Source organism: Chlamydotis macqueenii, chromosome 1 (assembly GCF_036417535.1).
Source record: "Chlamydotis macqueenii isolate bChlMac1 chromosome 1, bChlMac1.mat, whole genome shotgun sequence".
NCBI lineage: Eukaryota > Metazoa > Chordata > Aves > Otidiformes > Otididae > Chlamydotis > Chlamydotis macqueenii.
In genome coordinates, this window is record NC_141556.1 from 201,670,524 (window position 1) to 202,823,956 (window position 1,153,433).

At 37.8% G+C, this 1,153,433-nt stretch overlaps 1 protein-coding gene across 3 annotated transcripts; it reads right to left on the bottom strand.

Moving 5' to 3' along the window:
- Positions 1 to 104,905: 104,905 nt before the first annotated feature.
- On the bottom strand, positions 104,906 to 779,860 carry CNTN5 (contactin 5). 3 transcript variants are annotated; one of them, XM_086739601.1, is made up of 25 exons: positions 779,741 to 779,860; positions 584,226 to 584,366; positions 480,629 to 480,758; positions 370,250 to 370,468; positions 357,741 to 357,864; positions 351,794 to 351,969; positions 310,765 to 310,860; positions 284,747 to 284,950; positions 268,383 to 268,485; positions 255,500 to 255,681; positions 246,118 to 246,254; positions 244,031 to 244,160; positions 241,644 to 241,794; positions 180,515 to 180,642; positions 179,413 to 179,588; positions 164,009 to 164,129; positions 150,396 to 150,554; positions 149,825 to 149,974; positions 138,936 to 139,006; positions 135,777 to 136,011; positions 122,939 to 123,048; positions 114,826 to 115,012; positions 114,248 to 114,360; positions 109,530 to 109,698; positions 104,906 to 107,868 (listed from the first exon to the last, which is right to left on the bottom strand). In XM_086739601.1, the coding sequence occupies exons 3-25, from the start codon at positions 480,684 to 480,686 to the stop codon at positions 107,765 to 107,767; spliced, it is 3,303 nt and encodes a 1,100-aa protein (XP_086595727.1). In that variant the 5' UTR covers positions 480,687 to 480,758; positions 584,226 to 584,366; positions 779,741 to 779,860; the 3' UTR covers positions 104,906 to 107,764. The 3 variants fall into 3 exon arrangements, with proteins under 3 accessions (XP_086595727.1, XP_086595728.1, XP_086595729.1); XM_086739602.1 differs by having other exon boundaries at positions 584,223 to 584,366; XM_086739603.1 differs by lacking the exons at positions 584,226 to 584,366; positions 779,741 to 779,860 and adding an exon at positions 572,720 to 572,817.
- Positions 779,861 to 1,153,433: the final 373,573 nt, after the last annotated feature.

A 1,153,433-nucleotide genomic window follows, 5' to 3' on the forward strand; every position in this document is an offset into this window, starting at 1 on the left:
CTAGGCCCGGCTCGGGGTACAGGCGGAGGAGTCCTATGTGGGTAGGGGCTGGCCTCCTCCTTCATCTGGAGCTTTGGGAGGCCCAGAGGAAGGCAGGGAAGAAGAATACAGCTCAGGGTTGTTGGAAACTGCGCTTGGAGGGGGCTGGTTTGTGTCAGAGGCTGATGTGGAGGAGGGCAGCCGGCCTTTGCCAGGGGAAGACAGCTGCCGGCCAGACTTGTCCGGCTACAGCTGGCGGAGCAGCGGGTGCTTGGCCCCGAGGCAGCCAGCCCGAGCGTGCCTGCCCTGCCAGGGGATCCTCCGCGACACCCAGCACGGCCCCGGTCGCGGGTGTGCCGGCCTGTGGCAGGGCAGAGCTCCAAGGGAGCTGGGTAGGGAGAGGAAAGAGCAGGGAAGCAGGGAGGAAGAGGAGAGAGGGAGGCGGAGACCAAGGAAATAGAAAAGTTGGGAACGTCCATGTTCTGCCGTGGCACTTGGTGGCTGTGAGGTGATGCAGCTGAGCCAAATCCATCCTAACCAGGAGCATCAGGGAGCTACAAGCTCGGTTACTACAGCAAAGTTGTATTTTTCCAGTTTTATGAGTGGGCTTATCTCAGTAAGCAGGAGCACTTTGGATTATTTTTGTATGTTTATCTGGAGTGTTTTTTTCCAGACATACCCTGTCAGTATGCAAGTATGTATACAAATGTACGTACTGGCTTTGAGGAGAGTTGTCTCTAAACACACCTTCAAGTCAGCAATAACTCCATTGGAAACACCCTTCAAGACTGGCCACAAAAATAACTGTACTTCACGACAGCCCACCGCTTGCCAAAAATAGCTTTCAAGGAGATGATGAAGATTCTCTGTTAGCCATGCACATGTTCCTACCAAATCTTTCACAGTCTCCATATTTACACAGTTTAATGTGAAAGTGGGGGAAGGCTGAAAGCTGCTGCGTGTTGTAGTTCCTTGATGCAGGTTGTGCTCTTCACACTTCTTAACCATTCATCAAAAAATTTGCTGTGAATACGAAGAAGCGAGTTGTGAGTGTCAGAATTGCAGAAAAGAGGATGCAATTTCTAACCATACAGCCTGCAGAATTTGTTGAAGTGAAAAAAAAATAATAATTCTGTTTTTACAAGGCTGAGATTTCCTGCCCACAGGATAATCTCTGAGCTTGCTGTTAATGTTGATACTAACAGGCCCCTTGAAGACTTTTAATACACAGTGATCACAAAACTTTGCTCATCAACATGTTGCCTGAGACAAATTATTTTCTGATAATAGGAAGAATACCACTGGAAAGGACTGTTACATTAACAATTTCATTTCCTTGCTTTTTCAGGCAGTAGCATGTAATCTCACTTGTAAATTAATAAATCTAATTTAAAATCCAGTTGAACTACTGGAAGGATATTCCAAGTTGAATTTTTCTGATTATTAAAAACATAATTTTCAACCTCCATGTATTCACAGAGTCATTTTAGGCACACTTGTTCTTCCTTCAGTGTCACCTATAGCTGAAAAGATTATTTGTCTTCTACCATGTTTATTCTTTGGTGTAGTTCTAGAGTGCTTAGTCTCTAAGCCTTCCACATGACAGCTAAGTAAACCAAAGCTTTCTGTCGTAAAATAAATATTAATTTCCTTCCTCATTCTCATAGTTCTTGTCTAGGTCTCTTTAAGTTTGATTTCATCTTACTTGATCATGGTTTACTGAAATTATATGCATAACCTTGTAATGGCTATGCTACTACACTAAACACCTTTGATGAGGATTGTATTTGTCTATTTTGTGGTGAAAATATTTCTGTGGCTTCACTAAGTCACTTAGATCTTTCTTCTCCTCTGTTTTCAGCCAGCAGATTCCAAAGTTAGAGCAGAAGTATTCATTGGTCCTAAAACCATGTACTTAGCATTTTAGTTCAGAGCAATTATTCTGGTAACCAAGATGACTCATTCTTACTCTATAATAGTCTCATCTTCAGAAATTCCATAACCACATTGCTGCTTTTGGTATCAGGATCAAGAATGGAAATATTAATGAAACCAATACTAATAGCATACTCAGCAACATTTACTAAGAACTTGCCTCCAGCTTGACATACTCCTTCCAAGTAACTTTACCATTACCCGTTTAACTGGTTCTGTATGTTTCTCAGAACCATCTGTATCTTTCTTAGCTGAACTGAGAATTTCCCAGCATGCAGTGTATCAAATACCATGTGAAAATCCTGCTAGTTTACATGTACTGCCATTCCCTTTCTTCAGAAAAAAAAAAAAAAAAAAAAAAAAAACAAAAAAAACCCTTTTATTTTTAAGGAAATAGATTTTTAAAGAATTATTTGTGTTTCATAAAGCAATATGTAATTGGATGTGCAACCAACCCTACATTATCTTCCACTGGCAGAGAAAATGTTTATAGTTAACTTGCGAGCTTAATGAGCATTTATGGCTGCATCTGGAGGAGCAGCTGGCAAATGAGTGATTTGGCACACCTGCAAAAAGGTTAACTAACAAAAAAATCTTGATGGAAAGATAAGTCTTAGTATCTGTTTTGTGTTGGAGTTAGATGATACCCTGTAATTTGTTGCTTTCTAAAGAAAACAAGGAATTTTAAGATACATTTGGAAAGTGTAAAAGTCCAAGCTTTAGAGTGAGTAGAAAATAAACGTAGTTGTCTTTTTCCTTTCCCTGAGAAGATTCTAGTACAAGGCCCTAGAAGAAACACTAGATTTCAGGACTTCAAAAGATGTGAGAAAATGGAGAGCCGCCTAGACATACCAAAAAAATGTCTTTCTTGAAGATTAACAGTATGCTAGAAGAGGGTGAACTACACTAAATGACAACTCATTTAGACACCTAAGTGCGTAGGAGCACCAGCACCTTAAGTAGAAGGCTCTAGTAAATGAGTTAGCGTGATGTTATCACTGGCTGTGAAGAGATGAATGAAAAGTGAGATGCTTGTTTTTTTCTGAACCTTGGGGAGCTTTGTCCTGTTTCATCCACTTCTATGTTTGTTATTCTAAGCTTATCCTAAAATCTTACATGTTAATGAGGTCAGATCAATTATTGTAGTTTCTCCTTCATCTTAAATGTAAACACTGAACTATAATTTCTCATGAATGTCCCTACTCTGACTCCAGAGAATGCCTGGGGCATATTCTTGTCGTGGTCCTATTAGCTAGGTTGCCTGGGAAGAAGAAAGATGAGGTGTGTATTGGTGCTGCGTACTGCAGCGTATGGCCATTACTCATACAGCAAGGAAGTGACTACACGTGCAGTCCTCAACATTATGGCTCTACCTAGCTCCGTTAGATGCTGTTAATTTAGCCATTAATGAAGAAAAGGACCATGAGTATCTCTTATCTAGAGGGGAATATTTTAGCACAGAGACTCTGGCAACTTCCTTGTTACTTCTTCTGTCTCAATGTACACAATTATGGGAAAATTACTTATAGAGCTGTGTGGCATTGCTCTGTCCTCTGAAAACTGCCCTTTCCCTTAAGACAGTGTGGGATTATAGGCAAAAGAATGCAAGGACACTGATGCTTGGAAGTCCGCTTGAACTGATCAAGGGTACAAGGTACTCTGTGCCTATATAGCACAGAAAATATTAATAGCATAGAAAACCCCACTCACACAAATACTTACAGAGAATTTCAACTCATTTTAGCTTCTCTAAAGATCTTGTTTTACATAAGTTTCCCATTGGTTTCTTCGTGGGAATTGTCAGGATTCCCAGTAACTTGCTAGGATAAATACTATTAAAAGTTTTCAGTTTCTCCTTATTAAATTAAGATTCTAGATGCTAGGTTTATATTGGCTAGCAGTATTAAATTAAAAAAGAAAAGAAAATAAAAAAAAAACAACTGGGGAAGTAAGTCTAAGTTTCATAATTCCGTGTATGTATAAACTGAAAGTGACACTACTCTCTCTGTCTGGAATACAATCTCCGTGTTGTTAACTGATTGTTAAATGATATAGCTGCCAATGGATTCTGTTTGGTTGGTTGGTTTGGGTTTTTTTACTGCAAGTTAACATTGTTGGAGGAGGAGAGCAGCTAGCCAAAATCGTAGTTTAGAAACCAAACCATGCAATTTAGTATGTATAGATCATGTTATTCTGAGATATTGTTCTCTGTACACAAAGGTCTACTCACATGTGCATTCCTGTCAGTGTTTCAGATTGTCGTCAATAATTACAGATCAATAATATTTCTTGAAAAAACTGTAGTCTTTTTAATACATGAGCTAGCTCCTAGCAATTTGGAGAAGCTTCAAACAGCAAAGTTCAAAGCTGAAATAAAAAATCATATTTAGTAACTCTTACACTGTGTTTGCCTAAGCCTCCTGGGTACTTCTCTGTTGAATCTGAATATTCCCTGACTAGCTGTGGTTCTGCCTTCTGGTATGCTCAAAATAGCATTTGCCTGAAAAAGTAGGTGCCTAAAACCATGCAAGACAAACAGCTCCCAGGTCCCAGGTGCGGTTGATACAGTACAAGTGACTAAGCAGATGAAGGCTACTGCGCGTTCTACGTGATGCAGTGGATTTGGCAGCTTGAAGTATCACAACAAGGTAATGAGGATTGCCAGTTTCATTTGTATATCTTAGTAGCAAAAGCATTTGCCTACGAAGTGGGACAGCTAGATGTTAGGTACCTGCAGTCTTGATTTACAGTGTCCATCTCTAGCAGGATGAAACTTCAGATAACACCTTGTCTCACATTTCTTCCTGACAGCTTTAGGGAGCTCCACTCAGCATGAAAAGTCTTTGGATCACTCTCCATGTCTGAATACTATAGAAAAGTACCTCCATTCTTTAGTTTTCACTCTGAAGAAAAGCATCTGAGAGGTAGTAGATGTAACATCTTAACTGAAATTTGATTCATGTATTCTTTGCTGGGATTCTGTTATAGCCTCTAGTCTGTATTATCCTGTAAGTACCTTAGCTACTTTATTTACTATAGTTTATTGGATGTAAGTAAGTAAACAATGGGACTCTAAAAATCATCATCAAGGTGAAACACGAGAACAGTGCTAACATTGGTATCAAAAATTATTCTTTCACACCCATAATCTGGTTCCATAAGTTGATGCCATCCTTACTAGCCTTGGCGCTTGTATCAGTTTGAACATGAAAGAAGAAACAGGCTATTGGCAGATGTAAGCAAATTTTGGTCCTGTTCTTGGTCAGCTGGCTGCAGGTTTGCACCAGGTAAGAACTGGGTGATTATGTGGTGCTAGATGAGCTAAAAGGTGGGGTATATTCAGTTCAGCCATGTGCTTATAACACCTTTACACAATATTTGGGTCAAAGTGTATTTCTCTGGTTACTGCTGACGGTATAGACATTGAGAGATGGGAGTAACAGAAGATTCCTGAAGGAAGCTCAGTTGCTTTGGATGATCATAGTAGAAGGGATAACACAGAGAGCTTAACAACAGAGGGAAAGTGGACAGACATCTCTGCTGTCTTCTTTATCTTACGACCCTCCACCTTATGGAAATGAGATAGATGGCAGTTGCAGCCAAACTGTGTAGTGGTAACAGACATCAGCAGATGGGAACTGGTAGAGGATCACACACAAAATCTTTGCTATGCGTCTTGGTTTTCCGGAGTAGAACCAGATTTGCAAATACAGGGCAGTGAGGTGGCATAATTTTCTCCAGCTAGTAATTTCATAGTATGATTTGCAGGTACGTAAGATCTTTAAAGGAAATCTGACTAATCTTCATACCTCGCTATTTGTAAATTTAAATTAGTAATTGTAACCTGCAACATGTTTAGCTCAGTGGAAAAAGAGACTAGTTTATCCTTGCTACGTCTGTCAGTAAGATACGACACAAAAGTTAGTAGAGCCAAGAGCTCCCTGATGTATGGCATTAGTTGCCATTCACTGGAAGATTTAAGTCCTCAGTGTTCTGTATGCTCTAGCACATGATTTGCATTTAGATTGGCTCAGCAGATAACTGTGAAGAAAAGATCAGGAAATCTTTTCACGAGACCATGTCATCTAGTTTTTTTTTCTGGAAATGTTGAGATCTGCCGAGTCTGCCCTAGCAAAGCAAGCGCGAGAAACAATCTGGCTCGGGTGAGAACTCTTGATGGTGGGCACAGGTAACAAGCAGGACAGGCCTGTTGCTAATGCTTCCCTGTGCGGACAGAACTGTGTGAACACAGCTGAAATGCCCATACAAAGGGCGAGTCTTACAAGTCTCTTGGCAGTCATAAAGCAGTGAAAGCATTTTGCCAAGTAAAAGGCTGGATTCAGTTCAAAAAGATAAATCTGGACTTTGCCAAGTCAAACACTGTGATAAAGGTACTGGATGACACAGGAACTACCGGTTTACCAAAAATGATCTCTCCCCGAAAACTAACTTTAATTACAGAAAACTTTACTTAGAAAGTACTGTGATTCAAGACTGAGAAAATACTTAACAAATGCCTTTTTGAAGTAAATCTTTAAGTATTTTTTTCATTGACCTAAGTATGTGTTTGTGGAGGTAGATAGAAGCTAAATCGATAATTTGTTTATCTGAATGCCTTTCTAACTCTCTGTGTTACCCAAAGCTCTGCTTTTGCGCATGTGCGGAAGTGCTTAGGTCTTGATAGGGCTAAGGAGTTTTGAGTTTATGAGTTCTGCTTGAATTCAGGAGAAAGGCATTCTTTGTGGCACATAAGGGCAAAATAATTTCATGCCTAGTGATTTAAGCCTACAAGGATGTGTTCTAGTCCCATTCTTCTCAAAAAACTAGTCAAGCAATTTATGTGAAAGCCATTGAGTAGCAGCCCTAGGGTGAAAGACACAGGCAATGACTCTGGGTGTCTAGAGTTAGGTTCAGAACAAAATATATGCTGTGAAATATATTTTTCTTATTACAGGTAGGGAAACTGAGACAGATTAATGGGCCAGAAGCAAGTTACTTCCGTAAACTTGTCTACACTTGGAAGTTTACTAAAATATCTATTGTAGAATAGCAGTGTCCCCTTGAGGATTTACAGCAAAGTGATGATGCTAGAATAAATTAGGAATAGCTATTTCAGTAAATATCAAAATGCATAAAAGATATATAATGCAACATTAAACTCCTCAAGAATATTTTAGCTAAACATATTCTTATCCATCCTTTATTTGGGAGCTCTGTTTTTAGCATTTTTTTCCGTCCACTGTATAATTGATTATTGTTATGACATGGGTTTTTCCTTTGTTTTTCTGAAATATGTAAGTTACATTATAATTTCCAAGATATTGAAGTGTTTACTGCCAATAAGTAGGAAAGTGCTTCTTGTTTTAGTATAAAACCAAATCAAATAGTAAGTGAAGTCTGTTTTTCATGGCTCCATCTACGAATGTGTAATAGATCTTCATGCGAACAAGGGAAATATGCACTTTCTTTGAACTCTGTCCTCTTATCAGTGTTTCATTTTTTGTTTAATTCATCATGTTTTCATTATATTAAGGGAACAACAGGGTAGCCCTCCTGTAGACAGTGGAATAGCTATGTTTCCTTGCACTGTAACGAGTAACTTGTTTTGTTTGAGTTCAAGTCCTGTTGGTTTTTAACTTCTTTTTAAAAAACTACATATTTTTGTTGTAACTGCTTTTTCTTAGTAGCAGTTTCATAAGGTGTGTAACCAGAAAAGTATTAATAGTCATCAAATATATTACAAGCATATGTAAAAATAAACAAGTCATACATCTAAAAAATAATTAAGTTAGGCTATTATAGCTAACCTGGGTAATTCTTCATGTAGCCGATAAAGACTTAGTGTGGAAGCATTGAAATTAAGTTTGCTGTCATGTAAAACAATCCAGATTTCATTTTTCGTATCAGTATCATAAAGTGGAGCATTACTCAGTGGTAAACCCATGTTTGGGAGAAGAGGGAGAGCAGATACCTCGTTAAATTTGTCTTCAACCTATGGTACACATGGTCCACAAAACTATCTGATGTTGCTCAGAGCCATGGGAAATTAAGTTGTGGTTGAAGTTGCTGCCAGTCTGTTTTGCTATTCAGTGTAGAGTCACTTGCATATGGTCCTTGTCTAGCATCATAATTATGCAAATGATACTGGCTGAAGACAGCTACCTTAGGCAGCAGATGCTCCTAATCTGAAATTCTAAAATTCAATTAGACATTGATAAAGATTATGTGTTTTGTTGCTCTCTCCTCCTAGTACTAGAAAAGGAATATTGTGTAACTCGTCTGTTGTAATGACTCTACCTTCCTCCACTTCTCCACGTTTTTAATACAGTATATTTCCCATAAAATATAGACATTTAAGGCTAGATAGGGTCAAAGGGAACATGCAGTATGAATTTCCTCTCTAAGGCTCAGTGAAGTGTACCTAAACCATTCTTGAGAAATAACTCAACTGCCTATTAATGTTCTCAATAAGGATATTTTCTTAGTTTCTTCAGGTAGTATCTTCTAGTATCATCCTGCTAAAAAGCTTCTCCAATCTTTTTCTTCTCCCTTGCATGTGAAGAACAATTGATTATAGTCCTTTTTCTGACTTTTTTTACCATGTCTTCTCTATCTTCCTTTCTACAGCAAGCAAACACATTGCCTTTTGTTCTTTTTTTTTCAAAAACTCTTCCTCTTTTTAAAAACTCTTCCTCTTTTTTTTTTTGTTTTTTTTAGTTTTAAAATCACAATTCTCTTTATTTTCTTGCTGGACATGTGATTCCTAAACCGGACACAGAATTTCTCGTGAGGACTCACCAAAGCTGGATTTGTAGGATTAGTTATAATTCCCATTATTGCATCCTAGAAGGAGATGGCTCTTTGGAAGGACATCCCTATATAAACCATTGTAATGCTGGCCTATTTCTGTCCCTACCATCTAGCTAAATGTTTCTCATTCTGTTTTCTGTATCCTGTATTTTATTTTCTCACAGTTGCACATTATTTTATTCTTCTGTTTGGTCCAAACTTAGTAGATGTAGCTAATTATCTTACCGATTTGTCAAAAAAACGTTAAATTCTGATCCTTTCACCAACAGTATTTTCTATTTCATCATGATTGTTTTCAGTAAATGAAAACTGGAATCTGGAAAGATCTCTCTGGGAGTTGTGCAATGTTCTGCCAGCATGACAGGGAGCTACTGAAAACTACTTGTTTGAAAGTGAGTTTTTCCAACTGGTTGTATGCCCTTCTGATGCTAAGATTGATCAGCCTTGTGCTTTAAGATGCCAGTGTAGGCCAACATTTTAAAATTATGCTAATGTCAAAGTTTATTGTGCCTTGTTATTTCCTAGGCCATTTGTTCTCTCGAAAGAGGAAACTAAACAGGCTGACTAGCTTCTGTGCTTGACAAATCCATGCTGGTTGTTTAGCGTTCCATCTTCTAGGTATTTTCACTTTCTTAGCATCTTTTGTTTCTCAATAATATCCTCACTATTCCCTTTCTCTTCCTGTTACTTCTTACTTCTAAAACTTTTTCATGTAACCTTTTATGCCACATTACATCCCCTCACATTTTACCTTTATCGATATGTCCTTGGTCTCTTATGTTCATCCTGGCTTTCAATTTTCGTATGATTCATTTTTCACTGTTTCAAGTTATTGAAGAGCTCTCAATGCAGCCATAATGGTCTCTGCTACTCCTACTATCTATCTTTTGCTGTGGAGAGGTTTAATTTACAAAATAATCTTTCAGTAATCCTACTTGTACTCCTTCTTAAAATTATTTCAGAAAGTGAATTTACTTACCATCTCCCTGCTTGCTGAAATCTGCTTTTTTGAAGACTCTCGCCCTATTCAACTACTTTTGCAGTCTTTGTTTCATTAGAATAATAACATTTGTCCTTTAATGATCATCCCCCTAAAGATGATTCTTTCTTAGTAGTCAGAACCAGATCTAAGAGAAATACTGCTATGAAGAGACTACTCTGTAAAATAAAATTTGTCCTTGATATTCAAAGGACTTAACAGATTTATCATCCAGTTTACAAAAAAAAAAAAAACAAACAACTTTTTTAGTTTCCTTTTAAGCAAAAAAAATATTTCTGTTATATTTGCACATGATACTAAGGTGCAAGGTTCTGCAAGTGTATTGAGAAGTGATCTGTAGTTCCAATGAGAAAGTGGCCTGGGAAAAAAGAGGCCTGGAAAAAGTTATTTATTCAATAAATGTAAGTGCAGTATTTTGCATACAAGTACAGGATAAGGAGCAACTGTAAATATAAGTTTTGCATAAATCTTGAGGTTATAGCAGATTCACAAGCTGAACTTGAATTAAAAATGTTCAATCTTCAGGACATGGTTTAGTACGCATGGTGGTGTTAGGTTGACGGTTGGACTTGATGATCTTAGAGGTCTCTTCCAGCCTTCAGATTCTATGATTCTTTGAAAAGGCACATTTTGTAACAGCTCCATGGTAACAGTAAGCTCTGCACAGGACTACTTTGTGATCTTCTCATGTGTGGTGTTTCAAGAGGGATGTGGACTATGTGGAGAAGGATAATCAAGGAGTAGCAATAATGATCAGAGATCTAGGAAATGAGGAAACGTTGAAAGGAGGTAGTGTTTGTTGTATACAGAGAGAATACTGAGGAGTGATACAAGACTGCCTGAAAGAGGAGGGAGGTATCTGTTTTACATGTCCAGTTTAGCTAGACAAAATGTAATTGGTTTAAATTACAGCATGAGAGATTCAGATTAGACTAGAAAAAATGGCTAGTGATAGGGCTACTTAAGTGTTGGAACAGTCTCATTTATTCTTAAGAGCTATAAATAATAGGGCACTTATATTTTTTAATAGAAAATTGTCTAGTCCATCCTTGTCCCTGAGTAACATCAATTGTGTGTAAAGTAGAACATCTGTCAAGGTTCTGCCTAGGTCCTCTTTAATTGTCCCATTTTCTGTCCTACTGATAGCTCCTAGCCATGAGGAATTGATCAGCTTCACTAAGAACTGAAAACATAATAAAAATTCTAATATTTGTGTTACAAGGCTATGAGTTCTTGGCCATCTTTTCAAAGGTTAAGCTTAAATTGGCCTAATTGAAAGCCTATTGAAATCAAGGGAAGCTCTGACTGTTTTCAGTGGGCTTTGAATCTAATTGGTTTGGCTTTGTTAAACATCTGTTACTTTAGTCTTGTCTTCTAACCCCAAATACCCATTGAGTAACCTGTCTTTGTCCAAAGATGACTTAGGTTGGCATTTTGAGCTGAAGTCACTGGATTACTGGAATAAAAAGCATCTTTTCCCCACATACTAAGATTTTTTTCCGATGTTTCTATCATTTCAGTTTCTGCTGAGAAAATACCTCAGACTCTTTTTAATGATGATATCCTCCTTAAGTTGCTGCAGATGAAGAATTTTCTGTAGCTTGAAACTCTGAAAGGGCGGTTGGTTGCTGTGGCAGAGAGAGGTTTTCACTGATTTCTCAAAGTGAACGTTTAACCTTATGGATCTAGAACTAACAAGTATGTTTCCTCTTCCTACATCCTTGCCACTTCAAAGAGCGGTCTCATTCGGTGCACTTGAAGAGAAATGCTGTTCAGTTTTTATCACTCAGTTTCTGCATCTCAATCTGATGCAAAGGAGTGGGAACCCTGATTTGGAAGAAATCCTGCTGAGCTTTGAGTTGTGTTCATGGGTCATGAGAAGAGTGGTAGGATTTCATGCAGCCAGCGAGTTTCACAATAGCGAATTATGTCTGTCTTTTCAATAAAACATTTTGAAGTGTTACCATTATGTATGTATTTAAGAGACTGGGAAATTATAAAGCTGCAATCACATATATAACTGAACTCTTCCCTATTATGTCTGTATCTAGCAGTAAAATTTCTAATAGTCTTAATAATTTAATTTTTTGTTCTGTACAGTCGTGAGCTTGTAGTGTAATTACCAGTGTGCCTTTGATTCATGCAACACAAATATTTTTAATGGCTCTTTTATCCTAGGCTCGTGTCTGGAAATCTTTTAGAAGCTGCTGTGTAAGAAGTTCAAGTGTCTTTTATGAGGACTGTATAGCTTGAGAGGCTCTATTTTGAAAGCCGCACTGCTGTGCTTTGATAGTATCTGTCACGCAGGATATTAGGAAAAAGCAGAGTGACTGTAGTAGGTAGTCACCCTACATGGACACAGCTTTGCCTTATCAATGCTGTGAGAAAGTAAGGTACCATTCTGAAAGAGAGCTGAGGCAAGTGACTTAAATGACTTGTTCGAGGTCTTACTGGAAGCCTGCAGCAGAGAATGGAGCTAACTCACATCTTTTGAGTTCAGACTTAGAGCTACAGCTTCTCGATCCTGATTTTCTCTTGTTCTGATGGGCTGTTCAGTAAAGTTAGTGATTGTGTGAACATGATTGTGTGTTAAGAGATTAGTATTAGGGATAATTGTACAATTCTCACTCATCTGCTCAAATAAACGGATGTAATTCCCTTTTAATGGAGAATGGGTTCTATTTCATGAAAAGCATGATTGCATAAAGCAAATAAAAAGAACCATAATCATACTGTATTGTGATAACAGAAACGTGGAAAACCAGTTTGAGGTCTGAGCGAAACAGTAATGCCCATGATGAAACAACATCCTGCAGGCAGTAGCAGAGTCTTCCAACCACATAATTTAGGTCTTCTCAAAAGAGAGGGTAGCCTCATGGCTTCAGATTGCTGAGGCAGAGAGACGGAACAGAGTCCAGACAGAACCAGAGATGGACATATGCCAAATAAACAGTATTTCTCATCCAAAAATCGAGAGGAAATGTGCCGATCTGCAGTGCTTCTGCCAAAAGGCTGTTTTACTTGCTTAGTCCAAAGAGAAAGCCTGTCTGTGGGTTCTAACAGTAAGGAAATGCCCTGGACTTGGTCTCTCATGCTATGTGATGTGGAACAGAAAATGTTGATTGAGAACTCTGTAGGCAGAAGTAGGTCACCTCATCTACCTATTTAACAGGAAGGTCATTAAAAGTAAGTTGGATATTTTTCCTCCCCTGCCACAAACAGCTGGTCTCGTTATACTTAAACATCTTTGCCTGAGGTGTGATCTTTATCGTGTCATAGGTTTTGTTAGGATACACTCTGGATTGGAGGCCTTAAATGTGGGGGAGCACAATACTGAGTCAGCAGTATCTTCACACACCTGCACATCTCTTGCTTTCTAGCTATTGCCTTTCTCATTTTAGCCCACTTTGTGTTTCGCTGCTCCCTCTACTATTAATTTCATTTCACAACTGGATCTTTAGCTTTGGTGGATATTTTTTTCCATGTGGATTTATGCCTTAACAGTGGTTTAATTCACATCTAAAATATTTGGAATGATGATATCCTCTTTTACTTCTGAGCAGAACTTCAGCTCTCATTAGGCAAACTCAACAACCTAGGCTTCTGTTTCCATATGTTTATGTCACTTGCCTCTAATCTCTTTATTCTCACGTCTCCAATTTAACATTAGCTATAAACGGTTTCAGTCAAGGATTGTCTCCTTGTTGTGAATGTGCGTGGGATGCTTGTTACAAGAGATCGGTTGTGAGTGCTGCAACAATACAAGCAAACGGCAACTGTGGATCTAACTCATCTGCTTTATCGTGTCTTTACAAAACAACTCATTCTTCTGGAATTGGTTTGATCGTGCTAGTGTTCAGCCCATGAAGGATAAATTTTATGCTGATTCAAACTGCAACTAGCATTTAAAATTCAAAAATGCCTACTTGTGTTCCAGTTAGCATTTTCTATAAAAATTCTGAAGAGTAAATGGTCACAGATGTCCCTATACCACTTTTCTAAAGCTTTCATACTGAAGAAAAAACCTCAGGCTTTCCTGGGGTAAAGTGAGCAACCAAGAGATTGAAGTATTCATCCTATATGAAGTTTACAGGCTGCTTTTCAGGATGCTTCATGCATCACATGTTAAATACAATAAAAAAAAAAATGCTGCAGTGACCCTGAAAGCAGTGAACAGAACATGATGGAGCACAGGTCAGAATCAAATCCCCTTGAGCAGGATGTCTGGAGCTGTGTGTGTGCACTGTGGGGTTGTCACACAGCTTCAGGAAGATGGGAGAGTTCTGTTAGAGGGAGAGGGAGTTAAAGGTTTAAAGCTGTTTTCAATTGAGAAGGACTCAGAAGTCTGGATACACATTTCAGAGACTACTCAGTCAGTTTGAACTGACATTGCTTAAGAAATGAAAAAAAAAATTAGTAATTTCTGATTTTCTCTCATGGAAGGACTAGTTTTACTGTGTTGGGTCAGCACTTGATTTGGTCGGTGTCTGTTACTGTTGTGGTTTAGCCCCGGTCACCACACAGCTTCTCGCTCACCCTCCTCCTACCCAGCGGGATGGGGGAGAGAACGGGGAAGAAAGGGAGACTCGTGGGTTGAGATGAAGACAGCTTACTAGAATAGCAAAAGAAAATTACAATAATAACAGAATATAAGGATACTAAAATATACAAAATGAACAATGCATGATTTCTTACTGCCCAATGTCCCAATGATGGATACAGCCCATCCCGAGCAGTGATCAGGGAAAAAAAACTGAGCAGCAAGCAAAGGAGTGAGAGGGAGAGAGCGACCCTTGCCCCCCGGCCCCGGCCAGCCCCCACGTATATACTGAGCATGACATTTATGGCATGGAATACTCTCTTTGGCCAGTTTGGGTCAATTATTCTGGCTGTATCCCTCCCAGCTTCCTGCACCTGCACATTAGTGAAACCTGGGAAGCCGGACAGTGTCCTTGGTCTCATTAACAACTCATAACATCAGTGTGTTTATGAACATTCTTCACATATTAAATCCAAAACACACCGGCTACTGAGAGGAAAATCAGCTCCATCCCTGCCAAAACCAGGACAATTAGGCAAGCTGACAGTGCACTACATGACTGTAGTTAATGTGGCACCTAAGCTGAACTGCAGGTAGCTCCACAGAAAGTGGCAGTTCAGTGCTCTTCCCTGCCTATGGCTGCATGATTCTGCCCTTTCCTTCGCCCTCACCTTTGTCTGACCCCAGAGGATCAGGGAAGACAGATTAGCACAGAAGTGACCCTACATAAATGTTACCAGTGCCAGGAGATGGTGGGCAATGAAATTCAGTCGGCTTACTCTAATGTGTTAACATAGCTGAAGCATCACTCTGGTGTTAAAAAACACATGACTGGCTATTTCCATAAGGGTTAGCACGGAAGCAACTCTAGGCTTTCTTTGCCACGCCAGTTAATAGTCTGGATACGTGCAGAAACCAAACCAGAGCGCCGCGGAAAATTTTGCTGAAAGAAACTTAAGCACTAATTTAGGCAGGAGTTTTGAAGACTGCATTGTAGGACTTGTACATTGAAATACTGTGTTGGACATCATCTAGTTTAGGACTACAGGGAACTTCACTGGTAAAATGTAGGTGCTTCCTGCATTAAGGATCATCTAAACTTTTAGATTAGGTTTCCTAAAATGACATATATAGGTATCTCTATTTTTATCCTGCTACTTGCAGTTTCTGGAAATTAAGCTAGAGTAGTGAGTTCCCTTTTTATTGTATTCACAACACACACGGTCGTTTGCTCTATTTTTTTCAGGAGATTTTAAAAATGCTTACTTAAAATGTCTTCATGGTTTTAATGTTTGTAATTCATTTAATGTATCCTAAACCCCTGTGATTTAGGTCAGATACTGTATTGCTTTTTGTTATTTAAAAAAAAAAACATGGAAAAGATTACAAATATATAGTATATTGAAAAAAGGATAGATTACATGGAAAAGTAAAGTCAAGCTGGTTTTGGCTTCTGTTATGCAAGAAATAATACTTCAGTAAGAACTGTAGGCTGCTCTTGAAGAATCATGTGATTTTTATAACTCTGGGGAGTTTGTTTCTTCTTTTGCCATAACAATCAGGCATAACTGTAAAGAATTGCTGTGCCTGCAACTAGTTTTAGTGCCATTGCTATTTTGACAGTTATCTATGAAATTCAGGGGGCAAAACCAATTCTGTTAAATTAGATTCAGTGTTTCAGGTAATCCCTTTCTTACAGTTGTTGGCATTTTCTCACTTCCGTAAATTAAATGAGAGAGACAGTTCTGAAAGTGCATCAGCCTAGCCAGCATGTATCAAACCAGTGATCATCAGTAGAAAAATGTAGCAGGCGAATACAGACAACGGTTCACACTAATTGGAAAGAAAATCATTATTTTTTTGAGTCAAGGAAGTGTAAAAGATGACCCTTGGGCAAGATAAGCTAGGAACATGACTGCTTCTACTGCTGTGTTAAGGAGCCTTGTTTGTTTGAGCCTTACATATCAGCTGCAAGGATATGTTATTTCTTTTGATATGAATGCAAACCCATAACATCTGAAGCTGCTTAGCTATAACTAAATTCAGGTTTGTTTTTTGTTTTTCTGGGTTTTTTTTGTTTTTTTTTTTAATATTTCAGGCTGCAATCTCAAATTTCTGTTTGATTTGTTTTTAATTTTATATTAAAAACCCTGCAATTTTGTGTTTTTTAATTTGAACATATGTTCTCTGGCTTATTCAGAGAAAGTTTATGAACAAGTAGTAGGTTACATTGAGGAGAAAATTTTCTCTCTCTGCTGGTAAGCATTCTCTGGTCTTTATAACAAGAAATTACAGTATTTATAGGGTTTTTATGGGCACTTGTACATGTTTTTGTACTATTACCTACAACAAGAGCTACATCAATATAGTGAATGTCACACCCTCTTGGGATGTTAACAATGTGATTTTTCCATGGACGTGTATCCCACCTCCCAGAAAAATATTTCGATTTCCTGAAGAATACCAGATGATTAGGAAAAAAAGGGGCCACCAAAACAAGGAAAGAGGTTTTCTTAGTGTGATCTTTACAATGGAAAACCCCAAAATTAGAAGCATAAACTTACAGCATACCATAAAACAAAGCACGTCTTTCAGATATCTTCACTAACAGATTTTTGTAGCTCTAGAAAATAAGCAATGCAGGATAGAAATAAGCTTTACACAGATTTACATTTCATGGATTTCCATTCTGAAAGCTTTGCTGATTCAGCTACCAAACCTGTAATATACTGCAGTAATTGTATATAAAATTGCTGCTGTGCTGGTGTGATTTTGCTGCTTTTGGTTTACATGCTTAACATTTTCTGTTTTCTTTGGTATCCCAATGCTATGTTGAATACAAAGAAGTATTCCTACACACAGAGCAGCAGAGTCCAACTGGAGTTCCATTTATTTGTTCAGAGCTGAAGTGCCACTGGTGACACTCTCAAGTCCTTGAACCCCTGTGTGCTCAGTGTCTGGGTGGGTTATTTGCCTTATATCTTCGTTAGGTTGAGACTGGCTGCTTTTGACTGTCCTTTGCTGCCACCTTATGTGGCATGCATTTTATATCTTTAATCATCACTTACACAGTCTTATCTGCTTGCTATCTTATGAGATAAACAGTCTTGGGCCTCACCACTTACATGGGAGGCTGCCAAGAAGTCTGACTCATTTAAGAAATGCAAGACTTCTTAGCTTGTTTTTTATGGCCTTGATTACTGTAATATCATCAGACTTTCCAGTTTTTATTTCCAGTTTGTGTATTTCCCCACAACAAGCAGTGGAGATGCCTCATTTGCTTTGTTCCTCTGCCTCCTTGGCATGGTAGAGGGAAATGCTGGTGGATCAAAATAAGATGGTTTGAATTTCCTCTTTAAGTAGATGGTGACTGCATTCTCTGCTGAAAGTGTTAGAAGTATGAGCCTCATGGTAAGAAACCTTTACTATTCGTTCTTAAGAAACAGGATCCCACTGATTCGTCTGAATGCACCCTATTACGGGATACAACCTTTACACAGAGTTGTTTGGCATCTTGGGTGATTTCAAGTTTTCCCTTTGTATTGTGTTTTGTTTTATTAGATGTATTTTACCTCAAAATTGAGTTATCTTCTGCATTCCAGCTCCCAAAGGATTTGGGTGCACACCTGTACAAAAGTGCCCTGACAGCTCTCCAAGGTCATCCCACATCTCCCAGCACTTCCTGCAGAGTTGGACAGCCATGTGCCTTGCTGAATCTAAGACCTCCAGCTCTAATTATTCTGACATATGTCTCTAGAGGCTGCTTCCCCTCCTCCTTACATATAGTCAAAGCAAGAGCCTGGTGTCCACCTTCCTTACATCCCCTGACCTTTGAGCTGCTGGGAAGACTTACCTCTCCTCTCACACCAAAGCACTCTGAAGGCTGCTATGAAGCTCAAGTCCTCCAATAGTCTGTAATTACAAAGCCAGGAAGGGTGACTCTGACTGCCAAGAGGCTCACAGAGAGCGGTAGGTAGTCTGTGAAGGAAGCTGGCGTGTTTTTAGAGGAGTGATCATTTGGAACAAATTGGAGACATTTGGAACAAAATGTGATCTAAATGGGAGTAGTGTGATCTTTTCTATCCAGATATAGGTGAAGGAAGTGGTATCATCCAGATGAAGACTGTGCTGGATTTTTAGCAGGAAGTGATGGTCTGATTTCCCTGAGGACATGCTTTGTGGGTAGATACCTGTCCTGTCCCTGCATTCCTGTACACCCAAATTTTGATAAAATCTCTGTCCAGGACTAGGTACTTGTGAGGACTGAAATTGCCAAGAAAGGGAGATGCCCGCTGGCAGAACTGGTACATCCTGGTATTAAGGCATGTACATTGACAATATCAACAACTCAGTTGCCTCCTGAGATGCATCAGGTGATTTGGCAGGACTCGGTGACCTCAGCATCTCTCTAGCCCCACAGATTGAAAAAAGAATTGCGGCCCTGGTGATGCCCATGTGGTGGTTGAAGACTCAGGACCTGGATGGGTGCCAGTCTCCAGCAGGGACACAAAGCGCCTGCTGGCTTTATTCTCAAGCCTCAGTCTTTCTCCCTCTCTGTGGTAAGGTGCTGGAGGAAAAGCAATGAGAAGATGGATCTTTGGTCAAATTCTTAACATACATCCCTGGTTTAGTCATGCTATATTCAGCATACTGATTGCTGTGAATGCCTTTGGAAAAACTATACATAATCCTATTCATGGAGTGAATTAGACATCCAACCTAGAACAATTGCTGCCATTTCAAGAGCAAAGTCCCTTGAAGCTGAAGTTCTGTTCATGAACTTCATCCTTTTTCATCCCTCTGGATATTGATTCATTTTTTTTTCTTGGAGATTCATAGTTCCTAGACTCCTTCTTGAAGTTGTTTAACTGAAAATTAAGAACCAGCAAAATGCTATGTAAGCCCATTAGCTTGCCTATGAATTTCCAAATTGCTCTCTTCTTCTGCCTTCTACCTATCTTTCTCTAAATTTTTATTTGTATCCAAAAATCTTAACTGTTTACAGTCACCTCTTATTTGTTCCTTTCTCAGATTAGAACTTCCCCTCCCCTCAGCACAGACACAGACACAGACATGCACATTCCCAGAAGAGCTTTATTTCATGAAATCCTCTGCCCATATGGGTTTGAACTCCTGCCTTTATGGCAGTTACTCAGGTCCTTTCAAGCAGTCTCACATTCTTCAGGTTTAACACAGCAAGCGTCTATTGTTCTTTTACCAGCCGTGGGGTAAAGAACAGCTGTAAACACCTCATCATGTTTTCCAGCCACTGACGTGAGACACTAATGCACAAATCCAGTTGGCAAGATCTGCCAGCAGATAAGAGGACATAAACCAGTGCTTATTGCCAGTATTTCCTTAATGTATCGTTGCCTAAAACCTGAGTGGGAAGGAGTCAGGGTATCAATATTAGCTGCTGTTTTCAGCTGTAGGAGGGTAGGATAAACTCATCAATTTAGTAATGTAAGTGATAATTTATAGACCAGAAGTGCATTTGGTGCATGATCTGAAGAGTCTAGAGCCAAGTGACCTATCATTATAGTTGCAAGTGTTCCTGGTGACGGTGCAGCCTTTTTTTTAGTATTGTGTTTTTCCATGATACGAATGTCAGCTCCTTGAGAGAACGAATATGCTTTAACTGCCGTGAACAGCTTCATGCGGGGGCCTTCACAGTTGCTGCCCATTGGTGTAGGAGCTTCTCTTAAGCTCACGCTTGGGCAGCCAGCTCCTGTCTGAGTCAAGTTTTAGGTTGTAGCCTCATCTCATGGATGAATTCAGACCTATGTTGTATGTTGATTGTCTCCAGTGCTGTCTTCTGGATGGACTTCAGCTCTACCTTTCAGTTTTGTCTCCACTCTGGTTCTGTCTCCTCTGTGTCTGACTGGGGTGTCTGGATGGACCATACTGTGTCTGGGACTGGTCTACAGGTTCAGCAGGACTGTGCCCTGGTTGGTAAGGACACTGTCTGGACTGTGGTCACCCTTGGCTCCTGCTTCTCCTCCCCCTGTTCCTGCTGCTCCCTGCCAGTGAGGAGTGGCTGCAGCTCACCCTCTGGCATCGTGGTCACCAGAGCAGATGTGAAGGAAGCACAGCCAGTGTGTGTGGGCAGGACAGGGGGACAGACGCTGGCAGACAGGAGGTATGCTGCATTGGATGTGGAGTGACCTTATACCTCAGAACTTTCTCCAGCACAATCACTTTTCTAGGTTTTAGCTTCAGAAAACCAGTATTTCATCCAGTGCTTTGAACTTCATCGTCTCTTGTCACTTGAAGTGACTGAAAATCCATCTTGAGTTTCTTGTGCTGGTGATTTAAAGGCACCGTGTAGGCATAGCTTTGAAAATGTTGGCAAATGTTTAGGTGGAGTTTGCAGGTTCCTCATTTAGTCAGGGCACTCTGGGAGAAAAGCCTGATTGATTTTTTTTTGTGTGTGTGTGCTTTTTTCCCCTCTCTTTTCACCTCTCCCCCAAAGTCAGACACCTATACCTTTGAGTAGCCTTTTGACATTTTTTTCTGGTGGTTTTTTTTTTTTTTTTTCTCTGTCATTATTGTAGTTTTCTTTTCATTAGATCAGTATCACCCTGCTCATTTGACTGGGAATTTCCCTCAGGAGTGTGCCTTGCCAAAAGTACTGTTATTTCATGACTGATTTACATGTGAGAACAGGTTTTTCTGGTTCTTGGTGGTAAACTGTATGGAAACATGTAGATTGGAAAACTACACTTTTCTGTAGAAAACTCAGCAAAGTCACAAACTTTTATTTTTTTATATAGTTCCTCTCACCTCACCAAATAATTGCCAGACAGCAGTGCAAGGAAGGACAGTGGCCAGCATAGAGTCATTATGGTCCCAGAGCCTTTTATCTCCCTGGAGGAGTGCTGCACATCCGATATTAAATGGTTGTTTAAATTACTAGTATGATGCAAACTTGGAATATTTTGTTATTTCTCTTCCAAAAAGTAGATGGGTAGTGGTGGAGGAGGTGGGGGGCAGGGACCTCAACAGTTTTATTGAAGTTAGGCAGGTTTGCATCTTGAATTCTGTTCTTCCCCAAAATAATACTCTGCACCTGGGAATTGGTGTTTAGTACTGTGCTTAAACTGTGAATGATCCTGAATATGTGCTTCTGGCAGGGTGGCTTGTCAAACAGGGGAAGATGGCAGCCACAGAGAAGAAGGTTGTATTACAAGTTGTACATCTCAGATGGCTAAAGAAGAGATAAGATGAATATCTTCTTCCGTGGCTAAACCTTCTCGCAGGGCCTAGTAGACAACATCCTTGTACATCGAGAGCACGTGTATCACTCCGCTAGTGAAGTCTCTCCTCTGTCCTCAGTCTGAGCTTGTGGAAACTGCAGTGGAAGCTCTGTCATCCGCCCTTACAAACTAATGCTCTGTGACCTGAGGACGCAGTTAATTAGGGCACAGTTGTGGCTGAATCTGCAGCTTGAAACTCCAAACAAAATGCATAAAGTTGCACAAGCACCCTTAGTAGAACTATAAGCTGAAATCAAGGCATGTAACTGAATATCCAGGTTTGAAAAGCTCAGTTAGTGTAATTAAGCATGTAGTTAGGCAAACAAATTCGGGTGTACACCTTTTAAAACCATCCAGTCAGGTGGCACTTTCAGCACTTGTTCCCATTTGTGCTAACATGTAGGAACCGGGGAGTTAAACATTATCATATTTATTCAGTTCAGATTTTCAGATTATCTTGAAGAACCACATCTGAAACTCACAAGGTTTTACTAAAGAACTGTATCATTTAAGAAAATATAAGCTTATGATGTGATTTTAATCAGCCAATATGGAAAACCAGTTTTAAACTGATTATTTATATAAATAATCTCACTGTTTAAGTAAAGAACATGCAATTAAATGGTTAATATTGCTGAAATAAGCATTTTGTGTGCTAAAATGAAATCTTTCAGCCATTGACTTCTGTGCAGCTTTCCCCCTGCTTTGTAAGTGTATTCTATATGAAGTTTTAATGTGCCTATGCATTTAACTGTCTAAACATCATTCTTTACATTTGTTTAGTGTATGCACAATAAACAAGTACAAGTTTGAAAACATAGCCCTTAATAAAATAAATGTCACATTTTACTTAAATACTATGAATCTGATGTTTATGTTAAAAACACTGCTATTTGTACTCAAATATTTATTGAGCTTCTCAAACATATGCTGGTCCGGTGTGCGTGAACTATTTGGGAAAGCAATGCTGGTTTTGTCTTTCGGCATTTACATAACTCGGTCCTAAAATGCCCTCTACTGGTCACAGGCAGCCAGCCAAGCAAAAGTAAGGCTGAGAAAACTGCTGGGATAACGTGGGAGTTACATCCTCCAGCACAGTTTCTGGATTTTGAAGGAATTCCTTACTAAAGTTATTTAAAGTTTATGACTGTGTAATGTAGAACAATTTAAAAAGGAAAAAAATTAACTAGTGCTAGTTAGATTTAAAGGTATTTCTAAAGAAAAAATTATTTTCTTGTGCTGGAATTTTAACACTTTTGGTTGACATCGTCTCTTTTTTCGCCCACTCCAGGACACAAACAACATCATGTTACTGGAGCTAATAGGTGTGCTGGGAAGAAAATGGCAAGTTGTGACGTAGTGATAGTCTAAAACTGTGGAGCAAGGAGAAGCCAAATATGTAACATAGTATTGTAGCTTGGGGAGAGTGAAGAGTTTCATCACTGGTCACTGATCTATCAGAGCTGCCTTCCCTTTCCCAATCTGATTTTAATGCATAAGTAGAAGGGGGAGATCTAAATTGCTCTGTGTGGTATTGATGGAGTAACGGCCCAGACAGTAAAAGATGTTAATGGGATCAGGTCACTGTATGATAGACAGTTAAGTGTTGTTCCGGAGTACACGCATAGTGATGGTATGCTGCTTAGTAGTGTGAAAAGACATCACCAGTAAAATATTTCCAAACTTTTTAGGGTCTTAAATATGGAAAATTATTTACATATTTGAAGGGTAAAACATTACAACATTTATTTTCTCGAAGCCCTTTTGTTTAAAATATATGAACACATATATATACATGAATCTTTTTCTTTATAGTCTTATAGATAGTCAGAACAAGTTTATAACTTTCCTTGTTAATGGCTAAAGATACTTTGGTATTTCTTACTGTTAGAATAAGATCCTGCTTCTTTTAAGACAAGACCAAATTATTAAAAAGTTAAAGAGATGAACAGCATATTTGGAAATTTCCCGTTTCTGTAGTTCGTACCAGCAACCACAGCTCTGGGAAAGCATAGACACTGTTTAGCCGTACTACAACCTGACAAACTTGTAATATCATCAGATTTTTAAAATATTGCCTTCAGATACATTTCTGATTCATAGAACTGTGTTTGTGTGATGACTTCATATGACTTTTTAATATGTCAGTTTTGTAAGTCTCACTGATGTCTGTAGACCTCCTGTAAGTGGTCTTTGAACTGCAATGTAGCACCAAAATAGCCGCAACTTCTGACTGTTGCAGTGTCAAGTATGTCTCAGTGTTTTGTTCTGGGTTTTTTTTTGGCACAATGGTACTCATCTTTGAGGAGGGTGACACAGTGGTTGTGATGACAGTACCTGCATCTTTAGGCCCCTTAATAACGTGGTGAAAATTATAGATCAAAAAGAACTAATAGATAGCCATATCAGGTAGTATTCCATTCTCACATGAAGTTGCCCACCAGTTAAGTCTCATTTCCAGCATACCAATTCTCGTGATTTATTGCTGTTTTATGCCCTCCATTGTATGCTACTGATACGGTTATAGGCATTTTTTGAGGGATAAATTCTGCCATTTAAATTATCAACATCTATAAATACTGGATTATGGAGACTTAAGGTATAGTTCCATCACTGTGGACGACTAATAGCACAGATTTCTCTATGCAAGTTTAAACACCGGCTTTGAATCTCCAGAGCTTTCAGGATCCAGAACTATTGATTGGCTACCGCACTCTGTATTTTCTTGAAAGAATATGTACTTCTCTAATGGTTCAATTTGAAGGAAATCAATAGGGCTAGAACTTCAGGAGTGCTGAAATACTCTTTTCTGAAGTTGAGAAGAGAGGAATACTAATATGGCATTTTCAGAGAGGTGAAAAAATGGCTGGGGGGAGGCACATTTTACTAAAGAAAGTACTATGTATTGTCAGACATATATGGCAGCAATGGTGATTAGTTACTGTATATAGAGAGGGAGAAAATGAGATGAGAAAAACAGAGGGGACAAGTGAAAATACCAGTATTCTAGATCTTTTCAGTCAGTCAAAGTATTTATTTTAAATATGGAACTCCATCCTCACGTAGCTTGCATGGACACAGAGAGAAAACTATGGGGGATGCTGTTTCCAGCAATGTTCTTACTGCTGTATCCTATTTTACTCTCATTGACTCCCATCTAAGACAGAGATTTCAAGACAGTTTTTTAAACTTTCACAAGAGATCCTTCCAAAATTCTAAAGTGCAGGCATTTTAATTATTAATTTTATCTGTCTTGGCATAGATCTGAATATGTGGATGATTTATGATTAAAAGATACTTTAATTATCTGTGAGATAATACTGTTACATTATCTCCAAGACCATATTACCCTTTAGGTTGATTTTAGAACTCTGTGTGAGTAAAATGAAAGCAGGTAGAAATTTAATCTTGCATGATGAGTGCCAGGCTTAAATTTTTGGTTGTCTATATTTCTTAAACCTTGTGAATAGATGCTGAATATAGTTGAGACTTCTTTTGTAAGTTATTAATGGATAAAAATTAATTTACTATCCACAAGATGCCATTATTGTTCCAGAAAAAGAGGATTGTCAGTATATTTTATACGACAGTGCTAGTAAGAAATTGCTTAACATAATCTAGACACTTTAGATGCATGGTTTTGTGTTATATGATTATAATAACTTATGATGTTATATGATTATTAATAACACACATATAATATTATAAATATTATATATTATATAATATGATTAATATTTTAACATCTCACTTGCAAGTTATCTTTCTTCTCCCATACAGATAATCAAAGGAAGGCTCCTTACCAAACCTCCCAAAATCTGAAAAGAAGCACAAGGAGAAATAAAATCCAACTCCAGCTGAAGGAATAGTGCATCTTCTTAGCCAAGGCCATCAACTGAATATTGCTTTGCAACATTTTTCAATTTATGGACCATAAAAATCTTCCTTCTCAGAGGGAAACTTGAGCAATGATGGAAACAGTGGTCTGGAGAGCAAATAGAGAACCATCTTGGGTGAATTTACAGTGGGTTAACCACAAGAACCACACCATTCAGTGACATAAAATCTAAAATTTATTTAAGCAGTTGGTATAACAAGTCCTTGCCCCTGTGTTCCAGCTGTGACTGGCGCCATGGACTTGGGGGAACAAGACGCTCCCTCCAACCCATCAGTGTGCCCAAGTGCTGACTAGTAGCCTGTCACCTACATGTAGCTGTTCCAGCTTTTTGTACAGTCCTGGATATCTTTGGATGCAGCTAACTAGGACTGTGGTTTTCACTGTTTTTTGCTCTTGAACTTAGACAGTCCCCAGAAGCCATCAATAGCTCTTGTGCTACATAGTCCCGGGAAAATCTCTTTGACTGTCCCCGTATCTAAAGCTGATTAGTAGTCTATTTGGGTCCTTGTCACCTTCTGGCATCCCACTTCAGGTGTGTTACAGAGCTTTAAATTTTTTTTTTTTGTCAGCAATTAGTTCACTCTGTGAGAAGGCAACATAAATAAAAATTGTATGTGTCATGATGCTTCAGCTGTAGGCTTCTGATGTAGAGTTAGAGGAAACCATTGCTATCTCCTTGCTTGCCCCTGTCTGGGTCTATCACTGGCTGTAAGTGCATTGATAAACAGCAAGCAGTTCTAGAAATGTATAAATTAGCAGGGCTATTTTTACAAGATAACAAATGCAGTTCTCTAGTCAGATGTTCTAATCTTTAGGCACATGTTCTATCCCTTTCCAGATATCTCACGATTACGTATGCATCATTTGCATCACAGACCTTATTAAGATTCTTCCTTTAATATTTTATTATTGTTGACACAATTAAAATTTATTTCCATAACAAATAAGGGCTAGAGTTTTTAAGAGCATAGCATGCTGCTCTATTTGAATATCCTACTTTATAATGTACTTAAAGACTGTTTGTATTACTCTGTTGTTCCTTAGGCCAATAGTAGTTGTACTGCTTTTGTATTTGTCGGCACCAGACACTGCGATTTTTTCCAGTCATCATCAAAATCTTGGCCTGGTACAGATCAGAAAGAATTCAGACTTACAGAAGCGAGTATATTAGCAGTTATCCTTCTTGGGGTTTATCTTTGAGTAGATGGCTGTAAAAAGATTTTCATTGATTCTAAGTCCTTATGATGTGATTGAACTGGTAGTCTAATACTGTCAGCTTGTCACTGATCACATTTTGTGATAACATTGTCCAGTGCTGTCAGTATTGGACACAAGCCTCCACATGTTACTGCTTTATATTTCCTCAATGTATCAATCAAAATTGGAACTTTTGGGTATATCTGTGTAAGTTGGTGTGTGAGTTGCTTAACAACATTCTACACAAAATATTGGTATTTGTACTGTCATCCTTTAAGATCGAGTAACTTATCTCAAATCTCTTCAGATACAAGTCCTGGACTACTGTATATTTACTTGGAACCCATTTTTTTTCTCTTTCTGGAGTCTAAATACAGAATTTTCTCATGGAGGAAAAAGGCAACCATGACTTTGACATTTGGGTACATGAAAATAAACAATCTATGTTTTGGAGCTATTTATTCTTCATTATTAATAGGAAAGATGCTAGAAATTATGTATGTGTTACATGCATCTTTTCTCTGTTCATGCATGCAGTAACAGAACCTACTCTTTGAATTTTGACTCCTAGCTTCTGACCCTATTAGGTCAGAAACTTCTTTGTCCAGATGAACACTGAATAGTAGTAAAGGAATTTTAACTAAACTGAGTTAAAGTTTATTTTAGTGAATTATTACACTTTGTTAGTATAACTTCAGTTATGCAATATATCTTGATCCTGCCATCTAAAAATTTCAAGCTATTTCACATAAAATTAATCACAATAAGGGGCTGGAGCTTAATTGAAAAATAAGAACACAGTTAAGCAAAGAGTACAGTCTAGGTTATAAGCAGGCCAGACCCACTGATGTGCTAGGTCTTTTGTGGAACTAGCAGAGCTTTCCTGTCCAAAGTACTGGCCTTTTCCTAAGTTTTGAAATCTGTGTTACAAAATATGGTTGCCTAATCCACCATGCTGCACAATAGCATTTGATATCTTGTTTGCTACAATATGCTACTTCATGTTAGAACAATAAAAGAAAAATCATCATTTTTATAAAGCAAGCAAGGAGAGAAGTGAAATCTCTCTCAACAGCTAAATGATGGTGAGACTCAAAGTTCCTTAAATTGGTGCCTGTATCTTTCAGCTTCTTCTGATTCCTTCTTGGTATTGTACAAGGAAAACCGTTGAGTCACCTCCTCTTCTGCTAAAATCTGCCCCAAATACCACTGTGACTCAACTTACCCATTTATAAAGAATTCTGCCTCAGTAAGCCATGCTTTGAAGATATATTTTCATTGTCTATTCCACCATTCTGTCCCTTTATAAATGTCAAGAGACTGCTTGAATGCTGCCAAGGAAGTGGTCTTTCTACTCCTGCAGAGCAAATACTCACACTCTGTTATATTATTTTCTAAATCTTCACAAGTTTTCAGACAGCATAACTCCACTTCTTAACACCTTGCCCAACTCCATTATGTTCCCGGGTCTCATGTCACACCTCCATTACTCTATTTACTAATGTGCAATATCAAGGGTTTATTCATTTTGGAATGCTTCCTTGTTTGCACTGTCAGCTGCCTTAGTTCTCCTCAGTGTATTGCCCTAGCTCTTCTCAATGTATTTGTCTCTAAAAGAATTTGCAGATAAAATCTTCTAGTGCATTTTCTTGCTCTTATGGTCCCGAGTTGAATTAGTTCTGCTTTAATTAGGTCATAGACTCATATCTTTATTTTAGGAAAAAAAATAAGTTAAGCTATAATAATTACATATTACAAAGGCAATAGTGTCTCTATTAATTCAGGGAAGCTGTTGTAGAGCATTGAGATTTCACAAAATATGTGATTACCACGTTGTAAACCATACGTGCTAGGCAGTACATGGTTCTTACTCGATATGTGTAGTAAGAACAGTGAGGCGTCTATATTTCCCTTTTTAGTCTAACAGAGTTTAAAATTTTTCATTTTGCCTCTGGTCAGCAGGATTATCTTATCTGATGATGTAGCTGCTGAGAGTAGCCTGCTTTTGGTCTCCTCAATGTTTGAACAGTTGGCAGTCCTCATTTTTTGACAAGCATTGGAAAATAGTGAGCTAAACAACATGTCCAGTCCTTTCCTCAGTGGAAGTTGTCTGTATATGTTGCTGAATGGCCTATCATACCATCATAACAATGGGAATTTTGCTATTCAAGGGAGCAAATATCCTCAAGGTTGAACTTTACATCTGGATTACAAAACCTTAATGGTTAAATCTTTGTGTTTCAAAAGTTATTGCAAGAATTTTTCCTCACATCCTGTCTCTGTGTCAATGTCCTCTTTCGCTCCACCCTATTATGCTATTCCCTACATTCCCTTGTCTCCCTAAATGTCCTTCCTGCACATAATATTTTCCTCATGCTGCTAGTGTTCCTGATCTTCCTGGTTTATCAAAATGAGGAGAAAAAAAAGAAGAATAAGGAACTTACCTGTACCCTCTGTACAGAGTGAGTGGCATTTCATTCTGTAAAGTGGTCTCTTCTGTTATTGACTGGTACCATCAGCTATCCATGTTATATAGGGCAGTGGCCTGCTTGAGAGATTAAGGCAACAAAGATGTTCCTGTCTTTGGTTCCTCTTTCTGTTGCCATCGGTGCCTGAAGTGTAGAGTGGTATTTTGTGGCTCGAAACAGAACAACCTGCAGGGAAGAAAGATGCAAAGATACATGTCAAATTTTTATAGCAGGAACAATTTCTAAATGCTTAATTTTTTTTTTGTCTCCTTTTAGAATTTTTATACAAGCCCGTTAGTCTACCATACACCTCAAAAAGACTGTATTTTTCTTCTGATAAGAAAATAAGAACTGGCAAACTTCTACTAAGATGGGGTTTTGACAGGAAGATAGTTAATTCAGTTCTCTTCTAAGTAATGATTTAAAAAAACCCCTCTTTAGCCATTCTGAATAAATAATGTAGTTTTCATCTTGATGTCTGAGATTTAGGAAACATCTAATATTGTTATAATTGCAGTAAAATCACAGTGGCTGCCAGGAGATCTTTTGTTCATCTTTGAAATGTCCGAAGAGAAATGCAAACCTTTTGCTTTGTGGCTTATGCCTGCTTTAGTCACCAGATCTAATATAATCTTGCTGATTAGGTAAAAGACTAGGAAATTTTAGACCCTGTGTGCTGAGTTGATCTTGGTTGGCTGCCAGGCACCCACCAAGCTGCACTATCACTCCCCTTCCTCAACAGGACAGAGGGAGAATAAGAGACAGAAAAGCTCATGATAAGGATGATCAGGATAAAGACAGGCAGATCGCTCACCAGTTATAATCACAGGCAAAACAGACTCAACTTGGGGAAAATTAAATTAATTTATTGCCAATTAAAAATAAAGCAGGATAGTGAGAAACAGAGACAAAGCTAAAACCACCTTCCCCTCACCGTTCCCTTGTTCCTAGCTTCGACTTTACTCCACTTCCAATTCTTTCACTTCCTCCCCCATGAATGGTACAAGGGGATGGGGAATGGGGGTTGTGGTCAGTCCATAACAGTTCATCTCTGCCACTCCTTCCTCCTCACAGTCTTCCTCTGCTCCAATGTGGGGTCCGTTCCATAGGATATAGTCCTTCATGAACTTCTCCCACATGAATCCTTTGCATGGGCTGAAGTTCTTCAAGAACTACTTCACCATAGGTCCTTTCTATGTGGTGCGGCCCTTCAGGAGGACTCTAGTGTGGGTCCCCCATTGGCCAGGAGCCTGCTCTGGTGTAGGCTGTCCATGGGCTGCAGCTTCCTTCAGGGCATCTCCACCTGCTTCATTGTGGGGTCCTCCATGGGCTGCAGGTGGACCTTTGCTCCACTGTGGATCTCCATGGGCTGCAGGGGGACAACCTGCATCACTGTGGTCTCCACAGACTTGCAGGGGAATCTGCTGTACTGCCTGGAGCACCTCCTTCTTCACTGACCTTGGTGACTGCAAGGCTGTTTCTCTCACATCTTCTCTCAGAGCTGCTGCACAGTGTTTTATTTTACCCTTTCTTAAATATGGTTTAGAATCATAGAATCATAGAATGGTTAGGGTTGGAAGGGACCTTCAAAGGTCATCTAGTCCAACCCCCCTGCAAGGAGCAGGGACATCCCCGACTAGATCAGGTTGCTCAGAGCCTCATCCAGCCTGGCCTTGAACGTTTCCAGGGATGGGGCCGCCACCACCTTTCTGGGCAACCTGTTCCAGTGTTCTATAACTCGCATCGTAAAAAATTTTTTCCTAATTTCTAATCTAAATCTACCCCCCACTATTTTAAAACCATTACTCCTTGTCTTATTGCAACAGGCCCTACTAAACAGCCTTTCCCCATCTTTCTTGTAGGCCCCCTTGAGGTACTGGAAGACCGCTATCAGGTCTCCCCGGAGCCTCCTCTTCTGCAGGCTGAACAGCCCCAACTCTCTCAGCCTGTCCTCATAAGAGAGGTGCTCCAGCCCTTTTATCATCTTCGTGGCCCTCCTCTGGACCTTCTCCAACTGGTCCATGTCCTTCTTGTGTTGGGGGCTCCAGAACTGGACACAGTACTCCAGGTGGGGTGTCACCAGGGCAGAGTAGAGGGGGAGAATCACCTCCCTCGACCTGCTGGCCACGCTTCTCTTGATGCAGCCCAGGATGCGGCTGGCCTTCTGGGCCGCAAGGGCGCATTGCCTGCTCATGTTAAGCTTCTCATCCACCAGCACTCCCAAGTCCTTCTCCTCAGGGCTGCTCTCAATCCATTCTCTGCCCAGCCTGTATTTGTGCCTGGAATTGCCATGACCCAGGTGCAGGACCTTGCACTTGGCCTGGTTGAACTTCATGAGGTTGGCACGGGCCCACCTCCCCAGCCTGTCAAGGTCCCTCTGGATGGCATCCCTCCCTTCCAGCGTGTCGACGGCACCACACAACTTGGTGTCGTCGGCGAACTTGCTGAGGGTGCACTCTATCCCACTGTCCATGTCGCCGACAAAGATGTTGAACAGGGCCGGGCCCAGCACGGACCCCTGAGGGACGCCACTCGTGACCGGTCTCCACATGGACATTGAGCCGTTGACCACCACTCTCTGAGTGCGGCCATCCAGCCAACTCCTTATCCACCGAGTGGTCTGTCCATCAAACCCATGTCTCTCTAGTTTAGAGAGAAGGATGTCATGCGGGACAGTGTCAAAAGCTTTGCACAAGTCCAGGTAGATGATGTCAGTTGCTCGTCCCTTGTCCACCGATGCCGACACCCCATCATAGTTTTCACAGAGGTGCCACCAGCATTGCTGATAGACTCAGCTTTGGCTAGCAGTGGGTCTGTCTTGGAGCCACTGGAACTGGCTCTGTCAGATATGGAGGCAGCTCCTGGTATCGCCTCACAGAGGCCACACCTGCAGCCCCCCTCCTTCCAAAACCTTGCCATAAAACCAGTACATTTTTCATCTTAAAAGGAAGTGGGATACTGAAATTCCTTCTGAATGTTTATAAAGAACCGTATAATCCTTCTTCTTTAATGTCTGTTGTTTTAAGAATGTGCAACTATTTTGTCCAAAATACTATTCCTAATGACGATAATATTTCCTGGTTTCACTGACAGAAGTATATGCATCGCATAAATAATTATACGACTGAGAACGATTTTTTTTTTTCTAGCTGAAAAGAATTGATCTTACCGCTTTGTCTCCTACATTAATGGTGGTAAAATTACTTTTTTTCATATCTCTTCTCACATATATATGTTTTTTTCCAAGTTGAGTTAAATTCCTATTTTCACTAGAAACGGTGACTATTTTGCACCTTCTTCAACTAGGACTCCAGAAGTCTCTGGTATAGGGATCAATGCTGTATCTGAGTTTTTTATTAATATTTTTTTCTTTATTTCTCTCTTCTAAGAATACTTGTTTTGCCATTTAGGCAGAAGCTGTTTAGGAGCCATAAATCATGAAATATAAAGTCTTTCTGCTGTTACTAAATTTCCTATTTTAATGTACAAAAAATGACTGATACGTTAATAATATTTTGGAAATTTTCCTAGTTTCTGCATAGCTGTAAGTCAGCAATACATGTGGAAATATGCAAAACTAGGAAAATGTACAGCAGATGATGTATGCTGATCTTCTTTCTATGAAATATTTCCTCCAATTTATTCACTTCAATGTCTGCAAAATAAGAAAATACTCAATGTAGCATGGCATCACTTCTGTTATGGAAGGATATTTTACAACGGTGATTCCAATAATGAACCTGATGGAAACTTGTCCTGTATGTTACATACCACTATTCTTTTGTTTCCAACTTGCTAATGCTTTATTGAGATAGATTAAGCTGAAATTTGTGCTGTCATTATTATACAGTTTATTTAATAGCACAAATAGCTTCTTTGCTTCTGTCACAAGGCAAAAAGCAAAGAAACTCATTTCCACCACTTGTGACATTTTAAAATTAATAAGGACTGTCCTTTGTGAAAACAAGTCTGACATGACTATGCCTTTATCATAGCACCACATAATCACAGACTGTCGTAGAACACTACTGGGAACAGTGTGGATCTGTCTTTTCTGCTCTCCCCCAATCGGATATTTATACACATCGATAAGATTCCCTCGAGCCTTCCCTTCTCCAGGCTGAACGGTCCCAGCCCTCTCCGCCTCTCCTCGTATGACAGGTGCTCCAAGCCCCTAATCACCTTTGTGACCCTTCACTATACTCTCTCCAGTATGCCCATGTCCCTCTTGTACGGGGGAGCACAGAACTGGACACAGCACTCCAGATGTGTCACACCAGTACTGAGCAGTGGGTAAGGATCCCCTCCCTCAACCTGCTGCAATGCTCTTTGTAATGCAGCCCAGGATGCTGTTGGTGTCTTTGCCATGAGGGCACATTGCTGGCTCATGGTCAGCTTGGCATCCACAGGACCCCCAGGTCTTTTTCTTCCAAGCTGCTTTCCAACTGTTCAGCCCTGGTGCCTGGGGTTATTCCTTCCAGGGGGAAGTCTCGGCATTTCCCTGTGTTGAGCTTTAATGAGGTTCCTTTCAGCACATTTCTCCAGCTTTTTGCTGTCCCTCTGCATGTCAGCACATCCATCTGGTCTGTCAATCACTTTTCCCAATTTTGTATCATATGCGATGTGCTGAGGCTGTATTCTATCTCAGCATCCAAGTCACTAATGAAGATGTTAGACAGTACTGGCCCCATTATTGAGCCCTGGCCCACACCACCAGTAATTGACCTCCAGCTGGACTTCATCCTGCTGATCACAACCCTATGAGCCCAGCACTTCAGCCATTTTTCTGTCCACCTCACTGTCCACTTATGTGGTCTGCTTCATCAGTTTGCCACTTTATCTCTAGTCTCAGATAATGCCAGATGTGGAACAACAACCTCTAGGAAGCTGTGTTACTTCTATAGTGTGATTTCTAAGTTTTCTCAATGATACTGTCATTGGCTGGAGACTCATTCTTATTCCTAAAATAAAAGCAGAGGAATCTCATACTACTTTCTTCTTTTTTTTTTGTATTTATTCAAGACTGTTCACATCTCCAGTTCATCAAATAAATTCTACTTTTGGTAACCTGCATTTTAATGAAGGTGAATAATGAGCCCATTCTATAAAACTGGTGTCCTGCAGGAGCAGATTTGCTGTGGGGAGTACAGGGAGATTCTCCTGTCATCCTCATTGCCACAACTTGCTGTAACATGACCAATTCCAGGTAAACCGACACAGGAAATACCCTGTGCTTGTACATGCTTTCCCCCTATTTAGATGACTTTGGGACCTCTTCTGTATTTCAATAACAGAGTTTGCTAAAATACTGCCCTGTTGATATGTCGTCAGGAGATATTTTACTGTGGAAACATGCCTTACTCTGACACATAAAATCTCTGTGATGGCTACGGCCTCTTGCGCAGTACTGTGACAGTTCCAGCCCATAGCTGTTTTCCTTTTTGGCTCTCTTTATATGGGTTGTCTTTAAGTGAGAGCTTTCATATTTTCATCTGCCACTTGTGGGCTTGTTTTGCAAATTCCTGTCCTTTTTTTTATAGATTTATTAATATTTTCAACACCTTTCTTTGAGTATTTGAACTTTAAAACTCAAGGACTTTAAGTTAGGAAATTCTCCTTATTATTTCAGAAGTAGTGTTTGTCTCAGGGAAGGCAAACCCACTTTTTTTCCTTGAATGTATTTCATCTATTACTGGCAGCTGAGTTCTTTTTTGAATGGTCTTGCTTTTTTTTTTTTTTAATATAATCTATATACCTTTGCTTTATACGTTGGAATCCTGCCTCATCCTTCAGTGGCACACTTAATAAAAAGTTTGTGGTAGTGTTTTCTTTTTTTTCATCAGAATTAATTCTGTTCCCTTGGATATGCGTTCTCCAGTGGAGATCTAAATGCAATAGATAGTTCTTCCATTCTATCTGTCTGTTGCAAGTTTGGAGATCTAGACATCTAATTTTCAACTTGATTTATAGGCTGTGCAGCTGGTAGTGAATTTATGGACATTGCTTCTTTTAGACAATGTATTCTTTGACTCATCTTGCAAAGTTTTCATTTTCAGAAATAGTGGTTTTTTTTCAAGTTGCAAAGAAAATTAACACTTTCCTCCCAAAGCAAGATGTTTAAGGAGAAATTAATCCAGCCCTTTCAGTGAAAGTACAAGTGATCAATACTTTAATATGTTGTTTTTCTTTTTGTTTATTTGTTTTGCACTCTTCCTTTCAGTTCTTATGCTTGAGGAAAGATCTTACCTTTGAAAGTTCTCTGACTTTTTTTTGAGGTCTACTACCAGTATTGAGTTTGTCTTCTTTAAAATTCTTTTTTTTTGTGTGTGTGATTATGTCAAGATTTTGTTTGTTTTCTTCATTTATGACATAATTTTTACCTACCAACTTGCTAAGAAAAGGCTGGGCTTAATGCTGGCCTGAAATTATCTCTAATTATCCCACAGTGTCTGGGGAGACCAGTGTTGATATTTTCCTCTCTTTGATGCTGTAATATGTACTGTAAATCTGTTGGTAGATTAGTATTCCCCTGTCAGTTAGAGATGAGTATATATGTATTTTTTTTTCCAGATACAGCAAGTTATTGCTTCCAAAAACTACAGAAGATAAAATAAATCAGTAACACAACATTTTTTTTTTCAAAATAAAAAGTTCATATGAATTACAGCAGAACTGGAGGAAATGAAGAAATGAAAGGATTAACTATTAGGGATTAGCTATTTAGAATCATGGAATAGAATCACAGAATAGTTAGGGTTGGAAGGGACCTTCAAAGGTCATCTAGTCCAACCCCCCTGGAAGAGACAGATACATCCTCAACCAGGTCAGGTTGCTCAGAGCCCCATCCAACCTGGCCTTGAATGTTTCCAGGGATGGGGCATCCACCACCTCTCTGGGCAACCTGTTCCAGTGTTCCACCACCCTAACTGTAATTTTTTTTTTCCTTATATAAAGTCTGAATCTGCCTTCTTCTATTTTAAAATCATTACCCCTCGTCCTATCACAACAGGCCCTGCTGAAGAGTTTCTCCCTGTCTTTCCTGTAAGCCCCCTATAGGTACTGGAAGACCACTATAAGGTCTCCCCAAAGCCTACTCTTCTCCAGGCTGAACAGCCCCAACTCTCTCAGCCTGTCCTCATAGGAGAGATACTCCAGTCCTCTGATCACCTTTGTGGCCCTTCTCTGGACTCTCTCCAACAGGTCCATGTCCTTCTTATGCTGGGGGCTCCAGAAGTGGACACAGTACTCCAGGTGGGGTCTCACCAGGGCAGAGTAGAGGGGGAGAATCACCACCCTCGACCTGCTGGCCACACTTCTCTTGATGCAGCCCAGGATGCGGTTGGCTTTCTGGGCTGCAAGCGCACATTGCCGGCTCATGTTGAGCTTCTCATCCAGCAGCACTCCCAAGTCCTTCTCCTCAGGGATATTCTGGATCCATTACCTGCATATCCTGTATTTATGCTTGGGACTGCCAATATTTGTTAATTAGCTGTTAACAAGTGATACATTTTCTTTGCCAGAATATATATAGTCTTCTTTGATAGTTTAGGGGGCACAATGGAACAAGCTGTTCAACCTGAATGATGTCATTGTTGAATAGTAATTGTATTGCAGCTGAACTAGTTGAAGATTTTCAAGTCTGATTTTTTTTTTCTTTTAACAATGTGCCTGGGTCTTACAAACATTAAAATTTTCAGTCAGAAGTGAAAATTTTGAAATATTTTGTAGGAAAAAAAAAGGAGAGATATCCAGTAAAAACCTTAAGGCACAAGAATGCTTTGGTTTTCCATTGGAAATTACTGTATGTTGTAGTTCAGCCCCGATCGGGACCAGACTACGCAGTCTCTCTCTCGCTCCCCCCACCCTCTGAGAGAATAGGAGGAGATGATATAAGAAAAACGGCTCAAGGTTTGAGATAAGAATGGGGAGAAATCCTTAAAGTTACTGTCATGGGCAAAACAGACTCGACTTGGGGAAAAACACTCATTTATTTCTAAAACTAGCAGGAGAATGAGACAGGGAACAAGATAACCTCCCCCCACCCCTCCCTCTTCCCAGGCTTAACATTATCTCTACTACTTCCCCTCCCGAGTGGCACGGTGGGGGGAAAAAAGGGAATGGGGGTCGCGGTCAGTTCATCACGTGTTGTTTTACGCTGCTGTATCATGGTCGAGGGAAGAACTCCTCACATTCCTCCTCTGCTCCAGCGTGGGGTCCCTCCCACTGGCCACAGTCCTCCGTGAAACTGCTCCGGCGTGGGTCATCTCTTCCACGGGGTGCAGTCCCTCCAGAACAGCTGTCCCAGCGGGCCCTCCACGGGCCACAGCCTCCTTCAGGCCTCCACCTGCTCCGGTGTGGGGTCCTCCATGGGCTGCAGGTGGATCTCTGCCCCTCCGTGGACCTCCATGGGCTGCAGGGGGACAACCCGCTCCACCATGGTCTTCACCACGAGTTGCAGAGGAATCTTGGCCAGGAGCCGCGTTACTCCTCCCCCTCCTTCTGAACTGACCTTGGCGTCTGCAGCCGTTCCTCACAACAGGCTGGCAGACGCCTCTTAGGATACTTTTTACATCACATCTTATTCACTTCAACTTCTCATCTCTCCACTTCTTGCAGCCAGGCCGGGCCGAGTTGGGCCCAGTTGGCTGCCCGGCGGGAGGCCAGAGGGTGAGGCCTGCAAGGCCCATGAGGCTCGCGCCTCCCCCTCTCTGCCCCCGCTCAGCTGCTTCACATCTTCTCTTTTTTTTTCTGTTTTCCCCTTCTTAAATATGTTATCACAGAGGCGTTATCACGGGACATTCAGCTACCAATTGGCTCGGCCTTGGCCAGCAGCAGGTCCGCCCTAGGCCCGGCTGAGTCCACTGAACAAAGGGGAGCGACTTCTAGCAGTTTCCTACAGAAGCCACCACCTTAGGCCCCCCCTGACTAACAAAACCAGAACACTGTATTTTTTGAATTACATATACAAAGTAGCAATTAAGAAAATGTTTTTATTTTCCTGCTTAAAAAAAAAAAAAAATTGACCAAACTAAAGTCAAGGTTTTTTTTTTTTTTATGGAGAACTGGAATTGCAATAATTTTTTTTCTTCCTTCTTATCATTGAAATATACCTGTTGCATAACATGCTATATTGATGATCTCCGCATCTCAGTCTGGAATAATTAAGAATTTATCAGGTGTCTCTCCTACATAACTGAAAGAACTGATAGGAAAATTGCTATTATAATGATTAAGAATTATGGAAATACATACCAAGGACAAGCTTGCTTCTTGATGTAAAATCAAATATGTGCATTTCAAACAGATTTGGGAGCATTTTCAATATACTGAGAATAGAACAGCTTATGCAAAGAATGGATTACCCTCTGGGGGATCTAGCTGTTAATCAGTTCTCAGTATTAAGGGAGGGAATGGATAGAAAAGGAAGTTGATTGCTTACTCAAACAAAGTTCCTCTGGTGGTAACATAGAGGGCAAATTATCTTTTAAAAGAAGTAAAATAAAAACTATGGTTTGCTTTTAGCTGCCTCCTCTTAGTATGCAGAATTAATAATTTCAAATAGTTTTTCAAAGTTCAAATGCTAAGTGTGGTAGGAATTGTCAATACAGTACACTACTATAGCACTTGCAGAAGAACTTGAATGAAACTAAGTACTAAAGTCTTTTTTTTTTTTTAATTTTGGACAAATTCAGGGAGAAATGTAAGAACACATAGAAACTTAAGTCCTGGTTGACCTGCCCTTCTTCCATCTCCAGTTCTTCCTGTACATGAGGGAAGCAAGGAAGGAAATTTCACTCTCGAACTCTATGTATACCATGGGCATGGTGATCAATGCAGCTAATAATCAGATACCCAATAAACCTAGTTTATCACTACTGACACTAATTTCCTAGACCAAAGTTCACATTTTTCCCTTCTCATATGAGTTTTGGCAGAATTTTTTCCATCTAACAGCATATAAGTTTATAAATTGAAAATTCCTCAGTCCTAGCCTGCTGTTTTGCTCTGAGCAACAGGGCAGTCAAATAAGCAGGCAAAGCCCTGTAAAACTGACAGACACAAGATTCATAAGGGCGAGTTTAAGTGCTCCTCTAAAACTAGTTTGAAAGCATCATTAATCATGCTGGGCACTGAGCCAGTATAAGCAACTAGTTACAAATGTATTCCTCATTTTAATAGAAAATATGGACTTTTCTCTGGTTTCCTCTATATGATTCTTTGCACTGGAAGTCCACCCAGCCCCAGCTAGAAGTCTTCCTTAGCAGATTAGAAAAGGGAGACAGCAGGAGGTTTTAAAATGATAAAATGAACATATTTCAGTTGTTCCACCCTCCCCTTTGTAACCTTTGGATTACCATTGTATTCTTTCCTTAGAAACATAACCCTTACTTTGATTGTAAAACTAATGGAAAATCTTTATTCTGTTAAGGGATACTCTACACACTATGCAAACAAGCGAAAGAAAACCAAAGTAGATCTCCAGATTATCCATTCGTCTACAGCAGGTTACTAAAAGGACACACTCCCTCTATCAAAACTAAATTCAGAAGCATTCCTGTGCACAACTTGCACTGTCTCTTAATGTTAGTTTACCAATGCCTCAAAGATCTCACCAATCAAAATTACACTGAACACTTTCAATATAAAATTGCCAGTAGAAACTTTATGTGTGGTCTTATGTTCTTCCCTTGTTCACTTTAAAACTGGGGAGCAATAGTTTTCTTTCCACTATAATTTACTGCAGTGATCTGGGGACTAATTTATGCTAATCAAGTCCTTTGAAGATGAAAAAAAGCACTTCTTCAATTTTATGGATGTAGATTTCAACATCATGGATGTAGATTTAGAGGCCTTCACTTCTCAAGGACTTGTACATCACAAAATTCAGGAAGGGTATACTTTACCCTTTTCCTAAAAACTTGTTTTATGCTATTTTCATTCAAAGTAAAGATTAATTTTGAATATTTGTATTTCAGTGCTTAAATGTAAATACATTGGGGATTAAATCTGGGATTCTAGGAGGACCATGTATGTCATCTTCATTTCTAAGAGTTCTGTGTCTTCTTTATTTAGTTCTTCAAGTACAGACAAAAATGTGTTCAATTTTGGTCTTGAAATAAATACCAATCTCCTCAATTTAATGCCATTTTCATTTAGTTCAAGTTGAAATTTCACAATGGACATTTAATTAGATAATGAGGCATCTATGCTAATTTTTAACCTTTGCATCAGCAAAATGTGTTTCATGGAAATGAGGAAGTATATCTTCAAGTCAAGATAAATGACAGAAAATGCCTTGTTTTGTACCTCGAAGTGCTTACTCCTCCGTTATGATCCCAGTGAGAAAGACACTCAGACTCTAAAAGGTATAATTTAAAAAGTTGTTTATTAGAGCTCGCACTACAAGAAGAGAATAATACAGGTAATCTTATGTTCTTTTAGATGCTTGAAACTCCAACTGGTGTAGAATCGAATGGGCCTCCAGCCCCCATGCAGCACACCATGCAGACCTCATCCAGAGAAGAGATTCTCCCCTTTTGGTCCTTTGAGCTATTGCTTGTTTTCATACAAAGAAACAACTCTATTCATCATTTCTACTGTCAGACGGGAGGGATGTTCGCATGAGAACTTGTTACTGCACTGTTAGATAAAAGCAAGGCCAGGCAGGTGGTGTAATTGCCGGTACCAAGTGGGAGCTGGCTGCAGGCTACTCTGTTAAAATCAACCGGCTGCGTTTGTCCTGCAGCCAAAGTTTGTGCAGCACAACACAAGCCTGAGGGCTGGGCTAGTCGTGCACGTACATGGTCACACCACATACAATGGCTGAGCAGTCAGGACCACTACACCACTCCATAAGGATATTTTAGTAAGTAAGTTATATTTTAAAAATTACTAAGATTGTGTTAATATTTCTGAACCTTAACTTCAAGAGACTTTTTTATTTTTCTCCATTTCAGGGGTAATAGGATAAATCAAGTTTCAAATGGTAAACTCCAGGGAAGCTGCTTGAATTTCTTGTTAAGTCTACAAGCAATTTGTTAGGTAAATAAAATGTAAGTGTTCTTAAATCATTGATTCAAATTCAAGGTGATTTGTAAAGGTAAGGACTGCTAATGAATTGGTATCACAGAGCTGGTAAGACACATAATGTATGACCAACTTTGGTATAACTCCCGTGACATGAATGCAATTACTTTATTTTTCATTTAAAAAGCAAAAGAGAAAGAACTAGGCAAAGAAAGTGACTAAAATGGACTGAATGAAATATAGTTAGAGCTGATTATTGCATTTTCATTTTTTCCTGGCTTTTAAATTTGCAATAATGGGGCACTCCTCTGTTGCCCTCCAATAACAAAATATTGGAAGTAAAATTATAGTAAATCATTAAAATCAGTGGGTATGAACATATAATGAAGAGTTAATGGAATATTTAGGAAATAAGCAGTAGAATGCAAAAGTAGTAGTGCAACGAACACTTCCCTTTTCAGAAAAAATGTGGGTTGAACACTGTGAAGATGCACTTTAATTATGCACTGTATATTTCATTAGTTGTCTCTTCTCTAATAAAAACACATACCAATGTGTATATCTATCTATCTAAAATCAGAGTTTATCTTAGAGATCCTCTCACCAGGCCTTCTAGTACTGTGAGGTTCTTTCTTAATTCTTTACTGTGAACTTTCATCTAAAATTTGTTGTATGCACAAGAAGTTGTTCTTTATTGCATAGAAATAATTCTTATCATGTTCTCTCTCTCCATCATTTCACTCATGCAGAAGCAAGAGGTGTGTGGGGGGCATTAATGCATTGTTGTTTTCCTCACTACTCACTGCAAGTAAATTACATTCACTTGTTTTGTATTCTGCATAGAGTTCTATATTGTGCTCCATAAAACCAATGATAAGAACAAGACGACCAGTAGTAACTAGTCCAAACACTTCTCTATATATTTGACCTGGCCATAGTGAACATTTCTTTCTTTTCTCTTCCTTTTATTCTGTACATAACAAGTAAGCAAATAATTGTTTTTCCTTTTAATTTCTGTAATGCTTTTAATAAAAAAAAATAAGCACTGATCAATAAAAATAATATTTCTAAAAGCTCTATATACTGAAAATAGAACTGGATAGTTTTTCATTTTCTTCCCATAGCAAATTGCTAAACTATATTGTAATGAGGCTACACTACAGTATGAGAATAAACACCAAAATGAAGCTGTACATGCCTTATAGAGCTTCTTCCTAGGTAGAAGACAGGAATAATAAACCTTTCATAACTGATACTAGTGATTTTGCTGAATACTTTCTAGCACACATGAGGCTAAAATGTGGATGAAAATGGGCTAAAGACCTACTAAGAACAGATTAGAATACAAGTCTTCTATGCTCAAACTTGGCTTTATGGGAAAAAGGATCAATAACATGTTCAAGGTCAAATATGAAATAAAGGAATGAAACAAGTGTATGCTGACAATATATTTAGACTTTAAATATGTACAATCTGAAGTATTGTTTTTCTCTTTACTTACATTTAGAAAAAAAAATTGCTCATCTTCAGTTGGACTTGATCTGTATTTCTGTATTTGTTTTGAGAGACAGTATCAAACCCCCATTAATCTGTCCAGTTCTAATCATAATATTTAGAAGGCTTCAGTACTAGCAGTATAGAGATTCACCTCATCCAGCTTGTTATTCTAGCTGCCTTTGCATTCAGTGAAAACTAATAGGTGTCTCCAGAGAACATCTCATCTGGTCTATTGTATCTTAGTTGTGAATCACCCTCTGGAAGTGCCTGTTTCTTTCTGTGGCCTTCAGAAGGAATCTGCAGGGATTAGCAGAGATTTAAACCTCCAAATTAGAGTGAATGGATCTCTTTCTACGTTACCTATCACTGCAGAAGTATGATATTGAAGCTTTCTCTGGAGTTCACAGGCTATTTAGAAATCAAAGAGACATAATGATAGAGCTTGAGTTTTTAGAGATATAGAAGGGAAAGAAGATAAACAGGGCCTTCTGTTTTCTGTATCCACTCTTCCTTCTTGGTTATACAGGTCTGGAGTGTATTAGTCGTAGAGATTCCCTCCTGAACAAATTATCACCCTTATTTCAGTGGCCAAGGAGGAGATAAATGGGGAAACTTTGCTCTTCTATAACCTGTAAGCAGCTTGCAGCCTCAGAAGACAATCTTTGTCTTCAACATGATATTTTGTAAAGTTTGATATGGGTACTACATACTGCCTACAATATGAACCAATGAGAATTTTTTATCTATATGTAATATAGATACATATATTGCAGTAAAAACCTATTTTAAACTTTAATATTAACATCTTAGTATCTGGAATTTTAAATCCTTTTATGCAGAAAAATTAAATGTTATCTTTCTGTCATAAGTATCACAAACAAGACTGAATGTGTGAGAAATTTCATGAGGAAAATCTCCAAATATAGTTTTGCTTGGCTATTTTTGTATTTTGGAATTGTTTGTTAGGTTATATAAATACTGTGGCCAGGATAGTTTCATAGAATCATAGAATCATAGAATGGTTAGGGTTGGAAGGGACCTTCAAAGGCCATCTAGTCCAACCCCCCTGCAAGGAGCAGGGACATCCCCGACTGGATCAGGTTGCTCAGAGCCTCATCCAGCCTGGCCTTGAAGGATGTTTCAGATGTGTATGTAGGAAAGAATAATTTAACATTTCTGACCTTGTTTCCTATTTGTGTGATAAAAACTAGAAGTAGAAATAGTAGTTACTTGATGGCATTTCCAAAGGTAAAATGCTTTGGAGTATATTCTGTGTTTAAGATTCTATTATATAAATAGCATATAAAAGACTGATAGATAAATAATGATTGTTTTAATTTATGGTAGTATGATGTTGGTGAGGCCATCCATTTAATAGTTGCCTTTAAACCTCCAAATACCAGTGTCATATCTGTCCATAAAATTGTATTGTTCATTAGTAACTCTTTTGGACTATTTTTAAATGCAGCTGTATGTACAGCCTCCCTGTTAACAGTGGAATGCCAATGTAACAAACTCATGCTAACTAATAAATACAATTCTGGATTAACAATGCTGACAATGTTCAGGTAATGGTGAACTTAATGAACTGCAAAGAGAAAAATCTGTGTATTCCATTAACCACTTTCAGAACAACATACAAACAGTTCTTCCCAGAACACCAGAAGTAGCCTGGGCATAAGGAAAGATTTAATGTCCATGAATGACCTTTGTGGTTATTTGTGCTGTTAAAGTCACTCTGCCTGAAATTTCCAGCACTTCAATATTATCCAGCACCTGTCGCAGAAGGTGATTCAGCTTTACCTGCTGCAACCTTCTCATGTTTCTGTCTCCTTTGAATTTTAGAAGGAGGTGGAGATGTCTGGGAAAATTCTGTGTTTGTTAGATTTATATCTACCAATTTTCTTAGATATTTTTGTTCAGACATTAGTCTGTTCTTCTGGAAGATTGTCAGCTTTGAAATCTATATGCTAAGAGCAAAAATAAAATTTTAATTAAAGACATGAAATTTGGCCTTTAAGTTGAAGACTTTTAAAAGCAAAACTGTTATTAACTATTAAGATTCCATCTTGCAGATTTAATATAATTTCCTTGCTGATGTCCCCACACGCTTGCATGTTACAGACAAAATAGGTAAATTAACTTAATTCTTGTGTTCCTTGTCTTCTAAGGTTATGTTGAGTTTTGATTTGAAGAAGTCCTCATTAGACTTTTATGTTTTAATTTTGGTTCGGGATGGTCTACTATTTTTGTTCCTTGCTTGCATGTTGGTTAAGCTGTTACTTCCAAGAGCTATTTTATTAGACATATTTACATCTTGTGTGCTCCTCCTGCGAAGCAACATAAGCTAGTGTTTTGTCTAAGTGAGATTTTTCTTAAAATTAAGGGAGTGGCAATGTCAAGCAGGAAAGATATGTTCTTTACACCACTTGACGTTATATTGAACCATTTGCTTAAGCCTGGGCTTTGTCTGAGTGTACAATCTTAACTGGGTGCAAGATCTAAAGTCTTAATGGTATTAATTATTTATTAGCACATTATTATATTTGCCTGTGTTGTGCAATGAATTACAATGAGTGCAATGGAATGCATTTTCAAAATCTACTATGTTTATGGTAAGAGCTTTTTGCTATTTCCTTAACTCCTTGGTAATTGTGCTTAGGATTGATATCTGGTAAGTGTATGGACTTCTGGGTAGGAATACTGCCTGCTACTTCAGCTTCCATAGCTTCAAGCTGACCTTTTTTTTTTATTTTGATAAGATAAAATGTCAGCACACTTCATCAGTCAAACTCATTGTTGATATTTATTAGGTTATCACTGCTCGGTTTGTTTTTAATTATTTTTTTTAATTAAATGGTATGTTATTCATTACTGAGTCAAACTTTCTTCCTTCATAATTTATTGAAAACCATGGTTTTTTTAGAGGCGTTTTGTCATACTTACATATACACAGTGATTGTGTTTTCATCTGCAAATATCCTTTGTGTTAGGTTTCCAACTATGCTGTTACTTTGTTTGTATTATGCTGGGTATTCTAGTATCATGTTTGTGCAATTCATTTATGATTTTCAGCTTTTCTTGTGACTGTTGTCCTTCCAAAACTTGCTAAGAGTTCTTCAGTTGCTACTCTCTTTATTCTTTTTTTTTTTTCTATCTGAGTTGAAGAAAGCTTTTTAAGGTTTTGGTGAAAGGAGTTTTTGAGCTGTGAGTTGAACTTATTTATTGATAAATCCTTATACCACACTGGTTTTATAGCTTTTTCATTTCTCTATTATTTCTCAAAATTAAGTTATAAAGAAAAAAACCTAGATGCTTGACAAGATTTTGTCTTTTTTATTTATGCAAGTTTTAGATCTTCTTGTTGGGAACACTATTACAATCATTGTAATCTATGATAATGTCATGCGGAAAATACTCCATATCAGGTTAATTATGATTTATTTGAATCTAAATGCTGTAGCTCTCTGAATTATGCTTTAGCTTCTTTGAAAATTGCTTTTGCTTTATATCAGCTTTCTATTAGAGTGGAAAATTTGTTTTTCCTGATTTTGATTTTTAATCATATTTCACATAAATTAACATCACCTCCAGATGTTCTGAGGGGCAGATTTAAGTTTCCTTTGAGTGTCTAGAGCGTTATCACTTTTCTTGAGACTCCTGATTATTTTGGGGTGAATGTGTGGGAAAAATGCTCTTCCAACTGTAAGCCTTTTGCTAGCCACATTTTCATTAATGCTCTGCTATTTTGTTTCTGAAAATGCATGTCCATTTTTCCTTCTCTTTATATTTATCTGTCTTGACAGAAGTCCCTCATTGCTGGCTTTAATGTTCTTGGGAATACTGTCAGTCCAAGGTGTAGGCAATTGTAGAATTAACCTTTGATCTCAACTTTGTGTCATCTCTTACCATATAACATTGTATAATTACTGTTTTCATGTAGTATGTTTAAAACCTGGCTCAGAGCAATTGCTGTTAATTGACGTTTGTTCTATCAGCAAATTTTTCTGCTTAGAAGTCATAATTAATGCTACTTGCTTTGAGTGCTAATCCTTTGGCCTTCCTGAATATTTTATGACTCTGTTTTTAGTCTTAAAGTGCTTTTTGCCTTCTCCTGGCCATTGACATTTGCTTATTACGGTGATTTAGAATTACATTCATCCAGTTCTTTTAAAATTAGCATTGTATTGTTGCAGTTACGGTTGCTGTTCCAGAAATTTACTTTCACAGTTTGTTACACCTTAATAAAGAGCTTTTTGGAGCCCTGGCATTCCAATCAGCAATGCCTGCCAAGAAGAACAGGTTGCTTGGTATGCATTATTTTTAAGGGCTGCCTTGTTATATTTCTGTAACTTCTTTTTTTTTTTTTTTTTTTTTACATATGGTCTGCAGTACAACTCCAATTTGGATGGCTAATGCATTATTTTTAACTTTACCTTGAGACCTCTTCAGCCCTATCAGGAAATAGAACTCCTGTAGGCAAAACTTAAAGTGTCATTAGGATTCCCATCAGAATATGTCCAGAGAAGAAAAGCACTACTATATTTTGAATTATTTTTGAAAGATCATGACGATTTTTTCTTTTCTTATTTTTCTACTCTTTACTGTCTTGTAATTTTAATTATGTTTTACATCTTAAACTCTTCAAAATCAGTGCCCAGTGCGGGTGCTCTGCCTTTTCAGCTCCCCAGCCCTGCTGCCAGCCAGGTATCTGTTTGTTACCTAGCTCAATTGCTCTAACATTCATGCTGTTTTCTGCTGACTGGTAGGGTCACGACTTGTCCCATACATTGTCAGCATTCTTTATTGCTGGAATTCCTCGTACACTGAGAAAAAAAAAATTGCAAAAATAAGTAATGATTCTGGTTTTTAACTGTATTACAAAGCAACCGAAGGGATGGAATGCCAGTCTGTATCTGATAGCCCTCATATATGACTAGTTAAATGACGAGTATTACAAGTCAATTATTTTTTGTAACATGGTGAAGAAGTATGGCTGATTGTCGTCTCTGAATCAGCCGAGCCAACACACAGACTTAAGCATTTCTCTTACCAGTGTCATCTCAGGTGATTATCTCATTTAACAGGAAAAGGCTGTAAAGGCAGGAATTGATAAAATACTGAAGACTATATAACTAAGTATATATAACTAAGTACTTTAAATGACAGATAGGTTGAATTTTCTGGTTCTGGAAGAATTAAATTATTGTGTTAGCTAGTAGTTTGTTTATAGTGAATGTTTTAAAGTTACCTACTATTCCGTACTAAATTTCATACTGGAGGCCTGGAAAACTGTTAAACAAGTTCTTCCCAAACTGTGCTGCAGAGAGGGTCTATCTTCTAACACAGTTTTATAATAAAGTGGATGTTAATAATTATACAATGCTTTTTCACTGTTAACTAAATGGATTATTTGGATACTCTTTCTAATTTAAGAAGGGTTACAAGAACAAATAACATTGTCAAATACAATGAGTTATAAAGACTTTAACTTCCATTCTGACACAGGTTGTACCTCTTCTAGTCCCTAATGATGTCATATTTATGCATTTCTTGAAAAACTCTGTGAGAAAAAAAAAAAGATGAATATGTTTAAACGAAATGCAGATGAAATAAGATCCACAGAAAGGTTCTAAGTAATCAAAATGAAAGAAAATATATAACATTTTGTCCTTTTAATACAAAGCCAAGAGAATATAAACAATGTAATTTTTCTTTTTGTTGCTTATTTTTCAAAGGAGAATGATGGAGAGATGTTCTCCCACTTTAATGTGCCATTTTACCTGCTGGATCTGTATGCTGAGCACAGTAACCTGGGATGGGCCTCTATTTAACATATTAGTTATACAAATTTATATAATGAGATGCACATGCCTGCAAGTTCATGTATCTACCATCTGGTCTAGCACAGAGTTAACTATCTTTCCCTTAACAGTCCTCTAATTCCACACATTGCATTGGGAACCTCAGACAGGTCCTGGATTGAGCTACAAGAGAAAACGTCTGTGTTGGTTTTGTTTAGTGAGGAGGGGAACTATGGTGGCAGCTTCTGCAAGAAGCTGCTAGAAGTTGATACCCTTTGTCCGGTGGACTTGGATGGGCCTAGGGTGGACCCGCTGCTGGCCAGGGCTGAGCCAATTGGTGACAAAATGTTCCCTGATAAAGCCTCTGCAATAACGTATTTAAGAAGCGGGAGGGGGGGAGGGGGACGGGAAGAAGATGTGAAGAAGCTGAAGCAGGGAGCAGAGAGGGGGAGGCGCGAGCCTTGTGGGCCTTGCAGGCCTCACCCTCTGGCCTCCCGCCGGGCGACTGTCGGGGCCTGACTCAGCCTGGCCCGGCAGCAAGAAGTGGAGAGAGGAGATGAGATGTGAAGAGAACCTGAGAGGCGTCTGCCTGAGCTGATTGTGAAGAATTTCTTGTGAGAGGAACGGCTGTGAATGCCAAGGTCAGTGAAGAAGGAGGGGGAGCAGTAATGCTGCTCCTGGCAGAGATTCCCCTGGCACCTTGTGGTGATGACCATGGTGGAGCAGGCTGTGCCCCTGCAGCCCATTGAGGCCCACGGAGGTGCAGAGATCCACCTGCAGCCCATGGAGAACCCCACGCTGGGGCAGGCGGATGCCTGAAGGAGGCTGTAGCCTGTGGAGGGCCCGATGGGGCAGCCATTCCAGACGAACTGCACCCCATGCAAAAATGACCCGCATTGAAGCAGTTCATGAAGGACTGTAGCCTGTGGGAGGGACCCCACACTGGCGCAGGGGAGAAATGTGAGGAGGTCTTCCCCCAAGGAGGGAGGAGCAGCAGAAACAACTTGTGATGAACTGACTACAACCTCCATTCCCTATTCCTCCCTGTGCCGCTCAGGGGGCGGGGCAGGGGGAAGTAGGTAGAAATAATTGAAATTAAGTTAATCCTGGAAAAGGGAGGGGTGGGGGGAGTGAGTGGGAGAGTACATAGCTTCGTCCTGAGCGGGGCTAAACTATGACAAGGGTCTAAAATGGAAGTGTACATCTTAAATTTATTAATTTGAATAGATTTACCACTTTTTAAAGTTTGAGCAAAGTCATACCTTGACAGCTTGAAAATAATGTACAATAGGAGTTCAATAAAGGCTTTTTCCTCTTGGCCACCAGCCTTTATAGAAATTCTGTTTCTCAAGGATTTTCCATTTTGCTTGTTCATGTCTCAGATTAGACAATCTAAATGGTGAAACAGAAATAAAAATGTCAACATTTTAAAAGCTTGAGTCCTTATGAGATACATAGGTTTATATTTTGTGGTGCTAAAATGTTCAGACTGGCCAGGTAGTTTTATTGCTCTCTTCTGGGGGACAAATAAATCAATAAAGAGAGCCCTTATAAAAGCATAAAAAGATGGATAGCTAGTTTTAGCATTTATTTATTTTGCGATAAACTTTTAATGGTTTCTGTTGGTTTAAGTTATTCTGAAAAATACCCGTTTCAATTATTTCGTTGTTTGTTATTTCAGTTTAGTGACATGATCGTATGAAGAATGGATATAAGAAGTACTGATTTAACAATTTTTAACCAGAAATATGACTCAAAAAGACTAAGCATGTAGAATTTGCATGTGCACGCAAACAAAAATAAATAAAAGAAGTGAACCTTGTGAGGAAGAGAGCCCTCCATGTATTTTATAATAAATGATATCTCTCCTGAAAAACTTTGCAATCTGCAGCAATTAGATGGGTTAATCACTTCTGATCTAGGGGCATCTAGTGACATGATTAATTTGACTGTGTATTAGGAGTGCTAGAAAATGCACCATGAATAAAGTACATACATTCTGAGTGGTGTTGACTTAGGCTGTTTACCTTTTTAATCCATTAGTAGTCGATTTTCCTAATTATCTTGTGGATAATATTAAATACTCTAATTACTTCCTGAAATAGCTAGCTGAACATTACTTCATAAAATGTAACATATGCAGCATCTAATCTGTGTAACTGTCGTGGTTTTGTTAGTGAGGGGGGGCCTAAGGTGGTAGCTTCTGTAGGAAACTGCTAGAAGTCGCTCCCCTTTGTTCAGTGGACTCGGCCGGGCCTATGGCGGACCTGCTGCTGGCCAAGGCCGAGCCGATTGGTAGCAGAATGTTCCGTGATAACGCCTCTGCGATAATGTATTTAAGAAGGGGAAAACAGGAAAAAAAAAGGAGAGAAGATGTGAAGAAGCTGAGCGGGGGCAGAGGCACAGAGGGGGAGGCGCAGGCCTCATGGGCCTTGCAGGCCTCACCCTCTGGCCTCTCGCCAGGCGGCCGACTGGGCCCAACTCGGTCCAGCCCGGCTGCAAGAAGTGGAGGGGAGATCAGAAGTGAATAAGATGGATGTAAAAAAGATCCTGAGAGACATCTACCAGCCTGTTGTGAGGAACGGCTGCAGACGCCAAGGTCAGTGAAGAAGGAGGGGGAGGAGTAATGCGGCTCCTGGCCAAGATTCCCCTGCAGCCTGTGGTGACGACCATGGTGGAGCGGGTTGTCCCCCTGCAGCCCATGGAGGTCCACGGAGGAGCAGAGATCCACTTGGAGCCCGTGAAGGACCCCACACCGGGGGAGGTGGATGCCTGAAGGCAGCTGTGGCCCGTGGAGGGCCCGCTGGGACAGCTGTTCTAGAGGGACTGCACCCCGTGGAAGAGATGACCCACGCCGGAGCAGTTCCACAAAGGACTGTGGCCTGTGGGAGGGACCCCATGCTGGAGCAGGGGAGGACTGTGAGGAGTTCTTCCCCCGACCATGAAGCAGTGGCATGAAACAACGTATGATGAACTGACTGCAACCCCCATTCCCTCTTCCCCCCTGTGCCGCTCGGGGGAGGAAGGTGGTAGAGATAATGTTAAGCTTGGGAAGAGGGAGGGGTGGGGGGGAGGTTATCTTGTTCTCTGTCTCATTATCCTGCTATTTGTAGTAATAAATGAATAGTTTTCCCCAAGTTGAGTTTGTTTTGCCCGTGACGGTAACTTTAAGGATTTCTCCCTGTCCTTATCTCAAACCTCGAGCCGTTTTTCCTTATATTTTCTCTCCCTGTTCTCTCGGAAGGTGGGGGGAGTGAGAGAGAGACTGCGTAGTCTGGTCCTGATCGGGGTTGAACTACGACAGTAACTATCTTGAAGACTTAATTGTATATATCTAGGGAAGTAGAAGTGGATATAGTATTTAAATATGGGAAGAGTAATAATAATCTGTGTGTGTTCCAAACAAATGTTCTTGTTTATGAAAAGATAGGACAGTTGTGATTTGAGGAGCCATAACTTGATATGTTGCAAACCTGCTTCTTCTAGGTAGGCTCCTCAAATCTACCTATGTGGTAAGAGTTTTGAAAAGATTCTCTGTGCTCTGTCTTGTCTTATTTTTTTTCATCAGGAAGACAAGTCTGATGTTGCAGTAGAAGTCTTCGTGACAAGGCAAATTATAAAGACAGCTCTCATCAGAGATTCTTGTTGAGACCCAAGATCCTCATCAGTTTACAGGTTTTGAACGGTTTGTTCAAGTAGTGACTGACCTGAATCCTTTTCTCTGTTCAGCAGACTCTGATACCCTCAAAGAAACAAATTTTAACAACTAAATTGTCAAGACATAGGACAGTAGTCTCTAACAGTCACATTTCTTGCACAGTATTCCAATTGGTATCAACAAAAATATAGATTCAGTTTGCATAACTATTTTTAAAAAACTAATAGAAGTTATTCATTGCAGGAAATGGGAATAGGTCATATAAAAGACCACAATTAACTAGTAGTTGTAATTAAAGAACTTTAATATTCACTGCCAACAACTGCACAACAAACATGTTTGATGTGCAGAACATAGGCCTTCAAAAGCCTTTCAAAAATCTATATTCTTTCTCAAAGGCAAATAAGCTTCAAGATATCTGTGAGCATAGCCTATAAATAGAATCAGTTGCTAAAATTTGGCTTGCTGTGAACTTACTGCTTGCTGTATAGTTGATGAAACAGATATAGATTTCATTTAGCAATACAATATTCGAAGATGAGACTGAGGACCATCAAGGTTCACTAAGGACTAATTTGGTCCTGATTAGTGTAAATATCCTGAGATGGAATAAATCAGTAAATTCATTGAAATCACTGTTTATGATCTGATCTTCCTAATTTTAGCTTTGACATTACTCTGTGATCTAATTATTTTGTTGTTTGTGTCCTAGTGGATGGGATGGCTTCATAGTCCCTTGCTTGGACATAATGTTATTCATACAGAAGTCCAGAGTCCTCCTAGTTATTTTGATTAAGTTAGCCAAAACTGTATAAAGCAAATAATTATTCTCAATCTGCCTCATGTTCCATTAAAGGTTAAGGGAATCAGAACTCATGGAATGATTACTACCAAGATATTTACTTTCACAATGAAAATACCTGCAGAACATAAAGCCACAACAAACCAGAAGTAAAAGTAACCTTTTTATTAGTGTTGCCACGAGTAAGGTTTCAAAACACTCATAGAAGGAACCTAATAATGCATACTGCATTATTGGGGAATTCAAATATTATGGCCCAACTCCCTACAACATGAAGATGGTCTTTATGGAATGAATCAGTTTTCTGCTTCTTTTTAAAAAACTCTCTCTCTCCTTTTATCTAGCAGCCTGCCAAGTTATGAACACTAGAAATTAGTGTATATTTTGCTGAAAATGTTTTCCCTGCCTTTCCAATACTAATCAGAATGGTTTACCCTAAGTTAGACTTGGTTATCCTTATTTTGCTATATTTAATTATATAACCAGTATTACAGCCTTCAAATCTGCTTTAAACTGTGGTTTAGAAATTCTTTCAAGATAAGTTCTGATGGCATAAAAATCAAATTGTCCAACTATCTTTGCTATGTACTTTAGGTTTGCGTGTCCCAAGAAGAGTGCCAATGTGTGCCGGAGGTGTTTGTCAGTATGTGTTGTTGTGTATTTGCAGTAAACATGTTTTTTTTGATGGGCTTATAAACAGCTATTTTTAAAAATATGAATATACTCACTGAATATACTCTTTTGAACCTCTTTCCTCCATTAAAAAAAGCAAATATGAGTAGTTAAGGAAAGAAGGTACAGGCAATGGTCTGAGAAATGTTGCAAACTGTTCGCACCTGCTTTATCTCTCTCCTGCTTTTTTAGACTGAATTGAGTGGGATCAGAGCTGGTATTTTTTAGAATACAGTTGTGATCAGGGATTTGATTAGGAAAAGAGTTGTGTTTCTGAGGGGCCTTTGCATTATACATAGACCTTTACTGGAGAACAAATGTGGGCCTAGAGGGGTAAACCAGAAAAAAAAAGGTAGACATGAACAGCTGCCTCAATATCATGCCTGTGTTGCCTATAGAGGTGCAAGCCAGCTCTTCTGTCCCTAAATCTGGTCTTCCCAGTTTAGGAAGCCTGTTGCCAATCTGAGATGGAACGGAATTTATACTACAGATAAATGGCACTGGTGAGATCTCTTTGGGCCGGAGAACTGAGATCCCTTCTGAGTAGTAATCAACTGTACATAGAAATGTGAGTGCATGGCCTCATAATTATAATTCCAGTGATCTTTGTGTTTCCTAGTTATGTAATTGGGAGTGATTTATTTCAAAATAATTGCTGAAAATGTCGTATAGAATGTGGAAAACCAAAATCCATCTTGTACTCTACCACAAAATTCTCCATTGCCTTTTCAATTTAGCATTTAGCTCCTTCTGAATGGCGTCCCTTCCCTCAAATGTATGAACTGCATCACTCAGCTTGGTGTCATCTGTACACTTAGTGAGAGTTCACTCAAAGGTAATAATGGATATATTCTCTAATTAGAATTTCTCATTACCAATAAACTTAAAAAATCTTTCTTTTACCTTAAACTCTACTTCAGAGTCCTTTTTTCATATATTATTTTGGTGCAATTAATGTTTTCATAATTGGGCAGACTTTGTGAAGCATCTGCATGGACGCCCCATCCTTGGAACTGTTCAAGGCCAGACTGGATGGGGCTTTGAGCAACCTGGTCTAGTGGAAAATGTCCCTGTCCTTGGCATGTGGGGTTGGAGCTAGGTGATCTATAAGGTCTCTTCCAAACCAAATCATTCTGTGATTCTGTGATCTTCAGAAAAACAATAGTTGTCCGAATATTTTTCTCAAAGCATAACGGACTGTTAGTTTAAATCTGTTCAGTGAATGTTTTAACTTACGGAGCTTAATTAATTTGTCAAGCATATTACAATGACCAATGTTCTTTCCTTATCAGATATTTTGCACATCAAGTCCAAAGTATAAAATTAAAGTTGCACAAAACCTTGATTGTATTTCCTGTCAATCACTCAAGCTGATTGCAGATTCATTATTATATAAGACTAGTAATTTTCTGGTCTAGAGTAAAAATGTTAATTTTGTGTATGCAAATTCAAGTGTGAATTAATGGCATTCTTCATCAGAAATTCAGTACAGATGAAGTGTAAACCTTCATTAACTGTTTTGATTTTACATTGAAAACATGCCACCTCCTTTTCCCCCTTAAGGCTGAGTAATTTGTGCCAGCATTGTGTGATGGTGTTATTCAGCAGTGCAAATTTAACACCAAATTGTTAATGAAATACAAAAATCCTTAAAATGTAACAATAAAATGGTATGTTTTATCTTGGCTTGGCTTGACTTTTGCCTTATCCAAGTGATTTTATTTTACTTTATAATGAGCTTTAATCTCATCTGATATTTCAAATAAATAGTAGAGTAGCATAAAGTAGCTGTTACCAGGATAGAAATGCAAACTTGAGAGTGTGCTAAGAAATGTATTGTAATTGTTATATTACAGTAACACAAGACTGGATTTTAAGATTCATAATTTTTTTAGGTTATTTCTTAGGTGATACTCAGATTTAACATTGAGTTCTAGTGAAATAGCTCAATTGATTTAATGAATATGAAGTAAGGCCTATACCAAGTTGGCATCTTTTATACTTAGCTGACATTTTGTGTTTAGAGAATAAAAGAAAGAACTTTTAAAAATCTCCACAGATAAACGGCAGAGAAAGAGAACGAGAATCTAATAATTTCTTTGCTTCACTCAGTCTGACAGCTAACACGACCTGGCAGCTTCCTCAAGGATGCACTTGAAGCAAGAAAAGTTTGCATTGTATCAGGTGCTGCGCATATAAAAAAAAAGTTGACCAAATTCATTTTAGCTTTATAGCTACACTTTTTTTTTTCTTGTAAAGAAAACAAATCAATTTTGTGTGCATTAGCACATCTCTATTCTTCCCATATTTTATACTCCCAATGGATTTTAATATATATCACTTCATTAAAAGGTTGAAATTGTTGCTTAAAATAGAAAGATAACTTCAATGGTTGATTCAGGCATCCAGTGCTGAACAGGCTTCCACTAGATGCAGATTTTACAGTGTTTGCTTAAATCCATCTGTGGTAGCTGAGACAGAGTCAACAGTCAACATTGCCTAGCCTTTACCCATTCAGAAGAGAATTGAGATATATTCCTCAGTGTTCTTGACATCTTTCTTTTCCTTGGTGTCGTAGTTCAGCCCTGATCAGGACCAGACTACGCAGTCTGTCTCTCGCTCCCCCCACCCTCCGAGAGAATAGGAGAAGATGATATAAGAAAAAACAGCTCAAGGTTTGAGATAAGGACGGGGAGAAATCCTTAAAGTTACCGTCACGGGCAAAACAGACTCGACTTGGGGAAAACTATTCATTTATTTCTAAAATTAGCAGGAGAATGAGACAGGGAACAAGATAACCTCCCCCCACCCCTCCCTCTTCCCAAGCTTAACATTATCTCTACTACCTTCCCCTCCCGAGCGGCACGGGGGGGGGAAAGGGAATGGGGGTCGCGGTCAGTTCATCACGCGTTGTTTTACGCCGCTGTATCATCGTCAGGGGAAGAACTCCTCGCATTCCTCCTCTGCTCCAGCGTGGGGTCCCTCCCACTGGCCACAGTCCTTCGTGAAACTGCTCCGGCGTGGGTCATCTCTTCCACGGGGTGCAGTCCCTCTAGAACAGCTGTCCCAGCGGGCCCTCCACGGGCCACAGCCTCCTTCAGGCCTCCACCTGCTCTGGCGTGGGGTTCTCCACGGGCTGCAGGTGGATCTCTGCCCCTCCGTGGACCTCCATGGGCTGCAGGGGGACAACCCGCTCCACCATGGTCTTCACCACGAGTTGCAGAGGAATCTTGGCCAGGAGCCATATTACTCCTCCCCCTCCTTCTTCACTGACCTTGGCGTCTGCAGCCGTTCCTCACAACAGGCTGGCAGACGCCTCTCAGGATCCTTTTTACATCTTATTCACTTCTCATCTCCTCTCCACTTCTTGCAGCCGGGCCGGGCCGAGTTGGGCCCAGTCGGCTGCCCGGCGGGAGGCCAGAGGGTGAGGCCTGCAAGGCCCATGAGGCTTGCGCCTCCCCCTCTCTGCCCCCCGCTCAGCTGCTTCACATCTTCTCCTCTCTCTTTTTCCTGTTTTCCCCTACTTAAATACGTTATCGCAGAGGCGTTATCACGGGACATTCTGCTACCAATTGGCTCGGCCTTGGCCAGCAGCGGGTCCGCCCTAGGCCCGGCCGAGTCCACTGAACAAAGGGGAGCGACTTCTAGCAGTTTCCTACAGAAGCTACCACCTTAGGCCCCCCCTCACTAACAAAACCAGAACACTTGGGCATCAGTTGCAGCAGGAATTTGCGATGGAAACCCTTTGGAAGGAATGAGATTGCATTTTTTTTTAATTGCAAAGTGAGGATACAGTGGGGACGTACTGTATTTCTTCAGAGATACTGACTGGTCTTTGGGAGAGGCCTTGGATCTATGCTGTACGAAACCCTGTGTTCTGCACAGACCTTAGGCCTGTGGCACAAGTCTGCAGCCTTATTTGTTACATGGACCTTGGACAAATGTCATAGCATTGTCTCTAGGTCTTTCTCTGGTCCAGTTTGCTGCTTTTACTGACTGGACTTTCCAGATAAATCCTGAACTACATTTAGTGCTTGACCTGACGTGCACTGCGTTGATGAAGAAATTTATTAGAATCATTTAGGTTGGAAAAGACCTTTAAGATCATGGAGTCCAACCATCCTGTTCCAATGCTTGACAACACTTTCAATGAAGAAATTTTTCCTAATATCCAATCTAAACCTCCCCTGGTGAAACTTGAGGCCATTTCCTCTTGTCCTATTGCTTGTTTCTTGAGAGAAAAGACCAACACCCATGTCGCTACAGCCTCCTTTCAGGTAGCTGTAGAGAGCAATGAGGTCTCCCCTCAGCCTCCTTTTCTCCAGGCTAAACAACCCCAGTTTCCTCAGCTGCTCCTTGTAAGACTTGTGCTCTAGATCCTTCACCAGCTTTGTTGCCTTTCTTTGGAGACAAACCTCAATGTCTTTCTTGTAGTGAGGGCCCCAAAATTGAACACAGTATTTGAAGTGTGGCCTCACCAGTGCTGAGTACAGTGAGATGATCACTTCCCTACTCCTGCTGGCCACACTATTCCTGATACAAGCCAGGATGCTGTTGGCCTTCTTGGCCACCTGGGCACACTGCTGGCTCATATTCAGCCGGCTGCCGACCAGCACACCCAAGTCCTTTTCCACAGGAAAAGGCCAAGAGTAGCAAGTTTCCAGCCACTCTTCCCCAGGCCTGTAGCACTGTATGGAGTTGTTGTGACTCAAGTGCAGGACCTGGCACTTAGTCTTGTTGAACCTCGTACAATTGGTCTCAGCCTGTCAATCCAGCCTGTCCAGATCTCTCTGTAGAGCCTTCTTACCCTCAAGCAGATCAACACTCCCACCCAACTTGATCTTGTCTGCAAACTTCCTGAGGGTGCGCTCGATGCCCTTGTCTAAATCATTCATAAAGATATTAAACAGAACTGACCCCAATACTCAACCCTGGGGAACACCGCTTGTGACCGGCTGCCAGCTGGATTTGACTCCATTCACCATAACTCTTTGGGCTTGGCCATCCAGGCAGTTTTTAACACAGTGAAGAGTATAGCTGTCCAAGCCACGAGCAGCCAGTTTCTCCAGGAGAATGCTGTGGGAAACAGTGTCAAAGACTTTACTAAAGTCTAGGTAAGTAATGTCCACAGCCTCTCCCTCATCCACTAAGTGGGCCACCTGGTCATAGAAGGAGATCAGATTGGTCAAGCAGGACTTGTCTTTCATAAATCCATGCTGACTGAGCCTGATCAGCTGGTTGTCCTGTATGTGCCGCATGGTGGCACTCAGGATGATCTGCTCCATAACCTTCCTCAGCACTTAGGTAAGGCTGAGAGGCCTGTAGTTCCCTGGATCCTCCTTCCAGCCCTTCTTGTTGATGAGCATCATATTTGCAAACCTCCAGTTAACTGGGTCCTCCCTGATTAGCCAGGATTGCTGGTAAATAATGGAAAGTGGCTTGGAGAGAACTTCCATCAGCTCCCTCAGTACTCTTAGGTGGATGCCATCCAGCCCCATAGATTTCTGTGTGTCTAAGTGCTGTAGAAGTTCGCTAACCATTTGCCCTTGGATTACAAGGACTTAATTCTGCTCCTTGTCCCTATCTTCCAGTTCATGGGGCTGGGTACCCGAAGAACAACTGATTTTACTGTTAAAGACTGAGGTAAAGAAGGCGTTAAGTACCTTACCCTTTTCCTTGTCCTTTGTCACTGTGTTTCCCCATGCATCCAATAAAGGATGAAGATTCTCCTTAGCTCTCCTTTTGTTGTTAATGTATTTATAGAAATATTTTTTATTGTCTTTTATGGCAGTAGCCAGATTAAGGGCTTTGATCATTCTAATTTTCTCCTTGCATAACCTCACAACAGCATTGTAGTCCCCCTGGGCTGCCTGCCCCTTCTTCCAAAGGTCATAACTCCTCCTTTTTCTTCTGAGTTCCAGCCAAAGCTCTCTATTCAGCTGGGCCAGTCATCTTCTCCACCAGCTTGTCTTTTGGCACATGGGGATGGCCTGCTCCTGCATCTTTAAGATTTCCTTCTTGAAGAATATCCAGCCTTCCTGGACTCCTTTGCCCTTCAGGACTGCCTCCTAAGGGACTCTGTCAGCCAGGCTCCTAAAAAGGCCAAAGTCTGCCCTTTGGAGTCTAAGTTAGCAGTTCTGCTGACTCCCCTCCTTATTTCTCCAAGAATCAAAAGCTCTATCATTTCATGATTGTTGTGCCCAAGATGGCCTACAACTATCACAAGTCCTTCTCTGTTCACAAACAACAGGTCCAGTGGGGCAGTGGGGTGCTTTCCCTAGTTGTCTCCCTCACCAACTGAGTCAGGAAGTTATCTTCCACACAGTCCAGAAAGCTCCTAGACTGCTTCCTGTCTGCTGTATTGTATTTCCAGAAGATATCTGGTAAGTTGAAGTCCCCCATGGGGACAAGGGCTAGCAATTGTGAGACTTCTAGCTGCTTGCAGAATATTTTGTCTCCCTCTTCATCCTGGTTGGGTGTTCTCTAACAGATTCCCACCATGATATCTGCGTATTATCACCATGCAGCCCTGCATAAGTCTTGTGGGACTATATCCTGGTTAGTGAGAGCATAGCTCTAACTGTCAGCTCCTGGGCTGCTCTCCTTCAGGGAGGAGTCCCACTCCTGCTTCCCTTTCCCACCACCATCCACCAAATCTGTATGTGGGAACAGAATCTGACACCATGGCTAGCACTTAAACAATATAAAGTACTTTTAACAGAGAGTTCTGCTGGTCTACAGCGTTAGTATGTAGAGCAACATAAGATATGACAAGAAAGTGGGTATTCCATGGAAAAATAATGTCCTTCATAGTTGAGATTCAAAACTGAAAAGAAATTGGATCAATATCTTTGGTATTTATTGATATATTTTATTTCTACAGTTTGGTGTGGTTGTCCATGCTAGTGTGTTGACTGATAGCAGTTCTGTTCTCTCTCCCCAGACAAAATAAACCCACTGAAGAGAGCTACATGTTGGTGTAATTATAATTATTTTCTTATTGCTAGCTCAGGAGTGGTGTCTGGAGTCCCTCGCTGGGACCACAAACATGAAGTTCTGGGCACAGACACAGAAATGCTCCATATATCAAAGAGTTTATTATAGAGAAGGTACAGAAGTGTCCAGTGTGTAAAGAATGAAAGCTGCTTCCTCAAGGTCACCTCAGCTTAATGTCAGATGAAGAGACTGCAGAGTTCTTTAAAGATGGGCTGTATCCAGTGGGCCACTTCCCTTGGAAATACATTGAATGTATAGTGCAACAACAATGTGGGAAACAAGAAAATGAAGTTATTCAGCTCGTGGATAGTTTAAAAGCATTTGGAATACATTAGTGACAGAATTGGATTTAAAAGCATCAGTTTCTGTTTTACCTACAGCATTAGCACAATCAGTGATTGTCTGCCTGGATAATTGAAGAAGTGTTAATGGTACCAATTAAGAAGTGAGAATGTGATTTATTGCTCTTTGTTACTTTCCAGGTCAGAGGAGATGCAATAGGAAAATACATATTCAGCAATCTAAAGACAGTTTAAACAGAAACAGTTCTTTGCAATTTAGGCATTTAATTAAAAGCTTTAAAGTTTAATTAAAAAGTTAAATCATTTGTCTATTTCTGAAAAAAAAAACAAAAAAAACAAAAAAAACACCCAGTGCTTTTGTATTTGGATCAATTATATAACATAAAGCACAGAGAGATAAGTATACTATTTTCTGGTCTGAAGTTACAGCATTTTTCATGCATAACAGCACAACACATAAAAATGTATTCAGGGTACTAGGAGTAAATAGATATACTGTTCTATTAAGCATAGTGTAAGAGTAAGTTTTAATCTGAAAGGATATTTTTTCTTTATTTTTTGGGATAGTACAAAGACAAAAAGCCTTTTTTAACATAGTGAAAATAATGAAGAGGAAAACCTAAGTATTTTCTATTATATTTTAAACTTTAAAAATAAGAATTTATGTAGTGGTAATAAACATCAGAGAAGTATACTAAAGGATGAGACATCAGTGGGAACTCTCTAATTAGCAGTGTTTCTGAGGTCATATTTTAAGCCATACTAAGTAGTAGGATTTAAAATTCAGAAATATGTGTTTTCATCTCACAGCTTACACCTAGCTTTTCAAAATGGCTGGCAAATAGAGTAACAGACTTCTGAATGTCTCAGAAAATGAAAAACGCAGTTGGGAGTACAAGTAAATAAACTGTGACTAGAAGTAAATAAATACCTACTGAACAGTCTCCTTTGAAAATAAGAGCTGCTACATATTATTAAAAATAATTCTGTTCTTTAAGCATATAAATAAGAATGAAGTTCTTATAAACTTTTTTCCCTGTGTCAGTGAGCAGCTGTTCATTTTGATTAATACCCTCACTGATGCCACCTCGTCATGGACATTGCACTCTTAACCTGAGTAGTGCAGATAAAATGTCTGATAGAGTCCATAGTCATTGAAATTCTGTGTGCTAGAGACCACTCCTGGTAGGCAGCATGGACATGACTGATCCAGATTTAATTTCTTCTACTCCATATAATCCGCCAGTACTATTCCATCAGACTACATGCTCCTAGAATGTCTTGCTGCCTTGTGCCGTAGTCCATTGTAATCTGTGCATAGCCTCACTTTCATCTTAGAGAAAAATTAATTTGATCAGTTGTCACACAACCTTCACATAATTTCAGACACTTTGAATTGACACCGTCCCACCCAGACCCCAACAATAAAAATCATGGCTTCTGGTCACAGGGACTCCACAAGGGGTTCAGAGGGGAGCTAGGGTCAAATGTGATGTATCGGGGCTGTGCCACCGGCAGGGTAAGTGATCAGTCCCTGACCCTCTTTTGTTTATGAGGATGCACATCACCACGAGTAAGATTCTGGAATGCTGTCCTAAAGATTTAGATCTGATTCCTGCTATTTCCAGAATCTTTTCTACCTGGTATTAGAAGTTACTTCATCCAGTTCTTTCTCTACTTGCATTCTTTATTTTCTGACTGCCCAGCTACAGTACCTTAGGACTATTTGAAAAAAAAAAAAAAACAACCACCAAACAAACAAACAAAAAAAACCAAACCACCTGTCATACCTGAAAATAGAAAGCTGTTCCTTGAGCATCTTAAACTCAGTTTAATGTATTTTTTTGCTAATAGATGAGGCATGTGATAAAGTTCCCAAAGTAAGGCCTTCTTCATTTTTCTGTAGGGCCTTCTTCGTTTGTCTGTGCCCAATTTCTCCATTTATAAAATAGGATAATTCTCTTTTACTCTCTTCAAATGACATTATGAAAATGTAGTTTTATTAATAAAGAATTCCATTCATTAAGAACTGTGGAAGGATTTGACAATAAATACTTACTTTTTCAGAGCAAGGCTTGAATAATCTACAGTAATATGGCAAGGCAGTATAGGTACACAAATTATTCAAGAATGGTTCATTAAGTAATCACTGATGAAAGTTGGGAGGAAAAGAAGCACTGCGTGGAATTCTGTGCCAAAATAATGCATGTAGAGAAATAACCATTCTAACATTTACAAAAGTAGTTTTAAGAACATAAAAAATATGTCCCTCCTAATTTTGTTGGAGAGTAGCACAGATAATTTTTTCCATGGTCTTTCTAATTTTTGTAATGCTCAGGCTCATTATGGAAGAAACGTGATATAAATTGCATTGAGTGTGCATACCTTAATTTGTTGAATATAGTTATTAGGCTGTACTTCAAAAGAATGATATACCTACACTAGTGGAAATAAAGGGTAATCAATGTCAATGATGACTTTTATATGCAAAAGAATAGGTTCTACTCAGATATTGTTGACTATGAAATGCCACAAATAGGCTGTGAAATGTGTATCGTAAGTCCTGTGACAATAGTTCTCCATCTGAAGGCAATTGCAAAATTCTGAAACAAATCTTACTATGTGTAAGCTATAAGAATGAGATTGGATTTATATAGCAGTTCAAGAGTGTGTACATTTTATAGATGTTGTAACAGAAACATGTATGAGGTAAAAATGAATCACCTGCTTAGTTTTATCTATTATCAGCATCAAGATTAAAGTGTTCTTTAAAAATATTAATCTTACTTGTAAAATTTTTGACTAAGTGACTGGAGTTATGTTTTATATATGCCTAATCCTAATTTCTTGGCCTTTTCCAAACAGGCTAATTATATTCATGGACCTTTGTCACATTATTCACTTGGAAGGCCTTGATTATGCATTGCATATCAGCATTTTGTAACTCAACATCCAAGATAAGCACTGTACTCAAATGTGAGATGACATTATTAAGCTCTAAAAATATATGTGAATCATAATATGAGGGTTTTCTTAGTTAGAAATAACTTATCCAGCATTGAGGTAGACTTTGATTGTGCTCAACTACATAGTTCAAAAATTGTTTTGCATAAAGTTTGCGCATGGCAGAGCTGACAATGAAAGCAATGCTGGGGATATCAATATACAGATGATTTTCCTAGGAGTTAAATTTAAGAGAACCTTCCTCAGTTTATCAGCTAACAATAACACAAGCTAATCGTGCTTGGGCACAGTCATGCAGAGCATTCTGTAGGTTAAACAATTTCTTTGCATGGCATTCCATAGACTTTTATATACACAAATTTAGTCCAAGTAAGTTGAGAGGTAGTTGCGGAAACTCAAAAAAATTAAATTAGATGAGGTGATAAACTCAAACTAGATTTATTTGTAATGAATTGATAATAAATCCAAACTTAATTCTACTTTAACTGAAATTGCTTTAAGACTCCCGTATCATTAACAATCCACAGGTTCAAAATGTTACTCAGGAATTAATACTGCGCTCAGGAATTCTGATGATCCAAAACGTGCAATCACTCACCTAACAAAGGGAGGGCTCTCAAAGTCGAGGAGTTCCCTTAGGTGGTGCTCCAGCCTAAGAGGAGAGTCCCCAGCTACAGACCTGCTGCTCTGAGGAGGAGCGGCTTAAGCTCTCCCTCTGGCGAGGATTCCATTTATACCCTAGTAGAATCTGAGCTGTGGTCATGTAAGGTCACGTCAGTTCTCATTGGCTGAAGACTGTGGTTTAGAACAGTCACATGGCTCTTGAAGCTTCCAATTTCTCCTCTAAAAAGCGGAAGCCTTGAAATCTGCTGCTACGCTGAAAGAAGTCAGAAATGTGTTGGTATTGGCACTTTAACCTATTTATTCTAGGGTTGGCCCTGGAATAGTTTACCTACTATTCAATATTATATGATTACTCCAAAGTTAAAATGTGCTCATTTAATCTAACCATGGAATTTGAGATTAGCTTTGTAATGGATGTCACTTTATTGGATGTAAATGGCAAGTAATTAATGTAAGACTTGTACTAGTGCTGCCATATTGTGGAGCTGCCTGCTTAGTAGCCCAGACTAAAACACTCCAAATCCAAGACATATCTAATTTATCAGTTTAGCATTTTTCTCTTGGTAATTATCATCTGTCTCATCTTTATCGCTTGTTTTTAAGGGCTGATTGCTTTACCCATATGCTAAGTACCTTCAAATTACAGCATTACTTGTATTTTCAATTAATGTTATACCTTCTGATGAACCTCTAAGTGGATGTTTCCATGTCTGCAATGCTACAGATGTCTTGTATAGAGCTTCATTAGTCCTTTGCTGGCAAAAGAAGTCCCGCTCAGTGGCCTGTTGTTAATCTGCTGATCAGTTACTCAGGTACACAGCTGTTTCCACTGCATAGTCGCAATAGCTAGGCTGGTTTTCTAGCAGGCGCGCTACTGCCGTTGTCTGCAACTGGTGCTCAGACTTTTCACTGATGAAAGCAGTGGATGTTGAACTTGGTCTAGAAGCAGATGCCAAATGGAGAGAAACACCTAAGTCGGGCAGACTGGATTACTTCCTGCTGGTTTTCAGAAAAATTTTTAGATTCTATGCATTATCATGGAAGCTATTTTCGGTAGACTCCGTTGCCTCACTGGGGCAAAGCTATTAAAATTTTCATTTTAAAAAGTACCTAAGTTAGAATGAAAGCCATAGAAATGCTCCTTTTCTAACCAAATCCAATATATAAAATCATTATTAGCGTATAGTAAAGTAGCATATCTTCCTATTAAAACAGAAATAAGAAATAACTTCCTTTTGGAAAGATAAGCTGCAGGGTTTACATGTATCTTGTGAATTGCTTTTTGGTGGTGGTGATATTTGCTTTTTTCTGTGTTGTGACTCACAGAATAAATATACGTTTTGCATGCTGTGTTCTTGATTGTGCACTCAGCTTCCTAATAATAGACGATATACCAGGATAATAATGGTAATGTACCAACACTCTAACACATTCTGTGTAGGTGCAATTAACCATCTATGCAGATGGGCTATCAAACTGCTGTTCTGCATGATTGTTGTATATTCAGATATCTTCTAGGCTAACATGGGCTTAGCTCAGGTTAACAGTGACAAAGCAATCTTCTTAACCATTTGGTCTCATAAAAATGTTTTGGCATGTGGAGCAAACAGTAAAATGGGTTGTGCTATTAAGGGCTGGAACAGTACGAAAGGACAGTGGCTTTCAGGGAATGGTAGGACAAATTATGAGAAGTTCTTTTGTGCATCCAACACTTAAGATGCCTCCAGGAGGTGACAAGATAGACAAAGGATGGTAGGATGGGTAAGAGCAGGGAAAAGAAACATGCCTTTGTCCTTGCTGATATTAGTGTTCCCAGTAACTGACCTTATTCTTTTATATTTCATAGGATGGAATAGATTATTAAATTGTATGAAATTTCTCCTATCTTGGTTCAAACAGGCACTTAGATAGATAAATTCTGTCATTTATATATAGTTCTTGCCTTTATGTTGTTGGTTGGTTGGTTGTGCAAGTTTCTTTGCTGTATTTTTGATGGGCATTTTTGAAAGTTGGTGCATGTAGTTATGATCAGTCTATTAAACTGTATTTTGAAATAAATAGAAAGAATTACAAAACGAGGTGGTAGATGCCCCATCCCCGGAAACATTCAAGGCCAGGTTGGACGGGGCTCTGAGCAACCTGATCTGGTTGGAGATGTCCCTGCTCCTTGCAGGGGGGTTGGACTAGATGACCTTTAAAGGTCCCTTCCAACCCAAACTATTCTATGATTCTGTATGTCACTCTTCAGTATTATTTCTGTGTTTTCTGTAAGACCAGAAAAAGATTAACAGCAGCCTTTGTTAGACATGAGAGAATAGGAATGCAGTATTGTATCCTGACCCCAAAATAGACCTTAATATTGCTTTAATATTAATGAAGGCAAATAGAATTTAAATACCTTTGCTTAGGAATTCCTGGAAAACACCCATAAGTCTTGATGTGATTTAACCCTGGTAGGCTGCTAATCCCCACACAGCCACTTGCACACATTCCTGCAGTGGGATAGGGGAGAGAATCGGGAGAGCAAAAGTGACAAGCTTTTGGGATGAGATAAAGACAATGCAATAGGTAAAGAAAAAGCTGTGCACATAAGCAAAGCAAAATAAGGAATTCATTCACTACTTGCCATTGGCAGGCAGGTGTTCAGCCCAGGAAAGCAGGGCTCCATCATGCATAACAGTTACTTGGGAAGACAGATGCCTTTGCTCCAAATGTCCCCTGCTTCCTCCTTCTTCCCTCAGCTTTTATTGTTGAGCATGATGCTATACGGTATGGGACATCCATTCGGTCAGTTGGGTCAGCTGTACCCAGCTGTGTCCCCTCCCAGCTCCTTGTTCACCCCCAGGACACTCGCTGGTGGGGTGGTGTGAGAAGCAGAAAAGGCCTTGGCTCTGTGTCAAGGCCTTGACTGCTCAGCAATAGCTAAAACATTCCTGTGTTATTAATTAACATCACAAATCCAAAATATAGCCCCATATGATTTGCTATGAAGTAAATAAATCCATCCCAGCCAAAACCACTACGACGCTGTATATGAAAAATAGCAAAATAACCTTTTCCACATCTCAGGCCACAGCTTGCTGTCTTTCTTTCCTGATGCAATTCTTTGTAGCATACGGATGAAGGATACCTTCTACTGTAACGCTGCTAGAAATTCAGGTGGTGCCTCATGGCCTCCTTGAGGGGCCTTGTCAGTCAGAAGTTGATAGTCTTTTTTAGATGTAGATAAAATGTTAAGCCAGTAGTATATACTGTGCTTTGTACTTTTAAAGTTCTTCTGGAGAGGAAGCTCTCTTCACCTGGAGTGTATGTACAGGTTTCAGAATAAGCAGCCATATTACTGTTTAGATTTCTTAACTATGGTGTAGGTTGTAATAATGCCATATAAATTAGTATCAAAACTTTTGCTCTTCCTGAAAAAACACATTTTCTGCCCCCTGTTCTGGAATAACTTCTTCTTCCTCCTTCCTAATTTCCCTTAAAGTATTAAGGATTCCCTTTCAAATTACCTGGAGGGAAAAAAAAAAGAAATAATTGTCAATTACAACAGTTAACAATTGAGTTCCCAGGGAAACCTATGATTGTGTGTCTGACAGGTGCTGAGTTTCTCTTTCCATGTTTATAATGCAATGATTGGTGTGGAAAATTGTGGGCATAATGGTTGATTCACTGTTTAGATTTCTTTTACAGTATTCAACAGTCATTCTAGGAAAGCATCGTTGTTAAAGAAAGTGTTTCAACACCTGTTTAACATTAAATTATACCTTTGCCTCTTTAAGTTGTTGAAGGAAAAGTTAAAATGTGTCTTGATAGCCTATAAATAAATATGTGGGGAAAAAAAAGATTTCTGTCGGTGGTAGTCTCTTTAATCTGTAAACTAGAAGTGTAACAAAATCCCACAGCTGGAAGCTAGGTACAGACAAATCCTGACTTGAAATGAGTAAGGATGATTAATCATTGAAAGACCTAGCTATGAGGGAGTGCTCTGTCACTTCTAATCTTCAATATCGAATAGCTTTCTAAAAAAAAAAGCTTCAGTTTAGCTGAACTTAATGTAAAAAACCTGGTAATGGTCAGGCTGTTTTGTGTTTTCCTTTTTTTTGTTTTTCCCTTAATTTTGTGAATTTGAAGGGTGTAATCAAAGGTAAATGGGTGTTTAAGTATCTTTTTTTTGGGGAGGATACAGAAGGAGTCAAGCATAAATATTGGAGTAGCTCTTCTGAATAAAGTCTCATTCTTCTGGTATGGACCAGTAATTGTCTTTGTGCTGTTGTACAACTGTCAAGATAACCTTTTGAGTCATATATAGATGCTGACACTACTGTCACCAGTACTCTACTGAATTTTCCTTTTGACTTTATTAACTGTGCTGTTTTGCTTCTCAGACACAGGGATTGTACTGTAGCTAGTTTTATTACAAAAGAATGAAGCTCAGATGTGATTTCAGTGAAACTTAGCAGCATAGTCTTTCCACCTTTTATTAAGTTGTTTACTCCTTTCAATATTTTATCATTTGTTTTTAAATTGTGTGTTGAACACAATTTATAAATATCCATCAGACAGCTAGAAACTCATACTGGCTACTTCCCATTATTTTTTTTATTTCTCAGTACTCCGCACCTTTGATTTGCGTCAGAGCAACTGTTTCGGTTTTTTCCTCCTTTCAAGACAGGATTTCTCCGTGGATAGCACAATGTAATGTGCCCATGTTGGAATTCTCTGATATTCTTTGCAAGCTGTTAATAGGATCTGCAAAGTTTGGTTGCTCTTATCTTTTGTACCAGTGATGCTCATTTCAAAGTCAGTAATATTTGCTCTTTGTTTATTACAAGCACTGATTTTTTTTTTTTTTATAAGCCAGGTTTGGAAGGGGAGAATATAGCTACACTGCAGTAGTCTTATGATCAAATTGAATGGTGGGGGAAGAAAGAAGTAACTGAAGTTACTAAGAAGTAGTCATAGGAAAGAGAGAGACAGGAATCTGGGATAAAAAAGGAAAATAAATGAGATACTGAGAGCAAAATTGGATAGTAAACGAGACACCTGGAAATGGAAAAGACCTATCAATACCATATCATTTCATTCCTCTGCTTGTAATGTGATATCTTTCTGAATATATAACCTAATATCCTGTCCAATATAATTTTAAACATAGAATTATATTTCCATCTTTTACTGAAAATATTTGTACATTATGCCCTAAACAGATGAGTAATTTTTGCTGTTTAATGATCTGCATGATGTTTATAAACCATTTCATAACAGCATTCATAGCAGGAGTGTTTCTCGCTTGCAGTCATCCTGTAGTAATTCTTCTCACAGCATCTCCATCTTGATGTCAGCATGAAGCCAAAAGCAAAACACAAAGATATCTGTAAAAGCTACTCTGAAGTATGTATGGTCCAGTATGTTACATGTTTTGAATTCAGCTCCACTTTTGTATATAGCTGCCTGTTCCTCATCTGTAAAATAAGGTATCAGGATTGTCCAAGCTCAGAAAGTGAACATTGATGGAAGTACTAAGTTTGGTGTGTCCAAGAAATGCAACTTTCAGCTGCATTACAGGAAAGATCTAAAAATTAATCTTAATAGATGATAATATTGTTTGATAGTGTTTTGTAACCAAAGAAAATGATGAATATTCTTCATTTTTTTTTGCTATGCTACTAAATTAGTTTTGTGCTATTTTGGGTTAAATAGCATTTCCTTACCTAAATATTATTCTAGCTCTTAGTTACACTTTTGCTAATTTTTCTAAGTAATGAGAATCAGGAGCTTAGGAGGGAGGAGTACAAAAATGTATAAACATTATTTTTAAGAATAAACAGAAAGAAGAGCACATAGTATCTCAGCGGACAGGTTACTAAGCCAGGGAAATTGAATTAACTATTAGCTGAACACATCTATATAGATTCAGGATTTTAAGCTGAGGCACAGGAAATGTTGGCTTACACTCTTCAACTAAGATGTTTATTTTAGAAAGGGCAAAACACTGCATGATGGTATGAGGGATGTGAAAAAATGAGAAACATCCATGCAGACACTAGGGTCAGTGAAGGAGGGGAGGAGGTGCTCCAGGTGCCGGAGCAGAGATTCCCCATTGTAGAGATTCCCCATGGTGAACCAGGTGACCATAGTGACACAGGTTAGCAGTGTAGAGGGGGGTTGAGGAGTCAGGAGTGAAGTTGAGCCTGGGAATAAGGTTTGGGAGAAGGTGTTGTTTTAATTTTGTCTTTGTTTCTCACTATCCAAATCTATTTTAATTGGCAATAAATTACATTAATTTTCCCCAAGTTGAGTCTGTGTTTCTCATGTTGATAACTCTTTATCTTGACCCCTGAGCTTTTTTATCCCATTTTGTTCCCCTGTCCTTTGAGGAGGGGGAGTGAGTGAGCAGCTGGGTGGGCATTTGGCTCCTAGCCAAGCTTAACCCACCACAGAGAAGATATGACTATCTCTTTAAATACCATATGACAATTAAACGGGAGATTTTTTGTGGATAAGCCAAAGGAAGAAAACTGTTTGATGCAAGGCAGCATTAACGTTCATATATTCTGGGTGTCAGAGACACAGCACCTGTGTTAAGGTTTGAGTGTGTTCAGAATTCTGCAAGAGGAAAGAACAATATTGATTGTGACAAAACAGAAGATTACTTCTATTGTTGTGTCAGAGGATGCAATACTGGATAGAAAGATGTTGCTAACAAAAAAGGAAGAAAAGATACAAGCATGAAAAATCCAAAGTATAAAGTTGCAGTTAATTTAACAGAAAAGAACAGACTATGATGAGAATAATGTCATGCTGTAAATGAGATTGTTTGCATAAACCAGTTGAAACAACTTATTTGTATCACAGGATTTGTTGAGCATGAGCTGCAGTTCTGACCAGCCCTGGTGTCCTCTAAACTATTGATACTACCTTATTTTTTTTCAGTCTGTCACAGAAGGTTCATTTCAAATTGTTTCCCAATCCTTCACAGCGTCTTTTTCCTCCATTGATTTCAGATCAATTTGGCACCTGGTCTGCTAATTCCGACAAGGCCAAATCTATGGCAAAACCCACTTTAATTATCTCTTTCTAATCAGTGAACTGGCAGGAGGTTGTTCAACTTGTCTTCTCATTTCTGTTAGTCATCCATCTTTACTTTTCAAAGGACTAGTCTAAGTCTCTTGAGACACCTAGTCTCAAATCAGTCAATATGCTGCATCGTTGCTTTCTTAAATCTGCCATACACTCTGTACCTTTCAACAAGATTGATTGGGCATGGGCATAGTAGCTTTGGACTTCGTCTGTTCTTGAGAGCTATAAATAAAGGAAACAAGCTGTTATGCTCACCTCTTCTGTGTGTAAATACAAAGAAACAGAAAAAGACAAGTGTCTACAATGCAAATGCATACGTATATATTGGTATGTGTGGGTGGAAAGCTGACTATGCAATGACTTCATTTGTGAGATCTAGATATTTACCCTGTGAGCTGCAGCAGACTAGATTGTCTTATAGTTAAAGATCAGCACTTAAAAACATGAGTTTACTCTTTGCCCTACTGTGAAGCTTCTAGGTGACCTTAGTTAAGTCACTTTTGGTCCAAATTCTTGGTTGTAGGTAGCTACTGAAAAGGCTGACTCTGAGACGTGTTTGTTGCACTCAAATTCAGCTACTTAAATGATGCCTAAATACGCACATCTCTGTGCTGCACTTTTGTTAGCTGAAAAATGACATCATAATAATAATACTTAGAACACAAAATAATAATTAAGTTTGTTTTCAGTAATTCCAAATGACTTGAAGTCATGTAGAACAAACACGTGAAAATAGGTAAACAGTAAAAGCCATAATAAACAGGGAACCATATCCTACAAATTGTACTGATCCCTGCCTTGGTACTGGTTAGCTGCCCTGATCCTGGTCCCACTGGCCTGGTCCTGGTTACCTCACCTACTTAGTCATGGTTACCTTTTCTAGAACAAGCTGTTGAGCAAAATAGTGGAGTAGCACTGGAATAGGCCTGAGCAACTTTACTGCTCTGAAACATAGTGACTATCATGCTAAGAGCAATTTAGAATTTTGTAATTTTTGGATGTTAATCAGTTTACCTCCATTAAAACTCATAAGAGGACTGTGAACAATGAAATTACCTGAAGTGGGTAATATATCCAAGGTAAATCTGATAATGTATAGAACTGTTCCAGTCACTTAAGTGGAATTGCAATGTGCATCCACGTGACCTTCTGATGAAAAGCGTATTTTAAGTTTTTATTCAAGTAAAATCTCTGCTGCATTTCTTCAGGCCAAATGACATTATTATTTTAGTAAGCTACTATCTGGTAACTGACCTTGTTGACTTAAAAGACAGTTCACAGCCTCATCACCACTTGGTTCTTCGCGACATTCTTACTCTGCTTTCTTATACATAGCTGATTTCCCAGGAACAATAAGTAATTTTATCTCTACTCTCTACTATCCCTTCGGTGCTGTGGTATTAGACAACAGGCTTCGTCTTTCTCCTCAGTGTATGGATTTGTATGTCACTTATTATGCGGTTCAACAAGTAAGGAACTATGGATAGATTTGACTGTGGAAGTACGATCCAGCATCTCTCATTAAGATCATCAAAGTTTCAGACTCAGCTTTACAGCTCACAGTGTTTCCATATGTTTCCATATGCCCATTGAACTATGGCAACTCAAGTGCTCCTACTCAAATACTCTTTAAAGTACCCTCTGATCTTTGCCTCCTTGCTCAACAATATCTCTTCTCAGCTTTGCAGCCTGTTTTGTAGGTCTCTTATCCAGTAGGAATTGTCCATCAGAGTTTCCTTCAGATCTGCTACTTCATTGCAAGTCAGAGCTTGTTTAGCCTTCCACAGCAGGCTGAGTAAGAGGTCGGGGAGTCCTGCTCAGAGGTCCAAAGATGTGTTGTTTCTAATCCTTTCACACCTACCCATGCCATCCTCTGTTCTCAGGAGGAAAGGAGGTCTGCCAAAAAGTTTGCAATTCCCAAACTAAGCAGTTGGTTTTGATTACTGTGAAATACCTGTATAAAAACCAGTAATTTCTTAAACATCTAATGGATACAAAAACAGAGCTATGGAAGAACGAGCTGCTGCCTCAATGCAAAAATGGAATAATTTATTAAGACATATTCTTAATTCTCTGTAAACTCACAGATCTCGCTTGTATGAATGTTGTGACAACTGTCTCAGCAACATTTTTCAAGACAGTAATGTGATCTCTGATAATTGATCTTCAACAGATAGAGGTGAGGGGATTTAAGATGTTGTCACTACAGTTGTCCAGCTTGCTTTTCTGACAGAGGAGACTGTCTACACAGCAGGGCAGCAAACTAGATGGATTCAGCTTTTCCAGTTCATGATCTTAGTATCTGAACACCAACCAGCTTCACCTGCTGAAGGCTGCTAGAGCTTGCCAGTCAGAGCATGAGATTCTTGCCTTAAATGCTGTGAGAAAAAAATCACATCAGTTTGGCTTTGTGGAAGTGTAAAAGTGACATGATCTGTGACCATGAACCATTAAGGCCTAATTTATCTGTGAAGCAGTCCTGTAGGATTCCTGGCAGGAAGCCATCTTGTGCACTGACTTCAGTGGAGATGTAGCAGGCATGAATTTGGTACTCCAGGAGCACTTTTGTGTTTGGGATGCTAAAATATTAATGTTTCTAGTATAAGCGCTTAAGGTCTACTAAGTATTGTAATTGAACCACCCTAGTTTGGCAATTAGGCTCACAATAAAGCAATTATTTACAGATAGTGAAAAAAACCCAAATGATGTCTTTTATTTCATGCACTAATATAGCTACACTTACAATGAGCTTTAAAAACATTGCAAATAGTGAGCAACCCTAATTTCTGGGCAATGAAACAAAGATAAATGCCTTAATTTTCTTTTACCAGTGTCTCCAAAATCAAACATAGACAAATTATCCTTAAATCTCTCACCAAGTACATTCTGGATACTCTATTTTTTTTACAGTATGATTGATCCATAACTTTCAAACAATCAAATATAAAATGAACTGACTCTCTGAAACGGTTGCCTGACAGGCCAAACTGCAGCAGATTATGAGCTGGTAGATGTGGGCTCACAAGCAGGTCTGCATCAAACAGCTATAATATGCTTGCTTTTGTTGTCCTCGTTTGAAGATAGATTTACAGAGAGACAACTGGTGTCATTCCTAATTAATCAGGCTGATTTACTTAGAACAAGGAGATCATTCAGAAAGATGACTAACCACATTGACAGGATTAGTACAAGAAGCCCTCCTGCTATATAGAGAAATCTCTCTGACCTATCATAATGTGTGGCCAAATTGTGAAGTTTGCTTTTTTTGGTGGTACAGCAGATGTTTGCATGACCTGTAGATTGATGTACTTTACTGATTCTCTCTCATAAATCGCAAAAATCTGTGAAAGTCTGCACTGACCTATAGGCTATGTCATAGCATCAAACTTGTTAAGTGGGCCTTGGTTCCTTCAACAAGGCTCTGGATTGGGAAAATAAACTGTTGAAAACACAAAGTTAACTTCAAAAACATGGTTAAGAAACAGATTTGAGAAGCTGCTGATATACTTAAGCATGCCATATATGTGGTACACTGTGGTAGACATGATGTAATCCTGCTGCCTGAAAGCTATATGTTTTTCATATCTTTTTCACAACATAATTTCTCTCATCCTGCCATCATTTTTTAATGTAAAGGAAGGGTTATCACGTATTTCACATGTACAGCCTGCAAGTTAACAGGACAAAGACTCGTCATTCAGCAGCAACGTGAGTCTCTGATGCCAAGACATTGTAAGGCAAATTTAATTATGGGGTCCCCTTGTCCACAGTCTCCATGCTTGTGATTTTTCAGGTCTCTAATTCTCGTTTGCTGTGTTTAACTATCAATTAAGAATTAAGAAGTCTTAATTTTTGGTATATTTGTGCACAAAACTTTTTGATTGAATCTGTTTTATTTTTGATTAATAAGAAATGAAGCCTAGAATGAGTCTCTGTTTAAGTAAGTGGCTATAACTTGATAATCTCAAATTGTGTTTCTTAATTATTGTTACTTTGGAGTCATTTGTAGTAAAAAATTCAGGAATAGCAAGTCCTATGTCTCATTCTTGCATTTACCTAACTTAATCTTTCTTTTTAACTCTAGCAGGCAAAGAGAAAGTAAAAAAAAAAATATTTTACCATTCGTTTTTTATAGGTCTGAAGTTTAAAAACTTCAATTTTTTTTTTTTAGTGGAAGAGTATTTGTTGATATTGTTGGATTTTTCAGGTTTAAGGTCTGTGATTACTTTTCCGATGGAAGTTGGAAGTATAGATTATATTCCAGGGCATGCAATAGTATACATTAATTTAAGTTTATATTCAATATGTGTTTAAGCTTTCATTCAATATCATAGAATCATAGAATGGTTAGGTTTGGAAGGGACCTTCAAAGGTCATCTAGTCCAACCCCCCTGCAAGGAGCAGGGACATCTTCAACTAGATCAGGTTGCTCAGACCCTGGCCTTGAACGTTTCCAGGGATGGGGCTTCCACCACGTCTCTGGGCAACCTGTTCCAGTGTTCTACAACTCTCATTGTAAAAAGTAAAAATGTAAAAAAATATGTATTAAAGCTTTGGCTTCTCTACTATTGAAAGTCACAATTTTAGCTTAAAATCCAATTATTACTAAGGAATTTCTTCCTTAAGTAACAAGTTTTAATTGCAGTAAATCTATGCTGTGATATTTCTATTTCAATAGGAAGTTATTTTGGAAAATACCTCATTAATACAGTTTTCCTATTCTGAGATGCTTTCTGTTATGTGTCAGATGACTCAGTGCAGTTTGTGGAGTCTTACAAGGTATACCCAAATACTTAGACTTCCCCGGAATGCAGTGAACTGACCTAGTAGTAACTGGAACCTTAGTAAACCCAGCTTGTTTGCAAATCTTAAACTAATGTGAGCCCTGACCTCATTTTCATATTACGCGCTTTCATTTCATCTGGAAAAGCCTGTGAGTGACGTGTTCAGCCTAAAGATTGTTCTCTGGTATACAAAGATTTTATCATGGTCAAGAAGAGAAAATATTACTTTCTCACTTTTAATTCCACCAGCAAGAGAATTTTGTACAAGAAATATCGTGTGCGTAGCTGCAAGGCATACTTCATTATTCCTTCTATACTCACATTTCTCCCTGTACTCCAATAAAAAATGCAGGGCCTGCCAGTGTGCACATCCCTTTGTGAGCAGCTGTGCCTTTCACAGCATTACAGGGAAGACTCCATGCTCCCTAGAACTTAGCAGAAAACAACTAGTGCTCTGCACAAAACAACCATCTTGCCGTATCATTTCATTATATCCTGATGCAACAGAAAAAAAAAAAAAAAGAAATTTTCCTCTTGAGTTTTGACTTTTGCAAAAGTAGGTGTTGGGTAATACCCACACAGATGGTGATATTTCTTTGCAATGTGCAGTCTGCATATCTGTGAGGATGCCAGAGTTATGAGAACTGAGTATTGCATTTTATTTGAAAATCTGTGGGCTGATTCTCCCTATGTTTGTCTCTGTGGCTTTTGGAAAATAGCTACTTCTGGAAGATGGTGCTCTTCTGGCAGTGATTTTTCTTCTGCAAAAGTTGTTTTGCACTTAATGCAAATATATATCTGTGTCTATCACTGAGACTGAGGAGCCTGCCTGGATATATATCTGGACGTGGCACACGAACGGTTTTATTTGTACTTGCATATTTTTGTGAAGTGGAGAATATGGATGGAAGTCTCACAGAAAAACCTGTTACAGTCTTTGCACTCTGTTCATTGGGGTGGAGAGGCTGTTCATTCTATGTGTCAGGAGGCGGAGGATCTTGGAGGCAGCAGTGCCTGTGGAGAATACCAGAGATCACTTTTTCCTCTTTTGCAAATAAGTTTGAAGAAAAAGCATGCTTCCCTGAAATGTAAGCTCTTCCAGCCCCTGAGGCAATAGAGGTTTGCTGGAACTTCATATGGGTTGCTGTCTAAAAACTATGGTGTTATTTTAAAAGTGAAAAGCTGATTTTGTTTCTTTAGTTTTCAAAACACTGAAACAAATTCACCTTAGTGTTAACAGATTAAAGTAGGCAGAGCTCCAGGCATTTTCATCAAGGCTGAATTGTGGGAAATTCTGAAAATAAGTTCAGAGGAACATAGAGGGTGTGAAGTCCTTCTCTCTCACTGGCTTTCCCTGGTTTTACCCAGAGAGTCTTCTTTCTTGTCTGAAAGTAGCCCTGAGAAATCTTCATACAGTGTGAGTGCGATATTCTGTGAAGGTGGTATATGTCTTTCTGTTTTCTAAATGGCCATCAGCTGTTTTGGACCATAAAGTGTGACTCTTGTTGGAACTACTTTAAATGAATGGCAATTATATTTCATCAAACACATAAGAAATACTAAGACATATATACAAGCATGGGGGTAAAGAAAGAGGAAAGGTTGATTAGTGGAGTGTTCCAAGTTGACCAGACATGAGCAGGACCTCACAAATGGAAGCAGGTGAGTATTAGCAAAGCTACAATGAGTGGTTGGAATTAGGGCATCAGTCTCACTGACAGCTTCCCTGGATTTACATTTCAAAGGACTTAAGCTTTTCTGTTCCCCAGTCAGAGCTATGTAACTATCAGCAGACAGCACTTATTTATAGTGTGTAAATGGGGTTTCTACAGGAAATAGGAAAAATGAGGTTTAAAGCCAGATACAGAAGATATTAAGGGAACCACTCTAAGTCAGTGTAATAGGTGGGATGGAGCCTAATCTAACCAAAATTGATTAAAAGAAAGTGAGGGCAAAGGTAGGACAACTCCTTCCCTATTCTAGTTTTAAGCACCTCCTGCGGCACTGTCATCAGTCACTCCCATCTACTGTGCAAGTCAGTGCTCAGTGGCTATTGCAGTCACTCACAACATTGTGAAACTGTGGTTCCAGTGCTTTCCTTTCAGAAGCAACCAGTTAGGCTCTTATTAGCCACGATGCTAATAGGCTTTGGGGGAAATTGATGAAAATTCTGATCTTCATCAGTGAATTTGCTGTACTTAATGGAAAAAAAAAATCATCCTCTCTGCCTCCCTGGCAATATGCTGGTCCTGAAACTGCAAAACTCCGCTCCCCAGTCAGTTCTGCCTAGGGAAGCAAAGTCTTTGAGTCTTTGCCTGTTCTGCAGAGCTGAATCACTCCAGTAACACAGATGGATTCACAGTGTCTACTTTATGTGGTTAGCCCTGTATATTTAACTTTGGAACATAAGCATTCTATACAGACTTCTCTAGAGATTGTTCAGAATAGAGACAATCCTCCACAAACTTCTCCAAGGGGAGTCCTTCCCACGGGCTGCAGTTCTTCATGAGCTGCTCTAGTGCAGGTCCCTTCCACAGGGTCACAAGTCCTGCCAAGAAACCTGCTCCAGCATGAGCTTCCCACAGGGCCACAACCTCCTTCGGACATTCGCCTGCCCCAGCGTGGCGTCCTCCATGGGCTGCAGGTGGATCTCTGCTTCACTGTGGATCTCCATGGACTGCAGGGGGACATCATGGTCTTCTTTACAGACTTGCAGGGAAATCTCTGCTCTACTGCCTGGAGCACCTTCTCCTTCTCCTTCTTCACTGACCTTGGTGTCTCGGGGCTGTTCCTCTCATGTGTTCTTGCTCTTCTCTCCCAGCTGATGCACAGTGGTTTTTACCCTTTCTTAAATATGTTATCACAGAAGTGCCACCAGCATCGCTGATGGGCTCAGCTTTGGGCAGTGGCAGATTCGTCTTGTATTTGGCTGGAACTGGCTTTGTTTGACTTGTGGGCGACCCCTGGTGTCTTCTCACAGAGGCCACCCCTGCAGCCCCCCTCCTACCAAAACCTTACCACATAAACCAAATACACGACACTTACTGGCATATAGTTTCATCAAGTGAGCAACTAAGATACAGAAGATGAGAATCAAGTAATAAATATTTTTATGATAAAGCTCCCAATTTTTAACCTCCATTAAACCCTTGACATTATATTTTGTGAAATTGTTTTATGATTGCTAATGTCTTTACTGGCTATTTGCCATTTTGCTGGAGTCTGACTTCTCAAAATTTATTTCTCTGTCCATAACTTTAACTGCCTGTTACTTAGTGCAAACGCTATGAAACATAGAAGGTGATTTTATAGATCCACTGTTCAGTTTGTGAAAGTGATTGGCCTGGTTACGAGTGAGAAGTAGAAAATTGCTCTCTTGGTGTAAAGTGTTATCGAATGTCCATTTACAAGTTGTGGGAATGTACATTTTTATTTAATTTTATAATTATAATAATGAATAATCATAGGAAACCTTGATTCATTTCACAAGTGCACAAATGTTACATGGGGGAGAAGTATTTAGAAAATGCATTTAGGGGACATATATACATTATAAACAAAAGTATTATGGTTTTATCGGGGTGATATCATCACTATATTTGTTACTGGGCTTTACTTAGTGTTTTATTTCTCAAATATTGTGATGCCATATGGTTATGCATGGGGACAAACAGGGAGAGATGAGGTACTCAGGTGAATGAATTAGAGTTATTGTATTCATCTTCACTGGTGATTCAAATCAATCTGGGAATGCCTATTTAAGATAATGCTCATGTCACATTGCTGTGGGCTTTCTAACCTGCCAGATATGTGCATCTGTTCTGGCACTAAAAATTAAATATTAAAATAGCCTGCAACCTCCAAAATTCTGGCTGCAGAAGCAAGCTGCTGTAAGATAAGCTATTGAGTAGATACTGTTAGATATTGACTGCTATTGTGCATGGTTTTATCTTGTAGCACTGGATGACCCATAGTAATGTAAGTCCCTTTTATTTATGCACAAGCTGTCTGGCGGTTAACATTAGGCAAATAGAGCTCATGCGAGTAATTCTCACTCAGTGGCTAATGTCCTCTAGGCTTCCACCTCAGCTGATGTCATGGTAATGACATACAACTGCAGTAACCAAATCAATATTTCTTGTCTAGTCTCCTATAGCTTCAGTTACCTTTTCCCCCTCTTCACAGTGACATTGTCTCCTCCACATATGTTTTCCATTTATGTCTCATGGCTACCTATGTACATGCCCCTCTTTCTCTCTCTTTCAAAAAAAAAATAATTCATTGTTACATCGTTAATTGTGTCTGATAATAGTTAATATTGTTCTAGGATGTTGAGCATACAACGCTTTCCGGGAAAGAACACAGAGCAATATGGTAAGAAACTCAAATCTAAAAGAAATAGGAAAAGAGTTAATCTTAAATAACTGTTTTGGGGTTATTCTCCTGTGAACTCCACCATGTCTGTTACCCTCACCCAGGATGTGGTATCCACTCATTAGAGAATCTGTCACTCTGAGTCCTCATTAAAACAATTTTTTACAATAATTTTCTCTGGAAGTGTTGCTGAGTATCTGACTTTCAGTGTAGTGTTATGATTGCTGCCTTTAGGCTTGCCCTGATAATATGACCAAAAATCAGGCCTCTATCTGATAGTCAAAGTAAACAAGAAGTTGCGCTTTTTTGATCCAAATAACGTGAGAGAAATGGGAAGGATAAATCCCTGCTAGACTTCTCTGACAACTTGAGTGTCTAGGGCAGACAGCACATGCTGGGATTACCTTTAGCAGATGAAGCCAAACCCAGACTGATGAATTTGTTCATCTTTTCTAGGTGTTTGAAAAAATAATAAAAAAAAAATAGTGTGTGATCATCATCTCTGCTGCAGTTGCTAAAGGCTTTCTGAGCAAGAACAGACTGGAGTTGTATACTTGCACAACATGGGGAGTTGGGCATAAATGTGATGGGTCTAAAGTTCCTGTGTGTTAAATCTTTCTGTTTCCAGACTCCAGCAAGAGCTGACAATACGCTACAATTATACATGGAATCACAAGTGTAAAATCATTTTATCTCTGCTCAAGTCTGTATTTTGCCCTTACCAGAGATAAAGACAGATAGGAGTTCATGTACTTACAATTCTGTGCAGTGCAATATGCCATATAAAACAGTGTATTTCTTAAATCGTTCTTCATATTTGCCTGTTCTGAGCCTGAGATTTAAATGCAGTTTTGGGTACAGTGTGGTTGACTGGTAATCCTTGATTTTTACTTTAAGCATAATTACATTGAGTACTCTGTGTAACAGAGACATTTTTTCCAATTTCCACCTCCTCTCCTATCCATGCTTTTTTCTTTTTCTTTTTCTTTTTCTTTTTCTTTTTCTTTTTCTTTTTCTTTTTCTTTTTCTTTTTCTTTTTCTTTTTCTTTTTCTTTTTCTTTTTCTTTTTTTCTTTTCTTCTTCCTCTTCCTTTTCCTCTTCCTTCTCCTTCTCCTTCTCCTTCTCCTTCTCCTTCTCCTTTTTCTTTTTCCATTTTTTTTTACCATGTGTGTGGTCGTGTGTGTTGCTAAATGAGTAATGATGTGTAAATGCTGTGTTAGAAAATCATATTAAAAAAACATTGCTGCATATAACAGCCTTTGACATCTGAAAAACAACTATGTGACATAAAACTAAGGTTAAAGATTCAATTATTTTCCCCATGAATAGCTGAAGCATTCATGTGGTAGTTATTAACTAGAACTGAACCTAGACCTTCAGTTCAAAATGACAGGTTTAAATATTAGGATAAAAAAAAGCCAACTTGTCTGTAAGATGGTGGTAAGCCATAAGGACAACAGTCTCAAAGGACACACATCAGGACTTCACAAATATCAATGTATCATAAAGACATCTTGGCTTTAAATATGAAACACTATAGCTTTTTTTTTCTCTTTAGTGTGTGTGTGTTTATAAGAGTCTCTTTTCAATGTCACATATTTATCTTTGGCTGATCCATTTCAATTCTTTGGTGTTTCAGCCATTTAAGGATCTACCCTGTATGCATGTCTAGATGGCAGATGCTTTTTTTGATACTTTCTTCCAGAGCCTGCTAAGTCCATGTCTTTCATTTCACGCTGCTGTGTGCTAGCTAGTCACCCTGGATGCTGCTGCCTGCCCTTTTGACTTTATTTTAAAACTTACTGTTTCTGCTCTTGTTTCATCTCTTTCCGCTCCCCAGAGAGGCTTGGTTTCTTTTCTCTTTCTTAGTATCTTTGTACTAATCAGCTCTAGTCCCTGTGGCATTCACTACATCTGATAAGGCATTATTTCCATGGAGCTATTATATGGAATGTGGAAATATGTCACCACAAAGCACAATACTGAAGCTGAATGCTTAATACTTTTTACACTGATAGCAGCTGGCTTCATGTTGTTCTCTACAAAATTAAAGAACAAAATATTAACATAGAAAATAGGAAAATACAGCAGAGGATTATCAGAGTAACACAGAACCAGCTGAATTTTAGATCTGTATTCCTGGTGTCGGAAAGATTAATGGAAAGGTGATTATAGGTAACGTATATGTTGTTCATATGTGTGGGAATTAGATCTTCTGTCTTTAATTATGAGTATAGTAACAGCTTAGTGACATAACTGTTTGCCCTGTTTTCCCTTACATATCCACTTAAAGACCTCTTTGAAACAGCAGCTAGTACTTCTGTAACATGGACCAACCATTGCCACCACAGCTGTGCAAACAAAACACGCTCCATCTATTCATATTTCTGTATTGACTGTTTTCCAGGCCTTTTTGCTGTGGACCAACATCTTAATCCTTCATCTTAAATTGTGAGAACAATCTTACAGTCTACCTGAATCCCATAAAAACCTGAAAAGTTGTCAGACTGTAGTTGAAAATGATACCAAGAGACACTGAGAATGCTTTCTTGGAAAAGGGAGAAAAAGAAGGGCTTGGGTTCATCCTGAGTAGAAACTATATACTATATACTATATACAGGTTAGTGGAGGGAGCAATATTTGGGTCAGTCCAGGAGTGTAAAGTCTGATTTAGTCACATCTGAAGGGAGCTGAATTTGTGAGCTTTGAGACTGCTCCAGGGTGAGAACTGAAGAGCACTGAATTAGCGTCATCAGGAGATTCACTTCAGACGTGCACTCCCAATCCAGATTGAATGCTGATGTAGATAGACTCTTAGCCTCCTAAATAAGGTGGTCTGGGTTGTCGTGCTGGTGGCTAATTTCCATGGGCTGTAGTGCACATATTATGCATGAGATATAGGTGGTCTGGATCTGAAGATATGCCTTTATCTATGCACTATGAAACAGAATAAGACTCTAATCCTAAAGCAATCCTCAGAGCAAATGAAATGTCAATTTTGAATAATAATAGTACAAAGATTTTGATAGGAATTATTTAGATTACAGTGTTGTAAATAGAATCCAGAGTGTGAAAAATAGAACTGTAATTTGGTCTAGCCAAGCAGACATCAAGATCTGATGCTTATTCATCTGCCTGGGGAAGTGGAATTGGTGTTTTCAGTCTTTCCAACAGTGGACAAAGATCCATCTCTCAAAGAACATCAGTACAATGGAGCAAGACTGCAGTCACGTCAGAGAGCTTTACACAGAAGTTAATTTGAATAGTAAGGAATCCTCTACTTTCTACTTTAGCTCTGGAAATGGTACAAAACTGTAATTTTAATTCTATTTTAGTGGCACTTATTTGCTCAGTTCATTATTTTTAAGTAGCAGAGAATTAACTTTATGATTTATTTTTTTTTATTTGCCATTTTTTTTTTATTTGTACAGATGGAAAGAGGAATCTTGGGAACCCATATATAACTGTGAGAGTGGCTCACAACAGCTTTTCTGTGTTGCAAATTGTTGTAATTCATATTTTCATATTTTCAAAATATTTAACATTTTTAAACAGTTCTGTCCTGAAAGCTCTGGATTAAGGAAAGTTATATTAATTTGAGAAATTTAAATGTAATTAGAAGACCAGTGGATTAAATTATAGAGTACAAATGTTTATACAAACATACAACATAGCATGTGAATGCTACTAACTTGTCTTTTTACAGCAGTACTGTCCAGCAACTGCATCTCATTGACATCAGAAACATCAGTACTGCAAAATGCAAGTGCAATATGCATTTTTATGACCATATTTACTTAGTTCTGGCTTCTTTGAGAAATTGTTAGTCTACATTTCTAACTATTTTTGGTTTTTTTTTTTCTTCCTAATTTATTCATTCTTTATTACTACAGGGGACATATTTGTCTTGTATGGATGATTGAAGATGATTGTCTGCTTGGACAGTAGACCTAATTAATTTCTGACACGAAGGCCATTTACAGTGTATAGAAAAACTTGAACACAAATAGACCACAGGTTATTGTTGAGGACAAGAACAATATATTTCCCGAGTCAGGGCTTCATGCTGTGAAACAGTTATAGTACATTGGCATTTTGCAATTCTTCCCTTGAATTTTTATTCTGTAGACTCAACTTTCTTTGCTGAACTGTCTACAGGAAGCCACAGCTGGGATGTCCATTGAGCAAAACATAAGATTTCAGACTTTTTAGTCTGAGTTGAGTAATAGCACTGGACTGTAGTTTAGACAGGAATGATAATGTGATGTAAAACTGGAGTCAGATATAGCAATGGAAAACTCTCAGTGATACAATTCCTACAGAATTTTAGTTGGTACATGATGGGTGACAGGCAGCTATTTTATTATAGCTAGCCACAGATAAGGAAACATTAACTAAAGTGATACCTCACGATTATTTAAATATATATTACTATCTTCCAGATGGCATCTCCTTAATTTAACTTTATATACATTTTAAATTAGTTTTCTAGGACAGAGACGACTTGGTCAATAATTGCTTGGTGACCTTTCTAACCTTAACTCTAGGGACTGTTTTGTTGCTATCATTTTGCAAGGAAACAGATTTTCTACGGTGAAGGATGGAAATGCATAAATTCAAATACATAGGTAAATTTGGTCTCTAATCCTTCTTGAGTAAACCCTGCTAGAATTTTTCACATCTAAAGATAGGTGAAATAATGCCTCTGAAATAGAGGCATTTCAATGGTTGTTTAAAATTATTAAATATTTAACATTTAAAGTTATCAATAATTGAACATTTAATACCACTTTATTATTATTTATTGTCTATAATATATCATATTTTCAAATTATTATTTATATATGTCTACACTCTGTGTGTAGAAGCAATATGTTTAATCTCTTATCCTCTGTAAGGAGACTACCCTAAAAGAAGTATTGCATTTTTATAGGTACAAATACAAGAAATTATGTCAACAGGTGGCAGTTTAGAGTATGCAGTGTCACTAACAGAGTTCATAGGATTCATTAAAAATGTTATGCCTTGAAAGTGGCTCCTGGTATGTGATTTTAACTCCACTAAAATTAAAGCCTCTGGCATGATATTCTGCAACTATTTAAGAATATTCAGTAAGGCTATAAAAGTTTAAGATTGAAAAGAAAAGAGGATGTTATGTCAATAACAGATTTTTGTATTTTTTATCTGAATAAAAAAATTCTTTGGGGCCTATGTAGAATTCATTTTTATCTCCCTTTATGAAATGAGAGATTGAAGTGTTTTGTTGATGAAAAAGAATTCCATTTAATCTTTCCCCAACTCCATAAATATTAATTTAAAAAGTGAGTTTCAAACTTTAGTAATTAAAAAAAATGAATAATTGTATTTAAGAATAAAATCAAATGTCTTCATTCTTTGTTGTATATGTCTCTTTTGCTGAATCTGTGAATTTTTTAGGTATGTGATTTAACCCTGGTAGACAGCTCAGCCCCACCCAGTCACTCACTCACTGTCTGCTGGTGGAATGGGGAGAGAATTGGAAGGGCAAAAGTCAGAAACTTGTGGAATAAAATAAAGACAGTTTAATTGATAAAGAAAAGCCTGTGCATGCAAGCAAAGCAAAACAAGGAATTCTCTCACTACTTCCCATTGGCAGGCAGGTATTCAACCATCTCCAGGAAAGCAGGGCTCCCTCCCGCCTAGCAGTGACTTGGGAAGACAAACACCATCACTCTGAACTTCCCCTCTACCTTCTTCTTCCCCCAGCTCTATATGCATGACGTCATGTGGTATGGGACATCCCTTTTGTCAATTGGGATCAGCTGTCCCAACTGTGTCCCCTCCCCACTCCTGCACCCCAAGCACATTCGCTGGTGGAGTGATGTGAGAAGCAGAAAAGACTTTGGGTCTGTGTAAGCACTGCTCAGGAATAACTAAAACATCCCTCTGTACATCACAAATCCAAACCATAGCCCCATATGAATTGCTATGAAGAAATATAACTCTATTCCAACCCAAACCAGTACAGTAGGCACAACAGGCATTTCCACTATACTCAAGACTTTGTGACTGTCCTCAATGTTTGTGCCTTTCTCCCATCCCCATCTTGTGCAGAGTTCTCAAAGCACGTAAAAGCAGTTTGTTTCATTGGATCTATGTCCTGTCACTTTGTTCCTAGAAGCTTCAGCAGTAGAAGCGATTAATAGAACAGAACAGAAAGCAGTTCTTTTCCAGTCTTGCACACGAGGGTGGTTGTTGGTTAGGAGGCCATGGGCTGGACAGCCTTAAACACAATGTGTGTGGTGCAGTGGGACAGGTATCTGCTGGACAACCTTTCCCATTTTTCTTGATGGTATAGTTCAAGTGTGTAGCATCTTCTGTGTCTGTAACACTTCAGAATTTATCTAGCAATCTGTGTGCTATCATGTTCCTTGTCAGTGATAATAAAACCTGTCTTGCCTATTGAGGATTTCCTAATGAAGCATGGAAAGCAAGACAAGAAAAGCCTCTTTGCATTGGTGATCATTCAATACATCACAATCACAAAAGGTGAGGCGGTAGCTCAATTTAAACATAGAGAATTCAATACTTTTATTCTGCTGTCACTGATGCAGTAATTCCATGAGTATGCAAACTTCCCATGGTGCTTCAAGTTGTTAATTTAATGCTACTATTTAATGAATAATTTAAGAGTATTGTACAAAACAGTGTGAACTGCCACAATGTCAGCCAAAGTACTCCAGGCTGATCTAGTTTACACATGCTAGACTTTATGAAATTCTTTTTTCTCCCCATTTTCAAACTTGATATATTTAAGCTTACATAGATTATTCCCCATATTGTGGTTTTTGTGATATTTTAGTGAAGTTTTTTTTTGCATTGTTTCCCTTACTCCCACCTACTTGATAGAAATATCTCAAAACAGACTGTAACTAGGAAGTTACCTGCATAATGCTCCTCCTGATGTCTTGTGCATGAAAGTAGAGGTCTTAAAATTCCTGGCAGTATTTATAAAACTTAAGCAAACCCATTTACAGTACATCAGCTGAGGACTAGCTATGGCATTCCTCTCTTTCAGTGGAATTTAAAGTACTTTCCAAAGTCTGATGGAATATTCTGCACAGTGCCAGCAAAGCACAGTGTAGGGGTGCTACAGGCAGTAATTTTCTCTTCTGTCAGTCCATAGAAGTCTGCTCTGGCATATGTGCAGGCTTTTATTTCTCTAGACTTTTGTGCTCATTAAAAGCGAAAGGGTAGGATTACTAATTGCGCTGAAATATGATGAAAAGACTCCAAGAACAGGAACTTCATTTTGTTTTTGCAAGAAAAATAAATGGAAGTCCTAAATGAGTAGAACAAGACCGACCCTGACAGGAGGTTGTTCCTGGAGGGTACTTCTTAAGAGTGCATTTTGGATCCTGAAACTTCCATTCTTATGTTTTTCCAGAAAGGCAACTAATAATGGAGGATTGTTGTGTATGCTGTATATTTTCCATCGTTACACAAACTCCTGTCCCTGGAAACCTGCTTAGAACTCTGACATATTTTTAGCAGAAATGGAGAACCTGCACGAGGTGACTGAAGATCTCAGGATTTGGCCCATGGTCTGAAAGAAACCTTGCAGCTTTGTGTACTTTAGCTGAACGAAATCTTTCTAATAAGAATGCAGCTTAGCTTTGGGTATATTGACACCATTTAGCAGGTAGGTTGTCTTGGGCCCACTGCAAATTTGCTCTTTGTAGAGCTTAGGAAAGGATGGAAGGTTTCAGGGAGTGAATGGGTAATACAGGCTGCTTTGTGTTGGCTTCAGGGCGTTTTTCTATGCTGTACACTGCAGGAGAAGAGCGGTGGATATCATCTTTGCATGTGACAACTCTTTCCTGAAGTAAAATAGCTAGAAGACACCAGCACACTGTGGAATAGCATAGTCCTAACACTCACCTTGTTGGGTTTAGTTTATCCACATGGTTTGTCTGGATTCTTGTTCTCCCTGGCAGATGCAGGCGGCCACATTTTCAGGAGGTAAATTCTCCTCTGCAGTGATTTCTGTGAGCCGTTAGAAGCCATGCTTTTACCTAGTTTCCATATCAGAACCAGTGTTTACAGGAGCCACTTCAAGAGGTAATCCTCGCTGCCCGCTGGGATGCCAGGGAAAAGATGTAAAGGATCCAGATAAGAGATTTACAAGTCTTCTAATTTACTTCAAGACTTCCAGCCTGCTAGGAGCAGGAAAAAAAGGACATTGTCTGAACATTCTTTAAAATGTGTTTTCTGACTGGAGGCATAACTTTTCTGCTTAACAGCAGTGGGAGATGTAGGAAGTTTGACTCTCTTTCCCACTGATGCAAGCTCATCCTTCAAAAGCTTAGCTTTTGTGTTAGCCTGGGCTGCCTTTTGAATGTGTGCCACATCATGATCACCTGCTGATTTGCAAAACTTGGTTAGTTGAAATGCTGTCTTTAATGAAAAGGAACCTGTATTCCCTAGCAATAGGCTAACATGTAACTGTTTGCAGTTGATGATATTTATAGAAAAGGTTGAGAACTCTTTGAGAATATTCTCATACAATTTCTGTAAGAGAAGGATGAGAAAATTTGTTAGTTAAACAAAACTCAAGCCGTTTAAAATTGTTTGAGCTAATGCCACCTACCCTTCACCTCTGAGCTTGTGTGTGCTCACAGACATATGTATTTTGCTCATTTATTTAGATCTAAAGTTACTTTTTTTTTGCAGACTTGTAGAGCAGTATGCTAGTTCTGATAACACTTGCAATAAATGAAGGCTGTTCCCTTAGCAACTGGCAGCTGAATAACCTTAAAATGCAATGGGAATAAATAGAGTAACTAATATTTGTTGAGCATCTGGGGTTTGTGAATTATTCCTTTTCATAAATCTAGTAAATGGGCTTCTGCTGAATAAAGGGTAGGTTTTAAAATTATATGTTATTATTTTGATGTGCAGTGTAATTTGTTTACTTGGATTGGGATGTCCTGCCACTTACAGCTGAGTATACTGAGAAAAAATTTGAAAGCCAATTTAATTTTTCCCCCCATTTATTTGTGATTTATGCTTGTTTTTTAACAGCTTCTTAAACTTGAAGCCATTCACTTTAGAAGTAACTGCTTATACGCTAGCTTAATTCTCTTTCCTCACTTTGTATTAGTTTACATTAAAATATTATTCACATTACTTGAAGGCCAGATACAAAAGAAAATACCTCCGCCTTTTGAAACATGGTAATTGGGACTGAACTCTTGTCTGCTTTCCAAACTCTTTGGACATGAAGTGACTCTTACTCTATTGTTTACACAAAGGCCTTGTAAAATGAAACCTTGGTTTTGGTTGTTCTTTGACAATTGCATAACAAAAATAAAGAACTATTCAGTTTAGGGGAGAGACTTCCTCTGACTCAGAGGCTGCTGGTCAGCTGGATGTTGCTTGGCTTTCTGCCACCTGGAAGGGCAATGCAATATCTTTCTGTGACTGTGTTCTAGCTAAATGTGGCCAAGGCAATGATTGGCGTGTTTATTCCTCTGTCACAAAATCCTGGTAAATTCTGACTGGAGGGAAAAAAATGATCAAAACATCACGATGCAATGCAATGACTGCCACTAATTAATTTTCAGTGTTAAACATTTTTTACAAAATGTAAGCTGAAAAATGCTTGAAAAATCATACAGATGGAATTTCTTACGGAATCTTTATTTTATAGATGAAAGACCGCTGAAAAGACAACAGCAATAATTTTGTGCTATAAAACTAATGCTAGTACTTATTATACATCAGTATGTTACTTTCCCAGACAATAGAATAAGAGGAAAAAATATGGTATGCTGATACTATAGAATGATAAAAGCTGGTATATAGCAAGCTACTCTGAGTTTCTTCTAGTGAAAACAGGTAAGAAATGTGCAATTAGAACAGAGATGATGAGTTTACCTGTGCTCTAGTTCTTGTTCATTTCAATCCCTGTCAGAAAATTCTCAGAGGATGTCTGTTATGAGCAATGAGTTCTACTTTTATGGTAGAAAGGTTTTTAGGGTTGGCTTTTTTTTTTTTTTTCTCCTGAGAAATACAGCTGTTCAGTACCATTTTTCCTCAGAAGTGTTGGATGACTTTTTAAATATAAATATATACATGCACACAGTGGACCCAGATGATCAATAATCTTGAAAATAAAGACCAAAAGCATTGAAGTGAAACTGAGATTCTGGGGAAATCTAGTATAGATGTACAAGAACAGTTCAGATGTGTTCTCCAAAGGGCTGAGGGTTTCATGCCTATGTATACTGCTTTATTGCAGCCTAGGTGGAATATTACAAAGCTGGGACTAGGATGAGACAGACGCTCCCAGTCAGCTTAGAATTGAAATTACTTTGTGAGAGGCTATCACCTGGCAAAGAAAGCAAATACTCTGATGGGTCCAGATTTCCTTAAGTGATGTTAAATTGGGAGTTTCATAACAATAAGTACTGGCATTATGTTGCTGGTGGGTCCGAGTTGCACGACATGAATGTAAGCAAAAGCTGTTTTATGGAAACAGACATAAGACAGTTAATTTATTATACTCCGAAAAAGCTTTATCTTAATTAGCCTGCAAAATTCACTTCCAGTTAGAATAATTTTCAGTTATTAAATGAAAAAGCAGAAAACATTCACCTATTTAAATGATAAAATTTAAAAGCAGAGAAATACTCTTTAGTAAAGTGTTGCTGCTGAATACCAACAACTGTACTGACTGTGTCCCTAACAATCATCTGCACTACTGATCATTAACTTCACAATGAGTAACAGTCCTGATTTATTTAATGAACCTGCAGGTAATTGTTGTTTCCTTTACTAATTACATCAGGGAAATGAGACCTGTTAGCACTTATGGCTTGAAATGCTTAAGCAAACCTTTCTGAAGGGTAAAATGCCTGGCTATTTTTCTCATACTTTCTGCTCTGAGATAAGTTTTTTGTTGTGTTCCTGCTGTTCTAATTAGTGAGAAACCTCTTCTTCATCCCTTAAATAGTGAACTTTGGACATATCATATGCTTTAATATTCTGGGAAATTCCCTCCCATTATTGGAACATGCTGCTTATAAAAACTAGAACCCTTCTACTGTGTTTACAAGGTAAAATTGTGTAGGAAAACATTTAAAGTCAGTCTTAAATGCTGAAATTTTTGAAGCAGTATTTTCAAAAGCTCAGCCTTGTGCAGTGCAGCTCTGCTGTCTCTGCGGGTGAGGCAGGTCTACAGTGAGACCTACTGAGCTTCTCTTTCACCTCAGAGCTCTGCACGTGGAAATAGGGCTCTTGCCATTTTTCTTGGATTAAACAGATTACAGATTGCCATAATAGAGGAGAATACCCTATCCACTTAATCTTAACTTTCTGAGAAAACAGGTCATAATATTTGATCCAGAAGTTCCTACGTAGAAACCTTAACTTCTGGCTGTACCTGAGTACTTACTTATACGTGTGGCCAGCTGGAGTAGGGAAGTGATTGTGCCCCTGTACTCAGCACTGGTGAGACCGCACCTTGAATATTGTGTGCAGTTTTGGGCCTCTCAGTACAAGAAGGACTTTGAGGTGCTGGAGTGCATCTGGAGAAGGGCAACGAAGCTGGTGAGGGGTCTGAAGAACAAGTCTTATAAGGACCAGCTGAGGGAACTGCGATTGTTTAGTCTGGAGAAGAGGAGGCTGAGGGGAGAGCTCATTGCTCTCTACAGCTACCTGAAAGGAGGTTGTAGGGAGGCAGGTGTTGGTCTCTTCTCCCAAGTAACTAGTGATAGGATGAGAGGAAATGGCCTCAAGTTGTGCCAGGGGAGGCTTAGGCTGGATATTGGGAAACACTTCTTTACTGAAAGAGTGGTCAGGCACTGGAACAGGCTGCCCAAGGAAGTGGTCGAGTCACCATCCCTGGAGATCTTCAAAGAATGTGTAGATGTGGCACTTCAGGACATGGTATAGTAGACATGGTGGTGTTAGGTTGACAGTTGGACTTGATGATCTTGGAGGTCTTTTCCAACCTTAATGATTCTATGATTCTAGGCAACTTCTCTTAACTTCTCTCGTAGAGAGTCCGTGAGACAGCAACTGCACTGTCTTGCTCTTAAAAATGTGTATCTTGCTTATAATATGATTTTGTTTAACTTCAGCTTCTGACAGGCTTCTGCCTGTTTTATCTAACATCACAAATTGCATTTCCTCTCAAATCCCCTTGTACTTACCCTACTGAAGTGTCACTGAGGATACAACCAATTTTAACCTTGTCTTTGTTCAGGCATAAGTTGCTATGAGGATAGGCTCTTCTGTTATAGTGGCTATACCAAAAATTTGTTAGATCAAGGAGAGGTGGCCTAATTATCAGGGAGCAGGAATGACTGTGAGTTGAAATGCTTAGATTATCTAGGTTATTGGTTTCAGTTCTTACCATCGCAAATAATAAGTAGTTACTATCACAAATAGCGAGTCCAGAGGAGGGTCACGAAGATGATCAGAGGGGTGGAGCGCCTCTCCTATGAGGACAGGCTGAGACAGTTGGGGCTGTTCAGCCTGGAGAAGAGAAGGGTCCTGGGAGACCTCACAGCAGCCTTCCAGTACCTGAAAGAAGGAAAGACAGGGAAAAACTCTTCAGTAGGGCCTATTGTGACAGGATTAAGGGTAATGGTTTCAAAAAAGAGGGATGTAGATTTAGATTAGATATTAGGAATTTTTTTTTACAATGAGGGTAGTAGAAACACTGGAAAGGGTTGCCCAGAGAGGTGGTAGATGCCCCATCCCCGGAAACATTCAAGGCCAGGTTGGATGGGGCTCTGAGCAACCTGATCTAGTTGAAGATGTCCCTGCTCCTTGCAGTGGGGTTGGACTAGATGACCTTTAAAGGTGCCTTCCAACCCAAACTATTCTGTGATTCTATGAAATACTTGATTTAGTTGATTGTTGATTATTGGCAGGGCCTAACATCAGGATTTAATTCTTCCTATCTGAGCTATTAACATTGAGAGTCATGCGACTATAGCTTAATTCCATTGTAAAAATGTGTCATGGATCATACACGTTACGCAGAGGGGCTTTTTCAGCAAATGCTATCTTGTCCTGCCTAGATAATTATAAGGGAAAAAAGTCCTTGCAAAATTAGATCTCGTGATTTTAATTTGTTAGGTTCCCAAATATGAGGAAGTTCACAAGCAGAGGGTGGAAACACAAGTATCAGAATGTGTGTTTGAGGGGAGGGAAAATCAGTAGAATAAATATCCAGAAAGTCTCTACATTTAGTTACCATCCATATCAGGGCAAATAGCAGGATCCTACTTTCTGAGGAAGCATCTCATGATAAAGTCTACATTTGCTGATATCATTGTGCCATAGCTCCAAAGCCAAACCACAAAAAAAAATGTTCAAGAACTTATTTTACAACTGTGAAATACCTTATAGTAGAGAGGAGAGTAGAAATAATCTTCCCAAGGCAGAGTTTAATTATGCAGGAAGCTATTCTACCACATAATGAGGGCCCCCTCTTGGAAAAAGAGCACTGACCACAAAGATCTTAGCAACCTCCTGGTGGTATTATAATTGAAACAGAGCAAGCTTCTTTTCCACATCAGTGATAACTTTGATGTGAAAGAACAGAATGATCTTAATGTTCTCTTGCAATTTATAAAGATTTTAAGTTGAATGACCAGGTCATCTGTTAGTAATTTCATTTGTCAGTGTTGTCTTTTCATGCTCTGAAGAAAAAAAAAAATTAATTGAGTTGCTTGCTCTCACAGCTCCTCTGCTCACTCAGTCACTCACTACTCTCACCTTGTCTTGGTCTAAAACTGCTAGATCTTGCCAATGATTTTCTTAAGGACTATAATACATCTTTCCATTTCATTATATCAGGTGTCTGGAATGCAATTTAACTCTAAAATAGGATCATTATTTAATCTAGTTTACATTGAGTTGTGAATTGATTTAACTGTAAGTTTTAAAGAGTTATGTTGTCGAAAAAACTTGTCTTTGTACTAAATTGAACTAAAATGTTTTTAACTTGAAAAGTAATTGCAGTAGAAATTAAATAACAGATTTGAATAAGCATAAAGCTATGGAATTAAAAAATTGAAAAAATGTCTGCACATCTAAATTAAACAGCATGAGACTGGCATGACTCATTTCAAGGCATCTAAGATCTAATGAGCATCAAGGTCTGAGATGAATATTAACAGCTCAGCAATACTTGTGGGAATGAGTAAATGTACATTATACTTTTAGTCTAAAACTCTCAAATTGCATTACAAATAAGTACTTCCTCTTTTGCAAAAGTGATACACAGAAAAACTATGTATATTTTTAAGTAGACCATTATTTAACCAGTCAATAGTTTCTCTGGAATTCCTAAGAATAGATTGTGACCCTGATATCTTAGAGTCTTACAAGGTAAAATACCTGTCTTTTACAAAGACTATGCTGTAATCGCATTTGGCTAGTTCCCAGATAAGATGCTGGTTTTATCCACCATTTTCATGATAGAATTGTGGAGGAGTGGTTTTACATTCTGCTGTGTCTACCTGGAAAGAATTTCTTCCCCCATCCTCTGCCCTTGTTTGTGTTTTTGCAGGGAATATTACCCTAACAGTTCCATCTTATACGGAAACAGCTAAAGGTAAGCTTATCTGACTCTCTCTCAACACTGAGACATTCACTTAACTCAAGGGGAAGAAATAAGTTCTTCCTGAGATACTCATTTAGAAACAGAGAGCTATACCAACTAAGGACATCCCAACATGAATTTCTTTTATAATCTTTCATAAATTTACAATCTCATGTGCTTTATACAGTAAATATAATTTCTAATTCCATACCTTCACCAGAATTTAACTTTATAGAAAGCTACATGTTCAAAGGAGAAGTGGAAAGGTACAAAAGATCAGGCAAAAAATCCCCATGCATTGAATTTCCAGGCTTCTACGTGAAGCAAAATAATTTTTTTTCCTATCATCACAGGTAACTCCTTTCCCTTTGTTAAACCTCCCAGCATTAAAACTAAGTAGTAGAGCTTGAATAATTAGGAAAGAAGAGGAATTATTGTATTTTTAAATGGAAATGAACTTTACCCTAGTACATAAAACCAGAAAATTTCATCTTGAACTGATTTTATATTCTAGAAACCTGTTTGCTGTTACCTGTGCATCAAAAGTCTTTGTGCCCAATTATTGGATATATACTTAGGATCTTCTCAAGGTCAGTGTGAAAGACTCTAAGTATAAGACAGATAATTTAAAATTTTCTTCTGTGTGAAAAATCATCTCTACCTAAACTGGATTCATTGTTATTTAGAATTGGGCATTAATTGAAAACTTTACAGAGCTCACTGACATTTCCTTTGAAGTAGAACTATGTTTCAAGTTAATAACATCACGCAGTGATACACAAATCACAGTTTATTTTATGCATCTTTTTGAATATTTCACTTTTCCAGTAGAATTGTCTCTCTATACCTGGAGTGCACTTGTAATAGATATTCTTATAAATGATGCTGAGTATATTGCCTTATAAACTTTGTCACGTTCAGCAAAATCGTTAATATTTTACAAGGATTATATCATTAAAAATATACTTTTATAGAATGAAAAGGTTATGAAAAAGAAATGCCACACTCTATGATTTTACCTTAAAGATCTCAGTCATTTACACAGCACTCTAGAATGCTAGTATAAAAGAGAACAGTCTTTCTTTTTTAAAAGTTTCATTCAGGAGCTAAAGTTTCACATTTCACGCAGCATGTTATGTATGGAAATCACTTGGAAAAGGTCACCATCTATCCTAGTCTCTTCGTGCTTAATTAGGCACTGTAATATCATGCACTAAGCAATGCTGTTTTAAAAGAATTCAAGGAGAGATAAGAAACCCTAATGACAAATGTCAACTGCTATTTATTTAGGCACATCCGAGACATGCACACACCTGCATGTGTGGTTGACAATGAATGCAAATTGCGTGTATAGCCACTGCATCACAGAAAAAAAAAGAAGTTTTAAACTGCTACTTTGTTGTTGCTGTAACCTATGGGAGAATCCTTTAATTGAAATACAGATACTACAAAACTGAATGGAAAACTCCTCTTAGCTAGAATATGTCCAGATCTTAACTCAAAAGTATAATGGCAAATATGCCCAATTGGAACTTGAGTACCAGAGAGGAGCATCAGTCTAAAGGTGTGAGACATGTCGACCTTATTACTGAGTACTGGAGTAAAGAAATTATTTCAGCTTAATGTTCCAGTTGATGAGTGCTATAAAAGCTACAGCTTCATGCGAGCTAAGGACAAAAAAGGCCACAAGTATTTTAGACTCTATTCTGTAACTTCAGTTTGGAAAATCTGTTTGACTTGAAACATGCCAAATTATCCAGAAAACTGAGTAGAATATTTTTGGAAAACTTGAAGAGAAGTGGTCTTCATTTTCGCAGTGGAAAATTAGATTTCTTTGAACTTTGGACATTAAGGATTTTTATTCTTTGCTTTGCTTTTATTCTCTTTTCAGTCCGTTGGATTTTATACGTATCTGTATGGGCATCAGACTGTCAGCTTTATGTGATGTTGCAATACAGTTTATTTATTTTTTAATATAATTTCAAATGTTTACTGGTATGAGAAGGCCACTTTGGAAGACCGTTTTATGACTAACTGGTTTAATTGTCAGAAGGAATGTTCTGGTATGTAGCCTTTTTCATGGCTTTATCTTTGGTGTACTGACTTTTCCTTTTAAGGTAACTATCTCACTGGTGGATTCTTCCACTCTCCAGATATAATTAACTCTTTTCCATCTCTGCTTCTGCTGAGTTCCTTACAAGTGTTCAAGTCAAAAAGCGCCATTTAGGTGAAAGAATAAAATCTTAGAATCAGTTTTAAACTTAAACATGACCTATTTTTTTTTTCTAATTTCAGTTCTTTAAAATATACTAACATTTCAAGTGTAATAATAGTCATAGAATGGTTTGGGTTGGAATGGGCCTTAAAAATTATTTCCTTGCAACCTCCCTGCCATGGGCAGAAACATCTTCCACTAGATGAGGTTGCTCAAAGCCTCATCCAAGGTGACCTTGAACACTTCCAGGGAGGGAACATCCACAACTTTTCAGGACAACCTGTTCCAGTGTCTCACCACCCTCACAGTAAAGAATTTCTTCCTAATATCTAATCTAAATCTACTCAATATTCAGTTTAAAACCATTACACATCATCCTGTCACTACACTCCCTGATAAAGAGACCCTCCCCATTCTTCCTCTAGGCCCCTTTTAAATATTGAAATGCTGCTGTAAGATCTGCCCACAGCCTTGCCTTCTCAGGAGAGCCGGCAGTCAGGATCTTGTAAGAATCCTGTGTGTCTTCCTTTTATATTTAATAATGGAAGAATGGCCAGGAAACATTTCAAATTCAACAGGCAGGAAATTTAAGTTAATTCCTTCTTTGCTGCAACTTTTTTTTTTTTTTCAGGTGGTATTATGTAGTTTCTGAGATTTATAATTATGTGCTTTCCAAGAGTGAGGTTTTAAAAGTTTATTTGAAAAAAATTATTTTATTATACTTTCCTGCATTCATTTTTTACTCTTGTTTCCACTATATTTGTGATCAATGAGATCCCAGTTTTCCTATCTGGGTGCTGCTGTGGAGATAGCCCAGCTTTTGAAAACACTGAATGCAGTATTTTTATTGATATAGGATGCTTCCCAGAAATGATTACTCAGTGCCTGTCCTTAGGAGCTCAGAGTACAGTTCAAGCACTATTTTTTTTAGTCCTTCTCCATCTATGCTAGCTTGAGAAGTTATTTCCCTCCCTCATGATTTTCACTCTGCCTCTCTGGAAGATGTACCTCCCTTGAATTTATAGGCTAAGTTGAATATATGAGTTACCTGTTCTTCCTAATAAGTTAATTCAAGATTTTCCTATTAACTTGCAGAATTTAAATAGAATTTCTTTGCAACTCAACTTTTTTGGGGGCTAAAGTGAACACATAAGGATCTAAGATGGAAAAAATATTTGATGCAGCCCTGTTGACCCAATCTGAGGTCGTGACCGAAGATCCTGCAGTCCAGGAGAAGCTTTGCCCACAGTTCGGTCAATTCAGGGAAAGGCAGGACAGCCCCTGGGCAAAGCCTCCCAGATTTATTTTGTATCTGACAGGGATTTTGCTTAATATCAAAGCTAATATGTTAAAAGCTTAACGTATCAAGCTAATATGTTAAAAACATGGACAAATATACTAAAGCACCGTCCTAATTGAAACTGAACTTAAGCAACTAAAAGGAAGAGTTGAATTGCCCATTTTGCAAATGTAGACATTCTGTGCTCTGTTAGTAGCGTTTAAAATTACCTCAAGTGTATTCAAAATATCATCCATTTTTTAAATCCAGGGGATCATCTGATATCTTCAATTTCTCAGTGTCTCTACAGCCTGGTTAGTTGAAGCATGCAATGGCTCTAAAAATTTCCGGAGTAGAGCACACAGCCTCCAGAGTTACTAGGCTGCTTAACTGTGAGTCAGCAACAGCTTTACTGAGGCTACTGTAATGCTTGAAGCATCTGGAACCACAAAAAAAAAAAAGTTGGTTTTTTTTTTTTCAATTGAATGAGCCAAACATACATTTTATATGAAAATAGCCGCAACAGTTTGAGAAATATGATTCATTTTCTTGTAAACAGAAATGTAAAAGTTTAAAATGAAAATGTCAGTCATCAGCTCTAGAAAGATGTCTTCCTATTTAAATAAGCTGCAAGTCTAATGCAAAGCACACCAAGACTTGTATCAATCCTTAAAAAGCTGTAGTGAGAGCTGAATGCCAAATAGCTTCCCAGGAGCCACCTTATGCTAATCACTATGGCAATCAGTTATTTATCATTCTTGCAGACACGTATTTTCCATTTACGCTAGCAGTGTGGTTGATTGGATTTTGTTCATTAAATGGGCAGAGTCAAAACTGGTCTTATAAACTGCTGTTCAAGTTAATTAGTGAGTATGTGTGTACTCAGAAGCAGAAAACTAAGTTTTAAAATTATAACCTACATCAATCAGGCATCTTTTCTACATTATAACCAAATCATTCCATTTAGTTTATTCAGCATAAAAGAGAAAGTAAAAATGCTGCATTTTCTTTTCGCCTGTTCTCTGGTGATCTGGCAGTACATGTGATGTTGTTACTTATGAAAGAATAAGAACAGATACTTGCTTTTGCTCTGCGTTCTTACCTAAAGCTCTCCTAGGCCCTATGTCTAGCTTCAGAAATGGTGCAAAGCTAGGAATATCCTTAGTAGAGTTGTGTGTTCAATCTTTTACAGTCTTTAGTTTGATTCGTTATTAGCAAGTAACAAAGACGGCCTGCAAGCACTGCCATATGATTACTACCTAAACAGTAATCATTAGAACAACAGCAATAAGGATTTAAAGGCAATCAGTAGTGGAAGTGCTGGACTTGGATTCTGGAGATCCAGTTTCAGCTCCTACATTTTATGTCCATGTGGGAGGGATAGCTTCATTATCCTGGGTACATTCACAAGTTTCCCATGAATGTTTGTGTTTCTCACTTTTTAAAATAGAGTCAGATGTGTTTTTTTCCCCCTCCTATTTACTGCAAATGATTTAAAGATTCACCTGAAGATTTTGCAGATCTCAAATACCTTTTCTTTCTGACTTGTATCATGTCTGGGAGTAGGTTTGGTTGCTATGGGCCTGGGAATAGAGGGTATTCTGAAGTAACATCTTTTCAATATTGGAGCTTTCTGTGTGACTAGTTCAATATTCATTGGACAGATGAAGTAAGATCTTTAACTTTGAATTTAAAGCACTGGAGTTTCACAGTTTCCAAAAAGGAAGAAGAGGGAGTTTGGGAGTCAGTCTTTCACAGATCTTTGGAGTGCTTTGTCCATTGCACATGAGAGAACAATGGAAAAGAAAGTTGGGATGTGGTATTGCCCACTTATCTCCAAACTGAGTATCTCTAGTCCTTTTAGCCTCTCCCCAGGAGGCGAATGTTCTAGATGATACCCTTGATCATTTTAGTTGTATTTCTCTTCACTAGCTCTATTATGTCCTTTTTAGCTGTGGAGACCTGAGGTGTACACAGTACCAGTACTGTGATAAACCCAAAGTTTTTTTCTTGTAGAAAAATGTTGTTTCATCTTGCTCTCAATAACCTTCCTGATGATACTCAACTTTTACTGCATCCTAGAAGCTGCTATGTAGTGGCCCATAAGTTTCTGAATCCCTTTGAGATAAATGCAAGTTCCCTTTCCTGAGTTGCACCTCTCAGTTCCAGCTCAGCATGAAGTAAGCACAGATTAGATTTTTTTCACCTCACATTTATTGGATTGAAACATACTTACTGCCTCTTTTCTCCCTCACTCAGTTTTATGTAGTCCTTCTGGAGTGTTTCAACATTATATGCCATTTAATTACCTGAAAGCACTTAGTGTCATCATAATTTTGAGAGTTAGGAGTTGTAAGGTGGCCAGACGTCTCTCACCTTATCTCTGTGCTCTGTAAAACTGGCAGCATCAACCACAAAACAGACAGAAAGCTTGTTCCCTTGTCCTGCATTGGCTGGCAGCATCTAGCCAAAAGCCCTGTGAAAAGTTTCTATGGCACTACAAATTCTACGCTATTGAAATTCAACAAATAAAGGTGGGGGTGAAGGGGGACAGACCTCCCACCCCCTCATATCGTCTGAATGCAGAGGGTTATGCAAGTCATATATTTTCATTTTTGGTTTGGCTTGTTTGCTGATCTATACAAGAAGAGCTATTGGCTTTTGGAGCTTTTTTTTATCCCATATTTTTCTCAACTGTTTTTAGATGTTTATGGTATCTTAACAGCTGTACTCTTTGACTAGAAGTAAGAAAGTGTTCAGCATTTAAGAACACCTCACTGTAGTTCATGAAAATAAGTATTTTCTTGGTGGAGGAAAGAATTGTGGGAGTAGCTATGCCTTGAGCAGAGTATGTTTGCCAATGTGCTGTCACACCAAGGTTTAAGGTGCTGCAGATCTCTCGTGCTGAAGGACTTTCAGTGTCATAGCTCCTAGTAAGTCAGAAACTGTCAAAGAATTGTTTGATCTAATAAAAAATGATCCAAAAGGAAGACTCTGCCATTCTGCGAAGCAAACTTGCAGAGATCCAGCAATATTCAAGCCATTTATGAACTTAAAATCTGGTGAAATTTTTGCTACTGCAAGCCTGTTTCTGATGCTGCAATAATATGTTCAGTCAGCAACCTGCTAGCTTTATCTCCTGCATTTAATGGCCAAAGCTTTTATGAAAAGCTATAAAGACTGATATTTTTCTCTTGTGAGTACTCTGGGTACCTAAATGCTTTTCTAATGAGAAATTTGCAGTGATGAAGTTCCTTTCACTTCCCATTCAAAAGCTGCGGCATTAGATACCGTGTTGACAGAAAAGTGTTGGCAGAGAGCAACCCAACATGGTTGAAACCTGGCTTAGTTTTTTGTGTAATCTAGTGCAGTCATTCTCAGATGGGGAAAAATGCTTCCTCTTCTCTATATTTGGAGGGGAAGAGGCTTAGCCCTTCAGATGGCTCGTTGGAAGGCAAACACTGCTAGGTCAAGATGTTGGGTGAACTCCAGGCCACTCTTGTGGAGAACTGTGCCCATGGATTTCCTCCTCCTTTTGTCTCCCCTCCCCACCCCACCCCATACACACATGTGCTGTTTTGTCTCAGGCCAGGACAGGGGGAGGAAGAAGGGGCTGCCCAGGGACTTGCAGGGCAGAGTGAAGTGCTGCTTTTTCATCTCTGTAACTGGGGAGGAGATACACTCAGTGTACTTCCTTTTTTTTTTTTTTTCTAATAGAACTTAATATAAATGTAGTATAAGCAGAAAACAGCAACAATTGGTTTCTGAGTCTTCTTAAAATTAGAAAAGGCATTACTTGTACTGATCATCTGGCTGCTCATGCATTATAATCTAGTGGTCACAACAGAGTGAGCATTCATTTTTTTTCGACAAAAGCACACATGAAAATTCTTAATTTGAACAAACATACATATAAAATGTTGCCATCATCTAGAATAACTCTCTCCAAAATCATGATAGATTTGGGTGTATTTATTACTCAAAAATAAGGGATTGAGTTATACAAAACTAAGCAATTGAATTGAGGCTTCTTTTCCAAGTCAGTCACTCCACATGATGAAGTTTTAAAGGAATATCAGAAGGACTACTCTGTTTTACCATCCTGTCTTAAAAAGTCCCTTTTCTAGAAGAGAAGAGATGGTGTCATTATGAAATGGAAATGCTTGCTCAGCCAGACATCAGAGCAATGCAGCTTAGAGTAAAATTGTACTTGCTAAAGCTTTGACCCAGATATGCTTCAGATACTTTCAGTATATTTTTTATATTTTTATTCATTTTCTGTTACTGAAAGGAAATTGTTGCATTTTCCCATCTTATTTTCTGTATGAAAATCAAAATATGCCGAAAACCTTTGTTTGTGATTAACACATATAGTGCCTGCCTTTGCTATTCATCTTGATAACTGTATCTTTCAGGAAGGCTCTCATGTTTTTATTCTATATTTTTTTTTTTAGAATTGATGAGCTTGAGCTTAAAAGTTAAAAAACAAACACAACCCATATCAAACAGGAGGGTGCTTTTCTCTAGCCAGACATATCTATTTCATCATAGTAAAAGATGAACCAAGAGGCACAGATTTCTTTCACAGTCTCTTCTGAAGACCAGGTAGGTTTCCTGTACAAGCTGGGGTGCCTAGTTAGTAGTCTGACAGCAGAAAAGGAGTACAGAAGGAAGAATAGCTGTGCCTTTAAACACCTGTGCCAGTTTGCTTAAGCAACTGACCCCTCTAATAAGTAATGTGAACATTGAAATTGTTAGTGTACAATTTTCCATAGATTTTTCTTCTAGGCTTGTGAGTCTTTAATGTATATACACTATCATTATCTTGTTTAAAGTATTAAAAAGATGAACCATAATAAAAGCAAAGTGAGTGCTCAGGTCTATTTTTACCAGAATTAAGAGAAAAGTCTTAGAGTAAACTCAGGGACTGTATTTTTGGAAGCAGTCTGTGAGTTGGCATGCTTTGGGAGGCTGTTTATAATAGCCTGAAACCAACTAATCTATTGTAATAAAATGCTGTTCATTTTCTCTTATCCTTGACATTATTTTGCTCAAAAGCACAGGAAGTAATTAAGAAGGAAAATGTCTTTCATCTGCAGAGGAATTGATGGCCATAAAAGGGCAAGAGTGGGTTGCAGTTTGGTAGAAGTTCTGATAGGATATGGATTTTCAATATGCACAGTTCTCCATGTCAGCAAAACCAGGTCATTACAGTTTTCTGTGACATTCATAACTAATTTAATGGAAGTCCTGATATAATATGCTATTTAAGCCATACCCGTTTTGTAATTGAAGTCTCAGTTCAAATAGTGACTGTGGCAATCTATTTTTCCTTCCAAAATGGGCTTTTTGACTTCGTACTGTGATGCAAAGTCATTTACCCCTGTAAATATGCATTTCATAAAGAAATGATTGAGGATTATTAAAAACTTAAATAAAACTATGAAAAAAGAAAAATATTTGCTGTAATTGGGTCATCCATTATTACATTTTTCCCTCCAAAAAGTTATGTATGTTTTTGAAAGCTTTTTTGTTGTGATTTATCACACAAAGTATTTCAAGTATAATGCAAAGCAACGAAACTATTTGGTTGAATATGAAATAGCCATACTGTGATTTTGTGCCTCCATGACCATGGGGTATCGGTGACACCTGAAAGAATAGTATACATGCCAGAGAGGTCCCAGAAACTATATAATACTTCAGTATATAGAGGATTGCTCTTGATGGCTTCCTTATAAAGCACTTCTTTTCATGATTCTTTTTTTTTTTTTTTTTAATGTAGAAAGCTTGTATATCTGAAGCTAATTTGCAGACTTATTTTGCAATTTTTGCTAGGTTTTTTGTTAGGTTTTGCAATTTTTTGTATAGTTTCATGTAGAGAGTTCCAGCCTTCTTGCACCTTTCAGTTATTTAATTTTAAAAGTAATACCTACCCAGGGGAACCAACATGTATGTGAAATTAGAAAGATGCTAAAAAATGATTTTATTTTAGTTGCTGCATTGTCCACATTCATTACTGCAGATTCATTATTTTGTTCTTGAAAGTCATGTAATTAAAAGGTTGTTGCTGTTGGAATCCCAGACATTTGTGTCGCTCTGTCCTCTATGCATACAATTCATAAGCTGACAGGAGATAGGATAAAAGTCAATAAAAAGAGAATTATTTATTAAAAAGATCTAATGTTACAAGAACAGTACACAGGAACTATTATATTACTGTGTCTTCCACATTTTATATACCGTTATATATAGCATATATACAGATTGTATACAGTATATCTAACATTTTGATATGGGCCATGACAGTATCGGTATTTTGGTCTGCAAACCAAAGTTTCTTTCTAATTATTTTTTTCCAAACAGATCTTGTGGCATTATACAAAAATACAGTCTCCTCAGTGACGCTAGACTGCACTAGTACAATCTTTTACATGAAAAAGAAAAGAGCTCTCCATTTCAGCCAAAAAATAATATGTCATGATAAGGAAACATCTTCTACAAAGTAACAAATAGGTAATACATAGATACTTAAACATTTAAAACATGTTTATTAATATATTTAAGATGCAAAATACATATTCTGTTCATGTTGAATATAAAACATACCGCTTTCTGTCTCTGCAATACAACTACATTACCTGATGGTATGTTCAGTTCTATCTCTATCTTGACCCTAGAGATGGAGCTATAACTAGATGCAGCCCTATCTCCTTATCAGAGTTTCATTCTTCTTACAAAGCATAGCCATTTATTGTATTCAGAGAGTTGTTTGACCAATATGCCACCAGCAGTGACTGTAGCCTTTTGGAATACTCTGAAATAAACTGAATTGACAAGCAACTGTATAAAAAATAGAGGAAGTTATGCTTAACTAATTTATAAAATATCCATTTTGCTTTTTGGTTCACCACTTTATTCGTGTTTATGGTCACCTTTTGAAAAACAATGGTTTGCTACTGCAAGTTCTCTGCATAGTAGCACAGCTGCTGTTTTACAAACCACAGCAAGTAGTTATTTTCTATTAATTTACTCTACCAGCAAAGTACATTCCATCTTCCTTTCTTTGATCTCAAAGGCTTTTCCAGAAGCAGAGATACAGAAGGGCTCCTCTCCTATTGTTGTGTTGTCTATATCTACACAACAGCCTATGCTCAGCTAGTTATCCAGCCTTTGTTATCCTAGCAACATGGTGACTAAGTAAATTTAAAACCTATTTTTTAGAAAATTATTTAAAATATTAGTGAGTAATAAAGATCTGAGTAGAACCATCTCTGAAAAATTTTACTGATAAAATATCCAAAAGAAAAAAAAGTTAACATCAGTGAGTTTTTTACCTACCAAGCACTTGGTTTGTGTTGTGCTTTCTTGGCTACTATTTTAAAGCTACTAAGAAAGGGCATAGTCAGTGTGTACTAGCTAAATGCCAAGTATTATTTTGCTAATGAGCTGGCAAAATAATAGCATTTCAGACCCAGAACCCATCAACCAAAATAGATTTGCATCAAAATTTCTAGAGGGATGGACAGCTCAAAGAACTATGCTATTAGGAGTTGCCTGTTAAACTTTCTTGACTTCATTTTTTTTCTAGGCAAGGGAATGTTCTCCTAGGTGTAATCCCTAGACACATGGTAGCAAAGTACCCTCCCTCATAACACTATACACGCCCCAATTGTAAAAACAGGCACATCGTATACCCTGGAGATCACTTTGATTCAGGTGCCAATAAGCGGAAAGACCTTCCAATGTAGAAAAAATGTCCAAATTTTCTATCAAGTGAAAAATCATTTGGTATAGCAAAAAAGTGGGGATTAAAACTGATAGCACACAGTCCCTACAAGAATAATCTCTAGTGAGCTATAGAAACAGAGCCAATTAGCTAAATAACTGGAATGATGCTCAGTAGTACTTCTCCAATTATTGATTTTCAGACACAACATTCTCCAAAACATATCCTACTGCAGTCTGTACATATATGAATGATTACATTCCAAAAAATGTTAATATTGTCACCATAATATGCTTTCATATATACTTCAACTTGATTACCAAATATATAAAGCACAGAATGTTACTAAAAAATGGACCCAGAGAAAAAAAAAGTTACAGCTGAGAAGTGGTTGGAAAAAGTAGGTTTATCTTGCGTTGCTTTACTTGTCCACTTAGCAGCCTAATGTATGTCACGTTTAAATAGTCAGTGGAGTTTTCATTGTCATATGCAATAGAAATTTATTTTTAATTAGATATTGAAATAAATATTTTATTAATTGGACATTAAACCATGTGGTATTTTATGAAAACCAAACTTGTTTCCTTTTAAGTTTGTATTTAATAATATTCCAGTTATCTTGCAATAAAATAAATGGCTTCTTTTCTGCTCGTTTTTGCCACTTTCTAAGTGTGCTGTCTAGTACTGTATTGAGAATTCTTTTTGCTAATTAAATACATATTCAAACATTTTCAGAACAAATTCTCTGTACTTTTGCGGTGGGCTGTGTTTCTAAACCATACTTTTCTCTCTTGTCAGTTGAAACAGCCAGCCATAGGGGATGTAAGAAAAGTATTTGACAAATTTATCAAACTTTTTTCTGTATTTCAAAAAGGATTTTTTTTTTCCCAAACTAAACAGATGTACTGTACTAGACACCACTGTTTAAACACCTGATGATACATGACTGGGCTCGCCAAAATCAAACATAATAAAAAAGAAAAGTACGTTTGACAGAAATTACATTTGCTTTTCAAAAGTTTATTACATACAATCTGCATATTTTTGGGCCAAGAATTGTCCCCTCCCCAGAGGACTTTTACAAAAACTGAAGAGAAAAAAACCTGATGAATTACTGATCGTGTCTCCAACAGTCCTCTAAGTGCACCACAGGCATTTCTATGGGTCTTTAAGCATTAGCTTGGTTTTCCAGTTTCTCCAGAGACATAAAACTCCATCCCTTGGTGTCATCAAGCTAAAGCAAACAAACAACAACAACAAAGTCTGCAGTCTTCACCATGAGGTGGAAGGAACCATCAGTGCCAAAAGCAATGTAACAGAGGACGAGGAAGTGGACAACATATGTAAAGTGGACTGAGCACTTGTTACTTTCCCTCCTGGAATGAAAAGCAAAGTAATTAAGGAAAAAACAATGCAAACAGTTCTCAGTTCATTTAGGTACTAGATTTTGCCAAAAACTTGTATTCTCTTGCACTCAACAAAAATCTAACCTTTAGGCAATGTATTACTTTGCGAAAACTACAATTGCAAAATAGACTTGGGGATTTTATGATGATATCTACAGAAACTCACACGTTGAATCCTCATATTCAGTCTGCAAATGAATAGGAAATTCCAAAGGGTATGTGGTTTTATGCCTTAATCCTCCAAAAGAATTAGGCTACAGGACATGCCCTGAGTCATGGTCACAAATATTCCTCCTGAAACAAGGACTGAAAGCTTGCCCTTTATTACGATGGTTGTCCAGAGGAAAAAGTGATCTTTTGCCCTGTAGCCCAGTGATGTTTTTAGATCACAGCAGTCCCTTAAAAAGCCTTGCTCAGTGGAAATTTACTATGAGCTGGCAGTGGCAACAGATCACAGGCCGGGAAGGAAAACAGACTGGGTTTCTTTGGACCACAGTTGTTATAAGTGGAAGCCATCTGTTGTGTGTAGTCTAATCAAAAATATCAAGTTAGAGGGAATGAAAGATTTTGTGGCCTAGAGTTATGGCTCAAAGGACACATGAAGCAAATATTCCACGGAGTAGGGGTTGATGTCTTCTGCATTCTGATGATAGCACTATAGTTTGTGACTAGATTGGAGCTGAAATTTTAGGTCTATATTGAAGTTTCAGGCTCATAGCTTTTGGGTAATACTTCTTAAGGACTAAAAAACAATGTTTAGTAGAATTTTAAAGTGTTATCAGAAAGTTAGAATTAAGATGCCTCGTTGTGTTTAGGCAAAAGACAATGTTATTTTCTGGTTGTTTTTGCCACTAATCCCTCCATCTCTTTCTCACCTTTGTAATATTGATAGTTCAAATTCTTTCAACATATTATGGTAACAGGAAAGAAAAGCTAGACATCATAGTTTACTTAATGATAATACATTAATACTGTAATATATTAATAATTTAATAAAGTAGTATCTACTCAAGAGAGTAAATGGAACATACAGAGAAGTTTGACTTATTCTAAAGCAGGCACATGCACAAGGTTTAACTACCTAAATGCATGTGATTTTAGCTGTGTTAGTACACCTCTGGCTGGTGGTGCAGAATGATGTGTGTATCCTCTAAGTCCTGCATCCTATCTGCTAGCTCTGTGCAAGTGTGTGGGATACCTTAGGACATCTCAGATGTCCTTATGTGCCTATTCCTGAAAATTTAAATTCAGAAGATCAGATGAATTACTGTCTAGGCTCCACTGTTGGTCTGCATGGATTACATCTCAGCTGACTATAATGCTATTTGAGACACCTAGTGCACAGGTAGACATCTACAGATTAATTAGGTTTCCAGATGTTATCCTAGAAATGGAGAATTTTCCTGTAAAGCCTGTTTTGTTCATCATCCCCAAATGGATGCCTTAGATGCTCTTGAGCATCTAAAATGGCACTAGATACCTTTATTTCAGCATAGAACTGAAGACTCTGATTAATAATTTTATCTCATAGCTACAGAATTGTGAGAATTTTTTTTTTTTTTGAGGTAGAGGATAATAGAGTTAATGAGCACTGCTATCTATAGTCACCACTCTTCCAGGTGTAATCTTACCTGAAAAAGATGGAACTCTGATCTGGGGACTTGCAGTCCCATCCCCTCCTTCACTGACTGCACAGACCTCAATGATGTAGACACCAACATCAGGAAGAAGTACCACTGCAGAAGTTTTCTGTGTTTCTATAACTTGACTGTTGCTCTGGCCCTCTTGCCTAAATAACACCTATGGTCAATGAAATAGATAATGGTCACAGTGGTCATTCAAGTTATATACCAGACATTTTGTGTAGATAATGCAGTCACTGAAATGTTAGCTCTTTCATGCTTTCATTAAGGATTTCTTGACATTACATTTGAACAGTCATCGGCTTTTACTCTCCCTTCCCTGCAATGGCTTCAAAATATTAATAACCAAGTATATTAACAATTAATGAATGTGAAAGGACAGTGATCTAGATGCAAAATCTATATCTAGATGATCTAGAACAAAGACAGAGCATTTGCCAACTCCAGTATTAGTTGTTACACAATTTTTTCTCCAAGCTTTTTTTCTAAATGCATTTTGGTTTCCATTTGTTTCAAATTCTTATCCCCAAATTAATGTAGATATTCTCATTTTTGTCTCAAGAACCCAACTTCGAATGTAAAGAAAATGCCCTAAATAATGTCCTTAGTGTGTTTACCTTAGCTGGCTAAGTCAACTGAAAATAGAATCATAGAATCATAGAATCATAGAATGGTTAGAGTTGGAAGGGACCTTCAAAGGTCATCTAGTCCAACCCCCCTGCAAGGAGCAGGGACACCCCTGACTAGGTCAGGTTGCTCAGAGCCTCATCCAGCCTGGCCTTGAACGTTTCCAGAGATGGGGCCTCCACCACCTTTCTGGGCAACCTGTTCCACTGTTCTATAACTCGCATCGTAAAAAATTTTTTCCTAATTTCCAATCTAAATCTACCCCCCTCTATTTTAAAACCATTACCTCTCGTCCTATCGCAACAGGCCCTACTGAACAGCCTTTCCCCATCTTTCTTGTAGGCCCCCTTGAGGTACTGGAAGACCGCTATCAGGTCTCCCCGGAGCCTCCTCTTCTGCAGGCTGAACAGCCCCAACTCTCTCAGCCTGTCCTCATAAGAGAGGTGCTTCAGCCCTCTTATCATCTTCGTGGCCCTCCTCTGGACGTTCTCCAACTGGTCCATGTCCTTCTTGTGTTGGGGGCTCCAGAACTGGACACAGTACTCCAGGTGGGGTGTCACCAGGGCAGAGTGGAGGGGGAGAATCACCTCCCTCGACCTGCTGGCCACGCTTCTCTTGTTGCAGCCCAGGATGCGGTTGGCCTTCTGGGCCGCCAGGGCGCATTGCCTGCTCATGTTAAGCTTCTCATCCACCAGCACTCCCAAGTCCTTCTCCTCAGGGCCGCTCTCAATCCATTCTCCGCCCAGCCTGTATTTGTGCCTGGGATTGCCACAACGCATGTGCAGGACCTTGCACTTGGCCTGGTTGAACTTCATGAGGTTGGCACGGGCCCACCTCTCCAGCCTGTCCAGGTCCCTCTGGATGGCATCCCTCCCTTCCAGCGTGTCGACGGCACCACACAACTTGGTGTCGTCGGCGAACTTGCTGAGGGTGCACTCTATCCCACTGTCCATGTCGCCGACAAAGATGTTGAACAGGGCCGGGCCCAACACGGACCCCTGAGGGACGCCACTCATGACCGGTCTCCACATGGACATTGAGCCGTTGACCACCACTCTCTGAGTGCAGCCATCCAGCCAACTCCTTATCCACCGAGTGGCCTGTCCATCAAACCCATGTCTCTCTAGTTTAGAGAGAAGGATGTCGTGCGGACAGTGTCAAAAGCTTTGCACAAGTCCAGGTAGATGATGTCAGTTGCTCGTCCCTTGTCCACCGATGCCATCACCCCGTCATAGAAGGCCACCAAATTGGTCAGGCACGATCTGCCCTTGGTGAAGCCATGTTGGCTGTCACCAACCACCTCCTTGCTCTCCATGTGCCTTAGCATGGTTTCCAGGAGAATCTGCTCCATGACCTTGCCAGGCACAGAGGTGAGGCTGACCGGCCTGTAGTTACCTGGGTCTTCCTTATTCACCTTTTTAAAAATTGGGGTTATGTTCCCCCTCTTCCAGTCATCAGGGACCTCACCAGACCGCCACGACTTCTCAAATACGATAGCCAGTGGCTTGGCAACTTCATCCGCCAGTTCCCTCAGGACCCACGGATGGATCTCATCAGGACCCATGGACTTGTGCACCTTCAGGTTCCTCAGATAATCCCGAACCTGCTCTTCGAGTACAATGGGCAGTTCTTCATTCTCGCAGTCCCTGCTTGCACCTTCTACAGCTTGGGTGGTGGGACAGGAACTCTTGTCAGTGAAGACTGAGGCAAAAAAGTCATTGAGAACCTCAGCCTTCTCCATGTCCTGGGTAACCAGGACACCAGTTCCCTTCTGGAGGGGGCCTACATTTACCCTGAACTTCCTTTTGTCCCTTACGTACCTATAAAAGCTCTTCCTGTTACATTTTATATCCCTGGCCAGATTCAGTTCTGCCAGGGCTTTGGCCTTCCTTACCTTATCCCTGGCCACTCGCGCAGCATCTTTGTAGTCCTCCCAGGCTACCTGTCCCCACTTCCACCCTCTATAGGCTTCCTTTTTCACTTTCAGTTGGTCCAGGAGCTCCTTGCTCATCCACGCCGGCCTCCTGGTCTTTTTGCCTGACTTGTCTTTCATCGGGATGCACCTCTGCTGAGCTTGGAGGAGGTGCTCCTTGAATATGGACCAACTTTCCTGGGCCCCTCTTCCCTCCAGGGCCACCTCCCATGGCACTTGGCCCATCAGGTCCCTGAAGAGGCTGAAGTCCGCCTTCCTGAAGTCTAGCGCAGAGAGCTTGCCGTGTATTTTCCTTGCTGCCCCGTGGATCTTGAACTCCACCATGTCATGGTCGCTGCAGCCAAGGCTGTCCTTTAGTTTCACATCCCCCACCAGCCCCTCCCTGTTGGTGAGCACAAGGTCGAGCATGGCACCCCTCCTTGTCGGCTCCTCTATCGCCTGCAGGAGGAAGTTGTCATCCACGCATTCCAGGAACCTCCTGGACTGCCTGTGCCCTGCCGTGTTGTCTCTCCAACAGATGTCAGGGTGGTTGAAGTCCCCCATGAGGACCAGGGCCTGTGACCGTGAGGTGCCTATAGAGCACTTCGTCTGCTCTGTCCTCCTGGCCAGGCGGCCTGTAACAGACCCCTACCGTAACATCCCCTGTCCGTCCCCATCCTCTAATCTTGACCCATAAGCTCTCTGTCAGCTCCTCCTCCATCCCCAGGCGGAGCTCCACACACTCCAGCCGGTTGCTGATGTAGAGAGCGACATCCCCTCCTCGTCTCCCCTTCCTGTCTTTTCTAAAAAGCCTATACCCCTCCATGTTGACGCTCCAGTCGTATGTGTCATCCCACCACGTCTCCGTGATGCCAATGAGGTCGTAGCCCTGCTTGTGTGCAAGCATCTCCAGCTCTTCCTGTTTATTCCCCATGCTGCGTGCATTGGTATAGAGACACTTCAGCTGGGCCCCCGACAAAGCTGACTTCCTGGCTGGAGCTACAGGGGTGCTATTGCACCGCAGTTTAGGTTTATTTGCACTTATCTGTGATCCCTCCTCAGCTTCTGGACCCTCGGTGCTGGCACTGGTGCCATGCTGACCGCAGTGGGCTGAACTGTGCTCCCCCTCCCCCAGCAACACTAGTTTAAAGCCCTCCGGACGAGCCTGGCAAGTCTTTGTCCAAGCACACTCTTCCCCCTCTTGGTTAGGTGCACACCATCCGCCCCTAGCAGCCCGGGCTCAGATCTGTCCCTGCATCTCCTGTGAAACTCAGTATCAGCTTATGGAGCGTGGGAGGAAAGCAAGTGAGTACATAGCTTTTTGGTACTTCTGTGTAAGTTTCTGTTCCCAGACAAAATTGAAAAGGTCAGAGAGGTGTAAAAAAACCAAAGTAGTCAACTGAACTTTTTCAGAATCTCAGCTATTCTGATAAAGCTTAGAGCAGTTTCTATTTTATCTGAAACATTTTACACTTTCTTGGAGATATTTCCTGATGTTTCAGAGGGAATATCGGATTGTAGTCTATAGAAATGATCGTACATATGCTTCAAAAAAAACCCCAACTACAATTCTGTAATAAACATTGAAATAATTCTGTTTTGATTTTAAAAGTTGTAGGGAATTCCACTGCTTCCTATGACTTGTTATTTAGGAGTTAATCTGTATTTTAGTCTTCAAAACTTCAAAACTTTAAATGCAAGATGTTATCATCACTGATTGTTGAATATCACCACCATGATCACAAACCAAACCGAAGTATTTGTGTTTCTGCTCCATAAAAATATTAATTTTAATGTCATTTTAAGATGACTCATTCTTCTGCATTTTTCTAAATCCTACTGCAAACACAGTTAAATTGAAGTGTTAGTAGAAATTTCATTGCAGGCTGGTCTTATTAATAGCCACTTCTGAGTCAGATATGATGGACTGATCCTCTCAGTTAGAGATTACTCAGTTTATAATCAGTAGTTTAAAATCACAATTTAGAAAGTATTGGGATATTTTGCTCTTCAATTTTGTTTATTGCTTTTCATAGTGAAAACTGATTGCAGACAGTCTGTATAGCATACTTTACTTACACAGAAAAAACAAGGTAAAAAAGCCAGCAGGGAAGAGGAGTAGTCATTTGAAAGAGAGAAAGGTAGGCAAGGAAGGGGAAGCGCTGACCTTGTATCCCATTACATCAGATTCATTAGCTAGAGGTCTGACTGGCTCCCACCCAAGAGACACATGAGAGCCATCCTGTATCCACATAATATTGCTTGGTGCTTGGCTGGGAGCTGAAAAGAAAAAAAATAACAACGTGTACATAAATACAGTTTATAGGTAGTTTCTTCAAAATGGAAATAAAAGTATTTCAATCATTTATTACATTTACAACTGACTGTATTACCAGGCTCCTAAATCTACTTGGCATTTTAAAAGACACTTGTTTTTTGCATCAGAATTGTCATTTAATAGATTGTGGTGAATATATACTCAGCCCACCCCATAAAAACCACAGAGATTATGAACTTCAATTCTTTTCTGTCCCTTCTTTGTAAAAAACGCTTTGTTTTCTGGGATGATAACCTTTGTTATGAATGCAAAGTCATATGAATTCACATCTAAATATCAAAGCAAAGCCATGAATCAAAACTATACATGTTCCCTGATTATTATACACTCTTATTAAAGGAAAACCCAAGAGGGTAGAGGTTGCTCCCTGACTTCTCTCTTTGAGCAAAGATACTCAGATCACTTACGAGACTTCTTGGTTGCTGCACGCACCACAGTGCTAGGTGGTCCATACCCTGCAGCGTTGTATGCCCTCACTGTTAGGTGATATACTGTGTTTCCTTCTAATCCCGTCAGGAGGATGGATGACTCATTTCCCTCAGTTTTGACCTTTTCTGCTGCTTCTTCCTGCTCCATGTCCTTCCAGTAACCAACCTGCCAACAAGCAACCAAATGAAGGATTAATATAAGCATCTGGGAAGATCATACTTCCAGGTGCTCATACTTGTTATACTGTGGAGGATCTTTTTGCCATTTCTGCTTTGTGTCTGATCATCAAGCTCCTTTAAACACGTGAGATTTTCAGCCTAACCTCAGAGCCAAGCAATGCTCACTTCTCCAAAATAGCGAGACTGAGAATATTACCTGAAGCATGTTGAATTGCTGTGTGCTGGCACAAGAAGATGTAACTACAAGATAGAAAATCAGAGGATGAACATTGGCAGGAAGTCAAAATTATTTCAAAGAATTCAAGGAGAGCTCATCCTGTGTTAGGTCACCAGAATATTTACCTTCACCCAGGAAAGCTCTAACCACATCACTTAACAAGTGCTGTGAACAATATTCCCTTCCTGGCCCTGTGGAACTCAGAGCCACGAGATTTCTTATCAGTGCCATGGGTAGGAAGTGACAGAACACCAAAGGAAATCTTTCATTCATCTGAAAAATCTTATCTGAAGAAAAAGAAGGAAGTGAATTCAGTTTTAATTCTTGGATATAAACAGGTTTCTGGTAAATGCAATTTTGATAGTATGTTTATGCCCTTTTTTTCAGGCATAAGAAGTCTAAATGATCTTTGTTGTTCTTAGTCCCTATTTCCGGTATCTGCACTGAGTTCATCACAATCTCAAAGAGGTTACAGAGCTGAGCTAGGACCAAGTATTTGCAGGATATAACTGGAAAAAGGCAGTACCGTCTCATTTTAATGTATCTAGGTGACCTACACAAGTAAAGTAATTCTCATGGGGTCCTATTTTCCTAACAGGAGATGTCACTAATGTGCCATTCAAAGACCTATATTCAGCTTAATGTTATTCATGCTGAGACCTACTTGCATTTATGCCACATTTTGACCTTTTCTGTGAGGTTGGTTATTTCATAGTAAGTTATTCATATTATATCTGGATAACTTTTCCTCTGACAAAAAGGTCATGGACAATACAGCACTCTTGTGCATGTATCCCAGAAGATGGTGAACCGAAAAACCAAGGGGTTCATAGGAAAATAAGACCAATAAGTACAATGCTGACCTTTTGTAATTGCACTAGGACTGCCATTTCAAAAATAAAAAGAATCTAGAAAGACCTGGCTGTGAAAAGATACATTTGAGGTCATAGCTTCATTTGAGTAAAGTGGCTCTGTTAACTTTGATCGAGGGTATATCGATTTGTGCCAACTTGAAGTCTACTATTTCAGTTGTGAAATTCATGTAAATCTTTTTCTATGTGCCTGAATTATCTTATGTTTGTCCACTGCCCCAGTGGAGGAGGCTGGGGGTGCACAAGAAGTTGGGATGGGACAGCTGGGACAACTGACCCCAACTGGCCATGGAATATTCCATACCATATGACATCATGCTCAGTATATAAACTAGGGGGAAACCTCACCCAGGGAGCTGCTGCTCGGGGACAGACTGGGCATTGGTCAGCAAGTGGTGAGCAATTGCATTGTGCATCACTTGTTTTGTATATTTAACAACAACAACAACAACATCATCATTTTTTCCTTTATTTTCTGTTCTATTAAATTGTCTTTATCTCAATCCATGAGTCTTATATTTTTTTTTCTTTCAATACTCTCCCTCGTCCCACACAGGAAGGAGTGAGTGAATGGCTATGTGGTATTTAGCTGCCTACTGGGTTAAACCACAACAATGTTAAAATGCTGTTGCTTTAATGCCTACCTTAATTACAGCTCAGATAACAAACCTAGCTGCAGTCACCACTTGTTGAAATAAACATGACTCACTGAGGTATATTGCAAGCTGAACGCTTGACCAACCCTATTGGTATCTGAAGTAACACCTAGTCACATCTTTCTTGGAAAGAAAAAAGAATCAACAACCATTTATTCACACACTATGACTGAATTTCCAATACTTATTATCTCTTGGGCAGTCAGATTCCTTTCATTGTACTTGCAATGCATCTTTACAAACTTGACACCACAGTGATGAGAGCGACATAGTATTAAGCAGCGTATGAACAGGTAGTGAGAGGCAGCACATGTCCTGGAGAGCCTATCACCCGGTTAGCAAAGTCTGATGAGGATCTGACAGGGAAATGGTTGGAAAAGAAAAGTGACTTGCCCAAGTGACTTGTCCACAGGTGGACAGTAGCAGGGGTGGAAACGCACCTGAAGTAGTGAAATCCTGGTTCTAGAAAGCCAGGAGCAAAATTATAAGTAGCTCAATAGATCTCATTGTGACAGTTTATTTACAGGGCACAACAGGTCTTGAGTGAATGTAATGTACAAGATGGTAGAGAGCCCCCAGCTTTTGCATTGAAGCTTTTTTTTTTTTGTATAAAGAAGTTGTGAGAACCTGATTTTCCATATATTGGTGTTAGGACTGCACAGATATTAAACCCTTATGAGTGTGGAAGAAAGCTAGGAGCATAACTCAGCCCTTTTGATATTTTTCATGTGTTTGGAAGTTCTGTCCACCACTGTTTATATGGCATTATCAGTTTGGATACTAATTGTATTTTGCATGTATTAAGTCTGCAAAAATAACTATGGCATGTTCCCTACCAGTTCTGCTGCACCACATGAAAAAGATGTTCTCCCTTGGCAAAGGGGTATACTTGCAGGAATTAATATACTATTTTAAGCAAAAGCATGAAATGCAATTTGGCAGTGCTTCTATTTCAGTTTCTCCTGTATTTCAAAGCCCTTAAGTGTTTGGTCCCTGCTTTTAAAATTCCCCTTACATTTTTGCCAGGTGAGTTTGGACTTTGATCTCAAAACACGCTTTTCTCTTTCTTTCTTAATGCATACATCCATTTGTTGATGGCCAAATGAACTAAAGAAAAAGTGGTTATAAAAAAATCCAACCCTGATGACTGCTGACTGAGGTCAATGGTGGGTGAACTTGTGTCAATTTGAACCAAAATGAAGACACTGCTGATATTTAAAAGTGCTGGACGTATTTCTTAAAACAGAGAGTTTGTTTATGTACACTATGTTTGCTTTTTTAAAAAAAATATTGCTATTTTCTGTAACCTTAATTTATACTGCTCAGAAGGGATTTACCTCACTTAGAGTAGGTTTTCATTAATGATAACTTTGAATATTGATATAGCATGAAGCATAAATCACAAAAGAGTAGTCTATATTTTAAAAATGAAAAAGGACGGGGAAAAGCATTTGGTCTGTTTAATGTGTTATTGTTTGTGAGGTTTTAAATTTTTGCTGAGCTTTCTGTGGTTTTTCAACTGATTTCCAGAAACCTGTTTCTTTGAGCTGGAGAGAAAGCAATAATGGTATTTAAAAAACTGAATAGAGGAGGAACATACAAGCTGCTTTGTCCTGATCATGGGTTAAGCAATTGTTAAAAGTAAACCATCACATTAAAAATATGATTCCATCTATATTTTTTTCTCTTTCTCTAATACTTACAGACTACTTCCTTGAAGTTTTATGATAAAAGATATCTTAAATAATACTTATCTTTTTCCCAAATTGGTTTCTAGGGTATGTATAATAGCACTTTGGTATAAATTAATGTGATCTAGTTGCAGTCCTTCTTCTCTAAGTTCAGTAGGGTCAGAGCTGTTTTCTGGGTACTCCTTCTATTGACCACAGACAGGTAAAGCTACAAATTAGGCATTTCAAGTAAGAGTCTAAATTAGGTAGGATGAATCAAAGTGGACAAATGCACAAACTTGCCTGTGCTCTCTGATTAAGTCTTTACCAACATCAACAGTACTGACATCACTGAAAATGAACTTGAAGAGATATCAGAGTATAGGAAATGCCAGGGGAGAAAGAGCAGTGAGCTGAAACAGTTGCTGCTAGCCATTAAAAAAAGATTCATATTTCATAAAAACTGTTTTCATTATCATTATCAGAAAGCCTATCAGCTCCTTGAACTGACACACTGCAGTCATGCAAATATTAGCGCTGGCACAACTGCAATGGTAGAACAAGCACTTAGGACAGGAGAAGGGGTGCTTTTTGTATCATCTGCTGCTGATTTTTATATCATCTGAAGACATTGGTGTGACTGTCCTTCAGAACAAGATGAGAGGTTCCTTCAAAGGATCAATCAACCTCAGTTCCTTCCCTCTCACCAAAAGCATTGTTGACTGAAAAGAAGAAAGAAAACACTGTTCAGTACTCCTAAATTCTAGGGTCTTTTCTAGAGTAGCTTACATCCTCCTCTTTTCTCAGGTACTCTCTTCTCTCCTGCATGCACATGGGAAGAAGACTGGTATTGTACCTCAACTTTGAGGACTATTATCAAATATCTAGTCATATTTCTTATGAAAAAACAATAATTATCTAGGTTTCTTATTTTAGGTAATAGAAAGCTAGTAGTCTTGTAATAAAATACTCATGATACAGACATTGCAAAGGGTTTGGCTTTCTTGAGGCCCTCATGAGCAATCTAGAGTACAATCCATACTGTAAGGACTTGAAAAGCAAGTTCTGTAAAATCCTGCTTATAGTCTTCGAGATTTCAGAGGGGTTTGACTTAGCATATGAGTAACTTTGTAGGCAAAATTGACTCATAAAACAATCCAATTGCTGGTTTTGTGTTTGGGAAAATTCATTCATTCCAAAAGTGAAGTCTGGTAAATATTCAGGCTGATGAAACATAAATTCCTCTTTTTTTTTTTTTCTGTTTTGCTTAACCAGCCTCTGGTAGAACCATCCATATATTCTTTCTAAATTACTTCAAGGTATACTTCACTAAACTAAAAAAAAAATCACATTCCAGTACATTGTAGACGTAATTTTAACTGTAAAACCAGATAAAGTACATCTAAGAAACAGCAAAAACTCTTGAATATTTCTCTTTGAAAAGACAAAATATGACATAAACAAGTTATTATGTCAGGTAATCCTCTCTGAAAATGGCATTGAAGATTTTCTATTTTTTATACTTTTTTTTTTTAGTTGCAAGTTGATCTTTTGATTAGGTTAGTCAAGCTCCTATCCCTTAGTGGAATTCCAATGAAAAAGACATGAGCTTTGTGATCTATACTTAAATATTACCCTTGTTTTCTGGAAAAGAAAAAAAAAAAAATCTTCCAGCCATTAATTCTTTCCTTTCCCTACTAGTAGAAAGTGACAAAGAAAATACTGCCTAGGGCTAAAATAGATTTTATAACCTTCAAGTTATAGATTCTAAACAATAAGTATGAACCAGACCCTGTATTTTTCTACTATTCTGACAAATTTTTCAAGTTACTTCTACTTTATCAGAATGTAGCTGACATATATTTAGTAAGGTCGGGCGGACAGCTGACAAATCTGTACTGAAGTCAGGAATAATATGTGCTTTGGAAAATGCAAATGAGTACAGCAAACCTTGCATAAAACTCATGTGACATAACAGTTAACACTGCCTTTCAGTGACGGCAATGTGAAATTGGACAAGTTACTTTGCCTTTCATTACTCCTTAGTACAAAGTGCAAACAAGGCTGGAGTGAAAGTGGGTCACTGCAAACTTGTCCATATGTAGTAAATATTCTGTCACTTTTGTTGATTACAGCCCAAACATTAAAAAATAGCCCCTTCATTTATAATGCTGTTGCTAAAAGGCCAGGAAATGTGAAGACCATGTAGGTGGTTGACATTGCTGCAGTGACCACAGGCAGAATACAAATTGAGACATGGAAACAGAGTGACTAGTCAGATTATTTTGCATTCAATTTGAATTGGAGGCAACATTTTACCTGTTGCCACAATAATACCTCATCAGGATTTTTTTTTTTAATATAAATAATTACTTTTTTTTTTTTATTTCTGTACATTATCTATTTGCTATTTGTGGATTAAAAGAGTACTACAGGCTATGTTCTGAACTGTACTACATACAATAAAACTTTCAAAATCAGTTTTCAAATTGTAAGAATGTTCATAGAAGCTGAAGAAAGTGAATCATATGGAAAGCTGCTCCAAACTTTTTGGTTTTTTTGGGGAGGCGTTTAACCACAGTGTCTTGCTATACAGGGTCCTTCCTTTTTGCACTGAGGGGATGCTTTAAAGAGAAACTGTCAGTGTCTAAACACTTTCCAGGACAGAAAGACCACCTCTGATATGAAGAGGGCCTGTTGTCCCATCTATAAAAGCCACCTATTGCTGGGACACATCTGTAGAGCTAAGGGAAGTGTTGTCTGAGAAGCAGGTAAATGTAAAATACATTCAAGTTATGAAAGAATAAATTTCTAAAGAAATAACTTTCACTTTTAGAAAGAAAATCTATTTTATATTTTAAAAACATGTAAAACAAGTTAATAGAACATTTTAAGAATCAATGTGATTGATGGCATGAGGGTAAAAGTAAAAATAGTATACGTCATTTAAAAGACATCAAGATATCTGGAAGGATGTAACAAAACAGCCACCTTTCTGAGAGAAAAAAACAGGGTGCAGTGAGCAAGTTATCTCAGAGAATAAAAGACTGGCCTGGAAATTGAAGAGAAAGGTTAGTAGCAAGTGGAACACTTGAATGTGGAGAGGGATCGCATTTGCAAGGTGAATATCATCTCTGTCAGATGCAGTTCTGTTATCTTTATATATAGCAGTTCTAAAGCCAAAATTGTTACATATCACTTTTGCTGCATGAAGCAAGCGATGTGCAAAGAGGTAAAAACATGTTTAACGTTAAGGAAGAAGTAGGGATAAAGTGCAAGAGAGTTTGCAGAGTTCAGCATGGAGACACATATGGAGAAAAGACCTGGACAAATGAGAGACCTGAGGGAACACATCATGGTCACAGCCTGCTTGGACTGCACTGGGGAGCAACATGGGAGTATCTAAGTATCAAGAAGCTACAGCAAATCAGGTAAAAAAAATACTAACTTATTGTGTTTAAGTTGTGGGGTAAATATGCTGTCCTGGTCAAGGCTAGCCAGCCTGAGGCTATGCTGGAGAGTGTTGTGGCTCTGGTTTTGCCTGAACACTTACATTTCCTTCCTAAAGCCATCAGCGATGGTCATGAGCCCCCAGGTCTTTTCTGGACACGCTGCCAGGGAGATACTGTACTTGTAGGTCACAAGATGTCATTAGACATCCGTATCATTGGTATCTGCCTCAGATCTACATGTTTACTCTTTTTATTGTTACTGTAGAGAATCAGGAAAGAGTCAGGACTGTCCAAAGGGCTAAAGCAGGTCAAATAACTTGCATCTCCAGATCAGTAAATTGAGCCTAGCAGAGCTATTTCACGAGGAGTGTCATAGCCTGAACCACAGCATCAGGATGGGTTGTGGTGGCCCCAAAAGATGGGTTTAGTCCTAGATGTGAGCTGTTCCTGGAGTTTTGGATTGTAAACCAGATCTGAAGCTACAACTGGATCGAAAAGTGTGAGAGGGTCCATTGCCAGGGCCGGTTCTCTTCCTCAAGTCTGGAAAGACTCTCTCTAAGTAGAGATTTATTTGTTGAAGGTGCAGCTGCTTCTTCCCCTCCTGACACCTGGCCTTTTGCTGTGTGCCCGGCAGATGTCTGCTGGCCATTGCGTGAGGAGAGTCTGGGGGTGGTAGAGGCTCTTCCCCTGCTCTGTGTTGATTGCTCTCAGTAAATAACAAGTTTGAACTGGTCACTTAGAGCTGGAAACTGTCAATACCTAATCTCCCCCAGCCTGTAAAAGAGGCATGCTAGGTCACTTGCAGTTCTTTCAGCTATTTTTGAAGTGCCAAAGACATGTTATAAGAACCAGTGTTGAACGGTTTTCAAGCACAAATAAATAAAAGATGTGCCGGTGCTACAGCTGTGACCGTTGTTCTACAGCTAGTCATATGTATGCTAAAATGAGCATAATTTCTATTGAAGCTTCACCACCGCACATGTTAACAGAATGCAACGCTAGCAAAAGCAACAAGACTTCTCATTATGATATTCTGTGTTCATACCTCAAATCCCTGTGGTCTTCCTAGACTTTCTTTAATATGTTTCCATGCAACAAGAATCTCTGATACAGACAAACTCGTAGCTTTGACATCGATGGGAGCAGCGGTGGGTTCTGTATTAAGAAAAATTGAAACAATAAACTTCCACTGTAACAACCTGTATTTATCAAAAACACTCCATCTGAAACTGTCATTTAGTTCCTTTATTCTGCCTTAATACTCACAAGAAGGTATGACATTACGGGGAACATGAAAAACTGAACAAGATTAAGAGATTTTTATTGTTGCATTTCTTTATTTGTGTCATGCTACATCAATATCTCATCACTGATGATGGGCGCAGCAAACTGTGACAGAATCTCGTCTATGATTTAAAAAAAATTCTCTAATATTTGTAAATGTCCCCTCCTCCCTTTCATACACCTTGATCAGCCCGATTTCAGCAGCAAATGGAGCATTCATTCTCTTCCTGGCGTTTTAGTGCTATTCTGTCAGCTCAGGATGAGTGATACCTTGCTAGGGTGCTCAGTCAGTCCTGCTTGGGGGCTATACTGAATAGCAAGTGATACCGGAGCTGTAGTGAAATGCTACATAAAATACATTTTTAGGACTATATTATTATGTCCTTGAAGTCACAAACACCAGTGTTTGGGCCATGCCATCTTCTCTCTGCTGTGAAGCATTTACTGTTTTAGGCCTGGGATGCACGCTTTCCTAAAGAAGGCATTAAGAGAAAGGATTTGTCCCTCTGATTGTGTTGCTACCATTGGCCCAATGTCTGTGTTTCTGTTTCCATGCTATTCATAGGACGTTCTGCAGTCCTGACCTCCTGATCATCTGAAGCAGAGGACCATCTCTGCCCTCCAACCAGGGCAGGTGTCCTTCAGTGCTGCTGGGGTATGGCCAGGGTGCACACTGGAGGCTTAGCACTGCAGGACGCTTTACATATCATACCTGCCCCAATAGTTTTGCCACAGGCATGTTTTACTTTGAACTTTCAGGCCATTGAACACTTTACAGAGTTCCAGCTTCTTTCAGTGGTTGGGAATCAGGTAAATGTACATAGAGATCTGCCATGAAAGGCCATGAGCATACCACCAATTTGTATCACAACTTAGTGCATTGGGAGTAAAGAGTGTCCAGAAATTGTCACATATCAAACTGAGACATTTTGCTTTATTACCTAAATATTACTGAGAATTTGCTTAAGACAAGCTATGGAGACAAGGCTTGAACTCAGACAGCGAAGCACACAGTAGCAGCTTTTCTCCACCATTCTGGTGTAGTTCACTTGCTCAGCAAAGAGGTGAATTCACATTCCTCCAGAGTCGCAGAGCCTGTGATTGCTTCCTTGGCCTAATGCTCCTCGTTACATTTCTTATGTGTTGATCTGCTCTTGAAGGGCAGGCAGAAGTCTTGGCTTTTATGTTATAGGGAGATACATCAAATTGCTCTCTAAAAAATGTTTTTTGGGGGGCTCATTTCACAGAGTTACAGAAAAGGAGTTTCTTATGGAACAGCCTGAGTTAAAAATGATACATTTTTCTCAGTGATCAAACTGCCTTAGTAAGATGCCTAATATCAGTCTTCACTCATTAGCTGCTCTTCTTTCTCTGATCACATTGCAGGCATTGTTCTGGCACTGCTGCCTTACAGTTTTTCTCTGACATGGCTTGTACAAATTTTGCATCCTTTTTGATGTTATATTTTTAATGTTTGCAGCTCTTTTTGATCTTCTTTTTTATTTACTTCTAAAGAAAAGAAGCATTTCTGATGTGATGCAAAATGGTGTTCACCAACAATGAGTATTGCTAATAAGTATAAAATATATGTGGAACTGTTCAGGTAACAAAGAATAAAAAAAAATATCTCCAGGAATAAGTGAAATGATCTTCAGAATTCAATACTGAAAGAATTGTGCTATAAAGAAATACATTCCTCTTAATGTGATTTTCTGTTCAATAGTTACACCCTACTTTCAGTTTTATGTACCACTAAGATTTGTGTGACAGAACTATTTTCTAGTTTTTGTATTATTGAAGCAATTACCTTGTTGTCAGAAAAGATTGCTGTGGGATAAATAATTTGAGATGTACACAAAATGCTGTTTGGCAGCCTTTACACTTTCTATAAAAGTAGAAATCATTTCCTCCTCATAGCATTCATTAGGGGTGGTTTATGTATTACTCAGAATAGAAACATAGAATATCTTCTGGTATTTTTAAAAAATTGTTTTCAACAAATGGAGTAGAAATAGTTTGCATTTTTTTTTATGTGAAGAAAATGCATTTCTTATATATCCAGAAATTATTCACTGCGGTTTCACTGATACTAGACATTGAGAATGTAAGTGTTCAGCAAAAGAACAGAAATTATATATTTAGGAATAAGGTATAGCATGACTGGCTGAAAGTTTATGGAGACTAAATAACATTTTTTATTGATTCAGATAAGATGAGGACCATATAATTTTTGGTGATATAATACAGTCTGTGGTTCACTCCAATGTCATGCTTTATTCTGTGTGTCTAAAACTAGTAATAAGTTTGACAGGTTCATTAGGTTTTTCTATAATGGTCACTGATGTTATAATAATATTATTTTCTTAATAGCAATATGCTAAACCTTTGTCTGCCTGAGGTCATACTGACTGAAAAAAAAAATCAATGTCTTTAATGGTCCCTTTAATATTCCCTGATTGAATTAAAGATGCAGCACAACAAGTTCTCAAAAAGCTATGTGCAATGTTGATGAAACATTGTCTTTCCATATGCTGCAAGCACACTTTAAGCAAACATGTTCAATCGTAGGTCTTTGAGGTGGCTATAATAAAGCAGGACAAGGAATTATACTATTTGCTTTGATATAATGTTCAATCATCAGATTGAATTCTAAATTTTTATACTGGCAAGTAAGAGATAGAAGAGCTAGTTACTAACTCTCATTGTATTCTTCCTATTTATAACTGTAAACTGATTTGTTTACCTGAAATATGAATCCTTAAAGATTTCCACAACTTAAAAAACAAGCCCAAGGACCTATTTATGTTTAAGTTGTTTTAACTCTCCCTAAGAACAGAGCCTCAGTCGGGACTCTTCGTTCAATTACGTAATAGAGTCAAAGAATCATTGAATAGTTAGGGTTGGAAGGGACCTTTAAAGGTGCTCTAGTCCAACCACCCTGCAAGAAGCAAGGACATCTCCAGCTAGATCAGGTTGCTCAGAGCCCCGTCTAACCTGGCCTTGAATATTTCCAGGGATGGGACATCTACCACCTCTCTGGGAAACCTGTGCAGAGTTTCACTACCTTCACTGTAAAATTTTTTTTTCTTTTTATGTAGTTGGAATCTACCTCCCTCTATTTTGAAACCATTACCCCTTGTCCTATATCAACAGGGCCTACCGAAAAGTCTCTCCCTGTCTTTCCTGTAGGCTCCCTTGAGGTACTGGAAGACCACTATAAGGTCTCCCCGGAGCCTCCTCTTCTCCAGGCTGAACAGCCCCAACTCTCTCAGCCTGTCCTCATAGGAGAGGTGCTCCAGCCCTCTTATCATCTTTGTGGCCCTCCCCTGGACCCTCTCGAACAGGTCTATGTCATTCTTATGTTGGGGGCTCCAGAACTGGACACAGTACTCCAGGTGGGGTCTCACCAGGGCAGAGTAGAGGGGGAGAATCACCTCCCTTGACCTGCTGGCCACGCTTCTCTTGATGCAGCCCAGGATGCGATTGGCCTTCTGGGCCACAAGGGCACATTGCCTGCTCATGTTAAGCTTCTCATCCACCAGCACTCCCAAGTCCTTCTCCTCAGGGCTGCTCTCAATCCATTCTCTGCCCAGCCTGTATTTGTGCCTGGATTGCCACAACGCATGTGCAGGACCTTACACTTGGCCTGGTTGAACTTCATGAGGTTTGCACAGGCCCACCTCTCCAGCCTGCCAAGGTCCCTCTAGATGGCATCCCTTCCCTCCAGTGTGTGACTGCACCACACAGCTTGGTGTCATCAGCTAACTTGCTGAGAGCGCACACTACCCCACTGTCCATGTCGTTGACAAAGATATTAAATAATATCCATTCATTTCTCATTTTGACTCCAGAAAGGATTTTTACACACTCTAATTCAAAATCTGAGCTCTCATTTGAAGCTAAGAACCTCAGCCGGGGTAATTGCATTATGACTCCAATGAGTTCCACATAGTTGAGGTCTTGGGATTTCAACAAGGACCCATGACTGCATAATTCCTTTAAATGAAAAAAATCCACAAAAGAGATCTATCAGGAGGAAAATCACAAGGAGTTGTCCCTCTTGTGTCAACCTGTAGGCAAAGAAAGTGGTAGCATTTGCAAATCATTCTATGATTCAATGATTCTATGAAATAGCTGGAGACAGTATCTTCCAAATCAAGGGACCTCTGGTAAATTGTTACCATTCCTGAGAAAACCAAGAGACATTATGCTTAGCTTCACCTCTCAACGTGTTTGATGTGTGTCACTGGTTTGGGGACTCTCCAGATCTGTGGTGGTACGACTGCTTGTAGGATAAGACTTTATAATTTTGTTCTAGAAAGGGAACAGATATCTGATTTCCAAAATGCCAAAAATGAGATGACTAGTTGTTTCCTGGACAGGCTCTCGAACTTCTCATTTTTCCTCAAGTCCTTTCTATTTTCACCTTCTCTCTGAGCAGTGTCTTTGTAGAAGACTTTAAAACAGAGAAAAACTAGAAGGGTGAAGAGATGAGCTAGCAGGAAAGCAGTACTGACCTCTGCCCTGAACGTCTCTTATTTAGTGGTGAAATACCCTTACTTGTATGGTAGAGCTTCTGAAGCCTATTCCCATAATGCTGCTCTCCTTCACACTTTCTCACAGCATACGTCCTCCTGTGGCTCTCCATCCTCCATGGAATAACATGGATTTATTACACAGTGGAATGTTACGTGGGAATAAGGAGCTGCCTTATTCCATGAAGGCTTTACCAGTATGTTACCTACAAAAGGCTCTCTCGCTTTGGCATGCGAGTAGAATTTGGACGAGCATACTGATAAAATTCATGCTTTGTTAGACTAAAAGTTCAGAGGAGCATTGCCATCTTCATGAATATAAATGGTTCATTTCTATCAAGTGATGTGGCAGCCAGATTTATCCTCAGCACATGAGGAGGGAATGTGCCTATTATATTGATTGCACATCTGACTTCCCATGGGGGCTAGAGGCATTCATCAAAGGAATGAACTCTTGCATGTCAGGATTGTGATTTCGTTCTTTAAAAAATTAGTGGAGATAACTCTAGCTGAACTTTTACAGGATCTAATCCAGATGGATCAGCTGGCAGAAACAGGAAATAATACACTGTAGTTTACAGCTAATATGCCGATTTATTAATTTTCAGGTTCACCTAAACCCCAAGTAGTTCAGCTTTAGCTATGAAATGAACTACAGAACTTCGCTTCATGAATGTAAGATTTTAATTAAAGACATGGAAGCTGTATTTAAAAGTGTGTAATTGCATATTCCTTCCTCTAAATGAAAAGGAAAGGGTAATTTATTTGTTTGTTTAAATAAGGGCTCAGGGTGAAAAGCAAGGAGAGATGGGCCTAACCAGAACAATCCTTCACTCTGCAACGTTTTGTTTAATGTCACATCATCCACTAGCTGGTGTGATGCAAAACTTCTTAAAGTTATAAAGGAACAAAATTGCAAAGGCTGTTAGACGGCCCTTTGCCTTTCAGATACAGGAGACCTTTAGTTCTCCATTGGCTCAATGAATTAGTAGAGAACCATTCAAAGCAAGAACAAAAGGTCTGCACAGTATCATTACATCTTGTATGTATTATGGAAGTGCATCTGGGGTCCCTCAGGAGGTTTTAAATAGCAAGACTGAGAGTCTTCAGGATTTACCTTGTACTGCTCAGGGTTCTCTTTTTCATATCTAGAAGTCTGTAGTAGTATTCACTACACTGTTTATCAAAATTATAGAACTTTCAATTTTTGTGAAGATAATTTCATCAGGTGCCTGGAGAAGACAGATACTGAAACTAACAGAACTAATTCTGTACCTCCCAACTTTATAAAAGATCTAACTCATCTTGAAACCAACTGGGTTCCCTCTTTCTCCCAGAAGCTTATGTCTATTTCCTTTTGTTTTCTTACCCATTACATGTATTCTAATTTGTATTTCTTGTTGTGCTCATAGGCTGTATCTTGTGAACTAAATAGGAACAGGGAGACAAGGCACCAGCTTGAGCATGGACATACAGCTGTTCACAGCATGAAATAGTTAGTGTGATCCATGGTGAAGTATTGACGAGCATGGACATACAGCTGTTCACAGCATGAAATAGTTAGTGTGATCCATGGTGAAGTATTGACTCTGGCCAATCAGTGCTGCTCTAAAATATACCCAGGAATATGTCGGTGCTTGGCCAGGGATGGTTCCCAGGAGGTGTATGGATGCAGCCACAGTCTGGAGAGTAACAGTGTTAAAGTGTGTAGATGTGAACTCTTTTGTCTAGTTGGCTTCAAGGATAAAGAATGACTGGTTTGTTTTATTTGCAAAAAAAAATTAGCATCATTTCCCTTTATCTTTAAAAGTTCTTCACCATCCCTAAGAATTTCCCTGCTTTGCAGACAGCATCTTATCCAAACTCAGTCTTTTTTCACTAGGATAGAAGAAACGAGCTTTTCTAGTTTCTACTCATTTCCTGGTGATCCTGTTAGTCCTTTGAACCTGTATCATCTTGAGTTCTTTGTTGAGCATAACCTTAATGGTAGATAAGATTTTAGCAAAGCTTTGTGATAGTTTCATCAGAATGATGTCCTGATTAAAACAAATTAAAACATTTGAGTCTTTCTTGCTTTCTTGTGTGTAGGTTCTAGCTGTTAGGTTCCCATTTTGTAATGGACTGGCTTGTTACTACTGCTTGTATACTTGACATAGCACTTGTATGTTATTCATGTTCCTTTTCCTCTAGTCCTCTAATTCACATTTTTTCTGTGTATTGCTCAGATCCTTCCCCATATTGACAGGGCATCCTGAAGTTATAATAATAGCAATATCACAACCAGTTCTTCTATTAGCATTATGACTGTTAAATATATATGATCTAAGACTGATCCTTAAGAAATTCTGCCAGTAGCCTTCCAAGCCTTTGCAAGTCTCGTGGTAAAGGTATTTTTTTTTTCTGCACTTACATAGAAATATTTTTATTTTTTTTTCTTGATAGATTAACTAAAATTTATTTTTTGGCAACGGTTACTCATTTTCATTTTTTTTTGGGGATGGAAAAGACCATGCTCCAGGTCCTTGAGCATATAAAGGAGATTAGCTCTCTCTAACCATGGCAGTCAGGAACAGAAAAACAGATTAAATCTCATTTATGGTACATTTGAACAGCAAATTCTGTGTTGCTTAAATTGGAGAGGGTTGAATTTCTGAGCACTTGACAATACCAGAAATTTTCACTACAGATGTAAAAATTTTCAGACTTTCACATTGTTATTAGCTATCCTGTCTATATCATCTTATTTATTAAAAATAAATGATAAAGTATTTCATTATTGTTTGTCCATTCCTTAATTATCTTTAATATCAATACCTTATTTACGTCACATTTTTTTCCTGCTTTATATACTTTCCTAACTTAAAAAAAAATCACCTTAATTTTTGGCAATATTTGTGTTATTCTTATCTTTTTCATTATTTAGATTTTATTATGATGCTTTTTACCTATTCTGAAGATCTTTTAGTGAGTACATCTCTAGATCCTCAGATGTAATGTATTGTTTTAGAAATGTACCATTTATTGCAGTAAAAACTTCAGGTAGATTTTACACTTTTGGCTCAGAGACATTCCAAAACACTAATGTCTACTTTCAACTGTTAACTTCAACTTATTAAATAATCTCCTGCTATTTAATCATAGAATCATAGAATAGTTAGAGTTGGAAGGGACCTTCAATGGTCATCTAGTCCAACCCCCCTGCAAGAAGCAGGGACATCCCTGACTAGATCAGGTTGCTCAGAGCCTCATCCAGCCTGGCCTTGAACGATTCCAGGGATGGGGCATCCACCACCTCTCCGGGCAACCTGTTCCAGTGCTCTACAACTCTCATTGTAAAAAATTTTTTTCTCATATCTAATCTAAACCTACCTCCTTCTAATTTAAACCCATTACCCCTTGTTCTATCACAACAGGCCCTACTGAACAGCTTCTCCCCATCTTTCCTGTAGGCCCCCTTGAGGTATTGGAAGACCGCTATCAGGTCTCCCCGGAGCCTCCTCTTCTGCAGGCTGAACAGCCCCAACTCTCTCAGCCTGTCCTCATAGGAGAGGTGCTCCAGCCCTCTTATCATCTTTGTGGCCCTCCTCTGGACCCTTTCCAACTGGTCCATGTCTTTCTTGTGTTGGGGACTCCAGAACTGGACGCAGTACTCCAGGTGGGGTCTCACCAGGGCAGAGTGGAGGGGCAGAATCACCTCCCTCGACCTGCTGGCTACACTCCTCTTGATGCAGCCCAGGATGCGGTTGTTATGATCAGCTTTTCTATAGTGTCTTAATTATTAATCAAAACAAGACTCTACTACCATTATTTCTTCTCAGTTAGTCAGTACTGGATAAAGAATCTGCTAATTATCACAGCCGGAACACAAGGTCATTAGTTGTATTTACTATAGAAACTACTCTGAGCAGCTACATTCTCTCATAAATAACAGTGTCCTGTATATTTATCTAAAATTAGAAAACTCTTTTTCAGCATCCAAATTTATCAGGCCGCCAGCAACTGACTTCTAGTTTGACTCCCAGTTTCCTTAATTGCCCTTTTCCAAAATGACATGGAATCCAAGGATATCCTGTTTTATCCACACTGATTTTGTATTTCCTGTTATGCTCTTACATCATCAGTAAGCAGCCAACCGTTTGTACTCTTATTTTGTTTGTCCTCTGTAGCTCATATTTTTTCTAGTCACGCTTGATGAAGCAAGCCTACCTGGCCATGACTCTTATCAGTACAGACTTTTCCATCTTCTTGCAATCATACATTTATACTCTCATATTTCCTTCTCTGTTGCCATATTCCTGATGTTCAGAGTTTTCATCTTCCAGTGAATTAAAACCACATGTAGCTATTGCATATGATTTGCCTGATATTGAAAGTTTGTATTAGTAGTCTTGGTATTCTTAGTCCTTTGGTATTTAAGTAGAAGGTAGTCATAAAGAAAAATCTCAAATAATATATAAATGTTAAAACAAACAGTGCTTAACACTGCTTTAGTTTCATTTTTTTCATTGTTTTATTTTCAATATCTTGTGTCTTCACAATGTTTATTCTCTATGGATCAAAATAATCTGTGCCTGCAGTGAGGTTCAGTGCTTTGTTTCAGTATGTTCTGGCTGAATCTGATACCATTATTTTCCTGGGAGAAAGTACAGTCAGAAGATTTCTCCCTGCTCTCTTCATGCTCCTTTTAAACCTCAGGCACATTGCATCTTTTCTTCCGGCAGGCAGCCTAACTTGCTGTGCTCTGTATGTGATCTGGTGTCTCCTTCTCTTATTAAAGGGTTCCTTTATGAAAGGTTCAGACTTGTCTTTCCCTGGTGCTGGAACATGTCTGTTGTGCCCTTCTGTTCTGCCTTCTTATTGAAGGTAATTGTGCACCTTTTTTTCTATCCTGCATCTTCAGTATATCGTCCTCATTCATTCTTCAGAACTGGTCCTGCCTCTCGTCGTCTCTTTTATTTCACTAAAACATCTGACCTCTCTTTTTCTTCTCGATTGTTTGCTTTCTTCCTTTCCTAATGTCTCCAGAAAAGACTCCCCCTTCAAACTTTTCTACTGCATTAAGCCATCTTTTCCAAAGGGTCATATTTGCTTTTTTCCTTCCTGGGTTATCCAGCTAGTTTGCTACAACATTTTTATCTGCTTCTCCATTCTATTCTCTATTCCTCCACTACATCCATCTGCATCTTTAGCTCCTGGGCAGTCTCTCCCATAAGCTGTACCCTGGTGATGTGTCCTATGAAGTTAAAAGGCCAATGAAGGAGAGGAAGTGTTTTAAAACATCTATAACCAGTCAGGTGTTTTCACCCCTTCAACTTTGGGTTATCATTATCATTGATCCCTTAGTAACCATTGGTATCATATTATCTTCTAAATATCTGACTTAGAGATAGAGATAAAAGGATTAGCTCCTCCAGGTACTTATGAAAAACCTTGTGTTTACTGAGATTCTTTACTCACTGGAAGGTCATTTTTCAAGGCTTTTGCCTCAGTCAGAGAGACTTTATGTAACCATAGGTCAGTCACTTTTGTTCACGGAGGGGAACACCTTACTCAGTACCACCTGCAAAGCTGCTTGCCTGGGCACAACTCACAAATGGGGTTTCAGTGCAGATCAGAAAGCATGTAATATGCACAGTCATCCAGAAAAGAGATGCATCAGTTCTTAATAAATGAGAATTTTTTTCTTTGTCCAGAATCTGTCCTATACCAGCTCTTGGGTTTTTTGTCTTGCGTGCTTAGCAGAAGTACCAGGATTTAGACTTCCTTAGACAAACTTGTTATACCAGTATACAATTGTAGATCCATCTGCAAATGTAGGAGACCTTTTAATATGTAATATAAAGTTTCTTTAACTTTTAATAATTTTATCCCAGGCCTTTATTCTAGATGTTTTCAGAGCAGTTAATTGACTGTGTGATGAAAGTCAAGTAAGTTAAGGGTTTGCTGGATCAGCCCTAGGACCATAATATATTGTACTTTATGTGCCAATCTTTATTTAGTATCTCCTCTTCTGTTGAAATCCTTGAGAAAATATGCCTTCAGTAGCTTAGCTCCTGAAGTGTGAAAGTCCATACCTCTTTCAAAACCAGTTCCTCCATTTTTCATAGCAAGCTGAAATATCTATTGTCCTCAATCTCCTCCTTGCCCAGAACTTAACTGTAATAAACTGTTTAATTGTTCCTTTAAATTTTCAGTATATCACGTAGGGTTATTCTGGAGTAAAAAACCTTTTTATAAATTAATTTTGCACTGTATTGTCACAGCATCCTATTTTTTTTTCCTCAAATATAAGTCTTATAAAGTATTTAGCCCCATAGAATTCCTCTTACCAAAGGAAAGTCTAAGGTATAGACACATACAGAGACTGAATTAGCAAAGTTATGATGGATAGGTACTTTCAAGTAACTGAATTCTAACCAGAAATGTTGGTTTCTAGAGATAGTGCCTGGGAGCATAGAGAGAAAGTTAATTTTAATAATTTTATTAAGATCATTTGTAGAGCTCTTATTTTAAAAGAAATGTGAGATTTATATATGACTGGTTATTCCATTTCCAGTCTCCAAATAACAAATAAAGAACTACTTATTACAGATCAGCATTCAGCCTTTGTTAAAATGACTTTTGCTATTTAAAAGAAAATCCATTAAGATTTTGCCTCCCTTCCCTTGCAAAACTCTATTTTTAGAGTTTAGAACTTTCTGATTAGAGTATGAAATTATTAAATAATAAAAGTATTGGTCTCACAGAATCATTTTATATTGAGGAACAGGGAAGTCAACTGTAAAATTTCCAAGTTGTACTGGGCAATTTTTACATTTTAAAATGTAATTCTTTTTATAATAATATGAATACTTGGTAATGCTGATCCAAACGGTGGAACACAAATTAGTGGAACTGCTTTTAGCAAAACCAGCATTTCCAACCTCTATAATTACTGTGTGAGAACAATAGTAGATAATCTCTGCTACATCACAGCTCCAAAATTACACGTTTATTGTGGACATTTCCAACCTTTATAATTACTGTGTGAGAACAGTAGTAGATAATCTCTGCTACATCATGGCTCCAAAATTACACATTTATTGTGGGCTAATATGGAATAACATTTAATGTTTTCCAGCTTCATATGAAATATCATTAGCTTCACACTACATTTTTGTAGAGATAGTACGAAATTCCTCCCATGTGTACTAGGGCTGTACTTATTTTATTCTCTTAACAGGAGACAGCAAGATAACTCAAAGATAGTATAGTAAAGAAGAACTGAAGTATATGACTTCCAGTAGTGGAGCTGCTCAAAATATGCCTGTTGGTAACATTTATTTACATTTTGTACGTATGGAAATTTTCATATACTGGCTCCTGTCAATACAGAACAACTTCTTTCACTAGTACAAATTGGTCTTTACTTTTTTTCCCTCACAAAATACTGTTAAGAGTTATATCAAGTTGAATAGAAATTTTCAATAAATATTTTTCATTTGTTCTTCTGAACTATTTCTATAATTCACATTGAGTATTTGGACATTGACATAAATTCAGAACTTTTATACTAATGAACTGAAAAAAAAGAGAAAATAATAGAAAAAATAATGAAAATAAGAACAAAACTGCATTCTGTGCACTTCTAATATCCATTAACCAGGAAATATAAATTCATAAGTGAATTTATTTAGCCTTTAAACTGTTGTCTGATTAACCCATCAAAAATACTATAACGAACTTCAGAACATTAGAAAATATGAGCCTTTCTTTGTTCTTTGTTAGAGGATTCCAACTTAAAGTTAAGAACACAGATTTCACATCAGGCATGAACCATGACTTTTTTTTTTTGGTTAGGACTGATGGGGCTTGAAGTCTATTCCTAAACTTTGTCACTTGCTTTCTGGGTAACCTTGGCAAGTTAGTTAACCTCCTTCTCTGTAAAACATGTTTAAGATTACTTAGCACTTGTACAAAGAATTTTTGAATTCAATATTGAAAAGCATGCTATAATAGGACACATTATATAAAAATCTCTTTATATAGTTCATAACATACAAGTTAACTTCATGCTGAACTGACCTCCTTCAGCTGAGCAGATGACCACAATAGGGCTGAAGGGACCATCTCCTTTGTTGTTGTAAACACCAACTTTCACCTCAAAAGGAGTTAGAGGTGGCACACTTTCATCTCTGTAGATGAACTTTGAGGCATCTGAAGATGTCACCATTTTTTCCTTCCAGCCACGTGTTCCATTGGGTCTGAAGGCTACAATATATCCAAATCCTTCTCCATTCTGAAACTCTTCTGACACTGGCTAAAAGATGAAGTTCAGGTAATGGTCAGATGTAGTTTTATTAATTTAGAAAGCAGTCACTGAGTGGCTGACCATAATCTGGCTGCTTGTGTGGGGGTCATCCCTTACAGTTGCATTATAGGATTTTTCTCATCATTCCTGGGAAAACATAGTGACAATTGCTTCTGAAGAGGAAACTTGTAAGAGTTTCTTCACCTAATCACCATAGCTTGGTCCCTGTTCTAGGACTGAATAAACTCTTGAGCTCAGAAAAAAAAAATTTCTTCTTTATTTTCCACTTTGCAGGTAGTGCTTTAACCACCAGTTTATCACTGGAATAGCCCCTTCTGGCGACCCTGTTAAAATTATAGAGCAACATATTGTTAAGGGCTCCTAAAATATGATGTGAGTGACACTTACTACAGTGGCACTCTCCTGGGTTTTAGATGTCAGTCTGTCTAATTTCTGTATCCAAAGGAGATGTCAAGTCTTAGGGATTTAAGTCTAGGGTTCAGTTTGAGACTTAGAATATAATGTAATAAATCTCGTTATCCTAACTCTCAAACTGAGTCTTGGTGAAAACAACAACAAAAAATCTCACTTGTTTTTCTCTTCTCAGAGGATCTATGAAATCAGCCACTTATATTGGGAGACATCTGCCATAAGCAGGCAGTCAGCAAAGGGATTTATCTGTTCAGAGGCTGAGCACTGCAAAAGCTAAATCTTACAGGTCCAGCTTAAGAAATGGAATTTTTCATGCTAATTTACAGCCTACATTTCTTATAAAGTCAAAGGACTAGCTTAGGAATTGGCTTATATTTAACAGCTGTTGGCATGTTAGGCCTATGGGAAATGCTGAAAAAAAGGATGTCTAAACTCCCTCTCTTGAAGTGCCCATCTTAGATCTGCAGCTAATGAACATATGAATCAGAGCAAGGGCACAGGGGGCACCCAGTCCTCTCCCTTCCACATTGCAAGTGAATGGTTCATCACCAGGCATGTCACTTGCAGACACTATTTTCTACCCATCCTTCTGAAGCTGTACACTAAGTATCCAAGGAAAAAAATAAACCATGACTGCAAAGGTAGAGGATGCAACACCAAGACAAACTTTGTAATCTAGTGATTTGAATTGCAAAGGAAGAGCCTTGCATCTCTTTGCAATACTTATGGATTGGCAGTAGACAGTCACTATAAAAAAAAGCCAGAAACAAGAGAAGTAGCAGATCCCTTGGATTTCACGGCAAATGCTAACTACACAGTCTGTGAACTAAAGTTGTGTGAATAAAATTTTTTTTGAACCTGGTGAGTATAATTCAGGACTCTACGTAGGTTAGTCTTTTCCTGAATTCCCAGAGATCCATATACCATCTCAGTACGTCTTCACACTTCAAAGTAGTTTGTTGAATTTCTGTTGCCTGTGTAAGTCCAATAAGACTTTTTTGAATCCTGCAAAAGCACAGATTGACTGTGCTGGAGCTATGCTACCTTACACTGTGGTCGTGCCTTATGGAAATTCAATGGCTAAACCAGACAGCACAGTAGTCTGCAGTGAGCTGCTGGAGTGTCATTCAATGCACTAGGATTAGTTCTTCAGCAGAAATTTCAACACTTACTTTTAATTGCACGGTTTTGCGTGTTATGCTTTAGTTATTTATTGTAATTGATGGAAATATTTTAGTTATTAATGGAAAATGAGTTAATCAGAAACTGCCTTAATGGCAGTTTGCACTCCTTGGCTATAAGTGAAGAAGCATCAGCTGGCTTTTGTGGAAAAAAAAAGTCAATTTATAGTGAAAGTTATGTTATGGCAATTGCTAATTCTTAACTGTCTGTTGTATCTGTACTGCAGGATGGGACGCTCATGGGTTTCTTTTGGAAGAAGGGTTCCACCCTTGACAGAGAGTGAGATACAACATGCTCCAGTAGTCCTCTACTCCCATCACCTGGGGAACACTATAAACACAATTAATATGAATATTACATACTAGCATATCAGATTAGGGACTGGAATTAGGCCAGTTTACATCAGGTACAGTTCTAGCCACCTGAAGTTTTTGTCTGGGATTCAGAAAATTCTCTCCCAATAGGAGAGATGCTGCTGTTTATAGTTTGACAGCCATAAGCAAACAGAAATCAGCTGTCTCAAGTGTCTCAGATAGCTGATGTTGAGGAAGACAGACATGCTTCAGATGTCCTAAAATTTGCCATTTTAAGCAGTAAACCAGAATTCTGTGTGTCTCTTACTGTCTGAATCTCTCTTCAAGTTCGATAGGCTAAAACTTTTAAAATTAAAAGTCCATGTCTTCATTTGATTAATTTTTTCTTGTGTTTTATATGTATGTATATTTTATGAATCTGAAACTCTTTATTATGAATCTAGAAGTTTTGGAAACTCCACAAGAAAAATCTCTGTTCTACTGTGTTATTTATCATTAGCAGAGCAAGCAACTCCCAGTCCTCCCATTGCCCAATGACACAGTCATACATCTCTGTTGCATCTTGCATTACAATTTTCTTCTCAAAATAAGGTCTATTTCAGGTCTTTAGTTTTATATTTTTATGAAATACTTAAAAAATAATTCTTTCTTAATTTAAGTTTATAAAGTTACATGGCTTTCCTTCTCTTCCCTTAGCTATTATTTCATCTGGTGTAGCATTTTACATAAGATCCAGAAAAGTCAAATCAGTCTAAGCAGTAGATCAGGAAGAAGAGACTGATGAATTAGCACAACATTGGGGCTGCTACTAGGTGGATTAGATTCACCATAATGCCCTCTACTCAAACCACATGAAAATACTTTGAAACTTTAGAACATATTTAAAGAATAGTATTTTGTGTTCATGTCTTGCCAAGATTTGCTGTAAGGAAACCCCAGTACAGTACTCTTTGCCCTCAAAGAAGTAAACATGAAACAAAACCTTTAATCAGAAAAATCCCTTACCTCCCATGCTATTACTAATTCATGTCGCCTTCCACTTCTACCACTTACATTAGCTGGAGGTGTCTTTGGAACTGTGAGCAGAAAAAAAAAAAAACAAACCACAACAGAATGTCCAAGTTATTGAAGTTTTCCCCATAGTAATAAGTTGCTGCAGAAGACATGAGGCTGTTAAATCAGAACAGAAATAACAAACATAGCACTCTGTGGCAAAGAAAATTTGTTCAAGTTTCATTTCAGAGAATTCCACAGTCAACCTGGTAAGCTCAAACAAAGCATAATCTGAGAATAAAAATAATATTGGAATAAAAAGCTGCTTAACCATTATATCTTCTGCAGATTAGTCAAAATTTCCATGTACAGATCATCTAAGAGATAAAACAGAAATTATCTTGTTAACATTTGTATTTTTCGAATAGACAATTCAAAATAAAATGCCAGGGAATCTGACATATTTCAGACTTCAGGTAAAACCATAGAACATAAATGTCTCTATTATTTTCCAGGTCATTAGTGATTTGGAATGTTTCAGCTCCTGTAAATCCATTCTTGTATGCTTTGCCAGGGGGCCAATTTTCAGAAATTTTAAAGTAACCAGACTAGATGATCTTTAAAGGTCCTTTCTAACCCAAACTATTCTATGATTCTATGATCATCCTTAAACACTCCTTATCATTTCTTGGAAAATGCCAGAAGTAGTACTAACCCCAGTTCTTTAAAAATTGAGATCACCATTATGGTTTTAAAAGCATGCATAAGCAGCTGATGAAATTCTTTAAAATAAATTATAATTGTTGTCATCAGTGTGAACTGGGTTGTCATATTTTGTAAAACTTCTGAAATCTTAACTATTCCATTGGAAATGTATAATTTCTTTTAACTTGGTGCCTCTATATACGCTCCTAAAATGACTAATGTCTCGAGTTTATTTACTGTGAACAGGTAACACCTGCATTCTTTATTTGATTAAATATGTCCTAAGATATAAACTTTCTCTTTTCTTCCTTACAGCAGTACAGAGGTCATTGGTAGAAACGTACTGTGAGGCATTAACTGTTAAGGCATTATTGCACGCTGTTTGACTTATTTATTAAGTAGCGCTGTGCCTTTGAACTATACAAAGAAAAATACATTTAAATAAATGTACACAGTCCTTTCTGTTTCCCATGTTGATCATTAACAGCTTAAGTTCAATGAAAGTGCAGTTTTTACTAGATCCTGGAAGTTCACATAAAATTTCAGAATTCTTATGTGTAATGTCTTTTCAAACTCTGAACTCCCCTTTAAAGAACATAAGCCCAATTCTGTTTTTTTTTTTCTCATAAATGATGCAAACTCACAAAGTTTATGAATTGCTTCTTATTTACACCATTGCGAATGAGGTAAGAGCCTTTTATCTGTTGTTCTAACCAGAATGATAGGGGAAATTTCTAATGTGTGAAAAATCTTGCTTCAATAAATCTGGGTTAATCTTGCAAACATGGTGCCTTTGACTTTTTCCTTCCTTCCGTCCTTCTTTCCTTCCTTCCTTCTTTCCCTCCTTCCCTGCCCCTACACACATGCTAAATTATATCTTTCATAGCTCAGCTCTCTGCTGAAAGCTCTTGACTGCTGTATAATCAGGTGATCAAATTGCTTTGCAGTTCAACTTTAGTTAGTAGGAAACCAGATATCCAGGTTGAGCTTGTAGTTCAAGCACCTTCTCTAGTGAATGCAGAACTTCGGGGTGGTTCACCCCATTCAAAGATAAGTGTCTAAACAATGGGGAGGATTGTTTAGACTCTACTGACTGGAGACATGAACTAGTTTAAACTAAGACCTAACCTTTACCTGGCAAAAACTTAATACATTTTTCCCTTCAGAAACAGAATTGTCCTCTGGATTAGAAAAAAAAAAAAAAGAAAAGAATAAAAACAATCACTGTGCAACAATGGGATGAATGTTCTACAGTGAAAAGATACAGATGGAGAATAATCTCTCAATTAATTAACATGCAAAAATTATGATGCCATCTCTAACGGAGTTTATTTAAACCTTGTTTAGCACTCATTTTTCTCTTGCCTTTCTGAGATAGTTTTTGGTTAAGTTATAAAGATAAATGAAGTTTTTATGTAGGTGCCACATTACTGATGAGAAAGTATACTGTACTCTTTTGAAGCATCCAGTGTGATGGACTTATTTAACCTGCAGTGTCTTCTTCCTACAGTTTTCTTGTTCACAGCTTTGCAGACTGAAGTCCTATTTAAATGAATAAACCTTAAAAGAATAAAACTGTCAAAACGATTAATTTCTTTTGCACCAAACTAAAATGTACATTCACACAGTGAAACTCTTTCAAATGAATAACCATTAAAAGAATAAATGTGTCAAAGGAATAAATTTCCTCTGCACTGCACCCAAGCAGAGTACATACAGTTAGAGGGGGACATTTTGAAATGAGTAACTGTTAAGTGAAGAAAATTATTAAAAGAAAACATTTTTGGCTGAGCATCAAGGTTATATATTAGCAACCCTTTCAGCAGCATCACCTTTATATCAGTGTTAGATCTGAAATTACTCACTCATAGCCTAAGTTTATTGCCATGCAATTAGTGACTTCCCAATCTTTAAGCTATTAATTCTCGGCAGTGACACTCCTGAAGATGCACTTGCATCAAATACGCAAGTAGGATGACTAAACTTGGCTCCTGAACACAGGATCCATGTGCCTGGGGGACAAGGATATTAGGAACTCTTTTTTTTTTTAGTTTTTATCAAAGCTGAAAAATTCTGTATTGTTTCTTCTGAGTAAATATGCTCCAACTAGCAGCAAAGAACTCTTTACTATGTTGATGTGTCATTTAACAAGAAGATGAGAGAATGTCACCTGCTTGAAAATGAAACACTCCTTGGCTTAAAACTGGTCCTTGGGATCATAAAATGTGACTACTCTTAACTTAGTAATTCTGATGAAAGCCTTCTTATTAGCACCTTTGCCAGCTACCTAGTCCAAATTGTCTCCTGGTTTATACTTAGACTATGAGCTCTTTGGGATGAGTTCAATTCTTTTGTTTTGTTACTTCAGCCACTGGAATGGTTGGAAGTTAAATCCCAGGTCTTTTCACCATTCTGGTAATGCAAACAACAAATAGCACTAAAAAATGTGTTCTGAAAGACATAGTGACTGTGGGTCACAATAAATAATGGGTTTATGCTGGTACACATTGGTGTTGAAACCTCCACTTAAGGCAAACAAACAAATATTGAAATGACTTCACCAGGAATTTGATTTGAACAGAAACAGCAAGATTTGTTGCTTATTGTTTTTTATTTTCATGGAAGTGCTGTGAAATGAAAGTGAAATTAAACACTATTAAAACTTGTCTCCCTTAAACCAAACAAAAAAAACCTTTAATTTTTTCTCTGCGAGAGAGAAGAATGAAGCCTTCAGCAGCCCTATACATCATTTGATAACTTGCTTAAAATACAAATGAAGAAAAGGTGATATGGAAAGGTAAAGCTTATATATGAAACTATGACCAATTGTTTAATACTTAGTATGTATCTTATTACAAGCTAAATATGCATGAAAAGCAGTGGCTTTCATTTAGGAAAAATACATGCACAGAACTGACGTTGCTGAGGGCTTTGTGTATGGGAGCACGGGTTATAAAGTGCTGACAAGTGCCGACAATGTCACCTATATATTTTAAATCTATATCTCAATGCAAAGTTTGGGGAAGCTTTTGGACATGGTAAGTAATAATATAGCTACAAAACTATGAACATTTTGGGTAGATGGTAGCTTTCCTTCCAGAGTTCCACTGTGTCCAGTGTTTTGAAAACTACTCTGTGCTTAAACCCCCTTAAACCCCCCTTAAACCCCCTTAAATTAGGGTTTTGGTTCGGAGTTTGTCTGTTTGTTTGTTTGGTTGGTTGGTTGCTTGGTTGCTTGGTTGTTTTTTTTAATGAAAACTATGGATTCTGGGAGATTGTAAAGATGAGCCCATTCAGAGAATTTGGATACTCAGTTTTGGGTAAAATATTGAAAATGATTACACATTTCATTTTGACATTATAACAATAAATATAGCCATTTGTGTTTTAAAAAGAGGCATAATTCTAATTTGACTTGATTTTATTTAAAAGCAGAAAAATTAAAACTGGAAAGACAAATGAGAGTATTTTGATTTGAGTTGACAAAGACTTTTAATTTTTATCCAAAATTATTATTTTACTTTCAATTTGCCAAAGAAAATAAAGAAAATGTACACTTTGTTTAAAATCAGTTTTCTTTTCCCTGTTTTTACTTCAGTGAGTGAACTGAAAAAATCTTTTAAACTGTTCTAGCTGTACATTCCTTTCCTTATAGAAATGAAAATAAAATGTCACACTGAACCTGGAAAAAAAATGAAAGTACTTGAAAAACAGTTCATCCTCTTTTTAACATTCCAATCTTGTAAAGAAATTTTTTAAAATGCTATTGAGTGAATAATTAATCATTTTTAAATGTTTCTATTTTGCTTTTTTCCCCAAGGAAATGTCAAGTGGCTTTTTTTTTTCCAATTATATGTGTTGTGTTTATTGTGAAGAGAAATGACAGATTATTTTGTAGAGTGTCTTAATTCTTGTACAGAACAAAAGTATTTAGCAGCTAAAATTATGATGATTGTAGTATTGCTGTAGAAACATGTAGCTAGCTTTAGTCCCTGTCCTTCAATTTTGCAATCTGAATAGGTGAGATAGAGAGAAGACAAAGAGAAGTAAAAGCCTTGCTGATCTTCTGATTTTAGAGTAAGAAATGCTAATGTGAGTTGCCCAAATTTACAGAGTCTTCTGATAAGCAATTGAGTCCAGATTTTCCAAATCCCAATTCTATATTTAATCACAAGGTTTTTCTTACTGTGCTTGAATCCTGTATTCATTAAGATATTTTCCATATGGATTTTTTTTTTATAAATTCTGAAACATGTTGTTAAATAAAGCAAAATGAAACAAAATGTTGATATTTCTGCACTTTTTGGGGAGATGAATTACTAAACTTGGCTTTAGTCCTTAAGAAAATGTTTACTCAAGGTACAGTTGGAGTTATTTATTTCTTTTATATTTCTTTTAGAGCTTTTTATATCTTTTAAGATACAGATGTAGTTTGAAAACCATCTCTGCTTAAATGTGAAAAAAGTTTGGGTGGAGGGAAAAGGATTTGTCTCCAGTGAGACAGAACTTTCTCATATGAGGACCAAAGCAACAACACATTCAGCAGTTTTTTTTCTTCTCAGTTGTTTTCTTTTATATAGATATATCTCTACTTCCTGCGGTACACATCTGGGAAACAGAGAGATGTTAAATGAAAACCCTTTCACCATGTTAAAGGCCAGCCCTCAAGTTCTCACCCTCCCAGGAAAACATTTCACTTCTCATCTGTTCAGAAATGAAATGCAAAATTGTGCCAGCATCTCAGAAGCAGATGATAGAGTGTATTCAACTATTGGAAAACAAGGATGTCCCACTGGTCTCAGGATCTGCATTTCTGTTCTCATTTCCTCTGTATTTTTAATGTTTGTAATTTAGTAGGAAACAGAATTCAGTTCTATTCAGTGATAATAGTGTCATGCATGGCTGTGGGACGCAGTCTAAATAGTACCCAAATCACCACATGTAGGACTGAAATCTCAACTGCGGTGGCAAATATACCAAAGAAACAATTCCTTAGCTTTTCTGTTATGTCTTTTAGTAGTACACACACATTTAGATTCTCTGTCAATCTACACTGCATATTAGCTTGAGACTGCATATTAGCTTGAGCCTGCAATATTATATGTTAGTAGCCTATTGGTTCTAAATATACCCATGTGGGCAATGATTACCATCTACTTTCTCTTCTCTTTTTGTTTTTCCCTATGGAAAAGCACATTTTGTAGAAACACTTTAGTACCCCAAATAACCATCTCCAAATGTCACAGATACAGGAGGTTATTCTTTTTTTTTTTTTTTCTAGAGTAAAATTAGTTATGACAATGGGAAAAGCTGAAACTTCTTTTACGCAGGTCACAAACACATAAAACATCACGACCAAGAACAAAAAAAAAAAAAACCCACCCCAAAAAGCCAGTCTAAAACAGGTAACATGTTCCCTGGGACAGAGGCATTTCTTGTTATGCTATGAATAAATTCTAGCTAAGAATAAGGGCGACTTAATGGAAAATAAGGACTTATTAAAAACAAAGCCTATGTACAATCTGCTACTAATAGAGTGCATTACATTGTTACCTCATAAAATCAAGTTTGCATGCATGATTAGCAGGTTAAACTTTGATTCTACTCAATTTCTCTCTCCCCATGTTTCCCCATGAATAGATAATGTAATTGATGCTTTGCCCCCAGGCTTCAAATGCCCGACTGCCTTAGTGGAATGCCAGACATGTTTAAATTCATGTTATTGGCTCTTTTCACCTTGTGGACCTGTAAAATATGTATCAAGGCTAGAACTGACAGAAGTGCAGCAGCTGGGTATAAGTTAGATGTGCCAGAAAATTGCGGTATTATCCATTCCAATGAAAGTAGCTATGAAAAGCAATCATGTTAACTAAATATGAGCTAAATAACAAGATTAGGGTTTAATTAGAAAATTAAAGCAAGTGGAAACCTGTTTATTATTCTGTTGATTTCCTTACACCATCCCAAATATTACTTCCATGGATATTTTTAGATAATGGACCAATATAAATGTTGTTACTATCTTGGGGAAGAAGTGATAAAATAAGTGAGGTGTGGGGAGACAAAAAGACTTTAGTCTCCCGTCAAATTAGCTTGTGCCATTACATTACAGATGCCTATTTCCATTTAAGTATAAAACAATGGAAGCAGAATCACACATTTGCTGCCTCTGTGGGTTGTCTACATAGCTATCGTTCAACCTTGTGGATCTCAGCTCTTATCTGAGCATGAGCCACAGTTACTTTCTCTGCTGGGAGACCGATATTTCCAGAGATTCACCCAGTGCAGGGGCAGCCTGCCTCTTTTCACTGGTGGGACACATCTATCGTCACGGGAAAGAGCCAGATTACTCTGCCTGGGTCATGAGTAGAGAGGTTGATGTCATGTTCTTTCTGAAATATAATATCCTTTCACATACAATCCTTTTAAGAATTGAGATCTATTATATTAAAATTGGAGCTCACATTGTATAGAGATTTTCCCTTGAAGCTTTCAGATGAAAAATTAGTAATAGATTCTGAAAAGCAATGGATGATTTGGTACACTAAGATAATAGATATTAATGTGCTAATTTGGAAAAACATATATGAAACCAAATGAAAACAATTACTAGCTTACTTATCTTTTTTAATTTAGCACCTGAAAGCTATACCAAGGATTATAATTCACACAGTCACTGAAAGCTGTTTCAGAGAATAAAGCTAAATAAGATCTGGACTCCAGGAATATCTGGAGATCAGGAAAAAGTGGCTGCCTGAATGAAGCAGATCATGAAGCCTCTGCCACTTCAAGAGTACCATAAAAATTATAAGTAGTATGCTATTTTGCAAAAAATTAGATGTGTAACCAGTTTTTTTTTTGTTTGTTTGTTTGATTGGTTCTTTGTTCAAAGGAGAGTCCATTGTGTTATTGTTCCAACTTTACAACTCTTTGCAGGTTCTAAAAAATTGCAAAGTTATATCTCACTGTAACTCCTGTCTTATCACTCTCTCTCCAGAATAAAGAAATGAGACTGCATCTATCTTTTTTATTAAAAAAAAACCTACAAAACCCAAGCCCATTCACAACTGAAACAGAAACCAAACTTCTTCTGAAAGAAAGGTCTTTTGAAATTGAGGCGATGACAACAGACTTATGTTGCCATACTATGCTAAGCAGGCACACCAAATGAATTCAGCTTCCATTTCTCTGAAGGCTGTAAAGTTGTTCTACTGGCACCTGTCTGGATTTCAATGTCATGCTACAAAACACTCCCTTCTAACATGACATTTGTGCAGATGTAACTCTGGTAGCAAAAAGGTTTTCCTAGCTGGGAAGTTGAAAATGCAAGAAAACATCTAGTGTGGCCTTTTTCCCATTTGAACTAATATATTACTAATTTATTACTCAAGAAGACCTGCATTATTATCAGCCATAGTGCTGTTTTTCAGGAGGAGCCCTGGGTACTGGAGACAGAGGGTACTTGCTACTTGAGTTAAAGACTCTCGTCCTTCTGATGGCAGCAGCAGAGGACTATTAATCAGAAATGTATACCAGTCACCAGGTGAAAATACACTGAACACTGCATGCTTTGTCTATCTCTTTTTTTTGTTTTGTTTTTACGGATAATTATTATGATTTCTCAAATAATTTTTACAGATGTAAACTTGCAATGATTGTCAAAAGGAATATTGAAAATGAATGTGCATGAAAACAACTTTATTCCTAGAGTTTTAGGAATATGTTTTAGTAAATACAGCCTTTGTTTGGCAAACACTGGGAAAGAAGAAGAAGGAATCTAAAATAAACCATGACAACTAGATTAAATGTAACATTTTAAAGCTTGAGATTGTGAAAAAACAGTCCCTCGGAGCTTGAATACATCTAATCAATTAAAATCCTGAACTATTGTTTCAAAAACAAGGAACATATTCATAAATCTGAAAGAACATAATCCCAGGTGTGAAATCTATTACAGGATAAACTTGTTCCAGAATGTTTGTGTCCTCTCTGATATGTAGCACCTGAATAAATAGAGAAGTGATTCAGACATTTGAGTCCAACAGAATTTTCAGTACCAAGGAAATGTGGTACAAAATCAAGGAAAGAATAATGGTGATGAAATAATTATTAAAAAAAAAATCATTTGAGATGAAAGTAGCTCATGTTTTTTACTTCATTTTCCTTTCCTCCTTTTCTCAATGGAACAATGCATCTGAAGGTTCTGCATCTGAATGTTTCTGTCGTAAAGTTATCAAATTTCACACTGTGGGGAGCTTGCAGAAGATGAGGGAGAGTTGGAAAGGAAGCATCTTTCCACATGCATGAATGGGAATCAAATCACTTCAGTGCAGTTGTGTGATTGCACGGCAAAATTTAATATCAGCTAGCAACTACACAGTTATTTAAAGCAAAAAAAAAAAAGTCCTATTACAACTGAAGATAGGTTTGTTCGACTTCATCTGAAATAGTGCATCCAATTTTGGGTGCCACAATGAGAAAGATTTTGATCAACTAGCGCAAGTTCAGGAGATGCCACAGGGATGGTGGGTCTGGAGCACTTGCCCTGTGAGGCGAGGCTGGGGGAGCTGGGCTTGTTAATCCTGGAGGAGAGATGGCTTTGGGGGACCTAATAGCATCCCTCAGTGCCTATAGGAAGGTCACTGAGGAGACAGAGGTGGGCTTTACATAGTGGTGCAAGGTGAGAAGGCAAGAGACAGTGGTCATGAGCTCAAGCAGGGAGAGTTCTGGCTGGAAATATCAAAAGACAAAAATCACAATGAGATTAGTTAACTACTGGCACAGGTTGCCCAGACAGTATGTGCAATCTTCCTCCTTGGAGGTTTTAAAGACTCAACTGGACAAAGCCCTGAGCAGCCTGCTCTGAAGCCAGTTTATCCAGCTTTAAGATAGAGGCTCAATCAGAGAATTCCTAGGATCCCCTCCAGTCCCAGTTATTCAGTTGATTCTGTGGTTCTGTCTAAGAAAATCAGCCTGAACATTTTACTCTAAATGTTTGTGGGTGACATGTACACAGATCGGTGAACTATGGAGCTGAAGCACAAGATTAACATATCTTAAAAAATAAGAATTTTATTTCAGAATAAGAGAGGTGAACACATGTTGGCATTGCCACTTGTAATTATTATAATCTCACTTAACGAGAAGACAGAGTGCAACACAACTGCTGTATTCATCCAGGATATTTACAACTACAAAATCAGTTATACTTCCAAATTCAAGTGGAATCTTTGAATTTGGCACTGTTCTATTCTGTATGATTAATAAACTACTTACAAATTATTCAGCTGAAGAAACATCAAAACAAAATCAAAACTCTCTAGGCCTCCTAAATAACAAAGAAGAATGAAGAATAATCTTAAATTGCTCTGAGATGCAGTTCTCTTCTGAGGCCTTGTTCAACCTCTATCTCTATCACTTTCTGCCTCTTCTAAAGTGTCTCTCTAGCTGCCCAGGGATTTTTAGAATCATAGAATCATAGAATGGTTAGGGTTGGAAGGGACCTTCAAAGGTCATCTAGTCCAACCCCCCTGCAAGGAGCAGGGACATCCCTGACTAGATCAGATTCCCAGTCCTTCTTTATGTCCCTTCATTCTGCCAAAGTTACTGTCAACAATTCCAAACTTTGTGACACCACTACAAATTTCAAGAGACCCAAATAGGATATACAATGTTTTTTCCCGGGCTCTCACAATACCTTCCTAGTCAGAAATATAATGAAATTTCTTTAAATGCACTAACAGTTCATGATAGAGTGTGTATGATGAAGAAACACAGCACAAGGTATTTAAAATTAAGTAGCTTCTCATGGCTCCCCTATTTAGGTGAAAAAAATTCTGTGCACCCTTATGAAGAATAAGGGGGGGAGAGGCTGCTTGGGGGCAGTTGTGTGAAGAGATTGAGAAGCAGCCTACAACCAAAGAGCAGTGGAAGCCTGCCAGAGGTAGGCATCAATAGTTTAAATGTAAGATGTAGAGTAAGGCACCCTGGATGGAATAAGGCAGCAGTGAATGGGTTTATTTGACATTTCTGTAAATTAAGTTATCTTCCTGTAGTTAAAAAAACTGGCTCTCCATTACAAAGAAAATCACCCTGGAACAGTGATGACTGAATACAAAAATGTGTACTAGGGAGAAAATAATAGTTCTATTATTATATTTCCATATTATATATGGAAAATTTTATTCTCTTCTTACCTGCTTCATTGGTTCTGATGACTCGTGATGGTGTACTTGGGTCTCCGGTCCCAATTTTGTTGGTTGCTACAACTCTGAACTCATACTCCACCCAAGGGTTCAGTTCAACAGCCATAGCAGACTCCATGTCACCACTTATTAATTCTGGAACTGCAGACAATAAAGAAATTTATAGGTCACTCAGAAATCTGAAACTCACATGCAGTGTCTCAACGGGAAGTGGACTTTGTGATACAATACAACCATTAGAAACAATAGACATCAAGGATCTGTCAGAAATCACAGCTAGGTTTTTGGCACTGTGGTACTCCTGAAAAGACACAGATTGAAGGATATAGGGGAGAACTTTCTGCTTATTCACAGATGCATCATGGCAGATGTCTTTGTGTTGTCCTTTCAGAGCTGTTGCTAAGTAACGTGAAAGGAATGAAAAAAAAAGAAAAAAAAATCAGTGCCTTCAATTTATCATTGTTCTTTTAAGAGTATCTGTTCCTGCGGTTGCCGGTGGTTATTATTGTGATGAGTACGATTTTTGAACAGTCTACTTGTGCTGTTTGAAAGTTTTTCTCACCTGTTTTTACGGTCTGCCAGCCAAGAGAAAATGGACTGCGTGCTTGCAGGTTGTAGAGGGAGATAGGGCTGTGATTGTCTGCCCCAGGACTCCAGGAGAGTGTTGCTGTGGTGTCTGTAATTTCCTCCACTATTACAACCCCTGGGGGACCAGGAGGACCTAGAAATAAAGTGGAATAATCAAACAGACCACACCATCATGGCAGATGAGCAGCAATAATACAGGAGACGAATTCTGTAGGGACCCAGTGCAGTTCAACATCCATGAAATGCAAGCGTTAAAATGCACACGACTACATCACAGAGATACTTCATCTCCATTATTTCTGCTGGTAAAATGTGTTTGTTTCTGCTCTTTAAATGCTGGGTGGGTGGATATCAATTAACTTGTCAGAGTGACAGCAGACGAACTAGAAATAGAAACAGATTTAAAAAAAAATTCCTTTGTTATAATTGTTCTGAACCTAAAATTAAAGGAAAAAAAAGAGCAACTTTAACAAGCGTCCAGGCTAGACTGAAAACCGCAATCGCGTCTTCTCTTTATGTGAGGCTTGTCAGTAGGAAAGATGAATAGTGATCAAAATGAAGCACAGGTGGATGTGCTTCTTGAAGAAAAATAATATTACTAATAACTGAATCAAGAATATAGCATTCATCCTTTTTCTCAGATTCACTCATTCAGGCAAACCGCCTGGATTACTGTCCTGCTGGAAGTCCATTAACTGTTTGATTGAAACCTATTGAAAACAAAACCAAACCCAAACTCAAATATTTTGAAGGCTCATAATTACTATGGTTCCATTAAAAACAAGCCAAAAAACCACAACAGCTTCTCACTTGAGAAATGAAAGGATTATTTATTCCACTTAGCTGCACCAGATGAGAATATGCTAATCACCATTTGTATAGGCCATGTGGCTGATCCAATAAGTGAGGTCCTGGCAGCAAACATGACTTTGTGAAGAAAAATGTGGCTATAATGTCCTGCTCCCGATTTTCTTCTTTAATTATTCCTGATACTGGTATTACTGATATTTGAAAACATTGACCACTTGCACGTGCTAAACTAAATTGGAGGCAAGGTTCTACTGCTGCAGGATTCTCTTTCACAGCTGTAACCAGATGTTTAGGATACTTCTGTAAAATATGAATATTATTAATATCTAGAATCATTTACGACAAATATGGATTTTCTTGGTATCCAAGACCCTTCTGATTCTTTTCCATCTTCCTGTTGTTGAAGGCTGAAGTTTTGCTTCTGCTCCTACACAGATGGAGGACTGTGAAATCAGAAATACGCTACTGGACACTTTCTCCCAAATGAAACTGCAGGAAGGGTGACGATGGAAACAACTTTATTAGTAAAAAGCAATTGCTACTATCCTTTTGCGGGAGCCCAATGCTGTTTGCATGTGTCATGAGCTGTAGTGGAGCCAGTCCTTTGGATACCTCTGTTCCCAGGAGCTGTGGTGAGTGGTGCAGTCCCACTTGCTGAACTGTCAGAGCTCAGCATCTGCAGATCAGGGTGGTAAGCACGCAGGTCTGGCGCTTCCATTTGAAGTGGTGATTGTAGCCAAGATTTCTCCATTACTGAGCTCAGCATTATTTTATTTTAGGGTGATTTCATGCAACCAAATCCTTAGTACCCGAGTAGAAACAAATTTATCTGAATAACAAAGGGTAAAAATCCCATTAACTGAAATATTTTTAGCTGCTGGGATATTTTGCCATTTGCAGCTGCAAATAGCTTTATATTTCCTCTGACATGCTTTCAACAAAAGCATGTTTACATGAACTATGACAACAGTATGATCAGAGTTCCATAAAACTTCATCTCCACAGTGTCAGAGTGAAAGAGACATTGAATCCTTTAAATGAGAAAACAATTTACATTATTCACTTGCCTCTGTTTGCTTGGCAATGATCTACAAGCAACTAATTTACATTAAAATGTTGGAAATATATGGCATTTAGAAATAATAGCAACAAAAAAAGTTTAGTATTATGGATGTATGATGGAAGAAAATTGTCTGCAGGACACACTGCAGTCCTCTTCACAAGAGCCCCAGGTACAGCTCTAGGCTACAGGAAGAACAATGTTCTCCAGTTCCACGGGTGGTGAGCAGCTTCAGTGCTGGGAGTCTCTCCTCTTCCCTTGCTCTGCCTGCTCAGCAGGCTGCTGCCAGTGCCTTCCACTGAGTCACAAACAGTGCTGGGATAAGATGGTGCCCTCTCTTGGACATCTTGTGACTCTTGGCCTTCCGGAGTCTCATCTTCATTTGCAGTTGAAAGGTCTTTTTTTTCCCTCCTGGAAGAAAATATGGCAGAAATATGTATCCTCTGCACTTCTGCCTTCGTGCCAAGTGTTTGCGGTTCTCTCATGGGAAGCACCAGGTCAGGTCTTCATCTCAGAATAGCAAATCCTGGGGCCAATTTAATAATCGGGTGATCTTCAATCTCCATCATTTATTGTTTCAGGCTATCTGTTGATGTAGGAAAATACTAGTGAAATTTTTATTTGTAGCCATGAGGGAAAGTTTAAAGGAAAGCTGGGATCTTGATACAATCATATGCTTTTACTGGGTTGGAGCCCTAGGCCCAGAATTATATCATGGTCCCAAGCACAAACAAAATTATAGGCAAATATTTTAGTACTTTTCCTCTAAGACAATATTTCTCCCATGCACACTGAATGCTATTAAAGAGTTTATAGCCACTGTATTATAGGCAAAAGAACAAGCATCTTGCTTATATTAAAGGATGTAAAATATATTTATGCAGATGTCTCCTGCTAAATTCTCAATATATTTTGTTGTCAGAGTTCTCTCATGTTTTTTAAACCTATTAAATGCATTCCTAGGCATGACAATGTGTCATTATGCTTTCTGAGATGTGTGCTCTTACACAGTCTGCAGGATGACTGCTAAAAAGCATTTCCATTTCCAACAGCAGGCATTCTTGAAAGCAGATTAATAAGGGACAAAAGCCTCAGTGATGACAAATGTGTGACAGTCAGCCAGGACCTGAGTGAGATGCAGATGTCACTCATTTTTGTAGAAATCTCATTAAATTTTATGCTTGGATGTAATCACTCATGGTGTCAGCCGGGTGGCTAATGCAGAGAGGCTTTTCTCCCAAGGGCTGTGTTATTGTTCAGGATCTCTAAAACAATTTTTTAGTTGAGAATAGCCAATTGAGGAAAAAATGCACAGTCTGCTCAAATGCTTCTCTGGAAACTACACAGAAAATGGCTGGTCATAAACGCACTACAGTGCAGTCGACCTTCATAGAGAAGACATTTGGGGCTGCAAAAGGCTTTTGTGCAGCTCTAGGAGCACTGGAAACTCAGCGTCAAGGATATTAGTCAGTTATCTTATTTCAGAGCAATTCCATAGATTGATACTCCATTTCAGGACATGCATGACTGCATTTTGGCAAACTTGTTTTATGTATCTTTTTATTGTTGAAATGATCGTCCTGAGAGGTCCTTTAGATTACTTGCCATGGTACAAAGTTAATGTGAGAGTTCTTGAAAGACTATTACCAATAATAGCTGTAGTCATTCAGTGAGGCAGTGCCCTTTCCTGTGAATCCCAGAATGTGCGCTGATTTACCTGCTGCCTCACCAGGATAATTCTTACTTTTACCAAACATCTAAGAAGCTTGATATGTCGTGGTTCAAAAAGACAGATTTCTTGACCTGAAGATTTTGCTTTTTGAATGACAAGATGTACTGGTTTGTCATCAAGAAGATGAGAGGTCAAGAAAAAGGGGAAAAGAAAGAGGCAGTAACTGCAGAATAATGGAAAAGGTGCTTGACAAAACAGGAGCTTGACTGTTGTAGCAAAAATCCCTTTTGCTGTGCGCACCTATAGCAGATGTTGTGTTTGCACATGGTGGGGAACAAGCGGATGGAGAGAAAGTTCAATGTATAGTAAATGCAATAGGCACTATGACTTTAGTGGATACATCCATATCCCCAGACCCTCCACAGGTGGTGTACTCGAGAGGTTTCTGTAAGGTAGCTACACAAGGGCCCTGAGCAGATGGAGAAGTTATACACCAACCAGTGGCAGGATAAACAGGGAGGTTAGACTCAAGGGTGGAAAGTAAGAAAAAGAAGACATCGATGTTCCAGCCTGAATAGTCTTGACTCGTGCCAGGGGTGAGGGTCAGGAGAAATCCATGCTGTCCTGCCTGAGAAGGCCTCTGGTGGTATGTATGTTGCGCTCATTTGCCCTGATGAGTTCTCTGCCTTGTACAAACCCGAAAATAGGGGATTTGGGCAAGGCAACCTTGAGAGCTGCTGAGTTTTGTGAGCTCAGATGTCAGACTGCAGTCCAGAAGCTCTGAGCTGGATCTTTGTGTAGTGGGACTTGTGACTTGACACTAAATGTATGGACAGTGCAGGGAACATGAATTCAAATTTCACCTTAGGAGGAAAAGCACCAGTAGCCAATGAATTGCATTGTGAATGATATAACGAGCAGGTCTCAAATAGAGAGAAAGCCTGAGTTTTAGGCGTGCATTTTTCATTGGCATGTCCCGCTGACTACCTTTAGCACTGTAGGGCATCACTTGCCAGCTGTCCCAGTTCTGGGGCAGCACTCCCAGAACTCCATGGGTCTCTTTCAGGCACTGAGTTTATTAATATCATCATCATATCTGATTTGTATTTTTGTACTTGTTTCTATGCAATTTTTTAACTGAAGTTATAGATATGAGTTAAGTTGATGTTTGTAAAAAAGTTTCTTAGAATGAAGGATCTTTTTTAAATTCCCCCCCCCCCAAACTTTTAAAAGATATGAATCTCTTTCCCTTTCACACCATCAAAGATATTATAACAAAGATCTTGTTACAAGATCAGATTGCTGGAAATGTTTTGATCTGGAGTCTGTGTGTTAAAGGGCTGATGCTCCATCTCCAGTAACACACTATTGTACAATATTGTAAATGTTTCAGCTACGTTAATACACTGAAAAAGGCCAAAGCACGGATCTGAACTCTAGCACTGATCCTATGCGCTATTATGTTGTCAGCTAGTCCCTATCATAATTTCAACTCTGTGCAATTATGACTTTCCCAGTCAATGCCTTGGCACAATCTTCTTCACGGGCTGGGGCAGATCCCAACAGGCAGTTTGTCGTGCCCATCCTATTTTGAGAGAGGAGGGGGATTGCAAATGTGGCTGTGTGGATGGGAACTCTGCTGTACCTGCTGGCCTCAGGGAGCAGTTTACTATTATGGACATATTCTGTGAGTCCAATTAATGGGGTCTGTGCTTAGGGCATCTTCCTGGCCTTTGCTACAGCTCAAACGTAATTTCAAGGACCACGAAGAATCTGCTGACCTTGTTTACGTTCCATTTAATAATGTTGTGTTTGATGGCCTTTAAACCCAAGTGCTTGTCTTCAAGTTTTATTGGCAATATCACAACTGAAAGGAGCAGTGTGGTCAGCCTAACCGGCTCTTCCTGCGTTATATTTGCTCCAGGTCAGTGGAGTTCAGAGGAAACATTACTTCTCTAAAAATATATCATGAGAGTGGATTTCTTGCTTAGATTGGTAGTTTTGCCAGTCTACAAGATGAATAGCTTTAACCTCTTTTTTATTTTTAGACCACAAAATGTGTACTCTTAAACCACAGTTTATAGCCACAAAGGCTTTCATCCCTTCACACCACAGGATTGCTCTCTGCTCCATTTCAAGATCTTACAGCTTACAGGTAGCCATTTGATCTTAAAGTTCATTTTACTTACAGTAGGCATGCACGGTGTAGTTCGTTACCTTTCAGTGCACAGTCTTACAATACATGTTATACATTGTAGAAGAAAGCTAATTTTCATCTTATTTTTAAGGAGCGTTCCTACCATGAGTATTTTAATAGTATTTGTATAGTTAAAAGGATTTTAATTAGTTTTGTATATGCTAATAGTTTTCCAATGGTGTACAGCATTGATGCAAGGAATTAAGAAGACTGGACATTATTTTCTTCTTCCTCTAGAAAAGCACAATGTCTATTGATTTCCATAACAACAGAAAACACATTTTGAGCAGGAAAAGTGAAAAGGATAATAAAAGCAAACAACAGTGAACAAACTATTACTAAAATACCCAAATACCCAGAAAATATCTGGCATCTAAATCTACTAAAATCCTTAAGTATAGACAAATGAGATACTGGAAACCAAGTTGACAGTATTAATGCTTAGAGAGCATAGGTGTATTTGTAACAGAGCTGAGACCAATAAATTATTTATTGTTGAGTTTTCCCTAAAACATATTTCATAATATATATAATACATAAAATATGTTTGTATAAATATATAAATATTAAAATTACTAGATGTGCTGAAACAATCTTTTACATGATCATTGATAAATGCAAGGAAACATGCAGAAATAATTTATCTGCATTTTCTTTATTTGACCTCTTTTTGTTACAGAAGATGACACTTTTTGTTAGCACCTCAAATTAAAAATTTGAGCAAACTTATTTGGCTGCTGTGTTGCTGTAGCTCCCTTGCAAAGAGTAAATGGTCTTTTTCTTTGCTATGCTCTCCCAGACTTGATTACCTTGTGGTGTCAAATTTGCTACAGGCTTCAGTTTTTATGCTGTTTACATTGCAGAAAGTCAAACACTGAATAAGTCATTTTGGGATTAGTACCCTTTGCTCCTTTGCAAAACCAGAGATCAGTCTGCACTGTATCTAGAACAAGTAAGTGGAGCAATCTGAAAGAAAGTTTGGAAATTTGGACTTGAGCTGGCTGCTCCGTCGCCTGTTGTAAGGCAGTGTGTAATGCAGCATCCAGCATCTGTCTAAGTAGTTTGCAATCAATGCTACTTACTCTCTTGGGTATAACGTATTGTAAACCAGCTTTGCAAGAATAATTTACAAATAGGATTTAAATGATGGAATTTATTTGACAACTTAAAGTTACTGAACCCAGTAATTTATTATGACAAAAAGCTTTCATTTATTAAATAAATATTTAAATACTGGAGAGTTGCTACTGTTGAGTAGGCACTGAAGCTCTCATAAATGTAAAAAAATCCTTTTACTTCACAACCTTATGTTCCTAACTCAGTCATGATGATCCTAAAAAGTAAAGTGATGTAAGAAAGGGATAACTGAAAAATAATCTACATTGATTATTATGGTGTCACTGTCGTTGCTAACAATATAGAGGTTTATATAGGAAAAATCACTCAGTTCTAAATGTTTGAAGCACTGTCCAATCCACATGAGATAACAGTATCATGGTAAGCTTTGCAGTGATCCTCTAATCTCCAAGAAACTCCCTGGTGTTCTCAGAAACTGCTGCTGAACCAGAGGCACCACCCAGAGCAGGTGAAACAGATCTCTACTCTTAATAAGCTATAGGGACCCCCATGCTGATCTTTGTGAAAGCATGTTTAACTCCTATGTGATGTCCCAAACTCACTATTTTTCTTTGCTGAACTGTACAGGCACTTTTCTAAGCCAACCCTCCAAACTTGCAGAAGAAAGAGCAAGGAATATATAATAAGTAGGACAGTCTTTACTCAAGCTTTTTCTTATTGAAGCCTATGGCAAAACAACACTTCAAATGAGTCTGTTAGAAACTGTGTGTTTCAACAGCAAAGGTATACTTTTTGCCAAAAGTGAATGTAAGAAGTAGGCTTCTGCTCCTAGATATGAGTTCTGCTGGTGTTCTTCAAAACCTCCCTGTCTATGAGTAACTGATTTTGTACTGATAAATTAAATAAACACAAAGTGTTTAAAAAGTAGTTGATTGGACCAATGTAAGGTAATAAAGGTTAGCCCCTTCACACTGTCAACACTTTTTATGACAGAAGTATTCAGTGATTTAAATCTCTCAACATTGAAAAATGCTTGAAGCACAGAATCATGAAGATATCCCTTGTCATTAAAATATAAATGCACAGATTGCTTCAAACTTCTACAGAATAATAGGGAAATAAGAGCATAATAAGACATTTTTGGAAGACAGGCTTTAAAAACAAAATTAACTTACCAAGTAGGCACTGTCTTGAGGAAACTTGACACATTGCTGGCTACAAGATCACCTGAGACATCTGTGAGATGCAAGCCTCCTGGCTGGTACCTGGGTGTTTGGTAGCCACGTTTGTCACTGTATCATCAGTGTCAGAACACAACATGCATATTTACTCTGTATTAGAGCCATCTTCTTTGGTAATATCTTCTTTGTGAAAAATCATTATAGAGACAGCTCAACTACCAGTGTGCCAATGATATATGGAAAACCAGGTAAGCTGAAACATTCTGCTATTGTGCTACTTAATGTTCACTGAAATTTGAAGATCTGGGTGGATAAATAAAGGCTGGTAGCCAGACAAAGCACGTCACATGGGAAAACTATTTTTGGACTGATGTCAAGAATGACATTAACATTCATAAAAATAATGGATCACTTTTGCTTTGTAAATGGCTGATGACTTCATGTGCTGGTGCAAACATTTGCTGACTGTGTAGCAAATATCTATATTCTCCTGTAAACATGCTTGTTTGCATGGCAAACAGCTATTCTGCACATATTTCCCTTGGGTGAGCAAACAACACAAGGCATAAATGAAGTGAAATCCGGCAATGACTTGGGTGTCAAGAATGTAAGTCTATAGCTATGATTTTTGTTGTATTCATTCACTCCAGTAAAACTATTTCTTTGACCATCAGATATACATAATTCTTCTTGCGGGATTTCTCTGAAGCAGCACATTTGTGCGGGCCTGGTGCCAGTATAGTTACCACACTACATGAAAAGCTGTTTCCTCTTCTGGATGCGCTTGAGCTGTATCAGCCTGTCCTGTATGTCTTCTGCTGCTGCTACGGGCACTGATGACTGTCTTCCAGAAAATCTTGCAGTGTTATTTAAGGCTTTACCACTATCTGCCTCATTGCCCTGCTGGAGGGCAAATTCGGTGCAGAGGACACATGTCTGTTATTTAGCTTTCCCCCTTCACACTTCAGTGTATCTGTGTAAGCTGCTGACTGTGGTTCCCCTGAGGACTATGTTCATTTTTTGAGCAGTAGACAACTCAAGAAAAGAAGTAAATATTTGAGTCCTGGATGCACCCTAAATTGTGCCCTACACAGTCAGACTCTCATTTGTTTTGTCTCCTCACTTCTGTGCTCTTGGCTACTCTGTCTTGAAAAGGGAGTTGAACGCACCCTGATCCCACCTAATCTACTGCCTGCAGCTATGGTATGCTCTTGAGGAGAGACAAGTGTGATTCTGACACTGGGTCCGAGACAGCTGAAAAGAGATATCCTACCTCATATGTGAGCATTGCAGTTACTGAACTGAGCTGTAAGCGTTTTGCGTTGCCTCTTCCGCTTTAAATCAATTCTGGCCTTTGAGGTGAATCCTCTCTCTCACCCTCCCCATACTCGGAGAGTAAAGGACCTCTCCAAGGACTTCCACAGAGTCAAGATGTGTATCTGGAGGGGATGGTGGATCTCAGATGGATGAATAAAAGATCATAACTTATTTTTTCAGGTACTTAATAATAAGAACAATGTGTGATGATGAATTACATAGAGTTTTGTAGAACCGTATTTTAGAGAGGAAATACTTTTGCAAGTCAGGTAGCAGCCTACCTGAATATAAACAGGTGATGTCAGGCACATCAGGACAGAAGTCCTCTGAAGGTCACTGTTGACTATCATGAGCCTACTGAAATACTTCTCATTCATAGCCCATGCCAGGATTAAAATACAAGACACCTAAGCTGGAAAGATAATGTACTGCCTGACAGGTCCAGCTGCCAGCAGAACATCTCTTCCTAATGAGATTCACACTGTTGGTAACATTAGAAAAATGAAACAGAAAGGGGAAAATAAATAACTTGTTCTGGAAAAACATCATTTTGGGAGCAGAGAAATTACTAGGGACCACTAAAAAGTTGTTTCTCACTTTAACATACATAATTTAATCACATTTCCAAAGCACTTAGAAAAGTATTTAGGTTTTGTTTTGAGTACTAGGGCTGATGGGACTTGAATCTTGGTTTTGACCAAACATTGTCTAGAGTATCTTTTCATATATAGTTTTGAAGGGTTCCTGAAAGAGATTCACCAGATATAAATCATTATGTAAATAACATTAAACATGTATTCCATTGCAACTTACCTAAAATCAAGAACTGCGAAGGAATTTGAAAATGGTTTGAAAAAATATATAAACCTTTTATAGAAAGTTGCAGAATACAAACTTGCTGCTGTCTTAATTTCCTTTCTTATTCACACACACACATATATGTACACGTTGTAAATTCAGAAATCTTCTTGTAACGTTAATTACCTCCTTAAAAGTAATTAGATTCAAAATAATTGAGATTCACTTGGCACTATTCTTTCTCTGTTCTTCAGATTTTCTTTAGCTGGTGACATTCTTGGAATTTAACTTCTACTGTAAAATGCAGGGCAAAGAAGAACAAGGGCAAAAATAATGACACAATTAATTCCCTGGGCTATATTCCAACAGAGCAGCTAGCAAGTATGATTTCAAAAAAGAGAAATATGTTTTAAGGATAGTCCATGCATTCTCCACAATAAACAATACTGAGATATCGCAATTGCCTGAAAACACAGAGGCGAATGTCTGCCTGTTGAAGATCCGTGTGTTAGTTATGAGCAATAGAAGTTTGCAAAGAGTTTGTTTCTCTTTCCTCCATCTGAAGAGGCTGCAGCAAGGTAGAGCTGTCTTCCAAATCCTTTGTAATAAAGTTCAAGAAAATTATCCTTTGACTTAAAAACAATGCAGCAATTGAACACATAAATCAGCATAAGTTTAGGCAGTTTGCTAATATCAATAATTCTGATATTCATGAATATCTAAAGAAAAGAAAATTAGATTATTTTAATTTAATTAATTTGCTATGTCCAATTTATTTCCTGTAGAAATGGTGTAAGCAGAGTGATTTTTTTAAAATAAAAATTGCAATGATATATTAAAAATACCAGATGAGCCTTATAATATAACTAATTATTGAAATGCTGTTTTATGCTGGTATGATATTATCACTGTTCAAGACTGGCATTTTCTGCAGAGACGAAAGGAGAGAGATTAAGGTCAGTAAAAGGATGTGCTGGAACTTCGCTCATGTCAGTAGTTCTAAGAGTTCATAACAAAGCTTCTGCTATCTCAGCTTGACCATGGGCTGTAACATTTAAAACACAAAGATGTTTTGTACTATGAATAAAATGATGTTATTTTACCTAAAATCTATACTGGAAATAAAGAATAATACAGCTTTGGATTTCAGAATTTAGTGCAGAGTGACAATGAGTTTTCTTCATAGATGACAGCTTCCTCTGTCAGGTGGAATTCTTCAGAGTTTACTGGAATATTAATTGAAATATCTGTTGCTGTTGGTCTCTTCTCCTTAGCGATGTCCTGTTTCTCCAAAAGCTAAACCTAAAGAAGCTCGAATAGTGCTGCAATTTGGGATCATCAGATGGTGTCAAATTGCAGACCACTGAGTGCACTCTATAAACTGAGATAGGTGGAGAAAAAAGAATTAGAGATACTGAAATGAAAATGAAATGCCTGTAATAGTATAAGGAGAGAGAGATTAGGTTCTCCTAAATATTTTTGAGTTCTGAAATGCTGAAGTCTATAAAGAGCAATCATTAGCAACTTTGCACTGAATGTACTTTAAACATTTTCTGCCATACAAAACAAAACCATTCTACATTTTTTGGTGAAAGCAATACTGACACTGTAGGATCTTATTACCCTCATTTGCATAAGTTTTAAAGATATCTTAAGGAAATTAACTACTTCAGCAAACCAACCATATCTTATAATTTAATGAAAACTGAATTTTACATCAGGACAAAAGCAGCCATACAATATAAAAAGTATTTTGTTAAAGCGATGCAAACATTTCTTACGGTGTCCTATAATTATCCAATCATAGAAACAAGAAAAGGAGAACATTTTAAGCAAAGTATATTTGAATTTAAATTCCATTATTAAGCAGTCATAGTTTTCATTTCATCAGCAAGGTGGCATGGTAATGAGACACCCACATTCATACATTCTGATACTGCTTGCAATGGCCTTTTTTTTTTTCATCTCAAATCTCTTCCTCAGAGAAGCACTTATTTTCTACATCAAATTCAATACTCATTTACATAACTGATATTCTTAAAAAAATAATTCTGTAGCCAGTCTGCAGTGTCCTAGGCAGTAGTAAGTGAAGATATTTTTGTCACTTAAGAAGTTCAATGGCATTAAATTTGAGACTGCCTTGCCTATGCATAGTGCCTCCAGCTCCTGTCTGAAAGAGGTAAAGGTAATACATGAGGTCTTGTGTAACCCACAAAGATGACTCAGATTTTATGAGGCAGCTAAAATGGCATTATGTGTCTATGTTGAGGCAACTGAATACCACCATCCTAATAGCGCCATAGCTCATGGAAATGTGATGGTCCTCAAAGTGACTTTATGGAAATATTTAGTAGCTACTTTCATCAAAATGTGAAGAGCCCTGCAGACAGCCAGAAACATTCTTTAACATTTAAAGCATATATTTGTCTTAAAAGTGATGGATATGAATATATAAAATCTAAAGAAGTGGTGGAATATAGTAGAGTAAATATTTTTTAAAGATTGTAATCTCTGCATAGCTTTGATTTTTTTTTTAATCTGGGGTTTTTAAAATACTAATAAAATTTCTATCTTGATTTATTATTTTAAAAATTGTATAATCCACAGTGAGGTTACCCCGCTGTGCTATCTAGCAGAGATCCATCTATTTTGACATAGCAGCACCCACTAGTTGTAATGCTGGTAAGTGGACTGTAACTCCTCAGCTCCCATCAAGCACTGAACACACGTGTGTGCACACAGACAGAAGTGCAGAATGCAGAAATACTCTGCTTAAGGGAATGCATTTATGGTGCTTAAGGGAATGCACTTACGGTAAGCTAACTGGTGTCCTAGACAGGATGTCAGATCCTGCAGGACAACAACTTTGTGTTCCTGTGCATAATCAGGAACGTTGAACAGCAGGTAAAGCAACTCAACAGATTACAGGACTGGGCCTAAAGATGCAGTAAAAATATGGTGGTCACTATTCCATGTGAGAAAAACAAATTCCTGCCATATTAGGGCGTTTTTTTGGTTTATTGTTCATATCTATCATTTTCCAAAACGCTGCATAGTCCCTCCTCATAGGAAAGGAATGAATATTCCTAAACCATTACACCTGAGAGAATGGCTTGGCCATAAGTTAAAATGTAAAGCATCACATAAAAAAGCACAAAACCCATCATACTTACCTTACATAGGCCTATGAATGATAATTGCCTACATTTTAACTAATCTGGAATACTCTTTGGGCTATTACCTCTCTTAAGACTGTATGTCTATTAACCAACTGTCTTCATTGACATGTCAGCAGATCCATTTATGGTGAAACCGCTTTCAAAGACAAGTAGGTTAATCACAAATGCTTTCAACAAAGTGTAAAACCCAAAGAATAATGCACAGAATGGATGTCCCTGAGGCGCACATATTTAAATTCCCCAGGACAATAGTTTCTGGTGATTGTGTTTTCAGGTGACACCGCGAGCGTACTCACCTCGAACAAGCAGTTCCGTCTCGTCTGACACTGTGTCCGCTGCGGTCTGAACCCTGCAGCCGTATCTCCCAGCATGGATCAGGAGGATGTTCCTGATCATTAAATCCGCAGAGGATGCTTGCTGAAACAAGGATGAAGTGCCAGTTTAAAATTCAGTCAATCTGTGTTGAAGGTAGTTCATGAGAATGTTTTGGACCATGTGAGAAACTAATGATTGCAGCTTTCATTGTACAACATTTATGTGCCCTAATACCCTCTTTTGAAGATTACCAGAACACTGCATTTCTACAATTATTAATAGGGATTAAAGAAGAGGATTTCAGGTTTTTAATAACTTTGACTTTGCTTAAAGCACACTGTGCATATTTGCATGGTCAAAGAAAATGATTCCAAACTAGCACAAGGAAATTCATTAAGAAGATGAACAGAAATATTTTGGATGCAATCCTTTGTATTTAAAAAGTCTTAGAAATGCAGAGCTCTTTTTTCCTCTTTCTCTTCTGTACAATGCAGTGACATTTGGAGTATGTACCTCTAATCTAATGAAATTAAGATAACTTAAAAGATAATGTTGAATGATTTTTATTAACATAGGGGAAGTTAATACTAAATACGATTGAGGAAATATGAACAGATTTTTGTTTTCCCTGTTGAAATTTCTATATATTTAAATCTGAGACATGCAGTCCCTGGATGGCTGTGGACAGAGAATCAGTTCACATTTTTGTTTTTTAGTATTCTAGCCAACGGTAATTACAATGTCCTGAAATTATGAGCAGAAAAGATAAAATCAGAAAGGAGAACAGCCTTTTGGAGGATAAATCACTTTTGTGAAGAATCTCTGTATTATATCATAAATTCAAGTGATAATATTAAATTTTGCATGTGCGAAATCATTGTTATATCCAAAATTACTGGGGTCAATAAATGTTGTTCCATCAGATTTAGTGAGCCCCCATATCTGTAGATATTGTTGATTTAATATTGTTACTACTCAGGGAAAAAATATGTAAGCGTGAGCAAAAGCCACCCTGACCACATGGTGTAGCAATTGCTGTTTACTTTCTCAGTTCTGCGCTCTAAAAATGCTTGCAACTTTTTGATTTAATGCAAGAATCAACAATTTTAGCAAATTACCATAAGTATTTTTGTTCCTTTTAAAGCACTTTTTTTCCTCTTAGTACTCAAATGGAAATAATTTAAACATATTAACCCAGAATAGATAAATGTCCTGCAAATACATCTACATTTCCTTATCATTGCTCCTTTGTACAATATGTGAACCTAACATGTTGAGTTTTTTCAGCATTAATGCTGAGTTTGCATAACATTATATTATCAGTCACATATAACTAATATTTTGGATATAATTATGTAATATATAATATATATTAAACAATATATAACACATAATTTTAATAATTATGCAGGCAATAATATATAATTTATAATGTGTAATGATAAAAAATATTGCTTTATTACATAAATCATTATTATATTATTCTATTATTCACCATTATATTATATACAGTTTATATAATACTATAGATATATGAAATATATTATATCATAGAATTATAGAATCCTATCCTGGGCTGCATCAAAAGAAGCACTACCAGCAGGTCGACGGGGTGCACTCCAATCTCAATGACTTGCAAGCTATGAGCTCCCACTTATAACTAGTCATCCATATGTGCATGACTTTGTGCTTTGAAGTATTACATTTCTTGTCTGTTATTTTAATCAGCTGCAATATTGGTAATATGTTCAATTTTGTACTATATAATTGGCATATGCATATTTTTATCTCTTATGTCAAGGTCATTAGAGACAAAATCAAATAGGAATGGTTCCAAGATGCAATCTTCTATGATTCAGTTTCTTCTTTTTAGGCAGAAGAGTTCCTTTTCTGCACATCTTGGCACACTTTCTTAGCCAATCTTCCCTTCATTTGCATTTTTGGAACTGAACTTATTGTAATAATCCATATACACCAAGGCAAAATCTTTACCAAAGCATATTCACATGCAAGGAAGGGAAAGAGGGATGGGACATCAAGGCTGCCACTAGACCAAAGTGAATGTGGGCATGATCTATAGCTTAATAACCTTGTAGTTCTAGGAGTGTGAATACAATGATAGTGTTTTGCCTTCTGAAGCGGCCTCATTAATGATGTTGCTAGAGGGAAGATACTCAGACTAGTCAGGCCATAATGCAATTCCTATATTTTCACTCTGGCATATCAGAAACCATAGCAATGCAAAAGAATATCTGAGTACTCTGTAGCTCTAAATGCAAAAGAAGAGCACATGTTTCTGTTTCTACCAGGAGTCAACTTCAGGATACAAATTTTTTTAAGTTGTCTATCACAGCAGCATTTACTAGCCATTGAAACACGGGTTGCTCAAGGTGATTAGTGATTGTGGTATAAAGCCTTAGTTATTAGAAGGATAAGACCAGAATCAGTCCACATTTGTAATCTCTTGAGGGTAATTTACATTTAACGTGTGTTTTGTTGTTAAGTGGGAGGAAAAGAATAACGGATAGCAACTGTCTGGTTTCATTGCTCAGGAGCTGTTAAAAATCTTGGCTGTCACTCTAACTTCCAGAGGGTTCATGACTGTGTGAATCCTAATATTCTTATCAGGAAAAATAGATGTATTTCATCTACACATCTATGTAACTGGGCAAACAAGCAGCAATTGAAAGAATCATTGTTCTAAGTGGAGAGCAGTGCAGTACACTAGATCCCCATGAAACACTAACATTTATTACAGCGTAACAGGATATGCAGCCAATATTGCTCAGGATGTGTGAGTGGAAATAAATTAAACTCACCATGTTTAATACAGATGGATATATGCTCAGACATTAGCTTCTCGATCATGAGAAATTATCAGACATTTTAACTTCCATTTAGGTAAGTAGGAGCTATGTTTGACCAGGACCTCTAAAAAATACTGTATTATTTGCTATTCAGTGGTATTTGTAAAGTGATTTTTATGAATTTTATGGACTGTACTGTTCTATGCAATATAGAAATTTTAGAAAAAAAATGTTTGACAATGCTTAACATATTATCGGGGGTAAATGCTGCATAATTGTAAGTATTCTTCTAGATTTTATCCTGGTTTTATACAAAGGTTTTTCAACATGTGGGAACAGTATGTGAGGCAAATGCTGCTGCTGTTGTCATTCTCAGCCACTGCAATGTGAAGATTATTTCATTTTGCTCCTAAAGCTGCCCTCGTAATTTGGAATGAAAGGAATTCTTTAAGTAGGAAAGGCGTTAAAAATAGGAGTAATGGGCCATAATAGCAGCTTCATTATATACCTTGTAGTGGTCAGTATAGAGAGTCCCTTACACTTGAATGAGTTTTTTAATTACTGTCAATACAGAAATGTCTAAATAGTCACCATTTTATCTATACTGAAAATCAGCTTTGTCCTTAAAGCCCCCTGAACCTGGAGCAAAGCTGAAGAAGAAGGTGAGGCTAAACACCGGACATATGTGACAGTGGATCAGAGTTTTTGAATGGATTAAAAACATTGAGAAGTTGAAACTAAAGATGCTACAATATCAGTGGTTCAAGATCTTTTTTTTACCTTCTTTTTTTTTTTTTTTGTTCTTGTCTTTGCTTTTTATTAGTGTAAGTCTTGGAAGATAGATTATTTAGTTGATTGGTTTATCCTGTAATGAGGTTCAAGACCATAACAAGGCTTAGGGATCAAACTGAAGCGTTGGTCTTCCAAATCTTAAGAAAATCACACCATGTCATTGCAGCTGCTGTTTAAATTTGAGCAATTAAAATCCAGTTTAAAAAAACCTGCTAAGTAGGAATGCAGCAGAGACTCCATTAAGAACAGCATCTAAGGTCAGAAACCTTGTCTTCTGCTTTTAGTTTTCTCTCAGTGGAAAAAGACATAATCCTTCAGGCGAAGCAGACATATCCTCCCCTTTGGGGAAGACAAAAACCAAGTGATGCAGCTGCAAACAGCATAGAAAGATCTCTCATCTGCACTAACATGAGTTAGAACAGCATATCAGCTGACTGATCTATGACAATGTAGTCCCTATATTATTCGAAACTGAAATTAGGGATGTTTAAATTTATTTGTCTACATCTAAATTTCCACTTTATTATGCGGACATTTTTGAAAGCTGCTTTTCTGTGACAGAGCAAATTTTGCAATAAGTGAGCTATTTCAAACAACCATTTTATTAGAAACATCTACATTTCTTGGTGTTCTGAATATCATATATTATCCATTTTGCCAAGTATCAAGTAATTCTATTTGTTCAGTGTAAGCTTCTACTGTATGGAATATATCTTGTACTTTACTGAAGTCAAGGCTTAAAAAGAAACACAAACAAACAAAAAATCTAGATATATTTAACAGCCAACTTCTAATAATTTTAAGAAAAGCTACATGTAACCTTCAAGGCTAATGTCAGCTATGGACCTACTGTAACACTGAACTGACTCCCAGTCTTCACTAAGCAGCAAACAAATACTAATAATGCAAATATTAATGTTGTCTGTCATGATCAACAGTTCTTTCTAGGACAGCAAATTATTGTATAATTTATACTAAGCTCCAGAGTATCCCATTCATCAAGTTCTGGGGGGCTCCAGTGCTGAGTGTTTTGTCAATCTATTGTACTGTCTCCTCCAGTGTGGCAAGTTATCTGAGGTCATAGTTGTATGTACGTATGTGCAATGTATCTAATCAGCTTTACCTGTAAGGTATTGCTTGAAGTTGTTTTTCACAAGAATCAGTACCACCTATATGTAACATTTGCTTGTGATGCAGAGGTACTTCCTCAAATTCAAAAAGGCTCCCAGCAGCATGTGATATGGATTCTTTACTCAATGAGAATCACCTTGTTGGATTTGTCTTTTTCACCCATTGTCCTGGAGATTTGCAGGGAGGAGGAAAAAAGCCAACTTGCAGAGTACTTCCTGTTGGTGAATTGTGAATTAGTACTTCTCCAGCTATCCCGCATCCTACGGAAAGGAAGATGTATGTGGATTTTTTTCCTTTCCATTTCATAAATCCTAAGAGGTTGTGAGTTGCTCTGCAGCAAAATAACTTTTACATATGGTTCCTTAAGTGAAGAGTATTACACTTATTCTTCCTGTGAGACCAAGTTCACTATCCTGAGCTGGTTGCTAGGAAACCTGCCTGTTAATCTGTCCATTCATTTGCTGAGTTTTTATCTCTAAGCCAAGGTGGTTTATTTGGTATCCTGCCTTTTCTTTTGAAGGCTTTGCAGAAGAACAATCTGCCTGCATTTGAAATGGAGCTCACAGTTACATCGTAGAGCGCTTTTAAAACAGAATCATAGAATCATAGAATGGTTAGAGTAAGAAGGGACCTTCAAAGGTCATGTAGTCCAACCGCCCTACAAGAAGCAGGTACATCCCCAACTAGATCAGGTTGCTCAGAGTCTCATCCAGCCTGGCCTTGAACGTTTCCAGGGATGGGGCTTCCACCACCTCTCTGGGCAACCTGTTCCAGTGTTCTACAACCCTCATTGTAAAAATTTTTTTTCCTAATATCTAATCTAAATCTACCTCCCTCTATTTTGAAACCATTACCCCTCATCCTATCACAACAGGCCCTACTGAACAGTCTCTCCCCATCTTTTCTGTAGGCCCCCTTGAGGTACTAGAAGACCGCTATAAGGTCTCCCTGGAGCCTCCTCTTCTCCAGGCTGAACAGCCCCAACTCTCTCAGCCTGTCCTCATAGGAAAGGTGCTCCAGCCCTCTGATCATCTTCCTGGCCCTCCTCTGGACCTTCTCCAACTGGTTCATGTCCTTCTTATGTTGGGGGCATCTAGCAAGTCTCTTGTTTACTTCCCCCTACCTCTTCCATGGAAGAATTAAGTGTTGATTTCATTATTACACAGTTTATCACATATGTTCAAACTACAGAATCATATGTGGAAAATACATATGAAAGTTAAGAACCTTAAAGTATTATCTTGTCATTATATCAATCCTAGCTTTCATTTAATCTGTTTTTAATGCTGCTCATTTACCACATTAATTGCAATATTTCCCTTCCACACTCCAACTGTGCTTCTGTGAACATAGCTCTGGTTTATCTTGGAAAGAGAGACAAAAAGGCAAGGAAGTTCAAAGTACTGGGTAGTCAATAGAGATGATGTGGAGACTCGCAGCTCTCAACTGCTGAACTGTAAAGGCCTGGGGTCTAGAAAGGCTGCCTGTTATTGTACCGAGGATCCAGATTAGGAACTTAGTCTGGACAACATGCAGTGAAAATTGTCTCTCTGCTTGGGAAGAATATGACTAAAAAGGGCAGTGAGACTATTATAAATGACCGTGATTCAACAAAAGCTTAAATCAACTGGAAAAAAGAGTGGGCAAACACTGACTGCCATTGCAGGAAAACATTTATGATGAAAGTCTATGGGGTGTTTGAGTCCTTTCTTTGCTATGACTACACGGGTTTACAGAGGCTTGCTGGCTGCCATCTAAATCTCTTAACAATAAGAGGTGAAGATGCTTTCCTACAAAGTGGTTTCTACACAGAAGAGAATGGTTGGGAGGTACAAAAAGCCTGTAAAGTATCTAAACATTTTGTAAGGTCATATCTGTATAAACTGAGAACAGTAGAACAATGGTCTATAATTAAATGGGACTAAGATTTGATCCTAAACAAGAATGACCTGAGTTGTTAATGCTATCTTATTCAGCTTAAATGATTATTTAAAATATATGGGTGTTTTTACAGATAACACATAAGTTACATGAATTCCTGACTCACATATTTGATTTAGCAAAATTGCCTTTATTAATGAAATACAGTCAGATTAAATTGAAAAATGATTTCACAGAAGAATCTTGATTGTTTGACATATTTGATTAGTAACAGAGTTTATTTCTGGTGAATTTATCTAAAGCAAACTAATGATCTTACAGAATAACCTCATGGCAATGTTAGCTTTGTACCATCAACAGAAAGTGAAAAACAGAAATACAATAAAGTTCTTTTAAATTAAGCTGACAATTTATATGTGCATTATGATGGATTGTTGGCTTCAAGCCAGCTTCTGTTCATAATACATTTAGGGCAATTTAAGTGCCATTTCATGCAAATTCTCAGGTTTGAATATATCAACCACTTGCCTGTTTACTGCTTATGATGTTTACAAATTTCACATATTTAATCTGTTAAAAAGCAGCAAATTTCTCTGTTCATATAGTGATAATGGAAAATTCTGAGTTGTGTCTTTTAATCATATAAGGACGTTTAGAATAAAGAAGATTAAATTATTGTTATTGGTTTTGTTGTGATTAATGGCATGTGGTAGTATAATAATTGTAGTATAGTAGCATCCAGGTTGATGTAGGTTGACTGAGGGATACCTGGCAATACATGCGGCATTTTCCCCATCTATAAGTAAAAAAGATAGTTTCCAAGGTTTTCAGGCTTGTAGATCCATAAGAATTATCCATAGGAGGCGTGGACCCTTCCAATGGCAGTATTTTTGAGCAGTTTGCATAAAGAAAGCAAGAACAATGAAAACAGTTGTTTTGGGTGAGCACTGGTGGTTGGGAGAGGATGCCAGAGAGCATTAGGGTTTTGGGAGTTAGTAGGGAGGACATTAAAGTGCTGCTTGAATTGCTGCAAATGAATTTGATTCATTTTATTGAGAGAAGGCAGAGGAAGAGATGAAGTTAAATGAGTATCAGATGTCAGGTATTATGAAATGTACTGGGGTAGTTTTGTGAAATCTAGGGATTAAAGAAAACATAGAAAAAGTATTGAAAATAGGAAGGAATGAGGAAAAAAAGAGAGGATATGAAATGGCAAAATTCAAGACAGAGAGGTCCACTACACTCATGTTGCAAAATTCATGTTCTGTATCTGAGTTGTTATTACCAGGAGAAAAAAGATCAAATCCTACAGGGTACCTCCGCTCCTGTTTGAAGAAGCAGAAAGACAGAAAAAGAGATCACAGAGCTACACATATGACTTCAGTGGGAGGGTGGTGATAGTGATGGATGAAGATGACAGAAACTAAAGCAAAACCTATCTTGGACAGCTGTGCCATTTTGAGAAGACATCAAAATAGGAAGCATGAAAAGCAGACATGTGAATGGGATTTCATCTGTGTGCTGCACGAAGAATGTTGTGACAGTCTTAGATGAACAGAGATTTATTAGCAGGGTCCGTAGATGATGGCACACATCAGCTCTATCAAAGAAAGGTGCCTGAGTGAGAATTGAAAAAGGCAATGGAGAGAGAGAGAAAAAAAGAAAATGGAAATATCTTCCTGGCAGCTGTTCTCCTCTTGACACTCTCTTCAGTGCAGTAGGTGATGATGAGGAAGATGACGACAAGGATTACTTTTGGCCTTTTTTCCCCTCAGTTTTGTAACCTTTTCTTTAGGACCTATTCAAACTTCCTATATGTTAAAGTTGATTAGAATATATTAATCAAGAGCATTTGTTGCACAGTGATTGATTATTAAGCTTCTGAGTATGTATATTGTTGGAAAATATTTATTAAGTATTTACATGACCATTATCTACTTAACTGCACCCTGTGGCTTGGTTTACAAAACAAGAGCCAAAGAAAGAAGGCAGGAAGAAGGGGCGAATTTCAGGCTGGTGGGAGCTTCTTCTCATGAGATCCCACCATAACAACAGGAATGGGGTTTGCAGGTGCAAGGCCAGGAGAACAAAACCAGGAGATCAGCAGTGTAAGAACTGAAGAGAGAAACACTGCCAGGAAGGCTCTGGAAAACACTGCCACAACAGCTCAGGAAAGACTGCAGAGATGCAAGAGAAAAATAGACAGTAGAGCTGCAAAGAGAAGGCCTTAGCATTAGAAAGTCTGATGTTGATCAGGTGTTCAAACCATCAGCTGTGCTTTTATAACCCAGGTTAACATTATGACAAGAAATTAAATGATACATCAGCTGCAAGTAAACAGGGGAAGGAATGGACTGTCTTGAAATATCTTTTATTTACACCAAGACTTTTCTCTTTAGAATGTTTCTTGACTATATTTCATGACTTTTTTTTTTATTACAATCATTTTTTAATAGTAATTGGTATTCAGGAATGTTAAGAGACTCACATTTTCCAAAATGCTCAGTTATCTTCTTTCTCCAAAGTAAAATTCAATAGGGGAGATGTTGCTTACAATCTCTGTCCCTTGCTCTCTATTCGTAGCCGAAGCCACAAGCAGCACGTGGGTGCACCAGTTTACATGCTTGTTTGCTTCTAGGAAAAGTTCAGAGCATCCTGTTCTAACACACCATGCAGGTATGTCTATAAATTCAATCAGTTCACTGGGACTGTTTATATCCTGGAGGCAACATGTGGCAAGGTGCAGTATTAGACCACGGTCTTCATTGTGTTCAGATTTTGGTCATAAAACATGCATTTCAAAAGCTTTTGACCAGAAATCCTTATTCCGTTTTGCACCTTTAATAGTTTACAAGAAACGTATGTTACCAAAAGACAAGATAAATTTTTAATTTTGAAACTGCTTCTGATCACTCAAGTATTTAACTGCTGTAGTGTGACAAATGGGCAAAACCTGGTAATGACCATAGGGCTGGAATATCTGGAGATTTGAGCTGACAGTAATGGCTGTGTTCAGCCTCTTTCATCAGCAGGAAAGTATTGTGACAAACAGTGAAACAAATTGATAGCAATGAGGTTGATACAGCAGCATTACCCTGAATAGAAATTCTCTGTGCATAGAGCACATATCACCTACAAGTCTTTTGACAACTATTGCTGTTTTCATCAGTGTGAGGAGGAGGGAGGGTGTTAAATAAAACCCTTATTTAATTAGCCTTATTTGATTTTATGTCCAATAAAGAGGAAAGACATTATTATTAACAGCCTGCTGTTTTAATTGACTCCATGTAGTGTAGAACTTAGTGCTGCCTATTTAGAAAATGCCTAGGAAATTTTAATCTTAACTTCTAAAATATTATCAAAGTACTGTAACAAACTAAGGAAAGACCTGAAAATGCAAGAAAAGGTGCAAAGTTTTCTCTCTTACAGATTCTAGGTTATCAGATTGAAGTCTCCAGTGCTAGACAATAGTTAATGTACTGTCCAGCCTTTTCTAAGTGAAACAGTAGATTTCAATTCACTTCCATGTGAACAAATGACCACTGTAAAATATAACATGACAAGTTGTGCTTATTGCTTCCCAATGTGGCAGGTTCAGTTAAGATCAAAGACCAAGAAGATATTGAGACTAAATCACTTTCCTGAGTCTGAAAGGTACTCATGCAGGTCAAGGTGAGGAACACTAAGAGCAATGCTGCTGCTTACCAGTCTGTGGATAACCACAATGAATCATTTTGCTTGGCTGCAATAAAAACAGTATCAGCTTTCAAACACAGAGTTGGAATGACGATAGCTGGATGAAAATCTGCTTGCAAAATCAGATGTCTTTAGCTAGAAAAGAGATACCTGCAGGTCAAAATTAAGGTCAGTGGAGATCTTAGAAATGAAAATTCTGAATAGAATTTTGAACAGGACTTCTGGATTTGACACAAAGGACAGAAAATCAAAGTTACTCTAAGAAAAGCAAGTAGGTCTATATTTTCTGTGCTCTAATACTCACAGGAGTTGCTAGAAGGAAATCTTGGCAATTCAGACTTCCATGTGAAATTGTTTCTATTGACTACACAGACTGTCACTCACAGACCCTGAAATGTTATTGAGACTTTTGGTAGACAAAGTAAGACTTTTCTAAAGCCAAAGGATTCTGGATATATGTAACTCTTTGCATTATTGTTCTGCTACCAAATGTACTGTGAAGTTATGCATACGCAACATTTGGAATGTTTTCCTTTCCTAGAGTGCAGTCTGCAGCTGTCACTCCGGTGGAGTTCGGTCTCCTTTCCTTAATATTCCCTTCATGCATAGCTTTGTTCAACTTAACATCCTTACCACACCTATACTCTTACCAGGCAAGTCCCTAAGGAACATAAATTGCTGTAGGTACTAAATCCTTGATAGCTTAGTAAATAACAGCAAAACCATCTTCAATTTGTATAAAAATTCGTTCTCAGTATGAAAAACGGTAACACTTTTTTTTTTTTTGGTGCAAAAGGTACAGATATAATTTAAAACCAAGCAAAGCGATATGTATTATTAAGAGAAGCTTTTCCTTTTCCCTTTAATTGTAATAACTAGGAAGCATAAAATTTTACCAAGTGGAAATTTATCTACAGCCCAAATAAACGTTACTTTGGTGACAGCTTTTATAATACTGCATTAAGCATCAGAATATTTATCATACTTAACACCTGGATTTGCCACAGTGAAAGTATGAGCAATGTAACCAGTGGTGAGAGGTTGACAACGGTTTTGTTATTAACAAAACCCATTCAAATAATGTTCAATTTGTCAGGCTTTCAAACAAATAAACAAAACCCAAATAAATTTGAACATTTTTTTTTTTATCTGATGAAGTATCAGTGTGTGCAGAATAAAATGGATGTATAATTCTATAACTTCGGGCACACAAAGGGTATTTTTCTAAAATGTACTACACTAAAAAGAATTTTGTTCGGGGTCAACTCATGCAATTTAAAAAAAAATCATTCAGAAATGCAAAGTAAGGAATATAGATGGGATTCTACTAGATTTCAAGTTCTCAAGTTCTTTTTTCTCTGCATTCTTAAATCTGTGTCTTTATCACATTGTGTATCACTCCTTTGAAACCGGATAGGCTAAAGGAGATTACATGACAGGAAAAAACAGAAGAGTTTTATTTCACCTTATTTTCCCTTAGTACTTGGTCATGCTTTAGGTTTTAGTGAAGTAAAGAAATACATTTTCACCCTTGTGATTAATTTCACATACTTATGTGGTTAACAGAAATGATAGCGAGATACAATTGACATCATTTGACAAATGAGTAGTTATGGGAATTAAAGATTTTGTGTCAAAACACAAAAATATTACTGTATTACCACAATCACTATCTTCAAGTTTGGCTTCTCCCAACTGATTCATCTTCATTTCAGGACAATGTAAAAATCAAGACATGACTTTTGGTGAATGGAGATCTAGGTGTATTTTAACTACTACTTTCAAAGAGGGAGAAGGATGTGTCATATTATATTTCCTACAGTAGTCAAAACATTTCAGTGAGGATTGTCCTAACAGGATCATGTTTTGGTATCTCTGTTCTGAAAAGGAGTGTTCCCCAACCTACCCTGCCTGTAACATGTTAACAGGTATTTTCAACGCTCTTTCAGTTGACCCAGGACTACTCTTCCACTCTCTCTTTAGAGTGAAAACCAGTTTGGTGGGTTAACCCTGGCTAGAGGCCAGGTGCTCACCAAAACCACTCTGTTGCTCCCCTCCTCAGCTGGACAGGGGAGGGAAAATATAACGAAAGGCTCCTGGGTCGAGATAAGGACAGGGAGATCACTCAGCAATTACCGTCACGGGCAAAACAGACTTGACTTGGGGAAATTAATTTAATTTATTACCAATCAAATCAGAGTAGGATAATGGGAAATAAACCCAAATCTTAAAACACCTTGTCCCTACCCCTCCCTGTCTGGGCTCAACTTCACTCCAAATTTTCTCTACCTCCTCCTGCCATGTGGCAGAGGGGGACAGGGAATGGGGGTTGTGGTCAGTTCATGACACATTGTTTTTGCCATTTCTTCCTCCTCACTCTCTTCCCTTCCCCAGCATGGGGAGTTCTCCACAAACTGCTTCAGTGTGGGTCCCTTCCACAGGGTGCAGTCCCTTAGGAACAGACTGCTTCAGTGTGGGTCCCCTGTGGGGTCACAATCCCTGCCAGCAAACCTGCTCCAGCTTGGGCTCCTCTCTCCACAGAGCCACAGGTACTGCCTGGAGACTGCCCCAGCGTGGGCCCTCCATGGGCTACAGCCTCCTTAGGCATCCACCTGCCCTGGCGTGGGGTCCTCCATGGGCTGCAGGTGGATCTCTGCTCCCCTGTGGGCCTCCATGGGGCTGCAGGGGCACAGCCTGCTCCACCATGGGCTGCACCACGGGCTACAGGGGAATCTCTGTTCCAGCTCCTGGAGCACCTCCTCCTCCTCCTTCTTCACTGACCTTGGTGTCTGCAGGGCTGTTCCTCTCACATATTCTTACTCCTTTCTCTGGCTGCAATTGCTGCTGCATAGTAACTTTTTCCCCTTCTTAACTACGTTATCCCAGAGGTGCTACCACTATCGCTGATGGGCTCAGTCTTGGCCAGCGGCGGGTCCATCTTGGAGCCAACTGGCATTGGCTCAATTGGACATGGGGGAAGCTTCTTGAAGCTTCTCACAGAAGCCACCCCTATAGCCCCCCTGCTACCCAAACCTTGCCACACAAACCCAATACAACCAGAAAATAAATACCTTGAAATTTAAATGAGTTAGGAATGCAAGGAAATGAAGCATGGCCTGACCATCTCTTGTGTGAGCAATTTTGTAAAGGCAAATGAAGTTAGTCCAGTCTAAAAGTAGTTTGATGCTTTCTTTCGGTATTTCTTTAGAGTTGCATAGTATTTCACTATTTCAATACTGGTTTAACAGTGACAAAGTAGGATCTAAGTTTGTCATTTTTTTGCAAAATATGCAACGCCTTCTTTTCAGCCTGATTTTATTTTCTGATCAGCTGAAGTTTACTGTTTGTAAAAAAGTATGTTTTAGGGAAAAAAAAAAGGAAGATGCTAGATTTTTACTTAATAAACAACTTTAAAAAAATCCTTTAGACATTGAGCATTGACTCCATCATGAATGATTAATACTACTTTCACTTAGTAAAGTAGCAACAACTCTTTAGCAACACAGTGAGAAGGAACTCATAAACTCATACTAAAATAGCTAGTTAAATCTACTAGATCTTGGCAAAATTTTAGCCATATCAGGACACTAAAAGGAATGAGTAATTTCAGTGAGTATTGTATTAATATTTGCCTGAAAATAGTCTCAGTATGTCATCTACCAGGTTCTCACTTTGAATGAGCCTTACTTCTATCAACTTGAGGACCTTCTCTGGTAGAAATGAAATTGATGAAGAATTCTTGTTGAAAAATCTACAAAATCCTATTTTCATAAAACAAATGGAATTATATTAAATTATCTTCACTTTGATAGGAGGAATTAATTTGGAAATTTCCTAGCCTGACGATTTTTCTCAATGATTAAAATTTCCCTTCAGCACGGTAGACGCTGAAATGCACTGAAGGAATCATGTAATACATTTTAGATTTCAAATTTTTGCAAACGACTTGATGTTAAATTGTAATCACAGGACACTTACTTGAATTAAAGAGTTTTACCCTTGAAGTTAACAAAACAGAATAATCATTTTCCTTCCTATATATTTAGTGCTGGATTTTGAGTATTGGACTTCCTTATATGAAGATAAATATGCTAGGAACTTTCACACTAAGATATACCTTATTAATGTTTTTCAGTTAAAAAATTTATTGAAGTAAAATAAAATTTTACAAGAAACCCCACACCACAAAGTGAATATAGTGTGACTTCCTAAAGGCAAGCAGAAGAATAAATTGATTGCAGCTGACAAGATTTTTAATGCAAAGTTAACTTTGCTAAGTTATGCTCAAATTAGATATATTAACTTTTAAAATGTCCTGACCTTTGTGAGCTTCATTTTTCTCTGTTAACATAGCATGGATATTTGATTTACATTTCATTAGTGTAAGATTGATTTAAATGACTGTAAATTCTATTTCCAAACTCGTTCATGTTAAGAAATTGCTTTCTACTAGGAAAAGTTCAACCCATTTTACATGGGACGGGTTTGAATTACTTTATCATACTGTTTGATCATAATAATTTTTTTTTAATTAAAGGGTAATATTTGAAATTGATATGCCTATTTTTTTCCATATGGTTCTCATTGACTTAAATAACTGTTGCACAGCTAGTACCTACCTCATGCAGGGGAGCTGGAAAATCAAGTATACTCTTAGCTATTCAGATATTAAAATATATGCTAGGCAAGTAAAAAGCACTGGGAGGTGAGTGCATTCTCACAGCAATGTTATCTATGAGAAAGACATCAATGCATATAGCAGCATCCTTTCTATATTAAAATCAGCAGAAGAATGTAAGTAGAATTTGATCCAAACTATTTTGTTTACCCTCACAAAGATCATCAGATGCCTCACTAATAATAAGATGTATAAGTTTACATTTAATATCTTCTTGATATTTTCTACTTGAAGTAATTCTAGTGACCTGCAGTTTGCACCTAGTCTAGCTAACATTTCTTTCCAACATTAGTGAAACAAGTTATCTCTCAATTTGGTCAGAATTTGGTAAATGGGAGACATGTAAAAGCATGCAAATTTCTATCAGATTTCCACAGATGACAAACGCATGGTCACTTACTGCCTTGATGCTTTCAAAGTGTCCACCTTCTTTTTCAAAATCTATTGGCTGACCATTGAGTGTCCAATAGAAAGTGACATCTAGTGTGCTGTCATGAAGGGCTTTGCAACTGAGGACAATGCTTTCTCCAACCGTTAACTCTATCTTCTTGGGAGTCAGCTCTATTCTTGTAGGTTCTTGAAACATAGAAAGATTAGGAAGATTTAGATGGAAGTTTAGTTATAGTGCAAGGCCAAAATAATATGATTGAGTTCTGCTTAATCGACTCAGAGTTTATATTTACTGTTTGTTTCAAATACATATTGTCAGCTACTGAAATATATTCACAATGCACATTAAGAGATGACAGTGGTGAACAGAAGATACAGCCAGTTTCATGGAAGCATTGAGGCAGGTTCGTAAACAACAATCTATAGGACTTTTGAGATGGATTAATTAATTTATTTTATTAGTCCCAGAAAAAGCTATTAATTTTTTTTTTAAGGTTGCAGCACCTGGAGTCTTGTGATTGCATGAAAATCTCAGTTTTGTCACTTAAAATAAAAAAGAATGTTTCCAGTCATACTAGATACAGTAAGAAGCTTAAAAAATGAAGTCTTGAACACCTACGCTTGAACACCTAAAACCAAAACCTATGATGATATAAGAATTCAGCTGAAAAGTGACAAAATTTGATTTAGAAATTAATTGCAACTGAGTGATTAGATTACTATTAATGTTCTAAGGAACTATCTTTCCTTAGATTTTATATTGATGCAATTATTACTTTAATACTAAGCTTTGTTCCCTGGAGAAAGAGGTAGGGGTAAGAGTTCCCACAGCTGAAATATGTTAAAAGGGATATTGACTCTTTTACTTACAGAATTATTTATAATCTGAGAGATTTAATATATATACTAATTCTTCTGATATACATCTACGATATAACAGCTGCAGTATGCAATTGATGCAGGAATACGATGTTTGACCAGATGGAGGTTAGCCCTCCTAGCTTGTTGGAAATTCTTGTACAATGCTGTTTTATGGTTGGCTGGGGCTTCTAAGCAATAATGAAATATTAGTAAAGAGAAATCATCATGATCATCAAAGTATTTTTTCATACCTTTAACAGATACTGATGCAATGATTTCTGCAGAACCAAATACATTTACACCTTGGCATAAGTACCGTCCTTCATCAGACTTCGAAGCATTCAGGATTCGCAGGCTCCCATGTGGAAGAATAGTTATCCTGAAAAGGATTAATACATAAATATATAAATATATCTCCCATCCTAGCAGCTAAACTCTGTGATGGTATCTTTTAGAGCTAATAAATAGGATTAAGGACTGCTGCCTCTGTAGCCAAGCATGATGAAGATGATAATTGAATTCTCTTTTGTTTCAAAAGGGTTGTAATAAACCCATTTTACTCCTTCTCCTTCCTTAATTCAAAAAGTTTCAGGGAGGCATCAATGGATTAGTATCCTTTGACACTTATCAGTGGTGAATTTTAATGAACCTTTTGTAAGAAAGGTGATTCTTCATAATTTGTCTTTAAAGTTTCACGGCTATATTATTGTCAAATCACATTTTAATACCAAGCACAGGCTATTCCATTTAGAAAAAAAAAATTACCTTTAAAATAAAATCTGAGAAGAATGGGAAGTAAAATATAAAAGAGGACTAGGAAAAAAATAAAATTAATTGTATCTGGTCAAAATATGATTTATGGCATCACTACACAGCATAGCATAGGGACTTAAATAATCTCTGCTTTTTTGTAGCTCAGCTTTATTTTTTTCCCTGTCTTGTATGATTGCAGCTCCACTACTTCAGTAAGTAACCCCACTGAAGCATGCTCAGAGAAATGTTGTTCAATATACACTCAGAAGTTTCAAATTTTGGCTTTGCTTACACAGTATTAATCATGAAGTCCATGAAGCTAGATAGAGGTGAAAATAAACACAATTTTACCATTCTAAAATAACAAAGCCCCTGAATTTATTACCTGTTAAAGCTGCAGCCCTGGAAGAGCAGTAACGAATCATTGCTCCTTTCCTGACAGAGAAGAACACAGCAACTCTTAGGTAGCATTTAAGCTAAGCCCTGCTTGGAGATGTTGTATATCCTTTCCCAGGTTGGGTAGTGGTTATGGTTCTCTCAAATGACATGGGAGATGTAGGTTGGAAGACCTCTGGCAGGCATGGACACTGAAAGAGGATCATTCTCAGCAAGTGCTTTTAGGTGTCACACAGAAGTGGAGGAGGATATGAAGGACTGCTTCCTTCTCTTGTATCTTGAAAGCAAGGCAAGATCTCTCTCTGTGTTAGAGAGAGTCTAAGTAAGTAGGTGGGTGGATTTTCCTCAGCGATGGTTGGAGTTTTAGATATATCTCTCCAGAGAGGGCTTTCTATCTGTCAATATAGTGACTAGCACTCCTTCTGCTGGAAGTCCCTTGAGAAGTATTTAACCAGGAGTAAAGCGCTTTGATCATCCTGATTAACAGGTCTAGGTTCAGATCTTCAGCAGCCAAAAAAGGGAAGAAATTCCCTTTCTAGGGTAGACGTGTTAAATTGCAAAGCTGAGTTACCCTTGATTTAAAGTAGAAGTGATTTACCAAAGGCTTAAATTCAATAATGTGCTCAAACTAAATCAGTAATATGGACTGTTTATATATATTTTTTTTTTTTTTTTGTGGAAAAAGAATAATACTTCCTATTCTCTGACTTCATTTATGAAAAATGATGTTTTATTATCTGAAGTTTATAAACACTGCAGTGGAGAAAACAGAATTTCATTCCAATGAAAAATGTACTTCTGTTCACTTCAGATGTGAAACCACTCACTGCTCTCAGCAGAGACAGAAGAAAATAATAGCTTCAGAAGTGAACGGGGCAGAGGAAGGACATGTCAACTCTCAAATTCCCTAGTGCAATCTGATGATGCATCTCCCACCTTGCTCTAAACAAACATGTATCTGTATATAAGTCACTTTTTTTTTTGTCTAAGGATAATTTCATGGAAAACATAATTATACTAAGCAATGCTTCTCTATCAGAGTTTTGTGATTTTGTTTTTTTTTTTTTTTCCAACAAAAAAGAAGGCCTGAATTTTTTTTTTATGTCACATCTTTGAAGAAACAATCTGCTTTAGGAACTGACAGGGATGTAAGCTTCTTTTCTTTCCTTTTGGTGTAAGTTTTGTTTTCCTATCAAGATGCTCTGTGATCAATGCTCAGAGGACATCCTATTATTAGTATGACAATAGCCGTTGCACAACAGTAATAGTTTTCATCAATATACTGTCAGCACCAGACAAATGAAAGGACACTCCTACAGTGTTCACAAATTATAAAAGCTTACACACAGCATAAGTCCTGATATAAGACTGTTTTTCATTCTCAGCTCAAAAGAAAAGGAAGTTAGATGCATATGGAAGATTATCTAATGAATCTTACACACATTATCAGCTACATTTCTATTTAGCTAAAAGCTCTTACTATCTATGAGGAATAGAGTAATAGCTCAATCAAAGGAATTGAAAACACATTTGCTGCTGAATTATTTGGCTCAGAGATTAATACGTTCCTTTAAATGCCTAGCATTCATCTGTTCTCCTTTTTTTTTTTGTATTTGGGAAAAAAGCCAGAGGCTGGTTATGATGGAAACTGAAATGCTTTATTTATTCACATAACACTTGCTGCACACAGCATGAACATAGACTTCTCCTTCTTCTCTGCCAATATCTCTCAGTCATGGAGAGACCACCTGCATAGTATGTCTACATATTTTAATAAGAAAATACGACAGTAAAAGGTTTTTTAGCTTCATAAATAAAAGGGAAGCAAAGACAGAAGAAATGGCGGTGTGATAGAGTTAAGGATAATTCAGGAAAAAAAAACCCCTAAACTATTAATTTATTAGAAACTGAGGGAAAGATGATGATAGATGAACAGATAGAGAAAGGATGGATGAGAAATCAAGGTGATAGTTTGGAAATTATTGTCTTTAAGCTTAAGAAAACTCATTGTAATCACATAAAGAAGATAGATGTTTTCCATCCAAATACTCTGAAAAAAACTGGCACATGGTCTTAATGTCTCTGTAGAAAACAATTTTCCCTTGTCTAGTAACATAGAGAAACAGAGATGAGCATTAATATCTTGGAGTCAATAAGCATGGTGGCTTAGGATCAATAGCAACAAAGATTTTATCAGGAATTATCAGGAAAGAAAAATGAAAATACAGCAGCAAATGGACATGAGATAAAATTCAACATGTTTTAGCTAAAGTACAGTGAATGAGACTAAATTGTTACAATAGTTAGTAAGAAGACACATCTTCTAGAGAAAATGAATGCAGGTTTGATCTTCCATGGATTTCATGCATGATTTTCATTCTGAAATTCACAGGACTGGTTAAACAGGTTTAATACAGAAATTTACGGTGGTTAAGAAACTGGTTGAACAGAAGAAATTTTTTTTTTTTTAAAGAGAAATGATTATTTGTTCTATTAGCTTATTTTTCCTAATGACCAGAATACAAAAAGAAGGATGCTAGGAATTTAATGAAATAAATAGTTCATTGACAGAGTAAGATCAGCACATCAAACAGGAGGGCTTTGATGACTGAGCACCAGGCTCATAAAAAAGTAGTGACTGTGGCTCTGCACTAACCATACCATGCAGTAAAGGCGAGTGCAACTCTAGAACATGTCAGATACCAACCTGCAGCTTGTTATGGAAGTATTAATACATAAGGTGCTGAGGAAACATAATATGAAATATAGGACAATTTTGATCATCAATATTCAGAAAGATTAATTCTAATCAAACTGGCACTCATGAGAATCATCAGGATGACCAGGGAGGAAAGAAAACCTTTTGTTTTAGAGGCTGTTCTTAGAATGAAAGCTAAGGTGTCTACACGTGAGGTGAGTTTCTATTTTACATGTTAATTCATGGATATTGTCAATCGTCAGTGGAACTTCTATTAACAGTAAAAAAGTTTAGATGTCTAATTCACATTATAGATATCTATAATAAGATATCTCAACCTGGAACTGATTTTCACCCTCGAATCTTTATTTAGTTCCCCAGACGTAAGTGCCTGTTATGACCTGACATAATCTGAGGGACAAAATCCCAGCAGCTGTACATGTCAAGACCATAACTTGGAAATTAATGTCCCATTGTCCCCACTTGCTGTGTCATTGGTTTGTAAAATGAAGCAGTCTAAGCATATGAACTTCAGCTGATGCTAAACTAGGAGAGATGCTTGAGGAGTGCATTGCTTTTCAGCTACAAATACGTATCCAGTCTGTGGAATTGGACTAGAACTATTCCAAAGAGAAACTCAGAATTAGGCAGTGTGGACAGTGTCAACTTTTTACTGCTCCTATTCATCCATACATATCTACTCATATAGAAATAGCCGTAAGGTATCCACAACACCTGCACAGAGCTGACAAATGTGACACAAGACCTATGAGAGGACTTAACTGCTTACAGCACAGACATGGAGGTTTACAGCAGGTCTAAGTGTGTCTTTTTGAAGTCTAGACGTGAGCCAGGATGGCACTGTAGGACTCTTACAGGGCAGCAGGAATTTGGGGGTAGGTGACTCAAGCCCATAGTGTAATGTTAGACACGGTCTAAAGAATTAAGGGACATAAAGTCTGCTAATGATGGTGGTGAGCTCCAAGTGTGATGCTGGTCTTTGAACTTAAACACCTGCTCTTTCAGAAATCAATTAACCACAAGCTTCACTGCAGGCTCTATGCCCATGAAGCTAAAAAACCCCAACAAACTAATAATGAAAACAGCTAAATTGAAATGGAATGTGAATTTAAAAGTGTATCTGATATCTGTGTGTACTATATTTTTCCACTATGACTTTATATGAAATAGTGCAGCTGTTGGATGCCCAGCTTGCAATGCCTGTGGTCTTCTTGACTAGAATATCAGCAAGTTTGGAATACATATTAGTAGCATTTCTATAAAGTCAGTTTTGCAAATGATAGCACAACCAGTAAACTAGGCTGAGAATTGTTACAAAGCCATAAAAGCATGAATGAGAGTGTAAATTTTCTTCTTTGAGGCTTCAGGATTTGACTTAGATTGACATTGGAAGGCTGCAAAACAGTTATATATATAAAATATTATATATATTATATATAAAAATATAAATGTATTTTCAGACAATATTTCCAAGTTATTATTATCATTGTAATGCTATTGTTCAGCAGTAACACTTAAGATTGGAAACATTCTTAGTACATTTGTTTGAACAAAAATACATTACCTCACACAGACCAATAATTTTGTTCTTCATTTACCAATAAAGAATGTACCAGGGAGAGTAAGATCGCTGATAAAGAATCTGCTGGTTTTTTTTTCTGGAAGGACGAACATACTATTTGCATATGGGATGTTGACATGAACAGAAAAGTGTTCTCTGAGACCAAGTGTCTGCTGAGAAGCTAATGGATGGAAATTAGGCTCATAGGAAATGCTGCATCCTTGCTTACAGATGGTGCTTGGCAGCCCTTTATTTGGCAGTCAGAAATGCCTTTTCTTAATCAATGTTGACTGACAGAGAGGTGAGGAAAAGTTCTGACGGAGATGAACAGAGTGGAAGCTCCCCACAAATGTGAATGACAACATTCCGATTCCTTTAGACTTCATGTGAATTAGAGGAGAGGACTGAGTAGAATACGATATTTAAAAGTTGCTCATAGGGGGAGTTTGGCAGGATTTTAAAGAGATATCCTTTATTTTACAGTATTTTGATTAAAAAGTAGCAAGCTTTTTTCCTTTCTGTTGTTTCATGCACAGAAAAGTTGTGAAAGTGACTGTAATCTGTGGCCTTATTTTGAGGGGAAGAATAAAGAAGTAGGAAATACAATCATTGTTTTGGTATAAGAAAGTGAAGTCTGTTCTGCCGTATTGTTATGATTATTTTCCCTTTGATTAATTCTTAAGGATAAATGAAACATATTAGTAGTCTGGATGCTTATACTGCTCCACTGACTTACAGACAAAATGTCAATTCATCAATATCTGGTACTACCCACCATGGAAGTTCTCCGATGTTATTCACAGCGAGTAGAGGACATACTGGTTTAGATGGTGGAAATTCACAGCTGTGTTTATCACCAGGGACAGTTTTACCTTGACCCACCAGGGCCAGGATGTGCATTTGTTCTTCCTATCACATATAAAATCAGTGAGCAGAGACTTCCATCAAGATTAAGATAATGAGAAGGGGAAACTAATTTTCATTCTGCTGTATCATTCATAGTGGATTCTCACAAACAGATGTCTTGATGCTGTGGCTAGAAATTGTTTAAAAATTCTGCAATGGACTGTGGAGTCTGGATGCTGAAGGAGCTGAGCAGTCGAGGCAGCAAAAGTTAAAACTGCAACACAACCTTCAGGATTTTACCGAGGACTTGTAGCAGGAACAGTGACACAGTGTCTGGATCTTAACAGAAATGAATGCCAGATAGATTACACTTGGACCTTTATATTCTTTCAATAAAAACTACAGAGCAAGAAAAAAATTGAATTAAGTTGTGTGGCTATTTTTGGTGAGGAGGAAGAATTAGCAATGAGTAGTTTCATTAGACTTATGAACACTTTTACCTCTCTCGGTGTACATTTTTTTTTTTTATATTGTATTTTGACTTTATCTTTTAAAGTCAAAAGAATATTTTATATGACTTCAGTAAAATAGTCACTCCAATCAGGAAAGCACTACAGTTAGTTAAAAGCTTTGCAGATGTTAACACCTAGTAACTGGGTAAAAGAAAAGTGGAGGTTATTGAAGTGGTTAGAAATTTTCCCCCTGCATTTCTCATTGGGGTCTAAAACCAGGAGTATGAAATTGGTTTGTCTGCATGTTGGAAGTAAGAACTTTAAAGATGCAAATGGAGAGAAGCTGCACTGACTTATTTAGCCTGTGGCCCCTCACAGTGTTCTGATCTGAGCAATCTGTCATTTCACATTAGCTTGGGTATGGGATCTGTCAGTATCCTTTAATGTAGATTACAAAGAATTGGGACAAGTATTTGTAAATAGTTGAAACCTTTATTTCTCCTTGAACAGCTGTGGGCTCTTTCATTTCCCCTTGCTTTCTCTTGCTCCTTCATAATAGATGTACAAGCCTCTGACTCACAGAAAATGGATATGAGTTATTGCTATAGTAAAACCACTTAAGTAAGCAGAATGCCATCTACTTTATACACATTTTTAATATTATCATCCTAGATACAGTCTTTTTCTTTAAATATTGTTGACCTAATTAGAAACAAGACTATATTTGGCCCAGTCCCTTGGCAAAACACAAAATTATTTGTATTTTCTTCACCTCAGATTTTCAAACATTTGTAACGGTGCAACTCCTGTGTGTGATATCTTAGGTCACTGGAATATGCTAAGAGTTATCATTAATGTACTGCAAACTACTTCCAGCTCTATTTAAGCTAATCTACGCAAACTATCTAGGGCATTTTTTTTTTGCAAAGGAGCCGCAAGCAGATCTCTCATTTTGTCCTTGCTGTTTGCTGCACGGGAACATTTGTGCATGAATATACACAGCTCTCACCCGTGCAAATGGTGTCCACATACGTAAATACTGTTTCAAGTGGCTGATACTAAAAGACAGCTTTTGCTAACAAATGCAGCTTCTGCTCTAAGCATAGGGAATAAGTATGATTTCTACAGCGCTGCTGAGCAGTAAACGCTGGAAACGACAGATGTGTCAGAATTAACATGATCTCTTGAAGTGCTTTTTTCTTTGTACGAGTAGTCTGGTCATTACTGGGTTTAATGGTGCTTCATATTAATGACTTTATTCAGACTAGTACTTAAGCACATAGTTTGCTTTAAAGACTGTTAATAACATTAATGTCAATTATTATTTAAAGGTCCTAAAATTTAAGCATCTGCTAATGTATTAAACTAGATCAGAGCCTAACTGTAAATGGAACAGATGTTCAAATCAGTAATCAATTATCTACAAAACTTAGACAAACAAGAAGGCTTTTAAATTATTCTGTGTTTTCACTAGTATGGTTAAATAAGAGAGATCAGTTGGTACATTTTGAAAATTCAGCATTGCTTTGCTAATTGCCACTTTGCCATTTTGCTGAAATATTTTGCCCCAAAATGTGTTTGGTCTTCAGTAAAGAAGAAAAATGGGAGGAATTCCTCAGAAGATATCTCAAGGTAGGTGTCCCAGAGGGTAGGAAAGGCAATTTAAGGTATTTTCTGCTGTGCATTGTAGTCCTAAAGTCCTTTTAAAAGCTTTTATAAAATATGTTTGGTTTAGGACAATACATGGTTTAGGACAATACATGGTTTAGGACAATACAATATGCTGAAATTACTCTATAGTGATGAAAATATTCTTTTATATTTTTACAATCCGTATTGTGCTCTGGAGCCATTTAAAATTAAAATATATTTTAATATTTTAAATAATTAAATTTATTTCCTCTTTTTTACACACTACTTCAATGTCAGAAATATTCTGCTACTTAGAAAATGTTCCTGCTTTTCAAGGAAAAGACTTTTATCACAATAATTTTTTCAATGTTCCTAAGTGACTGCAATGAATTATTAACTTATTCTATTTTCCTCAGAAGCTTTAGAAATAATAAAGTGCTTGTAGGACTTCATAATTCCCTCAGGAAAGGAAAAATACAGGCGAAAACTTTAGTTACTTTAAGATATTTCCATGTTTCACTTGTTAGCTAGAAAAGTAACTTTAGTACTCAAAAGCAGACTTGGTATGCAAGAGGTGAAATTCAAACAGACGAGGTGTTCAAGGGAGCAGACCTTTAGCCAGTGTAAAATGACATAATTTCGTTCAACTACGTGGATGTATTTTGATTTATACTAGATGAAGACACAGCTCGAAACAGCTGAACTATGCTATGCTTGAAGTGATAAGATTAACTTCAGCAATATGATACGAGCAGCAGAAACTTTAATTCCATTGAAATGAGATTCTTGTAAATTTAAGACTGTTAATTAGATGTTTACATGGGAAATTTTCATACACTTAGGGCAGAAGTCATCTAGCTAAAGTATTATTATTGTAAGCTCTGTTAATAACGTCCAGTCAGATGGAACCTACTTTCCAACATTGATTCATGTTGTATGGCAACACCACTAGAATATTAATTGCAAGTGGTATTTCCATGTAAGACAGCAATGAAATGTAATCTTTCCCACCTCCCTGAAAAATTATTTTCTTAGAGACACTATTACTGCTTTCATGTGAATGGAAGATTTGGGTAGATGAGAGCAATTGACCTCTTTTGCATTAAAACACTGCTCTTAGGAAAAAAAAAAAGAGAATAAACCAATGTAGCTTGTAATAAACTAATATGCATTGTTTAAGACCACTGTGATGGAGCTGTTTTCTACTTTTTAGTGATCTCTTCCTTGCCTACATAAACAGTCAGTTATTTAAGTGTCACTGGGAGCTGAACGCCATAATCCCAAGCAAGATGGCAAGGTACCAGTGGCCAAACTGGCTCCTGACTGCTTGCAAGGGAGGCTCACAGCTGAGAAACAAATCAACAAGAGGGCTATGAATCCATCCAAATTAGCCAGCATGGAGGTCTGAAAAGGATTAGGACTTAAATACATACTTTCTATGTCCCATTGATATAATGCATCAAAAAAAAAAAATCCCAAATAAGCATCTTCTTGTCTGGCATTTCTAGAAATAGACACTAGAATGAGATGAATCTGCTCACAGTACATGAGGGCTGAGATAACTGTAATGATCTACTAATACATGCTCTTAATATATCATTCTGTTAATTTCTAACAATGTCTTTGAATTTGAGTGCATTTTGCAAAATTGTGATTTCAACCATCTGATGTGTAATCTCTGTGTAATTCAAAGACAAGACAGATGGAGAGGGTAGCGGCTGCCACAACTTCAGATCAGAGAAGGAAGAGTGTGCAAAGCCGGCTCTTAGTGTATGTTTGCCCAGGTAGAAACTTTTTGGGGCGAGACTCTGTTAGCATGATGATCATTTGCTTGGATCAATAGCTACAAGTTCTTCACTCACTGTTTAGAAATTTCTTTGTAAGATGCAATGCTATGCAGAATTGCTGGCTTTCTAACCATTTCTGTTGTGAAACAGCACCTATTTTCTCCCCTTCTAATAACTATAAGGTCTCAGATGGAGTACAGCCTAGTTTGCACACTGTTTTCATGAAAGATACAGAGCTTCTCGAGCTTGTCTAGATCCCTCTGGGTGGCATCCCGTCCCTCAGACATGTCAATTGCACCTCTCAGCTTGGTGTCGTAAAATACTTCTAGACTGTAGCAATTGTAAATAAGATTTTGACCATAACAGACTAGGATCTTATTAACATCAGTTTTCAGACTGGTTGAGTTCATTTTGCATTCTGGAAGATAATCTGCTACTATGTTTAAAAATCTAGGTAAAACAAGAACTATTTTTTGTAGTGTCACAAGATGAAATACAATCTTTTAACTGGGAAAAGGCAGTTAAAAAGACGTAGATGTTCCCTTCAGAGAACTGTATTGCCACTACTACTAAGGGTGAAAAGGGTACAAAGTTCTTACTGACAAACAATCTATTGATTAGGGTTGTTTGAACTTTAAAATCTTTAGTTTACTTTGGAATACCTTGAACTTCAGTCATGACTCAAAAGATTTTAATTATAAGCTGTAATAAGAGTTCGGTAGGAGGTGTTTCTCTCTAAAACTGACATATCTATCGGCAGTTCTATCACTGCATGAGAGAGAACAGATGGAATTTCCTAGGTGACATAAGTTATGTGCAACAGAGCATAAGAGACAATATAATATCACATCATTACATCCCACTGGTGAGACCACATACTCCCAGATGATACCGATGATCAGTTCTGGATTGCTAATTTCAAGATACAAGCCATCATGGTTGTGGCGCCAGACCACCAATTGACATCAGGCATTGAAGAGGATCCCATATTGCTCTAGAGGCAGCAGTGAATTGTTGTGTGGTTTCAGCTGTGTAACACCTACAGATTGGTTGCAGAGCAGCTGTGCAACCATTCTACGGTCTCTCCTCCTGCAATTGTAATGGAAAACTCCAATGCCAAAAACTGACTCTTGTTTTCTATTTGAGAGAGTCAAAGCAGCATTGGGCCATTTATGCGACACACAACTCCAAGACTTCCTGGATCACTTCATACGAACAGATTCAATAAGTACACATCTTCTCTCAGCAGCACTGAAACAAGAACATCATACTTCTTCAGTGATATAATCTTCCCTGTTTTCCTAAATTCTATTTACTTTCTTCAACATTTTTTTTTGTTCTCAATCTTTCTTCCCTAAATCTATTTTCTTGTACAAAACAGCATGCTATGGCTGCTGTTTGCTCCACCTCTCTTCTTCCCCTAACCTTACCTACAAACTGCATTATCAATGACATTGGCATGGAGGAAGGAGCACAGCGCACAGAAAATAGAATGAAAAAGTTACTATGTCACTGAGGATAACCCACTGCCAGACATGCAGTTCTGTCATATAATTATACAGATAGACTAATCAGAAAAACCCATTGTGATGGTTTAGCCCGAATCACCACACAGTTTTTCGCTCACCCTCCCCCTCCCCAGGGGATGGGGGAGAGAATTGGGAAGGAAGGAGAACTCGTGGGTTGAGATGAAGACAATTTACTAAAATAAAAAGGGAAAACTACAATAATAACAGAATATAAGGATATTAAAAATATACAAAGTGAACAATATGTGTTTTCTCACCACCCGATGTCCCAATGACCAATACAGCCCATCCCGAGCAGCGATCATGGAAACAAAACCGAGCAGCAAGCAAAGGAGCAAAAGGGAGCCAGCAAGGTAGGGGGAACGATGCCAGCAAAATAAGCAGGAAAGATGGATGCCAGGAAGGCAGATACCCACCCTCGCCTGCCCCTACTTATATACTGAGCATGACGTTTATGGCATGGAATACTCTCTTTGGCCAGTTTGGATCAATTATGCTGTCTGTCTTTCTCCCAGCTTCCTGCATCTGCAAATTAGCGAGACTTGGAAAGCAGGACGGTGTCCTTGGTCTCATTCAGAACAACTGGTATCATCAGGGTGTTTATCAACATTCCTCACACACGAAATCCAAAACATACCAGCTACTGAGAGGAAAAAACTAACTCCATCCCTGCCAAAACCAGGACACCCATTTTATAAGTTTAGATAATTGGAACAAGTTCCCTTCTAGGGATAGCTGAGAGGAGTACTGAATCAACAGAGACCTCTCTGCTCACTATATAACCACATCTCACTCATGCATACAGAATTATTTTCTATATCCATCCAAAAGTACGTTGATGTCTTTTTAATGACTTTAATTGTATGCTCTGAATCTATTAGACCAGATAACTACATCCCAGGAACCTCGTAAGGCTAAGATACATATCTAAAGCCAGTAGTGTGAATGTGTCCTTAAAGCAGATAGTGACAGATGGCATCAGTTTTGCCTGTCATTTTGTAGTTCACTATGTCGGTATGTCTCTTTCCATCTTTTCTGAGGTCTGGGAACAGATGCAGTCAGGGATCAGAGGTGATGAAAAGAAAGATATTTTTCCTAGGGATACAGAGAGGACTACATACAGAGTTTCTTGAAACTTGATGAAAGATTGCTGAACTAAGGGCAAACCTGAAGGGAAGGATAAGCCTTCCAAGGACACAGTGGATGGGGTTGATCTGTTTATAGCTTTACTTTTCTGTTGCCAAGTTTGCTTCATTTAAAAAATATTCCTTGATTATATTTAACTTCTAAGAACTCATAACTCCTGTGGTTTAAAGATTTTTGGTGCTTTAGGAGTGCTCACTTTGATTAAAAGTTGCAGACAAGTTCTCAAAACTCTGGTTGATTCAGGCTCCTGTCAAACTTAGGTGCATTCCCACTGAACTGAGATTACAGTTGTAACTTCATCCATCATTATTTCCCTAATTTTATAAGTGTTCAAACTTTGCAGTTCTTTTCACACTGTTGCTGGGGATATGATTATAGCATTATTTGTGAACTGCACAAAAGTAGAAGAACTTAGTAGTAGAAGAACTTCTACTTTACTAGTAGAAGTAAAGAGTAAGTGACCTTTCTTTTAATTCAAGATTTCATAGCTTCTTCCAGGGACAATCAGCAAAAATAAAGACTGTTTTTATAAGGTGATTTTGTTTACTGCTTTTATGGAAAGTGCAAACCTAAGCTGTCATTTAGCAGCAGGGCTATGGAAGGGAACATAGTAAGATGGAGTCTTTGCCATAGGGACCAGGTAAAAACACCCCTTTGAGAATGGGATGTGGCTTAGAACCTAACATAAGGCATTGGGCTTGATAAGGCTTAACAGGTCATACCCAGAAATATCTGTATATTCAAGATGCAGCTTGACAGGTTCCAAGATCACATATGGACTTTTCTTTATGGACATTTATGAAGTACTCTAACCTCTGGGCTTATCTTTACTGTGGAGGTATTTTGATTTATAACTTCAAATATTGAATCTAATGAGATTCCTACTCAAATACAAACTGTTAGTATGAGTTGGGAGATATTTGAGCTAACATGGATTAGCTCAATTCAGCATCTTGAGATTGAGAGCAGCCCTGAGGAGAAGGACTTGGGAGTGCTGGTGGATGAGAAGCTTAACATGAGCAGGCAATGCGCCCTTGCGGCCCAGAAGGCCAACCGCATCCTGGGCTGCATCAAGAGGAGCGTGGCCAGCAGGTCGAGGGAAGTGATTCTCCCCCTCTACTCTGCCCTGGTGAGACCCCACCTGGAGTACTGTGTCCAGTTCTGGAGCCCCCAACACAAGAAGGACATGGACCAGTTGGAGAAGGTCCAGAGGAGGGCCACGAAGATGATAAAAGGGCTGGAGCACCTCTCTTATGAGGACAGGCTGAGAGAGTTGGGGCTGTTCAACCTGCAGAAGAGGAGGCTCCGGGGAGACCTGATAGCGGTCTTCCAGTACCTCAAGGGGGCCTACAAGAAAGATGGGGAAAGGCTGTTTAGTAGGGCCTGTTGCGATAGGACGAGAGGTAATGGTTTTAAAATAGAGGGGGGTAGACTTAGACTAGAAATTAGGAAAAAATTTTTTACGATGCGAGTTATAGAACACTGGAACAGGTTGCCCAGAAAGGTGGTGGAGGCCCCATCCCTGGAAACGTTCAAGGCCAGGCTGGATGAGGCTCTGAGCAACCTGATCTAGTTGGGGATGTCCCTGGTCCTTGCAGGGGGGTTGGACTAGATGACCTTTGAAGGTCCCTTCCAATGCTAACCATTCTATGATTCTATGATCTTTTTATAATTCAGTAACATCACCTTTCTGAGTCCTCTACTAATCTTCCAGAGCTATCCCTCATACTCAGAAAAGCGGGCTTTCAATACTTAATGGGGGCTTATAAGAAAAATGGGGACAAACTTCTTAATAGAGCTTGTAGTGCTAGGACAAGGGGGAACAATTTTAAACTAAAAGATGGTAGATTTAGACTAGACATAAGGAAGAAATTTTTTTACAATGAGGGTGATGGCACACTGGAACAGGTTACCCCAAGCGATGGTGGATGCCCCATCTCCGGAAACATTCAAGGTCAGGTCCGATGAGACTCTGAGCAACCTGATCTTGTTGAAGATATAATCATAGAATCATGAACCCTTGAGTCCAACTGTAAACAATGGTGGGCAATGTCCTGGCTCATTGCAGGAGGGTTGGACTAGATGACCTTTAAAGGTCCCTTCCAACCCAAAGCATTCTACAATTCTATAATTCTATGAAAACAGGAGCAGTTAGTGGAAAAGAAGAAAACAGACTTAATTTAATGACAATGTAAAGAGTCATGGGTTTTGCCTCACACAAAAGGAGATGCAGTGAATGCAGAATCAATCCTCAGCAATTTGAGTGTAGCTACTCTGGTAATCCAAGCAAGGAAGACACATTCTATGCCTGTAGTCTGTAGCAGAACAAATAGACAGTCTGCCTCTTCAGTTGTACCGCAGTGACACAAGCAGTAGATAAATCAGTTTGTTAATCAGTTGATCCTACTACCCAAAATGAAATAAGTATGGATTTACAGTAATTATCCTTGAAAAGGGGACGTTAGTTATCACTATACCTGTGTCAAGAGTTTGGGACCTCTGAGTCATTTATGAACCATGGTCCATTGACTACTTTTTCACAGACTACCATTTCTACCTAATTAGAATTTGCATCTAAAAGCTTTTCTTGGTCAGGCCGGAATTAGCTGTATTTCTAATTTGTCTATCCAAATTTGGTACTTATTTAATCAGCAAAGTAATGATTGTCTGAATTACTAAGCACGTCTTACCTCAAGGCTTGATGACTGTTAAACAAAGAAATTCATTAAGAGGGAGATTATTGTTATCCTTGCAAAGATATGCAAATAATAGGGAAGGTACAAGAAAACTTTCTTATTACTTTCTAAGCAGATTCTTCCACGACTAGACATTTTCATGAGTTTTGCACAGGGAGGACAGCAGATATTAGAAAAGAGTGGGGAAGGACAAATTGGGATGGAGAAGGTGACAGAGGTTCTTTCGCAGCCTGTGCTTCCTCAGGAGGAATTCCAGCTATTTTCTGACCTACTCTAAAATTTGGGCACTGTGATTCAAAAGTAACAATCAGGTTGTAAACTAAGAAGAGTATCAATGGCTAAACAGTGTTCAAATTATCAAAGAATAAAGTACTACACACTGGAGCCCTTAGGCAATGCTATCATAAAAAAAATAAAAAACAAAGGGTAAGATGAAAGATTCATGTTCACTTTGACTATAAAGTAACCTTGTAGCTGCAAGCTAATATCACAATCTACAATTACTTTCATCAAAAAATGAGAGTGTTTATGTTGTCGATATTATACATCATTATAAACTCAAAAGCCAAATTTCACCAGAAAGCGAGGGGTTTTGAATCAAGACATAGGTTTAATCTCATAAGACATTTTTCTGATCTGGTTTCACATCTAGCAGTTTGAAGATGCAGTGTTTGAGATCTTGGTCAGGCTCAGCTATGCTTAAATTCTTTCAGTTGTGTGATCACTCAAGTTAATTTCAAGTATTAGCAAATTTTTATTTTCTTTACATTTTTAGATTGGCTTTAATCCAATCTTTTTTTTTTTTCCTTTAAAAACAAAATAATCTAACTCTAAGAATACTTACAGAAGTCTAATCTTTCCCAGAACACACATTAATGACAAAATCTTTGCTTCTGCTTTGCTTCTGCTTTGACTATAGAAATCTAACCAGGCTGTAGGCAGCACAGAAGCCTCACAGACCACTCTAGACATTCATTTCCGTGTTCACCTTTAGGGGTAGGTACATCATGAAGGAAATACATGGCTGATGCTGTGCCTGAATGTCAAACTCAATCAGAATTCAATAGACCAGTATTACTTGTTCACTATCACAAGAAAAATGTAGACCAACAAGAAATTTTTGGATGCAACACTGGCCTTGCACGATATTCTTAGTTGTGATGGTACAAAAGTGTGTTTAAAATTCAAATTATATTGGTTTCCTTTCCATGTATGTGACAATGTGCATGACAGAAAAAAAATACAATATTCTAGGATAATATTCTAGTCTTAGATAAAGAAGCTTTAGATTATATTCAAGTTTTCTAGAGATAACATTCTGGTGGCTAACTCCATTGAGTTAGCTGTGGTTGTAGCAGTTTCAAATTTGCTACAGGATGTTATTTCTTTTTCTCTAGATTTCCAGAATTCCATGGGTTTTGAAAAAAAAATATCAGCACATTTTGAACAGAATGTGTCCAAAAAATTGGTTTTCTGCATCACTACACACATAAAAAAAAATGTAAAAGATCTCTATTATGGAACACTCTAAGACCTAAAGAACAGTTTGGGCATTCAGACTACTCACTACGAGAATGACATGAATGGAATACAATAAAGTTTATGATCAAATGCAGAGACTTCAAAAATTAGTCTGATACGCTTTATCTGACCAAGCTTTATAGCAAGTCAAAAAATTGACATCCAAATAAATAATGCCAAGCCTTACCTCCCCCCCTTTATAAGTTATTTCACAGATTGATATTCTTATGTACGGAAATTTGTTGAAATAATTCATAGCTTCTGGAATACAAATACTGAAGTGCTATTTCAGTATTATTTTCATGTGCAAAAGATTTACTGTTGGGCAAAAATTACTGTCTTCATCAGAAGGTATTAAACATTAGAAATTTTAAAGGATTCATAGAATCACAGAATCATAGAATAGTTTGGTTTGGAAGGGACCTTTAAGGGTCATCTAGTCCAACCCCCCTGCAAGGAGCAGCGACATCTTTGACTAGATCAGGATCAGAGCCCTGTCCAACCAAGCCTTGAATGTTTCCAGGGATGGGGCATCTACCACCCCTCTGGGCAGCCTCTGCCAGTCTTCCGTCACCCTCAGTGTAAAAAAAAAATTCCTAATATCTAATCTGAATCTGCCTCCCTCTATTTTAAAACCATTACCCCTCATCCTACACAACGAAGCTAAAGAGTTTTTCCCCATCCTTCTTATAAGCCCCCTTTAGGTACTGAAATACTGCTATAAGGTCTCCCTGGAGCCTTCTCTTCTCCAGGCTGAATAGTCCCAACTCTCTCAGCCTGTCCTCGTATGAGAGGGGCTCCAGCCCTCTGATCATCTTTGTGGCCCTCCTCCGGACCGTCTCAAACAGGTCCGCATCCTTCTTATGTTGGTGGCTCCAGAACCGGACACAGTACTCCAGATGGGGTCTCACGAGAGCAGAGCAGAGGGGAAGAATCACCTCCCTCGACCTGATTAAGCCTGTGTTCATCAAGATTTACAGATTGAGTCTTGTTTCATTCAAGGCAATATGCCTCTTCCTAATTACTTTATCATAGAATTACCATTTTCATCTTTGTAAATGCCATATGAATTAATCACCATGTCTAAACAATGAATATCTTGGTAATTAAATAATGACTTACATTTCACTGTATGTTATTACACTAGTTCTTGGTCTTCATGATAGGACATTAGCCATAAGATTTAATTTAATTTCATTTAATTAACAGGAATCTGTTAAAATGAAATTCACAAATGCAGAAATTCAATTTAAAGGTTCATACCTCTGATCAAAGACAGACAAAACATAGATAATTGCATTTGAAAACAGATCTGCTTAAAATGGAAACAGGGTGAGTTGCTAAAAATATCTCACAAAGCAGGAGTATATTTCATCCAAATTTACTATTTTCAACTCTGGAACCTATGGAGGAATTGTGGTTTTTTTCTTTTTTTTTTTAAAAAAAAAACAGATGAAACAACTGTTTCTAATTCCTAGAGTCACTGGATCTTACTCTGTCATTCCACAATCGCTCTGGATCTTTTTCCACCATAAATTAGAGCCCGATGAAGAATGGACATCTCCATGCAATCAGCCAAACTCAATACTAAGAGTTTATGATAACCTTATGTTTTTATTGGCCTTCCAATGGTGTGGGAGGACAAACTACTTAATTCACACAAAGTTTACTGATACTTCAATTGTTTTTTTCTAAACAATTCTGAATCAGCAGACTGCTGGCTTCAGTGTTTTCTGACATAGCTTCAGCATGTTTGGTTTCAGAACAAGCAATCTACAAGTGGATTTACTTTCTTGTGAGTCAGTTAGGAGCTTCTGCAAAGCCACAAAATTTTACCAGTGCAGGACACAGTGCTTCCACAGAGTAGGCTTTATCACTTTCTTGTGCATTTGACAAACCTTCTAGTCTTAGGTTTGAACTCAGTGCATGTAGGTAGTGAAATTACTCATTTATCACAGCATATGAAATTGGATGTATACATGTATTATTTAAAATCAATATATTACACAAAATACAAATTATTTAATTTTAACATACTAATAGACTTTTCCCCTAATGCATGCTTTTCAGACTTGATGTAAGATTAAGAGGGAAGTCTTCTCAGTAATAGCTGAAATACCTTAATTAATGAATGTAATAACTACTTCCAATTTTTCTTTTATCTACCTGTCTTTGACATAGACACTTCCTCAGTTTCAAGCTGGTAAACCACTGGCAATTAAACCACTGGCATAACATCACTTTTTCATCATTACAACAACAAATTCAGTATTATAGTTATTTTATTAAAGAGCTTGATATGCAAAACATCTGCAATACGAACAATGAAGATGCTTCAGAATGAAGCACAGCGGGTCCCACAGTGGTAACGCATTTACCTGAGTGCTATAGACCAAATAAAGAATCCTGTAAATGTAGTTCAAATATTTTTTTTGCAATCCATCATGTGCTAACTATGGCAGCACCTGGTTCTATTTAATCATGCTTCTTGTAATGACTATTAATCTGAAATTATTCAACAGCTGATCAGTGTGAAGAAGCCCATGAATTTGGAAGACAAAAAAAAAAAACTCTTGCAGTAGTTGTCTGTATATTTAGAACATCTGAATAACATAATCTCAAAACTTTATTTGTTTTTGAATTGTATTCTTTGGCTAACAAAAGATAGCCCTTTTCTTTTCCCTAGACTTATTTCTGTCCTTAGGCTTTCATTGTGCAGCAACCCTGGATTAAGAATTCAGTCATGCAATAATTATGAATGTCCCACAATACTTTCATAAATATTGTTAAAATATATTGTTTTTCCTCAGATTTATTTTATTTAATGTATTATAGGTAATATAGAAAGCCACCCATTTTCTCATTTAAATAAACAAAAACTTATGTACTTTATTATAAAAAAAGAGAAGGAAGATAGAGATGGGGTTTACTGACATTCCTAGTTATAAATATTTGTAATTAATACAGATATATTTTGTGTGATCTTATAAATAGAAATACATTTCTAAATATATTAAACATCTATTTTATCTCTACAAAGCACTGAAGAATTTTGATTCCCAAGAGGCTGTTTAATTCAAGCTCAAAATAAGTGGAAAAGAAAAAGTGTTCTCCAGAATTCCAGTCTTCAGTGCACAGATTAATAAGAAGAGCTGTGCTATTGTATAAGAAATTAAAAAAAAAAAAGTGACTGTAAGAAACTGATGAAGTATATGCTCAAACATGAAAATAGAAGTGTCATCTTCATTTATTATTTTGAATAAAAAAAGAAGTAATATTCAAAGACTCAGCAACTTAATTCAAATTTCTAACAGTGATGTACAGATGATTTTGCCAGATCCAGCTGAGTAAACTGAATAAATAATTTCTGTAAAGTTAACTCAGTAACAGAAAAATCTGTGGGTACAGAACAGTGTTTTTGTAACTGCACAGATAATGGTGACAAATAAGTCACACACTGAAATCAAATAAATCACAAGCGGTAATGAACAAAGAACCAAATCTCATAGCACTTTAAGGAATATATCCAACAATGTGGACGAGTGTGTCATTATCTTAGACATTATTGAACTAAACCCAAACAAATGACCATGAACGCAAAAAGGTCGTAGCTAATAACAATGTGCTGTGGGAAAAGGTGCAGAAACATCAAGAAAAGGTACCTATCACTTTTAGATTGTGTCTCTACAAAATGTTAATTAGCAAATGTGAATTGTTCTCTTTCTCTTCCTCGCTTTCTGTAATTTCTATATCTAGATATGTATTAAGTATCACAGAGCTCTTAAAAAACATAATATAGCTGAAAATCTGACAATTAATGAATATTATATTACTATTAATTATCAATGACCAAAACTTAAAGCTGGGTATACGATTATTTATTTATGTCTAAAAAAATACACAAGATCACCTATATTATAGTTTGTTCTGAAGTCTCAGAAATTAGAACATGTGTGTTGAAATTTCATGTAGTAACTTAAATTTCTCCCGATACACAAAGTTAAATCCCACCCTGCTGGAGTTGGTTGGATTTTAACACCCCTTCCTCCCAGAAAAACCTGAATAATCCATACAATTTGGTACTATCAGTAGTAACAATGGGAGTATGGTACCCTTAGTACTCATGTACCTCTCAGTTCAATAAAAAAAATTACTTTTCTTCTAACATATCTAAATACTTGATGAACAACAGATATTATCACAAGAAGTTCAGTGCTCTTCGACTGCAAAGAGTTGTTATTCCATTCAGAAAGGCTGAAGGAGAGGGATATGGCACATAAAGGACAATGCTGCTGACTCCATTGCTTTAAGAAGATAGAAACTGGTAGATGAGACCACAGGCCTGTCTGGAGCAATAGTTCATCTGTAATGGTAATGTTTGATAAATGCTTTAGAAGAAAAGGAAAGAAACCTATTGCAGTCTATTTATAACATCCACATTAGAGATTAAGCCCCAAAGCTCTTTTAAAAGTTAGTAAATATAGTTGTTCTTAGAATTCAGATATTATTGTTAAATTAAATGTCTAATTCTTCACTGAATCTTGCTAAAACCTTAGTTTCTGTGATAATCTATTGTGATAAACTCTACAATAAGAATAGCTGGAATGGAACTACCATAATTTATCAGAGATGACAATGGGCATGGTTATGAACTTCTTTTTCACCACGAAAGATAACTATACCAGATTACATCCTGAACACAGCTGAACAGCTTGGACCAGAATATTTTGACTCCACTTTCGTACATACAACCAGAACTAGAAGAAGAATATTTACTTGCTAGGAATCTCAAAAATTACATTGCCAGTAAATTAATTTATATCTGTTTATCTAGATATATTTGTGTCTGTAAGTATAATTTTTATAAAACTACCTCTTGAAGAAAAGAGAAATCAAATCATTCAGTGTTTCTGATAACAAATCAAAGACAAGAACATTAGCCAGGTGGTCATGTTTATAGTTCCCTTAATCCTTTATTGAATGGAAGTTTAGTGCACATTCATTCTTGCCAAGACATTTCATGCAGAGAAAATCTACATCCATCAATAGTCAGCTAACTGGACATTTAAAATGAAAAATGATACACGTTGAGCTAAATGTTTAATGACTTCATGAGTACCTACTTATTTAATTCAGTCAAGTAATCTCTGCCCACCATCTTTTAAGCCAAAGCCATTGCAGAAGTCTACCTGTGGTTTTAAATTTGCTACAAGGTAGTACTGTCCACATGAGGAAAGTGAGTAGATCATGGAGGGTTTTAAAGAAGAAAGGTGAGAGCTAAAGTGTCTAAAGAAATGTCTCCAATTTAGACGCTGCAAATATATGCCCAATTTCAGTCCTGACTTTTTGAGATTACAGAGTTAGACAGCTAGGCTTCCAATACTACCATGCCAACAATTTTTTAGCCAATATTTTATGTCAATCCATTAAGAACCCAATAATATCTCACTTCATATCATTATGGGTAGGAGAGGGAAAAAAAACCTCACCAAACCCAAACCTCTTTGCCCTAATCTCTCAGATTGTTATTTTGGCTTACACAGTAAGAAATCCTACCCCCTCAAATCAATGGAGACAATTTTGGTCGGCAATTGAAAGAGCCTACAAATTCAGTGAGTCACAGATAGGCAATTAAAAATATTAGACAGGGAATTTTATTAGAAAGTTGTCCGAGTCTTGGCCCTTAACTCAGGTCTATGTTATTACTTTTCATATTCAGCAACATGCTAGAACTTCTACATTCATATGAAAATTCAACAGCGAAAGTATTAGGAACCTTTTTTCTTTGAGGTTAGGCACAAAATTGTAAGGTGCCTTTTTAACAATCTGGTTCACAAACTCATCCAAAAAGCAAAGTTTTTCATTCGAATCCTGCTTGACCCTAATGATACTCATATTTCTGACATCTCTATAGCCATGAGACTCTAGGGGAAAAAAAAAAAAAAGATTTGGTCAGCTCTGCAGTCTTCTCTGGGAGTCAAGGGATGGAATAAATAATAGATATTAACACTGGAGTTTCAATTCTGGCATTCTTAGCTGGTGCAATTCTGTTCCACATTCTGTGCAAAACAGTTGTCCGGGACTGCTGAATCAATATGACAACAATTGATGTGCTTTATGTCAGATTCAGCATTGTGTTAAGTGTGTGAAGAGGACCTCACAGCTTCTCTGTAGGTTCCAGGGCCTCTACTTCATGCTGAAGTTTGATTTCTAGATCTTCAGTGCGGGGCAGTTCAGAAACGATATCTCCAAGTAAATTCTGCCCACGCTCAGAGGGACCTAATGAGATTTCTCTAGCTTAAACCGTCTGGGCTTTTGAGATTTTTCCCTTGGGCTTGGTTGCTTACATTTTTAAAGTTACTTATATTGATACCAGTGAGGCACAAAACCTGTATTGCCAGTATGAGCTTCAGGGCTATGGTAACTCAGCTCCATAGTTTTTGAAAGGTCTAGACCACAGGCAGAACACAGCTTCATCTGTGTATTATATAGATGAACTCTTGCTTTTTTTTTTCTTTGTTTGGCTCTGTTAAACACAGGACATGAGTGTTTCAGGTCTTCTGAATCTCTCAGTCTGGGTGTTCTGGCTAGCATCTGCTTTTCGGTTCCACACAAACCTTGTTTTGAGACCTTTCTACCAAGCTTGGTTCCTTTATGACTGGTTTTTTTTTCCTTTATCACCAATAATTTATTCTGAGATCATTTTTTATTTGCTAATCTAATTTCTTTCCTCATTTCATTTAACTGTGATTATGACTTAGGCTTTCAAATACAACATAATGGATTCTATGAAATAAAACAAAATTTTTTATCATGCATTGTTCATTTAGACTCCACTGTCTGCAGTACACTGGTTCGTTTTTTAATCTCTAAGATTCACATTCCTGTTAAGTGATGTAGCAAAAATCAGTGAAGAATATAGTAATTATCTTCATTTGAATTCGTACATTAATGACTGACAAGTTATTCTCATTCAGTAGTAGCAAATTAGTATAGGTGACATTAAAACACTGCATTATTGCATTAAATCTGTGATTTTTCACAGAAACTCATTATATTCCTGTGTATTCCACCTAGAAGGTTTAGATTTATTATGTATGAATTTGATTCCTCCTTCAACATAAAATATTAAGAGTAGTTCTATAAGCCACTGAGGGAAAGAATTCATTTTCATCCAAGATGTATACAATAGTAAAAAAAAAAAAAAAAAGAAAAGTAAAATAAAACAGTGCCAAAATCTACTTTTTGCTTTGAGGGCTGCAACATTCCTTATTTCTCAGCAAGAACTTTCAAAAGAAACATATTTAGTTAGTTGTTTCTAGCCAATAAATTATTAAATTGCTAAAACAGACTGACAGCCAAAAGCAGCATTTTTCAAGGTTTCTCTATTTTCCCACTTCCGTTATCAAGGTCATGGAGCAGATTTTACTGCTCTTTGTTATGCTTCAGAAACACAGCAATTGTCTGATGAATGAAATCAGAAAAATGGCAGGTGCATGGAGTTGGGCTTTGGAAAGGTGTATGTACTTCATTTAGGAAGGATATCAGCTACTGCAATGGAATTCGTCTTTGATCCAAAGTAAAGAACTGAGGGGACTTAAAAGCAGCATGCTTCAGTGCTGGCTTGCTGTCTGAAACTGCCACTCAACCCCAGCTCTTCTGCACTCACACAAAGACAGTGTAACATGTGACTAGCGTCTCCCAGTCTACAAAGAAGAGAATTGATCAACATTTTCAGTTAAATATCTCCTGGTAAAAAGTAAGGTGTATTATGTGAAAAGAAGCTCTGAATCCTTTATAGTCCCTGCTACGTGCCTAGTGGCTCCATTTCTGCTTTATCAAAATTAATTCATCTGCTTACAGAGGTACAAAGGGGCAAATCTTATAAAAAGGCTAACATAATCATATTCAAATGAAACCCAATTATAGACTTTGGCATTTACAACCTAGTGAGTTCAAGAACAAAAATGAACAGTTAAGACTGGAGCACTAGGTAGTGTCTTCCATTTCTGCCAGTGTTGGTGCGCTTTAGCCTCACTTGGCTGCCTCAGCTTAACAGGTAGTGAAGAACCAGTGAATGCTCTGAACCTCCAGTTATTTATTCGATTAATTCTTTAACTAGGCTCAGTGCCAACCTGATGCCCATTGTGCCCTTGCAGGCAGCCTGAGCTCAGACTGCCCCTGTGACACCAAGCTGTTGGACTACACAACAAAATCAGTGTCACAAGCTGTCGCGCACTAGGTTTTGCACCCAGTTCTGAAAATAAACACCACTACTGCACATGCAAACACTTTTGAAAGTAATTGTACATCTTCAGCTTTGCATGGAAGGGCTCAAAGTAGAAGAACCTTAGGAGGCTCTGCCTGATCTTTCTTTCTTTTTCACTTGCCGACAGTTCTGCAGATTCATAGGGTGCCACACCAACATCTCCTTATCTGCACTGTGTCAGAGGACTATCAATCTAAACAGCATCAACTGTGTCAAAAGTAATTAAGCACTTATGTAATTATGCAAGGAGAGATGCAAGAGAAGAGTTGCAACTAGAAATACGCCTATAATAATCTCAGTATCTGTTATTATAACAGATTTATTTGTACATATTGCTATTATTAGTATACATTTTGCCATACAATACTGCAGATTAACCCTCTGTAGTCACAAAAATCAGTGGCTTAATTACCCTTAGTATACTTAAGGCCAGGATTTCCATTTTCATAACACATTTGACTGCTTGTTGCCTAAAACTTCCTTTCAGGAACATATAAAGGGTTTATAGGACTATATTTTTATGACTATAAACTATAGTCATAAAATACTGAGACAAGATGGGTCTGAGAGAATATCTAATGTCAAAATCTGTGATGAACTATCTTCAGAAGAATAAATTAATAAGAATTTTTGTATCACCTTTCATAAAGCATTTCAAAAGACAGAAACAAACTAGTCTATCTAGAGCTCCTTAACTGCCATCAGGTAATTTTGAAAGTGATAAAATATGACATTAATATGATTAATGCATGCATTTTGTAAACAAAACAATTAAAAATAAAGCTGAGTATTAGTTAAAATTCATGGTAATTGCAAATCTTCATTAACACTGCACAGCTGAGGACATTAGATAAAAGTCTTAAGAACTGCTTGCTTTTCAATCAAGCCCCTGCTATTGAATGTTTTGTAAATACTAATTTATTATCAACTTGCAGGATAGTTCCTAATGTCCTTAAATCATTTAAAATTTTAATCTAGGCTGTTTTCCTTACTTTGTTTTTCTGTTACACGTGAGAACAGCAGAGGTGCTGGCTGTTGAGGAGTGCTGTATTTCAACAGCGAAAGAGAAATCAGAAATGGTTATTATTCCTAAGAAAACTGATAACATCAAAACAAAAGCAATCTTGTTGCCACACTACTTTAGCATAATGAAAACTGGCAGAGCAGCAGCTGTTACATTTTAGAGCCTGAGTGGAAAGATTTCCCTGCTACAGCTGATTAATACTGGAGATCCATCACTCAGTACAGAGGCTGAGCATGGCTAATGTATTTTATTGGTATCTTATTCCATCCTTATTTGACAAGGGGTAAGACAAACACAGTGACATGAACATGGTACAAAACTTGAAAGTATGCTCTGTTGTTTTTAGGAGTTTGTGTTCATTCGCCTGTCTAGGTTTTTTTTCCCCTTCTAAGAGGGGAATCATTAAATATTTTTGAATAGACAGTTTAGCCCTGATCTGTAAATATCACTCATAAGTGTATTGTGCTCTCTCCAACATCACTCGATAAGGTATGGCTTTGCATGTTCTTCCATTCTCGTTTGGACACCATGTGGCACTGTGTTACAACCCCTAAAGAGTTGCTAGGCTTTGGTAGAGAAATTGGAAGCGCAAGCATCTCCCAGTCTTGAATAAAAAAAAAAAGTCTGAATTTGGATAGCACTGCTGCTGCAGAATGCAGACCTCCTCCAAATGACGGTGAATACTTCATTATTTCTGAATTTCACTAATTCTTTTTGAACTCACAGGATATTTAGGTAGAGAAAGAAGAGAGTGATGATTTTACTTTGACAGGTCATACTTACGAGAGTGTCATTAGAGTACTGCATAAATTTTATGTTTCTACATTATATTGTAAAAAGACAAGTAATTTTTGGAAAGAATTCAGAAAAAAAAATTCAAGTGAATCAAGACCTAGGGGAAGCATTATGTATTAAAATACTTAGAGTTCCATCTGCTTGGTTATTTTAAAAGACTTATTTCATATATCTGTTTGGAGCAGGTGAATGCTAGGTCCCCAAGGGCTTCATAACCTAGAAGGGAAAGGGGTTAAAAGTGCAAATAGCAGGAAGCTATAGAAAAAAGAATTAAAATTAGAAGAATATATTTCAAACTGTGTGAGAGATTAGTTGCTGTAAGAAAAATCCCAAAAACTACCAAGGGAAGAGCCAGTTACCAATGTTTTTATATATTTGTATTAAACTATACTCCTTTCTAAAAGAAGACACGCTATAGTCAAACATGCTATTTGGCAAGGAATTAGGAGAATCCGAAGCGTAATGCAATTCAGACCAGATTATCTAGCTGCCCATTACAGTTCTAACCTCTATAAAACTACTAAATGTTCAGTTATTGTGTTCTTTTTGGCTCTTCTCACTAGCATTGACAAAGGAGCATATGCTTGGCTGCTGATAGGTGTTACACTGCATCCAGCAGCACACTTCATGACAAAAGAAATTTAAGACCATTTACTGTTAAGGGGACACCATTTCAACTAAGCGGCTTCTTGTTTGAAATGGGTCATCTTCTGGAAGTGATGTGAAGTATGTGAAAAGACAAGTTGCTTCTTTCACATTTTCATGAATGGGGAAGATCCCTCTTGTCTGTCTATTGCCAGATTTGGATTTACAAAACAGAACATATCAAGCTGCCGTAGTTCAGCCCCGATCGGGACCAGACTACGCAGTCTCTCTCTCGCTCCCCCCACCCTCCGAGAGAATAGGAGGACATGATATAGGAAAAATGGCTCAAGGTTTGAGATAAGGACGGGGAGAAATCCTTAAAGTTACCGTTATGGGCAAAACAGACTCGACTTGGGGAAAAACACTCATTTATTTCTAAAATTAGCAGGAGAATGAGACAGGGAACAAGACAACCTCCCCCCACCCCTCCCTCTTCCCAGGCTTAACATTATCTATACTACCTCCCCTCCTGAGCGGCACGGGGGGGGGGGAAGGGAATGGGGGTCGCGGTCAGTTCATCACACGTTGTTTTACGCCACTGTATCATCGTCAGGGGAAGAACTCCTCGCATTCCTCCTCTGCTCCAGTGTGGGGTCCCTCCCACGGGCCACAGTCCTTCGTAAAACTGGTCCAGTGTGGGTGCAGTCCCTCTAGAACAGCTGTCCCAGCAGGCCCTCCACAGGCCACAGCCTCCTTCAGGCATCCACCTGCCCCAGCGTGGGGTCCTCCACAGGCTGCAGGTGGATCTCTGCCCCTCCGTGGACCTCCATGGGCTGCAGGGGTACAACTTGCTCCACCATGGGCTGCACCACGAGTTGCAGAGGAATCTTGGCCAGGAGCCGCGTTACTCCTCCCCCTCCTTCTTCACTGACCTTGGCATCTGCAGCCGTTCCTCACAACAGGCTGGCAGACACCTCTCAGGATACTTTTTACATCTTGTTCACTTCAACTTCTCATCTCCTCTCTACTTCTTGCAGCCAGGCTGGGCCGAGTCAGGCCAGAGGGTGAGGCCTGCAAGACCCCTGCGCATCCCCCACTCAGCTGTTTCACATCTTCTCCTCTCTTTCCCTGTTTTCCCCTGCTTAAATACGTTATCGCAGAGGCGTTATCATGGGACATTCTGCTACCAATCGGCTCGGCCTTGGCCAGCAGCAGGCCCGCCCTAGACCCGGCTGAGTCCACTGAACAAAGGGGAGCGAGTTCTAGCAGTTTCCTACAGAAGCTACCACCTTAGGCCCCCCTTACTAACAAAGCCAGAACACAAGCTACTGTAGAACCTGTCCTGAGGTAGCAGAAATTATAATTCCTTGGATCAGACAGTTGCTATCTACCTGTATAGTAAATAGCTCCTTTGATATATTACAAAGTAGAGCACAGCAAGATTTGTTCAATGATTTCAGTTACCAGAGAAGCAGATCTGGACTGAGCTGATAAAAGCTCTTTATTCTATTTCTCTTTCCAGTAAATTACAATACAATAGTCAACACAGTAATATATGTGTTTTACCATATAGCATGTTTTACCTTCTTTCATAAATGTATAATATGCTAAAATTTATTGAGTGAGCTAATTTGGTCTATCAAATATTTGTTTTTATAGAAAAAAAACAACAAATACATCTAAAAATACAAAAATAAAATAATATTTGATAACTAGCACAGCCATTTCACTAAAACAACAACAACACCAACAACAAATCAGAAGGCTAAATTCAGCCTTACCCTAGTTTGGAGTGAAGTCACTGAAGACATTGGAGCTGTATTTATACCAGGCCTAGACACGGACATTAATATCTGATACTACATGATAAAGCATTTGCAGGTTTTCTGACTGACAGAAGGATAATACAGTTGAGCCTATTCCTGTTTCTTAGGGACATTGTGCAAGTTTCTTGTGATTAGGTAGTGAGAACATACACAACATTTAAAGGAAAAGCAAGATACACTCAGGTATTCATGGAACATATTTCATTCTCATTTCAGTGGAATCAACTGTTATCTTCTGAAACCAGAATGTGTACAGGCAGAAGATGTAGTACTAGAAAGCTATTTAACTGAATATGGCCTTGTTACATATGTTTTCTTTGTCTTTCACAGGGACTTTAACAGCTCATGAGTAAAATGGATAAAAAGAAAAGTCTCTAACCTTGTTGACAATCCACACCAACAATAAGTTAATATATGGTATTGCAAGTTACTGTCTTTTTAAAAAAAAAAAAAAAACATCTTTCAAAAGTAGTATATTTACTTGGCAAGGAGAATTCTATTGATAAAAAAAACCCAGTTGACAGCATTTCTATTTTGTTCAACAGCTGTTGAGAAATTGATACTTTTCAGGATATACATGTCCTCTTTTCCAGTTATCTCTATTTATTATATGTAGTTTGATCACATCTGTTGTCTGGTAGTATCCATCATGTGCCATATATACCTTTTCTAAGAGTATATATCACTGCTATCTTGGGTACAAATCATCCCTGATACAAGAGGAAAAGCAGAAAGTAAAAGGCAGGAAGGGAGAGCTACAGCTTATAGTATACACTGTGTTCTCAGTTGTTGACTGGAAATAAATTTAGAAGACAAGGAAGATACTAACAACACTAAGACAGAGAAGACACTACCAATTTCTATTCTTTTGAGGTAAAAATCTTATAATCAAAGTGAGGCCTCATTTGTATGCAGAACTTTAGATAAACTGATTTCTGAAGTAAAGCAAAATTAACCTAAGTATTAAAATACTGTTTTAATTTAATTGTAGGCAACAGGCAGATAGGACAAAGTTAGTAGATCACTGTGGTATTATGTCTTTTGAGGAATGACTTCTATTGGCAATAGCAGTATGACTCATACTGGTATAATATAATGTGTTGGTTTTTTTTTTTCAAAAAGACATAGAAACCATGGAAGTTTCCCATATTTATGGTACAGTTTCCATTTAGCATGACGTTTATCAGAACATCAGTTTGCATTATATTTTATCTATAACTGTAGTTAGATTTTTTTTTGCTGATGATACCAAACTGAATGGGGAAGTAGTTATTTCAGAAGGGAGAGCCATCTTGCAGGAAGACCTAGATAGGCTGGAAAAGTGGGCTAACAAGAAACTTATGAAGTTCAACAAGGACAAGTGTAAGCTCTTGCACCTGGGAAAACATAATCCAGGACTGCAGCACAGACTGGGGAGCAGCTCTGTGGAAATGGACCTGAGGGTCCTGGTGGACAAGCTCACTATGAGTGAACAGTGTGCTGTTGCAACGAAAGAAACCCAACAGGATGCTGGGTTGCATCAACAAGGGCATCACCAGCAGAGATAAAGAAGTCATTATCCCACTCAGCGCTCATCAGGCTACACCTGGAATACTGTGTTCAGTTTTGGTCCCCACTGTACAAAAATTATGTGGAGAAGGGCCACAAAGATAATCAAAGGACTTGGAAACCTGCCATATGAGGAAAGGCTGAGAGAATAGGATTTGCTCAGCCTTGAGAAAAGAAGGCTTAGAGGAGACTTTATCACCATGTTCCAGTATTTAAGGAGTGGCTGTAAAGAATATGGAGACTCCCTTTTTACACGGAGTCACATGGAAAAGATGAGAGGTAATGGGTACAAGTTATTCCTGGGGACATTCTTGTTGGACACAAACAGAAAATTTTTCACAATGAGAACAATTAACCATTGAATAATCTCTCCAGGGAAGTGGTGGATTCCTCAATACTGGACACTTTTAAGATTCGACTGGACAGTGTGCTGGGCCACCTTGTCTAGACCGTGCTTTTGGCATGAAAGGTTGGACCCAATGATCCTTGAGGTCCCTTCCAACCTGTTATTCTATGATTCTATGATATATTTCATTTTAAAGTTAATTGGGATTAGTGCCCCTTTAAAGCAGTTGGTGCATACTGTCTCTTCTTTGCAAGCACCAAGAGTCTTGTAAGAGTCTATTGCCGAGCACTCCATCTCCTCTGGCACAGAACTGTGCCATTCAGGAGCACAGTATTTTTCTTGACACTTGAAAGCATTTTTTTTTCAGAGATTATAAAGATGTCTGTACACTGCAAGAAAGGAAGAGGCAAGGTTCACAGACATATTTGGCTTCTCTCAGTATAAGCTGAAGTGCAGCATCAAATGCATTTAAGATTAGTGCAATTCTCCATGTTTGTAAGAGTAAGAACTGCCTACAGGCTAACCACACATGGGAAATCCCCTGTCAATCAAAGGCACCAGGGGAGATAATGAACCACGAAAAAACCATCCGGACAAAACTTAAGACTTAACTTGCTCACTTGCTCTGAGAAATGTCCTGAAGGGGCACAAGTGCACCGCTCTGGTACATGCTGTGCAGTGGCCTTTTACAAGCGGGTCAGAGAACAAACAAGAATTTTGGTCATGTTATTTCCAGGACAGGAAATACAGGAAAAGATAATCAGGGAAAAAAAAAAAAAAAAGCATCAACTTGTAACAATTTGTAACAGTAACAAAATTGCCAGTGCTTTGCCAACAATATGAAAAACAGGAAATATAAGGATTATCGCCTCAAGAATGCTGCTACTTAAAATACTCAATTTTGTTTTCTAATAAAAAAAAAAAGAAAAAAAAGAAACTTGGTGTTCTGAGGGGGGGATGGGGTCCACTTGACAAAGAAGAGGAAGAGTGTTTTCAGCCATAGGATTGCCAGGCTGATGAAGAGGGCTTTAAACTAATATTGCCAGGGGAGGGGAACCTCAGTCCGTCCCACTCCTACCAGTTTCATGCCAGTGCCAGCAACAGGTGTCCAGAACCTGGGGAAGGATCACAGATCAGCAGGAGAGCACCTGAAGAGCAGCACAAAGGAATTACAGCCACTCCAGTCAGCAAGTCGACTTCATCAGGACCCAACTTAAATGCCTCTATGCAAACACACGTAGCATGGAGAATAAATAACAGGAGTTAGAGACATGCATGTGCCTGCAGGGCTATGGCCTTATTGGCCTCACAGAGGTGTGGTGGGATGGCTCCTATGACTGGAGCGTTGGAATGGAAGGATACAGGCTTTTTAGAAAGGACAGGCAGGGGAGACAAGGAGTGGGTATCACCCTCTATGTCAATGACCAACTGGAGTGCATGGAGCTCTGCCCAAGGATGGATGAGGAGCTGACTGAGAGCTTATGGGTCAGGATTAAAGGGATTAAAAAAATTATTAGAAACATACTTATCTTACAGTTTAGGAAAAATATTAATTTTCTGGCAGATACCCTGGTATAAGTTTACACTAGAAACACTTGAATCTCTTGAAAATAAATGCTTTTAAGGTGAAAATAAATACTTTTAAAACATTATTTAAATTAATGAAAAATATAAAGTTTCAGTAGGGTTTATCTGGCTCAAAATACCATAATGCCATAGGCTTTTTCATCATATTTTGTCCAATACAAAATAATACTAATCTATCCTGTGCTAGTTAGCTGTAACTTTTTGTTTTCACTATATGTGGGGACATTAGCTAAACTCTGAAAATATGATCTCGACTAATATTTATGTTGATGATAGTCTCTCCTAAACTCAGTTTATTCCACTGTGGCAATGTGAAGCCATACTTTTTTCCCCAAATATTTTTTATTTAATTTATTATTTATTGAAAGGCAATTTTCAAAAGTACATCAAAGTATTATGACAATCTAGTCTGATTCAGTGTTTACTCTGCTTTGATCAGGAGTGACCAAAACTAGTGACCTGACCTTCCAGGGTCCCTTCCAACCTGAATGGTGCTCTGATTCTATGAGTGATTAATCCTGAAAAACTCTGCAAACTAAATTAGAAACTTTATTCCCATTCCACTAGTCAAGATGAGGAATCCAAAGAGTTAAGTCACTTAGAGTAATAGCAGTCTTTGTCAAAGTCAGGTGTTAGTCCCCAAAGGTCCTCTCTGTTAATTCAGAGATACAACAACAGACATTGACACTTTAAGAATGTTTTATGTAAAACTTGAAGAAATTAAGACTGTTTCAGATGATTACCCAGAAGTTTTCATCTCTACTGAACTGAGACTTTGGAATATTATATGTATTGCACAAGAAGCAATGATAAAAGACTCTTGCAAGGTCATGATTAAAAAAAAAAAGTGAAAATATTCAGAGAGACATGGAAATGCAGTGAGTTGACATCTTTCCTTTGCTGGAGTTCTGTCCCCAAATTTGGGCTGACTTTCTGTTGCAGAATCCCTAAAAGTAGTAGAAAGGTACATACCTCCTCCCCTCCCTTATGAGAGTATCAAACAATCTCAGTGATTCTTGCAACATGAAAATGCTTTCTGACTGGCACAGGGCATTTCAGCAATACCTAATGTAGTGTATACCTGTTTTATTAACTTTTCTTGTTTCAGTTTACGAGCTGTTCTCTATGATCAGTATAAAATAAACCATGAAGACAAGTAAAGGAGCATGAGATTGCTTGAAATATTTAGATACTTATTCTGCATCTGCTGTGTATTGCTCACTCAACTACACACACACACACACAAAAACTTAATGGTATTTACCAAAAATAGTACATGCATCTCTTCTATTATAGCAGCAAAAAATAAAAGTCCATGATTAGAGGCAAATTAGAACTTATTTACATATAAAAATAAAATATGTATAAATTAATATGTACATTTATTATTCATAGTTATTATAGAAATATATTATAGTTTATAAATATATACAGTATAGTGTATATATAGTACATATATAAATAGTATGTACCCCATAATAAATAGCACAATATTTGCCCTAGAGTATACAGAAAACATTCTTTGTGATTAACATATGTATATTGCAGTTATTTCACGTTGTAATACATGTGGATGAGGATTTCTTATCTCTTAAACTTTTTAATGTAAATTACTGTTTAGCTTCCTGTATTCCTGTATATACTATGTAAGAGGAGATTCTCTGCAGTTTAAGGGTTAAGCTCCTTAGAAGACAATTTCATGGCACTTCTAATCAGTTCTATATTTTTTTGGTCGTTCTCCTTGATGTGGTTCATAGAGGTACCAGATAATTTCTACTACGTGCTTTTTTAGAAATTGTTGAAGTCAGTGATCTTATAGAGACCTTATCCTCATTACTCCAAATGGGGGTCACATTACTGTTTTACTACACTGAAGATCAGTTCTGTATAGTTCAACATCTTGAAAATATTTCTGTCCTATTCTAATTAGATAATTGAAGAAATTAAGCATACGGAACCTGAATCTGGTTACATAGGAGGAAACTTGAAGATAATTGGAAGGAGGTAGCAGCAGTGCCACCAAAATATTCCATTTTAATAAATGCCAATTAAAATCAAAGAAATTATAAGCTGAAAGATATTTTTTTCTTTAAAGTCTAACAGCCTATGATTCTTTGTTGATGAACTCAGCTCAGTACCTAGAAGAAAAACCATATTAAAATAAAAGTATTCAGAACCCTTAATAAACATATTTACAGTCTGTTTCAGTCTATAGATATTCAACCCCCACTTAATTAAGATAATGGCTATGTAAATTTTTAGCACAATTTTATCCTGCAGTTATATGCAATTCTTAGCATTAACAGACGGAAGGGAATATAAACAAAAAGAAGCTAAAACAACAACAAAAAAATCCATTAATTCCATAGTAAGGCATGTCTCCATGTCCAACGGAGAATTTGAATATGATTGAAAGCAGTGTAATAGCTGGATTGGAGTCACAAAATTTATATCAGTGCCAAATCAATTACAGGTTGCAGGTGTCCAGAATTAATTAAAATAAATTGCTATAAATGAGACATTAGCTATCTGCCATGAGTGGAGAAAAGCAGAAAAGAAAGTAAAAATTAAAAAGGATTCTGTTTCTAGTGAAATGTTGAAAAATATCAGAAAATAAATATCAGAAATAAATTTGTATATTGTTTGGAAGAATTTTAATTCTAAAATCTAAAATCTGTTTGAAGGTCTTTTCTAAAACTACATTAAAGTGTGCTTCATTTTTAGAAAAGGATTTATACCAAATGAGTTTGTTGTAGCTGGTATTTATACTTTCTCTGTTTAAGATTAGAGATAATACAGATAACAGACATTAAAATAACCTGAATTCTGTATTACACAAACAGAAGCTTCAGTGCAGGTAAATAAATATTGATTTATACTTGCAAGCGCATAGAAAAAAAATATGAACAAATATTGAAGTATCCTAAATGTTAGAAACTGTATATATAAAAATGATACTATGTAAATATGTATGAACATTTTTCAATATTATTCTTTGCCATTAAAAATTTTTAATTTGTGAAAGCATATCAAACAGACACTTTAAAGGTCAGAAAAATTGCTGTGCTATGAAAATCCCTACAAAACCATGGAACTCTAGTAACAAAAATAATGTGTTGTGTTTTCCTAACTCTTAGAAGTATTGGATAAAGTCAACTTCTACATCCACAGAGTTCCCAGGACAGTGAAGTTGCAATGCACATGACACAAGTCACAGCAATGTTTTCACTGTAATGGGAGACTATCCAAACTAAAAATGTTGGTGAAATAGATCAGCTTCCAGTGGTTCAAAGATCTGACTGAATATCCACTACATCAGAGCCTTGCTTCTTCCTTTCTCTGAAGCTAAATTAAAACTTAAACTGTAACTAAAAAAAAAGATAAAAGAAGAGTAGCTAAAATTCCAGGAAGACGGAAGAGAGAGGGGAAAAACAAAGCTCCAGAAAAGTGCACACACTCTGTTATAAATACAGTGGGATGAAGAACATAGCCTTAGGGAGTGAATAAATCCCATTGTGTACGCTTGCAGCCATGAAAATGAAGGTCCGTTTGAGTAATTCGGGCACAAAAGTAACTGCAATTTGGAATGCTCTTCCAATACAAAGATATTAGGTCTTTGCTCACAGAAAATCGCACTTGGTGGTGAGGTCTTGAAGATGGAATTTGTCTTATCTCAGCTACTTAAGAGTGTTGGGTCTTGTCTAAACTGTGTATAAGGCTCTCTCTTCCTATAGGGAGCAGACAGAAACAAGCACATCAGGGAACAATTCCCGTCACTAGTCTTGGATGGGCACTCTGGGCGGAGTGCAGCACTCTGACCAGCTCTTACTTTGCTGCTTACCAAAAGACCAGAAAACTGGCTTAGACAAAGAACCCATCTTCTGGATTGCTAAAGCCTGGTGTGACTCAAACCCTCAGTTTCTGCTGAAAAAAAGAAAGTAAAACCTGTTTTGCCTGAACTGAATTGTGAGGCAATGCAATAGTCAGAGACATGGCAGTTCCTGTGCAGACAAAGTCACACCTGCAGGAGTTGTGGTGACCATTAAGCTCACAAGATTCCTGCTCAATATGGGCATGCCTTCATGGACATTTGCTTGCAGTCTGGGCAGAGACTGAGTGGGATGCAATCAAGAAGCTGCTGCTGCTGAATACTTGCATAAAACACATGAAGACAATCAAACCTTTATGATAGGGCCATATAGCATCTGAATGAAAACCTGGGCTGACAGTGGAGATCAAAATTAATCCAGTGCACTTCCTGATTTTCATGGACATTTGGTTCTCATCCTTACTAATATTTAAATCAGGAAACGGGAAAAAGTGCGTGTATAAATATTTATACACACACATATTTTTATATATATCAGACCTTTTGGTTCTGATTCTTACCAGTATTTAAACCAGGAAATGGAAAAAAGTATATATATAAAAGCATGTAATATGTGTTTATATATCTGTATAAGTTATGCTTAGCATTTTTGATTAAATAGTTGTTGCGCTGTATGTTAGTCTTGATTGTACATTACTCAGATGAGTATTCTATCAGTAAAAACTATTGTTTTTTTTTTACTTCCTGTGGTATTTGGTGAAATTAGTTTTTTTTTTAATGGATAGTGTTTGTGAGTGCAAAAGGGACACCTAGAGAAGGCATTTAGTCCAAGATAACTGAAAAGGAGAAAAACAACAAAAGAACTTGATGGAGAGGAGAGGAGGCAAATTCATGTTGTGCACAGGAGCAGAGGTGAAAGAAAGACACTAAAGTAAAGGAAAATGAGATGTCACCAGTCATAACACGCCCAATGCTCACAAAAGCATCTCAAAACACAGTGTGGAAACTAAATGTGTCTCTGAACTGCATGCAGGCATGGTACAGGCCTGTAAACGCCCTCTTTTTTTTTTCCCTGTGCCATACGTTACACATGCAGTGCCTTCTGTCTGACAGAAGTGCCCATAAATTTAGTTACCTATGTTATCTTGAAGAGGAGGAGTGAGAGGAAAACACTCCAAAAAGAGAGCTACTGAAAGCAGTAAGTCTAGTCATTAAGCTATTAGCAATGAACTCCTTTCGTTACCTATGCTACAAATCAAGGGTCCAGCTTTTGAACTGGCTTTTCAAGCAACTGAAGTAAAAACACTTGTAAAACAAGGGATGACAGTTGAGAATGTGAGAAATCTGTAAAAGAGATGAGGAAGGGAAGACTAACAACTGAACATTATAAATGCCAGGTAGTAGACAGTCTCACTGAATCAGTTTAGTGGAGACTAAAAATACTGGAAACCTTGTTATTGGGGAGATGACTCTGGCCAATTTGGGGGTTTGTGTACTGTAAGGCATCTAAGAGTTTCATTTGCTTCTAGGTTTCTGGTTTGAAAGAGGAAATGTTATATGACTGAATTCTGGGTATCACACCGTCTGAGTTACAGCCTCATTTTTCTGCTAGCTTGTTTCACACAGCTCCAGTTCACACACTCCCCCATTCTCAGGGCATAATTTGGCCTCAGATCTTGTCCACCAAATCAAAGCTTCTTATTGTTTTTTAGAGGCAACACACACAGAGGCAGACAGATAATAAACCCGTATCGTAGTTACAACCTGAGCCTGAAGATTTTTAATAAAATGTTGCAGACCAAAATGACTGTTCTCATACATCACCATTAATGTGGTAAATGGCTCCCGTGACCCTTTGCCTGTCTATAAATCACAAACTATGAAGATATACCAGGGCGATCAGATCAGTCAGTGGACATTTAATTAAGTGCAGTTTTTCAAGCTGTTCTTTATAAACAAGAAGAAGTAATTTTTCTCCTGCAGTAGAAAATTAGAGTCTAGATGAACATTTACAAATTAGAGTAAGATATATTTTTTCAGAATTATACATTCAACCAAGATATGTACTTACATTATCTCACCGAAAAAGTGCATATCAAATCCTACACTTTTTTATAGACAGTGTTTAGCATTTAAAGAAGATCCGATTAAAGCTTCAGCATGTGTAAAAGAAAACAGTTCTGTTGTTTTCATGTGTCATATTGAGTATCAGTCTCACTAATACCACTAATAATGCTTCAAAGTCTTTTATTATGCTGTGTTTGTGTCTCATGAGAAACAGTTTGTCCTGGGACAAACTGTCAGTGCCAGCTTTTCTACATGGAAAACATAAGCTTTTCATCTTGAGTTCTGGAATTTAAATCATGAATTGCATTTCTTCCACAAAGAATAAAACCTGCTTACATAAACATCATTTGTTGTACCAATTTGCATCTTCATTTGAGAACTGCATGTGCTTGAGCAGCACAGTTAATGAACGCTGGGCGGGGAATGGATTGAGAGCAGCCCTGAGGAGAAGGACTTGGGAGTGCTGGTGGATGAGAAGCTTAACATGAGCAGGCAATGCGCCCTTGCGGCCCAGAAGGCCAACCGCATCCTGGGCTGCATCAAGAGAAGCATGGCCAGCAGGTCGAGGGAGGTGATTTTCCCCCTCTACTCTGCCCTGGTGAGACCCCACCTGGAGTACTGCGTCCAGTTATGGAGCCCCCAGCATAAGAAGGACATGGACCAGTTGGAGAAGGTCCAGAGGAGGGCTACGAAGATGATAAAAGGGCTGGAGCACCTCTCTTATGAGGACAGGCTGAGAGAGTTGGGGCTGTTCAGCCTGCAGAAGAGGAGGCTCCGGGGAGACCTGATAGCGGTCTTCCAGTACCTCAAGGGGGCCTACAAGAAAGATGGGGATAGGCTGTTTAGTAGGGCCTGTTGCGATAGGACGAGAGGTAATGGTTTTAAAATAGAGGGGGGTAGATTTAGATTAGAAATTAGGAAAAAATTTTTTACGATGCGGGTTATAGAACACTGGAACAGGTTGCCCAGAAAGGTGGTGGAGGCCCCATCTCTGGAAGCGTTCAAGGCCAGGCTGGATGAGGCTCTGAGCAACCTGACCTAGTCAGGGATGTCCCTGCTCCCTGCAGGGGGGTTGGACTAGATGACCTTTGAAGGTCCCTTCCAACCCTAACCATTCTATGATTCTATGATTAAGACAAAATTCATATCAAGTGTGTTATTTGTGCATTTTTGGTAGCTGAAGTGTTACAAGAAAAAATGTTTTTTGGGAAAGAACAAATGCCTTCTTTATTTGTTCTTTTCCTTTCCATTCAATTTTCTGCCTTTGTTTGGATTATGAAATAGCCTTTTATGAGATTGCTGATCTCAATTCAGATGTTAGTAGACATCTGAAGTTATAAGGACTATATATAGATCAGTGAGGTTATGTTCCAATACCTTTTGGCTAAATAGTAATGAACCCATGAAGTGACAAGCAAGGTGGCTGGTCAGCATTTGTGATTGTCTGATTTTACTTGAATTCAATTTTTCACCTTTTGTAATCTTTCTCTCATGACTTTGAATAATTTGCATTCATTGAAATATAACATTTTTTTCTCTCTATAGACCTGAGATAGGAATCCCCTGGGATAGTTTTAAATGCTAAAAATAATCAGCTTGGATAATATTCAGTCAGACATTTCAGTTCCTTCATCATGTTTTGTACTCAGTCCATGACTCTTTCAATGGGAAACTTATATTTCCTACAAAATGAAAAAGGTGCCAGTTTGCAGTGCGTTAGCTATTTCTCGTTTGGCTTTCTCTGATGGCACTTCTTTGCTCACAGTCAGTTTACTGCTAAGAATGTGCCAAGAGCAGCAGCTTGTAATTTGTCAAGACTCCTTGAGACTTCTTTTAGTTGCTTCAGTAAGTTTAATGTCTGTCCACAGAGTCCCATGTGTAGAATCCTTCCTATTGATCAAAATCCTCCAGTTGCTAAGTGCAAAATCCAGCTTAACAGTACATGGATAATAATGCTGCAGAGCAATCTACCACAGAGCTCTACAGAATGCTGTTAAAAAGCTGGGGCATAGATACTCATTTTTTCAGTCACCCTGGTATGAGAAAAATAGCAAGTGCAGAGAAGTTTCTAAGTTTCTAGAATGTGCATTAAAAGCATGGCAGGTGTTTCTTTTTTTTCCTAGCAAGGTTTCAACATTGTACTGAAAAACATCAAGCTACAATCCAGAATAAGAAGTTCCTGTCCTCAGTGTTTAAGGAGAAAGAAAACTGCTTCTGAAGCCCAGCATCAAGAGCTTTAAGACAGTACATTTTCCTGCACTTTGTGTTCACTGAAGAGCCACTTCTTTTGTTAGATGAGCTATTCTTGATCCATCTCAACATTCTTTCACATTTTCCTCCATTTTTTACTTGAGATATATATTTTGAAAATATGAGTGCAAACTTTGCCATTTGCAATATTACCAGTGAAATGCTTCAGTTTCTTCTGTAACTAAACTGTTAATTTTGTACTAGAGTGAAGGCTCAGCTAGTTCAATAGATTATAGCTATTTTGTCATCAAATATTTCCTTTTTCAGGCAAAATCTGCCTGATTTTCTTTTGGCTTCCATATAAAACTTAAACAGAATTTTAACATAATTATAGAATCATAGAATCATAGAATGGTTAGAGTTGGAAGGGACCTTCAAAGGTCATCTAGTCCACCCCCCTGCAAGGAGCAGGGACATCTCCAGCTAGATCAGGTTGCTCAGAGCCTCATCCAGCCTGGCCTTGAACATTTCCAGGGATGGGGCATCCACCACCTCTCTGGGAAACCTGTTCCAGTGGTCTACAACCCTCATTGTAAAAAATATTTTCCTAATATCCAATCTGAATCTATCTCCCTGTATCTTAAAACCATTACCCTTTGTCCTGTCACAACAGACCCTACTGAAGAGCCTCTCCCCATCTTTCTTGTAGGGCCCCTTGAGGTATTGGAAGACCGCTATCAGGTCTCCCCGGAGCCTCCTCTTCTCCAGGCTGAACAGCCCCAACTCTCTCAGCCTGTCCTCATAAGAGAGGTGCTCCAGCCCTTTTATCATCTTCGTGGCCCTCCTCTGGACCTTCTCCAACTAATCCATGTCCTTCTTATGTTGGGGGCTCCAGAACTGGACACTGTGGGATATTCTGTGTCCAGAGTATCCTTCCCTTCAAATTGTTCTCCACTATACCCTCCAGCCATTCTCTTACCCAAGTACTTCCCAGATGGGGTTGATGGGGCAGTCTGTTTGTCTGCAGCCTCCCTGCTGTACCAAGGTCTGACCCTTCATTACTGTGTTCACAACATAGTGAAGACTGGTACTTTAATCCCCAAACAGAGAGAAATTTAATTGTCAATGTTACATTCTGATAATGCGTAAGTACTGAAAATATTAGATGTGATATTTTAAAATAATAAACTTCTCAGAGCTAATTTCTTTCATTTTGATCAATTAAGGAAGTCTGTTAGTCCGAAACAGTTGCAGGAAGAATCAGATTTGGTTTTCGGCAGGTATCTTCAAAATATTAGCAAACTAACAAATGCTACTGAAAATAATATTACAGTTGGAAACTATAGTGTGGACTGAATAACAAATACTAAGCATGGTTAATGTAGTTATTCCTGAATATGATAGACAACTGTTTTTTTCACTGGTTTTTTTTCAGTGAAAACAACATTTTCAACATTTTTTTTTACTGTTTCAATCATTTTGGATATAGGACCTGTGAGTAAAGGCAGAAGCTCAGTGACTTGATTACAGATGAAATCTTCGGAAGCAACTCATTGCAAAAAGGACCTGAATAGATAGAAAATTGATTTTTATTAAGTCAAAGGTGCAAAAATTGTAAGGAATTTGCATCTCAAGCAAAGGGAAAAACTTCCTTGTGGGAAAGGGCTCCAGAGCAAAACTGGATAAATAAACAGTTTGAAAATTATCACAGAAATAGGAAAAGAGGCTATGATGGAGCAGAAAGGGAATATACAGAAAGGTAAACTACATTTTGCCAAACACTGAACACCAAACGATATATTGCATAGGGAATTAAAGCAGAGAGAAAGACCAGCTGCGTAATTTGAAAGGAAGACAAAATTAAGTCTCTAAACTACAGTATTTTCTCACTTAATGTCCTTAAATTCATGTCGAATATAGTGAATCAAAGTATAAAAATTAGTGTTATTCTGCATAAAAGAGCCCTCTAGAAGAGCCCTCAGTCTAGGAGATAATACCCAAAGTCATCCTTTGGCTTTTCTCAGCTGACTGCATATCACTGAGACGTTAACCATGTGTACTGCTAAGGAACACGCCTGGCTCTGAAGAGAAATGTATTGGTCCTGGAAAGAAAAGCAACTGAAGACTGGCCCTCTGAAAATGAAATCAGATGATACATTGAGGTAAATAGAAACATCTTTCTGTGTATTTTCAAAACTGATGAGCTGAAAAGGCGAATAGGACTTCCTCTCTCCAGTAACCTGGAGAAGAGCTACCAGCAAGGTAGAGCTGCCTTTTGCTAGGCCCTTTGTGCAATCAAGCATTTTGAGATGAAATAGATGACAGAGTGAGAATACGGTGCCATAAGTTCAAGATTTTTTAACATAGGCAATATGCTTTTTATGTGTTCACAAAGGTATGTGAATGGTAGTACAGTGAATCCCACACAACTGTCATAAAAAAAAGGGCCACAATAATTCCCATGTGTGAGTTTAATTCCAATAATTTACTAGAAGTTGGGTTTTTTTTTTAATTTTATGTCTTATTTCCTAAAATGATACTCCATTACTGAAAGCAAATTACCTACATCAAAAAAACCACACAAAAATCAACACACACTCACAAGCAAAAAGTAACAGAAAGATAGGAGTTAAGTTAAAAAGTCCTAGCAACAGAATTAAAGGTTAAATAATTGAGAATATGATCTGCAAATTAACAGTGTTCCCAGTTCTATTATCTGACGAATGTAGTCAGTTTTATTACCCAGTTCTCTACACTCTAGGATCCTGTTGGAAGTGTTTGAATTATTTTGTTTCAATATTATGTTTATGCAGGAACATTTTTTCATTAATATAATAGGGCAAATTACGTTCAACAGGACAGGAAACCCCTTGCTAAGGAATAAATGAATTTTAATAAATAAAGACTCATTTACTGCTGTAGTTGCAAGTATTTCGTTTTATAGGAGTTTGTATTAGACACAAGGGATTCTCTTCAATACAAAATCTGGATTATACTTTCTGGTATATGCTTTTATCTCAGTGACACATGAAAGTGCAGTTGAGCCATACTGAAGAAGTCAAACATCAAGCAAGATTCATGTCTTAAAAGGAAAAGCACATATGCTCAAATTAATCAGTTTGAATCACATGAGTTTTTTAAGCTGACATTAGAGTTTAGAAACCACTGTGTGTTAATGGAATATCAAAGAGGATGTATGCTATCCCTGAGTGGGTATTCAGTGGACAACAAAGAGCTATTGTATCAGCCTTGATCCTGAAAAGGTGCACAGAATGAAAACCTCAAACAAAACACAACAACACAACTACAATAACACTCCGTGCCATGCACATGAAAGTGAGGAAGTGTTGAAAAACTAGTTCAAGACGAAATGAATCAACACTAAGGGGAATATGACGATTAAAACTTCAGCTGATACACCTTTCTGATGCTGCACTTATCTCTTGAAGTACTAGGAATTTTAAGTCTCCACAAATACTACTTTTCATCTGAAGGGTATTTAGTATAAAGTATATTGTGCCATGAATGGCTAATTGCTATTAAAACCAAAATTTACAGTGAAAACCAGCATCTCTCTTGTCATATAACTCAGGCAATGTAAACACAGAGAGTTTTTTACTTCCCTTGTTTTTACTTAGAAAATAATGTAATAAGTATTATAATTCCCTTTACAAGGTTGTCAGAGCAAAATTAGTGCATGGTGTGCTCCAAGACATGGATTGTTCCGAGCTTACTGGTGCATGAAATCAGGATGAGGAGGAATACTAGAATGATGAGATAGGCTGACAAAGATTTGTCTGCAGCTGCAGAGATGTCAGTCATGAAGACTGAACTGTTTAGCATAATTTCTCCTGGATCCAATTAAGGTCTAAGGTAAATTAAACATACATTGATGTTAATTATTTGTTTAGCTTTGTTTACTGGAAAGGTTGCTTACCATATAAGTGATTTCAGTTTCTGAGTTCTAAAAGGTTCTGTATATGTGTGTGTTGAATAGCTTCCTATTTTCAACTTTCAGTACGCTTATAAACACATGGCTTTCGCACATTTTTAACTTTTTTTTAATGGAAATTGAGGGTGCCTTTCTTTTGTATAAGAAAATGGGAGTTATTGATTACAGGTTCTAAAAGAAGATTTTTAACTTCTAAATTATGTTTATTATTTAGATTTTTAAAACAACAACAGTAATGTTTGTGCTGTAGGCAAAAATAAAGAATCCTTCAAAGAAATGCCCTGTTTTCTTCAATTCAATGCCTTTAAAATCCAGAAATGCTGGAATGAATTGGTTGCACTGTCTGTTCAAAAACTTTATGCAAAAAGGAAAATTTTTGGATGGAGAAGAACAACTGGACCCACACCTCAATCACAAGTGAGTCACTGATTATTAAACCATATACGAAAACACAAATCCAGGGTGATGAAGGACACTGTTGTTGCAGTGCGGGGTTTTGAGTCTTCATGTCCTACAGTCTTGTCTGACTCTTCCAGAACCCTGTGGCAGAGCAGCCACTACTCTGCACGAAACTCAGTCCAAGTCCATACACTGTCTGATACAGAATCAAGGTTCAGGTCAAACATTTACCAAAGGTGGTAAACCCTCTCCAGCACTGAGCTATTGCTCGCTTCACAGAAATGGAATTTCTTTCCTCTCTTCCCTGATGAAAGAATTGCAAGGTTTTAGTTTAGCTTGGATTTATAACACAGGGTAATTAAAAAAAGATGATTCTGATTTTTTAAACTTTTCTTTAGAAATAGGAGATAAACATGAAAGGAATTGATCAGGAAAGTATTGAGAAAAAAAACCAGAGTATGTTCCCATCCCAGATGAAAAAAATACAGATGGACAACTGAAAAATCAGCTGTAGATCAAACACAGCTCCCAAAGCACAACAAGTGGGAACTAGCTGTTCTTGCTACAGTTTCTGTCTTCTTTTGAAAGCTCTTTGTGGCATCTTCTGGTGTCTTGCCATTGCTGGTGATGGTTGTCTTCTGGAGACTTTTGTTTCTATCAGCTACCAGGAGTCTTCTGTTGGCTCTTTTCTGGCTTGGGGCAGTGTGCCTTTCTGTCTGCTGTCAAGAAGAGAGCCAAGCACCTCTTCAGCTTGTGCTTGAGGGGCAGTCGTGTAACAGTCAGGCTGGAGTGCCACTAAGAGAGATGCGTCAGTTGTTAGTGCAGCAGTGCATGTAGACTGTGAGACATCAGGGAGGGCAGACAGCAGATTGATAGAGTCTTCTCAGAGACCCGGAAGAGACAAAAGCCCAGGCTATGTGAAACAAGCTAGATATGTGCTTCGGCTAGATATTACACTCAAAGGAACAGTAGATGGAAACTCTCAGGATGGAGGAGACTGGAAAAGCATGACTTCAGAGAACAGCAGTTTTCCTAGATCTTGACCTGTAGACCATTTACACTTGTAGATCTGCAGCTTCAGGATAGGCACAATGCCCTGGGAACAGCCAAGGAGAAGGAAGACTCATCAGAGAAGACATCAAAACCAGTTGACCTGGGACTAAGTATTTGTGTAAAGAGGAAAAGGTAGGTGATAATTATTAGGGTCTTCTTTGTGTGTTGGGGGGGGAATGAATTGGTCGCACTGTCTGTTCAAAAGTCTGTAATCAGTGATATAAAGTTCAGCTAGTGGCTGGCTACTAGTTGGCATCCCTGATGGACTCACAGAGGGGCCACAGCTCTTTGCCCATCTTACAAGTGGCCTGTACAATGGCAAGAAGTGTATTCAGCAGGTTCACAGATGATACAAAATTGAGAGGGTGATAGAAACGCTGCGGAGCAGGGCTGTTATTCAGATGGATCTCAACAGGTCGAGAAATGGGCTGAGACAGACCTCAGGATATTTAGTAAATTTCTAGATCTGTAAAGAACAGCTCTATGAACAAATACGGACTCAGCATGACTAGATAAAAGCAGGTCTGCAAAGAAGGATCTGGGGTCCTGGTTGACACCAAACTGAATATGAGTCAGCAATGTGTCCTTGCAGTAAAGAAGGTCAACAACTTTCTGTGCTGTATTAGTAAAAAACCTACAGCTGGCAGGTTGAGAGAAGCAATTCTTCCCCTCTATTTGGCATTTTTTCTTTTGGGGTTGTATCAGAGGCACTGAAGACAAGAAGGACATTGACATACTGGAGTGAGTCCAGAAGAGAGCCACAGAGATGGTCACGATGTGGAAGCACATGACTTATGAGTAGAGGCTGAGAAACGCTTTTTGTTTCAGCCTGGAGAAAAGAAGGCTAAGAGTAGATCTTTTTTTTTTTTTTTCTGTCTATACCCACCGACTGGAGAGTGTTGGGGAAACAGAGCTGGACTTGAAGAAGCACAGAATAAGAGATACCACACACTAATTAAAATATCTGACTAAATATAAGGAAAAAATAGGTGATGAAATACTGCAACAAGTTGGCCAGAGGGGTTGTAAAATCTCCATCCACAGAGATATTCAAGACTGGACTGGACAAAGTCCTGAGAAACCTGATACAGTTAGTCCTGTTTTCAACGGAGTGTTGTAGTAGATGGTTTCTACCCAATTCCAGTTATTCTATAACAGTCATGCTTTCCAGGAGCACTGCAATGTTACAGAAGAGTACAAAACAGAAGAAAGAAAAGGAAAACAAACAAACAAAAATCTATTAAAAAAAGGATATTTTGTTTATAATAAGTCTTTACTAAGTAGGATACTAAGTATCCTCATGGATACACATTTTTCTTTGAACAGATGACTGTAAGATACTTGAATTTGGCATTGTTAGTAAAGAATATAAGGATCCATTCACAGCAAAGAGGTACTAGTGATGCAGAAAGGAAACTTTAAAAAATTACCAATAAAAAAGATTAGAAAAGTAAAGGTGTTTCAAAGTTGTGTGTTACTATATCAGGAAAAATAGAAGTTGTGTATCAGTGAAAGAAATCGGTAGAGGTTCATTTCTGTAGACAGACAGACAAGGAGTAATCAAGATAGATCGTGATTATTTGTAGACTTGTTTGGACCTTTTCTAGTCTGGAACCTGGTTTTGCATTTTTGGTGGGAGGCACAGCTGTCTTTTGATTTTTACTAGACACGAATATTTGAGGAAAGACTCCATTTTTTGATTATGACAACTTCCCAGCCAAGCTACAGAAAACCTTTGCAGTGCTAAACTCAAAACCATGAAGAGTTAATGTTCCATGGGTGAAAGGGTTTCTTTAAAAAAAACAAACCTATATTGTCACTAAGTATATGTCACTTGGCCTGATAGTGACAAATGAACTACAGCAGAGGATGTTCTTGGGGTTATGTAGGCGCTGTACACACTGAACAGTAAAGACAATTTTAAAGAAGAAAGGGAAGATTACATGAAATTACAAAAATACAATGATAAAAAGATTAATAAACAGCCACTAAACACTCAAAAGATTAAAAGAGATTCCTTTGAACGGTGGTAGTTTTACTTGCCAAAGAATCAGTAATGCATAGATCCAAGAATGTTGAGAGAGGTCATTCCTACAAAAACAACAAAAAGGGGAAGTGAAAGTGCTTTCTGCTCTATGGTTTGAAAACTTTGTAAAACTGAAAGGCTTATGGAAGCTACATCAAACACTTAGCAGCTTCAGAAGGTGTATTTTCTTATTTGTACATAATCATACTTCTATCATACCATATCATCTTATTATATTGATACAACACCACATCATCACTTTCCAAAAATACTATGAGGGGATTTTATGAATTGTGACCTTAAGTCACACATATGAAAAGGACACACTTTTTTTTGTCATAGGTCTTCCCAAGTTATTAACTAGAAACTGTAATTTTTTAATCCTTTAAGGATGTTTCAATGGCTTTAGCACAGTTAATTTAATGACACTGTGGTAAAATTTAAATTATACATTTCCTAGCTGTAGACTGATTATATCTGCTGTGAACGCAGGCAAAGAGATAATAGCCAATGAGTATCATACAAAAAGCATATCAGTGACTGTGTGCAGAGACGACAGGCTATGGCAGCAGGGGAAGAAAAAAAAGAATAGCTTTATATTATGTCCAGTGAAGTGCTACAGATATTAGTATTGGTGCTAGTTTTACTAAATATTTTTCAATAATCTGATAAAAATTGCATATTCATTAACTTGCAAGCTATTACTTGTTAAAGTTTAAAAACAGAAACTACAGGATTTTTTAAAAAGGATTTAGCAAAAGAAAAGTGGAAGGGAAGGGTAAGGTTGAGGAATGCTTGTCAAAAGTATTCACAAATACCAAATGCTTCAATTGTATGCTCTTACTAGAATGTTTTACCTTTTTTTCAAGGATAGTCTACTAAACAGAAGTCTCAGTACATTTTTAACCTTCCTGTGTGCATTACACTTATGATTCTTTTCCCTCTGACTTTCTTTTCATTTATTTGCTGTAGGGACAGTAGCTGTATACAGCCACTGAAAAGAACATGAGAAATACAGGAATCTCAGATATGCACGTAAAAAATCTACTGCCATGCAAGTCGCTAACATCAGAGTAATCTGACTTTCACTGAAGCTAGTAATTTGCAATGACAAAATTGGTGTTATACACAACTAAATCATATTAAAAATAATTTATTTCACAGTGGTAAGCAGTGATGGATCACTCATGTTGGTGTTTTCATAAATATTTGAAATTCTTGCCTCCTCTCTATCATTTATTAATGAGAAAGATTTAATGTAAAGTTCTTTTAAATCAACCACTTGCCCAAAGGAGAACGTGAGACTGATAGCGTTAAAGGCAAGAAACATAACTTGTAATCAGTAACACTGTGATCACTGGTTTGTGATGCTATTTACCATATTACTTAAATAAAGGAATACCTTGGCCTTCCTTACTCATAAACTGGTATAAAATTTTCATGAGGAAATATGATGTCTATTTTTTTTCACAGTGAAGCAAATCTGAATCTTGAAAATTTCAAAGGCTGATGTTCTACAGTACTTGAAAATATGCAAAAGCGCAAAGATGTCAAAACATCCCTTGTTCTGAACTACAGTGTCTTTTGCTGGATAAGATGTAGTTTCATTGCCATATATTGTTAGAATTATGCCGTTGAGATTGCTAATTGGATAGCAAGTTTATGGTCATTTATATATTGAAATCTGTTAATAGATTTAGATTTAGACAAAGGCCTGAAAATCATTGATCTTGAGAGAGTAATTATTTTTTAATCATTACTGTGTGGATTAATTGTATTATGTTGTTTTCTAGACTAAAGTAATTCTTTTTTGTTACTAATCCTCTTAGAAAGCTAGTTTCCACCATACTTTTTTCCTAGATATCAAATCACTTGTTTAGGTTTTAGTATACAAGAAGTTAATTTTCTGCAAAGCATATCTAACTTTTTAAAAATATGCATAGAGGTATTCTTGTTGTCTGGGAGCAATAAACAAATAAATACTGGCAGTCCATGTATTTTCAAGACTGACAGACTTGAGAATGTCAGAATATGATGTGAGAGAAGGTGCCAAATGCATCACAAATTTATTTTAAATTTTGAAATGTAATAATAAATTTCATTAAATAGCTAGAAAGATTACTAAATCTTGATACAATAGGTGTTAATCTGTTAAAAAGCCATGCTAACTGATTTAGATTTATGACAGATAAGGAAGAATATTCCCTGGGAAGGTGGCTTTCTAGTGCAAAATGAATTTTAGCTGCCCATGTGTAGAAGATCTTTGTAGTTTCTACACAGATCATCAGTGGTGACTAGTAGATCTAACAAAATATTAAACTTCACTTAAAATGGAGTTTAGCCCTTTACGGTGCTATAAATTAAAAGACACACTGGAAGCATATGCTCATATTTTGAAGCCTGACAAGATTTCTCAATCCAAACAATTTGGGCTCATTTAACAAATTGCCCACAATGCCTTGAGAATTTCTTCTTTAATATTCTGTATCTTCCTAATTTAAAAAATAGACCTGGTGCCTACAGACTTTAAACATTTTATTGCAATTGGCAATATATCACTGAGTGACAGTAATTATTATCAGTCTTGTTACTCTTTCAGTGTGACTAATTCAGTGACCATGCCCAAAGATTCTGGCTGAGGTGGGACTCTGATGTCCTGTACAACTTAAATAGTGATTATTTCTCTACCAGGAAAATAAATAGGCATACTCCTTCCATATATCGAAGCCAACTCTCACAGAACTGTTTCCATCATATTAAATGCTGTTAGCCTTTAAACCATGGTGGCAGCATGGGGACAGCCTAGCAGGAATGGGTTTTGGCCTACACAAACTTTTAAGATGCCTAAGGACTATTTAGGGTCAGTTACATGTGCAGGCTAAAATCTAGCCAGGGTCTGACTGCTTAATAGCACAGCTGATTGCATCCCACTGCAATCCCAAGCAACATGTCGTAGTTCAGCCCCGATCGGACCAGACTACGCAGTCTCTCTCTCACTCCCCCCACACTCCGAGAGAATAGGGAGAGAAAATATAAGGAAAAACGGCTCAAGGTTTGAGATAAGGACAGGGAGAAATCCTTAAAGTTACCGTCACGGGCAAAACAGACTCAACTTGGGGAAAACTATTCATTTATTACTACAAACAGCAGGATAATGAGACAGAGAACAAGATAACCTCCATCCACCCCTCCCTCTTCCCGAGCTTAACATTATCTCTACTACCTTCCCCCTCCTGAGCGGCACAGGGGGGAAGAGGGAATGGGGGTTGCAGTCAGTTCATCATATGTCGTTCTACGCCGCTGCTTCATGGTCGGGGGAAGAACTCCTCACATTCCTCCCCTGCTCCGTTGTGGGGTCCCTCCCACGGGCCACAGTCCTTCGTGGAACTGCTCCGGCGCGGGTCATCTCTTCCACGGGTGCAGTCTCTCCAGAACAGCTGTCCCAGCAGGCCCTCCACAGGCCACAGCTGCCTTCAGGCATCCACCTCCCCCGGTACGGGGTCCTTCACGGGCTCCAAGTGGATCTCTGCTCCTCCGTGGACCTCCATGGGCTGCAGGGGGACAACCTGCTCCACCATGGTCGTCACCACAGGCTGCAGGGGAATCTTGGCCAGGAGACGCATTACTCCTCCCCCTCCTTCTGAACTGACCTTGGCGTCTGCAGCCGTTCCTCACAACAGGCTGGTAGATGTCTCTCAGGATCTCTTTTTTACATCTTATTCACTTCTCATCTCCTTTCCACTTCTTGCAGCTGGGCCGGACCGAGTTGGGCCCAATCGGCTGCCTGGCGAGAGGCCAGAGGGTGAGGCCTGCAAGGCCCATGAGGCCTGTGCCTCCCCCTCTGCGCCTCTGCCCCCGCTCAGCTTCTTCACATCTTCTCTTCTCTCTTTTTTTCCTGTTTTCCCATTCTTAAATACGTTATCGCAGAGGCGTTATCACGAGACATTCTGCTACCAATCGGCTCGGCCTTGGCCAGCAGCGGGTCCACCCTAGGCCTGGCCAAGTCCCCTGAACAAAGGGGAGCGACTTCTAGCAGTTTCCTACAGAAGCTACCACCTTAGGCCCCCCCTCACTAAACAAAACCACGACACAACATTACAAGGCAGCTTTTAATTTACTAGTTAGGTAAATCATCTACTCTTACTGGTGTACAGCATATATAGGCAGGAAAATGTAAGACTTGCTTTGTGTGCTGTCCTGGACACTCCTCTGTGATGACCACCTGTCTTGGTCCATGGTCATTGACTCCAGTCCTTCCTGTGTTGCTCTGGCACATGCTCATCTGCATCCATGCAACCAGCTGACAACGGAAATGATCTAGAAAAAAAATAGCCCAGGTGCAATAAAGGGGCTATTTTCCCCCTGAATCATATCCTTAAATTTATCCATTCTAAAGCAATAAACCTGAGATGAGGGAAGGGAATTTCAGCAATTTAACTTCCTCACTGAAACTAGACCTGACTGCACCCATTGGTACAGAAAAGCAAATCTCTTGCCTAAGGTCCACAAGGCAGAAAACATTTCAGGCATGATGGGTACTGGACTATTTCTGTAATCACGGTCTCCATAAGAGAATGTGAGTAAAGTGTAAGAGTTGTTTAGGAGTGTGGCCAAAATCATTGTATTGTAAAAACTGATGTGCAATACGATCAATTAGTAAAACAGTGCTGCTTTTGAACAAAGATCCTTTTTTTTTTTTTGTGAAGGGATGATCTTGCTATTTGTTTTTACTGTTTAGTCAAGGTTATAATTATTTCCCTTTTCCACTTTATAACTAGATCTCTAATTCCCATTATGAGCCTGCCACAGCTAAATTAGACCATGATTTATGCAAAGATTGAAAAGAAGTGACTTGTGGAACTCTCTCAGGAAGATAAGAGTTTCTGTCATGAAGTTTCTCTTTCTTAATGTCCTTAGCATTTTCTCTCTTCACTACTTTTTGATCATTAAAGTGCCACTTGGGAATCTGGGGATCAGCTGGTGGCATGAAGTTGAGCATTTAAATTCCCAAGAATTTTAGATGAAGCTTCTACTAAGGACAAATTATGCTCAAAGTCATAGTCTGAAGAGCCTTAAGCAAAGAAAAACCTTTAAGCGACTGATGACTTGTCATATTCTGTCTGAGTGGTACACAAACAGGCAGCTGTTTATAACAGCAGCAATCGTAGTTAGAATGCATGAACATTTTGCTCAACTGCTAATTAGTTGAGTTGTGTAAGTAGATATTCAAGGCAAACAGCAGATCAGATATGTTGTGGTTTTTAGCAACTTTAAAAGGTTGAGCTTTTCAGCTTTTTCTTGTAGGGCTATGGGTTATATCTATTTACAGTTCAGTAAGAAAAAAATCAAGAAAAGCAATTGTATTAAAATATCAAAAAGCAAGGTCATAGAGGGTAGGACTCAGCTCCCTAAGTATTTGTGTATAGTCTGTAGGTGCCTGAAGAGGCCCCAAACATTCAGATGTCCTTGATGGATACTACAGAGTAATTGTGTGAGACTTGCACTCAGCTGACAAAGCAGCTGGAGGCCACACAGGACATTGTAGAGAACTGTGTGCCTGTTTTTACACAATTAAATCCTATTTGAATTGAAAATTGGTAAGATATGGTGGAATACTTCTCCAAACATCAATCCAACTAGTGAAGAACGGAATGTTTTTCAAAAACAATATATACTTGAATGCACTGTTACCTAAACATACACTTTTGTGTTAAAATCAAGCATTATTTCCCTAAAAAGAGTCAACAAGTATCTAAATAGCAGTATAGTAGTATATTAAGTACTGTATTAAGGAGAAATAATAGAAATTATTATCCTGAATACCATTCCTGGGAAGAAAGACTGGGATGCTTCAGTTCACAGAAGTAATTTAGGATCTTGCAGATAACAGTTTCCTTGAACATAACTACATAATCCATTTGGTAGCCTTTGGGAAATGCTGTATGTTAAACTGATTGAAACTCATGAATGGCCATTTTCTTTGGACATTTAACTGAGGACATAAAGTAAAATCTTCAAACTGCTTAATAATCTGCTCCTATAGTTGGATTAATTCTGAAGATTCTGAAGATTCTGAAGATCTTTCTTTTTTTACCAGGAAAAAAAGTGTTGTGGTGTTTTCACCAATAAGTGGAAGGGTAGTAGGCTGAGCTACTGTGCTCTTTGTGTGGCCGATCACACAGATGCAGAAAAGCTTGTGCCAGATATAAGCTGAGCCTGATGCAACTTAGGGATCAACAGACAAACTGAAAAAAAAAAAGCAGTTCAGAGTAATTTTCCACCTATTTTACATATATAGTTTCTTTTACCTTGACAGTGCACAGTTTGCAGTTTAAACAAGTGTTACATATGACAGTTAGATGGAACTGAAAGTCATTTGGAAAGCTACCACCATGATTATGAAGAAAGCATATAATATATACTTCTGTTACTTGCAAATACATGTTCACATTTAAAGATATAACACAACATGTACTAACCAAAGCACTTTATAAAATTGAATGCAAATTTCACCTGCAGTCTCAAATAATCTTTCTTTTTGTTTCTGCTGTGAAGCACCCTTATTTTTCTTTTCTCCTTTGATTTTTTTTCCTTAGCAATTGAGCTATAAAGCCATTAAAATTGCAACTTACAATAGAAACTCTGACAGATCCTTAAATATAGTGGAGTGAAAAGTAAAACTGTAATAAGAACCTGTCAAAACTGAAAATGAAAGCATCTGAGCACCAGAAGAATATAAAACCATGTCCATTTCTAAATTTTTGAATGATGATATTTTTAGATTTAAGTGCTCTATGTGTTTCTGCTAATTGCATAGCGAAGTGTGACAGATGAAACATCTAGGCATACAGGACAACTACTTCTGAGGTTCAAAGATTTCAGTATTAACTTGAAGGTAGGTAAAAGGCAATAATTTCAGGCTTCCCTGTGTCTCTGCCTAGCAACACTGTAGGAATCTTACATGAGTGTTTGGAATTTAATGTTCCTATATGAGATCACTTTCTTATCTTTATTTTCTCTGAATTCTTTCACAGCTGCTGCATGTTAAAGAAACATAACTGAAAGAACACAAAGTGATGCAAACTTAGGCAGAGGCAAAATTTCAGCAGCCTCAATTCACTCCCTTGTATATTATGTTATACACAACTTCAACACTTTGTCCCTTCCAGTGGTTTTATTCTTCATTTAATACCTATAGATGATGATTCTCACTTAATGGGTACTGCTTAGTGTTTTCCTATTATTCATATCTCAATCTGTGACTTGAAATTTTATATTCACATGACTATGTGAATTTCTTCATTAATATTTCTCCATGTTTTTAATGTCTGATAGCTTCACAAATATTCATGTCTCTCTATTTTCACTATTCAGTAATCTTACTTGTGATATTTAAAAACTGACTGTCAGAGTACTTGCTATTAATATCCAGTACTTAGTTGTTCAATGTACAGCTTCTACAGGCTTCTTTCTCAATGGATGCCAACCAGTCTCAACGACCTCAGGTGAGGCACACAGTAAGTGAAGAACATGTCAAGCAGACAATAACTTTGCTACATGGCAATACACAGTAGATAGGTTTTTTTATGAGTAAGTGACATCTCCATTTTACGAATTTTGGTGACCAGGCAGGTTTGGGGCAGATCTGAATGGAGAATATCAGGTATCATGGAAGAAGCATTGATATTAATTCAGTATATGGCCATATTTATTATAGATCAGAGCCTCCCAGCTGATTGACACACTGATCAACTGATACACACACTGATAGGAGGAAGTAAGCAGACAGAGCCAGACTCTTCTCAGTGGTGCCCAGGGACAGGACATGAGGCAATGGGCACAAACTGAAATACAGGCAATTCCATTTAAATATCAGTTTTATTTAAACAAAAAGATACCTCTTTTTTTACTGCTGATTTACTACTGGTGATTAGCTGGAGTAGGAACAAGCTTCTCAGATAGGCTGTGGTGTCTCCATCCTGGGAGACACTCAAAACCTTGACATGACCTTGAGCAACCTGTTCTAGCTGACCCTGCTCTGATAAGGAGTTTTGAACTAAGTGATATCCAGAGGTGCCTGCCCCTCTCGGCTGTTCTGTGCTTCCTTGATATCATTCCGAGAAAATGGAATTAAAAGTTTGTACCCACTTGCAATCAACAAAAAACCTGCTATGATGTCTGCTGCGGGAATAAATACGCTGAAGTTTGTGTCCCGGCCAAACCCAGGCCAAGCTATTGCATTCAAACTATCTAAAATTACCTCTGCTGCTTAACCTGCCAAAAGTTTTCTTCACCTTATCTACAGACCTTCTTCAAAAGAAGTGGAATTCAGGAAACTAATTGCTCCATAGGAAAAAGTGGCTGAATTGAAGTAGCAAATTGAGTATTGTTACCATTTATTTTCCACACAGAATGTGCTTAATGTATTTAGTTCTTGAGGCAAAGTTAACCTTGGACCTAAGTGGATGAATATGAGCAATTATACAAAGGCCACAGAGAGACTGGCACTGTTACTCTGCTCATGGTGATCTATTGTGAATCTGACCTTCAGAGACTGTTCATGTTTTTCTGCAGAGCTTATTCTGTCATGTGAAGGAGAAAGCTTAGGCTGTGCCATATGGAAAAGGAGAGATCAATAAACACAGAACTATATTATCAATGCATACATACCTGTTTAGACACCACTGTATTTAGAAGTTTTTAGGTTCAATATTAATCTGCACACGAATTGAGATATTAAAGAAACATTGATAAAATAAACATTATAATTTGAGCAGATTCAAAAGGAAAAGGAACTAAAGCAAAATAGAGCAGTGCAAAATTTGCACTACAAAAATCCTTCTTCCTCAGTTACCCATTTGTTGGTTAAATTGTGCTAGGTTTTTTTTTTATTTCTTGGTGCTTAGAATGGAGAATTAAAAATAGGGACTGTGTAGAACTCTTCACACTGCTAGAGTGCTTTTGAATGATTTTATTTTAACTATAATTAATGAATACGTAATGGCAATAATGATCTAGAGTGAAAATTCAATATAAGTTTAATGAGAACAATATTTTAGATGTAGGAGAAAGAGTAAAACCAGATGAGCAAAGACTTAAAATGCTTTTTAATACCTATGACTCTTAAAAAAAGAAAAACAGAAAAATACCTGTAATTTACAGAAGCCTGAACACAGGAACTGAAAGTATTTATAAAAATATTTGTCCAGAATTTAATAATTGACTTTATTAGCATTACTCATGATTTATATTGATGTAACTGACAGCAGATTCCTGTCTATTCTACTGTGTATTATAAAGTTTACTATCTACATAAAATAATGTTATTAAATATCACTTTTGTTGCCCCCTTTTAGCTTGATACATAAGTTTAAAAAAAAAAAGTTTAACTAGAAACAGACTCCTGACTGGCTTTCTAATCTGAATAGTCTGAGTCTGACTGCTCAGAATAATGATTGCTCACCAAGGAGAGCAAACCTAGCTGCTGTATTTTAACTCCACTTGGGTCCAAGCTATACAGTCTCTCACTCACTCCCCCCACCCTCCGAGGGAATAGGGGAAAGATAATATAACAAAAAAGGCTTGAGGTTTGAGATAAAGACAGGGAGAGATCCTTAAAGTTACCCTTACAGGCAAAACAGACTCGACTTGGGGAAAACTATTTATTTATTGTTATTAATATAAAAACAAAGGATAACGAGGAAGAGAACAAAACCAACTTCCCCCCACTCCTCTCTCTTCCCGGGCTTAATTTCATTTAAATTATCTCTACCTTCTTCTCCTCCCAAGCAGCACAGGAGGGGAAGAGGGAATGGGGGTTATGATCACTTCATCGCATGTTGCTTTACACCTTCCTCCTCAGGGGAAGAACTCCTCACATTCCTCCCCTGCTCCAGTGTGGAGTCCCTCCCACGAGCCACAGTCCTTCATTAACTGCTCTGGCATGGGTCGTTTTTCCACAGGGTACAGTCCCTCTGGAACAGCTGCCCCAGCACGGGCCCTCCATGGGCCACAGCCTCCTTCAGGCACCCGCCTGCCCCAGTGTGGGGTCCTCCACGGGCTGCAGGTGGATCTCTGCCCCTCCGTGGGCCTCCATGGGCTGCAGGGGGACAACCTGCTCCACCATGGGCTGCACCACGGGCTTCAGGGGAATCTCAGCCAGGAGCAACGTTGCTCCTTCCCTCCTTCTTCACTGACCTTGGCGTCTGCAGCCATTCCTCTCACAAGAAATTCTTCACAATTGGCTCAGACAGACGCCTCTCAGGGTCTCTTCACATCTCATCTCCTCTCCACTTCTTGCAGCTGGGCCGGGCCGAGTCGAGCTCAGTCGGCCGCTTAAAGGGAGGACATAGGGTGAGGGCCACAAGGCCCACAAGGCTCGTGCCTCCCCCGCTCTGCTCCTGCTCAGCTTTTTCACTCCTTTTTTTTTTTTCTTTTCTTTTCTTTTTCCCCTTGTTAAATATGTTTTCATAGAGACATTATCACTGAACATTCCATCACTAATTGGCTTGGCCCTGGCCAGCGGCACGTCCACCCTAGACATGGTCGAGTCCATGGGACAAAGGGGAAACTTCTAGCAGCTTCTTGCAGACGTTGCCACCATAGCCCTCTAGTAATCAAAATCAACAGAGTAGCATAAATAGTCTGTGAATATGAAGACCTCAAGTTGGATAATTTTTTCAAAGGTAAAAAAAGACCAAGAGATGGAGCTTATGAAAACTCTTTCCACAGTTATGTTGCCAAGTGACTGACTGTAGCTTTTTGAATAAATCTGAAACATTTGAGGCTTTCAGATTGCATCAAATTCCAGGAGCTAGAGTCAGGGTCTAACTACAGTGAGAACTGTACTCAGCCGTGAGTCTCACAGGAACAAACTCAGCCTTCTGCTTAGTTGTGAAGGCAAATGTCACTTGAAGTATTTCTGTCAACCACCTTTTTTTGTATGATGGAACACCTAAGGAAGCTTGGAAGAGGTGGACTAGAAGATAGCAGACCCACTAGTCAAGTGGAATTTCTTCTCTGTAGAGGGGAAGGTCTCTTTTGTATTGAGAATTTTCTAACAGATGTGGCTAAATGGAGCAAATTCCTTTTCTGTGCTGGCAGACTTGGCAAAAATCAAACACAACATGCACTTGGTACAAGCACTCTAGAATAGGAATAAGCTGTGGCAGAAGAGAAAAGTATATATTCTATTGCTCTATCCTTGCCCTTTCTTATTAGTTAATCAGAATGCTTTTTTTAAAAAAATCTTTTATGATTTAACATTATACGCAAACTCATCATGTGATAGTTCCCAATTGTGTTTTGCTGTGATTTTTATCAGCAGTCTATGAAGAAAGTAATTTTAAAAGTATACAGATGTGCTCATCATGTCAGATTATTCCTTTTTAAAAATGTTTTACGCAGTTCCTTTCCAATAGTTCCATCTCAGACACAATATACTCCCTGAACAGCTGACTAAAAATTAAGTTAAACACAACCCAAGTCTTTCAAAGATTTGAAATAATTCAACCAGCTTTGTATCTTCCATGTTTCATAATTTCCCGTTGCAGCCTCTGTCAAAATAAGCAAATATCAAAAGCTGCAAATACCGAAAATATAGCTCCAGATCTTATTTTAACGAGATTTTAACTTCAGAATTAGGCTATGTTTGGATAGACATCAAGTAATTAACAAAATGCTTTACTGGTCTTGGATTAAAATGTGGTTTACATGTGGTGATCAGAGAAACCATAGTGAGTTTTGTGGATATGAGAGGAAAAGGTCATGTATCTACAGCACAGAGGCATCAGTTTCAGAATATTTGATACTATCAGCATCTTTGTAATATCATTCTGTCATGTCTTGTCAATATGTACTATAAAACTCATCCCTATTAGTAAAATGATGTATATCATGCTGTTTTTGCTCCCACAAAGAGCCAGTATGGCATGAAAAGTTACCCATTTTTCCTCCTCAGAACAAAACAAATGGCATGAGATGAAAATAAAACTCACCTGAATGAAATTACTTTTGCAGCTAATGAGGACAGATGTGCTCTGCTGCTTTCATCAGTATTCCACAAATGAACAAAAAGGCCTTGCTTTTATCTTTTTGACTAATGCCATACAAGTCAGTTTAAGCGGTTAATTCACATACATTACCAGAAAGAAGACGAGATTGCTCTCTGTACTTAAAGACCATGTACAGAGTGACAAAACTATTCTAGTGTGCAGACATGCAATCTTCTAAAGTGCAATTACAGTTGGCATTTAACCTGCAGTGCTTAAATTACATTTAATGTACAGAGCTGGACAGAACTTATTTAATCAAACATATTCTGTTAAACAGATGTGCTGCTGAGTACAGAAATTACTTGTATAATTAAATCCTATAATGGAATAATATTTTTCTTCTCTGAATCATTTTAAAGCTATTCTTAGACAGACTTCCATTGTGATTAAGCTGCAAATCTGCTTTACAAAAATTATTTCAAATGAATAAGCAAATTTTATATTTTATGTGGTCCTGACTACTTCAGCCTGTATGCTTTTAATACCCTCATAGACTAAATTTGTAGTATCTCTACAGTATAATTGAAGCATTTTTGAAATAAGTAAATGAAAATAGAGAAAAAAAACAATAATAACTTCTTTTCATCTATTTGCCTCTCAAAACAATTTCAAGATTTTTAATCACAATTTCAAACAATAAAGTCACTATTTGTCAGATGAACCAGCTTAGCAAGATAATTATGCTGTACCCATGCTAACATGTGAGTGTTCTTGTCACTTGCTGTATTTTCATATCATATAACAGAATCAAACATGCAAACACAATATTTAGTTTACTGAACAGGCTTCTAACCTCTTACTCTCCCTTAATGCTTTGTCTCCTTTCTTCCAAGTGATAGTTGGCTTTGGAGAGGCTTGTGGCTTGCACTCAATGACAACTTCTTGGCCCTTGGTAATAATTATTGTTTTCCTCATTTGACTTAGTGGAAAAGTGGGAGCTGAAGCTGTTAAAAAGAAGTACGTTTACTCCACAACATCATAGAACAATCATAGCTTCCTGTTTCATTACATTCTAACAGAAGAAAATAATAATATATTTGGTTTGGGGGATAGAATTTCCATATTTGGCTTGGAAATTTTTACACTGCAGATTAAATGGAATTTTACAAAATATTTGAAATCAGCAGCCAAGACTAGATGTCAGGTCTGTAACTTAATGTAGCTATGAATTAGTGAGATATCCTTCACATCAGCATACTAAAGTAAGATTGCTTGTGAAATCCAACAGATTTAGAAATTAAATACTACAGTTGATTTAGCTACACCTTTTCAAAAATGTTTTGATTTTATATATAACTTATATGTTATATATGAACCTATGTTATATGTTTACTTTATATAGTTCAAAATGAAAAGTAGTTCAAATTCCACAATTATCCAAAATGCACTCTCTAGAGTTAATTCTTACAAAAAAGTGTTACTGTTGGAGAAATGTTATTGCTTTCTTTTTTTTATATTTGTCTGAATACTGGGAATTGAAATGGGATACCTTCTTAAAAGAAGATATTTAATCATGTCTTACTCTTAGTATTTCACTTTTCAAGAAGTCCTATTGATCACAATACATAAGCTAAGGTAATAAGTGTATCACAAAATGAAACTAATTACTGTCATTTCACACCAAGAAAAGTCAGTTGTTCTCAAGTAATCTCATTTGTTTGTGTTTTTCTTAAACTAGTTTTGAAAAACCAAAGCCCCCTCTGCAAATATCTCAGCTTCACATATAGAAACATATTACACTCCATTGCCTCAAGTATGTAAGAATTTCCTACCATTATTTGGGGTAATTTTCATACCAGACCTATTTATATGGACAATTTATTCTGTTCTTTTCCCTTTAATAATCCAGAAAATTAAATACAACTGCTTCTTTAATGTGACATTATGGTTAAAATTTAACAGGGGTACAATTTCACAAGTGACAAAATGAAAGGCTGATTTTATTGCAGCAACATATAATGGCCATTTCTGATATCAGAGAACATCAAAGGAAGTGTACAACTACCTGATATAATAGGTACATCTATTTTATAATAGATATAAAAAACAGAGCAAGAGAACATTGTAACCAACAGGGATCCCTTTGCTGACTGAATCACAAATGACAAAGTAAAGTGATGGAAAGAGAGCAACCACTGACTGTGGGTTTTAATTCATGTCTGGACAGAAATATTTTGAAGAGTTATCAGTGAAATTCTAATGTTCGTCAGGTAGGAAATAGTGGAAATGTACTAGATAGATTATTCTTCAGAAGAACCAAGTATCAGCTCAAGTGTAGTATATTATTTCAGTAACTTCAGCTTCATTATTCATCTGACTGAGAGTTTCCAAGAATGATTCCCAGGTGCAGGTTTTGAAATTTGCAAGGTTTGAGCAGTACAGAGACCTCTAATCTCTGGTATAGACATTGAATTACATTGACAGTCACCTGTCTTCCAGCTATACCATACTCTAATAAAGATCATCAGACTCTTAGAGGTCTGCCTCACTTAACTGCATGGAAGTTCTCTTATCATGTTTGTTCCATTGTGTGTTACCATAGTTTGCTTTAAGGAAAACTAGAGTGTTGGAAAGACATGCTTCAAGTTTTTCTTCATTAATTCCCCACTTTGATTTTTGAATAATGAAATTTTTCTTATATTTCTGGGTAACACTATGTAGCAAATTTGCTTTACTATGGGTTTATATTAGCTCAAGTATGTAATTTCCAGTATTCAATCAGTTCTGGTGACTTCATAGGAAATTTTTACACCTCTAAATCTAAGATCAAGCTTAGTTATCATTGAATAATGGTCTTAGTAGAAATAATAATTTAATTTTAGCACAGACTAAAATATATTTACTTTCTCTAAGTTTCTTGTCCTGCACTTAGTTTTAAAGAAGAAAAAAATATTTTTCCATGTATTTAAACTGAAATAGTCTTATATGAGGAATAGTCACAAAATGTAACTCAGTCAGTAATTTATGAAAGAAAATTTTCAGTTAACAGAAGGACCTGTGCTCTCTTGAGCAACAAAGGACCCACTCCCACACAAATAACAAGAAGAAAAAGGAACCCACTTCTATCTGCTGTGCTAAATTTGGACTGGCAGAAGCTATTCCTTATCATAACAGACCAAGAACAAATGTAATTATCAAAGGGAAAACTGGAACAGTCTGTTGTTTTTTGATAAAACTCACCTAAAATCTTCAGCTCGGCACTGGCATAAATGGTGCCATACTTATTTTCTGCTAAGCACTGATACATTCCAGCATCTGAGACATTCACACTGTGGATCATCAGAACACCATTAACCATCTCAATCCTGCTCTGTAATGGAATAATAAGAAAAAAATTCTATAAAAGCAAACAGGCAATGGAAATTTGCTGTGTTATTATCTTAAGGGAAAGGGACAAAAAGAAAAGATTAAGCTAAAATAAAACCAAGCAATTAATTTCCTTGGGCTTACTTTTTTTTTTTTTATTGTATAAAGAATGAAAAGAATAAAGCATGCGGGAGGGAGCAGCAGAAAAAGCTCCAAAAATATTGAAAGGTAAATATTTTTCAGTGTAAGTTCACTATCTCCAAGGCTTGTTTTTTTTTTTTTTCTGTATGCTTGTTTGCCTGCTATTGCCCTTACATTACTTTTAAAAGCAGTTCATCCGGGGAACTTTAATGAGGCAAGAAGTCAGTTGTGGGTGTAACATATCTGATGATCTTCATATCCCTAGTAAATGTTTAGTTTCAGTCATGGTCTTATTTTCATAAAAGTAGATACTAAAGATTGCTTGCATGAGTAAAGGTAAAAGGATCTAATTGCCTTCACCATTAGTGCAAATTTCTTATTTGAGAGGTTCACTAGTAGAAAATAATTACCACATCTGGAACACAAGGAGCATTAATAGCTGTTTATGGAAACGTGTACTTTTATGGAGCTGTATAAAGAATAATTTGAACTGCTATAAACATCTCTAAGTTTCATAATTACAGTTGTTGATTTAATTGATAAAGAACAGTGTTCAGAAATGCAGATGAAACTGCAAAAAAAAAGTTATCTCTGTTATAAGCCCCCAGTTTAAACTGAAATTCAATTTGAAATTTCAGAGCCTAGTGCAACTAATGGTTTGGAAAATCAGAAAACAAAAAAAGTACAGATATTTAAATTGCTTCAATTTCAGGACTAACAGCTCTATCTAAAAAGGCAGAAATGGATAAAGTAAAGGCATATAACCTTATTTCCAATGCCTCACAGCTTCAAAAGTAAACTGTGTTTATGTTTCCTTTCTCATTGCATAATTGAATGATGTTCACAGATAGAAGCAACATTCACTGGAAAGAAAGACATTACATCTTTTATATTCATAAATCCATTCTGTGAAATCATTTACAAATGGGGACATTTTATCCCAGAATTGAACAGCTTTATTTTAATCTGGAAAAATGCATGCAATAAATTTACAAAACTTCTCTTTACTCTAAATAATTTGAGACTATAAAAATGGAATGGTGCTAGGCAAAACCCATATGGTGTGGGCTGACATGTTGATGGTTCAGTGGAGAAACAGAACAAAGTGAAATAAAAGGCAAGCCATGCCATGAGTGGTCTTTTATAAGGAAGAGAATTTTATCTAGATCTAATTCTAAAATATATCAGGTGACTGTAGTTAAGCACTTTACATTCTACGAGTCTTACACGAAGCATTTTAATGGTCTTGATGATGAGTTCTGTTACTTGAAGAGACTTAATGGAGTTGAAAACTGATGAAAATGTAAGTCATTGTGCCTCTTACATTAGCCTGCTAGTGTTTTGAAGAGTATGATTATATACGAAGAAAATGTGGTAAAGAGCATAACACTGGGGGAAAAATGAAGGAATCTGATTCAGCAAATACAGTACTTCTCTGAGTTATTAGTATTTTTTATGTAGAGAAAAAAAATAGATACAAATAGCATAATACCACTATCTAAAAGAAAAAAAAAAAACATACTAGAGATTGCTTAGATGTACATTATAGTACAATGACAGATGTTGTTGCAGACATGGCTCAGAAGGTCCTGTCTCTCAGATATTTCTAAACTATGGAGAATTACTGATGAATGCAATCTTACATTGCTTGCAATGGTTCAGAGGTGACATGCTTAGAAAACCTATCTCTGTACTAACACTTCAGAAACTAACACAGAAAACAGTAATTTTTGAAGTACTTTTCAGTACTTTCCTTAACTAACTTCATCTGAATAAAAGGAGGAATATACAACATACTGGTTACTCCTCGTCTAATGTACCTGTGGCCAGAGAGGAACTCCATTTTTCAGCCAACGATATGTGGGCCTTGGCTTTCCAGTGGCTTTACATTCCCATCGGAGCTGATCTCCACTGTCTAATTGAGTATCATTAAGCTTCTCCACCCAATGTGGGTAGGCTGCAAGAAAAAAATACCATGCTATATACAAAGTGTATAAACTGGCAAGTCTAGCTGATATGCAAAGATCTAATCAATTAAAGATCTTAAATTATGGCTTTTACAAGGCTTATCTTACTCTTGGAAAGAAGCACATTTAACCAAACAATCAAAACAAAAAAAAAAGAAAGTAATAAAATGTACAAAACTGCATAGCTTCAAAGGAAATGCTGTAATGGCACCAGGTAGTGAGCAATTCATGACCAGGAATAGAAACCTGCCTAATTTAATAAAGTCCAATAGATTAAATTACAGTACTATATATTAATGTATTCATTATTACTGAGTTTAAGAGCATTTGTTTGGCAGTCACAATAGAATATTTAGTAACTTTTCAAGACATAAGCTATTTAAATTTTGATAAGGAGGTTACTCATCATAGACTTCATGTCATTTTCTCAGTTTACCAGGAAATCATGATTTTTTCAGCCAGGAATGACTGGGCATTTGGTAAGGTATTTTCACATATTGTTGTTAAAGTGTCTTAGATTTAATTCATATTTAAAGGGAGAAAATGCTTTTAACGTTTTTAAGCACAGAACCCATGAGATTTCCAGCATTCATCAGGAACATAAATTATACAGTAAGTCAATGTTAAAAGAGTCTTTTTTTAAAGGTAAGCAGTTGTTTGGTGTATATGTGATCATTAGTACCTAAATTTCATGTAATTATCTTTTAAAAAGCAGGGAATATTTTTTTGCAGAGAAGGAGATCTTTAATGCAGCAGTCGACCAGATAGCTATACGTAGAATCTTATAATTTGGAAAACTTTGTATTGCTCAGTGAGGAACTGAGCATTCATGTGCAGAAATAAAAATGCATGTTTAAAAGACAACTTTTGGCTTTTCATAAAGTAGCCATATTAATTTGTATAGCAAAGAGAATGATAGATTAAATTAGTTAATGATATTAAATGTTGGTTAGGGTTTTTTTTTTTCAGATAGTAGAGAATAAGTAGCTAAAAGGCCTTCATTGCTAAAAGGATGTAAAATTCTGCTGCTTGGTATGAATAGAAGTCCAGATCTGTCACAACAACGTCTCTGCTTCAAACATTGGATAATTGATAACGTACTTAAACATGGAGAAAACAGTTTAAAAATAAACCTTTAAATCTAGCTGGCGTTTGACAGGTCACTAATCAAAGACATGAGAAGATATGAAAAGGCATGACAGGTGACTGTGACTAACTGCTTCTAGCTTACATCTCGTACATGGATGATAAAGAAAGTGAATGAGGTGTCTATCATTCCTAAGCAGAGCATAGTCTGCTTCCGAGTCCCTGACCAGACAGTTGTCAGAAGCTGAAAACATATCAGAAAAAGAATCACTCATTTCCCTTCTAGTAGAGAAAAACAGACATAAGATTGACTCAGCCTCAGTCCCAAATCCAAAAACATCCGGTCCTTTATTCTTCTTACAGTCAAGGCAATGCATGACATGCTCCATACATGCTCCATTACACTGAATCACTTGATTCTTACATTATATCAAAGGGTCCCATTGAATCCTCAGAAGTAGTTTGTGGGGTTCCCTGCTCCCTTGTTGTGTACTAATAGTCCTAAAAATATAATTTGATTGCATTGTATAGTTGATGATGTTTTCTTTTTGAGTATTTTGGCATGCACAAAGGAAGCACGCTGAGAAGCAATTGTTTCCTTTGAAAATGAGTATGGTAATATGATTTTGGAAGATGTGACAGTTAAATGTGTAACTAAAAAATTCATTAAAAGTAGCCAGTAGTGTCATAAAAATCATGCTGTTTCAAAGAGGTGCTAAAATTTTCCTATTTATATTTCATTCTTTTTATTATTTTGCTTTTCTGAAAATTCTACTATATGAACCAAAGTATATCTATTTTCATTTTTCTTTGTTGAGTTTGATCTCATAATGAGCCAGAGCATTCAGAATTAGAGTGTGCACCTGTTTACACTAAAATAAAACTGTATTCCCAAGCCTGGCTGCAGAGGTGTTCTCAGTATCCAGCTGCCATTCCATACCCTCGGTCTGTGGCTGTCTTGATAACAGTCATGGCACGGGTTTTCCTCTGTAACCACAAACTTCCAAATCACAGTTACGCTATTTCTACCCTAAATTTTCTCCTCATAGCCTAAATGGCCTTTGGATTCGTAATTTTCAAGCTGTTGAACTTGCTAACGACTCAAATTCCCACTCCTTTGAGAACAAGGTAGCAAAGCAATAGGTAGATGTAACAGGAATACAGTTAAATGTATGACTGAGAGAAATATTTAAATCGCCTTTTGGCTTTCTTTCCTTTCTCTATGTACTCCTTACTTTGCCACAGAGAGTTCCCTCTCTGCTCATTAGCAAGGATCACTCTCCGTGATATCGCAACACTTGTTCTTAAATTATGTCAATAATTTAAAAAGTGAAATGTTTAACTGGATGTACAACCTCTCACTCAATGTATTTTTCTTTTTTTTTTTTTAATAAAAATGTGTTAACATCATCCTGATATATATATGGGCAAAGAAAACTTCATTCCATAATTGCATTTACTTTTAATGAGAAAACAGAAATTCTAAGAAGCATTTAAAGAGATTTCAAAAGTAACAGGTTCTTTCCTCTTTATAAATGCAACATTCATCTTGGGAAAAAACAGGCATTTGCATGTTTTTTATCTGACCAGTGAAGAACTTTGTGTGAACGTAAGAATAGAAGGATGTGTTTTATTATTCCGTAGTATTTATGGATACTGTACCATAGCTTTATACAGTGCTCCTGAGATTTTAAAATTACCATCCAGTCCCTGATTTATTTTGTGCTGCAATTCTGCACCTGTTTATTCAAGGATGTCAAAATTTTTTACAAACACAAACTGACAATAAATCTGCAAGCTTACAGGCCAGTTTTTATATCCTCTCTGCAGAATGAAATTCAGATGCAAAAAAAATTCAGCCTACTTTCTCAAATTATTAAGCAATGTTTTGACTGAAAGAAAATTAAGGACAAAATTGTGCATAGACAAATGACTTTGGATAGTGTCCTAAAATGTGAATGACTACAGAGTTTGGGATGAAAAAAAGTTTCATTTTCTGGACACAAGACCAATTGTGAAGTATACAGTAGGAAAAGAATACGTAGTTATCACAGTGAGGAAGATAAGATAGCAAATTTAAACTGAAGATGCAGTTCTGACCACAAAAATCTCTTCCTCTCTGGCCAGTTTTACTACATGTATCTGGGGAAAACCTGTAGTGGCACCAGTGGATTTTCTTCTCTACAGTTTCTGTAAAGAGGTTCTTAAAATATTTTTAAAATCAGGATGGCCTGTTATTCTGCATTACAGAATATTCCTGCTTTCAGCTGCATTATTATGGCAAACCTCTCCTCCTGCTGTGGTAGAGGTGCTGCTCATGGGGCACTGTTGTGAGCAGGATTAGGGAACTGATCCAAACAAAAGAAAAATGGCAAAAAAAATTATTTTTGTGGTCTGGTTCACATCAAGACCCTCTGCTGAACTGGCACTAGTGAGTAGGTAACACCGAAACCCAGGAGGTTCAGAGTGAGAGAGGAGCAGGAATTGCATAAGCCAATCCTTGCCATTGGGAAAATGCTGCTAGTCAAGAATTGTGGAGGAACTGTAAAAGGTTAATGCCCAATTTCTCCATTTCTCCACCCAAATTTTAATTTTTATGCTTTCATGGAAACTATAAGATAAGCAGATCACTTGGGGAAAAATCACACCTCTCAAAATAGACTGCAGTGTGTATGAGGATGTGTTGCGCTATTAAAACTATGTTTTTAATGCCTTTGTCACTTCTATAGCTGAATTTCCACTAAGTGTGGAAATTACAACAGTCTGAAATTGTCAGCATCTGAAATACAATTTTCTGAACAACATTCAAAGTGTCAACTTTATCAGGCAGTCATGGTATATCTGGATTGCAGCATCAGGTAAGAAATGAAAAATCACTAGTTTGTGATTAAATGTGACCAGGCAGGCAGACTGGATGTCCTGGGCTTTCTCTGAAATACTCTGTGGTGACCTCGATCAGATGCAACTGACAAAATGAAGAAGATTCAAACAGACAGCAAGTGAGTTCCTACAGAGATATGCAAATTGTGAGACAACAGTATGACACAACTGGTACTACAGCCTGCTCTGAAATTTTACAAGAAACCCTTGGTAAGGAATTATGGCCTACATGTGAATTTCTGAGCCAAAATAATTGCTGCCTCCTGGAGGAATAAGTTGTCAGTAAAAAGGCAATAAGCTTAAAGGTAAATAATTCATGTTGACTGTTGTTATGAATAAGAGGTACAGCAGGAAATGCTGTTTCAAGAAATGCCCCCAAATCCTGCCATATCAGCTGTCAATGAAGGAAGCTGAGAACTTTGTAAACTAACATTTGGGTAATTTTTGCACCACTAAAAACCTTCTTGCCAAAACTCTCTGGAAAGGGTTGGCAAGGTTTGTAGGCCAACGAAACACTAATGCTGACTTCAGGAGAACTGCAGGCTGCGAGATGCTCGCTCGGGGAGTATTTAATCTCAAGGTCAGGAGAAGACACTTGTAGAGGCTATTAACAGTTTGTGCTTCTTGTTCTCTGCTATACTGGAGGCCGCTGCCAATCTCCTCCATCTGGAAGCCCTCTGTTACCTGCTGGGACCTCACTGCCTGCTAATGCAGACAGGTGAAACTCTGACTCAGATTTGGTTTTGAATTAGCTGTGAGATAGTCTAAAATACAATAATAGATTTAGCAGAAATTTAATAATATACTAGTCTCACAGAGCTGTTAATCAGAAGAATTAGAAAATCTGGAGTGGGTGCCCTTTCTATCATGTTAAAGTAGTGATTCTAATACTATTGCAAAAAATGCTGATTAGCACAAAATGTGCTGTCCATAAAGTACTGTAAAAGTACTGACAATCATACAGTTGTGGTGAACTAAAAATTCTTATTTCTGTCTGGATAAAGTAGAACAAAACTGACATAGAATATGTTTTCTATGGACTCCTAGATTTGAGTACTATCCTTTTTTCTGCACAAAACAAAAATGTGTCCTGGCTAATACGAGAGGCAGAATTGTGTAGAACACTACATCGTGTTTGCTGTGATTTGAGTTCTGTTTATCACTCTGCCACAGGCTTGCAGGGTATTCTTGAGGAAATAATTCAATTTTCCAGCATCTTAGTTTGTCTCTTGAAGAGTACCTTTTAAATTCCTCGAATTTTGAAAGAGAGAGGTAGAGATAATTGAAACGAATTTATAAGATGCTTTGGCATCTAGTAGTTTCACAGCCTAGAAAACAGCCAGTAAGTGTATGAGCTGGGGTACACCTTATAACTCTTTTTTTTGTTGGTTTTTTTTTTTATTTCAGGTATTTAAGAAATGTTCTTGAAAAATACCAAGCATGCTGCCAAATGTCCCTGGCCCCCAGATCCCTGGCAGGAGCTTTTGTGGAAGCAATTGACAGTAAGAACTTTTAATACTGGAGAAATATGTCTGGGGTATTGGCATAGTAGGAGGCATAAGGTAGTTCCTGGGCTTTGACTGCTGTTTTCAGTAAAAATCTTATAAAACACTTGCTGCAAGTGCAGTATGGGTGACATGTCTGAAATGAAAGGTGCAGACTACCACCTTTTCCATATATTTTTCCAGCATATACCAAAAAAAAATTGAAGATAAAAACCTGCTCTTGGCTCTAGGTGGATCTGGATGAAAAGCAAGGAGAGAAGCATGATCCAGTGATATGCTGATACTCACTAAAAACAAGGGAGCTAAGACAAAGACATTGGAAAGCTAGAGGAGACAAGAAAACTGATTAAGGACCTGGAAATATTGACTTATGTGGAAAATAAACTGAATATATGATGCCAGTCTACAGTTACTTGATGAAAATGTGTAACAAAGACAAAGAACTGTGTATTTTTACCAATGGAGAGAAAGTACTATGCTGAAATCAAGAAAAGAAAAGTGAAATTGATTAACGGAAAAGACTCCTTAAAGGTATCTTTTAACCTGAGGACCTGTCTAAACAGTGGAATTCCACTGACTGCAACATTTGAAGATAGGAAAAAAAATAAAATTCTGAAAGAATCACTGCATGATGTCCTGCAATAGATCTTTCCTGCTAAGTATTTAAGATGTAGGATTCATGGAATGAGAGCAGTGATGTGACTGTAGTTGATAAGAAGCAAGTGAGACTCAAGCATACATTCAACATAAGGAAAACTTTGATGTGTAAATATTCAGAGCATATCTTACATAGACTTTCATAGAATCATAGAATCTTTTAAGTTGGAGAAGACCTTTAAGATCATCAAATCCAACCATTACCCTAGCACTCTCCGGTCCAATACTATAAACCATTATGCTAAGCACCACATCTATATGACTTTAAATACTTCCTGGGATGATGACTCCACCACCTTCGTAGGCAGTCTGTGGCAATGCCTGACAACCCTTTAGTTGAAGAAATTTTCCCTAATACTCAATCTAAACCTCCCCTGGTGCAACTCAAGGCTATTTCCTCTCATCCTATCACTTGTTACTTGGGAGAAGAGGCCAACACTCATCTTGAATCATAAAATCATAGAATAGTTCAGGTTGGAAGGGACCTTTAAAGGTCATCTAGTCCAATGCCTTTGCAAGAAGCAGGGACATCTTCAACCAGATCAGGTTGCTCAGAGCCCCGTCCAACCTGACCTTGAATGTTTCCAGGGATGGGGCACCCACCACTTCTCTGAGCAACCTGTTCCACTGTTTCACCATCCTTATTGTGAAAAATGTCTTCTTTATAGGAAGCAGGGTATAGGAGGTAGTCTAAATCTAACTCCTTCTATTTCAAAACCACTACTCCTTGTCCTATATCAACAGGCCCTGCTACAGAGTTTCTGCCCATCTTTCTTATAAGCTCCCTTTAAGTATTGAAAGCCTGCAATAAGGTCTCCCTGGAGCCTCCTCTTCTCCAGGCTGAACAGCCTCAACTCTCTCAGCCTGTCTTCATAGGAGAGGTGCTCCAGCCCCCTGATCATTCTTGTGGCTCTCCTCTGGACTCTCTCTAACAGGTCTATGTCCTTCTTATGCTGGGGGCTCCAGATCTGGATGCAGTACTCCAGATGGGATCTCATGAGGGTGGAGTGGAGGGGCAGAATCACCTCCGTTGACCTGCTGGTCACACTTCTTTTGGTGCAGCCCAGGATGAGGTTGGCTTTCTGGGCTGCAAGTATACATTGCTGGCTCAGGCTGAGCTTCTCATTCACCAGTACCCCCAAGTCCTTCTCCTCAGTGCTGCTTTTAATCCATTGTCTGCCCCGCCTGTACTTGTACCTGGGATTGCCACGACCCATGTGCAGGACCTTGCACTTGGCCTTGTTGAACTTCATGAGGTTTGCACGGCCCCACCTCTCCAGCCTGTCAAGGTCTCTCTGAATGGCATCCCTTCCCTCCAGCATGTTGATGGCACCACACAGCTTGGTGTCATTGACAAACTTGCTAAGGGTGCACTCAGTCCCACTGTCCATGTCACCATCAAAGATGCTGGAGTCCTCTGTTTGTAAACAACAGGTCCAGTGGGGCACCTTCCTTAATTGCCTCACTTACTCAGGAAGTCTTCTTCCACACAGTTCAGGAACCCCCTAGACTGTTTCCTCTCGGCTCTATTGTAGCAGACATCTGGTAAGTTGAAGTTCCCTACAAGAACAAGGGCTAGTGATATTGAGACTTCTCTCAGCTGCTTATTCAATATTTTATCTGCCTCTTCATCCTCATTGGGTGGTCTCTAAGAGACTCCTACCGTAATATCTTCCTTATTGGCCTTCTGCCTAATTCTCATGCATAAACACTCAATCCTATTATCACTATCATTAAGCTCTAGACAATCAAAACACTCCCTAACATACAGGGCTACTCTATCTCTTCTCCTTCCTTGCCTAGCCCTTCTGAGGAGTTTATAGCCATCCATTGCAGCACTCAAGTTGTTTGAGTCATCCCACTATGTGTCCACGATGGCAACTGTATCATAGTTTTCCTGCTGCACAATGGTTTCCAGCTCCTCCTCTTTGTTGCCCATGCTGCGTGCATTGGTGTAGATGTACTTCAGCTGGGCTATTGATCCCACCACCTTTCTAGGGGGAGAAGCCCTAATTCCTACGTGACCACTCTCAGGCGCTTCCGTGGTTTCTTAAGACATCAATAAACCTTGCATCTTTGCTGCCGCATGGCTCTCCATCCCCTACCTCCACTCAGATGGCAGACTGAATGACCTCGCTAGCACACCGCCCCTCAAATATTGGCGTGCCACCTCCAGGCTTATCTCTAGCAAGTCTGGTTTTATCCCTTTCCTTCTTCAATTCTAGTTTAAAGCTCTTTCAATGGGCTCTGCTAACTCCTCTGCAAAGATCCTTTTCTCCCTGTGAGACAGGTGCACCCCTTCTGTCTCCAGCAGGCCTGGAGTTGTGTGGACTGACTCACGATCAAAAAACTCAAAATTCTGCTGGTGACAAGAGACTCGGAGTCAAGTATAGACCTGTTGGTTCTTCCTGTTTCTAGCCTCTAGCATCCAGCAACAATATTATATAAAATTCTTGATTTTTACTAAATATTTTTAATTTCAAGCTGTGATTTTTCTTTTCAATATGATGCATAATTACATTTTTTTAATGCTTACTCAAAAAACTTTTAGAAAGACTGATCTTATACAGAAAATGTTCTGCACTTTCTGAAAATCAGAATGTTCAGAAATTGTGCATGTCTAGATTGAGATTTTTTTACAATCAGGAGCACTTCTCCAGCTCTGACTCCTGTACAATGAATTTGACAAAACTCAGCACCCAGGCATGGCATAGGTGAAATATTAATAAAACAGTGATAAAAATGCTAAAATATTTTTAATATTATTTTCTGACAGATACATCATTCTTAGAGTGCATGTCACTGTTATATATTATATCAGGAGGAAAAAAATAAACTTAAAATTATAGTGATACTTTAAAAAAAAAATTCTAAAAGCCCATAACATCAAACATGAAATTGTATTTAAGCCAGTTCTTTGAGGGAATCAACTTTATTTATATTTCAGACTTTAATGAATTACTAAGGAATAAAAATACGTAGCTTAATTCTATACGTTTCAGAAGAAAAATATTTAATTTCTATTGTACCTTAGCATTCTTCATATGTAGTTAAAGCCTTAAGTGTGGACAAACCATTGCTGAATAATACTGTGTGCAGTTACTTACTGTACACTTGCAGTTGTCCTCTGAAGACATTTCTTCCACGAGAGTTTTCAGCCTTACATTCGTACATCCCTGCATCCTCTAGCTGCACATTAGGTATTTCCAGCACAGCTTGGGATTTTCTCAGGCGGGCTTTACTTGGATTATGACCATTAACTTTTCTCCAAGAGATTGTTGGAACAGGGCTGAAATATTTAGTAAAATTACTGTTAGCACTCTTCCACTATTGAGAATATAGATTCTGTTATCTGGTAGTTTAAACACTTAATAATCTAAGTAGCAATAAAATATAACCACAATTAAAGTTCACATAATGCCTGATATACCTCACTTTCTGTAGGGAATCCTTAATAAATGGTTTGTTACATAGAATGTGTCCGTTATCCACAAGGGAGGCCAAGTTTTTATAGAGATCAAGTAAAACACTTGAAATGCTCTCTCTAGAGGTTCTTTGGCACTCTATGCTTTACTCCTGAACACTTCCACTCGATAGGCAAAAAGAAATAATAACTTCAAAACCTGAAGGAACTCAGCAAATTCCAACACTTCCCAACATTCCTACAATGAAACTGCAGTTCAGGATATCAGTAAGTGATAATATAGGTGAGGGAACTCAGTACCACTGTATCTTAGATAAATTAAGGTGACCAAACTTTTGGAGACCTTTTCTGTTGTGATATTCTTTAGGTTACAAAACTCGTTGTGTAAGAAGTATGTGTTAATGGCACTACTGCTTCTGACTCACAGCATTACGCTTCTGCTCATGGGAGTGGAATGGCTTTTCAATGTAGCTTGGTGTTCCACACAGGTCATGTGGAAACTGTGTCATTTCCACTCATACTGAGGGAAGAAATGGATTAGATAGTGTTTGCACTCATTCAATTTTCTTTTTAGCCCAAACACTCATCAGTTGTTGTGCACCCACTGGACTTTTTGGTACAGCCATATATTTGTCTAAATATGGCAGTGGATACTTAAGGCGGAAGAAAAGAAAAAAGAACAAAAAAGAACCATAGTTACAAAATGTTTGATTATGAGCTGAAAACTAGACTCCCTCAGATATTCCAAAAGAAGCTTGGAGGATATAATGAAAGAAAATGTAACTGTTACATGCTGATACTTTTTTTTTTTTTAAATTGTATTTATTTTAATTGCTTTCAAGTCAAAGCTTAGATAGAAACACAGTTGGATCTTGTGGCAGTTTAGATGGTGAAAAGTACTTCATAGTATATGTTCAAATTCAAAGCTATTAATTTCTGTGATAATTTGCTAACTTCCACTTGCTATAACTGTATTAAGTTACATTAAAAAAACACCTTTCCCTGAGTATTTCAGGGTGTCCAATTTGAGACATAACAAATACAGACATGGCAAGCACCCGTGGGTGAAGCTCTAGCTATTCTTCAACCAGTTAAAATCAGTCTGTGAGTTACTGCAGTTGTATTCAAACTTCCAGATGAGATGCTCCAAATTCTAGTACTTTATAGGGATTCAGAAGATTAACGGACTTGGAGTTGCAGGTCAGAAGTTTTCTCTAATCTTATCACCTGAATGTCACAAAACAGTGAATTTCATTGTGCCTATTAACATAATTACCTTCACAAAGTTTGTTTCTTGGCCATCATATAATCTCAAATGGAACGGTATACACTATAATTTGAATATATCAAAATGAGACAATCATTGTTTCTCTTGTCAGTTTGCAGCACTGATTACTTAACCTGACAAAAGATACTTTGAGCATGTGTGGATTCACCTCTGAAGCATAGTTCCTACAATACCTTTCTAATCTTGCAGAATGGTCCTTTATCACCATCCCCCATGGAAGAAATACATGTATGAAAATCATATAATCTTTTTTTCTTCCTTAGTAAAAAAAACCAGACTGATCTCTTTATCTTCAGCACTCCAATCAAGTATATATTTTTCTTTCTCTAGATGACTAGGGATCATATGATGCGTGTGGATCATATGAGCTGTTTTTCTTCCCCTTATTATATCACCATAGAAGCTTGATGCCTTGCTCATTATTAATCTTAAATTACTTTCTTGCTGATTGATTTCAAATTTTGGTATCCTGTAGGTTTGGTTTGAGGACTTTTCTATGCAGCTTGTATGAGTCTAATTTATGAAGTTTGCTTCCTATTAGAATTTTTTTCCCTACTTTTCAATTAGAAGATTAAAAGAACTTCCTATTCTTATCTGACACAAGTACTTCAAACTGTTAAATTATAAATATTAAAAATAATTAGGATATTCCTGACTTTGATGCACTGTCATAGTTTAGCCCCATTTGGGACTAAGCCCTATGCAGTCACTCACTCACCCTCTTCACCCTCTGAGGGAATAGGGGAGAGATAACATAACAAAAGACTCGAGGTTCAAGGTAAGGACAGGGAGAGATCATTCAAGGTACTGTTACAAGCAAAACAGACTTGGCTTGGGGAAACTAATTACATTTATTATCAATAAGATCGAAGTAAGATAATGACAGAGAAAAAAAACCCCAGATTTAAGAAGAACTTTCCCCTACCCCTCCAACAAGGCCCACACTTCCCTCCCTCTGCCCATGCTTCTGTTTTATTTCCCCATTCTTAAATATCTTATCAGAGAAGAGTTATCACTGTTGCCAGTGGTCTCAGCCCCAGCCAGCAGCGGGTCCGCCCTGGAGCTAGCCAGTGCCACCAGACTAAGGGGAAATGTCTAGCAGCTTCTTGTAGAAGCTGCTGCTGTATTTCCTTTCACTACACAAACCCAACACATACATTAATAAAACTTTCTGTCTTTAGCCCTACCACTTATGATATACCTTTCACATCCTTAGCTACATATTTTGATTTGCTATACTTTGATAGCCATTTGTATATATTAGAGGTAGTATAAATAACAATATCAGTTTATTTTTTCCCATTTATTAGCTCTCATATTGTATTTCTAATAGCACACTTTGATATTCAAATTTATACTCTTTCTTGATTGACTTTCCAGATATTTTGTAACTTTCTTATTGTTTTGCGTTCAGTTTTAAGTGTAAATTCCTAATATGCTTGTCCTCTTTCCATATGGAATATAATTATGTCATGATTAGTGGCTGCAAAACAGGCACTATGGTCAGGCAAGTGTTTAATTAATCATTGCTGATCACAACACAGGTCTACAGTAGGAATATTTTATGTTGGTACAATGCAATACTACTCAGCAACTGCTGTTTTATGAATGAGGTAAGTGTGCAAGTACGCTTTATTTAGCACCATAAGGGTGCCATGCTTGTTGCCCATTATTGCTTATTTGCCCTTCAGCCCTACTTCCAGAAAAATCAGTGACAAAAATGCTTTAGCTCTGTTGTCATGGAAGAAAATTGGTTCTGCTGAATAGAGGAATTTTTTTCATAGTGTATATTTCTGAGAAACAATGAAGACATTATAAACCCTGAAAGTTGTCTCATCTAACTGCTATGAGATCATTCTGAAATTCACATATTCAGAAAATTTCCTTTAAATTGGATTTAACTAAGTCTTTTGAAATTTGCTTTCCTCTATGATGCAGAAAGTAAATGTATGTAGCATGGCAAATACAGAGGAAATTTGTTGTTCTCTAGGTCATTAGGAAACATATTTTTTTTTAAATGCCCTTTTTTCCTCATCAGTATGAGGTGATAAGTGGAGTTTTTCAAGAAGATAAAATTACTTTAGCTGTGTAGATTTAATTATTTCAAAGAAAAGTACTCCCAAACTGCAGATCACTGTTTGCATACAACTTGTAGCTCTCTTTAATGAAGCTTCCTATTTTCCTTGCATAACTTACAAGTGAGGTATGAATTTTACACCTGAAATAAAAATATATCTATACCTGTTTCTCCTCTGTGAGTTGTGTGATAATGAAATGAAAGAATGAAATACATCTGCATGAGGATGTGAAAGAATAAAATTGTGTGACTTGTAGAAAACTCATAAAATCCACCATAAAAGCTATCTAACATATGCACATATTGTTCATCTTTTCAAATGATCCACGGCTTTTTAAAAAATAGAGCAACAGCAGAAGTATGTCTAACATTAATATGAGTTTAATGTAATATGCAATTGTTAAATCTTTTAATCATTATAATCCATTTTTATTCTGGTCTCAGCAGACAATTTCTGTTCACGTTCAACTCCTATGAGTAACTTTATTCAAGTTTCTATTGAGTTCAAAGACAAGATTTCACTTTTGGAGATAATCTGTTGAAGACTACTGGTAAATCTTCACATTACCAAGAAAAAAAAAATTTCATTATTTCAGAAATACCATCATCAAACTTCTCATTCATCTGATCTGAAATAAAAGAGGTAACTGGTGACTGTGAGAAACATTCCTGTGGGTTTGTTCAATTTGAATTTGAAGAAAATATGAGTTATAGTTTTACAGTTACATCTAGAAGAGATTATAAGGTTCAGCTTTCAGAACTATATTATTTGGGACAAGGACTATTGCATTTATTGGGAATTCTTCACAAGTTTCACTGGAAAAAAAAAATGTTTTGAAAAAACCTACTGGAAGCAGTTTTATACTTTTTCTCCTTCTTTTTACAATTTCATCTGAAAAAGCATTTAATTAGATCTATAAAGCATAAATTTATTTCAGGAAAGGGATGAGGTGGAAATGAGAGTAATGTCTGAGTTTTAAAATATTTTTTTCCATGGATCTGAGCTCCTTCGTTTTTCAGCAATATCTTAAATAAGAATGCATCATAATATATTTGGAAAACCTCTGCATCCATGTGCATTTGAGACTAGAAAAAAAACCTTTCTCCTTACGCCCTCCTGTCTTGCAACTGTGTTAAATATCTTCTAGTTATTACAGGATAATTATGTAGGATTAAAATGTCGAGAAGTATCATGAAATTCTCTCCACCAGATACTTTCCAGAAACACCCATCAACCATTCACATGATTCTACCTTTAGAACATCCCACATAAATCTGTTCTGGTCAGATACAGAGATTTAGGAGACAAGATAATAATTTTTCCTTTCATTTGGTTTAAAAAAGATAGATAGTACTTATGAAATATAGCATCTATGAGTACTTGTGATTTAAGAATAGAAATAGAATAGAAGATTCAATAGACTTGAAGCCTGTGTACAGGAACAAGACTAGGTCTGCAAGTCACATCAACACACATCAATGACGGTACTAAAAAGGTCTGACGCATGTATCAGTGTCATATAATAACATGGATATGGGAAATTCTCAAGAGAAATACAACGGTGGTAATTCTGGAGACCTACTAGTGACAATCGCCAGAATGCTTTTCCTTCTGATACCCTCAGTCTCTGATACAAAGACAAAGCCTGCATATGTGCTTCTGGAAGGTAAGTTTGGAATGCAAAAAAAGTGCTCCTCTGTCTTTAAACCTAAAGCAAACGTATGTAAATTACTAAACAAGGTTTTTAGTAACATTTACAAGTTTTCTTCAATGGTTGTGAGAGAGAAAAGGAAGGGAGGGACTGGTAATGTTGCTTCTTCAAGAATGATGTTCTACTGATGGGGACTTGCAGTTTGGTGGGGTTTTTTTTTCCCACTTTCCCTAAGCAAGATGGCAAAAGCAATTGACTCTAAATTTTTAGATTAAAGTATGAAGCATTTATTCAGAGTGAGGCAAAATGAGGCCTGGGAGTGCTACTTGAGATTCACCAAAGAATATTTGTTATATTACTATGAATGATCACAACATTTGTAACAGTATTATGAAGTCTATGCAAGAACAAGTCCACTTAAAGGAAGGAAGAAATCAATCCAGCCTGAAAAACGGGGACAAAATTCAATCCTGATCTAGCACCTTATGACATAAATTCTTATTCAGTATGAGCTAAAAATGAACTTTAGATTGATGAAAGTCTTAGAAAGATTTATTTGACATAAACAATATGTGCTATCAAAGGAAAAAAAAAATCGGCGTCTATTCCTATCTTATATAAAGAATCTCAGCTGGCAGATGCCATGTTCACATTTAAAAAGGTTCCTTCTTCTCATTACAAGTTTATCTCCAGAGGAACAGGTATCCCTACTTATAACACTGACAAATGCTCCTATACTGAGAGTATTCCTTTCTCTCTTGGAATTGTTTTGTTACTAGCAAACTTTAAGACTAGCTTTCACACCTTCCAGGTTTGGCATCTTATGGAATTAACAAAATCTTTTTCCTAAAGTGAGAAGTGGTGTGAAGAGGCATGGAGGAACATGATTTTTTGTCCTTTGGGACTTAGAAACATATATTTCTGTACTAGTTCTTGTCTCTATCTTGCAGTTTGATTTTGGACAAATCATTCTATCTTAATACCCCATGCCACGGTTTTCCTGTTTTAAAAAGAGAAAATACCCATTTTATGTCTCTGTGACCTGTAGATGAAAAATAGAACATCACGATAAGAATTATTTTCAAAGGTGAAGGCAAATTGCTACCTGTGGACTCCTAAACTGTGAATTTGCTTAATACCAGACAATGGTAAGATGCTAGCACTCCTTGCTCCCCTAGTAATTCTCCTATAAGTAGCAAAATCGCTGAATATTTGAATCCCTAGTTCCAACAAGGAATTGGATGTATAGCATCTAGAATTATTTGCTCTGTTTAATGCAAACCAGAGATTTTGTCATGTCGTGTAATTGTGAGTACCATAATACATTTAAAAGACAAGTCAAAATTCACTTTCTCTTTGTCTGCAAATTGCATATTAAATCTGGTTAGAATTCCTCAGCCCTCCAACTTTCATTTATAAATGCAGTGATTAAAGTACTTTCATACTTTGTTTTGACCAGCAGTTCCCGTGTAGGGGATGGCAACATACACCCTACTATCACAGAATTTAGTTGAAATGAGAGCTGTTAATGTGCTCTGAATGTCCCTAGCTTAGAATCAGGTTATCTATAAAAGCAAAGGTGTTTCTGGAAGCCACCATTATTGTGGGAAGAGTCAATAAATGTTTTATATTCATGGAAAAGTACAAGGAGACTTAATCATTTCCAAAAGGCAATACCTAGAAAGGAGCAGCTGTTCCACTTCAGACAATATTTCTGAGCTATGTCTCTTGGCTGCCACCACGCTGTAAAGTTCTGCCGACATATCCCAAAGAAATGGCCAACAAAACTGCCATATTTGGTCCTAAAAATAGTGAAGCTTGGTTTATATCACAGATATTAGTATCATTTTATACTCATGTTATATTCCCATGTTTATATCCAATAATATGCAGCTGCTGCTTGCCAATGCCCCTGGGGTGCAGCGTAGCACAGTTAACAGAGGTTAACTGTAAGTTTGTTTTAAACTGTGATCAGTGCATTAGGTCTGCTACTCTTTAGAATAATACCAAGGCTGGAGTGAGAGGTGGATAAATGGATTTATATTAAGGAAATTTATTTCAGGAAATAATTTGATCGCAGAATATAAATCCTCATGAGAACTTTTGTGATACTGGATTAGTGGGAAGGAGTCAGGTCAAGGGAAGGTCTTGTCTGCTTCTCTGGATAATTTATAGCAGTAGATGCCTCCTGTCAGGTTTCAAGCCAAGAAGAATCTTGCTGTCAACAGATCACACATGAATACTTGTTCTGAATCATTCTGGATGTGTATAAATAAGGTAATACTGGATTTGTCAAGATCAGCCAACAAAAGATAAAAAGGTAGGGAGAGAGATATGGAAGACTTGGGGCATAGTTTTAAATGGTGGACTGAAAGGAAAAGCCAGGTTTTACAAATGTGAAGAGCAGAGAGGGTTAAGCGTTGTCCTTTGCAGTTAAGAAACAACATGATGCAATACTGGAAACTTCTATTCACCTGTGTTGTAGGACCAGATGGATAACTGCATATGTTAGTCAGAGAAGTGTGCAAGCTGTAACTCATTATAGGATTATTTGGAAGTTTTGTGGTCTTGGCAAAAATTGCATATAGCTAAAGTTCAGAGAAAGAAAAGAAAGACAAGCATTATAAAAACTTTGACCAAAGATGCACCTCTTGATTGCCTTTATCCTTCCTTCTTTTCTGAAATTACTCTCATTCTCACTACATTGTTTGCCAAACACTGACCAGACTTCACAGAAACATCCTTTTAACATGTGGATTTGCAAATTCTATTACACCTGCAAAAAGATTTGCAGTATCTGGAAGCCTTTTTTTTACAGCCAATACCCTATGTCATTGTCTTAATGAGCAGCACCAGAAAAATAACTTCTTCAGATGCCTCACACAATTCCCCACAGTTACTGTCAAACACCGTTCACCAGATCATAAAGATTTTTTACATTTCCACTCTGATCTTTGCTTAGATATCATTCACAAATTGAAACATTTTTTTGCTTTTATTTCTGCATATTGAAAAATCTTCAGTAAGGCCTTTCTACATATACCTAGATTGTAAAGAAAATATTGATAGTAACATAAAATAAATAATAAAGTTTTTAATAAAAGCTTGAAGAACAATTAGAAAAATCAGATAAAATAAAATCAGGTCAAGGAGGTAAAACAAAATCCTATATTCTATGAATTTAATGTTTGAGATATTATTAATCAGAATTGATTCAGAGTTCATTGTTTTAAGAGAACATTTTCAAAGACTTCCTAGATTACAATTTCACCTTATTTTTATTTGATTTCATTTAGAAAGGAAGATTTTAAAATGGACTATCAGCTGAGTTCCTGCAAGCCATATTACAGATGGGACAAATTTATATGACTGAGCTATAAATCTCTTCAAAACAAAGTTTCCAATAAAATTATTAAAGCAACTTTAACTGTAACAGCATGAACAATGCTTCTATCATAACAGCCTCATCATAATTCAGTAATAAAAAGAAGTCAATATCTCAACATTATTCTTATATTTAACTAAGAATATTTCACAATAAAAACTTAGTCTTGACATTACTAAAGTGGACTAAGCTTGCAGTTTGAAAGAATATTGATACACTGTGTAGATGTTACTGTCATACATAAATAGCACAAGCATAAAACAGTCTCACAAAAATCCAGGAAAAAAAGCATATGGATTGTAAGAAAAAATGTCTGTCAGTGCTGTTCTCTATTGATTCTTTTGTTTAAAACCTCTATGTGTTCATCTATGCGGTTAAAAAATAACCACAGTGAAAAAAGGATGCATAAAACTCAATCTTTTAGAAAAACAATCCTTTTGGCAGTCTAAATGGCTCAAGGATCCTATTTTAAAAGCAAAGATTGAAAACTTTGGTAACCTACAAGTACAGCAATAGCCTACATCATCTAATTTGTTCTAATGAGAAATAAAATATGATTACTCACTCAAAATTGGATGTTGGCACTGTCATAATAAAAACTACTTTTTTTTTTTTTTTTTTTTTCTGTTTGGACCCAGAAAACCAAAGAAGTATGAGGTTTAAATGGATGATAAAGTAGAAGCTGCTGTATGGTGTGAAGCATTACCAAAAATGCAATGAGGAAAAGCCTGAAGTGTGAGGATCAGGTAGGGTGAGTGAATTATACACAATTTGACATCAAAAAATCTGTGTGAAAGAGAGGGTGTAGAAGAATTATTTGAGAGGGACAAAAGAAGTCAACTTAGAGTTATATGCCAGGGGGAAAAAAAAAAAAAAGAGAAAAAAGAAAAAGAAGAGGAAAAAAGAGTAATAAGTTTCTTACACTTCATTTTTCTTGCTTTTCTCTAAGGGCAAGGGTCTGTGCTCACTGCAGAGGATTGTAACTTACAGCTTTTCATGTGAGCTTGGACAAACTAGTCCTATATCATTGCTTGCACTATGAAAACTTTTTCACTTTGAGGCTTTAAAAAACCACATATATTTCCAGCTATGCCTACTTTTAAGTCTCATGTTAATAAAATAGTATTAAAATAACTTATGAAATAACTATATTCCAAAGTCAGGAAATGTTAAAGAATGCTCAGGTGGTCGTCACTGTAAGTGCTTCATTAATGAATATGTCACATGGTGGGGACTGAACTTAAAGTCCTTTTACTCATCAGCACCATTACTTTCATATCTTTTTAATGGGGAGCAAAATGAAGACATCAGAATTCTTCCTTTTAAAAAAGTACATGAAAAAAGAAATGAAAGAATTAACCAGTTGCCTTCAGATGTTCTTGGAAGCAAAGTCAGTAATATTTTAGAGAAAACGAAAATGGCAACTTGCTGTTGCCAGAAGGCAGTGCCCAAGAAATTGCATTTCTGGAGCAGGAAAAGCCACGAATACTGTGATCTGTGCAACAATGTCAGCTTGGAAAACTAAGTTCATCAGAACTTAACCGAAGAACAAGGTCACGATCTATCTTCCTGACGTACATAATAAAGTTAAGTTCTGACATTGGAGTGATAGACTTTTTAGAAAACTAGGATTATCTGCACTACAAACAACCACCGCATTACCAATGAACTCATTTATTTGTTTTATAAAAAAAAAAAATAGGTTGTCTTTTTAAATAACAGAAGATACAAGCAGTTAAAATTGTGCTACTCAAAAGCAAATATTAGCATACAGTTGGTTAGATTTGGTTTTTTTTAATGTAGATGTTTCAAATTCTTCCATTCAGTAAGGTTTTTGAAGTTTTTCTTTTTTAAAAAAATATGATCCTCTGTCTTCTTAGGAAACAAACAAAAATTCAAATGTTCCTAATTAAAAGGACATAATTAAATGGGTGGCAGAAAACATATCTGTATGTTACATAGATATATATGAAACATAGATGTAATCAAAACACGTTGTGCAGATGTGATGGTTAATATAGCTATAAAAACAACTTTTCAATGAAAGTGAGCCAGCATAAATGTCCAGCACAAATCACAATACATCACTAATTGCAAAATGCACACTCTGACATACAATACAGCAAATTTTATTTGACTTCTCTGTCTGTCATGTCTTCCGTTACATCTCAGCAGTAAATCATGGATATATACAGTGATTTCTTAGCCAATGACTGATGCTTATTATAAGCAGCATATCTAATACAAAGAACTTCATTTGTAGGTATTTCAGTCTTATATTACTTTAAATTCTTTAGCAACAACAAAATCTATTTATAACTGGCATCAGTAACATAATATTTTCACTTGTAACTGGACCAGCTACATATTGCTTTGGTCAGAATAAAATCCTTTTCAGAGAATTTCTGTCTAGCAATTAAGACATTTGATTTTAGTTTGGAGACAAAAGCTACACAGCTCAAATTTATTTAATTCCTACAGCCATAGTGACTGACAGTTCTAAATAAACACTATTAATAAATCATTAATCTGTAACTAAAGACCAGGGTCTTTCTGGAATATTTGCCAAATGCATCCTTCAGGAAATCTCACTGGAATGTCTGTCATTCTCACAATTACAGCAGAGAGAGAAAAGTGAGCATTTCAGACAGCTAAATTAAGGCATGAGCAAAACAGCAGAACCTTGGTTTTGAAACTATAATAACGTCGGTGTTATTTACAATAAGAATTCAAAACACCAACTCTCAAAATGCTAAATAAAGAAGGAACAAATTAGTTGCTGATTCAGTTTGATAATGAAGACAGACTCATGGCAGTGTAACAGGAAAAGGTCCTTACAAGCTATCAGGAATAAGAAATGGGGACAAAAAATGAAAACGATGAAAATGAATAGGAAATCTGATGCATTTCTACCTCCCACCTCAGCCTCCAGTTTCAAATGAGGCCTGAAATGTCATTCATGTAATTATTACCATATCAGGTTGAAAGCAATTTCAACTCAGCTGATTTGATTGTGCATTAATGGCTGCAAAAAGAAGATAAGGAATGTGCATGGTAAAAATAGCTGCCCATTACAATAGCAGCAAATGGGGTCAACTTATTAGATAACCTTAAATTCCTTGATCGTTCAGGTGGTTTTATTTTTTTTGTTTGTTAAAGGTTAACACCAAATATGAATGTGGAAATAAGCTAATTGAGGCCTTTCCTGTCAACCTTCCCCTTCCTTGTGTGACTGTTTGAATAGTGACTGACTCTTTTGAGAGAGTTTACTAAATCTCAGGGTGCTGATGATGGAAGGTATCAGTAGCTGCCTTTCTTGCCTGTCAGTGATGGTTGCAAAAGACAACATGTGGCACACCTCCTTGTCACTGGGAAGTGACAGTTGACTTGTAACCTGTCAGCAGCTGCAATTTAATTCCAGCAAAATGAGGAAAATGGAAACTGACATGTCAGTTATTGCTTTAGCCATAGCCAAGAGTCTAAAAAGGCCTCATTGACAACTACTGACCTAGCAGAAAATTGGTTAGCATTGCTGACAGAAGAGACCCTGGAGCCACCAGCCCCTTTCCTCATGTATTTCAGCATTTTGTAGAATCTCTCCATATATAGCTTTTCTGTCCTCTCCCATGTACCTCTTTTTTTTTTTTTAAATCTTTACTATATAAAACATAAGATTTGTGTTTTACCCTACGGAAGTTCTCCTCTCATATTTACCTTCTAAACTACTGCTAACATTTAAGTGGGCAATGAATGCAAAAAGCTTCATATATAAAGTATGCATTTTTTTGGAAAAAAAAAAGCTACTAATCTTGTTTATTCTCAAACTACGTTATTTTGGCAGAATAAAATCTAATTTACTGATTTATAGTATCACAGTGAATAAACGCATGAGTCTGGTAAAATTTTCAATAGAAAACTTTTCTCTTTCTGTTCACAAGAATGTTACTTTTCATTTTGACAAAGTCTTTTAACTTGAATGAATTGCTGTCCACAGAAATGGCTGCGCAGGAAATTAATAATTGTCTACTTAGTCAATTGGTTATTTTGGGTGTGCAGTAAGGACTGTCTGTGAAAATGAAATCCAGAAAAATAATGAAACAACAAATTAGGCATGTCACATCTTAATAAACAATGATGTCTAATTATGAAAGAATCTGTACTTACTTGCCAAGTGCAAAACACTCCATTTTAACAGTAGTTCCCCTTGCAGCTGTAACTGTGTAAGGAAAATGGACTTCAATTTTTGGTTCATATTCCCCCATCACACCTGAAAAATAAGGAATGTTTAAAATATGAAATATCATCAGTTTTCCATTTGTCAAGATTATAATAGAAAAACCCTGCAGCTTCCTTTTTGAACCTGCCAAGCAGTAAAGCCAGTAATTGATGGAGATAGCCTCATTTGATCTGATGTGCTCTGCTCAGGTCCAGTATATATTCTAAAATGGTCTTCAGGGTTATCAGCAACAAAACAGTGAGCTTAAGAAAAAAGGATTTATTTTCTCAAATACAAGTTAATATTTAAATTTTGAAAGATTAAAGCAGACAGTCAATTTTACAGAGTGAGAATTTCAGAGACCAAGGCTTTGTTTACCACTGCAGTGGCAATTATGACAAATAAATCAACATATGCTACATTCGACTGAGGATCTAAGCTCAGCAAGAAAAACTCAAATGATGTAAGAGCATTTGTGTACGCAGATACAAACACAGATATGCAGATACATACAAAGTTCAGAAATTTCATTTTCAGTGACTCTTAATTTGAGATAGGATTAATTGTATCGAGACAACCTGCTTAGTCCTGTAAGATACAACTAGAAAAACAGTCAAGAATGTGAAAAATATAGACATTTAAATCAATACAGTTATCTAGAATTTGCTGTGGAATGACTGACAGCTTTTTGTCAGTGACTGACAGATTGGAGAACCACAAGATTTTAGGAAATGAGAATTGAGCAGGAAAAGGAGACAGAAGACGAGATGAGAGGTTTGTGTTTGATGCGACTTAGAGGAAATGTCATGATCAGCATGACAGGAGAAGAATGTGACTAACAGCTGTGTTAGGTTAGATAGAAGATGGGCTACAGGGTAAGTGATACTCAGGAACTAAAAGCTATATTAAACAAAGGAAGAATTGTTCAGGTTTTTAGATCAGGAAAACTGAACAAAATCTGATTTGTGGGTGTCCACAAGTAGCAACAAGGCATCTAGCCTAAATCCATAAAAATCAGTCAAGTGTCTCCAAAGAACTCTGGAGCAAACAAATAGGAACAAGAGAGGAAAAGAAATGAGATAAAAGAGATATCTTATGCAAGAAAGAGAAAAGAAATGAGCATAAAGAGGAAAATGGAAGCAGGGCAATATGAGATTTACAGCTGAAAGAAGACCAGCTGGCAGACATAGACAGAAAAAAAACCCACAACCTATTAAAGCAGATAATAATATATAAGAGTGAAATGGCAAAACATATACTTCTTGCTCTTCAAATGTTCCTCATGGGACTCAGGAGTTCCCAGTGGGGCTGTGCTCTCTTACTCCTGTTGTCCCACAGGCTCCTGCAGCTTGGTTCTGGGAAGACATCTAAACATATATGAATTTAAACATGTCTTTGGAGGCCTAAGTTTAGTTATAAAATCTAAATGTGTCTGATATGTGAATCAAATAACAGAAGTAGAAAGCATAAAATGCTTTTAATGCAAACAATGTAATTCCATAAACAATGTGGCAGTAGGTTTCTTTTTAAAAAACATAATCATGCAAGTATCACAAGTACTAGCAATAGTGACCAATTTTTCCTCAAAAACATAACTACATCAATGTTTTGATATTTGTTCTGGTTTTGTTTAGTGAAGGGGGGCTGTGGTGGTAGCTTCTGTAGGAAACTGCTAGAAGTTGCTCCCCTTTGTTCAGTGGACTCGGCCGGGCCTAGGGTGGACCCACTGCTGGCCAAGGCTGAGCCAATTGGTAGCAGAATGTCCCATGATAACGCCTCTGCGATAACGCATTTAAGAAGGGGAAAACAGAAAAAAAAAAAAAGAGAGAAGATGTGAAGACGCTGAGCGGGGGCAGAGAGGGGGAGACGCAAGCCTTGTGGGCCTTGCAGGCCTCACCCTCTGGCCTCCCACTGGGCGGCTGACTGGGCCCAACTCAGGCCAGTAGGGCTGTAAGAATTGGAGAGGAGATGAGATGTGAACGAGATGTGAAGAGATCCTAAGAGGCATCTGCCAGCCTGTTTTTCTTGTGAGAGGAACGGCTGCAGACATCAAGGTCATTGAAGAAGGAGGAGGAAGAGTAATGCGGCTCCTGGCCAGAATTCCCCTGCAGCCTGTGGTGATGTGATTTTTTGTGATTTTGAATACCAGTTTCTGATTCATTTCAGTTGAGTTATTCATGATTTTGTAAGATATCTGTCATATCCCCTTTTAGCTGTGTCTTTTACAGACTGAAAAATCACAGACTATTAATTCCTCCTTACAGCGAATCTTTAATAAACTTGTGATCATTCCTAGTGCCCATGTTGCACCATTTCAAATTTCATTCTATCATTTTGAGATGGGAAGATGAGAACTGCACAGCAATATTGAAACTGTAGGTCTTTATATCACAGGGGTTTTTGCTTGTATTTTTTTTTGGTTTGTTTGTTCGTTATTGCTTTCCTCATGATTCAGTTCTATTTGTCTTTTTTGCACTTGAGCTGATGTTCATCCACAATGGCATCTTAATAACTCTATTGATGATATCTAATAAAGGTATTATAATTTTAGGTTTAGGTATTATATAAATTTGTACTGGATGATGTTATTTATCACCTATCCACTCTGTTATCCTTATATCCTTTCGCAGCTCTTTACTGTTAGTTTTAACTGTCCTTAATAATTTTAAACCAACAAGCTTTCCTATCTCCGTGTTAATTTCCTTTCCACATCGTTTATGTTTTTAATGGTGAAGTCCCAGAAAAGTGTTCTGTGGCTTCACTGACAACCTCCTAGTTCTCCAAACCGATCAGATACTCCTACAACAGTGGAATTTTTAACGGTTGTTAATTCAAAACAAGGCTGTCCTTCAAGCCCTCTGAGACTTTCATTTCTTTGACAGCCTTTGATGAGTGACCCTGTCAAGAGCTATGTGAAATGAAAGTAGACAGTGTTACCTTGACCATTCCTATTCATATTCACTCAGACTCTTCAGGAAACCTGTATACAGACTGAATAATGACTTCACTCTTTAAAAGCTGTGTTCATGGTATATGACTGTATGGTAAGATTACTGTATGGTAATGACAAAGACAATCCTACTAATTGTACTTTTAAATGTATTTTCTATTGAAACACTTGACACAGAAGTCAGACTTACTGGTCTGTAGCTCCTCAGATGTTCTTAGGGGTGCCTTTTTTGAAAAAAAAAAAAAAAATATTTTCTACCTATACTCCTTCTAGGCCTGAGGAAGGAAAATAGTACATCCTGCATCCTTTAGGACTACCATATGAGTTTGGCCTTGGGTATTTGTTAGTATTTGCCATGCCAATATTTCTTCTAAAGTTTCTTCTATTGAAACTTCAATTATGAGAACTTCAATTGTGACAGGGGAACCTCCCTAAGTTCCCTTGTAGTGAACACTAGTGAAAATAGTTCTCTTAGGTTTTGTGATGCAGCCTTATACTCCTGAGGTGTTCCGTTTAAATTTGTGGCATCTCTTGAGTACGCATACTCACTGACACGTTTTGTGTTTCAATGAATTTTAAAAAAGGAGATTTCTTGCTTCTATGTAAGATTTTGTTTGGGAAGATCTTTGTGTTTAATTGTCATATACTGTTAAACATTTGCCTTTTTTAGCCCTGAAAAAATGCAACTTAGAATCACAGAATCACAGCATAGTTTGGGTTGGGAGGGACCTGTAAAGATCATCTAAACCAACTCCCCTGCAAGGAGCAGGGACATCTCCAACTAGATCAGGTTGCTCAGAGCCCTGTCCAACCTGGTCTTGAACGTTTGCAGGGATGGGGCATGTACCACCTCTCTGGGCAACCTGTGCCAGTGTTCCACCACCCTCATTGTGAAAAATGTCTTCCTTATACCTGATCTAAATGTACCTCCTTCTGTTTCAAAACCCTTACTCCTTGTCCTGTCACAACAGATCTTGCTGAAGACTTTTTCCCTGTCTTTCTTATAAGCTTCCTTTAAATATTCAAAGGCTGCAATAAGGTCTCCCTAGAACCTTCTCTTCTCCTTACTGAACAACTGCAACTCTCTTAGCCTATCTTTCTAGGAAAGGTGCTCCAGCCCTCTTATCGTCTTCATGGCCCTCCTCTGGACCGTCTCCAACTGATCCATGTCCTTCTTATTTTGGGGGCTCCAGAGCTGGACGCAGTACTGCACGTGGGGTCTCACCAGAGCAGAGTAGAGGGGGAGAATCACCTCCCTCAACCTGCTGGCCACATTCCTTTTGATGCAGCCCAGGATGTGGTTGGTTTTCTGGGATGCAAGCATACATTGTCGGGTCATGTTGAGCTTCTCATTCACCAGCACTCCCAAGTTCTTCTCCTCAGGGCTGGTCTCGATCCATTCTCTGCCCAGCCTATATTTATACTTGGGATTGCACCGACCGACGTGCAGGACCTTGCACTTGGCCTTGTTGAACTTCATGACGTTGCACAGGCTCACCTCTCCAGCCTGTCAAGGTCCCTTTAGATGGCATCCCTCCCCTCCAACATGTTGACGGCACCACACAGCTTGGTGTCATCAGCAAACTTGCTGGAAGTCCACTCAATTCCACTGTCCATATTGCTGATAAACATGTTAAACAGCACTGGTACCAATACCGATCCCGGAGGAACACCACAAATCACCAGTCTCCCCTTGGACATCAAGCCAAGGATGTTGTGTGGGACAGTGTCAAATGCTTTGCACAAGTCCAGGTAGTTGATGTCATTTGTTTATCCCTTGTCCACCAATGCTGTAATGCCATCATAAAAGGCTGCCAAATTTGCCAGGCATGATTTGCACTTAGTGAAGCCATGTTGGCTCTCACCAATAACCTCCTTATTTTCCATGTCACTTAGCATGGTTTCCAGGAGAATCTGTTCCATGACTTTGCCAGGTGTAGAGGTGAGGCTGACTGGCCTGTAGCTCCCTGGGTCTTCCTTGTTTCTCTTTTTAAAAATGGGGTTATGTTATCCGTTTTCCATTCAACGAGAACCTCACTGAACTGCCATGCCTTCTCAAATATGATGGATAGTGGCTTGGTAACTTCATCCACCTGTTCTTAAAAGTCTTAAATAATCTTTAAAAGTTCTTAAATAATCTTAAAATAAGATTAAATTATTCTTGGTTTTAAAATGATATGGTAGTTATGAACACAGCTGAGGGACAACATTAGCTTTCGGATGTTAGTTTTTTAATTTGCATTAACTCCCTTTAGGAGGTGCAATCTCTATAAGTATTGAATACTCTTTGCAAATCAAGCCATCATTTCATATTCCTGATGAAACGCTGCTCTACTAATGCTTTGTACCATCCTATTCTTCCCGGTTATTGTTACACTAGCATGTGACATGCCTGCAGCAACTGGCCGGAAAATGTAGAAAAATTACTGAGCAATTGCTTGATATCCCGATGAAAATTAGGAAACAAAAGCCTATTATTGCAAAGCGGTATTTTTCATCACTGTTATTTATGATCTTTAAGACCAAAGAGGCCATTATAGTTGCACAAATATCAAGCGAATTATCAAGGCCTTACCTTTCCACGTTACACTATAATTGCTTTGCTATGGCTGTTGTACTTCCAGGCTCTTTATCTTTCCTAGTTTCTGTTTTAGTTGCTGTCAGTCACTAATGGCAAAATGCCACCATCTGCATTTTCATCAAAATATTTGTTCATTTGTATTAGATGCTAAAATGAACCTGAACTTTTAAGAAATATCAAGACCTTGAGTTACGTGCATTAGAATCAATCTCTCTCAGACTTATATACATTACTCTCTTTCAGAGGTTTGGTTAAGGCCATAAAAAATTCTCTTAGCCATTTTTTATTTCCAGTTATCAAACATGAAATATAATAATAAATAAAATTGATCAGCACAGAATAAAAACATAATATACGATTTTCAAGTGGCTCACAAATCACAGAGCTCATGTGGTCTAAGCACTACAGAGAATCAGGGAGCCATTCTGAGAGCTCCCATGCTCTGCTTTCCCATGAAATTACCTTCTTTTGGACAAGAATTTACCTTCCCACAGATGACCCCCATGATTCAGTCTTCCTCGAGCTAATTGGTTAGTTTACTACACACCCTACTTTACAAGCTGCGCCTTTCAGCGGAGTTCAGGTCTGGGTAAGTGCTGAATTTGTGATTAGTATGAAACACACTGCTTCAAAATAAATCTAACTTCCCTGATCTTGAAATTTTTTCAGTGATTAAAAAAGGGTTTAAAAGCCAAACTTTCTTCTTTGTTTAAGTAAGTAAGTCTTACGCCTGGGCTTTATTTTGAAACAAGTCATCCCACTTTACACTTCCCAGTCTCTGTGTTTCTGCGCTTTCATTGTGTAGGAGGAGAACTCACCACATTTCTGTCTAGTCAGGGTCTTCCCTGGCCTGATGAACTGAGCTGAGATGAAATACTGATAACTCTTCTGTTATATCTCTGATTACTCAAAGAGGCACTGATTCAAATGACTGAACATATTCCAGGACTAAGCACAGCTTGATCTTTTTAGAATTGATGGCTTAGTCACTTGCAGAAACAGAGCTCAATATTTATAGAAGAGATAATTTCCCTATTCCCTTCTTCAGATATTCTTTTACAACAATGCAATTATCACAGAACAATTATTACACATTCTCTAATTCAGGTAAGGAATAATCTTCCTAAAATCAGGTTTAATTTTAGTAAGAGGTTTCATTTAGCTAGTTGTTCCTCTGACTTGGTTGCAAATCTGCGATGAGTTAAAATCTCTGCTACCCGAAGTGTCCTATGAAACCTTGACTACATAGTTGTCTGCATTTTAACTTTCTATGAAAAAAAAAAAAAAAGATATTACACCATTGACTAAATTGCAGTAAAGTAATAAACACTTATGGTGAGGTGTTCACATACCACAGGAATAGAATGAATAGAGTTTGAAACATTTACAGATATTACTACAGCTAAAACTGTTCACATCATCCCCTGTGAGCCATTTAATGGAGATGGAGAAAGGCATAAAGTAGCAAGATACTTTTCTAATTTTCAGTCCTTTCAGCTAGGTACAACTGAAAAAACTAAAGACAGGACATAGTCAACTGCCCACTTTAGCAGAAGAGCAGGTTCAGGAACATCTAAGCATTGACACGCTGGAGGGGAGGGATGCCATCTAAAGGGACCTTGACAGGCTGGAGAGGTGGGCCTGTGCAAACCTCATGAAGTTCAACAAGGCCAAGTGCAAGGTCCTGCACATGGGTTGGGGCAATCTCAAGCACAAATATAGGCGGGGCAGTGAATAGATCAAGACCAGCCCTGAGAAGAAGGACTTGGGAGTGCTAGTGGATGAGAAGCTCAACATGAGCTGGCAATGTATGCTTGCATCCCAGGAGGCCAACCACATCCTGGGCTGCATCAAGAGGAGCGTGGCCAACAGGTTGAGGGAGGTGATTCTCCCCCTCTACTCTGCCCTGGTGAGACCCCACGTGCAGTACTGTGTCCAGCTCTGGAGCCCCCAACACAAGAAGGACATGGACCAGTTGGAGACGGTCCAGAGGAGGGCCATGAAGATGATAAGAGGGCTGAAGCACCTTTCCTATGAGGACAGTCTGAGAGAGTTGGGGCTGTTCACTGTGGAGAAGAGGAGGCTCCAGGGAGACCTTATAGCGGTCTTCCAATACCTAAAGGGGGCCTACAAGAAAGACAGGGAAAAACTCTTCAGTAGGGCCTGTTGCAATAGGATGAGGGATAATGGTTTCAAAATAGAGGGAGGTAGATTTAGATTAGATACTAAGAAGAATTTTTTTATAATGAGGGTGGTAGAACACTGGCACAGATTGCCGAGAGAGGTGGTGGATGCCCCACCCCGTAAACATTCAAGGCCAGGTTGGATGAGGGTCTGAGCAACCTGGTCTAGCTGGAGATGTCCCTGCTCCTTCCAGGGAGGTTGGACTAGATTACCTTTAAAGGAAACATGATAACATAAACATTTTCACTAACTATATATGTTGATAATTTTTCTAAGCAAGTATACATGACAAGAAAAATCAGGACCTCGCTACATTAGACAACATGCTGTCTTGCTAGATAGGCTTAAGAATATGAACCAAAAAAAGTCAAAAGAACTACCATTGCCTTTTTTGTTCCATTTTGTTTTTACAGAGGAGGAGCTTGTGCTGAACTTGGCACAAGTAATCTGTGGTAGATTTTGCCGGCCAATGCTTATTGTTCCTCCTTTCCAATTGCCAACTGTTCATCCAGGTCAGGCTCACAAAACATATTCAGAAACCTGGAAAATATTCTTTAATCTAAATGATTAGAAGGAGAATCTAATTTTCAAAGGATTTCTAATTGTCTTTCTGATGGCATGTTAACAGTTCTTGAAGAGCCTTATTTCTCCTGTAGTAAATGACATAATTGTTTATACATCCAAAATGATCTTAAGCTCCATTTTTCTTGCAACCTGCACTGTTCTTTTACAGGACGAGAAAAAAAAAAAGTCCCCTTTCCAGTTAGGTGCCAAAAGTGTCAAAATCATTGCAGTATCCAGAGAGGAATTTTTCACTTGATTCTGATCAATTAGGATACAAAGTACTGTTACTTTAATATTCATTGCTATGTAATTAACTGGAAAGAGCTTCCTAAATGGGAAAAGTTTTTTAACTGAGAGTTCTCATATAAGCATTCAAATACAAGTATCTATTATTTCCTCCATAAGAAAGATCAAACTAACACTAACATTTCTCCTCCATTAGCAACAGCTATTGAATACCCATTGTTTTAGATCCAATAGCAACAAATCACCCTTGTTATAAACTTACTGCAGTCCTAACCTCAAGCAAAATTCCTGCTGTTCACAATAAAATTATTTCACTGTGTTGACAAGAACATCAAACTGTCACCTTATTCTTATTTGAATGTTATGCCATACCCCACGATGCCAAGCAAGCGGTCATTTGTGAATTTGTATCTAAGATCCTGAGACAGTAAAGATATATAACATTAGGTATGACTGTTCTTAATAATCTGAAACCATTTCCAACTATAAAGGTTATTTTCATTATTAATTTACACAAATTTTATTTTTTTTCACCATTAATTAAAATATTACCTACACACTTCTGCATGAAATATTAATAGCTACAGTTTGATGCAACATCATTCCTAATCCTGAGTTGAATTTGGAGGAACATTTTTTCTCCAGTTCATTTATTTTATGCTTTGTATACTCTGTATGTGGATCACTTAACTCTTTCCTTTGTGTAATAGTTTCATAAATCATCAGGAGGAGAAGCAAAATAAGAAAACATGAGTGCAGAAGATGCGCAAGATGATACATGTCTAGAATCTTAAATTACTTTAGCTAATTAAAAAAGCAACAACTTCATTTCCAGCAGATAGCATTTCTATAAACTAGTGAGAAAACTTAGCAATTAAGACTCCTTGAATAACATTATCTTAACAGAGCTCAGAACACACTAAAGTCAAAGCAAACTGTTTCACAGTGTAAGAGTTCCTGTTCTACATTGAACTCTAGAACATAATCCTTTCCAAATCTTTCACAACTTTCCTCTTGAAATACTCCCCTGGGTTCAGCCCTTTTGTATTGTCAAAAGACCATCCCAGGATTTTTTATCAATATATTTTTAGGCTAAATTTCTTACAAATAGTGTCTTTGAACTTTTGTGTCCTGTTTGATAATGCACTTATATCAGTCATGTATCAACCCCTATAAAACATTCTGTAAAGGGTTATTGCATAGGAACCCTCCATAAATTTTCCTATCTATAGATTTTCACTGAGAATTTTAGGTAGGAGGACCACTAGTGCTTACTGTAACAGATTTTTTAAATGGAAAGAAACATTACCGTTTTTTTTTTTTTTTAAAAAAAAAAAGGCAAAACCAACAAACCCCCTCTGTCCTATAACATCAGAATCATAGAATAGTTTGAGTTGGAAGCAACTTTTAAAGGTCATCTAACCCAACCGCCCCCTGCAAGGGTCAACTAGACGTTTCCTGGGCTGAGGCATCTACCACCTCTCTGGGCAACCTATTCCAGTGTTTCATCACTCTTACTGTAAAAAGTCTTCCTTATATCTAGTCTAAATCTACCCTCTTTTAATTTAAAACCATTATCCCTTGTCCTTTTGCAATAGGTCCTTGTTTCTTTCTGAATTAAAACAAGATTATACTGGGGTTTTTTAATCCTGACTTTCATCCTATTATTTTTGACAACTTCACAGTGGGATCTAGGCACAAGAGACAGAATGACATAGACAAAAAGCGTTTCTTCAAAATACCTGTAACCCATGAAGGATGTATTTTTATTAGAGAAAAGCAGAGACTGTGGGAAGTCTTTTATTTTCAGTTTCATAATGATCCATCATTGAAATATGCCACTACAGTTTTAGGGGAGAAACAACAGGTTTTCTACAGATGTAACAGCAGTCCAGGGACACTGCCATTTTATCAGACTTTCCCTGAAGCAGAGCTTGCATACTTTCATGTATCTGTTAGTGAAATCAATCTTTGTATACTGCTAGAGGTCAAACTTGATTTTGCCTAGAGAGTTTGGCTCTGCTTGAAAAAATAAAACTAGGGTTATTTCAGATTTTATTTCTGTCCTGGCGCACTGGGAGGAGTTTCCACAGTTTTCAGACAGTCTTGCATAGTTTTTATGGACTTGCACAATTCAAATACGAGATGTGACTGGACACTTAAAAATGTAAGTTATTTATCTTGCAATATAACCCACATGAAAGAGGCAGCCTACAAGGTTGGAAACTCCAGAAAACATGGCAGGATTCAGTCACAGCTGGTTAAGTATTTTCAACTCCCATTACAATCCAGGTATGCTTTACCACTTCTAAAATTAATCTCCGTATGAATAAATATACTAGAACACAAAACTAGTAAAAAGTAGAAAAAAAAAATCTGTGCATTTCTGGAAGGGGAAATCTAACAGATCTTAAACTTTAGGGCTAATCTTTAAGCAAATCTTTTCAATGTTAATTAACAATTATCAGCATTCTTCAGGGATGGAAATAATCCATGTCTGTAAAACTGTTGATTTTGCTTTATCTTTATTTTTATGCATTATTTATTACCTTACTATGCCATATTAGCCCTTTTTATTGCCTAATTTCCACCGTTGGGGAAATTACTATGAATTCTTACAAACTTTTCTTAATATTGCAAAAGAGATCTTCAGATAACCCAGCGATGTTCTAACAACTTATCCCAGAGTTCAATCTGAATAAGCAGATACAGAACACATTCCATCATGGAAAAGTAGAAATGAATATCCTTAATACCTTGATAACTGTATATTCTATTATTATGTGAGACTATTAATCACATAGAATTGATCAAGAGAATTAGGACAGACAAGATTCAGTTCACAGAACTATGATGACATGGAAAAATGTTTGAAGGTCAAGGTCTGCATTCAGTTACACGAGAATATGTGTGGTCAGATACACTGACCTCTGTTGAGGTATAAACTAATTTGTTCTAATGTCCTCTAATGTCTGAAATAGTATGAGTTCTCTTTTTCTGAAAATTTCACCATAGCAAAGGCATTAGGCAGTATCAACACAGAGATAAAATGAAGAATTACTTAATTCTCTCCTGTGCAGTAATAATGTTAAAGTTAACATCTTTTCAAGAGAAATAAAAAGATTAAAAAAAAGAAAGAAAAACTGGAATGAAAATGTGTGAACTTGAAACAACTGCATTATTCTGTCAAGCATCAGATGTTTTATACTCCCTAGGTTTCTATTTCCTAAATTTGAAGAGGCTTTCTGTTGTTTTTATTAGTCAAGATAATTTACTGCTCCCAATCAGCATCCAAGCCTGTAAAGACTCATTTTAACAACCATGTTTATTATTTGTAAACAGTTATTAAATAATTCTTCAAAGTTTCTAATGCATTATGAAGGCAGTTAATAAAATTATGCATATTTTTTTTCCTGCTAAAACATTTTATCTCTTCAGATAGAATTTTAGAGTGTTTTTATAACCCAGCTTGAAGTGAAATTGAATTGTATGAAATGACTGATTGCCAAGGACATCTGAACAAATGAGGTATTCATTTTATTCAGAATCCATTGAAGGATTTCTTGATGTTTTTATTTAATTTGCTTCATATCAAGGAGCTAAGTTTCCCTTTGAGACACATCACTAAAGAAATAAAAGATTAATAAAAGCCCAGGAAGCTCCTACATTCATGCAGAGTTGAACAGAAAGCATTAATGTTATTCCATTTCTTCCTCAGATAAATAGAGACCAACGTTGTCACAGAAGAGTTTTTTGTCAGAAGCTGTCCAGTCCCCTGGGTACAGGTACTGTCTATACATCCAAATCCAATGATAAATATATGAAGCAGAATATTTTTGAGTTAATGATACATATGTCCACAGAATACAGGCTGCATATATTCTTTTTTATACATAGTGTGATTTGTAAAAGCTGTTTAAAACCACAGGCTCTTCCTGTGGTTTCTGAAAAATGTACTGACTGAGTAGGAAAACGTCGGCTGTGATGCCAACCATTAGAACTCTGAAAGCTGTATGATTTTTAAACTTAAGTGAATACTTGAAAAGTTGAAAGTCATTCAATGAATTTTATAATAAAAAAGCTTCAAAAGGCATATTCAAAGTCATGTAGCATAACTCAGCAACATAGTGTCAATTAAATTTTCAGGTACTTGGATGTTTGTTTTAATGCTATTCTTAGTTTCTCACTTTCTTATTAGAGTTCATTCTCAGCTGTTTCTTTCTCCACAAATTACTCTAATCTTGTTTAACTCTAATAAGCACCTCTTTTCAGCAGCTATATTATCCTATATTTTGGAGTATTATCTATATGTATTTTTAAAATTCTGTCTTCACCATTTAATATTTGTCAATGGACAAGGCAATATAACCTAAAACAGTTTCTATAAAGAAGTACAGTACCATTAATGGAATATTTTAATTGTGATTCCAGGTTGTTTTCAAAAGGCCCATATTCATTGCATTCTGTGGAGTAGGCAGAACAAGGCAGGTGTCTTAAATAATAAATATAATTTAGCAACCAGAATTTTCCCGAATGTTTTTTTCAAGGTAGATTTATTGAGAGTGTGAGGTTAGGCAGAAAGTTTGTGTCTCTTCACTGAGAAACTTGCTCAGTCATACAGGAAAACAAGTAATTTACTAAGAAATACTAAAGAAGTCCATTACAGTAAAGGGGCTCTTCAGAAATCCCAACGGATAAAAATTAAGAAATGGAAGCCTAGTAGAAATTCATGCATGTGAAAAAAAAAATTAGGAAATTGCTGAGGAGCAGTTCATCTACGGGCAAATACCTCCCCAGTACTCCAGCACAGTTCAGAAGGTTGGATTATCTCAGTTGTATGACAGCCAGCTGTGAAACACACATTTGCTTGAGGCTGGTATATACTACGTACTTGACATTTAAGAAAATCTGTGCAGTTTTGCTTCACGGATTTTGTTTCTTAGCTCAGTGATGTAGACTGCTGCCTTAGTTCTTATTTACTCTCTCCATTTCTTACACTATTGTGGGTCTACATACATACGTGCTGTTAGTACGATATGGATAATTAATTTGTTAAATTTCCACACAAAACTGGAACCCAATAAAAGCATGAAGAAGTGTCATAAAGAAAGAATAGAGTAACATATGAATAACAAGTATGACGATAAAATTCTATCTTTTTTGTCAAACAAAAATACAGTCAATGTTTGGGTTTTTTAATTTTTAAAGTTTGATATTGAAAAGATCATGTCTGCTATGGTGAATTCAGTAAAACTAAACAGGTGAAAGTATAATCAGCACAGGTACTAAACCAGCAAAAGAAAACAGCAAATGATACAGTAAAATGTGCAGCTTTGGCTGCAGAGGTTGCATGCTGTGCAGACTGAAATTTCAACTTGTTACAATGAATAAACATTAACTTAATTTCATTTTAACCTGTGAACACATTTTTTGCTTACTCTGTTAATCTAAGTCATCTGTGTTTAAGTCTAGCTTTTGTAAGGCTTCTACAGCACAGCACTAGTCTTAGTTCTAGAAAAAGCTATAAGCAAGACAAAAGCCTCAGAGTCTCTTTCTCAATCTCTCTTTCTCTGATTTATCTAAGTATGGATTCATATATGCTGAATTACTGAAATGTATTTCTGAAGAACTAGAAAGCATCACTAAATGCGGAACATTTTGGAAAAAAGGACAACACAGGCACTTAAGGAATCATTAAATATTATTATAAAAAATAACATTATTTTGACAGAAAACAAACCCAGAAAGAAATTATAATGTAATTGCTCTTCGTTTGTGTAGCAAGAGGAGAGTTACAGTGGCAGCTTCTGTGAGAAGTTGCCAAAAGTTTCCCCTTTGTCCAGTGGACTCCAGGGCACAGGGGCAGTGCAGGGCACCACTGGCCAGGCTGAGCCAGCTGGCGACAGTGATAACAGCTCTTCGATGACATATTTAAGAAGGGAAAAATAAAATAGAAGGGCTGGCAGAGAGGGAGAGGTGTGACCCTCATGGGCCTTGTGGCCCTCACCCTCTGGCCACCTGCCAGGAGACCATCTGGGCCCAACTCAGCCCAACTCAGGTGAGAGAAAAGAGGAGAAGAGATTAGATGTGAAGAGAACCTGAGAGGCGTCTGTCTGAGCCAATTGTGAAGAATTTCTTGTGAGAGGAACAGCTGCAGACACCAAGATCAGTGAAGCAGGTCGGGCAGGAGTAATGCTGTTCCTGCCCAGGATTCCCCTGCAGCCCGTGGTGAGGCAGGCTGTCCCCTTGCAGCCCATGGAGGCCCACGGAGGAGCAGAGATCCACCTGCAGCCCATGGAGGACCCCACGCTGGGGCAGGTGGATTCCTGAAGGAGGCTGTGGCCTGTGGAGGGCCTGCTGGGGCAGCCATTTCCTGAGGGACTGCACCCCGTGGAAAGGGACCCCATGTTGAAGCAGCTCATGAAGGACTGTAGCCTCTGGGAGGAACCCCACACTGGAACAGAGGAGGAATGTGAGGACTTCTTCGCCTGAGGAGGAAGGAGCGGTGGAAAAAACGTGTGATGGACTGACCGCAACCTCCATTCACTATTCCCCTTCTGTGCTGCTCAGGGGAAGGAGGTGAAGATAGTCTGGAATGACACTAAGCCCAGGAAGAGAGGAGGGATGGAAGGAAGGTGTTCATAACATCTGGGTTTTTTTTTCTCTCTCATTATCCTGCTTTGGTTTTATTGTAAATAAATTGAATTTGGTTTCCCTGAGTCAATTTTCTTTTGCCCATAACGGTAACTTGAATGATCTCTCCCTGTCCCTATCTCAAACCTCGAGCCTTTTGCCATATTAACTCTCCTCTATTCCTTTAGAGAGTGGGGAGGGTGAGTGAGCAACTGCACAGGGCTTAGTCCCGAGTGGGAGATAAACTACAACAGTAATAAATATGAATCTTTTCGCTGCAAAAGAGCAAATAACACAGTTGCCTCTATAGGCAGATATTCCAACAGAATCAGAGTTACATATAATTTATATTGAAATGTCATACTGCTCCACAAGAAGTGTTATTGGAAAATATTTTTTTTTATTTTTGGGGAAAAGAAATCCTATGCCTTTTTTTTTATAATAAGTTTTAAGTACTTATTTACAGAGAAAAATACTGCAGTTATATGCCTTGATAAAATTCAAACTACCTGGGTAACTAACTATCATTGTAATCAATGCTATTGTAGTGTTCTTAGTGGTACTTAATTAGTGCATTGAATTGGAGTTTGGAAGTGTAACAGGTCTTTAGTACTGCAACAGGTAAAGTTTCAAGTAGTACGACCTGGTTGTCTGGTTGTCTAACCATGTGTGCCTTGTTTCATCTAAGATGTATGAATATGTATCTCCTGGCATACTGCTGCTGGTCTACATCCCCTATGTGATATTTTCAGTCCCGCATGGATATCTCAGATGCCTGAGGGTATCTCAGTGTGGCAATAGCCATTTGGGTTGAGGCAACTGAGCTGACCCCTCAAGAAATAGATATTACTGAGAAAGGAGATTTGCTTCTCTGTCAGTAGCAGAACACCAGGATAGCAAGGAGTAACTGTTCTAAACAAAATGTATCAGGAAATGTCAGATTGCACCTCAGCCTTCAGAGGTCTAAATATTCTCACAACTGTTAGATGTTTTGAATGAAATTGTCTCCTTCAATACCTTTCCTTTGCTGATTCCTATCCTAAATGCATGCAAATATTGAAAAACAATTAAAAAATGGTTCTTAAATTATCTACAGTATTTTTGGCTTAGTATTTTTGCTTCCATGCGGTACCTAGAAAAAATGTTTTTCTTACCGTCATTTCTCAGTGTCAGAGGTGTAGGAGGACTCAAAACTCTGGCATTTGTCACTGTGTTTTTTACCAGGCATATATAGCTGCCAACATCAGATGTTTGCACCTTGGAGATGTACAGATTGCCTGTCTCCTGAGAGATGAAGCGTCTGCTATCTTCTGCCACAAAAGATGGGAATTCATTAAATACCCAGCTATAGATGATCTCTAAAGGAAAAGAGAAAAAATAAGAAAAAGCAATTATGGAAAAAATATTGTGGAATGTTAATGGTTACACTCAGTAAATGTTCATTACCTTTATTTCAAAAACCTGGAAAAAAACAAATGCTAAAAGTGTTTTAACCTTTCTGTTTCTTTGTTTGTTTTGTTCATTTTTTTTTACAAGAGAAGAATTTTTTTTTCTCTTTTTGGAATTCTGGAAACAACATAAGCATTAAGTCCACAGGACAGATTTAGCTAAAAAAAAAATAATTACATTATTCAAAAGACTCAGAAATCACCCAGAAAATATTAGGTAATTCCCCTTTCTAATATTCCAGATCAAGTCAGAAATAATATATAATGTCAGGCAAAAAGGCCAGGAGGCCTGCGTGGATGAACAAGGAGCTCCTGGATCAACTGAAAGTGAAGAAGAAAGCCTACAGAGGGTGGAAACGGAGACAGGTAGCCTGGGAGGACTACGAAGAGGCTGTGCGAGTGGCCAGAGATTGGGTGAGGAAGGCTAAAGCCCTGACGTATATAAAAAGCAACAAGAAAAGCTTCTATAGGTATGTAGGGGACAAAAGAAAGTCCAAGGAGAATGTAGGCCCCCTCCAGAAGGAAACCAGTGTTCTGGTTACCCAGGACATGGAGAAGGCTGAGGTACTCAATGACTTTTTTGCCTCAGTCTTCACCGATAAGGGCTCTTGTCTCACCACCCAAGCTGTGGAAGGCACAAGCAGGGACTGCAAGGATGAAGAGCTGCCCATTGTACTCAAAGAGCAGGTTCAGGAACATCTGAGGAACTTGAAGGTGCACAAGTCCATGGGACCTGATGAGATCCATCCGCGGGTCCTGAGGGAACTGGCGGATGAAGTTGCCAAGCCACTGGCCATTGTATTTGAGAAGTCGTGGCGGTCTGGTGAGGTCCCCGATGACTGGAAGAGAGGGAGCATAACCCCAATTTTTAAAAAGGGAAACAAGGAGGACCCGGGCAACTAAGGCCGGTCAGCCTCGCCTCTGTGCCTGGCAAGGTCATGGAGCAGATTCTCCTGGAAACCATGCTAAGGCACATGGAGAGCAAGGAGGTGGTTGGTGACAGCCAACATGGCTTCACCAAGGGCAGATCGTGCCTGACCAATTTGGTGGCCTTTTGTGACAGGGTGACAGCACCGGTGGACAAGGGACAAGCAACGGATATCATGTACATGGACTTGGGCAAAGCTTTTGACACGCACGACATCCTTCTCTCTAGAGAGGCATGGGTTTGATGGATGGACCACTCGGTGGATAAGGAGTTGGCTGGATGGCCGCACTCAGAGAGTGGTGGTCAACGGCTCAATGTCCATGTGGAGACGAGTCACGACTGGCATCCCTCAGGGGTCCATGTTGGGCCCAGCCCTGTTCAACATCGTTGTCGGCGACATAGACAGTGGGATAGAGTGCACCCTCAGCAAGTTCATTGATGACACCAAGCTGTGTGGTGCCATCGACATGCTGGAAGGGAGGGATGCCATCCAGAGGGACCTTTGTAGGCTGGAGGTGGGCCCGTGCCAACCTCATGAAGTTCAACCAGGCCAAGTGCAAGGTCCTGCACCTGGGTCATGGCAATCCCAGGCACAAATACAGGCTGGGCGGAGAATGGATCAAGAGCAGTCCTGAGGAGAAAGACTTGGGAGTGCTGCTGGATGAGAAGCTCAACATGAGCCAGCAACGCGCCCTTGCAGCCCAGAAAGCCAACCGCATCCTGGGTTGCATCAAGAGGAGTGTGGCCTCCCCCTCTACTCTGCCCTGGTGAGACCCCACCTGGAGTACTGTCTGATCTGGCACTTCCTGGAGTACTGTGTCCAGTTCTGGAGCTCCCAACATAAGAAGGACATGGACCAGTTGGAGAAGGTCCAGAGGAGGGCCACAAAGATGATCAGGGGGCTGGAGCACCTCTCTTATGAGGACAGGCTGAGAAAGTTGGGGCTGTTCAGCCTGGAGAAGAGGAGGCTTCAGGGAGACCTGATAGTGGTCTTCCAGTACCTCAAGGGGGCCTACAAGAAAGATGGGGAGAGGACAGTAGGGGCCTGTTGTGGTAGGATGAGGGGTAATGGTTTTAAAATAGAGAGAGGTAGATTTAGATTGGATATTAGGAAAATTTCTTACAATGCGAGTTGTAGACCACTGGAACAGGTTGCCCAGAGAGGTGGTGGAAGCCCCATCCCTGGAAATGTTCAAGGCCAGGCTGGATGAGGCTCTGAGCAACCTGATCTAGTCGGGGATGTCCCTGGTCCTTGCAGGGGGGTTGGACTAGATGACCTTTGAAGGTCCCTTCCAACCCAAGCCATTTTATGATTCTATAATTCTATGCCCTGGTTTCAGCAGGGAGTTAATTTTCCTTTCAAGTAGCCGGTGCGTTTTGGATTTCGTGTGTGAAGAATGTTGATAAAACACCCTGATGATACCAGTTGTTGTTAATGACACCAAGAACACTGTCCTCTTTCCAGGTCTCACTGATGTGCAGATGCAGGAAGCTGGGAGAAAGACAGCCAGAATAATTGACCCAAACTGGCCAAAGAGAGTATCCCATGCCATAAACGTCATGCTCAGTATATAAGTGGGCCTTGGCCATGGGAGGAGGCATCCTATGCATCCATTTTCCTCTTCCACCTTTCTCTCGCTTGTTGGCATCATTCCCTCTACCTTGCTGGCTCACTTTTGCTCCTTTGCTTGCCGCTTGGTTTTGTTTCAGTGATCGCTGCTTGGGACGGGCTGTGTTGGTCTTTGAGACATCGGGTGGTGAGAAACCGTACATTGTTCATTTTGTCTATTTTAATATCCTTATATTCTATTATAATTGTAGTTTTCCTTTGCTATTTTAGGAAACTGTTTTAATTTCAACCCATGAGTTTTCCTTTCTTCCCAATTCTCTCCCCCATCCTGCTGGGGAGGGGGAGGGTGAGTGAGAAACTGTGTGGTAACTTGGGCTAAACCATCACATATAAACATTATTTTCTCTACTTGTTCAAAATTTCAGTGAACTATAGCAAGATGCGTCCTACAGAGCAAGGGATGAATTTTTCATATGTGTGTATGAACAGTTTTTAATTCTGAACATCTGTTTCTAAAATCAGCAGATTCTAGTAACACTACATTTCTATCTCCTTCTAGATTTGCTTCACTGAAGAATCTCAGAACTCTTCCTATATGCATCTTAAATCCCTACAATCTTAAATCAAAGCTACCAACTGCTTTACTTCATAATCTGATGGATCAAAGACTAATCAAACTGATTTCATAAAAAGGTAATTAAAGCCAGTGCCTTGGTTCTCATTTTTATCTCACAAATCATTCTGTTCACCTGAAAACATATACTTTTCCCTTTATACTCACAATAACTGGTTGAGAAAAAAAGATTATTTCTTATTAGTCTCTATGAGACTAAAAAAACTTAGATACACTAATGTCTTTGCATTAGAAGTATCAATAAAGCTAATGAGATTCTGATTTAGCAGGGAATTTCTTCCAGGGAGTTATTCATGTGGAGTTCCACCAATTCAGACTTAAAAGCTTTAACCTTATGTATACTTTTTTACATGTTGTTCTCCTTTCAATCTTAACTTCCACTCTTCCATTTTGTCTTCACTCTTTAAAAAAATATTCTTTACTATTTAAACTGACACATTATCTATAAGGCAATTTCTTCTGTAATCTCCCCCCTGTGATAGTCTTTAAAGAAATGACAACAAAATCAGAAAAGACAAAGCTAGTTCATGTATATAAAGTCACTACTACTGCTACAAGATGCAAACTGCTCCATTAGTATACCAAGTTCCAAGTTTTTATACTCAGATTTCTTATGTGACTACTCTCAGCTTCAGTAGCGAAATAAAGACAGTAATTGCGTATATGTCAGTCTGGTTCTCTCATACTTTTATTCCTGCTACAGTCCAAATGTTTTATTGATAAAAAGTTAGTTGGAAAAGGAAAGAGTCAAAGAGGTGAGAGGAAACGCCTCAAGATTCAAATTTTTCTGTGTGCTTTTCTTCTAATGATAGAAGAGGAACTGGTAGAGCTGTACAAGAAGTGTGAAACACATTAACATCCTAGCTAAACATCTGCCATAGCCAGGTGTGAAGTTTAACAGTATGGAAAGCATTAGAAATTCCAACTGATCTGTCCTTTCTATCCCTGTGTCGTACCATTCCCTGATATGGTGGTCAGGAAGGAATGGAAAATCACAACAATTAGTTTTTTAACCAATCTAAGCCAACACTGCAAGCATTGATGCAGAGATGCAAGATGTTCTGGATTAATTTTGAAGAAGTTCAGTCTTGAAGTTAGATGAAAACTTTCTTATGGAAAATGGATGGTATTAGCACAAAAATGCTACGTTAAAGGACTAAACATGTTTACCTGACAGTAGGGAAAGACTTCTCCAAAACACAGAATTAAGCTGCATACATTGACTTTTTGCTTAAAACCTTTCTAAGATCTAATTGTAATTCTGAGTGGTTACACAGGACCCTGAGCTCACAAAGAGCTCTTTGAGTGTTCAAAATTTCCTTCCTCTTCTATTATGTTTCAGGCAAAATACTAATTAGTCCAAAATATTTCTCCCTGAAAATTTCATTGCCACATTTTGCTATGATGTCTTATCTGGCAAAAATGTTTCATAGCAGCAAAAAATCTACAAAGTGATGATGAAGATACAAGTTCAAGGAAAATGCATAGGCTTTAATTGAAGACACCTGTTACCAGTTCAAATGGAAAGCAATCAGTCTCACTAATTGCTGTGGCTTAAAAGTAGTTCAAACCAAATGTAAAATTGTCATCATTGCATGTTCATTGTTAGTTCACGTAGAATATAATTTTTTCCATTTGTACCCTAAATACACACACAGAGGTAATTATTCATTGATTACTTAGAACTACTCCTAAGGAACAGATTTCAGGCAATAAATTTTTGTGCCTTTAAGGAAATAGAATACTTAGTCTTTGCCAGTGCTGAATCTGGGGGGGGGGGGATACTGTCATTTTGTCACCTTCTAAATTATTTTTGCTGTAAAAACGGAGTGATGGATGAATGTGTGTCAGGAAAGGGTACTGAGAAAAACAGTAACAGAACTTCTGACAAATAATTTATGCTATTTAGTTACAGTTAATGCTTTTATTTGTGCATATCTACAGCATCTGTATTCCAGACAGGAGCCCAAACTCCAAAGCACAGGCAAAAGTGCTAACAGTTTACTTCTTGATCATTGTCAACCCATTGCCATTGAAGGAATTACTCCTATTTTTCATTTCTAAGAAGCAAAACATTGGGAAAACACTTTCAGATACCTGAAGACTTTGCATCTGAATGTTCAGATTTGACATTGGTCTGGAATTCTGAACCTTGCAGGAGAAAAGCCCCTTACGCACTTTATTAACTTTCTCTCCTATTAGACCTAGTTAATGAGTTCAACATATATTTAAGTATAATTTTGAGGGTTACGTCCCATAAAGTATGCATAGCCTTCAGTGGAAATATCTCAGGGAAACTCTGCAATTTCCAATGTATGCTATGCAGAACAATCAGAAATAACCACAGCTGGCTTGGGATTTGGGGACCCAAGTTTTTAGCTGACAGAAATAGATGGATGATCTTGCAGAAGTGATTTTACAAAAGGGTGTTAAGGGAATGACTGCAATTATGGAATAATGGGTGTACCTTGACATTGATCCATTGTACAAATGTCTCTCACTTCTAAATTTTCAGCCATGGTAGAGGATGAAACATGCATTGGTGTTCATATTATGGGACTCTGAATGTTCCTAGTTTGTATGCCAGCAAAATTAAAATTTACAATCACAGAATTGCTAATGAAGGCTGTGCAAGTACAAAACCTGAGGTTTTGTTCTGTTTTGGTTTGTTTTGTTTGTTCCCCCCCCCGCCCCTGGCAGTATCATGCATAAGAGAATACCCAAATGATTGCAGTGACATGTAAAAATAACTAATAAAGAGAGAATGATGGAGAATCAACATTTATAATATTGCTGTCTATATATAGACAAGTCTGTCATTTATAGTACATGCACAGTAAAATATTCTAAAGCAACAATGAATATAGTTGTGAATATAGAAAAGAACTATATGAATATAGAAAATATAATATAGTTGTGAATATAGAAAACAACAGTGAATATAATTACAAGCCACAAGTCCCACAGCAGTTCAGCACAGGAGCACATGAAAAACTACCAGAAAAGAGACTTGTATTTAAATATGATCTGAATTCCCACTCTTAGAAAACGGTAAACTGCTGCGTGAACTTTCTGAATTTTGGAAGATGAAACCTAAGACCGAGCAGTTGACACTGGTCCTTTTTCTACACAGCTCACTGCAGTTCTTAGCGAACTACAAGTCTATATTTTCCTATAATGGTTTACGTTAAAAGATTTTAGAACCAGTGTCATTTGGCTAAGTACAAAGCACAACTGTCATTGTACTAACATTTTAATAGGATACTAAGCCTCAGAGATGCATCTCAAGTCTGACAGGTAAATAATGATGAGCTTCAAGGGATTTTGAAGCTAAAAGTCAGTGCTACCAAAATCTAAATAAATCAAGGTACAGCTGTAAAATCAGGAAATAATTACTCTAGATATGAACATTCTGAAGTAATCTCCTTTTGAGAAAAGACTGAGTAAATGGTTTCTCCATGCTGTACTCATTTTGCTTTCAATAGGGGAAAAAAAATTAAGTGAAAGTAGGAAACTGTGAATACTGCAGTATATAGAAGTTCAGAGTATTTTTACAGAATATATGCGAACTTATTTTTATGCCCATCTATTTTATTTTTAATGTGACACCTATGCTGAAACCACAGAGATGATGCAGAGCCCTTCCTGGAAATTACAGTTGACTACCAACACAGAAAAAAATCTTCACAGATACTATTCATCAACAAAAACAGAAACAGAGTGTAAAAAGACAGAGAAATTATCAATTATAGAGCCAGTTGTAAACTGACTTTCTCCTGCGGCCTGGGCTGGAGGACTCTTCTGCTCGTAAGTTCTGTTATATGCAAAGTCTTGGTGTGAAAATTATTTAACTAATTTTGGTAATTGCAAAACTGGTATTTCCTTTTATGAATGACCAGCCTTGTTTACCAAAAAATTGTCTCCGAGGGGTTTTGTATCTGTTTTCTGAAGGTCATCTGGAAAGCCTTCCAAATGTTCAATCTGTTTCTGTGTTTTATTAAGTACATTTTAGTGGGCTATGTAGGTGAAAATCTGTGTCACTTGATGATAAAGTAGTGAGAAGACAGCATTCATTTTCTGACAAAAGGAATTTATGGTGTGAAATTTTATTTACTATAATTTCTTAAATGATTTTTCTATATCTATATTTCTCCATTTCACTACACTAATTCCTGAACTGTCACAACGTGACGTACTTCCCATAATGGATGAAGCTGAAATACCGATATATCAGCATTTTTATTAGTGCTATATTATGCTTTTGGAGATATCTTTCTGATGCAGAAAATGTCAGTACCTTGGTAATGCAAAAGTTTTTCTGTCATTGTGGGTCAGTAAAAAATAACCTCAAGTATTATAATGAGAGCTGTGCTGGAGGCATTCAGATAGCACCACATATTCAGTCCTGTGTTTGTTAGCGCCTGAATGTTTCCCAGATTTGCTTCAAGGCTTTTCTCCAGAGAAATTGCTTGTTTTGTCCTTTTAACATGCAGTTTCCGGACAGCCTTTTCATCAGTCCTGTCAGCTAAGAAGATGTCCCTGCTTATTGCATGGAGGTCGGACTAGATGACCTTTAAAGGTCCCTTCCATCCCAAATTATTAGATTTTTTAAATTCTAAGTGGTATTTTAGGTGGTAAGTGAAGATGTAACAAGAAAGCTGCCATAAAAACTCATTGAAGACCACCTAAAACCTAAATGTAGAGTCCATACAATGGTTAAATATTGCATCTTCAAGTGCAAAGCATGAAAACATATACCCCATAATTGAACTTTTGTGGAGTTATGCTGTTCGTACAAGAAATAAGTCTGCTTTGTGTCTTCCTTCTGTGATGCAGAGAAGATATAGTACTCCATCTCCTTCAGTATCCTACTGGGAAAAATATGTTTCTCATCCGCTGTTTAGGATTTCCTCTGATTACTCCAATTCCACAAGATGGCAGTACTTGATGAATAAACGGTACTCATGCCTGATGACAGCCAAAATCTGAGGTAATCTGGCAAATTTAGTAACTCTAAAGAAGTTGTTTCTTCTCTTTTTTTTTTTTTTGATTGATTAAAAAAGCAGTAAAAAGTGCACTGAAGATTACAGGCCGAAGTTACATTATGTAGTCATAAACAATGGAATTTGCATGATGTCTTCGCTTAACCATTCAGAAATATTCTATTTAACAAAATAAAGTATCAGGGAAAAATATATGCCTAAATCACCACTGCTGAAAATATGAAACCTTTTTTTTTATCTCAAGCCCAGTTTCAACCTTTATCATCACACTGTCTATTTGGATATTCTGCATACCAAGCACAGAATAAGGGTGCTATATGCAGCACCTCCTAATGATGGAGAACACTTCACATTCAGAAGGGGGAAGCCTTCTTTTTAGCTAAGATGAATGATAACAATGAGTTGTTCCTCCAGCCTCCCACCACAACCAGATAAACAATTTTGGCGCAGTTCTTTGTGCTGCTGTGGCAGCTTATCAGTGCTCATTAATCCTCAAAAAAAATATTTAATGAAGGTAATTTATTTGTAGCATTGTAATGCACCCACATAGAGCAAACAGATATTGTCAATTTATCAGCTAGCAATGAAATTGCTTCTTTTCTGCTCTGGGGGCTCTGTATCTACTGCTCACTTACCTGAAACAAAATTCTACCAATCACATATTTGTCTTTGTTCAGATTTAATTACAGCGATAAATTTTCAAATATTTTCTTTATTGTAACTATTCACACAGACAATAACTAAAATATGGTAGAAAAGGTAAGTGTACTGTCAGGACAGATTTTGTATTGAAGGATACAAATATTACATTGTCATTACCAGTGTGTATAGCCAATATAGTCACATTTGACATATATGAAATGTAATCAGTCACTGAAATGTGTGAAGACCAACGAAATATCTTTCTCATATATATGCTCTTTAAAGAGACTGCATAGAATACAACAAAAATATGGCTTCTGAGAAAGGATGCTAGATTATTGTGTATATTTGATTACCACTGGCATGATTTTCATATAAAAAAAAAAAAAATCTGTTCCAGAAAGAACAAAAACAATGTGATCAAAAGGAACTCAAGAACACATGTCCTTAAAGGTCTTCTTTTGCCCCCAGAGAAGGCCAGATATTATTAGCTTGTCTTTAAAAATGTTCAGTGGGCTTAATTTCTAAATTCAGGTCTTCAGAATAACCTATTTCATTACTCAGTTAATAACGGCCCTTGCAGCCCAGAAAGCCAACTGCATCCTGGGCTGCATCAAAAGAAGCGTGGCCAGCAGGTCAAGGGAGGTGATTCTGTCCCTCTACTCTGCTCTGGTGAGACCCCACCTGGAGTACTGCTTCCAACTTTGGAGCCCCCAACATCAGGATGTGGACCTGTTGGAGATGGTCCAGAGGAGGGCCACGAAAATGATAAGAGGGCTGAAGCACCTCTCCCATGAGGACAACCTGAGAGAGTTGAGGCTGTTCAGCCTGGAGAAGAGGAGGCTCTGAGGAGACCTTACAGTGGTCTTCCAATACCTAAGGGCCTACAGGAAAAACGGAGAGAGACTCTTCAGTAGGGCCTGTTGTGACAGGACAAGGGGTAATGGTTTTAAATAGAGGGAGGCAGATTCAGACTTGATATAAGGAAAAATAATTTTACACTGAGGGTGGTGGAACACTGGAACAGGTTGCCCAGAGAGGTGGTGGATGCCCCATCCATGGAAATGTTCAGGGCCTGGTTGGATGGGGCTCTGAGGAACCTGATCTGGTTGGAGATGTCCCTGCTCCTTGCAGGGGGGTTGGACTAGATGACCTTTGAAGGTTACTTCCAACCCTAACCATTCTATGTTTCTATGATTCTATAAGACCACTTTCCTTAATATTTTTGTATATTTCCCCAATACAGTTTATTAGTTATTCAATTTACCATATGTAAAGTATTGAAAACACTTTATTGATGACCTATTTTACAATTACGATGGAAGACCAACATTCTCATCTGTATCAGGCTTCTGTTCTTGAGGCTAGATCAACCAAATCTCTTCAACTTTTCCTTAAAAGTCATGGTTTTGAATCCTATATACAGATTTATTGTTGTCATCTGTACATCTTGTAATATAGGACCCAAAGGTGACATGGTATTCTATCTATCTGAGATGTTAACACTACTGATAATTGGAGTAATAGTTTCACATACTCTACAGATAGCAGTTGTCTTAGTTTGCCCCAGAACTGAAGTATGGAAATTTCCATTCTAGTAAGCATTACATTTTCTCTAATAGCAGTATTTTTCTAAGGAGGAATGCTGTTTATCACTTATTTTCCTTTATTCTATCTGTAAATAGGATGTTTTGACAAGTACAGTAGTCTGCAATTTGCTGAATTTTGTGTTAGTCATTGGAAGCCTTTTCTCCATTGTCCTTTCGGGTTCTTCTTCTGTGCTCTGTACTGACTGTAATCTCTTGCAGTTAGGTGTCATTCACAAATGCTAAATCATAGAATCATAGAATGGTTAGAGTTGGAAGGGACCTTCAAAGGTCATCTAGTTCAACGCCCCTGCAAGGACCAGGGACATCCCCGACTAGACCAGGTTGCTCAGAGCCTCATCCAGCCTGGCCTTGAACATTTCCAGGGATGGGGCCTCCACCACCTCTCTGGGCAACCTGTTCCACTGTTCTACAACTCGCATTGTAAAAAATTTCTTCCTAATATCCAATCTAAATCTACCCCCCTCTATTTTAAAACCATTACCCCTCGTCCTATCACAACAGGCCCGACTGAACAGCCTCTCCCCATCTTTCTTGTAGGCCTCCTTGAGGTACTGGAAGACAGCTATCAGGTCTCCCTGGAGCCTCCTCTTCTCCAGGCTGAACAGCCCCAACTCTCTCAGCCTGTCCTCATAGGAGAGGTGCTTCAGCCCTTTTATCATCTTCGTAGCCCTCCTCTGGACCTTCTCCAACTGGTCCATGTCCTTCTTATGTTGGGGGCTCCAGAACTAGACGCAGTACTGCAGGTGGGGTCTCACCAGGGCAGAATAGAGGGGGAGAATCACTTCCCTCAACCTGCTGGCCATGCTCCTCTTGATGCAGCCCAGGATGCGGTTAGCCTTCTGGGCCGCAAGAGCACATTGCCGGCTCATGTCAAGCTTCTCGTCCACCAGCACTCCCAAGTCCTTCTCCTCAGGGCTGCTCTCAATCCATTCCCCGCCCAGCCTGTATTTGTGCCTGGGATTGCCATGACCCAGGTGCAGGACCTTGCCCTTGGCCTGATTGAACTTCATGAGGTTGGCACGGGCCCACTTCCAGCCTACAAAGGTCCCTCTGGATGGCATCCCTCCCTTCCAGTGTGTCAACGGCATCACACAGCTTGGTGTCATCAGTGAACTTGCTGAGGGTGCACTCTATCCCACTGTCCATGTCGCCGACAAAGGTATTGAACAAGGCTTGGCCCAACACGGACCCCTGAGGGACACCACTCGTGACTGGTCTCCACTTGGACATTGAGCCGTTAATCACCACTCTCTGAGTGCGGCCATCCAGCCAACTCCTTATCCACCGAGTGGTCCATCCATCAAACCCATGCCGTGGGGGGATGGACGTGCGGGACAGTGTCAAAAACTTTGCACAAGTCCAGGTAGATGATATCCGTTGCTCGAAAAATATGGAACGCTTCACAAATTTGCATCTCATCCTTTCTTCATACCTTTCTTTTCACTAGACCACTCACACTTTCAAAGAAAAAAAAAATTGACATGATTTGTTCTTGACAAATCCATATTGACTGTTTTTTAACACCTCATTATGGTCTTATTGCCTACAAATTCAATGTTTAATATTACATCACAGTACCTTTGCCAAACTCAGCCTGACTATGAGTTCTCCTTTATTAAAAAAAAAAACAACCAAACAATAGACTGTGAATGACAGCTCTTCTATTGACACTCGTCTATTATTAGGTAGGAATGGAAATCAATACTTATGTAGAAAAATCTGGAATGCTCCATATAAATTTATGTTCTATGCTTTATAACATATAACACAAAATTGTCACTGTACAATGCTATTTTCTATGAAAAGCAGAAAAAAAAGTGGAAGGTAAAAAGCAATAAATTTAAACAGTCTAAATAAGTATTACCAGAGAACTTAGTTCAGAATTTAAGCATTAGCATTGCAGCTATTTTAATCAATACTACTGACTTTATAGAATGATTGAAACATGTATAGCCAGCTGGACTAGGGAAGTGATAGTCTCCCTGTAATCAGCACTGGTGAGGCCACACTCACCAGTTTTGAGCTCCTCATTACAAGAAAGCGATATGGGTGTCAGTCTCCTCTCCCAAGTAACAGGATGAGACACAACAGTTACAAGTTGCACCAGAGAAGGTTTAGTTTGGGTATTAGGAAAAGAGTCTTCCCTGAAAGGGTTGTCAAGCGTTGAAACAGGCTGCACAGGGAAGCAGTTGAGTCACCATCCCTGGAGATATTTAAAAGACTTGCAGATGTGGCACTTAGGGGTACGGTTTAGTGGTGGACTTGGCAGTGCTGGGTTAATGGTTGGACTCAATGGTCTTAAGGATCTTTTCCAAGCTAAATGATTCTATGATTCTATGATTAGTAATTTCCAAAGACAAGGATTAGAGATAATTTTGTTACAGCATTAGAAAGGGTAATCAGGAAGACCCACATAATTACAAGTTCATCAGCTTCAAACTTAGATGAAATAATTCAATGGCTGATATGAGACTTGATTCATATCCAATTTTAAAAGTGAGATATAATTAACAATAATTAACGTATAATGTGATGAAGTTAACAATATTTGAAGAAAATATATCTAGTCAAACTAACTTGGTAGATTTTTATTGTTCATTTTACAGATAAAGACAACAAAGTTTCTGTAATGTACCTAGAATTCATGTTTTACAAAAGCACACACTAGTTAAAAAGAATTGGAATAATCTCAAAATTAACTTTTTGTGCATTGAAAGGACTAAAAACTGGCTGCAGAGAATGATCAAAAGGATCAGTTCTGGAATTCTTCATCCTCCACTGCTGAATATTTTACCAGTCAAAAAAAAATCTATGCAGTTGTGATCAGTGATCTACAGGCAATATACAATGTTACAGTGACAGATATTTAGGCCAAGTCACAGGTAAACTGTGATTTGGACAGCTTATTATTATGAAAAATTTTTTTTTATGCTGGAAATATATTTAATGTACAGTAACAGAAGTTGATTTTTTCTTAATAATCGGAAGAAGAATTCTGTAGTAATGACTAACTAATGTACTCATCAAAAGTATGGTGTTGGAAAATAATGTTTAATGCTCAGGAAAACACAACATTGTATATAATATTTATATATTAAAATTATTTTATCTGTCAAAATATTCAACAGACTTAAAAGTTTGGGTTTTTTTTCTCCTTTTTTTTCTCTTTCAAACTTTATATCTCTCTTGTTCTCTAATCATGTTAGGATGCTTGAGCTTATCTATATTTTCATGGTACTGGTGTGACAGTTACTCCAGCACAGTCTACTTCTTACCTAAGTCACTGCAGGGGTAAGCACAATAAAAAGTCATACTCTGGAACAGTGTTACCTGCAGTGAACTCCAGAATCATGCACCCAAGTGGGCTGATGCATTGTATGGAGATTTCATTTTATGACTACTGCAACAATAACCAATAGATTAATGCATTTTGAAGGCATAAATAGGACATCCATCAAAACAAACAAAAAGAAATAATGATAGGATGATGATCATCCAAATTTGTGGAATATGGCTCTGTCAAGTGTTAAGAGTGACATTATCTTTTTTTTCATCTGAGCAATGCTAAATCTCCGCGTCCTTAGTTTTTCCTCACCAGTTAGCAACAGAGACCTTGTTAAGCAAATTCTGTAATTTGGCTGAAAATGCTCACTAGTACTCCAGTTATTAGCAGTTATTAGCATATCAGTTTCTCAAGGGGTTTATATGTATGTTTCAGCTCGACTTTTTGTACTTCCAAGAAAGAAAGCAACTTAAATTTGTCACTTTATCCCTCATTCACCTTGATTCCTAACGGCAAGAAGGATTACTAGTAGCAGAAAGATTTATTTAACAAGATTTAATTTCAGGCTCCTGGGTGTAGAAATGAAAATAAAAGGCTACTGTAGTCCTAGTTTATACTTCAAAACACAATCTTTTCTAACAGCCTTCACCATCCTTTACATGCCATTGTTGTCACAGGAATTGTAGTGGCAAAACCTGAGAAATTAGAGTCCACAGAGTTGCCTTTGTATGGCTGCATGTATTGAACTTAAGATACATCGCACTGCCTCTCTGCTTTATATTCTTTTGGTGCTAGGTACCTTAATATAGTTTTAAAGGCTTTTACTGGGTCTACCTAAGTTTGGTAAATTCCATCATGGCTATGGCACAATATGACTGATGGATCTTCCTTGGGCCTGCTCCTTTGCTCCTACGGCATTTATTACCCTAAGGTCTCAAGTCAAAGGCAGTACTGTTCTCATCAGCTTTATATGGCAAAACTGAAGAAGTTGGAAGGAAGTGACTTCCCAGCAGTCATGAATTAGGCCATAGTCAAAATGAAATCTCCAGTAATATATAATTGTTTTAATTTTTAATATTCTTTCTTTTTATATTCTTTCTTCTCCCCACCAGCTCTTTCTATATATAGTCAATTAATCCTTAGGAGCTGTGTGGATGGACATTGGAGATGGGTAGCTACTCCCTCATCCTCCCTTTAAATTTTGATGTTAAAAAAAAAGACCAGCAGTATAAATCACATAATCCCTCAGATACTCAAGGTCTGGTTCTCAACTCCTTCTTGGTATGTTTTCTAGGCTTAAATGTACCAAGGAATGGATCATTCATTACATCTTTTTGAACACAATGAAACATGTGAACATATGTTTTAGGGAATAACATGAAACCAAATTTATAGTCCTCAAAAAACAATTTTTAAGTATTAAGAATGACAGTGACAGATTTTTTTTTTCACCTTAATTAAAAAATAACTCAAAGTGCAGATAAAGAGCATGATACATGTCACATTAGCAAACTGCCCCAGAATGCTGGTAATGCTGTTCAAACTTGTTGTACAAATAAATCACCACAAATAACGTCAGCAACAATCAATCACTTAAAATTTAACAGTTTAGAGACCGTAACTCTTACCTGTTTCTACATACAGAAAATACACTGTTGAATCCCCATGCACATTGTTCTGCACTACTGGATACCCAGTGAACTGTTTCCATCCATCTTCTACTTGTCACATAATTGTTATTTAGAGATAATACACAGCCTTCTGTTGTCTTACTTTCAGCCTAGCGGTGTCTCATGATTATAATCTCTCCTCTTCAGCCCCTTAGCAATAGCAGTCAAATTGACACCTGATGTGTCACATTATAGATACAAATCACATGGAAAAAGAAGATATTTATTCAACTGTCCCTGATTCTTTTTCCTAAAAGAAATACAATTATTAAAATGATGCAAACAACAGGCAATTTTGCTCCCCCCTGTGCTGAGTACGTGCATAGTTTTCAGAAGGCTAATTATTTTTTTTCAAAGTCCTTTTCCTTTTAGGTATGAAACATGATGTTAAAAGTCACAAGACCTTGACTGTTAATTAGCGCAATTTTAGTCTTTTCTTGAAATTTTCTTTGTAGATCATCCTCTGTAAAATAGGTACTGCTTCTTCCTTCTATCTTGCATTTGACAGAGCTGAAACTACAGGATTGACACCACGTGGTAGTTTGCTAAACTCCAAATGGACCTCGTGATTCTGCAGGAAAACCCAAACTGAGGCAAACCCTTAATCAGAATTATCTATATCCCTCTTTCCAGTCTCCCTTCTTCTTCCTGAATTTTTATCCCTACCATCTCCATGGAAGATTTTCTTAATTATTGAAAGAGGAAAATACCATGAAAATTAACGCTTCAATAAACAAACAGATGAAGTTAAATTTTCCAGTTACAGATTCTCCACTCTAGGGTAATAGCATCAACACAACAGGAATCGTATTAGCTGGCTAATTAAGTCATCAGCAATTATTTTAACAATATTGGAACATAGCATGAGAACATAGAAGAGAGAAGTGGTCAATCAAATTATCAGAATTAAGTGTGATATTAATTATTACATTGTTAAAAAGATGGCATTGTGATCAAAATGAAGTAACTTTTCCACTGTTATCGCTCTGGATAACATCTTTAGTTGCCAAAAGATAAAGGATGCACATGTGCTGCTGCACAGGCACTTGTGTTCGGCTGTAATAATTCAGAATTTTGTCTGAACTTTATGATATTATGCTTATATCTATTCAGTCATTTTCTCCTTGAAAAAGCCAAGCAATTGCCTTTAAGATATCTACTGTTAAGTTCATGCCAGTTACAATTGTACTGGCTAGGAAAAAAATAACATAAATACACACAGATATATATTTCTAAACAATTTCTAGTTTCCTCTTTGAAAAAGAAAGCTAGATATCCCAACCTGAATTGTTTTCATACTGCTTCATTTATTTGGAACAATCTTCCTGAACTGATTAAATAAGGCTATATAAAATATCTATGTCTCATTAAGCATTGTATCACCTCAAATGTTTTAAGCTCACATTCGTATCATACTTACAAAATCAGGAATAACTTTATTTAATACAGAAACTTGTTAATGGCATCTTATAGAACTTAGACCAGTTAGGTTCAAAGCTTTCTCCTTCTGAATCAAGACTGACCTCCTAACATTTTCAGTAGTCATCTCTGCTAGAATCACAGTTGAATTCAGTTAATCATGGCTCGTCTGGGAAGAGTTGCATTTTCTGAAAACTCCACTGCTTTCATCTTTTTTTTTAATCCTTTAAGATTTCCCCACAATGGTAACTGAGAGAAAAAAAAAAACTAGACTCCAGATCCTTAGAAATGAATCGTTTCTCATCTCTTTCTCCTTCTTATGTTTCCTCTTGTTTCAGCTGTCGGATCAGCATTGTATTTCTGGCTTCTTCTCCTTAGTTACATTGCTTAACATGTGCACTCTCACTCTATTCTTTTCCACGGTATAAAGCAGAGAGGTAATTGGGATTAATGAGAAATTTTCTATCTTAAACAAAATGGGCTTTCTGACATTTAACTAACTGACATATTTGTAAAACTGTATTGTTCCAGCCACCAGCTTAGTAAAACATCAGAACTAAATAGCAAATGGGTTCTAATAGGAAGGTTATTCTAAGAGGGTCAATTTTGTGAGAGCCCTGTGCCACTGTGACTGTACCTGCTGAATGTTTCTCCTATCTTAAATCTATTAATGTTGATCTTCCACTATTTTAGCATCTATATAGCCTGTGCCACAGGAAGTTTTTGCCACACCATCTCCTAATTTAATTGGTACATTTACAATACTAGTTGCAGAAATATGGTTGTGATACCATGAACATACATTTCTATTAAACCTGGCAGGACAGTGCTGTTTTGGTTAATCACTAGACTGAGGAGTTCTTTATAGTTACGTCTAATTTGTTGTGACATCTGAGTAACAGGCTAGTAACTTGTCTCTAGGGAAGAGGAGCTTGCTCACTACAGAAACTTTTAATCATTAGTGTCCCATTTGTCAAGCTGTAGACAAATAGTCACATATAGCTGATGCCTGAAAGGCAATAGAGCATGAGCTTGAAGGCCAGCATACTCAATGCATTTTTAAAATTAATTAATCTCCTGTGCTTCCTTCCTTTTCTCTTGGTATCTCCTTTCACTTTGATTCTCCTGAACAGGCAGCCGGGGTAATATTTGTTGACAATAGTGTGGCTGTGGAACTCAAACACACATCCCTTAAGCAGAGCACTGTCAGGGCTGCCCCTTCATCCAACATTGTGTACTGGCTTAATTGGCCAAGGTCAACCAGCTTTCTCTCACTACATTTTCATAGCCCTTGAGGGGAGGAACAGCTCCAGTGAGTGATCCAGTGGGTCTAGTAACATTAAACTTTCAATTTCTAGTGTACCTCAGCAGATTGTTCGAAAGCATTATTAATGTTTTTAGGAGGTGGGGATGATTTATCAATAGTGATAACATTTGGATTTTTTTTTAAATACCAAATTAAAATTTCTTTGGAAGATTTTACTTCTGTTGGACCAGTAATGCATATCTATTAATTTATTGATACTTATTATATGATGTCCCTCCTCCTTGCAGAGGGTTTGGACTAGATAACCTTTAAAGGTAAATTATTCTATGGTTCTATGATTCTAATACTTTTCAAATTATTTAAATTAAAAAAATATAATATCTAGACTTCTATGTCAAGAAAATTTAAATAGATAACAATTATTTTTCTATATGCTTAATATACAGACATTGCCTAGAATTTGGAGCACATGCAGATCATTAAAATGTAATACATTTTACATACAGTATAAAACACATTGCCAACAGACTGGGAGTAACTCCTCCTTGGCAAATATAGCTTATTACAGTGTTACCCTACAGAAAGTTCTATAATTCCCAGATTCTTAAGTTTCATATCGTCAGATGTATGCCTTCAACAAGATTGAGGAAGGAAACCCTATAAAGTGCTCCAGGGAAGTCAGCAGCAAAATTACTGTTCATGTATTGAGTAATGAAAAGACCATAGAAGAAAAAAAAAAAGAAGTTAATTGTGTTTGTTCATTCCATAATGAAAACTACAGGCATAGTCATCAATCAATTGCACAGATAAAGAATACAGATTCCTACACTGAGCCATGTCAGGGGCCATGGACATTCACTGTAATGATAACACATGTGGGAATTAGCATTTCTAGACAACAAAGTTTCAAAAGCAGTATAGTAAAAGTGATAAAACCAGGGATGCAAGAGGAAAATATCTTTATGATTCTTCTAGGGAAAAAAAATGTGAGTGAAGACATGAGATGACCCTATGGAATTAGCCCAGAATTAGGACAGGAATATTGAGATTAAAGGATTGTGTATCTATCTTCCAAATTTCGTTTTCTCCCATTATCAAAATCAAAGTTCAAGCTTCTTTAGCGTTCAGTTAAAGTCAAATGAACACAAAAATATAGTAAAACCTAAGAGTGAAGTGCAGGAACCCTTTAATTCATGGTAACTAACTCATTCAGTTGATACACGTGGCTCTCAAAACAGTGTTTTAAAAACAGTTTATATGTGCTTTATGATCAGTTATGTGTTATGGGCATGCAAAGAAGTGATAAAGAAGTTGTGCCATCTTGTCTTCTATGTGTGACATACTAAGTTTTGTTACATAAACTTTTCTGTCTTATACGGGTTAGCAATAATTTTCTAATACTGTTACTTAAGTAATCTGTTTCTGTTACTTAGCATAACGCTCCCACAATTAATTAAAATTGGTGAAGAAGCACAAACTATGACATGCAATTATGAGAGAAACAAAACAGAGTTAAGATGGGAGTCCTATATGTCTTCATATAGATCCCCTTAGCATAGACCAACTGTTTGTTAAGTCTAGACATAGATTTGCCTTAATTTTAACATTTTAACAACTTCCTCTAAGTCTCATTTTTGCTAGTAGAAAGAGAAGTATCAGGGCATTGGACAGTTCTAATTTCCCAGCAAACTTAGCAGTTTGGACGAGATGATAGTTATATTCAGTGAACATGAAATGTTCTATTTGCCATCACCAATTTTGTACATATGAAGCTCTACAAACTACTAGTAGAAGTTACTGAGCGATGAGTAAGTTCTACTCAGCTTAAGGGAGAGTCACGGTTGGGGACATGACCTGTCTGTTCTTTTGGGAATACTGTGAGTGACCAGTGCTTTGACAGGAATGAGCAAAACAGTCCTTCTTGTTCTCAAGGGAGAGAAGAAATTTAACTATTTCACCTACACACTGGTATCTCTGGGAAGAAAATTATGCAGTTTTCTCTAAGATATAGATATCAGGAATACAGATGGAAAAATAGATATCAGATACCAGAAAGTCAGATTTGAAAAAATGTATCATAGAACATGGATGTTACTTTACTGTATAATACATACAGAACTACGCTGATATCACAAGTCATGGTCAGGAAGAAACCTCACCTATAGTGACGGGTTAATATGATGAAGTAGCACCCAGTCATGTCTAGAGAGAGACAGAGATTCAGAGATCTAAGTACCTGCAGGCTTCTTATGAAGAAACTGGGAACGGCTAGATCCACACGAAAACTGATGTTCTCTAATGCTATGCACTGAAATGCATAGCATTGTGGTGCCTGGATCCTAGAACTGAATCTACATCCTTAAGGTAACCTTATGGCCTCGATATAAATAGTTTTGTAAAGTTAGATATCTGTGAATTGCATTCACAAAAGCCAACCTAGTAAATAGAGAGGCAGAGAGCGTATGGATGCCTTCACAACTGAATTTGCTGAGTCCTGCATGCAGATGCCAGAGACAATTGCCTGCAGACAAGCTAATGAGCATAAAGAGCGCAGTTCAGCCCAAATATAACAATCTTGTTATCATAACTAATTTGCCTCGAGAAGTCTACTCCTAACAATTCTGTACCTGAATGAGGTCATTTAAATCCTGCCTCATCTCTATGTATAATTTATGCAGTATGGACTTAACCAGAGGAGTTCTGACTAGAGAGCTACTGTACTTCAGCTGGACTTGGTTTTCTACCTGTAGCATAGCTGAATTCCACAGGTGCACTTCTAACACAAACCCTGAGCAGTGAGAAGTGATTGGTTCATGTTTACTTACAAAGTAATTTTCTGTGTATGTCCAAACTACACACAAACAGGAGCTCAGAACAACGTAAAAAGGCATTATTTGATGCGACTTTCTCCAATTAAGATAAGGACTAGGACAGCTGTGTAGGAAAAAGAACAGGACAAAACCACCCAGACCTTGGTAGAAAGAGTTCTATTTCAGCAGCTTGCCAGTTTAGCAACACACTATGCAGACATCCAGAAGATGCATGGGAAGGGCTGTGATCCCCACAGCACTGGCATTAATAATCTTCAGTGAAGCATTTCTCATGAAAACTACAGTTTTATAACACTAAAGGAGAGGCATAAAAGATGAAGCCTGTAATGCAGTTTCCAAAACGCGGAAGATCAGCTTTGTCCTTTAGAAAGAGATTTTTAAAAGTTTTAGTTTAACATCCGTACAGATGTTACATGCTGTGGAAAGATTATGTAGTAGTGCTCCCTCCAGACGGCAATGTCCCTTTGAGGCGGGAGGGAGCACACATCTGCCTTCCCTTGTGCACATCAGCTCTGTTCTCATTTTAACAATGGGAGTCATCATTCTCTATTAAGCTCATACTGAAAGCTTTGAATAAAAGCCTTAAAAAGCTCAGCTGAAAGTATTAATTCTGAGGGAAACATGTATGAAATCTTCCATTCATTTTTAATCTTGCTATGGTAAATCTTGTAATTAAGATGATTAAATGACTAAATAAAACCGTATATTACATCCTTTAGAATATCACAATGAAAAGCCATAATCCTGTTTATGGAAAAAAAAAAGCAGTAGAGGCCTTTTAAAATACAGACATCAAACAAAGCTGGTTATTTAAGCGGCTGGTAATTAATTAACAAGGGTATCTAAGAGTTAACTGTTTAGGAAACTCATCTTGGAGGAAAAGCTATGGGGAGTGAGGAAGAATCAAATGTTATGTTTATGGAAAAAAAAAAGATAAAATGTTATGTTTATGTAAGATCAAGTTATCTACCATTAATTTATTTCACAAGGGACAACTTAAGGCTTTTGAACCAAAAAAAGTATTAGTGGAAAAGAAAAGCTTCTAGAGTAGACATGTTAAAATGATACAGGACTCACAATGATGTCAGAGGCAGCATTTATTTTTATTGAGTGATGGTCCAGGGAAAGTAGGAGGTGAGAATCTGCTGGTGGCTGTTTATCATAAAGAGTTTGCACAAAATAATTTTTGTTGAACGTATTTTCCTTCACTGTTCTGAAAGAGGGAATAGTGTCTCTCCCCAAAATCTCCCTCATTTTCCTGCTCAGCTGTTTCTCAGCAAAGATGACAGTAACTTAACAAACTCATTTATTAAAACCAAGAAATTATTATCTCATATGACTCTATACTGCAAATATTCTGAATATATCTCAGGTGTGCTTTTTTTATTTTTAATTTCCTCTGTAAATATTTGGACAACAATCTAATGGAAACCTACATGAATAATCTATATATATCACAAGTTTGCATTTGCTCTTGATAATATATCACAGCATTAATAAACAGAAATCAAGTCTGTATACATATGAAACTTGTTTTCTGATTAAATTCTTATAAAAATAAATTGATGCAGTATTTTTTCAGTCAGCGGTGCTTTGTAAAGACTTTCCGATTTTTCTAAATTTGTGTTCTGTAAGAATGAAATCTAGGTATTATTCAATTAAAAGCATTTACTTTATCTTCTATTTGAAAACATGCTAATAAACCTATTTCTCTTTTAATATAGTATTATTTTACTAAGTTATCTTTCTTTTCATACAATGATATTATCATTCTCTAAAAGGCCTCAATCCTGAAATTCTTTGGTAAATTTGTAAGTTGTTATTGACTTTAGAGGTTGAGGAATGGGATTCTGTTGAAGGACAAATTGAGGTTGTGGAGAATGATTAGGTTTGATATTGTATCATGGATTTATCTCCTGGGATAAGTAAGCGAAAATTATTTCTAAAGGTACTGATCAATGTGGATAAATCAAAATAGCAGAACTCGTGGTGTTCATCCACAAAAAAATTCTCTGTCATCAAAAAAACTTCCATAACTCATGGCCTTGTTAATGTTAGATGTTCATACATTTCAAAGATGCTTTACATAGTCTTTAGCTTAGAAATATCCACTACACTAACTTAATATTCACTTGAAAGTCTCCCAGGTGATTTTAAGGGTCAACATTTCTTAGGACTATTTAGAAGACAACACCATCTTTGCAAATCAGATACAGAAACTAAAATGGAACATCCAGAAACTGAATGCTTAAAAAAAAAAAAAAAAAAAAGGCATTTTAGATGTTCCTGCACACAAATCCTTGCAGGTCCTCTGCTCTGCAAAAGAGTTTTGTATCTGGAAGAGAAGTTTCATATTTGCTGCTTAATTTCAGAACTGAATTCACACACTTCCTCCTTAAAGTTCTGTTTTATTCCAAAATTATTTTTCACAGACTGACTCTGATCTGGCAGTCATCTTTTGTAATGTCTTGTACCTTATTGCCAGAGCTTCGGGGAATGATTTATTGTTGAAACATCACCAGGTGTGGATTTTTTCAGAAGGCCCATGGAGGTAGCTCTCTCCCTTCCCAGGAGACTCCAGCCACTGTACTAATACCATCTGAAGTTCCATTGAGGTACCACAAGGACTTACAGCCCCTCAGTATTTTGCAAGTATGGAGCTGGAGGGAAATAGCATGTGATTCTGCATTACATGGCAAACAAAAGAAAGGGAGGCAAAGTGCCCTTCTCATTCACATGGGGTTATGTTTATATCTGCATATCAATGCAATTTTTCAGCTGCTGATGATTACTCCTCTACACTACAGAACCTTTCTTGGCATAGCTATGGTGATAAAATTAGCCAAGAGAGGCTCAAAATATTTTTCTAGAAGTAATTTTCCTGCTGGCATAGCATATCAGTGCTCAAACAATATAAACTGAACCAACTAAATGCTGTCTGTGAGCACAGTAGTTTCCACAGCAGGGGTTTTGCCAGCCCATTGATTAAAATTAAAGATACCGCTTTTTCTCCAACAAAGGCAGTGTGTGTATTACAGTAGAATGTTGCACTGGAATCTGTCTAAGCATAAGTTTAAGCGCACAATTTTAGGGAAAAATTTATAAACATCTTGATGACATATATGGTGAATTTTGTGGAATGACAGCTGTTACAAGGCCTATGACTACTTCACTATTGATGCCCATCTATAGAATCACAGAATCATAGAATGGTTAGGGTTGGAAGGGACCTTCAAAGGTCATCTAGTCCAACCCCCCTGCAAGGACCAGGGACATCCCCAACTAGATCAGGTTGCTCAGAGCCTCATCCAGCCTGGCCTTGAACGTTTCCAGAGATGGGGCCTCCACCACCTTTCTGGGCAACCTGTTCCAGTGTTCTATAACTCGCATCGTAAATTTTTTTTTCCTAATTTCTAATCTAAATCTACCCCCCTCTATTTTAAAACCATTAGCCCTCGTCCTATCACAACAGGCCCTACTAAACAGCCTTTCCCCATCTTTCTATCCCTACACTCTCAGTTTGTTTGGGGAAATAAAATTCAGCTGTGGTGTTGAAACCATCTCTTGCCTTTTCTGCCCTACACCTTTTCCCTCTCAGATTATTTATCATGATCAGGCCTTAACATTATGCACTCAATGTCATAGAATCACAGAATCATTGAATCATTAGGGTTGGAAGGGACCTTCAAAGGTCATCTAGTCCAACCCCCCTGCAAGGAGCAGGGACATCCCCAACTAGATCAGGTTGCTCAGAGCCTCATTCAACCTGGCCTTGAACATTTCCAGGGATGGCGAATCCACCACCTCTCTGGGCAACCTGTGCCAGTGTTCTACCACTCTCATTGTAAAAAAAATTTTCCTAATATCCAATCTAAATCTATCTCCCTCTGTTTTGAAAGTCACATCGAGACTGTAGTGTCAACCTCAGAAATTGATTATAAAGGCAACCATAACAAGAGAATGTACTCATAAGAGAGAAAAGCATAGAGATGGCCAGAAGATAACAAGCATTAACTACATTGATAATTATGATACAGTAATAGAAATCATTCCAGAATAAATAGAAACCGAACATGTTTTTCTAACAGAAAATCAGAAGATATTTTCTTTTCTGCATCTCCTTCCTCTGCAATGTGACTTTTTCCAGGGCTCAGATTTGGATTAAGAACAAGTCCCCTCAGTACAGATCTTGTTTCCTGAGCAAAAGGATACGCTATACTGTATCTATGGAAAAACAAGATGCTCTGTCTGGCACCATATCTCCAGTATGCAAATATAAATATGCACTTAGCTATCTGCAGACATTGCTGGAGTGCCAATTTGCAAAGCAAAAATGTAACCTCTCTAGAATACCTACACCTTCATTTGGGAATCCACAGGCATTTCATGGGACTTATGATATTTCTGACTTCTTGCAATGACGCAGTTGTATTGGAGACTGAGCTATACAGCAAGAGGAACCAACGAAAATCATGGCTGTACTACTGAAAACAAAAGACAATTTGTATTCAAAAACTATATCTTGACACTGACATTTGAAACAATTTCTGAAGGCTTCTAAACTTTAAAAGAAATTTTCTGTGACCTTAAGGCAGCATATTCACCACTGGTGGCACGGAGATTATCGATGTTACACACAAGTTTTATACCGGGAATAAGACAATCCTGTAACAGAATTTCTGCTCCTATTCAGTGGCATTTGCACAAGCTTTAGTTATTTCTTTGGTATTCCAAAACCTGTCAGCAGAATGGTAGATATTTCCTTTTTGAAGTTTTGCAATCAAATACACGTATCTAGAATACTGAGCACTCAATAATGAGCATACTGTAAAGGACTGGTGTGCAAATAAGCTGCAGCCTACCATACCTGGTGAATGAAGTGGAGGGGAGCACATCAGAACAACTCCTTGACCTTCACGTACAGAGACAGCACTTCTTGTCCGACCACTAAAATTCCCCAGATCTATAAAGAGAATAGAGTATTTTAGTTATACGCAAAAGATTTAAAATTTTGTGGCTACTTGTGACTTACATTTTATTTCCTCTTGTAAAGCTGATAGTTCATTTTTTCATATCTTAATCTATAATAGGGAGGGCCTTTAAAAATAAATCTATTTCCATTACAAAAAAATCCATGTTGCATGAGCACTTTATTCATCCCGTTAGTGCGCTTGGATGTGGCATCAGAGGCAAATCAGCAGACAATACATTTACCATTTACAAAAAACTTTTAATAGTATTTTATTTCTTTTTATGATATCCTATTTGGTTTTTTTTTCATCTATAGAAGTAAAAAGAAATAAGTAAAAAAAAAAAAAAAAAAAGTAAATGTCTTGACTAACATCCAGACTGATGACATGGCTAAAAAATCATCCGGACAGTGCATGGCACACTGTGATATGAAGATGGGAAAATCAGCTGCATTGGTTCTAAAATCAAACCTGGTCTATAGCACATTTACTCTTTTAAAATACTTTCATTCTGATTTCTCCAGTGTTACAAACATAAGCCAGTTGTGTGTAAATATATTTTCCTTCCAAAAGTTTCCCTCCAGCAGGTGAATAAGGAACATCTTACTTTTTGTACAAAAACTTTTGAATGAGGCCATAGGGCGCTGCTATGAACAGTTCATAGTGTTTATTTATAGTCTCTCAAACAGAAGATCCGATTACTCCATTTACCACAGGGAACACTGGATGTGGATTCACATTTGAGGTGGATAGCTATGCTCTAGCATGCGTATCTGCAGCAGAACAGATGTGACAGCTCAGTTCTGACATCAGACTGGTGCCTTCATCCGTTTGTCAGTGCCAGCAATGCCGTCTAAAGCCTCTATTCATTCAGGGCTTTTCTAGAGACATCTCTCTGATGTGGATCATGGGGAAGAGAGCTGAAACAAGGGTACTCAAAGATATCTTTGAAAAGGACACTGAAGCTGGGCACTAAATGAGGATCCAAAATAGGAATAGATGGGGCCAGTGGGAATATCTCTCATTGACATTCAATGACCTATAGCTGTACCTGTTCGTTTCTGCCTGCAGACCAAGGTGCTGGTATGAGCCAGACAACACCGAACTGTTTGAGTAGGTTAAGCAGAATTATTACTTCCTTAACTGCACTCAGCTGACAGTTCTCTGTCAGATGCTGAAGCTCCATATCTTGCTCCATGCCTAGCAGTGCATAAAACTGAAGTTCAATGATTTTCAAAAGTAATATAAGTTCATCTTTGATGGATTTCATAATGGGTTTAGGTGCACTTTTTTAAGTAGAAGGAGACTTTAAATCTTTCCAGATGCTTTTTCATATTTCTAAAAGATGTCCTGGGCATAAGCAGAAGCCTAAAATTTAAACGTATCTAAAGTTGCACTACCTTTAGCCAAAATAAATCAGTGTTCTCATTTCAACAATACATAACGTTTGAATAGAGAACAGGTAGATGGGCTTCAGTAGAATTTTAACAAATAACAGGTCAATATTCTCAAATTACACAAAATTTTGCTAGGCAATAGTTAATGAAATATTATTCATAAATCCACCATGCATTACAATACAATCTGGTGTAAATTAACTTAAAAGTATCATCTAACGCATGTTACCTGATAGTATATTCCGCAGTAATGTAATTATTACTATTTTAGGTCTAGAAAGTAGTGGGCTGGTATATCCCTGCATAATCAGTTGTTTTGGATGGGAGAACAGCTTGCAATTAAATCTTTTCTTAGTTAAGAATGTCTAGATTTCACTTGCATGAGACTTTGGGTCTACAACTTTATGTATGTTTCTGTTAAAAGTCCTGTGTTTTTCTAAAAGAAAGCTGATACATCAAACCAATATTGTTTGCAGTCTATTAAGAAACCAATGCTTAGCTTTCATTTTAATGCACAATTTAGGAATGCAATCATCTTTTTTTAGTGCATCATTACTGAGTTTTTGTAAAAACTTTCCTCAGACTGCAGGAAATGCCTGGACCTTTCTCCTGGGGCAGGGACAGGCAGTAGAACGTGTGCCCAGGTGGAGGAGGTCCTGCAGCAGGTGGCTGAGCTGCAGGAGGTGGTGAGAAGGCTGCATAGCATCAGGGAGGCTGAGAAGGATTTGGATACTTGGTTCCAAGTGCAGTCTGCACCAGAACCACAGCCCCTGGCCTAACAGCCAAAAATTACCCCACCAACACATGCAGAAGGGAAGCAGGCCAATGATGCTGAGGAATGGAAGCTTGCAAAGGTAAGGGCCAGCAGGAGGATAAGACTTTCCCAAAACCTGATGTGCCCTTGCAGAACCACTTTGCTACTCTGCAGGCCAAAGAAGTAAGACCCAGCACACAACAGGAGACATGCTGGAGTTGAACAAGGCAGCCCGACTGCTCGTATAATGACCAGTGCAACTAAGAAAAGGGGACAGGCGATACTAGAGGGTGACTCTTCTGAGAGGTATGGAGGTACCCATTTGCTGATCCGACACGCTCTCTAGAAAGGTGTGCTGCTTACTGGGGGCTCGTATCAAGGATGTTACCCAGAGACTGCCAAACCTCATAGAGCTCATAGACTATTATTCACTGCTGCTGCTTCATGTGGGCACCAGTGATACAGCCAGGAGCAGTGTGAGGAGTATCAAGAAGGATTACAAAGCCCTCAGAACAATGGTTAAGGACTCTGGGGTGCATCCATCCTCCCAGTCAAAGAGAAGGGACCTGAAAGAGCCAGTCAAATCTGGCAAATCAACAAATGTCTGCAGGACTGGTGCCACTGCCAGGGGTTTGGCTACTTAGACCATGGGACTCACTTTGAGAAGCCTGGTCTACTGAGTGCTGATGGGGTCCACTTGACAGAGAGAGGGAAGAGCACCTTCGGCCAAAGGCTTGCCAATCTGGTAAAGAGGGCTTTAAACTAACACAGTTAGGGGAGGGGAAACACAATCCATCCCACCACTGTCAGTATGGCACCAGTGCCAGAAACAGATGCGCAGAACCTGGGATTGCAGTAAGTATGAGAGCACCTGAAGTGGAACTCAAGGGAATTCCAGCTGCTCCAGCCAGCAAGTCAGCTTCATCGCTGTCCTGGCTTAAGTGCCTCTATGCTAATGCACATAGCATGGGGAGCAGACAGGAAGAGTTAGAGATGTGTGCATGCCTGCAGAGCTGCAACCTTGCTGGCATCACGGAGATGTAGTGGCATGGCTCCTAGGTCTGGAGTGTTGGAATGGAGGGATACAGGCTTTTTAGGAAGGACAGGCAGGGGAGATGAGGAGGGGAATGTCACCCTCTCTGTCAATGACCAGCTGGAGTGCATGGAGCTACATCTCGGGATAGATCAGGCACTGACTGAGAGCTTATGGGTCAGGATTAAAGGGAGGGCAGGGACAGGTGACATTACAGTGGGGATTTGCTACAGGCTTCCTGACTAGGAGGACCGAGTGGGCAAAGCCCTTTATAGACAGGTAGGAGCAGCCTCATAGTGACGAGCCCTGGTCCTCATGGGGGACTTCAGCCATCCCGATAGTTTATAGGAAAGATGGGAGGAAACTCTTTAGCAGGGCCTGTTGTGATAGGATAAAGGATAATGGTTTTAAAATAGAGGGAGGCAGATTCAGACTTGATATAAGGAAAAATATTTTTACGATGAGGGTGGTGGAACACCGGAACAGGTTGCCCAGAGAGGTGGTGGAGGCCCCATCCCTGGAAACATTCAAGGCCAGGTTGGATGGGGCTCTGAGGAACCTGATCTGGTTGGAGATGTCCCTGCTCCTTGCAGGGGGGTTGGGCTAGATGACCTTTAAATGTCCCTTCCAACCCTAACTATTCTATGTTTCTGTGATTATGACTAGCAACAAAACAAACAGCTAAATAAAGGGGGAAATATTCTGCCATTGACAGAAGGACTTGTATAAAAGTTGGAGAAGTTTTTAGGACTCAACAGCCTTCCTATTAGCCTTCACTGTACTTTGCCTTTTAGGCATGTGTAAGAGCGATAATTCATTCTGTAAGTTCATGAGTTGGCTGCAGTTGATGGGGGTAACTGTGAAGGGGCAGGTTTTTGTGACCCACACATCGGTCCACTGATGATTGCCATGAAATTAGGATCAAATTAAAAATTAAAAACAGATCTTGTATTAATTTCAGCAATTACTGCTTGATAACATAGCATGGAAGCTGTGGAAGGCTCTGTAGTTCATTATCAGTGATTTAAACCAGTCAATTCACTTTTAAAGTAGAAATTAGACTGCTCCAGAGAAACATCATCTGCCAGCCTCATTCTTTGAGTTTAAACTATTTTATGTGCAAATTTATTGCAGAATTTAAAATAGGCATCCTATGATATGTATTAAAATGTTTAAAGACATATGCTGAAGATTTCTAAAGTATAAAGCAGGCAATATTCTTTCTAATAAGATAAAAATAGCTCTACACAATGTAAAATTCTTCTATCAGGCCAAGGACAAACTTATTCATTGCATTGTCACTACAGAGAGGGTAGCCTTCCTCTCTTTGTGTTTGAAAGACAGGAGTAAGACCTTGAGCTGTAATTGTAGCTCTTTAAAAATGTAAGATTTACAGAGAAAATAATTCCATTCAAAATATGTTTTTAAAAATTCTATTATAACTTAAAAACATGGTTTGGCTGTACGCTTTAAACAATGGGAAATATAAATATTGTTTTTAATAGCCCATAAACACAGGCTATAGAAAAATGAGAGGTAGGTATTGAAAAGAAATAACATGTATGAATGTATATGGAACTTTTAAATTGGATCAATGAAATAAAATACGCACAGAATATCATGATGTCCAAAGAAATTAATAGATCATTTTGTATCAACATACACCTATTTTCTATGAATATCAGATTGAATAGGTGGAGTCATATTACTAGAGTCACTCACTGGACCCAAGAGTAACTTCTAATGCTGAAGAGGTTCACTAGAAAAGGTGTGAAAGGAAGCTCAGATGAAAATATTTCTGCCATGACAGAAACATCATCTCGCCATGGTTAACGGGAAAAGCATACATCTTGAACTTTTAAAAATCCCATTACCATATGACTTTTAGTTGACAAAATAAGGGAAAGATTCAAGTACTTTAGAATGTAACGTGCTTATTATCATTGCCGCTGTTATTATTTATTACCACAAAGCTTTTGAATCCTTCCTGGATCATCAGTCTGACACAACCTGAAAAAGGCCATTTTTCTTTTTTTCTCAGAGAAGTTACTATGCAAGTATTTAATGAGAAACAACAGAAAGAGAGAGAGTACAGAGAAGCAATGATATGTTTTAAGCCGGTATGCCAGTCACCCTGTGTCTTTATACATCTGCAGACCCACTAAAAACTTTTAAGGAAAGGGGGTGTTTATACAGGTATGTTCAGGGAATGCCAACAAAAAAGTGACGAGGAGCACAGGAGAAAGCTTAAAGACTCCTGTCTGAAAATGTAAAAGACGAAGAAAAGAAGACACAAGATACTGTATTTTCTTATATAGAGATCAATATCTTCCAAAATTTTTGTCAGATACTACAATGCATTTTTGTCTCAGAAAAAAAAAAAAAAGATGTCATTAAGGAATCTTTGAACAATGGTGGACCTTGAGTGTGTTCTTGCAAAAACAAAATAATTTTCTTTCTAACACACTGTCAGCAAGAACTCTAGTGTATGCATTTTTGGTTCATTAGCCCCGATCTAAATTTTTACCAGGTAATGCAGAGGAGTAGTTAACTAAAGGAATATCATTTTCTTCTATCCTTAATTACATATTTTTGCGTATATCATTTTTGTATAGTATAACTATTCAAAAATACCTGGTCCACTGTAGTCAGTAGTATTATTCTGTTTATTTTCTATCTTCATCTAGCTATCTGTGCCTAGCTGTTTTATCTTGTAAGTAGGGAACATATTTTTGTACTTTCTACATACCCTATCACAGAGAAGTCATGAAGCCATAAATGTGGCTAATACATGCTACCATAATACAATCCATTATAGTAATAATTAACTATTCTGGTGAAGGTAAGAAATATATAGAACTATTTCCTAAAATGACTTATTGATTCTTGTATAAGATATAGTAGAATATTTTTTCTTTTTAATTTACTTCACAAATTAGATTATTATTTATAATTAAGCAATCAATTATTCATTAGAAAATTTGAACTTTTTATAAAAGGGAAAAAATATAGCTTGCCTCTCTTTACTATGCCCTACTTGTTAAAAGGGAACACTACTTTTCAATTTTCACTGCCTGTGATCCTACAGAGTTTTTATATAAAATATAAATTTATATCCTTCTTCCACAGTTTTCTCTAGATCAACTACTAATTTTTTTTTTTTTGTATAATCTAACTGTTTATGGACGGGTACCTCAAGAGACTTATGAAGTTTGGGAGCTTTGAAGAATTATTCATTTTGTTATACCTGGTTTCAAGAGCAGCATCAGTATCATCAATAAAGCTTAATTCTTCCCAGAGTCTTGAAGAAGAAAGAGAATTTGTAGATACTGAAAAGTCCCTGAAGTTCAATAGGATTTCTGCACTCATAAATCCTGAAGTACTGATTCAAAGTGAATTAGAAGGAGAAATATTTACATGCAGAATAAAATAACAAGATTATGCCGAAAATCATAGAACTGCTACATGATTCAACTTGCCATGTTAATTGCACAATATCTGGAATGTTCACGATTACAGTTGTTGATGGTTATGATTAATTAACTACAATCATTCTATGTCAATTAGGTTTCATCTATTCTCACAAGAATTATTTCAGTCTGCTTCTCAGCTGTCTTTCATAGCAAGTCAAAATACAGAACCAAGTGGAAATACTATAGTTAAAACCTCATCATCCTTTCATTCCATCCATTATCTGTCATTTAGGAGTGACAGCTAAAACCAAACAAAGAAACAACAAACCTTAAGTTACAAATCAAAGATTTTCCAATACAGCTGCCAATATTTAATCACCAAAATAAAGTGAGTCAATCAATGGTACTATTTCCAGAGATTCTGAGCAAATAGTTTTTCACTTGAGTAATCTATGTAATGTATTTTTTTTTGCAAACACATTGTTTCACATGTTTTCTGTGTCTTGAAAAACACACATTTAGATTTGCATTCTTTTTAATACAGCTTCCTGGCACTGAGTGGTATACTAACCCATATAAATTCTGTATACACGATATGGATAACTCTGTTTTCTTTTTTTTTTTCCTTTGTACTTCTGAATGTTTCTTCTCTTTTCCTTGTTTGCTCTTTTAGTCGCTTTTTCCAGTTAAATTAATTACAAACATTCAAAGATATGTTGCAAAAACCACTCTGTTTGTTGTAATTTTCTTCAACTAGATGTGACTTTTCTTTCCTTTAATTAGTGACTGAAGATAGCAATGTCAGTTAGGATTTCACATGATTAAACATGGAATGACTAGCACAGTACAGTTTCTTATCATATGATGTCATATAGAATTGACATCATATAGAATCTCTTTTTTTTCTGACTAAATTATATTTTGCGTAAGTGGAGGTTTTGTTTCAGAGTTGCAAGTTATATGTGTGTGAACTAGGACAAATATAATATCTGAGAACTGCTGTTCAGATCTAAGGCTTGGAGAATGGCTTGACTCTCCAAATTCCAGTAACAGCTGGAGGCTTGGAAACACCATTTCCGTGAGGTATGACATATCCAATTCTGACTCCACTCTAGAGAAGTCATTTCACAGTGCTGACTTTTCACTAGACTAATGTGTATAAATGCCTCCATACTTCACTTCTGGTCTGTCATAAAGAAAAGAAGACGGTCATAATCTCCCAGAAATTATTTATTTGCTCTTCTCTAAGCGTTATGGTGCCCAATATGACCTACAAGTAAATTACGACAAGATAACTAAGTGCTTGGACACATCTAAGGAGTAAATCTGGAACACCTTGGTCTTAGCTGAATAGCTCAACTGGAAATGAAGGCTTTACAAAACCAGAGTGTTTCCTAGGTAGCAGCTGGTTGTTACATATGATGCCTGGTAATGATTTAATAAGGCAGTTTGTATTGCAGCATGTTATTCTGCTTAATATCAAGGTGATACGAGTCACTGCAAATCACAGTTTAGAATATGAGCATGTAATTGAACAAATAAGAGTCATCAAAGATAAATAAACTGTCACCAGTCAGCTTAGCTGCTTTAAATTCCTGTCTATGTACTTTAACCTTTTCAATCTGCAAACTAGAACACATCAGCTAAAAGCCCTGTGGAGGTGGTTTGACCATTCATTTTACAATCTAATGTGTGGCCAATGAATGGCACACTATTTATTTATTTGTCATATAAGTAAAGTTAAGTCTTCATAGAAGATTTCACAATTTCATGAGATCTGGGTAAAGCTGTTTCATAGGCTCTTCTAAAGGACATTTAGTTCTCTCATCTCTCTCTTTGTATTCTAATGTTACTTTTCTATGCCACGTATTTTCTAATTCTGCCACACACTAGTGTCAGAGACTTTGTTTAGCATGCAGTATCTCCTCTCCTCTCCTCTTTTTTTTCTCAAGACTGTTATGCTTCTTATCAAAATTATATCCTACCTGAGATATCTATATAAGAAACTGAATTAAGACACAGATACATCAGTAGTACTATGCAGGCTGCCAAGTAGTGACAAGGTTGCACAAAGAAGTAATCAGTCTTTGTTTTAGGAATGTATATCAGGCAGCAATCCCTCAGTAGTTCATCTGATCATTGAAACTCCTTTATCATTTGTCACAATTACATATTATTGCTCGTTGATCAATAGAAATAAAAGGAAAATATCTTTCCTGAACTAAGTTAGTTAGATGCTCCGCAACATGGATTGATTTCTTCAAGCAATCTATTAATTGCTTCTCTTTTTGACTGACCCTCCTAGGGTAAAGCAAATTACCACCAAGTATGTCCCCACTGCAACCGTGGCACAGACTTCGACACTGAAACAAAGCAGAATCAAAGCTGTGAAAGCTGTTGATTTGGAAGTTATGGGTAATTGGATAGTATTACTAACGCAGCAGGGAAGAATAGCAGGACAGCTTCTCTTCTCATATGGACTGCTGACCATAAAACTTATACGAGAGAATCAAATGATAGCCCGTGCTATCTAAGCCTGCAGCCATACCTAACCATAGTAGAACGCAACCCTTAAAGAAAAAAAAAATCCTGAAAGGCAGATATTTCCATTTAAGTCAACTGAACTTACTCACAGGACAGGTCTGAGCGTCCTATCAAAGAACCATACTTCCTCCTACACTACTACTAATGAGTTACACAGTACTCGTAAGCCTTAAAGCCATGATTGACCATAATCACAGCCCTGTATTTAGGCAATGCTTTGCCACAAGAAAACTCTGGACTCTGTGATACTGGTATTGAGTAGTGTGGGTAAAATTGATCACTGCAATGTTAAAAAAAAAAAAAAAGATATCAGGCTGGAGAAGTTTTGATCCCTGAATACATGAATTCTTAATGTAATAGGAAAACTTCTGTTAGAGGAATTACACCTGTTAGGGACCAGTCTTGTAGGAAGGTACCACGAAGAAGTTGCAACAGTTATTCATAGACAGTCAGATATAGAAGAGGACATGGGGGAAAAATATCAAAAAGAAGTTCAGCCATTTCAAACATATGATGTGGATTTGGTAAAGCAGACTAAATACATAGTAAGTTTTTACCAGCAAGCAGAGAAACCAAGATTCTGTAGTGAATATGCTGTACGAAAGAACTGAAAATTCACTCCAGAAAAACAAAAGTGGCAGTGTGTTGAAAACAATGTCTGGATTTTATACTGAAGTGGGCCAAATAATTAGAGACTGAAATGAAGAGTATGAAGGTGGCTGGTCAGGTTTTAATATTATGAGATGATTTAAAGAATTATTTGAATATTCATGAACATCAAAGGGAAAGTCAGAAAAAAATAATCCACAGATTAAGTACCTACAGAACAACAGCTTCTGCAGCAATATTGCCACATGATCACTGAATGGCCTAGAACAAACAGATCGGTAACCTCAAAAGTGCTGAAAGGATTGTTCCTGAATACAAAGTATTAACGTTCCAAGGACCCAATACAGCCAAAGAACCTTACTAACCAGAAATAATGGGTGAAATTCTGCATATATGACTCTGCAATATTTCAGGAGGAATATCTTATTCACATCTGTCGGGTTCCAGATTACTACCATTATATATCATAAAAGTAGTTTGTTTTCCCCCACTCCACAGAGACTCGTAGTTTTTTTTTACCGAAAAGGGCTGAGGTTTTGCTATCCGAGTATCAGGTCCTTTGAAAATGTCTCTGTCACATAAGTATGATATGTTGTTCTGATGCCATACTTGTAAAAAGAGGTTCACAAATCCTAAAACCTTTAGAGAAAAGTTAGGAGATTAATTCGCATCACAGAATACATCTTACAGTGATAAATGTCTAAGCCTAAGAAAAAATATTCTGATTAAGTAAAAGATGAGAAAATGAAAAATACTCTTCCATCCTTTAATTTTCTTAAAAGAAAATCAATCTAGTGAGTTTAGCTGAGCCTACAAATAAATATTATGTGTTTAAACTCATTCCTAGAAATGGTCTTCTTGAACTCAGTGAGTATTCTCAACTGATTTAAATATGTCTATAAACATTTTATACATTGGAATATGATTTTAACATAGATTTCATTAATAAATTGTTTGCACAAAAATAGTAATAAATCAAGAGGTACTCTTAGAAAAGACAAAGAAGAAAAAATAGTGAATCTTTTTCAGTGACATGTGGGAAAGAGTAGGAAAACGTTACAAGATTACTGCAGTGTTATCACTTTAATAATGACTGAAGAAATGAAAGACTGACATTTAAGAAGATTGTACCTAAACACCTGAGGAGAATTGCATCCACGCTATCAATGTAATTTAATAGAAACTATTTTTTTAAAAAATTCATTGTAACCCATTTTGAATGTTTACACTCCAAGGAGATGAAATGGGATGTTTATCAGCATAATTGCAAATTATTGACAAGAACAACTACAATGGTAGCATACATTAATTTTATCCAAGTCACTTACTACTAAATATTACACATTTCCAGTTAACAATGCAAGCATGGATTGTAGGTGAAAACTAACTGTGATTGAGCTCATTCCAAGTAAAAACTGATTCAGAAAAAGTCATATCATAAATGTCTATAGCCTACCAAATATGACTCAAATATAGGCCAACCTAAAATGAAAAGTAGTGTGACTAAGTAATGGTGAATAGTCATTGAGGAGAGTCGTGTGATTATACTTTAAGGTAACAGTATAATGTTAACGATTAGAAAACTTTTTACTAAAAATGATTTTGAATGCAATAAAACATTTTAGATTGTTATCCCTATTATTTGGGAATATTTTTTTTGCTTGGAACATAGGAGAGTTCTTTCCTTCTAAAAAGTCACCACAAACGCAGTATTTGTGTGTGCTAAATTTTATTCTCAGTGTGTGTGGTTCAGCTGCCTGATGCCACATCTGAGCCAGTCACCCTAATCTTCATTTAAAGAGAATGCAAAGAAATAGACACTTCAAAAGCCTGATTCATTTGACCTATTTTAGATGTCAACTTGACATGAATTAATTGCATTTTAGTAGTGCAATTGATTAAGTAGGGAATTGAAACAACTAGATCAGGTGCAAGTGCCTATAGTGTAGATATCTGGCATTAAAGGAGAATGCTATAGTGTATGTAGAGGCATTTTATGATTTCCTGGATCTTCAGATTGTTTTCTCAATACCATTATTTTTCCTACATGCCCTGATAAAACTGAGCAGAAGATGGCAAAGGATTTCTCTCGTGCATGTAAGAAAAGTAATAAAAGGCAAGTATAAAATCCCTTAACTGTGTTGTCCCTTTGTTGGTAGAAGGTGAAGCAACAGGTTTACTAGTTTACCTATCAGTAAACTAACTAATTTTTTACAAAGTACATAGGAGATTAGGATGCGATTGTAGTACTTTTCCAAACATTTTCCAAATAAAGGCAAATTCCACCTTTAACCTCATAGACTTTCTTATTGTGACACTAATTTTATTGTAAGATACTGTTCCTGAAGGACAAAGATGATAGATTTAGATTTAAAACAACTGGGATATACATATTTAATTTTGCACCTGATGTGTTATGTATTATTCTGCAGTATAAAAAAAAAATCTAAAAGTTACATGTATTTAAGGATTTTAGGATGATTTTTAAAAGAACTTTACAATGTGGTGAACTCTATCTTTTGCCTACCTGTTTGGTGATTAATGTACACATGCAGGCAAACCTCCAGCTCAGTCTGCTGAGCCTGAGTGATACTTAGACAATCTAATCTTCTGCACCTTGAGAAGACACTTACTGGAGAAAAGAGGGTAGAAGAAGTGTCACCACCGTAATACTGGACTAAATGCCTTTAGCATTTCTGCAGCTTCAGATGACTCGCAGACTGAATCCAGCACACATAAAATCAGCTACCATTTCGTATTTACTGCTTCAGTGGAAGCAAAAGGCTTTCAAAATAACAAGGAAGAAATGGAAGTGCCTTTGTTATGCATCTACTTTACTGTATTGACTTTATAAAGTGTGTAAGAAACTATTTCCCTCTCCAGAAACACCTGTAATGTCAGAGAAGCAATGTAGATATCGATTTTAAGCAGACAAGACAAAAGATGATTGCTATCACGTAAACCTGCTCCTTAGCCTCACAAATGTAGCTTGAGTATTTCTGTCTGTTAAATCCTTCCTTTTAAATGTCACCATTATTTGAAGATTTCCAAGTTATTTGAGTGCCCCTGATCGAGGCTAAACTAGGACACTGCAGTATTGTTCCCAGTGTGTCGTCAGCCAGTATTAAATCTCTACTCGTTTGAACACACTGGTTTTTGCTGGTTTGTTACAAAGAAATCAGTTTGCTCCCCTATCTTCACTTATCCTCCTTTAAAATAATAGGTGAATGGAACTATGATAAAAAAGATCTGAACAGTTGAACAAATACACATTTGGCAAGTAAAGCAGTAAGACAGTGTTTTCTGACCAACAATCCCAGAATCCTCAGTGGGTCATAAAGAAGTGTTAAAGAAACATAGAGCCGGTCAACAGAAGCCTATTGCTTTTACAAGGATTTGAATTAAACACTTGAGGCTGAAGATGCAAGGTGTTCTATAGGAACCTCTGAGACATGGCAGAGCATTAATGCTCTGAAGTCTGGAAATAACTATTATAGAAAAATAGCACACACCTGTAATTGTAGATTCAAGAGGCCAAAGGCCGAGGAAGTTGATACAATGTAAAATAACGTGATAAGGGAAAATAACGTAATAGAGTGACCTTTCATCAGAGAACAGAAATAAATTGTTTCAAAAAATATAGTTGGAAAATTTTTAATCTTATTACAACATAAATAAGGTTAAGTTCATGAGCACAGCAAATAGAAAACATTCATTCATGTTTGAAAGCAAAACTATGCTTATTTATGGAAAAAAAAATTTTTTTTCACTAGTTTGACATTACTTTTGTTTATGCCAGCCTTGATTTAGGTCCATTGTTTTATAGTTAACAGTTATGTTATTGATCATTGGGATCACTAGGAAAACAAATGAAACTCCAGATTTATTTTCTCTACAGTTTTTTTTTAAAGTGTCATTTTGTCTTCTTGTATTACCTCAGTGAAATTCTCCAGAAGACTTGTGAGCCTTTCCTGAAGCATTTTCTAGACAAAAAGACAGTGACTGGTCAGTTTTGTTAGATCTTATAAACACTGTCTTTCAGTAGAGTTGGGATAGATGCTTACGGCACAGTGTCTGTAGGCAAGGCATATCCAACACATCAGCTATGAAAGGGATGCATTCTGTTTGCCTGCAGCAGACTACTCAATAGCTGCTTGGTTAAATAGCTGTTGTTCCACCTTTTTCTTATATAATATGAAATGTAATCTCCAGAATCACTAACTTTATGTAATCTTTGAGGAAAAAGAAAAAAATAAAAAAGAATTGTTTAAATGTTTAAACAGATTTTGGCAGATTAAAGGCAAATCTATACTCAGCTAGCCTCATCCTAAGCATTCACCTTAATGAAGCTCAGGTATGAAATGTCTCAGTGAAGGTTCACAGATCTTACTGTGTCCTTACTTTTTACCTTCATGTGTAAATAAGAAAAAGCAAAAAAAGTAATGTGTTTAAGGATATACATATGTAATTGAGAATGTATTCCAAGTTTTTTTTGCACTGAGAGTCTACACTAGTCAATTATATCAACGATGACTCTGGTACACTTGCAGTACAGAAGTGGTCCGCACATATCTTTAGTATGGAATGATGGCTTGCCATTCAGAAAGCACAGAGCCAAACAACCTTTCAGGAGTTATTCAGAACAATTCTGAAACAGGGTTCTTTATCATTTGTTTATGCAATATGAATGTTTTCATGTGACAACTGATTCCAGAAAGCTTTCATAAGAGTCTTAAAAATGCAAGTTTTTTACATATGAATTCCAGTCCATATATGGCCTCAAATTGCTTGGCTAGATATGGAAGATGAAGCTTAGTATGTCTTCAGAACAGAGAGAAAAATTTCAAGTATAACTCACAGCAGTAAAACCTGGCAGAACAATCTAGGACATTTCTCTCCAGAAGGAAAAGCAGGACATCCCCTCTACGTGCAACTCACAACCTTGTGGTTAGCATAGAAATGCAAGTTTGAAATGCAGCTTAACTACTGTGGCCTAAAATAATTTCCATTTTTACATACTATACCTTGCAATAAGGAAATTTGCCCCTACTTTCTGTATAATGGATGATTTTTCTGCAAGATAGGCCTATTATTAATATTGAATCACAGAAACTGTATCTATAGGATGACATTTTCAATTCCTTTGCAATACTTAAAATAAGCAACTTCTGAAAGAACAAATGCAATAGACAAATACTATTTATTATGTTCCCCTGTACATTCTCCTGTCTCTAAAACTTTGTATCTGTTTTTTTTCATAAACGAAGGATAGCATGTGCAGGACGAAATAGACCTGTGTCTTATCATCTGCATGGTATGTGGCAACAATGACCAGGTGCTAAGCAGAGGAGAACATGCTCTCCCTAGATGACAGATATCAAGGTTTAGAAAGTGAAGATTAGGAGAAGTTTGGCTGCTTTTAATTTCTGCCTGGGTGTCCTTCAGTATCTCTACTAGTAAGCAGAGCATTTGTACCAGATCCACGGATGGAGTGGCGAAGTTGCTTTTGTATTTCGTCCTCCTACAAGGAATTCTGACTGATGAAGCCAGAACTTTCATTGCTATTTGACCTTCAGATGCCACAGTTCCACACAACCAGATGACACAAGTCCCAGTTTGTAGCTGTTTCTTTCCTCTCGCATCATATAAGCTTATAAATCTGTCTTTAGTTTTTTCGGGGCACATGTAAAATCACTATCTTAAAACTAAAGCTGATATTTCTTGAGGATACTTTATGTTTTCTGCCTGTTAACTGTACATTCATCCAAATTCTGTGAACCTGAAGAGACAGCTTGTCATTTAGATACTCTGTCATATCAACAAGCTCACAGTACTAGGGCAAAAATCCCTTACTGTTCTCATGCTTTATTCAGACTTTTTTTTTCCTCTAAATAACTATCATTTGTTGAAATCACTAAAGTAACAGTAAAATCCTCTCAGTAATAAGTTCAGAAATCTAAAGCTATATGTTTAATGTTCTATTTTATTTTCTTCCTACAGTAAAGGACTCAAGTAATCCTTAAATTAATTTTCTGTATTTAAATCAATACAAAGAGGTTTTTTTTTTTTTCTCTTCCAATTTCCCTATGTAATGCAAATCGGTGTCAAAGGGCTTTCTGTCAGTCCTGTTTCTCAGAACATGGAAATACATGTCTGTGATTGTCTTCTGAATAAACTGAAAATACTGCACTTCACAGCCTTACCCTGCAGTAAATTCCACTTGAGTGTAACAACATAGACACATGGTGTTTACTGTACATGAAAGTCAAAGTTATTTAACAGATGGAGGGACATATAGAAGGATCATAGGATCAGAGGATAATTCAGTGTGGAGGGGACCTCAGGAAGTTGCTGGTCCAGTCTCCTGTTTAAGCAAGGTCATCCACAGGGTCAGACCAGGTTGACTGGAGCTTCATCCCATTGAGCCTTGAAAAGCTCCAAGGATGGACGCTGCACAGCCTCTCTGGCGAACCTGTGCTACTGCCTATCTGTAATCACAGGAAAAAGTTTCTCCTTATAACTCTCACTGCAGCCCCTACCTCCTTGGGGGATCCCCCCTGAACTCCCTCTAGTTTAACAATGTTTTTTCTCTACTGGATACAATATCAATTTGCCGTCTCATGGAATAAACAGATGTCATCAGTAGTGATCGTTTTCTGCTAAGTGTCAGAGTCCTTAATTTTAATCTCTTAAACTTTACCCTATTACTGCAGTAATTGCTTAAAGAATCTTTAAAATAATTTTGAAATTATTATTAAAATGATTGCAATAGAAGTACTTCCTTGCCTCAATATTTATAAATAGGATGCAATTTAGGTACTGTGACAGATCCAGTCAGAATCTCTTACTGCTAAAATTGTGAACCTCTACAACTTGAGTAAACGGGCAGCTTTTAATGTTGACAAATATAAGGAACTCAGGGGATAGCTGTGACATTCAATGCACTCTGACAACAAGCTTCGTTTTTATCAGACAAATGATCTGATATAGTCACTGTGTGGTCCTTGTTAGAGGCAGAGAGACACTGTTTATCTTTGTAAGGTTACATTTTTCTCTCATTTACATCACTGAGGATTTTATCAATATTATCTCTGCAGAAATCACGCTTTAAGTAGTCTATTTATGTTTTTGTTATGTTTTTGTCTAAATACTTTCTGGTCATTCGACTCTTTCTACTGAATTAATACATAGAAATTAAAAACCTCAGGTAGAGTAACAGCATAAAGACATAGACCTTCCACATGGACTGTCTTTCTAAAAGGGTTCTGGCAGTTCAACAGGTAATTACATTAAGTCCTTTATGTGCCAGGTCTCTATGAGCTGATTCTCTCGTATACTCTGTGTCACTGAAATAAATGGAGTTATGCAAATATAACTCCACATGCAGATCAGTTTCCTTGTCCCTTTGTTATCTAAATAAGCAAAGCCCAGAGGCACAGAAGGTCAACGTGGGACATAATATCTTCCAACAGCTTAATGCTGTGTAAAGCACAGTGTACAAGACAGACAAAAATACATTTAATGAAAAGTGTGAGTGATAAAGAAAATAAAATACAATTATTAATCTGTTGAAACTGTAGATAAAAGAGGTCAAATTAATCTCTTATATTATTCCATTGACCTCACAGAGTATCACAAAGGGTAAATTTAACAATTGTATATTCAGGCAAGAACTGAATATCTAATTAATTACTTTCTGACTTTACTTTTGTGTCAGAATCAGTATTACTGAAGAGCAGTAAGAGCTTATAAGGGGAGAAATATTTTCAGAGAATAATAATTCACAAAAAAAATACCTTCTGGGTTTCAGATGCAAGTGCCAACCAGACAAGTTATTGTGAAGGTACTTAAAATCATAGAATCATTTGGGTTGGAAGGGACCTTTAAAGGTCATCTAGTCCAACCTCCCTGCAAGAAGCAGGGACATTTCCAACCAGATCAGGTTGCTCAGAGCCCCATCCAACCTGGCCTTGATCCACAGATCCATGCATTCCAGGAATCTGCTTAGCTGATCACCAGTACATGAAGTTTGTCCAGAGTCAGCTACTGTTCTTAAACACACATAAAGCCAACCTTACTTTTTACAGCATGCAATCTACAGGAACAAGTAGGCCTACAGCACACACAGGTTTTGTTCAGGGAGCTTGAAAGTTTTTCTATGGTCATCCTTGCTGGAGAGCAGTTCTGCATTTTTCTTTGGGTAGAAGTATACTGACATGAAGATCATAAGTAATTTTGTGAAATAATACTCTTCCACCAAAACTGGTGTTTAAAATATGTAGGTATGTAAAGGTATGCAATCAGCCTTAGCACTACAGAGGAAAAAACTCCTGCTCTGTGCCATATGTACCTATGAGAAACAGCAGCTCCAGGTTTTGACCCGCCTCTGAAGCTGGACATGCAGAAGAACTTTACTTTGTACAGAGGCATGGCTCCAGCTCCTCTGCACATGGCAGCACCTTCCATATCTGCATACACTACTTGCAGAAATAATATATCACCAACCAGTATCTTCCATCTACCTCAGAAAGAGGAATTATACACACACTTTTCCTTGGCTTTGACCACTGTATGTGTGTACAGTTATCAGAGAGAGCTCCGGCCATTTCCATCTTTTTCCATACTTTTATTTTTTTCATCCTCATAGAAGAGAAAAGTGACAGCTTATGCTGCAACTAGATCTTTTGCATTGTTTTTCTATTTGGAGTACAGTAAGTGTGAATGGCCAAATTTGAGTCACGGGTACCCAGCCTACTATTCATAGCAAATTATTTTGAATTCAGACTGTTGGAACTGAATTCTGACTTCGGGCAAGAAACTTTTCCTTTCTCCTTCATAAAACTGTCATAGAATAATTTAGGCTAGAACGTACCTCTGGAGATTATTACAACTCTCTGCTAAAGGCAGGATCAGGCTGTCCTATCTGAACAAGTTTTGAATCTCTCCAAGGAAGGTCTCTGCCAGAAGAGCAGAGTTAGCAAGCTACCTCTTGGGGCCAGGCAGTTTAGGACTAAAATATAGGGAAAATAAAAATATATTACTAATAATTTGGGTTACATTAATGGCCACTTATTTCATGTCTAAATGTCTGAATTTGTTTCATATGGTTAGACATGGCAAGATTGGTACAATGATTGTCACAGACAATAAATCAGGTATCTCATATGTAGTTGACTGGAGAAGAGAAAATGTGGGAAAGTAAATTTCAGAGATCCCGTGAGTAAAAAAATGGTATGTCAAAGTCAAGCAGCTAATCAGACTACATACCCTAAGGTACACCAATAAATCAAGTTGTCATGAGTGCTCCTAATGAAGGACCATTTGTGAAAGTTTTACCTTTACTGTCTTCAGCTAGTGTTCAGCAAAAGAATAACTGCCATGGTCCTCCCAAAAGAAAATGCAAGAGAGTCAAAAATATAGAATGCATTTTTTAAACATCTCTAGGTACATTAAGAAGTGATAAATACAGAAATGACCACTGAAATAATCTACTGTAACTCCTGTGTAACATGAACTACAGAATTTCTCTAAATTAACTGCTGTTTAAAATAGACATCTCTACCAGGGGAAAAAAAAACCCCAACAGATAGATTTGCACTGCGTTCCTAGCCAAGTTCTTCCAGTGGTTATTTTTCTCCTGTGAAGTTGCAGCTTATTCCCAATTAAAAAAAAAAAAAAAAAAAAGCTTTAAGTTTCAAATGCTGAGTTTTGTTACTGCTTCACCTACTAGATTGCAGAGGCCACTGTGATTGTATTTTTATTGTCTATGTATCAGTGCACCAGTAGCCTTCCTTTGACGAGTTAAACAAAATTAATTCCATTATTTTAGAACAAATTCTTGTTTTCTATTCAATCCTAAAAATGCTCTCCCATTCATCAACATTCTTTTTAACTTGCAGGCTGCAGAAGGCAGAGTAAAAAAATAGGGTAGGCCCCAAAAGTGACAGGGTGAAGAAGAAAATCTTCATACTGTCAGTATGGGAAGAATAACCTTGATTTTTTATTAAGAGCACCAATAAAATGGAAGCCAGAATAAGTCAAAATAGTAATTTTCTTAGATGAGAAGTGCCATGGCCAAGGAGAGACAGACTGTCACCAGAGACTGATCCATATGTTAATGTGATCCACGAAGGAGCAACAAAGAACATCACCCTGTGTCACCCCGTGAAACCTTCCACCATATCCTAAAGCTAATGAGTGCCAATACTGGAAGATCTCTTTCATAGTATTAGACAAAGGAGCTCAAATATCGTAACACTGCTAAGTCTCAGATAGGAAATCCTTTAGCTAGACAGAGAAAGAAAATAATCTGCTACTACTGAAAACTGACAATCAAATTTTTCTTGTAAACATATATTTTTTTTTAAATCCAAAGGAGTGAAAAATTGAACTCCATGGGAAGATCTGTGTTCTGGTCACAGGATACCTGTTGACTTCATGCAAGGCAGCAGAAGTTATGTGTCAGTCTAGTTCATTGGTAATTTCTGTAGTTTTCTAGCAGGCTTAAGAAAAGCAGTTGTGATGACAGGCACAGAGTAAGCAGATTGCTGCATAGCAGGAACAGATGGATTTTTCTTGATATTGCTCTCACGGGAATAGAAAGAAGATCTTGCATCCACTAAACACTGTGACATTTTTAACACCTTTCTCATTAATATTTTCATAATAATTCCAGCTTTTTAACTCATCCAGCTGAACCTGGCAGGAGACAGACTACTAAATTCAACATTTTATATCTATTCTTAAGTCCAATTTCTAAAAGAGTTGAGGATTTATTTTCTGACAGTAAAGAAATTTGTGGTCAAACTTGTGTAAAAGGTACCAATCTCTTGGAAGTTCAGACTGACTTCAAGATATGATCAGGAACAATTTCTTATGAGTTTCACTTGTGAATTTCTTGAGGAGGACATATCACTTAAGATTTCAGTTCACAAAAACAAATTTGGAGGCTAACAGTAGGCAATGACTGTCACAAGACTTTGCACATTCTGTGGTTCAAATCTCCCTCAGATAATATGTCCTTCTACCAAAATATCTTAATGCGCTTCTCATGCTTGGAATCTGCTCCTATTACCTCACTCAGCTGCTGTTTTGTAAAACCTTGGGCAAACATGGTCCAATGGACACAGCAGAAACAGTCAATAGCATAAACAGATGGCAAATAAATGAGTTCTATGTAGAGAGACATTAAGTAGAAAAGTCTGGGAATAATGATTGACTCAGAATTTTAAGATCTATACATATATGTAGTTGTGTATATATATATATAATCATAAAAGAAAATAATTGAATCATTTAGGTTGGAAAATACCTTTAAGATCATCAAGTCCAACCATTACGCTAGCACTACCAAGTCCACCACTAAATCATGTCCCTAAGCACCACATCTACAAGTCTTTTACAGACCTCCAAGGATGGTTACTCAATCACTTCCCTGGGTAGCCTGTTTCAATGCTTGACAACCCTTTTGGTGAAGAAATTTTGACTAATATCCAATCTAAACCTCCCTTGACGCAACTTGAGGCCATGTCCTCTCATCCTATCGCTCGTTACTTGTGAGAAGAGACCAACACTCACCTCACTACAACCTCTTTTCAGATAGTTGTAGAGAGTGATAAGGTCTTAGCCTTAGCCTCCTCTTCTCTAGACTAAACAATCCCAGTTCCCTCACCTGCTCCTCATAAGACTTCTTGTTCTCCGGATTCTTCACCACCTTCCCTGCCCTTCCTTGGACACCCTCCAGCACCTCAACGTCTTTCTCGTAGTGAGGGGCCCAAAACTGAACACTGTCTTCAAGATGCAGCCTCACTAGTGCTGAGTACAGGGGGACAATCACTTTCCCACCCCTGCTGGCCACAGTATTTCTGTTACAAGCCAGGATGCTACTGGCCTTCTTGGCCTCCTGGGCACACTGCTCGCACATATTCAGCCAGCTGTCAACCAACACCTCTCCAGGTGCTTTTCCACCCAGCAACCTTCCAGTCATTCTTCCCCAAGCCTGTAGCACTGCATGGGGTTGTTGTGACCCAACAGCAGGGCCTAGCACTTAGCCTTGTTGAACCTCACACATTGTGTAGGTGTATGTGTATCTATACACATTCATATTTGTCAGCTAGATAAGTGTAAAGCATATGATTTTATTTTAAATACACATGTATGTATATATATGGCTTTTGTGACACCTAATTAGTTGATTAGCAACAATTTCAACAGGGAAGCTCTTCACACTTTGAGATCCAGACCTATGCGCATACAATATGATGCAGAAAAGAAAGGCAGTAAACTTCCAATTTTAGGTTATCTAATAAATTATACTAGAGCTGAAAAAATGGTGTTACACCATTGCACACATATCTGTTACTGGTAGGCTGAAAAATCTGAGTTCAGACACTGAGGAGCTGCAGGGAAGAGAATAAAATGATACGTGTGCTATGTTTACTACAGAGAAGTGAATTAATCAGCTGTTTGCATTCTTTTAGGGAAGAATGTGTGAAATACGGAACTCAAGATCGGTGAAAAAGATCCACCGGTGTAAACACAGGAAACATTAAGTTGTGCAAATTCATGCAAATGGAATGAAGGTTCTCACTTCTTATGAATAGCAGAGCTTTCTTTCTCATGGTGGTTATGACAACAACGCATAGCAGTTCAAGATGAAAGGAAAATTATTGCAAAATATATTAAGAGACTGCCTAGCGCTACTTTAATGCTCCCAATACTGCTATATTTATTTAATACTCAGGGAAAAGTGCAGTATGAACTGACACCGCTTGAAAGAATGAACAGCTGAAAAGTATATAAGAATAGTGCTTTTGTTGTTGATTAGAGGTACTAGAAACATTTTTACCTCAAGCTTCCTTTAATATTTCCTGGTGCTTCGGAATATGAATGGAAAGAGTGATAGAAGCCATGGGAAAGAATCCTAATATGAATAAATAATGCAAGTTTTTCTCTCTAGTCATATTTGTAGGGGTATGGGGAAGGAGAATGTCTGCTCCTTTAAGGGTATCTAGTCAAGGACATTCTTCTATGCAGAAAGGTATAATATGAGAAGGAGTAAGCCTGTGACAACTGGTGCCAGCTACTCCAGCCAGCTGGGTTTTAACCTCCAGTCACTGGGGTGGTAACGTTGTGTGTTCCCAAAAAAACCAGCCACTGGGAGTCTGGGGTGAGCGAGGTGGCTGAGGGCTCTGCGCCAGTGGCTGGAGTGGGACTGCGGCTCAGAGCTTGTGTCCCTGGTGCTGGCTGCTGAGGGGTGTCTGTATCTTCCTCAAATCCGGTGTATGTGGGGTGTGCATGTGTATCCACCATCAAAAGTCAAACTTTATAGAACAAACTAGACTATTTCAGTTGGAAGGGACCTACAATGATCATCTAGTTCAACTGCCTAACTGCTTCGGGGCTGACTAAATTAAAACATGTTCTTGAGAGCATTGTCCAAATGCCTCTTAAACACTGATGCTTCTTAAACAACCTAACACTGGATACCAGGGAGAAGAAATCAGCACCTCCCTCTCCACTTCCCCTCCTTAGGAAGCTGTAGAGAGAAACTAAGTTGCCCCTCAGCCTCCTTTTCTCCAAACTAGACAAGCCCAAAGTCCTTCATCGTTCCTCATAGGACATGCTTTACAGCCCTTTCACCAGCTTTGTTGTCCTCCTCTGGATGCATTCAAGGATCCTCACATCCTCCTTAAATTGTGGGGCCCAAAACTGCACACAGTAGTCAAGGTCAGGCTGCACCAATGCTGAATACATCAGGATAATCACCTGTTTTCACCGGCTGGTTACGCTGTGTCTGATGCACCCCAGGTTGTGGCTTCCCTTTATCCCCAAATCTAGAACATGTTAGAATTTTACTCAAATTTCTTGTGGGTGACAATCATTGGAAACCTAGATGAAAGCTAAGAAGCTGTCCTATGTAGTACTTCAGCATTATTTTGTTTAATAATCACCTAGCAAGAAGTTTTGTGTGAATCATAGAATCACAGAGTGGTTAGAGTTGGAAGGGACCTTCAAAGGTCATCTAGTCCAACCCCCCTGCAAGGAGCAGGGACATCCCCAACCAGATGAGGTTGCTCAGAGCCTCATCCAGCCTGGCCTTGAACGTTTACAGGGATGGGGCTTCCACCACCTCTCTGGGCAACCTGTTCCAGTGTTCTACAACCCTCGTGGTATTTTTTTTCCTAATATCTAATCTAAATCTACCTCCCTCTATTTTAAAAACCATTACCCCTCATCCTATCACAACAGGCCCTACCTTGAGGTACTGGAAGACCGCTATCAGGTCTCCCTGGAGCGTCCTCTTCTCCAGGCTGAACAGCCCCAACTCTCTCAGCCTGTCCTCATAGGAAAGGTGCTCCAGCCCTTTTATCATCTTCGTGGCCCTCCTCTGGACCTTCTCCAGCTGGTCCATGTCCTTCTTATGTTGGGGGCTCCAGAACTGGACACAGTACTCCAGGAAGTGCCAGATCAGACCAAACACACTGTTTCAAAGAGGAATTGTTTTGGATTTTTTTTGCCAATCTGACATTCCTCCAGGCAACTCTAGCTTCTGCACTTCATTGTAAAATTTTTCTGCTATTTTTCTTTAAATAAAATACTGATTGAATCTGAGAACACCACAGTCCTTTCATACCTTCAGTCTCTTTTTGTCTTAATGTACCTTCTTGAAATGAGAATGATGAGGTAGCATCCACAAGAGTTTCCATGAAAAAGGAAAAGAAATATGTATTTATGCGAACTAAAAGTGTTCTACTCTTACCACGTAAGCTATGTAAAGAACCTGCATAAAAGTAAACAGCAGTTTTAGAAGTCAAAACTTAAGTGCCTAAATGAATTTCAAACAGTAATTTAAAGAGTTGAAGCAGAAACATCATCTTAGCAGCTATTACAATTCAAACACTGAAACTTGTAAACCTTCTATAATAGCTCTTTTTCACAATGTCTGTGCTTAATGTAGGAAAGATATTTCTCTTCTGATAATTTGTCCTATCAGAGAGGTACAAACAGTGAATGTAATGTTACCCCCTGTAGGTACTTCACTTGAGGCCACACCTATAAAACATTAAAAAAAATACAATTTTTATAATTACTTCAAACTTAATTTCAGGTTTGATATCACATAAATCTTTCCTAGCCTGAGTGTTTATTCACAAACTGATGTGTGCCTCAGATAACTGATATGAAGTCAGCGAATGAGACCCTTCTAACGGCAAAACAACCCATGGATGCAAATTCCTGCATGTCCCGTAATTGCGATAATGCATATCGCACTGAGATGTGAGATGCTCACTAATGACTTAGTTTGGGAAACAAGTCTTTAGTTATTTTTTTAACTAAAACTGGGAGTAATTGAAACAAGGTCTTCTAATGGAAAGTGCTAGCCATCTTAATCACAATAGTTGCTACCTGTTGTGCTTATAATAATGGATGGACTTCTTGACAGCACAAATATCCATTCACAGAATAGATTTTTTTATCCAGATTTTTTATCAGGCACCCAGATTGCCTGACTGTTGGCTTCCATCCTCAAAATTAATGTCACTGGTTTCAACACTCTCCGTTCCATCGCATAGGGACAATAATTATTATCTCTGAAGAGAATGAAATATCTTTAATATACAATTACCTGTGTTTAAATCTCTGCCTATTTATTTATTTTTACTGGAGTATTCCCAGAAATTTGTGTCAGCAAATGTCTTAAATGAAAAAAAAAAAAAAAAAGGAAATTAAGAGAATATGGTACAGGCAGCCATAGTGAGTAGATATTTGGAAAAGTTTGGTTTTTTTTTTAAAAAAAAGCAAAGTTACTGATGGAAAACAATTTCTGTTATATCTATTTTCCCCTTCTTGACTTGTACAACAGTTTTTTTCTCAGTTTAAGATCAAAGTCCAATATTACTCTTTTACGCTCATTGATTTATGAGAATGTGCTTTCTAGCTATGGTGTGACATTGTTACAATATGGGTCCATATGTGTTAATACTGTGGTACTCACAATGAGCAGTATATCAAAACCTCACATGAGTTTACAGCTCACAAACTGTTAATTTCCCACAAGATGACCCAATCTGTCAAACAAAATGACTGCCTGATTGAACTAACTAACTCCTATAAATATTTAATCTCAGTAGTAAGGTAGATTTGAACGAAAACAAAGCAGAATCCTCTGGAATCTAAAATATTTACAAAATGAAGACTTATCTTGCAGCATATTGCAGCACTGACCTAGTTTGCATGCATTTTCATAGCAACAACAGACATTTCATTAGTCCTTGCTTAAAAGATATCAATCATAATTACAATCTGGAAACAATATCTGCTAAAGTGGATGAAAGCATTTTAAGACAATTAATAGTAAAAGCATGGAGCTATATGACAGACATAATTTACAGATTTTTCAGCTGTTAAATCACAAACAGTATTTCTTGCTTTTGGAAAGCATTTGATTTGCTTTTTTTTTTACATCAGTGACTGATTCACTTGCTTTGATTGGTTTTTCATTAACAGAGATAAGAAGAAACAAGAACACTTATGCAGTGTACTAGAAAACCTGTCATATTTCAGGACACTCAGTAACATTAAAATAATTTTTAAAAAGGAATAAAACTTGGCAGCCCTGACTAACTGAAGCAGACTGCTGAACATTGCCTTCATTACAATGCACTGTCACAGAGTGCTGGGCTTTAAATTAATAAAGTCTGAAGACAAGAATTCTTTGTAATTGATCTAGAAAGCTTGAGTATTTAAAAATAGAAACCATTATGTATTTTACTGATCTCCAAACATTTTTGTAGGAAGCAGAAGAACTGCAAAGCAAGATTATTAGATAGGGTTGCAAACAATTTATTGGCTGTACAAAACAACTGATGTGAGGATTTTTTATTGTTTCTAAATACGTCTCCTAAAAGGATGAGATGAGCATCTTTAGGCACTGGCATGTGTCTGAAAGTATTAACATAAAAAAAACATAAGTATTGTTCAAAAAGCAGTCTGTCTGATAGGGGTCTCTCCATCTTTCTCTGTAAACCATGTAATTTCTTTACACGCTCCATGTTACTTTAGAAGATAATATATGACTGCTTTGAAAATGAATGACAGGGAGTCTACAGGAAAGATGAGAAGGGATCCTTTATCAGGGATTGTAGTGATAGAGCAACGGGTAATGATTTTAAACTGAAATAGACTATATTTAGATTAGATATTAGGAAGAAATTCTATACTATGAGGACGGTGAGACACTGAAATAGGTTGCCCAGAGAAGTTATGGATGTCAGGAGTGGAAATGTTCAAGGCCAGGTTGCATGGGGCTTTGAGTGACCTGGTCTAGTGGAAGGTGTCCCTCCTGGTTTTAAGAGTTAATTAAAAATTAAAAGAGGTGCCACTTCCCAATATCACCATAGTACACATTAACAGACCTTATATAGCCAGCAGTGAAACAAACAAGAGAAATATATATATATATAAAGATACATAGAGTTTTTCTGAAAAAAAAATCTATTCTGTGAATGAATATTTGTACTGTCAAGAAATCCATCCATTATTATAAGCACAACAGGTAGCAACTATGGTGAATAAGATGGCTAACACTTTCCATTAGAAGATCTTGTTTCAGTTACTTCCAGTTTTAGTTAAAAAAAAAACCTAAATATTTATTTACTCTCTTAAGGATCCAGAAGGTTATGGATGGAAAAAAACCATGCTATAGGAAGTATTGAGTAAGGACAGGGAAGGAAACTGAGCTTAGGAGCATGGAAGTGTGAAATGCAAGATAGAGGAACTGCAGGTGATGAAACAAAATGAGCATACGGAGACTGAAAGAGAGCTAGAAAGATGTTACTTTCCTTTTTACTCAAACAGATGCCTTCAGTAAGTAAGGAAACCACAAATGGGATCAGAGGTCTAATCAATAGTAGGAGAGAGATAAGAAACGAGACACAGGATTGAGATACGATTGATACAAAGGCTGAGAAAAAAGATTTTTCAGAGTGATGAAGTGATCACTTCTGGCTCTGCTAAGCACTGGGGAAAAGCAGCTCCTCATGAGTGCACATGCAGCTCCCCAAATTACTGGATATTTTACATTAATCTCTTATGTCTTAGTTTTCCCTTTATACAAAGGAGACAGTAATAACTACTCACTTCACAGGGACATTGTAAAAATAAATGTATTAATGTTCTTGAAGCACTTGGATGCTGTAATGATGAGCACCATAAAAAGCTTCTGAGGAAATTAATTTTGTTTTCAGAGTAGATTTTGAATAGTCTGAATTAATGAAGGTGAGGGGCTGTGCATTGAACAATAGAAAATAGAACACTGTTCAGTAAGTGCGCAGTAATTTTTCTGTGACCTGAAAGAGTCTAGGGGTTATAGTGTAAAAGAAAAAAGTGACTGTGTGACAAATCTATATTGTACTACTCTTACATACAAGACGAAATTCAGACTGCATAGACAATGACAAATCCCCTGTCTCATAGCTTAGATGTTTGACCTTGCAACTCTAATAAAATTCAGTGTAACATTTAATATGTGGTTAGACACATAGTATATAAGTTTCCGACTTAATGCATTGTCTTTTAATTAGTGTGGTGTATGGAGTGTGTAGGTGTGTGGGCTTAGGATTTACATATTTATAGAATCCTGAGGGCATTTTTACATATTTCCATGCTTAATAAGATACAGGCTTGAAACCTAATTAAAGGGTTTGGTTTGGATTTTTTATTGTTTAGCTATGTATGTGTTTGTATATGGAGACAGGTTACAATATGTTTCACAGAGAGGATTTGCTCCTTTTTATATATGTAACAAGTTCTACGAAACCAGCTTCTGATATCTAACTTTTAAAACCAGTACAAAAGAAAATATGAACTTCTGGGTCCTGATGTGCCAATGTAATGCATCTACCCAGACTCACTGAATTTAAGAGTATCATGTTTGGGGACTTGGCTATTATCATCACATGGTGGTCTTGATGCTACTTAACATTATCATCACATGGTGGTCATCAGAGTTTGCTTCTGATAGTATCATTGTCACTAGTGAGAAACTAGTCTTGGAGCTGGTTTTGATTCTATCCTCATAATAATTACAAGAAATGCTATGCAAAATGGCAGCAATATCACCATGTTAATGACTTTGAGTGCAAAACATTACAAATGAAATGTATAATTATTACAGTTGAGAATACAGCTTCTATATTGATAGCACTTCCCATCCTTGTAGCATTAGATAATGTAATTGGTTTTATCATTGTGCTCTGAACACCAGTGAAAATATCAGGAAGAACAAAGGTCAAATGGGTCCTGGAACTCCACACCGTTGTGAAGTTCTATCACTGAAGTACTAAACTTTATAAATAAAACTCACGGATGATGTAGGAGCCTCAACTTTTATCAACTAGTATGTTTTAACTATGGATCTACTTATATCGTCCTTGTCTTCTCCCACTCCCAAAATGAATGCATATCTTTCTGTTTCTGGTATCTCATGCTTCATATGGAATCAGCTGTATAAGCTATTGTGTCCTTATGGAAGAACAAAGATAGGTAGCTATTGAAGTTGGGGTCGTGTGGAGATTAACTTTAATTATATTCCATCATACATCAATGGGACGGACAGGGGACATTACAGGGGGGTCTGTTACAGGCCGCCTGGCCAGGAGGACAGAGCAGACGAGGCACTCTATAGCCAGATAGGAGCAGCCTCATGGTCACAAGCCCTGATCCTCATGGGGGACTTCAACCACCCTGACATCTGTCGGAGAGACAACACGGCAGGGCACAGGCAGTCCAGGAGGTTCCTGGAATGCGTGGACGATAACTTCCTCCTGCAGGCGATAGAGGAGCTGACAAGGAGGGTGCCATGCTCGACCTTGTGCTCACCAACAGGGAGGGGCTGGTGGGGGATGTGAAACTAAAGGACAGCCTTGGCTGCAGCGACCACGACATGGTGGAGTTCAAGATCCACGGGGCAGCGAGGAAACTACATGGCAAGCTCTCTGCCCTAGACTTCAGGAAGGCGGACTTCGGCCTCTTCAGGGACCTGATGGGCCAAGTGCCATGGGAGGCGGCCCTAGAGGGAAGAGGGGCCCAGGAAAGTTGGTCCACATTCAAGGAGCATCTCCTCCAAGCTCAGCAGAGGTGCATCCCGATGAAGAACAAGGCAGGCAAAAAGGCCAGGAGGCCTGCGTAGATGAACAAGGAGCTCCTGGATCAACTGAAAGTGAAGAAGAAAGCCTATAGAGGGTGGAAACGGAGACAGGTAGCCTGGGAGGTCTACGAAGAGGCTGTGCAAGTGGCCAGGGATCCGGTGAGGAAGGCTAAAACCCTGACAGAATTGAATCTGGGCAGGGATATAAAAAGCAACAAGAAGAGCTTCTACAGGTATGTAGGGGACAAAAGAAAGTCCAAGGAGAATGTAGGGCCACTGCGGAAGGAAACCGGTGTCCTGGTTACCCGGGACATAGAGAAGGCTGAGGTACTCAATGACTTTTTTTGTCTCAGTCTTCACCAATAAGGGCTCTTGTCTCACCACCCAAGCTGTGGAAGGCACAAGCAGGGACTGCAAGGATGAAGAACCACCCATTGTACTCAAAGAGCAGGTTCAGGAACATCTGAGGAACCTGAAGGTGCACAAGTCCATGGGACCTGATGAGATCCATCCGTGGGTCCTGAGGGAACTAGCGGATGAAGTTGCCAAGCCACTGGCCATCATATTTGAGAAATCATGGGAGTCTGGTGAGGTCCCCGATGACTGGAAGAGAGGGAACATAACCCCAATTTTTAAAAAGGGGAACAAGGAGGACCCGGGCAACTATAGGCCGGTCAGCCTCACCTCTGTGCCTGGCAAGGTCATGGAGCAGATTCTCCTGGAAACCATGCTAAGGCACATGGAGAGCAAGGAGGTGGTTGGTGACAGCCAACATGGCTTCACCAAGGGCAGATCGTGCCTGACCAATTTGGTGGCCTTTTGTGACAGGGTGACAGCATTGGTGGACAAGGGACGAGCAATAGATATCATCTACCTGGACTTGTGCAAAGCTTTTGACACTGTCCCGCATGACATCCTTCTCTCTAAACTAGAGAGGCATGGGTTTGATGGATGGACCACTCAGTGGATAAAGAGTTGGCTGGATGGCCTCACTCAGAGAGCAGTGGTCAACGGCTCAATGTCCAAGTGGAGACCGGTCACGACTGGTGTCCCTCAGGGGTCCGTGTTGGGCCCGGCCTTGTTCAACATCTTTGTCGGCGACATGGACAGTGGGATAGAGTGCACCCTCAGCAAGTTCACTGATGACACCAAGCTGTGTGGTGCCGTCGACATGCTGGAAGGGAGGGATGCCATCCAGAGGGCCCTTGACAGGCTGGAGAGGTGGGCCCGTGCCAACCTCATGAAGTTCAACCAGGCCAAGTGCAAGGTCCTGCATACGGGTCGTGGCAATCCCAGGCATAAATACAGGCTGGGGAGAGAATGGATCGAGACCAGCCCTGAGGAGAAAGGCTTGGGAGTGCTGGTGGACGAGAAGCTCAACATGAGCAGGCAATGCGCCCTTGCGGCCCAGAAGGCCAACCGCATCCTGGGCTGCATCAAGAGGAACGTGGCCAGCAGGTCGAGGGAAGTGATTCTCCCCCTCTACTCTACCCTGGTGAAACCCCACCTGGCATACTGCGTCTAGTTCTGGAGCCCCCAACATAAGAAGGACATGGACCAGTTGGAGAAGGTCCAGAGGAGGGTCACGAAGACGATAAGAGGGCTGGAGCAGCTCTCCTATGAGGACAGGCTGAGAGAGTTGGGGCTGTTCAGCCTGGAGAAGAGGAGGCTCTGGGGAGACCTGATAGTGGTCTTCCAGTACCTCAAGGGGGCCTACAAGAAAGATGGGGAGAGGCTGTTCAGTAGGGCCTGTTGTGATAGGATGAGGGGTAATGGTTTTAAAATAGAGGGAGATAGATTTAGATTGGATATTAGGAAAAAAATTTTTCACAATGCGAGTTGTAGACCACTGGAACAGAGAGGTGGTGGCGGCCCCATCCCTGGAATCGTTCAAAGCCAGGCTGGATGAGGCTCTGAGCAACCTGATCTAGTCAGGGGTGTCCCTCTCCTTGCAGGGGGGCTGGACTAGATGACCTTTGAAGGTCCCTTCCAACTCTAACCATTCTATGATTCTATGATTCTATGATTCTTTTCTTATTATTTTTTACTAAGCTAGCTAAAAAGCTTATCTGTATTTTGTTAAATTTCCTTTGTCAATCTAACTCAGCTTGACTTCTAGTAATTCTCACTTTATCCATATGTTTAACAACCTTCCAGATGTTGTTTTCTTTGATGATCAATCTCCTTCATTCATTGTAGGCTTTTCTTAAACTTAATACCTCTTCTGCAGTGTTACTGACTCAGCTACAACCCAACTCTTTCCGAGAAATTTTCCCCTCTGAGTTCCAAATGTATTATAAAATATTACTCCACTGCTTTTATGCTGTATATGTTCCGGAGCTTAAATGCCCTGTTCACTTATCTCTTCTTCCCTCCCAGCTTTGTGCTGCTCTCTCCCTTGTGCTGTCACAACTACATGTGCACTTGCATTTATGAATGGAAGAATAGCCTATTAGACAAGCTTATTTCTAAACCCGATCGGGAACCTGATCTGCTTCTCAGGAAAGCCACAATAGGGCTGTGTCAGGATAACAGAGGGAGCATAGTGAGGGCAGGAATGCCGTAGTAGCTCTACAAATACCGTGCAAGAATTTTCAAGTCAAACTACACTACACCTTTAATCTCAAAGAAAGCACAGTGCTGCTTACCACAATCTGCAATGCCTGGAAGGCTGTAAGTAGAGAGACAATGTGATAATTGCCAAAAGTCAATCTGAGTTAGAACTTGCAAGGAAATTTAGAAAGTGTTGTCTGGTCTTGGCACAGAATTCTCCTTTAGCCTTTCATAATTTCTCCTATTTAGTAATGCTGCTCTTAATTATTGCCATCTATATTTAAATGCCAGGACTAATGGTTCATTAGCATGATAGATTAGATTGTGAAAGATAGGTAAGCAGGTTACAGGCAGGTTAAACGCCAGCCTTCCAGTCCTGCAGAGAAATGCACAATGCTAAAATGAGAAGACAGTAGACATACTATGCATCTTTAAATGATTGCTGTAATTACCTTTCAAACTGTGTCTCCCTACATGACTGATTTCTATTAACGCTTTCACAGAACACAAACTACAAAATGTATTGTTTAAAGTACATTTTCAGAGTCAAAGAATGAGCAGAACTTAAACTCCAGAATACTTCTTTTGGCATCAAAACTTACGTAGCAATAAATGAACTTGACAAGATTAATAAATCTCATTTCCATTTGAATACTTTAAAATAAGCCTAACTTTTTTGGTGTTTGATGGATACGAGGATCAATGAGGTTGAAGTTATGCCTATGTGCAATTCAAATGGAATGAGATAATAAATGTTGCTCAATGGAGTACATCCAGAATTGATACCCTTTTCTGAAGCTAGTAACTTGCTATAATGAGAATCAAATTTGCACTGTATTAATTTATAATCCCTTATTATGGATCTCACCTCAACTTTTCAAGCTGCTTTCATTCTAATACCACCATACAAAAGAATAAATGCTTCGGGGTGCTGCTTTGGAGCTTCCTGAGGTTTGGCTTTCTGCTTTGTCAAAATGTCTCTCTCAGGCTAAGGTAATGTGTGATTTCACCACAGAAAGGTCAAATGGGTGGAGTGAAGGAATGAGTTAATTGTTTCTAAGGACATATGTGGAGTAAGCAGCTTCTTTCGGGAAAGAAGGAAAGTCTAACACTTTTGCCTTACAGAATATCTCTGGAACACAGTGCTGGTTAGTATGGTCTTCATATGGCTCCTCAGTGCCACCCTAGAGAAAGACTTCATCTGTAGCTGGGATTCTTCAGACTAAGATGTCTGTCCCAAGTATTTTATAACCGAGACGTCAAGATGCAGACTGAGAATTAAGGAAGGATGGACACAGACTAGACTATATACAGTTGAGCTCACATAAGTTTTACTGTCTGGCACTACTCACAAATGGTCTATTGGGAAATCTGAACAATGGATACATATTAATTAATTTTGCCATTCTTGTCAGTAAAAGTGGATTTTGTCTTCACAGTTTTAGGTGATCTCTCAAATGCTGATTTTATTTATTTCTCCAGACTTGCATGAAAGATTCACCTATGTAAAGCAAGGTCAAAGGAAGATTTTCATCAAAGATTCACCATAGCCACAATGATGAACCCAGATCTCTCTTTTCCAACAGGAAAGCTTCTTTGAGAACTGCTGGATAAAAGGGGTTGTAATCAGTTCTGCTATATTTAAGGGTTGAAGTTTATTATTCTAAGCTATTTATTCACTTTAAGAAAGAAAAGATCAAGAAATGAATGGAAGAAGGCTTAATTAAACCTATTATATGTCTGTCATGGTAACACTATGGTAACAAATCCATAAAGACTGTTTCAGTTTTTGCTTTAGAAATTCTCATGTTTAACAACAACAAAGAGTTTAAGCCTGTGCTTACTTTTAAGCACATATATGATCCCATCAACTTCAAGGAAATTAAACTAATATTTTAAAATTAAATACATTTTTAGACTATGCCAAAGTTCTTAGCATCTTGCACCACTGAACTTAGTTGTATAAGCTGAATGTTTCCATGAACAACAAAACAAGTATCACCACAAAATTCAAATAATCTAATTTTCCAAAGTTGAAATTAAGCAATAGGTTCTAATTTAACTCAAAGCTTACTTTTTTTTCACCATTTTTATATTAAAAAATACATATTTTTCAGTTTAAAATTCTTTCTGATTCTCTTAACAACAACAAAAAAAAAAGGGGGTAGATTTGCAGAATTGTAAAGTAGATAAGTGCAAGTGCTTTAAATATTCATGTGGGAAACTGTGGCCTGTGGGAAACTTAGGCCTGTGGCCTAAGACTTGATCCAAGTCTTAGGGTCACTGAAGATCTTAGCCTTGAAATTTCATTTTCTAAGAATGATCTCACAATCTTTCCTTGTTAAATTGTCCCACCTTGCACTCATAATGGAAGAGACAGGAAATAGAGTCTCCACATCTGAACTGGAAGCCAGATCTCTTTCTTCAGTAACATAACACAATTTTCTCAGCCTTAATTTACCTGACACTACTTGTGCAGTGTGACACAAATTCATATTCATCATAGGTTCACTGAAATATATTCTCCAATTAATAAACTATTTATGAATAAAATGCAACTAATTCTACATACAATTAACTTTTTCTGTCATGTACACGTGGTTTGCAGGTCTATTTTAAGCATGTATTTCCTAAAAACAGCAACGTGAAATTACGGAAAAATAATCCAGAAGTTTTATAGTACAAATCGCTGTTGTTGCTGTAGCTATTCTTGACAGATGTAGTAATGTCTGTGATGGTTTCAGAGCAAAGCAATACCCAACTTAGGCTGTATTACAGGATAATCAGGGACATTTAAAAAAAAAATGAAAGTACGAGTACTTGCATTCTGATTTACTGTCCCACTTCAGCTTGTTCTCATCTTTCTTTTATAGTATTTAATACTGTTCAACCTTGGATGGTTTAGAAGAAAATGTTATTTTAATGTGATCAAACACTTTGTTACATTGCATATTCTGGAATTAAGATGAGAAATCAAGTTTTTTTTTCTTTTCTCATGTCTAGAGGGTTGTAATTAAATCAACTATTTACAAATTAATGTTAGGAAATGACAAAGTAAACCCAATGAGATGTCCAGAAAGCATGACGGCAAGAAAGAAAACATGGATCATTAAGTTAATTTCTTAGGAGGTGAACTTGCTAACAGGCTGTCAGGAGTGTACTGTGATGGAATGGGCAGTGCACAGACTGTCTCCCCAGAAAACTATTGATTTATATGTCTGCATCATGGCTGACTTCTTATTCTGTACATCACTGGACAGTCATGGTAGCTCATAAATTGGAAAATGACATTTAAATTGTATCTAACAAATACCCTTCTCTGTAGATTAAATGAGAAAACAGATTTAATTAAAAAAAAAAAAAGGAAAATGATACAAAGAAGCCACTGACAATCAGATTAATAAAATTGCAGTGAGGAGTTCCATGACAGATGAGAAGTTATTTCCCCCTACCACTTCTCGATCTTTTTTAGCCCAGGCTGTAAATATCACAGAGATGGTTGGCTTGTGAACAGTTGAATAATTCACAGATAGAGAAAAGCAATTTTTTTTGGTGACCTAATGGAATACAGCGATTGTACATGTGGCAAAGGTAAGCAGAAAACACATCCGCTGCTGTAGTCAAAGTTGTAGCACACTGTTCCAAAGAGAGGCTGCGGAACCCAGGACAAAAATATGCAGCTTTTATGCAGTAAAGCAAGTAGGTTTAGTCAGTTTGAGGTGTCTGTATTTTCTTCTATTTCCCATCATGTTTGAGTCAATTATTCTTTTTTTAGCTTTTGTACAGATGCTGAAAGTATCAAGCACTGAGAAATTAGTATTGAAGTTTAATTTTTAAACCCTCCCTTTAGGTTACACAACTTTCTAACAACAGAAATGAGAGGAGATAAGAGTTCAAACTAAAACCATCTAACAATGTATGTGTGCTTAGCGTGTAAGTAACTTCATAAAACTTTTACACTTTGTTATTAAGTTTCGTATCCTCAGAACACTTTTGATGCCATGCACTTCTTTAAAATTACTGAGTGTTCAACAAAGTTTCTTTTCTGCTTGCAGCAACTATAAGTTTGCTATGGTTGCTTTATTTGGCTGATGCTCTTGCCTTCAAATATATATATATATTTTTCTTATTGCATTAAAAACTGAAGCCAGAATAGCTATCTTTCCCTTTTCTATTTCCATTGATGGTTGAATCTTTGAAGATGTGTTTGGCATTTGAATAACTCTTCCATGCAACTAGCCACACCCAGAACTACAAAATTAATTAATGTTAAGATGGGCTAAAAATATTCAGTAATTATTCCTCTAATGCCCCTACATTTTAAGGAGCTAATTAGAATCTTGTTAAGAAAACAATATACTTTGTATATGAACTATTCCTTGTGATTGTGAAGTATAAGTGACATCTGAAGCTGCAGCAAACTGATAACTTTTTATCTTTTTAATGACATCCTATGAGCAAACTTCTGAAATGTGACTTCATGATCTTTGTGATCAAGAATTCTGATTTGCTTGGCATTTTGTCAGTGTTATCTTTTGCTTTTTTTTCCCCCAATTTTTCTGCATATAATTCTATTGAAGATAAAAGAAATTCCTGGCATATATTTACTTTTATTGAAAAATATATTTCTCCTTAGTTTCTGTTAGAGCATGGCATTTTTTGTCGAGTTTTTTTTTTTTTTTTACTTTCTTAAAATAGCATAAAACAGTATAACTTTGGGCATGAGTGATCATAGGAAATACAAAGAAGAGGAAAAAAGATAATTTTTATTGCTTTTAAATCTTCATAGATATTTGCTATGATAGTTCAAAAATTGCAGCAGTCCTTTAACTGCACATAACTGGTCTTCCCACTTTACTCCATGTATCACCTCCTGGTGATACAGGACACTATTTCAAATGTTATATCTCTAAACATAAATAAAATAATGTTCATTTTATATTTCTTTCTCTTTCAAATCCAAAGACATCGTATTTCAAAGTCCTATTTTAATTATGTACACTTATGCAAATGATAGAGTACATAAACATTTATATTTGTAATGCACCACCAATGCTGAACGACATGATAATAACCATAGCAACTGGGCTTTTGGCCATACAGTTGTGAAAAATCAAGAGCCAATGCAATAAACATGCTCTCCTTTTTCAAGTTTCATGATATTCTGCATAGGCACATTACAACACAAGCGTTTTCCTGTAAGACAGTGTCAAAGGCCTTGTTTAATGGTCTCTGTTGTTTCTTTCTGAGCTCTATGCCTTTTCTCTCTTTAATTAGAAGACCAGCACTTCAAGCTGCAAAGACGTAACTGTTTTCCACAGCAGTATAAGCCATGCATTCAAGCAAGTCCATTACCTTAATTTTTAAAATTTTTCTGTAAAAATGGTAAGTGTCTAAGCTTCTGAAACCCATGGCTTTCAGTAAAAAAAAGGGAAACTGAATGCCATTATGTGTAGCTCTGTATATCATAATCAGAAATGCCTTGGTTTGTTCCTGGGATTATAAATTACTCTTCAAGCTGTTAGAGCCCCGTAATATTGCAGGCCACCAATTACTTTAATTACTTTAAGGTTAGGACCTTTCCTTTCAAAAATCTTTTTCAATGCTTTACGTTTTGTCTTACTGAATATAACTGCAGACATGCAAGGCTGCTGTTAACAAGCAATACTACAAAATTTCCTATTTCAACTATACTGAAATTTTGTTTTACAGTATTTAATCACAAGTATGACTTTTTTTAAAATTCTCATGTTTATTTCAGGGTAATGTAAGCTAGTCTTCATCTAGTCTATATCTATATGATGATTTAGAATTCAATGCTAATTGTAGAATGAACATGGTTTAATCTAAAGATCTTAATTTTATACTATCTTACCCAAGGTTATTTTTTGTTATTTAACAAATTTAAATGCCAGAAAAAGAGTTATTAATAAATGAGATGTTGCATATTTCTTGGTTAAAATATCTTAATTTCTTGGTTAAAATATCTCAATTTTCCTAATTTATTTCAGAAAGATTGTGATTACAGTACAGAATTTTTTCTACATATGAAGTAAGGAGTCTCAAAAATATTATGTTTTAAATCACATAAACATCCTTCATGCTGTGAAGTAAAGATCTTCCCTTTAAGCAGTTGAAAAGTACATTTCAGTTTCCAAAAGGAAATAAAGAGTATTAGCACTTTGGGCATCAGTGTAAACTTTTTATCACCCAAGATATCAGGATGAAAGTTTTCCATTCTTTGCTTCAAGAAAATTTATCTGAACTTTCTAGTCAAATTCAAGACAGCATCTTAGATATCTTAAAGCTGAAATCACAGTGAAATTCTTTATTTTAAATTTACTTTGCACCTGATTTACTAAAACTTTTCTGTGATATAAGCTTCTGATAGGTTGCTGTGAGTTCACACTATGGTAACACCAAGTTATACTGTGAGTGGCTGCATGATGCAAATACTGTTTCAGTATTTACAACCATTTAAGATCAGGGATTTGAAGAAGCATTAAATCAAGAGTGGAAGAGAGTGCCATGCTTCAAAGAAGTTAACTACAAATACACATTGAATTTGAAATTACTCTTGTGAAGGGCTTGCTCACGAAATTCTAAAAGAACTCCAACCAGTTATGACTACCCTTTTTAAAAGATTTCTATGTGTTTATAACAGTATCTTCTCTCTCTCAAGTTCTGCAACAGTTTGCTACACTTCAGCTCTTCCAGCTAGCATTCCTCCATTCACCTTGCTGAGAAAATCTAATTATAATTCCCAAGTAAATACTTTAGTGAACAGAAATCACATTCAAGCCATTGTAGTGTAACATCTTTGATACCTCCAAAAGCAGATACGCAAGCTAATAATAATTTTAAAATCTGATAAAAATAAACCCATCAAACTCAATCTCTTCTTTCTTATTCTTTTTTTTTTTAACAACGTTATCTAAATTTGTTTTATTGAAGGAGATAACATTGTAACTAGAAGTACATGGGGTCCTGAATGAACTATGGATGTAGCTACTGAAATTCATAGGTCTTTAGTCGTTTGAGCTCCAGCTCTTACTTTCTCTGTATTTCTTTTCAGCTGCAGGTCAAATGGCCACCTGTTAGCCATGCTTCTGCAGTGGGAACAGAACTGAGGTTCAGAGCTCTGCAACTATCTATATTTACCAATTGTCAGGTTCTCTAATCAAGTGATTAATTTTATTATAATTGTCTTGTCTAAGAGATAAAATAAAAGCAGAATTTTCTCAGAGCTATGTTTAAGACTGAGGTTCAATAATGTGATAAGACCACTGTTCTGATGTTTAGAGTTTTAAACATATTACTCTGGGATTAGGAGACTTTGACAATTCTCAGTATTTCTCCCAGCTCAGAAGTAGGTGGATAATGCCATGATCTTGCTGACAAATACCTAGATAGGATCTGGAGCAGATAAGACTAAAGCTATAGATTTGAGAGGTTTGACTTTACCGGGGAGGGTTGGAATAAGGGAGAATCTCAGACCTCACACTATCTCTGCTTCATTCTCCACATCACCATAGGTGTTAGTGGACATGCAAGTGGGCAACTTGTTCTTAACCCCACTGTTTTCCAGTTGCGGCTATATGAAGATCTGCCTTCTGTTTCATGGTAATGTCCTGTTTTCAGCTGGATCTGAGAAATTAGTATGGCGTTCTTTTTGCATGTGTGCCTCTTAAAACTTCCCCATCATGGGCTTTACCTAGATAAAGCACTAAAAAGTTGTTGGTTGCCTTCCTGTAAAGTGCTGAAGGGAAGTCAAGGTTGGAGAATATCTTAAATTCTGGGCCTGTTTTTACTGACACTATGTTTGAAAAAGAGCATATCATAGATAGATCATAGCATTTAGTCAGGATCATGAATTGTTGATAGCTTCTGGAACATATATTGTAGTGAATGATTTCAAAAGCTATGACATTTTCAGTTTCCATTAACTACAAACATCTCTTCAGTCTCATAATGTATGAATGTATGCACAACATGTATGCATGAACATGAAAATATGTATTTTTATATACATGTATATGTACAAAGCTATGCTTACACACAGATAGTTATAGGTGCAGGCTATCCTACAGATATATGGGCAGTTTATGCCACTTTGTTCCTATGTTTACAGTTCTTTCTCTCCTGCTCAGATAGTATGGCAAAATGATACATGTTTCAGGAAACTAGCAATGAGTGAAATACATCATTGAGGAGTATTCAAGTACATCATTAAAGGACAGCATTTTGGGATCATGTGTTAGAGTTATTTTCCCTATTAATTGGTTCTATTCTTAAAGTAAAAAGTCCACAGAAAACCACTTTTTCCCCCTAAGCATTTTACTTCTAATTTTGAGATCCCAGCCACACAAAGTCATTGGACAGTGTAACTTGTACAGTGTATTCAAATTACAATTAGAGCCATATCAGGCAATGTAAAGATCTGATTTATCCACGTTAATAAATTTTTTACTTACATGCAAACTGAAGAATAGCCTCTCTGCTTAAAATACTGCCAAACATGTTGGTAGTTAAACACTGATACTGTCCAGAATCCTTCATTTCACTGGGATTGTTGATGATCAAACTTCCTTCTATTAAACTGAAGCGATAATCACTTTCAATGTTGATTTCAGTTCCATTTCGAAGCCATCTTAGGAAAAAAGAAAGAAACGCCTTGAGCATTTTATGGCCAAAGGAAGGCATTAAGCTTAGTATACAGAACCTGACAGCCTCAGTTGCTGTAGGGATGACAGCTACTCAAAGATAGCCTGTGCTGTAACCCATTTCTTTGGGAAAGCTTTGAATGGAGACATTCCACAACATGTGCCTTACATAAGCTAAGTTCTTCTGAAAAAACACAAATAAAAACAGATTGTCAGCCTCTGAAAAGAAAGTATATTCCTTGTTTTGTCTATGCTGAATCAAATTATTAACCTCTTTTTATTTTCCCCACAAAAACTGTCATCCACTGTCCTGGTTTCGGTAGGGATGGAGTTAATTTTCCTCTCAGTAGCCGGTGTGTTTTGAATTTTGGATGTGAAGAATGTTGACAAACACACTGATGTTATGAGTTGTTGCTAAAGAGACCAAGGACACTGTCCGTCTTTCCAGGTCTCGCTAATATGCAGGTGCAGGAAGCTGGGACAGATACAGCCAGAATAATTGACCCAAACTGGCCAAGGAGATTATCCCTTGCCATAAATGTAATGCTCAGTATATAGGTGGGGGTTGCCTGGGGTGGGCAGGGCATCTCACTGTCTCTCTCTCTCCGTCTCGCTCATTTGCTTGCTGCTCAGTTTCATTTCCATGGTCACTGCTTGGGATGGGCTGTATCAGTCACCGGCACATCAGGTGGTGAGAAATTGTGCATTGTTCACATTGTATATTTTAGTATCCTTATATTTTGTTATTATTGTCATTTTCCTTTGCTATTTTTGTAAACTGTCTTCATCTCAACCCATGAGTTTTCCTTTCTTCCCAATTGTCTCCCCCATCCCACTGGGGAGAGGGAGAGTGAGTGAGAAACTGTGTGGTGACTCAGGCTAAACAACACATCCACAAAGGCTTCAGACTTGAAACCTGTATAGTAGATGCATCCCTCATGTTAAAACTAGGACCTTTACTGTGTTTATGATAACCAAAGTTTCAATCTGTGTTCTAACATTAAAGCCTGAGGCACAGATGAGCTTAGAGTTAGCAGAGCTGAGTCTGCACTGCATGAGAGCAAGGAACTTTTCCATTCTTTCAGCATTTGATCTTCTGGGCTGAAGAAATTGAGAAACCTGATTTAAATACAGAAAGCAGAAGAGCAAGACCTGTGAAGAGCAGGGAGGTAGATTGGTGTACGTAGGCTGTTATGAAATAAAGGACATTGGCAATGCACAGAGGCAAAATAACATCAGCTGGGCCAGGATATCCGGTAAATGGAAGCTCAGATCAAATGAGGAACTGGCAGAGGGAATGCTAAGTTTGGGCAGAGTTTGGGAGTGAAATGAGTAGCCCGAACAGTAAAGTCAGGGATGGGAGTGAAGATAAGGTGGAAAAAGCCAGGCTGCAGGAAACGTACTAGAAAGAATTACACCTGAGCCAAAGCATTGAATAATTCCCGAAGGAACACTTATTCTTCCAAGATTTCAGAAGTAACCGAAGAGTCTCATAATTTTCCTGCTGTGTGAATGGGTTTTGGTGTGCTTTTTTTCTCCCCTGAATAGCCTCTGCCAAAAAGCCTCATGCCTCTCATTCATCTCAAAGACTGAAACAACAAACTTTACAATAGTCCACTGGCTGCAAGAGAAAAGATTTTGTATTGGAGATTAGTAGACCCTAGCACTTGTAATAACTTTTGGGAGGGGTGCAATATCTCAATTAAAAAATAATAATCCACATAAGAAGACTTTTTAGATTTGCTTTTGTGTCGAACTCTATAGAACACAAAATTGTTAAAAGAATGGAAAGAAGAGATAAGCAGTGTAAACAGCTATGGTACAGCTATTGTGATGCACAGATATTGCCTTCATTACTAGTTTGCAGTCATTCTGCAATTTCAAAGTTGCCTAAGGAAACTGCCAGGCACTTCCAAGCTTTGCCAGATTTCAGCAAAGACTGGAAGAACTTGGCAACATGTAGACTCCAGAGGCAAACTTAATGAAGCAAAATAATAATCAGTTCACCTTGTTAACATTCATGGTGAATGAGGTACAGACAGCAGAATTCGGCTCAAGTAGCTCTGAATTTTTCTTCATCCAAGGTCAGAATTGCTAGAATTAAGATGAACTGTGAAACGTTTATTTGCCCCTTTCTTTTATGATTGGATTTTTAATTGCAGCGGACCTCTGCTTCGTTTAATGTAAGAAACGAAACACTGTTGACAATGTCTTTATATTACAAAGGATATTAAGGAAATGTCTGCAGGATTCACTACATTTTTAAAGAGATTCATACATAGCAGAGCTAAAAAGAAGAGGAACTTTTCCTCTTGAACAATTTATTAATGATTTAAGATTTTGAATGAAATCACAGTGAAAGCTAACTTTTACATATACATATGAAATAAAAATGCAAAATTAATTGATCCAGAAATGATGGGAGATTCAGATAAGGAAAAAGTCAAAATTATCTGTTTCAGCATTTCCAAATGGAAACTTACACAATATTCATTTTGCTTTAATTAGCTTTCTTCACTTAGTTTCATTTTCAGTTAAATTCAGTGCAAAAATACGTTTTTGTAATGCTACCCTAAAATTTTATCTTGATGACTGCCTGCCTGTGTATCTTGGGGTCCATCCCGAATTATTGGATTCCCTCATATAATTGAAGCACATTAGAGGAAAAGCAATACTGAATTATATGATGTTTTCTTCTAGGTACCCTGACTGATCTGGGAGGACAGAAACTCAAATATAACACTTAAAAGGTAATTAACAGATAGGGAAAAACTGTTACAATTTTTCTTGAAGACAAATGACAGATAATATTTTGAAATATTCTAATTTGGCTTACGCAGGCAGAAAGTAATTTTTAAAATTTTTTTTTCAACTGTCTTTTCTATTAGGAAATGATACTGATAAAACATTTCTAACCAGCTAATATGTGTCCTAAGTAAAGTAGGAAATGCAGTGTTTCACAAGCAGTGAAAGCAGTGTAGTGAAACGGCATCTCAGGGAATTCTGCACCTGCCTTTAACTGTGAGATACCACAGGAAGCTTGTGAATGTCTATATTCCTCATTGAAGGTGTCTCAGTTATGTTCTTCATTATATGGGATCTTACTTGTGATACTAAAGAATGATTTGTAGAAATGCTGAGCAAATGGAATCAGTTTATTTCAGGGAGTTATTTCCTAAATCACTGCATCTAGATATCTTAAAATGAAAGAAAAAAATAAATTAAAAATTTTTATTTCAGAGTAGAGCTTGAATAAGTGGAAGGAAGCAAGGAAGAACGAAGTAAGGAAGAAAAGAATTTGAAATGATGTGAGCATTCTCCTTTTTGTTAAAATAACATCATATCCTAGCAAAAAAAAAAAAAAATTTGTAAGTAGGTTATGAACACTGTGTTGTAAGTTACATAGACTAAGGAAATTAATTAAACTTGTAGACACCACTTAATTTTTGAATTTTCCAGTGTTTTTAATATTCTTTTAATGTAGCTTTTTTTAAAGAATACATATTCTGCTTTGGTTTTCACTGAAAATAATTCTTACCAGCATGGGCCTCATAGCCCATGTAAATAAAGATCTCTGTTGTCCAGTGCTTGTAGATAATAGGACAGGATCTTTGGTGATATGGAAATATCTCTTTTCTTCATTATGTCATATGCCAAAGGCTGGGCAGTGACATACAACAAACCTTTGCCTATCTATAGCCTTTTTTTTGTTACTAAATTCACTCTGCATCTGCCCTGGAGAACAATATATTCCTCACAAAGTAACGTGTATCTCTTTTCCCCTCCCCTGAATGGTAGCGTGTATTGCATATGCTGTACAGACAAGTGGAAGCAACAGAAGAAGTTAAACTGTGCTGTTAGAATTAGATCTTTTGGGTCAAAGCTTTCCTTGCATGAACAGCAGTCAGGAAAGTTTATTTATGAGGCTGCTGACACCAATTCATCTCTGGAGAACTGAAGAAATGGATGTCACAAAGTTTTAAAACAGCTCAGGTTGGCGGGAATCTTGTGGTCCAAACTTTCATGGGAAAGGCAGCCTAGATGAGATTATCTGTCACCTTATTCAATTGCATCTTGAAAACCTCCAGTAATGGAGACACTACCATGTCCCTGAGGAGGTTGTTCCAGTGAATGGTTGTTCTCAGAGTTAAAAAAAAAAAATTCTTATATTGAGATTAAACCTCTATTGTACGAAACTTCTCTTGTATCTGTTGCCCCTTGCCTTCTCCATGTGCATCCTTGTGAAGAAAGAGCCCCTGTCCTCTTTGTAGCCACCATATAAGATATGCTGGAAGTCTATATTTGTTGATTGCATTCCACTGGGAAAATGCAGAAAACAATTGAACCAAGAAAGAAAATAAATGACACAGGTTCTCCAAAGATAAAATCTCCACAAAAATAATGAGGTTTTCTGGGAGGATTGAACATAGAGTTCCCCTCTTTTGGTGGGAATTTGTGCCTTTTCCCCATGGTCATATGCTGTGTTTAATGGATTTATATAATTTTAACAGTACGTGAAACTAATATACCATTTTCAATCAACAAAACAAGAAATAGTTATTAGAAATTACACAAGGAATGTCAATAAGGAAGAATGTAACATAGCTTTCATCCCACACGGTGAGGAGTTCATGCAAATCCAGTCTGAACAATTTCTGGCCACTCATTCCTAATCCCATGTTATATGTCTTAGTCATGTCTGTGCTGTTTGGGGAGGTTATGCCATGCATCATATCTATTTAATAACTCACATTTGTTGCAAACAGGCAGATTCAGTGCTGTTGTGATGGGGATATGTAAAGACTATACTGCCTCTGAATTTGTCCTCATCTTAGAAATGGAAATTTTGTGATTCAAATAAGTCTAAGGAGAATTCATTCAGGATGCTAAAGAATCCACAAGTTAAATAAGTGTAATAGGTAAAAAAATAAAGCCCAGAATTGATGACTGTCACCTATGACAAAACACAATTATTTTGCCTTTGTAAGTGAAGAATGACTCTATGAGAAAAGATGAAGGATTAAAGGATGTACGGAAAAAAAAATAATCAACCATATGTTCCCCCAGTCCTCCTACATCACTTGTGATTTGCATAAAATAAGAGCAGAGTCAGATATAGGAAATGGATAAGGTGATTGCAACATACTGTTCCCAACTCTAAGTGGGAACCATTAATAAAATGAACTCTCAGACTCACAGATGTGTCATAATAGGTCTGTATAGTAGATAACTGTGGCATAATAGTCTATATGGGAAAACAGGCAACAGACAATGATTGTAAGGAAAAACACATCAGACTTGTGAGTGACAAGACACCAGATTTGTCTCAGTCATGTTATCCTGTATTGCATAGTCCTGTCATTTAATATACATGTTCTTTACTCCTTTGTCTATAAGATCGGATAGTATTTCCTAGTTTTATAGATATTTTGGACAAAAATTAATTACAGATTTTGATCTTGTCAGCAGTTACAGACACAAGTAAAAAAAAAACCTGGGCAAAAGTAGTCCCTCCACATGGATAGATACAATGCACAGAGAACATAATTTGAAACTTCACATATTGCTCTGCCTTTATTCACCACCACTTACTCTTGCTTATTCTCAATCAGAAGAAAAAAACCACTCAATTAGCAAAGTTGTTTGTGCTACAGAGCTGTTTCTGTTATGTTGTTCACCAAAGCACACTGACTCTGAGAGTGGGATTGCAGTGGCTAATATTCTGAAAATTTAAAAAAAAAGAATCTGAAACAAGTACCTGTATGTGGGAGTAGGATTTCCACGAGCTTGACAATTCAGAGATACTTTCCTCTCCTCAGAATCAGCTGGAAAGATCACATCATCTGGCTCTTGTACAAACACTGGCCCATAATCAACACTTTCTGTGGAAATAGAAGTGCTATAGTGTAAGAAGTCTGAATAAACGTGTATGTATTATAGTTTTTATAAAGTGAGATTTAAGTATACAAAATTATGTTTGTTTTACAGAGCTTCATATCACATTACTTCAGATGTTATATTAAAAAGCAATAGTCAAAAGAAAAAAAAGATAAGGAAATATTACTAAGTTAACAATAAAACACTTAGTATGATGTAAATGTTCATCATGCCTTAAAATGGCTTTATCATCAGACATATTTTGGCCTGCAGTCTAATGAGCAACTCAAGAGAATTAAGCCAACAAGAGGAGTAAACTCTGTTTATAGAGAGCAAGGTAACAAAAATTCTCCTGCTGCCTGCAGCAGCTTATCTCACAAAGAACTAAGACACACTTTTCCCCCCTATGTCAAGGAGCTACTAAAAAAAACAACTTGTAAAATTAATGGCAGCAATTGATGGCTACTATTAAATAATATATAGCAAAATCTGACATCTCATTTTCCTCTACTGTCTTCTCTAATTTTTGGTATTGTCGTAGTTCAGCCCCGATCAGGACCAGACTACGCAGTCTCTCTCTCGCTCCCCCCACCCTCCGAGAGAATAGTGGGAGATGATATAAGAAAAACGGCTCAAGGTTTGAGATAAGGACGGGGAGAAATCCTTAAAGTTACCGTCACGGGCAAAACAGACTTGACTTGGGGAAAACTATTCATTTATTTCTAAAATTAGCAGGAGAATGAGACAGGGAACAAGATAATCTCCCCCCCACCCCTCCCTCTTCCCGGGCTTAACATTATCTCTACTACCTTCCCCTCCCGAGTGGCACGGGGCGGGGAAAAGGGAATGGGGGTCGCGGTCAGTTCATCACGCATTGTTTTACGCTGCTGTATCATTGTCAGGGGAAGAACTCCTCGCATTCCTCCTCTGCTCCAGCGTGGGGTCCCTCCCACGTCCACAGTCCTCCGTGAAACTGCTCCGGCGTGGGTCATCTCTTCCACGGGGTGCAGTCCCTCTAGAACAGCTGTCCCAGCGGGCCCTCCACGGGCCACAGCCTCCTTCAGGCCTCCACCTGCTCTGGCGTGGGGTCCTCCACGGGCTGCAGGTGGATCTCTGCCCCTCCGTGGACCTCCATGGGCTGCAGGGGGACAACCCGCTCCACCATGGTCTTCACCACGAGTTGCAGAGGAATCTTGGCCAGGAGCCATATTACTCCTCCCCCTCCTTCTTCACTGACCTTGGCGTCTGCAGCCGTTCCTCACAACAGGCTGGCAGACGTCTCTCAGGATCCTTTTTACGTCTTATTCACTTCTCATCTCCTCTCCACTTATTGCAGCCAGGCCGGGCCGAGTTGGGCCCAGTCGGCTGCCCGGCGGGAGGCCAGAGGGTGAGGCCTGCAAGGCCCATGAGGCTCGCGCCTCCCCCTCTCTGCCCCCCGCTCAGCTGCTTCACATCTTCTCCTCCTCTTTTTCCTGTTTTCCCCTACTTAAATACGTTATCGCAGAGGCGTTATCACGGGACATTCTGCTACCAATTGGCTCGGCCTTGGCCAGCAGCAGGTCTGCCCTAGGCCCGGCCGAGTCCACTGAACAAAGGGGAGCGACTTCTAGCAGTTTCCTACAGAAGCTACCACCTTAGGCCCCCCCTCACTAACAAAACCAGAACAGGTATGTATCTATATCTTCATATGAATTTACATTTCTGAACAAGAAAAGCTGGATAGACCCATAGAATACATCTGTGAAACCAATTAATTCATATTGTGAAGAGGGAAGTGTTACCTTCAAAAAATATAAGGTTGCACGTATAGCATTCCTGATCATGTAAGTCTGAATAACTAAAATACTCACAATGCACTAGAAGACTGTGGAATTTTAATTAACTTAGACTTGCTCCAAACTCTTGAATCATTTAGTCCCATAATGCTCTTCAAATTTAGAGCACTAGCCTAATGATTTGGATGAAGGGAGATAATTACATTGTACTGCTACTTCCAATAAAACATATAGGAGCAGGATTTTCTATGTCAGTTTTATGGTTTCGTATGTTCACATCACAACAGTCCTCCAACTGGTACTGAGCAAAGTATGACATCCTAAGCAGTTTATAACCTCTTGATACATTTGTCCTACCAATACCAGCTTGAAGTAAGAAAGGTGCACCTGAAGACTTTGGGGTTTGGTTGGTGACTGGGTTGGGTTTATCTAGTGGTGGGGGCTATAGTGGCAGCTTCTGCAAGAAGCTGCTAGAAGTTTCCCCTTTGTCTGGTGGACCTGGCTGGCTCCAGGGCAGACTCTCTGCTAGCAAGGGTGAGCAAATTGGTGATGGTGATAACACCTCTGTGATAATGTATTTAAGAAGGGGAAAATAAAATGGAAGTGCAGGCAGAGAGAGGGAGCTGTGACCCTTGTGGGCCTTACCCTCTGGCCTCCCACCAGGTAGCTGTCTGGGCCTGGCCCACCCTGGCCCAGCTGGCTGAGAGAAGAGAGAAGAGTGGACATATGAAAGAACACGAGAGGGATCTGCCCGAGTCTGATTGTGAAGAATTTCTTGTGAGAGGAATGGCTGCGGATACCAAGGTCAGTGAAGAAGGAGGAGGAGGAATAAAGTTGCTCCTGGCAGAGATTCCCCTACAGCTTGTGGTGCAGCCCATGGTGAAGCAGGTTGTCCCCCTGCAGCCCATGGAGGTCCATGGAGAAGCAGGGATCCACCTGCAGCCCATGGAGGACCCCAAGTTGGGGTGTGCAGATGCCCGAAGGAGGCTGTGGCCCATGGAGGGCCTGTGCTGGGGTAGCCTGTTCCTGAGGGGCTGCACCCCGGGGAAAAAAAATGACCCCATGCTGGAGCAGTTCATGGAGGACTGTCTCCTGAGGGAGGGACCCCACGCCGGAGCAGGAGAAGAGTGTGAGGAGTTCTCTTGAGGAGAATGGAGCAGTGGAAACAAGGTGTGATGAACTGACCATAACCCACATTGAATGAAGTTAAGGTTAAGCCTGGGAAGAGAGGAGAAGTGGGGGGAAAGTATTCTTAACATCTGTGTTTTTTTCTCTCTCATTCTTCTACTTTGGTTTTCTTGTTAATAAATTTAATTAGTTTTCACCAAGACGATTCTGTTTTGCCTGTAATGGTAACTTGAATGATCTCTCCCTGTCCTTATCTTGAACCTTGAGCCTTTTGCTATATCATCTCTCTCCCATTCCCTCCGAGGGTGGGGAAGGTGAGTGAGCAACTGCATAGAGCTTAGTCTCGAGTGGGGCTAAACTAAGATACTTATAATAATTGTTTACTGCATTGCTCTTCTGAGTCCACACAACTTCAACAACATCTTATGGGTTTACAGTTTTGGGAACTGTGATATTTTTTGTACTGCTAATAGCTTCAGAGCATTTGGGTGGACAGGAAAAGGTGTATGGGACGTGATATGCAAGAAAACATAACAGATCACCTAATGTGGATGTACAGGAGGTCTCTGAAGTGGCCTCTTGCGGTCAGGCCAGACACCACAGGGTGCCTGAAGTGCCTTGGAGATCCAACTTCAATCACGTGAATTAATCTGTATGGGGTGTTCAGTTTCTAATGGATAAACACCCAGTGCCATTTGGGAGATCTCCACAGCGCCCAAGACCCCCAGGCAGACCAGACTAGCCCAGTGCCATGTTCACACCAGCCCTGCCCTGCCCTGTTCTGGTGTAGCAGCTACAGGCCAGGTGAGGCTCCTCGCAGCACTTGAAGTGACCCTGCAGAGCCTGTTTCCAGACACCTGAACCCTGCTCTGGGCAGCCAGGTGTGAGCTAATTAACATACATGGAGAAAGTAGACTTCTAGGCATTAAAATTTGGATTAAAATAAACATTTAGTGCAATGTGAGATACCCTCGTGTATCCCTCCTGCCTGAGGGAGATGTCTCCAGAGAGACACGCATTTTTCCCAGGTCCTGTGTCCTGTCTACCAATTACATGTACATCCATAGGATATTAGGCTGTAAGACAGCCCAAGTGGCACTAGGTCAGGGTGTTAAACACCTGAATTGCTTCCTGGTAATTAGACATCACATTTATTTGTCTGCACCCTCATGCTGAGCTCCATCTCGCTCTGCCCCAGCCCTGACAGCCAGGAGGAGGTGGGTGGGACAGGACAGTGAGGGGCCATGAGGTGACTGCAGCCCTGAGTCAAGATAGCAAAAGGGGCAATGGTTTTAAGATAAAGGCAGGTAGATTCAGACTGGACATAAGGAAGACATCTTTTACAACGGGGATGGTGGAATACTGGAGCAGGTTTCCCAGAGAGGTGGTAGATGCCCCATCCCTGGAAACATTCAAGGCCAGGTTGGATGGGGCTCTAAGCAACCTGATCTAGTTGAAGATGTCCCTGCTCCTTACAGGTGTGTTGGACTAGATGACCTTTAAAGGTCCCTTCCCACCCAAACTATTCTATGATTCTATGATTCTATGTCCCTGCTGAGTGGGGGAAGTTTAACTAGATGCCTTTAAATGTCCCTTCCAATCCTAACTATTCCATGATTTTATGATTCTAAGATGCTGCCCCATACAGACAGGGGTGACAGCGAGTACTCCATGTTGGCTGTTTTCCCCACGAGCCTGAGTTATGTAGTTTGTCCATCCCACTGCATCTGAAAAAGGGTGAAGAGAGATGGTTCTTTTTCCTCAGGCAGTTGAGGGCGGGGCCTTCCATCAGTTCTGGAACCCCTGTGGCCATGTCACAGGGGGTTGGTGACACAACCTTTCCGGACCGATACAGAAAGGGCTGCACGGTGAGCTGGCCCAGACTGGAGGAGAGCAGGCAGGTGAGCAAGGGCTGAGGTGAGAGGGCAGGGATGAGGGCAGGGTTGCGGGGCCTGGGCAGGGGGGAAGGGATTGCCCATGGCATGACAGATGGTGGCTCATCCTCCTCTGTTTTCCAGAGCTGGAGGCTCACACAAGGACAGGACCAGACCATGGTGCACTCCTGTCCTTGGCCACACAGCCAGAGAGATTCGCTGCCTACTACAAGGACGCTGACACTGAGTTAAGGCATCAAGACTCTGGCAGAGCCCCGGGCAGGGGTTGCCCATGGTGAGCCAGGCTGGCTGCTCCCTTTGTTTATTATCCTGCCTTTTGCAGCAGCAGGCCTGGACAGGGACAGGACCGGACCATGGTGCACTCCAGTCCTCAGCCACAGAGCCAGAGATTTGCTGCCTTCCTCAAGGACACCGACACAAAGTTAAGGAATTAGAAATGACACCTGCTCTTGGCACCAACATAGTGAGGCAGTGGCACTGTCAGAGTGAGCGGTTGGCTGGTGGTAGCCCATGCCATGGGATGCGTCTCTCCTGGCTGCCAGGGAGATGTAGGACTGATAGCCTTGGGCTGAGACTGGGAGAGCCCTGGGCAGGGATTGCCCATGGTCAAGAAGAGTGGCTGCTCCCTTTGTTGATATTTTCCTGCCATTTTCAGTTACAGACCCAGACAGGGACAGGAGCAAACTATAGCACAATCTGGTCCTCAGACACACAGCCAGAATTTTGCGACCTTCTACAAGGATGCTGGCATTGAGTTAAGGCACCAAGAGCCTGACAGAGCCCTGGGCAGGGGTTGCCTTGGTGAGCCAGGGTGGCTGCTCCCTTTGTTTGTTATCCTGCCTTTTGCAGCCACAGGCCCAGACGGGGGCAGGACAAGACCATGGTGCACTCCTGTCCTTGGCCACACAGACAGAGAGATGTGCTGCCTTCTACAAGGTCACTGACACAAAGTTAAGGAATCAAGAGTCTGGCAGAACCCTGGGCAGGGGTTGCCCACGGTGAGTGAGCATGGCTGCTCCTTTGTTATCTTGCCTTTTGCAGCTGCAGACCCAGACAGGGACAGGCACAGAATATGGCGTCCTCCCAGCCTCAGCCACACAGCCAGAGAGATTCGCTGCCTTCTACAAGGACGCTGGCACTGAGTTAAGGCATCAAGACTCTGGCAGAGCTATGGGCATGGGTTGCCCACGGTGAGCCAGGCTGGCTGCTCCCTTTGTTTGTTATCCTGCCTTTTGCAGCAGCAGGCCCAGACCAGGACAGGACCAGACCATGGCGCGCTGCCTTCCTCTCCCTCCGCAGCCACTCAGCCACAGATTTCTGCAGCTTTCAATGAAGCTCTTGACATAAGGACAAGGAAGCACACACAGCCCCACTCCACACCATGCCATGGTCCCACAGGCAGCTGGAGACTCCCCACAGCCATGGACAAGGTGAGCTCAGTGCCACCCACGCTCTCTGTCTGAAACTGACCTTGAAATAAAATTTTCTGATTTATCAGCCATTGGATAGTTCTTCTGGTTTGTGTGGTCTTTTGGGGGAAACCTCCTGCGCCTTTTCCTTGTTGTTCTTATTTCCTTATTATATATAGTTTTGTATCTTTGTATGTGTGCATGTATATGCTATATATATACACACACATTTTTATACACATGTATGTTTTCTGATCCCTTTGGGGGATCAATTTATGTCCAAAAGTATCAGGTTTGCTTGCACCCATTTTTAATGAACAGTGACCCATAATCTTAAACAGTACATTCCTGTGTGAGTTTTTTTCTTTCTAACTTAAGCAAGAGTATAAAAAGAGAAGAATACTCAACATACATATTAAGCATGTGCATATTTCAATTTACTGTTCTCTCAAGGGAAATATTTATGTTCCTCACACAGGCTTCTATTAAAACAACCAGTTTTCTGTACCTGATATAAGTGCTATGAGACTGTCGATTTATTATAGAGAGGCACATATGTCTTGGGATTACAGGTATGCATTGTAATCAAGCAATGTAACAGCTACTTTGCGGTCCCTTTACAAATTCTAAGTTGCCATTTACAATCTAGGCAATTAAATGCACAAAGCACTCTCATTAGGATTTACTATTTAAATTGGTATTGCCCAGAAAGACAAGGATATGAAAAACATTCCAAATATTAATAAAATCCCCGTGTTTAATTTCTTGAGTATTCTTGAGAGCAGTACCTGAGTATTCTTTGAATTCCAAAGATCTCCTTGCAGCACATTTATACTTAAAAAATACAGCAGTATATGACTTCTTAGTAACAAGTATTTAAATCCTCACAGGAATGAAAACTGAAATCTGTGTATCTTGCATGTCAAACAGTAGCAAAAATGTGGTTTGTTTCTCTTACATACAGAAACAATTTCATTCTCTCCCTTAATTATTGATGAAAAAAAAAAAATCAGATGTTCTTTAGTTCTTGCCGAGTAATGCAAATACCACGAGAACAAGCTGCAGATGAGAATAAAGTTTCCTGTACTTTAATTTCTGTAGTGGCTGAAATAGTGTCATTCCTCAACACTCAACTTTTTTTGCTGCCATCCTTGACGTAATTCCAGGTCAATAAGTACTCAGTGAAAAAGAATTAATTCGTGAAACTGTGGGAACACAGTGGGTCAGGAAGGAAATATGATCGTGTTCAAAGACCTTCATTGAAGCTGCATCGTTAATATTATAACATCTCATAATTCTGTGTGCTGTACTTTTAAAGAATAAAATAATGTTCTTTTAAACATTTTAATAAATAATATTTTAAAATAGAATTGTCTGCAGAAGGAGAAGGTGTAGCAAATTCTGCACTGCACTGGTCCCTTGCATCAAATATTAGTCTAATTTGACCTTTGACCACTGTCTGCAATGTTACAGTACCATTCAAGTTTTATGACTGACATAAATAATCTTCTTGGTACCATCTTCTCAGTCTGAGGTATTGGTGGGAGGAAACACAGCTCTTTTTGCTCCGGTATTTTTCACCCAACACACCAGGTATCCAAGGGGCAAGATACCTCAGGCAGCAAGTGAATATGTGGGAAAAAGGTATTCCTTCAGGTCTCCATCTCTCCTGCTCATGTCCCTCTAGGAGTACTTTCTTACTGCAGATGATACTGGTTTTTACAGGACCAGGAAAACAATGTTTCCTTATCTCTGTAGTCTTTTTTTTTTTTTTCCCATTTATCAAAGGCACGTGGAGATGGAAGAATTTCCTAAAGAAAAGCTACAAGATACTTTAAAATGATATAACTTCTAAAGCAGTCTAAAAGGAGGAGTCACTAACAGATCTTCTAAATGCTAAAATACACATTGGACTCTGCATACAGACCCCTTTGACATACCATGGACCAAACCATACATTCAGGATACATTGAGAAAGTTGCAGTAGTTGTTGATGAGGTTATATGTGTTTCTGAAATGTGCATATCATCAGACTTTATTAAAATAAACCAAAGATGTTTCATTTCAAATTGGTCCTACAAAGTGAAAGACACTTTTTTTGTAAAGGTGGATCAAGTTTCAGTGCTCCTCATTATGACACTCGCTTTTGAATTTCTTTCTTTCCTGGCTTGTTTTCAGTTTGTTGTATGCACTTGAGGTGATGATTTTAAAGGATCTTCTGATTAACCTTTGTTACTATGGAAACAAACAGTTGAACCTGTTCAGTATATTCAGAAAATATTTTAGATAGAAACTAGAAACTCTCTTCTTTTCAGCTTAAACACTGAAAATATGTATTCACTTCAGTACTAATACTGATATTACAATATTCTACAATATAACCTTTCATAAAACATCTAAGAAATAAAGCATGACTTTAACATCCCTATAATCTGTCAAAATATAAATTTTCCTTTAATATAAAGAAAAAGGAAAAGGCTACTAATTTTTCACAGCAAGATGTGTTCCGATTATTAAATCTGTGTGTAAAAGATTTTAACATTATTAACAAATGTAGCTGCAATTTACTATAATTATTTTGCATATATAGAAGCAGACACATATATATATATCTGTGTGTGTATTTATACGCACATGCATTTATAAAATACATTTAATCTTAAAACTATGCTTGAGTTAACTTAAAAGTCAAGAGACTTTGAGAAGGCTTTCCTTTTGACAGGTAAGTTCAGGCAGACACACATGCCCTGAGGTATGTACATTGATTCTAGTGTGCTGCATGCTGGAACAGTGTACAGTACATGCATGACTGTCCTTACATTGCAAAGGAGATAAAAATATTTTCAGATTTATCTTTTCTGAAGCAGATACATTTATTTGTTTATTAGGCAAGACTGGAGAACTTTTTCCTGTTCCTGGAGGACGCTTCCTCTGTCTGTGACCTGAAACAAACATATCTGTTCTAAACTTTACACTGTCCAGACTACACGCCATGTTAATCAATATTGTCCAATATTTCTTAGCAATGAAAAAAATGTAGCAGTTTGTGTCTTCAATCCAGACTGGTAAACGCTGAATCTAGCAGATGGTGTGGAATCAGAAATTCTCATTCAACAAAAATAGATTTGGATCTTGCACAACTTGAGGTTCATTTATTCAAACACTTTCAGATGTGAAGTGGACCCTGCTCTTTATTTTCTTCTAAAATATATCAAACCCAACATGGAAGGATAAAAAGAGTCTTTTTTCAAGGTTAAGTTCAATTATCTCTACTGCAGCATTTCCAAAAGTTTTTGGAACAGTAAGAAAGTATAATAGTTCGCAGTTTTATGATGCTTCAAGAGTATTTCATGAATATTTCACACTTTCCATGCACATTTTTTAGTCGTGACTTTACACAATGATATGTAGCTTGAAGAGGACTGTATTGCCTTAACTGCATGTTTATGCTAAGTAATTCAACATAGTTTAAATTCAGCAGTGAGCTACAGCATCGTTCTTTTAATTTGAGATATCAGGAAATACATGTGGAATTGAGAATGCAAATTAAATGGCATAAAGTCAGTATGAAAGGACGTTTATTAGAAGCCATGTCAGGCATCTGAGCATATCTACTGGGAAATCAACTGAGAAGTCTCTTGAGTACCTGTACACTTAGGCAGCTAATAAAAGTATTTTGTTTTTTTTTTTTCTGATGGCAAACCTGACTCCTGAGTGTATGCCATGTATTAGCTGTTTTAATTACACAAGTTCTCAGTTGTAGTAGCATAAAATATGTTTCCCCTTCTCTTATAAATGTCGCCTCACTTGTAGCAGTGGTCACTCGTGACTACACACGAGCACAGGGTGCTGTAGCATTTCCTCATTTAGGAGGTCCTGACTAATAAGCACAATCATTTATCTCTATCACTTATCATATACCAGCTGTAGGAAGATAACTAAAATATCTTTCCTTCAAGAGCTCTAAAAACTGAAAAAATAAACTTTGAGAGCAAATCAAAACCAAGACATTTACTGATTTAAGTAAGTGGAATGCCAGGTGATTGAGATAGTGAATTTATTTCTGTTTTCTAAATATCAAAAATATTATCTCAAACATAAAATTATTAATAGAACTGAGAGAAGTTTAGAAAATAGGTTGGATTCAGGTACCATAGCAGATGTGTTCTTGCCTTCTTGGATGATGCAGAATATCCTACTCGTCTCCTGACACAGAGTCCTCAATCCTGCCATGCCAGAAGTATATTGGTCCTTTGTAAGTCCTGTTTCATACCTGTGCTTGTGTCATGCAGGTTCTTCAGATAATCAAAGGATTTAAAAATATTACTCAGGTGCCTCAGATTTACCTGTTTGTGCAACTGTCTACATAGCTGGATGTACAAAGACCTATAACTGGTGGAGTAACTCTCCTACTTTAGAAGAAAGAGTTGAAGTTCCTCTCTTTTAAGTCAAGTACTCTGTTCATTGGGGCTTTTGAGTTATGGCTCCGTTTAGATTTTGTCTCCAGTCAGTAGTTCTTCACTACCTGCTGCAAAATAGAAGAAACTCAACTGTAGAGTTGGAAAGTAGCCCCTATGTTTCGAGAAGACTCATGATTGCTGACCTATATAAGGTATGATTTCACCATACTTCCTGGAAATGCCAAGTATTTATGTGGTGGAATGCTTACCCTGAGAATCCCCTTCCCAGACTTCATTTTCTTAGAATGAAATGGGCATAAAATTTTCTCAGCCCTCTCAAAGTAGGAATTTAAGCATAACTCAAACTTCATATCAAAGTTAAACACAGTAAGCTGCCTTTTTGCCATCTGTTTTTTTTTTTTTTTTTTTTTCTCTCCCAAAAAAAGCACAATGGAAAAATCAGGGTCAATTAGGGAGAAGATGCTTTATAGTTCCAGCTTGTACTATATTATTCATAAATTCTGTATTCTTCTGCCTTGCAGCTACCAATTTATTCTCCTTCAGTCTCTAGACATTCATGCTGTCGAAGACCAGGATAAAACACTCTGGTTCTAGTCTTGAACTTTGATTTTCACCTGCACATGTCAGGTTACCTGGGAGGAGTTATCAGTGTTTGGTGCACAGGCAACAACTGAGTTTAGTGTAGTCATCGCTTACAAAGAATACTGCAGAGGAAGGACAAATGTAGAAATCTACCCCAGTTCCAGAGATGCTATCAAATAAAATTTATCTACTTGTATAACACAAATTGTTTGTGTTCTAAATCAACCTTAATTCAGGGAATATATTTATGCTTCCATATAAGCCATTTCTGTTCACAAACACATATATACACCACTAGCTTTCAATACATGTAAGGTACTTTACAGGAGAAAAAAAATTACTTTACTGAGAGAGGCAGTAATCCTGTAATCACAGTCATTATACTGCATGAATGTTGTTGAACTGTGAGGTATTAACCATAACTCTTTCCTCTATTATTTCCTTAGACTATTATGTTTAAATATCCTCTAACCTCTTCCTCCCTCCCTCTCCTTCCTTCTTTCTTTTCTTTGTTTCTGTTTTTCTTTCTATCTTTCTTTGAAGGTAATTCATATAAATATTTTCACTAAAGAAGTAGTATCAGAAATGTGGCTTCTTTAAATGTAACAAAACATGAGAAAATACATATTGTTACTATGAATTATTGCATTTAAAGGTAAATAACACTATATCAGACTGGTATGTCTATCCATGCATGCATGTGTACATGGGTGACAGAGTTGACTACACAGAGCAGGTAATTTAGAGAAAAAGTAGTTTTATAAGATTTACTACTTATGTTTAATTTACACTACTATAATTCATGATCAAATTATGAAAAAAATCAAAGTGGAAAAAACATATATAAGAGGCACTGACATTTCACTACTTTACTTTTCAAATATACAAACATTACTTGAGTAGATGACATTGTGCTGTAATGGAATTTCATACCACTACTTTGCTATTTTCTTGTAGCAAAAACTGTATGAAACTATTCTGCATAGGAATCTTTAAGAAAGAATGTTTTAACTGGTGACTTTAAGGCTAATCTGAAGAACTAAAGGGAAAGAGGCCTGTTTCTACTTTACGATGTTTAATAAAATTCAAAATTATGTCTGAGAAATACTGAAGTAAGCTGATAAAAATATGATGCTTTTGAAAAACTTTTCAAAGATTCAGAGAAGGAAACTAGACTTACCATCATGTTTGAAGGCCTCTGAAAAGTGGTAGACATTTGTTGGGGAGTGATAGTGTTGTGCAGTTCCTCTCCAGCCTGGTGAAGATACACTTCCTAATGAAGGACTGCTTAATCGTGGTCTGTTCTTGGAATTAAATGAGGCTAAGGATGAACTACCAGATTTGATTCTTAAGATAGCAGCATATGAAGTGGGGAGACCAGGAACAGCTTCTGAATATTCTGAAAAAAACCCAAGAAGTGAACACTGAATAAAGAAAAATCTATCACTTTTCAAAAGAATATTTAGTTAGTCAGTAGAGAAGTAGAAAATTTTTATCTGTGAAGGGAGTGACAGAGATATACTGGAGTCTGCAAGGGACTCAGCTTCTAGACAGAATTGGGTAGCAGCATAGAGCTCTACGACAGAAAATTCTCCTGCAGTTTCAACACAATATAAAAATCAGGTGGTTCTTAAATTTCTTACTTTTGGTAATATGAGTTTTCAATATTTTAAATTCTATTTCTATGACCCTAAGTCACAGCAGAAAAGTGTCTGCCAAGTGTCCTGGCATCCATCTGGGGTGCCAGAAGGAGCTGTGCTTCAGTACCAGTCACTTCTGAAGCAGCTCGAATTCCTTCATATGCTGCCAGTATTTCTTTTTCAGTTGGAGTATAGTGGGCCTCAGAACCTCTATATCCCTGGCTCCAAAAGCCTAGGGGTTGACCTCGAGTCTCTCCTGACATTCTCTGCCAAAGACTCCAGGTAGGGCCATTCTCCCTGGCTGCAGTGTAGAGGATGTTTTTCACATCTTGTCCTGTCCGGACTGGCCCAAGGGCTGCTGCATGAACAATCTCCTGTTTAATTTGTTCAAAGGCTTGTCAAACTTACTTCAGCCTCCAGTACAGTCAGCTCTTGGGATCCTTCTGTCACTCCAGAAATACAAATGGGTTCTGCTCCCTTATAGCTTGATGGTATTAGGGTACACTGTGCACCAGTGTCGACTACAGCTTTATACTTTCGTGGGTCTCACGTGCCAGGCCATTTAACCCATAGAGTCCAATAAACTCTGTTGTCCCTCTCCTCCGCCTGGCTGGAGGCAGGGCCCCTCTAGTCCTGTTTGTAATATTTTCTATTCACTTTCTGTGAATATGAATCAGAAGTTCCTTCCATAGGATCAGAGGTGAGATCAGCCCTTCTATGCTGTCTAGGGAACTGCCCACTGGAGACTGGAGCAGCAAATTTCCTGGAAGAACCTCCCTTTGTGATTGTTTTACCTCGCAACTCATGTACACATGCCTCTAGGGCTGAGGTAGGCTTTCCATCCCACTTCCTCATATCCTCTCCTTGGTCACACAAGGTAAACCATAGGTCACCTCGTCGTGTGTACCATCTCCCTTGAGCAGGAGGAGGATGAGGTCTTCTTCTAATAGCTGAGATATTGGTCCGTGCAGGTGGGGAGCAAGAATCTTCGAGTTTCTGACACACCTCGGATAGTTTTTCTAACAGTTTTTCAAACTGGCTTTCAGATTTCTCAGTCAGTCTTTCTATAGCTGAGACACAGGCCCGCATCGGGGAAGATAGATTGTCTTCATATTGTCGGAGCTGGTTAGCCACTGCACGTACTGGTGGCACCTCATCATCTTTCCAACTCATTGCTGCCAATGAGTTGGCATACGATGATGGTGCACTCTGTACAAATTTCCGCCACATGGGTCGGGTACATTCAATTTCATCTGGATCTATGGATGTCCGTGGGTCATCCAGGTTATGATAAATCAGCTCCTGAACAGCTAATTCCCTCAGAAACTGGATACCTCTCTCCATGGTGGTCCACTTGCTTGGGTGGCATACAATATCTTCCTTAAAGAAATACCTGTCCCTCACGCCTGACAGGAGTTGCCTCCAGAGGCTGCAGGCTGCTGAATCTCTTCCAATCGCCCTGTCAATGGCTGCTTCCCTAGACGGGGATCCCAGCTGCCTGGCTTCCCTGCCTTCTAATTCCAGGCTACTGGCCCCACTGTCCCAATCGGAGCAATCAGGTGACAAGTTGCTCACCTTGGTTACGGCTGAAATCTTTTCGTATATCTCGCAGCTCACTCAGGGATAGGGATCAGGTGACTACCTCTCCTTCTGTTTCTCCCTGATCATGTGACAGCCCTGGTTCATCATCATCTTTCACTATGCAAACTGATTTTTTGGTGTATTTCTTATGTACAGGGGCAACTGATACTGGTGTAGGTTGGTTTTTCGGTTTCTCTTTGGTACTGCTAGCCAAGGTTTGAGTAGCCACAGTGTCTGGTGTGGGGGCTGAAGTAAATGCAGTGCCCGTAGCAGGGGCTGGGGTAGCTGCGGTGCCTTCTGTAGGGGCTGAAGTAGCTGCAGCATTTGTAGCAGGAGTTTGAGTAGCCAGTGTCTGTTGCTGGGGTTGGAGGAGCCATATTTTTAAAAAATTGTTTAAACTTAATCAATATCAAGATCTGAGATAGCTGTAAGAGACCTGTCAACACAAACACGGTGGTAGGGGTATCCAAGGGGTATTCAAAATTCTCAAAAGCTGTTGAAATTAGCTTGGCAAAGTGGGGAAAGCTGTAAACAGATGTTCCCCCCACAGCCTGGCTTCCCGGAACAAAACAACAGGCATAGTTCCAAACAACACCCACAAGATGGCTCCCAAAATACCCAGGTGGAGCTGCCTTTGCCTTCTTGCTCTCTACGCTGCCCGTTGCCATTGAGTACAAATACGAAAATGGTCCCGTTACCAGCAATCTCACTAAACAAATCAGTGCCACATAGCACAGCACAACCATAACCTTCATCCAACACACCGCATTGATAAACCGTGCATAAACACCGACAAACAGAAAATACGGCAAGTAGGGTGCTATCCAGTACAGCTCTAAAAACAACTACGAGAACAAATAAAACAACATGGTGACCAGCGATGACCAAACCGATGTAATGAATGCTTGTAACAAATCTGTTTTCAACACACTGTGTTCAAACTTGTCCTTATCTCAACCCTTCAGGACTGACCGGGGCTTGAACCTTGGGTCCTCAGACTGAGGTCTGATGTTCTCACAAATGATCTAGTGAAGCCCCTTCGAGCCCCACGTTGAGCACCAAAAAGACTATGGTGGTTTAGCCCAGATCACCACACAGTTTCTCGCTCACCCTCCCCCTACGCAGCGGGACGGGGGAGAGAAATTGGGAAGAAAGGAAAACTCGTGGGTTGAGATAAAAACAGTTTACAAAAATACTGAAAACTACAAAGATAACAGAATATAAGGATATTAATATATACAAAATATACAAAAGGAACAATGTACAATTTCTCACTACCCAATGTCCGAATGACCGACGCAGTCCGTCCAGAGCAGTGATCATGGAAACAACACTAAGCAGCAAGCAAAGAGGGGAGAGCAAGCTAGCAAGGTAGAGGGAATGATGCCAGCAAGCAAGAGAGAAGAAAAGGATGCCAAGGGTGCCCGAATGGGTGCCAGAATGGAATGGATGCAATGCAATGCCCCCTCCCATGGGCAACCCCCACTTATATACTGAGCATGACGTTTATGACATGGAATACTCTCTTTGGCTAGTTTGGGTCAACTATTCTGTCTGTCTTTCGCCCAGCTTCCCGCACCTGCATGTTAATGAGATGTTAACAAGACTTGGAAAGCCAGACAGTGTCCTTGGTCTCATTAACAACAACTGGTATCATCAGAGTGTTTTTATCAACATTCTTCACACATGAAATCCAAAACACACCAGATACTGAGAGGAAAATTAACTCCATCTCTGCTGAAACCAGGACACCAAGCTGCCTTCTTTCCTTCAGAGACTTACATTACTTTATATATGCACTGCAGAAACATTGGTTGAAGCTAAAAATGCTTCTTATGTAAACAGTACTCTGCAAATCAAGCAGACCAGCTGAAAATCCCAAGAGCCCATATATGCACAAATATCTCTCCCAAAAACATGCACATGCCGAAGTCACCTCCTTTTGTGTCTTTACAACTTCCTTTTTTTTTCTCCTTTTCTGCCTATGTTTAACATTTCAGTGTCTACATAAGAAGGACATGGACTTGTTGGAGTGAATCCAGAGGAGGGTCACAAAGATGATCAGAGCGCTGGAGCAGCTCTCCTATGAGGACAGGCTGAGAGAGTTGCGGCTGCTCAGCCTGGAGAAAAGAAGGCTCCAGGAAGACCTTATAGTGGCCTTCCAGTATCTAAAGGGGGCTTATAAGAAAGATTGGGACACAGTTTTTTACCAGGACCTGTTGATAGGATGAGGGGTAATGGTTCTAAATTAGAAGGAGATAGATTTAGATTACTTATAAAGAAGAAATTTTTTACAATGAGGGTGGTGAATTACTGGAAGAGGTTGCTTGGAGATGTGGTACATGCCCCATCCCTGGAAACATTCAAGGCCAGGTTGAATGCAGCTCTGAGCAACCTGATCTGGTTGGTGAGGTCCCTGCTCCTTGCAAGGGGGTTGGACTAAATAACCTTTAAAGGTCCCTTCCAACCCAAACTATTCTATGATTCTACAAATAGAGTAGTGCCTCAGTTTTTGGTCCCTGTATAATGCCAAATATCAGAGAAATAAACAAATTATATTATAATAACAGATTAAAAGTATCACTCAGGAGCCGCAGGAACAAAGCAAGCAGAAATCAACAGTCCTTAACATGCAACAGTCTTAAGCAGGTGAGAACAACATTTTAAAATACATTGATATAGATGAGCAAAGGGAGTCAGACTGCATATCAAGTGCCTGTGAGGAAACTGATTTTTTGAGGGACAGTGAAAGTGGCTGGCAGGAAAAAGATCATTGTTCTGTCATCGCCACTGATGATAAATATTTATAAATTGAACATTCTTCACATGGGCATAACATGAACAATGAAAAATTGTGAGTGTTCAAAAGCTTTGAATAGTAGCACACTCAACTGAAGTGAAATCTCTTTACAATATTGGGTCATGGCCTTGCTGGAGAGCTTTTGTAAACATATTCTAAGCATAAATATAGTTTGGACTATTTTATGTTTCAAATGGTTTAAAATCAGAGAAATATGCATTTTACTTTATGAACATTATGACAGTGAACACTTAGAATCTTTCATTTTTTGGAAAAGTTGATTTCAGTACAGTATTTATTGTCTCTTATCAGATGTTAAAAATATACCTCTTCTGCCTTTTAGAAGTTGGAATTTGGCAAAAGTAGATGACTAGTATTTTAGAGTTACCATTTTCATCTATGTAAAGTCTAAATATACGGATTATTTGATGATGTCATAGCTCATTCAAAATTTGGATTTAAATACAAATTTTGACAATCAGATGGGAAAGGCACAAATAAGGAGAACTCTGCTCTGTGCTGTTTTTCATCCTGATCTCACAAACCATCTACTTTATAATGTGTATCATGTTGTTTTGTATATCATGTACATAGTATCATCTTTCCTGGCCCACAAAGAGAAGGGAAAAAGAACATCATCATGATAAATTAAAATGTAGTATTAAAATATATCTTATAGGCCCTCTTGAAATATTATCATTGGAATATAAACGCGATTTCACAAAAAAAAAAGATATTTGATTGTCTTTCAATCAGTGTTCTTCAACATTTTGCAATATTGATATATTTTAGTTCTTTTAAAGTAAATTTTTTTCGTAGAGGGAAAGTTAAGTAAAATATTTCCAATTACAGGGGAATATTGAAAGGAGTTTTTAAAATTTCACTTTAAAATTCATCCCTATTAAAATAACTTCTTTTCACTCTGATTTCCCTGAGGTCAGAATCTCAAGTTCATTGAGGTTTCTTGAAGAAACTTTTATATTTTTGACATATTTTGGTCTCATCAAGTTAACAAAATAATATTTGGCCATACAAATGTGAATGTTTTCAGATAAATGAGCTGCAGTAAAGTTGTTCACATTTAAACTTGTCACATTAAATGCTTAATGCAGAATGACATCTTTCTTGGGAACAGAGAAGGAAGATGTTCCCTGAGGAACACGGACATAAAGGAAAGGGACAAAACTCTCTCTAATCCTGTCTACATCAGAGGATGGAAACGCTCGGAGGTGAATGTAGCAGTTCTAGTGGTAAGATAGCTAATTAGTTGTACTGTAAGTGGGCACTGGGCACTGTGGAGCTCCTCAGACCTCTGCAGCTCAGATCCTCTGATATCCCCTGGAGTGCTGATACCCTCCCTGGAAATGCTTCAGAAATCTGGAAATGCATAGACTGGGACACAGTCCTGTTTTTCTCACATGGAGCTGGGATGCAGCCAGATTGTAGCTGGTAACAGGGATGCAAAGCACCCGGAAAAGATCTTGCTTTGAAAAGATATCACATCTCTCTACCTTTTAAATACACACACATCCTTCTGCTTCTAACCCAGGATGGACAAATGATCTGTAATCTACGTGAGATGGACAAGGAACCAAAAAGAAAATGTTAAATTAAAAAGTTTGGTATCTTAGAAATACTTTTGTGCATATTTTTATACATAAGTAAACTACTACATACTTCTAACAGCGATACATATTCTGTTCTACAGGATCAATTTCTACAGCTTTAAAAAAAAAAACAAAACAAAACAAAAAACAAGTTGAAACAGTGGTGACTGCTGTTGGGAAGACATTCCTCCAGTGTGCACATAGACATAGAAAAGATACACACTGGAAGGTATTTTACTCTATAACAAAAAAAAAAATGCAGACCTGCCTTTGGTCCAAACTTTACAACACAGCATAATAAAACTTAATAATACTTCCAAAGGAAACATGATTGCAACAACATCTATAATGAACGTACTGTTCCTTGAGTATTTTCTGTAGATACAGTCACTTTTCTATTTCAGCATGGTATTTTAGCTGTATGCTATTTGCCTGATGGCAAAGGACACGGATTCGGGAAAACTTTATGCCAGTACTTTTTAGTAAATTATGCATACTTTGTGTGACTGAAGTATTGTATTATTAGGCTGTTAAATGTACTATATTCCATATATATATCATTAATAAATCTGTAATGTCTGAAGACCTTTTAAACTATGTAGTCCATTTATTGACAACAAATGAATATGTCAGCTACTCTAGCTTGAGAAGATTCAGATAATTATTCTTATGTCATTTCACTGGGAAAATTACAAAATGGTCTTCCCTGACCGGTAGACAGAAAGGCTTCCTGTGTAGGCTAGAGAGTCTGAGCTGTATATTGCTTCTTTTGCAAAAAAAAAATGGAGCTTAGCAATCAGAAATTAAATACTAACACAAATAATTCTGATTCTGAGATAGCAAGACCATTTAATACAGCTTCTGTGTTCCTATTGCCCTGTGTTGTCAGCTTAGAAGATGAGTGGAGCAAGCCACAACTCTGTATGTTTCTACATAAACATATATTTCATAATTTTTCATTTTGTTTTTAATATTAATTTTTTCAGTTCAATGACACACTGAGAATAAAATGCATCCAGGCCCCTGCTCCTCTAGCGAGTCTGCCACTTAGTTCTCCTCCTTACTGCGTCTTTCATTCTCTGCCATCCCCACCTGCTTATGCAAAAGTCTCTCAGATGATTTTGTTCAGAGAAGAGGAACATCCTTCCATCAGGTTCTGCCAAATCTAGCACGCAGCAAACAAGTTAAGATAAATAGGCAACCTTCCTATCTGCTGCCCAGGCAGACAGGAGAGACAAAAAGTAGTACGTACATATGAAGTTATAAACAAACACATCAAAAATGGTATCCTCCATTATACTTAATTCATTTACCACAAGGCCAAATTGCAGATTATCCACACATAGGAGAGCAAAATACTTTTTCTTTTTACACTTCTTATTGGAAGGGCATACCAACTCATGAGACGAGACATACTACAGTTCCTGGTAAGCTTGAGCTAACAAGTACCCCTGACCTAATTAGTTTGGGACCAGACATTATATCATTAGGTTGAGTGCCTGGAACAGCTTCCAGGCAGAGGAACACATCTGGAGATAAAGGACGTTTGAGGAGGTGCAGGAGTCAGACAAACATGGAGGGCTAGGCAGAAAGTGGGACTGGAAAAAGCACAAAGTACAATAGTGAGACTCACTCCAGGCTGCCTAAATTTTGCCAACATATCACATCGCTACAAAAAAAAAGTAAATAGAAACCATACTAAGATCTCCAGTGGCATGCAGCCTCTCTTTCTGCAGAAGTTTGAATCAAAGTGGAGATTTTGCTAAAAAAACATTTTTTTTTCAACAACCTGAAATAGGTTTGACTTCTTTTTCTGAAATAGTGTGTGCAGGCAGCTTGGTGAAATGAACTTGTTCTGTGCTGCCTCGTCTAGTCAAGAAGACTGTAATTCTTTTCCCACTTAAAAAGAAAAAAATATTTTAAAATTCTTTGTTATCTTGTTGAGTGGGGAACACTTGTTCTGCAGTGGTAAGTCCAGGGTTTGAAAGAACAAAGGAAATCAACATTATCCCAGATGGCATGAATGAAAAAGTACCACAGGAAGAAAGAGAAGGGAAGGGTACAAAAGTCACTCTACGTGGTGAAAAGGTCCTGCAGTAATGGCAGTATTACGCAAGCTGGTTTCTGACCTTTCACGGTATAATTGTTTTCTTTGGCTGGGATTAGCAATCAATGTGAAATTTCACCCTGACTCTGGTTGCCTTGTCACGCTCATGGAGATCCCATATCTAAGTAAAGTTTATCTTGAAAGAATAACTGAAAATGGTTAACAAATTATACGTAAGTAAATACTTTGTTTTGTTTACTGAAAGCCTGTAGGCTGTGATCATTACTGACAACTACAGCAGAAATCACGCTTACCTGAAAACAAACCCCACTTCCTAATCCATTCACCTCCAGAGATTTAGACTTTTGAACTGCCTAGTTGCAATGGCTTAATTAGAACATATTTTTATTGGATTACTACTTACAATAAAATTATTCCTTTAATTTGGTTTGGATTAGACTTCTGAGACTTGGAAGAACAAATTTATTTTCCATTACTTAAGTACAGAGTTAAACTCCTGGAGAGTAGAGGTTAGTCTCTAATGTTTTTTTTAGCTTTACCAGTCTACCCTTAAAATCCTTGAGAAATTCCATCAAAGACCTATGAGTAGCTCTCAAAACTCTGCTGCACCTGAGCTTCACAATTAAATTATGTTTTCCCTAACCTCGTTCTTAGAAATAACTTAAGTATTTTGGATGAAACATCCAAAGGTTTTTCAGCTGCAAGCAGATATAGATAACGAATATATAGGCCCAAGTGGTAAAGATATCAAGCAATTAGAAATCAGACACAATAAAATCAGCGACTTGGATTAGCCTTCATAGTTCTTTGCACGAGAACTACCAGATTTATAGTCATCTTAACAACAGTATGACAGTTTTAAGATAGACTATATTTTTCTATTCAGAGTACACATTTTCTTAAATGTGATTTCCAACAGCAAACTACGATTTGAATTAGTTTTGATAACTTTTTAATGAATCCATGTCAACTCATTAAATTATTCATGCATCTTTTATTATTTCCAGCACACGTTGTTGGTCAGCCTTCCTTCAGTCAGATTCAACACAATGAGAAAAACTAGTGCCACAGATAATAGAGAAGCTCTTCTACTGATTACTAAGGGTTTTTTTTTTCTGTTAGAAAAAGCAAAAACATGAATTTCAAGATCGTTTGAAATGTTTACTCCTGTAATTTGTAATAGCTATGTCAGGTTAAATTCAACTTCATTTCATGTGTGCTGTGTGAGAACCAAGCTCACTCTGAGACAAAGGGGATCTTTTTCCAGAGGATGGCACATGCTCATACATATTTCTTAGGTACAGTCCATGGGTACAAATACAAACCAAAAAATACTATCTTGCCATATTTTATCTGACAGATCTGTTTCAAAAGGCACAACCTATGACAACATAGCTCAAACAATCATACTCTGTAATTTGACCAAAGTACGTTCTTTCTTCAAATACAAAGATGACATGGCAAATTCACTGAATCCATGCCCAAAACGTATTTGAAAACTGTCTTCATAGTGTTTGAAATCTATGGATAGTAAAGTATTCTCTTGGGGTGATGTTTTCTTTTCTTTCACTTTTTTTTTTTTTGAAGTGACTCCTGGTCAATTACTAACTCATTGACATTTCTCAACTATCTAATTAAAATGTAGTCTGTCTTACAATACTTGCAAATATGACCTTCATTTGTATATTTTTGCTAGCTAGCATGTTTAATCAAATGTCACTAAGAATGCTAACCTGTTTTTTTTCATTGTAACTTTTAATTACATTGTTTCAGTGGAAGTGTTGTCTTCTAACTTACAAAATATGTCTCTTCATTCTGCAAACTGGGTTGTATTACTGTCACTCCTCAATTTTTTAAACAGAAATATGTTTTCTGTCTTGTTCTGTGCATGTACATATTTTTTCTTTTAGACTGCTCACTGACGTATATCTTGGCAATAACGTGAGAGAGAGAACAGTAGGAAACTGTGTTGATAAGGTGTCCATCCAGGGTATCTCCTTATGACAACTAGGATTACTACTAAAACACAAAAAGATATTAATAACCTAAGTTTTCCTGATGAAATTAGATTAACTGTAACTAAAAAAAAAAAAATTAAAAAAAAAAGTGGGAAAAAAATAAAGGGAAAAGTAGAAGCCAGCAAATTTTCTCGAGAACTGATTAATGCATCTGATCCTCCTCTGTACACTTATGACTGTATGTGGTTCAGTTTATATGTCAGAGATTTCATTTTAAAGATATTATCACATCCGAGGGATTACTCAAAACAACAAGCAATACAACAACCTATGCAGACAATCATAGCAAAACAAACAAGAAGACTGAAACCTTCACCAGGAACCTCATTTTAAACATCTGGAATCTGAATGTCTACATGTGAGCTAGTGAAGCTGGGTTCACTTCACAGGCAATGAAGAGGAAGAGTAACATGGCATGTGATGTGATGGACGTGCTCAGTAAACAGCTACCTTTTGCCACAGACTTAAAAATGAAAGTAATGTGAGTAGCTGAGGTGTCAACATTTCAACTTGTTCAGATGTCCATTGTCTTAGTCCTCTCATCATAAATCAGTCAATCTTCTTTTGTGTCTTTTCTACTCAAAACTTCCCGTTGTTCTAGGGAGGAGTGAAGATCTAGAGATTTGAATTGTTTTCCAAAGGAGCAATGGGGGATTATTTAGAAGCTGGAAGTTCTCAAGGAAAATACACAAGTGATCTTCATCAACATTTTCACCACAGATTTGACAGTATGGGAAAGGGAGAAAATTCAGCTCATTAAGATGGTCTTTCCTTGGGGAAAAAAAAATCTTTTTTTTTTTTTTTTTTTTTTGCCAGGACTTTGACCAAAATAAGTAAACTTTCAATCCAAAAATTGTTCTGTTGAAATTTTCAGTAGTCCAGTGTTCAAGGGAAGATATAGAAAAATTTAATCTGAAAATCCCAAATAGACTCTCACTTCATAGAATTTATTTTTCTCTTAAAAATCTGCTAATACAAAATAGTAAATTTGAGAACATAGACTACTACAGATAGATATGGAAAAAACAAAAATAATTAGGGATAGATTTTGTTTTCCTTTAAAGTAACAAAGGGAAAACACTTTGAAGACTTAGAGCATTGACTGAATGATAGTAAAGAATATTTCCAGCAGCTATTAGCAAATGAATCAGCATCTTCAGAATATTATACTGTTAGAGCTAATTTAAATGTGATGAATTTTTATGAGGAATTATTTTGAATAATATAAAGATGCTTTCGTACACTTAGTCATTGTTTCCCTTCCTACTGAAAAAATAATCTATTTTCCATCTTACTTCCACTTCATACTCACAATGCAGCAAATAAATGACTTAATATACACCCAATTATTCCCACTTTGCATCCAACATACAACATCCAACAGATCAAGGAAAATATATTTTAAAATAGAACACTTTCAGCTACAGAATGCTCATAACTGTGATAACAAAAATAATAAAAGTAATAATATATTCCAATTACGGAAGAACATTAGTTCAGAGTAAAGTAATTTTAAACTGAGAAAAGCACTTTGAGATTGTTGTCATATTTTATCCAACAAAACACTTAATATTTTATCTTTCAAAACATGCTAATGTAATATACAGATTACAACTAATTAGAGTATGTTTCTACCATAGCATGGGCTTCAAACACAGTGATTATGTTCAGTAAGTGCTTTGCATCTTTTTCAAATTCACTGAAGTCATATGATGAAAAGTGCTTTTCAGATGTAAAAATATAAAACTCATATTTGAAAACTCTTCTCATGAACTTATTGAAGGAAAATTTAACTCCAAATAATAACAATAAAACTTAATAATTTATCATATTCCATCCAGCTCAATATTTATTACTTCTGTTTTGTGCACTCTTTAAGACCACAGATGTGTCTAACACTTTATCAATTTGTGGAATTTTTCTGCTTGTTTGTCTGACAAAAAGGAGTTTTAGGCCAGCTCAGTCTGAAAAATAACACTTAGAGCAGACTGTGTAGATAGCTGACGGCATCACTATTCTCATGCCACCCAAGAAAAAGAATGAAGAAATTAGCTACTTCTACCTTCTACATATCCTGCGATCTTTGGCCTGAAGGAGTAGTAGTACTACTTACTAGGTGTAATTTGTAGGTATATCTGAAGAAGTGCCCCAAGACTCCTAACTGGTTTTTTGTTTGTCAATTTTTATATAGACTTCATTATCCTACTTCTTCAGGTACTTTTCGTACAATATTTTTTGGCTCAAATGTGACACGTATTCTGTACCAGGAAAGTATGGAGCATTGCTAATGTGAGATCCATAGATTAGCCTACACTGCATGCTTTTAATTGAAATCTTAACTTATTTTCCCCGTGGTTGATGATCATCAGAGTGAGCTGTCAATTCTGAATGTGAAGGGAGAACCAAGTACCAAAGGTCAACTATTTCAGTGCAAATCAATTAAAGTAATTAGATGGATAGAAATACTAATTTATAGTCCGTCCTTCCTACACTAATATGCATATCAATGTTAGCTGGACAATAACAGATCAATCCACAGCAAAGGGGAAATTTGTAATTGACATTGTTAATATAAACCACTTGATTAAATTATTAATACCATCATGAAAACTGAAGCAGTCAAAAATCTTAATAATCAGTGTATGAAGGAAACTACCTGCTCTGTTCTTGGCAATAGAAATGTTTACATTTGTAAAACAATGGGTTTTTTTTTTAAAGATCACATAGCTACTTGGACAGAAAAAGGTAATCTAGGATGCTGCTCACTTTTCAGAAAGGTTTTGAAACACATTCTGAACTAACTTGAAAATACCGGTTTGTCTCCTGCTCAAATACTGCCTTAAAACTACCAGATATTGCTTTCAAAAACCACATTTGTGCTTTCTCCTGTGTTCTTCAGACAATGAATTTGCTTCCTATAAACATCTTTATTGCTATCTTATTTCAGTCCCCCAAAACTACACGTGAAAACTTGCTTTTTTTTTGGTGATGCCAGTGCATCGAGGCTAGCTGGACAGCTGATGTGAGTTGTTACTGCTTCGTATTTTCTCGTGTGTTCATCAGACTTCTCCTTTGGTCTGTTTTATGCAGTAACCTTGCTAGCAAGCACTATGTCTCCTTGCTTGCACTTTTATCTGCCATATGGAACTGATTCAGGGACATGACACGAGAGGCCTGGGGCTGTGGGGTGTGATTCAGGCTGCCCTTGAGGACTCCTGGCAGGCTAGGGGGAAGGATGGGGGATCTGGGTCCAATGACTCCTGTGGTTTATATGTTATAAACAGAAGCAAAATTCAGCCTGCAATCTTTACCATTAAAATGCAGACTTACCAACAAAATACTGAAAATTAAAAAAAAAAAGTTATTGGAATATATGTATATAAATGAAAACTGTGTTCATTTGAGAAGAAAGGAGGCTACTGCTTAAGGCTCACATCACCAGACGGAGCTTTCATCAAGGCATAAGCACACCTCGCTATTCAAACAGCTTCCCTATCTTCAAATCTATGAAGTAAGAAACTGAAAGTTAAGAGATTTAGCGACTTATTTAAGAGAAATGGCTGGAAATAATTTTAAGAGCATATTATTACTTTTTAAACAACATAACAAGTGTAGACATCTTTTCATCTTTGAATGAAAGACTCTGTGTCATTTTGCATCACAGTATGGAAGTACCAGGAACAATAAAGTCGTAAGTCTCTTCTGAAGTAATGAAAGAAGAATATAGCTTCCTGAGAAGACATCATGTATTCATAAACAGGAAAACCAGAATTTGACAGGTTTATGTAATCTAAAAATTAAAATTAACTTGGAGAGGTAACAGCTGAACAATGCATGACTTGTTTAACAAATTTTTAAAAATTTCCTTTTATTATAAGGGAATGTCCACAGTTTGAAAGCTGTGTAAGTAAATAGAGATAAAATTAATATTCAATGCAATGAGTACAAGAACAAGAAATTCTAATAATGCTTAATTAAAGTGATAAAACAATCCACTAAATGTTTGTCAATTAGTATTTAGCTTTTAAGAAGTATTGATTTTACTTTGGCATAGATACTTGTGGATAAGTTTTTTATTAGCACAGAGAAGCTTACAATTCACAGCTAAAATAAAGCTTTCATTAAATTTAAAAATTTATTTAAATTACAAGTTGTTTAGAAGTTACGTAGGATAATATAAGTTTTCCTGTTCCCTGTAATACACACTCTTACGTATTATCCAATTATGTGTGTTTATCTGTCCAGTGGAAGAAGACAGTCTTTCATCCCCTTTAAAGTATCTGTCTCCTGGTTCAAAGCATTTCTTTATTTTTGAGTCAGCTAATGTATTCTTCTCTACCCTTGGGTCCTTCTCTAGTTCTCTGTGGTTTGCTTTAGTGTTTGCTAAATATTTTACAGTGCACTCTCCACCTTGGCTTGCATCTTTGAGACCTTTATGTGGCTTAGTCTTCCCTTAGGAATCCTATGAATTAATCACTGGATGTATTGCCAGTGTAAACAGCTATTGCTAGCAATTAAACAGTTCTAACACAGAGTGAAATTCATTCTCGTGCTCTGGATAAATACATTGGCAAAGCACTTCCTAAGAGTTTTTGAGTATTTAAAGTGGCACATAGTTCTACAGACTGTTAAGGGGGTAAGATTTCATGTTGTATCATCTGAAGTGTTTTCAAAAATAACAAAGCAAATTTTTTAAAAAGCCTTGTTTTGATAGACATTATTCCATTGTCCTCCTGCATGGAAACAACAGTTCCATGAAAAGCTTCATGCCAAAAATTGTCTCTTGTCTTCTTTGTCTGAGATGTGCTAATAAAGTTGAATACACAAATCTTTCAAAACACTCAAAATTCTTCCAGTCTTTGTGAGGAAATAAATCAGAGTTCACTATGCAGGGATTTGTATTCACATAGGGTAAAATCATAACACGAACACATCTGCACACTATTTTCCTAATCTGGAAATAATTTTTTTTTGCTCAACCCTTAATATTCCACAGTCTTCTCAGATCATTCTTAATTCTTCTCCTCTGTGCTCACAGCGGTTGTCTTTAACCACAGGATCTGGTGCCTGGTTGTGTGTGTTTCCAACTACAAGCCTATCCTGGTGGTGAGCCTGGCAACCTCAATGAGGTATTTGCAAATTTAAAGGAAAGCTGTCAAAAAGATGCGGTCATCAAGACAGACGAGCAGTTCCTTGAAGGACACAGACATTTTATAATGGAAAAAAAGGACTGTATAGCTTATGTCCAACACAGTGCCAATTATTTAAAAATAATAATAGGAGTACTGAGTTAATTCCATAACACAACTGTTTTGTTACCTGGACAAAGCAAAAAGTGCACTTTAATAAGGAGCCACCTATTGGTTTACTAAATTTGAAAAACATGACAATATTACTTTTCAAGTTCAGCAATAGATGTTATGGATTTGGGGCAAAAAAAATAAAAATCAAATTATCAAATTTTATCTCGCTTAGAACTTCAGCAAACTAGTCCTAAATAGTGCTTCCATCAAATGTTTGTAGAAGCTATATTCTGAAAAGACCTAACTTTGGCAAAATGCTGGCATATAAAGGTGAAAAAAAAAAAGGATTTTCAGTTACGACAAGATGAAATATTAAGGTAGTATTTATGGTTCTATTTGCACGCAGAGAGATAACTTTCAAAGTTTGATTCATTACTACAGGGAAGAAAGAGCAGAAAATTGACTATAAAATAATACTTTAACATATTTGATAAGATTTTTAAAGGAATATAGACATCCAGGATTTAGACCCATTTTCAAAAAATTATTTAAGCACACGGAATCTCATTTAAAGTGTTGCTGTAAACAGTGAGTTTGGGACTCAGGGGATTTCTCCATCCCAGCAACATGAAGCCAGGCTGCTGTGGTCCTGTGACACCAGTCCAGGCACTAGCAAGGCTGAGCATTTATCTCCAGTACAGAGACGCACATGCAAACTACACAGTCAACACTCAGCATCAGTGGATCAACACAAATAGGGCAATGCCTTTACAGACATCACCTACACACCAGCAGAACAGATGTTACTCTCATCTAGGAAAACAGTTTGGAATAGGGTTTAATGGGAAGGCAATACAGACTGAGACAATGAGGCGCACAGCATAGCAAGATGAGTGTACCAACCAGCAGCCTATCTGTACCCAGCTGCCTCTTTTATCACAGAATCACAGAATGGTTGAGGTTGGAAGTGACCTCTGGAGGTCATCTGGTCCAAACCCTCTTCTACAGCAGGGAAAATTATAGCTGGTTGCTCAGGACCATATACAGATGGCTTTTCAGTGTCGCCAAGAAGGGACACCCTGGGGACCCTGTCCTTCGTCACCCTCATAGTGAAAAAAAAGGGTTTCCTGGTGGTCAGAAGGAACTTCCTGTGTTTCAGTTTGTGCCCATTGCGTCTGGGCACCACTGAAAAGAATCTGGCTGCATCTTCTTTGCACCCTCCCTTCAGGTTTTTATAGACATTGACGAAATCCTCCTGAGCCTGCTCTTCTCCAGGCTGAACAATTCCAGCTCTTTCAGCCTTTCCTTATAGGAGAGATGCTCCAGTCCCTTCATCATCTTTGTGACCCTTCATAGGCCTTTCTCTCCAATATGTCCATATGTTTTGGGGAGCCCAGAACTGGACATAGTCATTCAGTTGTGCCCTCACTAGGGCTGAGTAGAGAGAAGGAACGCCTCCCTCGACCTGCTAGCAATACTTTGTTCCAGCTGGGTGTCCTCTAGTATATGGTGCAACGATCACTTAATTGAAAGTCTACATTTCTCAGGTCTTCTGAGAATTCAGTAAGAAAGTTCAGATAGATAATAAAACTTAATTCTAGAATAAACAATTGTATACAGAATACTTCGCTGTCAAAGATCAAAAGCATCAGTGTTTCACATAATGGGATTTAACACAGGGCAGAAAGGATTTTTTTTCACCGTAGTAGTAATATTAATTAATATTAGAAGCTTAATTAGCAGCTTAATTAATATTAGCTACTTTCCAGCTGGGTGGCCCCAAACACATGCTAGTGCCTGGGGTTGCTTCTCCACAAGTGCAGGACTTTGCACTTCCCCTTGTTGAGGTTCCTGTCAGCCCATTTCTCCAGCCTGTCCAGGCCCAGGGGATGGCAGTAAGACCCTCTGGCATTATTAGCCACTCCTCCTGGTTTTGTGCAGTCTGCAGACTTGCTAAGGGTAGACGCTGCCCCATCATCCAAACCACTAATGAAGATATAAAACAGGAATGAACCCAGTGTTGACCGTGGGGTACAATGACAGTTACTGGCCTCCAACTAGACTTTGTGCTGTGCATCACCACCCTCTGGACCTGGCCATTCAATCCACCTCACTGTCTGCTCATCCAGCCCATACATCAACAGCTTCTCTAGGAGGATTTTATGGAACACAGTGTCAAATGCTTCCTGAAGTCCAAGTAGATGATATCCACTGCTCTCTCCTCATCTACCAGCCATGATCCCTGGCGTTATCTTCTGTCCTCTCTATTTTTCCAGATTTGTTCCTCCCTGACCTACTTCCATCCCTTCTATTTCATGCATTTAGCCCTTTTCAGAAACATCTTGTAATGGCTATATCTCAAATCCTCCCCAAACATCCCATAGATTTGCTCTCTCCCATGAGACCCATGATGATCTTGTTTTGCTGCTTATCAGTTACAGTGTTCTGGCTGAGCCTCTCCATGGATACACCTGAGAGGTTCCTTCAGCAGCTCATCAATCAGTGGCTGTAGACCTTCCATCGTTGGCATTGTTTTTAAGTTTCGTGTATCTAGGTGTTTAATTTTATACTTTTCTTGCCTTTTGTCCTCGTGTTTTAAGGACAGACCAGACAGCCTCACATTCCACGTATCATTACAGCTCATCTAAGTGCAGTGTATTTCCCTGGAAAGAATCTGAGAGTAATAGGCCAAACAATGTTTTTCTGATTTATTTTTTGGATGGGTTTCTCTTCTTCATTCACTGTAGTGTGAATGTAGGGAGATTAGGCTTCCTACATATAGCCTTTGGGAATATTACCTTTGTTCTTTGTGAAAGTCAATGACATGTATGTACCTGAATCAGGTTTAGAAGTTGGACTTAGATCAGCCCCAGGCTATTTATAATTATTTTACCTTTCCAATAACATTCCAAACTGAATGATCCATTTTACAGGTGTCATAAATGTCAATAGCATATAAGTGTCATATATATTTATAGTAGTTTATAACTATTATTGTTATTAAAAATATATATATTGGCAGTATAAAGAAGTTAGCCTCTTTGAGCAAACTGGACAAGTTATTGTATAGATTTTCAGTTACTGAGAATAATAGGTAACAGAAAAGAAGGTAAATATCAAATAAGTTACACAAAAAAAAATTGGCAGATCATAACTGCTTTACTACTATACATACAATCAAAATATCTCAGCATTACAAATAGATCTCACAATGCTATCCTACAAAGTGTTTAAAGGACAATGGGGGTCTGGAGTCTTAAATCAAGAGACTGAGCCAATTGACAATTAGTAACACAATGCAGCCCAACAAAATGCCCTGCAACATCATCCCATCCATCAGTGGACAGTAACATGCCTCTTTGTAGACTAGTCAATGACTTACTACAACTCAAAGGAAATTAACCTGAGTGCCTTGCCTAATCTTTTCACAATGTCATCGGGAAGAATTACTATTAGGAATTAACAACAAGACACACATGATATGATAATTATAAAGCTAGAATAAATGCATGTTTTCTTATTACTAACATCAACAAGTCTAAAGAGAAAATTATACCAGAAAGCAATGTTACTATAAATTTGCATGCAGGTTTTAAATAAAATGTATAAATGCATTGGATGCATCTGCGTGGGAAACAAGTCATCTGCAAGCATTGGCACTGTAACAAATGTAATAGGATTACAGACGGAACCAGCACTGAAACACCATGACAGACAAACTTAGTCCCTCTATGCACATCAAGTGAATAAGCAATGAAAACATAAAATACAGCAGAGAAAAATCAGCATAATTGATTTTAGAAGTCACCACAAAGGACTTTTCTAAGGCAATCAGAAACATCTCTTACATTTCAAAGTAGCATTAGTTTGCCAAGAACTTAGGGGAGTACCCATAGGCAACAATCAGAAAAGACTTGTCGTATCTTGAATTGTTTGGTTTTTATTGCTGATTTTCATTTCAAAAAGTAGTTGCCATTTTATAGACATGGAATACAGGAGGAATTTTTAAGTAAGGAAGATTTTGAAATCAATCAAGCCTATCTAAAATGTAGATACCTTTCCAGGAGAATTTATAATAGTTCTTTTTGCTACAATGTAATTTAGTGTTGTCATATAGGTAAATTTTTAAATATGAATAGCACAGAATAGAAAGATTTATTCAAAGTCATCTAGTTGGTATATAGAACTTCAGTGTAAACACAGTTAGTGCGACTGTTTTGAAGCCTGAGGTTATAGCTTTCATTTCAAAAACCTCTCTATAAAGAAAAGATATTGAATCAATAAGCCTCGTCTTTTCAAGGGAATTTGCATTCTGTGGGTTTTATGTTCACATCGATGGTTTTACATTACTAAATGACAATGAATGTCAATCACGATAACAGAGAAAATATCTTTGCTTACCTGAAATTTCCGCTACTTTGAAATAAAAAACACCCATAGAATGATTATTCTGGGAGGTTTCAGCCAGCATAGCACAGAATGAGACAAGACCTATCAGTCACCAGTAGGGAGGACATACTTTGGGATGTACTTCAATGCACATGGCTTCCAGACCCAAAATATTCCTACCCAGTTTTGACGGAAAATAGTTTGAGGGAAAAAGACTACAATATCTATTAAGGAAGTGTATGGGAAGTTCAAGTTTGCAATAACATACCAAAATCTTTTTATGCCAGTGTCTCCAAAGCAGATTGGATTTGTGGACTCCAGTAGTCAAGAAAGTCAACTTCACGTAATTCTATTTTATTTGCCTTCAGACTAGAGTTCACAGATCTGTGATGATGAAGCCTCCACCATACTGCACACACTAGTCACCTAGGGCACCATTGTGACACTTTGGGCTCCTAATTAGCAAGAAAACCTGTTTCTATTACGTAATTCTTGTGTGTGTGAAATTTAGAATTGATGCTGGCTTCTAAACAGAGATTCCTGTTTTAAGACCTTTGAATGTTTACACAGCCCATAGATAAATTTCAGAAGTGTCACCATTGCTCTGTGTATTCAAATTTCAAAATTTTGCAAACTCTCCTAGAATACGGTTTTAGCTCAAAGGCCAATAAATGTTTTAAAATACTAAGTTGGATTGTGTCAGGCATAGAGAGACTTCCTAGGTATATTTTTTAAATTTTACTCTTGTCTGACAGTTACTATTTTAATATTTGATTCTTAAATTCTGTTTGAGCTGCTAGCCTTCCTGTCCTACAGTGAAATACAGTGAAATAAAGGCACATCTGTAAGGATTAGAGTATATTTGTTGCCTGGTCTCTTTTGTATTAATTTCACATCCCTTCCATATAAATTAGTGGAGTTAGGTCCTGAGGATTATCTCCCCACAGCCTTCCACGAGAATGAAGAACAAAAACATTGCAATTTTGTTATTCATTTGTTTATATTTTTATAATCTCCTTCAGAGGGAGCAAACTTGAGCAGAGAAATGGCTCAAAAAATACTTTAGAGCATGCAACCTTCTCACTGTTCCCAAGGCTGAACTTTTTTTGTCTCCTTTCCTCCAATTTAGCACCACCGGCTCTCTCAAAGGAGGAAGGAGCTTCCCAAAAGCTCTAATCCTTGTAGCTGTCTGGAATCTGTGTGGATCAGATATTTCTATGCTTCTGCTTTTAACTGTCAGTACAGAATACAGAGCGTCTGAAACCTATAGCAAGTGACAGCAGGGAAGGACTGCTTCTTTCATAAGTCTTTTGAAAACAACAGATGCTGGATTTCTCCATTCTCCATTCTTTGTTTTCTGTCAGTGAGCTTCTGGAAAGTAGAAAGTTAGTGAGAACAAACTTTATAGGCTGATGTTGTGGGCAGCAGAATCAAGGAGGCTCATCCATTTCATGTGCTGTTTAATGAGATTTACATTTACCCAACTTTTGCAATCTCCATTACTTCTTCAAAGGACAAAGCAAGAAGGCCCTCTGAAATTGAAAATTGTTCTTGACGCTGCTTAAGCTCTTAGGCTTGAAAATTCAGCTTTATAAAATGGGAGCGTTTCTTACACTTATGCTCATTATTAGCCAGTGGAATCACATTTAAAAGCAAATTCTCTGCAGAAAGTGTGGAATTTTAAACTCCAGTATTACTTTCATATTTTTTTAATCCACATACATTTCCCATAGATGACTGACACCAAGCAGCATTGGAACCAGAAAAAGAAAAAGAATAAGTAAATATAAGAGAGAGACTGTCGAATTTCAGATTATGGAAGATACATAGACTTGAGAATAAAGTGAAAGTGAGTCTGTTGTGTCTCTTAGCTCTGCTCTTCACGGTCACTTTATCCCTGGCAATGAGGTAGAGCAGAAGAGAATATTGAAGGTACAAAAAGAATCAGAAAGTCTGATACAGTGAAACCAGAGAAGTTAAAAGAATCACAATATATTCTGATCATACCAATAAGGATTAAATTCTGTTTGTTTCCATTTGTAATTTTGCTATCACTGGCAACAACAGAAACAGGAAAAAAATATACAGTCACCAGTACAATATTCCTGGACCTAGTAGAGGATAATATAGACAAGATTTCACCCAGACCAAAAATAGAGGTGAGATGAAAAATTCTAAAAAGTATCAAAACTCTACACCAGCAGGTACACTGTATGATACTTGGCCAAAACACCTGGGATTTCTGTAGAATCAGAACTGATCATTATTGATGAGCACTCACTAACACAGCAAATACAAATATCAGGTGCTGCTGTTACTTTAACCTCTAAAAAGAGACGGTTCAGACTAAAAAAATAGCACCAACTCTCTTGTGCTTAGTCATTTGAAACATTACTTGACCTTTGAGTGAAAACTTTGCTCTAGGAGAGTTTGCGAAATTTTCAAATCTGAATAGACAGAGTGATGGTGACAGTTCTGAAATTTACCTGTGGGCTGTGTAAATGTTCAAAGGTCTCAAAACAGAAATCTTTGTCTGTTTAGAAGACAACACCAATTCTTCAGCATAGAGATTGCAGAGGAAAATAAAGGTCTCTTACTGATGTACTTTACTATGTTTGTAGTAGGATTTTCCATCACTTTCTTAGGCAATTCTCTTTGCAAAGATTACTGCACGAGGTTATTTACACAGTCACACTGAGATAGCTGTGATTATGGCCATCATGTGGCTACTGAGTTTGATTGAGAACACAAACGACCAATGATGACCTTTATGATCTCTGTGATCTTCTGTAGAGCCCATAGAATAAAACTCTGTTCAACTCTTCACTTGAAAGGAAAAGGGGTAATGGTTTTAAAACAGAAGGAGGTAGATTCAGATTAGACATCAGGAATTTTTTTTTTTACAATGAGGGATGGTGGAACACTGGAGCAGGTTGCCCTGAGATACGCAATCCCTGGAAACATTCAAGGCCAGGTTGGACGGGGCTCTGAGCAACCTGATCTGGTTGGAGAGGCCACTGCTCCTTGCAGGGGGGTTGGACTAGATGACCTTTAAAGGTCCCTTCCAAGCCTAACCATTCTATGATTCTATGATTCTTGCCCAGCTATCTCCTTTCTCCACACCTGATTACTACCAGTGAAACTCCACAGGAGAGGGGTTGGAACGAGATTATCTTTAAAGTCCCTCTGAATCCAAACCATTCTGTAGTTCTAGAAACAGCAGATGGTCAAAAAAGATTTAAGGATTTCTGATCAACGGGCAGATCCGAAAGAACTACACATCACACTATTGACTGTCTCAGACTTCCAGAAGAACCAATAATCAGTGCTAATTTTGCTGGTGATTTTGGCATATATACTACTGCCTTTGACACACTACACTGATCCCAGATGAAAACTGAGGGCAGGATGACATGGAGGGAGTCTATAGAAAGCCATATCACTTTAGCAGAAGTTATTTGAATGTATCATTAATTGCTCTGAAATAACAGGCTTTTGAGTTCATTAATACAAGCTGATAGCTCTTCAAGCTTTCATGAGGTATAGGAAAAACTTTCCACTAAAAGGACAGCTTAACTAAAAACTTTACACTGCTAGTGTCAATTATTCTAGCTTCATTTTCCATAGCTATAGGAAAAGAAAGTTTTTTTTTTAGCTGTTCTAATGAAATTAGAGATTGTCTTCTACAATTATGCTGGAGGTTTTCAGTTCTATCCATAGTAATATGATTGCTGACAGTTTAGTAAGTTATGTGTTTGTACACAGTAGTACTAACGTCTGTGAAGTGTAACAGCCCAACAGATCACAGGACATGGTTTTTCATTTCCTCTGGACTGTTCCTGCAAGTCATGTTTTAGATGCTGCAAGAATGTAAAGAACTTGCTGTGGTAATAAATGTTCAAGCTTGGAAAGATAAAATAAAAAAAAATAATAGTTTGAAGTAAATAAATCTTAAAACTTTCCACTTCAGGGTTTGAATTGAAACAAGTAGGGCTGTCAACATGTAAGGAGCTGTTCATAAAAAACTGAGGTCAAATTTTCTGTAGAAAATGTTTCCAAAAAAGGATATATCAAACTCCATCTAGAAGAAAAAGCTTTCCTTTTGTATCATATTATTCAGCTTTCCACTAAAGGTTCATCTGTTTTTGCTGTAGTTTTTTTGTTTGTTTGTTTTCTTAAAAAATATTGTTCTATCAGAAAATATCTATTTATCAAAGTTAAAAAAAAAATTGCAAGAACATATCAATTTGGACAGATGTTTTACAGAAATAACTTCTTAAATACTGACCCAATCAGAGAGTGGAAAGCATCCTAGAATACCAAGAAGCTTAGCTATATGCGGCATTCACATAAGATGTGGGAGATACATATTCATGCCCCTGTTCTTTTCAATTTTCAGACAAATATTTACTAAGCATGAAAGAAAGACTGAGTCTAGAAGTCAACAATGAGAGCATTTTCTTGCACTGTAAAAGTCACTGATTAAAGCCCCTGCTCCAATTTGTATTTTGTTATTTATAGAGGTGGAAGAGGTAAAGGGATCATCAAGACTCCTGCGAATCCACTTGTAGACTATCTTGCAGTTTAGAAAACTCATCTGTTGTTTGGAAGACAGAGGATCAGACTCTGGAAAAGCATAAACTGAATCTGAGTTACGCATCCTTGACATGCATTTTAAACACTAAGTATTACCAGGGTAGACTTCCTGACAACAGGGATAATCTTATTATTCCATATACACATATAGCATCATTTGCACATCATAGTTGCACTTCAGTCTCTAATGATTTTGAATGGGTCTGAAGATAACTGATACTTACAACTGACTTAAAAACAAAAAAAAAAAAAGGAAAATAAAAATGTAAGGAAGTAATTTAATTCTCTTAGCTTCCAAAATCAGAACCAGAGGCAACTTATGACTCACTCACTTCTGCAGTATAAAGTCAGACAAATAGTGCTGAAGTCATTGCAGGCTATTGTAACTGTCATAAGTGGAGAAACTACACAGAAAGGACTTTCTGAGAGATTTATTGCATAGCAGGCCTGTTTCACTAGTGCAATGAGAGCTTCATGTCACACAAAGAATTAATAGAAACTACTTTTCTTTTCCTGGATGTGTAACAGTTTTGAGTTTTTAATGTGTCATCAGTTGGATAAAATATTAGATGTCATGATACTATTGAAAAAACTAAATGCATCTACATTTTCCAAATGGATTTTGTTTCAATAAGACAGAAATTGACCTTTCACTAACCAGCAGTAATTCCAATGTGTAAACTGAAAATAGGCTTTATAATTAAAATGCCAAGTAATAGCGTTTGCTGATGCAGATGCAAATCCTTTTTAAAGTCAATGAAATAAAGCCTGGCTGTCCCTGAATGATCCCTGCTACAGCAATTTGGGATGTGTCCGCTCTCTCTCATGCAAAGGACAGCAGTCTTCACTCAGCTTAGTGCCTCATAACCTTGCAGCATCTTTGTGTCTGTTTCAGAGATCTTCCAGCCCCACAGTCCTTTTCTGACCTGTTTGGATCCTCCTATACTGAAATGGTCCTTCTAATATCACTTGAATCAGATTTATAACAAATTGCTCCTCCTAATTCTAGTCATATACACTCCAGAGCTGGTCAAGAATAAAATTTGGTAATATGCTTCATTTTAAAGAAACACTCATATTTAAAGGTAAATTTTGTAGAAAAGAAGATCCTAGACCAAGGCTAGAGGGCTCAATATTTAACAGATACAAATCTTAAGGCCCTATATTAAATAGTAAATGGATGATGGTTTGAATTTTTTAACAGTATAAATAAACAGTAATCCATTGCACTCAACAGCATTTATTTACACCAAGGGAAAATACATTTCTTCTAGCTTTTGTGATTTTCAATTATTTCATTTAGTAAACTTTTTTTTTCTCTATTTTAGCAGTATTGTTATTAGTAATTTACATTGGAAAGACCTATACTCCAAGTTTAGCTCCAGCCTAGACCATACACTCCAGTATGCCTATATAAATACTTAACGAGGAAAATTCACTGAAACACCAGGTAAAAACTCTGTGAATTATTTTTTTTCTCTCCCCATAGAAGATCACTAAAACTGATTGGAAAAACTGATGTCTATTTATAAGAAGTAAACATAAAGAAAAATAAATGAAAGAATGAACAGAAAATTGAGCTGACTGTTCAACCTCCAGTGTTTTAGTTATAAATACTTCATTCTCTGGGTAAAAAAGAGAATACAGATATCCAGAGACAGAAAATGGATCACATATATAGATTAACCAAGAAAGTAGATCTGGGATAATAGGCCATGTGGAAGTACAGGGGTTCTATTTCTGGTAATATGTTGTTAAAATGCAGTTCCTTCTGCTGGTAAATTTTACATTGCAATTTTTGTGTTCGCAGCTGGACAGGCTGCGGAAGACCACACCTGTACTGCCTGCTGATTAGCAGCTTGTGCAAGATATTTGTGGCTAATTCCATATTCAACATTTTGAAACTACTAACCAGGATTAAAGCTGTTAAAGAGATTTTTAAAGGCTTGTAGGACATGGCATGCTACTGCTGTTTATACATTTGCAGATCCCCTCCATCCCACATATCATCAAAATATGATTTAATATAGTGCATATTTTATAAATATTAAGACAAAGGGAAATCTTGATCCCTCTCTAGCCTGACTTCCTACATAATTTCCACCAAGATCTTCACTGAACTAGTCCTATTTGAACTCCTGAACATGATACAAAACAAATCCAAAACATGCTCAAAAGCTTTCATTGTTTCCATCTCACTGTTCAACTTTTACATATGTCTACAGTTTCAGCTCCCAACAAGTAATCCTCATTATGGATATATCTAGTAAACCAAAGTGACAATCCACTACTGGAAAACGTTCCAATATCTGTATACAGATAATATTCAAGCACTTTTTTTATACTTTACTTTAGAACAGAATTCTAGACTTTAAAAAAATTTATTATTCTCCTATAAAAATATCATGCAGACATTAGGGGTTTTTTGTTTTATAAATATTTTATTTGATAAACAAACTGCCCATAAAGATTTTCTTCATATTCACATTTCAAAAGCATTTTTAGTTGAAAAAAAATATTGGAAGAAAGAATAGCAAACAAATTTAAAGCTACTATATGGCTATACATAACTCTGAGAAAGCAGGACAGAGCTGCAATCTCTTCCGGTTTGGACTTTGCCATGAGTTTGTGATTGTGCCCAGTGCAGAAAGACCCACATACTAATTTATTCACTGTCAATGAGCCCAAATCAGTATTTTGTTGCACTTTTGCAATAACTAGTGAAATTGGATTGCTGAAAGTAGATGTTTATTTGAGAATATACATTCCATGGATGTGGGGTCCTGAAGGGAGTGCTTCAGGCAGAGAAAAGGTGTAGTGGTAGAGCAAAATGCAAAAATTAAGCCAGAGAACCTTTAGAAAAAGTATGGTGCAGCTGTTGCCTACTGAAGTAGCAGACAACAAGATCATAATGGTCTGAACAAGATTTTGAAGTAGAAAGATTTTTTTAATTGTTTTTTTTTAAACTATATTTTTTGATGCAATGAGGATGTCAGAGTGTATTTACAGTGTTCTTAACATAAATGCAAGTCATTTGCTGTATGTTTATAATGTAGAAGACAGAGTAGAATTAACTGGAGAGAATGCTAGGGGTAAGAACCTGAAGGACTGGCCAATGCTTTGCCTTTGGTTAAGCACTAAGAGGCATCGCGCCTGTGTTTTATACAGCAAAAGGATATGCTCTAGGTTGAGAGACAACAGTCAATAGCAGGGAAGGGCATATCCCCAGAGAGAATGCTGAGAGGCAAACTAGAACAAGAAAACATGCATTTCCTTTGCCTCCATCTTCCTCTTAGTTTTCTTCTGCACCTGTCATGACCAACTGGCCTAACAGTCATTCACATTCACTGGTGCAGGCAATAGGCTGAAAGCTCCCCAAATTCCCAAAAAATGCCTGAACTCTGATGATTTACACAGGCAAAGGGGGTTTTTATTTTTTTTTTTTTCATGTTGCCCTACTGTCCTGGTTTTCATCAGTGATGGAGTTAATTTTCTTCTCAGTAGCTGGCGTGTTTTGGATTTCATGTGTGAAGAACATTGATAAAAACACTCTGATGATACCAGTTGTTGTTAATGAGACCAAGGACACTGTCTGGCTTTCCAAGTCTCGTTAAAGTCTCGTTAATGTGCAGATGCGGGAAGCTGGGCGAAAGACAGACAGAATAATTGATCCAAACTGGCCAAAGAGAGTATTCCATGCCATAAATGTCATGCTCAGTATATAAGTAGGGGTTGCCCATGGGAGGGGGCATTCTTTTCGGGCATTCAGGGCATACAGGTAAGTAAAGAGATATGGAAGTTTAAAGTATAATGATTTAAAAATTTTTACAGCTGTTCATTAGGTGATAGTTTGCTCACTAACAGTTTAAAATTGATCAGTGGCTATTTTAAAAAGATAAATAAATCTGCAAGAAGTCTATCAAGAAAACATTTTGAGTGCCTGTATTTTGCTTGCAATAGTAACTTTGCTATTGCTTATGTTCGATCTTGGGGTTTGGGAAGTTCAGTGAAATCTTCAGCTGGGACAGATCAGATGAGTCATGCATACATGTTTCTTTCCCCTGGCTAGATGATTTCAGAAGTTTGACAGTGCTGCATGGAGCTAGAATTCTGCTTTCTGGAGTATTCAGCATGTAGCATTTTGAATATTCCTAAGGGCAAATTTCTAGGCTAATAAGAGTCAGACACTTAAGTATTCACCAGAGGGGCATAGAAAAAGATGTGTTACTGTAGCTTGTAAATCTTTGTCTTTTGGAAATTATACTGTTAGGTTTTCATTACACTTTTTTTTTTTCATGAAGAACATATTCAATAATAAAGCAATGAACAAGGAGAAATGGATACAATTCCTTCTCATGTACTGATTGTATTATCTGCTAAAACTTACAACAAAAGCACAGAGGAGAAAATAAGTATCTTTCTGAGAAAAACGAATTAATTCTTGTTTCTTACAGATTTGTATCTTGTGTTTGATTGGTGTTGACAATAAACTTTGAGTGCCTGTTTGTGCAGGTGTGTCCTCTATTCTCTCACAAGTACGACCTTGGATCCCAACATTTTTTCTCTGTCAGCACATGTTTGCAGCCCTTCTTGGAACTTCTGCCTGGACATCTGCCATCACAGAGCTTGGAGAAACTCAGCGGTCTTTGAAACTTCTCTTTCTCTGTCCAGCATGGCTGAAATCAGTAAACTGGTGAATGTGCCATTACAGAAAGAGGTAAAATGATGATAAGCTGTATCACCAAATAATACATATTAAAAAAAAGAAATTGTGAACAAACGATTCCTTTATTTTGTTCTTTAGGGCACCATGCCTTAAATACACACACCATTTTACTTCCAGCAGGGGCACACTGGATTTACACAACCCCTGACTCTAGAAGAGGTAACTATACTTTAAAAAAAAAGAGGGAAAAAAGCTGTGATTATGAACTTGCTAAAGCTGTTCTTTTAAATTTTTTTAAAATCTGTGTTTAAGGGACTCTTTCCCCTGCTTAAAGTGTTTGTATTACTTTCTCAGGACATGCGTGAGGTGAGTGAAAAGCTTAACATTAGACAGTCTGAATAATCCAAGTACAAACCAATTTGCATAAATTGAACAATTTCAAAATAGACATCAAGCAAGTAAAATGAGAGATGATATATTCTTATGAAGGTTACATGCTTGGTAAGAACACACAGAAATTGAGGTATCTTTATTAAATTGCCTACTATAAATTATAGAAATAAGACAGAATAAAGATCAAAGGGAGGCCTCAGGAGACCTTATAATCCAATAATATGCTTGATGTGTTTGTATTACCTACCACTTACATAACACATGAGCTATAGTGCAATATTGTTTTAAGGTAAAATAAGCAATTTGGAATAAAAGTTTAACTGTACAGCTATTTAAATAAAATGATACAAACATAACATCTGTCTTGTCTTTCCACTCTCTTTATATAGCAAGAGCTCTACTTTGTAAAATTAGGCCGGATAGCAAATTTTCAATGTAAATTTCCAGTTCATGTCTCTAGTCATCCTCCTGAAGAAGTGCACCATGTGTCTAACAAAGTGACATCTATTTCATTACACTGATATGCCAATTCATTTTATTTTTTTTCTGAAAGTTAATTACAATTATATTCATTAAAATATGATCCTTGTCTTGGAAGGAACTTGTAATACAATGAAAGGTTCGTATCTCAATATCAGGTTATATGTGGAAAGAAGTACAGCAAGGAAGAAAGGATTTCTGTGATGTTATAATGCTTGCACTTCAGAAAATTAGGATTACTGATACACCAGCAGGGGTAAAAATAACTCTTAATATAACCCATAAGTCCTCACTTAAATGAGTGAAAATGAGTACATCTTCCTTTAGGAAGGAGTAAATGTCCCTTGTGTGGCATATCTGAATGAGGGCATCTTGCAGAAGATAAAAGAACTTCAGAGTGAAAAGAAATCAACAGCATAGATGTCCCACCTGTGAAAACATTAAAATAGTTCCTACTAGTATTCACAAGCTCCCTGAATCTCCTCTGTTTGGAAAACATTTCTTATGAACTCCAATTTCAGAAAGAAAGGTGCAATGAATCTACTTTCCTGCAGTGACAGCAGTGTTAGATTGAGGTGGGCAGAGGAAAGGAGGCGGGCACTGTCATCCTCACTGCTCAAATGCAGACCTCAAGACTATGTGAGTATCTAGGCTGCACATTTTATACAGCGAAGAAGTAATATTTTCAGGTTGAATGCATATTATTTGCTGTGTGTAGGACAGGTGAAATGATGAGTGTAAGACCAATGAGTTTTTCAAGACTACTTGCAGCAGAATGTTCCAGGAATACAGCCTGAGACTTCAATATTTCATTTAGATAATAAGTTAAGGTTTCACTAAGTTCAAGTATTATGCATTGATTCTTGTCACATTTTAAAAAACAAAAGGATCTTTCAAAGTAACTACGGAAGTCATTATCATTATATTTGCACTGAAAAGTTTGAGTAGTTTTATATTATGTATTATGCAAAATATGTACCCTAGGGCTGTGCAGATGCATTTATAAAATACCTATTGTTTCCTATTATTTTATTGTGATTGGAACATAGAGATCCATGACTGTTCTCAGGAATTTAGTGTTTTATAAGAAGCTCACTGCTTACTTTTACTTGTGAGTTACGTAATACAGAGGCAAAAATGGTCTCTAAAGGTCTAGAACATCTCATTAAATCTTTAACTGGGTAGAATAAGTGCATTTGCTGCTCTGAGGTGTGACTCAGTGATGAATAGTGTAGAAATTTCTGGAAGAATGTAGTTTAGAAAGTGCATCCCCCTGACTCCTGTGATCTTCAAAAGATCTCTTTGCGAGTAACCAAGATAACTGGATTTTTAATGCTAATCAAAGAAACTGGACAGGAAAAGTAAGAATGTTATTAAACCTGAACTCATACAGTATATGAGACCCAAATATATTACTTCATATATTTTTTCAACTATTGCCAATTGCAAAACAAACAGAGTTTAAAGAAAGTAACAACAGCAACTACATTTTTAAGTCATGTAATTTTTTTGAAATTTTTGTTTAAAAGTAATTTATTTTTTCAAAAGTAGACTTGCCATGAGAAAGTCTTTTTTTTTTTTATCAGGCTAATGTCACCCTATTTTTAAAAAAATGTTATGCTGACTGCAACTATGATTAAATATTTATTCAAATGCCTATTACCAGTACTTACGGGCATCAATAACCTACTACCTAAAATTTTATTCAGTCAACAAATATCCTTCTATATTTGAAGTTAGTAATTTTAAGTATATGTGTATAGAAAGTGTTGATTCTTTAAAATTACCCTTATAGTTGGCCTTCAATTTTTCAGTATCATTTTTTATTGAATAATGAAGTACTTTATTTAATAATTCAAGTATATATGTCGTATTAAATTAGCATCACTATGTGCTGCAGTCTCTTAACACTATGCATGAAATAACTTTTCTGATTTACAAAGGCACAGTAACCTGGACTGCTTAATAAAAAAAGAAAAGAGGTTTAACTCCAGACATACCATTTTCTTACCTAAGTACTCACCCCTTTTCCCTCAAACTCTAGACATTTGGCAAGACGGATAAACTTTATGAGTCTAATTTTAGACACGAAGCAGCATAAATGATCTTTGAAATATTAATGTACTTCTTCATTATGTATTCAATGATTTGAATATCCAGGGATTTCAAGGAGACCAGAGGCCACTGCTAGTGCCAAATATCCCTACTTTTCCTAGCTATTGAACGAAATGCTTGAGAAAGGAGCAAAGCCAATTCTAATCCAACAACCAAGCAATAAATAACACAAATCAACCAGTAAGAAACAAAACTTGCTTCAAAATTTCTAAGATTAGTCACACCACAAAGAAGTCTTCCTTCTTTAGTTTTCCTTTTTGGGAGGGGAAAGATGCTAGCTCCATATTACTAAACTATCTGAGTATGGACAAGAAATAGCCAAAAAACTGTAACCTCACTTACTGGAGGAAGTAAAAAGAGGAAAGCGCAATAAGCTTTAGAGTAGTATTGCACCTTTTCTTAAGAATTACCCACCACTACTATAAAAACATTGTTCTTGGTGTCCTAGCTTTGCCTTATGGAAGTTTTCATGGCTTTTTTTTCCCCAATTTTCAGCCCCAACAGTTTCTGTAAAAAAGAGTTTAAATGCACACTATGATCAGCTCTGAATACTGAAATAATGACTAGATTTTATGGCTAATTCTGGAGATAGAAAAGCCATTAGTCCCTCTCTGCTTCATCTTCATAATTTGTAATATTGGGATAATGTTCAAATTTTTCACAAGAAAATGTATTAACCTCCATCAGTCTCCAAGGAACAATAAATAAAATACGTCTTCCACACTGAGAGTAAATATATGCTTAATCCTCATACCAAATATCACAAACAGACCAATGTAGCTTAGTCTAGTTTGGGCTCTGCTGAGACGAGTTTAAACACTAAGTGAAACACAATCTTTTTACTTCAATCATAAATACAGCGGTTCTTAAATATCCATTTCTCTATTTTTAGCTTCACAAATCTTTACAGTAAACTGACGGACCACACTAAATGATGTGATAAGGGTGCCATCTATATCACAGGTCGGTGTTTTTAATGTTGTTTTTAACCTACTGAGTACATTATTTTGAATAGAATAGAATAGAATAGAATAGAATAGAATAGAATAGAATAGAATAGAATAGAATAGAATGAAATCCAATCCAATCCAATCTAATCTTTCAGTTGGAAGGTACCTACAACGATCATCTAGTTCAACTGCCTAACCACTTTAGGGCTAACCAAAAGTTAAGAGCACTCTCCAAATGCCTCTTAAACACCGATAGGCACCAGATATTGACCACCTCTCTAGGAAGCCTGTTCCAGTGTTTGACCATCCCCTCAGTAAAGAAGTGCTTCCTGTTGTCCAATCTAAACCTTCCCTAACACAGCTTTGAAACATTCCCACACGTCCTGTCACTGGATACCAGGGAGAGTAAGAGATCAGCACCTCCCTCTCCACTTCCCCCCCTCAGGAAGCAATTTTCTCCGAACTAGGCATGTCCAAAGTCCTTCACCATTCTTCACAGGATATGCCTTACAATCCTTTCATCAGATCCAGAACCCAGATAATTGATAAAGATATTAAACAGAACTGACCCAAATATTGAGCCCTGGAGAACTCTACTTGTAACTAGTCACCAACTGGATTTAACTTAATTTACCACAACTCTTTGGGCTGGACCATCCAGTGAGTTTTTAACCAATGAAGAGTACACCCATCCAAGCTGTGAGCAGCCAGTTTCTCCAAGAGAATGTTGTGAGAAATTATGTCAAAGGCTTTACTAAAATCTAGGTAGACGACATCCACAGCCTCTCCCTCATCCACTAAGCGAGTCACCTTGTCATAGGAGATCATGTTAGTCAAGCAGCATCTGCCTTTCATAAACCCACGGTGACTGGGCCTGATCACCTGGTTATCCTCTACATGCCATGTGATGGCACTCAAGATGATCTCCTTCATAAACTTCCCCAGCACCAAGGTCAGACTGACAGGGCTGTAGTTCCCTGGATCCTCCTTCCGGCCCTTCCTGTAGATGGGCATCACATTTGCTAACTTCCAGTCAACTGGACTGCTGGTAAAGGGTGGCAAGCGTCTTTTTGAGCACTTCTGCCGGTGCTCAAGATCCAGCCTTGGGTGGATCCCTTCTGGTCCCGTAGACTTACATTTGTCTAAGTGGTGTGGGAGGTCTCTAACAGTTTCCCCTCGGATTATGGGGGCTTCATTCTCCTCCTTGTCTCTGTCTTCCAACTCAGGGGCCTGAGTACTCAGACAACAACTAGTCATACTATTAAAGGCTGAGGTAAAGAAGGCATTAATTACCTTAACCTTCTCCTCATCCTTTGTCACTGTGTTTCCCCGTGCATGCAATAAAGGATGAAGATTCTCCTTAGCTCTCCTTTTGTTGTTAATGTATTCATAGAAACATTTTTAACTGTATTTTATGGCACTAGCCAGATTAAGTTCTAGTTGGGCTTTGACCATTCTAATTTACTCCCTGCATAACTTCACAACATCCTTGTAGTCCTCCTGCGCTGCCTGCCCCTTCTTCCAAAGGTCATAAACACTGCTTTTTCTCTTGAGTTCCAGCCAGAGCTCTCTGTTCAGCTGGGCCAGCCTTCTTCCCTGCTGGCTCATCTTTTGGCATGTAGGGACAGCCTGCTTCTCCGCCTTTAAGATTTCCTTCTTGAGGAATGTCTGGCTTTCCTGGATTCTTTTGTCCTTCAGGACTGCCTCCCAAGGGACTTTGTCAACCAGGCTCCTAAATAGGCCAAAGTCTGCCCTCTGGAAGTCCAAGGTAGCAGTTCTGCTGACTCCCCTCCTTACTTTTCCAAGAATCAAAAGCTGTATTATTTCACGACTGCTAAGCCCAAGAGAGCTGCCACTCATCACATCACCCACAAGTCCTTCTCTGTTCACAAACAACAGGTCCAGTGGGACAGTGGGGTGCCCTCCCTAGTTGTCTCCCTCACCAACTGTGTCAGGAAGTTATCTTCCACACAGTCCAGGAACCTCCTAGACTGCTCCCTCTCTGCTGTATTGTATTTCCAGCAGACATCTGGTGAGTTGAAGTCCCCGACAAGAACAAGGGCTAGTGATCATGAGAATTCTCCCAGCTGCTTATAGAATATTTTATCTGCCTCTTCATCCTCATTAGGTGGTCTCTGACAGACTCCTACTATGATATTTGCCTTGTAGGCCTTTGCCCTGATTCTTACCCAGAAATACTCAACCCTATAATCACCATCATTAAGCTCTAGACAATCTAACCACTCCCTAATATACAGAGCTACCCCATCTCCTCTCTTTCCTTGCCTGAGGAGTTTACAGACAGCCATTGCAGCACTCATGTTTTTTGAGTCATCCTACCATATTTCCATTATGGCAACTGCATCATAGTTTTCCTGCTGCACAATGGTTTCTAGCTCCTTCTCTTTGTTGCCCATGCTGCGTGCATTGGTGCAGATGCGCTTCAGCTGGGCTACTGATCCCATAACCTTCTGGAGGGAGAGATCCTAATTCCTCCATGACCATTCTCAGGCAGTTCCATGGTTTCTAATAGATCAATAAATCTTGCATCTCTGCTGCTCATGGCTCTCCATCCCCTCCCTCCACTCAGACAGCAGACTAAAGGACCTCGTTAGCACACCACCACTCAAACATTGGTGTGCTGTCCCCCAGGCTTATCTCTAGCAAGTCTGGATTTATCCCTTTCCCTTTTCAAATCTAATTAAAAGCTCTTTCAATGGGCCCTGCTAACTCCTCTGCAGAGATCCTTTTCTCCCTCTGAGACAGGTGCACCCCTTCTGTCTCCAGCAGGCCTGGTATTGTGTAGACTGACTCATGATCAAAAAACTCAAAATTCTGCTAGTGATACTAGGCTTGGAGCCACATATTGATCTGCTGAATCTTCCTGTTTCTTTCCTCATCATTCCTTGCAATAGGAAAGATAAAGGAGAACACTGCTTGTACTTCTGATCTCTTAACCAGTTGTCCCAAGGCCCTGAAGTCTCCCTTGACTCCCATAGATACCAAAGAATTATAGTGGGGTTTGTTGTGGAGGTGTGCTTACTTTAATTGCATCACCTTTAAAGATCTGATCAGCAAAATTATTATAGGTGTTAGAATAACTTATGGCCTATGGGAAGAGTCTGGCCTGGTCCCGGAGTGGGATGTTTACCTCTCACAAAGAAATTGTAGAACTCTGTTCTGATAAACCATGGTCATGATCAACCATCTGTCCCTGTGGCGCTGAGTTTGGGGGTCCAAATAGGAAAATTAAAATTAAAATCTTCAGAGTTCAGGGGATAATTATTTACACCCTTAGACCTCCTAAAGCAGGTGTGCAGCCTGCTGTTGAAGTTAATTACCAACCATTATCAGTGAAGCTGGCATATTGCCACTTTTCTAAAAGTAATTTTTTCTCCTTGTGTAGGCTCAAAATACTCTTCCTTTTCATTTCATTCTTCCTCCCACTGATGTAAGTATGTCCCAGATTTCACCTTCAAATTAATCACCTTCTAATAACAATAAACTACAGATAATTACCAGGTCAGAAAGCATTTAGAAACATCAAATAGGACAAAAAAAAAACCCAGTACCCTACAGCTTAATTCATTTACTTTCTCTAGTAGCTGTGACAAACTGAATGGGTAAATAAAATATTCAATTCAAGTATTGCTATTTGTAAAGTCTGTTAACAGTTTTGCATACATATGTATAAATGAAATGATAGCAACAATATTCAGAAATCGAATTTTTCAGTGTTTTGTTCCAGGCCCTGTTACTGCAACAGTGTAACTAGCTGGCACACCACAGTTTGAACAGAAATATAATGTTTCTGGATCAGAAATATGCTATCATACAATGCACAGTGGATAGATTTGGGATTTCCTACGGCATTATGGCAGATGTGGTGCTGGCAAATCTTATTCCACCTATACAAATACCAGAGAAATGTACAAAATTCTCAAATTTCACCTTGGAAAAATTTCAGGGAGGAAGAAAAAAAAAGTCACTGAATGATGGCTATGCCATAAGGGTTCCTTACCGTCATGGTCAGAAAGCAGATAGCTAAAATTAGCTGATCAACTGAAAAATGGAACAGTTAATTAGCTATTTTAATTTTAAACCCATTAAAGAACTCCAAAAAGGGAAGTGACAAACTGTTTTGCATTGCCATTTCCTTTAATCAAAATTCTACCCTCAAATGCATCTTCATATCTCTGTTTACTTTTGAGGGAACTGTAAATGCTACCTGCAATGTGGGAATTATAGATAAGTGTGGAATTCAGAAAACTACATTTTGTGATAAACAGTGCATCCCCTGTAATATTAAAAACACTTGAACTGACAACACATCACTCCTATAGTAAAAAAGTAATAGGATGGGATTCACACAACTAAATGCAGATGCCTACATTATGCAAGTAATTCAGAGACATTTTATAGTGAGTGAAGAAAAATGAATATATCTCAAGTGAAGAGCATAATTAATCTCCCACCAAAGTGGATGAATCATGTTCTTAAAGCAGCAAGATTATGAGCAGAACTGAAGCCGACTAGTCCAGAAGTGGAAACCTAAAGATGGATAAAATAAATCCCACATAATATATATAGTTCTGAAATCAGAAGCCAAACACGAGTTTTGCCATTTTTTTTAAAACATGAATTGTGCTTTAAAATGGTATCTAAGCTAAGAGTGTGTTTATAATTTTTTTTTAATATTTTGAGTTCTTCATTCTTTATAAACTAGCACGAGATTATGTTTCATTTAATAAAGAGATTCTTGCAAGTGACAAGTTTATGGAATTCTTTTAGCCATGATAATAAAAGGAAACCTGTTCTGAAGTTGCCTTTCTATCAGATTCAAAAATGCTTTAGTGGTACCCATCATACCAGACCATTTTTGAGAAAAATATATTCTCACATTTTTGATGTTTCCAGAGAATATAGCATCAGGATGGTAAAATAAACCAGTAAAAACTGATATAATGCATATGACAATAGAAAAATTTAAAAATAGTATTGGGACAACTTGTTAAAATACTCTTAGTAAACTTTGTGTTCTTTTTAGAAACAAAGGGAGAGCTTAGTGTGTAATGTGAATTTTAATAAAGTCAATGGAACAGCAAGACTAATATAACACTACATCATTTTGACAGGTCTTGAAAGACTAAGAAAAAATCTAAATAGAAAAATATTTAAAGATGGTCTTTGGGGGTTCAGCAATGTCTACAGTATAACATTTTCAAAGTGTACTTTCTTGAAGCACACAACAGATCTTATTTTCTTCATCAGCACCAAATATATAAGCCATGTTACTTCATACTACTCTGAATCATGCGTATGTAATATACATAAAGTGAAATAGTGTATTTAATGTTCATAGAAAAATGCAGAGTGTAAGGGTAGGCGGAAACTGAGAACATCTGCTTCATTAAGGTTATCCAGTCAAGGACCTTTGCAATGCAGAAGGGGATAGTATGTAAAGGGGCAAGCAATTAACAAGAGCAGCTGCAGACACAAACCTGATAGACACAGGATAAGAGAAATGATGCCAAAGACGAAAGTCTCCAGTCAGTAACTGGTGGGCCGTTAAGAAGCTCCAGGCACAGCTTTGGAGAGGGTCACCTAGACTTTGTAGCTGATAAGAAGAGGTAAACAAGAGGAACATGAGGACTTGTTTGCTAACAAGCCCCACGCTGGATTAGGTGAGGAGGAGACTCACCCAATGTGGCAGGCAAGAGGGCTCAGGGCTGGGCAGAGGTATTGGACAGACAGAAGGGCCATGCCAGTACTTTGGGATCTGCAAATGGGTGTGTGTATGCGAATCCACAGTGTCGGATATGTACTTTCATCAACTTTAATTCTGACCACCTGAAGAGGGCAAACTGTGCTTGACTGCTTGTGCCTACACCTCCTCTGTGTCCTGGTAGCGTTGCATGAGGATGCAGTTCAAGGCAGTGTCTTCTGCATGGGAGTCTGTGTAGCCGTCCACATCAGCATCCTCTGTATGTCCTCTGTGTTTGCTTGTGTGTGAGTCTCTCTGTGACACACATTCAGCCTTGCTGATGGTTGAACTCACAGAGAGGGGAGCAGTAGCCACATCCATTAGCCCAGGATGAAGGCCCCCAGGTCCCTGGGTGCACCAGGCTGGGCTCCAGCGGCCAGGCAGGGGGAATCTCCCTGAACTCCAGAGCTGCCAGAAATCGTCACCACATGTAACACCCCTTAACACAGAGGACCACAATACTGTATGATCACATTTTTTTTAGCAATCTGTCTGGAAAAAAAAAAAGTATCTTGAAAAAAAAAAGATAAGCCAGAAAAACAAGTAAATCTATTTTTAGAACATATAATGCTGTCAGTGAAGACAACAACTCTCCTTTAGCTAAGTGAAACTGCAATCCCTCCTAAGTATAGCCTTTGACAGAACAGCTATTGTACACTCAGACACAGTGAAGGTTTTAGTATCCTGAGAGGTTCCACTGAATCACAGGTCACTTGTATCCCATTGATGCACCTATGTACCTTTTGGAGTGGCTTATTTTTCAAATGTACAAAATTCAAAGATCAGTTTAGAGAACAATATTGTTCTGAGTGGCAATGGTAACACACAGAGAGAAAAGATGCCAACTTTGTTTCACTTAGCACGAATGATAGAAGCCTGTGAAGCTGGAGCGCAGCAAGGATGACATAGGGTGGCATAGGAATGGATGACATCTCTGCGCATACAGTTTTGTTAAAGCTTGCTGAATTCAATTTATTATTCCTGCATATCTGTCTAACACATTTAGGTCATATCGGGCTAAATACACACACACTTTTAAATGCCTTAACAATCATGTATTAAATTGAGTCATGTAATTCTGTGTCTGCAGGCTCTCTTGTTCTCTTAGTGTGCATAATTGCAAGACTAACATTTAAGTTTAATGGTGTTAGAAAAATGGCCTAAGGTTAGAGTTGCTTCAGAAACAGCAAGATCATATATTTCTTTTATCACAAGGGTTACAAAAATTGATGGCTTTTTTTGCCTGTTTTAATTAGGACTGATCTATTAATCTATTATCTAAACTTGTTTGCCTTTACCTCTTCAAAGTGAAGATGAAAAATAGTCAGGTTTTAGGGTTGTTCTTTTTCTTTTAAATTTTGCACTGACATATTTTGTTTACAAAAGCTGCTGCTGCAGATCTACAGGCCCAGCAGAAGCTCTGCAGTCAAAACCCTTGGGTAACCATGAGCCCTCACTGTGCCCTGGCAGCAAAGAGGCCAAAAGCACCATGGGCTGTAGGAAAAGGGGCAAAGCCAGGACACTCAGGGAAGTGGTTTTCCCCCTCTACTCAGCACCTGTAAGAACTCTTCTAGATACTGTGTCCAGTTTTGGACACTCTATTATAAGAAAGGTAGCGACAAGTGGAGGGATATTAGGGTAGCCCATCGAGATGGTGGTAGTTGGTGCACTTGGCCTTTAAGGAGAGGTGGAGGAGCTGAGCTTGTTCAGCCTGGAGCAGAGAAAGCTTTGGGGGAACCTAACAGCAGCCCCAGGGCCTATGGGAGGTCCCTGAGGAGACGGAGCCCAGCTTTTCACCGTGTTTCTGGGTGGGAGGGCAAGAGACAGTGGACGTAAATGGGTGAGACAGAAGTTCAGACTGGATATAGGAAGGAACTTTTTCCCAATGAGGAAGGTCCAGCAGTGACACAGGTTGCCCAAAAATGCTGTGCTGTTTCTGTCCTCAGAGGTTGTCAAGACCTGACTGGACAAAATGTCCTGAGTAACCTGGTCTGCCCCTACTGCTGACCCTGCTGTGAGCAGGAGATTGGACTGGAGACCTCCTGAGATCTCTTCCAGTCTGAATGGTTCTGTGATTCTGTGATGATATTTAACTCTCTATTGTTTGCAGCATCAGTCATGCTTTTAACAATACCTGATTACTGTTCACATTCATTTACAGCCACTGATGAAATTACACATTAATATTTCTTAAGCAGTTATTCTAACCTTTTTTTGCAAATTATCAAGTTGATTAAGGGTGTTGGAGAAAATAATTATACTACTTTGTATGAGGATTTTTGGGGGTTTTTGTTTGTTTTTTTTTTTTGCAAATAATTCTTTTAAAATATATAGTCTGTTATTTCTGCTAGCATGTCCAAAGTTGACCATCACTGAGATCAGTAGGTAACACTTTCATGATCTGGAATAGCAGGATCAAGTAAAAAAATGTTTGTGTTACAACAATAATTTGTAAAAACAGCTGTCTGGATTCACTGCCTTTGATTATTCATTTTTTTTTCTCCTCAACTAAAACATAATATTTAAAGCTGTATGTAGTAGACAGTACTTTCACTCATGGTGGCCACACGGATTTTGCTACTGCAGTGAGACAAGACAACAGAGTACCAGGACAAGCAGGTGGAGCAAACAAAAACACAGGTGCATGCTTTGTCACCTCAGCTTTTATTAAAATAACATAGCATTGGATATTTTAATCCCAGGACGGGAGAACAACTGGCACAGCAGATCAACAGTGGGAATGATGCAGGTGTGTGTTCTGTGGACTCAGCTTTTTAGTGGTTAGCAGGCTGACACGGAAAGGACAACAGACAACACAATTACAGAAAATGTTGCTTTACCTTTTATTATGTGGTGACATAAAGAAAAGCACAGACCTTCAATAAAATTTTTTTAGGCAAGCATTATTTTGAGGTTGAAGAGAAGCCAAAGCAATCTATGAATATGACAAATAGTTTCAAATGTCCTGGTTTTTTGATTCAGAATCAAGTCTGGAAGTTGATCCTCCTATTTGGCAAGACAGCCTAAACAAGAGGCCCATACTGTTCTTGGGACTGTTTCCCTCAGGTTTTCTGGTCAAATCTTCTCTAGCCAGTTAATAGAGCACTTCTCAGGCAGAGTAGAGAATACAAAGGAGCTTCGTGATAATGGCATTAATATGGAACTACAGGAGTCTAGATTCCTTTTCGATATCTAGTTAAAAGCAAAGATTTTGTCATTTAGCCTAGTTTCCTACTTATTAGTTGAAGAGGTCCCTGCTCCTTGCAGGGGGGTTGCACTAGATGACCTTTAAAGGTCCATTCTATGGTTCTGTGATTCTATGATTTGTGTTTTCTCACAATCTCAAAATATTCTTCATAGAAATTAACAGTTTAAGAGCCAAATTTAGCACTCCTTTATTCAAGCTCTCTGATGACAGACAATCTACAGGCTATTTTTCTGTACAGGTCTGAGTAGTAGTTTCTGAACATGCCGTAGGTGGTTTTGGGATCTAAACCTACAATTCTTTCTTCCTGCTTGTTGCAAAACTTCAGGATCTTTTAGTACACTAAATCCTCTTTCCTCTATCTCCAGCTAAAGCCAGATGATCCGGGTTTTGAAAGTCCAAGATAGAACTGTTAGCTGAAAGTGGTTTACAAGGCATCAGGAAGATACTGTGGTAAAAACATTTTCCTGCTGAGGAAATCGTCTTTGAATTGATGCCTCTCATTCCAAAGATTTTCTACAGGCAATAGTATCCCCTCTTACGTGTGTCTCTACTTGCTTGACAGTTAAATAGTGTATATTTAGAATTATAATTGTTCTTCAGATTGCTTAGTTTGGTTAAGCTGCCTTATATGTAATTTGAAGAAAATAAATGCAATAAATTGAAGTAAGTGCTAGAAGTCTTCACATTTTTCATGCAAATTAAGTCAGTCAATGTATGAAAAAAAACTTTAATAATTAAAACTTTTAAAATTTAAAACTAACACACTTTTTTTCCCCTGCTTCCAACAGTGGTTATGGTTTGATTTGATACTAATAACATAATTTATCATGCTCTGCAGGTAGAGTGCTGTCAAACTAGATAAAGCATTTCCATGGTCAGCTCTCGGTAATCAAAGAGCCCAAAGATATTAGAGAAGAAAACAAAAGCACCTTTACGTGCAATTAAGCTTTGTCATTAAAGACAGTTAAACCTATGATTAGGAACGTGTTTAGCCACAATATCAGTCTAGCTCTTTTCGCAAATATCATCCCATTCCCTTCACTAGTTGGGAGCGGTCAGTTACTTTGCTGTGATCTATTCAGTTCGAAATGTGACACTGACAGATACCAGACAGCCCTTAACATCACCATGGGTTATTTCCGTTTTCAAATATCCCAAAATAATAAAAAAATAATTTGATGGACATAGTGTGGAAAGATGAGGAGGTCTGGGTACCTCGTTGGAAGGAACATAAGATCTATGTTTCATAGTAATTTGTATAAAAATTATAAAGTTGTGATTTCACCTACCTATGACCAGGTAGGTGAAAGAAGACATTGTATAGTAATCATTCTCTATTACATTAGGCAGTTGGTCTGCTCTTCTACTGATCACTGATTTTAGGGTGATAAATTCTTTGTTATTTGTTCTGAATTTGTAAAATACTCAGCACAACAGGCTCCTAGGTACTGCTATATCATTGACAAACAAACACAATATGACAACCCCACCGCCCCTGTATTTTATCTCAGTGAATACATAGGGTTGGATGGCTTTTGCTGCTTTTTGTTTTCTTTATTTCTATTGCTTGAGAGAAATTAAGCTCTCAAAGCAGCACTTCTCTAGGGGATTAATGTACTTCTTAGGTAAAGCATTTGACCTCAGGACTTAGAGCATATTTCTTATTCTCATTTGTGTGTCTCTGGAGGGTGTTCAGCGGTTACCCAGCTGTATGGTGTCTGATTTGTCTTGACACATTTTGCCTCTTTCAGTAGTACACTTTGAAACATTAGTTGCAATTTGTGACTGATAATGGGATATATTTCATACAAAGGTTTGCGAAAGATAAGCAACAATAAATCCAAACAACTCCCTCAGATTGTGATGGACTTGCAATGTAAAAATAGAATGGCATTTAGGAAAATTTTTAAATGGACCACTACTCTTATACAGAATCCAATGTACCAGGGAGCACACATTACGAAATGCAACTTGAAAATTGTGTCAGTCACATTTGCAATACATGGCACAATCAAATGGACTTTTTTTGACTAGGGCATATGTAGTGCATAAGCAAGTGTCATTTCCTAGTAGATTTTCCTTTATGTCCATCATTACTGTATATTTAAACTGTACCCTTGAAATTATGCTGCTGAATATATACATAATCATCAAATGGTACTAAATTTTTAAACATGCATTTATTTTTCTACTCTCTTGCAGTAATCGCATTCTTATCCCTATAATTTAAAACTCTTAAAGCAAACTTATTTTAATGTAATTATTGAGTAACTGAAAGACCTAGAGGACAATCGGAAGCTCTGAAAATCAGGAGCACTCTGACTACCTTTTCTGTCAGCCTGCATACACTCTTGAATGAGAGAAACATTTAAAGGGAAACTGTGCATAAATATGATGGTTTGAAGAGTCTATTTACATAGCCTATGTTTTTATGTAAAGTTATTAATTCATTGTATGATCCTTAATAAAACTCCAGATTACACTTGGAGCATCCAGCCTCTCTCCTTCTCCACCATCTCCCTACCTCCTCCAGTCACTGCAATGCCAAGAAGCACACACTAACACCAAAAGGTGAACAATGATGCCACTGAAATGTAGCTGCTCTAAACCGCAGGTTTTTTTTTCTCATTGGAAAGGATTGTGGAATCAGGATGTAAATCACCAGAACAGCAGTTTCATCTGTCAAGAACCTGTGAGAAGCAAACAGGGGCTTTTCAGGCATCCACTCAACAGAAAGCCTGGAAAGTTGCGAAAGGGCAGAGACTGTGCCCATCAATCCCACCAATCAGCTGGAGCTGCCTCTACCAGACGGCTATGGGACAAATGCTGCTTGTCTGAACGCAGATAGACCTTGATGTACTCCCATGGGAATGAGGAGTTAGATTAAGGAGCAATGCATTTGGAAAAAAAATTAAACATGCTAATCTTTTGTACTTCCTTTAAGTGAAGCATCATCACATTCAGCAATTCTGTGCAGTCTGTTTTCTGGCAGCTGTACACTGTCAACTCTTCTGATGGCCTGTTAAGCCAAAGACATCTTTTAAGTGAGGTTCTGAGAAAAAAAAAGTCAGCTTGGTCTTTACTGCAAATCCAAGGTATTAACACAGCAATTGTATTGAGGGCTACAGGGAGTTAAGCAGAAATTTTGCCTTTTAAAATTACGGGGCATGAAGTGTAGCATCAGTTGCCTTTACAGACTCGAGAGATTTGAAACTCCGAGATTCAGTGTCTGAATCTTCTGCTATTAGTCTACTGATCGGATGGAAAGTGTTTTATTCTAGAATGTAATTAGTAAAATCACAATGCTAAGGCAATTTCTAGGCCAACTGAGCTTACTGGAGTTACTCTAGACTTAAAAAGTTTCACTGTAAAATGGAATTTAGCCCTTAATGTATGACTAATGGTATGAACCTAAATTAATGCAGGTTCTCACTAAAGCTTTTACTTGAAATGATAAAAATGAATACAGTTAACATAATCATATTCTTCTACCAGTCCTTCCAGAATACATAATTTACCAAGTTCTGTCTTCATTACATTCTGTGCTCTATAGATTTTCAGGTATATCAGAATGAAGAAAAAGACCTGAGAAAAAAATAACTTGCCTATAAAAAGAAATGTAAACTAGTTTTGAATGCACATCATGCTTTTTCATCTTTGACAGCAGCAGTATTTCAGAAGATACCAGATATGAGGTATTTATGGCAGGTGCATTACTACTTAGAAACTAATCTCACACACATGGCTGTTAATGTGAAATATGGATTTTAATAATCCAGCTTGGTGAGATATGTGAGCCTGCCTGGTGGGGATGTGATTAGCCACAGTCTGCAAGATTAATTGAGATACACAGTGCAAGATTACATTTAGTGAACTCCAAGCCAGTCTGATTATGCAAGAGACCACTTAGTTAAGGCTGTATCTTTATGGATATAAAAACAGATAAATCACAAACTCTGCTGTGACAGGAGAATCAAAATGGAAACTGTTTAAGTCAGTGAGCCCAGAGAACAGATCATCAAAGTAAAATATCAGGATATTTTGTAAGCAAGAAAAATAAACCACCAAAAGAAAACAAACAAAAAAAACCCCCATATAGTTCAGAGCAAAAAGCATAAAAGGAAAAAGACATAAAATGTCTACCATCATCATTATTTTAAATTGATGGTATGAAATCTACTTCTTTAAACATTGTGATGCTCATACAGAAGAGTATTGTTTTTAAATGCTAAATTTATTTTCAGTTTACAGTGAAGTCTGAAATTGCATCAGGATTAGAACTACATGAGATAACCAGCTTGAAGGATTAGATATCTTCAGAAAGGCACTATCAGGAAAACTTTAAGTAGTTTTAATCCAGTACCACTATTTTCCCATAACGAGTGCATCTTCCAACTCACTGCATTGCTGAAAACACCCATTTGTAATACAGAAGCAAAAAGTACAAAGCTCTGCTTCCAGAAACCAGTGCAGCCTGGGCTCGATGCCTTTCTCCACAGACTATTAGTAATTTGGATTATTTGCCTACTCACTCCTCACCCTAGTTTTCCTGTCTATGAACTCAATAGTAGCTGACAGAGATACTGAAGTGTATTCAGATACTATTGTTTTAATTTTAAAGCTATGCAAGTACCAAATGAGGAGAGTGCTCTCAGAGAAAATTCACTGTTACACCTGGTAATAACTCCAGAGAACCAAAGTCCTGAACAAAACACTTACAACCACTCATGTAAAAGTGAGGATTTTCTTTATAAGCCATTAATTTCTCTATTTGGTAAACAGGTTGCTAGTTGCAAACCTAGTAACTTCTGGAGTCATCTAATAGATATTTTTTTGCTGATTTTCCTAAATCATAGCAAGCCTAGCACAGAAGTAAACACACACAATAAGAAAAGTCAGAATAAGGCATTGTGCATTGTATTTCATTTGTTTACTTTGAAGGGTATGGTTTAGCTTAAATTATTCATGGGAATACTTTGCACTTACTAGTAAATATCGTATCTTATAGGTAAAAATACTCAGCTTTCAGTAATGTGAACATCAATCAATAACTTTGCTACTAAAGAGTTTTCTGAATAAGGAAAATCTTGCATGGGCATGTCTGTACATGTCCCAGGGAAACACTACAGCAGTAATATGGTAACATGCAGAGTAAAGAGCCACTGAACTCACTTTTACTCCAGTTCACCAACCACATCATGCAGATGTTGGATTTAGCAACCCTCTATAGTGTGACAGTCTGATATTCAGTGCTACAGCACAGGTTCCAGAACCTCTTCATTGTTTTTACCTTCCTCAAGCTATGTCCCCTGAAGATCTACAGGGTACTTTCTCCTACTTAGATGCTTTAGGTCGCTCAGTAAGTAATATGAGGACAAGGGACGAGCAACTGACATCATCTACCTGGACTTGTGCAAAGCTTTTGACACTGTCCTGCATGACATCCTTCTCTCTAAACTAGAGAAACACGGGTTTGATGGACGGACCACTTGGTGGATAAGGAGTTGGCTGGATGGCCGCACTCAGAGAGTGGTGGTCAACGGCTCGATGTCCATGTGGAGACCGGTCACGAGTGGCGTCCCTCAGGGGTCCGTGCTGGGCCCGGCCCTGTTCAACATCTTTGTCGGCGACATGGACAGTGGGATAGAGTGCACCCTCAGCAAGTTCACCGACGACACCAAGTTGTGTGGTGCCGTCGACACGCTGGAAGGGAGGCATGCCATCCAGAGGGACCTGGACAGGCTGGAGAGGTGGGCCCGTGCCAACCTCATGAAGTTCAACCAGGCCAAGGGCAAGGTCCTGCACCTGGGTCATGGCAATCCCAGGCACAAATACAGGCTGGGCGGGGAATGGATTGAGAGCAGCCCTGAGGAGAAGGACTTGGGAGTGCTGGTGGACGAGAAGCTCAACATGAGCAGGCAATGTGCCCTTGCGGCCCAGAAGGCCAACCGCATCCTGGGCTGCATCAAGAGGAGCGTGGCCAGCAGGTCGAGGGAGGTGATTCTCCCCCTCTACTCTGCCCTGGTGAGACCCCACCTGGAGTACTGTGTCCAGTTCTGGAGTCCCCAACACAAGAAGGACATGGACCAGTTGCAGAAGGTCCAGAGGAGGGCCACGAAGATGATAAAAGGGCTGGAGCACCTCTCTTATGAGGACAGGCTGAGAGAGTTGGGGCTGTTCAGCCTGCAGAAGAGGAGGCTCCGGGGAGACCTGATAGCGGTCTTCCAGTACCTCAAGGGGGCCTACAAGAAAGATGGGGAAAGGCTGTTTAGTAAGGCCTGTTGCGATAGGACGAGAGGTAATCGTTTTAAAATAGAGGGGGGTAGATTTAGATTAGAAATTAGGAAAAAAATTTTTACGATGCGTGTTATAGAACACTGGAACAGGTTGCCCAGAAAGGTGGTGGAGGCCCCATCCCTGGAAACATTCAAGGCCAGGCTGGATGAGGCTCTGAGCAACCTGATCTAGTCAGGGGTGTCCCTGCTCCTTGCAGGGGGGTTTGCCTAGATGACCTTTGAAGGTCCCTTCCAACCCTAACCATTCTATGATTCTATGATTCTATACGCAAAAAAGGAGAAGCAATAGCCACAGATAATGCTGGGGAAAGGATGAAGAAGTATCAAATTTCAGATCTTTTCATTCAATTTCCAGTTGATGACTGGCCACCAGGAGGAAAAAGCAGAATGCTGAAACACCCAGAGACAGTTGTATACCAACACAGCGCAGAAGGGCATCCCAGTCAAATAGGACAAGTCTAAGCCAGTTTTCATAGAATCATAGAATGGTTAGGGCTGGAAGGGATCTTCAAAGGTCATCTAGTCCAACCCCCTGCAAGGAGCAGGGACATCTTCAACCAGATCAGGCTGCTCAGACCCCCGTCCAACCTGGCCTTGAATGTTCCCAGGGATGAGGCATCAACCGCCTCTCTGGGCAACCTGTGCCAGTGCTTCACTACCCTCATCGTAAAAAAATGTCTTCCTTATGTCTAGTCTGAATCTACCCTCTTTTAGTTTAAAACCATTACCTCTTGCCCTATTGCAAGATGCCCTGCTAAAAGGTCTGCCCCCATCTTTCTTACAGGCCCCTTTGAGTACTGAATGGCCACGATAAGGTCTCCCCAGAGCCTCCTCTTCTCCAGGTTGAACAATCTCAACTGTCTCAGCCTTTCTTCATACAGGAGAGGTGCTCCATCCCTCTGATCATTTCTGTGGCCCTCTTCTGGACCAACTGGTCCATGTCTTTCCTGTGCTGAGGGCTCCAGAGCTGGACACAGTGTTCCAGGTGGGGTGTCACAAGAGCAGAGTAGAGGGGCAGAATCATCTTTCTCAATCTGCTGGCAACGCATTTTTTTGATGCAGCCCAGGATGCAGTTGGCCTTCTGGGCTGCGATTGCACATTTACGGCTCATGTCCAGCTTTTCACCCACTAGCACCGCCACGTCTTTCTCAGCAGGTCTGCACTCAATCCCTTCATTCCCCCAGGCTGTATTGATACGAGGGGTTGCCTCAACCCGGATGCAAGACCTTGCGCTTGATCTTATTGAATCTCATGAGGTTCACACAGGCCCACTTCTCAAGCTTGTCCAAGTCCCTCTGGATGGTATCCTGTCCCTAAAGCATGTCAATTACACCACTCAGCTTGGTGTCATTTGCAAACTTGCTGAGGGTGCACTCAATCCCACTGTCTATGACACTGATGAAGAGGCTAAACAGTACTGGCCAAGTATGGACCCCTGAAGGACACTGTTCGTCACTGACCTCCATCTGGACATTGAGTCATTGACCACTACCCTCTGAATTCAACCATCCAATGAATTCCTCATCCACCGAACAGTTCACCATCAAATCCATATCTCTCCAATTTGGAGAGAAGGATGTTGTGGGGGACCATGACAAAGGCCTTACAGAAGTCCAGGTAGATGACATCCGTAGCTCTTCCTTTGTCCACTGATGTAGTCACTCCATCATAGAAAGCTACTAGGTTTGTCAGGGAAGACTTGCCCTTAGTGAAGCCAGGCTAGCTGTCTCGAACCACATCTCTGTCATCCATGTGCCTCAGCACAGCTTCTAGCAGGATCTGTTCCATGATTTTCTCAGGCACAGAGGTTAGCCTGACAGGTTGGTAGTTCCCAGCATCCTCCTTTTTACCCTTTAAAAAAATGGGTGCAATGTTTCCCTTTTTCCAGTTACCAGGCACTTCACCTGCCTGCCATGACTTTTAAATATCATGGAGAGTGGCTTGGCAACTGCATCAGCCAATTCCCTCAGGACTCTGGGATGCATCTTGTCAGGTCCCATAGACTTATGTATATTCAGGTTCCTCAGGTGGTCACAAACCTGATCTTCCCTTACAGTGAGAGGGACTTTGCTCTCTCAGTCCCCATCTTGAGGTCCATCCACTCAAGAGCTGTGGGAAAAGGAGTTACCACTGAAGACTTAGGCAAAAATGTTGTTGACTACCTCAGCCTTCTGCTCTTCCATTGTTACCAGACCACCAGTCTTGCTCATTGCAGGGGTATATTTTCTTTGATCTTCCTTTTCTGATAGACATATCTGTAGAAGCCCTTCTTATTATTCCTTGCATCCCTTGCCAACTTCCGCTCGAGCCACGACTTGGCCTTTCTGACCCCATCTCTACACAACTGGACAGCATCCCTACACTTCTCCCAGGATATCTGTCCCTGCTTCCACTGCCTGTGCATTTCTGTCTTGCCCTTTAGTTTGACCAGCAGGTCTTCACTCAGTCATGTTGGTCTCTTGCCTTCCTTGCCTTTTTTTCTTACACCTGGAGATCAAGGGCTTTTACAGTCTATGGAGAGCATCCTTTAAGGTCTTCCAGTTCTATTCTGCTCCCTTACCCCTGAGGGCAGTTTCCCAGGAAGTCCTATTGACTAAATCCTTGAAGAGCTGGAAGTCAGCTTTCCTAAAATTTAGAGTCCTGACTTTATTCTTTACCTGACCCCTTTCCCTCAGGACTGCAAACTCCACCAGCGCACGATCACTGCAGCCCAGGCTGCCTCCAATCTTGACATCACCGACTAGCTCACTTGCATTGGTGACCAACAGGTCCAGTATGGCATCCCATGGAGTCTCTCATCTGGCTTAAGAAGTTATCCTCAATGCATTCCAGGAGCCTCCTGGACTGCACACAGCTCACCGTGCTGCTTTTCCAGCAAATGTCAGGGTGGCTGAAATCCCCCAGCAGAACAAGAGCCTGCGAGCGCGATGCTTTCTGTAGCTGGAGTAAGAAGGCTTTGTCAATAGGCTCCCCTTGATCAGGCAGCCTGTAGTAAACCCCAATCACCAGGTTCCCTTTGTCACCTCGGTCTCTAATTGTCACCCATAAACCTTCTACCTGCTTGTGGCTATTTTTCAGCGACAGCTCTTCACACTGTCAATTTATTGATATAGAGGACCACTCCTCCACCCCTCCTTCCTTGCCTGTCCCTTCTGAACAGACTGTAGCCATTGATAGCTGCACTCCAGTTATGGGATTCATCCCACCAGATTTCTGTAATGGCAACTAAGTCATAGCTTTCTAGCAGCACAGTGGCTTCCAACTACTCCTTGTTGTTGTCCATGCTGTGTGCAGTGATGTAAAGGCACTTCAGCTGGGCTGTCAGCCATGTCACATTCTCAGAGGAACAGCCCTTAATCATTTTGAGGTATTTCATTGGTGTTTCCCTGTTGGCTCCTACTGCCCCAGGAGCCCCTGGCTCATCTCTGTAAGACTTCAGGTGTGCTGCAGTGTACCCAGCGCATCTCAGAGCAACAGGCTGATGGCCCTCACTATTATTCCATCACTCTAACCACGGTGTGTCATCCCATAGCTTGTAATGGACAAGCCTGATATTATTCCCCTCACCTGATCCCTGGCCACCCGCAGTTGACCTTCTGGGCTGCAACACGCATTGCCTGCTCATGTTGAGCTTCTCATCCACCAGTACCCTCAAGTCCTTCTCCTCAGGGCTGCTCTCAATCCATTCTCTGCCCAGCCTGTGTTTGCGCCTGGCATTGCCCAGACCCATGTGCAGGACCTTGCACTTTACCTTATTGAACTTCATGGGCATTCTTTATAGTACATTGACAGTAACTATCAACAAAGTACATAGAGTTCATAATGCAGTTACACCTAATTTATGCTTTCTGTTATGTGTAATTACAATTTAATTCATGGAGCCACATGCTTAATTATGTGACATAGATGAATTACAACATGTATTAAATATAACAAGTCTGGTTTCTGAACAATAAACTCTGAAATTAGAAAAGTTAATTGGAAGCTATTTGTTCTATTAATAATGAAAGGGGAATAATATGTAAGTCTTGCTCTTTATTAACTTTGTTTTGTTTTATTGCTAGAATGGGGTTATTTTGACTTCATCTTGTATGGTAAACTTTCTGTTTCTGCTTGACCATTTGATTTTCATGTTATGCTTAAAAATACTACTGAAGGAGAACATAATTTATTTCTCTTTCATTGAGTAAAGATGAAAAATCACATCCATTTGACTCCATCCCTTTAGTTTTGATTTGAATTTTGGACTTGAGAATTAACTACATCCAGTATTTGCGAAATCATATAATTCTGTGGTGGTCATTAGAGGATAGTGTTTTTTCCCTCAGATGACATAAAAGTTAGAACCCTAACTGCATTGTTAATAACAGAAGAATAACATTTCTTCAAGCACTTTTTAATACACTTTTAAATGTCTATGTACATATTCTAGCAAAACAATAAATCCACATAAAATAATATTGAAATACACCACATGTGGAGCGGAATAATTCTTAAAGATTTTTGAGAACAGCTTTGTGTCTTGCACCTTTTATTGGCAAACTAATTTTATAGAAACTATAAAACTGTTACCACTCTTCAGATGTTATTTATTAACACAGAGCTGGTCAGGGCTAGATTTCTGTGAGTGCTGGCATGTATAGAACATATAACTTCATTTGATCTAAGTAGTTTGTTGCTTGTATTTTTTTTTTGTCAGAGAATTACATAAAATGAACTGATACTACCTGTATATAATTTCTGTAGTAAGGATTTGTCAGCATGCATATGCTGTACTTCTTCATACTCTACAGGAACAATAATTTTTGTACAGCCCCCTTTACATTGTGAACAACATATGGAGTTACATCAAAGGAAAATTGTTTAAAAATCAGAAAAAAAAAAGGCTAGAAGGGATCTCTATGATCCATCTAGGCTACTCCTCCACTGCTGCAGCAAGAACTCTGTCTAACCATTACTGACAGTGTTTGACACCAGTATATATTCCACAATGTCCCATAGCAATTTTTCTATGTTTAAGTATCCATATAAAATTTAAAATATTTTCTTAATGTCTATCCTAAATCTTTGCTGTTGCAATTTATTTCTTCGATTTCTCATGTTGTTCTCAGAGGACATTTTATTTGACTTTGTTTTTGCAATTAACTTTTATTTACTTACAAATAAAAAAAAGCCAAACCCAACTGCTCTATTGGTCCTTCTTAAAGCTTTATCTACTTTAGAAAAAGCAATCTTTCTACCACTCTCCATATGCTAGCTTTCTTTTTTGTTTTTGTTTTTGTGGTTTTCTGATCCTTTTTCAGCAGAGCCTGTTGCAATACTCCAGGCTGAGCCCTTACATTGGAAGCAAAGGTTTAGTTCCCACCTAGCGAGCAATGTTACTGCTCACACACAGCAGTGTGAGGTCTATCAACTTCCGTATGTATGACAGCAGTTAAGGCCATTTGGCTTTTGACCTTTCTAGTTCTTTCTGAAGAACTACTACACTTACAGGTGCATCTGCCTCAACAGATGAATGGCCACACTGGGACAGGACAAAGGCCCATTTAACCCAGTAACTCCAACAGCAGCCAGAAATGGATGCAGTGATGGGTAAAATTGCAGCAAGCGTACATACTGCTTCCCACTCTGATAATTCCCACTCCCAGCCTCTGATTATTTTTAGACTGCAGAACTTAATTGATTTGATTATATTTTTTTCTTGACATATTGCAGTCTTCTTGTTACCTTTCAGGTACTTTCTTACCTATTTTTTCTTTATTTCTTTCACTTACTCCCTGTTATCTTCTTGTCATTAGTTTTAGTTACTCGCCATCTCCTGAAACCTCTCTTTTTTCATTTGAATGAAAAAGATATTAAATATTTAAGATGTTACAGAGCAATTTGTTGTTACCTTTCCTATCTGCTGAATTGCAGACTTCCATTTTCTCTGTTCCTCTGTTCCTTCTCTTATAAGCAGTATACATAGGAATTAATTATTGTTACACTTGTTATTCCTTGCTAGTTGTTTCTGATTTTATGCTGTGCTCTTACTGATTCTGCCCACATATACACTTTTATACTTATTATAATGTAGTATGCCCATTTCCACATTCAGCACACTTTCTTTTGGTGTTTGAGACCAATGAAAAAAAAAACATGGACCAGCAAGTTGATTTTTACTGCACATCCTATTATTTCTCTGCATAAGAATAATCTTGTTTTTGGGGATTTGCTTCACTACTTCAGTCCTTCAGACTTTCTTCTGGTAAAATCTGGACTGCATTTACTGAAGGATGCCATAGTGAAGTTTAATGTAATTACTTTGTTGCTCTTCCCCTTTTTCTGACAATAATAATCATGAACTTACCCAATTCCTGATCACCTTACCCAAGCTGCCTTCTACCCTCACGCTCCACAAATGCCTCTCTGTGATTACAAAGTGTAGAAGCACTTTCCCTCTGACTGCTTTCTTCACAAGAAAATGGAGGAAGTTGCTGTAAAGATTTCTCAGGTTTAAAATAATTTACTTTCTATAATACAGGTTTCTCATCTCATGGTGTTCAACATTGACACTAAGTCTCTTGCTTCTAACAGCTCTACTAACTAGGGGCAAAACCCCCTCATTAAGCTGCCTGGTAGATATCTCTAGTAAAAGTCCATCATGACTAAATGTTTGCTTCTATCTATTTTATTATTGATAGAGACTTTCAACAGATGTATTTCCCTGTGCACTTTATAAACCCAAGAACATCAGCATGCATTTTCCACATATAGGGCAACACTCCCTCTCTTTTCTCTCTCCATGTCTCCACCAAAAAAAAAAAAACCAAACCAAAACTGAATCAATATTCCTGCCATGAGAATTATCAAGTCTCTGGCATGCCAATCAATTCACAAGTTAAGGTTGCAACATTACTATATTAAGACTCTCAGCTTCTGTTTATTCTTCATATTTAGAGCAAATGCAAATACATATGCACACCTGCACCCAGACAGCTTCTTCCAAAACTGCTGCTCTCTTGTCACGTGTGTGTGTCCACTGGCTGAAATTTCATTTAAAAAATTGGAATTTTGGAACTTTCTTGTTCTGGATCAGGTCAAAAGAGGGGAAAGGATTTGAATTAAAAGTAACAAGCTATGGAAAACTATGACACTGCAGGTATTTCATTTGAAATATGCTTGGCTCCCGAGGATTCAATGAATTTATAATACTTGCTTCAGGTGCTTCTTATAGAACAAAATAATAAGGGAGGAAAGGAAGTGTGGTCTTACATACCAGTGAAAATTTAAAGACTAATAAAAACTCCATATATCGATTCAATGCAAGTTTGGATGAAAACCAGAAAGAGTAATACATTAATAAGGATGTTCTGCACACAACTGTAACAGACAAGACTTAGCAATGAAATAGATTTAACTCACGTGCCTAGGTTAACTTTGTGAAACAAGTCTACAAAAGGCAAAAATCAAAGTTATTGCACATACAATACTTGTTGTCTGGCTAATGTAACTTTAATAAAGCTAAATTAAATTTAAAAGAGAAAGAAAAATATACAGGTCCCCTCATTAGGGTTTGATTTCCTGCTGGTTACTGACACAGGGTATAATTTCAGTAATCAAAGTACTGGTCACTGTAATCTGTCAGAACCACCACAATTTTTTTTTAATGAAAATGCATATATTTATTTGTTAGAGATGAAACATAGAAGGAAAAAAAAAAAAAGATGGGAAGAACATCCTCCTGCACCTCCTAGTCTAGATGTCCCAGCTGTGCTGCAGTCCCACAACCACCAGCTCAGTCAGCTGCAGCTTCAGGTCAGCGGCAATGCCTGCGAAGTACAGCAGTACCCACTCGGTGCTGACTCCCACTGAAGGGAGAGGCACATACACTGTGATGAAGCTGTTTCATTCTGCTGGGTATTGCTCATCTAAACTTGAGGATTAATGACCCAATGGACTATCGTCCAACAGAAAGGAGGGAGAGATTTTGCACAAGCTGTCTTAACGCTTTTCTGAGGGACGTGCACTGCAGGGAACAAAGAGGGCCTTCAGATTCAGCAGACCTCAGTTCACCCTCTCCGAGAAACTCACAGATCTGGTTGGGACCAAAGAAGAAAGAGGGACAACTGACTTTCCCTCAAGAGAAAGAAATTTTCAGGATTCCACAGTGATGAACTTTGAGGTGCCACAGAGGAGACAGAAGAGAGTAAATCTGCAAGCCTCCATTGAGGGCACAGATTTTGGGGATTTCTATGGATATGTTTCTACTTTCTCAAAGAGAGGTGCTTCCTAGAGAACTAAAGTGTTAAAAGGATTGATCTGTATTATAATATTAAGTCTACTTTATATGATCTTAAATAGGCTACATTAACTCCATTTAAAGAAAGACTAATGCACAGTTAAGAGATATCTCACTTTTATTATAAATGAGATAATTTGGGAGATAATTATTTGCCTGGGCTGCTTGACAGCAACCTGTTGAAATGGTTTCATAATTGTAGCACTTTTCATTAAATATGCCTATTTACTATGGATAACTTTCACACTGAAAAGAAAAGGTTTTTTGGGGTTTGGTTTTTTGGTAGAGGATTAAAAAAAAAGAAAGAATAAACTTCTATAAATAAATAATTTTCATGATTCACTGAATAAATGATTTTCTGAGAAGTATACATGTTCATGAACAAAGGTGATTCTCTTGTGATCTAATTTGAAATAAGGTTTAAAAGTAAGTGCAGTACCTTCTGTTGATGTTTTCCGTATTGTGCAATGTACACTACTATTAGCTGTAATACAACCATTTTCTCCTTCACAGTTTGAGTGAACATTTGGATTTTATCAGGATATTGGAAATTCATGCATTGCAAAAAATCTGTTATAAATGTAGATGGTGACCTGAGATACTATACAAGTAAAAGTCACAAAGGCTAAAGCACACTAATTCAATTGCAAAATACAGAGAAAAAAGTGTCCTTCAACATTGAGGAACAAAACTGGTAAAAGCCCTTGAAAGTCGAGGGCAACAAATCATCAGCAATATGATGGAGTCAGCCAGGTAGGACAAGGGGTAATGGTTTTAAGTTAAAAAAAGAGTAGATTCAGACTGAACATATAAGGAAGAAATTTTTTACAGTAGGGGTGGTGGAACACTGGCACAGGTTGCCCAGAGAGATGGTAGATGCCACATCCCTGGAAACATTCAAGGCCAGGCTGGATGGGGCTCTGAGAATCCTGATCTGGTTGGAGATGTCTCTGCTCCTAGATAAGCATCCTAGTCCCTGGACTAGATGACCTTTAAAGGTTCCTTCCAACCCAAACTATTCTATGATTCTACATTCTCAGTAGAAATTTTCCAAATATTTACGTGTGTGAAAACAGATATTTAGAAGACTTTCAGTGATGTCACTGTTGTAGGGTTCTAGTAATTATATATCTTCTTAGTTAATAGAAATTGCCACTAGGCAAGTTTATAAACTTGTTTTTTGTGTTATTTTTAAAATAATTCACCAAGCACTTGATAATTCAGTGCTCATTTTTAGAAAATAAGAAAATTATTTAGCTATATCTTATGTTGATGAAAGAGATTTAGACACATGGATCACAACACAATACAACAGTACGGTAAAATTTCCATTCATGCAATTTCTTAGATAATTTCAGTACCTGCACAGATGAAGAGAGCCAGTGTGTACCTATGCACATATACTCTGAACAATCATTTAATTTATTGCCCTTAACCCATATGGCAGATCTTATAAACAGTTGCCCTGTCCTAACATAAATTCCTGTAGCATCAGAAGTTAATATAAAACTATTTTTATAATGAAACAGGACAGAAAGAGTACTTCTGTAAAGTCCATTTTATTTATTCTATACTTTGGAAAAGGAAAAAAAAAAGTCTATATCTGAAGAAGGACAATGTTGAAGACATGAAATAGAGTTGTAAGTAAAAAGTGTAACATGAAGACATTGGTGAAGATTATGTGATGAATGTATACCACAGCTGTCTTACTTTACAAGACCTACGAACTTATCAAGTTTTGTCTAAACTGGTCTTGGTCTGGCTAAAGCTTTGTTTTAGTAGACTGAGCTACAACAGATAAAGGAAGGAGGATTTTTTAATTAATTTGTTTTAATTTCGCTTATCTTTAATGAAGTATGTGATATAACCACATTTTTAATATAGATAGCAAAACCTAGTTGCCCTGTGTAGGATTAAATATTTATGATCCTGGCATAATAGTGTAGTATAGAGGCATACACACACTTACGTTAGCAGAGGCCTCAAAAGTGGAGGCAGAAGATACAATGCAGAGCAGTGCTGGAATGGGGTGATAAGAAAAGGGACAGGGGGTGACAGCGGAGACCCTAGAGTTGTAAACAATTAAGCTATTCTCAGTTAAAGAAATATAGACCCTACAGGTTTAGATGTAACAAGGATAGCAAAGAGCAATTATCCAGCATAGTAAGACACTCCATATTTAAAAATGAGGATGTAACTTGCAGTTGAAGATCAACAAAGAGCAAGGTCTAAAAACACGGTAGAAAACATTAAAAAAAATATTAGTCTCAAGTGGACTGCAGTTGGACTGCAGCTGGACTCAAGTGCTGCAGAAGCATCACACTCCTCTGGAAAACACTGGTGACTTGTAACGTGCTGCTCAGACTGACACCAGGAGCCGCAGGGCCCAGAGGGGCCAGGGGAGGGTGAGCACAACAGTAGAGAACAGGTAAATGGTAGGAACCGTTGTGTAACCATTTCCACTGTGTCACTATTGAAATCTTTTCTTCAACAATATTCTTTACTATATTTTTTTTTTTTGTTTCCCTCTTTCTCCAGAACCATGAAACCTGGAGTAATTATTTTTATTATTATATTGGTCAAATTTCAGTTATATTAACAATAAATTGTTGATTTTACATATAAGATATGTTTCCTTTTGCCTTCCAGATTTTGAGTGTCACACAAGATTTAATAGATGAAGTGCTGTAGTGGGATACTAGTAAGATGCTTAGAGTAGTATGATTAGCACATGACAGGGTGTCCTTGCTAAAAAAAAAATTGTTTGCTTTATCAACAGATGCATTGTTTATGATAACTTGTATTTAAGAATTTCCAGTAGCTACTCAGCTGGGTGACACTTCTGAGCAGTGTGAACATAAACAACCCACACTGCTTCAAAAAATCTGAGTGTTGGTATAAAATATGTTTAAAACAATCCTCTTTCATAAAATCATAATAATTTAAAAAGGAACAATGTAGTACTACCAAAAAGAAACACATATTCAGAGTCTTCATTGTGTGACATTTTACAGAGCCTTTTGTAATGCAATTGTACAGCACAGGTACACTGACTGTAGAGGCATAGAAAGGAGATCCATCACAGAGATGTGTGCTTCTTCTTAGGCAAATGCTAGAGTCTGAATATAGCTGGAGAACGTAACTGCATCCATACTATTCATTTTCCATATATATACAAATTCACTTGTTTTATCTAGTATCTAATATTGTCTAGCCTTTTCAAGCTTTTTTAGCTGTTATTTTCAACTTTATTTCCCTTGCATATCAACTTTCTCCCTAAAGGCTGTATTCATGTCTGTTGTATCAGTATATTGGACCATTGCATTAACCTTTACACACATTACCCAGCCTACTTCAATCTTAACATTAGAAGAGAATGTTTCTCTTAAATCCTAAACTTTTACATATTTTGGACAAAGTTCAGGAAAACATATAGTACTGTAAATTACAAAGACATCAAGCTTAAGATTGGAAAAGGTAGGGAAAAGGTGCAACCTTCACTAATCAAACATTGTTTTGTACTGAAAATATAATGGAAATGTTAATAATATTTAGAGAGAGAGAATAATTTACAGAACCAAACTTTATATATATATATGAGCAGAGATTTCTTAATATAAAGGAGTGGCTAGGCAAATAAGATATACGTGCAAACATTAATTAATGAGCTATATGTCCTTAGTGAACACTTTCTGCAAAACAACTGAAAACTTTGTGCTGTCAATTAATTCTAGTTTAGACTGATGAGGAAGTTAAGTGTTAAATACTCACTCAATATTACATATGAAAGAGAATCTAAAAAGCATTTAATAGTCCTAATGACACATGATTTGGGAGTTGTTTTTCATTACCATTTTCAGTTAATTACTTACAGCAATTACAGTCTACAGCTTTGTTACAGAAATATGGACATCCTTAACCACCATTTTAACCTTAACCATTTTATGTCTATTTTTTTCCGTATCACCAAAAAATTCTTTTTAACATTAAGCATACTGTATTTAGCTAGATGTTTCAGAAGTAATAGAAATAGCACTACCTGAAGAATAAGAAGAACATATACCATAATTATATATTGTAATTATATATTTAGAAATAGCTTTAAGAATTAATGGGTGCACCTAGAATTATGTTCATTGTAAAGTGACACTTTTTTTTTCAGCAGCCTGCCGTGAGCACCACTCCATTGCATTCTAACACTCTACTTTTTACAAGCTTTATACTCAAATGGATTTCCCAGTGAGATTCATATCTATCTGAGTGCTATTCATACTGTTATTCACTGTAAATATCTCCAGCAGCCCTGTTAACTTTAATGCATTAGCTCTTCTTCTATTTATTGCAACTTAATGAATGCATAATAATTTCAGTTTAGGACATCATTAGCAGAATAGATTTTCCAAGCTCCTGTAGCTCAGCAGATGTACTGTCATAAATTACCACAAAGCTACGTGCTTTTTTTATTATGGTCATAATACAAAATTATTAGAAAATCATTTTGCTGTTCTCCTACAGACTCGGCATAGAGAAAGGCTACAGGTTTAGTAAAAGCATCCTGTCTGTGTGGTATAATCAACATATGTTCCACAAGTAACCAGGACTTAGGCAGAAATGAGGATATAAAACCAGGCCCCACAGCACTCTTTGAGGAAGGGCAAGACAAGAATCCAGAGGATATAGAATCACAGAGTCATAGAATAGTTCGGGTTGGAAATATACCATCAAATACCAGAGAGCTGCTCATGATTCACAGTTGTGACTATCAATTTACATTCTATTCATAAAAGGAGTTCTTTCCCTTCCCTATTATTTGGAACAACATTCAATAAAAATGAACCATATCTTTGAGGGCTTGTTGAGGGCCTATACAAGCAAATGAAATTATATTTGTGTCATTCACTTCACATCTATAAAGATAAAGCAATGAAACAGAGATAACTGAGTGGATTTCAGGGAAATTGTGATGTATAAAATGTTTTCTGAATCCCTCCCACACTTGACAGCAACGCTTGAACCCTTGGAGAGCAGTTTAAGTAGCTGTAATATGCACTTGGGTAATTCATGGAAATCCTACATATAAAATGTTAGTATGATAAACAAATCAGCTTGCTTTGGTCTAATTTTAGACTATTAAAAATACTAACCCAGCTGCAAGATCCAGATAATAGATCCTAGAGACATCAAAATGTGTTAAAAGAAACAGAGATACTCAAGAATCATAGAATCATAGAATGGTTAGGGTTGGAAGGGACCTTCAAAGGTCATCTAGTCCAACCCCCCTGAAAGGAGCAGGGACATCCCCAACTAGATCAGGTTGCTCAGAGCCTCATCCAGCCTGGCCTTGAACGTTTCCAGGGATGGGGCTTCCACACCTTTCTGAGCAACCTGTTCCAGTGTTCTATAACTCGCATTGTAAATTTTTTTTTCCTAATTTCCAATCTAAATCTACCCCCCTCTATTTTAAAACCATTACTCCTTGTCCTATCGCAACAGGCCCTACTGAACAGCCTCTGCCCATCTTTCTTGTAGGCCCCCTTGAGGTACTGGAAGACCGCTATCAGGTCTCCCTGGAGCCTTTCTTCTCCAGGCTGAACAGCCTCAACTCTCTAGGCCTGTCCTCATAAGAGAGGTGCTCCGGCCCTCTTATCATCTTCGTGACCCTCCTCTGGACCTTCTCCAACTGGTCCATGTCCTTCTTGTGTTGGGGGCTCCAGAACTGGACACAGAACTTCAGGTGGGGTCTCACAAGGGCAGAGTAGAGGGGGAGAATCACCTCCCTCGAAGTGCTGGCCACGCTTCTCTTGATGCAGCCCAGGATGCGGTTGGCAAGAAAGACCACCTCTTCCTAGTGCAAAATGTACGGTGAACACTGGGTGACTATGGCTTAACAACTTGTGCTGTATTTGGAAGTATATATATAAATTAAACAAAAGAAAATAGTATTAGTTTTAAATGTTCATCGAAGTAAAAACAGCTATCTGGAGCTGAAGCTCAGTTACATCCAATAAAGGTTTCTGGAGTTGAATACTGACCTGCTGAAGAAGTAAGATATCCTTACAGACCAGAGAGAAAAACGCAATGTTTTTCACAACAAAGCTGAATTCTGTCAGTAAAATGACCAATCTTATTTAATCTTTCAGAGTGCCTTGGTTTTTATGGACCTGTTTGAAATACATTGCAAGATAGAGACAAATCTAAAGTCTTAAAGTTTTCACATTTTTCAGTGCTTCTTTATTTGCAACGTGGCTAGTAAGAAATGTTTCTCAGAATTCCCCGTTACAGCTCAATGTATCCACATACTGTCTGTGATCTGGAACGCTTTCCTTGGGGATGGTTCTTGAACCATACTATTTTATGTGTATGTATAACCTTGCGATGTCTGAAATAAGCTCAATTATTTAAACATTTTGGTAGCTATCATATCACAATATCCTGAAAATGTTCATTTGTGCCCCTTTTTTTCAAAACTGCTGGTGCAAGACTGAAAGATGCAAACTTCTCTGGAAATCATGGGACACGTTAGCTTGATAGGTGTTTCCTTTGTGTTACTGTTTCTTGCAATAAACTGTGATTGATAGAGCAAGCATGCAACTGTGAGGAGTCTCATATTTACTTAAGATTACTATATTTTGTCATAGGATAAATGTATACATTTAATATACTGTTACATCCTGATTCAAAAAGTATCCTTCATAAGCAAAGCAAATTTAGTTTCCTTCCTGTTAGCTGGATTGAGCTTTTCTGGATCAGGAATTCCTCACCTCCAGGGGACTAACGGTTCAATACTACACATATTTCTCTAGAAATCACAGGGAGAGACACAAGGATGTATCAGACAGTCTATTCGCAAACAAAAATCAGAAATCCTACGGAAACCGTGGCACTCAGTTCTGAGTAAAAGTTCACGTGTCAGTAGTTATTATAAGTCTCTTTAACTTGCACTTCTCATTGAACACAGCATGTTAGCAGCTGGAAACTCTTGCATGTGACTCATATGGATGAGACATACATGTTCCATGTTATGTTTAGTGAGATATGCCAAGCTGCATGGGGTAAATTTCCAAGAACCATCTTTCAGGGAGGATAGCTTGGCACTGCATGTCATCAACTCTTCTTTGTATGGCATACAATGATGGTACGGACATCACCACAGGTGTGCTAAATCAGGGGTGAAGCATCTTGGAAAAGGTTTCTTTTTAATAACATTTTCTGAAGGGAACAGTAGCTTCTAAACATGTCAAACAAGAGTTAAAATGTATTCTACTTTGTAAAAAAGGTAAAGCTAAGCATTGCAACATTTATAATTCTTTATAATTTGCTGGCCAAGGATTTTCCCTTCGTTTAATTTATCTAACTTTCTCTGTGTTTATATATATACGCACTCAAATGGACATGTGCACATTGTGTGGAACCTCAGCGATTACACTATCTTACCAACCTCTTTCTGGTAACTAAGGAAAGATTAGAGAAACCTTTAATTCTAATCACTTACGTAATTCCATTGGATTTGAAAACATACTGGAATAATTTTTCAATTTAGTTTAGTATGGTTTATACATAAGTAATAAATATTAAATCAAATTATTCTTTTTTACACTGTAAAAAAATAATATTCTATGCAAACCAACAATATAAAGATTTATTGCTTTTGAATATATCTTCTTCTGGAAGGAATTTATCTCTTTAAATAAGCTGGAAACTTTATTTTAAGTAGGAATTTCTAGAGTTACACGAGTCCTTGCTCTGTTGCTGCCTTTTCACACTACACATTATGCAGGCATTTTGCTGTGTATATTAGTACTGTTGCACCTGCCTGAGTAACAGTTACACACATGTTAAATCATCAGTCCTGAATTCACACTCCCTACTTAAGTTAATGTGAAAAAGTTCATTCCAGCTTTAGAACGACTTCAGTTTTTCTGGCTTTAGTGTCAGTGTAGGTCAGTATGCAACTTTAGCTAGACATATCTCTGCTCTGGATCTGGAAGTATCACTAGCACAACTAATGTGGAGTCACTGCTGAACCCATACGAATGATCGTGAGCATTTGCAGAGAGTTCAGGTCTCAAAATGGTAAGCTGACATCCTGTGCTTCCCAGCACCACACCACAACTGAGAAGATCGGAGGAGGAGCAAGAAAGGAAAGAGGATGGCTATTCCTCAGCCGGCACTGCGCAGTAGGACGAGTGAGATTTCATGTAAACATGTGATGGCCAAGCTCTTGTTTGGAATGGTAAAACTGAGTGTGGGAAAGGGCTAAGGGAGAAGGAATCTGTAACTGTAATTCAGATTAATATTATATTTTTGCATCACAGAAAACACCACTTCTGAAGCTGATCAAATAATAATAATTAAAAAAAAACCCAAAAACGAAACGAAAAGAAACAACAGAAAGAGAGCAAGAGACTTAACTCTTTTGCTCTCAGTTCTTGTGCCCACTTTTTAAATTCAACAAATGCTGAAAATATAAGTTGCTGTATAATAAATTATGCTTTTTTAAAGCAGGAATGATCAGTATGAATAACAAGAGAAAAGCGTGCAAAGATTAGAGTTACTGGATTAATGCTTTCTTGATAGGAAATTAAGGAATACACATAAACACTTGTTCTTTTACGAAGAGTGGGATTATTATGGCAGAGCTAATAAGGGTGATTTTGTGGATCAGCACTTGACTTGGACTCCAAACATCTGGATGGGTTCCCAGGTGCTATTCCTAATACTATCACAGACATAATTGTAGATTTAACACGTCTTCTCTCATTACTCTTTGTTTCCTTTGCAGACAATACAAAGAGGCAGGCATCCTTGTGTTAGCACAGTACTCCTACATAACATTTCCTCTGAAGTCTCCTTTAGGAATGTAGATGTGTTAACTACAAAGATTCACCACAATTCACTGTCCCTCCATACTAAATACATATTATCCTGCATAAATAAAGCACTAGGCTATGACTGCATGTAAGACAATATAAGAGTTGGCAAATGAACTAAGTCCCCAAGATAAGTCAATTTCCTGAAGAAACCTCTGTTATTGAATAAATACTAATTTCTCTAAAGGTATTTATGACTTCTGCCCCACTTGTTGGTGACCTAGCAAACTGCATGTGACTGCTTCTCTCGAGGGAAGGTGTTTTGCTGAAAGGCAGAATAATTCAAGCAACAGAAGTGCAGAAGCAACTGATGAACAAGGTGCTTATAATCAGATGCTGCACTGGGGCCCAAAGTAGCCTGACATAAGCCTTGACTAATGATTTAATTCACCCCTTCAGCATGCAGGTGTATCTGTTCTATCATCTAGAGGACATGCAAATCACTAACACATGCAAAGAAGGAGCTGATGTTACAAGATAATGGTAATGTGCACCTGTGATTTAGAAGGCAAATCAAGGCCTTAGAACAGTAGGCTACATAAATTATTATAAACCCATTTGACTCTAGAAATAAGAAGGCTTGCTGTATATAACATAATAGTTTATTGCTTATATTTTGATATCTTACCAAAGATTTAAATCTAACTACAAACAAAAATCCCCACACTAAGGTTTACAAACAATCCCAGCTATTTGTAATTTATGGTTGGTTTATGCAGAGCAGATAACTGCTGGAGCGGAGAAATGGGGTGATGTCAACAGACAATGGCTGACTACTTGCCTTCTCTTTCTTTGAGTTAGTATTTCAGATTTGGAAATGTCTAACATAGTTACAGCAAAGTAAATTACTGATAGTACTTCATGTTTTCATCCTTTCACTCTAAGATTAATTACTTTGCAGCCACTTTACAGAATTTTCATTTGCCTTTCTTTGAGTGTATTCACATAAAGAGGAATGAGGGACTGAGGCTGGGAAATTGCTTTCATTTTCCTCCTACCACTAAATAACCTGTCTTCTCAATATCATGCTAAAAGGTCAATATCTAATTTAAGATCTTGTTTCTATAATACTTAGGATGAGTAACTCTTGACTTCAGGCAAGATGGCCTTGTGATTTAATGCTTTTTTAATGTGAGAAAGAGCTGAGGAATTTGACGCATGTGAAAAAGTAGTAATTGACAAATGCATAGTGCAGATTTTTATTTTATTTTATTTTATTTTATTTTATTTTATTTTATTTTTTTTTTTTTTCTGAACATCTCTGTGCTGCAAGTTCCTGCAAAACTCTTGATGCAGCTGCCACAGCTTTGACAAAGCTCTCTGAGCTGGTGCTTTTCAGGTGGCTGTGTTTCAGTATATCAGTAGTTAAAAGGGATTAAAGAATTAGTTTGATCTTTCTGGATTATCCACATTCCTTAACCACCCACAGATCAATGCTCTGAGCACAAAACTTTTAACTTCATACCCTACCTCAACAAATCTGTTAGTGGAAGAGCTAGATCTAACCATTTTTCCCTTTGGCCAAATAACCATTTGCTGCCATGTGTCCTCTCAGTCTGGAACTGATCTCTGATACACTTCTGTTTAACCTTTTAGACATAGCTTTTGAGCCTACTTCTCTGAAAGAGGATCTGCAGCCTATTAAGTCTCAGATTTTTCTTTGTATGAGTAGGTTCCATTAGATATCATAGAAAAGGCATAATCTCTCTGTCCTTTAGTCCTTTCACAGGTGTGAGACCTACCAGGTTCCCACAGTTTCAGTGCTGTGAGCACACAAGTTTTAAGTTAATTCATGTAAAATGTAAACTTAGCTTTGTACAATAGTGAAAATAATTTATTCCTTCTTTAGCAAATGATGGGCATCTGTTGTAGTTCAGCCCTGATCAGGACCAGACTACGCAGTCTCTCTCCCGCTCCCCCCACCCTCCGAGAGAACAGGGGGAGATGATATAAGAAAAACGGCTCAAGGTTTGAGATAAGGACGGGGAGAAATCCTTAAAGTTACCTTCACGGGCAAAACAGACTCGACTTGGGGAAAACTATTCATTTATTTTCTAAAATTAGCAGGAGAATGAGACAGGGAACAAGATAACCTCCCCCCACCCCTCCCTCTTCCCGGGCTTAACATTATCTCTACTACCTTCCCCTCCCAAGCGGCACGGGGGGGGGAAAGGGAATGGGGGTCGCGGTCAGTTCATCACGCGTTGTTTTACGCCGCTGTATCATCGTCAGGGGAAGAACTCCTCGCATTCCTCCTCTGCTCCAGCGTGGGGTCCCTCCCATGGGCCACAGTCCTCCGTGAAACTGCTCCGGCGTGGGTCATCTCTTCCACGGGGTGCAGTCCCTCTAGAACAGCTGTCCCAGCGGGCCCTCCACGGGCCACAGCCTCCTTCAGGCCTCCACCTGCTCTGGCGTGGGGTCCTCCACGGGCTGCAGGTGGATCTCTGCCCCTCCGTGGACCTCCATGGGCTGCAGGGGGACAACCCGCTCCACCATGGTCTTCACCACGAGTTGCAGAGGAATCTTGGCCAGGAGCCATATTACTCCTCCCCCTCCTTCTTCACTGACCTTGGCGTCTGCAGCCGTTCCTCACAACAGGCTGGCAGACGCCTCTCAGGATCCTTTTTACATCTTATTCACTTCTCATCTCCTCTCCACTTCTTGCAGCCGGGCCGGGCCGAGTTGGGCCCAGTCGGCTGCCCGGCGGGAGGCCAGAGGGTGAGGCCTGCAAGGCCCATGAGGCCCGCGCCTCCCCCTCTCTGCCCCCCACTCAGCTGCTTCACATCTTCTCCTCTCTTTTCCCTGTTTTCCCCTACTTAAATACGTTATCACAGAGGCGTTATCACGGGACATTCTGCTACCAATTGGCTCGGCCTTGGCCAGCAGCGGGTCCGCCCTAGGCCCAGCCGAGTCCACTGAACAAAGGGGAGCAACTTCTAGCAGTTTCCTAGAGAAGCTGCCACCTTAGGCCCCCCCTCACTAACAAAACCAGAACATTCCACCCCTCGCCTCTGCGAATTACGTATTTAAGTATTATAAGTAAAATACACACACATCAACAGAAGAAAACAGAATTCCCTGCACCAAAATCGAAATAATATCCTCACAACACCAACAGTGAGTAGACAATTAACAAACAATTCACCACCTATCCCTTCACCACAATCAGAACATAAATTCCCCATAATGATTTTGCTCTTTTGTCAAGTTCAATCCCTGTTTTGCCCGTTACTGCTCCCAATTAAACTCAATCCTTATCTCAAATTCCTCGAGCCCCACGTTGGGCGCCAAAATAACTGTCGTAGTTCAGCCCTGATCAGGACCAGACTACGCAGTCTCTCTCCCGCTCCCCCCACCCTCCGAGAGAACAGGGGGAGATGATATAAGAAAAACGGCTCAAGGTTTGAGATAAGGACGGGGAGAAATCCTTAAAGTTACCTTCACGGGCAAAACAGACTCGACTTGGGGAAAACTATTCATTTATTTTCTAAAATTAGCAGGAGAATGAGACAGGGAACAAGATAACCTCCCCCCACCCCTCCCTCACCAGAACAGCATCCAAAGAAAACAATAAAACCATCTGTATATATCTGTATTTTCCCCTTAGTTTCTTCTTACAGTCTTGAGAATTTGAGGGGGGAAGCTCTAGGTCAGGGCACTCCTTGGAATTCCAGCGTATTCTGTTGCACATGGCTTTTCTTCAAATCAAGGTATGCTCATCTCACTCCTGCAATCAACTTTGTTTTTTTCTTAAGTGGCACTTCCATCTGTTAAGATGAAGTTCTCTTTAGCACACAGAACCATTCCATTGCTTTTCTTCTCTATCTCAGTGAAGGCTGGTGAAATTATATACGTATTTATTTTATATAGGTATAACTGAGAACCAACAACTTTAAAATCATGTTTTTTCTGAGGGATTTTCCACTTCAGACCTCTCTCTTTTTTCATCCAGAAAATTTTTCCCAGTTCATGTTGCCTTCTTAGCTTAACTGCTGTTTGGACACAGTCCAAATGGTTAATGGCTCATACTGTTTGTTCTGCAGCTTCATCTAGGCAAGCAGATTGATTTCTGTTAGAGAATTTTTCAGTTTGTGATGGACTTACTTAATACTCCTTGAGGCACTCAGTAATGTAGCGATTTTAGGAGTTAACTATCATTCTTCAGTGATATACAGACAGGTGCCCCAAATTGTTCCAGCAGCAATATTAAAATATAAATTTCCCGGATTGTAGGAGCGGGATGTGAAATATCTACTACAGCCTCATACATGCCGATTACTTAAAAGAATCTATCCTACTATGGCACGCATTTTAAGTTCACAAATTTCCCTTAACAGAGGCTTCCTTTATTTCCTCCTTATGGTTAATAAGCTACACATTATCTCTCAACACCACAAATACATACTGAACAAATATTTAAAGAATGTAAAACTTATTCTAACTGCTCTACAAAAGGCTAATTTATTATACCTAATATACAGAAAGTTACTATTTCCATTTTAATATACAAAGCAGAGCAAAAAAGGAGAATGGAAAGTGTAGCAAGAGACTGCTCCATGGCATTTGCATGGATACAGGCATGCAGCGATCTGACCTGCATCAGAAAAGCGTTGTTTGCTGGGCCCTCCTATGCCACTGGTCTTTTGAATGAAAGATGCCTTTTGATCTGCTTCTAGCCCGCTCTCTGACTTTGTGTGACCTTTGGCAAGTCACATTAGTTGAGTGTGCTGTATCCATAAAAATTAGTAAACTATTGCTTTACTTGTTCTCTTGAGGTTTGTGAGGCTTAATTAGTGAATTTTATAAATCTTTTCTAGACTCACAAATACAAAATGCTATAAGGACAAAGTTTTATTGTCACTATTCCTTTGGGAAATGAGTTTCTTAGAGCTGTGGGAGATAATTAGTCACATTTTGCAGGCTGTGCTGCAGCTAAAACCACCATTAAAGTAATCTCTTATATAATATGAACAATACTTGTTCTTCTAAGTTTGGCAGAATCAGATGTGAGTTCTGGGTTTCTGAGTTGGCCTTTTACTGTCCTTCTCAATTTGAAAATTATTAGGATGTTAGGATTTGTTCCATATTCTTTTGGTTTTAAATCTTGATAGACTTTCACCTCATTTATAGAAAACTGCTCACATTGAATGTTTAGGAAATTTATTTTCCTTAGTTTCTTGCAATTGTTCACAATTGTAGCCATAGAAACTATAACTATCTTTCTCAAAATACTTGAAATAGCCACAAAGTATTTTTGCTAAGAAATCTTGTAATTTAAATAAAGTAATTGGCTGTGGGTTTTCTTGTACAGGCTGTGACCGAAGGCATTAAGCCTACCACAAGCTGCTTTTCATCTGTCCATTTGCAAACAGACTGATTCCTTTTTTGAGCAGCGAACATCACATTTCTTCATTATTTTGAGGAAGATCAAATCAACCATCTAAGAGCTGGTCTTGTTTAATGAAATTACAGTAGGCTAACTCCCTTTGTGGCATTAGTAAATGCATTAAGACACTTCTGAAAAGTTTATCTCAACGGTGAGATTTTTTAAAGTATATGCACGAAGGTACACATACACCTCTCTCATATTTTTATTTCCCCGATGTCTCTACCTTTATTAAAATATGTGAATTTTGTTTCTTAATGTTTATCTAAGTTGCATGATAATTTCATTTTTTTCAGACAGATACACTTAGTTAGGGAAAGCCATCAGGTTATAGGCAAAACTAGATATACCTTCCCTCCACTTATTTTGCCCTTTAACTGTTTTTAAAAAATATATTATGAACATATTCCAAAACTTCTTGTCAATCTGAATTCTACTATGTTTTTTTCTGAATGGTTATCCAGGTAGTATAAATCTTTCACTGCATCTAAGATCTGTGCTTTGGGGAACTCCACTAATTGCTCACAAACAGTTCTTATCCACATGATCGTTCTCATTTAGCAGTGACCTCAGCCACAGTACCCATGATGTTCTCCCATTTCATTATCAAGCACAGAATTTCAGCAGGTACAATTTCTTAGGTAACTCAAAGAAATTGCTTACATCACTCATAAACTTTGCCATGCCTCATTTTTGACTAACCAATCCTTCCTAGGCAAGGAATATTATTTATGTTATTGTTTTTCCAGTCATGGGACTTCACCAAGCTTCTGTTATGCCAACTAAGTTATACATGCAATCATAATCATAATATAAGATGCTGCTGTTTACATTTCTTGCATTAATAAATATTCATATAAGATGTTAATCAATTTGATTCAGTACTCATTTTCTTGTCCCTCCTTTCATTATGATATGAGTAAACCTCTCACCTTTGGTTCATAGACCCTCTGCCAGGCTGATTAAAAACGTAATAATAATGCTACGACCTAATTTAAAGTTCTCAGTTAGCAAGCCAGTATGGAAAGACTGTCTTTTTATTCTTCCTGAGGCTGTGGAACTTCATCCTGTGTTGTAGGAAGCCACTATCTAGAAATACCATCAACACAGCTAGGCCTTAACCTCCAGGATATCCCTGCCCTTTCCAGAGCCTTGACGCTCAGTTAGGAAAACGGACAAAAATGCTATCTATTCCCCCAGGATCCATCTCTAGCAGTATCTGTAGTACCTCTGCAAACGAGAAGCACGGAGTAGTGACCTGTGTGAAAGATAGGCCACAGCAGACTTACTTTTGGTAACAGCTTGAATTTAGTCTCTTTATATCTGCTGTGCCTTACAGACTAGCAACTGGAGCAATTTGGCAGCCCTGGAGTTCACTACTGTTGCTCCTCAAAAGATCTGGGCATTCTAAAGAGTCTGGCCATGAGATAAACAGTCTATATCTAGAGCCGTACCAATTTAGGGAAGCATGCTCTGGACCTATCCTCACAAAAAAAAAACCCAAAACAAAACGGTGGTATCAAGAAATTCCTCTCACCATCTTTCAGTAGTCCAAACCATAATCAAGAGACATTTCTTATAATTTTTATTAAATATTTAACACTCTTAAGAAAGTACATAAGAAAGAAGGGCAAATGCAAGACCATCTAAATGATGCTAATATAGAAAACCTCAAAATAAGACAAGCTTAGGCTGGTGGCATGAACTATTTCAGCAGTTCTGATGTATTGCAGAGTTTGCTTTCCTCCTGACATTTATAGAGCATTATGCACAAAACCTCCAGATCCTGAAAGGGCCCAACAAGGTTCAGTCTTCTCTATAGTCCATTCAACATTTACATGCAGTCACATACCAAATATTCAGGAGGTGACCACTCAAGTGAAATGACATATAAAAGGGAATATTTACACTCATTATATGTAATTATCATACCAGTACCACAACACCTAGGATGTGGAAATTAATTTTGACTTGTAGAGAACATCCACTACAAAGATTCATGTATTGCAACATGTTCTCTCTCAGAAATTAATATGCTTCATATTTTTATAGTAATAATAAATGACCATTTGTGCAGTGGGTGAAAACAATATTCTAATCAGTCAGTGAAAACCAAAGTATAACATGTGTTGTGCTTCATTCCTGCATTCTTACTAGATCATTCCCAGCAAGAAACCCTACCGTGAGTAACAGCTATAGATTATATAACACATTATTTTTTCTTCCAGTAACATAGTTTTTGAATATTAAAGGTTTGAAAACCTTTCACCTGATGCTAGCAAAAGGCTTGCCAAAATTCAACATAAACATATTTTTTTTGAAGATAGAACAAAAATAATGAACTATTCAATCTAATTTATATAGAGAGTTTATATTTTTCAGAGTATAATAGTGTTTACTGAATCTAGCTGTTTTACTTATACAACCACAGGAAGACTGGTCTCAATCGACTACACAGAACAAAGGGACTATTACAGAGGGAAATACTGTAGACCTGTGTGAAAAAGTGTGCTCCTATCATTTTGCTTTCCTTTTCTACTAAATATTCATTCATACACCTCATCTTGGCGAGAAAAAACAAGAGGAAAGCAATTTGAAATACACTCATCTATCTCCTGAATAATCTTCTTTTCCTTGTTCTCTGCACACAAACAGTATTAAATTCCACCTGAACAAGGATCCACAAAGAAACAACTTCAGATACAGATACAGCACAGTGCTCACCTGTGCTTGGAAATGCCTCAGTCAAAAAGTGGCAGCGTAGCTGTTTGCATATTTTGTGCTGATAGATGATCTGTTACTGGCATCCTGAAAAGTGGGGTTTTTTTGGTGAGGCTGAACTGAACGGCTCTTTGTGTGGATGACAAAGGTATCCACCACAGCCTTCGAAATGGGAAGCAACGTACTACGTCCTTTCTCTCCCCATTTGCTTTATAATTGTAAGGGACTCCCGACAATTCTAGTTTGCCTTTCAGCATTGTAAGACAAAAGTTAATTCTATACTTTTCTGGTTTGGGTAGTTGTTTTTTTCCAAACCTAATTTTTTTTTCAGCACAACATTTGTATGAAATGATACTCCAAAGCAATAAGACAGTAAGTCTAAGACATGGGCAAATTTTGTTTTATTCTTCTTCGTCATGATGTTTCTCTTAATTTGATAATGTTAAATGTCAGCAGCAGATGCTGTTAGAATCAGTGCTGGAGAGTTTGACTAACGCTTTACAATCTAGGCATGCCTTTTGAAAATATGGATGAATACTGTCTGCCTGTCTAAACTAATGAATGTTATGGTTATTTGCCATTATCATCAATACAGTTATTGTTAAGAATTAATGAAGACTGTTTATAGGTTTCCATTTACTTTTCTTCTGCGGGAAAACTCCAACTAAAATAGTGCCGAAAACACTGTGGCAAGCCTGCTACACAGCACCCCTCGCAGTGTCACCCTCACTGTTGTAACTGATAAGCAACTGTTATTCTCAAAGAATTCTTAATATACCCAAAAGATTGTAGTTGTTATAGACTCTGTGTTGGCTCTGTGCACTTTCTACTGATAGTCATTGACTGTCACTGTGACTTTTGTTGGTTAGGCTTTCGTTGTAGCAGTTGAATAAAACCATCAACAAATCAGAACTGAAATGTGGCACTGCAACTTACTAATTTTGAAAAACATACTCCAGGGAAGGTCTTTCAAATCCAATTTTTTTTTTTTTTTTTTAAATTCCAAGATGAAACAGAGACTATGGCCACTGCTACACCCAGGGTACGTAGACAAGGCAGACCCAGTTTCAGCACTCTGATCCAGAGAAAGATTGTGAACAAAAGTACCTCGTCTTCAGGGAAGCATCACAGCCACTAGACAATAGGATAAGTATCTTAGAGTTGATATCCCACAGTTTCTCCTGATTAAAGTTTTATATTTTGGCTAAACCTGATTACACCAGGCCATGAGATGGAGATATTCCAGAATGAATACTACTGAGTAGATTACATGCCAAGTTTTGTGCTACTTAAAATCAAGCCTATTAAATTTGTCTCCCACAGATCACTTCAATGCTTTAACTGTTTTTCAATTACTATTTTGTTATTCTCTGGCTTGTACATTTTAAATTTAATTCTCATTCTGATCTATATTTTTCATTGCAAAATCCTGTAACTTTTTATGAGCTGAAATTGTTTCCTCTCCCAATAAACCTAGTTGCTAAGAAGGAAGCCTTAATCTCTTTGGAACAGAGACTTTTGTGCTGCCAAAAAAAAACCAACAAAACCAAATCCATATAAAATATAGTTGTAATCATTTATTTAGATTAAATGGCACTAAAAAAATTCCAGAAATTTCTGTACAAACTGCAAGGAAACTAGCTTTTAAGTTGATGCCCTGAATTTTATGATCAGAATGGAGAAATACTTGTCTAAAACACGGAGATATAAAAGCCAGCTGACAGAACACAAAGCTTTTAACATAAGAAGTAAGAAATTTCAGACATAAGAATGGGCCCTCGTTCTCAGTGTAAGAGATTCACTGGTGCATTTGGATACAGGTGTCTGGCGTTGGCTCAGGATGGAGCCATAAGCTGTCCTCTGCAGAGCAGTGCTGAATCAGCTCTCTCTCGTGAAATGAAACAATAAGGAAGAAATATATTCCTATATTTCATTAATTGGGAAAGGTTCAAACTGCACTTTGTACTTTGGGGGCACAAAAACTCCTGTGTATCACTTCTGACAGGGCTGCCCTAAACAGTGTGGCAAAAACATTCAGGATGAAGGTATCTCAATCTCTGCTGCTAAAGATGCTCCAACTGCCATGGGATATTCCGTTACCACAGGAAGGATGGGGAAAGACTTCCTTGCTTAGTCACTGGGAATCACTCTGGGGAGAGAGGAAACCGGGGGAAAGTTCATTTCTAATCTACCATATAACAATTTTAATTACTACAGCTTTAATTTTCCTGCTTCATGTCAGGCTAGCATTGTATCTATCTGGGAGGCAAGTCCCAAACCCTTCCAGCTCAGGCTCCACAAGCAAGGGAATACCTCACTGGGGAGTCCTTCCAGGGCTGTGATGTGAGCGAGTCATTTTGCTGCTCCATTTCACAATGTGGATTGTTGACTGCGTATCTACTGGCACAAATTTAGGCACTAGGGGAACATCTAATAGAAAGAATATGCACCCAGAATCTAAGTGTTCAGAAGTTGAGGCAAAGACGGACCTGGGATTTTAGAGTTTATTTTTTTTATATGAGGTACCCATAAACTATTATGAAATGAACCCTGAAGTACTTCTCATTCCTTCCTCTGTTTAAAAAAATTTCACATATTTTAATTGTATGACAATCTCCACTCTCCACACTGGAATAAACAAAGCAAAGCAAAACAACTGCTTTTAGCTGCAAAAATTCCAGCTCCTTGCAATGTATTGACCAGATCAAAAATCAATACTGAAAAATGGACTCATCAAAAACAAATTAAATGTGCAAGAGGCTTGGACTTGCTCTGCAAACTTTTATTCTGTTGTTTTTAACCCTTTAAGATATCAGATGACTGCTACATAAGGGAAGAGACGCATTTTTATGACTTGTTTGTTTATAATATCTTAGCACAATTTGTCAGCACAGCTTTCAAGGCGAATCTCAACATAAAGGTGCATTCTCATTACTGTGATAAAAGATGCTTTCTGTTCAAAGATAGATTAAAGAATATATGATACTTGTAGGACTTATTTCCAAAACTAACAAAGGAAAATTACGTTTGATCACTCAGGCATGACTTTATATTCCTTACTGGTATACAGATATGCGTTTTAAATATTTCTTCTTTCCTTTTTTTTTTTTTCATTGAGTACTTTAGATGCTATTTTCTGCATTTAACTAAATGATGGCTGCATTCCAAATAGATTTAGGAAAGTGATGAAACTGATATATCATAATAAATTTTCTAAGACTGACTGATTCAAATAGGCTCCTGACTAAGATTGACAGAAAACAATGAATGTTCAAGATTACTCAGAATGTTAATGAAAATTTTGCCTTCTGTCCCTTTAGTGTTAATTAAAATTAGAACAGACTCTTTCATCCTCTTTATCATTGCAGCTTAAACAGCTTCTGACTGACACCTCAGCTGACTTATTTTCTTTACTATCTTTTACATATGTGCCAACCTGTCCACAAATCTAGATGGCAATTTTTCCTCATGTTGTTTGAAAGTCTAAACAGTGTTGATGGATAAAAAGAACTGAGAATTCCCTCTACTTCCAAGGACAACTTTTTCCTTCATTCCTTATGCACTGAAGAACTTAGACCTTTTTGAAAAGTAAAGAGTAAGGGTATATATCACCTAAATGGTTATAGAAGTAATGGCAAGTGAGGATAAAAATAAAAGTACTAGTTTAGACGTTAAAAATGTATAGTAAATTGATAATACCATTAACTAGGTAGCATTAAGTGCTCTCCGTTACCTCAAGATATATTTAGAAGTATACAAACATCATATTCTGTAAGATACTTCCTTTCCAAAATCTGCTCCTCAGCAGAATTACGCCATGTACCTGTTATTATTTCTATAATGGAATTCAGCCAATGTGTAACATGCTAGAAGAATTCCATATACCCTTTAATTCCCAATTGATGACTAGAAATATAGCTGAGAGGGAGTTTACTCACCAGGCATTTGTCTTTGATTCTGAGGACTTGTCTAGACCAGTCCCAGTGCAGACTGCATCTTCCAGGACTTTTAAAATAACTGCTATTGAACTATAATAAATGCTATAGCCTTTGCAGTGATTCCAGTCATGAACTTTCTTCGTGCAATACACTATGAAAACATGCCACCTAATTCCAAATACTGTGTTGGTCTCTTCTTTTTCATTACGAGGCCAAGAATTATGAGAATATGTCTTTAGTTCTTATATTCCCCCTCTCCCTCCTATCCACTCTCTCAGACCACCTCCTCAAATGCCAGGACAACTCTTAAAGCGAAACCAGTAAATTGCCTATTCTTTGATACAGCTTTACAACAAAAACTAAGGCCTTAATACTTTTGGAAACACAGTAAAAGTTGTACTTAGGAAAAGTCTTTCATTCCTTTTTTATTCCTTAGGACAAGTCTTTCATTCCTTTTACACTGGCCACTGGAAAAGAAAAAGCCATTTGCTGATTAGATGGGCTGGGAACAAAGCACTGATCACAACGTGAATTAATAAATGTTGACTCCGTTATGTATTATGTATTATATGGCTCCAGAAAGACTCATTTATATAACAGGAACAACATGGCAAGATCTTCCCCTCTTTCTTTTGTGCTGTGGGATGATTAATGGATTAGGTGTGTTTGTGTGTTTGTAATCTCCCATGTCTGGGATTCCCAACATAGACAAATGCCTCTCTGCTTCAGTATCACCACAACATTTGTTCATTTTAAAAGTAGAAACATGTAGAAAAAGCAGAAACTATTTTTTATTTAAATTCTTCATCTTTTCTTAAGGTAAAACAGAAGTTCTTTTGGAAAATAAAACAAAGCACAAAAAAAAAGACATTTTTTTTTTATTTTCATTTGAGATATTTTTTCATCTGTAGCTTTTGCACTTCTAAAGCCTCACTACAAGTGACTGCAGTCAAGTTAAATCTTCAAGCCCCTAAATAACAACCCAAGAGAAACAGCAAAACTGGCATTCGCAGAAGTTAAGCACGTATTCCTTCAATTAGCAGTGTGATACTTACCCTTATCAGGGACATTGTCATTTGTAGAGCTTCCCTGCCTCCTCATCCATTTTCACAGCTACACTGAATGCATTTGGAACTGAAGAATGATCAAAATCTAAACAGCTGTCAGTTTGCAGAGTCTAGAGCCTATGCATATGTGCTGCCGCTCTGCCAAGGCCACACCTAAATGCCAGGTATGAGGAGGACATGCATATGGTGCTCTACTAGTCGCTACTAATTTTCACAATTATTGTGGTTAGCACTATTGATTTTTCCACCAAAATGAACAAATTGGACAGGACAAAGCACTGAAAAAATCTCAGTCAAATTATAAACACCCTCTAAACAACACCTCCATTAGGAATAATCATGCTCTTATCATCCTTGCTACATATTCAAAATGCCAACTGAGGAAAAAAAAAAATTCCTAACAATTAGTGCCTTATTGTCTACTTGCTCACACCAATTTTAAGCTCTGCAAAGTCTGGGATGCTTTTTGTCTCTTAGTGTTCAGAACCTGAGTTTGAAACTGGCAGTCTCTGTATGTACAAATCCCTCCCATAGAAATTTTCAAGAGCAAGAACAGCTAGTGCCCAAAATCACAGGAAAAAAAAAATCCATAAAACACATATTCATGTTATTGATATGGCTGAGGTACCTAGTATATATAAAACTTGTCTTCCTAACAATTTCTTTTTGTAATGTAACCACTCCTAGACTGTAAAGTACTTCTGTAACATATCTCTCCTTTGTGTACCTACCTACCTTTGTGCACTGCAACTTACAGCTCAAGTGTGGCAGCTGCTTCTAATGTTTCCCATTACTCTTTCTTGATCATATTTGCTTTTTTCCCTCCATTTTTTTTTCTAGTCATTCTGATTATCTGCCAAGGTCTTCCAAACTGATAACATTTTAATAATAACCTGATGTTTTGAAATGAATGCAACAGAAATAAGGATTTTACAGCTAAAAGAAGGGCAAAACAGATCCGAGATAGAAAAAATACAGAAGCATGTACATCTATTGTGTTAATGTGAAAAAAAAAACCACTGGTGAAAAGAAAATGGTTAAAAAATCAGTTTAAAATCATGTAGTCCTCAGGTCTATTTAAATTATAAAATGATTCCAAAATTTTCAAGTGAAAAGCCACAGTAATCATGACATGGATGAGAATGAAAATATTGATTATATAACTAGATTAAAAGGAAAACTGAGCTTCTAGACTGACTAGAACAGTTGCAGGGATACATTTTGCTACCTTCTATGTATATCACTGTCCTGGTTTCAGCTGGGATTGAGTTAATTTTCTTCCCAGTAGCTGCTGCGTTTTGGATTTAGTATGGGATTTGGTATGTGAAGAATGTTGATAATACACTGATGTTATCAGTTGTTGCTAAGAGACCAAGGACTTTTTCTAGCTTCCTAGGTTTTGCTAACGTGCAGGTGCAAGAAGTTGGGAGGGATACAGTCAGTACAGCTGACCCAAACTGGCCAAAGGAGGTATTCCAATACCATAGAGGTCCTCCCTGGTATAAAAGTGGGGATTAGCTGGTAGGCAAATTCCCAGAAATTGCTGTTCCAAGATTGCTGCTCGGGATCATTCTGGGATCAGTCTTGGTTCCATTTCGCAATAACCACTCAGGGACTGGCTTGGGTGTTGTCAGCGGGTGGTGAGCAGTTGCATCACTTGTTTTTCTTGGGTTTTATTTATCTTTATTTTTGTTGTTTTCCTTTTCATTATTTTTTTTTAAATTTCAATCATTAAACTGCTCTTATCTCAACCACGAGTTTTCTTACTTTTACCCTTCCAACTTTCTTCCCTATTCCACCAGGGAGTAGGAGGCAAAGTGAGCAAGTGCCCAAGTGGCATTTAGTTGCCAACTGGGGTTAAACTACAACCATCACCATGCATTGAAAAGATGAAACTCATGATAGATTTTAATTCCTAAAGAGACAAACATAGACGCTTCCTTTCAAGTATTTTATTCCATGTATAAATCTATGTTACCAGTAGTTTTAATTAAATATAATCATACTCGCTCTCTCTACATCGCTTTGAGGACTGATGCTAAGAAGAGAATCATTGTCACTTTTCATACAAATATAGATAATATCATTAGTTTATTGAAACAAACAAACAAAATGGCCTGTGTGTATTTACTTTCTGCCTAAATTTCTCCAATGCAGCTTCCAGTAGTGATATTCAATGCTGTACTCTTGAAATTGCTATTTGTTCACACTGGTCTTTACATGTAGACTACAGGATTTTAGCCTACCTTCTGGTAGGAGGATGTTATCAGTTAACGTGTTTGGAAATTGCTGCCTGGAGAACAAGAGAAACCTGACCAGGCAAGATTTGACTCCATACTCTTCTCTATTTACAATTTTTAGTCAGAAAATAGATTTTCAAACAGTTTAGCCAGTAAGGTTAAACTAGCTTGTTAAATGAGCTAAGACTAGTATTGTAAGTAGAATTCCACTCTTCTTATAATATAGTTTCATAAATTTAGTGAAGGATGCTGTAATCCGAAGACAGTAGCATTAGAAATACTTACATAGAAACTGAAATTTGATGTACATGTGAAGAGCTGCTGCATTTCAGCAGTGAATTTAGTTTCCTCTGAGTACTTTTTGTACAGGCATGCTTAGTCTCTAAGCAAATATTGTACCCTCCATCATGAATTGCACTATATAAATGTAAATTTATACTAATATCTAGACAGTATCAAAGTTATTCCATAAACTGCAAAATGGCATGTGAAGTAGAGTAAGAAATTAATCACTGTGTATCACAGACAAGGCTACTTGCATACTAATAGTTTATGACAAGTATTTTACATAATACGCTTCATCCAAGAAAGAAAGAGTCAATCTGTATACATAAATGCAGACACGTATTTGCTCCTACTGCAAACAGTGACACTGAAACACAGGTACATTGGTAATAACTGACTGAAGAAGTAAACTATCTACCAGACCCATTTCATTTGTAGATGAAATGCCTTATTAATTTAATACAAGGTAAGAAGCACAATACTAGGGAATAGCCTAGCCTTGTTTTATGAGTCTCCAGCTGATTCTCAAGCAGTTAATTCTGAGGGCAGTAAAGGGAAGTAAAACATTCAGAAACACTATTATTTTTATTTGTGCATCTAGAGAGAATTTTTCAAATGGACCTTCTGGAACCAGCCTTGCTTTGCTCTCAACTCAAGAAGAATTACTTACTGAGGCCTAATCCAAGGCAACCAAACCTGAGCCTTCACATCAAAATCTTCATATGGCTACATGCACAGGATTTGTATTACATTTTTCAGGGGGAGGAAGGAAATGGAAGTGATACCTCGCTGATGCCCATTTGTAAAAGTGTGATGACAACTCACTACTTCGTTTCAGCAATGAACTAGATCGGGCATGTCAAGACAAGACCCACAACGTAGGTCAAGAGCTTTCCCAGATGGTTTCCTCCCACATCTGTGGAGTTAGCCTAGACAAAAGCCCTTCTCCTCTGTAGCATAATAAATATCCCATGTGATAGACATAAGAAGAAGACATAAACTTGTACTGCCCATTAGCCACATGCAGCCCAACAGACCATTTTGTCCAGCTGTAACCTGGCTTTCAGAGAGACAAATAAGTCTGTAAATGCTAAACAACCTAACAAATTGTAATAGTTCAACCAATCTTTTATCTATGGGCTTTAGAAAAAGGCAACTGCAGTATTAAAATGTCAAGATGTTTGTTGTTATTAACAAGGCCAAAAATAGATCTTTTAAGAAAGTGAAAAATGAAGGCAGCAGAATTTAATAGGATCTCTGATTACCTGAAAAAAGCCCATTTACAGTTCTTTTGCTGTGTACTAAAACAAGCCAAAATAAAGCTTATTTATCTCCAAAACAGCAAATTGCTTTTTAGTAAATGGCCCACGAGGGGGCAATAAAAACATTATAGAATCTTTGACATGGTAAATAATTAAGAGATTGGTCAAAACCTTGACAGAAAATCCCCATTTCCTGCAAATTACAAGACCTCAAGGGTACTCCTACAGAAAAGGAAATGTAAGTAACACAGGAAATGGCTCAAGTGCCAAGTCCAACACAATAACATTAAATATTGAATATTAAGTAAAGGCAAGCTCCAAAGGAAGGGAACTTTACATCGTGATCTGATTTATGCCCTGTATCACGGGGACTTATTCATGTTAATGGTTCATGTGATAGATTCAAATAAAAAATTGACACTGTAATAATCTAAGAAAAGAAGGACATTAATAGGTCATGTATATGGTAATAACCTCTTAAATTGACCAATTAAGTCATAAAAGACAAAATTAGGTACCATAATTAAGTATTCTATAAGCCATTGTCTAGTAAATACTCAACATTTTCCTTTAATTTGATGAAATTTTAAATATACTAGACCCATACTGAAGTATTTTTATTTCACTGAGCTACAGTAACTCCTGAGCAAGAGCAATTTAGATTCCCAAAGCACTATGATGATTTTCACCAAAACCACCCTTGCTTTTAATAATCCAAAGCCTGTGCTGCTCTAACTCGGCCAAATAATATCTCCCTCCCAACTGCAGGAGCAAAGTCAAGTACCCAGTCCTCCATATAAAATGTCAGTATTGTTCCCCTGAGCTCTATTTATTTTTTATTGGGGATTAGCTAGATTTGAAAACAATCATAAACACAAAATGAATGAAAATCATGTTATAAAAAAGAGGTAACATACATTAGGCATGAACAGAAACAGATATTCAGAATGTCAATTACCTTACACTGTAAATACAAAATAATATTTTAGGTTATTCTAAAAATAAAATAATTTTAACAGAGTACAATCAGCTCTACTAGCGTAGTCTGTATCAAAATGGAACCTCAAAATAATCTTGTTACTGCACCCATTCCAGCCAATGATCCTTCTCTTTTTTTTGCTTATTTCCTTAACCATCACACTCATGTTACAGCCCTTCACATCTACAAATAGCTTAATGTAAATTATGAATAAAGTTATTAATTAGCAGACATTGCACTAACCTTGTATCTTGAGATACTACAACATATTTACACCTACATAAGGCAGACAAGGGCTGAAAAGTGTTCATACATTTATTTCTGATGGTAACTTGCAGCCCTGCTCATATTTAAGCTTTGAGCAGCTGCTAAAAGTGCATGGAAGTCTTCTTGTGTGAACAAGTGTTGCTCTGTGACTAATTTAAAGCGGCATACTCTGACCACTTCTAACTAAGCCATGCTTGAATGTTGGTCACAAATTGTGAACAACTATTACTCTCACCAGGCCTTGGCTTATTAAAGAGGTAGAGATGAGCATATTTGTGTGCTGTTCTAATTCTTTTCAGATGGTGACAGTGTGGCTGGCACTATAAAAACTTAAGAGCTGAAAAGAAGGCATATAAAAGCCAAACCTGGAGAGGCATCCCTTACATGTGCTGGCTAATCTTATCACAAATTCAGGGAGAAGTTTGATGGAAAAACATTATGATTTTAGGGGAATAGCAAGGTGCTATGTTAGAGAAATCAATAATGTAACAATACCCCTTTGGCAAATTGGAATAGATGGACTTGACAGAAACATTTAGCAAGAGCACTTTGAAATAGGAACCAAAGCATCAGAACAGGAAAACAATTTGAAGCATAGGAAAAATTATGATCAGTATAAAAATAGAATGAGGAGAAAGCAGCAGTATGATATGTTATGCACATTACTTGAAGAAAGTGAACCAGGACATTTATTTTTCCTAATGTCGTAGTTCAGCCCCTCTCAGGAGCAGACTACGCAGTTTCTCACCCACTCCCCCCACCCTCCAAGGGAATAGGGAGAGATAATATAACAAAAAAGCTCAAGGTTTGAGATAAGGACACGGACAGGTCCTTAAAGTTACCTTTACAGGCAAAACAGATTCAACTTGAGAAAAACTGGTCATTTATTATTAAACCAAAGCAGGATAATGAGAAAGAGAACAAAGTAACTTCCCCCCACGCCTCCCTCTTTCTCAGGCTTAACATTATCTCTACCTCCTTCCCCCCTTCCTCCCCAGAGCAACACAGTGGGGAAGAGGGAATGGGGGTTACGGTCAGTTCATCACACCTCGCTTTACACCGCTCCTTCCTCAGGGGAAGAACTCCTCACATTCCTCCCCTGCTCCAGTGTGGGGTCCCTCCCACAGGCTACAGTCCTTCATGGACTGCTCCAGCGTGAGTCATTTTTACACGGGGTGCAGTTCCTCCGGAACGGCTGCCCCAGCGGGCCCTCCACGGGCCACAGCCTCCTTCAGGCATCCACCTGCCCCAGCGTGGGGTTCTCCGTGGGCTGCAGGTGGATCTCTGCTCCTCCATGGGCTTCCATGGGCTGCAGGGGCACAGCCTGCTCCACCATGGGCTGCACCACGGGCTGCAGGGGAATCTCTGCCAGGAGCAGCATTACTCCTCTCCTCCTTTTTCACTGACCTTGGCATCTGCAGCCATTCCTCTCACAGGAAATTCTTCACAATCAGGCTCAGGGAGATGCCTCTCAGGTTCTCTTCACATCCCATCTCCTCTCCACTTCTTGCAGCTGGGCTGGGCCGAGTCAGGCCCAGATGGCCGCCCGGCGGGAGGCCAGAAGGTGAGGGCCACAAGGCCCACAAGGCTCATGCCTCCCCCTCTCTGCCCCCTGCTTCAGCTTCTTCACCTCTTCTTTTTTTAAAAAATTCTTTTTCCCCTTCTTAAACATATTATCGCAGAGGCGTTATCAGGGAACATTCTGCCACCAATTGGCTCAGCCCTGGCCACCGGCAGGTCCGCCCTAGACCTAGCCAAGTCCACTGGACAAAGGGGAACAACTTCTAGCAGCTTCTTACAGAAGGTGCCACCATAGACCCCCCCACTAAAAAAAATCAACACACTGAAGTATGTCCAAAACCATCAAAATGACCTGAAAATATAAATCACATTTTCAAACTGATTTACGACAATAATCTCACATGACTTCCAGAGAAAAAGACTTAAGAGAAAGGGCAAGAATGTCCCTGTGATCTCCTAAATCTCTCCCTCGTGTTGCAGAACTTTCTGATTAAAACAATATACAGTGCTCACAAAGCAACATAATTTACAGACTGCAAAAATATTTGAATCTAATTGTGCAAGGGAGATGGGATCTATCTTTATGTGTTTGCACATTCGTATATGATACATGGGGCTTCTAAGTTACCTATGTCATATGTCTTGCATCTGGTATGGAATAATCCCAGGCACCAGGACAGGCTGGAGTCAAGTGGCTGGAAAGCAACGAGGCAGAAAAGGACCTTGAAGTCCTGATGGGAGACAAGTTAACCATAAGCCAGCAATGTGCCTCGTGACAAAGAACATCAACAGCCTCCTGGGCTGCATCAGGCAGAGCATTGCCAGCAGGTCGAGGGAGGTGATCCTGCTCCTCTGCTGAGCACTGGTGGGCCCATGCCTGGAGCTCAAGCACAAGACAGAGATGGACAGACAGGAGAGAGCCCAGAGAAGGGCTATGAAGATGATGAAGAGACTGGAACTTCTCTCCGAAGAGGAGAGGCTCAGAGGGCTGGGTCTCTTCAATCTGCAGAAGACAAGCTGAAAAAAAAAATCTTATTGCTATCCACAGCTACCTGATCAGAGAAGACAAAGCTAGACCTCACAGAGGCGCACAGTGATAGGAGGAGAGGTAACAGACAGGTGTTGAAACATAAGAAATTTGAACTGGATACAAAGAAAAAAAATCCCTGGAGGGTGGTCAAATATTGGAACATGTTTCCCAGGGAGGCTGTGGGATCTCTATTTTTGGAAGTACTCAAGACTCACATGTATATAACCCTGACTAGGCAACTTCATATCATTACCGCTGCTTTGATCAGGCAGGTGGACTAGATTACCTCTGGAGGTCCCTTCCAAACTGAGTTGCTCTATGATTCTACTGTTTTCTTATGTCTCTGCATTTTCACTAGCAAACCTTTACAAAAATTTAAAAGAAAACAATCAACAGGAAAAAAACACATAAGCTGCAATAGGAAAAAAAAAAAAACAACCTGCCAAGTAACCCAACTTTATGGCAAAATAACTAGATATCTTTGGCACATTTGTTATCATTACCTGTGCTAATTGTGTTTGTATTAAAATAATTAAACCACATTAAAATGTGTAGCACACAGGGGCCACACTTTGAAAACTGTCCTCCTTTGTGCTGGCAGGTCTCCACCTGGCCACAGCTCTGTGTATTACCAGCAACGTTTAGCAGCCACTCATCACAATCACCTAATGAAGGACACTCATTCCTGCAAAACTGCATTCTAGAGATGGTGAAAACTAGAAGAGGAAACTTGGTCAGAACAGATCTGAATTTTGGCTTGATATCCCTCTCTCTACATTTTTCTAAGAAATCGTGCAACATCAAGGAGATAACAAAGACGGTGTCATTTACAGTTGACCAGCATTTGGAACACAAGCTTCTGTACACTCTCTGATTATGTCCAGTGGGTTTACACCGAGACTGAAACAATTGTATCTTCTCATCCTGGTGAAATTCCTTTGGCAATAGATCTAGAAAATGCCAGGGTCTGTAAGAAGAAACTTCACATGGCCTTCTGCTATTGCGTCAAAATATGAGAAATCTTTGAATACTTATCATGAATTAGTACAGCACTGATATAACACTTAGGATAGTGCTTTTTGTAGCTTTTAGTATACTGTAAGAGAAAAGAACACTCATAGCAGAAGTGGAACTCAAAACAAACTCGTAATTTATTTATCTAGGTTCCAGAGAAGCACATTCATTTTAGCAGAACTTTTATAGTCTACTCAGGGCATTACAGTCCGTCATCTGACTACAGTCCAGAATATATTCTTCTTTTTGTATAAGCACTGTCAGGGGAAGCTTTTACAACCTACAGTTGTGGTGCTTTTTTTGAAGGACAACTGGGAGTTATCAAGTAGAGAGGGGCTGAATTAAAGATCCAGCTATCCCTATGACTGATAATAATGTATTAATTAAAGGCCAAACCATCTCTCCTTCCTCTGCAGCAAGAGATTATTATGTCAAGGCGTTATGACAGTGTATAACAATGTCACATTATTGACACTTCAATCTCTTTTCCATGGGTGATCATCAAAGTTTCACAAAGGATGTGAAACTCAACATTACACTATATCAGCCATGTAAATCTACGTAATTCCTGATAACTTTGCGACACCATTTGTGCTGCAAAAGCTGTCTTGCTAGAGGTACGAGTCGATTAAAAGGGAGACAGCTGAATGCTTATTGTCATGTATATGTAATTCTTGCATGTCTATGAAACATAGAGATAAAATATTTTTATTTTAAACTTCCCCAAATGAGAAAACTGTCCTGATTTTGATACTTAGTTGCTGGCTGGTGTTAAATCACAAAACTCCCAAGAAAAATACTCTGAATCATATGCACACAAATACACACATATACACTGACATTCTAGCTAAAAATGATTAATGAAAGTATACCTAAAAGATATGGAAGAAACGGAAGTGCAGATAAAGTTTGCAGATAAAAGAGGATTAAATCGTAAGTATCTTTTCTGAGTAGTGTTGTTAACCTATAGATACAGAATATATTTCCCTTCCTGTTTCCCTTGCTAAAAAAGGTTCTAAGCATCAACAGGCATTTTTACTATCTCTTCAGAAAAAGTTTAAGAACAATGTCGATATCTGTGTAAACTGATTTTTTTTTCTTCTTTCTGAACTCTGCTGAGCAAGTAGAAAATAAATGTAAATGAGAAACGAAAGCAGCCAGGGTTCCTCTGGGTTCCACTGGGAATGTAAAGAACATGCTGGTGGTGATATTTCTGCTGTTGCATTTAGTGCCAACAAATCTCCAAAGAATTTTTATTTCACAACAGTAAACTGTTGCAAACCTCAGTTAATGCACTCTGCATAACAGTACTTCCAAATTTATACAAGGTTCCTTTCTACTTTCTCAAGCTAAACATCTAGAGACCCTAAAGGAAAACAAGGAAAAATAACCACTGCATTCATTAGAAAATACATAACTACAAAGCCTTGGTCTGTTGAATTACTAAGCTTTTTAGTATTCTACTTTACTGTCAGTACAAGGTATTTTACAAGCATTGAAGCCAACAAGTCAAATGGGTAAATTAATGTCTAGACTAATGGAGGGAAGGGATGCCATCCAGAGGGACCTTCACAGGCTGGAGAGGTGGGCCCGTGCCAACCTCATGAAGTTCAACCAGGCCAAGTGCAAGGTCCTGCATGTGGGATGGGAAATCCGAAGCACAAATACAGGCTGGGCAGAGAATGGATAGACAGCAGCCCTGAAAAGAAGGACTTGGGGGTACTCATGGATGAGAAGCTCAACATGAGTCAGAAACGTGTGCTTGCAAACCACAAGGCCAACCACATCCTGGTCTGCATCAAAAGAAGCATGGCCAGCAGGTCGAGGGAGGTGATTCTCCTCCTCTACTCTGCCCTGGTGAGACCTCACCTGGAGTCCCGCATCCAGCTCTGGAGCCCCCAACATAACAAGGATGTGGACCTGTTGGAGAGGGTCCAGAGGAGGGCCATGAAGATGATAAGAGGGCTGGAGCACCTCTCCTATGAGGCCAGGCTGAGAGAGTTGGGCTTGTTCAGCCTGGAGAAGAGAAGGCTCTGGGGAGACCTTATTGTGGCATTTCAATACTTAAAGGGGGCCTATAAGAAAGATGGGGACAAACTTTTTAGCAGGGCCTGTTGTGATAGGACAATAGGTAATGGTTTTAAAATAAAAGACGACAGATTTAGACTTGATACAAGGAAGAAATTTTTTACAGTGAGGGTGGTGAAACAGAGAGGTGGTGGGTGCCCCATCCCTGGAAACATTCAAGGCCAGGCTGGATGGGGCTCTGAGCAACCTGATCTGGTTGGAGATGTCCCTGCTCCTTGCAGGGGGGTTGCACTAGATGACCTTCAAAGGTCCCTTCCAATCCAAACTACTCTATGATTCTATCGTATGAGAATATTCATATTTCATAACTAAGAACTGTTTGAGTTTGAGCAACTGTTTCTGAATGTTTCATTTTATGTAGAATAGGATTGAAAGAAAGCCCCATGAAAATGAGAAGTATGTAAAAAAGTATACACTGTAAGAAATACATTGCACTGTTAAGAACATTAGTAAGAAAAACTAATAAAGGTTTGGGGCTAGGAAACACACAAATGTGCACACACTAAATGAAATCATGGAATCAGGAAATATGTCATCCTCTGTGAATTAACTTAAATTGAAGTCAAATTAAGAAATGCTTATAGCCAGCTTGGCCATTGCTAGTTCTACCTGCTAGATATGGATAATAAAAAAAAAGAAAGTTTTGGTGTGCACGTATCCCGTACACTTATCAAAACTATTTTATTTGGAAAGGCTGTTTTCGCAATAGGTAAGTGGCTGGAATATAGGAATATAGGAAATTTAATATCTATATATTAGATCAAATTTTGGTTACCTTGTATATTAGTGACACATCTTGGAAACAACAAATTGGTCAAAATAGACACCAATTATGCTTTCAGCCTGGATCCTAAAGTAATCTCATAGGAGTGTTATTTTTGTCTTTGCTGATGATACATAGAGAATAGACTCCTAATTTAATATTTCTGAATTGGATGCCTTTTTTAGATGAAATAATGCTTTCAAAAATCAAATCTCAAAAACCTGATTGTTCTTCATCTTAATTAGAAAGCAAATAAAAACAAATCTTATAGACTTTGTTAATGTCAGGATCATTTCTGAATAGGACTTCTGTTTGGAAGATAAGATTGATTGTGTTCACTAGTCTACAGTTAAACACAGTAGAGGTACAGTTTTACAAGGTATCTGTGAAACATCTTTCAGAAATGAAATCTCTATACCTCCACAGATGAGATAATTAGAATTTTGTAGTTGGATGATTAACTGAGATATACTATTCTAAATATTTCCTTCCTGTTTTGAAATATATACATTTCTACATGATCTATTTGGATTTTTACACTTGTATCAGTTATGAATTCAGGCAAGTACCAAAAGACTTACTCTCCAGTCATACTCTATGGCTTTAATTTCATTAAAGCAAATTCATTGCAAGCCAGTTTAGTGTTAAGACAGCAGGGTGTCGTAAATTTTATTTTAACTATTTGGAATATATGATCCAACAAAATAAATAGAAAAAAAATCCTCATGCTGTTGTGAATGTACTGCTATTACGTTTACTTGCTGCATCTCACTTGCCAGTGGGGGAAAAAGAAAAAATAAATTAGGCAGAGTTTTAAGCAACAGAAATTACATTTGAGCAGTGATTGGGCACAAATCTATCATAAGGATGAATAATCTTACAGAAATCTGCACAAATGCATTTGTATGAGATAGATAAATTTGATTTAATCTCACCAAAAAAAAAGAACACTGTGCAACTGCCATGCCTGGCTTATGAGACTCAACTCACTCTATCACCAATGATTTCACTGAGCCATTTTCACGAGGCTACTCAGCTCATCTAAGGTCAGATGCAGGCTCCATTGAAGGATCAGTATCTATTTAACAATTATTTGGCTCTTTTTTTTTTTTTTTTGCTTTTCTTTCTTTTTTCTTTTCTTTCTTTTTAAAGGGCAAGAAGGGTACCTGAAATTCATACCCCTGCAAAACGAAGCTCAAAGAATATTTGGTAGTACATTCTGGCATGAGGCTGCTCTTGCTTTTACATCATCTAAGAGGAAAATGTCACTGGCTGACCCCACTTGTGAATTGCAGGGATGCTCTTTTGGCCTGGCTGAGAGAATACAGAGATTAGAACAGTTGGTTTGACTAACATTTTTTTGCAGTTGCAGGAGCTACAGGTAAAAAACCTCTAGCTTGTTTTAAAAGTCCAGATAAAACCATTTCTGATTATTTGATCTCATATTTATTAGTCTGTGATATTTAAATGTTTCCTAACAAGCTCATTGAAACTCTTGAAATAGGTTATACTGACATCTCCAAGTACCATAATGTCTCATCTTCTGACTTTTCTTAGTAGGCAATACTTCAACACAGTCCCTGAAATGTATTGTTTCTAACTTCCATTTGAAGTAAGAATGAAGGCAATACAGACTTGCTGCTAGGAGAATGGGGTATAGCATGTGAGGGATATACAGAAGCAACTCTACCGGCAAATCCTGTAAGTTGCGTGACAGAGAAATTTTTTAAACAACAAATTATTTCCTAATGTGACAAAGGAGTCCCTGCATTTTCTTGATGAACTAAAATATAAAGTAAATGTGCAGGTCAAGCACAAAACTGATTAAATTGCATATGCATATGAATCAATAAATCCCATTAAAAGCAATCCTTATTTGCATTTTGGCCTGTTTGACACCATCAAGATGAAGCTACTAATCTATTAATTCCATCAATATCTAATACTCTGAGATTAGAAATAAGAGAGACTAATTGCAAACTAATTAACAGAAATCTTTGCCTGCTGGCATAATAATATGTTGTTAATCTAAAATTTGACTTACAATCTTGCTATATTGTTACATCAAGAACATAGAGGCTTGTTTATCTCAGCTGGAGTATGGCCTTGAGTATTAATCATCTCTAAGTGTGCCACTCTTGGAATTCATAATAAAAGCTTAAGAGCAAAGTTAGGTATTTAGCCATTTGCGTTTAAATACAGGATGGAGGAAAACTGCTACTAGTATCACTGCCAGCTGCGGTCATGTCTCACCTGACACAAGAACAAAAAAACCTTCCGCATCATCAAACACGTCTCTGGAAGGAATAAAACACTTTCTCCAGGTTCACTTGTAAGAAATTTTTAAATTATATCCAACCAGTTTACAGAACACAGACAAAGACACGACAATTCTTTTACAGCATTGAGTAACCTGGGCGGACAACATAACATGCAGCAGATATGCTTTCACAATCAGAGCAAAGACGAGTTTCAAGGGTCCCAATCAGAAATTAAGTCATCAGTTGCTATTTTTGGAGCTAATATTTTTGTGTTTGTTCCTCTTAGATAAATTAATCGAAATGCTAGACAAATTTACTTCAAAATGAATTATGAGAATATTGTGATCAGAGCCCTGGAAAGCAATTTTGATGAATTTCCCTGCAGATACATTAAAATTCTTTGTGGATTTAGAAACAGGACATAGATCTATTTTTAATCCCTTAATTTTATTTCATGCCACAAAATCTTCATTAATAGCATGCTGAGACTAGAACTAGCTTTTTTATTTTACATTTTCTCATTTCTTAAACATCAAGAAAATACCACAAACACTGTGATTAATTCTGTCTTTAGTAAGACTTATCTCCCTTGAGCCAGTCTGATAAATTACTTACATCTTTATGTATTTTACACAGATGAATAATATCTCTATTTGATACGTCCAAAACATTGTAGGAATTAAGAGCTTTTTAGAATATTCTGCAGCATTGCCTACATGGCTGAAGGAAATAATATGAGCCTTCCCCTAGCCAGCTGTTGTAGAAGGAAAAGTGATGGATGTAAGTGAAAGATGGAAAGGAGAAATTTATTTAGCAGTTCACAAGAACAGATATAACAAAAATGGTCCGGGAAGAATCAGGTGGGAAATGAGAAGTCTATGTAGAAAGGTATATCCTTTCTCTCTACTTGGAAGATGAATTAGTATTTAAAAATTAACTTTTTCACTGACATGAGTAATGTAAAAGTAAGGATAATTAAGACGAGTTTATTACAGAACTTTATAATTTATGACAAAATACACCATATCAAAGTGGAAACAATTTTTTTTTGGAACTCAATCATTTCCTTTTCAAAGTATTGCTAAGAATTAGAATTTTAATAATCACTGTCTTAAGTCAGAAAATACTTCATTTAATAATTGTTAAAATATTTTGCTTGTTATAAAAATTATTATCACAGATATTTTAAAAACTTAGCAGCAAATATAAGAACAGCTGACCAGAAGAAACCTAAAAGTAAAAAAAGACCTTGTGGGTTACTTGGAAAGGCCACTGAACTTAATGAACAATTTTTTTTTCATATAATACACACAGGTAGGAGGCTACATTTTTGCTTTAGGAATCTTATCTATTTAAAAAAAAATATTTTAAAGGAATTTATCATCTCTTACAGCTATAGAAGATATTTTAAAAATCCAAACAGGTGTAATAATTGAAAGGAGCAATACAAGTTACAATAAAAATGCTATTATTAATTTCAATTATTCTTTCACTGTCTAGAGAACTGAAGTTGTGACAGGTGTAGCAAAATTCCATAAACCTTAAAAATGCTAGTAAGAAAAGGTAGTCTGATTTGTCCACTATATTGCTAGATTGCACTACAGTACACAGTAACTCTCTGTGCAAGTTTGGAGACATGCAAATTTATAGCCTTAACTACTACAGATTACAGTATAAATTATAGTCATTTTTTAAGACTATGATGAACAGAACATAGAAGACTGAGAGAGAGTTTTAGAAGAAATCTATTTTCTTTTTTTTTCATTGGTTCACACTTTTTTCCAGTCCTAAATCTACTCTAACAGAGGAAATACTGAAATGCAACGGAGGACACACAGGATATATTACCAAATTAAGTATTTGACATTTTTCTTGACATCCTTAAACACACAATTAAACATTTCTTAGATCTTTAATGAAGATACAACCTTAAAACTAAAGAATGCAATAGAATTCTAGAGGTACAAACGGGTCAGCTTTTAGAGCTTTTGTTTTCTCTTCCAGTTCTTCCTGTTACACAACCTAAACTGATTGTAGAAAAACTACACCAGAAGTTAGACAAATTGAATGTTAGGGTAACTAAGTCTAGCACTAGGCCCCATTTCATCCAATGAGTTAAACAACGTGCAAATCAGTGATCAAAAGTAACTTAAGGAAAGATCTGCCACAGTTTCTTGTTCATTTCACTATGGGCATTCCTGTTGGAGTTCCTTGAATTGTTCATTATTTAAGTCCATTATTACTTCTTGATAAAGTTTACATATTCACAGACTGTATCTTGCACACTCTAATAAATTACTGTAACACTTTTTTTTTTTTTTTTCCCTTGGAAGTGACATTTATTATCATTCATCCTTAGATTCTCCAGTTGGTCCACTTATATATCATTATGTGTGGTGCCCAGAATAAGTCCATATTCCAGATGATTGTGTGTCAATGCTCTACAAGTAGAGTTTTGAAATACAAAGAGCAAAAGGAACTAATGAAGAAAAAATGTATTAGTACTATTAATGGCCAAGACAGTTGGGTCTAGGTCACTTATTTCACATGAAATAAATAATATCAAATGGATAAGTAAAATTACTCTGTTAACTTCTGATATTTCTGCACCTCCACATTTTTACTGTAGTTCTAAGGCACTAAGATGCTGTAAAACCCATTTATCATGAACTATTCACGTGATCTTTACCATTCTCTTTGGTGAAGCTTTACTGGACAACATCCAGCAACTTTACATCGGTGGGTCCTGAGGGAACTGGCAGATGAAGTTGCCAAGCTGCTGGCCACTGTATTTGAGAAGTCATGGCAGTCCAATGAGGTTCCCAATGACTGGAAGAGTTCCCCATTTTCAAAAAGGGGAACAAGGAAGACCCAGGGAACTACAGGCCGGTCAGCCTCACCTCTGTGCCTGGCAAGGTCATGGAGCAGATTCTCCTGCAAACCATGCTAAGGCACATGGAAAATAAGGAAGTGATTGGTGACAGCCAGCATGGCTTCACTAAGGGCAGATCGTGCCTGACCAATTTGGTGGCCTTCTTATGACAGGGTGACAGCATCGGTTAACAAGGGACGAGCAATGGACATCATCTACCTGGACTTGTGCAAAGCTTTTGAAACTGTCCTGCACAACATTCTTTCTAAACTGGAGAGACATGGCTTTGATGGATGGACCACTTGGTGGATAAGGAATTGGCTCGAAGGTTGCACTCAGAGAGTGGTGGCATTCCTCAGGGCAATGCGCCCTTGTGGCCCAGAAGGCCAACCGCATCCTGGGCTGCATCAAGAGAAGCGTGGCCAGCATGTCGAGGGAGGTGATTCTTTCCCTCTACTCTGCCCTGGTGAGACTTCACCTGGAGTACTGTTTTCAGTTCTGGAGCCCCCAACACAAGAAGGACATGGACCAGTTGGAGAAGGTCCAGAGGAGGGCCACGAAGATGATAAAAGGGCTGGAGCACCTCTCCTATGAGGACAGGCTGAGAGAGTTGGGGCTGTTCAGCCTGGAGAAGAGAAGGCGCCAGGGAGACCTTATAGCAGCCTTTTAGTACCTAAAGGGGGCCTACAGGAAAGATGGGGAGAAACTTTTTAGCAGGACCTGTTGCAATAGGATGAGGGGTAATGGTTTTAAAACAGAGGGAGGTAGATTAGAAATAAGGAAAAAATTTTTTTACACTGAGGGTGGTAGAATACTGGCACAGGTTTGCTCAGAGAGGTGGTTGATGCCCCATCCCTGGAAACATTCAAGGCCAGGTTGGATGAGGCTCTGAGCAACCTGATCTAATTGAAGATGTCCCTGCTTCTTGCACAGGGGTTGGACTAGATGACCTTTAAAGGTCTCTTCCAACTCTGACTATTCTATGATTCTATGGATTACCAATTTACAACTCAGTTAACTGGTGATTTTTTTACATTCTTGATATGTTAAAATAGAGACATTACTGTACTCTATCCGCAATGGCTTGTGTAGTGTTTCTGCAAGTGAGAAATTAGAGCAAAATAAATATTTTCTAAAATTCTGCAGCATGCCAATATTTTACTGAATAACTGCATTCTTAATTGAAAAGTGTCTTCGGGATTACACAAAATAATAACAATTACTGATTTGTAAACGCAATAGAACTCAACTACCGAGACAAAAGAAAAAATTACGAGAATCCATTTTTTTATTGCCTATACCTCTTTTCCTCTTTAAATCCAGCTTTATTGTTAGTTTTCCAAGCTTTAACTTAAGTGAAGGAATTTGATGAATCATCATTAAAATTATGGTTTCTACTGTCTTCAGTTTAGCTTAATTCTCACACTCATGGATCTAATTACCCATTTATTCAAGCTATGTTATAAGTGTTACATGTAATAAAGTGATAAATCCAACATAGCAGATTAGCTATTAAAAACTGCTATGAACTGTCCAGCAAATAGAAAACAAATTCTACCTAAAATGATCACAAAATGTATTAATTTCTGTACTCTACTACTTCAGCATATTTTCATTCTAGTTTTTTTATTTTATATTTTGCATTCTAAAATCCCTTGTGAGAGGTTTTTCTACTTTTAACTTTTTGAACAGGTTAGTGCTTCAGTAAATGAACAACAGTTGGGGAGTTAAAGAAGAATATTCACATCACTTCCTTTAGTCATCCACATCAAGCACCTCATTTAAGAGTAGTTTCTGTAGGGCTTAGAGAAAGCAGCATCTCCAGAGAAGGATTCAGAACTGTTAAGTTACACTGGTGCTCATGTCTGTGTCAGGAGATATTTATTAATATACTCTTTTTTTTTTTTTAAGAAATCTGCTGACTCTGTGATCCATTGTTCTTTTTTAATCACCTTCAAAATCAATGCTAAATTTCAATGGTGCCGCATCCTCTTGCAAACGATGAGACTATATATTCTTTTCTTACCCAACTCACTTAAATCACAGGCTCAGTCAGAATGCCTGTTTTCATATTTCTCTGTGGACAAGATGAGAATGCTATCATTCACAGTGTTATAGGGAAGTTTAAACACTATTACTTGCAATTCTCTGCTGAGCAAAGACGATGCTGTTAATGGGTGTGTGGTGAGCCATAGCAAACCACCTACAGCTTTGTACTGAGCTAAATTACTACCTATAGTGCCATGACCAAAACACTCCTTTTCACAGTTGCACACCGTATTAAGGACAAACACAGGAAGCACAGGCCATGGTACATGCATCACAGGGCTCACAGTGGGCATTATCTGTACATGAACTATTTAATCACTGAGCTCATGACCTGCATTAGTTTTAGTGGTGCTAAGTTTAAAAAATTTTAAAACTACACAACCTTCTCATTCCCCCAGCATACACAACCACACAAGTATTCCAACCAAAACCGACTCTGGTGGAGTATTTAGCAAATTATTAGATAAAGCCTTTCTACTTGAATACCCAACACTAAGGTTAATAAATTCAATGAAGTAAACCAAAACCACTACTGAAAGTGGACTCAGTACATAGCACAGCTAGCCATGCTGAATAAAAACCAAAATCACAGTTCTTCAGTATCACCAGTGTTTGCACACTAGTGCACTTAACAGGGGAAAACCTACCTATCGAAACAGTTCACTGAGCAAAGCAGTTACATCATGGTGCTGTACAGAGCTCAATAAACTCTGCCTTCCACAGCCTTAGCACTGAACAATATATGTGTGTTGGTTTTGTTCAGTGAGGGGGTCTACGGTCACAGCTTCTGTAAGAAGCTGCTGGAAGTCGCTCCCCTTTGTCCAGTGGACTCGGCTGGGCCTAGGACGAACCCGCTGCTGGCCAGGGCTGAGCCAAGTGGTAGCAGAATGTTCCCTGATAACGCCTCTGCAATAACGTATTTAAGAAGGGGGGACAAAAAAAAACAAAACCAAAAGATTTGAAGAAGCTGAAGTGGGGGACAAAGAGAGGGAGGCATGAGCCTTGTGGGCCTTGTGGCCCTCACCTTCTGGCCTCCAACCAGGCGGCCGACTGGGCCCAACTCAGCCTGGCCCGGCTGCAAGAAAGTGAAGAAAGGAGATGTGAAGGGAACCTGAGAGGTGTCTGCCTGAGAAGACTGTGAAGAATTTTTTTTTGTGAGAGGAACGGTTGCAGACGCCAAGGTTGGTGAAGAAGGAGGGGGAGCAGTAATGCTGCTCCTGGCTGAGATTCCCCTGCAGCCCGTGGTGCAGCCCATGGTGGAGCAGGCTGTGCCCCTGCAGCCCATGGAGGCCCACAGAGGGGCAGAGATCCACCTGCAGCTCATGGAGGACCCGATGCCAGGGCAGGCGGGTGCCTGAAGGAGGCTGTGGCCCACAGAGGGCCTGCACTGGGGCAGCCGTTCTGGAGGAACTGCACCGCGTGAAAGAAATGACCCACGCTGGAGGAGTTCATGAAGGACTATAGCCTGTGGGAGGGACCCCACACTGGAGCAGGGGAGGAATGTGAGGAGTTCTTCCCCTGAAGAGGAAGAAGCGGCGTAAAGCGACATGTGATGGACTGATCGTAACCCCCATTCCCTCTTCCCCTCTGTGCCATTCCAGGCAGAGGAAGGTCGTAGAGATAATGTTAAGCGTGGGAAGAGGGAGGGGTGGGGGGAAGTTATCTTGTTCTCTTTCTCATTATCGTGCTTTGGTTTTAAAAATAAACAAATGGTTTTCCCCAAGTCAAGTCTGTTTTATCACAAACCTTGAGCCTTTTTTCTTACATTATCTCTCCCTATTCCCTCGGTGGCTGGGGAGAGCGAGAGAGAGACTGCCTGGTCTGGTCTTGAGAGGGGCTGAACTGCAATAATATGCAAGTTTCATGCTTTTTGACAGAAGTGATACTTATTTTGCACAGTTCATTTTCACTCAGTTTAGGACAGAGACCTAGCTACACTACAGTTAAGAAATCGCTCTCATTAAACTAGCAGCAATTCAAAGAAACACAGGTATAGGGCTGACAAGTGCATTTTCAAGTTTGAAACAGCAAGAGGTTCACTCATAGCTACCTATGTTCATGTGCTCTCATACATACGAAGTGGTACTTACTCATTATTTGATAAGATATGTGACCACACCAGCTTTTTTTTAGCATACAAAGACTTCTTCAGATATGATAACGGCAACAAATATTAACTTTATGTTGGGTGAGATTGCTCCGAGTTTAACCTACTGCCGCTACTCAATATGGGCAAGTTGCAAAGAAAAAGACAGTAAACACCTAGCGAGCAGAGGAGAATATTTGCAAGGAGGCAAGTTATCTCATCGCTATCTCTAACAGAGGTAATGATCATATATAGAGGAGCTATGGACTTAAGCTGTGGGAGGAAAATCATATCATTGCAGAAAGTTTACAGCCTTAATAAGTACATGACTTTTCATTTCAGCATGGCAATGAGTTTAGCTCCCTGGATCATTTCTGAAGGTGTTTTATATATGTTCTGATTTTTTTTCCCCAAAGTTAAACAAATACTTCCATCTTCTATTATCTAAATTTATTCAGTACATGGTAGCAATTTCTCCTATATAGTTTTTGTGATGTTATTTGCTATAACAATCTTTTGCATTTGAGTGAGCAGGGAGGTTTCATTTACCCCAAATATGCAGTCTGTGATTTGTCAGTTCAATCTCCTGTTGCCATGTACATTTGACCATACTAAGTGAAAACTGAAGAAATCCTCATACACACTTGGCAATATACCACCTGAAGAGTCCTGACTGGAAAGTTTAAGCAAAGAAAAGTCAAGTCTGGAAGTCTCAAGGACACAGGGAACTTTTCCAATAATATGCTTTCTACCTAATATTGGAATTGAGTAGTAAGAAACAAACAGATAAAACTCCCTTACAGTTGTTTTTTGTTTTTTTTTTTTTTCCTAAGATCTTGACATACAGTGTAGTATTTTGCTCAGCCATTTAAGGCAAAAATCATCAGCAATTAGAAGAATGGTTTTCATACTGATATATTGTATTTCTATAGGTAGGAAGCAACCTGTAAACTAGATTCTATGAGGAGGTTTCAGCTTGGCATTTCTTAGGGTTAAAAATGCAGGTGCTATTGCTTGAAATAGGAGCTGGACATGAACCAACAATCTGATTGTTCTTCTATCTTGCTCATCTGCTTATATGACAATAAAGCAGAAAGATACATGCACACAGCAAGCCTAATAATTTGATGTCACACTGAGAAACTTCTGACCAGTGCTGTGGAAGGGAGTAGTAGACAGCTTGTTATGCTCTCAATGAACTCCTAAGGGGGGGTGGGGGGGGGGTGGGGAAAGAGCATACATATGAATGTAACCCAAAATTATTTAGGAGGCAACTCAGTATGATTCTGTTCCAACACAGGAACACACACACACACATTCACTCACAAACTCCATAGAATTTCTATTAGAAACTAGATAAAACATTTAATTGTTAAATATATTTAAAATAAATAAATAAAAATAAATATATTTAATTTTGCTTTCTGACTTGAAGCATTGTCATATCTGCCAGCTTTCCTAGTAGAGCTGTTCCAATATTCTTTTAACCTCATTACTAGAAACCTGTACCTAATTTCAAAGCCTAATTTGTCATCATTTCAAAAGTTTCACTGCCTTTTTATTGCATTCCTATTAGGAAAGGCCAGGCCAATGCTTAAGAAACATTGTTCTAGCCTCTAATGACTTTTTGAAATGAAGTTAATGACTTATTTTATTATGTATTTGCTATACTGCTGGTGCTGCATTGAAACTGGAAATTATTCTGCATTATGAGCTAACTATTCTTTGTACATGTCTGGCACTAGAAGAAAAGGAAAATAGGCTCAGTTGCTTGTTGAGACTCATTGTTTTTATTACTTCTGATCATGAGAAGTGGTCATCTAGAAGCACATTTTGGGAAAATTATGGTCACTTCACAGAATGGATTACTTTTTGCCACCAATCCTATTAGAAATATTCCTACAAAAACATCACTGTTGAAATGTGTTGCACAACTGTTGAATTCGCTGTAGTATGGAGAGGTTCCTAGGAATGAGGACTTCTGGTGAAGTGTCACCCACTGCAGTACTTAGAAAAGACAGACATGTAGTCTCTGGGGAAAGTACTAAGAAAGACTTTGAAAATCCTCCTGGCAGGCAGTAGGAAACAGGCTTTATGAATTAAACTGGTGGTCTTGAATGCTGCCTTTGGCTGGCAAATGCCATCTTTCACTGTGCTGCATAGAGCTGAAAGGCTGTACTCCATGGTCCTGTTCCGCTGAACTTTTGGCTGAAGGGAAGTATTTTCCATGGCAGCTGGAAAGGTTTGGTGATTTGTTCTAGTGATTACGTTGTTAGTCTCTACACAGACTCTGTGACTTTGTTTACAGTGGCTACAAATTTAACATTTATTTGGGGTGAAACTACCCAACATTTATCAAACAGAACAGACTGACTGTCCTAGTAAAAAAAATGCTCTATTAAATATTAACTGAATGCACTCTTTTTAGCAACAGAAGAGAGATGTATTGCTTTGCATGCATATAGTACCTAACTGAAGGTGCTGGGTGTAAGGACAAAGTTCCTGAATATGCTCAGGAGCAAATAATGCAATTCCACACCTACTGTTTCTTCTAAAGACACTTAAAGTCAGGAAGCTGCTTGAGGGTCAGGGATCTCCTCCTGAAATCCCACAACAGGAACATTTTCCCTAACAGACTATGCTGAGCCATCCCACAAGCCAGGATGAGGAGACGACCTGATGAGGTAGCACTCCTAGTCTACCCGTAGTCTGGGCACTTCTCTCTGACACAACAATCAAAATTGTTCATTTCTCCTCAGTCAAAACTTTCCTTGCTATTTTGGGATAGTTTTGCAGGTAAAGTGTATACACTACCTTAGCAAAAAAGATTTTATTTTTTCATATCTGTCATTGTTAGGAGTATTTCATATCTGTTCAGAAATATGCTTTCTCTCTCTATGTTCTTTAATCACCCCAAAAATTGAAAGAAGTTTAATTTCATAGCCTTAATATTAGAAATTAGTCTGTTTTAGAGTAGAGTTCCAGAAAGTAATTCTGATTCATATTGGTTTAGCTGCCTTTTACAAAAGGCTGTCTCTGTCCATTGACAGGAGAGCAGTTATTCCCTAACTCAGGCATTTCAGTTTAAACATTCAAGTTAAATTAGATTAATCTGGGCCTGCATGGTTGCTATTTTGTCCAGGTCTTTGTGACAGCTTCTTAAGAGTAGACTTCTCCTTACTAGCAGGACTTTAAAAAGATACTTTCATAGCTTTATTACAATTATTTTCCTACTAAACCATTATCTATTAGCTCATAAAAGTAAACAAGCAGTCTGAAATCTCTAAGAAATAAAAATTCAGGTAAAACATCAAGTAAACCAGAATTACTCAGTCCTTACTCTACTCTGATATCAATGCTAGGTTTTATGAGTGCTGTAGACATTGGCTATCCTTAGCTTTGACTGATGGAGTTTTGAAGTTAAAAGAGATTTAGTCTTTAATATTTTAACCACAAAGATGGAGAGGGATGAACACACACTTTAAGCTAAATCAATATAAACTGCTAATACTGATTGACATCTTGACTCCAGGTCAAGATCAGACTCCAGGAGTACAATGTCAGGACTGCATCCCAACAACGTGTCATCTCCAATATTATTTTTAAAATATGAAGTAGTAGAGCCATTATCCCGTTGTGTAATCTTGAAATCAATAGATATTTCTGTGTAAACTGCCAGATAGAAAGGTAAAATAATTTACCTGTGGCGGCCTATCACAAGTGGTGTTCTCCAGGGCTCAGCACTGGGGAAAGTTCCATTTAATATCTTTCAACAAAGTTAAGTACCAGGTTCTGCACTTGGGTCACAACAATCCCATGTAAGGCTACAGGCTTGGGGAAAAGTGGCTGGAAAGCTGCCCTGAAGAAAGGGACCTGGGGATGCTGGTAGACAGCTGGCTGAATATGAGCCAGCAGTGTGCCCAGGTGGCCAATAATGCCAACAGTATCCTGGCTTGCATTAGGAACAGTGTGGCCAGCAGGAATAGGGAAGTGATCATCCCCCTGTACTCAGCACTGGTGAGGCTGCACTTGAACACTGTGTTCAGTTTTGGACCCCTCACTACAAGAAAGACATGGTGTGCCAGAGCATGTCCAAAGAAGAGCAACAAAGCTGGTGAAGGGTCTGGAGAACAAGTCTTACGATGAGTGGCTGAGGGAAGGAACTGGGGTTGTTTAGCCTGGAGAAAAGGGGGCTGAGGGGAGACCTTAGCCCTCTCTACATCTACCTGAATGGAGGTTGTAGCAAGGTGGTCTCTTCTCCCAAGTAATAAGCAATAGGACAAGAGAAAATGGCCTTAAGTTGCGTTAGGGGACATTTAGATTGGATATTAGGAAAAAATTTCTTCACCAAAAAGATTGTCAAGCATTGGATCAGGCTGCCCAAGTTGGTGATTGAGTCACCACCCCTCAAGATATTTAAAAGACATGTAGATGTGGAGCTTAGAGAAATGGTTTTATGGTGAACTTGGCAGTGCCAGATTAACAGTTGGACTCAATGATCTTAAAGATCTTTTCCAACCTAAATGATTCTATGTTGCGATGATTATCTTAACCCAAACACATTGTTTCATTATATTTTTACATAATCCTATCAGTTGTCGTGGTTTTGTTAGTGAGGGGGGGCCTAAGGTGGTAGCTTTTGTAGGAAACTGCTAGAAGTCGCTCCCCTTTGTTCAGTGGACTCAGTTGGGCCTAGGGCGGACCTGCTGCTGGCCAAGGCCGAGCCGATTGGTAGCAGAATGTTCTGTGATAACGCCTCTGCGATAACGTATTTAAGTAGGGGCAAACAGAAAAAAAAAGAGAAGAGAAGATGTGAAGAAGCTGAGTGGGGGCAGAGGCGCAGAGGGGGAGGTGCAGGCCTCATGGGCCTTGCAGGCCTCACCCTCTGGCCTCTCGCCAGGCAGCCGACTGGGCCCGACTCGGTCCAGCCCGGCTGCAAGAAGTGGAGAGGAGATGAGAAGTGAATAAGATGTAAAAAGATCCTGAGAGACATCTACCAGCCTGTTGTGAGGAACGGCTGCAGACGCCAAGGTCAGTTCAGAAGGAGGGGGAGGAGTAATGCGGCTCCTGGCCAAGATTCCCCTGCAGCCTGTGGTGACGACCATGGTGGAGCAGGTTGTCCCCCTGCAGCCCATGGAGGTCCATTGAGGAGCAGAGATCCACTTGGAGCCCGTGAAGGACCCCGTACTGGGGGAGGTGGATGCCTGAAGGCGGCTGTGGCCCATGGAGGGCCCGCTGGGACAGCCGTTCTGGAGAGACTGCACCCCGTGGAAGAGATGACCCACGCCGGAGCAGTTTCAGGAAGGACTGTGGTGTATGGGAGGGACCCCACAACGAAGCAGGGGAGGAATGTGAGGAGTTCTTCCCCCGACCATGAAGCAGCGGCGTGAAACAACATATGATGAACTGACCGCAACCCCCATTCCCTCTTCCCCCCTGTGCCAAAGCTTAGCCTAGTGAGACAATGTTTTTGTTCTGATTCTAAATGTTGCTCGCATTTACCATGGTGTCAGCTCTGAAAAGACCTAGCACACAACTACTTCCATGCTAAAAGCAAAGCATGTTGTGATTGTCTAACATTTGGTACCCTGCGCGTTGAAGCATCACATACCAAGATATAAACATATCATCTCTAGCTCCAACCACGTATAAAAACCTGAATAGTTTATTCCATAAATTCTTAACAATAGAAAACACATAAACACACATAAAACTATCCAAATAAGCAGAAGGGTTTCAAATAAAAATATTTCCTTATGCATACTCAAATTGACTTTTTTCATGACCACAAGTTTTCCAGTTTCTAACACTCCTAGTTGCTTAACATTAAACACACTTCAGGATTCTGGCAGTAATAAATAATTTTAACCTTTCCATACTTCTTTGGAATTTAGAATTATACAAAGTGCAATATTCAGCACTTTCCTCCCCAACTCAGTGAAGCACTGAATCCAGGGAGTGAGAATGTGGGTAGCACGCTACTTTGGATTTCAGCACTACAACAAATTGTTCTTCTCTTGCCACTGTCTACAAATGCAGTATTTCAGGATAGCCAATAGAAAGGTTAAGTTTGCTGTGACTTTTCCTTTTCACTTAAGAGGGCTGAGAACATGAACATCCCCAGGCACTAGTACTTATCTAGAGGTCTGTCTTCTATGCTCAGCTGTAAAAGGTGACAAAGTTGCATGGTATTTGCTATACTGTCATCAGTGTGGGGCTAAGAGGCAGGGGGGGAGGTGGCTAACTGTACCAGCTTATCATTGATAAACACTGGTCATTCATGTGTTCATCAGTCATTTGGCAGAGAAGCAACCTTTCACATACTGTCTGCTCTGATGTAGGAAGGACATTGTCTAAAAGAAGGAGGAATAAAAGCAAGAAGCAGTCCTGGCACTCAGAGTGGTATGCATATTTTACACAGTCTGGTTAATGAGTTTATGAACCTTAGGCTATGAATTTTAATCCTGGCAGTGGCTGCTTGAATTCTGAAAGTTACATATTGAGCAGATTCAAGATGCATTTTGGAAGCTGATAAGTGCAGATGACAGAGACAATTTCTAAAAGCCTCCAAGTAGCCAGATGGAGAGGGATGGACATAATAAAAAACAGGAAGCACCTCAGATCACTGCCAGCTGTAGGTCAAAACTAGAGAGGACACTTGTGTTTGTTCCACATATGCTTTCTTACTTAAGAGTATTTTTTGTAAGTGTCCATTCATATCATATTCTAGCAAGCAACAGTTCAGAAAAAGTCATGCTGTTTTTAATTTTGAGCACCATACTGAGAGATACAGAGAAAAGTTCACTATTTAGGGAGTCTTTGCTTGGTAGCGAGAATGTTTTATGTGAAAAAAAAGATGAATGGTATATAGAGAGGAGATTTAAGGACAAGTGTTTACCCACTTGGTGCTATGAGTGGTGACCACTGGGTCTCAGAGGTATTGCCTCTATCGTGTGAAGCCTTGCTATCTTCATTATAACCATAATTTTATTGATGCCGTGAATTATAAAGTCTTACAGAGAAAATGAGTCTCTCTTTGACCCAATTAACATGCAGCAGGTAATAACACAGAAGAAGTAGATAAACGGGCAGGGGAACAAAAAGGCATAAGGGATATATGTTACATTGAAACAGAATCAAAACACTATAAATGCTGTTCACTCTATTACACAGTCTTTAGCATATATTTAAACTTTGAAACATTTTTTCACAGGCAGCAATAATTATTAAAAAGAATGACAGGAACCCTATTCTCAAGCCAGCTTTTGTCAAGTATCTTACACGTATGAATAAAAGCCAGAGTCTTATTTTTTTCTATTAACCATGAGCTGGTGAACTGATTAGTTTTTATTCTCTTTTTAAAATATTTCTCCTCTTCCTGAAACACAAAGACCGATACCTGTTTGTCTCATTCCAAGGTTAGGGAGCACTGTTTTAAAACAATGCATTTCAGCATTCTCCAGGTTCTCTGGAGAAATCAGTGCAAGAAAACTTTAGCCACTCCAGACAAATAATAAGTTCTCTGCCTAGCTGATACTCATCTGAACCAAAAATAAATAGCCTTTACAACACACATAAAAGCAGACTGCAAAGTGATTATGGGGAACCAGGACAGTAAAACCCCAGGAACAGACTCCCAAGTACCATTGTACATAGGGCAGTGTAGTTCAAATCATAAGTTCATAATTACACATGAGGAAGACACAGGTGACCAAATCATCCAGAAGACAAAATTACTGATGCCATACCCTGTATCATTCTATGATTTTCCACTGAAAAATCACAATTACACCTGTTAAAATGCCCTGACCATATAATTTGTAATAATATGTATGTGTATAAACTATCAAAAAAAGTTAAACATTGCCAATAGATTAAATTCTGACTAACTTCATTTAAATTTAAGCTGGCCACCTCTGAACTCACTTCAGATATTACTGTAACTGAATCAGATACAAAAAGCTCCTCTGAATTTCAGATTAACAGATCCTCCTTGGTAACCTGTTCCCTTACAGCTTGGGGTCTTTTCCTACAGGAAGGGGAAAGGGTCTTTCCCTATAGGAAGAAGAAGAAAAAAAAAAACAATGCAAAAACCAAAACTCAAGAATTTTTTTTCAGCTGTCAGTTCAGAAGTGAGGCAGACTCTCAGTCTAAAGTGACAGCTTAATTCTTCTTCAACTCCAATTTGGCTTGAAGGGCAATAATATGCCATGAGAAAATAAGTTACATATTATCAATCTTGAGACTTCTTTTCATCTATTCATTATCAATATTTCATGAATGTAAAGTTTCTGAGAATGTAAGCATAATAACCGTGAGCTGTAGTCACAGAATAACTTTTGCTTGCACTAAAATAGTTAAACTTGAGTAAGAGACTTAATTCAGTCCCCAGTCTTGTATTTAGAAAATAAATTTTTCTCCACCCAAAAATAATTTTCCACATACATAGCTTAAGCACACTTGCATACATTCATGCATAAGCAAAATCAAAATACCAGGGTCATCTTTAAGATAAAAATAATATAAAAAAATAGAGTCAACACAAACTAGAGAGATAATCTATTCTCTTCTTGGATGATTTCCCTCAACACTGCAATACAAACTCAATACAACAATGTAGTACTCTCTTCCAAACACTGGCTGCTGCTAAGAGTGATCCCATGATCTGATGATTTAATGGATAAGTACTGAATTTTAACACAGCCAAACAACAGGAATTGAATGAACTTTATCTTGCTGAAGCAGCATCAATATGTATTGCTCTATCATTAAGAACAGCACATTCGGGCATCTAAGTTACCAGGCTACCTTGAACTGCATCAGCTGTAGGAGCTATTTGCAGTTGTAAACATGTTCCAGTGAATGCTGTAATATAAAAGCAGCTCCAAATGCAGAATGATGTAATCAAATACAAAAAGTATGGAGACAGTAAATCAGCAGTTACATTGATGATCTAATTAAAATAACTTTGAATGACAGTTTTGTTATCTTTGGTTAATTTCAGCTCTTATAGCATTAAACGTTCTAATGAATGATTAATATTAATGAAATCATTACAAAATTATCTTTGTATATGAGAAAAATATATATGTATATTATCACATTATATTCAACAGCATGTGAAAACAAGTACTGCAGTTAATAATTATTCCTTACAGGAGTTTAAATCTACTACTCCAGTAACATGGAATAGACCTTCCAGAATCCTAAAGAATTACAAATCAAAATGAAGTGTAAAAAGAGGAATGATTTAGAAATCATCAGATATAAGTAGCAAATTGACAAACAAGAGAAATAGTCAATTTTAAACATGGTGCTGAACGACTGGCAAGAGTTTTCAAGGTATTATGTTATTTAAATAAAACTTCTGTAAATACTGACTTTCAGTTTAAATTCCAAAGTAGTTACATATTTTAATGCTATATTAGAATCAGTCACTGCTAATGCTCTAAAGCCCTTGCAAGATGTTGGTTTCATATACATACATAAACAGCTGAAACTCATTCCTGAAAATGCAATCTTAGAATACAGAATTGCCAGCATATGAAATGTGTCTCAGAAATTTTGCAACATGTTATTCTGTTGTACAGAGTTAGATAATTCCATTTGGAGCAAACTCTACTGCTTACAGGTATTCTGCATAAGAGCAGTTGAGAGTAAGGAGATTTTAGCTATGTAAAAACAACTGCAGGCTCAGGTACACTAATCTTACTGTGTAGTACCTTCTGCCATATGTTGACTTTTAATGTTTGCAAGGTTGAAGGTATAATTAGTGAGAAAAAAATCCAGATTTGAATTTCTTAAATGCTTCTGAATTTTGTATCACAGCTCTTGGAAATTGAAACAATAAATATATAATTTTCAACATAAAAAATACAGTAATAGATGGTGGTTGTAAGACACTGCTACTACTACCAAAATACAAATTTTACCAAGATTGATAATGTGCCTGACAATACAAGACGAAAAAGAAAAACATTCCCTGTCCAAAAGTAATGGATTTTGATAATATAAGGTAATGAAGCTACATGAGGAAATTCAAATCAGATTAGAATGTTTCACGTATGCATCCAATGCATGTACACTGATATCCACAGGTAATTTCCTTTATTAAATTACCACAAAAAATTAAAATATTTAATTTTATTGACTGTTACTAAATTTAATCTTGTGCTGATACAAAACCAGTAAGAAGAATTTGAGAAAAGAGTAGCTTGGTAACTGTTCAGAGGCAGGATAAGCGGCAGTAGTAAGACAATAAGGTAGCAAAAAGAGATCAATTAGAGAAGCCTAAATGATTATTGATCAATTAATTTTATTACCTGCAAATGTAAAGATAACTAAGCTAATGTCAAGAGAAAAACCCGCAAAAGAAAACACTTACTACACAGACAAAAAATCATAATTATAAAAAAAAAAACATACACAAAATTAAGAAAAAACAAAACAATCCAATAACTACTTTTCAAAACAGAACGCGATCCCAATGCGAAACATTCTGCAGCTGTTAGTCTTCAGGAAAGCACTGTGCTGATTAATAATTTTCCTTTTTTTTAATAATAAAGTTATTGTCTTTTTAAATGAGATATGTAGCTATCCTTCCTTTTAAACATTATTCAGATTAATGTACAAATTAAAGGGAGATGGACAGCACCTGTAAATTTTTTAATATGAATTTTTGCAATTTTAAATATTCCTATTTCTGTTTGCAGTTAAGAACCTTGAAACAGTAAGCAGAGTTTTCTTGTTTTTGTTTTGATTTACCTGAAAGACAGCCAGTGAGTGACAGAAACAGAAACAGTTTCCATGACAACCACATCATCGGTCACAAAGGTCTTCAGTCCCTCTTTGTGCAGTTGTTAGCAACGTTGACGTTTCTTCATTAAAGCTTAGCCTAGTGAGACAAAGACAAATCTCTGTTAGGGAAATTAAAAGTATCTTGCAATAATATGAAAGACAATTCAAAAGACAAAGCTGGTCCTAATGCAATTAAAAGTGTAGTTCCAAAGAACTCTGCATGCATAGGGGCAGGTAGCCTGACAGATACTCAGAGGAATCTTGTTCCAGTAGTTCCCTGTGTTAACAGCTGAAATGTGCTTTGGATATATGTATGGATATCACCCCAAAGCTGTATGTGTATTGAAGCTTTCAATTTTCAAAAAGCCAAACTTAGACAGAAGGTACACACATCTTTTACAACGAACATATTCATAGCTTATAGCTTGACATGTGCTCTTCTTTTCCTGAAAGCAATATGTTGATATTTTATATAAAGCATTTTTTAAAAGCGCAAAAGAAAATAATAATTTGCTCTAGGAAATTCAGGCATTTTTATTACTCGCAAATTGGGTTGAAATAGATTCCAGTTTCTTCCAATTTACTTATTATGTAAAGAATCTACCAATACATTTAAAACAACCACCATTCACACAGAACAGATTTTTCATACTTACCTCCCTCTACCACTCCTCAAATTTTTGTTTCCTATCCCTCCCATGACTTACACATACATCTTGGTGCTCTGCATCTCTGATCACTCTGTTCTTAGCTATCACTTTAATAATGTCAGTAATATCAACACATCAAAACATAGAGATTTTGTGTTCAAATGACTGAAAACTCCGTCCAAAATATCAGAAGTTTCAGCTGGTTATATATGTTTATGTATGGACACGAGTGTACTTCTGGACTTTGACTTAAAAAACATTAAGTTGCAAAGATAAAGTTAATTTCCTACACTTAATTAGTCATATCTGTTTAGGAAGCCTTTCAAATCCTCTTCTTGGAGCCCAAGGAATCCTCAGCCCTTATAGGCTGTGATCCACAAATACAAGAGCAATCCCACAGGGCAGAAAAATGAGACAAAGGATAATTTGGATTTGTTCCCTTATCAAACTATCAAACTTCTTTTGGGGACAATATGTCTCCTTCAAATTATAACCATCTTAGTTACACTCTGCAGTTGCTGTTTTGGGAGATCTGTCTATGTTAGAACATTCACAGTAAGCAAGCAGAGGCAAAACTCAACATAGTTGACCAAAAAAAAAAAAAATTCCTAATGTAAGAGTGGGTTCCACTTGATCATTCCATTTCAACTGCTCTCTGAGCATCTCTCATTGTAATCTACTTTGACAGTCTTTCCCTCGTATATGGGGATGAACATGTATGCATACACATGTAGGCACACACAGTCTGAGCACAAGATGACAGCACCTGTTTAGGTGCTGGTAGTCATTCCTGCAACAATCTAAAGGTGTAACTTGTCAGCTCTCATTTGTACAGCACAGCAGGTACAGCTTTCAATATAGATAAAAAAAAAAATCCCAATCAGGATTGTATTTCCTTCCAGGAAACTCAGACCAGGCAAACTTAATATCGGGTGCACACATTAATATAAGCGTCTCTGAAATAGAACATCTGGTAGTCAAGTGACTTTACAAATAGGGCCTGTAGCTCATCTAAACCTCAACAAGAAACCTCCTCAATTAATTATTAATGCCAGCTGCCTTTGTTTTTCACTGCAGTGATAATCTGCTTTTCAGTCACTGTGTTCCTTTGGTTAGCAAATTATCTCGTTCAGCATTCTTTTCCGGTCAGGCCTTTGGGAAATAAGTATTTTCATTAATATTTAGTATTTTCCCTTATGGCCATATCTGCTAAAGAGGGTAGAGCACAGCTTCCCTTCTCCCTCAACTTTATCACTCTTCTTTCTCTTTTCCTCACTTCTCTTTAGCAGCTTTTATGATGGTGCAGTGCAGACATTATGTTAAGTTGGCGATTTCTCTGTTGCATAAACAGGGAAAAATATACTAAAGTTTCCAGCCTAAAAGTGTGAGATTATTGTTGTTATTATAATTATTATCATTAGCTATTATTGTGCCTATTGGATCAAACTGCTACAAAGTAATATTAAAGGTTGTGGTTGGTAAAGCAGAAACAAAATGAGAGATAACTGGAGCCAAGCAATGGGAATATCATAATAAAATATTAATTTATTTCTCTTTGCATTCTTGAAACATGATGACTTGAAACTCTCTTGGAAAAATGATATATTTTTAATGAAAGTTTCATTAAAAACAGCAGTTATGACAACTTCTGCCAGACAGGGAGCCTATAGCTAAATAACTATAACAACTTCTAAGTGACAACTCTTAACTGTGACCTACATAACCTGACCCTATCAATGTAAAACTAATTTCAGTCCTGTTACACAGGCATATTAAAATGTGAAAGCAGAGCACAATGACAGGGAGATGCTCTGAATTAAGTAATGAATGCTGGACACTGACTTTTCTATTAGGATATTTGTTGTATAAATATGTTGGTTTATCTCAGTAAGAGAATTGCTGGCAAAACAAGAAAGGGGAAAATATGTCACTGTATACCTTTTAAAAAATCTACCTAGAAATCTCAGTTATTATCATAACGTAATGATCTCGCATCTTTACTTATTTTTTTCTATATTTCTCGTTTCTTCAGGGATACCTGACAAGCACTTTACTCACCACACGGACAAACAGGATATATAGCAACAGGGTAGAGATGTCATACACCTAAGAACTGAGGAGTACAATTCTTACAGTCTAATAGAAACATTGACATTACATATATAGGGCTACCACATGGCATGTCAAATAATTGCAAAGGTGGTTTCTATGAAATAATACCGGCAAGAGCATGAGAATTTTAAAAAATATATATTCTAATTTCTGCTCTAGATTAATGAAGGGATATATTCCCAGCTTTACTATCAATGGTTGTCACCTGATCTTTTGGATAACTAGGCTCTCACTTTTCAAGAGTCTTGGGTGATTGAATAATTCCTTTATGCTTATAACAAAGAGACCAAAGCTGCACTAAATCCAACAAAAGCAGCATCTTCTTTCTTTAAAAAAAAGAAAGAAAGAAAGAAAGAAAAAGTGTTATTGCTTTAAAAACAGTTAATGAATATTCTTTTAAATCTTGTAAGAAAGTTCTTGTTCTTAAAACTGATTCGTTCTTAAAGTAGCTTAACAGCATATATGCAAGCAGTATTCGGTTGTTCTTGATTTGAAAATTTTGTTACTTTTTTGGATTTCTTTTTCCAGTTCTGATTACCTTCATCTCAGAATGAGGAATCTTTCAAAATGAGCATTTACATTTTAATACTAAAAATATAGAACAGAATTTACAGTCACTTACTATTGCAAAAGAATGCAGCTGAAGATGCTGCTCAAAAGGACTTTAAATAATTTCAGCTGAACAGTAGCTATATTTTTTCCCTCCAAATATAAATCACAAAAATCTGACTGGCTTGTTTGGAACAGTTTGTTGGCTTCACTGGTAATAGAGTGCAAGAAAATAAAATGAAGTTGTCCAGAGTATATAATGTTCTATATATTTATTTCGCATAATAGCATGATTTGACAAAGCTCTACAGTTTAGTTTTTAAAAGCAAGGACGGAATGTCTACCATTTGTTTATTTTTTTTTCCTGTCCTGTTCTTATTCTGATTTCTTCACAAAACATATAGATTCAGTGAGCTTTTTTTTTTTTTTATACAGAGGATATGAATTTTCCCTGATGGCAATTTGTAAAAATCACTGAACTAAAATAAGGCTGATTTATATAATGTGCAACAAGTAGTTTATCTAACAAATTTAACTTCTCATTCTCCACAAAGAATTAGCAGATTCAGTTTTTAATTTCCACATGGTACTATCCGTACTTCTTTGTTTTCTCCAGAATTTCTGCAAATTGCTTTGCAATTGTCTACAATAAATTGTAGATAATTTATTGAAACATTCGCTATCCCGTGTGTTTTAATGAATTGTTTTGGCTAGTAATGATAGGGTGGATATTGTCTTATAGTTCTGACTCCCAAATGATTTTGTGAATACTTGGAGTACTTATGGAATTTTGTCAACACTAATGTGCGGGAGGGTGAACTAGATTCAGTAAAATTGTAGTCTTTTAAATAATAATAGCACCTACAATCATTAGTGCTTGTTTTCTGGCACTTAGGATATATTTATATGCAACTGCAAAGATTTGCTATTTTTAAAATTAAAATAGTTAAGAAGTTAAGCTTTCAGCATAGATACTGTGATGCTGATATCAAAGTGCTTTCTTCCATTATCACTACCTCATTTCTCTTGTCCATCATATGCATATTTATCAGTTTATCTGTGCCAACATGAAATAGATGATTACTTAAATCCACATCCTTTCTCAAAGCAGTGTAACATAAGTCTTTGTCTCTACAGTGACTGTACTGCTCAGAGGAAAGGATATGACTTGTTGCAAAAAAAAAATATTTCTCTGTAATATTTATTTTTCCTATATCACTGTATATTAGAGGAAGGCTCAAGTCATTGGCAAGTCAAATTGTCTCATTTTCCCTTTCCTTAAGAAAAAGGAACATGCTCACAGTTCATGAAGAAATAACACCAGTGATAAGCAATTCTTAAGTTCTCCTTGGACTTGGAAGAGCAGGACTTTAAGAAAGTAGGAAATTAAGCTATTGTCACCCACATGTCTGAATTGAAAATAAAAATAGCATATCCTACAAAGAACAGATATATTTACATGGTTTTAGATAGTATTTTTAGGAAATATTTTTCTTCACTTTTAGTAAGTGGAGGCTGTTTGCCTAAGGTGCAGCTGGACTACTAATAAGATTCCTCAAGGTGGCAAACCTATGAAATCAATAAATGCAACAAGCTAAGTATCACGGACTAGGCTTTCTATAAAAGGCTGATTATAATCTTGGAAAAAGATGGAGGTCTAACTGAAGATCCACAGTTTAAAGCACTGAAATAAAGCCTTCTAATCAACAATGAAGTCTCTGTCCCTCCCTACATAACCTTTACTTCAGTCAGGGCTTGGAAGACACGAACCAAATTGCCACAGTCAGCAGTTCAGCTTGTCTTCCTTGCTCCCATGATTATCAGGCCTGGTAACACTCAGTCCGTGGAGAATTAGAGGCTTTAGAAAAGCAAAGGCTCAGATATCACAAAGTTCATCATGAACGGAAGAAACAGCTTGACTGAAAATTTTTAAAAAGAGCTTGCCTGTGGAGAGTTCCCTGATGATATATTTACATATAAAGTTAACTACTAGACCATGATTATGACAGACGTTAGCTATGTAGAATATAAATAACCTCCATTGAGTTCATGTTGCTGCTTGCTTTCAATAAAGACTTAATTTACTCAGTCCAAAATAATTTTGACAAAACTATTTACAAAATGGTTTACATTTAATAAAAACATATTAATTTAATATTTGATAAAAGTCATACCATAAACACTTTTACAATGAAATGTCTATGGAATTTGTTATAGGACAAATGAAAGTGAAATGATATTAAGCCAATGTAAACAGCAACGCGTCTTGCAGGATTGATTATCACCCCAAGGGAAGATCATTTATTTTCAACTTTTAATAATAGTTCAACATATAGTAAAGAAAATGTAATAAAGCACAAGTTTTAGTAGCTTCATAAAACAATTTCTGAGGGTTTTTTATGAACACTTAATTTACTCCTAACAATATTAAAAGTTTATTCTGCAATGGAACCTTTCCTTGTCAGGTTCCTCCTGGCAAGCAACCAGGACATTCAATATCTAAATTAATATTTTATAAGGTTTTTTTTTTATTTATTTACGATGTTAATATAGCTTTCAAAGATACCAGTCAAGTTCTAGGAAGAAGTATAGAATGCTACTGTACAAAAGAAGCAAATTGGCTATTTTTGAAAGGTGAATCAATCGCAATTTGTATGTTGGTGAATGAACATCTTAACTATCGCTCTAAAAAACAAAACAAAATGTTTGATTGCAAATGCTGAATAAGAATCTCAAAATGTATATGAATCCAAGATGGTCTGAATTATTCAGATGAACTAAACCTGTTTTGAAAACTCTACACAGTACCCATAAAATAAGTCATTAATACGGTATTAAATATTGATTATTTTATAGTATTTGAATATTTACACATACATATTTTTAAAAGAGTTTTTGAATGTGAGATACAGAATGTCTCCCTTTCCAACAAACGCATGTTAAGCTGATGACGAATGTAAGGAAATTATTACATTTCAGCCAATTTATTGCATTTTCTTTGTTTTACATTTAATATAAAATATTATATTTTATATTACTTTTTTACCAAATCAACCTTTAATAACTATAGTGGAGATTAACAAAATCATTTGACCAAGAAGGCTGGGCTGATGCTGAATTTTTTCAGGGATCATGAAATGTTATTTGCTAGAGGAGCTAGATTCTCTTTGGGATTCTTACTGCAAATCAGATATAAAATGTCAACAGGGTGCTCAGGGGAAGGAGATGTCAGAAATAGTTCTCAGCTTCTCTAAACTAGCAATAGTGAGGTGCTGCTATTGGGCTACAGGAAATGGAGAAACTCTTTAGCAGGGCCTGTTGTGACAGGATGATGGGTAATGGTTTTAAAATAGAGAGAGGTAGTTTCATACTTGATATAAGACAAAAAAAATTTTTACAGTGGTGGAACACTGGAACAGGTTGCCCAGAGAGGTGGTAGATGCCCCATCCCTGGAAACATTCAAGGCCAGGTTGGATGGGGGTCTGAGCAACTTGATCTAGTCGGGGATGTCCCTGCTCCTTGCAGGGGGGTTGGACTGGATGATCTTTAAAGGTCCCTTCCAACCCAAACTATTCTATGATTCTATGGTTCTACATTCACCTGAATACAGCATGAAAAAAATTAGAATATTGCTCAGGCAAATCAAGGATACATCTTTAGGAACTGGGTGCTTAGAAGGCTACAGTCATGGACTACCGTGCTACTCTCAGGCACTGAGGCAGCTCCAACGTGCTGTTCCCACTATAAGGCTTGGACATGTTCTCTGGTGAATAAATACCTATTGGATGAGGCCTTCTGAGAAGGAAAGCAGTGGAGTTAATTCTCGTTTTCTCCCCCATCCATATGTCAAACAGACTGACAGTTTCTAAAATTCAGCTCACATTTCAGAGAACAAGCAGCTGCTGAGGATGAAGCAGTTTGAAAGCCTTGCTACTTTTGCTTAGGTATCTGAATTTATACTCTGCCACACAGATCAACCTGATCAGCATGATTTTTTAGTTTCTCCAAGCCTGGACTGGAAGAAATATAGATTTGCTAACAGCTACCACAGTTAAGTTCTCTGCTTTCTTGTGTGAACTTTATGAACAGTTATTTCTTAAAGTTCCATAAGCCCTTATGACACTCTCCTCAAATTTTTGTAGTCGTATCAATACTAATCGCTTGTAAGTAGTAGGAAACAAAGAATAAAGAGGAGAATTCTGTACAATTTGACACATTGGGAATTAGGTATATAAGCTCTGTTGTTAGTAAATGAAGAGAAATAGACAACCTGAAGGAAAATTCATTCAAACTATTTTCATCAGATATTTTGGAGTGTTATGAACAACATCATTCTTTTTGCTAACTGTGACGGAAACATGATTGCAGTAGAAGCCTAGACAGCTACCCTAAATTATTAAATTAACTTTCAAATGGCTAAAACTAAGCAGTCTTCACTTGTTTGTTCAAGTCTGTATGAAAGTGTCCACAAGACCTGAAAAACTGAACTGGTCATTTAACTCCTATCCCAGTAGTCTTGCAATAAATCACCCTTCCTCTGTGATGAACATTCCTCATTATTTTGCTTTAATTATTCAGGAAATATTCAAACACTTTTATTAAGTCCTATAGATGCCCTCAGAGAACAGAGGAGTCCAGGGAGGAACAGCTGTAGAATTGTGGGTTATGTTAATAACTTGCCCTCAACCTGCATTATTTGTATTTGCAACAAAAAATTGCAGGAAAGAAGGTATATTCTTATGCTACTCTTTTCAGGCCCACTTATTTATTTTCCCATTCTTCTGGGAGACTGTAAGATGTGCCAGAGTAATCACATCTGGAAATTGTCTTTTTTTTTCTGCCAAGCAGGGGGATTAAGACAATGATAGGACCAGTGTGACACTGCTGCTGTTTTGTGTCTCAGCTGTACTCAGTAGATCTACCTCTAATGTCTAAGAGGAGCTGCTCATCTTGGCCTCTTTTCTGCACCAGCCAACTAGTGCCAACAGGGAACATGACTGCAGTTAAATAAATATCCTTGACTGTCATTTGCCTCTGGTATTATATTAACCAGTATAAATAAGTGTAGCTTAAGACTACCACTTAATGCAACTGCCAGTCTAACGATATTATGCATTTTAATAACATAAAGCAGCCACACCACTCAGTTCTCGACAAGGATATAAACCCCTGCAGATTGTGTGTATATCATGCTCTGAAGCAGTAGCCACAATCTCTCTGTGGACCTGTAAATTAAATTCATTTCTGTGCTCACTTCCAGACAAATCAGCTCTGGCATAACAGCATGTATTGTGCACCATGGTGTTCAATACTACACATGAAAAGGATCAATAAATTTTCTGTGCCTGAGATGTGAGATCCTATTCACTTTATAATGCAGGGCACACTCCCAAAAGTCTGTTAAGGAAAAGTAAGATCCTTAAGTACTCTGCTTACCTTCTGCACATGAGCCTTACATGATGCTGTTGGCCTTTCAGAAGAATGTTCAAACAAAAAGGATGCAGACTATGTTTAGTGAGTGGAAGAGGATGCTTGTTACATAGAGAAGACAGGAGAAACAAAGAGAGGTTTGTGTGTAAAAAGATTGTATACGAATGATCCATTAATATGTATACGATACAAGTCTCCCTCAATGCTAACACAAAAATTAGAAGAATGACAATGTTATATAGAAAACTTGTCTTGATGTCTTATTCATGAGGTCCAGGTCAATATCTCTGTTAGTCACTGTGGCAGATTTCACATTACTTCAGCCCTCAGGTTTAGGTCACAAGGTCAGTTTTAGTCAATTATTTTCTTTTAACACAATATATAATCAAATCAATACAAAATTGTAGCTAAAAACATCCATCTAATCATAGCATTATAGAATAATAGAATCATTTAGGTTGGAAAAGGCCTTTAAGTTCATTGAGTTCAACCACTAAACGATGTCCCTAAATGCTGGATCTACACGTCTTTTAAATTCCTTCAGGAATAGTGGCTCAACCACTTCCCTGGGCAATCTCTTCCAAGCAAAACAGCATCCTACTTTAAAAACATGAGGTGTCTTTCTGTGATTTTTATACTGTTATTTGAGAAAGAAGAAAGCACATCATCTCCAAGTTGAGGTGGTCTATGTATACAGACACCATGACAAAGATAATGTCACCATTTTACAAAGAATTTGCATAAGTATGAAGATTTTATTGCTTACGTACTCAGAAGAGAGGATTCTCTGCAAAAATGACACAGATCAAAACGATTTAATCTTCAATTCAAGATAGGATAAAAGTTTCCTAGGCTTACGAGATGCAAGTAACTTTAGAAACCTTTGGAAAGAAGTCTTAACACTGAGTGTGTTTTGAAAATACATACCTAATTCAATCTCAAACTATTCAGATGAATAAGAAAAAAAAGGAATACATATTACTTGTTTTATTTAAATGTTTGGACTACACTATCTCATTAAAATTAATAGTTGTTATATCTCAGTTAGCAAAGAATGTATTTAATATACAGTAAAAAGACATCATCTTTGGAACTTAGCCGTTGGAGCTATAGATAAAGATGTAGAATTTGAAAATGCATCTGTAAAAACAAAATCAGTTTGGAGAAGATACTTAAAACACTCAGTTGTTCTGAAACAGTTATGGTGGTTTAAACATTAATAATTTTGTTCTTAGCTATTTTCCACTTGAAACACTGCAATACATTTTTAAACTGCCATACTGAAGAATATTAATGCTGCAACAAATTGACTGGTGCTACAGAGATGTATGTATTTTTTTTATTAATGTATTTAACCACACATGTTTCTTAAGTTTCTAATTACAACCAATACTAAAAGTGTCTAGATGCTTAAGGATGCATTTTTATAGTAAAACATACCTCATTATTATTACTTATATGGCAGATAGTTCACTAAGATATAATGGTAGGATATTAAAGTGGATTAGAAATCTCATTATTAAAATGCAAGCTTGTCTGAATAGAAAGGAAAAAAAAATAAAGTGCTCTAAATGGAATAAGCACCTCTTTCACAAATTTTCTTTCACAAATCTCATTTTATTATGAGCTAAATGTCAGAGACATAAAGATGTAACTGGTGGCATGATCCCATCAGGGAGGTTTGTATCTGTTATCATAATGTATATAACACAATTTTTCCAGCGATTGTAAATAAAGCCAGTGAACTTTACTAAGGGCTGAAATTTCAACCAAATGTATTTTAGCCTATCTGGGAGTGGATTGTTTATTTTTAAGGAGTAAGGTATGACTGCAGTCAAATAACATCTCATCCTGTATTTTAACTCAGTATCAGGTCAGACACCAATTATGAAATCGTGCTGTCAGGTTACCCCTCTAAGGGCAGTCACACACTTCATGTTTTCAGTGGTAAATTGAATTTGACATTTAATTTGAAGCCGAGGATACCATCATGTAAAATCTTCTGCAGTATTAGTGATAAAGCAGGAGGGCAGACATCCTGGCTACCTCTTTTAAAAAGTTGTCCTCATACCAGCACTGCCTCCATTATTTTCTATGGGGATTTTTTTCCTGATCTTTAAAGGAAAATTTCAGTAAATGTTTAGAAACATAGTAGCTCACAACTACAGCATTTCAGGTTCAAATAAATGATTTACTATAAATTTTATCCACACGTGTGTGCTATCCAGACAGCCTGTCATTTCCGAGTTTACATCAATCTTTAGATAGAATACCTCTTAGTAGCTGGTGGTACTGACACTTTCTCATTTGTTTATTCTTTGGAAGATAAATTAATTTCATGTTGCACAAGACAGTGTGCTAATAGTGGTTGCAAGCCTTTTATTAATGGATGATTCATTTATTGCAGAGATTTCTGTGTAAGTTGGCAGTGCTTTCTTTAATGCACTTCCAAGTATTGGAACGTAGTACTTTCACAAAGCAGCTAGAATTCCCCCTACTTGACAGAAAAGACAGATTTAGGGTCAGGAATTAAGAATGTCATAACCTGAAAGCGCAGAGGCTGGTTTGGTCCCCATGCAAATGGAATTTAACCAGGATACTGGGTTAACCATCACCTTGACAGTTACCATTACATGAAAATAATAAAAAAAAAAAGAGTTCCTTGTCTCTCTAAGCTATCATAATACAATAGCCACGAATTTGTCTGTGAAATGTATACTAGCTCAGAATCAGGCCTAGAGGCTCCAGACATAGAGTACTACGTTAACTAACAATGGATCTCTGCACTATTTTATATTCGTACAAGACTAAATAGGAGCACATTTCTGTGGAATTATCCAGCCCACACAACACATTCGTGTCTAATTCAGTATGCTGATTTTGCATAAACTGGTACTATTTGATCTACACAAAAGTCTGAAAAGATCAAGTTATTTTCTTTTTTTTTCCCCTGCCATTTCTGCATTATCTGTCAAGTGGCTGAGGATTTTTTAGTATCATTTTTGTATTGTTGGCATCCTAAAATGGAGTTTACTGTCATGAAGATCAACAGCTTTAGCACTTCCTACAGAGTACCCACATTTCCCTAATTATACCAGGAAGTTGTCACAGCTGTGGCAGGAGAACTAAAAGGATATCTCCTGACTTTTTTTTCTCATTTGTTGGTTTTTATTTCTGAAATAATTTCTTAGAATTTCTGAGACAATTTCTTAAAAGCTTTTCTGAGGAGAGAACATCCTCCTTAACTAAAAGTCTCTTACTGGTTTCCAGAGAGCAATGTCATTTATTGTCAACATTACTTATTTCCATTGATCTTTCCCAGTTCTTTTCATGTCTATCAGAACTTGTCTTGCAAAAATTTGTCACTTCTCTTTAGCTTGTGATTTCCAGTTGGTTGTACGTTCTTTTCAATGACAGAGGTCAATTTATCTCTTATTTCTTTTCTCTATTATCATTCATGAAGGCAGAGAATTTAGAATTTAGAAGCAAGCACACAAACTATACGCAGCTTAAAATTTTCAGCATGGCATTTTCTTTGCTGTATAAGATGCTTCACTTTGGCAAATTCACGTTGTCTATAAAATACAAACTAAGAACAACAATTCAGCAAAATGCAATGAAACATAATGAAAGAACTATGTACCTTTCACTGTCAGTGTGCTGAAATTCTGCTAGTGCATCAGGCAAAAATCAGCCAGTTAAATACAAGCCTGGGGCTACTGGATGTTCTGGTACATGCTGGACAAGTGTTGGCATCCTATTAATTACCCAGAGAAGGCTCTATCGAGACAGTTTTCAGTCACTTGTTCGACAGGAAGAGAAATATGAGGCCCATCACTGCCCCTACTTAGGATGATTTTTTTTTGTGTGTTTCTGGAAGATATGTATAATGATGTCTGCTTTTCTTAAAAGTTTAGCCGTTCCCTTCCAAGAGACAGAAGCCCCTCAGCACAGTCCCGATTACCGGTTATAAGGGAACCAAGGTGGATTTGAGGAAGGAATTGAATGTGCTTCTCTTCTCTCCCTGATAATTAGTTGGAATCATATATGTTTTACAATTCAATTTCTAACCCTTGCTGCCAAACAAGAATAGCAGGATGGCTAATGGACAGAGCGACACTTATATCTGAAAATGAATGCTGTTTCAGGACGCCCTGTCACCTTCCCGCTCTTCACTGGAGGTTTCATGCAAATCAGCAGAGGGAGAGAAGACGCTAAAAGGACACAGGGTTATGTAAAATAAGCCCCTAAAAATAGTCTGGTAATTCTTTTGTTAAATGTGATGTTATACTTTCTATTCTTCTCATCTTGAGTGTTGTCTTAGATTCTAGTTATATTAGTTGACCCATAAAAATTAACATGAACTATCTGTACAACTTAGCATTGTGACAGGTCCCACTATAAAAATATCCAAGCAATTGGAAAGAGAAAATAAACCCTGGCATAGTAACTTCTTTTCTATCTATTTTCCACATTATGCTGAAATATTTAAAATTATTAAAAATAAAAAATAAGGATGTAATTAAATATGATTATGTAGATTATAACTGAAAACGAAGAGGAAGGTATTGCCTGTGCTTTGAACATTGTTTCAAAGTGTAAGTAGCGTATTAATTGCAGTCTTTCCGTTTGTATTTATGGGAGTCCTTGGTCCCATAAGGTTACCTGTTAAAGGGCCAAACCTTTATATTAATTAAAGTAATAAATAAATAAAGTAATTAAATCTAATAATTAAATAAATTAATCTTATTTTAAATTAAATTGATTTTATAAATTGAAACAGACCTAAACAAGGACAAAGGGACATTAGAAATTTGATAATCCTTCATAGTTTAATTATACAGGAAAGCAGTCATGTGTTAGTTTGGCCTAATTCCTGTTTCTAATTGTATATCATTTACTTCAGCAATGAAAGTATTTAATAAAAGATAATCTCCCTGCTAAGGAAAATACAAAGTTAAAAGCACGTAAGAGAGTTCAAACCAAAAGGGTGGGGATCATCTTATTTATATCACTTTAAAATTTTCAGTAAAGAAGACTTCATAATGCATCCAGGAGAAAGAAAAATAATCTCTAATTTGAAAATATTGCCACTTGTTTTACCACACCTCCATTTACATCTTGTTAGTATTTCAGAAAATTCAGCTTGTGGAAATACAATTAAAAAGAATTTCAGTTTCAGCTTCACACTGAGATGTGTGGATTTCTTCTGACAATTTTTTCACCAAGGAGGCAGACGTTAAGAAACCAAACTAGGCTACACTCATTCAAAGTGTTTAAAACCGTTATGCAGACATAAAAAAAAAACAATAGTTAATACAAATACTGCAGCTGAAAGTGGATATTATAATCTGTTTTGGTCTTATTTTTGTAAGTTACAGGGTGGAGAATGTTTCCCAAACCATAGAAAACTCACGACCTTCAGAAAAAACAGAGTGCATTGATATTGTGATGAACTAAAGTATGATATAATTTATCAACTTAATAAAATAATTGATTCCCTTACTATATTCTTTACTCCCAAACAAACTGGGGTGAGAGGTGAGTTGGATAACAGCTTATATAGTAAAAGGAGGCAGCAGCTGATGAGAAATGTAGAGCCTGGTTTCTCAGTTTCCCTGAGAAGGCAGAAGATATACGTTCCCTCACATCCACCCACTTTGTGTCAACAAAATTTAGTCTGATTATTCTGTTATACTGGGGACAGAGGGAAGGAATCTCACTCTCCTCTTGATGGTTTGAGGACTTGCTAAACATAGCAAAGGTACCACAATTTTAAGGAGTATCATCCAGTATTTTCAGTGTTGCAGAAGAGGAAAGGAATAAGGAAAGCAAAAAAACTTTATGATCTGAATTCAGTGCAAGGGAGACATTATGCAGTAAAAGTAACTTAATGACCAGAGGGGAACTAATGCTACATTTTCTTGTTTGCAAACATCAGATTTGAATTAGCTATTTTACTTTCATTCTTTTAAATTTTAATTTAACAATTTTCGTCAGCTATTCTTTTACAATGGTCAAAAAGTCTTTTACCATCGATGACCGAGGTGAACAATTAAAGATAGATCATGGCATTCTGCCCCCAAATAACTTCTATTTTCATAGCACAAGCAGATTAAATGTTACAGGATAGCTACAAATCCAAAAATAAATCTGCTGTGTCTCTCATTCCTGTACATGCTGCTGTAGCACGTCTTAACCCCAGCTGTCCTTGTTCACTGGCCTCTACAGGTCAATCTTTGACCTTGCGTATTTGCATATAATGTACTAGAAAGTTAATGCAGTATGAGTTGCCTCACTGTTTAGTATCTCTGGTTTTTTTTCCTTCCACAAAGAAAACATAAAATTTGGATAAATACTTTTCTCTCTTGTGAACACTCAATTTTTATAATTCCCCATCACTTTCAAGAGTCTTCAGGAAGAAATACAATCCAAAAAGATGGAAAGAAGAGAAGAAAGGAAAATAAAGCAGTCACAGCTCCTTTCTGTAGGATTTTTATCAGAGTATCTCTCTGAGATGATCAAGGACAGGACTAAAAATTATCTCCAGCGCACCATTTCCTGCTGTTGCTTCAGCCAATTTCCCTTGGGTACTGCCCACCTCCAAACAGCCACTGGCAACAACAGCTTCCGAGCTGACAAAATCAATTTTCATTCTGAATGATGTTTATAAAAACAACCATGCCCTTTTTTAACCTTTGTCCATCAAACAAAAGATTATTTCATTGTTCATAAAATTATAAGGTGTAGTTCTTTTGACAATGCAACAGTAAATGTAAACACGTTTTTTACAGATACACAATGTAGTGTCACAATAATTACAAGTGCCCGACGTGCCATTTTTTACAACTTGGTTTATAGTGTAGTTTAAAATCAGGTGAGAATAAATTAAAATCCACAGACCACTAGAGATTTTTAGCACCAGGCTCTCTCTCTTACAGGCATTACAAAGTTCATTGTATTCCCCTGTGTGCCCCTTGTCCTCATGAAGACAAAACACCATGGTCCTTTTACCCTTCACCATCATTTATCTATTCAGCTTTGTAAAGGCAACAGGCGCTAGGTCCAGGCTTCTGGCTGAAACACGCATCACTACGTCCAGTCAAACGGTACCAGCTGGCTGGGGCTGAGCAAGTTGGAAGACTAAAGAAAATTACTCCGAGCCTCTCTAAGTCAGTTACAGAAGTGAACACTTGTACACACAAGTACACACAGATGTACATATATACCTTCACTTAAACCTTACTTTATTGTCTTACCACTGACAAATTTAACTTGGCAAGACTTTTGTCAAACCTAAATATTTCCATTTATTGTCCAAATGCCCACCTAATTTTGTTTGATAGAATTTAAAAAATAAGGTTTTTTACTTCTATTATTTTTACCAAAATATTAAAGATAGCAATATTAAAGATAGTTGGGGGTTTTTTTTTAAATTTTATGTTATGGAAAATAAAGCTATTGACATTATTTTTTGTGTGGTATAACATGAATAGTTTGACTCACATCAAGAATAGTTTTAAGACCTAAATCTCATTAACTACATTACTTTTAATTTCTCAAAATTCTGAGATAGAAAAACTTTCTGGAAATTGTTGCATGTTGCATTCAAAAAAAGAATTAAGGTCCTTTCCAACCCCAACTCCTCTATGACTCTATGAAAACACAACAAGAAAACAAGAAATGTGTCACTATAAAAGAATGCACTTAAAACACAGTTACTTGACTTTGAATGTTAGGTGCTTTTAATAGATGTTCTACTGGGCAGTCATGACCTTCAGCTAAGTAAACTCCTCTGTCTACCTTTATAGTCTTTTCTAAAATGAATGAGACAGAATGAGTTAAAGAGATTATGTCATTCATCTTTCTCCTTCAGGAGCAATTTTGATAACAGCAGACAGTCCACAGAAAGTCACTGGACATGTTTATCACTCTCTGGGTATACCCCATGACAACTGTAAACTCGACTTATCATTAAGATTCAAATATTATTGTTATTTTCCATCTCGTTTGCAAGGTAGATATCTGCAAATGAAATACATCAATATTGCTGGTCTTATTTTTCAATCTTAACAATCAAGACGGTTGTTCAAACTCAGGTTTTCTCTGAGCCCACAATTTTTTGTTGTTGGAGGTACTGGAAATATAGTTGATATACAAAATTTTTGTTTAGTGCTAAATTAAGTGACATGCAGATAGACAAACTGGACTTACACAAACAAAATAAAGTATTAAAATAATTTATTCTTCAGCAGGTACAAACTTGTATGTATAAATATGTATTTCTTCCCTTTAAAATATGTTAGTTTAGCTTGGTAACTTGCTGAGACAAATTGATCCAACATAAATCAAGTTAAACTTTCCCAGTTAAGAGCATCCACAACGTAGTACAAAGTAGTTTGAACTGACTAGTTTAAAAATCAATTTAATTAACTCAATGAAATGTACAAAGCAGTTCTAAAAATTAATGAAATCAAGGACATATACGGTCTAAATTTAATTGGGCCTATGTGGCCACTTGAGTATGTCATGGTCAGGTTTTGTGATCATTGTGATTATCATCAGAGTTTTGAATTATAGCACTCAGTAAACCAATACAATTAACATTTAATGCTTCATGGTGCTCAGACTTGCCAGAAGCTGAACTGGGCTTGCTCTTCCTCTCATAAAACATGAAGAGACCGTACCTACTTAGGGAACTTCTAATCATTTATTCTCTTCTAGCCTTCAGGCTTTTTAGATTCATCCTTCTAAAGAGTGTCAATAACATGACTGGAGTCGTTTTAAAGAAGGGTTAAAATAAAACAAATATGATCTAAATAACTTCAGCAAACAATCCAACTTAGTTGCAGCAAAAATCATACAAAGACTCTTGTGTGGTAGAAAGAAAAAAAAAAAAGGCAACCACAAAAACAAATGACAGGATAGATGAAATATTTTACTGGGTGCCAGGTCCAAAACCTGCTCCTTCTTTGCTGCACATCAGATAATTTATTTATTCATTAATTTACTGTCTTAATAGTCTTGAAGTACATATTGTATTATCTTCATTAACACAGAATGGTGCCTAACTGTCATTAAAACATGTTTAAAAGTATGTTAGAGACAGGAAGTAATTTTTTCTCAACTATCCTAACTACCCACTCATGCCATCACGTCTGAATAACATATTTTCTATTAAGAATAGCAAGGCCTTTCTTTGCAATGAGTTAAAACAAACTCTTACTTAAAAGTATTCCATCCTTTTAAAAGAAAAAATTATTGCTATTTCCTAGAATATGTTATTCCTTAGGTGGATTTCTAGCTTTCCCACTTCTTTACTACTAACCCTATGATTTACTGTGTTTTATCAAATACTCAAGCTTTATTTTTGCTCTCAGTTGGGAATGTTATAAGGCAAACGATATGCCTTGTTGCAGTAAAAACACAAACTCCGTGGATGGTGTTCCGGAGACCTTTCTTGTCAGTCAGCCTAAGTCTTTTATAATTTTTCTCAGTTACACACGAAGTGCACGCACTTAATCATCTAATTTGATTGGTAGCAATATACTGTTCACGCGCCTTAAGCTTCATTTGGATTGGTTATAGATTTTTAGTTGTCTTTACTATTTTTGCCTTTGATATTTACTTATCTTGTTCTAGCTGCTGTTTTTTTTTGTTATTGAGCAAGTGGTGTTCAAGGACATAGCTCACATTCTTCAATATCAGACAGCTGTGCTGCCCTCTCTGTTCCCACAATGCCTTACTGGTTTTCCAACTGCTCTGGCCAGATCTCATTATTCTTAGCTGGACACAAGTCTAATTTGGGCACCTCCTGTTCTCCACTATATATAATAAGCTCTTTCTTAATTCTTAGAAAAAATGATACCTGGTACTAATCACAGTGTCACAAGCTCATACTTTGAAAAGCATTTCAGAAACCATGTATCCCAACAGGAACAGATAAAGAGAAACAAAAAAAAAAAATGAGCCATTAAAATGAAATCAGAATGTTATTCTATCCTCTGTTCTTATTAGTAAATTAACAGGTTGTTTTTTTTTTCTCTTAATTGAGAGCAGTCATGGAGTGTTACATACAAATTTTGTAATACATGTTACTCTTGTCATGAATTTTTTTCCCTCTGTTTATCCTTCAGCAATACATTATAAAAAATCACCTTAAATCAGAAAACCATGACAAACTTAAGAGAATCTGAAAAGGCTATATTAAAAGAAAACAAAGCACCTTTAAACGTTATTCTTGCCTGCAGTTTTATATGGCTTTTGGTCACTAAAGAGCAACTCACCCAGTTGTGAGAACGAACCCTGAGCGACCACCTATGTAAATGGACCTGACCAGCATAATTAGCCTACTGCACTCAGCAACACCTTACAGGATTATACTTTAACTGAATATCTCTAATACATCTTTGCACATTAGACAAATTCTTTTCTCTGTGAAGAATCAAAAATAGATGTACAGATTTTCTTCAAGCTGTATATACATTTCTCTGATAGCAAGTTTGGGAAGCTGCAGTCCAACATCAATTTATGGGGAAGGTAAAAACTACTGAAAACCATGACACAAAATGAAAAATACTGCTCAGTAGCCTTAAAGAGGGAATAGTAGTAAAAACTAGAGAGAATTGCGTCTTCAGTTTAGTAGGAGATATAAAGCATAGATCCAGAATTTAAGCATGCTGTTTAATCCTTAATTGACGTATTCATCCATAGGAATTAAATTTTGCTCTGAAATCAGGTTACCAAGTGAAGATTATTTACAAATGCCAAAATGTCTATTGCAACTAGAAAAGCTAGCTGACTGTTATCAGAACTGGTTATTTATTATTATCATAGATTGCAACAGATAACATATTAGAAAATATTTACTGGAAAGCTGTCTTAACTGAAGAATTTTCCAAATAGAAAGTGAAATTCCTTATTTTTGCAGTTACGACTGTATTAATGCATGTGACACTCTAATTTTTGTGGGTTTTTTAACCCCAGATTAAATAGATCATTCCAAATCTCATTATATTACTTAATAGAATATCTATTCAAAAGGCCTACTAAATAAAAAAAAATAAGATATACAAATTATAACTACCTCCAGTTTGCAATAGGCTCCTGCCATTAGCTGATATTTGATCTGTGAACGAACAATAGAGGAGGTGGGAAACCAGACCAGTCAACATCTCAGTCTGAGAAAAATAAGCTGTTATATTAGGGCCTTCTGGAGGAATTTAATTGCCTTCATTCTGCTGATTATTAAGACAGAGAACTAAACAGCCATCTTTATAATATTACAGAAATTAAGTAGGAACAGATGGATTAATTTCTCATATACTGACATTTGTCTGCAGAGAAATGCAAGAAGACTGAGAAAATTTTCTTCTTCCTCCCTATGAAAATGTAAAAACGTAAATGATTTAGAAGAGACAGCATTTTCATTTTTGTCATCAATTTGAATACTGTATCCTAAACAAGCAAAGTTACAGGCATGAAAATGTCATTCAAAAACAATGACGAAAAAAAAAAAAGTTCTAAGAAGTTCATAGTGCATTTTCTTTAACTTTTTTGATCATTCAAGGAAGATTTAATTACTTAATATTGTCATCATTATGTATAGATTTGAATGGCAGAATTCACATACATGAATTTTCTAATATCTTAAAATGGAGAGACTCCACTTTTTCAAAGCAAAAGTTATCAAAAGGGTTAAAAACAATTTTTTAAGAAATAAGTGCACATAGTAAAGCTCTAGGAAAAATGAATTTACAGGACAACATTCTGGACACAGGAAAATCCGTGTACCCAGTAAAGTAAAAGAGGTACCAGACAGGATGTGTTCTAACCAACACTTTTTCTAAGGAGTGGATTTTACTGTTAAAGAAGAACAAGATAAATGCTATTTAAGACTTAGAAAGCAAAGCAAAACCATGAAGTAGTCAGTGTTGAACAAGAATATTTTTTTTTTCATTTAAAGATAATTCAAATAATATCAGTAGAATCTTTGAATAATTAAAAATAAGTGCCAAATTACAAAAATAGAATATGTGAATTATAGAATTTCTAAACAAAAATTCTAGATTCCCTTAGAAGGCACTGTATTATTTTCAGTAGTAAGTAAAGAGATAAAGAGTTTATTTCGACTGCAGTGCAAATAGGCTTTTTCCAGTAGAGTTATTTTTGAGCCAGTAAGGAGTTGAGCAACATACCAATAAAATTGCTATCAGCAATAGGAAATACCCAGATTATGATGGTGGAAGAAGAAGAGCTGTAATACTTGGACCAGTATAGTTTTCTCCAGTCTCAGAAAATGTACTGCCAGAACTGCCTTTTTAGAATAGTATATGAGGGATTTATAGAGACACATGTGAAACAACTTTTTTACCAACAACAGCAATACAGCAGACTGATACTAAAGGTTTGCAAATCTACCTGAAAAATAAAACAAAAAAAAGTCAACAAGCCGAATAGTTTTTATGAAAGCTCATACAGTACAAACAGCCAAAAAGCACTGGAGTTTAAAGCAAGGGATACCAAATACTCTGCTACAGAGTATTAATACTCTGTATTAATAGACATTATGAGAAGGAGTTCATACTTTTACATTTAGGCCAATGGTATTTTCATATTACTTTTCCTTAAACAAAATTAGTTCTTAGTTACTGAAAGTTTGAAAAAACTTTAAACAATTAAAACATTTCAGAATTTTAGTGTGGAAGTTGTTAAAACTAAGGAAATTGTTGTAAAAATGTGAGACTTTATTAATCTTCTGTCAATTAATGTATTATTGCACTGCACTGCATTTGTAACAAAGCACCTACTTGCCTAACATTTAAGAATCATCAGTTCTGTTTTCCGTGTTGTTAGGTTGTCAACAGTCAAGACTAAAAATCTGTTTAAAAAGTGTCACCATCTATTTTGTCCCATTTCTAAATATTGTAAATCGGAACTATGTTAGAATTATATGTTCTTGGAAGGGCAAGATGAGATGGTAGAAGCAGCAGAACAGATTATGAACTGGACTTTCTGATGAGCATGAAGATATAGTTTCATAATAACCAAACTTTTCTCATTTGTTAGTTCATTCATTTTTCTTGTCAACAACATATTTTGAGTTCTCCCATATAGGTGGCATATGCACGCTTTGCAAGGGCCATGGTTTTTATTATCAATATTGTTTGAGATGTGGAAATCCTCAGAGTGCTAACCAGTTATTTTGTTATTTCTGAGAGTTAAATGATAAGGAAAATAAATATTTCCTTCATATTACTAACATAAATACTCCTTGCCAAAAATTGTCAGCAGCAAATGTTAAGAATGCAAGCTGCCAAAGGAGAGCTTGACAATGCAGAACTTCCTTTTGGATTGACTGTCAGCTAAAAAGATCAGTTGAACAGAAAACTAAAGTTAGTCTTTTGAATTTATTTGCAAACTAATATTAATTTTAAAAAAAAGAGTTTGGAGTAAAATGAAATATTTTATTGCTGTATTCTAAATTAGACTTTGTTTTTATTTTTAAGTGGTTACTAAAATTATATTAACTTTCTGTTACAAAGCTAATTATACAAAGACATTTAATTAATTTTTCTTGACACTGTTTTTTATGTTGCACAGAAGTCATAATGTTCCCTAAGAAAGGAGAAAATTTAAAATTCCAGGTAGACTGATATCAAACACATTTCAAGCAATAAAATGAATTGCCTGAATCATAAATTTTATATCCTTCAAGATAATCTCAACTACAGGCAGAGGTGATGCTTCACAGCCCTGGAAACATGAAATTTAAGTACTGTAGCCATGCAAGCAATTGGAATCAAAGAAAGCTGTAGGGTGGAATGAAGAAGCACTTTATGTTAGAACAAGGAGCAAGATGCTTGGTAGCGTATCAAAAGATTGACCAACATCTACAGAAGTCTAGTATTATATGCATGTGTAGTAGCAATTTTTAAAACATAGCATTGCAAGATGCGTAACGTGCTAAATTGATTTCAGTCCACAATTATGGCTTGCATGTGTATTTAGCAGAGCAATAACACAATTACCTAATTTGCAATGCACAAGAGATTCCACTTAATAAGAGAACATAGAATGTATGTCTGCAAGGATTATAGGATACAAAAAATATAAAGATGAATCCTGATTTGAGACCTCAGACTCAAATTGCTACAAGGTGAGATCCCACTGTATGCTACACGTCACCTGAGCAGAGGATTTAATTTGCTGCTCACTTGTATCACCCTGAAGAAACGGAGCTGTGGAGTCAACCTCTAAGTCTAGAAAAGTCTGAGTGAATTCAGCCTTTGATAGAAGTGGAATTTGAAAGACTCTGGATGAATTAGAGGCAGCTAGGTGCTGAATAGCTGTGTCTCTAAATGCCAGTGCTGGGCACTCAAGGTAGCAGTCCCAGCTGCAGCTTAACTGTACGCTTGTCGTTCCACAGAACTGCCACCAGCACTATTCGAAATTGTGAACAGTCAGTCTCTAAGTAACTGACTTTAGTGTCTCTATGATAAAAACAGCATCAGCTACTGTCTCTGGAACTTGTAAGTTCCTAAATATCACCTTCTTTTTAATTTTTTTAATTTTTTTTTTATGTTTTGGTTTTGGTTTTGTTTTTTTTTCAAGATAGACACAAATGTATTTGGGGAAGGTCTGCGATGCTTGCTGAGATATTACACATGTTCTGCTCCATACAGACCTTAAAAAATATTCTGAAGCATTTTGTGCACCTTGGGGAAAGGATGAAATGAAATATAATTACAATCTTCACCCTTTTTCTTTTTTCTTGCCAAGGATGATCTATCAGGTTTTCAGGTGGTAGATGCATTCTGATACACAGCAGCATTGCACTACAGAGTTATCATGGCAGCAGAAAAAAACGGCTCTACAGAGTAATGGAAAGACAATGATACAGAAGTATTTGAACCCTTGGAAGTTATGGGTGGAAAAATTACACTACTGCTTTTCAAAACATAGATTATTTTTTCCACTGGAAACTCCCTGGTGGGTGAGCTGCACATAGTATCCCTTTGGGCAGGCTTTCAGCTTAAACTGTAACATGGTTTGGTTCTGACAAAAATAAAGTGGGAAAATATTGAAAGACATCACTGAAAGTTTAGTATTGTTTTTAGAGTATCAAATTTAGTTTGAAGAGACATCTTGATCATTATTTAATTCTTAAGACCAACTAGATAGCCTGCAAATAAATGACAATTTTTTTTTCTTTATTTTGTCCTATAGATGGCCTCGGAGTTTCAGTATAATCTCCTGTATTCTCAGTTTAATATGTGGCTAGTAGTATTGTCTAAAAAACTAGCTGATACTTCTCTCCCTTTCCATCTATTTTCTAGAACTCTAGATGGTTGAACCTGAAAACCAGGTGGATTTTGCCTTTCCACATACAGTCATGAGATCCTCTCCTGTCTTTAACTAATTGGAAAAAGAAAAACATACATTCACTTTAAATAGAGTAAGATATTTGCCCATTTCTAGAACTACATATTCTGCTTTAAGGGAGTGAAAACTAAGAAGTAGTTCATCTCTATGTATACATATTTTCCATTTCAGGTTTCAAAAAGAAAAGGAGATTCCAAATTATAAAGAACCCAGGAAAAAGCGGTTGTTCTTGACATTTTCTGTATATGCAGAAAGTTCAGACAAAGATATAAAGAAAAAATGAAGAAGCTGGCAAGTCAAAAGTCAAAATCTAAAAGACCTAAATATCATAGAGTCTGATTTTTGGTTCTTTTGTATAATGCAATTTTAAGAACTTGAAGCAGTGGTGCTTTCAAATTAAAAACTCATCTTTTTATAAAGAAAGATTTCAATGGTGTTTTATAAAGGACAAAGTCACAATGAATTAATGAAGAAACTAATTATATTCAAATAAATTACTTTCGTCTTGATATTTTAAACCTTGAATTACTTCTCTCATGAGTGGTTGTATAGCCTCCCAATAATTTTGTATTTTCACTGTGATCCAGTGACACAGACTAGCAAATTCATTCACTAGTAGTGGCATAATGTTACAGCAAGAACATAATGAGGTTTGATCTTGAGTAAATACCTCTAGGTCAAAGCAGCCATCCAGTCTGAACTCTGTGGTGGTGCTGACAACTCTTTTTGCTTTACTACTATTTTAGGGCTTGTATGAGAGTGTATAGCTGTAAACATACTTTAAAATTGCTATAATAATTTCTAACACTTCAAACAAGTACCTTCTTTGAACTGTTCCTCTTTGGTTACACTAGTCATTTTTCTGATGTAACGTTTCCTTTTTTCTACCTTTCCACTTTTCTGCACGTATCAGAGAAGTACACAGATCTTCATGCGGTGTTCAAAATATTCCCCTTCTGTCTACAGTGTAAGACTTTCACAGATACAATTAATCCATTACTAAAATGAGACCCACCTTTGTACTAACTTTCCTCAAACTGTATGAAATTGCATTCTTTACTTGTCATTTCCTGTCCAAAACAAGACCTCCCAATGGAACGGCCTAAATCAGATAGAAGCCAAAAACTAGACGTGACAGATTTCTTCCTGTAGTTTTTGGTTCCCTCTACAATTTATGGAATTATCAGTTCCCAGCTTCCCTTCGCCAGCAGCTTGGAGAAGGCTGGAGGTGGGCCAGGGCAGAAGAATGGTGGTGAATGCTAACGTCAGGTTGTGCAGACACCCTCCTTTTCTGAAAGATTTCTAGCAGGTAACACTGAAAGCTGTTACAGCAAAAAGGCATGGAAATAGCTCACTCAAGGAAATTCCAGTGATCAGGAAATAGTGAGGATTTCCTCATGCTTCTCTTTTCAGGCTCTTGCACTGTAAAGTCCAAACAGCAACACATGGAAAGTCATCCAGTTCTGTTCATTGCTTTTCCCTGAAACTACCCATTGGCATAGATTTGAAATTTCCATCTCTAAGCCTTGCAGTAAAGATCAGGTCTGGTCTTTATTACCTACCCATCAGACTGTGGTAGGAAGTAAACTACTTTGAGTCCTCTAGAACTTTTTTCAGTTTTATAAGTAGTAACACTGTAGGTCTGCTTTAAAAACAAACTGTCCTTGTCTCAGCAAGGCGCTTTGGAGGTGCCATGAGGAATGCTTTCAATCTCATCACTGAGACATGGAAAGCCATTTGGAAAGTTCTCTAAGTGCCTCACATGGCTTATTGCCTACAGCATCTGCAAAAGCATTGATAAGAACAATGCCTAAATTAAACTGGCACTGCTCTATCCGAGAGGTTTTTCTGATTTGCACATGGGTAACAAGCAGCCTTGCAAAGTGGGAGCACAAATGAAAGTGCCTTTCTTCCACATGGCAGAGGATGGAGAATAACATTCCTTCTGACTGGCATTGGTCCAATTATTATTATTTGTTTTCAGAAAATAACTTTATGCTTGTGATAGGTACAATGCAAAAAACCCATCTTGCAGATTATTATTTTGGGACGGAGATGGTTACTGAGGTAAAAGTTGGTCAAATATCAGCCACGGAAACTCAAATTTGCTTTCCATCTTGTTTCAGGAGCTTTGAATCTCTTTTTAAGCACGTACACAATGAAACCCCCCAATTTCTATTAATATCGAGTCTTCAAATCTTGTCACTTCATCTTGTGCACGGAAAAAAATCTCAGATAGTTATACTATACTGGCAATTTTAACCCAACCTTCTTTTGTCTCTTAAGAATTGAGGCTAAAATCATATATGATGCTTGATATTTCTTCCTGAGTCAGTATTGAACAATCTATCAAACATGAAGTGAAACTTGCTACCACAGGAAGTCACTAAAAGCAACATTTTACAGACAAAACTGGAACTGTGGGTTTTACAGATGCACACACAGAGGCAAAAACAAATTAATTTGAGCTGGCTGATGCTTTTAAGCTAGAGACCATAAACCCTCCAAACATTTCACCTCTTAATATGATGTTTATATAGTTACTGAAGTAGTTTTACTGAGCTATTTTCAGTCACTTGTTTCCTGACTGCGTAATTGCTTTATCAGTGTTGGGTGGGAATTTCCACAATGCCCTTAAAGAGTCAGAAATATGTCTGGCATCAACACTTCAGAAGGATGAGTGGTTAACATTGACATACATGTCAATCATGTACTTGGGTGGCTACCGATTAGATGCAAAATTTTGGATGAAAAAATTAGACTATCCTTTTAAAAAGCTACTATATAGTGATAACAGTAAAAGTTGCCTGAGGAGCAATTTTAAATGTTTGACTTCCACATCAGAAAGGTTTCATTTTCAACTCCTTATAGTCTTGAGTATCTGGACTTTCTATGCCTTGCAGATCTCAAAATCCTTGAACTTAGCATGGACAAGTATATAAAACATACCTCCCCCCAAAAAAACCCCTTTATTTTTCAAGTTTTTTTAATTTGTTCTAAAGCAAAAGCAATACTACTTTTGAGCAATACAACTGTGTAAAACAGCTCACTGCAAGTTCTGCACATGCATAAACTTCTGTTTCAAGCAATAAACTGTCATCCTCTTCTGAAACTTATTGTTTCTCTAAGTGATTTCAAGGTATTAGATACTAGGACTCAAGGTATGAAGAATGTTGGTTTATACTGAAGCAATTTACTTTATCCATTAAGCAAAAGGTTAAATGGTTCAAAGTGTGCACCATCATGACTAAATGTTTTACACAAATGGCTACAATTAAGAGCTAAAAATACTTAAATCTTATGTTGCTCTTTACAATGTGATGTAACAGAAAGGCAAAAAGGAAAATAAATTCCTTTGCTTGCTGAGGTTAATCTATATGTTTACTGCCTTTTCCACTAAGTCAGTGGTAGGTACCGACCCCATGAAATTAACTGCCATGGAAAATTAGTCAATGCCATATATATATCAAGTCCTTGTGATAGTAAAGCTAAAAAGTAAATCATTGAAACATTTCCAAGAACAGAGAATAATTAACCAAAGCTTAGAAGAGTTAATACTATGCTGTTATTGCTTTCATCTCTAAAGATAAAAGAACTGTTTCTTTTTCACGTCTGTCTCCTGCAGATTTCAGTTTTCTTTTTACAATCTGAAATGAACGTTGACAGTGCTAAATTTACAAGTACACTAATGCATGCGTATCTCTGCTCTTCTAAGTATGACTTTGGCCCTTAAATATCTTTAGGTTTTCAAAGCAGTTAACAGTGTTTTGAAAATTTTCCAACTAATCAAAAAACATCTCTGGAAGAAACCCAATATGTATTTTACTGATGAACAAACAGAATTCAACTGAGAAATGAAAGAACTTTCTAGTTTTTTTCCAAAGTATCTTCCTGAAAATTGAAGTGATTTCCTTTCATAAAAGATTAGCTGATAGTCAACCTCATCAAAATATTTGATTACTAGTGCAGAACAATCACCCACAGCAATTTTCATAATAAGCACCTGAAAGAAAATCAAGATTAACATTTTCAGTTACCTGAAAGAAGCAGTAGGCTGTGTCTATTTAATAACTCTCTGAAAGAAATAAAGTACAATACAAAGTGTATGTTATATGCATTGCTTTAGGATTTCTATTCTTGCTTTGTCAGAATGGGAAACTACTGTTAGGACTACAAAGATGACATCAAACTTGACAGTTTCTGGAATCAAGTACCTGTCAAAAAACAACTGCCCACCTACCCGCCAGCCTGTTACTGAAATACTTAAAATTAATTCCCTTTCCTTACTGTTGCAGAATAGTTGCTTCAGAAAATAAATCTTTCCTTAAACATAAATGACAACTCTAGGTAAGAAGGTATACGTTCTCCTTAAAGAAGATTCAGGATTTCTTTGAGCCATGAACCCAGGAGATCAGCACTATAAGAGAAAACACGAGGATATACCTTTGAAGGTCCCTTCCAACCCTAACCATTCTATGATTCTATGAAATACGTATGGTTTTTTACAACCACAATAACATATCCTTTTCAACCAGATCCCTGAGAAAGAATGTTGGAACTAAGAATCACAAAAACATTAATTAAGAAGTTTGGGACTATTACTACAGGATTTTCAGGGTTGAAGCATGTACTAACAGAAAGTTCATGGAACACAACAGTTTTATACTGCGCATATGAATAAAATCTTCAAACTATCTAGCAGGGATTCTCCAAACAAAAATGGAACAAGGCATTGTTCAGTGTTACAAATGAAGCAATACTTAAGGTGAGTAATTTCTATTTGTTAGACCATGAATACCTCAGAAAGATACATTTTACAGGATTAGATAGGAGAACTTTGTAATAAATATTTTAAAATACAGTTATAACTGAAAGTTGAAAATGTACATTGCTTTTATTGCAGGATAAGAAGCACCTGGCTAGAGCTACTAAGATGTGCTAAATTGGCATCTTTTAGTAGCACAGTTTTTTCTTTAAAACATAATCTAAGTTGCTCTTCAGATATTAAATCCCAGCAAGAATGGGAAAAAAACATGACCTTGCTTTCAGATAAATACAAATACAATTATTACTAGAATAAAAGAAAATAATATTATAGCACTTGATAACAAAGATATGGTTTGTAGTGCTTTGTGGTGAAATTACTTTTTCCTCAATGTAGTTGAAAATGTGATTATTATTATTATTAAACCTAACACATCTAAAATATTATTACTTTGCTAAACTAAAAGTGTCCACTGTGTAAGAACTTCCTTGAGAGCTGTGATAGAAGCATTAACTAAGAAACTGTGTCTTGAGTAAAGACCTGTCAAACAACAGTCTAGAAACAAAGCATCATTTCTTCTACATGAAACATGACTACATAGGCAGGTGATGATGGATAAGCATTTAGAAAAGTAGCATGACTCTAGCCTAGTAGGCTTCTAAGCTAAAGTCAATTCATGAGCTTGTGTTTATCTAAGTGTACCCATAGGTATATTTCAATTGGTATTTCATGACGTGTAGATGACCCCTAGGAGTTAATATCAGAGTAGGTGTTTCTGTATTACTAGCAGTATAGCTAGCCACCTAAAATACTGTGGCTTTCTCTGAGAAGTTTTTATTATGCAGAAAAACTATGAATGAGCTCACAGATGTGCAGGTTATTGTATTGGTATTGTATTTATTGCACTGGTCTAGTTTTATTGAAGTTTTCATTTCAAAAGTTGTTATCTCGCTACAGATACAGGAGAAATGTGTACAAAACTCTGCAGTATCTTTATGAAACATATCACAGAAAATAGCTAGGAAATTGTCATCTTAGTTCCCTGACTCATTACCTCTAGATCCTAAACACAGAAATATAAATGTGAAAACTATTAATAATTTTCTCGTCTAGTGTATGACAGACATACTACATAACATGAAATAATCCTTAAGTCCCTCCTCGGATAGGCAGTGCCACATAATGGCCTCCATATCCAGATGTTAAAGCTTGCCACTTTCCTCATAGACTTCTTCTGTATCATACAACGTATTATGCTATCAATATAAATGTGTCACAAAGAAAAGTTTATTTGTGGAGGCAGAGCCTCAGAAGAGGAGGAAACATAAGACAAAATCAATACAAAATCAAAATCAATAAAACAAATTGGATCTACAAGTACTGTTCATCCTATTCCCGTTTATAATTTATTTACCAAGTCCTCAGCAGTTTTTTACTGTAAATTAATTTTTTTTTTTTGCAATTCCTCCAGTGTACTGCATGCAGTGTTACAGAAACCAGATCTAACTGTAAAACTCAGAGGGTATACGAGTCTTGCTTCTTCACTGATGAGAAAAAAAAATAATATGAAAGTAAATAAACATTAAATAGTTAGCACAGATAATCTGAAAGCAATTAATAGTCTGTAACTTGTGAGTATGCGTTCATCCTAGCAAGAATTTACCAGAGGGTGTGTAAAAAGAGGGATATTCTGATTTCTTGCTATGGTATATGTGCTTCTGTGAACATGGTGACTTTGCACTTGTGAGACTACAGAAAGTCTTGTGCTACGGATTGGGACTAAACATCTTTGAATTTATCTCATATGAACTTCATGGTTTGCTGCTTAAAAAAATGATCAAACAATGCACTGCAGTTCTTGAAATGGGCTAGGCAACAATATTCAAAGTGATGGGTATCCACATTTGAGAATGCTACCTATATGTGGTTTACACGGCAAGGCTTTGGTAGCTGGGGGGTTGCAGGGGTGGCTTCTGTGAGAAGATGCCAGATGTTGTCTCCAGGTTGAAGGGAGCAAGTTCCAGACAGCTCCAAGATGGACCCACCGCTGGCCAAAGCTGAGCCCACCAATGATACTGGTGGCACCTCTGTGGTAACGTATTTAAGAAATGGCAAAAAAAAATGCTATGCAACAGCATCTGGGAGAGAGGAGGGAGACTGTGAGAGAAACAGCCCTGCAGACACCGAAGTCAGTGAAGAAGGAGGGGGAGGAGATGCTCCATGTGCTGGAGGTTCCCTTGTCAGCTAAGGTGAAGACCATAGCGACACAAGTTGTTACCCTGCAGCCCTCCATAGGTCCATAGTGGAGCAGATATCCACATGCAGCCCACAGAAGACCCCATGCTGGAGCAGCTGGATGTGCCCTGAAGGAAGCTGTGACCCCATAGAGAGTCCACACTGGAGCAGGCTCTCAGCAGGACCTGTGGCCACATGGAGGGGAGCCTCAGCTGGACCAGGTTTTCTAGCAAGACTTGTGACCCCATAGGGGAGACTCATGCTGGAGTAGTCTGTTCCAGAAGGACTGCACCCTCTGGAAAGGATGCTTGCTGGAGCAGTTCTTGAAGATCTACAGCCCATGGGAATGATCCACGTTGGAGAAGTTCATGGAGGACTGTCTCCCATGGGAGGGACCACACTCTGGAGCAGGGCAAGAGCATGAGGAGGAAGGAGTGGCAGAAACAACATGTGATTAACTGACTGCAACCCTTCCTCCCCATCCCACAGAGACACTCTGGGTGGGAGAAAATAGAAGAATCAGGATCAAAGTTGAGCTTGGGAAGAAGGAAGAGGTGGAGGGAAGGTGTTTTAAATTTGTTCTTATTTCTCATTATCTTATTCTCTTATTAGTTGGCAATAAATGAGATTCATTTTCCCTAAGTCAAGTCTGTCTTGCCCATGACTGCAACTGGTAAGTAATCTCCCTGTCCTTACCTTGGCCCATGAGCTTTTCATTTTATATTCTCCTCCTCATCTTGCTGAGGAAGGGGAGTGATAGAGTGGCTTGGTGGGCACCTGGTGGCCAGTCAAGGTCAACTCATCACACTAGCAAATGAGGTGTGTATGAAAATAAGGATGGATCCCAAGGAAAAAAAATGAAAATTATTGCTCCTCCGTTAAGGTTAAAACAGCAATTTTCCTATGAATGATGATTGCTTTAATTAAGAAAACAAGTAAATATATAAATGAATCCAAGTATGGAAGAAGAATGAGGATATGCACTTTTGTATAACACAAATGTTTTCCTCAGTTTCTCATCTCAAAAAGTAATCAACAGCAGAATCTTAAAGAGATCTTATGAGCAGGGCATGGAAAGAGTGGTCCAAAACCTGTTGTGAACAATCAAGGCAATGTTGGTCTTCTGCAAGCAACAGTACTGTTTCTAAGCACCAGACTAGACGACTAAGGAGAATCTCTAAAATACATTTAACTTAAACATGGCACAAGTGAAAAACAGAAATCAAGAACAAAGTGTATCAGAAGAAGCAGGAGGATATTCAAACTTAAAGAAAATTAGTCACTTCTACTGATCTCTGGAGTAAGTGCTCTTAAGAGCACTTTCTTGTAACATTAGCTACATGATCCTTTCTAGACGTACTTTTCTAGTTATACTTATTCTATGTTGCAGACATCCCTAGTATCAATAGCAACTCCCATGTTTTGTTTTTAAAATACATATAAAACTTCACTACCACAAATTTTGCTTGTTTTAATGTGCAGGGAATGTAGCTGTCTAGCACAAAACAAATCTGTGCCTGTCTTCTGACGTACCAAAATCCTTTCTTGAGAAAAGAAAGGATTAGTTCACAAACATGAATCACCAGTATTTCTGGCATGACATTTCAGGCTAAAATTAATTTTATCAAAAAAAAACCCCAAACCACTCAAACTGTTACAGATCTCAGGTCTATGTTTGAAATACGCATCTAGAGATGGCTCAGCTTGTTTTCAGGCTAATCCCTCCCAAAAGAGACAGAGTTTTAGCTTACTTTTCACAGTCAGCTTTAGCTTCCAAATACACTGTGTTAATATAGCTGAAATAGCCTTTACATGAAGGAGGCATGTACTTTAAAATAACAATGCCTATGTGAAGCTTGAAAAGTGTCACAGTATAATGGCTACGTGGAGGAGAAAATAAACATATTAGCAGTCACTCTTAAGTGATCTGTTCCCTATTTCAAGTGAAGTGCTTAAGGTCACAATAAGCCACATTTATCCCCAGGAGAATGATGAGTATTTACTTCACTACAATAAATCAATCCCAAAAGCCAATGAAATATACCAGTATGAATTTGTCATACTATCTGCTTGTCTGCTCACTACTCACTATCTGCAAAATTTTCAGCAACTCCAGCATTAGATTACCAGGACCAACTGAGACTGATAAAGTATCTTCCTTTAGAAAAAAATAGTAATTGCATATATTTGAACTTTCTGCTTTTACCACTAGGCTTCTGAACCCGTATTTTATTTTCTTCCGAAGCAAGAATTTTGAAGACAGTTCATTTTTCTTCTATCTCTACCTTTTTTTTTGGAAAGTATGCCTCTGCCACCTCCATAAGATTGCCAAATGCAGTCCCTACTTTCACCATGACTTTGTTGGCATTCTTCTTGTTTCCTACTCTAGTGCTGCAGTCACTGCATTATTTATGATTTCCATGTATCTCTACTTCAGGAAACAACAAAGTGATACAGTCTGATTATCATTCTACTCCAAGACAGTATCAACCTCTTGAAAGAAATGAGGCAAAAGCAAAGGAAATAAATACCTATGGAATAAGTAAATGACAACTAAAGAGGAATATATTAAATAACAAATATTTTTAAAGTTGTAGATAAAAGTTTTGAGTTAATAAACTGTTTATTATTATTTTTGACAGAGTATAATATGCAAGCTAAACATCAGGTAAATGAGATTTCAGAATGTCATAAGACTCTATTGCTTTTAAAAATACATTTGAAAATTACAACTTTCTGCATTTAGGTATAAGACACTCACTCCATTATCTTATGTTTATATTCATGACTATCTGAGGCAAACCAATTTAGGGAAGATTTGAGTAAAATGAGTTTCAATATAATCTTTAAAAGCCCTGAATCAAGTAATTCTTTTAGGAAGGTACTTAGGAAGCCAGAGAGGTTGCTCTTAAGCATATTTAAAGAGCATCCAAGCAGCAAAGAAATATCTCAGTCCATTTTGAATTGATTACTATCAATTTATAAATTCATATTCCAGGGATGAAATTATTCCATTGACTGTCTGGATTATCTATAGTCCACCAAAGAGTAGCTGCTATTCAAAATGCCTTCTTAAGATATCCTGTTAAGATAGGGTACTCATGCATGTTAGGGTTTCAGAGAAGGTCAGAGTTCTATAGAAGGCACAGTCCCAGGACTGTTCAAAGCACAGTCACCCAGAGCTAACCAAAAGGAAATATCAAGCAAAGAGGTATCTCTGAATTCTCATTTTGTTCTGATATTTAACTATTACACTGAAGATTATACCTCTGTCCATGCAAATGTAGGATGCTGAATACTGTCCTGATTAAAAAATCCTAAGTCGAAATCCTTCAAAACATCACTTTGTTTAGGATCATCAAGGTGTGGAATGTATGGGCTTTACATTTATTGTTAAAACATCAGCAGAAGAAACAGGTTATTGTTTCCTATCTCAGTTCAACTTTGAAAACTCAATGCCCTCTTTCCCAGTTTCCAGTTCCTAAATTGCCAGAACACAAAATATCACACATGACTCTTATTCCTCATGCTGAAGCCAGTTTTGAAATACAAAATTATCAGACTGGACAGAAAGGAAAAATGAGAGAATTTGATCTCTTCTGTCATTGGCAAACCTACATTCCAGTTCCCAGTCTATGAATCGTTTCTAGGTTGAACTCAATGAATGTCCAATACAGAAATATTCTAATAATTCGCAGTGCAGAAATGGGGCATGAAGTCTCCTCACTGATGAAAGATACAATGCAAGAAGCTCCTGTTCAGCTCTGCATTTAATAGCAGAAGGGGAGCATACAAAGATGCTATCAGAGTAATGACCAGTTCTGAGTTGTCATAGAAGATAGCTGTCTGAGGAGAAAGGAGGAGAGCTGCAGCTTAAAAATAAATAAAATCCATATATTTAGCAGATGTCATTATGGTCTTGAAGGCTGTTTTGAACTGGATTGTGGCCATGAGCTTTGGCACGTTTGGTGCATGCATAGCAAAAAGTTCTTTTATAATTTTTTAGGTCACAACAACCATTTCCTAGATCATTTTTTTTATAGAAACTGTAACGTAAATGCTAAAGGAGTAGCAAAGTTCAATATATGACATATTTTCATTTCAAATAAGCTTTCTGACCTGCTCTTGAATTTAAGCACCTAAATTGTTGTTTAAATCCTATAAGACCTATGTAGGCACTACAGCAGGCAGTCTATTCTTATACTACAGCTCATTCTGCTTTTTTTTCTCTCCTCTCCCAGGTTATATAGCTAAAATAGACCTTTCTAAGGATAAAATTGTTTTTTTAATGAATTTATCAATAGCAATACAGCTATTTCTATACATTTTTTTAAAGTATCTTTACACCTTTTCACAAAAGGAATGATCCAGATTGAGGTTTTTTTTCTAGCATTTCTTATAGAAAACATTTATGTTACATGAATTCTAACTAATATTTGATATGGTAGAACATTGATTTCACGTTGTACTACCACTGAAATGCAAGTTATTTCAGTACTGCTTTCTTAAGAGCATCTTTCTAAATAGTCATTTAAAGCCAATTTAATTTTTTAGCACTTTCCTTTTGGAAATAAAAATATAGGTAGCTACTCTTTGTGAAAATGCAATGAGTTTTTGTTCTGTGACCTTTCATAAAAATGAAACCATGTCAGTTTGTATTCGTCCAACTGACTAAGTTTTTGTCCTTTGAATAACTGAATATGGGAACATCTTTGGATAGGGAGAGGGTTGGGTTTTTATTTATCTTGAGATTTTTGTGAAGAAATGCAATTACTTTTACTCTAAACTCTAGTAAATGGCTTGGAGCTAGAGAAGATTTCATGTTATCCAAATAAACTGAGTTTTAGATGTTATAACATTTTTATCTTATTCATTTTCTTACAAAAGTAGAGATATTTTGATTTCAAAAGGATTGGTACTGGTTTGCTACCCAATCTCGTTTACTGCTTTGATTTTTTGCCCCCAAGTCTTGTTTTCCCTACCCGTGTCAGCCTCAAGCAAGGCTCAGTCATTCTCAAAGGATCTATCCTGTGACCCATCAATCTTAGTTTTCCTTTTTACCCTGACTTCCTTGAACTGAATCACCATGTTCTCCCTTTGTAGATGCAGAACGCTGTGTGGCTCACACTAAGAAATCAGCAGAAGAGAAAGTCAAATCTAGTGTATAAAAAGGATTGTTACTCTCTCTGTGGGATTCTGTAGTTGCTAACATGCTTCCTTCTGCCCCCAGAGCTTTACTTTTGCTAGCTCACAAAGGTGATAAATCTCTTTTCTCTGGAAATCTGTCCTTCAACAGTCGTTGCTCAAAAACTATGGCACTTCCTTGTCTTCCATTATGGAATGCCACCTTACAAGGCATCCTTTCCCATGGTAAAGTTAAACCCTGGAGACAAGAATGAATTTGTACACTGGGTACAAGTGCTGTAGTTGCACAGTGATACAGGAAGGAGTGCTCTGTATGGGAGCCAAATCCAGCCAAGAGCCTCATTACGCCATCTCCATCTGCAAGTCTGTCAAAAATCCTGGTGAAGAAATGAAGGTTCAACTTGGCCAGAAGATTAGCAGAAACTGGACAGCTACATGGTGCCATAATCAATGAGATAAGAAAATTTATCACTGTAGTTCAGGGAAGTCCCTCCCATGCACCAATATTTTGCTTTTCCCTGTCTCTGCCTATTTTTCTTTAACCTTCTCTGTTATTTTCAGTTCCTCTTTCTTTCTACAATTTTCCCTCTACCCTTCAGCCTTTCCCAGCACTTTTCCCCTAACTCTTGCCTCAAGGTACCATCTACTATCCTAAAATACCATCTATTACCCTGTTACCTAAAGAAACTTCTTCAGCTTTGCTATGTTGTGTTTATAGTCAGCTGATATCCAGACACATCAAGCCTAAAAATACTTCCTTTACTATTTTTCAAGTTCAATCTCCAAATGTCACTAATTAATATACCTTATTATCACAAAAGTGTTTGCTTCCTTAGACGTACTGCAGTTATACTTCATGGAAAATATACCTATTTCCACTTAAACAGGTATTCATTGGCATTTGTTTACTCATCAAGTTGCTAAAACTGTGGATGCCTTGCTAGAAGGTTCATAATGTACTTTCGCATGTCCAAAGTCAATATTGTCACTGACAGTATTTCATTAGCAAGTTCTTCAAACATGATCATTTGATTTGATTAATTATGAAGGCTGAGAATTTTAGGAACCCTCTGGTGAGCAGTAACAGTCAATGGGAATCACAGTGACTGGCAACAAAGAGAGGACACCTCCCAGGAGACAATGCTTGTTATCAAATGTGTTGGTAATAAACACTGCTAGTAATGTTAAAACATATAATTTCTGAATAATTTCAATTCCTTGCATCTCTTCTCAGTATTAGTAATGAATTTACAGTTTATGTCTTGCTAGAATAAAGAGGTGGGTGTTTACTTTTCCATTCAATTTCACTCAGACTGGTCTGGCAAGTACTGGAAATGTCTGTCCTGGGGCACTGAAGAAAAGGACTGCTAGGTCACTCTTCTGCTTCATGTACTTCATCCAGACTGTCAGGATAAACAGGGAGACTCTCCATCAGTGTGAAGATACAAAGATCTGATACAAAGATACAAAGGCCTGACCAATTTGGTGGCCTTCTATGATGGGGTGACGGCATCGGTGGACAAGGGACGAGCAACAGACATCATCTATCTGGACTTGTGCAAAGCTTTTGACACTGTCCCGCACGACATCCTTCTCTCTAAACTAGAGAGACATGGGTTTGATGGATGGACCACTCGGTGGATAAGGAGTTGGCTGGATAGCCGCACTCAGAGAGTGGTGGTCAACGGCTCAATGTCCATGTGGAGACCGGTCACGAGTGGCATTCCTCAGAGGTCCGTGCTGGGCCCGGCCCTGTTCATCATCTTTGTTGGCTACATGGACAGTGGGATAGAGTGCAGCCTCAGCAAGTTCGCCGACGACACCAAGTTGTGTGGTGCTGTCGACACGCTGGAAGGGAGGGATGCCATCCAGAGGGACCTTGACAGGCTGGAGAGGTGGGCCCGTGCCAACCTCATGAAGTTCAACCAGGCCAAGTGCAAGGTCCTGCACATGGGTCATGGCAATCCCAGGCACAAATACAGGCTGGGCGGAGAATGGATTGACAGCAGCCCTGAGGAGAAGGACTTGGGAGTGCTGGTGGACGAGAAGCTTAACATGAGCAGGCAATGCGCCCTTGCGGCCCAGAAGGCCAACCGCATCCTGGGCTGCATCAAGAGAAGCGTGGCCAGCAGGTCGAGGGAGGTGATTCTGCCCCTCTACTCTGCCCTTGTGAGACCCCACCTGGAGTACTGTCATGTCCAGTTCTGGAGCCCCCAACACAAGAAGGACATGGACCAGTTGGAGAAGGTCCAGAGGAGGGTCACGAAGATGATAAAAGGGCTGGAGCACCTCTCTTATGAGGACAGGCTGAGAGAGTTGGGGCTGTTCAGCCTGGAGAAGAGGAGGCTCCGGGGAGACCTGATAGCGGTCTTCCAGTACCTCAAGGGGGCCTACAAGAAAGATGGGGAAAGACTGTTTAGTAGGGCCTGTTGCAATAGGACGAGGGGTAATGGTTTTAAAATAGAGGGGGGTAGATTTAGATTGGAAATTAGGAAAAAATTTTTTACGATGCAAGTTATAGAACAGTGGAACAGGTTGCCCAGAGAGGTGGTGGAGGCCCCATCCCTGGAAACGTTCAAGGCCAGGCTGGATGAGGCTCTGAGCAACCTGATCTAGTCAGGGATGTCCCTGCTCCTTGCACGGGGGTTGGACTAGATGACCTTTGAAGGTCCCTTCCAACTCTGACTATTCTATGATTCTATGATTCTAAGATGACACAGTATTTCTTTTGTTTTGGAAAATACTACTAAGATAGACACTTTTCAAACTTTGATGAATAAAATTGTTTGGTCAGAGATTTGAATGCTAGTAAAAGATATTAAAATGTCATCCACAAATATCTTTAGAAAACAAATCCCATTAACCTTCCTCAAAAATAACACAACTTGCCCTTTATGCAATTATAAAACAACAAGCATACACTAATGTTTACTGCCTTATCTTGCCTTGTTGCTCATACTTAGGATGAATGCCTGACAGAAAAATACTGTATTTTTTTTTTCAGAATGCTCCTTCAACTTCTTAAACAATGATTAATACATGAAAACATTTAGGCCATTACAGGACCAAAAAGACTCTTCCATTCCTCCTGCTAGGAATGGCTGTTTGCCTCCAGCAATCTTTGTGTCTTGTCTTACGCTACATTTTCTGCCCCAGAATGAAATTATCTTGTTATCCTGACTTCTTCACTATTTGTTATCTTTAGGACTGTCAAGTGCTAGCAATAAGACAGTTATTCCCCTCCACAAAAAAAAAAATAAATACAAGAAATCCAAGTTTTCCAGTAGCTAGATTTGTACCAAATGATTATTTTGTAGTAGTAACTTTTACAAGAGTGATGGATAGAAATGAATTTCAGTAAAGTCTCATTTTCCTCTGTCCCCCTTGGTATATTAAGACTAGTTACCTAGAACGTCAGGTATTTTGGTTATTAGAGCGTCTTATTTTCTGACTCCTGTCTTTCCTAATGAACTGTCAAGTCATCTGTTCTGCCCACAGTCATGATTTACTAACCATAACTGACAGTGATATTTTATGACATGCATTTGCCTAATATGCATGCCATTACCATGTAGCAATTATATCAGTGTGAATCTTACACTATTGGTAGACCAACAAGGATTTTGTAGTTTTAAATTATTTTCTAAAATCCATTAAAAAAACCATGAAATCTGCATTTCATTAAAAAAACAAGCAACACTCTCCTGTAAGCATACACAAGAATATTCAAAGTTGCATTTTTCTACTACAAAATCTGTGTAGCCACATGGCACAAACGCCTCGAGAAGAAAGCCAGTATCAACGAATCAGTCATCTATGAGAACTAAGAACATAGTTAAAGCCTCTTGACTCTTGAACACTAATCTCAGCTGTAAACAACAGCAAGCAAGCTCTCACATTGCAGTAGACATTTTAATATAATTATATTTTCTGCCCAAGAGCAGTCCATAAATCATAAAAAGTAGGATGTGATAATAAAGTCTGTTCTTAAGTTCTTCCAAATAACTTAAAATGTTTTGTTTCTTTCTTGATGTGTAAGATTTGACAAAATTTGCTTTATATCTTTTTATAATTGGAGGTCTACTTCTCTACATTTAACTTATATTCCATAAGTTTTTAGCCAATACTACAGTCAAATGCATGAGAGAGACACAACAGTTCCTTCTGATGGGTCAAACACTGTATGAACAGAGATTGTCACTATTAAATCTATAAATGTGTGTGCATATATGTGTGTGTGAGAATGAGAGAATGATTCTTTAATCTGGTGACAAGTAAAACTATTAACTGAGACTCATGGTAAGCTTTCAACCTTCAGTTCTAAGGTTATATTACTTATAAAAAACACAGATCAATGCATTGTTAGCACCATATTTCACAAATGGCTTAGGTTAAAAATTTTAAAACTAGTTGGATGACAAGTAAAACCTATTCTAACTTTATTATTCTTTTGGTGTTTTATATTAAGTGCTTTTACTAGTACTGAATTATGATAAACATGATTTATCAAATGGTATTGTCAACAAAAAATGTCTTGTTTGGAGGTGACCTATTTTGTCTTTCTAACATGTAGAGTTCACTAAAAAGAGACTGACTCCCAAATAATAGTATTTTTGCCTAGCTTTGAATATATTTTACCTTAAAATAAACACAGACTATGAAAAAAAAAATAATTACTATGTCTCTTCGCATTGATGGCATAGCAAAAAGCTATTACTTCTACTAACAGAAGATTTTCTTTTATAGTGAAACCTATGACGATAGGACACTTCCAAATGTTAGTACCTTCCCATCTCAGCACCCTGATCAATATGAAGATAGTCTCATTGTGCTTCCATAGTGTTATAAAAATTTGCAAATATCCAGCAATTGCAACAAAATAATTTATACAAAATAAATATAAATGGCATCTGCAGCTCTGAATACTTTAGCCTTATAGCTGGAATTTAAAAGGCATATTCTAAGCAAAAATGCAGCTGAGTTAGCATTTTCTTAGAGACTTGTGGGAAATTAGAGGTCTATCAATGACATGCATCATCACTTTAAATGAACTGTGGAATTCAATAAAATAAGTGTGCAGATTCCACATACTTGGAAGTGGGCACAAAAATTTTGTACTTTCTCATAATTTCATGCAATGCTTTTTCATTATTATGTCCTTTTTGGCACTTCTGAAATTGAAAATCTAATAAGTAAATCGACTAAAGCTTAAAATAGCTTAGGAGGGGAAAATTATTTAGGAGGGCTGAGGATTAGGCCTGACATACTACTTGGACCATGAAGTTCTGTTTTGATGGTAGAAGCACCTTCACAGTCTGTCACACTTAACCAGGATGTAGAACCTATGCAAATGTATAAGAAAGGACACAGGAAAAAAATCAAAGAACTCTGCCAAACGTCCTCTTGTAGGGGCAGTGTAGCATATTCCTGCCCCAATATGAATGCCTTGCCTAATGTCAGGAACTTTCAGCCTTATAAGAGAGAACTGCATGTCCTGCTCTAGCAAAAACACACAAACTTCATCTTTTCATTAGCAGTTTAAATTAACGTATCAGAATACAAACTGAAAATGCTAGAGCATGTTGTCTTTTCATCACCTCCTCCACAGTGGAAGTGAACTTTGCTAGGGAAAAGGCAGGAGAGCTGGAGAAAGATGTGTCACATCAGTCTAGCAAGATTCACTAGAGGATGTGTATCAAAAACCCAAAGCATTCTATATTAAAGGGGTGGCCAGGACTGATAAGGAGGAGGAAGGGAAACAGGTTTTTTAATCTGCTTAGCAAAGACAGCAAAGAATGTACATTGTTTTCTACATGACCAAGATACAGATCTAAGTATCAGTATACCTGAAAAAAATAAAAGTCTCTTTGGACACTGAGAAATTACTACCTGTTACTTTCCCAAAAGATATTACCCATGGAAAACATTACATGGATGCACGTACTGTCTATTACGGCACCCCTCCTGAAATGCTAAACAGATCCCTGCGTATGCCTCCATGCACAACGTTTTCAGTTGTTCAAGACTGATAACCATTTCCATGATTCATCAGTTTAGGCATTCATCATGTAATTTTCCCTAATATTGATGTAATTAAAAAAATTTCCATGTGTTCCATAAGCACTTGTTTCTTTTCTATTAACTTGATTCTACTGAAAGTTAGTTATAATTTCTAGATTACTTCTTTTACTCATAAAATGAAAAACACAATTAATTTCTTTTTCTATAATCTTTGCATAGATTTTGCACAGTTTTGCCAGAAAAATCTTAGAATAGAAGCTTCAGATGAAATTCTGGCTGTATGGAAGTCAAATGCAAAAGTCAAATTCAGTGCTTAATTTTTGTCCTATAGTGAACTATAGGCCGGTCAGTCTCCCCTCTGTGCCTGGCAAGGTCATGGTGCAGATCCTCCTTGAAACCATGTTAAAGTGGAAATAAAATGGAAAATAAAGAAGTGATGGTGACAGCCAACATGGCTTCACTAAGTGAAAATCTTGCCTGGCAAATTTGGTGGCTTTCTATGACGGGGTTACAGCATTGGTGGACTAGGGAAGAACAAATGACATCATCTACCTGGCTCAATATGAGCCAGCAACGAGCCCTTGAAGACCAGAAAGCAAACCACATCCTGAGCTACATCAAAAGGAGCGTGGCCAGCAGATCGAGGAAGGTGATTCTGCCCCTCTACTACGCTCTTGTGAGACCCCATCTGGAGTACTGTGTCCAGTTCTGGAGCCTCCAACATAAGAAGGACATGGACCAGTTGGAGAGGGTCCAGAGGAGGGCCACGAAGACGATTAGAGGGCTGGAGCACCTCTCCTCTGAGGACAGGCTGCGAGAGTTGGGGCTGTTCAGCCTGGAGAAGAGGAGGCTCCGGGAAGACCTTATAGCTGTCTTCCAGTATCTAAAGTATCCTTCAGGTCTTATAAGAAAGATGGTGAGAAACTCTTTAGCAGGGCCTGCTGTGATAGGAAGAGGAGTAATGTTTTTTAAATAGAAGGAGGTAGATTCAGACTAGATATAAAGAAAAAATGTTTTACAATGAGAGTGGTAGAACACTGGCACAGGTTGCATAGAGAAGTGCAGACTGAGCTCTGAGCAACCTGATCTGGTTGAAGATGTCCCTGCTCCTTGCAGGGTGGTTTGGACTAGATGACCTTTAAAAGTCCCTTCCAATCCAAATGATTCTATGATTCTATGATGCTATGTTTTTCATCTGAGGCTACTAGATAATCAAACACCTTATAAATCTTCCTCTTCAAAACAACAATCCTCCACTGAATGTTTCTGCTTTGGTGAGAAACAGGAACACATTTTGTCAAAATTATTGCAACCAGAAGAATAGTTAGTGGTAATACTAGGACATCATAATTATATAGTGTTATCTTGAAACTAGCCTTTTACAAATGATTGAGAGGATATAATTAACACTGATGTGAAAGATTTCTGGAATAAACAACCTATAGAAATACACTAGAATGACTAAAGAACATGCTACGCTACACATAAAGATGAGATAAAGAATAAATAGACATTCAAAAAAGAAGTAGTTAATTCAGTAAACTAAGAATAATGCATTACTTGAGACATTCATAACTGAAACACTTGCCTAGGAAAAAAATGACAAGTTTTTCAGTATCATAAACTAATGAAAAAAAGCTTCTTTTTGCCTGGAATGGCATTTATCGTGGTTATTCGCCAAAGCCTCTAATGATAAGCATATCTTTTGTTCTAATACAGACTCTTTATTTCTTAGCTTTGGAATGCTATGTGGTTTTCAAATTAATTTTGTAAGTTCTATGAAAGCCACACCATTTGTTTCAGAAGTCTCACAAAATTGTTGCTTGGTTAATCTCAAATAACTGAAATGATACAGTCTTTGGAAATACATTAGAATAGAAAGGATTGACTAAATGTATACAGAGAGAAGATGTTGGCAGGGGAATAATTAAATTTGAAAAACTGTCTTTTTTGTCTGGAAATTTTGTATTTAGCACTAGAGCCAAAATCCTGCCTGAGGCTTCATCTCTCAGGGGATCAGAGGTCTGTCCAAATCAACAATCTGTATAGTTCATAGATCAGTATAAGCATTCTGATGTGAGGATTTTTTTTTGCTCCCTCAATAGCTAGAATATAAGTTATAAATTGCAGAATTTCTGTTTTTCAAGTGAGGATACAGAAACTTCAGGAAAATAATGACACTTCACTATCTAGAAGAGCAAATAATTTCACTATTAGAGCATGCAGTGGAATAAAAAACCAGAAAATTAGAATGTTGCATTGTTACACTTCAGACCAAGAACTTGATTTAGGGTACACCATATACAGGCATCATGACAGACTGCTTCAGTAATCTTGATTGTCTCCTTGTTCTGGCCAAAACCAGCCATCCTTATCAAACTCTAACTGTAGATAAGAGCTAATATGTAAGTAGGAACATCTTATTAAAATAAAAAACAAACAAACAAACAAACAAAAAAACACCCCTCTTTCATCAGAATATTCAAATGAAGGTTCTTAGTCTTCCTATTTTCTCTGTATTTCTCCACTGAAAACTAAAAAGGGCAAAATTACAAGCAGACTTGTTATGGTCAGTCTGAAGGACAGCAACTGTCTGCACCTTTGAGATATGATTTTTGTCACAATGTGTCATTCTAAGTCTCTTGAAAACCATGCTTAGAAATATGACAGAAAAAGTTTCAGAAAGAATAAATTGCATCAATCCTATGCATAAGGGAGTAATTTGTTAATATAATAATCTTATTTTCTCTTTAAGCTTAACCCTTAAAGATAATTTTTTACCTAAATATTCTAAATAGCTAATATATCTAACATTCTAAATAGCTACTTTTTATCTTAATCCCCCTCCAAACATTTTCTACAAAGAGGATGGTGAAACACTGCAACAGGTTGCCCAGAGAGGTGGTGGATTCCCCATCCCTGGAGATGTTCAAAGTTAGGCTAGATGGGGCTCTGAGCAACCTGATCTAGTTGAAGATGTCCCTGCTCCTTGAGGGGGGACTGGACTGGATGGCCTTTGAAGATCCCTTCCACCCCTAACTATTCTATAATTCTGTGATTCTATGACTCTATAATTGTAATATTTAAAATGCATTTTTAATATTAACATTTAAAATTAAACACAAACATATTTACTACTCCTTACTGCACCAGGCAAAAATTAAACTTCAGGAAGTGTCAGTTTAGAGGCTGTAAAGACACAAAGACTTTTTTTTGTTGTTGTTTATGAAAATAAAAAAGGTTATTTTTTACCCTAGTAGAAAGATAACTCACAGAAATTGATACACTTCTGAGGAAGAGAAATTAAAAAACATGCTCCACTATTTTCCATATGGAACATCAAAAAGTTTTAAGAATGCTTCCCCTGTATTTTTAGAATTCAGCATTTTCAGACTTCATGGGCACCTGATACATTCATTTAATGTAGTATGCTTGCAGTTTGAGAGGAAGTTTTTTTTTTTACACTGAAAAAAAAAAGAAAGCAAAACTGTATGTTCTAAATTGAGTTTTATGCATAATAATCACAATTAAATTAACAAAATCTCAGATGTGCCTTTGTATTAAGAAGACTACTCAGCAGTTTTAGTTGTAATATTAATATCTAATTCTCTTTCTACATATTTTTGGTGTGGCTTTGCTTGAGAAAACTTAAGGCTGTATTCCTCAAATGTTATCTTATTTTTGGGTATTTAGGTGTATGCAACAGGGGAAAAAAAGTTCCTTGTCATTAAGAATAGGCATCCTGGACCAAGAATTCATCGATTTTTAATGAAATAAAGATATTTAAAGGTAATATGAATAAAGGTAACATGAATAAAGCAGCTTCTAAGTTTTCCAAAAAACATACAGCAGGGAAAATTCCTGCTCTGGTAGCAAGAACTGAAAGAATAACCTATGTATTTGTCTGCCACACCTATAATCTCTATTATTCTAAAGAAGAAAATATTGTATTGGTAAGTTAAAAGTCTCCACATCATCAGAAAACTCATCAAGGTACTTAAAATTGTTGAAAGGAGACTTCATGCTAATTCAACAGAGGCACTGTTTAGCTAAATCAGTTCCATATTGCAAAATGTCTCTTTACAGAACAAACATCTTAGACCTGGCATGATTCCTACGGCAGTCTGCTTCTGTGCACTATTCCAAGACCATTCCTATTGCAGTCATACTGTATTGATTGCCATAGATCATTTCTCATCCTTAAGTAGGTTCATTTTCATTCCTGCTACATTAGGTACTGTTTCAATCTCAGTCTGAATTGCTGTTTAATAAGATAAATAATTGTAAGAAGTAATTACCCAACATTTAAGCTGATTTGTAGCTGTAGCTGTGAGGCTGCAAGACTATAAGGAATATTATATACATATTTCTGTTCCTTTTCCTTCTGTCTGAGAGAACAAATGGTTTTAAGTTGTCTAAACTTGGACTAAGAGGAAATTGAAAAATTTTTCACGTAGTTTAAAATTTAAATACTTCACTTATCCTCAAGAAAGTGAGTCAGTATTTCTTATTCAGTTCTGTAATCTATTAATATATATTTACATTGTGTTAAGATCTAAAGATTCTGATCAAAGTATCAAAAAGCCGAGTCTCTAAAGCCAGTTACCCTGCCTCAAAAAAGCATCAATTGCACCTACATAATTTTTGACAAGCATTTGTCTAACTTGTTGTTAATCTCTGTCTTCAGTAATAGAAACTTTGCAACCATCTCATGCAATTTGCTCAATCTGTAATTAGAAACTTTTCCGTATTTTGTTATCTACATCTTTATCTCTGCAACCTAAGCTGCAACTTTCTGTCTCATCCACTTTGCATATGGAGAAAATGGTGTTTACTTGTCTGTACCATAGCTGGTAGGTTTTTATGCCCCACATTGGTTCTACCTTCTTCAAGTTAAACAGCCTTCAGTAGGTTAATCTATTTTCACAGTTAAATTCACTAGGCTCCTAATTGTTCTCATTACTTTTCTCTGGACTCTCTGATAGTTGTATGTATTTCTTAACCTGTCACACATGAAACATTAGGGTTTTTTTTTTTCAACTGAGACCTACTATTGCAGAGTTCAGAAAAAAAAAAAAAAAATTAAGTGTTTTTCTATAAGCCTGCCTTGCCCTAAACCTTCTGGTTGTACATCCCAGGATAGTGCTCTTTGGACATTAACATTATATTTATGTTTCGTTTTCACCTTGAAATCTCTTGAGCTCTTTCTAGGCAGCCCCTAACAAAGCAGTTTCTTCCAAACCTGTAAATTAACTGTTCTTATGTAAAGTAGTATTTTGAGTTTATATATGTTGATTTATATATTCCCTCCCCACAGCTGATTGCTCCAGTTTGTTAGGATAATTCTGAATTCTGCATCTTCCAACATGCTGCAGTCCCAATGAGGTAGATGTGATTTGTAATTTAATATGGAGCACTCTGTTTCATCATTAGATTCTTAATCAAAATTTAAAAATGTGTGTTTACATATTTATGCTTTAATACCTCTAATACCTCTAAAGGAATGACTAGGAATGCTGGAGCAAAAAAAAAGGAATACAGAAATTACCAACTACATAGGACCACAAAGGACTGCACAAAATGGACAGGCTTCTGTGCTCTTCCCTGACAGCATCTTCTGTTGCCATCAACAGAAACAGGATTGGTCAGAATCAGCAAACCATTTCTATATTTTTAGGACAAAATAATTCTATAGATAACTACAAAAAGATGCACAAGAAAATAAATTCTAACAACATAAGATGATAGCCACTCAGAAGCTCAGAAGCAAGTTCTTGGGGCTAAGAGTTCACTGAAGATATTTACTCCACATTCAGAAGTCCAAAGGGAAAACAAACTAACAGAAATAGTGTAAAGAAAAGAATCAAGAACATTATCAAGCTGTCATAGAAGCCCATTATTTTCTCACACCTAAAATTCATTCTGTAACTGTAGCCCCTTTAGCTCAAAAAGAATACAGTATATTTGAAAATGGTCCAAAGAAAATCAGCAAAGATGGTATGAAAAAAGTCCTACATGAGCAAGGAATAAGTAAGTTAGGACTACTCTGTCTGGAAAAGAGATGATTGAGGGAAGATATGCTGTATAAAATCATGAAGGTCATTAAGAGGCATTATATACCTCTTTCAAAATATAAGCCAGAAGTTATGAAATGTAACCAGCAGGAGCTAAGTAAAAAAGCAAATAAAGGATAGTACTCTTTTTTTCCAGGCAGTGTACCTATGTTTGCTAGAGGATATTGCAGATCTTAGAAGTCCATATGGGACAAGAGGAAGACAAGTAGTGCAGGGAATTGAGATCTACAGAGAGTTGCTAAATACGTAAGAATTTCCTGAGATAAATGTGATTTCTGAGCTGAAAGTGATGAGCGGCTAAAAGATTTTAGGGAAAAATATCAATCTGCCCTATTCCAATCCTTCTCTAGGCATGCACTTTGGTAAATCTTAGGGATAACATATAGAGGAATATTTTCCATGACTCAACATGCTCCCAGTCTCGGAGGCAGAAGCACACAAGCAATGGGCTTCTTTCAGGATCTTATCCTTGGGATAAGAAAAGCTTGATGACAAACCTTAACCTGTTCTGCCCTAATATAATTCTTAACAGAAAAAGTCAATAAGATAATTTATTCTGTTTAATAGAATTAGACTGATCTTTAAAAATGTCATTCCCTGATTCTTTTTATGTTCAATTAAAAAAAAAAATTTCAAAATTTTTCCAGTATGCACTCTGGTTACGTATCCTATTTTATGCAAACATATAACGAATCCTTTTACACTTCTCATTAATTGAGTTATTTTCAGCACGCCTATGTTGTCTGCTGTTCATATGCAATTTTACCACATACTACAAATGAGAATAAAAGAACATATTTCAGGCTTTTACTGGAGCTAAATATTAGCACAAAAGATGTTGGAAAGTATTAGAAATCTCAGTGACTCTATTGAGTTAACAGCAAGTGTCACAATTATGTGGTATTTCAGATAAAACCAGGAAATACTGATTTACAAACAAATACATTGAATGTATCCTGCATACAAAATTTTCAGCCCTAAATCTATAGTAATTTACATCTACCATTCTCATTCCTTATTTTAGCTGGCTGATCCTCAAAACACAAAGTCTAAAGAGAACAGCAAATTTGTATTTTACCTAGATTTATTCAATATTTGTAACTTCATAAAGCTCAGCACCTGGAAAATAAGAATGCTCTTTCATTTACATTTCTTTTCCTATTTCTGAGATTTTATTGCTGTCAGCTATGGCTCACCATCTTGTATTAGGAAGTAGTCAGGACTTAGAATAAGATGTCCAGTGTTAACCTTTTCACCTCATAAAACATCAGTACAGCTCAATTGCTCACGGCATTGTCCTCAGTCATTTAATTCACTTTCTATCTGCACTCAAGAGAAAGGATAGCAACATTTTCTGCCACTCTGACTATCAAGTAATTTACCTCAGCCTGCAAGGGATTAAGAGGTAAGGTAATTTCATGTCTTAAATTTTCAATCTCTTTCTATGAATAAGCGCTGACAAGACAGTTTACACATACCCATTTTCATCTTATGATCAAACTGCATTTCTATTGGTTAAGAAAAAAATGCATCTCTACACACATAATTTCAAGTCTAAGTTCTTAATGACCAAAAAGAAAAAGAAGAAAACAGAAGCACAATTTATAGTTGTATTGTCAATATACTGATGCCATTAAGTGAAACTCTTTTCAAAAACTGTGCAGTCTCTGATTAACATTCCAGCAGAACACCCAGAGAAATACCACAGTTGTACCGGGCACTGTAGAGGCACACACATTCCTGTTCCAAAGAGCTCACAGTTTAATTTCAAGCAAGAAAATTGAACAGCAACAAGAGAGACCAATGGAGACCAATAAATTAAGCTCAAACAGCTATTGAAGACAAGGTAAAAACCAGGAGTGAGGCATGGAGTAATTTCTTCCTTAGGAGGCTAATAAAGAAAATTTGCTTCTGTCCCATGGAAGCACCCATCAATACATATTTCTCCTTTTATTTTTCTAAAACATTTAGGTTTTCCACTTGTAAATGACAGAGCCATGTACACAATGTGATGGCCTTATAATAGCGGTTCACCCACTTGAATGAAAAGTGACTAACACTTACTGCCTTGAAAGAGCAGCAAGAAATCTCTTATAGCAGCCAACTGTGTGTCCTGTGCATTCAGCCACAGTTAGTGTTCACCAGCAACAATTTCCTTTCAGTTACCTGCAGAGCTTTGGTAAACTTACCTCATTTCCACACCATTAACTTCCAAACATTTTTTTCTTCCCACTGTCACTCACTATGATCTCTTCTGTGTTTTTCTGTCAAACCTTTTTCGAGCAGTCTTGCTCTATCTCAGAACAAACCCAGACATTGCTTCTTCTATAGAGCCTTTCTTTCATTCGCATCTGTCTTTCTGAGCAGTTTGGGCAGTACTTGGACATTGCTCACGATCATTATTCTATGCTTACCCCAAAAGTGTGAAGCATCCCATGATCCCAGGTGTGGTAAGCAGAGCCAATTTAACTGAGTTACTTAAAAGCGCAAGACACAATGCTTCACCGGCCTGGGCAGCAGTACTGTTGTGCCAAACATCAAGCAGTTCATGTTGGCAGTGCTTTGAATCATGGGGCTTTATCTTCTGTAAATAGGATTGCAAATCAAAATATGTATTCTAGTTTCATACAGCAGGATTATCAGCAAACCAATGCATTTGGTGATGTTCCTTTCAGCTCTATTTTCAGATGAGTACCTTTTGTTAACCTCTTCTGTGGAAAAAATGCACATATTCTAACATGTTAACATGTTAGACTGTAGATTTAGACTATAAATTTTCAGTCATCTCTTTAGTAAAAATAATAGAAATATCTCAGTCATAAATTTTTCTATTAGAAGAGAAAAAGTTGTATCATAGAATCACTACAGATAACAGAGCAGCTTAAGGCATCAAATATATAGCCACTCATTACACCATTAGAAATATTGTGTGCTTCCAGTTTTAAGGCATCCATTTTGTATAAGAAAACTTTTAGAAACAAAAGGCAATACTGCTGCACAAGTTTTTCTTCATGACTCTCCCAAAAGCAGATTCTGGTAGTTAACTATTTTTGAGAAGTGACTGAAAATGGTAAACCACCTGCTCATGTTAATTCAATGCCAGTTCAAGAACACTGTATTAGACATCTGAAGCTTCGTATTAAGTCTCCGAAACAGGCTCATGAAAATTTATTATGTAGTCTCAGACTGAAGTAACATAAGAAAACTTCCTTGAACTGTTTCCATATTTACTGTAAGTCCATCCTTATTACAAATTACTTAGTTTTACTTGCAATTTAAAATGTCATGTAATACACTTATGCACAAAAAAACCCTAGCCTTCTGAACTGTCACTGAACAGGAAAAGTCAATTCACGAGCCTGAGCATGGATTATCTGAGTTGATTCTACATGATGGCCGAAACATACAGAGACTTACTTTCCAAAGAATGGACGGCATTTATCACCTGTGGGACACACTTCCTCTCAGGGAAATAACAGCAAAGCCAGAATTTGTATTTCCCTCTACAGCGGTCAGAAATAAAAGACATGGCAAGGGATACAAAGAATAATATGAAGGACTTCTACAGTTATGTAAAGGGCAAAGTCCCTCTCACTGTAAGAGACCAGGCTCGTGACCACCTGAGGAACCTGGTGTCGTGGTTTTGTTTAGTGAGGGGGGGCCTAAGGTGGTAGCTTCTGTAGGAAACTGCTAGAAGTCGCTCCCCTTTGTTCAGGGGACTTGGCCAGGCCTAGGGCGGACCCGCTGCTGGCCAAGGCCGAGCCGATTGGTAGCAGAATGTCTCGTGATAACGCCTCTGTGATAACGTATTTAAGTAGGGGAAAACAGGAAAAAAAAAGAGAGAGGAGAGAAGATGTGAAGAAGCTGAGTGGGGGCAGAGGCGCAGAGGGGGAGGCGCAGGCCTCATGGGCCTTGCAGGCCTCACCCTCTGGCCTCTCGCCAGGCAGCTGACTGGGCCCAACTCGGTCCAGCCGGGCTGCAAGAAGTGGAGAGGAGATGAGAAGTGAATAAGATGTATGTAAAAAAGATCCTGAGAGACATCTACCAGCCTGTTGTGAGGAACGGCTGCAGACGCCAAGGTCAGTTCAGAAGGAGGGGGAGGAGTAATGCGGCTCCTGGCCAAGATTCCCCTGCAGCCTGTGGTGACGACCATGGTGGAGCAGGTTGTCCCCCTGCAGCCCATGGAGGTCCACGGAGGAGCAGAGATCCACTTGGAGCCCGTGAAGGACCCTGTACCAGGGGAGGTGGATGCCTGAAGGCAGATGTGGCCCGTGGAGGGCCCGCTGGGACAGCTGTTCTAGAGGGACTGCACCCGTGGAAGAGATGACCCACGCCGGAGCAGTTCCACGAAGGACTGTGGCATAGGGGTGGGACCCCACAACGGAGCAGGGGACGAATGTGAGGAGTTCTTCCCCCGACCATGAAGCAGCGGCGTGAAACAACATGTGATGAACTGACCACAACCCCCATTCCCTCTTCCCCCCTGTGCCGCTCGGGAGGGGAAGGTAGTAGAGATAATGTTAAGCTTGGGAAGAGGGAGGGGTGGGGGGAGGTTATCTTGTTCTCTGTCTCATTATCCTGCTGTTTGTAGTAATAAATGAATAGTTATCCCCAAGTCGAGTCTGTTTTGCCTGTGACGGTAACTTTAAGGATTTCTCCCTGTCCTTATCTCAAACCTCGAGCCGTTTTTCTTATATTTTCTCTCCCTGTTCTCTCGGAGGGTGGGGGGAGTGAGAGAGAGACTGCGTAGTCTGGTCCTGATCGGGGCTGAACTACGACACCTGGATACACATAAGTCTATGGGACCTGACAAGATGCATTCCAGAGTCCCGAGAGAATTGGCTAATGTAGTTGCCAAGCCACTCTCCAGGATATTTGAAAAGTCATGGCAGGCAGGTGAAGTCCCCGGTGATCAGAAAAAATGCACTCATTTGAAAAAAAAAGGTAAAAGGAGGGTCCTGGGAACTACCGACCTGTCAGGCAAAAATAATGGAACAGATCCTGATAATATCTATGCTAAGGCACATGGAGGACAGGGAGGTGGTTCGAGAGAGCTGGCATGGCTTCACTAAGGGCAAGTCCTGCCTGACCAACCTAGTGGCTTTCTATGATGGACTGATGACATCAGTGGACAAGGGAAGAGCTACAGATATAATCTGTATGAACTTCTGTAAGGTCTTTGACGCTGTTTCCCAAAGCATCCTTCTCTCTAAATTGAAGAGATACGGATTTGATGGGTGGACTGACTGTTCAGTGGATGAGGAATTGCATTCATCTACCTGGACTTGTGCAAAGCTTTTGACACTGTCCCGCACGACATCCTTCTCTCTAAACTAGAGAGACATGGGTTTGATGGATGGACCACTTGGTGGATAAGGAGTTGGCTGGATGGCCGCACTCAGAGAGTGGTGGTCAACAGCTCAATGTCCATGTGGAGACCGGTCACCAGTGGCGTCCCTCAGGGGTCTGTGCTGGGCCCGGCCCTGTTCAACATCTTTGTCGGCGACATGGACAGTGGGATAGAGTGCAGCCTCAGCAAGTTCGCCGACGACACCAAGTTGTGTGGTGCCGTCGACACGCTGGAAGGGAGGGATGCCATCCAGAGGGACCTGGACAGGCTGGAGAGGTAGGCCCGTGCCAACCTCATGAAGTTCAACCAGGCCAAGTGCAAGGTCCTGCACCTGGGTCATGGCAATCCCAGGCACAAATACAGGCTGGGCGGGGAATGGATTGAGAGCAGCCCTGAGGAGAAGGACTTGGGAGTGCTGGTGGATGAGAAGCTTAACATGAGCAGGCAATGCGCCCTTGCAGCCCAGAAGGCCAACCGCATCCTGGGCTGCATCAAGAGAAGCGTGGCCAGCAGGTCGAGGGAGGTGATTCTCCCCCTCTACTCTGCCCTGGTGAGACCCCACCTGGAGTACTGTGTCCAGTTCTGGAGCCCCCAACACAAGAAGGACATGGACCAGTTGGAGAAGGTCCAGAGGAGGGCCACGAAGATGATAAAAGGGCTGGAGCACCTCTCTTATGAGGACAGGCTGAGAGAGTCAGGGCTGTTCAGCCTGGAGAAGAGGAGTCTCTGGGGAGACCTGATAGCGGTCTTCCAGTACCTGAAGGGGGCCTACAGGAAAGATGGGGAAAGATTGTTTAGTAGGGCCTGTTGCGATAGGACGAGAGGTAATGGTTTTAAAATAGAGGGGGGGTAGATTTAGATTAGAAATTAGGAAAAAATTTTTTACGATGCGAGTTATAGAACAGTGGAACAGGTTGCCCAGAAAGGTGGTGGAGGCCCCATCTCTGGAAACGTTCAAGGCCAGGCTGGATGAGGCTCTGAGCAACCTGACCTAGTCAGGGATGTCCCTGCTCCTTGCCGGGGGGTTGGACTAGATGACCTTTGAAGGTCCCTTCCAACCCTAACCATTCTATGATTCTATGATTCTATGATTCAGATGGCTCAATGTCCAGATGGAGGTCAGTGACATGTGGTGTCCCTCAAGGGTCTATACTGGGACCAGTAATGTTTCATATCTGCATCAATGACATAGACAGTGGGATCGAGTGCATCCTCAGCAAGTTTGCAGATGACACCAAGCTGAAGGGTGCAGCTGACATGCCAAGGATGAGATGCCATCCAGAGAGACCTGGACAAGCTTGAGAAGTGGGCCCATGTGAACCTCATTTATTCAACAAGGCAAAGTGCAAGGTCCTGCTCCTGGGTCGGGACAACTCCTAGTATCAATACAGGATGGGTGGAGAATAGATTTAGATTGACATCTGGATAGCAAAATAACTTCTTGTTATGTATGGAAACTATAAATATTTATACCCATGATGAAAAATAGAAAAACATTTTAAAGCAACAGGGTGCTTCTCTGTCTGCTTCAATATTGTTATAAAAGGGAAAAAATATTGCATATAAGTATCTTCTAATATTTCCTCATAATTTGTCAAACAAAAGCAAAATATTCCTTTACAGTACAACTGAAGGATACAATGCTGAAACTGTGAGCTCAGAGACTAGACAACTGTTGCCTTCATTGCAGATAACGTCGGATTGACAGAAAAACTAGAAATTTGTATACTAGAATAATAAATGGAATTCTAAGCTGTATTGCTGTCCAATCATTAACCAGGGGAAAGCAATTTCCAATATTGACCCAGGATCTAGAATCTAAAGACCCAGGGCAAAAATCCAAGCTACTAAATATATTGATTTAAATAATTTACAGACATAAGGGAAGAAGAATAAATATAAGAAGAAATAACTGATGCAGACATTCACAAAGGGAAATTATTTTAAAGCTTGCAATTAGTAAATTCTCTGTTCAAGGACCGACACAATACCACCCTCCTTCTGGAGGAAAAAATAATAAACAGACATGGGCTTTAGCATATTTAACAGCCATCTAATTTCACATAATCACATCACTTGAAATATCATTACAAACAAAGAAGCAATAAAATACATGCAAATTCTCTTTATTAATTCTCCTTTCTAAAATACATTTTGTGGTCTCTACTCTCCTCCCCCTTCTTTCTTCAACCTAGCAATGATTTCTGCCTCTCACAGACTTGATTGCTCTGATGACCTCAATCAAAAGGCAATTATCCAGCAAGGATGGAAGGTAATTATTCCCATCAAGGAGAGATTGAATGCACCTGAATAGACAGCTGCAGTTCTTCCAGGGATTACATTATTACTATAGAAATAACCTCCATTAATTTGTGATGCATGTCAAATTTATGATAAAAAGTTGATTTGTTTGCAGGACAACTACTTTTCCCATTTCACCCAACACTCACTTTAAGAAAAGAGCAACAGTCAATTGTAAGTTACTTTAGCATGTAAGTGACAACTGTCAGCATGTAACCATCTGCTCAGCAGTTGATATGACATAAAACCAGGAAAGGGAATTGAAGCTCCAGATAGATGTGCATTATATAATTCACAGACAGAACCAAAAGCACGGATACTTCAGCCCAAGTTTACCAAAATCCTGCTGTAGGGACAAAAGTAAAGGGACAATAAACACTAGTAAAAAAAAAAAAAAAAATGGTAAGGCTTAGCAGGAAAATAATCTATTTCCTTTCAACCCTAGATGGGAAAATGTTTAATTGTAGAAGAGAAATAATATAAAATATGTAAGTTATTATGAAAGATTTATAATTCAATAGTTACAACAATGTCCTATTTTTAGAGCAGGCAGACAACCTACCTGCTCTCAGACTGCTGAAAACTTAGAAGTCCTGAAATTTATAAGGTACGTCTTAAATGTTGAGCCTTTTCTGGAAATTTTAGATAAGGACTCTAATCACTGTAATCACTCCACATGTTAAAATTCTGCCTTCCTTCGGCAGAGTTATATGATTGAGAAATGGGATTTCTAACATAAAAATTCAAATTTCAGTAGATCTGGATATACCTCTGTAACTAATCTAGAAGTGATCAGATGCTTCAGAATTGCAGTGGGTAAAACTGATCCCCCTTAGGGCTGATGTTTCCCAGAACTAAAATGGACCATTTCCCTTAGTAACGCTTACCTCCTCAAAGACACAAAGCACACAAGGCTGAATCAGAATGCATCCTACTTAGTGCTGAACTATGAAGAATTTTAATGGACAATCAACTAATAAATATGTTCTTACACTTTATTAGAGGCTATTTTTCTGCATAGGCTACATCTGTAAATCTTGCATTTTAATGCAGGCAAAATATGTAAAACTTACCATTGTAATGCTAATAAATTGTCATCAGTGTCAGCAGTAAGGTCATACAATGTAGTGTTAATTAGGTATGTACATGGTATTTTTAATTTAGAAATAGGAAATTTTCTGTTGTAATCTTACATTCCTTCATTCTTGGAAGTATACTCTCTAGTCCTATTGACTTATTAATCTTAAATGTATCACTTTTTTTCTGTAACCTTCTGTGACACTAAAGTCTCCAAAATCATGTGTGTTCTTATTACCTCTGAAACGTATTGCACAACACTCTCTTTTAATATGTAGTCAAAAAGAACCAAATACTTTCCCCAGCATCTTCAACTATTCACCATCATCTCTATATTCTCTCTATAGTTCACCAAAATATGAGAGAAGGGAGAGAAGGCAGTAAAGTGTGAAAAAAGGAAAAAAAAAACCTGAGAACAGAAGGGGGCAAGTATTTGCCCTGCCTATTTCAAAATTCTTTTTTTACTTTCTGAAGTAAAAGACACAGCTGAATTTCCAGCCTCCAAATGATAGCTGTTCAGTTCAACTGGCTTTGCTCTTGCAACACATGTTTTTCTGCTTTCTTTTTTTGTTCTTTCTATATTACAGAAAGTTTAAAGTATAGTCAAAGTTCACTTCCTTAAACCTATTTTACCACTGACTAAATATACACGCCTGGTTTGGCTTCACTTCTTTTTTATCACTATTTAGAGCTATGTGGTGCTCTCTGTCTTGAAATTCTCAATGATCAATGTCAGCTCATACATAAAATAACTTTTTTTTTTTTTTTTTTCCATGAAGCAGAGATGTACTGTAGAGTTTGGAATCTCTAAGTGATTCCAAACTCCAGTTTTGGGAACTGTGCTTCATTAAGTTGTGTGCATCAGATACATATAAAAGAAAACAGAAAACTGTATTTTTTCTTCCCAGACAACTTTAGATACATGTATAACTTCTATTCAAATTATCTTTACATGCATAATTACTGTGGTTAAACCTAGCTTTTTGCAAGTTGCTAAATAACCTTCAGCCCATACATTTTAAAAAGATTCTCACTTTCTGCTTTAATTATGGTCAAACTGCTGATAGATACTGTGATACATTGTATAAAGATCCTAAAAATTCAGGCATATTTTCCTGTAATTTAACTGGATGCCAGATAGCCTTCTGGTAGACACTTTTCTATTTGGCCTTGACTCATGTAACACAAGCTCCTCATCAGGGTTCTGCTATTTTTGTGCACAAAAACTCCCCAGTCCCTTTTGGGTATTTCAGAGAACATGGGGAAACTGTGCACTTAAGGAGGCCAAGTGGCCAAGTTTCTGGATTTGCCTTACTCTTCAGTGAAGACCATTTTATTGGTGGGTTAATTTAAGATCATTTTTATTTCAAGCTAGGTTAAAAAAAAATGCAAATAAAAGTTGTTTTCAAAACATCTAAAATAGCTGACGGAGTTACAAAAAAAAAAGAAGAGGAAATTGGCATTTAATCTACTTGCACAATGATTAAATAAAAACCTTCTCATGTAGCAGATGTGATGTGGACTTCTCTGACATCTACGGGTTTTATTTTTCTCCATGCCTTGCACCTTAGGTTTTATCCCTGAAAGAAAATCTTGGCTTGGTAAGACAGACTTGATTCTAGCATTAATTTCCATTTTGGAGCCCTTCAATGAGTCTAGAGAGATTTAATCTGTTTTTCTAAATTATGTTTACTTCTTTTTCATTTCAGCGATAGTCTGACCATCCATCTGAATTACAGCAACCCTTCTTTCACTTCTTTAGAAACACAAATTCCTTCTTAGACCAAATCAGTTCTTATACCTGACAGACAAATTACCTGTTCCTTGTCTCAGTGAAGGTACAAACTCCCCCTAGCTCTTTCCCTTTGGGTGACTCAGGGTGACTTTTATATTACACAAATTGCATCAAAACTCAGGCTCTTGGCTAGCAGCAGCAGTAGAATAGTTTCTTCCCTCTCCCTTCCTGACGTCATATCTAAGTGACACCTAAGGTGACCCGAAAAGAAGCTTTTATTTTGGGCTGGGTAGAGGGGTCCTTTTCCAAGCAATCTGCTGGTTGAACTTAGTCACCTATGAATAAATTATTATTAAATCTGATGGAAAGCAGACAACAATGTCTGACTGGGAGAGAGTAAAAAAGGTGTGGAACAACTCTTCACGGCAGCAGCCTGCTATTAGTTGGAATATGCACAGTGATTGGACCCACAGCACAAATGCTGTCGTGTGAGGTACCTTCTCAGCGGAATCTTGCATGTTTACAATGGTAAATACAGTGGGAACAAAGATCTAAATGGGATATATAGTTCATTACTGGCTCTTCACAAAGACACTGACATGAGTGTAATTAGTCTTTCTGGAACGACAACGGCCCTGGGAATATTACACCCCAGCCCCAACATCCCTCCTAGGAGGATGTTATAACACATAGCCTTTTTATTAAAATCCCTGCTAAGCTCTTGCAGTTTGCCAGTGAGGATCTCCTCTTTCCTTATCGCTCTTAAGCACTGAGGCAAGTTAGTTTGCAATCAGAAGAGTAATCGGAATAGCTGCTGCAGCAAATAACCCCTTTGAGAAACACTGCAGTTATCAATTTGGAGCAAGCAGACAAATTGTGCCCTGAGCCTCTGGATAGATCTGCTACTGCACCCAGTACTGCACTGATTCACAAAGCTGAATATTCAGTTTGTTGCTGCAGAACAGTAATCGAGGTGTCTTGGGTAATCTAAACAACTGAATTAGTCATGGTCATCCTCTACTAATTATAGTTACGGATGAACTGCTTTTGATTCACCAATAAGTTTATTAATAAGTTCAGAGTACAACAGAGACTAGCCTAAGGGTAAATTAGAATAAGGTGACTTACAGGAAAGAGTACATTACCTGGTAGCACCAAACATATAAATTTTATATTGCCAAGAACTGCTGATAAGAAATTTTTATGGCATCCTGTGATATACAGCTTTAAATTATGGAGTTATCACTCACACTATATATTATATGCCTTATAAGAGATTTATCTGCATTTTTAAAGGTTTATACAATTAAATGTTCCTTTAAACATTTACACAAAATGTAGAATACTTTAAAAGATACACATCTAGAAATCATAAATGCTCATAAATCACTTAAAATGAGAACATGTTAATATAAAAAAGCAAACAATAAATCACACTATCAGTAGATAAAGCCCAAATTACCATTTTAAGAGTCCTGATTTTGTTTCTGATGGCTACTAAGCAGAGATAAATAAATAAATAAATAGATAGATAAATAGGAAAACATGACAGCAGGTCAGCTCTGTTGAACTGGTAGAAGTTAATAAGAGAAATGTGAACTTTCTACCATACTTTGTATATTAACACATATGTTCTTTTGGGACTGTAATGTGAGACTGTTAAAATACACGATGCTGCTCCATATTCATTGCTTTCCTAATAATAAACAGTGATGAATGACTGCAAATATCTGTTGCAGAAGTGGATGTGAGATGGATATAATGAACGTACCAAGGGGGTATATTTTAAAGCCAGTATGTGATTGTAGTATGCACAAAACCAATTATGTAAGTAATGCCCACATCACTCATGCTCTGCTTTGCAAATCAGCACACATTTTAAAGTTCCCAGTAACGAGAACTTTGCTGATTGTAAACCCAGGGAAGGGATTTCAAGCAGCACTTTTTGAAAAAAACAAAAGATCAACAAACATATTTTTATAGCTTTAGTTCCTGCATTAGAAACTGATGGTCTTTATGAAATTATGGACAAGTACAGTACAAAAAGCACACTTGTAGAAATATACTAATTCCTTGCTAGGGAGACCATCTGTAGCAGGAGATTAATCTTAAAATTCAGTCTCTCTCAGCTTAACTCTGAAGAAGCTAATACAGGCAGTGAGTGCTAAATGGAAGGAGTGAGTCAGAGTTTGACTACCAGACATAGTTCAGTGGTTTACAGCAATCATGGTTTATACTGATCTGTTTTCCTTTGCTCTGAAGCCAGCCAGGGAAGCTAGTGAAGTCTGGCTTTAGCTTCAGAGCATCCCACAGCCCACCTGCCCACGGCTTGACAAGCTCCTCTCATCTCATACTCCTTGTCTACCTGGTCCTCTGCCTGTCTCCAAACACCTGCTTTTTTTGACCCAGTATACAAAGTAAATAATTAAAAAAATGATGTTACTTCAGAGTTGAGTGGTGATTCTAAAAAGCATATTTCCCTCACACATTACATATTCAGAATGACTTACAGAGTTTGTGCTCTCTCCAGTTGCATTAATTGTGATATTAATGTGACTCTTTGCAGCCTCATTCCTTGTGCTAACCTCGGAGAAAGCTCACCTGAAAAGTGAGCAGTTTTCTGCAAGATTAGTGTGCTAAAATGCCTCAAGAAAAATTGCTGAGGAGTTGAAAGGGAGGCGGCAGGACTGCACACAACCAAGGAAGGAGGAGGGATGGCAGGTAGCCCAAAGCTTAGATTGCAGGGGAGCCTCAGGCTCCAGTGCCACATTTCAGCAGAGAAGAGTACCCAGGTAGGACAACAAGTATTTTACTTTTATATGGCTGTGTTGTAAATGAACTTAAAACTTAGGTGACTAAAGAGACTTAGATGACTAATGAACTATACATCTCATGGCTGCTGATATTCTCCAGGGTTTCCCTTGCCCCTTACAACACCCAAATGTGCTTTCCAGTATCCATCTGTTGGATCCTGCAACTACAACTGATAAATATGCATTGATCTCAAAACTGCTCCCTGCCACACAACCTTAGTGTAGCAACGTCACTCAGCAACAGAGAGCGCTGGGTTACTGTACTGGAAAAGTCAGCATGCGCTGAGCACAGGGTGACCCACGCTGTGGGACATTCAGCCTCAGAAAATGCAGCATCAAGGCATGATCATTTTTGCATTTAACAGTAAGATAAAGAAAATGTATCTAGTGCCTCTAAGACAGATGCATGGATGTCATCTCCCATAACAAAGGTTCTACCCACATCTTTTATTTTTAATTTCTTCATGGAGAAGTCAGAGGTAAGTACAGAGGACAGTACAGTACTTTTGGTACAGTACCAAAAATTCTGATCCATCATTGTGTACAGTTCAACATCCTAAAGCAGACTTTCTCCTAAATCATTAATTTATTTCTGTGGACAGATACCATTATTTAAAGAAAGTGGAAGTCCTACAAATACTGTGATGACACAACTTCTTTTGTCCTGTTGAACATTTCTAAAATAAACAAAAAATCCACATCCTATTTGAATCAGTACACACAGAAACTGTATTCAGAAAAAAAGATCATATCTTCTCTCTCCAAATACCTTCTTACTTGATGCAGTAAATTAATTAAATATTTTACATGACACCATTAAAAAAAAGACTAATTTAACTGCAGAATTGTGTGCAAACTCAAAAAATACTTATATCATACCCATTTCATGTACACCAAATGGTTTAAAGAATGTCAACTGTAGCCATAACAACACAGGAAAAAAGTCACAAATATTTTCGGGATTGAATGCAATTTATGAAAAATTAATGAAATATCTTTATCCAAAAGACAACTTATGAACAGTACATTTAAATATTCTGTTCAAAAACCCCCAGAAAATTAAATCTTAAAAAAATTAATTTTATTCTGCAGGAAGAAAATTTAATGAAGCCTATTTATCTACAACTCTTTGTGCTCAAAACCATGTATCCACAAATACAGAACCACCAGCTTCTTGCAGCATCCCTGCCGTATCAGTATGAGTTAAGAGAAAGCATATTCTGTACTCAGTCTGTCACTGTACAGAGCGATTTGCTCACCAGATGTATTGAACAGAATGTAGAAAATCCACATTCTACCTAAATTTCTCCCAGTAAAGTGTTTGGAGGGTTTTTTTTTTTTTCTCTGCTTAGATTTTTCACTAGATTTTTGTGAATATAAATATTGAATACTTTTTAAAATTTCCTTGGAGTTGGCTAATGAGTTCTGGTATTACCAGGATGGAAGAGAAAGAATGTCCTCACAGATAAATGACAACATTGCATAAACCTTATCTCCTGTTGAAACTCTCTTAAGAATGCTATCAAGACTCAAAATTTTTTTTGTCTTTCTATATATTATCATATTATAATACATTATTATCACACCTTTCCACGCTATAATGAAGTTTGTGGTTCCCACCCTTCAATTACATGTGGGAAGAGAAACATGAGACTGTTTTTCTTCCCACCAGAGAGAAAACAAAGAGAAGAAAACAAACACACTCTATCTGCACTAAGCCTGCTTATCATAAACAGGAACGCATTGGTATAACAAAGAAAACAAATTACTCTGTTGAGTGAATCATTTAAGTGATATATATTCAGAGAAGCCATAGGTGGAGGACTTCAAGACTCAAAGTATTTCACCTGGCTTGGACAGACGGAGCAAGGACCAGCAGTATGCCTACACTTTTACCCTCTTCCTCTCTATTTTCACAAACCTGTTCCTCCGCATCCACTTTGATCCTTCCCTTTCCCCACCTTTAGCCCTTCCCCTTCCGATTGTTTTGTAAGTTGAATTGCCATTAACCAAATACAATCAGAATCCCGATGTTCTTATATGTCAGGTGGCCACATACCTTTTACCATCCACATATCTTTACAATATATATTTTTCAAAGAAAGAAACATCTTAATGATAGGATTATGACAACTGCTATTTAATAGCCTCAAAACAAGAGTCTGACTGTGCGGGATTGTAATTTTATTTTCAAATTCACAATGAGCTACCATTCAAAATCATTGCATATATTGAAAAATGGCAGAAATACACTCAGTTGGGACTTTTCTTGTCAATGAAAATTTTTTATTATTGATACATGGAGTCCTTTGTTGATCACACCAGTGAATATTCTCAAGCTTTCCTTGCTTTTACTCCTCTATTATTGTATCAGTTTATTAACTGTAAAGAAGAACAACAATTTTATTTTCTTTTTTTCCTTCAGCTGTAAAGTACATAGTATAGTGGGGTCATGGTCCATGACTGCTACTGCCTCACCAACAGAAATAACAAAAAACCAGCATTAAAGAACATACCTATGGAGAACAGTTGAACTTCCCTCTGCAGCCTTGGCTTTTGGCTGCTGATGCCTCTCTCTAGTAATTTGTTGTCCTAATTCATTGCATCACTTAAATTTCCTGTATTAAGGCCTCTCATGGTAGAGACCCTGTCTTTCTCTATCTGGTGTAGGAGGGTTAAGCTCCACTAGGTCACTATGAAGCGAATAATAAAACCCAACAATTACAAAAATGTCATTTTCCTTTTTCTGTCAGGATTATATGTCCCATCTTAGAAAAATGTCATGGTTTCCACAGGCCACAGAGTTGTTATTGATACTGTCTGTATTGCACATAGATTCGGAGTTTAATGATTTTACAATGTTTTCTAGCAGAATGCAAAAAATATTAACCTTAAAGGTGATACAAAAAAAAAAACCCAAAACAACAACTGAGTTTTCAACATGCAACAGAATTAATTTTCTAGGTAATGATAGCATTTCATCATCTGTACAAAATGTTCGTAGTGTAATAAAAAAAAACCCAACAGAACCAGAATACTTCATTCCAAGTTCTATAAGGCAAACTCCTTACTTTTCTTCCTTGCATTAAAGTTGAGTCATTCTGAACAACAAGCAAAGCCTGAGGAGTATCAATGTCCCCAGCTCTTTTAGTGACATGCCCTCAATGCTTATGCCGCATTCCTCACCAGACAAAGTCTTTCAGGGTTTCAAAGGACAGCTCTAAAGACAGCTTGTTGCAATATTCTAGCCCAAATGCAGAGAGCACTATGGGCAAGTTTGTGTCCATTATAATCTTTGAACATTTCAGAAATTAAAATGGCTATACAAACGTGATGTCTGAACTTTTTCACTTTGAGGCATTACTAGTCTACCCTTTGATGTTACTGAACTTTACCAGAGACATCATCTCTAAGTGAAACCAGGGAAAAATTGTCTGTATTCTTAAACAGAGTTTGATGCAGAGAGAATATCTTTCATTTTTGTAGCAATTTTAGAGGTGGAAAAGAGGAAAGGCAACCAAAACAAGAGGGGAAAATGGGAAGAATAAGACAAGGAAATCTATTTGATGCTATTGCAAGTCATACACAATTCTGAAAATGAAATCTATTCAGAAGGTGCTCTAATCTTTCCAACTCTAACTATTCCACGATTCTATGATTCTTTTTACTTTCTGAAGTTGTTTTAGGGTTGCCATTTATTCCATGGCACTAGATTACAAATTAAGTGAAAGGAGTTTACAGAAAGTTATTTATCATCAGTTATTTATATAGTCAGATATACATTCATTGTTTAATAACAGTACTAAAGTTTTCTTTTCTTCTAACTTTCTTTGAGTTTTTTTAAATAATTCAGATCTTTGGGTGTTCATAGATGGGGGATGTTCATTTGGGGAATGAAATGTCTAACAACCAAACCCACTCAAAAATATTTTTCTTCAAGCATTTATGAGATTTTTGAGGAAAACAAATAAACAAACAAACAAATAAGCAAATAGATAAAACTCCTCTGTCCCCAGGTCCAGTTGAATATGTTCAAATTAAAGAAATCCAAATAAAATAAAGTAAAATAGAAATTCAAAACAAAATCAAAGTCAACTCAAAGTATTATTTACTATTTACTTAGTTTTTACAGAACTAAAAATTAGAAACAAATTAAGTAATTAAAAATAATAAAATAGCATAGGAATTAATGAGATATTAAAATTGGAAAATGAAAAAATCTTTCTGAAAATATTGAAAATTAATTTTTAGGTAATTTTAAACATATTCAGCCTTTTTGGTAGATCTTTATTGACATCAATCCTTTCTAATAAAGTAAAAATAATCGTTGAGTGTTCCACTTAGACATTATGCTACATAGAGAAACAGCTATGCAATTGAAATTGTTCATTTGTAACATACTATTTCAGTTGTCCTGTCTTTCAGCATAGCAGCCTGCTCACAGGGAAAGTGATGCAAACACCATTGTACATCATCTAATTATCACCAGATTGTGTTCAAGTGTTATACCTACAGAACCTCTCAGGGACATACTTGTTAACCTGGATTTTCACATACCCAGCTTAAGAAACACGTTTAGGAAAAGAATATGAATTAGAACAAGAAAAAAAAGACAAACCACCAAACCCATCAATGATAGATTTCAGACACACGCTGAAAGGTGTGAGAGAAAGTGATTTCTGGCTATCTTACTGCAAGGAAAACATAACTCAGAAACAATTGTAACAAAATTTCTTTTCCCATTTCTTTACTTTATAGTCCATTGAGAGTTAACACGGATTTAGCATATGATTGTGAATACGTTCAGTCATTTATATTATGTACAAAAACTTGTGTCTTCCACTACACATTGTAAAGCAGCAATTACAAGTAACAGCGACATATAGGAGAACAACCGACTCAGTTTTTTGAGGACTCCGAGGATTTTATTTTTTTTTCTCCCTGAATAATCTGCAAACTCAGAGAATGCTGAGATACTGTGAAAAATCAATGTAACACAGTTTCTTTGTGTGGACTCTCTGTCTGATAGTGGAAAAAAACAACTCTCATAAGATACTGGTTGCAAAAGATTAACTGGATAATTCTGCAGTTTTAAACAGTTTGGTTAACCATCAAATACTTAACCAAATGCAACTCTGAACCTAAATAAAATCCACCTTTCTGAGATTTCTGCAGTGTTCAAAATATACCCTAACACAAATCTAGCATTGAACTGAATTTTTTCTAATGTGTGTTATCTGTGACTGGTTTACAGACTGGTTATCCATGACTATCCAAGACTGGTTTTACAGTATTTGAAAGTATTATGAAATATTTATAACTATAAGGATTCTTATTTTATAAAAATAATTGTCACAAAGTGACAAACCTGCTATGTGCCTTTTCTCATGGTTTTCATATTTCCCTGCCATAACCGGCTGCAAGCTTTTCCTCACCTGCTAAATTGTCAAGTGACAGCTTTGCTTAGAGCCCTGTTGAAATTAAAAATAATCAGTTGAACTTGATACACTAGGGGTCAAACAGTATTATAACAACAATTTCTGAAATTAAACTGTAGTTTGATTTCAAAAGTAATCAGACCTTTGGGCTGGATTAATGAATGGCATTGTTCTTATAAATGTGATTTTATTATTTAAGAAATCATAAAGGAATTGCTAAATGAAACCCTGCATCACGTGTGGCAAAAAGTCATTTCAGCTTCTAATTATAATCTCTTTAAATTCCTAGGGGCAAAAAGTAGTTTGTGATTTATATTTTCTTGCATTTTAATACCATTGAGGAACATTCCACTTCCACAAACTTCTTTTTAGATACTGTTTCTGATCTTTCAGATGTTTCCAGGGGAAAATTATTTTAATTCAATGAAGGATGGCTTTGTTTAATTATTATTACTAAATTTATCCTTCTGAAATACTTTAGATTTCATGACCCTTTTTTTTAAAGGGCTAGAGAAAGTTGCTATTGAATTGGGCACATAATTCAAAAAGGCTTTATGACCACAGCCAGAAAATAAGTAGTAAAGGTTAAGGAAATTCCAGAGCAGATCTGTCAAACTTACTTGGGCTCTTATAGGATGATTATTCAGTGATATATGGCTATTTAAAAGTATATGAAGATCTGTACCATGTCTTTGGAAATACTATTTAATCTATGTCAGCAATACAGATAGCCAAAATGCTAAAATACTTAGCAAAATGTTCAAGCAAATAAATTGGTGGTGGTTTTTTTTTTTTTTTTGAGAATCTCTTTTAGCTGAAATGGCATTTTTCATTAAAATATAATCGATTACAAACATTTTGACAACACATTGATCTTTTTCACAAGCAGGTGATTATACTATGTTCTTGTATGACTGCCACAGAGATATTTTTCTGCAGATGTTTGCAAAAGCTCCACAGAAACAGTTCTGGCTGCTTCCTATAAAAGGAAAGGGAAGCTAGAATTTTAACAAAGAAGCAGTCATGGATGTGCAGAGATTTTTCTTTTCATGGAGGAATATTATCACACCAGGCAACAGGCAAATTATATATCCATAAACTTCAAGTTAAGAAAGACTGGTAAGGATAAAAATCAGTAATTAAAGCGTAAGACTGGCAAGATCTTGAAACACTGCTTTTCTCACCTTACTTCCTTAGACATTCTCACCAATGCATAATTAGTCAATTCTTGCAGATATTGATACTGCCACCTGGGTAACAAAACCAAAAATTAAAGTGAAATCTTTCCATGAGCATCACAGATCAAATTCGTTGAGATCACTCTCACCACTTTTGCTGAGGTGAAATATATATAATTTAGCCTCTACACATATCCAGTTTTATCTAACAATTTTTCTTCTAGCATTTAGAAAACGCTTTTTACCTCCCCTATTCTTTATACAGTTCTATAAAGTATTTGGTTCATTATAATTTATGAATAAATTCATCATTAACTGTTTTGTAGATCTTCTGAGCTAAACTTCCACTCTGTTGACTGGAATTTACAGTGATCTTGTGTGATCCTCTTCAGTCCTAAGTTCTATGATTTAAGTCTTCCTAGTTTAAAATCAAATACTGTCCTCGTACTTAAAGGTGAAATAGGATAGACTGGCCTAAATCCATCAGAACAAAACCAGGAAAAGTGATAGATAATGCTGAAGTGCAAAGAGAATGTTGCTGATGGGATCATATTAAAATAACAGTATTTACTAATGGAATTTCAGCTCGTGTCTTGCTCATATCAAACTCATCACAACTTTGAGGCTAGAAAATCTGCAAAATAGCCTTTAATTTCTTCCTGTTTCCCAGTCATTCTATAAAGACAGGCAGTGCACAAACAGTTATCATCGTATCTTGCGATCATCATCACCTCTTCAGCTAATATCTTTCAGCTTATGTCCAAATGAAAGAATAATCCAATATTCTGCAGGGAAAAAAAAAAGCCAAAACAAAGCATAATAAAACCCCCACACACTGTTATGATATACTTTTTCTCTCTTTTCCCACTTAAATACAAGGTTATGACAGTAAAGGGCTTCATAAGCCTTTCATCTCTGTATAAATGGATGCTTAAATATCTTTTCCGATTTATTCCTAAATACTCCACTCCTAACTTCAGGGATCCTTTGATGTTTGGCAATCCAAGTGTTGTCTACATTCAAGGAGCTAAACTCAGCTTCCATTTCCTGGATTTCCTGTGAGCATCTAAGTCAAGGCAGTCTCAACAATAAAAAGATTTGAAGCGGTATCCTCAGTGCTGCAAGACTCTACTAATGCCAGCTTCCTTACTCGCACTCAGCAAAACTCTTTGTTTCATTGTCAACTCTGCTAAAATAGTTGAACACACTCAAAATACTTGCCTGCTAAGAAAGATGCACAGCAATCAGATCATTAACCCTTTGCTACTCTATATTTAACTCTCCTCAAAATGCTGCAAAAGAATAAGCTTCCAGAACACGTTATAATTCAAAGTAAAGTTGGTACCAAAAGGCAGAAGAACATCATGTTTCCTTTCATCCTGGCTCTAAGCTCAGCCAGAACAAACTCAGCCCTCTCCTGCAGATCACTCATGTATCATCACACTGTGCAGCGAAGAGTTTCAGTCTCAGCATGAACAATCTCCACCCTAATTCTGTCAATAAAAACAATCCTGTCATTAACTGTAAAACATAGTTTAATGTGTAGGCCTGTATTTTAACAATGGTTTGCAGGAAGTTCTGGACAACTGCTCAGCAGAGGACATTTTGCTTGGTATCACCTATGAAACCATCGTGACAATTCTTACTTGCTTTACATCTAAAGTTTACTTTGGTATGATTGTTTTACAGGTGCACTTGAAGTTTTCCATGAAATAAGTAGGATTGCATTTAATCCTAATTAATTAATTAAATTAATTTAATTTAATTACCTATTCACCTCAAAGGTGTGGTACCTCTCCCAAAACAGAGATTTTAATACATCTAACAATGTCAGAAAAATATGTTCCACCGTTTTGAGAGTAAGAAGGGGTAGTAAAAACACTGCCTCAGTTTAATATATGTATAATTTTTTTTCACACATTGGAACTGAAAGCATTATTAGAAAATCTTATTATCTAGCAATAACCTGTTAACTCAGTAGAATAAAGCCAATTTCTCCCTTACTCTTTTAATACTGTTTTCTGAAGAATGAATTTAACTATTTCACTTTTTTTTTTTGGTGTAAGGAATTAACATATATGATAAAGGATCAGGGTCAGCACCTGGGAACTGCAGTATTTCTGTAGGTCTCCAAGGTCTCCAAGAATCATACTTATCACTCCTGGAGATATATCTTTGTTGCCAAGAAATTATCTGAAAAAGCCTGTAGAATTAGTGGTTTAAAACAACCTGAATTAAGTATTTGAGCAGTTACAGAGAATTAAAATAATATTTGAAGAAATTACTGTTTCACAAGTGTACAGTATTAAGCACAGTGCTCTTGAAGCACTAATTTTCTTTAAGAAAGTCTCCCATTCAGTGATTACCTTAGTTTGAGAAACTGTAATTTCCTATAATTATTTCATTGTCACTAGTGCATTGGCTGTCACTTTGGCATTAACAGTGTTGCATGCTCTTTTAAAGGGTCACTATTACCAATTTCAGTCCAGGCTGGATAGACTGACGTGACAATAACAGAACGGAAAGGTTACATCTTAAACGTATTAGCCGTGACACAAGCAGTATCTAACTTAAATGAAATCTGACAGTTTTTGGTGCTCAGTTCCTTCAGTTTTAAAAATGGACTAATAATCTAATAAATTAATACTGCTGAGAAACATCATCATTTCAAGAATGAGTACTCTTTAATGATTTTATATCCTAACACTTCCATAATTGCTTTAAGAAGTACCTTAAGAAAAAAAAAAATTAAAAAATGTTCAGTGCATTTTAAACCTATTGGACTGAACTGGTGATCTGCAAGCACAGTAGTTTAGGTACGCTTCCATATAAACTGCTTTCCTTTTGGAATAAGTCCTACTGAATGCTACTCCTGGCTCTGTAAATGATCTGTCAAAAGATGCTACTGCAGAAGTTTCCATTTGAGAAGAACTTAAGAAAAAAAGTAGTGGAGGGAGAGGCACATGTCCTCCCAAACTGCCTGTCAGTCTTGTTCAAGAGTAGATCCAGATACCAAATTTATTCCCTTTGGCAGCAGAGGATGAAACATTTTTAAAAGAAGGTTTCCATGAAAAAGTATTCCATAAAGTGTCATAGTACTGGTGACAGATTAAGGATACACCCACTCAGAAAGCTTTATGTAAAATTTTTACGTTTCAGATTCTGTTTTCACAAGAAGATGACATAAATATGTTACAATTTTTTTTAGCAGGATCTTTCTAGTGTCTTGTTTATGTATCACTCGGCAATAAGCAGAGTGGAAGCACTGTCATTACTTTGCAGGTTATTAATTTGATTTCTGCAGATTCTCCTGTGATTCTCCATAGTCATCTACACCTACGAAGCCATGTACGATGACAGGATGCTGACTTCTGTTTTCGGAATCTTATAATTGTATTATTATTTTTGAATTGGGAACTTGAATATAGGTTACTGCTTGTATGAATAATATTAAGATATAAGGGCAACATGTAGACATACCCAGGCTGGCAAAAAAAATATAAAAAATCAACTCACAGAAATCAGGAAATAAAATATTTCCACCTAATCAAAAGGAAATTTTTACCTGTACATTTTGCAATAAATTTGCCAACATTTATAACTTGATCAAGGTTAAATATCATCTCAGTTACCAAGACATCAGATAATAACGTTACTTTCAGATAGACAAAAAGGCAAAAGTACATTTCCAGTCACAACTGACATAATATTAAGAGAAAATCCTAGGAGGGAGCCATGAAAAGACATTTCAGAGAGTAGAAGTTATCTATGGAGAAACTCTGTGTTGTTTATTCAGGTATACAAACTTTATTAAAATATTTGTGATATCAGAGAAATCAGCAACCTTTGAAATATTTAAAATAATTGGTTCCCAGAAGCTAGATGAAAAATTTACCTTTCTTCAGTTACGAAGAAATATTTGCTATAGCAGCTGTGAAGTAAGGAAACTGATAAACAAAAGTAATCACTATGCATAGTTTTAAATTAACAGCTTTAAAAGAGCTATCCAAGGAGCAATCTGGTCTGCTGATGTCCTATATCAACCCCTGAAACACTAGAAAGTCCAGAGCCATGGAAAAAAATTGATGTTGTGGCAATAAAAAGTTTCATCTGTATTAAGCAAGTAATTCTCAATCTATCAACTGCATGCTAATCTATTGAGAAATAACAGGTAGGACTTAATTAATAAAGAAGGACAAGGCCATGTTAACTGGCATGAATTACACAAAAGTGCTGATGGTGTACTTAATAATTAAGGGAAGGAAATTAAACCAAATCAGCATGGATTTATGGAAAGTAGATCTTATCTTAGATCCTAGATATCTTGGAAAGATCTTTCTTTTTTTAAGCAGTTATAAACTTGGCTGATAAAACCAACAGTGCTGATGCAACTTGCTTAGATTTTAAAAAGACATTTCTTTTGATACCACAGCTATTCAAATTGTTCTCATTTCTTATTTAAAATGTAAAGTACCCCAAATGCTGAAATCAATGAAACATTGATTAGTTAATAATGTGACTAAAAAAAAAAGAACTGTCTGTTACTAGGTTGGTTGTCTACTAGGGTCCCAGATACCTAGTTGTGTCTAATACCTATTTCACATAATCTAAAAAAGATGTTAAAAAAAAAACTCTAGTCCAAACAAATAATATTTGTAAACGACAAAACAATCAGACCACTAATCTTGGATTACCTGATGAGTCAGAAAAAAAAGCAACTACCCCCTCTTCCCGTATAGTTTGGTTTTCAATGTCACTAAAGGCAAAATAGTGTTGCTAAGTAGCAATAACATGGATTATATTTCTAGGATGCAGGACTCTGAATAACTTCATAATCAAATCACTACAAGCCAATGTCACAGGCAAAACAATAATAATAATAAAAGCTCTGGGGGGTAAAATAATAAAATATTGTGCATATATGACAGTCCTCTTACACACCTCCTACTCCTACTCAAATACTGTGTTTATAATTCACAGAGGATGTCAAAGAGCTGAGAGCATTCAGAGAAGAACTATTATTGATTTAAAAGTGTGGAAATTATGCCTTCTAGTGAAAAATTCAAGTCCTTATACTAATGGAAATGTTAAAGGTGGTGTGTCCAGAAGTAAACTACCTTTAGAATACAGAACAGCCAATGGAGTGTTTTATGTATTAACAGCATGATGTCACAAAATTAAAGGCTGAAAATTAAGGCTTGAAATTCTTAGGCTGAAATAACTACACGTTTAATACTCCAAAAGATTAAGCATTGGATCAATTTTACCATGAGCTTTTATAGCATCTTTGTCAACAAATGTGTTTTGTTTTAAAACCTGATTTTTTTTTTTGTCCTCAAATATTTGTTATAGAGATTTTATAAGATCTATTGTCTAATTTAGAGAGATCAGACTAGGTAATTGCAAAAGTTCTTCTGTTGTTATTTAAGAATACTACCTCACTTCATTGCTTAAACATAGCTCTCATTGATCATTTCTCTGAAACAGTAAAAGGTGCACCTCTTTTAAGAATAATATAGTCTCCCTGATGATATTCTACAATATGGAATACAGATATTTAGGAGGTAAACAGACAGCTTATCTGCAGTTACCATTAATGTTTTCAGTTTACGTTCTTATCAAAATTACATCTGTTCTTACAGCCTCGTTCATTGCACTGAGAAAGAGAAAAAAACTTACAAATTCTGCTTAACTGTAATAAATTCTGCTAAGCAAACTCCACAACTGACTGGCTTGAGGTTTTGCTATGGCTGTTGATCAAAAGGCATTAGAAAGAAGTGCAAGTTTAAGAAATTGCAAGCATCACTTCGGAGCTGTTTTTCATTTTTCCCCTTTTAAAGATCCAAGTTCAACAACTTTACAGTACACACATATGTAAGAATGTATTATGTATTTTTTAAAAATATTATGAAAGCATCGTTATTGAGAAAATATAGAGATCCAAAAAATTTACATTTTTTGAAACATGTTGTATACAGGCAATATCTTCCATTCATTCCATGTACAGGCATCATTAAGCGTTGCCTGAAATCCTGCTGTTCCAGGAAGACAGTTACTTGAATCTGACACATATTTAAGGATCTGGTACATCATACATGTCTGTTGTGTCCAAAAATCTCTAACAAGGAAACAATCAGAGGGCTAGAGCACCTCTTCTATGAGGACAGGCTGAGAGAGTTGGGGCTGTTCAGCCTGGAGAAGAGAAGGCGCTGGGGAGACCTTAGAGTGGCCTTCCAGTACCTAAAGGGGGCCTACAGGAAAGATGGGGAGAAACTCTTTAGCAAGGCCTGTTGTGACAGGACTAGGAGTAATGGTTTTAAAATAGAGGGAGGTAGATTCAGACTTTATATTAGGAAAAAAAAAATTATAATGAGGGTGATGGAACACTGGAACAGGTTGCCCAGGGAGGTGGTGGACGTCCCATCCCTGGAAACGTTCACGGCCAGTTTGGACTGGGCTCTGAGCAACCTGATCTGGTTGGAGATGCTCCTTGCAGGGGGGTTAGACTAGATGGCCTTCGAAGGTCCCTTCCAACCCTAACGATTCTATGATTCTGTTATTCTAAAACCCCACAGGCTCCTACTTAGAGTGTCAGAATTGTCAGCATTTCTTAAAGGAGATATTAAATCGGCACTTACACTAATAAATTATTATTATAATTGCATGGAACAGTTCAAGATCAGTTTTGAGTATGTCTTCACAGAAAGCTACAGAAACCTTCTCAGCAGGTTGAAACTTGTTGACCTGATTTCTACTTTCATAACCCTTTAAGGGCCAACATGTTTTGCTGATACCATCCTCTGATCACACTCATTAAAATTCTTTGTATCCATTCGTATCTGCACTGCAGGATCATCTCTGTAAAGCTGTATTTTCATCTTCACAAAACAGGTAAAATTATTCATAAAGCTATCAAGTAATTACTTTGCAATTACCTATATTTATATCACATTTTTCATTTGGCCAATTGAGATCATTGTCCCAGTGACATGAATGCACACATTTCTGGATGAAACAAAAGAAACAACATGCTAATGGAATGTGGTAGAATATAGTGCCTCATGTCCTCGTGTTAGATGAGAAGAATTCAAGGCCAGTGGCGCTGTTTTGGAATTATGGATGCAGATACTTTAAATCAGAAAAAAAAAAGGACATTCTTTCATATCACATTTGAAAATTACGAGGTACACTGAAATTACGAATTATAAGCACTTTAACATTTATTGTAGTCTATCTAATTATTATGAACAACAAAGATATTTAAAATATTAATGTTTTTATATGTTTGCCTTTGGGACTAAACTCTGAAGTTCTAATTTCTAATTCAGGAAAAAAATGTTCCTATTACTTCCACACCCCCCTCCTTAAAACTAGAGTTATTCATGACATAAATCAGAAAATATTTTATTTTTATTATTTTATCTGTGAAAAATTAATATATTACCTTCAAAATAAACGTGTTTTTTTTTTTTCTTTGAAGCTAAGTGTTATCAAATGCTAAGTAACAGCATGATAGTTGGGTAATGTTGTACCTTTGTTTTGTTCCATCTCTGGAACATATACATGGACAAAAATATTTTACTCTAACTAGATACTTGCTTCCATATAGGAGTATCAAGGTGAAACCTCAGTCAGGTCTAGAGAATCTAATGATTTCACCTGGCCCTTAATTCAGCCAAACTCTGCAAATGGTTCCCTTGGTATTTTTTGAATCAGGAGAAAATAACAGGCCTTGAATTCTTATGTGGAAGGGTGAATCAGTACTTGCTGAAATACACTGAATTCCTCTATTAATGATCAGACAAAGAACACAGCAAATACTCCTTCTCTTCCCAATATTTCTCTGGCAGTGTATCCAGATGTATTCAAGGCTATATAATGTCCAGCCACAGCTTCACTTCTAAGTGGTCAAGCTACCATCACGTTAGTACCAACGTTGCTTATTCTGTAATGCATTACAATTTAAACAAAGTTTAACATCAATGTCATTTCAGTTTATACAAAACATTTGACTTCTATTGTCTTACAGCACTAACAGCAGTCCAAGGCAATCAATACAGAGCTCTTTGACTCTGCACCCCAGGAAATAAACCTCAAACACGCACTCCTCCAAAACACACAAAGTATCTCTGCCAGAGCTATCTTTATAACTGAGATAGCTATCAATTTCTCAATTATTTCAGGTCAATCCTAATGAAGTGTCACTGCAATCCCTCTCTCTCTCTCTTTGAATTCATCAAAATGAAAAAAAAAAATGATGTAAAGGTTTTACATCATGTCTTTGAATTATAACTGCTTTTCTGTTTATTTGATATCATGGAATAACCTTCATCAGCTCTCCCACTTTTGTTGACTGAATTCTGCTAACCCCAGGTGGCACATGAACAACAATGTAAATTAAATTTGACATCTCTATTGACTGAGTCATTGAAAGACAAAAAGCAGGCACCACTGATTTCCTAAATGTTATTTTGTATTAGAAAAAATTCCACCTTTATTTTTCTAACAAATAAAATTATATTCAGAATAAATTATTTCCTCTTATGATAACTGGAATGACAATATAGGCAGTTTACGTGCCTCTTACTATTGAAGTGGCTGATTACTTTGAATAAACACACCTTTGTTGCATTTGCTGACAGTATCTGACCATTCAGACTACACTTATACATGTTTGTGATGTTGCTACGTCCTTTTGTTTTTCTGAAGTTTATCCTAAGTAATTTATGAGGCATTATTGCTGAAATTAAAAGAAAAGATTGCTCTGCTTGTGCTAATCCCAGAGCTGTTAGAATCACAAAAAAAAATCAGAAATACTAGCACAGCAATCTCATGTATTTGAGACTTTAGTTTTGACAAGTGTGTTGTCCAGATGCCACAGGTGCTCTTTGCTGAAAACATCTATAAACTTTACCTTTTATAAAACTTTGGATTGTCAGTCCACACATGGTCAGATCTGTGAGGTATCAGCAGTTAAATGCTCTGGGGACTCAACATGTTTCATTTAACACAGCCTATATCCACTGCTCATATTGAATCTTGTCTTTGTGGAGAAAGCAAGATTTTTTCTTCAAAAGCTTCTTTCAGGGCTAAGGACTATAATGGAACTTGGTACAAAGCAAATAAGGAAGACTACTATTATTTTTTTCTACAGTCAATAAGAAAGGAAAGAAGAAACAACTTTCTGAAATATGAAAAGAACAAGAAAAAGATAAAACAACAGAAGATGGAGCAAAAGGGTAAACACGAGCAGCAGAAAGAGGAAAAAGAAAACATTTCTTGCAGCCTGTCAAAACCTCCTGAAAATCAGTGAACTACAAAGCTTCCTCAGAGGTAAGCACAAAGACTGCTTTCCAGTGTCTGTCACTTACATGCACCCCTTGGTAAAGTACTTTTCAAAATCCCAGTCTGAAGATTAAGACTAACAGGAAATTAACAGGCAAGTAATGTAAAAAAAAAAAAAATCAAATAAAATCTCCACCTAATTAAAAACAACACCCTCTGCCCTCCTCCAGTCCCCTTCCCCCACCAATCAAACACAAATGTGTCACAAGTATATCAGGCTGTAAAGGAAAAACTGAAAAGGCAGAACATGCCAGACTATATGTAACCTGAAATCACCCTTGCACATGTAGCCATTTTGGTATAGTTTTTAGTTAAATGATCACGTAGTATTTCCCACAGGATCCCTACCTCATTTAGGTACATTATACTGGAAACGGACAGGACTATCTGTTTCAGACAGCTGAAGTTCAATTTGCAAGGGTCCTAATTGTTGACAGTCAAAACTGAAATCAGTGGGAGCTCTGGTCTGAATTAAAGTTTTGTGAAAGTGCTAAGAAAACTGGAAAAAAAAAGTCGGCCTCTTAGCTTGTTGAGTAGGGCATAAAAACTGGTCAGCAATTTTGGAGATGCTGCCTACCATTTGTGATGAAGTTCCCTAGTGAAGTGTGGATAATATAATGTTCTCTCAGATAACCACTATAAGGATAAATTCACTGACAGCCTGGAAGAGTGAAAATATTCTGAATGAAGATTCCAAAGTCAAGCTCTTACAAAACCTGATAATTCTTTGTTTGCTAAAGATTTACTTGGTATAGAACAGGTAGGACTAGATAATACTCCACAAATAGTGAAAATAAATACTAGTATTTTTTTTAAGAAAAACACTAAATGCCTGTGTTTCAGCACTACACAGAAATGACTGCAGTCAACCATACTGGACACAGACATAAACAATTTTGTTAGCTACCTTCTGTTTATGATATGTGGTCACTACTCTTTTAGAGCTAAGCATATGTCCAACACAGTAGTAATTTTCTCCACAGATATAATGTTGACTGTTTGCGCATTACAGGATAATATCATAGAATCACAGAATCATACAATGGTTTGGGTTTGAAGGGACCTTTGAAGTAGTCTAGTCCAACCCACCTGCCATGGACAGAGACATCTTCAATTAGATCACGTTGCTCAAAGGCCCATCCAACCTGATCTTGAACACTTCCAGGAATGGGAAATCCACAACTTCTCTGGGCAACCTCTTCCACAGTCTCACCATAGTAAAGAATTTCTTCCTTATGTCCAATCAAATCTACCTTCTTTCAGTTTAAAACTGTTACTCTAACATGTTCATGCCTTTCTTGTACTAGGAATCCCAGAACAGGATGCAGTACTGGTGAGGCCTCACAAGGGCAAAGTATAAGGGCAGAATCACCTCTGTCGACCTGCTGTCCATGCTTCTTCTTACGCAGCCCAGGACACAATTGGATTTCTGGGCTGCAAGTGTATGTTGATATCTCATGTCCAATTTTACATCTACCAATATCCCAAAGTCCTCTACAGAGCTGCTCTCAATTCATTCATCACCCAGTCTATATTGATACTGGGGACTCCTCTGACTCAGGCTTTGCACATGTCCTTGTTGAACTCCATGAGGTTCACATGGATCCACTCCTCAAGCCTGTCAAGGTCTGTCTGGATGGCAACCCTTCCGTGAAGCATATCAACTTCACCACTTAAGTTGGTGTCATTTGCAAATTTGCTGAGGGTGCAATTAATCACACATTCTATGTCATTAATAAAGTCACTGAACAGTATCAATACCAGTAGGGATCCCTAAGGGACACCACTTGTTACTGATCTCCACTTAGATATTGAGCCATTGACTGTAGTTCTTTGGACGTGACCATCCATCCAATTCCTTATTCATCGGATAGTCCACCCATCAAATCCATATCTCTTCAGTTTAGAGAGAAGGATGTTGTGGGGAACCATGTCAAAGGTCTTATAGAAGTCAAGATAGATGGCATCAGTTGCTCTTCTCTTATCCACCAATGCAGTCACTCCATCATAGAAGGCCACTAGGTTAGTCAGGCATGATTTGCCCTCTGCGAAGCCATGTTGATCGTCTCTAATCACCTCCCTGATATCCATATGTCTTGACATGTCTTCCAGGAGAATCTATTCCATAATCTTCCCGGGCAGAGAGGTGACGCTGACAAGTTAATAGTTCCCAGAGTCCTCTGTTTTAAAAATAGACCTGATGTTTCCCCTTTTCCAGTCACTGGGGACTTCATCTGACTGCCGTGACTTTTCAAATATCACGGAGAGTGACTTGGCAACTACATTAGCCAATTCCCTCAGGACCCTGCAGTGCATGTCATTGGGTCCCATAGACTTGTGTATGTTCAGGTTCCTCAGACGGCCTAGAACTTGATCTTCTATAACGGCTGGGACTTCATTCCCCATTCCCTGCCTTGAGATTCAGGGTCTCAAGGAAGTGGGAAAAGCAACTGCTAAGGCAAAAAAAAAGTGAAGTGCCTCAGCCTTCTCCATATCAGTTGTCACCAGATATCCTGTCCCATTTATTGGGGGGATACAATTTGGTTTTTTTTCTTCCTTTTCTAACTAATGTAACTGTAGATGCCTGTCTTACTATTCCTCACTTCCCTCAATTTAGCTCCAACTCGGAATGCATGTCCCTGTTTCAACTGCAAATGTATTTCCCTCTTGTGTTGCAGTTTGACCAAGAGGTTCTTCATTGGATATGCCAGTCTCCTGCCATATAGTCTGAGCAGAGTCAACCTTCCAGAGTGTATTGTTTGGAACAATATAGCATTATCTACAATAGACATTTTTTGTTTGCCTTTGGGACTAAACTCTGGAGTTCTGATTTATGGAAAAAAAAATAAAATCAATCAATCAATGTATCAAACTGCTCTGTCAGCATCAAGTAGCAGCCCAGATACAGAGATAAAAGTATTAAAACACAAAACTGCTATTTATAATCTTGCACAAGTACAGACATTCACTGACCCTAATATGAAATTCAAATGTCTGTGTTTTGTTTCTGGGGAAATGAACATTGTTTTCAACTTATATGTGCTCTAACTACAAAATAAATCATCCAATTTTACAACAAAGCCAGTAAGAATTCTAGAGAAGCTAAAACTTAGTCTGTTTTTCAGGACCATTTGTACCAAGGAGATCTGTGAAAACAGAGATACAAAGAAATCTTCTCTAGTTTTGTTTAGCATAGGCAATAAAACAGACATCAGACTGATTTGAAAAGGTGTAACACAGTTTTTAAATTGTTTCCTAGTACATCTCATGCAAAGGTTGCAGGGTGCTTATTCTAAAGCCAGAACATACGCCTGTTTATCTTTGCCTATACATAGGAAGGGCAACATTAACTTCAAATAAGCTAAAAACTCCTTTAAAGTCATGAATATTAAAATCTATTGTTCAACTCCTTCTCAAATTAATTTTACCTATTTGATGGTCTGAGAAAGATGAAAAAAGAAACGCTAAAAATTCCTCCAAGCTCCTGCCAGTTTTGGTCCAGCAAGGAAAAAATAATTCTTCTCAAGCCTGAAGTGAACTGTCAGACTTTTTGCACTTTTAAAACCACCTAAAAGTACAGTAGATAGAAGGAGGATGTGGTAGTGACAATGCGCTTTGTAAAGTTTTTGGTACACATTAGAATGAAGAAGGAAGGTGAGTGTACAGAGGGAGTATATTTCCCCTCTCTCCATCTGGTAGCTGAGGCAGAGACACTCCATGCTATGAAGTGGTCTCCCCTTCATTTCCACATGATTTTCTCTCTCTTTTTTTTTTTCACATCCTTCTCCATCTACCATTTGATCATTTCCACCATCTGTTAAAGCAGGCAGAATGGTGGTAACGGCTGACAAAAAAGTTCCCTGTGGCTTCCAAGCAGACATTTCTTGCACAGACAAAACAAGTCCAAATATTTTTTCAAGCGATGACAATTAATTTGGCTAGCTGTTCATTTCAGCTGAATACTTAATACAATATGCAGTTTTTAAAATAATTTATAGGATTTTTTAACGATGATTCAGATTTTAACACTATAGAACATAACTACATACTCCATTTTTGCATTAAGGTAATAAAACCTTTGGAAAGCATATTAGAATTCTAAACATTGCATTAATGTATTTATGTTTTATTAACACATATTGAAGATTGTTTATTCTAGTTCGATCAGTGCAACAGAATTATCAAATGAGAATTAAATTGTATCTCTTCAGTAAAGATCTATACAGAAGATGCTCTAATTCAAATGACATTTATATCATCTGTATATTGATGTAGTTCCATTAACTTTCATGAATTCCTTTGAAATTTTCACCTTTTTAGAAAAAGGGAGAATGAAGCTGAGAGTCTAGTCAAAAAAAAAAAAAAAAGAAGTAAGTGGCAATCATCTGGAAAAACGTTCCACAGACTGCAAATTCACACTTTTTAATTCAAGACAATGTCAAAAATCTCACTGGCAGCACACTAAAGAAATGTGAAGGGGAAGGGAAGAGACACTCATTTTTTCCTGCTTCAGTAGATCTAGTAAATTATATGTTTATTTGCACACATACATAGTTTTTCTCTGTAACCAGATCTAAATATTTGCAAGCACTCCTTGACTTGCTTTGTGTATACCTTTTCAATTTTTGCTTTTTGAAGAGTCAGCTTGAGAGTCAAATTTGGAAACTTCTCAATACAAGGAAAGCTTCATTTAATTGCACAGTCATTATACCTTGAACCAGAATTTGTTTTCATATGTTTGGGATTTGTGAAGAATTAAGATAAAGAGGACAGGACTAGCAAAAGAATCTACTGTCTTTCCATTCGTCTAATCACAAATTTTAAGTAAATGGCAGGAGAAATAAAGCATAAACTTGAAAGCTCAAGTTGTCCAATTTTCAACAGATATATTTGCTGTAAAGAATGAAAGTATTCTCTAAGCTTTGGCAAACTGTTCAAGTTGTCTTGCAAATCTACAGGACTCAATAAAAATTTAGGGCATTCATTGTCTATCAGAGTTAAGCTTACTTATCTACATCTACGATTTCAGATTATGCCATTCTGGAAGCTATAAAATTCTCTAAAAACATCTTATGCCATTCTGCAGTGTTTCTATAGTGCTTCAAAGATCATATTTAATTTAAAATAACACAAACACAGCCATTTGTTTAAATACTAATTTTAATATAAGCACTATAAATCCATGTACTAGGCCAATTATTAAGCATCCTAAATTCAGACGGCATTTGATACCACTTCCACTGACCAACCAGGTAGGTGTTCTGCTATTTAAAAGATAAAGAAAACATTATTCAGATAATTTATCTTCCTAAAGTGGCTATGCACCATTTCAGAAATGGATGTTTTACTTTTGTCAAGTAATTTTGAAACGCTCCCTACATAAGGACTCAAACATTTAATACCCTTGATTATCTTTATTTTTTTTTAAATAGTGAATATACTTAGTCTTCTTCCAAATGGTATCTGTCAATATCACAATATGATAGCATTCAAACATTTATGTGCAAATGCAGAGCATGTGCTATTTTGTCACTTAGCAACACTGCGCAATAATTTTGCCCTCCTCCCCACCTTTCTATTCTCATGCAAAATGTGTTCAGGACAAGAAATGCTTAGAGAAAAATTGTTCCTACAGTGAGATGTTTTGACATAAAAATCTTTTTTTCATCAAAGATGAAAAGCACCTTGTCATTCATTTCTAATTACAGTCTCCATTCTGTCAGTACAGAAAGATGTCAGCTCCCCGTGGTGATGTCATACATTGACATCTACAAAACTACATTGGACTTTGCCTACTCTTGATATTTGCCAAGATCAGTCAGTGTCAGCACCGACACACATCGATAAAGGGAATTTATGATTATGAGCATTAATTGTGTTTAAAGTCAAGAAAAGGGTATTATGCCTTCTGATATCAATAGTTGCTGAATCATCTTCCAAAACAATGGAAAAAGCTTTGTTTCATATCCCTATTCTGTGATGCTAAGAAGCTGAACTGCAATGACAACAGAGATTTCACACTCCAAAAATCAATTTGAAAAGATGTAAACTTATTAAAGATTAAACCAAACTATTTAGTGTTCTGCAATTAGTGTTAACATCCAGGCTAAAACTACCAGCAGGGAAATAGCTGAATGGAATTGGTAACCATGTGAGAACGCAAAGCCTTTGAGAAATTCTAATCCTGGCCACACCAGCATTAGACAGTCTAATTCAAACTACAGACACACTCATATTAGCATAAATCAGGAGAACAGATAAATAAATCCCCCTCATTAGTTCTACTTAACAGAGTGGCTCTTATTAATTGTCTAAAAGTAGTAGAAAATACTTGTATGAGTATAAGCTAGAAGTTTATTTTACATCTCATTAGGAATTATTTACAGCTGTCAAGATAACCACAATAGCAAGAACTTCAGCGCTATTGACAAAATTGTCTAATAGACATTCTTGGCAATTTCAAAATGCTGTGATTTAGACGGTCAGTTATGAAATTTAATTATAGAGTCTCCGAGTTATTAATGAACTCAGCACAGATATGAAACACTACTGAGTTAACTATGGTCCATAATATTTTCATAGAATCATAGAATACTAGGTTGGAAGGGACATCAAGGATCATCTGGTCCAACCGTTCTTGGCAAAAGCACGATCTGGACAAGACGGTTCAGCACCCTGTCCAGCTAAATGGTAAAAGTGTCCAATGCTGTGGAATCCACCACTTCCCTGGGGAGATTATTTCAATCGCTGATTGTTCACATTGTGAAAAACTTTCTTTTTCTGTCCAACTGGAATCTCCCTGGGAGATTTTGCCTTCTTTACTGTCAAGGAAGAAACTTTTCTCAAGTAGAGCATGATATACTATATTGCTTCTAATACCTTGCTTTGAACTAAGAATTGGATTTTCTTCTTGAGCTAAGACTATTCTTAGTCTCTTTTTAGCTATGCGTGCTCCTTCTTATAGAAAACTGCTCTTAGAATCATAGAATCATAGAATCATAGAATGGTTAGGGTTGGAAGGGACCTTCAAAGGTCATCTAGTCCAACCCCCCTGCAAGGAGCAGGGACATCCCTGACTAGGTCAGGTTGCTCAGAGCCTCATCCAGCCTGGCCTTGAACGTTTCCAGAGATGGGGCCTCCACCACCTTTCTGGGCAACCTGTTCCACTGTTCTATAACTCGCATCATAAAAAAATTTTTCCTAATTTCTAATCTAAATCTAGCCCCCTCTATTTTAAAACCATTACCTCTCGTCCTATCGCAACAGGCCCTACTAAACAGCCTTTCCCCATCTTTCTTGTAGGCCCCCTTCAGGTACTGGAAGACCGCTATCAGGTCTCCCCAGAGCCTCCTCTTCTGCAGGCTGAACAGCCCAAACTCTCTCAGCCTGTCCTCATAAGAGAGGTGCTCCAGCCCTTTTATCATCTTCGTGGCCCTCCTCTGGACCTTCTCCAACTGGTCCATGTCCTTCTTGTGTTGGGGGCTCCAGAACTGGACACAGTACTCCAGGTGGGGTCTCACAAGGGCAGAGTAGAGGGGGAGAATCACCTCCCTCGACCTGCTGGCCACGCTTCTCTTGATGCAGCCCAGGATGCGGTTGGCCTTCTGGGCTGCAAGGGCGCATTGCCTGCTCATGTTAAGCTTCTCATCCACCAGCACTCCCAAGTCCTTCTCCTCAGGGCTGCTCTCAATCCATTCCCCTCCCAGCCTGTATTTGTGCCTGGGATTGCCATGACCCAGGTGCAGGACCTTGCACTTGGCCTGGTTGAACTTCATGAGGTTGGCCCGGGCCCACCTCTCCAGCCTGTCCAGGTCCCTCTGGATGGCATCCCTCCCTTCCAGCGTGTCAACGGCACCACACAGCTTGGTGTCATCGGCGAACTTGCTGAGGGTGCACTCTATCCCACTGTCCATGTCGCCGACAAAGATGTTGAACAGGGCCGGGCCCAGCACGGACCCCTGAGGGATGCCACTCGTGACCGGTCTCCACATGGACATTGAGCCGTTGACCACCACTCTCTGAGTGCGACCATCCAGCCAACTCCTTATCCACCGAGTGGTCCATCCATCAAACCCATGTCTCTCTAGTTTAGAGAGAAGGATGTCGTGCGGGACAGTGTCAAAAGCTTTGCACAAGTCCAGGTAGATGATGTCAGTTGCTCGTCCCTTGTCCACCGATGCCGTCACCCCGTCATAGAAGGCCACCAAATTGGTCAGGCACGATCTGCCCTTCGTGAAGCCACGTTGGCTGTCTCCAACCACCTCCTTGCTCTCCATGTGCCTTAGCATGGTTTCCAGGAGAATCTGCTCCATGACCTTGCCAGGCACAGAGGTGAGGCTGACTGGCCTGTAGTTACCTGGGTCCTCCTTGTTACCCTTTTTAAAAATTGGGGTTCTGTTTCCTCTCTTCCAGTCATCGGGGACCTCACCAGACCGCCACGACTTCTCAAATACGATAGCCAGTGGCTTGGCAACTTCATCCGCCAGTTCCCTCAGGACCCACGGATGGATCTCATCAGGACCCATGGACTTGTGCACCTTCAAGTTCCTCAGATGATCCTGAACCTGCTCTTCGAGTACAATGGGCAGTTCTTCATTCTCGCAGTCCCTGCTTGCACCTTCTTCAGCTTGGGCTGTGGGACAGGAACTCTTGTCGGTGAAGACTGAGGCAAAAAAGTCATTGAGAACCTCAGCCTTCTCCATGTCCTGGGTAACCAGGACACCAGTTCCCTTCTGGAGGGGGCCTACATTTACCCTGGACTTTCTTTTGTCCCCTACGTACCTATAAAAGCTCTTCCTGTTACATTTTATATCCCTGGCCAGATTCAGTTCTGCCAGGGCTTTGGCCTTCCTTACCTTATCCCTGGCCACTCGCACAGCCTCTTTGTAGACCTCCCAGGCTACCTGTCCCCACTTTCACCCTCTATAGGCTTCCTTTTTCACTTTCAGTTGGTCCAGGAGCTCCTTGCTCATCCATGCCAGCCTCCTGGCCTTTTTGCCCGACTTGTTTTTCATCGGGATGCACCTCTGCTGAGCTTGGAGGAGGTGCTCCTTGAATATGGACCAACTTTCCCCAGCCCCTCTTCCCTCCAGGGCCGCTTCCCATGGCACTTGGCCCATCAGGTCCCTGAAGAGGCCGAAGTCCACCTTCTTGAAGTCTAGGGCAGAGAGCTTGCCATGTAGTTTCCTTGCTGCCCCGTAGATCTTGAACTCCACCATGTCATGGTCGTTGCAGCCAAGGCTGTCCTTTAGTTTCACATCCCCCACCAGCCCCTCCCTGTTGGTGAGCACAAGGTCGAGCATGGCACCCCTCCTTGTCGGCTCCTCTATCGCCTGCAGGAGGAAGTTGTCATCCACGCATTCCAGGAACCTCCTGGACTGCCTGTGCCCTGCCGTGTTGTCTCTCCAACAGATGTCAGGGTGGTTGAGGTCCCCCATGAGGACCAGGGCCTGTAACCGTGAGGCTGCTCCTATCTGCCTATAGAGCACTTCGTCTGCTCTATCCTCCTGGCCAGGCGGCCTGTAACAGACCCCTACCGTGACGTCCCCTGTCCGTCCCCATCCTCTAATCTTGACCCATAAGCTCTCTGTCAGCTCCTCCTCCATCCCCAGGCGGAGCTCCACACACTCCAGCCGGTTGCTGATGTAGAGAGCGACACCCCCTCCTCGTCTCCCCTTCCTGTCTTTTCTAAAAAGCCTATACCCCTCCATGTTGACGCTCCAGTCGTATGTGTCATCCCACCACGTCTCCATGATGCCAATGAGGTCGTAGCCCTGCTCGTGTGCAAGCATCTCCAGCTCTTCCTGTTTATTCCCCATGCTGCGTGCGTTGGTATAGAGACACTTCAACTGGGCCCCCGACAAAGCCGACTTGCTGGCTGGAGCTACAGGGGTGCTATTGGACCGCAGTTTAGGTTTATTTGCACTTATCTGTGATCCCCCCTCAGCTTCTGGACCACAGCTCTTGGAAAGACCTGTCCCAAAAGGTTATGAAAGCATAACCTTGAAAGAAAAATAAAAGTGAGGCAGAATCAAATGTCTATTGAAGGACCACATTTTTAAGAGAGTGAATTATCATTCTAATTTCTATCTAAATAATCTTGCTCCAATAAGAAAATCAAACTAAAATGCACAAAATGTATTGAATCTGTCACATGTCTCTGTGAGAATGGCACTGGACAAGTCCTATTTTAACACACAGATATAGAAAAGAAATACCTGGGGTTTTAATATATACATATATACATATATGGAAAATACTCTGCAGTGTCTGACTTATCATATGTATCTAGTGTATAAGATGGATATCAGACTCTACAAGATGCTTGTAATATAGTATGTCATCATCATGTAACAACAGATTGGTTACTTGTATGTGGGGGACAATTGCATGTAATCCAAGGGTCTTTTTTTTTCCTTTATTAGAATTCTGCAGAAACTATTACATTAGTTTCACAAATGTTTCCTTTGGCAAGGATTCAAGGTGAATCCACCTTTCCAGTACACATGTGAATCTGCAGTGCAGGAGGGTGTCCTTGTCGAACAGTCACCTCTAGGGTGGTACAGAGTGGGTTGAGATATGGGTTATCAATAGACTCCTGCTGTGAATCTTTTCTTTTGAAATTCACTGCACGTGCTCTCATGCCTACTGTTGGTATTCCAGTGCTTTGAAGCTGTCCAGTTGGAAGCTTCAGTAAAGCCAGTATTGTGGATAGCTGCAGGGGACTCAGTGTAGACATCTATTTATCAATAATTAAAATAGATGCAGCAGAATATTTTCTACTCTAGTCATCTTAAGTTAAATCCTTATTATAGAGGTTAAATGCTTATGTCCAATAAAGAATCAAAGGCATTTTTGTAGAGTGGAATTTTCCAAGCAGCCTGTGTGAGTTTAGTGTCTGGCCTTAGTTGGATTTTTTAAGAGTTTGATAGAAACAGAAAAAAAAAAAAACCAAACAACTCTAATCTTCAGGAAAAAAAACCAACTAACTAGTGCTCCAAAAGTTCAAGCCAGATGACCCAAGTGAACTAGAAACAATCACAAGAAACTTTATATCTTAAAGATTTTCATAATTTGTAACAGTGACGAAGTGATGATACACACAACCAGGAAGCACTATGGACTTCACTCTCTGATGCTTCTGCAGAGCAAGATATCTCTTGACCTAAGTAAATTCAGGAATATTCATAAGGTACATGCAGTATCTAAATTAGATTTCATTGAAAATAAAAGGCTGCTTTTTGTCCCCCTCTGGAGATACCTCTATAGGTGCTCTGAAACTTTTGTTTGTAATTGTGGCTTTGAAATGAGGGGATGGCACAATAGGAAGATAACCTTGATTTTAGTATTTTAACTGAATAAATAAAGAATTAATAAAAACAAAACTTTAGGAAGGTGGGAAGAAGAAGGAAGTTTCCACAAACACAGAACAGTCTACCCATATCAACTGTACCTGATGAACATATAAAGGGAAATCTTTAATCATCTCCTTAATTAAAATCTTAGGATATTTGAAGCACTTCTATTTTACCAATGCTAATAAATTAGAAAACTATATTAAACAGACTTCTTTCATTTTAAAACTCCTAACAAACACTCATAAGGGACTAAATGCTAAAATACACTTAAATAAAACTATGGTTATTTTTAAATTAATTTTGTTTAAAAGAAGGCTCCCAGAAGAGACACATATTGCCTCTCTTCTTCAGCTATGGAGACAAATGACAATACATTTGTACCAATTTTACTTCTCACTCAAAATAATCAATAGTAGCCATGAGTTCCAGGCTGGACAGTCTCTTGTTGCTGGGGTTACAAAGCTGGTCAGCACTGACTGTACTACAGGAAATGGAAACCTATCAACTAGAACTAATGTAGGAGAGTGAATTCTCTTTTCCACCTTCATAAATTGATACCTGGTAAGTTTTACCTTTTAAACTCTTCCAAAATGAATGATACATCACAGTACAGATTATTCTAGGAAGTGAAGTAAGGTTATGGATTACTTTAGGAAGGGAAAGGGATTGGAGGAACAATTCCTGAGAATGAACCTCTCTCAGGAAATTAGGTATATATTTTGTTTTCTGAAGTAAAACAATAATCACAGTTACTTAAATATATTACTCTTATCCAGCATTTTCATAGCATCAAAGCTCTGAAGCCATATGCTTTTACGTGTCACCTAAAAAGAAAACAGCCACAGCTCTGCTAGTTTCTCACCAAAAGCAAGGCTCTTTAAGGGTTACTTTAGCTAACACAGTCATAGTAAAGAGAACTTGGCTTTTCATCATGTAAATAGAGCATTCAAATAGCCCATGGAAATGTCAAATTTTGCCCCTAGCATTAGGGTTCTGAAGGAGGCACCATTGCCTTTCATCAGGACATAAGTCTTGTTATTGATCCACATTTGTCTTCCGGATCGGACAACACCCAGATCCCAAGTGGGTTTTGAGGTGTAGAGGAGTGAAGAGGCAAAGTAGCAGTGGTGTGTTTGTCTAAAATTAGAATGCTAGAGAAAAAAAAAGGAAATATTAACTAAAAAACCTAAGTGAAATTAGCTGTGTGATTAAGTGGGAGTTCAGTAGGAACTGAGTCTACTTTCCTCAGCTGTGCTTGTATCACACTTTAGGTGCCTGAGTTTTTACGGACTTCATACATAAACTTCTCTATTAAATATGACATAGCCGCTTCCATAAAAATTCTGAAAGCAATGATCATTTCCATTTGGCAAGATCTTTCCAAAGCTCATGGTAAAACTTCGCTGTCAGATTAGCATTATAAGGAATTCTCACAGCTTCTAAGGAGAGAATAATAAATTGTCTTTTTTAAAATTTATTCTATACTGAGAATTGGCTCATTCTTTTTAACAAAAATGTCATTTTTTTTTCAGAGAAATCTTCGAAGAAAATTTCTGAACAATTTCTTTACAGATCAGAAATTACTGTAAGAAATCATATAAAAAATCTTTCAGAAACCAAGATAAATGAATGTGGAATGCAAGCTCTTACTCTCTTTTCCTCACCATGATTTAATATTCTGCTGAAATTTAAGAGATACTAAATCAAATTCTAATGTTGTCTTACAAAAGTTACTTGCTAATAATTTCCACAGAATTGCAATTGTTTTACTCTGATGTATACAAAACAAAATTTAGGCTACAGTGAGATGAAGTGAAGACACTCCACAAATCCAAGTAGACTTTAAAGTTTCTAAAGGGAAAAGACTTTTAAAACTAAATAAAGACTATAAGCATTTGCTTTTCTAAAGGCTGTCAAATTAAAAGCTTTTACATAACTCTGCTAATATAGAAAACCCTGGACACATTACTTGTTCTTCAGTGCTCTTAGAGACATTAACTTATTATAATTTTAGTTTACAGTTAAAAAAGAGAATTATATTAGATGAACCTTAATGTTTAATTCATTTTAAAAGGCAATTTTAGTCACAAGGAGGTTGACATTAGTCACATACATTTATTCTGAAGTCAGCTGCAGTTTTTTAAAGGTGCTGCAAGTCTGTAACTGCTGAAAAACTGGTGTTTTAAAACAAAAACAATAAATTCCACAAACTGAAAGACGTGTAAATGCAAAAACATTTGTTTTCATTTTAGTAAAGCCAGTAGAGTTGACCATCTATGTATTAACTGTTTTGTTGTTGGTTTTTTTTTTTATAAAAGTAAAATCCCCCTCTGAAAACATAAGGATTTAAATTTCAAAATGTATGTAGATAGCTGTATAATCAACTGTATTTGGTTTCTTGTTGGGTCCAAATCTCCAAATCCCTTGTCAAACATGCTATCCACACTTACTAAAGACAGAGTGTACTAAATAAAGCTCAGGATTTTTTTATTATTATTCAAAAGAAAACATTGGATAGCTATTTATTACTCTATTCTTGAGCTACATCCAATTACTTTTACAATGTATGGCATGTTTCAGTATTTGACAGAAAAAAAAAATTGCTGATAAAGAAATAAGAAATAAATAAGATGCTCTCTCACATCTCAAAGCATAAACGACATTAAGTACTAATTCCATTCCAAAGTAAATATATTTGATTAGCACAACGATTTAAACAAATGATTTGTTTCAAAGGATGCAGTAAATCTGCCATTTATTCAAATATTGGTAATAACTCTAGCTGAATTGCATAAAGATCATGGATATTAGAGGAAAGATAAACAAATGCAAATTGATTATCACAATGTAAATACGCTATAATGAATTCTCTATCCTATGTAAGCAGCATCATCCCCAGCAGCCTACTGTCTTATCCTACATTCTTAATCCAGTGAATATATATACATAGATGCTTAAGACTAACTTTAAGTCAACACATTTACAGAAAAGACTTTTAAGCTGCTTCTGTGTGGCTGTAAGAGATTCTGTAGCACCCAAATCAATATGCACTGCTTCTTATTTCTTGACTATGGTGTTAGGATTTTCTCCACACTCACCTTCAACAAGTTTAGAGCCCTCCAATGAAGGCGCTTGCACGCTGTAGCCCAGTGACGTTTTAGGCTCTTCTCTCCCTTGCAGGGTAGAAACAGAAGTCCGATACAGAAGCAGCAGAAGACAAGAAAAGGTAAGTGTCCCCGTGCTCCCCTTACCATAGATAACAGTAGCTGGGCAACTGGACTGTATGCCATGTGAACGGATTTCCCAGCACAGTCCAAGAGCCTGTGTGCCCAAATGCCGACAACCCTAGAGAGGAAGATGCCAATGGCTGCTCTATTAAATGGTACAGGGGATTACAAAGAAATTTTGGAAACAAGGGAGTGAGCTTGAAAAGAAGTACAAAAAGACCACGGCAGTTTGAAAATGCCAGTTGCCCCGCTATCGTTGCGATCTCTGCCTTGGGCAGACCATCCTCACTGTTGAGGGCCACAGGGAGCCTCATGCAGCCAGGGCACCAGCAGCGCAGGTTGCAACGCAGGACCCACAGCTCGCGTGTGCACCCGTGGGGCCTGTCTCACCAGTGAGTGGGCGAGTAGGGTGCAGGCAAAGCCAGAGCACGCGAGCAACTGTGCAAGTGTGTGCAATTCACATTAGCATAGTATTAGTTGTTAAAGGCTGCTTAGAAATTTTAAGGGGTTTCTTGCAATTCTACATATGTCTAGCATTGTAGTTTATATTTTGTATTGTTGATACTGATTCTGAATATACAGTTCATTGATTGCTGGTTAATTATGTGTCATTAATAAATCAATAAACCACTTGGAACTAGATTTGATTTAAATCGTCATGAATTGAGCTCTTTTTCTGTCCAACATTGTTAAAGATAGACTTCACGTTAAAAGAATGTGTCTTTGAATAAGCTCTAAACACATGGCAGAGAAGGAACATCCAGGAGCCAGAAAAGTGAACATATTTCATACCCAAATGTTAAGCAGAAGCTTTCAATGGTTGACTGACCTGTGGTAAGGGAATTGAGCGCTGAAATCAGGATACTGCAACAGAAGTGGCAAATTTAAGTATGTATTAGTAGATACGGGTCAGAAGGTGACTATAATCTTGACCATATATGTATAGTCCCTTTGAGTAAAAAAGGCTCTAACAGATAAGTAAGACTCAGATTAGGCCATCTAATTGAGGTATGTCAGCTGGGAGTAATTGCTCTTTGAAGAAAAGTCAAATGATGACAAAATGCTTTTATAATAAGAATCATGAAGTTTTGTTTTGCTAACCATAAGGATGTAATTTCCTCAGCATTTCATTATAAGGGTTGAATGCGTAATACAAACAGCACATACTCTGAAGAAAACTATCTCACACTAAACACAGGTTATAATTATTAAGGTTTATAGAGTTGCAACATAAAAATCCTGTTACTCATTTTCTACATACCCTATTTTGCAAAACTTTAAGAAGATGATTTCCGTAACGTGATACTGTAGAGAGCTGCCAAATGAAGTTTAACATGTAATACCGGGTCGATTCATCCCAAATAGGCATCCCAGGTTCCTTTTATTGGCAGACACCCTGAGGATGATTTAGATGTCTGTTGAACTGAATTATGTCCTCTTATTTCTTTCCACTCATTACAAACAGAGACTCCGCAATGAGGCTCAAAACCAGTGTTCCTTAGGTGTGTAGTAAAGTGTATGGAAGAAGAGTGGCTTCTTTTTTTTTTTAATTTATCTTTTTTAAATCAGTATCTTGGACTGGCTGTTTCACAAATTGCAAGTTTGGTATAAACAAAGTTAAAGATAAATAAAGAAATCATGCTCTCTAATTCACGCATGCATTTCTAACCTCATACAATGGGAATTGAAAAATGCACACTCATTTGTAAAAAGTGTATTTTAACTACATACAACTTACATACTACTTTAACTACATACAACTACATATCAGCTAAGTAGACGCTACCACATACGCATCCATTAATTCAGTTGCTAAGATCAGTACAGTCACATTTATTTTAATGTGCAAGTTCCAGATTCTCATTTAAGTGAACATTCATTTGTCTGGAAGACTGAATTTATGTGGGCACTAATTTGTTATGGAAAATGAATGCACTATGCGGGAAAAAAACACATTTCTTCTTCATCAGATAAATTATTTTTAAATTTAGCAACATGACTGATTACTTATGTATGACAATTACCACATTTTCAAATAGGGCCATTTCAAAATTACTTATATTGAGGTCTTAAGAATCATTAAGATTTTATTTGTTTTTACCATTAAAATCGATAAAGAAAATAAATTATTCTGATAGATTTCATACAAGCCTAAAAATATTAAAGAAAAACATTTGGGTTTAAAATGGAGTCATTCTTAATCCCCAGCTGAATTATTACTCTTTTGCTATGTTCACAAACAAGACTCTTTTACAAATTATGATCTATGTGTTAGAGCTTTAATAACACTGATGACTTAGTAGAAACTCAGTAGGATAATGGTATATGTTCATTTTCCTTTCTACGAAAGGGAAATAAAAACAAGTAATAAAACCAGCGTTTAAAAATCTCTCTTTCTTCTGCTGCTCAATTATATATTCTGTAGGAAAATCAAAGGCAGAAGTGGAAATTCAAGCCTAATCCCTAATAATCCAATCTAATTCTCACACAACCCTTTATGCTTCCTGTATCACCTAGATGGTTAGTCAGTAGTTACACTACCACCACCTATGCTATGCTATGGATTTTACTTAACTGTTAAAAACAGTGAAGCAGACAATGTTGGCCTCTGAAGTTGCTCAGCTACATCATCCTTCTCATTAGGCTTTTTTTTTTTTTTAAGTTGATGCAATTTTATGCAATGAATAATCTTGTTTCTCTTTTTTTATGTTTATTTTTTGTGCTCTGGTCCCCACATCATTCTAGTGAGTTAAAAGGCTGCAATATGTTTTATGCCTTCTACTTGCTAAATTATTTGGGAGATTACTTGACTGGCACAGCTGTCCATTTTTTTCCACTTTATCTTCACACAGTGTTTATACTGGCTCATTTGATTCCCTAGTGACATGATGTTGTCAGTCATTCTACGAGCTCTCTTGGATTTGTCTTCAGAGAATGAATTGTTCATTTATCAATTGATATTGCGTTAATCAGATCCTCTTCTGAGGGTTTTTTGCCACCCTCCTTTTCCTACTCAACTCCCAAATCCTAAAATGTATTTTAGCTATGAAGGGGAAATTCTAATGGTAACTACTTAGCAATGGTAATTTGTGGCTGAGGAATGATCTGGCAAGGAGCGCAGGAAGGCTCAACTATAAGAAGGGGTTAAATTGGTTTGAAGGAGGAATGCCAGAGACAGAAGGATTCTTTGTAAGGGAGTGACATTTCACTCAGTGATGAGATAAGAAACAGCCTCAGCATCACTTCTAGTCATCCCGGTATGGGAGAGCTCAGGGTCCCAAGCGCAAGGGCCACCTTTGGGCAGCAGAGGTAAGCTGGCAGACAGACCCGTGGGCTGACTTAGGTGCCCCAAGTAACAGCTCCTGGGATTGGTGAGGGAACAGGGGTATATAAGGAATCTGCCTGGGATGCATCTTTGCAGACTCCATATAGAATTGCATATTGCTATAGGATTCTGCTCAATATTGTTCATTAAAAAAAAAAAAAAAAAGCACAAATGTGTTTCATTTGTCTCAAGGGATACAACAAAAATTCCCTAACAGTTACCAAACTGATTAGTTGCTTTATAGTCTTAATGAGTTTTGTTTGTTTGTTTGCTGGTTGTTTTTTAAATTTTTTTTTTTTTGGTAGTCTATTTGATACAGAAACATAAGAAGGCATGTAACATAAGAACTTCATCTTCAAGATGTAGTTCCATGCTACTTCACATTTTTCTGTCTTTCTATGAATCCATATTTTACCAGATTTGGCAGTTATCTAGTTTACTTCATGTGACAGAAAACCCAGGCAAACATCAGTTGCAAGAAGTGATTTTACAGTGGCACAATCAATAAATTTGAAGCCTATACTTTCAAAAAGCCCCCACGCAATCCCATAAAAAGATATGAAAATCAAGGTAAGAGGCAATTATGTGTGACTGCCAAATTCATTAACATTAACTAACAAGACTGTTGACTTCTAAAAATTGCTTGTGTCAGGTGGCAATGACAAACTTTATAAGACAGTACTTGCAAAATGTCATTTAATATTTTGCAGCTCATTTCTATCAGTATCAAATATTAGATTAAGACAATAACAATGTTCACATAAATTTGAAAGGATTAATTACAAAACTTCTTTAGAAACCCCACTGCCTATGTTATTAAGAGGATTAAAATAGCTTTCATTCTGAGGACTTTAGTCAGGAAAAATACTCCTACTATAACAAATAAATACTAATAATTAGTATAATAACAACAAATAATACTTAGGTTTGGTTCTTTTCATCCTGTCAAAGTAGAAGTAATTTTTTTTTCCCCTGAAACTACTGATAAAGGAGTTGTGCTGCATATTAGGGATGTTTAACTCTTACTTTCAGAGTATCTCTGTTATATTATGTAATGTTTTAATTTTTGTGTGAGGCTATGGATTTTCTACTATTTTCTTAAAAGCACTGCAAAACTCAGAAATACATCCCATTTGCCCAGATGTCTTTTCTAGCTTAGAGTCCAGAAAAGTAATTTTTAAAGAAGTGTTTTATTTTGCTATTTGTAGTATAGAACTCTTCTAAAAAAAAAAAAAATCACATTATGCAAAAAAAAAAAAAGCTAATTTTAATTCACGTGGATATTTGCAAGACTTGAGACATGAAAATGGATTCAAATCTGAAAACCTGAGGCCCAGTCAAAGTGTATTGACAGCTTCTTTATCTCTTTTCTAGTCATGTAAAAGGTAGAGTGGTATAAGCACCTTTATGGTATTTTAGCTTTTTTCTTTTTTTTACATTTAGGGAGATAAAGTGAAACCATAATTATAAACATATGTTTTACAAGTACTTCTGAAAACTTTAAATGTCTGTGAATGTAACATAAAATGAGATAAACACATGCTCATAAGAAGTTAGTTATAGTTGTGCCTGTATAAACTGTATAATGAAAAACCTAACCAGACTTAAGCTTTCTCAATGCCTTTTTATTATCAATTTCAACTATCGGTTTTCTATACTAAAAAACAAAAATGAAAAATATGAGCTCCCCTCTAACTCAGGGATTTCTACCGCTGACTATCACTCAAATATCTGAATCCCATATAAAAGGGTAATAGTTATACAATATCTGAAAAGACATGGTCAATGAGCTGTCTTCAAGATTCAGATGCCTGTCACTTTGAACATTTACATTAACTACTCACAAAGTATATATAGCTAAAGTAAGACTTTCTCCTGCTCATTTCTTAGGAAAGGATGGGTGGCTGTGCAATATCCTCCCCAACAACCACCTGCCTGAATTTATCCCCATTGTGAATGAGTGGCTGCCTTGTAGCTAATCTCAGCCTGGCTGCTGAGAGACAGTGGTACAATGGGCACAGCTGGACATGCCATGGCCAGGTTGGAGACTGGGCTTTCATATTCAATTTTTTTACAATGAAGGTGGTGAAACACTGTAACAGGTTGCCCAGAGAGGTGGTAGATGCCCTGTCCCTGGAAACAATCAAGGCCAGGTTGGACGGGGGTCTGAGCAACCTGATCTGGTTGGAGATGTCCCTGCTCCTTGCAGGGAGGTTGGACTAGATGGCCTTTAAAGGTCCCTTCCAACCCAAACCATTCTATGATTCTATGATTCTATATTCACTGTGGAAAGTAGGCATATGTGGTCTTCATGAAAATTTTAGAGCTGTTCTTAACAAAGACTGAAGCCTGCTTGCATGTGTAATGGCCAGGTTGGACAGATTTGACCCATTGCTGTTTTCCTGAAGAACATGATGCCTCCACAAAATTAGACAAGAGGCGGGGCGAAGCCCTATCCCACTTAGTTTTGCAGAAGTAGCTAATCATTCAGCAGTGGCAAGTAGCACCCGCAGTGGAATGGCTCTGCACGTAGTTCGCTTCTGTTCACACTAAGATTTCTGATGCTATATCAGTGCAGAGATCTTCCATGCTTCAAAAATTAAAGCATGCTTTGTGACTTACTGATATAGCAAAGTCAATCTGATATTAAGCTGCCAGAGAAAGTGGAAGTCTTGCTGCCTTGAAATTTCCTTCACATCTAGTATATTGGTTTAGCCACAAACAAAAGGAAAAGAAACAAAACAAAAAATCTTTTCTACCATTATGCATTGGCTATACAATCTGTAGATCTGCTCCAGGGAAGAAAGGGTAGCAAGGAGAGAACTGAACCACATGTTTTGCAGTGATTTGTCATTTGTTAGGCTCCATTGTAATGTCAGAATGAGCCTAAGTAACTATCTTAGGATAAAATCTTTCCTTCTTTAGATCACATTGAGATGTATAATGGCTTCTTGTAGGGAGAGAGATTTATAGTAGATCTGAAACCTGAATACATGTATTTACTTAAAACAGTATTTCTATTTTTCCCATTCTGCTATAACAGAAAGCAGTGAACCACTATTAATATGTTACACATATGATTCTCATTAGTCTGTCCTGAACTGTACATGTAGATCATAGAATCATAGAATAATTTGAGTTGGAAGGGACCTTTAAAGGTAATCTAGTAAAACCCTTCTGCTCAGAGCCCTGTCCAACCTGCCCTTGAATGTTTCCAGATATGGGACATCTACCTATATATGATAATTTAATCCATCAAGTTATGTACTCAGTATTAATGAAAATGATACTAAAATTTGAATACTTCAGGACTACAGTCCATCATGACTTCAGTCATTAAAAAAAATATATTAACATCAAGTCTAATTTTATACCATTTTAACCTTTGCAAACCTATGCAGCAGCAAAATATGAGTTCATCACAAAATTAAAGTTAAGCAATTTGGTACAACATAGAATTGAAGCCTTAAAGTAAATGGGTTCAAGCTTGAAACCCTCTGATATTCTAGTTATGTCTAATGCAAATGCACAAGTAGGAAAGAGAGGAATCACTACAGCCGTTTCAGGCCTTGAAAACATGAATTGTCTCAGAATCTTCTCAATTGGCAACAATACAGCAACAATATATCAGGTATACAAGTCCAAAATCTTTTACACCTTCATTTTAAAGTTAGTGTGATACAATTAACTGTACTACCTGTCATAACTCTCATGATTCCCCAGTCTATGTTGCTTTCCCCAACTTGAGAAGCTGCTACTCATCTGTAATGATTCAGCTGCTAGCAAAGCAGCTGCTGAACTGCCACACTCTACATCCAGCAGTCAAAACTCATTATGTAATATTGAAATTTGAGGCTATCATGTGTGAAACAGTCTCCAAAATAATCTTTATTCTGATTAGAGCATTTACATGTCAAATAGATTTGATGGCATTTTCCACCTCTAGTATTTCTAGTTCTATAAACTTTAATCAAGGGAAAGCCATGCAGGTGACTTAAATGCCCAACGCAAGCTTGAACTTCAGTCCTAAGTTAGAAAACAAAGACATACATGGAAACTTAACAGAATCATTGGTGTACAGTAAGTAACCTTTGGTAATATTCATTCTGAATTTTGCATTGATATGGAACAAGTATGATGCATCTAGCATTTCTATCGAAACTTAAATGTACGGGTTTTTTTTTAAAAAAAGAAGAAAAAAAATATTTCAAATCTTTTTCAAACACCCAAGATTAGGAATCAGTTTGAATAAACAGTGAACATTTAAAATTCTAGGTCCCTCTAGCTCTTCAAAATCAGGTAGAATAACACACAAGAGCAAGATATCTCAAAAGTATAAGAATTCCAGGAAGAATCTTTTTTATGAAATTATTTTATCCTGATTGAAATGGAGAAATACTGAATATTCAAGTAGCCAATGGGCAGATTTCTATACATTTATTTAATTAAATTCATTCATTAAACACAGGTTTGTTTTTTCATGGTAAAAATCACATGGTGTATCTGACTTCAAACTTCCTGGTTCTCACAAAAGTAAGTTAAAGCTAGAGATACAAAAAAAAATAGGGTAAAACCTAAAATGATCAGTGTCTGAGACTGAATGCCACTATATGCACAGCTGATGAGACTTTCTTCATTGCACTTTTCTGAGCTCATGTACCCCAAAAGCAATCACAATTCCCAGGAAAAAGCTACATTCACCACCCTCAGAACCACAGCTATTTCTCTTTTAGCAAGGATAGAGTTAGTGTGGATAGCTTTAGCTGGCTATATGCTGAAAAAACCAACTTTGTTAGATTGGGGGAACTATCCCATGAAACGTGAACTGGCAGAAGACCAGAGTCTGGAAAGAAAGTTCAAAACCGGCTGCAGCAGAGCAGCAGCCCAGATCTAAAGTATCAATTTTCAAAATAATCAAATCATTACTTAACATATGAAGTACTCAATAATACAATATATTATTTTATTTCCCCTGAATACATTATAAGAACTATCAGAAGTGAATTCAGTAAACACTTTTTTTTTGTCACCGGTAGTTTTGAGTGAGTAGAATTTCTGGCAGCTACCCAAACAGGTCATCACGAACAGGATAATGTGGCAATCTGTTATCATTAGCTCTGTTGGAAAGGTTCTGAAGACACTAGAGAGAATTAAATGACCTGGAAAACTCAGTCTATGGAAAAGTCTATTGTACTCATCTCCATTATTTCCACCTCTACGCATCACTGGCACAGTGGAACAACATGATTTGCAGTGGTGACAAAGATAAAGGTCATTTTTCTGTTTTTCTTTTATCCAGCACAAGCCACTTAAGGATTGTTAAATTCCACACGTACAGAAAATGACTAATTCATGTCAGGTCCTTCCACTCTCTCAATATGTTAATCTATTGAAATCTTCACATTTGGAAGACAATGCAGAGTTGTATTTTTGAAAATCACTGCTACTTTTGTTCCTGTCCATCACTGTTACAACTGTCAGAATTTCAGACTAAAATAACAATATACAAAACCCCTCTCTAGTCCCTTTTAGCAACTGTTTTTCCCAACTGGCACAATTTTTTTCCAGCAAAATTTGAGAGAAAGAACAACTCTAAAAAGATCTATTGAATGTAATCACTACGCCAAAGTCCATACAGTAAAGATAGATACTATAAAAAGACTGACAGAGCCTATTCAAAAATACGCATCAGAGAGATTTCTTTCATTTATGTACGTTTTGCCACTGTTGTTCTACATTTATCTGAGTGATTAACTTAAAATGAAGAACCAGACTTTGACATACACCAGCTATTTTGATTTAACAGTCGTGTATGTAAATCTTATTCCCAGGAAATCGAACAAAAGATAAGTCCACCAAAATGAAAGAACAGAAACAGGAGAATTAGCACAATCTGAGGCAAAAAAAACCAAAAAACTGGAGGTTTTGTGCATTTTGGGAAAGGAGGGATGAAATTATTCCTGGACCTCAGCGTTGAAAAAAAAATTCAAGGGACTATATTCAGGGGAGGTGAGTGTTTTCCCTAAATCTGTTTTACTTCATACTGTGTACTTACTGAGAAGTTGAGGGCATGGAGTACCAAAGACACTGTTTTGAGGGCATATTCTTCACTAATGAATAAGCATCTCCTGCTTAGGCACAAAATCGTGCCAAATCATCTTCCTTCTTTATAGAAGTGGAACAAAACACATCATAATTTGTTTTTCACTGGCAGGTCATGTTATTTTTTTTTACATAGCAATTTCTGTAAGTTAATACTTTCATATTTATTATGAATGAACTACATGGATTTAAGAAACAGACAGAAGACACAAGACTCAGTTCTGCTCTATTGCAACAGAGGATGAAGTTAACATCATGCACGAAGGCTGGCAGGCCAGAAGTTTGTTCTGTCAGTTGTTATTATAGATTTATGTAAAAAGAATATCTACATAAATGATCCTGGCATATTTGTCAAAATTGGACTATCAACATTCTCCCGCCTAAAGACTAATTCAATTCTGACACAGCACACGTAATTATTCGCCTATAAATAATTATTTTGAGAAACAGAAATCTGTAGGAAGTTAAATTTTCAAACAAAATTATAGCTGAAATTTATCTTTGTTGTTCTTCGGCAAGAAAGAGAATAGAGTGATTTTTAATTTATAGCTTGGAAAAAACTCTTCCCTGTTCTGTCCTCCTACTACCTTTTGCTCCTCAAGGACATTAAAGATAGAATGCCTACTTTGCATCCACTCAGAGCCAAAATACTTTTTTATACAAAGAATATCCTCCAATAAATCTGCTACTCTAATAAGGTGTGTACAGAGAAAACAATTTATAATTTATCTGCCAGTCTTTCCTATGCTTTTAGTGGTTGCAATACATTGTCAAGAGCAGGACAATGAGTTAAAATGTGTTATATTTAAAATGACAGTATGAATCTATTCATATCAAGTCCATCAGTTCTAATTCAGTTATGTCTGTTTGGAGGTCACTGTCTGTCTCATTCATTACAATAGCTTTCTAGTTTTTGGAATATGATTCTCAATTAGCTGGGTAGGCAGGTAAAACATCTGACATCCAACAATGAACTATGTGCTTCCAAATATGTTTGCACAGCCACACATTACATTTTAGCAAGCTCTTTATGTTGACCTATTAATAAACCATAGTTTGAGGCTGAGAATAAAGACTGAACTCAAAAATTAATTACAGGTGTTCTGAACTACATGATCATAAGTCATTCAGCTATTAAATGATGAAGCACACCAGTTAACAGATAACCGCAAACGTTTGTTCCATCTTATTTCCATCTGCGGCTACATTCTTGATAAATTTAAAGTGAATATCCATCGTTCATCTGGATAATGAATATCAGATTCAAATGACTCATATCATACTGATTTTTATCACAAAAGGCTCTTAATGAGCACACCACTATTGACATTCACCTGCTTCATTAACACAGATTTGTATTTATTCTAATATTTTAATTAAGCATCCACTGAGTTACATAAACTGCTTAATATTAGTTGGGAACAAAATCTGACTGCCTAACAGGGTGCATTATCCTTAACCTTTAGGTTTACCTTCACGAGAACTTGCCTGTGATTTCAGATTATTGTAACAAACCCACCATATTCTAGAACTAGACCAAGCCACATTGAGATACCTGGGAGGTCAGAAGTGCAGTATAAGCTTTGTATCTAAATCTTATCTACAGAGCTTTCCAGAACTAATCAGATGCTATTAAACACGAGACAGGAGTTGTTTTTTAAAAGTTATTTAGTGCACCCAGGTTAAGAATATACTGCAGTGATTATTTTAAAACATTTACAAGGAGTGGTAAACACTTTCAAGACAGAACTTTCTACAAACCCATGATCAGAAACATAACAACATTACTCAGAAAACTAGATTTCTTTTTTTAATCTATGTTCCATTTCTAAGTTTATTTAGGCTAAATTGCTGTTGAGACCATCTGTGTTTGATTTTATACACTAATAAATGCAATCAATAAAGCTCATAAAGGTATTCCAAAAGCAGTTTAGTTTAAATATCAACTACCTCAACTCTCCTATTGGCTGTACAGAAGTTGTTCTTCAAAAAAGAAATGATCTCCACAGAATAGTTCTTGTACAAGTTGAAAACCGATGACACTCAGAAGCTGAACTGAATCACAATGTATTAGGACTCCTTTTCAGTAATCTGTGGAAAAGAAAAAAAAAAAAAGTTACACGTATGTGTATTTGAAGCCTTAGATTACTCAAACCTTCTTGTATGTGGAGATTTGTTCATTTGACTCTAACATTTCATTCCTTGTATGTTGCATGACATGGCAGCACTGCTTGGCTGTATGAATTAAATCTGACATACCTTTCTTGTTTCAGAATGGATATAGGATTCAAAAGTGCTTTGGTTTACACTGTTAGGGGAAAAATGGTATTTCTTACAACAACAACAAAAAAAAAAGAAACAGGAATGAAGAGTTCTTTGTTTATCTGCTACCCTATAAAGAAAGGATAGCACTGAGAAGAATGGAAAAATTACAAATTTACACTTTGTCTTTTATGTTCATGTGTATTCATCTATAATGGAAGGAATATAAAATAATATCAGTTGTTTGAATTTAAACCATGTCATGAGGATTTTTCTAAAGTTGCTTTCTCATATTATTATTTTTAAGGTGATCTTTTCCAGATAACATGTAATTACAACTGCGTTGATTACACCATTTTCAAATTACTCATTTGAAATTATGCTAAAGGCATGTGTCACCATTTGATTTATCAACCTAAAAAATACAGCATGACTTCCGTAAAATAATTATTATTTGAACTACTCTCTTCTACCTAGATATCCAATCATTAAGTTAAATTGGTAACAACAGAGAAATCACACTACTTTCAGTAAATTTGAACAATTGTTAGCATCCTTAATTAGAAAAGCAAAAAAACAGAGTTAAATCACCTCCTCTCAGGGGTGTTTAATGGGACCAGTAGTGTTTAATATCTTTATCAATGACATGGACAGTGGGATCGAGTGCACCCTCAGCAAGTTTGCTGACAACACCAAGCTGAGTGGTGCAGTTGACACATTGTAGGGGAGGGATGTCATCCAGAGGGACCTGGACAAGCTTGAGAAGTGGGCTCATGTGAACCTCATGAGGTTCAATAAGATCAAGTGCAAGGTCCTGCACCTGGGCTGGGGCAACCCCTGGTATCAATAGAGGCTGGAGGATGAACAAGTTGAGTCCATCCCCACCGAGAAAGACTTCAAGGTACTGGTGGTTGAAAAGCTGGACACGAGCCATCAATGTGCCCTTGCAGCGCAGAATGCCAATCGTATCCTGGGCTGCATCAAAAGAAGCATGGCCAGCAGGTCGAGGGAGGTGATTCTGCCCCTCTACTCTGCTCTGGTGAGACCTCACCTGGAGTACTGCATCCAGCCCTGGAGCCCTCAGCACAGGAAGGATGAAGACCTGTTAGAGTGAGTCCAGAGGAGGGCCACAAAAATGATCAGAGGGCTGGAGCACCTCTCCTGCGAAGAAAGGTTAAGAGAGCTGCAGTTCAGCCTGGGTAAAAGGAGGCTCTGGGGAAACCCGCTTGTGCCCTTTCAGTACTTAAAGGGGGCCTATAGGAAAGATGGGGACAGATTTTTTAACAAGAACTGTAGCAATAGGACGAGGGATAATGGTTTTAAACTAAAAGAGGGTAGATTTAGACTAGATCAAGGAAAAAAAAAAAAAATTACAATGAGAGTGGTGAAACACTGGAGCAGCTTGCCCAGACAGGTAGTCAATCCCTGGAAACATTCAAGGTCACACTAGATGGAGCTCTGAGCAACCTGATATAGTTGGAGATGTGCCTGCTTCTTGCAGGGGGGTTGGACTAGATGACCTTTAACCATGCTATGACCCAAACCATGCTATGATTCTATGCTCTTAAAGCTTTTTTTTTTCCCAGTTTTTCTTGTACCCAACCTCAGTTATGTTCTCAGATGCTTCTTTCCTTGACTTTCACTCTATCCTGGTTAAAGGAGTCACAAGAATGTCTTCTGTTCCAAATTATTCTCTACTTAAGATATTTTCCTGGGAATCAGTCAGCAGCTGGGAACTACATCTATTAAATAATTTTTGGCCTAGTCAAAATAAACAAACAAATAAATAAAAGCCAATTTACTGTCCTAGTTAGACCAGTCTATATTATTACTCGGAAATGTATAATCTGATACAATATTTGTATGTTTCTAATCACTAATGATAATTACCAATGTGAGTAAGTATTTGTGTAAGTTAGCCTACAAATACATTCTTCCCCCTGTCTAGTTTGACCCAAGTTTGACCAAATCCCTCCCTCCTGTCTTTTAAGCATGTTAGCAACCATTTAGAGATATACCCTGAAAGGGGTTAACCATTACTCATCTTTGAGAGAAGTAGCTTCAGCTCCTATCTCCAGCAGAAGCACTTCCACACAATCACTATTTATTTCCTTTGACTAAAACATGAGATTCTCCCGTTAGTACCAGGATATTGCAGACCTCATCCATGAAGCATCTAATTTACCTAAAAGGTAGAAAAGGCACTAGATACTTCTCTCAATGGAACGCATCCCCCAGCCCAGTGCATAAGATATTGCCACTGGTATTACAGGCCATGGTTTTTGTCCTATCTTTGCAAGGCCTCAAGACTGAAGCTTGTTAGGTTTACTTTGTCTAAAATTGTTTTATCTAGCTAAACTTTGTTGTAGCTGCTAGAGCTGTAACAGCAATTTTCAAAATGACCAAGTGACTATGTCCATTTCATTTTGCTTTTGCTTATCCTTCTATGATACAATTTTCATATAAGTGGTAGTAACAGGTAGTTATTATGTGTATAATCTAATATTTATGACTCTAACATAATGTCATAGCAGAGAAGAATATAGTCATGGTATCACAAAAGAGACCTTGAAAGTGGGGACGCAGGATGCAGTGTAGAAAGGGGCAGGCACACAATGACAAGAGAAAGGACACAGGCTGACGATAGAGACCCAATGACTATAAACAACCCACTAATGGTCTGCCGAGGTGCAGACTTGGCAAAATCAGTTTTATAGGCAAGAAAGAGAACAAAGAACACATCTAACATATGTAAAGTGTGTCATAAATAGTAAATCCAGATGAAGCATGCACTTGAAAAACAGTGAACAAATAGCAAGTTGTAAGCATGTTGGCAAATATATTAAAATGTCCCTATATGAGTCTTAGATGTGGAGGAATAAATCATTCACATGAGTCCCAGTGAAGGACTCAGGATGCTGACAATTAGTTGTACCCTCTCCTCAGACTGAAGCCAGCCTTTGGATCCAGGTGGTGCTGGAAAATCAGACTTAAACTATCATCAAATGGTAAATAGCAGAAGTGTGTGTATGGAAATTTCAGCTTCTCCTGCAACAGCACTATTTTCTTTATTTTCTATTTCTTTCTTTTTTTTTTTTTTTCCTGTAATAATAAGAACTGAACTAATAAGAATTCTTCAAGTAGACAGTTAGGTTTTAAATTATACTAACAATAAATTATTGAATTTACATATAAGGTGTGTTTCTTTTGTGGTCATAAAAATATCTTGAGAATAAAAATTCCATTTCCTCTCATCACCTTTTGGAACTAATTCCTAGATGTTATTAAGCTGATCAATCATTTGCCTGCAGGGTTTAAGCCACACCTGGGAAAGGAAAACATTACACTTAAGAATCATGTCATTCTGTGGCATTTCATATATATATATATAAAATATATATATGTTTGAGGTTTTTTTTTTCTTTTTTTGTTTTTGTAGTGGAAATTAGAAACAAAGATAGAAGCTCTCTGTTGAAATAATGCCAAATCAGTTATCTTAGAAATGATTTGCACTTAACATTTCTGTTTCCTTGAGTTTCTTTCTCTTGCGTAAGTTACAGAGATATATATCTGTGATCTATTTGACTGTATGTGTGTGTACAATACAAGCTATTACTGTGTGTTCATACATATCCATATGCCTATATATTAATATTTTTATTTTTAGACTGATTTAACATGAAGTAACAGGAATATTTCACCTGAGTTTTTTACTACTAATGGCTACAGATTTCATTTTTTAAAACATTATTTGTTTTAAAAATAAAAATAAATCTGTATTATTTTCAGCTTTGAACTGAATGTAAAAAATAATTGTGGAAAAAAAAGGTTGCACAATAACATGGAAGTATGATGCATTAAAAGGAAAAGAATCACAATTTATTCAAACTTCTTATTAGATAGAAATATCTGCAGATCATTGAATTCCACAGAAGGTCGGCTAGCCATTAGGTTTCGGTAACTGGAAGAAACAATAAATCACAGCTTTTGCTTTTACAGCCCATTACACCCAAAGGTCTAAAACCTTTCTGTGGTTATTTGCAAGCCTCAGAGTACGCCAGAGTCTTATACTTTCCAACTTTCTGTGACTAATAGATGGTACACTGTAGAGTGAACAGGAAATTAGAGTAGAAGAGAGGTGTAAAATCAGTATCAGAAAGGCTATGCAGGAAGACTACGTGAAGAATATCTCACCGTAGGGCTATGCAGTCACCCAGTGAACCTCAGACAAGATAGATTACATTCTCGTTAACGATTGTTTAAGAATCAGTGAATTTTTCTATGTTAGAAAGAGGAAGCAGTGCTAAAGCTAACAAATATTGTGGAAGGGCAAGGCAGAAGAGGGAAATAGAGAGGTAATAGGTTTGGAGAGATATTTGATTGAGATCGGCTGCAGGTAGCTAGGAAAAAAAAAATAGCTTGAGAGATGTATAGATCTCCCTCCTGCTTTTGATCTCTCTCAGTAAAGTCATGCCCTCTTAAAGTTTTATTCTGTGTAGAAGCACAATATCCTTCATGTTTCCTTAAAATACCCGGGCAATTGACTTGCCCTTCTGCATTTATTAAACAAATCTACTGCTTCTGATGCAGCACACTTCAGAAAAATAGTTACCTTTTGCTCACCTGCCTATTCACTAATTTCACTTTTCTTCTTGAAGCGCCTAAATTAGATCTTCCTCCCACTTCATTTAGCCTCTTTCCTATTCTATCAAATGGGCCTACAGTTCCTAGCTAATTCGAAAACATGTCAGGGCAACATTTGCTGCACGGAAGAAAGAAGCTTCTCTAAGAATTGTAATGCCTCCCACATTGGACTAGAGGAAGCTCTAGGCATCTTTAGACACTTGAAGCGGGTCTCTCTATCTGTGTCTATAGTACAGGCAAGAGGTTCCTGCTGTGCAAGCAGGCTACCTGGTGACTGCAAGGCAGGCAGTACCATCCTCAGCAAACATAGTTTCCATTTAAATCAAAGACAGCTGTGCTCCTAAATGTCCTCTGGGAGGCCTTGTACTGTAGGTTGCACCGAAGAATATGCTTGCTATAAAAAAAACGTACCAAATATTTCCTCTGTGTTTGTGTGTTTCAAGACTGCTTTGAATTCTTAGTGCAATGTTTTCCATTTAGCATCTTTTTCTTCTGCTTTTCTGCTTCAATCTATTTCTGCTACTTGATACAGTCTTCACAGGTGAAGATTAAAATGGAATATGAGAAAAAACACATAGGGCAGGCATACTAGGAAATATTAAAGGCAAGAAATTGCTCCTTAGGCTCCTTATCAAGTGTACTGGTCATTACGTAAGTTCTCGCATTTCAGCTCAAGCCTTTTAAAAGACAAGATAATTTAAAACAGAGTTTAAACACTTACAGCTACTTCATGAGTTAGTAATTTCTCCTATCTCACATCTTCCTTTAATTTCTCCTTTGGATTTATCCATATAGGAATCAAAGATGTAATATATATCTTAATGGAGCATAAGCAAGGATTTCCACTTATTTACTTGGAGGTGTGAAAGCGCTTCTGTATTTGTATGATGGGCAATAGTTTGGCCAGCTACAAGGACGCTGAGTCTAACTCTGAACTTAAATGAAGACAAAAATGATTCCACTTAGAAACTAAAAACCAAATCCTGCAGTGGTGAAAAATTGTTATTTACTTGCACAAGGCAAGTAGGCACGAGGGAATGATATATATCACATAGTGAGTAGCAGGTTATGATCCTCAGACTGATTTTTAGCCTCTTCACTGTAGTTAATAGACTCAACCTACATGAAAATTTTTACAAAGTCTGTGAATCTAAGAATTTCTTTAAAATATACATATATTCCCTGGAGCTCAATAACTTCAAAAAATTAATTTCTTAATAAATTTTTAGTCTGGCAGACAGAGGTGGAGAGTGTTATTCAAGTCTTTAAATATACAGCAACAGATAAATCTTTAAATTTAAAGGATGTCTTGATACTCTCAAGTACTTTTGGACTGACTACTGACATACACTTTCCACAAGCTTCAGAAAGCGTAGGCATGATCCCAGAATAGTCCTTCTTCTCCCTCTGCATTATAATAACAATAATAATGGTGACTAATATCTGTAACACCTAGCACCAGAGTTGTCTGCAGTATATAATGATTTTTTCATAATAGAAGTGAATGTCCATTTTCCAGAAAGAAAAACATGGAGAGATGAACTAGCAAGTGAAAGGCCACCAGCAGCCAATGGCAATAAAGATGAAAATTATAATGAGTATTTTTATAGAGTTTAGTAACAGAAGAACTCAATTGCTTAGATGCAAGATAATTCCTAGCCTTGTACACGAAATTTTGAGGACACACATTCAGCTCCAAAAGATCATCTGTCCAGTGGGCCAATGTTTGTAGACGGTGTAACATTTGGCTTCTGTTTCCTGTTTCTCTAGCACCAGTTGAGAAGCCTGTAAAAAGTGAATAACAGTGCTGCCTCCTTTAGTTTGGGATTTTACTCTAAATCATAATACTATAACTTTGTGATGTGAGCACACAAAAATTAGCTTGGTTAGAAAGGGGGAAATAGCTAACAGAAGAAAATGCCTGCTAGTCTGGGAGCTGTGATCCTGAGAACTAGGCCTTGGGACCAGAAACACCCTTGAAAAGTGCAGCTGGCCTCTTCGAAGTTCAGGTGGAGAACCTAGAAACAAGTGGCATCCTGAGATACCATCAGTAAGTACAAAACTCAAGAAACTTCAATGGCAACTTATTGTCTGAAAAAGTGGAAGCAGTCTGGGAAAATAAAATTGGACTGAAAGAATAGAAACATCATCACTTACTGGTTGTTCCAGGTGGAGAATAGACATTAACAGCATCTATTGGCTGCTTAAAGGGGTGGTGTCCTACACCCTCTTATATTTATGATATAAAAAGAATGCCATTTTTATCCAAAATGGAGCCTTGCTCTCTGAGAACTTCCCATGCTGTACATACCTTTACTTTCCTAAACAAGCTGAATTCTAATAAACTTTCTATGAGATCTTTGACTCTCATAGGGGATACCTGGCTGATTCCAGATTCTGTGAAGAGGATCATTTTTGAAGTGAGAATCTGTCTGCTACCTTATTGGTCCCCACTTTGGGTCCACTTTTGGGGTTGGTTCAGTTTGTCCACCCACCCCCGGGATGGTTAGGTCCCTCTTGGTGACTGGTTTGTCCTCCTCTTTGGGATGGTTTGGCCCTTTCTGAAATCTGTCTAATTCACTTGACACAGGTATTTTACATATATCCATATATCCATATACATCATAAGTGTATCTGTTGTTATATTTATGATAAGTTGTTTCAGTAATGACAAATTGGCAGTAACCTGTAATAGTTATTGTTTGTTACTATATGGATTGTTGCTATATGATTGTTGCTATTAATGATTTTTGCCATACTATTGATTGATACTATATTATTGATTGCTGATAGTAATTTGTAATAGCTGAATATATATATATATTCACTACATTAATCATAGTTATACTTGCTAGTGGTGATTTTTGTGGTAGTATTCTTGCTAGTCATGAGTTGTATGGTATTTGAATTATCTGTAATAAAGTAGAGAAATTTAGAGGATAAAAGTCTCCTTGTGTGTTACGAGATCCTACAAACGCACAGTAGTGCTGTCTATACACCCACAGGCTGGGTAACCCTTTAGGTCGTGACTCTGTGCTACCACGTTTAGTCTCACATTTTTTTCATGCATATTGTCTTGTCATAGCATAATCTCCCCTAAACGCTCTGTCATACAACTAAGCTTGCTCCAACACAATAGAACATAGGCAGGTTGATGGGAGAAGGAAACTGTGAGCAAGTTTATTGGCTAAAGCTGTTACTAAACTTCACTCCAACTGGATCTTCGTGTTCACAGACAAGGACGTGGTGCTGCACCTTTCTACCAGGGATGATGTTTCTGCTGGCACTGCTGCTGCTGTCACCGTCAGTAAAAGAACACCTTTGGAAACCCGCACATTGTCATTGCTGGTTGCCAATGCAAGTAATCATCTCATGATGAACTCCTTTGAGTTCAACTTCTGTTACATCTGTTTGCTCAGATTCTTTTTAATTGTGGCAAATACTTATTTTCGAGTCTAATTAACGGGATGCTTTCTTTCACCTTCGTAACCACAGATAATTTTTCACAGATGTATGTCACTTTCTAGGAGGAAAGACAGGATTATGACTAATTCATTTTTTATTTTGATTTATAAGGTATCCAGTAATGTGGATCAATGTGCAGTGAAGACTGACTGATTCTTGTTTATTAGAAGTCCTGGCAAATAGCCACAGTCTAGCAAACGGAGTCTAACTTTCAGCTGGGTTATTTTCATCTGGTGTTTTTTGTAATGCTTCCAGCATGTGTAACTTAATAATACTAACATGGCTGAGTAAGTGTCTCATTCTATAACACAAGGAATCCTAAAAAGTCTTATAAACACTTCCATTCAACAGACCATGTGAAGACAATTATTTTCTATTTGCAGACAGGGAAATCAAGGAACAGGATTTTTCAAGGCAATATTAAAAATAAATGCTTGAAATCATCTTGTGTTTTAAGATGTCGACTTTGAAACACTTTAATACTATTCTGATTTTTGAATATGTCAAGCACCTGCAGCTCTCACTGCCTTTAACTGCTGTTCTCTGTGTTGAGTGCCTCTCAGAACAAAACCCTGTGGTACGTAACAAAACGAAGACACCCAAACTTTGTGCAGATGATTGTAAATTCGGACCTCCTATGTGATTTGCACAAAGTCAAACAGTGCGTCACTGTCTAAACAGTAAAACAAATTAAATCTGCCTGTCGCAGTACTTCAGTTTGGAAACATGCTGCTTCTCAGACAGCAGAGTTCCTTCAATTAGAGAAGAGTGGTCTATTAAAGCTGCAAGGGAAACAGCATTACTTAATAAGTCGCTACAAGAGAACAGATAATGCAAGAGTAAAGATCAGACAATACACAGTGCCTGCAACTAAAAAACAGTAAGGACAAAAGGTAAGTGAACTGTTCTCTATTCCACACAACAGTACTGAGGTGTAGCATCATGATAACTGCAGAGTGAAGAGGGCTATGCTGCTAAATAGTGGCCACTGTGGCTTTGCTGTATCATTCAGAGTAGTTTCTACTCAAGCCAGTGTAAGAGTAAGGTACACTGGGAATTGGCAAATAGATGCCACCGTTCTGTGTGAAATAAATACAGGTAGAGTAAATAAGATAAAAATCAGAAATACATTTTAGGGTCAGTCACATAAGAATTTAAGGAAGATCTGCAGAGTACATTTCTTTGTTTATGAAGTGAATGTTCAGGGGACAGATATGTGCTTTGACTGCTTTAAATATAGCAAAATTCCTTTCTAAAAATATTAGTCTAATTAAACCCATGTTGAAATTGTGATAGACAAAGTGTGCTGGTTTGGACCAGATCCCAGGTTTAGAACTGTTGAAGGATGAATATAGAAGACATGAATTTTTATTAAAACTGTTATTGCAACATACACGAATGTCTGCACACAGACATTCCTTTTGTTGTCTCCTTAACGGGAGCACAGCTGACTAGGCTACTGACTGAAGCCCCCTGCATCACCCTGAGACCATTCAGTGCCCACAGTTGTCCTCTTGCTTCCCTTCCCACATTGCTCTGTGCTTCAAATCCCAGTTAGGTTGCAGCTAGTGCAGCTGTCTGTCCCAGAGAGCCCATTAGATCTTTCTTTCTCCTAATTCCTGATGTTCTGAATATCTTCCTTTCTGTCCTCCTTCCCTTCCTCCTTAGAAGTTCACCTCTGATAGAAGCTAAAGTAAAATGGAGGGGAATACTGCTACATCTGGAAATAATTCTTCATAGATTAAGATGAAGGTGCTTGGCTCAGCTAAGCATATACTAGCATCTCAGTGTTCTTTTCATGCTTTATCTTTTTTTTTTTTTTTTTTTTTTTTAATTTAAATCTCTCAATCGTTTCCAAACCAATAATGATCTTCCTATTAGTGCTGGAACACACTTGAATATTCAGACTTGCTTTGATATGTTACTGAAAAAGTCATCAAGTAAAAAGATCTCTCCAGCTCATCTTGGACACAAGTTATAATAATATTATAATATTAACCTGTTAACAACATACAAACCACTCAGGGAACTACAGGATTGTGAGCCTCATCTTAATCTCTGGGAAGGTAATAACACAGCCTGGAAGCCATTTCCTGTCCCATGAAGGAGAAGAAAATCATCATGAATAGGCAGCACAGCTTTACCAAAGGGAGGTCATGCTTGACCATCTTGATAAACATCTATGATGAAATAACTGGCTTTGTAGAGGTGGGGAGAGCAGTAGATATTTTCTGCCTGGACTTCAGCAACATCTTTGACACTGTGTGCCATAAGATCCACATAGACAAGCTGTTGGTGTATGGGCTGGATGATAGACAAGCTGTTGATGTATGGGCTGGATAAGCAGACAGTTCAGGTGGATTGAAAACTGTCTGAATGGCTGGGCCCAGAGGGTGGTGATGAGCAGTGTAACATCTACTTGGAGGCCAGAAACTGGCAGTGAACCCCAGGGATCAATAGGGGGTCCAGCCTATTTTAACACTTTCATTAATGATTCATATGATGGGGTAGAGTGTACTCTCAGTAAGTTTGCAGATGACACCATATCAGGACGAGAGTCTGATACAACAGAGGGTCCTGCTGCCATCCAGAGGGACCTCAACAGGCTGGAGAAATGGGATTACAGTAACCTCATTAAGTTCAACAAGGGGAATTGCAAAGTCCTGCAGCTGGGGAGGCACCAACATATGCTGGGGATCACCCAGCTGGAAAGCAGCTTGGCAGAAAAGGACCTGGAGATCCTGGTGGACACCAGGCTGAGTACAAGCCAGCCATTGGCCTTTACCCCAAAGAAGGCTAATGGTATCCTGGGTTGTACTATGCAAACTGTTGCCAGCAGGTGGAGGGAGGTGATCCTTCCCCTCTTCACAGCCCTGGTGAGGCCACACCTGGAGCGCTGTGTCAAGTTCTGGGCTCCTCAGTAAAAGAGACATGGACATACTGGAGAGAGTTCAGAAAAACGTCATTATCATGATGAAGGGACTTTCCTCCTATGAGGAAAGGCTGAGAGAACGGGGACTATTTAGCCTAGAGAAGAGAATACACAGGAGGGATCACATCAATGTATATAAATATCTGAAGAGAAGGTGCAAAGAGGACAGAGCCAGGCTCTTTTCAGTGGTGCCCAGTGACAGGACCAGAGGCAATGGGCACAAACTGAGACACAGGAGGTTCCTCTGAACATCCAAGAAGCCTTTTTTACTGTGAGGATGACTGAGCAGTGGAAGAGTAGGTTGTGGATCTTCTACCTTGCAGATATTCAAAAGTCATCTGTACATGGTCCTGGGCAACCAGGTCTCGGTTGCTCAGAGGTCCCCTCCATCATCAAACATTTTGTGATTCTGTGATTTTTTACTTAGAAGTAGTCTATGCTTCATTATTTTCTCCAAATTTATACACGGAAAAAATAAAAACTAACAGCAAAGTCTTTAGTTCAGTTTTGAACCAATACCTGTTACAAGGCAAAAAAAGAAAGTGAGATTAAACTGCTGAGTTTTGCACTGTAGTCTAAAACAGGCTATCCATACCATCTACCCTTAAGAACACCAGTGTCATGGTTTAACTGCTGTGGGCAGCTAAGTTCCACCAGCTGCTTGGTCACTCCCCTCCCAGTGTAATGGGGGAGAGAATTGTGAGGGTAAAAGTGAGAAAATTTGTGGGCTGAGATAAAGACAGTTTAATAGTCAAAATAAAAGCAGTGCATGCAAGCAGAGCAAAACAAGGAATTCATTCACTACTTCCCATCAGCAGGCAGATGTTCAGCCTTCTCCAGGAAAGCATGGTGTCACCACACATAATGGTTAGTCGGGAAGATAAATGTCATAGCTCTGAAAATCCCCCTTCTTCCCTCGGCTTTTATTGCTGAGCATAATGTCATATGGTATGGGACATCCCTTTGGTCAGTTGGGGTCAGCTGTCCCAGCTGTGTCCCCTCCCAACTCCTTCTGCACCCCCAGCCTACTCAGTGGCAGAGCAGTCTGAGAAGCAGAAAAAGCCTTGACTCTGTGTAAGCACTGCTCAGTAATAACTAAAACATTCCTTTGTTATCAACACTGTTTTGGTCACAAATCCAAAAATTGGCACTGTACCAGCTAGTACAAAGAAAATTAATTCTATCTCAACCCAAACCCAGTGCAGTTAGCCCAATATGTTTTTTTTAGACTTCCCGGTGGTTAACAAAGGCAAAGTAGGGAGCAATTCACATTAGGAACTAGTTCAGCACAGTAGGATGAGATCAGCTGGCTGAGTTCCCTACATGGCTATGAGCAGCTACATACGTCCCATGGGGTTTACTGTGGCATAAGTTAGTCTATACTGAACATCCCTACCACACATGTGCTTTGAAGCTCTCCAAAGGACCAGCTGTTGGTCCTTGTGTCCCCATTAGGTGCTGGAATGCCTTTGCTGCACTCCTGGAGTGGAATTATGTATTTTATATCCTTAAAAAGAAACCTGTTTTGTATACATCACAACCGCACTGTAAACCAAATATAGACATAGAGAAGGATGGTCAGGGTACTTTGATCAAAAGTGCGCTAGCACTTTGAATCAAAATGCTGATCTGCTCCCTTTTCCTCCCTTCCTCTTCCGTTTGTTTTTCCATTTCTCCTCCCATTTCACCCTTCCCTTCTACTCTCCTCAACAGGGAACCTCTCATGATTGATTGACATTTCCCAAGGAAGAGACTTATCTCCTGAGTAGCTGACCTGCTAACATGGAACACTGTATCATGCTTAACAATTATCATCAATATTTATAACACTTTTATGTACAAGTTGAGTCACATTAGCAGATAGGAACGAAACATACTTAGATTCATTTTAAAAACCATGCAGCAGCAGTAGGTTGTCTTTTTTAAAATATGAGTTTTATCCTTCTAAAAAGGAAATGTCTGTTTAACCAGCTTTTCCTTTTTGATCAACAGACTCGCTGGCTTTTGAAAATGTCATCATCTTACTCTGGATACACAAATACAAAATTTTTCAAATTTTGATTTTTACTTAATATGCTTAAGGCTAGGGTAAGGGAGCTAATATTTAAATTTGCCATGAGATAATTGAAGAAAATATTGTAGAAAGAAAAGACTTACAATTGTATGAAAGGACTCTTAATGATGCAACAATTAATATATTTGTGTAAGTAATATGAATATCTGCAGCATATTAATTTCGGTATGTAAAACTGGAATGTACCTGGCCCTAGACAAAATTGCCAGAAGCCACCTTAGCAAATTATTGCTCCTTATATGCATACTTGTCTTTAACTTCTTTAAAGATATTGATCCCTCTTTGTTGTACGGGATGAGCACACATCTCTCTTTCTCCTATATAAGTGAAGAAGAAATTTGTTGTGAAAAATTAAAATAATTTGAGTTTATGTTGACAACACATAATAACAGTTACAAAGTGAGCAGACATAGAAGTCTGTTTAGGTGTGTGCTCACACAGGTACAAAATAATAAAATTCCTGCAGTTATTTCTCAACTGAAAATCAGTAATAGTGAAAAAAAGGAAAAAGCTGTAATTAAGGTTTTCCTGTATAGGTCTTTCTACAAACCTCAGAATAACCATTAATCACCAGAAAAATGAACCTGTTCTTCAGAATACATTTAATCTAAACAAATGGTTGTTTTGTATTAATATTTTTGTAAAATTACTGTTATTTAAATAAATATGCTATTTATTATCACAAATAAAAAATACAGTATTATATGAACTTTCATTATTGCAACAACTGGTACATAAACCATAGTACCACACAGGTAGCCAACAACAGCTGTGTGCTGAGTCAATGAACGATCCTGTGTTCATGAAGGGATAAGCTTTTACTTGTCTTAAGAAAAGATTTTAGTTATGGATTTTAGCACATAACAACAATTTAATATGCACATAGGAAGTTAAATGGAAGCAGTTAAGAATTTCAAATACATTCTAAAAGAGGAATTGATTTTTGGTATTCCTTTAAAAGAATCTAGATTTTGTACTATTCTCTCCTATTAACCCTGCCTGAATTGAGATCTTTTCATTAGACTGGAGTTGAAGCAGTATAAGGACTGTCTTTGGATGTAATATAACACACAGTAGTGCTAATACTTTGATGAAAACACGATTTGCTCAAAATTACTCCCATAAGTCTATATTAAAATTACTGTGACCTTTGTAATGTGTGAAGAATTGCTTTTTTCTTTACTTACTGTACTTGTAAAAATAGAACTGACTGGAATTTGGGTATCATCCATATTCAATATTAGGTAAGTACTATGGATGTAACCGAAAAACTAGCAGATTTGAAGCATGTATGTTGTCTTGACCAAGCCAGTTCTAATTAGAAACCAGGCCTGTTTTGCCTTCTCACACATATTGATCATCTTTCACTTTGTCAATTGTCTTATGACATTCTCTGGATTCATAAAACATCTCATTCCTTAGACTCATTGTTAAAAGACGGGATGTTAAAATACATATAGTAGCATAAAATTATTTCTTGTCTCAAGTTTAAAATAGCCACCATACATCCACCTGTTCTTTTCTCTTCCAGAATGTCCTGACATTATTTGATTTTTAAGTAATAGTTTTCTTAATTAATGGCATAATACTAAGAATGGGAGATGAAATTTTATATGGCTATACATTTTGAATAAAACATCTTTATATTTTGACAGGTAATCTTAACATTACATTAAATTTGTTACCTCTTATGCATTTATTTCTTCAGCTGCTTTTGAAAGTTAAAAAAAAAAAAGAAAAATAAATTAAAATCTCTAAAATCCTGACCTTTCAATCACAGCGAATCAAGGTAAACACCGAACTCGTCTTTTCTGACATTAACTGAGTTGAAGGGTGGTTGTAATATGTGCTTTGTGCTTCTTCAACTCAGTTTCAAACAGTTTAGAAAAAAGGAGTAAGCCTTCAAAAATTCATTTTCCAGTTAGACAAAATAGACAGACTATTTTTAGATTATTTTTATGGGAGGTTTTAGAAATGAATATATTTAAAGATGGTGACAGCATTATATCCTGACAGGTTATCACCTTTCAGCTTCAATGAGGAAACTAGTCGTATGACAATTTTCAGTCCCTGAAGGGAAATGCACTTAATTAGAGCAGGCTCAATGCATGTATGCATACATACATGTATGCTGACAGTTATCTGGAAAATAAATTTTGAGGTTTAAGTCCATCAAAACCATGAAAATTAAGTAGAAAATAACTTTTGAGTTTCAAGAAATTGTGGGAACATTAACTTAGCTCAGTTTTTCAATTAAGTGAAATCTTAACAACCTGTAATAATTATTTTCTTCAGTTTTCTTGAAACTTTGCAAAACTTTGCCTATCACGGTAAATGTGCCAGTTTTTAGGCCAAAGGAATTTGCAAAGACAAATAAAATGCAAGTAAAAGTAGAAAGTAACAGTGTTTAAAACTGGCAGTTGTGAAAACCTAAATACAGACCCAGTGCAGTTCTGTAGTAACGCTAGAAGTTTAAAGCAAAACAGGTATATTTCTTGCACACTGTTATATAAACATCTATATATTTATACACCTATCCTCTCTCCCTCTTCCTCTGTTTGTCTTGTAAGACTCTGAACCAATATTCACTGCCTAACAAAATCAATGTACTGGAAAAGTTTTTGTGAAGTCAGCTAATGAACTGATTCCTAAGGAATTCTAATTATTTTTAATGTTTTCAGAAATAAGGTAGAATTCCACTGCAATATGTGTTTTCAGACAAAAAATCTGCTGAGGAAAAGCTTGAGGATATTCTTATAAACTGAATAATTATATTGCAAAACAATATAATGAAACTGGGATATAAGAAATATTTTAAACAAAAGCATTCTACTAAATTATGAAACAAAAATATTTCACTGTAATTGCTAAGAAAGCTAAACTAAGGAAAGCTGAAATATTAAATGCAAATGATGACTTTTGGTAATTAAAACCTTAAGAGTATGAATTCAATCTTAAATTTCCTGTTCTGCCAAGGAGGACCTGTGTGACCTTAGGCAAATCAAGATAGGCCAAACATCTACAGACCTGTCATGTCCAGGTAGAGTACTGAAATAGAAAGTGCAAAACATGCATGTGATGCTGGTATCTAGTCTCTTCAGACTTCAAGACCTAGTATATTAATACCTGGTGATTTCTGTTACTTCCTAAAGGGAAGCTGAACAGCTTTGAGTGGCTGAAGTGAGACCTTAATTGAGCAGGAGATTGGCACAGATTATCTCCCTTCAAATATCGTTTTTCATATGACTCTATGCTAAATGTCCCTGTTGCTCTTTTCCCTATTTTTAACCATTTTCTCCCTTACTTTGAGCAACCAGTTTGCTGAGCCAACAGCTGTCTTATATTGGATTTCCTCAAGTATATAATACACAAGCTGTAATTAATAACCTATTCCCGTATCATAAATAAACGCAAAATCAGAAGGGTATATCACTATAATGTCATTAAATGACTTTAATTTTCTGTCTTTGGAACTTGACTATACATCAGACTTCTGCAAGAAATTAATACAGTTGTTCTAAAAATTACACTAGCTATGTTAAATTATACCTTAAGCTGCATGTAGCTGAGATCTTCCTAAAAGTCTGTAGACATCTTTGCACTCAGTCATTCATATTGGCTTGTTTAGGGAAAAAGTGCTGTAGCATTCAAAGATATGTGAGGAAAATCTATTCTTGAGTTTCAGGTAGCTCATTCTTCAGCTCTGTCAGATATGCATGCTTTGGCCAACAGCTCTAAGCATCACTTGCATGTTTTAATACATATCACATCACACTAAGTGAAGAGGTGTGTATCAACAATTATTGGTCCTTGAATGATAAAGAACAGGCCAGTTGAAATTGGTGTGTTTGTTTAAAGATGTATTCTGATTACGATTCACAAAAAATAACTGCAAGTGGGGTCTGCGAACGCAACTCAAATTAATTCATAAAAAAATACTTTTTTAAATTTTAAAATTCAGGAAAAATAGAAGGACATTAGCTGCCATATACAGTGGAATGTTAGTGACCCTGATTTGAGTTTGAATGCAGTCTATAAAAACAGTAACTAAATTTAGTACACATATCTCCAGTATATCTGCGCACTTCATTTTATTTTTAATGCATACGGAAAGATTCATTTTGCTTGTAAGGAAAAATATGACAGTGTGACATTTTCCTTAATTACAAACTCTGATGTGTTTAATAGCACAAATTTGGCCTCCAAGTTGACAGTTCTCTCTCTTAGAATCAATGGTTAGACTCAAGGGCACCAGCTTGGTCATCAAGATCAATATTAGAAAAAATACAGCTTGTCAAGACCTTTTGGCCCCTTATTGATTCAAACAGGGTACTGCAGAGAATTTAATAATGATGTTACAGCTATTGGCCAACAAACAGAAGCTTCATTCATTGATTTCAGCAGAGGCAGATGAACAACACAAAAACATGATTACCCTAGACACTGTAGTAACACTTGTTACAGAGCTTCCAAAGTGTGAATTTTGGAAGTGTGATGGTTGCATGGAAGAGCTTTCAGGCAAACTAAATCGAATTCATCATTGAAAGAATGCAAATTGCTGAAACTGACTCAAGAGAAGGATGTTTACATTCCTTTAAAAAGTATGCCTTATTTTGCCAACTTGGGCAAAACTCCCGTTTTTCTAAGACTGCATGAAGGGGTATTTTGGTCTGAAGGTGGTTCTATCCCATAGTTTTATCCCAATGTAATGTAATTTTGAAAAACAAGATGCTTTAAAAAAGATCCCCATATTTTTCCTAGTAACCCTTTCTGTGTTCTGTCCCTTGCAATGCCTCCTCAAATTGAAAATGTCAAGTATCATTCCACTATTGTAGTTTTAAACAAATAAACCCCTGTCATTTACTCCTACTCCCTGGGAAACTGAAACTATTTTTTCTGAAGCTTTTGTAAATAACGAAAGGTTTTACAGAGCCTAGGAAGATCTGAGCTCTTCATTTACCTTTAGTGCTTTGAAAATGCTTGGAAAGAAATTTCCACATGAGTCAGAGAGCACTTCAAAGAAAACAGAAATGCCTCGTAGGATCTATTTTTATTTGGAATTTATTCCTCAAGTTTTTTATGATAATAGTTTAAGAGGAATTAGTTAACATCAGCACTGAGTAGTTAAAGAGGATCCTCTTTAGATCAATGAAGGAAAAAGGAAAAACTCTCCATCTTGGTGTATCATTCTGTTATTTTCACAGACAATGTTTTCCTCCAGCTTCATTTCCCTTATATTATGACAAATGGAACGTTTAAAGGCTTGGAAATACTTTGCTAATATTTTTTTATGATTAATGTGTATAATACTTTAATTTAGCAATTGCAATAATTAAAAATAGAAGCATAAACTGTGCTATGAAATAATGGAAAATAATTATATTTGCTGAAGGTCTGCTATGAAACATGAAAAATTTTGCACCAAAAGAGAGATAAGGATAGGAGCAGAGGAAAAAGCCCAGAGTTTTCCTTGATTTTTTTTTTTTTTGCAGGAGATAAAACTCTTCCATCTCAGGAACAGATTTTGTGCAACCAAGTTTTCTCTTGTTTTAAAGCAACTGACAGAGAGATAGCCACATATTCATATTAGTGGCCTTGTGGATGGAAATGTAGTGTTAATAGTTCCCACCTCGTGAATCGATTCTCCACCCCCTTAGAAAAGTAGAAAACCTCTAAGGAGATGCATTTCCCCTCATCTCCTGCTGAAACCAAAATATTGAGAGCAGCAGAAGCTAAGGCCCAGACGAGTAGAGGAAGATATGTTGTACAGTCCTATCAGTCCCTACACGCAGACTGAAAACAGCAGAAGAAAGTTCCTGCAAGCCCTGCAATCTAATCACTGGAGCGTGAACTGGGATCAACGCTGGAACATGCGCACAGGGAGCCTTTACTCTCACAGTGCTCATGCTCTTGCCAACAGTTTATGTTCAGAAGCAGCCTCAACCCACTTTCAACTACATGTTGAAGTTGTTAGTTTTGGCTTGTCTATTTTTTATTGTGCCACCTTTTTATTATGCTGACAAGGTATGGGAATACATGGTATGGCTGATGATTGTTTAGATTATTCTAGCCTTTGCTTTGTTTAATAAGCCATATTCATTTACTGGAACTCAGAGTCCTATGTGTTATAAACAGCAATTTGTGTTTAATATAGCCATATAGAATTGAGATACCTGGGATACGTGGTTCAACATAGCTGAATCTACAAAAAAAAAAAACAAACTATTTTGCCTAATGAAAGAACAAATTATAAGAATGCATCTTTCTCTCTGTTCCTTTTCACCTGAAAAAAGCAGCAGCACTTTCCAGCCAACTACTGAATCTGACACTTAAAGGTCCCCGATGAATCCATTATCTTCTAGGGGGCTTTACTTCTCACTTTGCTACATGTGACTGTCAATTCAGGGTCTTCACTTATCTCTCTCTCTACTTTCTATGACTATTACTCTTTTAAGATGTATTATTATTGCCTCATGTACCTGGAGGGCAAAATAGCAATCAGGCCTTTATTATACTAAGCATTGTTCAATGCTTAAGTAACACCATCAGTAAGGATGGTGTTTAATGAAGAACTTGTTCGACAGCTGGCGTAAAGAGCACTGCACTCCCCTTCATCCTCTGCTGCCGCAGCCCTTTCATGCTCATCCTGGGCTTTGTTTTGATCACTTGGACACTACCAGTGCAGGTACTGTGCAAACTGGATCTCAACCCTGACTAAAAAAAACCAATCTATTGACATTCCCATCAAGTACGGAATGACATTCTGGTAGTTCTTGCCACTGACACTATGAATTCTGGGATAAGGCAAAGAAAACAGAATAAAATGCCACCCTAACCCTCTTTTTCCTCTTTTCTGTTAAACAACATGAATAGGAATATGCAGATTATGTTCTGGTCTTGCTTTTTTCTCTCTGCAGTTTAAAACCAAAGTCAACTTCCCTCTTTTTAGTTTCCATTATCTCACACATTTTTCAAGGAAAGTGGTAAAATCCTGTCACTTTGACAGTAGTCACCTTTTCTCCTCTGTTAGTCAGTTGTCTGTTTTCTGGATTACACGTAATTTTGTGAGTCAGGTGCATCTGACTTTTCCCTTTCTTCTGTAACCCAGTTCTCTCTTTACCCAACAAGTTAGTCTCTCTGCCAGTTACATCATTCTGTTAGTTATGACAAAGAAGAACAAGTTAGATGTGGATTTTCAGTCAGAAATGCAGATGTCATTTCAGCATCAAGAAAGAAGAGACAAAGCAGAATGAGTTAACAGAAATAAAAAAAATATTAAAGACCAAGGAACAAGTCTAGAGAGAAAACATTTGGAAATACTTGAATCTTGATTTTTATTTCACAACTTATTGTCTCTTATTTATTACTTACAGCATGTGGCAGATTAATGAGAAGTCACGTGATTTAAATACTGTGGCTAAATTCCAAATAACGTACAGGGCAGAAGTAAAAATAATCAAAGAATACTCAAGGACCATAAATGTTCAGGAGTAATTAATTTGGTATGTTATGGGAGAAGCTAAAACTAGGAGGAAGAAATGAAATTAAGAAAAGAAAAATGCACATTAAATATTAGGGAAGACATTTTTCCAAGCATTAAATATTTTCCTTTATGGAATAATTAGTAGCTACTGGGAAGTTAAAGATGCTGTTTCTTTGAAGCACTTACATTTTCCTGGGAAGAGGTATAAAACAATATAGAGAATTATGCTACAGTCACAGGTCAATCAATCAAAAAACCTGAGAAATTAAATACTTATTTATTCTAGTGGACTTGAACATGACATTCTGAATGCTGCAGATACCATGAAGAAAACTGGAAGATATTTTACAAATGCACCAGCTAATATGTGCTAATAAACATATTCTGAAAAACTGCTTAATAGGTGAGTATCAACATCAGAAAATCCCAGAGAAAGCTAATATTGTTTTAATAACCATTACTTTTGTAATGGGTACTAATTAGTCTTCAAAATGGTTGATTATTTGTTACCAAAGCCATCTGTATCCCATTAAGTACCATTTCACTGCAACCAATAAAAGCCCACAGATTTTGTACTGACCTGGCAGTCTGGAGCTGTCTATCTTTGGCTTTGGCATAGCTGATTTTACCTTGCTTTAGCTATGACAACAATTTTCTAGTAGTTAGGTTACTATCATCTGATGTCTTTAATTGTGAAGATCACACTCCATAAAGCTATAACAAACCCTTGTAGTGAATGAATAACAAACATCAGCCCAGGGAAATATAATGACGATGTTAATCAGTGCTGGTGAACCCTATTAAGCAACTTCAGTAGGTAACGGCTGAAAACAGCAAAACTTAAGATGGAAATACATGAAGGGAGATCAAGCCAAGCAGTCTACGCTGTAAGAGCATACAAAAAAAAATTCTAACTGGAACCAAGACTGTGTAGGAAGATGTTCTCATTGGTGTCATGCTCCTTTAGATGGAAACTCAAGATGCTAATAAGCTGTTATAAGTTCCTTTTTTGAGGAAGATTGAAACTGTCAAACTTTGGATGCAGAGAAAAACTGAAAGGGTGAACACTTTACCAGAGAAAGATGATAGGTACTGGGATGTTCCTATGTATCACTCTTAACTATACTACTAATTACTATTGTTTATCTAACTATACTACTAATTACTACTGTTTATCATTGTAAGTGAACAAATAATAATATCTCTTTCTGTATTACGATTAGATCGTTAAAACTTTAGATAGATTAACAACAAAGTCTTATCTGCATATCTAAGGAGTGTTCCCTTTTCACCTGCATCAAAGTTCTGATTGTAACATATTTACTAAACACGTCATTTTTCTTGCAAAGACATGGAGCTGATTTCTACCTCAGGTCACACCTATAGAAAGAAACTTGAATCCAAAGCTCATGGGACCATCAAAGTCTATCACAATTTGAAAGGGCATCATTTGTCCTCTGTATCAGTACATAATGTACTGTCAGCACAACTCCCACAGGTGCTAAGCAAGAAGCATGGCTTACAGAAACATTATTTTAAAATAAAGCCTGATTCTTAGACCTTTTAAACAAAACTGCTTATTTTAATAGCTTGTCACCTAGGAAAAGGAATAGGTAACATGTCAAGCTCTGTTTTGGTTTCTTTTCCTCAGAAATAGATATGACCTGTTACATGTTATAACTGCGTACAGCAAATCAGTACTGAAAGTTTTAAAGTCTCAATATGTATGATTATTACATTTTCTGAATAGTTACTGGTGGATTACTGGTTTTTGCATGTCTGTTTTTATTATTTTTATGTTGGAACCTCTGTTACATGTATGCAATGACACTCATCTCCATCACTTTACACTCTCCTTCGCATCCAGTAAATATTCTACCATTGTTAATTTAAAAGGATACAAAAGACTAGCACAGTATTTCAATTAATGATATAGTGATCTCTCCTTTTATTGGAACATAGGATTATAATCAGTTATGGTTTAACGCCAGTAGGCGGGTAAGCCCCACATGGCTGCTCACTCACTTCCCCACTAATGGGATGGGGGAGAGAATCAAAAGGGGAAAAGAGAGAAGAAAAGACTGAGATAAAGACAGTTTAATAGACAAAATATAAGCAGTGCATGCAAGCAAAGCAAAACAAGGAATTCATTCACTATTTCCCGTAAGCAGGCAGATGTTCAGCTATTTCCAGGAAACCTGGGTGTCACCACACAACATTTTATTGGGAAAACAAAATGTCACTACTCTGAACGTCCACTCCTTCCTCCTTCCCTCAGCTTTTATTGCTAAGCATGACATCATATGTTACGGGACATCCCTTTGGCCAGCTGGAGTTAGCTGTCCTAGCTGTGTCCCCTCCCAACTCCATATGCATTCCCAGCATACTTACTGGGGGATCAGTGTAAGAAACTGAAAAGGCCTTCACGCTGTGCAAGAACTGCTCAGGAATAACTAAAATATCCCTGTGTTATCAACACTGTTTTGGTCAGAAATCTAAAACACTGTAGCTACTATAAAGAAAATTATCTCTATCCCAGCCCAAACCAGTACATAAAAATGAAATTCAGGAAGTTGGTTGCACCAAATTTCATGTAAAAATTCCAGGCTCCTGATTTTCAGACTTTCAGTTACGCAAAGGAACTGCTATACAGGTTGAGACCAAAGCTCTATCTAGCCCAGTAAACTGCAGGAAAACGACTCAATAATACAGACTTAGAAATACGGCAAAACTATTGTGAAATCTTCAGGAAAGCTTCCAGAAAACTTTGATGCAGAGACCTTTAATCAGAATTTGTCCTTAAAATTTGCTATGTATGAAAGGCCAAAATATAAATAAATATTTTTATAATATTATGCATAACAGATGAATGTCTGATGAATATTTTGCACCTCAAGACCACATAATAGCATGTGAAGATGTCATCTGAATGATAGCAAATGCCTGAACATTAGTGTTAACATTGAACCCATTTGCACAATCACAACCCAATTCAGCACATCTCCATTGCTACTTATCTCCTTTCTGTAGTTTCACCTGCCTTTTCCTCAGTATGAATAAATCATTAGAACAGATGGCAAAAACTTACCAATAAAAGGCACTGTCATTCTCAGTGTAAGCCCAGTCAACATATATTTGCTAAAGCAAAACAGCACTTCTATGTTTTGGGAATGTATTCTGTTAGAATTGCTGATCATATTATTTTAACAGGTAACCTAAAAGGGAAGTATTCACTGATTCCACAGAACTAGATCTTTCACTACAATCTTTAGTTAATTAGAGATGCCTTGTTCTGATCATGTTCACTTCTTTGAAGGCTATGCACACACAAACCACACACATACAATTTCATATCCTGCAGTGAGAGAACACGATTCATTGTAAAGCAGCCAGATCTTGAAGATGAAACATTATTGAAATGCCATTAGACTATTAGTCAAAGATCTTACTGATGTATGATTGTTTATGAATGTGTTTAGCTGAAGCTCAGACTAGCAATCTTGCAATTGTTAAAACTTCCTGTCAGCATAGCAAACTCAAGAGAGAACTAAGGTATTTTCACAGAATCATAGAATCGTTAGGGTTGGAAGGAACCTTTAAAGGCCATCTAGTCCAACCGCCCTACAAGGAGCAGGGACATCTTCAACTAGATCAGGTTGCTCAGAGCCTCATCCAACCTGGCCTTGAATGTTTCCAGGGATGGGGTATCCACCACCTCTCTAGGCAACCTGTTCCAATGTTCTATAACTTGCATTGTAAAAAATTTTTTCCTAATATCTAGTCTAAATCTACCCCCCCCTATTTTAAAACCATTACCCCTAGTCCTGTGGCAACAGGCCTTACTGAACTGTCTCTCCCCATCTTTCCTGTAGGCCCCCTTTAGGCACTGGAAATCTGCTATAAGGTCTCCCCAGAGCCTTCTCTTCTCCAGGCTGAACCGCCACAACTCTCTCAGCCTGTCCTCATAGGAGAGGTGCTCCAGCTCTCTGATCATCTTCGTGGCCTCCTCTGAACCTTCTCCAACTGGTCCATGTCCTTCTTGTGTTGGGGGCTCCAGAACTGGACACAGTACTCCAGGTGGGGTCTCACCAGGGCAGAGTAGAGGGGCAGAATCACCTCCTTCGACCTGCTGGCCATGCTCCTCTTGATGCAGCCCAGGATGCGGTTGGCCTTCTGGGCCGCAAGGGCGCATTGCCGGCTCAAGTTGAGCTTCTCATCCACCAGCACTCCCAAGTCCTTCTCCACAAGGCTGGTCTCGATCCATTCCCCGCCCAGCCTGTGTTTGTGCCTGACATTGCCATGACCCAGATGCAGGACCTTGCACTTGGCCTGGTTGAACTTCATGAGCTTGGCACAGGCCCACCTCTCCAGCCTGTCCAAGTCCCTCTGGATGGCATCCCTCCCTTCCAGTGTGTCGACAGCACCACACAACTTGGTGTCGTCAGCAAACCTGCTCAGGGTGCACTCTATCCCATTGTCCATGTCGCCGACAAAGATGTTGAACACAGCCGGTCCCAATACCAACCTCTGAGGAATGCCATTAGTCACCAGTCTCTGCTTGGACATTGAGCCGTTGACCACCAATCTCCGAGTGTGGCCATCCAGCCAACTCCTTATCCACCGAGTGGTCCGTCCATCAAACCCATGTCTCTCTAGTTTAAAGAGAAGGATGTCGTGCGGGACAGTGTCAAATGCCTTGCACAAGTCCAGGTAGATTACATGAGCATCCCATATCCACCGATGCTATAACACTATCTTAGGAGGCCACCAAATTGATCAGACACAATCTGCCATTAGTGAAGCCATGTTGGCTGCCACCATTCACCTCCTTGATTTCCAAGTGCCTTAACATGGTTTTTCTGCAATCCTTTCTTTCTACAAGTAACATGAATGGCATAACTTCACCATTGATCTAAGTCATAATGATATACTATTTTTTTTACTAGCACTCACACTGTAATCACCCATATAGTATAAAAGTGTAGATATAAAAAGTGAATAAATATAAGGATAGCATAAACAAAAATAAGGATTGAAATAGTAGTCTCTGCTTTACTCCTAATACATCTCTGAATTGTCAGATTTCATTTCCATCCTTTGCATTCTTTGTTTATGATTGCTATTTCTCTCAGATCGTGTTAAGACACCAACCTGGAGATTGTCTTTTTTATTTAGAATCAATTTTCTATTTACATTTAAGTCCTTATATGCCTCATTCCAATCACCAGCTGAATATCATCCAGAAAGCACAGTGCGTTAGTGCAGCATTACATACTGACCTTGTTCTATACCGATGTCCACTCTGGACAATAATGCAATTTTCCAACAGAAAACAGACAACTTATTAGTCAAAACTATAAGAATAGCTCATGAGTAAAAAGGCCTGGGCATGTATCCTTAATCTTACTTTGGCATAAAGAGACAGGAATTAAAAAATTGCATAGCTTGCTTTCAGGGAGTTTTTAGAGTTTTTTTTTTTTAATTTATTGAGAGGTGACTGAGTTTTGTGATTTGATGATTAGTATATTCTATAAAAACTCAGTGCATCCATTGAGGGTTAATTATTCTGGACCTCACAACCTAGGTTATAAATAAATGGGCATTATTTTATTTTCTTCAAGTGATATATTTCTGAAATTTGTGAACTGCATAAACAAATTTTTACTAGAATTAATGCCATTTTTTGAAAAAAAATCTTTCTGATAAGTTTAAAATATTTTAATGGAACTTATAGAAGGCTTTTGAAGTTAATTTATTGAAGATCAAAGTGAGAGATTTGACAATCCTAGAGTCCAAATCGAAAAAAAAAAATCCTAATCAGCATACTGCATTAATCACAGACTGAGGCACTGTGTTTCCACAGCCCCCAATATTATGACTCTACTAACTTAAATTACATTGATACACTTATAGGAGAGCAAACACTGAGAGCAAAATATCTCAGCAAAACAGAGTATAAAAATGTAAAATTATTTTATTAATACATTAAATGAGTAGTTGTTATTTATTACATCCACAGACATTCTGCCACTGTATTACTTTGCAGTTCAAAACCTTTTAAACTGTCTGAGTGTTACAGAACGTTTAATCTTAAAACGAGTAAGGGCCATTAAATTATAAAGTCTGACCTCTTCTACAACACAGGCACTGTAATTTTACCCAGTTACTCTTGCAGTAAATGCAATAGCTTGTATTGTTATGAAGCAAGACTTTCCTGCAAGGGGTGAAGAATATATCACTCCCAATATCTGACCAATTATTAAAATGCTATGCCATATTTCTAACTAGAATTACTCTGGACCTAAATTCTAGATACTGGCTGTTATTACACCTTTCTTAGCTAAATTAAAGAGTCTTCTAGTATTCATTATTTTCTCTCTATGAAAGCATGACTCTAGGAAATCTTGAAAAATGTGCTTAACTAAATTGCACTAAGACTTTTAATACACGATAAACGTAGTTTAATGATAGAATAATCTTGAACAAAATGCTTATGAGTACTGAACAGTTACTTGCAGATATTAGACCACTTAATTAGCCATAATCATTTGGCTCATTACTTGTGTTTTAAGCAGAAATATCACAAGATAAAAGATTACATCTGCTTCTTCTAACCATTCAGATATCCACCTTTACCTGTGTGGAAGATTTTGGGATGGAATTCTGTGACTGTAAAAAAGGAGGATTTCCAAAGTGTAGAATCTGGAATCAGGTGAAAAAAAAAAAATACAAGACAATTTGGGTTCATAAACTCTAAGTGAAATTAAAATAGTGTAATGAATCTACATCAACATCAAAACACCTTTGATATTCATCATTTTTGCTGTCATCAGAAGATGAGTTATAGGAATGTATCTATGCTTAAAAATTGATTAAATGAGTAGCTGAAACAATCTGAACCTAAATACCATATAAATTATTCTAAATTTTATTTCAAATACTCAGATTCACATAGAACTACTGCAGAGGATTTTCAATGTACGTTTCAGCTGACCACTGTCTATTTTTCTGCTGCATATAGCAAGTCGCAAACTAGCTTTGATGGTGAGCATCACATGTCCTGGGGTGAGTCTCTTAGCATGATTCTCTTACTAAAAAATGCACATATGTATATACGATCATAGTCCATGAGTATATGTGCTTCTGTGTGCGGCTCTGTTTAATTCATATCCATATGCCTCTTTCCTCTCTTCCCCATCCCACAGTTAATATCTACCAAACAAAACAAGTAAGTAGAAATCTCAGTGTTACCAAGAACTCACAACTTTTGTCAAAATCAGAATTCCTTAGGTGAAAAGAGGAGAGAGACTTTGTCAGAGAATCTAATGAGAGACCCTGTGGAGGAAATGTGTAGTGTGAGCTTTTTCTTGACAGTTTCAAATAATCCAATGGGTGCAATGATGTTACAAATGTTTCAGCAGCAAGAAGAGTTGTCAGCCTCAGTTACCACCTTAACAGACACAGATAAGTTCATTCTGGACTCAAATCTGTGAGAAAATAGACTTCATAGATTCTGCTACGTAGAGAACAAATACTTTTTCTTTGGAATCCCTTTTCACTCCTGGTTTGAGTTTAGATTCTTAGGGATTGGTTATGTGGAGACAGCACTAGTAATGCCAGCATCAGGTTTACCAGTTGAACTCCTTTACACTTTAGCCACTACATTCTAGAACAAGAATGGTTTTTTTCTGCATTTCCTTTTTTTTTTTTTTTTTTTTCCCCCAAGGAAGCAAAACCTAAGATAACAAAGAGACTATACAGTGTGCAGTGTCTGCGGACTACAGCTGTTAAGCTAGAACTCCTTTCAGTTCTATTGTCCACAGTGCTCATACAGGCAGTTGCACTGTCGAACACAGCACCTTAGTCCAGGCTTGTGTTGCAAAGATGAGGCTTCTGTTTCCTGATTCAGTCTGGCACAGACGTGTGGCATAAGGGTTATATCTCATACCTGCTACACTTAAAAGAGTTTGAATTAAGCTCCTGTACTCATGTTGGAGACAAATATAATAAAACATTGTTGTACGGCAGAGTAAAGAATTATTGATTATCGAATTTAGATGAGTAAGGATGCTTTCATCACAGTTTGCTTATATGCTTCTTGTTGTTGCTGGCTTTTAACCTGACTCCACACATATTGAAATTTATGATCTTATTTAAACAGCTTGAGAGCTTGAGCCAAGGTAAGATTCTCCAGAAAAAAAAAAAAAAAAAAAAGTGCTGCTCATCTCTACAAATTACTATTGACTATTAGGAGTTATAAAATTCTATTCTCTAGATAACGTACAGGCTAAACCTTGGTGTACTGAATTATTTATGACCAAACAGTAATGCTCATAAATGTAATGGTTCCACGTTTACAAACTAGATGTTTTAGAATTAGCCCAAATCAGCACACACAGTTCTGTGTGCTACATATAATGAGGCAAAATTGATGGTAGACTTTGATTAAGAGACTCTAAGCTGACTGTGAATATCAGAGGTTATTTGTTCAGCTGATTGGAGGAAGAAAGCCACTGGCTTCAAGTACTTCCATCCAACTAGTCAGAAAATAACTATCAAGATCATGAAAACAAAACAGTGTTGAACTCACTCCTTGGACCAGGAAATGATGTTCACCAAAAAATACCTGAAGCAGTGGCACTCACTTGCAATTTTTTCCAGATATTTTTTATTTCACTTTATAATCTTTAGTAGGAATCTGGTTTTTATAATTTGTTTCACCATAAAACTCTCATTGGCACTTCCAACTGATCAATATTTGTGTTCCTCAAACAGTCCAAGAGCTATACTCTAAAATCAAGTGCCTTTTTTTTTAAAAAAAAAAAAAAAGCATTACTTTTTGAATGGAAACATGCTATCATTGAAATATATACTAGAGTGCAACTTCCCATCCAGAAGACAGCATGAAAATGAAATATAGATTGCCTATTATGCTGAAGCATATATTCTGATATTATTTCTTTGTATATCCATTCCTGTCTATCCATGTCCTGCCTTTCACTTTTAAATGTCAAAGTTATCTGTAGAATATGATTATGTATTATATATGTTACCCATAAAAAGCCATATATTTTTCCTATTTTGAATGGTTATATTAATACTCTTTTTCCATATGTGTGAATAGATTGCATAAAAGCTTTTTTTTCATGTTGTTACATAAATGTAAGTACACGAAAAACCATAATATACAGCTCAACTCTTTCAATTAGTTTGCTTCTTTTGTGTGTAAAATCATAGAACTTACACACTTTGTGAATTCAAACAAAGATGTAGACACGTCATAGACACAATCACAACAGTAATGTAAGCAACTTATGGAAGAAAGTGGTCATAGACAGCCAAAAAGGAGATGGGAAAGTTAAACGAATAAGTTTCAGTAGATTTCTGGTTTTGTTATCATCTCTGACTGATGTAGAAAGTTCACTGACAAAAAGCGAGGGCAGAGAGAGAATTTCACACATGATGAAATAATACGGGCTGGGCGGAGAATGGATTGACACCAGCCCTGAGGAGAAGGACTTGGGTGTGCTGGTGGACAAGAAGCTCAACATGAGAGAGCAACGAGTGCTTGAAGCCCAGAAAACCAACCACATCCTGGGCTGCATCAAAAAAGCATGGCCAGCAGGTCGAGGGAGGTGATTCTGCCCCTCTACTCTGCCCTGGTGAGACCCCACCTGAAGTACTGCGTCCAGCTCTGAAGCCCCCAAAAGTAAAAGTACACGGACCTGCTGGAGCAAGGCCAGAGGAGGGCCACGAAGATGATAAAAGGGCTGGAGCACCTCTCCTATGAGGACAGGCTGAGAGAGTTGGGGCTGTTCAGCCTGGAGAAAAAGGAGGCTCCGGGGAGACCTCATAGCAGGCTTCCAGTACCTCAAGGGGGCTTATAGGAAAGATGGGGAGAAACTCTTTAGTAGGGCCTGTTGTAAAAGTGCGAGGGGTAATGGTTTTAAAATAGAAGGAGGCGGAGGCAGATTCAGACTAAACATCAGGAATTTTTTTTTTTTTTTTTACACTGAGAGTGGTGGAACATTGGAACAGGTTGCCCAGAGAGGTGGTTGATGCCCCATCCCTGGAAACGTTCAAGGCCAGGCTGGATGAGGCTCTGAGCAACCTGATCTGGTTGGAGATGTCCCTGCTCCTTGCAGGGGGGTTGGACTAGATGACCTTTGAAGGTCCCTTCCAACCCAACTACTCTATGATTCTATGATTCTATGAAAGGTTCAAAGAAAACATTACATGTAATAAGAATATATAAGAAACAAAGCAAATAAGGTTATGAAGAAAGAACAGTTCTGAGTGAGAAAGGAAAAGTAGCTTTAGTACTCGTAGGAGGAATGTAAAAGGAAGCCACAAATCTGCTGGTTATAATGATCTGGATATAAAAGCAACACATTAAAGTATGAAGAAAAGCAGTTGTGAACCTCTATGGTTTTTGTGGGATTTTAGTGGGTTCTTTATTTTTTTCCTTTTTTTTTTTTCTTGGCAGTGTTGCATTCATGAATCTTTTCAGAGTATTACCTTTACCTGCTTTTGAAATGAAAAATGGAGATTCCTGTTTCTACCAACAAATGTCTGCTATGTTCTTAGGGATAAATATGTGCAATAGCATCAAGAAAATAACTAATAGAAAAAACCTTTCAAACAGTGCTATGTGTATGTTTCACATTCTCCTTTGTATTTGGAATCTAGAATAAAAGAGGTTTTTTGTTTTGTTTTGTTTTTTTCAGCCAGTACCCTATCAGCAGGATATCCAGACTCTGTGTTACCTAGATGTCATGAAAGTACCCACTGCCATGAAAGTATCTGACATCATACATTCAGAAATACATAGATCAAAGCACTGGAAACATAATGAAATCTATGAGTGACAAAAATGTGAATAAAAGTCCAAAGATGAAAAGTAATGATTTCATTAGGAGAAAACAGTTAACTCCCACCCCCCATCATAAAAGTCCTGGTGTAATGGAAACCCATTTAAGAAACACTGTCAAAGACACTGTCAAAGGGGCTCTCCTCTGTATCAGTCTCTAGTCTTTTCTTACAGGTTACCTTTCTTTGCTGGTTTACACTTTTATAGACGAGAAACTAATGTTTCTGTCAGTTGTCTTCCTGCTTTTTCAAATCACAGACTGTACTATGTTACATCATTTTTCATCATTATTTTGCCTATTTCTGCATCTATTAAAGTGTATCTTTGCACTTCATTTCATTAAATATACAGGTTTTTTTAAAGTACATATAACTGAAAGAAGGAGGCAGTAATCACAGATATTCTTTTTCCAGATGGAGTTTATTTCCATTAAGGCTTCTGCTTTTCAGTTTAGTTATGTTTCTCTCAATCCTTCCATCCAGCTTATGCCTGCTCTGAGGTTCCAGCCAAGAATTATCCATTAATTATTCCAATAATTATCCATTATTCACCAAGTCTTCTTTCCTGTGCCTTTTTTTTTTAATTACCCCACTTCTCTGTGACTTAAATAAATGAGAGTTATATTGATAGTGTATTATCTAATGCAAAAACATTGTCAGTGCAAACTGAAATTGGAGGGGGGGGCGGTTCCTAGAAGAATGTTAAGTTATAAGAGGAAGTTTTATATCCGAGGCATAAAACTTCTCAAAGTTAAGCTTCTAACTCTTAGTAAAACATCAGCAGCAATTAAGTGTTCAGCATTGCTCTGTGAATACCCCTGAAAGGACTTTTCATGAGCTTGTTTCAATTCTTCTTAAAAAGGGACAGACATTTTTACACCTCAGAAGAACAGCTGCGGAGGTAATAAAATTTTGGACTTCTCATGGCTTTTGATATTCAGGTTACCACATAATGCAAGGTATTTTTGTAACAATGCTATACAGAAAATGTTAATCTATACCTCACTTTAGTTTGTGAATGCCATTTGATATTAGTGTGTTGTTATTTTCATTACCTCATTTACTATATTACTTAGTCAGAATAATGTTTGTTGTTTTTTTTTTTAACAAGAACAATGAATAATGTAAATTACAATATTTCAATATACAAAGTATGTCATAATCATCTTCCAAATAGTGGTACATAGGTTTTATATGCACTTTCATCCATCAACACCTAGAAAAGGGATTTTGTTCAGCACTGTGGAAATACAAGAGAACCATATACTTAACATTATGAAAAATTACACTGTATTAAACAGCCTACTTCAATTCAGTACAATTAAACTGAACTGAAATAGGGCAGAATACAATTATGAAACCTCCTAGACTTGTCAAGTCCTTTCGTCTCTCTCTTTTTATCCAGTTATTTGCTTGTTTAGCTCTTTAAAGCTCTTAGGCAGCCACAGAAAAAAAAAAAAAAGCCCATTTTTGGTAACAAGAAAGAATAAAGTTTGAAAACATATACATCTTTAAAATAAAGATTCCTGATAAAAATAAGTTTCCTGTATATATAAAATTGTTTCATTTAAAGGTTAACTTTGATATTAACTGAGACTTTAACTTGCAGCCCATGTGCTTTATAGCGTCATATTGTTGTATTTTCATGAAAGACAGATTCCTATTTCAGAAGAGTCAAGAGATTTGAGATTAAGATACTGAGATTAATAAGGTGAATGTGAATTGCTATCATTTACGGCGTTGGCCTGTCAGTCCAGGTAGCAATAAGTATTTTTTAATTCAGTTTGGGAAAAAAAAAAAAAAAAAAAAAAAAGAGGGGTTTTTTTTTTCATGCGGAAGAAAAATGTATGACAAAAGCTCAGCATTTTTAATGAAATTTAAGTTTTGACTTCTAACTAGGAATAGAATGACATGTTGTGATTGCTAATGACTGATGAGAGACTGAGATGTGCTTCAAAATTAGACCATATACCATGAATATGGAATTTTTGAGCATTTTTGGGTAGCTCAAGTGAATGAATTAAAAGAAAAGGTCCTGCCAGTCCTGCCATAAACCAACATTAATTAACAGAGCAACAATGACTTTAAAACGTTTTTCTGATTTAACCCATCTGAAGACCTGGCCAAGGTTTACACTGAAGTGCTTTGTCAAATTTCTTTAATTTAGCACAGTGCCTTAAGAGTACAGTCATCATAAAGAATTGAGAATTTATAAAATTTCATCTGAATTGCAATTTGGAGGCATTATTATATGCTAGCCATTCCCAAAATCATATCTTCAAAGATGTAATTTTAACACAAAAATGTAAAAATTAAAGAAATGCTCAATTCTGTTAGCACTGCACTATGAAGCACCAACATATACTTCCAAAAATTCAGAATTAAAGGTTCAGAAATTTGCTTCATTTATTAGTTAATAAGTAGATTTTTTTGAAGATAGATCTTCCATAATTATTACAGACTCCTTCCTTTATATACTACTGAATATTTTACTATATAGTATGCACAGATCTACTCTATTATATTAAGGGGAAACTTACATCTGCTAAACAGGAAGTAGATGTGAAAAACAGTTCAGTTACTTAATGGAAACTACTTTTTAAAATAAGCTTGTTATGTGTATGGGGAAGGTATGTAGAAGCTAAAGTCATCATAATGACAGTTTTTGGAAGGATGACTATCTCTTATAAGCATACCCCATGTTGGTTCAGCTGAACATAGTCAAAACTGAACTTCTGAGATATTTTCCAGAATCTTCTCTATTTTCAGGTATTGTTGTTCTCTTTGCCATTAAAATACAGATGCTGTGAAAACAGAAGGCTGGGGGAAACCTTAAAGTTCATCTAGTATATTTTCCTGTCCACAGTTTCTATGTAATTTCTTTCATCTTTAAATATCAAGCACTTCCCCACTGCAGTGTTCTAAATCTGCTCTTTTCCCCTGAAAGCAATGCATTTCTTGATTGCTCCAAGTCCCTACTTACTTCGACATGTCTGTCTTTGTAAAAGACATCTCATTTTTCCACCTTTACTTCCTTTTATATTAGCACATAATAATAACACCAACTTTGCTTTCTGTTACATTAGCATATAATAACAACATATAATAACAGCACAGACATTAACACATTCAGGATGCATGCAAGAAGTTAAGTACTATAATATCACAAGGATGGAAGGGAAGAAGAACTGAAGTAGAGATAAGAGCAATCAGTCATATGGATTTTCACATCACTGGAAGATGTAAGATACTACAGTTGTAAAGACAGCCTGAGAATGTGGAAGAATAAAATAGACTTTCTAGTTTTATTCTACCAGTGAGTGTAACTTTGAGGACCAATTTGTCAACTTCTGTTTAAAGCATTTATATGCTGATTCTGCTGCACTGAACATTTCCTTTGAATTGATGTACACTATTGCAGTCTTCCTGTATATCCACTTTCATTTCTTGTCATAGAAAACTGATAGTTACTATGACTGACTTTGACACTAGATATGCAGCCTAATCCACTGCAGACTGAAGTCTGTTAAAGACTTTTCTTTGACTAAAATGAACTGGATTATGGGAGTATTGGTTTTCAAATAAAAACATTTGTTAAGGATTCAGAGACATCAGGTTCAACATTGGACAGCCCTACATCTTTGTTCAATACGTTCCATTATTTATTACAGTTTCTGTTCTGTTTTCAGTGTTTGCCAGCTTCTGAAATGTTGAAGTTAGGAAAGGAAAGTAATTATTTGCTGGATTCCATACCATGCCTTCAAGTTGTGCCCTCTAGCTTTTCAGCCCTGCACAGTTCAAAAGTCTGCATGACTTTGCATCAAATTTTTAAATCAAAAGTCATGTTTCGTCTGAGATTTCAATCAGAAAAGTACAGTTTCTACCAACCAGTCTTTTATTAAGGAATTAGAAATTACATTTTTTTAATATATTGTAATAGAATATTTATGAGGAAAGATGGTACATACAAAATATAACTTAGAAAGCTAGTCATACTACCATCAATGTGTTAGCCACCTCCAGCAAGTGCACCTTTTCTGGACCTACTCTGAATCATCCTGTGGAAATTCTTATTTTTGTCTTCTGACTCTAGAATATGCTTGGCTAATTTATATTACTCAGATAGATGCTTAATGTCAAATGTTAACAAAGCAATGGATAGAGGGGCATCAAAAATTCTACTAATACAATAAAAGAAACTGTGCTTGATTGAGTAGAATGCCAAATAAATTCCTTCAGAAAAAGGATATTGACGAAGGTATGCCATACACTGCAACAGGCACTTGAAATATCCCTATGGTAAAGAAACAATTAAAAGCAACAAATGTGACAAAGATATCTGGATGTGATGTTTTCAGTTCAATAATTCAAGAAAATAATAATCCAAGGGCCAATGCCTAGAAAATGACTGCAGAACATACATTAATTCTTAAAATGTATCTAAAATCAAGCAGAAGGGTTTTGGTGGTGTTTTTAAATTATTTTTTTTCCTATAATGACTCCTGTGCATTCACTGAACATTCATTTGCTTACATAAAGAAAAAGAAATAAAGGCTAGTTAAGTACGAATGAAATACTAACAATAATGACTAATACAAATACGAAAAGAAAAAAAGAATAGAAAATCAATTATGAGGGAGTACTTCTTGCATGGGTTCAAAGGACTATCTCTTCATTCTCTTTCTTCTGAGAATACAACTGAAGAACGAGTGCATATATCACTTATTTGAGTGAAGGAAAACCTATTTTCATAGGAGATGCTACAGATCATTGCTTACTGTTTCCAAGTGACTATTTTAGTAAAAAGAATCTGAAAAATTATATCAACTTGCAATTCCAGGACACTGCCTGTTATCAGACCCCCTTGCTATGGTAATGAATGCTCTTCCCAAATACTGATCAAATTCTTCCTTGACCTGCTCATAAGGAAAGCTTGTGGACCATTACCATTTAGGGCTTATTACAAAATTAATTTGAATCTCCTGAGCTGAAGTATTGTCCTTATTAATTTCTTGCCAAGGAAAATATTTGACTAATTTTGACCACCAGAAACATTTCTTCAATCAGATAGCTATCAGAGCTATATAGACTATAAGCTTGTACTAGCCTGTGCCTCATATTGACTCCCTGCCTGCAAATATAACATGGTTAAAATTGAACAATCAAGTATTATCTATGCCTACAGAAACTTTCCAGAACCTTTTGTTCCTGTAGAGAATAGGGAATAAACATGCAAGGGAAAGAATAAGGAACCAACAACATAATTCTGTAGACCCAAGATGTGTTTTTAGATTATGTTTGCCGGTGCATTTAGCAGCTGAGGACTGTGTCCCCAGACTTCACAGTGTCCTTTTTCTATGGTCTATGTATAGCAGACTCCAGAGTAGGTGTTAGTAGCTATCATGGAGATGATCAGGTCTCTCTTCTTCCTCTGGGAAGGAAGATATTCATATATTAAAGTTCTGCTGTATAGACATATGCTAAAATAATAGTAAACCTCTTTATAGTATAGTTGTTTTTGTAGAGTTTGAATCAGTCCCGTTTGTAAACAGCAACTTGTTCCCAAACTTCAGCCAAGAATACAATAAAATAATATGTTACCTCAGGCATCTCTAAAACTTTTCAGTGCATTGCAATTTTTTTCCTTCCTAATTAACTGAAAAGCCTATGTATGATTTAAAGGTTTTTTAGCTGGTCTAGACAACAGGCTGTAAAACAAAAATATGTCATTTCAAACAGCTGAATCTAGCCAGTGAAGCTTAGCAATGTCTTGCTAACCTCATTCTCAAGTAATCACAGACAGAAAGAGAAATTTTAATTATTTTTAAGTAGAAACCTTTTCTGTATCTGGTCTGAAATACACTGATCTCTATCTAGCTACCTCTCTGTATGACTTATATGTATTTAGTAATTCTATTGTAGAGATCAGATATTCTAAACACATACCTTATGATTTAATTAACAAATTAGTAAGCACTGTAAAGCTGACCTTCACCACTTCATATGCAAAGAATTCTCTTTTTATAATTGCCCTTTTTAAACACAGAACATTAGAAGCCTATGTTATTAACTTGTAGAAGATATAAAAAACCTGTCAACTTGGGAAGGCCTGGGGAAAACAGAAAAAAAAACCAAGTCACCTCGCTACAAGTCCTTTTGAAACTCCCAAGGCTTGTTCTCCAGACAGGCCTTACTGTGAACACTGTTCATTTATCAGTGCTGATGATCTGTGATGCAACATACAACTTCTTGCCATTGTTAACATAAATTGATTTGCTGTAAATATGTGAACTTGCCTTTTTTTTTTTTTTTTTCAGTTTTGAACTCAGATTATTCACTGTTGTTTCAACATCAATACACACATAAGAGAAAGAAGACAGACTGTAGACACAGACTGTAACAAGACAGCTAGCCAGATCTCTGTGGAATAACTGTTGAGCTATCAGGTAGAGATCTAGAGGAGACAAACAACATGTGGAAACTATGGAAATTAAACGTTGCTGGACTTTGGGTGATTTCAGTTCCTTGAAATAAGAGTCAAAGAAGCAACAAGCTGGAAAGCATCAGGTTTCTGAAGATTTTTTTTTGAAAACATTAAAATTTTCAGGCAATTGAAATGTAGTGGTAAACATAGTTTAGACTCACATCATTAGAATATCCCTGGTTGTGGGAGAGAGATGGTTGATATACTGAACCAGTTTATATGGGGAAAAATAAACCTGAGGCCATTACAGTAGGATCTGAACTAGATACTGTGCAAAGTATTGATTGTTCCAGAGTTAATCGTGTATATAAAAGTAATATAGCAACTCTAAATGCTTTCTGTCTCTGAAACTTTGAGGAGGGAGGGGTGGGAAAGTATTCAGGGGAAGACAGATCAGTGGTCCTACCTACAAACAAAAGGTGAAAAAAAATTGTAACAAAAAATATTTATATATGAAAGTAAGAATTCAATGTGTCTCACTGTTATTACTAATTTTTGAAGAGCCTAAGTCTAAGAAAAAATAAACTGCAACAGGTGACTATTATCTATGTTACACACATGAAGGTTTGTTTATAACTCTGGGGATTTTGGTATGTAAGTATTCATTCATACCTACTCTGCTGTAACACTGGCACCTGTATGATATTTATGGAAATAAACACAAGAGAATGCATCTTTCCTTTCTCTGACACAATAGGGTAGGCAGAGCAGAAAAAAAATCAAGTAGAACATTATTTAGATACAGCAAGGCAGATGTGTGGGTTTTCAAACTATTTTAGTGTACTGGAATACTACAGTGAAAGGCTGGATTTTCTTATTCTGATATTTTTCCATTTCTACAAGCAACAGCAACAGAGAGAGAAAAAAATAGAGAAAAAAAAATAGAAAAAAAAAAAAGATAAATCAGCAGTTTTACCATCCAAGACAAAATAGTCTCATTCAGGAAAGAAAACTCCTCCTACCATGATAAGAAAGCTGACAAGTCTATCTTGGTTTTAGTTCTACGTTAAAGTACTTTATTTCATAGCATATATTTTTATTTAGAAGTTATGTATCATATGCAGACCTAATATCTTTGTTATCACTCAAAATATGTTGAAAAATTCAAAATTAAAATAACCATTTTACCAGACACATTAACAATAAAGTAAGTAAACAAAACTGCAAAGAAATCTATGGTTTAGCTTACTTAAAGAAAACATCCCAGAAAGCTCTAGCAAATTTAGATGATACATATGGATGCTCACATGTTCTTTTAGTCCCCACTGTGAAGAGAGCCAAATCAGAAAGAAAAATTTAGATTGTGGGTGAGATACTGGCCAGGTACTGAAAGTTCTTGACTTTGTAGAGTGTCCCATAATCAAAAGCCTATGATTTTGCTTTAAAGTGCAGTGACAGCTTGGGTAAGCATATTTATTTTTCAGTAGTTCTGTTTATTAAAAAGAATAAAAGTAAAAACAAATATCTTATTTCTCTTCTTCGTCTGGTCTCCCTAGCTAATATTTGCACAAGTAATTACTATTGCTACAGATGTACATGGTAGCGATGACCAATAGTATGCTAATTTTGGGTAGGATTTGTGATAGACTTTGTTACAATAGGGAAAAGCAAAACTGAAAACTGACTGAATACTTATTAAAGCCTCATAAATAGATAGACAGCAATGGAGAGATGCGTAGAAAGAAAGGCAATTTAAATACTTTTTGATTCTAGACAGAGTTAGATCATGTTTTGAATGAAAGGGAAAAGGCAGCTTTTACATTATGACTAAACAGTATCTCCCATAACTGTTTCAATTTGACATATTCTTAATTTGCTGTATCACATGGTATATCAACTATTTCCTAGAACCTGGCAGCATTCTTAGAAAAGGAGAAGGGATATAGGGCAGCGAAATGGGCGGATATAATACTGTTACATTTCTGTCATTCAGTTCTCAAACAAGCCTCATGAGACAGTACTTCTGACATCAAACCCTGTCAAAATAAGACTCCTGAAGAAATAACATGAAGTCTGTTCTGTGACATCTTGCCCAGGAAGAAAAAAAAATTCCCAATAAGTTTGATTTACCCTCTGATTGCCTTATACAGTCATGATGTCCAGATGACCATGCAGATGGTCACTGCATTGGCAAAAGTTAAAAAGAATACTTGTAAAATTTAATCTCAAAACTCTCTCATAAAGAAAATTGCAGGCAATTGGATAAGGTCATTACCCTGTTAAATAAACCAGAAAAAATATTCTTTGTTAAGGTAAATTGATTAACAGTTGGCAGTAAAAAATGCACTGTTTCAACGTTATTTTCCCTCTTGTTTCTTTGTAACTAAAATAGTAAGTTATAAAATCAGATCTGTTCAGACTTGGCATTTATACCTCTTACCATAAAATATGTATTTCATGCCTGTTCTGATTTTATTTAGTGAGGCTAAAGAGCCACAAAACTCACGTAACTTCACAGAAATTAGGCTAATAGCCATCACATTTTCTTAAGTCGTGAATTTCAGAGTGCCCATGACAGTTAAGGTGCAAAATATTCAAGGCCAGCTTGGACGGGACTCTGAGCAACCTGATCAAGTTGAAGGTGTCCCTCCTCCTTGCAGCAGGGTTGAACTAGATGACCTTTAAATGTCCCTTCCAACCCAAACTATTCTGTGATTGTATGAAAACCAGCACCAGGTGCTGCACCACGACCCACATGGGGAACAGAGTGGTCACACCTCTCCAGGCTTAAGTAACCAAACCTCAACCCTCCCAGACAAGCGTTTGTCTAACCTGCATTCGAAGTCTGTTATTCTGCCTTGCTTCAGCCTTGTCCTCTCTAGACTGATCTGCGTTTTATCTTCTTTTACTGGATTTAAGTGCACTTGTGCCAAGGTGTTGGCAGCTGGGGGCTGCAGGGGCAGCCTCTGTGATGAGAGGTCAGGGCGGCCCCATGACACACACAGCTGGTTTCAACCGGTTCCAGCTGGCTCCAGCAAACCCACGACAGGGCACAGCTGAGGCCCTGAGCCAAGACTGCACTGCCTCTGGGAAAATATAACTAAAAAAGGGAAAAAATGCCACACAGCAGTGTGAGGGAGAAATGGGGGGGCGGGGGGGGGGGGGGGGGGGGAGGAAAGTGGGAAATGATCTTCCAGACATCAGGGTCCGTGAAAATGGAGGGGACGAGGTGTCCCAGGCGCTGGAGCAGATTCCCCTGCAGCCCATGGAGCTGGCAATAAATTAAATTTTCTTCAAGTTTAGATTATTTTTTTCCCATGATGGGATTGATAAGGGATTTCCTTATCTTTATCTTGACCCAGCAGTTTTTCCATCTTATTTTCTCCCCCCTGCCCTACTGAAGAGGGGAAATGAGAAAGCAGCTGGGTGGGGCCCTGGTGGCTTGCCAAGGACCACTGCTCACAGTATAAGAGATCAGAAAAGTGGGAGAAAAATAGGATCCTAAACCTCACAAGAAAAAAAAAAATATTGCTTGATGCCAAGATTATGTCTTCATAATAGATAGTTTGACAACTAAGCACATTTTGGGGAGACTTTATGAGAAGAAATCCATGGTTTCATTCTGTGCCTCAATGAGAATGTCTATTTGTAAAGGTAGACCATGACTTCTGCTACATCTCCGTCATGCTGCAGTCCTGCTCCTATGCTATTATTTCAAATCCATTAGTGCTAAAAGGACCAGCATACATAATTTGTCCTTTGTCTGTGAGGAAGGACTTCCGAAGAATCTTACCTAGTTGTCCAAACTTATGCTGCTTTGGAGCTCCTAATTTTTTGAGGGAAACTGAACAAATTTCATATTGAAATCAAGGATTTCAGTGACTATGTAAGTGTCCCATACCTTCCTTACACAAAATCAACTTTCACAGTAGAACTGGACTTTGGAAGGGCAAAAACATTATTCAGATTAAATGCAGATATTAGGTTTTGAAAAGGAAAAAATAATTATAAACTGCATTTTCTTTCCCTTTAAGAAAAAAAAAAATGAAGGCTACACTAAAGAGGCTTTCCTTTTATATATATATATATATATATATATAAATTTTATACCAAACACCATCCAGAAGACAAGCTTTTATTCCCAAATCATAATAGTCAAGTTTCACAGGAGAGTGCACTTGCACAATTTCAAGACGAATGTTGTCAGAAATTGAAGCCTATGTAAGAATAAAACAAATTGCCCTTGTGGTAAGTTCTATTCTAGATGCACAGTCAATTTTGACCTACAATATTCATTTGTACCAGTGTAGGATTCAGGGCTGTATTGGTCTTAATGGTTTCTGTAGGAAATGGCTTTGGGTTACAAAAATTAGTATTAAAATTTTCTTTCTTTGGGGCTTTCTTTTTATTTTATTTTTTCTGATATTTTCAGTATTTTATTCTAGTCTATTTAGGATTTCAAACTGTGCACATCACTTTAATTATCTGAACCTGGTCCCCAAAGCCAAAAGCGCTTGTAGTCTCTTCAATCATTATCATTAAGGTATAGCTGTCAAATGACCAGAGCTTTTTTTTTTTTTTTTTTTAATGAGCTCCATTTCTTGTTCTAACAACCCTCAATGACAATTCTCATCTCAGTCTTGTGAAAGCAGAAGAAACACAGTGCTGCTGAAGATTTTTTTTTTTTCTCTTTTACTGTCTACTCTTCTCCTTATTACAAATTTGTAAGGGCAATTTTTTTTTTTTTTTAATTTTACTGCATTGCAACATAAGGCCCAGCAACACTTGCTCTGCAATCAGAAGCCAGGGCTGTATGCACAGGTAGAATGAATGGGTGTAACTCCAGTCACTTCACTGGACCGTCATAATTTCATATCAAATCTGAAACCTTAGCGATAGCCACTAAATTAGAAAACACACTAGAGTCCAACCAAATAATTCCTGACTTGTTTTCCCTTAAAAAACTGCAGATAGATAGGAAAAAAATATTTTAGGTTAAAAAGGGTTATTTTAATATAGCAATTTGCCTGAATGCAACACATTAGATACACACAATTTATAATGACATTATCAAAATGTCTTCAATAAAGAAATAGCATAGACCACCACAGTGAATTAACACACTTTAATAAGAAATGTTCTGCTGCCTGCTGCACAGAACAACAGTTGGATTTGGCTGTATATGTCAAATCAAATCATAGTTACTAAAAGCATTCACTTTTCTGATATGAACAGAGCAGACAAAGAATCATTCTTGGAGAAGATATTTACCCCAAGGATAAATTGAGCTAGAAATTATGACATTGAGGAGAAGGATACCACCAAGCAGATGCTAGGTGATGGCAGGAATTAGGGATGCTCATGGCAGAAATGCCTACTGCCAGCTGCAACCACCCTAATCATTGTGAGACAAGGCGCCAGAAACATGGGAAAATGTAAACGGAGGGGATCAGGGTTCAGAGAGAGAAATGGTTGTCTGTGGTTGGCTATATTGAAATGGATGTTTAGGAATGGCTGTCAGATTTAGAGCAGCAAGAAATTACTGAATGTCACTGAGAATTTTCAAAAATACTCCATTTTTAAAGGATAAAGGATTCTTGGAACCACTGTGACAGAAGGATTTAGAAAAAGATCCTTCCCTGAATTATGAAGGGAAGGCTCAATTTCTAAATCTGTGTCTTTAGTAGGACACACCACCAATGACTGTATCATTTCTCAGGCCATATCTTCCAAATCTCATCTCCAATCTAAAGACAAGTCTGCTTATACTGGAATTTGTCTTGACAGTTCAACTATTCCTGCTTCAACTCACACTTCAATTTAAGGTCAAAATCCTGTTTGATTTATCTATTATGAATAGACCCACATAAATTACTCAGCAAAACACTGAAGATGCATCTTTAGACCAAGGTTTGCATCACTGAATTTTGCTGAGGAACTCGAGATCAGAATTGGACTCTGGTTTTCTATGGATGATGAGCATCTGTGGAAGTGAAGGCACATCCACCATGAGACTCCCTCAGCTGATTCCCACTACACAGTTCTATGAAGACACACTTTTTTTCCCATTCATTTACAGTGTAGCATTGGGCTCATTTGTGGCTCTGCAGAGAAAGATGGGTGCCATTGCACTCTGCTGCCACCAGCTAGGTGAATCCCACTGAGAGACAGCATCTACAAGCAGTGTTCCTGCCCTAGATCCTTTCAGCTTCAATTCAGTACCTACAGCTACTTGAGATTTCCCACAGTGCCTGAAACATCTCCACTGTGCTGACACATGTTCCTTCCTGCATCTCCGATGTGGAATTCAGGTCTAGCTTTAGGTGTCTCTCTGTAGGTATCTGCATATACAGTAATACCAGCCAGCATAGCTTTGAGAGGGATTTATCTCCTCAGCAAACAGGTGCCAGCATTGGTCAGCCAAGTACTTAAGCACCATCTAAGCACTGATTTTGTTACTTCAGGAATGTTTCTGCTGCTCATCCTTGGGCAACTGGTTTCATCTGAGATGCATTAGCGAACCCCACCAGGCCACCAGTCACCTCTCCCAGCAGGCATTTGGATGCAACTCCCTGCATCAGATCTGCCAGCCCCACAGATGTCTGCAGTGGATATCTGAGTAGCCTGGGCATGTCAAATGACAGTAGACACATCTGTATGAGCAGTCATGCTCTGGATATGCATTAATTATAACACAGGGTAAACATGTAATGCACAATTGGAAGTTGCAGTTTAGGTATCCTGATCATTAATGAAATCCCAGTCCTGCATCTAGGCACATCAGAAGCCAAATAAGCCTGAGGTCCAATTGATGTCAACAGGAAAAGAAAAAAAAAATAAAGAGCAGGTATAAATTAAATCTTCAAATAGTCCCTTCCTTTGAGGAAGATGTCTGTAATCAAATACATGCTATATAGCCCAAACTGAGTAGATAGAGCACTTTTAGATATTTTCAGAAAGTGTCAGTAGGTCTAATTTTAAAAGGGCAGGTCAGACTGTAACAGTACAGCTAAGCTTTTATTTCCTCCATAAGAAGGTTAATACAGTTTTAAAAGGTAAGAAAAGAAAGAACACGCTGTAACCTTTTACCCTTGTCTATAATCTGACACTAACAAAAACCCAAGAAATGCAGCCTGCCACCTCCTCTCGCATCACCATGCACTACTGTGTGCCTGGAGTTCCCAGAAAGTGGTGTCAGTCCCAGACTTGTGCAGATGGGTGGACAGATGCTCCCAGGAGACAGACATACACACCAGTCCCCTCACTTTGCACAGGAAATAAGAAATTAAGTCTCAGGGGAGCAGTGACATGGAAAGGAAAAAATGTTGCTCTCCCGTGATTTAAATATCCATTGATACTGCCAGTACTGTTAATGGTCCAGATATTTGGACTGAAGTCTTCATTGTGCCCAAAAAATCCTACTTAGAGCAACTGCAGAGTTCTGCTGCTCCAGTGATAATATTGCCAGTATGATCTTGCCTGTATCTCCTCATGAAAATTATCCCTTCTGTGTGGTGACGCAGAAGATAAGCATGTTTCTCCTGTGGAGATATCACTGCTGGGCTGGGGAGAGAAAACCTGGTGTGGAGGAGAAAGATGCTGCTTTTAATTGGCAAAATGATTGTTTCTGTACACCATTTGGTACATGTCAGGACTAGAAGTTCTGACGGGATGAAGCTATCAGATACTAAAGAGAAAAAAAAAAAGGCTCTTCAAATGCTTAAAGGCTGGGAAAGTCTTGCTATGTTTGAAGGAGCTCCCTTGAAGAAGTGAAATCATACTGCCGATTACAGCAGGAGTCCTGGGATGGAGTAGAGTGGTTTTATGGGGTCTGAAAGCAGGCATGGCTTGCAGACAAAGCAGCAAGGGAAGATGTAACTCACAGATAATTACTGCTTTTTATCTTTTTTTTTTTTTTCCCTGTAGAGAGCTTTAAAAAAAAAATAGCGCCAAAAATTTCAATTATTATTTTAGACAAATTCTAACCTTGTTAAACCCTTAGTTAAATGGCAATTATGAGATTAGATACAGTAATGCAACCTGCTGACTGGACTCCTGTCCTGCCACCTTGCACCTGGAAGGAAAAAAGCGGACAGAGATACTGCGAGGCACATGGGGAAGTATTAGCAGATGCATTTGTGGGGAACAAACATGAAGCCATCTACCATCATGTTTATTAGCATGTTCTATAATTCTTGCAGAGAACAGTGGCTTTTTGTTGCTCTCTACTGTACCTGGGCATATCTGCATTTTAAAAAAATAGCTACAGGCTCATAATACTGAGAAAAATAAAAACAAAGCAAAGCTTCCATTAGGAGACTTCAGAAATATTTAGGAAACCTTACTATGAAGTATTTTTTTGCCTGTTTAACTTTTATTCATTTATATAAATGCCAGCAAAAATACAGAAAACTCAAGAATATGTAGGAGAGATTCATAAAATTATTCTAAGAAAAAATAGTTTCATGCAACTACCTTCTTGTGACTTGTCTGTACTAACTCAGTAGGACAGTAGAAAACAGAAGTCCATCTTATCCGAGCTTTTGGCAATTTCATGTCTTCTGCTAAGAAAAATCCCTGCTGAGTGACCGTGGTACAAAATTTGTAGAATATTTGAAATGCTGTAGGTCTTACCAAAACAAACAATAAAAAGAAGAACTTTTAAGAATTAATAAAATTACAGCTAAGAAATCTTATTTTTAATTTCTATAATCAACTGGAGTATTGTGAAAATCAGAAAGAGTAAATAAAATTATCATACTTGAGCTTTCATTTTTCTAGAATTCCAAGTGGGGATAGATGGTCAATGGCAATCAGGCAAATGGGATGAGGTAACTGCTTAAAGAGAGCAAATAATTTACTACAGTAGCTGACAAGGTCTCAATTTTTAAAAGCCTAGAAATTTAACACACTAGTGTTAATGTTGAAAAGTGTGGCTGATTCCTTTTACCAAAGAATACTATATAGATTATATCTCTGTCAATTGTAACTAGACCATACAAAGTAAACTTAAAGTGTCAGCCCATGAGTTCTCCCATAGCTTGCACCATCGTTTTACACAGACCCTATGATTATGCTATTATATACTAACAATCAAATAGATGACTATAAATAAGATTAGCTACTTTGGTTGCTTCTCAGCATACAAGTATAAAACAAACCAGAGTTTTTAAAAATAAAATAACCTAATAAAATAAAATAAGATAAAATAAAATAAAAGAAAATAATATTTAGAATAAGTTTCTACAGGATTGCCAATGTGATGCTTGTTTCTAAAAATTTCATTACACACAGCTATGGCCATCCCAGTCACATTCTTGTGACTGCACATACCTGAAGGAGGATAAACACAGACGTTCAGTCCTGCTTTTTTTCTGTAATAGAATCTGAGTGAAAAAGACACATTTTCTCCAGCAATCTCTAATACACTGACTGCAGTGTATTTCAGTAAGTAAACAATATGTCACAAGTTCTCAACTACCGGAAAGAATTTATTGCAATTGCAGACATAATAAATACTTTTTATTTCTTATTATGATATTTTCTCTTTCCACTATCTGCATGTAATAGTTTTAAAAACTAACTTAATTACAGACAGACATAGAAGCAAATTAAAGGATATATAACTGATAGCAAAAAGAGAACTCCAGTCTGGCAGAGCTTCCAATCTCAGGTCTGAAGCTACTACCAATAAAGTTCAAACTTAACAGAGCTTCTGGTACCCTTTCTCTCAGATTTGTTTTTCTTTATAAGTCCTTCCATTTGTTTCCACATCCAGAAGCAATCAGCGCCAGGGCTAGAGGTACTTGAGTGGCACCCCCTCTCCCTGTACCACTACCTTGAAAGGTTTTTCTGAATACATGTGGATTTTAGAAAATTACAGGTGTTATCTATTTGTCTGTATCAGGTTTACATGGCAATGTTTTGGTAGTGGGAGGCTGCAGGAATGGCCTCTGTGGGAAGACACCAGGAGCTGCCCCCATATCAGATGCAGCTGGTTCCAGTCGGCTCCAATGGACCCACCACTGGCCAAAGCTGAGCCCACCAGTGATGCTGGTAGTCCTCTGTGATAACATATTTAAAAAAGGGTAAGAAATACTGTGCAGCAGCTGTGAGAGACAGAGGAGTAATAAAATGTGAGAGAAACAGCCTTGAAGATACCAAGGTTGGTGAAGAAGGATGGGGAAGAGGTGCTCCAGGCACCAGAGTGAGCAGAGAAAACCATGCGGAAGCAGTTTGTACCGCTGCAGCCCATGGAGGACCACATCAGACCACTGAGAAAATATCGCAGTGGGAAATACCACTCTACATGTGCTGTTTCTTACATTGCACTTCTGAACATTTATTAGCTACTGATGGAGACAGCATACAGACTTACGTGAACCTTAGGTGTAACACTGTGTTCACTTTTGATCTTATTCTGCTAGGGAAAGTGAGTTCTCAGAAGTCTTAGAAGTCTTAGTATTTTCAGAAGTCTTAGACATATTCGACCTCAAACAGAAATGATAATCTAAAAGAAGAAATTTCCATGCAAGTTTCTTTGGGATGCCCTGTGTGGAAGGTTTGGGGAAAAGATTTTTGGCCTTAAGAAGTGCTAAAACAGTTATCTGCAAGTAAATTAGATCTGATTTCTGAAAGATGTCACTTAAATAATTTTTAAAGTTTAAGTAAGTAGTAACTCTGAAATGCTCAACACCCTTAACAGACTTTGATATCCACTGTGAGAACTAAAAGCACTCAGTATAGGCTCAGATCCAGAAATAAACCCACTTATTTGAACAGTTTTTACACCAGAATATAGTAAGGACTTTTTATATGACTCTCTAGGTTTTAATAGACAGACATTAGAGATCTTAATGTAGCAGAATATTATAATAAAACAAGATGGGTACTAATATAAATGTACATTAACTCATTTGCTAATGATCAACGTCAGCCATAGGGACAGCTGCCAGGGGTTTCATGTCCTTTCATCAAAAGGGAGACAGAGTCTATTTAAATGTTTTAATTGTTAGGAAACAAATGGATTTGCTTTTATCCAATCAATATTACGTTGACCAAGAATCTATTAAACTGACAAGGCTTTTTTTATTGAAGTAAGTAGGGGCTTTAATTAAATTCCATTCTATAGTTTAAGATAGGCGCAGGAAGAAAAGGAACACATAAAGGCAACCTTTTATTTTGTGTGTATATTTGTGGCATGGTTTTAGGAGCAAGTAATAAATTAAACTGCAGATACTTTAACATTTTATTTTATATCATATTATACATCAAAAGAAAACCACAGGTATATAGTGGTCCCATCTATTACAATATGTATTTCTATTTTGAATTAGAACAAAGTGGAATGCTCTGCATGATCTTTTATATTACAGTGACACAGTATGTAAAAGGGCATCCTTCTCCTATTTCCTCAGAAATCCTTCATTAGTACTAAACAGACTCTCTTTGCCTATTTCTTCAGAAGATCATTGCACAAAAATGAGACACTGCAGAATAACAATAGGTTCCATTTAATTGGTACAACCCTTCCCCCTGCCTATCAGCAGCACAACTCAATATTCACTCTGAGGCAAAGGAGTTATTAAAGCATTTCAAGTGATATTTTCAAAGGGAATTTTCCTTTTTTTTCTTATTACCTCTTCAAATCTGAAGCACTGGGTGAGAAGGGAGGCCATGGGGACAAAAAAAAAAATAAAAAGCTTAATTCCTAGGAAATTATTGAAAATGATGTCATGAAATCAAACAGCGCTTTGGTATAAAATAATCTTCAGAAGAGAAAATACACTTTAAGCAAAGGACTTAGAATACTAAGTCTTTCTGCAAATGGCAACACCTCAGATCACTTAGCCTGGAGCTTCTATCATTTCAGTCTCCTGATGTGGTGCTATTCCAGTTTGTTTTCCTCAGGCTGCTTTGCTCACTAAGGCACATAATTAGAGTAGCAAATAATAGAGCCAGAATCCCAAATTAACTTTCAATATTATCATCTTGTTGCTAGTGGCTAAAACAATGCTAACATTAGTAAATCTATATACCTCCCCACTAAACAGCTATTAAAGTAAATGATTTGGTAAAAATCATCTTCAACTTCCTTGTTCTAAAATATGCCCTTTTTGTGCAAGCTAAATAGCATACTAAGTGATTCGCAGGTTCATCTGTTTAAATATTCCTCTTAATTGCTCAGTGGTTCAGTTCACATGTGTTTCACCTACAGTATCTCTTATGGCATTGTCTCCAACTTGTGGCATGGTGGCAAGTTTTCCTTAGACATTAATGATTTTCAAAGATTAGCTGGTTATTCTTAATGTGTTGGGCGTATTAGCAAAAAAAAAAGATCTTTTTTGACTTAAAGCGTATTTTATTTTTTCCTCAAAGTGTGGTGGAAATTACAGTCCTCAAGAAGTAGTTCAGTGTTTTCCACTGAAAGAGTTTTTTTTCTGGATTTTTTCAAAATCAAAATGTTAATCCATTGGTTGGATAAAACACCCCCATATATTTGTGTACGTTTTGTAGTACGTCACTGTATACTATATACTATTTCATATTTGCAGATAATTTAAACTGAATAAAAAATGTTATCAACATAATTTTTAATTTGTTTCATAGAAACAGTGTCTACAAATTCTAAAATGTTGAAATTTCCCACAGAGAAATTACATTTACTGAACACCTTTAAATGATTGCAACAGCTGTGGGTAGTTGTTCAAATTATTCTGGTATTTATGGCCAATTTATAATCCTTCTATATTTCAAAACAACAAATAAACTTCTGGAAAAATATAAAGACAAAAAAAAAACCCTGCAAAAAATAGACTTCTTCCTTACCTCAGCTCTATTCACAAAGTTATAGCAATGTAACACTGATGGGACTAGGTACAGTATTCATGCTGTACGGTAATGCTAAACTTAGGAAATTCCCTTTCAAAATTAGTTTTAAATTTGGGTACACTCTTGATTTTTTGCCATGGCAAATTGCAAATACTAAGGTTCTCCATGTCTGCATGGGACGTAAGAGTAGAGTTCATGTTACCTACTTCTAATTGGTGGAGAAGTTCAAACTGCTACTAAATCACAGTGATATCAGGGGCCATACTCAACAAAATGCGCATGAACGGCTGCATAGACCCCAGCGAGCTATTGACTTTCTTATGAAGAGCTAAATACTTTGTCACTAATCATAATGGCTGTTGTATGGCTTCTAAACTCAGAAGAAGTCATTACATAAAGTAGTCTGATGTATATTTGCAGAAGGAATCATCTGTCATGCCCTAAGCAGATTTGGTCACATTCTGGTCAAACTCTGAATATCTAGTTTTGAATTGATAACTTGCCAGTTACTTCTCCAAGCAGTGGATAATAGCCATGATGAAACACTGCTTTGTGTCTACAGCACCCTTCTGCTGACAGGAAGGCAGCAGCTTCTTTGTCACCTTTTGAAGGATTTTCTGATTTTATGAATGATTTGCTGTACACAGATGACAAGCTGTTTTGGAAAATGTGGTATTTTAGGATTTATACAGAACTGAACTGCTTTTTAGTACCTTTATTAATTTTCCTAGGAGTGTACACACACCACAGAATGTCTGTTCTAATAGCAGCCTGAATGTTCTCCTGTGTCTCCCAATTTTCGAGCCTATTTTCTAGATAATGGACCAAAAGAAAGTATTGATGGGTATGTATCATATAGCTCAGGCTAGAGAAGATAATATTTTATAACTGAAATGCTAAATTATTTAATCTGAAATGTTGTACATAAATAGCTGTATTCCAACAAAACTGCAACAATGCACTTAAAAAATACTGAAGAAGCTACTTTCCACATTTTTTTACTTTTTTTTCTCTTTGAAGGAATTTCTTTTGAACAACTAGTTATCTTTTTAAGAAGTAAAAAATGAATGAAGAAGTAAATCTTTTAATTTCATTTTAAAAACCCTCACTGTTCTGATTATCTTGCCAAATATACTTTTCATAATTTTGCTTTATAGGAAAGGTAAAAAATTGCATTTGAGTGTTATCTCAAACAGAGATTTCAGACCTAGAGTTCAGAGCTCTAGCTATTTTCACATAATTAACAACCTGTGTTCCAACATTTCTCTATTCCTTTAACATTATAGAAAATTGTTTCCTTCCTACGCCAATCTGTACTTATGTTGAATAATAAAAAAAAATTGAGTCTTATCATACTATGTAACAACAGCTGAATAAATGTTCTTTTTCCTTCAAAGATGTCAGTAAGATGTCAATACCATGTAAAAGGAAATTTATTTGGTTTCCTGATATACAAGGTTCATAAGAGAATCATCATCTTTTGCCATCTCCCTCTCCAGCAAGTACCTGCAATATCCAGTTTACAGTCTTTAGGCTTATGCATAAATCAGCAGCTCTTTTCCTACCACAGCCGTAACACATTTGTATGGACAGTTCTGGGTTCTGGTTTTCAGACTAGTTTTCCTTCCAGTCTCTTCCATTGAAAAGGAGGAAATGAGCAACCCACAAAGTCAGCTCCACCAAATGTAGCTATTTTTTGAAAGGATGATAGCCATGGTCAGAATAAGATCAGTACAAGCGAGCACAGATTCTGCCCCCGCCCCTTCTTGCATCTGTTTAATAACACCAGTTCTACAAAGAACTTTGCAAGGACTCATAGAATCATAGAGTAGTCTGGGTTAGAAGGGACATTTTAAGGTCATCTAGTCCAACCCCCTTGTAATGAACAAGGACATCTTCAACTAGATCAGGCTGCTCAGAGACCCGATAAAAGGAAAAAGCCCTGTTTGGCTAGTACATGCTCTGTGACATTGCATTTAATTAACATTATGTTACATTTGTTCTGTAGTAGTCATAATTTATCTTAGTAATTAGAGGATCAAAATTTCATGCTTTTATTTGACTGCTACTTCCACTTCAATAACTCGCATTTAAATACGTTGTCAGCCATATTAACAGAGCTAGCCAGGGAGATGGTAAACACGTTGTCATTATGGCATGGATGATATCACAAACTTTACCAGGGTTAGATGCACTAAGGCACTGCTCTCTTCATGCACGAGAGAGGTCTCAGAGATTGTGAAGGTGAATTGTGGGGAACTGTGAAGGTCAGATTACTTGTCATGCAACCTGGGGCTATCAGCCAATTATGCATGGGAATGCAGGCCTTTGCAAAAATTACCCACTGCATATGTGCTTTTCTGTCTAACGCAGCCCACTAGAGATTACCATATGCAGACACTTCTCAAGTATAGACCTAGCAATGAAGATGCATTCTTATTAAAAAAAGCCTATTCCCACTTGATGGGGGCACTGTCTAAAACAGTTCATGACTCATTTGTACTTTCTGAGTTCTGTTTCACAGTTCATCAATTGTTTTGTCATGATTTAATTATTTTGATAGATGTCTATGAAGCTTTTAGAACAATAAGCGTATTTAATAGGGCTGAAGAAAACATCAGCTTGCTTTCTGAGAAGGGAGGCTGTAGAATCAACTGAAATACTTTCAGATTCAAGGTTAACTAAGACCACAGAGTGCTGCTTCAGCACGGCTGATGGCTTGAATCTTTTGGACATGGGAAAAAAAATCACTATATAAGTGTTACATTAAATTTAGCTGGTGAACCACTTACATGCTTTTTGAGGGGTTTTTTTTTTTTTGGAGGATTTGAAGACCTTGATTTTTTTTTACTTTCTATATTAAATATTTGGTTTATTTGTCAGTGTTCCTGACTAGCAGTAAAATTTTCTATCATAAGTAACTGATACTGGGAAAGAATCCACATTTCCATAGACACAGTTTTCTTAACTAGTTTATAGGGTACCATTTCTGGGTTTAGCAAGGTTAGCGACAGATCTTTAGTTAGGAAAAGAATATTGCCGTGTACCATATTCAAATTAAAATGACAATCTAACACAAACACAAAAAACCTATTTTTTTTTCCCTCCACCATCAGCTAGAACATAACCTGCTCACCGCATTGCTCCCTGTTCAGGCACTAATTTCACACAGACCAAATCTTGTTTCCCCTTCTTCTCAGATGACATATGATTTTCCCCATCATTAGCATTGAGTTTGATAGCTTACTAGTTTGCATCATGATGTTCTCTTAATTGGATGATTACGTAGGTGCCCCAGGCAAGTTACTATGCTAACCTCTGATGATTTAGCAAACTGATCTGATTTTATTTATTTATTTTACTTCTGACTGAAACATTTTCTGGTTTCAATGTTCAAAGTGTAATGCCTTTGCAAAAGCTGCCTGCATTCAGAACTCCTGGATATTTGCATTAGTGGTAGTGAGGGATGCCTTGAGCCACGGGAAAACAATAATTTTTTTTAAGCAGTGTACATGCTTAACTGTTGTGCTAGGTCTCTAACTTTAAAAAGCCCAGCTTAAATATTTATGACATGCCATTGTTAATTTTGAATTGAGTAATGACTGATTATCTTTTATAGAGAAATCTGCAAGATCTGCAGTCAAGTTTGTATGCTGAGTTGCAGGGTTGCAGATGTTGGTTCAGCTCTCCTGGGCCAAAAGGTTCAAAGTACACTGAAGTTTTTCAAATGAAAATTTTATTTAAATTATAACCAAGCTGGGGAGGCTAGTTCAAATTGGGTTAATGCAGTTAGAAAATAGTGATTTAGGATGATGTGTTCAGATATTGTAATAAATAATAATTTTCTGTATTTATGTGGCAGTTGCTTGTAAACTCTACAGGTCTCCACATCCAGACTGTGCCTGTACAACTTGTGTTGAACGTATCTTTTTACCATTCAGCTCTCAAGACATAGGATACTCCAAAACAAGTCTACTGCCAGGCTTTTTTTTTTTCCCCTCGATCCTTTAAGAAAGGAATTTTTACAGTAAAGTCTGAAGGCAATGCAATCGGTATGGATATACAAAGACAGTTACTGTCATGCCACAATAAGAAAAGAGTTATTGTGTCCGCATTTCAAATTGTGACATGAATGTTCTGTAAACACATTATTTGACAGAAATTTTCAATACTATAAGGCAAAAATGAATCCAGAACTTTTGGCTAGAAGAAAAACTCCACTAACTCAGTCCCTGTGAGGATAAAAATAATTGGATTAATATTATTAAAGTTTGTTTGATTTGAATGAATAATTATTTTGTGCCAATATCTTACTGCTTGCATAGATGCTTCACCTGTGTTTTTCTTTATTTTATTTGATTGTAATTCTTTCCCCATAGACAAACCTGTCTATAAGGGAAATATGCCTGACTGAACAGTAGCAAATATTTAGATATGGTACCAATGGCTGGAGGGCAACTGCAATATTCAGCAATTATGTATACAATACACCATACCCTGATGGGATTCCTGCTGAGAATGTGCTTTGCATTGTGTAGAAACAACCAAGGACAGAAAAGAGCCACAAATATTCACGTTAGGCAGTTTAATGTTGGAGACTATTTCACAGGATAGGTTTAAAATAATAGACAACGGTGGAGTAAGAATTCTGGGAAGAACCCAAGACAGCTATTTCCTGAGGAACAGAAACCTTTCTGTGCAATTAATGGCATCTGTTACTTCTGCTCTACTGGTTCCATATTGTTTCCTCTCCCCAGATCTGAAGGAGAAAAATAAAAGCCTTTCTATCCAGAATAGCAAAAAAACCACTCTTTAGCTTAAGTCAGTAATAGAAATCTTGCTTATTCCAAGTTCCACCGTGGTTACATGGCCTTCTGATATAGCATAACAAAGCATTAAGTAGCACATTTTCAAAGAACAACCTTGCATCTGGGCCATGCAGTATGAAGCATCAAGGAAACTACAGAAAGATTTTAGCCACCTGAGTTAGAGAGAAGATTAATCCTTTTAAAAGGGCTTGTCTGGACTCTAATAATGGCGTTATGAAAGGCACATTTAGTGAAAGAAATAAATTGGTTATTACTTCTACATTAGTGATCAGCACAGACTCAACATAAAACACAGTTGCTAAACAGAAAACAAGTTCTGCAGAGGGTATTGGGTTGATGACCTCATTACAGCTAAAGACCTTGAACACCATTCAGACTTAGTTTAACGCTCCAAAACCTGTCGGGCACTGCTCTGTTTTATCTTTAATTAACTTTCAACATTCTTAGATGCCATAGTATAAAAGACAAGAATAAATATCTCAAGGTTGCTTAAATTTAACCAATCCTCATTTATTTTAATATCTCTTATGGACACTGGATTTAGAAACTTCAGCTAAGATATATCCATATGAAATAGATTATTTAATTTTATTGTGACATATAGAATTCACTTTGAAGATACAGTGATTACTTGCAGTTCAATAAATATCCCAGCATCTCTGTATGATTAAGGTGTGGTTACCTGTGAACATTTCTCCTTGTTTGCTTGTAAATTCTTTTCTGTCTACCATCTTTTTAAAGTTTTTTTTTAAAGTTATTTTTAAAGTTTTGTCTTCTCTGCAGTTTCAGCTAAAAGTTTTGCTCAAGAGTATCCTTAATCTGGTTCCCAAACACACTTCGAAATGCTAGCTTGAATTCCATAATAGCTGCAATTTATGTTAGCTTGACTATCATGGGACCTGGACTGAATCTTTAGTGTTGCCGTAAAGGCAGAAGCTGAAATTACAATTCCTGGGGTGTCAAACCTAATAATTTTGTTCTGCTCATTCAGCCAAGTTCTACTCATGCAACCTGACTACATAGTGGAGCTGGCCAAGTAGCAGCCTAGATCTGGCCCAGGGGATGAGTTAACCTAGGCCCTGACACAGAACAGCAAAACTTGTAGGTTAGAAGTGGAAGAGGAGATCTGTCAGAATCCTATGCTGCTGAAATTGCTCCCAAAGAAGAAGAAAAAGAAAGCAAGAGAAAAGATAGGACGTAGTAGGAGGGCCACAGGGCCTATGGCAGTATGGGAATCTCCACAGGCCACTGGAGAATTATAGTGACATTGTTCCTGTGTGATTAAAAATAGGGGGACAAAATGTTGTGGGGGCAGCGGGGGGAGGGGGGGGAGAAAGAAAGAAAGTGGTGAGATAGACAATCTACTTAATCAAGGACTAGTGCAAAGTGCTGAAAGACATTCGCGTCTTGCACACATTGCAGTAAGGATTGCATAAAAGCATATGAAGCCCGTAGACAGATGGGTGGACTGAAGTAACTGTGGTCAATACCAAACTTCTCATAGCATCACAAAGCATTAGACTTCATCACCATTATATTCATCTCTAACTGGAAAGTTGTGTTGCTTTAAAGCAGCACGACTGCCCCAACCCCAATTGTATAGATATTTATTGGTACAAGAAGATAAACAGAAATATACCTACAGGAACATTCCGTAATAATCACTCTTCTGTCAAATACATATAAATTCACGTTAAGGATTTTACCATTAAGAAGAGGGCCAAGGAGTGGGAATTGTTCTGGCTAGAACAAGATTGTGCAGAACATATATTAATAGGCATACTTTTATTCATGTATTAAGTGTAGAAATGCTGGGGGAAGTTAAGGGCAGATGGGCGCCTGGAATGAGGGTCCAGGCACAAAAGGACATAAAGGGAATGTAATGTGAGGATAAGGTACATTAGAGTGCAGGAATGGAGCGGTAGGATGAAGGGATAAGGAACACTGGTAGAATGAACATAGTTACAGGAAGAAGTACTTAATGGAGCTATATAGCTCATCTTCCACTCATTCAGTAACTCCACGTCGCCCACCATCAGTTTGTCTGGATTGCAGTTTAGCTATACCATGGATGAAGAGAACAGCCAATATCAATACTTGGAGGGTTTATTAACTGACATGTGAATAATGTGTGATACCAGCTGAACACAGTTATGCCACTTTCCAAGGCCAAATTCTGGAGAGCATAGTATTTCGTGGAATCAATTTGGTTTTTTGTTTTGCTGATGCTTGATGGTAGCGATATACTCGCATGCTTGAATATCTTCTCATACTCCATTACGAACATTTTTCCTCTCATAGGGCTATCTCAAGACTCCCTTTGCCCAAATAATGGAGCACAGATTATGTAGTATACATAGTATATTTTTCTAAAGTAGCCAGCTTGGAAAAAAACACCCCTCAAAAATTCTAAAATTGGCCAACACTAACAGAGAGCTGTGCTTCACAGTGTAGCCAAACTCTCCGTTTTAAACATGAGCTGCTTAAAGAAGAGGAGTTTAGCTGTAATTTACACTCACAGTATGACACAACCTTTTAAAATCTTTATTGTCATCTTCTGCCAATGCCACAACTCGCATTAGTTGTAAAGAGGGCTTTTCCAGATTGAAGGGAGATGTATTAAAAATTGCCATTCTGCCAGTTCAGGCAGGTCCCCTCTCAAGATCCCACCAATAGACATCTCCCTGTGTTACCTGCATACAGTTAACATGGCTACACTACAAAGGCCAAAATTCTCCTGCCTTACTGCTAACAGTAATCCTTTTTAAACTGGCATGAGTGAGCTGGACCTTAGGCTCCAGCCATATTAATTTTATCTCTATGTGAGACATATTAACTACCTAGGCAGTAAACATAAATAAGCAGAAAGTTCAAGCTCCGTTTTAAAGCAAATTATTAGTTCCACATGTTCTGTGAAATTTTGATGATGAAAGTGAAGTACTGTCACAGGTAAGAATTGTGTAGTGGCACTAGTTTGTACTGAGTCAACCTACAACAAATGCTGTCAATTTAAAAGTCTCTCTTCTGAGTGATTTTTTAAAGTCTCCTGTTGTTACCTACAACTTCTTATATTACTAGTACTGCATGAGATTGGAAAGGAAAAATTTTCCTATTCAGCTTTGCTGCAGACTGTACAAACTCTTTTTATCATACAGTTATTGTCAGTGCTGCCTTCTGTCTGTGGTTTTCTCTATTTTTGTGGGGGTCTTTAAAAAGACAGAGAAAACATGAAAATGAAACACCAAAAAAATGTATGAGCTATCTGTTTGCTGGTGGTTCCTGACTGTTAGACTTTGCATCTGATAGGAGTGAACCTGACATCTGGCATAATTTCCATGGACTGTTTGTGCATTTTATATTAGACTACTGGGTAGAACAAGAGCTGATGTTGAAACCAATGTTTTGATATGCTGTCTGCTAGCTGGCTGCCTTAACCACTTAGCTAAAGAGTCAAGTTTCACAGAATCATAGAATCATGCAACAGTTTGCATTGGAAGGGACCTTTAAAGGTCACCTAGTCCAACCCCCCTGCAAGAAGCAGGGACATCTTCAACTAGATCAGGTTGCTCAGAGCCTCATCCAACCTGGCCTTGAACGTTTCCAGCGACGGAGCATCTACCACCTCTCTGGGAAACCTGTTCCAGTGTTTCACCATCCTCATGTAAAGAATTTCTTCCTTATATCTAGGCTAAATCTACCTCCTTCTAGTTGAAAACCATTATAAAATTAAAGAATCATAGAATCATAGAATTGTTAGGGTTAGATGGGACCTTTGAAGGTCATCTAGTCCAACCCCCCTGCAAGGAGCAGGGACATCTCCAGCTAGATCAGGTTGCTCTGAGCCCCATCCAACCAGACTTTGAATGTTTCCAGGGATGGGGCATCCACCACCTCTCTGGTCAACCTGTGCCAGCGTTCCACCACCCTCAGTCCAAAAACTTTTTTCCTAATATCTAATCTGAATCTACCCGTATTCAGTTTAAATCCTTTACCCCTTGTCCTATCACAACAGGCCCTCCTAAAGAGTTTCTCCATATCTTTCTTATAAACATCCTTTAGGTACTGAAAAGATGCAATAAGGTCTCCCTGGAGCCTCCTCTTCCCCAGGCTGAACAGCCCCAACTCTCTCAGCCTGTCCTTATAGGAGAGGTGCTCCAGCCCTCTGATCATCCTCGTAGACCTCCTCTGGACTTGCTCCAACAGGTCCACGTCTTTCTGATGCTGTGGGCTCCAGAGCTGGATGCAGTACTGCAGCTGGGGTCTCAAGAGAGCAGAGAAGAGGGTCCCCTCCCTCGACCTGCTGGCCATGCTTCTTTTGATGCAGCCCAGGATGCAGTTGGCTTTCTGGGCTGCAAGCACACACTGCTGGTCATGTCGAGCTTCTCATCCACCAGTATCTCAAGTCCTTCTCCTCAGGACTGCTCTTGATACATTCTCTGCCCAGCCTGTATTTGTGCTTGGGATTGCCCTGACCCATGTGCAGGACCTTGCACTTGGCCTGGTTGAACTTCATGAGGTTTGCACAAGTCTATCTCTCCAGCCTGTGGAGGTCCCTCTGGATGGCATCCCTTCCCTCCAGCATGTTGACCGCACCAGACAGCTTGGTGTTGTTGGTGAACTTGCTGAGGGTGCACTCTATCCCACTGTCCATGTCACCGACAAAGATGTTGAACAGGGACGGCCCGAATACCAGCCCCTGAAGAACTCCACTTGTCACTGATCTCCACTTGGACATTGAGCCATTAACCACAACTCTTTAAGTGCAGCCATACAGCCAATTCTTTATCCACCAAGTGGTCCATGTCTCTCTACTTTAGGGATACGTATGTCATGCAGGACAGTGTCAAATGCATTGCACAAGTCCAGGCAGATGACATCAGTTGCTCGTCCCTTGTCCACCAGTGCTATAACCCCATCATAGAAGGCCACCAAATTGTTCAGGCATGATTTGCCCTTATTGAAGCTGTGTTGAGTATTACCAATCACCTCCTTATTTTCCATGTGCCTTAGCATGATTTCCAGGAGGATGTGCTCCCTGACCTTGCCAGGCATAGAGGTGAGACTGACCGGCCTGTTGTTCCCTAGGTCTTCCTTTTTTTTGCTTTTTAAAGATGGGGTTATGTTTCCCCTTTTCCAATTAGAGGGACCTGTTCTGTATGGCCACAACTTCTCAAATATGATGGATAGTGGCTTCATAACTTCATCTGCCAGTTACCTCAGGACTCGCAGGTGGTTTGTCATTCTCACAGTCCCTGCTTTTACCTTCTGTGACATGGGCGATGTGGCTAGAGCCCTCGCTAGTGAAGACTGAGGCAAAAAAACCACTGAGTATCTCAGCCTTCTCCATGTCCCAGGTAACCAGGTCTCCCATTTTCTCCTGGAGAAGGTCCACATTCTCCCTGGTCTTCCTTTTATCCTCAATGTACCTAAAGAAGCTTTCCTTGTTGCCCTTCATGTCCGTGGACAGATTTAATTCTGTCAGGGCTTTAGCCTTCCTAACCCAATCCCTGGCTGCTTGGACAATGTCTCTGTAGTCTTCCCAGTCTACCTGTCCTTGCTTCCAGCCTCTGTAGGCTTCCTTTTTGTTTTTCAGCTGGTCCAGCAGCTCCTTGTTCATCCATGCAGGCCGTTTGGCATTTTTACCTCTTTGTTGGGATGCACTGCTCCTGAGCTTGGAGAAGGTGATCTTTGAACATTTTACCTAGCTTTCTTGGGCCATTCTTTTCCAGTTTCCAGCTGTTTGTCCTCCTTTTGTCTTCCAGGCTCTTCTGTTGTCTCTCATACAGTGGTTCAGACTAAAGAATAGATGAAGCAGGTGTCTAAGCCTAGGAGAAGCTATTTTACCTTTCAGGTTAAGAAAAGCCTGGAGCCTGCAGTCACCCGTTTTTGTAGCTTAGAGATTTTATCTCTGGATTTTAAGCAAAAAGTAAACAGTGGTATCAATGCCTCCTCCTTTTCTAGTACTTTTAAATAAAAATTATGGCGATACTGTATCAGATACTGAACTTAAATATGCCAGTATGAGATAGATATGTGAAACCTATCAAACACCTTTACATAAAGGCCTCCTAACAAACAGTGCATTCATCAAAGGACTTAAAATCTGAGATATTTGTGAACAAGATTTGAAGGAGATATGTGTGGAATAATTAACTTGACAGATTCTTGGATATCTACACTAGTACAACTTTAAGTAACTAAGCAAATGCTATAGGACAAGCTACAAAGTCTCAGATAGTTAAACAAACCTTCCGTGGATTTTTTGTCTTGGACTTAATTTACAAAATCTTAAATAAATATACATTGCCCTCAATATTTTTATAAAAGTCCCAGCCTTAAACTCTATGTCTGTATTGAAAACTTAATTCTTGTGAGCTTTTCAATTAGCTTTGTCTGGATAGTCATATTCCTGGACTAAATTTATAGCTACATTACTGTGTTTGGACTGCTTTCACCCATTCTTTGTAGTCAGGTGTTCTGGCATTACGAGAAAATACATATCTGTGTAGATGTCACAGGCCATCTAAGCTGCACATTGGTCCTCAAGATTTTAAGAATGCTCAACTAGACCCGAGTTTTGGAGTAGGAACAAAACTTGGGTGTTACCTCTGAAGAATCAGGAATTACGGGCACAGCAACAAGGGACCGTCAGACTTTTGGTTCATACATTTTGAAGCATTTGAATGGGTGGACACAAGTAAAATCCCTTATCAGACATGGGGTTTAAATAAAGGCAACCTCAGTAGTTTAGTTCATATGGCAATGCATACCCATTAGAATCTTATCCTAAATGCCTTGAGGAGCTGTGCAATGGGAACTTTGGTTGGTTTTTTTTCCCCCTTCCTCACTCAGACCTTAGTGCACATCTGTCCCCTGGTCTTCTCCAGGGTGACCCTGTGCTGCCTCTGCAGTCTCTCTGTGCTCGCTCCACATTTTCACAGCGCTCTTTTCTTCTTCCTGCACATCTCACCTTGCACTTGAGAAGTCCCCCAAGCCACTTATGAATTTCTAAATTTTTTCAAGGAAAGAGTAATCCCTGCCTGCTTTAGTTGGGTTTCATTTGACCCTGGTAGCAGGTTGCTACAGATCATCCTCTCTTAACAGAATAAAATAGGGCATATAGTAGCACATACTAGATAGCGAACAAACACATAAATCATTCACTTTAAACTACTACAGTGGCTGGTCTTCACTGGTCAGTGTTTATCCTCCCACCTAAAAAGCAAGAATGTGCCCTCTGCAAATAAGCTGCTGGCAGTAAGGGAACTCTGCTGCCTTAGAAAGACAGCGACAAACTCAGAGACCTCCGAAGGCTGAACTGCTGGTCTCTAGCCTTTCAAAAAGGGGATTCTTGTCCTCACAAATCCATAATTTCCCCAGCACACTAGAGGATCATTGCTTTTAAGAAAGTTTTCTACTGCACAGATTTTTTTGCAAAAAGACATTTTGGGCTAAGTGTCACTAATTTTCCTCCCTCCTTCCCCTTTGTCTCTAGTGTCTCTCTGTCAATCCTTGACATTTTCACATACAAATAATGAATCTTCTTTTTTTTTTTTCTAAAACTGTGACAATTTGTTTACCTTTCAAATGATAAAATTTAGGAACAAATAATCTCCTCTTTGCATTTCTCTGCCTTTATCCATTTGCAGTACAAGGTTATTTAAGTGGATGTCTTTGTCTGTATTACTTAATGCCAGAGCCATTATTATTTCCTTCCCTTTCAGCTGATGCACATATTCAGTTAAAAATCAATTGTGTCCCACATCCGCAAACATACTTTCAGTCTTATTTCCTCTCCTTTATATTTTCCACTCTTTGCTTGGATAGTTAAGCTTCCATTAATACCACTCAGGACATCTCAACTTTTTTTTTTTTAAAGTTCCATCATTTCACAGTCCAATTGCCATCTGTGGCAAGATGACCTCCTACATAACATTCATAGAGCTATTTATCCTACAGACATAACCTTAGTCTAATAATGTCCTTTCACTCTTAATTTCATAAATAGACTTTGATAGCTATCTCAAGTGCAGCTCCAAGGGCTTTTCCTTTGAAAGTTATTTTAAGAGTTGATAGTTTTTTAATAAATTATAAGTGTTAGCAGATTTGGAATCCACATATCTATGCCTGTGTTTACTCATATATAAGAAGTTGACACTTGTCACAGGGAGTATCAAAATACAATACTGAATCTAAATGTCATTAAAGTTTGGTAAGAATAAGAACTGGGTTTTGTAAGCAGCTATAATTTGTTAAACCAAAGGCAGATACTAACATCTGCTCTGCTCCTGGTGATGAAACACTATTTATTGAATAATAAGGAGTAGAAGTACAGCTGAATTCCTGCTCCCTGCATTTAATTTATGTTACATACGCGGCTATAAGGCAAGGCAAAGACATTCAGCTAATTGCTGATGTGTCATAAATACAAGAGGACAGGTAAAACTAGAGTCTATAAACATTTTTGGTGATGATTGACAAGATTTAAGCCTGCTGTTATGTTGGAGTTTTTTTTGTTAAATATTTTTTTTTAGTACTTCATCTTCAAAAATATGATTCCTTCTTACCCTTTAATGTGAATATCCCAAGTTTAGTTGTTAAAGTATGTTTCATTTAAGCACATATTTTTGCATTTTTCTTTCTGTGAATGACTCTTATTTATTCATATAGGGTTTTTTTTTTCTGAATATCATACATTTATATATAAGTACTTTATGATTCCTGCAATAGAACTTACTTGTCCTTAAACAGCTGCTCATATATCCCAAATTTAGCTGTGTTATATAGCTCATCTACATTTCAAGTGTGTACTCTTTATCTCCTCACCCCAGGAAAGTACTTTACATTTTTATATGCCTGCCTTTCTCCTTTTTCTGGTGCAATGACATTCATACACTTTTCCCCTTAAATTTAAATTTAAACTTCTGGTTTTTTTTCTTCTCTTTGTCTTAATAATCATAATTGACTCATACCTGGTTTTCATGTATCCTAAAGTGCTTTTGTCTTGCCTGGCATGTGGCAATACAAGCAACTGAGTTTCTCTTAGTACATCTGGCTTTGAAGGCAATATATGGAATACACAGAATAATTTCTTTGTGTAGAGCTTCCTGTCACTTTTTTTGTTGCTCTTTTATTTTCATCTAAGTGTGTTCTAACTTTATTCTCTGTGTTCAGTTCAAAACTTACAAGGTTCTTGATAAATTAAGTAGCAGCATGTTTCATTACCTTTCTTTGTTTCCTTTACTGAGTTCATACCGGTGGCAGCAATTTTAAGTTCTGATAGGGCAAACATCTTACTGATATTTATATATTTATGTGACAACATCCTTTTAATTTATGTGAATTAGTTATTTAGAAAGTGTTATTAAAAATGTAGTTACCCAAATCTTATTCCATACACTACAAGAGCCTACTTTTGGTCTTTTAACATGTTTTCTGTTGGTTCCTGCAGTTAGTCCCCTGAAGGTGAACAGCAGTCCTTGGTACAGCTCTGATTTAAATTAAAATGACCTATTCTTTCTCCAGTGACTAGACCTGCTGTTGTCACCAAAAGTACTGCATGAGTTTTCTTTGGATAATCTCTCAAAAATGTGCATAATTCCTTTCACTTCAGTTGTATCCCTGGAGGGAGTTGGACACCTTTAAAGGTACTCCAGTTAGGGAGGGAAAACTGGAATTATCTCCCATTGATGACTATAGAGTCTAAGGGAAATGCACTTCTAACTTAAGGATCTCTGTGAATATCTTAAAGCTGATAGCTGAGCAGGATGAGTCTCAATCCAAAGTCCAAACCCTGACATTGGTCACAAGCTGAATTCAGACAGTGCTCACAGCTAAGTCTCTGCTGAAGAGCAGATGTCATTGGATGTATTCATGTGGAGTCAAGAAATAAGGAATATGAAAACTTGTGCTTTCCTCCTTCCTCCACGCAGTAAATCCATACCCTCATAACTCATTATATATTGCCTGTTACCTGTTCATAGTTTAACTGCCAGACTAGCCATAAACTACTGAGAGAAAGGCTGCGAATTTTTCAGCTCACGTAGTTAACATCAAACACATCAGAGAAATGTAAGCACTACATACCTGGCATTGTGCTTAATATCTGACTGAACCATGGGAAATTGTTTCCAACTAGCATTTAGTTTCAGAAATTTTGACTTTTATTTCAGACCTGAAGAACACCACCTGTGCCTGAAGTTATATTTAATTGTTTCAAGCTAGACTGGTTGGTGTAACAAAAATATTGCCTCCTTCTGCAAACATTGTTCTACGCATGTGCTGGGACCACCATGGTTACAGCAAAGCACTGCTGAAGTGCTACAACAACTTTAATTTGATTTCCTTTGCTTTTTCACTTTCAACATGTACAAGATCAAGTTAAGAGCAATGGACAAGTTCATGTTTGGTGTGTCTTTTGACTTTCCTTCTGATTGCCTGGTTTTCTTCTGAGAAGCAAGAAACAGGCATTGTATTAGATTTATTGTAGGCAAGGTGATCATTGATTAATTTATCAGCAAGTATATATGCCAATATTTCCAAGTAACACTACTTTTCCTAGGTTTTTTGTATCAATACCTTTATATATGAGAAAATATTTTTGGTTCTATTAGTCCAAAAATTCAATATTGAATCCTAAAGGAATAAATTCTGCACAGTGGTACCTGTCTATCTTCCCTTTAACATATCAGGAATACTCTAGTTTATAGAGGGGTAAAAGTCTACAATCAATGTATTATTTTACTCAAATGATATTAGATTTTTTTTTTGCTTGAAGTGCATTGTTTATTATTTTTATTATCACTTATGTTCTTATTTTAAAATTATTTTCTGAAGTTGTAAAAAAATCAACAATTTAATATATGCTATGATTTTGCTTAGTGTTAGATATGGTCAGTTTTCACTGAGCTGCAGTCAAAGCAAATATCTTCTACAATATATTATTTCTGTGACTCACCAAACAAGCACAATAAAAGATTTAATAGTTTTAGATTGAACAAAATTCTTGTCTCTGCCTAAGTATGGCTGACCTCTCTGTCTCTCTTGCATTCTAAACTTTATGAAGCTCAATCATTTCCAGGGACATTTATTCTTCAGTTACTGTGTTCTGAGTAAGAAGAATCCTGTGCAACCTCAGCAAATAGTGTCTGTCAGCTATTTACATTTCTGGAAATAGCCCACAGTTTCTGTGATAGTAGGTAAAGCAAAGATTTCTTTAAAAATCACAGGATTCTGGATGCAATCAGTGCATCAGTGGAGATCAGGAAGCCACGTATATTTGGGAAATCAAATTGAAAAACCTGTAAGTCGTATTAGTTTAAAACGATACTTCTCTATCCCCAAAGACTTTCACTATTCTCTTCTGAAGCCCAGAATAATCAGGATACAAGATAAATAACTTTTGTGCTGGAAGGATTGCTATTGAACACATCTTTAACAAATTCCCTTCTTTTTAATAATAATGCAATGTTGGTAGCTACTACATACTAAAATTATGAGTCTGGAAAAAAAAAGCCAAGCAGGGCTTCTGGGTTGTTTTTTTTTTTTGTTTGTAATAGCTTTTTAATTACTACAGACTGGAATTTTCCCAGTAGTCCAGAAAAAAAAAAATCAATTAAAACTTATAAAAAAGAGGAGAGATTGAGCCTGTGTTCAAAAAATAAAGTATCCTTGTAGCTTCCTAAAATTCTGAATTTGAAACAAGATTACAGGGAGACTCATCTTTTACATACTGCCAAGGCTGGAACCTTTCCTCAAAGTGTCGTTAATGTTCAGAAAATTAAAAAAAACCCACCTTATAAATTTTCTCTAAAAAAAAATGTTTCCAAATGTTATAAACATATTTTTTAGCAGTAACATGTTAACTGAAAAAATAGAAATGTCTGCCTAAAAAAGGTGTTTTGCAGATAGAGAGTAAAACATTATAGAAACTGAGACAGGAAATGAGGCATCATTCATTATTACTTTGTAGTGAGAATTTCAATCCAGCCAGAAAAAAAAAAAATTCTTTTAGAAATATTCTTTTCTAAAAAGAAAACTTCCTGAAGATAGTACCTTTTCCCATTTTTTTTAAAGAGTGTTATTACATTAGTTTCCTCATGTAATAAACATGTTTCACTAGAAACATAGAATTACATAATTTTATTTGGAGAAAAATATTCCCTTTTTCTAAAAAATGTTTTTTTTTTTTCATCCAATAAGCTATTTTCTGCCTACTGATCCTTCAGAACTAAGGGAACAATGCAGAGTACCCCAAATTAAGAATAATGTATCTCTTAAAAATACGAAAGGCATAAGGTAATGTTTTTAAACTAAAATAAGATAGATGCAGATTAGATAGAAGGAAAAACACTGCTCTATTCTTTCCTTGAATGAGATCTGAAATACTATGGTCAGATTCATTTAAGTACTCTAATAGGTTCCTTTTCTTTGGTAGACATCAGCTATGTAGATATCTCCATTTGTTAAGATGAATCCTACATTATGATCTTACTGGTCAGGTTATTTACTATGCTATGATTCTGAAATTATGAGAGGCAAGTGGTGAAAAGGCTGAATTTGGACAAGCCTCTGTCATTAATCTATTTGTACTTTGGTAAAAATTCCACAACACTTTAGTGTAAGTGGAGACTATGTATTGCCTGTTAGAGGCAAGACTAACATTTGAAAGTAAGTCATGGCTTTATTTCTTCATATTTGCCAGTCGCGCAGTCTGGATTTACAGAAGACCCTCCCACTTCAGTTTTGCAGTTTTTAGCCAGTTTTGGCTAAAACAAGAGCTGGAGAAAACATTGGCTTACAAATTTAGAACATAATAATTTTAGAATGAACACAGTTACTGAAATGAGATTTATTAACTGGATAACAAGCACACATGCTCTATTTTTGAAAATAGACGGGATCATAATCCACAGGTATATCAACCAAATCACTAATTATTATATTAAAACATATCTATTATTTTGAAGTGTCTTGTTCTTTCTTTGCTAATATTTGAATCAGTGGGAAATGTTATTATGTATATCTATAGAATAGAAACTGTTGAACTTGGTAATGTCAAAACTGAGTGCTGTTCACAGTGTACACCTAAGTGGAAACTATGCAACGTCTGAGCATGCCAGTTGATCTTCACTTCCATACTCTATCGCACTCTGTAATAGCTCTATTTTTTGTTTGCATCTGTCAGATTGCTGTTGATATCTCTGAAAAAAAAAGTAACGTCATTAAATTTCAAAAAGTGATATGACTTTGAATCAGAGTTTTTAATACAGTTAAATGGATTTCATTACTTCTAAAGCCTGCTACTAGTGTAGATCAGTGTTGCCTTATTCTCGTTGTATCAGCGCTCATACAACAGATCTAACTATAGCTCTAAAACCAAAAGCAACGGTGTTAATTTTTCAGAATAATTTTATTTTTTCCTCATGCAATATTCTGCAAATCCATCTCCATATGTTTGGAGAATTTGGATACATGGGTGCTTCTGCTGAAAATGTACTGCAGCATCATGTATAATACACAGATCACAGTTACTTGTGATCTGTTTTCCATTGGTAATATTTTCTGAGTTTTTGTCCAAGTTACTGGATTATTCTTCTACCTCAAATCATACCATCCATCTCTTCTAGGTTAATCTGATTCTGAAAAGTTAACCAAAAACTGTATTTAAAATTGTTAAATGTAACAATTTCAGGTTTAGTGTGGATTAATAAAACAAATAGCCATCCTGCATCAGAGACATTTACACATCTTTTATACTTAACCTTGATCATTAAAGTTGGCAGATTTCACTGTATGGAGACACAGGGTGGCTTTTTTTTCAGTACAAATCTGGCAGAAGATGTTGGACCATATCAACTCAACATATTGAGAGGAACTCATATCTTATACCTCATAGAGCTAAATTCAGAATTTAGAGGCTTAGTAAAGACTTTATGCAGAAAAACACACTAAAAAGCAAAAAGAAGGTAATTTTTATATTATAATGTATCATTTCTGTAATCCTGTGAAACAAGTAGATTTCACTTTTTCAAAAAATTCAGGTCCATGACACTAATTCCTTTTATATAACTGCTCAGTGAATCAAACTTGCTTTAACAATATATGCATTAAGACTTACTAAAACATCTAGGTAACAAAAACACACCATTGTTTAAAGTTCCTAGGTCATAAAAGCTTGCGTGACACCTTTAGAGAAAAATTCAATTTGGATATGCTGTCAATCTAAAATTGGCTTTGCTATCTTAGTCAGCTAAGATGAAGTTTTCATATTATGAAAGTTTGTTTTTTTTTTTTATGAAGTTTTCATATTATGAAAACTGTTCTCTACTGCTGCTCTGCAAAATCGCTGCTCAGTGAAAACAACAACAAAAAGATAAGACCCTATATGCAGCTTCATTGAGTTTAATGCAGGCTTCTACTAAACATAGATGTGTTGTATATATGCAATATATACATCTATGCTTACATTTTTGTGTGTGTATATATATGAGAATATATATTCAGAGCTGCCATTAGTGGTAGAATTGTTAAGATTAATATTTTAATTAATATTGGTTTTGTCAAAGAAAAAAAATACTCATTTTCTATATTATTTCAGTTCAAGGAATGAATAACTACATGTAGTTACAGTTTCAGATGTAACAGTCTATATTACTGTTTTAAATGTTCTCCTATTGTCAGAAATTTGCCAAGGTCTTAAAAAATTACTGACAAATTAATCCTGGCTCACATTTTCACTGGTTTAGTTTGAAATATGAATTGGGCACTGTCTGTGTTGTTGAGGTAGTGTAAATCTGTTAGCTTATGCAATTCTTATCTGAATTCTTATATTCCAGGACAAATAGAAGAACAAACTTGATTCTTCTGTTGCTTTCCTGTAATATAAACTTAAATAAATAAATAACAGTAAAGGGGAAAAAAAAAAACATTTCCAGCTGAAGCTGTCTTCAATTCCCCAGAATACTTGTTGATATTACATTGTTTATAATTATTTGTGGCACTGTGGATAATGCAATATAATAGATATTGTGCTCTCTTACTTAAAATCAAAGCTTCATAAGCAAAATATCTGTTGGGCCCATACTGTAGACTGAATAATACCAGATACCATATTGACTATCCTTATCTGTGTATGACACAATAACTCTGTTTAAGAGACTTCTTTGTCCAAACCCACTCTTTCCCTAATTCTGTATGCCACAAACCATTGTGCATCACAACCATTTTTGGGAAAATTTACTGAAACCGAAAGATTACGCTGGAAGTTGCCTTACAGTGATGTTTTCATTCTGGAAGTTAGAGTCCTCTGGAGCAAAAGTCCTATTTGTATTAGGCCAGTGTTCAGCAAAATGGAGATTGTTAGTGTGTTGCTGAGTTTTTTTCCCAAGGCAAAACTAGTGTTAATTATAGTTTCTGTTTATGAATTAGAAAAAAAAATCTGTTTAGAAATCAGAATAATTCATAATTCACTATACCAGAGGAACATTCATCAGCTGTTTAACTTTGAAGTGTCAGACTGGGGTTTGGCTCATTGTTCTTGATATACAATACCTTTAATCAAGTTTTGCCAAAACTGAGACTGCAAAAGCCTTAATAAAACAAAGTAAAAATACATGTAAAACAGCCAAATTTAAAGTTCATAGGGAAGCCCAAGATGATGAGATTCAAACCCTGAGAAGTTAAAAAAAAAATCACTATCGAAAGTATTAAATTACTAAGAATTATTATCTTCTGTCATGTACTAAAAACTTCAGTTCCATGAACCATATGACGCAGAGAAGGGTCTTTGACTTAGCTATACACTTGACCTCATTTTATGCCAAAGTAAGCCAAATGTAATATTGAAATTTCCTAATCCAAAATTCTAATAATTTTAAATGTACTGGATAAAATTCTAAATACATTAAAGAAAATATTTAAAAGTATAAAATTTTCTAGCTTCTGGAGATTTTCAGTGAAACCTAATATTAATTTCAGAAATATTACTAGTTAAGTCAGTAGTAAAACTTCTTGACTGAACAGAGAAGTGGTCCAATATAAAAAAAAAATTAAAATCCTCTGTATAATGTTAAGTATATTCCTCTCTTCTCCCCTCCTCTCCTCTCTTCTCACCTCCCTTACCCTCCTCTCCCCTCCCTGGGACCTGATGAGAGGCATCCATGGGTCCTGAGGGAAATGGCGGATCAAGTTGCCAAGCTGCCATCCACCATATTTGAGAAGTCGTGGCAGTTTGGTGAGGTTCCTGATGACTGGAAAAGGGGTAACATAACCCTCATTTTTAAAAAGGGGAACAAGGAATACCCGGGGAACTACAGGCCAGTCAGTCTCACCTCTGTGCCTGGCAAGATCACAGAGCAGATTCTCCTGGAAACCATGCTAAGGCACATGGAGAGTAAGGAGGGGACTGGTGATAGTCAACATGGTTTCAGGAAGGACAAATCATGCCTGACCAATTTGGTAGCCTCCTATGACAGGGTTACAGCATCAGTGGACAAGGGATGAGCAACTGATGTCATCTACCTGGACTTGGGCAAAGCATTTAACCCTGCCCCGCATGGCATCCTTGTCTCTAAACTGGAGAGGCATGGATTTGACAGACAACTCAGTGGTTAAGGAATTGGCTGGATGGTTGCACTCAGTGACTTGTGGTCAACGGCTCAACGTCCAAGTGGAGATCAGTGACAAGTGGCGTTCCTCAGGGGTCCATATTGGGACCAGCCCTGTTTAACATCTTTGTTGGTGACATGGACAGTGGGATAGAGTGCACCCTCAGCAAGTTTGCTGATGACACCAAGCTGTGTGGTGTGGTTGACATGCTGGAGGGGAGGGATGCCATCCAGAGGGACCTTGACAAGCTGGAGAGGTGGGCCCGTGCCAACCTCATGAAGTTCAACCAGGCCAAGTACAAGGTCCTGCACCTGGGTCAGGGCAATCCCAGGCACAAATACAGGTTGGGCAGAGAAAGGATTTAGAACAGCCTTGAGGAGAAGGACTTGGGTGTGCTGGTGGATGAGAAGCCTGACACGACCCAGCAATGTGCTGTTGCAGCCCAGAAGACCAACCTCATCCTGGGCTAAATCAAGAGGAGCGTGGCCAGTAGGTCGAGGGAGGTGATTCTGCCCCTCTTCTCTACTCTCTGGAGACCTCACCTGGAGTACTGCATCCAGCTCTGGAGTACTGCATCCAGCTCTGGAGTGGTGTTTTGAGGTCTTTGGTCAAGGCCACAGCATCAAGCTGAGTGAGCCAAAAGGGATGAATACCAATGTCATAACTCCCATCCCTAGCAAAAACACTATTAGAGCTGGCAGTGCTGGCTTATCTATCAATTTTCCAGCTAGTGGCTGTATTTATAGTGACACTTTCACTCTTCAGTATGGCATGGAAGTAGCCACAAGGAAAATATCTATATTAGTAAAACATTAGTGTGATGCTACATACTCATATACTGGTTCTCATGCATTCGTACTGTTTCTTATCATCCGCCTGAGACAATTCTGGCCCATGACCAAACTCTACAAGACAACTGTCATCCCCAGACCCATTCTCAATAGACTTCCCAGTACAGGAGGAAAGAGAGTTACGTCTGAGATATTAGCAGAAATGTGTCTTGGCCATTATGTTTATTAGGCTAGGAGTTACAAAGAACCCTTTGGTAGCAGAACTAAAATGTTAATTTAATTGGCACTAAACCTGAAATTGTTAAATTCAGCTAAAAGACCTAGAAGAGATGGATGGTATGATTTGAGGTAGAAGAATAATCCAGTAACTTGGACAAAAACTCAGAAAATATTACCAATGGAAAACAGATCACAAGTAACTGTGATCTGTGTATTATACATGATGCTGCAGTACATTTTCAGCAGAAGCACCCATGTATCCAAATTCTCCAAACATATGGAGATGGATTTGCAGAATATTGCATGAGGAAAAAATAAAATTATTCTGAAAAGTTAACCAAAAACTGTATTTAAAATTATGTAACGTTTTTTTTTTTCAATTGGTGCTTGTTTATTTTCAATTTACTTGGAGTTCTCCAATTCACGAAATTGACATTTGGTTCACATAGTAATATTTTTTGTACTTGATGAGAAATCAATTAAATTATGATTTAGACTTTGCAGGGAGTTAATGGACAGCAATTTAAAGAACTATTGCTGTGCTTCAAGTAACATCAAGTATCTTATTCTGCTTACATAAGTTTTGTGTTCCCACCGCTTCAGCAGCTATTAGGAAGTGCTCCTGACACTGTCTTATGCTGTGTATCTGCAGAATTCTACCCCATTTCTTCTGATCCAGATGTTTTCTATTGATTACCATAGCCTTTAAGAGACAAGATAAGGCCATTACACAAAGACAGTGTAGCTGCATTTGTTTAGGAAAAAAAAAAAAATCAAACCCAAGACAACAGATTCTAAACCGAAATGCTATGAAAATCAGGATTAAAAAAAATAATTAAATTTGCTCATAAAACTTAGGGACCATATTCCCTTAAACTCAGCCTGGAATAATTTGTCATTTGAAGGTATTCAGTATGCTGAAAGCAGCTGTGATCTAAACGGATGTGTAAGGTACTCGGAAAAAAATGCTTATGATTAGATGCAAGTAGTAAAAGAGTGCAATAAGCATCATTTCCCATGCAGCAGGGTGGGGATACTGAGGTGTTTTAGCTGCAAAGCACTGCTTTGGTGACTCAAAGCAGCCATAAACCTCACATATGGATTCATCAGCCTGAACATACGAGAGAATCTGACCTTTCTGAATATGAAGCTGTTGGCTGTTACAGTCTATTTGCTATTTAAACTCATTTTTGAGAAATTTAAGCATTTAGTGTGATCTGCACTTTTAATCACTTGAATGGGTACTGGCTTTCTTTAGATCTACTGCAATAAATGTACAGCAGGAACAGAGCAAAGGCACCTGATGCCTTGTTTGCTTAATACAAACGCAAACCCAACATAAGGAACAAAATAGTCCACTTACACCTCAACACTTGTACAACATCAAGTAGATGATTAATTTTTCTCATTAAGAACTTTTTCCCTATCTCAGAACTGGTAATGTGAACACTCCAGAGAGGCTATGAAGGGAGAGACGTTGATTAGATGTATATTTGGCATTTCTTGCACTGCTACATGATTACCGTTGTACACTTTGCAAGTCTATTTGTATCAGCACTGCTTGTGACCATTATTATTATTTCATAGAGATACAGTCAACTGCTAGCTTACTTTCATCATTCATCTCCAAAGATCTAAATCCTGATGTTTAGCTTCTCTAGCTGTAACAAAAATATATATATTATGTATACGAATAGTGTGGTTTATGATCCTTTCAAAACTAAATGTGCTCCTTAAAACTCCATCTAGGACATGGGCACAAGCACTGACTTTTCTTTGTCGTGCCTGGGCACAGGTAAGCAGAAAGTATGAGAAGAAAACCAATTCTGATGAACCCCAGTTAATAATGCAAGTGGAAATGGGGAATCCATGATCATCAACTATTCTTGGTTTCCATTTGACAACACAAACATCATGATTCACAGTTCACTCCCTCGTTGTCTGGAGTAAAGATAAACATTTACTGCACGGGAAACATAAATTTATCTAAGATGTACTGATAGAAAAGTATTTCAAGAATTCTGGACTGTCTCTGAATGTTTAGATTTGTACTCTGTTGTTCTGAGTAAAAATTATTTAACTTCTCTGTGAAAAAGAGTTCTTCTTAGTAATAGGCATCACACTGCATGCTGACATTTCAGGAGGTTGCTATATTAGTTCTATCATTCAGATCCATGAATTATTGATTCACCTACACTGCTCTCCTTCAAACTACTGAACTACTCACCATTGTAGTGATACAAACAGCTAATAAATAAGCAGGATGTAAAATAACTTTATTCAGCTTTAAAAGAATATCATAAAGTTTTAGTAGAGTCCGTACTATTACTAGTGCTAGCCAGGTAGTAAATTTCGTTAGCAGCTTTCAGGCTTTATGCACCAGTCTGCCATCTCCACGTTAGTTTCAGCTTCATATTTCACAGAGATCATACATTAATTTGTGAAGTAAAAATCCTGCTGTTCTTCCAGCAGTTCTTTACCACCTTTGCATTCTCAAACCTCAGTGTGCTGCTCCAGACATCAGAGCTGTCCTTCACCTTCTGTTATTTACTACAGGATGTAATTCCTTCCTAAGTTACATTTGTGTGAATTGGGAAAGACTGTGGCAGTATGTGGAGTTACACCATGGAGAGTAGTATGGGGTACTGTTTATTTTATGAGAAAGCATTTATTATAAAGATGAATAGCTTATATTGACAAAGTGAGATAATAACAGACATTCTAAAGCACAGCCCCTGACATTAGCTTTTAAAGGCATGTATCATCTGCTGTAAAGGTTGGAGACATTATACAGGGTATTTCAGATATTCCACAAGTGCAGTATAATATTGTGCTACAGTAGCTTCAAAATACAGATAACCTGAAAAATTGATTGCAAACCATCCTGCCACAGTGGGGATTTTTTTTAACAAAAGCTTCAAAAGAGGTTTTGGTGAGCTCATCCTATTTGTTTTTGTTTACTGGGCATAGAAATTTTAAGTTTTTCTTTTGCTTCAGGAACTATAATAGATTGACTACTGAGATACTGATACAGTGTATGCAATACAAAGATAATCACAAGAATAGAAGGCAGTATTGGAATATTTCCCTGTTGTCCAAGCTCACACAGAAAAATACAGCAAAAGCAGTGATTAGTTACACCTGGACCATTTTCTCTGAAGGCAGTAATTACACTATTTCACATACTTAAGACATCTCTTGATGAGAACGAAAGAGTGATTTTCAGTCTTTTTAGATCCTCCATGTCGTTTTTTTTTCATTTGAGAAGTTTTGAATTTTCTCTGAGACAAACTAGACGTTTTTTTTTCCACATAAAATAAAAAAAAAATCCCAACCCCACTGTGGTTCTTTGAAATCAGGTTTTATGGAAAAATGAAAAATCATGATCAGATCTTTTGTCTTCTGGAAATATTAAGGTTCTTAAATAGAAGCCATCTACCTGAGTTTCTGAAAAACAAATGAGTACAGACATATCTGCTCGATAATGTGGAAACACTTGCATAGAAACACCTACAAAAAATTCAAAATTCCTTTGTCCTAGCTTCCGGGAAAGTGTGTGTCCCACAGAATTCAGCTCAGCAAAGCTTGGGACTATGGGTATGACAGGTCCAGGAGAGGAATGAGCACTCAGAGATGACTTTGAGACTCTTGAGACCATGCAGATTCAGCATCAACCTCTCCTTTTGCCTTGCATCGGGATATGGCAGTCCTGAAGTGAGAGAGCTGGTGGGAGGAAAATTTACCCAAAATGTTTTATATCTTAGGCTACAGTCCTGATGGCCTTGCGGGGTGGCTATCATACCTGAAATAGTCACTTCAGAGCAAGCTAAAGTGTATGCACAGTGTAGCCTAGCCATTTCTGCGACTGCAGTGCTGAAGTACATTTATTTTTATCCATTGCAGCAAGTTTTTATCCTTTGCTCATTATTGGCAGGGCAAAAAATATTACCTCATCCATAGTTGTTAGGTGCCCTAATTACTTTAGATGACATGATTCTTCCAGAAAACTTTTAGAATAGCTCTAAAAGCTCTTAACAGCTTACAGCTGAAAGCCAAATGTGTTAGTTATAATTCATTTACACTTTGTAAAACTATGTAACTCCTCAGTAGGTGCCACAAATAATTTCAGTATGGTGTAGTGTCACTTAAACCTCCTAAGATATACAATCTAAAATCTTTCAAGAAGGAAAATCTGAGGTGTTTTTTTTTTCATTGGCATAATTCCAACCCATAGCTTCTCTTTTCAAGCCTTGATCATTAGCCAGCTTCTCCAGAAAGCACTCCACATACTTCACCTGTTCCATGTCTAAGGACCAAATCTAGCTTTAGTGTTTTATCTCTCTTCAATTTTTGTACATTACAAACTCTGTTCATTCAAGCAGTACAGTTCTCGGTTTTTTGGGTGCACTGTAAGAACCAGCCAGCAGTAGGATTTAAGTTCCTAATTACAGAGAGAGGAAATAGATGAAGAATATTTCTTGAATGCTATTTTTATCCAAGAGATTTATAGGACCCCTTTCTACTAACCATTATGGTAGCAATTAATTATATGATAAAGTGTTCTTTTTTTTGCATATAGGATCCTTTATGCTCAACTTCCTAATGTCTGAACACTGCAGTTTTCAACCTTAATGTAGTTTCAAGGTAATACAGAGAGAAACTTGTATGATACAGTAGATTGAACCAATATTACGTGTCATTGTTTTCTTACCTAGTTCCTTTTGGAATATGATTGATTTTTAGTGTCTTTGTGTGTACCAAAGCAACTATAATGCGAAGCAAGGCTATATAAGATAGACATCTTATTGGTTTTAACTCTCCACTATATTTTCATCTCAGTCTTTCTTTACATCCAGTTTGAAAAATTACCATCTTTTGCGTCAGTATTTCTTATAATTATCTTTTTTTTTCTTTTCAGTGAAGGTTACTGTTTTTTCATAAACTCACACTGAGACAGGTGATAGTTAAACAAAAATTGACACGTAAATATGGATATGCATCAGGTGAGGTAACTTTAAAAACAAACAAACAAAACATTATATTTATGGTACTGAAGGCAGAAGATTGGTTCCCCATGTCTCTCTCCATCACCGCCCCAGCAAAATCTCTGTATTTGTGGGTTCAATTTTTCTGTGGTAAGGTCTACATATTCACTCATGACAGTGATTATAAAGAAATCTGGACCAATTAAGACAATTTTTATGTAAACAGTATGGAATGCACTGAGCTAAAGCCATTTCCAGTTAACTGAAGTGTTAGGGAGAAATATGGGGTTTTTTTTATTTGTTCCATTGTCATTAAGGTGTCTTTATTTGCATTTGGACAATTTTCATCTACATAGCACAGTATAATTTTGAAAAACGGAGTAGAAGACATTTGGCTATAAAGCTACTATGTGTTCATGCCTTGTAAATACTCACAAAAAGTGAACATGAGAAAGGAGGGTGCATATTATATAAATTAATTTAGCTCCAAGGTACCATATTCATGCTTACAAGCAATTTACATGTGTCATGTAGAAAATTTACTGCACAATAAAAGTAACACAAGGCTTTTCTCAAATGTTTATGTACTGTTACATGTTTTTTTATCCTACTGCTGAGATACAAAAAAAAAAAAAATTCTGAAGATCTCCTAGTACAATGTATGGATTTTTTTCCCTTTTAAAAAAAAATTGTTCTCAGGAGAAAAGGGAAAAAAGAAAAGTAATCCTTACTTTAATTCTGCACTTTGAAAAAAAACCCCACTATTTATGGGTGGAGCATTGTACGCCTCATTAAGTAATTTCCTTTCTAATTCTCATAATTTGCCTGCATTTCATAAGGTACTCTGGAATTGAGCCACTAAAGAATGTAATCACATGCTTTGCTTTGAACATGTGCAAAGTTTTATGCCTTCGAGATAAATTTTTTAAATACTTCCATGGAGAGTCAGTGCAAGCTTATCCAGTCTGTTAGTGCATGCGCAGGCAAAGAGAGAGCAAAGAGCAGTGCCACCAGCAACTCCACGTCCGGGACAGACTGTCAGTTCACAGAGGGGCCAGGCACAAGGTTCTCTGCCAGAAGTATCAAAGTCATGATTTTAATAAATTAAGTTAAAATAATGTTTGTTTGCTATGTGAATAAGCAGAATTTGTATGTTTTACAACATTAGAACCAAACATCTCTGACCACAATGACTCCACAATATGTCTTAGTACAACTAAAATATTCTAAAAAGAGAAAAAAAATCATGTAAAATACTGAGATATATATAGACAACATATCCAAATTTTGAAAGTACCCTTGTAGAAGAGTTTAATCAAGAAGTGGATACAAGCTTATTGTGGAGTTCAAAAATTTTCAAAGAACAGGAACTATAGCTGAAAAACAGTGCTGGATTTGAGTATATGAGACAAGACAAATTATTCTATACAAATACTTAAATAAAATGCACAGACCAGCCCAAAAGACAGGCTACCCTAAATTTAGGTCATGATTACCAAAGAATACAATGGGCTTAAAATACAACTACATTTTTTTATGATGGTAAAAGCATTAAGACAACGTAGGAGGGTGAAATTCCATCAGACTTATTTGAGACCACAAGCCTAAGGCAAATATACATTAGTATGACAAAGTTTTATGACTAACAGATTGCATTTCTTAGGCTTTTGAAGTATGATTCAGTTTAATAGACAAAGTATTTTGAATAATTTCTATGAGGAAATACACTTTAACTACTTCCTGAATTTATCATATATTTACCTGGAAGTTAAATATTTTATATGAGTCAGATTGTATGTAACAGGACTTCAAATAGGTGTTTCAAATCTGCATACAGGCCTTCAGTAAAGATAGTCCTTGGTGGAAACAAAGTCATCTTTACGTTTTTCACTAATGAGTGAAAAAGCTAGCAATATTCCCTCTATTAAGTAATAAAACTGCAACATTTAATTATTTTTGCTATATATGATAAGCAGTACACTTGAAGGATAGAACTATGGTATTTTCTGTCTAACTTTAGAGGTGGTTGGATTTTTTTTTCTATTTTTTAAAGTTGGGTTACTCATCTGTCATTAAAAACATATTTTGCTTACATTTTAGGGCACTGTTTCTCAATGTTGGATCAGAAAAGCCTTTTTAGAAATGTCTGCAGCACAGTTCATGAGGTTCTTATGTGATCTGCTCAATATTTTTTACAAATAATGAGGTCTTAGTGATTTATTAACCATATTCAGGTAGCATGTCATACGTTTACAGGGAAAACTACTCAAATCCAATAATCATTTCATGTTTAAATATATCACGGGCCCATGGTAATCTCATTGACTTCAGTGGGCTAATAACCACAGCAGAAGCCAACATTTCCTGTAACAATTCACAAAGAATTAAGAACTTAGCAAACTAAGGGTCATTTTGAAACACTGTAATTCCTTATGGTAGAAGAGGTATTTTCCAGAATGGCACTTTGTTGATGTACAGTTGGCACCAGAATTTGAGTTCTGCTTTTGTTAACATAGCACCAATGAAGAATATAAAAGTTACAGGATAGTAACTAAGACCTTTCAGAAAATAAGGATAAAACCAACAAACTAATAAGCAACCAAACCCCAGCACTTCATTGAAATAGTTAGAGCAGATATGACAGAGGTAAAAAGTTGCTGAGTTTGAATCAGTATTTTATTCACGTCAGACTAGAAGTTATTTTCTTTCCCCTCACTCCTCCCTCCCCCACTGGCAACCTGTTTGGTGGAACCATGTTTTAAAGAGCATTTAATAGTAATTTCTAAAATAATAATCAGTACACTCTGTGCTGAAGGTTAATCCTTTGGGTATTAATTTAGCTTTATCACAAAGCAGACAGAGCGTCTGTATTCATCTCACTGCACTTAACACATTACCAAAATTAAAGTCTCTATAGGCAAAAAAATAGCTTCGTTTCAAAACAGTGAAGCTTAGTTGACGCAAAAGTAAATACAGTGATTATTGCAACCGCTTCAGTACATAGCACAAGAATGTGCATTTAGTACTTAAAGAAAGTGAATCATCTGAATCATTTGAAGAGTACAGGCTCCCCAGCTCTGCTGTTTATTTACACATGCCATATATTCTGCAAATATTCTGGCACACACAAAGTTCCGTTTAATACTAAAATAGCCTCTGATATTCAGTCTTTAAAAAATTCCAGTCAAATATCCTGTTAAAGCAGAAATCTTTCTCAGCTGTAATTAGGATCATTCTACAACTTTAAAAAGACTATTTGCATTATTAAAAATAAAAATATAAAATAACTGCTACACTCACTAGGACACACTTATTTTTAGTCATTAATACAGCAATGCAGAACACTGTCATTGTTTAAATGTGTTTCAACACATTGCTCATTACAAAACCGAGGATTTACTTAGCCTTATGCTACAGTGCTTTATTACAAAGTGTTAACGTATACATGGTGATCAAAGTCATGTTATTTTCCTCAGACTCACTGGAACACAACCTGAAATCACCATGAGACACTGAATAAATAGTTAAAAATTGCCAGTGTTTATATGGAAAATTATAATGTGACAAACAGGCTCATTTTGCCACTACCTATTAGTAAGTACTCACAGGCTTGCGAGGCTTTTCATCAGTATGGCCACGACAAGGTTGATACAAAATGATAAATAAATATACAAGATTCTATGATGATATCATGATCAGTTACCTGTGTCAACATGGTCACTTCGAATACGGTCAAATGTTAGACTAGTCCCAACTCCTCCTTAGTGGATAGTGTTCCCATTAGCAGTCCAGTACGGCAGAAGGACAGTGACAGCTTAGCTGGGTAAAATTCTGTGTCTATGATACAATTATTGTGCTACTGATTACTTCAGACCTTGGCGAGTTAATCCTTGGGGTATTAATTTACTGCTCTGACTGTACAAAACAGATCCTAGTGCTTTACCCCTTTGAGGGCTGTCACTGTAATTATTCCATATGGCACCACCAGTAAAGTTGTCCTGTGCATCTTCCCCAGTAACAGATTTTAGGATATTTTCAAGCCAGTCAGTTGACAAAATACAGCACCACAAAAAACAGCAATGCTCCATTGAGAAGAGTTGCATGATTTCAAAGTCTTGCTGTATTTCAGTTAGGAAGAATCTTCCTTATTTCAAAAAGCCTTTCTGAAATAAAGTTCTAAAATATTATTCTGATCAAATAGAATATTGGTTTTATATATAGTGACACAGGTACATGTTTATTAACATGTATTATGAAGAAAAAGAAAATTTAAAACATTTAATTTAAAAATACTGAGCCAGGCTAGCTTAATGAGTCTGAATGCTCCAATATTGGTTTTTTTTTTAAATTAAAATTGGAAATAAAATAAAATAAAGTAAAATAAAATAAATTCCACTTAGGTAAATAAAGTGTACTGATTCCACTACAGTTTTATATCCTATTGTCAACTTTTTTTAAAACAATTGGTATCTACTTGGATTTAGTCGCAACTTTAAAAGAAAACATTACTATCAATCAGGAGTGAAAACAAGCAACATAAAAAATTAAGTCTCCAAAGCTGGAAATTTGAAGGCAATGTGATGATACCTACTGACTATGTAGTTAACTTTGAATTTGACACATTTGTTCTATTTCCTTCTCTGTTACAGCATCTTCTTTCAGTGCTACATTTCTTTGTATGTAACAGGAGACTGAAGAACAGAGAAGAAACACTTTCAAGAGGTCTTTGTCAAGAATTTTCCTGAGAGACTCCTAAATGAGCTAATTAAGCTTGGAAGATAGGGCAGTATCGTCATGGATTAAAGGCTGTCTAGGAGCAAAAAGTCAAAGTCTGTGATTGAACAACCATTTTTCCCTGCAATAAAGGTCAACAGTACGCATCTTAAAGTCTCAGGAAGAATATATTAATTTATCATATTTATATTATCTTAAAAGAGAGCTAAGAAGAAAAAAATTGCAATGAGACAGCATTACTTAGATTTTGTGGTACTGGTAAAGATTTCACTTCTCCACAAAATGAGCAAATAGGCAAACTAAATGTTTCAGACTAAATGTTAAACTGAAGGAACTTACCTGAGCATCGTTTTAGAAAAGGTAGTTAAGATCTCTTTGTAAATTATAAAAAGTAATAATAAAAGATACCTAAGATATTTGGAAAATAAATAAAATAATAAGCAACCGGAGGCATATGCTAATGCCTCCATATGAATCATTGCTGCAGACTCATTTGGTTACGTTACCTGAAGTAGCCATAAAACCCTCTTACAGAAGAGAGGGATACTGAGAAAAGAAATGAGGCTGACTGAAGGCATGTAGCTCTTGCACAAGAAGGTCCAGTCTGATAAGAACTGTGATAATATAGGGTTCTTATATTGTAATTTTTTAAAAAGGTGTATAAATATAACTATTATTACATTGGTTGAATTACACAGCTGTGCTTATTACTGTTATTACCACTGAACAGAGTTCATGAAAGTCACTTTATGATTATACATATATAAGCCTGGATGGAATTTCACAGCTTCTTTTCTGACCACTTTGAAAGGTATTAGTGCTGCTTTCTTTTCAGGCTGCAAACTAACTCCTTCAGGTTTACCTACTGCTGACAAGCTTTTGATAATGCTGCTCATTTGTTCTTTGAGGCTTATCTGAGCTGTTCCTTCCTTTTACACATCAGAACATCGTTGTGTTGATGAATGCAAGCAGCCCCTTTGATCTGTGGGCATTTTAAAAAGCAGTCAGTAAAAGATTGCATAGCAGCAAATTAATAAGTGTTAACTCGTAATTTCTTTTAAAAATTTTTGTTCTTTAAAAGCAAAGCAGTCCTTTACAGAAATAACCTCTCCTGATTTTTGTTTTAATTACAATTTACAGATCTACCTTAACTTTGTCATTGTGCATTTCCAACAGCGTTGGACTGTTATTTTTAAAAAGTCACAAATATACCTGCAAAGTAATTTGTTCTTGCCACTGTTTGCAGTGTTTCAAAGTGGCATTTATTTAACCAAACTTAGCTATCAACATGTCTGCATCTACGCTAGTAATTTTTTTTATCCTTTTGTAGTGAATGAAGAGAAAAAGACACTTCTTAGGTGGGAATTATATTACCCCAAAGAAGACATCCAAACTCCATCAAATGCATCCAGCTATAAAAGCAGCTCTTTCTCTCCCTTGACTACAAAGGGAATCTGATTATCAATGTCTGCTTGGCTCAGACATTGATGTCTACCCTGCACATGTCTAAGATGAGGTGAGATAAATCCCTGGTTTCTACTTCCCTTTCACCTCTGGGCTCTTTCATTTGAGTATCATTTCAATACATCGCCTGTACCTCTGGAAAGATTTCAAAGCCTTGGTATTCCTCCCTGAATGTCATATTACTGGCATTTCAAGTACTGGTTTAAGAAGCTGCTAAAAAGCAACTTTGAGCTTAAGCAATCAAAAATAATTCCTTCTCAATATTAACTGAATAAAATGAATACCCAATCCAAATTCTGATCTCTTATGTGATAAAAACAATACAGGGCTGCCTGGTCAGCCATGAGCTCTCTCTTACAAGACACTGAGGTGGAGCTTTAGTAATCAGAAAAAAACATTTTCATGCCCGAGTGACATTACTTTGCTGCATTCGCCCTTCAAGTCCTTTGAAAGAAAACAGAAAGTTCTCAATGCCTTCGAAGTTATGATTGGAATCAGAAGTTATAATGCTTAGGGCATGGTGAATTTGAGCAAAATTTGTTGAAGTGATAATAAAAAGTATGTGATTCTTCCATTCAAGGAAATTAATCTTAACATACACTTAAATACAGTGCATCAGTTATCTGCCTAGCTGCAAATACAATTAACTGTTGAATCAGTAATTTTCAAACTCTCAGTTTAAAATAAGTCAATGCACTATTTAGACAAAACAAGCTGAACATTCCTCAAAATACCCTACTGTGAAACATTGCAAATTGAAGCAGGCTTTATATTCTGAAGCAAACAAGTCCAAAGTCAAACACTGTTGTGCTAGATGCACAAGGTCTGTGTGTGCTACCAATTATGTGTCTACAGAACACGCCACAGGCCGTTTACTTTACTTAAGGGAACTGAAGAAAGCGATACAGCCACCAAGACAATTCATTAATTACTGTAGTTTAGAAACTTTACTTCAGTCCACTCCGTACTTAAGTTCTAATTTTCTCTTTTTACATGCATAATTTACATGTTTTTACCTCAAGAGGTAATAATATAATTTTTATTACAGATACGTGTGGATGCAATTTGTAGCTAAAGTACATTCAGTAGCAGTCAGGAATGCTGAACATTCCAAAGCTTTGTGAGGTTCCCATATGAGCAAATAGACAAGTGCAAATATTATTATTAGTTTCATAGGAAGACCAATCTCCAGATTTACAATTTGACAAATTCCAATATCTAATATATGACCTTAGCTGCAGGAAGGAGCATAAGAAAAAATAATCAGACTACGATGGTCTGTTCCTCAGTGAGTATCTTCTTGATCTCTGTAAGACATTGCCTTAAACCTTGAAATACAGTACTTACTATACCTTCCAAAGTTCTGATAATTAAGATAATTCTGTTAGATACTTTTATAACTACACAATTACTCACTTCTCTTTCGAATAATCTTCAATTTGTAGTCTTAATGATACTCAAAAGCAGTGTGTTTCACAGTCTTACACGTTTCACAAATAATTTTAAAGCCCACTAATTTACCAAGCGAACTTCAGTGACAGGACTAGGGGTAATGGTTTCAAAATAGAGGGAGGTAGATTTAGATTAGATATTAGGAAAAAATTATTTACAATGAGGGTGGTAGAACACTGGAACAGGTTGCCCAGAGGGGTGGTGGAAGCCCCATCCCTGGAAACATTCAAGGCCAGGTTGGACGAGGCTCTGAGCAACCTGATCTGGCTGGAGATGTCCCTGCTTCTTGCAGGGGGGTTGGACTAGATGACGTTTGAAGTTCCTTTCCTACCCTAACCATTCTATGATTCTATGACTCTGAATACTGTAATTTAATTGAACATATTGTCATTTTCATATGTAATGAGATAGCTTCAGTCCATGAAACACTAAAATCATGTCCACTCCTGTCTTCTAAGGCCAACTGTTTTTGTGAAAGACAGTCTGCTCTTTCTCATTTTAATCCTCATTCCTCCATTAGTCTCTACCCCACTCTCTATTCATATAATCTCTATGCATATAATGGCTTTGCTGATTTTTCAACTACAGCTTTATCAAGAGTAGACTCCTCCTTACCTCAGATTCAGTTCTTCAAATTCAATAAAAGCCTTGCTTGCAGATGCAAAGCAAATGAGCCAGTCTCTTTTGAGGGATCTTATGTGCTCACGTCCAACATAGAATAGATGGGACTGAATGATAAAATCAGAGTAGAATAGGCTAAATTCCTAAAAGCTTGTTTTCATTCAGAGCATGCTATCTTCCTCCATGCCTTCCTCCTTATAAGAGTTTATTATCACATATTTCCAATTTTGAAACATTCCACAGTGGTAGCCACTTATTTCAATGAGATTCAACAACTTATCGTCCAAATGACTTATGATTGTATGCATAGAAATCTAGGAAAGGAGAAAAAAAAAGAAACTGAATGTTACTTCTTTTGGCAACATCATTATTATAAGCATTTATTGATCTGACTCCAATAATAATAAATAAACTTTCACATTGAGAGAGAATACATATCTTTCCAATGTGAACAAAGTCTCACGTTTATTACACTCTAAAAGTTTTAAATATTTCTTTGTTTAAATATATGGAAAAAATGAATATAAGGCTGATCTTTGAGAATAGGAATACATTATCTTTACCACAATGCACTAACAAATTGATTCATGTAGGAGAACCCTTTTGTAATAAACGAGTCAACGGCTATTGTGTCTTGTCACATTCACTGCAATTAGTTGGGTCTTATCATACTGCAACAAGACAAATGTACTACACCAGGATGTCTTGATATTGACAAAAAAAAAAATTACCTGGCCAGAACTGAACAACTATGTCTGGTTTAGAAAGGATTTTCAAGACAATTTTAACTACATGAATGTCCTGGAACTCACACCAGGGTGGCCTGTTCTTTAACTGGTTCAACGGAGATCTAAGCATGCTTCCAAATCAGAATGCCAGGTATAGGCTGTCCAAATGAGCATGGGCTTACTACAGTGAGTGGATTAAAAATAGCAAGGATGGAAGAATGGGAAAGGAGAGTGGAAAAAATACAAAAAAAAATTTATAAGAATTTCAGCATAATGTACCTATAGGCAAAATCTCAAACACTTCTGAAGATCCAAAATGTTTTGGGCAATTTGTCTTATATTTTAAACTAACAATCATTCAAATACAGATCTTAAGCCTGAGGGCAACAGAATCACAGACTTACATGCACAGCATGTGAGGGAAATATTGGAACTTTGGGGGAAAAAAAAAGACATGCACTTTTATAGATTCTTGATCCCTAGTGAGATTTAAAAAAAATACTCATGACAAATATTTTAAAATATGTGTTACTTAATTCAGAAGCAAAGAAAAAGTGTACAAAATGCTTTTCTCCTGTTCAATCTTCAATACCCAACTTAATCTTCAATGCATGTCCATTCTGGACAGATTTACTGGACAGCATGACCAATGCATGCAGTTACTGCAATGGATGACTGCGAAGTGTGTGTACAGACAGTTTCTGTTATACTGTTTTTGGCACTTTTCCCAAGATCACTTCATACAGACTGCTTGTGTCTATCTATTTATATATAACTTTTACAGGTTACTTTTGCCAATAGAGTACCATTCACCTCAATTACAGCCAGGTCACTGTTCCTCATCGTGCAAAAAAAACAATGCAGAAAATTTCAGTAAGATGATTTGCAACTGCTGATGGTTATAGTAATGAGAATAGTTTAACAAAAGGAGGTTATTTCAGTGCCCAACATGGAATGAGTTACAGTATGTCTCTACTAAGGTATCATTGCTCTGCTCGTTATCTCGTGCCAGCCATCAGCCAGCTCCAATACAGAAAATGCCTTACTATGTTAGTGAAACACTAAGTCCCAGATAACATACCCTGACTCTCCTCGGGAATTAACAGCTCAGGCCTGGTGACCTAACTGGCATCATCACATAGCATTTTGTTAGCTTGAGACATTGGTAGGTTACATCCACGTTTCTCCTTAATTGACAGTATTATTAGAAATTTCTGGTTCCTAAGTCTATGGAAAGTACTGCAGAAAATTGATGGATAAACTGGGTGATCTCAAACATAACTTAAGTAAATTGACAAAGAAAAAAAAAGAGATCTCTTCTGCAATGTTTCTTTACAGAGGAGACATGTTTTACCTTTCTTAGCAAAGCCTGTGCTTCCTAGTCCAAAACTGGATTGAGGACACCAGTTCCAATTTTGCCAATAGGGCTCCTTTTCAAGGGCCAAAGGGCTGAGAAGGAATGAACTTCCACCCTTCCCTCATCTTTCTTCCACAAAAAAAAAAAAATAGAAAATGAAAAAAAGTGATAGAGGTGATTTGTTCATTAGAGTTTAGCAGAACATTTCCACAGCTTGCAAACAAATACCTCTTTCCACTGTTTTGATGTGCCTTCCACAAGGCCAAGGCAGTGGGAACAGCTTTTACCACTAACAGTTTACATGAGGTCAAAAGGAGCAAACTTGCAGTTCAAAAATTAAAAATTTGCTAGAGAACCGAAAGAAACGAGCTGCTTCTTGAAGTCCCAGTTACATTAATGCCCTGCAGGAATTAATTTGAGTGGTTGTGTTGCCTGTGTTTTTGAGACCTTCTCTCCCTCCATGACATGACTTCTCTTGACATTATTGCAATGCACACATGCATTAACTTATTGTCGGCATGCTTTATTTTTTTGCCTTGCAAAATCAGCTAGATTCTGCAATAGCAAAATCTCTAAAAGCTTTGAAGACTAGTTCTTCTCTGAAAAGTAACTCCAGCAAAAAGCATCTCAGTATTCCACCCTTGTCCCTTGATGATCCACTCATCAGCTCTGCTCCATTTACAAGAAAAATAACCTCTCTCTCAAGAAAACCCTCAACATTCCCTAAAAACTTACTTGATATCAAGCAGAATTTGTACATGGCTAGGTCTCTATAATCCTTCAGCACTATACTGCTGTATTCTTCAGGTTGTGCTCTCACTCAGAGGTGCTCTGGTTTCTCACTGCAGCTAGGAATTCAGATTTTGCGGTACTGAATTAGACAGAAGAGTCATCAAGCTTAAAAACCATTCTTCAACAGCATGGACTAGTAAATGCTGTAGAAAGTGAAAAAACTCCTGACTTTGATACAGCATGATGTGACATTATAGCTCTCATCCTGAGCCAATATAACTACAAATCAGCTGAAATCAGAAAGTATGACATTATGAATTCCTCCTGAAAATTATAGAGAGAGTTTTGATAACACCAGATATTATTTTATTCAGTGTCAGTCCAATTTTGAGACTTGTAAAAATTACTTGCCTTCAAAGGCTGCTGTTTTCAATGAAATATTATCCATGTTTTATTGAGAAAGCATATTAGCTGTCTGTTCTAGGCATCTTTTTTTTTAAAAAAAATATTGACTACAATGATTAAAGTACACTAAAAGCATTTGTAGATTATATGAGCTATCAGAGTTTATAAGCACGCTGTAGGACAGGACAGGATTTCAACACAATTTTGATAAATTGAAGAAATGGCTCAAAAACAAGAAGACAAAATTCAGTAAAGAAAAATGCAAAGTACTGCTGCTAGAAAGGAGGAGAAAATGCTCCAATACAAAGTGAAGAATAACCAGTTAGCAGTGATACGATACAAAGGATGTGGGAGTTGTGATGGATCAAAAATTGAATATGAATCGGTAATGTCCCACAGTTACAGAAAAAAAAAACAAACAACTTTATGTGGTTTGTCTTGACAGAAATTAATTATACTATAAGGCAGAGAGATAATAATGCAAATTCTAGATGACTCTTGTGAGGCTTCTGATTCAGGACTATTTTAGATTGTGAGGACGCCACACTTCAATAAAAATATTTAAAGAATGGAAAGAAGGATAAAGAAAAATAAGCAGGTTAAAACAAGGCTTAGAAAATGTGTCTATTAGAAAAGCTTGAAAAAACTGTATTTCATTAAAAAAAAAGGTTCAAGAAGACGTAAAGAGAGTCTTCCAAGTTATAAAATACTGCCAAGCAAAGGATAATGAAAAAGAATTCTTCATTTTACCTGGGATGAGCGAATATTGCAAGAAAATGATATCTACATTTTCAGAAAAGATTAACAATTACTGTATGGGAGAAAATTCTATGGTGACTTGAGTGCTTGAACAGGACTCTTAAATACATCTTACAAAAAATCTTAGAAATTTTTAAGATGTGAATGTATGTTGAAAATATGCATTCCTTTCCTATTTGCTTAACATAGCCGATATACACAAAGATATGATAACAATAAACACGTGAATTTTAGCAAGCAGGAAATTATTGTATATATTTTGATATATCTATATACAAGATATATACCTATATCTTATTAGCATGATCTCTGTGGGAGTAAAAGCAAATTAAAAAAAAAAAATCCTCAAAGATTACTAATTCCATTCAAAGCAATCACTACAGTAGTAGCAGCCTCTGATAATACCACTAGTACTTCTCCAGATAAGTGATATCTTCAGACTCCTACCTTACCTGACTTTTGCTGCAAGTTTGCTTTACTGGCAGGATCTCTAAGGGCATCAGGTGGACACTGTTACTCACTGAGTTTTATTATTTTGTCTTATGCTAATATAAAGAGGCCTTAATTGGTGAGCAATTATTTTACATATTCACTAGAGACAGGACAGGAATAAATGAGCTTAACAGAGAAGATTAGGTTTGATATTAGGAAAATATGTATAATTATACAGATAGTTAAATGCTGAAAGCAGTGACCCAGGGAAGCCATGGAATCTCCTTTCCACTTGAGGAAAAGGAGGAATAGTCCGGCCCTGGATGGTGAAGTTTATGAAGACTGCATGCAATTGCCATATGCCCACAACTTTGTTTCCATGAATAATCTTACAAATCATAGAAACACAGGACCAGAGAAAAATAGGGCTGGCAGGTATCTGAAAAAAAAAAAAAAAAGCCCAAACATTTATTACACAGAATAAACTGTAGTTGTACACCTTCTATCATTAGTTTATCTAAACTGTTCTTAAAAACCTCCAGCCTGGAGGATCCTGGAGATCCTGCAGCCTCCTTAGACAAGCCATTCTTGTGTTCGTACTCTTAAATCAGCATACATACAAATCCCTACAGAAACAGACTCTACGACAATATCCAAAGCCAAGTGAGGCAAAACAGAGACAGAGATTGGGGAAAATATTGCTATCAGCAATTTCTGATGTTATTTTTCTATGCAATTGGTACTTTGGAAATGTTACTGATAGCAGAAATTCTTGGTGTATTTTCTTCAATACTCATTTTACTAAATCATGAATCCCACAAAAGGGAATAATTTAATCAGTATAAAACTATAGAAATCTAATTTACAGTCTGATCAAACTCATTACTACAGACAGGACTCATAGTGAGTGGGCAGACTGTCCAGGATGTGAATATAAGTTTGGCCAGTATCTGATATCCTGCAAACCAAGTTCTTCCACAAGAAATACAGAAACGAAACTTTCTGCAAGAATGCACAATTTTTAAAAGCTTGCTATATTTTTTCAAATTCTGTTGCCCTTTGAAAGCAATGGACTCCCATTAGTGGGAGATGAAACAAAAAATAACACGAAGAAAAAGATATACAAACAGAAATAATATTTTTAAATATGCTAAATTAGCTAAATATAATTTACGTTACACAAATGACAAAAATAAGTGTCAGTAGCATATGGATATGGTAATTTGTATTGGTGTTTGCTTTTTTGTGCTGATGATAAAAATCATACATCTGCTTAAAACAGATGCACTGTAATATTGCCTTTAACTAAATTCTATAGTGTGTGTCTGTGGATAGAAGAGCCAATAAGCAAAACTGCCTCTTTTCAGTTTTCATAGCATCAAGGGAATTTTCTTTCCTGAATGTGAATTTTTTGAATATGTAGTTTAAAGTGCAATTCTGTGACTGACATTGATTTTACAAGTAACTTACTTGATACAAAGTATTAATACCGTATGTGCTAATACAACAAGAGTTTAGAACAGAAGTTTTCCTCAATGTTTTTTCCAAAGTAAAATTATATCCTACAAAGCTGAATGCTTACTGTACATATACATAACTGCATTTTAACAATCTCGTATTAATTTACTTTCAATTCAGTGAACAAAATAAATTTAAAAAACCCCACAATATCTAACTACTTAAAAGAAGAATCTGTCTTACATATCCAATGCTTGCTTTCTTTCTTCCTCAACCTACAGCCACACAGATTGAAGTCAGGAAAAGAAATAAAGTCAAGAAATATTTAGACCATGTGGTTTCTCAGGTTGTTGTGAAATGACCCCAAATTGCTTTTATACTAATAGTCCAGCACAATCATGCAAACAATTGTGTGTAAACATGATATATCTTTCAAAACTATATGGCAATCAGGGACAACATTCTTACTGAAGTTCATTAGTCACTAATAGCACTTTCAAGTTCTGGCACTAACTCCTTCTAGTAAAAGAGCACTAGATGCTTTTTAAAAAAATCAGAACTTTAAAAATAGATTATTTTTATTGGCTTACATTAAAAATGCATTTTTTTCCTAATCCTCATTAACACTGAATCCATTGCTGCTATTTTTTGAGGCTCAGAAAATCTCAGTAGGAAAGCAAGAAGAGTTGCTTTAATTATTTGAAAGATGAAAGAGAATTATTTTCTACCCTATTTGCTAATAACTTTGTTAGATGTAGCTAATAGCTAAAGCATTGTTATCTATTACACCAACAAATATTTAAGATTTATTTATATTTCCTCGAAGCTGTAGACCGAGATCCCAAAATACCAAGTCCTGAACATACACACACACACACAAGTATGCTGCTAGCCAGTATGACTACTAATGCCATCATATTCACAGCAAGAGAAATACAACCATCTTTTCTTCGGCTAAAAAGACAACATGTGCTGTGAAGCACAAATGCTTGGATGCCTAGCTGCCCATCGTTTGATCTGGAGGTGTATATACCATATAGTCTTTCAGAGCCAGGGACACGCAATGAGATTTTCAGAGGCCTTGTCTGGCCTCTGGATCTGCATGAATGCTACATGTTGAATCCCCTAAAGTTCACACACTGGCTTCTCTAATCCATGGGTGTCTGGAGAAGGAGACAATCTAATGTCCATAAACTTCCTGGTGCCTAAATAAACTGATGAATATGAATATAAAACAGGATATAATGAACACAGTACACACATACATATGAAAATTCCTCCCAAAAAACCCAAACACACTAACAAACTCCCCCCAGAAAACCCAAGTACTCCAGGATATTTTCTATTTTGCAAAACTGAGTCCTGCAAAAGCTTTAACAGCTAGATGTTTTATTTTCAGTTATGAATAACTCAGATTTGCTTTAATAAAATCTTCTAGAACCCATTTCAAGTATCTGAAGTTTGATTCTATGCATTTAATTTTGCTCCTTCTGCTCCAAAAGTAACAATTGATTAGGATGTCCAAGACTTTAAGAACAGAGAGATTTGTTCAAGTTGACCCAGTGTTTACAAGGCCATTACATTTCACACTAATACAACTTTATAAGGTCTAAAGAAATCAAAATGCTTTAGAAGTCTTAAACAGTGAGATGATTGGATGATAGAAATCTAGATGATCTTAGCAGGCAAGTTTTAACCTAAATGCTGTAGACAAAGGTCCTATTTTGTTAAACATGTCCTATACTCTTGACCTGTTCAACAAAATACAGCAAACAAGCATGCAAAAGACTTGCTTTTCTCTATGACTATCAAATACTCATTCATCCTTTGCTATGTCCTTAAGGCGTAGATGAGAATGCTTTCTATTATTTTGGAAGAAAGAGGATATAAGAAATAGAAGACAATGAATTTTGCATTTCTTAAAAAAAAAAAAAAGTAAACAAACAATCAGAAAACTCTTTCCTGAAGATATGAAGGATGTGTTTGGCTGTATTAAAATAAAGTTGAAAGAGTACAATAATATCATTATAGGCAATCTATTCTCTCCCAAGCCACTGGAGACAGAGGTTGAAGAGGAAACTCAGAAGATCATATATTTCAAGGCCAGAAAGCAAAGCTATGAGCATCCAAACCAGCATATTGAAAAAAATGCAATATGAAATTCATTATAGCCTTTCTTCTTAAATAAGTATATATCCAAAATCCTTCTTTATACTCTCCACATATTCTAAATGTCACAGTTATTCTAGGGTAGATGAATGTAACTAGCTGAAAGGAAAGCAATATAGTTTAGTCTGCTTTAGACTGCTTTTTATTTACGAGGAAAGGAACCAGCTACCACTTTTTGACATATATAAATAATTATTTAAATGCAAAACAGTGCAAAAAAGAAAGATGTTTGCTAAGGCCATTTTCTCAACAATAAGAAAAACTAGCAACCCTACTGAGGGCTGCTTTCATGTTGTCCTGGTTAGCCTGTATCACTCGGGGAAACCTTGTCAACAACTTGGAGAAAGTTAAGCATGTGTACCAGTACTGGAAATGGTGGTAATAAAACTTTTATCAATAACTGGGAATGAAGGAGAGAAAAAAATTATACTCTAAAAAAATATATATATAGTATATGAAAAAGTCTTTTGTCTTTCTTTCTTTCAATATTTCAATATTTTCTATGAGATAAGCTAAAAGACAATTAAAAAAAAAGAATCTCCTTACAGATGTAGAAGCTTCTTAGAGGCTATCTCCCAGGTGGCAGAAGATCTACTGTGAGTTGCATTGCTCTTTTGAAAAAAAATGCCATCCAGCATTGTTATCTCATTGTTATCTCATTGTTATCTCAAGAATGTATAATTCAATTATAAAAGGAAAAGTACTAATACACAGGGTTTATGTATTTGTTCACCTATGAGATGAGCTGCCAATATTTGGAGTAGATTAATGCATTCAGCTTCTAGTCTTGTTTTTGCCTAATTTAAAAAGTTCTTAGTGACAGAATACAGAATAAAGATAGCTAAAACATGAATTTCTGCCATAAATTATTAATATTATAACTACTTTAAGAACATTTCAAATGTCATAAAGGGCCTCCGTAATTTATTAATGCACAGTTTTAATGGTCAAAGTCTTTATGTCACTGATGTGAGAAATTTTTAGACTTGACAGTGAACTCATGACATCAAAAGATTTAAATGGAGACTTATTTTAAATATATGTGTGTCATAGACTAGCCCTGCTTGGGACCAAGCTATAGAGTCTCTCACTCACTCCTCCCACCCTCCAAGGAAACAGGGAGAGATAATATAACAAAAAAGGCTCAAGGTTTGAGATAAGGACAAGGAGAGATCCTTAAAGTTACCATTACAGGCATGACAGATTCGACTTGGGGAAAATTATTTATTTATTACTAAAACCAAAGCAGGATAATGAGAAAGAGAACAAGATAACTTCCCCCCCCAGTCCTCCCACTTCCCAGGCTTAACTTTATGTTCAATTATCTCTACGTTTTTTCCCCTCTCAAGTGGCACAGCAGGCAATAGGGAATGGGGGTTACAGTCAGTTCATCACATGTCACTTTACGCTGCTCCTTCCTCCTTGGGGGAAGAACTCCTCACATTCCTTCCCTGCTCCAGCGTGAGGTCCCACCCACGGGCCACAGTCCTTCCTGAAACTGCTCTGGCGTGGGTCGTTTTTCCATGGGGTGCAGTCCCTCCAGAACGGCTGCCCCAGCACGGGCCCACCACGGGCCACAGCCTCCTTCAGGCATCCACCTGCCCCAGCGTGGGGTCCTCCATGGGCTGTAGATGGATCTCTGCCCCTCCATGGACCTCCATGGGCTGCAGGGGGACAACCTGCTTCATCATGGGCTGCACCACGGGCTGCAGGGGAATCTTGGCCAGGAGCTGCATTACTCCTCCCCCTCCTTCTTCACTGGCCTTGGCCTCTGCAGCCGTTCCTCTCACAAGAAATTCTTCACAATCAGCTCACGCAGACGCCTCTCAGAATCTCTTCACGTCTCATCTCCTCTCCACTTCCTGCAGCTAGGCCGGGCTGAGTCGGGCCTAGTCGGCTGCCCAGGAGGGAGGCCAGAGGATGAGGCTCGCCCCTCCCCCTCTCTGCCCCCACTTCTGCTTCTTCATTTCTTCTTCTTTTTTTATTTTTCCCCTTCTTAAATACGTTATCGCAGAGGCGTTATCAGGGAACATTCTGCTACCAATTGGCTGGGCCTTGGCCAGCAGCGGGTCCAGCCAAGTCCACTGAACAAAGGGGAGCAACTTCCAGCAGTTTCCTACAGAAGCTACCATCTTAGGCCCCCCTCACTAAACAAAACCAACACAATGTGAATACACTATCTGTCTCCTTTGTGTAAAAGATCATTCTGAAAAAAAAGACTATGTTGGGTCAGTTGCAGAGTGTTTTAGTTGCAGTGATATTAAAAGGGATGCACACACGTGCGGCAATCAAGGAACCGCAGACAAAATGAATATTATGATCATAAATGTTTTTGGAGTGCAAATCTAAATAAATGGTGATTTATAACCATGATAGCTACTACAATTTTGGTCATGTGATGGACTACACTCATGTCTGAGATGTGAACTTTTCCAGAAAAGATGAGATCATGACCACTACTATCTTCGACCTCAGTTTAAGCACGTATCTGATGACAGCATACTTGTTTAGCCATGTTGCCATTAAAAAGGTGAGATTTTGGGTGAAGAAGCCATTTCCAGCAGAAATCACACACAAACATTTTGGCTAAAGGATTCATTAGGACTGATTCTCAGTAATCTCAGAATATGTAAGTTTTGGAGCACTGGAAACAGCTAGAGAAAGTAATGATCCTGATTCCCTCTCTCTTCCCTACCCTTTCTTGGGGGGAGGAGAGGAGCGGGCTCATTAATTCTGGATTCATTCAGGGTTAGTGTATATAGAACATCTCTAGTTGGCAACAGAACTGCATTGAAATGATTTCTCGTGAGAAGGTGAGTGAGCATAAAATATGGTGAGTGTTCAGGAACACCTAAGCTGTCCCACCAAGGATAATGCAGTGGGTAACCAGATCCTCCATTTCTAATTTGTCTGGCTTTGAATATCTTACTTTCTCATTACTATATATATATATATATATATAAATATAATTTTATAATTCAGTCCTTTGGAAGGGCTTTTTTATGTGGTTTTCTCTTAATATGTTTAACAGACCTGAATACTTCAGCCATTTAATTTCACTTAATACCAGAAGTGACGAGTATGTCTCCAAGTTTTGTGGTCTGATTGCTTCATGTTCTGTCTCTGTAAAGTTACTTGTTTCTCATGTTTGAAGTTTCTAGCTGTATTCTAGACTACAGTTATTAAAATTCCTTTACAGGACAGCTCTTTCAGAAATGTTAGACTGATGTAGACTACTGAACATTTTTTTAATTCTGTATTTATTACTCCAGAATACTGGTTAACAAGTTATTTCATGAGCTGTTTCCAGTGTGGCAGATAATTTCAATGAACAAAATATTGTTGCCAAGCTCTATTTAGTTTGGAACACGGATTTGTGAACCTCAAAAAATTGGAGCTGATTAAGAGATAACCTACAAGGCTGGCAGACTGCCCTGAATCATATAGATGACTTTTCCACTTGCCACATGCCAATGCTTGGTATAGTTGTTTCCACATTTAGATCTTAATTATCCCTTCTGATTCTCATTTCTATCTCTGCATTTGTAGTTACTTTTAATATAACAAATGTGATAGTGATGTACAACAGAACTGTTTGAATAAGTACCCACCTATGAACGTCAACAGATGGATGGAAATTAAGTGAAATGAAGGCTACTGTCTTGAATGTCCCATCCATCAAAAATAAACAGTGGCATACAGAAAAGCTCCTGTCCTGTCTTTTATAGAATATATTTCTCCTATTAAATTGAATGTATCTCATGTTACACCACATAGAAATCAGTGATAGCAAGGATTTTGTTAAGTAAAATGAAAAATATGGAATTTTAGTGTTTCCTTGTTATCTTCAATTAGTTATATTAAATAGACACACTTAAATCAATTGATTTATTAAACTTATGTCTGTGCTAATTGGCCTCACAGGCTGTGTGGTGGGACAGGTCATGCAGCCATCTGCATTTAACTCAGTTTTGAAGTTTGCTTTGACATTTACTTTTATGCTTCAGGTACTGTGATTAAATAGAAATGATGAACGAGCGCTGCAAATGACTACTCAATTGTCTGGGGTACAATGTTACCACTTCTCCAACATGACCTCTAAATAATTTCCTCTATAACTTTCTTTCCTGATTTATTCAGTCATTTCTGACTCCCAGATATTTCTAAATCCCCCCATTTTTCCTCTCTGTTCAGCTATTGCTCCCTCCCCACAGAGTTTCCATTCACTTTTAAAATCAGGAAGTGTAATTGTTAAAGGTGTTAAGAGTTCCTGCAAGCACTAGATACTGAGGTATTGCATGTTTCAATTGCTGTGGGACAAATTTTTAGCAGTCTATCCTAGATATGCCCAAGTTAGATGACTACACTGTAGCTACTCAGCTGGGCTTCCCTTATAGTTGAGAGTGAAATAATCACTTTCGGACAAAATTTGTCTTATTGTAGACTGGGATTAATTGTGATCTACAAATGCTTATTTCTTATATGTGACCATCAGGGGAACAAACAATTATTAGATTAGGTACAGATGTTAAACCTTCAGTGAATAATCTGATGTATATGTTTATGTTCGGTCAGAGAATAAAATAATCTTGCTTTTTGCAGATTTTCACACACATAAAATACTAGTAGTTGTATGGGCTGGATGGATTTCAGAAGAATTTAGTTTCCCTTAAAAAGGGAAAAAGAGGACAAGACATTAATATCAAAGTGATTAAGATTCTGTTGCTCATTGCAAAAGACAGGAAATTATATCAAGAGCCTCACAGACAGGTAAAACAGAGTTAGCATACAGTCTTCCTGCCTTGATTATTTTCTTTCTGGTAGAACTAAAATTGACTTGATTTTCATTTCACTTACATATCCAAGCCAGATGTCCATGTCCACACTGTTCATATCATAGCACTGAAAACAGCATGACTTAGGAATGCCCTGAGTCTGAAGTTGGCCATATTGTGGACAAGTTGACCATGTTCAGTCTTCTAGCCAGCATGAACTCAGTCTGAACTTTTGCTACTAAACCAACCTGATCTTGTGCCTCACAATATCCTAATACTCCAATGAGTAAATTCAGATGCCTTCAAAATAGGACCTTGCTTTTCCCATCTCTACAACATTAAAGCCACAAAAAAGAACATTCTATACTCCACCTGAAACTGAGTTTTTCCCTCTGCTAATTCGTACAAGGACATCCCAGAAACAGTTCCCATATGTTCCTACACCCAGGCAGCACGGGTGAGGGCTGTAAATATGTGCTGGGGCTGTTCCATATGGTGCTGAAAACACAGCCAGGTAGTTAGAACTTTTTATAAATAAAAACTCAAGGCGTCTAAAACAAAAAAACTTAGACACTCATTTTGTAAAGAAGTGAGGAAGCCTTCCTGCCTAGAACTGGGAGAGGCTCAGGAAAGTTTAAAGAAAAGGCTGCAGAGGTCAGCTCAACGAGCAAACTGGATTCATGATTATATAATCATCACTGAAGAGCTGCTTTTTTCCGCTACTCCCTATCCTCTTTCAGAAAATGAATGACTCTTTCTTCATTTGCAATGGAATTTATCTTCTGATTTATGGTAATAAAACTAGAGCTCTTGATGGAGTATTTAAAATCCTTGAATATCTCATTATGACATTTCTTTTTACTTTTTATTTCCTAAATAATCTTCACAATTGACTGTAATTTGAATCCAAGAATTGGTTTTGAGCCATTATCTTCCATTGTGCAGTCAGTAAACGCTTTACATTCTGTTTAAGGTGTGCATACACTCTTAACCATGAATTCTGGAAGATAAACATAAGAAAGACCATTTTAAATGATGCTCTGAATGACTGTATTATTAGCATGTACCATAAATTTCTAAGGACGAGTCTTAAAAACTGAGTTGTGAGAAGAAACTATTCAGTATTAAACAATATTTCATTTCCTATGGTGTCACCGATATTTTTTCCTTTTACTATATTCTGCTGATTGTGTGAAGATCATTATTGCTATTACAACTTAAAAATCTTTCCAGATCAAAGGGACATTATCAATGGATTAAACAGATTGATGTATTTCTTGGACATTTTCATTTGACAATCCGATTTATTTATCACATTTGACAGTTGGACTTATTTTATGAAATCAATATATTATTTTGCATTTCTTCACTACTTGGGTCTCACACCTCTGGTAGAGACAACTATTCTATATTTGTGTATTCTGGACAGAAGTCTTCTACTCAGACACCAACTTTGTTTTAAGACAGGACTGACTTCTGTCCCATATCTCTTAGTATTCAGAAGAAGCTGGTCTTCAATCAGAAACTTGTCATTAACAAGGAAAATTATCTTTGAGGAATATGTCCAATTCCAAATTCATTCAAAACACTTCGGTTACACAGTAGAATATAGGAGGCAAAGACAGCTGCTTTTGTCAAGATTATTTTATCCTGTGAGCAACCACATAGTCCAAATGTAACTGGAATTATCACTTCATTTTGAGGTATATGCCTTGCTCAGAAGACTGGAATACAACAAGCTTTAGAAAACAAGGAAAACACAGTAAGATTATAGCTTTTAGTTGCTAATAAAGCCTTCATCTAGGCATTGTTTTTCCAGACTAGTAAAATCTGGAGCCTACAAAGATCCTGTAAGCACCAGATATCCAGCACATGTTTAGGACAGATGGTTAATAGAGTGGCTACAACAGTTAATTAAATAAGCAACAATATTAAAATAACTCCAAATATATGGTTTAGGGAAATATGTACACACTGATATTCTGTTTAGATTACTGCATTTATCTACATAATTGTTGTCCAAAGCTGTTGATAGAACCCAGTTTTGTACTTACATCCTTCCAGCTGGATAAGGTTAGTAATACATTCTTAATCTGATTCTTAATCTGTGGCAAATGGTGAGAATTAAATTTTCTGATAAATGTAAAGGCCTTATTTGAGTTTCATGAAGCGTGTTTGTCTACTCACACAAAAAGGTTAATGTGAATAAGAGATCTGTATATTCTGAGGAAAATGGTGCAGAACCTTTGTTGGATTTCTGCTTAAATAAATCTACAGCCAATTCTCAGCACTGTAAAGGGGCTTTTAGTGTAAAGTGCTTGTGTAGTTCTGCCAACCTATCCTAAGTAGAGTTTAGGACTTTTGCTACTTCTACCTGTAGAGGATCTGAATAACTTTGATATAAAATCAGTAGAAGATAAAAATTTTTGTTCTTTTTTTAAAACATTGTGTCTCACTGTTACTTGGACCAGCCTCAGTCTCTACTGATACTAATTTTGGTGCCACTTTCAGTTGTCAAGCATCAGCACTCTGGTGGAGTAAAACATCAAAAGGGAGGTGTTTGATCAGCATTTCTCCCTGTTAGGCATCCAACTAGAAAGGAGATTAGAAAATCTCTGATCAGAGTAACATTTTGGATCTATCTTACTTCCTCCTTCCTCCCTGCCTCAAGAAGAGTTAAGTGGTAAAAAATGTAGAGAAGAAATGTTAAGTATTTATTTATATATCACATCTATACTTCGTGTTTCCTATGAGACAGGAGTGATCAAATCTCATCTTTCCTCCAACTGCTACCGTGCATCTAGTTGTTACCTGATGCAAAGTATGCATGCCTTTGAGGGTCATCAGACCATGAAAACTTTGTGGAAATGTCCTATTCATTTTATAATTATCTACCTCCTCCTTAAGTTTAAGTCACTGATATTTGGCTGATGCTTTGTTTTTACAGATAATGAGAATATGGATGACAGTGTTTTCTGTTTCCTGATGCAACAATACATACAGCTGTGCACCAAGAGCAGATTTTTAAGCTTGTCGTATTTTATAATATTGCTGACTGGTTCAGCATGTATGTTGAATGGGGAAGAGGAAAAGATCTATCTTTTTGAACCTGCAGGGGAAAAAAGGCTTCTCATTATTGACAGTATTGTCACACTTGAAATTTATCTAAGATAAAGGAATATAATCGTGAGTGTTTTGTTCTTTCAATTCCTACTGAATATTTGAGATAATACTGCAATATCCCATGAAAGACATTGTCAAAAACAATGAATAGATATAAGAGGAACGGCATGGATGCCTTTGCTTTGTCTTTGGCTAGGAAGAGATAATATCTCAGGAAGAATGGCCCTATCTCTGTAGCAGAAGTTAAATAAAACCTAATTCTGAATGTGGGAAAGTGGTGTAAGGTAAATGCTATAGGAGATAGGTAGCAACTACTATCAAGACACTTAGTTAGACACGACTGAAGATGAAAGAAGAGGAATACCTAAGCATCAGCTCCAGTAAGCGCAGAATGTCTGTGCTAGCACTCAGAGCATACTAAAATATCTTTTAACTGCAGTGTCTGCTAATTTATTTTCAGTTTCCTGACAAACTGCAGACATTCTCAAAGAAACAGCAATCCAAACCAAAACAACTGTCTGCCGCCTAACAAAAGAACAAATCTTCCCAAGTTATGCATTTGTCATTCATCAGCTTGAATTTAATCGTGATGGTGTCACAGCCACTTGACTGTCTCTGGAGGACATTAAAGTACATTTTATTTTATGCAAAATATGAATCTCCCAAAGTCAAAGGCATAACAAAATGCTAAACTCCTCCTTTTGATATGTCAGCTACACTGCTCATACCTGTAACCAAGTGTTTATTTTGACCCTATGATGTAAATTGATGCAATAATCGTGAGACAATGGAGGACTGTGGAGGTTCACTATTAAGCAGCTTTACAACTTTTCTGGTAATATTACAGCGTAACAATGCAAAAATTGTCTTCTACATTTAATGGACTTTTTGAACACTTTGCTCTGTTTTCTTCTGTCTCTGGGAGCCCAGAGAGACACCCAGAATTATCTTCGTTACCTTCTTGAGACATTATACCCCCTCGCTCTGCATAGATGAGCCCTGTCTGAGGCTTCCATGGCTCATAAGAGCAATGCCTCTTGTTGAGAGACTCACTGTCACCGTACAAAGGCGAGAGGAGACGCATGTCTCTCTACTCTTTCTCTATGATCCTTATAGCGGTCTTCCAGTACCTAAAGGGGGCTTATAAGGAAGATGGGGAGAAACTCTTTAGCAGGGCCTGTTGTGATAGGATGAGGGGTAATGGTTTTAAAATAGAGGGAGGTAGATTCATACTTGATAAAAGGAGAAAAAAAAATAGAATGAGAGTGGTGGAACACTGTCACATGTGGCCCAGAGAGGTAGTAGATGCCCAGTCCTTGGAAACATTCACAGCCAAGTTGAACAAGGCTCTGAGCAACCTGATCTGGTTGGAGATGTCCCTGCTCCTTGCAGGGAGGTTGGACTAGATGACCTTTAAAGGTCCCTTCCAAACCAAACTACTCTATGATTCTATTATTCTTTGATTCACAAAACAGAAGATTCATATCAGGCCAATGAAAAGGCCATTGACTTGAATTTGGTATTTTTTACAAATTTTGTACACAGTTTCATCACCAGAAATGAAAAGATAACAGCTTTGCAATATTAAGGAGAAATAATAGCTACAGTGCTGCCAGTAGCCATGATGAGTGCAAGCATATAGCCAGAACCCAAACATTGCTGCTCCTGAAAGGTTTAAGAATCAAACTGAAAGGTGTGAGAAAATTAATTAGGAAGTATTTTTAAAAGCTCTAGTTGGACATCATGATTTGTGTATTTGTCAGATGATTGCATCTCATGCTGATGTCTAGAAAAATTATGGCAATGCAATGTATGATCTTAAAATTGCAGCTGTACAAGGTATCATTTTGAAGGTCTTTAACATCTGTATGTATGCAGCGGTAATCATAAGCCTAAAGTTCTACCTGAGATAGGTGGCAGGACAGAAAGAAAAGTGCAATTCACAGTACTGAATTGTAATGCAGTTGTAAAAAGAGAAGTGCTAACGTTGCTATGTTCTGTTTCCTTGAAATAACTCTGAAAGTCAATTCATTTGAGGAACATAACTTGTCGTGGCTAGCTAGTTAGGTCTGCAGAATTCAAGGTGCTGGAAAAAGCATTACTCATGCCCCATTTCTATTTAATCTATTAAGCGGAGATGTGCTCAGTTTTTGATGTGACATCTCAAGGCTTACAAAGAGCAGAAAGCAGCGCAGCTACAGAAGGAGGAACATCACAAATTGCTGCCATTTCTACAAAGGAATCAGATCCCAATGTTTCTGATCTCCTGCTCTTTTTGCTTTTGATGGCAATCAGCTAACTGTGACATTAACCTTTATAATAATCATTATTTATAATTTGGATACTTGTGGAAAAAAATCATTCATTAGCTAAAAGACAGTGACTTCCATTTTTTTTGTGCCAAGATGTAAAGGAATCTATAAGAAATAGAAAGTGGTGCTGGCATTGCATCCCTGTTTAGCTACCATGTATTTATATAAACTGTTTTCTGGCATATCAATATGTCATTCCCTTTGCTGAATTCATTCACGTCTAGAACTTCCAAAGCACAGTGAAGAACAGGACACAAAATTCACATTAATTTTAGAGCAAGTAATGGGAAGAATTTTTTAAACAATTTTGAAGACTGCAACTCATGCCTTGACCTCTGACAGGCCACGCTATTTACAGCTTTGAAATAAAAGTAGACTTCAGGTCAGGCATAAGACACAAGGCACTCCATTCATGACAGATTTTTGTATGATTTTGGAGAATAATAATTGGACCTGTGAGTTCAAAATAAAACAATTGCATTTCAAACAATGAGTTAGATGACATGAAATGGGAGTAGGGACCTATTTCACGTCAGTGATCTTTCATGTTTATTCATGCATTTTATCATTTTTACTTTTGCTCATGTGTGTACTGCTTCATGGCTATAGAAACAGCAAAGAAAACTAGTCTCTTACTTTGAAGCCTATTATTCAGATGTTTTAATCTTTTTTTTTTTCTTCCCCCTCCCCCCCCAATATTACTTCTTTGCTCATTTCTGGTCTGAAGCTTTGAAGGTGGAGACTAGAGGGGTTTTTTTTTGTTATTACTTTAGTGCAATATACCCACCTCCTTCAATTATTCTTTAGATTTCCAGAATGGGCAAGTCAGTTTTCTTCTGGGGAAAATCTGCTTTCTCATCTGAATCCATAAGCAAGCCCAGTCCTCTGCTCACAGCTAATGGAAGGAGGGAGGGGAAGAACAGATGGGGTGTGGGAGACAGGGGGAGCCAAAGCTGTGCCACAGTGCCGCGTGCCAAGCAGCAATTTGGTCTGCTCCATGAACTGCTAATTAGCAAACAATTAAAACAACAATATACACAATGGTGTCAGTAATCTCACAGTTATGGGAATTATCCCATGATCTAGTAAGATTAAATGAGAATTTTGCTGTTAACTATTTTATCCTCTTTAAAGAAAATGTTCTTATGTTATTGCCTTGTTCAGTAAATCTTTCAAGATGTTGATTTTATTGTTTTTTGCTTAGATAGAAGTGTAAGTGTACACATCACTTTACAAAACATGGTGAATGACTAATGCCTGTCTCAAAGAATTTGCAATGGAAATTTAAAAAGACATCAAAAACAACCGTTCAGAAAACAGATGAGGTAATGTCATAAAAAAAAAAGAAAAAAAAAAAGAGAAAAAAAAGGAGACAAACATAAGATGGTTAGGCAAAGAAGAGGACTCTAAGTACTTGCTAATTAGTTCTTGTAGAGTATCATCAGCACTGTCGTATAAAGACATCGCTGAGGCAGAAGCGGTCACATCTACACTGGGAGCTCTGCTGCACTGTAGGGATGCTTTGATGAGCAGCACATGTGGCTAATGGGGCAGGTGAGTGTCTGCCTATATCTCACACCTTTCCCCTGGGCCCAGTCTGACCAACGTGAAACACGCGAGGAGAACATTTCTGAAACAAAATATGGCCTCCAGACAGCACAGCTATGCTGTGTCATTGCATGGGTGTCAATTCCTTAACCATTAATTGCAGCTCCGAAATTGCTGGGGTAAGGCTTTCCAACAGCCCTGGCCTGATGATTGTCCCCCGACACAAATTCCTATGGCTCCTGCCAGAATTTTTCCCTACAAATCTAGAATCTCCATGATCATAGAAACAGAAATAGGGAATCAGAGAATCGGAGCACCTGAATTTCCTGCTGTGGAAATAAGAACTTGGATCTATTTTGAACCTCTGTTTCTGGTGGTTTTGAAGTTTACCTCTACATGGCAAGAAACGCAATATGCTCTAGAGTCAGCTGCTCTGGAATTGCTACCACAGCAGTTTTGGGACATTCCCACTGGCAGACACATTTTCATGCTTTAAATACTCACAAGACCAATATTTTGGTCTCACACTCGGCAGGAGGACTTCCTCCAGTTTTGCAGACCCAGAGCTTCCAGGCATCCCGGCCCCAGACTTTTTTAAGCAATCCTGTTTTCATTGAATGCTTGGCTAGTTTACATTTATCCAAGCTTACAAAATACTTATTGGGACATCATAAATTCCATAGTGCATCAGTACTGCATAAAAGCTGAAAGATATAAGAAAAATAAGATCTTGTCCAATTCCTGTTGCATCACTACAAGTACTCTTAAACATGTATTAGTTTCTGATTACTTAGAGCCCAGTTAATCACTTTATCAGTTTATCAGAAGTGTATATTTTGCTTTCAGTGAAAACAGAAGTATCTCTGTTATATTTTGTACAGCAATAGTTGTAGAAAATTAGGTTTAAAAAAAATTATCTGTGTTTTTAACATGAAAGACCTCAGATGAAAAAGGAACAGATCTTCAGCTTATTTTTCTGTGCGTAATATTTTATGCTAGATGTAGTTACTGCTATGTATACATACTATATTTTGGGTCCACTTTAAACTATCCAGAAAGAGGGAGAGAGGAATTGCATCCCCAGCTCCATGTAGTCCTGTATTTTAACCATTTATTTAATATGAAACACATTTACCTGTGTAAATTAGGCAGCAACTTTGTGTTTTAACTGAATTCACAGAGAAGTCTTCTGGGGCAGCAGTACTGCTCTGCAGTACCTGTTTAGCAAAGCAAGACAGCTTGCTCTGAGCATTCTGGAAAAGGGTCTCTGTGCTAACCATAACAGGAAATTATGGGATTTGATTAGAATTAAATGTTGATTACTCAATCATATTGAAGAAAAATAATCTGTAGTACTTAAGCTTGTTAGTTATGTAAAAGTCATAAAGGAGGCCTTCTTATTAAGAGATTTAATTAAGCAAACAGGTCTTCATGTCAAAGTCAGCTTTCCAGTCTTATGGAACAATAGTCCAACGATTCTGCTGGGTGTACTTAGCTTGTTTGTTGTTCAAGTTTCTGTTCAGTAAAGAAGTCAAGAATGTGCCTAAGCACCAAAGAGATTTAATCTAACTCATTAAGACTTAAATTTAGGCGCATACTAAATATCCTGCCAGAGCAAGAACTAAATGGTGTAACCAGTGTGATGTTTTACAGCTGTGGGTACAATTCAGCCTTAATTTTAAGTAGCTGCTTGAACTGTATCTACTTCAGATTGGACAAAGGACTTGCTATCTAATTAAGAAACTGACATGGCTTCACCACTAGTATCTGAGCACCTCATAACCTGTAATATATGTCTGAAAGAATAGCGTTAATTCCATTGTAGAACTAAGACACAGTGAGACTGAAGTGAGAGTAAACACGTCTTGCCCATTTGGAAGAAGTCATATTCCAGTCTTACATGCCAAACAACCTTGTAGGGGATTTTATACGAATTAGGAGACAAGAGAGATATTCACAAAAAAACATCAAGTAAGTCAGCATAAGCAGTTAAGGAGAGAATGACATTCACTGATTATATACTGAAACCCAATTTCCAAGAAGACAATGCCACCATTGCCTTAACATTGTACATAAACGGACCAAATTCAGCAGCCTTGAAGCATTCCAGAATACCTGAGAGGGGCTGAAGGACTATCATGGGAGTCTGGATTCAAATCAAGGAGCTTTGAGTTCAGATGAGGGTAGGGATTTGAATTTCAATGAACTCCAGTGAGAACATAATCAGATGGTTAAAGGAATGAGGAAGATATACCTATTCCCCTTTCCTTCAGAAACTCACATCTACAAGTGAGGTCTCACCAGGAATAGGGAAAGACTAATATTTAGCACACAGGAGCTACTCGCTTTATGGAGACACAATTTTTGCAGCTGCATGTGTCAGCCACAACAGAGGAACCTTGGGGACCTCACTGATAGAGGTAAGACACAGACAGAAGTGCCAGTCTTGGACAACTCAGGGATTAGACAACAGCAGAACTTTTTGAATATAAAATATTGGCTCTAAACTGTGTTTTTTTATTACTCTAGCCTTCAGCGACTTTGTGCAGATCTCCCAGTTCTCAGATTGCTAGCCAAATCCCTGGATGCGTTGGGGGATTTAAACAGAGACACAAGAATTCCCACACCGACTCAGAGCCAAGCTTAATCTAACCTACTACCACATGTCAAGTACAGACTTTAAAGAAAGTTTTGAGAAATCTCAGTATGAATAGAATCTGGCTATTTAGCAAAACCTTGTGCCATTTAACAATTATCTCAAAAAAAATTTTATGAGCATGATGTAAAGCAGCTACTGGGTTTAAAAAAGTAAATCAAGCTTGGATGCTTTGTTGGGAAGGGATGATTTAGATCATACTGAGTATTAAGTACATGCTTGATAGCCTGCCTGCACAGGGAAAAAAAAAATTACTTAGATGACAGTGAAGATCAGTAAAAAACTATTGTTCCTCATCAGCCAGATCAAAGACAAAAATGAGCTATTCTGAAAACTGAGTTACAAAAACTAAATTATTTCATACTGTAAGTAATGTCATGGGCCATCCACTTCTCATTAACACTTGTAACAGCACAGTTTGGAGAAAATGTTTCACACAGGCACAGTGAATTGAAGAAGCAAATTAAAGAAATAGATCAGGTCCCAAAGTAAATTGTGATATCAGGATTGATTTCAACGAAGTCAATCATATTTATGCACATATTTCAATGCTTTGCTGAATTGAGGGTTAAAGCAACACACTACACGATAAATAATGGATACAGCTAGTTATAATACTACATGAAAATAAGAAAAGTAAATTTATTGAAAAGATTCTGATTCAACTATAATGTCAAATATTCCAAACCTAAAATACAGCTCTGCAGTCCTAGATAACTCCCTGAATACCTTGAGACCAAGTTATGTTCAGCTTCACGAAGATTTAAAAAAAAAAAAAAAAGCAAAAGTTTATCACTGTGTGAGTAAAAGGCCTTAGTTTCTGCTATATTGATATTCTAAAGTTCAAAGTAAAGTTTTCTTTGCAAATTACGCATGTTGATTTTTGCTAACAAAATTCCAGTCCTGCATGGCTGTTACAAAAAGCCAGCACTGTGGAGCTCCAGGAATGGTTCAGATAATGTTATCTAAAATATCTCAGATGGATCTTGACACAGAATCCTTACATCTGCAACATGAAAATTTGGATTTAATCATCAAAGGCCTAAACTCAAATTAACAAAACAGCACAAAATACAAAGAAACAATAAACACTTTAAAAACCACCCACAAATAACCAGCAACCCCAGCCTATCTCATCAATCTTTAGGAGAAAAAAAAAGTCAGTACAGAAGGTCTACTGTGGAAAGATCTCTCTGAAGTTCAGATCAGCAGCACACTGTTTAGCTTCTGCCCGATATTTTTTCTTTATTACAAATTTTCTATAATCCTTTTCCCAGGCAAGGGCAGAGCCCATTTCTAGTCATAAATGGGAAAAGCCCATTTCTAGTCATAAATGAGTAGTGTCTGTTTGTGTGAAACTGAAGTATGAATTATGTTAAATATTACCAGTATTTAGAATGATTTTACATAATCTACAGACATTAATTCATTGAAGTGGGCTTCAGCTACCAAAATGAGCTGAAAGCTAAATGCAGAGTAATCCACACTACAATAAAAAGTTAGTGTCGGTACTTTAATACACACAATCTTGGTTGTCAGGAATAAAATGAGGAAATGGAAATATTGATTTTTGTGGAGAGGTCTGTTTAAAAAAAAGGAGAGTATTACAATTCCAGTTTGTATTTCCATACAAAAAATTCCCACTTGGGAAGACTAAATATGACAAGGCTGTAAAATAATAAAACTACTAGTCAAGTAAATATTCCTTACAGAGCTTCACCATCAGAAGTTTGATTTGCACATTTCTTTCACCAGTAATGCTCCTGTGTTTCAGAAATGGAAGCATACTCTTATCTGGCTTGTATATAACAGTGGAAAAAGCAAGCAGTACCAATGTCCATGATTTCAACTCTGAAGTTAAGTCAAACCACATTACATGCTCAGTGTAGGCAATGCTATCTGCATACTACAAAGTTCTGCATTTGTGGCTTAATCAGAAAAACTGACTTAATGCTGCTTTAATTTATATCGAACAAATCTACAAATCTTTTGAGTCCTGCTTCTATTATTCTTAAGATGACAACACTTATATCTGTTCATTTTCCTTGAATGGTTAAAATATGTTAAGCTAATGAACATTCTGTTGTTTCCTTTATAGTTATTAAAGCAGTAGATAATAACCATATTTCAGGTATTTTTACTTATTTTTAAATGCCTCTTTTCATAGTTCTATGATACCAAGAACGTATTTGCTTCAGCTTTTAAATAAATTAATGTGACATTTCTTACTTCCTTACTTTTGCATGTTAATGATGCTGAGGATTTACATCAGTGTTGCTACTGGCACCCTTAACTTACATCTTTCAATTGCGCAGCCATTTTCCCTGGTTTCTCTCCAGGACAGCCTCTCATTAACCTGCAAACTGACTTCTTCTATAAGATTAGGCTATCTTACTCTAGTCGTGACATTATGTCATGTTAGTGTTAATTTTTCCAATGAGTTCCTTTCAATTTTCAAAACATACACCACATTGTTGAGATACTTGGAAATACACTTCAGTATCAAGGAAAGAGGCTGTCTAAATGCCTTTATACCCAGTGTTCAAGTTGCTCTGCTTTGTTACCTGCAGTGAGAATAACTGAAACAAAATGTTGACATCCACCTTTTTTTTTCTACTGGTGTGTTATAGGAATTTTTATGTTTTCTTCTATAAATTTCATAGATTTTTCTGGTTACTTTTACCTATAAAATATATTAGAAAATATTTTTAATACTTGAATTAATATTTGCTATGAACCTTTAACTCATGAAATTAATAATATCATATTATTTCTTTCTTTTTCAACTATACTTATTCCTTATTTTTTCACTAAGAATGTTCACACACACAAAAAAAAAACCAGTATAAACAATTTAAATGTTACAACTGTCATGAATACTGACGTTGGGACATAAAAATGTATGACATCTGGAAGTCAGTACCATTGGAACTACTGAGTATAATAATTCAATAATCCCTTTGCTGAAAGACTAAATATAGCAAAAGTATAGCATGATGTTTATAAAATTTACATATAAATATATGTGTGTGTGCATACAGTATGATGTTTAACAATCTCTCCTGGTCTTTAAATGATAAAATAAGAATTTACTGAACTGAAAATTAAAATCTGTATGCAAGGTTAGTTGAACATTGCTTCGTTAAGTGAATATTTTCAAACGACTATACTATTTTAGATATTTTTCTCTGGAGATCTCAGTAGCACTTCTCCAAGGTAGGGAATGATATTCACATCTTAAAGGTGGAAAAAGTGAAGATCAGAAAGGTTAAAAGCCTGCCTGAGATAGCAGAATTGGTCGATAACAAACCTGGGATTGGAATCTATAGCTCATAGTTGCCATCCCTGTACACCATTTTCTGCTTGAAGACAGCTTCCAACTGAAAAGAGGCATCAAAAACCTCAACCTCTGCCCCCCTTGCCTCAAAAAAACCCACCCCCCCAAAACTCATACATACTCATAAGACATATTTCTGCTCCTAGATTTGATTAATCTTAAGTCTAGAACAAAGAACAAATTGTTATGGGCAATTGTTGTTGGATAACAAGTATGAATCTTAGTTCAGAACTTGAAATGAATTGATAAATAAATAATAACAAATATTTATGTGAACTTCAATTAAGAAACTGCTGTGAAACTAGACTTATAAAAAAAGGAGAGATCGAGATGAAATGTAATTAGAAGACCTCTCTACTTGCTCTAAGACAGAAAAAAGAAAAATTGCTGAAGGAAAGAACTGCATCAGGAAAGGAGGCTGAATAAAATGCTGAGAATGAAGAAAGAAAGTGTATAATAAAGCAGTACAAAGAGCAGGAAAAAAAATCCTGGAGTTCTGGTGGATTTCTATTTCCTCAAATATTTTGAAGCCCCCATCCTGCCTACAGTGGGGAGTTTTTAAGGAACTGTGTACTGTAGGAGTAGCATATCCACATCTGTGGCCTGTGTGGGTACCACAGCCACCTCCAAGAGAAATTGCTGGACCTGGAAAATTCTGTGTGCTCGTACTGACCTCTAGTGACTATTAACAGTGTCCTCCAGTGACTGTAGCCCAAAGGGTACGTGTCCCTGTTACATGCTTCGCCTTCAAGGACTGACCTTGTTTACTTGGTCATGTTGTTGTCATGCTTGTGATATTTTCCTGTATTACTGATATCAAAATGGTTGGAAATGGATGCTACGGGTATTGCCATTAGAATATTTTATGCTGCATCTTGTTATCTTCTAGATTATCTTCTCCCATGCCTGAAGCGACAGAGTGAAGACTCTGAGACCTTTGCTTGCAAGTGTGGAGAGGGAAGAATCATGGTACCTCTCAACAGTGCCACATGCTCTGCAGGCTACAGCATCAATATTCAAACTTGTAGTTAAATGGTACAGTTGTAGAGTTTAACATAGTAAGTAAAGAATTTATTGCGGCAAAACAGGTAGTGTGGTTGAATACAGAGTGCTAGTGTCTATACTGATGCTCATTCTGTCCTTTCAATTATTATGATGAAAACACTTTTCTAGTTCAGTCTTACTTAAAAAAGATATTTATCTTGTGCTACTCACATGACGTTTCTATGCTTCTCACATTTGCCACATCTGTCAGAATTCTATTAGTATTTCCTGACATTTTCCATCATTATATAATGAAGCCACTTCACTTTTAACGGGGATGTGATGAAAAACTGCACAGGAAATTAATCTAACTAACTAGTTTTAGCACTAAAATGACACGTACATTCAAGGATATCTGGTTTTGTATCATCATTTAAATATTTTAATAATGTGGTAAGTAATTTTAGCATATAATAATATCAAAGGGAAAAAATGTACTAGTGTATGCATTGTACCATGCCACTTCCAAGAAATCTTGCAATATAGTGGATGAAGAATAAAGCAGTATCTTTTTAAGACATGCTAAGTACATATAAATATCACTATATAATATCACTACTTGGAAGTGTACTACAGGTAACAATAATGCTTTTCTGAACTACCCCAAGACAATCATACCTGTAATTATCTCATAAATACATTAGTGTAAACTCTGAACTTTCAACAGTCAATATTTAAAGGACAATATTTAAAGGACAGATATCACATGTAGAGCTTTGTTTTAAAAAATCAATACAAAATGAAAGTAAGTGACATTTTATCAAAAATTTCTAATTCTTGATGCTTCTTATTTGTCAGGAAACACTGACAGAACAGTACCTTTTACTTTATTTTACTTTCAGATATGAAATCAGCAAGAAATATGAAATTCAATAGCATTCAAAACATTTTTACTATAACCACAAAAATTCTGAATTTCAAAACATAAATTTAAATTATACCAATATCTGTATCCTATTTAGTCATCTCTGACAATCTTTTAAGTGGTCCTTCTCTTATCTATTTCTATATATCCATCTTCCTACTATACTTTATTCACTATAAGATGATATATACATACAATATACACACAAACACATTCATTTTCAGGAGGAGATATCCTAAGTCACAGAAACAGAGTGGGAAAGCCAGACTGCATTTAGATTGTGGGATAAAAAAATTGATTATGCTAAGATGAGTTAAGTCTGGAGAGTTTTAAAATGTTTTAAAAATATTTTTATATGCTTTAGCTTTTATAATCTCTGTGACTTAGATGTGGATCATAAAGAGCTTATGATGATAAAGCTACAACTTAATATATAGTAGTCCTCAAAATCAACATGGTGATTATCATAGCAGAGAAACCTATACATAACATAAGGAAAAATAGACTGTAATCAGTGTTTCGAGGAAACCATTTATGAGAGCTCTTTGCCTGGATACTTAGACCTAGCAATTGACATGCTTTGTATGTAAATAATTCACCTTGTTGTACCTCTCTTCAAGACATCCTTTACCACAAGATGCAAACAGTGCCTTCCAGGACCTGTTACCGTCTGCAGGAGCAGGAGATACAAAAGGCAGCTCAAGTCAGCAAGATCTGCCTGTGGGCTCAAAGCCTTAGAGGTGTATGCTTAATGGTTTTCCTAAGATTGTATCATACAGCTAAATAAGTAAGTTTTCCTGTTCATGAGGAGCAGTCCTTAGCAATCTGCTTTTTGGAAAAGGAGGGCCCTACAGTGGGAGTACTGGCCTAGAAATTAAAAGACATGGGTGTTCATTTTTCCCATACACCAGTTCTGTCATATGACCTCAGATAAGATATCACCTAAGATAATGGTGGATTTTGTCTGACCTTCCCTTAGCCTTGGACTACAGTTAATAGAGGTGAATACACAGTTTGAGTAAGCAGTGTGTCTTATTCTAGCGTAGAATGATAAATATGAGGGTCTGAATCCTGCCTTTCACATATCTCCAGTTAGTTTCTTTCTGTCAAGAATGAAAAGAGCCAATAGTGTGGCTCAACTATGATATGTATACCTACACTATAGATATAAAGAGGTAAGAGATTAATTCTATTTTAAGATAATGTTTGTTTGTTTGTTTGTTTTTCTATGAAATGAGATGGTAATATCCCCCTCTTGCTTTTCTTTGTCCTGGACAATTTATCTCTGCAAAACTGCGATTTGACATGTATGGTCACAGTATCCTTACACAAGGTAATACTAACATCAACTGGTATCTCAGAAATTACAGCAAGACAAGTAAAAAGTCAGGCCTGCTCAGCATCCCATATTATATAAAAGCAAAACATAGAAACATAAATTTGAAAATACTTCAAACACCATTTATTCAGGATTTATTTTAGTCGGTATTTTCTAAAACGTAAGAGTGATTTTCAAAAGATATAGGTTGTGATATAAAGTATTATTTGCCATTATTTCACACTGAGAAAGACAAATTATGTAGCTTATATTTAACAATATTAAGCTCAGAGTTTTGTTTATATTGACATTAATAGTAGGAAACCTATGCTTGTAAAATCATTTTATAAATTTATTTTGCATAAATTATATGGCTAAAATTAACATAGCCTTTATGTTTAAGATACACTTTTCCTGTGTCCATAATGCAAAGTCTCATGAAGACTGCATTCGGAATGAAAAATAAATGGTAGTATTACTAATGCCAGTGGTCAGAAATCCTTGTTGGGAATGAGGAAATCTTTTCATACAGGGATCTTTAATGGAAGAAGAAATAAAGGAGAGACTTTCAAGCCAGAGGAAGGCATTCAAACATGGAACCAATACGTCTTCCACTTCGCTCATATTCATTTTTTAAACAATGGCAGAGACGTACTGCTTCTAACACAATGAAAAAAGGTTCTGCATTAAGATATTATAATTGTAAATAAAAACAGATGATTGTGAAAAATACGCTCACATGACCATACAGTAAGCAACAAATCTAAGTGGGAGGCTAGAGACCTCAATCCTCTCCAAAGAAATGCCAGGAAATCATGGGCAAAATTACTCAGAGACTTTAAAGAGACGTATTATTACTTTGCATTCGCATTACTATTTATCTTACTCAACTGGAATTTAAGTTCTCCAGGGCAGGGACTAATATAAATTTACTGTGAATATTCTGATAGAACAGGATCCCGACCTCCAATAGTACATCTCAGTGCTATATGAGTATACATAACATTGTAGACAAAAAAAAAGAGATATGTAATCTGAATAATTTGCATCTATTATAAACTTACATTTTAAAAAAGTCTCAAAGAATTTTCTGATGGCTACACTTCTTTGAGTCAACTGCAAGTTCCTCCAATTATCCTCACAGAGAAAGTGGTTCATTATGACTTTTAACTCAATATTACTTATACCCAAAAAAACAAGAGTACTTATGGTGAAAAACTTACAGGAAGCTTCCTACAAAATATAAAAAAATAAATTCTTCTCTTTATTAAATTCTCTATCTTCCTCTGCCATTTAAGCTTTCTAACTTTAAGAACTTCACTCTTGTCCCAGGTAATAAATTGGTCAATCTAAACTGCAGTCATTTGCTGAACCTACATACCAAATCAAGATTCGGTCAGTTATTTCAATCTTTCCTTCTCTGTCGTCATTGGTCTCCAAATGGGTTATCACCTCAATTACTGAGATTCAATCTGTTTTACTTCACTTGCTCTCTTCATCAATCCTTTAGTGTAAAATCACTATTTCATCTCTGAATATGAATAATCACAATTGTTAAGTGCAGATGATATGCCACACATTTAATTCTTGATTGTATGTTTAGCAAAACCTCACCAATCAATAAGAGCAAGCAACCATTGTGAGAGAATGAGAGCTGTCTCATAGTTCTCAGTCAAGATTCAGGTACAATTGCACACTTTCATGTTATTAGAACTCTTTGATTTCAATAAACATTATAAAATAACTTTACTATTTTTCTCAAATTTAGAATTACTGAAAAACTAAAAATGAAACTTTAAAAAAATGTGTTATAGGCCTTAGGATATGAAATATTTGTTTATTGTATTGCAGCTGTATCTTTAGCCTCCTCATTTCTCTAACTCCCTAATCTGCTGAGTTAAGGTTGTTTTATTTGCCCAGCTTTCTTCCAAACCAGGCTAGAATAATTGTATGTTTTTAGAGTTTAAATTCTTGGGATGATTTACTGAGTCTAATAAAACTTCTTCAATTGACCATCAACTCACTTTCTTTTGCTCAGAACTCTTCTTTCTGCACTTAAAATTATTATTCAAAACAGCTGAAACAGCTGCTAGGATTTCCCAGAGTATTGAGCTTCCTCTTGCCTCTCCAGCTTTGCTAACAACTTGAGTCTAGATTATCTTGAAATACATTCCTCTCTTAGGTCTGCTTGATGTTTACATCCTTCTCCAAACTAAAGGTTTCTTTCTGTGCCTGGAGGAAAAAGCTAAGATAGTTTTGCCCTCAAGCAGGTCACCCAAAGTTCCCAGTTATTCACAGATCTTACAAGTTCTTCTTACTGCTCTTTAAAAAATAAATTAACACACTCAGTGAGGTATATTGAGCAAATTTCCCTGACCAAATGTAAAAAAAAAAGCCTCTGCTTTTCTTCCAATATTTTTTCCCATGACCATGTTACCTCCTTCCCATATCAGAATCAATGTTCCCTTCCCAGCTAGTTGCACATCAGTATTTTTCCTCACCCCTTCCATGGTTTCCTGCTTCTTATAACAATAATCTCAAACAAGCAACAGATTTGCTTTCAAGGGCCAGCTATTTGGCGGCTTATCCTATTGCATTTCTTATGGCTCCAACTGTTGAGGCCTGAGATAGTTTTAGTCTCCTGAGTTACTGAGCTAACTATGTTAAGTATTGACCCAAAACAATATGAAGCTGGTAGGAGTTATGGATCATTGGTAACTTACAGTATCAACTGAAAACAATCTAATAAAAATGGTTTTAGCAGCAATGAATTGTGCTCTATACTGTAATAATCCTTTTTGCAGGTACAAAATGGTAGTAAATCAGAGAATTGCTCTGCAGATACTGTCTGTTGCTCAGTAAGGATGATCTTACAAATATTGTCCTTAGCGTATCTCAAGATCATATGAGTGACTTCAGCACTTGTAATCAATGAGGACACAAGGAGCTCTTATTCTAAACTAAATGTCAAAGAACAGGAACCCGTCTCTCTCCCATAAACAGATGACTACCATACATTAGATGCATACATTTTACATGACTAATATTTTCAATTAAGCCCATCTGGAAAGACAAATATATGTGGAAGCAATTCACTATTCCCATCTAGTATATTTTATCATCTTTTTTAGTACTAACCTACCTGATGATTCCATGACGGAAAATTGGAGGTGCTTGTTAGCTGGAAGGAAATTAAGGAAAATAAGAAAAGCTTCTTAAACCTTCAGAGTTTGTATCTTTTAAATTCCTTATTTAGGGCTCTTTATTCTTCATTGCATGATTAAACATATCTGCATAAAAGATTGGTTACTTTTTTCCTACAGTGACAGATCTCTTTTCTTTCCAATGGAGTTCCAGTTTGATGGGTTTGCTTGAACCCAGTGTTCGGATTCACCCTAAAGAAAGGGAATTCCAGAGAAATTCTAAGCCAAAGGTTTTGAAGACTTATTGAATTCTATTATAAATATTTTTAAGCCACCAAATCTGATGTTAAATAAAATCCATAGTTTGTACTATTTGCTTATTTGCAACAAGTTTTCACTGAATTTAATTCAGCATGGTTTTATGTATGCTATATGTAACTATGTAAAAATATAAAAATTAAAATTTACTAATTGCCTTTTTTCATTAATACTGTGTATTTCAGTAAAATGGACACCATGTGATAAAGAGAAGTTTGTGGAAACTGGATACTTAGCTCTCATTTTACATTTAAGCAAAATATAGGCTAGTGAGATAGAAATGAACGTAGGGTTTTGTTGTTTTCTCTCCTATCACTTTTTTTTTTTTTTTGGGAACTAATACCCAATATAATTATTTCTCATGCTTTGAATTTTCTTATTCTTGCTTCCAAGAAAGTTCCAGGCTTAAATTTTTGTAAAAAATCTGGAGGGTTGCATTCTTGCAATGCTGTTGTATCTTGGAAACTCAAATTACTGCAACCTTATTGTAAGTATTTTATATCTACCACTGTCTTTTAGCTAGTAAGGAAAAAAGTCCAAAATGACAGACCTACTAAATTCAATATTAATCACAAATCAGAGTCAAGTAAGAAACACAAGCATGTGCTAAAATGTCATCATGGGGACAATTCCACTGCAGTTAATGAGAAATACATGCTAAAATTTAGGTATGCGCTAATTTAGGTATCTTGTTAAATGAGGGCTTATACATGGCGGGAGTGGGAGTGTTAGCATATTAAAAAGTTTTTCACCTTACTAAATATATCACCTTCCAATAAAATCTTCTCAATTTAATTAACAGAAAAAACAAATCTACTGTCATAAGGTTTGAAATATTCTGTGATGGGCTTGCAAGTACTGAAGCAATAAAGGTATAGTTCATCTTTGGAAAGTGTGAGGGTGGACCAAGGGCAATTTAATTTAAAACATACATTAATATAGTCTAAATAATCCTTGAACTCTAACTGCAATTCTTTTAAGAATGCTTATAGAGTTTCATTAGCAGTAAATGGACAGGTGTAGATGCAGGAAAGAAAACTTGACTAATTCTACTGAGTACATGAGGGGTTAGCTTCCATTTGCAACTGACTGTGTAACAGAAAATGGAACCTCTCAAAATTCTGTTTTCTCCTTTCAGTTTCACACAGAGCCCTGAGGAATACTCAGCCAATACAAATACACAAACTAGTTAAATGCTGCTGGCTCAAAAAATGATGATGTGAGCAATAAAGTGGGCACAATGATGTCAAAGCCAGCTGTGTAATTATTTGTTTGTACAATACTTTATACTTAATATAAACTCCCAAAGTACTTGAAATCAGCTCATGTTGTTAAAATATATCTGGAATATCAAGAAGGTATACCAAAACAAATAAAGGAATGTATACAAAAATAAATAATTGTAGATATTTTCCAGCTTACTGGATATATAAATATCACCATCTACTGGTAGAAGAAAATACGTAGCGGTGTTCATAAGTTTGTAGAATCAATAAAGTTAAAGACACAAATGGATTCCAGCTTACATAGCTCTTAAAAATTTGCAGAAATACCATTAACTTCTTTGCTGCCTGGCAATGTCCACGTTTTTTTCCCAAGTTGCTACACGTAGCTAAAGGTGGCTTGCTAAGCAATTTAACACACTTCAATAAAATTACCCTGCGTGATCAAGATCCTCATTTAAGAAGAACAGTCTTAATTTGATTTTATAGTAAGCTGTTTCATGCTCACTATGCTCTCTGACCCATACAAAAAGAACCATGTTTTACTGTCGTGGTTTATTTTTATAGGGATAGTGGTTGCAAAGAGTTCCTCATATTAGTGTTGAACTTTCATTATTTTCTGATTTTTTCACAGGGAAGTATATCTCTAACTTTGATGTGGAAATACTGCTGAGAAAGGAATTTTTCTATTTTCTCAAACGTGAGGCTAGTTTGCTTGGTAATGGGTATAGGGGTAGAATGTTAAAAGAGGAATAGCCTAGGTTTTTATTTGCTTTTTTTGTATTTGAGTCCTTAATATACTCTTTTGTGCATTCAGGCTTTTTGTATGATCCTGAAGCCTAAGCTTTCGGCAATCTTGATAAAAGCTTTGAGTTTTTTGCTCTCAGTTGCCTTCAGGAACTGAAGCTTTAAGTAAAACATTAAATAGCACAAGACTTGTAGTGAAATTGTGAAAGTTTGCAAGACTGAGATTGCAGAAATAAAATTTTGACCCAATCTGAGCTAAGACAAGTAAAATAGTTGTGAATAGAAAGATACCAAGAGAAAAAGAAATTGCAGAATATTATCACAGTTTGGATAAGAGGAGATGAGAAAGAAACAAAGGGAAAAACTAAGATTGAGAATGTAGCAATAGGGGAATGGAAATACTGTATGTGGAGAAGAGAGATAACGGAGTAGGTTTTAAAGGAAAGATCAATAACCTGGGAGACATAAAAGTGTCCTCTCTGAAAGGAAAGAAGGAAAACCAGGGAGGGCAATGTCATGAAAGTGAGGAAAGAGCAACACATTGAGTTAGAAGCATTGATGGGCTCAGAAAGACCAGGAAGAGTAAAGATAAGGCAGAGGATTAGAAATTTGGCCAGAATGTACAGATCATCGTAGATTTGAGCAAGATTCCTCTAAATAGAGGATATAGCTGAGAAGGCATATTTGAAGTAATGTAGGAGCAAGACTTGTTAATGCATTATTATAGGCTGGGGTCTTCCAATTGTTTTTAAACCATAAACTAATAGCTTCATACAAGAAGACATCCTAGTAAAGAGTAGGAACTGGTGATGTTGACTACATCTCTTGCCACTATATTGCTGATCATGTAGCACTACTGGAAGGTAAGTAGCTCATCAAAATCTCTTTTTTAAACTGAGCTAATGATGAAGGAGGTCTGAGGTGGTGTCTTCAAGGACAGTCACACAAGCAGTAGTTCTTTGCACTGTGGGTGCAAGAAATTGTATGGTCTGTAGACAGTAGGTAAGGAGTGAGCTGAAAATAAAAGCTTTCGGAAAGATAAAAAAAAAAAAGTCAGCGGCTCAGAAGGGCTGAGGGAATGAGAAATAACAAGGCTTTTCTTTTAATGCGATTAATCACCCTTAAATTGCAAGGTCACTTTTCCGCAAATTTGAACCTTGCCTTTAATGCTTTCAAACACAGAGCACACAGCCTATGTTCAGGGAAGATAATAAGCAGATCCAAATGCTTGGTATTTGTCTTAAGGTGATGTCTTAAGGCATTGGTACAGAGACATTGGATTTCTGCAGCTCACTTATTTTTCTATGGAGTTGAATATACTTTGTCCTCTTCTGCTTTCTTCTTCCTCCCCCTCATTCTTTTGGTAACCATCTCTATTTTTGCTTCTTTAGCCAGAGGAGCACTTTGGAACAACATCAGAGCTTGTAACAGATTCTTCCTGACAACTGCATTAGTACTAAATGGCCCAAGATCACAATGTCTAATGGGACTGACAAACTCATCACTAGTCTTTTTGGCAAAGAGGTCAGCAGATGATTTCACAACACTCAATAAAAATATACAAAAATAACTACTCCATCTAGAAAAGAAAAAAAACCACCCCATTTTGTTCTTTCAAACAAATCCTCTGTTCTATATTACATACAGCACTGAAGATTTCTATCAATTAACTACTGACGCTGTCTAATTTTATTTCCAAAACTGTCTTTGAGAATATAAGAATGTGAAAAGATTCATCACAATCCCAGTTCAATGCCTAAGGTGTTTGGCAAATAAAGTATCATTCCTTACAAAGCACAGCAAGGGAAAAGGATTCAGCATCTCACGCATTAAAAGCCACTATTTCAGAGAAGAGTTACTGGATGTAGAAGTCAGAAAAAAGGACCACTACAAATCTGAATTCTTACTTTTCCAAGCTATATACTGAAAACATCACAAAAAAACAACTGATATGTTTAAGGCACAATTCTATATAATCATAGAATCATAGAATCATAGAATGGTTGGAAGGGACCTTCAAAGGTCATCTAGTCCAACCCCCCTGCAAGGAGCAGGGACATCCCCGACTGGATCAGGTTGCTCAGAGCCTCATCCAGCCTGGCCTTGAACGTTTCCAGGGATGGGGCTTCCACCACCTTTCTGGGCAACCTGTTCCAGTGTTCTATAACTCGCATTGTAAAAAATTTTTTCCTAATTTCCAATCTAAATCTACCCCCTGCTATTTTAAAACCATTACCCCTTGTCCTATCACAACAGGCCCTGCTAAATAACGGCAACAGACTCCTAGGGCCTTACTCTGACTCCCTAAGGATAAGCCCTTCTTCCTGTAGCATACGAATCAGAACCCCTAGCACATCTCCATACTACTCCTGACAATAGGCAATTAGTTATGGTATCTAGTTCACCAATTTCAACTGAAGCAAGAACTGATGCACATTACTTTGAATTCACATGGTAACCCATGATACTTTGTGTGTTTGTACCTTATGTCCTGCCCCATGCTCTCATTGCAGTCTGGAATGAATCAACTCATTTTCCAGCAAAGAAGCCCAGGCACAGTGGGGAGCGATTCACACCTGAATTTTGGCAGTAGGTTTGGACATAACTTGCTTAAACTATTTTGGCTTTAAGAAATTGATGCAAAATTCTTACACAAAGGTAGTTCAAACATTTAGCTATCTGACTTTACAGGTCAGTAATATAGCCTGGGATATCTCAGACTGTCACCCTAGAATCCTTCTATAGAGAGTGGAGACAAATAGGCATTTTTAGAGATCAATTCATCTGAGCTGTTTCTAGATTTTGTGATGAAGTGAAGTCACGATGAAATGAATTGTGTCCCACAAGCAGCTGTTTCTCTTCCCTGACTATAAAAAGTCACCACGCTGCCTAGCTCAGACAAATACAATCGTATTAAGAAATGATATTTCAAGTTAGGTGAGGTTACTCTCACGCATGGAAGCTAAAGATTAGCTTTAAAAGTATGTAAGTGGTTTATGATGTAGACAGGCATCATAATGTGATTTTCCAAAGTATTTACATACTTGGGTACTTTCGAAAACCTCACTAGCTCTCTATCTGTCATCTTCAGTACTTAAATACTTCTGCCAAGTTTCCCTGTGGAACTTCCCCATGGTAATATTCTCACAGAAAAGTCAAATGAAGCTAATTATCCTTAAAACTAAAGCAAAGTAAAGCAAAACAAACAACCCTACTGTCACACACACAAAGACAAAATAATAATTCTAAGAGCAGGGCTACCAATCCTATCCATACCACAAGATGCTCAGCACCTCTTTGGATCAATCCTTCATACCATTAATGTTTGTCCAAAATTGTAAAAACCGTGAGTTTCTTTCTGATTGCAATCTTTTCCAAGGCAAACTGAGAAATGTGCTCCCTAAGCAAGGGAGCAAGAAGTTTTCCCATGTACATTTTTTGTGCCCACAGTTTCACAGTCCTAAGACTAACCAAAAAAAAAATCCAGCAAAATCTGGGAGAAGTGGGACACATATTTCATATGGTAACTTATTTTTCTTTTCTAATATACCACAGAAATGTAAATAAATAAAAAGCTCATCTACTTTAGTTGAAAAATAAATAATTATGTTTTCCAAACAATACATTTCAGATGATAAAAAATAGCTTGCAAGCATATATCAATACCTATTTGAATAGCAGCCTACAAGTGCTATATAATGAGCCACAAACATGTTCTTCTAGCTATTAGAATACTTTTTTGTTTGGTTGGTTTGTTTGTTCTGCTTTGTTTTTAAAGATAGAAAACTCTTGTTGTCTTACCAGGAAAATATCTACCACCACTAAAACCAGGAAAATGTTTCTGCACTATTCCAGAAAGACATTTTTTTTTCTTTAGTACATCTAGCAAACAAGCAAATAGATATGTCAAGTGGCTACCCTGCACATTTTATATTGCTGGGTTCTCTGGAAGCTCCTTAGACACTGTAGACTTTCAGACTCCTTTGCCAATGTTAATTGACCAATATGATGATTCGAAGACACAGTAAAGGGCTATTCTAGATGTCTCTATTGACCAAAACACACAGTCATAATCATTTCACTAATAGTACAATGCCATTTTAAATATGTTTTGTACTACTTAAAGTTCAAAAAAGATTTGTAAATGTGACATTGTTCTGCTTATTCTTCTAACTGCAGTCATAGTAAATTAATCACACAGTGGGTAATGGAAAATATTAGCTAATGTCCAAACATTGACTACTTTACATTACTGTCAGCTGTGTGTCATTAATATTCTTATTAAGTGCTATGAAAGGTTGGTTGAATGGGCATTAATGGCCTTTAAATATGCAGTTGAAAAAAAAAATGGCTGCTTGTACACAATTCTTCCAATGTAAAACATGTATTTATACAGCTGAAAGATTGTCATCTATCAGCAAGGGAGAGTAAGGGTTATCAAAATTAACACACCACTGTTACATTGGGGGATATGACATGACATTCTCTACATTTTTAATAGGAATTACATCTATAAAACCTGTTATAGGAAGAGATGGCTTTATGGAAATTAGCACATGCATATGTGCACGCACACTCAGATCCTATAAATACTTAAGAACAGAGTTTTGACATTTGACACCATTTTCTGTAAAAGCTTAGCTATTTCTGTCAGATTCTCCCAATACTTGCGGGATTTGCAGGTTATGACTCTTGCACAGTGTTAAAAAGCTCCTCTGTTACAAAAAGAATAAAGGTTTTGATAATTAATTGCCAGTAGTCACCTGCTGTATTACTATCGGGATGAGAACATGAACACGGCATTCGCCACTGCAGTCTTCTGAATAAAATAACCATAAAATGCAAGAAATCAGACATCCATAGAGTGAATCACCAGTGGAAATGTATGTCTATTGGCTCTGTGAGGCATATGATCAAAAAGATGATCTAGACAGAGCCACCAACTCAGCAGAGCATGAAAGCTGGAAAAGTGAAAAAGTCAGATGTGCACAGAGCTAGGAATGAAAAAGGAGCTAAACCTGCAGAGACAGAAAGCCAAATTATAACATCCTCATAAAGGTGTCAATCATCATTTTGTCTGCTGAGACTGCTTCAAAGACTCTAAAGAAACAACCAACTAAAAATGGTCAAAATGAGCTAATGTGTTAATTGCAGCGAGGATCGAGGCTAAAGCTACAGTAACTGCAGAGAAAGCCACGGAACAACCTTTGTAGCTACAAGAAATCTGTGCAACCTCTTTGTTGAGTTCCAGGATGCCTAGTAACTGAATACTGAAATCTGGCCCTTAGGCAAAAGAAACAGGTTCTCTTGGCTGATGCATTTCTCTCCAGCTGAGTTGCAAAGTATTCAAACTTTGCCCTTTCTTGTGCATCATTACGTTTTCAGAGATATTTTGCACATGGGACAAAAGTAGCAGATAATCCCAGCTACTCTGTGGAAAGGTGAGTTCATATGATGAGCAAAGCCTTGTGCTGTGACTGCCAGAAGCTAAAAACGGGGACAGAGTACACGGAGGGAGAGCCCAGCCCAAGGAGTCACATCACACACCCTTCCTTTTCCTTGGAGCAGGCAAAGCATTAACATTCTTAGAGGGAAGTTTCACCACTGGGGTGCAGGAATAGTGTTTAAAAGGCAGAGAAAACATTTATTTTGCTGCTTAACAGAACTAAGATAGTTCTAAGATAGCCACCACAGAAGACAAAATTTTTCTTATGTTGCAGAGGTAATTTTTTTTTTAGAATGAACAAAGTATATTTTTGCCTCTGTTCAAAAACATGCTGGTGCAGTTGTTGGGTTTCCCCTCCTCCTTCTTCTAAAAGATCTTGCTTCATTCAACAGATGGGGTGGATAGGATGTAGGGAATGACCAGCTGTTCACTTTTTCTTTATATCCTCTTATGCTCATCACTCACTGTATGACCTTTACCTTACATCCCATACGTCATCCAAACCAAGCACTGAGCTCTGAATAAATATTTGCTTCCTAAGTCTTATACTTACACTACAGTCATGCAATCTCTGAGTGTCTCAAAAAGCCGGCAAGTTATCTTGGCTATCATTACACCTTCCCTGTGAAAAAAAAATTGATTTTTTGATCATTACTTTATGCTCGAGGAGCCAAAGATAAAGCAGGTTGGTAGGAGTCACAAGAGGAAACAGTGTGGAAGCCAGAATTGCAAAGAAGGAACAGGAAATACTTTTCCTATTTTGTGAAATGTCAAAATTGCTTTCATGGCTTCACTTTTTTTTGTGGTGCTTTCTCACAGCTAGGTGTGGGTGGGGAAGGAATTTTAAGAGTGAGAGAAAATTAGGACTTTTAGATTTGGTGTGCAGGGTATAAGAAAAAAAAATCTCACTGAAGGGGGATATAACTATCAAGACTTGTATTTACACTTTTGACAGCAAATCTATGCTGAACACTACGTGAGGAAAGCAGATTGGGGAAGTTTTGTTCAACTCTTCTTGTTATGTCCAGATCCCCAGGTGCTTCCGCAGGTTTGAGTTTTCAGCAAAGTTTAATTGACGTTAATTGAATTCTCAGGAGGTTTGCATCTCCTGAGATTACAGAATTCATCCATGAAGTACTAAGGCATATGCTTAATTTTTAAATCTAGCCATCTTCAGTAAAACAGTCCACCTATCACTGGCTTTGAGCTCATGCTTAAAATTAAGAAAATGCTGAAATAACTCATATGAGAATTATACTACAAAGCACTGTCTGAAAGCATGAAAAGTAATTAAAAATTAGTTGATAATTCTTGCACAACCATTTTCTTCGTTTCTGAGTGACTTAGGGCAAGGTCTCTTTAAACCAGTGTAGTAGCACTGAAGGAAGTATTTAGCCTGCCCAAGCATCCATCCATAGGGGCCCCCTCACCATTTCTCTGTCTCCACAGCAAAGTGTTAATACCAGAAGCCAAGGTATGTCTAAGCTACTGAGAGATGAAAGCTAGATCCTCACTTTGGCAGAGGCAGAGGACAATCATTCCCTTTCTCAGTGGAGACACCAAAGCAGAAAGCACGGTACTTTAGCCTCACAAAAGTCAATCAAACTATATAAAATAGAAGGATCTAGGACAGTTTCCTAGATATAAGGCTTACAAATAAATAAGTTCTAGATTTGCATTGTCTACAGCCATCTTGCCAACAGAAATTTAAAAGAGTTTTGGCAGTCTGAGGATGGAGACACAAGCACAAAGACTGACACAGAGCACATGCTCTTACCAAGTGTATTCCTGTTTACTTTAAAGGGAAAAAGCATTTGTTTTCAGAAAAGAGTGGGTTTTGGTTTTCTTTTGTATTCTTTCCTCAATCCTCCAATATTTACATTTTTGCCTTGGATACAGGTGGGAGGAGTAGGAATTTTGGGGATTTTCTGAAAAAGCTTGCCTTTACAAGAGAAAAATCATGTTTCTGGCCAAACTAGCACATTCAAACAACCATCCTCTTAGACTCTCTGCTGACAGAGCCTGTATCTCTGAAGTCTTATCAGTTAGTCTCCCATCAGCATGTTCCACACAGATTATTCTGAATTTTGTCTCATCCTTTTGAGGTTATACTGTATTACAGGGCAATAACTGTGCAACTTGATGGATGATCAGTTGACTCTGATTTCCACTCCAACCTCAAAAGCACATGCTGGTTTAAATGTTAAACCAATTGTGTAATCAATGTTAGAAATAAGGCATTGTGACATTAGTGTAAGCCATGAAATTAAGGCAATTGCTAATTAAGAAGTAAATTAGATTGAGAAGGAGAAGCAAAATGGATTGAAACCAAGTCATCAATAAAGAGTTTAAAAAAATCAAAAGAGACTCACTGACATCTCAAAAATTATCCACCAAAGTACCAAATAACGCATAGTCAAACATTGGAATATCAGATTAGAAGAATGACAGTATTAGAATAACCTTGCATTTAGCTGCCCTAAATGTCACATTTTCATAGCACTAAGCTTAAATACTAACTCCCAGATATAGTCATGTTTCCATTTTATGTCAGTCTCTTGACCCCAGTGACTGGCATGTTATCACAATGGCAACTCCAAATTCAGACAGTGACAATTAGAACTGAGAGAGTATGTGGAAAAATGTAAGAGTATATTTTAAAATGCATTTTTATTTTACAGGGTTCATACCCTGTAGACTTTGTGTTCTATAGCTATCCAGGCATTTAAAGCTTATATAGACACATATTAACAGAAAGACAGTGCTCATCTCCAAAGCTCAAGTACTGGATGAGAAAAATTTCAACTTGCGTAGTCAGTCATACCGCTGAAAGCTGATACTTTGTTAGCTTCCATATGCTATTGATTTTTCTCTCTTATGGACTGTCTTCTAACTAATTAATATATTTATCTAACTGATTTACAGAGACCTTTGACTGCAAGTACTTATTTATGTGCTTAGATAACAGCATATAAATAGATCTGCCACAATAAATTGGACTTAACACAAACCTAGAATTAAAGTGTTCACAGAATCAAGATAGAATAATTTCCTATGACACTTATTTATAAGAAAAAAATTAACAGAAATTGTAAATTAAGATTATTTTCCTTAAAAATACTTAAACAAAATAATGGTAGAATTTTTTCTGTCTACAAACAACTCAATAGAGAACTTAAATTGAAATTATTTTGAAGACTTACTGATCCGTTTGCAGCTAGTATGGTACTAATAAAAATTCTAATTATAAGGATAAATTATTGTGCAGAACTTATTTTTCAGTCTTATCAGAATATATCATGAAAACTCACACATACAAACATCTAGCACAAAATGTATTTAGTACTTTGGAAAGCAACTATGAATACAAATTTTCTTGTACGAGCTTTTAATTAAACCACCTTCATTTCTTCATAAATCTTTGGGGAAAAAAAACCAGCAAAATGATCATAAACTTTTATAGTCAGGATAAAGCTTTTAAAGCAAGTAAAAAACTCAAAGATGAATTCTGGATTTGTACCTTTTTTCTCAACATGCAAAACTGTCATGGAGAGAAAATTCTGAAAAAGGTACAAATTTCCAAAGCTGTGAAATTATGTGAGCTGGTATGAACTGCAGCAATTTGTGTTTCCCAAACCAAATCCTGCAGGTGGATTATTGATTCATTAGTTTTATAACAGGTAGTGCTTCTTGAATCTTTTTATTACAGGATAAAAATGAGGATAGTTAAGTTCAATCAAAAAAAAAGCTACAGCTGTGAGTGAATACACATTTTTCTAGCAATTCTGACTGTCAGTTTTAGCAAGGCAAAGAAAGGAAGCAGCAAGCTCATGCTCTGCCAAATGCACAACTAGAGCAAAGAAAAGAGCATGTACAAGTATTTATGTGCATATTTGGGTGGATCCATCTCAGGGCTTTGGCTTTTACATAGCCAGCCTGAAGCACTTTAATGGAACACAGCTTTCACTTCCTAAAGTTCAAGAGGCTTTAAAGGTTTCTTAAATTAGGCAGCCAAAATCATTAATCTCCTTAGAAAATCTTGGCAAAACACTGAATTCATATTGACACAAGGACTAGGAGGTAGCAGACTCAATTAATGAAGCGATTTCTCTCCTCTGATGGCTTTGCTCTTTCTCTGTGAAATCACCAGGGTAACACTGACTTTATCGCAAGCACAGAAGAAGAGCTAATGTTTTAGGACGGGAACAAACAAGTATCAATAAGTACTGAGCCACGCCTGAATCCAAACATGAACTCAGTCTGCTTCCCAGCTTCAGGTAAGCTGAAGTCCTGCTCCTGAACCTGATGTTGATGGTCCAATGGTCACTGGTTGAGGCAGAGGTCAGCCCAGATGGCAGCACTTGCTGCATCACTCCAGAGCCAAAGCCAGACCCTGCAGTGACAGTGGAAGAGGTTCATGTCCTCACCTGCTCATCATCACCCCTTTGCTAAGGTAGGAGTGGTTCACTAAAAGAAGCGAGGTCTTCGCTTCAAGAGAGGTCTATCGCACAAAAGAGTGCGATATCAATTAGCTGGGAGGAAATTGTGTGGCTTCACTCTGACTTCCAGTACCTTGAAGACACAGCAGACAGCTTAATTATTAATGGTACTGTTAATTACCTTATGGAGAAGGAAATCAGTGATTATAATGTACCTGTTATTCATCAGATATTACAATGGCTTGTGCTGAAATGCCCACATATATCACAAGGGGTCCTTTTCAACATTTAGTTTGTAGCTTTGTAAGGCATGATTGGACAGGATAAGTAAAATTTGTTTTCCACAGCCACATTCATTTTTTTTTTTTTGCTCACAATACAGCTGATTCTCATAGCTATTTACTGAGAAACTATGCTCTGCAAACAATCACAGCAGGACAAGTAAGCTTCTATTTACTCAGCAAAAGCAAGAATGGCCATATTTGACCATTTTCATTTCTTTACATCACCAGTTTTATGGTCTATAACTTTCACAGCATTTTGCTTTCACACTATGCAGCACTATTTCAAACAGAACCTAAACAAATGCTTAAGCTCTAAGATTCAGGTTTCCATCCTATTTGATACACTACATCACTAAAACATTAAATCAGGCAGACCATCCCCTAATGGGTATATTCTCAAGATATATTTTCTTCACAAGTTCTTTGTCTTCAGCTTTTGAGCCCTCTTAACAATTGAAGCATTTTAAAAGTAAATAAAGAGATGCAACATAGAATCATAGAATCATAGAATCACATGGTTGGATGGGACCTATAAGATCATCTAGTCCAACCGTCTTCCCACTACCATTGCTGCCACAGCTACTAAACCATATCTTGTAGCTCCTCATCAAGCCGCCTCTTGAACACTCTTGACTCCACCACCTCCCTGGGCAGGCCTTCCAGTGCCTGATCGCTCTTTGGGAGAAAAAGTTTTTCCTCACGTCCAATCTAAACCCCCTCTGGTACATGTATCTTGCCACAATAGGGCATATATTGTATACTGTACCTGTCTAATCCAAATAATTGGATGGGAAAATACATAAATTTAATGAGAGAAGAAAAATATGGAAAAGAAGAAAAATACTGAAAAGATAATTGAAACCTTTTTTGCTAGAAAGATGTCTCATTTGCACGGTTGTCCCGAGTCACACTTCTGTGGTTATTCTTTGGTTATCTGTTACTTCATTTTAGCAAAGTATCCCCCTAAATGCTAAGAACAAAAATAACCATAGCCATTTTAAAAGCTGATTAAATTGTAGAGCCAATGAAGATCAGGTTTAGTTTCATTCACTGCCTTTCTCCTGCTTATATCTATATAAGCTGGAAGAGCAGGACTCAGCAAGTGGCAGCTCTGCCATGTTAAGCTTAACTATGAGTGATTATGTTTCTCAAACTCAAAGGCTTTATAAGGTTTAGCAATCTGGATGAGGACTGTTCATTATTATTAAGCTAAGCATGGATTTTCTGGGTTGATATGCGGTTTTTCTCCATCTCCCTAGCAGGTTCTGGAGAGCAGAGCGTGTGAATGGGCAGCACAGCTATGAAATCCACATCTTCTCTGCCTTCTACTGGTAATGTAATATATCACTGTGCTCCTGGATGAATTAACAGATGTTAAATTAGCTACCACAAAGTTTCCTTTAATGAAATAAAATATGTAATATTTTAATGAACTAAAATAAATAAAAATCAAGAAAAAGGTGACAATTCAAAGATAGGCAGTGTCAAAGTGTCATTGCAATCTATGTATCATAAAAAAGTCTCTTAATCTACATCTCTAATATACAGAAATTAATACTCACAACTAGAATATTCAAATAAAGAGGTCTAATATTTGATTCAGATTTCTGTTAAATTTTCTTGTGCTTTTTTTTTACATATCTTCTCATGCTTTCAAAACCAAACTTGAATATCTGAAGTTGCTCAGATGTAATTTGTTCCTAATTTCTATTTAAGCTTCAACTCCATATTCAGTGGATTGTGACATAAAAGATTTTCAGCACCTCAGAAAACTAAGCTATACGCTTAGGCATGAATCTAATACTCGATATCACATAATCAATAAGGAAAACGTAGGCCTCTCACTTTATGTATAACTCTCTATACTGTAAGGAATATAATGCATTTGTGAGCATGTGTAGATATTTGTGTATGTATGTAATCAGCTCTTCCACCTGCAAAGTGAGGATAATTATTCTTTCTTTACAAGTATCATGAGGTTTAGCTTAATAATTTCTGGCAATTGGTGAGAGATATTCTTAATGAATAACTACATATGGTAAGTGGTAAGGTTAATTATTCCACTATGACAGAAATCAATCACTATTAAATCCTTTCTAGCTAGATAATGAGGCAATCTTAAATTTTTTGATTTGGCCAAAGTGACTTGACAGAGTCACATTGCTACCATATGTTGGAAGCCCAGGAGGCTCTTGTGGAGATTACATTGCAGCTCACAGAAAGTCCCTGTTCAGGCTCCAAAGGACCGAAAGAGACTATAAAATAAACTATGCCAATTTTTAATTTGTTTTTTTGGTATGCTTCCATTTGAATCAGTAGCGTTACTCTAGAAAATTATTTAATATCCTAACCATGGCACAGAATAAGCCCATGGCTTTCCTCATGAAGTGCTGTTGCGATGTTAAAAATAATTACTGAAGTGTTAGCTTGAAATACCAACAAAAAACAAACAAACAAACAAACGTTTATATGTCACTATACCAGTACTTCTTCTATTGGAATTATTAAGATTCAGAATTTGTTGATTTTTTTTTAGTCCATTATTCATCACATTTGTCTTTGATATTTAAGTAGGCCTGTAAGGAAGGATATGTAAGTTGATATCTGAGGAAGACTAGCAAATGGAGAGTGATTTGTGAGGTCAAAAAACCTACATATACTTGAATGTTTACACATCTTCTACACAGGCAATGTACTAGTAGTTATCTTTTATTCAAAATTCAATTTACTGGTTCTACCACTCTCTGTTAATGACATGAAACATGCAACAGTACTGAGTGGTGTTCATGGATGGCTGGATAAGCAAGCTTCTTCCAAGGGTAGAACATAGACTTTCATAAAATCGGAAGTTCAAGCTTTCACATCATTAGTGGAGTTTTACACCATATGCTGCCAAGCTTAAAGGTAGCCAGGCTGAGCTTTCTGTGTCAAACTCATTATCTCTCAAAACAAATGCAGTCTCATGCCTTCTGCAAACAGAGATGAAAGTCTCGGCTTTCAGTCAAGGTCTGGTTTGTTCATAATTAGGATCTATAATAGTGCAGAACATTGCCTTTTAAAAAAAAGAAAATCTTTTTTCCCTATTGAATCAAGGATCTTTCAAGTTTCTCTCTCATTCTTGACATTCTATTGCCAGTAGTTAAATGTGTACAGCAGTTCTAACAGTAAGGAGAAACCTCACTGGAAGGTGGTTGTTTTTATCTGATTTGCCATTTATGCAGTATTTTAATTTCTCCCTATATGCTCTCAGCATAAAACAGTTACAAATTCAGGAAAAATTTAGGTGTACAGTGTTGACTGAATGTTTTTATAGGAAAATGCAATGGCCTAGGAAATGGAGAAGGATATCCCACTTCCAAAAGTGGGCATTTTTTCCTCTCCAAGTCTTCTATTGCTTTCTACTCTATCACTTTCTTTCCTTGTTTATTGCCTCCTATCCTTCCTACCTATCCTACTATTTGTTTTCTCTCTTGTTTTATTAATCGCACTATATTAACTTCACAACTAAGGTCAGTTCCATCTCAACAGGCCACAGAAAAACCTCTGCAAAGCGCACTCCCCGTAGGAACCATAAGCATTTTGCAAGGCTGTGAACGTTTGTGAACAGCACTGAACAGCCACATATGCCTTGCTGATGAACTCTGAGTTTTCTTTTTTCTTAGCATGTTTGTTCTCATTCAGGCTGCCATCCTTAGCAGTGTAAGTCATCATTAATCAGCTGAAACAGGACTTTCCTCACACTACATCTAAGTGGACTAAGCGTAATCTTCTGAGGATTTTATTAGATAATTTTACTGGTTTTATATTTAAGAAGCAACATTTTAGCCCCAAAATTTTATAGAGCACTCCAAACTATATTAAAAAAATAACTGATTTAATGAGATATAAGCTTCTACGTATCTAAGCCATCAACAAAAATAAGTCTTAGGAGCCCAAGTAGTCCAGTACTACAAGACCTGAACAGTAACTAAGAACTAAGTAACTTTATATTCTGGGTCTCACCATTATTTCACAGGAAGCCTAGGACAGAGAATTGAACTTGGCCTTCACATTGCTAGTCAAGGACTCAATGCCACTTGTTAGACATCTTCTTACTAAACCTTCACTTAATCCAGTCCAGACTATGCCCATTATTTTCAAAGAAGCTCAAATTCACGCATAAGCAAATTCTGTGCTAACCATGTACAGGCCAACTCCTTATGCTTAGCAGAGTCTGTGTAATTTAGTGTCACAAGAGGTTATTAAATGTGTTGGCTTTTTTTTTTTAAAGGGATGCCTGTGAATAATTTAATTTGTGAATATAAACGGAGGCGAGTGTCTGTAAAGGCTAAGTTTAGCCAAAGCTGGATAAGCTCCTCAAGCTCATACTGTAATAAATGGCGAAAGAAGCTCCTCCCGAGGAGCTGACCCGCATGCTGTCCCACATGACATCCTTCTCTCTAAACTAGAGAGGCATGGGTTTGATGGATGGACCACTCGGTGGATAAGGAGTTGGCTGGATGGCCGCACTCAGAGAGTGGTGGTCAACGGCTCAATGTCCATGTGGAGACTGGTCACGAGTGGTGTCCCTCAGGGGTCCATGCTGGACCCGGCCCTGTTCAACATCTTTGTCAGCGACATGGACAGTGGCATAGAGCGCACCCTCAGCAAGTTCACCGATGACACCAAGTTGTGTGGTGCCGTCGACACGCTGCAAGGGAGGGATGCCATCCAGAGGGACCTGGACAGGCTGGAGAGGTGGACCCATGCCAACCTCATGAAGTTCAACCAGGCCAAGTGCAAGGTCCTGCACCTGGGTCATGGCAATCCCAGGCACAAATACAGGCTGGGCGGGGAATGGATTGAGAGCAGCCCTGAGGAGAAGGACTTGGGAGTGCTGGTGGATGAGAAGCTCAACATGAGCAGGCAATGCGCCCTTGCGGCCCAGAAGGCCAACCGCATCCTAGGCTGCATCAAGAGGAGCATGGCCAGCAGGTCGAGGGAGGTGATTCTCCCCCTCTACTCTGCCCTGGTGAGACCCCACCTGGAGTACTGTGTCCAGTTCTGGAGCCCCCAACACAAGAAGGACATGGACCAGTTGGAGAAGGTCCAGAGGAGGGCCACGAAGATGATAAAAGGGCTGGAGCACCTCTCCTATGAGGACAGGCTGAGAGAGTTGGGGCTGTTCAGCCTGCAGAAGAGGAGGCTTCAGGGAGACCTTATAGTGATTTTCCAGTACCTCAAGGGGGCCTACAGGAAAGATGGGGAAAGGCTGTTTAGTAGGGCCTGTTGCAATAGGACGAGGGGTAATGGTTTTAAAATAGTGGGGGGTAAATTTAGATTAGAAATTAGGAAAAAATTTTTTACGATGCGAGTTATAGAACACTGGAACAGGTTGCCCAGAGAGGTGGTGGAGGCCCCATCCCTGGAAATGTTCAAGGCCAGGCTGGATGAGGCTCTGAGCAACCTGATCTAGTCGGGGATGTCCCTGCTCCTTGCAGGGGGGTTGGACTAGATGACCTTTGAAGGTCCCTTCCAACCCTAACCATTCTATGATTCTATGATTCTATGTCAGAATAGGCATCTTTCTCTGTGCTAACTCCAGAAGGTGCCAGGGAATATTAGGTTTGCAAGGACAGAATAAATCTCATGAACAATTAAGACTAACTCTATGGCAAACTCTAAAATGTCAAGACAAAGTTCTTATGTGTATCTGTTACTTAACTGGTACAGCAGCAGCAGAATGCCAAACAGGGCTGGACAGATACAGTCATAGCTATACTGCAAAACAAATTCCAGTGTCTAAAGCCAAATTTCAACTTAATGTGAAGCCTTCTAGGATACAGGATGGATTCACATTTTTCAGATGCAGTCCCTCTGGAAGTCAGAGAGTAGTTTCTGCCTAAAAATCATATATCATTATGTTCTTATTTCAAGACAATGGTTTGTTGGTTTTTTTTTCTTTGAGAGTTCAACACCCAAAAAAGGTACTGTTATCTCATGATATTACCATTTTCACCATGTGTGTTTCCTACCTCTTGCTAATCCTAAGCAATCAGACCTCCTGACAGAAACCCATGCTGAAAAGTAAAAGAAAAAAAAATATTGTGATTTGGTGCTTACTGGATAAAGAATTACTCATTGCAAATGCAGCACGTAAGGCAAAATTAATATTAGGCTGTTAGTATACTTCAGATTAATAACTGAAGCAGAAAAAGCTATTTTTTTTTAAGAAAATAACCAGAAAAACTTAGCAAAGAAGGAGAGAGACTGTGTGAGTATGAATTCAGGGAAAAAGTCTGTGCAAGAAAAAAAGAGGGAGAAGTGATCTTTGGTGACGTCTGGAAACAGGACAATCAGTGCTTACACAGGCAGTAAGTGCTCTCCAGCAGAGGTGAGGTGAAGCATGCTACAGGTGCAATAAATACCAGTGTCACACACTGCTTCCTGCCCAGCTCCTCTCCAGCACCCATGGCCCCACTGACCCCACAGCGGATGAGACATGGCCAGCACAACACTTCCAGGGCTGATGTCAGGAGCCATGGTCAAAGGAGCCATAAGCATGTCTGGAAGTGCTGATTTGATTGTGATAGCATTTTCCTCAGTTCCTAGTTCACCGTAATGTTCCTTGTGTAGAAAAAGTTGGCCTAAGCAGCAGTTATCCTCGATCTGAAGAGCCTGGACTCCTGCACACTGATTCGCAAGAGTGAGGAATCAGGTGTGGCTTCTTGGCCAGATCAGATACTAACAGTAAATCCTCTCTATCAGTGACAGGATTGGCAATCTGTCTGGTGAAAGTTGCCTCTGATACCTAATAATTTAGATATTGGTTGAAAGGGACTTCTGGAGATCATCTGATCCAACTCTTCCACTCAGAGAAGGTCCAATCTGAAAGTTTGAGCAGGTTTCTCAGTGTTACAACCACTTCAGTGTCAAGTATCTCCAATTATAGAGATTCTGCTCAACCTGTCACACTATAAACAGTATTTTCCTTTATATCTAATCAGAATTTCTCTTGTTGCAACATGTGCCCATTGTCTCTTACCCTTTTGTTGTCATCTCTGATAAGAGTTTCTGTCATGTCTATAGCCACCATTTGAAGGCTGAAGACAATAACCTCATCACGTTCTCTCAGGCTTCTCCAAGCTGAACAAACTCCTATTCTCTCATGTTTTTTTTCATCATATGCTGAATGTTGGCTTCCCAGTGGAGGAGAAATCTTTTATGCAGAGTCTTTCTAAACTTCATCTATAATTCATTCCATATATGGACCAGCTCTAGAACGTATCTGCACACAATCCCTTTCTTCAAGAGTCTCATTTCAGTCATCCATACTTTGTATACAAGAAGTATCTCCGTTTTCAAGAACGAGCTTTTCATTCAAACTATAAAACAAACAACTCTCTTGCTTCTTAACCAAAATTAACCTGAGAAGTTGCAAACTAGAGTAATTACAACTGCACAGATAAAGATTTTGGAAGTTTTCTTTTACATTGTGAAACTATTGTAAAAACTCCACTGTGTGAACAGTAAAACAAAGGTAAAATTAGCAAGGTTTTACATAACATGTAGTGATCCTTAATTTACTGTTTCCAAAAGTAGTTATTCTACCTGTGCCTAGGTGTAGCAGACAGCTTGATCTATAGGATTTGGATATATGTGGAGGACAAGTATGTATTGAGGAGGGCGACTATTTTGTCAGCATACTTCATTTTTTTTTACATATTTGTCGTAGTTCAGCCCTGATCAGGACCAGACTACGCAGTCTGTCTCTCGCTTCCCCCACCCTCTGAGAGAATAGGAGGAGATGATATAAGAAAAAACAGCTCAAGGTTTGAGATAAGGACGGGGAGAAATCCTTAAAGTTACCGTCACGGGCAAAACAGACTCGACTTGGGGAAAACTATTCATTTATTTCTAAAATTAGCAGGAGAATGAGACAGGGAACAAGATAACCTCCCCCCACCCCTCCCTCTTCCCAGGCTTAACATTATCTCTACTACCTTCCCCTCCCGAGCGGCACGGGGGGGGAAAAGGGAATGGGGGTCGCGGTCAGTTCATCACGCGTTGTTTTACGCCGCTGTATCATTGTCGGGGGAAGAACTCCTCACATTCCTCCTCTGCTCCAGCGTGGGGTCCCTCCCACGGGCCACAGTCCTTCGTGAAACTGCTCCGGCGTGGGTCATCTCTTCCACGGGGTGCAGTCCCTCTAGAACAGCTGCCCCAGCGGGCCCTCCACGGGCCACAGCCTCCTTCCGGCCTCCACCTGCTCTGGCGTGGGGTCCTCCACGGGCTGCAGGTGGTTCTCTGCCCCTCCGTGGACCTCCATGGGCTGCAGGGGGACAACCCGCTCCACCATGGTCTTCACCACGAGTTGCAGAGGAATCTTGGCCAGGAGCCATATTACTCCTCCCCCTCCTTCTTCACTGACCTTGGTGTCTGCAGCCGTTCCTCACAACAGGCTGGCAGACGCCTCTCAGGATCCTTTTTACATCTTATTCACTTCTCATCTCCTCTCCACTTCTTGCAGCCGGGCCAGGCCGAGTTGGGCCCAGTCGGCTGCCCGGTGGGAGGCCAGAGGGTGAGGCCTGCAAGGCCCATGAGGCTCGCGCCTCCCCCTCTCTGCCCTCCGCTCAGCTGCTTCACATCTTCTCCTCCTCTTTTTCCTGTTTTCCCCTACTTAAATACGTTATCGCAGAGGCGTTATCACGGGACATTCTGCTACCAATTGGCTCGGCCTTGGCCAGCAGCGGGTCCGCCCTAGGCCCGGCCGAGTCCACTGAACAAAGGGGAGCGACTTCTAGCAGTTTCCTACAGAAGCTACCACCTTAGGCCCCCCCTCACTAACAAAACCAGAACAATATTTTACATCAACTTTATAATGACAACTTTATAACTTCAGAAGCTGATCTAATCAAGATAAAGTTAATCAGTTTTCTCAAAAAAAATCTCAGCTTTCTAGGAAGTTGTACAGTGAGTGTCTTTAAATACATAACATTAGAAACAAAGATTGCTCTCTGCTATCTGTCAGTGTCTCTTAAAAGCTTTGATCTAAAAGGCTTTGCTTTTATGGGTAAGAAAAAAAAAAGTTTGCAATGAAATGGTACCATTTGATGATCCCTGACACAAAAATGTCGTTTCATAGAGGCTTTGTATAGAAAACAAAAATACTTTAAAATGCCACCTCTAACCAGCTTCTGAAAGAGCACGTATTTCAGGTTTGAAGAACAAAATTGTTTTTCCACATACAAACATTCATTTAGGTCCCACTCCCACACAGCACTGACTCCTCCAGTAAGGAGTATGACTCACATCATCGCTGGTGAAGGATATTGACTTTTCTTTCCTTTACTAGACATCAGACAGGCATTAGGGCTACAAAGTTATTAACTAAGATCACAACTAATATCCACTGACCCCTGAATAGCTTCACTTCAGTAGTTACTGAGCTCTCTACATCCTTTCTGGGTGCAAGACTAGTTTTTATAATTATAGCAAACCCACTAATGTCATTTGCTACCTCAAAAATAAACATTTTAAATAATTTAGATTTTCTCATTTAAAATCTGTATTTCTCAGTTAAATGTAAAACAGGCAAAAAAAAAATACCAAATCTCTTCTTTCTTAGGTAACTTCTAGAAACTATTCTCTTAATTCTGTTCTCTTTCATATTTTCTGAGACAAGAGTCTTTCTAATGCTAATACTCCTCAGTCCCTTTCCCACACCATTCTACTTAACTGGTTTTTCAGGCAGACACTTCGTCTTCAGCCTATGCACAAAACACCAGGATGCTGAAACATCTCTTCCTATTCTCATAACAGCTTGACTCATATCCTCTGATTTACTATCACTCTGTCACAAATACTTCTGCAATGATCTCACATGTTATCAATCAGGAAACACTGCATATTAAAGTATTTTTTGTTTGTAAGGTACCAAAACTGATTCAGTTGTAAGTTTTCAGTTAGTTTTTCAGAGTGGGAAGAGAAGATATGTAGCTACGTATAGTAGCTCAACCATATTTCCAAGAAAAACATTCCTAGAACGGTGCATTTCTCCTACAAAGAAGTGAATTCATGCATGTGTCAGTGCTACTACTCTCATAGGCAGCCAGATCTGTATTTATAGTGCTAAAAAGGAAAAACACGCACAATCATTTCCAGGCATGTAGAAACTCAGTCACAGGTGCTCTGAGGACTAGGAGTGCCACAGCTGTTAGTTTGTCAGGGGTAAGGTCTGTTAATGAAACCAAATTGCTGGCTTATGGCAAATGAGCTTTGCATGTGAATAAACTGACTGTGGTACATCGGTGGCTGAAAACCAACAACATGACAGAAAAAATGTTAGATATAAAACCCTGACCTGGGGGACTCAGATGGAGAGTTACGCCTAATTAAAGTAAGCAGAGTCAAACACACAATTCAAACAATAACATCTGTTCGGAAACAAAGCAACTGCAAAAGCATTTATTATGATACTGAGTTTTAGGAATAATTCACTTCAGGCAGATTAACTGTGTTTTTCACAAAACTTCCAGGCATTTTTCCATGCTTTGATAATAGCAAGGCATCTATGGGATACTTAAATACAGAATGCCTTGAAACAAAAGCATTTAAGCCCTTTCTGAAGTGCCAGCTGTGGTTATTCCTGTGGTTTTAGAACAGAAGCTCAGATCAGAATAGGAAAAACTCATATTTCCTCTGAATCCTGCTGCCTCTCTTCTTTCAGTAGAAGTTGTTTCATCTAAAATGGGAAAAGCACTACAGTATCATAGTATATCCAACCGAGAGAATGATAAACTTCAAGTCATGCTCTGAAAGTCCCACACTGGGGGTAGGAAATTCACTGCTCAGGTTTTCATCCTCCTTTCTTTCACAATTTTTTTTCCTTCCTCGCAGGTACATTGATGTAAACTCCTGCAAGTGAGACATCAGTCTCATAGCAGGTAAGTAGCTGATACAGTGACGCACAGCTGAGTCTCTCCATTGACTTCAACAAGCTTCCAAAACAACTTCCTCTCTCTGACAGTCTCCTCCTTTTACGTATGCAAAAATAATACAGAAAAGAGAGGGAACCAGCAGGGAATGTGTGATGGTTTCCATCTGGAATCTTCTCATTGCATTTTTATATTAATTCTTAAAAATTAAAATTTGTAATGTTCCCCTCCATTCTTTCTCTGTGATGGATGCTCAAGAACATTGCAGAAGCATATTTAATGACATTGAGTTATTAGATTTGCTTATACAAATCTGAACAATGGTAAGTCCTTATAGCCTAACTAACTCTTCATCCCTGGTTATGTAACTAGGAAGTATCAGATCATTGTGCTTGTTGAGTGACAGGAAAGCTCAATAAAAATCATATGGAGTTTATACAGTGAAAAAGAAAGCTCAAGTAATCTTCATTTATCTTAATAGGACACTAACACGTTCTATACATGTAAAGCTGTTTGTGTGATCTCAGTAGCAGTTAATTTCCTTCCACAGAGACTAAAACTTTTCTCTTGTTATTTCTATTACTTGAGATACTTCCTTTCTTTCTTTACTCCCTGTGTTAGACATGGAGTTAGTCACATATCTGTTGAATATTACATGCACAAAAATAAAAAGAAGACATTTGAGAAGAAAACCTTAAAAGCAAAATTGTTTAGAGCTATCACTTACTGAACAAAGGAGAAGAAATGACTGAATTACTTATGAGTTTTTGCTTTATGATAGTGGGGTTTTTTGTTTGTTTTTAATGCAGTTTGAGGAAGTTTGGGTCACATTTCTTTATCCTCTTTTTACAAAATTGCAAAGTCTTTTTGATTGCCCAACAATAATCTTCTCATCTGGCATTATTAAAACAGTGTTTCACGCATGTTTTTCTCAGTAGTCCTTTCTTCTAGTTTGAAAAGATATCTGGAGAGAAAGTTTGAATATTTTTGTATAATCCACTTTATAAATATCCTAACTCTCAGTATCAGAGGACCTAGAGGAAATCTAGACTCTAGTGATGTTACTATTTGAGAAATAGTTTTTGCTTACTCTTTCTTCTTTTTAATTTAATGGACAAAATTATATGATGTGTTCTTTAATACCAAATATCGTAAGATAACTGGCTGAAATATGACTGAAAACTATGCCAAAAAACCTAAATTATCTGGTTCATAATTGCAACAATATATTATCACTAAATATATAGACTGGCCTTTTCAACTCCTATCTCTTAAAATTAATGGATAATTCTCCAAAGTATAAAAACAGGAGCTAAGGGTTTGATTCAAAACCTTGGATTTTTCATTTATTTCACAGTCTTTGGAGTAGAGATCAATTGTATTAATGAGTGTCGTGTCTAGTACACACAGATACCATGTTAACTTAAAGCAAAGCTGGAAAATACACATTAATTTTTGCCAAGATCACTGTGGTCACTCTCTCAGCGATGAGAGGGCACAGAGCACACAGGGTGAGGTGATGCAGAGTGCTAGCCAAAATGCATGACCTCATGCCATGCAGATGAAAATCTCTGCATGGCTCAGAACCACAAGGCACAGCCAGCGCACTGCACAAAGCCAAAGGCAGGAGCCGCAGAGAGAGAGGCTTCTACGTGCAAGAAACACGCAGTATGTGGAATTTACAATTCGGTTATTCTGCATTTCTTAAATAATTATCTCAATTAACCGAAATGTCACCAAATAAATACAAACCAAGAGTTAAGATACTACTAGAACATATCTAGACGTGGAAAAAATAAGAACCATATTCCTAGACAGCAATTAAGCCATGGCATGATTTCTTTCAGCCATGACATCTCTTTTGCACACTAGAAGATCTAGAGAATATTCAGGACAGGAGTTATCACTGTTGACTTTTACTCTGAATAAAAAATCACTTGTAAGAGAGCTACAAACTCCTTGTAAGTTCTCCCTTTAGTTATAAGTTATACATGATGAGAGATTTGCAGAGGGTGAAAAAAATAAAAATCTGCTAAATTAGACTGATGTAGCAAGAATGCAGTGAAATTCAGAGACTCCAAAACATCAAGGTTAGTTTTCATCCCAACTCTCTGTAAAATTCAAAAATTTTTTTCCTCGAAAATATAATTCTGAATAAATTTGCTTCAAAAGAAGTAAAGCATTTCATTAGTTACCTTTAATTATTTTATAGTACTCTGAATCAAAATAAATAAATTGTTCTGCTAGGTTTAATTTAAAATTTGCTCTAATGCTAAGCTACATTTTGAATATCACATTGTAAGAGAAAAATCTCTACTGATGTTTCTGATATCCCTACTTTTCATCTTCTCTAACACATCCAGAGTTGTATTTCTCATGAAATCACACTGAAGTTGTATTCCTATCAGAGGGAGATCTACACCATGCTGCTAAGAGATACATAATTTCTGCTGGCCATATGGCATAAAAGAAAACAATGAAAGAATATTCTGAAAACACCCCAAAACTGCAAAGTGACTCACAGTTTTCATAAAGCAGAGCACTGACGAGAAAATTCACTCTTAAAATTTTTGATGTTCCAAAACTAAATACTTTGCAGCAGTTGAAAACCATGCAATGTTTGTGGGTTTAACTGATCAGCATATGACATTTTGATTTTTCTCAGACTTTTTTCCTCATTAGCAATTTGATTTTGAGAAAACTGCAGCTTCCTTTGAGTAAACAAACAAGCCAAAAAAACCACAAATCTCTTTGTGATATTTGATTCTTAGTTAGTTACCTTGGTAGCATTTTAAACCTATTTTGTATTAACTAGCACAGGCTGGTAGAGGAGTATACGTAAGTATATAACAATCTAGCTCCATTAATAAGAATAGAAATTTTAGCAGGAATGCCAAGGAGCAAGCTTCACTTCCACAACAGGCTATTATATTATGGAAATGTGTTTTCTAGCTCTTGTGCCTGTCTAGACTGCTATCAGCAGCTTGTATTCGTTATGAAAGCCTGCAGCTGGTCCATGCAAAGTTTGCTGTTTTGCAGCCCATCTGCTCAGACAAAGAGATCTGTAACACTGCCCAGTTTGGAGTAAGGCTCCCCTATCATTGTAGCTGCAGTTTCTAAACAGAACTCTGAAATAATGATGGTTACTTTCTACTTTCAGATCCCAGTAAATTAACTTGTGTCTAGGCAGATGGCTATCTGGCTGGCAAAACCAGGGACAACTGAGAACCAAGCAAACTGAGCTGGGGACTAGCATCCTTTCATTCCCCTGGCTTGCTTGACCCCTGTAGTCCCAGTGAAACTGTGATGCTGAACGTTCTCAGGAGATGAGAAGGTGGCAATTAAGCTAAGTAAAGTGTGAACAAACAGAGGTGTTAAATGCAGAAAACAAAAATAGCCTGTGCTTGGAACTATGTGCACTATACACAGCTAATGTGCTATGACATTTCCAAGATTTCCTGAGCAAGAACTGAACTGGATCTTAACTTCAGGCAAAATTTTAGTAAACAAGTCCAGCACACTTTTTTAGCAGTAGTCAATAGCTGTGTCATTAGTAAAAGTTCAAGAAGATCCACATCTATACTGTCCTTAATTTTTAGTGATAGTAGTGGAATTATTGTCCATTATCTTCTTATCATTTAATATTCTGAAGGGAAAAATTTGACTGCAGCTCGTTTAGATTAATTCCTTGCTGACAAAAAATGGTTAAGGAGCCACTTTCCAAACGACCAAAATCAGCAAACTGATTTACACTGGTTTAGGTTTAGCTTGTTGTCTTGGGATCCCAACTTACCCTTACTAATATCAATTACTACTGACTTCAAAAGGAACTGGGAAAGATTACTGAATTTATGTAACAGACGTCAGTAATTAAAAGATTGTCCTTTTTAGGTTCAGTAACGGGGCTCTGCAGTGGGCCTCCTGTTCTTATCCAAACTCCTGCTGAGCTGAGATACTAAGATGCAGATAAAGCCAGCAGAAATATTGATCGTGGAGACTGATTAGTGCCCCTTGGCAGTATTTATTAGTCTCTTGCATGGATTACTCTTGGCTACTCTGTGTGCCACTGTGGCTTTTTCCTTTGCTCTCTCTCTTGCCTGCTTAGCTGTGATTTCTGGCATCTGCTTCTTCTTTCTTGTCCCTGTTATCCTTTGTTTTCTGCTTCTCTCTTGCTTCTGATCATATTCTCCACACAGATTCTTAGCCTGGGCGGACTCCTAAACTTCTCTGTCTTGACTTGTGACTCCATGTCTCTAGGAGAGGTTTCTAGTATAATGAACCTGATACAACCAGGTTATGGTGTACAACGATAAACAAGGAGAAGAAACCAGAACAAGCAAAAGATTTTAAATCCAGAAATATACTATATACTAGTAATTGATTTTTTTAATGCTTTCAAACTCAAAATTCCTGAAATTTTGAAATTAAAAAACCCCATGAAATATTACTATATCATGGTTAATATAGATCTTAAAGTAAGTCATTGGTAGATTCTCTTGTAGATTAATCCAGTTTGCATGGAAAATATGTGTATTATTCTCTTAACTATTGTATCACTAGAACAGACAGTCCAGCTACATGGCATAGAACTTGACCTGGGTAAACTCTGCTCCCACATAAAATATTTATGGGGCCTGTTGATGTAACTCTTCTTTTTGTATGTGTACAGTTTCAAAGTGTTTGAGAAACAGCAAAATGTATGACCCACAGAAACACTGCTTCTCTAGCACGATGCTAAATATATGTTTAATGCCATTGGGCAGGATAGGTGGTTATGCAAAAATATATGAAAATATGAAGGTAGTGTGAGTGTTGTTGAGTTGTGTTGGAAGATCTGTGCATGGGGCATGGCTAAGAGCAGAAAGATATGGAATAGTTCCTTATAAAAGAATAAAGTGGTAGTCAGCAAACCATAGTAATATCAGAACAGGGAACACTGCTGGCCTTCTTTCTACCCCTTTGTATGATATGCATTGCAGGAAATTAGGAAAAAGCAAACTTTCCCCTCTTCTCGTAAAGGAACTTGTGTTCCTTCTGGCCTTTGCTGTTCTGTGGAAAAGGAGGAAAGGAAGAAAAGGCATCTCAAAGACTTTCTCATTATTTACATGCCCTAGACAGGCAGGATCTGACCTTTAATTTGGCTAGATGTGCATTGATTAGGACTGGATCTCATTAAGACACAATCTACTGGGGGTGGTGCAAGAGAAAATATAATATTGATTAAAAAATAAAATAATCCTTCTCTCTCTCTCCCTCCTGACTGCCTTAGTTCATAATTAGCCTTCCCATCTAGCTTTCCTCCCACATGTTATGTAGCTGTCAGTCTGACAGGAAGCAAGATCATAAGAATGCAATTAGAAATTTCAAATTAGCAGTCAAGCACAGACAAGGGATGAGGGAACCTGCATCATGCCCAGTATGTGGTTTGACTGAAGCCTGATTGCAGTAATGTGAGTTAAAGATTTTTAATTCAGCATAGCAATATGACTGCTATCACGATTATGCTACAGTTTGGGAATTGCATCACATTTTTCGTATGCAGGATGACCATGAGAACCAGCTGCTATGCAGCAGCTCAAATAGTGTCATTTATCCCCTAAAATATAAGACTGAAAGGGCTACTTCTGTCCACTGTGGGAATACTTTATAGAGAAAGCATTAAAAGGCGAACTTGGCCAACACTGGCTCTCTGTTAAAGCTGTGGAAAGGAACTGAATCAGAAGGGGTAACATTCCCCTCCCTCCCTCTTCACAGTCTTTTAGAAAAGTACCACAATAAAGGATCAGACGGTAATGAGACAACACCAGGATCTTCCCAAGTAAAGCCAGGCTTTTTAAAAAGTGACTGCAGCACTGACACAGTGCTTGAATCAAAAAGATTTTTTTTTTTCATTTTAACAACAGAGAAGCAGTTCAAAGTCTACTTTATGAGGAAGTATTTGAAATTATTTACTCAGTGGTATCAGGGGACAAGATGCAAGAGGTTAGCAGTTTACATGAGTCCAGGAATGACTGGTTCTGTGAGTTTGGATTAGCTTTGCTCAAATTATATTTGAGACTATCAGCATCTGTTTTAGGATTTACAAGATTGTAAAGTTCTAATTAGCTTATTCTGGTTGTTACTTAATTGTAGATAAATTTCACGGGAAGAGCTCTTTACAAAAAAAAAAAAAAGTTGCAAATTTAGTGTATTAGCAAGGTAATTTTCTTTCTGAGAGAAAAAAATGTATTTGAGCTGACCTATTAAAAAAACAACTGATTCAGTGTTTGGTCTCTTCACAATGATCACTCACTGAGTAATGAGCACAGAAAGCCACAGTAAGCATCTTCAGCTGGCGTGTATCACCGTAGCACCACTGAGTTCACTGACGTGCTGCTCTTATGCTCTCTGCCAAGATCTGGGTCAAGCTGAAAGTTCAATAAGCTTTACTTCTAATGACCATTTAATAGATGGCTGTGTTTCCATGTTTCCAACCCAAGGTTTCAACAGCGTAATGTGGTCTTCCTAAAAGACTTAAAGCAAAGCCAGCAGCTCACCTTCAGCTCAGTAAAAGAGAAGAAGCAATTTGCCTTTGCCTGAGAGGAAATGGTACTGGATGCAAACCAGATAGGAGCTAAAATTACAGTCTGGGAGAGGAAATATGCATTTCAGAGCTTCTGCTAAGGCTTACACATTATTGCAGACCATGTTTGGCTCTGTGAAAACAGAAGAAAAACCCCCTCTTCATAAAGAGCTTTCAGACATGTAGTTTTTTCTTCCCATCTTGGGAAGCAGAAGACCAGAAGAAAAGAAAAAAAGGAAAAAAAAAAAAGAGAAAAAAAAAACTGAGTAGAAGGAAAAACAATTGATGTAGTGAAGTTTAAAAAAGCTCTTCTTTGCATTTGGCAATGTTGTTTGCTGTCTAACCATTTGTTCAAATGGCAATGGACAAAATCACATAACAGCAGCTACGCAACATGCTGAGTGGGAACAGCATGTGGGGAGTGGGGATGCCTCTAGAGTTCATCACAGGAACAAGGGAATCTGCCCCAGAAACCTGAAATTTGAATGAATAGGAGCTCTCTCTCATCTGAACAACACCGTGGTGGTGTTATCATGTTTTTGACATCTGGCCTCAGAGCAAGGCAGTGCAGTCCTTTTTAGCAATCATGTGTCAGAGTCTGAAATCTTCTGAGTCAAACGTCTCATGAGAAAACATTCAGTACTTATATTTTCAGTGCTTTTTAGCATCGTAGGGGCTTCTTCTGCCAGGAAAATTAAAATCCAAATTGAAAAAAAAAGAAAAAGAAAGAAACTGTGGAAAAGCAAGTTCCTACTATTACTTGACTAATAAAATGTTGAGATACTGAGACTAAGGAAAGAGAAGTAAATTTAAAGATCTTTAAAGGAATATGATGAATCTTAGATGTATTATTTGGAGTTTCATTTTACCTGCTCTGGTATTAAAAATACTTCTTACTGAAATTCTGTTCAGATATTTGAAGTTAATAATCTGTTGTAAGCCTGTTTTCAAAAACCCATGTATTGATCTATGGCACTCTTCTCATTTAAATCAAAGCTGGCATTTCCTCTTTTACATTTTTTTCCCATTACTGCAGGGGTTCAAGAGTTCTTTTTAAAAAAGCGCATCTTCTGTCTTGCATTTTAAGAGAAGAGCCTTTCTCCTAGGGTTTCTACTCCTGTCTTGTACAGCAGACCACTTTTTCAGACCTCATCATTTAGAAGAGGTAATAGCCCTGTACCTGAGGATACTAGTCCCAGCACTTTTCTCTTGCTTTAGTCAAAATTGTTGGGTCTTCCTTAAAACTGTAATAAGAAAGACAACAGTGAGGATCTCCTTTGAGTGGCAGATAATAAAATCCACTGTCAAATTCACATGAAAAATTTCTTAAAGATTATTCTATGCTCCACTTAACAATGTTGTTAGCATGTCATTAGAAGATAATTTTTATCTGTGAGGTTAGTGGATAACCTTCTTTATGGAAATTGGCAAAGGAAACAAAAATCTTGCCATTTTTTTCTTCTCACTGTCACTTAGCTCTGGAAAAAATGGGACACCAACATCAGCAGGTTGGTGCAGAGTATAGTACACAGCATTGCAACAATTTTCTAGAAAAATCCAACAGAAAAATATGCACCTGTAAGATCTGAGAAAAGAAAAATGTAAGTGAATTTACTGCTATTGCTGAAGATCTAATTAACAAAATAATTATTCGGTTTGTGTGCAAACAATGACACAAATCCTGAAAACAAACATATGGGAAAAGAAAAGTCAACTTCTTTATGTCAGAGTTTATTTTTGAGTTAAAAAAAAAGTAGATGTTCCATTTCTCTTGAGAAGAATAAGCATTAAATTTAGTAAGCAGAAGCATTACCCTAAGGAGAGACTGGAAACTTCAAAATGAGTACAAATCAAACACAAACCAATACCTTATGTTAGATTTTTTTTTTTTAAAGCAGAAGCTGAATAAAAAAGAACCTCAGCATCAAAGAAAGGAGAAAAATGCTGATCTTAACACACATGTTTAGATATTTTTGAATGCTCACATTCACAGTTTGCAGGAACCGTCAAAAGAGGAGAGTCCTCCCTCTCTCTTTCATCTTTTTTTTTTGTTTGTTTGTTTGGATTTTTTTACAAGGAGTTTACAAGGTTTACAGGGAGTTCATAACTTATTGCATGCAGTAATTTTGGATGCTTCCGCATTTGGAAATGCTTATGGGCTTGGAGCCATGCTCACATTTTACCAAGGAGCTTCAGGGAAAGATGCGCAACATGAAATTTAGATAGTTAAATTCTTTCAAGAAAGTGTGTGTTAGTCAAATCATTTGCTCTCTGGTGCAATCTACAGTTATAAATATAGACATGTATCTATATCCATAGACATCTATGAATGAAAATGGGAATTCAGTATTTCTGGCACTAGCTTGGGTTTACTTAGGAGATCTCCTTACAGACTTAATTATTTTCTCTAGTGATTCGTCAGCTTTTCAAACCTTTTAATTTAAAGCTGTTGAGGTGCCAGCATCCTTAGTGGCTGAAGTAGCTCTGTCACTGACTGGAGCAGCAGCTCCTACTTTTGTAGAACCAATGTACTGCATCTCTGTGGTTCCTTGGACACATCCTCCTCTTCTGACCAACAATATTTTCTGACTGCATTTAGTATTTTCAGTTGTGACCATTCATGTTGTTATCTGGCGCAACAGCAACCAGAGAATCCAGTGAAGAGGGATGGCAAGGTGGGACTGGCTGCTGGAGCAGAAAAGAAGGTAAAACATCCAGAGATTGCATGGTGCCACAGTTGTTGCAACCTTAGTGACACACCAGGGGCAACTTTGCAGGGCCAGTTTGAATGACGGCTCCTGGCACATCCTCCAAGTCCCTAGTGCCTGGTGCAACCCCCTGAGGCTGGGGAAAAAGCAGCCTCACCTGTAGGAGACACCGTCTGGTTGAATACTGAGTCACCAGCTGAAGGAGCTGCAAGAGGAGGTGAGCAGACTGCACACCGTCAAGAAGGGATCAGCATGTGATGGACAGGTCCTTCGGCTGAACCTGAACACCACATTGCGTGGAAGGAGGGGCAGGTAGAAGCTCCATCTGAACAAGCGGAGAACGCAGAATGTCAGGAAGGAGAAAGCCGGAAGCTTGCAAGTTTGGTGACAGGAGGGCAGGTCTTTCCCCTCTTAGCAGCTCTGCATTTACAGGGTAGATTTAATGCTCTGATAAAAAGTGAAGAGGAACAAGTTTTCTCACAGCACAGTGGGGAGATATCTGAGCTTTGAGTTGGGTTTGGACTAGATAATCTCCAAAAGTCTCTTCTAACCTAAATGGTGATATGATTCTATTCAACAACTCTATATTAGTATATCTGAAATTTCAGAACTGCAGTCACAAATCAATATCCAGGATCATTTGCAGGAAGGCTGGTGTATCCTATGAGCTGGATTCAACTGACCGTGGTAGAGTCAACATCCCTGGAAACACTGGGCTTAATGTTTCCATCCTGCATTGCCAACTTTTCCTCTACTACTTATCACACGCCATCATCCTCAAAACTGAATTCTCCAGTCTCATTTTCTGATGTTGCAGGATACATCTCACCACTCCAACACTTGTATTGCATCCTGCTCCCATTTTCCAATTGAGAAATATAGACTGGCTGGGTTATTACAGTACTGTGAGTCTGCAGCAATCACAACGCTGCTTCTAATTTCCATTTTAAAATGTTTTGTACACCATCAGCAATACTTTGCAAACAGTTCTCTGAATCTTCGTTCATTCTGTGCCTTAGAGGTAGTGAAATTATTGAAATTATCTGTATATCATATATCCTAGCCTCAATCCCTGAAGTTCATTCAGAATCCATGAAGAACGTCTAATAGTGAGGAACCAGTTCCACCTTTCATTTCACAGTTGCCTGCGAATGGGACCATTTGTAGAATATTTTAAAGCAATCTGGGTGTTACATTAAACAGTAACTATGTCCCCATAATCCAAAATAGGTTTTGTTTATTCCCATACTCCAGATTCCCTGAGAATTCCCTCCTAGGAGGTACATTATCTCTGGTCTTTTCCCATCTGATGTTAGACATCAGATATCCCCAGAGAACTTCTTTCTGTTACTAGAAAATGAAAAGGAAAATAAAGCTATCTGGTCTACAGGATGTGGGGTTCATTAGTTGGTTTATGAATCATCTGTTCTGGGACTGGCACCAACCCGTCTTGTTTGATATTCTAACAATTCATACCTGTTCAAATCCACAGTCTTGGAGCAGTTAATCCTAATTTAATATGACAAGAATTCAGAATATATGTCAAATCAATTAACTCTCTTTTAAGAAACTGAAACTTCTCTTTTGATTTCATTGTTCCTATTTATTCCATTCCTGTAATCACTACTGTGTATGTCTTTTGTAACTACTGAAAGATACACTCGGTATATTTTGAATACTTTTTTTTTATGTCAGCATAACATGAAATATGCATACAAACAAGTCACAAATGAAAATGAAGAAGAATGTTGTCATGAGTAAAATTATTTTTTTCATTTTCAATTTTAAGTTAACGATACATTTGGACAAAAATGTTTTAATTTCTCATAAGCTGTATTTTCCATCAGAATACTATTTAATTGAGAATTTCAGTCAACTGCAGTAATAAAATTTTGAAGATATATATTTTTTCTTAACTTTTTACTAAAAATTGAAATATTTGGGGATAATTTTTGCCTGAAATAGACACTTTATACACCTGCACTGAATACATGTCCCTGTCACTTAGACCATTTATATGATAAGTAACATATTTGCATGGAAATGAACAGATTTTTATTCAGAGCAGCACATTTTTGCTAATTCTAATAGCTTTTATCAAAATCCAATTATTTTTCAAAACTAATGTACTTTAATTTATATTAAGATGTTTTTTACCACATTCTTCATTTCACAGTCGATACAGTCAACTAAACTAAACTAGCAGGTATTATTGTAGAAACAAATGAATTTGCACTAAAGTCACTGAAAGTTAATTTAAATTTATGCAGGTTTTTCAACAAATCATGTGAATTAAAAAATAAGCTGAATTTTTATATGTCTTAGAGTTACACTGATGTCTTGTTCTCAGAATAATTTAGGTAATTTTTAATGACTCCATATTTATCAGTTGTAATAGTCACATTTATAGTGCTCACAAACATAAACCTAAGGGTTGGTTTGGAAACAGCTATACAATTTCATGAAAAAAAAAAGGCAAAAGAAACAAAAGGAAAAAGGATCATTTTGTTCATTGTAGAATTGTACATTATCTTGAAATTGTCTATTAAAATAAGCATGTAATAAGCATGATTCAGCTCACACTGCCTCAGAGAAGGGACTTCTTCAAGCAACGAGTTGGTTACTGGGAGCAGTGTGAGTGTGTTTTTCCTAAATCATAGACTAATCATATAAGATAATTCAGGTACAACGGGTCTTCAGAAAATCAAGTCCAACTGCCTGCTCAGTGCAGGGTCTCCCATTAGATCTGACCACGATGTTCTGGGCTTTGTCCAGCCAGGTTTTGAAAAACCTGCAAGAACAGAGACTGCACATCTCTGGGCAACCTGTCCTCATCGGGAAAGGTTCTCCTTAGAGGTTCAGTATGCATCTCAGATGCCTACTTATGTCCATTATCTCTCATCCTCCTGCCCTGCACAGCTCAGAAGAGCTCAGTTTCATCTCCTTGATGACCAAAGATGACTTCTGCCTCACTGGCGCATGCTGTTATGTCTCTCCTGAGGTGTCTGATCCAGGCTGAACAAACTCAGCTTCCCCAGTCTCTGCTCGTAGAATCATAGAATGGTTAGTGTTGGAAGGGACCAACCCCCCTGCAAGAAGCAGGGACATCTTCGACTAGGTCAGGTTGCTCAGAGCCTCACCCAACCTGGCCTTGAGGGCAAGTGCTCCAGCTCCTGCTTGATTTTCTGCTCTCACTCTCCTAGCTAAGTCTGCAAGAAGCTCACCCACTTTCCATACTGCACAGCTCCAGATGCAAAGCTGGAGCACTGAATAGATGTGGCTTCTTGTCGTAGTTCGGCCCCAACGGGGACCAGACTACGCAGTCTCTCTCTCACTCCCCCCACTCTCCGAGAGAATAGGAGGAGATTTGACAAACAAAAGAAAACCAGGGAAAAAAAAACCCCAAACACGCGGGTTGAGATTGAACAAAAAGTAAATTTAACAGTAATGACAGAAGAAAACAATAGAGTGATGGAACACAAATACAGTATAATAGCTCACAACAGATCTCTACATCCAGTCTCTTCCAACTAGGAGGGCCTCCCTTCAGCACCCTCCTCACTTATATACTGAGCATGATGTCAGATGGGATGGAATAGCCCTTTGGCTAATTTGGGTAAATTAACCCCAGCTGTTAGCTAATTAGTTAACTATCCCAGCCATAGGGGCTACCAGCTTCAGTTCTCCACCCAGCTCAGGTAAATATTAACTCTATCCTGGCCAGAACCAGGACACTTCTACAAGCCACAGTTTTAAACAAGCCAAAATTATATAAAGAGCTTTCTGGGCAAGAGATGAGGAAGACTGAGAGTCTAAAAAAGCCTGTATTCAGTGCCTCGAGGATTTAGATAAATAAAAGTGAAGCTTATACACACCTCACTAAGCTCATTTACTCAGATTCTCCACGTGACATGCAGACTAACATTTGACCACACATGGATAATTAATTGTTCAACACAATTAATTTTTTGATCTCTGTGCTTGTTTTGATATTGCTGAGTATAAGCTTGTTTTTCCTCTACTTTAATATGGTCATCTGCTCTTCCTTGCTCTTTCTGATCTCCTCCTTGAGCCTGTTCATGTGTTCCCCTGACCATTTCTCTTTGCACAACAGCACAGCAGGATCCTGCTCCCGTCCTCTCTCCCTGCAGGCCCATTTCACCTTCTTACCCTCTGCAAATTCCATATCCACTCTGACAATATCTCCTGATCTTCAGATTTTTGACATTTGTGCTCCAGTCAGTCTCACATTATGTTCTCTGCAACACCTCTTTTGTAGCTATATTTGTCACAGCTGTTCTGAACCTCTGCTATTATTTTTGCCAGTGACATTTGTAATCTTCATTTATTTTGCTCCACTGCATTTAGCTGAAGACCATCTCTACTCCTTTCCATACCTTTGTAAGAATATTACTAGCATCTCTACTGCTAAGCCAAGGAACTGCCATTGTATGACTTCCTCCTTGTATTTCAAATTATACAGATGTGTACTTCGCATCCAAGCATTGTAATCTGTCTATGATTTATATTTTTTTTCTCAAAAAATTATTTGTCCTCAGTCCTTATCTTTTAGTTTTCCCATTTTTGATCCTGTAAAGAGTAGGACTAGTTGATTCTTGCAGATCTCTTCCAACTGAAGTATTCTATTCTGTTCTCTTCCATTCTATTAACATCTTCTAGCTACCTCCTTCAAATTGGGAAAATTAGAATTTGTTCACATTTCTGACCAGTTAGCTATCCGCTTGTCACAACGATATTTCCAACCTGTTCTGGTATCCTCCTCTTCCAGCTTTGCATTTTAACTTTATATGTCAATAGTATTCTGTCAATATAATTACATTCCTGAAGATCATTGCATACCTACTTTTTATGTGAAAACAAAACCCCTAAAAATTTGTAGAAATATTAAGGTGAAATTTTAAGCATTTTCCACACTTGTGTACATCAGTCTTACAGGGATATCTCAATTAAATTTGAAGATATTTTAGAATTACTTAATTTCTGCAGATTTTTAAAATATTTTCATATTAGTCTGCTTTTGTTAACCAATTCACTGAACGACAATTCAAATGCAGCTTTCTAGGTTGTTCTGACAATTCCCCAAATGGATATTATAATGAGGGTGATGATGAACAATATTTTAAACATGTATGGCTACAGTGAAGAGGTAATTCTCTACAATTATTATGTATGTCTTAATCCTGCAAACACTTCAGTATGGCAGCAGCTTTCCCCATCTGAGTAGTCTGATTGTACTCAAAGGAACTATTCATGTGAGCAATATTTTCAGGTTTCAGAGCCAGAAAGCAATTACAGCATCACCTGACCTCTTGCTTTACACAGGCCAAAGAACTTTACTCGAAGATGTTACTATCAAGCAGATACTTTATCTACAGTTGAGGAGGCTTAGAACGGTTGGTACCAATGCTACCTGGTTACTTTTACTCCATTCCATTTTTCTCTCTAACCCTCAAATCTTGCAAATTAGATCAAATGCTTTGGAGACTACAGGAAACCTAGACTGCACCTACCTTAGCATCCTAGTTTGGATTAGAATGCAATTTTGAAGTAAATCTCATTATTGTTTCAATTAATTTGGATTTGGTTTGCATTGCATAGTGGCCTCAGAATACAAAAAAAAAAAAACTTGGATTTTTTTAAAATGAAACTAAATTAGGAGATAAGCTCTAGGAGTGTAGGAGTGCAGAACACTAAACGTTGCAGCCTCCAGCTGGTACTGAGTTCACAGGACTGCGCTACATCTAGTCCAAAAACTCCCCAGAACGGCTGCACTGCAGACACTGGGTCATCAGCACCATCGGTTTTACAGTAGCAGCAAGAGCTGCTACTACTAAAATATACTGCTTCCTACTGAAGATAGTTTTGCCCTGCCTATGTGAGGCAGACTTAAAAAAAAAAAAACATAGTGCACAAAAAATCTGTGCTTTATTAATTATATCAGTTAAGTTTCAGTTTCCACCTATTTGGTTCTATTAGGGATTTTTTTGTTGTTTTATTTTTTTTTCTAGGTAAAAAGTCCTTCTCTTCCAGCATCATTGAGCTATTCACATTTGAGCATATTCACATTTGTTGAAAAAATAATTATATTCTTCAGTGCACTTTTTATTGTCATTGCTACTTTAAAAAATATTTCTAAATTAGATTGACACTGTTATCTACTGATGATTTCACTGATATTATACAATGGCCTTCCCTGATACACTGGAGATCAAGAGTGAATCCTGGACTTATTTTCATATATGGAAAAAGACAGAAATTTAGCTCAGATTTTCTGGAGTTAAAAGAAAGTTCAGTGATCTGCTATGATATCTTATCCTTATTCCAGTTCTTTAACATAATTACAAACAGAGCCATTTTAAATTTTCAGGAAAAGAGGGAGGTAACCAACTTAAGATCAAATATTTCAAATATTTTCAAAGTTTAAGTAATCTGAAAAAGGAAAAAAACGTAATACAGATTGAGATCCTTTAAGAGTGTTTTTTTTACCACTAAAGCTCACATTGATAAAACTCTTGTCTGCTGTCAGAAATAGCTGCATTTCTCTATCAATAATACTATTTTAATAAACAAGTACAGTTCAAGGAAGAAGTCAATTAATCAGATTGAGTATATTGTCAACAGCCAAAAGGGAGAGATTAGTTGAGCATGATAAAATTTACAAAAAAAAAAGAATTTTAATTCATTGCAATTGCTAAAAGCATTTTTAATCCATGGAAGTGTAAGCAGATCTGAGATTTACAGTTATAAATATGCAAAATGCATGTAGTTCTGTCTGAATTACATTTTACAGGCACTTATCTGTGGTTATAAGACACATGTCAAAAGGACTGCCACATAAAAAATGTCATTGTACAACAGTTTCATCTGTACTTCCTTGTTGAAAAATCATAATAAATGTCAGTAGTGTTAAAGCCTACAGTCACAGTTTTAATATTCTGAATCCTGACCATGAAGACATATCCATGAGAAAAAAAAAAAAAAAAAAAGAAAGAAAAAAAAGATCAAGTTTAAAATTCCTTCTGTGCAGGCTAAAATTTTAGAAATAAAAACCTGTCTGCTGGAAAATGCCATTAAAGAATATAGATATAGAATCTAATAAGGCAAGAGAAAAATATAATAAAGTGAGACTTCACCAGAATGAGAAGAAGCAATTTAATAACAAGGCTTTTACCACACTTGCTCAGAGATTTGCTCCCTCTTTTGTTTTCAATTCTGTTCATGAAAACTTATAACTGAAAATGTGTAATAAAGGTTAAAGTTGACATAATCCATGACAGCAACATAATTTTACACAGTGAAGGGAATTGTGTTCACTGGGGAATGAGAGAAAATGGAAAGAACTGTAACATCTGACAAATTTTAACTGGAAACATTTTTACTAAAGGGCAAGGATTCAAAAAGTACTTATATTCGGTTAAGAACATCTCCTTTCCTTTGTAATAGATATCCTTGATCAAGGAGAAGTATAATAACCACTGGACTATCTGTAAACGGTCTCATATAAAGCACACTAGTTTTTTAGAATATATCTTGAATTTTTACCTCATCTTCTAAATTTCTTAACTGTCCTGTACTGAAGGGATAAGAGAAGAAGCTCTTATTAGTAGAGATTTCTAATTCAAGTTGTATCAAATCATTTAGCCCCTCCTAAATGCTTTTTATTTTTTGGGATTAGTTTTATTTTGACAAACTGGAATAATAACTGGCCAGCTTATTGCAATTCGCAGTCACGTTCTGCTTTTTTTCTGATTCCAAATCTGAAACAAATGTTCAAATGCTTTCCTTCTCAGTGTAGCATAACATAACACAATGATACTGTACTTCAAGCCCAAAATACATTCAAGTGATGCTGGCTGCATATGCTTTTCTTAGGGTGTAACAGAGGGAGCCAACAGATAGGATTTTTTTTGTATTACTTATATGGAAACTCATGATGATGGTGGTGACAATAATGATCCTGAAATATACATATATTGTCGCAGTTCAGCCTGTATATTTCAGGATCATCATTGTCACCACCATCATCATGAGTTTCCATATAAGTAATATACACACTACAGGGAAGTTGGAATAGATGCCCTCCTGAGGTCCTTTCTAGTCTTAATTATCCCATGATCCTACAATTACTTTTTTTTTTTTAATATGAGAACATACAGAGATACCATGCCACATCACCAACATCTAATTTCACTGAATGTTTTTTTCTAATTATTTTATTTCCTTTCCAGAAAAGTACCTTACAGGATTGCACATTCAACCTCAAAATAATAATAATCTAACTCCTTCAAAACCTAGCACCTTTTCTTGATTACATTTTTGTCTCATTTATCAAGATGAGCAACATTTATTTAGGTGAATGTTCTCAAGTCTGTGTAGTGATTTTGTCACAGACTGTCACAGTAAACAAGTAGAAGGAACCTGAGAAATCCTCTTTGTTATAGCAGTCTGCCATTTTCATTAATTGAACTAGGATTCCCTTCACAGTTAATTCTAAAATGTTACACTTCATAAGAAACACTAACAGTGTGGAGAACATTATGGACAGTGGACGGATTTATTTTCTTGGCAGGATAGCTTCTTTTTTTTTCTTCCACACACATTCAATATAGTTCCTCCATCAGGAGGAAGTGATAGAAACGAAAGACAAATCATGTTCTCTTTGCGAACTTTTTCAAATATTCTTAATGCAATGGTGACAGATACCATGAAAACCAGGCGGGGTGAAGCTTTGTACCACCTCCTTCTCTCCATCCAGTTTAAGGACTCCTCACCTGTGCTCCAGCCCCAGGAGAAGTTCATTATCTTGGCCTTCAGTGGTAGAGTTGGACTCCAGACAGCTGTTGGTGTAGATATTGCAACTTTTACTTCTTTGTGCAGCAGACAACTCTGTTTAGTAGTAATCTACTTCCAGTTTTCCAGCAATTTGGAAAATCTGATGTGTTGTGATTGCATGTACACATACTACCAGTCTAATGTAGGACGTATTGGGCCTATTATTAGTGAAACTACCAACACTGATAAAAGAGAGAAATGGATTCTCTCCTTTAAACAAAAAAAAAAAAAAAGAGAAAGTAGTCTAGGCAATGAAAATGCACCTGTTGTAGGAGTCAAGATCCTCAGAAAAGGATTGTATAAAATTGTATAAAAAAATTGTATAAATTCCAACGAATGCAGAAATTTATGCAGGATGACTGAAGCTTATTTCTTCAGGCTGGCAAAACAAATGGAAGGTTTGGAGACTTTGAAGTCATAGTCTTTTATATAAATAAATAGATACCAACAAAAATATTTGCAGACATGGCACCAATAATTTTCATTAACATGCAAAGCACCTTGGCATCAAATGTATCAGCATTGCTATTTAAACGCTTGTACGCTTCTGCTTGCAGATGACTGATAAGAACAGTTCCAGTTTCTAATGAAATCAACGATAAGCCTCGTGCTAGCTTCAGTGGGATACAGATCATGTCCATAGCATATCAAGCCATGCAACTTTATATTATAATTCCATATCCTTTGTTAAGTTAAAATGCGAGCTGCAGCAAAGTCTCCATCTTGGTCTCTCTAAAAATGTTAACATATACCTTTAGGCACACCACAGATACTTTAAGCTAACTAAAATCCTAGCTCTTGGGTTTCATATGATACAAACTGCTGATACTCATGCTCAGGTCTTCTGAGTGTGAAAGGAAAGTAAATTACAAGGAGCTTCTGTAACTGCATAGGCAGCACTCAATTCTTACTTGCAACATCTGTTAAAAAAAAAAAAATTGGATCTGTGGAATAGAGGAAAATAAATAAAAGAGATAACTTTCTCCTGAGAATGCAGAGAAAATACTATTATGAAATACACAAAAGACAAAAGTTTATAAGGGTAAAGAACTGTATTAGAGGATAAAACGATTCTTGACCTAAAATGCACAACTGGTTGTATTACATCTGTGCATGTGGAACAGATCTTTGTTTTGATTTATAAGGTACCTGTGTTATTATCAAGTAGCTGTAATTATGATGTTGCAGCTAACTTTGTCTGTACAAACTTTATCAGAGATGAGGAAATTCTGCTTTTTTATTTCTTTTATATGCTCACCTACTCAGTGGATACACGTTGCTATTTCATAATAATGTATAAAGTTATTACTGATGTATTCTATAGAACCAAGAAATAGTTGAGATCCTGTAGAATTTCCATGGTTATAGTATGAATGTAAGTATTGTTTAGGGATAAAAGAATTAATTCAAGTCTATGTCCTATATTAGAAAAAAAAAATTCTCAATGCTGTTAGTTTTGCTCTTAAATAGAGATGGTTGAAAAATTTTTGATGGAACAGCTTTGTCTTCCAAATGTACTTTTGTTAAGTTTGCTTCATTTCAGCCTCTACAGCAATGTATTACTTTTTCAGTGATTTTATGTACACAATATTATACAGATTACATAAATACTAGAATGTGCTCTGATACTAAACCAGAATACTTGACTTTATTGAAACAAAAACAAAACAAAAAAAAATCAAAAGTCCCATATTTTAAAGACATTGTGGAAAAATCTGCCTTTCATTTTGGTGAAGAACTTTATCTCATATCAAAATGTCACATTTTTCCATGAAATTAAAATTCCAAACACCACTAATCTTGGTAGAGCTTCCAGAAAACTCATTATATGACTGAGTTCACAGCATGACTTCTGTGATTTTTTTAAATGGAAAAAAATGTAAAGGATTTGACAAAGTGACACATTGTGTTGCTCTTGAACAAAGTGACATGCTCTTAAGATATGAATAGGCGACATTACACGCATACTGGAGAAAAGCATAAGCACATGAGTAAGGATAAGGACCCAAGGAAAGCACCATCACCAGTGGTTTAAAATAACTGGCCATGAGAACGCTTATTTTAAGCAATTCTTGGAGCTTTTTCCATGAAGACAGTGAAGTGATACATCGGCTTAGAAAATGAAGGTGAACTAGTAGGCAGCAGCAGTGTAGCTTACTAGTTATGGTATCGCTTTTGCATTGCCCTTTGCATTAAAAATCACAAATATCCAATTACTGTTTGAGAGTAATTTTAAAAGCCTCCTAAAAATTGGGTTGCACATGGGAGAAAATCCATATTCATGAATGCCTACCAGCTGTTACACTGCATTAGATGTGCTTCTGGAGCACAAGTTTAGTTCATCGAAGAGAAACTCAGTTCATGTTCACCAAGCCTGCTCTGGGGTGTGAACCAAAGCAGAGGTTGTGGGGACGACAAGGAGAGTCCGTTCACAAGTGCACTCTTGATTTGAAGGAAAATTCTGCTGTAGGTGCATCCCCCAGCACTGAGCAAGACACGAACCACACAGAGAAAGCTCAGCAATAATTTGCAAGTAAGTTAAAGGCCATGTTTTCTGTCTCTCAGCATCTGCATAGCTTATAGAAAAGGTGAGTTAAACCTAGATGCTACCAGAAGAAAAAACATCAGCTTGTCTGCTATAACACTGGGCTCTGGGCATATAAAAATCTTACTAAAATCTTTCTATACTTCTCTCTGCTTGCTGAATCATTTACTGCGGAAATAAACCTTTCTGAGAGCAAAACAGTGAAATTGAGCATGGTGAGATAAAGCACAGCAATGACAGAATATCTATCAGCAACGGACAGAGCACTGAATTGGCTGAATTCCCATAGTTCTGGGATGTTAGGAACAGCCGTGAGGTGCATCCGTCATACACCACGCTATGGTGAGTGTTTGCTGAGTTTCTTGTGGTATCTAAACCAGATAGGTTTGGCATAAAGAAAAGTTTTAGGTCTTTAGTTTTAGTTATAGCAGGTATATAAAATATTAACAGGCTTAGTTGTGTTAAATAAAAAATAATTAGCAGTATCCATTTTCTTCACGGCAGATCTTAACCTTTTTTTGTTGTTGTTGTGCTGCCTGACTTATGAAGACTTCAACAGCCCAGATGACAATTTAGTATATATTTTTCTTCCAGTTGTGTTAACAGTTAGTGAAAAGTTGCTGATCATTCACTGAAAATCTGTATCACAGGAGATGGGTAGTTAAGTCTTTTTTTTTTCTAGTCTAGAATGCATATTAACATTTTTAAACATGCACATCAATTCAAGCATGTTGCACAAATATCTTTCTCCAAGGCTGCACCATCTGGCAAAGACAACCAAAACCTTCATTTTTTTATGATAGATATATATGCATATATGTAAGTAACAAAAATATATAATTATACACACATTCCAGAGATCGCTCAATTGCCATGAAGAAGGAACAATTTTCAAGAAAGTTTAAGAGAAATTTAAAATAAATCTCTTCAGTTTATTGATGTGTTACTGGAGATGCTGTTCAGAATGTGAATTATTTATAACCCAGAACTGTCAGAAGTTAACTTTAAATACCTGAGGGGATATTTAGTCAAAGCAGATAGTTTTGGGGTGTTGGCATTTCAGCATGACATTACCAAGAATCGTGTTTTTGAACGGTAAGTTGCCTGTGATGCTAAATCTGGTGTAGAAGAGTATGGAAGTGTTTTTCATAAAGAAAAAGTTTGACTAGAATAAGAGGGGAAAAGTAGTGCTTCTGACACTTTCATAAATAAAAGATCATGAAGACAGATGTAGAAAGGGAATTTTTGGGTAAGACTTCATAGTTAGACAGGCAGGATGATATATGAAAAGGTCATTATGCCATTCTAATATTAATATAAATATACAGTGATGTAGAAATCCCGGATAATCCTACTATGGTCAACTGTATTATTACTTTTGGAATTGAAAATTTCATTTCATTATTTGTTTCTGGAAAAATACTTATTCATGACAAAAAAAAACCCCACCTTTATGATGAGGCATTAATAAATTGCCTTGAAAAAAATGAATTTTAAAAAACCTAACCAACCAAGAAACATGTTTCAATGATTTTATTGATAATACTGCGGGATTTTGGTTCAGAATGTTTTTTTTTTTGTTTCAAAACTCAAGTTTAGTAAAGCATATTCTAAAAGATCAAGCTATAATATTTTCTATTAAAGTTGAACAAAAAATAAAATGTATTGAAATTCTGATCATTTAACCTCTGTTTTATTTTTCTTCATGTCTTTTGTTATGACTAATCACTGCAGGTTGGCACGCAAATTGTTTCTTTAATTCTCAACATTTTCAGAGGATAAGCATTATTTTTTCATAGTTTAATACAGGTTTTAAATTTATAGAGACCATCACCTCGAAGGATAAATTACAGTGGAGTGAGATTAACATACAGCAAAACTCTTCTCCCAGAGGTATTACAACGTAAACTGCTATGGTAAAAGGAGGTAAAAGGCAAAAAGAACGGTCTGTTTTGCAGATGGTGAAGCATGGCAGGGGAAAGATGTTTTAGACACTTTTTAAAAAGAGGAAGAGAAGTATGCCTGGGATATTTAATATGCAGATTGTTGCAAGTCTGCCCTCTGAGGAAGGCAGTGTCATTTAGCACAGAAATGAGAGAATCAGCTTGAGCTGATGGTAGATCAGGAAAGACACAATGGGAATCCTTGCTTTCCCTACCAAAGACTCCTGATAAGGTCTAAAAGTGAGCGGACTAGTCAGGAGCTTAGCTCAACACCAGTTAATTCCTAATCTTAATATCCATGTTTGCACTTCCTAATCATTCCAATTTCTGTTTAAGACTATATGATGAAAATGTGTCACGCAACCCACTTCTTTCAGCTTATTTGTCCATGGTTATCTAAGGACTGTGAAAATTTCTGTCTTTTGGTGAAAAAGTGTAAAGCCTGAGATATTAGAGAAGAATGGAATGCAGTGAAATTATACAGCATTCCCAAAAAGAAAAAAAAAAGAAAAAAAAGGAAAAAAAAGACAGACTTCATCTTTTTGAGGCACAGATGTAATATCCAGCTATATCTGTACTGTTTTGGGTAGTCACGCCTCTTTTGGGGCTCAAGTTCACCAAAGTGATGGGTCAGTCACATTCACGCCATAAGCATAAGCATTAGCATCTTTTCTTTATCAGTTGCATCATACTTTGTTTCCAAAGCAATGAACACCCAGTAGTAACACACAAATTCTTACTTCACCACAACAGAATTTTAATATGTATCTTATGTTAATGATTTCCTCCATCATCCCATGTCTGGAAGAGACATTTTCTGTCTCCTACCTCCATGTGAACTCTTAACTGCCCAAGTATGATGTTTCCTATTGCTTTTGAGTCTAACGAAGGTCTATGATTATAAGATCTGATATATATGCATGAGCAGCAGATGACCAAGCAATTCCTTGGCCTTGGTTTAGGGAAGTAAGGACTCTACTTGCTTCTTCAAACAGACCATGGTGGAAAGGTAACCATGACTGCAGCCTTCATACTTAACATGAAGTTCCAAAGCAGAAAAGGAATCTGTAATTAGAAAGGACTATCATAATGTTGGCCAGAGGGACCGTCATTACTTTTCCTGTAGCCACTGGCGTTTTCTTGTCTCAAGGAATTACTGAAGCTGCAGATGTCATGTGCCTGTCCTGGGTCAATGCCTGAGTGGGATTCATTGAATAATAGAATGAGAATTATTTGGGTTGGATGGGACGTTACAGATCATCTAGTCCCAAGCACTCTGCTATGGGATGGCTGGAACCATCTTACCTAGTTTTACAGATCAAAAAGCTTCCATTCTAACCTTGTTCCTTAGGTTTCTTCTCTAACTAATGGAAAGGAAGAGGCAAGAAGTAAACTGTTACACCTCTCTCGAACTTGAGGCCTTGGAGTAGTATGGGAGAAATGGTACTGAGACACTTCAAGACCATTCTCTTTATTTTACTGCCTTACTAAACATTATACTTATGACTTTTGTTCCATTTTTTCTGCACTGACCAGGCCTGCTGGCTTACTTGATACTCAAGCCACTGTGTGACGTCCCACAATGTGGACAGGGTGGATAAGCTTCAGCCTGAGCTATTATGAGATTATAAACTTATTCTCCAGTGTTCTAAGCGTCTGTTATTTACCTATTCAAGCCTGAATGGGACACTGTGTTTTAAGAGATTATCAGTGAAAAATTTTAATAACTAGAATAAATTCAAATGCAGTAGAGGTTTAAAACATCATTCCTGATTCATATGTGGCATCAGTTAATTGATACTGAAAAAAACCATAACATTGCGTTAAGAAGAATCTATGCTATCTGGTTCAAATGATGAATTACCAAATGAATAGTAACCAACATAAAAGATGTCCCTTTCTACTGTGTCCTAAACACAGACCATATTGTTTCTCCTCATGCTATTATTTCTGAAACATTAGACAGGTTGTACAAGTACAGGTAAAATGATTATTTTATTATATCAGTCATTTACAGTTCCTTTAGAAACTCTACTAATGCCTCCTTCAAGACTCTTCTACATATTACAGATTAATGATCTTCAAATTACCTGCCTTATAGCTTCCTATTTCAATTTAACTCTCATTATTTATGCCTATTGGAACAATTATACTGGTTTTGTGTTGATCAACCACAGTCTTAGTTTGGATTGGTGCTAGACAATACTTCCACATATTTCCCCTTGAGATGTGTAACAAAAAGACTGTCAGACTTTATAATTCATCATAGAATGGATGAACTTACTGGTGTAATTCAAAGAAGTCTACAAAGGCAGTAATTTCAAATTTGTTCAACTGTATTGTAGAACTGAAACTAAGTGACAAAAAGCATCAAAAGGATAATTTTTTTTTAAATAGAAAGTAACAGTAAATAATAGATTACAAGAGAGTACATTGTTGCTATCAACTGGCTTTGATTGTCACCTTTGTAAGTTTATGCACCAAGAAAACAATTATTTTGCAGAATTTTTACTGGAGCAATAGTATATTAAAAGCATAATTGAAGTTATACCATCATCTTATCACTCCACAACATTGAATTCCGTACCATCATAGGGTACCCTTAAGTGTGCCATATCTAAGTAGCAATAAAATATTAAAGATTGTATTACCATTGCAATTCCTAGTATAAAAATAGATTAATAATTGCATACCATTAATGAAATCTAACAGGTCAAAATCTCTATGTGTTGCTTCCATCCAAAGTAATTTAATTTCTCTGCAGTCATATGCATGAATTTTAGCAGTGGATTTATCAGTAGTAAAGGACTTTAACAAGTTAGAGCGAGTTTTTCATTTGTTTTTCCTTTATTCAATTAATCAATTTTTGTGTATATTATATTACAAATTTGGTCAGTAGTGTCTTTATCTAGCTGCTCTTTCTTATTCATGAAATACAGATGTGGATAATTTTGCTGACTAATTGTCAGCAAAATTTATTTTAACTGTCTTCAGCAGAGCTCTGTTTGTTTTCATCAAATAAAGATCCGCCCATAAAATGAGACAGTTGCAGTGTAACACAAGGAAATATTTATCTTGAGCCAGTAAATTAAAATATTTTTAAAGCAATATCTAGTGTCCTAACACTGTAAAACCAAATCTGATCTTGGGTGTACCCTGCAGTGTTTTATATCAGAGTAACTTGGTCCATTGTTATCTCTTCTGCAATAAATAAACAGGTTCACTGATAATCTATATTAGATCCTCAAAATTTACCGTGAGTCCAAAACATGATTTCAGAATAGTATTAGCATGGATTTGATATAAAATACAAGTCTGTAGAGAGGAGCTTAAATTGAAAAGGTTGGATAAAAAGACAGAATAGAAATCATTAGGATAGAACTATCTGAGAAACAGAAAATACCATAAATGAGCACAATAGTCTGAGGTTTCAATGAAAGGTCAAATCCAGGAGGCATCAGTCACTGAGATACTTTCAAAGAATATAATAAAAGAGTGGCTTGGAAAAACAGAACATAGTCTGTCATGCATAAGCCTAAAAAATATCCTGGTGTGGATAAAAATGAATAAAGGTTAAACCCACTGAATTCTCAAATCCCAGATCCTAAGGAGGACAAAATAAAACTTTCAAACACGCATTAGTGTTTCTGATGTACTCCTTTTTCAAACATATTTTTTTAAATTAGCTTACCTATGAAAAAGATCAACAAGATCTTTTCACATTTATCTTTCCATATACCAGTAACATTATGCTGCTGAATGCACACTAGCTGTTCTTTTAAATGAGATCAAGGATTGCTCAAAAGAGAAGTCTTATTTTAATTTGGACGTGACTCATATGACCTTGTTGCACAAAATTCCTCACAGAACATATTTTTGGAAAAAATTACTGTTGCATTTTGCTGTGTAAATCACATCACATGCTTAATATATGTCAGCAAACAAACTTATTTATTATTTATTTTAGGAGTACTTCAAGGTTGTTTTTTTTCCCACGGTCTTGCACCATGCACTTCTGTTGGAAACAAAAATAAACAAGACCTTTGGATGTATCTCCTTCCACATATACATGATTAGGAATCTAAATTCCATTTTCAAGAATGAAAAGAGACTTTTACATATATATACATATACATATATGTATATGATCATATAGACCTACACCCAAGGATCTAATTAGCAGCTCTTTGTTGAAGGGAATAAAGACAAGTATCTTTACATTTAGAACTTCAAGGATTCAGACATGTAAATTACTTCTGGGGGAAAACAAACAAAAAATCCTCCTTCTGAAAAGGCTGCATGTGTTCATATTCCCTTTTACAGTAGTTTATCTCTGAGATAGTGTTTTGATCTGGTTTAATATCTAGATTGTGCTTCTCTAACAATGAAAGGCTTTAGCACAGTATATCCTTTGTACTCTCTCTGCATGCTGCAAGTGAACATAGCAGATGCAATGGACTGAAGTATCCGTGTTCTGAACATAAAAAAAATACACTATAAAGCCCAGCGAAAGGATAAGAGGCAATGGGTACAAACTTAAATACAACAAATTCCATTTAAACCTAAAAAACCTACCTTTTTTACTGTGGTGGTGGTCAAACACTGAAGCAGGTTTCCCAGATGGGCTGTAGAGTCTCCATCCTTTGAGATATTCAAAACCTGACTGGACACAGCCTGGGCAACCTGCTGTAGGTGACCCTGCTCTGAGCAGGGAACTGGACCAGGTTATCTCCAGAGCTGCCTTCCCGCTCAGCTGCTCTATGGTTCTGTGGTTCTGTGAAGCAGTCACACATAATCTGACCTTAGCTTCTTCCTCCCCCAGTGCAGCAGCATGAAGTTTGGCCTTGATAGCAGTACAGCATGCATGAAATTTTGAAGGACAAGGAGCTGGTGGAAGAAATTAACTATTTTTCTGGAATATTTCTAGGGTTAAACCAGTCAAGTGGACTGAACATATGAGAGAAGTGAGCAGTGCTGTGTGGAAGTGTATGAAAATTATAAAGGCAACATCCCAAACATTTGCACACACGCTACTAATGTTTGGCAATTCAGAGGTGACTTTACATGTAATACTGTCACAGAAAATTAGGAAGACTTGCCTTTGGAACGGCACATTTCAGTAAGCACTAGAAGGTACCATTGCACAAAGAGATGGACAAATCCTATGAAGTTTGATCTGGTATTCTAAAATTTTTAAAGAAAGCACTTGCACTTCTTCACAAAAGGGAAAGCACAGTCTGACACTCTATCCATTACAGTTTTCATGTTCAAATACAAGAGCAGCTTGCAAGTGATTTCAAGAATTTCCTAAATAAGCAGTCAGTGTGGATTTTTACCACCTTGCAACACAGAATGAGAGTAAAAGCAGAAATAATTAAAAAATTCTGAACAAATCAATTAAGTGAATATTGAGAAATGTAAAAAGGGAGGTATCATCAATGAGCACAATGCAATTGTGTCTAACTGAAGCATGACACAAGAAAATACCTAAATGGAAAGTCTTTCAAAGCCAGTGGGTCTTTAAACCCTAACACTGAAACTGAAAGGTGAAAAGCTGAGGGCACCAAGAGCTCCAACTCTGAAATTAAAATTGAAAAGAGACAACCCAGAGGCAACATTCATTCAAACCCTGATGATCAGTCTGAAAGAATAGAGCCTGAGGGCAAAAAAACATCCAGACCCTGGCAGTGAATTTGTAAGGAGAGAGCTTTAGGGCAGGAATTGCTCAAGCCTTAACAATGAGCCGGGATGGACAGATCTTCAGGACAGCCCCACTCAGGACCAGGGACTGGAAAGGTAAAGAGTTGGCAGGGGACTCTGTACATCCTACCAGCCTCTGATAATGAGCCTCACTGAACCTCTGTTATATTCTAGCCATCACCAAATACTGAATTTAAATGAATGCATTGTACTGCATGCTAAAGGGTCTGGAATTAGAAGTAAGGGGAAAAACAGGAGAGGCAACACAGCTAGTCCAAGAATGATGCCACAGCCTTCAGTAAGGCTGACGCTATCTGAAGCTATCACTTTACATTAACAAAACTGACCGGTCAAAGAGCTTGCCTAATGTGAGATATGTCTACTCAAAAGGATTTTTTCACGATATTCAAAATCTGCAGTAAAACTTAACAAAAGTGACTCTCTCTATACAGTACATAGACTATGTAACTGCATTTGCTTTGTTTTGTCTCACTAGTATAGTAACCATACCCACACTGCCTAAGTTAGACAACCTGGTACCTGAGAGAGAGACGTTTCTTCCCCACTGTGCAATCCTGGCTTCCTAAATCAGGATCCTAAAATTCATCCATAAGGCAGCTGAGTGAGAGAAGCACCCTGGAGATCTCCAGCGGGCAGCTCAGAGCCTGACAGTGGTCAACTGCCCCAAACACCCGGTTTAATAAAGGTGATATTGGAGTTGTGCTCCCCGGAAGTCCTCTGTGTTCAGTCAATTAGCATCTGATGTCATAAATGCCACTGTCAGCTGCTGATAACCAAGGTATAAGCTCTGGAATAAAGCTAAAGAACTGTAAAATGGAATTACATCTCTTTAAATGTATAATTACTTTAACTGCATATACTGCTCTATAATATACTGAATCAGGTTTGATTTGTGTTTTTTTTCCTTTCTTAAAAAATACCTTCAATTAAAACCATGTCCACTTTCCAGAGGCCAGCTGCAACTGGCTTTAAGCTATACAGGGGTTTGTCATCGTGTTTCAACTGTTTCAAACGTATGCTGAGTGTGCTATTTCCTCACAGGAAGTAATAAGCTTCCAAGCCTTTATTCTCATTATCTTCAGACTACTTTAGGTTTTAATTTAGAAATGGGATGACTTGTAGATTCGTCCCATGTCCACAGATTCTCTTTCTTCCTTTAATGAGATAGCAGTTGACGCCTCTTATTGGAAATGTCTGACTGTTCCGCTTCACAGCAATTCTTATATATCCAAGAATTATGGAAGTAATCGTGCTCTGTAGGAATATGTCCCACTACAGCTAGTGATACGGTTCTCAGATTTCCAATTTACATGTTTTAAATTAATGTCGGTTTACTCTGCTGTATAATAAAAAGGGTAGTTATCACTGGAGCTAATTCATTACATAGTACTTTATTTCTGAGATTCACAGTCTTTCCATGTACAGGACACAAAGTAAGCAATTACAGTAAGCATATATCTGACAAGATACGAGGAAATGTTTAGAGTATCTAAACCAGCCTTTGAAAAGACACTTATCACCATGTCATTTAAAAGACTTCTAAATAATATATTTTTCATCTGAAACCGATTAGGAAAAAAGCAAATTGGGAGAAACTGAGAGAAGAAGCTTTAAGTATCAACACTCAAATTTTTAATATAATGTGGTTTTCCTTCACTAGTGTTTTCATTTATACCATTTGTTCAGCACAGCCTTCAGCATTTAAGGGAAGATCAGTCTGAATGATGTCCCCTGGTCTCCAACACAGCACTCAATAAATATCCTTGAACACACATAATCACTTTTACTTTTTAGTATATGAAAAATTTGAGTATCTTTATTCTTCAGAGAAGTTAAGATCTGGTCACTGCAGTCTCACTAAGTTAGTTGTAAGCAGAGCAGCCAATGGAAATAACCTACCAGAGGAAGAAAATCCATCTAGAAGGGGAATTATCATCTACCTGGTGTTTTTTTCCAGCTTGCACTGCTGTCTCTGATTTAAGGGAGGAGGATAACAGGGACTGTTTAGAAGTACTGAGCTAAGCATTTGAAATAGGAAAAGATTCCCAGCTGAAGATGGCTGTAATTGCCTAGTAGATGAAGAGAAACTACTTTAAATGACAAAACTTATATTTGGGCAAAGAAGAATGGGTAACATTCCTCAAATGTTACCTGCTTTGTTGTTTTATTTTTATTATAATTTGCAATGATTGAAAATATGTAAATACTACAGCTAAGATACAAGATGAGGTCTTAGAGCTTTTAAAGGGAAACTACTACTATTGAACAACTGGTAGTATTCATTTAATCCATGTGTGTATGCTCGCAATGCTGAAAGAGCAACACAAGTGGAGAGCATTGTCCACAGGTGAAGAATTGTGAATGACAAAACTGTCAGCCTTTCTCAAATTTGTGGGTAGCATTCACCTTCACAGTGTTTAGGTCCTTAGTTGAAGTCAGTAGATTTTGGCCTTGCTGCAGTTTGCAATGGAAGAACAAGAAGAGTTTTACTATTGTTAAGAGGCTTTTTGCAGAGTGTGTATGTATTTTCATATGGATGTCCTTAATTGCATCTCTTAATTACTATTCTCAATTTAAATTAAGTTAGACTTCAGAACTCACAGTGTTTTATCAGGAAAAAGAAATTAATATATTCTGTCCTAACTGTACATGTATTTCTCTCTTACAGCATTCTGTACTGCTGAACTCCCAGCAATATTTATCTATTAAGATAAGTTTTGTTAAATATTTCTAAGTGTGATAATTTAAATTTTTTTTTGTGTAAGTTATGTAATCATCTGCTTTCCTCTTCTTAAAGGCAAATAATGAATGTGCTATTTAAAGTGATATTTTGAAAGGCAGATTATACTGCAGTCTTAAAACTCTCAGTAACTAAAAAACCACTGGTATCTTATGGAAGTATTGAAAATAGGTGATTATTATATAACAAAAGAAAAGATGTTTCAGAGTATGAGCAACTTCATGCTCTCTATTTGATAAAAGAAGTTGATCTAATAAAAGATATCAAAGCTTTAGCATTACTGTTTGAGAAATGTTATGCCTACTGCTTTAGTCAACAAAGCAAAATAATAACAGAATGCTCAAATCCTTTACTGTGATGTAAAATATTTTCAAGAGACAGTAACTTATTTTTCAATTCATAGTCAGAGTAAATACAATTGAAATCATGATTTATTGAAGTTCTTGAAGAAATAAGAGATGTTCTGAAGCTGCACAACTGATGTCCAGTGGCCAACTCCATGCTAGATTAAACATCAATACGGAACTCTGAATCAAGGAATCACATTGCTGGAAGACTTAATCAAGATGTTGTCTCAGGTACTGGATTAGGGTTTTAGCCAAATATCAGATCCATAGTTACGATTCTGAAATTCAGCTTGTCTACCTAAATACAGTCAACTTCCACAGAAACTACATATGTGGAACTCATCTCAGCATCTGGTCCTTGTTGTAGTTTCAGTCATTTTCCATTCAATTTATGAACCAGTATAAACAATCTGACATCTTAGGAAGTACAGGCTGTAGCTGGGTATTGACTGTAAAATCCTTTGGGTAAAGTGGAAGACTTGAAGAGAGTCATTCTGAAAATTAATTTACATACAAAATTTTACTTTGCTTCTAAATTAAAGATATGCCAACTCATTTCTATGTCATTCATAAGCCTGTCATTGTAAGCAAAAATAAAAAAGTATGGTTTTATACGTATATTAAAATACTATGTCTATATGTATGTATACACATACACAGTTATTCAAACCTGTACAGAGCTTCTTCCTAAACATACTTTTTAAAATCTTCATCTAAAATTTCAAGTACAATGCTGATTTAGTTCCATTGCATATGACAAGTAAATTGGGAACCAAAAGCTGTTATTTAAAGGTGATATTTTCTTTTCCTTAACTTTTTAATTTACATTTAAGTAATAAATCCCTGGGTAGTTACTAATGAAACCTAAAGAAAACATTTTTAAAGTAAAAAAAATATTTTCACTTTATTTAATAAGATGGGAACTCTTTCATTTACCTTTTGTTTGCTTATGGGGGTACTTTCTCTGCAAACATTTCAGAACACATGAGATTTCAGTTTGGAAAATTTATAGTGTTGAAGTATTAACTTGAAAACGTAAAATACAAAATCAAATACAATAGGATAGAAAAAATAAAAAAGCTTTTTTGTCTAAAAAAAGGGTAATTTTCAGCTAGTGAATTCAACCCTTTAGAGTCAACACAGAAGTCTATGTAATAAAATTTCAAAACAAATATAGCGCACAACATATTGGAAAAGGTTTACCACCTTCAACAAGAACATTCTTTCATCAAGCACTTCTCTGCCACTTTTGAGAAAATAGATCTGTACACAAAACACTGCGCCGCCTTGACAAACAGAGCGACACTCGACATGAATTCATTAACAGAAAGCAGTGTCAGTGCCAATGTTCACAATGCGGCACGTGCCAGCATTCAGCGTTGATATCTCAAACTAAAGCCTGATGAACTCATTGGGAGTGTCTCCACCGAGTTCAGTGGGCTGTGGATCAGGCCCACGGCACCCATCTTGGTGTGCGTCTCACCAGGCTGTGCACCAGGCGTGACTGAGAGAGCAGGCCACCTGGCCCCACCTGTGTCTGAACATCACCAGCTCGGGCTCAGCAATGCAAACGTGAATGTGACTTTCCCCTAGCTGTAGTCAGTGGAGATTTTAAAGATGGATAACTATCAATCATATCTGTTTCACATGCAGTGAGGCTACGGCTCACAGGCTCTCCAAACTCCCACAGCAAGTGTCTTGTAGGCTCCATCCCTCCTTGGTCTGCATAGTGTGTTCCCTCTTCCCCTGCTACAGCGTTTCCACTGTAACACTGGAAAATCAATAAATTAATCTGCAATTTAAAAATTCCTCTGTTTGAGGATATAAGGAATGGCCACTGAACTACTGAAAAGTGTTTAATTACTGTGACTCTACAGCAAAGCATCTCATGTAATTTTCTTTGTCACCAAAACCTCCTTGGAAATCCAGATAAAAAGTCTGAAGAGACCTGTGCAATCGCTTTCCACATATCTTCTGTACAAGTATAAGGTCCACACTTGATTAATTGTTTAATAATTAACATAAAGTATGAGGTCTTTTTGATCAAACAAGTGGGCCAATGAAGATGTCTACGAAGCACACACAGATGCTGGGCTTCACTATGTATATATAAAGTGTTAAAGCAAAGCACCAACAGAAACGTAGATTAACATAAGACATCGAGAATGGGCTGCACTCATTTGCAAATTACTATAGGTCTTGTGATGAAATATCGAAAGTTAAGTAAATATTTCCCAGATCCTTGCCACTTTAACTGCCCATTAGCTTTTCTTCAGTATCTTCCTGTCTGTACTTTTAGAAATAAAATTTACATGAAGGACACATGCTGGGACACAGCATCGCCTCTCATGCTGTAGGTTAAATTAAATACTGTAATAAAGATGCAATAAATTAAGTAAGATTTTCCAAAATGTATTGTTTTTTGCTGTATCAGCTAATCCTATTTAAAACATAAAGTGGAAAGACATCAATCTGCCTCTGAAGGAAGATAAAAGGAGCCACTGGTAGCTTAGCCTTTCTGAAAGGCAGTCCACTTGTATTTAGTCTCTGAATTTGTTTTTTGGAACCTAGCTATACATTCTCACCAAATATCCTTAGATCTTCTAGAATTCTAATTTTCATTGATAAAGGAACGCCAAGTGAAATCAGTTAAAAAAAAATACATGACTCCCAATTCCTCCAACAATTTATATAATGATTTATAACAAATGGATATTATGACCTTGTTTGCTGTCTTTCTTTATCACAATAATTGCACAAAATGTGGTGCTGTGTCCCATGGACTATCTAGAGACCTGGGTGATGGACCTCAATACTGAAGCGACAGCTCAGAAACCACCCACCTAACACAAGGGCATATGCAAAGAAATCTCCTGTCACTCCTCAGGCCTCTTGTCTTTCCTTACAGTTCTCACAGTATCTTTATTAAAGAGTATCACCACCCACTTTCCCTGCCCAAGTTCCTCCTTCCCCCCTGCCCCAACATTTCACTATGTATATGCAGATTAAAGAAGGCCTTTAATCTCGATTCAGGGGTAGGGCTGTTATAATTTTTCCTCCTTCTTCCATGAAAGATAATGTCAGTCATTTCTGAGAAAAAGTCCAAGGAGAATGTTCTCACGCTGCTGCAAAGAAAGACTAGAGCACCCAAATCAAACAGTATTACTTAGTGAATGACACAGTGAGCACATCTCATCATTAAAGAGTCATTTATTGCTGTTACTTCTGCTGAGCATCCTTTTCCTTAATCCAAAACTGGAAGTGTTTTATTCACAGTCCAATCCAGTTCCTGTGGAATCACTGCAGAGCGAATGTACCCAGCACCTCATTAAAATAATGTAGTATCCAGCAAGATGTGGTGTTTTTATACCAGTCCAACTTCTGGTAGTTTTGAATTGACTTATAGGAACTTTTTTTTTAGCATTCAGTAATGGCAGAGAGAGTGCTAAAATAGAGTACTTGCAAATTAAATGGAAAAACCTAAGTAAGGCTCATATTCTCTTGAAACATTTCTGTGTATGTGTAAATGAAGATTTGCATGCATTTGTATTCGATAGAAATGACTGGGCAGAGGATAATATCCCTATATGAATTTTAAAGCTTTCAGACACCCACATTTCTAACTGTTTTAGTCCAATTGCTTTGCAGATAATGCACTATGCTTAACTCTTACTGGAAGACCGGCTTCATAATGCTCAGTCTTGACATTAGAAAGTTAATTAAAATATATTAAATTCATAATACTCCATCATTCTCTGTAATGCAACATTTAGTGCTAAAGAGCAACTATTGAATGACACTTCTGGTGAATGGAGCCAGAATGTCTGGTCATTAGATGATAGCAGCAATATTTTAGGTAGTAAACAGATGTCAAATGAATTCATCAATACAAATAAAAATCTGCTTAACAGGATCTAAACCCAATCTTTTAAAGCATCAGTAATTTAATTATGCCTTCCATACACACAGAACAAACTTATATTTTTAACTTGGAATTACCTTTGTTTCAGAGTGCCACAACTACAAAGCAAGAAAGGGAGGAAAGCAAACATCCAGCAAAGTCTCCAAAAGCAGCACAGTTCCTCCTTCCGTTGTGATGGGCTGCGGAACCTTCCTGTAACATACTAGCCATCATCTTCTGGACCAGCAGTAAACAGAGAACAATATTGCTTTGACGATATCCACAAACACACACAACCCATCTCCCTGCTGATAGTGCTCATAAATATGAAGACTGGATGGAATAAACTATATCTCTATAACTGAAGAAACATAATGTAATTAGACTACTCTGTTGCCTTCTCCGTGTTGTGCTTTATTGAAATAATCTATTTCCAGAAATGAAAATAAAATGAAAGATCATGGGCTTGTTTGAATCTGTGTGAGTTTGTTGTATGGTTCCAGGTCCATTGCTTTATCTTTGGCACTCGGGAATAATTAGGAAAAACTGAGCCCTGAATTTGGAAGCCAAATTTTCTACAAAGAATACAGAGTCCTGGATTATACTGAAAAAGAGACTTCAACAGAACTAAGCACTGTGTAGTCTGAAATACCATATACATTTCCCTTGTACTTCTGTTGCAAAAATGTCATCTAATCTTTTTATCTTTTCACAGTGATTCTCCTAATATATTTTCCAATCTGTTTGGACTTTTGAATATGGCGATGTCTTTCCTCAGTGTGCTTTCAGATGAAGAATCCTACAAACGGAACACATTCAACATCTCTGTATAAATTACATCTTCTATAAGTGTTTGAAAAGACCCACTACTTATGTAATTTTCTCCAGATTATCCTACAGACATTCTTTTCAATACAGCACAAAAGATTTTATTTTTAGGGCCACATACAGCTCTGGGGTTCTTTGTTAAACACACTTCCTCTTCAGCCATCTCCCATCACCCAGTTCATCACTATTTTCTCTGACAAACCAGAAGGAACAGTGACTGGAAAATACTTGTTGGTAGTAAATGTTGATTCAGTAAAAAAAAAAAAGATTTTTTTTTTTCAGGAAAAGTAATAATTTAATTAATTTATATCCTAAAAAAAAAAATTTGAAAGTTTTAAATTTTCTTCCTTCAAAATTGTATTTTAAAAACTTAATTAAAAACTCAACCAGTCTGTCTTAACTGACTTGAGACATGATTTTTTAGTTTTAGATCACTAGTGACTATTCAAAGAATAAGAACACTCAAGGATAAGAATGTAGTTTTGATATTTCAGATTTGTGGAGAAATTGAGGAACATTTCCCTTTTACCTCTACTAATTATTGCATTTCCTGTTAGTCTTTTCATAGCTACTCAGAGGTGGCAACTTGGGAACAGATAAACCTCTGCATCTCAATGAAGGGGGGCCAAATATCAACTCACCATCTCAGCTTGCTAGGTTACAAAGGTAGTATTCAGGTAGCCTGGAGCTCCGGCTATATTTTTCTTCTCTCCATGGTCTTTGAGGCGGTTAGTACTATTCAATGAAAAATATCTACACAGTGAGCAATTTAGCCTTATTCTTTCTCAGAACATGGGAAGACTTTTCCTTTGAACCCCTAATATTCTCGATGTGACTAGTCGAAATTTGCCCAGATAGAATTATACAGATGGGTTTTTTCTCTCTTTCTTTTTCTTCTTATTCCTCTTCTCTCTGGATTCACTTGGTGTTCTCTTGCTATCTAATAGGCTGACCTATTTCTTTCCATTTAACATACTTTTAATAGCTTCATGTATAGTCAAGTAATTCTTGACGTCAACTTTATCAGTGTTGCTTTTCATCAATTTAAAATTTTCTTTGGCTCTTCTATAATTATACTTCTTCTGCCTTCTTCTTGTCTACAATTCTACAGACTATTTAAATATCACCTGCATGATCCAGTTTATAATTCATATTTGCTTTAACATTGTTAAGTCAGATAATGTATACTTTATCAATTTGAACTTCCTGGTTTAGTTCGTGTTTATCACATAATTCTGAACAAATTGCCTGCCATGTAAGGGGGATAGACTGTTAATAAAATGGGATGCTTCCAGCTGTAATTCTCCAGTTATGACTGTGCTACCTGCAATCACGCTCTACAACAGAGTGTAGGCAGGCTGGCAAGGTGATCTGCAAGAGGCTAATTTGTTAGAGGACAGAAACTGCAGTTTTTCACATCTTTCCTTATTAGTTCTAAAGTGAATGGAGCAGGAATTGCAGATAAACCGAAACAAACAGGGTGAGACCACAGAGACTTAAGGTTCAGGATGGAGTGCTTGGATCCACTGCTGGCTGTTTCATTATTTTCTATTTAGCAGATGTGGTCCTGGCAGCAGAACTGAGGACTCTTTCTCAGTGATACAATTATTAGCAGCAATGAAGCTTCCTCTAGCACGTGCTCTGTCTCCGTCTAGCAGCAAGTATCTAACTCCTTTCTGCTCAACAAGGAGCACTCACCATGCAACGGCAACATACCTCTGCATTTACATCCCCTCCAATTCCTCACAAAACTGAACCCATGACTCAGACTTGGGGAATGGCTCTAACCACAGAGATATTCCACTAATGAAACTCACCCTCTTGCATTTTAACAGAAGGAGTGTTATACTTTTATTTTAAAAACATAACTCTCTAAAGAAGTGGTTCAGTGATACGCGTTCCAAATGACTGGGTTAAATTCCGGTGCCCCCGGTGGGATATAGGGCCTGTCCCTGTCATCGCCGTTTGCCTTTGGCATGCTCCAGGCATCTTCATGCTGAACACATAGATTGTAATTGGCTTCTTGCTGGTGCCTAACTCTCCTCCTATTCTGCACAATGAGTCTAAGTACTAGAAAAGGTTTCCAGATCCTATTCTGTTAGTTGAAAGTGCTGATAGTGATGTATGATACCTTTAATAAGCTTATTAATTAGTCCATTCTTCCATAGGTTTACATTCCAGTCTTGGTAACATATAGCATGCTAGGAAAAACAATAAAATAAAAAGACGCCTAGTGTGCCACTTCATCATACTCATAGCCTGGACTCTCTCTGCAGTAATTATCTTCTGAATTTTCAAATCAATTTTTAATTTTCAGCTATACTTTCATTAAAAGCAAATACTTTAAAAGTAGCAACCATGCTATGGTCTCCTATGTTTTATTCCTGTTGATTTCTGAAATGACCATGATGGGAGGGTGAAGGATGTGTTAACACAACTAGCAATCACGTTTTAGTGACTGTCTGCGGCCAACATCTGGCATTCTGGTACTGACTGAGGCTCACATAGCTTTTCATACTCCCAGAAGCCTCTCAAACATTAAGAGTTGATGTTTTGACACATTCTCTTCCTCCTGCAGCTGGGTCCAGACTTCTTGACATTTGCAAAACGGACAAAGTGCCTGCAGTTTTCACATGCTCCACATGCGTTGCCATTACTACAGTTACTCTGCATGGCTGTTGTGACATGCAGTTGCTGGCCTTAACTATTCAGAGTCAGGGGCTTATGTTCTGTTATCTAAAAAATTCCCCAGTACGCATCACCAAAAATTCATTGCTGCATGCAGGAGGGGTGTGCATGGGTGTGAACACTTGTGCGTTTGTGTAAATAAATCCTTTCTGGCCCCTGCAGCGAGGTAGTGGCCCTGTAGTTGATGCTGTGAAGCAGGAAATCCAATTCTACCTAACTTAGCATGCATAACTAAGAAAGTTATTATTGGTCATAAAATTATCCAGCCCTTCTAAAAATCAAATCTACGAACTATGTATTCCTCAGGCTGACTTCATGCTGTGTGAGAAAGTGCTCCCTTTAATTTATTTTAACTTTGCCTGCATTATTTCAGTGAGAGAAGGGGTTGGGGGAAAGTGGCTCATTTTCACTGTAAAATGTCTGGCAATTTGAGTTCAGGCAAATATCGGCCACTCGTGGGACTGCGCAGAGCTTTCACATACACTACATGGCATTTCTCAAGTCAAAGCGCCACAACAACAACAAAATCTGTTTTCCAAATATGTCCTAAAATGAAATGTCACCACTTTGATGAACAGCTTCTGTCGCAAAACAGCGTGTGTGACACACCACTGTTTACACAAAAAATAAGGATAAGAAAATAAAATGATGCTGAACAGCAAAATTCCATGTTATTAAAAGAAAAATCTCCATTAAAAGCCAATAGGAAACCACATTTTCTTTTAAAACCTTGAGCATATACAGATTCATCATCTTGACAAATGAAGTAGATGAGAGTTAACAAAGTTTACCACTTATTTACTGTGCTGTAAACTCCTCCCACAAAACTTCAGTTCTAAGGGGAAAACTCACTCACAGCCCCACAGCAGACAGGCTGCAAGCCACAGAGGTTTCAATGTCAAGGCACATGGACTCTGCCTAAAGCTCTGGGCCACCTTCTTCCTCTTGCTGGAGGGATATTTTGTGTCCACTCAGATCAGTTCTTTCCCCCCAAATTCAGCACCTTGGCAATATAAACCCTGACATAACTTACTTTAATTTTCCCAGAAATATCCCCTGAACATTAACTTCCATAAATGTATTTCAGGACGCAAGTCCTTGAGGATGCTTGCACAAACTAGTTTATTTGTATTTGGAGACTGGAAAAAAAATGTTATATTTGTGAATTTCCCCATGCTGCTAGTAAACTAGACAAGCTTAATGGTGTAGTAAAAAAGATATTAATCAAAAGTTCAAGTCAGATTCTTATACACTGGTAGCAGAGGTTAGAAACAACACAAACAAAATCCCTATTGAGACTGAGTGCTTGCAAACGGACTGCTTCCCAGCCACGCAGCCTCCCTTACTGAGGACAGCAAGACATAACTCAGAAATCACAGGAGACAGTCACAGTTCAGGGTCTTCTAAATTTTACTCACAATTCTGAAAAAAACACCAGTTTTCCCTGTGTATTCGTACACACATACGTCTGAAACAGCTGTTTGGGATACAAATGTATTGAGTTTGGTCATCTTGGGTACTTGCAGATAATTTTCTCCCCTCCTTGGTTCACACCTCACCTACCTAGTACAGGCTCTGCAAATCGCCCAGATATTGCAAATAGCTATTTCAAAAGATGGGCACCTTATCTGTTATGAAAAGCTGTTACCTTTTTTTCTTAGTCAGCCATGAACATTGCATACCACACAAGAAATCTGCTTATTCTGAAAGCTCATGGATTTTATTACCTTGGCAACAAAGTGATCGGTTCAAACTGCTTTTTGCTGCCAGTTTTAGAGGCTTCTGTGTCACTGAAAAAGCCATGAAGAGCAGATGAATAGGTAACTGACCCCTTTCCTTATGCTTGCATCAGTTTTCACAGATGGTAGAATGGACATATTGTGAAAATGAGGTCCCTGGTTGCTCAGAACCAGTGGTACTTAATAGATGAACTGGATTAAAAATAGATTTTCAGTTTTGTGACAATCAGTAATAGAATCCCAGTTGGGAATGTAATTTTATTTTCAACATATCAAGAGAATATTTTTAATCTGGAGAAGGAAAACAATGGGAAAGAAACAAAGTATTTGAACAAAATATTTTTTCACATTTTCATTAACAATTAAGCATCCAAATACTGTCACCAAAGCTTGCTATAAATAAAAAAAAAATCAAATCACTTCATATGGAAGCTGCTGTAACTCTCAGTTTTTCTCAGATCACTGTGGTGTTTGGCTGATTGTTTCCGAACAAGAAAAAAAAAAGAAAGTGACAGTGACACGTATATCCAACGTTTCAGTGCTGTCATGTTGGTGCGTGTCACTGACAGGTGAAAAGCCTCCCACCCCAGCATGAGGAGGAGATGGAGCCAGCTTCCCACACGCCAGAACCAGCATCCCTGCCCAGACAAAGCCTCCATCAGCAAGAGCACACCTCCAGGAAACTTTTCCTACTCAAATGCCAAAGGACTTGCAGCATGGTCTTTAAAACGTTGAAGGCAGTAGGCTCTACTGAGAAATACAACTGGAGCTTGATCTCTTCCTGAAAAACAACAACACACACATGGCACAGTGGGGTTCTGCATTAATCACTGAGCAGTGGCTTTTGTACCAAGCACAACAGGTTGGCAGGTATTTTTGTGAGTTCTCTGTCAAGCCTGTAAATTCGGTGTGAAATATGAAAATCAAGCAAGGCTCTCACCTAAGTACGATCATGATTAATAAAAGAGTTGGAAGGGAAAACTGCCCTGAGTTACAGCTCAGGAGCCTCATCGTGGGCTGCAGTAATAGAGCTAATTCATTGAAGTGGGCACACTGAGTGAACCCCGTGGACATCTCTCTGAGCAGTGCAACAGCCAGAAAATAATATTATTCACCAGCCCCACACAGCACTGCTTGTATCTTCAGCTAGTCTCCAGAAAATAAAAAAAAAAGGGGGGGGAATCTGATTTTGTGAATATTTTATGCTGTTGAAAGTGAACTACATTTGACTGAATCACATAGCTTGTTTAAAATTAGATGATGATGTATTTATCATTCAATATTTTTGCGATTTTGAAAGTAAGAAAGAAAAAAATTGATAGAAAAGAAGTATTTGGGTTTACAAATCATAAAAACCAAAAGTGTTTTGTTTAAGGTTAAAGAGTAAGTTTTTTGGACACTTTGGATAGAAATACAAAATGGCTGTAATTCCGATAGTACTATTCCATGCCATGAAGTAAAGATTAGGTGTGATTATCCCTTAAAGGTACTTGTCCAGGACTTCACCTAAGATTAACTAAATTGCAGTCAAGGTTGTTTGAGGGTATGCTCAGTTTAAGATTGCGTATGAAGTTGCTCAGACCATGCACACATGTTTCCTGCAGTCAAAACTGCAATCACTGCTGTTTTTCAGCATACTCAACACATGAGCTTTGTCTGCTCTGTGGGCAGGGTCTGGGTTTTCTCTTCCCCAGAACATCAATATTTATGAGAAGAAGCCAGTAAATTTGACTAAGAGGGATATCTTCTAGTTTTTCTTGCCCTGAATATACAAAGGAATAAGTCACTACCTGAGATTTAAATGTGAATGAGACACTTGTCTCCTATAGAACCTCATATGGAGATATAAATAATCAGTTAGTCACTGAGCTGGATTAAACTGCTTTCTATCAGCTCCCCCTCCTGTCTGTTTATTTTTTACCACATATTTTCCAACAGCTTCTATATTTTCATACCCTCCTCTTTATTTTAGGTCTTCTCCCACCTCCTGCCGCCCTTGCCGGTTGGAAGCTGTTACGGGAGCCCACCTTTGCCCACAGCTCGGCTTTCCTGACCAGATCGCAGCTGTAACCTGGCACCCTGCAAGAATTGATTGGTCACTCCGACTGAAACATTAAATATTTAAAGTGGCACCACACCATTCATAAAGTGCAACGTAAAGTGTTTGTTTACTCTCTGCTAATTATTTTAGTCCAAGCAGGCAGACTCAACTCTCTACATTATTAATTAAACCTCTAAAATGAGCTAAGGACAGGAAATGTTCTTCTCTGCTGGTAACACTACTAAAAAAAGAGCCGTAACTCTCATTAAACCATCTGATAACATGAAAATCTTCTTCCCCAAATCGTGCCAATACAAAGCTAAGCAAATCATATCAGTCCAGATTTCCAAATGGTTTGCATAGAAGCTTTCTACTCATGAAACCTCAGATGTTAGCCATCTTTAGGAGATGTAACCAATGTTGCTAATTTACTGTTGTACAAAGCTATCTACAGACTCAAGTATCAAAGATTCATGGTCTCTAAAACAGCGTGCTTCAAAACAGATTAGTTTGAAGGTTATCAAAGGAAAATGGAAGGTTTCCCCACAGGTCATCCGATAGTAATACATAATACTCCACATGCAACTTCTACCAGTGATCCATTTCTTTACACCTATTATTTATATTTGCTATAGAACATTATATAAATACTCATTACTGGGCTTTGTGATCAGGAACACTGCACAGTGATGGAAATCATGACAAAAATTCACATTCATGCTGAAAAGAACTGTGAAAAAAACCCTAAGAGTCAAATGTTTTGATACAAAGTTCCATAGTTTCATTGCATGACCTGAAGCAACACAAGATTCCTGAGCTGGGATTTTCAATGACAACCTAAAAGTCTGCTCCATTCTGTCAAAAGTTTCACACAGTGGTCGAGTGCTGATTTGCAGTTTAGGACCAGCAACACTCAAAATTATCATTTTTGTTAGACACAGGGGGACAGACTGAAAGGGAATGTAAAAGACTGGTTACAGCATGCAAAGAGGTGGGATGGATGTAAGCGTGCACGTCTGTGAACTGCAACTTTTGAGTGTTGTGGAATATAAAGCCTACCACTCTGCTGCATGTCTCCACAGGACTCTGGTGCCTAATTATAGAGCTGTATGAAAAAGTTCCGCTTGTCAGCAGAACCGGCAGGGGGAAAAAAAAATATCCACATTTTTGCACATTCACAGAAGAATAAAATATTTAGGCAGAAAATCATCATTGCTGCAGATGGACACTTACAGAACAAAAATGGGTAATTTTTGTGCAGCTCTGCTTGTCGCTAGCATAGCCAGAATACATTTGGTAGCAGATTTAAAATCCAGCCTAGAATTCCTCAGTCACTGTCTGGCCAAATATGCTTCATAGGGTAGCAGGGGTTGAGAGCTGCAGGTAAATTCAAGGTTGGGGAACCATCCTAAAATGAGCTCCACCAAATTTATTTTTGCTGCACTTGCCCATGACAACACAGAATTTGCCTCTGGATGGTTTTGAGTCCTTGTGAGTAAGGATTAGCCACAAAAGCCTGACCACAATTACAAGAAGGCAAAATGTGAGGATATGCCTATGTTGCGGCAATGAGGAAGGAGAACGAGAAGAAGCACGAGATACGCACAAGCTGTTACAGAAAACAGCAGTTGCTGGTGGCCAATGGGCTCCAACTGCCTGCTTTCGTTATATTTAAGTATACACTCTTTAAATGCACGCTTTGGAATACGCCTACAAAAGAGCTAGTCTATACTCGGAACATGTCATAAGGATCACTAAGATATTTTTAGGAGAAATAGAACTTGACAGGTCAGTAGGCACAATACCTTTGACTCCCAATGGTGTTCAACTGACAGCCTCTGCCCTGCGTATCAAAAAACCTGAATAACCCAGATCAGTGCCGTGTGTGCGCTGTGTGACACTCCATGCTCCCAAAGGAACGACTGCTCATTCGCATGTGCAGGTCCATGACACAGGAGAGGAATTACTTATGTGGACTCTCCCCTTCTTCCCCTCACTTAACATTGAGCAGGGAAAGGGGGATTCATCACCGCATGGTCCCCACCATTTCTGTACTGCACAGCGTGTGTTTACAGCCTCTCAGTGGAAAGCCTGGCTCTTAAACTCAAGCTGTACTGACCTGTGCTTTCAGCTTTGCGTAAGTGTTTTTCTCTTAAGCTTGTTAAGTGCAGTGTGAATTTTATGTGTAAGTGCATTTTTTCTTCTTATTTTGATTTCTTTTCCCTCAGCATCATCTAATTTGGCAGTCCTTGGAGTGCCAGAGTCTCTTTAATGTACCTCAAGCCACAAGGACTCTGACTTTACAGCATTAACAAAATACATCTATTTGCTGCCTTTATACACACCAATGGGAGTGATGAAGGGTTGTGTTCTAAACACTTCCTTCATCTCCTTCTACTTTGTCTGACATTGGCAATAAAATCCAAATTACAGAAAAGGCAAATCAAGCATACAAATTAAGAAAGCTAATTTCATGCCAGCCAACATGTGAGAAAAACTCAGGTGATGAGGAAATCAAAGGAAAACGGCAATGAAATAGACTGCATTAGAGGAAAAAAAAAAGTAACTAAAGTCACAAAATCCAATAATATTTTTATATACTAGTAACTAATAACTTAAAAATTAAAAATCAGCATGAAGCAACAAAAATCTTCTGTGACTGGACCTTCTGTCCATAGTCTGCCAAAGTTTCTGTTGACTGAACTGCTGGACTCTTTCCCTAAACAAGGAAAAAGGATCTCTTCTATATCTCTGACGTGTCTTAAAATCTGTCATATGGCATGAACAAGTGTGCTTGATCCTGGAAGTTAGTTTTGTTTGGTTTAATTTTTATTTTCAAGCTAATGGATGCTATTTTTCTCTGCCACTTCAAAAAATAAGATTAGGCCAAACAAAAGGTAAACCTTTGTAATTGCTTTGCTGTTACCTCATCACAACACCATAATAAAAGCAGAAATAATAACAAAATGTCCAAAATCGCTGTCTTGCACATAGCCGTTTACAGTCTGTTTCTTCCACTGACAAAATATTCCAGATCTTATTATACCACCTACAGGTAGTTTTTAGAGAAATACTTGGGATCCCCTAAGTGCTTAGTTACACTCCTGTAGGCTGCAAAAAACAAGCCTGTACATTGCATTTTTTGGAGAGGTTTCTCATAACCCGCATACTCTTTACTTTAAACCAGTCCCCACAAAAGAGCCTGCTACCTTTTCTAAAATCTTAGATAACACATGAAATTAGTACGCAGTTGTTGAAATAGGCAACATTTTTAGTAAATATTAAAATTGTTCAAATGATTATACTGTCTTATACGCCAGTTTTTACTTGATACAGAATGTCACATATCAAGTCATGTCATCATTTTCTGTGGAAGCAAAATAACCAAAAAGTATGATATGTCTCTTTTACTCTCATGCTTGATTCTTGTTTACAGATTATAATCCTATATAATCATGTACATGTTGTTTATAATTTCAATGTATTTTTGTGAGCTTTGAAATAAATCCTCAGCAAATTCCTTTATATTCCTTTATTAATTGCCTTTACAACTAAAGTCATGCTGTTTCAAAAGAACTATTTTGCAAAGCTTGACAGAGAAGGAATCTTGATAGTAACTTATGGATATTTAATGAAAACTTAAAGATGTAACAGAAATTTTGAACAAGTAACTTCTGGTAGTAAATGACCTTCTAAGGGTATAATCTTTATTACTCACTTATAGTTAATGCCTCTTAATGTTCTCAACCTTTCTTATTTATTTTCTACAAAAGGGCTTTGCTTTTTGCAGGGCTTGATCAACCAATCTAACTGCCTTGCTTCTACCTTGCAAAAAATACGTAAGAATTTAATCCAAACTCAACTGAATTATGCTACTTTGACGTTGCATATTTTCTCCTGTTGTTGATTAATATGCCTCTGGTGCAAACATCCTCCTCCTACCTGATGCCTTCAGTAATGTCTCAATTCGTCGCTGATGACATTCAAATTTCCTCCAGAGATGCCTTGTGAAGTCACAAACAGAGGATTATGCCCATCAGTGAATGACTCAGGCACCGTGATTGATAAGGCAAATAAATACTTAGGTGTTAGCAATCAGTCAGTTGTGATATGCAAGGGGGAAAACAAGACTGCAGACATTTCAGTTATATATCATGTTTTCTGAAGTATCTCTTTGTGTGCTGCTGGTCGTCTGAATAAATTATCCTTCCTCATTATCTGATCCGTTCTACGTTTTCAATTTTGCCTCTTCTCAAAACCATGTACCACTCAGTCCTTCCCAGCCTGAAGCTATTTCAGTGTCCACCTTGCATCCCCAAAGTCCAGACAGACATAATACTACACAACTGGTTTTGAGTTCAGAAGCTGTGCGCACACACATCAAAGAGAGGTTATGGCACCAGAGGAGTCATGGCTTTATTCCCAGAGTCCCTGAGCTGAGTTTTATTTAAGCAATAATACATGACACTGCATATGTTACAATGGAGTAAGAACATTACGAGCATCTTGCATAGTATGAGACTGAGAAATCAAGAGCTTCTAGCACCTCAGATGTGCAGAAGTCAGAAACCAAACAAAGGTCACGGCACAGAAGTCAGCAGAGTATTTGGTTTCTTTAACTCATGATTTTTGGACTGACAAAAACACACACAAAGTTTTAATAAGGACAACTTATATTCTAATAGAATCTCATGCAAAAGTCCACATACTTGTTTTTAATAAGATTTGATCTGCATGAGATTTTGGAAAGCTGAAGAATGAATTAATTTAGAAAAGAGGCCTAAAAAGTACACATTTCAGAAGTAATTGTGGACTGCTGGTACAGTCTTCAGACAAATTTGCAAGACATTTTATAGCACATATGTGTGATCATTACACGTGTCGCAGTGTTGCAGACCGTATCTTGGGGTTATTTTTCCTGGTGTGGGAGGCGATCTTGAAGAAATCTGTACATGATCATGGTAGCATAGCCATGAAACACAGATGTCTTCCTTTAGATGTAAGCTTTCCAAAGGTCACAAATAATAGCAGAAAGGGAAGAGCTCTTGAATTAAGCCATACGTTCTTTGATTCAGGGACCATTTTGTGTTTACAGCTCCTAGTACAATGCAATCTTGATTTATGATTATAGCGCCTAGTTGCTACGATGATGATAATAATGATAAGGTTTATAATGGAGTCAGAGGACCTTGCTAACAAAACAACAAATCTCCTGTGGCAATCATAGTTCCAAACTAAATACTACTTAGTATGGAATTGTGATGTGAATTAGACAGTTGGGGCAATAGTATTTTTGTAAATAGATGTACCTACAAGTTATGCCGTAATAGAAAAATCTACAATATATATATATGCAATTGGTGAACTGTACATCAAAGTAACTTCAATAGTAGGTGCAGAACTATATCTGATTTTTTTTTCAGCTTTGAAAGTGTGTATATGCAACCTTAGATACAAAGTTAATATCATTAATTTGGTCCAGAAAGCGGGCTGCATCATATTCCGGGCAGTGAATGCTTGTCGAAAAGAAATTAGTAAGCACAGAAAAAACAAACTGAATGGCATTTTAATTTGCCTCTATGTCCAGAACTTCAAATGCTTGTTTGGAATACAACCACATTTTTATGTGCTAGGCGCACTGGAATTCCTATACAGGAACAAGATAATTCATGAAATTTTCAATATTTTCTATTCCATCCATTTCAGATTCTGTCCATCTTTTGTCCCCCATTCAAGCCACCACAAGAATAAATGTAAAGACAAATGAATAATCCTGATCACATCACAGTAGTATGAAAATGACAAAGCTGAATGACTCCGCCAGACCAACAGTGCTGAATGTCATGAAAGTGTTCCAGCATGTCCAGAATCATTTTTTTGAGTGACTAAAATACTTAACTTTTGGAAAACGTTCTCTGCAAGAACCATCTCAGAAGAAGAGGTAAAATACACACTGTGACTTTGTTGACTCATTTTCATGCGGTTTTGTGCCCTCCAGGTCTATGCAAAGACCTGCAAATAATGGAGAGTAGGTAGCATATGAAAGTCTGTGGAGTGAGCTAACAAGAGACAACTGGTCATCTTTCAGGAAAGATAATGCCTGTGTACTTAAACAGGTAATAATTACTTTTTCCAAAAGCAAATTTCTGTTAAGCTCCTTGGCAATTACTGCTTAGTTTTAAGAGCACATTTTGCGGGAGATTATTGCAACAAACACATCTTCTGGATATGTCTTTTTACAACTAAATAAGAATTACAACTTTTCAAGGGTGGCGTGTGAGCGTCTTCTCAAAACAGTATTATGAGGAGGCTATGCTCTTAGGTTAGCTTCTTCTGATACTATGACCACAAAGTCTTTCTCATTTACCTGCCCACCTCTGTAGCTACTACTCTTGGTTGAATCCATTGCTATAGCAGCTTGGTTACAACCTACAGCAGCAACGTTACAGCCACAGGGCAATGTCCCTCACATACTTAATGAAGACTATAAACCCAATAAAAATAAAATGAGGTTAATGAATTATTGCAAAGTGATGTTATTCGGTAAGGAAAGACACCCAAAAGACTGAGCTGATACTATGTCTACATCAGTTACAAAGCCCTACATTTACTCTTGATCAAAATGATTTGCAGGTGAGGAGTCTCACTGGATATACAGTAAATCATAAACTTATGGCTATTAAACACTGAGCATTTCTCACTCACAAGGAGGCTGAGGCCACACTCCCTGTATGCTGAACGGGAAGTTGTCATCCTTTACCCCTCTCAGTAACTGCAATGAACTACCTTCAATGTCTGTCTGCTTTTAGTTCCAGCAGCAGAAGGGTCTCCAAAGATACCATCCTGTTTTAACACCATTTACAATAAAACCTTTAAGAGCATGCTGAAAAAGAAAACTCCCAAAAGAGGTTTCTGATGGATGGAAAGAGTTTGATGCATTTTCTATTTCTAGGTATGGGAACGGAGAAGAGTTATCATTTTTTCCCAAGACTGACACGTAGGTTTGATCCTGAAGGAGATGTAAAGAGGTGAACTACGGTGTTGGTAACTGCTACCTGACAGCACGAATTAGTCTGTCATTCTGACATAACCTCATGGCTCTGTAAGCTTAGGAGCTAGCCTGAGTGGATGACTACTCAGTAAGTATGGGCATACGTGATCAAGAACATTAGCTGTAATATGGATGGTAATCCTCAAGTTTTGTTATATTCAGAGCATACAGAATCCGACATGATATTCCCTTGTTATACATCCACTTGCAACATCTAAAACTTGATTTGTGGCCTTTATGAAGTACAGTGAGAAATCATTCTGAACTCCGTTTGAGAAAGCAGCACATAAGCATAGATCACATTTTCTTATGATTCATACACTTGGGGATATTTTAAGATGTCAGTCAATAAATTAATTATAAAAACAAACAGATTAGATTTCCTTCCACTAACCAGAAAATGTTATTGTTGCTTCCATTCCAGCTTGCAAAGACACAGAATTGTTACTCTAATACATAGTATATGTGTGTGTATAAACATAGATATTTGTACATACACACACATTATGAGGCTTTGAAATCTTAAATTTCAGTAAAAACAGCATGTATTTATTTTACCAAGTTTTAACAATTTTGTAATTTTTAAAAGGCACTGGCTCCTAATGTAGTGTTATTGATCAGAACTGCTCAGAAGAGAAAACTCTGTAGGGACTCTATCGCTTCCAGACAGAGTATTTTTCCCTCGTAAAGTGCTCAGAAGTTGATAATACAGGGTGTAACAGACCCTGAAAAGCATCAGAGAAGCTATGCACTGAAGGAGGAAAATAAATTCTGTGAAAGACCTACCAATATAATAAAAGCAAGCAAATGTCTATTTGACACCGATTCTCAGGAATTAAGAATGTAGTATAAACTGTGGCGGATTTCAGTTCAGATTTTAGGGTATGACAAATTGTTCAAATGAGTGAGGTGGTTCTGAAACTGAGAGAAAGTGCAACGCAGAAGCGGTTAGCAGGAGCATATGGAAGGAGCAGACCAGCAGTGGCAAATTATGCAGTGAATTCAGAGGAACTAAAAATCTGTGTTGCAGGCTACATGCAGAAAGACAAAATCATTCAGAAGAACCATTTTCTTTCAATGCCACGCAACCAAACACCTCAGATCGCTAAATGCCAGCCCCTTGTATATGCTTACCAAATAGCTCCCCATGCCTTTAGCAAACACTTACATTAATTACTTAAAATAAACATTCCTACCATTAACCTAATCAGAAAACTTTCGGTGTGCTGGATATGTCCAGTGGAACAGATTTTTCTGTACAGCTAGCAAATCAGATTATTATTTTTTTTTAAGTTGCCAGCTTTGTAACAAGCAAGAAAGAAAACTAGATCTCAGACCATCACTTAAAGCATCACACTTTTAACCTCCTCCTTTCATCCAGAGCTCTTTACCTTTACTGACACCCTCTGGTCCCTATCTCTAAGTCAAGTTTTAATGCATTCCAGCACTCCTTCCAAAATTTACTTTCCAAATCAATACCTTGTGGAGCACAGAACTGGACATTTTCTGAAACCCCCATAAATCATATCACTGATTCCCCCATAGTTTACCATGTCAGCAACTTATTCAGGGGACTCAAGCAAATTTGCCAGTCATGACCTTCCTGTATTGAATCTGTGCTGACAGTCCTCTAAGTTACGCATTTCTTAAAGTTATTATTTCCTTATAGCAGAGTTTTTAATCATACCTTTTATCTTAGCTGGTAGGCTATTCTTCCTCAAGATCTGTTGTCAAAACTGTTTTCTTCCAAGTTCCCAGCTATAATTTTTTTGTATTTTCTGTTTTCATTCTTTGTACATCTGCCCTCGGTATAAAATAAAATTAAGATCCCTTTCCTTGACATTATAACCTAGAACTGAAAGTATGACCTTCAGCTTCATATTGATGAACAAAACTAAAACCTACACTCTCAGTCTCCAGACCATCCAGAGCTACCTTCACACTTTTATGTCACGCTCTGCTAGTTCTGACTTTTTTTGCACGGGCATTTGCTGTGTAAGTGTATGAAAAAGAAGAACTGCATGTTGAATAATCCACTTTTAAAACTATTTAGCTGTCATCACCTTCAAGAATGCTTAACACTTCATCCTCCTTCCTTTATATATTTGTTGCCTTCCAAGACTTTGTCTTCTTAACCAGGTCTCTTAATCATGCACATAGTTAAAATTATATTGCCATAGAGGGCCACTGTACATGAAATATACCTCAGTTACTACAGTTCACATCTCAGTTTTCTGTCTTATTTTTAGTACACTTCACACTAGTAAACAAGTATCTTCCCTCCCAACAAGACAGATAATAAAAGGGTTTTGGTTTTGGAATTTTTTTTTTTTACCTGAAGATAAATGCTATAGTAATTAAAGACAATTTACAAAAAAAAATTTTTTACAAATTCTAATAGATATTTTTATAGCACTTTAAAGCAATGGCCCAATTATTGCTAATTCTTTTGATATCCACTGTAATAATATTAATCATGAAAAACTGATTTTGCATTGATTGCCATAAAGTACCTGTGAAGGAGTTCTACTATAACTCAGCAATAATTAATTGCACTTTTATTAATTGGAAAATCTCATCCAAATTTTAATTATCAGGAATTCCCCCGCAGCTTTTGGCTAACAGTGAGCATGTAATTTATTTGTCATTTCAAACTTTAGGGTCTGCCCCAAAGCTCACTGAAGACTAGGGGAATGCTCTAACTCCTTAGAAAAATTTGGCATCAGGTCCTTCACTAAAAAACATTACTGAAAATGTGTCATTCAAGGAGAGTATTCCTTCTCAAATTTAAAAAAAAAGAACAAACTTTGCAAAAATGTTACATTAAATTTATGAAATATTGCTACACATAGAGAACTTCAGTCCTAAGTTGTCATTTTACACTATCTTGTGTAACTTCTGTTTTATGAAGTTTCTGTGCTCAATAGGAATGAAACTAAACATCTGAAGTACGGATACAGTGATGGATGCCGATTTTTTTCTCTGGGATAAAAATCTTTAAAACACAGTTTCTGCATTACAGAAATAACTCTCACTTCATTTTCTAGGCAGCTCATAGACAGTCCACATAGTCTTATCCACTGTCCTCACATCAGAGAGGAAAAATCAGTGCATCTTTATGTAATTCCATCTCCTCTGCCTGTCAGCAAAGGAGAACAGTCCAGGCACCGTACTTTTCTAATTCAGGAGATAACTGTTTATCCCAAATCCAAGTACCATGCTGAACTTCATAACAACACAACTTTTCATGCATCACGATAAACAAAATACGTTAGGTTATTTTTCATTTCACCCTCAAGCGTTAGCAACTCAAAGAGAAAAAAAAAAACTAGCATATTAAAACAGGCATTCTTTCTCTGGAGTATGTATTTGTTCTAAAAGCCTCACATCGCTCTTCACAACTCATTCACTGCAGTAGTTTGCTAGCGAGTTAAATGACAGGAGGCAGACAGCAGATCACAGGCATTTCTACTTCAACTTTTCTGCTCAATTACGACAACAATTTTCAACATAAGATTCGAAATAAACAAAAAAAAAAAAAGAAAAAGAAAAAAAAAAAAAAGCGAAACACATGCACCTGCAGCAGGAGCCCAAGAAGGGGATCTCTCACCATCGCTGGCTTCCCAGCAGACCGCTGACGGAGATGCCGCGGCGGGGACGGCGGCAAACCATCCGCACGCGCTGCCGGGTCCGGGGCGGGCACGCGCGCGGGGCCGGGGGCGCGCCAGACCCTCGCGGCGGCGGTGGCACCGGCCGCCTCTCGCCCCGGCTCTTCAGTCGCTCTCGCCCATCCTCTCGACGGCCCCAGCTGAGCAGCCCCCTGCGGCGCTGAGCCTGCGGGAGCAGAGGATTGCAGAGTTGGTGGCGGGGTGGGGATTTTCCCTTATTTTGTTTTTTTTTTTTTTAATTATTTTTTTTTTTTAACCCATGCAGAGGTAGCTCTCCAGACCCGTCCGCCGCTCCTCCTCTCCTCGCTCACTGCTGATGAAGGTACCCAGGTGAAGCCATCCGCGCCACCGCCTCCCGCCAGCCCCTCCCGGCCCGGCCGTGCCCCCTCCCCGCCGGGGGGGGGGGCCGAGGGGGGGGGCCCAAGCACCTCCTCCTCCTGCTCCGGGGGGCGGTGAAGCCTGACCCGCCCCTGCTTGGGTGCCGGGAGTGTGTGCTTGTGGCTACATATTGTATGTACCCGTCTGTGTGCGTGTGCCCGCGGCTCCCCCCTGCCCCTAAGCGCACACAGAACCCCCGCTCCCTTCCTCTCCTCCTCCTCGCCGCCTTCCTCCCCGGGTTTCTCTGATGGAAACGAGCGTGAAGGCAAAAGGGCGGCTTGGCGAGCGCTCCCTCCGATCTGTCCCCCCTCTCCAGCCCAAGCTGTCCCCAGAACACACTTCCTGCCCCATCCTCTTCTTCCCACCCCGCTTCCAGGTAATTTTTTTTTTTAATTTTTTTTTTTTTTAAAACGTATTTTATTCGCCTCCAGCGGTGATGACGCTCCCTCTCCCCCGCGCCCTGCAGCCGGGAGCCGCAGCTGCTGCCTGCTCCGCTCCGCACCCGCGCAATCTCTGCCTCGGTAACACGGCGGCTGTCACGGGAGGAACACCAGCGGCACAAGCGCGGGGCCGCAGCCCTATACCTCCCTGCTCCCTTGCCCTCCACCCCCCGCTGGTAACCGCGCACCACAGCGCTCTACTGCGCCCCTCGCCACCGCGCAGAGTGCGCGGGTGCGGAAGCCGGGGCGGGGCTGGCCGGGCCGCCCGTTCCCATTCGCTTTTTTCCGCGCTCCGCCACTACCCCGCGCTCCGCCCTATGGGTGGTGCGCGCTCCCGCCCCGAGCCCTAACGGCTCCCCTCGGGGTCCAGGCTGATTTTAATCTTTTCTTTTTTTTTTTCTTTTTTTTTTTCTGTGGCAATGACAACTTTCTGCTTTAACATTTAGCACTTTTCTGCCCATCTGTACTTTTTCTTTCCTAGCTTTTTTTTTTGTTTTTTTTGTTTTCCACAACTAATTGGGTCTCTTTTTTAAAAACCTCTGCGTTAACTGAGTAACTGCTGTTTACTGTCTATTCTCCGAGATTTTTCTCTGCTTCGGTGGCTCTGTTTCGATGGTTTATGCTTCCTGAACCTGTGTGGTGTACAAATACATGTGTGCGTGCATTTTTCTTTACTAACTAATCTTTGTATTTATTTCTTTTTCCTATCCCAGGTATTTTCTCATTAATTTTTAGACATTATCCTTTATTAGTTTTACATTCATGGGGAAGAGGAATTGTTTAATTTTGGGATTTGCTAGGGGTTCTGACATAATTCTAGCTTTAAATCTTGGCGATACGAATATGAGTTTTTTCTCTTTCACTTGTCTTTTATATTGAAGCCTCTAGCAAGATAGAAACGTTCAAGGCCAGGCTGGATGAGGCTCTGAGCAACCTGATCTAGTCGGGGATGTCCCTGCTCCTTGCAGGGGGATTGGACTAGATGACCTTTGAAGGTCCCTTCCAACTCTAACTCATTCTGTGATGAGTGACACAGTTTTATACACTTTTGTGGTCTTGTATACTATACGGAAGTCTGTCAGAGGATTTACAGCTCAACGTCATGTTGAATGAATTCTGTCCAGTAATATCGGTGAGGATGAGCTGAAAAAAACCCTGAACTTTCAATTCCTTTTTTTTTTTCATTATTCTAAGATTGTAAATTTCTGTTTCTTCATCACCATCTACCACTGTCTTAACTATCACAGTGAAAGAGGAAGAATGGCCCCAGCATTAGAAACGGACTTGATCTGTGTGCAGTGTCCCATATGAACAGAGAAGAAGGTTGTCTCCCCCACTGTGGGTGGATCTCTAGGCGTATTTCTGTTGGGCAAGTAATGTTGCAGCTTAACATATCAAAGCTTCTCTTCATTGACTCAATTAGCAGAAAATTATCTTCTGGTCATTATTTCCAGTGTTACTAGGTTACAAGACAGCATTTAATCAGAAGCCAGGAATAGTGACTGCATTAATTTTGATCTTATGAATAACTTATGAGACTCCATTTCTCAATATTTCCAAAGTGAATGTTAAAGCCAGAAGCATTTTTGCTAAGAAATGTATTTTTTTTCCATACTGTAGTTAGTTATGATGATAGTGAGAAATTACTTGTGAAGAAATTACTTTCCTTTGGTTACTTATTTGTGCAGGTAGAGATGGAATTAAATACAGAGATTTTTTTTTTAAGTAACAAAGACTGGACTTTATGGCCTTTATCTTCCCTTGTGAAGTTTACAGATCGGGGTTATTTTTAAAGACTGCTGTAAGGCACACATGCCATTGGGCTACATTATTTTTGCTTTTGGCTCACTTTTGCTTAGAGTTCTTTGGATGCACGTTTGTTTTGAATGGCAACTTTTATGTTTGCTTCCTTCTTTTTAACCTCACATCAGCATTATTTCTAAAAGGATGTATTTTTACCTTTTCCTTTAATATAATTAGGAACAGACTGTGTAGGTACAAGCACCAGTTTTATCTTTCTTTGAAAGCGAAGTCACACGCAGCTTTTGAACAGGTTAAAATTTCATTTGGTTGTGTGTATCCTTTGGAAGGTCAGTTCTGGTTTTACCCCATTGCTGTAGGATCATGAGCTTTTTTGTGGCATATATGTTCAGTGTTTAACACATAGATGGTGAATTATATTCACGCCTTTGTTACAGTATTATCATTGCTACAGAATTTAAGTCAACCTAGCTGTGTTTTGCGTATCTGATCTCCTTGTCTGTCCATCTCCATATGAATGCCTTAATCTCTCTATCTCAGTGTCCCCAGTGGGCAAGCAAACAGATGCAGCACATCTGCAGAGTCTTAGTTGTTTCTGAGCTCATATTTGTTTTGTACGTCTTTCCTTTTAGTTCAATCTTTCTGCTTCTTTTAAGCAGGGCATCATTCTTTGCCACATGGAGAGCTGCCTGAGCAGTACCATTATTATTGGGATATTTCACTGTTCTTCTGCAACCAATTGCAGAATGCAAGTAAAAAGTAGGGAGTAAATTCTGAAGAAAATAATTGTTTGCACAAATTTCTCCCCCACATCTGTGTCTGCAACAGCACTGGGGGTGTAGCTTTAGAGTAGCATGAGAGCTTCTCTCTCTCTTCCCCTCCCCGTTTATAACGAGACATTCCTTCAGGTACCTGGAGGACAGTATTTGAGAAATACTTATTTTTCAAAGGTATGCATTGGCCCTGTTCTAGTACATAACTGTATAATTTTAGTGGCAAGCACTATGTTTTGTCCTCCCCTAGAACATCTGGATAGACTCATTAAGTTCCTCATGGCTGCATAATTAGAGTTATAAGAAATTTTTGTAGGGGGATAAGCAAAATTATGTGTAAACGTGACACATAATTCTTCAGGCCTTCGGCAAACAGCAGAAGATTCAGAGCCTACCATGCAAGCTTTCAGTTATAGCAGATAATTAACAAACTGGAGACGTTAGCGATGGGAAGAAGCTGCTGCATAAAATAAACAAGAAGGACCAAGCTCTGGGGACTTGAGCCTCCTAAATTTTCGGAAGTGCAGAGAGATGACAGCCGGTCCCACATAAAGACTGGGAGAAAGTTAACCTATTTGAAAAAGTTCTGAAGCAGCAGAATGAAGCGTGTTCCATATCAGCTTTATATCCTGCCACAATGGTGTCTCTGATTCTGCAAAAGAAACTTGTAAACTGAGCGTATTGTTTCATTGAACCGTGGTCTGTGGAGGAGAGGTTGACAGAGCTGTACTGCAGTTAGCCAAGCACCTCAAGGATGGTGAGGCCATTCTGTTCCTTCGTGGACAACCCTGATGTAAACTTGCACTGCTGTCTGATTGAAGTGTCTGGGTATTGGGTATTTTGATACATCCAGGTGCAGGCAGTGTGTTACTACCAAAACAACTGTCACCAAAGAGCACACTAGCATTTCTTGTTCAGTTTTCAGTTCAGTATTTTAGGATATTTAGTAATATTTAGTACTTTAGTTCAGTATTCCAGTATTTTAGGTATTCAGTTATTAACAGAAGGAGACAGGCTGCGAATTCCCTTGTCTCTGCAGAAGCTACAGCCATTGGGAGACCATGGAGAAGCAACAGACGTGAATATCTCAGCCTTACACCAAACCCATTTACACACTGATTCTGCACTGAGTGTTACTGGCTTTGTGAGGAGCTGATCCAAAGGAAAGCAGAGGAACAGGTTCTTAAAAATCAGTCTCCTGGCTACTGACAGAAGCAGGATAAATTGACCATCAGAGAGGGTTCCTCTTACTTTTCTCTGCATGCTTTGTGCAAGTGAAATGTTGTTTTGTAGTTTCAGAAGCAGAAGAAAGATCAGAAGGGATTTGGAGATTCATATTCTCTCTCTTGACTTTCTCAGCCTTGTGAGAGACATACCTGGAACATCTGTTATGAGGTACAATGCATTGCTTTTGATGCTGTGATACAACGGTACTAGTTAGTATGCTGGGAAAAAGCAAGATTGTAATTTTCCACATTCCTTCCAGCTTCATCTTCACCATATGCACAGGAAGGGTCTAGTGTCCCCTGGAGACTGATTTTACCTTCCACAAACATGGAGCACAGCTTCTACTGCACATGGGAGCAAAATGCACAAAGGAGTAAAGAGTGGAGAAAGAATGGATCTGTTTACCACTGCAGCCATCCCATGATAACATGAGCTGTTTGGATAGCAAACTAGTTAGGGGATGTAGTGAGTCATAATCCTCAGAGCAGAGAGAAACAGAATGGAAATAAGAGGTTCTCTGAGCACCACAGAATTTTAGAAGAACAACCCATAATTATATCTGACTGTTCCAGCAGCAAAGAAAACTGGATAGTAACAAAGCTAAATGCCAATGTCTTCCTAACTCATGTCTCAAAAGAGCCAAGAGCACAAAGGATGAAAAGGCTGTCCTCTGTTCAATTACAGAATGGTCAGAGTCCACGACTTTTGAATGTAGACGGGGATAGATACTAAATTTAGGTTCTTAGCTCATATTTCAATGCCTAAATATAAGTGGCCTGATTTTTTCAAAGATGTTGAACAATTCCAGATTCCTCTGATTTTTGTTGGTGCTTAAGAAAAAGACAGACTCTTTTGTTTAAGTATCTAACAATGGTACTCAGAATTCTACCCTTATAGACCAGGGCACTACAGTCTACTTTGTAAAATATTTGGAGATACATTTGTGCCTCCCAAAGATGGAATATGCTGCAAAAGAAAATAGTTTTCCCATTTCTTCCTGTTAATTAAGCAAATGAGGAGCAGAATTCTCCTGGCCTTAAGTGTGCAGTAGCTCCCCCTGCCCCCAAATTCAATAGAAATGCACTAAAAGAGGAGGCTTAATGTAGGAAGCTTGCTTTTCACTAAAAAACTTCTTAGGAGTATAGTACACCTGTAACTACACTAGCAGTGAATTAATCTTTTCATTACTTTTAAATAATGAGCCTTCAGTCCTCGGTGATTTTCCTGTTGAGGAAAAAATCTGGAACTTATAACATAAGCAATTTACGTAACACACAGTGTATGCCATTATATTTTGTTTCAGAAGATTTGTGACTCTGTGAAGAAAGAACCAGGAAGACAAAGTTCCTGTAGTTTTCGGACCCCCATTGCCTTCTGGAATAGTCACTTGAGCATTTTGGGGTCACATACACACACACAAAAAAGAGGAATTCTGGAAAATAACACAGTGTACAAGACAATACAATAGTAAGTAATACATAAGTAGAGCTGGATAAAGTTCTCTCCAAGAAACTTAAGTTGACACTATTAGAAAGTCATCAAAGTCATACACTTGGTAACTGAATTTGTCAAATCTCATTTGAAAACAAAATAAAACCCCACGCAAATCGAACAACCCCTTTTTCCAAGTGGCATTCTGAAAACAGAAAAAGGGAGGAGGGAGTGAGGAAGGAAGGCTATATCTATAAATCACTTCTCTGAGTCTAAGAATATCTCAGGTTATTCTGTTAATTTCAGAGTCTACCAGAAGAGTTGACAATCCTACTTTGTTGAGTTCCCTACCATCACGTTATCCCATAGAAGAAACCATTTGACTGCGAATGTCGGAAACTGAGGGAGTAGCTGCAATTAAAATAGCACAAATCAACATTCCCTAGTTTACCTACCTGCCTGCCCAAGGGGATTAGAGTCAACATTTGACTTTCCCTTTGATGTTTTATCCTTTATATGACAGTTTCCTAGGAATGGCAAATTTGGAACACCCTCTATGAAAATAGTACAAAAGAAAGCTAGAATGAGGTTATTTCTTCAAGTACAACTGGAACAGGCTGCTTAGCTCCAGTATTAACATGCTGAGTACCTGGTAAAATCTAGGTATGTAAAGATGGCATTAATTTAATGAAATAAATTGATTTAATCTAATAATAGATTTTATTGATGGTGACTTGGCAGGTGAAAGTACAAATGAAGATGACTTTGAAACCGTTACATGTTTTCTGAAAAAAGTACAATTATCTGATGACAATTTCATCATAATCTTTCATCTTAAGAACAAAAAACTAAATAAATTGAACTGAGGTTATATAATTTACAAAATACATACATAGATTTCAATGTAACCCATGGAACATTAATTATAGCACTTATTTCACAGCTGTTCTATGAAAGCTCAAATAAAATGTGTCTACAATTAAAACTGAATATATACTGACTTCATTAACTTAACAGCTGCACCAATAACCAATACCAAGGAACATACCCTACTTTGTTGATGTCTTTATACCATCTGCAACAATCAAAAGTATTGGGTTTTAAAGCGGATGATATCTTACCAGTGTTGTGATCACAGCTACCACAATATGCTTACACATGCTACTAAAGTGAATTGATCTATTTCAAGGGAACTTCAAGGGCTATGTGCTGCAAGACAATTTCCTAAACACAAGTGTGTTTGCCAGAGTCAGAAACAGAAATTCCTAGTGGCTTCTTTACAATTCTGATGTGCTCGAACATGAATTTCTCATGTGTCTAAACAAAAAATAAATTCAAATTCAACTTTGGAGAAAAAATGGGGGAGGAGACTGAAGTAGCATAGGAATTTTTTTATGCTAACAGTTATTTTTTATTGTTTTAACATTGCAGCTCTGTCATTTTAACCCATATTTCAAAGTGTAACTTCCACCTTTAAAAAGAACCCCCCAGAACACATATGCAAAAACCTCAGGAAACCCATAATATAGAATCATAAAGACATTCAAGCAAATGTATTAGAGTTTTAAATCTGCTTCACAAACTCTCCTAACATGAAAACAGTAACAGATAACAAGAGGCATAAAATCATAGACCAGCAAGGCATTACATTTATACAGGACTGTGTTTTAAGTGATGGGTTCTCCCCCAGGCCCTGGTTTGGGAAAATGTTTGTTATATCCTTACACAATTGGGTCCCCTCTGTCTGTGTAATTCTTCCAAATTTCCAGTACAAGTCCTAATTTTCCATTATTACCTTTCCTGCCTTCTTTCCTTATTTCTGTTATTCCACGCCCTTCTTGTCTTTTCGTCACAGTTTATGACTTGTAGCCTTCACAGCTCTAATTCCGATGTTCCATATGTTCCTCTCCCCAGAATCCATTTCCTTGCTTATTAATTACAATCTCTTGTTCATCCTCAACCTTCCTGCTCTCCCTATCTCAGGTTCCTTATCCCAGCCTGCCCCTTCCCTCAACAGTTACCTCTTGACTCCTGGTTTTTGTCCTTACCTCAGATGACTTAATGCTTTTTTCGTATTTCTCGTGCTTCAGTATCACTTGAGCACCAGCAAAGAAATACTTTCAAGCTCTAGGAAAATAATGTGTTAGTTCAAAAGTTCACATCCTGTGGCCCATATTAACTGGTATTGAAATTCATGAAAAGTCTTCCTTGGTCATTGTAAATATGGTCTGGACTGTGCTCAGTCACTCTCCAGGTGTGAAACTTGCTCAGACAAACCAAAGCTCTGAGTTAGAAAGCAGAAACTGTGAGGAACGTATTTGTCAAACCCTTAGGACTTTCCAATCTACTATGGAGCGTTATTTTTCAGGGATTTACAGCATGGAAAAAAGCAGTTTTTTCACTGGGATGGTGTCAGACACACCTCTAACTTAAACCCATATTCTGCTGAAAGGCCAAGCTCTTGTAAAGTGGTCTTAACGTAACTGCTGAATTTGTTGTACCTTAACATCAGTGAAAGAGTATTTTTCTGTTAGCTTTTGTTCAGAATTTTGCTGAAACATTTGTAAATAAATTAAAATAAATCTTCCTGACAGACACCCAGTGGAGAAAATTTCAATCCAAATGTAAAATTTTGGCAAAGTTAAAAGCAGCTTCAATCAGAATCTTCTAATGAGAAGTATCAAGCAAGAGTAACTCCAAAGACACTGCCAGCTCCATCTATAATAAAATCTTTGTGTATTAAATTATCAGCTCTGTTATTATGAAATAATAAATGAAAGTGAATAATTAATGAAAGTGAATATTAAACATCTGTTTTCCTGTCAAAGTGTTAACATAAAGGATGTAAGAACTTTTAAAAAGTTGTCTTATGTTAGTCTTCTTTGTAAAGATGTGACAGGACGGATAACGGTTTAGTTTTTTCACGCACAGCAGTATGTGTTCCTTTAACCAGGAATGGCCACCCAGCTGGATAGATCACTGCTTTGCCGCGTGTCCCTGGGGGCTAGAGGCTGAGTTAGGAAGCATCCTCTGAAGAGAACTGCCGGTCTCCAGGAGCAATCGAAATGCCGGGGGAGAAAAGATTGTGGGAAGTTTCATTTATCTCTTCAAGTCAAACAGGGAGGGACAGACAGACAGAGACAGCCAGCACGGAAAATGCAGTGTGGTAGAGGCTTCTGAGAGCGAGCTCGCTGCTGGGCCTCAAGGAGAGAGAAACTCTTCATAGCTTTGATAGCCACGGCAGGATTTGCTGTGGAAAAGGCAGCAGCACTCTGCAAGGACATAACAGGATGTGGGGAGGTTTTTGTTGTTGGGTTTTTTAAATCTTGTTCTCAGTTTTCATTATTCTAAAAAGGCTGTTTTCTAGTTTATGTTTCAATGAAAACTGGCTTTTGAGCTTCAGAGGGCATTGATGCTTTTGGAGAGTGTCTCTTGCTGTAAAAAAACGAGGAGACAGATTCGCCTCAGAACTCTATCTTAAGGTTCCACCTCAGAAGTTTTACTAAAAAAAACCACCAAAGTTGTTACTTGTACTCTGTACTCAACTACTTCTAAATGATTAAGCAAAGGATGTGTTAAGTGTTTAGTAGCATTTCATTTATTGTTGTGAAACATCAGTCAATTACTGTAAAGCACCTTTACTATAGAAAAGATTGGAAACAGTGTTATAAAATTATCTAAAATCTGTCATATAAAATTTGCATTAGCATAGGATTAAGGTTTTGACAAATACATTTTTGGTTTTGATTGAACAGGCTGAAAGCAAAACAGTTTACATGTGAAAGACGTTTTGGCAGATCTATAGCCAAGTACCATTTAGTGAAATTTAAAGAGTGATGACAACATGTAAGATTTTTTTTAGCGTACTAATAACATAAATTAAAAGCAGAAGCAATTTGTTAAGAATTAAATTACATACTCTGCGTGTGCCATAAAAGTGCTTTGAGCCCCTCAAAAGGTTTTATATTCTTATGGAGAGTATACATGCTAATTGAATAATAAACTTAGAAATAGAATAATAGAATCATAGAATTGTTACGCTTGGAAGGGATCTTTGAAGGTCATCTAGTCCAACCCCCCTGCAAGGAGCAGGGACATCTCCAACCAGATCAGGTTGCTCAGACCCCCGTCCTACCTGGCCTTGAACGTTTCCAGGCATGGGGCATCCACCCCCTCTCTGGGCAACCTGTGCCAGTGTTCCACCACCCGTAGTGTAAAATAGTTTTTCCTTATATCAAGTCTGAATCTACTTCCTTCTGTTTTAAGAAATAGTGTTTTCTAAAGCATTCTAGTCTATTTTCCCCATAAGAGATTCAAGACACTGATAGGCTAATCCTGCTCATATTAGGTACGTAATGCATGTGACATAAATGGCATAATTAAGTTTTTACTGTACTTCATAGATTTTAATGTACACTTTAAATGTCATGATACTATGAGAAGCAGCTATAAAAAAATGCCATCTTGGTGCTTTGTATTTATGTCCCTGTCAGGGACTTTCGTAGCAGTTTTGGAAATCTGAAGGAGTGTTAAATGCAACTATTGCCATCTCAGGATGGTGTGGGAATATCTTTCTACCTGACACATCCTCCTCCTCCACCAGTGCCAATTATAACAGAAATGGACTCCAAGGATTACTGACAAATTCCTTGATGATGTGTGAGAGCTGCCATTGCCCACGTAGAATGACTCTGCAATGCTGACAATGTGTGAAAGGTGTATGTCTTGGCTGTTAAATATACTTAATACCAGTATGTCATTTTTGTGTCATCTCTTGTACCTTGAGAAGAGCCATATTTTCTCCATATGTCCATTTGTGACAATGTTCTGAGTGTCAGTGTGACTGAAGGTTTGTGGTTCCAACAGCAGGTCCACATTGTCCATTTATATTTGCATATTAGTAATGGCAGCAGTGAAATGTATAGGATTGCTAATTGTGTTTGCTGTGTGCATACCAGGAATTAAATTACATTGATCTGGATTACTAAGGTGCCAATAAAAAGCAAACCTGTGGTAGGCATTGAGGAATTAGTCACACTTAAAACTTTTAGTTCCTTTTTAATTAGCGATGCTGAATCTAGTTTGATTATATTATGAAATCAATCATAATAAATACAGTTGGGAATATATATAATATCACTAGTGATTCAAACGGGAAGAAGGTTGATTTTAGGCATTTACATTGGGTTTTGCAAAGTACCTGGACCTTTTATGGATTGGGGTTGGACTTGATGAGGGGTTGGACTAGATGATCCTTGAGGGTCCTTTCCAGCCCTAATCATTCTATGATTCTATGGATTATTTCCTTTGGAACCTGCAAAAAAAAGAGTATTAATAGTTCTGAAAAGAAGAGTATTCATAGTTGTGAAATTGTGTAAGGTATTATGGAAATCGGCCAAGTACACAGCTATGGCTGATGCACCTATTAAGGACCTTATCAGAATTTTCTTAGAGTCAAGGATGACTCATATTAATTTTACTAGCTTTTAAACAACACCTCTAATCCTCTTCCAAATCAGTTGGTAAAATTGAGGTATATTGTCAAACATTTATACTTGCTGTATGGGAAAAGGAGTACTTCATTGTGTATTGCTATCCTTATATCTGTATTGGTCACGACAACAAGGTCTTAAGAGGATTAAAGGAAGTGAGAAGAACTGCAGGTTTCCAGGACAGATTTAATTCTCCAAATTCCATGAACCACCTCCTCCGATTTCTGTAGGTTTATGCAGGGAGGAAACTGAAATTACGCTGTGAAAGTGCTGCACTTTTCAAGTCTCTGTAAAATCTCAATGACTGATCAGTTGTATCTCTGATATCTTGTAGTTAAAGCACTGAACCAGTTTTCATGAGATCTGGGTTCAGTTTCTTGCCCTGCTATAAACCCCTTGGATGGCCCTGGACCAGTAATATGGTTTTTCAGTTCTTCATACTTACTTTTCCTATCTTTATCAGAATATAGAGTATATTTTTCTGAGCTGCAAGACTATCTAGTAACAATTCCTATTACGTATTCATAGAAGTGTTTAATGTAACAGTCTAATTTTGGTTATTAGTTAGGGATAGGATCTCTAGATGTCTGTTTCATGTGTAGGGATTTTTTCACTTTCTTTCATGGTAAGTTGCGAATTTCTTTGTTAATTGATACCTAGGAATAATGCTTTAGCTCTGGAAATAACTATGCAATTAATTTAATAAAATAAACTGATCAGAATATGTTTGTTTTGAATTATTTTTCTACACATGAATGTTAATTAAAATTCATTGCTGCTGATGATAACATTATTAACATGTATAGAGTGTACAGTTAACAGAAACAGAAGTAGAGGCAATTAGTGGAATTAGGTGGTTTTTCTACCAAGAAACAATCTCCTGAACGGTAATTGCTTATATTCATAAATTCTCTGCAGATATTACTAATAGCATCATTAAATCACTGTAACACCACTTCAGAAACACTAAATAGATATAGTGATTGGGAACTTGATAGAGATTCCATTATTTATTTTTTAAATTGTGTATGACTGTCAATAGAGTTGGCCAGTTTTGGGTGGCAGTTGCGATCTGGCTTTGTGTTTTGCATCACATATAAAGTAAATTAGTCTATATGGAAGTCTGTTGCTGCCAAGTTATTGCTTCCCTGGTGCTTTTGAAGCATTCATTGTCTTACTAAGTGACAGCTGTGTAAGTGTTTATGTTCATCTGAATGTTCTCACCTATTTTCTCAGAAATTTTTGGCACCACTTGAATTATTGTGCACATTTATTTTATCATGTTTGGTATCTTGGCCGGGTGCTAGAAACTCTGGCAAGAATAGGTAAGCATGGGAAGAAATTTTTCTGTTTCACAGAAGATCAAGTAAAGCCAACAATAAGTTAAATTAATTTTATAGTCCTTCTCTGCCTCTTCTGTATCGGGGAAGGAGTGAGGGACTGTGGCAGCTGTGAATGCCCCTGAGGAGCTGTGGTTTCACCCAGTTGTGTGCACTGGGGGACTGTGTAACCCATAGTCCTGTCCATCCATATTACAGTGCAATCACACCAAAACCCCTGGAAATCCCAGTCTTTTTCTTCTCTTTTAGTGATATCCCAACTACAATTTTACAAGGATTAATTCTCCTGACACTTCTGAGAGACAGATATAGTAAATAAGTTTACAGAGGGGCATGCCATGACAGGAGAGTTAAAAGGTTTCCCCAGAGGTGTTACACTCTGTGTGAGACAATTTACAGTTTAGCAAGCCTGACTGCCAAACCCTGCACTCAGACCGCAAGTACAAAAGACTCCTTGAAATTTAGCCACTTATTTTTAATAATGTAAATAGTGTGTTATTGTTGCAATGACGTTAATTTATCTAGGTTATCATATTGCGGGCAGAAAGATGTAGGAGATATGTGCTGTATAAACCCTTCTGTGGATAATCTGGAGTAAAAATCAATGCTGGAAAAATTAGGTGTATGTGTTTAAGGAACCTAAACACTGCATTTTATCACACGAATGGTCACCTTGTACTGATGGAGCAAGTTGACTGATTAAAGTCAACGTTAGGCAAGGACTATGCTAACACAAAGAGAAAACTAGAATTAATATTGAAATTACTGATATTTATATATTGTCAATACACCTTTATATGCCTGTGTTGTACTCCTAGAAGGACAATGAAAGATGCTGACAAGTCTTTAATTCAAACTTAAAAGGTGATACTTACCTGGTGAGCATGCATTTAGGACAGTTAAATGTTACCTAAGTTGACAGTAGTTGGAGAAGTGTCTGCCAATTTTGGAGCTTTCAGAAGATGCCCTTCCATGTGTATGCCATAAAACAGTTTTGCAAGGACATCTAGCTGTCATTGGGTGTGGTGGGTATACCCTGACTGGATGCCAGGTGCCCACCCCATCTGCTCTATCGCTTCCCTCCTCAGCTGGACAGGGGAGAGAAAATTACCATCATGGGCAAAACAGACTCGACTTGGGGAAAATTACTTTAATTTATTACCAATCAAATCAGAGTAGGATAACGAGAAATAAAACCAAATCTTAAAAAACCTTCCCCCCACACCTCCATTCTTCCTAGGCTCAACATCACTCTCGAATACTCTGTCTCCTCCCTAACAGTGGTGTAGGGGGATGGGGAACGGGGGTTGTGGTCAGTTCATCACACATTGTTTCTGCCGCTCCTTCCTCCTCAGGGCAAGGACTTATCACACTCTTTCCCTGCTCCAGCGTGGGTCCCTTTCTCACAGAGTGCAGTCCTTCAGGAACAGACTGCTCCAACGTGGGTCCACCATGGGGTTACAATCCCTGACAGTAAATCTGCTCCAGCATGGGCTCTTCTTTCCATGGGTCCACAGGTCCTGCCAGGACCCTGCTCCAGCGTGGGCTTCCCACAAGGCCACAGACTCCTTCAGGCATCTGCCTGCTCCGGCATGGGGTCCTCCACGGGCTGCAGGTGGATTTCTGCTCCTCTGTGGGCCTCCATGGGCTGCAGGGGAATCTTGTGAGGAGCAACATTACTCCTCCCTCTCCTTCACTGACCTTGGTGTGTGCAGGGCTATTCCTCTCACATATTCTCCTGCATCTCCTCCAGCTGCTGTGGTTGCACGGGTTTTTTTTTTCCACTTCTTAAATCTGTTATCCCAGAGGTGCTACCACGGCTGCTGATGGGCTCAGCCTTGGCCAACGGCTGGTTCATCTTGGAGCCGGCTGGCATTGCCTCCATTGGACATGGGGGAAGCTTCTGGCAGCTTCTCACAAAAGCCACCCCTGTAGCCCTCCTGCTACCAAAACCTTGCCAGGCAAACTCAATACATTGGTAAAATAAGATTGAAAAACAACAACAAAACATGTGGGGAATAAGAGAGAGCATCATAAAGTGAACTGAAATAGGGTTTAAACTGCAGGCAATGATTGTGGTGCCAGATAGAAAAATGTGGAAAATGATGGTACAAGATCTCAAAATTTTATATGCCTCTCAGCTTTTTCCTTTTTTTCACCTCCTGTGATGCCATCTCTGTGACTTACTGTCAATGGATATCATGGAAATATTGTCAATGCCGTTTCAAAAATCTGCTAGCAGAAGAAGAACGGCTTAGGCACACGCTTTCTTTCAGGAGCTCATTCCCTTCCCTGTGCACAACTTAACTGTTCAAAAATCCTCACCTCTACAACCAGGAAAGTGAAAACTAACATGGGGATTGAAGCAGGAATGCTCAACTTTGACTGAAGCAAAAGACTGCGATGGAGTCTTATAATGACAAAGAGTTTGTAGTAAACCCAGTTCCTTGTGGAACAGAGTGTCTGAGAACATGAGAAAATACAGTAGAAATGGTCCTGTATACATAACCCACAGAGAATATGTTGCACAGAGCATCATGAAGAGCAATAAATTTACTAACCAGATCTGGAAGGTTAAGTTTTTGTCTGTATAGATTATTATTTTAAGCAATCTGGATATAGATGGCCCAAAGCTTCCTTTCCTTAATTCCTTTGTGAGGAGTGAGGGTTAGTCATGATATAGCCTATAATCCTCAGGTTTGGAATAGTGCTATCTGCATGATACCTGCTGTCAGTGGCCTGCAGACAAACTATGTTGAGGGATACCTACAGTTGCTGTCATTCCCATTGACCTATAGTTTATTTTATTGCTAGTCTCACAGATTAATAACACAAACCGCATGGTGTAGGGGGCATTTCTAGAGGACATTTCAATTAAATCACATTAACTCACTACTGAATATACAAATATTCTTAAATCATAAGTCATTATGTACCCTCATTTTTAACCTACAAGAAAGTTTAAATCATTTATTTAAAGTCACCTTGGAGTTAATTTAAAAATAAAATAAATGTATCAGATTAAAAAAAAAAAAGTCCTCACTAATCTACCACTACTTATTCTATCTTATGGAGAGCAGGGCTGAAAATAATTACTGCCTGCCTAAAATATACCTTCTAAAGAAAAACTACAACATATAAAATGAAATAATTGTATTCTTACAAGTGGAACCTGCAGAAAAAAAATGTAAGGTACTGAAATATTTTTACTACTTTTGAAGGATAATTATGTAATTGTATAATTAATGATACATTTCTAACAGGCAAGGTAGTGGCTTTACATAGAAAAGTGTAAAATATGTTACGTTTATGTTCTACATCGTTGTAGCCTATTCTGATATCTGAAATCATTATAGTGCAATAAGATGTGACATTTTACAGTATCGTTAATTTTTTAAAAATATACAAAGAATAAGAAAGAATACAGATGTAAACCAAATAATAAATCACATTTGTTATATCATATATCTATGCCTGCTTTCTTTCTGATTTAAAAACACTGTGAATAAAGAAGTAAGAACATTTTACTTACACTCTTGTACCATCCGTGTTGTTATATTAATATATTTAAAGATAATATTTGGATGACAATGCATCTCTGTTCTCATCCATCTCATTCCTACCACCATAGGTCTGCCACATAACGGGTGGCATATGGGCCAACAGCTGAATTGTAACTGGGTGCACCAGGCTGCCCCAGGGCTGCCAAGTGCAGGATGGGGATGGTGGTTTATATCAGTTCAGTAACTTGGGAGGGTGTATAGTGTGCTGGCGCTAAGCCTGGTTCCTTGGCAAGTGTGATCCAAGCACCCTGCCATGAGTACAGTGTTCTGGGAATATACTGTCAGCATGGACATATTTCTCAATCACAGGGAAATATCTGTATTCTCAAAAATGCACAGCTATGTGTGGAAGTTAGCACTTTTGCAAGAAAGTATTTGATGCCAACGAATTACTAGATGGCAAGCCATGTATGCATTATTTATGGTACAAAGAAAGATGAATGAGTGGAGAAAAAATAGGGTAAAAACATGGAAGCTGAATACCAGGGAAAGCATACTGATTAAAAATGAAGAATCTGTGCTCTCTCAGTCCTCCAGAGGCATACAGTACACAGGCACAGTGCGAATTTCTTGTCTGCTTCTACAGGCATTGGTGTCTATCTGTCAAAAATTATTTACCATGAAAACAATTTAAAAAAAAATCATGCTTTGTTTACAGCATTTTGTGTTCATTTTATTTTCCACAGTTTACTTCTCTAATCTAGTCCTTGACACTGATTCGGTTTTCTATATTGTCTCCCTTCTCTGTGAAATTACAGTCTTCTAAAACTGGCATTCCTTTCCCTTGCTTTAATTCTCAGAGAATATAAATCCTTCTTCCATCTACTTTCACATCATCAAACGGTCCTTGTATGCCATGGTGTGATCAAAACTGGGTGAGAGCAGGCTTTCCCAGACCAGCCTCTGTTCTTGCCCCTTTTTTTTCTGTGTGTTGGTGCCATCTGCCTGGCACCTGGAGCTCAGCACTGGGGATGGCTCCGGAATCACATCCATGTCACTGACACTAACTCGTTTTGTGATCTTCAGAGATGACTAAACGATGAAAAAATTATTTCTTCAATATATAATTCAAGTGTTCAGACTGGAATTCAAGCACTTATGGACCTGCTGAAAAATGCCACATACACTATTTCACTAAAAAACGGGAAAGTGCTGTATTTGACTACAGTAAGAGAGCCAGCTTTTGTATTAGTGTTTTGGTTAGTACTAGTAGTCTCAGCTCTCATTGCCCAGCTGCCATGAGGAAGGTGCCTCTAGGATAGTCCTCTTAACATATTAGTTTATGCCTAGGTTTTTCCATCTGCAAAATGAATCTACCTATCCTGCATGGCTATGAAATTTAATTACTACATTAAAATAGTAGATGTAAGTTTTTGTGCAAGGAGGAAACATTTTTATCCTCATCCCTGTCCCCGTCATTATGCTCATCCTCTTCCTCGTTCATGTGATTCTTATTCATCTCTGCTTTCTGTTATACTGTGCAAGGATATTACTTTTTCCCTCCTTTGAATTTACATATTTTTTTTTCCTTAGCCCAGTCCATTTCTGCACACAGCTTCCTTCCTTTACTGTCTGAGAGTTGCAATAACCTTTTCTGTAACAAGTTATCTTGTCATTTTATCTCTTACTATAAAGTGTTTTGAGAGGCTTTGTATGAAAGATGCTGTATGAAAATGAATTGAATTTTGCTGTTTTAGCCTGAAGCAGGTGTTGCACTATGAGTTGATTCCCCTCCTCTCTCCCTTCTAGACTTAGCTTGTCATCTTTTTAAACAGATTTTACATTTGTGTTGTTTTTTGAAATGTTATTTATCAATTCTGCACACAAAACAACTTGAATTTAGCAGTTTTCAAAAGCATCCTTTTTGATGAGGTGCTACTCTCATAAAATAAAATAAAAACTAAACCAAAACAAAACCCTGAGAATAATGCACCTGCAGAATCCTGTTGCCTCAACAAAGATCTCACGATGAGCCCGTGAGTCACAACACAATTGAAAAGACACATGAAAAAGGCCAGATTAGAGAAAATGTCTAACACAGGATCATTCTCTTTGGTGCATTGATCTCTACTGGTTGCTTTCTGAATGTTCAGCTCTGAGACTATGCCAACTCATGACAAATTCTGTCATGTATTAAATAAATTGATGATTTTTTTCTCTCTCTAGTTTTATGTTTATGAGGCAGTAATGGTGTCAGAGACTTCCATGGGACCACCTGAGTGAGCAAATGACAAAGTACAGGGACCTCTGTATAAGATTTTATGACTTTAAAGCTTTGTGCTGGCCTAGGCAAAATGAACAGGGATGCTTCAGTCAAGTGTCCGCAGCACCATCACTGCTCATCAATGGACAGCCTCTGGCTCTTCAAGTCACTTAACCATAAGAAGGATGAAAGGACATTGCTTACCCCTCTGTTCACATCTGTATGTTGGATTCTAACATAAAGATAAGATTTGAAGATCACATGTTGATTACTCAAACTAAACTAACTGCATGGGTGAAAGACTGTAATCCAAAGACAGGAAAGTACAACTTCACTGAAGTCAATGAGAGTTTTACCACTGACTTCAGTGGAGACAGTATTTCATCCCTGTTTATTAGTGCTTTCAGGAGCAAAAGTATTCACAAAATAAAGAGGAAATCCATACAAATGACATCCAACAAACAGTTCTGCACAAACTGATATTTTCTGTCAAAGCAAGCCCTTCCACTCCAGTGGAAAAGAGGTAAAACTGAAAAATCAGTGGGAATCTCAGCCTTTTGGGCGATTAAGAACAAGACAATCAGGTAAATTCCCTGCTCCTTGCAGGGTGGTTGGACTAGATGACCTTTAAAGGTTCCTTCCAACCCAAACTATTCTATGATTGTATGATTCTAAATTCCGGAAAAGTGTACAAGGAAAATGAACCAGTGACACTTGTGGAAGAAAGTTGACAATTCTGGTTGCATGCTGTCTGCTCTGCTACATTCATCTTCTCCCTTTCCCCTCTACTGTAAAGACTGTGTTTACTTCCTAAAAAAAAAAAAAATCTTATCTCTTGCCACTCATTTCTCACTCAGAATCATAATACAGTGTAATAATATGGTTTGTTACAATGATAAATAATTGTGCAATCACAAATACAGGATTATGGCTTTAGCTAGGGGATGTGATGATTAACTCTTATAGTAATCTAATAGACAGGCATGAGGCAACATGTACTGACAGATCTCTGCAAAACCATGCAAGGTATCAATTGTCAAGCAAAAACGTAGTGGGGATTTACTTATCCCTTTGAAATTACTGTGAATGCTTTTTCTTTATTTTTGTATTTCTGTCTGTTTGGTAAGGTTGCATTCTCCAGAATGACAGAGACCCTTGAAAATACTCAGTTTACTGGGTAGCTACCACATGGAGGGGTTTGCCTGTCGTTATGCATGATTTTGTCTCACAGGAAGAATAGCATGTTGTGGGTGGCAGACTGCTGGCAATGACCTGCTCTTGCTAAAGATTGTCTTCCTTCCTTCAGGACTCCATTCTATATAGTCTTTACTGGTCTACCTATTTTACCTGGTCTGTGATTACTGGCAGAGTGTATATGTCTGTAAAGATGGATCTATTAAAAAAAAATTCTCCAAATTTGGGTGTTCAGTTAGATCTTACATCTCCTTAGCTGTCTACAGATAGGATAGAGAGCGAGAAATTTCACAAAATGACAAAACACTTTGGATAACTCCATCTTTCTCCAGAAACTTCACAGAGAGATTAAAGACACTGTCTACCACTCTTCTCTGCGGTGAAAGGAGCTTCTTACAAAGCTGGCGTTCACAAGAAAGCAAGGATAAATCTATCACCACTATGAGGCACTCATAATGTGAGACTTAAATTTCTAATTTTAAGCCTTTGAAAACGGTACCTCTTGGGTGTCCTCATCTCTTCTGGAACTCTGATAGGAAGGTATCTGTCACTGGGTTGGAGACAACAGGAGTGATTTAGCTCTCCGTCTTTTGATTTCAGTTAGTAGGTTGGTGTAGGCAGGGGAAGCTTCTGGGATCAGTCCTGTCCTTTCTCTTTTCTGTATTTCCCACCAGTTAGAGAAAGTCTTCCATTCCTTCAAGAAGAAAAGTGTCCCTTTTGAGAAAAAGTGTTTTTCAGGCTGAACACATCAAAATAGTTTAAATTAGGTCTCTGAACAAGCTGCAATTCCATGTCTCAGCTGGGACTGATCTTGCTACTTATCTAAAGCCCTTAAATCACTACAGAACTGTTTAACATGGTTTGTCTGAAAGATTGCTGATTTCTGCACCTGTGGCTGTTGCCAAGGAGTTTGTCCCACTATTTACAAATAAAAAGTTCTGTGAACCTAGATTTGAACAGTTTTCCTCATTTTTCCCCTGATTTCAATTGCAAAGAATTTATGTAGCAGTTTCAGGAAAGATCTCTGGCTTTCAAAAGGACTCAATATTACGTCAAGTTTCATTTACATAGCAATAAGGTATCCAGCATTATAGGGGTAAAGAGCAACAGGTCTTACCATTTGCTCAATAATCAAAGGTATAAAAGCAGTTGAAGATCACTGGCATCTCTATTGTACCTGTTAGGGAGATAAACCTTGTAGTTATTACTAGGATTGTTCCACATCATCTCAGATTGAGGCGCTCAATGCAGCTTTAAGGGAATTACCCGCAAAAAACTGAAAGGGTAAAAACTCCTCCACTGTTCCAAATAAAAGAGAATATGGAAGAAACAAAACTTAAGGTGAGTTATCTGAAATGTAATGAGAACAAGTGCTGCTCTAAAATACTATGACAAAAACAAATGGAGAAACAGAACGCACAACAGATCTGTAGGTACTTGGATAGGTGCCCGACGTCTTTCCAACAGTTGCATGTCCATATGAGAAAACTTGCATTATAAAAATGAGCTAGGCTTTCACATGTTGGTATCATTCTTCCGCAGGAATAGGCTGTACAAGGGTGTGTACATTTGGCCCATGCTGTTTGCACCAGTTTGGCTTTATTAATTTTTTTTTGTGAAATATCAGGAATATTCTTCAGGAGGGATCTTTAGGAGAAGGATTGCTCACTCTCCTACTGAATTTGAGAATAACAGAGTACAAAAACTCAGATAAACAAACAAATAAATAGAGCACAAAGACCACGATGATAAACCTGATCAGACAGGTGCAGTTAGTTGTTAGTGGTCCAGTTACTAACCTGAGACACACAACATGTTGGTTCAGTTTGTCACTCAACTACGTTCTTTTGTGTGACCCCTGCTTTCAGTGGAAGATTGTCGTAGTTCAGCCCCGATTGGGACCAGACTACGCAGTCTCTCTCTCACTCCCCCCACCCTCCGAGAGAACAGGAGATGATATAAGAAAAACAGCTCAAGGTTTGAGATAAGGACGGGGAGAAATCCTTAAAGTTACCGTCACGGGCAAAACAGACTCAACTTGGGGAAAAACACTCATTTATTTCTAAAATTAGCAGGAGAATGAGACAGGGAACAAGATAACCTCCCCTCACCCCTCCCTCTTCCCGGGCTTAATATTATCTCTACTACCTTCCCCTCCCAAGCGGCACGGGGGGGGGGAAGGGAATGGGGGTCGCGGTCAGTTCATCACGCGTTGTTTTACGCCGCTGTATCATCGTCAGGGGAAGAACTCCTCGCATTCCTCCTCTGCTCCAGTGTGGGGTCCCTCCCACGGGCCACAGTCCTTCGTGAAACTGCTCCGGCGTGAGTCATCTCTTCCACGGGGTGCAGTCCCTCTAGAACAGCTGTCCCAGCGGGCCCTCCACGGGCCACAGCCTCCTTCAGGCCTCCACCTGCTCTGGCGTGGGGTCCTCCACGGGCTGCAGGTGGATCTCTGCTCCTCCGTGGACCTCCATGGGCTGCAGGGGGACAACCCGCTCCACCATGGTCTTCACCACGAGTTGCAGAGGAATCTTGGCCAGGAGCCGCGTTACTCCTCCCCCTCCTTCTGAACTGACCTTGGCGTCTGCAGCCGTTCCTTACAACAGGCTGGCAGACGTCTCTCAGGATCCTTTTTACACCTTGTTCACTTCTCATCTCCTCTCCACTTCTTGCAGCCGGGCCGGGCCGAGTTGGGCCCAGTCGGCTGCCCGGCGGGAGGCCAGAGGGTGAGGCCTGCAAGGCCCACAAGGCTCACCCCTCCCCCTCTCTGCCCCCTGCTCAGCTGCTTCACATCTTCTCTTCTCGTTTTTTTTTTTCTGTTTTCCCCTTCTTAAATACGTTATCGCAGAGGCGTTATCACGGGACATTCTGCTACCAATTGGCTCGGCCTTGGCCAGCACTGGGTCCGCCCTAGGCCCGGCCGAGTCCACTGAACAAAGGGGAGCGACTTCTAGCAGTTTCCTACAGAAGCTACCACCTTAGGCCCCCCCTCACTAACAAAACCAGAACAAAGATAGACAGTCATGGGTACCAAAGCTGTCTCAAAACAGGAATCCTTTAGTCAATAGTCTATTAGAACATTTTGCTTTTTTTTTTTTCCTCATTTGACTACGGAAAATCATTATGTGTTCTCAAATTATCCTATTTTATTACAAAAATATACTTTTTAATTTCTGTTGATAGACCCTTGGGTACAACATGTATATTTTCCGTTCAAGTTTGTCAGAAGGGCTTCTTCTGAAGAAGTTACTTCTATCAGCAAAGAAAGTAGAGGAAGAAAAGATGTATCTTCGAATCGCTGGGGATCTGAAAAAGGTTGCTTTCATTCTGTTCAGTAAATGAAGGCAGGATATTTACAGCACCCCAAAATCATGGGTTGAGACTGGAAGGCATCTCTGAGGATCATCTAGTCCAATCCCCTGCTCGAAGAGGGTCATCTAGTGGAGGCTTCCGAGGGCTATGTCCAGTTGGGTTTTGAAAACATCCAAGGACAAAGGCTTCACAACATTTCTGGGAATCTGTTCTATTGTTCAACCATCCTCACAGTAAACTGGGGTTTGTTTGCCTGTTTGTTTTGCTTGCGGTTTTTTTTTTATTCCTTGTATGGATCATACTAAATGAAAGACTTGTACTGCAATTTAGTATTAACATTTGGACCAAAGATGAGAGAGATGATTCAGGAGAAAAAAACTTTTTTGTGTGTGTGTGCATTCACTGCCTGTATTTGTAGCACCAGTTATAAATTTGTGATGGTTCTTTCCAGGAATAGAGAAAGTGTACATAAACTGGGGTTCCAGGAGCACTTCTGAGCTTTCTGCCTTGTCAGTAGTTGCCGCCTTCTCCCTTCCTCCCATAACATGATTTTCATAGAAAGGAAAATTAAGGCATTTAAGTCATGTGGGAGCTGATCATATCTTGTATCTTCTGTGTTTTGGGGATGAGAAGACACTCCAGCCTGCACCTGCAGGTCAGTTTGGAAGTGGCCAGAGAGAGCACTGACAGTTCTGGAGGCACTTTACAGGAGCAGAGGACTGCAGGTGCTGGCTTGTCCTTGCTCTGCTGAATTGCTTGGTGCTGACTAAGGCTCCAGAGGTCGCTTATAGTTTGCCCTCAAAATATGAGTTGTTACAAAATTGTTTCACCTGCAATCTAAGCCATTTTCAGAAAGATTTATGCTCTAAATCAACTCTTTACAACATGGCCTCTTTTGTGAGAAAAGCTTAAAGCACTAAAAGTACATTTTGGTTCATTTAGTTTTCTCTATCAGATTTAGAACAAAGAAAAACCTTCTTGCTTTATAATGCAGCCCTTTTTGCCTCTATTTGGTTCTGAGTTGAGGGGTTTTTTTTTTGTTTTGTTTTGGTTGGTTGGGTTTTTTTGGCTGATTTTAATCTGACAGATTTCAACATTAGCACACACACAAAAAAGCAAGCAAACAAAACTTATAGACTGGAGAGAAGTGGGAAGAAACAATTGTTTCAGCATTCTTCTCTTTCACCTCAATAGTTCTTTAGAATACATACCTGCATATATGCTTATGCATATACATATGTATATGTATAATATATAAGAAAGTCAAATTCTGGAATGGACAATTTATTCTGGAAAGTTAATTTTTTCATGAAAACTTTGTGAAATCCATAGGTCATTGCACTGAACACTAGTCAAGGTTTTGAAATCTCAGAATCTTCCAGAGGATGGAACATCCCTTACCTACTCCTATTTTAGTTGACAGCATAGTATCAGATGTTCTTTAGCAGCCCCAGCATTAACAGAACATGTGAGATTTTAACAGCTCTGTGTGCCAAGTGAGTAAGGGCAGAGAGTTTAATTAAGATATGCTTTGATTTCTGTTGTTAAAAGGACAAAATTACATACACAAAAAAATATCCCAGAAGGTGTATAAATATAAAGGACACTGGTGCAAATAGGTGGATCAGTCCAAGAGCCAAACCAGGAGTCTGTCAGTCTTCTAGTTTGAAGTGAGATCAGGTACAAAATGTTCACAGTCAGTCATGGTTGCACAAAACATTAGTCTAGGCTGTTCTGAGTGAACTTGTTTGTTTTTCAACCAGCCAAACATAATCTGTAATATTTGATTTATTTTTTTAATCTGAGTTAAAAATGAGGTATTAAATAATGTCAGCTCTTTTCCAGTCTCCAGTTAGTGGAGAATTTGGGGTTCTAATTTATAATCAAGTGAGGACAAAGTCAAAGATGTAGGACAGAAGCAGAATCAGATGCATTATGAACAGGAGACTAGGGAAAGATAAACTTGATGCAGTGGTCCAAAACCATTCAGAGAGTGGTCCAAAACTATTCAGAGACTATTGCAGACAGTCATGGCATTTTAATTTATCTGAGAGAATGAAACCATGGCACAAAAAAAAAGGAATCACCCCCCAATTTCTTAGGAGAAAACCATATATTAAAGTATTAAGTGCCTGGGGAAAATGATAAAGATTTCCTTCCTTTCTCCCCATGCTTATCCTCCAGACTGGTAAGCTGGCTATAAAGAAGCTCTTGGATAAAGCTGAAGGAAGCAGTCAAAAAGCAGCTATTTAAAATGTTTAGAATCTGGAAGTTTGCTCTCTTTCCCAACTTTACACGTAAGCGAGCCTTAGGAAACACTTGGAAAATAGCCCTGCAGCTTTGTCACGGTATTTTTTTTTTCTGCAGCTGAACATCATTAGCAGATAGGAACATCCTTTCCCTGTGAGTTCTTGTCAAAGCCATGATGTCATCTGCAGTGACTGCGGCATTTTTGCAAATATCAGTGGAACATGAAATGTGTGGTCTTAAAGGCATATGCTTATGAAGAGAGGTATGGCTGTTCTGAACATGTGCTGTATGGGACATCTGTGATGAATATCTCCTGGGTGATATTTGTATAAAGGACCCTAGGCTCTGAAAGAAACATCTCCAGCACTAAAGCTAAAGTATAAAAAAACCCTGTTAATGATACTTTATGCTGATGTAGCATCTGTGCTCTAAAGATATCAGGCAGTGTAGTAATGTCAGTGACCTTCTCTGAGCACCCTTTCCTTGGAAAATTTCATAATCAAGAACCTAGCAGAGAAAGAGGTTTAGCAAGATTCCTCTAGCTGTCAAATTGTCTAGCAGGTTATGCATCCTCTTCCCCTTGCAGAAGAAGATGCATGGGCATGGGCTTTTATTAACAGATTTCTAGACTACATCTCTTATTTTGACTTCCTGAAATCATGCTTTTCAGGTACCTAATAATGCTCATATCTTCTAGTCTAAAAGACATAAGAATGGTTCCCGAGAAAAGTAAATACTGAAAAATGACAATGGAGCTTTAGACTGATTTTTCACATGCTACCTGAATAAAGCAATACTGTACCAGGCCCGAGCCTATGTCCAAGACATAATGGAAAACTCTCCATGGGATGTCAGAAAATTATAGTGAGTTTGAAAAGAGTGATGAGACATGGACATTGTTGCCCGCTTCACTTGCTCACAGGAGTGGATGTCAGAGAAACATATGTCCCTTTTACTCAGTATGACTGAGGTATTCTGTAAATTCAGTGTTATCAGCAGTCGTAGAACAAATTTTGCAGTATGACTTCTTTTTCTAGGCACAGTTCATGTAGTTGTATTCTTACTTAGAATTATCAGCATTTTTTTTAAAAAGGAAAAGCCTGATAATATGACTCAAATGCATGTTATAATCTCAGCATTCATGATGGGAGAGCATGAAAATCCAATTTATATTACCATTTTTTAACATCTTTATTGTTCTGAGAGGATGTTGGCTCTGGGTGATGAAAATAGCGTTGCCGCAGAGATATGTAGAGATAAAATGAGATCTTGGGAGATATAACCTAATCCTCTACTCCCTTTCTACAAAGCATTTAGAATTGGTTCCTTTCTAACATAGAATGTAGGATTATCAAGGACAGATCCTTGATCTGGTGTAGTAAATGCCGTGTCCCTGCAGTGTTGGCTAGAGAAGACTCCATAAATGTTCCAGGAAAGACAGAGAAAGAAACTTTCACTTTTTCTTCCTGCCTTCCTGCCTTCCTCCACTCCACTCTACCCGCTTCGCCTTCAATTTTCAGACAGTGACTTAAATTAACTGCTGGGGTGAAAGTTTAGCAAGCTAATTAGGTTTTGCTTATTTAATGATCATTACCACACACTCTGCTCTGGCTCTGCCCTGTTCCACTCCTGAGCCCACGCCTGCTTTCTGTAGTTCTCTGCTGTTCCCTACCCTCCACAGCTGTGTCACAGCCAGGACAAAAGCTCTACTTCTCAACCAAGCACAAACCAGTTGTGTATAAGAGGAGCAGTACTACCTAAATTAGTACTACTGCTATATTATTTTCAGAGAGCTGTCAGTAGCTGAGATAGCTTGTCTGTATCTGTGATTTCTACCCATAGTGATTACCTTAAGAATGAGGCTAAATAGATAAGCTTAATTTTTTTTTTTTCCCCTGTACTTATATGACTTCCTTTTTGCCAATGGGTACTTGGGGCTTTCAGGAATTCCTTTATTCACATTCTTGGCAGAGAATTGGCTTTGCTCAATGTTCAAAGGATGAAAAGAAAAAAAAACAAAACCCTCCCACTCTCAAACCCAACCACCATCCTTTCGTAACTTTTTTCATACTTGAAGACTTAGAATGTGGAGAGAGACTATAGGCCATTTGAAAAAGTCAAGCTTGCCTTACCTAGACATCTAGGTGCTTGAGCTATTACGTTAGGATGTGGAAACCCCATGTTGGAGTCCTTCCCTGTTCTGGAGGACATGTGTCTCTCGTGTTACATGCTTGGATCATAGGGCAGTGTTTGTTCCCCATCTTCCCTCCTCACTGCAATTCTCTGTCCTCCCTCTCCCTGCTCATTACCCTTCTACACAATGGCCAATAACCTCATGTCTGTTGTCACATGTAGGGAAAAACATATCGTATCTAGTTTTAATATAGATTTTTTTAAACCTTACTTTTGTGGTCTCTGCCTCTTAAGGTGGTGTACATGCCAACATTTTTTAGCATTTATGAGGGGTTTTTTTTTTTTTCCATTAGGCAATATTGAAAAAGTTCACAAAGGCTTTCTGTGAATTCCTCATAAAAAAAATTGTACAGAAGTTTTCTTCTGGTTATTTTTAGAATTGACAGATTTGAACTTAACTACTCAACAGGATATAATTTTATGGACCTTTGTTTTGTCATCCAGACAGGGTATCCTTGATAGATGCTGAAGTTTTGAGGTTTACTATTAGCTGCATTCTTTTTCTCCTTGCAATATTTCAACCTTGGAAGTTCTCGGACAGAGCTTTTCAAGACAGAAAAAAAAAAGCTCATTCAGTGTTTAAAATATAAATAAAGTAACAGACATTTTCTACATACTCTTTTAAAGAAAACAACTATTAAATTATCCTGTGACTTTCTTCCAAGGCTTCTGTTAAACTGTCTAACTCTTTTGAGGCTTTCTATAATCTTTTTTCAACTCAATGCCTTTTGTGTGTGAAAGGAAGAGATGATCAACTATTTTAGAAAAAAGGAAAAGCCTTTGAGAGTACAATACAAATCTATTTGTGTGATAGCAGGATCTCAGATTGTAACCTCGCCAGAGTCCACTATTTGAAAGTCTCTAGTTTTTGGTGACAAATGCCAGGTTCTGCTGTCTCAGAGATTTCTGGGTAACACCTGCATAGAGCTACATTAACTATTGCTCCACTTGTGAAACTTTTCTTCCAGGTGCAAATCAGCTTGCAGAAATGGATGAGACTCTTTCTGCAATTTATTAAAACTTCTGCACTATCAACTGTGTTGATACTGTAGGTTTATTACTCAGTTTTGGTAAGAAATTAGCTCTTCTGTGGAAGCCTTTTATGTCTCCATCTTGCTTTGTTGGGGTTGAATGACGTTCATTTCATGTTGGAGGTCTGCAGAGAGGTAGATGGAGCTGCAGTCCCATAACTCAGGAGAAAAGGATGAGGATGGGGGCTGGGACCCAAGACTGCAATGGAAGAGTCCAGAATAACACCTGAGCTGAGGTGGGTTCCATAATCCCTTGTTTTATCGGAATTCAAAACCTCCTTCATATGGGAGTCTAGCCCTCACTATCTTTAAAAGGTAAAAATGGATACCTCTAAAAATAATATTGGGAATATCAAAGTAATATGTGGGTAAATATACTTCTATTTTCTATATAATATTAATCTTAGAGTACTTCTAATAAAGTTTTATTTAGACTATAGAAATACACTAAGACAGGCTGGAAGAGAAGCAGAAGGAGAATTTCAAGTTGGAAAAATTTTCCATCCTGTTAAAAATAAACCAAGAATTTTAGAGTTGAAGAAAATGTGAAGAAAAACTGAAAATCAGTGATTTGGCAACAATGACAACAAAAAAATTACAAATGTGTCTGTATCTGCAGGACTGTTTAAATCGGGGGAGGAAAAAAGATAAAAACTTGAAAATGTAAAAATGTTGAACATTTTCAAAGAGATATTACCATTGTTTCAATTTTTTCTTCCATTTTTAGATAAAGTAAGAAATATTTGAAAAAAAAACTTTTTCTTTGACTTGAATGATTTACTTGTTCAAAGCATGTCTTTATGGACCTGCCTGAGCAGAGCACAATGCATTATTCACAACACGATACTGTGGATTGTACTTCAGGTGTACATTGGGATTTCACAAGATTTGCTCAAAAAATACAGACCAAATTGAGAAGGACTTATAAAAAAAAAACCAAAAAAACCCAAAGCAATAGGCAGGATGACCTTGGGGGATGTGCAATTCGTTTTCTGCCAGTAATTCAGATACTGGGAATACCTTGTTCAGGATACTAATGTACAGCAGAAAATCTGTAAATCTCACTTAAACCCTAATGGGGGCTTTAGCAGAACGTTGTACGATAGAAATAATATTTTTTTTCAAACAGATCTGAATGTTAATTAACTTTCAGCACTTTATGGTTCATAAATTTTTCTCCTGCAAGAGCTATTTTTATGTTTATTCTCACAGACCAGAATAGGCTGAATTTGGCATAAAAATGAACTCTCATGTGCCATGTTAAGTAAGTAGACCAGTGCTTACAAGATGAGGATATTATTAGATGAACTCACCAAAGTGACTGACCAAAGTCAATCAGAGTTCACAACTGGAAACTACAAACTCAGTTTCAACCCTGGCACTGGCCTCAGATTAGAAATAGTTGGGGTTTCTCTGTACTCAGTCTCTGGTTTACCTCAGATGTACTACTGAGCTTCCTAGAACCAGAAAAAGAAGTAGAAAAAGAAACCAGTAAGAAGATAATCAGAACATTGCTGCCAAATCAACATTAATTTTATTAATAGAGTCATTCCTCTACTACTTCCAAATATTGAATTACAAAAATCAAATCTTAGATGCACTTTTCATCTGATTGATAGTTTCAGAGTTCAGTGCCAATATCTTTAACATGGAATTAAATTTATCCCTTTTTTTACTGATTGTTTTTACAAGACCTATTTATTTTGATGTCAAAATTACCTGTTAGGTACCTTGAAAAATCTAAAGGCAATTATAGTTATATAAAAATTAAACATCATTAACCCTGAACTACCTATGAAGCTGCCCTCATCAAGCTGCCTGCTGAATAACAATTTGTCATGCAGCAGTATTGTGCTGCCCTATTTTCTCCTTTTCTAAGAAAGACCTGGATAATTTCATCTGTCTTTTAAGTTTATCAGCTATAAAGGAAGCCAGCATTTGGTGTTTTTGGGACTCCTTCTAATACACCGTGGCTTTCTTTAATAATGAGTTAGGCTAAGGCTTTGTCCCACTGAAATTATTTAACAGATCTCAAAACTAAAGCTCAGATGCTTTTGTGAATTTGCTGACACTTCAACACATTCAGCAAATGCAGGCAGTCTGTCCAGATCACCCACTATAATCCTATCATATCTAATGATTCCTCATTAAGAAATTAAAAGGAAAAGTCGCTTGTTCTAGACAGAAGGATCTGAAACATACTTCAGTATTAAATATTTATGTATATATGCAATGTATATATTGTATAAATTTGTATGTATATGTGTATGCATATATATATATGCACACATATATGAGAAAGTGAAATCAAGAAACTTGAAAATATGAAGTACATCACATAAATGCAACCAAAGCCTATTTCCTTAATGACTGACTTTCAGGCTTAGGAAATAAAGTCAGAAATATACAATAGCTGTAAGACCTTTCTTTCACTTTCTCTTTTTTAAAGGTCTCTGAATGATGGAAAAAGGTTACTGTTGTGTTGATTGCTGTTCTCCCTTCAGTTGCCTATTTAAATTCAGTAATATTATACCTGTCTGTACTTGCTACTTGAAATAAGAACATCTCTACTCTGCCTCTTATTGCTTTCCTGTATTCTGGCAGAGCTGAGAATTCTCAACTGACAGCTCCCATCGTGCTCAGTTCCACAAGCCTCCAGTAGGGCATATCTTTCCCCCTCTAAAAGTTTGTAAACTAAATAACAAGCTGACAAAAAAAAATAGGTTGAATAAAATATCTTCCATGTTTTCTGGATAGAGAGAAAGGTTAGCAGAAGGAAATGTGACTTGCTCCTCAGTGCACACACAGCCAAATCAAGAACTGTCTTCAGATCTCCTGTTTTCCCAGTGCCATCGCTACAAGACCTTCAGTCCTACCTTTGATTTAACTTTCTTTTATACTTTCCTCATGCACCTGCTGTTCAATATCAGAGGTTTGAATTCTACAGAATGACAAGGTAAGCATACAAATGTGCAAGGTTATAGATGTAACCAAGATAATTAACATGGAGAGGTATGCTCAGAATGTTTTTTTTACTTTATTTTTCTTCACAGATAACAACTTTCTTGCCTTTGAATTTAAGAAGAGGTACCATGTAGTATTCCTACTGCAATTAATTGATGAATACATTCCCCCCCTCAACCCAAGTTTCTTCTTTGTGTAGAAACCTGCCACTATGCAATCTAAATATGTACATTAAAAATAAGGAAAAGAATAAAGAGACGGGGGGGCAGGGGGCGGGGAGGAACTAGCTGATATGTGTCCGTTACAGTATTTGTATTCTGAATTTATTCTTCCAGCCTTGCTTGAAATCCTAGAGAAATTGAGAGCTTCAGTTAAAACTGACCTTAGACAGTTTCAACTCACATGATGATTATTTGCTCAGAAGTTCACTAAAGGACTGTTTGACTGTGGTAGTATTACAGGAGGTCACATTTTTTCAAAGATGAACTATTCTTGAACAATTTTTACAATTTATTGGGCAGAAATAAGTTCTCCATCAATATCAACTACATTCTTTTTTTTTTTTCACATTTCTCTTGAATTGTTTTCTGTTGTTTTTTTAATCACTATTTCTTGAAGATTTTACAAGAAAAAGCCACATTTTTCTCAATAATAGAGCTCTCCATACCTCTGTTACAGTACAGCAAAACTGTAATAGATTGTAATATCTTATGACATTCTCAGATTTTTAATTTTACAGTGTGAAGATCTGGGACCAAGCAGAGCAACAGGTAATTAATATTTTCAGAATATCTGGAAACTTTAAGTAGTGTATAGGCACATTGAGCTGGAACCTGAACATGTATTTGATAAGTTTAGGATTTAGTAGCAGTTTGAAAATATGAGATAATCACATGCAAGAAATTTATTTTTAAAAAAATAATATTTAGATTCTGTTTTAGAATAATACTGTAGTTCTTTTTTTTTTGCAAAAGCTGAGAGATTTTTCTGATCAGACCATATTTGATACCACAAAAAGTATTTCCCTCTTTGTTTTGTTTGTCAAGAATGTAAAACAGTACAGAGATATGAAAGGTGTTGCCAGATAAGCATTGGTATGTTGACATCTAAAGACTTTTCACAGCTAGCCTTCTGAGGCTACTCCATTGAGCCTGCACAGATATTCCGAGTCATGCTATTGTGACAAAATTCTCTGTGACAAAGTCTTGGATCTAGATACCCTGGAAACCCCATCTGTACCACAAGTGAAACAGTGTTTTTAGTGGGCTTCTGAGGAATTAGGCAGGAAATAAAACCTGAATTCTACTGCTACTTTGCCTGAAAAGAACGGTTACTGTGAAATATTTCAAATTTTAAGAACCACTGGCTGGTTAAAAAATGTTTCATTCTAATTTTTCCATCCAACTCTGCTATTTACAGATTTTTTATGGGAAAATAAATGATAATGAAAAGAAAGCTTCTTTCCTTAAAGGAAGTAATGAAACAAAAAAATGTCTAGAGAAAGTAATATCCATTTTCGCTGATGCAACAGTCCCTCAAAACCTGTACATTTATTATTGACTCTACTTTTAGCATCATTATAGAAAGTACATTTAAAGAATTATATGCAAACATGTTTGGGAGGATTTTTTAGTAATCTACCACAGCATACAGATTTCCATAAAAAAAAATATATTAAATCAGACTTTCAGCTATGTATTCAAAAATCCTGCCTCTGGCAGAATTTATTCTTTATTCCAGAAAGTTTAGAGCAAGGGAGACAGGAGATCCATAGAGCAAGAGTTTTGGAGGTGTTTCTTTTTAAAAATTTATTAAGACAAATAAGTGAGACAAATATGTGAAGTAATACATTGTTAAAGAAATGAAAAGTGCCCTATGCTGCAATGCAGAAATGAGGAGACACACAACAAAATAGAAAAATTCAAAATGAAACAAATTAAGACATGACTGTGGAGCTCATTACCACAGGATGACAACAGGACAAGAGATTAGTGGGGTTCAAAAGAAGGTGCGGAATGTACATGAAGTAGAAGAAGAAGAATTATATCAGTAATTAACATTTTTCTAAGGACAAACCTTATTCTTCAGGAGTTAAAATTGAACTGGAGTTAGAAAGGAGACTTTTCCTGCTGGCGATTAGCCTCTAATTGTCTGTTACAGGGTTTTTCTGAAATTGCTCAGTGACATAGCAAGCTAATGGACAACATAAAACCACAGATATTATCCAGAATAGTGTCTGGTGTTATTGTATTTGGAAGACTCCATTTTTTCCCCGATTCTTGTCAGTTACCACTATGTCATTGAAATCGTGGTGTCTAAATAATTTATAGGCACTAAGATTTTGTTTTTTATTGCTTCAAAGCTCTTTGAATTGTAGAAATTATTCTTCCTAGTAATTATTGACTGGATTAAGAAAGGAAAAAAAAAGATGGCTCTACTAAACGCAATGCATCTTTCTTCTTCATCATCAGAAATAGTAAATAGAAACATTTGTACCACTTTTGCTAGTCTACCTTCAGTTTTTTATATCTGTCTCATATCCTCATACCATATCCTCTTGTATTTTTGTCTTCTTTGAATAAATAGTCCAAGACTCTTCAGGCTCTCCCTGCAGAGACTCTAATACCTCTCTCATATTCCTCTATTTGCAGTAGAATGTTGTAACAGGAAATGCTAGTCCTCACATACAATTCTTTTACGTAATTGGAATGCAATATTTTTTTATATTATTTCCTATCTCTGTTCCTTACTCATCACAGTGTTTTGTTTGTCTTTCAGCTGCTACTGAAAGCTACATTTCCAATATGGCAATAACCATAGTCAGTGGGATGAGCTGTGGAAAAGGGTGCTGAGTAAGATCTGGATTTAAAAAAAAAAAAAAAAAAAATTAATGAAAAGTTATTTGGTGCATGCCACCACAAAGGTTAACACATGTATTTAAGGTTATATGTGAGCATATCTGTACCTTTAATGGTATAAATTAAGGACAAATGCCAGATTCTGCATCTGGGACAGTGTAATCCTGGACGTACATATAGACTGGGGGACCAGAGGCTGCTGTGCAGCCCTGCAGAAAGAGGTATGGGAGTTTTGGTTGGTGGTAAGCTCGATACGAGTCAACAATGTGCCCTGGCTGCCAAAAGGGCCGGCTGTATCATAGGGTACATTAAGCACAGTATAGCTAATCAGTGGAAATATGTGATTGTCTCACAATACTCAGCACTGGTGTGGCCTCACCTCAAGTAGTATGTGCAATTTTGGGCTCAACAATATAAGGATATAAAAGTATTAGGATGTGTCCAAAAGAGGGAAAAGACCTAAGGTGTTGAAAGAATGAGAGGGCATGACCTGTGAGGAGCAGCTGAGGATACAAAGTTTGTTTAGCTTGGAGAAGAGGAGAGTGAGCGATCATCTCATGGATGTCTACAACTTCCTCACGAGGGAGAGCAGAGAGGAAGGTGCTGATCTCTTCTCTTTGGTGTCCGGTGATAGAATGCAATGGGATGCCTTAAAGCTGTGTCAGGGGATGTCCAGACTGGATACTGGGAAAAAGTTCTTCACTAAGAAGGTGGTCTAGCACTGAGAAGGTCATCTAGCACTGGAACAAGCTCCCCAGGGAAGTGATCCATGGCCTCACACCTGTCGGTGTTCAAGAAATGTTTGGACAACGCTCCAAACATTTTAACTGTTTTTAACTGTTTTAACTTTCAGGTTGCCCTGTGTGGAGTCAGGATCTAAACTCAATGATCCTGGTGGGTCCCTTCTGACTCGGGATATTCTATGATTCTATGATATGATTAAGTGTTTTCTGAACTAAATTCACTAGGGTGAAAGCTAAATGGAAAAAAGATCCGAAAGATTGGAGACTGAATAGATAACTTATCTGAGCAACATGTTTAAGACATTTATCAAGCCCTTTCTAGTCACAATAAGGAGGGACACTTAAAATGAATGTATTTGAATCCCATTGAGAGTAATTAGCATTCTTCTATCAAACTTCACCTCCTGTTCCCTTTTCCAAGTAACACCTGTTATTCATGATGTAAGCTTTATAAAAGTCTTTCCTTTCAGATAGTAGCAACATAAATTAATCTGTTCTGCAGGCTCCATTTCATACTTTACTTAATAAGAATAGCACAGTATTTTTTTTTCTGAATTCCCTCATAATTCTTTTTTTTTTTCTGCAGCAAAGATCAATCAATTGGCATTACATTACTGTTGATACTGATACCATATTGTTCTGTAAAAAAAAAAAACAAACAAAAAAACCCCCAGCTTTGAACAAGGCCATAAGTCCTCTTGTTCAATTAGTTCCATAGAGATAATGGTTAATAAGATCAGGAGATGCTTGTGCAAAGGAATAGCTCCAGGGAGCTATTCATTTGAATAGAGTAAGGGGCATATCTAGGACTATCACATACTCCTTTCAAGGCCACCTCATCTGTCTTTTTGAAGATGAAAACGTGCTTTGCTTTGGAATCTGTTAAGACAAATGTCTTTCAGAGGCTGTGAACTTGATTGAGAAAGGCAGGAAATTCCTACATATTTTATGTGTATTTTGTTGCATGAATTGCAATGATTACTGGCCCAGACTGATGTAATTTACTGTATTTTTCCTATACTTCAGAGTAGTCAATACATTCAAAAGATATCTGTGTGCTCAGTAGGCTCATAGTATAATTCAGACTGGGAGGGATCTCAGGAGGTCTCCGGTCCCATCTCCTGCTCACAATAGGGTCTGCTACAGAGTTGAACAAGTTCATATCCTGTCATGTCTTGAAAACCTCGAAGAATGAAGGCTGCACTGCCTCTCTCGGCAATCTGTGCCATGACTTGGTACTCCTCATGGGGAACAAGCTTTTTCATGTGGCCAGTCTGAACCTCTCATGTTTATACCTCTGTCCATTTTCTTTTATGAAAAATATGAATCCAACCTCTTGATACTCATTGTAGGTACTGGGGTCTCCTGCTAGGTCCCGTGAAGCCGTCCTGCTCCTGACTCACCTCCTCCAGTCTCTCCTCCCAGGAAAAGTGCTCCAGCCTCCACAATCTCAGTGGTGTCCCCTGAAATCCCTCCAATTTATTAATGTTTTTTCTATATTGAGGACACAAAACAGTATCCAGTTGTGGTCTAACATATGCTGTATTAAGGGCTTATTACCACAAGAGAAGAGACTAGTGGTTTGATTTCAGTAAAAATGCAACAGCGCTACTTATCGCCTTGCTCAGATATTTGTGTATCTGAGGATTAGCTTGGTTTATAGATAATCATAGCTGCATCTTCGTATCACGACCTGCTCTGCTGGCATGCTTTCTATTGTGAATATACTGGTTCCAGGCTTTGATAGCCTTCAATGAAAAATCTCAAACTTGTGGATTAGGTTTTTCTGATTTTTTTTTTTAAGAAAAAAACAAAAAACTTTGAAATATTTAATTTATATTTCTGCCATAATCCACCTGATGCTCATCTAAGGTGCTTTAAAAATTCTGTTCTACATAAATAAGTGGAGAGTATTAATACAGTTATGGGTAGTATTTTCCTGAGAGCCTAACGTAATTAAGTATCTACCTTTAGCAGCACCAGGAGTCTAAAGTCTTTGTCGTATCTTGAAAATTTCTCAACCTCCATCCTTACTGACTCTCCCTGCCCCCTCTTTTTTGGCATATCAATGTCCATGTATTTGGAAATTAATTATCATTTTCAGGAGGGATATCTGTTTGCCACCACCCTTTAAACTTCAAGAAGCAGAATTTTAAAGAAAGGGAATATTCCCTTCTTAAGGGAAAATAACATAACTATATCACTATGGGCAACATTTTTCTTTCCATTGGATCCATGTGTTGCAGTTACCTGGATGCTGGAAGGTATCATGACTTGACCGCAATCATCGTCTCCACAGAATATGGTTTTACCTGCAGAAATGCATGAAGGAAAAATATAGTTTTAACTATCTAGTATTTCCTGAAGTTTTTTCATCCTCATTGTTGAATTTCATACTTACTCTAAGGTATCTCACAAAACGAATCTGTGAGATTGACATCAAATAAATATAAATTTATGAAAGGCACATGAATACCAAGATTCACAACATTTTTGTAATTTTTGTTATTATTGTTCAGAAATACTAATTTTTTAATCTATAGTATAAAAATTAAAGTTTAGAAAGAGTTTTTCTTTTTTCTTTTTATCAAATTAGGAGAAATAATGAGCATATATAGTGAAAAAACAAAAGGGTTTTCTAGTCTGCATGAATATGTGAAATATAAACAATTGGACTGTGGGTTCAATTTCTCCTTGCATCATTTTTACATTAACATGAATCTAATGGTTTGCTCTTGATTTAGCATTCAGTATGGGGATTGCTACCATGACCAGAATAACTGTGCAAGGGTATTATTTAAATTCTGAAAAGGGTAATTTGCAGTAAGGGAAACAAGTGGCAATTATAATAATTTGACAAACAAAATGTATACATGTTTTTTCTTCTTCAAAACAAATATATTTAATACATTTTTGTGTATTAAATAATTTACAAAGCATATTCCACTATTTTTTTTTGTCATAAATACTAACAAAGTTCTGTATTTACTGCTTAGTAGCTTCATAAGTAGCCTAAAAATTTGATTTTTTGAGAAAATCACTTTTGTCCATGTTTTTAAATATTTGCCAAAGCTAGGCTTCTCTTGAGGAAAAAAAATATCCATATAATCCAAGCGGCCAACTAATTTATATTGAATGTAGCATTTTAGAATCAGCATTTCTACATATTCTTTAGTATTTTTTTTTAATATCCACAGGACACTTAAAATCAGTACTTTGAATCTTTGCCCATAGTAAAAGATATTAAAGAGAAAGTGAGCCTCCACTTGTTTTGTCGTGCTTTGCAGTGTAGTCAAGTCAAACTAATGCAGGACTAATGCAAACATTCATTTCAGCTCTGCTGTGCTCCCTGTCCAGGCAGGCAGAATACAAAGCAGTTGGGAAGTGCTTGGACTGATCTTATCATGACAGCTGTTTAGGAGTACAAGATACAGTGATGACATTAGTTATAATACACACAGAATAATCACAAAAACTATTGTAAAGCATTTACCAAACATGCACAGCAAATGTTAGCCCCTTTAAAACACCTGAAAACTTAAAACAATACTAGTCTATTATTTGATAGTCATAAATACAATTATATGTTTCCAAAATAATGTTTCTCATGCTTAACCCAGGAAGTAGTCTGCAAATCATTATCAAGAAAGTTGTGTTTTTTAAAATCTTTGACATCCAAAATTAAATATCATTATTTTAAAACCCAAGTTGGCCATTAGAGCACTGATAGCAATTTTTAGAGCCCAGCATAAATGTTTTACATTCAGCTTAACTAGTGAACCTTACAACTCCTGAACTTGCTGTGCCATACACTGTTGCAATTTTAAAGAAGACTACATATTCTAACATCTTCCTGGCTTGTTGCTGTTAAAAAATCAACAACACACTTCTCTTAATGAAATCCATATCCTAATATTGTTTTTGTTAATTAAGTACTAGAAAAGTAGAATTGCATCTAATTTAGATGGCTACTTATCACAAGGATTTTTTGCACTTACATAATTAAAACCTTTAGAATATGTGTGATGGTTTTTCCTTCATTAACAAAAAAGAAGACTCTGAAATACCCCCTACCCATGCAAGTTTATACCTGCTTTCATGACTGATTTGCTAGCCATTATTGTTCCAAAATAGAAACTATTGCAGAGATTTTTCTCAATTAACTACTTGCAATTAGAGATTTTGCTGTTTCTGTTCAGAAAGACAGTAGATATAGTTTTAATTAGAAGAGCATTAAAGACAGTTCACTCCTCTAGAACCTGTACAACATTGCTAGTATGTTATTCATGTTATTGTTTCTTCAGCTTTTTTTTACATCTTCACAGATTGCCCCATTTCAATAGTCATATTTTTCAGTGAAACATGTTTTCTTAAGAGGCAACTCCCCCCCCCGCCACCTTTCCAATGTAATCAATTTTGGTAAGAGATTAAGGAATAACAATTTGATTTTATGTTATTAACTAATGTCCTATTCCTAAATTCTTAAGTCCTAAATATTGAAAACAAAAATTAAAAAAATGAGTGGAAAGAAAATAGTAGTCCTCCATCATTTATTAGAAATATTATTACTGAAGAAAACTCCTTTGTGATAGCTCAAGTGGATCAAATTTTTGAAACTACCAACCTTGTGAAAATCTTATCTTTTCTTGGATGGGAAAATTCACATCATCTTGGGCCAAAAGCTTTAGTTGATGCCCAAAAGCTTTAGTTGATAGACTCGTCATTTTGGAGACCAAGCTCGCTGAAGACCCTTCACAAGTCTCTGCTCAGTTTTTCATTAATTGCCTCCCAGAATCCCAGATGTCTGCAGATAGTATGATTCATAGTTTAATTATTTGAGCACCATGAAGCAAGAAAAAGTTTAAAAATCCAAGAGTTTGTAAAGGAATTATAAAGTCATCCATTTTGCTGTGAGACAGCACAAGAGAACTACAGATTTATGCAAACCAATGAACAACTTTCTGTTATTAAATATCACTCAGAACTGAAGAGACTGGTGGATTTGCTTTGTCCAGCTTCTCTCAATTTTAAGTAATCTTTGTAAGAAATAGCTGTCATAAAAATTTTTATCAGTGCAGTTCTTCACAAGCTCAAATAATGCTGTTACTGTGCACTGGTGGCTTGATCCCACACTTCCAGTTGGGCCCTATGCATCTCTCTTTTTGGTTGGATGCTCCCATACAGGCACTGCAGATAACTCAGCTGGCTGCCAGCTGTGCTTTGTCTTTCCTGCACAGAACATTTTCTGCCTTTCTGCCTAACAGCCTTCACTGGAGAATTTGGGTTCCAGTCATAGCAAGCTTATATGCATTACAGTGTTACTTCACAGGTAGCTTTCTATATCAGAACAAGTAGTCCTTGGTGTGATTTTTTTTGTGGGTAGGTTTCCCAGTTGAAAAGCACATATCCATCTCTTTGTGATCTATCATAACATGGGAACAAATAGAGCAAGTCAAAATTCTTGAATCACACAATGCAATACTAAATGGGAATTGCAAACAATGGAAGTAGTTACAATAAAGGTTTTTGTACACAATCAGAATGAAATTCTTCAACTGAGATAAACATGTTCCAAAATTATTATAATCTATTTAGTGTCAAGAGCAACTGCTTATCTGAAATCAGCTTGGCTAGTTGTTTATGTGGTTATATTCCCCTGGCTAGACCATCCTTTTATGCCAGAACATTTTGATAGTTATCACTGAATCCTATCTCTCTGTGTGTAAATTCCGAAATGAAGACTTAATGTAGAATTTCTGAGACTGACACTGGATGGAGGCATCTTGCCAGAAGTGGTGTATTTTATAACAAATAGAGTTGAAAGCGTGTTTTGGGAATGGAAAATATATGCCCTCTGGATTTAGAAGAGTTCCATATTCTATAAAGGCCTTTAGTAAACACTACTATCTTTAGACAATTACCACATCTCTTTGGATGCTTAAAACTTTTATGATATGGAAACTGATGCATAGAATTACTGCAGCATGAAACTGAATGTACATTGGAACTTTATGTGTCCTAATAGTGAAAGGAAAAGTGTCAAATAAAAAGCAAAACAGAGCTAATACAAAGCAGACAAAAAAAAAAGACAGTGCCTGTAATTATTTGAAAAACTTCAGAGGCTTAGTTCACAATTTTACAGGTTTACAAAATGTATCTTTATGTGTGAACTGACAGATTGACACACAGAACAAAATCCTATGATTGGAAAAAAAGGTACAAAAATTAAACAGAAATGCAGCAATGGAACAGCAAAACCTCTCCATTCTGTCAAATCAAATGTCTCAAATCAAATACCATGGAGAGGCAGATGTAGATTTAGTGCACAACATTGCTATGTGCTGAAACATGAAGTTATAAATATTATCTGTGTACACAGAGTTCAGGTATTTAAGAAAAGGCTTCCAATGTGCCAGTGTATCAGTTTAACATGTACAATTAACAATGTTGGAATGGGAGCATGTGCACATAAATTAGTCTGGAATATATTTGCACAATTGGATAACCCTAAATTTGAAATTTAGTGCATATCCAGTTGTTACAGAAAGTCACTGCCAGTGCCGCTCAGCAATTACCGGGAAAGCTATGTGTAAGAGCTGTCTTGAAGTGTTCCTTTATCACAGTCATTTCAGGATGTAACTTGCTTTGAAGATTCCAGAAGTTCACCAAAGCAATCATTATCAACTGAGATCACAAACATTCATGGTGATGGACACACAGCAATTCAGGAAGTGAGAGAGACAGAAAGGGAAACTAATCCAGTAATTCATATAATAAAGTTAAATAGCAATAGGTCTCTTCCCATAGATCTCAGCAACAGACCTACTGGAAAAAGAAGCTAAAAACCTGCAAAAAAATGGTGAATAAAACCCCTAGTTTTTAAATTTTGATTGTAAACCAACATTTTTTAGTTGCTATAGCAGAGGAGAAATATATAGGAGACATAAGGCTTGAAGGCCTCAATGAAATGGAACTGTAAGCATACTGAGGTCTGTGTGATACTTCTAGAGGGGAGTAGATTCAATGAATGAATGTAACACTCATTGGGAGTTTTCTTCTTGTTCTAGGGAGGTCTGTGAAAAGTGGAAAAGTGGAGGACTAATCCCAAGTCCATCTGTCTCATATCCAGAATCTCACATCTTCCTTCCACCTCCTTTCTAAAACAAGTGTTTTAACTCCTAGAATCTCCTGCATAATAAATGTTAGTTTCTTACTAATGTAACAAAAAGGCTGATAGCTAAGGCATTCAGCTCAGAGTTGAAAAAACATCCCTTCAGGAAGGGAAGGAGCATGAAATTGGACTTCTGATCTCCAGGGAGACAATGAAGGTGACGTGTCAAGTTGTGTTGTTTTGGAGTGGGTGGAGATAGAGGAGGAAGAAGACATAGTGTGGCCATGATTATTATTACCGCTTATACACATGAGGGTCAACCAGACAACAGTTCTGAAAATCTGCTGAGCCAAAGACATACAGAACTTGTTATAAAAATTTAGGCAGGTATATGCACATCATGTAAAAAAAATGTGGATACTGCAAGTTTCATATGCAGATTCCATATCTTTTGGTGTCTAAATATGCCTGTCTCAAGAATCTAATCCTTATATTTGATCTGATGTAGCAGAAAGTCTGGGACTGAGAACAGAACTGGGATCAGATATATCAAGCTCAGTGCTTTCCCCATTGAATCATTCGTTTTCTTTTCCAGGCATATTCAAGTTTGAAAGTTTTCCTCTACAGCGTCTCTGGGGTATGCTTTATTTTGCAATTCACAACTCTGCTTGTGAAGTAAATACCAGTAAGTCTCACATGGAGCATATAAAACCTTTGCCTGGCAGCACATACAACAGCTTTGTTGCTCTCCTGCACTGCTCTGTCTACATTTTCTAACCTTCACCCACCGCTTCTAGAGATGCGAGGCTAGTTTGATCTTCATCGGCATTCAATCTGTTCTCATTCTCAGCAAAGCAGGAATCACCAAGGGATGCCACCTACTGTGTGCCTTTTGTGAAAGGGATACATGCCTACTGAGGATTAAATCAAACTTGTTTAAAATCATTAAACACTTTTTCAGATGGTCCTATGACTAAATCTGTGCATGGGACTTTGCATATATGCCTCAAAGAGTTGGAATTTTATTTTTTATCCTTTTTTTTTTTTTAGCAGGGAAAAGAGTGAATCTGTTTAACATTTTATAAATACTATAATTTACTTTGAGATTTTCTGTCATTTTACCCTTTGGTTGCTTAATGATTCATTTAACTTTTAAGTGAAATTATTCCTTTTTTCTGTTTCATATGGAGACTCAAAAGAAAAAGATGAAGAGCTAGCCTCTCTTTATCAAACTCTTTTTCCTTTGTACCTTTCTTTTTCTAGTGATTGATCATTCTTTTACCTTCAGACATTCCTCTGATTAATTACTTTGGCCTGTGTCCTCCTACTGTGTATAATATTTGCATTTAAAAAAACCCCTAAAGTCACAATTAAGAAAAACCAGGTTTCTAAGGCTATCTTGTTTTTCTTGCATGTATAAAAGATAACATAAAATGATGAGTTGCTTTGTGTTAGCATTTCATAATAGTCTGCAACATTCGTTGTTATTTTTAAATAAATTATTTAAATAATCACTCGCTTGAGGAAACACATAATAAGAAAAATAGTATATAGACAGTGTATCACATTAAATAAGTTAAAAAATTGTTGTATAACCTGCCCATTCCATACTCTGCTGCTATTCTCTGGAGAGAATTCTTCCTTACTGTTTTCTATTTTACTATAATAAAATTATACGGGGATTCAGAATATAGACTTCTTCAGTTTGTTATTTTCCCTCCGGGGTTGTCACTCATGTCAGTATTTTTAAATCATTGCAGACATGGTATTTGTTTATAAGTATATTTGGATATGTATGCATGGATATGTGTTTATATGCAGAAAGACAATCCTGAGAAGTACAGTATTAGAGATTGAAGAAAACATAAAAGTTAAAATGATACATTCTTCCTTTTTTAATCTCACAAAGACATTCTTAAATGATGAATGGTTACAAATCTTCCTGAAAGTCATCCTCCTTATAGTTACCTCGTTGTTGACTGCAGGAAGTCACATCCTCAGCAGGCTAAATTGGCATCTCTCCGTCAGTAGCCATAGACCTATACCAGAGAACAATCTGTCCCTGTACAAGCATAAGTCATACAAACACTACTTTTTCATTGCCTTGAACCACTGTAGTCACAGCATGTAGGAAAGCAACGATAAAGAATGAGTGAAACTCTCACTGAAATCCTAATGGCCAACATTTCCAGATAGAAATGAGTACTCCCAGTGCATGGTTCTGCAGAATTAGGTCCAAATTAAATAGAAACAGAGAAGAGTCAAAATATACAGAACTGTAAAATAAAACCAATAAAATCCCCTGAAAAAAAAACCCAAGATTTTATCTCCTGGAATTTGTTTGTAGTCAATACTTTGGACAGATTTACCAGGAAAAGTTAGTACCTGCTTGCTTTCCTACCACATAGCTGGGGCTCTCTTTAGTGCCTGAAAAAAAGCTTTAGTCTCACTGATATGAATTCTACTAAAAAGCCTTACTGTGTTATGAATTGTATGTGTGAGTTCCTGGAGTAACAGAAGTCAGAAAAGTTTCAAAGAAATGGTGGACTAGTGTTTTTATTTGAGTCTCTGTATCTAGCTAGGCATTTCTATTACTACCTTCGTAATTATCTAATTGAAAGAAGGCTAAACTCACAATCTTGAGAATAAATTTGAATAGAAACCAGGAAAAGTTTTAGCTTCAAGTGGCTTTTGATTCCACACCAAATGCCAAATTGACACCTTGGTTGAGTTTCATATTGAAGCAAAGCAAAAAAAAAAAAACAAAAAAAAAAAACCCCAAAAAAACCATGGAAAACAGCAATGTTGATGACCAGAAACAAATCTGAATCAGTCTATGATTTAAGTTTTGCACAAAGCTGCACATGTAAAGTTTTATTTGAAGCACTGGAATATAATTATAATTAAGACTTCAAAACATCTTTTTCATTACATTCAGAGCTTAAATTGTGTAACTTAGTTGCATTTGAGATAAAAAGAGATGCATATTTTGTATGTTGAAATTAGATTTGTAGAAGCATAAGCTCATTCCCAATGGCAAATACTACTAACTCCAATTCCAGTTATGAAACACTAAATTGTTTTTAAGTGGGAGCCAGCTCTCTGAAAAGACTTTCGATATTAATCCTCTAATGCTTATTGTTGCTTTACTTTCTGGATGTTATGTTAGAATGAATGAACTAGAAAAGTCTGAATTAAGTTTAAACTAGAATTTAGGGTTAAGAACCAGAAATACCTGGCATGAGATTCGCAGTTTAGATTTAATAGTGTTAAAATTGTGGCTGTAATAACAGCCAGCTTTTTCAAAACATCCTAGAGATTCCTATAGTTTACATGAGCTTGTAAGTCTTAGACTATCTTCAATATTAAACTTCTCAATATCAAACTATTTTTGAAACTTTTCAGTGTGCTGATATTCAGAAGATAGCTGTGCTCACACATTATTTTTGAATTGAACAATAATAGGAACTTGTTGCATTGAACAAGAGCATTTCACATTTTGGAATCTTACTTTTGACAGGACAACCGAAATTATAAATAAAACACCAGAAATCTAATTTCTGGCCTTGGTTTGCACTGCAATGGCAGACACAGGAACATCTGAGGAGTTCAGTGGCAACCATTTAATGTAACGTGCCAGTGTCATGCCACATGATGTAAACAGCAAGGAGGCAATAAAAAAAAATCCTCTTATTTGACACAACCTGTAAAATTATGCTGGTATTAACCAGATACTTTTAAGAATGTTGTCCTGGTTCTGGCTAGGAGAGAATTAATTTTCACCTGAGCTCGAGAAGAACTGGAGCTGATGGCACCTGTGGCTGGGGGACACAGCTGGGATAGTTTACTAATTAGCCAGCAGCTGGGATAAGTTTACTCAAATTGGCCAAAGGGCTCTTCCATGATCCTTGTGACATCATACTCAGTATATAAGTGAGGAGGGGGCTGAGGGCAGCCTCCTGCTACTTGTGAGGAAGTCGGGTATCAGGATTTGCTGTGACTTCTTGTACTATATTTTTCTTCTGTTATTCTCTTGGTTTTTTTTTTTGTGTTGTGTGTTTGTTTTTTTGTTTTGTTTTGTTTTTCCCTCAACCCATGAGTTTTGCATTCTTTCCTTTATTAGTTCTCCTCCCTGTCCAACCAGAGGGTGGGGGGAGTGAGTGAGAGACTTGTGTAGCTTTTTTCTGAGTGGGGCTAAACTATGACAAATGTGACTAACCAATTTTAAGAAAGTAAACTAAATACCATTAAACTCGACAAGGGAGAGATCTTAAGGTCTGAAACCAAACTACATTCTAATAATAATTAAAAGAAAAAAATCACACACATAAATTTGTTTGTATAAGTTTTCACTCAGGTGCATATGGCCCAGTAGGGTGTGGATATAGCTCTCTTCTGAGAGATAAATCTCTGATCTTTCTAAGCTTTCTAGGTTATTCAGGATACTAGTAATCTCTCTCAGATTCACAAAGTTTCTCCTTATACAGCTCTTGACTCATAGATAAGATTAAAGTAATAATATTTAAAATTAATCATGTATATAAATGCTTTGCTACACCAGCCTTCTGTAAGAGCAAGGTCTCTTGCTTCTATCTGGCATCTCTGTGATTAGTTGTGCCAACGATGATGCTAATTAGGACTATGGCTGCTTCACAGGAGGTAGGAAAGTGCATTGAAAGGCTTCAAAATTTAGTACAACAACTTGAACAACCAAATATGAATTAAACTCAATATTAACAAGTATGTGCCAGTGAATTACATGAAAGAGGAAAAAAGCCAATAAAAATGCAACTTCCAAATGTATTAATTTCCTTTCTGAGTGTCCTGCCTCTCTAATGGGCCATATACAATGTACCTACAGTAGACAAACCTGCTTCACTATGGGATACTCCAGCTTTTCCATGGGCTCCTCCAGAAACATGCTTGCAATAAACTTCCATGAGCTGTGAAGCGTATGGAGTGACCTTACTGTGCATTGCTGCTATTACGGCCATGTACTTATCCTAAAACTTTTCCGTCTTTTGCAAAATACTGTTGGGCCTTCTGTTACCCATTCTTTCATAGATCTCCACACACCAGCTCTGTGCAGAGCAAAGCAGTAAATACATCCTCTTCACTAACTGCTTTTTCTATATGACATCATCAAATTTTACAGAAGTACAGATACATGAGCTAAGCAGTGAACCTTTGCTTTGTCTTTTTTGCTTCAATGTCTAGGTGTGTGTGACTTTCTCTTTTGGATGTTGATCCACATTTAGAGGACACATGAGCAAATATGGATTGAAAAACAGGAGCTGGAATTCAGGTTTCACAAATGCAGGCTATCACTCAAACCATTTTATCTACAGAAACAAGAAAACTGGGAAATGCAACACTAAAAGGCACACTTTCTGATCCTCCATCCTCACCTGACTGCCTTTCCTGGGAAAGAGATAGCTTAGAAAGAGCTTTCCACCTCTAGTTGTACTCCTTATTTTTAAGGCTGTACTGTGTAAATGTCAGTTTCACTGCCACTTCACACTTTATTTTTACTAGACTCTCTGGTAAATGTTATCCAGTTCTGTTGGTTTATGGCAACTGAATTTCCAAATTGCTCTATAATTTCTTCTTTATAGACTTCCATGTCTGTAAAGGCACATGAGAAAAGCCATTGGAAACTGAATTTTCCTGCCATACAAGTTATTAATTACCAATACAAAAAAAAAAAGTTATTTAACTGCCCTTGTACCTAAACATCTTCCTGAAATGTCAATTCAATTGCTGTTTATCTTTACATCTATGAACAATTAAACCAAGATAGAATCTACAATAGTACACAGTTCATACTGTTGTAATTTCACATTTTCATGAGGGTAAAAAGAGAAACAAGCACCCAGTCCACATGGTTTTGGTGTTCTTAAACCACAAAAATTGTAATAATAAAATCTTCAGATGCAGCCATTGAAAGATTAGAGTGGAGTAATCTGTGTTGCTTCTTGGACTCATTTGAAACCTGCTTTGATCTGCTGTTGCTACAGCAGCTCCTTGCTGGTAGGACAAAAGCTAGCTAATTTCAAACTGTGATGAATACTTAAAAAATGCTGTAGTAAAGGATGTATATACCTGCCAGTGATTACACTCAATCACTTTTTTGCACTGTGTCCCCTCCATGGTACAAAACCTCTTGCCCCATTTCTAGAGCAGCACGAGATTCATAACTTCTACGGATCAGACACCAAGGGTACCATGAGACAGACACATATTGTATACAAAAAAAAAAAGGCATTGTAAATACCTCAAAATGTGAATGGTTAAGCATAAGCGTGCCTAGGAAAGACACCACATTGAACTGGGCATTAAGTAGTAACACTTTGTTTTGTAACCCTCAGAAAAAGGGACTTTTATTTGAAATTTGACTGTGTCTTCGGAAGGGAAGTTGATAAAAGCACATGTGGAGAGATTAAAGTATATTTGCATTTGTTTAGGAAAAAGACATGTAGTTCACCTGAGGAACAGGAATCTGCCCTATAGGGAAGTCTTTGAGAAGTCTGATGTTTTTGAGAATATAATTCCTACAATGAAAAAGTCCAACCTAGACTTGCCTAGACTAAGAAAACTGGGATTTTATTTCAGTTACTAGTTCTGTCTTTATATATCTTTTGTAGCAAAGTGTCTTCTGAGAATATTGGAACTTATTTCAGTGGTGGGCCCAGGATGGGTGCTTTGATATAACACTATAAGAAAGCACAGAAAAAGGTTATCAATCCTTTGTCTTTTCCTTTCTCTCTTTCCTGCCTCCCACCTCCTTCTGTCTTTTCTCTCACAGTCACGTGAAGAGCGTAACATTTTTTGAGGAAGTAAAAGGTTGTTTTTCCACCTGCCCAAATGTTGGGAGCAACATGCTGCTTGTCTTGTCCCTTGTGTTATACCCTATACAAAGATGTATAGAGCTAATACAGAAAGCTGTAGAGAAATATCTGTAACAACAGTATTTTCTCTCCCTGGGGAAGCCTATTTTCACTTTCTGTGGCAAGGCAGGCTTTTAAAAGTTTAGATGTCAGGTGATTTTCCTGAGAGTCCTTTACATGCATGGGAGAGGAGAGGAAAATGGTCAGAACAGTGATGAGAAGGTCCTGGAAAGTAGTAGAGAAAAGACGGGAGGGAGAGACTAAAGTGTCTGAGAATGTCAGTCCTACAACTTTTCATTATCCCCTTCTCATTCATCTTTTGCTATATATTTAAAGGAATGATGGTGTACATCCTTTGAATAGAAACAGATACCAACCAGCATGAGATTAGACAAAGACATTCAAAGAATATTTCATGGATTGTCAGTTAGAATCAGTGAGTGCTGAACTACGTATCTGTCTAATTTGTACATCTGAACAAAGTAGTGTTACAGGGACTGAGTGAAATTCACTTGACAATTCACTTGACATAGAGACAGTTGAAAAGGTGACAGGACCTTTTTGTATTTATAACAGGTATAATTCACTGATACATAGAAAGCACTCTACACTAAAGTCAAATAACAAATGCTATTAAGAAAAATACCAAAAAGAATCTAAACTCAGTTTAATTGAGTTGATGAATATTTTTAATTTTTTTTTTATGATTAGTACAAGTTATAAATAGCATTTAAGATCTTATTTTTGAAGAAAGCAAGTAATTGAAAATGATACTTGATTAGGAAAAAAAAATAAATCTAAGATCTAGGTCCTTCCAAGGATCTAGTTTAAAGACCAATCTTCTGAGCTTTAAGTACGTGAAAAACACTGGAAGAATTTATTGTTGCAATAATGGCTGATACAGAGCTTCCTAGTAGAAAGGATAACAAAATCAATTGCAGGAGACAGATGTGCTGTTCTTCTACAGATCACATCAAGCTAACATTTGATTATGTTTAGTAAGTTCTGTATGTTCCTTTGTATGACATATGAAGGTTTTTTCCAGTGTTAAAATACTGTTTTGAATACCTTCCAATCTTAGCTGTTCTGTGGGCTGCTTGTTAATGATACGATAGCTCTATGTGGGTTTACTGCCTTTAACGGAATCTATGATGATTTTCCCATTGTCGTGGTTTTGTTAGTGAGGGGGGGCCTAAGGTGGTAGCTTCTGTAGGAAACTGCTAGAAGTAGCTCCCCTTTGTTCAGTGGACTCGGCCGGCCCTAGGGCGGACCTGCTGCTGGCCAAGGCCGAGCCGATTGGTAGCAGAATGTTCCCTGATAACGCCTCTGCGATAACATATTTAAGAAGGGGAAAACAGAAAAAAAAAAAAAGAGAGAGGAGAGAAGATGTGAAGAAGCTGAGTGGGGGCAGAGGCGCAGAGGGGGAGGCGCAGGCCTCATGGGCCTTGCAGGCCTCACCCTCTGGCCTCTCGCCAGGCAGCTGACTGGGCCCGACTCGGTCCAGCCTGGCTGCAAGAAGTGGAGAGGAGATGAGAAGTGAATAAGATGGATGTAAAAAAGATCCTGAGAGACATCTACCAGCCTGTTGTGAGGAACGGCTGCAGATGCCAAGGTCAGTTCAGAAGGAGGGGGAGGAGTAATGCGGCTCCCGGCCAAGATTCCCCTGCAGCCTGTGGTGACGACCATGGTGGAGCAGGTTGTCCCCCTGCAGCCCATGGAGGTCCACGGAGAGCAGAGATCCACTTGGAGCCCATAAAGGACCCCGTACCGGGGGAGGTGGATGCCTGAAGGCAGCTGTGGCCCATGGAGGGCCCGCTGGGACAGCTGTTCTAGAGGGACTGCACCCGTGGAAGAGATGACCCACGCCAGAGCAGTTCCACAAAGGACTGTGGCCCGTGGGAGGGACCCCACGATGGAGCAGGGGAGGAATGTGAGGAGTTCTTCCCCCGACCATGAAGCAGCGGCGTGAAACAACGTATGATGAACTGACTGCAACCCCCATTCCCTCTTCCACCCTGTGCCGCTTGGGAGGGGAAGGTAGTAGAGATAATGTTAAGCTTGGGAAGAGGGAGGGGTGGGGGGAGGTTATCTTGTTCTCTGTCTCATTATCCTGCTGTTTGTAGTAATAAATGAATAGTTTTCCCCAAGTCGAGTCTGTTTTGCCCGTGATGGTAACTTAAAGGATTTCTCCCTGTCCTTATCTCAAACCTCGAGCCATTTTTCTTATATTTTCTCTCCCTGTTCTCTCGGAGGGTGGGGGGAGTGAGAGAGAGACTGCGTAGTCTGGTCCTGATCGGGGCTGAACTACGACACCATAGATTTGAAAAACTCTTCTTAAGTGGTAGTTGCTATTGAAGTAGCGTGACAAAGTGATATACAATGAAAAGCAGACTCATGTACTGAACAAAAAGTTCTACTACCAACTAGTGAAGCCTTGCATCCTATGGATTTGTATCTCACGGCTGACTGCCTTTATAAATGAATGGACTTAAGCTGCCACTGGAATCCACATATTCTTAGGCATCAGAGGTTGGTGGGGTAGGGCGAAGGCGATGGCTTTATAAACATCAGCAATACTGAATGATAGGAGTTGGTATAATTTTTGACAGTAGAAATTACGCATGACAGAAGAACTTGAACTGAGGAATAGATTCTCTTACTTTTAATAAGGTATGAGGTCTACTTGAATTTTTCTCCAAAGCTAGGTCATTTGTAATAGAGCTTTCCTGTACTGATTCACCAAGTCCTATGTATTGTCCTTATGCCAGATCATAGAATCATAGAATCATTAGGGCTAGAAGGGACCTTTAAAGGTCATCTAGTCTAACCCCCTCTGCAAGGAGCAGGGACATCTCCAACCAGATCAGGTTGCTCAGAGCCCCATCCAACCTGGCCTTGAATGTTTCTGGGGATAGGGCATCTACCATCTCTCTGGGCAACCTGTTCCAGTGTGCCACCACCCTCATTGTAAAAAATGTCTTCCTTATACCTAATCTAAATCTACCTTCTTTTAGTTTAAAACCATTACCCCTTGTCTTATCACAACAGGCCCTGCTAAAAAGTTTGTCTCCATCTTTTTTTTTTTTATAAGCCCCCTTTAAGTACTGAAAGGCTGAAGTAAAGTCTACCTTCTCTTCTCCAGGCTGAACAACTCCAACTCTCTCAGCCATTCTTCATAGGAGAGGTGCTCCAGCCCTCTGATCTTTTTTGTGGCCCTCCTCTGCACCCGCTGCTATGAGTCCATGTCTTTCCTGTGCTGAGGACTCCAGAGCTGGACGTATTACTCCAGGTGGGGTCTCACGAGAGCAAAGTAGAGGGGTAGAATCACCTCCCTTGACCTGCTGGCCACGCTTCTTTTGATGCAGCCCAGGATGTGGTTGGTTTTCTGGGCTGCGAGTGCACATTGTTGGCTCATGTCCAGGTATTCATGCATCAGTAACCTGAAGTCCTTCTTGGCAAGGCTACTCTCAATCCTTTCATCCCCCAGCCTGTATTGATACTGGGGTTTGCCCTGACCTATGTCGAGGACCTTGCACTAGACTCAATAATACAAACAACCCTAACACACAGTATGTTGCAAAGCATAGATGTACTTGAGTTTACATATCCAACATCTCAAATTAATTGTCATAACAGAGGTCTGGAAAATTATGTAAAAATATATGACAAATAAACATATACTTTGGTGGATTTATAACAATTCTCTAAGCACTTTTATTTCTTCATTAGGGCTGAGTACAGAAAAATCCCTTGGTGTAGTTGTATTAAAAAATCTTTGCACTTTAATGATGGTTATTTTTCACACAGAATTTGAATTCTCCCAGTATGAAGGAAGATCTACATTGTCTTGAGTCAGCTATATAACTTGTGCCTCTTGGCCTTTCTCTATTGATAAAAGGCCTCTGGCATATTTTCTGTGCTGAAGAATGTAAGAAAGGGAAAATAAATACAGTGAAAATGACAGGCACTTGTTTTGTTCTTTGCAGAACTGTTGTCTTTCTAAAACTAAAAGTTATTTTCTTACAAGGTCTTTGCAGTCTCCATTAATCATTTCTTTAGCTAAATCTGCCTGTTAGCATATTTCTAGCTGCCATTGCATGCTCCTAGCTCTTTCTTTAAGCAGTCCATGCATTTGTTTTTGACAGCGGTTGGCCTTAAGAAAAAATCATCCATTCAAATCAATAACCATCATGCAACAATTGTTGACTAAGCCAATGTCTTCTCCTTCAGAACAAAAATCCACTGGGAATAGTGTATAATTTTAAATTTACTTTTGTATCAGGACTATGTAATCTTGCTCTGTCTTTCTCCACCTTGTGGTTATTTGCTATCATTGCAGTCAATTATTTCAGGGCACAAGCTGAACATTATTGTTTTCCTGTACATAAATCAAATATTTCCATTCAGTTATCTCTCTCCTAGCTGATATAGCTGAACTTTATATTTGCCAACTTACTTGTAATGGAATAACTTTTTCTGTCTTGTTCAGGAAAAGACAAGCTGTTGATTACCATATGCTTTGAGCTTTCTGTATGATGTCAGATATACTTTGTGATGCTTTGCCTTGAGACTTGAGCTAAGAGTACCTTAAAAACTCAATGGATAATCAGAAATCAGTGGATTTTATGTAAATTAATTTTTTATATATTTCAAAAGAGGGGAAGAAAATTCCAATTCTGCAACTGAATACAAAAGACTATTCCCTCTCCACTTTTTCCAAAGTTCAAATTACAGTAGATCAACAAGAGGCCAGTTCTGATTATGACTGTGCTTAATTTTAAAGCTAAGTGCCTAATAACAGCACAGATTTAGGTGTTCTGGCTACCTCTGTAGCTCACAGGTAGTTCATCCTGCGAATTAGTCACCTGAATGCTGGGGAAGCCAACAAGTTCATCACCTAGATCACAGCTAGCACTGGAAACAGCAGTATGTCCTTAATCCCACCTGCAAGTGCAGGTGCTACGTCTTCAGTTGGAAGCAGAACTTTGTCTTCAGTTGGGGTTCACACTTATTTCTGGACTCTTTCTTGTGTTTAAATCACAAATATATATACATTTTTTTTCCCTAGAAAAGACAGGAAAAAAAATTAAGATTGCTCATTTTATTCAGTTTATGAGCAATTAGCTGAAAAGAGTTGGAAGTTTAGCATCTATCACTCATGAGACTCTTTTCAGTTCTGAGGGATGAAGCAGAAATCATCTCATTCCATGTGGTTAAAATGTTTTCTTGTTTCGACTTTGTCCTGGTTTTGGCAGGGATGGAGTTAACTTTTCCTCTCAGTAGCTGGTATGTTTTGGATTTCGTGTGTGAAGAATGTTGATAAACACCCGGATGATACCAGTTGTTGTGAATAAGACCAAGGACACCGTCCTGCTTTCCAAGTCTCGCTAATTTGCAGATGCAGGAAGCTGGGAGAAAGACAGACAGCATAATTGACCCAAACTGGCCAAAGAGAGTATTCCATGCCATAAACGTCATGCTCATGGGGGCAGGCGAGGGTGGGTATCTGCCTTCCTGGCATCCATCTTTCCTGCTCGTTTTGCTGGCATCGTTCCCCCTACCTTGCTGGCTCCTTTTTGCTCCTTTGCTTGCTGCTCGGTTTTGTTTCCATGATCGCTGCTCGGGACGGGCTGTATCGGTCATTGGGACATCGGGTGGTGAGAAAACACATATTGTTCACTTTGTATATTTTTAATATCCTTATATTCTGTTATTATTGTAGTTTTCCCTTTTTATTTTAGTAAATTATCTTTATCTCAACCCACAAGTTCTCCTTCCTTCCCAATTCTCTCCCCCATCCCCCTGGGGAGGGGGAGGGGGAGCGAGAAACTGTGTGGTGATTCGGGCTAAACCATCACAGTCTTATAAACTGGAAACTTGAACTTCACTCTAGAGCCTTGTTAAAGCTTTTGGGAAAGAAAATAGAGAACTGGAGGCCCTTCATTAATCTAATCAATACTGAATATTGAAGTATTCACAAAGTGGAGCACCTGGTCATTTTTGTCTCCCAAATGAATGCATCAACCATTATAATGACACTCACTCTGTCTTCTGTGCCAAATGAATGTTCATTGATCCCATGTAAAGTGAAATGATTTTAGCTTAAGAAAGGAAAACGCAAAAGCACTCCTTTCCCTAGACTGCACCTCAGTATGGTGATTAGGGCACCCCCATAGGAAGCATATATTCCAGGACCAGAACAGCTAACCCCATAACACAGGTGCATGCTTTTCCCATCTGGTCCTGGATAAAAGCAGATCAAGGAAGGGACAGGGGATGTTTCCAGCTTTGCTTTTTTTTTGTGGAACCAAACTGCGTTGGGTATGCTCTGCGAAAGCCAACAGAAACTAGCCCTTGTTGGTGACATAGGCAGAGATTTAGATTGTGAACTGGGACATGACTAAAGCATGAATTAGACCTAGAGCTACTCAGGCTTGCCATGATTCCCTGGAAACGTTCAAGGCCAGGCTGGATGAGGCTCTGAGCAACCTGATCTAGTTGGGGATGTCCCTGCTCCTTGCAGAGGGGTTGGACTAGATGACCTTTGAAGGTCCCTTCCAACCCTAACCGTTTTGTGATTCTATAATTCTATGATTCAGCTCAGGGGGGAGGCTGGTTTTTAGAAGTGAGCATCCTCTGAGCATCTGTGGTAACAAATAGCCAACTATTTCAATATTTTCTATATGCTGTCTATTATGTAAGATACTTATTTAATCAATACAATTTTTTTCTCTTGATTAGAATTTCTTTTACTTCTTCCTATGCCTGTAATTTGGGACTAGTTTTCTTCCCAAATAAAAGCTCCACAAAGCTATCAGTTGTGCAGAGTTTCTAGCAGGTGAGTTGTTAATTATTCATTTTGATGAGCGTGACCACTGCTGTGAGACAATCCCAGGAGAATTTTCAAAGGACCATTTGGTAATAAATATTCAACAATTTGTAATGTTTAGTTCTGATTCATGTCCCAGTACCCATCAATGGCTGGACGTGTCCACTGTCCATGCATAATATCTCCTTTCACCATCATTTAATGACATCAAATTCATACATCGCAACATCTTGAAAAACGAAATTAACAGATTTTTAAAGTCACCTTGTCAACTCTAAGACTACACTTCAGCCTTGTAAGTCCATAAACTCTCTTTAAATGCTTATTAAAGCTTATAAATGATGTTTCTACTTCAGTGGAGCTGCTCCCATTTACAGTGTAAGATGATTTGATTCATTATTTGCAAGTGGAAGTGAGGCAGAATGGAAAGATGTGTGGAAAAATGACAGTGGCAGCAGGCTGCATACTCTTAAAAGGATAAAACTGATAGTTGGGAGGTATTTCCAACCCTAACCACACAGCGAGTAATCAAATAAGATGGATTTAGAATCTAGTGATGTGTTTTTTATTTCTTATCAGGCAAATTCATACAATTCTTGTCAAGCTGATTTTGCAGATCTTTTCTAAGTAATAGAAACACAAAAAGCATACTTACACCAAATATGTGTGAGGATATGAATCATCAAAACTTTTTAACAAGTGTTTCGATCTGTCATTTTTGTGTTCTAATCAACCCATGATTCCTGAGAAAGGGTTGAAAACTGAACGAACATTGACAACGCCTTTCTCATTTTAAACAAGCCCACACAGACAGAGGAATGAATCTTTTGACTGTCAAGTGTTTCTTCAATAAATGACAATGCTGATGAAATGGTAACACCAAAGTGTCAGGTTGAATGGAGTTTGGCATCAGGAAGGACATGGAAAAGAATATGAAACTCAGTATGAGGCTGTAGTTACTACAAATGAGTAAGTCTTGTAGAAATTAGTAAACTTAGGGGTTTTTTTCTTTGATCTTCTTTTATCTCCTTTTTATGATGTGAGAGAAAAAAAATATAAGTTTCTTCAAATGAGATTGACAAGCATGAAGAGTAGGAAAGCGTGAGGATAAGGAAATAGGTGTCAAAGTTGACAGTATAAGGAGCAAGAATAAAATTACCTTGAATGTTTCTGATACTGACATTATGAATAGTTATGTTCTCATTTACACTTTCAGTAGCACCACTAATATTAATAGCATCATGCACCCAACTGTGAAAAAAATGTAAACTGGAGTGAAAGAGATTCTTTATATTAAGCATTTAAGTTTGAAAAGTAATTATTACATCTTCAAAATCTGAACTGGATAAAACATTCATATTGATAGGTTAAACAAATTAATTAGCTTGAATGTTTATTTTTTTTTTTAAATGAGCCTCTCTTCCACCTAAAATTTCACAATGAATAAAGTAATCCAGTAAATAAAAAAAATGTTGGATTTCTAGTTGTACAGACTGGAATGATTTTACTTTATCCTTCTAAAAGCTAAGCATCTTGCCTAGGCTGGTTGACAAGACTATAGCCTGTGCAGGGAGAGAGACACCCCAAGAAAGTAATTTATCAACTGCTAAGATTCTGTCTGAGATAGATAGGACAAGATGTCCTCAGGACATACCTCTCTCTTTCCCTTGGCAATAGAGGAAGCCTGCACAAATCTCCTAGGTGTGATTCCTAATGTTTGGATGGTTAACGTTTGGTAAGCTAAACCATCACACTGCCCTAAGTTCCTCAGGTTGTCTTGAGTTACAAGGGACTGCAGGGTTTTCATGCTCATTCTAAATAGAGGGTTCTATTGGACTGAAAGAGTGAATCACTCACTGTGGATATTTAAAAATCATTAGTATGGTTTTAGAAAGAACAGCTATCTGTAACATGACATGAGAACTTCTAAATATTCCTGTATTTGTAAGACTCTTACGGCCTCTCACGCTTCCAGTACATAATAAATAAGACGAGTTGTAGAGTTTGGACTCCAGAAATCACCAATCTATTACTACTTTCTTTGTAGTGAATCTTCATCACCTGTAAGATTTTGATAGAAAAAAAAAAATTTTTCATCTAGAAGCAAGCTACTGTCTTATGAAAAGTTTTACTGAGTGGAAGAATAGAATCATAGGATCGTCATCACCCTTAAGATCATCAAGTCCAACTGTTAACCTAACACTACCAAGTCTACCACTAAAGTATGTCCCTGAGCACCAAGTCTACATGTCTTTTAAATACCTCCAGAGATGGTGACTCAAAGATGCCTGCCTAAGAAGGGATTATAGCCTTCTATGGTACCTCATTAACTCTGCTCAGTGTGTGCTGTACCTCAACTCTGTGACCCAGTCAGTGTATGAGCAGGGAGCTGTGCTGGATTCTCCTATACCCATTCTCCCTTCTATACAGGGTTTCACATGGCCTTAAAATTTCTTAATAAAATGTTTTTATTACCCCCCAAAATATGCAGCAAATAGAACTGAAACAATGAAAGTATATTTTGGCATGTCTGAGAGGAGAGAGTGCTGAAGAGATGTTCATAGAGTCTGTTTAATTGACTGTCATGGCTGAGGTTACATACTTTAGGTCTGCTCATCAGTGTGCCTTTAGTCTGAGAAACCAGATCCTACTGATAAACAGTATTTCTCACAGCTCTGCTCTGACGTGCTGCTATCTCCATTTTTTTTTCTATTCATTTAATGGGTTTGAAATCTTTCAATTTATCTAGCAGAGTTATTCAAAATGGAGATCTGGTACCTCCTGAAGCAATATGACTCTTAGTGTGAAATAAATAGGAAGGGAATTAAAAGGTGGTCTGCATCAAGTTCTTATAGGTATTTTAAAGGTCTTAAAGGCATTAGCTAACCAAGTATCTGGGGCAGCCTAGAGATTTATTCAAATACAGAAGAAACTATAAATAAATAATGAACATTAGGTAGATAGGTAGGTAGTTTTAATAAAAAAAAAGACAAGTTGTCTTGTAGCAAATCTTCCAAATATAGTTTTTGATTTATTTCTGATCTTTAATATTTAATAACATCACATTAAAGTTCTAACAAGTCTTAATTACTAGAACTAATGATGTCCTTGTAGAAAGAAAGTTGATCATGCAACTATCACAGGGCCAGGAATAAAAAAGTAATTTCTTGAAGAATTAGTATCTCTGGCATTACATTAATACAGAGATATAAGGTAAAAGATTTGTGAATACCTGGAACTGAAGGACATCTGGCTTATGAGTGTAACTCATTAACAGCTATTCAGCATAAACAAAGCAACAAACAAAACCCTTGAAGACAGAGAAAAAAATAATAAATGAAATACCTAGATATAGATACTTTAACAAATGGAAGATAAGAGACAAAATCAAAGGCCAGAGCTCACAGGTGACTGAAGGGACCACTGAAGCATAGCCTGAGAGAGCTTAGAAACTGCTAACAAGGAGGAAATAAGATCATCATGGGTTTCATAAGAAAGATAAAAATTTTGCAATATTCAAAGGGAATTATGGAAATGTGAAACTTTTTCTAGGGGAACTTTAAGGGAGGGGCTGAAGGTGGGGAAAAGGAAAGATCAAAGTTGATAGGAGAATCTATCCAAAGTGGCTGTGGGAAAATGGAAAGGAAAGAATAAAAGAGGCCAGTCCTATGTAAGTGGGCTCTTGGTCCATATCCATCTGGTTGTGGTGGGTTGACCTTGGCTGGACAGCAGGTGCCCACAAAGCCATTCTATCACTCCCCTCCTCAGCTGGACCGGGGGAGAAAAAATGTAACTAAAATCTTGTGGGTTGACATAAGGACAAGGAGACATCACTCACTAATTGCTATCACGGGCAGAGCAGACTCTACTCAGGGAAATTAATTTAATTTATTACCAATCAAATTAGAGTAGAGTAATGAGGAATAAAACCAAATCATGAAACACCTCCCCCCCAACCCCTCCCTTCTTCCTGGGCTCAGCTTCACTCCTGATTTCTCTACCTCCTCCCTAACTGCAGTGCAGGGAGAAAGGGAATGGGGGTTGCGGTCAGTTTCTCACATGTTGTCTGTGCTGCTCCTTCCTCCTCAGGAGGAGGACTCCTCACAGTCTTCCCCTGCTCCAGCATGGGGTTCCTCCCATGGGAGACAGTCCTCCATTAACTTCTCCAGTGTGGATCTTTTCCATGGGCTGCAGTTCTTCACAAACTGCTCCAACATGAGTCTCTCACAGGGTCACAATCCCTGGCAGCAAACTTGCTGCAGTGTGGGCTCCTCTTTCCACAGGGCTACAGGTCCTGCCAGAAGCCTGCCCCAGCATGGGCCCTCCATGGGCTACAGCCTCCTTTGGGCATCCCTCTGCCTCGGCTTGGGGTCCTCCATGGGCTGCAGGTGGATCTCTGCTCCTCCATGGGCTGCAGGAGGACAGCCTGCTTCACCATGGTCTTCACCACGGGCTGCAGGAGAATCTTTCCAGGAGTAACTTTACTCTTCCCTGTCCTTCTTCACTGACCTTGGTGTCTGCAAGGCTGTTCCTCTCATATTTTCACTCATCTGCTGTTGTGCAGTGACTTTCCGCCTTTTTAAATACCTTATCCCAGAGGCGCTGCCACTGTCACTGATGGGCTCAGTCTTGGTGAGCGGCAGGTCCATCTCAGAGCTGGCTGGCATTGGCTTCATCAGACATGGGGGAAGCTTCTTGCAGCTTCTCACAGAAGCCACCCCTCTAGTCCCTCTGCTACCAAAACCTTGCCATGCAAACCCAAAACATTGGTCAAGCCATGCACCTATTTGCTGCAGTCTGCCCTGTCTTGTTAAACTGATCCTCTCTCTTCTCTGTGTGACTTTGCTGTCTATCGTGTGTGATTTGCTAATGAACCTCAAACAGGACTAGTCCACAAATAGGAGACTGAATCTGGCCAGACCCAAGGTTGAGGCTCTGTTTAGGTGCTTATTCTGGACGTGCTCATAGAACCTTGGGGACTGTCCCCCTTCACAGGGCTCAAAGGACCGGCAGATGTGCCTGTGCCCATGGATTGGGACGGTGAAGGTGCCTGGATGTTTGTGAGCAAGCCCTAATCCTGATCACCTGAAGAGGAGACAGAGGATCAGCTTCAGTGCTGTTCCCAGTGATGTAAGTGCTGCTGGTGCATTTATGGCTGCCAGTAAAGGCACTGCTCTCTCTGTCTGTTGATCTGTATGGCTGGGTGCCTGTCTGTGTGTGTAGTATACAGGTGTCTGTTCATTGTGTGTGCATCTGCATCTTTACAATAAGTACTTAGCCTTGCTGCTGGCAGCAGATACGCTTGGGAGCGGGAGCAAACAGACTAGAGAGGAGAAATCCCTGGGGTCTTCAAGTCCTCCAGATTTGACTTCCCTTAACTATTAGGAAACCAAATGTCATATAAAGGCAATGTTCAAAGCATTCAATGATTTGTGAAAGGTACTATGTGCTCTAGCTGTTAATATTATATTAAAATTTACATGTGGATTTTTACATCTAAACTTACATTTTGTTTAAATCTTGATTTCAAAATATTAATTTTAGACATATACTGAAAACAGTTAATAATAAGGTGAGTTAGATATAATAATATTATGTGCTCAAGGAAGCAGACAAAATCTAGGAGACATTCGTGATTAAAAAAACACATGGAAAACTGGTGAATTCCCTGAAGAATGAGGAAGGACAGACATTATACCTATTTTTAAAAAGGGGTAAGAGGGAAGACCTAGGTCCATCAGCTTAGCCTCAATACCAGAAACATTCTGGAACAGCTTGTTAATTAGTTTGGATGCACCCTGCGGATAAGGTGATAGGAGCAGCTGACATGGATTTGTCAAGAAAAAAAAAGTCACATCAAATCAATCGAAGTTCTTTCTGTGGCAGCGTAATTGCCTAGTGGACAAGGAAGAAGCTATAGATTTGATATATCTTGACATTGGTAAGGATTTTCACACAGTCCCATTTGGCACTGTCGTAAACAAACTAGAGAGGAGCACAGCCTGGCAGTGTCACTTGGAGGGTGCACAATGGCTTGAAAAGCTGAATTCAGTCACTACCCAATGGAGACCATCAAATCTGGAGGATTTTCCAGTAACATTAACTAACATAATTAACAACAATATAATACCAATTACTAAATGAGTAGCAAAAACCAGTACCAGGATAATTAATTGATTGAGTAATTAATTAATTGATAGCAGAAGGAAGACTTTCTAGGGAGTCTATGGAATCCTTCTCATTGGAGGGATTTAAGAGTGAGTTAGAGGGCTCTATGGTTGGGGTAGGTTTTTGTAAGTTTGATGGAAAGGTGTGACTAGACAGGTGTTTGATGGTCCCTGTGGTTTTATCATCTCTTCACTACTCTCTTTATCCTTGGCTATCACAGCTTCTGAAGTTACTTTGGAGTGAGCACTTGCTTGCTTTTTACCCTAAACCTTACTGTATCTTATAAAATCCTTAACATCTTTTCCCGTATCTAAAATAGAGGCACTACTTGGCACAGTTTAGAAAGCTTTTTGGAAGGAAATTACTGCATAAGCACAAAGTTTTCTCATTATGTGTCAAATAAGTTATTTGTGCCATAATTTTCTGGTGATAGCTAGAAGTTAAAGAGTTATCAGGCTGCCTATTGTGTGTGTGCATATATAGATGTATTAAACAGAAAGATTGTATATAATTTCCTTTAATTATATCTTTGCCTATTAAAAGCCAACTGAATGCATTTTGTACCACATGATCAATGGTGTTAAATCACTTGCATTTCATAGCTGAAAATTTATTTTTGAGATTCAGTACTTGAGGCTATAATAGATTTCCTAATTGTAAATCTCAAAATTATGTTCTGCCTAAATTACAGTGTAACTTGCAGCAGAACATGCTTTGTAACCAAATATAGGGTTTCATGTTTTGTGTGAAGGGGAAAAGCATTCTGTTAAAGATGGTTTTGCATAAACTTGCATTTGTTTTAGTGTATTCAGTGTGTTTATAGAATAATCTATATTTATGTAACATCTTTCCCACTACACACACACATGAACACACTGAAAGAAATTTGAAGTTGTAAAGTCAAATATTTCAATTCAGGAAACCACAGAGTGGTGAAATTCTGTGGGTAGGGGTTTTTTTTTGTTGTTTGTGGTTTGGGGGTTTTTTTTGGTTTTGTTTTTTTTTAAGCCATCTGCTAGGTGAACATAATCAGGCAGTGCTGATTACACAGTCTCATAATCTTCTTTGCATTTATAAGCTCTGCTCTTGAGTGTGGTCTTGAAGCTGCTCTTAGCTGACAGATGAATAGACTTGGCAAACCACATGTAAACTGTAAAGAAAGATTTGTTTCCTTGTAATGAAAATGAAAGCAAATTATGTCTGTAGCTAATGGCAGCCAAAATGCTCTCAAAAACCCTTACATTTCCTCCCTTTACCAACAGACACTAACCTCGAAAAAGAAAACTGCAGTGAGAGAGCTCAGAGGAATCTACTAGGAATCTTCTAGTATTGTCACATATTCAGACACTTTCCTCATATTATATGTAGTAAGATGGCTGCTTCTGAGCAGCTTCCCACCCAGCGTGTAGACACCCAGAACCATCTTTCACCTGATGTAAGTGGTGCAGTTCCCCTATAGTCAGGGAAGACTCTCAATGTAACCTGTAGAAAATAGTTATTTAGAGGCTTTCAGAACCACCCTGCTTCTTCTGACCTACATCTGGGCTACCACTATGGGTCTGGGTTTTCTTCTGCAGACCAAGTAGAAGAGGGAAGGGATGTGAGATAAAGGTATCCTAGATCTTATCCCAGCGTTGAGTTAAAAATAAAGCATTTTGCCATAATGTATAGTTAGCTCATAAAACAACTCTAAGTACTGTAACTCCTAATGAGTCACTTTTCAAACTTCTCACTAGTGTTAGTTGATGAATCAGGGTGAACTTGATGAAAAAGATGAAAATATGGTTTTCAAGGAAACAACTTCTGGACATTTTAAAATGCTATCCTTTATCTCATTTGAACTTCTAGAGGTGCAAAGTCTTTTTTGGTTAAATGAAACCACTTCTCAAAGTGTTCAAATGGCCCTAAAATTAAAGTGTTTAACTAACACAAGTCTGTAATTTAGTGAAAGAAATTTTATAGGTAGGAGCATAAACAACACTTGCATCTTTGGACCATAAGCCATCTTAGCACAATTACTCCATTTATGAGTCTAATATGTGTAAGCATAGCCTAGGGAATCCAGGTTAGTAGAACAACCAGTATAAAATCAATATTATGTGACAGATATTTGTCCTTCAAATAGCCACAGTCTTCCCGCTCAGCTAGAAACTTTCTTTTCTTTTCTTTAAATTTACTCTCTTACCTTCCTAAATAACAGGGTTCCTATTTGCCCCCAAACAGTATCTTTATCAGTTTGTGCCTTGGTTGATACTCTTAATGGAAGACAGTCTCTGCACGGATTAGCCACCATTAACACCTGAGCTTCTAGTGCGTGGTATGGCCTTTGATTCAAATCTTGTCTGATTTACTAAACCAAAGCAAATGCTTATGCAGGTGTTTCTTTCTTGCACAAAATGCTAAGGCCTCAAAACCTACATAACAGTGAAAATTTGAGACTTATTCCCATCTGTGTTTTCCCAGGAACTGACAGAAATAACCTTAAAGCCCAGCATTTTCAATTCTAATGGAGGGACACACTGTGACAAAAAAAAAAAAAATCAACCAACAAATAACAAACTTGTTTGTTCAAAAATCTCTGTCCAGCTGAAGACTCAGCATTGCTGAAATACCTAGAAAGCCAGTCATGGATGGTTAAACTGAGCTCAGTGAGGTCACAGTGAGGAGGCCATTGGAAAATTTGTATCTCAGACAGGCTTCATTTGTAGATTCAGGATCTATTTATAAAACACAGTTGTACTGCTGTTATTCTTCCTTTACACAATTATTTCCCTTCAATTTGTCACGTCTGCTTAAGCCCTGATACATCTCACCTAAGTTTATGTACTTAACAGAGGTACTTAAGTTGGAAGCATAGGCATACTTAACAGTTAAGGAGAGGGAAAGGCACCTCCACTGGATAATTCAGAATTAAGATGGTCTCAACCCCCAGCAGAGATCCTTGTCTCTGTCCTCTGATAACAGCCAGTGCCTACAGCAATCATGCTCCCAAATTAGATCCTTCAGTTAATTGGGTCAATCAGGATCCTTCTGGGGCATTGACTTAAATTAGAATAAGCATTGCTGCTCTCTTTCTTTATGTTTTTTTTAACAGTACCTGAGCAATAACATCTTACACTTGATTAGTTTTCACTCCATGCTACAATCTAATACAATAACACAGGGTAAGCAAACAGCGAGTTTATATTATTCTGTGATCCTGGAAGACTTTCTAAGCCAATTAGGGTCAATGTAGATCAGTTTTACGCCTGCAGTGAGTAGTCATAGCTGTACACTAAATGATTCAGAGAAGCAGCAGAGAGTATGGTAGCAGGAACAACAGGACTGCACTGGGTCTTTGTATTAATTTAAAAAAGACAGTGGAGGAAAATGCATGAATGAGTTTGCAAGACTTTAGCTTCCTGGCCTGTGTGGGAATGCTGGTTCCAACTTGTAATATCTCCAGTGGCAATAGCTACCCAGAGGGTGTCATCTTATCTGCTGGGCAGCTGTACGTCTGCAAACGCTGACTGTACTCTAGTATATTGGCAGGGACTGTGGGGATGGAGGCCAGAACTTACACACGTGGTTGTTAAATTCCTAAGCTGAACCCTTCAGCGAATATTGTAAACATATCTTCAGCACAGCAGGAACAATTCTACATGAGCTTTATGCTTCTTTTCCAGGAGAAATGTTGACACTAATTCTTATAAAAAAGGAATGAGCCCAGGGAGTCTGTTGACTACAGTGTAGTTGAAACGGGTAAACGAATGAGATTCTATTGCTAAAGGAAGGAGAAGCCAGACAGTAATGATGTGACAGTAAGCACCAATCACAAGATATCTGGGAAGACAAAGAACAAGGGTTAAAACACAGATGTGGCAGTTCAGCTTCCTTTCTTGTATGTTACATATCAGGTGTCATGCTCAAATACCAGAGAGATGAAAAGCTGTACGAGGAGGCATGTGGGTGACCTCTATACACTCAACTGCTCTATACATGTATTTTTAAAGGGTAAACTGAAGTTCTGTTACATAGCAGAATAAAAAAAAAGAAAATATTGGACTCAAACAAAATATCTGTAATGCTTTGCCTCTTTAGTCTTGTTTGCTCATCTGTAAAATAGAAACAATAACCTCACCCTGCTACCCACTATCTATGTAGTGAAATCAGAGATTTTAAGGCTGAAGGCTCAAATAGTTCATCATATCTGATATGCTTGGATGCATAAAATTGAATTAGTTATTCCAGTATATAGCCTAATAACTGGCATTTGAATAAACAGTAGCCTCTTTTGTAAAGGGTCTGAGCTTTTTGGAAGACTATAGGACACAGAGTCTATCTTCCCTTTTAGCTTTTGATTAAAAATATATATCTCCTTTCCAGTTTGAATCGATCTAGCTTCAGCCACTCTTTCTTGAGATGTGTTTCTTTCCTAGTCTGTAAATCTCACAGGGGTAGCACAGTGGGCCTTGAACTCATTACCACTAGATATCCATGTAATACGAGCAAGAATAGTTCCTCATTTTACTCAGCTGCAGTAATAATATTCAATGTGGGGAAATGTGGGGGAAGGGTTTGATCTAAAGGCATTTGAGTTACCAGCAGTTCTCCTCAGCCTGCCTTAAATGTATTAATGTTCCCACTTTCAGTTGGTAAAGGGGGAAATAATGATAAGTGTCACATTTCAGGGTAATTTGAGCCTGTTCGTTATAAGCGTACGGGAGATATTTTCTCAGCAGTGCTAGCACTAGAACACAATGCAAGTCCAAGAGCAACAAATTACTGCAATAACCCAATGATCAAATAAATTAATTCAGATAAAGAATAAGAAAGCCCAACAGTTTTAATTTATTTTTATCCTTTCAGACATAAAAATGACATTTAAAGGCAGTCATTACACTGTACTTTTCACCTGATAAAGAAACAAATTTCTGCTAACAGTTTTTTAATTCTTCCTTTGCTATGGTTGAGCCAGTTTATGTTCCTTCTGCTTCCTGATGGTTTGCTGAGAATCAAATGACAGGGTAGACTTACAGCTCCAATCCTGTGTATTGGAATACGGGTGTGTTGACAGGGGTGGATTAATGTCCATGTTTGGCACAATACCTCTGTGCCATGCAAAGACGCATGCTTTAAAATCACATAAAAATCTCCTAAAATGCTGCAGCTTTTAAAGCATGTTGTTCTGTCATTTCTACTAGGCTACTTTGTGAAAGAAGGAACAGGACTGGAATATGGCATTATTTACATGAGTAAATAACCCTGTAAAAGTATTTCAGGAAAACCTGAAATTTATTGACGTCCAGCTTGATCTCTCTGGTCCTGTATTGCTGGATAGTAGCTGCTGAAAGGAAAGGAGAGGGAATTTTGTGCTTCCTTACACAGAAGAACAGAAATAAGTGATGCACCTATAAGGATAGGGCACATCTTCCTGTGCTATAGAATATATTTCATGTTTTGGAATAGTGACAGATCTGTAGACAGAATCAGAAAATACCCAAACGAACCCAAAATGCTCTTTAAAGATTTTCCTTTTTGGTTGTCACACAGGAAAAATATCATTGATTGTCACCACAGTCATACACTGTTTAATTAGGAAGTCTTATCTCCTGCTTCTGTCAATTTATACCACAAATTACAGTACAATAGCATTGTACCTGAAAGATACTATATACTGCAGCACACCACACTATTGTGCTTTGTATATTTCTGTCTTGGGGAACAAATGCCTTTGTAATGAGGACTGAGTCATGTCACATGGCTGCAGAAGACAGAGTCCACAGAGCTGAGCTTTTCCAAAAATTTCAAGAAGTATTTGAGAATTAGAGAATAGTGAGTCATTTTAGCTACAGGATTATTTTAATTGACACCTGGTTTTGGAAGCAGGTTATTTATATTGAATATTTTGTCTGTCACAATCAAAAGGCATAATATTTTACATTTTCTATTTCCCCTTTCAGATACTTTTTCTATGTATTCTATTTCTATGTATTTTCTTTTGCTGTAGAAATCTTTTCACAAAAGCTAAAACTCTCAGCACAGGTATAAGGATGTTTATAGACAACTAAATTTGGAGTTCTTGCTGTTTTTCAGAAAAGCTTGGAATTGTATTTCTGTATTATTTCAAGCTTTAGTATTAAAAAACAAAAGTAATTACAAGACTGATTAATAATCTTTATTTATTGATCACAGTGTTTGAAAATGTGGAAAATCAAACCTAGGGTATTAGAAAACAAGAGCTCTCAGCAAACTGCATAACAACAGCTCAGCAGCTTGTACAACATGCTTGCTGACATGTCTAAAACCCCAAGGCACTACTTTTTTTTAATCAGAAATATTCAACAGCCTTTTGAAAAAGGAAAGAAATATCTAAAAGGAAAAAAAAAAATTAAATCAAACACTTTAAGGCTTGCTTAATTCTATGATTCTATGATATAACATATGACTGTTAATAATCCAGATATTTTCTTACTGACTAGTAAAATTCAAATGTTTCAATAGTATTTTGTTTAAGTGCCTTGTAACTATAACCCTTTTTCTCTTTGCTTGTCATTCTTGCAGGTGCACTGATAAACCACTATCTAAGAGTGCGGCTGCTCTACTTTTGTTATCATTTATGGTGGCAGACTTGCATTCCAGAGAGGTAAAAGAGGTACAAGGGGTACAAGACTGCAAATGGTTTAGATCTACTCATTCTTTCACACTACAGTTTGCAGTGAAGAGTTTCTATCTATTTCATAAATTAAAGGTCTCTTTTCCATAAAGTCAAAACTGTCCCCTTTGAACTTATCAAAAACCTTCTCCCTTTCTTGAGATTAAATTGCCAAGGATTTATTTTGTGAGCTGCTGGAGTGGGGTACACTAACAGTCTCCGTAAACTGCCTGTCAGTTGTCTGTCTTAAATGAACCCAGCGTGATCTCTGTTTATAAAAGTGAAGTTACGTTTTATGAAGCCCATTATTTCAAACTGTAGTTAGGATTTTTAGATCTGTGTTTAACAGTGAAACAGATCTGCAGGATTAACATACCATTAAGACTTTTCCAGGTGTAGGCAATAATGTGATAATAACATCTCACAGAAATAAGAGACTCTTCCCCATTTGACAGTCCATTAAATATATCAGTATCATTATTAGTAGTATTAAAATTGTGATTTTGATCACAGTCTTTATTCACTGTACTATGAGCTGTACAAATATATATTAAAAATTCCAATACTACAGTTACATTATAAATTAAGCTAATATCTATTAGGTGATCAGTATCAGTAAGTTAATATCCACTAGTTTAGCAGTTAAATCGTGAATTGCACGTCATAAACCTGAAACATTCACAGACAAAGCTGTGCTAAGTATTCATAGGATTATTACCCCAAGCTGAAACATTTTTGTAATTTCTGAAGTTATCTCTTCTCTGCTTCCCAGTGCCTCTTTTTCTTTCCCAAATAGACACCCCAAAGTTGCATCATATTAAACTGCTTGATTTTCAACAATTAAATCAGGTGAACCTTTTAAAGGGGATTGTGACAAACTGTCAAATGCAATGCTCCCCACGGAGGAAGAGGCTGGACCATCAATATGACAGAGGCAAAATTGTTCTTTAGTTCCCTTTTCTATGCCGTAAATCGTTACTCTGAAAACTCTAGTTTGGAACAAAAGAGGAAGTTAAGGATCCAACACTATTTTAAGTGTAAGTGAGAATGTGGTAGATTAAGTTATGAAGTAACAAGTGGTCATGGCCAAAACATGATCTTACTGAGCTGAATGGAAATTGCTAGGGACATATGTACATGCAAAATGTTGTGTTTGTTGTTATTTTTACATGCTTAGAATCTTTGGGGAATTAATAATTCATTGTTGAAGCATGCCATGGTAAATTTCTGCTGTCACATAAACTGCATCGTGGACCAAAATTGAGATAAGTATATACCTTTAAAATGGATGGAAAGCTATTTCTGTAGCTGTATCAAAACAGGATTGACTGAGCCTTGAATCTCTGCACCCAGAGAAACTCAGGAAGTCAGCTCTGTCATTAAAATACTCACTTAAGAAGTACTAAATTAGGAACTGTGATTACACTGATTGTTTTGTGGTGATGTAAGGACATAGATTGGAGTGAACATTTGGAAGTTATAAAATCCAGTCCCTTGTTGCCACACATAACCTACATAATTTTCTACACTGATCATGAACTCAGATGATCTGACTTGCTGGCTCTATATTCTACTTGAAGAAAGTTGAATTAGTCTTGAACTCAGTTACAGATTCTCCAAAAGGAGAAAATATCCACAGAAAGGAGAAATACTTATCCCATAAACTCCTTCTCCATGAATTATTGTACAAGGGACATGAGGGAAAAGACATTAAAAATGATGAGGAAGTTTATTAATAAAATAATTGTTATCATAGTAATTTAATTGTGGAAAGAGCATTTTCATCCAATCTAGAAACAGAGAATCATAGAATGATTTGGCTTGGAAGGGACCTTAAAGATCACCTGGTTCCAACCCCCTGCCATGGGCAGGGACACCTTCTACTAGACCAGATTGCTCAGAGCCTCATCCAACCTGGCCTTGAATGTTTCCAGGGATGGGGCATCCACAAATTCTCTGGGCAACCTGGTCCAGTGCCTCACCATCCCCACTGTAAAGAAATTCTTCCTTGTATCTAATCTAAATCTGCCCTCTTCCAGTTTAAATCTATTACCACTGGTTCTATCACTAGGTGCCCTTGTTGAAAGTCCCTCTCCAGCTTTCTTGTAAGCCCTCTTTAGGTACCGAAGGACTGCTATAAGGTCTTCTTGGATCCTTCTCTTCTCCAGGCTGAATAGCCCCAACTCTCTCAACCTGTCCTCATAGGAGAGGTGCTCCAGCTCTCTGATCATCTTCGTAGCCCTCCTGTGGACTCTCTTCAACACATCCATGTCCTTCTTATGTTGTGGGCTCCAGAGCTGCACACAGTACTCCAGATGGGGTCTCATGAGAGCAGAGTAGAGGGGCAGAATCACGTCCCTCAACCTGCTGGCCGTGCTCCTCTTGATGCAGCCCAGGATGTGCTTGGTTTTCTGGGCCACAAGCACACGTTGTCAGCTCATGTCCAGCTTTTCAACCACCAGCACTCCCAAGTCCTTCTCCTCAGGACTGCTCTCGATCCATTCTCCTCCCAGCCTGTATTTGTGCCTGGGATTGCTCAAATCCTACTGTCTGTGTCACCAACAAAGATGTTAAACAACACCAGTCCCAGTACTGACCCCTGAGGAACTCCACTCATCACTGATTTCCATTTGGACATTGAGCAGCTGACCGCAACTCTTTTAGTGCAACCATCCAGCCAATTCCTTATCCACTGAGTGGTCCATCCATCAAATCCATGTCTCTCCAATTTAGAGACAAGGATGTCATACAGGATAATCTCAAATGCCTTGCACAAGCCTGGGTAGGTGACGTAAGTTGGTCATCCTTTATTGACCAATGCTGTCACTCCACCTAGAAGGCCACAAAATTTGTCAGGCATGATTTGCCCTTACTGAAGCCATGTTGGCTGCCACCAATCACCTCCTTAGTTTCCATGTGCCTTAGCATAGTTTCCAGGAGGATGTGCTCCAACATCTTGCGAGACACAGAGGTCAGACTGACTGGCCTGTAGTATCCCAGGTCTTCCTTTTTTCCTTTTTTAAAAATGGTAGTTATGTTTCCTCTTTTACAGTGAGGATCTTTACTGGAATGCCACAGCTTTTAAAATATGATGGATAGTGACATAGCAACTTCATCTGCCAGCTCCCTCAGGACCTGTGGATGCATGCATCTAATCAGGTCCCATGGACTTGGACACCTTCAGGTTCCTTAGATGGTCTCACACCTGATCTTCTCCTACAGTGGTTGATTCCTCATTCTCCCAGTCCCTGCTTTTGCCTTTTGTGACATAGGCAGACTAGAGCCCTGGCCAGTGACGACTGAGGCAAAAAAGACATTGAGTACCCCAGCCTTCTCCATGTCTCAGGTAACCAGATCTCCCATTTCCTTCCAGAGAGAGCTCACATTTTCCCTCATTTTAGGGAATGTGAGGCTGCTCCTATCTGTCTATAGAGGTCCTCACCCACTTGGTCTTCCTGGTCAGGTGGCCTGTAGCAGACCCCCTCTGTAATGTTGCCTGTCCATCCCCTTCCTTTAATCCTGACTCATAAGCTCTATGTCAGCTTCTCATCCATTCCCAGGCAGAGCTTCATGCACTGCAGCTGATCATTGACATACAGGGCAATACCCCCTCCTTGTCTCCCCTGCCTGTCCTTCCTAAAAAGCCGGTATCCTTCTATTCCAATGCTCCAGTCATAGGAGCCATCCCACCATGTCTCTGTGATACCAATAAGATCACAGTCCTGCAGGCATGCTCAGGTTTCTAACTCTTCTTGTTTATTCTCCATGGTATGTGTGTTTGTATAGAGGCATTGGGCCCCCAGTGAAGCTGATTTGTTGGCTGGAGCGGCTGGAATTCTTTGTGCTGCTCTTCAGGTGCTCTCTTGTTGACGTGTGAACCTTCTCCAGGCTCTGGGCATCTGTTTTTGGCACTGACATCAAACTGGTAGGAGTGGGATGGATTGAGGTTCCCTTCCCTCGGTAACTTTAGTTTAAAGCCCTCTTCAGCAGCTTGGCAAACCTATCACCAAAGAAGCTCTTCCCCTTCTCTGACAGATGGACTTCATTAGGCCCCAGTAGACCAAGTTTCTCAAAGTGAGTCCCATGGTCTAAGTAAGTAGCTGAACCCCTGGCTGTGGCACCAGTCCTATAACCACTTGTTGATTCACCAGATTCGACTGGCTCTTTCAGGCCCCTTTCCTTTGGCCAGGATGACTGATGAAAAAACTACCTGTCCTCCAGAGTTCCCACTCCCAGAGTTCTGTAATCCTTCTTAACACTCCTCACACTGCTCCTGGCTGTATTACTAGTGCCCATGTGAAACAGCAGCAGTGGCTAACAGTCAGTGGACTGCACAAGGCTTGGTAGTCTCTTGGTCATGTCCCTGATACGAGCCCCCAGTAAGCAGCACACCTCTCTAGAGAGTGCATCAGATTGGCTAAGGGGTGCCTCCATACCTCTCAGAAGAGAGTCGCCTACTACCATCACCCATCACCTTTTCCAAGTTGCACTGGTTATTGTATGGGCAGCAGGTCAGGCTGCCTTAGCTCCAGCGTCTCTCCTGATGTGCCAGGTCCTTCCTCCTCAGTCTGCAGAGCAGTGAAGTGGTTCTACAAGGACACCTCAGGCTTTGGGGAAGTCTCTTCCTCCTGCAGGTCCTTGCTGTTGCAAGCTTTCATTTCTCTGCATCGAGTCCCCTCCATTCTGTGTGCGCTGCTGCTGCACCACACCTTGTTTGACTACCCTAGTCGCAGTGCTCCTGGTTGCTGGAGCTCTCTGAGGTTGCCTTTTGTAGGAGTTTGGGGTGGCCGCCATTACTCCTGGCCCCAGCCATGCCTCGTCAGCTGTTCTTGTCAAGGTGATGGCTCCTGGGAAGTCTCTATGCTCCCCTGGGTTTTCCCCAGCTCAGGAAACCCCCTCTATGCCACAATCCCCTGTTCCACTGTGGAACGCACCTGCACCAAAGCTGATGACCTTGGCCGGTCTAATATACATTAGACTCCAAGGGTTGCATAAAGTTGGATTAAAATAAGACTCAGAGATCTAATTAGTGACTTTGCAAGTAATTGTCTCTCCTTAAACACTGACTTACTTGCATAATAGTGTTCTCATTTTGTTGACAATGTTCTAGTTCACCATTTTGTATGATAGTATAAATGCTTATGGCCTTCTTGGAACTGTTTCAACTATGTTCTACCTGTGCATTAAAAACCAATTGTGAAGACAGACCTTTCTTACAATTTTTTAGTCTCAGAAAATCTTAGGCAGCTAGTGGTGTCACTCTCATGAAGAGGAAAAGATTACATTTATTTTTCTGGCTCCTGAAGCATATTGGGGAAAAGAATCACTGGAATAAAAAACAAAACACATTTTTGGTGATTAATAAATAATATAAACTACAAGGAATCTGCAGCTGCTCTTAAAGTAGGCGATTTTTTTTGCAGTAATTCCCTATGTTCTCTTTTACATAAAAATTGAGATAGAAAACTCAAATTCAGTAGGCATATAGTAAAGATGATGCATTGAACTCTGATTTTATTTCTATCTGTATTATTGCCTATTCACGGTTTTGTCAAGGTTTAATCTCCTTTACATTATTGGACTTTCAATCATCTATGATTCTGCCCCTTAATTTATTTTTTCTTTGTTCTTCAATTTATTTCTTCCCATGAGTATTTCCAAGATGTTTTGTCAATTAAAATAGAATAAGAAAGGAAGACCTGCCTAACTTACATAGATTTATATAAATGCCCTATGTCATGGATTTGGAAATTGGACAAGTGGTTGTCCTACATTTAAAGTACAAATGCATTTACTGTACTGTAGTCTTTACCTCATTAAAGGAATCACACTATTGCTGTATAAAATTCTTGATTCTATACCAACTTCTGATTTATTTTATTTTTCTCCTGGTTTGCATTCCACTGAGTAATATTAAGTAATTGCTAGTTAAATGCAAAGGTTTCTTTCAAGAAACAATGGTACTCAGTTATGTTGTCTTCTAAAGTATATTACACTCTGATCAAACACAGTTCAATACATGTAACACTATGACAAATATTATACACAAACAATCACTCCAGGGTTATTTTTTCTAATATTTATTGCATAGCTCTTAGTAATTTTGAAGACTTTGTAACTAGGTGACAGGTAATGGTAATAGGAGGTGAGGAGGCAGTGGGGAGTTTCCTGAGGACTGAAAGTAAGAAAATATCTCTGCTGTATTCAAGAAGGGCAAGAACAATTATCTAGGGAACTAAAGGCTGCTCAGCTTCACATCACAGAAATGTGACTGGGAGAAGCCAGCATGAATTTTGAAGGGGAAATCATAACCCACCAAGTTGGAAGGCTTCTGCCATAAGAGACCTTGCTTATTGGAGAGAAGTAGATACTGTTTACGTTGACTTTTGTAAGGCTTCCACACTGTCTCACATAATATCACGTGGAAAAAATAATGAAAAATGGACTAGATAAGTGAACAGGGAGGTGCATTGAAAACTGGCTGAACTGTTGACTCAAAGGGTTGTGATCAGAGACACAAAATCCAAATTGAGGTCAGTTACTAGTGATTTGTCCCAAGGGTTGATATTGTGGCTAGTATCATTTAACATCATTGATGACCTGGATGATGTGACAGAGTGCAGCCTCAGCATGTCTGCAGATGATAAATCTGGGAGGAGTGGCTGATACACAAGAAGGTTATATTGCTATGCACAGGGACCTTGACAGGTTGGAGAAATGGGCAGATAGGAACCTCATAAAGTTAAGCAAATGAAAATGTCAAGTGCTTCCCCTGTCAAGGAAGAACTCCAGGTACCAGGACCAACTGGGGCCAATCAGCCAAAAAGTAGCTTAGCAAGGAAGGATCTGGAAGTCCTGGTGAACACCAAGCTGACCATGAGCCAGCAATATGCTCCTGCATCAAAAAAGGCCAAGAGTCTCCTAGGATGCATTAGACAGAGTGTTGCCAGCAGGCTGAGCGAGGTGATCCTCCCCCTCTGCTCACCCCTGGTGAGACACATCTGGAGTGCTGGACTACACAGTACAAAAGAGACATGGACATACTGGAGAGAGTCCAGTGAAGGGACATGAAGATGAAGATGACCTGGAGCATCTGTCATATGAGGAGAGGCTGAGAGAGCTGAGACTATTCAGTCAGAGAAGAGAAAGCTCAGGGTGATCTTATTAATGTGTTTAAATACTTTATGAGAGACATAAAGAAGATGGAGCCAGACTCTTCTCACTGGTGCCTCATGGCAGGACAAGATGTAATGGACACAAACTGAAAAATAAAAAATTCCATTTAAATATAAGAAAAACATCTTTTCCTGTGAGGTTAGTCATATACTGCAATAGGTTTACCAGAGAAGCTGTGGAGTCTCTAGTCATTGCCAGCTCTCTTGCCAGCTAACCTACTCCGCACGCACCGGAGCCCCGCTCCGGGGAAAGCAGGGCATCACACGGATACCGTCAAGCCAAGCCTTCAATTTAATGCTGCACAACACAGGGTTAAATACCCGTACACCCGCTACGCACGCGAAGACACCTGCCCCCTGCACTCATGGATCTATCCGTGCCCGCCACGCACCTGCCCCTGTGCCCATGGACTTATCCGTGCCCACCACGTACGTGGATGCACCTGCCCCCTGCGCCCATGGACCTATTCGTGCCTAGCGCGCGAATCACCGCGGACTGCCCCTCCTGCATACATGCAGCCCTGCTAACGTTACCCCACAGTCATGGAGAAATTTAAAATTCTGTGTATGAACCTGCTTGAGCAGGGTGTTTGACCTAGATGATCTCCAGAGGTGCCTGCCAACCTCAGCCATTCTGTGATTGTGTAACAAACTGATTAAGACTAAGAAATTTTCATCAAATCAGTTCTGTTTACTTGGTTTTGCCAAGTGTTGAAATTTTCCTCTAAAAAACATAATCATCTCTAATACTAAGCCCAGCCCAGTAAAGACTGTGGTTAAGGCACTATTTGTTAATTCAGAAGCTGTTAGTTTTCCTTCAGAATGTAATTCTTTTAAAATACCTAAGAGATATTTATATCTCAGATGCCTGTTAAGCTTGTGCTTTGAAACCAGTGGCAAATTCTGAAACATAACTGTAACTATATAATTAACAATAATTATAACAGATAAAACTTCCACAGATAAAACTTCCTTTAAAATGCCTGCTATGGTGTATCCAGTGGTCAGAGATTTAGTCAAAACTTCCAGATTATATCTTTAGCTTTCTTCCTGGTTATGATTTTGGGAAACCTTCCTCCTCTTTTTTTTTTTCCATTTAAAAAAAAAAAAAGAATGAATACTTGCGTTATTCACTGGGATATTGTGAGGCTTCATAACTGTGAGGCTTTGTTTGAAAGTGCTGTGTAAAACCAGATCTCTTTGTACAAACCTGATCTACTTGAAGATGTCCCTGCTCCTTGCAAGGGGGTTGGGCTAGATGACCTTTCAGGGTCCCTTCCAACCCAAGCTATTCTATGATTCTATGATATTACAAGCACACACAGATTTGTATCCTATGGGAATATCCTTGGTAGATATCATTAGTATGAGCTTTTGTTTTAGACCTCCTCTTGTACCCCAATAAAAAAAAAAAACACAAAAAACCCATTACCTAATTAGAAAAAAAAAACTTCAGGACAGCTTCATTATATAGGTCATAGGATTTTTGTTTATATGCTTCAAATAGAATAGTAACTTTTTATAAACCTGTTGCTTTTGGTTTGGATTTTCAGTTACTCAAGCACAAGCATGCACACAGACATGTGTCCACTTAAAAGAGGCCATTTTGTAAACCTCTGCTTTTACTTCAGTTTGATAAGAAATATGTCAATAAAAGTTGCCTTTTCAATTAAAAGGCTATTTTTTTTTTTAAGATGAGAGGCTTCGAAAGGGTTGCCTACAGAGTCAGAGCAGTTTGCCTTTAAACTGCAACATTATGAGTACCACAGAAGGCTTTGAATTCTTGCTGGGCTTTAAATCTTGTAGTGTATCATAATTTATTTAACACTACTTGAGAAAAGCATGGGTTGTAGAAAGAGATGTTAATTGTTCTTACTTTCTTTTAGGTTCTGTATTTCACCCAGAACTAAATTTGTGTGTTGGGTTTGTGTAGCAGAGGGGTTTACAGTGGCAGCTTCTGCGAGAAGGTGCTAGAAAGTTTCCCCTTTTTTGGGTGGACTCGGTTGGCTCCAGGGCAGACCTGCTGCTGGCTAGGGCCAAGCGAATCCGGGATGGCGTTAACACCTCTGTGTTATAAGAAGGGGAAAATAAAACAGAAGTGTGAGCAGAGAGGGGGAAGTGTGGGCCTTGCCCTCTGGGCTGGCAGAGATAGAGAAGCAAAGGGAGAGGTGTTTTCCTGGATCCGATTGTAAGGAATTTTTTGTGAGAGAAACAGCTGCAGACCCCAAGGTCAGTGAAGAAGGAGGGAGAGGAGTAATGCAGCTCCTGGCCAAGATTCCCCTGCAGCCCGTGGTGCAGCCCATGGTGGAGCAGGCTGTGCCCCTGCAGCCCATGGAGGCCCATAGAGGAGCAGAGATCCACCTGCAGCCCGTGGAGGACCCCATGCTGGGGCAGGCGGATGCCCAAAAGAGGCTGTGGCCCGTGGATGGCCCACACTGGGGCAGCCTGTTCCTGAGGGAAGAGATGACCCACGCCAGAGCAGTTCATGAAGGACTGTAGCCTGTGGGAGGGACCCCACGCTGGAGAAGGGGAGGAATGTGAGGAGTTCTTCCTATAAGGAGGAAGCAGTGGCAGAAACAACGTGTGATGAACTGACCACAACCCCCATTCCCTATTCCCCTCCCTGTGGTGCTCAGCGAGGGTGAGGAAGTGGAGATAGTCTATAATGAAGTTAAGCCCAGAAAGAGGGAAGGGTTGGGAGCAAGGTGTTCCTAAGATCTGGTTTTGTCTCTCGTTATCCTGCTTTGGTTTTATTTTTTATAAATTAAATTCCTTTCCCCAAGTCAATTCTGTTTTGCCTGTAAGAGTAACTGTGGAATGATCTCTCCCTGTCCTTATCTTGACCCTCAAGCCTTATGTTATATTCGCTCTCCTCCATTCCCTTGGAGGGTGGGCAGGGTGCGTGAATGACTGTGTAGGGCTTAGTCCTGAGTGGGGCAAAACTATGACAGTTTGGCAATGAAGAAACAAGAAAAAGCCTATAAAAGTTCTCCTATAAATAAGCACTGTACAATAAAAAAATAAGTTTTTTTAAAAGATATGTACACTACTAGCTAATGTTAACAGGTAACGGTATGGACTTGTATACTTTAAGAAAGTTTTAAAAAAGCAATTAATATAAAGGTAATATACAATTGGTTTAATGTTACCAAAATGGTCATGCCAGGCAAAACTCTTACTCTGAATGCAACTGGTTGTGCATATGAGCTTAGTGTCAACAACTATATATGAGGACTGTACATCTTTACTTGAACTTTACTTGCAAACTTCTAAGACAGAGATTTCTGTAAGCTATAGTATTTTTAATGTAAATCCAAAGGCGAGTTAGGGACTACGTGGTTCTTCAATAAGAAAGTCAGAAGTGAAAGTTTTGGGTAGATAGCATAGTAGGACTTTCTGCTTAACTGCTCTTTAAGAACTATCTCAAAATCATAGGCTTCTGATGATTGTTTAACACAGTACAACTACTAAAATATTTTTACAAATTATTATAATTTTAATTGCTTTTCCCTTTCTTAGTTATCTTTTGCTTTCATATTCCAAGCCTTATCTCCTTTTGTTATAGGACAACTCATCTCCAGTATATTTTAAACAAACCTTTGATCTTGCTCTCTTCCCTATAATTAATTTATCCATGTGTCTGTGTAATTGAAATAAATAGTAATACTGGGTTCTTGATTCCCCCCCCCCGACTCTTATTTTACCGGCATATTCTCTTATTATGACCTATCATACTTTCATATTTTGTTTACTTTCTCAACAGTTTCCCCTGGATTATTGGCTTGGATTCTACAAGCAGTTTTCTTGTATTCTAGTCATGGATGATGGACATGTGAAAATCATGCCACAATCCATTCAATTCATTTGTACTATAGATGTCTGTTCTTGATGTTCCATAACTGGGCAGGCAGTAATTTAATAACATCTAGCAGATATGGGAGTGTTTAAAAAAAAAAAAGTCTTTGTAGTACATCAGTTCAACTCCAAGGTACTTCATGAATTTTCAGTAAATATCATTAATTCAGTGATGAACTTCCAACTCACTTCTCTTTACATTCCACACTGTCGTAGTTCAGCCCTGATCAGGACCAGACTACGCAGTCTCTCTCCCGCTCCCCCCACCCTCCGAGAGAACAGGGGGAGATGATATAAGAAAAACGGCTCAAGGTTTGAGATAAGGACGGGGAGAAATCCTTAAAGTTACCGTCACGGGCAAAACAGACTCGACTTGGGGAAAACTATTCATTTATTTTCTAAAACTAGCAGGAGAATGAGACAGGGAACAAGATAACCTCCCCCCACCCCTCCCTCTTCCCGGGCTTAACATTATCTCTACTACCTTCCCCTCCCGAGCGGCACAGGGGGGGAAAAGGGAATGGGGGTCGCGGTCAGTTCATCACGCGTTGTTTTACGCCGCTGTATCATCGTCAGGGGAAGAACTCCTCGCATTCCTCCTCTGCTCCAGCGTGGGGTCCCTCCCACGGGCCACAGTCCTCCGTGAAACTGCTCCGGCGTGGGTCATCTCTTCCACGGGGTGCAGTCCCTTCAGAACAGCTGCCCCAGCCAGCCCTCCACGGGCCACAGCCTCCTTCAGGCCTCCACCTGCTCTGGCGTGGGGTCCTCCACGGGCTGCAGGTGGATCTCTGCCCCTCCGTGGACCTCCATGGGCTGCAGGGGGACAACCCGCTCCACCATGGTCTTCACCACGAGTTGCAGAGGAATCTTGGCCAGGAGCCACATTACTCCTCCCCCTCCTTCTGAACTGACCTTGGCGTCTGCAGCCGTTCCTCACAACAGGCTGGCAGACGCCTCTCAGGATCCTTTTTACATCTTATTCACTTCTCATCTCCTCTCCACTTCTTGCAGCCAGGCCGGGCCGAGTTGGGCCCAGTCGGCTGCCCGGCAGGAGGCCAGAGGGTGAGGCCTGCAAGGCCCATGAGGCCTGCGCCTCCCCCTCTCTGCCCCCCGCTCAGCTGCTTCACATCTTCTCCCCTCTCTTTTTCCTGTTTTCCCCTACTTAAATACGTTATCGCAGAGGCGTTATCACGGGACATTCTGCTACCAATTGGCTCGGCCTTGGCCAGCAGCGAGTCCGCCCTAGGCCCGGCCGAGTCCACTGAACAAAGGGGAGCGACTTCTAGCAGTTTCCTACAGAAGCTACCACCTTAGGCCCCCCCTCACTAACAAAACCAGAACACACACTATTACATACTCACACTGTTGCAAATTTTGAAATCTGTAATTAAATAGATGGCGCTATTGCAGCAAAACTGTTGATGGAGGAAAAAAACAGTACAGTACTTGAAACTGAGATCTATGTGGTAGAGAAGGCATCTTTAGTGTTTCTCCAACCAGATATCATTTTTGACATGATGCTGTTTATAGGCTGACATACCTTCATCAAGACTAAACAGTAGAAGTTACGTTGATAACAGACTTTCAAATACTGTGCTGTACTGCAAATATCAGATAGAAATTGCTATTTAGTTCAGATGAGGATAGTTTTCTCAGTGTATTTGGTAAGTGGCACCTTCAGGTCAGAGGGGAAGACAAGTGATAGATCAGTGTGCTAAGTGGCTACTATTAATCCACTTTTGTAGTTATAATTATACTCCTGGTTTCCTCCTCTCAATTCATGGTTTCATTTTTGCTAAGTTTTTGGAATTTTACTTTGCTCTGTGTTGCCATTTGGCTCATTGTTGCATTCAATAAAATGCATCTTTTTAATAATTTAAGCATAATTTAATTATATGTTATATTTCTCTAATTCCTCTACTGTTTTTATTTTGTCCTCTAGGAAAAAACATATATTGACTGATCTCTAAAATTTTTAGCTTGAGAAGATAAAATATGTAAATATATAATTAAGAGGAATATCTGTGATTTTTTTTTTTTTCTATTTTTACTGGTTAAACCAACCCTCGTTTTCCTACAGTCTTTGGACATTAAATAAAAGTTAGAAAGATGTCATATGAAACATTAGCACTGGCTCACAAACCATACATTAGTGACACTCTCATTACACACTGAAGAGGGTGTTGGATTGGGTAAGCTAAAACAATATCATGGAATCGTAGAATCATAGAATCATAGAATATTTTGGGTTGGAAGGGACCTTTAAAGGCCATCTAGTCAAACCGCCTTGCAAGGAGCAGGGACATCTCCAACCAGATCAGGTTGCTCAGAGCCCCATCCAACCTGGCCTTGAATGTTTCCAGGGATGGAGCACCCACCACCTCTCTGGGCAACCTGTTCCAGTGTTCCATTGCCCTCATCATAAAAAAAAAAAAAAAAATTCCTGATATCTTGTTTGAATCTACTTCCCTCTATTTTAAAAACATTACCCCTCGTCCTATCACAACAGGCCCTGCTAAAATGTTTCTCCCCATCTTTCCTGTAGGCCCCCTTTAGGTATTGGAAGGCTGCTATAAGGTCTCCCCAGAGCCTCCTCTTCTCCAGGCTGAACAACCCCAACTCTCTCAGCCTGTCTTCATAGGAGAGGTGCTCCAGCCCTCTGAGTATTGAAATTCGTACCTTCTATTGCAGAATTGAAATAACGGTATAAATAAAACCATACTGACAACCCATAAAAAATTAAAATACAGAGCCTTTAGCCTAAACAAGCATTTCATTTCTCTTCTTGAGAGGTACTACTAATCTCTGTTAGTAATGAAATAGAACAGAGCCTTCTATTCATAGGTACAAAACAGCTGTCCCTTTTTTAAAGATGGGGAAAGAATGGCACAGAGAGAAGAAAAGGACAACAATTTTTCATCTGGGGGGTTGAGTAGTTTAAGAGAGCTGAAAATTTGTGGTGCTCAGCTCAGACTGCAAACTACTAGAAATAGATTACACTGGCCATGTACAGGCACTTGAGTTTTTGAACATTAAGCAGCTGGGCAAGAGCTGTCTTCTTTTGCTAGCATGTTGAATACATCATCAACCCAGAAGCGTATACATTTCAGCAAAGTTGATTATCTTTCAGCGACTAAAGTAGCATAGCCATTGCTTGTTTACAGAGTTACATATGAGGCAACCAAACTAGGTCCAACCTGAAAACCACAGTTTTGAATTCTTTTGATTCCTGTTCGTGTTTTCAGACAGTAAAACCTGTATATAGGAGATGCTGCTTTTTTTTTTTTTTTTTTTTTTAAGGAAAGAGACTCAATCTTGTCCATATAAATCACCTTGTAAATATTCATCTCAAACTTCTATGCCAAAGTGGAATCCAAAATTCAGAGCCAAGCAAGTTCTATGAAGCATCACTGCTCTCACAGAATGATTAATTCACTACAATGTGTGTAATTTACACAGAGGGTAAGCTATTTCTCTTCTCCTATAGCACCTTTTCATTCCTGGCAGCATGTTCTTACATCTTGACCCATCACACATTTACATGCTGTCCTCTTCTCATCTGCTTCACATCTGCCTTCTCTGTATTCATAGCTTTAATCCCAGGAATTCCTACCTACTGCTCCTGTGATTGCCAAAGCACACATGTAAATCCTGAGGTAAAATGCCATGTTCCGCTAGGTGCCAGCTGTCCTCCGTGGAAGGATGGCAGCTATTCACAAACTGAAGGGCTGACTTTTTTTCTGTCTGAATTAGGAAGCTACAGTCTTTAAAGACTGGAAGAAAGAAAGCCAATTTATTACTCTGGACAGGATGATTTGCAAATGCTGCCAATCTAGTGATGTTCTGCTGCCTTATGTGCCCTGTGTCCCTTTGGCATTGCGTTTAAATAAGTGAATACAACCATTAATGCACCACCTATTTCAGACAGGTTAGGCTACAAGTGTATCATGAAGAAAAATAGGTGAAAAGAAAGCATAGATGAAGCTAATGAAAAAATGCAAGTGTTTAAGTCTGTTATCAACCGTTACATTGACTTTACCTGCTTCTGGCTCTGGGAAGATTCTCTAGTCTCTTCAGATACTTTTCTCTGCAAAAAAAAATGGAAAAGCTAAGTCGTCAAAAAATAGAGAGGCAGTAACTGGAGTGGTATCCTGAAGCTGTTCTCTTTCCACTGCTGGGGTGTTGGTAAGTCCTAGGTGTTGGAACAGGATGTTCTGTAAGAGGCAGCAATCTGGCTGCAGAATTGTGGAGTGGGGAGTAATTTTCTGTACCATTAAGGAGCCTTGTGCTCTGGACTTCAGCCCATCAAATCACAGCAGGAAAATTGCCTGTCAGACCTTCCAAGCCTTGCTTACCTGTGCCTGCACTAACCTTATTGGTATTCAAGCCCTAATGCTAGGGTACAGAGAGAAAAACTGGCCCTCTTAACATCGCATTGAACAAAGGCCTTTTAGAAAAGAGTCTCCAGTTTGATATTCAGCTCCTGCCAGTGCAGGAGCCTTGGCTGACCCATGCTGTGGTTCACTTTTGTACCTTTATAGCAGTGGTCAGAGCTACTGAGTGGTCAGGTCCATCAGACAACAACAGTTTCACTGCAGCTTTACTGTTAATATTGCAGGAAGAGATGTGTGGACCTTTGCGCCAGAAGACCATCTAGTCATTACTGGAAAGCATGAAAAGCTGTATATTAAACAGAGTTTTTGATGAAACTTCCAGAATTTCTGAAACAGAATAACTGACATGGAATAGTATTATTTCCCAGATTTGAAAGTATAAGCAGTACTCCAGAACTGCTGCATGAGCTGACACGTCCATATGGGTTTTGTTTCCTTGACCCCAGTGCCTCCAACATGAGTGGGGAAGCCAACAGTCACACAGGAAGGGGTTACCCAACAGTTGCACGGGAAGGGGTTATGCACCATCCCTGGAAACCAGCCACCTCTCATTGTCACAAGTATGTGCTGCTAATCATTTTGACACTGGAAAATCAACTGTCTGTCTGGCAGTGCTGGAGGACTGTCATGGTCTACTGAGAATTGTTTGCTTGCCATTTGCAAGCATGAAGAATATGCCAGGAATAATATTTTTGTCAGGGAAAAGGGAGGGCCAGCAGCTCCCTGTGGTCTGGTGCTCCCTGGGATGACAGGGCTTGCCAACGAGGGGGCATCAGGGGAAGCCGCTGCCCTGGGCTTCAGGCATCTTCCTGGGGTCAGGAATGGGCTGAAGCTGGGCTGGAACATTAGCCTATGAGTGGGCCCAGGTCAGTGGGGCTGATGGCTGGGCAGGGTGGGGCTGTGAGGAGCTGGAGACCAACATCTTGCAGTGTGACTGGGGCAGGGACTCAGCTGAAGTGGGGTCCTGGGCCATGGGCAGTGTGGGACGAGGCCAAGGGGAGGACAGATAGGGCTGTTGGTGCCCTCAGGGTCCTGACAATTTTGCCTTGCAGAGAATGAGTTTTCCAAGCAGAGCTAGAGCCTTTGGTGTCACACTGGGGCTGGAAGAAGTAGTTTATTTATCAATCCTTTTTGGTTTGAAGGGGAAGTAGACCCATTTTTTTATTATTATTATGTGAATACACATCATCATAATGCTCTGAGAAGATCTAGCATGGCACATGTTCCTTTCCAAGGTTGTACTGTAATCATTAGTTTTCCATCTTATATTGAGGAATCCTTCCTCTTTTTGTCCGACATGGCTTATAACTATATGGAGGGCCCCAGTGGGAACTCTTTTAGCCTATCACCGGCTGCAGAGTGAAGGTGGAGTTCTTGTTTGGACAGCTGAAGGAAGGATGAAGTTGCATCCAAAATAACTTGCATTATAATAAGACATGAAAAAATATTAGAATGCAAAAGTTCTGTGAGGAAATGCCAGGTTTTATATCCAATACATGTAATTCAAACCATATTGTGTTTCAAGAGCTTTCTTCAAGCCCACGACAGGGCCAAATTTAGCCTGAGCTCCTGAGGACTCTTTCTGGAGCCTGTGCTTCTGGAGACCCTGAAGCCATTTGGGGAAGCTGACATTCATAAGCAGGATTTTTGGAGACAAGATAAAGACTTTACGAAGAAAAAATGAACTAAAACTGAAACCCCATGTACTAGAAACTGTATTTTTGGTCAGCTTAATAAGTAAATAGAATATACATGTCTGTGATCTTTAGTGCTCTATAAAGGTGAAGTATGTGACTAACCAGAGTGAGTCTTACACATTCATATAGCTGGAAAGTGTTCCCCTAGATCACGTGAATCTATGGTCAAGGAAGTGCTTGAATACGTTACACATATAGTAGTTTCAATGAGTGAGAGATTACTAATGCACACCCAGTTTATTGGATTGTGAAATATCAAGGAATATCTTTCAGTGATATACAGTGCTAAAGTAGCTTTCCACATGCTTTTTAATATACCTGGGTTGAAGGGACTGCTAATCCATATGGAGTATATTGTGCCGGATTAGTTTATGGAGTATGTTGCATAAGGGTTGATTTATTTGCTGAATAAAATATCAACTTACATGTAACTCTGTGTACTTTCTACTTTGGGGATATGCAGTGCCATTTAATTGGCTTGTGTAAATAGCTTGCTGGTTTTTGATACTTTAATAATGCCTTCTGGTACAGCTGTCTCTTCACATTTCCTTACAATTAAGTGGATGGCAATATGGTCAAGAACAAATCCTTAAGAAGCATAGAACTTTATTAAATTTACATTTATAATGCAAGGAAAAACTTAGGGGCAATGAAGTCAGACTGTTCAATGCTAAAAAGAATAAGCCTTTAAATTAAATTTTGAAGTTTAACTTGCAGAAGTTAAGTAAGTGAAAAAAGGAAAACACAGTCAACTTAGTTTTGACATTCATGGACATCAACATCCCTTGTGTTTTGTTTTCCCTTTTCACCCTCTCTTAAGCATTTTCTGTCATGAATAGTATCATAGAATAATTTAGGTTGGAAAGGACCTTTAAGATCATCAAGTCCAACCGTTGATCATCAAGTCCAATCATTACTGCACTCTGGCTTGTACAAATAAAACATTTCTTCCTTTTTTTTTTTTTTTTTCTCTTTCAGGACCTCATGTCACTAACTCTAGGTTGATACAGGACCATAAGTAGAAATACATCCAATTAGTCTCAAAATGGCCCCATTAGAGCATCTCAGTATGCTTGATTTTACTGGCCACACCAGAAGAAGATAAATGCTGAATCTCTAGATCGTCATCCAAGGAGCTTGTTTTACTGTTACACAATATTTAAATATATTTTTAATAAAATCAAATCCAGTGTTTACCAAAAAACACTTTTTCAGCATTGTGACTAAATTGCAAATGACAGGAAACAATGAAATGCCTTATTAAGATTAAACCACAAACCACAGCCCTTTGTATTTTCATAGAATCATAGAATCATTACAGTTGGAAAAGACCTCTAAGATCATCAAGCCCAACCATCAACCCAACACCACCATACCTACTAAACCATGTCCCGAAGTGCTGCGTCTACGCTTTTTTTTGATACCTCCAGGGATGGTGACTCCACCACTTCCCTGGGTAGCCTGTTCCAATGCTTGATCACTCTTTCAGTAAAAAAAAATTTCCTAATGTCCAATCTAAACCTCTTCTTTTCTTTGTAGATATTTCAGTCATAACATAAAATGTACTCTCTTATTTTTAGTTTTTTTTTTTTTTCAGGGGATGTTTACTTCTCCTTATTTCTTATTCTTCTGGTGCTATAATAAGAGACTGAGTAACCGCTATGATCTTTGCTACACCAGAACATCCCTCCCTTGTCTTTTCCTAAGTGCTGTTTCTTTGCAATGGGATAGTGATCATCCTCCAGGGGTTTACCATGGTACTCCTGAGGCTTATATCACTTCTTCCTATACATTTTTTTCATGTTCTTTGATTAATTTATTTCAAGTATAAATATTAATAAGCACCTTCCTGGCTCCTGGTTTCTTCTTTTTATTATAGACTTATGAAGACATAAATAATAAGAATGGCTGTAACAGGTCAGATTACAAGTCCACTAAGCCCAATAGTTGCTTTTCATAACTGACCAATAAAACACAATGCATATCCTAGAGAAAAGTATGAAAACTATAAGCAAACAGTGATGCTTCCTTCTTCTTCTTTTTCCCTTTCTCCCCAAATGCCACGTAGTATGCTACTTAAGGACTACCTGAACCAGCAATGACATCTTTATTCATAGAATCATAGAATCATAGAATGGTTAGGGTTGGAAGGGACCTTCAAAGGTCATCTAGTCCAACCCCCCTGCAAGGAGCAGGGACATCCCCAACTAGATCAGGTTGCTCAGAGCCTCATCCAGCCTGGCCTTGAACGTTTCCAGGGATGGGGCCTCCACCACCTTTCTGGGCAACCTGTTCCAGTGTTCTACAACTCGCATCGTAAAAAATTTTTTCCTAATTTCTAATCTAAATCTACCCCCCCATTTTAAAACCATTACCTCTCATCCTATCGCAACAGGCCCTACTAAACAGCCTTTCCCCATCTTTCTTGTAGGCCCCCTTGAGGTACTGGAAGACTGCTATCAGGTCTCCCCGGAGCCTCCTCTTCTGCAGGCTGAACAGCCCCAACTCTCTCAGCCTGTCCTCATAAGAGAGGTGCTCCAGCCCTTTTATCATCTTCGTGGCCCTCCTCTGGACCTTCTCCAACTGGTCCATGTCCTTCTTGTGTTGGGGGCTCCAGAACTGGACACAGTACTCCAGGTGGGGTCTCACTAGGGCAGAGTAGAGGGGGAGAATCACCTCCCTCGACCTGCTGGCCACGCTTCTCTTGATGCAGCCCAGGATGCGGTTGGTCTTCTGGGCCGCAAGGGCGCATTGCCTGCTCATGTTGAGCTTCTCATCCACCAGCACTCCCAAGTCCTTCTCCTCAGGGTTGCTCTCAATCCATTCCCCGCCCAGCCTGTATTTGTGCCTGGGATTGCCATGACCCAGGTGCAGGACCTTGCACTTGGCCTGGTTGAACTTCATGAGGTTGGCACGGGCCCACCTCTCCAGCCTGTCAAGGACCCTCTGGATGGCATCCCTCCCTTCCAGCGTGTCGACGGCACCACACAACTTGGTGTCGTCGGCGAACTTGCTGAGGGTGCCGTCTTAATTGCCTTTGATGAATGTTGCTTCCAGGAAGCTCATAAAATGTACATCTTATTCTTAGATCAGTAAATGTATAGCCTTTATATTAGATGTCTCTTAGATTGTTCTATTGGAACATTATGTATAGGCTGACTACTTTGAAAACATAATACAATGTAATATGACAACTAATTAAATTAGGAATGGGTCGGTTAGATATAGCAAAAATCCTTTCTCCCTCTCTCACTGCATTTCATGTTTTTATTTTTATGACGATACTATGTGCTTGTGTAGACCCACTTTTCTCATACAGTACTAGACATCTAACTGCATTAGGAGCAGAGTCATCGGTCCCTGTGAGCTTTCTCAATGGAGCATTAGAACAATGACAATGAAGTGAGATATAAAATGTATCTGAGGCATACTCAAGCTACTAAAAATTTTAGTTATTGTCTCAATTTTGCTATATTTTCTTCTGGAGCTGTATGCAGCCAGAATGACTGTGTGACTTAATAAAATCACTAAACTTACTTATTTTCCAAGCCTGTATCAGAAAAAAAGCTCTGAATGTAGCTCTAGTTTTCTTGCTGAAGTAGTTTTTTGGTTAGTTTAAAAAATCAGGAAATTAGTCTTTAACTTCCTTGTAATTTACATTCCTGTGTCACTTGATATATGGTTACAGAGTTCTGAAAAGAAATAGACTTACCATTCTCAAACTCCCTTCAATCATGAACGTTGAGCAGATACATTTGAACAAGAACACAAAAATAATTTCCAGTTAGAATCTGACAAAATGTTAAAAAAAAATATTTCTAAAATATGTAGCCTTGATTCAAAAATCATAGTTACTTTTAGGCCATGAAAACAGTATTTTAGAAAAATGTGTTGCTCTGTGGGTTCTTTTTTGTGCTGCTGGTGTGTTTTTTGGGGAGTTTTAAGAACAAAATATCAGAAATAAAAACAAAATTTCAGCTGATTTTTAAGAATGCTAAAATCTTCATGAAGGATATATAGTGTATGGAGTTTTCAGCTGAAGATGGAGGCAATTCCTCTAGCTCCAGAAAGGGAGAAAACAAAGGTGACTTTGCTATCTAACACATTTTCCTAGTTTGACTGAGAATCTCAAGATTAAAAAAAAAAAAAAATCATAATTTTCCAAAGTCAGGGTCATCAGGACATACTACCATCTTTTCTGCTTCCAGACTCAATATTTTTTTTTTCTAAATTGCATTCTCCCCTTTAAGCTTTTATGCAGTTATATTCCTTTCAACAATATTTCAACATTTTCATCAATATTTCAAATATTTAAGTATCTTTTAGGGAGTAAGTTGGATCACTGTCTACAGCAATGGAAAAGGACCACCTTTATCAGCATATCCCTACTGCCACATTGAAAACTCCTGTTAAAGGTGCTGTTTAACAAACCTTCTGGAAAGGGTCTAAATATGTGTCTCCTGATCCTGACAAAGTGCCCGAATAATAAGCAGGTATTCTATTTCCTATCACATCTCACACTTTTCTATTTGATTTAAAATAATATTTGTCTGACTTACTTATTTTTTATTGTGTTATTTGTGGAGAGTTCATCTTCCGCAGAAAAACAAATTAAAAAAATCACTCCTGGGGTCCTGTTTAGAGTATTTCTGCTGTGTGTATGTGTGTGTGCACATGTGAAATATGAAATATGAAAACAGATAAACAACCACACCTATTTTTTGTAAATACCAGGAACTTTAAGATATTTGAATTGTAAGACATTGGATTACTCAGTTGGAGGTAGCTGGAATATTTCAGGAAGCCAATTAAGCTATCAAAGAGAAGTACAGAAAAAAGAAAGCAAAATAATTTCCAGTTGAATTATGCACAAAAAGATAGGAGTTTGTTTTTGAGATTCTTTGTATCTTGTAGAGAGGCAAGTGTGTGTTCTCTTGTACCCAAACACATCATTAACAGGAAAAAAATACATTATGAGGAAAATACTGTGTGTAACTAAAATGGAGCTGTACAGCTGTACATTTTTCTAAGACATAGAAGCAGAAAAAAAAAGTGTGAAATTTTATTAGGCATGAAAGTATTTTAATTAATGAAGATTTTTAAAAGATACAATATTTATTCACAGCATTTCTCTGATAGGTTATTCTCAGTCTGTTTCTAATCTTTGAATAAAACTCCATGTTCTCTTTTCTGATAACTTGCTCTGAAGCAGACAATGTAATAATGTTCACTGCTTATAGTATCTTCCTGAATCAGGAGAGAAAAGATTTCCCCTTCTTAGTCTGGTCTACATGGTTAGAAAATCAAAGTGTAGCCTCATAACTTTTCTTAAAACTAGAAGAATCTGCCATCCTGAAATTCAAGATGTTAACCATTTGTTTAACACATCAAAGCTATGAAATGTGGGATTTCTTTATGTCCTGAGCACATAGATGGAGTATTTCAGGAAGCCAATTAAGCTATCAAAGAGAAGTACAGAAAAAAGAAAGCAAAATAATTTCCAGTTGAATTATGCACAAAAAAAGATAGGAGTTTGTTTTTGAGATTCAGAATGGAAGGGAATGTCAGATTTATATACAGAGTTTGTGTATGACCAATGCAAACCATCTTCCCTATTTAGCTAAAAAAATATTTTGATCTATGGTCTCCTGCCTTCATGCAGTGGCAATAAAATAATATCAGGTAAAAGAGAAATTAAATGAAACCAAGCACATTGGAAGGATCCATTTGATCCCATCCATCTCTCCCTTTCTAGTTTGCTCAGTGGTGAGAAATAAGCACTTCTAGCTCATGATTCATTTTATCCTAAAGTAAACAGCTAAAATAGGTCAGATGAATCATAGTCTGAAAAATTCTGCTATTTTTCCATTGATTACAAAGGGAGCCCAGAGGGAAAATCATAGACAAGGATGCTTCTGCGGTAGATTTCTAATGTTATATGAGATGATTGCAACCCATGATATATCTCCGAACAAACAGCACTGACAGCAAGCATGACTGCAAAAACTTGTCACACTTTCAAAGAAAGAGACATGGAGGACTGAATTTGAAGGAAAATTACTGGTCAGTTAAGGATTGTAATCAAGATGTAAAGTAGCAGTGTTTATCATGGATCAATTTCAGCATAAGTCAAGGATAAAGTTATACCTCATTAATTGAATTAGTTGGAGATATAAAGCAGGACAAGCCAAAATGCTATCTGACTATCTAGCAGTTCAGATCCATATGTTTGATTTTGATTCGCAGTCCTCTAGCCACTAGGCATCATAAAATCTCTTCTGAGCTATAGCGCAGGACCAATTGTCACAGACTCTAGCAGTTTGTATGAATAAACACAACTGCTGCTGCTCTCAACTTTAGCACTTTGATTTTCGTGGTTAAAAAAAGAAGAAAATTAATGTCACTTCAGTAGATTTAAAATAGAACATTATGGAACTTCAGTAAATCACTTCTATTGAAATTACACACAGAACAGTATAACAGATGCAAAGTGACTGATACTTGCGAAAGTAAAGCTATTGCTAAACATTTTCTGAAATAGTTTTACTAAGCCAACGAAGAGGAACTAGTACATTAAACTCCAATAAGCTACTGTAGTGGAGCATTACTAATTTGCTGCTTCTGTGCAAATGAGTTGAACAAGTAGCTGTACTTGAAAGATGAGTAAGAATCAAAAACATCTGCAGTATTAGGATGAAGATATTAGGGCTGAAGTAGTTGGGAGAAATTAGTAATAAAAAGGAGCTAGGAAGAATATCAATAACGTTATTGGATCCTTATAGAAGAAATAGTGACCTGAGCTGTGACCTGTTGCTCAATCAGTTAGTTTGCTAAGTGAGGAGCTTAGCAAGAAAGTGGACAAAAATCAAAGCTTCAAAGCCGATTTTTTTCCTAGCTTAGCCTATCCTTGACACTGATAATTACCATTTCTCTTTTTGTCTTCATCTTATTTGCTTATGAGTGGTTCTTCTATTACTGCAACAGCCTACACAGTATAAAGGTTTACACCAGAATTAAGTTAAAAGGTAACAGTCTTTGACCATTTTTGCTATCAAAACAATCAAACAAGCTATAGCAAAATAGTGGTACATAATTGAGTCTTCTGAGCAAAGCACTGATCTGTAAGGTGAGCTGGTTTGCAATAATATAGAGAAAACAGTCCTACTGTATCAAAGACATTGGAAACTATGACTTTTGTAAGTGGACAGGAAATGCCCACTGATCTTAGTGCTTTCAATACCCTGAATATAGATCATAGAAACACAGAATGGCTGAGATTGGCAGGCACCTCTGGAGATCATCTAGTCCAACCACAAAGTACCTTGTGCTGGTCAGCCCAGCAGTGGACATAGTACTCCAGATGTTTCTCACCAGAGCTGAGTAAAACACCAGGTCAGGGGAAGTTCACCTCCCTTGACCTGCTAGCAACACTCTGCCTAATGCAGCCCTGGAGGCTGTTGGCCTTCTTTGGTGCAAGAGCATATTGCTGGCTCATGGTAGGTTTGCTGGCAGCCCTGCCCCTCAGATCCTTTTCTGCCAAGCCATTTTACAGCTGATTGACTCCAGCTTGTCCTGGTGTTTGGAATTGTTCTTCCTCACACACATTTCCCTTTGTTGAATTTCATGAGATTCCTGACGGCCCCTTTCTCTATCCTGTGGAGATGCCTGAGTGTTAGCACAGTGCTCTGGTACATCAGCCATGCCTTATGAGGCATGTATCCTCTGGAGACATGCTCAGGGTGCACTCTGTCCCATCATCCACATCATCAATGAAAATGTTAAACAGTACTGGCCACAATATCAACCCTTGGGACAAACCACTAGTGACTGGCCTCCAGCTGGACTTTGTGTCTCTCATCAGAACTCTCTGAGCCAATTGTTCAGCCAGTTTTCAACACTTAGCTTCCCAACCTACTGTCAATCCTTTACTGTCCAATCAATAACTGTCAATTTATCTGGTCTGTACTTCCATCACTTTGTCTACAAAAATGTTATGGAAGACCAACTAAAGGCATTGCTCTCCACTGAGCTGGTCATTTAATCATAAAAGGCTCTCAGGTTGGCTGAATATAACTTCTGCTTTATAAAGCCATGCCAACTATTCTTAATCACTTTCTTGTCCTTAGTATGTTTGGAAAGTATTTCCAAAATTATTTCTGCTATCAGTTTCCTAGCGTAACATTATATAGAGCTTTATATATGATCTTTTTTTTAAAAAAAAAAATGGCTGTATTGGAAAATGATAACTCTTCCTACATGAAAAATCTCAATTTTTGTATTGTACCCATACCAAATATTTGGGTTGTGCACATTTTTTTTCAAGATAGAAACTTAAAGTTAAAACAATACCTGGATAAACCAAAAAAAAAAAAAAAAGAACTTGCATTCAACCAAATTGTTTAGGAACAAATCAAAACAAAACCATACAGGACTTGAAGGTAAATAATAATAATAAAGTGGCATCCCAATGAAAGTGAAACTAAAGAAACAGATAGGCTTTTCACAAAATCATGAGTGTCATACTACTCCAGATTCAACAAGGCAGAAAGGAACCCATTGCAGACCAAAAGCCATCCAGTATAAAATACTTTTTTTCTTAGCATATAAACTGGAAGTTTAAGAGTAAAAGAGTAAAATCTCTCTGACTTAAATCATAGATACTGAACATACATATCTGATAGCAGCCGCTGAAATGAGATGGGGAAAACGTCATTATAAATGCTGAAATGTATCCAGAAAGAGGTTAGAAACTAGGAAACTGTGCTGTCCATATAAATAGGCTTCTTGTTTTTACAATGTAGAGTATCTGTAGATTTAAAAAAATCCCCTTGTATTGGGTTTATGTGGCAAGGTTTTGGTAGCCAGGGGGCTGACGGAGTGGCTTCTGCAGGGACTGCCCTGTGCTAGACACAGCTGCTTTCAGATGCCTCCAAAAGAGACCCATTGCTGGACAAAGCTGAGCCTATCAGCAGTGCTAGTGGCACCTCTGTGATAACATATTTAGAAAGAGTAAAAAACGTTGTGCAGCAGCTGAGAAAGGAGTAAGAAAAAACGTGAGAAACAACATTGCAGATCCTAAGATCAGTGAAGATGGAGAGGAGGTGGTCCAGGTGCTGGAGCAGAGATTTACCTGCAGCCTGTGGAGAAGACCATAGTGATGAGGATGACCTCCTGCAGCCCACGGAGGACTATGTCAGAGCAGATATCCACACTGCAGCCCATGGAGGACCCCACAACAGAGCAAGGGGACATGTCCTCCATATTCTCAGTAGCATTGACTAAATGAGCAAATAGAAGCAGAATGCAATAATAATGGAGAATCACAGAATCACAGCATCACTTGAGTGTTTGAGGTTGGAGAGGACCTGTGGAGGTCCTTTAGTCCAACTCCCATGATCAAGCAGAGTAACATACAGTAGTTTGCCAAGGACTGTGTCCAGACAGATTTTGAATACCTTCAAGTGTGGAGACTCTACAACCTCTCCAGACAACCTATTCCAGTGCTCAGTCACTCTCACAGTATTAAAAAAAAATGTTTCCTGATGAAGGATTATAAAGACAGCAAAGAGTAAAAATTCTGATGCTTGTGAGTCATGTCAAATTTTTGCAACAGAAAAAAAAAGCATGTCTTGAACCAGAAATAGTCAGAGAACTTTAACTGTTCTGGTATCATACAAATCACACTTGTTTCCAATATATTCAACATCGGAAAAAAGCCATCTGGGCCAAAATGAAAGCTGCCTTGGAAATGTTTAAGTGTGGAATCACAATACAGAGGCACAACATGCTTCTTAGGCTGTACCACAAGTACAGAATATTGTTAATTATCTTATCTTGAGGGACAGGATCTGACCTCCTTTTGCCCCTTGTAATTTAGACATGCATAATTTAAAATGGGAATCATTATTCTCTGCAGTTGAAAATATATATTTTTACTTTCAAAGAAATATATTCTCAGGGAACTTTCTCAGGTCTACATATCCAGGGTCAGGAGACGTGTATTTTTTTCAGATATTAAATAGACCAAAGAAACACATTTGGTTCAGATGCCGTTGTGCTTTCTAACTCGTAGAGTGCCTTCAGCCTGGGGAATCAAAGCACTTAGATCGTACAAGGTCTATCCACGTTTAAATTGAAACAATAATTCTAATATTCCATAGAAAAAGAATGCTACAGCTCTTTATTTACTGTTACAGTCAACATCCCATTATTTATTTACTTTATAATTATAGAATTTTTTTTTCCTAGAAGCTATTCACTTAATTTTGAGTCCCTTGGTGGGAAGTTCTGCAGCTTTTTTCTTTTACAGCATGTGTCCCTGAGAACAGCCCTTAAAATAGTCCTTAAGTTCTGTGTTAAGATCAGTCACTTCCCTACTCCCGTTACAGATAAAAATGAAGTATGTTTAATAACTCAAAGACAAATGTTGGGGGGGTGGTTGTTTGTGTTTGTGGTGGGTTTGTTTTTCCTGACTCTTTATCAGTGCCTTAGGAGCTCTGCCTCAAAGGCTTTAAGAACAGAACAAAGAGAAATGTACTACTTCTGCAATATAGGAGAGGACAAAATCTTAGTGTCCATATTTTGCATATTCAGCTGTATGTATTCTTACACAATCATTCCTAGAGATTGTCTAGAGGGGCTGTTAGACTGATCTCCTGTGGTAGGTGCCATCCGATCTCAAAATGGCACAGGGCCAGCATACAAATAATTTAGTTAAGATAAGCAAAAGATACAGAAAAAAAAAATCACAATTTTTGACTAGGTATAGTTCAATTTGATTAAAATTGTCTCACTGCATCACAAATCTCAGCTTTCTGTAACTTACACACTCACTTATGCTAGTGCCAAATGGTAATAGCAGAGTTTTTCTTTTTTTACGTGAATGACCACACTCACTCTTTATGAGTGCAAAGGTCTTCCCAAGGCTCAAGGCCATCTTCTTTGATTAAGAATAAAATCCCTGCAAAGTGTAAGCTACAGAGGCAGTAAAACTTTAATCCCACATGACTCTTCTGTGCTGAAGAAACACAGAATAAACATCAAGATTAAGCCCAAGAAATTTATCCTTTTTTTTTTGAGTGTGTTCAAATTTGAACTTAGACCCACAGGAAGCTTTGAAAAAAGGAAAGTCTCTTGAAAACTTGTCAGCTGTAACTTTGTGGGTTTTGTCACTTAATAGCTGGACAATCATTTAAACTTACTCTAGGGCTTGTTTTCATTGAGAAGGGGGAATGACAAACAAGCAAAAATATCTGAGAAAATGAATTCATTTTTATGCTACATTTTTCCCTGTAAAAAAAAAGCATTTGTAAAAAAAAAAAAACATTTTTCAATCAGAAAGCTTTTCTAGTCCCAATCTTTTAAGAACAAGGTCTCCCCACCACTATATAGTTTTCCCTCTATTGATTAGAAAATAATTCTTTGCTGTCTATCATGATTTTATACTCCATCTTCAATTACATTAAGACATCAAGTGTGACATTAAGTTTCATTACTAGATTCTGTATAAATAGACTGAGATTTTCTGCACCATTTTTCTAGAAAGCTGTGATGTTATAGTAAACTCTTCATTGTAAAAGGTGAAGTAGAATTTGAAAGTCTTTCTGATGTCCAAGAGCAGAAGGTCGAACAACAGATATGAAAACTTTGCAATTTTTTTTTTTTTATTTTCAAATATGAAGTTCACAGCTAATTCCTCAGTTTTGGAATTTGGAATAATAAAGACTCAATTACAACTTGGCATATTAAGATACTTGTTTAATTTATTTAAGTATTAACTAAACAAAATAGAGAAAGAAAAAATCAGAGTGTGAGACTTCTTGAAAATGGATTTTCTTAAAATTGAATATCAGCATGAACTCTGAGCAAATTTTTCCTTCCTGTGAAAACAGTGCTTAGATTTCAACAAGCTAGATGCTTGACAGTGGTCCTGATAAAATACAAACTGGGAGTATAACAGTAAAATTCTGAGGAAGTCTGATAGATGTTTCTGGAAAGCTGCATTCAGAGAGGATGGATCAATCTATAGTGCATCAGGGAGAAAAAGATCTAACTGGAAAGAAATGTAAAATAAAGGATTTTTTTTTTTTTAAGAAAGCAAGCTACAAATTTAGATGAAACACTGCTTTTCTGACAACTGTGGAGTTTTTAATAAAATTTCTCAAGATCATCACATAGAAAAGGATCAAAGGGAAAAGGAGTATATGTTAATAGGCAATGATCAAAGAATTTTTAAAAACTTGTACATTGCTATGCAGGATGAGACTTCATGTACTCAGGCACAGCAACAGCTCAAAATAAAGGTATCTTCTTTCCGTTGTACTGACTGTCTGGAAGCATTTGTTTAAGAAAACTTTCCAATAATTTCTTTACCTGCTTGAATTGCTGGATCAATTGTGTGACATAGTGTATGGAACTGTTGATTTTCAGATCTTTAAGGACACTTACATTAAATATTCAGTGACAGTATAGGAAGCAATGGGCACAAATTGAAATCCAGGAAATTCCATTTAAACATAAGAAGAAAAAAAAATTACTGTGAGGGTGATTGAACACTGGAACAGGTTACCCAGAATGGTTGTGAAGCCTCCATCCTTGCAAATACTCAAAACCCGAGTTTTCAGTAACCTGCTCTAGGTGTCTCTGCTCCTAGCAGGGAGCAGGGAGTTGGACTAGACACTCTCCAGAGGTGCTTTCAAACCTCAACTATTCTGTGACTGTGTGGTTAAGTGACTCTGTGAAATAGGATGGTCTTTGTAAGACTTCTGGTAAAATCTCAAAGAAGAAAATTTCAATGTTAAAAGAACTACAGATATGTTTCTACATAATTTACCCCTTTTCCCAGTGAGTAAGGCACATATTTGTTTTTAAATCCTAGATCAGTTGGAACAAAACAATTATTTAAATTAGGATCTAAAAATCTTCATCAGTCCATAGGGGAAAAAAAACCCTCATAGTTCACAGTATTATGAGTGAGTTTATGAAATCTTGTAGATTGTACTTGTTTGTGCAATATGTACCATCCTTTTTCAAGCCTACTGTCAAGTCATCATGGGGAACCAGAAATATACTTGCCTTTCTTAATAATTCAACCAAAAATATTACCAAAAGACAAATTATCACAGAAGTATGGAAGGCTGGAAAAGTTTAAAAACAAAAAAAACCCCACCAAAATCCAACACCCCCTCTCACCTTTGATCCACCTCCAGGACAGAAAAAAGCTAACAGGTGGATAACAGTTAGAAAGGTAATGACAGGACAAGAAGATGAAAATTTTCTCCATATTAATCAGAATTTGTCTTGCTTTTAAGTTTAAAGTTATGCAGCTAAATTTAATCTGATTTTCAGATGTAGTAAGTGCTGCAGCTTCATTAACTTCAATATGGATGTTCAGCCTCCTACGAGAATAAGGTCACCTTTCGTTAGGTGCTTAAGTATGCGTTTCGTGGCCTGACTTATAGAGGTACCACACACTCACAACATCCACTGAACTCTGAGGAATTTCAACACCTGTGAAAAATAGGATGTTAATGTCTACTTCTAAGCATGGAACTTTGTGAATGATACTGATTAAAGAAATTACTAAAAGAGTTGTGGAAGAACAGTGTTGACTGTATGCACGAACAGCACTTCTAGAAAATTTTATATTCTCATTATACTGTGAAAACAAGAAACAGTAATGTTTAAGAGTATTCTTCATTTCAAGTGACATTAAATTTCTCTGATTAGTCATGCTTCTTCCAATAAATTTTGTGAAGTTTTTATTTTTCTTATATTTTCAACCTAGCATAACATACTGCAGAAACATTGAAATAAAGTGTTACTCAGTTTGGACTATTCATACCTGCACAAGTTAGCAAAGTTCATAAACTGCACTGAAGAGCTGACAAAGAAGCTTCTGTCACTCAGTGAAGCTGATGGCAGATTACAGATTTTGGTGACAGGGGGTACATATATATAAAATATTATGCATTAATATATTGATATTACTGGCTTTGTAAGTACTAGTGGTGGCTTAAGTAAAAATTACATTACTAATTTTGAAGATTATTCTGTTTTGAATAGCTTTTAAATAAAGACTTCAAACTTTCTCTAATGAGAAGGACTTTATTTGAACTGAAGGAGTTGTGTCCTAGTAACCCTGAGTGGGAAATAAACTGATAACAAAAGGAGGGAGAGTGATTTTGGAGAATCAATTTACCATTTGTGATCATGTATTTCCATGCTGGGGCTCCAAATATAGTTATTTATTTGGATAGGATGATCTCACTCACGGTTCTGTGCATTTCATGTGAACTATTAAAATACTTGTACCTAAGTTGGCTGAAAAAAAATTTTAATAAAAAAATTGAAAATTTATACCAATTTTATTTATGGACAGTTATAGGAATTCATTGAGTTTTGAGTATGCACCATAAAGAACTTGTCATATTTATAATATTGTAAATTATCACAGAATAGGGGAGAAGTAGCAGATCAGTCTTAAATTTCTTTTTATCATTCAGGTGGGACTCACTTCCAAACTAAGAAACTTGATATATCAGTGTCAAAATATATAGGTAGGAGTGTAAGTTCCCATTATGTAGGCAGTGGAGAGGCAGCTAATTCTGAGCTGGAGCTAGAATGGAGCTATGGAGTGATCTGACTCATGCTAAAGCACATGATTAGGAATCAATCCATTTGTTAATGTATGTGTCCAGTGACATTTGAGTGTGGGAGGTTCAAGAAAAGGAATGGTAAATATGACCAGACGTTTGAAAGGCCTGTGCAATTCCAGACCACAAGCCGAAAGCCATGTAGGATACCTCACAGAAACTAAAATTACTCTAGATGTCATTTTTAGGGAACTGAATCAAGATTTTTTCCAGGTGAGGATCCAGTTACCTAACCATAGGTGTCTAACATATAAGGTATAATTTCTTCACTATATCTACTAGTTCTGAGCAGGTGTTTCAGATACCATGGGAGGCCTCCCATGGCACCACTCAACCTATGCACAAGTAATTAAGATTTCTCCCCAGTACACGGTCAGTTTAATAGCCATGAAAGCACCAGTGATTATATTGACTAAATATTTTTTGGCCATAGACACCTAATTTTTTTCTCTTCATCTGAAAATGAATCATGCTTCCTTTTCTGGAAGGTGTTCAAATTCACTGACAGGTGATAAACAACAGAGATATTAAAGAAAAAGTTAAACAGAGACTAATCTTTATAACATTTGTTAATGTAACAATACACTTACAAAGCTGATCATTAAATGGCTCTGCTTATTGCTTACAAATAATATAGAAACAATTCCTAATAGAAGTTCTGCCAAATTCTAATCATTTTACACTAATACTGAAGACCATTAGCAATACCTGTCATATAATGACGAACACTCTGTTAAACACAATATTATGTTCAATATCATATTTTTCCTCATGTGAGACTGTTTTTTCCCCAAGTGACCTTAGCTTTGCCATAGAAATTTATTCCCAAGACTGTTCAGCTATAGTCTTGAAAAGGGTGGTTCTTACTGCTTTGCGACGGTAAGTCAGAAGCAGCATTTTGCTCTCAAGCCTGCAATGCTGTATTTGACTCAGTTATTGACTAGTCATGCATTTAGTTAATCATGCATTTAGCATTTGTCATTGATACTTACTTTTAAAGAAACAGAATTGTTTTTAGAGAAAAGCTATTCAAGACAATGAAGTTCTGCAGTGATCAATGCCCTGAACACTTAGCTTTCCTAAGCAGAGTAATAAATATATTGTCATAAACAGAGAGCTTGCGTGCAATAGCATTTATTTCATTAGATATGCAGTACTTACTGCAAGCACTTCTACAAATACATTTTAGCATTGGCATAATTCCGCAGTAATTTATGTATGACTCTTAGCAAGACTACTTCTTTATGATAGAGTTTCCAAGAAAATACTCTAATGTTTTCTTGTAATTCCTGAAATGGCTTATGGCTTCCTATTCCAGTAGAGTATAGAATTGGGAATCTTTATTTAGACAAATTATTTATCTTTTTTTTTTTTAATTGTCTTTATAGGAAATGGATGCTAGAAAGCAAATAACTTTAGGAAAGCAATATTCTTCTTCATATATGTCATAGCAGATAGACAACAGAAATCCACCAAAAGTTCTTTCTTAAGGCACTCTTCTCTCTAGTTATTGGTTGGGGTTTTTAACATTTATTATTATGAATATTTATTTTAAAATGTATATAAATTGGGCTAGGGGAAAAACTTAAAAAGAAGAGATTTGGAACAACGTGACTTACCAAATCTTAATAGTTGCTGGAGAGGGTCCATATTTTTTTAGTAAAAATAAATTCTTAGTGTAGATAAACAAACATCATAGTTCTCAGGATCCTAAACAATTAGATGAAGATTAAATACTGCCATCTTTTCTTAAAACAGGAGACCTTTAACCCTTGTAAATAGCTAGAGTAACAGCTCTGTTAGATACTAAGTGAAAAGATTTTGTATACCAGCTGTCTTCAGAAGGGAACTGAAAATATCTTAATGATGTACAATTCAATTGTGAACATACATAGAAAACTTTAATTTACATGGTACTAAGCACCACTGAGATTATTTGTATCAGCCTCTCACAGGCACAAATGAATCCCAGTCTTGAATGATCCATGGTTGCTTATGTTGCAGCCTTACAAGGGACAAGTTCTTATTTCTGCAAACTAACAGGCTATGAATACAAAAATAAGGAGATGAAGAAACAAAATGCCATGAAGTGAATGTGGATGTATATGTGGAGCAGGGAATATAGCATAAATGATAACAAAATAAATATTAACACCATCTGCTCATAAACTGAGAGAAATAGTCACAGTTTATGTAAGGACTTGTTGTAGAAGAATGTATTTTAACAAGCTTTTTTAAAAATGGTATTTCTTTACAGCATCTTTTGGGAAGTATCTCCAAAATCCAGTGAGCAGGACAGGAGGAGGTGTTAAAGAACAAGGCTGGACTAATCACTGCTAGATTCTGCCTCTAAGGGCACATGCCCCATAATTGTTGACAGAAAGCATAGCCCTATAAAGGAAGGCTGTATATCTGGTGAATGCTTGGTGCTTACAAAATTCACAGCCAGTGCTGGATAAAAAGTAGGATACATGCCAAAGAGGTGCTGTTTGTAGCCTTAATAGTAGGGTTGCTATGATGGGCTTTTAACCAATTCATATCCAAATCATCAGAGCTGTTAAGCACCTCAACACTTACCTTCATGTAGGTCATCTTCATGTCCAAGGTGACTTGAATTTTTAAATTTCCAATTTAAAAGTATATTTGCTGGATCTAAATTTACAGACTGAGTGCTGCAGCAGTCTCAAGATTTCGTATACTACTACTTGTTTCAAACAGGAAAAGACATAATCATTTCTTATGTTAAAGCTACCTCCTTGTATTTTTTTCTAATGGAAAGGGGTGAAAGACACCTTTCTAGTTGGTGTGGAATTCTACATTTCTATTGAAACCACATAACTTTCACCATCAAATGATCTGGGGAAAAAAAAAATCACAAATATAAGCAGTCCATACAGTTTATTGTGAAATAAGTTCCTGTACTTGTCATATGTATTTTGTAAAAAAATTGATAAATTTCAATTAGTTTTAAAAAATTACTTATTTTTAAGAAAAAAAAAAATATATATGGATATTTTCAGAAGTTCCTGATCTTAAAGAACTCAAAGTTTTCTCTGCCTATTTTGGACAGCAGTTTCATTTCCTTGAATGACAGTTCCATCTGTAGAAGAGAAATTGCAATGCTTTCTGAAACTTCAAACATGCCCAGTCATACATAGCCAAAGTCTCCACTCAGAACTTTGAACAAATAGTCCTGTGATGAATTTCACTCCTTCATTTATAAGAAACAGAAAAAAAAATTGAGATTAAGTCTACTTAGGAGAATGTTTTGTATATACCAATGCCATAGTAAAGTGCCCTTCATAACAGAAGAGAGAAGGATTTCACACTGTTATTTTTACTGTAATGTTGCTGATTTATCACAGAAGTGCTCAGAAAATGTTTGTGTAAATGTTTCATTTCTCTGCACTAAGGAAACTCAGAACCAAGTATCTGTTTTTCTAAGACTTTTCAGGGCTTTTTTTCAACAGACAGAAGTTGAACAGTAATCTCAAGTGAAAAAAATAAAAGGAAGAGAAGAAATAGAGACTGGGTTTGGAAAGACCATTGGTCTAGCAATTTACTTTGTTCATGAATTACAATGAAAAATTATTTTTTCTTATGAACTCTGAACTTTTGTAGTACATTTCATTTCCATTTTAAAATGGTTATGAAGATTGATTTATGAAAAAGGTGAGGCTATGCATACAGTATCTAAAGCTAAAAAACCTGTGTAGAAAGGGCACATTAAATATTTTTAATGAATTCAAGTTCATCATTCTTCAAATTATTTTAATACAATACAGTCATTAAAAATAAACCTTACAGATTTTTTGTAAATGACTATATAAATGGTCTAAATGAACGAAGAGTCTTACAGGAAACTGAACTTAGAAAATTATGAAAAAAAAAGAAATACAAGAATGCACAATAAATAAATCTTCAGATAGTCATGATCATTTTTTAAAAAGATCCACCTACCTGTGTGAATTTTGAAAGGAACTATTAAGATCAATGCGACTTTCTGGATGTTAAACATTTCTGACAACCAGGTTATTTATTTAGAAGGCTATTTAGAAAAAATCTTTACCTTTTGTACTGATTCAATTTTTAAACGGTTCATCAAGCATTCGTGTTCTCTGTGATTGTCATAGCATTTATAAATGACTTCACTTTCCTCAGATCCTCTGTGGCTGAAGTATTTCTCTTAGGCAACAACAGCATTCTCAAAAGCTATATTCTCCTCCATTTCTTTGCTCATCTAATGGTACAGCTGTGTGCAAAATCAAATCTATTTGTTTTATGTTCGTATTATTGTTAAGGCTTCCTTAGGGAGGTTAGAATTCAGTAACCAAATATAATTTTCATCTAGAATTGCACAAAATATTTTGTTTCGGGGTATTTTAAAGATCTTTCCATTAAAACAAAAAAATGTCAAATATTATTTATATTTAAAAATTTAGATTTGGAGAGTTACAAAGCAACTCCATAAGGCTGCACACTCAGGTTTTGGACTTCCTGTTGTATATTTAATTCTCTTTCTGAAAGGAAGAGTCAGAGTAACCCAATCACAGATTCATTGTCCTAAAAACTTCAAAGTTTCAGGTTTGCATTGTCATAAGTGCTCCTAAATGGAATCTGGGACTTCACTGAAAACAGAAAGAACGTAGGCATTTCCGACAGCCCCTCCCTTAGAGATGTTGTCCTGCTGTATTTTCTTATACATTGAAACCAGCACATACAGAAAAAAACATAAAGGAGATTAAGTATAAGTCTGTTTATAAACATACAGACTTTATGCTAGATGTTTTTCAATGTCACAGGTAATGTCTCTTGACTTTTAATGAAATCATGAAAAGCTTACCAAGAAAAAAATCAATGGAAACTGTAAAAACTTAATCTGGGTGTTTAACTTCATAATATTTTGAAGACATTTTCTTGGATTCTGAGGTTTTCTTATACACATTTAAGTAGGAAAAAATCTGCCATTGGTGCCACTTAAGATTCAAATTGAGATTGAGTCAAAATGAACACTGACATTAGAGAAAGGTGGTGTTGTTAACAATATACCTAACTTAGAAAAAGTGTAGAATTCAAACAACATTTTAGACCCCATTGTAGAAGATTTTTTTTTTAATGCTATTAAGAAACAATAAGGAAGAAAAAGCAAAACCTCTGAGAGTTGTTCCAAGTACTAATGCATATATAGGACTAAATAGATTTTGAATTTTGTATTGATAGGTAAAAAGCCAGAAAGAGTCATTCAATTTAACCTCATGATGCCAGAATGTAGGCAAATAGTGAATTTTCTGTGTGGAAACATCTTCTCTTGTTCTCTATCGTGTAGAAACTAAGAATAATTTCAAGCCTGACATCAACCTTTTATTTTGAATTTCCTCCACCTATAGCACAAACCCATTATACATTGTGGAAGCAAAAATAAATAGAATAAGATGGTGGTAAACTAAAATGCAATAATTTTCTACAAATATCATTCAAGTTGGAATCATTCACTGGAGCAGATTATTCAATGTATATATATACACTGTATACATCTCTCTATTTGGCACCTGTAAAACTGCTGCTTTGAATCAGAGAGGTAATACTAGAGCTTTTTTTTTTTTCCTGAAAAGATGGACTAGCTGATAAAATCAGGTAAAATAAAAGATTGACAAAGATCGTGTAAGCTATTAACTGCAAAAAAGTGGAATGTTGCCATTTTCCCAGGAGATTGGAGCTCTCATCAGGGACGTAATGGCAGTGCAGTTTCAAGAAGAGAATACGTGAGATTCATCTCATCTGACTATAGATGCTGAAATAAAATAGATCATATCCAGAAAGTGCCTACTTTATTTATTCATTTTAAAGGAATCTGAGATATATTGATCAAATATATATGTTTGTATGAATCATACTAATTTTGTAGATGCTGTTTTATTTCAGTTTTTCTTTCTGGTTGCTATATTCTAGTGGTGAAATACATACAGTTTAGAAAAAAAAAATATTGCTTTTCATATACTTTGCAGTTTCCATGAGTTCCAAACACAACTTACATGGCTGAAGAAACTTCATCTTCAGAGAGATGCTATAAATATAAAACACTTTCTACAAGTGGAATGGAACATGTAATACCATTCAAAGACGTTCAGGTGCCAGACATGTTACTTGGAAGGATACTCACAAAGACACAGACAGAAGCTGAAGATATTGCTAGTCCTGGAACTATGCCATTTTCTTTGAGAACGCTTTTTGTATTTCCTTGCCACCCAGATTGCACCTTTTCCTTCAATAAGAAATAAGATTATTGACTGCCTTCCCAAGTTCCCTCAGTGCTCCTCCTAGTCATTCTAATGTTAGTAAGTGATATTCTTAATAATATATTCCCTTTGTCAGGAATAAATCAGCTTAATCTCTCTCCTGATATCCCTCTGCATATTCCACTGAGGTTAAGCATGGACATGAAAACTCACAAATATGATACCTGACCATGATATCTTGTATATTAACTACTGTATAAAGTCACTGAAATGTCAAAGACTAGTGAACAGTATTATTTCCATGCAGTATTAAATGAAATCTAAGCACTATTCTCTCTGTTTTATCTTTGTCGTATTCTGTTTTAAATACAATATTTCCATTTACCATACCTACTTCAAAGACACTCTCATCTGAGGGTTAAACTTTACTTGATGTAAGTTTTAGTGAAGACACAGATGTACTTTATTTATTGATCAGGTCTGTGACATCAAAAAGATCCTTCCTAAGTGTTTGCATAGCTTTAACCACTGCAGTTTTGAAATGCCTTACCATCAGTAGTATATTTTTAGGTTTTCATATATCCTCTAAGATAGAAAAAAGATTTTTCTATAATTCACATTTATTTAGAAGGTTGTCAAAACAGAACATAAATAGGTTACAAAATTTGCATTAGATCTGTAAACTCTGAGTTTGAATTAGGAACTGACTCCCAAGGTAATGCTCAGTTGCTTAAATTTAAACTCTTACTGCCATTTGAAATATCTGATTATAGCAGAGATACCTGCAAGGGCCCAGAAGATATGACAGAAGATCTGATGGAGACCTGCAAGCTTTTGAAATGGCTGCAGAATGTAAAGGAGATGTTCAAATGCATCTGAAAAGGCACTAAACTGCTCAGGTTTAGGCAACTGAGTCAATTGGGAACCTATTCTTTTTACTCAGCCTTGAAGTTTCTGTGTTTAGACAAGTGAATCAAGCACATAGTACCTTAGAGTACTTAGTACCTTACTAATGAGGACAATCTTTCCAACTCTAACTCTTAAGTGGTACAAAGAAGGAAAAAAATACATTTCAAAATTATACAGCATTAAAATTTCTCATACCGCACTAAGATATACAATCAGTGACCTCGAAAAAGAAAAGCTATTTAACATAGCAATGGAGACTGGGCAGCCTTGGATTTAGATATTATGACAATATATCTGGAGAAAACAAACAAGCTGAGTAAGATTTTTTTTTTTCTCCAAAACTTGAAAATTATCACTACCTAAGCCCTAATGTCAAACAATGATTATGAAGGAAGAGTAGCTTTTTTGAATGAGAAAAACTCAAGAACTCAACACTGGTATGTCAGTTTGGGCTGTCTTGTGATGTTGTATAAAAATGACAAGCCTAACAAAGTCACAACACAAATTGTTGAAAATGAAATGTGGTTCATTTAAATTGTTGACACCTTAAATCAACTAACATTTTTAAGAATTAGTTGAAGAAAAAGTTAATAATTAGATGTCTTAGTTTTTTAAGAATTTTAGCGGTGTGACAGATACGAACATTAACAGCTGTTTTCTCATCCAGTGTTGGTATTAGAGATCCCAGAAAGCTGAAATCGACCCATATTGGAAGCATCTTTCTTCCAATGGAAAATGGTTAAGAGACAGATTTTACTGGACTAATCCAAACTGCAATTACAGAAGTTTCTCTACTTTGTTTTTTTTTGGTGGTTTAAATACTGAAAACTGCATGCAACTGACCTTATTCTTACTCTGAGAAGTGGCCTGGTGGCAATACTGTATGGTTTCCTGATTGTCCACTGGGAACAATAAGGCCAGAAGTCTTAGGATTTTGTTTCTTCTCTCAAAGCGTTTGAATATGTGAAGCCAGAGTGAGATATCGTAAGGATGATAGCAACTGCTTTTAGTCACTGCAGATCATTGGAAAACTCTAAAATTACATCATGTAGGTACACCTGATTTGTGATGCAGTGTTGTTATTTCCCCAGAGTAAAAATGACTGGAATCAAACTGCAACAGGAGGAAAAGCTTTGGACTGAGGAAAAGACAATGAGCAAAAATGGTAGACATTCTTACAGAGGTAACAGGCTTATCATTTTTATGGTGTGAATATTGCCCTCTCTCTTAATTTTATATTTAATTGCTTTATTTTCTTCCTTTTTTAACTTTTTCCTTTGCAATTCCATGTTTAGGAAGCTTGGTCTTTTAAAAAGTATGACAGATCTCATGACAGGGATGAAAAAAAGCTGTGAAATATGAGACTAAGGTCCTCAAAACAAATAAAACTCATCAAACAAAGTAAAGTGACCTAATTCAAGTGATCTTTCTTTTAAGTGTAGACTTTATGAAAGCAATCTCCTTCTTTGGAAACTTCAGACTGCGTAACTGAAATACAATACACATCAACGAACACAGCATAATTTTTAGCTGGTGTACAATACAGCTTTGTGCTAGCTTAGTGGAATTTAAGGATGAAGTACAGATTTCACCCATGATCTTGTTATACAGTAGGCTTCCATTTTGTTTTCTGTTGCAAATCCAGGTGCTGATTTTACTATTAAATACTCCATGTTCTAATATAAGTATTTCTCTGGTTTTATCTTTGTACCTTAACAAAGGAGTTAGCTGAGATGCTAAGACTCCATAGATTTTCGTAAGGAGATTTTTTTATTTCTTTATGGTCTACATTGTGAAGGAATTTGAGTTGAGATAGTGGCAAAAATAGAACCACTTCACTGAGTGGCATAAATTTTATTTATTTATTTATTTATTTTACTAAACAGCATGAGCATAGTAGGTGGATAACTTTCTATTTCAAGATTTCTATAGTGTGACACACTCATTCACTCTGTACAGAATACACTCACACCAATCAAGGTCTCTGCCCCTTTGATCCAGCTATGACCATAGGGTCAGGAGTAAAAGATACTTTATTTGAACTGGTCAATGTGCCTGAGTTGTGGAAGGCTTACACATGTAGTGGTTCCACATTGAGTTCAGCCTTTTGTATGGTATAGGATGCCCACACATTTGCTCTCATGGAGGGGCTAATATTTTAACTATTTATTGTTTTCTGACTTAGATGGGTGGTAAAAGCTGACAATGGTCTCACTGGCCACATCACTGAAACCAGTTGCTTTACCTTTCTCCTTAACTAAAGCCAGGTAGCTGTTTTCACCCAGTTTACTATCATGGTTTGATCTCCTGCTCCAAATGTGTTATAAGTTAAAGTTAGTTAGAGTTCACTTGTGCTTTGTCTTTCCCAGCATGCACCTAAACAATTAGCAGGGCAGATGCAGACTGAGCATTTAGAAAAACTTCCCCCATAGCAATTATTTGTGCTTAGTTTGTTTTTCTGGCACTACTAGAGGTAGAGGTAGAGTTGGGCAGATGTGGGAGAAAAATCTCACTCACCTGAGCAATACTTTCAATCAGGCTTTACTCCATGGCATGGTAATATATAGAGGAAAACTTTCCCTCCACATCATCCCTGAGGGAACTGCATACCAATTCATTATTTATTAGATCACAATATTTGAGTGTATTTGGATGTCTAATTTCAATTTTTTTTTTTAGTTTAAATGTCAAACTTGAGTTTCAGGCACAAGGGCAAATCACAAGAATCACATCCCAAATGAAAAACACAACATAGTTTCAATGAAGGGTGCTTAGTTCTGACTAGCCAACCAGAAGCCTTCCAAAAGGAAATAATAACACCTTGAGATTTTAGTACGAAAAGTACTTGACAAGTGGTCAATATTTTGTATTTTCAGACATCTAACATCCATTCCTAGGGACTACTAAAAAAAAACCATGCAATCCTGTCAGCATGGCATCACTGGCAGGATAATCTTTACTTATGGATGAGAAATTTCTCCAGTGTAACATGCAGGACCGTCTTTTGCTCTCATTCTTAGGAGTACCTTTATCTTTGCCCTTTCCACAACAAAGCTCTTAATCATTTGCCAGTGCAAGGGGAATTCTGCATTTTAATTACACTCCCTTTTTCCTGTGCTGTTTTTAGCATTATATAGCTGACCATATGCTTTTGGATAAGTTGATTATTTCACTTTCTCACTAACACTAGGGAAAATCAGTAACAGAGAGCATGAAAAGAGCAGAACATATATTAGAAACAGAAAACAGAATCACTGAAAGAGAACAGAAATTTGTAGATACTGTGACTTCCTTATGATCTTGTGACCATTGCCTTAGTTGAACTATTGAAAATAAAAGCCTCAGCATATGTATCAGTATTGTTAAATACTGATATTGAAACACACCTGGAAAGATTTCAGAAAATGTAGTAACGACCTATTGCTTCCACAAAACTTCTATGTATTCAAAGGTGATCTTTATGCAAATAATTGATTTCATATGTTCTAGAAACGTGAGGATCCTTGTTCATACAAAGAGAGTAATTATAAGGAATATACAAGTATATGTGTGACAATCACATTTTTTTTTCTTGGAGTCATGCATGGATTATGCTTGATTTTGTGACATTCATAATTCATAAACAGAAGTTGTACCCAGCCTAATAATTCACTGATGACAGCAGTAGGGTAGTAGATTGTTGAAAAAGGCAGAATTGAAAATCTTTGCTTATAGTTTCCTGAAAAAACATGGATGTCACACTGTGTGTAATCACATACTAACTATTAAGATAGAAGAACTATTTAATAACAACTCTCCCATCACTTCCATTATTGTTTCTTTGAGTGCAGTTCTTAATATATTGCTTTTAATGAGTCAGTCTTAGTGCAGGGGTTTTTGAAAATCCAGATGGTTCTATACTCCATATATAAAACGTGAACATCTTTTTTTGGAGTCTCATTTGATATTTAGTATAACAAGCCTCTTGGGATGCTAATAGAGATACAAGATTCCGTCCTCTGTTTTTAGGCTCTGAAGATCTTCAGATGAATGTCCATGGACAAAATGATGCCTTTCTTTTTTTTTTTCTAAACAGAGATATGATTAGACTTATTAGTGTTCCCTCACTTTCAAAATAAATTTAGATTAACATCCAGTTCATCCAGTAGGTCAATACCTTCTAATCAGTTTTTCCATAAAATGTTATTCTAATGTAAGCTTTCTGTATTGCCAACATTGTAAACATCGTCAGTATTGAGTCATTTCCTTGTTTACATATGTACAAAATATTGCATTGAGGTCTCTTAAGAGCTGCTGATTACTGATATTACATTTGGCAATGATTTGCAATAAAGAAATGATTAGAGAGTGTTCATGTGAGCACCTTGCTAATATGTTTGTTATTCCCTCTTCAGTCTTATAAGAGTATCTCTGAAGTACTCCAGGATTTATCAAGTACTCTAGAACAGGCCTTCAAACCTGTTTGTAAATATACTCTTCAAAATATTGCCTTCTGTAAATAAACTGGGATGAATATTCAGATTTATTCTAGCCTTGCAACAGGAACTAGCACGACAGGGGAAATAAGATAGAGACTGTGTACAAAACTACATATTGACTCTGTGATGAGTTCCAGATAATTCATTTAACTAATTGGCTTGGAAGATGGCCTGTTTACTTTGATTTTCATGTTAAAATAAATTTATCTTATGCAGGAGAAGGTGCTAATACACTACATATTAAAAAAAAAAAAAAGAATCATTGTGGTTGGAAGGGACCATGGCAATTTCTAGTCCAATCTGCCTGCCCAAAACTGCATCAGGTCAAGCTGTTTGCTCAGGGCCATGTCCAGTAAGGTTTTGAGTATCACTAGGGGTGGAGACTTCACAAAGTCTCTGGGCAACTTATCCCAGTGTTTGACTACTCTCACAATCAAGAAATTTTCTTACGTTTCAGTGCAATTTCCAATGATAATATATTCTACTATATTACTATAGCTATTACTATATATGTTTTTTGTATTGCTGCTTTACTATACACATTATTGTAACTGTGCTGACGTGCACCACTTAACCACTATGGAAAACAGAAGCGATGAGATGTTATTGTGACAGTTTCACTGACAAGATTTTGAGCCTGATGAAAGCATAAGATCTACACTGATACTATTGCATATTAGTTAAAAAAGATAAAAACTGTGAATGCTCTCTCTCTCTGTATACACAATTAGCCTTAGTTGGAAACATCCAGGAGGACTTATTTAAATGCCTGACTCCAGATTCTCAGTGACTAGTATAAAGCTGACTCTTCTTTAAAATGCCTATATTGAATGTGTAAGTCTAAAGATATAGCTCTATATGCAGTGCAAAGAGTATTGATCACTATGGAATAATGAAAATCTGTTTGAGCTTTGTAGTAAAAACTTACAACAGAAACCAAAACACACATCAAAATTGGTCTTGATTTCTTAATAAGGCTGACTGCCCAACAAATTCCCTCACAAAAAACTGGACTGAGTCTTCCATTTCTTCAGTAGTAGGCACATATTTTATTATTCCAAAATATAGCTGAAGTTTAACTTATGTTTCTATTAAGTAATACTTTACAGATGCTAAATTACAATTGTATTCTGAGAAAATACATGTGATGTCCTTACAATCGTCAAATTAATTCTTTATGATCAGTGCTATTACAATGAATACCAAACAATTCCATTATAATTAGTGCCATTACAATGAATACCAAAGGAATTCATGATAATTAATTGTAGTGGGCTGAATAAGAAATGAGCTCAAAACAGGAAACTGGAGAAGTCTCTTGAAAAGAAGCTTTAAGCTTCCTGTGATATAGTACGATTTTATGCTTATATAGTAGTGAAAGGATGACAACATTGTAAATGCTGTGTTCAAAGTAATAAGGTCTATTTCACTCAGGCAATCTCAAAAGATGTGACTGCATTGGATAGATTTTTAGTGATTCTTCTGGGAGAGGACATAGACTGATGGCAAGAGGGGCTCTTCAGGTGTCTCCATGGCTTCACTATGCCCCACACTACAATCAAGTGGAAAGGGAACTAATATGCATATGTGTTAAAACCTTTATAGCTCCTTGGAGGAACAGGGAAACAAGGGAACATGTGTTAGAGTGCTCTGTTCAAAGCATGTTGTCCCTAGGTAGTGCAAATCGTGAGTCATTTAATTAGACTTGTAGAAGACGGTAATGTCTAGCACTCAGAGGTACTAAGGTCAGCGTGTTGCCAATCCTATATGATGCAGTACTACTCATGCAATTCCTTAAATGCAGAGGTAATAGTGGCTAGTCTAACCAAGTAAATGAAACTTTCATTTGCATACAATTTACAATTTTAATTCAGTAATTGTAGGAGGATCCGTCATGTAAAATGCAATGTCTTAGTATTGGTTTTTTTTTTTTTTTAATGGTAAGAGAAATTAATTTCTTTACGCAAAACTCTCCCATGGTTTGACTAATAATACTTTTTTTTTTCTAAAGGATAAAGGATATATAGGATCACTGACAAGCTTATCAGTGTTTGACAAAGAAACTTAATAAGATTTCTCAAAGAATTCCCCTCCACAGTGTTCTGCCTTTCTATTTCAATGATGCTTGATGTTCCCCTTTGCTTCTGTGGATTTCATCTTCCTAAAAAGAACTGAAAATACTTTCCATGTTGCCATTGGTTTAGCTACCGCAGAGAATATAATTGTCTGATTGTTCTGTATAGCTATGGTTGCTATTCATTAGCCACAGTTATAATTATTTTATAAAATGATTGACTATCATGGTACCTGTGGCTAAAATGGCACATTCTTGTAGATCCTGGAGATTATTAAACTCCCATACAAACTAGTGCTTGTTAATCCAATACTTGTTTGTTCCTCGTATTCCTATTATGGGTCTTCAGAGTCTATGCAACTGCTATGCTTTGTTCAACCTACAGTAATGAAAGTGATAAAGAAACAAAATAGTGTGTATTTAATTTTATAAAATGAAAAGAGATTTTAGAAACCAGAATAGAGGATGGAAAGACAAATGGATTACAGTTGGATTGCTTTTTTTTTTTTAAAGAAAACACATGTATCTGCATTTATATTTGTATCTTCATTATCCCAGCTGGCTTTTCTGATAATTGATGCACAAATAAAACTTAGAAAATGTACTCAGAATTTTCCTTCCTCACTCACAGTTGTATTTGAAATCTTTCGTTCTTAAAGGAATTCAGTTAAATAAAAAAAATTCACAAAAAAAAATTTTAAGATATCATTTATAAGATTGCTTTAGCCCTATAATTGGTCCCTTGATTAAGATCTTAATTGAGATAGCATAACACATCCCTTCTGGAAGTACAAAGTAAGGAAAAACATCATGCGCAAATGGAACTGAGCAGCCAAAACCTTCAGATTGACTTTTATCAAACAGAAGGCTTTATTTGGACTGTGGTATGTCTTAAAAATTCCCAAGAGTTTAATCACAGGAGTCCAAAGGCCCAGTTTTCCGTCTGAAGGAGAATATGTCATCTCTGCCAAAAGAGAAAAACAAAAGACACCAAAATATTGGTAGGACAAGAAATCTTCTTTGTGTAAAGATTAGTCACCACAGCCCTTGTACTTATAGCTTGTGCCAGAGTAGGAGCAGAGCAGAATCTAACTAGTAAAAACCAAAACCAAACCAAAAACCACAAAACCCCTCAATCTAAAAGCCAAAACAAGAGCTTTGAGGCATTTAACTAATCTGAGGTGTATTCACATCATTTCAGGAAGAAATAAAGGCTTAATAATAGCTTTTGATAAAATTGGTAAGTCTGAAATTGTATCCTAAGCTTTTATGGAGTTTTTAAGAAGATCTCAGGATTTTTGGAAGCTAGAATTAAACACTGCTTGATGGTTGCCTCTTTGTAAGGTAAGTCACAGGAAAATTTGAAGTCAGTGTTGAAGGAAGCTGAAGTACACACATTTTGGTGTAGAACAGTTTTGCTGCGCATGGAGGAGAACATATTGCAAACTTTTAACTGATGAGATAGGAGTAGCTGTATGTGGGAGGTGAAATATTCTAAAATAAAAATGATTGGAAGTGTTCTTATATCCTGGGGAAATTATGATTTTTAAATGTACATAATAAAACAAATGCTAAATGTCAGTAGCTCTGGAGCAAGGGAATGGCTTCAATAGTAGACCTGTGCCTCAGTGTTCTGGTTAACTTCTGTATTTCTGTTGCTCTTGGCAAATTTAAAAATATGGTGTGTGGCATTTTTGTTCCTGCTGTTTTCCTTGATAAGTGAAAAGAGGCTTAGAGGTACATGATGTTTCCCTCCTCTTTCCCCAGTCAACATAATTTCTCTCTATATCCAGACAAGCATATAGGATCAGTATGGGCCTGGGATCCCAAGAAGTGATTGTTTAATTATTAGCTTATCCTACTCTGTGCTGCTTTTTCCTGAAACTTCCACTATGGGATGTGTGCTAGCTAGGGCAGGCTCAGTCTGAGAAAGAAACAATTGCCTACCCTCATAGACCCCTGAAACTGTACCATGGTTTGTTACATTTTTTTGATGATAGTACCATGAATTACTCAAATGATAATGCCCAGATATCACAATGTTCTCTACCAGCCACTATCTGTCATCCTAGTAGAAGTAAGATGGTTTTACTTCTCCCAGTACCGCTTAGAAAAAAAAACAAACAAACAAACCAGAAAACCTCTGAAAATTTGTACTGGCATAATTCTATCGGATCATTAACTAACCAATTCAGACTTTCAATATAAATAATACATGGATCAAGAATAATATTGATATGGTACTGTTCAATTTCCTAAGCTCTGTGGGGATCATAGACTCTACACTGCATAAAATGCCATCTAGTCTTATTTTGAATATATTTTTTCTTTTTTTTTTTTAGTAAGTACCTCAATGGTCAAAAAGTCATCTTCTCTTCAGTAGGACATTTATTTTCTGAAGAGAATTCCTGTCTGAAATAACAATTGTTATTTATTTATTAAGAAAACTCTCACAAAAAAAAAAATACAGTAACAGAAACAATGAAAAAGCCTATCAACACTAAGACTCAATAAGCTTAACCTTCACTAAAAAGAAAATCCTCCTTCAAATTTCAAAGAATGGCTGAGTTGAGAACAAATTATTTGTTTTTCCTCATGGATTAAATCACATTCATAAAACTAATGACTTAAGCACAGATCTCAGAATCTACACTTTTAAGTGTGTCAGAATCCTGGTAGATTCTTCTTTTAGCCATATGTAGACAGCTCATGACAAAAAGTCTGGAAAGAATTTATCCAGTAATTACAGTTCTCATTTGCACAAAATGTTCAGTCTGATAGGGATATTTCCCAGTTCCAATGCAGTGGTTTCATTATCTACCATTATCTACCATTTACTCAAAACCTCTTTCACTTAGGTGAATAGTTTTAGCTGGAAAAGGAAAAAAAAAAAAAAAAAGAGTGAGGGGAATTTTTAAAGGTCCAGACAATTCTTGTGTCAAAGTTTTTAAAACAAAACGTTATAGTTTTCTGTTTCAAAATAGTTTCATTTCAGCTAAATTATTTCTTGTTGAATAAACAGAGCTTTGAGAAAAGTTGAATGAAACATTAGTCCAGACCAATTCAAGTGTGAGGTTTCTTACTACATGAAGAAAAGATGAAGAATATGCTTCATATATGTCCAGACTGTTAGTGATAGGTGTGCTTGAATACTTTTAAAAGATGTTCAAGAGAATAGAGAAATAGGAATAAAAAGTAAGCCAACAAGGAAGTGGGTCATGATCTGTCTTAATTTGCTGGTTTTAGACTGTGAGACTTAAAGAATGCACCAATGAATCTGAGTATCTTTCCAGAAGTCTCCACAGAGCAAAACACTAAAAAAAAAAATAGTACTGAGTTTAAGTAAAGTTTCAATTTAAAAAAAATATTAATCCTCCTATTAGCTTGTGTACCATGAGGTACCCATGTGCCCTTGATTTGCACTACAGTTTCGGGGGGGCGGGGGGGTGTCCATGTTATAAGTAAACAGCATAGAAAGAAGAATAATTTACTTCAGGTTTGTGCAAACTGAATGGAAATGATCTGATTTAATACAGAAATATAGATGAGGTGCAGCTCCCTACAAAGTGCAGAATGCCTCAGGAGTTCAAGTTCTGGAGCAGAGATAGACATAGGCGAGACACAGCTGCCTGCCCAGTGAGATAAACGATTAAAAGTAAGATAACCTGACTTTCTACAGTATGAAAGATGAAGGTTAAAGTTTTATATCTAGACTGCAAGGTAGGAGAGGGAAAGACTTTTTTGTTGTTTTTCTGTCTTGTGTGAACAGGGCATATCCATTATTTTGGCAGTATGTGTAATGCTTCGAAGCACTCATCAAGACAGATGTCTTTCTGCCCATATAAATTTAAATGCATTTTATTTTTACTTTTTTCTCAGTAGGACAGGTGCTACTCTTAGAGTTTGTGTATGTATAGAATCACAGGAATCCTAGGATTGGCTAAGACTCCTACATAATTCTTGGTTGTTCATGGTACGACAGAAAGAGCCCCAATTAAAATGAGAAGGAAAAACACCCTACTATGATTATCACAGGTCTCTTAGCAAAGGACTGAGGATTCTGGTGGCTCTTCATAACCTCAGTCCTTATTTTTCTTGAGGAAAACTCTCAATTAAACTTAAGAACTAGAAAATATTAGAGGGAGGAATATAACACCAGAGGAAAAAAGGTAGATACTAACATATTTTATGTATTAGTTTTAATTGTGTTATTAATGAAGCTGCTCTGTAATAATGAAATACTTTTAAATAGGACTATTAGTATCACTGTAATTGGACTAAAAATAACTAGTTGTCGCATTTTGATTAGACTGTAAAGACTTTTGCTAGATAAACAGTAAATTCGTGCCTTCACAGAATCACAGAAATGTAGAGGTTGGAAAGGACCTCTGGAGATCATCTAATCCAGCTACTGTGAATATGGGATTTCATAGAGTCATAAAATAGTTTGAGTTGGAAGAGAGCTTTAAAGGTCATCTAGTCCAACCCCCCCTGCAAGGAGCAAGGACATCTCCAACCAGATCAGGCTGCTCAGAGCCTCATCCAACCTGGCCTTGAATATTTCCAAGGATGGGGCATCTACCACCTCTCTGGGCAACCTGTTCCAGTGTTCCATCACCCTCATTGTAAATTTTTTTTTCCTTTTTTCTAATCTGAATCTACTTCCTTCTATTTTAAAACCATTACTTCTCATCCTATTGCAACAGACCCTGCTAAATATTTTTTCTCTGTCTTTCTTATAAGCCTCCTCTAGGTACTGGAAAACTGCTACAAGGTCTCCCCGGAGCCTTCTCTTCTCCAGGCTGAACAGCCCCAACTCTCGCAGCCTGTCCTCACAGGAGAGGTGCTCCAGCCCTCTGATCATCTTCGTGGCCCTCCTCCGGACCGTCTCCAACAGGTCCATGTCCTTCTTATGTTGGGGTTCCAGAGCTGGACACAGTACTCCAGATGATGTCTCACAAGAGCAGAGTAGAGGGGCAGAATCCCCTGCCTTGACCTGCTGGCCACACTTCTTTTGATGCAGCCCAGGATGTACTTTGCTTTCTGGGCTGTAAGCATGCATTGGTGGCTGATGTTGAGCTTCTCGTCCACCAGCACTCCCAAGTCCTTCTCCTCAGGGCTGCTCTCAATCCATTTTCTGCCCAGCCGGTATTTGTGCCTGGGATTGCCCTGACCCACATGCAGGACCTTGCACTGTTTGAATGTTCTACCTGGCCTCTGAATGCTAGTGAAGAAGGACTTGTGTTTCTCATAGGTTCTGTATGTTGTATCTGTAAGATTTATAGGCCAAATCTGCCATCCTGCTTCAGATACTTCAGACATTCTGGATTGTTAAAAATGCCATTGTCTCCATTGATGGTAGGGACTAGATTCAGTTGCTTATATGTGTGTCCTGTTTTTATTTAGTGAGGAGGGGTTACGGTGGCAACTTCTGTAAGAAATTTCGAGAAGTTGTTCCCCTTTGTTCAGTAGACTCAGGGCAGATCCGCTGCTGGCCAGGGCCAAGCCAATTGGTGGCAGAATGTTCCCTGATAACAGCTCTGTGACTAGATGTTTAAGAAGGGGAAAAAGGGAAAAGGGGAAAAAAAAGAAAAAATAAAAGAAGATGTGAAGATTCTGAGTGCGGGCAGAGAGGGGGAAGAAGGTGAGCCCCCTGTGGGCCTTGCAGCCCTCACCCTCTGGCCTCCCACTGGGCCGCTGTCTGGGCCCAACTCGGCCCAGCCCGGCTGCAAGCAGTGGAGAGGAGATGAGATGTGAAGGGAACCTGAGAGGTGTCTGCCTGTGAAGAATTTCTTGTGAGAGGGACAGCTGCAGACACCAAGGTCAGTGAAGAAGGAGGGGGAGGAGTAATGGAGCTCCTGGCTGAGATTCCCCTGCAGCCCATGGTGCAGCCCATGGTGGAGCAAGCTGTGCCCCTGCAGCCCATGGAGGCCCACGGAGGAGCAGAGATCCACCTGCAGCCTATGGAGGACCCCACGTCGGGGCAGGCAGATGCCCAAAGGAGTCTGTGGCCTATGGAGGGCTGGTGCTGGGGCAGCTGTTCCTGAGGGACTGTACCCCGTGTAAAAATGACCCACACTGGAGCAATCCATGAAGGACTGTAGCACAAGGGAGGGACTCCACACTGGGGCAGGGGAGGAACGTGAGGAGTTCTTCCCCCAGCGAGGAAGCAGTGGAGTAAAGCAACGTGTGATGAACTGACCACAACCCCCATTCCCTCTCCCTCACTGTGTTGCTCGAGGAGGAAGGAGGTAGAGATAATGTTAAGCCTGGGAAGGGGGAGGGGAAGTTATCTTGTTCTCTTTCTCATCCTACTTTGATTTTAATAATAAACAAATAGTTTTTCCTAAGTCTAGTCTGTTTTGCCCGTAATGGTAACTTTAAGGATGTCTTCCTGTCCTTATCTCAAACCTCAAGCCTTTTTTTTCTTACAGTAACTCTTCCTATTCCCTCGGAGGGTGGGGGGAGTGAGAGAGACTATGTAGTTTGGTCCTGAGTGGGGCAAAACCATGTCAATATGGCATGTAGTGACATTCTAGATGCTTCACACTGACCTCTATTTGCCAGCCATAAAGGACACAGGCCCCATATGATCTGTGTCCTATCTGCCAGTTCCATTAGGGCATTTCTGACATGTGCAGTCATCTCAGATTATACTAGACAAATTAATAGATCCCTAGATCTCCACTGCCTATGCTGGTAATTAAGACACTCAGCACGTAAACATATTTTAATTTACATTTCTGAACTTAGGACTGAATCTCATCCCTCTGTTGTGTGTCAGATGGATATGATGTTCACAACCAGAGTGTAAGGAATTGGATCTCTTTCATGTCAAAATGGACACAGTATTAATGCACAGGATCTGTTTGAGGTAACCTTTGCTTTGAACAGTATAGATGTTGGCCAAGACACACTCATTGATTTCATAAGCAGTGCTCAAGTACTAGCACAAAGACAGTACAGACATATGTACTGAACTAAGTGGGAACTGTGCCAGAATTTCACCTCAGAGGGAATGTACTAATCTTCTGAAAAGTATGTGCTTTTTCTTCGGATTGCAGCCAGAAGAATAGAACTGAGTGTGTGATGTATGACAGAGTTTTATATAGTTACACCTGTCAGCACTGTATGTAATAAATGTATTGGTTTGCTAATATCACAAGGGAAATTTAAGTAGAGTGGAAGAATGGTTTTTCTGGGTTTTTTTTTTTTTTTCATCTAGTACTAAACAAACTTCTATACCTCTGAGTACTGGGTCTGACTGGGATGAAGTTAACTTACTTCATAGCGGCCTGAATGCTGCTGTGCTTTGGATTTGTGACTAAAACAACATAGAGAACTCATTAGTGTTTTGGCTATTGCTGAATAGTGTTTGCACAGCATCAAGGTTTGTTGGTTTTTTTTTTTCTCACTCTGCCCTGCCTCTCCCCTCTGGTGGATAGGCTGAGGGTGGGCAAAAAATTGTGAGGAGATATGGCCAAGACAGCTGACCTGAACTGACAGAAGGGATAATCCATACCATATGACATTGAGCTCAGCAACAAATGCTCTGGGAAAGGAAGACCTACGGGGACATTTGTGGTTATGGCATTTGCCTTCCTAAGCAACTGTCACATGTGCCGAGGCCCTGCTTGCCAGGAAATGGCTGGACATCTGCCTGCTGATGGGAAGTAGTGAATTAATTCCTTATTTTCCTTTCCTTATGCACACAGCATTTGCTTCACCTGTTCAATCTATTAGTTTTCTTGCCTTCATTCAATTTTCTCCCTGTCCTTCAGGAGAGGGGAGCAAGCAAGTGGTTGTGTGGGTGCTTGACTGCTGGCTGAGGTCAACACACTACAGTCTGAGACTCTTTGCCATTATCCTATCCTTAGTTTGACTTCTATCATGAACAGCAATTTTATTTTATTTTAGTCTTTTCTCCACAGAAAATAAACGATTTTGCAGAAAAAAGAAAAGCATACAGTAACATGACTTTAGCTGAGCAGCTGGCAAGAAATATTTAATACTGTTTTGTATTTTTCTTAGCTTAATTATGATTTCACAGCCAGCTTTTATTGCACCAGTCTTAAACTTAGCAAAGTAATTGTCACCTTGGTAAGAGCAAACATACAGTTCTTCCTGCTAGCTATTTCTCTCCATTCAAACATTTCCCCCATGACATCTCTTGGAATTGTGAAACTTGCTCACATGGTCTGTCTTTGCACCTCTGTAATCATAACACTAGTGATGACACTTTCAGAAATCAGTAACTGGATGAGTTTGAGAAGTGTGGGATCAGCTGCAGAAGCATGTAGTGAAAATAGTCCAATTCCCCTTTCATTGCCTTCAGTCCCTCATCTTGCCAGGATGGATTCCAAATGTGAACACTGAGAGCTGCTGAATTCCTGCCAGATGGAGCACAGCAGAAGACAATATTTGCAAAGTGTGAAAGGAAACCAGTGAAAGGCAGTCCAGATATTGGTGGGAGCGGGGATGGGGGGGATGGGAGAAGAAAAAGAAATTGTCACTTCAGGCATGGATATGGCACTACAAATTCTTTTTCTGAGCTGAGCTAAATATACTGTTAAAGATGATGTGTAGCTGTGAGAACAATTCATAGGTCACAAAGTCTTTCTTGTTGGAATGAGTTTTGAAATAAGCCTAGTTCTATTCATTAGCCTCATGTCACATTTAAGCTGTCACAAATCCTTCCATTAGGTAGGAAATTAGTTTACCCACTGGTGGACCAGAGAGATGAAACCTAGGGATTGTATAAGTAGAAGTTGGACACTGCAGAAAAGCTGACAGGATTGCTTGATAAAGCAGGTGAACTTCTCTGGGGGTTTGTAAATCCTTCATTCAATCCATGCCCCTGAGCAGCAGCAGATGCACTGTTCTGACATGAAACAAAATTTCAAAGGTTTAATGCCTGAATCAGGACTCAGTACATTTCAAGTCCAATGAAGCTCTATCACTAATCATCTCCCCTCTAGAATACTTTGACATTGCCATCACTAGACAGAAAGATATTTGCAAAAGTCTGATTAGCATAACATGCAATTGATGTAGTGGAGGACCACACAGAAAATAATTAATAAGTTACCATGATGGAATTTTGAAATATACATCAATATATAGTACAAAGGTAAAAAAAAAAAAAAAAGGTTACTTAAATATTGACTTTGCCTCATAATTACCACAGAGTGATAGATACCAGAAGCATGAACATGTTGAAGATACTGGTTTTCAATGAAACTTGCAATTTCAATCAAAAGCTGTTCAATTGCTAGAGCTAATAACACAGTTAAGTGCCATAAAAGTAAACCAGTTGTAGGTGAGTGGAAAGCTGACATACATCTGCTGATCTGTGGTAACTTATGTAGATGCAACTCAGCCCAAAGCAAATACAATGTAGTTTGAGTTAACATAGCCACTAATGGAAAAGAAATACTCAAAATTCAATTATCTTGTATTTGCCATGAGCTAGGAGCACAAACATGGATATTTATTGCAGATTAGTTAATGTGTGCTCTTACTTAGGATAAGTAGTTCATGTTCCCCAGCCTTAAGTTGCATTTGTGGCACAGTATTGAGTCCTTTTTTTATAGTCAAGGTACTTCCCTTTTTCTTTATTTTATTTTTTTTCTATTTCAAGTAATATAAAAAAAATTCAAAATGATATGATGATATAATGTCAATCGTAAGTGTTAAAAATATTTCAAGTTTAAAGATACCGAAATCCTGAGTTTATCAGAAATGATTACTTTTTCTTCTTTCTGTTTATGCAGCCATCTTAAATGACTGGAGTTTTTATGTGAAAATCAAAATAAATATTCAAAATTTTTGACATAACCACTACTATGATTCTCTGCTGATAACAATAAGATAGTCAATAATACAAACAAAATATATTTAATATGCCCAGCCTAATGTGGTCTAATGTGCCTTATGCTCACAACCATTAGAAATGATACCTCCTATCATAAAAGAAGATCAAGTTCGAGACCATCTGAGGAACATGAACATACATAAGTCCATGGGACCAGATCAGATGCACCCCAGGGTCTTGAGGGAATTGGCTGATGTAGTTGCAAAGCCACTTTGAATCACATTTGAAAAGCCATGGCAGTCAGGTCAAGTCTCTAGTGACTGCAGAAAAGAAAACAATCAAAGGCAAATTTTACCTGACTAATCTAGTGACTTTTTTCAATTAAGTGACAATTAGTGGAAAAGAGAAGATCTATGGATATTATCTACCTACATTTCTGTAAGATCTTTGATGTGGTTCCCCACAACATTCTTGCCTCTAAATTGTAGAGATGTAGGTTGTGTGGATGAACTTGGCTGGATAGGGAACAGGCTGAATGGTCATGTCCAAAGAGTTACAGTCAATGGCTCAATGTCCAACTGGAAACAAGTAATGAGTGGTGTCCTTGGGGAACTGCATCCACCTCTGGGGTCCACACTACAAGACAGACATGGACCTGCTACAGTGTGACCAGAGGATGGCTGTGAAAACGATCAAGGCTTGGAGCACCTCTGCCTTGAAGAAAGGCTGAGCTCAAGCTTTTCAGACTGGAGAAGAGAAGGCTCTGGGGATACCCTATTGTGACATCTCAATATCTAAAGGGAACTTAAAAGAAAGATGGAGAGAGACTTTTTTTTTGCCGAGACCTGTAGCAATGGAACAAAGGGCACTGGTCTTTAATTGGAAAAAAGTGGATTTCGACTAGATATAAGGGAGAAATTTTTTTTTGGTATAATGAGGTTGATGAGACAGTGGAACAAGTTGCTGAGAGAAGTTGTGGATGCCTTCTCCCTGGAAGTGTTCAAGGTGAGGCTGGCAGGAATTTGAGCAACCTGACCTAGTGAAAGATGTCCCTGTCCATGGCAGGGGGTGGATTAGATGATCTTTAAGGTCTATGATTCAACCACTGTATGGTTCTGTGATTCTATGAAATTGTCACAAACAGCCAGTTTTTGTTTTCTTATAAAGTTTTGCCTTTTTTTTTTTTTAAGAAACACGACTTCCACTGCTAAATGTCACCAGTCTACAAGGCTATTTTCAAGATTGGCAGCTTTCTGAAAAAGTCAACGTGCTGTGAAAGGATGTAAAATTTTAAAAACAAATGAGATTACTTTTTTTTGGTATTTGGTGGTAGATTAACAGGTGGCTGGTGAAAGAATGCAGATACTTAGTAAGAGTGAATGTGTTTGTATTTTAGGAAGGAGACATTAGAGAAAGTTAGAAAGTGGGAGAGGGGTAGCGTTATAATAAAAATAACACCTACAACAGATGTTCTGGAAATGAGATACTCAAACAGAATAAGGGAGATAAATTGTAAATGTAGAAAAGGAAAAATATATGATAAATAAAAGATATAAAAGGGCATCAAGTCTGGTGGATGAGGAATAGGGAATGAGGGTTGTGGTCAGCACACATCTGTGCTGTTCCTTTCTCTTTGGGGGAAGAACTTCTCACATTCCTCCCCTGCTCCACTGTAGGGTCCCTCCCCAAGGCTGCAGTCCTTCATGACCTGCTCTAGCGCAAGTTTTTTTTCTGTGGGGTGTAGTCCCATGGGATTGGCTGCCCCAGCATGGGCCACAGCCTTGTTTGGGCATCCACCTGCCCTGGCGTGGGGCCCTCCATGGGCTGCAGGTGGATCTCTGCTCCTCTGTGGGCCTCCATGGGCTGCAGGGGCACAACCTGCTCCACCCTGGGCTGCACCATGGGCTGCAGGGGAATCTCTGGTCTGGTGCCTGGAGCACATCCTCCTCCTCCCTCTTCACTGACTGTGGCATCTGCAAGGTTGTTCCTCTCACGTAATCTCACTCCTCTCTCACAGCCTCAACCATGTCAGGCTGTGTCAGGCTGGGCCAGACTCAACATAGACAGCCGCTTGACGGGAGGCTGGAAGCAAGGCCCACACCTCCCCGCTTTCTCCCCGCACTGCTCCTTTGTTTTGCTCTTTGTAAATATATTATCACAGAGGCTTTATCACTGTGGCAAATTGGTTCGGCCCTGGCTAGTGGTGAGTCTATCCTGGAGCTGGACAGTTCCACCTAAGAAAGGAGAAGCTTCTAGCAACTTTTCACAGAAGCCACCCCTGTAGTCCCCTCCTTGCCACCAAAGCTGAACACACTCTTTCTAAAAACTATTTATGTTTATTTATATATGTTCTGGTTTTGTTTAGTGAGGGGGGCCTAAGGCGGTAGCTTCTGTAGGAAACTGCTAGGAGTCGCTCCCCTTTGTTCAGTGGACTCGACTGGGCCTAGGGCGGACCCACTGCTGGCCAAGGCCGAGCCAATTGGTAGCAGAATGTCCTGTGATAATGCCTCTGCAATAACGTATTTAAGAAGGGGAAAACAGGAAAAAAAAAACGAGAAGAGAAGATGTGAAGCAGCTGAGCAGGGGGCAGAGAGGGGGAGGGGCGAGCCTTGTGGGCCTTGCAGGCCTCACCCTCTGGCCTCCTGCCAGGCAGCCGACTGGGCCCAACTCGGCCTGGCCTGGCTGCAAGAAGTGGAGACCAGATGAGAAGTGAATAAGATGTAAAAAGGATCCTGAGAGGCGTCTGCCAGCCTGTTGTGAGGAACAGCTGCAGACGCCAAGGTCAGTGAAGAAGGAGGGGGAGGAGTAACATGGCTCCTGGCCAAGATTCCCCTGCAGCCCATGGTGCAGCCCGTGGTGGAGCAGGTTGTCCCCCTGCGGCCCATGGAGGCCCATGGAGGAGCAGACATTCACCTGCAGCCCATGGAGGACCCCACACCGGAGCAGGTGGAGGCCTGAAGGAGGCTCTGGCCTGTGGAGGGGCCGCTGGGACAGCCGTTCTGGAGGGACTGCACCCCGTGGAAGAGATGACCCACGCCGAAGCAGTTTCATGAAGGACTGTGGCATATGGGTGGGACCCCACAACAGAGCAGGGGAGGTATACGAGGAGTTCTTCCCCTGATGATGAAGCAGCAGTGTAAAACAACGTGTGATGAACTGACCGCAACCCCCATTCCCTCTTCCCCCCTGTGCCGCTTGGGGGGGTGGGGGGGGAAGGTAGTAGAGGTAATGTTAAGCCCGGGAAGAGGGAGGGGTGGGGGGAGGTTATCTTGTTCCTTGTCTCATTATCCTGCTAGTTTTAGAAATAAATTAGTATTTTTCCCCAAGTTGAGTCTGTTTTGCCCGTGACGGTAACTCAAGGATTTTCTCCCTGTCCTTATCTCAAACCTCGAGCCGTTTTTCCTTATATTATCTCCCCCTATTCTCTCGAAGGGTCGGGGGAGTGAGAGAGAGACTGTGTAGTCTGGTCCCGATTGGGGCTGAACTACGACAATATATAATAATGTATTACATGTATATAATAAATGTGTCTAACGACTACAAATGGCTACTTCTTTTTTGACACTATAGTTTACTTATAAGTCCACTACTTTAAAAACAAAATGGAGTATAAAACTTAAGCAAACTTACAATGTTCTAGTCTCTAAGGGATCCCCTTCTTCTTGAATCGAGTACGTTAATGTACAGGATATTGGATGATGTCAGGAAACCCTGACAGACTGAAATTGTTTCTAAGAATGAGAAAATTAAATGACCACGCATTGATTGTCAAAATTTATCTTTACACTTGGGAAAATGTAGAAAAGGACAGATTTTCTGTCTGTTCTTCAATATACTACATGGTATCAGACTTCTCTGAGTTAAATACTGTCAGAAGTTCAAAACCTACAGTTAATTTACCTTAAAAAAAAATCCTGTCCTGATTTAAAAACGTGAAGAATCACCAGAACTCCTGTTAAGGTATTTAATAGTCAATTATCTTAACTATTTAAGAAACAGGCATCTTACTTCATTTTGAAGTGAGATCCAATTTCGTGCTATTTGACTGAAATGTATTGTTAGGTGCTAAATTTAAGAGCATTTTCTTAGTAAGTGTCTGTTTCTTTCTCTATTAGCAGGTATAGACATTCTTAGACCACAAAATTCATAACCATTTCTTTGATAATATAATAGACTGAACTACCTGAATATTTCATTGGAATGCATATTTTATAATCTTACATGTATTTGAGTTCCGCTTAGAATCTTCTTCAATTTTTCAGTAACCTTCAAAGATGGATGCCAAAACTGTCTACAGATTTCAGGAATATTACAGTAGATCCAAATACAGAAAAAAATAAGCCTAAAGATACTTACTGTTTACCTCTCTGTAATTCCAAATGCCATATTAGTCCTGTTGTTAAAAATATCCACTTGGAATATCATATCCAAAGAGTAATTTACTACTCTGATATTTCAGAGCCCTCCCCATACATCCTTCTTTCCTTAGTTATCTGTTCCTCAAAATCTTATAGCTTTGGCCTACATACTTGGTTGTGCATGTCTGTATTTAACTATAACAAAACACTGATTTTTTTTTTTTTTTACAATCTAAAATGTATAGATGCTAAACAAACACACATAAAAACACATCTGAAAAAATGTTGTTTCATGACAGCTAAGCTAATTAGTGACAACCTTGAATCATATCAATTTCAGTCATTAATTGCATCCAGTTTGATGTATGACACAGTTCCACAGTTGAGTTATTGCAGGTTCAGGTCTAAAAATTTTTCTTTTTGTCATTTATTCTCATTACTTTTATACTGCTTCTATTGCAGATTTGTGCAACACATATGTATGTTGCAAGTGAACAAAGAAACACAAGTATATGAGTCATGAACTATGAAATATGTCTATGAGTTGTGGAAGAAACAGCAACAGGAAATACCAACAATGCTGTCAGATGGCCCCTCCGAGAGGAGGGCCATGAAGATGATCAGAGGGCTGGAGAACCTCTTGTATGAAGACAGGCTGAGAGAGTTGGGGCTGTTCAGCCTGGCAAAGAGAAGGCTCCAGGTAAAGGTTGTTGTGGCCTTTAAATATTTAAAGGGGGCTTACAAGAAAGATAGGGAGAAACTTTTTAGCAAGGTCTGTAGGGATAGGACAAGAGGTAATGGTTATAAAATAGAAGGAGGTAGATGTAGACTAGATATAAGGAAGAAATTTTTTACGATGAGGGTGGTGAAACACTGGAACTGGTTGCCCAGAGAGGTGGTGGATGCCCCATCCTTGGAAATACTGATGGCCAGGTTGGATGAGGCTCTGAGCAACCTGATCTGCTTGGAGATGTCCCTGCTCCTTGCAAGGGGGGTTGGACTAGATGACCTTTAAAGATCTCTTACAACCCAATCTATTCTGTGATTCTATGATATATGTAATATTCTCAGCCTATCCTGTTTCTCAAAACTGTAAAGTAGTGGGAATGATAGATTACTGATATTTTAGTTATAGAAATTAAAGCTAAGGTATCCTGGAACAGCAATATTTAGGCAAGCTGTATTTCACAATATCAGTCTTACAGTGTTTCTGTACAGAACAATTGCACATATGTTGCTTAATGATTTAAGTAGCTAACAAAGCAAGAGATGAATGTGATCTGTTAAATATCTTTCCTGTTTTACATCTGTTGAAATCCTTTCTTCAAGATTAGGGACATAAACAGACATAGGACAATAGCCAAAGTTCTGTCGTAATTTAAAATGCTTAATGAACCTGGAGAAAAAAAAAAGCAGGAAAAGAAAGAAGGAAGGAAGGAAGGCAGGCAGGCAGTCTGGCTTTTCATAGATGAAGAAATATTTCAAATTCTCCTGGAAAACATGCACAACTAACTTTTGGTTATCTCGGCTCTGAGAATTTCAGAATTTCTGAAAATAGTATTTGACAGCCTTTGATTTTGTCCAAAGTTGCCTTTGAAAGTGCACAGCTTTTTAACATGTACAGTCTCCTTCAACAGGAAATACCATCTCAGTAATTCTTTGAAAATTTCTCCTCCATTTTGAACGTGTGTAGTAGTTTTATTTTATGCATCCAACTTCTTGTAGTAGAAAAGAAGTTAGACAATTGTTCCTCCTTCATCTCTTCCATGCCACTCATGATTTTACAGAGTACTGTCATGTTATTTTCCTTTTGTTTGTTCTGAGTATTAGTCTATTAAATCCCTTATTACATGAAATGTGTTCTCTATCTTTGATTGTCTTTTTCACTTTTCTTTGAAGCTTTTAAACTGTTAATGTTGTTTTTTTTTTTTTTTTTTGTACTGGAGGAGCATGGTTTCCATCCATTTATCAAAACTGGGTGCAACAAGTATTTCTGTGATGTCAGAATGATACTTGCTTCCTAGTTTCATAATTCTTTCCTAAATATCCTGAATATTTGATTTGCCTTTTTGGCTGCTGAGGTGATGTTTTGCACAGAACTCTTTCTCATAACCACAACTTTTCCTACATAAGTGGAAACAGTCACTTTAAAGTTCCTGACTGTATGTGGAAAAAGGATTCTTTATCCTACATGCACTATTTAAAATGTGTATAATTTTTCTTTCATTGTCCATAGATTGTTTAAGAATCACAATGTCTCACAATATTCTTACAAAGTTCTGCAACCCTCTGCAACTGGCTCTTCTCTTTGCCATGCAGCAAACACTCTCATGGCACTATTCACTGTGTTTCCAACTGCTGATACTGATCTGAAAGAGAATAGACATCTCGTAGTGCAGTTCTCCAGCGTGACTGGCTGTCCTTTGGCCTTTCCTTTTTCCTTTAGAAAAAAACACTTTTTTTTTTTAATTACTTATTTGATGTCAAAGAGGAATAAAATGGGAATAAAGACTCTTATGTATTAGTCTGCAACTCCTACTTGTCCCTATTATGTACATACTCGCTATAATCCCACTGATTTCTGCATGCCGGGCTCTTTCTCCAAACATGTCCTTCTGAAAATATGATAGTTTGCTAAAATATGGATGTGATTCAGCTCAGGAATACTTTTTGCAGTAGGCAAAATTTGTCCTTTCACTATCAACTCCCACACATTTCTTTTCAGTAAGCTATGTTTAGACCTCACCAGTAATAGTTACATTTTGCTTAAAGCAAAATTAATGTCAGCTGCCTTAAACCTCTCAATTTTTTTTCACATTTTTAAGAAATCACCAGAAAAAGTATTAGTTTTTAATATATACTCACTAGCACATTTACTCTGAAAGTACTGAAATTACTGGATTATAACTGTTCAGTATTCCTGTTCATAACAAAGCAAAAGTGGTCTTTCACAATTACGAGTTAGGAGTCAAGGCTCATAGGTAACTCAATTCCATTGAAATAGTTGTGAAATATCTTCTTAAGAGGGTGGATCTGGGCTTCAGCCTCTCTTATGAGATTAGTGATGAAAGATAAGCAATTCCAGTACTCTGAAGTTAAGAAAGGACAGTATTTCTCCTGTGAGATTAAAAAAAAAATTTAAAAACAATCTTCAAATCTCAGAAAGAGGAAAGGTAGTTCTTCCAAAACAAATTATTTTACTCAATGGCTGATAAAACTTGGTTCCAAATTTTCATTTACTTGTACATACCAGAATTTATTTCTCCAAAACGAGAAACCTAACTGTCCTAAGTCAGTCACAGCTGAGGATATCCTTCAGTCTTTCTTCAATATGGATTAAATGCCATTTTGCATTTGATGATGTAAAGCAGATTTGTCCTCTGATTCCTCCAAATGGAAGGCTTTAAATTATGTCTTCTCCCAGCCTCTCAGGAGTAAGCATTCTGTAACTTTTCATGTGAAATGGATCCACTGCTGCGGGCAGACACTGAGAACAAGGCCAGGCTGGATGAGGCTCTGAGCAACCTGATCTAGTCGGGGATGTCCCTGCTCCTTGCAGGGGGGTCGGACTAGATGACCTTTGAAGGTCCCTTCCAACCCTAACCATTCTATGATTCTATGATCCTAACAAATCTGTGACTTATTTGTTATAAGTTTTTATATGAAAATCTGTACATATGTGAAAAGCCCATAATCTAATTACCATAATGATTGTGATTAATCAAGTTGTGGTTGATCAGTTAAGAAATATGTCTTATTTCTAAATAGTATGTGGACTAAATGCAGTATATCTCCTACTGAAGTGTCTTGAAATGTTTACATATTGCTGTGTACACCAGCTCCAAGTCACACTGGTAGAGTTAAAAGAATGTTCCTTATGCTAGAAAACTTGTAACTCTCTCTACAAGAGTCTGAAACTACATATGATGTGAACATTCACTATCATAATGTTCAAGCCAATTACATTGACTCAAGAGGATTGAATTATCCTTAAGCTTCCCATTGTACAATGGACCCCAACAAATTATTTTAAAAAGATAACCCAGTGTCTCTGTTTGCCATGCATGGACTATGATACTGAATTTCTTCATCTTCTACTGCTCAAAACAATGCAAAAGTATGAAGAGCTTTAATAGCCCTAATATCCCAATTAATACAACTGAAACCTACTATCTGCTGTCAGATCTTCACGGAAAAATAAAGTGAGACAACTGAGCTTTGTGCAGTAATTAGCAGGTTTCCAGAATAGCAATGTGAGAATTAGTTGCTACTTTTCACATTCAGCTTGTTTTTGCTATTTCTTGCTGCCTGAGAGACTTGTGAATGGAAAAACAAGTGAGCTGAACTGCTTTTGTACTCTTCAGGACTGTGGAAAACAAAACAAAAAAAAACTTCCAAAGGACTTAATGTCCCTTTAGGATGAATTAGTAACAATGCCAAGGGCATTTCTATATCAGTTTAAAAGCAGGGTGAATGAGAAGTGACTTGAGTGTACAGGTGAAATTCTATCCTAAGTGACTTAAAGAGGGAGGGGAGGGCAGTTATTAACTCAGTGGTGCTGAAATTTCTCCTGCAGACTGTAAGACCTTTCAAAAATATCAGTTCGTAGTAACATTAAGATACAGACATGTAGTTTCTCTTGCTATAAAGTTTTACTATTTCTTGTCTACAACAACTTACGTTTGAATCTATGAATCACAGATATTTTAACTTGTAATTTTATGCAAAAAATGTGACTTCCCAAGATTTACACATGGGAGTTCCAAGAGATCACAGCATCTCAAAAAAATGGTACATGTTTGTAAACATGTACAGAAGAAATGTGACAAAAGAAATACAAGGAAGAAAAAAGCCTAGGGAGACTTTCAATAGAAAAATAGGAAAAATCTAGCATCAGGGAACATCATGCAGAATGGTGATATTGTTTAGAATTTACTACATGTGATAGAATTCACTGCATGTAACGATATGCTTTGTAGAGGGGGAGATGCTTTCTAAAATATTCTTAAACACTTCCTTGGATTTTTTTCATCCTTGAGATTGCCATGTATTTATATATATATATATATATACACACATATATATATGTCTTTAGCCCACAGTGATGAGACTTTGATTCCATTTTGTGCTATAGGCCATTGTTTCAACATGTGCCCATAAAGATTTAATAATAATAGTAATATTATTGAAATATTAGGCAAGAGCATGTAGCAATGTAATTTCTCCTACCCTTCCATTAACAGTTGTTCTTCAGACTTCTTCAGAGAGGAATTTTCACTTGATGAGTAAAGAAAATGGAGTAATCTCAGACCAATGGGTTACTTTCCAATGTTTAGGAGGTTTTGTGTCTGTGTGAGATGGTACTGCTTTGTATCATTCCATTCCAACTGATGCCAATGCCTGACATCAGAAATTTACAGTAAGATAGCCTCCACAGAGACTATCACTGAAATGAATGTCATGGGAGAAGAACTCTCCCATTCTCTATTGGCTGCAAAAGCAATGTTTTATCTGGGTTTTTTTTTTTTGTCCTTATTTTATTTTACTACTAGAAGTCCCAGTGAAATAGCAGGGAGTCAGTCACAGCTGAGTTAATTAACATGCTGCCAATGAACTAAGTCTGATAGAAAGCACACACAATCCTGGAAGAAGCACTACAGGAGTTCCCTTTAGCTCATGGCAATTCAATATAAAAGCGAGGGGGAAAAAAGGAATTTAAATGAAGGATTTAGTAGAAAATCAAATATATCCATTAATAATAATAAATAATTGAAAGAATAGTCAATGAAGTATTGAAACCTTTGCATATTTGAGATTTATAACTTCTAAATGTGTTGTGGCTTCTTTGATATGCTGTAAGTTGTAAATAAAAACTATCTGGAAATTGTAATCTATGTAGACACAACCAGTCAAAATATTTTTCTTCTTGGAACAACGGTTTTGTTAGAGTTCCACACTGTGAAGATGTGTATGTATTCTGTATAAAATATGTACCATACCACTCTAAAAGTATTAACTTTTTAAAAAAGTAAAAGTTTTTTATTTTTCTCCCAATATAGGCCTTGACTTAGCAATCAAATTATATCCTTTTTTTTTTTTTTTTGCGTCATCCCCCAGTATGTAGGTTCTGCAGGGGAAACATGGTCTTCTGGGAGCAACCAGACAACTTTATTGCTTGCTGTTTACACACTGTATGAGACTGGAAATGCAGCTCTGCTGAGGGAGCATACTTCAGCTCACTAATCCTAGAAATGCTGACACTGAGTGCTGCTCTGAAAGAGACGGCAATAAAAGATTCATTTTTCTCACTCAAGGACACTGAGAACAGAAGGGACCAGCACTCCCTTTTGAAGGGACCATCTGGCCCTCTGCTCTGCCTGTACAGGCTGCAGATTTTTTTTTTTCTAGGAACTAGATTAAAATATGTTTCTCAGAGAACTATGTAATCTAGTCTTAAAGACTCCAAACAATAGCAAGTCCATGGCTTCTTCTGGCAGGTTGTTCAAATGGTTACTTAGCTTCACCAGTGGATCTTACTGCATCTTATTTCAAGGCTGAATAAATCTATCTTAAGTTCCCAGGCACTGGATGTTCTTAGGCCGTCATCTGAAAGATTAAGACATCCTCTTCTACGAAATATCATTTCTATGGTTAAGTATCTATGTGACGTGATCAAGTAACTTAATTTTCGCTTCATTAAAGAAGTAGATTTAATTCTGTAAGAATCCCACTTCGATGGTTGTTTTCTAATATATCTGAGTCATTTTTGGAGTCCTCTGAATTATCTTCATTAAATTTATATCTTCCACGAGGTGTAGACCTCAAATAGGATGAAGAAGTCTTCAAATTCTTATGAATACTATGTTCAGAGGTTATCTGGTTCCCTTCTTGTTATTATTTTATGCATTCAGTGACAACATTCACTGAACATTATACAGAGCTACCACATTGACACTGTTCTCTCTGGTAATATTTTTTTTTTCTCAAGTCATTGCTTTCCAGGAAGAAATGTCTCATTCTGCTGCTGAAGTCTGCACTGCTTCCCATGTGTAACAACTTACACTGCCAATACTGCACTAAATCACGTGTTCCTGAATTATGATCTGCTACCTGGGAGATTTGGAACATTGTGTAACAACATCCTCTTGTTGTCTAGTGCTTCCATTGATCTGTACAACGTACTAGCAAAGAACTTACATGATCATCTAAATACACATAATATGATTATTGATTAAAGTACTGAGTAGTATCAGATCCTGAGGAATTTTCAGTGCTCCCAGGTCTCATAAACCCTAGCACTGATTTTTTCCCCCTTAAAATCCATTTGCTACCTTTGAATACATCAGGTTTTACCCAACTAAAGCATATGACAAATTGATTATATACATTGCATGCCTTCTCAGAAGAAGGTACTATACAATGCTGTGTCAAAAAACTTTGAAATATTTGAAGTGTGTAGTTGCTTTTATTAAGTTGCTTTATCACCTGATCAAAGAGTATCACAACGTTTTCGTGCTCTCATATTTTCTAACAGAACATGGCAATTGTATTTTTGTACTAATTTCTGTTGGCACATTGCATGTGCTCTAAATATAAATATTTGATGAAGAATGAGAAACAGTGACATTTCCAATATGATTTTAAGGGTTCTAGCTTAAATAAGATTTTTAGCATCCAGATCCTGCTATGCAGGATATAATAAGAACAGAAGAATGATTAAATTACTCTCCTCTTTTCAGGATGAAACACATGGAGATGCTTAAAGATAAAAAAGCCAGAAGGAATCAGTAACGTAATTATCGCAGCAAACAGCACCATACTTGATGATACACAGTGTTGTCTTTCTGTAATGATTGTACTGATAGTGTATGAATAGCAGTCTATAAGCTGTATTTTTTAAATTTAAAAAATTATTTTGTTTAAACATCTGTAAATTATGCTGAGTATTTTCATTATCTCTTGCTGTATGGTCTGCATTTTTTCATTTACATGACCTTGGCTGACCAGACATTCCATTTTTCTCCTCACTCATTGTACTGCTTTTGGCTGGGATAGAGTTAATTGTCTTCATAGTAGCTAGTGTGGTGCTATGTTCTGGATTTGTGATGACAACAGTGTTAATAACACAGGAATGTTTTAGTTATTGCTGAGCAGTGTTTACATTGAGTCAAGACCTGAAAGGCTTCTCACTAGTGAGCAGGCTAGGGGTGCACAAGAAGTTGGGAGGGGAGACAGCTGGGACAGCTGACCCCAACGGACCAAAGGGATGTCCCATGCCATATGATGTCATACTCAGCATATAAAGCTGGGGGAAGAAAGAGGAAGGGAAGGACGTTCAGAGTGATGGTGTTTGACTTCCCATGTAGCCATTATGCCTCGTGGAGCCCTGCTTTCCTGGAGATGGCCGAATACCTGCCTGTTGATGGGAAGCAGTGAATTGATTCCTTATTTTGTTTTGCTTGGGCATGCTGTTTTACTTTACCTATTAAACTGTCTTTATCTCAGCCCATGAGTTTTCTTTCTTTACCCTTCTGATTCCCTCCCATCCCACCGTGGGGGAATGAGAGAGCTGGTTGGTGCTTAGCTGCCCACAGGAGTTAAATCATGAAACTCATACCAGTGGATTGCTACAGCAGCTCTGGCTTTCTGGCTAAAACAATGTATTTCAAAACATTTTTAAGAAAGTTTTTTTTGTTTTCTTTACATTATTTTACCTCTTTTGAGGTTCCAGTTGCTATTGCTGTGTTCTTGAGAGGCATGTATGGCTTCTCCTCCAGTGTCTGGAAATACTGACAAGATGACGAATATGAGCAGCTGAAAAGTTCTTTTATGTAGTTTATTCTCAGACCCTTTGTGGTCCTTGCTTTGAAAATTGAACATAACTGAGTTGACTTAGGGTTTTTCGTTTAATGCTACCATCAGGTTGAAGATCTCTTTCTTATGCAGTTGCCATTTTTATGCTATAATGTTTGGACAGCAAGTCAAGTATGTTTATCTCCATCCCTTTCTTGCTGTACACATCAAAACTGCAGCAGTGCAAATTCAATGAAGGCATTTTGGAAGTGTATATAGTATATTTCTGAAAACACTCACTGCCTTCCAAAGTAGCTCTGTGAATTTAGGCATACTGATAAAACTTCATACATGGAAGCACTATTACAAACACTTGTTTTCTGTATGGGTATATTTCTTCTAATGGCAACAGTGACCATGATTTAAGTTACTTCTTGTTTTCCTTTCTGAAGAAGATGCACAAGCCTTCTTACTCCCATTATTTTGTATGAATCTATCTTCATTTGTGATGAAGATAACATGTTGAAGCAATAAGGTAATTTCTATCTTTCTCAAAGGCTTTTCACACATTGGAAATGCACCAGCAGAAATGAACAGAGATTTCATAAGGCTTTTTGTTCTCTAAAACACATAGATCTATACACAGTAAATATAGCTTTACATTCTAAGAGTCAGACTGTGGCTTTTGGGTGACCTGCCAGCATACCTTGTCTGATCCTGTGTCAGTCATTTTTTTTTTCATAGTATTTCATCTTTATCTCCTGGCTCCATTTTAGCAGAGAGATGAGTTGTGTTCATGATCTCCCACAACACTGACAATGCTGTGTCTGCATTCACACACCAGAATGACATTGAAACCTGCAAACTCTGTTAGTATGCTTTGCCACTGATATTTCTGCTGCAAGTTTGTTCCCTACTAGCATTTTCAAGCTATACCTACCTGCTGGCATACCAGATGTGGTGAGGTGCTTTCTTTGTCTTTTCCCATAGCATGTGCCAATATAAATTTTTGGCATCAAATACTTTTTCTCTTTTATGAAGTCAGTTAATTTTTCTGTATCTGACAAGTTGTTAGTGAATACTGTGGGGTTTTTTTTATTTTTCTTACACAGGAGAATTGGCACTATGAACTTGAGGAGATTTTCATGCATTTCATCTGCAATCAACCTAATTATTCAATCAATGAGTTCAATGAATTAACCAGCAATGACTTCACTTCTCATTTGCTTTCTTGTTTTTATTTTTTTCTATCGATACTGTAGAAATGCTACATAGGAGTAATGATTTCAGCGGACAAGAGGAACTATGTGTTCTCATTACTGTTTTACCCAGTTGTCAGGTAGCCTTTAATTCTGTATTCGCTACCTTGCTGTAGTCACTTCTTATTCCCACACAGTTCCACCCCCCTTCCATCCCCAAATTGTATGACATTAGGTGGACAGGTAGTAGTACACTTCAAGTATGCAGTTTTCAGCTACATGAACTGTCTGAAGATGCAAATTTTGAAGAGAATTAGGAGACAAATTCAAAGCAACAAAGCATAAGGTATGGTAATGCTGAATTAGTAAATAATGGAGATTAACTTAGACACTGTACAAGCTTGTTTCATTCATATGAAGAATTATAATACAACAAAATTAGGAAATTGCATACCCTATTTTGTAAAAAGGAAAGATAATGGGCATAACAGTTTATTATCTCCTTCCTTATTACAACGTCTCAAATATAATCTTTAATATATACATATTGCCATTTATGAAAAGAATATAGTGAGAGAAAATAACTTTTTTTAGGAAAAAAAAAAGTCAATTATATAATTCAGTTATGGTGGAATAAACTTCATCCATACTTTTAGTATTTTACAGATTTTAAGAAAGCACATGAATAGCCTACTTGTGTTACAGGATATGGGATAGTCTCTCTACTCTAATGCAAGAATGTAAAGTACCTCTTGAAATTGTTATGCTGGTGCAATGTTGCATTTGCATTCAGAAACTTTAACATGAATATTGAGTAAAACTTCTGCTGCTTATGACTTCAGTCATAGGATTAAATCAGAAAATTAATTACCTGTAGGACTTAATGATGTGAGTAAGGAAGAAGAAATGTGAACATGAAACATCGTGATATAGTGGTGACTTGACTTATTACTGAAAGAACTAAGGATAGAGTTACAAAGATGGAAAAAGTATCAGGAAAGATTGTGCTCAAAACTCATAATGATAAACCCAGATATATGGCAAACATATCTGGTCAGCAAGCAGATCTGAATGTATTTCTATACGCAGTTTAATATCTAGGAGCAATCTCTCATGAGCTTCAAGGAGTATGCTGGTTTTGGCTGGGATAGAGTTAATTTTCTTCATAGTAACTAGTATGGGGCTATGCTTTGGATTTGTACTTGAAACAGTGTTGATAATACAGGCATGTTTTAGCTACTGCTGAGCTGTGCTTATACAGAGTCAAAGCCTTTTTTGCTTCTCACACTACCTCACCAGTAAGCAGTCTGGGGGTGCGCAAGGAGTTGGGAAGGGACACAGCTGGGACAGCTGACCAAGGGACATCCTATACTATATGATGTCATGCTCAGCATATAAAGCTAGGGGAAGAAGGAGGAAGGGAGGGATGTTTGGAGTGGTGGTTTTTGTCTTCCCAAGTAATCATTATGCCTGAGGGACGCCTGCTTTCCTGGAGGTGGCTGAACATCTGTTGATGGGAAGCAGTGAATGAATACCTTGTTTTGTTTTGCTTGCACACATGGCTTTTACTTCACCTATTAAACTGTCTTTATCTCAGCCCAAGAGTTGAGACTCAACCCACTTTTACCCTTCTGATTTCCTCCTCCATCCCACCAGGAGGGGAGTGAGTGAACAGCTGTGTGGTTCTTAGTTGCCAGCTAGGGTTAAATCATGACAGTGAGGAATTGGAGATTTGGATAGAGAACAAACTGACATTAACGGTATGGAGAGGAGCCATCTATCTTAGGCAGCAGCTTGGCCTGTCTAAAAAACAAATTCACAATGGTGAACAATAACATCTGGTGCAAACTGAGACAGTGACCGAAAAAAAAAAAAAGACAGAGTTTTTCTTGTTATTTTGAAGAAGTCAGGAAATTAATATAAAAAAAAATAAGATATACTTCTACCTGATGAAAAAAAAAAAAAAAAAAGCTAGCAGTACATAGAAATACTAGGTTTTCTAATACAGGGATTCCTCAATGAGAAGGCTGAGTTTTAGGTCTATATTTCAAGTCATTGCAGTTGTTATTTTTTATATAGATGTGACCTCTGGGATCTTGTTACTGAAAAGTAAGATAGACAACTAAATAGGTCTGACAATAAAGTACTGTGACAGATTACAGAGCCAGGAAAAGGAAAACACGTTCTAATAAGGAATTGTGAGAAGTCTACAAACCTGCAAATAAAATAAACACAGTGATATCTCAACAATATCAGTAAGTAGAACATATGATGACAGTGAAAAGGGTAGACTAATTATTAGTCTTCTGAAGGAAAAAAAAAAAGAAAAAATATGATTATAAGAAAACTCTAAAAATTCTCAATGATGTGAAATTTTAACAAGAGAAAGAACAATTTTGACAGAATGGGTTGAACAAATCTGTGAGTGTAGCAAATGTTTTAAACAGGCAAGGGAGTAACAATTGCAGTATTTCATAAGGCAGGCGATGTACAGGGTGAAATGCTTTACTTATTCACCCATTTAATACAAGGAAAGAATCCAGATCTTCAGATATCCAAGGAATCTTAAGAACTTGACTTGGTTACCCAGGACATGGAGAAGGCTGAGGTACTCAGTGGCTTTTTTTTGCCTCAGTCTTCACTGGCAAGAGCTCTAGCCACATGGCTCAAGTCACAGAAGACACAAGCAGGGACTGGGAGTATGAAGAACTGACCACTGTAGCAGAAGAGCAGCTTCAGGACCATCTAAGGAACCTGAAGGTGCACTAGTCCATTAGACCTGATGAGATGCATCCATGGGTCCTGAGGGAACTGGCGGATGAAGTAGCCAAGCCACTGTCCATCATATGTGAGAAGCTGTGGCAGTCTGGTGAGATTCCTGCCAACTGGAAAACGGGAAACCTAACCCCCCATTTTTTACTAATATTATTTTTAATAACATGTCTTTGCAGACTGCTTCATTCGGAATACTTAACTAAATATGCATAAAACATCTATTCTTGAGATTTGGATTCTGGCTTTATTTCTAAATCTTGATGATTTTTGAAGTGTTAATGATCACTAAAAGTGAAGACAGAAGATTGAAAAAGATGATGTTAAGATTACTCAGCATGTATAAGTATACTTCCAATTAAGATAAACACTGACCCGCCACAAAAGCTACAGGGCAAATTCTGAAAGTTACATAGAGCTTGAAGGAAGGAGAAAACTTATTTATAAGGAATAGATCAGGGCTCAGGTTGCATGGATTACATCTTGCTTTATTCTACAGATCTTTTCTTTAATGTTAATGTTACAAATTCTGGAGACAGCATATGCTGGAATTTCTTGTATAATCATATGTGAAATTCTGTTTTGTATTAAAGAATCATTCATATTTAAGACATTTTTACTTAAAATATACTTTATAGGTCTGCAAAGTGAGCTGATAAACATTATATAAACCTTAATTGTTTTCTAATTATTTCTTTTATCTCTAAGTATATACATTTCTATATATGAAGGTTCCCTTCCAGCCCTTTAACATGCTATTAACCTATCATTAAAATGGCATATACTTGATTTTCCTTGTCATTCTTATAAATAATGTAGTCACTTCTGATTTTTTTTTTCAGGTTGTATAAAGAATGTTTTGCATGCTACAGAAACTGTTTCTGTATGTGACTTTGCAGCTATAGAGAACTGACAGACACCAGGAAGGCTATATGCCAGAAGAAGAGCATTGTTTTTTCCTTCATCTGTTATCATAAGCTTGTATGTTGTACTGCTGAAATGTCTCATAATAAAAATGGGGACAAAACATACCATATGTTTATTCCTTTTTAATTAAAAGAAGGCAATGCTGTCAGTTTATACAATATGATCCTCATTAGCCCTGGAAGTCTACATTTATCTGACCAAGCTTATTACCCTTAAGGGTTTTCTCTCCTAATTGGCAAAATGAGGTCACAAGTTCTGTGACTTCTGCTTATTGAACTCTGAAAACTCTCTTTATGGTGTCACTGGGAATAAAACCTGTCATTCAATTCTAAGGAACCGTAATCTTCTGCTCATAGCCTACCATCTGGTCCCACATACAATGTCAGCCTAACGAGGCTTCCTCTCCTGTGGAGAGGGTGGGGGGCACTCCGGTTGGCATTTTCTGCATACATGTCATTCTGAGGTAGAGAGGTAGTGCAAAGCCTTTATGCCATTGAAGTTCCTCACTTCTCTTAATATGATTTTATTAAAAAAAGAACAGAAGAAGAGGAAGAAAATAAGCTTTAGATGACATCTAATCATAAGAATCTTAATTATTTCATTTTCAGTCGTGCTCAATCGTTTTCCATTCAATACTTCAGGTAAATTATGACTGAAGTTACTTCCAGAGACCCTATTCAGGAACCAAAGCTGCATTTTACCAGGCAGTAAGACGACAACTAGCTATGAAAACTGTTCTTTCAACAGAGTCCTGGAAGTCTATAAACATTTTTATGTAGCACAGTGTTGTGCCATGTAAGAAGTTCTCAATTTGCCTTTGAGCTAGCTGAGACAGAGAGATACATGGAACGGAGCAACACTGATCTGTGGTTCCTAAAATCACAGTAGCAATATTAACACATAGGCATTCAGAGGGTAGCCATTGACCCTCTAAGCAGAGCTACTTAGGAAAGGTGCAGCTCTGCAGAAGCTGCTTGTTCCAGAGCTGGCTTCTCTTGTTCAGTTGCTGTTAGGGTAGCTCCACTTACACCTTATAAAAACAGATCCAAAGTAACACAGATCCAGCCCTGGCATTTTTTAACAATGTCAACATAACTGTGGTGCCGTCGACATGCTGGAAGGGAGGGATGCCATCCAGAGGGACCTTGACAGGCTGGAGAGGTGGACCCATGCCAACCTCATGAAGTTCAACCAGGCCAAGTGCAAGGTCCTGCACCTGGGTCACGGCAATCCCAGGCACAAATACAGGCTGGGCAGGGAATGGATTGAGAGCAGCCCTGAGGAGAAGGACTTGGGAGTACTTAACATGAGCAGGCAACGCGCCCTCGCGGCCCAGAAGGCCAACCGCATCCTGGGCTGCATCAAGAGGAGCGTGGCCAGCAGGTCGAGGGAGGTGATTCTCCCCCTCTACTCTGCCCTGGTGAGACCCCACCTGGAGTACTGTGTCCAGTTCTGGAGCCCCCAGCACAAGAAGGACATGGACCAGTTGGAGAAGGTCCAGAGGAGGGCCACGAAGATGATAAAAGGGCTGGAGCACCTCTCCTATGAGGACAGGCTGAGAGAGTTGGGGCTGTTCAGCTTGGAGAAGAGGAGGCTCCGGGGAGACCTGATAGCAGTCTTCCAGTACCTGAAGGGGGCCTACAAGAAGGATGGGGAGAGGCTATTTAGTAGGGCCTGTTGCAATAGGACGAGGGGTAATGGTTTTAAAATAGAGGGAGGTAGATTTAGATTGGAAATTAGGAAAAAATTTTTTACGATGCGAGTTATAGAACACTGGAACAGGTTGCCCAGAAAGGTGGTGGAGGCCCCATCTCTGGAAACGTTCAAGGCCAGGCTGGATGAGGCTCTGAGCAACCTGATCTAGTCGGGGATGTCCCTGCTCCTTGCAGCGGGGTTGGACTAGATGACCTTTGAAGGTCCCTTCCAACCCTAACCATTCTATGATTCTATGATTCTATGATGACTATGAGCTTTGTTGTGCATTTTAGGATCTATGCATAGTAAGATATCATAGTAATTTAATATTTTTGAAGAAAAAGTACAGGAAAAGTCCTAAAGAAAGTTGAAAACAGAGGTCAATGGGAAAGGGATTGCCACATAATGCATTTTTGACACTTTTCTAAAATGAATTCCAATATATTTTCAAGTGCTCTTTTTCCAAGAAGTTTGAGAAGAACTTGTTTATCCTTAATCTTGAAGCTTACTGTAGCAAAATGAGACACCTTTTTGTTTTCCAGTCCACATGTGTAGAAGTTAGAGTGTTTTGAGTTTACACAAAGAACTGAATGTTGCTGTTCTTGTTTTCAGTAAACATCTTCACAGTTTTCCCAAAATAAAATAACTTGTGACAGTGGAAAATACTCTTCCTAAAATTTCCCCCTATGTTTAGTAGAAAAAAAACTAAATTTGTATTATCTGTAAAACTTATCACATCATTATTTACATCCTTTTCCAGTTCATTTACTGAGGATTCTATAATATCTGTTAAATCACCTACATCTCAGTGCCAATGGTAACCTACCTGAAGCCTTTGCCTGCTGTGAATATTGGACATAAACTTCTGTTCTTTATTTCTGGTCTTTTCAGCCAGTCACTGACCTACAAAACACCTTTCTTCATGTCATTCAGTTTCCTTAGGAGCCTCTGGTGAAAGTCTGAAAGAATATATTTTTTAAAGCTTCTGAAAAATCCAAATACAGTGTTTCAACTATCTACATGCCCATGATCTGTTTCAAAAGTTATTAATTTTACTTCCATCTAGAAAAAAATACCCTATCAATTTCATGTCTGAAGTGCTTGATGCTCTTGTCTGTACTGTTTCAATGGGAATATTAGCAAGCCAATACATAGGTCAAAACAAAGAAGGAAGAAGCCAAAATGAAATCATTAGCCACGATGGATTTATAAGTTCATGAACCTGCTTATGACAGCCTGTTCTCACAGATCTTGTTGTGCCTAGTTTATCCATTGTTTGCATTTGGTTTGGTTGTTGTTTTTTTTTTTTAAGGTCTTAATCTTTGAAAGCATAGCTAAGAGGCAGTAAGACCTCTGAGTAGAGAGAAGTGGCATAAAACTACTACAGAGTAAGAAGCACAGGAAGAAATTGACCTGTGAACAAAGAATCAATATGGAACAGGGATGTAGCAGGAGACAGAGTGGAAGTGAATAGAGGCAATTTGTCAAATTGACTTTCTCCCATGCACAGTTTGCCCTTTATGGATAAACACGATCATCCGATATAAGTACCAGGTAAGCTTAACCACAAACAGTGTGTGAGTTAATATGATTTCTCTATTAGAAGCTGAAATCAAAATTTAAGGAAAGCCTTGGGCACTAACCCGTGTACCATGAAAGAAGGAAAAACATTATTTGATTTGGCTAAAAGGCAGCAAAGAATCAAAGTGCTGGAATAGTCACAAATTACTGAAGTATCAATGGTAGGAGAGAATAAAGATTAAATGGAAACTTTGGGAATGATTTAAAGAACTAGAAAAGTGGACATGTTCTGGAAAGTGATGATTGCAACTTCATGGAGAACACTTGAGGCTTCTATGCCTAAACACAAGGGAACTGCACGCCAAGGAGAAGAGGATAACATAGCAGTGTCAAAGGAGATAAACAAACTTCAGAGAAAATGAAACAAAACATGTCTGAGAAAGATGTGCGACCATCTAAGTCTGCAGAAAACCTGGAACATGTTTAGATGCTCTTCATTTCCAAGTTTACCTGTTAGATCACTATGCAATCACGCTCAAACTAGTTTCAGTAAAATAAAAGTACCTTCCAAACAGAACAGATCTCCAGAAGTAGTTGGGATAGGACCTGTCCTGAGGCTATGTATAAAATCGGCTGATGTGTTTTCTGCAACAAATGCACATTTATGTGTCATAACTCAGACATTGTATCCTAGAAGGTTACAACACGCACAGGAAACCAAAGCCAAACTAAACAGCCTCTCTCCAGCTCCACATTTTCCATCCCTTTCATCAGAGATATCTCTGTGTCTTAAAACCACAAAAAACCAAAGGAAAACAGCTCGTGAGCAGAAACGGGCAATGGATAGTTCATTAGTCTCATTTGCTAGTTAACTATCACGTTCCTCCTCTCACAGTCTTCACACCTCTTTTAATTGAGTAGCTTTTTGCTAGCTACAGAACAGATAATATGTCCGATTACTTCTTCATATTTTAAAAATAAGTGTATTTTTTTAAAAAATCTGTGCTTTCCAGTATGTGAATAAAATTTGGAGTAGGATTTCTTGTTGTATAGTATTTGTCCCTCATCTCTCATTGGAATCTTTATGAATCCTTATATAATGACTCTTTAGGTCCATTAAATGCAAAATTAAACTATTAATTGGGAAGTATTCAGAGGAATTAATAAGGTCACAATTCTTTCAGGGACATGACGTGTCCTTCAATGTACCATTACAATGTGCTTATTATTGTAGCATTGGTCAGATGACAACATTTCCCAAGACAGCACTGCTATTTGTATACCAGACCAGAGTTTCTAGTTAATTCTTTATTTCCTCTAAAAATAAAGGTTTATTCCATGTCAGTTTTAGACTATTGGCAAGAGCAACAGGAGAATAAAGTAAATTCATTAATGCAGCAATGTGCTTTGTAGTCATCAGAGTGACTTTGGCTTAAAACTGAATGCTGAAGTTGAGGGTGTGAAGTCTAAATGTACTGCAAATACAAAATGTTTAATTGCTAAGGGACTAGAAAATAATTTTCTATTGAGTGAGACATCACACATTATTAACCCAAACACCAGGCAAAGAGGGAAATTATACAGAGCCTTTGCTTATTACAAGAAAATAAAAGGGACCAAGGATCCCTAAAATGTGGGAAAATCACAAAGAAACTGTTTTGTCCTACAATAATTACTTTGTAATTCCACTGAAATAACCACTAAGAGCAGAATTAACACTATATTGATATTATGATATTTCAGGAGAGAAAGAGAAAGAGAGAAAGGAAGAGAGAAAGAGGAGTGAGGATGGGAGGGGGAGAGAGAGGGAAGGAGGGAACAAAAATGGAAAGAAAAGAAAGAAACCAGTTTAATTCCAGAATTATCCAGAATTAAATAGTTTTCCAAAATGGTAATATCTTTTACTGTTATTCTTTCAACTGAATTTGTTTGGAAATCTTTAACTATGTGCATCTGACAGCAGGATATACTCAGTTTAAACGCTTACAGCAATTATATATTGGCTAACACAGATGATAGTTGGGATTTAATGAGCTGTTAGGCTCCATGTGCTCATCACTCTAAAGACTTTGGCTGGCCAGCAAGCACTTAGTAGAAAAAGCAATTCACCTCCATAGCTCCCTATACTGGATTCTCAGCCATCTTTCCCAGCCTCCGTCAACACTGAAACACCAACTCAACCTGATGGTCTGACAACTCGTCATTCGACTTAATGATATTTTGCTTTTAGGAGTTTAAACCTTTTCATGTTGGTGTTTCCCATCTTGAATTCAGAGCTACCAGCAATACTTGTCTCAACAATTCTTTTTCTGTCTGTAATTTTACTTTTTATATCTTTCCACAGACTTTATCACATGACTTTGTCTCATGGCTTAGCCACTTTCTCAGCAGCCAAGGGCAAGCAATGGGGTTATATCAGAGCTATCCCTTGGATCCTGGAAACACATGGATCCAAATCCTGACCTGGCTGGGGGGAAGCTTATGAGTGGGTCTCAAGGGAAGAAAGATACAAAACTCAGGTAGCATTCTCAAGTGTTTCAAATAGACATTTGACCATTAACCTCATTAAAACTACATGAATTTACACCACCTGAGTATTCAGTCCACTGAAATGGAGTAGAAAACCTAATTCAACAATGTGTGTCCATCTTCAATAACTTGCCATTAGTGTGATAGTATCTCCACAAGAAGTTAGCTCAGGTAATAAGGAAAATTTTATCTGCATATTCATGGCAAGGTTTTTGCAGAAAATAATAAAAAAAAAACAAAATTAAACCAAAGGTTATTTTACAATAAAAATTATTAAATCAAGAGGAATTTATCAATCCTGATAATGCAGATAGTAGCTGGTTTGATTTTCAGTAGCTGTGAAACTGAGAAACACTAAGCCATATCTGTATAATTCTCTGCAGTTTTGTCTGTTCTGTCTGTTAGAGTAGAATGCTTTAGCTAAGTCTGCTGTGGCTTATGAACATGATAAACTACCAAGCTGTTTAGAAAATGTAGCTTCTTTACATTCTCAATTGTCATTTGAATGTCACAACTCCAGACATGGGAATTAATGACTCTTAATTTGGGGAGTGATTTTTATAGTGTTCATAGATTTCAGTGTAAATCTCCATGGATGTAATATAAGTGCAGCAATTTTCAGGATTGAGACATAACTGATTCTTAAATCATAATGCACTCAAACTCAAAGAAAGGTTAAGAGCTAATAGTGTCTTTACCTTGTTGCAAATTTTGCCTATGGTAGATGATGATGTAATATAGAACATGCAGTAATTCTCTTTTCCAGATGGGAAGTCCTATGAAAAATAGTTTTATTTGTATTCATCAGTAATACATCTGCTTCCAGACACATTTTTTTCAGACTTTACTGTTCACATCATTAATTTCAATCTATGGTGGAATGTCTAAATGAAAATAAAAAGACTCTTGTCGAAACTGTAACTATAAAAATTATTGTATACAATCATATGTCAAAGTTTGGTGGCTTTTATATTTGGTCAACAACTTTTCAATAAAGCAGATGGAATTAGGACATCTGTCTCCTAGAAGAAGCTCCCCTCTTTCTAATCAATTGATTTCGTTACTTTTTATAGAAAAATAACAGGTAACTATCCTGAATAAATAATGCATTAAAAAAATGAAATGGAAAAAAAAATTCCAGGCTTTTAATCCTTTCTTCCATCTGTGCTTATGTGCAGGCTGCAAGCATTTGTTCTTAGTTTCAGAAATCTTCAGGTGGAACGGCTAGAGGGACAACAGGGAAACTGCAAAGGGTTCTTTGTATACTAACGTGCGCAAGCAGCTTTTGTTATTAAGGCATATGTATACCTCTGCTACAAGGAGTTCAATAGACTTCTTTTTGTTTCCAAATATAAAATTAAATATTTATTTTGCAATGATTTTCTTCATTAATTTCTGAAAGGTGGTCCTCTTCTTAGACTTTTACTCCCAAAATTTAAGAGAGACTTAAGGTAACTGGTTCTAACCTCATGTGTCTGACAATCTCAGTGACAATCTCCCTTCCGCTGGAAGGGAGGGATGCCATCCAGAGGGCCCTTGACAGGCTGGAGAGGTGGGCCCATGCCAACCTCATGAAGTTCAACCAGGCCAAGTGCAAGGTCCTGCACCTGGGTCATGGCAATCCCAGGCACAAATACAGGCTGGGCGGGGAATGGATTGAGAGCAGCCCTGAGGAGAAGGACTTGGGAGTGGACTGGTGGATGAGAAGCTTAACATGAGCAGGCAATGCGCCCTCGCGGCCCAGAAGGCCAACCGCATCCTGGGCTGCATTGAGAGAAGCGTGGCCAGCAGGTCGAGGGAGGTGATTCTCCCCCTCTACTCTGCCCTGGTGAGACCCACCTGGAGTACTGTGTCCAGTTCTGGAGCCCCCAACACAAGAAGGACATGGACCAGTTGGAGAAGGTCCAGAGGAGGGCCACGAAGATGATAAAAGGGCTGGAGCACCTCTCTTATGAGGACAGGCTGAGAGAGTTGGGGCTGTTCAGCCTGCAGAAGAGGAGGCTCCGGGGAGACCTTATAGCAGTCTTCCAGTACCTCAAGGGGACCTACAAGAAAGATGGGGAGAGGCTGTTTAGTAGGGCCTGTTGCGATAGGACGAGAGGTAATAGTTTTGAAATAGAGGGCGGTAGATTTAGATTGGAAATTAGGAAAAAATTTTTTACAATGCGAGTTATAGAACACTGGAACAGGTTGCCCAGAAAGGTGGTGGAGGCCCCATCTCTGGAAACGTTCAAGGCCAGGCTGGATGAGGCTCTGAGCAACCTGATCTAGTTGGGGATGTCCCTGCTCCTTGCCGGGGGGTTGGACTAGATGACCTTTGAAGGTCCCTTCCAACCCTAACCATTCTATGATTCTATGATTCTATGATCCTTGAGTAGACAAGACCTTTCCTCCTTGTCTCTGACCGAGCCTGAACAAGACAGAGCCTGGTTTTGGTAACCTTATGACTAAGGAGACTGGTACAAGGCTGAAAATCTGTATTTCTCTATGGAAAAAATAGATGAGTTTGATTGAATGGCTAATGTCCAACAGATTTGTTCTAGTGAATTTTATACAGGCAAAGACAGCTTCCTTGTATTAGTGACAGCAGAAAGAAGCAATACATTTAATCACTGAGGCGGACACATTTCACCTCTTGTGGCTTCACTTCAGGACAATGGTTGGATTTGGTACAGGTAAAAGGAGGACAGCTAAGACAAGTAACATTTTAAACTGCCATGCCAAGATTCATTCAAGTGTATCTGTCAGTGGACAGCACCATGACATTTGCACCAGTTCACATTGATTATTTGGAGCTTTACATCGGATTTGATTGTTTTGACTGTCTAAGTTCCTAGAGGCTAAACAATGTATGCTACAAAAATGGCAATTTAAGGAGTTTAATTTAGAACCAAGAGGGAAATTATGCCAGGTTATGAAAAATAAATCTATTAACCAAAGCAAATTCTTATGACTAAAAACTGCTATCTCTAAATAATTGTAATTTTTGACATGAAATGTTAGTGCTGGTGCCTAAATATCTGCGTTATTAATGTACTTATTTCAGGTGCAGTTCTTCCAACAGTGGAAGTGTCGTGTCTAATGCCTCCTAACAGAACTAGTGTTTGATGTGGGAAACCTGCTGAAGACTCAGTTCTGAAATTATCTTAATCATTTTTGACTCAGTCCTAGAGTGAAAAGTTAATATTATCAGTTAAATTTACACTGTATAGAATTGTTCAAATTAACACAACATACCTGGATATGAGCTGATGACTTCTCTGAATTACTTAAGGCTGTAAGTAATAGGGTTGTGAATCTCACAAGTTGATATACATTTCTGTTCATGTGAGGTGCAAAGAAATAGGTGTCTTATAGTATACACATCATAGAGATAAAAATCAGATAATATATTTATAAAATATTCCCTGCTATTGTTCTAGAAGCTTTGTGAAGTCTTATGTTGACTCTCTTGATCTACCTTCTTTATTTTCCTTTTAGCGAATGCTTCTTCCATTAAAATTCTGCACAACAAGTTGGATGAGGGCTCCTTGTTCAGTGTCTCACAAGATCACAACAGTTTTAGAGAATTAGTGAGATTAAATATGGCAAAAGATAAACATGGCTATGTCATAAAACATTACTGTTAAAAAACATTCATGTTAAAACTCTTCATTTTTGCAAGATAAAATGCAAATGATCATGTGGAAATGTCACTGAGCACTGCATTAGAGTGGCATATTTTCAGCTCTAAATATAAGACATGCTCATTGTTTCTACAATTCTTCTGGCTTCAGTGAAGATTTTGCTCATCTCAATTGATTTTCATGCATTTTCAGACTAAAGAAATATTTTATTTTTACAAAAACACAGTAGTCAATGGGACTCACTTCTAGCTCCTACGCTGCTCCAAGTGTATATCCTAACTTTCTGCTGAAAGAAGCACTCCTAAGGACAGACACAGTTTGCTTCCTATGGTCAATCTGTTCTCAGGCCAGAAGCTCAGGCAGCAATTGTCATGATGACTGAATATAATGTTTTCTTATGATCATAATGAAAAAGAAATGAGAATTCTATTCCAAGACAGTGTCAACAGAGAAGAATTTTTTAAATGACATATTTTCCTGTTGTAGGCTTTTACCATGATGAAACTTCTAAATCATTTGATCCAAACCTGAGATACAATACATTGTAATTTCCTTATCACCAATTTTATTCAAATCTTCCCAGAAATAATTAGTAAATGTTATTGCACTAGTTCATGTGTGGATGTTCAATAGGCTCCTTTTTATTTGTATTTATTAAATTCTGTCTTTGAAATAATATCCACATCAAGTATCTTCCATTTTAAGATTAAAAAGCGAAAAACAATGTATTTCTTAAGTAAGTCTGACTGAATTTACGGAGGAGCATTCCTCACCTTCACCATTTCAAAGAAAGTACTACATTGTTTTACATAAAAGCAAGAAACCAAATAGTGCAGGGAATTATTAAGGCAAGAGGGAAACAGAATTCATTGCATTTTTTTTGCCACATCAGCTGAGTTTTTTCATCACTTTGTTGGAAAAGGGTTAGTATGCCTTCATTTCCTAATCAGAAATTCAGACAGTTCACTCAATCCTTTTGTTTATTTTCAAAGAGATTGCATGACTGTAAACGCTTTCTTCAGTATTTTGTCCTTCTTGCTCTCTTGCTCTCTTCCTTTTTTTTTTGTTTTGTTTCATTTTGTTTTGTTTTCCCATGTGGATTTGAGTGGCTTATTATCTATTTATTTTGTGCCATGGCACATTACTTCATAGAAGCTCATCAGGTTTTGGTGTGGTCATGGAGGTGCAAAGATTTGTTCTTCTCTACTAATAATTCATTTGTTGTATAGCATAAAGTGAGGACAATTGCCAACATGGGGCTTGATATGATTTATTTTGGGAATTGTGTCTTCCTACTCAAATTACAGTTCTTATTTTGTGTTTCAGTAGAATTTATACCAATTTTTTTCTTACTTCTTGTAAAAAAATGCATCTATGTGTGTCTTACCAGTCTCATTTTGGATCCTGTACAGAAGAAATACCTGTGGTTTAAAAAAAAATTAAAAACCTTGAAAAGTATTTAGAGACATTAAATTTTATCTTACTGATACAATCTGGGAGATGAAAGGGATACAGTGCTGTAAGCCACAAAAAAAAAGTCAGGTTTATATTTATCTCTCTTGTTAATGTTATTTGTAATATTGTTGTGGCTGTTAATTTGGGGCATTTCAGCTTTTAGGGGTAGATGATCTAAAAATAAATTGTCTCAAGCCAAATCCAAAGCCCCAAGGAGCTTCTGTTGGGCAACAGTTTTTCCCTTGCGGTCATTTACTCTTTACACTCTTCCCCATTGCCATTTTTTTAAAATGCTCCTCTTGTTTCCTTCACTGGACTCCTTTCCATTTATCAGACTTCTGTGAGAAGAATATGTTCAGTTCAATGATTTTGTTGTCCTATTTCACAAAACCACAAATTCATTATTTTGGAAGGGATCTCATGAAATGATTTACAACAGAGTCACTCATAGCAGGTTAACCAGGACCACTCAAGTTTTAAATATTTCATGAATGGAGACTTCACAATCTCCTTGAGGAACTTGTTCCAGTGTTTGATCACTCTCACATGAAAAAAAAAAAAAGTGTTTTATTGTTTTCAGATGGAATTTCCTTTTTTTTTTTTTTTTTTTTCAATATGTGCCTGTTGTCTCTTGCCCTGTGAGTGGGTGCTGCTGAAAAAGTTTGTCTTCTTTACACCCCACATCAGATATTTATGCATGTGGATATCCTATCAGGGAGGATCCTATCCTCTCTGAACTTTCTCTTCTCAAGGCTGAACATTCTCAAGTCTCTTACCTGTCTTATCTGTTGTCACATTACAGGTCCTGCACATGGGTCCTGCACATGGATTGAGGCAATCCAAAGTACAAATGCGGGCTGGGTGGAGAGTGGAGAAAAAATCTGGAACTTAGCAAGGATATTAAGAAGTTTAGAAGACATGTAAAGTTGAAAAAAATGGGGCCATTTGATCTAGACAGAAGACAGTGAAGAAAGACATGGTTGCAGTCTTCAGATCTATAAAAACGTCTCCAAGCAAGAAAGGAGTAAGTTATTCTTAATTTCTATTCTTACTGGTATGAGTACAATGGGAGGCCATATATTAAAATAAATTAACACTGGACTTAAGAGGCAACTTTCTAATGGTTATAGGGGACAATTGAAAAAGAAATTGTAGTCTTTAGAATTTAAGGCCTTAGAATAGGTTAGGAATAAATTTTAGGGGAATTGCCTAGATATTTTGGGCAGAGATACTCTCCTGAGGACTGATTTGACTTTAATTCCTATGATTATGACTGTTACCATGCCATTTGTTGCTCATGGTTTATGAGCTCTTTTAATTTTTGAGAATTTAAGTGTGGTCTTAGAAACTATAATAGGACAGGAAAGTTAGAGCAAAAACCATCTGAGTAATTTTTAGAGTAAATCAACAGTTATGACAGACTTTACTTAATATCTCCAGCATCAACATTATTCAGCCTAGTAGCTGAACTTTTGATATAAACAGACATACATTTATGTCCGTCTCCCCATCAGGACAAAAAGACTAAAAAGTATAGTTCACAAATTTGCCTGAGGTGCTGCTTGTTTTACTGCAAAGCATACTTCTGCCTTAGATAATCACCTTTTAACATTCTGAGTGAAACAGGCTGCACAGAGATCTCAGATTTTAGTACATAGTAAAAAAAGCAGAAATCAGATACATGTTGAAAAGGCAGTGTAGTGACAGAATGTAGATAGTAGCAGTTAGGAACTCCAATTAAAGTGTGTAAGGTCAAAAGAAATGTTCTCTTCATATTAAGTAATACTTGAGGGGTACTCAAATAATCTTAGATTTTACAAAAATCAATTCAAAAATTCATTTCTGTGGCAAATAGATAAATAAGAAAAATGAGCGTAATGAAAGCACTACTAGGACTGCAAGCTATTTACTAATAGCAAACAAACCTGAAAATGAGATAAATAAGTCATCTGTCTACTCTTCATGCTACAGTTTTATTCCTGGAGTGTTTTCTCAGATAAATCATATTTTTATACATGACAGTTCAGGGAATACATTTCTACTGGGTACAATTTTGTTTCAGATGTCTTCCTTTTCAGAAAAAGAAAAGAAAACAAAAGGGCTAAAACCTGATTTTAAATAAATATACTGTTGTGGCTTTGTTTAGTGAGGGGGAGCCTAAGGTGGTAGCTTCTGTAGGAAACTGCTAAAAGTCGCTTCCCTTTGTTCAGTGGACTCGGCCGGGCCTAGGGTGGACCCGCTGCTGGCCAAGGCTGAGCAGAATGTTCCGTGATAACGCCTCTGCAATAACGTATTTAAGAAGGGGAAAACAGGAAAAAAAAAAAGAGAAGAGAAGATGTGAAGAAGCTGAGCGGGGGCAGAGGCACAGAGGGGGAGGTGCATGAGCCTCATGGTGCATGGGCAAGGCCTCATGGGCCTTGCAGGCCTCACCCTCTGGCCTCTTGCCAGGCAGCCGACTGGGCCCAACTCAGCCCGGCCCGGCTGCAAGAAGTGGAGAGGAGATGAGATGGATGATGTGAAGAGATTCTGAGAGGCGTCTGCCAGCCTGTTGTGAAGAACTTTTCTTGTGAGAGGAACGGCTGCAGACGCCAAGGTCAGTTCAGAAGGAGGGGGAAGAGTGATGCAGCTCCTGGCCAAGATTCCCCTGCAGCCTGTGGTAATGACCATGGTGGAGCAGGTTGTCCCCCTGCAGCCCGTGGAGGTCCACGGAGGAGCAGAGATCCACTTGGAGCCTGTGAAGGACCCCGTACCGGGGGAGGTGGATGCCTGAAGGCAGCTGTGGCCCATGGACGGCCTGCTGGGACAGCCATTTGGGAGAGACTACTGCACTCCATGAAAGAGATGATCCATGCCAGAGCAGTTTCAGGAAGGACTGTGGCATGTGGGTGGGACCCCACAATGGAGCAGGGGAGGAATGCGAGGAGTTCTTCCCCTGACGATGAAGCAGCGGCATGAAACAACACATGATGAACCGACCGTAACCCCCATTCCCTCTTCCCCCCTGTGCCGCTCGGGGGATGGAAAGGTGGTAGAGATAATGTTAAGCTTGGGGAGAGGGAGGGGTGAGGGGAGGTTATCTTGTTCTCTGTCTCATTATCCTGCTGTTTGTAGTAATAAATGAATAGTTTTTCCCCAAGTCGAGTCTGTTTTGCCCATAACGATAACTTTAAGGATTTTCTCCCTGTCCTTATCTCAAACCTCGAGCCGTTTTTCCTTATATTATCTCTCCCTATTCTCTCTGAGGGTGGGGGGAGCGAGAGAGAGACTGCCTAGTTTGGTCCCGATCGGGGCTGAACTACGACATATACTAACCCACTTACATGATACAAAGTTAATAAAACATTTTAAAAATATCAATCCAATTTTAACTATGTTTCCCTTTTGTCACTGACAATGTGATTTATTCTTCTTGTTCTGTCCCTAACACCGTCTGTTTTCCACATTAAAACTAAATCACAGTACTTGTCTGCACCTTTTTGAACCTGCGAATCTTTGCTATATGTATGACATGTCTTTGTGCCCCTAGCTTCTTCATCTTTGTTTCTCTTACTCTGGTCTTCATACCTTCCCACCTCACAATCCAGTACCCTAAGGTCTCTCTCTGTGTTCAAAGCACCCAGCAAAGCGCATAGGCAAGTTACTGTGAAGTAACAAGTTACCGCTTGGCTGATGAGCTGCCTTGATTCTCCTTTTGTATGCTCTTACCTTTTGCAAGTATCAAGTAATTCACTCAGCTTTGCCCAGAGTGGAAAACTGTTAATCTGTGGTGAATGACTTTACGTCTCTTGTGGGTTAAGAACAGATGTACAGCGAGTTACCATGCTTTCACTGATGGCTGTTAACTTTCTGTTAACACTTAACAGGATGAAAATTAAAACAGGAAAGTGAGCTCAGCAATGGTGACCAGATTCCCAATTTTGAGTCCAGACTTCTCTGGCAGCCCAAAGTGACATCCAAAAGATTGCTTATATTTGGGATTGTACTCTTGACCTTTCATGCTAATCAAATGTTTCCTTCTTCCAAATCTTTCCTTTGAGTTTATAATCTTTACAGACTGACTATAATCTTATAATCTGTTGTAATCTACAATGGTATGATAAATGCTGTAAACAGCATTTCTGTTTCCATTCTACACTAATTTACATCTTCTAATTTCATTAAATGTAACGAAAATTTTGCCAGTTGCCAAACCCCCCCTTGCAGGGGAGTTGGACTAGATGACCTTTAAAGGTCCCTTCCAACCCAAACTATTGTATGATTCTGTGATTCTAAAACATCAGAAGGACCTCACTTGTTTGTAAGCTTTGAGCACCAGATACTTTTCAGCCATGAATATCTGTAGGAATGTATGCAGAAGAAATGCAGAGTAGGCTAGAGTTGAGAAGGAAGGTTTTTGTACATAGTACATTAACTCAGAAATGCAAAACTTTGTAATTAGGCCCAGAGAATTTTTAATCTGCTTTTTATAAGAAAAACTCTACTCCTTCCTAAGAAGGGCAAAATGAGAACTAAGCCTTCTCTACGTGTTGAACACTTTGTAAGCTTGTTTGTAAGTTGCTTCAAGTAAGCATATATTACTTAACGTACCCACCAAGACATTGTTTTTAGAACATATTTTAAGATTGTTAGTCTAGCTGAAGTTGCTGATCTTAATAAAGAGCTATCTAGAAGTCAGTATGTGTGACGGGATATTCCCTTTATACTTTAATTCTATGAGTGCATGAAACACTTGCAATTTGCTAGCTTCTAATACCCCACATCTGTTATTCATCCCCACAGCCTCATTATCTTTACTTTAAAATTTTACTCAAGGGATGACATGATAAATTTGGAAAGCTAATTCAGTGAGTATTCTTAGGTTATTAACTCCATGACCTACTCAGGATTAGTTAACCTTTTTGTTTAACACTTTTCATTAAATGATGCAGTGTTAACTTTAACACCTTTGATTTAAATAAGTGGCCTCTATACAGTGGATGTGATCTTGCGTTTGTCAAGGCATAAAGAATTACATTCAGATAGTAAAGGGGATGAGGCCTTTCCTCAGAGCAGGCTCTCTTACGAAGGCATATCCTACTAATACAGGGTCAAATTCTTCCAAGGAACATGTGTGAAGTTTCCAGAGATTTGGTGCCAATCTCCCAGCTGAAAATTATGTTAGAATCGTCTGAGGTCACAGGTTGCATTTTGGATCAGATGCATGTCTCCTGGATATACATCTTGTGATTTAACTTACATCATATTGATCTGAGTCTAGAGAAGACTGTAGACCATCCTTTTGGCCATCAGTCTTTCTCTTTGTCACTGTGATATTAATTAACACCAGCAGTTGACAACATAAGTAGCACTTCAGGAAATCCTTTTGTTTCACAAAATGCTTTTGTGAAGATTATTGCCCAGAGCAGTCTGCCTTCTTTCCATCTTACTTTTGCCCATAGCTCAAGGCGACTTTCCTTCCTCACTCCTACTTAAGCATTGTTATTTTCTTACATTCTGAGTACCAGGCTAATATAGTGCCAAAAGCTCAGGAGAGAGAGGTCTCCTGCTCTTGCTGATGGTGCTTTGTTGCAGAAGATCATGGATCCTGAAAAAGAAAACAAGAAATAGCAGGAGAGACAGGATGTGCAGCCCTGCATGGAGTCCGGCCAATCTCTCTAGGAATGGATTATTACTCAATTAGTTTGGCGACAAAACTGTGAGGTTGTGAACATGTAAAGAGAGAGCTTTCCAAGACCTCAACCTTCCACAAAATTTTGCAGGTTTTTAGTGACATTTAAGAAGAAACACCCTCTCAAATTTTGTTGTTTGAACTTGAAGCAAAAGTATGTATTATTTTGAAAAGGAGAGGAAGTGTTTTTTAACATAAGTCTTTGGTTTTGAGTTTTTTAAATTTTGTTTTATTTTTCTCTATATTTTATTTCAGTAGTGATTTTTTTCATTTTTGCTAATACTCATTAAAATAATTGATCCTCCATTGGATGTAACCGTAGCTACAGCCACATGGTCCACTTACAGTCCAGTAGGAATGCAGTAAATGTTTCATTAGCCACATTAGATGAAATATGTAAATGGTTTTGGAAGAAGATGTTGGAATCTAGTTCTGTATTTCTGCTGCTCTCTTCCCCTCCCCCTTCCTCTTCACACACACATATCAAGTCGGGCTTGCTCTTTCTTAGTTTCAATCCTGTGAGTCTTTAACACTTTCTACAAAATAATAGGGTTGGAAAGAGAGAAATGCATCCTGTCCTTAATTCTACATCTGTTATTACGCACACGCACAGCTTTGAACTGCAGTTGGCTACTTGGCAGAAAGGGAGGGAGGTGAGTTAAAGCCGTCACAGAGACGAGATGAACCCAGGTCTCTAACATTCACAGTGAGGGCAATACTGTTAAAGTGTAGGGTTGGCTGCCTTCTCTAACCACATCAATGTTTTCAAAGAGACGCATGATTCTTGTTTCCATTTCTGAAAGAAAGATACAGATACCTAATTAGAGAGTGTGTTTCAGAGCTGCAAATTCCAAGCAAAGATTCCAGTGACTTTCCACAGCCTGAATTTTAATTTTAAGCCGCTTTGTCATCACCATTCTTTATTTGTTACTTTGATGATCTAGATCTTCCACTCAGTACACTGGCTATTATGAAATTTTATTCTCTCACTTAACATTCCCCTGGCCTCCTGTAAAGCATAGGGAGTCTAATCACCTAACTCAGAATTCAGTCCCAGGAGCTCAAAAGTCTTTAAGTTAGGCATTGCAATATCCAAATCCTTCAGTGAATCTATCTCTAAGTTAATTGCTGAAGATACCATGGTAAATTTATAGCAGACTAGATAATTAAACTCTGATTCTGTATTCCAGGCTTGCAACTTGTCATTCTTCCTGTCCCTTGCAAATAGTCTACTAGCTGAAGAAGTCAAAGATGCAAAATATAGTTATGGTCAGAAACATAACTTCAGAAAGGGTTTTAAAGTGAGCAAGCAGGCAAGCAAACAACTTCACCTGACTTGCTTCCCCCCTCACCTTATCTTGAGCAGTAGGATGTACTTCTTCCTCTCTGCCCTGGAAAGAAAAAGGCTGATTGCTGCCCAGTTCAGCAGCTATTCACAGCTGCTTCTGTGTCACTGCTTAACCATCTGTAGTGCAGTCTACACAGACAGCTCTGTGACTCCCACACTCCCCTGTAGAGAAACCATTCAGGAGGGGTGGTCTAATGCAAACCCAAGAGTGGAAGCCAGAATAATTAGAATAGTGAGGGAGATAATTACTTTTATGTAGGGAATCTAATGAAGGAAAGAAATAATCATCCACAAAGAGGAAAGCAACCAGAAGCCGAAACTGAGAACTAGGCTTCTTTTTACACAACTCTTATTACACTTAAGCAAAAGGGAGAGGATACTCTGGAAGATCAAAAGGACAAAAGGCAAGATATGATTTCTGTCTACAAAAATGAAGGATTAATTGTTACCAGTGGAACTTTTAAATGTAAATATGCACAGTGATAAAAAATTACCAGTTTATATGTATATGTATCATACATATAGCAAGATATTCCTATAGCTTTCCTCCAATAATTCGAAGAACTTCACATAGCTCTGTTACCTAAAATCCTGGTTACATTTTAGTCAGAAATGTAAGGATATTTGGCTAAGTCTATGTACTCATCATGATTGTGAAAGTGGTACGTAAACACTTTTGGAGATCAGCACCTCAATTTCTCGTGTTCTCTCCGAATCTCAGGTTTGTAGAGTGAGAAGTAGGGCACTGTTCCCACTTGGTACTGTTGATGATAAAGTGATTTTAGAATGTAAGTAAGTTGTTCACATCCAAGAGTCTCTTGAGACACTTCTAAGCGGTAATTCATCTTGTCCTAAAGTAAACTTCTAAAATGAATCAGGAGATTAATATCCCAAATTTATTTACTTTTTTTTTCCCCCGTTAATTACAAAGGAAGTTCAGGGTGACCAGGTGCAGACATTTTCATGTCTTCCTATGAGTCCCGCCCTCAGTATCCAGGAGTCTCAGTTACTAATATTTTAAGATTTCAAAGGAGATATTATTAATCAGATGATATTAATGATCTGTTCACAGTCAGTAATAGTATTTATTGCCAAATAAGTCCTTAGACAATGATCGTATAGATGGATGGGCATATCTATATTTTTTCAAGAAGTATAGCATTTATTTTCGTAATCTATGGAAGTGACCATGTAAACCTGTCACAGAACCATACAATCACAGAGTAGCTGATGTGCTAAGTCACCTCTGGAGATCTTCTAGTTCAACCCTGATGCTCAAGCAGCACTAGCTAGAGCATATCTAGCTATAACCATGTCCTGTTGGGTTCTGTTTATCTCCAAGGATGAAGATTCCACAACCTCTCCAGGCAATATGTTCCAGTGTTTGACCAACCTCACAGTAAAAGTGTTTTTCTTATGTCTAAGGGGAATTTCCTGCACCTCCTGTATGTACATTGTGTCTTTCTTTATACAGTATGCTTTTTTTTTTTTGCTGTATTGAAGTTATCTCTAAGAATATAAGTTTATTCTCCATCAAAACATTTAAAGACCATTAGCGAGTGAGTTACATAAACTAAATAGATGAGCCTTCCTGTCTCAGTGCAAAGAAAGTGGACTTTTGTAAGGCCTTTGACACAGTCCCCCAGGACATTCTCACCTCTGAATTGGAGAAGTATAGGTTTGATGGATGGGCTGACATATGGATAAGGAATTAACAGGATGGCTGCATCCAAAGAGTTACAGTCAATGGCTCAACATCCAAACGGAAGCCAGTAAGGAGTGGTGTCCCTCAAGAGTCCATACTGGGACCAATATTATTTTATATATTCATCAATGACACACAGTGGTATTAAGTGCACCTTCAGCAAGTTCACTCATGACACCAAGCTCAGTGCTACATTTGACACGTCTGAGGGACTGGATGACATCCAGAGGGACCTGGACAAGCTTGAGAAGTAGGCCCATGTGAACCTGATGAAGTACAATATGGCCAAGTGCAAGATCCTGCACCTGGGTCAGGGCAATCTTCAGTATCAGTACAGACTAGTGGATAAAGGGATTGAGAGCAGCCCTGTGGAAGAAGACTTGGGGATACACTTGCAGCTCAGAAATCAAACCGTATCCTGTACTGCATAAAGAGAAGCATAGCCAGCACATCAAGGAAGCTGATTCTCTTTTTCTACTCTGCTCTTCTAAGACCCCAGCTGGAGTCCTGCATCCAGTTCTGAGGTCCTCAGTAGAAGAAAGACATGGACTTTAAGTTAGAGTGGGTCCAGAGCAGGGACACAAAAATGGTCAGAGCACTGGAACACCTCTCTTATGACGAAAGGTTGAGAGAGCTGGGTCTATTCAGCCTGGAAAAGAGAAGGCTTTGGGGAGACCTTATAGCAGCCTTTCAATACTTTAAGTGAGCCTAAAAGACAGAGGAAGAACTGGTTGCCTAGAGAAGTTCTTGATGCCCAGTCTCTGGAAGTCTAAGAAAGAGGGGCTTTTTGCTAAGGCCTGTACTGACCAGACAAGGAACAGTGATTTTATACTGAAAGAGAATAGGTATAGATTTGAACAACCTGATCTAGTGAAAGACGTCCCTTCTCATGTTATGGGGGATTGGACTACATGATCTACTTCTATGAATCTATGAAAATTTTTCAAACCTCAAGTCACTTTTACAGATTTATCCAGATTACTTTCATATTTACCAACACCTTGCTAAGAAAAAAAATACATCAGAACTGTATTATCTCCAAGTTCCATTGCCATATTAAACAGTGTCAATCCAAGTTTTACAGAATAGTCAATATCAATTGCATGTTTCTTCTGTTTACTTTTGGAAATGTACCAGATAATAAGTTTTACTCCGGTTATTACACATAGCACTGGTTTTACATTTTTAGAAGCTACAATCAGTATCTTCTGAGACAAAGTCAAAATAACTGTTACAGAAATTGATTGTATCAATGTAGTGAATTTGAAAACTTAATGATGAAACGGTTCTTCATGTAATTGTTGAGAGGCATTAATTTTACTCGATTTTTCACTGATGAAACATTTTAAATATCTTGTCTGGAATGCATGTGATGTTAAAAAGCTTAAATATACTTGCTTTATAAAACATTGGCACAATTTTTCATTCTTACCAATCTCTGCAATGTAAAATTTTGCCAAACAGCCTAAAGAAAGCTACACTGATAACACAGATGCAGAATGGTTGAGGTTGGAAGAGACCTCCAGACTTAATCTGGTCCAAACCTCCTGCTACAGCAAGATCAGACAGAGCTCAGGACCATGTCCAAATGGCTTTTGAATATCTTCAAGGTGGGAGTCCTCTCTAGGCAATCTGTTTCAGTGCTCAATCACACTGTGCTGGTTTTGACAGGAATGGAGTTAATTTTCCTCTTAGTAGCCGGTGTGTTTTGGATTTCATATGTGAAGAATGTTCATAAACACACTGATGTTACGAGTTGTTGCTAATAAGACCAAGGACACTGTCTGGTTTTCCAGGTCTCACTAACGTGCAGGTGCAGGAAGCTGGGAGGGATACAGACAAACTAATTGACCCAAACTGGCCAAAGAGAGTATTTCATATCATAAACATCATGCTCAGTATATAAGTGGGAGTTGGCCAGAGTGGGGCATTTCACTCTCTGCCATTGCTCTCTCTACCTTGCTGGCTCCCTCTCGCTCCTTTGCTTGCTGTTTGTTTCCATGATCACTGCTCAGGATGGGCTGAATTGGTGATCAGAACATCAGGTGGTGAGAAATTGTGCATTGTTAATTTTGTATATTTTTGTAGTATTATTGTAATTTTTCTTTGGTATTCTAGTAAACTCTCTTCATCTCAACCCACAAGTTTTCCTTCCTTCCCAATTCTCTCCCCGATCCCACTGGAGAGGGGAAGAGTGAGTGAGAAACTGTCTGATGACTGGGACTAAACCACAACACAATCTCACAGGAGAAAAGTATTTCCTGATGTTCAGAGGGAACCTCCTGTGTTTGACTTTGTGCCCATTGCCATTGGTCCTAGAACTGAACACCACTGAAAAGAGTCTGATTCCAATCTCTTTATAATCTACAGATATTTATAGACATTTATAAAATGCTCTTGAGCCTTCTCTTCTCCAGGCTGAGCAGTCCCAGCTCTCTCAGCCTTTCTGCATAGGAGAGATGCTCCAGATCCTTAATTATCTTTGTGTCTTTTTGCTGAACTCTCTCCAATATGGCCATGTCTCTCTTGAACTTGTTTGGTCAGAACTGTACACAGTACTCCAGGTGTGGCCTCATCAGGGCTGAGCAGAGGGGAAGGATCACCTCCCTCCACCTGCTAGTAATAGTTTACTTAATGCAGCCTAAGATGCCATTAGCCTTTTTTTTTGTGGTAAAGACACATTGCTGGCTCATGTTCAACTTAGTGTCTACCAGGCTTCCCAGGTCCTTTTCTGCCGAATTGATTTCCAGCTGGACAGTCTCCAACGTATGTTGGTGCCTGGGGTTGCTTCTCCCCGGGTACACAACTTTACACTTATCCATGTTGAACTTCATGAGGTTCCTATCAGCCCATTTCTCCAGCCTCTTAAGGACCCTCTGGATGGCAACAGGACCCTCTGGCATATCAGCTCTTCATCTCAGTTTTGTGTCATCTGCAAGCACATATGTGCATAGATATGTGCTTCATTTCTAGTTCCTTTAATGATATGTTAGTATTTCTGGGTGCACAGTTATTTAAGTGTTCTGATTAAAAAGATACTGTTTTTCTTGTCTGCATCATGAATAAAAAGTTTATAATTTTTAGGATCTGCAACTTTTAAAATTTGCCCTTCATACTTTCAGTAATCGTATTCTGTTTTCCTGTTCCCTGCTAACCAGAGATTTTTCATGAATGCACTTTCTTTACTTCTATATTGTCTGTGTTCTCTAACTTCTTTTTTCTTAAATATTTATTTAGATGAAGACAATAATTTCCATTGCAAATGTGAGATAGGAAGACTTTGTTTAACTGCTACTTTCACTTCCCCTCTTGACCCAGATTTTTTAATAAAAGTCCTTTACGTGACTGAAGAATTGGGAATTGTAGGCAATTAGAAAAAAAACATAATAAATAATTCTTAAACATTTCCTAATCAGTCATAGTTGTTTTTTTTTTTTTTTCTTCCCACTGAGCTCATGACTGTTTTTGACTTAGGAGATAAATCTTTTTAATGTGCTATGGCCCTGATCCTCAAAGGCTTTTGAATTCTTAGCTCTGACTGAAATAATGGGATTTACTTTCTTCGGAAGCACAGCTGAAAAAAAATCCTTGTGTCTATATCTTGCTGGTTGGAATATTCTGCTTGTATGTGGGAAACTAAATTAATCCATGAGTACTTGCAATTTCCTTGTCTTTACCTAACACAATGAAGTTTCTTAGAGAATGGTCCTATGCTGTTTCTACTTTTTTTTTTTTTCCCCAAGCATCTATTAAAAATGTCTACTTATTGCTTTTTAAATAAAATCTGTATTAGTCACTGCTTTTTTTTTAACCTTGCTAATATTTTTTTTAACGTTCTCTGATATTACCAATCTATCATATGGAAGGGATATGTCACTTTTAGAGTGATTCTGTGCAGAGATGCAGTGTGTGGTTTAGATTTAACAGGCTTCATTAGCATCCTGTTTGCTGCTCTTTTGAGGGAGAAAGAAAGGCCATGCTACTCTGCTGGCAGCCCTTTGAAGACTTCTGTTCAACACTTCTACTCTGCTGACAGCCCTTTGAAGACTTCTGTTCAACACTTCCTTCCTGAGCTCACACAGAACAGTGAGACTTACTCCTTCAGAAGAGGTGCATAATACACCTGGTGAAACAGGCTTGTTTTGCTGTCTGTGAATAAAGGAAAAGTGCCTGCCCCTGCCACCTGTAGGACTGAAGATGTTCAAGATGCTTCACTATAGGTTTATAAGGACTGAATCTTGCTAGTCAAGTCTGATTGGTTTTTGATGTTATTACAAAGTTAGCAAATGATCTTACTCTCAACATTAATTAAAATCAACTTGGAAAATTACTCTTTCATATTGACAGGATCTAATTACAGGGCTGTAAAATAGAGTAATAATGAATAATAATGTATCAAGATGTATCAAGTTTTGATGAGGTATGGTCCTTCGTTTTATTGAAACTGATTTAAAAATTTTCACTAATAAACTTACGTGGAGCCTTGGCCTCACTGAAGTGAGTGTCAAAACTCTTACTCACTTCAATGGGCTAGGATGTGCAATAAAATGGTACATTAATGAAAGTCTCATCTGATATTACACTCAGCTTCAAATAATGCTGGGGACACAAAATACATTAAAAAAAATCCTGTTGCAGACAATAAAAACAGAAGGCAGGAAATAAAATTAATTTAGATATGAAAATATATTGTCTCATTAGTATGTGAATAGAAAAAAAGTCCCAAAATGTAAAATCCCCTATTCAAGGTGTGGGGGAAAAAAAAAAAAAAAAAAAGGAAAGAAAAAAGATAAGACCCTCCAGAAAAGCTGGAAAACTGTCAGGAAAACCTTAAGGTAATATTTTAAAATGTATTTGCATTTTATATGCGAAATGCCTGAAATCTTGCATAATGCAAAGCTGACAATAACATTATTTATTTAGCGCCTATCTTAATAATTTCCCCACACCTACAGATGAACACCTGTGCCGTTGTTTATGAGGTGGAAAAGTTATTATTTGTTTGGTATTTGTGTTCCTAAACTGCAACTGAGGGGAAATAAAAGATGTACTCTAGAAGAGCCAAGGCCTTATTCTAGAGCCCCAGAAACATATTATTCTGTATCATTAAGGAAACCATGAAAAGAGTAGTTAAAAGAAAGACTGAGACTATTTTTCTGTATCTGAATGAGTCATGAACAAAAAATATTCATATACATCACTAGAAATGTCAACACATTTTCCCTTCTTTTAATTTAGAATATGCAAATTCTATAAGCAAACCAGGTTTCAGCGGCATGTTAATATCAGGAACATCTGGGCATAATCAAAGAAGAAATCTGGATTGATAAAGAAGAATTTTATTGATTTACTTAATCAATGATGTTCTTCACTAATTGATAACATTGTTAAGTAGATTAAAGATTTGGTGGAAGATATTTGTCTGGTAAATATATTCACGTTGGCCTGCCCTCACATCCCTCCACTACTTCATCCTATGTCATGTTATGATTAAAGCATGAAAGCCGCAGTTTTATTTGTGAGGACTGAAGTCAAAGAAACAGCAAAAACTTGCTTTTTTTTTTCTGAAGAGATAAATTGCACAGACCTTTTTTTTTTTGTGGAAATAGTTTTTACAATATCTTATATTTATACCATGTTTCTTTTTCACAGATATCAGAGATACTTACAAAGAAAAGTGGTAAAATAAAAAAAAAAAATCCTGAAAAGCTCACTTAGAGAGGTTTTATGAGTAAATAGAATAGTTGCAGTGGCCAAAATAGAATACTTTCAATCCCTCTTTGTATGAATCCAGTGTATTTAGAGTGCATAGACAAAATCCAGTCAAGAGCATGTATTGGTCTGACAAATAGACTTGGCTAAAAACCAGGGTTCTGTTTTGCGGAAAACTTGAGGTCTGTCTATCCTGTCAAATAATCTGACTTTTGACTTGAGACCCAAGCCCTAATCCCTTGAGCTTCCATACTGCATAAATGTTATCATTTTTTTCTATATTTTCTTTTGGTGCACTATTGATCAGTTCCTCATGATGTAAAATCCATTTATTATTAAAAGAGAGTTTTCTATAGAGATTGTTTTCAATTGAGAGAGTGAATGAAGGCTGCAGTTGATTAGGTTTTTTTTTTCTGCTCTGTAGCATTCTCCAACGTTACCTGCTAAGAATTGTTAATTCTTAACAATTAACACAACTTCACGTGCCATGCATTGGGGCAAGCAATAGACCTCCTGAGTTTCGTGCTATAAAAAACTCTCCCAAGTGGGACTAAACACAGCTTTCTCACTATTTCAGAGACACATACAGAGAAAAAAAAAATGTTGGGGGACCATTGCACATGACACAGATCCAGGGCCAACTGTTATGTGACTGTGGCCCATCTGCCCTGAAGGCACCTGGGTCTATGTGGTGTGTGTGTGAAACACTGCCTTTCTTCACTAAGGACCAAAGACCGCTGTGTGTCATAGATACACTTAGCAATGTAGATATGTATTTTGTTCCTTGGAAAGTTTGATCCAAATCAAACCAAACCCTAAAATGCTGGAATTTCAAGCAAACCAGCTAGAACTGAACACTGTTTGCGTGTACAGTACTAGTACACTCACAAGAACAAAACTAGTGGCAAGAGGTGCTACTGTCTGAGGCATTGTGGCAGGCACAGCATCTCTTCTTGCAATGGATTCATAAAAAGTCCTTTGAAGCCAAGATTTTTCAAATGAATACATAGGACCCAGAGGACTGAAACCAGTCATGCATACAAGTTCACAAGAAGAATCTAACAGCCGAGATGAAAGACCTCTGAAGATGTTGAGATTTTAATAAACTGGGACACTAAGCAGTTTCTAAGCCCACACACTGATCCTGCAAATTTCTGTTATGTGCCATACTTCATATGCACTGCTGAATTTTATTCTTCCTTCTACTTGGATTGATATGATGCTAGTGAATGAAGTTCCAATGTAGCTGGAATCGAGTACAGGCACAGTCTAAAAACTAGTATCTTTAGAGTTTTGGATATTGTTTAAATTATTTTTATTAGTAGTAGTAGTCATATGCCTAATCTCTGGGTTGCACTCTGATATCACCACTCAAAAGAATAAAAAATGTTTGACAGAACATTACATTCTATGAGTTATAAAGGCTCAGTATTCATAGGTGTGTGTGTCTAAGAATTTACTTTAAAGAACTGATGGGAGCACTAGATTATTTTTATCCCCCCCCCCCCCGCCGTATTTATGGACAGGAAATTTAGTGAAAAAAATTAAAGAAATACAGCAGGTGGTAGGCTGAAAAAGTCTTTGGCTACTATAGCATTCATAGTTACTGTAAATACAACTAAAACAGAAATTGAGCTGGGACTACATTACAATCTTATACTCCAAAATCTCAGATATTGTTTTTTTATCACAAGGAAGGAAAACCTTGGAACTTGGTAATTATTAAATGCAGTAGTACAAAGCTTTGAGATGTGGATTGCCCCATCTCTCTTTATAAGAACCAGACAGTGATGTCTAATACAGAAGCAGAGTTTGGAAAAAAAGTACAACTGCCTCTTCTCTCCAGTAAAGCCACTGAGAAAGAGACTGGCCTAGACAACAGCAGCAAAGTAAGTCACTTAGTAAGTCCTGTATTTTGTTGATGCTGGATAAACATTTAGCATTTTAAAATAAAAAGAATATGTGTATATTTATATCAAGATTTTGAAGAAAATAAAGGCAGATGATTTGCTCACAGGATAAATTATCCTTTCACAATTCTCCTTGCTGGTTCTCCAGCTCAAGAAAGGGAGCAGGAGAATGCTTTTGCAGTGTGGCTCAGAATAGCAATCACATATTCTCCCATTATTCCCTTTTCCTACTAATTCTCTTTTCTGAAATTATTATCATGAAATACCAACCCAGTCCTCTATTTAGATTCAGTGGTAACATTTGTCTGTGTGGCAGATGCACCAACTCATTTTACTTCATGGGCACAAACCACACTGGTGCACAGAATAGCTATAACACAGTTGTGGCTAAAGCAATGTTTGATGCACTGCCTTCCATGAGACCCTGTCACCTGTTAGGGACTTTACTCTTTCTGCAGGAAAGACCTCATACACCACACAGATAAACAGCAACACAAAATCCTGGGACAGATAGGAAGAGCAGACTCTACACACAGATATTTTTCTGAGAGCGTGTCAGATGTAATATGACATTTTAAAGGCCAAACGGAGAAATACATGAAATTGGTGGCCTCAACGTTGGTCTAATTCTCCTCTTGCTGAAGCAAATGAGAAAATTTTTTGTAGGCAATGTTATTCTCCTGTAGAGCAGAGCTTTCTAGCCATGAATTTTATCCTATAGAATAAATGGAGCTTTTTTTTTCGAAACAGATCTCTGCCAATTTAGATTAACTGAGATTCTCTCCCCTCAAATGTTGCAAGATTAAATGAAAATGTTTTCCACTATGCAGCTGAGGTCTATTAGGTTTCTCTCAGAAGCCTTAGCTTGTGAGTGCTGTGCACAGTGTAAACTCAGAGGTAACGAACAGTCAAAGGAAGCTAAAATGAATGTTATCCATTCCTTTTCCCTTTGGAAGGAAAGAAAACAGAACCCTGCTTTGTTCGTGAAAGCCCAGAATTCACAGCTCAGCAGTCAGTCTTTGATTTGGAGCTGGTTTGCACCAGGGGTGCCATGACACTGATTATTTATGGGGAAAAAATGAGGGTAACAAGGCACTTAATAAGATTAAGTGATTTAGAGATACATCTGTAAAGCACAATTTAAAAACATCAGATGTATTCTTTTTCTCACTTTCCCTCCCTTTTCATCTCCTACACAGGAACAGACAAAAAGTCTTCTGAATTGCTGTGATGTTTTTTTTTTTTCCTCAAAATCTTCTATCTTTATTTAAATAATAACAAAAAATTATTTGCAACTAGTTGACATGTTTATCATTACAATCACAAAAGCAAATTTTAAAAGGCATAGAGGGCAACAATGAAAGAGTGAACAATTTTATAACGATAATTAAGAATTACAAACACAGAGAAAAAACACAGTTGGGTTGCCTTCTAAGAAAACTAGAATTAATGGCACCTAATTGTCCACAGATTTTTTTCTGGCATCCTGTGACTAGTTCTTTCCTCCTTTGTGTCCACCCCTGTTCTCAGCTCCCTTCTATTTCTCTATACTCAAAACACATGTTGCTTTATCAAATCTCCTATTTATTTTTCTGGGTCAGGAGGCAGCACATCCTCTGAGTGATTTAAAGGTTCATGTAACTGCACTCTTGGATTGGTCATGTGGCTGCTACCTCTTGGAACAGCTGAGGGGATGTTAGAACTGCTTTTCCCCCTTTGTCAGGTAGCAATTATTGAAGAAATGGCAATCTCTTAGGAACAATATTAATGAAACCTGAAGAAATTTTGTCTCTTTAAGACCTCATCTGTTACTTCCAATGTACTTGAAAGCTGGTTGACAATTTCAGTGCTATTAGAGGAAGACTGGGGGATACAGATAATGTGATCATATAAAACTTGTTGCCTTAGAAAAACATCCTGAAGGATATAAAGATTGCTTATTTCTGGCTTGATATGGCTTAGCGTTGCTTCCAGAAGATTTAACCTTTGACAATAATTCAACTCCAATATTCCTACTGTAAGAATGTGTTAAAATCCTTTATAGAAACTGAATTTTAGTGATTTCTGCTCATAGGATTTCCTTGAAATAATTCATTTTCAGTTTTCTTTCAGCTGGATTCATAGAGAAGATCAAAAGAATAATGTCCACTCCTGAAAAACATTGCTTTCTTTTTTTAATTGCAAATACGAACCAAGATGTAGAAAGATAAAAGCAGAAACATAGGAGAAAATGTCTGGGAAATATGGTTCAGAGCAGTTACACTGTTTCAGACAGATTTTTAGTCCTGAAACAGCAGATGCTCCTTCTAACATCTGGAATCCTCACACTCCCCTGTGCCAGCAGACAACTTTGTAACTTGCTACCTATGATGGAAAGGGCCTAATATTGGGAAGAAACTATGCTAATCAGTAAGGAAGCTCTGAAATCTATTGGGAAAAAAAATCTGATGGGCATAGATGTATTATGCCGATGGTTTCCTGAGGATACTCAGCCAGTCTAACCTGGCTCAAAGTCGCAAACTTTGGCACTGTTAAGACAAGGAAAAAAAGAATGAATGTATCTTCCTCCACCAGGCTGAAGGCAGTAGCTTAAAGAGAAGAAGGGAATGGAGGCAAGTCCAGGCTTGGGGAGGCAAGTGACCCACCTCCTTGCCCATCCAGCCTTCCCAGGTGCCTCTGCAAAACAGATATGAGGCTCTGGATGTGGAAGGTCAGTAAATGTATGATGTGGATGGTGGTCCATCTACACCAGAGGTGTTGCCAAAGTCAGAAAGGTTAAAGCCTGTGTCACAACCACCTCCATGAGAAAGAAAAGACCAGTTATAGTTGTAGATTACTTCCGTCTGAGATTAAGTGTCCAGTATGCTGGGAAGTCTGTTGCCTCCCTGGGGCCTGGGTTAAGGACTTCACTAGGAAACTTCCTAGCCAAGTGCAGCCCCTCAGACTATTACCCATTACTGCTCTTCCATGTAGGGGGGGATTAAGCTGTAACACGTAGCTCAAGGGTCATCAAGAGAGTCTTCATGGCCTTGGGACAGTTGGTAGGGGAATCTGGAGCACAGGTTTTTTTGTTCTCTCTCCCCTTCCAGTTGCAACAGAGACATTGTAAGAAACAGATGCACTCAGTCTATTAATACATGGCTCCCTGGCTGGTGTCGCTGCCACAGTTTTGGGTTTTTTGATAATGAGATGGCCTACACGGTACCAGGCTTGTTGCTTTCAAATGAAATTAACCTTTCTCAAAATGGGAAGCAGATCTTTGCTCACGGGGGCTCATTCACAGAACTTTAAACTAGACTTGAAGGGAGAGGGGAATAATATCAGGCTTGCCCATGACAAGCTGTAGAATGACTCACCAAGGTTAGAGGGATGGGACGCTAGTGAAGGCCCTCAGCCTGTTGCTGTGAGATGTGCTGTCTACGCTGGAGCACAGTTGAAGTCTTATGGAGATGAGTCAGGGGCTCCTGAGGAAGCACCAATGAGACCCCTCAAAGTAATGAAGGGATATTCCTCTAAGAAGGTGACAGGACTGACAGCCCAGCTGAAGTGCCCCTACACCAATGCATGCAGTATGGGCAATGAAAAGGAGGAGCTGGAAGTCACCATGCTGATAGAAAGCTGCGATCTAGTTGCCATTTGTGAAACATGATGAATCCCAGAGCCTGGGGTCCAGTGACCACCCACTGGTGAATTATGCGGTCTTTAGGGATATGGGTCAGACAAAGAGTAAAGTCATGACCCTGAATTTTATGAAAGTTAATGGAAGTTCAAGCTGTTCAAGGCATTAGTCAATAGGACGCCCTGGGTGTTCTGGTTTTGTTTAGTAAGGGTGGGGCCTAAGGCGGTAGCTTCCGTAGGAAACTGCTAGAAGTTGTTCCCCTTTGTTCAGTGGACTCAGCCGGGCCTAGGGCGGACCCACTGCTGGCCAAGGCCGAGCCAATTGGTAGCAGAATGTCCTGTGATAACACCTCTGCAGTAACATATTTAAGAAGGGGAAAACAGGAAAAAAAAAACGAGAAGAGAAGATGTGAAGAAGCTGAGCAGGGGCAGAGAGGAGGAGGCGCGAGCCTTGTGGGCCTTGCAGGCCTCACCCTCTGGCCTCCTGCCGGGCAGCCGACTGGGCCCGACTCGGCCCGGCCTGGCTGCAAGAAGTGGAGAGGAGATGAGAAGTGAATAAGATGTAAAAAGGATCCTGAGAGGCGTCTGCCAGCCTGTTGTGAGGAACAGCTGCAGATGCCAAGATCAGTTCAGAAGGAGGGGGAGGAGTAATGCTGCTCCTGGCCAAGATTCCCCTGCAGCCTGTGGTGATGACCATGGTGGAGCAGGTTGTCCCCCTGCAGCCCATGGAGGTCCACGGAGGGGCAGAGATCCACCTGCAGCCCGTGGAGGACCCCACGCCGGAGCAGGTGGAGGCCTGAAGGAGGCTGTGGCTTGTGGAGGGCCTGCTGGGACAGCCGTTCTGGAGGGACTGCACCCCATGGAAGAGATGACCCACGCCGGAGCAGTTTCATGAAGGAGTGGTGTATGCGTGGGACCCCACAACAGAGCAGGGGAGGAATGCAAGGAGTTCTTCCCCTGACAATGAAGCAGCGGCATGAAACAACATGTGACGAACCGACCATAACCCCCATTCCCTCTTCCCCCCTGTGCCGCTCAGGGGATGGGAAGGTAGTAGAGACAATGTTAAGCCCGGGAAGAGGGAGGGGTGGGGGGAGGTTATCTTGTTCCCTGTCTCATTCTTCTGCTAGTTTTAGAAATAAATGAATAATTTTCCCCAAGTTGAGTCTGTTTTTCCTGTGACGGTAACTTTAAGGACTTCTCCCTGTCCTCATCTCAAACCTTGAGCTGTTTTTCCTTATATCATCTCCCCCTATTCTCTTGAAGGGTGGGGGGAGTGAGAGAGAGACTGCGTAGTCCGGTCCCGATCAGGGCTGAACTACGACACTGGGAAACTGCTTTCAGGGACGAGGGCAGAGCTTGGCAGACCTTTAAGGATGCTCTCCATAGAGCACAAAAGCCTTCGATCCACAGGTGCAAGAAATCAGGAAAGGAAGGCAAGAGACTGGTATAGCTGAGTGGAGACCTGCTGGTCAAACTAAAGGGCAAGAAGGAAATGCACAGGCAGTGGAAGCAGGGATAGGTATCCTGGAAAGATTATAGCGACACTATCCCTGGAAACACTCAAGGCCAGGCTGGACGAGGCTCTGAGTAACCTGATTTGGTTGGAGATGTCCCTGCTCCTTGCAGAGAGGTTGGACTAGATGACCTTTAAAGGTCCCTTCCAGCCCAAACTATTCCATGATTCTATATCACCCCATGCCCTTTGTTCCGTGCTTCCATAACATCATCCCATGCTCTTTGTTCATCTTGATATAAGAAAAAATTATTGTTCAGTGAGAAGAATCATTCACGGTAACAACCTTCCCAAGGGTGTGATAGTGTCCCTGTCATCTGAGGTTTTCAAAAGGCAACTCAACAGAGTACTAGGTAATCTCATCTAGGTTCCCTTTTTCACAAAAGTTTTGACCAGATGATCTTTTGAGATTCCTTTCAATCTGGGCTGTTCCATGATTCTATGATCCCATCTGTCATTGTCTCACAGGACGGCTGGTTATTCTCTCCCTTCTCCGTTATTCTTAGTTCAAAGCCAGGTCAGATATCCTATCAGCAAAAATAGCTTTACCCTGCTTAGAGAGGTGGATCTCACCTCTCCAAAGCAGACAGGAGTCTGCATAGAGAGTCTCAGCATTATAGAACCCAAAACTCTGTTGCCAACACCAGTTCTGCCATCACACATGAGTACAGTCCAGTCTCACAGCAATATATTTTTAGCAGGGGCAACCTGACTCCAGGGATTGTCTGAGGACCTCTCACAAACCAAATTAAGTCTTTCTCATTAATATTTGCAAGATTTCTAAGAACTTCATTTGATTTATTTGACTCATTGAAGATTTAAATTGGTTTGGACTACAGTAAGGAGGAAAGGTTTAAAACCACAAAACAAAATTTTCAAAACCTGTGCATTTTGCATTCTGAAAGGGTTAATAAGATTAGGACTGGCAAGTGATATTTCAAAATTTGAAGTAGATACACAAAATATGCAGATTCAAACCTTAATTCATTTGCTTGTCTGCCACATTTGGAACTATTATTGAGTTATATAACATTTCTTAAAATTAAAGCATATCTAAAACCTATAAAGCAGCTTGCACTGCTGAGTATATTCTTTAGAAACTGTCTTCAGAAAAAACAACCATATGGATCTGGCTCTTTTACAACATCTTCTACTGAGCCAGATGCTCTTTGAAAAAGAACTAGAACAATAATAACAACAAGAAATACTGTCAATCTTTTAAATGTTTTGACCCAAAAGCATTTGGCATGAGTTTATTTGATGCATTATAAACTAGAAAAGTACGGAATTGATCTCATCACCTTAGAGTTCTGATTACATTTTGCAAGCACATTTTTGACATTTTTGTGATAAGTGTATACCTTCCAGGAGGTAAAGAGTAAAGAGGAAGAAAAACAGTAACCTCGAAGTTATTGTAATTTTTTAATTAAAAAAGTTAATTGCTGTCAATATAATGAAGTGTCTGTGTCTGTTACTTTCTAAAAAACATAACACTTACTTTTAGGAGGTCTGCTTTCTTTGCAAAAATAAGGAACAAAGCTGCTGATTATTCAACTGACAGTGTTTTTTATGTAACTGAAAAGGTGTTAATTGAAAACATGTTAAATTGATTTAGGAACATAAGCCTCAATTACCAAGTAAAATTACAGGTAATTAAGCAAGTATTTTACATCCAAGTTGAAAGGTAGTTTCTCTACAGTGAAATAGGAGCTTTGCTAGTGGTTGGAGTGAGGCAGGATTTAATCCTTATATGTTCAATTACTATCAATATTATTTACACATGCAGTGCCAAATCCTGGGTACCTCTGTGATGTCCTTATAGAAATCCACCCCTCAAATATTATTTTTTACTACATAAAGCCTAAAAATAAACAGCAAAATTGCTGTATCACCATATCTATCTAAAAAGTAGGTACTAGCGTACCCTCTACTTCTGTTAATTGGTTTTCTCTCAACTTATTTTCTGCTAATGCTTATATCCAATTTGTAAAATCTGGATTTGTTCAGCAACGTTTTTGCTGAACTTGAAATTCAGAGCTACTTCCTTCCTTATCTGTCTTCTTTGCTAGAGGTGTGTGCTGGAGAGGATTGCAGTGTGCTTTGTGACCCAGCACAGTGCTGCACCGTGCCCTGCAGAAGATGAGACTTAAGGTAACTGAGTTCAGATCCCTGATACTATTTTGGAGAGCTATCACCAAGATAAAGACGAAGGAGATGTAGATATTCCTTTTAAATAGAGTCATAGGCCTTACTTTGCAGAGCCTGGTACCTAATATGTATCAGCTATAAGGGAAATAAGTGTGGGTCTGCAGTAACTAATGTTTCCTAATAAGTGTGGGTCTGCAGTAACTAATGTTTCCTATAAGGAGTTACGGATTACATAAAAGCTGAGTTATGCATCTTGAATTTTGTCTGAAAACAAACATTGTTTCTATTTCAGTCATAGAGAGAACTGAGCAATTATAAGCCCTCATCTTATCAAAATTCATTTTCTGTCTCTCTTGCTGTGGAGCCTCGACTGCCATCTGGTATATTTTATTTTCTTCCTCTTCACATGCATATCCTTAAGAGCCAGCTGCTATGCAGCCCTCAATCTCTCAATGTCTTTCTCCAATAGTTCCACACTTGAGTTACACCAGCTATAGTGCTCACTTGTTGGGGAGCCTTTAACTTACATTGGCTCACAGACCCCAGCATCACAGTTTGTGACCTTGCATGAGATTACAAGGTTTTAAGCCTAGTATTATTCAAGCTAAACATGAGCCAGGTAAGTGAGTGAAAGTCAAGACTCAGGTATTTATAAAAGAGTTGACTGGACTTCATTCAAGTTTTTCAGAATGCATCTCTCACTAGTTCTGCATCAACACTGGAATGATCCTTGCAGATTTTCCAAAAACGCGTTTCGGACCCTAATTGTTCTACATGACCTATTAATGGATGTTCAGGGGTTGCAAGAATTGCTAAGTAGATTGTCAATTACAAATCAAAAGAATTTCACCTGATTTACCATGCAAATGCAAAATCTCTAGAAGTAACTTCTTTGGGGCTTGGTTTGAGCCTTGTCTTTCTCCCTCCTCCTCCATACAAATACATTTTGCAGCAGTGATAGTAGCAGCAGCAGTTCCAGTCTGGATACCAGGTGTCATCTATATGCTGATGAAACTATATAATAGGCTTGGCCCAGTATCTCATGAAATTGGATCACCTTTGCAAGCTAACTTTGTGGTGTTTCAGAAGTGCTTCATGAGTAATAATTTAGTGCTAAACTTTGAGGGAAATTTTAAAATTCACCTTTAATTCCAAATTAAGAACATTAGTAGCTCAGTTGCTGTTAGATAATGCATATATTAATGACTTTATTTTGTTTCCTTTAGAGCTATTCAATTTCTTTAAATACTCTGTTATTTCATAGAATCATAGAATGGTTAGGGTTGGAAGGGACCTTCAAAGGTCATCTAGTCCAACCCCCCTGCAAGGACCAGGGACATCCCCGACTAGATCAGGTTGCTCAGAGCCTCATCCAACCTGGCCTTGAACGGTTCCAGGAATGGGGCATCCACCACCTCTCTGGGCAACCTGTTTCAGTGTTCTACAACTCGCATTGTAAAAAATTTCTTCCTTATATCCAGTCTGAATCTACCTCCCTCTATTTCAAAACCATTACCCCTTATCTTATCACAACATGCCCTACTGAACAGCCTGTCCCCATCTTTCGCACAGCCTCTTTGTAGTCCTCCCAGGCTACCTGTCTCTGCTTCCACCCTCTATAGGCTTTCTTCTTCACTTTCAGTTGGTCCAGGAGCTCCTTGCTCATCCATGCAGGCCTCCTGGCCTTTTTGCCCAACTTGTTCTTCATCGGGATGCACCTCTTCTGAGCTTGGAGGAGGTGCTCCTTTAATATAGACCAACTTTCCTGGGCCCCTCTTCCCTCTAGGGCCACCTCCCATGGCACTTGGCCCATCAGGTCCCTGAAGAGGCCAAAGTCTGCCTTCCTGAAGTCTAGGGCAGAGAGCTTGCTGTGTAGTTTCCTCGCTGCCCTGTGGATCTTGAACTCCACCGTGTTGGGGTCGCTGCAGCCAAGGCTGTCCTTCATCTTCACATCCCCCACCAGCCCCTCCCTGTTGGTGAGCACAAGGTTGAGCATGGCACCCTCCTTGTCAGCTCCTCTATCGCCTGCAGGAGGAAGTTATCGTCCACGCGTTCCAGGAACCTCCTGGACTGCCTGTGCCCTGCCATGTTGTCTCTCCAACAGATGTCAGGGTGGTTGAAGTCCCCCATGAGGACCAGGGCTTGTGACCGTGAGGCTGCTCCTATCTGCCTATAGAGCGCCTTGTCCGCTCTGTCCTCCTGGCCAGGCGGCCTGTAACAGACCCCCACCGTAACATCCCCTGTCCCTCCCCGTCCTCTAATCCTGACCCATAAGCTCTCTGCCAGCTCCTCCTCCATCCCCAGGCAGAGCTCCATGCACTCCAGCCAGTTGCTGACGTAGAGACTGACACCCCCTCTTCGTCTCCCCTCCTGTCCTTTCTAAAAAGCCTATACCCCTCCATGTTGACGCTCCAGTCACACGAGTCGTCCCACCATGTCTCTGTGATGCCAACAAGGTCGTAGCCCCGCTCGTGTGCATGCATCTCCAGCTTTTCCTGTTTATTTGCCATGCTGCGTGCATTGGTATAGGGACACTTCAGCTGGGCCCCCGACAAAGCCGACTTGCTGGCTGGAGCCAGCTCATCTAAATTACTTTTTACCTGGCCTGAAGTAAAGAATTTCAACATGGTCCTCTGAAATTGTATCTGAGTACATTATCTCTCAAGAACAACTGTCACTGTCCTTCATGTAATCACTAGAAACTGATTTTCTGAGCAAATTCAAATAAAAAGCTCCAGCTCTAGAGATCACATGTTGATTCACAGAGAGACTATGCTCACTGTTTGAAACCTATTACAGCAGATACAAGACCTTTTAAGCTAATGCCCACTGCATGCCAAGATTAGTATTGCAGACTTAAAGATCTGTGACATGGCTGGACCATTTGTATTTTCATTCCTATGGTGACATGTGAAACCCTTAGAAGCGCCCTCATCTCTTGCACAGATCTGCAGGATACTTGTTTTGTCCTGCTTCATTTTCAGTGCAGTACATGCACAGCTTTCTGGCCTCTGCTTTAGAACTTCATATATCAGGTAGGATGAGGCCAAGTTTCCAATTCCTTTTGTGCTAAAATAGTTTTGAGTAGTTTTGCTGGACATGTTAATTAAAACTGATTTTGTTGACACTGATGCATCTACTTCTTATAATATATCTTAACTTCTTATAATATATCTTAATGGCTTGCATATGTTCAGGTCAAAAGTATTCTCAGTTCATGGAGTCTTTTTTAATGAAGTAGTGATAAAATTACAGAAAGTTTGTTAATGCTTATATATTTTCTGTAGAGTCACAAAGGATTCTATCCTATAAAACTCTATCAAATGCAAGTGTTAATATAAAGAAAGCACATTTTCTTATTCTATTATTTTATTGCTAGGCATTTTCTCTGAGTGTCTGTTGATTTCAATCATATTGCATTCACTAAATATTTTTAACAAGTGCCTGTTGATTTCAATCATATTGCATTCACTAAACATTTTTAATTACATTAGTGACGTTGAAGTTCTCCATTGAATACTGTATTTGGTGGCTACAATTACGCTACTGTCATGGATTAAATATTTCATATAGTTACGATTTAGCAGCAATTCAAGACTTATTAATGGTGTGAGGTAAATCAAAGGTTGAATTTAGCAGCATTTAATCATTAATCAATTTGAAGATTAACAAAGTGATTTGGTGGAATCTGTTTTGATTAAAACAGCAACTTAATATCAGATTTTAGAATGACAAGATTCACACTAACTTACTACAGGGTATCCTAAGTCTCTTTCTCTCTCTGTATGAACCCAAAACACAGACAGAGATATTTGGATCCAATGAGATACCTATGTAGAGGAATCTAGCCTACAGTTAAAAGTTCCCTCTTCATTCTGGAGTTTAGAGTAAATACTCACAATGCAATGGTATTTATCAATGGGCAATAACTGAGTCTCAAGAAGTCAAACTTTGCCCTGGCCTTTCACCAACTTTGGTGGCAGATGGTCCTTAAACCTCTTCGGTGTAAGGAGGCTATGCCTGAGAGGCGTCCAAACTCAGGGTAGATGCTGATCCCAGCCCACTGCAATCTAGGAGAGCTCAATGGGTCTCACTTAGAGTCACTATTTATAGGGTCTGAGATTAATGACTTTTGTCAGGTACTTTTCCCTTTCAGCCTGGCTCAGATGATCTAATATTCTGGTGCTTTACACTAGTTGTTTCTGGTACCACACATCTGTGTTTCAACTTGGGCCAAGAGGTACTGCATTGTCAGGAGAAGATCAACTGTTATTTACTGTTTCCAGTATTAGGGAAAACAGGAGCCAGGTGCATCAAGGGGGTGCCTCAACACTCTGGTTCACCACCTTCACAATCTGTTCCTGATTTGCCCTAGGATGGTGTGAGGCCCAGGAAGGCAGGAATTGCACCAACCACCGAGTGACTCAGGAGGGAAGGGAGAGTTCTACCACCACAGCTACCCAGGCAGGGAATGTTTCCATACTTAATACAAAATTCCTTGCAAATAATGTTTTCAATGTTTCTATTGTTATTTTAAAGAAATCATAATTTTCCTACAACAGTATGAACAGTATTAACTTTAGTAATGATGAAAGGAGAGAAGCATCAGAAAAAGCTGGGAAAAAAAAAAAAAGAAAGAAGGAAAAATATATCAAAAAAAAGGAGAATGCTAAAATATCAGCTGTGTGAATAGAGGGACAGGGAGGCGCCAAGACAAAATCTATATAGTAGTTGGAACAACTCTTGTTCAGAGGGATTTACTGTCACATTTACAATCCTAATCTTGTCTATTTGCACAAGAGTTGCAACAGAAGAATGAAAACTAAAGGGAATGATGATCAAAAATAAAACTGATCATTCTGCATATATGTCTTTACAGGAAAATGGAAATAATAATTCAGTTGAAATAATAATAACAATAACCCACTTTTTTTTTAGTGGAATTACTCAGTCATAGTCCTGCTGTAGAGAATACAATACAGAGTATGTCTGCATTGCCAAGTAATGTAGTAGGAACAGATCAGTAGGTCATGCCGTTGGTGGAAAGATCCCATTATATACAATTAAAAGTATGTAGATCAGACTAGATTTAATCTCTTTGTTGGACCAATCATATCTCCTATGTATTCAGTTTAAATCTTTCTGAAGGAAAGTTATTTCACAAATAAAATTGTTTTTCTATGTCCTTCTTAATAAGTCTCACCTTGTCCTTTCAAACATTTCATGCAGAAGAGGATTTCATGTCATGATCCCTGACAATATTGCCAGACAAGGACTCACATCTGAAAGCTTTATTTATGTTCCTGTCTGTTCCATTTCTCATAATACTAAAATGTATATTGCTTAACTCAGCACTTCCCTGGATTTCAGCAATGTTCTATCAAAGGTCTCAATAACCTGGCCCATATACCCAAAAAACATGTATAGCAAAGTGATATACTTGCCCAAACCAGAAAATGGAGCATGAGCTCCTGGGGTTACTGATACCCACTGTGACCAGGGTGGGCCAAGAAATTATGTTTGGGTGTGCCTCTTTACAGGATGCAGAGAAGGAGACCTGGAATGACACAGGAGGGCACCACCTCTGGCTTCAAATTCTGTAAAAGATGGACATCTACAGTCCCACTCCACAAGTGTAGTTGTTGTCTCTGGTCCACAAGGACAGAATTTTCACCTTCTTGAATAGTCTGCACAATTTTCTACCAATCCTCTTGTATTCAGCAGCAGGTATGTGGTTAGCAACTTCCTGATATTGTCACTGGGTTATTCTCCTTCCTGAGAGAAGCACTTTTGGTGCTTTCATGCTAGATCCAGTGGTGTTTTTTTTCTGAGAACCAGGTTGTACCTTGCTGGGTTTTCTGTATATGACAGAGCAGACCTTACTATAAAGAAATACAATGCTAGGAATGCATTATTAAAGAACAATAATGGGAATAATAGGGAATATAATAATATTATTGTATCACCTCAGTAAGAGGTGACAGCAATAGAGGTACAAAAGATAAAGGAAGGAGAAGACAGGGAAGGAGCTGCAGAGTTACAAAGAGTATATGGATGATGATAAACATCAGGCATGAAGGTACATATGTCTTTTTTCAATAGCACAGGAAGCACTTCAGGGTGGCAGAAGAGCTTGATGATTGAAGAGCTCTCTTTTGGCTCAATTATGGTAGGTACATACAGGAGGAAGTTTAGAATTGTGTTGGGTATTGGGCCAACATGTAATGAGTGGAGAAAGAAATACTACTTCTCTGAAAAAACCTGATACAGTGGGAAGGGTTTTTGTAAGCTAAGATAGCAGGATATTGGCTCCTCTCCTAAAAGCAAATGAAAGATCAGTACCATTGGTACACATAGGTACTGTTGGTGTACATTCAAGGAAAAGCAAAACTTTTTCTTGAAAAATCAAACTTTTTGAATGTAGACCTGGCTCCATAAAAAAAAAAACCAAAACATTTAAGAGCTGGTGTTTTACTGAAAGGGGGTTTGAAATTCCTTCATACCAGCCTATATAAGTCTTTAGCTGGTCAATACTGTAGAAATAATGATTATAATACCAGTAGCATTTGCTTTAACTTTTTATGTTTGGGTTTTTTTGTTGCTGTTGTTGTTTTCTTGGGTAAAGCTGTTCTGAAATGACTCTGTGGAAAATTACTGGAGGGGCCTAAACCCTCAGGGGTCTTCTTTAGTTAGCCAGGACATGAGCTCAGGACAGCTATAAACAGTAATACTATGCCCCTAGTAAATCAAGCACTTTCGCACTCAGTACCTCAGTTTTGTATCTATTTCTGAGATAGCCATAGCCTTAGTTCAAAGCTCATTGTTTTCGGAGTATTGAAATGTGTTATACTACATTTATCAAATACTACTAATTAGGGAGGCATCCACTGTAGGTGTGCTGTTATGGAAAGCACATTAAATGTCTCATCTAGCTAAATTAACTTTTGTATTTTTGTTGTTATTTAACCCCGGTCAGCAATTGAGTACCACACAGCTACTCACTCACCCTCCCCCTCCTCAGGAGATGGAGGAGAGAATTTCAAAGAAAAGAAAACTCATAGGTTGAGATCAAGAAAGTTTATGAGGATAGCAAAGGAAAATATAATAATAAATATATATATTATAATAATAGGAATAGCAATAGGAATAATAATTTTAAAAACAAGGGGAAAAAAAATAAAACAAATTATGCATGATTTCTCACTAGCCAACAACACAGTGACTGATACAGCCCATCTCAAGCAGCAATCACGGGATGAAAAAGACTGCAAACAATCCTGAAATTATTTCAAACAGCCAGAGAAAAGTGAGGGCTCACTGGCCCACCACCACTTAAATATTGAGCATGATGTTTATGGCATGGAATACTCTCTTTGGCCAGTTTGAGTCAACTGTTCTGACTATATCTCTCCTAGCTTCCTGCACCTGCACATTATCAAAACCTGGGAAGCCAGACAGTGTCCTTAGTCTCATTAGAAACAACTCAAAACATCAGTGTGTTTATCAACGTGTCGTAGTTCAGCCCCGATTGGACCAGACTACGCAGTCTCTCTCTCACTCACCCCACCTTCTGAGAGAACAGGGAGAGAAAATATAAGGAAAAACGGCTCGAGGTTTGAGATAAGGACAGGGAGAAATCCTTAAAGTTACCGTCACGGGCAAAACAGACTCGACTTGGGGAAAACTATTCATTTATTACTACAAACAGCAGGATAATGAGACAGAGAACAAGATAACCTCCTCCCACCCCTCCCTCTTCCCAAGCTTAACATTATCTCTACTACCTTCCCCTCCCGAGCGGCACGGGGGGGAAGAGGGAATGGGGGTTGTGGTCAGTTCATCACATGTTGTTTCACGCCACTGCTTCATGGTTGGGGGAAGAACTCCTCACATTCCTCCCCTGCTCCAGCGTGGGGTCCCACCCCTACGCCACAGTCCTTCGTGGAACTGCTCCGGCGTGGGTCATCTCTTCCATGGGTGCAGTCCCTTCAGAACCGCTGTCCCAGCGGGCCCTCCACGGGCCACAGCTGCCTTCAGGCATCCACCTCCCCCGGTACGGGGTCCTTCACGGGCTGCAGGTGGATCTCTGCCCCTCCGTGGACCTCCATGGGCTGCAGGGGGACAACCTGCTCCACCATGGTCGTCACCACAGGCTGCAGGGGAATCTTGGCCAGGAGCTGCATTACTCCTCCCCCTCCTTCTTCACTGACCTTGGCGTCTGCAGCCGTTCCTCACAACAGGCTGGTAGATGTCTCTCAGGATCTTTTTTACACCTTATTCACTTCTGATCTCCTCTCCACTTCTTGCAGCTGGGCTGGACCGAGTCGGGCCCAGTCAGCTGCCTGGCGAGAGGCCAGAGGGTGAGGCCTGCAAGGCCCATGAGGCCTGCGCCTCCCCCTCTGCCCCCACTCAGCTTCTTCACATCTTCTCTCCTCTGTGTTTTTTTTTTCTGTTTTCCCCTTCTTAAATACGTTATTGCAGAGGCGTTATCACGAGACATTCTGCTACCAATCGGCTCGGCCTTGGCCAGCAGTGGGTCCGCCCTAGGCCTGGCCAAGTCCCCTGAACAAAGGGAAGCGACTTCTAGCAGTTTCCTACAGAAGCTACCATCTTAGGCCCCCCCCCTACTAAACAAAACCACGACACAATGTTCTTCACTTACAAAATTCAAACACACTGGCTACTGAGAGGAAAATTCTCTCCATCCCTGCCAAAACCAGGACAGTTCACAATTTTCTTATGGGGGAAGGGAGAATTTTATTTTTAAGAAATTATATGAAAAGGATTCACCACCAGTTATAAAAATTGTTCTGTCTATCCTTCTGGTTAGCTGTCTAGGGAGTGCAAAGGAACAGCACAGGAGTATTTCTGGCAGACAATTTGAGGCAATACTCTAATAGCTGTGGCAGAAGATTATCTGGATGCATGTTCCTACTCAGTATAGATTTTCTGTCTATCAAATGAGATCCAAACCAGTTCTTTCAAGAATCATTAATTCTCATAGCATTCAGACTTTTAGAAATAGTTCACCAAGCACTGAGTAAAAAGCTTTTTATACGATTGACCAGGATTACACCAGCTCTAAAGCTTTTATCAGTAATTAAACAGACACATACAGGCTGAAGGTTCCCATGAGTGACTGGGCTATGATTTTCTTCCCCACCACACCAGCATATATATTCTCCTCTCCTCTCCTCTCCTCTCCTCTCCTCTCCTCTCCTCTCCTCTCCTCTCCTCTCCTCTCCTCTCCTCTCCTCTCCTCTCCTCTCCGAACCTCTCCTCTCCGAACCTCTCCGAACCTCTCCGAACCTCTCCTCTCCGAACCTCTCCGAACCTCTCCGAACCTCTCCTCTCCGAACCTCTCCTCTCCTCTCCGAACCTCTCCTCTCCTCTCCTCTCCGAACCTCTCCTCTCCTCTCCGAACCTCTCCTCTCCGAACCTCTCCAATCCTCTCCGAACCTCTCCTCTCCTCTCCTTTCCTCTCCTCTCCTCTCCTCTCCGAACCTCTCCGAACCTCTCCAAACATCTCCTCTCCTCTCCTCTCCTCTCCTCTCCGAACCTCTCCGAACCTCTCCGAACCTCTCCTCTCCGAACCTCTCCGAACATCTCCTCTCCTCTCCTCTCCTCTCCTCTCCTCTCCTCTCCTCTCCTCTCCTCTCCTCTCCTCTCCTCTCCGAACCTCTCCGAACCTCTCCGAACCTCTCCGAACCTCTCTGAACCTCTCCTCTCCGAACCTCTCCTCTCCTCTCCGAACCTCTCCTCTCCGAACCTCTCCGAACCTCTCCGAACCTCTCCTCTCCTCTCCGAACCTCTCCTCTCCGAACCTCTCCGAACCTGTCCGAACCTCTCCGAACCTCTCCTCTCCTCTCCGAACCTCTCCAAACCTCTCCGAACCTCTCCGAACCTCTCCGAACCTCTCCTCTCCTCCGAACCTCTCCGAACCTCTCCGAAACTCTCCTCTCCGAACCTCTCCTCTCCGAACCTCTCCAAACCTCTCCGAACCTCTCCGAACCTCTGCTCTCCGAACCTCTCCGAACCTCTCTGAACCTCTCCGAACCTCTCCGAACCTCTCCTCTCTCTTCCTTCCCCTTTTCCCCTTTTCCCCTTCCCCTTTTCCCCTTTTCCCCTTCCCCTTTCCCCCTTCCCCTTCCTCTTTCCCTTTCTCTTCCCCTTTCCCTTTCCCTTTCTCTTTTCTCATTTAAGGGTAAATGCAATATTTTGGTATGACCAGTAAATTGCTGGGCATGTCAAATTTTGTTAGCTTGACGACTGCAGCCACTTACTTTATAACCTTTTGTTTCTGTTATTGCACCCCTCAACTTCATCCAGCAACTGTCACTAAAATAATTTCCCTTTGTTTGTGCTCAGATTATGTCATTTCACAGCTCTCTAGCTCCCTGCATTGCTGTCTTATCTTCTTCTGAATGAAAGCTGTATGTTTTGTCTCAACTGACAAGGGCTTTTAGAAACATAAAATGATAGAATCATAGAATGATTTGAGTTGGAAGGGACCTTAAAGATCATCTAGTTCCAACATCCTTGCCATGGGCAGGGACACCTTTCACTAGACCAGGTCACTGAAAGCACCATCCAACCTGGCCTTGAACTCTTCCAGGAATGAAGCATCCACAATTTGTCTGGGCAACCTGCTCCAGTGCCTTATCACCCTCATAGTGACGAATTTTGTCCTTATGTCTAACCTAAGCCTACCCTCTTCCAGTTTAAAGCCATTACCCCTTGTCCTATCACTACATGCCCTTGTGACAAGTTCCTCTCCAACTTTCCTGTAGGCCCCCTTTAGATACTGGAAGGCCGCTATAAGGTCTCCCCAGAGCCTTCTGTTCTCCAGGCTGGACAGCCCCAACTCTCTCAGCCTGTCCTCACAGGAGAGGTGCTCCAGCCCTCTGATCATCTTCATGGCCCTCTGGACCTCCTCTTCAACAGGTCCACATCCTTCTTATGTTGGGGATGCCACAGCTGGATGCAGTACTCCAGGTGGGGTTTCACAGGAGTAGAGTAGAGGAGCAGAATCTCCTCCCTCAACCTGCTGGCCACACTTCTTTTGATGCAGCCCAGGATGCAGTTGGCTTTCAGGGCTGCAAACGTGCATTGTCAGCTCATGTTGAGCTTTTCATCCACCAGTACACCCAAGTCCTTCTCCTCAGGGCTGCTGTCAATGCATTTTCTGCCCAGCTTATATTTGTTCTTGGGACTGCCCCAACCCACATGTAAGACCTTGCACTTGGCCTGGTTGAACTTCATGAGGTTTATGTGGGCTCACCTCTCCAGCCTGTCAAAGTCCCTCTGGATGGCATCCCTTCCCTCCAGTGTGTCAACTGCACCGCATAGATTGGTGTTGTCAGCAGTCTTGCTGAGGGTGCGCTCTATCCCACTGTTCATGTCACTGACAAAGATGTTAAACAGGGCTGGTCCCAATACTGACCCCTGAGGAACGCCAGTCGTCACTGGTTTCCACTTGAACATCAAGCCACAACTCTTTGAGTGCATTCATCCAGCCAATTCCTTTTCCATCAAGTGGTCCATCCTTCAAATCCGTGTATCTCCAATTTAGAGACAAGGATGTTGTGTGGGACAGTGTCAAATGCTTTGCACAAGTCCAGGCAGATGATGTTGGTTGCTCATCCCTTGTCCACCGATGCTGTAACACCGTCATAGAAGGCCACCAGATTTGTCAGGCATGATTTGCCCTTAGTGAAGCCATGTTGGCTGTCACCAACCACCTCCTTATTTTCCATGTGCCAGTTTCCATTAGCACAGTTTCCAAGAGGGTCTGCTCCATGATCTTGCCAGGTACAGAGGTGAGACTGATTGCTCTGTTATTCCCCTGGGTTTCCTTTTTTTTTTTCTGTTTTAGAAACCTGCTTACATTTAAATTTTAGATAATAATTAGGTCTCTAACTCAAGTTTACTTTTCTCTGGAATACATTTCCTGGACAAAGTTATTGTGAAGTTTTTATCTCGTAATGAACTCAGTCTCAAATAGCTGGGAGACGGAAGCACACAATATATCTTTACTATGTGCTCTATCCTGTGCTTTACCATGTGAAGCAGAAGAAACTTCATGAGTTGAAGTAAACCATAAGACAGAGAACCCACATTAGAGCAGTGTGTTTACTTATTTTGCTAATTCCCTGGCTAACAAAAATACAGAATAGAAAATATTTGGCACAAGCCCAACTTAATTTTTTCTTATTGTCATGGCAGCGAGAAAAAAGAGACCTTTCTTTCTGGTTCAAACAAATCCCAATTTTTTTTTGTTGAAATGGGGTGTATTGTTTCTTTATTTTTTAATTGGAGGATTATTTCTTCAGAAAGTAATGTCAAAAGAAATAATCACTATATTGAAAATAGACATTTTACTTTTTCAACTTTTCATCCTTTCTTTTTTTTTCTAGCTAAAACATTGTAACACTCAACAGGAATTTGCAAGTAGTCACATTTTTCGTTGAAATAGCTAAAAACAAATCCGATGAGTCGATTTTGTAGTCTCAATCTAGATAATATTTTTACCTGAGGATCTGACTATGCATGGAAATCTTCCTGCTAGTAATGATACATAATACTCCTGTGTAGCAAGGAATACTATTCCAGCTCCTAACACTAGTGCTATTTAATCTACACACAAAATAATCCTGTGTTTTACAAGTCCAAGCGAGCTCAGCAGTTACAGATAGACATAAGCACTGTGGGTAGAGGTTCATTTACCCTCTTTCAGATTACATTTTTCTCTGTAGTGAAACAATCTTTTGGGTCTTTTATATCAGTCATCTGTATCTCACATCCTTTCATGCTACCTTGTCTTCAAGAATGACTAGGGTTCCTTCAGGTATAAATTGGTATTGTGTATTTCACAAAAATACAGACTTACCTACAGGCTTCAAGACATCTTCTGAAATTCCTTCTGCAAGACTTTTTTGAGTACATCTGTCAGGGACCTTTGCTATTTGCCTTCACACGCTATTTTAAATGGGAAAAAAAAAACCAAAAAAAACCAGTAAGTTTTTTTCATCTGAGAGATAGCAAACCATCTGACAAAATTTGCCCATGTTACAAACAGATAAGCAAAGAATCATTAAAACAATCTCAGGATTAGACATTTTGGATGGAATATCTAATCTTAGAAAGTAAATTACAAAGGAATCCAAGATGACACAGATGAATTGATTTTCATAGAGTGATATCAGCATGGGAATTTAACCAAGTGATAACATCAGAAGTCAATTTACAACTTTAAAAAATACTTTTCTTGATAGTAACACACTTGAGGTTTCGGAGTTAAGTGAGGTAAGCCAGGCAGAGGTAAGAAGGTTTTCTGTTGCTCTTCAGAGGATTTTTCTTTTTTCACTTTTTACAATGTGGAACAATTCCAGAAGAAGGTTCAAAATCAAAATGAATCTGAAAGTCTTTCCCTGCAGCATTTGAAGTAATAAAACAAATTATTAAGGACTAGCAAATCCTACTGCATAACTGGGAGAAGATTATGGGAAAAAAAAAAAAAACCTCCACAAAACAATTTTTCACATTTCCAGATAAATATGTTGTTAATAGATTAACTTAGAACTTAACCAAGGCCAAGATGGTTTCTTCTGGAGCAAGCCGTGCCCGTGAGTCACTATTCTAGCTGCTCACCCCTGGATGAGCAGCCCTGCTGGAATCTATTGCCACCACTGATCTGTCAGGAGCTTAGTTCATATGTATGCTTTGTAAAATGCCTCAGGCAAGAACAGTCAGACAAGCTAGAGCCACCATTATACACTGTTTAGGGAAACCTGGCTGATTTTTGCCTGAAGCAAATGAAAGACGCTTGCTGTTCTTCTGGCAATAATGAAGAACTGGAAGCAATCTCTTCCACTGGCACATCTGTGTCAACTGGGAAAGCATTTGTCCAGAGCGTTGGACAGAGCTTCATTTTGCTTCTCTTGCTCTGACCAAGTAATGCCATATTATGCAAGTATTGTCATAGACTGAGATAGCACTGTGACTTTAGACATTTTGCTTGACAATACAGTCACCTTTACATAACTGTTACTCTGCGAACAATCCCGAGGGTGTCAGTTATTGGAAACTTATCCCCTTCAGTACTAAGATCAAAATTATTACTCAGAGGCATAAACAAAAAAATTACATCTGGGCAACTTTCAAATATTAGGGAGGTAGTATGTTTCATAAAATGCATAAAAATTCTTATTTTACTAGATTTCCACTTTCACTGACAATGTATGCGTTATAGGTTAAACAGATTAATCTGACCCTTCACAGATGAATACTGGAAGCCCTGCATTTTTCAATTTATGGCAGGGCAAAAAATTATGTATATTACAAGTCTGTTCAATAGATTTGACTAAAATTTCTGGAATTTTAAGTAGATCCCTGGCTTTCTAAGTAGAAAGGCATAGTCTAGGTTTTCTTTAGTGTTCTAATTGAACCAAATGAAATTCAGGGGGCATGGAGATGAGAGACAATGAAACAGATAATCAAGGGCTTGGCTGAATAGAAATTTTTAGGATCACAGGGTAATTCCTATTGGAAGGGATTCATAAAGTTATATGTGTATGCATGTATGTATTTAGGAAGGCTAAAGCCCTGACAGATATATGTGTATATACACATATATATATATGTATACAGTAGGAAAAGAATACAAGCTTGCTAAATACCATGCCTTCCAATTTCTTCATGCTTACTTTACCATGAACACAGTAGAATGTGTTCTAGCATGTGAAGTGCATTTCAGCAACATATGAAACTAAAGCAATTGTACCCCCAAATCAAATACTATTAACCTAATTAACAAGTTGAATTAAGAACCAGCAAGTATTCATCAAGAAGATTTTCCTTTTCATTAATCTCTCTAATCACGTAATCCTTAGAGTACGAACCAAGTTGCTTGGTCCCATAAAATATTATGAGGATAATTAAGCTAAAGAGAGAACTGAAATTCTTTTTAGTATTCACTCCTTCCAAAGTGATAAAACCTGGTAGTACCAGTGTTTCATAATAAAAAACTTTCTGAATTTCCTATTAAAACTTATGGGCCACAAACTGAATGTGTCCAAGATTCAATTTCCTCCACTATTTGGCAGAGGCATTAGGACCTCCCAGCTGATAGACGTGAGCTTTTCCTGAGCAATAAGACTATTTGTGTTCTCTAATAGCTAAGAAGTGTCTTACTGCCTGAATATGATGCAATCTCTTTCTTACAGTCTTGTTATTAGTTGCAATTATATTGGTTATTTATATTCAGACTTATACATGTTTTTCATTCTCAGTCCCAGCAATCATATGTGAGTTTCCAAGTTTCTTTAATCTGCTTCTAGGAACCAGAATTTTTTTTCAAACATATTCATCTATGCACTCAAGAAAACCAATATATATTAACAATTTATGAGACAAATCAGAAGCTAATGAGAGAAAATAAAATCCTACAATGATCCACTTCTTTCCTAGCATCTTGAGGGACCTGGACATCAATGATAACCTGCAAGATTTTCTGCTTTATTGTGATAGCTCTGTTTTCAAATATAGGATGTATTGGCTTATCCATTTACATGAGAGCATCTCTGCCATAGGCCATACGGGTTATGTTACATAAAATAAACAGAATTTTAGTCACTTGGATATTTTAGTTTACATCAGATGAACATTTCTTCAGTGTCACAGCTTCATCATTTTAGACACAAATTGTGCATACTTTATCATCTTTAATTGCTCAGATGGAGTTTATCCTGTATGTCTAAATGTAAGCATTTCCATGCAATTCTAAGTTTAAAAAAAAAATAAAAGGGGAAGATCTTAGTTTGGAGAGCTACTCTGAATATTCCTTAGAAAGCAATATAATGAGGTCTACTATTCTAATCTCTCTAAATCGTAAGAGGACAATTTATCAGATAGAGCACTGTATAATTTATGACAGTAACATACCTCTGGGCACTCAGTGAAATAAATCTGTGTCTCACTTTTGAAGGACTTTCTTCTCATCCTAGATGTACCTAGCAGATGTAGGGCATGTTTTACAGCATGTTTCACTGTGATCTAAATTCAATCTTTTTACAAGTTGTTTTGGAGAGGTGAGCTGGAATGTAACTTACTTTTAGCTCTTTACTTGGCTAATACTGGTCTGGATATACTTCTGAGTACCTCACAACCAAGTAATGGTCATTATCAATATCTTTCCTCATATCTTATAATGCCTACATCTTTTCTTGTTGTTTTTTTTTATTTGCTCCTTGACTCCTTCATTTTCTCTTTGCCTTTTCTCTCTTGTTAAAAGTTGTGGCAGAGAGAGGATGGCAGTGCTCTTCTGATTGCTTTGGCCAAGAGTTTATTGTGAACGTAATCAACTATATCTAAATAAAAAGGAACCAAAAGTAATTCTCACATTAATGCCTCAGTCTAGCCAGTTGTTCCAGAAAAGCCAGACTCAGACCACGTATTTCCAGGCTTTACTTTGAAAAGTGAATTTAGAATAAGCCAATCTGTGTGGATAATGTAAATATATTAAACGTCTCATAAAATCTGTAAGCAACAATTTTTTTTTTTTAAAAATCAAATTTATGTTTGAGGGAATAACACTGAAGATTTTCTATTCCTTTTTGTAGTGGTCTAAAACATTGACACAAAAGCTGTCAGTGATGTCATGCTCCAATCAATCATATATAAGAAATAGGCCTGAATATCTTTTTCTAATATCACTTCCACTTCTTAGTAACAGCACTGTACTCCATACGCAATATTCCTACAGCACTATCTAATCCTTAGGTACTGTGTTTAGTAACCTCCAAGATCTTCAGTAATATCCTATTAAAGTAGCTATTAGTATAAATATATATTAATGTAAATATATTTTGCATTGTATTACCTAAATATTAAATGAATGGCATATTTGTATTTTTCACAGTTGTGACTTAATTTTCCATTTTTTATGTCAAGGAATTTCGCTTCTAGTTACCTTGTATGTAAATTATAATACATTTTGCAGCTATATGTCTAAAACTGTGTCAGAATGCTTAAATCTAGAAGATAATTTTAAAACTCATTAAGACTCTAATAAAAGTTTTGGGTCAGGTACCTTCATGCACATCGCTGTATCTTCCTTTTTAAGTATAACAAGGTGGATATGAACCAACTAGGATATTGTGCTTAATATTGTCTCTTTCATGTGTACACTAAGCCTTGAGCTTCTATTCTGCAACATCTAATCATCTCTGTGTCTTACCTTCCTCTGGGCCACTGCAGAGGGTAAGAGTGTTTATCAATTCATCCTGAATGATAGATAACTTTTAATGTCCTCTAACTCACTTTTCAATCTTTCTGTACGAACTGACTGTTTTTATCTGTGGCTGCAACACAGGTTCCTGTTCACGAATGTTTTGACGATCTACTTGATACTCCAGGAAATATTTTTTTTTTTTAATCATAGAAGGATATGTGTATGCATATAATCAAGAATACTTATATATACTTATGTATATATGTATGCATATAAAAGTATTTTTTTTTACTAGAGCTTTATTTTGCACTTTAATCAGAAATATCAATCATCTGAGTTTGACACCTTTTACTTCTCCCTTGACCGTAGATAGAAATAATTAGAAATGGAGAACGTCTATCAGTTCACGTACTTCAAATTCTGGGGACAAACACAGGATTGTTATCTACAGTATCTTGTGTGCTACCTATTGTCATTATAAACGTCTCAAGTGACAGAGTTTGAACATTTCTCTTGGGAATCAATCATAGAATCATAGAATGGTTAGGGTTGGAAGGAACCTTCAAAGGTCATCTAGTCCAACCCCCCTGCAAGGAGCAGGGACATTCCCAACTAGATCAGGTTGCTCAGAGCCTCATCCAGCCTGGCCTTGAACATTTCCAGGGATGGGGTTTCCACCACCTCTCTGGGCAACCTGTTCCAGTGTTCTACAACTCGCGTTGTAAAAAAATTTTTCCTAATACCCAATCTAAATCTACCCCCCTCTATTTCAAAACCATTACTCCTTGTCCTATTGCAACAGGCCCTACTAAACAGCCTTTCCCCATCTTTCTTGTAGGCCCCCTTCAGGTACTGGAAGACCGCTATCAGGTCTCCCCGGAGCCTTCTCTTCTCCAGGCTGAATAGCCCCAACTCTCTCAGCCTGTCCTCATAAGAGAGGTGCTCCAGCCCTTTTATCATCTTTGTGGCCCTCCTCTGGACCTTCTCCAATGGTCCATGTCCTTCTTGTGTTGGGGGCTCCAGAACTGGACACAGTACTCCAGGTGGGGTCTCACCAGGGCAGAGTAGAGGGGGAGAATCACCTCCCTCGACCTGCTGGCCACGCTTCTCTTGATGCAGCCCAGGATGCGGTTGGCCTTCTGGGCCGCAAGGGCGCATTGCCTGCTCATGTTAAGCTTCTCGTCCACCAGAACTCCCAAGTCCTTTTCCTTAGGGCTGCTCTTAATCCATTCTCTGCCCAGCCTGTATTTGTGCCTGGGATTGCCAAGACCCATGTGCAGGACCTTGCATTTTGCTTGGTTGAACTTCATGAGGTTGGTACGGGCCCACCTTTGTTACATAATTTGAAATCCATCACTGGGAAGTAGTTTTCCTCAAATATGGCATTTTTCCTGTCTTTAGTATCAGCTGCTCTTCCTGGTCATGACATATTGTAACCTCCCAGATCACTCTTATCATCACTAACTATTCATATCCTTCAAAAAAAGTACTTTCTTCTAAGCAGACTATGTTATTTCACTTTTAAAATTTCCCATTTTTGCAAACCTTTTCTATTTATTGCCTTTTAATGTAGACTGTATTCACATGAGCATGAGTGAACAATTATACCAATTGAAGAAAAGGGATAGATTATACAATTCAGTGCAATGGTAGATTTGGATATGTTTTTCTCGCAATTCTTTCCCCAATTATAACACAAGTCTTTACAGAGTCCAGCAAATGAACAATGTGACTTAGATATTTTAGATACTAGAAAGTCCAGGAAAACAGTCTTTTATAGCTCACTGTTCATTTCAGTATTGCTAGTCTGTTCATTATGACCCTTTCTGCTGTTGACATCTATTTACAATGTATTATCTTCCTAAATAATGTTTTAATCTCTTCTCAGCATTCACCTCTCTCTAAAAAAAATAAAACAATCATTAAAATATCTCCAGCAGTCACAAATACGATTTTGTAGCTTTAGATGTGTGGTCTCACCGATTTTACTTTATTCTGTCTTGGTTTAGGGAGAGGATTTCTTTATTCTCATGGGCTGTATGTTGCTAAATCCTAAGTTGTTGTTAAGCATATGTTAATTAAATTAATTCCCCCGTAGCCCTTAAGCCTAGGAAATATGTGGTTATCATGTTAATAATATGTAGTTATCATGTTAGTAAGAAGCCACAGATTTTGTATTAATTTAACAATATATGTCTCAGAAATTACTGATCCCTGTCTGGACTTGTCTAGGCTTGAGTTTATTCTAGATTGTTTTATCCGAAACAACAAATTGTCTAACTGTAATGTAATCTGTATGTGACTCATTTTAGTATTAATGTAGCTTTTTACTGTTGCAAAGTTTTACCCTAAAACTTAAACAAGCTGGTATGGTAACGGACTAGCAAACAAAGTGTTTATTGGGTAATTAATTGTGGACCAACAGGGAAAGAAGCATTAGCAACAGCCCATTTGAAAACTTTTTAGAAAGCACCAACAGCACCTAAAGAGAAATAAGACCTTACCTTCAAAATCATAGTACTCCCAGTGAAGGAATCGGAATTTTGACAAGATTTTATAACAACATGTAGGAAAGGTGAACACAAGAAAAAGGGACTGATACTGAAAAATGTATGCATTTCCCTTTTAACTACTTTTTAATAGCAATTAGAAGTAATTGTAGGGGTTTTTTTTCTCTAAATGTTACTATCAAAACTGGACAAAGAAGGGCTATTTTTTGTATTTTGATTAGACCATTAAGATATTATTAGAAGAATAATTGTAACTCTTGGCTGTGCATATAAGATGCTCTCAATTTTCAGAGTTGTTTAATTTTTTTCCCCCAAACTTTTAAATATAACACACTATAAAATAGTCATGATTGATGAGCTTTCATCATAAGCAAAGCAATATTTTAAGCTGACCTTTCCAGAACTGTATTTTGGTGTTCGATATTCACCTTGAAACAACCTGGAACCCATTTTTAGAAATCTTGACCTTACTTAAGATTTTTTTTAAAAGAGTCAAAGGGAGGCCAGACACCTCTGAATCTATGGTCTAAAATCTGTGACATTGATCTTTGGTGGTCATTTCTGAAAATATGATCAACTGCTTTTTTATCTTTTTTCTTTTCTTTTTTTTTTTTTTAAACACTAATTCTATCAGTTTACCAAAGCTTGAAATGATATAAGGCAAGCATTAGATTTTCACCATGTTTTTAGGATGAGAGCATCATACAGGGCTCCAAACTTCCTGATAAATGCAAGGAAAACAAAGATTTTTCATCCTAACCATGAGAGAGAGATTGGCTAAGATAATAAGTTAAAATGACAGCACCAGAACATCATTGTGCTGCTCTTGCTGCTTCTGCCCCCTCCCTTGCCTGCCACAGTGACAGCTGCATAGAACCAGCTCTTGCTTCATTAGCAGCAGCCTCTGAAACCCTGAGTTTTCAGGACTCTGGTATAAATAAACTAGGCAGCAGGCTCGTGGCTGTTTTCCTGCCCTTGATTCTATGCTCTTCTCCACATCTGCTTACTTTTCTTGTGCCAATGGAGAGCTCTGGATATTTCTCATACGCTTCTCTGCCCCCTCACTCCCCTGCACATCTTTGGCACTTTCTGAATTCTTCCTGAGTTTTCTGTAAGGGTTGTCACTTGAAGCACCCTGCAGTGCTTATCACAGTTCCTGAATTCATCAATATTCATTAAGTCTCCAGGTGACCACAGCTCTTTCCCAGTCTCAGCTTCCACTCTCTCTCTATCTGCACTGCTTTTATTTGTATTTCCATCTCTTTAAAACATTCTCCTCCTAGCTCTTCTTTAATAATTCTTCAGCTTGATAGATAACTTTATTAATACTCTCAGGATGAAACTATACCAAGCTATGCAATCAACACATGTTTCCAAACAAATAGGCAGAGCTTCCTTCTTGTTACAGTATTACTACAGGTGGATGGTTCCTTTGTATGAGATAAGATGATAGTTGTGTTCTACTATTCTTTCCTCCTTTGTAAGTATCTCTTTATAACCTTGTCTTCTGAACAGGCAAGTCACAATTCTGAGAGAAGAACTACACAAGTGTTTGTGGAACACAGATGAAAATATATAATACAGAAAATTTGACTTCCCTGACTCTTGAATATTGTCTTCTTTTAAGATTTCATGGAAAACACATGGCTCTAGAGTGCTCCCCAACTTCCAAATGTGGCTATCCATCTTGGCCACATGTTAGGATGAGATTTACACATAGATAATTTCTCTCCTAGTTCCTCCCTGCTCCCATTTCTGTCTTCTAAAATACAAAAAAAAAAATGGGAATGAGAATGGGGAAGTGGTGGCCTACAGTGTGTTTCAGGAAAACCCTCAGTCTAAGCAATCAGAAGAATACCATAAAAAACACACACCAAAATGTGGCCTCTCTCAAACTCTTGGACTGGAATCTGAGGCACGTAATATTGGTTATGACTGTGCTCATTCCTTCATGTGTTACTGATATTTTGAAAGTAAATGGTAGGGCCCATTTTTGTTACCATTGCTGTTTATCCTTCTTGCTTTTATTAAGAAGATGAACTAAACTAAAAAGAGACCCTAGTTGAGAAGCAGAAGTTTTAGGCCATAAGTCTCCATGAAATTCTATCTTTGTTTCATCTAATTCAGCACTTTGGGCCAAGTAGTTTCGGCGGTTTTTGTGTGGGTGATAAGACCTGGATATCAGGAGTTAGTAGAAAGGCTCTATTAGTAAGTGCAAAGATGGCTTGTACAATCCTTGCTTTAGAAATATTATGAAAGGAGGTAAAGCCAGGCTGATATACTTTGCTCTGCACATGGAGTGGAGCTGCTTTACCTGTCCTTACACTTTACCTTCTTACACTGTCCTTCTAAAAAGGTTACAGACCTGAGGCTTGTTCATCTTTTGAAGTACTTCAGAAAACAGTCACTATATTAGAATACTGTAATAGAAAGCTTTAAAAAAAATATATTTAAAATCTTGTTTCCCTCTCCTAGGGGAAATAGGGAAGGCAAACTTCCCAGAACTTGTCTATTTAACTCGTTCTCTTTATGACAACAATTAAGTTTTAAATATTTTTGTAGTTACTGAACTAAGGTTGCTAATAGCTCTAATAGCCATTCACTGTTGGCAAATTTAAATTACTACTGTGTATAGTCATAAATAAAGTCAAATGATCGTATTTCATTGGCATCTCCTGTTGTGATTCTGTTATCCTTGAGAAAAGTAATCATTAGCACAATAAATCTATGCAATCTAATTCATGACTGACCCATGGCACAGAGTCATAAAATCTAAAGATACCAAAGCTTGTTTCTCCCTCTGGATTGTTTCGATTTGCACATGATTTCAGGAGTTTATTTTTAAATTTCAGTTTTAGAAAATAAAAAAGAATTAATTTTACTGTCTCAGAAATATACCACGTAACATGGCATATTTTAAGTACTGGAATAAATTAATATTTATGTAATCTATATTCTCCATTTATTCACACAAAGAACAGAGATGGTACAGGAAGCACTTGTTCTCATTTACTACATACAGTACTGTTTTTTTTGAAATATTTGATGAGGTGTCTTGGGAAAGGAGTACTATGATGAAACATAAAGCAGGTGGATACTTTTCAGAAAGGGGGAGAGGTTATTCTACTTTTCAATAAAACTTGATGTTAAACTTACTGCCTAAAAAGCTAAAGAGTTAAATTCAAACAATAGTGTTATTTTTTCTGTTGTTAAGAAGTTCTATTTTCTTACTTAATTTGAAAATCTGAAGAGATCAGGAAAATTTTAGTAGAAGTGGTCAGTTGGTTTGTTGTTCTTAATAAAAAAGCAGTTTTAATTCTCAGAATGTTAATTCCTAAATATAACAGCACCATTATAATGAAATATTTACAATATTTTTCCCCTGTCACACGATTGAAGAGAAAGGAAAAACTGAAAATTAAAAATTGCTTTATTTTCTTTATATAGAAAAACAGTTTTGTTGAAAACCACTTTCCAGTGGTTCTGTCTTGCATGTTCCTCAAATCTGAGCAAAACATTTTTGTCAGCTAATTATCCTCAAGAAAAATATGTACACAATTAGGAATAAAACTTGGCATTTTCAAATTCTTTTACATCTTTACTTTATTACTATATTCCAGTGTTATTGGAATCACATATACTATTAATTAAAAAAAAAAAGAAAAGAAGTGAACATTCACTTCTATACTGAGTCCTTAAAAACCTACATAGCTGTTTAGTGATAGGCAAAATAGGAAAAATCTACTTTAATAATAAAGATATAAATCAACTGTTGCAATCAGAATATTTAGAAAGAGTTGTAGTACCACCAAAAATCTTCAGGTTGCTTGACAGTATTTCAATTTTCATAAGCTTTTAGCCTGCTGTTGTCTTTGCTTTTACTAGTTTGAATACATTCATTTTCAGTTGGTTTAAATTGGATACTTAAATTAATGCATTGTCAATTTGCTCTTATGGCAGAATAAAATTAAAGTAGGAAACATAGACGTGGCATAATGATAGTATAGTTTTAAAGATGCTCCTATATGCCAGAAATACACATTGTCACTAGCCAAGTAAACTGAATGACACTCACAAAATAGTACTGGTGAAGGCTATTAACAAGATGTTCTCTTTAAAAGTTAAATTGTTGTTCAAAAATAAATTATATTATTGAATTTAACTGGCTGAATGCACACCTATTACTTTCGCAAGTACCTTAGATAAAGCAAATAGAAGAAAAAAACATGAGTACCAATTAGTATTGCCACATGCTAAAGCACTTGTTTCTGTGATATTTAAGTTTAATGTTCTTGGGATAGAAACTGGGAAATCCTAGAACATCAATAGTGTTTAAACATTTGTTTAATTTAACTGGAAGGAAATCAGTAGGCAGGCAGCAAGAAGTAAAAAATTTGAAGTGTCACATTTTTATATCCAGGAAACATTACAGTGTTTTGTAATAGTCTGTCTGATGACCTCTTGCTCATGCAATAGTTCTGTGCACAGCTACTGGTATCCATGCTTAGGTATCAGCGTGTCAGATATCACTGCTTGTCTGGTCTGAACTCTTGTTCTTCAGTACTGAATTGCTGCCTCACAATGAACCATGGAAGTTATGTAGTAAGGACGAGGGTTTTTTTTGCAAGAAGCCCCTTCCTTCTTTTAAAATCTCACTAGATTATTGACAGCACATAGTAAGAACTATTTGGATTTTATACTTGTTTTTAAATTTGTGCTTTCTAAATTTTCTCTTTAGCAGCATTACAGAACTATTCACATATGTGATAACTATAAGGTTTTAGATTGCTATTCAGATTCTCAGCTATAGGGTTGCTATTCAACTTTTATTGAGTTACAGATCATTTATTTATAGTAGACAATTTTGTATGACTATTCCTTTACATTCGAAAGCATAAGCACCTTCCCGTGTCTATTGTTGTGCCTGTTTGTGTCAACAGAGAAAAAACCTGCCTACTTAACTGAATTCAGTGACAGTAAAGCTGTTAACAGTGTGGTGCCAAAGCCCTGGAGTAGGAGGGACAAAACCAGCTGAGGTCTTGGCATGTCGTCTGGTTTTGTTGTGCCCAGTGCACAAGCTTGGCAAGTGCTGAAGGTGTCCTTTTGCATACATCCTGGGGTTAGGTAACTTGGCATCACCTTTTCAAACTCAGTCTCAATTTTGCTAACAACTGTACAAAAGTATTAAAAAAAACCCTACCTCACAGAGTTTAAACTTACATTTTCAAATACAGCTCCAAACTACTGAATTTCTGGAGTGTCCTGCTTGAGAACTGTTAAAAGGCTTTAGGGTTTAGGGGACAGGTTGAGTGACTGCTTTGCACTTTTGGAGAGAATATACTTTGGAGTTGCAGTTTTGGCATCAGCAGTGCAATAAAGATCTTGTGTTGTCTTGGATCAGTACGTCTGTGGACAAAACACAACCCTGGAAGTATGCTTTCACATAGCAGCTCAATAGTCACCTACCCTTATAAACAGAGAGTGAAATATACTCCTCAACTGTTGTGGCATATTTTCGCTTAGTAACTCAGCTACGTATCTTGGGTTGTTTTTTGTTTTTTTTTTTCTTCGTGTTTAGGGAGTAGAGCTGAGAATGTACTGTCTCTGTAGTTTGAAAGATGTTTATGTTTGAATGCCACAGTGCACTATGCACTCTTTTTCAAATTCAAATTTAATTAATTCATTTAACTACAGATAATCACCTTTCTCTGGACATTAGTGGAAGAGGTAATTTCTTTCACATCAGATGTTTTAATCATTGTGATCAAGATTGTATCCAGTGCTTGCTGCTGAGAAAGTGTCATTTTCCTATATTTAAATCTTTGTTACTTTCTGAAGATTTTATTGCCACTGTTTTTTTTTTTTTTATTCTTATTATTATTGCTAAGGTTTTGGGGTTGTTTTTTTTTTATATCTTGGAGAAAAACACTTGTTTGGGTAGAGGGGGTTTTGTTCGTCATGCAGTGTTACACACACAGTTATTTCCATACATTGAAGTAGCAAAGTTATACTACAGTAACCTAACAAGAAAAGATATATGTTTCTAAATGTAGTGGAGTTGGAGTAATTTTCTTGTCATCTTGAAATTGTAGACAAATCAATCTAAACCTTTTCTACCAACTGAGGCAGAAAAAAACCATAAATTTTGAATGAACTACTGATGTGATATGAATAACAAGAATCAGAAGACATATTTCTTACTACAGATATTGAAAGTCTTAATACAAAGTTGAAAACGGATAATGCTCTTCAAGTTTATTTTTTATTTTTTATTTTCCCATGAGCAAAATATTTTTAACATTAAATGTACCTGTAGTGCTAGATCAATAATGCATATGAACACGAAATCAAATATTTAATCATGTATGATGCCCAAACCACATATAAAACTTTTCATTTTATTTGTTCAACATAGATACATTCACAGCAGAACAAGCATGAGATGGTCTACAAAGAGGAGTAAGTCAAGTGGGACCCTATTTTATGAGGGAATTAAAGTGGGTCTATTTAAACCACTGTGTTAGAGTGCTGTAATAGCATGAGCTGGCATTTCTAAATTATACAACCTATGTGGTTTCCAGTAGCATTGCAGCCATTTCAGTTGGATCTGGAAGAAGTAGAATAATTACCATGGGTATTGTTCTATACTATGTGTCATCTAGCTTCAAAGCTACTTGGTCTAATGAAAGTCCAGGGATCTGCACTGTACTTCAGTTTGTGAACTGATGTGAACAGGCCCCATAAGGATCTGGCTTATTTGTTCTAGCAAAATGGAGATCAAGAGAGATATGATTGCTTGCTATTAATATATGAGGGAGATAAATGACAAATAAAGGAAAAAAAATAAAAACAACAAACCAAACCTGTTTAAGCTAAAAGACAATGTTGGCACAAGAACAAACTTGTTTAAATATCCCTGAATGAATTTAGGCTCAAAATCAGAACAAAGATTCCAGTTAGAAGTAAGGTCCAGAATAGCTTTCGGGTAGCTCTAAGTAGGCATAGAGAATATTAACTAGTGTTACAATGGATTGTAATCCATTTACAAAAGAGATTGTTTTATGCAGTTACCTGAACAGCAGGAAGCAGAGAAGCTCTGGAGGACTTCTCCATTCCCATATCACCTCCCCCTCACCCCTCCCAAATGATATGTTGGGACATCAAACCACATCACCAAACCTAACCTTCAATATCTAACAGAATCTGTTCCATGTAGCTCATTGTATTGTCAGTGGAGAGAAATAGTGATGTGCAGAAAGCTGTCCCTGTCACTAGAAATGTGAATTGTCTTGAATAAGTACTATCTGTCTTTGCTTTTCATCTATAAAACACAGCAAGATGCTATGCTTAAATTAAGTACCTAAATTCAGTGGCATTAAGGTTGACTGTTACCACCTCCTATGAGATTGACCGTGATTATCATAATTCCCCTTCTTTTCTCCAGCTTTTATTTCTTGATATATGTTTAGACTACATTTAGATTACACAGTCTTGTTAGGAATTTGGCATGGCTTCAAGTCTTACTGCAATAACAATACTCTTAATAATAATTAAATAATGGTAACACACAGTGAATTTTTAATCACTAAGGAAAGTGCTATTTAACAAGTAAATAATGGTTTTGTTGGGGTTTTTTTTTTTTGTTAGATCAGTATCTTTTTCCTCATGTGATGCCCATTGGAATAAGTTAAAACTACTATTTAAGATGATGTCAATACAATCCTATTTCAATAACAAACACAAAAGACAACTTTCAAGAAGCCTAAGTAGTCCTTAGAGTATAGCACACAATACTGGAAGCATGACAAACATTTTAACTTAGCTATATTACCATAACTGAAAAAGAAATCTTTAGGACCAAAGAATCTGATGCAGCAGCAATTACCTTTGCAAGAGTATAGCTGATTCTGCCCAAACTCAAAGCAAGACTCTGCAACTTGGGTCAGATATACAGGAAATAAATAGTGATGGATGAACTGTTGGACAATGAAACATTTCTAACTGTGAACATTTAGTCTCCAATTAAACTTTTAAGAGGAAAAATTTAAGCCAATATAACATTAAATTTAATAAAAGATAAACATCAGCTCAAAGATTGGCACAGTGGCTACTTCAGCTCGAAACTGATGACAAGAAGACTACAAATCATAAGGAAATGCCAAATTATAGGTTAAGATGCTTCTGCTTTTCTCTATATGCTTTAATGATGAAAGAAGATACAATATTCCTAAGCTTGTTTACTGTTGAAGCAACTATTTATCACAATGAGTCAGCAATGAATTAGCATTTACCAAACTTGTGTGCACAATTGCGTTACCTGGTGTTCCTCTGCAGTCTGTGTTCCTTTCTAGAAATAGCTCTCACAAAGGCTCCAGCTTCTCTGGACAGTGGCCCCTGAGGAGGAGAATCACAAAATCCTCCCCGTTAAAACACGGAGCAGCAGTAAAGCCACTTCTCATCTTTGCTACATTTCAGTTATTTCTGTGAGGAACTTACTAGCACTGCAGGATTTGGCTGTAGTGTTTGCCTTTGCTGTGCAGTATTCCCACTGAAGCCACTCAGAATTTGTCCTACAATACCATGAAGGCTTGTTTCCTAATTCAAAACACAGAGCTATGTTTGCTTTTGAGGTAGGATGCTACTCATCCCAGCTAGTCAAGGACACTGTGACACCACCGCGGAAAGACCATGCTGTGAGTACAGTGGCACTGCTGAAGTGTACAAAGCAGCTGAGGAGCTGGGGTATACGCAGATCTGTATTTCCATGGGTCTGAATTGTGATCAGAGATGATCAGACCCCATGTCTTAGACTTTTTTACCTGCTCTAAGAAGAATGCAAATACTAGTCTGACTCTGCCGAGAATCAGGCCCATAGGGATATGTCTCAAGTGGGAAAATATATTAGGACTTCACACCACACACTCTGAGTTTCTTAGTAATCTCTTTAACCATAATAGTACAGTATCATCTGGCCATGCTCCAGTAACATTGGTAATAGCTACAGATGAAAATTTCCCTAGCCTCCTCCAAGACAGAGACTCATTTCCTTATTGTGGCAGAATAAAAAGTTTGTAAAACCTCTGGGAGAAAAAAGAAGTCTTGTTTTATCCAGATGAATCTTCCATCTGAACGAACATACGGTACACTTTTAAAACAATAATTAGCCTACCATCAAGTAGGAACAAAAGAACAGGCTCAGTGTATCAGTGCTTTAAGAAACAGAAACAACACATCTTGGAACTGACTTTGCAGGTCTGCAAAATATGAAATGTAATTAGCCGGTGAGAATTTGAGCTTAATATATTATTAAACATTGAAGCTGAAAATTAATTATTGCTATCAAGATTAATTTGAATCTAGAGGAAAAAGAAGGTGAGCTATAATCTAACAAGCCAAGTATGTTGGTAAATATTCAAACGTATGAGGTTTTCTTCAGAAAAATAACTGTATTGGCATGTGTGATATGATCTCATTATAAAGAGAACATGTTATAGAGTCACAGAATAGTAAACTGATGCGCTAAAATGTTCATTGAATTTCCTGCTCTTACAAATCAAATTCAAGGCAGCATAAGAAATCCAGGTATCTTTCATCTTTATAAATCATAGAATCATAGAATAGTTAGGGTTGAAAGGGACCTTCAAAGGTCATCTAGTCCAACCTCTCTGAAAGGGACACCTCCAACCAGATCAGGTTGCTCAGAGCCTTGTCAAACCTGGCCTTGAATGTTTCCAGGGTTGCGGCATCCACCACCTCTCCGGGCAACCTGTTCCAGTGTTCCACCACCCTCATTGTAAAAAATTTCTTCCTAATGTCTAATCTGAATCTACTTCCCTCTATTTTAAAACCATTACACCTCATCCTATCACAACAGTCCCTGCTAAAGATTTTCTCCCCATCTTTCCTGTAGACACCCTTTACGTACTTGAAGATCTGAATAAGGTTTCCCGGAGCCTTCTCTTCTCCAGGCTGAATAGCCCCAACTCTCTCAGCCTTTCTTCACAGGAGAGGTGCTCCATTCATCTGATCATCTTTGGGTCTCTCCTCTGGACCCTCTCCAACAGGTCCATGTCCTTCTTATGTTGGGGGCTCCAGAGCTGGACATAGAACTGCAAGTGGGGTCTCATGAGAGCAGAGTAGAGTGGGAGAATCACCTCCCTTGACCTGCTGGCCACGCTTCTTTTGATGAAGCCCAGGATGTCGTTGGCTTTCTGGGCTGCAAGCTCACATTGTTGGCTCATGTTTAGCTTCTCGTCCACCAGCACTTCCAAGTCTTTCTCCTCAGGGCTGCTCTCCATCTATTCTCCACCCAGCCTACATTTGTGCTTAGGATTTTTTTCAAGGCAATTGAGCCTAGAGGATATGCTTTGCCTTCTACCGCTGCAAGGCAGAAGAACAAATTCTCCAAGAACTCATTTATTTTTACTGTGGTTGCTAGCTTTGGGATACAATTTACAAGCCTTACCCTTTTCCTTTTTCATTTGTCTCCCTCTGTCATGTGTTAACATGGGTTAACTTACCTAGTTTTTCATATAAATTCTTTCTAAAGATACACACACAGTATTTCCAGAAGTATAAAGACCCACAGATACTCGTATAAATTGGTAGCAAATTTTAGCCGTCATCTTCTGTTTTTTTTTTTTGATCAGCACACATCAGCAAGGAAAGTGTAGAGGAGTATTTTTGGCTTCATTATACAAAAAATAACAATGAACCAAAGTTATATGTTCATAGCTATACAGTCATTTTTGTAGGGATTGGGAAGCCCAGGTGCCTCATTCCTCTTTCACTGCTCTACTCACCACTCCATGTCAAAAGAACAGCAACCCATCTTAGATTTTTTTTTTTGTACTCTTTTTTTTTCTAAAATGTCCACTCAAATTACTTTAATTTTATGACACTTAAGTTCTTCCTAATTTTTACAATCCCTCTACAAGAAAGACATAAGATTTAAATTAGGTATCCTTTCATTCTTCCTACTTTAATCTTCCATATTATATTTGTGGTAGGAAAGAAGTACCATCAGTTTCCATGAGTGATCCCTTTAGCTCTCAGAATACTTAAGATAGCATCTGCTAAAGCTAGCTAGAGAATAAGATCTTGGGAGGAAAAAATCCACCCCTTTATGTCCAGGCATTGATTATGAGCCACACACAAAGCCACTTCTATAATACAGCAGTATTTCAGTATCTGAGTCTAGGATGATCACAGTCTTTAGATATTTTGAGGTATCTCCATGAGAAAAAAAAAAATCAGGAAGACTACTCTTTTGAGCTTTTATAGTGGATAAATCCTTACTGATCTCTCTCAAAATAAAGGGGGAAAAAAGTGTTCTTAATTTAGCATGGAAAATTAAATGGTCCTAGGCATGGACTGTTTGTCATTTACCAATTTTTTAAGATCTTGAGTAGACTACACTGTTCATTATAGATTACTGAGCCACTGAGCATAAAAGTAAATATTCTATGAAAAAAATCTAAGTTATTTATAGGTTAACATTATATTTCATTTTGTCATGGAGGAAACAGAGCACCAAACAATGAGAACTTCAATTTAGTAAGCGGAGCAAATGATGGATAGGCTGTGTCAGCAAAAGATTTTCATACATCTCCACCCAAACACACACACAATTATTGGAGTTATGGCCCAATTAGCACTTCAGTGAGTTGGTACAGCTAAGCCAAGGGGACTACCAGACTCCCTCCAGGCTTGAACTCTCTCCAGCCAGTGTCCATGTCAGGCTTTTGGGGGATGAGAGCACAACACCTCCCAACATCTTCTGGACAATAGCTACAAGGCATCCATCGAGAAAGGTTAAGAGTATAAATCTCTGCATATTTCACAGCTGAAACTTATGAAAGGCTCTGTAATGATCCTGTTACTCCCTTGCAGAACACTGATCCCAGGTAGCTTATTAACATCAATATTCCAGCACTGCTACCTTGCTCCTCCCTACACCTGGGGGAGTGGAGAACAGCCTTCCTTACAGGGGAACCCTTACTGGTCGCATGGTATAATCTTATTAGGGGAACCACACCGGTATTTCTTGAAAGCTTCAGAGAACTTGGGTTGAATACTCACTTTTCTTTCTCTTTGTTGTCATTGTAGAAGGCAATAAAGAAAACCAAATAATGGAAAAGCAAAAAGATAGTAGATATGAAGCATCTGGTTATTTATCATAGGTCATTTTTCATTCAGTAATCTGATCACAGGTCTTATTTCTACTATTCTTCCTCTACCACCATACTTGCCAGAATTCCTCATAGGGAGGTAAAGATCATGGAAGAGTCTTAATCAAATCAATTATCTGTGTTCTTTCAGAGAAGCTTTAATCTAATTTGCACTTAATTCTGGTTTAGCATGGACCCAGAACTTAACTTAAATGACTAATTAATCGCTTTTTCTGAACAGACATTTATTCACATTAACAGGCTTGTACTGTGTGAACTACAGACTTCTCCTGTGCAAGCTATTATCACACCTGCAGGATGCTGAAAGGGAGACCTCACATTGCTAATGTGCATTTGTTGGCAAGGCACAAACAGACAGCTTGCATGAGAGGCACAAAAAATTTTAGTTCTCTGATGCACTGCAATACAAGGTGAAGGGCCGACAATTCTATATTCTCTGCAAGGGTTGTATACTTAGATATGGAAATGGAAGTCAAAATCAAGCTTACAGCTGCACAGCACAGACCAAAGAATCTGCTGCCTAATCTCTCTCTTGAACATTGATTTCACCCCAACAAAATTTAAGCACGTAACAAGGTGCCTAAATTAGGAATGCAATCCTATAAGGCTACTTTATGGTAAAGAGAACAATCTTGCTGGAGGCATATATATATATGTGGATAGGTTTTAGTTGCTTTGATTTAGCAGTAGAGGAAGCATAAAGTGACTACACTTCATTTAAGTGTTTCTTTTAAGAACATAAATGTGAGTGGGATGAATCTGGGACTGAGTTTACAGCATGTCTGGGTAAGGTTTTCAGTCATTAAAGGTACTTTGTTTTGTTTTGTTTTGTTTTGTTTTGTTTTTCTTACTAGCCTAGAAAAATATTTCTTTTCTATGAACCTGCATTTTCAATATGGTGGAATATTTTGGCTTTCACTATTTAAAATGTTATAGTTTTGAATGGAAAACAATAGTAATGTTAAAAATCATACACATACTTTAGTTATGTCTGTTTGCTCATAATAATTAATTCTAGGACACACTGATTTATCCAATACCTCTTTGCTGTGAGATCATCCCTGGAAGGAGGCTTAATTAATAAGAAGAGGAAATCTTATTGCAAACTCAGTCTCATACTTTTGTGACATCAGAACTTATAGGCTGATAAAACATCACAGACAACTATAGTCTGAGTAAGTGTAAAAATGAACCTTGCCTTCTGTTGAGTGTTTTCCCTCCTTTGAAATCCAACAGCTGATTGATGGCTTTTTTTTTCTTTAAATGACAAAAATGAATTCTAATTGACCATACACAAAACTGAAAAAGACAAGACTAAAATGGTATTTAGTCGAAGTCCACTTGCAAGGGTTGTAAGTGTAAATAGATTGAAACACCATTGCTTTAGCTTCCTTCAGCCCTTTTGGAATCCTTGGTAAAATTTTTATAGACTGCTATAACACCTGAATCACATACCAACTTAAAATTATTATTCTTAAGCTGTACTGGTGTCTCTGCTTTATAACATTAAGCATCAGATTTCAACTGCCAGAGGTGAATTGGCAAGATAATTATGGGAAATACAAAATTCTATATACAAAGAATGAATCAAAATAGTGCTCATTTACTTGGCACTTTTCCATAATGCTGGATAAAATTTTCATTTTCACTGTTTGAGACTTCAGATCATGAAATGAATGACATTGAAAATATCCATGACAAATGCATATTGACAGTAGTCTGAAACACATACATATTTGTGGAAAAAAAATAAGGTGTATCAAAGAAAATGTTTCAGAAATTTCTACTGTACTCTACACCATCTTTCATGCTTAGTAGGACCATCTTCTGTTTTTACCATTACTGCACAGATGGTTTTAGTGGGCTAGAGAGGTATTTTTCCCTGCTGTTTGCACGCAGGAGTCTCATGGCAGAAAAATGCATATGAAGTAGCTTCTGACCACTAACTACGCTGCTGGTAATACGGCGTCTATGTTGTCAACTTGTTCAGTGAAGAAGCAGGCAGTAGTGATGTTATTTGTTTGTAAAGCAGCTGAACAGTTTTCTGCAAATTTTGATTTCAAAATGGAGCTGTAAACGTTAGGCATATTTGTTTTAAATGTTTGGCTTTCTGTTGCTCATTTCCATGCACATGTGTCTGTATTTTGAGTGAGTACCATGAGGATATGGAGCAGTGAATAGTCACAGTATCCCAAGGGACCATAGGGTATATTTCTCCTCACAGTCCTATAGAGATTTCCTCTTTGATTGCATGATAGTAAGAAAAAGTAATTTCTGACACTTCCATAAAAGTTTCAGTATACTTCTCTCAGAGACAATAATTTCTGCTTCTCCTAACTGAGGGATGGTCTCTACCTTCAGCTGTGCTTTTGGGATCATTCTGTCCTTTCTCAAATTGTTCTATGTGTTCAAAAGCAACTCACCAGCATTACTGTTTCCAAAACCTGGTACTTTTAATAGGGATAGTTCTGATTTCAGGCATGCAAAGAAGGAAGGATTTTTTAAATTTTTTTTTCGTTCCTCACTACTGTGCAGTGGAATTATACAGAAATACAAAATCACGCTAAAAAAGTGGAAAGATCAGTGAATTATTCTGAACAGAAAGATGTGCAATTAAACTGAGTCAGAAAATATATCCGTCCCAAGGGAAAAATGTAGAGTTATTGGAGAAAAAGTTAAATGCTGTAGTAGGGCCATGGAGTTTCAGAAGAATAGATGCCTCCTTATGTCTTTCCCTTTGTCACTCTGTACTGTCCATTGTGAGTTGTGTTCTCCCCTTTGGAAGGATGAAGCAGCACATCCGGAGATCGCATAATCACAGTGTATCAGATGAGGAGGAAGTCTAGTAAGGGAATGTCAGACATAGGAGCATGGGAGAACAATTTACCGGAGTTATAAAATGTTTCAGGACTTTTATTTTTTTGTTTTGTTTTGTTTTGAGATATTGTAGAAGTTCAGAAAGGGATTAATTTTATCAAATGCATACATAAGCAGAGTAATTCTACATCTGAACTAGACATGTGCTGCCTTTAATTGAATCATGGAGAAAAACAGGTATTTCTTGGGTGCAGTTCATCTCTTTCTACAGCATTTTTCTAAAATTTATTAAAAAGGAAACCAAAGGTAATTAGGTTCAGTAAACACATCTATGCTGCAAACTTCTAAAGCTAAGTGAGATGAATCTCACCTCACATTTTTGGAAACTTTGTTTTCCTAGCATTTTAAAGGAAAAAAAAAAGAATTTTCAAGAATAGATTTCATTTTAATAAAAATCCTAATTTTAACCAAAAAAGTTTTGTTCGAGAACTGTGGACCAGCACTAAATGGCACATGAAATCTAAAAGACTGTTTTATATACATTTATATACATTTTTGTGTTTTGATTCATTGATCCTGGAATAGAAACAAACTCACTTTAAAATGTATCGACTCAGAGCCAACACAATTAAGTTGTAGCAAGAAGTTTTTTTTGGACAATGAAGCCATGATAGGTTGACCCTGGCTGGATGCCACGTGCCCACCAAAGCCACTCTATCGCTTCTCTCCTCAGCTGGACAGGGGAGAGAAAATACAATGAAAGGCTCCCGGGTCAAGATAAGGACAGGGAGAGATCACTCAGCAACTAGTCATGGGCAAAACACACTCGACTTGGAGAAAAATAATTTAATTTATTACCAAGGAAAATGAGAGTACAATAATGAGAAAATAAAGACTAAATCTTAAAACACCTTCCTCTACCCCTCCCTTCTTCCCCTTCTTACCTTTACTTCCAATTTGCTCTACCTCCTCCCTCCTGAGTGGTGCAGGGGGACAGGTTGCGGTCAGTTCATCACATGTTGTCTCTGCCACTTCTTCCTCCTCAGGAGGAGGACTCCTCACATTCTTCCCCTGCTCCAATACAGGGTCCTCCACAGGCTGCAGGTGGATCTCTGCTCCTCCATGGACCTCCACGGGCTGCAGGGGGACAGCCTGCTTCACCATGGGCTGCGCCATGGGCTGCAGGGGAATCTCTGCTCTGGTGCCTGGAGCACCTCCTCCTCCTTCACCGACCTTGGTGTCTGCAGGGCTGTTCCTCTCACATATTCTCACTCCTTTCTTCTCCTAAAGTAGCACAGTTGGTTTTTTTTTTTCCTTCTTTCTAAAATATGTTATTGCAGGGCCCTTACCACCATTGCTGAAGGGCTTGGCCTTGGTCAACTTACCTCTGTAAAAGTTTAGTTCATATAGAGGGGCAATTGGCCTGCCTTTATTGATTATCATTTACAGGATATAAAAACTGGCAATAATCTTGTTAACCCAGATTACTAGAAAGGCTTTCAAAAATATTTTTATAAGTATTACTTTTCCTCAACAGGGATATATTTAAACATTGTTCTGCTACAGGACTGTGAATTACACTGAAAAACAGATTCCTGCCATTACAAGAGTTATTCCAATTTGGTGCACTTCATTGTTCCAGCATTCGTTATCAATCCATATTTACTGTCAGGGGTTTAGCCAATGTAATCATCTTATGTTTGGATGTTCTCTTCAATTTTAAATTGAAGGTAGACCTTTGGTAGCTTCTTCCAGGTTACCTGTAGGATTGCAAAAATAGTAAAAGATGGAACTAAAATAACATAATATATATAGCATAACATTCAAGGGGAAAAATACTTAATTTTGATTCAGGTTTTTGCAATGATTCAAAGAGTAAGAGGAAGTGCAATTAAACTAAAATTAAGGTTGCCCATTAGAGAAGTGGGGTCCAGCAGATAGAAAGATTTCAGAATGTAATGCTTAAACATCTGTATTAATTGCTGAACAGACTGGAGACAGCACCAGGAAACATAGCCATAGTGCTGAACTGCTAAGTGTAAAAATCTCACACTTTTAACAGAATATTTTTATATTGAAACTCCATGGGTTCACTGTTTTTGGGGATATTTTTGTTGTTGATTGATATTCTCTGCTAGATAAGATACCTTACATTATGGAATTGTTCCACATGCAGCACAATATTATCTCATATATACGCTGACTGCTAGATGGCATTTCTTGTGTCTCAGTTCTCGGCCCCTGAACAGATTGAACTGCGAATATCCCAGTTCCCTATTCACAAACAACAGTCTTTCTGCAAAGTTGTGGCCGTTGTCTATGGTCCTTTTGTGTTTTGCTGTGTAGATTTTCTACAAATCCTCTTGAACACTAAAAATAGTTTACCACACTTTAAAAAAAATTGAAGTTAAATTAAATGGTATGTAGTTTCCCACTGTGCTCATGGGTTTTTTTCTCTCTAGATAATGGTAGCACACTGGCTATTTGCAGGTGTAAGGACCTTTTCTACCACTCAGTGAGCTTTTAAAACTGTGAACTAATGTCAGAGACTCTGTAATTTGAGTTTTTACCTCATGCTGTTGCTATTCAATCCTGTTCTGCAAAGGTTTTAAAAGTGTATAACCTTAACATCTTTGTTATCATCTTCATAATATGCATACATTTGCATTTATAAAACAGTTTTTCTATTTACCATTTGGGTGAAACTTTCCCTATTGATTTAAAATAAGACCACAATTTATTTCCCATTAAAGTAATGTCAAAAAACTTCTTTATTTTAACAATGCGGAAGTTGGACCCTAAATACCTCATTTCTTCTTAAGCTACAGTAAGGTTGCCCTTGTAGCCTGGATTGAAAACTTACGATTCAACTAATCTGTTCTTCAATATCTACTACCTTAAATCATCTTAATTTCCTTTATAGTCAGTACAGAGGGATTGGCATTCATAGCTCACAGCAATGACCTAATTTAGACACTGTTTCAGAAGGATGAATTTCACTTGAGAAGAGTCAGGCTCTTGGTTCACTATCCATTCACTAGGGCAATATATGAGATTAGGTGAGATAGAGTACCAGTACCATGGACCTTCACAGTCAATTAAATTGTCTAAATAGATATCTAGTGTCAAATGGGATGTCCCAAGGTATTCACCTGGTCTCCAGTTGTTATGTCCAGAGTGGTGCAAATCTCCTTTACTTTGTCATACGTCAGCACTTCACAAACGGCTCACGTACACTGTGATGTCTCAAGGGCATTAGACAGCTATGTTAGGTAAATTAATCATACTCCTATGCTTACCTCTCTTGGATGACTGAAATATTTCCTACAGGGTGGGCTTCAGCTCTCTGTTAAGATACATCTAAGTGGTAGATGCCCATATGTGAAATAGTCTAAATCACAATCCTCAGCTGGGATAAAGCTGATAAAACACTACAAAGGCTTGAAGTAGGTGTTCACCTCACCTTGAAGTAAACGTTTGCATCTAGTGCAAGTTGAGATTCCTTAGGGAATCTTTCTCGACCTTCAGAAGCTGGTCCAGAAATGCCGAGACTCTTTCGGGTCCTGTGCCCCACCTGCCACCCTTGTGCAGCTGTGCTGGACCGTCTATTAAGTACACACAGTCCTCACTGGAAGACAATGTAGTGAAGCTGCTCTTCTCTGAATTATTTTCCTGGAAGAAAACATCTGAATTCCACTCTAATTTGTGCACTCAAAATTAGTTCTGATACCAAGTTTTTGTTTCTGGTGCCTAAGACTATGCTCTGATCACGTATGACCTTACCTGGTACCAGGTCATTGACTCACAGCTTGGCAGTAAGCAGACATTTGCTGTCAAGCAGAGCAATTCTCAGCTGACTCTGAATCAACATATTGCCTCCATCATACTAAATTGCTTGCAAATCTCAAAACAGACTTGTCGGGGAAAAAAAATTTCCAAAGCTTTTGGAAAATCAGCTAGGACAACTAGCACTAAACAGAAAGCTTTGGATTGATGTACAGTTTGTTTTCTGACTGAAGTTTCTCCAGAACAGTGTGTTCCCCACTGTGCAAATTTATTACTCTCAGCCTTTGGGATTTGTTTGTTTCCCTTGCAGTTTATGCTGCTGGCTCTACTTTGGATATGCCATCTGTTGTTCTTCTTTCCTCTTTCTTTCTGTCTGCGTCCTTCAGTTCAAGTTACATTAACTGCTGCGTGTCTTAAAGGGTATTTGGGATCTTTTAGCTGTATTGTGCAACACTGCCAACTGTCAGTGCTGGGGAACCCTGAGTTGCTTCTCACATCCTCCAAAAAGTACGAAATTGCTTTAAAATAGAAATTATTTTTGGCCTTCTGGAAGGTTTCTTCATGTACACTTGGTTCTGGCACCTCTATTGCAAACTGTGCCTATGTTTCTTCTTTCTCCCCCAAGATCAAATTTTCCTAGCTCAATATTGATAACTCTTGCAAAAGAGTCTTGTCATAGTTTGCATTTTTTTTTTTTAGTCCTTAGTCCCTGAAATCATCTAAATGCAAGAGAATTCTCAGTTTTTATTTTAAAACATATTTCTGAATCTTTTGTTTGAAGAGATATGAAAATCCTGCCACAACTACACCCAGAATGAATATGGACTAGAAGACTGGAACTTTTAATCGAAAAATGACACACAACTATTTCTTACCTGTCACAATTTTTAAAGAAATCACATTTTTAAAAGGTGATAGAGTTTTTTAATCTGTGCATTCCTCTACCTCTTTACGGAAAAGAAAAATCTTTCTTGGATAAGTGTTGTTAGTGGTAAACATTGGAGGAAAGTTGGAGTAGGACTGAATGATGTTAATCTTTTGAGTCTGAACTGGCATTGCAATGTGCATATTCTGTACTTAGCCTGAAATAGCTTGCTTTTTAAAGCAAGCCACAGTCATTTTCAACATTTGTAAGGGCATAGAGTGCTGGAACATTGTGTTAGCTCAGCCACATGGTTATGTGCATTTACAAGCTATTGTTTGGATTCTTGTGTATACTTTGTAGCTTATATCCTCTGTGCACAGCTTTGTTTACCTCTGTGCAGTAGCTAGGGTGACTTCATGAATCATGGTTTAAGTAAGAGGGAGAACACACAGAGCTGCTTTAATAAAGAGACAGTGAATGGAGGAGTACTTATTCTGTACATCGCTACATATAATAAATTTATGTCATAACTAACTACTCTGTAATTTTACAGAGTATCACATTTGGCTGTTTTCTTGCTCATAAACTATAATTTTATATTGAAACCCCAGTATTCAATGAAAGAACTTTTTACACAAAAAGCCTGGTCCATGCGTTCCTCCACTTCATATAATGGCACAAATAGCAACTGATAAATTGCAAAAGATTTGCCATGTGGGCAGCAATAGAAGTGAAATGAAAGGATGTAACACGGACTTTGTGTTGTTTCCAGTGTCTTGTACTGAAATACAGTACAAGATTTCAATGATTGTTTGATTGCTTTTTATTGTAAAGAAGGAGGCTGGTGCCCTTGAAATAGAATTTTTCAGATGTTATGAAACATATACATTGAAATTAGTTCCCTCAGCAGAAAAGGAGGACAGGTGCATTAATGCAAGCATTAAAAAACTTGATCAGCTTACCAACTCGAACTATTTACACTGACTGTATAATGTAATCTGTGCTACATTGTAAATTACTATCTTCTACCTTTCAAAAATGGCAAGCAGTTGATAGAGCCCTCTGAGGAATTTTCCATCCCTCTGCCTATCCATCTGTCCTACCGTCTCTGGCTTTCGGAGAAACAGCTGTCTTTAAACATTATACAGTAATTCTATGCCAAAGGAATGCATGCATTACTGAAGCTAGTATTGTCTTGTGCATCCTAAAGGTGATTAATTTTTAACAGGTTTTAAGAGATGCATTCATTTATTCAATAGGCTGAACAATAAGCATGAACTGTGGAATGTAGATTACTTCCTATTTTTTCAGTTGTTAAGTAGCTGATATATCCCAATGGAAAAGCAAAATATTTATCCCATAGTTTGTGTTAGTGTCACACAGAATTATATACAACATTCATAATGAAGAGATAATAGCAATGTGGCACTGTTTTGAGCAAACGCAAAGAGTGAATAAACTTGAAGGCTCAACAGTTTATTCCAATAAGAAAATTAAATTTTCGCAAAGTGAAACAACAATCCTGTTACTGTGCTATACCACATAATGTGTACTATTTATATACTACTGTTATTGAATCAGTATTTTTCAGCTGCATGGCTTAACAAGTAACAGGAGTTATAAAATACTGAAGAGAGAAGAGTAGAGAATGACTCAGAATATGGTACATTCAATCATTTACATGGCATTCATCCTTTTAAACGGTGCAAGTTGGCTGCCTTATTGTAGCCAATTGGGGCTTTTATACAAGGTCGAGGGTATTTTCCACTTCAGCCTCCATTCACCACTAGAGAATAACAAGAATCTCTCATAGACCATGTATCATATTTGTGAGCCTCGTGTAGATGTCTTAGGTACCTCAGGACATCTTAAGTGCCACTGCAGAGCTATCTTTAGGCTTATGAATGTTCATCTAGATGACCACAGTGTAGATGTCTGCACTTGAGCTAGTCATCCTATTTTACTATTCATTAAAAGAAAAAAAAGGACAAAAAAAAAAAAATTAGGGCATGATTTATATTACTACGCAGTGTGTGTGGTGAGCTGCCTGCTAAAATGCTTATTGCTCTTTGCTGTACAAGGAGCTTAGTGCTCAGCTCAGATCCAGACTTACATGTGGTCAGACGAATCCCAGGCTTTTTTACTAATAAATGAAAAGTTCCTCTTGAAAATATTAAGGCACTGGCAATCTGGATCCTCTTCTTGATTAAAAAGGTAACTTGGAGAAACTCTAATCCCAGAAAGCATTAGCTTCCTTGTCACTGTTAAGCAGAAGCAGATCAATCCAATTACTAGATTAGTATGAAAAGGTGTGATAAAGTCCACTTATATTATTTACTGGGGCCTCACTTCATCCAAGTAGTTAGTGCACTTGGATCCCTGAAGTGCACTGCTATTTCTTTCAAAAGAAAATTAGTGGGCAGCAGACAAGAGAGTAGTAAATTACCTTAATCTCCTTTTAATTAGAAATGTGCAGTTCCTGCAGACAGGCTTTGAACTGAGTGGATTTTAATAGTAAAGCAGCACAATCTTGGCTTGAAAATTAAAAATTAAAATTCCTCTTACTTGGGCAAGCCATGCTGTTTTTTCTCCAGCAAAAAGTCATATTTTAGTACGGTTTTTCCTTCTTATCTCTTTGTTCAGTGGGACCCTTTCTTGGCAGCTGACAGTATAATGGTTCTTATTAATAGTGAATACTTAAATAATATTTCATTTTTTGAAGCACTTACTGACTGTATTGGTTTTGACTGAGATAGAGATAAATTTATTTATAGAAACTGATACCGTACTATGTTTTGGATTTGTGACCAAAAGAGCGTTGATAACACAAAGATATTTTGGTTATTGCTGAGCAGTGTTTACACAGAGTCAAAGCCTCCTCAGTTTCTTACACTGCCCCACCAGTGAGAAGGCTGTGGATGCACAAGGAGTTGGGAGAGGACACAGCCAGGACAGCTGACCCCAGCTGCCCAAACCCATGCTCCATACCATATGACATTGAGCTCAGCAATAAAACTGGGGGAGTGGAGGTTGGTGGGGGCTGCTGTTGCTCAGGAACTGTCTGGGCATTCGTCGACTGGTGGTGAGCAATTTTCTTTGTATCACTTGGTTTTCTTGTGCTGTTATTTTTTTTCTTCCCTCTCTCTCTTCATTGCCTTTTCTTTTCCTTTAATAAAAAAAAAAAAATTATCTGTCTTTTTCTCAACCCACAAATTTTCTCACTTTTGTGCTTCGAATTCTTGCCCCCATCCTGCTAGGGGAGAGTGACCAAGCGACTGTCTGGGGGTTAGCTGCCTGCTGGAGTAAAAATGTGACATTGACCCTAGGTTATTTGTTGCTTTAAAACAGGCATATTCACAGCAATCATTCCAATAAAATCTATAATTTTGAACAGGGAATTGGATTTGATTGATAAGTTAGTCTGTTCAGTTTACGAGTATCTCTGGAGTAGAACCATGTTTTACATGGTACTGAACTCATGTATAACAAATCAATGACAGCACTCTAATGTATTCATATTTGTCCCTTGGCTATCAGGCTCACCAATATAACTAGTTAACAACTGCCTTTTGATGATTATTTACTGCGCTGGCCAGAAAGATTCAATATATACTTTCAGTGAGATTAGATCAATTTACTGAGGTGGAGTGGGTGGGGAAGTAATAATGATTAAAAAATATACATCTGAAGAATGAAGAACCAGGGAGATATTAGCAAGATTTTTATTGAAAATCCAGGTAGATTCCTGACAATTCCTAGTCTGATTTTCTGCTGCATGTTCTCAGAAGCCTCAAAGTAAAGAGTTTCAAGAGGCTTTGGGATAACATATTATTGTAGTTTAGCCCCACTCGGGACCAAACTACGCAGTCTTTCTCTTGCTCTCCCCGAAACTCTGAGGGAATAGGGAGAGAGAATTATAAGAAAAAGGCTCGAGATTTGAGATAAGGACAAGGAGAGATCCTTAAAGTTACCGTTACAGGCAAAACAGACTTGACTAGGGGAAACTATTTGTTTATTATTAAAACCAAAGCAGGATAATGAGAAAGAGAACAAGATAACCTCCCCCCACCTGTCTCTCTTCCCAGGTTTAACCTTATCTCTACCTCATTTCCCCCCCCGCCCCGAGCAGCACAGGAGGGAAGAGGGAATGGGAGTTATTGTCAGTTCATCACACATCTCTTTGTGCCGCTCCATCCTCCTCAGGGGAAGAACTCCTCACATTCCTCCCCTGCTCCAGTGTGGGGTCCCTCCCACGGGCCACAGTCTTTCGTGAAACTGTTCTGGCATGGGTAGTTTTTTCCATGGGGTGCAGTCCCTCAGGAACAGCTGCTCCAGTGCAGGCCCTCCACAGGCCACAGCCTCCTTCAGGCATCTGCCTGCCCTGGCATCGGGTCCTCCATGGGCTCCAGGTGGATTTCTGCTGCTCCGTGGACCTCCATGGGCTGCAGGGGGACAGCCTGCTTCACCATGGGCTGCACCACAGGCTGCAGTGGAATCTCTGCCAGGAGCAGCATTACTGCTCCCCCTCCTTCTTCACTGACCTTGGCATCTGCAGCTGTTCCTCTCACAAGAAATTCTTCACAATCGGCTCAGGCAGACGCCTCTCATATTCTCTTCACATCTCATCTCTCCACTTCTTGCAGCTGGGCTGGCCTGAGTTGGGCCCAGTCGGCTGCCCAGCGGGAGACCAGAGGGTGAAGGCCACAAGTCCCACAAGGCTTGCGCCTCCCCCTCTCTGCCCCCACTTAAGCTTTTTCACCTCTTCTTTTTTTTTTTTCCTGTTTTTCCCCTTCTTAAATACTTTATTGCAGAGGCATTATCAGGGAACATTCTTCTATCAATTGGCTTGGCCCTGGCCAGCAGCAGGTCCTCCCTAGGCCCGGCCAAGTCCACTGAACAAAGGGGAAACACTTCAAGCAGCTTCTTCCAGAAGCTGCCACCGTAGACCCCCTAAGTAAATAAAACCAGGACATATATCTGGTAGCTGCTTTAGCCTAATGTATGCTATTACATGACTTCCAGGGTGTCAGCTGGCTGCTTTCCAGTTTTACTGGAACACCAGTTCAACAATTAATCCAAATTATGCCTTTATTGAAGAGGGTATAAGTAAAACTTTGTGCTGTTAATTCAACCATTTTTCTCAAAAGATAAACTGAACTAAAAGGGATAAAATGATCAGATGTAAATTAATGTCCATATTTATGTGTAGTTATTTAGAATACTACCTTTTATGTCCCTGGTTTGATACTGACACCAAGTCCTTTTAAAGGCCAGTCTTCTTCACAAATGCTAGAAACCGATGAAAACCCTTCATTATAATCTATCAGATCTTTTTTTTTTTTTTATTTATAGAATCATAGAATCATTTAGGTTGGAAAAGACCTTTAAGATCATTGAGTCCAACCATTAACCCAGCACTGCCAAGTTCACCACTAAACTATGTCCCTAAGTGCCACATCTACAAGTCTTTTAAATATTTCCAGGGATAGTGATTCAACCACCTTCCTTGACAGCCTGTTCTAATGCTCAATAACCTTTTTGGTGAAGAAATTTTTCCTAATATCCAATCTAAACCTCCCCTGACGCAACCGGAGGCCATTTCCTCTTGTGCTATAACTTGTTAGCTGGGAGAAGAGACTGACACTCACCTTGCTAAAACCTCCTTTCAGGTAGCTGGAGAGAGCAATAAGGTCTTGCCTGAGACACCTTTTCTCCAGACTAAAGAACTCCAGTTCCTTCAGTTGCTCCTCATAAAGCTTGTGCTCTAGACCCTTCACCAGCTTCATAGCCCTTCTTTGGATATGCTCCAGCACCTCAATGTCTTTCGTGCAGCGAGTGGCCCAAAACTGAGTGCAGTATTCGAGGTGTAGCCTCACCAGTGCTGAGTATAGGTGGACAATCACCTCCTTAGTCCTCCTGGCCATACTATTTCTGATACAAGCTAGGATGCTATTGGCACTCTTGGCCACCTGGACACACTACTGGCTCATATTCAGCCGCCTGTCAATCAGGATATTTTCTGCCATGCAACTTTCCAGCCACTCTTCTCCAAGCCTGTAGCATTGAAGCCAAAAGGCACTTAGCCTTGTTGAAACTCATACAATTGGCCTCAGCCCATCGATCCAGGGTGGTGAAGCACAGGAACAGGTTGTCCAGAGAGGTAGTAGGTGCCCCATCCCCAGAAATATTCAAGGCCTGGTTGAATGGGGCTCTGAGCAACCTGATCTGGTTGGAGATGTCCCTGGTCTTTGCAGGGGGGTTGGACTAGATGACCTTTAAAGATGCCTTCCAACCCTAACTATTCTATGATTCTATGGTCTCTCTGTGGAGCCTTCCTACCCTCAAGCAGATCAGCACTCCTACTCAATTTGATGTTGTCTGCAAACTTACTGAGGAATGCTGACTGGACTTGATCATCTGGTTGTTCTGTATATGCTGTGTGATGACACTGAAGATTATTTGCTCCATAACCTTCCCCAGCACCAAGGTCAGACTGACAGGCCTGTAGTTCCCTGCATCCTCCTTCTGGCTCTTCTTGTAGATAGCTGTCTCATTTACTAGCTTCCAGTCAACTGGGACCTTATCAGTTATCCAGGACTGCTGATAAACAAAAATGGCTTGGTGAGCAGTTCTGCCGATTCCACCAGTACCCTTGTATGGATGCCATCTGGCCCCACAGAGTTGCGTGTGTCTATGTGGTGTAGCAGGTCGCTAACCATTTGTTGTAGTTCAGCCTCGATCGGGATCAGACTACACAGTCTCTCTCTCACTCCCCCCACCCTATGAGACAATAGGGGGAGATAATATAAGAAAAACGGCTTGAGGTTTGAGATAAGGATAGGGAGAAAATCCTTAAAGTTACCGTTACGGGCAAAACAGACTTGATTTGGGGAAAACAATTCATTTATTACTAAAAACAGCAGGATAATGAGACAGAGAACAAGATAACCTCCCCCAACCCCTCCCTCTTCCCAAACGTAACATTATCTCTACTCCCTTCTGCCCCCCAAGCGGCACGGGGGGGACAAGGGAATGGAGGTTGTGGTCAGTTCATCTCGCGTTGTTTCATGCCACTGCTTCATCGTTGGGGGAAGAACTACTCACATTCCTCCCCTGCTTCTTTGTGAAGTCGCTCCCACGGGCCACAGTCCTTCTTAAAACTGCTCTGGCGTGGGTCATCTCTTCCACGGGGTGCAGTCTCTCCAGAACGGCTGTCCCAGCAGGCCGTCCACAGGCAACAGCGGCCTTCAGGCATCCACCTCTCCCAGTGTGGGGTCCTTCACAGGCTCCAGGTGGATCTCTGCCCCTCTGTTGGCCTCCATGGGCTGCAGGGGGACAACCTGCTCCACCATGGTCGTCACCACAGGCTGCAGGGGAATCTTGGCCAGGAGCTGCATTACTCCTCCCCCTCCTTCTTCAATGACCTTGGCGTCTGCAGCCGTTCCTCTCACAAGAAAAGTTCTTCACAAGAGGCTGGCAGACACGTCTCAGGATCTCTTCACATCATCCATCTCCTCTCCTCTCCACTTCTTGCAACCAGGCCAGGATGAGTTGGGCCCAGTCAGCTGCCTGGCGAGAGGCCAGAGGGTGAGGCCTGCAAGGCTCACGAGGCCCACGCCTCCCCCTCTGTGCCTCTGCCCCCACTCAGCTTCTTCACATCTTATCTTCTCTTTTTCTTAATGTTTTCCCCTTCTTAAATACGGGGTGACGGCATCGGTGGACAAGGGACGAGCAACAGACATCATCTACCTGGACTTGTGCAAAGCTTTTGACACTGTCCCGCATGACATCCTTCTCTCTAAACTAGAGAGACATGGGTTTGATGGACGGACCACTCGGTGGATAAGGAGTTGGCTGGATGGCCGCACTCAGAGAGTGGTGGTCAACAGCTCAATGTCCAAGTGGAGACCGGTCACAAGTGGCGTCCCTCAGGGGTCCGTGCTGGGCCCGGCCCTGTTCAACATCTTTGTCGGCGACATGGACAGTGGGATAGAGTGCACCCTCAGCAAGTTCGCCGACGACACCAAGTTGTGTGGTGCCGTCGACACGCTGGAAGGGAGGGATGCCATCCAGAGGGACCTTGACAGGCTGGAGAGGTGGGCCCGTGCCAACCTCATGAAGTTCAACCAGGCCAAGTGCAAGGTCCTGCACCTGGGTCATGGCAATCCCAGGCACAAATACAGGCTGGGCAGAGAATGGATTGAGAGCAGCCCTGAGGAGAAGGACTTGGGAGTGCTGGTGGTTGAGAAGCTCAACTTGAGCCGGCAATGCGCCCTTGCAGCCCAGAAGGCCAACTGCATCCTGGGCTGCAACAAGAGGAGCGTGGCCAGCAGGTCGAGGGAGGTGATTCTCCCCCTCTACTCTGCCCTGGTGAGACCCCACCTGGAGTACTGTGTCCAGTTCTGGAGCCCCCAACACAAGAAGGACATGGACCAGTTGCAGAAGGTCCAGAGGAGGGCCACAAAGATGATAAAAGGGCTGGAGCACCTCTCTTATGAGGACAGGCTGAGACAGTTGTGGCTGTTCAGCCTGGAGGAGAGGAGGCTCCAGGGAGACCTGATAGCGATCTTCCAGTACTTCAAGGGGGCCTACAAGAAAGATGGGGACAGGCTGTTTAGTAGGGCCTGTTGCAATAGGATGAGGGGTAATGGTTTTAAAATAGAGGGGGGTAGATTTAGATTGGAAATTAGGAAAAAATTTTTTACAATGCGAGTTATAGAACACTGGAACAGGTTGCCCAGAAAGGTGGTGGAGGCCCCATCCCTGGAAACGTTCAAGGCCAGGCTGGATGAGGCTCTGAGCAACCTGATCTAGTCGGGGATGTCCCTGCTCCTTGCAGGGGGGTTGGACTAGATGACCTTTGAAGGTCCCTTCCAACTCTAACCATTCTATGATTCTATGATTCTATGATTATCGGAGGGGTGTTATCACGGGACATTCTGCTACCAATTGGCTCGGCCTTGGCCAGCAGTGGGTCCACCCTAGGCCCGGCTGAGTCCAGTGAACAAAGGGGAGCAACTTCTAGCAGTTTCCTACAGAAGCTGCCACCTTAGGCCCCCCCTCACTAAACAAAACCACAACACCATTTCCCTTGGATTATGGGGATTTACTCATACCTTGATTGTTAGACTGGCACGTGCTTTTTTTACTTATCTACGATGTTAACTCCATTCCAATATATCAGTATTAATTATCAGAGGTATTTTCAAGACATAAAATGCAGGAAGTTTGGAAGAGCCCTTTAAAAGTTACAGTTGGTGACTTCATATATTAAATAAATAACAAAATTCATTTTGTATATAAAAAAAAAAGAACTCTGTGAAACTGTAAATCTAGATGAATGAAAATTAATGCCATGCCTGTAATTTTTATTGGCAGTCTACCTCTTTTTTTTTTCTGGAATTTTCAGATTACCTGTAGCCTGGTTAGGCCGCTGGACACCCAGAAATCAAATGGCTGCTGGGCATGTGTAGATCTACTTTATGTTGTATGACCAAGAGAGTGGTGAGACCTAGACATAGTCTATGCAGTTGATTTATGCATGTACCACAAGCTTAACATGATTTTAACTCACAGATTCAAATAATCCCATAGAGAAATATAGGGCACTGCAACACAGAAGTAATTTTCTGCTTTTTGATTTTTAAATGTTAGTAGGTATGGAAATGTTTTACCAGTAAGTCAAAGGAAGGATAGGCTGTCCGTTTTGTCCCCAAGAATCAAGAAGTCATTCAGTCCAGTCTCAATAATCTAGAAAATGAATAATGATCTCAAATAAATATTTCTGGGTTTTATGCAAATAAATACTTTAGACATTTATATCATTGTTGTTAATCATATTTTACACAATAAAAACAATGTTGCTACATGTTTTCAAAAATATGAAAGGTTATTCATGCCAAATTAATTGATTGGACGAATAAATGGATGAATGACAAAGAGAAAAAATGCTAAAAAGGACAAAAAATGTTAAGCATTCACTAATCTAATGATGTGTTTAAGAAGTCACTACACTTAAGGACGTACAAAAAATGCTCATCTCACTTATTCGTAATATCAAAATATCCATAGTATCAAAAGAGTGCAAAGAAGGCTCATGCTTATGAGAAAAAGATTTGCCTATTTAACTTAGATGATATTGATAAAAGGCTGCGTTAGATACTGAAGGCTTTTTCTTTTCTTTTTGAAATTGTGTACCTGTTCTGACAATATTCAAAGGAGGTAAATAGGATGATTAAGCTAGGGTTTTTTTTGACAGTGATGGCACTGTGACAATGGATTCTGTCTCTGAAGATTAAAATGGTAATCAACATGATTTTGTGGAAAATGTAGCTTGTCAAACAAATGTGATGTCTTTTCACGTGATAAGTTTAGTCGATATCTGCAGTTGATAACTGCATTGACTTAATACAGTTAAACTACTGTAAAGCAGTTGTCCCTGTCTTTCATTAAAGTTCACTGAAAATATTGCTATGTAAAATCAACAAAGATTAAATATCATCCATGAACAATGTTTCAGAAGGTAATTACAAATGAAGTGTCATTGTACAACAGGATGCATAATCAGCTGCCTCTGAAAAGTTAGTTCTTGCTTTTCAATCTCTCCATCAATGATCTGGTCAAATTTACTGATAATGGATAATTAGCAAATGATAAGCAGTGCAGAAAGACCAACTCTACTAAATTATATTGCTTAAGAAAATTACTTTTGTCTGGACAGCGTATGTTTTAACAGAGCCAAATGAAAGGGCATACATCAAGGAACAAAATATGTAGGTCACACTTTCAGGATGGGAAATGGTGTCCTGGTGTTCAGTGACATTGAAGGACTTAGAGGAAATAGTAGCTAATTAAGTGAACATGAGCTCCCTGAGCAACACTATAGGTAAGTAGGTGAACATGTTTTTGAGATGCATAAGTACAAAAATATTAAATAGAAGTGAAGAAGCTGTATTTGCATACAGCACTTGAGAGACTTTTACTAGCATATCTATATGCATCTTTGGTGACTATCTTTAAAAGAGATATTGAAGTATAAATAATAGTATAGAAAAAAATTACAAGGGCAACTCAAGATATGATAAACTAGCAACGTACACCCAAATAAGATTACGAAGTCATTGTCTAGAAGGTCATACGTTAAAAAAAAACAGTTCTAATATGAGACAGAGTTTTAACACACCAGAGTAGCCAGTGATTGGAAAACATGATAATTAAGAATACAAATAAGAAGCAGATCTTAAAATTATAGATTCATACAATTACTTAGGTTGGAAGGGACCTCTAGAGGTCATTTAGTCTAATCTCCTTCTCAGAGTAGTATTAACCTTAAAGTTAGATCACTTTGAGCAACGCCTTGTTCATTCAAATTTGAAAGTCCCTAAGGAAGAAGATTTCACAGCCTTTTTACACAGGCTGTTCCAATCCTTACCTATTCATTCTGAGATTTCTCTTCTTATATCCAACTGAAATTTGCTGCAGTTTGTAGCCATTGCTTCTCATCTTTTGACTGTGTACCTCTGAGTGGAGTCTGACTCTGTCTTCTTTTTTCTTTCCTTTAGATATTAACATGAGTTTTTAGGTAGCTACATAACAGTATTATTACTGAAAATTAAATATGGTTTGGTGATAAGAAAATCCCTCTATTTTGTGAATGATTCGGGTGGGGTTTCCAAAAGATGTAGGAGTTGCACAAATTGTGGACCTGATGTAGGAATTGTTGGATGAAAGTCTATGATACCTACAACTTAATTTAGCTAAATTAAGTTTTAATTTACTGTAAAAGCTCCTGTCAGACATGAAACTCACGATGCTATGAAGTCAATAAATTGCAAAAATACTCTGATACAGTAATTAACAGCACTAAACTGTTTCTTGATAGCAAGGGAATAAAGTCCTTCCCTGTCCTAATACTGATGCTCATCATATTTTCCTAACAGTGTTAAGCTTGTAGTTTCATTACTGGTTTGGACTATTATTCTTAGTAGTCTTGGTAATGGCATTTACTGTCTTATGGAGATTAAATAATAGGCTGAAGTTAATATTCACAGCAAAAATTAGGGATTCTTCTTATCTGCATTTATATGAATAGACACTCAAATCTTTTCTAGTCACTGAAGATTCACTTTTTAATCACTGAAGATAAAAAATAATTTCTAGTGAAAAAAGCAATAATGGTCCAGGAGTTCAGATAGGTAGCATTAATTGTGCCTCAAAGTGCCTACTCCTATCCACTGAAAATGGAAAGGAGTGTATATGGATGATTCAGGAACTGACACAGTATTCTGTAAACATCTAAAGTGGGATGAGATGAGTCCCATGAGTCCCAAGAAAAACTGTAAGAAAATAAATATTAATAAAGAAAGCATATACAAAAACCCTGAATTTCTCAATTCACAAAACATAATCTTTGTATTATTGTAGTCCTAAAGAGAGAAGCAAAGATGAAGAAAGGACTAGAGGGCATGACTTATGAGGAGCAGCTCAGGATACCAGGTTTGTTGAGCCTAGAGGAGACTGAGGTGTCCCTTTATTGCTATCTACAACTAAAACATGAGTGGAAACAGAGAGGGAGATGCTGTTCTCTTCTCTGTGGTGTTTGGTGACAGGACATAAGGGAATAGCTTAAAGCTGTGTCAGGAGAAGTTCAAACCGGATATTAAGAAAAAGTTCTCCAGTGACAGTGTGGTCAGCCACTGGAACAAACTCCCCAGGGAAGTGGTCATGGACCTAAGACTGTCACTGTTCAAGAAGCATTTGGACAACACTCTTACATATATGGTGTAACATCTAGGTTGTCCTGTATGGAGTCAGGAGTTGACCCTGATAACCCTTGTGAGTCCTTCCAACTCAGGATATTCTATGATACTACGAATCTTTTCTTTTCTGATCCCAGTGTTTGTATAAATTTATGTGTCAGCTGCTATTTGTATTTCATGGTTCATGGCGACATTTTGAATATAGAATCTGCTAGTGTATGTGCAGAAAAATTGTAGTCCTTCAGGTCTGTGATCATATCTTTTATGTACATACTGGTAATTATCACTCTGAGTATTTCAGAATTAATTTAAAGATAGAATCAACACTTTCAGTTATTTGATACGTTTTCTCAAATATTGATTTAGTTTTACTAGGGTTTAGTGCAAGATCAACTTTTGCTTCAAACGCCTATTTAAGTAACAATGCCCTTTATTTCCTAGAATATTCTTTTAGAACTTGTGTGTTTCTGAGGTTAAAGTTGAAATCTTCATTGGTCACTTGAGATCTAAAAGAAGTAGTGGATTTTGGTTTTGTTCTTTGTTTTCATTAATGTTTGTTGAGGTTTTTCATATTTAAAAAGTGGCTACCACATAAATAGTCTGTTTAATGGACCTACAAACTAATATTTACATTTATAGTCTGCAATTAAATGACTCTTTTCAAATAACTTGTGTGAGTTACAGATCAATAATAAACCCATTTATCTCTTTCACAGCATGAAGGAAAATAATACAGAGTATTAAAGAAAGATAGAGTTTATAAAGTTGTAGTTCAATCAACATACAAATTAATGGAAGTAATAAGCATGTTTTTATATTTAAGGATTCATTTTATGTGACTATTTTGGTGATTTCCAAGGAATATCCTTTAAAACTAATACAGCTACGAATTATGTATTATATATAAAACTATCTGTGAGCATTCTTCAAAATCTATTAAGTGCACATAATGACTTGAAATTGTAATAGATAACAATTTAAAACAATGATTTTTAGTAAATATTCAGACCTTTGTGTGATTAAACTTCCACTGTTTTCATTGTACAATGTGTAAGTGTGTACTTACACTATACACAGGTAGTATAAAGATATAATAACAACATTGCTAAGATTAATCTCAAATATACAAAATAAATACTAAAATCTTGTCTTTAACCCTCAAAATTTATAAAAGCTTACAGTTAAACTAACCTTCTCTTCTCTGGATGTGTTTAACGAACCTTTCGTTTAGCTTTCTAGTTTCTTGGAAGCAGTAAGCTAAAAATGGTGCTGCTAACTGAATTATAAAGAGCATTACTACTAGCATGCAACTCTTGCCTTGAGTTCCAACAGAAGGCAATGATGAATTAGCAATTATTTCTTCAGAAGGTACCCTACTGCAGCTTCTACCTGCTTTCCAGTTTCCAACATACAACAACTGATTGTTGTTTTCTGTTTCCCTTTGCTTATTACAACCTCCCTGTGTACTTTCATATCCTCTGAATCTAATGCATTCTCTCATGGTATCTACTAAGCGTTCTCTCTTCTCTCCCCTGAGCTTTGAGACAGAGAATGTGGCTTAGCTAACCTGGGAGTTAAGAAGGAGCATGTACCTCTTCAGGCAGAATAATCAAAACATTTGTGTACCCTTAATAATTCAGAGCTTGTGTCTAAGCATCAACAGCGTGGGAAATTCTGCCCTGCTATCTCACCACCTACCCACAGGACTGTGTCTACAGATAGCAGGTATCGTTTCAGGAGTTTTACATGTTACATAATCGAGTCCTGGGCAGCCCATGAAAAGAACCTTTCGTGACTGTGATTAATTATATTTCTGTTGCAAGTACTGCAGCTTATATTTGCAAGATATAGTTCAAATGTTGAATTTGCATCTTTTTACTGAGATGTTTTAAAAAAGGAGATGACCAGAATATCTGCCTGGTATTATTCACACAAATCAAACATCATTAGGCACTTAAATACACACTCTATCTTCAAAACATTTTGTTGCTCTTAAACTCCGAATGTTTTTATGTAGAATTTGGTGATAAAACAAGCAGAAGTATACTCAAAGAAATTTACTTCTGCAAGTATATCAGTAATTTTTTTTTCCACTTTCCTATTTAACTTTGCAATTAAATAGGTTTAGTGAATACTATTAGACAGACCAGAATGTTCACCAGTCAGCCCTGCATAACATCTTGCGTGCTGTATAATCATGAATGTTTGTAACATTGCCAATTAATTTGTGGTGATAATATTTAACAAAGGATGATTTTGCCAGCTGGAAGAAAAGTTATTCCCTATTCCCTATCCTCCCTACCACCACCACTTCCCTTCAACCTGTATCATGAGGTCTTTATCATTTCAAAGTGATGCTGGAAATAAGCAGATGGGACATCATTTTAATATCTTATCTGAAGGATAACATCTCCCAGTAGTGCAACTGCCCTCCTAATATTGGACCTTGGCATCAACACACTGCAGAATCCCACTTCCCATTTGAGATTCTTGCTGTATGCCCTCATTAGAGATGTTTTGGTTACTACCTCCTGTATGCACAGTTTCATCACAACTAAAACTGACATTTCAAAAGCTAAGAGTCTTTTTCCTAACACGATCCCTCTTGTCATTCTTAATTTCCTTGAAGTCAGCTTTCATACTCATTTGCTACATTTTCATTATGTAGAATATCATACAGCACTCCAGTGCGGAAGGTGTCTTCTGCCAGCAAGGTACAACTAGAGTAAGACCCAGGGCCAGAGATATTCTTGCACAGCATACAGAAATGTCTTTTATTAAGCTGGGCTAACTAAGCCTATACCAAACAATTAGTTTAACATGGGCAGAGGATGAAGCTAAACAAAAGATTACAAATGTTCTCATATAAAATGTTCTACACCATTGCAACAATGATATAGAGACGAGGCAAAAGAAAAGCAACAGACTAAATTAGTTGGTACAAAAGACCTACAACTATAAACAGAAGATTCTATTGGGAGTCATATCTGAAAGGAAATAAAGTCAGAACTCAATAGACAAAAAGTGATCTACTGAAACTCAAGTATAGTTAACAGAAAATATAGTAATGGAGTAGATTACTCCACCCATCATGTCTTAAATACGTTGTTAAAAGGGCAGTTAGATGTTGGCAGGACACACAGAAAACTTTGGAAAAATACTTCTGAGAAGAATGAGATATTTAGGTTTCTGCTTTTCTCCACAAATTTTGGCTTTATGTCTATCACTTAAAGGCCATCATGACCACCAGTTTGGTGCTCTAGCTGGACTAAAAATGGGCAGCACATAGGAGTGCTGCACTAGTTGAAGCTCTGTTGAGCATCATGTGAGATCTACTATTCCCTTTCTCCACTTGTGAATAATTTTTCATTCTTTGCTTTCTTCCTCAGTAAGAAAAAAAAAAATCTGATTATTTAACCAGCAGCACAGGATTAGATAGATTTTGTCTTGCTACAGAAATAAACAAGCCCTAGCAAGCCCAAGCAGAGTATCTCAGATTGAGGAAAATGGAGGAGGAACCAAAGTCCCAAGGCAAAATCTGTTGCCAGCCTCTCATTAGACCCTGAAACCTTGAGGATATAAACAAAAAATTATATGTCCTTTGATGTCCTCTATATTTCCTATTGCTTCTCATCTTCTTTCTGAATTTGTCTTTGATTGTCTTGTCAAAATGGGAAAAATTACTCAAAATGAAACAGCAGACCCATCACTTTCTCACTTGCTACAATGGAGTGCTCGACAGAATAAGAAAGTGTAACTGAAATACACAACCTGAAAAGGGAATTTTGATAGTTTTTGATTGATGGCTCTTCATAGCTGTCTGATTTGAACATATCTAGTACTGCCCTCTGATTATTTTCTTTTTGTTGGATCTACCTAACATATGTTCATTTATTCTGTAATCTTCTGAGATTTTCGTAAATTTGCAAGTGTGCTTGCTGTGTCAACCATGTAATTTATAATCTCCTCAGAAATCTGAACCTTGTTTGTTTAATGCTATATGTTTTTTGATAGTGTGTCTGCTTATTTCTGTGATAATCGGATTACTACAAATGGCAATACACAACAGAAGTCCCTGATGAAAAAGAATTCATGCCTATTTTCCTTATGACACACCAACATACTGACCAGATTGTGAAGAAAAGGTAGAGTTAGGGGTGAGTTTTTTTCCTACCTGTTGCATAGCTGGAAGCATTTCTCAGTAAGATTTGTCCTTCCCTTTTACATTCATGTGAAAGAAATAATGTGTTAGAAAGCAGCTCCCTCAGGAATGACCTAACACTTCCAAGGCATGTTTCTTTGTATTGATATATATACTGGGATTTTTCCAGGTTATTTATTAAAATGCTCAGGCAAATATAATCAGTTCCTGAAAACACTCTGCCAGATATCTCCTTGCTTAAAAATTTCTGGTTAAAAAAAATAATTTTGGTGCAAATGAGATAAGTATAACTGTAAAAATGCACCATTTAACCAAATTGTTTTGTGATCCCAAACCAAATGTCCCACAGAGTTCCCATTATACCATGTAAACACTATTACCTTTTCCGTGTAATCTTTAGTTTCATTCAAAAAAAAACAAGCAGAAGAAAGTAGAAGATAAATTTAGTTTGACACAATCCATTTTACATATGTTGATTACTATTAATTATTCTAATTATTCTATTTTCCTTTACTTCTTTAGTAGTCAAGTCCAAGTCAGCTGTGGACGTCAGGATTAATGCTGGGCTAACAGAACTGTAATTATCCAGGTAACATATCTTTATTTTCTTCTAATTTAATAGGACATACTCAGTGTTCCCACTTTTCATCCAGAGTTTCACAATGGAAAGGTTTTTTTTCTGTTTAAAGTTCAAATGCTCGGACATATGTAATTAGTGGAGATGCTTGGATTTAATTTAAAGAAAATGTTTCAGGTCTTTCAACTATGGATTTTAAGATGCATCCAAAAATCTCAAAAAGACAAACAAGCAGTAAAGAAATTTATTAAGTATTTATTTATTTTAATGTCTATAGTAATATATGTTATAAATAAGAAATATATATTATAAATATATTTATATATTATACGTGTGTATATATCTTTAAAGATTTATATTTTTAAAAAAATTATAAATCCTGCAATATAGTACTATGAAATAAAAATCCGAGACCTTATATAACATGTTTTTCTCCTCTCTTACCTGCTGTTTTTGTAAATCACGCATTTTAGTTGCTGCTACCAGTCCCTGTGTCCCTTCTATTCTTTTCCTCACGGAATGCCTGAACAGAGGCTGTGTAAGATAATCTGGAATTGTTTATCTCTGTCTCACTCTACACATCTCTTCTAACAGCTCTTTTAGCAGTTTTGATTTACCCTCTTTTACATGAAAAGTAGATAAGGTTTGAAAAGAGTTGTTTGAAAAAAGTGTCATTATATATAGCTATGCACAACTCTGCTTTTGCCTCTGTACTGTTTGCCTCAAAAGGGTCTTCTTTCCCTCAGACTATTCTTCCTCAGCTTAGATTCCTCCTTGGATTCTTTCTGAACCTAATTTCATTTTTTATTCCCTCAGCATTTTGCTGTTGTATGCTGCTTTTCCACGCTGAAATTTTTTGAACTAAGTTAATTTGGCAGCAATCTGCTCTACCCTTCAATAACTACTACATTTGTAAATAGTGAACTTCCAAGTCAGCATGAGGAGAACTTCTCCCTGATTTACTCATTATGCCACTTTCAATGGTATTTTATTTCTCCAGCAGTGAAATCATCTTGAAATGCAAGAGTGCTAGCTGCTTAAAGGAGCTGTGTTTTGTGGAGAGATTCCATTTTATTTATAAATTTCCAAGCCTGAAAACCTCAAGTGAATTTACAATTCATTCAAATTTCTTTTTCCAACTTCCTTAGCTGGTAATATATTCTTCAAAGCAATTTATATGCAAATATTTATTTGAGGAAAGGAGAGAGTGAGTGAGGTAAACAGGCAAGTTACACAACATGCTTTATTTTCCTAAAGCAAAGTATTATAGTATTTTCTTAAAAGCAAAAGTTCTCCTTTCAGCTGCAACAGTGCAAAGATGGAGCAGCAGCAATGGCTTCAGTGTAGGACCTGTTGCTCTGTTTCCACATAGCTGCATTAGAGAGCAAACCAGAGGCCATGTAGCACTTTCGGCAAGGTGAGCTGTGGTACATTTTCATTTTGGTACAGGTTCTCAAGTTGACTTGGATCAGTTAAAGTCCACATGGCAGCTGTGGTGACCTGCACGGGCCACACAGTCCCTACAGACTTCATCATGCCTTGTGTGCTGAGGTTTGGGGTTCGCCCATGCAACCTGTGCATAGTGCCTGACCTAGCTTCGATCTAGCTTCCCATTGTTGCAACCACACTTCTGATTGCTGTAGGCTTATGGCTATTCATCACCTTGGTAAAAGGTAAAATGCGCTGAACAGATTTCTTAAAGCAGTGGGATAAAGGGGAAGAAACACTGCTAAGGTTGGAGTGTCAGCAGCAATATAGAAAAGAGATTAGAGCCAGACTTTGAAATACACAAATACACACACATTTTATCCATCTGTCTATCTATCCATCTGTCTGTCTATCTGTGTGTATCATATGTGTGCACATACAATGAAAATATGTATACTTTATACTTAAATGATCTGTGATTCAGGAATGAAATGGAAGAAGCACTGATCAAGCTTCTCACAAAAAAAAGAAATAAAATAAAACCAAACAAAATAACCCAAAATTAGAGTCCAAATTATGGCTGACTTTTAGAACTACGTAAATGCAGTATATACTCAACTTTGCATGTACGATTGCTGAAGTCTCTGTTTTGTGATCGTTAAACCTTCCACCTGATACCACTCTCTCTACTCCCTTAAAAATGTAGCTGAGAGATCTTATCTCTCATCCTCAGAAAATTCTTACATAGCATTTTTATTTTTGCAGTATTTCTTTGAAGCATCTTTTATGAATAATTGTACATCAGAAGCATCTTTTCTTTTGTAGCTTAAAAATTTGTCATTGCTTTTATAGTTTCAGTTTTGCGTGATTATTTGAATTATTGTACATTGGAGGGTGAATAACTGCGTTTGAGAGACTTTCTCTTTAAAGATCTTCAAAGGCAGCAAGAACTCTGCAAATTTAATACACTGTTTCAAAACACGAAAACCATTTGAGCACAGAATAAATATTAAAAAACTCTGAAAGGGTGTTTTAGGACTATTTCGGCCTTAATTTTAAATTCAGGACCAGATTTCATTGTTGACAAGATGGAGATATAATGTGGGAATACAAATAAGCCAGTGATTAATCCTGTTCCCGCTGACTGTCAGAGAGAGTTTTGCTTTTTGTCTACATAGAAGTAGGATTGAACACAATTGGTTCCAAAGGTAAGAAATGTAAGTTTATGCAGTTGAAATGATTGTTTGAATTTTTTAACATGGAAAAAAAAAAGGTAACATTTCTTTTATTAACTACAATTCATTACTTCGTGAATTATTTTACAAACAGCTTATGTTTAGGCTTCCATATGGAAATACTTATTTTCATAGCCCATGGATTACATTTGATTTTACAATTTTAATGACAAAATTTAACTTGGTGGAATTTCAGGGCACCAAACTCATGCTGAATCATCTGTTTCATTGACTTTTTTTGTAAAACGACAACTTTTAAACATTACTTGTGCCTTTAATGTGTAGAAGGAGGTTGAACTTTAAAAATTCTAGATGGACAAAGCAATTTGAGTTAGATAAATAGAGATCAGCTTAGTTGCCCAAACTGGCTAGCTGCCAGCCTGGAAAGCTTAATCCAGGTCTCCCCACTTTCCTGGGTCATATCTGCCACCTCTGTGCAGATGTCCCAGGTATCATAGGATGTCTGAAATACTGCCTACTGCTTATCTTTGAGCATGATTAATTCCATACATTTGGTAAGTTGAATCAAGGTCTACTGCATGTCCTATCTCCATTAACTTTACAGTGCATTGCACATGTGCACATGTAGGCAACTACTGCTTCAAGAAGAGTTTTGATCCATATTGTATGCTAACCCCTGGCTCTTGAAGCAATCTCTACTCCTTAGTGTAACTTCTGTCTGCTGAGAGTCCTACCATCATCTGTCATTTCCAGAGGTTTCTCCTCATCTCTCATCTGTCCTCCTGGTGTTAATGGCTTGCTGAAGAAGTTTTTACTACAAATCCTTTTGTCTGTAACAGCTCAGGAAAAACACACGCACACACACACAAACAAACAGAAAACTAAATACACAGATTTTGCCAGATAACTGACACTTTATCACACATCTATATGATAAAGGTTTTGACCACAGTTCAGTATATTTGGACACATTTCTGCTGCGATTGAGCAAATTCAGTTCCAGTCAAGTTTAAGGAGAAGAAAGCAGTAGGTATGCAACTCCTGCTCCGTTCTTCAGTTAAACATTCAAAGTGTGCACCTCAATTTCTGTCTAATTAATATCCACTAAAATGAACCACATAGAGTTAGTGGAACAGATTTTTATAAAAAATAATTATGGTTTTAAACATATGTTTTATCCTTATCTTCTCCTTTTGAAGCAAACAAATCATTTCAGGCAAGAAAAAAAAATCATTATGAAAATCTAACATACTCTTTCAACCAAATGACGGAAGTTGTAGAACAAAATCCATATATCTAAAAGCACGTTTAATTGCAAATGTGAATATCAGAATTGCTATTTGCAAATGGAAATATTTCATTGTAAATGTTAAAAGGTTTGCCAGACAAATTCTTCTAAATGCACCAATAAACTCATTAGGTGAATCAGAAACTTTCACTTTGCCATCAGTCTTTATTAGTTGTAGTTAAGTTCTGGTATTAAGGCACAGTAGGTGAACTCAGCTCACGTCACAGGTATTTACATGCCTGAGCACTTTGTCATGTAAATAGATTAATCTACTTGCAAAAATTTAAAAGCATGCCTATAGGAGAGGTTAAAAAATATAAACCTTTTAACGTCATATGTTATTAACACAAATAAATTCCTTCATAACCTAATGGAAACCTCAAGTTGTTATAATATTTTCTAGATATTCTTTTCTAAGAAATACATATGTATGAGACAGCTAATTACAAGAAACGCAATCAACAACCCTTTACAAAATCATACTTCTTTAGGATAGAAAAAAAAAATGTAGACTAACATTCAGGAGAGATGCTTTTTGGAAGCACCTGTCACTCTGTTGCTAAACTGGAAGTTAAAGCCATATATGTTAGTATGATGCATTGGCTGACGCAAAGTTTTACATATTTATTTCCTGAAGTCATTGTTCCTGTTCAGTAAATATTCCCAGTGCATGAAAACAAATATCACCTTCACCGGACACAAAAACAAGTATCACCTTCATTGGTCTTTCTTCATTGTTATAGCCTTCTTAGTGTTGAACAGGCTGTTTCTGTTCTGATTTAAGGTTAATGAGATCTCCACATAACAGTCTTACATTAGAACCTCCACACCACTGTGAAGTAGTAGAGGAGACTGATCTCTACAAGTTAGATATTAAATGTGTATTTTCTTGATTGACTTCATATAATATTTTTTTCAATGCATTATTCATTTAGTATGAAAGTTTTGATTACAATATATTACTTTCACTTCTGGGTAGTCAACCCAGGGCACACGAAAGTCCTGGTTCTATTTTAAGTTAGCTTTATTGGTAAATTAATATTACAGCTAAAGAAATGATGACTTATACAATTTTGCGGATAGTATTAAGCTGTTAGCTATTTCTTTTTATGAGATGCACAGCTAAAACTTGCATTAGATCTCAGCAATGAAATAGTTAGCTAGTACATGAGTGGAAGATCTCCAAGTAAAGGACACAACAGTTGAAATCCTGGTCCAGAAGAGGCACAGGAGATCTGCATGAAAGTTCAGTGAGGTTAAGATTTCATCTGGCCAGCTTTCTCCATGGAAAAGAAGTTTCTAACCAGGTGTATTATTTACAGACAGTGACATTTTTCACAAAAGCTGACAAATGTTAACTTCTGATCAAATCCTTTCCTGAATAATTGTCAAAAACTGTCTTATAGCACTGTCATGCATAGTTAAAGAGTTATGTCCTTTATCTGCATAATGAGTGCAATGACTCTTCCTGTCTCTCAGCTGTCTGTGCAAGTGAAGATGCAGTTTCCCATCAGCTGATGCAGCAAGAAGGTAAATCCAGCCGATTTTCTTACTTCCAACAGCAATCAATTAATATGAGCTCAGGAAACAAGAATTTATAGTAAGAATCTCCTGTATATAAACATCTCTCCTTGGGCAAACAATTCCTGACAGTGCATTTTATAAAACATGAATATCACCTGCAGCCAGTCTGAATCTGTATTCGGAGCAGAGCAGCGACTAGATGATCAACTGAATAAATGTGAAGGTGATGTGGCTCTTTCTCGTATGTATCTCTTCAATCTGTTAAAAAAAAAATGCAGCATTTTAGAAGAGACCTTAATACTTTCAAAGGTGAGAGAAAACTGAGCAACTGTTTCAGCCTCTGATGTCATCAATGAGGTCAGTGACATTCAGGCTAGCAGTCCACTGATGCCAGTGACTAAATTTGTAATAATTCTGTTTTCAGCAGAACAATGATAAGGTGTGTAGGCAAAAAATCAGAAAGTCGGAGAAATATGAAGGGTATCTATAGGAAGTGAAGTGTAAATAGATGTGGATTAATGACACATATAAGCAAAATGTCCTGAGCTCCATTTAAAATAATAACATTGACATTTACTATTGCAAACATTCTCCAGAAAACTGTAGTTATCTTGCAGCTGTTTGGTTTTGACTTCTTTTTGGATATGCATAATATTTCATAAATGTTGCTTTAAACATTTTTGCCTAAAAAGTTGCTTTCTTGTGATTCTGACCAGCGCACTGGAAGTCTGTTTTAGGAACTCTTCCAGCCCCTGACTCTTCCCTGTACTATCAGATTTTAAAATGTGTTGAAAATTCATTTGACAGAATCTTCTAAAATATCCGATGTCTGAGGTGAAGAAAACACTCACAAACACATTTCAATTCTTTCTCAAACCATACTGGGAGAACAAAAAATCACAGAAATTTGTTATTCAGAGCAGACCACAGTATGGTGTGTGGGCTTTGTTTTGTTTTGGTTTTTTTTTTTCTTTCTCTACTGCTTTGGATTGTTTGGTTTGTTGTTGTTGTTTTGAACTGTTCTACAGTATGAATTAGGGAATGGCAGCCTTGATGCAACAACTATAAGGCACAACTAAAGAACCAGACACGTGGCATCTTTTCTGTTACTGATGTGCCTGCCCCTAAATACTGCTGTATTTAATGCTTGCTAGAGACAGAAGCTAAATCAAATGTTCATAATCCTGTGTAATAAAATATTATAGCGATATATTTTTGCTCAGAGCAAAATAGAATTTTGAAAATAATCTCATTTACTGGTTTATTTACTAGTGGACTTAAAACTGATCAGACTAGTGACAGTCAGTGGAAACCTCATAAGCCTTCAGTGAGCTCAGCTAGCTCCAGTACCACTCCGTTAGCATGGGACAGTTCTTAGAGGGATAAGCTGCAAAACAAGAATCATTACACAGGCACAGTGTAATCATTCAGTTCTGCATCTTCCAGAACATGTGCTGTAACTCTGCATACCACATACATGTACTGGAAAACCAACAAAAAGCATTTTCTTTTGAAGACAGTTGATATTTGTCCATTGGCTGCAACAGTCTAAATAAGAAGTGAATGAGAGGAGCTTGGAAAGATCAAGAAGTTAAACAGGTGCTGTATATTTAATTGGAATGCTTCATCAAATTTTACTTAACCAGCCAAACAAACAAAGATAATTTTCTCTTAATCGTGTATAGACTAATATCTCTATGCATTGTATTATTTAATAATGATTAATTCTTTTTTTTTTTTCAGAATGCAAAGTTATATAAATTCATGATGGAAAACATTTACTGTAATTCCTATGCAGTGATCTTCCATGTAGGGATCTTAACATGTACGAACTACTGATTTAACCTCAGAAGAATTCTGTCAAGTACTAAGCAAAGAGAAGACAAGTTACTTGTTCAAGTTCATACCGAAATAGAAAACCAAGAATAGAAATCTAGGAATAGAACCCATGGGGCAGACTCATGGCTCTAACTAAGGTAGAAACTTGGCTTTTGCTCTTCAAAACAGATCTACTGTGGTTGACAGGAAGAATTATTGATTTATTTTAATTACTCCTTGCTTCAAATGTCAGATTTGAAAACCATTCTCTATTCAAGTTGATGGAATAGTAAAATGAAAAGGTAAGTGTAACCATGTGTTTTGGGTTTTTTTTTTTATGTGGCAAGGTTTGTGGCATAACCTAACACTGCCAAGTCCACCACTAAACCATGTCCTTAAGCACCACATCTGTATCTCTTTTAAATACATTCAGGGACGGTAAGTCCACCACTTCCCTGGGCAGTTTGACAACTCTTTCAGTGAAGAAATATTTCCTAATATCCAGTCTAAATCTCCCCTAGTGCAACTTGAGGTTGTTCCCTCTTGTCCTATTGCTTGTTACTTGGGAGAAGAGACCAACACTCACCTTGCTACAACCTCCTTTCAGGTAGTTGTAGACTGATAAAGTCTCCCCTCAGTCTCCTTTTCTCCAAGCTGAAAAAACCCCAGTTCTTTCAGCTGCTCCCCACAAGACTCGACCATGCTCGACCTTGTGCTCACCAACAGGGAGGGGCTGGTGGGGGATGTGAAAGTAAAGGACAGCCTTGGCTGCAGCGACCATGATATGGTGGAGTTCAAGATCCACAGGGCAGCAAGGAAACTACATGGCAAGCTCTCTGCCCTAGACTTCAGGAAGGCGGACTTTGGCCTCTTCAGGGACCTGATGGGCCAAGTGCCATGGGAGGCGGCCCTGGAGGGAAGAGGGGCCCAGGAAAGTTGGTCCATATTCAAGGAGCACCTCCTCCAAGCTCAGCAGAGCTGCATCCCGATGAAAAACAAGTTGGGCAAAAAGGCCAGGAGGCCGGCGTGGATAAGCAAGGAGCTCCTGGACCAACTGAAAGTGAAAAAGGAAGCCTATAGAGGGTGGAAGTGGGGACAGGTAGCCTGGGAGGACTACAAAGAGGCTGCGCGAGTGGCCAGGGATAAGGTAAGGAAGGCCAAAGCCCTGGCAGAACTGAATCTGGCCAGGGATATAAAATGCAACAAGAAGAGCTTTTATAGGTACGTAGGGGACAAAAGAAAGTCCAGGGAAAATGTAGGCCCCCTCCGGAAGGGAACTGGTGTCCTGGTTACCCAGGACATGGAGAAGGCTGAGGTTCTCAATGACTTTTTTTGCCTCAGTCTTCACCGACAAGAGTTCTTGTCCCACCGCCCAAGCTGTAGAAGGTGCAAGCAGGGACTGCGAGGATGAAGAACTGCCCATTGTACTCGAAGAGCAGGTTCGGGATCATCTGAGGAACCTAAAGGTGCACAAGTCCATGGGACCTGATGAGATCTATCTGTGGGTCCTGAGGGAACTGGCGGATGAAGTTGCCAAGCCACTGGCTATCGTATTTGAGAAGTCGTGGCGGTCTGGTGAGGTCCCCGATGACTGGAAGAGAGGGAACATAACCCCAATTTTTAAAAAGGGGAATAAGGAAGACCCAGGTAACTACAGGCCGGTCAGCCTCACCTCTGTGCCTGGCAAGGTCATGGAGCAGATTCTCCTGGAAACCATGCTAAGGCACATGGAGAGCAAGGAGGTGGTTGGAGACAGCCAACATGGCTTCACCAAGGGCAGATCGTGCCTGACCAATTTGGTGGCCTTCTATGACGGGGTGACGGCATCGGTGGACAAGGGACGAGCAACAGACATCATCTACCTGGACTTGTGCAAAGCTTTTGACACTGTCCCGCACGACATCCTTCTCTCTAAACTGGAGAGACATGGCTTTGATGGACGGACCACTCGGTGGATAAGGAGTTGGCTGGATGGCCGCACTCAGAGAGTGGTGGTCAACGGCTCAATGTCCATGTAGAGACCGGTCACGAGTGGCGTCCCTCAGGGGTCCGTGCTGGGCCCGGCCCTGTTCAACATCTTTGTCGGCGACATGGACAGTGGGATAGAGTGCACCCTCAGCAAGTTCGCTGACGACACCAAGTTGTGTGGTGCCATCGACACGCTGGAAGGGAGGGATGCCATCCAGAGGGACCTTGACAGGCTGGAGAGGTGGGCCTGTGCCAACCTCATGAAGTTCAACCAGGCCAAGTGCAAGGTCCTGCACCTGGGTCATGGCAATCCCAGGCACAAATACAGGCTGGGCAGAGAATGGATTGAGAGCAGCCCTGAGGAGAAGGACTTGGGAGTGCTGGTGGTTGAGAAGCTCAACTTGAGCCGGCAATGCGCCCTTGCAGCCCAGAAGGCCAACTGCATCCTGGGCTGCATCAAGAGGAGCGTGGCCAGCAGGTCGAGGGAGGTGATTCTCCCCCTCTACTCTGCCCTGGTGAGACCCCACCTGGAGTACTGTGTCCAGTTCTGGAGCCCCCAGCACAAGAAGGACATGGACCAGTTGGAGAAGGTCCAGAGGAGGGCCACAAAGATGATAAAAGGGCTGGAGCACCTCTCCTATGAGGACAGGCTGAGAGAGTTGTGGCTGTTCAGCCTGGAGGAGAGGAGGCTCCGGGGAGACCTGATAGCAGTCTTCCAGTACCTGAAGGGGGCCTACAAGAAAGATGGGGAGAGGCTGTTCAGTAGGGCCTGTTGCAATAGGACGAGGGGTAATGGTTTTAAAATAGAGGGGGTAGATTTAGATTGGAAATTAGGAAAAAAATTTTTACGATGCGAGTTATAGAACACTGGAACAGGTTGCCCAGAGAGGTGGTGGAGGCCCCATCTCTGGAAACGTTCAAGGCCAGGCTGGATGAGGCTCTGAGCAACCTGATCTAGTTGGGAATGTCCCTGCTCCTTGCAGGGGGGTTGGACTAGATATCCTTTGAAGGTCCCTTCCAACTCGAACCATTCTATTATTTTATGATTCTAAGACTTGTTCTCTAGATCCTTCATCAACTTTGTTGCTCTTCTTTGGATGCAATCCAGGGCACCTTGAAGACCATGGTGAAACAGGTTGTCCCTCTGCAGCTTGTGGAAGACCACAGTGGCACAGATATCCACCCTGCAGCCTGTGGAGGACCCCACACTAGAGTAGGTGGACATGTCCCAAAGGAAGCTGAGACCCACGGAGAGCACACAAAGGAGCAAGCGCCTGGCAGGAGCCTGCGACCTGTAGAGTGGAGCCCGGGCAAGAGCAGGTTTTCTGGCAGGAGCTGTGACCTGTGAGGGACCTACACTGGAGTAATCTATTCCTGAAGGACTTAACCCTGTGGAAAAGACTTATGCTGGAGCAGTTCATGAAGAACTCTACCCACAGAGACAACAAATATTGAAGCAGTCTGAGTTTGTGGAGGACTGCATACCATGGGAGGGACCCCACGTTGGAGCGGAAGAGCGCGAGGAGGAAGGAGCACCAGAGACAAAGCGTTATGAACTGACTGCAGTTCACATTCCCTGTCCCTCTGTGCTGCTTGGAGAGGGGCAAGGAAGAAGAAGAGTTATTCTTCAGCCTGGGAAGAAAGGAAATATGAAGGGAAGGTGTTTTTACTTTTGTTCTTATTTCTAGCTATCTTACTCTGTTATTAATCTGCAATAAATTAGATAAATTTCCCTAAAGTCAAGTCTATTTTGCCTGTGATAGTAACTGTTGAGTGATCTCCCTGTCCTTATCTCTACCCATGAGTTTTTTCATCTTATTTTCTCCCCCTATCCCACTGAGGAGAGGGAGTGATAAAGCAGCTTGGTGGGCACCTGGTGTCCAGCCAAGGTCAAGCCACCTCACTGTTATGTCTGCTCCTGTATGAAAGCCTTCAAACAGATATGAAGTTCTACTCTGGATCTTGCAGACTTTGACTGAGATCGAGCACATTCCTTTCTGGATTTAATTCCCTTGGGATTAAATGACCCATAAGAGAAATTACATGTTAAAAGAATGATAAATAATGGAAAAAAAAAACCCCCAAATTCTTCCCCAGCTATAAACACAGCTGCTTAAGCTCAGTTGTTTCTTCATTACACATTAATGTGAGCATTCTTGACTATTACTTTGACAGGTAAATTGTGGCATTATCTGTGATTTCAAGTGAAGTGTATGATCTTGAAATTATCAGTTTACAGTGTCATTATTGGTACTGCTTTTTGGATTTTTCTTGTGTCTAGGCTTTTTTCAAGTACCATCACAGGAATTTGACTGATATAAGTCAGAATCACACAGCTGTTGAACTTTATGAAGATCAGGTCTCTACTGGTCATGATAAATTACACTTTGCTTTTTTTTTTTAATGAAGCCCAGAATTGAAAATAGCAGAGCAGTTGCATATCAGGGTTGAAATTATTGGCAAAGATCTGAGCATAGAAGGAAATCCATTCACCCCACTGTACAAAATTTCAGATCTGGGAGCTAGATGCATCATAAAAACTGTACAGAAATAATTGCTGAAGAGCTGCCGTGAGGAAAGAAAATTCACTCTGTGTTTGGTAAGCCTTCTCTTAAGAAAATTAAAGCTATGTTAGGCCATAACAAAATTATTATCCCAACAAGCACCCTGAAAATAAATAAATAAAAAAAAGGTGCAGCAAGTATTTTCTTTCTGTCTTACAGTAACTTCTGAACTGCTTCTGGAACATTGCTCATGACACCGCCCTCCAGGTTGTGCACAAAGTTTGAATCCAGCCTGTACTGGATGTGCAAATGTGCAGATGTGCAAATATTTCTCATTTACTCTGCTTGGAATGAAAATTAGAAAAAAAATTTAACATATTTTAGAAATGGATCATTGATGCAATAGCAGTGAGCCCAGTGGAAACTCCAAATTATCATATAATATACTGAATGACAGGTTAGAGGTAGCATAAAATTAATCTAAGTTAGACTAACTCTTACTTTCGCTTATGCAGACTTAAAGTTGTTTACATTTACTTCTCTGTTAATGAGCGCGGACTGATGAAAGTTAAGATAAACCTGGAAAGTGAAAGTAAGAGAGTGGTGTTTCATTAGATACACTATTAATCTGCAGGGAAAAAAAAAGCACAAGAATGCAATGGAACATAGCAAGAAGCAATTTTGTCAGTGAGATGGTTTAATCAGATAATGGACAATCCTGAGGATAGATAATTTGGTCCAGTCATTTTTGAGATCATTAACTCTTCCTTGAATGTCATATGCATCACAGCTTCTATGAAGATTCATTTTAAAAGTCATTACTATTACTACTATTACTTAAAATGTAAGAATAATTTCTACTTTACAGGAGCACCTCATGTTAGGGACTTTACAGAAATGGAACAGAGTCAATGTCTGCCCTGAGAACCTAAAAACTGCATGTAACTGCTGATGCTCAACTGATGAGGCAAGCAGCTTGTGTGATGCAGTAGAGCCATAAGATTCAGTGGATGATGACAGAAACAAAGCAAAAGTCTAGGAAAATTATTTGTGAAGGAGTTCTCTTAACAAACAGAAGAAAGAAAAGCTGCAGCTTGTAGGACCCAAATATGATGTAGCAAGCAGAAAGATGATAACAAACGGGAAATTTTAAGCCCTTTATGCAGCTATCATTTTATAAACACATAGCAAAACTATAAAGACAAGCCAGGTGTTAAAAATTATGTTCAAGACATAGTTTGGATAGTGATATTCTCCACAGTGTTTGAGAAAAGGAATTACTAGCAAGAATTTTCCTAAGCAGAACTCTCATTTCACTACTTTATTTCATCTGACAGCAGGTTTCTAGACATTATAATCTAAATAAGTTCTTAAAAAGGAAAGTGAGATGGTTGTGAGTCATCAGTCATCACTCTACTCAATGTATCTGCATGCAGAAAAGCAACCACTAATATGTTCAGGGTGTATGCAACTCCATCTCTGCGTTTCTCTGAGAAGCACTTTTTCAATTGTCTATAGAAGGATTTTAGGGTGCTTTAAGGCATTTGGATGTTTTTAGTGCTGTTGTTGATAAGAATTGCATGAATACCGCAATTTCCCTATAAGTACCTATAATGTAGATCAGAACTTTTGCATGTGAATTAAAAGTAGGTAAATCATAATCTTTTTTTTTTTTTTGGTTTATAGCCTACAGAAACTTTCCAGATTTATGCAAAAATCTTTTCAGATAGCACATGTCCACCAGAATTTGTCAAAATTCAAACCTACTCTATGTTTCCCGGAAAAAAAAAAAACTTTCAGTAAAGAAGTCCTCTGAAGAAAGACTATTTTGTTCCCAGAAAGACACTTTGTTTCAAGATAATTCAAGACATTCTAATGAGTGACCATCCAAAAAAGAAGAGAGAATTGTTTTCATATTATGAATTCAGTGTCAAGAAGGAAAAATCTCTCTTTTATGAATAAAACTAAAAGTTACAATATTAAAGAAAAACTGCTATTGTTCCTTAGGACACAGTAGATACTTCAATCAGCTCATGAAAAAAGTAGAACAGTGTACTGTTTGCTTCATGTAACTGTGGATATGTTTCTTATTTATCTTCAAGTACTAAACAGAAGAAGTGTTCTAGTGTGAAGGATCATGTGAATGAAAATCTAAGGTTTTATGAAAGTTTAATACTTCTTTTTTTAAAGTTTATATATGAAATGTTTACAATGCCACTTCTCTTCAAAATCATGCAAAGGTAACAGATTCTTCCTTGCTGCACACAGCAAGGTTAAACTATATAACTATAATTGGAAGAGTTGGGATTGAAATAATAATAAGAAATCATTAATAAACGAAAACAGGAAGTCTCACTGGTAAGATGAGCTATCTCTCTAAGGAAATCCTCATCTTTGCTTAGGTTTCTTCCCAGCAAAGACATTTCCTCACATTTATTTTGATGAAATGTCAGTGTTGAGATCTGACTTCATTTCCACAGTCAATGATGTGAAACAGATCCTGACCTAGGATAATGGGTTCTTCATCTGGGCTAACATATCCAAATACCATGAAATTATAACTAGTAGTTATTGACCTTAGCAGTATCTATTGATAAAAAGAATTAAAAAGAAGGAACAGTCTGTGACAGTGCGCTCCTCCCTCTCTCAACCTGGCCACTTTTCTGGTAACCCTGCTTAAGTGATAACCATCAGTGATGTGTGTGTTTGGTCATGATGGCTGCATCTGACTCAAAGTGGATTTGGAGGAGAGAGATAACACAATAGTCAAGGAATGGTGATGAACCCCTCTAACCACAGTGGTGGTGAATCATAGAATCATAGAATCATAGAATGGTTAAGGTTGGAAGGGACCTTCAAAGGTCATCTAGTCCAACCCCCCTGCAAGGAGCAGGGACATCCCCGGCTAAATCAGGTTGTTCAGAGCCTCATCCAGCCTGGCCTTGAACGTTTCCAGGGATGGGGCCTCCACCACCTCTCTGGGCAACCTGTTCCAGTGTTCTATAACTCGCATTGTAAAAAATTTTTTCCTAATTTCCAATCTAAATCTACCCCCCTCTATTTTAAAACCATTATCTCTCGTCCTATCGCAACAGGCCCTACTGAACAGCCTTTCCCTGTCTTTCTTGTAGGCCCCCTTGAGGTACTGGAAGACCACTATAAGGTCTCCCCGGAGCCTCCTCTTCTCCAGGCTGAACAGCCCCAACTCTCTCAGCCTGTCCTCATAGGAAAGGTGCTCCAGCCCTTTTATCATCTTTGTGGCCCTCCTCTGGACCTTCTCCAACTGGTCCGTGTCCTTCTTGTGTTGGGGGCTCCAGAACTGGACACAGTACTCCAGGTGGGGTCTCACCAGGGCAGAGTAGAGGGGGAGAATCACCTCCCTTGACCTGCTGGCCACGCTTCTCTTGATGCAGCCCAGGATGCGGTTGGCCTTCTGGGCCGCGAGAGCGCATTGCCTGCTCATGTTAAGCTTCTCATCCACCAGCACTCCCAAGTCCTTCTCCTCAGGGCTGCTCTCAATCCATTCCCCGCCCAGCCTGTATTTGTGCCTGGGATTGCCATGACCCAGGTGCAGGACCTTGCACTTGGCCTGATTGAACTTCATGAGGTTGGCACAGGCCCACCTCTCCAGCCTGTCAAGGTCCCTCTGGATGGCATCCCTCCCTTCCAGCGTGTCGACGGCACCACACAACTTGGTGTCGTCGGCGAACTTGCTGAGGGTGCACTCTATCCCACTGTCCATGTCGCCAACAAAAATGTTGAACAGGGCCGGGCCCAGCACGGACCCCTGAGGGACGCCACTTGTGACCGGTCTCCACTTGGACATTGAGCCGTTGACCACCACTCTCTGAGTGCGGCCATCCAGCCAACTCCTTATCCACCGAGTGGTCCGTCCATCAAAGCCATGTCTCTCCAGTTTAGAGAGAAGGATGTCGTGCGGGACAGTGTCAAAAGCTTTGCACAAGTCCAGGTAGATGATGTCTGTTGCTCGTCCCTTGTCCACCAATGCCGTCACCCCATCACAGAAGGCCACCAAATGGGTCAAGCACGATCTGCCCTTGGTGAAGCCATGTTGGCTGTCTCCAACCACCTCCTTGCTCTCCATGTGCCTTAGCATGGTTTCCAGGAGAATCTGCTCCATGACCTTGCCAGGCACAGAGGTGAGGCTGACCAGCCTGTAGTTACCGGGTCTTCCTTATTCCCCTTTTTAAAAATTGGGGTTATGTTCCCTCTCTTCCAGTCATCGGGGACCTCACCAGACCGCCACGACTTCTCAAATATGGTAGCCAGTGGCTTGGCAACTTCATCCGCCAGTTCCCTCAGGACCTACAGATGGATCTCATCAGGTCCCATGGACTTGTGCACCTTCAGGTTCCTCAGATGATCCCGAACCTGCTCTTCGAGTACAATGGGCAGTTCTTCATCCTCGCAGTCCCCACTTGTGCCTTCTACAGCTTGGGTGGTGGGACAAGAGCTCTTGTCGGTGAAGACTGAGGCAAAAAAGTCATTGAGAACCTCAGCCTTCTCCATGTCCTGGGTAACCAGGACACCAGTTCCCTTCCGGAGGGGGCCTACATTTTCCCTGGACTTTCTTTTGTCCCCTACGTACCTATAAAAGCTCTTCTTGTTGCATTTTATATCCCTGGCCAGATTCAGTTCTGCCAGGGCTTTGGCCTTCCTTACCTTATCCCTGGCCACTCGCGCAGCCTCTTTGTAGTCCTCCCAGGCTACCTGTCCCCACTTCCACCCTCTATAGGCTTCCTTTTTCACTTTCAGTTGGTCCAGGAGCTCCTTGCTCATCCACGCCGGCCTCCTGGCCTTTTTGCCCGACTTGTTTTTCATCGGGATGCAGCTCTGCTGAGCTTGGAGGAGGTGCTCCTTGAATATGGACCAACTTTCCTGGGCCCCTCTTCCCTCCAGGGCCGCCTCCCATGGCACTTGGCCCATCAGGTCCCTGAAGAGGCCAAAGTCCGCCTTCCTGAAGTCTAGGGCAGAGAGCTTGCCATGTAGTTTCCTTGCTGCCCTGTGGATCTTGAACTCCACCATGTCATGGTCGCTGCAGCCAAGGCTGTCCTTTACTTTCACATCCCCCACCAGCCCCTCCCTGTTGGTGAGCACAAGGTCGAGCATGGCACCCCTCTTTGTCGGCTCCTCTATCGCCTGCAGGAGGAAGTTGTCATCCATGCATTCCAGGAACCTCCTGGACTGCCTGTGCCCTGCCATGTTGTCTCTCCAACACATGTCAGGGTGGTTGAAGTCCCCCATGAGGACCAGGGCTTGTGACCGTGAGGCTGCTCCTATCTGCCTATAGAGCACTTCATCTGCTCTGTCCTCCTGGCCAGGCGGCCTGTAACAGACCCCCACTGTAACGTCCCCTGTCCGTCCCCATCCTCTAATCTTGACCCATAAGCTCTCTGTCAGCTCCTCCTCCATCCCCAGGCGGAGCTCCACACACTCCAGCCGGTTGCTGATGTAGAGAGCAACACCCCCTCCTCGTCTCCCCTTCCTGTCTTTTCTAAAAAGCCTATACCCCTCCATGTTGACGCTCCAGTCATATGTGTCATCCCACCACGTCTCCGTGATGCCAATGAGGTCGTAGCCCTGCTCGTGTGCAAGCATCTCCAGCTCTTCCTGTTTATTCCCCATGCTACGTGCATTGGTATAGAGACACTTCAGCTGGGCCCCCGACAAAGCCGACTTGCTGGCTGGAGCTACAGGGGTGCTATTGGACCGCAGTTTAGGTTTATTTGCACTTTTCTGTGATCCTTCCTCAGCTTCTGGACCCTTGGTGCTGGCACTGGCACCATGCTGACAGCAGTGGGCTGAACTGTGCTCCCCCTCCCCCAGCAACACTAGTTTAAAGCCCTCCAGACGAGCCTGGCAAGTCTTTGTCCAAGCACACTCTTCCCCCTCTTGGTTAGGTGCACACCATCTGCTCCTAGCAGCCTGGGCTTCTCAAAGCACGCCCCATGGTCTAGATACCCAAAGCCCTGGCTGTAGCACCACTCCCTGAGCCAAGAGTTAACCTGCCAGATATGTCTGGCCCTTTCAGGTCCCTGCCCTTCGACCAGGAGGATTGACGAGAAGACCACCTGCGCCCCAGAGCCTTTGACTGTTGAACCTCAAGCCCTGAAATCCCTTTTGATGTTTGTTAGACTGCTGCCAGCTGTGTCGCTGGCCCCCACATGAAACACCAGCAGTGGATAATAGTCTGTGGGCCGTATGAGGCTAGGTAGTCTCTCGGTGACATCCCTGATACGAGCCCCCGGGAGACAGCATACCTCCCGAGAGAGCGCATTGGGGCGGCAGATGGGTGCCTCCATACCTGTCAGGAGGGAGTCACCCACTACTACCACTCGTCTCTTTTTCTTGGTAGCGCTAGTTATTATACGAGCTGGGTGCGCTACCTCGCACGGCTCTCGTGCCTCCCCCGAGGTGCTGGGTCTTACTTCCTCAGTCTGCAGAGCAGCAAAGTGGTTCTGCAGGGGCACCTCGGGATTCTGGGGAAGCTGCTTCTTCTTCCTCCTGCGCCTTGCCCTTGCAGCTTTCCATTCAGTGCCATCTTCTGCCTGCTTGCTTACGTCGTGTGTCACTGCGGGGGTGGTTGACTGGTTCACTGGGTGCTGCGGTTCCGGTGCAGCCTGTGCCTGGAACCAAGTATCCAGCTCCCTCTCCGCCTCCCTGATGTCCCGCAGCCTCCTGACCGCCTCCTGCAGCTCAGCCACCTGCCGCAGGAGCTCCTCCACTCGGGCACACCTTCTGCAGCCAGGGCTGCCACCTGCCCCTGCCCCGGGAGTAGGGTCCAGGCACCGCCTGCAGCCCGAGGTCTGCACCGCAGCCTCCCCCCTCGGCTGCTCCGTCTGCACGGAGGCATCGACCGCCGCAGGGCGTGCCGGTGCAGCCCTCCCAGCCGGAGGTGCAGCCTTTGTTCTCAGGCGGGTGTTGGCCATGTCGCCCTGAGAGGCGTGAATCACCAAGTGCCCCGGGGCAGCGCCCTCGCTGGGCGCCCTTCCTGCGCAAACTGCCGCGTCGCTGCCGCTCCCTAGCCCCTGCTTTATCCGGGGAAAGGGGCCGGACCGCCGGTGCCCCCTGGCTCCGCCCACGTCTCGTCAGCCGCTCTCGCGCGAGCTGCGGGCTCCTGGCACCTCGCTGCACTCCCCCCTGAGCTTCCCTGCCTCGGGAATCCGCTGGCTGGACTGTGCTGTGTCACGCCGCTGCGAATCGTGCAGACTCCGAAGCTGTTGCCTCGGCGACAACTTAAGCCAAATTTGGCAGAAACTAACATCTGTGGTCAGTAACAAATACGTCAATTATCTTACTCCATAAATAGTGAGCAGCCCAAGAACCCTTTGAGCTCTCCTACATGGCACCGAGCTGTGTACTAGGATCTCCCCTTGAGTAAGGACACCTCTCAAGTTTTCTCCTCAAGGTTGAGAGGACCCTTATCATGTCAGATACTTGGTAAGTGAGTTGGGAATAAGAGCACTGAAACTTTGAAATGGTAGCTAAGTGATATAAAGGATTGATTGTGCTCATATAATCCCCTAGACATAAAGCATTGGTCAAGCCTGGGACTAGAATTGGATCCAGCCACACCTAGACTCCTCACTGAGAAGGAGTTTAGAAAGCAAGGGGGTCCTTTCTGAATCTCATGACTCAACGAGAGGGTGTCCCTGACAGTTTTGTCTGACCCTGTCTTCTATGCAGTAAATAACTGAGTATACCTTCCGATTGAATCTTGTTAAACCACTGACATCTTGGTAGATTTGAGTTAGGAGCTATGAGAGGCTTCGGCTTTCCAGCTAAACACAAAACATATCAACAGCATCCTATTAGTTGTTGAGCTCAATAATTTTCTGAACTCTAGTGAGTAAGTTGATTAGGGGCCAGAATTCAAGTGCTTATTTCAGACACCCAAAGGAATTTGATCTCCATGTAAAGTTCCAGAAGGCACAGGTCTTCCACAGGTCCAGTATCCTATACTAGCCCCTATGGATATCTTGGATACCTTAGGAAAACTAAATAAATACCTACTTATGCCTCTGAACTCTGCCCTTGATGTCCATTGGCTATAATGGCAGTTTATGTACCTTAGTCACAATTAAGCACTTTTTAATGAACAATAAATGTAAGTGCCTTAATCTTGAACAGAATATCAATCCAATTTCAAACTAGTAATCTCAGATTGAATCCCTCTTGGTATTTCCTAGCACTGAAGTCACATGGCTGATATATAAAAATAAGTATCTATTAAAATTTTGCTGTATTATCAGTTGGTATACATTGTCCTAGTTCTAATTATCTAAATAAGATGACCTTTCTTAGCTAGAAAATTCCAAGGAAGGGTATTTATTTTAATCCTGTTAGTTCACTTTTTCTGTTTTTCCTTCCTGAACAATTTTCAGGGCTTCGTTGTCCATCTCTATCCTATTCATCTTTTGTGAAAAACAGAGCATGTTTTACAAGACAATTTTCGCTCTACACTTCTTTTTTTTTTGTTTGTTTTGTAAAAGTTTTCAGTCTTTCTGGATGGTGAATGCCTTTACCTTCCAAATGAAAATCTCAAAGCTGCTTCCTCAGCTTGACTGCTCTCTGGTTTGCTCTTCACCTTTACTGTCACTGCTTCACATCTGCCTCCAAAAATAATGTGGTACGGACTTCATTGATGTCTCTCTTTGGACTCTCACTATGTGTTCTTTCAGATAGCTGTTGTTCCATAGTAAATATTCCTTTCCAGTTATTCTAAAAGTAATAATATCTATGCTTTTTATATTTATGTATTGATAAATATAAAGTTTTTCTAAAGAGTCTGACACAGCTTTGTAACAAAATAAATAGGAAGGTCTGACAATAAAGATCAGATCTCAAAAATAGTCTCTGAAGTAAAATTGGAGACTTATTCTTAGAAACTCAGTTCCAAAGAACGTAACTCAGCCTTTATCAAACTGAGTCAAAGTGGGCAAACAGTCTTTCTATAGTGAGAGCAGAAATAAGGCCAGGAGAATGGAGCTGAGTGCTGTGGAAAGGTAGCCATTATCCTGCACATTTGCAGTCAAGTCGTTTCATTAAAACTTGCTCCTTGCTCCTGGTGTTCTAACTCAACAGGGAAATACTTTGTACTTTATTAGACTCCTGTTTCTCCTGACAGACATAGGATATCACAGGGCTTGTCTGTTTAATGCAGCATCAACATTTCCTCTTGGGAGAAGATACCATATTCACTCCCTGAAGTGAGTAGCATTTGAAATCAGTTCTGATTAGTGTTCTCCCTATTTCGTCCAAGTTCAATTAGTGGAGGATATTGAAGCTGTGAATTACCTGTCATCCAAAGCTTCCTGGTATGTTTACAAAAGCAAATGGACTATTTTATAAGAGTATTGTATATGAAAATGGAGCTATTTATTAATATTCCTTCACAACACCTTGGTGCAAACATTAGCTAGGAAATAAACCCCATGGCTATTTCTGCTTGCATTATATGCTTTGATTTCCATCCCATCAGCACTACCACCCTTTAAAAAAAGTCCAAAATGCTACAGGAATACAGAATATTTTCACTGCAGCTTCAGGAGTATTTCACTGCAGAAAAAATACTTTGAGCTTATGTAAAAAGAGGAATTTAAAGATGTGTATAGGATTCTTGACTGGTCAGTTTTGCTATCTGACTTTCCATGTAGTATCTAACTCTCCACGGAAGAAAATAAATTACATCATGTTTTCAAAGATGTCTGAAATACTGTGAATGGATGGCGTTTTAAGGCTAGATTTTGCCTACAGGTAAGGAAAAGGGGGAATAAGGCTACCTTTAAAATCCTATTTGCTTGGCTCTGTGAGGTTCCATTTGAATGCTATGTAGCCAATGTTTGTGACCAGACAAGGCAGGAAAAAAAAAACGATAAATAGGTGGAGTAGTTTGGGCAGGAAGAACCTGAGCATTCAGGAGAGAGTATGTGCTTTGATTTTTCTGTCTAGCTTTCTATCTCAATAGAGTAAATAGGACTATTTTTTATTTATTTGAGCTATTAATAGGACATGACTGTCATTCATTTAAGTTCCATTTAATGCTTGAAACTGTTCCTTACATATCTGAAACTGACTGTTGTATTTGTTAACATACTCTATAATCAATGTCCTCGATATTCAGTATTAAAACAAAAATCATTAGCACAAATTACTACCCACTGCATTTCTCAGCATCTATGCATTTGTATGCAGAGTATAGCATGATTAATATTTGCCTCTGTAACAAAAGACATAAGGCACCTCATTATTGACTATGGAGTGAAAAATCCCACGTTGATATTTACCACAATACAGCTGCAATACCATATATGTCCATTTTAATGAATTTTATAATAACTTTTTTTTTGTGAGTCCATGACCATAATGTTATGTTGCTCTTCTCTGCTTCAAGAGGGAATTATAAGCCAGTAGATTTTTTTTTAACCATTTAGGTACCTTAAGATGTGAATTAATATCTACTGATATTTCAAAATCATGTAGAATCCTAAATGTCATTGATTCTTGTGGGGAATTGGTGCTTAGGTTCCTGAAAATTGTAGTAGGATCCTACCTGCATCCTTAAGCACTTAAATGCCTTTGAAAGTTTGGCCTAAGGTCTCTAAAATTATGTCACATTATTGGCTACTGCTGTGTAATGGGGTGAATGATCCCAATGGATAAAATTTTCTGATGGCATGGATTTATTTTCTTTGCACCTATGCATCACTAATAATACTAATAATAAACTGAAGGATAAAGATGTGCAACAAGGTATCTTCAGCTGGAAAAATATATTATCCTGGAGCATTCTGTATGCTAATTACATCTACAGTATTATATTAGTTGCAGTATATTATAGAAAAATTAATCTTTACTAATGTATCTTTCTAAATGAACTAATTTGATTACCGTTTATATGATTTTTTTTTAACTCACATTTTCAAGTAAAGGAAGAAAATCTAGTATTTAACTACAGTAATGACTAATCTTCAGAAAGTTATTGCTATTGTGAATCATATCCTGTGATTTATAGCAAAAATAATGTATTTTTTTTTCTATTGGAAGAAGGAGGACAGTTGAGTATCTACATTGGAAAATCAATTGCTCTCCAGTGATGAATGAAAATTCCCACCAATCAGAACGTGGAAGTCAGTCTGGAAGGTAATAACAGTTGGAGTTTGCTAGGTCATCCAGTACCTCTAAGCCTGCAGAAAATGTGGAATTTTGGCTTCTTTTATTCTTTGTTCCTTATTAGATCTAAAAGAATTTTAAGTCCTAAGCATGAGCTCCAAAGAATTCCTGATTAATTCTTTTTTGATTCATGTGGTATTTGCACACATAATAAACTGCTGAGGAATTTTGTCCTAACATTCTACAAGAATATATAAAATATATTTGATTATTTTCCTAGATCTGATTTGAGACTTTACTAGAAACATACACTAGATTTGCAAACCAATGTTCTGTACTTTAATGGGAATTCATAATTTTAGTTAAAAACTTTTTTTTAAGGGAGAAGGTAAATATTAAAAATTGCTTTAGAAAAATTTTTTGCAAGCAATATGTAACTCTCAAAGAAGTATTTTCCTAAAATAATATTCAAATTGTATGTACTCTTTAAAATGACAACAAGCTTAATAAGGTGGGGTTTTAAAATATTTTACTTTTTTGTGAGGAAAATATTTTTTTTTGTGATTTTATGTGCTTATGTGATCTCTGTAGTGATTAAGTAAATGCTTAAAAATAACAAAGGGATAACACTCATATTTTAATTATTTAATGAGATTAAATTAATTGACTTGCTCTCTATTTAGGGTAAAGGTGAAGTCTTGTGTTCATTACCTATCAGAAAGGCAGACAGGAGGTTCAACTTCTGTTGCATACATGAATCATTCTGGTTGTTTAAACTGATATTTGCACTGTTGCAATGAAACATGGAAATGTTTTGTAAGTAACATGAATGCTTGCAGATGACATTATGGGTTGTCATTATGAATATTATTTTCATATTTTTTGCATAAACATGAGTTGTAATGTTCATCAAGGTTCTTGCAGTGCACTGAAAAGTTAGCTGACTTGTGTAAATATTCTTAAATCTGCTCTATGTTTGACTGTAAATTAAAGAAGAAAGTGAAAAAAACCCAGACTTTAGTGTTCTTTTTTCACTTTAATACTTACTAGCAAAGTATTTTTCTATAAAATGAATAAACATGACACAAAAAATTGAATATAAGTTGTGTGAAATGACAAAAAAGAAACAAGTTGTTTAAAATGGCAATGAATTTAAAAAGAAAAACTTTGTAAAATTACTATTTGAAGCAACAAATTATTCTGCAGAGACATCTCCCTTTCCCATAAGTTTTCACTGATAATTAAAATAACTTCTACTTTTCTGACATGCAAGTTGCATATCTGAAAAGGCTATTGCAGGGCAATGGTTTGGGTTTTTTATCTGTTACAGATTTCATCATTCAAAGAAAATCACCTTCTGGATTTGTTGAAGTCCAAGTGCAAACTACATCATTTGGCTATTCAGCTGTCCCTTTGTGAACTATTCATGTCTTAACTACAGAATCACATCAAGGAGAGGATATTTGAAATTATTTACATTTTCTCTTTGCTCTTAAAGACTTCCAAGCTTTCTAATAAGTTATTTAATATTCAGTGTCAGTGATTGGTAACTGGGGGCTATGTGCAGCATTCTTGTTGCCTGTGCTATTAGAATGTCATTGTATTATGTGTTTAAGTGAGAACTCATCTTCTTTTCCTAAAATTCTTTGATTTGGAGACATAGCTCCTATCATGCTATTCTAATAGTACTAGAGATACCAGCCAGTGCATAAAAATGCTGGTATACATAACCTGACAGGAAGCAACAGATGCCTTTTGGTATGCGCCAAACTGATTGTTAATCTGTCCACATGTCTATATAAAATACTTGCAGTTACACATTTCTTCATTCTGAAGCAATAACATTTCCAGCTGTAGTCTTCACATGCAGTATACATTACTCAGGTTAATAAGACAGTTAATAATCAAAGCTTATTGTAAAACATGATCACTATTGATAACAAGGGAGTGTACAATGAGGAAAGATCATACATGTAAAAAACAGTTTTAGCTTCAGGTTGAAACTGTTTTGTTAAATATGTGTAAAAAAGCCCGTGAGTTTTCTTCAGTGTGTAATTACCCTAACTGCTAGCACAGTCATTTGTACCTAAGCACAGCTGGAATCTAACTAGGAAAAGCACCTAATATAGTCACCAGTAGCAGCCAATTTTAGGTTAAATAGGTATTTAAATTTAACTAAATATTTGTAACATCATTTAACTTTCTTTTAAGTTATTGATTAAATTCCTAGGCTGCTAAATATAAGAAGATTAAATTACCTAGGACTCTGGGAAGACTTCAAGAGGAGACAATTGTAATTTCTGAACTCCCATTTTGGCTTTTATTTTTATTGTTATTAAGTTCTAAAGTAAGTAAGTCCAAATTATAGCACTTTCGTATCAGTCCATTCTGACTAACTCAATTAGAACTTACTTGTATGAAAAAAAAACCCTGACATTTTATGAAGTAAACTCCTGTTCACAAATAAGACTAGTAATTCTACCAAACACTATGAATACATTAATTTTTCCATTATGGAAAATCTAAACAATGTTAATTTTTAAAATAAATCCCATGTAAATTAGGTGCTACATTTCACAGACCTTTTTGTACCTCTCTTTTTAAAAACAGTAATGGTGTCTTGATGTACCGTGGAAAAGAGTTAGAAGTTATATTTACTTACTTTTGGAGATCCTAGATATGTCTTTTAAAGATTCAGAATAAATGTGTAGCCGTTTAGCCTAATCAAACATTTGATTAAAACACATAAATTGAGTTTGTCAGGAAAAAAAGATACAAGTAGATAAATAAGTAGTTCAAACTTTACTCTTTGCTATTAGACAAATTCAATCCAGTATCTTTTCTAAAATGTAAGAATTAATTAAAAAAATAAAAATTTAAAAAGTTACATGGTTAACACGAAATGGAAAGATAAACTTATGAGAGAAATCGTGCAAATATTTTGTATAAAACTTACTTACATCATTCCAAGGGAAAACGTGTTGAATATTCAAAGGAAATTGTAAATCTAAAGCTTAAACTGAAAATCTTTATGGGAATGAAGGAAATTATGCCTAAAGGTATGAGAAAACATTTTTTTAAACGAAAGAAGTACTGTGTTACATAGGATAATAATAACATTTGCCAGGAAAATGTTGACACAGAATTGGTTTTAAGAACATACAGATTCCCCTTTTATTTTATCTTTCAAGGTTATATACTCATAAGAAACAATTATCATATCATTACCCTTGTACCATAAAACTAATTTTCTATTTCAACACTGATGTGAATATACCTAGTTGATTGAGAGGGATGGAAGAAATTCATGCATAATTTTCTTTAATGGGTTGAGTCTGGGGAGACTCTAGCTTTCCTAAAAATATAATAAAGGTTGAAAGGAAGGCACACAGAATACTTCAAGTTTTCAGTGCTGATCCATGCTGTGACTAGCATCATAGAACCATGTTGAAGAGACCATTCATAGTTTAATTCAAATGTTTTCTCATATTTCAACAGTTTCAGTATACGTACATAAGAAATATATGTATGCTATTTAATACTCTTCTGCTTTTTCCTCCCCTTCAAATGCGTTGACTTGCAAATACCAACTCTTTTTCATGTTGGGTTTCTTTTTTTTTCATAGACGATAGTTTCAGAAAAAAAAAGTTGATTTGAGGAGAACCCTCAAGCATCTATTACTGTAGGAATCACATATACCTTACCCATTTTGAGGAAATAACAATTACATGAAATGTAATGTGAAAGAACTGTGAACTTTTAGAGAGTATTGAATTCACAGGAGGAACATTATCATGGTCACCAGCACAGCTGTTTGGTGCCTGCCTACCTGGACGAAATCACAGCACTGGGCAGTGCACCGATGCTCCTTATAGAGTGAATGGGGAGAGTTAGGTACTTCAGAGAAGGATTAAAAAAAAAAAATGAAACAGGAATGAAGAGAAAAGGCTGACAAGTGCTTCTTATGTTCCACTATAAGAGAAGGATCTGTGTTTCCATGCTTTTCACTAAGAATTTTTCATGTATTTTCTGAAGTAACTGCTTCCCATTCTCAGATGCAGTCATTAGATCAGCCAATGAATCCCACATTCTTCCATCTAACTGAAAGTGTTGATTACTGACCTAAAGAGTCAAGTTGTCTTTGGCACCTCTGTTTATCCCAATCAATCTTTAGGAATTCCAGGATTAGTGGTTAATCTTGGTAGGAGGGCTCAATGTAACCAGAATAGTCTTTAGGTGTAACCCTGTGAGGAGGATACTCTCCAGAGAAGTAAAATAATATTTTGGTCACTTCAACAATGGAATCTTACATCTAACTAGAACTTAGTGTAGAAAGAAGAAACAACTTTAAGGAAAATGGAAGGTGTTGCACAAAAGGAACACCTAGCTTACTGACTACATCAAAGGATTTAGCATGAAATGGGTTTTGTGTTGCTTTCCATGACTAAAGTTGTCAATGTGAAGCTAACAAAATATTAAGTACCTGTGGGACTTCATTGTAAAATAAAATGCAACAAGACAGAACACAAACTTAGGTACCTATTTGATTATCCAATAACTAAAAAGGATTTTGAAGATTAATATTTTACTCAGTCACTGAAGTAATTTTGGAAAACCGTCCCCATGACAATTTGTCCAAAGTTACATGGAATATTTTTGAAAGTACAGGGAAAAAACTATCTGCAGCTGACACCACCTTCCTCTGCTCACTGTTGGCCTAGCAATGAGGTGAGTTAGAAGCTTTGCTCACGAACAACTTGATGCCAGCTCTTTTCTGTCTCATGTGTCTCCTCACTCCTGTGGGTTTGCACAAACCGTTACAGAGCCCAGTGAATAATTACTATTCAGTTATTTGTTTAAAGTTAACCCAAACAAATAAAATGGTATATTTTTTCAGTTTAAAAAAATAAATAGAATGAATGTAGATTGATAAGATTTTCCATTTTCCCATACACTTTAGAAATGTAATTCAGGAACATTTCAAAAGGGAACTCTCAGAACACAATACTGTAAAATTGCTCATTATTCAAATTCATTTGGAATTTTTCAAATTAATCATTTTGGAATTTTTAAATAGCCTCCTTTTTTAGATTAATTTAAGTAATTTCAGTTGACCTGAGACTGTATTGTTCAGCAAATAAGCTACTTTCCAGAAATCTCTTGCTCAGCTCTCTGCCAGCTGCACCCTCTTGAAGTTTCAAGCAGCTCCTTGTTTTCTGTCATTGTGAAGTGAAGAAGGGGGAAATGAAAGGAAAAAAAAAGATGGCAGATTTATCATAATTTCTTGTGTATAATTGATCATTGTCAAAAATAACTACTTGCCTGAAAAATCAATGAGGTTAATCAGTTGTCTGCTGAAATCTCCGCGGTTCCTTTATTCACTACTTCTTTTCTCACTCTCACAGGTGCCATTGCTGCTGCCCTCACCACCACCTGTAGTGCAGAAGTGACAGTCACACCAGAGGCCATGGCAGAAGCATTGGCATGAAATGAGGTAGCAACAAGAGAAATTGCAGTGTCAAGAAGCAAGAGTGAAAGACGACAACAAAAATAGCGCTTGTATGAAGCCTATTCATTGGAAAAGATGGTTAAATCCTAAATGTTTCCTTTGCAATAATATTTCACTTATATTTTCATTATCCTCGTTTAGTGATATTTTAAGGGTTTGCTTGGTTTTTTTTGTTTTGTTTTGTTTTTTTTTTAAATAAATAGCAATTGCCAATAGAAAAGCTTTGTCTACTGAAAACATTTGGTGGGAAAATACTGGACTACACTCTTCATCTAAGTGTAGTTGAATCCATGTGTCTTCTGAATGTTTTCATTCCAAACAGCTGGCACTATTTAGTCTGATAAATGAAACACTTCAGATAGTTTCTCAATTGTTGTAATTAAACACAGGAAACAGCAAGGTAAATAAAGTAATCATGGGATCAATAAAGTATTATTATTTTAATTACCATCTCAAAAGCCCAGATCATAAAGTGCTAGGTTTCAAAGTACAGGATATCTTAGTGAGCACATAATGGTCTCTGATGGAGCTTTTGAGCAAAGAACTAAACAAAAAAAAAATGAAGTATCTTGCTAAAATTCAGCTCTTTGTCTCTGAAAATAAGAAAACAGATTTCTGTGGAATTGCCATAAATGAAGACGCTGCAATAAGGTGGAAGGGATGGAAGATCAGACAGGAATCACATTGAAAAAGGAGATAGGGGACAAACCTAATATTAATGTAGGGAGAGGTAGCTCCAGTGATGGAAGATATTAAATACCAAAGCATTCTACATAAGATGCGTGGAGTTCATGTTTGTGAGGGAGCCACCCTCAGTCACATTGCTCTCCTTAAAAACAAGGAACCTACCAGATCAAGAGAGGCTCCTCTGGTGTTAGATGCAACAAAAGAATATCTCAGTGAAACGATTATGGGCTGTGACAGAGAACAAGACAAGGACACAAAATACATCACACAATCCAGTGCAGTATTATGGCTGAGGGAGAGCTTCCTTCCAGTGCTTTCTCTTTCAGGGATCTTGCGGAGCATCCTCTAGCATCCAGAGTTTTCTCACCAATCACTACCTCTTTGTGTGTTTTCCTACACTTTGCCCTTCCTGTCCCTGTGATGTGGCCAGACAAACGGAAAGCATTATTGGTGCTCCATGTTGGAATTTGCCTGTTAAACAATATGACAAAAAGTGTGAATATTTGTGCATTTTTTAAGATAGATTTTTGAGATAGATTGTACTTTCCTGTCATCCATGAATGTTCTGATAGAAATTGTCTTATTGTGTCACCTCTTCTATGTTCTTTGGGCATAACTTTTTGAATGTTTAAGTCTTAAATCTCTGATTATTATAAGAGCTACATATTTGTCAGTCTTTACAGGTTGCAACTTGAAACTGATTGCTGAACCATTTACCTCTTGAGGATCAATAATTTCACTATGTGTTGCAGAAGTACCTTGGCAACTTAAAGATTTATAAGAACTGTGAAGCATTTACTTTACTGATACTGATGAACTTTAGATGAACTAAGAGCAGTTTTATATTTTTACCAAAAGTATCTAACAGTAAATGCATTTTGCAGTATGTGATGAATGTTGAGTATTTTTCTCAGGGATTAGTATTTTCTTTTAATTTCTTTAAGAACAACAAAATGAAGTCAGATTCTTTAACAGCTATGTTAATAACTCTAGTAGGATTTTTCTGAGAACTTTAAGCACTGTGAGGGAAGTGCATCTTAAAAAAAGGTAGCAGAAATACTATTGTAATCGATATATGTCTAGAGTTAATTGGTAAGTTCTCCATTGCGGGTTTAAAATACAAATATGCTTAATGGTGAAATTATCTTTTACAAAGTAGGAAAATCAAAGGCCATCCAATGTCTTTGTGGTTGTGCTAGTGAACAGAGAGCAGGTCACAAGGCAGAATAGAGCAGAAGCTTGGTGAAAAACTTTGTCAAAAAAATGCTGTGATAATAGACTGAAGCTAAAAGATAGGAGTAAAGGTGGATAAGGGCAAGAAACAGCAAGGAATAAACAGATTATTTAAGAGGAAGCACCAGTCTGCAGAAATGGTAAACTTGAAATGGGGAGATGGGGTGCATGGAAAGGTCAGATGCACCAAACATGAAGAATATACAGAGTAAAGCTGGGTGAGGAGAAGATGCTGATTATCAGTGGGTTGTCCAGATGCTCCAAAATCAGATTCTCTAGATGAGAGAGAACTTCCTAAGGAACTTGCTTTCTCGCAAGGCTTCATAGAATCAAAAGGCAAATCTCAAAAATACCTCTAATGATGTGTCAGAGGAGGGATTAACAAACATAAAGTTTATGTTAATTGCTCATTTATTGTCTGTATTATTCATGCCTGTTTTCACGTCACAATACTGCCACAGAAACTTTTTTCTTACACTTCCTGTTGGAAGCTGTCATATAAATTTTGTTGAGTCACATCAAACATCTATTGCTACCCTGCTAGATGTGGCAGTAGTGCTTACAAGAAAAGGTCTCTGAAGAACTTTTATTTTGTTGAGTGTGTTATGAGATATATAAAGCTATTTATCAGATGAGTGATTATTCAGCGAAAGCTCCATTGCAGTGCTATTGAAATACTTCAAATAATATTCTTGCACGTTTTTAAGTGATTACCATTGTCACGTTAAGAGAAGGGGGGTGTCAACAAACCCTTCATGTTTGCCCAGTCTGTCAATATCCCAAGAAAGTTGAGACCCTTGTGCCCAACAAGTCTGTCCAAACCCACTGGACAGCCCACCGTATTGGAGGGTGATTTGACTAACCTGTTCAAAGATCCACATTGACAGACCCACTGAGTCAAACCCCCTTATTTCAATTATTCAAGGTCCCAAGAATTTGCAGAAAGTTAATTTTATTATAGAAAATATGGATTCGTGACAGGATAAGGTAGGAAGATTGCTGGTGACAGTACACTGACTGCAAGAACGAGTTTGAAGTGATCTTCAGCCAAACTCTAATTACTAATAATAGCTAGCTTAATTTAGTTATTTTAGCATGCATAGAATAAGGTTCTTCTTACCCAATAGGCATCCCTATGAAGGAGATGACAGTTTCAGCCTGTTGACTGATCACAAAAGTTACTATGGAGTCTTCCCTAATTTTCTCCCCTGGCCCACTTACTTTTATACTCTTTCTTACATTAAGGTGGAGTTTGAGTGACTCTAGTTATACATTCATAGAATCATAGAATCATAGAATCATAGAATCACATGGTTGGATGTGACCTATAAGATCATCTAGTCCAACCGTCTTCCCACTACCATTCTTTTACTGCTAACTGATGTAAAAGTCTCTGACCTCGTTTCTTACAGGTATAGCAAAAATAAAGAGAGAGCGCAGGCCCAGTGAGGGATAGTCTCACTTTGGAGGTGGGTAGCCTTTGGGATAGAGGTGTGCTTTACCATTATAATGAAATTATAATGAGCAAACTTCATCTAAAGAACATGATTTCACAACACTTTCTGGCTCAGCAAATGGCATTCTTCTTGTTTGACAGCTGCAATGCAGTTCATCAGCTACTGTTTGGCTTATTAGCCACAGGTATCATGAAGTTTCCATCCCTGCAGGGAGCGTAACAGAGTTTGGCCGTAGTGTCTCCACTCCTCTCCACTCTCCATTCTGTTCATTCTATTCGTCTTAGCATATGCTAAGGGAGGCAGGGTGCATTGCCTAGGGAACTGCTGTAGTGAGCATGCCAATCACATTTCATCCTGAAGTAGCAACTGCATTTTACTCTAGAAATTCTTCTATTAGGATGAAACCTAGAGAAACTAATTTTCTCCCCTAGTCATTGTCCCACAATCATGAATCAAATTTTTGTAAGAAAAAAATTGCAGAATTTTTAGCAGTACAATAATTATATATATATATATATATATATATATATATATGTATAATTGGTCCAAATTCTTTCCTCTATTCTATGGCTGCAGATCCAATGACTTTGCCTTCGGATTATTAAAGTAGACCAGGCCATTTGTGATGGTCAAAAATGTTCTTTAATGAGTAAGAATTTCACAGGTAACTTGGGAAATGCCAAAAAATTGAGCTATATATCTTCTTCAGAGGATATTGCTACTAATGGATATCTGCAGCAATAAGCTGGATTCCTCTACTTTCTAAACCTGTAATTCGTAGCACTCCATGAGTTTCTGTAAAAGTGGTAAGAACACTCGTAAGTATATAGGTTTCTGCTTCTGATCATCTGTGTATCATCAGAGTTTTATTGTTCTTGGTATCTTTTTTTTTTTTACCCTGAGATTCCTCTATCTGTCCGTGATAAGATATATTTAATAACTGCTTCATATGTTTATATTTTTGAATAAATAATTACATAGGCAGAAAGGTGAAGCAGTGTAGAATGGAAACAGAAACATTCCGAAAAGGAGAAACATTGATCCTATTTTTGGTATGGAGAAAAACAGTAACACATATTGAGACAGCAAGAACATACGAAATTCAATTATATTACCAGAATAGATCAGTGATCTTTCTAATATGGCAGTTTGTCTCTGACAATAGCCTGTAGACAATACTTAAAAAGACATTTTAAATCCTTTATAGAGCACCTAATTGAGCAATGTCACGTTACAAACAAAAACGTCTTCTGGTCTTTCAGTGCTGACCGGCTTGAAATGCTTATGTATGAGAATTGACAGACTTCATTGTTATTTCCTGTACCTTCTATACATCTGCATTAGAGTCAGACTGAGTTAGGATTCATCAAAACTGAAAGAACATTCAAATATTAGTAAAACCTCAAAGTCAAATCAGAACTAATTACTACGCTCATTTTTTTTTCTCCCCCCCAAAAAATCAGTACACAAAGCTCTAAACTTTTCATATTTTGTCATATATTTTGCTGATAGAAAAATGCGTTACTAAAAAAAATCAGAGTAACTATAAAGAGTGTATTGTGTTAGTCACAGCACATGGGTAATTCTGTGTTGATTTGGAAACAGAAGAAAAAAACTCCACTATTCTAACAATTCTTCTTACATTGGGTGGAACCTGCATTTTAAGCATTGTCCTTTTCTTGTCATGGAATTTTTCTCCACTCTTGACGGTCCAGGTAAGCAGGGACTGCATACGTTAGTTTTGCCAGTGCAGCTAAAGTGCAAGTAGGTTCTTCTGAGGATGTGACATAGAACTCAGTGAAGACCGTGTAAAAAATCCCTTTCATATCAAAACTCCTCAACTTTATCTATGTGATACTGTGTGTGTTCATGTAAAAAATGTAGTAAAATTAAAAATTAAATAGTATAGACAGAATAAGATTTTCATCAGACAGAATACTGAATTTTCCCTCACTGTTTCACACTCACATGCAAGAAATGAGACATATTGTGGTCATTATTACATGTAATGAGATAGAGGACAAGAAATGCTGCCACTTGATTCCTCTTCATATCATCTTGCTCATATTGAGTGGCATTGCTCTTTGCAGCCTTTACATGCTCTTGACAAAGGCACATAGCCATGCTGAGCTGTATCACATTGAGATTGCCCCACATCTGTGCTATGGATATAGATTTTGTGTGGCCTTGTTGCCATCAGCACTTTGCTCAATTCCTTGTTATCCTCAGATGGCTGCTCTCAGTCTCTTGATTGGCTGCATGTTCACCACTTCTTTAAACCCTGCTGTGATATTTCTTTTGGTGTTTTTATACACACACACACTCTCTCACTCATACTCCATACATGATTGTGTATTGACTGTACTGTATATTTCTGTTACAAGACTCTACATAAAAGCTTCAGTTTGGAGAATGGAAGGTAAGGAACTAAATGAACCACATTTTAGCAGTTCAGCAGCTGTCCCTGCATTATTTATGCTTAACGTTGAGGCCACAGGTTAATGGGAAGAAGTTAATCAATGCCTTTACAGGTGCTAGAAGAACAATTCCTGTGAAGTATCGCTTTTACTTTTTATTACAACTGCCAGACAGAAACCCAGGGACTGCAACTTTCTTCTTTATTACAGTCTGTTTCATCTCTTTGCCAATAAGAAAGTGAAAGGACTTTCTAAAACAAAACAAAACAAAAAAAAGCAAAGTTTTTCTTCTCAGAGCACAAGAGAATGTCAGGTCAAAATGTCCAAGGAAAGAGGAATAAATTAATAACCAGACATCTATTTCTAAGGCATTAGGTGACTTAACTCAGGCTATCTTTGTATATCAAAAAGTGTAAATATATCTAACACAAGAGTACATAGTATGTTAGATAGTCTCTGGGTTGTTTTTAATAAGATATATTACTCATATTAAACCTGGAAATGACCTTGCCTTCATCAGGATGCTGCTAACCCAAATTGCCTCTGTACCGTTTTTTTGGGTTTTTTTGTGGGGAAGCCCTTAGCTACCAAAAGTTACCCTAAGCAGAAAGTATATATTTCCTTCCTTTATTCTATGTACCTGAGCTTAATACATGGACCAGTTGGAAAGGGTCCAGAGGAGGGCCACAAAGATGATCAGAGAGCTGGAGCACCTCTCCTATGAGGACAGGCTGAGAGAGTTGGGGCTGTTCAGCTTGGAGAAGAGGAGGCTCCGGGGAGACCTGATAGCGGTCTTCCAATACCTCAAGGGGGCCTACAGGAAAGATGGGGAGAAGCTGTTCAGTAGGGCCTGTTGTGATAGAACAAGGGGTAATGGGTTTAAATTAGAAGGAGGTAGGTTTAGATTAGATATTAGAAAAAAATTTTTTACAATGAGAGTTGTAGAGCACTGGAACAGGTTGCCCAGAGAGGTGGTGGATGCCCCATCCCTGGAAACCTTCAAGGCCAGGCTGGATGAGGCTCTGAGCAACCTGATCTAGTCAGGGATGTCCCTGCTTCTTGCAGGGGGGTTGGACTAGATGACCGTTGAAGGTCCCTTCCAACTCTGACGATTCTATGATTCTATGATTAATACATTCAAGTAGGAGGAAATCCTCCAGTTGATACTTAGAATTTTTTTTTTCCTTTGGATTGTATGAGCAGCAGATCATATTCTGTTTTGATGTCTATTGCACAAACACCTCTGACATAAATAGAGCATAAATTTTAGGCCACAGAGTTTTAAAAAATGTAAACTGAAATGTAAGCAATGCAAATAAATATTAAAAATAATAATGATGGAATTCTCTATTTGCCTTTGGACTTCTGAAACTTTTGATTTTAATGGAAAACTTACCATATTCTGTAATAGTGAACTCACCCAAAAATCCTGACATCCATTTTTGAATTTGAATGAATGTTTTCACAAAATACTTGAACTGCAAACACTTTTTTTTTGTGACTGCCAGATATCTCAGATGCAAATGTACTGATCTTATATTTCATGACAGATGCTTTCATCTACTTAAAATAGAACTGTACCTGAAATGTCTTTGTTGGACTATAATGCCTTGTAATGCAAAATTTTACACACTTCATTAATTTCACAGTGCATATAACTCAGAAAAGAAATAAGGATTGCGTGCCTTTGTTGGAGATCTGAATAGTTTTGAACAATTTTGAAGAGTACTACAATTTTTTGTTGACAGATATTCAACCTCTGAAATAGTATCACATAAAGTCTGAAAAGACTTTAAAATTGTGTAATTTTTTCACTGCTACAAGTTTAAACTTCCTTCTCCTGTAATATTAAGGAGAACCTAGAATTTATTCTGAGGTAAAGTGTTAGTGGTTCACATAGGAAACTTGGGAATTTCTCATTTTAGGTGCTAGACAATACAGAAAATAGGGATCTATGTTTCTCATCATATTGTTGGCCTTTCTCTAACACCCTACTTCTGTGCTAAGCAGAATACAGGCAATAGTACAGAAATCATTAACATTATTTGTATTTGCCAAAAAAAAAGTGGTTAGAATGACCATACTTATGTGAATAAGGCCTAACTGATAAGCACCTCTCCTATGACGACAGGCTGAGAGAGTTGGGGCTGTTCAGCCTGGGGAAGAAGAGGCTCCAGGGAGACCTTACAGTGGCCTGCCAGTACCTAAAGGGGGCCTACAAGAAAGATGGGGAGAAACTCTTCAGCAGAGCCTGTTGTGACAGGACTAGGGGTAATGGTTTCAAAATAGAGGGAGATAGATTTACATTATATATTTGGAAAAAATTTTTCTACAATGGGGGTGGTAGAACCCTGGAACAGGTTGCCCAGAGAGGTGGTGGATGCCCTGTCCCTGGAAACATTCAAGGTCAGGTTGGATGATGCTTTGAGCAACCTGACCTGGCTGGAGATGTCACTGCTTCTTGCAGGGGAGTTGGACTAGATGACCTTTAAAGGTCCCTTCTAACCCTAACCATTCTATGATTCTGTGATTCTAATTACTGACAGTAAAAAATCCAAATTCTAAAATATAGTAACTTGTAGTAATGTCAGGATGTGCAATTCCAAGTATTTCAGCACTCTAGCAACCGACATTAAATTGTTAGCATCTTTCAGGAACTGGAGGCACTATATCTGGTGTTTGCAAACTAGGTAAAACAGTCTATCTGATAAATGGAGAACTCTTGCTTTAGCAAAGGAAGCCTCAGCTGTGGGTTAGGTCATGATACCATATTATCAAGGAAGAGATTAGTTAGTTTGGTGTAGAAAACATTGATCCAGAACAGAGGCTGATCAATAGTAAAGCTATTTCTTTTTGTTTATGAAAACTGTGACTAATCCTTTGCTGTAGTTTTATGTAGAAATTTCTTTTTTTTTTTTAGGTGGTAATTCTTTAGAAATGAAGAGCGCAGAATTCTGAGCTCCTGCAGATTACATCATACACTGTAATTTCTGGAATACTTCAAGTTATGAAAGAAAAAAAAAATCTCTTCTGATGAGATTTTAGCCTTGTCAATTAGATTTTAAGATGCTCAGGGAAACTTAAAAAATAATTTTAAAATATTTACATCAAGAGCTGCTTTGCAATTTGAGAGCAGTTAAGATGAATTGAAACAACATTCTACAAATACTATATTCTACATTTTATGAATGTTAAAGTCTATAAAAGCCAAGGTGGGAAAATTAAATTGCTTTCCAAAAACTACGGAGAACTCAGCGTTTTAAGTAATGAAGGCAGGAAAGGCTTTAGGACTTTCTTCTTCCTAAACACGTTGACTGTTATTGTAGACATCTCTGAAGAGTCAAAGTTGAGTGTTCTACTACTAGTTTTTAAATTTAATAACTTAAAAAGCATAATTTGTCTGAGAAGAATGCAGAGACAAAAGCAGATCATGCAGGTAACCATAATACATCAGAACTTATCAGAAAAAGTACAATGTAAACAAAATATAGCCTTGAAATCTTTCACCCAGAACATCTGACAAATACTTTACGAGAGACAACATGTGGATGAAAAAGTCAGACTGTTTACTCACTGCTTCGTACCATCTATTCCAAATTGACTGAGACATTCCCAAAGGGGAGGTGCTCTGATGTTCTGATGAGGTTGGTCATCTTCTCTTACCCATTCCCAGCACCCCTGCAGGGGAACAGGAGATAAGAATTCTGCTCCTACCTCTTCAATTTGACCTTACTGGTATGAAGGCCTGAAATACCTGAAGAATAAGGATAACTTTACCTATACATTATTTCCAGTCGCAAGTCAATTATTAAAAACCTTTTGATAGAGGGGAAAGGAGGATAGAAAGAAGACTTTCTGCTGAGAGCAATACAAAAAAAGTAGACAATCTTCAAAACTTGTTCTCATCTGTTTAAAATGCTGGCATGACCAAGTCTTTAATTTGTAATTAAATTTATTTGAAAGAATAGTGTGAATGGCTTGTATCCAACTCAGCCCATAATTTTTTTCTTGGCTTGTAATGAGCAGGGTCATCCTTGATAGACTTTTTAATGCAGGCTAAGAAACTATCTAATACCATTGTCAACTAAAGTATTTTGTTTTCAGCCAATTTGATTTTAACTGAATATCCAATTAACTGAAGAATAATGAATCAAATTCATTTAAATAATAAAGTAATCCCTGTCAATTCATTGTAGAAACATTAATTTAAGAGATAGTGGGAGGACAGAGTCCTTCGGTTTATGGGCTTTGAATAACCTTTTGTAGCTCCTAAGATTTAGACAACATTCTTGTTATGGAACTTAACCTGTCTCTTTTCCTGCCTTTTAGTGAAAAAAATGAAAGGTCGTTGACTAAGATGTATCCTGCCTACAGTAAGTGTACAATTATAATCACCTTACCAAAACTGGGTGGGTGTATTCCATTCTGAGGTCTGTCAGGATGTTATCCTTACTTATAAACCACAGGGAATAAGAGTGTTCTAGTCTGACATTTACACTCAATAAGTTTAATGTGGCCTTTTTACATTAATTAGAGGGGAAGGAGAGTACCGGGATCAGAACTGAATTCACTGTGGGTTGTGCTTGCCTACACTGAACTCAGTGAGCATAGCCATCCTTGAGATCAAAAGAGAGGCAAAAGGTTAATTTTTAAAAAGGACTATATATATTAAACCCCTCAGATTTAAAACTAAAGAATATTCTGTTCCTCAATCAGTTTAGATCTAATCTTTCCAAATGCCACCTGCAGTTAAGAGTATTTTAAGTTTTGCTTCAAAAGAGAGTTTAGTGGTTCTATTTTTTAAGTTTTAAGGAAAAGAGAGGGGGAGACTAGAGTTAGTCAGAGAGCATTAGCCCTTTTGTGGTCTTGATCTGTTTCACAAGGAGCCTTATCTTATCTTCTCAATATCATATAATATTTTTGAGTTGGAAAGGACTTTTATGTGAATCACTGTATCACTTTGCTCAGCCCATTTCATAAGTACCATCTGATCCATTGCTTCTTAATAGTACGTTCTGCTTCCAGATTTGATGACTTCACTCTTTTGCCCAGTTTTTGTTGAAGCTGGAGATACATCTTTTTTCTTGTTCTGTGATTGTTCACTGATCATAAGCAAGACAGTGACAGTTCATGAGAGGCTATTACCTTTTCCATCCATATGCTTACCATAATTGATTTAGATTGATTTAGAGCTCCACACTCCTTATGTGACTTTCTAGAATTGTATATTTACTTGATTTTTGTAAGTTTATTATATCTCTGTTTTTAACATGAGCAGTGATATATACAAGTAGTCAGCAATCCAGTCTTCCTATTGAGTAGTATTTTTTTTTGTAAAACATTTTAGATAATGTGAAGATTGCTACCAAATAATGGTCCAGATTTAACTCCTTAGCTAATAGAGCACCATTTTTATAATCTAGGTATATTTTTTTTTTGCCTACAACATAATTGGATTGTAGATAAGCTGGACTCTAAGACATGAGTTTAAAACAATTATTTTGAAGTCCAATTAACCTTGTGATTATTATAATGGAGTTTCTTATTTCTTATGGTCATATTTGATATACTAGCATTTTGTATGTGACTATACATGCTTGGCTGCTGTAGTCTCAACAAAAGATTTTTTTGGAGAGTGAAGCTAATATCTCTGACCATAAGACACAAATAAATCAGTATCAACTTTGGACCACATTCCAGAGTTTTATTGAAAATGTCATATAGGCAAATCACACACCAGCCTTTGTTGTACATTTTCTCTGTCTTTTCAGAATATTCTGTCCCATTATCTTCTTCACAGCATTTGGCTCATGCAGCTAACTGATTAAGACAAAAATCTTCTAAGTGGCATTACATCTTAGAACCAGTGTCTTTCAAATATAGTTACCTTGACCTTTATGGAAGGATCACATTCTTCAAAGTTTTAATTTTTAATGATACCTATATTAAACCATGATTTTGCTAGTATAAATCCCACAGGATCAGTCCCAGGCAAGCAGTTCTCTTGGGGTCAGTATGATTACTCACAAATACAAGTCAATAGTTTGGGAAGAAGTATTACTCATAGGGAGTTTGGTCCTCCAACAAAATCCCAGTGTTGGTTGTAACTCCCAAACTGGTTGTAATATAGCATAGGAAAAGGAAGCCAAGTCTTGTCACAGAGTATTCATTAGAAAAATGATTTTTTTTTCACTGTTTGGTAAAACATTTGGAGGAGTTTTTTTTGTTTGCTTTTGTCTATTTTTTGGTTTTTTTGTTTCTAAAAGAAATGATGGAGTAGATACTGCAACTACTAGTGTCATCGTAAAAGCAAGCATAACATCAAATCCATTTAATAAGTAGAGGTGAAACGAGAAAAAAATCCTGAGTGCATTTCTGATGTCTCACGAGCTTCCAAAGGGCCAGCTAAGGGGATGTCATTAGGATAGTATCAGTTAATACAGTCAAAATACCACTGAGACACATTTTTGAAGTCAAATGCAACCTAGTTTAGAGATTTCTCCAGAATGAGAATAGAAGTAATATCAATTTTTCAACATTATTGTCCATCTAGACTCCCATATTTATCAGATCACTTCACAGCCACACAAGAAAATGCCACATGTTTGTAACTGTGACTCTGCCACTTTTATCACATTATTCCTCTTGGAGGTTTACTGTATTAAGTGTTTCTAACATAACCATCAAAATTTTTTACTTTTCTCTCAGAAAGCTAACAATAGTTGGACGGAAATAAAAGGCAGAAAGCTCCTGAAAGTCAATTTCCCTGAAAACCAGGTGTTGTGTACTGAATAAAATAATCTCTGGTTTATTCGTTCTGTTGTGCTGCCATCAAGAAAGTCATTCACCATCTCCCCTGTTTCTCCAACTCTTCAATTTTTCCTGAAGTTAAGAAAGGACAAAAAGCCTTCCACAAACATAGGTAGCAGAAAAGATGTACCACTTTGGGTGTTATTTTTAAATCACTGTATCCCTACAGCATCATAATTTCTTTATTTCCTTAAATTTTGCATGCAGCTCATTCCACACATCTGCTTCAAAGTGAGAGCAGCTGAGGTAGATTTTTTGTACGAAGTGACAATTGTCTTCCCCTTGCAATCACATGAAGCTGCATGAGTTTAATATATGTTGAACAGGGACCTGCTGAATGGATCAGATTTAAGTCACAAATTCCCAAACATGGACAGCCTGTCAGCCTGCTGTATGGCTAATTCCCTTATTAACAACAAAGCAGAAACTACACCTTTGCTGTGTACTTGGCTACAGATGTGCTATTTTGCACATGAACCATAACAGAAATTACAAATATAAAGTTTTAAATTTTAACTGAATGTTTTCAGAGTTTTATTACATCTCTACCTTTTTTTTTTTCCCATGAAAGAAGAAAAAAAAGAAAAATTGTGTTCAGTTTCCCAGGCTAGTGTACCATATTTTTGATCTGACACATTCAATTGTACCAGTAATATTATGTTCTACTATATCAATAGAGTAATGAAACATGACTGAAGTAACCAGACACAGCAATGAAATGTAACAAGTTGGAGTCTTCTGAACAAAAATATTTTTTAAAAGGCTCCATATTTTTGTAATTATAATACAGTTTCTTACTTGAGTATCTGTTAAAATAAATGAAAATTATTTCTTCACTTTAAAAATTTGTTAAATACTGGAGTCCTATCCATTTTCTGTGCTTGACCTGGACTTATAATTGCTATGATTATGTTACTTCATGATGAAATTAATTCTTAATTTGACACTTTACATTTCAGAATCTTATTGTGCTTCACAAATACTAAACAATACAATATTGCTTTGAATAAATGCATACACATATATGCACATGTGTATGTATGTATACACACACAAATGCACACAGACAAAAAAAAGGCAGGGTATGAGGCAGGGCTGAGATCTATCTCTAAGGCCAGGCCTAGGCTGCTTCTCATGACTAGCACAGTTAATTCAGCAGAAATTTCCAGCAAAATTTCAGTCATACTGATGAAGTGTATTTTCATACATGTAGCTTATTCTGATTCTGAGGAGTCATTTTATTTTACCAACAAACAGCATAATTTTAGCATGACTGTTCTCTGATACACTGCAGCAATTTCCCATATGAGAAAGTGTTTCTAATTCTAATTAGAACTTCTAAGCTTGAAGTCATGGCTTGTCTAGAAAAAGACATATGAAGGTGGAAACCTAGGTAAATACTGTAGTCTAACAATTATTGACTGTATAAATAATATAAGTAACATTAAAAAAAATACTCTCCCCCAAAATCCCTGTGATAGCATTAATCAATATTTATTAGTTCAGACTTTGCATTCTGCTGCCTTTTTTTCAGCACAAGCTAAAGGTACAGGATTGTGGCAGTGAAAACACAGGCTCCGTGGATGGTGTTCCAGAGCCCTTTATTGTTAGTCAGCGTTAGTCTTTTACACTCTAAGCACACACACTTAATTATCTAATTTGATTGGTAGCAATATACTGTTCAAGCACCTCATGCTTCATTTGGATTGGTTATAGTTTTTTGGTTGTCTTTACTATTTTTGCCTTTGGTATTTCCTTATCTTGTTCTAGTTGCTGTTTTCTGTTATTGAGCAAGCAGTGTTCAAGGACATAGCCTAAATTCATCAATGTCAAAGAGCTGCGTTGCACTTTCTGCCTCCACATAGGATTCTTATTAATGCTTAGAATATGAATACAATACGAACTACTGTCTTCGCACATTCCATACTGTAAACTTTTTAATGAAGAGATAATTCTTCCACTTAGTTGAGTATATTGACTAACCCAGAGAGAGACTAGTTTTGAGTCCGTGCACCTTGTCACAAAAAGGCATACAGAATACTTAAAAATCTGTCTCCTAAAACTACTGGTAGACAGTAGGGGTAATTTCTTGTCTGGTGGAAGAATGGTGAATAATACTGAGAAAACCTGTATTTGACATAGGAGGGGCAAATTAGAGACCAAATGAAGAATTTCTGTGTTTGCATTCAATTTGATTTGATATAAAATAATAGGTTTGATCAGCACTGTCTTTTTTTAATCTTGAAGCAGCAGTACAGCCTGGTCCATATATCCTGATCATATATGTGGGGTATAGTAATACTCAGGTTTGGAAAAAGAAATGCATCTCAGTCTTTCTCAAGGGCTGATACTGAGACTGATGCTGTTTAATGTCTTTGCTGCTGGCCTTAGCAGTGGTCCGCAGTGCATCTTCACCAAGTACACAGATGGCTATATGAGGAAGAGAATAGACATCAGGCCAAAGTGATTCTTCTCTGTTTAGCACTAAGGATGCAGCATCCAAAGTATCATACCCAGTTTTGGTATCCCCAGTACTTGAAAAACATTGACATAGAGGAATTAGTCAGTCAATTATCTACTAAAATGAGCAGGAAACATTGTTGAAGAAGTTTATTCTGGAAACACTTTTCTTTTATCCTCTTCTTTATATTTTCATGGCAGGATAAAAGAATGAAAAGATACGGTATCATTGTCTCATTCCCATTTTGAAAAGTAATTTTCCAGGGGTCCTTTACTTTTATATCAGAACACCTTCATACCTGACAGGATCAAAACCCAATTGCATTGCAGAAACCATCCCCATGAGTTCTTCGATATCTGTAGTTTTGTATGTCAGTAAAAAACTCAGTGGAAGAGAAAAATCCACAAGTAAATGCAATTCCCTAATGAAGAGTTTATCTGATGTAAAAAAAAAAAAAGCTAAGGGCTTCATTTCTCTAACTGAATTTAAGTGGTAAAGATTTTTTTTTCTTTTTTTTTTTTAAATTTGTCATCAGCATAGAAAATGCTTCAGTGCACTGAACTCAGAGAAAGTCACATCCAAATCTGGAGTAAAATATAAATAGCTTGTTTATTAGATATTCATCTGCTTTTTTTTTTTTTGTAGGGTTTTTTTTTTCATTGTTCTTTTTCAGTTTTGGTTTCCTCGCTGTTTGTTTGTTTCTCCTAAATTTTCTATATGCAAGATATGTAGAAAATTGCTTCCTTTAAACCCTACCATTTCTGAAGTTTCATGCTTAAAGAACATAGAATCATAGAATTATAGAACAGTTTGGGTTAGAAGGGACCTTTAAAGGTCATCTAGTTCAACGCCCCTACAAGGAGCAGGGACATCTCCAGCCAGATCAGGTTGCTCATAGCCTCATCCAGCCTGGCCTTGAATGTTTCCAGGGATGGGACATCTACCACCTTTCTGGGCAACCTGTGCCAGTGTTCCACTACCCTCAGTGCAAAAACTAGCTTCCTTATATCAAGTCTAAATCTACCTCCCTGTATTTTAAAACCATTACTCCTCATCCTATCACAACAGGCCTTGCTAAAGATTTTCTCCCCGTCTTTCCTATATGCCCCATTAGATCTCCCTGGAGCCTTCTCTTCTCCAGGCTGAGTAAACCCAACTCTGTACTCATAGGAGAGGTGCTCCAGCCCTCTGATCGTCTTCGTGACCCTCCTCTGGACTTGCCCCAACAGGTCCACATCCTTCTTTTGTTGGAGGCTCCAGAGCTGGACACAGTACTCTGCGAAGTGGGATCTCACCAGAGCGGAGTAGAGGGGGAGAATCCCCTCCCTTGACCTGCTGGCCACTCTTCTTTTGATGTAGCCCAGGGTGCAGTTGGCTTTCTGGGCTGCAAGTATACTCATGTTGAGCTTCTCGTCCACCAGCACTCCAAAGTTCTTCTCCTCAGGGCTACTCTCAATCCATTCTCCTCCCAGCCTGTATTTGTTCTTGGTGAAGAACAGACCACTACTTTGTATTTCAAGAAAAAGAAGAGTGTATGCCGTGGGCTTAAGTGGTATGTCATGACCCAAGTGAAAGCACACTGTTGTGGCCTTTAATGTGCTATGACCTGAATACTGTTGGTCATAGGCTGTTGTTAGGAACCACAGTCAGTACAAAGATTGCCCAGCTGTGAGTTCCTCTTTAATCGTGGTGTTTGGGATGCCCTGTGATCTGTTTCTATGGTTTCACAGACCGTCAGCAATCCATAGAGTGACCACAGTCTGGCAATGAATGTTATACATTCTGTTTTTCCTGCTAGGATTTTCTATCTTGCTACTTGGTGAAGCTGTCAATTTCTGCAACAGGAAAAAAAAAAAAAAGCAGCAGGATACTAAATAGCCTTTCTGTTTATTAACCAAAAATATGGAAGAATATCATTCATTTTCATAACTCACACAACATTTGAAGGCTTTTTCGTACTTTAAGCAGGGCTATAAAGTAAAGTTCTTTCATGCCATAAAATTTCCACATGGGTCATTACTTTCTGTCTACTCAAATTTCCAATTCACTTACAAATGCATGTGTCACAGTTCAGCTAAATATGTATTTTACTTTAAGTCCCGATATTCCATTAAAATAGTATGAACAGAACTGCATCCTTCATTTTCTGCCTTATATTTTCTGTGCACTGTTATTGTGCCCTGGTTAGTAATGTACAGTATGGTGCAGTATGGAGCATAGCTGGTCCTCTTGAACAGCACTTGTGTCCAGAGATATAAGCCTGTGATCAGTAAAAACAAGAAGTCCTGTAACAAGAAAGCATCTAAAAATAGCTAATTGTTTTAGAGGGACAGAAATGTATAATTTAAATTGGATATACCTCAAAAAGTATAACAGTACAGTGTGCAGAATGATATAAAAGGAGTTTGTATGGTGGTTTTGTCATTGAACTTTAATTAAAAATTTTTCTAGTGACTCATATGACAGTGCTTATGACACAAATGGTTTGACTACCATGTGTTATGATTCAGTCACAGACTGAGCAGATGCAAGTCTACAGACACTTTGTAACTAGATTCTTCATCTTTATAGGTATTGGGAGTTCCAAAATATGTCCTTAAAACATACTTAATATTATTCTATTTTGTTGCAATTCTTAGCAATTCAAAACTAAAAATGTCGCTTGATTACTATAAAGCAAATCCTGGACTCCTTATATGACTTGTAATATTTGTATGAAAGGGAAAACTGCAGAGTGATTATCAAAACAATGTTTTATTTTTAAATAAAAAACTGATAATGATATTTAAGTTTTTTTTTTTTCATCTTTCATGATGGCTACTTAACTGCATGAAAAACAAATAAAAAAAAACAAAGAAAAACTATGTCTATTTTAAAGTTTAAGTTTAAGAGTTTTTGAGCTGTATTGAGATTCCTTTTAGAGTCCTTATGTCAACATCTTAATAAATCATAAAGACAGAATGAAATGCCTACATACTCCTAAGCTCCTATCATCTATAGCAGTGGATCCTACATTTCATTATCTTGATGTATCATGGACACTAATGTAGCCATCTATCATGTATGATGCATCAAACATCATGTTCTGGAAATGGAGTATGGAGATACTGGCACTGTGTAGCAGCAGGAGAAGTATATCATCCCATGAACTCCCTTTGAGACTCTGACCCTATTGTATGAAAGCCCAGTTGCCTGACCTACCAAACCATTAATGATTGATAGACCATGAGCTGGGAAACTGACTCATGTGTCCCTGCTTATCCCTCTCATGGGTACTGCCAATTGCTGTGAAACTTGTGGGTTTTGGTAGGTCAAGCGCACATGTGAAAGGGAGCAAGGGAACACAAAAGCACACTGCAGTTCACTTCCACAGATGTGGAGATGTGACAGACAACCAGGCTGTACTTGTGATGTGAGTATGATAGCCAGCAATTACTTAGTTTGCTTCCTGTGCTATTATTTCCTACATAATCAACAAATTTTTGTGAAGAGGCATAGCATAATACCTAGTTGTGGCACCATGTATTGAGATGTGGTACAATGTCTTTGAAATCATTATCAACTGGTGTTAATATACAGCTTGCATTTACTCTTTACTCTTCTTAACAATAAGATGTACTGTGAGGAAGGTATATTATTTGTTATTCTTTTTTTAGATTATTTTTTCTTGTCTTCTAGTGAAGACTAGAGACCTGTTATTGTTTTTAATAGCTATACCTAGACATACGTTTTAAGTTAAATCAGCAGACATTACTAGACCAAAGCTACGCTGATGAAGTAAATTTTTTAAGCTCTTTGAATGACTATCCTGTTTAAAATATCCTTCATTCTAGATAGCAAATCTAAGAATCACATTAAAAAATATAATAAGATTTCAGTAATTTCATATCTAAATATGAAATTATGTCTCGTTTTGGTTTTGAGTTCTCTTTTCCTTTCCAGATAATAATAAACAACCAGGTTTTCTGTATGTATTTTTTGTCCTGTAGAGGTTTATTAAAAGAACAGAAGAGGATACATGAGTTTTTTGCTTGAGGGCTTGACTCGGAATGATGGTATCTATGGTTGTACATTCTCTTACTCTACTGACCAAGTGCTCTTAACATACTTGAATGTTTTTGTGCACAAGGATCTATACTGAATAGGTGGGGTAGTCAGTGATGTGCAATATATTCAGATCAAATAGACTTTTAAAAAAATCTGTTTTAAAGGAGATGTGCAAACTTTACTACTGCCTTGGAACTGTTTTGTTTTTTTTTTTTTCTTCCATAAAAATACAAATCAAGTCATTCAAGTGGAAAATATGAATTTGTCCTTTTGTGTCTGATGAAGAACACAGAAGATAATTAGGATGGGCACTTAAGTAAAAGTTGCTTTTGGGATTCTATTTATTTATTGAGAAATCTGCTCTAAATAGCTTTGGAACTCATTTGTCTGTCATTTCCCACTCTTGTTTTCTCATGAAATAGGTAATATAGAGAACTCTCTGATGCACTGTTTCTCCCTTCCACCCTAACATTTTTTGTACATCATTGAGCTTTTATACACAAGATAACAAAAAAAAACCAAACAAACCCAAGAAGTCCGGCACTAGTGTTGATGGATGACAGTGATTCAAGACCTAGTTCCACCTCTTTACACATTTTAACACAGCATTTATTCACATAAGCAATGACTGAGATCAGGAAGAAGGCAGACTCTGTCACAGTCATCATAGCTCTCAAAATAATAGGTTCACTCCTTCTCAAAAGCAAAACATCACCAGTCAACTTAATCAAAAATAGGAAAACACAGTTAATTTAAAATATCCATTGGGATAAAATCTGAAATAATAGAGGATGAGAAAGAATTGTCTGATACTTATGACAGTGTCATTAATGTTAGAATTCCTCTTGCTTGGGAGTGTTTCTGCTTAACACTCCTGTGAGCACTCTGATGATCTCCTACATCTAGCAGAAAAATACAAATATTCAAATTGACATAATAGCCACAGGAAGAAAAGGATAACATTACCCAGAGAAGGTCATATACAAGATAATTCATTTTTAAAAATTTTCTACCCTCTGTTTTATGATGTTGACAAGTACTTGCCTTCTATTTTCCTCATCTCTCATGAAGAGAGACATCTAGGAGTAAAGTAATATGGAGGTGATGAGCTGCAGTGGCCTATATAAGAAAGTGCACAATTTCAATTATCTCCATGTGTTACAGCATGTCAAATTCAGCAACCACAGCCTCTGTTTGACATTAGCTATGTAGTAAGGGGACTGAAACCAAAGGACCTGCTCTTGCAGAGTTCCTCATAGAATCATAGAGTGGTTTGGATTGGAAGGGACTTTAAAGATCACCTAGTTACAATCTTCCTGCCATGAGCAGAGACAGCTTCCACTAGACCAAGTCACTCAAAGCCCCATCCAGCTTGGTATTGAGCACTTCCAGGGATGGGGCATCTGCAACTCTGGGCAACCTCTTCCAGTGTTCCACCACCCTCATAGTGAAGAGGGTTTTTGCAGGTTTTTCCGTCATCCTATCGCTATATATCCTTGTCAAAAGTCCCTCTCCAGTTTTCTTGTAGGTCCCCTTTAGGTACCGGAAGGGTGCTATAAGGTCTCCCTGGAGCCTTCTCTTCTCAAGGCTGAACGGCCCCAACTCTCAGCCTGTACTCACAGGAGAGGTGCTCCAGCCCTCTGATCATCTTTGTAGCCCTCTTCTGGACTTGCTCCAACAGGTCCACGTCCTTCTTATGTTGGGGGTCTCCTTCCTTTGTAAGCAACTTCAGACAATCCAATGAACCTTAAATATCTGGTACCATACTGAGATTCTAGGTACATCCTAAGTTCACCAGTGCTCAAATGGACAGCTTGATCTAAGCCAAAAACTCTATAGTTCCAAGGAGTCTTTTCTCTCTTTTTCACTTTTTCTCCCCTAAATTGCTTCAACATACATTAAAAAGACTGGATGTTTACGTTATTTTGAAATAGTAGATAGATGCTACTAATAAACACATGCATTCTTATATTCAGATTATTATTTTCCCAATAGAATAAAACGACAACTTCAGGTGCCTGACTCACCTACTTGAATTAGGACTTGAACACCTCATACAATCAATGTTGAGAAATGGACACATCTAATGGGATGAAATTACCTTTTGAAGATTACTATATTTCCCTTAGTTATACAGGAGAATGCCCATAACCTAGATGGCTTTATTTAGGTGTTTAAAGTTAGATAAAACTTTCAATTCACTGTAAACTATACAGGGAGCACAGACATTCATTGATCTTATGGTAGTTAAAATCACCTGTTGAGCCCAGCATCTTCCCCTACTTTTCCTCCCACTGTCTCCAGATTAAACGTGCATTGATAATAAAAGGAATGGCTTATCTAGCACAAGGATATTCAGAGCTTTCATTCAAAATATGCTTGTTATTTATTTTTCTTATTTGGCCATGGAGTGTTATTTATCTGGTTCTAGTCTCCTATGAAACCTGTTGCAATTCCTTTAGTTTTTTTTTTCATTGGCTGTTTTTCTCAGTTTCATGTTGTTTTCCTTCTTGCAGCATCCTTCCTTTCTTTTCCCTAGGCACCCTTCCATTCCCTCCTCCAGGGTTACCATAGAAATACGCAGTCACAAATTTCAGTAGAGAAACTCAGGCTGAATCAATAAAATGAAATGTCAGGAAGGACTATTTTGCATAAGTCACAAAAAAAAATGTATATTTGGATAATTATTAATTATGTGATATTTTTACAGGATTTGGGCATAGCTGTAGGAGCTTGCTTTTAATATTGTGCTTTTCGTTTGTACTCCAGTATTTGCATTAATAGCATTGGCAATAAATACACTGATTTGAAGTGTATCGGCTTGGCCAACCCTTTTATCTTCTGCCTACAGTATTCATTTTTAAATAGTTACAAAAATAAAACTTGGCACTTTTCAAAAAAAGACTACAAACAAAGCTAAATATACTATGCACATTATATATCTAAGTGTGACACAAACACTTCATTGGTTACATGTTGCTAATTATGAAAAGACAAGGCAGAAGAGTCCTCATATAAGAAGACATCTAGAATTAGCTGAATGTCCTTAGTCGACATATCAGGATATAAAACTTACTATTAGATATATAGCTAGTTGTTGTGGTTTTGTTAGTGAGGGGGGGCCTAAGGTGGTAGCTTCTGTAGGAAACTGCTAGAAGTCGCTCCCCTTTGTTCAGTGGACTCGGCCGGGCCTAGGGTGGACCTGCTGCTGGCCAAGGCCAAGCCAATTGGTAGCAGAATGTCCCGTGATAACGCCTCTGCGATAACGTATTTAAGAAGGGGAAAACAGAAAAAAAAAGAGAGAGGAGAGAAGATGTGAAGAAGCTGAGTTGGGGCAGAGGGGGAGGCGCAGGCCTCATGGGCCTTGCAGGCCTCACCCTCTGGCCTCTTGCCAGGCAGCCGACTGGGCCCGACTCGGTCCAGCCCGGCTGCAAGAAGTGGAGAGGAGATGAGAAGTGAATAAGATGTAAAAAAAGATCCTGAGAGACATCTACCAGCCTGTTGTGAGGAACGGCTGCAGACGCCAAGGTCAGTGAAGAAGGAGGGGGAGGAGTAATGCGGCTCCTGGCCAAGATTCCCCTGCAGCCTGTGGTGACGACCATGGTGGAGCAGGTTGTCCCCCTGCAGCCCATGGAGGTCCACGGAGGAGCAGAGATCCACTTGGAGCCCGTGAAGGACCCCGTACCGGGGGAGGTGGATGCCTGAAGGCAGCTGTGGCCCATGGAGGGCTGGCTGGGACAGCTGTTCTAGAGGGACTGCACCCGTGGAAGAGATGACCCATGCCGGAGCAGTTCCACGAAGGACTGTGGCCCATGGGAGGGACCCCACAATGGAGCAGGGGAGGAATGTGAGGAGTCCTTCCCCCAACCATGAAGCAGCGGCGTGAAACAACATGTGATGAACTGACCACACTAGTTAAACTATTAATTGCAAAACCATTTCTAAATCTGGCCTGATTCTTCAAATGCTGTATCATGAACAGACCTCAGTTTATGTAAAATCTATTTGATATGCAACAGTACTACAAAACAGTTTGAAGGGGCAATTTTCAGCCCTCTAGTTATTGGCTGATTGTTCAATTTCAGAGTTCATTCTTCACTTGTTGTGATGTCTCATTGCTTACTTATTCTTCTTGTTTCTACATTAGCTGTTTGAAACTCTTAAAATAATAGAATGATTAATATGACCCTATAAATAGCACTGGGTAAAATATAATTAATTTATTATTAAGATATATATATATATATTAATTCTAGGCAGAAAAAATGTCTGAGACAAATTTTTCTAACTATTTCAACATTTACTCTTCTAGTTAACAGAAAAAAAGTATGTAATTATTTATGTAGGAAATAAAATATAGCCCTTAAAAAAAAAAAAGCTTAACTGGATATTAATTTTGAAAACTTTTAGTGTCAGTTTCTGGATCTTGAAAATTTTACTAGATAAGGTTAGATAAATTAGAAGACATATCTAAAGGCATCTTTTGGGGGTTTTGGAGTTCAATACAAGTATTAACTTATTTTTTCTCACAGTGCTGTTGGTAAAAATCTTTGGGCTAGGATTATTCATATTTTAATATAAAGAATCTTGGGAGCAGAAGAAAAAATATAAGATGTAATTTTTCACAGCTGAAATTAGAATTAAATTTAGATTAATTTTACCCTTCCAAGTTGATAACAAAATAAATGCAATATGGAATTGAGATAAAAAGACTGAACTCTTAAAAAATTAAATGTAAAGAAATGTTTGTGTCAATTACTTTTTTATCATTTGTTTCATTTCTTAACATTAGTTTCTCAAAATTTTGTGAAATTCAAAGCAAAAAGTTGTTTATTGTTTTCACACAAAGATATCCAAAATGGCCAATTAAAAAATTGAAATGTAATTTTTCAAACATTTCAAAATTTTAGAGGATACTTTGACTTAAGAGAGTGACAGTCAATAACAGTTTCCAGAAAATTGAAGTTTAAATAAATTAAATTATTTAAACACACACACAAAAATATGAAAATAATTGTTTTAAGGTATCCAATAAATTTGAGTGCTTCACCTCAGTGCTCAATGTGTCTCAAAGCTGTCACTTTAAAATTGGGGGGTTCAAAATTAGATGTCAAAGTGCTGTCTAATTATATAGGAAGTCCTTCCTTTGTTATTGGCTAAGAAAAACGTAGCAGGAGTGGAAAACTCTAATAGACTATTTATAAATATTCATGGCTATTCAGTATTTATGTTTAGGTCTTAATATTAGATGTTCTTCATGGAGGAGTACACTTTATCTTCAAAGGGTAAAATAAAGGTCCTCATGTTTTAAAGCTGATCAACAAAAAAAGGTACCAGACAGAGGGAAAGAGTCTCAGCCGTTAATGAAACAGTTGAGACATATTGGTTTGTGTCTGCTGGTCACTAAGTGTTACAGACCTCTTTGGTGGCTCAGATGATATATGATAATTTGTCAAAATGAAATAATTGATTCACAAAATCACAGGAAGCAGAGGGGAAGGCAGTCTGTGAGTTCACTGAGAGAAACTCTTTCTTCCTCTGATCATCTCACATGGGGGATAAAAGACTCCTGACTGGTATTTACTTATGCTGCTTCTTGCAGAGGCTTTAAGATGTATTTTATACCAATATCTTTGGCAAATTATTCCAAAGTTTGGTTGTACTTACCGGTAAGAAGTCTACCTTAATAGTTAAACTAAGGGCTGTGGTAGATTTGCCTTGGCATACAAAATCAGATAGATAAAGCTGTTAAAGCTCTGAAGTGTTAGTCTCTTTCCCTGTCCGTTAACGCAGGGATGCTTGACACCACAAGTGATCACCCTCTGACTTATCACAGCATTCACTCCAGTATATTAAGGTAAATGAAAAGTAGATGTCTGATTTTAATCTTCTGCCACAAGCCTGCCAGAGTCCTAAATATCTTTTGCTGCAATATAAGGCTATTGCTTCTTATCCAATCTTCAGTGAGCATGGGGAGCGATTAATTTATTTCTCTTATGCCACTTCCTCTTATGTATTTGAAGAGTAAGAAGAGTCCAGAGTTTTAAAGTGTAGATTTGTCTGACTGCCCACAAGGAATTGCATGTCAATACATCAAGAAGAAGCTGGGAAGAAGAAAATGTTGGATTAAATCAAGCCATAGGGCCAGTGAGCCCTCTGGGAAGGTCGGGTGTGGAGTGTTCAGTCAGTGATGAAGGGGAAGTTTCATGTCTCATGTCGTTTGTGGAGTGTTCTGTGAGGCAGATGAGACAGCTGGACTTTTTTACCAAAAAAAAATAAAAATCTGTCTTTGGGTTAGACAATTTTAGCATAGTTGGTGGAGTTTTCCTCACACAATTATCATGAGTCCCTTTAATACAATGCCAGATTGCATAATTTGATTTAGGGATACAATTCCTTGAATGAATCATCCTGGTGTCAAGTGTTTGAATGCTCTGGAGATTCAGAGATATCTTTACTGCGTACTTGTATTATGTCTAAATAGGATACAAGAGAGGCTGGAATATTTATCTAAGGCACAGAAGAGTACACTGGGAAAAGCTAGAAAGAAACAAGCCTGAGAATAAGGGATGCAGCAATGTTTTTTCAGTCATTGTTCCTTAAAAATAAAATTACTGTGAAAGACAGAAAAGAATGATGACAATATATCAGAAACACACAGCTAAATAGTAAAGGGAAACCAGTATCGGTATCCATGTCATTGACCTGCTGCACAGCTTCTCAACAGCACTGCTGCAGTACAAGGCCGTACCAGAGATCTGAGAGTATATCTTAATCACCATTAAACAAAGCTTTTGCCACCTCACAGTTTTAATTTCTCTGCATAGAACCTGTCTCACTGTTAATCAGAACGTACTGTTCACTTGGCTATCTCAGTTTTCTAGAGTCTTGAAGAAAAGTTTGTTTCAATTTTGTTTCAAGTTTGTTTCAAAAGCATACGAGTTATTGAAAGGTGCTCACCTGGGGCTATCAGTCTGAGTGGTAAGTGCTGTTTACCCGTATTTCACAGGAGGCCTGCGGAAGCAGAAGCAATGAGTGGGCAGTGTCTGGGGATTTATAAATTAAGAAAAATATGTCCTCTTCTCATAACTGCACTGATATTAGTCATAAATAAATACCTTCTACCATTTTATTTATTGCTGTAAAGTAGGCATGGAACTAAACAAATTGTGTTTTACAAATGTTTGTTGTTTTGTTAGCTGTGCAACCATATAGGATGGTTAGAAAGGCCCATCATAAATATGTAGAAGAATTGAGGTCTTTCTGGCTAGATGTGTGTGACTGCAAGAAATAGCAGAAATTCAGAGCCTCAATCGTAAGGGGATAAATGGCAAATGTAGGAATCCAGCCCTCGGGAGAAGTGAAGGTTACAAACCCATCACAACCACCAGAGAGTCAAGAACTAATAAGATCACTTCTTCAGGCAATGAGAAATGGACTACACCAGGATAGCCCACATCAGTCACTGTGGATATGTTTTTAAGGCAGCAAATGAACTTTTTGGCTGTTGAGGAGTTGCAGGGTAAGTGACTGAGCAGGAGGTGGAAATCTGCTGGACAGGACACCAGAAGCTGCTGAAAATAACAAGTACCTGCGTGGGAAGCCAGCAAAAGTTAGAGATGTGATGGATGGATGAATCTCACAGGTGGTTAAGTGGGATGTATGTGAGAAAATGCCAAACTCCACAGATAATTGGGAGCCTTTGGGGGTGTACAACATTCTAGGGCCAACAGCACCCAGGTAACCATCAGTAATACCATACAACACCAAGATTGTCTAGGTAACAGGAACAGAAATAACATATTTGTGAATGGATGAAGCAAAACTAGGAGCAATTGGGAAAAAGAAGTCATGGGTTGAGTTGTTTACCTGGGGGGGAAATTGGGAGAAGAAAGTGAGCTACTATATTGTCCACTAATATTCAGTAGCAGAATTACAGTCATTACTTGATTTCTGCATAGGCAAGTCAGGCTCCAGAGCAACTAGAACTGTAATACTCCATATAAAAAACTACAACACACTCTTCAAGCCAGCAGATTTTTACATATTATTCATCAAAATAATATGTTCATGGTAGACTCCATACTGAAATTCAAGCAAAGAAATCCAATTCTGAGCAATCCAACGCTCAGAAAAAGACAGCATATTTCAGATCAGGTGGATTTTATCTCTAAAGAAACCTGGAAATTTCACACAGCAAAGAAAATTACACTGTGACAAGATGGGGGAATGGGTCAAATTAAACAGTTATCCACGCGGACACCGAAAGAGACCTTGCAGAACTACTGCAGTTACAGCACAGCCCTGTTAGGCCACCCCCTGCTTAGCTGGACACTCCCTCAGCTGCTGTATTTGTGTCATGCTGCTCTGCACACGTGTTCCTGTGCTTCCTTTGGTCTAGAAAGTTCCCCAGCATATTTGCAGTGAAACAAAGTTCAACAGCATGTATGCTTTTGTACACTTCAGTACAGAAATATTTCAGTACATTTCATTTCAGTACAGAAATATTATGTAGCCAAGTGGCATCATCCCACAGAATAGGTGCCGATGCCTATCTCACACCTCTATCTTTTAAACTATATCACATTTTGTGGGTACTCTAGGTGTGTGGGAACAAAAAGCTAATAAGTACAGAGGACTGTCAAGGATTTTTAGCTACCTTTTTCTTTTTTTTCACTTCAGTTAATGAATGAAACTTACAGATCTATATAAAATAGTATGCATACTCCAAGATATACATGCACACGGCAGGTGACTGTTGCAAAAACTGTAACTTAAAGCTTCTTAGAAGGTCTTTTCTCCTGCAAGTAGTTTCTGGAGCTCAAGTTTATATTTTTCTCAGTCATGTGTTGCTATTTTTTTTCATTTCCTCAGCAATTATCATACAGACCTCTATGATACCAAACATGCATTTCCCTCCACCCATCCCACCAATACCCTTGTGTTTACTGTAGAGGCCTGTGTTTTTACATTTAGCAGTAACAGTCCAAGAAATTGCTTTGTTCGCCCTTTTTGAGGATGCTTCACTCACTTGCTTTAGTCCTCTAAAAAGAGTTTACAAATCAAAGAAATCAAGATGATATCCAGCCTTCTCCTCTTCACTCATCCCACAAGTGTTCCCCAAGTCTGCGTGTTCCAGATTTATTCCCTAGTTAATTGCCCTTCTCAAATACCTATTACTAATGTAGCTTTATAGATGGATTTCCTTTATTTCTGGGTCTAAAAAGCACGCAGCAAGTAATAAAATACAATAAAAAAAAAGGCTCTAAGTTGTCCAAGACATCTTCACGGAGCAAGTAGATATGACACAGAACCTAGGGAAGACCAGTGCCCTTGAAAGCAGCAGTTGCAAGCGAAGCAAGTCTGTCTTAAGTGGCAATGAATGTTTGTGTAAAGACAATTGAATTTAATTTCTGGCCTGTACTGCCAATGGAGCCTAGAGAGTACTCCAGTCCACCTTAAATGAGGCACTGAGGAGGGGATTAATTTGCCAAAATTTAGTGCCATTTTAAATGTTATGAGGGATAACCAGCAGCCTCCAGCTGCTTTGCTTAGGGTTCAGGTCTCTGATAGATCACACCTTCTACTCCCAGACACTTATCTCTGGTATGCTCACATACTTCACATGGTACTAAGCAATTCTGAAGCAGGTTATTCCCTTGCTCGGTGCCTAGTAGACGCATTTGCGAATTACCTGTAATGGCTAATCATTAATGACTACACTGGGAGCTTAGAAAACCAGCTTTCATGTAATATCTATAAATAGACTCTTAAAATATGATTATTTAGCTTTGAACTTAATCCCAAAGGAAAACCAGATCGGTTCAAAACTGGAATTGATAGTTTGTGTATAGACAAATTCGTTTCATCTTGGGAACCAAAGCAATCTTCTCCTTTAGCACAGACAAAAATAACAGGATATTTTTGAAGTTGGTATGATTTTTTACTTGGAACCCAGTAATTGCTCTCCAGGCTTGTTCTTTCTCATTTCCTCTGTCAGAATTCCTCATTACATGATGAAGGACAGAAGACTAGAAAGAAATGGTGAGCATCTACCACCAGCACAAAAAATCAGCCCAGTGGAAAATCTGACTACGAAACAGCAAATAGATCATGGCACACATTAGACCAAAGTTTTCTTTCCAGTGCAGGTTTTTATTGTGCTTTACTAAACATTGTGTAAACAAAGCTAAGAGAATTACAGCAATCATCTGATTTTTCTGCTGTCCTGCTCCCCTAGAGTCCGTTATTTTACCTTTCATGCAGCCATAGAAGGACACTTATCTTCTAGTCAGTGCTTGCATTTTATTTGATTAACTTTGTATCTGGTAAGCTCCGGAGTCCATAAATTCATTTTTAATAAGACATTTTTAAATGGAAACACAAATTGCACACTTGTTTTGTGTTAGTATACCCTAAATGGCACTTTCAGACAGCTCAGTACTAAGAATTTAAAAAAGAAAGATGGGAAAAAACAAATGAGTGTTTTGAGAGGATGAGGAAGAATGAGACATGTTTCACTGAAGATTTCAGCATACTTTAAAGCTTTTACAGCTTTTTTATTATCATTGCAGTGTAACAAATTTCAGAGCTTTCAAAACATCACTGAAATGGCTAATTTCTGCACAAAGTGTGATCTGAAATGCCTGTTATGTTTATTGGGAAATTTCAGAGGGAGAAATAAAATGGTTTTTTTCTTAATAATTAATACATAAAAATGCAGGTTTTATTCTTTTTGCTGGAGAAATTCATACAATAATGTTTAACAAAGGCCTGTTTCTTCTCCTAACTATGGAAACATATTGATTTTAATGCTCAGACAGCAATAGATTCGTTTATTTAGGTTCTTCTTCCGCAGAGGAGTAACAGATGTGTGGAGACATTGAAAATACACTGTTTTTCTGCTAAAGAGAAGCTTTTAACTCTTTCTTCACTAATACACACATGTGAATGCATGTGAAAGATAAAAGAGTATTCATGCTCCCAGGAATATGAGTTTTATCATTAACCTATCAACGTCAAGATATGAGAGCTTAAAGCTTTATCAGAAAAGTCTCATGGAGTAGTTTTGGGCTTTTTACTTTCATTAAAAAATTCATTTGCATCTTTTGCAACACCAGAAGGTATAACAAAATTGTTTCCTCGTTTCTAAACCAGTGAGCCTCTATTCTGACTGGCAGGGTTCAACTCCAGGGATGGGGAAGTAATTTGTTCTCTGTAGTCTCACTTAGCAGGTGCTAACAAGGGCAGCTACAAAGAAAGATGAATCCTTGTGGTGTTTGTTTGTTTGTTTTTCTTGACTGCTCATGTTCACGCCTGCCCACCAGAACTCTTTTTTTTCCCTCTAAGTCATCTGTCTCAGTGTATCTCAATGGGAAGAAATTAATAATGCTGTATTTTATTCAAATGTAAATTGATTCTAATTGGCATGTGCAGCACAACATTTTTACTTTGTATTGCTAGGTGCAGTTAAGCAAAGCTACTGTTCAAAAGCCTTTGAAACAGATTAGATACCATTTGTTTTAGAGTTTATATATCAAAAATTGTACACTAACAAGACAAACTGAAACAAAGGTGAAAGTTTCTGATTTTTTACCCCTATAATTTCCCACTGTAAGTGTTGATTTTCATATGGAAGCACCAGCAGTTCAACATGGGGAAATAAAAGATTAGGTAGGGAAATGGTCTTGAGACACTGAGGCATTCAGAAAGCGGGAGGTTAAACAGGGGTAGTCTGTTTTAGGCAGCTCCCTCTTCATCTCATTCCTTATGGTGCAGGGGCTTGGAGGAATTGTAGATATGGATTCTAATAGTGCTGGGGAAAAGGGAATTTTATGTAACACGGAGCCAGAAACTTTTACAGCACACTAAACTAGCTCTGCTGCAGCCTGAGCTACAGTTTGAATGCAGTTAGCAACGGTGTGCTGGGAAGGCTTCTTCATTTGCCTAACCTGATGTGATAAGTCACTCATAAAGTAGTGTGTCTACCTTTATCTTAAGGCTACTTATTGACAAACAATCAGCTAAAGATAATTCAGAACCTGATAGCTAGATAGTCTTGATAGATATTCTGTATAGATAGCAGAACACATTAAATGGATTTAGTATTTACCAAATGCATGGGCAGTGACATTGTATAACATTCTTGATTTCTAATAACAGTGCAGGTTCTCACATTCCCATGCATTAATATAATAACTCATCTTAACCACATTCATCTCTTTGATTAGGATTCCTAGTAGTATAAGCAGATTTTTACTGAAACATTAATAGTAGATGGCGGTTAGCTGTTCAATGCCGCTACCACTGGCATTAGTAGGAGCATTTGTTGAAAGTCTCAGATGTGCTTATTATTTTTATTTCTGTAGCACAATTAATTAACATTATCAATTCTTTATAACTTTGGGAATTGCACATACACATATTGACACAGAGAAACGCGTACACAAGAAAGATAGTAAGTAAGGGAGAATAAGGTTTTCTAACTCTCCAGCAGTCAGGTTTCCAGATGAGGAATGGGTAAATGTTTGCTCTGGCACTAACCAGCCTTTAGTTCTGCAACTCAGGTTGTCTGAGCCACGTGTCCAGTCAGTGACATGTCACGTAGCCTGTCGCACAAGATCACTAGCCATAAGTTTGCAGGTGTTACATGCAATTTGGCCATAACCACACACATATCAGTTATCATGTCAGTATTCACATTTTTTAAATTATTTTGCTTTCAAACCTCTGTGCGCACACCTCATCATTAGACGCCTCCCCAAAAAGAGCGGTTTTTTTAGCACAAAAATATTGTGCAACAAATCAGAGCCAGTGTGAGTAAATAATTTTCCTAATATTGGTAGCAACTTGCCTTGGTGATTTTACAGCATGCCTCAATTGGATACTCTTGCCACTGCTTGCTGGGCAAGCTGGGGTATCATGAAGAAATCTAGAGAAACTACAAGTTTCATGTCGTGTGTTCTCATAACTATGCCAAATATTGAATGATATGATTATTTCCTGTGTATGTGAAAGGTATAATCACTGATAGGGATTCAATAGGAATTGCAACATTCATTCTGCTTGTTCAAATTCCAGTTCTGAATTAACTTCCTTTTCAGAAATAGCTTCTTCCTGCATTGCACATGTTTCTGAAACTCTATCCAATATTATGGCTATTCTACCAATTATTTCAAATAGGTTACTAATTTCAGCACCAACTCATTTATTTGACTTGAACTCCTCAAACTAAAAGTAGAAGTGAAGGATGTGTAAACCTGAAATAGTCAGAGAAAATAGATACGATAATGGGCTTAAATATTTTGATTTAGGCTAGATAGATGACTGATAGATGTAGTGTTGGAATTTTAGCCTGAGCTACAGACTTCTGAGTTGCAAGCTCTAGCTTTGATATTTTTTCTGCAGATGCTTGTGACCAGAATATTGTGAAGTCATAGTTATGTGATTTCTATGCTTTACAAGTCATAAATTAAAAGAGATAAACCTACAGGACATCTTGCATGGTAAAATTGTATCCATTTTACTCTGTCTTGCTAGCCAACAAACAAATAACCTTTTATTGAAAAAAAAAGTTGAAGATGAACAGTAAACTCTTTACTCTTAAAACACAAGAAACAGAACACAGTGAATTCTATGCTATATAACTGAAATATAAATATTATATGGAAGCAGGAAGCCATGCATATATAATTTATAAAAAGAACTAATGGGGGAACTTGTAGTTTCACTTGATCTTGAACTGAAAATCAAATATACAAAAGAGAGGGGAGGAAAAATATTTCCTTTATTAAACCTATGTGGTATAACTATTCATTTTGACATTTTTACATGCCATGTATGGTGTCCCTTGTAGCCATCCTTTCTTCACCTAACCTACTCCAGTTGCATTTATTCACAGCTCAAAAAACAAACAAACAAAAAAAACCCCCCAAACTTCTATATTATTAATTAACATAATCTCAGAATAGGAGACATTCTTTTACCTGATTGTATAGGACTTTACCACCTTTAACTACTATTTGTTGGCATTAAAAAGTGCTAAAAGCTGTGAGCTTAGATCAGTAACTCCCTGTAGCAGGAAGTACTGTACAGAAACATTGGAGCAGTGCGGGCATCTATCATACATGGCGAAGCAGGATGCTCAGACTGATAAGACTCACTGGGGAAGTCCATAGCTCTTTTGGACTTAACATGCAAGGAGTCACACAAATTTAAATGTGATAGTGTGTCTGTCATCTGATCTGATTTGTGTATCATCTGTCTGATTTCAGATTGCCTGATTTGAAGTGATGTAATTAGTTTTCACCCTTTACCTACCTTAAAGAGCCAAATGACTTAAATAGACAATATAAACCAGTATGGGAGAGAGAAGAGGGTGGTAGATGTCATCTTAGACCTCTACAGCAAGTAACTGACAGGACGACAGTAGACCGTAGGTCTCCTGCTCACCCATTCAATGCCCTTTCCTTTATAATATATTGCTTTCTTTGCAGACAATAAAAATTGACAAGTAATTCTGAAAAGAAAATTGCCAAGAATAGTAGCATTTTTCTGTTGTATTCTCATGTTTAAAATGATCTGAGATACTATCTATTGATATAAGGAGAGTCACTGGGTTATGTGAAGGTTAACATATAATGGCTTCAGAAAGAAGATGAACTATGGCCTTTTCTTCTACACTAATGGAAGACTAGGTTTTTGGAACAACAACTACAGTCTTTGCTTATATTTATATTGGGCAGGATTTTTAATAATGGTCAGAGAATTCAGACTTTTTATATACATAATGTTCTAAATAAATCAATTGTGTTTTATATCCATGATACAAATTTTCTACCTAAACAGAAGTCCTTAATTTCAGTTTTAGTTGTCAGCAAGAAGTGCAACAACATGGTCAAAGAAAGTCCTTAAAATACTTTTATGAAAAAATTATACTGAAAAATGTGTAAAATATAATGCAATAATGCAGTCAATTGAAATGTTGTTGAAGTGAATGAAAAGTATCTTTAGATTGGTTCCGACATTATTTTATTAGGAGATATCTTGAAAGTAAACTTGATAAACAAGAAAATTTGAAGATGACACTTCTTTGTAAGAAAAAAATAAACTGAAAACTTGCTCAAAAGATGCAGGACAATAAAAAGTTCAGTTTAATGGGTCACAAAACATGTAGAAATCTATTAACTCATCTCAGCATATAACATATAACATGATTTATTAATGTTCATCTGTGCAGTTGCATTTTTCACTTTTACTAAACCTATTACTGCATTTTATGGGGAATCCTATGTCAACACAGTATTGATAAAATAGTTCTTCACTCTTGCATCTGAGAGCAATAAAATAGATGCATGAAAATGTTTTGCCGTTTATTCGCAGCAAAGAAAAGTTTATAGTAATTTCTAGCATTATGGTATTTACAAAGAAGTTATGGTCTATGGTCAAGTGAAACTAAGCATTTAAAATCCTTTTATTTCTTAATTAACAATAAGTTATTTTAAGCTGACACTGCTTACATTAGATAAATAGATTTAAAACAATTCTTTGTGGTATTTATAAAAAAAAATGTATTTTTTTTTTGTTATATGACAGGTGTCATTTGGCTGACTTGGAGACTACACTTCTTTGTTTACCAACCAATGAAGGGCAGCAGGACAATTGAAAGTACAAGACCCCCAGCACAGCCCTGCCCAGATGGCTAGGTTTTGCTCTACATTTTCCTTGGGAAAGGTTGAAATTATTTCACAGGGACACTGAATTCTCATCCTCTCCATGGAGGCAGTTCATGAGTGCAAGCATCAACTTCAATTGCACCAGAGAGACCAGTATAACATATGATCCTTTTGCAGTAAAAAAAAAAAAAAAAAAAAAATCTATGTTGATCTTATCAGAATATAGAAAATCCTGACTCAGAAAATGCAGGCTAGGTTTAAACGTTACGACAACGTTTTTACAGGTATTTTTGTTCAATATATAGAAAGTGAATATTTCCATGCTTGATGTTTTAAATATAGTTTCTTTCTAACACTAGTTTTATAGGTTCCAGATCTGCTACTCTATCTATGAAGTAAGGTATACCAGTACAAGTCCTAGTGGGACAGTAAGAAGCAGGGTTTCTTACCCTCTTACTATCTATACCACTTGACTGACATTTCTGTTGAAATTGACTTGCTCTAATTTTCTTTAAAAAAAGAAATAATTTTAATACAGAGAACAAATATTTACTATTAAAAGAAGTTCTAGATTGCAAAGATGATAGTAGTATTTAACACTCATACAGTCACAATAATCTAGTTTGATATAGAAGATGGTGAGAAAGTCTTCAAAGGCATTACAAGGTTATGAGTTAGAGAGGATTGATACTGGACATGAAAAACAAAACTAACAAAAATTTCACAGTGGCAGATTAAAAGCAAAGACTAAATCTGAAAATAACTCTATGAATGAGTTCAATTAGCTACCTTTGAGTCAAGCAATTTTAAGAAGATTTGAAATGTCCCTTAATTACTACATTTGTTTTAGCTCTATTAAAATTATTCAGTGATGAATAGAGTTTTGATTACAAGCATATAAGCCATAGTTTTGATTAAAAATTGATTGTGCTGAATCTCTGCTACATAATGTGTCACTATTAACTATTCCATTTGAGATTTTCTTACACAATCTAGGTGAATCAAATTGTCCATCATACTTTTATACTTTTTTGCATACTATATTCTTTCACAGATTTTCATTATTTTCTAGAACTTTCCTCGGTTCAGTGGCAAAATTAACCATGCATCTAACGATGTGTACTCCTATATTACTAATAAACTAAAAACTGTTTACATATATAAACATAAGCAAAAAGTCTTATTAATACATATGATCAGACAAATTCATATCTGCTAGAAGTGAGTGAAAATTCACTCTGGCTAGCAAGTAGAAGAGAAACCATTAATATTGCACTAGCTTTTAATTCTGTAAAATAGAGAAAAATAACATTATTAATTCAAGTGAAAGAACAATATTAAATTTCAAGGAACAACAAGAAGCATTGTCCTCAACTAGCTAAGATTTGACGTCATGTTATTATGAACTACAAGAGCAGAACAAACTTTTGAGTTCCAAATGGATTATTAGTACCAAATTACCCTTAAAGTGTTAGATTTATCTCTTTAGGAAACACACTCAGTAGTAAGGAATACAGGTATTCTCTACTTGTTCAGTACTATGTACAGAGGATCACAATAGCTGTGGATTAATTAGTATGGAAATGAGTGGAGTTAAGTCAGCCTGACCCAATGCCTTGGCTAATTTACCCTTTCCAAATATGCAGCTTGGTCATCTGTAACCTCTGTTGCAATGTGACATGAAGTCTTAACATATATCCTGAACTATCTGCTACTTGATTCTGCATTATAAATAACAAAAACTAAGCAACAATTAGTCATAAAACCATGTACTGGCTAAATACTGTTGATAAGTTTTGTTCCATTGAAGTCATTATGCAATGAATATTCCGGAGAAAACTGCACTCTTGTGAAGTTTATGAAGATCAAAATTCATTTTAGTTTATGTAGCTTAGGATACTGCAATACTTACTGTAATATCCAAGCAACTTCTAGTCAAGCCTTCTGTAGCATGACTAATATCTATGTGATTAATAGAAATTTTTTTTCTTCAAGATCAAATAGTTAAATACAGTAGGGATACACAAGTTTGGAAAAGTGTATACATTAAATGTGAACTTCAAAGGGGAAAAATTCCTTTGCTTGAGCCCTTTACTGAGTCTGTATGTTTTGTAAAGAAGGCCCAGTGGCTTATTTATTTATGTATTCTTTATATAAGATGGTGTCGATTCTGTGTTATTTAATCTTAGCTGTGTGAAAACTGTAAGTTCCAGGCTTTTTTCTTATTTTCTTTTTTTTTTTTTTCCTTAATAGGAAAGAACCAGTGTGACTTACAGTGTGAATCTTAGACAAAGATAATGTTTTCCTTTGTCATTGTCAGTACTTTTGGATGCAATGGCATTTAGCAAAACAGCAAGCAAATTACTTTTATATATATACATATATATATATAAACACACATATTAATTTGATAAATTAACATTTCCTTTTTATACTAAATTTCCTTTTTATTTACTAAATTCAGACTTCTGTAAGTCTTTATGTTCAGTGGTTCTCATCTAAATTCAGTAGAACAAGAGGTAGATCTAGTACCTGTGCATTGAAAGAACATAGAACATCCATTCACTTTGCCCTTTTTATCCTTTATATACAACATTAATTTTTTTTCAGATTACCTAAACCAAAGAGAGAAACTACATCTGGAACCCTCACAGTCAGTTCTCAAGTTGGATTTAATTATGCAAGACTCAAAACACTGACCCATCACTGAGGATATGCAGTCTTCTATCAAAGTAGGGTTTGCTAATTAATTATTTCAAGGGGAAAAAAAAATGTAGAAGAAAAACATAGAGTAGTGCACTCTCTATTTTCCGTTTCAGAAAGCTTTTAGGCTATGTTTGCTAGTCTGTGGTTCATGGACAACTGCTTTGGTGCTGCTTGTGGATATTAAAAAGTTAAAGAGCAGGCTAACAGAGAGAACAAATTGTGTTGTTGTTTGCAGTGTGTTACTTTCAGATGCTCTTGAGTAAAGTTTGGGGATGAAAGTCTGCTGGTACATTATTTCTGGTTTGTCTTAGTTTTTGGAACTAATTTCAGAGTAAAAAAAATGCCTTTGTAAAAATTTCTGTCTTCATTTAGCTAGGGCTGAACTGAAAGATAAAGATTTTACATGATACTTATAAACCGGTTATGGTGTTGTTTTCACATATGACTCCCCACTTCTTCGTGCAACTGATCCACTTGTCGTGTGAAGTCATAAAATAGAGTGGCTGGATTTCCTATCAGTTAACCATCTGATACTTGATGATGTTGCAGAAGGATAAAAATATCCTTTAATATAATCTCCTCGTTTTCTCTTTCAGATACTTACTGAGCACATTTTGAAACCTCTTTCTAATAGTCTCTATTTAATTAGCCTCCTATTGGCTTAATTTTTCTTTGCCCATTTAAATACTGTATTATAAGCACATTTGTAAATCACATTGTTCTTAGGCCAAAACATCTCATTCAATGAATGATTGCTTACATACTGTAACAATTACTCTGGCAAATTAATGTCTTTGAATAAGGATGGCACTTACTGATTCTTTAGTTCTTTAAATTCCTGCATTTACACTCCAGTTAAACAGGATCTGTCACTGTATTGTACTAATAACAAATTAACTCCTACACTATGGAGAAATAACAACCTATCAATGTTCTTCTTCCCCTATAAATTAGTTCCAAAACAAACAATCTTCTTGGATAGCTTGTTAATATAAAAGTTATTTTGTTAAGATTTTAGGGAAGAAAAAAAGTGTAAAGAAAAGGGAAATGATAGCACCAATTCTAACTCTAAGGCACTGCAACTCCCTGAGGCAAAGATACATAAGGTCAGAGCTGCGTTTTGCCCTTAGTCTTCAAAACCTGCATTTCATTCATGCTTGCACTATTACTGCAGAAGTGAATTATGTGAAGAACACTATTTGGCCAGAACAGGATTACCAGGATGAGCGTGTGACCTTCTGTAAGTCTGATTTACGTTAGAGAACTTTATATTTTCCATAAGGGCGGTCATGGGGACTATGTCATCATAGTAAATCCTGTAAGAATTACAATTGATAAAGTTCTCTGGCTCCAGGGCAGATGGCAAAGCAAGCTTTTCAGAAACATGGCACACATCAGTGAAAAGTGGCTCAAGGAGGAATATATGGCTCTGTATTCTTTATACTCTTAAAAAGAAGACTTGCCTGGATAAATAATTCTTTTTTTTTTTTTAAATTAGCACAGCTGGAACATTAGCATCCAAACCTAGCCTGAAATCTGCATTTTTCCAAATTCCAAAGGCATTCAGACTAGGCGGTTTGGTTGAAGGTGCACATCTATTAATTAAGATACATATTAAACTTTGCAAAACCCCAGAATCTCAGTGAAACAGAGTGCAACTTTTTTATTATATGCCTGTTTTTAATCACGTAGTGTGATCGTTATACCGGCTTAAGATTTTTATGGTTCTGATTGGTTCTATAATTTAATTTTTTTTTTACAGAGATATGATTCTTGTATAGAGAAGTCGCATGCTAAGACTCAGGCTTCTTAACACTTTATGGACTTTTGAAGATAGTAGACATAATTCTGAAAAGATTTAAAGGGGGGATGGAAATAATCTTTCGGAAAATCAGTCTTTATAGGTTCTGCCATTACATTCTACAAGTTGCTCATAATAGCTGTTAATAAGGTGAGAGCTATTAAAAGAGGGAATGGGAAATATAATATTAAAGATGACCCCAAATAAACAAACAAAAAAGATTCTTTATGTGGAAATATTTGTTTACCTTGTGGCAACAGCTTCTGAAAATTAAAGCACCTTAGGCTCAGGACTGAGGAAAGCAGAGTAGAGGCACCAAAACCAGACATAATATTGTTAAATAGTGAGCTTAATTCATCATCATTTCAAAGGATACAAGGCATTACAGAATTTGGCCTTCTGTTCTACAGTGGATCACAGATAACCTCTCACTTAAAGTTCTAAAAGCATGATGATGAAGTTTATGTATTAGCAGTTCAGAATTGTGTATTATGGGACTGAATACCTAAATTGCCATATTTGCCTGTTTTGCTTATATATTTAAAGTTATGAAATTAAGATTACATAATCCTTATTTTTGTGGCTCACTAACAGATCTGCTTTCACGTAATGTTCATGCTACAGTGCATCATTACACAGAAAATAGTAAAAAACATTTTAGTAAAATTCCTTCTCTAGGCCACTCATGAAAAATAGCTTTAGTTATCACTCTTTGTCTCACTAATCAACATTTTTAATTAACTTTTAGATCTCTGTACTTAATTTATGGGGTGCAAATTAAAGCATCTGTTAAAATATTACTGTTTATTCACTGCATTTATTCATTTGTGTGGTTTACACTCTTGTGTAACTTGTGCTCCATAATAGCCTATGTCATTTAATCTCAAAAGTGCAAGCAAATGAAGCAAAGTCTAAGTAGAGTAAGCAGAATAACTTGCTAGAATAATACACGGTAAAGTTGTAGTAAAGAAATTCAATTTTAAAAAAAAAAAAAAGAAGCAAGTATATACAACAACAAAAAAAATTGAAATAAAGCAGAAACATTTATAGATAACATTAAGTAGTTTTTATCCATTTAGTCCAATCCTAGTGAAAGTATACTGCAAATTCAATCCTCTGATGGTGCAAGTGATCTATACAAGTTGAGTTTCTGACACTGGAACTTTAGAGGAGCCAATGAGAGGCTGAGTGGCATTCAGGGGATGGGTCTTCACTTATCTTAAGCCACATCTTATGGGAAATTTCTCGATTCCATCTTGACAGAGGGAACACAGCAACCTAGCTTTGTTGCAAAGATTAAAACTAGACTTCCATGGGATTCCACTTAGTGTCAAATGATGTTCAAACCATTAAATATCTTAACAATTAAGGAAAAACTATTAAGCTGAATTACACACCTACTCTCCATGACAATCCTGAAACTCTGCTTTAGAATTTCAAGTTTTGGAATGATAATGGTAATCCAGCTGTGTTACGATGCAAACTTAACTTCACTCGTCTCTATTGCATAAAAATTTACTATATTTAGCCATTTACTGCTTGTTTAAAAGAACAGTAATGACAGTACAACAGTTTTCCTAATCAGTTCAATATAGCAGTCAGTATAGATAGCAATGCAGTCTTATTTCTCTTTGGCAGGGTAACAAGGAGTTTTGATGAAAGCATGTACTAACAGGTGTTAAATCCATTTATTTGTTGTCCTGCTCTTAGATGTCTCATAATCACATGATAACCTTCTATTTAATCACATCTCTATTCATTTAAATTATCATACCATAGTACAAAAGATAAAAGAAGTGGAAAGAAACAAGACGTTTCACTGTTTATAAAAAAAATTACACTTGCATTACCCATGAAGAGTATGATTTCCAAAACTCCATTATTGTTATCCTAGCAATTTTTGTTTCTACATTTTAATGTAAATACTGATTTCTTTTGAGAAGTCAAAAACTAGTCTTGGCTCTAGTAGGAGATAATTTTGGAAGTATTCAATTCTGCACAGTTTTTCACACAATCTGTCAGCACAGGCTTAGGATGTGCCTTGACAAGTCTGTACAAATGTACGTATAATACTCTGATGTTATTGGATGATCAAGGATAGTCTTAGATTGCCGAGGTTAATAAAAGGATGCACAGTCTGAGTTCACTGTGGGCTGAGTTCTGCAACTGAATTACAGTGGGTATAAACCACCAGCATCCCCAAGGCACGTGTAATCTAACGGATGTAATTGATGGATGTAGTTCCTTGAAGAGGTAATTACTGGATCAGAATCTAGAAGTACAGGAAAGAGTTGCTTTTCTGTATGATACTGGGGAATTGAATTCTGCTCCAGTGCTCTCATTCTGCTGACAGCTGTAGCAAAGAAGCAAAATTGTAGCAATCAGCCATGATTGATATTAAACTGCTGTTTATTACTGTTAAGATCATTTATTAACATATGCAAAACACATAGCTAGTGTCATAGGTAGTGTCTTGTATGGTCAGAAGCACTTTATGAGAAATTGCTAAAGGAAATTTTATGCTTTTGTTATAAGCAAATTATCAATCAGTTAAAGAACAAGGTAATGCAATTGTTCTTCTGAGCAGCACAAACATCATCAATAACTGGCAAACCAACAACTTCTACTATTGAAATATTAAACACTCCATTCCTATATATTGGGCAAGGTCCACATCTCCTCTAATCACCTGATTTTAAGTGTCTCTTATGTTATTGACAACCTCTTCATATTTTTTACTGCCTCTTCATCTAAGCATGAAATTAGTAGTATTACAGATTAAGTAGTTAAAAACTAAGAAGAAAGATACTGGTCTCTAGGAAGACTTTGTGGGGAATCCAGAGGTCCTATGATGTGTTCAAGAAATCAAGCTTAGGTAGAAATGGAATAGTGTTCTGATTGAGGGATTCAGAAAATGAATTGCTCAAAGTGGAATATTAAGTATTCCTGGCTGTGATTATTTATATCTAATGGGCCTTAATTTGGAGATTTGTGTCTGAAGAAATTATGATTCATTGATGGCTCATGCTCCCACTACATTCTAAAACATTCCCAGTTTAGGTACAGTACTCTGTATCGGTATTGCCTAGAATGAGTTATTGGCTACAGTCCTGAAATTTTGGCTTTTCATAATTTCGTGTCTCACTCACTAGTTATGAAAGTTAAACTTAGAACATATACTCTGAAAAAGCAGAAACTAAAAAAGGGGAGATAAAAATTCCATGATAAAGTGTGACTCTGCTTTTTAGGTGCACTTTGTCACTATTATTCTCAATGAGTACTAAACATGTTAAAAAGCTATGTATACTTCACATGTCTTACATAACATCTTCTTTACAGTCTCAGAGTCTAGGTTTTCTTATCAGTACTTGCTTTGCACTTTGATTTCTTTCATGTGAAAAATAGAATCATAGAATCATAGAATCATAGAATGGTTAGGGTTGGAAGGGACCTTCAAAGGTCATCTAGTCCAACCCCCCTGCAAGGAGCAGGGACATCCCTGACTAGATCAGGTTGCTCAGAGCCTCATCCAGCCTGGCCTTGAACGTTTCCAGGGATGGGGCATCCACCACCTTTCTGGGCAACCTGCTCCAGTGTTGTATAACTTGCATCGTAAAAAATTTTTCCCTAATTTCCAATCTAAATCTACCCCCCTCTAAATAGACTGGGTTACATACATGCATCATGTTTTTTTTTTTTTTTGTCATCTTATGCATTCAACATCTTTCTTTTACTATTTTGCTCATTTCTAATGGAAAAAAAAAGATGCTTAACAATTCAGGCTCTATTTTTAACTCTGGGCAAAAGGAGAAGTAAACAGTAAGGTTTTAGAGCTCTGTAGTAAGAGATCAAAAGCTCTTTAAAGAGTATCACCTAAGAAAGAGTTTACTCTGAAGGTAAGATAGTACTCTAAATTTCCTGAAGGCTTGGCTTGGGTGTCAATCAAACATGGCAATAGCTTAGAAATGAGCTATTCCCTAAAGATGAAACTAGTTAAAAATCCAAAGATATAGAAAGGTTTAGGGAAAAAAATCTGTCTTGAGAGACAGTGAGAGAGTCTCAGCAGCAGCAGGATAAGCAGACAAGTCATATAGGCTCTCCAGCTGTCCAGAAGCAGAGAAGGAGGACTTACCCATGTGTGAGGGTGGGCCAGGAGCCAAAAGTGACCTTGGCATAGACAGTGGCCTTTCTGACGGGCTGCAGTCCCACAGCAGCAAAGAAAGGCTGGAGTGGTAACATATTGTGTTGACTGTCCTGTGATTACCTTCTGAGGAGAGGTAATGAATCTGACCAGAGATTACCCAGGAAGCCCACTCAGTGCAGCAGGAGACAGGATAAGAGATGAGGATAACTGGCTTAAGACAGGTCTAACGAGGCCTACACTGAAACATGGTTCCTGTTTTTTTGTCTTCCTTTCTTTATCAGTTCTCCTCCCTGTCCTTCTGGATGGCAGCAGGACTCTCTGGTGTATCAGCCACTTCTCCTGGTTTTGTGTCACCTGCAAATTTTCTAAGGGTGCACCCTGCCCCATCACACAAATCATTAATGAAGGTGTTAAACAGGACTGGATCCATTATTGACCGCTGGGATACAATGCTAGTTACTGACCTCCAACTAGACTTTGCGCTGCCAACCACCACTCTCTAGGCCTGGTCATTCAGTTAGTTTTCAATCCACCTCACTGTCTTCTCATTCAGTCCATGTATCAACAGCTTGTCTGTAATGATATTATGGGAGACAGCGTCAAAGACCTTTCTGAATTCTGAGTAGGCAGTATCACTGCTTTTCTCTCATCCACTAGTCCAGTCATTTCACTGTAGAATTTTATCATAGAAGTTTAGGAGTGATATTTGCTTTCCTTCAGTCTTTGGGCACTTGTCCCAGTTACTAAAACTGTTGCATAAAGCACCACCAGAATGTCATCTGCAGAAGATGAGTCTAAGTAGAACAGACAAGGTTATTAGAAGGAGAAGATAAATGAGGAGTCTCTGCTATAAAATGGAATGCAATTAATTTGATATTTTCACTAAACTGAATGAGAAACACGGAGATGATACTGTCAGTGTCCATCTGAGAAGGCGACCACGTGCCAAGAGGAATAAGTAAAACGTCAATATTTCCAGAATTTAACATAGTTTCTCTACCTAATTGCAGCACTGGTTGAGCACTACGCGGTCTTTGGCTAGACAAATATTCCATGATGTCAATAAGGGTGAGATCTGAGTTGTGTGAACTTGTTCTGACAGCTTAGGCAACTCCTTGTACAACATTTAGGTGTGGGAGACAAAGGTGAGAATGGGAAATTAAGGTACAAGAATAACCTGTTGAGCAATGAGGTGTGCTTAAGGATGTCAGAGGTCATCTAGGGGTAGGTACACATGGTTACACATGAAGATGTGTGTGATCATGGTATCTTTGTCATACTTCAGATGCCTCTCTAATATGCTATGTGGCTTCCCCTGGAAGAAGGAAAAAGAAAATTTCTTACTGATATAACCTATAAAATGTAATTCTCAAAAAAAAAAAAAACAACTAGGCCCATAAATTTAAGCTAAAAATCTAAAGTATCTGGCCTTGCTAGAAGTGAGATTCCAGACATCCTCCCAGAGATGTATGGGTGTGGTGGGTTGACCCTGGCTGGATGCCAGGTGCCCACCAAAGCCAATCTATCGCTCCTCTCCTCATCCAGACAGGGAAGAGAAAATATAATGAAAGGCTCCTGGGTTGAGATAAGGACAGGGAGTGATCACTCAGTAGTTACCATCATGCGTAAAACAGACTCAACTTGGGTAAAAAAAAATAAATTACCAATCAAATCAAAGTAGGATAATGAGAAATAAAAACTAAATCTTAAAAATACCTTTCCGCCACACCTCCTTTCTTCTCAGGCTCAACTTCACTCACAAATTCTCTATCTCCTTCCTGCCAGTGGCACAGAGGGGCAGGGAATGGGAGTTGTGGTCAGTTCATCACATTTCTGCTGCTCCTTCCTCCTCAGAGGGAGGACTTCTCACCCTCTTCCCCTGTTCCAGCATGGGGTCCATCCCACAGGAGACAGTCCTCCACAAGCTACTTCAACATGGGTACTTCCCACCAACTGCAGCTCTTCATGAACTGCTCCAGCGTGGGTCCCTTCCACAGGGTGCAGCCCTTCAGGAATAGACTGCTGCAGCGTGGGTCCTCCCGCAGGGTCACAACCCCTATCTGTAAACCTGCTCCAGCATGGGCTGCTCTCTCCAAAGGGCCACAGGTATGGGCAGGAGCCTGTTTCAGCGCAGTCCCTTCATGAGCCACAGTCTCCTTTGGGCATCCGCCTGCCCCAGTGTGGGGTCCTCCAGGATTTCTGCTCCTGCATGGGCCTCCATGGGCTGCAGGGGGGACATCCTGCTTCACCACGGACTGCACCACGGGCTGCAGGGGAGTCTCTACCCCGGAGCCTGGAGCACCTACCTCCTCCTCCTCCTTCTTCACTGACCTTGGTGTCTGCAGGGCTGTTCCTCTCACATATTCTCATTCCTTTCTCTGGCTGCAATTGGTGCTGCAGAACAACTTTTTCCCTTTTCTTAAGTCTGTTATCCCAGAAGTGCTACCACTATTGCTGATGGGCTCGGCCTTGGCCAGCAGTGGGTCCGTCTTGGAGCTGGATGGCATTGGCTCCCTTGGCCATGGGGCAAGCTTCTTGCATCTTCTCACAGAAGCCACCCCTGTAGCCCCTTCCCTACAGAAACGTTCCCATGTAAACCCAATACAGGGAGCAAAGGTAGATATAGACATGTAAACATATAGACATGTATTGGTTTATCAGAGGGATTATATAACATGCTAGTCTGCAATAGCAGATGATGAGACTGAGACTTGGGGTCCATTCCTTTGTTCTCTTCCATAAATTCAGGTTGTTATTCATTCATCTTCCTGTTCATACTAAAATAATAAGAGGTGAGTTGGTTTTAAAACTAACTTGCTCTTTTGAAACTTTAGACTTCAACATTACTAGGGGCAGACCACATACTGCATCATCTAATTAGTTTAAGATGTTTGATGCAAATTTTACCATTTAAGAAAAGAAGTAAGTAGAGTGACAAAGAATCATTAAATGACTGGGAGGCACATAATGCAGAAGTGAAAACAAAAGAACAGCAGTTTCTTTACCAAAATTGATATTGTTTAAGTTTAACACATTCCATTATTCAAATAAGATTGCTTAAAGTTAACATGTTCTGGTGGTTTCTGTGGAAACAGGGTCAGAAAGCTATAGGTAGTCAGCATGCAGTCGTTAGCTGAGAAGGAGAGCTCTTACTTGCAGATTTCAGGAGCTGCCTGCCTGCTGGGAAACATTTACAAAGAAGCAGCTTCCAAAAGTAGTCCACAGGGTTTCAGACTGGTGAAAAGGATGTAAAGGTTAAAAAAAGAGGAGGCAATAGTCTAAAATAATGAAAAAAAAATTATATATATATATGGAAAAAATCTGTATTAAAATATCAAATAATACTTAATAGTATAATAATTTAACTTTACAAAATAACAACATTTTTAGTTTGCTACACTACAAATTGGAGATTTCAGATAATTTGGTATTTTTTGTGAGACAATTAGTTGCTGTCACAGCAGCAACTGCTAATGAAACTACAAATAACCACTCAAGCTGTAAAGTGATGAGTTGTAGTAGTACCTGTCACAGGCAGGACAAAGTAAAAGTCAACTCATAGTGATCTGGATATAGGGATTTATTTAAGAGCCAACAGGAGCGCTTATCCTACTTGGCCATCTCATATGTTCACTCACTTGCTCCCCTTCAGTGCTATATTCACTAAATCTCCCCCTCCTGGCAGGGAGGTCACTGCTGGTCCAGAAAGGTCAGTCAGAAAGTTGTGTCAGTCCACACTCACAGTTATCCATCCCAGGTGTCCCTAGCATTCTGGACATCCCATGGCATTCCTTTCCATACATCTCTCCCATCTGCAGGATCTATCTACTTCTGGGATCTTTCCTCTAGCCAAGGTCTTCATCTTTTTTTTTTCCTGGTGCCCTTCTTCCTTCTAAGACCACTTTTTTGGGAACCCTTCTTTTCCACCACTAGCCCATATTTTCCTCACCTAAGTAGTCTGTATGCAGAAGCACAACATGTGATCAGCCTCCTAATTGCTGACTCTGTCTTATGTATCTTTATTAATTGGAAGATTCAGGACTTGCCACTTTTGTTCAGTGCAGGTGTTAATAAAAGTTACAACCAGCCCATACCTTTTGCAGCTAGCAAGTAGCAGGCTTCTGCTTGAGACTTCAAAAGTTCAGTTTTCGATATTCACCACACACACACATAGACGTTGACATTCACAGTTTAAACAATTTTTTCATCTTACCAGGCACAGAGGTGAGACTGAATGACTTGTAGTTCTCTGGGTCTTCCTTTTTTCCCTTTTTAAAAATGGGGGTTATGTTTCTGCTTTCCCAGTGAATGGGAAACTCATCAAACTGTCACAGCTTCTCAAATACGATGGATAGTGGCTTGGCAACTTCATCTGCCAGTTCCCTCGGGACCCACAGATGCATCTCATCAGCTTCTATGGACTTGTGAACCTTTAGTTTCCTTACATGGTCTCACACCTGATCTTCTCGTACAGTGGGCAGTTCTTCATTCTCCCATTTCCTACCTTTGCCTTCTGCCACTTGGGTGATGTGGCTAGAGCCGTGGCCAGTGAAGACTGAAAGTTTCAGTCTTCAAATTCATTGAGTACCTCAGCCTTCTCCACGTCTCAGGTAACCAGGTCTCCTGTTTCCTTATGGAGAAGGCCCATATTCTCCCAGGTCTTCCTTTTATCCCTGACGTACCTAATTAAGCTTTTCTTGTTGCCCTTGATGTCTCTGGCCAGATTTAATTCTGTCAGGGCTTTAGCTTTTCTAACCTGATCCTTGGCTGCTCAAATAATATCTCTTTATTCCTCCCAGGTTACCTGTCCTTGCATCCACCCTCTGTAGGCTTCGGTTTAGTCTTTTAGTTGGTCCAGGAGCTCCTTGTTCATTCATGCAGGCCTCCTGGCATTTTTGCCTGACTTCCTCTTTGTTGGGATGCATCGATTCTGAGCCTGAAGGAGGTGCTCCTTGAATATTCACCAGCTTTCCTGGGTCCCTCTTTTATCCAGGCTTTATCCCATGCTACTTTGCACAGCAGATCCCTGAAGAGGCCAAAGTCTGCTCTCCTTAAGTCCAGGGTAGAGACCTTGCTGTGCACCCTCCTTGCTGCCCTAAGGATCCTGAATTCCAGCATCTCATGGTCACTGTAGTCAAGACTGCCCTTGAGCTCCACAGCCCCTCCCTGTTAGTGAGAACAAGGTCCAGCCTAGCACATCTCCTCATTGGCTCCTCTAAAATTTGAAGAAGGAAGTTACATTGTCCACACATTCCATGCACCTCCTGGATTGCTTATGCCCTGCTGTGTTGTCCCTCCAACAGATATTAGGGTGGTTGATGTCTCCCATGAGGACCAGGGCTCATGACCGTGAATCTGCTCCTATCTGTCTATAAAGGGTCTCATTCATTTGGTCCTCCTGATCAGGTAACCTGTAGCAGACCCCTACTGTAATGTCACCTGTCCCTGCCCTCCCTTTAATCCTGACCCATAAGCTTTCAGTTGGCTCCTCATTCATCCCCAAGTGGAGCTCCATGCACTCCAGCTGGTCGTTTACATAGATGGCAACAACCACTCCTCTCCCCTGCCTATCCTTTCTAAAGAGCCTACATCCCTCATCACTGGGCCCTCTCCCTTCTGTGCGTGCTGGTGGGGGAGTTTTCGGCTGTTTGGGTGGATGTTGTGGGTCCACTGCTGACTGTGCTTGGAACCAGCTATCCAACTCCTTCTCAGCTTCCCTGATGCTACACATCCTTCTCACTGTCTCCTGCAGTTCAGCTGCCTGCTGCAGGAGTTTTTCCACCTGGGCACATGTTCTTCAGACAGGGCTGCTGCTTGTCCCTGCCCCAGGAGAAAGATCCAGGCACTCCTGCAGTCTGAGGTCTGCACTGCAGCCTTGTGCTTCTGCAGCTCCATCTGCATGGAGGCATCAGCCACCACTGCGATAACTGGTGCAAACCCCCTAGCCAGAGCCGCAGCCTTTGCTCTCAGATGAGCGCCCACCATTCTACCTTGACGTTCAGGTAGGCCAAGTGTCCTTGGCCTGTGCAGATGGTCACAGAACAGTGCCCAGATGCTGGATTATGTATACTTCATGCCTTACCCTGTAGGAAAGCATAAAACATCTTTCTCTGCATTTTTTTAAACCTATCCTAAACAAAAACCTATTTGGCTTTATAAAAAAAAAAAAAAAAAGAAAAAGAGTTTGCCCAAATTTGCAAATGCGACACAGAAAAGCAACATCTTCAGAAAATGCTGTCTTGTGTTCTTGTTTTTATGGTTCCTTTCCTATCATTTACTATTCAAAGACCACTCTGGTGCAGGAACTTGTCTGACTGATTGCTCTACGCTGCTCCTATTTAATCTCTCCTTCTTTTTCTGTGACCTTTATTCCCACGGGATTTTTGAATATTGCTCTCCTCTGAGTCCCTGCCTCCTTGATATTCATCTTGAATGCTAGTATCACTGCAGCTTCTCTTTGGCCTTTTACATAGTAAAGGGTGAATGAATCACAGGAGACCTGAAACCGATAGATGCTGAAAGGTGTGATAAGAGTGCAGAGAGCTCTCTTTTACTTTTTCACCCTTATGTATTTTCCCTGTTCCTTGCAGGTTTTATGTAGCTGTATTTTTCAGGGTAGTCAGGCCTGCTGAGATGTGAAATGAAACAGTGATAAAAAGTAGACAGATGCATAGAAAATGAGATGGTGACACCATGGTTAAGGTGCTTCTGTCAGGAGCAAAAGAAAGGGGAATAACTCTGTGAAGATTACTCATTTAGCACTCTGTAATCCCTAACTGTTCTGTTTTTCCTTAAATCTCCTAGAATTCCATAATTACCAAAGAATCTAAGGTGTCATTAGAACAATTTTCTCATCCTCATGCCTGCAAATATGATCTTGTCAAATATAACCTCCTCTACAAGCTGAAAAATGAATTGCATTTTTGAAAAATCTATGAATTTTGTAGACAATCTTTTTTGTAGGTAGAAAAAAAATGTTGATCAGGCATACCTGAAATAGAAACTCTGCTCTTCTATGAGTAGATAGCAATGGCTACCTTTGTGTTGCATTAGGAGTTCAAATGTTCAGTTGGTCCAGGATTTTTGTTTTACAGTACAATATTTTATCTGTCAGAAAAACAGTTTGTCAAGCTGAAGTGTTTTCAAAAAGTATAACTGAAAATTTTGTTATGAAAGTATTCAGGTCCAAATATTAATCTCAATAAAATGGAATAATAGGCTGTGAAAATGGAGTTTTATTTTCAAATTGGGTAGAGAAGAGGCTTGATTCAAGAGTTTATTTTCCATGATCATGACTTTACTACTTGTTATTGATACATGCATGTGTGGCTGATAAATTCTGAATGTTAGGAGTTTTATTCTGATGAAAACCATGACCCAATTACACATGTTCTACAATGTTTTGGGGACCTGAAACAGAAAGCTGAATGAGAAACTTTTGTTAAAGGCATTGCTTCATGTCCAAGACAACATCAATGTTATCCTCAAAAAGTTGCTTATGATCTGAACTTGCAGTGCTGCACCTAGTGCATTAACCACCTTTATATGACAAGTAAAATTGCATGGGGTGCAAAACATTTCCTTATTCACCTCTACAATCTTCATGTGCTTTGATTGCTTTAATTGGGGAAAAAAAATGTTATTTCACACTGTTACAAGGATAAAGTCATTGATTTATGTGTGATACTTTCAGAAAATATGGTGTGAAATCCAAATAAGGATCTAGATATTTACTGCAATCTAAGATAATGATTAAATTTGCTCTTCTAATTTGTGCAATTTCATTCCCTGATAGTAATTGTGATGCCTTTAAAATATCTGTGTTCCAATATACTCTGGAAGTACCAAGTACACAAATATCTTGGTACTTAGTAAAGTCAAAGCCTGGAAAATGCAAATGATATTTGAATGACCTTTGATAAATACATGTGGCATTTGGGTAAAATAAGTGATTTTGAATACATGTCAGAGTTAGTAGGAGTTTAATAAAAGATTGTGTGTGTATGTCTATAGGCACGCACATATACACACAGACATATATATAAAATTAAACAAAATGCAGAAATTGTTAGTATTCTTAGGATTTCTGACAACAATAAGACTTCCTAATTCTACCTACAAGTATTCTGCTGAATGAGCCTTTCATAGTATTTTTTTATCCATGTACCATTACTAATCTTATTAAACCTGTGAGGAATTCTAAGTGGTTTCCACTAAGGAATAGCTAAGCAATCCTCCAGTAAGTCAGACAACAAGAGGAACATTCGTTGTGTTACGTAAGTAGCCGGAAATTAAGACAGACAATCAGAAAGAGTTTTGACTAAAAGGACAGTTTGGGATATATGAAGAGTATAACTTGACTTCTATAGAAGCAACTCCTTTGAAACTGCTGCTGGAGCTTCCTGTTCACATAGACCACAGACTCATTCTGGCTCTTTGCAATTGCCTCCCTGTCAGCAGATCTAAGTTTTATTTTGATGGACAATGTGTGTACAATAAGGCCACAAGCAGGCTTCAGACATTGGAGCTAGGAAATACTTCTGAATCTCCCAGCTGGCACACATCCACAGTGCTCAGAGAAACAACCCTTTTTGTATGTAGGTAATATCGCACCAGCATACTTGCCTTTGACATAATTTCTTGTCATCGAGCCCTCATGTTGCCTAATTGCTGAGGGAAAAAAAAAAGAGGGCACAACAATATCCTTAAAGCTACTCTGGAAAAACTGAACAGGTGAGGGAAAAGGGATATAAATGTCAAAAAAAAATTACTTTGTACCATAGTTGGTGCATTTTCTTATTTATGTTTAGCTAATCCTGTAACAGGACTCAGCTAACTAAAGTTAGCTACACAGTAATTTTGCCATTCACTACATGGCAGTCTTGCGTGTATCAGAACCAATTTCAAGACAAAAGACTATACTTGCTACTGCGATTTCTGAGCATTAGAAACTGATTTTTTTCTAGTTAAGCATTCTTCAAACCATAGAATGAGATCTGTCGTGTACGAAAATATGTGGAAATAAGTGGTAAAACTAACAGGTTGTAACATAAAGCTAAAGGTCTGTTACAATTTCCATCTGCAACAGGCCTGCCCTGATGTGGTCTTTAACCTCTCAATGAATTTTGAGAACAGAAAATACATTGTTAAGAATCAGAAAATTCCCTACTTTACCTTAAAACAGAGAAGAGATATCTCAATACTTAAAAGTTCCTAAATTTCTTTTCAATAAGTTCTTTGATCACAGATGATCAAAGAACTTTAGAAATGTTATCAATTTCATCCTTGAAATACTTTTGTAAAACAAACAAAAATATATTTTCCCAGGTAAAAAAAAAAAAAAAAACAACCCAAATTCCCCCCAAAAAAACATAAACTAAAAATGCCAGAAAAAGCCCTGAACTTTTACATGTAAGAAGACACATCATCAGGTCAAACCGTGATTAGAAAGTAATGAGTTTCTTCTCATGTTAATTTTAGGCTAAATATGTCAATTTATTTTAAATTCTTCAGGTCAATACAAGACTTCTTCAGTATATATACCCAAAACTTGCCTGTTTTTTTTTCCCAGCCATGTAGTTTAGTCAAATGTCTTCCCTGGTCTCTCAAATCTCACTGTGATTATATCCTTTGGCTTCCTTGGTTGCAGTGACCATGAGATGCTGGAGTTCAGAATCCCAAGATTTCAGTGCTGGACTTCAGGAGAACCAACTCTGGCCCCTTCAGAGATCTGCTTGAAAGAGTTTTATGGCATAAGGCTCTGGAGGGAAGAGGGTCCAAGAAAGCTATTGAATATTCAAGGATCATCTCCTCCAAGCTCAAGAGCTGGCCATCCCAACAAGCAAGCAGTCAGGCAAAAACCCCTGGAGACCTGCATGGATTAGCAAGGAGTTTCTGGCAAAACTCCGACTAGAAGGTGGATGCACGTACAGGTAAACAAGGAAGAATATAGAGACACTGTCTAAGCATGCAGACACACCCTTAGGAAAGCCAAAACACACTCAAAGTTGAATCTCATACAATATGTTAAAGGCAACAATGGCTTCTATGAGGGCTTAAGTAGCAAAGTAAGAGTAGGGAAAATCCAGGTCTGCTGCTGGATGAAGCAGGACTCTCAGTTTCAGAGGACATGGAAAAGGCTGAGGTGCCTTTTTCACCTCAGTCTTTAAGTTCAACTTCCAGAAATCTGAGGACCCAGAGACCAGCAGAAAACTCTGAAGCAAGAAACACATACCTCTGGTGCAACAGAATCAGGATAGAGCATATTTAAGCAAACTGAACATACGTAAGTCCATAAGCCATGATGTGATGCACATGTGAGTGCTGAGGGAGCTGGCAAGTGTCACCACAAAGCCACTATTGACAAACTTTCATCGACCATTTTAACCTCTACAGGCAATACCACAGCTGAGATCTTCTAGTATTGTGTCTGCACCATTTTCATGCATGCAGTACATGGTTAACTCACTCTAACATGATTTTCTTCCCATTTCCAACTGACAAATTACCATTTATAGCAGAAATTCTTATTATTTCCCAAGTAAATAATCTCAAACTCTGTAGTGTAGCACTCCAGACAGTTTTTAGTATTTCAATAATCCAGTTGTTCTGATGTACTCTTATGATTTTCCTCTGCGTCAATGATATATTTTCTACAAGTTCATTTTTTGTGTTCCTGCTTTTTTTTTTTGCCAACATGCTTAATTACAATATTGCCATTAATAATATTGGACAGAAGAAAATAACAGAACGGTATTATTTTATGAACTAACCTTACCTAGATTCACTAGAAAAAAAAAGAATTGAATGCTAATCAAATAAATGCATTTGAGAGTTATTAACATATAAATAAGAAGTTGAGGAATGTGAGCATAGCCCACTGTATCCTGCTGAAAGGTAGGACTACCACTACTATTAAGATGCAAAGAGTGATGTCACTACACACAGTCCTCTGGGGCTATTATGCTTTGGTGATTACTAAAGAAGATTCTGAGTAGTGCCTTTAATATAGCCTATGAGTCTGTATTAAAAGAAATAGGTTAATAAAACAGAATAAAAGAGCTGTAATGGAAGATCTATGTGTTTTTGGTTAGAATTACCTGAACACCAGTGTAAGAGCTAACTAGTAAATTCTGCCACAACTGGTTGGATCTAAGGTAAAAATCAATGTAAAGTATAAAGTCTTATTTTTTTATTATTTCAAATAGTTAATATTGTATTAATTCAGTAAAATGCTATGTTACTCATCTCCATTGCTACCTTGCCTTATGGTAGATAGCTAGTGCTTTCATCATAATCTAGAGACTCAGCTTCACAGAGATTGCATTTCCCATGATGTAATGTAGATTTGCAAATTTTACTAATCTAGTGGAGACTTTTAGAACAGTCATAACTTTCAGGATCTACATCCACGTCCATTAAATAAATTATGCCCAGGAATGTTGTCCATATTGAGGACAATCAATAGAGAAAGGTCTACGTGGTTGTAGTAGCAAACTCTTTTACTTCCAAAGTAGGCTGCACGTAAACTCTTTTATTGAGAGTCATCCCTGAGGTGTTTTAAGTGTCACAGCGTGCCTGGAACTTGTCTGAAAAAGTGGCAGATTGAATGGACCAAAAGCATGCTGGGGTAAGTCCTATCAAATCATGACAATAGACAATAATTTTTTTTGAGTCCATGATGTTCCTGGGTTAATTTACTAGGTGGAATGTAGCATAAGTCTGCTGTAGCCCACGGTGACCACAGAGGAGGCTCCCAACATGCTGTAGGGAGGTCATGGTCAGGCCCACTCTGGCCCATGGGAGGCCACACCAGAGCAAAGTCCCCATCATGATGCAGCCATGCCTGGGGCCGACTATGGCCCTGTTGTTCCAAGTGCCAACCCATGAGCTGATGTCCTGACCCAGCCTTGTTCCATTCTTGTCCCCATGGAGGTGTCTGTTGCCTGTGCATGAGGTCAGCACCCTAGTCCACAGGGAGCTGCTCTGGCCCCTATGATGCCCTAATTGTGACTCAGTAAAGCCAGAAGAAATGTTTAAAATTTGGAGAAAATGTATTTAGCTGTGAACTAGATAAAAAAACTCAGTATATTTCTGAGTCAATTCCTGAATTTATGTGAAAGAGTCAAAATTTCAAATTTCCATCTTGATTTGAGGTTCAAACAAGAAGTTGAATTGCCAGATTTCCTACAAGGATAAAAATGCATTTTTTCTTAGTTCTACCTATAGCTAAAGTTTAAAACGCCAGAGAAGAAAAGGAAAATGTCTATCAATGACAACAAAGAAAATTCAGTAAAAAATCCAAACTTCAAAGTGTCAAGTGTACCGAAAATTGTAAGCTAAGGCTGATTGCAACATGGCTTGTGTTGTTATAAGCCATAAACAGTATTAAATGCATCTGATATGATTCATGTTTGTCTTGTAGCTAATTTTGTACAAATATAATTATTGAATGATCACCTAAGTATAAAGATGCATGCATGAGGTTTCTATCCTCATTAATTTCTACCCCAAGGCCAGGCTGGATGAGGCTCTGAGCAACCTGACCTAGTCAGGGATGTCCCTGCTCCTTGCAGGGGGGTTGGACTAGATGACCTTTGAAGGTCCCTTCCAACCCTAACCATTCTATGATTCTATGATTCTATGATAATCCTAAGAAATAATATTGTATTGCAAAGTGCATAGGAACATGAAGGATGGTTGCAAGTCAACTATTTAAATCAAGTTATTTATTTAATTCATTTCTGTTATAACACTATTTTATCTATTTTTAAAAATTATTTATCTTTATAATATTTGTTTCTTAGCCACAGTATCCTCCTAGAGGCTTCAGAGTGCTAAATCTTGTATTAAAAATACTTTATGCCTAGAGGAAGCATGAAAATAGAAGACTGGATTATTTCATATAACATATACATATCATATAATTGACTGAACAAAGAAAGGTATTTACTATTTCAGCAGCTGCCATTTAACGGAATAATACTGTATTCTAAATTATGGGCTACATTAAGGGTTTGAATAGTCCCACAATAACTACAGAAGCTCAAGCCCATGACAGAATTTTAAAGAAAAAAAAGGACATTCATTAAGAGATACCACTTACCAGTGGGATATCAACATCCTTGGGAGGAGAGAGGCTAATGAAAGAGATGCTATTGCTCTTCTCGACAAGATTAAAGATACAGGCATCCAACAGGTTGCCTGCAGGGCATGCATACTGAATTCATACCTTCCGAGAGAAGGAGAGTCCCTTTCTCGTGGACAGTACAAATGCCATCCTGCAGTCCAAAATCTACTGTTTTCAGATTTGACATCAAGTGATAGGGCATAAAGAACAAATTATCTCTGAAGAAACAGCATCTTAAATGATTTAAGACTTTATAGACAGTAACATCTTGAACAGAACCCAGAGTGGAACACTGATATAAAATGGTCTCTCCACTGTGTTGAAACTTAGATGAACAGCCACATTTAAATCCTGATTGCATAAGGATTCTTATAGAGGGGAGCAATTAACTTGCATGGATTTCCACTGAGAAGGGATGAGGAGGAAGGGAAACATCTTAAAAGAAAAAGATCTTCAAATTAAAAAGTTTTTACACTTTCTGAGAACATAATTTTACTTCTCTTATTAGCTAAAAGTCAAGGTTTTTTGCCTCCAGTAAATTTAATTGGATTGAAAAGAGATTGGGGATTGGAAACCACAGGAAGGAGAAAACGAATGAGAAATGGAATACTGTTGAGAGGAGGAGGGACTCTAGGAATATTTTTAAAGTTTAAAGTGAAATTTTGTACACTTTGCAAAGGTCGGGAGACAACTCTCCTGATTTTTATTGCAGTCCCTATTCAGGAATAGATTGTAGCCAAATCAGACTGAATGTGTTCAATTTTTCTTGCCAGATGGAAAAAAAGGAATAAAAAGTTGTGCAACTTTAGACACTAATTGTTCCATTCAACCCAAAGTATTCAAATTTGCACAGTTTATAAGGTGGGCAGGGGAGGTGAATCTGTGTATTCACAGACCTTCAGGCAGCTGCCCTCACCCACTGGCTGCATGGTTATAGCTGCATGTGGACTTGATGTTCACAAGGTTTGAAACTACGCAGGTGAGGCTCTCGTGTTCAGATTTAGTGCATGGCTGGAACGCAGGGACATGCAAGTGCTTGGATCCCTAGGGGAGGAACTACAAAAAGTGCTGAAGCTGATGTTATTATGTTACTCCAGGCCTCATATACACAATCTGTTCAGCTTGGGTCCATCTCAGAAAAGGTTAATGGGACCTTTGAGAGAATTATTCCCCCTACCCTAAAGCATGAAGTTTTCATCAAGTAGGCCATAATATCCAGAAGATTAAAATGGATTTATTACTTGGATTCAAGTTTATGTCGTTGCTGATGACATTCCTATCTACTGGGATAACCATTAGGATGTAAAAATCCAATTTTTCAGGTTACTATTATGTACTAACAAGTGAAACAGTTCCTATAACTCTTTAACTATTCCCTGTGTACTGGAAGAGTTCCAAAGGGGATCTGCAAAGCTACCATCCAAGAATGTCGTTTGCCTTTAGACTGATGCAGTCAAGTAATAACCTATTCTTTTCCTCTTCAGAGATTTGAACAAAATTCTTGAAGCTTTCAGGTGAATATCCTTCTCTCAGAATACTGAAATTTCTTAAGTTCTTCTCTTAGGATATCTTTCACTATTTATAGTCATGTTAAGAGTAAACAGAAGACTGAAGTCTCTTAAATTTGCAGCTCTTATATGATGAATAATTATCTTAATTTCCTTTTGTTCCAACAGCCTGCACATACATCCTGGTTTATCCTCTATATACGATATACTCAAATATATGACACGATCATAGAACCATAGAATGGTTAGGGTTGGAAGGGACCTTCAAAGGTCATCTAGTCCAACCCCCCTGCAAGGAGCAGGGACATCCCCGACTACATCAGGTTGCTCAGTGGCATGATCATTTTATATGTGTCTTTTTTTTTAAGAAACAAGTCCCTGCAACTGGTATATATCCCCAGCCTCTTGTCAGCCTCTTCTCCACACAGGCTCTTGGGCATCTTAATCAGTTTACTTAGTTTCTGCACAGCCTACAATCCTGCATGTGATTTTCTGATAAAACACTATGATAAACAGTACTAATGAAATGTAAATATGATGTCTACTTCTAGCAAAATGAAGTGGGCTTACAAATATATAGTAAAAAAAAAAAGGAAAAATACATATTCTTAAATGAGTTCATATCAATTAAATGAAAATTTAAACATAAAGAATCTAAAATTTCCCAATGATTACCAAGCTAAGAAATAGAGATACATTTTTCATGACAGAATGTAAAAGGCTTGCCACTTGAAAAGCTCTTTTGAAGTAGCTTTCATGTAGCTCATCTGTAAAACTGTTCTCTTTCCAGGAAGGCTTGTACTACTCTTTTTTTCCTGTTCCTCAAAGGGCTTCCAAAGTAGAGTTTGGAGTATTGCAAAAGAATTGCTTTCAGGTTTTTGCCAAGAAGATGCAAATGAGACTTCAAGGCCCCCTATTGCTAGGTTCTGCATACACATGTAGTAAAGATTTAAACTACAAGGCCTTGACCCTGCAAATACTTACACAGCTGCTGTTTAACTTTGTGAATTTTAATAGATTCTTTGAATTAGCCAGTAAAATCAGACACGTGTGTAAGAGTGTGGGATCGAGGCCTGATTTGCACCACTCAGTGAAGTAAAAAGGAATATGTAGACAAAGTTATATGACCTCATAAGCTGTTATTATCTATTTAGTTACTAAGCCAATACTTTGATATTAAACTCTTTGGAACAGAGATTTTGTTTTTGTGTCTGTAGAGCAGTGACATTCTGATCTGCTACAGGAATTATTCATACAAAGAAACCGTATATACAAAGAAACTTCTATATTTTCTCTGAAAATAAAGAAATATTTTTGAGTCAAACAGTGTCTTGGCCTAGACACGTCTCTTGTCAGACAACATACAATTCATACTGATAAAAAGTATATATGCTATTTAAAAGGTATACCTATAAATGCATATAGCAAGCAGTCTGGATTATGAAAGTAAAGTTGTTTTTTTTTATGAAGGACAATTAAAAATAGCAAACAAAAATCATACTGTGAGGATTAGATTGTTAAAAGTCAACTGATGATCAAGATTGGAAATCTAATAATTAGGAAACAACCCATTCCTGCAATGTAACATTGTTTAACTATTCATACCATTTATTCCACAGCAGATTTTACCACGCTAGGGTTTGAAAGCCCCAAAAATATTCTTTTTATCCTTCCTGTCGAATCTATACTTCACTTGGTCAGTGTGATTTGGTGTTCTCACAAGACAAGCAGCTGCTAACAAGTCTTTTCAACTTCAGCAAAGAAAATTATAACAGAATCATCCTTGATTGTGCTCTTGCTAATTGTTTGGTTGGTTTGGTCTATTTTTTCACATGGCGTGATGGCTAAAGGAGAAGCTGAACTGGGATGTTAGATGGTTCATCTTCAGTTCAGTGACCTGGATATTTTCATAGGTGACAGGAGCTTTTATTTCCTATTTCCTTCAACTAAAGAAAGACTTAAATTCTTACCTTCTTCTGCACCATGTGTTCCAGATACTAGGAAGTTATCAGGGAAAAAGACAGAATGTGTTACTCTATTCTATGATTCTACGTATCTCGAAAACAGTGACTTTATTCTTCCCTCTCAAACACAGTTCTTTGGAAGAATAACAGTAGTCATTTACCTTCTGGAAAACAATTGGGCTTTGGACTCTTGAGAGGGTTTAAAAGTATCTCTGTATCTCTGAAAGTTTGTCCACTCTGAGGATAATGAATGAAAGAGAGGAACCATTCCCCTTTCCCACACTCAGAGCTTCCAAATGGTTCTCTCCATAATGAGCTCAGTATGCAGATGGATCAGATTGTCCTTATGAGGCAGCTAAATCTTTTCTTATACTGCGCAGGAAGATGTACCTATCTCCAAAAAGATTGCACTTAAAAGGAGAAGTGCATTTCATATTCTGTAATCTATCATTTACAAGCACTTACATATTCTATAACATTTATTACTGAATTGTAGCAAGACAATTGTGCAAATATTCACAGAAAAACTGGCTGTCAGTATTTACATTTACTAGGAAACAGCAACTTGTCAGAAAAAAAAAAAGGTTTCACCCTGTACTGGAAGATGTATTTATTTTAAAATACTAACAAAGAAATTTTTCAAAACTATTTCATTTAAGCTCAAACAAAATATTATACTTGATCTGATACTGACCTTTAAGAATAAATTATTTGTTCAGACAAACTAAGTCCAACTCTAGCTTATACACAATAAATAGATTTCCAAGCAAAAAGGATCAGAGTTCTGTTCTCATATAGTTAAGTTTCTGACCCATAAAATATTCTGATTTGTATGAAATAATATTTTTCAAATGAAAATTTCAAGTGAAAAATATTCCATGTTTTGTATAACTCTATTTTTAAGGATTTGATTCCTTAGATTTTCCTGCTCTGTTGAGTATAATGTTATTTGTTTTCTACAGGGAAGAAAGATCAAATTCTGTTTCTACTTTGAAACCAGAAGAAAATGGTTATAGGTCTTGTTATATGTAATTGTTAAATGATCTTTATAGATCACAATATTTTAATTTTTTTAGGTACTAGAAAGTAAGTTCCAACAGACATAAGCTGGCATGCTTTTGACATTTTTTAAAGTGGTAATAATGTCAGATTTATATATCAGAATTTCATATTTTCCCATATTTTCACTGTTGGTGTATCAAGAATTTTTTCTTATTTTATATTAATGCTACATTACACCATTTACTAATGCAAATGGATTAAAAAAAGAAACTATATCAGTCAAATCATACATATGTACTTTAAAGCTCCTGAAAATTACTAGGAATTACCATAAATTAGAATCATAGAATAGTTTGGGTTGGAATGGGCCTTTAAAAGTCAGGGACATCTCCAACCAAATCAGGTTGCTCAGAGCCTCATCCAACCTGCCCTTGAATGTTTCCATGGATGGGGCATCTACCATCTCTCTAGGCAACCTGTCCCACTGTTCCACTACCCTCACTGTAAAAATTTTTTCCTTATACCAAGTCTAAATCTACCTCCCACTATTTCAGAAGCATTAGCCCTTATCCTATCACAATAGGCCCTGCTAAAAAGTTTGTCCCCATCTTTCTTATATGCTTCTTTTAGGTACTGGCAGACATCTATTAGGTCTTTCTGGAGCCTTCTCTTCTCCAGGGTGAACAAGCCCAACTCCCTCAGCCTGTCCTCATAGGAGAGGTGCTCCAGTTCTCTGATCATCTTTGTGGTCCTCCTCTGGACTTGCTCCAACAGGTCCATGTCTTTTTTATGTTGGAGGTTCCAGAGCTGGACACAGTACTGCAGGCAAGGTCTCACAAGAGCGGAGCAGAGAGGGAGAATCACCTCCCTTGACCTGTTGGCCACAATTCTTTTGATGCACTCCAGGATGTGGTTGGTTTTCTGGGCTGCATCCCTCCCGAGTCCTTCTCCTCAGAGCTGCTCTTGAACCAGTCTCTGCCCAGCCTGTATTTCTGCTTGGCATTGCCCCAACCCAGGTGCAGAACCTTACACTTCACCTTGTTGAACTTCATGAGCTGCACATGGGCTTGCATGTTACCTACTCCATTCAGGGAAGGGGCTGAGATCACCCAGCCTATGTCAGTTCAATGCTCTGAGCCCCAGGGCATGAGCACAAGGCACAGAAGCACTCTCCTCAGCAAGCAAGTGTGCTTATGTCTGCAGATTGTTCCTTTGATTAGGGACCAACAAGAACTTGAATATGGACATTTCAAGGTCCATGGGAATCCCAATTACTGCCTATATCTGCTAATAGATAGCAGATACCTGGTTGGAGGCAGAATATTCTAAATTATTTCTGATTTAAAGGAAAAACACAAATCCACAAAACCAAAACTTTTTGCTTTCTTTTAACAAACAAATGTAAACAATCTCCAGAATCCTGAAGCTTTACAGGAAATATATTTTTTATCTTCTGATCTCCCCTACTGCCAGTAATTAGCTACAAATGAATAAGTACAAACTCTTTTTATTTGCTTCTTCTGGGATGTACTGATTGAGATAAAGAAGGTTTAGAATAATGATTTATCATTTGTCCATTCTCCTACTTGGCGTCATCACAGCTCTAGACTTTACCACTGCCATATGTTACCCATGCAGGTAAATTTAATATTCAGAAAGCAGAGAAGTAGTGATAGATAATTATGAATCATACAGAAGGATGGAAGGCATAAATATTTAACACATAAGCCTTCAAGAAGTGAGAATAAGACAAACAGAAGGTGTAAGAGATGCAATCAGAATGTGTCTGGAAATAGGATAGATTACAGGAAAAGGATGTAGAATAAAATAACATACACATAGGTCAAACTAAAGTGGGCTGGCAACATAAAGGAATGCAAAAATGGAAGTCTTGGTTAGTATAAAAATGTAATGCTAGGTTCTGTACATCTCATAACAAGGATCATGCTCTGCCCAGAAGGCTTACTGTGGTAAAGGGCAAAAAACTCAAATAATTCAATGAAGTGAATTCCTGGTGGACAAGGGACGAGCAATGGACATCATCTACCTGAACTTGTGCAACGCATTTGACACTGTGCCACATGACATCCTTCTCTCTAAACTGGAGAGGCATGCTTTGATGGATGGATCAGTCAGTGGATAAGGAATTGGCTAAGTGGCCGCACTCAGAGAGTTGCAGTCAATGGCTCGATATCCAAGTGGAGACCAGCGACAAGTCGTGTTCCTCAGGGGTCAGTACTGGGATCAGCCATGTTTAACATCTCTGTTGGTGACACGGACAGTGGGATTGAGTGCACTCTCAGCAAGTTTCCTGGTGACACCAAGCTACAGTTGACATGCTGGAGGAAAGGGATGCCATCCAGAGGGACCTTGACAGATTCACCTTCAACTGTAAGAATTCTCAAGATCCTCATGCAGAGCCAACAATTCTGTTTTATCCACTGTTTCTGCCCTGGCCAAAGATGGCTAAACCACTGTACTCCTCAGAAATTTAACTGCTGGTATAATCTCCCTTCCTCCACTGACATCAAAGAAAGAGTATTTAAGAATAATTATAGCAGTCTAGTTTGTATTAGTGCCTCTCCCTTTAGACAGTCTGAATTATTTTCACCGTTTACAACATCTAAAGAATATATTTCTTTTGCTTTTCAGTCTTGCAGCACTATAGACTACCAGGGAAGGAAAAGTCATTAAGAAAAGGAGTAATTCTGAGAAATGACAAATTGAATTATTGATTGAGAGGTTTCCTGATACTTCACCTAATCTCAGAAAAAAATGAATTTGTCTGCTTTTGGAAAATTTTCAAACATATAGAAGTCCCCTTTCCATTACATAAAGGAGATATTGTATAAATAGCCTATTAGAAATATTTCATTTCATCATGCATAATTATCTTAGATTGTGTGCAATGCTTAGTCTTGGGTAACTGGCCATTACTGATGCTGTGATGTATAATGTAGCCCTACATAATGAACCTTTAAAGAAAATAAAGACCGTCATTCTATTATGCATTATATTTATTTTTGTTTTCACAACATCAACAATTGAGGCAAAAGAGGCCCTTATTATACACTATTTAGCTCTTACTGAGGTTCGAATATTCCCAGGCCACAAAACTTGCTAATGAATACACTCCTTTGCACAACAATTATGCTCCAACAGAATTCCAAGAAAAAAAGTAAATATAGTGTAATACCTCAATATGAAAGGAAAGCTATTGAACAAATTTATTAATTTTCATAATTCACTTGCTATATCTCTATCTAACTTTAAATCTCACTGATGTCAAAATGAGACTGCAGTCTATCAATCAGAGAAACTCTCCTCTAAATCTCTTGTAAGAACACATGTCCTGCTTGGAACTGCACAGAGCTTTGTTTGTGAATTGCCATGATTGATACAAGCTGCAGAGAGGTGATAGTGCAGGAAACAGAAAAATTAATGAAATACCTTGGAAAAGCAAACTTGTACAGCATGAAAATTGTCTTTCCAGCTGTGTGTTCATCAGAAGATTCTCCAGGACTTGTTCTCAGCCCTGGGTAGAGTAATAATGCAAAGACAACACACTGAGGAAGCTCCCTGGCAGACCACACAGCAGGGCTTAGACAGAGCTTAGCAGGAGCAGGCTCCTCGACGTGGTCCTCAGCTTAGTACTGCACACTACTTTGCTTCTGGAATGTCTGAGAAACTCATGAATAATCTATAAGAGATTAAATTTTAAAACAAAAAGAACAAGACTGTTCTTAAGGATAGGCCAAAGTTGTTTAAAATAATAATTGACTACTCTAAGCTTGTCATTTAACCTAGTAAAAATTGTCCATAATACAGGTGTGAAGGCTACCAGAATGGCTTCATCCTACAGCTCCTAACAAATGCAGAACTGGTGATGTCCATCTCTTCCCATCGGCTATAGATGGACTCTAGAAAATACGTTTATACTACATGTCTGCCTTATTTTAAATACCTGAAGTTAGGTGTTATTAAACTCTTTGTAAGGGTAGGGAGTAGCTTGCTTTAGGAGAATAAAAACCCTTTCAGTTCAGTATAAGATTGAACTGATTTAACCTGATCTGTTTCTAAACTCATCAATCTCAGCACAAAACTCATGTGTAGATAAAGCCAGACAAAGACAGAGCTCTGCCTGTTACTTATGTTTGCCAGTAGAATTTTACCTCCATGAAGTATAGTTCTAGGAGTGCTAGATAGAGCCTGAGATGTAAGAATACTTATCACCCTACAGAAATCTTGTGACAAGTGCAGCTGACTGGAAAACTGCTTGCTTTATTTTTCTTTTCTAGGGAATTCAGATTTTTTTTTTGTCCTGCTGCAGAATACAGTTACAGGTGAGCAACCAGATGTGGTGTTAAAGAAGTGTGAGTGTGAGGGGAATAATTGCATCATTCTCCAGAGAAGCCAGCCCTCTATCTCATGGAATCATTATGTGGGATACAGTCATACCTCCAAATTGAATGCCTTAGTCCAAAATAAGGAATAACTGGGGACTGCTTGTCTCAGATTACTGTTGCCTCATTGATCTTTCCAGAGCTTTACATCCACAGGGGCAGAGAAGAGATCTGGGTAGAGATGCAAATCCCAAGTCTTCTGGCTTTGTCTTCTGCAGCAGCTGCCTGTCCTGAAAATCATCCTCTCAAGCCTGCGCTGCCGAGCAGTGTGCATCATACAGGACACACAGGTACTCTTGTGGCCCACATTTTGAGGGAAAGTCTACAGGCAGACTGATTCAAAATATCAATGGGAATCGGACATTTCCAGGTTACATGAGAGGAACTAGGTTTATGGACAGAATAAAGTTTGTTCTCTCAAACATAAAAGGTACAACGCCAGGTAGAGCCAGCAATGTTGAGAATACAGGCAGCATCGTTAGCATTAGCACATTATGTGTCCCACAGCTGCTACACTAGGAGCTATGCACCAGGGATCTGGGCAGAGTTATGTGGGGTTTACTGTGCTTTTGGTGAAGGTTTGCTCACTTAAAGCTCGGGGGATTTCATTGAAATATTTTAGAGCAACCAATTCGTATTTTCCAATGAAACACTGTGTCACCAGAAAATATCTCTACAGTCTTTGTAGTATATTAACTACTTGGACTGCTGTCTCAGCATTAGCTGGTGAACAGAGAGAAAGAGAGGTAAAAACATCTTCTATGGCCAGATACAAGTTTTTAAAAAAATTATTTATTTGTGACATCTAGAGTTAGGTTATGCTTGACTCTGTCCTTGGGCTTTGCACTGCCAGCCTCAATGATTACTGCTTCCTGAATGCTAGTGCAGTTACCTTGAAAGGAAGTAACTCCCCATCAGTTTTTTGTTGAATACACACTTGACCACCATAGCTTAATGTCTGCCATAGAAGTCAGCACCACCACAAGAAAACATATATACCTAAATGAAGGTACTTGCAGAGTACAGACTAGAATAGCATTTGTTTCTCTTAACTCAGTGTGAATTTTTATTTTCTAATGTTGGAAAGCCTTTCCAAATATGGTATCTGCAAAATGAGTGCTTCCTCCTGGTTTGAATTTTGGTTTTTTTTTTCAGTACAGCCTAAAGTTGCACAGTCTGATATTTGTGAACTGTTCATACCACATACTGCTTTCAATTGCTTATGTTGCCATCTTTTCAGGCTTCCGTACTTTTTGCTATTTATGACTTCAGGGATTCTTGAAATAACATCCTTATTATCCTCAATTATTGCCAAGAAAAGGCAGTTGCAGAACTTTGCTGGTCATCCCACAGAAAAGGCAGGCCTCTCTGAAGCCTAGGGAGGCTTATTAACCAATATTTGGACAGATGTGCAAATAAGACCTGAAATGCAGGTATCATGTTTCTTCTGATATTTTGATACCTCTGTTTACGTCCTAGTTAAAACATAAAAGGATGATGTTATATTAAGAAACTGAGTACAATTTGAAGATCTAGAGTAGTTTCTTTACAAATATGTCTTCATAGATAGGAATGTCCTTCACAGCTAATATGAGGAGCTTTGCAGTTTACTACCTTCTTTTCTAAAGTTCAAATTTATAATTAAATCCATCACAGCTTGTCACATTACTGAGCAGTTCTAACACTCTGTGCATGCTCTCAGTCCATGGCAAATGAGAGGTCATTCAAGTTAGGTAAGCTAACAGTGAAAAACAGTGAAGGTAAACTGCACTTCTATACACTCGTTATGGTGCGTATTCGGACAGGTACTTGCAAGCTGGTATATCATAAATTGCTAAGCTGTAGTAATTTGTCAGTGTGTTGGAGTCCCCAGAGTTGAAAACACTTCAGTACTGCTGGTTTGTGTGGAGGCTCTTCAGGCTCCTTAACCTAGAGCATGCACTTTGATTGTATGGTGCTGGATCAGCTCTCACCTCCCTCTTAAATCAATGCCTACAATCCACAGAGGTAATATAAAACAGAAGTCTCTCTTATTAATAATTTATTTGGGAACATAAATGCTATTTGTAGCACAGAATGTTTTGTTTTTCTAGAAATGTTGTGCAATTACTTAATTTCTGATTGAAATCCATCCTAACATTATGATTTTCTGTTTCTCATGACAAGGAGAGTGACTTGAAGGATTTTCTTATTGGAAGCACAGTGATTGAGGATCATACTGAAGGTGAAAAATAATTTAAAAACTAATCAGAACAGTTCAAAATCCAAATAGAAGCCAAGAATGTCTGTGTCTAAACAGTTACATGACTGAATGCAGTACATTCACCCCTTATCTACCCTGATTGGGTAAAATAAGGACATAGAGACTTATGTCTTCTGATCGCAGCAATAGCCAACCAAAATGTCTGTGTTTAAATTACTGAGAATAGTACCCATCCTGTTTGCAAAAACAGACTACTGTTGACCATCAGTATTCTTGTAGACCATGACATAAAATATAATTAAAAAATTAACACAAAATACTGGAAGTCCAAGAATTTCATATAGCTGTGTGGATTGGATACAGTTACTAGGATTTCCTGAGTCACAGTTGAATAACCTCTGGATTTGAAACACTTGGAAAATTTAAGGAATTTTATAGTCTTTTTTACTCCTAAAATACTGTTAAAGACTGTGTCGAATGTTTGTCTCGACATTGTCGAAATGTCAAACCACCACCTAAACAATGGAACATCAGTCAAACCACAGGACTGGAGTCTTCCGGTTTTCCTGCAAGATGATTCCCTTATCTTCCAAGCCAGTCAAGCCACAGGACTAGAAGCTTCCTGTTTTCTTCCTATTTTCCTGTGAACCTGAATGCAGAGCTAATTCTGCAAAATTTAGCCTTACCCCTATGTATGCGCCCAGACCCAGGCCCAGAGGTGTTATTGGGCATACGTATCACCACCAGGTGAGGGATGCAGCCAAGCAAACCCACTCTTGGACTATGTGACATGAATAAGACAAATGATAAAAGGACAGAAACGACCAACATCAGAAGGGAATCAACATCAAGGGAGTCAACATCAAGGGAATCAACATGAATGGAACCAACATGGAATGGAACCAACATCAGACGGAACCAACATCAGACACAACCAACATCGGATGGAATGTTCCCCCACCGAGTGAACTGGACTGTCGGGACACCACGGCTCTATTGTGGTAGCTATGGCAACTGAAGCTTTCTTTTCCCTCTTTCCTTTCTTTCTCTCTTTTCTCTTGCATTTGCAAACTTATTGTTGGGTAAATAAAGTTACCTTGCGCTTGACTCCGTTTTGAGTCTTAATTCTGTTCCTGAGAATACGAGCAAAACCACGCTCCAGTGTGTGAGAGGTTTGTCCAGCCGCCCCTAGCCTCCCAGACTTGTCTGAAGTCGGCTAGAACGCAAGGGGGCCTTCCTCTCATCCGAAATCGGAGCATGAACAGAATGCTAATCTCTTCTTAGGATACTATTGATAGATTTTTCTCCTCATCTAATCAATTGTATGAGCAAAGAGACCTTAATTTTCAGTTTGAACACAAATACTCTAAGTTATCTTATAATACCCATTTGAATATTTCCTTTGTGAAATAATACATTTCAGAATCACTATTCCTGTCTATCTAGACTTCTTATTTAGATATAGTTTTCCTTTTTTCTCTGTTCACATCAGATGTTTAAGAAAGCCACATTCGCTATGAAGATGTTAGAACTTAGAAAGGTGAGAATGTGCATGGGACTAGATTCAGCTCTCATAAAGCATCTTGCTTCTAAAACTTAAAAAAAAAATCAGAAAATCTAGATTTTCATAAATACATGTCAGGTGAAAATGCTGGGGAAAGAGCTGCTCTCGATTCTACATTTATAACAATGTAACTCCATTGACCTAAGATTAACAATGGGAGAAGGTAGATGAAGGCTACTCCCCTGGTCTTTACTCTGAATAAAATATATTTTTAGCACCAAAATGTGTTCAAATGCCCAGAAGTTACTTAGGATCCTATATCCCTTTTACTCTCAGCGTACATCAGTACTTAGCAACCTAAGATTTTTTTCTAATTAAAAATAGATTTTTTTAATCAGTAGGATACCATTTAAATTTTTATCCTGTGTCTACTTTGCTCCCCATGACCATGCATTAAGAAGTTGATGCTTCACTATCCCTCAGTCACTACAGAGAATATCCCTTACAAGTGACTCAAATTGCCTTTGAACCACACAGCTCTCAGCTTGATTACTTCTGCAAAGAAGTTCACTTCCTATAAAAAAAGAACTCCGTGTGTTTCCTTTTTCCCTTCTGTGTGTAGAATATTCAAAGTCTAAACCTCCAATGACAATGCATGTAACCACTTTTTTTACCTTTTCCAAAACCTCACATGTAGAGCATGAGTTCAGCATGCACTGAATAACTGCTCTTCAGGGCAGTTCTGAAACACTGCACACCTCTTTCCCTCTGACTGTGCCCTGTTAACATTTCTTCTACAGTGCAATGTATATTTGCAAGTAGCTATGTTTATCCTTTTAGAAATATTGTCCTCTCCAGGAGGAAACTTTATCTCTGTGCCACTTGGATGCAGTGTCTTGTATCAAGCAAGCTGAAACTTTGCCTGAGTATTAAGAGAGGTAAAAGTTAAAGGAAGGAAACATTAAGGTCTGAAATAATAAGCCTTAGAAAGAGCCTGAAAGAGCCCAAGATTGTAATATAGAACTGTGATTTCCAAGAGAAGAAAAAGAAGAAAAAAAGGAGGGAAGAAGGAAAGGAAGGAAGATACGGGTAAGGGGAAGCATTATGAAAGCTGCAAACTAAACTTAATTCAAGATACTAGTGATGAGGATACAATGCAAGACCAGTCCTCATTATGATCAGAGTTGTCAGGTAACGTGAATTTTTCTTCCTTGCTTCCAATTTGTATCAGAAAGTACAGGAAAGACAGGTATTTTCTTCATTTGATCTAGAATCATTCTTTATTATCATCTTTATAAAGCGAGTACAGAAATGAGAAAGCGAGTACATTATATTCTTCATCTATAAAAAATAACTACACTATGTTTACAGAATGTATATGAAGAAATAGTTTTCTTCTCTTTGTAGACAACAGACTAACGCAGCAGTCTCTTGTCTTAGCTAACAAATGAAACAACAACAACAAAAAGCTTACTATTTATACAATAAAGAAGATCTAGATCAAAAAGTGTGATCCTCAGTGCCAGTAGCTGGGTTGCAACCTCAGCTCCTCTAGGAGTGGTGCATTAGGAACTGGTAATCTTGTCACATTTGTAGGCATCCAAGACTTACTGGGGTACACCACTACCACCTTAGCAGAGCCTTCTACATTTTAGTCTCAGCTTGCAAAAACCTCTAGAACTACTGGTGAAATTTTGAAGAAAAGGTTTTCTGGTTGAAAAATGTCATTTCATAGAATGCAACATTTTTGAAGATAAATATTTGGTCCTGATAAATATCTCTATTTAAAAAATATGTCCAAGTATCTTGTTTATTTTTTTAAATGAAAGAAAAAAGAAGTCTTAGTTGCAAAATGCCCCAATAATGCATAGCCCATTTAAAATACATGTATATTAGAGAATTTAAAATATAATTAAACATTTTGGTGAGATGGCAACAGTTGGACTAGAATCTTCTTTTAACTACTAGTTGGCAAATACATATGCATTTCTATATATTTTCTTGAGACATGTAAAGAGGCAAAGACATAAAGACAGAGGCAGAGAGAGAGGGGGAGAGAGAGACCTGAAAGGAAAAATGTTCCATACTAAACTCTTTTTCCAAAGCAGTAAAATCATCTCCCATTCTGGACAGGTCTCTAAGTGACGATACCCTGTATGCCCCAAACATAAGGGCATTCACTGATCTTGGAGGCAACTTATTGGAATTGAATTGTTGAGCTCCTACAACTATAAATGAAGACAATATCACTTACAAAATCCACTTAACATTCATTCCATACTTTTCCCTGAAAATGAAACAGAGCTGGAATAAGTTTGGTGAATGAATGCAGCAGACTGAAGGATGGAGGCTGTCCATGAGCACAACTTAATATGGAAACCACTTGTAGTTTAGCCCCGCTCGAGATCATGCTACACTCACTCCTCCCCACCCTCCAAGCGAAGGGGGAGAGATAATAGTAAAAAAAAAGCCTCAAGGTTTGAGATAAGGACAGGGAGAGAGCCTTGACGTTACCATTACAGGCAAAACAGACTCAACTTGGGGAAAACTATTTATTTTCTTATTGTTAGTAAAACCAAAGCTGGATAATGAGAAAGATGACAAAGTAACTTCCCCCCACCCCTCCCTCTTCCCAGGCTTAAATTAGGTTCAATTATCTCTATCCCCTTCCAGCTTCGAGTGGCACAGGGGAGAATAGGGAATGGGGGTTATGGTCAGTTCATCACATGTCACTTTACGCCCCTCCTTCCTCGCGGGGCAAGAACTCCTCACATTCCTCCCCTGTTCCAGAGTGGAGTCCCTCCCACGGGCTACAGTCCTTCATGGACTGCTCTGGCATGGGTTGTTTTTCCACAGAGTGCAGTCCCTCTGGAATGGCTGCCCCAGTGGGCCCTCCAGGGGCAACAGCCTCCTTCAGACATCCACCTGCCCTGGCGTGGGGTCCTCCCCGGGCTGCAGGTGGATCTCTGCCCCTCTGTGGGCCTCCATGGGCTGCAGGGGGACAGCCTGCTCTACCACGGGCTGCAGGGGAATCTCTGCCAGGAGCAGCATTACTTCTCCCCCTCCTTCTTCACTGACCTTGGCCTCTGCAGCCATACCGCTCACAAGAAATTCTTCACAATCAGGCTCAGGCAGACGCCTCTCAGGTTCTCTTCACATCTCATCTCCTCTCCACTTCTTGCAGCCGGGCCGGGCCGAGTTGGGCCCAGTCGGCCACTCAGCAGGAGGCCAGAGGGTGAGGGCTGCAAGGCCCACAAGGCTTGTGCCTCCGTCTCTCTGCCCCCAGACTTCTGCTTCTTCACTTCTTCCTCTTCTTTTTTTTTTTTTTTCGCTGAAGCTGCCACGGTAGCCTCCCCACACTAAACAAAACCAACACAAAACCACTGCTGGGAGTCTGATGAGTACAGTAACCATAAAGCTGCACAGTTCCTTATGTCTACATACAGTTCTGTGCACCATAATGACTGTGAAGAATGTATCTGACTTGTATCAGCTGCAAGCAGAAATGAAGTCTTTGCCCCAAAACTCAGGTTGTTAGGGAGTTCCAGCCTACCAAGTCTGGTTGTTGCGTTTTAGGATTTCAATGGGTCTATAAAGACAGCTGCATCAACAGCCTAAATTGTTAAAATGACATAGAATAGATATAAAAAGGACTGGAGTGTTAACCTAGAAGTATGTGAGTATGTGTGCAAGGATGGAGAGAGTTAGGGTCTAATTTCTCATCTTAAGCAGGTAAGTCTCGGAGTATCTTCCCAAGGGAAATATTTATTAAGTACCTGACTTCTGAGGTAATTGCATCCAACTGTAAGTGCATTCCATCAGCACTTCAGAAATACTCCGTGACAAAGACAATTAATGTGAAGAACAGCAATTTCTAACAGTGACAGAGAAGTCATAGTCCTCTTCACTTAGCTCTGTGCTAAATTTTAACAAGTTATCTTGATTGTGCCTGGGATTAATGTTCAGAATGTCACTCCCAGGACTTATCAGTCAGAGACACTCTGACTGCTCTTTGAACTTCTAACTGTGTTATTGGCATAGGTACTTGTGCGGGATCCTTAGTGAGCATGCTTTAGGAAAGCAGAGTATTCAGAACAACAAGTAATCAAAAAGTTTTCTCAGCAAACCACTCCAGAATAAATAAAAGCAAATTGTATTAAAAGTTCAAATGAAAATAAAACTCACACATTAATAGATTTAATTACACAAAATAACTCAAGAAAAATAAAATTTTATTGCCTGTCTTCAGAGGATAGTCCCCTTTGGATGCTTTTGCTGTTGCTGCAGGTCAGCATCTCCAAAGGGAGAGAGTCTGCTCTCGCTCTCCATTCAAAAGGTGGAGATCTCAGCAATCAAGCTGCCGTAGTTAGATGGCATTGATCTAAGACAAGGCATCTACTTTCTTTCCATTAATGATAAAGGGTGTTCAGAGGAGGCAGTCTCCTAGTTTGGACCTGTAAGTTAGATACTAAAAATTAGGCAGAATGAATATTCAAAATAGGAAACAACTTGAGCAAAACCACTAACTTCTACAAAAAAAAAAAAAAGGAACACTAGATCACATTCATCAAATTGCTTAGTTAGGTCTACACCCTAGAAACAACTGAAAAGCATCCTAGGGTCTTAGAGAGTGATAGATGACAGTCACTTTTGGTCTTGCTTACCTTTGTGAACACTTGGATTATTGCCAGTCATTTCAGCAAATACACTTTGCAATTACACAGTAAAATATGAGTAGGACCTTTCTTAATGTTAAATGAATAGTAGTCGTCAGGATAGGACCGGGGTCTGATGCTCTTGCCTCATGTTGTGGCATAAAGCAGCTCTGAAAATGGTATAAAAAGCCATAAAAGCATTACCTGACTGATGGACAATTTTCCTGTGATGCTGACGGAAAAGTTTCTAACCCATGTCTCTTATCTCCCAGAAAAGGTAAAACAGCCTGCTGTGGTGGGTCTCAGGTCCACCAGGAACAGCTAAAGTTATTTAACCCATGTTTCCAACAAGTGATGCTGAGGACAAAGTTGTCTCTGAAATTTCACCTGTATATAGCCTCGAGTCTTAGCTGTAATTCAGGTAATTACAAGAAGCCTAGGTGTCCCAAACAGGCCACATGGTTAAGCCATTTCTCTACATAATGCATTGATTTATTTTAAAAGAAGCTGAAGATCTGTCACATTCACAAGACATCTATGTGTGTCACTTGTACAAGAGACCAGAGAACCAACTTCAGCCCCTCTGTAGGCTCAAAAGGAGTCAAACCCACATCTTTCATTTTCCAGGATTATTAGATCACTAATCATAGGACTGCGGCCTTTTCTGGAGGTCAGGATGTTCCTGCATTGAGTAATCATTAACAGCTTTGAATACAGTTTATGGAAATATTTTATAGCACATTAAACGTTTTGTTCAGTCTTGAGAAAAGAACTCTTAGGAGAGACCTTATCACCATGTTCCAGTATTTAAGGCATGGCTACAAAGAGATGGAGACTCCCTTTTTACAAGGAGTCACATGGAGAAAATGAAAGGTAATGGGTACAAGTTACTCTTGGGGAGATTCTGACTGGAGACAAGAGGAAAATTTTTCACAATGAGAACTATCAGTCATTGGAATAATCTCCCCAGGGAAGTGGTGGATTCTCCAATACTGGACACTTTTAAGATTAGGCCGGACAGGGTGTTGGGCCATCTTTTCTAGATCATGCTTTTGCCAAGAACCATTGAATCAGATGATTGTTGAGGTCCATTCCAACCTGATATTCTATGATTATAAACAATGCTATGTTTTTTTGTGTTGAAGGCTGGTTCATATTCTTAAGTTTGATTATTTAAACTAAATTAGTTTCTCGAGTTTCATGTTTTCCAGTATTCTAAAATAGTTCTGTCATTTATTCTTAAAATACTTTGTGATGTCTGATGTGAAAGATATCTCGTAAAAAAAGCAAAATATATAACTTCCTAGTTGTTCCAGATACTTATATCTTTTAAAAGTACATAATATTTCTGTAGAATCTCTGTTTGCGTCTACACTGGGAAAATCAATTTATGTATATAAAATTGTGCTCTCTTTTTCTTTTTTTTTAATTTTTCATTCTCTCTTTTTTCTTTTTTTTTTCCTTTTTCCTTTTCTCTTTTTCCTTTTCTTTTTCTTTTCCTTTTCTTTTTGTTTTATTTTCATTTTTCTTTTCTCTTTTCTATTGAAAGTCTATGAGGCATATAAAAACTCCTGGTAAATACTTTCTTCTCAGTTTAATCTAAAAAGAAGAAAAATCATCCTTGTAAAGTTTATTTCCCGGGTAGAAATCAGTGACTTGGGATTTCTGCAAGAAAAAATGTTTTGGGGTTTTCTTTACTCCATTCTGCTAAGATAAATGTGGAACTGCCAGCCCCTCAACATATTTGTCAGTAGCTTGGAAGTGAAAGCAAGATTGTCCAGAAAATATTGAATTGGCAAGAACTGGAGAAGAAGAAATTAACAATCAATCTAGCTATGAAAGGATTTAGACTAATTACGTATCTGGTCTAATAAATACAAAATGTAGTCCAAACAGACAAAACTGAAATAAACTTGTTTTGGAACAGTGGATAAACAAACTATATCTGTTACAGCAATAGATGCTACAGACAAAGGAATGAGATTTGACAGTCTCAGAATATTCCCCAAAGTCTTCAGCTTCAGAAGGAAGTAAACATTGTTGGGAAGGAAATTAGCAGTGGAATACAAGAAATCAGCAGCATGTGTCACTATTATGCAAAGCTGTATTCCTGACTTCTAAGAGTAAAATCCCTTTGCAGACCCACTAGGACTGATGATCAGAACTCACCAGGGTTTTCATCAAACTTAACCTTAATGCATGGAGAGACAGCACCAAATTTTCTAACACAAGGCTTGGACAGAACTAGAGTGTTCTTGGTGTCCCACAAACATGCTAATTAAAGAGCTTGAGCTCTAATAAGAGTCAAACATTTTTTCTTTTCTTGATAAGAATGCCTGAAGGGTGGGGTTATTTGTATTCTCTAATAGGATCCATTTGTTTACTTGAAGGGAGTAAATAACCAGCCAGTACCACTTCAAAGTTAAATGACTTGCTGGCAAATCAGAATTTCAATCATTCTATAATCTACTTTTATGTAGTGCAGGTAAAGTGATATGAGCTTACAAAAAGACTATGCCTTGACCTTTGTAGAACTAAGATCAGTAAGACAAATAAGAAGTTCACCAATCTATCAGCTCAGCCACCTGTGAATCACAAACGAGAGGCTAGCAGTGGCCAGTGATAAACAGCAGCTTCCACAGTCTAGTAAATTGGTTAAAGAAGATGTTATATACTGGGTGTACTGTGCACACTACCACGTATCACTGAATTCGCATGGGAAGGACGGTTCCTCCACAAGAGTACAAGGCAGAGAGGGCAGAGGGGCAAGCCTGTGTCCTCAAGAGAGACTCAGCTAAGCTAACTTCAAGCTGCAATCCAGCTCTGGCCCTCAGTGAGGCTAAATAACATCAGTGCTGCACTGATATGCTTTTTCTGATTCTAGTTCTGCAGTCAGTTTTCTCTGAGCTGTGCTTCATTGCCTGCTGTACTTATTATGCTCAAAGATTTTTCAAATATTTAGTGGCTAGTGAAATAAAGAAGCAAAAGCCAAGTTCAAGTGAAAGTGGACAGTGCTCTTGGCCCAGTGCCTGCTCCAAGGCAGCCCTGAGGTTCTGTATAACCTTGGAGTATATTTACTTTATTTTTCCCACCAGTATTTGGTTCTACAATATCACACATTTGATTACGGGTGGACACAGCCTCACCTTCAGCTGTGGACAACTACTTCAGCTCTTCCTCCTTATGCTGAATAACTAACACTACTACCTAGTTGACAGGTATTTAAAACATATATCGACTTACCCTGAAGTCTCTGGGATTTTATATACCTTTTAAATCCTTAAGGTACTTGACAAAAAGTTTTAGTAATATTAGTAATCAATGCTCCATGTCATTAGCCACTGTCCTTCAAGCTAAGGGCTAGTACTCTTTTTAAAGCACCAGCTTCAGCTATGTTTCTTGTAAGAACTTGTGTACTTCTGTTAGACCTTTCAAAGCAAAGGCCTTGGCTCTGCAAAGAAGATGCCAGGTGTCAACAGAGTTACTAAATAGCAATTATGCCTTATCACACAATCATGTGAGGCACACAGCATGAGCATGTGAGCATCTGCCACCCCACTGTAAAATGGTAAATAAATTACATGGAAAGGCAGAGGGACTAACATCCTAAATACTTTATAGTCCCGTCATTTGTCATCTCATCTATAATGCAAAGGATATTAGTGGTTGGAGCCTACATGTGCCAAATCTGGCTGAGAACGGCAATGATTCAGAAAGGAAAAGGAAAGTTAGAACAATAAAATGAAACAAGTCATTCATTGCTATGAGTAAAACTCCAGTATAAGTACAGCTACAGTTTGGACTGTGTTGACGAGGCATTGTAGATGGAAAGAAAAATTTCCCAGTATGCTTTGCCTGGACAATAAGAACTGTCCCACAGACCAGCAGAGGCATCTTCCACATGCAGTATTAAATGTGGCTGGTTGAAACACAGAATTTTTCTTCCAGAGGTAAATGGATTTGGTTCCAACTCAGTGGCAAAAAAATTTGCCAGAGATGTCTATGAAATTTAAAGACAGAAACATTCCGAATCATTCCAAGTAATATTATTTAACAAAGTCAACATTTCTTCTGTTTTTGTGTTGTGAAATACATATTATAATTTCTGGAAAAAGAAGGAGAAGAAAGTTATTTGATGCTGTATTCACAATATTCTTTTTTTCCAAGTTGTGCTTTTAGAGTCTGAATGGGTGGACAACCAGATGGGTTAAAAAGTTATTTCATAATCATGTTCAGAGTGTGGTGATTAATGGGAGATTCTCTACCTGGAGCCCAGTAAGAAGTGTGGTACCACAGGGCTCTATCCTGGGACTGTCTTGTTTAATAGCTTTGTCAGGGACCAGAAGAAGATTACAGTGTGTATTCTCATCAGACAGATGACACTGTTCTGGGGGATGGGCTATAGGGCTCCAGTGTCATTCAAAGGCATCCAAAACATACTAGAGGAGTGAGCCACCAGGAACATAAAGAGATTCAATAAGGACAAATTCAAAGCTCCTCATCTGAGAAGGACAAGCCCCTGCAACAACATAGACTGGGCACTTCTTGCCTGTGAAGCAGCTGTGCAGGAAAGTCGTTGGGGATCCTGCTGGATACCACAGCTGAGCATGGACCCATAGGGTGCCCTGGAAGAAAACATGTTAACAGCAACCTGTGCTGTATGAACAGGGCAGAGCCAGGAGATCCAGGGAAGGGAGTATTCTCCTCTCTTCAGCACTTGTTAGATCATAGACACAGTGCTCAGTTTTGGGCTCTGCACTACGAGGTAAACTGGAGAGAGTGTTCAGTGGAGGCCACCAAGATGGTGGGGGTTGGAGCACTTGTACTGTGAGGAGAGGCTTGGGGAGCCGGGCTTGTTCAGCCTGGAGATCAGACAGTTTTGGGGGAACCCAAGAGCAGCCCCAAGTGACCAAGAGGAAGTTATCAAGGAGCTGTAGCTGAGATCTTTACAGCAGTGCTTTGAGAGACAGGAGACAATGGGTAGAAATAGAAATAAAAGAGGTTCAGGCCGGAGGAACTTTTTGCCCATGAAAACTGTTAAGCAGTGACATTGGTTGCCCAGAGAGGTTGTACAGTCTCCACTCCTGGAATTTTTTAGGCCTTAACTACAAGAAGCCCTGAGAAGCCTGGTCAGATCTCTTGAGGACTCTGGTTGGAGCAGCGGTCTTGGATTGAGGAAAAGCCTTTAGGAAATTATCAAATTGTTCCTACAGGAATTATTTACATCAGGAAAAGGAACCTTAGCTTGCTGAATATTTTCTTAACATAGATGGGAAGTGACCACTGCATGAGAAAGTTACTAATCTTAAAGACACACAGGAGATAAAAGGGGGCCAGAAGAGTCTGACAGGGGAGATCAATGCATTTAAGATTTAACTTGTCTCTGCATAACTTGGCTGCATGGTCTCTGCTTAACTTCTGGCAACACAGCTTTCAGAACTGGCAGCTTCCGGAACTGTTTGGTTTGTTTAGCACCACATCTGTTAGTTCTTTATAAAATCTGTAGGAAAACATACAGAGGAAAGTCACACTCCAGTGGCTGGAACTTTTTTTTGTTGTTGTTTTGTTTTGTTTTTTTTTCCATGTGGCTAGAGGCAGGAAAAATAGGAGTTTGAGATCTCCTGTTTCCTACTTCATTTACAGTAAGGAGGGACCCACAGAACAACTGCATTCACAAAGTGGAAAATAAGGTTTGTTTTCAGCGCCTGATGAAAGTAGCTTTGAAAGTATTAAAGTCTTCTTTCTGAAGCAGTTCAGCAGTGCTTCAGGAAAGCTGGCTGGAATAGCCCTATTTTTAGTCCTTCCCCACTTTTCTTCTTCAGAGCAGAGCCTCCTCCACAATGTCTTTCTGTCTCCTGTTGGAGCTGATTGGTAGGTAAAGCATTTCTATACCTGCATGTGAGCAAGTTAGAAGAGTCACATTCAAAGAATTATTCAAATAATCTGTTCATAGAAACTCATTTAGAGACCTACATTAAAATACTAAGTTTTTCAAACAGTCAAAGCAGAGAGGTTGGTTTCTAAGCAGTGGTCTGTCTACCTACTGGAGGAACTTTCCTGCTTTGAGATACTCCTCTATAGTCACTAGAGAGGAATAGGTACTTCAGCATTTTTAGAGGGCTATTTAACCCACCTGTCCTAGGTGGTCATTTTAAGATGAGCTGAATCACCCTCTAGAGATAGATATCTATAGAAAGGACAAATACTGTGATTTAAATACCTTGGAAGAGTCTGTGCATTTTGGATTTATTGGTGTAGTCAAACACATGAATGAAAAATACCTTTTAGATTTTATTTGTTTAGCTAATCCAAGTACATGACTAGTTGTTTTGGCAACACAGAGGTGGTAATCATTTATGAGTCTATAATAGCAGGAGATAAATACAAGCAAAGAGTGCAGCATCTAACAGATCTGTACAAGTAAATTGTTCGCTTTCTTCCAGAAGTGTTCAACTTGTCTTTGTGCTTTATTCAATAAAGACCGCAAATGATTAAACAAGTTGATTCATCTGTTTTTAAAACACCTCCTTGCTCATGACATATTAAAGTCATGTAGATTTTGCATCTGATATTATATCATCCATTAGCAAACTTTTTCTTTCCTGTAGAAAAAGTTACCTGTTGCCTAACAGAATCTTATATTTAGTAATAGATTATGTGACTTTATCAGTGATTTTGAGAGGTTTTGTTACGCAAACATTATTTTTTTTTCTTCTAGTTCATATATAGTCGGCATTGAATGTATACATGCCTTAGATCTTTTTTATTGGATAGTATTTTAAAGAATGACTATGGTGGGTTGACCCTGGCCAGACGCTAAGCACCCACAAAGTTACTTGCTTATTTCCCCATCAGCGGGATGGTGAAGAGAACTGGAAGAGCAAAAACTGAAAACTCATGGCTCAAGATAAAGATAATTATGTAAGTGAAGCAAAGCTGTGCGCACAGGCAAATAAAAAAAGAGGATATTTTTATATTTCCCATTGGCAGGCAGATGTCGAATCACTTTCTCAAAAGCAGAGCCTCATCACACTTAACAGTTGCTTGGGAAGATAAATACCATAACCACAAACATTCCTGCTTCCTCCTTCTTTCCCTGGGCTTTTACTGCTGAGTAGGATGCCATAGGGTATGACCATATCCCTCTGGTTAGTTGCGGTCAGCTATTCTTGCTGAACTTACTGTTCACCAGCAGCCTACTCACTACAGGGGCAGAATAAGAAAAAGAAAACCTCACTACTGTGCTATCACTATTCAGATCCAGTATAAACACTCAATGCTCAATGCAAAGGTAATGCAAGCACAAAGTAAATGGGTAAGAGGGCTGAAATGGATGGGAGAGTAAAGCAGTGTAGAAGCTTAAGTAGTACTACAATAACATGTCTGATACATGTGTCTAAGCAAGTTAGGCTGGAGAAATCTAAATTGACAGTCAGCTTTTCCAAGCTGTTGAGCATCTCACAAAATTTATCTGATCCATGGCATAAATTCTGCATTTATGTTATGCAAAATAAGGAATTCTGGAACTTGACTGTGTTGCTTATTGAGAACAACTACTCCTTCAACTTTTTAGAGCTGCTGTAACCATGATGATCTAATGATATAAACATGGTAGGCTCTAATAAAAGAAGCATCTTTTGTTAGACTATTGACGCAGCTAGGTAAAACAGGTGAGCTTTCAAATACATAAATCTCTCTTCCATTTTTTTTTGGTGTAGCCAGATACTTGTCTATTTTTTCAACTTTTTCAAGCATAAAAAGGAATAGAAAAAAAAATAATTTATACATCAAGCTATCTTAGAATTAAACAATGTCCATAAATAATTGACATATGGGCTCAGATATACCACCCCTACTTGCCAAACTACTGGAAATTTTCACTCTCTTCCTTTTCTCACCATGTTCTAATGAATATTTAGATGTAAATCCCACTTCTACCATATTTTCCTTTGATATATTTCTCTTCAGCCTTTTTTTTTTTCTAAAGGTTAGCTTAAATAGAGTCTGCAATCAGGAGTGAGTAAATCTCATTCCTTGGATTCTGTCTCTGAAACATGCCCAGTATAAAAACTTAAGTGCTTAATTTAGAGGTTTGAAGTACACGCGAGGGACCACTTGCCTGAAGGTATGTTTTAAATGCTTACATTCCTTATTAGATCTAGGCCTAACACTTGGGGTTAAGAAAACCTCTGAACAACAAGATGTCTGAAACTTAAGCTTTGGAATGCTAAACCTTAATTCATACTGTGAGATTAGGTGATGTTTTGAACCCAGGTCTTCCAAGCTACGTTGCAGAAAGCCTCTTCTCAGCACAAAGCATGTCAAAATTTAGATTAGAATAAATATTTTCCCACAAATTAAACTAGCAGTTTAAAAAGAATAGTGGAACCCTCTAGCCATAGTACCTGAGCAGTTCATGGTCTTACTACAAGACACTATGGGGACATGATAACTGATTTCAACAATCCTGATATCATGACAAAGAGGTAACATCTTCAAAAAACTCTTCTTTCTTAGATAAAATAAATTGCATACTTATGAAAGAAATTAAACCCAAGAGGAATAATCCCAATCTCATAAATGCAGGGAATGAAGAAACTTGAATTTTGAGTATTTAAAAGGTTGCAGAGCTCTTAGAAACCCATTGTCTTCTGTCTACCACAGGCAATTGAGCTGTGACAAGATAGCTCTCAAGAACAGCGATACGCAAGACGAAGGCATGAAAGAGGGATCAAAGTTTCTCAGAGCTGACTGATGAACCCATTTCAGGCTACAATCATCAGGAAAGATGCCTACTTTTTGATATTTTTTTTAATATATATTTAATCTTTCTCTTCTTGATATCTCTGTATCTCTTTCCATTGCTTTTCCAAGAGGGATAAGTTTATCTACGTTTCAGCTTATGGGGCAAAAGAAATGAACTTTTGAAACACAAAGAAGATGTTACATTTTGCAGAAGCCTTGTTTAAAGGCTCAGTTTGACAATGAAATTACCACAGCAGTGTGGTAAGGAAATTTCACTTTGCTGGGATAACTTTTTTTTGTGTATATTTCAGGCCTACTGCAATGGCAAGGTTACAGGACTCCTTTCACTGTAAGTTAGGAGGAATTACATTTCCTTCCATTTGTCATGGAGCAAATGTCCAGACATAGGTAGCTATGGCAGCAGAGCAAATACAAAGTTGTTAAACTATGATTGCTAGATGAGAGGTCTGTATCTTGCATATTAGGACTTGATTTTATTGATTTGAATGAAAACTGTATCAAGCAATTACCTCTTTTATGTACCACATGCTTTCCTGGACATTCTAGAGGATGAAATTCCTTAAAGACAGTGGAATCTTTTCCAAAGGAGCAATTTTAATTATTAATGTTAATTCTTTTTTTTTGCCCCAGCACTGGGGTAGCAAAGGAAAGTTTCGTGTTTCCTGTTTCAGGATTGGCATAAGGACCAGAGTGCTACCCAGTTTGTACACTTTTTATATGCTTTGTATGCTGCCATCCCTTCTGTTCTGAAGTCCCTTCTGCTCTTTATCTTTCTGTTTCCCACACCCTGCCCCCACACCTCTATTTCAATTTCATCATGTAAAAAAAATCTATTTCATAAATGAGAACAAACCCCAACTGTCAGGCATTCAAAACATGACCTTCATTTTTCACAGATCCTAAAATCCTTCCCCTGGGATCCTTGTTAAATCTACTCTTGGGAAAATTTTTTAGCATATTGTGTTTTTTTTCTCTTTTTGCTTTTTGAAGTACGGCTTGATTTTTACATGTACTCCGTATGCGACAATGTAGAATGGTTGGGTTTTTTTCCTCTCTTTAAGATGGCTCCCCATGGCAATGTGATTGAAGTGCCCACAATGCTACATCTTTTGAAAAAGTCATTATCAGCATGTCTCTTTTCAGCTATTTTAATCACTCATGGGCAATAGTACCTGAATTCTGACCAGTGGTCTAGGAGATGATAATCTGGATTATAAGAATTTGTGTCAGTTCCACATAATTACTACAACGAAGTATGTGTAGAGGCACTAGACAATGCACTACACCCCACAGAGTCAGAAGGAATAGTAATTTAAAAAGCACTGAAAGGTCTCTGTGAAAGGGGACATTCTTCTTTTTTTATGACCATTGTCAATGCCTGGTATTTTATATAAACATGTTGAAATTCACAGAAAAAAAAAAAAAAAGATATTTCTACTCTAACCTAGATATGTGTTCTTCTATTGTTGTTATTTGCTATGACCACAGATTTCTCTCTTTCTCAACTATGAGATGAGCAGTGCTTCTTTGCAGAAATTTTCCAAATTATGTGTATGAAAAATTCCAATTTAGACTAAAATCAAGGCCAACACTTTTCCTTTAAGCAACCCAGTGTAAGTCCTGCTTCTGTATTTTAATTATTTAATCAACTGAAACACCATTAAAGGTAAAATCTCCAATTGTGTTATTTTCCAGGAATGACTATTTGTCCTTATCTTGTACAATGAAATTAACAAGTTGTAAATTGTAAATGTCTTATTTGATTGAAAGATACATTTAGCAATATAATTAAAATAGCTATAAAAATTAATAAGAAAAGTATATACATATATTTTTCTTCTTGGGTAAATAAAACAAGAAAAATGTTGCTGTATGTGACTTCTCAGGATGAAACTTAAGTCAAAAGAAGAAATTCTTGTTGGCTTTAATATGGCTAAGATCTCACTCATGTATTTCCCTCTGGTTCTACAAAATATTATACTTTTATTGCTGGTGTCTCACTCACAACATCATCTTTTACACCCTCCGTATCATGTTAATTTAGTATGTTTTCATCTAATACAGTCAGTACTTTTAAAAGATTTCTTTGAGTGATTGATCAGTTATCTGCATTAGTAAATCTTCTCCTGTTTAGAGTCTGACCTTGCAAAAACTATACATTTTCCTAGATATGATGAGTCCCCGAAGCTCACTGGGAAATAGTGAAATGTACAGTCATTATTAGGAAATTGTTAAAACTAAACATACAGACTGAAAGCATGTTTCTTCTTCTACTGTAAAGTCAGAGGCTGAAAATTTTTCCTGTATGGCTAGTTGATGGTTTCAAGATAAACAAAGATGTTTTAAGTCTATTAAGCACCACTGCGATAGCCTAGTCTGAATTTACACATTGTTAGACTATTTATTTCACAGAATTACATTTTAACTTGGATGGATCAGTTCTCTTCCTTATATTATCATTCTCAAATAAAGCTGAATTTTCTGTTTAGTCATTTCAGCATAACATCACAGGTATTAAGTAGCTCATATTTGAAAAATGCTTTGAAGATTAAAACTTTGGTATGCATGATTTCACTGTGAAATCTGTTACTACTAAAATACACACTTGATTTTTTAAATCTTTCTAGCCTTAAGGCACCAGTGGTTTCTGGGAAGGACAGCTTTAAACTCCACTTGGCAGTCTGGAATAGCTGTTTTGAAAACCGCTCATCACTAGAAAGCTCACAGTGATGCCTACTCAACTTTTCATTTTCAATGAAATAGTTGGAAGGAATTAGAAATAGTTGGAAGTGGAATCTTCACATTCCAGTATTTCACTGGGCCAAATTATTTTTAAGATAAGATTATTTGACGAAAGATTTACTTGACCTCTTATATGAGTTTGAGTTCACCACTGAAATCCATTGCTTACATGGGTTTCAGAGTGCACTGGACCAGGCCCTAGACATTTGAAGAACTTAAATCTATATGCATAGATGCATGTGTACTCCATTTAGAGTACAAAAAATAAATCATTCTACAGCAAATCCTATAACAGAAAGAATTGTCTTTTGTCATGAACCTATTCTGTCACTGTGATGATGTGTCTAAAAATAAAATTTCTAACTATTTTTTTATGCTGTAAGCTTCCTAAATGTACAAGGAAATTGTATAAATTCTTCCAGTGTGACAGTTTTAAAAGCAGTTAAGTAATATTTTGTAATAAATTTGATACATCTGAAATAATTCTATGAAAATCTTGTGAATCAAAAAGTATGCCTCTGTTCTTCTCAAAAAGATATAATATTTACAAATGAAATTCAAATAGCTGAACGTCAGAGAAAAATAAATTATATAATTTAAATAATGTAATCTAGTATTACATATTTTATCCACTTCATTGTATTTTCCTTGATTCTCATTTTAATGTTTTATTCTAAAAGTCACATCAACTATCACAGGAATTCCTGTGTTGCATTGCCAAGATAGGTTTGTATGAATCTATGGTGGTTTCAGTACCCATGCATCAATGGATGAAATCCTAATCTTTAACAGGTAGGCTCTTTTTCAGTGGTGGATCACTAAAGCCAAAGGACAGACTCAAAAAAATTCTCAGTCAAAAGACAGGTTCCAGACAGAAACTTTGTGTGTGTTTGTGTTTCACTTTAAATGAAATGGGCAGAAGCTTAGACAATTTTAATTGCTATGACTTCTGAGGAAATAGAAATGTCTAAAGAGTAACAAAAAGTAATGTATATTTACCTGGAAAATATGAAGTACATACGAATCACAGGAATCATTCTTCTCTAGGCAACTGTGTTTATTCAAATTGCTATAACATCAAGGAAATTAGGAAGCCAGAAGCCAATTACAAACTAGGGATTTTATCAGTTCTTTCATGTTCAGAAATTATCAACCAGTCCACTTTATTTCTGCCTTTCAGCTAAACTCCACCTGGAAACAACTGTTTCCAGAGGTCTTACAATTTAATATGGCCACCACAATTCTTCAACCTCCAAACTTCTAACACAGCTAGCAGATTGTTATTTCCTGACAGGCTTCTCAACTTCTCTACTTACATTTTTATTTTCTTACTCTACTTCCTTATGTCTCATTTTGGCCTAAATCTAAGCCTTTGTCATCTTTTTCTTTTGACTGCAATTTGTTACTCCCTTTATCAAAGTCTTGACAATAGGCATCATGGAGTTAACAGTTTGGAAGAATTTATTCAGTTACTTATTGAGCCTACCCATCTTGCTGACAGTGCTGTGTAGGTTTATATTTGAATTGGGCAACATTACATGGTTATTCAGTAAAATATAACATTTGCAGAGATTGTTATTTTTACGTCAATTAAACAGAGCCGACGAGAGAATTGTACAGCTCAAACTGAAACTTGTTTTAAAGTGTAATGAAATATTTATTTCACTAATCTTGAGCATTCTGTAGTTTCTGTCTTCCCTTTTTGGTTATTGTTGTTTAAAACATCAATATATTTTACAAAAACATTATTTTCTGTCTGGAATTTCTCACCAAGACTCAGTATGTCTCAGTCCTTCACTTATACTACCAGAAATTAACTGCATTAATAGCAGAGATCAATAATGTTTGAAAAATTACCCTAATAGGTTTTGGTTTTTTTTCCAGTTTTTACCTATCTTTGAAAGTTAATAATTCACCATAGACTATCAAAAATAGACAAATGCAATTCTTTAGACCTTATGTCCCTGCTGCTTTCAGGGGGGTTGGACTAGATGACCTCTGAAGGACACTTCCAACCCAAACCATTCTGTGATTCTATGATTCTGTTAAAGGAGACTGAGACACAAAACAGTGCAACAGGTTTGGCCACAGTTGTATTCTTAGTTTAAAATATAATCAATGAATTAGAATGAAATTTTATAGAATTTTGATCACATTAATGATGACAATATAAATTTGCAAAAGAATAAAATAATCTGCTTAACAAAAACAGAAGGTTGTGATAAAGTATGTTTATTTAAAAACACTTCTAAAAGTGCAAGTTCTTTGGCTTCTGGACTCACATGGTTATACAGATTGCAGTATCTAAATACTGAGCTTATCGAGTTGATATTTTGCCAACTTAATTTGAATTCTGTGTTTTCTAAAATGTCCACTGTTGTAGTAGCATCCAATTAAGGAGCTATATTAAATTGCAGACATTAGTGTAATGCTGTTACTAATTCAACTTTTATGGGCACTATCAGAAAGTTTTATTTCTAACGGGTTGCATGTATAAATTACTTATAAATGAAAATTATCTAAGTACTGTTTTTAGCAATGCCTTTAACAAGTCTGAAATAAAGAATTGTGTTAAAAAAATAGCCTTTTTCAGTAACTGTCTTTTGTAGAAATTTATATAGATTTTAGACCAACACGTATTTGATTTAATCATGTGGAAATTGTATTTGTATAAAAGGTGATCAGCAATGAAGCAGTACACATACATCACAAGCTATTTTTAATTTCCATTGCATTTCAGGTCTGGTTCCTTTAGCTATTGAAATACGAATGCCTCTAAGTCCATGTAATACTTTATCGTGTTCCTAAGGTAAGGTCACTTACGTTCAACAGCAACAAAAAAAGTACTGTTCTTTTAAAAGCTATTGTAATGAAGATACTCAAGTATTAGCAAAGGACTTAAAGTGCACTGTTTTTTAAAGAACATTTTTCAGATACTATACATTTAAAGCTATCCTGGCTGAATAACAGAGATGAAGCATTGGATAAACAAAGTTTCCAGCTTCTACAGCTGAGTAACACTCCTGTAATTAATGCATAGATACTACAGGATAGATTTCAATGATGAAATAAATTAAAGCATAGAATATTTATAAGTTGAGTTCCACTAATTGTAACAAGCAGTATCTGTGGTCAGTTCTAAAATGGAAGAATGCAAGAAGAAACCTATGTACTCAAAGAGATTTTATGTCTGAATGTAAAGTCTAATAAAGTGATTAACATTTTCTCCTCTATTTTTCCAGCTTAGACAATCAACTCTTTATCTTTACATGATGATTCTTTCGGGTCATGTCTGAGCTCCATGTCTGTGGGTAAGACAGAGCATTTAGGACATAAAACTTTTTCTCTTTTGAATGACTCAGAACTCCAGATGTACTTTACTACCACATGGGATGAAGATTGAATGGGAGACTGTTGTCACGTTGGCTGCAAGATACCAGTGTCCCACAGCTCAGGAGATTTACAGCAACTCTGTCTTTGCTACTGCAGTTGTCCTCAGATTCAATGTTTATATATCCCTGACAAAGACCTTCAGCACCATTTCAGAATTACATGTGCACTTTTGCAAAACATCTTGGTGAATGTCCAAATGCTCACCTGTTGCAGGATCTCCTCAAGCTTTGCTGCTGTTGAATGAAAGGCAGAAATGTTACGGCTTGGATGATCAGTGTTCTGCCACTGCATGGTTGTTTGAGCCCCATGCTGTTTACCATAGCATTTGCCTTTATGCAGGGGAGAATGAGTGGTGGACTTCTGCAGAAATGCTTAGTTTGGGACACAGTTTTGGCTGAAATGCTGTTCAATTTGGTTCACTTGTAGGGTTTGGAGCAAGGGTGTTCAATGAGAAGGCACTGAAAGAAGGGCTGTTGCAAGGTGTGATCTATAGCTGTGTACAAAGCTATATAAGAACACACATTTGTAGGCAATCCAGCTGACAAATAGTCTTCAATTTGTGTGCAAAAGAAAAAAGGTCATAGAGGATTTAAAGATAGCCACACTAATTTTCTTGTAAATGATTTTTTCTCTTGTGAAGTGTGACTCTGCTACTCTTTTCAACTTTTTTTTTTTTTCTGCTGAGTGATATTTTGGTTGGGTAGAGGTGAACATGCTTTGGATTTATTTAGTAGGGGAAACTTTTAGTCTTTAATTCAGTAATTCATCAGAGGGAGGTTGGGGACCTGCAGACGTTACTGGAAAATGAATAGCTCCAGCATCTGCACATCCCAGCTGATTGCTGTAAACTGTTGTTCTGTCACATTTTAAAAGAGGACGGGCAGACAGGATGACTTCTGTAAGGTCCTATATATGTCCTGAATTTAACAGAATTTTTAAGGTGCTTAGGAAATGCTAGGGAGTGGCAGCCAAATGAGGTCCCAAACAGGTTTGGGGTTTGTTTTTTTAAGCTGTCCCTAAAAGTGCAGTAGGTTAGAAAGAGGATAGACTTTTATATTTCATGAGTAGCATGAAGACCAGTGAAATGCTAACCCGGTGGCTGAAATTATATGACCTGTGCTGACCCTCAGCTTGTCTGTTGGAAGAATCCTGAAATGTTTGGAAATTAACTGAGACAAAAGATGAGGTTAATTACTATTCTCTTTTGCTAGTTTTGATGCTACCTTCATCATTCAAAGACAACTTGTAGAGCTGAAATATACCTACAGAAAATAACATCTGAAAGAATATCAGAGAATGGGCTTATTCAAGTTATTAAAATACAAAGGCTGACATACAAGGCTGAAATATTTTACTTAAATTAAAATATGTAACAGGAACTATTATCTAGTTATATGTAACATGAAAGTTTGTAGAAAGCACATCGTCACTTTTTCACATTAGATTCCTAATATTCCAGCTATTCAAGTATCCAGGTATCGGGTATTGTAACTGCAAATATTCTGCCTCCTTGGTTGCATCCTATGGTATGTATGGAAGCTTCTTTCTGAAGCTGAGTAGAAACAGTAAACAACTACTTAAACTAACAATGATGAAGGAGGGAGAGAGTAACCAGCAGCCCTGCTAAGGAGCTATGGACAGGATCAAAGAGCAAAAGGCGTGGTATGATATGACAGAAAAGAAATAACAAGATGAAACAAAAGTGGCTTAAATAGGGTGAACTTCATCACTTGCTTGTCAGTAAGGAAGTGTCTAAAAGGCATCATTATGGGGAAATCTCCCAAACTCGTTCTGGGAACTCAACATATTGGGGTCCCTCTCTGAAGTGCCTGTATACTAATATACACAGCATGGGGAATAATCATGATGAGTTAGAGAAATGTGTGCAGTTGCAGGGCTACGATCTTGTTGGGATCACAGAGATGGGGTGGGATGGCTCCCACGATTGGCGTGCTGCAATTGAGGGATACAAGCTCATTAGGAAGGAGGATCAGGAGGAGTGGCTGATATGTCAGAGGGTCCTACTGCCATCCAGAGGGACCTCAACAGGCTGAAGAAATGGGATTACAAGAAGCTCAGGAAGTTCAGTAAAAGGAAGTGAAAAGTTCTGCACCTTAGGAAGAGCAACCTCAGGCATCAGCATAGGCTGAGGACCACCCAGCTGGAAAGCAGCTTAGCAGAAATTGCCTTGGTGGACATCAAGTTGAACATGAGCCAGCAATGTGCCCTTGCTGCAAAGAAGGTGAATGGTATCCTGAGCTGCCATTAGGCACGAGTCAAGGCAGATGATCCTTCCCCTCTGCTTGGCCTGGATGAGGCCACACCTGGAGCATTGTGTCCAGTTCTAGGCTCCCCAGTACAAGAGAAAGAATCTTAGAATCATTGAATACGTCAAGCTGGAAGGGACATATAAGGATCAATAGATAAGGACATACTGGAGAGGCCAGCAAAGGACCACAAAGATGATGAAGGGACTTTCCTTCTATGAGGAAACACTGAGAGAGCTGGGACTTCTTAGCACTAGAGAAGAGAAGGCTCAGGAGAGATGTCATCAAATGAGTATAAATACCTGAAGAGAGAGTAGAAAGAAGATGGAGCTAGGCTTGTTTCAGTGGTGTCTGGTGACAGGACCAGAGGCAATGGGCACAAACTGAAATACAGGAGGTTCCCTCTGAACATCAGGAAACACTTTTTTACTGTGAGGCTGACCAAGCACTGGGACAAGTTGCCAAGGGAAGTTGTGGAATCTCCCTCCTTGGAGATAGTCAAAAGCTCCTGGATATGGTCCTGGGCAACAGGCTCTAGGTGGCGCTGCTGCAGCAGGGGAGTTGGGGCAGATGACCTGCACAGGTCCCTTCCAAGCTCAACCCTTCTGTGATTCTGGGATTGTGTGACTCTTTGAAATCAGTATTCCATATAGTATGGATTCCTAATATTATGCAGTATTTCTGTGAATAAACATTGTGCAACTCTTCCTTGGACTTCTTATTTACTGACTCTTCTACTTAATGATAAAATAAAAATGTTTGTTTCCTGGTCCCTACAGAAAGGGACTGTCATTCATCTTGACTTTGGGAAAATATTGAATAAATACATACCATAGTAAACAGATTTGATTTGTGTATATTTTCCAGAGCTTCAAATTGCCCTTCAGACCAACCTTAAGAAACATGTTTTTATATAGCTTTAATCTTTCTGCCTAGGTAATGGTTTGCTGTCCTTTCCCTGCTCTTCACAGATGAGGATGGATCGCTGGGGTTTGTGCATTGCTTCTACTCAAACTGTTAGCAAGCCTCTGTGTGCTTGCTTTGAAAAATATTGCAACATAATGCAACATTTAACATCTGTTAAATGCTTTGACATGTTCTTGATGTCACGTGGATGCCTTTGATACACATCTTTGCCAGACAAGAAGAATCTTTCTTAATTATCATTGTTATGCTTTATCTTACTTTTTAAAATAAGTACTCTCATTATGAAGTTTTCTGGTTGCAGATACTGATAACATAACTACTGTTTAAGTTACCTTGTCATTTGAGTGTGGCTTTGTACAGAAAGTTTAAACAACTTCTGGGATGTTTAAATCCATTTTTTCCAAATCCCTAGTTAACAAAAAGAAATATATGCGCAATACATAGTAAAGGCATGGAGCAAGGCAGTAACACCTCAAAGCAGAAGAAATTGATGAAATGCAACTTTATATTTAGAAACAGCAGTTCAATAATGGTCTATCAGGGTTGGTCAGTAGATGTTGATAATATATTTTCCTTCTCCAGACAGCTTTCCCCTGCAGTAACTTATGGGTTTCACATCTTTCTTCTCTTGGTCATTGTTTCCCTGTTTGTATTAATATTGGGTGATCAACAATCACTCTCTGAAACTCCTGGTCTGGTCATCGACCTTGGTTCAGGACTGAATTTGTCATGCAGTTTCTTAGGTAACTACATTTGACATTTTTGGAGGGTTTTTTTCTTCTTTGACGGTATCAAATGTCTCAGCATTCCCTACAGGTGATGAACTGTATCCCCTGATCTCTAACAGTCCAACAGCCAAATCGGAAAAAAAAAAGATAAACTACTGTTAGAAAAATGATAAACTATTATTTTTATATATTGAATCTGTTCCTTTCATATTATTTAAATAATTTTTCTGCCTGATTATTTTAATTGGCTAGTTTCCCAGTGAGTATCCTAATCACGCAATCAGGTTCGAGTTATTAGAAGTGCCTTCTGTTCAGTTAATTCTATGCATTTCTGAATATATTATATGTCTTGATTTTTAGTACTACTAGCTAGTACCTAATGTCTTCAGTTGCACAGTTACAATAAATTAGACCTAAGGTCTGTATGGCATTGATTTTCCACATTCTAGGAGGGTAGAACATTTTAAAAATTCTGCTTGTTCTGCAGTCATTTCTAGAACTGGAGGGAACAAGAGTATTCTTAAACTATTAACCTTCCATTATTTTCAGTTTTGTGGTCTTATGAAGGTTCTATTTTTGTATCAAGCAATCATAATCATTCCACATTAATGTTTTTGCTTTGGTCTGATTAGCACTGCACCTTTGGCTCTGACAACCAGAACTCCATGACAACTCTCCATGTAAGAATATAACTATCTACATCTTCGACATAATCAGAACTCGAGTCCTACTTTTGATACTCCTGTATCACAGCATACAGAAAACAATCTATGAAATAGGCCATATTACAGTTTCTACAATAAACATCTATGATGACTAGTAAAATAGTCAGGGCTTCCTTCCTATAATTGAGGCATTTTGATGGCAAAATTAGTTCCTTACTTTTGCAATAATTGTAACATAGCATCAAATACCTGCAACATCATCATTACTTTGGGGAAAGCCAAAGGTGCATTACAAGCCCTCATGCAAACATATTTTTTATTCAAATTTTTAAACAGGAAGAGCTCCACTCTTGGGTTAGTCAATTCCATGGCACCAATATATGCTGATCCTTCTTCAGGCCCCTATTTCTGCATTACTTTGTGAAATCCATTTCTATGTAGCTCCATAACAAATGCATACAAGAGGTCTATGCCTTTCACTAACACACAAAAGGTTGAAGTACCAGACATCTCTATCCCCTGTGGATGGAAGATAATCAAATATTTATCAGAAAGATATATCCAAACCATATAGAATCAAAGCACTGTAGAACAGATGATGTTAAAATCATAGCATCTTTAAGGTTGGACAAGACTTTTAAGATCATCAAGTCCAACCATCAACCTAACATCACCATGTCTACTAAACCATGTCCTGAAGTGCCACGTGTACACATTTTTTTAACACCTTCAGGGATGGTGACTCCACCACTTCCTTGGGCAGCCTATTCCAGTGCCTGACCACTCTTTCAGTAAAGATATTTTTCCTAATATTCAAACTAAACCTCCCCTGACACAACTTGAGGCCGTTTTCTCTTGTCCTATCACTAGTTACTTGGGAGAAGACACCAACACCCGCCTCCCTGCAACTTCCTTTCAGGTAGTTGTGGAGAACAAAGAGGTGTCCCCTCAGCCTCCTCTTCTCCAAGCTAAACAATCTCAGTTCCCTCAGCCGCTCCTCATAAGACTTATTCTCTAGACCCTTCACCAGCTTCGTTGCCCTTCTCTGGACACACTCTGGCAACTCAACATGCTTCTTGTACTGCAGGGCCCCTCAGTTGCTACAGATCTCTGAAGATTGTCTATTTCACCATCTCTGTAAAAAACAGAGTCAGCTAAAGCAGGTTGCTCAGGACCTGTCTGATTGAGGGGAGATGGAGACTCTACAACTTCCACTGTTCTGGAAATAAACCTCTAAGCTTTGGAGAAATCTGGACTCATGCCCACCTCAGCATAAACACTGTTCTTTGACACACAAATTAGTGGTCTGTTGCTTATTGTTAGTTCATGCAGACATACACCCACACTCTGTAGAAAGCCACTCCATCAGCTCTACAAATATCAGCAGTCAATTGCCATCTCTGATGAACAGAAGAACACAACTCTGACTCAGGAATACTTCTGTTCCTTTATCTTATACAATGAGCTCAATCTCTATTACTGCATACATCGGCTCAGTGCCTACCTCAGTGCCTGCCTCCCTATGCCCCGACATAGAGAGGCCCCCTTTCTAACATCTAGCCAATTTTTACATAGGCAGAATTTTGGTATGTCTGGGGAGAGACAAGAGTACATTTCTGTTGCTGGCACAGGTTTCGTCAAAATCACTGTCACAGGAAGTACTCCAAACTCACATTGAGTCAACTAGCTATCTAACCACGTTTTCTAAGTCTGCAGAGCTACGTAAAAATCTTATATTACTAAAGCTTAATATCAGTTTTGAAAAATACTGAGAACTATCAACATTTCTCTATACCTCAGGCTCTTCAAAAAATCAGACATATCAGTATATTGAGTACTTGCCTATGATACCTTGGCTTGCATAGCATTGTACCTATGTAGATACACACAAGTATAAGGAAGGCTAAAGCCCTGACAGAATTAAATCTGGCCCGGGATGTCACGGACAACAATAAAAGCATATATAGGTACACGAGGGATAAAAGGAAGAGTAGGGAAAATGTAGGCCCTCTCTGGAAGGAAAGGGGAGACCTGGTTACCCCAGATATGGAGAAGGCTGAGATACTCAATGACTTTTTTGACTCGGTCTTCACTGGCCAGGGCTCTAGCCACATGACCCAAGTCATAGAAGGCAAAATCAGGGACTAGGAGAATGAAGAACTGCCCACTGTAGCAGAACCATAGAATAGCTAGGGTTGGAAGGTACCTTTAAAGGTCATCTAGTCCAACCTCCCTGGAAGGAGCAGGGTCATCTTTAACTAGATCAGGTTGCTCAGAGCCCCATCCAACCTGGCCTTGAATGTTTCCAGGGATGTGGCATCCACCACCTCTCTGGGCAACCTGTTCCAATGTTCCACCACCCTCATTGTAAAAAAATTTCTTCCTTATATCTAGTCCAAATCTACCCTCTTTTAGCTTAAATTCATTGCTCCTTGTCCTATCGCTACAGACCCTACTAAAAAGTTCAGCTCCATCTTTCTCACAGGCCCCCTTTAAGTACTGAAATGCCACAATAAGATCTCCCTGGAGTCTTCTCTTTTCCATGCTGAACAGCCCGAACTCGTTCAGCTTGTCCTCACAGGATAGGTGCTCCAGCCCTCTGATCATCTTCATGGCTGTTCTCTGGACTCTAACGGGTCCATGTCCTTCTTATGTTGGGGGCTCCAGAGCTGGACACAGTACTCCAGGTGGGGTCTCACCAGGGCAGAGTAGAGGGGGAGAATCACCTCCCTCACCCTGCTGGCCATGCTTCTTTTGATGCAGCCCAGGATGCAGTTGGCTTTCTGGGCTGAAAGCATGCATTTTTGGCTCACGTTGAGCTTCTTATCCACTAGCATTCCCAAGTCCTTCTCCTCACAGCTGCTCTCAACCCTTTCTCTGCCCAGCCTGTGTTTGTGCCTGGGGTTGCCCCGACCCATATGCAGGACCTTGCATTTGGCTTGGTTGAACTTCATGAGGTTCTCACGGGCCCACTTCTCCAACCTGTCAAGGTCCCCCTGGATGGCATCCCTTCCCTTCAGCATGTCGACCGCACCACACAGCTTGGTGTTGTCAGCAAACTTGCTGAGGGACAGTGTCAAATGCTTTGCACAACTCCAGGGAGATGGTGTCAGTTGGTCCCTTCAACCCAAACTGTTCTGTGATTCTATATCTTCCAGTCGCTGATATCAACAAGACTAACAACTAGATTCAAACAAGACCACATCTTGTAACAATAGCTTTATCTTTTTTATATCATTCTTGTATATCAGACATATCCAGAATATTTTCCTCTTCACTAATATCAAATTGGTCCATACTCCCTATGGATGGTAAACTGTATTCCCATCTCTGACTTTAGAGTTCATCCTCAACTCAGCTTTTTATTTCTGACACACAGAAGTTTAGATAATCACTTCTTCAGTGTTCAGAGTTGCTGTAACCTTTGAACAAATGCATCACTGCATGCAAACCTATGCATGCATAAAGATGCATCTACATCATTGACAGGAGTTCACTATCATATCTATCAGATTTTGGAGACTCCACCACAGACCTGAATAAAAATAGTTTTTTATCTTTTCCCTTGACACATTTTTATATGGGTAAGGATAGAGACAGGACAGCACAATGGTGGTAACCCAGCTTCTGATTTATACAAGACTCTGTATCCACCATTTACATGAGAATGTAAATATGTAATAAGTTCAAGATAAAATTAGTGGTTTTCTATTTCATCCATTTTTCTGTTCTGTAGGGATTTTTCTCCCTCTTTACTTTTAGGACATATTGGACCCTGTGTTCCCATCTTTGGGCTCCATTTCCATCTTTGCTGTATAAGGCTTCTATTGCAAACCTGGAAATTCTGATTGGATATATGGAAAAAATGTTTTTGTTGTGAGTATGGTGTATCACTGACAAAGGTTTCACAGGAACCTCCACTGTTGCAGTTATTCAGGAGAAGACTGAGCAATTTGTTTCAGGTAGATCTGCTCTGAGCAGGTAGTTGGACCCTTTCAACCTACATGGTGCCACAATTCTCTGATGTCTGAAGATTCACATAACTGAGATTATCAAAATCACAATCAAGTCTGTTTTCAGAACCTTGCACATAAGTGTAAGACTTTTTCATGATCCTAGAAAGACTTACAAACATGCTTTAACTTTACAGATTTTGAAAAATATAATTGACTTTATGGGATTAATTTACAGAGCTCTGAATGAAGCATGAGTATAAATCTTAACAATTGTCTTATTCCCTCTACTTGTAAATGCAAATATGTTCTTATTCTTGAAGAAAATATATATATATATATATATAATCCCTTTGGGTTATTCTCATTTTTAAATTTTAGTAGTAAATTGCAAGTAACATGAGACAAATTGTGAAGCAGTGTGGGGTATTTAACTTCTGGCTCAGTATATTTGGGTTATTTCATTCTACTTTATGAAGAATTAACAGACTTATCATTCTGCATATGGAAGAGAAAAGTTGAATAACCTATTTCAAATTCAACCTCACTGATTTGCCTTCTGATATGTTTTAGAAAAGTGCTTTAACTACGCAGAGGAAACACTTTAAACTATCTTTTTTTTTAGAAAAGCTGCAGTTAGATGGAGAGTTGTTATAGGATAGGAACCTCCACAATACAAAAAAAAAAAACAAAAAAACCAAAAAGGAGCATACTACGTGGGTTTCAACTGAAACTCCTTCTGAAGTCTGGTATAAAATACTTCCTGAGTCTTTAAGAAGTTTTACCTAATGTCTTTCCCCAATCCTTCAATTTTCCAGGTAAATTTCACTGTTGGAAATCTGATCTAATGGTAAAGTCACAGATTTAAAATAAGGTTAGAAGACTACCATTTTCTTCAGAACTGGAAATGAAGAGCCTAATCAAAGTGTGCTTATTCTAAATATTTCCCTTGCTTATCACTTAAAATAGTTCTCAATATTTTCATCATAACAAAATTAAATTGATTTATATGTTCCCAACGCGTCCCTGCAGTGTTGTTTTTTTGCTTTTAGTTTTTTTTTCAATTGGCATAATCATAGTTATTGTTTAGTTCTGAAAACTGTTTAAATATGGATAGAATAATAGAACAGTTTTGTTTAGGATTAGAGACATAGGTTTTGGGGTTTCAGTATTTTCTATATGTTTAACCAAGCCTAGCTTTTGGGGGGGGGCGGGGAGGGGAACCAGAAATCCAAAACCCAAAGCACCTAAACCCCAAACAAAACAAAAAATTCATTTTGGAATTCTTGTTAGTATGCAGCACATTTGTTATTTTCTTCCCTAGTAATTTTGAATTCAAATCTAACATTTTTCCAATAAAGACATGCAATTATTTTATTTATGGACTTTTTTTTTTAAGATGGCAAGTCATTTCCATGGAACAGTTGTCTCTCACATCTGTGCATCCTTTTATTACTAGCTGAGACTTTCAGTTATTCTCTCACTCAGACAAGTATATTTAAACTATGACCTATTTATCCATGTTTCTTCAAGATCTGAATGTTCTCTCTCCCATCTTCATTCGTGACATATTTGTATGTTTATGTAACACATTGATGCGTGTGCAGATGCTGGTTTTAATTCTTCCTGTCCTTGCTGAGCCAAGCAGCCGCCTCTGTGCTATGTTCAAGCAACACCTTTGGAAGCAGAGACACAAGAGTACTGTTTCAGTTGCTGATTTAGTACCAAGTAAGCAGCTGAAGCAGATGACTGACTGCATATAAATGTATGGTAAAATAATGAAAGCTTTAGAAGCTGTTAAAACGTGATAGTGATAACAATGACATGATTATACAGGCCAGTGGTTTTACAATGTTGAACAGATACTGTGCAATATGGAGCATTCTCTTCCCTAAATAATGGGACCTGAAAATATTTAGGGAGGCATTCCACATTCGGCAGGACACGGCCAATGTGGTCAGATACGGTCTCTAGCTGTTAACACTCCCAGAAAATGCAAGAACACTATCCTTTATTCTGAGAGCAAGAGAGACACAGGGAATGCATGTTCCTTTCACAACTTACGCTGCAACCTGTTAGAGACGTTTGAGATCTAGTTCTGGCAATCAGACTAAACCATGCTTCCTAACAGACATAATTAAAATGGCCTGAAGCTACAGCTAGGGAAAGTAGGTTTCTTTCTAGAATAAAAATATACATTAATAGTTCTGTTGACAGCACTTAAAATATGATCTATCACTGGATTTCAGTGTATAAAACCATAAGCCTCTGAGTATTCCCGCATGCTTGAGATTCTTCATATGCCTAAGAGCCTAGCTAATTCATGACGCAAAGCATGTCATTGGATCATGGCCCACATAGCTTAATTAACTATTCTAAAAATACTTATCATTGAAAACTAAAGAAATAAAGTCAAAGCACTAACACTTTTTGTATCAGGTAGGAAATCCATACCTTTATCCAGCACTAGCAGCTTCTAAGAGTCTTCTCCCAATTTTTCCTTATTTCTACCAGCCACTGTTTCACAACTGCCACTCACCCTTCCAGCCTTGGAAACTGCCACTGACTTTCCCAGATGCCTCAACAACCCCCTCAGCTTCCTTTACCCTTGCAGCATCTCAAATTCCATTCTTCTTTTCAGCCCTGATACCACACTTCTGCTAACCAAATTCCCAACTCTTTCTTCCTCTCTTCCAGAATCAGCTCATTCACCTCTCAAAATCTGAATTTAGACCATGTTTCTGATGAGCATTGAGCTGGTTCTGTGTTCATTTTTGAGCAAAAGCTGCCTTAGGTGGTGTCATAGTTTAGCCATGCTCAGGATTAAGCTATGTAGTCTCTTGCTCACTCCTGTGACCCTCCAGCAGGATGGGGAAGGAAAATTGGTAAAGAAAAGGCAGCAAAATCTGTTGGTTGAGATAAAAACAAAAGTTTAAGAGAACAACAGAAGAAAACAAAATAGAGATAGAAAACAAACAATCCAGTAACAGAAAATAGTTAAGCACATAATTTATTGTACAATAGCTCACAGCAGATCCCAATACCCAGTTTCTTCCCAAGAAGCAGGAGGTTCCCCTCAGCACCCTCCTCACTTATATACTGAGCATGATGTCACATAGGATGGAACAGCCCATTGGCCAATTTGGGTAAACTTCTCCCAGCTGTTGGCTAATTAGTAAACTATCCCAGCTGTGTCCCCCAGCCACAGGTGCCATCAGCTCCAGTTCCTCTCCTAGCTCAGGTGAAACTTAACTCTATCCTAGCTAGAACCAGGACAGGTGGCCTGACCAATATTACTGAAACCAAGGTTTTCTGGCTGATAAAGAAATACTGATGAACAGAAAGGATAAAACCAAGGGAGAAAGAGAGAAGAACAAGAGAGAGGAAAAGTACATATTTTTTTCAAATAGATACTAAATAAGATATTATATAATCATCCCAAACTTTTTGGTTTATAGAGTTGTATTACATTTTGGGATACTAACAAATAAGTGAACAACCCAGTTTTTTTTCCTGGGATTCCTCTATTGACATGAAATCACTATAATGTACAGACATTTACTGTTATTTTTCTGTGTTTTCTCACAGCCCTGACTGCAATAGTCTTTTTAGTAACAGTGTCTTATCAACAATATTCATCTAATCCCATAAAATTTTGACTTTTTTTTGTATTGAGGCATTATTTAATTTTTAGAGAGTGATGTCTCTGTCTGTGACTGCATCAAGTCTGGTGATGCTAATATGGCTTTTTAGGTTGTAGACTAATTTGCTTTTGTTTTAATATAATTAATCGAATATTAGAGATTAAAATTATTTGTTTTTTTTTTCTTATATAGTTTACAGCATTTATCTGACAAATAATTTAAAATACAAAGTTTAGATAGCATTTTTTGAGGAGTAAGGTTTTCCCTCTGAGCTTTGGTTTTATTTTTCACATATTTTGAGATGTCATAAGCTAAGTAAGTAATTTTGATTCATTGTTTGTCTCAGCCTTAATCCTTCCTTTCTACTGTTTCCTTTTTAGCCATTTCTAAGTCCATTGAATCACTGAAAAAATCTGGATTGTTGACTTCTTAGTCTAAGATAACTATAAGGTTATAGATATAAAATATCTAAGATAACTATATTTAAGCAGCAAATAAGTTAGGCAAAATAAGTCAATGTTTGATGGACAAAACTATGAAGAAAATGTGAAGAATTTCTTCTCTAAGTAGCTTAAAAGTAGAAATAGGTATGTGTGAAAAAAAGAAGAGGAAAGTTTTACTTAACTAGAGTGTAAACAGTGACATTTCTTCACTGGACAATAGCCTACCAAGTGAAAATTAGCCTTCTCCAATGCTTGTGACAATTACATTTGCAATTTTACAAGTCCTGGGAAATATGATCAATCCTCATTAGAAGAAATAATCCCATTATCAGTTTGGGGAAAATGAAAAGCAGCTATTTCTTATGGCTGCTCTGATGCTACTTTCCACCCCTGCTTTGCCAAAGTGCCGTAAGTTAAAAGATACCTGCTGGTTGGTATCACAGCATAACATCCATACCTTCATAGCAGTTCCTCTGCAGGTATGCTCCTTTAGCTTTAGTGCTAGATACAGTCCCATACATTTCTCATATCATCATCTCCATAAAACCATCTCATAAAATGAGTTATCCTACTGTGACCAAGTTCAAATTGAGTTCTTAAAGTTTCTCCTCTACAGCCTTGGGCTTCCAGACTTTCCACTTTTTTCTTATTAGCTTCTCACGTTTCCTCAAATCTGAGTCTATGGCTTCAGCAATTGTTTCCTCACATTCAGTGAGTACAGAATAATGTAAGGTCCTATTAAAGATCTAGCAATCTTGAAAGACAGACAAGCAGCATAAATTGATTTAGTATCACAAAATAGCTTTTTATGAAAACAACTAGAATTTAGTAGTCAAATGCAAGACAACATCCAAGTATTGCAGGGAAAATTTGTGAAAATTGTTCATATACTTGCCAGGTGGCAATATTAACTGAACTGTCAAAATTTTCTTTTGTGTGTAGTAGCCTGTTCTTAAAAGTACATCAGTGGCAGTAGGTTGGGTTCTTTTCTTTTCCAGATATTATTTATGTATTTTTATATTAGTTATTCAAGATCTCTTAATTTTTCTTCTTTTTTTTTTCCTAATCACTGATTTACCCAGCTCACAGGCTGATATTCCATGAGTTTTCTTTCATATCAAGATCTATAGTTTACTTGACCAATTCTCTTCTTATCAGAATTTGGAAAACAAACTAAGCTCTTCAGGTGTAGTAGGGACAGTGAAACAGTAAGTCTAACTGACACAAAAAATACTTTTCCCAAAAAGATTTTGGTTTTTTAAACTCAAGGATTCCGTGAACTAAAACAGAATGAGACACCTGGCTGGGATTCACGTTGCCGGATATAAAGTCTGTAACGCAAATATCTGTGAGTGAATTATGTTCCTTCATAGTTTGACTGGGAATAAACTTTTATAGTTTAACTGGGAAAAAGAATATGCCGAAGGAGGGTTTCATCTCTTTGCAAAGTACCTGCCTAAAATAGGTCGGATGAATAAATGCTCTGTAGGTTAGATGTCTGAAGTTAGATGAGGTGAATCATGCCCTGCTTCATTAACAGACATGAGTAAGCTGTGAACTGTCCGTTAACTCAGCTGTAATTTAGCCAGGTGCTTGACTGATTGAAAGAGAGAAAAATTGGATGTTTTTGAAAATTAACTCCTAATATGGCCAGATGAAGCAATGTTAAACTGTGGCAAGCAGAAAGATCGTCGGACATACAGATGAAACAAGATAGCATAATTGGATATTAGGTTACCTATTAGCTTAGACACAATAAAGTGAAGTTTTAGCTCAGTTTGGAGCATCTTATAGTTTAGGCAGCTGTTTGGACTTTTTCTCATTTTGCCTATACTATTTTATCCATCCTTAATTCAATGTCTATCAGCAATCGGTATGCTTCTTTTTTGTAACAGGATTCTGTCAACTTATGGATTGGTCACAAGAATGACCATCTCCATTCAACCCAGTGTTCATTCCTGTTTATATTGTACAGAGGTTTCTGATTATCCTTAATTATTATGTTATAAGATTATAATAATATTGTATCTTTGAAAACATCAAACAAGCAAAACATTGTTACTGCTCTTCTTGTATCTTACATAAAGGAGAAAGCCTTTGAATTTGTTCTTTGAATTTGTAATTGTTCTTCTGTTTCTTTTCATTCTTTAGCATTCAGTAACTCTTCACTTTTTAAATGTTATTTGCTGTGTCTAGAAACAAAGGCAGACTTTCTCTTGATTTATAGATACACCCCTTGTGGTAGGCTTTTCATAATGAATTATTATCTATAAAATGGACACAGGCCCCAGATTCACATTACAGGAAGGAGACAAATGAAAAACAGGATTTTGTTCATAACAGATTGTTAACAGTAAGTATATTATTTTTATTGGAACATGGGAAAAAATGAATTAAAAACCTTAGTTCCACTCCACAGAGCACACTCACATATCGATTTTGGAAATCAACAACAAAATATAGCTCTTTATAGATGAAAAGCAAAATCTAAGTTATTTTAATGTAGAATATTAGTGTTGGGATCATTTTAGTAGTCTGTCTTCGTCAACATTAAAAAATATACTTTTAATATGTTGTTTATCAGGTTGGTGATATTACTGGGTCTGTCAAACAAGCAAAGATGTCAAATAGGATTGAAACATAAGATGCTAGTGCTTTGTAATTTAAAAAAAAAATTCATTTATTCTACTATTGTTCTTTAATCTTTCTTTTGATGTTGGTAAGCTTCTCTCTCTTCTTAAAAAAAAAAAAAGGAAATGTCTTTTGTGAATTAGTCACTGGTGGAAGTGGACTGTAGCCACTCAACCTGATGGGAAATACAATGGCAACTGGCAGGATTGCCAATGAATCTATACACATAATGTAATATTAATGTAATTGTGTGGTGTATAACTCAAATTGATGGTTAGGAAGGCCTAAAATAAATTTTGAAAGCCCAATAAGCCAAAAAACCAAATCATTCTTCTGCATAGTGAGACCAACTGAGAACAGATGAATTATTTTTACATTATTTTGTAATAGAAGTAGATTAGCTGTACTGTCCTACTGCTTCTTAAATAATTGAGCATTAGTTCTGCAATGATTTAAATAATCTTGCATCCTGAAACAGAACTATATGTTCATATTTCATGAAGTTAAACATGTATGCAATTTTCAGCAACATACTATTATATTGCAATCCTCCAATTCATTTATCATAGATTACAAAATAACAGTATAATCAGATGTTACAACTTAGTTTTACTTGCCACACATTGGATGAATTATATTAGCAGATAGGTTATCAGCTGTTTGCAATGGCTAATAGTCACTTTTAAGCCTGAACACTCAAAAGTTGAAATGAGGGTTTCATATGGAATTTTAGCATTTAAAATTTGAATTAAAACTTAGCAAACCATCTATAAACCATCATGCAGGAACAATCACTTTGAGTGAATCTAAAATGAAAAGTAATCTATAACATTCAAAAAGCAGGTAAATAATCTGATGTTAGTTTTCTATTTTCACTGTTTCTAACTTTTGAGTAAAATAGGTCTTTTTCTGCTTCTTTTAATACTTAATCACTCTGAATTGTGGTTTAATTTTCATTTGAGTTTGTCTGACTTTAAATTGCAGAAGACTGCTGTACAATCTATTGGCTACTTAAATGCAGCTTTTTCACTTTTCTTCTTTATAGTTTAAGAATGAACATTTAGAGATAATGTATAGCCTAATGATCCCCTCTTCGCATAGGCTAATGATCCCCTCTTTAAAACTGGTAATTTGCTTTCCCTTTCTCATGTTAGTGGATAGGCTGGATTTTCAAAAGTGCATATGTGATTTAAAGCCTTTAATCCTACTGATTTTGTGTTATATGTGATTGTTTTGCATTCTTCATATTTCAATGAAATTAGGACTAGAACAGTAGGAAAAGACATGATGAATTAATGATAAATGATGTATTTTCCAGTCTTTACTGACTGGCATTATAATAAAACATATCTACATATCTCTAAAATAAAATAATGTCATATCTTGTGTTTGTGCTAAACTACTGCATCAGTGGATATTTCAGGAGTCAAAATACTATATTTTCATTGCCTCTTGTCGTAGTTCAGCCCCGATCGGACCAGACTACGCAGTCTCTCTCTCACTCCCCCCACCTTCCGAGAAAACAGGGAGAGAAAATATAAGGAAAACGGCTCGAGGTTTGAGATAAGGACAGGGAGAAATCCTTAAAGTTACCGTCACGGGCAAAACAGACTCGACTTGGGGAAAACTATTCATTTATTACTACAAATAGCAGGATAATGAGACAGAGAACAAGATAACCTCCATCCACCCCTCCCTCTTCCCAAGCTTAATATTATCTCTACTACCTTCCCCTCCCGAGCGGCACAGGGGGGAAGAGGGAATGGGGGTTGTGGTCAGTTCACCACATGTTGTTTCACGCCGCTGCTTCATGGTTGGGGGAAGAACTCCTCGCATTCCTCCCCTGCTCCGTTGTGGGGTCCCACCCCTACGCCACAGTCCTTTGTGGAACTGCTCCGGCGTGGGTCATCTCTTCCACGGGTGCAGTCCCTTCAGAACAGCTGTCCCAGTGGGCCCTCCACGGGCCACAGCCTCCTTCAGGCATCCACCTGCCCCAGCGTGGGGTCCTCCACGGGCTGCAGGTGGATCTCTGCCCCTCCGTGGACCTCCATGGGCTGCAGGGGGACAACCCGCTCCACCATGGTCTTCACCACGAGTTGCAGAGGAATCTTGGCCAGAAGCCGTATTACTCCTCCCCCTCCTTCTTCACTGACCTTGGCGTCTGCAGCCATTCCTCACAACAGGCTGGCAGACGCCTCTCAGGATCCTTTTTACATCTTATTCACTTCTCATCTCCTCTCCACTTCTTGCAGCCAGGCCGGGCTGAGTTGGGCCCAGTCGGCTGCCCGGTGGGAGGCCAGAGGGTGAGGCCTGCAAGGCCCACAAGGCTCACACCTCCCCCCTTCTGCCCCCGGCTCAGCTGCTTCACATCTTCTCCTCCTCTTTTTCCTGTTTTCCCCTACTTAAATACGTTATCGCAGAGGCGTTATCACGGGACATTCTGCTACCAATTGGCTCGGCCTTGGCCAGCAGCGGGTCCGCCCTAGGCCCGGCCGAGTCCACTGAACAAAGGGGAGCGACTTCTAGCAGTTTCCTACAGAAGCTACCACCTTAGGCCCCCCCTCACTAACAAAACCAGAACACCTCTGTAGTCTATTGCTCTGAAAAAATGATGCGTCATTCTTAAAAAAAAAAAGTGGATTAAATCCATCCTTCTAATTTTTTATTTAAAGTGTGTTCAGGTTAAATTGCTATAACATAGTTTTCTATTTCATGGAAAAACTACACTAGACTTGGAAAAAAAAAAATAGTATATTTCATTCAGAGTACATTATCATTGTCCCAGATGAGTCTTACTGAATCTAGAGAAAACAATGACAATGTGTCTGGGAAGAAAATGGCCTCTAAGGGGAAAGAAAATATTTAAAAACAAAACAAAGTTTGCAAGAGTAAAATAAGGTTAATATGAAACTCTGGAAAAAAAAATATAGATTGGTAGACTGTAAAATTCTTTTGCCATGAATGTTTGAAAAGTGCTGATTTAGGTTTGGTACAAGATCATATTCAGACTACTTCTAGATATGCATAAAAAGATTGACAATTCCTAAGTGTCTTTACTTCTAGATATTTGTTTGAAAATAGAAAGCAAATCCAAGCATACAGTGAGAATTAGTCAGAAACATCCTACTATGTTTTTTAAAGTAAATACTGAAGACATATGCCACTCTCCATGCTTCTGTCCTTTGCAAGCCTTGGATAGAAAAACTGTGAAAAACTAGCTCAGATCAGCAGCACAGTTTTGGTGCTGACACCCACTTGATCTTCACTTATCATTTGGTGGTTTATTTTGAAAAGTAGTTTTGGTGTGTACAAAATAGATTACTTTCTGAGGAAATTATAATGGAAGATCTAATTTGGTGTGCAAAACACACTCATTTCTAATAAAGATGTGATGGTGCAAACCAGTGATTAATCTTTCAGGCAACTTCAAAGTATGTACATGCTCGGGATATTCAGCCCAGGAGACCTGAATAAGTGTAATTCAAAATAAAATGTAAGGGTCATTGCCGTAAGTGTTGCTATTTGCTCATATGCACCTTCTGCACCCAGTTTACTCCTCTGTAGACACAGCCGTTAACAGCCATCCTGTGTCATATACTCCATTCACTTGGAAAACAGTCCAAAAAATATAAGGCAAGAGCTTGAGCACTCAGACATTCACATCTAGGGTGGGTTAACTGTATGGATGCATCCGTCTACCTGAATGTCTATTTCTGCCATATGTCAAAAAGTTGGAAAAGATTATGTCAGATAAGCAAGACCTGTAAGTTTTGGGTCTCAGATCTCCCACTTCCCTGAAGATCCAGGTTTTGTTTCTTAGTTTGTTTCCTTACTGTGTTTTTATATCTTCTTGTCAGCCCTTTGCTTGCTTGCTCTTCTGTTTCACAGTTACATCTGATATATCAAGAGTTGTGTGGGAGATGAGTGCTGTACATTTTCGTTGTTTGCAACAGTGGCAGATCCTCTTCACAATCACGTACCATTAACCATTCCTGACATCTGTTCCTCACTGTGCAGCCCAGAAGAGCAGCAGTCTTGGATTTATGCTGTTGTTTTTAAAAGCCTAGAATATGTTGTCTAGCACTAGTACTTGGACAAGTGCGACTAAATGTGTCTTGCTAATGATCTGTATTTAAACCAATCTTGACTATATAAATTTAGTTGAAATGAGGTTGCAGAAGATGAAGATGTACCCAGGCCGGCAAGAGAAGACTGACTTTGTTTTGAAAGCATCCTTAGAAGAATTTTTTTTCTTCACTGTTCTGTTAATTTCTTTCTTATGATAAATCCTTCATCTACAGAAAATATGAAGCATCTGACATAGTTCTTCCTCTTGGACTCTGCATACTGTACTAGATAAATATAAACACTACATTAGTAGAAAATTTCCATTCCATTTTCTTATTTCATTTCCTAATTATTCTATACATGACTCCCAGGCAATCATATAGTTTTTTTTCTACTGTGCTGCTGATTATAAAGTCTATTGTTTATCATCCAGTTTAAAGGCCTCAGGAGAGAGAAGAGTATTTCCACAAAGTATTTCTTTAATACTTGATGCACATATATATATATTGAGCACATGAATTGAATTCTGGCTGAAAGACCAAGCTCAGAGGGTGGTGCAAGGTGAAAAGTCAGTTGGAGGCCAGTAACTAGTGCTGTACCCCATGGTTCTATACTGAGTCCAGTCCTGTTTAACACTTTCATTAATTATTTATATAATGGGGCAGAGTGTACCCTCAGCAAGTTTGCAGATATCGTGAAACCTGGAGGAGTGGCTGATACATCGAAGGGTCCTGATGCCATCCAGAGGGACCTCAACAGGCTGGAGAAATGGGACTATAGGAACCTCAGAAAGTTCAATAAGGGGAAGTGCAAAGTCCTGCACCTGGGGAGGAACAACTTCAGGCACTCATATTTGCTGGAGACAACCCATCTGGGAAGGAGCTTGGCAGAAAAGGACCTGGGGGACTTGGTGGATGCCAAGTTGAACATAAGCCAGCAATGTGACCTAGCCACAGAGAAGGCTAGTGGTATCCCAAGCTGCATTAGGCAAAATGTTACCAGCAGGTCAAGGCATATGATCCTTCCCTTCTCCTCAGCTTTGGTGAGGCCACACCTGGAATATTGTGTCCAGTGCTGGGCTCCACAGTACAAGACATGGACATACTGGACAGAGTTTAACCAAGGGCCATAAAGATGATAAAGGGATTTTCCTCCTGTAAGGAATGACTGAGAGAGCTGGGACTGTTTAACCTGGAGAAGAGAAGGTTCATGGGGGTTTTTATAAATGTATAAATGAACCTGGAAGGAGTGTGCAAAAAGAACAGAGCCAGGCTCTTTTCAGTGGTGTTCAGTGACAGGACCAGAGACAATGGGCACAAACTGAAACACAGGAGGTTCCCTCTGAACATCAGGAAACACTTTTTTTTTTTTTTTTTTTTTTACTGCAAGGGTGACTGAACATTGGCATAGGTCACCCAGGGAGGTGGTGGAGTCTCCATCCTCGGAGATATTAAAAAGCCATCTGGATAAGATCCTGGGCTCTATTTGGGCCTGCTGCAACCAGAGATGTTGGACCAGGTGGCCTCCAGAGGTTCCTCCTAACCTCAACCATTGGTCTGGCTAGCTCAGGACAAGAGTATCTCTATTGATTGATTCAGGGAAGGCTATTTAAGCAACCAGTTGACACACTTAACTGATATAGCCAGCTGATCCACTGGTACAGCTGTTTTTCGAAAACAAAGGCTAATGCCTAGTCCTCTGTGCATTCAGATAAATTCAGCTTTCTTTGCAACAGTCTACACTTTGCAACAATCTACACTTAGCAACAGCTACAAGATATGGTTTAGTACCTGTGGCAGCAATGGTAGTGGGAAGATGGTTGGACTAGATGATCTTACAGGTCCCATCCAACCATGTGATTCTATGATTCTATGATTCTATGATTCTATGATTCTATAATCAAACAGTCCTGAGTCAGGTTCTTCCCTGAGCTTGCCGGGAACATGGTCCTTGCCAATCTCTTCTGAGCCTTCTCCCATTGTGGAGATTTGTTGATTGATCAGAACAGTTCCAGTAAATGTGCCCTGGAAAAAAAAAAAAAAAGGCATTTTTCAATAGTTTAGACCAATTGAGACTCACAAATGAAATAGCTGTAAGAATGGGCAATGGAGCAAATAGCTGAAAAGTAAACCCTAATACACATTATGGAGTTTTGTTTATTTTAAATAAACAGGAGATTTACATACAAAAGTGAACAAACAAGCAAACAAAACTTGTCAGAGCCTCATCCAAGCTGGCCTTGAACATTTCCAGGGATGGGGCATCCACCACCTCTCTGGGCAACCGCTGCCAGTGTTCTACCGCCCTCATTGTAAAATATTTCCTACTATCTAATTTGTCCCTAACAAGTCCCACTCCCTTTTTTGTGTATTGAAGTTTTTAATGCCAAAGTCTTTATAAACTGTTTTCATTATCCACTATGTACAGTTGATAAGATCAAGTCAATAGTCTTTGGAGATTTCTATTCATTATTACTCTTCTTTTAGTCATGTCATGTTATCCATAATGCCTACAGAGCAGAAAAGGCTTTGATTTAATGTTTTATTCAAGGACCAGTCCTTCAGTAAGATAACAGTCCCTCATGCAGGGCTGATATTAGTAGATGTAAAATGTCCAGTTTACTGCAGTTTGGGGTGTAGATTTACTTTGACCCTTTCAGCTTGGAGGTGAAAGAGCTTTCTATTAATGGCCAGTTACAAAACTCACAGTACTATTAGTGTTTTTTACATCCTTTCTTACTCTGTTTATCGATTACATATCCATGCAATTGCTTTACCATCTACAGTCTGTTTGCATTTTGAAAATGTTATTCTCTTTTGCTCTCTCACTGAGATATATATTAATAAATATAGTTCCTTTATAGTTTTCCTAATATTTTCATAATTATATCTACTCTATTTCATTACATTTGTTATCTAAATATGTGAAGAATAAAGGTCACAGAACAGATAAAGAATGCATTAATTTATGGAGAGAAATGAAATGGCCTTAGATATCATCAATACAGTTGTGACCATGAGATCTGTAAACTCTGAGACATTTGTATTCACTTTAATAGGAACAGAGTAGGCCCTAAGTAGAGGAATTTATGAATGTTCTCCCAAATACTCTGTCCTGTTCAATGAGAAAATTTGGTAAAGTCCTCTTGCTGCTAATGAAGTTTTAGGCTTTTGTGTTGGAAAGTCTTACTGCACTCAGATCTGACTGCTAAAGCATATCCTTGACTTTGGGAAGACAATTCATGACTCTGGCTTTGGCGAAATGATTTACATTCTGAAAAAGAAGCAAACGATTTACACATTGGGTTCACAGGTCTTGATGTGTTGAAAGGCTGAAAACTTCCCATGCAATAATTGTATCAAATAGAGAACTAGAAATTTATAAAATGTCAAAGTCTAATTTAACTTATATGGGTGATGAGACATCCCATTTGCTTCAGTAGCAGAAACACTAATGTGATCAATAATTTGGCCAATCTCACATGTAACACAGCAACAACTAAGAACCAGCCTTGGAATTCCAGTTTAAATACAGTGAGACTCTCATACAATCTATTTTTTTCCACAAGAAAATTTACCTTAAATAAATGACACTGTCACTAGACTGCACAGCTACTACTGTCAAGAGATTGCACATAAGTAGTTCATAATATGCCTACAATTTTATGAGCCATTTAAAGGAACTGGTTCTAAATAACTGTATTTTAGTGTTACTAACATAGATGGCATCTGTAACATC

What these genes read in the sequence shown, in the direction of transcription:
- CNTN5 (XM_086739601.1), bottom strand. Translation starts at nt 480,686, where the DNA reads ATGATGTGGTTGTCATGGAAACTGTTTCTGTTTCTGTCACTCACTGGC. An exon ending in CCCTCCACTTCATTCACCAG is followed by an intron (nt 284,951 to 310,764) that starts GTATGGTAGGCT and finishes CTTTTCCTTTAG; the next exon opens with AGATCATCTATAGCTGGGTA. An exon ending in CTGATGTAATGGGATACAAG is followed by an intron (nt 109,699 to 114,247) that starts GTCAGCGCTTCC and finishes CATTGACCATAG; the next exon opens with GTGTTATTTAGGCAAGAGGG.